The sequence below is a fragment of the Lissotriton vulgaris genome, chromosome 4_1 (assembly GCF_964263255.1).
Source record: "Lissotriton vulgaris chromosome 4_1, aLisVul1.2, whole genome shotgun sequence".
NCBI lineage: Eukaryota > Metazoa > Chordata > Amphibia > Caudata > Salamandridae > Lissotriton > Lissotriton vulgaris.
In genome coordinates this window covers 760,575,779-761,611,759 of record NC_141691.1, presented here as the reverse complement: position 1 = coordinate 761,611,759, position 1,035,981 = coordinate 760,575,779, and the positions used below count along the sequence as shown (strand labels likewise).

Here is a 1,035,981-nt window from a genome sequence, read left to right as displayed (position 1 = left end):
ACAGTACCCTCTTGATAGGCCCTTCGACAGACCCATTAATTTAGAAAACAAGAAACGTTACCTTTGTCCGATACCAGAGCGATGTTCCCTTGAGCATATATTCCAAATCACTGATAAAGTACTGAAAGAAAGAGTAGGTTATCACGAACTCAATACCTTACGTGATCAGGAACTAGCCCGGTCCGCAGTACAGTGGGCCGGGGATGAGCGCATATACAAAGACGATTCAGTAGTGCAAACATTTTTAAGTCTCACTCCAGAAGAACAGCGACTAGCTGGTATATACATGACCCAACACCTCATTATACAGTATGAAAACCAGGCATCTGATCCAGGTTCATGATATAATTTATTGCAAGACTTACTCCTGAGAAGATGGAGAGGTCTAGGTACCGATCTAATTGAAACGATTTTAGAACAACGTCACAAGTATAGAACTTTCTTGACTCCACATCTTGTTTCCGTTCCACCCCCAGTCAGGCAACCATATCACCTAGACAAACAGAATCCTTTACGAGAAGTACATCCAATCCGGAACCCCGATGATACCCTTGAACGCGTGTTTGTATACACGCCCATAACTAAAATGGAATTATTAGAAATGAAGAAAATAGTGCCCAGTCATGATAAAGACCCTGCAGGTTTTCACCGTGAAATAAAAGACATGTTACTCATGGGAGATTACACCTATCCCGACATTATGAAAATACTGAAAGTGTTATTGCCTGCCGGTATTTACGAGAAACTCAAGGAAAAAGAATGGGAGGTGTGAGACAAAAAGATTAATTGGGCTGAATTAGAAACCGAAGAAACTGGTCGAACCCCAGGTTTAGGTCTTGGGGAGAAAACTAAAGCATTACCAGGATTGATAGTACAGGTTCTGCCAAGGTTATTGGCAACTAAAAAGGAGGATTGGGATGCAATCTCAGCTTGCAAACAGAAACACGACGAAGACACTAGTGATTTTTATTCCCGATTTGAGAAATGTTTTATTATTAATAGTGGCCTGAAAACAAGTAGCGAGTCATACCCACACCTTTTTGTGTCAAAATTAGTCGAGAATTCCCTGCCCCAGGTTAAGAACCGTGTGCTGAAAGTCGAGAGCACATGGCAAGCTAATACGCCTTCCCAAATGTTACAAATGTTACAGTACCACCAGAACAGAATTAGGGAAGAACATGATCACGAACAGAGACGTATGAAAGACACGAAAATGAAAGTACTAGTTGCTCAGTCAGTTCCAGCTGATGGTCATAAAAGGGGTACGACACAATCCAATAATTCAAATTCAGCAGCTCCTGTTAAAGGGATATGCAACTATTGTAAACAGCCAGGTCACTACGTAAACGATTGTGCAGTTTTGAAACACAACATAGCCACAGGTAAAACTAAAGAGAGACTGCGTCCTCCTAGACAGGACCAGGTCCAACAACACGTTCCACAGAATATTCAGCCTATGCAGGTTCCACAACAGACCGTAGCGATACCACAGCCACAACCCATTGCCGCAACACAACATGTTACACAGCAGATGTACCAGTATGCACAATCTGACTATCCCGATTATCAGCAATACACATGAAACAGCCTAGAGAGGGAGGTTGGCTTGCCCCTTATCGAGGTTCCTGTAGATCAAGAAGGTCCTTATATACACAGTCAGGTATTAGGGAAGGATAGAACATTTTTGATTGCCACAGGGGCAAGCAGAACGACCATCAGTCATGACGAGGTTCCAGGGGCACCCCTCTCAGGCTCACAGAATGTTTCCCTTGGATTTTCAGGAAAGCCTATAGTCAATGAAGTATCGAAACCAGTTCCCCTAGTAGTTGGTCCATTATCTCGTACTACAGACTTATTGCTCACGAAATCATGTCCAGAAAACTTGCTCGGTATTAAGACCCTGAAAGCTCTAGGAGCTGTAATTTGTTGTTCTCCGGAAGGAGTCAGGTTGTTTCTTCGTGATTTCAAAGGACATTATGTATTGAGAGATTTTGACCCAAGGTTGCAGAATGTTCCTGCACATTTATGGGCACAAGGCCCCACTGATGTAGGTTGCATGCACATTACTCCATATCGTGTCACACTCAAGCCAGGAGTAGTACTACCACGTATCCGACAATACAAGTTACCACCTGATGCTGTAGTGGCTTTACTGAAAATCATTGACGAGCTCATTGCACAAGGAGTGGTTGTAGAAACCGACTCAAATGTTTGTAATTCCCCTATCATTCCAATTCTTAAACGTACAGATCCAAATGCCCCTCCTGTTTATCGATTAGTCATCGATTTGCGAGAATTGAATAAATGCATTGTACCACAGTATCCCGTGGTCCCAGACATTTCATCCCTATTGACTGCTATTGATTCTGAAGCGACGTTCTTTACTGTAATCGACCTCAAGAACGCCTTCTTTAGTGTCCCCATTGATCCGGAAAGCCAATACCTTTTTGGATTCTGTTTAAATGGCCGAAGCTTCACATTTGCACGCGCACCTCAAGGATTCACAGAAAGCCCCAGCATCTACAGCCACGCATTAAAACGACAACTTGACAGTATTCACATGCCTGCCAACACTGCCCTACTCCAATACGTCGATGATCTATTGATCACCGCCCGTAGTGAACCAGAATGTGAACAAGCATCACTGACAGTTTTGCATTTCTTGGCGGACAAGGGACACAAGGTGTCTCCTTCGAAGCTACAATTCTGTGCCCAGCAAGTGGTGTACCTTGGGCACTTGCTGTCCAAGTGGGGTAGGCAGCTGACACCCGAACGAATTCAGTTAATTGCACATCTTCCGCAACCCAAGACACAGAAAGAAGTACGAGCCTTTATTGGACTCACTTCCTATTGCAGACAATGGATTCCACAATATGCATTTCTAGCTAAACCACTCATACAGTTGACAACACAGGAGGCAGCTTCTTCGACTGTCCTCCCTTGGACTCAGGAACATACACAAGCTTTTGATGAATTAAAGAAAGCCTTATGTCAAGCACCAGTTTTAGCGACACCATGTTACAGCAAACCTTTTACACTTTGTCACAGAACGCAATGGCACAGCGTTGTCGGTTCTCACTCAGTTACAAGCAGACAAACACAAACCGTGTGCTTATTTTTCAAGTACATTAGATCCAGTAGCCCAGGCCTTGCCTGCGTGCTTAAAGTCAGTTGCAGCAACAGCTCTAGCAATCAGACAAAGTGATTCCATTGTATTAGGACATCAATTGACAGTACAAGTTCCACATTCTGTAGAGGTTCTCCTAAACAGAACACAGACTCAACACTTGACTGTAGCACGACTGACAGGTTATGAATTGACATTATTCCAACCACACATAGAAATCAGACGTTGTAATACACTGAATCCTGCTACACTTTTACCATCGAGCACAACAGACCCTGCTCCGCATGACTGCGTAGATGTAGTTGACACAGTTACGAAACCCAGACAAGACTTGACAGATGTTGCATTACCTAATCCGCACCTGACACTTTATGTGGATGGTTCATGTTTAAGAACAAGTACAGGAGAGTTAGTGGCCGCATATGCAGTGACCACTGAAACTGAAGTCATAGAAACACATCGCATTGACACCCTGTCAGCCCAAGCAGCAGAGCTTATTGCTCTGACTCAAGCCTGCATACGAGCTAAGAACTTGAAAGTAAACATATACACAGATTCACGTTATGCATTCGGAGTCGTTCACGACTTTGGTGTTCTCTGGCAAGAAAGAGGTTTCTTGACCTCTCACGGAGCCAAGATTCAGCATGGCCCCCTCATTTAAGCCCAGTTAGAAGCCATACATTTGCCTACAGCTATAGCTATCATGAAATGCAAAGCACATACGAAAGTCACAGACAAGATTTCTCAGGGCAACGATTTTGCAGATCGAATAGCGAAACATACAGCACTGACTCATACTCAAACGACTGACATGACAAAGACTGATGTAACCTCACTGACACATTGCATGACAGTCAAGGACCCCACACAAGATGTCATCGACATACAGACACATGCCAATCCAGATGAAATAAAGAAATGGACTGAACAAGGAGGGGTCCAGACAGACCAAGGATGGATGACGAAGGGAAAGACCACATGGTTTCTCCCCGACTCTATGGTTCAAGTTATCATTAATACAGCACATAGTCCAGCACATTTAGGAGAAAAAGCCATGTTAGACAGTTTACAGAACCTCTGGTTCAACAAGCACTTACGTGCAGCAGCAAAACAGAAAGTGCGTACCTGCATGATCTGTTGTCAGTTCAATCCAGGAAAAGGTGTTCCCGTAGAGCAAGGTGGATTTCATCCTCCCGACTACCCTTTTGAAGTCCTCCAGATGGATTATATCCAGATGGAAAGATGCCGAGGATTCAAGTATGTCCTCGTAGTCGTATGTGCCCTATCCCGATGGACAGAAGCATATCCCGTCCCAGATTACACTGCCCCGACCACTGCCAAGCAGTTGGTTCGTGAGTTTTTCCCTCGATACGGTTTGCCCCGTGTCGTGTATTCAGATAACGGTCAGCCATTCTCATCCGAACTTATGAAGCAGGTCTCGCTTCTATTGGGGTACCAGTGGAAGTTTCACTGTGTCCGGCATCCTGAGGCAGCAGGTCTCGTGGAGCGGCACAATCAGACTCTGAAAACTCGTCTTGCCAAAGTGTGTAAAGAGAAGGGAGTAGATTGGATAGTAGCTTTGCCAGTTGCTCTTTTTTATATGAGAATGGTAGCCCACTCTAGGACAGGGCTATCCCCGTATGAGGTGGTCTTCGGTAGGCCTCCTAATATGTGGGGGACGCCTCTGCCGCGAAAGATCACTGATGTTGATAGTACTATGCTGACAGATTACCTTGCTTCCTTGATGTCTGCACTACAATCATGTCGTTCACAGGTCGCGGCAGCCTTCCCAGACAACACCGAGGTGAAGCCACATGAACTGGTCCCGGGGGACGTTGTAGTCGTCCGGAATTTCGACAGATCGAGCCCTTTGGAGCCCCGCTGGAAGGAGCCGAAGATTGTTTTGTTAACAACCAGGACTGCTGTAAAATTGGAGGGGCGGAAGGGTTGGGTGCACTCCAGTCACGTTAAAAGATTCCATGGACTTCCGCCAAAAACAGAATCCCAGAACTCCCACATACCAGTGACTGATACCAAACTCCCCCTTCTAGAGAAAACTCCCCAAGAGGAGTACCGACAGAAATTGAGGTCTAGTAAGTCAGACAGTTTAATTGTTTAAGTCCCCTCCTGGGTGAAGCGGTTAGGCAGTTTCTGACAATGTACAAGTTAGACCCAAATAGAGAGAGAGATAGACAGGAGACCAAGAAACAAAAATATTGTAAAAGTCTCCGGAGCAGATGCGTCTGCACACTACTTATTATGTTTTTTCTGAGTCTTACGATTATTGCTATGAGTTGGATGTTATACATGTATTTTCCTCTTGCACATTCTTTTTCTAATGACACTGTCGAGCACACGTTTAGTGCTCTTCCTCCACACGAATTGTCTTATCGACTTGCGCTGCGCAACAATACATTTATTCGTATGTTACACCATTCTCACCAGATCAATAATGCTACTAATTGTTGGATATGTGGCCGACTCCCTCCTTATCAGAACTACAAGGGAGCTCTGCCCCTCTTTCCTTATCCGTTTACACATAATGGTTCCTGTGGTGCATGGTTTAGTTTAATATCCTCTATAGACACCGAATCTAGAGTTTCCCAAGACAATTGGATATGGGGAAATCTGAACACAGTCATGAACAAAGCATGTTTTCCAAACGAGGAGGGTCTTCCACAAATGACAGGGACAGATCTAGAAAATGAAGTGTATGGATTAGGCAATTTTACACTCAACCTCATGATTCTAAATGTTCAGTCAGAAACCAGTCCAGACTTGCCATCCATATCAGTTTTACCAGCGAAAGGTGTATTATGTGTCAGAAAGAATGGTTCAGTACATCTAGGTCACAGTGACTGTACTACTGTGGTCGAATTCAGTGATAAAGGCAAGTCTACATTCAAAGCTTCCCGACATTCCTATTTCATTTGTGGTCAGACAGCTTATGTCCGTTTACCTCCAGACTGGGATGGTACCTGTTTCATTGCATTCTTATTGCCACCAGTATTCCTAGCCCCATCCGACTATCACAGGAATTCCCGCCTTAATATTGTTAGACACAAGAGAGACCTCCCAATAGATCAGACTGAAACTACATGGGAACAATATACAGATTTCAATAAAGGATTCTTTCCCTATCTAGGCACTGTCTCCAATAGTAAACTGATACGCAAATTAGCCAGAATACTTGAAGCCGTAGTGAATGAGACTACTGCTGCCTTGGGCAACTTAACAGAGGAGCAGTCTGCTATGAGACTTGTCGTTCTTCAGAACCACCTTGTCCTTGACGTCATCCTGGCCGATAGGGGCGGGGCTTGTAGAGTCATCGGATCCAGTTGCTGCGTGTTTATTCCAAATAACGCGCCATCAGTCTATAAGGCCATTACCCGACTTCATGAAATTGCCCATCTGATACACCAGAATCCAGGCTCCTGGACTTGGTCCGGTTGGCTCTGGAGTGTAATCACAGCCTGGGGATGGAAGCTACTGTCATTCCTAGGAATCATATTGGCCATAGTATTCAGTTGTTGCCTATGTCTGCAATGTGGGCCAGCGATTTGCGGCTTGTGCGCCACAGCCTGTGTTCCCCATCCAAGTTCACGTTCCCATTCCCGAAGAAAGAAAGAAGAGCAGATGATGTTATATGAACAGATTGATGGTCTCATGAACATCGACATATCATGAAGGGTCCGTAGGGGACAAGGAGGGAATGAGGTAATTGAAATTTTTATGGTCAATTGTGTCCCCTAACGTGTACCCCAACCGCTCCATGTAAGAGTTTCAAGTACATGTAATTTCCCTCCACGACCGAATCTGAAGACGCAAATACATTTGCGTCCAACGTTAACATGTCCTCTATCAGATCCACCATGAATGGATCGATAATTCGGTTCCTAAGTATGCCGTGCCACCGTCTTTACATGGTGCACTTTCACGCTTTTCCTGGCTCTGCCGAGCTAGGCCCTGATTTCTGTCTTCAAGCCACGTCTGTCTCTGCCTCTGAAAGTTGCAGCATGGAGATGCATCCCTGACCTCTGCCTTACTTCCTGCCAAGCGAGCGGTGCCCGGCTCGGCCTGGTCTGCTTGCCAAAAACAGTATTTTACCTTCAAATTATCAGCGTAGCCAGCTCAGCTCCTCGAAAACACATTCCTGTCTAGTGATTTAGGTAAACATATCCCCGGCTGCAGAGCAAAGAGCAAGTCTTCCTGTCTCCGTGCACGTAATTTACAGTTCCCGTTGCCAGAGTAGGCCCATGGCCCTGCACGTAGACACATAGACACCTATACACGCACTAACACTCAGTATAGAGTAGCCTCTGCCCAAGAGACCTTTTACTCTAGATTAAACATCCTCCAAATACTAGATATCAGATATGTTATAGGGACAGGTCGATCTGACATGCCAGACTTCTGTCTCCTCTACTAGTGCTACAAGTCAGACCCTTAGCTTCCTCTAGATGTACGTCAATCACACGTCATATTAGCTGCGCGCGCATTCAGGCCACAGGTTTCAGCTGACTCTGCAAGATTTCTCTAAGCATCCACCCACTTGTGACACTTTTCTGTGACGTTTCTAGTACACGCCTATGTGCACACCCTTGTTCACGCCTTTTTGCTACGCACATGTGTTCTTATCATATACATTTCACTTGTCACGCCTACTGTATTCAATGCTACTGTGTCATTTTACTATATATGTCATGTACTGTTAATAAATCGTTGACATCTTTCCTGCCATCATTGCATACCCGAACCCTTGTATTGATGGAATAGATTTCCATGGCTCGAGTCATCATTTATGATTAAAGCCCTTATGACTCAGACACCACGGACTCTGCCTCTCATTTGATTGAGCTATTTCTTTACTTGTCCGAAATTATCTGGCAAACTTGTATACGGTAAAATATTTACCACAGAATGATCTGAAAGAAAATCAAATACAGGCATTATTCATTCTCGTAAATAACATTTGTCAGCCGGGACAGCTTCCCAGCTATCTTTCCCTGGTCTCATTACCAAAATGGTATTGTCATGACCGGTCGCTATGACTTCAGCCTGTTCAGGGGGATGTTTAGGCGATTGCACCCATATTTTCGCTCCAGGATTATCAGTAGATCCGAACCCCTTTTGGCCTCGTACAGTGAACAAAGTCAGAGCAACGCCTTTCTTAATCTCACCACTGAAAACAGGCATAATTAGCAACTGAGCAACACGGTCAGATTTTTTAATTGGTAAGTCAATCACACTGCTATTCAGCAGGAGAACCTTAATCTCTCCCTGATAATCACTGTCAATCACTCCTCCGAGTCCTTGAACACCTTTTAAGGCAAGGCCCGATCTAGGGGCAATCAGTCCAAAACTTCCAGCTGGTATACAGACTAAGCATGGGTGAATTTTGCGAATCTCGCGTTCGCGAATTTTGCGGATTTGCGAACTCGCAATCCGCAAAATCAGCGAATTCTCGCGAATTTGCGGATTTTTTTTTTTTTGTGTTCACGCGGGTTTCTGCCAGTTCGCGAGGGTTTTGTACAATTTCGCAAAACGCGAACTTACCTGTCGGGTCGCAAGTTTCGCGAACTTGTTGTTTCTACGTGTCCAGCCTGTTTGGGACACTCTTCTTCATCACTGCCACTCTCTGTCACCGCTGCCACTCTCTGACTACTCATGCCACCCTCTGGCCCACCCATGCCACCCTCTGTTTCATCACAGCACACTCTGGTTGTCCAGTCAGTGTACATTATTGTGGCAACGCAAGCACACCTTCCCTGCCTCAAGTGACCTGAATTAATTTGGGGCTGATTAATGTGTCACAGAATATTTTTTTAGCTGGCACCTGCTTCCTTAGTGCTTCCTGATTAGTGATCTTTTGCACTTGCTAAGTGCTTTCATTGTTGCAAAATTAGTTACAACACCTGCCCTGCCCCAACTGACAATAATGAATTAGGGGCTGATTAATGGATTTGAACTTCCAGCCTGGCTCCTGCTTGTCTCCCTTAGCTGTAATTCAGGACCTTTGTGGCATATGTGTAACTATTCTGAGGTTCAGAGCAGGGTCACATAATAGTTGCAACTGGCAACTGAACTCTGGAGGGGCCCCTCAGGAAGCACTACAGGAAATGGCTACTAATGATGAGCCTGAACTTTTGAACCTGGTAAGTAGTTTCAGTTTTGCTAAGATCGTATTTCTGCAATTTTGCGCTTATTCGCGGGGCGCGAAGTTGTACTGGGAAGCCGCGAACTCACGCGAACAGTGCGAGCAAAATCCGCTGCTCGCGGATTTGCGGATTTTGCGGGAGATTCGCGAATCTCGCGGATTGCGAATTTACCGAAAATCCGCAAAATCCGCGAGCGAAACGGATTTTCCGCCCATGCTTAATACAGACACCAACGCCTGTTTCAACAATTATTCGGTCCCTGCTCTTTAGGACAATATCATTCATAGCATGCAGGTCCAAGCCTGCGGAACCTGGGGTTGCTCTGCATGGAGCCAAAGCTCCGGGGGTAATTTCCCAATACATAACCGTATTACCAATGGTGTTGGGCTTTGCATCAACATTTGGAGGAAACAAACGCATTAAAGGAGATTCAGCATGCAACAAGGGACGATTATTCAGAATCAGCAATGCCTGGAGTAGAAAGTCCCTCCAGTTCTTGTAGTGTTCATCAGTCAACCTTCGTAATTGGTCCTTTAGCAAACCATTCATTCTCTCAATTAGGCCCGAAGCCTGCGGATAATATGGAATGTGAAACACCCATTCAATGTTATTTTCCACACAGAATTCCTGCACCAATCTTCCACGAAAATGGGATGTATTATCAGATTGAATTTGAAATGGAACACCATAATATAATATGAGTAATTCCAATGTTTTAATGGTATTGATTTGGGTAGCTTGTTTACAAGGGAAGGCCACCAAAAGGCCACCATAGGTATCAACAGCTGTACAAACATACTGACAATTTTTGCTCATAGGGAGCGGGCCAATATAATCAATTTGCCAAATTTGAGCCGGCAATTTTCCTCGATGTAAATGGCCCTTAACAATATGGGGCACTTTTCTCTTTCTAGAATGTTGACAGATGGGATAATGCAGAATGATATCTTTAATGTAATTTAAAGGAATATGACTTCCTCGATCGGCAGCCCACCTGCTAGTGGCTCTCTCTCCAAAATGTCCTGCTTTCTGGTGGGCCCATTTCGCCAATCCCGCCAAATCAGAATCTTGCATGTCCACCACTGCCTCAGCAATTTTAGACTTTTCATCTGCAATGTTATGAAAGAATTTGTCAAGGGAGTCTATCGGAGTATGAGCATCCACATGAAAGATTGTCACAGTACTCTGTGGGAGCATTTCCCAAATTTCTTGCCATAATTCTTTTCCCCACAATTCTTTTGAATGCAATTCCCAATTATGAGAATGCAAAGTTGGTAACCATACCGCCAGTCCATTAGCCGTGGACCAGGAATCAGTGAAAATATGACATGTGCCAGGTAGTTCCTGTTTCAAAACTTGGTAAACTGCATACAATTCAGCATATTGACTACTCTTGCCATCACCAGTTGTACTCAATAATTTCTGCGTGATCGGGTTATAGGACACTGCTTTCCAATGCTGTTTCTCACCAATGAACCTCGCTGAACCATCCGTAAACCACACATGTTTTCTGTCCTCCGTGGACAAATCATCAAATGGCTTACCCCACTTGACAGGAGATTCCTGCACTACAGGTACGGAGCAATCACTTCCAATTTCGTTCGATGGCGCCTGCGCCACTCGCTCATGTAACACTGCCACACCTTTCGGACCCACACGTGCCCTGGCCTGAATGTACCATTTCCATTTAATCACGCTCGCCTCTTGAGCATGTCCAATTCGATGGGATTTCGGCGAACTCAAAACCCACTGCATGATAGGAATTTCAGGTCTCAAAATCACAGCATGACCTAAGGTCAATTGCTCGGTATCCACCAGAGCCCAATAACATGCAAGCAACTGTTTCTCAAAAGGTGTATAACGCTCACCAGCCTCAGGTAACTTTTTAGTCCAAAAACCTAATGGCACTTTTTGTCTGCCCTGCTTTTGCCACAAACTCCAATTGGCATACAGACCTTCGACAGACACATTCAAATCCACATCACCCTCGCCCACAGGCCACAGATCCAAGGCGTACTGAATTGCTTCTTTCGCCAAATTAAAAGCATTCTGCTGCGGTTCACCCCATTCAAACGCATTCTTTTTACGAGTGACTCGATATAGGGGAGCCAAAATCTGACTCAAATGGGGAATATGTTGGCGCCAAAAACCAAACAAGCCAATGAAACTCTGAGCTTCTTTCCTATTCCTAGGAACTGCAAAGTCTAAAAATTTTCGTTTCACTTGCAGGATCACTTCTCTGTGACCTTCATGCCAATTGATGCCTAAAAATTTAACATTTTGGGATGGACCTTGTAACTTATCAGGATTAATATCCCAACCTTTTGCACGTAAGCAGTCAAGAATCTGATCTAAATGGGTCTGGACCTGATCTTGTGTCTCACCTTGAATTAAAATGTCATCAATATAATGACACACTTGAATTTGCGGATGTACAGCCACTTCAGACAAATGCTCCGCCACCAGCCGGTGACAGATCGTAGGACTATGTACATAACCTTGAGGAAGACTTCTAAACGTCATTTGACGTCCATTCCAGGTAAAACTGAATTGTTCCTGACACTCGGGGGCAATCGGAATCGAAAAGAAAGCATTAGCAATATCAATAGAGGCATACCATGTACCTGGATGCTTCTGAATTCTTTGAATCAAAGTAACAATGTCTGGCACTGCAACAGTCAAACGAGGTGTGTGTTTGTTCAGCTCTCGATAATCAACAGTCATGCGCCAAGAATTATCACACTTGCGCACAGGCCAAACGGGATTATTCCAAGCAGAAGTAACCGGAGTTATAACTCCTGCATCAACCAAATCCTGAATTGTGGCACTAATTTCTTCATGACCACCTGGAATACGATACTGTTTCTGAGAAACCACTTTCGTAGCTTGGGGAATCTTTATGGGGGACATCCGTAAACGGCCAACCCGTACGGGTCTGGACGATATGTAATGCTTAGTTCCAAATTGATAACAACCATCATCCAAATGCAAAGTCATTCCTTTCAAAATATCTATTCCAATTATATATTCCAAAAGCGGTACAACTAACACAGAATATTCTTTACGGGGAATTCTACCAATTTTCATCTCAAGCGTAGTCTGCACTGCGGGGGTCTCTTTTCCACCTAAACCAGTAATAGTGAAAAATTGTCCTTTAAATTTCTTAGATTTACCATGAATTAAAGTGGCCTCCGCTCCTGTATCTACCGATGCTCGGGCCCTTTGGATATTACGATGTTTCCAAAAATTTTTAATATCTACATAGGGTCTGTTATCTCTGTGGGCCCACCTGCGTACCGGAGCTTGACCTATTTCGTAGTAATTTTTATTGTGGTCTGTCAACCAAGACAAATCAGGATAAATACTCTCAGGTTTCTTGGGATTTAGAATGTCCTGCTCATATCCATCTCTATTACGAAACGGATTTTTGTCATTTTCAAAGTATTGCGAATTACGATCCGAAAGCTTGTGGCGATCCTCCCTTCTCCGCAACTCAGGGGAATAACCTCTTTCATCTCTGTGTCTGTCGGAGACACGATCATCTCTCCCCCTTTCTCTGTCCCCCTCTCTCACCCTTACGTTCTCACGACGAGGGGATACATCACGTTCATAGCGCCGTTCATCACGGCGATCAGCATCCACACGACGCCTCTCATCACCACTGTCATCAGAACCACGGTCACAATCATTCTTTCGCACACGACGGGCACCCTCCTTCCGATCTAAACCACGCTTACGAAATATGTCCCATAAGCGATTATTAGGTTCACCATCAATGTCCTCCCTCTTCACACCATCAGCCAATAGCGCAAGAAACATATCACGTCTAGAGAACTTATAATCCCCAGCGGTACGACCCTCAGGTCGAGATTGTCTCTCAGGTTTAAACCATTTACCCAACTCACCAAGCTGACGAACAGATTCAAGCACCATAGACAAAGGATTGCCAGTCTGATTGATCAATAAAGTCATCATAACCTGTTTATAAGCAACCAGGGAAGAACGGATAATGAGATTGCGTACGGAAGATGTTATTAGACCATCCAACAACCTGTCAGAAGTACTGAGAAAAATCGCAGTCTTCATCACTTCCTCTTTCAAACGTTGCGACGCATCGCGCAAAGTGTACCACGGCTTGTCATTGACAGGCCAGTCAGATTCAGTAGGGTATTTATGGTTACAGCCATCATTCGCAAGTTGGAGCAAACTAATTTGGCCAGCACCATTATAATTCCGAAAATGATCTTGTACTTTGAATCGGAACTCAAAGAGCAAAATCGCAAACAATCACCAGCATCAAGCATGATACCAGCAGCACCCAATTCATATAGGCGTACCATCCATCTAAGCAAAGTTTCACCGGGCCGTTGTCGAAATCGTTGTAAAATGTCACTAACCTCCTGTTGAGTAAAATCTTCAATACTATCCAAATGAATACCATTCGGCATACCAGGAGCCTGTTGCAATTTGCGTCGAAAAACAGGGTGAGCGGAAACCTCCGGAAGAGCCTCCGAAGAAGCCCGGTCCTCAGATTTAGATGAACAATCAGGGCGAGATACGGGAAAAGCGACCACGGTCGCTAGAAATATCGTCTTTGTCACAAGAAGCAGATTTGCAATCACGTCCGGAGCGAGAAGACTCGCGCTTATCACCCTCCTCAGCCGAGGAGCCAGAATCATTCGAATCCCAGATATTACCATCCAACTCATCGGGGTTCCAATTAAGCATGGGCGAATTTTGCGGATCTCGCGTTCGCGAATTTTGCGGATTTGCGAACTCGCAATCCGCAAAATCCGCGAATTCCCGCGAATTTGCGGATTTTTTTTTTTTGTGTTCGCCCGTGTTTCTGCCAGTTCGCGAGGGTTTTTACAATTTCGCAATTTGCGAACTTACCTGTTGGGTCGCAAGTTTTGCGAACTTGTTGTTTCTACGTGTCCAGCCTGTTTGGGACACTCTTCTTCATCACTGCCACTCTCTGTCACCACTGCCACTCTCTGACTACTCATGCCACCCTCTGGCCCACCCATGCCACCCTCTGTTTCATCACCACACCCTCTGGTTGTCCAGTGTACATTATTTTCGGCAAAGCAAAGCACACCTTCCCTGCCTCAAGTGACCTGAATTAATTTGGGGCACAGAATATTTTTTTAGCTGGCACCTGCTTCCTTAGTGCGCCCTGATTAGTGATCTTTTGCACTTGCTAAGTGCTTTCATTGTTGCAAAATTAGTTACAACACCTGCCCTGCCCCAACTGACAATAATGAATTAGGGGCTGATTAATGGATTTTAACTTCCAGCCTGGCTCCTGCTTGTCTCCCTTAGCTGTAATTCAGGACCTTTGTGGCATATGTGTAACTATTCTGAGGTTCAGAGCAGGGTCACATAATAGTTGCAACTGGCAACTGAACTCTGGAGGGGCCCCTCAGGAAGCACTACAGGAAATGGCTACTAATGATGAGCCTGAACTTTTGAACCTGGTAAGTAGTTTCAGTTTTGCTAAGATCGTATTTCTGCAATTTAGCACTTATTCGCGGGGCGCGAAGTTGTACTGGGAAGCCGCAAACTCACGCGAACAGTGCGAGCAGTGCGAGCAAAATCCGCTGCTCGCGGATTTGCGGATTTTGCGGGAGATTCGCGAATCTCGCGGATTGCGAATTTCCCGAAAATCCGCAAAATCCGCGAGCGGAACGGATTTTCCGCCCATACCTAGTTCCAATCCAGTCCGGCTTTCGCCACGACCAGACGCACTTTCCGTGTAGAAACACGACCACGACGGTGTCTGTATTTGAATTTCGCAATGCGCACAGCAGCCCTTTCGGCTATAGTTTGATAAGTCTCAAGTTTGTCGGCAAGCAATTTATTCTGACACCGCAAAAGAGTATGCGCATTCTGCACTTCAACAAACTTTTCTTCCATATCCACACACCGCCTCTGCAATTTGACAAACTTCTCATGAAGCATTCTGTATGCAGTCAGCACAATCCAACCTCTGCGTCCTAAAATAGGAAGCTCATCACCCTTCACTACTGGAGCTTTTTGCAAGCAAGAAACCACATCAGCAGGCTCCGCCTGCTCCAAACAAAAAGTCCAATTCTCACTCAAACCAGTAGAATCGGCCCACTCACGGGCCAAGGCCTCGTAAGGCGTTGATTCCCAGCCGGGAATTTCAGCAGGCAATTTAAAAGTAGATTTCGATTTTTTCGAAAACATTTTTACACACAAAAAATATATACACAATTATCAACAAAGAAAATACGTACGAGCCGAGCACAAACCGACAAGATTAAAACAATACAGCGCACACAGGCTTCGTAAACAGTTCGTGACGCCAGATGTAACGACCGGATTTTCGGACCAGATGGAATCAGCTCCTAGGAGCCCCTCTAACCCAGTCGGAACGTACTCACTTCCCTCCTTAGAACATATTTACAATGGGTATAGATATATGTATGTACATCTCGTACCTAAGGATGGGGAAAATAGCAATAAACATGCATAGGTTTTTCTACAATATCCTATTCATACCAACTAGTCTCACGGCCACTTAGGCCCAGACTAATCTACCCTAGGGCAGGTCTGATTATGTACCATTACACACTGATCACTCTCAGTGCTCACTCGACACGCAATCCGGCGTGTCTACACACGGGCCTGCAGTCCCAGTGCTCTCTCTCTCATCCGATCCACAATCTGGCGGACCTACATACCGTGTCCTCCCGGTGCTCTCACTCACTTCCAACACGATCCACAATCCGGCGGATCTACACACCGTGTCCTCCCGGTGCTCTCATTAACGCCGCGTACCAACGACGATCACTTTCCTATGCACACCTATGGAAGAGATCTCTCATTGTCTACTCAGGATAATACTACAATAATAAAAGTTAGTGTGGCTTTCCAAATTGAAATATGTACCTTCTGCTCTTGGCATCAAACGTTCCCCTTCTCCCTCATTGCTCAGTCACCTCTTACCTGACCGGGATTCACATCCGTTCATGCAAACAATGTCTGACTAGAAGACCAGGTTACCCTGATTGAACAAGAATACAAGGCACATGTCGGTTCACTAAGAACTGGGGTATTTTATTACAATGATTATAAACACGATACTATACGATAATATATATATATTCTGCAAAGAAAAGTGAAAGGTTAGAATGTGCACACTATAGGGGAAAGGGCGGAGGTCACCTTATTAACGTGAAGTCGGGGTTCGGCAGTCATCTAGGTTCCCTTCTCGTCTCAATGCCTTGGCTCGTCTCGGGTCACACCTTAGCAGTCACGAGTACACGTCTGCACCGCTATGCTCGATCTCCTCTGCTTCCCTCCAAGTCACTGGAACCTCTCTCGTTATTAATTGATGTCTCTCTCTGTCTCTGATCGCTCTGCGCTACTTCTCCTTCTCCTTCAGTCTTTCTCAGAGAGTCTCAGTTTCATGATCTATCTCAGACTTCAAAATGGCGACTGTCTGCCTGGAAATAATTAATGGCATAGATGCTAACGGCTAGCTGCCGCCTACGGACTAACTGACTCACTGCCTAACACTTTCGCTAATATGGAAGCTTGTCCTTTCATGGAAAGTTACGGCCAGTAACCTGCCGCCCACCAAATTCTTGTACCTCCCCGTACCAAGGACACGTTCCCAGCTGGCCGGCCTGAAGTTGTGTCTTCGGAGTGGAGAAAAATACAGTCTTTCGATAAGGGCCAGCCTGAGCCGGTTCTCTCCAAGCGAACAACATTTCGAAACTGAAACATTACACTTGACCTAGAAAGCCTCTCAAGCTGCCGGGCAGAAAGCAAGATGGAGTTTCTCCCGTTTGAGGCCTACAAGGCCCGAAATAAGCACAACTCCATAGAAGGTATACTAACACTCTTGCAAAAGGACGGATCATCACTAATACTAATGAATCTATCCCCTAACTTAAGTTTATAAGCCCTGATCTAAGAAAAAGGGTACGAAAATGCACTACTGTGCCTTATGGATAAGTCCTGTTTATAGTTCTAATCCCTGTACTAGAAGGGTAATAGGCTGGAGGCATCTTCCATCATTCTCCCTCCAAAGAGGGCCGAAAAAGTCGGTCAGAACACTAGGTCCTATGTCAAATGATCTCTGATACACCCAAAGGCCATCAAGAAGCGAAAAGGTAAACTCTACATAACCAAATATAGGAAAAGTTTGTTGATCCCATTCCAAATTGCAGGCCCTAACCTGTCCTATTTACCCTCCTCAGGTAAGTCTAAAACACGTTGCAGACAGAAGTTGAAGAGAAAACACAAGAAGTCCACGCAAAACTCTTAGGGCCTTATTTCGATGTTGGCAGATGGGTTACTCCATCATAACGGTGACAGAAAGCCCATCCGCCAAAATATAAATCCCATTATGTCATATGGGATTTATATTTCGGCAGATGGAATATCCATCATCGTTATGATGGAGTAACCCATCTGCCAAGATCTAAATCAGGCCCTTTGACTTTTTTTTTTAAACCTTTATTACAAGAAAAATAATACAATTACAGACCTACAACCACAGAGGCCGGCCCGTAGCAGGAAATATCCAAATCAAAATAGTACACAGCTCATCAGCCGACAACCCGTGGGTCCGACAGCGATATCATATGCCAATGCGATGATCTTGTGGTGGTAAGAGGATAAATGAAAGGTTTCACATTTTACATTTTTTAAAACAAACATACCAACAAAAATCCGAGTTAAGAAACTAAATGATAAGTGGCTGTCTCAGACAGCAGGGGCAGCGACCCAGTTAAAGAAGCTAATTTGAGAAAAGATAGAGGATCTCGAGGAGGAAGGGGGTTGAGAGTAGGCAAGCAAGTCGTATACAGTAGGATATGGATGCGCGGAATGCATGGTCACGGGGACAGATAAATATCTGAGGTTTCTACGAAAGGGGGGGTGCAGATCTCCCCACGATACGAGTTCCATTGACCCCATATCCTCCCCCCATTTCTTGGGCCTGCCACGGGCGACATATACAGTTTTTTCTCTAAACATGCACCAGTCCATGTTTTCCTTCCATGTTGAAACCAGAGGTGCCCTTTGAGACCGCCACAGCTGGGCAATGTCCCTTTTCGCTATCATGTTGCCGAGGGTGGCCCATTGAGTCTGAGCAACGCTGTAATCATTCGGCTCCCAAACGTTCAACAGGCAGCGTCTGGCCTCAGGCAATAATGAAACACCCGTCACCTCTACCATAACAGCATGCACACGTCTCCAATATATCACGACATCCGGACATTCCCATAAAATGTGGAGAAAAGTAGCAAGCCTACCACAGCCGCGTCTACACAACCCATCCAAAGAATAACCCATACTCATCAGGTGTGGACCCGTGACATAGACACGGTGTAAAATCTTCAGTTGCACCAGCTGGAGACGCGCCGGAATAGCGACCTCCTTAGGGGATGATATCGCGGCTTGCCAATCTTCATCATCCAGCTCCAACCCATCCCCGGTCCAGGCCTCACGAAGCTGCACAAGAAGGTCCGAGCGATCATTGATAAGCTTTTTGTAAATGAGAGAGATAGTACAATCGGGAACGTACCCGTCAAGCACTCTATCTTCCAGGGGAGAGGACTCTGGGATGGCGGTTCCGGCCAGGAAGACCGATTCAAGAGCGTGACGGATCTGAATATATCAGAAATACTCCCTATTACTCAATTTATATTCTCGTTGGAGTTCATCGAAAGTTTTAATCCTATTCTTGACCCAGAGATCTCCAACCCTACTGATGCCAATAAGGTCCCATTTGTCGAATCCCTTCGTCGTCCAGAAACTGCCCAGTCTCTCCACCGCGTAAAGCGGGGTTGCTCTAGTCAGCTTGTCCGTCCATCCGGTGGCAGCAGTCGCACTACTCCACACTCGTACCGCAACCCCAGTGGGTCCAGTCAGATGCTTCCTAGCCGATCTAGAGTAGAGCGCCCTGTTATAATCGCCACCCGGTAGCTGCCATTTATCCATCCCGAATGCGGGATTCGGGACCGGACCATACATGGCATGGTTGATTGCACTCAATTGGGATGCCCAGTAGTACCGTTTTATATCGGGCAGTGCTATGCCGCCGTCGTACCAGGGCAGAGTCAATTTCGCCAGTGCAATGCGAGGCAGCCCTCCCCACACCAGCTTCCTCTGGAGGCCCTCGATCTCGCGGAAATAACTAGCAGGCACCAAGTCAAGCGCATTGTGGAGGGCGTACAGGAATTGGGGGAGAGACATCATCTTAAACAGGGCCGCTCATCCTACCGGGGACAGCGGCAAACCACACCACGCCGTGACGTCCGATCGAAGCCGGCGAGGCGGCGGAAGCAGATTCCACTCATATCGCACAGCGGAGTCCAAGGAAATGTAAATCCCCAAGTATTTAAAGCCGTCGTGTGATACCGGAATCGGGCAGACGCGGGGTAACAGGGGCGAGTCTCCAGTAAGGGCATAGATGCAGGACTTGGCCCAGTTGATAGCCAAGCCAGAATTCCTCCCGAAGGAGCGTAAAACGTCGAACAACACTCCTAACGATTTACGAGGGAAAGTGAGGTATAACAAAATATCATCTGCATACAACGATATGCGATCCTCAAAGTCAGGGGACCACCTGATGCCTTTAAGCGATGGCTCCCTCCGAAGCCACGCGGCAAGGGGCTCAAGGGTGAGCGCAAAGAGCAGCGGTGACAATGGGCAGCCCTGCCGTGTGCCTCTTCCGAGAACAAAAGGTTCCGAGGCCCTACCGTTGACCACCACTTGGGCTAGTGGTTGTTCGTACAGGAGTCTGACCCACCCGATGATATTTGGGCCAAAACCAAATTTTGCGAGGGCCGCCCACAAATACAGTCACTCTACCGTGTCGAAGGCCATCGAGGCATCCAAAGAAACCAAGATGGCCGGCTCACGAAGCGACCCCGCCCTTGCCAGTACGCCATGAAGGCCGCAAAGGTTGAGCGCAGTATTGCGCTGGGGAATAAACCCAGATTGATCTGGGTGTATCAAATCACTGATCCCTGTAATCAAACGATTTGCATCATTTTGGGCTCAACGTTCAAAAGCGAGATCGGCCTATATGACGAACATTGATCACGGGGCTTCCCGTCTTTGTGGATGACTACAATGGACGCCAGTCTCTGATCCTGGGGAAGGTTCCAAGATCTCGCGATTCCAAAAACATTTGGCGAAGGTGCGGCGCCAATTTGTCTGGACACAATTTGTACAGTTCTATCAGGATACCATTCGGGCCTGAGGCCTTCCCCAAGTGAAGGGAGCAGATAGCGAGCGCTATTTCATCAGTGGAAAAATCCGCCTCCATAAGCTCCCTATCTGACTCCGACAGGCTAGGCAGCGCGATATCCCTAAGTAGCAAATGTGAGTCCTCCTCCGGTCTGTCCGAGACCGGCGCATAGACCTTCTGAAAGTGCTGGGCAAAGACCGCGACTATCTCTACCGGGTCCACAACCTGCGTCCCATCTTCTTTTTCCACAACAGGCACCACACGATTCAACCTTTCCCTCTTATCCAGCCACGCAATCAACTTTCCTGCCTTGTCACCGACATCATACAGATGCCCCTGCTGCTCACGACTCATCATCCTGGCCACATCCGTCACCAGAGCCCTGTAGTCGGCCTGTTTAAGGGCCAGAACATGCAACCCCTCAGATGTAACCCCCGATTCCAACTCTTCTTCCAAGGCCGTAATGTCATTCTCCAAACATACCACCTCCTCATTCTTGCTTTTCTTTGCGCTAGCAATCAAGGACAGGGTTTGACCCCGGATCACAGTCTTATAGGTCTCCCACAGGGAAATAGAGGAGGACACTGACCCCACGTTCTCAACAAAGTAATAATCCATGCATTTAACCACCTCAGCTCTAGTTTTCGGATTGCGTAGATGCCAGGGGTTAATCGGAGCAACCCAGCCCTCAGTTCCCAACTGCACATCAATTGTAAGCCAAAGTGGGGAGTGGTCCGAGATCCCTCTAGCCAGATGTCGAATTTCCCTCACAGAGACCACCTGCACCGCTGGTACTAGGATATAAGCAAGCCTCGAGAGACTTCCATGAGCTCCAGAATAAAAGGTATATTGTGCCTGTCCAGGGTGCAGTTGCCTCCAGCAATCCACTAAACCCAACGTATCCAGGAAATTGCCCAGCCATGACTGTGATCTCGAAAGAGTCCTGGGGGGGCTACGATCCTTGCTGTAGGAAGGTGGATATCTGACTATGGTTACCCCCAAACTTTTTGCCTGGTGTTTAGCTGGTTGTTGACATAGTTGGCCTGGGATTCTGCTATTCAGGGCCCCAGGCTGATTGCTCTCTCCTTAAAATGGACTCCATGTACCTTAGGTGCATACACAATTGGAACTGGTTCACCTTATTGGCCCCTGTAACAGTGTACCCTAGGTACCCAGGGCATAGGTGTTTCCAAGGCCTACCAGGGGCTGCAGCATGTATTGTGCCACCCCTGGCCTGGCCTCCATATTTGACACAACTGGATGATCACTCAGCTGGGGTAAGTTGGTGTAATCACCTCTTACTTAGATATAGTATCCCTATATCTAACCTTAAACTGGACACATATGTTCCTATCAGCCACTCCTATGGAAGGCCTCATCAATCCTGGAGGCAGAGTGCTTGGAAATATGTGAGATGGTGCTCTAGCATGAGCTGAGCCTGTCTGCAGCTGTCGGGAACCACTCCCTAAGCTGTTCCGGGATATTGCCATACCATATACTCTTAAGTGCATTATAATCCTCGCGGTTAAATGCTATCTTTGGTTTGGCTTTATCAAAACATGTCGAGTAAGGTGTCATACGAATTAGAATACTATCCCCTCGACAGTTCTGTCGACGGGGATAGCATTCCACCCTTCTAGAGGGACACGACATGTGTGTACCCTTAACCCCGGTTAAAGTTAACCAGAGCCTCAGCATCACAAAATGGATGCTGCCACCACAGACACGAGTCTGGCCTCCTGCTGACCGAAACTCGGCAGATGGTGGCCTGGGCAAAGGGTTTCCTGCCTTGGGAGGTGCGAGCACCACCCCAGACAGGGTTTTGTGTATTGGGTAGGACAGGGCTGAATAGAATCAGACATGCCCGGGGCACACAAGGTGTCCCCGTGCATAGGCCAGTCGAAACCGGTCCTGGGACTTTCCAGACCCAGGCCTGGCGAGGAGCTGGACAAAGGAAAGGGGGTGTAACCGCCCCCTTCCTGGTTCCTCCCAGAGGAGGGACCTAGTAGGTGATCCACCCCTCAGATTGGGAATAAGAGTGGGAGCAGTGCCATTGCACAGCAGATCATCCTAAATCAACTTGAAATAAAGAAGAAGACTGGACTTCGACATTCTGCTGCTCAGAAGACTGAAGAGAATCTCCCTTGTGGCCTAGGAGTGGCCACCCTGTGAACACAGGCACCAACCAGCAACTCGACGTCTGCTTTGCCGCCTCCCGCTGGAGCCCGAGCCCTGAGCCTGACAAGAACCAGACTCTCAGACCTCTCACCGCCCGATCCACAGTCCCTACAAAGAAGGGACCCGTGGAGGCACCGAGTGACGTGGGACCGGACATCTTGGAAGACACTCGAAAAGCTGACTGCGCAGCTTCTGAGGTATCCTCGACGTTGTGCTTTGGGGACTGAGAACCCCCACCATCGAGCAGCCCTTGCACCGAAGATCAGCCCCCCAGCATCTCCGCGATCTGCGTGGGGCCCTTTTGCATTGTGCCACTCGACGCGCCATCCCGGCCACTAGCCACGTGGTCAGCGGCCATCTTAGTGACGAAACCAACAAACTACACAGCGGGTCTGGTTGCTCTAGACTTGCCCAAGCTCCGGTGAAAAGGAGCACTCGCTCTGACTTTGCTGGTCCGAGTGTTAAGCATCTTTTGATTCCTGGGTGGCTTGCATTAGCCAAGGCCTGTTTGCTCCGATCAGGTCGCCGACACCGCCAACAGCGAGAAGCCTGCGTGGGACAGCTCGTGACCGACTCCTGGATGTCCTCGACCCCCGGTGTCCACGTGGCTGCAGAGAGAAGCTACCCAACAACTCCTGTTTGCACCCGACATCGCCTGGTTCCAATCTGGTTCCACGGTAGTCACTGGCTAGTGACTTTGAACATTGTCCCCTCTGCTTTCAGGTCTTCACCACTTCAGATCCACCCTTGGATCCACCGGAACTCTTCACCTCGAGCCGCCTGCAGCATCTTCAGCTCCAAGCACCATCGACCAGCGTGACGAAACCCGACACTACTTCGACCCTGTGCACCCGCTTCCTGTGGGTGAGGTAACTCAGCTCCGCCGGTGTTCCTACACTGGTACACATCTCAAGGGCCTGTGTCTTAAGTTTCAGCGTTCTAGGTCACTCGGAAGGTTCCTAACTATTTAACTTTGTACTTTTTACGCACCATAGACTTTACATTGGAAAGTGCGTGCACTTTGAACACTGCACCCGAGTCCCGCGGGCCTTTCCCGACTTAGTCATTGCTAGTCTCGAATAGCTCCAGCGATTCCCAAGGCCCTAGGCCTGTTCCCATTCCGATTGGTATCTCTTATACCACTTTCTTAGTATATGGTTTAGGTGGCACCTAGGGCTCATCCATATTGTGCAACTTTTGTGTATTTTACACTCTCTTGTGATTTAACGCTTGTGCTTCTGTGCTCATAAAGAGTCCAGGGGATTTTATAGTTAATAAATCAATATATATTTTCAATATATATCTGTGTGGTGTCTCTTTCATTTGGTATTCAAGGGGGTTGTATATGGTATTACAGCTGGCTTCACATGCCTTTCAGAGTTTAGCCTAAGACTGCTTTGTCCACGTTACCACTAGGATAACTGGTCTACAAGGTTGAATTACAACCAATCATCATAAGGGTTGCTTGGCATGGTACAAAGTGATCACTAGAATTAGTGAGCATTATATACCAGGCCAACTTCTCACATTGGTGAGCAGCGGATTGGGATCTGAGCTTGCTGTTGTTTTACCATTACAATCTTTGAGATTATCATTTGAAAGATCATACAGGTACCTGCTAGGTACATATAAAACAAGACTAGTATACTTAAGTTCTACTGAACTTAGTTGTTGTAGAGCAAAGTGAGTAGCACACCCTGACTACAACTGCTAGATAGGTTTAGTAGGTAAACAACAGTGTAGGTAGATTGCAACACATCCACCCACACTAGAGCAATGTCTGGAGCAGAGGGTTCCACTGGGAACATCCCAGTTGAGAGTGACCCTCCAAGGGCACCATCCAAATTTGCTATTTTTTCCTTTAAGGAATTAAAACAGCTTTGTGTCTTAAGGGGTCTGAGGACAGGGCCTTCCCCTACCACAGACCACCTTAGAGAGATCTTGGACCAGTCTGAGACTCTAAAGACCTCTAAGGCAGACCCCACAGGGGATGCTGAAGGAGGCCATCCTTCTGAGGATGACACTGTAGACACCCCTGTCCCTATCATCCTGGTAGATGAGGAAGCCCCCATCACTGGAGCTCCTCAGGTTGATGAGGAGGAAGAGGAAGAGGAAGACGAGACAGAAGGGGGAGCAGTGAGTCAGATGATGACAGAAATAGTCAGGTGCTGGTCAGTAGACTGAACCAGGCTAACCTAAGCCTATTTGGGACTGAATCTGGTAACAACCCATTCAGACCCCCAGGTGGACTTAACCAACCAGAAGCCTAGGAGGAGAAGGACTCACTCAGGTGACTCTAACAACTCCCATGCTTCTAGAGGTTCTCATGGTCACTCCAGAAGGGAGATGACTAGCCCTCAGAGAAGGGAACATGAGGCCAAAATGAGAGAGGCTGAATTGAGGATCCAGAGACAAGAATTAGAAGTTGCCCTGGCCCAAGAGAAGCTTGCTAGAGCAAGACAGCCTAGAGAGAGTGGATTAGGATCCACTGGTGGCAGCACTATCCAGAAGGATAAAGACAGGTCTTTTTATACAAGAAACCTGAGTAAGATTGTGCCCCCCTACAAAGCTGGGGATGATATCCACAAATGGATGACTGCACTTGAGAGAGCCTGCATGGTACAGCAGATCCCTCAGGAGTAGTGGGCAGCAATCTTGTGGCTCTCCTTTGAAGGTAGAGGCCGAGACAGACTCCTCACAGTTAGTGATGGGGATTCTAGAAACTACCTGGTCCTGAAGAGTGCTCTGATTGATGGGTTAGGCTTAACCACTGAACAGTACAGGTTAATGTTCAGAGATACCCAGAAGACACAGACTCAGGACTGGTCTGAATTTGTTGAATGTGCCACTAAGGCTCTGGAAGGCTGGTTGCTGGGAAGTAAGGTTACTGACTATACAGGATTGTATAATTTAATTATGAGAGAGCAAATCTTAAGTAATTGTCAAAATCAGCTTCTACATCAGCACCTGGTTGACTCTGATCTGACCTCCCCACAAGAATTGGGTAGGAGGGCAGACAAATGGGTCAGAACCAGGATCAGGCCTAAGAACCAGGGTGGTGACCAAAAGAAAGAGACTACCAAGCCTCAAGAGAAGGGTGGGGATAAAAGTAAGGAAAATACTTCCCCAGGGCCCCAAAACTCCAAGAATGGGGGTGGGTCCCAAGACACTTCTACAACCCAGAAAAAGCCTTATTGTCATACCTGTAAACAGGTGGGGCATTACAAAACAGATAGCTGTTGTCCCAAGAATGGCAATAAAGAGAATATACCTCCAGGTAAGGCTCCAACACCTCCTGTCACTGTTAGCAGTGGTCCCCCCGGTGGTGGGAGCACCCCCAAGAATTTGGGTGGGTTTACTTTTGGAGGACAGGTGGACTCTGGCCTATCCAGGTCCCCTAACTCAGATACTCTTGTCTATGAGACTGGCATGGGGTTTGCCAATTTCACTGTTTGCCCAAACATGTTGAGCAAGTATAGACAGGAGCCCCTCATCAATGGTTTGAAAGTTGAGGCCTTCAGAGACACAGGGGCTAGCATCACCATGGTGGCTGAATGTCTAGTCCCCTCAAGGCAACTTTTACCTGATGCCAAATATCAGGTGACAAACATTGATGGCATAGAAACCAATCATCCCATGGCAGTAGTCAATCTTAGCTGGGGAGGTGTCACTGGCCCAAAGAGAGTGGCAGTGTCGGCAAACTTGCCTGTAGATTGCCTACTGGGTAATGATTTGGAAATCTCAGCCTGGGCTGAGGTTGAACAGCAAACCCATTCTAGAATGGTAAATCTCCATGGAAAGGTTAGTGGGGCTGTGATGGCTACAGCCCCAATCCAAGATGTCCTTCCTGAAAAGGTTGGGAGGGCTGAGCAAACCTCAACCCCATCTTTAGCTAACTTCCCTCCTGAAAAGATTAGCAGAGCTGTTATGATAACAGCTCATACCCAAACTGGGTCTCCTCCTGAAAAGGTTGGTGGGGCTGTGATGGCCACAGCCCAAACTCAAACAGATACATGGGTAGTGAAGCCTGAAATGATGGATCACTCCACCCAAACTGAGAGCATGGAGGAGGAAGAGAAATCTCCCCCTCACCAGACTTTAGGAAAGGATCAGCCTCCTCAGGGAACTGATCTTACCCCTGATGAAGGAACTGTCCCAGAGGTTGTTAGGCCTGGCCTGACAGAGCCTCTGATGGTAGGGGACCCTTCTCAGGTGGGACCCAGTCTGGAGCAGGTAACCTGCCCCTCTCTACCTTGCCTTACTCAGCCCAGGGCTGCAGAGGACAAGATGGACAGTGAGACCCAAAGGGCCTCCTGTCAAATAAAGCACCCCATCAACAGATTAGGGGCACCGAAACTAGTAGCCCTAGTGAGGTGCAAACTTTAAAAACTCCTGAGGGAGCCCCCTTAAAAGTAGTTAGGGACCTCCCCCAGATGGATATTGTTGGGCACAGCCAAACTTGGGACCCTAAGGGCCCAAACCTGAACTGTCCCTCCAGTAAGCCAAACAGAGGGACCCAGCTTTAGGTAGCCAGAGGTTGACACTGAGAGCACAGTGCAACTCAGTCAAAGAAAGAAAGGCACACATGGTGGAGAGTGATTGGAGGAAGCTGAGCCCTACAGAGGAAACTCACTTCAGTACTCCATCTCAACACCAGCCTTTGACTTTGCAAAGACACACCACAGGTAGAGATTCCCTATGGTGGAGACCCTCAGATACCCTTAGGGTGAGGGATTGCTTAGTGGACCATGAGACAGGGGGTTACCAAGCCAGAGCTGGTACTTCCTTATATGGCCACTTAGGCAATATAGGCTTACCTGGTCAAGGATAGCCTTATCTCCTTTCGTTTGGGGGGGGGGGGTTATGTAGGAAGGTGGATATCTGACTATGGTTACCCCCAAACTTTTTGCCTGGTGTTTAGCTGGTTGTTGACATAGTTGGCCTGGGATCCTGCTATTCAGGGCCCCAGGCTGATTGCTCTCTCCTTAAAATGGACTCCATGTACCTTAGGTGCATACACAATTGGAACTGGTTCACCTTATTGGCCCCTGTAACAGTGTACCCTAGGTACCCAGGGCATAGGTGTTTCCAAGGCCTACCAGGGGCTGCAGCATGTATTGTGCCACCCCTGGCCTGGCCTCCATATTTGACACAACTGGCTGATTACTCAGCTGGGGTAAGTTGGTGTAATCACCTCTTACTTAGATATAGTATCCCTATATCTAACCTTAAACTGGACACATATGTTCCTATCAGCCACTCCTATGGAAGGCCTCATCAATCCTGGAGGCAGAGTGCTTGGAATTATGTGAGATGGTGCTCTAGCATGAGCTGAGCCTGTCTGCAGCTGTCGGGAACCACTCCCTAAGCTGTTCCGGGATATTGCCATACCATATACTCTTAAGTGCATTATAATCCTCACAGTTAAATGCTATCTTTGGTTTGGCTTTATCAAAACATGTCGAGTAAGGTGTCATACGAATTGAAATACTATCCCCTCGACAGTTCTGTCGACGGGGATAGCATTCCACCCTTCTAGAGGGACACGACATGTGTGTAGCCTTAACCCCGGTTAAAGTTAACCAGAGCCTCAGCATCACAAAATGGATGCTGCCACCACAGACACGAGTCTGGCCTCCTGCTGCTGACCGAAACTCGGCAGATGGTGGCCTGGACAAAGGGTTTCCTGCCTTGGGAGGTGCGAGCACCACCCCAGACAGGGTTTTGTGTATTGGGTATGACAGGGCTGAATAGAATCAGACATGCCCGGGGCACACAAGGTGTCCCCGTGCATAGGCCAGTCCAAACCGGTCCTGGGACTTTCCAGACCCAGGCCTGGCGAGGAGCTGGACAAAGGAAAGGGGGTGTAACCGCCCCCTTCCTGGTTCCTCCCAGAGGAGGGATCTAGTAGGTGATCCGCCCCTCAGATTGGGAATAAGAGTGGGAGCAGTGCCATTGCACAGCAGATCATCCTAAATCAACTTGAAATAAAGAAGAAGACTGGACTTCGACATTCTGCTGCTCAGAAGACTGAAGAGAATCTCCCTTGTGGCCTAGGAGTGGCCACCCTGTGAACACAGGCACCAACCAGCAACTCGACGTCTGCTTTGCCGCCACCTCCCGCCGGAGCCCGAGCCCAGAGCCTGACAAGAACCAGACTCCCAGACCTCTCACTGCCCGATCCACAGTCCCTACAAAGAAGGGACCCGTGGAGGCACAGAGTGACGTGGGACTGGACATCTTGGAAGACACTCGAAAAGCTGACTGCGCAGCTTCTGAGGTATCCTCGACGTTGTGCTTTGGGGACTGAGAACCCCCACCATCGAGCAGCCCTTGCACCGAAGATCAGCCCCCCAGCATCTCCACGATCTGCGTGGGGCCCTTTTGCATTGTGCCACTCGACGCGCCATCCCGGCCACTAGCCACGTGGTCAGCGGCCATCTTGGCGACGAAACCGACAAACTACACAGCGATCTGGTTGCTCTGGAATTGCCCAAGCTCCTCGGAAAAGGAGCACTCGCTCTGACCTTGCTGGTCCGAGTGTTAAGCATCTTTTGATTCCTGCTTGGCTTGCATTAGCCAAGGCCTGTTTGCTCCGATCAGGTCGCCGACACCGCCAACAGCGAGAAACCTGCGTGGGACAGCTCGTGACCGACTCCTGGACGTCCTCGACCCCCGGTGTCCACGTTGCTGCAGAGAGAAGCTACCCGACAACGCCTGTTTGCACCCGACATTGCCTGGTTCCAATCTGGTTCCACGGTAGTCACTGGCTAGTGACTTTGAACATTGTCCCCTCTGCTTTCAGGTCTTCACCACTTCAGATCCACCCTTGGATCCACCGGAACTCTTCACCTCGAGCCGCCTGCAGCATCTTCAGCTCCAAGCACCATCGACCAGCGTGACGAAACCCGACACTACTTCGACCCTGTGCACCCGCTTCCTGTGGGTGAGGTAACTCAGCTCCGCCGGTGTTCCTACACTGGTAGACATCTCAAGGGCCTGTGTCTTAAGTTTCAGCGTTCTAGGTCACTCAGAAGATTCCTAACTATTTAACTTTGTACTTTTTACGCACCATAGACTTTACATTGGAAAGTGCGTGCACCTTGAACACTGCACCCGAGTCCCGCGGGCCTTTCCCGACTTAGTCATTGCTAGTCTCGAATTGCTCCAGCGATTCCCAAGGCCCTAGGCCTGTTCCCATTCCGATTGGTATCTCTTATACCACTTTCTTAGTATATGGTTTAGGTGGCCCCTAGGGCTCATCCATATTGTGCAACTTTTGTGTATTTTAAACTGTCTTCTGATTTAACGCTTGTGCTTCTGTGCTCATAAAGAGTCCAGGGGATTTTATAGTTAATAAATCAATATATATTTTCAATATATATCTGTGTGGTGTCCCTTTCATTTGGTATTCAAGGGGGTTGTATATGGTATTACAGCTGGCTTCACATGCCTTTCAGAGTTTAGCCTAAGACTGCTTTGTCCACGTTACCACTAGGATAACTGGTCTACAAGGTTGAATTACAACCAATCATCATAAGGGTTGCTTGGCATGGTACAAAGTGATCACTAGAATTAGTGAGCATTATATACCAGGCCAACTTCTCACACTTGCTACCAGAGACAACAGAGTTAAAGTCCCCGCCCACAACCAACATACTGGCAGGGAGACTCAAAACCACCCTTCCCAAATCAGAAAACGTGGTGGACTGTAAGCCCGGTGGGACATAGACAGAGAGTATGGAGATCGTCTTCCCCTCCCAGGGCCCGTAATGGCCGCATACCGGCCTCTATCATCCAGCACAGTTTTGCCTATCTCCAAGGGGAGGGAACTCCTAACTAGGACGCCCGCCCCCCTCGATCCAGTAGTAAATCCAGAATGTGCCGCCAGACAATATCCCCTTCTATTCAATGCATGGCAAGTGTTCCCTATCAGATGTGTTTCTTGTAGTGACACTATATCTGGTGAAAGATGCTTCAAATATTGTAAAACTATTTCCCGCTTGATCCTATCGCCCAGACCATTAACATTCCAGCTCAGCACCCTCAGCCCTCTACCCTCCATTCCGCAAATGAGAACTGTGCTCCCCCCAAAATGAAACAGGCACAATAGACAAAATATGCAGCAAAGTGAAGCCTTGGAATAAACAAAGAAACAAAGACCCCCCCCCGACCCCCAGGATAGTCCCTAAAACACACACCCCCATCCTGCACCCCTGTGTTAGACCAAAAAGCCACCCCAACTTGCAGTGTGCCTGTCCCCCCATTAAACTAATCTACGAAAAGAGAGAAAGAACCCCCTAGAGGAGGAAGAATCCTGAGCCCTCCCACCCTCGGGTAATCACCGATCCATGTACATAAGAATAATCAAACCACTGCTGTAAGTCCATATAGCTGGCACACCGGTAAGGATTCACTCCTCCTGTTCCTCTAGGCCACCTTCAGTGCCTTTTGATTGTTCAGGGCGGTTACGATGTGCCGGCAGAGTATCGAGCCAGTCGCTGACAACCTCTGGGCGGTCAAAGAAGAGTGCACGTTCCTCATATTCGATCCTCAATCGGGCCGGGAAAAGCATGGCGTACTTTAGTCCCATGTCTCTAAGTCGCCGTTTCACCCCCGTGAAGCCCATACGTTGTTTTTGCACCGCCTGCGTAAAGTCTGGATAAAAATTGACTGACATGTTGTCGAATTTTGTGGGTCCATTGGTGCGTGATGCCTGAAGGATAGCGTCTCTGTCCCGAAAATTAAAAATCCTGGCTATGATAGGCCTTGGTGCAGCGCCCAGTTTAGGCCTCCCACCCGGGACTCTGTGGGCTCGCTCCACGGTGAAAAAGTTACAAAGGCCCTTAGGCGCTAGATGATGCAGCACAAGGTCCTCCACCAAAAGGTCTGTGGATAATTCCGTGGAGTTCTCCGGGACACCAATAATGCGGACATTGTTGCGCCTGGCCCGGCTCTCAAAATCATCCAGCCGACGGGCAAACAAGTCATTAGATGTCCGGAGATTACGGACTTCGGTCTGAAGGTCCGAGACATCAGTAGTGAGACCTGCAGTCTTAATGTCCAGGGACTTGACCCGCTCATTGGTCTTTGCGAGATCCGTCCTGATGAGGTTGACTTCAATCGCCACGGTGTCTATCTTAGAAGCCAGTGTCTCGTACTGCTGACCCATAGAGGTCTTCACACTAGCAATGGCACCCATGACGTCTCGCAGTGTCAAGTCTTCCATCGCAGGAGAGCCATCCCCGGTCTCATCCGAAACTTTACCCACCCCACCAAGGGATCCCTTCGGGCGGGTGAAGCGATCCATAGTATTGGTTTGGGCGACACCCCCTCGGAATGCGCCCCTGGTGGCACGCTTCTCATTCTCCGACTTGCCCGCCATGTTGAGTAGCGAGCCCTGTCTGGCCTTTTGAGATCTGGTCAGAATGGCTCTCCGCAAAACCAACTTGTGGGGCCAGGAATGAGGGCGAAAGGCAGAAGATAAGCCTGGAGCCGGCAGCAAGACACAGGCCAGCAGTGTCAACAGGCAGCAAATCGCAGTAGACAGTGACCAAAAACGAAACCGAAAGTACCACAGGGGCAGCGGTCGGGTCTCATTGACCGTTGTTGTTCAATTGCCACCTGGGTACCTCGGAGACTCGAGTCCGTGGATAATCGCCGATGTAGGCCGCTAAGTTTCAAGGTGCAGTGAGTCCGGTTCCCGGCGGCCAAATCGATTTTTGAAAAAAGATTTTGTGTCAGCAGGACACCAGCTAGTAGAACTCATCCTCAAAATCAGTATACGTGGCAGGATAGATGAGGGAGGTGGAAAGGGTCTCGGGAGCCCTGTGCTCACGCGTCCATCTTGGATACGCGCGAAGCTCCTCCTCCCCTTAGACTTTTTAATGCTCCTGTTCCAAGGAGAGACCTCATAATCCGTACTCTAGGCCCGAATCTAGCTATGACATCTGATTCTGATTTATTTTCAGTTATGTAGCTGATGCAATTGTTGAATCTGTGAAATAATAGCCTTCAAGCAGGTGATACTGCAGCTCTTGAAGGCTGTTTTAGATCCTTTGGTGTTCTTTTCGGCCATACAACTCAGGCAGGGTCTCTAGTTGGGTTTTTTGTCATTGGGTACTCCCCAAACTGACCAGAACAAATTGAGGCCATGCCACAGTTGGTGCCTCGACTCCTTTGCCACAGGCTCCAACAGTTGTTCCTTTATTGGAGATGGCCCTGGCTTCAGAGGCACGCCAATTATTTTGATATATGATAAACAAAACGCAAGCTGCGTTTGAGGAAGACTCTCCTACTGTTCTATAGCATTGGAGTCAATATTTTAGAAGAATGGAGATCTTCTTGGTCTCTGATTCAGATGCTCATAAAGGTCTTGAACTTGTTCCCATAATGAAAATGATGACAACAAGCCGGCCCTCACTGAAACCACCCTGATCCGCCTGACACACTCTCCCCTGTCGTCTCCAGGTGCAGATACCTGGTTGTATCACCGGGCTACTCTGTGAAGATGCCATCCCCCTTTATCTGCTGGCTAGAGCTTTGATATTGTCGCAGGCTACACGATGATGGCGCCTGCACCCGAGAAGAGGTACTGATTTGGAAGGGCTGCGGGTGGCGATCATTCGGCCTTGTGGGCGGCTCGGAGCCTGGGGGCTTCATCGCTGCCCCTTTAGTATGTAGGGGGCCAGCAGAGTGCAGACACTGGTGGTGAGGAAAGTCTGCACAGCAGTGGGGGCCCGATTCGGGGCACCCTGGGTTGTGTTGCCCTGAGAGGATCATCTATCTGTGGCAGCCATCACACGGGGACTGGGGAGTGCCTGAAGACCAGACCCCCGATCGGTGGACCCTGGCGGTGAGCGGGCAGAGGGTTGGTGAGGAGCACATGGAACAGCTCATACCGGCCTTTTCCCCCTCTTTTTGCAAGACAATGTTTGTTGCCATTATGTTCTTAGCCCAACCACGATCATGCACCATTAAGTGCCTGACCCTAAGATTGTGGCTGAGAGGAGGAATAGGCTCCAATACACCAAGGGTACCGCTGACTCTGCCTTTGTGTGCCATCAATGCTGCGGCAGTCCTGGAGAAATGTGTCATGGGAGTGCTTTTGTGTGTGCGTCTGTACGTGTATGAGGGGAGGGTGCAGACGCACGTGTGTGTGTGCGCCTGTGCATGTATGGAAGACTATGTTCACATTTGTTTTGTGCTTCTGCATGTCTGTGCGTGTGATGGTGTGGACATGTATTTGGGTGTTTTTGTATTAGAGCATGTGATTCTATGTGTGCTTGTGTTTGTGTGCGAAGATTTTTCTGTGCTTATGTCTGTGTATGTGATGGTGTGCGCTTTTATTTATTTGAGTGTTTTTGTATTAGAACATGGGATTGTATGTATGTTTGTGCGTGTGGATGTTTCTGTATGTGCGCCCTCTGTTTGCGTATGAGAGTGTGTGCACACAATTGTTGTGTGCTTGTGTATGTCTTTGCGTGTGATGGTGTGTTTGTGCATGTATTTGTGTGTACATCCTTAGGTATTTTTGTTCTGGAGAATGTGATTGTATGTGTGCTTGTGTTCTTGACAGTTTCTGTATGTGCGTTTGTGCGTGTCTGCGTGTATATGAGAGTGAGCGCATTTGTGTGTGATTGTGGATGTCTGTGCATGTGATGGTGTTTGCGTGTGCATGTACATGGGTGTTTTGCATTAGAGCTTGGGATTTTATGTGCGTTTGTGTTCTTGGATGTTTCTGGCTATGTGCTTGTCTGTGTGCATCAGTGCGCATTGGAGAGTGTGTGCTCTAATTGGTGGGTGCTTGTGCATGTCTGTGCGTGTGATGCTATGTGCACACTGGATTTGTTATTTTCTGGGGGCCGCTGTCCTGGATATTGACTTTAACTGCCTAATGCCTAACCTTAGGATGGCCACCAGAGTACCATTGTACAGTACAGTCTCCTGCCTGACCCCAAGGTGGCTTCCATAGTGGTCCCCTACACATTGTTTTGCTTCCCTGGGACAACAATTGCACATTGACCAGACCTTGAACCTATCCTCTAACTTGCCTACACATCAGGACTTGGAACCTGCGGAACTTAACCCAGACTGTGGAGACCTAGCGATTTGCCCGGTAGAGCTACCATATGGCTAAAGAGGAGATGGGTTGTGGACTTCCCCCTCCCTGACGTCACCCACCCAGCCGGACCATGGGCAGATTTTCCCCTCGTCTCTACGTCCTTTTTTCCTCCTACCCCTTTACCCCATCCCCTTACCCATCCTGCTCCATTCACCTTGTGTCCTATGTTCTTTAAATGCTTTTCTTGATACTTATGTGATTTTTAACTGATGTAATTTGCAACATTATTGTCCCTCATGTAAAGTGCACTGATTCCTTCGGGTCTAGCCAGCGCTATATAATAACTCATTAATTAAATCTGTTCCCATTTAGTACTCTTTTTCCCTTTGTCTACCTCCCCAGTTCCTAGCTCTTATACATCCACACTCCTCTGAATCTCTCTGCCTAGCTCCCTGTCCTTTGTGCCCTTTGACTAAGCACTCCTTCTCCCCTTGTTGGTGAAAGATCCAATATTTATACTCTGGAGTCTCAGCGTACCCGCTGAGAGAGTCCACTGCGCCAAGGGAGCCACTCACAGCTGAGGTATGATATGGCACCCTTTGGCAAAGCAATTCCTCTCCCCTTTTTGGGGAACAATCCTGTATGTAGGCCTTGGAGTCTCAGAGACCCCTCTGAGAGAGTCCACTGCATAAAGGGAGCCTCCCGCAACAGAGATAGGGAAGCGATACCACTTCCCCTGAGATCACAGCTTACTGGACTTTGGACGTTACTTTGATACATCTACCGGTTTGTGTCCCCGTCACCCTTCCCCTCCCCTTTCCATGCAATGTCCTTCACCCTCAACCTCCTCTTTTCCTCCTTCTTTACATGTCTACTTCCCCAGCTCCTTCCCCGATTGCCTGCTTTTCCCCTTACGTATTTGTGCTTATTGTTTATCTTGACCTTACAAGTAACTGTTGCCGTGCTCTAATAACTGTGTAACCTATGTAACGATGTAACCTGTAACTATGATCTGATGCTCATGTAAAGTGCTCTGATACCTCCTGGTATAGCCAGCGCTATATAAAACCTTTAAAATAAAATAAATAAGTAAATTTTGATGTCCCAAATTCTAGTCCCATGGATTCTTCAGCAGAAATGGAACTGAATTCCCTCAACAGAAAAGAGTGCATGAAAGACTAAGATCATCCTCTTGACGGAAAGTTTGCAGTCAGGGCTGTGACTTCATAGTCCTTAAAGTCATTTAACAATTTAACAAGGTCTTGACTGAATTCATCTTGGTGGCTTGCTCTAAGCTTTCCTAGACCCTGCCTTTAAATCACCCTATTGTAAGATGACACACAGTTGCACCATGTGATGTAACTTACCTGACACAGCATTGTAATCTTAAGAGCCTTGTATTACAGAACAAAGTCCATACAAATTCTTTCTTGCTGCTCCGCAGACCAAGATTTAAATTGAATAGATCCTATGCTCAAGCGAGTTTTCATCAGCTAGCCTAGTGCCTTTTTCTATGAATACTGATTTTTGCTGGTGTTACTATGCTCATGGTGGGTGTAGCTGCACCTGCTTTGTCAGAACTCTTACAAAACTCCTTTTTGAGGCAGTACAGGATAGCAAGGACATGGCAAAATATATTTTACAGTTGGGTCCGGCCACCTTGGATTATGTCACCTCCGCTATGTGCACCATGCCTTCAGATGCCACCCATGGAGGAATGCTACTGGGTTTTCTGGGGCCATCCAAGCAGGCCTTAGTCAAGAATGTGACTTTTGATGAGCTAGATTGTTTGCCGAAAAGGCACACTGCACTAGAACACCTTAAATACAGCATCTCGTTTCTTGGGGTTACTATCCCCACACACCAATTCCATTAGCAGTATTGGATGTCTTGGAGATTCTTTTTGCAGGGCCTTGCCTGTTACCAGAAGTTTAAGACCAGAATCTGGTAGTATCCCCCAGTGGCACTATATTGTATTCTATTACTCTGAGTCATTGAAATTGTTCAGTCATTTTTGCCCTTCCCTTTCTGAGCATCACCCTGCCAACATTTCTCCAGCTTTTGTTCAGAAGGCAGTGGGTTGTGCTTCTATCCTTACCAAGTAAATGATTACTTTAATCACAAAGGAAACAATCAAACTCTTACCTGAGGCAAAGAGGGGTCTGGATTGATATTCTAGGTTCTTCCTGGTCTACACCAGGATGTGGAACTAAGAATTTTCACCTGCTAGGGCATGCTTGGTTAGTCTATTCACTACCTTTGAAAACACTTAGGGGGTCATTAGGATGGCGGGCGGACATTGCCTGCCTGCCATCCTCACGGGGATTGGGACTGCCCGCCATAAGGGCGGGGTCCCGTGGTGAGGATTAGGATGCGCCCGCCACAGTGGTGCCTGCCGCTTTGTGTAAGCAAATGCTGGGGGGGTACCACAGGTACCCCCAGTGTGCACCCCCCACCTCTGTGGGCCCCCAGAGTGAAGACCGCACACCTTTCCGTGCCGGTATCGCCACCACGGAAAGTCATCTAAATAAGCCCATTGTAATATGGCTGGCTTTGTCTAATAGACACCGCCACCATATTACACCTTTACCACCCCGGCCGCAAGACGACTGGGGCGGAAAAGCGGTGGACAGTCTTTCCGTCCGCCACGGTCCCCCCGCCATACTTATATGGCGGGGGGACATTTATGTGAGGATGGCGGGAGGATTGCCCCCGCCAAGCCGGTGGTGGCTACCGCCAGCCTGGTGGGGGCAATCCGCCCACCATCCTAATGGACCTCTTAGTCAGGTCGTCTGCACTCAAGACTTTCCTTCTAATTGGTCTCTTGGAGATGTGATTTACTTTTCTGCCTCTGATGCTGATCCCATTGGCCTGAAGAAAGTCGGATCAGACTGGTGGAGGTGATTTTGGTGGTGATGGATTGGACCAGGATGTTCTGTTATTCTGAACTACCTCTTAGGCAGGATATGCTGCCACAGTAACAGGCTAGAGGACTGCATCAACCCTTCCACTATTGACACTTCCATGCACGGAGACTGGGTGAACCCACCTGGGAAGTTATGATCTTTCATATGAGGTGGTGCTTGTCATTTTGGCTCCTCACTACCCTTCCATTATGTTGATGTACTCAGAATATTGGTTCAAGTTCATCGAATGGTATAGGGAGAACAGTTTGACCCTCTACAGACTTAGTTGTGTGATATCTTTTTGTTTGTGTTATTTTTGGCCCTGCAAATCTTTAGTGTGGACCTGGTTAATGGGTACTTATTGGCCCTCTGTTTGTTTGCCTGATCTGTCTTCTTCATTCAAAAGCATTTTTTGAAGAGACTTTCACATGTGTTTTTCCTGGCCCTTTCATTATGCTGTAGTGGGACTCCTATGTATTCCTCACTTACTTAATGTGGGTCCCTTTCAAGCCTGTACATAATTGTACCTTGAGGCTCCGAACTCCGATGACCATGTTTCATTTTGCAGGTACATGTGCATGTTTTGTGTGTGAGATACAGGCCTTCTCAGTCCAGCCTCCATACACTACCATTCTCCATTGCTTTATATAAAAGATTAAGTGCTGGTTCCCTAAGGTTTGCTTAGAGATTGAGGCTGGTGCTATTAAAGGCTGGGTGCTAAATTCCCAAGGCTGTGGAGATTTGGTTCCACCTTATGCCTCTTTACTCCACCTTCTAACACTCACCCTCTTTATCTCACTCTTTCTTATTGGTTCCTTTTCATTCCTGATTTCCCTCTGTGACAGTTTTTTCTTCTTTCTCTTCCTCATTTCCCCCTTTTATGTTTTTCTCTCTCCTGCCCTGGATGGAAGGCCGGTGAAGAAAAATAAGTGCTGGTCCCCAAACGTGTGCCAGTGGGGCCCAACTGCAACCACAAGCTCAAACTAAGCACTGCATTCCACCCTGACATGATACCTAGGGGTTGTGCATCCTTTCTTTTGGAAGCTGTCACCCTTCCCTTAGGGGCAGTTTATCAGGTTCCCCACATTCTTCTATCCATCACATCTGTCTAAGAAGGAGAAGAGGCCAAACTGTTTGGATCCACTGCGGCATCTTCATTGCTAGAACTATGGAGTACATTGTAGAAGAGCAGCTCTTTGTTGGATTTTCAATTGTGAAGAAAGGTAATGATGTTCATAAACAGAGCATGTCACAGTGGATTGTCCTTTGCATCAAACTGTGTTATGCCTTGGTAGAACAAGACCCTCTTGAAGTCCTTAGAACTCATCCTGCCAGGGCAAAAGCCACTTTTACAGCCTTGGCTCTTGATGTTCCTATTTTGGGCATCTACCAGGCAGCCATGTTGGCCATGCTTTCACTAGGCTCTACTGTATTGATTCTCAGGTTCGCAGAGAGGGTCATTTTGTCCACCTTGTCCTGCAGAATGACTGGTAAACAATCCAATACTTAGACCCCTGTCTTTGGAGTGGGCTCTACTTGGCATCAATTTACAAGGTGAGAAATCTTTGGTTGGAAGAATCCCTCAAAAGAATACGTTGTTTACCTTCTGTAACTCTCTTTCTGAGTGATACTCTTCTTAACTGCAGATTCCTCACCACCTGACTTCCTTCACATATTGTGGAGCCAACTTTTGGGAGTTAATATAGTGCCACCTTAAATCTGTACACTGCCAGTGTTTCTCAATCTCTGAGTCACACTGTGTCTGAGGGTGTGGAAAATTCCAGTGAATAAACTCACAACAGCCCACCTATGCGGCACCAATATGCACCACCATGTCATGATGAAACCGCTATGCACAGGAACTGTTGCTAGAATTTTCAAATCCAGTCTGGCGTCTAGAAAGATTTGAAAGTTGAGAAATCTATGTTTATACTGAGTATTCAACAGAAAGAACAATTCCGGAGAGAACTAATCTGTTCATCAGGAGAATTTACTTTCTATTGTTTTAAGCAGCAGGACTTGTCCTGCAGTCTATAGGTGTTTGCAACAATAACCCTTACATTATACCCAGACCTGTTATAGAACAATTAAGTAGAGTCCTTGTAAAAGAAGTTACTGTCTTGCTTGTCCTCAATTCTCCAATTCTAAATAAAAAATGTATGTTAACTATTTAAGGGTGATAAATGTATATAAATGTTATGGTGTTGGTGTTCCTTTAATTTAAGCGAATACTCTGAATACTTTACAGCTGCCAATCTAGATGACCATAAAACATTCTTTATTAAAGCCCAGTTTGCTGTTACCTGGTTTGTCATCGTTCTAGGAACACAGAAGATGATGAGAAAGCTACATACTGTCCTCCATCATGTGCCGAGACCTGCTGGAGGTCTAGTGTTGGTTATAGATTCTCACAATGTAACAATTACTCTTTGGAGTCTTGTTGACACCCACAATTACTCATTTTTCAGGTACTCACTACATAGGCTACTAGTAGGTGAGCAGTAAGCATCCTGGAACCTACAGTATGTATCTTTACTGTGAAGGGACCATGGAAAGTAGTTCCTAATCCTAAACTGAACAGAGCATTACCTTTATAGTTCTTCTGCAATAAGTCGCCCAGAAAGCAGTTCTGGGCTGAGAACGTGAGCAGTGCCCTTGCAACAGTCTTGAATGTGAGCTGCTTGTACATAGTATCACTGATAACTTACACCTTCAACATGAAAATATGTGACATCATTTTTAGTTCTTCTGTGAGATGCGTAGTCTCTTACTCAACACAAAAAAAAACCCGTCCATGGATCTTCTAACCGTTCGAGTGCATATACCTGTTCATGATTGATCTGACACCCACATTTATTTTGCTCCCATACACTCCTGCTGACACCTTGAAGGAGGCACTCTTGCTGTGCAAATGTGTATCATTGTCTACATCTTCAAGCAATAAACTGCAGTCTACCTTTTCTTCTGCTGCTAACATTGTTGACCTCTTTTGTCTGGTAAAATACCATCACTCCGCATTTTTTACTCCGCATACTTTCACTCCTCATACCATTAGTACGCAGGTACCTTTACTCCGCATTTTTTCATACCGCATGCCTTTATATACTTTTATGACGAAAATCATTTTAAAAGCATGATTGGTAAAAGTATATGTTTTAAGGTAAGTTGTAAGGTAAGTATATGGTTTTTTTTTGGTTCAGGGGTATTTTAAGGGTGGGTTTGGGTTATGGGGTGCAGGGGTATTTAAGGGTTAAGGGGTACAGAGGTATTTTTAGGGTTCAGTGGTAGGTTTGCGTTTTGGGGTACAGGGGTATTTTTAGGGTTCAGGGGTAGGTTTGCGTTTTGGGGTACAGGGGTATTTTTAGGGTTCAGGGGTAGGTTTCTGTTTTGGGGTACAGGGGTATTTTTAGGGTTCAGGGGTTGTTTTGTGTTTTGGGGTACAGGGGTATTTTTAGGGTTCAGGGGTAGGTTTGCGTTTTGGGGCACAGGGGTATTTTTAGGGTTCAGGGGTTGTTTTGGGTTTTGGGGTACAGGGGTATTTTTAGGGTTCAGGGGTTGTTTTGGGTTTTGGGGTACAGGGGTATTTTTAGGGTTCAGGGGTTGTTTTGGGTTTTGGGGTACAGGTGTATTTTTAGGGTTCAGGGGTTGTTTTGGGTTTTGGAGTACAGGGGTATTTTTAGGGTTCAGAGGTTGTTTTGGGTTTTGGGGTACAGGGGTATTTTAGGGTTCAGGGGTTGTTTTGGGTTTTGAGGTACAGGGGTATTTTTAGGGTTCAGGGGTTGTTTGGGGTTTTGGGGTACAGGGGTATTTTTAGAGTTCAGGGGTTGTTTTGGGTTTTGGGGTACAGGGGTATTTTTAGGGTTCAGAGGTGGTTTTTGGGTTTTGGGGTACAGGGGTATTTTTAGGGTTCCGGGGTTGTTTTGGGTTTTGGGGTACAGGGGTATTTTTAGGGTTCAGGGGAAGGTTTGGGTTTTGGGGTACAGGGGTATTTTTAGAGTTCAGGGGTGGTTTGGGGTACAGGGGTACAGGGGTATTTTTAGGGTTCAGGGGTTGTTTTGGGTTTTGGGGTACAGGGGTATTTTTAGGGTTCAGGGGTTGATTTGGGTTTTGGGGTACAGGGGTATTTTTAGGGTTCAGGGGTAGGTTTGGGTTTTGGGGTACAGGGGTATTTTTAGGGTTCAGGGATTGTTTTGGGTTTTGGGGTACAGGGGTATTTTGGGGGTTAAGGGGTTGTTTTGGGTTTTGGGGTACAGGGGTACTTTTAGGGTTCAGGGGTTGTTTTGTGTTTTGGGGTCTAGGGGTATTTTTAGGGTTCAGGGGTATGTTTGGATTTTGGGGTACAGGGGTATTTTAGGGTCAGGATGGGTTAGTGTTTAAGGGTGCTGGGGTATTTAAAGGGACTAGGGTGGAATCATATATATATATATATATATATATATGTGTGTGTGTGTATTATTAATATAGTTCTAAATATAATGTAATTTTAAAGACTTAATTCTTCATTTTATTTAAAATTATATATATATATGTGTGTATATATATATATATATATATATATATATATATATATATCTTTAAAGATAAAGTACTTTTACAAAGTATATGACTTCACCACACATGCATTTGCGTTATAATTGCATGCGGAGTGAAGTCATATGCGTTGTGAAAATTTGCGGAATCATGGCATGAGGAGTAATGGTTTTTGCGGACTTAAAAATGTGGAGTGATGGTATGCGGGATTTTTTTTGCGGAATGGAAAGACATATTCCTTTTGTCTTTCTAATCTTCCAGCGAGAGACGACGCTATGTGACATACATCGCTGTAACGCAAAACTCCATATTATTATATAGGAAGACCAGAAGCCAGCATCAAACAGGAAACTCAGTGGGCTATAAGTTTGCGATCAGTTAACCATGGAAGACTTACAATGAACATGGTCTTTCTGAGAATATTGGTGATGAAAGAAACATGAAAAGTAACTAGGCTCTAATAGATGTCCCCGAATCACTGACATAACCTCGACAGACCGAATATCGACTAGACAAAATATCGGTGACTAATTATCACTACAAATCTATTGATTCCCAATACTTACACAAGGAAACACAAAATTATCGATTCCACAATATCGCAAAAAAAATCGACTACAACATTCTCGAGAATCAATATTATCGATTGTAAAAAAATATCGACTTTCAGTTCTTAACATTACACATAGCCAAAATATAGAACATGAAAATATAGAATACTAAAATATCACTTATAAAATATCGACTTTACAAAATACATACAAAATGCACTTTCTAATTAAATACATATAATACACAGCACAAATACCCATAAGCTATTGGTTTTTATTAATACACCATATAATAAATATTGAAAACATTTTAAATTAAACATTTACATCAAACAATTTAAAACACAGAAACAACATTGCTAATAATAAAACATTTCTTAATGCACATTATAATTTTTGTTTCACTTTAAATCACAAAAAATAGATTTACCCATAGAAATAATTGCCTTACACATAGAAAAAAACTTAATTGGCGTCACCCATATAAGGAAAACAATTAGCAAAACAATGAATAAAATTCAAATGAACAAATAAGAAAAAGCTATCAATTTTAACAACCAATAAACTTTCAGAAACAATTAAAATAATCCTATAAAATGAAGAATTAAACCACCTTAAATTGCAATCTAAAACAACAAAGAAAAGGAATAGGAAACTCTGCCGGATTGCTGAGAGAAAACTGATTGACTTCAAAACAAAACCAGCTACACCTATCTAAAGTAAGTACTATCACCTTAATAAATTAGCAAAACGTAAATCTAAAACTGCAAACATATATTTAAAAAACAAATAACTAAAACATCTTTTATTTCTACTGTATTTTCTACTGAGAAAAAGGAAATAAAGAACTGCACAACAACTCCACTACAAAGAAATAAATTAAAAAGTAAGTATATAATTTAAAACATATCTAAAAACCTTAAGAAATAAAAAACAAAGTCCAAACTAGTTAGCAGAGCACAACCAAATAAACATAACTACATTTAAAATATAACACATTTTCTCCATCTCCACAGGTACTAAAGAAATACACAGAAAAGAAGAGTTTAAAGGAAAGCAACACCTGAATTCAACAAAAAAATTAACAGGTAAATAATGAATGTGCAAATCAATGTTATTATAAAAGAACATACATAATTTAAATAATAAGTTAATGTTTAATTTTTCCTAGCACCAAAAAGCAAGCATGACTGAAGGAGCTAAATTTGTTTATTCTCAGTAAGGAAAAATGCTTCTTTGTTACATGGGTTATATATACACAAGAGAAACAGAAAGATATGAAAGTTTTTTGGAAATGCACTAAATACTATTCTAATAAATGTTATGGGAGAGCTATAACTCAGGAAACTACTGTGACTTATACTAAGGAACATAACCACCCACCCAATGTTACAGAAATCGAGATTAGAGAAATGCTTGATTCCCTTAAAGAAGCTAGTACTTGTACTGATTTAGCAACAACTGCTATTCTAAAACTGCATTTAAGTGTTCTACCCCAACATGCCTCTAGCCAACTCCCATCTATTGATTCCCTTAAAAGAACCATAGATAGACAAAAAAGAGCTACATCAACTACTCCTCCCACACCTACAACTTTTGAAGAAGTACAAATTCCACCTGAGCTCTGTCTAACACATAGTAATGAACCATTTATACTATATGATAACAAATCAAAAGATAAAAGTTATACTGTTTGCCACTGCAGACAACATGACTAAACTACACCAATGCCAAACTTGGATGAAGGATTGTACTTTTGCAGTCTGTCCTAAACCTTTTTACCAATTGTACACTATCCATGGCCATTTCCAAAATGCTAATATGCCCTCCTACCAAACAAACAACAATCTACCTACCAAGAAATCCTAACCAAAGTCAAACCGCAAACTAATGACTATTTTCCACAAAAAATTATCATTTATTTCGAAAAAGCTATGATAAACAGTATCCTTAAAATATATCCACACACAGAAATACAAGGTTGCTATTATCATTTCAATCAATGTATATGGCGACATCTACAAAAATCTACATTAAGGGCCCCATTAGGATGGCGGGCGGATTGCCCCCGCCAGGCTGGCGGTAGCCACCGCCCGCCTGGCGGGGGAAATCCGCCCGCCATTCTTCCCTGTATTCCCCCCCGCCATCACAGCGGAGCAAAACACCACCCGCCACTTTTCCGCCCCGGCCGCCTTGCGGCCGGGGCGGAAAACGAGTAACATGCAGGCGGTGTCTGTCAGACACCGCCCGCATCATTACAATGGCCATTTGACAATGCCGCCACGGAAAGGCATGCGGTGTTCACTCTGGGGGCCCCCTGTGGGCCCCCTGTGGGCCCCCAGAGTGAAGGCCAAAGGGGGGTGGCACACAGGGGGGTACCGCGCGGTGCCTGCCGCTTTCATTATGTGAATGCTGCACAGCATTTTTAGTATTGTGGCGGGCGGAGCACAGAGCTCCGCCCGCCACAATACTAAAAATACAGGATGTGCCCGCCACAGTGGCGGGCACATCCTAATGCGTGCGGGACCCCCGCCCTTAGGGCGGGCGGTCCCGATGTCCGATAGGATGGCGGGCTGGCAAAGCGCGCCCGCCATCCTAATGGGGCCCTAAGTGTCCAATACGCCACAGACAGCACCGTCACATACCAAATTAAAAAACACATTTCCCTAGCCTATGTTCCTGTAACAGAGGTTGCTGAACACTATAACCTAGTAATAGACAGCCCTTACTATAAAGAAATTAAGAAAGACTAAGCCCTATGCTTGACTACTTGGAGGATAGATGGGTAGGAAGTCTACACCGATCTGGTCACTGAAGACAACCTAAATATCAAATTGCCTGGTGGAACGTCTACCTTAGCACCCTAAACAAACAAACAAAAACAAACAATGCAGTTGAAGGATGGCATAATGCCTTCCAAGCAACCACAGGCAGAGGGACACCTACAATTCACAAATTAATACAATCCCTACAAAAAGAGCAGAGTTACCAAGAGCTCCAAATGGAGCCACCAATACCCCTGATTGGACCGAAATTAACTAAAGAAACAAAAAAAATTATAACACACTCCAAAGCCAAGTAACCCTCTATCCAACTAACAGAGGACTTGAATATCTTTCAATGATAGCTAAAACAATTCTCTAAAATATATCATAACTATACATCCAACATTACCCACTTCTAAATATAACTGTGCCTACCTTTATTATATCTAACAAATTGTAATTAAATTATCAAATACATTAGAGACAGATAAATTAAATGTATTATGATCATTTATTTCCAAAATGTTACATATAACAAAGCAACATAATAAATTAAAACAGATTTCCCACCCAAAAATATTTTATAAAATACTTAGTTTCCACCGCTGCTTTAAAAGTAATCCAATGATGAAAAAATGATACCAAATTGTTCAAAATATCCATACAATCCAAGGAAGCCCCAAAAAATGAAAAAATACAAGCAAATCCATGGCGACTCCTCTCCAATGTAATCCACAAGGTACAGCCTTCAAAACACAAAAATAGTTATTTTTAAAAAGCAACACTCCTGGAAAACCCCAAAAACAAAGTATGTGTGTAAAAATAAGAGTATATATGACTAGTCACACTACTTTAAAAAAAAAACGACCTCCTCCAAAAACTTAAAGGGCAACGACAACCTGAAAAATATACATAAACATACCCACCCACACAAATACAGCCATACACATATAAAAATACATATTTGTACTAAAACCTATCCGTTTACTAACATGCAAACATATTAGCATACCTCACACACCTAGGACTAAAACGCTGTAAAAACGATATACCGTACACTCTAGCTAACATCTAAAACACAATCTAGGATCGATAATATAATCTAAGTAAACCTAAATACACCACACATACACTTAAATTCACTTTATTTACTTATAAAATTAAATAAAAACAAACGTACCCTCTACAACGCGACGCAGCATCCAACCGCAAGCTCTTCCGGTACTAAATGTGACAAAATAACATTACGCGGTTAAAAAATAGTCCCTGTGTTTGTGAAAAGGCTATTGACTTTCTATTTTCAAACACTTAAAAATTAAAAACATAGTCTTACATTGTTATTTTTCATAATAATTTTTAAAATCATAATAAAAATAAATATAGTTAAAATAATATTAACACTGTTATTTAACACCTTAGCTGCTTGTAAACATTTCTCCCCAGTGCTGCGCTGTCCATTAGAACTAGTGCTGAATGGACGTTCAATGGTCATGCGCAGCACTGGGGAGGTAGCGCTGCTGACGACCATTGGCCGTCAGCAGCACTTAAGGGGTTAAATAACTGTTGAAAAGAAAATATTTATATGTACACTTTGTAATTAATTTAAATATTGCAATTACTTTTATAATTGACTTTGTGTTAAACATTATGTTTATAAATATGTTAATGTATTTATAAAAATTTACCTATGGTTGTCAAGTTTTTTTTGATTATTTACCCCTGTAAAAATTAATATTATTAATATTTTCAATATTAATTTTATTACTTTCTAGATTAACATATTACCATTTTGTAACCCACAAAAATTTTACTATTTTTAAATCTTTATAAAAATCTATCTATCAATGGGCTCTAGTTTAAAATATGAAAAATTATATGTACAACAAATATAACAATTATTTTCAACATGTTTATAATTAAAAAAATTCTATTTTGTGTGTGATTTAAAGTAATTGTTATGACATAAAATGTACACTATGTAATTATGTTTATTATGAAAAATTACATTTTGAACATGTGAATAAACCTAAAAATTAATTCAGTGCAATTTATCAATTTTGATATGTAAATATTTACTTGCTTTAATTTGTTTTTTTATATAGTCTATGTACGTATTAAATTATACTACAAAAAATGTTTTCTTATACTTCCCATTTATTTTCCTAATAAAATGTTTATAAATGTTTCCATTTAAACATGTCTACTTTTTTTAATATTTAAATAAAATATAAATAAAATATTAATTTTATTATGTATTGATTATTTTTTAAATGTCCAAAATATTATGATTTACCAATCAATTTATTATTAGTCTAACAATATTTATAATTACTACTATAGTAATTATATTTTAATACAAATAATTATAGAAATATTCTACCAACAAAAATTAACTCCTCTACAAACTTTTTACTATTCCCACTCCACCAAGTATAAACTCAAAAAAGATGCTAAACAGTAAACCGAAAAAATTACTATTACCACTCCACACATTATAAACTCTGAGAAGGTGCTGGACAGTAAACCCATATAAATTACTTTTTTTTTTTTTTTTTTTTGTCCTCATATCCACCATGGTTTTTGAAAGCCATTTAGAATAAGCATTAGACGAGTTTACACAGTATAGTAACTGGAAGGAATCATGTAGTTCGAGAGGAGAGCCACAGATCCCGCAACTGTCTCAGCTTGAAATTCTTTTAGGCTACCAGTGGGGAGGCCTATTGCTGGGCCAGGGCCGGGATATGACCGGATACGATTGAGTTGGCACCATAGTAGTATAATCATTGGACCCGGGGAAAAAAAAAACCATTCCCGGATCTTTGAGACCATACAATCGAGTGCCAAAAGGTCCTTTTGCATTGGTTCCCTGATCTGGCTAGATCTATGCTTGCAGTCTGTAGCGTTGATGTCAGCCAGTCCCCGTGGGAAGGGGGGATGGAATCCTTCCATCTCCTGCAGATCTCTCTTCTTGCTAGAAGGATCGTGTAGAATACCAGGTTTCTAGCTATGTTTTTAGTTGTCCTCAGAACTCCAAAGATCACTAATGGTAAATCTATACTAATTGGGGTACCTAATGATGCCGTGAGAGTCTTACCTATGGCCTCCCAATACGGTGTTATACGGGGACACTCAAAAAACATATGGATATCTGAGGCTGCCATCAAACCACATCTTGCACATGCCGCTGAGGTTCCTGAGGTAAATTTAGATAATCTTTGGGGGGAATAATATGCCCTGTGGAGGGTAAAGAGATGGTTTCTACGTAACCATGAGGGTTTCACCAAATTTATTAAAAGTTCGAATGAAGTAGACCAGAGTTCTTGTACGTCTTGAGTCAAAATTACATCGGCCCAAAGTTGAGTTGGTAACTCAAATTCCCCATCAGATTCATCTAGAAGGAGTCTATACCATTGTGAAATCTCATGTTTTGCTGGGGGGGTACCAACCAGGTTAGTTATTAGTTGGCTATGCCCTCCAAGTGGAAACTTGTTGCGTTTGGATTGTGGATCGTTATATGTCTGTGTCCAACTTCTGATTTGTATGTATTTAAACCTCGAAAAGGTTGGACCTATTTTGTTCTGTAAATACTCCCACGAAAGCAGATCCCCCTCATAAAAGAGATCCCCCCATTCTTTGAGGCCTGCTTCTCTCAAGGGATTGGCTAAGGAATCTTCCAACCAGGCTGGGCTATCCGGCAGCCCCCAAAGTGGTGTTTTATCGCAGTAGTATCCCTGTTTAATAGGTTTAATTAGCTCAGACCAGGTTTTAGCCAAGCCATACAGGACCTTCAACTTGATCTTCTTGAAGAACTTCTGGTTGCCGAATTTAAATAAAAATCCAGACTGACTGAGGCCTTACCCATTTAGCATTGCCGAAAACATTAATCCTATCCCATAATCAGCAGGTTTATTTAGAAGCATTCGTATGTGAGATAGCTGAAAAGCCCACAAGTATAATTTAAAATCTGGTGCGGCTATTCCTCCCTTCTTCCAACGCCGTCTAAGCTTTTTCCAAGCTATTCTAGGTAGTTTTTTATTCCAGATGAAAGAGGTGATTTCTGATTGTATTTTAGTTATTTGAGTTTGGTTAAAGTAAAGGGGAATAGTATTAAAAAGAAAAGAAATTTTAGGCAAAATGACCATTTTCATGAGATTAGCCCTCCCTATCAAGGATAATTGCAGGTGCGACCATGCTTGCAATGATTTTCTACATTGTTTAATGATTGCTGTAATATTTACTGTGGCGAGGCTATTGATATCTTTTGTGATATTCAGGCCCAAATATCGTAGTGACTCGCTCTCCTGTATTTCCAAGGAGCTTGGGTTGTCATTCCAGACCAACATCTCTGTTTTTGATGTGTTGATCTGGTAGCCTGATAATTTCCCGAACCCCTTGGCAATTTCAAATATAACCAGGAGTGCAGTTGTTACGTCTGATGTAAGAACAAGTAGGTCATCAGCATATAATGCTACCTTCTTTTCCCAGCCACTATGATGAAAAGGGACAATCGCATTCTCTCTTCTCAGTTGCTGTGCGAGAGGTTCAATGTAAAAGTCAAACAGAAGCGGGGAAAGCGGACATCCCTGCCGAGTCCCTCGTGTTATATTAAAGGGGTCTGACAATTCACCATTAATCAATAGGCTAGCCGATGGATTGGTATACAATAGACTTACAGTATGACGAAATCTCCTCCCCACTCCAAATTTAGCCAGGGCCCTCGACAGGTACACCCAATTAACCCTGTCAAAGGCCTTGGTCGCATCCAGAGTGAGGGCGGTCAAGGGTAAACTATGTGTCACTGCTATATCCATAGCCCCTATAAGTTCGTATGTCAATTCATAGAGCTGTCGGCCTTTGACAAATCCTTTTTGATCTGCATGTAGAACTGCGGGGGCTACCAAGGCTAATATAGTGGTAAAAATGTTATAATCCACATTCAGGATTGATATGGGCCTATAAGATTTGCAGGCGTCTCTAGGCTTCCCAGGTTTTAATATAAGTGTGATGGATGCTTTGTCCCATGATGAAGGGGGAGTCTGGCCTTTAAGGAGGATCTTATTAAACATCTCAGTAAGGAACGGGGCAATCTCATCTTCTAACAATCTGTAGATCTCTGCTGGTAAGCCATCAGGCCCCGCTGCCTTCCCCTTCTTGCTTTTTTTTTTATAGCGGCCCTAACTTCACCTTCCGTGATAGAGTCATCCAATGCTTGAGACTGAGCCTGTGTAAGTCTAGGTAGGTTAATATGGCTTAGCCAATCATCGACCTCCTCGGATCGGGTTACAATATCCTCTTTATAGATAGACTCAAAAAAGACCTTAAAGGCCCTTCTAATTTCAGTATCTGATGTTAAGAAATCATTGCCTACCTTGATTTTTGAAATATTGTTCCTGACCCGATCGGGTTTAGACTTCCATGCAAGCATTTTTCCAGCGCCTTCACTATACTCGAAACGGGCTAATTTACTTGCTTCCCATCTCTGCTGTAGTCTAAGATTCAGTACTGATCCCAGATTGGCCTTCAAAGTCGCCATTTCTTTCCTATAATTGTTTATAACGGATTCATCTACCCCGGAATTACTATCAATTACACCTTGGAGATTTATTATCCTTCCCTCTATGGACAGGATTTGTTCTTTATATTGCTTCCTTTTATGAGATACTTTCGTTGTTATAAGACCCCTTAAAAATGCTTTGAACGAGTCCCAGACAATTCTTGTTGCTGCTGAATCATTATTGATTGAAAAGAAAAAGTGTGCTTCTCTTTTCAGATATAATAGGTCTTCAGATGAAGAGAGAAGAGAACGATCAAAGGACCATCTGGAGGGCAATCTCTCCATTACATAGGTTAGGTCCATTAGTACAGCAGAGTGGTCTGAAAGATGAAGAGGTAAATATTCAATGGATTTTACCTGTTCAACCAGCCGTTGGCTAATCAAGATAAAGTCGATCCTTGATTTGTGTTTATATTTATAGTTTCGGAAAGACACTCCTTGCTGATCCCCAGACCTTTCCCTCCATATGTCTACATAACCGTAGGTTCTCATTGCAGATTGCAGCACTGACCTAGACTTGGACAAAGCTAACGATCGACTATTAGGGGATTTGTCCAAAGCTGGATTTAGGACAATATTAAAATCACCTGCTATAATAGTTGGCTCAGGAAAGGAGAGTAAACGTGAAAACATAGTCTCCATTACCGTAGGATCATCCTGATTCGGCCCGTAGTATCCTAGAATTGTGGTTTGAGATCCCGCTATTACTACGGAGGCTATGGCCCATCTTCCTCCTGTGTCGACCTGCTGGGATATAAGCCTAGCTTTAGCTACTTTTTTAAAGATTATAGATACCCCTCTGATATTACTTGTCTGAGTAGTGGAAACCACAAAGTCCATCCACTTATTTCTTTTAAATAAATCAATCGACTCAGAATTTGTTAAATGAGTCTCTTGAAGAACAATGACCTGCGCATCGAGATCTCGTATATATTGCATAATTTTGTTTGCCCTTGGTTTGGTGCGCAGGCCATTAACGTTCCATGAGAAATATTTTATGTTAATCATCTTCCACATAGATATTTAACAAAAAAGACAAAAGAGAGAGGTAACAAATTAAGGCTAGACCAACCCATACTTGTCTAAAGCTTGTTACATAAAGTGCTAATTTCGGATTTTTACTATCAAGACTATTATATCTTGGCTTTTTGAGGACATTTTTACTTTTTTTCCACCCCCCACCACCTACCCTAACTATGTGCCATCCACCCTCCCCCCTCCCATTCCCTGGAAAACCCTTGCGATATCTAACCGGTGCAATGTCCGGTTGATAGCGTCCCTCCATGAACTCCCGGATAGAGACCCCACCCATTTAGTTGCAAAACATATAAGTTAATTAGACCTAACTAATAGTGACACTGAAATAATTATATTGTTTGATAACTCGAGAGGAGAAAATGTTTTTTTTTTCCTTTTCCTTTTCTGCCTTTCTTTTTTTTCCCCTATTTATTTATATATATATATATTTTTTTTTCTCCCTTTTTCCTTTTTTTTTTAATAACATTTTATGCAAAGAACTCAGAGAAATCGAGAGATGGCCATGAATCATTAACACATTGACTGAGTCCTAAGATTTCTTATTGCTTCCCATCTGCATTAGTAATTCATCCGCTGCCTGTACTGTTCTAATGTTAGTCATTTTATTATTATACATTATTTTCATACCAGCAGGGAATGTTAATTGAGCTGAGGCACCCGCTGCTCTGAACGCTTCCAGGCGCCTCCCAAACTCCCATTGCTTCTCCAGGGTAATTCTTGTAAGATCAGACCTTATTAGGAAAGTAACCCCCTTTGCAACCAGCGATTTTTGCTTTAGTGCAAGATTAAGAATTCGTTCTTTCAGAACATACGTATGAAAATTTACAAGAATTTTACGGGGTTTGGATCTCTGGGGATTTTGTCTAAAGGGATCCCTGTGGATTCTTTGAATGTCCAGTGCTATTTCTTCCATAGAGAGGTCTAAATTCAGAGACTCTTTTAACAAGCCTGTTATATATTGTTTTAAGTCTGAGCCCTCTGAACCTTCAGGCACATTCAAGATTCGGAGGTTCCCCCTCCTCGCATTGTTTTCCAAGGTCTCCATCCTATCACTGAGCACCCATATAAATTACTATTCCTACTCCACTAAGTATGAAGTCAGGGAAGGTGCTGGACACTAAACCCATATTAATTACTATTCCCACTCCACCAAGTATAAACTCTGAGAAGGTACTGGACAGTAAACCCATATAAATTACTATTCCTACTGCACCAAGTATAAAGTCAGGGAAGGTGCTGGACACTAAACCCATATAAATTACTATTCCCACCCCACCAAGTATAAACTCTGAAAAGGTGCTGGACAGTAAACCCATAAAAATTACTATTCCCACTCCACCAAGTATAAACCCTGAGAAGGTGCTGGACACTAAACCAGTATCAATTACTATTCCTACTCCACCAAGTATAAAGTCAGGAAAAGTGCTGGACACTAAACCCATAAAAAGTACTATTCCCACTCCACCAAGTATAAAATCTGAGAAGGTGCTGGCCACTAAACCCAAATCAATTACTATTCCTACTCCACCAAGCATAAAGTCAGAAACGGTGCTGGACACTAAACCCATATAAATTACTATTCCTACTCCACCAAGTATAAAGTCAGGGAAGATGCTGGACACTAAACCCATAAAAATTACTATTCCCACTCCACCAAATATAAACTCTGAGAACATGCATGACACTAAACCCATATAAATTACTATTCCTACTCCACCAAGTATAAAGTCAAGGAAGGTGCTGGACACTAAACCCATAAAAATTACTATTCCTACTCCACCAAGTATAAAGTTAAAGAAGGTGCGGGACATTATAACCATATAAATTACTATTCCTAATCCACCAAACATAAAGTCAGGGAAGGTGCTGGACAGTAAACCCATAAAAATTACTATTCCCACTCCACCAAGTATAAACTCTGAGAAGGTGCTGGACACTAAACCCATATAAATTACTATTCCTACTCCACCAAATATAAAGTCATGGAAGGTGCTGGAAACTAAAACCATATAAATCACTATTCCTAATCCACCAAATATAAAGTCAGCGAAGGTGCTGGACAGTAAACCCATATCCATTACTATTCCCACTACACCAAGTATAAACTCTGAGAAGGTGCTAGACACTAAACCCATATAAATTACTATTCCCACTCCACCAAGTATAAACTCTGAGAAGGTGCTAGACACTAAACCCATATAAATTACTATTTCCACTTCACCAAGTATAAACTCTGAGAAGGTGCTGGACACTAAACCCATATGAATTACTATTCCCACTCCACCAAGTATAAACTCTGAGAAGGTGCTGGACACTGAACCCATATAAATTACTATTCCCACTACACCAAGTATAAACTCTGAGAAGGTGCTAGACACTAAACCCATATAAATTACTATTCCCACTCCACCAAGTATAAAGTCAGGAAAGGTGCTGGACACTAAACTCATATAAATTACTATTCCCACCCCACCAAGTATAAACTCTGAAAAGGTGCTGGACAGTAAACCCATATCAATTACTATTCCCACTACACCAAGTATAAACTCTGAGAAGGTGCTAGACACTAAACCCATATAAATTACTATTCCCACTCCACCAAGTATAAACTCTGAGAAGGTGCTAGACACTAAACCCATATAAATTACTATTCCCACTCCACCAAGTATAAAGTCAGGGAAGGTGCTGGACACTAAACCCATATAAATTACTACCCACAAAGTATAAACTCTGAAAAGGTTCTGGACACTAAACCCATATAAATTACTATTTCCACTTCACCAAGTATAAACTCTGAGAAGGTGCTGGACACTAAACCCATATGAATTACTATTCCCACTCCCCCAAGTAGAAACTCTGAGAAGGTGCTGGACACTAAACCCATATAAATTACTATTCCCACTACACCAAGTATAAACTCTGAGAAGGTGCCAGACACTAAACCCATATAAATTACTATTCCCACTCCACCAAGTATAAAGTCAGGGAAGGTGCTGGACACTAAACCCATATAAATTACTATTCCCACCCCACCAAGTATAAACTCTAAAAAGGTGCTGGACACTAAACCCATATCAATTACTATTCCTACTCCACCAAGTATAAAGTCAGGAACAGTGCTGGACACTAAACCCATAAAATGTAATATTCCCACTCCACCAAGTATAACATATGAGAAGGTGCTGGACACTAAACCCATATCAATTACTATTCCTACTTCACCAAGCATAAAGTCAGAAAAGGTGCTGGACACTAAACCCATAAAAATTACTATTCCTACTCCACTAAGTATGAAGTCAGGGAAGGTGCTGGACACTACACCCATATTAATTACTATTCCCACTCCACCAAGTATAAACTCTGAGAAGGTACTGGACAGTAAACCCATATAAATTACTATTCCTACTGCACCAAGTATAAAGTCAGGGAAGGTGCTGGACACTAAACCCATATAAATTACTATTCCCACCCCACCAAGTATAAACTCTGAAAAGGTGCTGGACAGTAAACCCATAAAAATTACTATTCCCACTCCACCAAGTATAAACCCTGAGAAGGTGCTGGACACTAAACCAGTATCAATTACTATTCCTACTCCACCAAGTATAAAGTCAGGAAAAGTGCTGGACACTAAACCCATAAAAAGTACTATTCCCACTCCACCAAGTATAAAATCTGAGAAGGTGCTGGCCACTAAACGCATATCAATTACTATTCCTACTCCACCAAGCATAAAGTCAGAAACGGTGCTGGACACTAAACCCATATAAATTACTATTCCTACTCCACCAAGTATAAAGTCAGGGAAGATGCTGGACACTAAACCCATAAAAATTACTATTCCCCCTCCACCAAATATAAACTCTGAGAACATGCATGACACTAAACCCATATAAATTACTATTCCTACTCCACCAAGTATAAAGTCAAGGAAGGTGCTGGACACTAAACCCATAAAAATTACTATTCCTACTCCACCAAGTATAAAGTTAAAGAAGGTGCGGGACATTATAACCATATAAATTACTATTCCTAATCCACCAAACATAAAGTCAGGGAAGGTGCTGGACAGTAAACCCATAAAAATTACTATTCCCACTCCACCAAGTATAAACTCTGAGAAGGTGCTGGACACTAAACCCATATAAATTACTATTCCTACTCCACCAAATATAAAGTCATGGAAGGTGCTGGAAACTAAAACCATATAAATCACTATTCCTAATCCACCAAATATAAAGTCAGCGAAGGTGCTGGACAGTAAACCCATATCCATTACTATTCCCACTACACCAAGTATAAACTCTGAGAAGGTGCTAGACACTAAACCCATATAAATTACTATTCCCACTCCACCAAGTATAAACTCTGAGAAGGTGCTAGACACTAAACCCATATAAATTACTATTTCCACTTCACCAAGTATAAACTCTGAGAAGGTGCTGGACACTAAACCCATATGAATTACTATTCCACCAAGTATAAACTCTGAGAAGGTGCTGGACACTGAACCCATATAAATTACTATTCCCACTACACCAAGTATAAACTCTGAGAAGGTGCTAGACACTAAACCCATATAAATTACTATTCCCACTCCACCAAGTATAAAGTCAGGAAAGGTGCTGGACACTAAACTCATATAAATTACTATTCCCACCCCACCAAGTATAAACTCTGAAAAGGTGCTGGAGAGTAAACCCATATCAATTACTATTCCCACTACACCAAGTATAAACTCTGAGAAGGTGCTAGACACTAAACCCATATAAATTACTATTCCCACTCCACCAAGTATAAACTCTGAGAAGGTGCTAGACACTAAACCCATATAAATTACTATTCCCACTCCACCAAGTATAAAGTCAGGGAAGGTGCTGGACACTAAACCCATATAAATTACTACCCACAAAGTATAAACTCTGAAAAGGTTCTGGACACTAAACCCATATAAATTACTATTTCCACTTCACCAAGTATAAACTCTGAGAAGGTGCTGGACACTAAACCCATATGAATTACTATTCCCACTCCCCCAAGTAGAAACTCTGAGAAGGTGCTGGACACTAAACCCATATAAATTACTATTCCCACTACACCAAGTATAAACTCTGAGAAGGTGCTAGACACTAAACCCATATAAATTACTATTCCCACTCCACCAAGTATAAAGTCAGGGAAGGTGCTGGACACTAAACCCATATAAATTACTATTCCCACCCCACCAAGTATAAACTCTGAAAAGGTGCTGGACACTAAACCCATATCAATTACTATTCCTACTCCACCAAGTATAAAGTCAGGAACAGTGCTGGACACTAAACCCATAAAATGTAATATTCCCACTCCACCAAGTATAACATATGAGAAGGTGCTGGACACTAAACCCATATCAATTACTATTCCTACTTCACCAAGCATAAAGTCAGAAAAGGTGCTGGACACTAAACCCATAAAAATTACTATTCCTACTCCACTAAGTATGAAGTCAGGGAAGGTGCTGGACACTACACCCATATTAATTACTATTCCCACTCCACCAAGTATAAACTCTGAGAAGGTACTGGACAGTAAACCCATATAAATTAGTATTCCTACTGCACCAAGTATGAAGTCAGGGAAGGTACTGGACACTAAACCCATATAAATTACTATTCCCACCCCACCAAGTATAAACTCTGAAAAGATGCTGGACAGTAAACCCATAAAAATTACTATTCCCACTCCACCAAGTATAAACCCTGAGAAGGTGCTGGACACTAAACCAGTATCAATTACTATTCCTACTCCACCAAGTATAAAGTCAGGAAAAGTGCTGGACACTAAACCCATAAAAAGTACTATTCCCACTCCACCAAGTATAAAATCTGAGAAGGTGCTGGCCACTAAACCCATATCAATTACTATTCCTACTCCACCAAGCATAAAGTCAGAAACGGTGCTGGACACTAAACCCATATAAATTACTATTCCTACGCCACCAAGTATAAAGTCAGGGAAGATGCTGGACACTAAACCCATAAAAATTACTATTCCCACTCCACCAAATATAAACTCTGAGAACATGCATGACACTAAACCCATATAAATTACTATTCCTACTCCACCAAGTATAAAGTCAAGGAAGGTGCTGGACACTAAACCCATAAAAATTACTATTCCTACTCCACCAAGTATAAAGTTAAAGAAGGTGCGGGACATTATAACCATATAAATTACTATTCCTAATCCACCAAACATAAAGTCAGGGAAGGTGCTGGACAGTAAACCCATAAAAATTACTATTCCCACTCCACCAAGTATAAACTCTGAGAAGGTGCTGGACACTAAACCCATATAAATTACTATTCCTACTCCACCAAATATAAAGTCATGGAAGGTGCTGGAAACTAAAACCATATAAATCACTATTCCTAATCCACCAAATATAAAGTCAGCGAAGGTGCTGGACAGTAAACCCATATCCATTACTATTCCCACTACACCAAGTATAAACTCTGAGAAGGTGCTAGACACTAAACCCATATAAATTACTATTCCCACTCCACCAAGTATAAACTCTGAGAAGGTGCTAGACACTAAACCCATATAAATTACTATTTCCACTTCACCAAGTATAAACTCTGAGAAGGTGCTGGACACTAAACCCATATGAATTACTATTCCCACTCCACCAAGTATAAACTCTGAGAAGGTGCTGGACACTGAACCCATATAAATTACTATTCCCACTACACCAAGTATAAACTCTGAGAAGGTGCTAGACACTAAACCCATATAAATTACTATTCCCACTCCACCAAGTATAAAGTCAGGGAAGGTGCTGGACACTAAACTCATATAAATTCCTATTCCCACCCCACCAAGTATAAACTCTGAAAAGGTGCTGGACAGTAAACCCATATCAATTACTATTCCCACTACACTAAGTATAAACTCTGAGAAGGTGCTAGACACTAAACCCATATAAATTACTATTCCCACTCCACCAAGTATAAACTCTGAGAAGGTGCTAGACACTAAACCCATATAAATTACTATTCCCACTCCACCAAGTATAAAGTCAGGGAAGGTGCTGGACACTAAACCCATATAAATTACTACCCACAAAGTATAAACTCTGAAAAGGTTCTGGACACTAAACCCATATAAATTACTATTTCCACTTCACCAAGTATAAACTCTGAGAAGGTGCTGGACACTAAACACATATGAATTACTATTCCCACTCCCCCAAGTAGAAACTCTGAGAAGGTGCTGGACACTAAACCCATATAAATTACTATTCCCACTACACCAAGTATAAACTCTGAGAAGGTGCTAGACACTAAACCCATATAAATTACTATTCCCACTCCACCAAGTATAAAGTCAGGGAAGGTGCTGGACACTAAACCCATATAAATTACTATTCCCACCCCACCAAGTATAAACTCTGAAAAGGTGCTGGACACTAAACCCATATCAATTACTATTCCTACTCCACCAAGTATAAAGTCAGGAACAGTGCTGGACACTAAACCCATAAAATGTAATATTCCCACTCCACCAAGTATAAACTGTGAGAAAATGCTGGACACTAAACCCATATCAATTACTATTCCCACTCCACCAAGTATAAAGTCAGGGAAGGTGCTGGACACTAAACCCATAAAAATTACTATTCCTACTCCACCAAGTATAAAGTTAAAGAAGGTGCGGGACATTAAAACCATATAAATTACTATTCCTAATCCACCAAATATAAAGTCAGGGAAGGTGCTGGACAGTAAACCCATAAAAATTACTATTCCCACTCCACCAAGTATAAAATCTGAGAAGGTGCTGGACACTAAACCCATATAAATTACTATTCCTACTCCACCAAGGATAAAGTCAGGGAAGGTGCTGGAAACTAAACCCATATAAATTATTATTCCTACTCCACCAAGTATAAAGTTAAAGAAGGTGCAGGACATTAAAACCATATAAATTACTATTCCTAATCCACCAAATATAAAGTCAGGGAAGGTGCTGGACAGTAAACCCATATAAATTACTATTCCCACTCCACCAAGTATAAACTCTGAGAAGGTGCTCGACACTTAACCCATATAAATTACTATTCCTACTCCACCAAGGATAAGGTCAGGGAAGGTGCTGGAAACTAATCCCATATAAATTAGTATTCCTACTCCACCAAATACAAAGTCAGGGAAGGTGCTGGACACTAAACCGATAAAAATTACTTTTCCCACTCCAAGTATAAACTCTGAGAAGGTGCTAGACACTAAACCCATATAAATTACTATTCCCACTCCACCAAGTATAAAGTCAGGGAAGGTGCTGGACACTAAACCCATATAAATTACTATTCTCACTACACCAAGTATAAAGTCAAGGAAGGTGCTAGACAGTAAAACCCTAAAAATAAATATTCCTACTCCACTAAATATTTAGGCATGAAAACTGCTGAACATTAAAACGAATAAACATTAATATTTTCACTAACACTTTTTTTTTTTTAAAAATTGTTTTTTTAAATTATAATTACAAAATGTTAGATTAATTTTATAATATTTTTAATTATATTTTTTATTAACTAATTTTGATTTGTATAAATTTTGTCTAAATGTTTTTATATAAATATTAATTACAAATGTAAATGTTTATTTTTTATTAAATTTTCTAAACTATTCACACCCTATTCATCAAAAATCCAACAACCCACTCCTAAAATACATAATTTTATACAATTTAAATGTAAAAATTATTTTGAAATTTAAAATTTTACCATTTTTTAACATTTCAATATGATTTTTAAATATTTTTAAAAATGTCCCACTCTATTCCCCAAATAATCCACAATCCACTTCTAAGACATATACATTTTCTAAATAATTTACATTTTAATTTATTTTTAAAAAATTCAAATTAATTTCTAAATTTCATTTTAAACAAGTTAAAAAAAATGTAAATTTTAAATTTCAAAATAATTTCATACTTGTAAGTTATATTTTTTAAAAACACTTCCCACACTATTCCTCTAAAAACCAGAACCCCCTCCAAAAACATTTTATTTTTCAAACTTTTAAAAATTAACATAAAAAAAGTGTATTTCATTTTCAAATTTCGAAAAAAAAAATTTAAAATTTAAAATTATTTTCAAATTTAAATTTCTAATATTGTTATACACTTCCCACCCTATTCCCCTTAAAATCCACAACCCGCTCCTAAAATGTTTTATTTTTCTAAATTTTTACATGCTAATATTTTTTATACAATTTTTTTTAATTTTAACATTTTAAAACCCTTCCCACCCTATTCCCCTAAAAACCCACAACCCGCTCCTAAAACTAAATACATGTATACATTTTTGAAATTATTTTTATTTAAAAAAATCACATTACCAATATTTTAAAACACTTCCCACCCTATTCCCCTAAAAACCCACAACCCTCTCCTAAACTGTATTACACATTTTTAACTAAAACATTTTTTAAAGAAAAAAAATATATTTATATCTTTACAAAAATTAAATTACAAACATTAAAATTATTTTAGTCTAAAAAATAACTATTGCAACATAAATACAGTGTACTTTTCTAAAATCGATATTCTAACACTCTATATTTTGACTGTCGATATTCTGACACTCTATATTTTGACTTTCAATTATTTTTAACTAATACAATTAAACGATATTTTGAACACTCTATATTAACTACTCGATATTTATTACTTCAATATTTTTTAACACACTTAAAAATTAATAAAAATAACTTCGATATTACTTACCTCGATATTACTTACATCTCGATATTCTGGAGTCGATATTCTGTCCAGTGGATATTAAAAACTCAAGATGTAGACTGCACACCGTCAGTGACATCTACATGTATATAACAACATACACTCCTGGCTGGTCAGAGATTCTAGAGAAAACCATGAATTTCACTAGGAGAGTCCTTGCAGCTATCACTTATACATAATGTTCTAGCAGCAACTGCTGCCTGAGATCTGCAAAAGGTATGGTACAATCATTGGACATTAGCACTATTGGTGCAATTTCATAATTGAAAATCAACTATCCTACTCCCCAAATGAACCACCTGGTTAAACAAGACAACATCCAACTAAAACTGTCAAATATCAATTGATTTTCTCCACCTCACACAAACCTTATTTATTATAGCCCAACTAAATCCCTGGTTCAGAAATCTATGGAAATGCTACTTAAGCTGGAATCTCATAGCAGCATAGCTCATCCTGTAGGTACTGCAAGAAGACATGAAATCTGCAGTAAACTTTCACTGCATCAAATTCCAAATATTATGCTTTGCCTCCTGAAATACATGACTATTGAAAATCAAATTCTGCATCACCACACAAGACAAATGCAAACTCGTGTTGACGTCCAAATAGATGAACGTCCTTATTTGAAGAAATATTTGGTTTTCATAACATGTCTCTCTCCTGTCGAATACACAAGTGGACATATCTGACTTAAAATTTGTATCGCAGCTTATACTGGGAAGGAATTTGTGACACACCTTGTATAGCAAGCATTGGCATGAGGCTGTCTGAGAGACTTTGGTATTTCGACTATTTACAGGAACCCTTTGTTCCCTGTTTTTACAGTTATCAACAGTAGCAGTGTTAAGTGTCAGAGGCACAGATGGCAATATTAGATAACCAGGTGTTAGAAATGGGATTTCTGGTTGGCTAAGGTTTGCACAAAAGCCAGGCAAAAACCACCACTCTAGTCACGATAAGGGAGTTACACTCCTAAAATAACCCCTGCTCACCCCCTTGGTAGCTTGGCACGAGCAGTCATGCTTATCTCAGAGGCAGTGTGTAAAGTATTTGCACCTTACGAACAGTAACACAATGTAAGCACTACAAAAGAACACCACACCAGTTTATAAAGATATCCAATATTTTTGTATACCTAAACAACACTAATTAGATTAAAAATCCACAATACAGTACTTTAAAAATAGTTGCTTCTCCAGATGTCTTTTAAATGGCAAAATTACGTTGAAAACACAGTTCGTACGAGTCAGTAACTCGGTGCAAGTCTACCGTGATGCTGAAACAGAGTCTCACAGTTCTAGCTGACTGCGTTGGTACGGGCCAGCAACAGCGGGACAGACTTGTTTACAGTACCTTTCTTAGGGCGGCTCACATATAGGTGCAAGTCAGTCTTGGCATCTGTCACAGTTGCGATACAAAGTGGTAGCGGTGCACGGTACAGTGTCCCTCGGTGACAATCGTTCAGACAGCATCGGTAAGACCAAGGCGGGTGGTGCAGGGCGAGACTGTGCTCGATGTGGTGCTGGCAAGTTGTGATGAAGGTGACAGAGCCGGTCGTGGCGTCCGTCGCAGTTATGGTGCAAAGTGGACCGGACCATGGTGCAGTGTCCCTCGATGTGGTGCGAGCAGCGGCTCGGTGACGATCGTTCAGACAGCGTCGGTGAGACCAAGGTGGGCGATGCAGGGCAAGACGGTGCTCATTGCAGTGCTGGCAAGTTGCAATGCAGCGACAGACCCGGTTGGTGGGAATTAGTGCTGGCCGAGCCAGACATGTGTACGTGACGAGGCGGTCATGGGTGTCGAGCCAGCGGCAACTGAGTCGGTGAGACCAGTGATAGAGCGCGCAGGTCACCCAACTCTATTTACTATACTCACCTGGGCCCATAAAACAACACAACTTATTGTGAGTGTAACCTGCGCACTAACTCTAATCAGTGATTTATTTAGGGCCTACACCATTGACTTACCAATCCTTGTCATCGGTACCTAAAGTCCTAAGGGATCAAAGGAGTTAGAATAATGGGTAGAATAAAAAAACATTTGCACTCATAAAATAACCACTAACTCGGGAAAGGTTTAAACTATTTATCTAAATCTCCTAAATGTCTTAATCCAAATATTAAACATCAAATATTTTCTATTAGAGAAATAACAATTAAGATGAAGATATGCAAAGATTTTATAAGACAGTCATTAAGCATTTGATATTAGGAAGGGTAAGAAAAGGAAGCAATACAATGACATTTACCCACTCTGTATAATTACCTAGAATGGTGTGGAGACCAACCCTGGCCACGGATCAGTCAAAAGGATAGAACCCCAAAAGTGCAAGTGCCAGCGAGATAACAGGTGCCGACCAGAAATCAGGACAGGTGCAGCCAAATTGGGTCAGGACAGGACCATCACAGGCTAAGACCGGCACCCACAGTTACAGTTACCATGCCAGCGATACAACCCTCTCTGCAGCTAACAGCCTAACCCCAATTTGGTTATCGAATCTTGTGACCGAGTGCTCCGCCAGCACCTCTGCTCTCGGTCATCTATTGAGTGCGTTGGGTCAGTGACAGGTCAGCTATTCGGACAAGTCGGACAAATTAGCTAACTAACACTACTCTAGTTATACTATTTTCCAGGGCAGTGTACCACCCCCCATTGTTGCAAGTTTATGGATCCCCATGTTTGATTGGACAAAAGTCGGGGAGAGATCACACCATACTAAAATTAAACTTTTAATTCTGAATATTCTATTAATGTTCCCGCCCATCAAATTTAATTTTCCCATGCATCTTTATTCCACCCAACAATGGATGCTCTTTATAGAAATACAATGTTAACAATACTTTCTTCTGACTTGGGGTCAGCAGGTTAGATTCCCAGGCGCACCTTCTAGTGTGCTGTAAGCTTGGCATTGCTTCAATGTCAAATGACTTCAGCTCCTTCTGGAGTTTGACATGCGCAGTGTGGATTTTCAAGATGGAGTAATAACACCTCCCAGGCCCAAGATTATTGTTACATGAAAAATAGAAAAGAAACAGTTTTAGAACACAGAATAAATGAATGTACTGCATACCACTTTATTTTAACTATTGCATTAGAAATTAGGCAGAACTAACAGCTCAGCAAAAGCAGCAATGCAAGCTTCTTGCACGTTATTGACACAGAGCAGCCATCTTAATTCTAGTGCGCAGAGGCGAAAGTTTCCCACCAAAGCATAGAGTACGTCATGTCACGTGAGTATGACATATGCATGCGCAGAAGAAAATCCCGCGTAGCAGCGGCCATTTTAGTGTAAGCGAATTACTGTTAGTAGAAACACATAAGCAAGCTTCTTCTAGATACCTAACATGTTGTGAAATGCAATATCAATAAGACAAACATGTTAGTACATTATGAGTTAGTAGAGAGGGTTGAGTACAAGCAAGTCGCTTTATGTGCGCAACCTTGCTCCATCAATCCCCTCTTTGATGATATTTTATATCATCACTAATTAATTAAACAGATGCCAACTTTCACATTTCTCCCAGCTCAATTTCTTCAAACTTTCTGTTTTGTTTCTTTTCATTATTCATGTGAAAGTTTTAAAATTTCTTGTATATGTTTCCATTCAGTTCTTCTAACCCAAGTTCATCAATATTTCTCTTTGTCCCGCTCTTATTTACTGTATGTCTTTTTGTGCTTACAACATTTGCAACAAATTATTATCCCTAAAATCAGTAGGCCTATTCCCACCTTTGGCATCAGTATTCTACCTACATAACTTATTCCTACATTAGAAAGCCAACTACCTATAGAGGAGAGACCATCTGTAAGTCTCTTGCATGCACTATCAACCTCCAGTGGTTTAAGCTCTTTTTCCAAATTAGTAATATTTCTTACATACCTTTTTAATTTCTACACTTTTGTCAGGTATGTAAGTGCAACAATGTTGCGCTTTCAACATTCTACAGACTCCGCCCTCTTTTGCTAATAATGTATCAAGAGCAAGTCAATTTTGTAAAACCATTGATCTGATCGCAACCAATTCGGTATTGACCATTAAGAACCCTTCAGCAGTATCAGTCGATAAGCGATCCACTACTGTTGACAATTTGCAAATTCTTTGCGTTTTCAGAGCCACTCCCACTGTAGGTTTCTATGCACTAAATATATCACCTAATAGTGCTCCAAAACTAGCTCTTTTGCTACGTATTAATCGATCCGTTTCTTAATTGTTTCCAGTGATTTTGTTTACATGATATATATTTGGGAATACTATACCAAAATAACAGCTCCCATACCAATGATCTTGCAGTTTGTAATAAGCTTTGTTTCTGCATATAAAATAAATTCCAGGAAACACAGGTTCAGTTCCATCTGTGAACCCCCCACCCCCAATTACCTTATAATTGTGTTCACATTCACTGGAACCAATGAATATATTGTTATAATAACTAGTTTCCCTTTCTTTTCAAATTCCAGCAACATAGCAGCATGAGTCTTGCCATTTGGGGTGAACCCTATATTTTCAGCCCATTTAGGAATTTTATGGTTCTTATCATTTGCTCTTCTTTGGAAATTCTCTCTCCTTTTCTCAACCATAATAAAAAATATTTTCTCTTTTTCACGTAATAAGCATGTTAAATTATTCTTGTGTCCTCCAGCTATATCTATTGTACCTATAGTTAGAAAGTATTCACCCATGTAACGTGTTACATCACTCTTAGTATGTACAGGATTCAGGTTACTACGTATAGGAAGTTCAGAAAATATCACATCTGAATTAGAATAGTAATACTGCAAAGGTCCTTTCTAATAGAATAAACTAGCTAAAATACTACATGAAATACCATGTGTTAGGGATGATTGATGATATGTACCTCCCTCAGCAACTGATATAGGTAATTTCATACACACATAGCAGTCTTCTATTTCCTTAGCTTCTACCTAGGGGTCGATTCCGATTCAGGAAAAAAAACGTCTGTACAATTTGTATCTGGAGCCCTCTCCGTACGAATCGTACCCGTCCATCCGAGTCGCGAAGTACAATCCGTATTCTGTGAATCCGTCCGAATCGTCGCGATCCGTACGTATTGCAAGGCAGAAACCATGAACCGTACTACTCGTACAAATGCCGTACGACCCGATGAGTACGATCCGGACCGGGTATGAGGACGTGATTCGTACGGTCCACGTCGGGTAAGGGCGAGTCGTACAGAAAAGCACACATACACACCGTACGGTCCGTACACCCCATGATCGCAGGGGTAGGCACCGTACCCCTGCGATCATAGGGTGTACGAGCCGTACCCCCATTGTACGATCGGTGTACGAGCCGTACCCCCATTGTACGATCGGTGTACGAGCCGTACCCCCATTGTACGACGGGTGTACGAGCCATACCCCCATTGTACAATCGGTGTACGAGCCGTACCCCCATCGTACATGGGGTATGGCTCGTACACCGATCGTACATGGGGTACGGCTCATACACCGATCGTAAATGGGGTACGGCTTGTACACCCCATGATCGCAGGGGTACGGTGCGTACCCCTGCGATGATGGGGGTATGCACCGCACCCAGGGGGGCCGTTCCGTACCTGTTTCGGCACGAACTCTGCTTTTACGGCTGTTTTCAGCTCCCGTAGAAAAAGGGTCATACGGTGCGTACCGGACACGTATCGTACTTGCTGGGTCATAAAAACCAGCCGCAAACCATACGGATGTCACGTACAGCGGGTTCCGAGGGAGAATCGTACGGAGATTAGAGTCGTACAGAGATTAGAGTCGTACGGTGTCTTGTACGACTCGTACAGAGTACGGCTCCTGGTACAAATCGTACTTCGTCATACGTACGGGGGACATTGCAGGGTACGATTCGTACGAGAAAAACGCTCTGAATGGCTATTCAGAGCCGTTTTTCCTGAATCGGAATCGACCCCATAGTACACTAATAGATTTGCAAATACATTTAAGTGAGTTCTGTTCTTAATTCTACCATAATGTAATCCTTCCTCGTCTGATGCTTCTGAATCTACCTTCTGTTGTTTAATGCTAAGTGCTTTTTCTTGTGCATCTATTCTAGGTGTATCTATCGTTTTGAGCTCATTAGTGTTATTATTCATGTCTCTACTCATTATGTAAGGAATAGCTATTGTCAGTCCTAAGCATACTATGAGTACTATTACAATACTACATGTGCATATTCTACAACATGTTTTTAAATAGTTTCTTTTCTGTTTACCATTAACAGTATGGTCAGCCATTTCTGACCAAGGAGACTTAACCCCTCTTTAAAGCTTCTACACAGTCTTTTAACCTGTAAAATTTTTCAAATGGGTCTCACTTCTCTGTCAGTCTGATCAGCAATTAATTTGTCATCACTTTCGTCACTTATTTCTAAGTTCTCGAAATCTTCAAGGATGATGTAAGTCCATTCAGGGCCTCTGAATGTGTTATCCAGTCTTTTCAGTTGTGGACTTTTCCTTCTTGGTTGTACTGTAGATTGTTCAGCTTGACTTGTTATTTAATTTACTTGTTCTGGTTCTTCATTTATTGTATTTAGACGAAATCTCAGTCTTTTGACAAACCTAGGCCACTTGTCTACTTTTCTGAGCCTTTTAGCTGGCACTGTGCTCTGTCCTTCTTCCAGTGTTCTCTTATTTTCATTCAGTTGTGTCACATCTATTTCAATGATATCCTCTGTATCCCTCTCTGTCTAACTTGGTCCAGGTCTTATTTCAGTTTCTTCTGCCTAGTCACTAATCTGTCCTTGTTCAGGTGTTTGCTGAATTTGACTTTGATTTGATTCACTTTCTTCTTCCTGAACACATTTTTCTACTCCTATCCGGTCCTGCTCAAGCTCTTTGAACCGTTGATTTTCTTCTGCCTGAGCTTCTGCCCTAATACCTATCTGTCCCTCTTCAGACTCTGGAGTTCTTGGTGAAATGTCGATTGTCTGGGTATCTTTATCTTTCCCTATCTGGTCCTCCTCAGAATTACTGTTAGCTTGGATTTCTGTAATCTGAGTACGTTCTTCTTGACCTATCTCATCCTCCCTATCACTCTGACTGTCTAGATAAGTTTGACTTCTGGTTCTCACGTATTCTGCAGGTATCTCAACTACTGGAATCCAATCATCTTGACTGGTGCTTGGTTGTTCCTCTTCAGCTACTTCAGGATAGATATCTTGAGACCCCTAAGCTGCACATCCTTCTGCTTCAGTTTCATCAGGTTCAGTCAATCTTTTTGTGTGACTGGCATGATTCCAGTGTGGAACTCCTTTGCACTTTACAGCTGTGGTGGTAACCAAAATTACTTGACATGGTTTTCCCCACCTTTGTGCGAGGCAAGATTTTCGAGTGTGTTTCTTTAACACTACCCAATCACCTGGGTTCAGGTCATGTGCTGGAGTTGCTTGTCTGGCGACAGCATCTTCCCCAACCTGGTGATAAAATGACAGCCTCTGTCTGATTCAATTGTTACTGGAAAACCGAACCTAGGTACGAGTTCTCCGAGTAGGAGTTTGGCTACAGTGATGCTATCATTCCTACATGTTGGTTAAACTTCCACCCATTTTGAGAACAAACAAACAATGACAAGAATGTATTTTAGTCCTCGACAAGGGGGTAACTGGATGAAATCAATCTGTAATCTTATAAATGGGCCTTCTGCCTTTCCTAGCTTTGCTGGCAACACTACAGTTTTCTTTCCAGGATGAATTTGCTGGCAAACTAGACACCTCTGGTAAAGACTCTCTGCTACATTCCTGAACCTCGCATTGAACCAATTCTGTCTGAACAACCTGATCATGGCATCCCGCCCTAGGTGGGAATCTCTGTTAAACATCCGAGCCATAGGAGCAAGCATACAGTCTGGTAACACAGGCCTACCATCAAGGTAAACAATGACCCCATCTTCAAACCTTTTCTGACAACTTATTTTTCTCCACTCTTCCCTTTCTTTTTGTTCTGCTTCATTTTGCAAATCGCTCACTTCCTTCCACGTTCTCACAACTTCAAGCAACATAAGTTGGCAGCTGTTTCCACATGCATCAATTTTCTTATTTACAGCCATTTTATATTTGGCATAATGTTGGGCCAATTGGTCAGCATATCTGTTACCAGCTGTCACCTTGTCATTTCCAGATTGAAGAGCAGAACACTTGACCACAGCCACTTCTTTTGGCAATTGAATTGCTTCCAGCAATTCTTTTACATAATGACAATTTTTAATAGGAGTACCTGAAGAAGTCAGAAACTCCCTTTGCATCCAGAGTTGACCAAAGTCGTGCACAACCCCGTAACCATACTGGCTATCAGTGTAAATGGTTACTTTCAATTTTTCCCAAATTTGCAAGCTTTTGTTAATGCTACCAATTGCTATGTGCTGAGGAAATTGCAGTTTTAACCTTGCCTACTATGTTTTAAAATTTAAATTGTTTATTCCCCCTCTCACTTTAAAAAAATTCAATCGGCATCGGAGAACCTTTTGTTCTCCTTCCTTTTGATTTTACCTTCTGCTCCTGCGAACGCTGTGTGTCCTACAGTTCTGTGTGTGGGTTTTTACTTCCAAGATGGCGGTGCTTTAACTCTATGCCCCATCCCATTCCAGACTCTCCGGGGGCCTGTTAGACAGGGTGACAGTCTAGCAGCCTTGCTCGTTGCTCCTGAGACTTCAAATAACGTCCCGATGCAAGTGTGCAGCGCTTACACGCAGCGGGCGCGCCAATGGCATGCCGGAGGCGCGCCAGAGGCAAGCCCATCTGCGCCCATCCGCGCCCTGACGCTGAAGTGTAGTTCCTATATTCCCAATAGGCTCTGCGCATTGGAATAATATATACTGTAGTTTAGACGTAGGACTGACGTCGACTAGGTCTCTACCGAATATATTAAACGTAATAGTGAGTGCCAGCTAGCTCAGAGGTCACTAGAAACTTTCTCGAATTCACAAGAAGGGATTAGTTTCTGACAACCGCATAAACATGACAACTTGGTTTCCCAAGAATAAGAAATCAAATCTCCAGAGTCGCGGAAACAATAGATAGCTATTTTACTCAGTCAATCGTGCATGCTTCCTTTCACCAGAGATGCAGAGAAAATAGAGAGACAGGAGTTTTCAATAAAAGTATTTATTGAACAGTCTTCTTTCTCAAGCATTGGAAATGAACTGCTACACTCGTAATACTGGTTATAAAGTACACTGCATATAATACGAACAGTATTCTAAAGTAGTACTGTAAAAGCATGATATGGTTTCTAAGCCATAAAGTGCATAAAATGCATAAAATACATACAGTAATAAATAATGACTAAAAGTACTCAACTGGTGCTTCTAAAATACTCCTAACCCAGTGTACCTAACCTAAGTCTAGTACTAGGGAAGAAGTAAGTGAGGAGTAGCCTAAGTTTAGTAGTTCTCTGCCAGGAATCTATAACAATAATTCTCTAAGAGGTCTAATCAGCTCCATACCTTGGTTTTAGAATGAAGGAGGTCTTGTATCTGTCTCTCAGAACTCGATTTCCAAGATACCCGCAAGGGTAAGCCGGAAACACTGGAGCTGGATTTTCTCTGCAAGAGAAAAGACAGCGTCTTTCTCAGTGCGTCAGCTGGAGGATCAGCTTCCTTCGGCACTTGATGCTGCAGGGGGTCGGGCAAGTAGATAGTCGATCTGCTCCAAACCACAGTGTGTTTGACTGGGCAAACCTGAGCATGTTTATACTTTGAAGGTGCAGAGTTTGACGCGTGTTTGGACTTAATATCGTCACTCAAAGGCTAAATTCTTGGAAAACGCCAGGAGTTCTTGGAGAACTTAATATTCAAGCAGGGGGAAGGTGGTTTTTTCCAAGAAATAGTTGTTAATTCTCAGAACCTAGTGGAAGTAGCCATGCCGTATTTGCGCTGTGTGGCTTAGACCAAATAGGGTAGTGATTTCTATGCCTATATAGGGATATGATAAAGTATACCTATATAAGGGCATGCATTGGGAAAATTACACTAGTGGCCTATATTCGATTACAACACCCACTCCATGATCTTAAGTTCAATTAAGCTATTCTAATAAGCACTGAACATATCTAAAGCTAGTGTTTACAATCCCATCCCAAAATGCAAAAAAAATGCACTTGAAATGGTTTGTACATGATAAGAATATTTAGCATTTCTACAGTACGTTTTTAAAGGAAGTGATGACATTCTAAGCATATAGTATTGTATCCAAATATGCAATCGGAATACATCATGAATTTTACATTTATGAAAAATGGCTCTTAAATACAGAAAAAATTATTATAGACCATAACATATTATGTCACTTTTTTATGAGGACAAGGCTCAAATATATTTTCTAGGCTGTGTTTCAAAAAGGAAAATAATTTCTTGTTCTCTAAGAATAGTTCTACTTTAAGCAGATTAGTCTGTGCTAAAAACAGTTCAATAGTTTTCGGGGAGAAATTGTTTTTAAAATTGTTGTGAAAAAACAGAGTCCCAAAGTTAAATGTCTTTGTTTTGAAATGGAAGGCCGAATTTCGGAGTTCAGGGAACGCAGGAGAAAACATTAGATTATCAAGGCTGGCAAAGAAATCGTCTACCACAGTAGGTGAAAGTTGAACCACTTGATCAAGCAGATCAAATGTACACAGATGAGAAGCATTGCCGTCAGCGCCAGGTGCTGCATTACCAGTATTCAAAACAGATGGTACCTGTGTGCCTGTTGATCCTCGTATCTCACCCTCAAGTTAGACTTACTGGTGAGACCTCAATGAATTCCGTCATCAGGATTGGTAGCCGTTGGGGACAACACGATGCATGAGCCGTTACAGGACTTAGCAAGGCGTAGACATCCGATGGCAGGACTGATGGAAGTGTAAGACAGATGTCCAACACGCATTCCTCTCTGCAAAGCAGGCATCGTAGAACAGGTAAGATTGGTCTGAACGATAGAAACCAGGTAGTGTTCAGATCTCTTAAAGGAGCTGTTAGACCTGACATCATTGGCTTGAGTCTCTCCTCCATTTTTTCTGTTTGCCTCCTCTGTTTACGATGTTTTTGCTGGTATATCGCTCTGGGCACTGTGCCACTGCTGATCAGTGCCGCGGTGCAAGTGCTCCCTATGTTAAATGACTGTATTGATTGAATTCCATGTTTGGCTTATTTGGTTTACTGTCAGTCCCTAGTCTAGAGCACGCGGAGTGCCGGGGCTTGTAAATACAAATGCCGCTAGTGGGCTTGCAGCACATGTTGTGCCACCCAGTAAAAGTATGTCTACAGGTCTGTCATTGCCAAACCTAGGTGCAGTCTTGTACTGTCATGCGGACTGCGCAAGTACGCCTACTTGCCAGTCCTCCAAACCTTCCCTTAACTTCATATTAGTCACCCCTATGGTAGGCCCGAGGGCAGGGTGCGTTGGAAGTATAAGGTAGGACAAGCCTGATGAAGTTGGCATGTCCTAATAGTGAACTACCGCCCTATTCGTACTTCACTATTGTAAGGTCGCCTGCTCTCCATTAGTTAGAATGGGCTGCCGGGATTATTAATGGTATGATCCTAGCGGGCTCGGGGAGCATGGTGCAATGTCGAGTTTGTTATCCCTGAACTCGGAGTTTGATAACACATCCGTTTGGGTGGATGGTTTTTGGACTCTGGGTTTGAAAATAGCACTTTTAGAAAGTGACTATTTCCTTGTCTAACTATTTCTGGTTTCTGCTGGTTTGGTGTGTGTGTGACAGGAGCTGGGTGGCTCCAGAGTTCTGAATGAGTCAGTGTGGGGTGAGTGGTACATCTGCATTGAAATTAGGGGAAGAGTAGCTCTTGATAGCCGGCCCTGCCCGATACAATGCTGGCTCCACCTCCTGCCGAGCGATGGATAGCTCTGCTCCTGCCAGTGACAATACTGGCTCCACCTCCTGCTGGGCATCTGAGGACCCAGCCCTGCGCCGTGAATTGGCCAGGTGTCTCTGCCTGGCTACACCCACAACAGAGCCGGAATGAGGGGGAGTTCCCCTGCATTGACAAAGGGATCAAAGCCGAAAAGGGGTATAAGAGAAGGACCCCTGAACCCAGACTTCAGATCAATTCTGACAAGGAACCCTGAACCAAGGACAAGAAGCCTGCTGATCCAAGGACTTGCCTACCCCTTCTGCCAGAGTGCTGTTTGCTGGGGGGAATCCTGCAGTCTCTTCTTTATTTTTGCCAAGGAACCAGGAGAGAGGAACTGAGTGTGTACTCTCGAACTTTGCCAAAGAAATCTCCAAGGGCTGGAAGAGTGCCAGCCTCCTGTTGAAGTCACAGGGCTAAAGGACTTCACCGTTTGCTAAAAAGTGCTTGTTGCTGGAACCTGAGACTCCAGCACCTCTGAAAGAATCCAGCAATCTCAACGCCGATGGACGCCGCCGAATCCAGCTCGACATCGTGAGTAACGGCTCCAGTGTCCCGCTTCCTCAACACCGGCCGCCGGGCCCGATCGACGCTAGCAGCGAAGCCGCTGCCGACGCCTCGACCCCGAGCCCTCTTGACGCCGTGAGCGCTGCTCACTCTTGCAACATCATCATCGACATCGACGACGACTGTGGCCTGATCGACACCGAAGACGCAACGCCGGACAGCTCGACGCCGCTGATCATCGTGTGCTTCACTTTTCCAAGGTACTGTGTTGTTGGGTGTCCGTGTGACTCTGGGCTCGACGTAGCGCTCCTCGCGGTCGACGCCGAACCTTTGGATTAACTTTGCCTCGACGTCGTGTGACTCCCGTGTGGGTTACATTGTTGCCAAGAACTGTGATCTAAAGAAGAAGACTTGCCTTTTGTTACTAAAGACTTTGTGCTAAGAAGAAAGAAACTACGCTTGAACTATTATTTTTCCTTCCAAGAGTATTTATTAAGATTGTGGTATATTTTTGTCGTTATTTGGTCTTGTGCTAAGCCTTACATAAACATTCTTATTTTTATAATACTACTGTGTCGTGTCCATTTGTAGTGTCTTCACTTTATTACTGTATGTGGTCGTAAATGCTTAACGCACTGCCTCTGAGATAAGCCTATCTGCTTTGCCAAGCTACCAAGGGGGTGAGCAGGGGTTATCTAAGTGTGTGATCCCCTTGCCCTGACTAGAGGAGGTGAGTCCCTATTTGTCAGAAGTGTATACCTCTGCCAACTACAGACAGCCAAGTCTAACACGAGCCAAGCCAAGAATCTGTGAAATCCTTTCACAATACCTCATGGCAAGGAGGGTCCCTTCCATGTTGGTCTGGGTATCATTGGTTGCTGGACTTGCCATGTCAGAGCAGAAGGAATAAAAATAGTATTCCTGCTATGAGTCCCAAGATGAGAGGCAGGCCGCCGAACACAGAGTGCACGAAATTTGGAAAAATGCTGAGGACTGCTTCAAATGGTGTTAACAGTCCCGAAATAATCGTCTTGAATACATGTGCGATGCCACTGGTATCAGACATGTTTAAGATTCGACTTAACATTTCTGCGAAATGTACTGGGCAGTTTGTTGATAATAATGCATGTATCTCTGCAAATGTCCTCGCAACTTGCAGATCATACATTTCTTTAGACGAGCTCAGTGGCACAGATTTTGTAAAAGAATGGCTTTTATTCTGCTTAAAGTATCAATTTGTATAGAAGAGATAATCAGTGAAGGCCATAATGTAGTCCCACTGTCTGTCTTTCGAGTTGGATACAATACTTGCATACAAGTGACCATGGACGACACACTAACAAGATAAAGTTTTCCTGGCATCATGCCACAGCAGCTGTGATCATTCAACATAACGTAACTGCAATTGGATAGCTGCCTGAAAATGGGCTTTATCATAGTCGAGGGAGTGCAGTGCAGGTGGCAAAAGAGGTTATTTGCAGAACCGTCACAGGCACCGTGTAAATTAATACCTTTGCACAAAAGTGTACCACTAGTGAGTTTTTATTATTTTTTCCACTAAGGAATACCTCTTTTCCCTTGTTTCAACATTTGTGTGTGTATGGTAAAGTCCATGTCGACTTAATGTATTCTTTACCCAACCTTTCATACAGGCCTGCTGGCATATGCTGTAGACGATACTGAAATTGGAAAATAGTTACTGGTATCATGATGGTGCCATAAATTATCCACTCAATGACAGGCTTCTCAGAAACTGTTAATGGTAATCTTTCCATTTTTTCACTGCTCACCACCGTATAGTCTGCTCCTCTTTGTGCCAAAGAGATTTGTTTATCTGTAAGGTTAAATACAGCAAACAATGATGTTGTGTTGATTAGATGCCATGGCACGTAGCCTGAACGAAGGTTTTGCAACGTCCAGCCTAACTGCATTATAGAACGTAATTGAGACTGGCCATGTTGTAACATTAGCAAGTCTATGTCAATTGCAGATGATACAATGCTGTCCAAAGAATATATTCTGGAGGACAGAGTCGTTAACCCATTGTCCACTACAGAGAGAGTTTTTTCCAAATTAATACAATCAATTTCTCGTATTCTTTCTGCAGTTTCTATTTGCGTTATTTTATAAGATTCGTTGTACGCAGCATATATACCGGCGTATATAAAACGTTTTTGAGATAGTTTGTGAGGCCCCAATAAGAAATCTCGCAAATCATTGCTTTCTTTAAGTAAAGAAAAGTGTTGTTTGATTTCCGGAAGTGTGGATGTCTTTAGCCACTCAAGGCATTTCCTACACTATATGTTGTTATCATTCCTGGATGTTGTCTCCGGGAGTATCTTGGATTTGGCCTGTTCAGTTTTAACCCCTGTCTTTTGTTCAGGAATCTATCATGACAGTTATTGGTGTCTGTGGGCCAGATAAACCATTTTTTCCAATCAGGATTAGTTCTGTTTTGTGTTAAAATAAATTGTACGTCTACCTCCTTTTCTGTAGTGTCATTACTTTCAGAAGTGGGTTTAGGAAAAGATGGGTTATTCATATATTTTATCTTAGCCAAGCCAAGACAAGAAGTCTGTTGAACAGTATCGTTTAAAAAGATTATTTGTTCTGGTATAATGCAGGCTCTGAACAAGCCCTCTAAACCTTGTACCTGCCATTCTTTCGTGCCACAGACATTTTTTGTTTCAATGTTGTCTTTCCAAAAGTCAAAACCTAGTGTAGACAGCTGAGCATAAAAGTTTGCAGAATAAATTTGTTAAGTGTTGGTCAACATTGTTTTCATTCCTGTCTTATTTACATTTTTAAAATAAAATGTTTCTGGATTTGTAACATTAAACCCTGAGAAGTATGAAACCTTTTCATGAAATGTTTTTGAGCTACCTTTTGGTGGCGTGCAGCAATGCTCCCATTGATCATATGTAAGGACATTCCTAGGATTTGCAGATTTGTGCAAATAGTGGTGACCATAGTGATTGAAACAATACATTTGTTCATAGACTGATGACCCTTCTAAATAGTCATGTTCAGTAACTTTTGCTGACATTTCTAAATCTGACATCATATTATTAATTTTCTCATAGTCCCATTCAGCAGAGAATGTGCTGGGTGATACAAAGTCACTTAAAGAAACCTTGAACTGGTGTGGAATCTTCAGCAGCTCCACCGGGCCATAGATGTCATAGTCAGTTCGTTCCCATGCTATAGCACCAGGTATAGGAACGGCTGTGATGTTCACTGATGACAGGTCTCTTTTTTCACGATGGGATGATTTGTGAGGTTTTAGGACCACGTTGATTTTCTGACTTGCTGTGTCCATTGTACTGTATTTTCCATCTATCATTTGTCCCAAGCCTAAAACTAAAATCAGCCAGAGCAGAAGGAAAAGTACACCTAACACAATCCAAAATTCAATCCATGGCGAAAGTAGATATATTTTCTCAAGTTGATGAAAGAGTTACTTTGTTTTTTCTTTGAGAGTCTTTTTGGCTGGCTTTTCTTCTGGTTCACTGGGATCCTCAGAGAATGTATCAAAGTTGATAAAATAGCCAGAGGCAATTCTGTCAATTGTTGGAATTGCATCAGGATTGTTATTAATCTTTGGAGTTACTTCTTCCTTTGTCATATCGGTATAGTCAGACGCTACATCGTTGTAGACAGGTGTATTTTGACGAACTGTTATTTGGGTCTCAAGAGTTACGAGTTCCATGGCTTTGTTGCATAGTGCTTCTTTTCTTACTGCAGGTTTATCAAACGTGATAGGTCTTTCAGTCTGAACCTCTTGGATAGTAGCAAGATTTGGTCTTCTGCTACATCTTGGGAGTCCACTGGGCCTACTACTTATTATTGGCCACATGCTGTGGTTTGACCAGGTCGATGGACACGACTTGGTTCTCCTTTTTACCAGCAAGGGGTGGTAGTACTACTGATCTTGTTCCTTGGATTGCTAAGACAGGTACTGCTTTTCTGTAAGGCCCAAATTCCTTCTTCGCCTCTATCTTTTCCCTGACTAGATCCCCAATCTTTGGAATCCAGACAGTTTCTGCTGGGACAGGTGGTTTTTCTTCAGTGGCCGTTGGCTCTTTTGTTGAGTTACTCAGACTTCTTCTTTTTTCATTTAAGTCCTGTAAAACAGCCAAACGATCTTTGACATCAAAGGGTTTTTGTTCCACCACTGACGTTTGACAATCGAGGTCTTCGACTATCATTCTAGTACCAAACAATAATTCATAAGGAGTGATTCCCCCCAGAGAATTTCTTGGCAGATTGTTAAGACTACTTTGGACACTTATTAAATGTTTGACCCACCCATCACCTGAACCTAATACCTTAGCTGTTATGGATTGCTTTATGTCACGTTTTTTTCTTTCCACTACCGCATTACCCTCAGGATGGAAGGGACTAGAATACCGCAATGCAACGCCCAAGCTAACCATAGCCTACTTGTAAGCTCGAGAGCTAAATACAGGACCCTGGTCAGAATGTAGCGTGCCAATGGCTTTTGTGCCGATAAGGGCTCGCAAATCCTTTATACCAGTTCTGGCATCAGCCGAGCGCTGGGGCCATAACCAAATAAATCTTGTGCAGGAATTCACTGCGACCATAATATATTTATAGTTGGCATCCCTAGTTAGGGGACCACAGTGGTCCAGGTAAAAACATGTTAGTGGTTTATCTAAAATCAGAAGTGGTGTCTGCGCAGGACGTTTCACTGTAGAAACTTTTATTTTCTGGCAGATTTCACATTCTAGAACATAATTTCTAGTTTGTTTCCTCATGCGCGGCCACCAGTATCTCTGTTTTAATAATGACACTGTGGCGGAAATTCCCGCATGTGTCGATGCAAGCCCTTCATGTCCTGCTACAATTAGTCCTAACCTATGTTCCATGTTTGGGATTGCCCTATCCCCCACTCCAGGGATTCGAGCAAAAGGAACATTATTTGCATCAGTTATATACGAGTACTTTACTGGAAAGCCTTTCGGGAGTGTCTTACCACTGTCTTTGACTGTAGCAGTGACAGCTTGCATTATTTCGCTGTCTATTTTTGTTTTTGACCGGGTGATTGCAGCTACGGAAGCTGTTTGTACAGCTGCCTTCGCGGTATCATCAGCCAATGAATTCCCTGCAACGTGAAGACCATCACGCTGATGACTCAGTGTATGAATCACATGAGTCTTTTGTAGTTCTTTCTGTAAAAGAACTGCTTGTTCCCAAAGCATTTTATGCTTTATTGTGCCAACTTTTGAATTTTTGAACCAGTTTTTAACCCAGTTCTGCAAATTTTCATTGTAAGATTCAACGCAGAAATACAATCGCACACTATTAGGTATTTTCAAGCGCCATCTTGAAAGCCTGTAGTTCAGCTCACTGAGCTGTACAGTCTCCGAGTGATTGAGTTTTAGTGACCATAGTTCTGAATTTGCTTTCGCGCCAGCGACCTTTAACAATCGCGCCTGCAGCACTGTAGGCTTGTTTACCCCAATTGCGGGCTGTGTTGATCCGTCTGTATATATTATACATGCGCGATGTTCAAGAGGCGGAATTTCGGTCGGCAGAGGGCATTCGTGTTCGTATTGGAGAAATTCTTGAGTTTTCATGCTGGGGTCAAAAACGTATTCAACGTCTGTTGCAGCAAGAGTTAACCCATTGTAGCCATTTCAGATGTAAAGCTTTAGCATTAGGGATGCTTGCTTTTGTCACTGCCTCTAGGGCAGGTACAGGTGTAACTATCATTATGCATTTACCCTGCGTGAGAGCTCTCTCTTTTGCTACTGCAGTTTGAACCGCTGTCAGAATTTTCTCAGTAGAAGTGAATTTCATTTCTGCTTGTGTGTACAAGTGTGATTTGTATGCTATTGGTACTTTTTTCCCTCATTAAAGGTGAGTTACATGAATCCGCATCTTCCTGGGGTGACTCGGATTACAAGGTTGCGAACATTTTCGCGTGTCTGTAACTGTTTTTTAGCTAACATGTCTGTTTGGACTGAACGCAAGATTTCTGTGTGTGCTTGAGTCCAATTAGTTGGTTTGAAATCAGGTTTGATTAGTTCGTAGAGAGGTTTAACCCTTTCTGCGTAATTTAGAACGTAAGTTCTTCCAAAATTCAGCAAACCTAGAATGGACTGTACGTTTTTCAGCGTTCTCGGAGTTTGGAGCAGCGCACATTTTTCTAGAAAGTTTACTGCCAAACTTTTGCCTTCACTTGATAACTCGTATCCTAAAAATAGGACATTGAGGTGGGCAATTCGATTTCTTAAAATTGAATTTATACCCTTCAGAGGCGAACCCAAGGTGTTCACTCTTTCCAAGTGCCTGTCCAAGTCGTCATCTGTAAGATAGACATCATCGACCTAAGATAATGCCTCATCATCGTACATTTGTAGTAACTCTGTTACCCTTGCTGAAAATAACCCTGGACTATTCTTGAATCCTTGGGGGAGACGGCAAAATTATCACTGCATCCCCATTATTGAGAAAGAGGTCAAATGCCTGCTTTCAAGTGCAACGTTTTGACCCATTTGAAATATCTAATGTGGTTTTATATTTTTTGCGCACAATGTTTTTTAATCAGTGCTGCACTGTGTGCATTTTGTACTGCAACAAGAGTTTAAATTTCTGTAATCCAATACTAGACTATATGAATTGTCTGGTTTGGAGACAGGAAACAAAGGATTGTTCATTGACCCCTTGGTATTCAAGTTGATTTAAAATCTCCCTGACGTGTTTTTTAGCTTCTTGCTTAACTGGGTACTGCCTTTGTGTAGCTGGTTGATTTTTTTAACTGGATTATGGTGAGGAGAATCCTCATCCCATCCCACAGGATTTTTATATAATGCTGGAGCCTGAGCTACTGCCCATTTTCTGGCATAAGTATATTTTTTATGAATTGGAATATGATTTGAGAAGCCCGGCATAATTATCTCCTCGCCATGTGGGCACTCCCTGACAAATTCAGGTGGCCAGTCTTGTTCAGCTAGAAGAATGTCGCAGCCCTTAGAGAGCTTTTCCCAAAAGAGTGCTCTTATTTTTCTAGTTATGTCCCCCTCCATCCAGAGTGTCACTTCATATAACTTGTGGGGTACACTATCCCTGGTGTCTGCAGTTTCAACCTGAATGCATTCATTCAAGTCCACTGTCTCCAGATGATTCTTCAGGATCCTGCGAACTATGGTGACTTCTGCTGCGCTGTCTAGCATTGTTTGAGCCCACTCCCCGTTCTTGAGTTGTGTCCTCAAGATCCTCGGCATGTCTGATCTTTATGCTTGCTACCTTCTTTTTAGGAAATTGAGCTTTTTTACTTTGGTGAATGGGTTCTTTGTCTTTGGACTTGACTCGTTCCTCCTTGTGTTCTGACGTCCTCTTTTTTTCCGATTTCTGCTAGGAAGTCTGAAAAGATCGAGAGGGACGTGTATCATTATCTTGATATCTGTCAGGTTTTCTTAATATTATCCCTATTTCTAAGGTTATACCTTTTTTCAGAGGGCTCCCGTTGGGGAGATCTCCCTCCGTTTCTCTTTAGGAAGAGTCTGTTTATTACTTTCCCACTTCTTCTTAGGAGTAGTGAGATTATTCTTAATAAACACCTTTTCAGGATTTTCTGTTAATTCAGGTTTTACTGGTTTACCACTCAAACTATCTCTTCCTAATTCTTCATATGATTTTTCAATAATTCTAGCAAGTTCATACGGTTGATCTGTTATATCTGTTTCTTTTAACTTTTGTCGGATTGCCACGGATGCTGCTTCACCTTTAATGTTAGCTAATAATATAGCTGAGAGCTGTTTGAAATCTTTCAGTAATTTCATACCTAGATTTAAGGCCGGTTCTGGACCATATTCATTTTGAATCTGCCTCAGAACGTCTGGTATTACTGCCATGGACGGTACACTGTGTATGTTTATGTAGATTGAAGCAAACACTGTACCCCAAGTGTCACAGTCCTCCACATGTGGTGCTATCCCCATTGGTAAACAGATTGTCAGAATTCTGTATTTCTCATGAGGTGTACTATCAGGGAATACTGCCTCTATCTTAGTAATTTTCTGAGCTAACAGAACGGAATTTGTTCCCTTTTTGCAGGTAATTTACCTATGACTGATTGTATAGTCTGTGGTGTAATTTTGTTCATGTTCCCCTGGTGAGGGGTGTGCTGGGGAGTCCTTATAGCAGGTTAGACTGTTAAAGTCCTCATGACATATTGAACCAATTGTCTGTGTATTTTAATTAATTGTTTCAGATGAGCTAACAGTTCTGGACCTGTCATTCCGTTAATGTCAGGATGTGGTGTATAGCTGGCTAGTACCGGCCATGTAGCTCCTGGTCTACCTAGTGGACTGAGCCTGGTAATGTGATTTTGATGTTGTAGGGCGCCATTAAACCAGAGCTGATGCTCTTGATAAGCTAGTGGAATTTCGAAGTCCTCGGAAGGAACGCATTCCGCTGAAGGTTCCTCTAATTTGTAGTAGTGGAACTCCTGTGTTATTGGATTTGCTTGTGGAAAAGTAATCCATGAATAGAATACCTCTGTCTGCCGATATTCATGTGCCTCTATTACAAATATAACTTTACCACCTCTCGATGATACCCCATTCTCTATAAGTTTTATAGTTATGGTTTCCTTATATTTGCCGGGATGATTATTGCATCCGCGTCATGTTGTTGGAGATTTGTGTCATCTAGGACTGCTTGAGCTGCTACTGCAGCTCTCTCCCTTTAGTCTTCACTCTCTGTCATTCTGTTGACAGAAAGTTTGCAGAACAAGTTTCAAGGAAACTAAGATTAGGTGCACAATATTTTGGAACACTGTTTCCTTCAACGTTGAATAAACCAAAAACTAATACATAGGATTCTCATCCTACTCACTTTTGGCGGATATTATCCTTTTACCCACTCCAGACTTCTTTTGGAGTTTTTATGGGAAAAAAGGGTCTGTGTGAAAAGCATGACTGAGTTACTCTGGTATCTAGCATTGAATTATCGCTTTACCAAACGTTGGGCGCCATGTAGTGTAGTTCCTATATTCCCAAAAGGCTCTCAGCATTGGAATAATATATACTGTAGTTTAGATGTAGAACTGAAGTTGACTAGGTCTCTACCGAATATATTAAACGTAATAGTGAGTGCCAGCTAGCTCAGAGGTCACTAGAAACTTTCTCGAATTCACAAGAAGGGATTAGTTTCTGACAACCGCATAAACATGACAACTTTGTTTCCCAAGAATAAAAAATCAAATCTCTACAGCCGCGGAAACAATAGATAGCTATTTTACTCAGTCAATCGTCCATGCTTCGTTTCACCAGAGATGCAGAGTAAATAGAGAGACTGGCGTTTTCAATAAAAGTATTTATTGAACAGTCTTCTTTCTCAAGCATTGGAAATGAACTGGTACAATCGTAGTACTGGTTATAAAGTACACTGCATATAATACGAACAGTATTATAAAGTAGTACTGTAAAAGCATGCTATGTTTTCTAAGCAATAAAGTGCATAAAATGTATAAAATACATACAGTAATAAATAATGACTAAAAGTACTCAACTAGTGATTCTAAAATACGCCTACCACAGTGTACCTAACCTAAGTCTAGTACTAGGGACTAAGTAAGTGAGGAGTAGCCTAAGTTTAGTAGTTCACTGCCAGGAATCTATTCCAAGAATTCTCTAAGAGGTCTAATCAGGTCCGTACCTTGGTTTTAGAATGAAGGAAGTCTTGTATCTCTTTCTGAAAACTCAATTTCCCAGATACCCGCAAGGGTAAGCCAGAAACACTGGAGCTGGATTTTCTCGGCAAGAGAAAAGACAGCGTCTCTCTCAGTGCGTCAGCTGGAGGGTCGGCTTCCTTTGGCACTTGCTGCTGCAGGGCGTCGGGCAAGTAGATAGTCAATCTGCTCCAAACCACTGTGTGTTTGACTGAGCAAACCTGAGCATATTTATACTTTGAAGGTGCCGAGTTTGATGCATGTTTGGACTTAATATCGTAACTCAAAGGCTAAATTCTTGGAAAACGCCAGGAGTTCTTGGAGAACTTAATATTCAAGCAGGGGGAAGTTCCTAGCTACTGAAGGCGGGTTTTTCCAAGAATCGTTGTTAATTCTCGGAACCTAGTGGAAGTAGCCATGCCGTATTTGCGCTGTGTGGCTTAGACCAAATAGGCTTGTGATTTCTATGCCTATATAAGGATATAATAAAGTATACCTATATAAGGGCATTATTCGGGAAAATTACACTAGGGGCCTAGATTCGATTACAACAACGCGACCAGCGGCAAGTAATTATGCCGCAACTGACATAAGCTCTCGTAGCCAACGCGAAAGAGCTTTTGTCACTTAGAGGTAATGTTTTTCCATCTTGCATTGCTTGCAATCTATCATTAGGCAGCTTTAGATGTGCTAACTGTGGTTTTACGCTGGGCCTGAAGTATTTGAACTCGGGTACTATTGCATCTAAAGACAGGGACATCACCACATCTAGAATCTCCCTCCCAAAGGCAGGTAAACACTTAGGCTTTTGGAGTATTAATTGCCCCTTCCTTCCTAAGAACAAAGCATACATATTCGATTTACTGATCTGAGACTCCTGACGCTTTGTTCCTGACGGAAACTTGGCTACAGACTAGTTCGGGCCCAGATGTTGCCAGTGCTCTCCCCACTGGCTACGCCATCTTGAGAAGCGACAGAGTGGCGAAGAAAGGAGGTGGGATTGCGGTAATTTTTAAGGATATCTACTGCTGTAAATTTGAGCCTCAAACTTTTCCAGACTCTGAAGCTGGGTTGTTCCAATTGGCAGTTTCCCCTAAAATTACCTTATCTGGCCTGCTTAACTACCGTCCCCCTGGCAACTCTAAAAAGTGGCTGTCCGTATTCCCTGACTTATTTCCTCGTTTGTTATGAAGGCGGACAATTTCACCATCTTGGGGGACCTTAATCTTCATTTACAAGATCCCCTGGACAATGGGAATTCAGCGTTTCTAACTGATCTTGGAGCCCTCAACCTGTTGTTAAATAACCAGGATTTCAGTGTGGTCCCTATTAGAGGATCAATCCTTCTTAGATTGCCTAGCTAGGGTAAAATCTGGCTCCCCCCTGGACCCTCTCCCTGCTAATATCATACATCAGCTCTCACCAGAAGCTCTTGGAATTCTTAGAGCACTTTTAAATACTCTTTACGTGAATCATGCGTTCCCCTAGATTGGAAGGACGCAATGGTGGCTCCTTTATTAAAAAAGCATGGAGCTGACCCCTCGATGATGTCGAATTTCCGTCCAATCTCATTGTTGCCGGTCCTTTTGAAGATCTTAGAAAACACGTCAATGGCCAGCTTTCAGCTCACGTGGAAAGCTCGGGTTTCCTACATCTGTCTCAATCTGGATTCAGAACCCATTTTTCTACAGAAACTACTTTGCTGGGGGTCACTGAGAAATTGCGCTCTTGCCTAGACAGGGGGGAGACGATGGCGCTCATTTTACTTGATTTGAGCGCCACATTCAATACTGTGTCCCATACCATCCTTCTTAAGTCTCTCAGGTCGGCAAGAGTGGAAGGGCCCTATTTAACCTGGCTGTCCTCTTTTCTTAGTGACCGTACATTCCAGGTTTTCTCCCCCATATCTTCATCGACCTTCAGGACATCAGCATATGAAGTGCCCCAGGGGTCCACTTTGAGCCCGTTGCTCTTCAATATCTATGTGAGACCCCTGACATCCATAGTGGAGGAGGCAGGATTAACCCTTTATTCATACGCCGACACACTATTCCTCCTTTCCTTGTCTTCTTCGAAGGAAGGTTCCCTGTCCTCCCTTCAGGTGGGGCTACGGTGGGTGTCGGAGTGGATTTGTGTGAATCTTCTGAAATTAAATGGAGAGAAGACCGAGGTTGTTATTTTGGGTAAACACAAGCATCTTTGGGGTCATCAACATTGGCCTCTGGAAATGGGAACTCTCCCTCAACCTGTTACCCAAGTTCGCAATCTCGGGTTTATTATTGATGGCAAACTCTCAATGCGGCAACAGGCGGTAAGTGTGGCCGCCACTTGTTTTACCATTCTAAGATGGCTGCGTAAGATCATCTGGATGCTTCCAGACTCCACCAAAAGAACGGTAGTCCAGGCATTGGTTACTTCTCGCCTGGACTACGGTAATGTGCTGTATCTAGGTGGAAGTCAGGAGGTGTTGAGGAAACTACAGGTGGTGCAGAACTCCACAGCTTATCTTTTATATCATGGCCCAAGGAAATTTTCCATCTCTCCTGTCCTTGGAGACTTACATTGGCTCCGCATTGACAGCCGTATTAAATTCAAGATCCTGTGTCTTGTTTTTAAAATGAAGCAAGGAACCGCTCCAGCTTATCTTCAGGAGCTCCTCCATCTATATGCCCTTTTACGGCCTCTACGCTCATCCCCTCAAGGCAATCTCGTCACCCCTAGTTGTAGACTCACTAGAATGGAAGGTCTCTCCTTTTCATTTCTTGGCCCTAGACTATGGAATTCTCTCCGTAGTCTAATGAAACATGAATCTCTCTTTCCCAAATTTAGGCGAGATCTTAAGACCTGGCTATTTTTCTCAGTAACCCAGCTTGCCGCCCTTTTGGTATACAGCATCAGACATGCCTGCGCCGGGAAACCCTGTCTAGGGTAGCTGTGTGCATTACAAATGCAATAATAATAATTAAAATGCTACCAATTCGGCTACTTGTGCAGACTTGACTCCAGGTAAATAGGATGCTTCAATAGGACCCCCCAATGTGCACACTGCATAGGCCGCACTCAAACCTCCTTCCTCATGTCTCATACATGAGCCATCTACAAATAGCTCATATTCAGAATGTATTAATGGCTCTTCTCTTATGTCTGGACGTGGTTTTGTACTGTATTCAGTCAGGTCAATACAATCATGTTCGACTTCTCCCTTCACTTCTGAAAAGTGTGAATCAGGTAGCAGTGTTGCTGGGTTCAGAATATTACTCCTGGCAATGGTTACATTTCCTGCACCTACAATGATTCGCTCATACTTAGTCAGCCGACTAGGAATTAGGTACTGTGTCTTGGTCCTTGGTAACAAAATCACAACTGCGTGTGGAACATACACTCTCACTGGATGTCCCATAATAATGGACTCACTTTGCTCAAGGCTCATGCAGGTTACAGCTACTGCTTTTCAGGAATCTTGGCAATTCAGATGCCACTGGATCTAGTGTAGAAGAAAAATATGCCACAGAGCGTCTCATGACTTTGGGTCAGAACTGAAAGTGCACAATTATCTTGTGTATCACAAAATAGTGCAAAATCATTTGAATAGTCAGGCATCCCTAATGCTGGAGCTGTACACAAACATTCTCGTAATTTCAAGAAAGCAGTCATGCTTTCGTCATCCCATTCTACTGGGTCCATTGTTTGCTTCTTTGTCATTTGTATCAATGGTTTTGCTAGGACTGCAAATCCCACAATCCACTGCTGCAGTAACCTATGACTCAAAGAAACAATCTGATCTCTTTCTGAGTTTGAGGTAGATTCATGTTTTTAATTATTCTGATCCTTTCTGAGGTAACTCTTCTGACACCTCTTTCTATCTGGTGCCCCAGATATTTCACTGATGTGGTGCAAAATTGTAGTTTTTCAGGTGACACTTTATATCCTCCTTCACCCAAATCATTCAGTAAAGCAATGGTATCAACAACACAGTCATTTCGAGTGTTAGATGCCACCAATAGGTTGTCTATATACTAGACCAGGACTGTCTGTCCGGGAAGTACCAAAGATTCAACGCACTTTTTCAATATCTGATTAAAAATTGATGGACTCTCTGTATACCCCTGAGGAGCGCGGTTCCAGACGTACACATGACTGTCGAATTCAAAAGAAAAAATAAATTTGCTTTCTGGGTGTAATTTAATTGAGAAAAATGCGTGACGTAAATCTAGTACGTTGAACCATCCAGCTTCCCATGGTATCTGATACAGAATCACTGCAGGATTTGACACAACTGGACAGCATGGGACAACAATCTTATTGATTTTTCAGAGGTCCTATATGACCCTGTACTTTCCGCTCGGTTTCTTTCTGCCTTTTATGGGTGAATTACATGGACTGCTCATGATCTCTTGTAAAATGCCTGTTTCAATCAAACGCTTTATTTCTGCTGCAACACTTGCTTTTATTTCTGGGCTCATTTTGTACTGTCTAAAATTTGGGTAAACTGCACCTTCTTTTACTGTCACTTTTATCGGATCAACATTTGCCATTAATCCTACATCTTTTCCGGTAAAATCCCACACATTAGGATTTACAGTTTGCTGTAATTCTTCTGGTAGGTCTTCTACAGTTAACGTTTTATTCTCTATTTCTTGTTTTGCTAGCATTCATTTATAGATTCCGTCTTCATCTGGAGTTTGAATTTCAACACCACTTGGGGTGCAAAAGATGGTGCAACTCATTTTGCACAATAAATCTCTGCCTAACAAATTCACTGGGCTAGAATCGCAAATGACAAATTTGTGCATTTCTTTAAAATTACCTATTCTAACTTCCATTGATTCTGTGACTGGGGTACTAATTTGTTTATTAGAAACGCCCACTACTTGGATCGCTTCTCCCGAAAGGGGTAGGTTCGGAATGTCTGCTGTTCTCACAGTAGAACGGGTAGTACCAGTGTCCAATAGAAAAGTGACATCATTTCCTTCAACCTTTCCTTCAATGTATGGACCTGACTGATCTACCGGTAAGGAGGCGCCAAGTACGCACTCCTCGTCCTCTCCTCTCAGGCACCGTCCGTATGTCTCCTCCTCGAAAAATGTGTCGCTCAACCGAAACTGTGATGTCACTGCGTCTCTATTACCACTTCCCTCCCAATTTGTAGTATCCACACTTTGGTGTGCTTTGCTCCTATAATTTGGCATAGGTGCAAGGGGTAACTGGTTTTGTATTATCTGCTGCTGTTGCTTCCGTGGCACCTCATTCTGCGTCTGTGGATTCAAAATATTAGTTTCAACAGTGTTATTTTGCACAGCCTTACACTCGTTCTTCCAGTGCCCCAACTTGCCGCACCCGTGACAAGGGAACTTCTTTTTGGCTTCCTCATTATTGAATTTTCCCCTTGGCTTACCACCATTACCATCACTTTGAGTCTGGGTATTGTTTATTTGGCTTAACTGGAGTTTCTGTTGCTCCGCTAATTTTACTTGTTCCCACGTTACTTTTTTTTTTTATTCTTTTCGTTTATTGTCAAGTTCATCTTCACAATATTTTGCATATTTAAGAATTTCATCAATCAGCTTGGCCTGCTAACAAATGTTATGATCTATAATCCATTGTGAAATTTCTGGTCTTAATCCTGACACAAACTGATAGATGAAATGCGTCATGTCTTTCATATCAATATTATCTAAACCACGGTACTATTTAAATACTTGTAACAGACGTTCATAATATGCATGCACAGATTCATTCTTTTGCAGGTACTTTACCTTTGAGATACAGTATTACTTGATTATATTTCTTCATTACATCTTCTGAGGGGGCTCCTGTCTTTGGGTGTCTAGGGTACTCATCACTTGGCCAATCAACAGCAACTTTACATTCTGTCCACAAACCTACAGGAATGACAATGTCAAACAACCCATCTAAATCTTTTAAAATACATTTTGAAATCTTCACAAATCTCTCTACCATTCTACAGGCTTCTCTCGAAGTTTTGGGAAATCATTTGTGAATGACAAAATATCCTGTCGGGACCATGGGACATGTACATAACCTTCACCTGACACTTCTCTCATGGGACACAGCCTTTCCACCTTTTCTAATTCATTTAATACATATTCAGATGCAGTTTGTTTTGTTGAGCCTCTTCTTTTTTTCTTTGCCCATCTAGTTTTCCATTTTTCTTTGTCACCCCATTTTTGCAATAATGTCATAAGCTCCCTAATTTGTACCTTTCTACCTGACACATTCATATTTTCCAAATCCTTGTCTGAAAATTCAGCTCAATATGGTTTCTGTAACACTTTAGATTTGCCAATGTCAATTCCCATATTAGCTGCCATATCCATTCATTTTTCATTTCAACAACAACTCGTCCTCACTGAGTGTATTTAATATGTCCAATCTCACATTTCCAGCCATCATTTCTTCTAATTCAACTCTTAATTTGAATATGTCCAATATCTTTGGCTGTGACTTTGGTTTCTCTATTTCTCATGTCCATTTCTCAATTTCGTCTGGTTTTACTACTGTGGCACTTTTTGTTCCTGAGGATGTCACCATCTGTGCTTCTCTAGAACTTATAGGAGTGGTTTTCCTGACCGAGTCACTCACTGGTTCTCTTATTGGTAAATCCATCAGGGAAATCACTGACTCACATTTACTTCCTTGATCATCAATTATTAAGGGTTCTTTTCTAGGTTGTACTACAGGTATAGTTATAACGGTAGGACTAGGTTGTTTATCTCCATACAGAGGAACAACTGGGCCAATGGTTACCGGAATCGTCATGGCTTCAGGACTCGTAATTAATTGAGAACATTTTTTGAATTAACTCACTTCTTTGTTTATTTAATGCTTCTCGTTCTCTTTCCTGAAGTACCTTTTCTATTGAAGTCTCATGTACCACTTGTGGAATCAGAGGTGGTTTCAAGAACAGAGCACTTGGATTAACTCTGCTTGGCCCCTCATTATAAGGTGGTGGATTTTTCATGAATAAATCCTCCAAATAATCATCATCCGACTAACCACTAGTCATTAAATGTTTCGTTTTCTCAGTCCTTTTGCTTCCAGTAGGATCTTCTAAAGTAAATACAGGATATAATCCTTCCACTAACACAGAATGTCTCCATGTTTCATTTGTTTGTCTCTTGTCTCATTTGGAAATCGGGGATAAAACTTACTCCAATTCCTGTTACTTCTGGGTCTGTCTCGCTCAAAATCCTCAGTTTCCCATTCCTCTAATGCCTCATATTATGTTAATCTAGGTCTGGGATCTAATTCATTCATAAAGTTCTCAAATTGTACAGAACTCTGCCATTAAACGTACCATTTTCTGGAAATGCTAAAACACCATCATCTTTTGTGTACTCAATCCAATTTTCTAACCACACACAAGTGTGACAGCCCCTTTCAACCATCATGTATGATGCGGGCATATTTGGTGGTGGACTAATAATCCCTTCTCTTGTTTTAATTGCTTTATCTTTCCTGAAAAAATTCTTAATTCTTTTAATGAATGACATTTTCTTTTCTCTCCGTACATGATACAAGGTCTTCCTCTTATATACTGTTCTTGTGCAAACCCTAGGTATTTTCTATCAGGTCTACCTCCTACAATCGGACCTATATGCCACATATATTTTAAACCAAACAATCTTTAGGATGACTCTCAATTTGTTTGCAAAATTACTTCCAATACCAGCGCGTCTTTTATTTTATAATGTCCAATCAAAATTCTTAATTCAAAATAAATCCAACCAATAGTTGCGCGGCTTTTCTCGTGAGACTAGTTCTCACACTCCTGTACTCACCTCTCCTTTACAATAACTATCTCAGCTACACACCCGCTGTCTCAACCAATACCAGTGCTGCTCTGAGTGACGTCGGCGCAGCTCCGCGACTGACTCCCTCTTTTTGTAAGGTAATACGAAAACTTAATTTCTTTCACTTTTAATACAGATTTTATTATTCAACAACGTAAAAACATTCACCACTGTGCCTGAGTGACTAATTCAAAGGAAAGATCATTTTCACAAGCTGTGAGTAATTCCCTTCTGCTTACTCTTCATATACTGATAGTAGATCCCTTCCGTCTACCATTCTCTTAAGCATTGAAGAACCTGTTACTCCTTCAGACTTACCCTCTCCAGGATATTTTAAGGCCAAAGTTCCACCAGCGAACCCCTTTGCTATCAATCAAGCTCAGAAGAACCTGCTACTCCTTCAGTGTGACCCTTTCTAGGTGATTGCAAAAACAACAAGTGATGGACCGAATGTGGATCAATGTCACACATTCCCCCAGTCAAAAGATCTGGGCCCAAATCCATCGTTTTGACTGGGGTGAATGTGTGACATTGATCCACATTCGGTCCATCACCTGTTTTGTTTGCAATACCGCCATAAGTGCACTGGGGATGCTCAGACGTGGGTCCCAAGCACTCCACACCACTGGAGTCAAGCTAGCCGGGCAGATGAGAGGTGTTACCTCGAAACCGGTCCGGTCCTCTGATGCTTGATTCCGTTCTGGGAAGGACATGGCTTTTGTAGTTCGGACTGGACTGTTCTCATGGGGCACAGGGTCAGAGCTGATTTGCATATCGCCATTGTCTAACCCAGGGTGGTGTGGAGTGCAAAAAAACGATGGATTTGGGCCCAGATCTTTTGACTGGGGTGAATGTGTGACATTGATCCACATTCGGTACATCACCTGTTTTGTTTGCCTTTCTAGGTGATATCACACAAAAAAGTTTTGCTAGCGAACTCTTTGCTAACAATTATTCACACATTTATACAGAAAATTCCCTAAAATAGTGCTTCTGGTTCTACCTAACCATGCACTTACTTCCTACAGGCAAGTGACCTCAGTGCAGTGTGGCCTCCATTTACCACCCGCTATTCTGCCCCCAGGGATTCCAGACAAAACATTAAACAGGTACGAACAAGTCTTGGTTAATACATAAAATCAATATAGCATCATTAAAATCAATGTAAAATCAAATTTGATCAATCAATAATCAGTACTAACGAGGAAGCGCAGGAATTAGAGACCGACCTCATGGCGGAGGAGGTACAAGCAACCATCAAGGCACTGCAGTCGGGCAAGGCGGCAGGACCAAATGGCATACCAATCGAATTTTATAAGAAGATGGCTGACTCCCGTACGCCCCACATGTTAAATATGTTCACTGAAAGCCTGAAGGCGGTAGAGCTCCCACCTGACCAACGCACGGCCACCATAGAGGCTATTTTAAAACCTGGGAAACCTGCGGGTAGCTGTGCCTCATACCGACCTATTTCCCTAATAAATGCAAAGGCTAAAATCCTCACAAAACTGCTGGCACTCCGGCTCAAGCCTCACCTGACAAAGCTCATACATCCGGACCAGTCGGGCTTTATGCCTGGCAGAAACACAGAGCTCAACCTAAGGAGGCTGCATGGGGTGCTGGAGTGCTCCGTGTACGTGCAGGAACCAGCGGTGTTGCTCTGACTAGATGCACATATGGCCCTTTCTCTTTGCAATATTTCGCCATTTATGTTTCGGTCCAAATTTCTGTTCGTGGGTACAGCTTCTCTACACCAAACCAATGGCGCATGTTGCCGCCTAATGGCCACATCTCGGCTGACTTTCCTATGGCAAGAGGCAAGCGTCAAGGCTGTCCTTTATTGCCGCTACTGTTCGCGCTGATACTAGAACCACTGGCGGCGTGGATACTCTGGGATCCAATGATCAAAGGCCTTAAATGGATGGATACTTGGGAAGATCGAATCTCCCTGTACGCCGATGATATCCTGTTATATCTGACCATTCCTAGGCGCTCCAAAATCAGTTTTATGAATATCTGCACGGCTTATGGTCGAGCATCCGGGTACACCCTTATTTGGTCTAAGTCCATCATGTACATGCTGCGCGGCCCGCCACCGCATCTTCCTGACAGTTGCCCACTTAAAACAGCATACCGCACGTTAAAATACCTGGGGGTCTACATTACAACTGACTCAGGAGAATTCCATACTAAGACCCTGCATCCACCACTAGATCGTCTAAAAAATGACATACGTCAATGGGAAACGCTACCGCTAACCTTGCTGGGGAAGGCAGCACTTTTTAAAATGATGGCCCTACCTCGTTTCTTATACATTCTGGAAAACACACCGTATCCGTTGGCATCCTCCTATTTTAAAGCTATCGCAGCGCAGGTCTCCAGTCTGTTGTGGGGCAATAAACCGCCACGTTTTGCGCAGGCCAAGCTAGTGCGCGGTTGGTATGGTGGTGGAATAGCGCTTCCTGATATACAACTTTATTATTGGGCAGAACAACTGAAAGTGATTAATCAGTGGGTATATTTCCCACAATTAGACCCGGCGTTGCAGGCAGATAGAGCGTAATTAGGCGTGAGGAATATGTTAGCTCCCCTTTATGATAAAAAATTGGCACTGCCACTGTTCGGACCAATACGTCATACCCTTGGATTGTGACATACGGCTCGGACAAGATTAGGATGGCGGGGGTTAATAACCCAGCTCACTACACTGTGGGATACGAAACAGCTGGGAAATCTCAGACACAGTAAGGGATTTGACCGTTGGGATGACATTAGAATATCCACGGTCGGAGATATGTGGCAGAAGGGGGAAGTGGTTTCCTTTGACAGCTTATGGCGGCAATATGAATTGGCCCCCTTGGAACAGTTCAGGTACACACAAATCCGACACGCTCTAATGACGGCACTCCCAACTGGTTCAGATGTCCCAGAGGCATCCACATTGGAGGATAGATTGTTGACTGATTACATGCCAAAGAAGGCAACCTCTCTAACCTACCGGAAACTTGTAAACATCCTGCCTGACCCGACGGGACCTCTGAAGAATAAATGGGCCCACGATCTAAGTGAAACAGACTATTCAGAATGGCAGGAAGCATTAGCATCTACAAGGGAGGTGGGTATATCCTCACATCTTAGGCTGGTGCAGTTACGCATTTTACACCGCTCCTATTACAGTAGACACACCCTGCACAAGATAGGAAGGTTGGAGCATCCCTACTGCCTGAGAGGCTGTGGAGAAGAAGGGACCTTTTACCATACCATATGGGACTGTCCCAGAATAGCGCAATATTGGACACAAGTGCTAAGAACAATCTCTCAAGTGGAGGGGGTCTCGCTGCTACCTGAGCCCAGGGGCTGCCTATTAAATATATGTCAGCCAAACAACCTTACACGCTCTGGGCAAAGTTGGGTCACGCTAGGCATGATGGTTGCCAAGAGAAATATAGCACAAAAATGGGGAGGAGCGGATATGCCTACCCTAGCAGCTTGGAGTAAGGATATGGATGCAGCCATGATAGCTGAGAGGGCGATGTTCAGTAGCAGAGGATGCCCAAAAAAGTGGAATAAAATATGGGGAGCGTGGAATAAGCACAGTGGTGAGATATGTGATCCACCATCAGACCAAGAAGCCAGTGACTCAGACTCAGAGGAGATCTGATGATCAAGGACTAAAAAAAACCAAAAAGAAGCTGGGTCCCTGATGTTATAAATGTATATCTATGATTCTGTAATAATTCAAAATGTTTTTGACACTGATGTGCTGAGCTGAGCTGCATGTTTATGCTCCAGATTGTTTTATTGTATCACAAGACTGAAACTAAATAAAAAGTTTTTAAAAAAATCAGTACTAACTAACTACCTATCTTAACTAAACCCTAACCATACTGCTGCTACCAAAAGAAATACTGATAGAGCACGCAGGTCACCCAATTCTATTTACCATACTCACCTGGGCCCATAAAACAACACAACTTATCGTGAGTTTAATCAGGTAACCTGTGCACTAACTCTAATCAGTGATTTTTATAAATTTCATTTAGGACCTATACCATTGACTTACCAATCCTTGTCTTAGCTACCTAAAGTCCTAAGGGATCAAAGGAGGCAGAATAATAGGTAGAATAAAGAACCATTTGCACTCATAAAATAACCACAAACTCGGGAAAGTTTTAAACTCTTTATCTAAATCTCTTAAATGTCTTAATCCAAATATTAAACATCAAATATTTTTCTATTAGAGAAATAACGATTAAAGTGAAGATATGCAAAGATTTTATAAGACAGTCATTAAGCATTTGATATTAGGAAGGGTAAGAAAAGGAAGCAATACAATGGTATTTACCCACACAGTATAATTACCTAGAATGGTGTGGAGACCAACCCTGGCCACGGATCAGTCAAAGGATAGAACCCCAAAAGTGCAAGTGCCAGCGAGATAACAGGTGCCGACCAGAAATCAGGACAGGCGCAGCCAAATTGGATCAGGACAGGACCATCACAGGCTAAGACCGGCACCCACAGTTAAAGTTGCTACGCAAGCGCTACAACCCTCTCTGCAGCTAACAGCCTAACCCCGATTGGGTTATCTAATCTTCCGTCAGAGTGCACCACCAGCACCCTTGCTCCCGAACCCCGATTGGGTTATCGAATGTTCCGTCAGAGTGCTCCGCCAGCACCTCTGCTCTCGGTCATCTATTGAGTGCTTTGGGTCAGTGACAGGTCAGCTATTCAGACTAGTCAGACAAGTTAGCTAACTAGGCCTACTCTAGTTATACTATTTTCCAAGGCAGTGTACCACCCCCCATTGTTGAAAGTGTAAGGATCCCCAATTTTGATTGGACAAAAGTCGGGGAGAGATCATCACACCAAACTAAAATGAAACTTTTACTTCTGAAAATTCTATTAACGTTCCCGCCCATCAAATTAAATTTTCCCATGCATCTTTATTCCACCCAACAATGGATGTTCTTTATAGAAATACAATGTTAACAATATTTTTTTCCGCTTGGGGTCAGCAGGTTAGATTCCCAGGCGCATCTTCTAGTGTGCTGTAAGCTTGGCATTGCTTCAAGTCAAATGACTTCAGCTCCTTCTGGAGTTTGACATGCGCAGTGTGGATCTTCAAGATGGAGTGATAACACCTCTCAGGCCCAAGATTATCGTTACATGAAACATAGAAAAGAAACAGTTTTAGAACACAGAATAAATGAATGTACTATATACCACTTATCTCTACTCTATTCCCATTACTTTATTTTAACTATTGCATTAGAATTTAAGCAGAACAAACAGCTTAGCAAAAGCAGCAATGCAAGCTTCTTGCACGTTATTGACACAGAGCAGCCATCTTAATTCTAGTGCGCAGAAGCGAAAGTTTCCCACCAAAGCATAGAGTGCGTCATGTCACGTGAGTATGACATACGCATGCGCAGAAGAAAATCCTGTGTAGCAGCAACTATTTTAGTGTAAGCAAATTATTGTTAGTAGAAACAAATAAGCAAGCTTCTTCTAGATACCTAACATGTTGTGAAATGCAATATTAATAAGACAAACATGTTAGTTAGTACATTATAAGTTATTAGAGAGGGTTGAGTACAAGCAAGTCACTTTATGTGCGCAACCTTGCTCCATCACCAGGCCAGTGAAGTGAAGTGAGACGGTGCTGGTTGCGGTGCCTCTCGATGCGGTGCAGGCAACAGCACGGTGTTGATCGTGCAGACGGTGTCGGTGAGACAAAGGCGTGCGGTGCAGGGCGAGTTGGTGCAGCCTGCGGTGCCTTCAGGACACAAGGCCAGCGGCGTAGTCCGCTGACTGAGTCGGTCGCGGTTCCCTCTTCTCTGTGGCAACTGAAACAACGGTTCCAGGAGCGGTACCCAGGGGTTGGTGAATTCTTTGCAGTCCCTGAAACTTCTTAACAGGAGGCCAGCTCGGTTTCAGGCCACTGGAGATACTCAGCACAAGTAGAGAAAGTTCAGTTCAGTCCAGTCCTTTCACTGCCCAAGGCAGAAGCAGCAGCTGCAGGCCAACCCAACAAAGCAACAACACAGCAAACAGGCAGTACTCCTGGCAGCTCTTCTTGGCAGGTTCCTTGATTCCAGCGAGATCTAACGTCTTGGGGTCTGGGCCCCAATATTTATACCAGCAAATCCTTTGTACTCTGAAGGCAGAGGGGCCTGGACCTAACTAGTTCGGGGTGCATTCTGCTAGGGTGCACCTTTTTTCTTTGTCAGTGTGGGCCAGGGTCCTCAGACGCACCACAGGAGGTGGAGCCAGCTTTGTGGAAGGTGAGCTCAGCCCTATTCAGACCTAGGCGCTACTGCTCCCACCCATCTAGGTGTAGATGTGCCTATTCAACCCAGCTGAATCTCCCTGTCTCCCCCCCCCAGCGCCTGTCACCCACAAACCAGACATACAATACACACGGTAGCAGAGGCAGGCTGAATGGTTAGGTCCAAAAATTCTGGCTTTCTAAATGTGGCATTTTCAAACACAGAATGTTAAAACCAACTTCACTAAAAGATGTATCTTATCATTCTGATTTCAGGCATACTAAACTCAAATTTATACCATGTTCCCTGAGTCAGTTAGGATCATAGGATGTAATGATCAAACTGCCCAGTTTGGCCTATGGAGAACAGGTAGCCTTGCAATAGTGAAAAACTAAGTGGGCTGTAATTCCCTACCAGGACATACCACACACCAGGGCATGTCCTGCCTTTTACCTACAATGCACCCTGCCCATGGGGGTACCTTGGGCCTACCTTAGGGGTGACTCATACGTAGGATAGGGAAGGTTTAGGGACTTGCAAGTGTGTGCACTTGCTAAGTCGACATTGCAGCCCCATGCTGCACACAGGCTCTGCAGTGGCAGGCCAGAGTTACACTTTACGGGCTGTTTACATGGGTGGCACAATCCAGTGCTGCACCCCACCAACAGCATTTGATCTATCGGCCCTGGCACTCGCAGTGCACTTTACTAGGGTCTGACACATAGATCAAATAAGCAAAACATGGAAATACCAATTCATAACACATTTTATACAGGAGCACTTGCCCTTAACCCTGGACAGCAGTGAGAAAAGTGCACAGAGTCATTACACCAGCAAAAACAGAGTCAAAACCGGGAGGTCCAAAAGCAAAAAGTCAGGGGAAACACGCCAAAAGATGGCAAGTCTAACACCAGGCAGAAAATATTTTTTAAATATGAGTCTGTATCAGTGAAGGATAAAACTCCCTACAAACAGCTGACTCAGGAATGTCAAAACCACTTTTGAAATATTGAATCCTTCGCCTTAGAAATATTCTCCAAATAGTGGCATCTTTGAAGGTCTTGGAGGACCCTTCAAACCATGCTTCTCAGGTTTAATTACAAAACAACCAACACTCTGGTTCCAATTAATCTCCCATATTGCATGAATCACTTGGAAATTGCAAAGTCCCTGATCCTTCTCAAATAAGCATTGGTCATCCACTGTTTAGAAAAGCCCCTTCAGACTCAAAGGAACTTTAGAACAAACTAGTTGTCTCCATCTTCTTCTTCAACGAGAAAATGATTGTGAAATGTTACTCAAGTATCAAAAGCCACTGCTAATTTAAGATTTATTTTACGCAGCTACCAGTTACTCTTTAGAGGGACAGTACTCAATCCTGGTGAACATAAGAAGATCCAGTCACGTTAGACCAGGGTGAATCAGTAGCCCATCTCAGGGTCTCTCACTTTGTTCATTAAAAAGATCCTACTTGGAGCGTTACATGGTAGATAATCTTCATACCTTGCTGAATTTACTAATGATCAATGCCATCAAAAACCTTTTAAAATGCATGTATTATAAAAATAAAATCAGTTTATTTTTGCTTTATACGAACCTTGCCAAGATATGCATGGTGAGACCACATACATAAAGCTTTTAATCCCCATTCATATCATTCACACTTAAAAGCAAATACAAATAAACTGAAAGAAGACTATTTACTTAATCAAAATAAAATACTTAACATCTCAACCTCTCCATTTCATACCAAATTCTAACATATTAGGTAATTAATTCACCAATGTTATACAGCAGTAAATAATCATGCCCCCCCCCCCCCCCAAATAAGGTATTTTCCTGTCATGCACAATGAGTGGCTATTTTGGAGCATGCTGAATTTCTGTATTTAAATATTATTTGAACAAATGTTTGTGCTTTTTTCAATCCAAGAGCTATTAATTATTGTTTTGATTCTTATTACTGGATTTTGGAAAGCCCTCTGTTGACAAGGAACAGGGAGTTCTGATGCTGAAAATCCAAATCAAGAGCAAAAAAGGCCATACAAAACACTAGATTGTAAACAGGCAAGGGTTTAACTTTTTTATGTGAAACTCATGCGACTTTCTGTGGATCTAAGACAGGTTGTTAGGGTATTTCAAGTTTGTTCCATAAGAGCATTAAGGAAGCTTCCACAAGAAAAGTTTTTCAGATTTTTTTGATGACAAAGAAGTAGGATGGAGCATGTTAGGAGGTACATAGCATATGTTATATTAACAAATGAAGGACCAGTATTGTTAAAAAATAAATAAAACTCTGACAAATGCAAAGAGCTAAAGTAAGCCTCTTACCTATGCAGATCCAGTGTGGAGAAAGGGAATAAAGGAGACGTGTGACCTCCTGCTAAGGCCCAGGATAATCTTTGCAGTAGCACCATGCATAATTTGTAGTTTATATATGAGTTAGCCATAGTTATCTCACAGTGCCAGTGGAAGCCCAGTGGGCATAGATTTACAGATGGGGGTGATCTGAGGAAGAAATGATACCTTAGTGTGCCGGGAAATACAAGATTCAAAGTAAACCGCAGTGCGGTCTGGAACCCAAATCTCACTACAGGCATTCAAAGAGAATTGGATGCTGAACTGGGTCAAAAGCTGCGGGTCGATTCAAAAGAACCTGGGGCCAGATGTAGGTAAATTCAATTTAGCAAGTCTTAATAGTGATTTTTACTGAATCGCTATTAAGGACTCTCTAAATTGAATGTAGGTAGGAATCGCTAAAATATTAGCGATTCCTTACTATTCCTTAATAACGAATTGGTAATTGAGATTCGTTATTAAGGAATACCTAACCATTCATTCCTATGGGCTAGGAGGCCCATAGGAATGAATTAGAAGTTATTCACTATTTGCGATTTGGTATTACAGAATCGCAAATAGCGGGAGCTAGTTCAAGGATGCCAGGGTGTCCAAAGGACACCCTGTTGCACCCCTGAAATGTGCATGTGTGCACAAGTGACGCACACACATGCCCTAAGGGCATGGATGTGTGCCACATGCCACTTTTAAAAAAACAAAAAAGTTTTTTTTTAAGGAAATCGCTACTTATCACCAACTTGAAGTTGGTGGTAGTTAGCGATTCCTTAAGGCTGAAGTGCTATTTTGTTAGTGCTACTTACATTGCATTTTGCGATTCCTTATTTTGCAAGTAGGATGAAACTCACCTACATTGCTCTCAGCAAAATACTGGTCGGTAATGCAGAAATTCTGCGAATTTCTGCATTACTGCTCTGTATTTAGCCACCTACATCTGGCCCCTGGTTGTTTGAGCTTCCCTAGTTAAGAATAACTCTGTTTATTCAGTGCAGCAATCCGGACTGCTAGACATAAGCCTGCTTGGGCCTGGTTTATCAGCAAAACAGCCTTCAATAAGTGGTTGTTTACCATCCTTTCTGTATATTTGCCTGGAAAAGGCAGAAATGATAAAGAAAAATAGTTGGCCATCCTCTCAAGATCTGCAGTAGAATTTTCAAGCAAAGGGGGACGCTAGAGAGCAGGCGTCCAAGATGGCCACATAGTCTTGAACCTCGGTGGCATGCCTGAACAAAAGCTGAGGTCATGCCACTTTATCATGTTTACCTGCACAAAAAAAATCTCCTCATGGTGTTGGGGCCTATACTGCTTTCCTGACGCCATCAAGCGCCCCTAGGAGATGATCGGTCAGTCTGATCGAGCCAGGTTAGTGAGTGGCCTGTATGCGTAAGCAAACTGGCTGCAGCGACATGCTGCCCCTGGAAGACCTGAACCCGAACTGAGTACTGAGGCTCTCGGGGGTCGCTTGTTGAGAAGGTGGGTTGGAGTGCCTCAATACTGGGGTGAGCGGGCACTGGTGGTTGGTGGGGAGGAACTGTTGGGGCCTATTGGGCCAGCTCTGCTGTCGGGCAGCCTGGTGCCTCCCATTCCAGTGCAGTCTACGCCCCCCTGCAGTTGCGTAAAAGGCGGTAAGCTCTACGCCTTGAAATCAGCCTACCTAAAACTCATCCCTTGTGAGCTAGTGCTCCTACTGGTGTGGTGAGCGGGTGGGGTTTGGGGCTCTTCATACTCGATCCTTCTCAACTGTGCGTGGCATTGTCTGTCTGGCCCTATTGTCACTGGACAACTGGGCCCGCAGATTTCATCTCCCCGTGAATGTGAGAAGAGGGGCGCAAGGAAGGCTTAAGCCACTCCCGTTTGGGGCCCGAATTCACTCACCTGGGTAAATCTCATAGACTGTGCCGCAAGACCAAGAAACTGGTACTGATCTAGCATAGCTGTGCCTAGAGGTGGTGCTGAGCTGGGTGTGTTCCACACTGCTGTGCTGCAATCTGCGTTACCCCTTTAAATTCTGCCACTTTGGAGACACAAAACATGGAGAGAGGAAGCCTCATAATGGGCAAAGCTGACCAATGGCAATCCAAGCTGCCTTGTGACAAAAAGAACACAACTGCGCTTGGTCCTGAGAGTGCTTCTGCCCCATCTGGGGCTTAGCTAGATACTGTCTCCCAGACCCTACAGGATGTAAAGGCTAGCTTGCATGCCATTGACATGAAGATTGACTCTTTTGTAATGCAGTTTGATGGTTTCCAGGAGCTGAATGATTGTCACAACTCCAGGCTGACCCAGGCAGAAGCTCAGATATAGGATACAGAAGGCTCACAGCACAGCATGGAGGGGGCCCTGACACAAATACAGCATGAACTGAACACACTCTACACCCAAAATGAAGATTTGGAGGGCTGCTTGAGCTGAAACAATATATGTACCTTGAGCATCCCCGAGTCAACCACCTCTGGGAATATGGAAGTGTTTATGGAGGAGTTCTTGATATCTGCTTTTTGAGCGCTCCCATTTCTTCACTGCTTTTATTGTTGAGAGAGCACATTGCTCATTGGCCACGGCCCCCAAACCAGGCCAGCCTCCTCAGCTTATCACTTCAAGGTTCCTCAATTACAGGGATAGGGATCTCATTATGAGGCTCAACCGTGTCACCCCTGACCTGCAGTTTGAGAACATGTCAATCTCCTTTTAACCAGATTTCCCACAAGCAGTCCAGGAGGTGAGGTGCACCTTAATGGAGGCTGAAAAAACACTGTGAGCAAGGGGGCTGAAATACTCTTTGCAATAGCTGGCTAAGCTTCGATTGGAAGATGAGGGAAAGATGCACTTCTTGTTGAACCCTGAGCAGGCTCTGAATTTAATTGAGCAATGTCTGCCTGCTTCAGGTGAACCTTTGTAACCTTGAATTGACAAGCAGTGAACTGAATCTATGATATAGGACAGTATATACATTTCTCTGCACTGGTTCCTGCTCTCAACCTCATATCATTGAGCCCATCCTCCATTATTGATGCTATGAAATAGTTAATGTTCTTATGATGAAGCTGAATGTTGGGGCTTCCTGCCACACTGCACATTGGGAGTTGACTGCCATTGGTTAATATGTGAGTGAACAAATATGCATCCCTGAGGATTCGCCCGTGCTCCTAGGCCCCCAAGCGCGGAGCGCAAACAAACAGCCTTGCTCCTAGCATGGTTCCCATATTTGTTTTGATTTGCTTTTGGGTGGGTACCCACTGATAGTTGGGGTTGGTGTGTGAGGCATGGTGTAGTTTTTTGTTGTTGCATATTTAGAGTTGTTGTGCATCAATGTTAACCAATTCCACTCAGTACTGCAGGGATCTCACTCCTCACAATTCTGTGATACACCATGCTTGGGTAGAGCAGAGGTTGTGCGAAGGTTGGGGTAACGTTTGATCCTGTTGATTTAATCTCATGGTGATTTTCATTGAATGGAATGTGCGAGGCCTGAACAGTCTGTCTAAAGCATGACAAGTCCTAACCTAGCTAAACAGGCATCATATTGATATGGCCTTACTGCAGGAGATGAATTGCTCACCCAGGGGTTGCCCTATTTTCTCCTCTGCCTGAAGGGAAGCACTGGTACTTCTCCTCACGTTCTACTTATGCCTGTTGTGTGATTGTACTAGCTCTGAGGTTTCTGACTTTACTGTCATAGATAACCGGAAAGACGCAGTGGGTAGATTGGTAGCTGTGGCCGCAAGACAGGATGGTCCTGCCTATTGCTGGTGAATCTTACTGCCCCAGTGTGGAATCACCAAAGTTCTTTGATGAGATTCTCAACCTCTGCATTAAATACAGGGACTGGCCTATGACATGAGGGGGCTTCAACATAACTTTCTCATCACGGCTAGACAGGACTTCGCAGAAACATCATCCTAGCCCATGGGCCAGCTTGGCCCTTGAACAACTAATGCAGCTCTGCACATGGTAGACGCCCAGCGGATGATCCACCTGAGTTCGCAGCATACCCTCTCGCCAAGACTTTTGGCTCCTGTGCGCGCATTGTGTCCTATGCTCCACATTTTGGAGATACTCCCACATACACTGTCGGACCAATCCCCTGTGTTTTTGGTACTGACTAGCCCCATCCTGGCTCCTCCATTCTTTAGTTGGCATCTGCAATGCAGTGAATTGTAGGACTCTGTATTCCGTGCTGAAATAAGGGAGCAATCACAGAATACTTTCAGGTGAATGAAAACACAATTGAGGAGTTGGAAACACACTGGGAGACCTTTAAATCCTACATAAGGGGTATATGCATTGTGAAAGTGGCTGGGATCTTTACCTCTATCAGGGGCAGATTGAATCGCTTGGAGGCGCAGATCGGTGATCTGTTTAACCAGTATGAGGTTAGGAGGGATGGAGTATGTTGACACAACTGCAGGAGACGATTAGTGATTTTAGGGAAGAAGTGATGAGGGAGATATTAAATCCAGGGCAGTGAGACAATTTGGGAAAGGCGACTGACCAGGGACGGCTTTGGCTTGGATAAACAGGAATACTCAATCCCATGACCTGGTCACTGCCTTGCGCAGCCCGGATGGGAGACTTACTAACAATCCGATTGAGATTCTGTCAATCCACCAGGACTACCACAAAATCTTACACTCGGCACAGTATCAATGGGACGCTGCAGAGATTTATAAATTGTGTGGCATTAGCTTGGCTGGAAGGCCTGCTAAGAGACCTCTTCAATTCCACGATAACGCTTGTGGATGTCAAGAGGGTAATCATGGACAGCCCAGCTGGAAGGTACTAGGTGAAGATGGTTTACTAGTTGACCTTTATAAGATGTATATAGAACACTGGCATGTACTACTGGATGTGCATGATGCTGGGATTGGTGAAGTTCAGCCCACCCCATCGACTATGAAGGCTATCATTACAGTGCTCTAGAAGCCAGGTATGGACGCAGAGCGATACATATACACAAGGTAACAGTGAGAAAACACTATAAAAGGACCCCACACCAGTTTAGAAAAAAAAAACAATATTTATCTGAATAAATCAAGACCAAAATGGCGAAAATCCAACACATACAATTAAAGATATTACTTTTAAAAGGTTCAAAATAGTTCAGGTCATCGGAAACTATGGATGTGTCACTTTTATCACAAAGTACCTTGGATGCATCAAAATCAAAGATGAAAACAGGCACAGAGGAGGTGAAGGGCCATAAAAGCAAAGTAATGAATCAGTTCCGTACTCCCAGAGGAGGAGATGCATCGGTTCCTTACTGTGAGGGAAGGTGATGCGCCGATCTCAGACACACAGCCTTGGCTCCTTACAGCTGGGCAATGCCGATGAAGAACTTTGCGGACAGGTACAATGAGTCGACATCTAGACGTGCTGAGTCCATGCGGTGGTGCTGGAGCAGGCTCTGTGTCGATTTCCCAGCTGCAAAGCAGATGATGCATTGATTTCACCCGCTGCACAGCGGGGCCTGCACCACAGGGCCTGTGGCACGGATGTTGGTGACACTGTGCTCAGGAGTGCAGCGATATTTCAGCCACACGGCAGGAGCCGAGTTGATTCTTTGGCCGCACTACTGCAATGCATTGGGTTTTCAACTGCACAAGATTTTTTTATTATTTTTAAATATTTTTATTTAAAAAAAAATATTTTTTATTGAATTTTTGCACGTACGCACAGAACAATACATAAGAAATCAATGATGAGGAAAACAAAAAAAACATTCACAGCACCAAATTACATTAGACACAAATAAGTTTCAATCAACAGAGAATGGCATCAATACATCTTGAGCCTTGAAGAACAGAGAAAAGAAAATTCAACTTTCCGACATCCCCTCCTTCCAAAACCGCATTGGCTCCCAGATTTTTCTCCCTAGCCCCCTTGCCCTGCTACCCTTTCTCGCATATATGCCTTTTTCCAGATTATAAACTGCCAGTTGCATTGTCGGAGGCGTCTTATCCAGCCATGTCCTGGCTTCGCCAATCTAAAAACTGCCATCGCCACAAACAGAAATTCCCCATGCAAGCTATCCAATTCTGCTTTGACGCCAAGTAAAATTAGAGGAGGTGTAAGGGTAATGTTAATCCCAAGCGACCGGGCAAGAAAGACTTCGATACCTTTAATAAGTGTGTGGAGTTGAGGGCAGGTAGCAAATATGTGTATACTATCAGCTTCTGGAGCATTACAGCGTGGGCAAGTTGTCCCGGAGGTTCCACTCCACTGTGCTATTCGTGCCGGAGTAAAATACAGAGAGAAGAGTGTTTTGTAGTGCTGGGCTTGAAGAGAAGCGGAGCACAATACTGAGCGCCCCAGCTCTAAGGAGTCTTGAAAATAGCATGCATCGATATCCAGTTTAGTTACCCATTTGGCTCCATGATTTTCCAGATCATCTGATTTAGTTATTACCAGGGCTGCATAAAAGCTTCGAATTGAGCACTCCCCCCCCTTTCTATAGCTTCCAAAATGTTATTTTTAGCGAACCCTGACGCCCCCTTTCTTATTGCTTAAAAAACTCCGTACCTGGAGGTATTTAAAAAAACTCCTCCTGCTTATATGAAATTTAGCCTCCAAACTTGAAAATTGCAGCAACCCCCCTTACGGACCCAACAAATCCCCTATCTTAACAATCCCTTTCCTCGCCCAATCTGCCATAATTAAATCAGCAAATATCAATGGGGGTAAGGTACTGTTTTTGTACAGCCGGGTATATCTATTATACCTCCCCAACCCAAATTTCTTTAAGAAAGCAGACCATATATTATGAGCAGCCGGACAGTCTTGAACCTTGGCCTGTTAAAGTAGGAATAGTCGGTGCAGCTAAGAAAGGCATTCTCTGCGTCTGAGCTGAGAATGGTTGCATACACTTTGGTTGAAGAGGCTGTGATTTTAGGGTCTGTGCCCACGCCTCCCACCAGCACCTGCATAAACTGCAGGGCAGATGCCTAGTAATAGAGGCTAAAATCCGGGGTCCCCCACCCTCCTCTAGCCCTAGGTAATGTCATGAATCTATTTGCCCTCCTGGATTTTCCATGTGCCCAAATGAATTTATTCAAGAGTGCCGCTAATTTATTAAACCAGTTAGCCTCGAGTAACAGGGGGATTGCCCTAAAAAAGTATAAAAACTTAGGAAGAATTAACATTTTAATTACATTCGTACGTCCTACCAAAGAAAGATGAAGATTATTCATCCTCACTAGATCAAGACTTACTTTAGACATTAGAGGTGCCATGTTTCGTTCTACTACCGTATCTAGGTCTGCCGAAATCTCCATGCCCAAATAGACTGCCGCATGACTACCCGAGAGTCATTACAGACAGCGTAGGAATTTTTAACTATCTGAGTTTTATTACTATTAAGCCGATATCCTGAGATCCCACCAAATCTATGTGCTTCCAATTCTACTTCAGCAATTGCCTGGGAAGGATTGGGAGTAATTATTGCCACATCATCCGCACATGCTAATGATTTAAACTGCATGCCATTTATATTTAGGGCGGGAATTTTTGGGTTACCATCTAGCTTGCGCAAAAAAGGATCCATATAAAGTGCAAACAAAAGAGGTGATGAAGGGCAACCCTGCCTAGTCCCCCTCCTTATCTGCACCAGTGCGGTAAGCCCCCTATTGATCCTGATCTGGGCTGTCGGAGCCCTATATAATGCTTGCACCGCTCAAATATAGCATTCCCCTAGGCCATAGCATCTCATTACCTCCCAGAGGTAGTCCCAGGAGACCCTATCAAACGCCTTTTCTGCGTCTCAAAATAAGGCTGTCATAGGATCTCCTGGGACTCCGGTGGCATCAAACAAAGTAATGAACTGCCTAATATGCTCGGTGGTACCCTTGCCTGGAATGAACCCATGCTGCACGGGGCTGACCATACCCTCGATTACTCTAGCTAATCTCTTCGCTAAGATTTTTTAGAAAATCTTTGTGTCTGACTTCAATAATGTGATAGGCCTGTAGGACCCAGGAGTTGTGGGTGGCTTACCTTTTTTAATAATAACTATCACTTCCGCCCCTCCCCATGAAACTGGAATTGAGTGCCCCTGTTGGACCTGCATGATTGTGTTTAAGAGATCTACGATAAGGGCTTCCTGAAAAACCTTATCAAAACTCGACCGGGATTTGATATGGGCCTGCAGCTTTTGCTGAGGGGAGATCCACTAGAGCTAAAGTAAGTTCCTCTAAATTGATTGGGGATTCTAGGATTACCTTCTCTTCCTCGGGCAATTACGGGGCTGGATAGTGTTTGAGATATTCCTTAATATCCGTAGTTCCACATCCCCCCTCTGTATCATAAAGCTCTGAATAAAACTCTCTAAACACCTCTCGAACGCCATCAGGATCAGATATCAAACATACTTGTCTATCCAGGTTACCCTTAATATCCCCTGCAGATACTTGCTGCCTAGTATGAACTGCCAGGATGTGTCCAACCCTCTCGCTCAATTCAAAAGCTTGTTCCTTTTTTGTCAGATAGTTAGCTGCAGTCTTACTGGCAATGCCCTCTATTGCTTCCGCTTTTAATAACATCATTTTTAATAATTGCTGTTCCAAGGGCATACCCAGTTGAATTAGTAGATTCAGCTCTTCCTCCGCCTTATTTAAAATTCTAACTATTTCCTCCACTCTACTCCTCTCTAATTTCTGCTTATGTATTGAGTAACTAAGTGTCTCGGCTTGGACTCCTGCCTTGAACGTATCCCAGGCATTACCTGAAGATGTGCTCCCCCTGTTAATAATCCAGAATTCCCTAATCCAGTTGTTCATATAGCTAATATAGCCACCATCTTTAAGAAGGGCCCTCTCGAATGTCCAGCAATTTTGCTTTGGAGTTGCCCCTACTAAGTTAATAGATAAGATTAAGGGATTGTGATCCGAAATTATACGCGCAGTTTCTCAATTAGGGCTCTGGATAATGAAGAGTTAGAAATCAAGAAATAATCTAACCTTACAATAATTCTATGTGGGGCAGAATAAAATGTAGTACCATCCAGCTGTGGGTGTAGGTTGGCCCAGAGGTCTATCAGTGCATTATGTTGTGCCATAGCTGCTAAAGCACGATGTAATCTTTTCTTTCGCCCAATATACCCCTGTCCAATTTGAATCTCAGAGCTTTTCTGGACTATTAATATTAAAATCCCCGCAGCATATAATTCGCTCAGGCCATCTAGCCAATTCTGTATCCAGAAATTCAAATACATCCGGATCATCCTCTGTGGATCCGTATATCAAGACCAAAGTAAACTTTTCCCCTTTAAATACTGATTCCAATATGACCCACCTACCCCACTGATCCTCGGTCTTTCTAGTCACTACACACTCCCTCCCTCTGCCTAGTATAGCTACTCCTCTTGTCTTAGAGCCTTGCTTTGTATGAGCTAATAAAGTAAACCCTAATTGCTCCAGCTGATAGCCCTTCCCTCCCTCAACATGCGTTTCTTGTAGACATGCAACATCAAGCTTCATTGTTTTCAGCAGCGCCGACACCCGAAGCCATTTCTGCATATCGTTCAGCCCACAAACATTAATTAATACAACACGACAATTCATTAAAATATGTCAAATGGTTGTTCTAACTTTCTTGCCGACTTTGCATTTAAAAAAGAGGTGCTGTGTTGTAAGTGCTTTTGTAAGTGCTGTGCGTGCCCCATTTCTCTTTCCTCCCCTAATTCCCTACCCACCCCACTCCCCTGAGCCCTTCCTCACCAGTGCCCCCCCCCCCCACGGGCAAATAGGTCACCATGACTTATATGTGGACGCTTGGAATGCAGCTGTCGCCTCCTCCTCCCCCCTTAACAAACTAAACACCAAAAAGAAAAGAAAAGAAAAAGTGATCCTCCCCTATGTTTCAACATTTTACAACCCCTGTGACCTTTATAAGGGGAGGCTACTATCAGGCTTTTTTATTTATTAGCGCACCATATTTCTCAGCTTCCCCTTTCCCTGAACCCCAGCACTTCCACCATGTACTCCTTTGCCTTAATCTCTGAAAAGAAAATGTTAACCTCCCCTTTGGTAATCACTTTCAGTTTGGCTGGGTACAACAAGTAGGCCTCAGACCCCAAGGCCTGTAGGGGAGCAATAATCTGTCTCAATCTCCACCTACGCTCGACTGTGACATGGCAAAAATCGGGCCTTGCAAAGAAAGTGATATTGTTAAAAGAGCTCTTGGCTTCAGGCTTTGCTGTTCCTAAATTTAGCTGTCTCAACAAAGAATTTCCCCCAAAAATGAGGCTAGCCCTAGGTCTACCCTCTTGCGACCCGGACTGTCCTCTTTTAATTGTGAAGTGGAATCGGTGTGCCCTCTGAATTTCTATCTCCCACTGCCATGAAGATAGCTCCGTGAAGGCCCATTTTTAATAAGCCCACAACAAACAGCCTGGCATCTTGCCCTTCCAGTCCCTCAGCCACTCCCAAAAGTCTGATATTATTGCGATGTTAACGATTTTTATAGTCCTCCATCTTCCATTGCACATCCTCTGCCACTCTCTGCTGATCTTGGTTAAAGGTCTGGAAGTTGTGAAAGTCATCTTCCAGCTTCCCTGTCCTCTCTTCCACCTGGGTAACCCTCTCCGCGACCTCGTCATAGAGTTTGTTCAACTTCCTTAGGGTATTCTGTATCTTTCTTGCCCCTTGCCTTGCCCTTCGGCTCTTAACTCTGGCCTCACTTTGCATAGATTTGAGGGTGTTAAATAACAAGTCCATTGAGACCGGTTGGGGAGACAGATGGGGAGAGACCTGGCCCCCAGAAAGAAGTGGGGCACCATCCTACTCTTGTCTAGTCTGAGAGGTGGCTTAATAGTCCCACACTAGCTTTTTAGAGGGGTCCGAGGGGCTGTCTGGGGGATTGGGTTTCTTCCTTGATAGGCATTTATTTTTCTGTGTGCTCTTAGGGGCTGTGGAGCTACTCCCTGTATCAGTAAACTCCCCTGAGCTCCCCTCCTCAGAGCCCAAAGATTCTGAGTCTTCATTGACCGAGTAAAAGCGGTCCGGTGAAGTAGCGCCACAGCCAGCCCCAGACTCGCGAAGTCCGATGTGATCCACTCCTAGCTGTGAAGCTGTCAAAACTGATATGTCTGGGTTGCTCCCCCATGTACCCCTCGTGCCACCGCCACCTCCACTTTGTTCCCCTTCAGCCCCCTCAGAACCTAATGATTCACCTATTGTGTCTTTGTCAAATCCTTCAGCTACACCTCCACCACCATTCTGCTTGAGAAGTCTGCCTCTGGCTGCCTTGTTACTCACATTGCCCCCGAAACCAGGATCCACAGACAGTTCTTCTGATCTGCTCACCAGCCCTTGCGCCGGCTTCTGTTCTGACGCCTATGCCATCGCCTGCTCCGGTTGCTTAGTTACCGGTGAGTCAGCGTCCACGAGGACGTCCTGCAGTTTGGGATCCTTTACGCCGCTCCTCACATTACTGGCAGCCTCAGCAAACTCTGCAGGTTTGTTAGCGAAACTTTCTTCCATTGTAGGCTGCCGCATTGTATTTTCTTTTGGTTTTGGTTTAGACTGTATAGATTGAGTGGGGGCGTTATCGCGGGGGGCGCCCGGGGTTGGCACTGCTTCATTACCAGCCAGTGTCTCTCCTGATTTTTCCCCAAGGTCCTTTTTGTTACGCTAGTGAAATTGCCCTACTGGGTGCCCGAGCCGGTTGTTGCCTTCAACTCAATCTTGCTTTTATCTATGCAAGCTGCATCTTTCTGGACCGCCGCTTCTTTAATCTCGTTCGCTTTTGTTACGCGCGGTGGCATACTGAAGGTTCCTTTGATGATCAGAGCGACGAGGGCCGTTATCCTTTACTGGGCTCGGTAGAGAGTCGCCGCTGAGCCGCCCTCCTTCCTGCCACTGCCCCCCAGCGTCTCCACCCCCCTCCTGCCCATTGGCTGCATCCCAGCTGACCCGCCCTCCTGGCTCCTCACTTAAGGGGACCAAACACAGAGATTAGGAGTGACCGCTCGAGCATGCTCCAGGTGAGGTCGCCCCACCTCCGCTGCTCCTGCCCACTGTGGCCAGGACCCTGCCCTGCTGAGTGCTGCGCACTGCCCTCTACCACCCCCGTTTTTCGCCGCTGTTGTCTGCTGAGGTGTGCCTGATTTCCCTCTGTTTTTCTGTTCGCCTGCTGCTTGGTAGTGTCCACTTAGCTCCCCTCGTATTGTCTCCTGTTTTCCACCCGCTGTGTTAAGCTTGCCTCCACTTGCACCCTCACCTGTTTCCCCCCATTTTCTTTACTTGCCTCCACTTGTTTTTTCTCCTGTTCCCCCCGGTCCTTTAACTTGTCCCCCCTCGCATTCTTTCACCTGTCTCCCCTTTTTTGCCTTCTGTACCCCCTGTGCTGCCCTCCCCCTCCTGTGCGCTCCTTCGGATGACCCAGCCGCCGCTGAGCCGCCCTCCTTCCCGCCACTGCCCCCTGGCGTCTCCACCCCCCTCCTGCCAATTAGCTGCATCCCAGCTGACCCGCCCTCCCGGCTCCTCACTTATGACGCCCCCAGAGCGACCGCGCAGCGGGAGCGCAGACCGAGCGCCGAAGGTGCGCCAAAGGTAAGCCCGTCCGCGCCTGGACCGCGCCCAGCGTCAGGACCCCTGACCCTCGCAGACCCCAGCCCATCCGCCGGAGGTACGACGCCGCCACCCTCAACGCACTCAAAACCGGCCGATTCCCGGGATGCTACCGAGCCACCCCGAGACGCACCCACGGACCCTTCTGCTGCCGCTCCTGCGAGTTCACCTGCATCTGGACCGGCACTACACCCGCACCCACCAAGTCGAGCAACGGCAGCAGTCACCTGAAGTGCATCCTGCTTAACACCCGCTCCGTCCACAGACACGCCGTCGAGCTCTGGAACCTGCTCGACACCAACTCACCAGACGTCGCCTTCCTCACGGAAACCTGGATGAACACCTCTTCAGCACCCGATATCGCCATCGCCATCCCAGACGGCTACAAGATCATCCGAAGGGACCACATCAACCAGACAGGAGGAGGCATCGCCATCATCCACAGGAACACCATCCGCATCACGACCAACACCAACGACACCCTGACAACCGCCGAACAGCTTCACTTCCAGGTCCACATCAACCCCAAGACCACCCTCAGAGGCACCCTCATCTACAGACCCCGGGGACAATGCACACAATTCAGCGAAGACATCGCCGACTTCATCAGCCCGCACGGCCTCCTCTCCGCTGACTACATCCTCCTCGGGGACCTCAACTTCCACCTGGAGAACAACAATGACCGCAACACCACCACCCTGCTGGACAACCTCGCTAACCTCGGACTCAAGCAGCTGGTGACCACCCCCACCCACTACGCCAGACACACACTCGACCCCGTCTTCTCATCCAGCAAGGACATCGCCTTCAGCCACACCACCGGACTCCACTGGACGGACCACAGCTGCCTCCACTTCAGCTTCAGAAGGACCACGAACCACCACCACCAACAACAGGTTGCACTCGGAAACTGGAACAAGATCACAGCCGACCAGCTCGCGACTTCCCTGAGCAAGAACCCACCTACCAGCGCAACGAACCCCAGCCAAGCGGCCACCAACCTCACGAAGTGGATCAGCGACTGCGCTGATGACCTCGCCCCCCTGAGAACCCCTTCTAGCAGACCCGGCAGCAAGAAAGCCCCATGGTTCACCGAAGATCTCAAAAGCTCCAAGAAGAACTGCCGAGCCCTCGAGAGAACCTGGCGCAGAGACCCAACACCGGACAACATGACTGCCCTCAAGCTCGCCACCCGAAAACACCACCAACTCATCCGCACAACCAAGAAAACTGCATTCAAGGAACGACTGGACAACAACGCACACAACAGCAAGGAACTCTTCAACATCATTAAAGAGCTCTCCAACCCCAACGCCGGAATCAACGACATCACCCCATCACAAGACCTCTGCAACTCCCTCGCCTCCTACTTCCACAACAAGATCGCGGACATACACAACAGCTTCAGCACCCAACCGACGCACGCCATGACCAATCCACCACCCCCCACCACCATCATCCGCGCCTGGACCCAGATCAGCACCGAAGACACCGTCCGCACGATGAACTCCATCCACTCAGGATCTCCGACCGACCCCTGCCCTCACCACGTCTTCAACAAGGCCGATGCTGTCATCGCACCCCACCTGCGGGACATCATCAACACCTCCTTCGACACCGCTACCTTTCCAGAGAGCTGGAAGCACGCCGAACTCAGCGCTCTACTAAAGAAGCCATCAGCCGACCCCACCGACCTCAAGAACTACCGCCCCATCTCACTGCTCCCGTTCCCTGCAAAAGTCATTGAGAAGACCGTCAACAAGCAGCTGGCCGCCTTCCTCGAGACGAACGGATCCCTCGACCTCTCGCAGTCTGGATTCCGAGCCAACCACAGCACCGAGACTGCCCTGATCGCAGCCACCGATGACATCCGAGCACTGCTCGACAACGGAGAAACAGCAGCCCTCATCCTCCTAGACCTCTCCGCGGCCTTCGACACTGTCTGCCACCGTACACTAGTGCAGCGACTCAGCAACGTCGGAATCCAGGAGAAGGCACTGGAGTGGATCATCTCCTTCCTCGCCGGAAGGACACAGAGAGTTCGCCTTCCCCCGTTCAGATCTGAAGCCACCGAAGTCATCTGCGGCGTTCCTCAAGGCTTCTCGCTCAGCCCAACCCTCTTCAACGTCTACATGAGCCCCCTCGCAGACATCGCACGCCAGCACAACATCATCTCCTACGCCGACGACACCCAGCTGATCCTCTCCCTCACCAACGACCCCGCCACCGCCAGAGCCAACCTTCACGAAGGGATGAAAGAGGTAGCCGAATGGATGAAGAACAGCCACCTGAAACTGAACTCGGACAAGATGGAAGTCCTCGTCCTGGGATCCTCACCCTCCGCCTGGGACGACTCCTGGTGGCCCCCCGCCCTAGGCGGCGCACCCAAACCAACAGACCATGCACGCAACCTAGGCTTCATCCTGGACTCCTCCCTCTCCATGACCAGACAAGTCAACGCCATCTCCTCATCGTGCTTCAACATCCTGCGCATGCTACGAAAGATCTTCCAGTGGATCTCCACCGAGACCAGGAAGACGGTCACCCAGGCCCTCGTCAACAGCCGCCTGGACTACGGCAACTCCCTCTACGCAGGAACCACCGCCAAACTCCAGAAGAGACTTCAGCGGATCCAGAACGCCTCAGCACGACTCATCCTGGACATCCCCCGTCGCAGCCACATCTCCGAAGACCTGAGAGACCTGCACTGGCTCCCGGTCAACAAGAGAATCACCTTCCGTCTCCTAACCCACGCTCACAAAGCCCTACACAACCAAGGACCAGGATACCTCAACAGCCGCCTCAACTTCTACGCTCCCAAACGCCAGCTTTGATCGACTGGCCATGCCCTCGCCGCTGTCTCCCGCATCCGAAGAGCCACCACAGGGGGACGGTCCTTCTCCTACCTCGCCGCCAAGACATGGAACTCCCTCCCGACCCACCTCCGTCTGACCCAGGACCACCTCGCCTTCAGGAAGCAGCTCAAGACCTGGCTGTTCGAGCAGTAGTGGATTCCCCTCCCCCCCTGAGCGCCTTGAGACCCTCTGGGTGAGTAGTGCGCTATATAAATGCTTTGATTGATTGATTGATTGGTTTTTAACAAACTCCCCGGTATGCTGCCGCCAGAATGCAAAATTCAAACCGCTGGGATTGCCGCTTAGAAACCCATCTTTAAGACCAGAGGAATCCGATCTCATCGCCGTTGGAGGAATCACTTTGCCATCAAGAAGTTGTGGAGAGGAGGAGGAGTGAGATGCGACTACTCACTACAGTCCATCAGCGGCCACCTTGCTCCTCCATCAGCGGCAATCTTGCCCCTCCATCAGCGGCCTTCTTGCCCCTTCTGCAGCTCGAAACTTTAACATTGACCTCTGGTGAATTCAAACCGAAGTCCGCCGCGGTAGCAATTAATCAAATGCACAAGATTACGATGTCATTTTCCGTTAGCCTTTCCATATTGGCACTTCCCACATGGAAAGACTGTCAGGAAATGACTTTGGGGGCCCCTCCCTCCAGACCCATCGCTACGGGGCCTGAGGAGCACCAATGGTGGCCCCCTAAACATCCCGCACCGTTTGGCAGTCACCTAACAGTGAGATAAAAGCAGAAAAAAGGAAAGGTAGTGGTGTTCCTCTAAGAGGAGTATCCGCACTATCACAAAAATTAAGTAAAATAAGAGCTAATTGCAGGACAACAATACAAAACTAGTGTAATAATACTAGCGGAGTGCAACAGAAACCCACGTCACTCACTACCAGGGGTGACCAAATGTTGAGGAGGCAGACTCAACATATACATTACCAGAGAACTGGGTCAAGCGTACACCATCCTAAGCAACCGTAATAAGAAAAAAAGGGATCTAATAGTCACAAAAAAAGTCATGCTGTTTAGTTTGAATTTTGGAATTCCAATAAAAATATATGAGACAGGAAGAATTAATCAATGTCCTTAAAGTTTGAAAATCTTCATTCCATTTATTCTTTAATTCATCACAATGAAAACAGCCGACACGTGTTTCGTTAGTACTATATAAGTACCATAACTTCCTCAAGGCTGACAAAAATTCTGAAGTAAGACTGAAGAAATAAGGAATATGTAACGTCTTATTCCAATGTGGCAGTGAAGTATAAGCGTTTCTAGTTCACAAAAAAACATCCATAATTGCACCAAAGGTAGAGGCGTCATCAAATATGCGGTTGCGAGGAACTAAGCCAGAAAGTAGTATTATACACAAGGTCCAAACAATTTCAAGTAAGTTGTAAAGAGCATTCACTCGTTTTTAGGATGCCCAAAATAGAAAACGGTCAGAATGAGTAGCCGCAAATCCAAAATAGCTCCATGTATATACGATCAATATCGGGGAACTGACGTCAAGGAGATCGAATCCGGCAGAGAATCTGAGATTACTCTGCCACTACTCATTCTGACCATTTGTTCTGTGGGCCTTTTCCGCCCACCACACATGCTGCCATAGCAAAATGGATGTTTCTGACCACCCTATGGGCAGTCACATCCTAATTTTAAGGTCGGTCTCCAGTTTCTAGACTGATACTGTGTCAGAAATCAGGGCCATAATGTCTATTCTGTTAAATATGTACATATATATATATATATATATATATATATATATATATATATATATATATATATATATATATATATATATATATATATATATATATTCACTGAAAAAACCATAGGTTTCACACCAGTTATAGTTAGCTGGAAATTTTACTGATATAAAACCATTGAAATTCCCACGTTATAGTTAGTCGGACTCACTATAACTTGCGCGTGCAATGCACTGCTGATGACATCACATATTACATCACTCATGACATGGTCAGTGACATCACTCATGACATCACTGATGACACCATCCAGTGAATATGTGTCTTTCTGAAAAATAAATATTAGTGAGTTATGTTTAAATATTTAAATACATATATTAGTGTTTCACTTTGTGTATAAGTGACTACATGTGTTGATAAGTAGCTACATGCGTATGTATATGGGTTATTTGATATTTTTATTAGTATCACTATGAGTGTCTATATGGTTTGGTGGGGGTATTACTTAGCACATAGATGCATGAGTGACTGACTCTTTGTTTGTATGTGTTTTGAAGACAGCATATGTACAGGACTGTATGGGTGGATGAGTGTCTATATGTGTTTGTTAGTGAGTGAATGACTGTCTCACTAGTGTCTTTATCAGTAACTACATATGTTTTAATCTAGTATATATGAATATTGATGTATATAAGTGAGTATATGTGAAAGTAAGAGATTGTAAGATTTCCTGTTTAAATAAGTATGTGTTTCTATAAGTGATTGTTTAAGAGAATAAATATGTGTAATTTTCAATAAAAGTAAGGTGGAAGTGTGTGTATAACTCTATATTCAAATAAATGGTTGTTCAATAGTTTATTTGCACGTGTGAATATGTGTGTGAGTAACTTTTGGATGAATGTCGGTGTGTAACAGGATGTATAGGTGTATCTCTTCATATGATGAGTGAGTATATGTATGAGTGACTATATAGAACTGTTGGTGAATGAGTGGATGTGTATATAGATAGTGGAAGTACAGAATTGCTTGTTGTAACTGATATAGGTATGTCCATTTTTTAAAAATTTCAGTTTCTATTTTTGAATATGTGTCTCAAGGGTTACTTTACACTGAGAGGAGGTCTGTGACTGTGTCACAAGGATGGTGTCATCAGTGATGTCATGAGTGATGTCACTGACCATGTCATGAGTGATGTAATATGTGATGTCATCAGCAGTGCATTGCACGCGCAAGTTATAGTGAGTCCGACTAACTATAACGTGGGAATTTCAATGGTTTTATATCAGTAAAATTTCCAGCTAACTATAACTGGTGTGAAACCTATGGTTTTTTCAGTGAATTTAATAGGTTTTTTAAATGCTAATTCCTAACTATAACTGGTGTGAAACCTATGGTTTTTTCAGTGAATTTCAAAGGTTTTTTTAATGCTAATTCCTAACTATAAGTTTCACTTTATAAATAAGACTGTTAGCACTCTAGTTGTTCTTTTTAACACTCTGGTACATTTTCTCATTGGGCTACAGTTGGGCTACATCTAGTTGAATTTTGGGCTACATTTTCAATTTTTGATCTCTGGTGGCCATCTTTGGGCTACATTGGGCTACTTTGGGCTACATTTGGGCTACATTTTGGCTCTAACATATATTAAGCCCAATGTAGCACAATACATATTTTTCTAAAGTTAATGTTTTTTACAAACCACTTCAGAATAGAGCTACCTGTCCCTACAATTTTCCCAATTTTTTTTAAAAAAATTATTTTGGGGAGCGCTCCCGGAGCGCGCCCCGGGGAGCGCCCCGAAAAGCGTATTTTTACAAAGCGCCCCGGGGCGCGCTCCGGGGAGCGCCCCGTGAGCGCCAATATCGCAAACGAAAACATGATCGTGACGTATCGCGTAGCCGCGACCGCGTGATACGCACGGCGTAAGCGCACCCGGAAGTACTCGAGCGAATACGATCGCACAACGTAAACTTCCGACGCGCTTACGCTGCGCGACCCGGGGCGCGCCCCCGGGCGCGCCCCGGGCGCGTAGCGTAAGCGCGTCGGGTCATGTGAGCAGAAAATAACACTTTTCATTGGTTCATAACAGTTTTGGTTTCATAATGATGAAGCCCCTGGTCTTGTGACCTGAAAATAACACTTCTCATTGGTTCAGGACAGTTTTTTTTTCTAAATGATGAAAGACCCCACCTTTTTTCCTTATTCTGACTTTGTCCTTTGACTGAGGAAGACCTGTTTGTTGCTCTGTCTACTTTTTTGCTCTTTGAGTAATATTTTGTACTATAAAATGGCTTCATTAGTAGCATCAGCTGGTGCATCTGCCCCACCACCACCACCACAACCACCAAGAGGACCAGCTCCAAATTATGTTGGTGGTCAAGAACAGGAGGAGGAAGAGGAAGAGGAAGAGGAGGAGGGGAGAAGAAGATGGCTGCCTGAAGAAAACACACCTTATAAACCCAAACCACACTTCATTTGGGAGTTTTTTTCAATTCCAGAGGGGAAAAAAAAGGTGAATGCGCCAAAAGTCACTTGCCTCATCTGCAATGATGAACTTTCACGGGGCAACCCAAATAAGAAATATTCTTTTGGTAACTATACCATGATTCGGCACATGACAAGAAAGCATCCAAACAACTACTCTCGTGCAGAGTTCCGGGAACTGGCCAGTAACCTCCCCCATTCATCAAGGACCCCCTCCCAAAGAAACCAACCCACTTCCTCGCAACCAGAAACATCTGAGGTGATGCCTTGCATTCAGCCGAGGTTTGCTGATTTTAAAATTACTTGCAAAGCTTGTGGCAAACTTATCTCCTATGGGGAACAAAGTGTGAAACTCATCGTCCTTGCAGGTGATAATCACAAGTGCCCCAAAAAGAAGTAATTTTTTGGGTTTTTTGTTTTTTTGCTCCAGTTGAGCCAGTTTCAATTCCCTTTTTTTGTTTCTCCCCCAAAAAAATACAAAAAAATATATAAAACTGTTTTGAAAAGCCAAAAAAAGTACAAAAAGTTCAAAAAACACAAAAAAAATATAAAACAACAAAAAGAAGAAAAAAAAAAGTTCTTTTTAGAACTACCTCCAATTTCTAAATCAAAACTTCATTTTTTAAACACTCTGTCACCTTTTTTCATCATAGTGCGCTCCCAGGGCCGCTCCCCGGTGCGCGCACCGTGCGCTTCCCCCGCGCAAAACGAAAAAAGAAAAATATTTTAAATGCCCCGCGGGGCCCTTTTATAGCCCCCACATCAAACCTAGGGGGTCAAAGGGGTCTATCCCTGACGCCTTATGGTCAGTTCCCACTTTGTTTTAGCCACCTCTTATGTCTCGATTTTACCGAGACACAAGATGGCGACCGCTCTGGACTGTTTCGAATGTTTACAGACACCCGAGAGCCAATCAGCTTTCCATGCGCACCTCGCGTGGCGCGCCTGGAGCGCTCCCCGGTGCGCGCACCGGTGCGCTGCTATAGATATATATATTTTTTTGAACCTAAATTACTCAAAATCCACTGGAGCACATATCTTGAGACATAGCAAAGGCACATCGGGCTACCAGTCCCTACAATTTTGCCAAGTTTGGTGGAAATCCATTCAGCCGTTCGGGCTAAAAGTGAAATCGACCGCCCTATGGAAATTAACATGGGGAAAACGCGTTTTGGGACCCCCCTTTTATCTCGGCCCCCGCTTGACAAATCCCCCCCAAACTTTCAGGGAAGGACCGGAACGCCGCGAGGCCATTTTCAGGAAATTTTCAGGCAGATTCGTCAACCGGCGCAAAAGTTATTCCAAATAGAATTTTGAGATTTAACATTGAAAAAAATCCTAACTATAACTACCTACTGGCGACCGCCAGTAGGTAATATATATATATATATATATATATATATATATATATATATATATATATATATATATATATATATATTACCTACTGGCGGTCGCCAGTAGGTAGTTATAGTTAGGATTGTTTTCCATAGGAAATCCTCAACATTCTATTTGGAATAACTTTGGCCCTGGTGGATGAATCTTTGTGAATTTCTCAAAGAAGATGGCTCGGTCCGCTGCGCTCATTTCCTGAAAGTTTGGGGGGGATTGGTCAAGTGGGGGCTGAGATAAAAGGGGGGTCCCAAAACGTGTTTTCTCCATGTTATTTTCCATAGGACCTTTAGACTCGGCTACAGGTCGAACGGCTGAATGGATTTATAAGAAATTTGGCAAAACTGTAGAGTCCTGTTCGCAGATTACACTTTTTTTGGAATGGTGTAAATCCGTTCAGTAGTTGTTGAGAAAATTAAAGTTAAAGTCAATTATATATCTATAGGCGCGCACACGTGCGCGCACCCAAGCGGCTGCGCGTGAGCGGAATTTTTTTTTGCTGCGTGACGTCTGTTAACGTTCGATTCGAAGGAAATCAGGAAGTTTTGTCCGCCATTTTGTCACTGCGAGTAAATATATTGTTCATTTCATAGCGTTGAAACATGGAAAGGGGAGAAGGTAGAGATTGTCTTGCTGCGTAGGTTTTCTCGGGGTGTGTAGTAAGGCCCTTAAACGCGAAAAAATATTTTTTTTTTTCGGAAAAAATAACGGGGTGCGCGCACCCGGTCGTGCACACCTATTCACAAGAGTGTGAAAATGGAGTTAAATTAGAAGTTTGAGTGCTTAGATATAAAGTGGCTCTGAAAAGAGCCCTTGTGTTAATTGAGTGTTTTCTGCATTTATAAGTAAGTATCGATGCAGAGCCTGATGTTGCAGAGGAAGATTGTGTTTCCCTCATTCGTGAAATGAACACCGTCTCTCCTATAGACGTCTTGCATGTGGTATCTGCTTACTGCATTTTTTTCACTCTAGTGAATATAACTGTGTCCTATTAGCCAGACCTTCATTTTTAATGGATTTGTAGTCGTCGTCCGATCGGTTCTGGAAGTGGAATGGTAGTTACAAGTTGAAATTCTAAATAAAAAAAAAGGAAGAGGCTGGGTGTTGTTAATAAAATAAAAATGATTGGTTGATTATAATAAGTGGAGATTGAAGAGTACGTTGCATGTTAATGTTTATGTTAAACGAAAAGTATTATTGGGTGTGAAAAAAAGACATGTAACTGAGTTGTGGATTGGCAGGTGTTTCTGGAGGGAAAACAGTCTTCTTAGTTTGTTGTAGAACGTTGAGATAGGAACTTTTGACCTGTGCCTTCAGCAAGGTGCAGAATGAGGTGTTACCATGGAAACAGCCGGAGATGGCAGTTGGTGATGGGTGTCTCTCACGTGAGTCTGAAAATATTGTGAAGGACAACCAATTGAAATGTAAATTTGATTTTACAATTTTGCGTCAGGAAATGTGATTGGTTGAAGAGAGTTATATGAGTGTGTATTGACTGGATATCTGTGCCATTGAATTTTGGTTGCAGTGATAGAAGCAATATTCAGAGTTCCACTAACGAATATCTGTTTTGTGACTTTCACTGTTCTACATCGTTCAAAGCATTGGTAAAGGTAAGTGCGTAACTGTTTGTTTTGTCATGCACCGTATAATATAGTTTAATCAGAAACAATCATTGATTTTCCATGTGAAAACTAATTTATGGCTGTCGTAATGTGTTGTATTTGTAATAGTAATTTCTTCCATTTAAATGTTGAATACGCAGTAAAAAATATTTTTAATATAGAGTAATTATTTTTGTAATTTTGAAGCGTTTATATATAATGAGAGAAGTTGTTGAGGATATGAAGAAATAATATTAGCAGAGACACAGACAATGCAGAAAGAGAGAGAAATGGTGAATTACTAGTGATACCGTCGTCAAAAAATGCTAATGGGTAATGAATTCGTAAACTTTTTGTCAATCGACAACATTTCAGGCTGGTTGGTGGCCGTGGCCTGCACTGGTGGGGGTGGGGCGAGAGGGACGGGGAAGGGGGCTAAAGTGGTAATATTAAGGTATTCACAAAGTTTCTGTTAGACGTCAAAATTATAGTGCGGTTTCTGGTCGTCGTTTGCACTGGTGGGGTGAGGGAGGTGGTCGAGTGAAATAAAATGAAAAGTTTTGACCATGAGGTTGTATAGAGATTTGTGTAGTAAATGTGTTCGTACATTGAGGTTGGAAACGGAGCATAAAAATATCTCTCTCAGTTCTGCTGTTTGACTCCATCTTCATGTCCCTTTTGTTTTGCATCTCCGTTGCCCTGTGTTATCTTATTGTCTGTGTGTTTGCCTTCAATCCGGCCTGAGGAAGTTTGCTGTGGAGGCACACACAGATAGTCCTATTAAAGTGATTGGAACGTTTTAAAAAAAATAATTATATAATTGCATTGGTATTTTTAAAGCGCTACTGAATGTTTTCGTTCTCAAGTACCGCTTGGTTGCTTTCTCAGAGCAGAGGGTATGTCGTATTTCACTCTTTCGTGCCTCTGCATCTGACTCTGTTCTCTGCTGGCTGGCGGAGAACTGTTTGTTATTGTGGAGATGAAAGGGTGATAAGGAGAGAAATACGACATAGCGTCTGGCCTGTAGAAGCGTGGGAGCAGTGATTAACTCTGAGTGAAACTGAACTGTGTCGGTGCTTGGTAACAGTAAAAAAAAAATGTTAACAGTGGTATAATTGTCTTTACGGTGCGCGACCTACTAAGAAAGAGTTCACGGGCCGTAATTGGCTTGCAGGTTCTAGTATCAGTAAGTGAGGTCGAGAAAAGAAAACATTCAGGACTTTATTTATGAAGGCCTTGCGCCACCGGTGCGTCACTGTTTCCCATTGTAAAAAATGAGGCAGCGGAAGGTCTTCATAAATAAGGTCCTCCGTGTCTACAGTTAAGGTTATGTGGAATCCATGAATAGTTTTTTAATATGAAATCATTTCAGTTGAAATTATGGATTAAAAGAGAAACCGTGAATATTTGAAATGTTTATTTGGAAATGTACTGTTTTAAAGGTAAATCATTATGTAACATGAGTACAGAAATTGCAAAAAACACAGTAATTGGTATTGTCAGTAGTACATGGAATACAAACGCTATAGTTGAAGAAAAATGAATATAGTTGGAAAAAAACATTGTACACTCTAATAAGGAAGTATATTATATTTTAATAAGTGGAAGAAGGTCTCTGGTCTTTTAGTTTAGGAAAGATATATGAAAATGCAAGTTGTTATACATCATTACTTTATGAATCAGATGTCTACATACGAAGCACTATCAAGTTTGTGTTATGTTACTGTGTGAGGTGAAAAAAAGGCGCCAAAAGCGACAAAATGGCGAGAGGTGCATGTATGTGAGGGGAAAAAAAAGGCGCCAAAAGCGACAAAATGGCGAGAGGTGAATGTATGTGAGGGGGGAAAAAAAGGCGCCAAAAGCGACAAAATGGCGAGAGGTGCATGTATGTAATCTGTTGGATGCTGCGGAAATCACTATTGAGGAGAACTACTGTATTGAGATATCTTTTGAAGGTTGCAGTATTGCATTTAAAATACAGCACTAGTAATAATGGAAATTTTGTTGAAAGAACATATTTTTCTGTAAAGTTTTTTAAAAATATAATTTTATAGGAAATTAAAGGAGCAGAGGCATGTGAGGCGGAAATAAGTAGTTGAGATGCGAAATGGCGTTTACAGTTATAAAAAACTCGTTTAAAATTTACACATTAATTAGGGCACATGTAGCATATATTAGCGAGTTTTGCATCGAGTATGTTTGAAATAACCTTAGATAAGATATGCAATAGAATTATTGAGATTACACTGTAAAAAAATAAAGTTGAAAATCGAGTAGGTGAAGAAACAAATGTAGTTCATATAAAAGATCAAAATTTAGCCAGCACGAAATCATAATGTCCACTGTCAGTAAAGCCAATAGGTCTGTTCTTTAAAAGAAAATATGGAAAAGAACGTGAAGAATATAGGGAACCAAAAGGAAATGAGGACGTAAATGGCTTATATAAGAGTTATTGAAGCATTGTTTAGGCAAAATAGGTAGCTTCTGCTTGTAATAGGAAATCACTTTTATCATTTGAAAGTATGTCAGCTATCCAGTGGAAAAGAGTAAAGCAGTACTCATGATCTGTTAAAATCGGAGCCTCTTATATTTTCAGAGGGCAGGTCGGTGGGTTTTCGATGTAGCTCGCTGTTAGGAAAGAGTTAACCGTCCATTGTGTAGGCAAAATAGGCAGCAAGTGGTTGTAACAAGAAATCACTGTTATCATCTGAAAACATGTCAGCCATCCAATTGAGAAGATGAAAGGAGCATTCATGATCTGTCATTATTGGAGCGTCTTTTACCATCATAGGGCAGCTCGGTGGGTTTTCGATGTAGCTCTCTGTTAGGAAATCTTGCGCCGCTGCGAATATATTCCAATGACCCAGAATTCCTTGTATCGCTGCAAAGGCCATAAACCCTCCGTTGTAACAAAGCTGTTCATGATCAAGTAATGGATTTATGAGGTGATTGTAATTCGCTTCAGGAGGAACCAAATTGCTGAGATATAAATGCAGGGCCCATGTGAAATCACAGCTGAAGCAATGAAATACAGGCTGCACATAAGTGAAATACGAATATGGAAATGATAATCGATATGAAGTATTCAAAGATGAGAGTGTTAAGGTGCCGTAGTACAGAAGCATTCTCTGTCGAAATAGTTGTATGTGGTCTGACTCGTTTGCGAAGGCAGGAGGGATATCTATTTTGAATTTACCAAGGTGGTAAAGGAAACGGCGCAGTATTGCCAGTCGTATAGGAACTCCACAGAATTAGGTCGCCGGCTATGCAGTGGAGAGGAGCATAAAGACTTGATTAATTTTCTAGGAGTCTAGTCACTTAAATATTGCTAAGGAGTTTGCCACAGAAATATATATCCATTCTCAGAGGTTTATTATATTAAGGATATATATTAACATGGTGGCTCCTGGTGTTTTGTGGTTCTGTGCAAGTGTATTCCTTGCATGTGTATAATGCTGGCCCTGTAGTTTTTCTGTATGGACATGGGGCTTTATTTATGACGGCCTTGCGCCACTAGTGCGTCACTTTTCCCATGCTAAAAGTGACGCAGTGGCGACGCAATGTTTCATTAATAAGGCTTTTTTTGTTTTGTGAGTTGGCCTTTTACTTTTCAAAGCCTACTGTTGTAGGTGCATGAATTTTAACATAAGAAAAAAGTGACATATCTGTGGCAGAATGCTTTTATAAATGAGAAATGTTGTATTTATTTTTAATGGAGAGTATTTTGGGAATCTTATTACTTATGCTTGTTCAATGCTATAATGATTGTATATTGTGTAGGAAATAAGTTTGTTATAAGTTAATAAAATTTTATTTTTTCTATTTTTAGAGTGTTTGGTGCCTGTAAGGATTAACCTGTCGAAGTTATATATTGAGAATATATATTCTTTTTTTCAGGTGAGTTTCTTTTTATGGTTTGGCAATTTCTGTGGGTGGTGATGAAAATAATAAAGAGTAATTTGTAAATGTTTTGAACATGATTTTATCTCAAATTTTTTACATGTGGTTCTATCTGCTTATAGTACATATGTTTTTTGAGATGTTCTCCATTGACAGTTCAAATTATGTTTTAATGAGTTTGGGATATGTGATGTTTTACAAGGAGTTGAGATTTAGAAATCATTGGAGTATAATTCTTTCAGGTTTGTTTTAGTAATACTTGTGAAGTGCTCATTATTTTTAAAATCTTGTTGTATTATGTTTGGCAGTGTTCCATTTTTAATTAGAGAGAGGTATTATGATATGGATCTAAATTTAATGCTCATTTTCCTGCATATCTGTGAATATACTATGTATAGGCACTTTTTTAAATATTAATGTAGAGTTTTATTATGAGGTGGTTGTTCATGGTAAGTATGACATTTTGCATATGCTAAGACATTAATATGGTGAGTATACTGTTGTAATATAAATGGAACTGTCTCTGTGGGAAGTAGTAATCTGTAAAGTGAATTAAATGGTTTGTATAGTGTCATCCTTTTCTTTAGAGTGCATATATTTATATTGCACTTTGTAGTGATGAAATAAAAGAAATGGGTCTCTAAAAATTATTATACAGGTAATAAATATTTCAAATATGTAGAAAATATAAAAATAAATTTTACAGTGAAATTTATTTTATCAACAGTAATTATTTAATTTTAAAAAAAACACAGTGTCAATGTTTAGAGTTATATTGCCAATTTCTTTTTCAAAACAAGAGGAATGTGGTATCTTACAAATTATAGAGTTAATAAGTTAGAGATTATAAAATTTTCTGTAGTTTAAAAATTAGTAAAAGTAGTTTTCAATTATACACTAGTGGACAAAGATATAATTTAGTCTTTATATTTTTTAAAAGGAAAAAGAAGAATTTATAGAAAAAAATACAATGGAATTTTTTTTTGAAGAAAATGAAGTGCATTTTGAAATTATAAATGAACTGATGGAGGAAATATTAGACGCGGTTGTTGGAGAGGAAGAAGATGAAAATGACTATTTTATGGACATTTCATTAGATTCAGCATATTTAGAGCTGATAGAAGAGGAGGACAATGGACTTGAAGAAGTCTCTGATGAACTGATGTTAGAAGTTCTTTTAAATTATGAACTTTTAAATAAATAAAAAAAGTGATAGCAAACCATTCGTGATGATAGTTTTCTTGATATATTCGTCGATGAAGTGCTTCATGAGAGTGATAAGATATGTTCTCATGAAGTGTAAAAGAGATTGTAGAAAAAAAGATTAAAACAGTTATGATGATCGATAGTTTTTGAAAAAAGTGTACTGTTTGTATGCTTTTAAAAATTTTTTTTAAAATTGTCTATGAAGTTTAAAGACATATACAGTGTGATAAATTTAGAAGGAAAATTCACTACAGGATTTACTACTTTGTTCAGAGATTTTCTGTTATTATGTGTATTTTATTAAAAAATGAATGTGTGGTTTTAATTTGTACGGCATATGGTAGTACTGAACTATAATATTTGTTATTTTTGTGTCTTACAGGTTCACAATCTCATCAAAATTTTAAATTAAGATGCCGACCAGAATTGAAAAAAAGAAACTCTACAAGCGGACGTACAGTTTAAAGAAGAAAACCACAGAATTATTTTCAAAGACTGAAAGGACGGTTACAAAGAAGAGTACTCCTGGTAAGCAAACTAAAAAGTTTGTGAAAAGTATTTTGGGGAGGAAAAATGTAACTATTGAAGTTCAGAAGGAGAAAACGATTTCATCATCTAAAAAGACATCTGGAGTTAAACAAACTACTATTACTGCAATTAGGAAAGATGAAAGTCAGTACAGTAAAACCCGGACCAATCAATTTAGCCAAATCAGGAAGCGTATGTTTTACAACAGAGTCGTTGCGAATTTATTACAAAAGGAAAAAGTTTCTAAAAAAAGATCTGTTTTTCTTTAAAAAAAACTATATATAGAGGCTTTTGTTGAGCGCGCATTTGAGACAAAACGAAAGATATTTATTTGAATACTTAATAGAATAAATATTTTAAATAAGGCGATTCGAGTTTTCAAAAGTAAAAGTAAATGGAAGAGACATATAAATAGGAGTAATTTTTGTAAAGTGTTTTCTGGGAAGTGGATGCATACTTCAACTTCTGAGCCATTTTTTAATGAAGAGAGTTACTTTCAAAGTAACGATCTGTTGCATGCAGTTGACACCACTGGTCGAGCGTATGAGGTGAAGGATGGTTGTGTTATTGAGAAAGAGAAAATTGTGGTTAGAAATGCAGAAGATGTTATGGTTAGAGAAGCTTTACAGGGACGTCCTAATGCTCCTGTTTACAGTTGGAATTGTAGTAGCATTTGTAGTGTACGACAGGATTCAATTGATTTCTTTCGCAATTTCTTACGTAAGTACACTAAAGAAAGTCTAAAGAAAAAAATTAAAATGTTGCAAGAATTAGATGAATGCAGAGTGCGTGAGAAAATAGGTCTGCAAGGCCATTCTCTGGCTTGTCTCTCTAAAAAAATATGTCAGAGTGTATTTCATCACTTCCGGATGTTAGCAGTGCATCACACTAAAATGAGAAAATTAGTGAGAAAGTTGTACTATGCAAAAAGTCCAGCACTTAAACTTAAACAGTTAAATAGTGCTCTTTTGTATGGATGTGAATTAGATGTTAAGAAGATTTGTGCAGAAATTGAGGTAAGTTATTTTGGTCCCGAGGAAGATAATGCAGAAGGTGATATAATTATAGAAGGAAATGTGTTAGAAAATGTTGGGAATGTAAATATTGAAAACTTTGAACAAGAAATAATAAAGTTTAAGGTAATTGCAGGTGAGAAACCAAATTTTCTTGTGTCTGTTGTCGACGAATTCATTACAAAAGTCAAACGAGGTTAGTTGATTTATATTTAAAGAGTGAAGATGAAAGTAATGGTCAATGGAAAGATTTTGCAACTTATTTGTTGGTGGAAAACTATTTTGATTTGGGTTTTGAGCAACGTGTTTGTAAATATTGTTATAATAAATTATATGAAAATAAAATGCCTGCTAGAGCTGTTCACAATAATTTAGAGTTGGTAAATATTCCATCTGAATTGATGAATTTAAATACTTATGAGACGATTCTGATTCAATGTGTACATCCTTTTCAGGCTATTGTTCGAATGGAGCCTAAGACTGGTAAATTAAATCCTTCAGATTTACTAAGAGGATTAAAGGGTAGAGTTGTGTACTTGCCTCTTGATCTTAAAAAAAATATGGAAACAATTGGTGTTGAAAATGTAGAAGAGGAACCTCTAGTTATTCTAGTGAATGGTGTACCCACAAAGAGTAAGAAAATCTGGCAAGATTTAGTGGATGTTAGGAAAGTGAAAAAGGCAACCTTGTATTTAGTGGAAAATAATAAGTATTACAAAGATATATACGTAGAACAAGAAGATGTAAGTGAAGAAGAGGATAGGGATTTGTGTAGTGGACAAATTGAAAAAGTTGATGTATCTAGATCTGAAGAAATTTATGAACATTACAGTGTTCATCCACTGCATTCCAAAGAAGCAATAGGGAATGCTATTGAATTATTTCAGATGAGAAAGGCGAAAGGAAATCCTATTAGTGTCTGGGAAGAAAGTTTGGAAGGTCGTTGTTTCCCACAGTTATTTCCTACAGGTGAAGGTACACGATATGATGATCGACCTATGCAGATTCCTGCATCTGAGTACCGGACAACTAGATTATATGCAGAAGATCCAAGGTTTCGGCAATGTATTCCATATCTGTTTCATCTTTTGTTTGAGAGTGACTGGTCTGTCTTATGCAGTAAATCATATCTTAAAAAGTGGTGTACATCTGCAAAATATTTCAGCAAAGGAATTTATGGATAGAGTGCATCAGAAAGATAGTGTTTTGGATTCTCATTTAATTAATTTAATGGCTTGTCAGCGGGGTACCAATGAGTATTGGTACCGTCGTCATGGAGATTTAAAGTGTATGCTTAGAAACTTAGGAGCACCAACATGGTTTTTAACTCTAAGCTGTGCAGAGTATGCTTGGGAAGATTTAATTGAATTTCTTCGGGAGGCGAATGCAAATATAGAAAATATAAACTACAAGACACCTGGAGAACTGTGTTCATTATATCCAGTTAATGTTTGCTGGTATTTTAATCATAGATTTGAAGCTATGATGTCTTTTATTACTAACAAGAAAAATCCGCCTCTTGGTGAAGTACTGGATTTCTTTTGGAGAAAAGAATATCAAGCAAGAGGTGCTCCTCATATTCATATGCTACTATGGATCAAGGATGCTCCTAAATTTGGAATAGACTCGGATGAGACTGTACTGTCTTTTATTGAACAGTATGCCACTTGTGACATACCTAATAGTACCACTGATAAGGACTTAAGAGGAAAAGTGTTACGTTTCCAAAGTCATCGCTGTGGAAAATATTGTCGGCGAAAATTCAAATCAAAGAGCAAATTTTATACCAAATGTCGCTTTGGATTTGCACGACCGGTACTTTCAAAAGGAAGAGTCAACAATTTGATGTCATGTTTGCGACATAATATCAGAAGGAGGTCACCTAAAAATACGTACAATTTAAGAAGAGGTGAAGAATCGAAATATATTAATGACTATAATCCAGTAATTTTGTCCATGTGGAATGCTAACATGGACATACAATATGTTGCAGACAACTCTATTGCTGTGGCTCGATATGTAACGCCTTACATCACGAAATCTGAAAAGACGGAACTGAAGGAGATGTGGGAAGACATTTCTCATGAAAAGAGCCTGAGCAAGAAATTATATACGTACAGTTTGAAGATGCTGTCTCATCGAGAAATTGGAGCATATGAATGTTGTGATAGATTATCATCAGCAAGTCTTTATGCGAAGTCAAGGACTATTCTCTGGGTGAGTTTGGGCCTAGCAGAAACACGAAACCGTGTTCTAAAACCTGTGAAAGAAATTGAGTACTTAGCCCAGAAAGAACCAAACAGTACAGACATTTTGAAAACAAATATGTTGGATACATACTATCCAAATAGAAGTACTCTGCTTGAAAACATTTGTCTGTATGAAATACTTCAAAATTATACTTTTAAGAGAAATGTTACCGAGAATATTGATAAAGGTGTACATGCTGTAATTGGACATGAAGGATGTCTAGTAAAACAAAGAAAAAGACACTTGATAAATCGTCGGAAACTGAGTTGTGAAACACCTGATAAAAGAGAATTTTACTATTTTGCTCTTTTGCAACACTTTAAACCATGGCGTAGAGAAGAGGAACTACTTGGAGACTTTGATAGTTATGAAGAATCATTCAACGCATCTAAAAGTAGTATTGAATATCCTGTTTTCAGCAATTATCTCCAAATGTTGAATGACGAAATAGAGCAAGAAGCAACAATTGCAGCAGAGATTGCTAGAGATAGTTCACAAGATAGTCAAAGTTCGGCATCATTAAGTCAAGATCCACTGGGACAACCAATTATTCAAAATGAAGCAGCCACCGCCATGGATGAGGTGGAAAGCGCAATGCAGCAAGGTCAAGAGGAAGTAATCGACTTAGAAGAATTAAAGAAGCAGTTTAATGTTGAGCAAAGACAGATATATGATGAAGTGACAGAGCACATTGAGCATGGCTTTCGTCATGAGAGAAAAGATTGCTCATGTATGTCATTTGAGCCTATTCGATTATATGTAAGTGGAGAAGCTGAGACTGGTAAAAGTTTCCTAATTAAAGGAATTACTACATATTTACAGCAAACAACTCAGTCAACACTGTCATGTGTTGTTACTGCTCCAACTGGATTGGCAGCACATAATATAAAAGGTGTAACTTTACATCGTTTGCTGATGCTGCCAGTTGAACATGAAAATAAATTACAATATCAGAAGCTTTCTGGAGAAGCTTGTTTTGAAGTTTCTAGAGTCCTTAAAAAAATGAAACTTCTTATTATTGATGAAGTAAGCATGGTCTCTAATTTAATGCTTGCTTTTGTGCATTTAAGAATGCAACAGACACTTAAGACAGAGTATGATGTGTTATTTGGAGGTAAACATGTCATAGTTTTTGGAGATCTACTCCAGCTGACTCCTGTCAAAGGACAACCTGTATTTGAAACTGTTACACATGAGGAGACCAGAAAGTGCCTGGGCAGTATTGGAAATGTAAATATATGGTCACATTTCAAATATACTGAACTGATTCAAAATATGCGACAGGCAAAGGATACTAAATATTGAAGTATTCTTCAAGATATTAGGATTGGAAAATTAACTGAAGATGCGAAACAGACTCTACGAACGCGATTACTTTCCAAGCTGTTTCCTAATGAAGATAATGTTCCTGAGAGAATATATAGTAAAGAGGTTGTAGATAAGTCAGTGATATGCTTGATGCCAACTCTGAAAGAATGTTCAGTTTTTAATGAGAAAATGTTGAATTTAGAAAAGCAAGAAATTAAGAAACTGGAAGCTAAAGATAGAATAGAGCATGAAGGTAGTACTATTGTTTTGTCTGAAAAGTTGAAATTGAAATTGGATTCTCTTCAAAAAACTATATCTAAAACTGCTGGTTTAGAGAAAAATCTGTATGTATGTTTAAATTGTCGGATAATTTTAAGAAGAAATTTACATGTAGAAAGAGGATTGGTAAATGGAGCAATGGGTAATGTTGTTGGTTTTGTGAATTATACCAATAGAGATGAGATTGAATTTTTGAGGATAAAATTTGATGGGATTGAGGAAGTTCAACAAATTAGTCGATGTTCAACTCGTTTTTTGCTTGTGAAAGACTTATATGTCCGTCGTAAGCAATTTCCAATGTGTTTGGCATATGCAGTGACTATACATAAATCTCAAGGTTTAAGTGTAGATTGTGCTTTGGTAAATATTGGAAGTACTGTATTCAAAGAGGGTATGGCGTATGTTGCTCTGTCGCGTGTTAGAACTTTATGTGGACTTTATCTAATTGATTATGATGAGACAAAGATTAGTGCAGATTTAAATTGTGTGAAGGAGTACAATAGGTTAAGAAGAGAATATGCTCCAAGTTTACCTCAATATCCTTTAATTGAAAGGCGTATAGTTGGTCAGAAAAGGAAAAATGAGGACAAATGTGCTGAAGTAGTCCAGAAACGACGAAAAAAAGATGTAGCTGTTGTTGGTAGCTCTAGGAAAACTGTTAGTATTGAAGAGATTGTTGGATTTAAGTTGGAAAATAGGTGTGGTGTCAACTGCTATGCAAATGTAGTAGTTAATGTTGTTTTCTTTTTGACAAATGTTAAGGAACAGATTATAGAAAATCAGGAGCATACCTTTTGTCATTCTTTAAATTCTATATTTGAAACGTGTAGTAGTGGTGATAATGAAATAGGAAGTGTTTCGGAATTAAGGAATGTTTTAGATATATGTGTAGAAGTAAATAAGTTTTCTCAGAATATACAGCAAGATTGTCAGGAATTTATTATGTATATGTTTACAGCTTTGGAAGATGAAGGTGTAGATATTGATAGTCTTTTTGGGCTTTCTTATAAATGGGAACATAAGTGTGATAATTGCTCATTTTTAAGTAGTACTGAGATACCCAGTGAAAGATTTTTATATTTGACATTACCAGACTGCAAAGAAGTGCCTTTTAATAAACTAGTTAAAGATGCTCATCAAAATATGGTCTGTTCTCAATGCAAGTCTGAAATGTTATCAACTTTATTTATCCATAGATACGGACAATATGTAATTTTAATGTTTCAACGATGCAGAGCTGATGGGAGTAAATTATCCACTTTAATTAAAATTTTTGTGGCTTCTCAAGTTTCTATTTCTAGAAGAACATTTGTAACTGTAGCCATTATTTATCATGAAGGGCATTCTACATCATCAGGACATTATACGGCTTATTTGAAGTGTGCTACTGGCTGGACATTTTGCAATGATAGCCAATTGACTTTTAAAAAACGTTTGCCTTTTGCCTTAAGTAACTCTTATTTGTTATTTTTGGAACCCAAATTTCAGTAGAGTGGTTTGCTGTAGGAATATGTATACTATAAAGATCTGAAACTTACTAGTTTAGAAATATCATGTAAATAAGGGTGTACAAATCTATACATGAAATTTGTGTTTTGCATATTGATAACATCAGGTACAAATTTACTTAATGTTTGATGGTATAAAATATGGTACAAATTTTCATTGTAAAAGTACAGAAAATAATAGATGAGACTAAGATTACAAAATTTCAGAAAAAAACGACTTAACTCATAGTATTTGGCCACGTGGAAAAATATGAGAGAAGAAAATGAGTACTTTTGAGAATTATTTAGAAACTTATATGGACGTAAGTGTTTGGGAGAGGTATTTAAAAGATAATGAGTTAGCTTATACAATTTGGCCACGCGGAAAGGTATGAGAGAAGAAACTGTGTCTTTCAAATACATTTTTTATAGGAGATTGCTGCACGGGATTTTGTTGAGATATCTTGAAAAATAAGTGGTATACTTTAATTAGGTTGTAACTGTGGAAGATGTAGTGTGCTTACTCAAGAAATTGCGAATTTGAGGAAAACATTTAAGACATGTTTTTTTCAAGTATTTATAATATGTATGCAGATTTTGTATGGGTTTTTTAAACACAATCATTTTGATTGTGTTTTTTTCCCCGCTGTTATATGATGATTAATGTTGAAATCACTCTTGATAGTGAAAATCAATGTTTTCTGAGGACAGCAAAAATAAATCATTTAATATGTTGTTTACTTATTTTGCTACATTGCATTCAGAAATATGTATTATAACAGATTTTTTTTTTACTCTCCTCCACAGATATTATATTTATAAGGTAAGTTTAATTAATAATATCCGACAGTTTTGTTTGCATCTGTCTTATTGTTTCGTATTGTTTTTTCTATAAATAATATACTTTATAATTTTATTTTTAATTTCTTTCCACAGGTGCTACGTTTTTATAAGACATTTAATTTTTTTTTCTTTTTATTAGGTAAGTATATATAATAAAGACATTTTTACAACATTGTGTTATTTATTTCTCTATCCTTCTTAAAACAATGTCATCTTTTATATTGAACACTTCCACATAGGATTGGGTGCATTGTTAGAAGGTATGGTTTAAAAGTGATTAAATAAAATGAGCGATATTTCACTGAGTGAGTTTAGGAAAAGTGATATATGAAAACGATGGTGTATATGGTATTAAATGTTACATGGTGTTCTTTGGAGGACTTTAAATCCTGTGTTGTAGTTCCAATTCTGACTCAAGATTAGGGGGCTAGGGGGCTTAGTGGGACTTGCATGGTCATGATTGAGGTACTCCTTTTATGAGCCATGGTTCAGATGTGTTTATGATAGAGTGGTTCCGTCATGGTTCTGCTTAGTGAATAGAACGTGTTAAGGAAGCACAATGTTAGTGTTCTGCATGCATAGCGGCAAGTTCATCACAAATGTTGTTCGTCCTGAGGACAGATCAGGCAATGTTCATGATGGAGCAGGTTTGTGATGAGTATGGAACCATTTAACAGCTGTTAAAAAAACCTGAAGGGTTTTTATAAAGACGAGATATGTCTGTCATTCTAGAGCCCTGTATCATAAAGAACTGTTCTTCTGAAGTAATACGTATTGAAATTGGTTGACTGTCATTTATGAGATTTTACTCAGTGACTTTCTGGGCCATATTCTTTCAAAACTGTGCATGTGATTGCTGCGTGAAGACCTACGCCTACTTCAATTTGAATATAGAGGTATATTATGAAAGGTGTTTATCTGTGTTTTTTTTACTTTAAACGTCAAGAAAGCAGAGATAAAATTATCTCTCTATTACCTAGCTGCTGCTAACACCAGTTAGCAACACTTAGTAGAAGATAGTGAACATTTTGGGCCGCACTTGGCATGTCAGTTGCATTTATATCTAATGAGATACAAAGTGGGCTTGCCAAGATGTTAGCGACTGAAAATAGTCTTTAACATCGTTATCTCTTATTACTAGCTTTTGGAGATATTTGCGCTAAGCGGGAATATTTCTAAAAGCTAAGACTTGCCCTGAGTAGTTCTTAGCTATGTTATCCAATGGGGGGTGGATAACATGGCTAATAGCATTAGGTCGCTATCTATGAATAATCCTGATTTTTTTGTGATACTTATGCTTTGCAACGTTTTTTACCGCATTTGCGTTAAACCTCATTAATACCAAGGTTTATTTGCGGAAGAAATCGCTGCAGCGCTGCGGTAAATGTTTAGGGGCATATTACCAACAACTAGCGATCATTTTTGTCTCTAACTTGTTTAGAGACAAACATTATCGCCGCACAACGGCGATTTTTATCGCAGATAAACCTTGCTATTAGCAAGGTTTATCGCAAATGCGATAAAAAACGGCCGCAATGCATGAATATCGCTGAAAAGTCAGCGATATTCATGCATTATCGAGCAAATGCTCTTAGCCATGTTATCCACATCCCATTGGATAACATGGCTAAGAACTGCTCAGGGCAGGTGTTAGCTTTCGGAGATATTTGCGCTTAGCGCGAATATCTCCATATGGCTGAGATACCCGCCACCCCCTCTCAACACAATCCCCAAGGATGGGAAACCGGAAACAGTTCTGAAGTTTTTGGAAGTCGGGAGGGAGTGACCCTCCCGGGCCGTATTTATTAAAATATGAAACAAAATTAAAACATTAAATCAACAGTTTCATATTATGTACAATTTCATTACCACATTGCGACGTTTGGCTAACCTTAACATATCCTCTAATACAAAGGTTCTCCTAGCCGAACTAACATCCTACCAACATTTACTTTAACTTTTGAAATTGTACATCCTAACGTTTAAGGGCCAACGGCAAGGTCGTAACCGGTGTCAAGATCCCTAACCCAGACATATCCCCCTCACTTGTGAGAGGCGGCACGGAGGCATACCTCAAGTGCAACTACCAATTTCCCTTGACTTGACGGGGGCCCCAATAAAACTCGACGCCACTTAAAGGTCGTACGAGGACTCGTGTGAGGTATCTAGAAGGTAGCGTAGACCCCCCCCAAACCCCACACAACTTACCACATCTGCCGTCGCAGCTGACCTGGCCCCGGGAAATTCCCCAGGAGGGGGCTGTAACCCCTCCTACCCGTGAAGGGGCCTTGACCGCCTTCCCTTTCCTTTCGGCGACCCATCCTTAGAAGGGACCGCCTCCCCGTTGAGGGGCCAATGGCCACCTCCCCCGAGCGCCCCCATCCGTAATGGGTGACGCCCACTCATAGGGATCTTCCAATTAGTGCTCACCGATCATGACCTTACCGCCCGACCAAAATAAATACGACAATGCTAACTAAACAACTAAGACTAAATATCGCAGACAGTAGCAATAACACTTTATTCAAAGCATGCTTACTGATGAACACTAAAGCAGAATTACTTTATTTGCAAAACATAACACCAATCGGTCATTTTTTATTGCATACTTAAAATCTTCATGATAATACCACAACCTGTAAGCGAAACAAAATTAACCATCAAACTTTATTTAAAACAACTCGCTGTCTTCAGGGGCTGGTGGGTGGGTCAAAATTGGCTCTTCGTTCCGTCTCGAGCTCACGTGCAGCGAGGAGGTGCAGCTTCAGAGCACAGGAACAAGAGGCTGCTTTCTGGTCTTGATCCTCCTTTTATCCGTCTTCAGGGCAGGCGTAAACCCGCCCCTGCCTGCCCCGAGGGCGTGGCCAGCCGCGTCAGTGTCTAGGCCAACCCACTCTAGGGCGGGAAAAGGCGCGCCCCGGCTACGCCGCTTCGGGCATACCAGCCGAGACTCGCCTCCCGCCCAAGATGGCTTCCCGGGGGGATCGTGGTACTCTGCCATACGTGCGGGGGGACCGATTGGTCGCCCCTTTCCATATGGCTGAGATACCCGCCACCCCCTCTCAACACAATCCCCAAGGATGGGAAACCGGAAACAGTTCTGAAGTTTTTGGAAGTCGGGAGGGAGTGACCCTCCCGGGCCGTATTTATTAAAATATGAAACAAAATTAAAACATTAAATCAACAGTTTCATATTATGTACAATTTCATTACCACATTGCGACGTTTGGCTAACCTTAACATATCCTCTAATACAAAGGTTCTCCTAGCCGAACTAACATCCTACCAACATTTACTTTAACTTTTGAAATTGTACATCCTAACGTTTAAGGGCCAACGGCAAGGTCGTAACCGGTGTCAAGATCCCTAACCCAGACATATCCCCCTCACTTGTGAGAGGCGGCACGGAGGCATACCTCAAGTGCAACTACCAATTTCCCTTGACTTGACGGGGGCCCCAATAAAACTCGACGCCACTTAAAGGTCGTACGAGGACTCGTGTGAGGTATCTAGAAGGTAGCGTAGACCCCCCCCCCAAACCCCACACAACTTACCACATCTGCCGTCGCAGACGACCTGGCCCCGGGAAATTCCCCAGGAGGGGGCTGTAACCCCTCCTACCCGTGAAGGGGCCTTGACCGCCTTCCCTTTCCTTTCGGCGACCCATCCTTAGAAGGGACCGCCTCCCCGTTGAGGGGCCAATGGCCACCTCCCCCGAGCGCCCCCATCCGTAATGGGTGACGCCCACTCATAGGGATCTTCCAATTAGTGCTCACCGATCATGACCTTACCGCCACAGGTCCGGATAGTTGACCGGCTATCCGGACCCCCCACCACACTCCTACCTAAAGGTCATGTTTTAACGTCTTCAGCCAAGCTATGAAGTCTCCTATGAGTAACTCATTCCCCATCCGAGACAAATGCACACCATCCCTCAAGTACATACTGTCATCATTAATACACCCATGCGAGATAGAATGCAGTGCATTAGAACGGAACAACCTACTCACTTTGTTATTAATTTTCCTCACAGAATGATTTAAAGCAGAAACAGAAAAAGCCCCCCGCCACACTTTTCGTGGGATCATATGGGACCACGCAATTGTGCACCCTGGAACTCTCCTCGCTAACCAACTTACAGTGGAAAGCATCGCCTCCAGGAGAAGTCGTCTACCAGTGGTGACCAAATCATTGCCTCCAAGATGTACTATGACTACAGACGGCGGTGACCTCGTCCGCCCTAACAAACCCTCGAAAAATGATTGAAACTGGTCAATACAGAGACCGCCCTTTCCGTAGAAGGACACACTGTACCCGTATTCCCCAGCCACGTGCACCATGTCACCTGCCTTGAATACGTCCGCGGCACGCCTCACGTATGAGTGGCCCACGACCCACACCTCCTTTTTCACAGCCGGTGATGTCTGCCCGCTGGCCCGGTGTTGGGTCGACTGCATAGTTCGCCCCGCCTCGTAGGCTTGCGTAACTGGAAACCAAACAAAAACAAGAAGCGTGAGTACATCATTACAGCTTCACAACATGTGCAAACGCACATACCTTTTATACCAATTGGAGGACCAACGCCCCCACCGTTTAACTTGTTCCACATTCAGACCCCTGGCTGTCGCCAACAAAACAAGAAGCGTGAGTTCATCATCACAGCTTCACAACATGTGCAAACGCACGTACCTTTTATAACAATTGGAGGACCAACGCCCCACACGTTTAACTTGTTCCACATTCAGACCCCTGGCTGTAGCCTCTGTAGCAGCCCCTATCCGAAAGGAATGGGTCCCAAACTCTCCCGGGTTCAAGCCCGCAGCTGTAATCGACATCGCAAGCACCCGCTGAAACTGAAACCTTGTCAGTGGGGTGGCGTCCGCGTGTCTCAACAAGGTCCCCCCCCATGATGCCACCCTTTGTGTTAAATAATCCTCGAAACACTTCACTGGGCACATGGACGACCCGGGAATCCTGCGTATAATTATGCAGTCCCCCATCCCACTCTGATCAGTCTTGGACCTCACAAACGAGACAGTCATTGTCTCCCCTCTGATCTGAACGTGCTCTGCGCACAGTCCTCCCGTCACATCCTGCTTGTTCCTCGCCACTAATTCGCTTACCCGCATAGCACCATGAAATGCCAGCGTAAAAGCGGCTCGGAATAACACTGTCTCAAACTGAGATGAACATATTGTAGGGAGTCTAGATAATAACTGGGCCAACCTATCCAAACCTATCGGGCGCCTCTCATCTACTCTGCGACCCTCAAGGCGTTGCCACCCACGTAGCGCTTTTTGCACAACGAAAGACGCTGTCGGGTCAAAGGAAATGGCCGCCCGATGTCTCTGGGCCGTGGCCACCGATTTCCCTGCCAGATGTAACGACATCAGAAGGTTCACTACCCATTCCTCCTGGCCCCACAGCTCCTCCCTAGCAGTCCCCAAGAAGGCTAAATAGGAACGGAACGCCCCTTCATATGCCTTCCTTGTCCTGGGTGCTAAACTCTCTCCCACGAGGTTGCGAAGTTCGGGGCACCGAGAGACCAGAGAGCTTCGGGAAAGGGTGCTGGCTCCGGGTCCGCTGTGGGAAGAAAACCCCAGAAGGCCTGTATACGAAAACGAGAAAGGGCATCAGCCGCCTGGTTCATTACCCCTGGGACATGTCTTGCCTTGAATAGCACATTCAATTGCATACACAGTAATACGATTTCCTTGAGCAGTCTCAAAATCCATTTGCATCGTGCTGCCTGGCTATTGATACACTCAACCACGGTCATATTGTCAGACCAAAATACCACAGAGTGATCTCTGAACCCCTCGGGCCACGTTCTCAGGGCCACCAAAATGGGGAAAAGTTCCAGGAAGGCAATGTTACTTGTCAGTCCACTGTCATGCCACCATGCCGGCCATTTTTGTGCAGACCATCGAGTGCCAAAAATAGCACCAAAACCTGTGCTCCCTGCCGAATCTGTCCACAGCCCCAGCTCCTCAGAGGACACGGCCGGTTTGTTCCAGACGACTCGACCATTGAAATCCGCCAGAAATGCCAACCAAATGCGCATGTCCTGGCGGACCTCGGCCGAGAGCCTTGTGCGATGATGGCCCTCCTTCAGTCCGACCATGGCTTGAGCGATCGAACGTGAAAAAGGGCGGGCCATCGGTATAACTCTTAGGGCAAAATTCAACTGTCCCACTAACTGCTGCAATTGATGCAGCGTAACCTTGGAATCACTCATACACATTTGCAGGGATGACCTGAACCTTAACACTTTATCACTTGGTAAGCGGAAACAACCTTCTCCGGAGTCTAATTCGATCCCCAGAAACTCGAGGCAAGTCGAAGGACCCACCGTCTTACCTGGTGCCAATGGCACGCCAAACTGATTCATTAAAACACAAAATGCAGCCAAAGCTTGCCCACATTCCGGGTCCCCGGCTGCCCCCAAGAACAAAAAATCATCGAGATAATGCATCACATGTTGAAAACCCGTCTTCTTAGTGAAGACCCATTGTAGGAAACTACTGAAATATTCGAAATAGGCACAAGAAATAGAGCATCCCATCGGCATACACCTATCCATGTAATACTGACCCTGAAACCTGAAACCAAGTAGACGCTGATCGTCTGGATGTACCGGGAGCAACCGGAACGCTGACTCGATATCAGATTTTGCCATCAGCGCACCGGGCCCCAGGCGATTCAAAATGGCTACGGCCTCATCGAAGGATGCGTACCGCACCGAACACATTTCCGGGTCTATCGCTTCGTTTACCGAAAGACCACGTGGGGCTGACAAATTATGTATCAGCCGAAACTCACCCGGGTCCTTCTTGGGGACCACTCCCAAAGGCGAACAAACAAAGTTAGCAACCGGGGGTACACTAAACGGACCGGCGACCCGACCTCGAATAACCTCCTTCCGTATCTTTTCCTGTACCACGGTCGCATGCTGCAAGACCGATATCTGATTTTTGCATTTTTCCACACCCTGAAAGTCCCCCACTGGGATGCGGAAACCATATGAAAAACCGTTCCGCACCACCCCAGCGGAAGCACGATCCGGGTATTCACTGAGCCAGGGAATCATTGCCAAGGTATCAATCGGGGTAGGTAAAGGCGCCCCTCGGACTATGTTAGACCTGTTTGGCACCTCCTCTACCCCCGTTATCACCCGTTTTGGCTCTGCACGTGGACTCAGGATGGGATGATTGCCCACACCCACTACATTCGTGTCTAAATTTGCACGACCCCTGGGGCCTAGTACATTTACCCCTGTTAAAGTTCCAACAAACCCCCTTTTTACCTGCATTACCGGTAGGCCTCGAGTGATTGTCGGTACTCGTACCTGATCGAAAGGGCGTCCCCGCATACTGACGGGAGGATTCGCCCACGTTACTCCCCACTAATGGCAATTTCAGCATACCAGTATCCTTCATTTTGGACCAGGACACAGAATCATAACAATCCCAAGTTAAATTCTTATCATGTTCTTTTGCTTTTCTGAAAAGATTATCATAGCAGAACCAATGATTACCCTCGTGTGATACCGAGTACCCCATGATTCGTGACTGATAAATCGGCAATTCTGCTAGCAATTCGGGCCTTCGTTCTCCCAAGATCGATGTGAAAACCCCCCACGCCTTGCCCCAATTGCCAATGTTTTCATTTACCTTAAAGGCGGCCATCTTTGCGCGCCAAACACTCGGATGCATTAGGTCCTTCTGACTTTTAACATGCTCCATCTCATAATGATCAGTAAGCAACGAGAAGATATTTACATATTCACCTGCCCATATCTTTTCTTTAATAGCTAAAGGGACATGCTGACCCAACTTTTCCCTACGAGAGGGTGCAGACTCTTCCCTCGCAATCGGCAATGGCCGCTTACCTGAACCGGACGCTGTCTCTGCGACTAAGACCGTCCCCTGTGGCTTCTCTACGGCCGCAGCCGGCGTGGATACCCTCGCTGCTTCTCGTGTCTCACGCAGTTGTTTCATCAACACCTGTGCGTCGACAGCCGTGGCGCCCTCGTTACCTTTACCCAACCACGCTGCTAATTGTGCTGCCAGCTCGGGCGGCAAATCTTCCCCGGTCATGGGGGCGACCACAACGGGAATCGGGTTCCCCTCCTCCGGCACGGGAGTGGGTGCTTCGAGCGGGACACTGGGATCCGGAATACCTCCCCCAGTTGCTCCTCTCCGAGGCCTCTTGCCTTTTCCCCCCGGGGCTGTTCCCTCCAAAGGACGTTTCGGCCCCCCTTCCTCGCTTTTATCCATCCGCCTCTTTAGGTCGGTCATCTCTTTCATGAGAACACGCAGCATCTGTTCGGTAGTCATTCGCTTTCCCGCCTTCTTCGGCATTCTCCCGCAGAATATCTAGAAAACAAACAAGAGGATTACAACGCTCAAAATTGGCTCTTCGTTCCGTCTCGAGCTCACGTGCAGCGAGGAGGTGCAGCTTCAGAGCACAGGAACAAGAGGCTGCTTTCTGGTCTTGATCCTCCTTTTATCCGTCTTCAGGGCAGGCGTAAACCCGCCCCTGCCTGCCCCGAGGGCGTGGCCAGCCGCGTCAGTGTCTAGGCCAACCCACTCTAGGGCGGGAAAAGGCGCGCCCCGGCTACGCCGCTTCGGGCATACCAGCCGAGACTCGCCTCCCGCCCAAGATGGCTTCCCGGGGGGATCGTGGTACTCTGCCATACGTGCGGGGGGACCGATTGGTCGCCCCTTTCCAAAAGTTGGTAATAGGAGATAGCGATGTTAGGGACTGTTTGCAGTGGCTAACATCTTGGCATACACACTTTGCATGTCATTAGTGATAAATATCACCGACATGTAAAGCGGGGCCCAAGATGGTTGCTATCTCCTATTAGCTGTCACTAATTGGTGTTAGCGACAGCTTGGTAATAGGGAGATAATTTTATGTCCGCTTTCTTGGCTTTTAAAGCCAAAAAAGCGGTGATAAACCCCCTTGATAATATGCCCCCTAGTCTCTAACCAAGTAGAAGGAATACTACATACTTGAATATTGTTTAGTGCTTATTTTCATTGAGATCGTCACAGAAGTTCAATTGATCCGAGACGCTGTTTTTGTGTATCTTGGCGACTGCCAAGCCTTTGTAGTAGTGGGAGTGAGGCCTCTCTAAGGGGGGCAGCGTAGCTCCTTTTGATGTTTATAATTGCAGATAGCAGGGTAGAAATGTCCGCGGAATTTATGGATGCTTAGTCACAGTATAGTGTACGTGCTGCTCTTAGCACCTCATTACGACACACAGGGGAGTCACGTTCCACAGTTGGAGATCAGAGACTTAGGAAATAAAACTTTATAATAGCAAGGGCTCTAAGCGATAGAAATCGCCCGTTGTCGGTGTACAAAATATCACCGCTATTGGTGGTATTTTCTATGGTGTTAGTGGTCGAAGGAGAATAGTAACATATATGTGAAAAAAAATTCGGTAACAGGCTCAGCATTTCACATTATCACGTGAAAACAAAGGTTTTTCTCACATACTGATAAGTCTTTTATAATTAAGGGACGGAGTGTATCTAGTGCTATTTACTACACTGCTATGTGAACGATGTCGAATGTTTCATAAGGGGAGGCTTTAAAAGTTTTTCGATAAACTGGTTTTCTAGGGAAGTGGGTGGAGTGTTCCGTGTAAATTGCAGAATAGAAACTAGTAAGAACCAATTGGAAGTGTTCTTTTAAAGTCACATGACTGCACATGCGTGTCTCGACGCCTGTACGTGATAGGAGGGTGCGCGCACCCGGTCGCGCACTACAATGAAGCGGCAAAAAAACATGTCATAAGATGCTCTTGGAGCATGTTTTGGTAGAAATAGTTAGTTCTGAAAAGAACTTTTTTTTTTTTTTTTTTTTGGAAACAAGTGTTATGATGCTTTCAATTTCTTAAAGTTTGTACTACATTTTTCAGTATGTAATACTATGAAAATGAAGTGAAGAAATTTATTTTTTCTTGGGGCATTTATGACTTTCAATTTTGAGTTTAATAAGAACAAGGCTCTGCTCTCCATACAAAAGAATTTCTGCACACTGGTTGCATTTCATGTGTACCTTCGCAAGATATGGTCTGAAGTCCATCTCAGCACTCAATGGAGATACAGGTCCTCCACCAGAAGATGTGCTGGCCACCTCTGATGGTAATAGCGTTGCCAGGGCTCTTGTCGATGCTTTTGCATAATGCTCAGGGTGCCTTTGTTTTACATGCCGCAGCATGGTGTGTATAGAAAACGAATATTTTCTATTTGGATTTCCCCTTGAGAGCTCCGAATTGCATATCGTGCAGGTTACTTTTGGCGCATTCACTTTCTTTTGATCTTCAGGATAAGTAAAAAATTGCCAAATGAAAGATTCCTTTTTTCTTCTTAACGGTGGTCGCTCATTTCCTTCTGATTCGGAAGATGAATGCAGAACGGCAGCCATTTCAGCAAACTTTTCCGGAAGATGCTCGACGTTGTTGTCTCTTCAGAGTAGAAAAAAATTGTGAGGAAAGTGGGTGGAGTGCTTCGTGTAAATTTCAGAACAGAAACTACTAAGAACCAATTGGAAGTCTTGTTTTCAAGTCACATGACTTTACATGCGCTTCTTAGGACGTGTAGGCGGTGACACTATCTAGTTACGAACATGATTTGGAAGTAGCGATGTTCTTTACTGAAGTTTAAAAACGTGAAAAGAAGTGAATTCAAACACATACGGATTTCACATATTTTTACAGCTCGATTTAAGTATACAATTGATAAATTATAAAATCTGTTATATTTTTCAAAATAAATATTAAGGTGTGTACAATCAGTCACGCACGAATGATTAAAAAAAATTCGGCTCCATTTAATTAAAAAGTTTATAGGACAAAAAAAGCCTAGGTTCAGTGTCTTTAACGTACTATAAGTTTTTTCATTGGTCTATGAAGAAATTCATTAGGTTTAAATTGGAAAGCTTCATGAAATAAATAGGTGGGTGCGTGCACTCGGTTGTGCACGTAAGATTGGTATGTCGATATTTATTTCAGGTATATCCTTCATACTTAGGAACTAGCATTCAAAAAACCTATGAAATTCACTGAAAAAACCATAGGTTTTACACATGTTATAGTTAGGAAGTAGCATTTGAAAAACCTATGAAATTCACTGAAAAAACCATTGGTTTTACACACATTATAGTTAGGAAGTAGCATTTGAAAAACCTATGAAATTCACTGAAAAAACCATAGGTTTGACACCAGTTATAGTTAGCTGGAAATTTTACTGATATAAAACCAATGAAATTTCACGTTATAGTTAGTTGGACTCACTATAACTTGCGCGTGTAATGCACTGCTGATGACATTACATATTACATCACTCATGACATGGTCAGTGACATCACTCATGACATCACTGATGACACCATCCTTGTGAGAAAGTGACAGATATCATTTCAGTGTAATGTAACCCTTGAAACACATATTCAAAAATAGAAACTAACATTTTCAAAAAAATGGAGATACCTATACCAGTTACAACAACCAATTCAGTAATTCCAACATTTATATACACATCCACTAATTCACTAACAGTTCTATATAGTCACTCGTATATATGCTTACTGATTATATATAGTGATACAGCTATACATCCTATTATATACCGACAGACATCCAAAAGTAAATCACACACATATTCACACTTGGAAATAAACTAATAAACATCCATTTATTTACATATACAGATATACACACACTAACACCTTACTTCTAAGTAAACTTTCACTTACTTACTCTTTTAAACAATCACTTATAGAAACACATACTTATTTAAACAGGAACTCTTTCAATCTCTCACTGTCACATATACTCAGTTATATATATCAATACTTACATAAACTACATTAAAACAAATGTGGTTACTTATAAACACACTAGTGAAGCAGGTATTCACTCACTAACACACATATATACACACTCAGCCATCCATACAGTCCTGCACATCCATTAAGACACTTATTTAAACATTTATTTTTCCATCAACCTCTACATATACATATATAAAACATATTTATTTTTTAAAAAGACACACATTCACTGAATAGTGTCATCAGTGATGTCATCAGCAGTGCATTACACGCGCAAGTTATAGTGAGTCCAACTAACTATAACGTGGAATTTCATTGGTTTTATATCAGTAAAATTTCCAGCTAACTATAACTGGTGTCAAACCTATGGTTTTTTCAGTGAATTTCATAGGTTTTTCAAATGCTACTTCCTACTATAACGTGTGTAAAACCAATGTTTTTTTCAGTGAATTTCATAGGTTTTTCAAATGCTACTTCCTAACTATAATGTGTGTAAAACCTATGGTTTTTTCAGTGAATATATATATATATATTTACTGAAAAAACCATAGGTTTCGCACACGTTAGTTAGCTGAACATTTCACTCATACAAACCCATTGAAATTCCCCGTTATAGTTCACTATAACTCGCGCACCCGCATTGCACTGCTGATGATGTCACATATTACATCACTCATGACATGGTCAGTGACATCACTCATGACATCACTGATGACATCTCAAATGACATCACTGATGACATCACTGATGACATCATCCACTGAAAAAAACACCCTTGTGAAAGAGTGGCAGACCTCCTCTCAGTCCTGCACACATGCTGTCTTCAAAACATATACAAAGAGTGAGTCACTCATTCTTGCATCTATATGCTAAGTAATATCCCCCGCCGAACCATACAGACACTCATACTGATACTCAAAAAACAAACTAATAACCCATTTACACACTCATGTAGCTACTCACCAACCCATGCAGCCACTTATACACAAAGTGAGACACTGATACAGACATTTACATATTTAAACATTACTTGCTAATACATGTGTTCACTAAGATACACTTAATAAGTCAGTTATACAATCAATTTTACAAATAAAAATCCATTTAGACATTTATTTACCCATTTATTATTCCATCGACCTTTTGATGTACATATATAAAAAATATGTATTTTTCAGAAAGACACACATTCACTGGATGATGTCATCAGTGATGTCATTTGAGATGTCATCAGTGATGTCATTTGTGATGTCACTGACCATGTCATGAGTGATGTAATATGTGACGTCATCAGCAGTGCATTGCGGGCGCGCGAGTTATAGAAATTCCCCCGTTAACTATAACGGGGGAATTTCAATGGTTTTGTATGAGTGAAATGTCCAGCTAACTATAACGTGTGTGAAACTTATGGTTTTTTCTGTGAATTTCTAAGGTTTTTTAAATGCTAATTTTGAACTATAATGTGTGTGAAACCTAAGGTTTTTTCAGTGAATTTCCACAGTTTTTTAAATGCTAAATTTGAACTATAACGTGTGAGAAACCCATGGTTTTTTCAGTGAATTTGTAAGGTTTTTTTCTAATGCTAATTTTTAACTCTATAACGTGTGTGAAACCTATGGTTTTTTCAGTGAATTTGTAAGGTTTTTTAAATGCTAACTTTTTAATTATAACGCGGAAGAAACCTATGGGTTTTTCAATAAATTTGAAAGGCTTTGTAAATGATAATTTTTAAATGTATTAATTATTTTAAAAAATCTGTTTTCATTACATTTCCTCATTTTAATATTAAATATTTACATATTATTTTGTTTTATTTATATTTCATATTATAATGTAACATATTAACAAAATGAAATAAAAAAAATTGTAATTATTTTTTGTTTACAAATATAAAAATTAAATGTTATATTATTCCATTTTTGTTTAGATAGTCGCACCGTACATACCGTAAATGCACCGTCATTTGTACTGTAAATTGTACTCAGCGCGCACGCACACGTCACAAGTGCGTTTGAACGTTACGCAGCGCATCAGTGCTTCGGTTTGACATAATCTACGTTTGTACGACCCCCCGTACTCGCACCTTTGAAAGTTTTATAATGTTAAAAACTATATATTTATGTATTTCTTGTAAATATACTCGTAGACATTATCTGGGATAATCAAGAAAATGTTTTTGTTAACTTTTAAGAACCGTATACTACTTTTTAAATTGAAAACATCGCGATCGTACGTCCAGCGTACACGCACCGTAAGAGCATCGTAAGCGGAACGTAAGAGCTCCGTAAGCGCACCGTAAGAGCACGTACAGTCATGTGACATTAAAGGAAGAGATTTCATTGGTTCATAATACATCCAAGTGCAATTGTTGAAAGACCCCTCTTATTTTGTTCATTCTACTTGGACTTTCAGACTGTTCCTTATTATCATGGCTGCTCGGTCTTCATCTCCATCTGATCACTCTTCAGATGAAAACACTTATCTTCCAGAGCCTCCTCAGAAGAAAAAGAAGGAGGCTTTTATTTGGAAATGTTTCTCTTTTGCAGAGGGGGAGAAGAAAGTAAATGCTCCAAAGGTCACTTGTAACATCTGCCAAGTGACACTGTCCCGTGGTGACCCAAACAAAAAATATTCTTTTGGGACTGCAAGCATGGATCGGCATGTAAAAAACTTGCATCCCAATTACTAAGCAAGAGAAGCCACACGCAGCCGACAAGATGATGTACCACCTGCAATAGCGAGCACCTCCACTGCATCACCTTCAGGAACCACTCCTTTACATGTGATTGTTCCCCAGTTTGCTAACATCAAGTTCCTATGCAAATACTGCAATGAACTGCTTTGTTATGGGGAACAGTTGGTGGACCTCATTGTAAGGAGGCAGGAAAACCACCAATGCCCCAAAAAGTAGATATTTGTTCTTTTTTTTTATAGAGGTCCACAGTTTTTGGTTTGGAGAAGTTCTATTTTTCTAGTTTTTGTTTAGAAAAAAAAGAAAAAAAATTGTTAGAAAAACTATAAAAAAAATACAAAACAACAAACAAAAAAAACAGTTCTTTTTGGAACTACCTCTACTGGTCACAAAAAACGAACTGTATTTCTATGTTTGTCTGTAAATCTTTGTCAGAAAGAATGTGTAGTTCATAAATGAATGAATGAATATGAAAGTGCAAAACTATAAGGATGTGCTACAGCATAAATCTATAGGGTATTTATCTATAGTATACTGCAGTACCTCCGAAGCACTTGAATGTAACATATGTATATAAATATGTTACAAATCTATGCTTCAATTTGCACTATTGGTGAAAGTGTGTGGATTAATTTGTATGTATTAAGGGCGTTTTTACAAACCCCTTGTGCCTCTTTTACACAACAGTTGCATCACATTTCTCATGCAGCGGTGCTGTAAAAGATGTACCATGATATATGCTATTTATAATCTGACGTAATTGGAAGGTGCGTCACATTGTAAAGCTGTGCGCCAAAAGGAGGGTTTCTTGCGTAGATAGTGGCTGTTCTGGTGCACGAACACCTCCTAAAAGTAACTAAGTGAAATGTATAAGATTTCATTCAGTCAGTTTTGGGCTTATATTGTGTCAAAACCCTGCACTTATTTCTAGCAGTTGTAAGGATTGTTACAGCATTATGACCATAGGGCCCAATAAGCATTGCTGCAGATGCATTTTGCTTTTAATGCAAATGATGCAATGCACCATCTTCACAGCACACATACATCACATATCTGCGCCGCGTTTGCCTCATAGTGCACAACATTGTAAATATAGTGCTTCCATGGTGGTGATGTCACAGTAAACAATAACTGTCATATCTTTGGGGATCTACCACTTATTCTACATCTGCTAATTACTGTTTTAATGTAGTGAATGCCTTACTACACACTCTTCAATGACTCAATGGAAAAGTATACCAAGAGTAACAGAGTGTTTACTGCAAGTGAAAAGATAGGAACTGCAAAATTAAACATAAAAAGAAAAATGTACAGGTGCATACAAAAATGTATGCACAGTCTGTAGGAGTTTGAAGCACTCTATACCCTTAGGCCAACTTTGCACCATCAGTAATCCTACTTTGCAGCATCAGTAATTCACTACTCACATAGGCCTAATTTATGAGATTTTGCTGTAGTAAAGTGCAGCAGGCCTTCTTGTGATACTTCCCTATGGCAAAAGAAAAAGATAGGAATGTACCATATCTATAAGATGCTAGTGCACAATGATTTGCCTGCACCAATGAACAAAGCTTAGGACAATGGAGCAAAGGTGTCTACGTTGCAAGGATGATTAATTTTGTAGAGATAGGCAAACCTTTATCTACAAAAAAAATCTCAAGAGACTTTTCCTTTTTCTACATATGATGCAGAAAGCAGCACATATAGAGAAAAGAAAAAAAACGGGTATGCTTAAAAAATACCTCCAACTTAAGAAGAAATGAAGAGTCAAAATATATAAATGATTACAACCCAGAAATGTTTTCCATGTGGAATGCTAACATGGATATTCAATATGTTGCCGACAATTCCATAGCTGTTGCTCGATATGTAACATCTTACATAAACAAATCAGAAAAGACAGAATTGAAGGAAATGTGGGAAGAGATTTCTCACGAGAAGAGTCTAAGTAAGAAAATATATACTTACAGTTTGAAGATGTTATCTCATCGAGAAATTGGAGCGTATGAATATTCGGATCGCTTATCATCTGAAAGTCTTTACTCCAAATCTGGAAGAATCATTTGGGTGAGTCTTGGTCTTTCTGCAACACGAAACCGAGCACTCAAATCTGTACAAGAAATTGAATATTTAGCTGGAATGGAGCCAGAAAGTACAGATATTGTGAAAACAAATATGTTGGATACATATTATCCAAATCAAAGTCATCATCTTGAGAACATTTGTCTGTATGAAGTGTTGCAAAACTATATTTTTAAACAGAATATTACAGAAAACATCAATAATAGTATATATGCCGTGATTGGTTCTGAAGGATGTCTGGTGAAACAAAGAAAAGGACATTTGATTAATCATCGTAAACTGAGTTGTGAAGATTCCTTCAGTGCTACTAAAGACACTATAGAATATCCTGTTTTTGCTAATTAAGTGAAGATGTTGAATGATGAAATTGAGCAAGAAGCTGCAATTGCAGCTGAGATTGCTAGAGACAGTTCTCAGGATAGTCAAACTTCTCTTTCATTAAGTCAGGATCCATCAGGAGAAACTATTATTCAAAATGAAGCAGCAACTGCTATGGAAGAGGAGGTGAAAACAGCAATGTATCAAGCTCTAGAAGATGTAAGGAACTTAGGAAGTTTAGAAGAACAACTAAAAGTTGAGCAGAAAGAACAGATTAACCATGGATTATTTCATGAAAAGAAAGAGTGCTCTTGCTCATTATTTGAACCAATCAGATTGTACGTGAGTGGACAAGCTGGAACAGGAAAAAGTTTTTTAATAAAAGTAATTTCAACTTATCTATACAAAACAATAGATTCGTATTTGTTTTGTGTTGTCACTGCTCCAACTGGGTTGGCGGCACACAATAATAAAGGAATTACTTTACATCGTTTATTAATGCTACCAGTAGAGCATGAAAACAAATTGGAATACCACAAGCTATCTGGAGAAACTTGTTTTGAAGTTTCAAGAGTCTTGAAGAAAATGAAACTCCTCATTATTGATGAGATAAGCATGGTATCAAACCTAATGCTTGTCTTTGTGCATTTAAGAATGCAGCAAATTCTCAAAACAGAGTATGACTTATTATTTGGAAGAAAACACGTCATAGTTTTTGGTGATCTACTACAACTTACTGCTGTAAAAGGGCAACCAGTGTTTAAAACACTGGAAAATACCGGAAAGTCTTTGGGGGGGCATTGGAAATGTAAACATTTGGTCATATTTTGAGTATAAGGATTTTATTACAAATATGCGACAGTCAAATGATGCTGATTATGGAACTATTCTTCAAGATATAAGAATTGGAAAAATGACTATACATGGCAAAGAAACTTTACAGAGACGATCACTTTCCAATTTGTTTCCAAATGAAAATATTGTCCCAGAGAAAATATATATGAGAATTGCAGAAAACAAATCTGTAATCTGCTTAATGCCAACACTGCGTGAATGTCCTATATTCAATGAAGAAATGTTCAAGTTGGAAAATGAAGAAATTATAAAATTGGAAGCTACTGATAAAATAGAACATGAAGGAATCACTATTATTTTGACCGAATAGTTGAAGAGGAAATTGGATTCTTTAGAGAAATTGATAAGTAAAACTGCTGGTTTAGAAAAGAATTTATATGTATGTGTAAACTGTAGAGTAATTTTTCGCCGTAATTTGAATGTGGAAAAAGGTTTAGTAAATGGAGCAATGGGTAAAATTGTTGATTTTGTTAATTATATAAATAGAGATGGGATTGAATTCTTGAAGATCAAATTTTATGAAATTGCAAAAATACAACTATTTAGTCGTTGTTCAGCTCGGTTCTTGCTTGTAAAAGATTTGTTTGTTCGCAGAAAACAGTTTCCTGTTTCTTTGGCATATGCGGTGCCCATTCATAAATATCAAGATTTAAGTGTAGATAGTGCTTTAGTGAACATTGGAAGTACAGTGTTTAAAGAGGGTATGGCATATGTTGCTTTGTCCCGAGCGAGAACTTTATCTGGATTGTACTTGATTGATTTTGATGAGACAAAGGTTAGTGCAGATGCAAATTGTGTGAAAGAGTATAATAGATTAAGAAGAGAATATGCCCCCAATTTAGGTCAATATCCAGTGTTTGAAAAGCGTGTGGTCGGTAAAAAAAGAAGATTAGAGAATATCTGTAGTGAAACTGTAGAGGAAGGCAAAAAACAAGATGAAGTTGCGCCTGCAAGCAAAAAGAAAAAGGATAGTGTTGAAGAAAATGTTTGATATCAGTTTGAAAATAGTTGTGGTGTCAACTGCTATGCTAATGTAGTTGTTAATGTTGTTTTTGTTCTTCAAAGTTTGCAACAGCAAATTGCTAAAAATCAGGAGAAAAGATTCTCTTCATTGTTGAATTGTATTTATGAGAAATGTAGTAGTGATATTCGAAATCTTTTGGACATATGTTCTGGTTCTACTCAATTTATGCAATATATACAGCAAGCTTGTCAGGAATCTTTAATGTTTATGCCTGGTGTATTGGAAGATGAATGTATAGATATTGAAACCCTTTTTGGCCTTTCTTATGAATGGGAACATGAGCGTCAAAATTGTTTATCTACATGTACCACTGACATAGACACTGAAAGATTTATATATTTGACTTTACCAGAGTGTGAATCAGTATCTTTTAATAATCTAAATAGAAGAGCAAATCAAAACATGGAGTGTAGCAAATGTAAATCAGAAATGTCATCAACATTATTTCTGCAGAGTTATGGACAGTATGTTATTTTAATGCTGCAACGTTGTAGAGCTGATGAAAGAAAATTGGAAACTTTAATTAAAAATGTTGTAGCTACTCAAGTATCAATATCAGGAAGAACTTTTGTAGCTGTTGCAATCATTTTTCATGATGGACCTAATACAACATCTGGACACTACACTGTTTATTTAAGATGTCTGAAAGGTTGGACACATTGTAGTGATACTCAATAGTTTTTAAGCAACGTTTGCCTAAAGAGTTACCAAATTCTTACCTAATATTTTTAAAGACAACATTTTAAGAGCTAAAATGTAGCCTTTCATGATTACTGTTGGTAAGGTAGATTTGTTTGGTGTTGTAGAGTATTTTGTAAGGGAGGGTGAGGAGTTTGTAAGATAATCTTCATGTAGATGTTGAAGCAGTGTAGGTGTATGAGGTTGTGATTGATGTGGCTGCAGCAGAGGATATTGAAGATCAGTCAGGTAGAGGTGTTTTGGATTTGTTGTAGTCGTTGTAGGTGTTTGCTTGATATTCCTATGTAGAGCGTGTTGCCACTGTGTAGTGTGTTGTTAATAAGGGTCTTTGTCCCTGTTCTTCTTCTTTTAGTTACGCTGCACTTATAAATGTTGCAGAGCATGTGGTGGGTGTTATAGCAATATGAGGAGATGCTGTAGACTTGCTTAGACATGCAGAGAGAGGAGTTAAGGATGAATCATAGGTTGTTTACATGGTCAGTAGGTGTGGGAACTGTTTATAGTGTAGTTGGCCAGCAGAAGTCATCTGAAGCTGAGTAGGTGGGTTTGATGATGTGTAACTTCATGTTGTGCAAGTTCAGATTTATAGAGCTACTGTTTATCCACTTGGTAACATCTTTAATTATGATGTGGAGGTTGTTTTTTATGGTATGTGGTTTCCTGGTGAGGAAGAGAAGGAGCTGGGTACCGTCGACGTAAGAGATAATGTTGTGGTTGAGATGGCGGGCCACTTATATGAGGGTGGCTATGAAGATGTTGAATAGCGTTGAGATGACGGATCAGTACTGGGGGACGGTGCAAATAATATCTATGGTTTTAGATCAAAACACTGTAGAGCAAATGTTCAGAATTACAATTGAACAATTTTCAAAGTAAGAATTTCACACATACTATTTGGCCGTGGGGAATAGTTTGTGAAACCTTTAATAACTTTTTTCAAGTTTTGTCATGGAATAAAATTAATGATGGTGTTTTGTTATTTCAGGATTGTTTGACATACCTCAAGAACATTTAAGATATGTTTTATTTCTTTTTTTTAGATTCTTAATGAGATTGTTGTTTGGGTTTTTTTAAGATACTCTTCTTGATTGTCTTTTTCTTGCCCGCTGTTATGTGATGAGTACTATTGAACTCACTGTTTGTAGTGAAATTCAATATATACTGAGAACAGCAAAAAAAGCAAATTAAATGCTTTAGAAATGATTTTGTGTTGCAAAAGATAAATTGTAACTCTATTTTTTTTGTCTTCTACAGATGCTAAATTTGTAATAATTTTTTTTTCAATTTGTTATTTTGAAGGTAAGTATAACTAACTCTCAAAAATAATCGAAGGAATGTACTTCTACAGAGGTGAAGTAAGAGAACGTCCAGGGTGTACAAAAGTTTGTAAAGATGGTTTGTATCTTTGAAACGCATTTGAAGATTTAAAAAAATTATAAATATATATATACTGAGTGTACCTGTGTACTTTGTATTTTACTACAACACATCATCATTTTCTGCCATTTCGCGAGGTGCGAATTAGTGCGAAATCGAACTTACAATCCGCAAATTCATGCGAATTTGCGGATTTCTTTTTTTTTGCGTGTTCGCGCATTTTTTTGCTTATTTGCGGACCGCTTGCAGCGCACCGACCCCGAGGTTACCCATGCGGTCATGTATGGGCGTGGTCATCTTATTTGCGTGACGTGTTTCCGTTTCCGGGCGCTAGTTGCATGCTCGTGGGCGTTTTTGCGTGCTCGCGGGGGAAATATCGCGCAAACTTCCCCACGCAGTCCTCTATGGGCGCGGCCATCTTGTTTTTCATTCACTGCTATGGTTTTGGGCATGCTACCTTTCTATCCATCTTACATCTTTGTAATCCTATGTTTTTCTGAACTTTTTTTTTTTTTTTTTTGCTTATCTCTCTCTTCAATTTCCTACATATATATTTTGTCTTTTTTTTACTTTTTGTTACTTTATTACCCACTTTATTTCTTTCGCTCTCTCTCTTATTTTTTTTCACACCTATTCTTCTTTCCTTCTTCTTGTGCCCAGGACCATGGCTAAGGGAGGCGACAAGGGCAAGGGAAGGGCCCAGCACCCCGTACGCGGCTCCCTTCCGGGCGTTTGAGGGGGGAGGAAGTCCAGGCCAGGGAGATCTTCTCTGCGGTGGAGGTGGCCGCCTTGATGGTTTTTGTCCAAGTCCACCTCCCTAAGACCGTGGCAGCAGGTGGGCGGATTGCTTCCGGTTACGGCCTCCGGAAGCGTCGCCAGCTGTGGGAGAAGGCATGCCGGCGCATGTATAAGGAGTCCGGCATCCGGCGCACCTACCAGCAAGTGACGCACCAGTGGAGTGGCATCCTGGACCGGGAGCATGACATGCTCAACCTGCTAGGATTGGAGATCCCTGGCCCTGGTAAGTAGCTATTTAATAACTACTTTTTTTCCTTCTGCTCTGTTATATTGCTAATCTATTTTTTTCCTGAAGAGTACGAATGCTGCTGATTCGATTACATTGCAGGTAAATTCATGTTTAAATAGCTTCTGTCATTGCAGGTGCTCGCCTGGTGTTTGGCGTTGCTACTATGCTTTCTTGTTTTCAACTTTTTAGTCATTTGAGAGCATTACTGCGTAATGCTAGAGATAGTAGACTCAAGTCTAGTCCTTCTTTGTACTCCTGCTGCTGCAACTTTGAAGAGATAGTGGTGGATTGATACGTTGAGTATATTATTTATTATTTGTTATAGGACATTTGTTAGTGGTCTGCAATCATGATGACGGACTGTGTCTGTCACACGACGTCTTGTGCTTCTGAGTGATGGCAGTCGTAGTAGAACCTTTTTGTTGTTGATGTAGTTAATGAATTACATAACTTTCCTATTAGACGGTCTGCGAATCCTTCAATACTGTACTACTATCCTCCTAGTTGACCAGATCAGATGCAATTGATGTTAATTTGTTTCCCTGATAAAATTTTAGATTGAGTACAAAGAAATCAAATATTTCCAAAAAAACAATCATCCATGTAGTGTTTCTTTATTTCATGATCACCAGCACCTCCCAGGGGCAAGGCACCGGCGGCGACAGAGACTCTGGTGGCAGAAGGTGGACAGGAGCAGTCACTTGCAGGCTCTTCTGCTGGCCCCAGTAAGTTGTTCTATTGTTATATTAATACTTATACTTCCCTAACTTTTACAGCTCCTATTCATTACAAACTGGTTCCTAATAATTCTATGTTTTACAAAATAGTCTTTGATCTTCCTCTAATGTAGACTACTTTGTACATTCTTATCCTGCCTCTACCATCACTCTCTTTGCTACAACTATTTACAATTATGAGTCGGTCTGTGTAAGTAGCTAAGCTTGCCCATTCGGCAAATGGTGTGAAACAAAACTCTGATACAGCAATAGCTCTAGGCACTGAGTGCAGTCCTGTGGGTTGCCCTTGCTGTCTATTCCAGTCTTCTTAATGTAAGTGCTTTGACAATTTACAACAACAACATTTCATTGTTTACACTAAGTAAAAGGTAGCAGTTGCCTTTTTGAATTGAGAGGAGCACATCCCATACCGCTAGTGTTTCAGGGACTATTCTGCACACAAAGAAGTATGGACAAGATAAATAGGACATTATTGATGATAGGTGCAGTTCGACTTTCGACATACCTCAGTCCGAACAGAAGTTGAACCCCCAATCCCCTGACCGACTATCTAGAATGTCTGATCAATGATTTTACAGAAGAAGAAGAACAGAAGAAGACTACCTCCGAGTCCCGGCCTATCTGAGTCACTGAAACATTACTGCCAAGTGCAGTAGTTCAAACCTTTCCGCTCACTCACTCGTAAACAAAAATCACACAGTGTTTGTTAGTTTTAAAGTTTTATTTTCAATAAAGAAATGAAAACATTATTTATTTATTTTTAATAGCGTAGTATTCTGATGGATGAAGATGACGTTAAAGTTTAAACAACATTCCCATGAATGAAATTATTATGACTCAAACTTAATAATAGTTAACAGACACATGAAATTATTAGAATAACTGTGCGGGAGCCCCCACCTTCTTTAAAGTACTTAAAGTACTGCTGGTGAGGACTTAGTAGTAGTTGGTGAATCGTCTGGCAGAAGGGCAATGGAATCTTTTTTCTGTAATGAGAAAAATTGTGCCCGTTAAGCAAGCATTCATCAGTTGTCATAAGAAGAAGTGTAGCATTTAATCGAATAAGCATATAAAAAGTTAACACCCTCCCCAAAACGTTTTTTTTTTTCAATCCCAGTAATAAAAAATGTGTTATGGAACATTTTCTTCCATTACAATACAAAATAGGGGGTTGTGTATGGCATCTGAAAATATGACTTGTTTTTCCTAGACGTCACAACATCTGATGCGGCACAGATGACCACCAGTGCCGGGGCCAGCAGTGCGGAGGGGTCCACTCCGGATGCGGCGGCGCCAACAGGAGGAGCTGGGGGGGAGACTCAGCGGCGGCGGACGATGGTAAGTTATTATACCCCTTACTTATTGAAAGTTTTTTGAGTAGGCTCGCAAAGGAGTGTATGATGTACTGTACAGTAGTACACAGTACATTAGTATAAGTACACTGTACTGTCAAGAACATTTACTAATTTAGAACTACTTTTTGGGCTATCACGGAGAAGACAGTCAACCTTGACTTTAAATAGCATTAGCGGCGGTACTTCTCTGGTAACCAATGGCCCCCTCTATTTCACTACAACTCAGCTGGCAAATTTTTATTGTGAAGCCAAGTCATATCAGATGTAGTTTAGGGATGCGAAGAACGAAAAGTTAAAGAAGGGTGAAACGAAGGACCAGCGAGTCTTTGACTGTAAAGAATGGTTTTGTTGAATCAATTCAGCATAAGTAGACGACGGTTTCCAAAATATAATGAAAAGGGTGTTAGTTGGTTTTTGACAAAAATAAATTTTGGTAAATTTGAGACATTAAGAAGAATCATAGACGTACTTTGGAAGCCTGGATGTTATCTTCTTTATCCTCCTCGTCGATAGCAGAGGTGTATGATGTAGTAGAGCAGACGCTGAGTGGATGAAGTATGGCCAGTGGCAGTGCCACCCCTGTAGAAAAGTAAGACATTCAGATCCCCACTTGCATGTACTGCTTAAAGTACTGCGAGTCTGCATCATCATGGCCTGTATCTGTATTTCTTGGGTGAAAGCTGAGTGAGCTGCCATTATGGCGGCTACCACAAGTTCACGTACCAGTAATTTCTTTTGCAACACAAGAGAAAAAAAGTTAAAAAGGCCTTTTTTTAGTACTCTCTGACTATGTATGTAGTAGTGAGTCCACCCATAGTGCTGCTATTGGAATTACTGAAACTCCCAGTAATGTCGCAGGCTTACAAAGACGACAGAAAGATACATGCCAAAATGTTATACTGTTACAACAGGTATCTGTGCACACGTCGCCTTTTACAGAGTAAATGCTGTAGGTAATCGAACAACACAACCAATAGACAAACAATGTGGAAGTAGTCTTGATAGAAGTTTTTCTTCAATTCAGATTTTATCCATCACGCCCAGCCAACACGTGTTTCGTCAGGGCTAGTAGTCTGTGTGATGGTTAATACCAAAGATGCGACACACCATAGGAGTATCCATGTGAGCGGCAGGTTAAGCCATACTGCTTTCCAGCGTCTCCGCGTGTAAATGCGGAAGTCATTTACACGCAGAGACACTGGAAAACTGAGACGGCTGAGACGAATCAGCGAGAACCTCCACAGTACCCGGTAGCCGGGTCGGAATTAGAACCGGCTGAGAGCACCTAGCCATTGTGGCAATAGCTTTGGAACCGCTGCCCGGGGGAGCCCTTATGAAGTCGTGGGCTACTAGTTCTGACAAAACACATGTTGGCTGGGCGTGGTGAATTAAATCTGAATTGAAGAAAAACTTCCATCAAGACTACTTCCACATTGTTTGTCTATTGGTTGTGTTGTTTGATTACCTACATCATTTACTCTGTAAAAGGCGACGTGTGCACAGATACCTGTTGTATCAATTATGTTTGGATCTTGGTCCTAATTGGAGGTTTAGGTTCTTCCTCCTATCTGGGGCACCCTCAAAATAGTGGTAAGAAATTATAAATAAAGTCACACACGGGAGGCGCCAGTTGTGGATCGACAATCAAAAAAAACCTGGTCCGTTATCTTCAAAATGTTATACTGTGTTTGCTACTTGCTGGTGTTACTGATGCTGGTGTTACTGAGTGTCAACTTTCTGTTGAATTATTTTGACTTTATGTTAAAGACTATTGACTACAGTATTTTTCTTTCTTTGTTCATAGATGCTACTCCAAAAAAGCTTACCCGTAAGGAGATGGCTGTCCGGGCCAGGGCCCTTAAGCTGGAGGCTATTTGTGCTGAGTATCGCCAGTTGTGGACTCGGGAGCATGAGGACACTACAACAACAAGTACATCCTCCTCCACTGCCCCCGGGTCCACCAGCCACAAGCCTCCAGCCAAACGAAGCCGTGGCCCGACAGCCTCCCGCTGCCGCCGCACAGCAGCAAAAACAACAGCTGCCCCCCCCAGAGCCTGGATGGCACGTGTGCGCCGCCTCCAAAAGCGAGTGGACTACCTGAAGCGGTTGTGCGAAAAACATCAGCGCCAGCTCCGGGACCTCCGCAAAGAGCACAGGACATGCAGCAACAGCTTGCCAAACTACACCACCGGAGGAAGTGACTGTCCCTTGCCCCTTTTTTTAAAAACTGTTGGGGGGGTGGGATTTGGGTGTTTGGGAAAGGGGACTTTTGGACTTTTTGACATTGGTTGGGTTAAGGTGTGGGGTGAGTTCGGGTAATTTATTTTATTGTTGTGCTGAAAACAACACGAAGATATATTTCTTAATAATTATTTTTCTTACAAAAATACAGTATATGCGTTCATATATAATTTTGTGTGGGGGTTGGCGGTGGTTACTGAACGTTTGTTTTCTTCAAACTTACCAGCATGAATGAAACATCTAGTCCTGAAATGTACCAAAATGCAAGTAACCGAGTTAGTAAATTTAGTAGCCCTACTACTGTACTTTACTAGTAGTACTGTCAGTCTCTGCTCTCCTCCCAACTTAGTCCTCCTAGCCCATTATTCTACTACCTCTCCAATATTTTATCTTACCTGTGATTTGTGTTTCAGAATTGGGGTAGCCCCAAGGCTGGCTGCATTGCAAATGGTGATTAAGGTTGGTTGTTGACTTGAATCCTCGACGGATGCAATATCATTGTTGTGCTGGTAGCAGTAGTGGTACACACTGGCAGTATCACCATATGAAAAAAAGAGGAAATTAAACATTGAGTGGCCTGAGCGTAGCATTAGAAACAGTACAATAGCTAGTATGGTACAGAACAGTGCCCCAAATTGTAGCCTAATCAGTGCCAACGTAAGGTAAGCATTAAGCATTTGATTGTTCACGTCGTGTAGGAGGAGGATGTTCTTACCAATCCACGATGGTGCACATGAACTTCTGGTTGCTCTGACCTTATCCTCCCCAGCAAGTGTGTGGAATTTATTGTTGTTGTCAGTCACACCTCAATGAAATACCACACAGCCCGGGGGAAGAGGGTTAGGGTTTGAAAATTGGATGGGAATGGGGGTTTTTGGGAAAGTTTGGTAGAGAGGAAAAAAAACACAGCATGGACAGTCAAACAACAAATGAAGAGAAACAAATCTTTGGATTAGAAGATATTGATAAATCTTTAAAGGGACATAAAGGAAGTGCACTACTGCATGCCAGAAGTTGTTTACTAAATGGATGGTTAGGTTACTGAAAAGTAGTACTACTACTTACTGCAACTTACTAGTAACTATGAAGAAACAAGTTGACAGTACATGGCTGCAGTCATTACACAATTTCACTTGCCTCTCTGCCCTCAGAGAGAATAAACACTTAGAACATTAAATTAGTGTCAAACATAGCAAAGACTTATCAAATAGCTGCAGGGATGAATTTGAAGCAGAGATCAAACAAACGCACAGAGTCACACTCGTAGAAGTAGGTTCAAGTTCACAAGTATATCATTTGAAAGATAAGGAGAATTTTGGATACTGTTACTGTTTTTTGTAGTTGTCCCATTGAATTTGTGAAGTTGATGCATCCAGCCATTCCTCTTATTCGCGGTACTCCTTGATTCCATTGGATGCTCCGTCGATCAATCTTGGTGACCAGACACACTGTTCACTGCCTGCCTGATGCGGATTTGCGGATCGCTAATTGTAAGCCTGAGTAGTACATCGATGGCACAGAGTAAAAGCCTGCCTGTAATTGATGATGGAAAAACACAACAGTAAGTGTTAAAGACACCTCGGAGAAAAAAATATATAAGGCACGCTGTGTAGTGCAAAAATTATACTTTCACTTTCAGAGATGACAATCCCCAAAATCTAGAACACCCCACATTACCCTCCCAAAAAGTGCAGAAAACTGCTGCTACCTCGCAGAGGCCAAATTTCAAATCGTGCCAAAAAGCACTCAGAAAGTATGCCCAAAACCCCCCTTTCCCACCATGGATTTTCTTCAAACCACTTGCAATCAAAATTAGACATTCCAACAAGTGTTTCAAGACCCCACCCAGGTGTAAAAATCTAGAATCCCCGCATAAACACATGCAATACAATACTGCTAACCCTAACGAGCCCTAAGTTGAGAATAGTGGCAAACGCTTTCTTTAACTAGGCCAAATCCCCCTTTTCCCAACACGGATTTTCTTAAAACCACTTGCAACTAAAATTACACATTCCCACGAGTGCTCTAAGACCCCAGAACCCAGTTGCAAAAGTCTAGAACACCCCCAAACACATGCAATACTGCTGCTAACCCTAACGAGCTTGAAGTTAAAAAAGTGCCAAAACGCTTTTCAGCATGGATTTTCTCCAAACCCCTTTCATCCGTTATTAGACCTTCCCAACAATGCCCCAAGACCCCCCAACCCACCCGCAAAAAAGCAGTACACCCCCAAACAGGCAAAAAGCAAAAATGGAAAATCTCATACTTAGAATATTTTCGGCCTTCTTTCAATTCTGTCCAAACGTGCTGTGCAGCTAGGTCATAACTCCACTTTTCCACCATGGATTTCCTGAAAAACAAATGCAATCAAAATTAGACTGTGCCAGCAGTGCTCCAAGACCCCAAACCCCACCCCAAACACCAGGAACTCCCCCAAACAGCACCCCAAAGACAAGCAAGTGAGCAAAAACGCAAACACTTTTTCACTTCCGATTTTCTCCAAAACACCTCTATCCGGTATTAGACCTTCCCAGCAATGCCCCCAGACCCGTCAACCCAGGCGAAAACAAGTAGAAGACCCCCCAAACAGCCAAAAAGCAAAAATAAAAAAATGGGGACTTAGAAATGTTTAGGCACATTAACAAAATCACTCTGTGTGCGCTCTGCAGCTAGGCCCTAACTCCCCTTTGCCACCATGGATTTGCCTCAAACCTCTTGCAATCAAAAGTATCCATACCCAGCGTTTCTCCAAGACTTAAAACCCACCCCAAACACCAGGAACCCCCCCAAACAGCACCCCAAAGACAAGCAAGTGAGCAAAAACGCAAAAACTTTTTCACCTCCGATTTTCTACAAAACACTTTTATCCGGTATTAAACCTTCCCAGCAATGCCCCCAGACCCGTCAACCCAGGTGAAAACAAATAGAAGACCCCAAAACAGTCAAAAAGCAAAAATACAAAAATGGGCACTTAGAATTATTTTGGCCTCATTGTATTGTATTGTATTGTATTGTATATTGGATTTATATAGCGCTTATCACCCAGGGGTTTCTAAGCGCTTGCCTTGGGAACCCGTCCTGGCTTTTCCCTGTGAGATTGCCCCTACAGGGCATCCCCAAGGTGAAAGCCAGGCATCCCGCCGTGGGGGGCCATTGTGGAGATTAAGCAAGCTTAATGCCCAGAGTTGCAGAGTGTGAACCCATGATTAGGTCAGGCACCGAAGCGAGAATTATCGAGTCCGTGGACATTTGAGCTCAAGACCCTGCTGCGTCGGGAATTGAACCCTGGTCCCGGGTCTGACCTCTGCTTCAGGGTCTGCCTGCTCTAACCAGTGAGCCACACTTCTCCAAAATCACTCCATGCGCGCTCTGCAGCTAGTCCTAACTCCCCTTTGCCACCATGGATTTGCTTCAAACCTCTTGCAATCAAAAGTATCCATACCCAGCATTGCTCCAAGACCCCAAAACCCACCCCAAACACCAGGAACCCCCCCAAACAGCACCCCAGAGACAAGCAAGTGAGCAAAAACGCATAAACTTTTTCACCTCCGATTTTCTCCAAAACACTTTTAGCCGGTATTAGACCTTCCCAGCAATGCCCCCAGACCCGTCAACACAGGTGAAAACAAATAGAAGACCCCCAAACAGCCAAAAAGCAAAAATACAAAAATGGGCACTTAGAATTATTTTGGCCTCATTCCAAAATCACTTCATGCGAGCTCTGCAGCTAGGCCCTAACTCCCCTTTGCCACCATGGATTTGCTTCAAACCTCTTGCAATCAAAAGTATCCATACCCAGCGTTGCTTCAAGACCCCAATACCCACCCACAAAACCAGGAACCCCCCAAACAGCACCCCGAAAAAGTGAGCGAAATTCCTGAAAATGGAAAATCTTTTTCACCTCCGATTTTATCCAAACCACCTTTATCCGGTATTAGACCTTCACAGCAATGCCCCCAGACCTGTCACCCCAGGCAGAAACAAGTTTAACACCCCCAAACAGGCAAAAAGCAAAAGTACAAAAACGGGGACTTAGAAATATTTTGCCCTACTTCCAAAATCACTCTGTGCGTGCTCCTGCAGCTAGTCCCTAACTCCCCTTTGCCACTATGGATTTCCGTCAAACCAATTGCAATAAAAAGTATCCATACCCAGCGGTGCTTCAAGACCCCAAACCCACCCACAAACACCAGGAACCCCCAAACACCCCCACGAAAATGCTAAAGTGAGCGAAATTCCTGAAAATGGAAAAAGTTTTTCACCTCTGATTTTCTCCAAACCACTTTTATCCGGTATTAGACCTTGACATCTAAGCCCCCAGACCTGTCAACCCAGGCAACAAGAAGTTTAACACCCCCAAACAGTCAAAAAGCAAAAATGGAAAAATGGGCACTTTGACATATTTCTGCATGTTTCCCAGATCACTCCGTGCGCGCTCTGCAGCTAGGCCCTAACTCCCCTTTACCACCATGGATTTTCTTCACACCTCTTGCAATCAAAAGTATCCATACCCAGCATTGCTCCAAGACCCCAAAACCCGCCCACAAACACCAGGAACCCACCCAAGCAGGCCCCCAAAAACACGAAAGTGAGCGAAAACTCTGAAAAGTTAAAAACTTTTTCACCTCCGATTTTATCCAAACCACTTTTATCCAGTATTAGACCTTCACAGCAATGCCCCCAGACCCGTCAACCCAGGCGGAAATATGTTTAACACTCCCAAACAGGCAAAAAGCAAAAGTACAAAAACGGGGACTTTGAAATATTTTGCCCTACTTCCAAAATCACTCCGTGCGCGCTCTGCAGCTAGGACCTAACTCCCCTTTGCCACCATGGACTTTCGTCAAACCTCTTGCAATCAAAAGTATCCATACCCATCATTGCTCCAAACAAGACCCCAAAACCCAGCCACAAACACTAGGAACCCCCCAAGCAGGCCCCCAAAAACACAAAAGTGAACGAAAACTCTGAAAACTGTGTAAAGCTTTTTCACCTCCGATTTTATCCAAAACACTTTTATCCGGTATTAGACCTTCCGAGCTATTCCCCCAGACCCCTGCAGCCACCCTCAAAAAAGCAGAACACCCCTAAACAGGCAAAAAGCAAAAATGGACCTACTACCTTCAATTCAGTCCAAATACTCTGTGCAGCTAGGCCCTAACTCCCCTTCTCCACCATGGATTTCCTGAAAAACAAATGCAATCAACATTAGACTGTGCCAGCAGTGCTCCCAGACCCCAAAGCCCACCCACAAAAACCTGGAAGCCCCCCAAACAGCACCCCAAAGACAGGCAAGTGAGCAAAAACGCAAAAAAAGTCACCATGGATTTGGTCCAAAACACTTGATTCCGATATTAGACCTTCCGAGCTATGCCCCCAGACCCCTGCAGCCACCCGCAAAAAAGTAGAAGACCCCCAAACAGGCAAAAAGCAAAAATGGGCCTACTACCTTCAATTCAGTCCAAATACGCTGTGCAGTTAGGCCCTAACTCCCCTTTTCCACCATGGATTTCCTGAAAAACAAATGTAATCAACATTAGACTGTGCCAGCAGTGCTCCCAGACCCCAAAACCCACCCACAAAAACCTGGAAGCCCCCCAAACAGCACCCCAAAGACTGGCAAGTGATCAAAAACGCAAAAAATAATTCACCATGGATTTGGTCCAAAACACTTGATTCCGATATTAGACCTTCCGAGCTATGCCCCCAGACCCCTGTAGCCACCCGCAAAAAGCATAACACCCCCAAACAGGCAATAAGCAAAAATGGGCCTACTACCTTCAATTCAGTCCAAATACGCTCTGCAGCTAGGCCCAAACTCCCCTTTTCCACCATGGATTTCCTGAAAAACAAATGCAATCAAGATTAGACTGTGCCAGCAGTGCTCCCAGACCCCAAAGCCCACCCACAAAAACCTGTAAGCCCCCCAAACAGCACCCCAAAGACAGGCAAGTGAGCAAAAACGCAAAAAAAGTCACCATGGATTTGGTCCAAAACACTTGATTCCGATATTAGACCTTCCGAGCTATGCCCCCAGACCCCTGCAGCCACCCGCAAAAAAGTAGAAGACCCCCAAACAGGCAAAAAGCAAAAATGGGCCTACTACCTTCAATTCAGTCCAAATACGCTGTGCAGTTAGGCCCTAACCCCCCTTTTCCACCATGGATTTCCTGAAAAACAAATGCAATCAACATTAGACTGTGCCAGCAGTGCTCACAGACCCCAAAGCCCACCCACAAACACCTGGAAGCTCCCAAACAGCACCCCAAAGACAGGCAAGTGAGAAAAATCGCAAAATAAATTTCACCATGGGTTTGGTCCAAAACACTTGATTCCGATATTAGACCTTCCGAGCTATGCCCCCAGACCCCTGTAGCCACCCGCAAAAAGCATAACACCCCCAAACAGGCAATAAGCAAAAATGGGCCTACTACCTTCAATTCAGTCCAAATACGCTCTGCAGCTAGGCCCTAACTCCCCTTTTCCACCATGGATTTCCTGAAAAACAAATGCAATCAAGATTAGACTGTGCCAGCAGTGCTCCCAGACCCCAAAACCCACCCACAAAAACCTGGAAGCCCCCCAAACAGCATCCCAAAGACAGGCATTGCTGTCCAGTGCATGCTCTCTTCTCAATTATTCATTACCTGTTCTACTTTTTGTCCGCATCTTCTTGGGAAAGTGAGGGCCCACAGGGCAGTCTCTCTTGTCAATATCAAAAGTAACTCTGTCAGCAATCAGCAAGCATGTAGTCAGTCAGTAATTTCAGTCCCACTTGAGGGGACTCGTCGTAATCCATCCATCTGCCTTGAGGGAAATGGATAAGGGGAGTCTGGAGGAGGAGGAGGAGTATAAAGGAGCATGATTGAGTTGTGAACTTGTGAACCTTAGGAATGCAAACTGTGGCACCTTCAAATCAATAAGGAATATAAGATGAAGACAGTGCTGCTGATGAACTTGTTGTTATTATGTGATTAGAGTTTTATTGTGGTAAAAGTTGCAAAACAAAGAACGACACACAGGAATAAAAGTGAATAAGGACGAAAAAAAGGAAGTCATTTTCAGGGCTCGGTGTCAGGGAAGCAGAGCTCGTCCTCCAACTCCCTGATTGGAGACTGGAGTAGGTCAGGTAACAGAGAAGAACCTCCGTCACCTAAGCCGGTGTCCTCTTCTTCCTGCGTGCATTCACATACTTTGTAATCTGGTGGTATCAAGTGCTGATTCATCTTGATCAGTGTTAACCTCTCCACATTTCTGGCCGAGAGCTGGGACCTTTTTGAAGTTACAATGGCACCAGCAGCACTGAAAACACGTTCAGAAGACACGCTTGCGAGTGGGCAAGACAAATAATTTAGAGCCAGGTGGCGATCAGTGGCCATAGAGACATTTTCCCGTACCAATACAGCAATGGGTTCGTATGAACAAAGACCTGTGTTGGCTCATCCAGATAGGCCTGCACCATCAACTCAAGGTTCTCCACGGTTGCTCCACTTTGCGTACCATCTGTGGCCTTCTCAGCACTGGATCGAACAAACCCTTGATGAGTTAGCCAATCCGCTTCCGACAATATTATGGCTGGGCCTGGTGCAGGTGAGGATGATGATAGGGTTGCTGCTGGTGTCGTTAATGGCTTTGAGGGAAAGTGACTCCCTTCGGCCACAGATTCCGAAGTGGAACTTGACGCTGGATCGCCTGCTGATTCAGTTGGACTTCTGACGGCTCCTTGAATTCTCTGCCGATCTTTCTCGAACCGTCTGGCTGACACATCTATCCAATGGTTTGTACTTTGAATCATCTGCCTCATCAAAAGGAATGAATGCTTTGGTGGCCTCTGCCTTTTTGGACCGTGAATCCAGAATAGTGGCACACATGTAATGTTGTTCTGTATGTATCTTTTGAAGCCTTTCATTGGCAAGTAGGCGGCTTAATAAGTTCTCCGCCAACAGATATGCAGCTTGCTTTCCACCATCATCTCTCAACGTTGAAGACACCGCCTTCAGTTGGTGCTCTAGCATGCGCAACAATGGGATAGCTTTGCTCAAAGAACAGTCCTCCCTGCTGACTTCACGCGTGAAGACCTCAAAAGGATGAAGCATGTCTGTCAGGCTTTTAACTAGCTGCCATTCCTCCGCCTCTAGCCTCAAGTCATTAATAGTAGAACCTACTGTAAAGATATAGTCATTGATTACCGTGCACTGCTCAAACAGACGCTCAAGCATGTAAAAGGTTGAGTTCCAACGTGTTGCCACCTCCTGGATGAGTCCTTTGACTGGCACTTTACGTACATGTTGAATGCTCCTCAGCTCCTTCCGGGCCTTAAAAGAATGGTTGAAATGTGTGCAGATTCTTCGGCAGGTGGTCAGTAACTTCTTGACTTGGTTTTCATTTTTCAAGAAATCTTGAACAACCGGTTTATACAGTTTACCAAACATGGCACTCTGAAATAGTCACCGTCCTGCATGGCCCTAACTATATTACTGCCATTATTCGTGGAAACATAACCAACTATGCGATTTCTTGGTTGCAGCCATTCAGAGACATTACTTTTAAACTCATCCAAAATGTTTTTTGCAGTATGACTTTTCTCTATGGCAAACATGGCTAATGTTGCATGTTTCCGAGAAGCTTGAAAAACTGTGTCCAGGTCAGCAACTGCACTTGACTTGTCTCTAACCCCTGCAAAAGACCCTGCAAAAGAGACCCAGTCTGCAGTGATGCAAATGTAATCAAGGGCTTGGCAACTGGTCCACATGTCTGTTGTCAAGTGGATAGTGTGAACAGCACTCTTCTGCAAAGCTGCCCCAATCACCTCCAGCACATCTTGATGAAGTGCTGGAACCGCAACTCTGGCAAAATAGGACCGGCTAGGAACCTTCCATTTAGGGCTGACTGTTGCCACTAATTCTAGAAACCCCACCCCTTCCATGAAAGAAAAAGGGAGAAGGTCCAGCACTAGCAGTTTAGCCAGCTTCGCGTTATACAGACGTACCGTTGGGTGGTTGCGTTCAAATGGCGCCTCCGACCAGAACATTCCGCTAATGGTGGGCTGGATCATTTTACGTGATGATGATGATGATGACCTCTTCAAAGCAGTTAGGCCCATTGATGTAGTTTTTCGCATTGGTGTCTCTCCAACACTCTTAGTGTGCCTCATAGATGTTGCAGGGGTAGAGGGTGTGGGCGATACCACTGCAGTGCTGCTGCCAGGGCTACTGGGTGTACCAGAAAAAATGTCTGTCGCTTCTTCACTTTCCCCCTGCACAATCAGATTCTCGTCATCATCAGATTCAATATCGAGGGATACATTTGGATTTTTTTTCTTTTGGCTTCCTTGATCTTCCTCATGTGTGCTTCCCACTGGATAGGGTGGTGTTGTTTGAGATGACCTCTCTGGCCTCCTGTACCATAGTTGGTGCCAAGCCTACCCCGACTAACTGATGTTTTACAAATCTAACAAACAACCACGTTTTCCGCCTTTGCGCTAACAGTAAAGAAGTCCCAAACTGCGGACTGGTGATGTCTGCTGGTGGTGGAGGTGCTACTTTGACTTTCAATGCCAGATGAAGTGGAGGATGGGTGTGGCTTAATTCGTTTCTGTTGTTCACTTACAGCACCACTACTTGAGGTCGAGCTGGATGGGGGTCCATGCCGGCCTTTCTGACTAAAAAAGATGGAAGCTGTAGGTCGTGTTGGTGTTGTAGTTAGCGCTGGTGGTACCAGTGCCAAGCCGCCCATATCCCGCTCAGAAGCCATTCGGGCTAGGGTTAAAATGTCTGTCTGCTGCATGCCTGCTCGGGCTGGAGTGACAACTGTGATGACTGGGTCATTGTCAGACTGTTCATCAGCAGCAGAAGATACCACTTCTTGTTTGTCGTCATCACCCATAAGTGGAAGCTTTGCGGGAGCCTTCCTTTTAGGCTTAGCTACCTTTGTCGGCTCATAATGGGGTGACTGACTCTCAGACTGCATTAGTGGGTTCCAATCAACATCAGCATCATCAGAAGGAAGGGGGCTTGAAGAAGAACTTCTAGTATCCCTCCTTGACCTTTTTCTTGCTGGGGATCTGGAAGACAATGGATAATCATCATCAGGAGGAGTGGCTTCTTCGGATACCTCCTCTTGAATAGCAATTTCCTGATGTGCTCCTACTTCTGGAGGAACAAGCGTTGTAGGCAGTTGTGCCGCTCCATGAACCTCTAGTTGCACCTCTCCATGCACCTGTCCATGCGCCTCTCCTTTCGGCTCTACTTGCGGCTCTACTTGCGCCTCTCCTGCGCCTCTCCATGCGCCTCTCCATGCGCCTCTCCTTGCGCCTCTCCTTGCGCCTCTCCTTGCCCATGTACTTGCGCTTGTACTAGTTGCACCTGTGGTTGTCGTTGTGGCTGTGGTTGTTGAACACTCGTCAGCTGAGTTACACCCGGCATTGATTGGATGGTACTTTCTTGTGATGAGCCAAGATCACTGGTCAATGGTGATTCAACAACCAAAGTGGCTGCCGCAGCAGCACTCATGGTGGTCTTGGACCTAACTTTGCGTGGTGGCACTGAGCCCAATGAAGCGGAGGTGCTGCTTCCAGCTTGGTCCCCGGCGGACACCGCTGCTGCTGCAGGCGTAGTTTTTATTTCCCAAAAAAGGAGTCGGTGGGCACACCAGTCTGCTTGGTAGGTGGTGCCACTTGCTTTTTCTGCTCTTTCTTACTGGTAGTGGCACTGGCGACTTTTTTCGCTGAGGCGCTACGGCCAACTTTCTTTGGGGCCATCTTCTTGAGATGTCAGAACAGCAGGCCGCAGTTGCACGAGTTGCAGAGTTGTCTTGTCTGTGGCCACACGTGACGTCACGTGACGTTGTGCTGCACACACCGCTGCAGGACTTCCTCCTGGCACTGGTGGTTCTCTTGTGCACCTAAAAGCAATGGAAGCCAGAGGAACATCAGTTATACACCCCAAAAAGTCGAAAAACACTCAAAAATCCCCACAATCTCATGCCATCCATGCCCTCAATGATGTTTAAATTAACGACACCCCAGAGAAAGACTAGGCCCATGCACCACTGAGTACCCCTGGGCATAATGGTTGAAAGCAAGGCAAAGTGGGTGCAAGCCTGAACACACTTCCTGGCTTCAAAATGGCCCCTTGACCCCCACCACATGGCCAGGCCCTGCCTGTCCCAGGCCTCAAAATGGCCCCCACCTACCCACATGGCCAGGCCCCAACACCACCCCAAAAAGTCGAAAAAACACTCAAATATCACCACAATCCCATGCCATCCATGCCCTCAATGATTGGCTAAATTCATGACACCCCAGAGAAAGACTAGGCCCATGCACCACTGAGTACCCCTGGGCATAATGGTTGAAAGCAAGGCAAACTGGGTGCAGGCTTGAGCACACTGCCTGGCTTCAAAATGGCCCCTTGATCCCCACAAATCTTTACTATGATTCGTCTGGCACTCAAATTTTTCAATTTTTCTAATTGTTCACAAGTTCGTTTATGTGCTACTCACTCCTTTTAAGTGCTTTGTCTAAGAACACTTTACTTCAATGAAATTAAATGGAGAAAGTGGAAGTTCCACTTGCAGGTGGAGGTGTGCACATTATTGACATGACCTGAATGGTCTCATACCAATCCTTTCACCATTTATATAAAAACTCTTCATGACTTTAAGTTTTTTGTTTAAACATAATTTCTCTTTAATCTCTTCATTTTCCAAAATCAGTTGAATTAATCCATTCATAAATGACGTTTCGTTACTTTAACATTTAACTTCTACCCAATGCATTTCGGGTCGAGGTTGACAAATGTCAAGTTTCGCGCGCCGTTTCTCCTCTGCCAATCAAAATACGTGAAACCACGTATTGTGATTGGCAGAGGAGAAACGGCGCGCGAAACTTGACATTTGACATTAGTACCACGCTGACATGCCATGAGATTAATCAGATGAGATTCCAAAACATTATCTTTCAAGTGTACTTTTTCCTGTGGGAAAAAACTGAGGAAAGCAGCGAGCTTCCACGCTTTTTTCCCATACACTAATGGGATTTCCCTTTGCTTCTTTCATTTGGAACAACTCTATAGTATCCCCCATCACTTCTTTAGAATGAAGTGGATGACCACTATAATGTTCGTAGATTTCTTCTGTTCTGGACACATCCACTTTTTCAATTTGTCCAGATGGTAAGTCACTCTCTTCTTCTACAGTTATTTATTCTTCTTTCAGAAACACATTTTCATAATTGTTTTTTATCAGATACAACGTTGCCTTTTTAACTTTCCCAACATCCACTAATTCCTGACAGATTTTCTTACTCTTAGTAGGAACACCATTAACTAAAATAACTAAAGGTTCATCTTCTAAATTTTGTACACCAATTGTTTCAACATTTTTCTTTAAATCTAGAGGCAAATATACAACTCTTTCCTTTAACCCTCTCTGTAAATCTGAAGGAGGCAATTTCCCTGTCTTAGGCCCCATACGAACAATAGCTTGAAATGGATGAACACATTAAATAAGAATAGACTCATAACTATTTAAATCCATCAATTCAAGGAATATTTACCAACTAAAGATTATTATACACAGCTCTAGCAGGCATTTCATTCTCATCTAATTTATTATAACAATATTTACAAATACGCTGATCAGAACCCAAATCAAAACAATTCTCTACCAACAAATAAGTTGCAAAATCCTTCCACTCATTATTATTTTCTTTTTCACTTTTTACATACAGATCAACAGTCCTAGTCTAGTTTTTATAATGAGTACGTCGACGACAGATACAAGAATAATTTGGCCTTTCACCAGAAATTACCTCAAATTTAGTAATTTCTTGCTCAAATTTTTCTATATTACAATGCTGTACATTCTCTTCTACATTTCCCTCTATTAATGGATCAATTTCTGCACAGTGTTGTTGAGGACCAAAATAACTAACCTCAATTTCATCACAAACCTTAATTACATCTGATACAGATCCATGCAAAAGAGCACTGTTCAACTTTAACATTAATGCTGGACTTTTTGCATAATACTCCCTTTTCACTAATTTCCTCATTTGAGTATGATGGACTGCTAACATCCTGAAATGTTGAAAAACACTTTGACATACTTTTTTAGAAAGACAAGCTAAAGAATGTCCTTGCAACACAATAATTTGTCTCACTCTGCAAGGGTCTAATCCTTGCAACATCCTAATCTTTTGTTTAACACTTTTCTTAGTATAGTTACATAAGAAATTGCAATGAAAATAGACTCCTGCCCTACACTACAAATACTATTGCAAGTGTACACTGGAGCTTTAGGACGTCTTCCTAAAACTTTATCAGCTAACAACTGTTCCTCATTTCTAGGAACAATTTTCTCTTTCTCAATAGGACAACCATTTCTGACCTCATAAGCACGACCACTAGTGTCAACTGCATGCAACAAATCATTACTCTGAAGATAACTTTCTTCATTAAAAAGAAGGCTCAGAACTTGAACTATGTTTCCATTTACCCTGAAAAACATCTGAAAAATTACTTTTGTTAATTAATCTTTTGCACTCACTTTTAGCCTTCATTAAATGGATTTTCTTATCTAATGATCGAATTCTATTGATTACTAAAATAAAAAGTCTTTTTTTCAATTCAAACGCTTTCTGAACTACATTTTCAATACATTTCTTTTTTTTGTAAAAAGCTCTTTTTCTTTTACAATTCTTTACAATCTTAGTCAAATTTAATACAACTCGATTATAGTACATCTTCTTCCTTATCTCTGTGTATACATTTAACCTCCTTGTATTACACTATTTTTTTTCAGAACATAATACTACACAGTTCTTGTCTTTTCTCTTGCTTGAAGAAACACTGATTTTTTTTCTTTGTGCACACTAGTAATACTGTTTACCACTCCTCATGAAAAACTTTTACTTTTCTTACAAGGACATTTTTGCGTCCTATTAATACATTTTTCTTGAGGTAAATCTTGTAAATAACTTGCTTTCTTTCGTTGTTTTGTCTTCTTAGCCTTACTAGGCATGATGACTTTTTTTAGTATTGATGAAAAGAATCTAGTATAAAAAAGATATATAACTTTTCAAAAATAAATGTATAAAACACACTTCTGTATTACTCTTAAGAAGAGAGCAGATATTAGACTACACTAAAACGTTTAAGAGACAGAACACAGCCCATGTATACGAGCATTACATTACAGTGCAGAAACCAGACTCATTTTCAAAATATATTTCCAATATGCACCATTAGCTTTTTGCCAGCAATACATCCAAAAATTGAGACACAATACAAGAAGAAAGAGGGCAGTATAAGCAGAGAGAGGTGAGGAGAGACAGGGGAGATTATAGAAAAGGGTGCAAATATAAATATTTCATTTAAACAGACACTCGGTGTGATCCTGTACAAAAAGTTTAAAACCATACATTTTACCAAAACACATTTACCACACTAAAACGGTTAAGAGACAGAACACAGCCCATGTATATGAGCACACATATTACAGTGCAGAAACCTGACTCATTTCCAAAATACATTTCCAATATGCAGCATTAGATTTTTGGCAGCATTACATCCAAAAATTGAGACACAATACAAGAAGAAAGAGGTCCAAGGTGCTTGTAAATCTGCCTAAGAGTGTATGCAGCACTCTAGCTAAATTGAGTGGGGCATTGCTAAGAGGAGGTATGATAAAACAGAGAGAATTAAGAGGGCAGAGGAGGGAGTATAAAAAGAAGGGGGAACATCAGGGGACAGGAAAGACCATGACGACAGAGGGAGTCTAAGAACACAGGATGCAGTTTGAAAAGAAACAGCACTATCAAGAAAGACAAGTGAATACAAGGAAAGAGTGGAAATATCAGAAACGAGAGGACAGTATAGGCAGAGAGAGGTAGACTGAGAGGAGAGACAGGGGAGAGTATAGAAAACTGTGCAAATATAAATCTTTCATTTACACAGACACTCAGCGTGATCCTGGACAAAAAGTTTAAAACCATACATTTTACCAAAACACATTTACCACACTAAAACGTTTAAGAGATAGAACGCAGCCCATGTATATGAGCACTACATTACAGTGCAGAAACCTGACTCATTTTCAAAATACATTTCCAATATGCAGCAATAGTATTTGGCCAGCATTACATCCAAAAATTGAGACACAATACAAGGAGGAAGAGGCCCAAGGTTCTAGTAAATCTGCCCAAGAGTGTATGCAGCACTCTATCTATATTGAGTGGGGCATTGCTAAGAGGAGGTATGATAAAACATAGAGAATTAAGAGGGCAGAGGAGAGAGTATAAAAAGAAGGGGGAACATCAGGGGACAGGAAAGACCATGACGACAGAGGGAGACTAAGAACACAGGATGCAGTTTGAAAAGAAACAGCACTATCAAGAATGACAAGTGAAAATAAGGAAAGAGTGGAAATATCAGAAAAGAGAAGACGGTATAAGCAGAGAGAGGTAGACTGGGAGGAGAGACAGGGGAGATTATAGAAAAAGGTGCCAATATAAATCTTTAATTTACACAGACACTCAGTGTGATCCTGGATGAAAAGTTTAAAACCATACATTTTACCAAAACACATTTACCACACTAAAACGTATAAGAGACAGAAAACAGCCCATGTATATGAGCAGTACATTACAGTGCAAAAACCTGACTCATTTTCAAAATACATTTCCAATATGCAGCATTACTTTTTTGCCAGCATTACATCCACAAAATTGAGACACAATACAAGACGAAAGAGGCCCAAGGTTCTAAAAAATCTGCCCAAGAGTGTATGCAGCAATCTATCACTATTGAGTGGGGCATTGCTAAGAGGAGGTATGATAAAAACAGAAAGAATTAAGAGGGCAGAGGAGGGAGTTTAAAAAGAAGGAGGAACATCAGGGGACAGGAAAGACCATGACGGCAGAGGGAGACTAAGAACACAGGATGCAGTTTGAAAAGAAACAGCACTATCAAGAATGATAAGTGAAAACAAGGAAAGAGTAGAAATATCCGAAAAGAGAGGACAGTGTAAGCAGAGAGAGGTAGACTGAGAGGAGAGACAGGGGAGATTATAGAAAAAGGTGCAAATATTAATCTGTCATTTACACAGACACTCAGTGTGATCCTGGACAAATAGTTTAAAACCATACATTTTACTAAAACACATTTACTACACTAAAACGTTTAAGAGATAGAACGCAGCCCATGTATATGAGCACTACATTACAGTGCAGAAACCTGACTCATTTTCAAAAACCATTTCCAGTATGCACCATTAGTTTTTTGGCAGCATTACATCCAAAAAGTGAGACTCAATACAAGAAGAAAGAGGACAGTGTAAGCAGAGAGAGGTAGACTGTGAGGAGAGACAGGGGAGATTATAGAAAAAAGTGCAAATATAAATCTTTAATTTACACAGACACTCAGTGTGATCCTGGATAAAAAGTTTAAAACCATACATTTTACCAAAACACATTTACCACACTAAAACGTTTAAGAGATAGAACGCAGCCCATGTATATGAGCACTACATTACAGTGCAGAAACCTGACTCATTTTCAAAAACCATTTCCAGTATGCACCATTAGTTTTTTGCCAGCATTACATCCAATAATTGAGACACAATACAAGAAGAAAGAGGCCCAAGGTGCTTGTAAATCTGCCCAAGAGTGTATGCAGCACTCTAGCTAAATTGAGTGGGGCATTGCTAAGAGGAGGTATGATAAAACAGAGAGAATTAAGAGGGCAAAGGAGTGAGTATAAAAAGAAGGGGGAACATTAGGGACAGGAAAGACCACGGCGACAGAGGGAGACTAAGAATGCAGTTTAAAAAGAAACATCACTATCAAGAAAGACAAGTGAAAACAAGGAAAGAGTGGAAATATCAGAAAAGAGAGGAAAGTATAGGCAGAGAGAGATAGACTGAGAGGAGAGACAGGGGAGATTATAGAAAACGGTGCAAATATAAATCTGTCATTTACACAGACACTCAGTGTGATCCTGGATAAAAAGTTTAAAACCATGCATTTAACCAAAACATATTTACCACACTAAAACGTTTAAGAGACAGAACACAGCCCATGTATATGCGCACTACATTACAGTGCAGAAACCTGACTCATTTTCAAAATACATTTCTACCTTGGACTGATTGAGGTGGGTAGATCCTTCACACCGATGGCTGCAGGTGGTTGTTTGAAGTCTAGGCAGTGCCTCCCGGGGGTCCCTGATGCTGATTGATGTACACAACAGGTGTAGTATGTACAGACTGACTACCACTGTATATATCTCTGTTGATGATGGACCATCAATCAATTAATCAGGGGATTTATAAAGCGCGGTACTCACCTCTGAGGGTCTCAAGGCACTGGAAGGGGGGGGGGGGTGCAGTTCCGGATCACTCGAAGAGCCAGGTCTTGAGGTTCTTCCTGAAGGTGTGGAGGGTGGGGGAGAGTCTGATGGGCACTGGGAGCTCATTCCAGGTTTTGGCTGCGTTGTAGGAGAACGCTCTTCCTCCTATGGATGCGGGGGATCTCTGCAAGGGCGAGGTCTTCTTGGGTACATGGAAGGAGACCCTCTCGTTGAGGTATTTGGGTCCGATGTTGTGGAGGGACTTGTAGGCGTGGGTGAGCAGTTTGAAGGTAACTGTCTTCTCAACGAGGAGCCAGTGGAGATTACGTAGGTGCTGGGCCATATGCTTGTGCCATGGGGTTCCAAGGACGAGTCTGGCTGTGGCGTTCTGGATGGTCTGTAGTCTGTGTAGGAGATTTCTATTGATTCCTGCGTAGAGGGCGTTGCCGTAACCATGTTTGCACCTTCTTTTTATGCACATATGTAAATTGAATATAGAATTATATCTGGATCATGCACTTTTTAATGTCCAGGGTCCTGTTGGTACTGTGTTTTATCACCATATATTGGGAACTTACTTACTCCCTGTTAGACCTGGCACTATTGGCGTGGGTCTCCCTTCCATTTTTTGCTGTTGCCTCTTATGTTTTTGCTGGTTTTAGATGCTTTTGGGCACAATGCAAGAGCTCCCTATGGTAAGTTGATGTATGGATTAGTAACTCCATGATTGGCTTGTTTGGTTTACTTGTCAGACCCTAGTACAGTGCACTACGTGTGCCCAGGGCTTGTAAATCAAATGCTGCTGGAGGGCTTTCAGCACTGATTGTGCCACCCACCGGAGCAGCTTGTAAAGTGTGTCTCAGTTCTGCCATTGCAGAGCCTGTGTGCAGTCTGTTACTGCCATGTTGACTGGAAAGTGCACCCACTTGCCAGTCCCTAAACCTTCCCTTTTATACATATTAGTCACCCCTAAGGTAGGCCGAGGGGCAGGGTGCATTGTAAGTAAAAGGTAGGACATTCCCTGATGGGTGTGCCATTTTCGTTTTTCACTATTGCAAGGCTACCTGTTCCCCATAGGCCAGAATGGGCAGTTTGATTATAACCTCTTATAACCCTAACTGACTCAGGGAACTAGGTAGAAATTTGAGTTGAGTATGCTTGAACTCAGAATGATAAAATACATCTTTTAGTGACGTTGGTTTTAACATTTTGTGTTTACCACTTTTAGAAAGTAGGTATTTTCTTGCCTAAATGTCCAAGCCTGCCTCTGCTAGGTTGTGTATTCCTTGTCTGGAGTTTGAGTGACAGAGGCTGGGGGTTTCCAGGAGACAGGGTGAGTCAGCACAGGGCTGAAGAGCCCATCTGCATGTAGAGTGGTGGGAGGGGAGCACCTGGGACCTGAATAGGGCTGTGCCTGCCTTCCACAATGCTGGCTCCACCTCCTGTGGTGCGTCTGATTTCCCTGGCATGCACTGTCAAAGGAAGAGAAGGAGTCCTGTAAACAAAGTGCTCCAGAACTGACCAGAACTGGTTTGGGTTAGGTAAAGACACTCTCTGCCTATAGAGACAAAGGGTTTTGGTGTATAAAAGAGGGGACCCAGATCCCAAAACTTTAGATCACTTCTGGGAACCAAGACGGCCCTTTGCTGAGGAGAAGAACCAGGCAGCTGAAGGAGGAGACTACCTCTGTGCTGTGTGTTTGGGGGTTGGCCTGCAGTGGTTGCTTGATTGCCAAAGAAAGGAGAAGAGGACTGAGTGTGCTTTTCATCAACTTAAAGAAGAATCTCCAAGGGCTTGAACTAGAGTTTGCCTCCTGCCTAAAGTCTCTGGGATACAAGACTTTACCAACCAGCTCCCGCCTGCTGTTGTGCAGGGCCTTCTGAGAGACTGCCTGTAGCTGGGTGCTGGAAGGGCGACCCAACGGCAAGAAGCGTGTCGCTGCCGCAGCAGCTGTCGTCGCATCACCGGAGAAGCATGCTGCCGCCGCAGGGGTTGCCATCGCATCACCGGAGAAGCGCGTTGCAGGGCCTGTCACGTCTCCAAAGATCATCGAGTCGCCGCACGGCGTCGGGTGTGCACGCATCGCATCAACATTGTCGCATCGTAACCAAGATGCCAGTTTGTCACATCGCACCAGAAAAGAGTATTGCATCGAGGTGCCATCTTGTCGCATCGTACCGGAGAGCAGTAAGAAACCGACGCATCACCTCCCCACACAGTAAGAAGCGAGCATCAACTCCCCTGCGCAGCAGTAAGAAACCAACGCATCCACTCCCCTGAGTATAAGGCACCGACGCATCACCTTCTCTGCGACCCTTTTGGTTTCATTGCGTTACCCATCTCAGGTACATTGAGAGTAAAGTGTTGCATTTACAACTTGAGTGAACTGAGCTATTTTCAACTATTTTAAAGTCTATTTTTGAGTACAGTATTGTGGACTTTTTTTCCTTTGGTCTTGTGTTAAGTCTATATAAAAATGCTTATTTTTATTATACAACCTGTGTGGTGTCCATCTGTAGTGTTGTCACAGTATTACTGTATGTGTTCACAAATGCTTTACACACTGCCTCTGAGATAAGCCTGCCTGCTCGTGCCAAGCTACCAAGGGGGTGAGCAGGAGTTATTTTAGGAGTGTAGCCCCTTACCCTGATTAGACCCAAGGGTCCCTATTTGGTCAATGGTACCTACCTCTGCCAACTAGAGACCCCAAAATCTAACACTCCAGCTTGATGAGAGCTCTTTGCCCGCCTCTATGGCGAAGCCACATTTTATTTCTCACTTTATAAATTTACAGTCTGGTTTCCTGTTGGTCAAACGATGAAGTAATGTGGGATTTTTTGGCTTTTACTGTTTGGACTGGTCATTTTTCATGATAACACTGGGGTGGGTGGGCCTAGCTTTGGGGTGTATGTTTGTACTGCATTCTTTCAGTTTCCTCATGTCAACAGTAGCTAAATCTTACCTCTTTATCACTTGGAATGTCTGGGCTATGAGTTCAATCCACAAACAGCACAGAGTACTTGCACAATTACAAAGACGCAACGCACAAATAGTATTCCTTCAAGAATCCCACTTGGTAGCCTCTGAAGTACATAAACTGTGCAATCAGTGGGGAGGGCAATTACATTAAACTACCTATTCCGCATACTCATGAGGGGCAGCTGTGTGGATATGAGCAGGGGTCCTATTTGCAGTGTCAGAATCCGAAATTGATACTCAGGGATGCTATGTCCTACTCAGGGTACACTTGATGGGGAACAGATGATCGTGAGATGTATAAATGCACCCAACTCAGACCAAGGTGAATTTCTGGCCCACTTATCGACCGATTTGGTGGATTGGTCACATTATCCCTGGCTCCTGGGGGGATTTTAATGCAGTACTTGATACTGACTTGGACCCCCCCCCCCCGGGCACGTCTATAATGAATCAAGCCAATGAATTACATCGCTGGGTGAATAGGTGGGAACTGGCGGATATATGGCAGGACCTTAATATTGGACTGCGTGAATATTCCTTTTATTCATGTCCCCATGCACTGCAATCCTGCTTGGAGAGATTCCTCTGCACACATGCCTTACTCTCCTCTCTGACTCACACTACATATATTTGGAAAACTATATCAGCCTTGTATAGACCTTTATCAGTTCTTAATACTGAGGTGAATTTCTGGCCCACTTATCAGACCGATTTGGTGGATTGGTCACATTATCCCTGGCTCCTGGGGGGATTTTAATGCAGTACTTGATACTGGCTTGGACCCTCCCTTCCCCCCGGGCACGTCTATAAGGAATCATGCCAATGAATTACATCGCTGGGTGAATAGGTGGGAACTGGCGGATATATGGCAGGACCTTAACATTGGACTGCGTGAATATTCCTTTTATTCATGTCCCTATGCCCTGCAATCCTGCTTTGAGAGATTCCTCTGCACACATGCCTTACTCTCCTCTCTGACTCACACTACATATATTTGGAAAACTATATCAGCCCACAACCCTCTTGAACTTACACTTACTTGGGGACTAATCCCTGCTCCAATTCTGACGTGGCATTTGCAGCCTCAACTACTTGAAGATTCAGTATTCGGGGACACCTTAGCCTCGACCATTACTACGTGTTTCTCTGAGAATACTGCCACAGCTTCCTCATGTTTGATAGAGTGGGAGGCCTTTAAGGTAGTAGTTTGCGTAGCCTCAATGGGTGCGGTGGTGGGAGCTAGGCGGGAGGTCACTAGAGACATTTCGGAGCTTGAGGGGAAACTGGGCACCCTGGATGTTGCAGCCCAGGAAAATGCAACAAATGCAGGTAAGTTGCATGAGGCTAGGATTTTATATGCTGAACTCCTAGAACAACTGCGATTAATTGATCAGAGGTCCTATATACAACAGACACACTCTGTAGCGGACATGTTCCTGCACCATACTAGCCTGATTAATTCGGCCATTAACTTCCCCCACACCTAACTTATCCCTTGCCACACTCACTCAAGGTTTAGTGACTACACAGGTTGAGACCAATATGACATTTTGCGATTATTATACAGAACTTTACTCTGCGCCTCTGCCGCCTGCCCCAGAGGTGCTGACCAACTTTATGTCTACCGCATCCCTGCCAACTGTCCAAGACACTGATAAAAAGGACCTGACGGCCACTATCACACTTATGGAGAAACAAGGGGCCACCAAAGACCTGGCTCGAAACAAAGTGCCTAGTTCGGACCTGCTTATAGAATTTAATTCTACCTTTGTGTCACAGGTGGCACCACAGTTAGAAAAACTTTATGGTGCATCCCTCGCAGAGGGAACATTCTCCCCCACTGTCAGGGAACTGTTAGTGACGTCTCTGTTGAAGCCAGATAAGCCACCTACCGAATTGTCCTTGTATAGACCTTTATCAGTTCTTAATACTGAGTACAAAATACTCTGTAAAATTCTGGCACGCCGCCTGCTTCTGTTGCTCCCTAGGTTGATACATACTGATCAATGCTTTTTTGTGCCCCACTGTAGTACTTTACCGAATATATGTCGACTATTTAAGATAATGGATGCAGCCTGTGATCAATACCCCTATGCTGGCTGCCTCCTTGGACATCCAGCAAACATTTGACACTCTGGGGTGGAAGTATATGCTTGCAACACTACGGTTATATGGGATCCCTCCAGAAGTATCTTAACTATTGTATTCTTTACCCACGGCTGGAGCCAAAACAGGCCAATATATATTCCAACCTTACCAGATACTTCATGGGACCCGTCAAGGTTGCCCCCTGTCCCTGCTCCTCTTTGTGTTGGAGGTAGAGTGACTTGCCCAGCATATCCGTCATATTATGCCGGCCATTGGAATCCCTGTGAAACAGGTTATTCATTTGGTGTCCTTGTACGCCGACGATATGCTCCTATATCTTTAGGATCTCTGGACTGATATGGCTGCACTGGCCCAGCTATTCTCACAGTTCATGTGGTAGTACATGCAACAACTTTGCATGCACCACCAGAAAGCATGGATGGCGTCACTATGAAATACTATCGTTCCAGCATCAAATAAACACCACTAAGTCTTGCGGATATTTCTTCTATGGTACTTATAAAGAGCCAACTCTCCCCTTTGGTGAGCTACGATTGAAAACGGAACCTGATTCTTTCTGCTATTTAGGTATCCAGATTTATGGGGAAACATGGGATAAACTAGAGGGAAATCTGGTGCATACGGTTAATTCCCTGAGGTTGCAGGTGTCATTCTGGGCCAGGTTACCCTTACCTAATTCTGGCCGATTGGCACTGGCAAAAATGGTTATGGCCGAGATACCCGCCACCCCCTCTCCACACACTCCCCAAGGATGGGAAACCGGAAACAGTTCTGAACTTTTTGGAAGACGGGAGGGAGTGACCCTCCCGGCCGTATTTATTAAAATATGAAACAAAATTAAAACATTAAAATAACAGTTTCATATTATGTACAATTTCATTACCACATTGCGATGTTTTGGCTCACCTTAACATATTCTCTAATACAAAGGTTCTCCTAGCCGAACTAACATCCTACAAAACATTAACTTGACATTTTGAAATTGTACATCCTAACGTTTAAGGGCCAACGGCAAGGTCGTAACAGGTGTCAAGATCCCTAAACCAGAAATATCCCCCTCACTTGTGAGGGGCGACCGCACAGAGGTGTACCTCAAGTGCAACTACCAATTTCCCTTGACTTGATGGGGGACCCAATAAACTCGACGCCACTTAAAGGTCGTCCGAGGACTCGTGTGAGGTATCTAGAAGGTAGCGTAGACCCCCTCCCAAACCCCACACAACTTACCACATCTGCCGTCGCAGATATCCTGGCCCCGGGAAATTCCCCAGGAGGGGGCTGTAGCCCCTCCTACCCAGGAAGGGGCCTTGACCGCCTTTCCTTTCCTTTCGGCGTCCCATCCTTAGAAGGGACCGCCTACCCGTTGAGGGGCCAATGGCCACCTCCCTTGAGCGCTCCCATCCGTAATGGGTGACGCCCACTCAAAGGGATCTACCAATTAGTGCTCACCGATCATGACCTTACCGCCCGACCAAAAATAAATACGACAATTTAGCTCAAATTACTCAATTACAAAACACCATAACCATTTCATATGTGATTACTGATCAAATATTAGTGCAGAATAACTTTATTTGAAAAACATACTGTAGCTGACCATTCTTTATTGTATATTCAAAATAACACGACCATCACCACAACCTGCAAAAATAGAATTACCACATCAAAGCTTTATTCAAAACAACTGGCTGTCCTCAGGGGCCGGTGGGTGGGTCAAAATTGGCTCTTCGTTCCGTCTCGAGCTCACGTGCAGCGAGGGGGTGCAGCTTCAGAGCACAGGAACAAGAGGATGCGTTCTTGGCTTGTTGCTCCTTTTATCCGTCTTCAGGGCGGGCGTAAACCCGCCCCTGCCTGCCCCTAGGGCGTGGCCGGCCGCGTCAGTGTCTAGGCCAGCCCACTCTAGGGCGGGAAAAGGCGCGCCCCGGCTACGCCGCTTCGGGCATACCAGCCGAGGCTCGCCTCCCGCCCAAAAAATGGCTTCCCGGGGGGCTCGTGGTACTCAACCATACGTTCGGGGGGACCGAATGGTCGCCCCTTTCCATATGGCCGAGATACCCGCCACCCCCTCTCAACACACTCCCCAAGGATGGGAAACCGGAAACAGTTCTGAACTTTTTGGAAGACGGGAGGGAGTGACCCTCCCGGCCGTATTTATTAAAATATGAAACAAAATTAAAACATTAAAATAACAGTTTCATATTATGTACAATTTCATTACCACATTGCGATGTTTTGGCTCACCTTAACATATTCTCTAATACAAAGGTTCTCCTAGCCGAACTAACATCCTACAAAACATTAACTTGACATTTTGAAATTGTACATCCTAACGTTTAAGGGCCAACGGCAAGGTCGTAACCGGTGTCAAGATCCCTAAACCAGAAATATCCCCCTCACTTGTGAGGGGCGACCGCACAGAGGTGTACCTCAAGTGCAACTACCAATTTCCCTTGACTTGACGGGGGCCCCAATAAACTCGACGCCACTTAAAGGTCGTCCGAGGACTCGTGTGAGGTATCTAGAAGGTAGCGTAGACCCCCTCCCAAACCCCACACAACTTACCACATCTGCCGTCGCAGATATCCTGGCCCCGGGAAATTCCCCAGGAGGGGGCTGTAGCCCCTCCTACCCAGGAAGGGGCCTTGACCGCCTTTCCTTTCCTTTCGGCGTCCCATCCTTAGAAGGGACCGCCTACCCGTTGAGGGGCCAATGGCCACCTCCCTCGAGCGCTCCCATCCGTAATGGGTGACGCCCACTCATAGGGATCTACCAATTAGTGCTCACCGATCATGACCTTACCGCCACAGGCCGGATAGTTGACCGGCTATCCGGACCCCCCACACACTCCTACCTAAAGGTCATGTCTTAAAGTCCCCAGCCAAGCTATCAGGTCTCCTATGAGTAACTCGTTCCCAACCCGGGACAAATGAACACCATCACCCAAATACATACTGTCCCCTATAATACAACCATGCGAAATAGAATGCAGTGTACCTGAACGGAACAATCGACTCACTTTATTATTAATCTTCCTTACTGAATGATTCAGAGCAGAGACTGAAAGAGCCCCCCGCCACACTTTTCGCGGGATCAAATGGGACCATGCGATTGTGCACCCTGGAACTCTTCTCGCTATCCAACTTACAGTGGAAAGCATTGCCTCAAGAAGTAGTCGTCTACCAGTGGACACCAAATCATTGCCCCCGAGATGTACTATGACTATAGCCGGCGGTGACCTCGTCCGCCCTAACAAACCCTCAAAGTATGATTGAAATTGGTCAATACAGAGCCCGCCCTTTCCGTAGAAGGACACACTGTACCCGTATTCCCCAGCCACGTGAATCATGTCACCTGCTTTGAATACGTCCGCGGCCCGCCTCACGTATGAGTGGCCCACGACCCACACCTCCTTTTTCACAGCCGGTGATGTCTGACCGCTGACCCGGTGTTGGGTCGACTGCACAGTCCGCCCCACCTCGTAGGCTTGCGCAACTGAAAAACAAGAAGCGTGAGTACATCATTACAGCTTCACAACATGTGCAACCGCACATACCTTTTATAACAGTTCGAGGACCAACGCCCCACACGTTTAACTTGTTCGACATTCAGACCCCTGGCTGTAGCCTCAGTAGCAGCCCCTATCCGAAAGGAATGGGTCCCAAACTCGCCGGGGTTCAAACCCGCAGCGGAAATTGACATCGCAAGCACCCGCTGAAACTGAAACCTCGTCAATGGGGTGGTGTCAGCGTGTCTCAACAAGGTCCCCCCCCATGATGCCACCCTTTGCGCTAAATATTCCTCTACGCAACTTACTGGGCACATGGAGGACCCGGGAATCCTTTGTATGATTATGCAGTCCCCCACCGCACCCTGGTCGGACTTGGACCTGACAAATGAGATGGACATTGTCTCCCCTCTGACCTGAACGTGCTCTCGGCACAGTCCCCCCGTCACATCCCGCTTGTTCCTCGCCACTAGTTCGCTTACCCGCATAGCCCCATGGAATGCCAGCGCAAAAGCGGCTCGGAATAACACTGTTTCATACTGGGATGAACACGTTGAAGGGAGTACAGATAATAACAGGGCCAACCTATCCAGACCTATCGGGTGCCTTTCATCTACTCTGCGACCCTCAAGGCGTTGCCACCCACGTAGCGCTTTTTGTACAACGAAAGACGCTGTCGGGTCCTGGATCCCATAAGCCCTTGCCACAAAGGAAATGGCTGCCCGATGCCTCTGGGCCGTAGCCACAGATTTGCCTGCCTGATGTAAAGACAGCAAAAAATTTACCACCCACTCCTCCTGGCCCCAAAGCTCCTCTCCAGTAGTCCCCAAAAAGGCCAAATAGGAACGGAACGCCCCTTCGTATGCCTTCCTTGTCCTGGGTGCTAAACTCTCTCCCACGAGGTTTCGTAGTTCGGGGCACCGAGAGACCAGAGAGCTTCGGGAAAGGGTGCCGCCACCGGGTCCGCTGTGGGCAGAAAACCCCAGAAGGCCTGCATACGGAAACGAGAAAGCGCATCAGCCGCTTGGTTCATCACCCCCGGCACGTGTCTTGCTTTAAATAGGACATTCAATTGCATACATAACAAGACAATTTCTTTGAGCAGCCTCAGGATCCATTTGCATCGTGCCGCCTGGCTATTGATACACTCAACCACGGTCATGTTATCAGACCAGAATACCACAGAGTGATCTCTCAACCCCTCCGGCCACGTTTTCAGGGCCACCAGAATGGGGAACAGTTCAAGAAAAGCAATGTTACTCGTCAGCCCACCCTCATGCCACCATGACGGCCATTTTTGAGCTGACCATTGTGTGCCAAATATGGCGCCAAAACCAATGCTCCCTGCCGAATCTGTCCACAGGCCCAGCTCCTCAGAGGATACCGCCGGTTTGTTCCAGACAACTCGACCATTGAAATCCGCCAGAAATGCTAACCAAATGCGCATGTCCTGGCGAACCTCGGCCGAAAGCCTCGTGCGATGGTGACCCTCCTTCAGGCCGACCATGGCCTGAGCGATCGAGCGGGAAAAGGGGCGGGCCATCGGCATTACTCTCAGGGCAAAATTCAGCTGTCCCACCAATTGTTGTAATTGCTGCAACTTAACCTTAGACTGACTAATACACGTCTCCAGGGATGCCCTGAACCTGAGCACTTTTTCTCTTGGTAAACGAAAACAACCCTCCTCCGAGTCGAGCTCGATCCCCAGAAACTCCAGGCAAGTCGAAGGACCCATTGTCTTACCGGGTGCCAATGGCACACCAAAATGATTCATTAAGGCACAAAATTCATTCAAGGCCTGACCACATTCCGGATCCCCGGCTGCCCCTAGAAACAAAAAGACCAATCTGACTCGACCGGCAGACTCGAACCATCTCGGACTCCAACTACAGAAGGCTCTAACTGACAGCGAGAGATTGATTCCCTCCTTGACGCTTGAAAACAGACTGGGGCTCGTTTTCCTCCGTACAGCGCACAACGTGTGCAGCCTTCTTCATCTCACTAACACCACGAAAAGAGAATGTGAGTCCGTGCTGATTAACACAGCTCGCCTTGGGCGCCTTTGATTACGGCATCTTTGACATCATTTCCAGAATAATTCCAGTGGTTCCCCTCCTTCTCTCCACGCAGCCAATGTGTTGGCTGAGAAGGTACATCACTACCCAGTCCTCGTCCTGAGGAGAACCTAGAATAAACAAGGTTCGAAACGCGTTGACCCCCAGCCTGTGTCAAGAACCAAGGGTGCAGCTAGGGACAAACTCATACCACTACCGTGGGCCCTATCTGCAACTTCGTACAAATTACTGTTCACAGGCGTTGAGTGACAGGCAGGCTATTCCATCTTAGTACCGCCCTGTTCACAGGTTTTTGTTATCAAAGGACTGGCTTTATTTCTTGAATGATTTGAAAATAAGTGTTTAATTTGCAATCATGTGCTTTTGAATTCATATTGCTGATAACAGTTGGTGTCTTTACAATACTTTGATTATATGTTTCTTCATCATTCCTGCAAGTGTACGTTACCTTCATTGTGATATACTTTTGTATATATTTGTATATATTTTTTCATGTTTTTGTACTGTTGTGATGGAGTGTCTATTTTGATGCCATGTTTCTCATGAAATAATACAAAAAGTTTTCTAAAAAATTCTGAAGTTGTTGGGTAATATTCTAACCCTGGGCTGCACGGCACTTCTTGGCTGTGTAGTACATACTTTGTCTTTAACTTTCCTGATCAGCCACTTTGTTCTGTTTCTGGAATTTTGAGGTCCAGGTTGGTCAGCGGTAGGACCCCACACCTCCATTGGTGTACTGCCTAGAAACAAAAAGTCATTGAGATAATGCATAACCTGATGAAACCCCGTCTTCCTTGTGAAGACCCATTGCAGGAAACAACTGAACTGCTCAAAATAGGAACAAGATATAGAGCACCCCATTGGCATACATCTATCCATGTAATAGTGTCCCTGAAACATGAAACCAAGAAGACGCTGATCGTCTGGATGTACCGGGAGCAACCGGAACGCTGACTCGATATCAGATTTTGCCATCAGCGCACCGGGCCCTAGGTGATTCAATATGGCTACGGCCTCATCGAAAGATGCATACCGTACTGAACACACTGCCGGGTCTATCGCATCATTTACGGAAAGACCCCGTGGGGCCGACAAATTATGTATCAGCCGAAACTCACCCGGGTCCTTCTTGGGGACCACCCCTAAAGGGGAGCAAACAAAGTTAGCGACCGGTGGAACGTGAAACGGACCGGCGACTCGACCTCGAGCCACCTCTTTCCCAATCTTCTCTTGTACCACGGTCGTGTGCTGCAAGACTGATATTTGGTTTTTACATTTCGCTAAACCCTGAAACTCCCCCACTGGGATGCGGAAACCATACGAAAACCCGTTTCGCAACACCCCAGCGGAAGCGTGATCCAGGTATTCGCTGAGCCAAGGAATCATTGCCATGGTATCAATCGGAGTAGGTAAAGGCGCCCCCCGGACTATTTCAGACCTGTTTGGCGCCTCCTCTACCCCCGTTATCACCCGTTTTGGCTCTGCACATGGACTCAGGATGGGACGCTTGCCCACACCCACTACATTCGTGACTAAATTTGCATGACCCCTGGGGCCTCATACATTTTCCCCTGTTAAAATTCCAACAACTCCCCTTTTTACCTGTGGTGCCGTTCGGCCTGGAGTGGTATTCGTTACTCGCGCCTAATCGAAAGGGGGTCCCAGAATATTGGCGGGAGGACTCCTCCCCATTACTCCCCACCCCATTACTCCCCACCAATGGCAAATTCAACATACCAGTATCCGCCATTTTTGACCAAGACACAGAATCGTAACAATCCCAAGTTAAGTTTTTATCATGTTCTTTCGCTTTTCTGAAAATATTATCGTAACAGAACCACTGATTGCCCCCATGCGACACAGAATACCCCATGATCCGTGACTGATAAATCGGCAATTCAGACAGCAATTCGGGCCTGCGTTCGCCCAGGATGGATGTAAAAATCCCCCATGCTTTGCCCCAATTGCCAATGTTTTCATTTACCTTGAAGGCGGCCATCTTTGCGCGCCAAACACCCGGATGCATGAGCTCCTTTTGGCTCTTAACATATTCCATCTCGTAATGATCGGTAAGCAACGAGAAGATGTTTATATACTCATCTGCCCATATCTTCTCCTTAACAGCGAGAGGGACATGTTGACCCAACTTTTCCCTTCGTGACGGGGCAGACTCGTCCCTCGCAATCGGCAATGGCCGCTTACCTGAACCGGAAGCTGTATCTGCGGCTGAGCCTATCCCAGGTGGCTTTCCTCCTGCCGCGGCCGGCGCGATAACTGGCGATGCTGCCTTCGCCGCCTCCCTTGTTTCACGCAGTTGCCTCATCAAAAGCCGTGCGTCATCAGCCGTGGCGCCCTCGTTATTTTTTCCCAACCACGCTGCTAATTGTGCTGCCAGCTCGGGCGGCATATCCTCGCCGGACACCGGGGTGACCACCACGGGAATCGGATTCCCCTCCGCCGGCACCGGAGTTGGCTCTTGGAGTGGGGTGGAGGGAACCGGGATGTCCCCTCCAGCTGCTCCCCTTCTGGGCCTCTTGCCTTTTCCTCCCGGAGCAGTTCCAGCCAACGGACGTTTCGGTCCCTCTTCGCCATCTTTCTCCGCCATTCGCTTCTTTAGGTCAGTCACCTCCTTCATAAGAACACGTAGCATCTGGTCGGTAGTCATTCGCTTTCCGACCTTCTTAGGCATTCTCCAACAGTTTATCTGTAAAACAAACAAGAAAGATTACCACACTCAAAATTGGCTCTTCGTTCCGTCTCGAGCTCACGTGCAGCGAGGGGGTGCAGCTTCAGAGCACAGGAACAAGAGGATGCGTTCTTGGCTTGTTGCTCCTTTTATCTGTCTTCAGGGCGGGCGTAAACCCGCCCCTGCCTGCCCCTAGGGCGTGGCCGGCCGCGTCAGTGTCTAGGCCAGCCCACTCTAGGGCGGGAAAAGGCGCGCCCCGGCTACGCCGCTTCGGGCATACCAGCCGAGGCTCGCCTCCCGCCCAAAAAATGGCTTCCCGGGGGGCTCGTGGTACTCAACCATACGTTCGGGGGGACCGAATGGTCGCCCCTTTCCAAATGTTCCTGCGGTTACTGTACAATTTTGTGAATATCCTGCTGGTGGTCCCCACTTGGGTATTTAGGCTTGTGAACTCCATACAGATCAATCTAGTCTGAAAGAAGGGACGCCGCAGAATAAGCCTGTCTAAACTGCAGCTGCCAGCATCCAGGGGGAATGGGAGCCCCAGATTTTTAACCCTACTATATAGTCGGACAACTGCAATGGTTATCATAGTGGTTAGCAGACCATACTTTGTTTGAAATAGGATACCCAACCATGCAACTGCAGCAAGAAATGCTCCGCACACTGTTATGCCCAGAGTCCTCGTTATCACAAGTAGATTCACTATTATTGCAAACTACCCTGATGTATTGGAAAATGGCCTTAAAATACTCTAACACATATGTTGTGTGCACCGAACATTCCACTCTGCAGTCTCCCGACGTCAATTGGCACATTAGTTGATTCTGCGCAGGGTTTTAGGGTAGCAGGGAAGTGGCGCACGTGCAGGTAACCTTGTCGGGTATTGACTGAATGAAGAACAAAAGCATGTGGTGCTGCCAGGTCAGAGGTAGACCCAAAACCCCTGAATGGGGAAGAGCTGATAGCCCTTCGCCAAACAAACATGAACAAATCCTGGGCACATGTATAGACTCAAAAGTTAATACAATTTTTGAAAAGTAATACAGTTGACACCGGTGGTTTTTTTAAGGGTTGTTTATGTGAAGATGTTCATGAGGAAAACAAAATGCCAGCCGACACGTGTTTCGTCAACAGGTCAATGCCTGTGACCCTTCAGGGCTTAGAGCGCGTAGTGCTGGTATTGAAGGACCGGTGATAATTCCAACCCGGTTGGCGGGTTTTGAGACAGCCGTAGTATCACCGTCTGGTAATGAAAAATTTAAAATGGGCGGGTACGTCCGTATGGAGTGGAGCCTTGTAGTGCAGGGTCCACGTCGTTGCTCATCTCTCGCCGAAGCAGTGTATCGGATTGTATTAACTTTTGAGTCTATACGTGTGCCCACGATTTGTTCATGTCAATTGGCACATTGTCGGCCTAAGGGCTAGCTTCCTGGGATCAGGCTGGGGTGATGTCAGTTGGATCCCTGTTCGTGGACGGAGTCCTTCTGCCCCATGCGGAGTTTGCACAAGTCCACTGGTTGCCCAACTCTTTATTTCTAACTCACACCAGTATTCTCAATTTTTTTGCAAAAATTGTAGTGTATAGTAAGAAATCTGCTACTTATGAGCTGCTTCAAGCACTATATACAATGGGGCATCAGAGCCATTTGGTACGCTGGCTTTACTATGGTCTGAGAGAACACCTCATGGTTTCGTTACACCCCCTGAAACTTAAAAGGGATTCTGATCTGGCAAGGGAACTGACAGACAAAGAATGAGCCTATATGTTAGAGTACCCCAAGCTCATTTCCTGTAACACCTGATTTAAATGTATACAGTTTTCAAAACAACACAGAGCGTATTTGACATGCGATGTACCCTGCAGCCGCATCGGAGTGCCCATGTTATCGCTCTCCCAATGCCGAACTTATACATATGCTTTGGTCTTGCCCTTCACGAACAGGGTACTGGGGGGAGATTTCAGAGGTACTGTCACGCTGATGGGAGTACATACATGGACATTGTTAGAGTTCTGTATATTGGGTTTGTCCCCACTGCCTAAAACAGCTAAAGTGATCCAAACCTTTGTCAACCTTTTATTACTTCTGGCAAAAAGATTAATAACACAGTGCTGGAAGTCTCCACGAGCTCCTAGAGAAGGGCCCTGGGAAGAGGAAGTGCTGCACTGTGGTTCTGCTGAAAGCGAAGCACTGTGACATGAGGAACACAGGGGTCTTCGTAAGAATCTGTTTTCGTTGGATTGGGCCATACAGCTGGAACAGTTCAGAGAACACATATCTGAGACATGAAGTATGTAGTAGAACACCCTCTCTCCTGTATCCTAGAAGTCAAATACTTAGGTATCCTGCCACCTCTTGTGCCACATGGGCCCCTTACACTCCCCCCTATTGAAATCTCGACAACATGAGGACCACCCAAACTTGTTCTGGGGGGGGCTAGGGAGTTTTGGCGATTGTTCCTTATTTCCTTACTTTATTATTGCGAATGTCTGATTATGATGGCCGTTCCATTGCACTGCTTCTGTAGATTCCTTTTTTTGTACTGGATACCAATAACTTTGCATGTACCACCAGAAAGCATGTACAGCGGCATTATGTAATACTATTGTTCCAGCATCAACCTGAAAATCTTAATAATAAAATATGTTTAAAAAAAAGACAGAGGGCCTATGGGCTGCTGCACAGTAAAGGAAAGAAAAGAAAAAAATAAGGAAAATATGGGAAAATACAGCTGGGGACAAATAGAACAAGCATTTGCAAAGCAATAGGTCTCTCATTACTGATAGTTTGAGGTATTGGCATTGCAAATAATAATACAACACCAATAGCTCATACTTTCAGTAATGAGAGACCTGGTGCATTGCAAATGTTTGCGTAGTGAGCCAGGCACCAGCATTGTATGTGTCAGTGCAGTTCTGAAAGCTGCTTCTAAAGGTCCCTAGTAAGCAAGGCACCAGCACTGCATGTCTAGGTCCAGGACCGCAAGCTGCTTCTAGAGGTCCCCAGTGAGTAAGGCACCAGCACTGCATGTCTAGGTGCAGTCCCCTAAGCTGCTCCTAGAGGTCCCTAGTGAGCAAGGCACAATCACTGCATGTCTAGGTGCAGTAACGCAAGCTGCTCCTAGAGGTCTCTTGAGCAAGCACCAGAACTGCGTGTCTAGGTTCTCGTTCCGCAAGATGCTCCTAGAGGTCCCTAGTGAGCAAGGCACTAGCACTGGATGTCTAGGTTCAGTACCCCCAAGCTGCTCCTAGACGTTCCTAGTGAGCTCACTGGATTGTATTGTGGCATACTTATATAGCGCAACCTGTCACCACCAAGGGCATCCTGGCGCTTTATGTCTAGGGGCAGTATCGCAAGCTGCTCCTAGAGGTCTCTTGAGCAAGGCACAAGCACTGCATGTCTAGGTGCAGTACCGCAAGCTGCTCCTAGAGGTCCCTAGTGAGCAAGGCACCAGCACTGCCTGTCTAGGTGTAGTTCCGCAAGCTGCTCCTAGAGGTCCCTAGTGAGCAAGGTACCAGCACTGTATATCTCGGTGCAGTACCGCAAGCTTTCCCTAGAGGTCCCCAGTGAGCAAGGCACCAGCTCTGCATGTCTAAGTGAAGAACTGCAAGCTGCTCCAAGAGGTCCCTAGTGAGCAAGGCACCAGCACTGCATGTCTAGGTGCAGTGCAGCAAGCTGCTCCTAGAGGTCCCTACTGAGCAAGGCACCAGCACTGCATGTGTACAAAGTTGGAGGTATTGGCATTATAAATGGCTGTGTTTTTTACCTAGCCATGTTGCAGAGTGCAGTACCATATGTGGACAAAAGGGGGCCTCTTTTGGTCACATATGGTAATGCACCCTGCAGAAGATATGGCAAATCCACCCTACCCATAATGCATTGAATGCAAGACAGTACTACGAGAACATTCAAATAGCTATGTCATGTATACAATTAGTAGCTTTGAAATGTGACAAAAGAATTATTACATTAATTTTGGATTAGATTGTACTCTGTGAGGAGCTGATGAAGGGAAATTTATAGACGGTCTTGTGTAAATTCGAGATGTTCTAGTGAGTGAAGTAACAACTGCCAGCCTAGCTTAGGACCAAGTGTGTGTCCTGCTTGAAGCCTTTTAAGAAAATAGTGCATTGGGGCTGTAATTAAAACCTAGGGAGTAACAACACATGTAACAGGGGTTGTCCTCATGAGAGGTTACAAGAAAAGACAAGGCGGTACTAAGGAGGGACTACTAAGCCTATTGCCTAATGAAAAGCCGCCATTTATAAAGGACAAGTACAGCAACCAATTAAAAAGATGAGCAGAAAGCAGGCAGAGCTTTATGCCCAGCGCAAAAGCTGCGCAGGCGAGACCTAAAAAGTAAGCATGAGAGACAAAGGTAAGAGAGAAAAAAGTAGGCATGAGAATAAAGATGGGTAGAGGTAGAAAATGGAGAGAATAAAGGCGGATGAAAGGAAGGAAACTTGAAAGGAAAGGGGGAAGAAAAGTAGAAAGTTTTAATTGAAGTGGGCAAGGATGGATGAGTGCAATGGTGAAAGGCAGGATGGATGTAAGAGTGAAAAGATTTCTAGGCGACAGACTATACAAATGGAAGTATTAGCACAAGTGAAATGTTGGTGAAGGGACAATAAAAGTAGAATAGTAGATGGATGAAAGGATTTTTAATGAATATATTGATTGGTGGATCGTTGAAATGAAGGATGTATATATGAAAGCTTGAAAGGATGGTTGGATGGAAGAAAATATTGTTGGTTAGATGGATGAAAACGTGAAGGGATGGACAGATGCATGAATGGATGGAAATTATTAGATGGGAGAGAGAAATGATTGATGAATAGAAGGGTGAATGGAACACTTCTAAGGAGGGTTGAGTTTGCCCATTCACGAACTGGGTGAATAGATGTATGGTTCATGTTTCAAGTGGGGGGTATTTAAATGTTCTCGCTACTCCCTTGCCCTGAGAAAATGATCAAGGAGGTGTGTTCTTTCGGTGGGAGAGATATGCTTCTCATTAGACATAAATTAGATGTTGAAGCTTCACATAGATGAGCTATCTCCCAGCCTATCCATAAGTCAGGCGCCTGTCACCTGAGGAATCCCTCAGATGACAATGCATCATCTCCAAATAAAAAAGCCATAACTCATCACTAAACTATATTGAAAAACTACACACAATATATGATTGAATATTGCCTTCTCTGTCTTTTTGTTGAAGGTAACATGTGATGAATAAACCTTCAATGTATTTGTAGAGGCGGTGGGATGTGATAACTAGATCTTTTAACCCTGCTGATCTATCCACTGGCACTATAAATAGCCCCAATTACAAGTTGCAATGTACTCTGGTGTGCAAACTCCACATCAGTAATTACCAGTACTGGGCGGTAATAACCCACCCATATGTAATTACAAGTTAATCCTCACAGAATGTGAAATTACTATTATTACCTGGTAGTATTGGACATTGTATCCCCTTTTCAGTTGGGTTTAATGGATACAAAAGCAGGCAGCGCGTTGCGCTAAAAGTGATCAGGGGGCTGTTTTAAGGCAGGGGTAGATGAAGGGTGTGAGACGGGTGAAAGAAGGATTGGAGAATGTTGGCTGCCAGGGGAGAATCTTGTGGCTTGTCTGAGGTTTGGAAAGGGAGCATAGAAAGGGTCCTGACTACAATCCATCCTTTTCTGACACTGATATTAGCTGCTGTATTTTTCGGTCTGTAAAATCGGATTTGTTGTTTCTGCGCCCAGAAAATCTGGGAGCAGGAACACTGGGCCTTTTATAATTGTGTGGAATGGGTTTCTACATGTGAATTCGGCTCTGCAGTTTCCAGTCAGTGCCTATGCCTTTTATGGCCATCTTGTAGGTCGCTGAGTAGGCAGAGAGAGTGCAACACCAGAGGCATGAGAAGAAATGAAAACAAACAACGCCTCCTCTACCAATAAATTGATTTTGGATGAACTCAGTGGTTGAAGTGGGCGGGATCTATTTGGAACATCATTCCCAATCTTATATAATTTTTCCAATAGGTTTCCATACTTTTTTTCAAGAGAAAAAAACTGCAACAATTGCAGAATGACTGCCACCTTCAGGTGCTTCTGGCTGAAAGGAAATGATTGGGGGGAGGGAGATCATCTGTTCTGTAAAGCAAATTTAGAGCCACGCAGCAAAAGAAGAAACAAACCTACTTGCCAAGGTGTCAGCTACCTGAAAAGAATGCTAACATGAGCAGTTGGGTAATCAAAAATCCAAAGGGTACTTGGAAGCTTGTATATGGCCTTAATTGATGGTGTCATTTCAGGCATCATTGTGACAAATGTTTATTGTTTTTGAGATGTAATGTAACAGTGTTATTAGCTGTTTTCTGGAGTGTGTCCTTCTAATGGAAACTTATTAAAAGAGCTTTATGCAAGGTACAGTCTGATTGTGTATTACTAAAAACTATATATTTAACACACTTGTTTTTTTATCTAAAACACGCTGAACAGATTTACTAACAATTTGCGCTGGGTTGGCATTGCAAAAGTGACACTAACCAATACAAACAATTGATTTGGGATTTACTTTTCAGTGCAAAACATAATGTGTGCTGGAAAGTACGCCTTAAGTTACACAAGTAGCCCATAGGTTGTGCTGGAAAGTAGGCCTTTAGTTACACAAGTGCCCAGTGCTGCTTTGAGTCAAGGTGGCATAGCACCGGTGGTACATGGCTGTTCCCATGCACCCACCCATTGTTTTTAACGCAAAGCCCTAAATTAATATTTGGGGACAGGGCTTTGCACAAAAAAATGACACACTTTTGACGCTGACTTTGTCTAAAATGTTTTTTTCTCCAAGTTCTTCCCACTTTCATGCATGCTTCACTATAAAGCACACATACTAAGTGGGAAAAGTGTTAAACTATGTCTCAGCACAGTATTTTGTATTGGAGGAGTACCTATGTTTGCCAGAATTCACACACCTTTACTAGGGTGACCAACCGTCAGTAAATTTCACGGACCATCCGTAATTTGGACCTCATGTCTGTTGTCCTTGAGGATCCTTTTTATGGACGCCTTTTATCTGTGATTTTGGGCATTGCAATGAACAGCACTGTTCTCTGCTTGAAGCCTCAACTCCCTGATGGGGCCGCCTTGTACTCCTTCTCGGAGCACAAGAGCAGTCCACCCACCCATTATCATTCTGTATGCTGGCTGATTGCCACATACAGAATGATAATGGGCCAGTCTGGGCTGGTAAAGCATGTGGTGGGCCTCCTCCAGCCTCTCTTTATGGCAGGGCATTCTGTCAGACAGAAGAAATGTGCAAAAACGCCAATGCTGCTACATGAGAATCCAGTTCAAAAAAAGAAGCTGCTAAAAGAAGTTAATAAGAAGGGGCTAGAGTTCTTTCACAGTCTCGCCATTTTAGAACTGATGCATTTTCAATATTATATCCAAGGAAGCCATAATTGCTACTTTTTTAAGCAACTAACAACCGTTGACAATGCCAATAGTTCTGGCTTGTTGCAGGTGTAAAGTTACTTGTTGTTATATATATCTGGATACAATGACAGAAGAGGCAAAATACCAGTCAGGTGGTATACAATACTAAGCACAGATTTTTTATAAACAGCAAGCAAGGCGTATGGGGTAACCACCAATGCACCTATCTTGATGTCAAAGGTTAATATTTTTACAGTATTTACGTGTGTAAAGAATCAGTGGCTCAATACCCCTTAAACCTCTGAGGAAATAAATCCTATGAATTTGCAACAAAAACAGCGATTCACCACTTCAATAAGTCAAGAGATGAGTGCAATTTGCAAATATAAGCAAAGTAAGAAGAGGCACATGAATTCAGCAGGTTCTTATTTCTTGGTTTCTTTATTGAAAAAATCTTCCTAAAAATGACGGTAGCCAACGCATTATGACCCAGAAGTTCTTCTTCAGGGCAGTCTCAATAATAGCAGTATTTCTTAATTCATTTCTGTGTTTTATCTAACTTTTACTTGGTCCCTCTCCCTAAGGTAGGAATTCCAGTTAGACCGAATGTTTATCCAAGTACTTTAGCAATGTAAGTATAGCTTGTTCAGGTTATTTCCAATAATTCATTTTAGTAGGGAGATGGGTATTTGGCCCATGTCTATTTGTTATCTCCAGGGCCAGCTTCTTCCGCGTAGTGCCAATCATGACCATCACGGCTGGCACTACACGGAAGAAGTGGTCCCTGGAGATATCAAATAAACATGAGATAAATACACATCTCCCTACTAGAATGAATTATTGGAAATAACCACCTATCTTAGCGAGAGGGACCAAGTAGAAGACCCATTGGATGGATTCATGAGTGGATGAGTAGATGGATTGGTTGATAGGAAGGATGGTTAAGTGAAAGGGTCGATGGTGAGAGAAAGGGAGGATGTATGGATGATTGAAAGGGTGAATGGACGGCAGGATGAGTGACTAGGTGGATGGATGGGTACGTGAAAGGATGGCTGGATGGGTGAAAGGCTAAAAGGCTGGATGGGTGGAAGAGTGGATCGATGAGTCTACTGATGGATAGGGTGAAAGGGTGGATGGATGGATGGATGGGTGGGTGGATGGATGGATGGATGGATGGATGGATGGATGGATGGATGGATGGATGGATGGATGGATGGATGGATGGATGGATGGATGGATAGATGGGTGGATGGAGGGATGGATGTGTGAAATGATGGATGGAAGGATACATGATGGATAGGTTTGCAAATGATTGAATGTTTGGGTATGGATGGCCTTAATTATATTCTATTGTGAGACCTCCTCTGATGTATCTGTAAAACGTATCTTTTGTCCCGAAGTTTTGCCCTGAATTTTAACCTCCTGGAAAACAATGAAACAATCTTTGTAGCTATGGGGATATTCACCATCATTTATTAGATGTACTGTTCTAAGGGTCGAATTGGTAAGGGGGGCACTCGGACAATGGCAGAGGGACTGGTATCCGAGTTCCAGTTTAGGGCTGCTTTTTTGGGTAGCCTGGGAGCCAATGTGGGCGGTGTCTTTGCTATTTGGATGCCCCCAGTGGGTATCTGAGTGGCCTTTCTGTAGTGCTTAATTTGAGCCAGTGGTTTCTGGTGCTCGACACCGGCACTTAATGGTCAACACCAGCACTTAATTGTTAAGACCAACACTTTGGCTGTTTGTCCTTTTTTAGAAAGGAGTGAACAAAAATTGTTTAATAATTCAAAATACATAAAAAATTACAACTGTCTGCCGCCCAAGCTATTCTTATGGCTTTGAGGACCTGGAATAGTCTGAATTGTCACACTTGTAGGAGTGTGATGGTTAGTATTTGTGTTGGTACTCTCACTATCATCGCTGGCAGGGCAATGGGTTGTACAAGCTCCAGTGACATCTTGACGAGAGCCCTGGCACTTATTGTTTTACAAATTAAGCCAGCCTTTCTGGAGACAATTGGGCCTCTGTTTCCTCCTTGTTACCAATGCGGCAGAGGTGTCACTCCATTTCTCTCGCTGGGACCGCCCATTAATGTATGAAGATTGAGCTGGCTGGGGCCCTGCAGAAGTGGTCTCACTTGTATTCAGGTGCAGTTCACAGGTGTGAACTTATCCATGCAGTTTCAGTTCAGTTTCAAAATGCTTTATTCGGTTTGTACAAGTACAACCATATAGCAACATTCATGGATACAATTGAAGTCACTTTTGAAAAGGATTAAAGAATGATGAAACATGCTAAAACAAATTACATAAATACATTAGTACAGCCAATCAAGATAAAACCTGAAAGAAAGTAATCACTAGGTATAGCGTCAATATAAACATTTGGTGCGGGGCATGCCAAGTGGGATAATACTAGACAAGAGGCCTATACAGGACATAAAGTGCGGTAATGTGTGCAAAATAAGCAAAGATTGGACATAGCATTTTAGCAGCAATTTAGCAATTAATGCAAAGACATAAAAAATAATCACTTATATATAGCAGTCGTTTTAGCTTTTGATACAGCATACAAATAGATGGTACAAAATATGAGACCTATGCTAGGCCTAAAGTGACATAGTATGTGCAAAATACAAAAAAAGAACATTGTATTAGCAGCAATTTTTAAAACTAGTGCAAAATTTGCCAAATGAGGTAGTATCAGTCGGGGAGAGGCCTAAACTGGGCATAAAGTGCAATAATGTGTGCAAAATATGCCAGGATAACTAAAGTGCAATGTCTATAACGTCTCTTACGTATTTTAGCAGCAACAAAAGAAAGGCCTGAACTAGGCATAAAGTGCAATAGTATGTGCAAAAATGTGCAAGGGTAACTAAAGTGCAATGTCTATAAAATCTCTTACGTATTTGGCAACAATTATATGCAAAAAGTTTTTAAAAGGTAGGTCCAGAGGGGTACATAGCCAAGGGAACAATCGATATGGGATCTAAAAACATAATAATACCAAAAGATCATGTATAAGAGAAATGCAAAGGTTTGGCGATAACTCACAGTTGGTCAATAGATATCTTTACCAACGGAGATCATATAATAATTGATTTCCTGTGCCCGATACATTTAAGGACATAGGTGGCTACACGGTAACATATATTAGGGGACGACAGGTCAAACAACAATTGCATTGCAGCTCTTATATCGCACGTACTGTATTCTAAAAATAGTTGCTTTAGATAAAACTTTCTAAAACCAGTATAAAAATTGCAAAGTAGTAAAAAGTGGCAGATACTCTGTTTCGATTTCCCATCGCATGGGCACGGGCAAGACCCCGGCTTCTTTACAGTGGGGAAGGCCACCAAATGGTGGACTATGCCCAGCCTCAGGCGTGCAAGAACAAAACGATGGGAATTAATGCTGACGAAAGTAAGGTATGATGGGGATCCTGTATTTAGGTTATATTCCAGGTACAATTTAAAAGTACTTTGTGTAGCATATCTCTGCATTCTAACCCCTTCTGCATGATCCATATAAGTGGATTTAAGGTCACGCTTCGTTAAAACTGATTCTGTTGGGGTGTCTTTAAAAATATCTTGACCAAAAAGGGAATTATACCAGTGAAAAACGTGTTTTAGCCAGGGGATTTTTAAGTGCTGATCCAGTTTAATACAGTCCAAAATTAATTCCTGGGTAAACTTGGTTTCATCTTTGGCCCAGATGGATCGCCAGAGGGAGAGGGGGCGTAGTGCAATCAAGTCTGTGGCATGGTGTATGCCCAGCTCCCTATGAATGATTTCGTTGGAGGCTGAGGCAGGAAGACATAGTAAGCGTTTAAGGTACTTGTTTTCTTCCTGCTGAATGGAGAGAGCGATCTGTGAATTATATCCCCATATCCCTGCACCGTAAAGGGCAGAGGACATGCACCTGGAATTATAAATAGAAATCATCTCCCTTATTCTACGCCCCCCTAGTTTGGAAGAGAATCTGAAGATGCAGTTTGTATTTCTAATCATCTTCATGCCTATACAGGATTGCTCATTTGCCCATCTCCCATCCCCTGAGAAAGTAATGCCTAAGTAACAAAAATGTTGCACAGACTCAAGTTTATCCCCGTCAAGGAAGAATGACTTACTTTTCTTTAATTTCTTCCCGCAGGTCATAGTCATAGTCTTACCTTTATTAATTTTAAGCATTCTGCCTTTAATAAAAACATTAAATTTGTCGATTAGCTTTTGGAGCCCATTCGCGGTCCTGGAGATCAGGACCGCGTCGTCCGCGTATAATAGGACGGGTATTTGTTTACCATTTATCCTGGGGGCATCAACAAAAAACTCTTGTAAAAACTGATCGACATTGTTTATAAAAAGGGAGAACAGCAAGGGTGCGAGAACGCACCCTTGCCTAATCCCTCTACCTATTTTAAAAAAGGGGGTACACTCTCCATTTGGTCCAAATCTAACTTTACTTAATAGGCTGCTGTACATTCTGGCCAACAAATGAATAATTTCGGGGGGTGCGCCCATAGCCAGTAATGTTGGCCAGAGCAATGTGTGTTCCACTAGATCGAACGCCGAGCTTAGATCGGCAAAACACATGAACAAATGCCCTTCTTTTGCTCTTGTGTACTTGCCGATGATAAGCTCAAGGTTCACACACTGCTCCATGGTTCCTATGCCCCTACGGAACCCGTACTGAATTGGTGACAGGATATTATTGTCCTCAACCCAGGACTCTAATCTTCCCAGTAGCACGCGACTCAGTATTTTTAGTGACGAGTCCAGGAGGGAGATTGGGCGGTAATTACGTGCTTCAGCCCTTGAACCTTTTTTGAAAAGTGGCACCAGAATGGATTGACCCCATGAGGTAGGTAGTTCATCCTCGATAGCAGCATTAAAATAGCGTGTTAAGATGGGCGCCCATAAATCGATGTTGGATTTAAAAAAGTCCACAGGGACCCCATCTGGGCCCGCGGCTTTCCCCCCCTTGCTTTTCACTATAGCATCCTGCACCTCATTTAAAGATACTGAAAACAATAATTTCACCCATTTAAAATTGATTGGCGTTACAGTTAAAACATTAGGGTCTGTGACCAAAGTACAGTTAGAGGGACAATCAGAGTTAAAAATTCCAGTGAAGTGTATAATCCAATCTTGACAGCTAACATGCGAGGTGAGTTCGGGGATGTTGTCATTCTTTAAGAACGGGCTGTTTACAGTGTCCCAAAAGAGTTTGTGGTCTTTTGTTTCCGCTGCCTGGTCTAATTTGGCCCATGCCTCGTCCTGTAGTTCTCGCTTCCGGGCGGCTAGTGCAATTTTGTAGTTGTAACGCTCTGCCCTTATCATACAGGGGTCTCTCGGTTGTGTATCTAGCGAGGTTTTTAGCCTTTTTAGTGCCAGGGCACAATTATCATCGAACCACGCTATCTTGACTTTTCTTAGCCCCCGTGATTTGCGTGTCAATAATTTCTCGACAGTTTGTGTAATAATTAGAAATTTGGACAGCAAAGTTTCTGGGCATGGTGTTGGGGATAAGCAGTACTCCACTTCTCCATAGCAATTAGTCATTACATTGGTTATAATTTTAGTGGGGTCAATTTTTGTCCATTTCACCCTCATCCCATTTGGCCTTCCTACGGAGATGTCCTGAATAGGTTGACCGTAAGAGTTCCTTTTAGACCCCCAGCCCAGTAGTTCGACAGATACACTGTTGTGGTCACTGACCGTTTGTTCAATTACCCAAACGTTTATATATGTTGCAGAGCTGGATACGATGATATGGTCTATAAAGGATTGGCTGTTCCTTCCATGAAATGTTGGGCATCTAACATTGTTTGCATTCATATTACATTCGAGGAGCTCCAGGTCATATTTAGCCAGTAGGTTATTCAAGGCACTGCCTAGGTTGTTGTGCGGAAAATGATTGAAAACACTGGTAGTTTCCCTTCCAGAATATTCCTCCTTGTGGCCACAAGCCCCCTTAAGTGCGTAGGTGCACGTTTTAGTGTTAAAGTCTCCGACCCACAAGATTACAGCTGGTTTAGAGGAGCTTAGTAACATTGCATCAATTGCCTGCTCGATGTTAGAGATGAACAACCCCTGGCTGTGGCTGACGATGTTGTTGTAGAAGTTCGCGATTATTAAGTCCTTATCTCCATTATGGCCCACACGCAAAACGGATGCATAATCTCCCAGGACTACATGATTACTGACCCAGAGCTCGGTCAATGTTGTGGATAGTAGGGTCACTAACCCTCCCTTGGCGCGGCCAGACTGCGAAGCCACAGCCAGAACGCTAAAGGAGGTATATCCCTCGACAAATACTTCAGCTCTGTCCCAGGTTTCTTGTAGGCATATGATGTCATAGCCTTGTTTAAGAAAGTCATCCCATGCGGGTGTGTTTACCTTGGAGGCTAGGCCCGCTACATTCCACGTGGTGACCCTCAATGAACTCTCCCTGGATACGTGGGGAGAAGTAATTTCTGTTGTGGCTGTCGGTGGTATTTGGACGCCTAGGTGGTTTGCAACAGTACAGGTGCTGTTAATTGTCATTGTCAGATCGTTAGGGCTGATTATAAGGTTCTCTATTGGGGGTTCATTTACAGGAGGGATTTCAACCGGGCAGGTGCGGGTGGTGTTGACTATCGTAGGTGGATTATTTGGACTTGGAACAGAAGTGTCTATGTGGGTTTCACTTTCTCCAGCCGGTGTATCCGAGAGTCAATCATTTTCATCAAGGGGATTGAACACCTGGAATCTGTTTGATGTTGGAACAGCGAATTGGCCAAAGATGTTGCTTCCAGACCCGATTGTATTATGGTAATTAAAGTAGTTGGGATTAGGCATTCTGTACAATTCCATAGGTGGTTGTGGAACATGCTGATTATTAAATACATGAGTGGTCGAGGGGTACAAAGGATGGGAAGGATGCCCGGCTAATTGTACAGGTGCCTGCTGTGCAGATGGATAAGGTGTATTAGTTGCTCTAGGATGTTTGAAATTCTGCATAGGAGTCTTATACCCTACCAGGTTCCTATAAAAGTAATCCAAACTTATCCATGCATTTTTAGGTGGCCTGGCATTAGCAATGCGCATGCGCTGTCTCGCCATGAGAGGAGCTTTTGCGATCAATTCAGCCAAAGCTGAATGAACGTGCGTCCAGATGGACAAAGATGGCTGCTCTCGCCATCGCGTATGGGCAAAAAAATGCACATGCATGTCGACAGCCCGACGCCATCTTTGTTTGCGTAGGGATGTGAACACGCACGTGCATTTTTTTGTCCGTACAGTTTCACTTTCATTTTTTCACAGCCGCTTGAGTCCGCCGGTAGGGTCTGATCATTGGCACCCACCCCCACTTCTTTCTCGACCCTGCCTCCCCCACCACCCTTGCTTATCTTAAGCCCATACACCCTCCATGTTTACTCCTGGGATGCTGAATACCAGGAATTTGTTTTTTAGCTTAAACAATACTGCACTCTAACGAACAGCATTCCACGGTGTTCCTCTACTCCATTTTCCAGTGCCGGGTTTTAAGCTGTGAGCTATTATCCTGGGATGCTGAATACCAGGAATTTGTTTTTTAGCTTAGACAATACCCCACTCTAACGACCAGCATTCCACTGCATTCCTCAGCTCCGTTTTCCAGTTGCAGGTTTTAAGCTGTGAGCTATTACCGAACCACTGCATTTAGAATTAGTTCTAGGGCTGTGAAAACTAAGAATGGATTTTTAGTTTAGTAGTATGGACTTGAGCGGTACACGTCAGTGGAAGTGTAGCTCAATTCACGCATAACTTGTAAACAAGTTGCTCACCTAGCAGAACGTTGCAAACATCCTTGGGCATTAGCTGAACACACAGGGCTCACTCAAAGGCTACCTCCGGAAACAGTTATAAATATATGGTTACACTGGGAGGTGCAACATTTTTGCAAATTAAAGAAAAGTTCTGTCAAGAAAACATTGCTGTTGACCTTTTAGAGTCGATAGCGCAACAACACTGAGGGAAAGAAGAAAATCAGGTAAATTCCTTGAGGTAGCAATCTAACAAAAAACACAGAGGAGAGAATCCAATAAATGTTGGAATGGCCAATTAAGCTGTTTGGCTAGGAGCTGCGCCAGGAAACAGCAGCATATCGTTCTTCTTTTAAGCATACATAAAGTGCTTCATTTACGTTTTATTCCATGTTGTGCAACTAAAATGGCACAAAACTGTGCCCAATGAGCATGGCATTATAAAAGAAATGGCTTTCAGTCTCAACGCCAGCATCCGATGCAAAAAGAGACAATACCTATTTGGTGTTATCCTTATATTGATGGTAAATACCAGGATGCTGGAGATTGGGATTAAAGTAAGCACATGGCTACACACAATCTCATTCTGGAATTGTAAACAACAGGTGCCCAGACACAGAATAATTAGTGTTCACCCTGACGTTGCTTTATCAAACACTAGGTGCATTATGACAGCATGTGGGCGAGGTCCACCCAGGCCATTTGCATCAAGTTTTGAACCACAAAACAAGCAGATTGTGTGGCCATTTAATAATTAGGTGGAAAGGTGTGCATCTGTGTACCCTGATATAAATATTTGCTTCCTTTTTCCATATTCTTCGTTGACATAGGTGGGAAATGTAAATTAACGTAGTGCCATAAACTTTAGCCGGATTACACATGATTGCCAGTGAGCTTAATACGCACATCCACTTTATACAATCAGGATTAATGGAAAACAGTCCCTGCACATTGGTTCCTCAAAAGGTGCCGCGGAATTGACATTAAATAGTTACAGCCCTACAGAAAGGTTTAAAATTGAGCCTCAGTGAAATTTCAATTACGCTGGTGTGATTTATATAATTCCCGTCATTTTGTTATAATTTTTCAATGCGAAATTCTGTGATATAACGCCACATGGAATTTCCGCGGGACACCCGGGCTAAAAAAACAAACACTATTGCAGAGCCCTGTAAGGGCCATAACAACATGAAAAGACAGACACGAACATCTCTTCTTTGCGACGCTTGTATTTTATGTGCTTTTTAGTGCGAAATATGCAATTGGCTCAGTTTTGGATGCGATGACACTGCACTACAAATATTTTTCCGTAAGTATGTATTACAAGCATTGGCATAGCCAATAGGTCTCGCCTTTGGGACCTTATAAGTGTTTAGCCATGCAACACTTGATGTTGTTGCACCAAGGATATTGTGCTGGATAACTAAACACTAATGAGGTCCTAAATGCGAGAATTATTGCCTATGTCAATGCTTGTTTTTTTATCTAAATGAAGTTAAGAAAAGATGTCTCTTTAATGATGCCCGGCACCTTTTTTTTAGCGTGACCAGGGCCTATTTTATATCTCAATCCAACCCTGGCCGTTCAACCCTCCTTTTCATGCAACGTAGCACAACTTTGGCTGCTCGCTGCATTGCATTGGGGTCCCAAGGGGATCGCAGCACGAGCTGCTGTCCCCTTGGGGAAGTTCGCACGGTGGAACAGTCCACACAGCGCATGAGGGCTCTAGGCAGGCAGGGGGCGGGGCTTATCAGCTCGAGCAAGGCAGGAGGCAGTTAGGGAAAAACGGAGGTTAGTTGAAGAGATTGGGAGGCTGTCTTTTTGTAAGGCAAGCCTTGCTTTTAACCCCTTCATTTTTCTGCTAGTTTGTTTGTGGGGTTTTTATGTGAGGTGATTGGGAGGCTGTATTTTTGTGAGACAAGCCTTGCTTTTAATCCCTCATTTTTTCTGCTAGTCTTTGGTGGATTTTTTATGTGAGATTGGGAGGCTGTCTTTTTTGCGGCACAAGCTTTGGCTTTAACCCCTCATTTTCTGCTAGTTTTTGGTGGGTTTTTCTTTTGGCTTTGCTTTAGGATGGCAGAGTCAGAGGCTGTGAAGGAGGCACTGCACATTATTTATGATGCAGGTCGTGAAGATCTATTGCAGCTGGTGTTTCAAAAGTTTTAGCGGCGGTGGGGAGACGCCCAAAGCGGATGGCAGCTCAAGGAGTTTCAGAAGCAGTGGCAGCTTGTTTACCTGAGAAGAGCCGGTCGCAAGGGGCTGTGGGTCATGCTGAGGTGCACCACGCTGTTTTTAGGGGAGAGCATGTCAGTGGCAAGGTGCTCACAAACATTGCTAATTTTGAAGGAATGTCTTCCATTAATATTGCGCCTCCTGTGTCTTTTGAGGGACGCTCTGCTGTTTTGGTGGATTATTCCAGTGACAGTGGTGATGACAGTGACAGGGTGCAAATTTTGGCAACTGGAAAGCACAATAGCCTGAACTATATTTTTGCTCAGGTGCAGGGTTCTGCAGGGGAGGGAGCTGTTCCTGAGGTGTTTTTGGCTACGGTGCCTAGGGGCCCGCCTGGGGAGTATGTCAACTCATATTTAAAAGACAATGCGAACAATTTAGCTGATGATTTAACAGACACAGCTTTTGAGGAGGTTCAGGATTTGGATGGAGTGGACTCCCTGTTTCATAATATATACCCTACATCACGCTCTGAACCTCCTGGATATTCTTCAGGATTGGAAGCTATTTTTCCGGAGTCTCGTTCTCCTCCTTGTTGCTCACAGATTTCTTTTGACTCTGCATTAGGGCCAAGTCGAGGGCAATGGGTCTGGGTGGATCATGCCACTCCTTCATCTTCGACAACGGGCTGTGTCACGCAGGTTCGAGATGATGGTAAGTTGGTAGCGGCGTCTGGCACGAGCGGCTGGAAGTCTTCATCTTACAAGGCCCTGCAGATGGCGGCGGGCGTTTCCAAGTACAAGAAGGCGAAGCAGGGTGTTGTTAAGTGGCTGTTGTTTCACAGAGCGGATCAAAGGCGGATTTTGCTGTGACCAATTGAGATTGTTATGATGAGGGGGTGGGTGATGGGGAAATGCCGAGTGGGAGTAATACTGATTTCGTCATACCTGATGAAAATGCTGGTCAAGGTTTTGTGGATGAAAATATACAGGAAGGTTTTCTCTTTGATGATGGGATTTTTGATTCAAGAGCTATGGGTCAAGAACAAGTGTTGTCAAAAAAGGGGTCGGGGTCAACTGTTGTTGCTAGTATTTTTCAGAGGTCACGAGCGGACAAGACAGCGGAGCAGGAGTGGCTTCGGGGGCAACAACGGCGGAGAAGATCCAAAAGAGTTCCAGAAGCGGGATACTTAATTGACATCAGGTAGGCCTCAGTGGTGCTCTTCGTGGTCGCAACCTTTGACAGTCAAACCCAGTGTACGTTCAGTGGGGGTGGGCAATGACTCAGTGAAGGTAGCTTTGGGTTTTGGGGAGGGGGAGATGGTTGGTAAATCTGCAGAACAGGCGAGAGTGGGTTCAGGTGCTGTGGGATCAAATAAGGCGACAAACACTGATAAACAGGTTAGCACTGATAAGCAGATTTGGATGGGTCTGAATCCTCATCTGGGCAAGTTTTGGGTGCCATTCACCCCACACATAAAAAATTACCTTACATGGGTTTGTCCATGCCCTTGGGAACGCATTTGGCTGAGAAAACTAAGAAGAGGATTTGGGACCACAAATTTGTTGATGTATTCAAACTCCTTCATAGGGATATTTAGGAAAAGGAGTGGTGCAAGGAAGAAGAGTGGGAGCTTTTCGAGACGTCCTAGGGTTCCAAAAGATATATCGAAAATTGGACGCCAGCATTTTTAATCTATGCAAGCGTCTATTGTGAAAAACATCAGGACAGGGCTGTCGCAATGTTTAAGTATATCGATATTATACGCAAGGCACACTTACAGTCCGGGGGGTTCGCATGGCTCAACTATGATGAGGAGTTTAGGGCTAGAGCAAGTCTTTTCCATGATAAGCCTTGGGGGGATGTGGATCAGGAACTGTGGCTTCAGTGGATGTCCTTGACTCAAACGCCCGCGACAACTCATACTGCAAGCGGGCTCCCAATTACTTATCGGCCCTTTCTGCCTTGCCCCGCCCAATTTGGGGCGGGAGTTGTGGGTAGAGGACAACTACGAGTTACGGCATGGGTACTCACAAACCTTCTACCGGGGGCCAAATTTACAGTGTGGTTTGTGTCTGAGGGCCGCACCGGTGGGGGCGGGGTCAGTGGGGGAGGGTGCGGGCTAGATCAACAAAAAAACTATGACCATGAGGTTGATCACAGGTCCCTGCAGCGGATGCCTTCGTCCACTGAGCCACCAGACCCGGCATACACACATCTCTCTCGCTCTCTCACTCACTCCCTCTCTCGCTCTCTCTCTCTCTCCCCCCCTCTCTCTCTCTCTCTCTCCCTCCCTATCTCGCTTCCTCTCTCCCTCCCTTGCTCCCTGCCTCGCTCCCTCTCTCCCTCTCTCTCCATCCCTCGCTCCCTCGCTCCCTCTCTCTCTCTCTCCCTCCTCGCTCCCACCCTCCCTCGCTCCCTCCCTCTGTCTATCTGTCTGTCTCTCTCACTCCCTCTCACTCCCTCTCTCTCTAACTCACTCTCTCCCTCCCTCCCTCACTGCCTCCCTCTCTCCCTCCCTCCCTCTCTCGCTCCCTCTCTCTCCCTCCCTCGCTCCCTCTCTCTCTCTCTCTGTCCCTCCCTCGCTCCCACCGCCCTCCCTCGCTCCGTCCCTCTGTCTATCTGTCTGTCTCTCTCACTCCCTCTCATTCCCTCTCTCTCTAACTCACTCTCTCCCTCCCTCCCTCACTGCCTCCCTCTCTCCCTCCCTCCCTCTCTCGCTCCCTCTCTCCCTCCCTCTCTCACTCCCTGTTTTGCTCCCTCTCTTGCTCCCTCTCTCCCTCTCTCGCCCTCCCTCGCTCCCTCTCTCTCTCCCTCGCTCCCATCTGTCTACCTCTCTCATTACCGCTCTCTCTCACTCCCTCTGTCTCTCACTCCCTCTCTCTCACTCCCTCTGTCTCTCACTCCTCTCTCTCTCCATCCCTCTCTCCCTCACTCCCTCTATCCCTCACTCTCTCTCTCTCACTCCCTCCCTTGTTCTCTCTCTCCCTCCCTCTCTCCCTCGCTCCCTCCCTCTCTCGCTCCCTCTCTCCCTCCCTCCCTCCCTCGCTCCTTCCCTCCCTCCCTCGTTCCTTCCCTCTCCCTCCCTCTGTCTGTTTCTCTCACTCCCTCTCTCTATCTCTCACTCCCTCTCACTCCCTCTCTCCCTCACTCCCTCTTTCACTCACTCCATCCCTCTCTCTCTCACTCCTCTCACTCGTCTCTCTCTCTCTCACTCTCACTCACTCTCTCTTTCTCCCTCTCTCCCTCACTCCCTCTCTCTATCTCTCACTCCCTCTCACTCCCTCTCTCTCTCACTCCCTCTTTCACTCACTCCCTCCCTCTCTCTCTCACTCCTCTCACTCGTCTCTCTCTCTCACTCTCACTCACTCTCTCTTTCTCCCTCTCTCCCTCACTCCCTCTCTCTCTCCCTCCCTCCCTCTCTCCCTCCCTCTCTCCCTCTCTCACTCCCTCTCTCCCTCCCTCCCTCTCTCCCTTCCTCCCTCCCTCTCTCACTCCCTCTCTCCCTCCCTCTCTCGCTCCCTCTCCCTCTCTCGCTCCCTCTCCCTCTCTCGCTCCCTCTCCCCTCCCTCACTCTCTCGCTCCCTCTCTCCCTCGCTCCCTCTCTCCATCCCTCCCTCCCTCTGTCTTCCTCCCATTGTCTGTCTGTCTCTCTCTGTCTCCTTCCCTCTGCCTATCTCTCTCTCACTCCCTCCCTCACTCCCCCTCTCTCACTCCCTCTCTCACTCACTCCCCCTCTCACTCCCTCCCTCTCTCACTCCCCTCTCTCTCACTCTCCCCCTCTCTCACTCCCCCCTCACTTCCCCCTCCCCGTCAACCCTCCCTCTCTCATTCCCCGTCTCACTCCCGACCTCCCTCCCTCTCTCCCTCGCTCTCCCCCTCCCTCACTCCCTCTCTCCCTCCCTCCCTCTCTCTACATCCCTCTGTCACCCTCTGTCATCTCACCCTGCCTGTGTGTCAGCCTGGGCTGAGACAGCTTCCAGGCGCACACACACACACCCGCACCCAAGCATTTCACAGGTCATTAAAGGCCATTTGCATACTAATGAGGCTTTGTTGTATTTCACCTCATCTTAGGCCCTGCAGCTCCACTCTGGCTATGCGAGAATTGCCCGGCCCCCACAGAGCAGCAGAGACTCTCAGAGTCGCGCTGCAGCAGACACTCTTTAAAACAAATAATAATAATACATGGGTACGATGTTTGCAAGGTCCGCGGGCCGCCAAGGAAGGCTTGCCGGGCTGCCACCGGCCCGCGGGCCGTACTATGAGTACCCATGAGTTACGGGTTCCTGTTGGAACTTTAATCGAGGTTCCTGCATCAGGCAATTTTGCAGGTTTAAGCACGAACGTTCACAGTGCGGTGGGAAACATGCCCTCATCCAGTGTTTTGCCAACCAAAGGTTTGGGGATCCAGGAAAATCACCAAGAGGTAGGGGAGCTTTTCATCAGTTTATCTCTAAGGGCGCATACCCCAATTAATTTATCGGTCATGACACAGTGGTTGGAAGGGTATCGTGATGTGGAATCCATTTCAAAACTCTTTTGGGGTTTCAAGGAGGGTTTTAAGATTTGTTACCAGGGTCCCCGTTATAATAGATGGTCTGACAATTTAAAATCGGCTAAGGAGTTGCCTCAAGTGGTGCAGAAGAAATTAGATTTGGAGATACAGGAGGGCAGGATAGCAGGCCCATTTAACCACTGTCTTTTGAAGAATTTGATGATATCTCCGTTGGGATTGGTTCCCAAAAAATTGGCAGGTGAACTTAGACTAATCCATCATTTATCGTGGCTGGAGGGCCAGTCTATTAATGACTTCATTTCCCCGTCAGATTCCAATGTGTCTTATACATCTGTTGATGATGCATTGAGGATGGTACGCATAGCTGGGAGTGGTGCGGAACTCGCTAAATGTGATATCTAGTCAGCGTTTCGTTTACTGCCCATTCACCCATCAGACTTTGAGCTGTTGGGCATGTTTTTCAATGATGCTTTTTAAATAGACAGAGTCCTACCAATGGGTTGTTCGGTGTAATGTGCACTTTTCGAAATGTTCAGTACTTTTCTTCAGTGGTGTTTTTCAGAAAAAAGTGGGCACAAACAGGTATGTCACTATTTAGATGATTTCTTGTTTATTGGCAAAGCCCAGTCACATAAGTGCCACAGATGCCTGAACATTTTCCAGGAATTGGCTGAGGAGTACAGCGTTCCTTTGGCTCCGGAGAAAACTGAGGGTCCGGGTACCAAATTTACATTCTTAGGTATTGAAATTGACACAGAACTTATGAAGGTAAGGTTGCCAGCAACTAAGGTGAGGAGGAATAGGTCCTTTTTATTGGAGATCATTGACAAGGAAAAAATTCAGCTCAGGCAGGTTCTACATCTTTTGGGCTATTTGAATTTCACTTGCCGTGTGGTGCGTGCTGGCAGGACCTTCTGTAGATGTTTGGGGATGGCGAAGTCAGGGGCATTTCTTCCTCATCACAGGATTAGGCTCACCAAGCATATTAAGGAGGATTTACTAATTTGGCTGCAATTTTTGAGGGATTTTAATGGAGTCTCTCTATATTTTGTGGAGGATGATACCATCTGGCATTTTCAAATTTTTTCAGATGCCTCTGGAGCACATGGCTTCAGCATTTTTTGGGAGGATTGTTGGTATGCGGAAAAATCGCCTCCACATTGGCTAAAACAGAGCCGAAGCATAGCCTTTCTTGAATTGTTCCCTCTCATTGTGGCTGTTTTCGTTTGCGGGGAGGAGTTTAAGGACAGCAATGTTCTTTTTCATACTGACAATATGGCTTTTGTGGAGCTAATTAACAAGCAAAAGGCAAAAGATATGCGTGTATTACACCTGTTGCGTGTTTTTATGCTGCAGAGTTTCAGATTAATCATTGTGTTTCGAGCTAGACACATTCCAGGTGTAAATAACTCAATTGCGGATGCTCTGTCTCAATCCAATTCGCAGAAATTTCGCAGTTTGGTGCCAGGGGTGGATGGCTGCAAAACTGCGATCCCAAAAGACATCTGGGCGCTGGGGGAATGAGAATCGTTGATCTGGTGGAAAACTCTATAGCCCCTTCTACTAGACACAGTTATCGTCAGGCCTGGTTGGAGTTTTTAAGTTATGTTAAGTTACACAAAATGGTTTTTTCTACTGAGGGTAGCAGAGAGGTTATGTTACGGTTGGTTTTGCATTTGGTTAATTTGGGGTTATCTCATACAACAATCTCAGGAAAATTGGCTGGCATTTCTTTTTATAGTCAGTTGTGGTGGGGACAGGAGTTTACGGAGATGTTTTATTAAGGCGTATGTTGAAGGGTTTGGGGAGGGAACGTTCTTTTTCTTCAGAATTGCGTGAGCCAATCACTTTTCACATTTTGCAACAAATTCTAAAGCAGTTAACAGTGTGTTGTTATGATTTGTGGGAGGTTTTACGTTTTAGGCTTTGTATGATTTGGCTGTTCTTTGGCCCTTTTAGAGTTTCCGAGTTGTTAGGTTTGCGGGATCAGAAAGGCATGCAGGTAGAAGATATTTAAGTGCAAGGTGGGTCGGTTAGGATTCTTTTGAGGAAGTCAAAAACTGATCAGCTGGGTAAAGGCACTTGTATCTTTTTAAAGGGTAACGGAGTGCAGGATTGTTGTCCAGTAAAGGAATGGGAGTAATTTTTTGTTTCCTTAGGCCGGCAACGTGGGGACATATTCATTCACAAGAATGGGAGCAAAATGACTAGTGGACAACTTTTGGCAGTTTTACGTAAAACGTTGGCATTGTTGGGTAAAAACCCTGCACTTTTTGGGACTCGCTGTTTTCGGATAGGGGCAGCGACTGAAGCGTACAGATTGGGGTCTCAACTGCTCACCGGACTTTGTTCCCTGCAGCTCCTGCCGTGACGGAAACGGCCGCGGGGCTCATATCACTATCAGGAGGTGCTGGTAGTGGGGGGAGGGCAATCGGCGTGGACGTCGGCATGGTGGCCGCCTTGTTTAGATCCAACACCCACCCCTTGCCAGAAAGCAAAGAACTTGGGCATCTGGTTTGATTCCGACCTTACCTTTGGCCCCCAGATCAATCAGGTGGTTGGATCATGCTTCGGGACTCTCAAAAGTCTTAGGAAGGTATTGAAGTTCTTACCTATCAGAGCCTGTCAAACCCTGGTACATGCACTAGTCACGTCAAAGATGAACTATGGCAATCCTCTCTACTTAGGGACCCTGGAGAAGAATCTGAGCCGCCTACAGGTTTTACAGAATGCCACTGCCCGACTAGTGCTCAGACTACCCAGAAGAGCTGCCTCCATAGCGGCCCTCCGGTCTTTGCACTGGCTCCCGATCAGAAGCAGGGTAGAATTCAAGGCACTATGTACGTGCCACCGGATTATCAATGGGAGGTCTCCTCTCCTGTTGAAAGGACTGCTGACACCCTACGAGCCGTCCCGCTCCCTGAGATCTTCCGGCTCAGGTTCCACGGGTAAGGAAGGCCCGCGCGGGAGGGCGGTCTTTTGGTTGCAGAGCCCCCCAGCTTTGGAACCTGCTTCCATTTTCTCTTCGGAGTACTGCTAATTTGCTCCAGTTTAGGAGGGGCCTGAAGACCTGGCTTTTTAACTCCTAGTCTGTTTTACTGCCCATTGTTTTTGTTTTGTTCTGTTGTCTGTTTTTTAGCTGTGTTGTGTTATTTCAATATGAGTTGAGGGTGGAAAGCGTCGGGACACTCCCTGTGAGTAGCTGTATGCTATACAAAAAGCTCAATAACATAACATAACATAACATAACAGGACTCCTAGTCATTGCTAAGGTGTCCAGAGCTCGGATGGGCGGAAGATCCTTTAGGCACCTTGCAGCTTCTAGATGGAATAAGCTACCCACGGCGTTGCGATTAGAACCATCAGAACCACTCTTTAGAGCCAAGCTTAAAACTGTACTATTCGCACAGTAAGTTGTTCCGCATGTGTAAGTTCCAGTAAATATCAGCGCTTCAGCGCGGGGACACACCGCTGTGCGTCACCAAGCGCTTTACAAAACCCCCTAAATGAAAAATGAAATGAAAAGGATCGCCGTGAGGGCAACGGCTGGGGACTCCATCCCCCAGGTGCCCCTGAGAACACCGGCGCACCGGTGACGTGCCTGGCTGCGCCCGGAGGCGCTTCAAAGCAGAGGAGCGCCGAGCTCTCAGTGGGGGTCTCAACTGCTCACCGGACTTTGTTCCCTGCAGCTCCTGCCGTGAGGGAAACAGCCACGGGGCTCATATCGCCATCAAGATCGCCGTGAGGGCAACGGCTGGGGACTCCATCCCCCAGGTCCCCCTGAGAAAACCGGTGCACCGGTGACGTGCCTGGCTGCGCCCGGAGGCGCTTCAAAGCAGAGGAGCGCCGAGCGCTCAGTGGGGGTCTCAACTGCTCACCGGACTTTGTTCCCTGCAGCTCCTGCCGTGAGGGAAACGGCCGTGGGGCTCATATCGCCATCAGGATCGCCTTGAGGGCAACGGCTGGGGACTCCATCCCCCAGGTGCCCCTGAGAACACCGGCACACCGGTGACGTGCCTGGCTGCGCCCGAGAGAAGCTTCAAAGCAGAGGAACGCCACGCGGGACGCGTGCAGGCGGCGCCGGGGAGTAGCCCGGGACAAGGGTGGGACCATCTGTGACCATCCGTGACTGAAGAGGCTGGGCTGGTCTACCCCCCTTGCATCTGCTACAAGGTACAAGAGAAAAAAGACATAAACTGTGAACTATACTGACATTTGTTTCCCTGGGAATTGACTGTTCCTCCCAAACAGTAATAATAGCGTCATAGCTAAGACTACTGAATACATTATATCTGGGTGAAGCGACTTACCTATTCCCACACACAGCAGGGATAAAAGGGAGACTTTCCGACTCACTGCTAGAATAACTAGGGCAGCAGGGAACTCAAAGTACTTTAGTGTCTTGGTAGGCTTCTTCCAAAAATTCTTTCTGGGGAGACATCAGGCATGTCTAATAAAACTAAAACACGATCTGTCACAAGTAAAACCAATGCATTCCGGTCCGATAATCCCACTGTGGTGGCATTAAACGGGGTGCTACAACCCACTGCAATTGATTTAATGCTGCAAAAAGTTAACAGGGAGATAGAACGAACTGAGAGAAGCCTGTCCACTCCTAACACACCCATACAACCTATTGCACTGGAAAGTTTAGAAATTCCTGCAAATGATTCCCTGGAAAATTCCACAGACATAATTCCTTGTGCCCAGGTGGTAAAGCAAACAGCCACGGATAATAATAACAAGCATTGGAAATGCAATATGTCTCGCATTAGGAAAGTTTGAGCAATTGGTATTGTAAAGGACACTTTTTTTATTTATGTGTTGGTTTTGAAAATAGCAAAAGTAATAGCTTTGTCAGTTACAATGTCAATAGTTTTAACTTTCGCAAATGTGACACCTATAGCATTTGTAATGCAATGTGTGTTGTCTTTACGTGACTTAGATGTATTGATATTGCAAATAACAATGGCTTTTAATTTTGTAAATAATTAATACTTAAATAAAATGTATTGTAATTTATAATGGCAATAGCTTAAACGTTTGTAAATTAATTTTGTGAAGATTATGTTCAGTGTATTTTATTGTGACGAAAATCCAAGAACATTGCATTTGCACCTGGTGGTGGATGTGGTGGTGGTGGGTGTGGTGGATGTGGTGGTGGATGTGGTGGTGGATGCGGTGGTGGTGCATGTGGTGGATGTGGTGGTGGTGGATGTGGCGGTGGATGTCATGGTGGATGTGGAGGTGATGGTGGATGTGGTGGATGTGGTGGTGGATGCGGTGGTGGTGGTGGATGCGGTGGATGTGGTGGTGGATGTGGTGGTGGTGGATGCGGTGGAGCATGTGGTGAATGTGGTGGTGGATGTCATGGTGGATGTGGAGGTGATGGTGGATGTGGTGGTGGATGCGGTGGTGGTGGTGGATGTGGTGGATGTGATGGTGGATGTGGTGGTGCATGTGGTGGATGTGGTGGTGGATATCATGGTGGATGTGGTGGATGTGGTGGTGGATGCGGTGGTGGTTGTGGTGGTGGATGTGGTGGTGGATGGGGTGGTGGATGTGGTGGTGGATGTGGTGGTGGATGTGGTGGATGTGGGTGTGGTGGATGTGGGTGTGGTGGATGTGGAGCTAGTTCATCCAGAGCTACTAGGACCCTCTGTCTCAATTTTATAAATATATATTATGTAGCTGTGCAGCCTTGATCGCTCCAATTTTACTTAATATGTAATCTTGAGTGAATATGTAATTTGTTAATCTGTAACTCACGTCACGAGTAACTGCTGTACATATAAGTAGTGTTGTCTACTACCATGTCACTTTTTCCTTATGTAATTTACTTCGCTCTAGTCTAAAGCGCTCTGACAACTCTGGGTAAAGTACGCGCTATGTTAAAAACACATAAATAAATAAATTGCAATAGTCCTGTTAGGTTTTTGGTGCACGTCAATTTTTGTGTTCTATAACTGGATGCAATAAAGGAAAGCTGGGAGAGGAACCAAAAGTCAGGTTGGGTGGCACATACTATGGAAATCACAGAAAATGAGTTTACATATTTAAGCCACACCCTTAATTAAATAGGCCAAACACCTTTTGGAGACCCCCTCCCCCAAACATCGTTGCATCCGACTTATAGCCCAGTGACGAACAGTATTGGAAGGGGTGATCTGTTGGAATTGGAAAGGAGGGGGAATTTGTGAGGGAGAGCGAAAAAGAGCTGTAAAGGGAAGTGATGGGAAATTAGGGGTAGAGTAATTGAGCTGGGAGAAGTTCAAAGGGAGGCGAAAGAAGTGTGTGAGAAAGAGAGGGGGGGGAGGAGGGAGGGGGCCGTCTGAGGCGAGGTGGCGTCGGTGCGGTGAGAGGCGGATGTGGGGCGACACAACAACAAAGAAGCAGCAAAAACAAAGCAACATATGGCTGGGGAGTTGCAAAGACCGTAAATTAATTATAAAGGGAGGTGAGATAATGAGAGCACGTGCTCAGTCCCCTTGAAGGGGAGGGGGCAATGGCGGGCGCGAGGCAGAGACTGCAGAGTGATGCGAGGCTCCGGCGGGGTGGAGTGTGCGCGAGAGAGATTGAAGGGGAGGGGGCAATGGCGGGCGCGAGGCAGAGACTGCAGAGTGATGCGAGGCTCCGGCGGGGTGGAGTGTGCGTGAGAGAGATTGAAGGGGAGGAGGCAGTGGCGGGCGCGAAACAGAGACTGCAGAGTGATGCGAGGCTCCGGCGGGGTGGAGTGTGCCTTACTGGCACTATTGTCTGTTTAACACATTCCCATTGCACATCAAGTTACACCATATCGGTCGTGTTCATATAATGAGAAAAATAGTCAAAGGTACATAGTCTGTGGTGCTAAATGGACATAATAGATACGAGTGAACCTTCACCACTGTGTACAATCCTCATTGCGTGCCGCAAATGGCAACCGCAGTAAAAAAAATGAAGGAAACTTACATCCAAAATGTTTCACCGTTTTTTACCGGGTTCCCAAAAACAAAACAAGTATTGTCCGTATTGCGGAAACCTGAATGAAGAATAAATGAATATTGGAACAAAATACACACGGCTGCTCGTGATTCACCAACGTATATACGCGGTGCTTAACCCCGAAAAATTTACCTTCGATACACTGAAACACTGTTGTGCACTGTTTGGGTCTAATAGCTTTAACTGTGCTTCCAATTATAAATTGGTTGCATCCCTTAGGGCACACTTTTATGGTGCAATATACACAACCACTGTTTGGGTCTGCCACGTGAACCTGGAAGTTCTGAAAAAGAATGTATCCTATTCCGCTGTAAATGCCTCACTTCATCAACGCGAGTAGAAGTCTGCTCACCGCTAAAGTAAAGCTGAGGGTGCCCCTGTCAACCTTAAATGCGACGAAACGCTGAAGTGCAAAACATTAATATGCCACACGAACCTCCGTGTTCTGTTAAAAAAAAGAATACACTTTTATAAACCTGCTACGCTGCTAATGCTTCCCATCAGGAACACAAACAGCAGTCTGTGCTCACCTCCTCGCGACCCGCGATCGGAAAGATACCAACCCAGTAACTGGATGGCGTTTACACCTGATGTCTCATCAACATAAACAACGGTACTGCATGATATGTACCTGTCTGCTTAAACTCACATAGCGGCCCACTTGAAGTGGTATGAATACACTCAAATCTATCAAGCAAGTCTAAGAATCGCCACATATTAAAACAAACAAGTCTAAGAATCGCCACATATTAAAAAAATGCGACACAAACAAGACGGAGGGAAGGAAGATAAGGGGAGGGGGAGGAGAAATGCGACACGGCGGGCAGGGGAGGGGGCGAGGGGGGAGGAGAAATACGACCAAAAAAAGACGGAGGGAAGGCAGATAAGGGGAGGGGGGAGGAGAAATGCGACACAGCGGGCAGGGGAGGGGGCGAGGGGGGAGGAGAAATGCGACGTGCGGATGAGGGAACTGATGTGCACGCGCTTTTAAGCTCAATGCGCATGCGCATTGAGCTTAAAAGTCACGGGCACTGCAAGGAATCGCCACGATTCCTTGCAAGTTAGTTAAAGAGTGGTTAAGCCCCCATAGTCTCGCAAGCTCGATGCGCAAGCGCATCGACAGGCGAGACCTAAAAAACTAAACCAGGGGCTAGTAGGAAGAACAGAGCCAACAATAAGAAGCAAAGTAGAGGAATAGGGGGGACCAAAAGCCAGGGGGAGATAGTGATCGAAGAGTTTAGAGGAACGGTAGCAGGGCAGCAAATCCCTCCGGGTTGGCTGGAAGAGGTAATGGGCGATTTCCAAAAACGTATGGAAACATTCATAGTGAACCAACTAAAACCAATATTAAGTAGGCTGGACAAAGCAATAAATGAAATAGCAAAGCTGGGAAAAAGTAAGGGAACATCTGATACTATTCAAGCAGTAAATCACCCCGTAGCCGGAACAAGGACAGGGGAACAGGCATGAGGTAGAAACAACTGTGTGAGTAATGAGGACTGCAGTATAGTGCAACTACATGACATACCCTCGGCAATTGCACAAGCAGACAGGGGTAACTCTAACCAAGGGGGGGTAATTGCACCAGAAAATACTCCACAGAGCACAATCCCTATACCCCCACAACTAGGGACAGCAAGAAGTCAGTGCGGTGTAGAGAAAGCCCAAACCAGATGTTCCCCTTTAGACACTCCAAAGGATTACGTACCAACATGCATAAATCTACCACCTGAAGTCGCCGCCTACGTGGTGGTTTTCACGGGGGTACCCAGACTTAGGGCGGGGGAGAGAGAGTCACATAAGGAGTTAAAAATTAAATTAATTAAATGGCTAAATATACACAGGCCTCTGAGAGGAGGAGAATGTGGGGAGATCCTGCTAGTAAGAAGAACAAACTGGGTTGGCAGCAGGAGGAAAGATGCCGCAGGAGACTGCATTGTGGCAAATTTCAAGGATACGGATTTAGTTAAATACATACTGGGAGGCTACAATAAAAACTATACTAGCACAATATGCCCGTTACCACTAAGACATTTTTACCCAAGGAGACGTGCCCTAAACCAGATGCACTATGCCCAGGCTAGACCAGGAAACGTAGTGGGAAGAAACTGGTCAAGAGAGGAAGGTTATAGTGGGCAGGATTACACACAGTCGGTAAATAGATTCAGTCCTTTGCAATCTTTAGAAGAACTAGACTGACTACCCCAATTACCTAGGGAGGGGGCTACCAAACAGGTGTAAAGGGAGCCGGGGTCACAGAGGAACACAGACAGTATCCCAGAGAAGAGGACAGTTGCCCCAGTAATACAAATGCACACAGGTAAGGGGGATCAGGGAGGAACCCAGGGCAGGGCAATAGATCATATATTATTAACACAGGGTGAAGAGGTGAGGGAATCACTAAAGGAAGGTCTAAAAATACTGTTGTGGAACATCGCGGGCCTGGCGGGAAAATTTCAAATTGCAGACTGGAAAACGAATCTCAATGGTTATCATATCATAGCCCTGCAGGAGACATGGGTGCTAGACCCAACCGCTTATCAATTAGAAGGTTTTAAATGCTTTTTTGTCCCTGCGAGTGGAGGAAGGTCGGGCAGAGCGAAGGGTGGGCTAACCCTTTATGTTAACCTAGAGCTAGAAGGCACATGGTCAGAATCCTCATGGTCGTCACACTTAATCCAGGCAGTCGAGTTTCAGGGGCAGGGACTAAGGCTACTGATATTTAAAATTTATAACTCAGTATCAGGGGAAGGAAAAAAATCAATAACCCAGGAACTAGAAAATAGGCTAAATTATGAGACCAAAAAGCAGAGAAGGGGCGGGGAACCAGGAGTGTTGATCATGGGTGACTTTAACTGCCACCTTTGTCCCAAACTGATCCCTGCAAACGCAGATTGGTCATCCTGCCCGATAGAAAGAAAGTGGGCCCCACTTTGAGCACAACATGGAGGGAAATAGCCTCATGAAGATCCTGGATACATTTGCCTTGACCCACACAATAGACCTGGTGAATCCAGGAAGGGACCGCTTCCTCACCCCGACATTTAAGGGCAGAGGATGTTACTCAATCATAGATTATATGATGATATCTTCTGCCATGAAGGACAGGGTGAAGGGAGCGAGAATAGATTGGAACCCTTTTAGCGACCACAATCCGCTGATATTGGAACTAGAATATAGTCCACGATCCAGAAGAACTCAAATGGCCCCCGCCACACTGTGGCCAACGGATCAGGGGAGGCGACTCAGATGGGCAAAAATTAATGCGGAGGAGTTCTATAAAACCCTGGTAACAAAAGGCAAACACCAAATTAAAGACTGTCTCGATCCCTTAGTAGAAGGTGGGCTTTTGGTATCTACCTTCGAGTCATTAACCACCATGATAGGGGAAAGTAAAAGGGCCAGTAAAAAAGGAAACACAGCCACAATGGTTTAATACAGAATGTGCGAGGGCACTTAGAGATCTGAAACTGTGTCTCAAAACCTACCCAAGGGACAAGCAGGCAGTAGCCCTATGTAGAAACATTTATAAAACAAAGGTTAAGCAGAGAAAGATCGCGCTTCAAGCAGAAGTGTGGGCGGACCTGAGGGAAGCGGGGGAACAAAGAGACTTCAATGAATTTTGGAGAATTATCAACAGGCTCTGCTTCCAAGACAAAAATTCCCAGGTGATTAGTAATAATATTCTCCCTGATCAGTGGGTGGCACATTTCAAGAGTCTCTACAATCATGAAAACAACATTGTGGCTACAGTGGGCTGGGAGGGCTGCCGGACAGGCAAGGTGGAATTCTCACTCCAAGAAATTACCCATGCAATCAGAGGGCTAACTCGTAACAAAGCACCCGGGCCTGATGGGACGCCACCTGATCTCTACCTGAGTAACATCGACCTCTGGGCACCCATTATGACAAGGGTCCTAAATGCAGCAGTTGTGTCGGGCCTTCCACGGTCTTGGTCTACGGCATTGATTGTCCCTATATTCAAGAAAGGGTGTAGGGACAATCCGCAGTGCTATACGCCAATATCGCTAATAGATGTCTTGGCCAAACTGTTGGGAAGGGCAGTACTTAGTCGTTTGATGTCATGGACAGAAGAGCATAACATTATAGCAGACACCCAATACGGTTTCAGGCCAGGCAAATCAACCAGTGACCAATGTTTGAATCTGTATTTACTAACAGCAAAATATACGAGGGCTGGTAAAGGTACACTATTTATGGGCTTTATGGACCTGGCGGCAGCCTTCGATAATGTGAACAAAAGCAAACTTTGGGATTTGATGAGCAATCTTGGTATTGACCCTGGACTCATTCACATTTTAAAAGAACTACATTGGAACACCACTGCCAGGGTCCGCTGTAGCACGGGGGGGTGCATGGACCCCTTCCCGTGCACCAGCGGAGTGAGGCAGGGGTGTATCCTTGCCCCATTTTTGTTTTCTCTTTATATCAATGACTTAGAGAGAAGATTGGTTGCCTTAAACGTGGATTGCCCTAAAGTTGGAAATCGTCACATACCGGTTTTATTGTATGCTGACGATGCCGTCCTGCTTGCCAGGACGGCCATAAGCCTTCAACAGCTTGTTAATGGATTTGTGGAGTTTATGGAGGAATTAGATTTGTCTGTAAACCTGAGCAAATCTTATGTTATGACAGCAGGCAAGAAACCGAGTAGGAAATTTGCTTTTAAAATAGGGTCACACAAATTGGAAACGGTTGGCTCGTTCTCTTATTTGGGCTTACTGTTTGACGGGGACATAAAGTTTGATCTGTTAATTGATGAAAGATGCAGGAAGTTGGTATCTGCGAACGGGGCTATTCATAACTTTGCTCGCAGATTGGGGAGGTGGTCGCCAGAACAGGTGATGAACCTTTATGTAGCTGTTAGCACTGCAAAAGCTATATATGGAGCAGAGGTCTGGGGATTTAGAGATGTAAGGACACTGCAAATGGAGGAAGATAAATTGCTAAGGAGGATCCTGAAACTACCACAGGGCACCCCTGCACGAATAACACACACGGAACTGGGGTTACCATATATCACTGATTTGGTGAAGGTAAGACCCATCATGATATGGCTTAGGTTATGGGTGAACCCTGTAGCGGAACTGAGCAGGCAAATAGTCCGTGACTGCTTGCAAATGGACAACTACCTGCATATCCCATGGCTGAGATATATAAAAGAGACTTTGGAATCTATTGATCACCCATCTCTTTTCAGTGATCCTACCTCCATTACCCCCACATGCAGACATCAAATCAAAAGAGAGCTACTTGACAAATTTGAATTACAAAGATTAAGCACCGACTCCCTAAAGAAATCAGTTATGGCACACCATCGAGTTAGCAATGGAGCAAAAATGGAGCCCTATCTATTTCTAATGCATAATCATCAGGACAGATTCTTAATGTGCCGTTTTAGGCTCAACTTGTTACATCACATTTTTGCTTATCCTTCAGGTTTTACGGTAACAGTTGAGCAGAAGGGTGCCTGCGGCTGCGACAATAGGTCTCCGCAGGACACCCTTCATTTTGTACTTTTGTGTTCTTTTTATCAAATGCCCCGTCGTAAATTTCTTGTTGACATTTTAAGGGAGGCTAAAATACGTGAAGCCAAGATTGCCCTCAACTTTTTACAAATGGCTGCTGATACCCGCACTTTATGTTCGATAGTAAATTTTCTGAGAGTATCCGTAAGACTCAGGAATACCCGTGACTGAATAATGATGAAATTTTTTAATGTCATGTGCCTCTTTGCCAAATGTCCTTTAATGTTTTTCTTTTAACCTGTTTTTAAAGTATGTCGGTTCAGATTAAATGTAAATATATTGCAACTTGCACAATGTATGTATTTGTATTATGCACTTTTTATGTTGATTTTTAATCAACGAAATAAAGATTTCCTGAACTGAACTGATTGGGTTGGGGTTTGGATGACATTAAAAAGATTGGGAGATGGAAATCTGATTGCTGCACACGTTATGTAAGGAAATGAGTTGCTATTTACTATGTGGACTAATTTTGTTTTTTTCCCACATAGGTCATGTTAAAAGTTCAGTATCAAAGAGGCGGACATGGATAGTGGGCCATTTGTTTGTAAAATGGTCAGCCAGCTTTGCTCAGCAGCAGATCTATGGCCGAGCTCTTGGTTTGCCTAGCAAGGGACATGAAGCTGTATGGCAGGGGAAAGGGGGGATGAAGTGGGATGATTTATTTCCTATGCTTTCTGAGCTGTCTTCTGCTAGAGGTTTCCCTGATTTATTAATAATTCATTTGGGGGAGAATGATCTGGTGGCATTATCTGGTTTATCCCTTTTGAAGAAAATGAAATTGGACTTGGCGGTGCTCAAGAATAACTGGGTAGGTACAACTCTGGTTTGGACTGAATTTATTTTCAGGCACCATTGAAGGGGAGCTCGCAACCACACAGCAATGGAAAGAGCTCGCAGGAAACTCAATCGGGAAATGAAAATATTTTGTTCTGCAATGGGTATGAAGTTTTTGGTTCATGATAACATCACAGGTGCGGAATATCATCTTTTCAGGGAAGACGGGGTGCACTTGTCACAAATGGGCCAGACATACTATTTAATGGCGTTGAGAGATCTATTGGCGGATTTTTGGTGCGAGAATCTGTGGTGTTCCTTTAATATTCACTAAGGTTTGTGGCAGCAAACAATTGCTTGTTTAAGGGGGTGGGGACCAGGAAAACTCTCTGGTTTTCCTGGGTGGCATTTTTTCTCGGGGGTTGGATGGTCTGGAGCAGGCTTATCCTTCCCTCTGGGGTGGGGGTGGGGGGTTGGAAAGGTAGATTGGGATTGTGCATTTCATGGGTTTTTTTATGAGAAGTCTTGTTGGGAATATTTGGTTGAATAGCAAAAAGTTTCAAGAGTAATGACAATGGGGTATTTGTTCCAATAATGTTTATTGTAGCAAGTTTATAATTTATGTTGCCTGGCCTAATAAAGTGACCTTTTATGCTGAGTGCAAATATTTGGTGTGGTTGTTCTTATTGCGCGAAAACAGGTGGTAAATCTACCTATGAATCTCAGCACGTTTTGCAGCAGACTATCTTATATAGTGTACAATATTCACAGAAACTTGCATATTCACAGTGCTTTCAGTCCCGGGCTGTGACAGTGTAGCACTATAATTACAGATCACTATTCTAGCAAGCACAAACCAGGATTCAGTTGTGTAACTGTCTGGTTACACACAGATATCTGAGCTGTCATTAAGGTCCCATCTCAAGCACAGATCAGATAAAGACCTGCGGCTGTCCTGGAAGCTGCCTGCAGCAACGCGGGCTGGGACGCAGATGGGAGGAGCTGAAGCCCTTTTAGCCCACTGGGCGTGGCACCCCTGTGCACAGTACTGCAGGATAAAAGGCCGGGAATTGCTAAGGGTTTCAGGTGGTGATGAGGCCACTTGCAGGGTAAACAGAAAGGAGTGAACGCACCTGAACGTTTAGGTAAACGGTCCCGCCACGATTTTCATTTTTTGCAAATAAAGGTTGTCTTAGAACCTTAAAGTTTATTGAACGTTCGCTCTTGTTGTTTTAAAATAATTGGGGAAAATATTTTCTTAAATGAGCGTACGTATTTTATTCGCGTCTTCCACTTTTTGCCCACTCCCTCGTTTAACAGCCTGGAATCTCTAACTCCGAAAAAGGAGAATTAAAAAAGAAAATAGAATATGTACTATTTCAAGATGGCCGCGACATTTGCTTGTACTTCCCAGCACTGCCATTGGCAATGAACATGCTAAGTCTCAGGACCGCCAGTCTAAAGCTTCTTCTAAGTACAAGAAGTAGCAGACTAACATACAGACTCATATGAAAATTAGGTAAGTTATTCCTAACATAGGAGGGCAGTGTTATGAGCAACTTAACCCGTTGGGCTTTATGCATCCGTGCAGGGGCAGGGCTTGTCTGGGCGTTTTTCAAGCTCTTTTGTGCTTGTGTCTGCAGGGCAGCAGAGTCAGAAATTTGCTAGCATTCGCGCCAAGAATGTTAAATTCTATTAAGGACAACGGAGGCTTCGGATTATGCTTCTCTTTCTTTTATTTGCTACTCACAGCAGCCAATGAAAACGTTTTGTATGCAAATAAAACTACATTTCTCATGATGCTTGTCCATACATCATATCCTGTATAGCCCTATAAGAGCCACTGTATCCTGTTTCTCCTCTTCTTTCTTTGCTCGAACTTTACAGTCAATCACATTAATAATTTCAGTCCAAAACAAGGAATTAGCGTCCCAATAATCATCCTCCAATGTGGAAATTTTACGTCTTCTACATCAGAATTACACCTGCTCCGTCCTCTTTTCCCGAATCTTTAAAGGAATGAGACAGGGACAACCCGTAACTTCTGCTTATGTAGAATATAAATACAAGCGGGTGGGTAATTATTACCAATATTGTAATAAAACCGGGTGGGATAATCCTCGCCTCTGTTGTCCTTAATAGAATTGAAAATGATCGGCGCGAATGCTAGCAGATTTTTGATTCTATTACAGGACGGGAGGCTTCGGATTATGCTAGTTTAACGCTTATCCAACATAACTACAGGCATATCACCCACCGGTTCATAATAAATTGTTTAAATATAGACTGAGAAATCAATCAGTAACATTTTTAAACGTCTTGAGCAATGGAAATCATCGAACAATATTGAGAAGTATGGTCCCTCGAACAGACTGTGTCTCAAACATTTGGATATGAATACCGTATCCTGGCAAAATTGCCATCAACCACCGGCTATAATAACTTCGGACACATATGTAAAAGGTGTCTGTCATGTAACCAACCATTATATCAACAGCTATATGAAAAACCTCAGGTATTAACACCGAGGATCACCCTTGTAAGCTTTAAGGTATGGAAAACACACATATAGTTGCAGTATTTCGAAAAACTTCTTGTGAACAGGCCCTGACCATATATAGTCCTGCCATTACTTCTAGTGCCAATTTGCTAGAAAAGCTACTGTACCTGTAAATCAAGGGCTTGTCACGCCGCAGGGACACCGCGAGGCGGAAAGGCCTCGTAACACAGCCTGACAATAATTGGTTTCTTGTCGACATATCATTATTTGGCAACTTTTCAAATAAGGAAAGCGAGAGAACCTCCAGCGAGAGGATTATTCTGTTCTTGGGTGTTATTCTACCAAAGTACCCGAAAGAACCCCATCGCAGGTTCAGCAATCTGAGAGTGAGTCGCACAACGGCCAAAAGGGCCGCTGTGCAGTGAACACTTCTGAAATCCAAGTACATTACCTGATAAAACATTCACAAAGTAGGAAAGATCAGTTCTCCCAGAGTTGACGCGTGGTGTACGTACCAACAGATGTAACCTTCTGATGCCGAAACTAAATGTGCGTGAGTGGACGAACCCAGGTCCGCTAAATGGGCGCCAGCAGTGTGTCCGAAAAAACCCTACAATTTGTCGTTGATGCCCGTAAAACAAAAGAAAAAAAAACTTAAACAGTAGCCGAAAAACAATGTTTGGAATATACCACCTGGGACAACTGTATTTACTGCAGTGACATGTTTCTAACCCTGATCCTGTGCTACCTAAAGGCACCCCACAAACCTGCGCGCTGTACCACCTTGGTATGTTATAAAGGACAGCTGCCCCAATTTACATGAGGGCTTCAGCATTAGAACCTGGAATAGTTGTAAAAGGGGTCCGGAGGACTCTGCGAAGGACGCCACCATCTAAAGGAGTACTGGTAATACAAAATGGAGACTTCCTGAGAACTGCAAAGATCACTTCCACTTAACCAGCGTGAAAATTGCGTCCCCATTCCCAAAATAGGAAGGAATGGAGGGGAACCCCATTCAGTCCCACCGACTGACGTGAGACAAGTCCTGCATCCCTTTCCCAAAGGGTCTGACCTCCAGCTGGACCGTCTGTAACTGACGTATCAGTCCTGTCACTAAAAGGGTCTGTGGAACAATAACCCGGAAAAAGGCTTGCAACTACGGAATGCCTTACTCGCGAAGCTGCCACCCATCGCCATCTGGAGATACCAGAAATACCAAACCGCCCCTGTCCTTTTTGCCCTAGGAGGTATTCTGCAACGCCCAAAATCTGAGAATTCCGGCAGAATGCCAAAAGTTCATGATCAACACTAGGAAGATTACCTTGTAGTCCTATACTTGTTGACAGCTTTCACAGCCGAAATAATATGAGTAGTATGTATCCAAAGGGCTGTGCAGGAAAGGACCCGAATGACTGCAAGGCAGGAAAAACTGTTCGATTGCTGATGCTAAGCGCACCACTACTTTGGCAACCGCCCGCAATGGAACCCTCTGCAAGGATAACATCGGAAATTGCTCTTTGGAGCCCGAAAGCTATAGCTGAACTTTATAGGAATGAGAAAACCCTGGAAGAACGTATCCAAGAGACACAAGTATATCGAATTATAACCGGAGTATGCCAGTACATTTGCAAATCTGAGGACAAGTGGAAGCCGAAGAGGGAATTTGGCATCGGGAAAGGCGTGAGGCTAAGGCCTATGACTGTGGTAAGATAAACCTATATATATATGTACTGTAAGCAAGAGTGGAGGATGCCCTGTTCCCTTGGAGAGAAATCACCTATTTAGAAACTTGGTGAGCACTAGAGAGCTGAAGAACCAGGAAGAAAAAATATATCATCAACCATCAGGTCCGTCATTGGAACGGCCGCAAATGAAGGGAAGGGACAAAAGGCGACAACTAGATGCCCTCCTTGACGCTATATTTTAGAAACTGAGGAATATGATGGGAAGGAACTGATGAAACTAGTAGGAATCCCTAAACAGTCCGTAAAGGAGCGGCATCGTGAAAGACCCTCCTAATTCCAGAGGGTGTGACTGAGGTTCTTTAATTTTGACTCCATCTTACATTTGTCATCAATTTGTGTTTCCTTTACACAGACTGCTCTATTCATGAAGTGTTTCTGCCCTTTGGACTGCAACGTGTAGAAAACCCCCCTCTGTCCTTGCTTTGAAAGCAATCTCAGACACTAGCTGGCCTAACTGTATACAGACATGTTCTGCCATTACTGATTGACCTATAAGTGCTGTAATTGATTGGCTTATGGGTAGGGCAGAAACACGACGAATGGGGGACATTCTGGTTACATTATGTTTTTCTATTGGCCAATATTTTGCAGATCTTGTATGTCCATATTAGGTATTTTGTATGCTTGCAGAAGCTAGGACTGCCCCTTTAATTGATGCTGGGTTTGTAACTCTAAGCATATAAAAGGCCTCTGTGTTTTGTACTTTTTAGACTACCTCATTCGGTTGCTACGGCTTCTGTGTGACATGGCCTCACTTATTAAGTTTAATAAAGATGTCTTTTCATATTTCAGCTTCTGTGCCAAGTTCTTTTGTATTAGTGAGACCCCTGAGAATGAAGATTTGAGTTCTTCATGACCACAAGCAAAATATGTCTACATATTATAGAAGTGACCAATAACGAAGCTGTCCCAGAGGGGATCCGTCTCAAGGGGCCAGCGGAGTCGAAATTTCAAGGTTGTCCATCCTTATGGAAGGAATTGCAACTCTCGGAAGAGCTGGCGCAGATGGCGTCATACAGACGCCTACCACTGTTTGTGGCAGACTTATAACTAGGATTGTGTCTCAGCATCCTGTCAGGTCCGGGTAAACCCTTTTTTGTGACAACTAGAAAAGAAGGAGACTGGCGTAGACGTCGGACAATTCTCCAACCATAACCTGCAAAAAACGGCTGCAGCGCCTCTAACTGTAAACTAGTGTGCCCTTGACTAAGCCCCGTCGTACGTCCGCGGGTGCCCCGATATCCGTTGTGTTGGTGAGTTAGGGAAAAAACAATCATGGCCAAGGATTTGTGCCTTTAAGAACGATGATAGGCGTCAATGAAGCCTTGCTACCCTGAGGTAGGGACTGTCATATCTGGGGCCCTGTTGACCATACAAGGACGTGGAGAACTCGAGTGTCAATAAATGTATCTTAGGAGGCAGTGCGCTCCTTTCGAATAGGTGGCATCCTCCTTATATATCCCCACCATACATCGTCAAGGGATATCTGTCTTTAATATCGTAGTGCAAAGCACAGTGTAATGGAGGAGTAAAGGGGGAGCCAACCCTGTGCACACGAAATTTGTAAATTAATAATGTATCGGCTTCTCAGCAAAGCTGTAGTCAATCATTCCAGCCCAAAGGGCGTCAGAGTCATAGTGAAATACCAGGAGCGTGTGCGCACTCCAAGGGCCAGCCTATTATTACCGCCGGGAAGGCGTACCAGGAAAAAAAGGCACCATGAATCTTGAAACAAACAGGGGACGCCTGCGACGTGAATAGGCCAAAAGAACGCCTAAATGTAGCCCAATTGGGCTACGTACACCGGAGCGTTAAGACTCCATAACCGCACTCCACTACTAGGGAAAGCCTGTGGCGGGAAGCGCGAGACCGCGCAGTTAAGAGAACAAACCTATGGGAGTGACAGGAATAATGTTAAAGCAGAAAACTATATTCACTTAAATACCATTATTTGGACACCTAACTCCTTTGAGTAAAAATCTGGACCTTAACACTATCGGTGCGGCGCATTTTCCCGCTGTGCGCTGAAGATTTAAAAATCCCACATTCATGACGAGCTCAGCTCGTCATGAGCATACGAGAGGTGTACTTCATGACGAGCTGAGCTCGTCATCAGCGTCGAAGGGGTTAATCACTGGCCCACAGTGACTCTACTATTGCTGTAAACAACAGCGTGGTATATCCGCTCTTGAGGGAGCGCTTTGATTCTGTGTGTGGCTGTGTCAAGTCTTCCTCGTGAAAATCAATCGCAGGCCCAAACCGATATGCAACAGGCAATTAACATCGCAACATCACTGCTCCCGTGGGAACAACCTTATTCTGGGCCCAGGCGTGCTAAACTAAGAGCGCTATGGCGCGCACACAAGCCAGTGCAGTATTAATATTAACCACATGCATCAGAAAACATTAAGCCCGAATTGTTCAAATGTAAATATACAGTTAAACTGAAATATCATTTTGTAACCTGACAAAACACAACGAGGAGAGCTAGGATTTGAACCGAGAAACTTTGGAGGAGGAGTCGAAGACCTTGCCCCTAGGCCACATGTCTCGTCAGAATCCATTCAGCTCGTAAACGTGAGGGGGGGGAAACTGTGAATGTAAACTGTCAAGGGCTGCGCAATACTTTAAGGTCATCAGGAATTAATTTAAGCCTGATCGGGCCACCCGCATTCAAGAAATTCATCGCTCCCAATAGGGAGCGCATTCGCATTACTTAACTGCTCCCAGCAGGAGCCATTCACTGCCGGACCCTCGATAATTACAGCGCGAGATAAGAGCTAACGTCCGAGCACTCTGCAACTCCGTGCAAAGCACGCGGGGCACACAGCACGATAATGCGAACAAATATGTAAGTAAACAATAAAGGAACAGTAAAATCCAGCACGACATGTGCGCGCGCACTAACTGCAATAATGACTACCAGCCGACTAAGCAGGCAATATCGATCGTAAACATACTGTAACTTTTAAGCACAAATAAACGTGCAGGCACAGCCTGCAAAAGTGAATACAAGCCAACTAAACAGTCAATATTAGACACTTAACTCTCTGCGTGAGCACTCTAATCACTGCTGCCCCTGTCTCCATTAGCCTTTGACCCTCCATTTTGTTGTTTGTTTCCCCTGGTCCGCCCCTCCTCCCGCCACCGCCTCCCAGCTGCTGCCCCTCCCACCCACGATCTCTATCCTTCCTCTCCCCCGAGCAGACTGTGACCGCCTGGACCCTCATCCAGATCGGTTGCTCCCCCACTCTCCTGCTGATCTGCAGCTGCCTCGCTCTGTCTCCTGGCGGTATCGTTATTTCCATAAGCATTTTCAGCTGTGTTTAACTGACCCTTGCAGCCTAGTAGCGCTCTGCTCGCGCAGCGCCGAACTATTTTATTTAATTAATTAATTATCAGCGCGACCTTGCTGAGTCTGGCTGAATACTGCTACACTGAGGCTGGTGTGTTTACTTACAATTAGCCTGCATTCTCAGCGCTGTTGTGAATTTGCTGCCCCTGTCTCCATTAGCCTTTGACCCTCCATTTTGTTGTTTGTTTCCCCTGGTCCGCCCCTCCTCCCGCCACCACCTCCCAGCTGCTGCCCCTCCCACGCTCCGCCCCCTCCACTAACCATTTATGACCAATGTCCCAACGTGCAGCGTCCACGCGCAGCGGTCGCGCCCCAGTTGCGCCAAAGGTAAGCCTGTCTACGCCCGTCCGCGCCTGGACCGCGCCCAGCGCCAGACCCCCTGGTTCCCGTAATGCCCAGCCCACTCGCATCACCTACGATGCCACCACCCCAACTGCGCCCAAGCCGCTCCTGGACACACCCATGGACCCTTCTCTTGCAACTCCTGCAAGTTCGCCGGCACCAAAACCAACTCCTCATCCGCCAACACCATACAGAGACCTGACACCAACCACCTTCAATGCATCCTGCTCAATACCCGCTCAGTCCACAGACACGCCATCGACCTCTGGAATCTACTAGACACCATCTCACCAGACGTCGCCTTCCTAACAGACACTTGGATGAATGCCTCTTCAGCCCCAGACATCACCATTGCCATCCCGGAAGGATACAAGATCATCCGCAAGGACCGCATCAAGCAAACAGGAGGAGGCATCGCTATCGTCCATAAGAATTCCATCCGCATCTCAACCAGCTCTGACGCCAACCTTGCCAGCGCCGAACACCTCCACTTCCAGATCCACACCGACCCCAAGACCACACTCAGAGGCACCCTCCTCTACCGGCCTCCAGGACCCCGTGCACAATTCAGGGACGACATCACTGACTTCATCACCCCACACGCCCTCCCCTCCGAGGAATACATTCTATTGGGAGACTTCAATTTTCACCTGGAAAAGAGCAATGACAGCAGCACCACCACCCTTCTGGACAATCTCGCCAACCTCGGACTCAAACAACTTGTCACTACCCCCACCCACAATGCAGGTCACACTCTCAACCCTATCTTCACATCCAGCAAACATGTCTCCTTCTGTCACACCACAGCTCTCCATTGGACGGACCACAGCTGCGTTCACTTAAACTACAAGAAGACCACAACCCACAACCATCCTCAACCTGCTATGCGAAGAAACTGGAACAAAATCACCATCGATCAGATCTCCTCATCACTTCTTCAAAACCCCCCTGCCCACTCCTCAAACCCCGACCAAGCAGCAATTAACCTCTCCCAATGGCTATCCAACAGCGCCGACATCCTAGCACCGTTGAAAAAACATCAAATCAAACTAGGCAGCAAAAACGCCTCCTGGTTCAACGACGATCTTAAGAAATTGAAGAAACTCTGTCGCTCCCTTGAGAAGGCCTGGAAAAAAGACCCAAACACTAGCACCAGGGACGCCTTCAAAACGCCACCCGCATACACCACCAACTCATCCGGTCTGCCAAGAAAGCCGCACTCAAAGACCGACTAGATAACAACGCCCACAACAGCAAGGAATTATTCAACATCGTCAAAGAATTTACCAACCCATCAGCCAACTCCAACGACATCACCCCCTCCCAAGCCCTCTGCGACTCCCTAGCTTCCTTCTTCCACAACAAAATCGCAGACATCCACAACAGCTTCGACAACCGACCCGGAGACCAACCCACCCAACCTTCTGCAGGACCTTCACCCCCCTTGAACATCCTTAACGACTGGAACCCAATCTCCACCGAGGACACCATCCGCCTGATGAACTCCATCTACTATGGATCCCCCACAGACCCTTGCCCTCACCACATCTTCAACAAAGCAGACTCCATCATAGCACCACACCTCCGAGATATCATCAACTGCTCCCTCAACTCCGCCACCTTCCCGGAAAGCTGGAAACACGCAGAACTTAGCGCCCTTCTGAAAAAACCCACAGCTGACCCCACCGAACTCAAAAACTACCGCCCCATCTCGCTTCTTCCATTCCCGGCCAAAGTCATCGAGAAAGCTGTCAACAACCAGCTCGCCACCTTCCTCGAAACCAACAAATCCCTCGACTCCTCACAGTCTGGCTTCCGAGCCAAACACAGCACCGAGACCGCACTTATCGCAGCAACAGACGACATTCGAACTCTACTGGACAATGGAGACACAGTCGCCCTCATCCTCCTCGACCTCTCCGCTGCCTTCGACACAGTCTGCCATAGCACCCTGCTACAACGCCTCAGAAACATCGGAATCCAAGGAAAAGCACTGGTATGGATCACTTCGTTCCTCACCGGAAGAACCCAGAGAGTCCGCCTCCCACCATTCAAGTCAGAAGCCTCTGAAGTCATCTGCGGCGTGCCACAAGGATCGTCACTCAGCCCCACCCTCTTCAACGTATACATGAGCCCCCTCGCGACCATCGCACGCCAACACAACCTCAACATCATCTCCTACGCTGACGACACTCAACTGATCCTTTCACTCACCAAAGACCCTAACGCCGCCAAAACCAATTTACACGAAGGAATGAAAGAAGTAGCCGAGTGGATGAAGCACAGCCGTCTGAAACTGAACTCAGACAAAACAGAAGTCCTCATCTTAGGCACCTCCCCCTCCGCCTGGGATGACTCTTGGTGGCCAGAGGCCCTTGGAAAAGCACCCATCCCGACGGACCACGCACGGAACCTGGGCGTCATCCTGGACTCCTCACTCTCGATGACCAGACAAGTCAACGCCGTTTCATCATCTTGCTTCAACATCCTTCGCATGCTCAAAAAAACATTTCGCTGGATCCCCACCGAAACTAGAAAAACGGTCACCCACGCACTGGTCACAAGCCGCCTGGACTACGGAAACACCCTATACGCCGGTACCACCGCAAAACTCCAGAAAAAACTCCAACGCATCCAGAACGCATCAGCCAGACTCATCCTAGACATCCCGCGTAAAGAACACATCTCTGGTCACCTGAAAAACCTCCACTGGCTCCCCGTCAATAAAAGGATTACTTTCCGCCTCCTAACCCACGCACACAAAGCACTTTACGAACTTGGACCCGAATGCCTCAACACACGACTATCCTTCTACACCCCCTCCCGTCAGCTACGATCCTCCAACCAAGCCCTCGCCATTGTACCTCGCATCAACAAAACTACGATGGGTGGTAGATCCTTCTCCTACCTGGCAGCTAAAACCTGGAACTCACTTCCCACTCACCTTCGCCTTACTCAGAACCACCTAGCATTCAGAAAGCAACTCAAAACTTGGATATTCGACAAATAATTCCCCACCCTTTCTCAAGCGCCTTGAGACCCTATGGGTATGTAGCGCGCTATATAAATCTCTTGACTTGACTTGACTTGACTTGACTATATGCAGTAGACCATTGTACTCTCTACCATTCCTATGTGACTCTTAGAGTATATCCATTCATATCCCTTCCCTATGTATATAGAGATAATTATAATCACCAGTCTCTTCTTTGTGTGACTTTACATCTTGTACATTTGCAAATTTTTTCTGTGTGTATCTTTTATGTAACGCATGTAATCCTAAGTCCTTATGTTTTGCAACTGGTTCTTATGTAAAGCGCTCTGACACCTTCGGGTAAAGATTGCGCTATATAAAATCGCATTAAATAAATAAAATTAAAAAAAAATTAAAAAGGAGAAACAGGATACAGTGGCTCTTATAGGGCTATACAGGATATGATATATGGACAAGCATCATGGGAAATGTAGTTTTATTTGCATACAAAACTTTTCATTGGCTGCTGTGAGTAGCAAATAAAAGAAAGAGAAGCATAATCGAAGCCTCCGGTCCTGTAATACAATCCCACTGTGACGGTCCACGCCCAGGGACACTCCAAGAAGAATACACGCCCATCCCGAAGCAGGTGAGGAGTGATACATTCTTCCTGACCACACGGGGCCATTAAGTCTTACACTATGAGTTCAAGGTAGGCCCATGAACACGATCTTTATATTCGAAGTTCAAACCCTCATCTGTAACCCCCCCCCCCCACCCCCTCTTATACACGTTATCTGCAAATAATTGCCCTTTTTGAACTGCGACCCTCAAAACGTATCGAGAAAACCAACGCATTTGCAGTTCAAAATTGACTGAGTGATGCGTGTCAGTCCCGAGCCCCCTACACAACGCAGAAGAGTCCAAATGTGTGGTTATTTCACAAGTGAATACACAGCTTTAGTGCACATACTAGAGCTTCAATTTTGCCGCTCGCGGAGAGAGGCTGTCCGCGCGGGATACAGTGTATTCAAACTCGCAAACGGTGGGCGGTGTAGATTTGTGGGAAGCCGTCCACAGGTGCCCTCTCCTCTCTGCGCAGGCAGCGGAGGAATTTCTCGTCGCCGGAAAGCGTTGCAGGGCGTGGCGCCCTACCCTTTTAAAACGAACTGTGACCCTTTTTTCCTACCCGAACGTTAACCGCTTGATATGTCTCACAAATTAAATGTTGCACGTTCTAGCCTCGTCCAATCTTTTGACACTTAAATCTAATGCCTATTTATCAACTAAATCAAAAGCGCTGGGTGCAGAGTTCTAGAAGTCTGAAGCTGGGGTTGTCCAATACCGAGGTTGCCTACTTTTGATTTCTTCTTATGCCCCAGTATATTGTCCAACCCGTTGCCACTGATGCTCTGATATCATGATGTGATTTTCTATCTCAACGTTCCCTCTTAGCCGTTTACATACTTTGCAGTGCATGGTAGTTACACGGCGCAATATAATAATGCAGAGATCTGCCAGTTTTAAGGAACTCTGCATATGTTTATGAATATGTATTTAATTATTACTTTAAACGGACGAACTCCATTTTTAATTAATTTATTAAACGAGTTTCTTGAAGCAGAGTGTTGTAGGAATGAAAAGTTCAGAATTCCGACCCGTAGCAGGTTGGAGAGGGGAGTAACTCAGGGTGCTCTGTACGGACATGGCGCTTTGTGTAAGAGTGGGTGAAGCAGAGAAACTCGAAACCGCAGTCTGCAATGTCTCACCAAGATTGCATTATCGTACGGGGAAAGGGGATTTTTCATGGCAACCGTTTCTGATACTCAGGTAGTGTGTGGTGCAAACAGCGTTTCGCAAATTCAGACAGCTCAGATCGTCGTGTTTAGGATGAGTGATCTCCCACGAAATTTAAAGTTTTCTTGACGTGTGCGTGAGTAGTTTAGGCGGTCCAGGATCCGGCCCAAGGCATGTGCAAACTGTGCACCTGCACAGGGCCGCCAAACCCCAGGGGCCGCCACGACGAGGATCTGATCGGAAGGATCATTGGGAGGGAGGGGGGGTGAGCAGACACCAGACCAAATTGAGAGTGTGCAAAAGGCCGCTTTTATTGAAACAGGTGCATATTTACAACAATACAAACCTGGCAACCGCCTCACAAAACTAGTCCTCACTAAATAAGATGTTACCTTACAACCCCAAACGTCAGGCCCGCCCCTAACACGTCACAAACTCCGCCCCCACCCAGCACAACATAATTACAATTCAAACAATACCAAAACCTGATAATCATTTAAATATCATCCCAACCCACCGCATAACATCACATTCCAAAAATTACCCACCAACAACTTACATTACCCAAAACCTTGTAACCACCCCACGAAACAACTATTTAAACTTTTTCAGCCATAGCCCAACTTTAGCAAAAACCCCAACAACCTTCATGTCCCTGCTGACCAAGAACGCCCAATTTCCGCCACCCAGAAAAGAGGGGGAAAGGAATTACCCTCCTCTCTTTCTGCCCCCCAAAACTAACCAACCAAGGAACCAGAACACCTCAACCCAAAAAATTTGGAATCTTCAAGCACCTGGAGAGCACCTCTCGCAATTCCAACAAATATAAATCCATCCCTATACGAGACAAGTGAACACCATCGCTGCGAAAAAACTCCATAGTGTCATAACGGATGTCCTTATGGGACACCCGCCCAAAACCCAGATCTCTACAAAAACGGGAAACCTCCAAATTCAACTTCCTTCGGGCCTTATCAACCGCCCTAGGCTTGATCACACCCCTCCAGGTTCTTCTAGGGACCAACTCTGTCCATAAGACATGGCAGCCCACCCATTGTTGACGAATAAGGGAAAGATCCTTCTTCATCGCTCTCAATAAAACCACCCCTTTCACCCCACAAAGGTCATTCTCACCAAGGTGCAAGAGCAGTACATCAGGACAAATACCCCCCACCAACCAAGAATTCAAGGCCGGGATAAGCTCCCTCCAGATCATACCTCCCTTCCCCTTCCATACAACATTAAACAGACGAGAATTAAAACCAAGCGTGTGACCAAAATAGGTTCTTATAGCTTGATCTTCCGCACCCCTAATGATGGAATGTGCCACTATCCAGATCGTCATGACAGAAGAACGGGGGCCGGCCACTGAACCTGAAAAAGAAAAGCAGCATCAAACTCAAGAAAAATTATCATCTGCAGGCGCCAAAACAGGATCAGTACGCACATAGCGCCTAAAACAGTTGGAGGACCAACGACCCAAAGACATAATGTCCTGCTGCGACCAACCCCTGTTATGAGCTTCTGTTGCTGCCCCAATCCTGAAAGAATGCGTACCATACTGTGTCTCATCCAAGCCCATGAAGCGCAGCGCTTTACGCAAAACCATGCGCAGCTGATACTCAGTCACCCTGGAACCATCCATATGTCGAAAAACAGGGCCCTCAAAGGCGGCCCCCGAACAGTCCCGCAAACGCCTGGCCCACCTCAAAGGACACGTCTCAGAAGGGGAAGAAGCTTCCAGCCAAATGCCCCTCCCCTTGCTGTGTTGATCAGTTTTTGCCTGAGCTAACCAGACGTGCAACCCTGTTTCCAAAAATCGAACATTCCCCCATCCCACCCCAAAAGCAACTTTCGACCCCAGTAACTCAGAAACTCTGAAAGCACCAAAGAACATCCAAACCATAAGAGTAGAAAACAGGCAAACCTCAAACTTATTCAAACAAACTGAGGGCAAAACCTGCAAAACTCGGGCCAATGTCTGCCAAGACAAAGGTTGGCGAACCATGTGTTCCCTACCCCTCTCTCTAGACCAACCTTCCAGCATGCGCTTACCCACCTCCCCTGCTGAAGGAGAATAGCCCCACAGTAATTTGCCCATGAACGCAATACCAGCCAATTTTCCAGCAATCGTCACACGTGTCAAACCCCTGTCCATCAAGTGAAGAATGAACTGTACCACATCTTCAGATCGTCTCCAGCCCGGAGCGCGCCAGCCGGCCCCAGATTCCAAAAACTCTTTCCAGGCCAATTCATACGCTGCCCTAGTGGAAACTGCGAGCGAACCTACCACCAACTGCAAAACCCTGTCTCGCCTACAGTCCACAGATGTTCTGGCATGCGGGTTGGCGTCCTGTCCGCCTCCGAGGCTAGCCCATGGAATCTCTCCCACTGTGAACGAGACAAAGCATCCGCAATGTCATTGTCCACCCCAGGAATGTGTAAGGCCTTAAAACTGATGTCATACGTCAAGCACCCCAACACAAAGACTCGCAAGAGCTTCAAGATGTGAGCATCCCTGGCAGACTGCCGATTGATAATGTCCACCACAGCCTTATTATCAATTCGAAACAGCACTTTCTTGTGAGCAAGCTTCTGACCCCACAAAGTCAACGCCACCACCACAGGGAAAAGCTCAAGGAAGGCAATACTCCTGCCACCGTTCTTCCACGCAGCAGGCCACTGTTCAGCGCACCATCTGCCCTGCCAGTAAAGACCGAAACCATCACTGCCTGCAGCATCTGAAAAAATTTGGACGTCCCAAATCCAATTCTCTTCTCTGTACAGAGGAATGCCATTGAAAGAGTGTAAAAAGGCTACCCACATCCGCAGATCCTCCTTAACACCTGCTGACAAGCGAACGTGATGGTGAGGTAAAAACTGACAAGACAGAGCTCTACCCAAACGCCTGCAAAAAGTTCTACCTGCCCTGACCACCCTACAAGCAAAGTTAAGATGGCCCAGCAGCACCTGAACTTCCTTCACTGTCACCTTTGCCTTGTTCAACATAACATGTAAGAGGTCCAACATTTTTTCTTTTTTATCCACTGGTAAGCATGCTTCCATAACATTAGAATCAATCTCGATCCCCAAAAAAGACATGGTCGCGCAGGGGCCCATTGTCTTTTCCGGTGCCAACGGCACACCTAAAAATTCCATCAGAGTTTGGAATGTTCGCAAAGCAATCTGGCATGCTGAGGAATTGGGAGCGCCTACAAAAAAGAAATCATCCAGGTAGTGAGGCTCAAGCTGGTGTCCTGACGTGTCGGTGAAAAACCATTGGAGAAATGTGCTAAAGGTCTCAAATAACGCACAGGATATGGAACAACCCATTGGTAGAGCCTTATCAACATACCACTTCCCCTGAAATTGAATCACCAAAAGATCCCAATCCCCAGGATGTACTGGCAATAAACGGAATGCAGATTTGATGTCACATTTTGCCATCGCCGCACCAGTGCCGGCAGAGACAACAAGGGCCATGGCCACATCCACTGAAGAATAAGACACTGAAGCAGCCTCACCATCAATGAAATCGTTAACTGATGAACCCTCCGGCCATGACAAATGTTGAATCAAACGAAATTGCCCAGGCTCTTTTTTAGGCACCACACCAATTGGGGAGACAATAAGATTTTCCAAGGGCCAATCATCAAAAGGACCCGCCATCCTTCCCTCACGCACTTCCTTATCCAATTTGTCTTGCACCACCTCTGGATGTTCATTGGCCGACAATAGATTCTTTGACCACCGCCGCAACCGCGGCCCTGTGTAACCAAGTCGAAAACCTTCCTGAAAACCATCCAACAATAACTTAGCAGCCTCGACATTCCCGTAACCCCTCAGAGCCACAGTCAAGTGAAAAGGATTAACTGGCGTATGAGCCTTTGGGCCCAGTTCCAGAAGTGTTTTTCCCCCCCCTGTTGGGTTGAGGCTGCTGTGCAGGAGCAGGGGCATTGGCTGTCTGCTGTGACCACTGTCTGCCCCCTGTAACCCGAGGCCCCCAACACCTGGACAGTGGGTGCGTTCTACCACATTGGGAGCATTCGTGTCTAAATTTGCAATACTCTCTCGGGCAATATCCTCTTTTAAAATCCCAACAGGTCCCATTGGCAGATTGGACTGACGCAGCTGCACCCACCCCTCCCCGAGTGGGCTTACCCTGAAAGGGCCGTGAAGGTAATGGATACCCACTAGCTGTGAAAATTGTCTTACCACCCGCCGATGCTCCCATAGTGTGTTGCCACAAGTCATTATCCAACTCCCCCCATTTCGCTTCAGGATCCCAAGCCATCCGAGCCCGGAATTCCTCATCGTACTGTGACAAGGCATAACCACTGCCAGTAATCTGCGCCTTTCTGATCACATCCATATACTTAAAAAGTGCCACACAGCGCTCAGGGAATTTCTCACAGTACACACTAGCATATATAAGAAATGCCGCTGTCCAGTTCTCTATGGTCAAAGGAACCTTTGGGCGCTTGGCCAACTCGTACTCTTCCTCCTTAGACCCCTCCTTAGCCCTAACTTCCCTATGTAAAAGCTTCACTAATTCCACGTACTCCCCTTTCCAAATCCTTTCCTTAGTGGACAGCATTAAATGAGCGCCCAACCGTTTTGTGACGCCCATGTAAGGCAATTTCTTTATTTTAAGCTCCTTGCTGTGTGGGGGATCCTTACCTACCTCCATGGGCTCCGTAACAGTCCCAGAATCCACCTTAGAACCCACACCCCCGTCACCCGTACCCACTCCTTGATCCTTAACATAACGACCTTTGTGGAGCTTAAGATCCACACCCTCTGAAGGAGGATCCCCCCCCCGTTCCAACAGAAACCATCAATGGCTTGTCCCGGGGCCCAGCAAGCTCACCTGGATTCAATAAAGGCAGTTGGGCCGGCCTCGCTCTCCATGCCATCTGTTCAACATCGTCGCCTGACCGAGGAACCCTCACCGCGGGGCCGCTCTCCCGAGTTGGTCTGGAAACTGTAGTTCTCGGACGCACCACCACCGGTGCCTGTAAAACATCATCAGAAGCGTGAAAAAGCCCCCCCCTTGCACCCTCAGCACGTATCTCGCCCTCCTCAGGGCTCTCCTCATCGTAATCTAAAACCAAAGATTCCTCCAACCTAGGAGGGGCCAACACCTTTGACGGACTTCTGAAACCAACCCGGGCCTTACCAGCCCGTACTGACACTTGAGGCGGGGGAGCCGACTGGACCCGTCTGTACTCCCCCGAACGTTGACCAGATTTGTACAAATTAACCAACGATGAATCCCTTTGTTGATGAGAAGAAACATGTGGGGCCAGCGAGGACGCGCCGGTCCTGCTTCTGCCAACCCCGCCGATATCCAGAGAACCTGACAATGGGGCCAGCGAGGACGCGCCGGGTCCGCTTCTGCCAACCCCGCCGATACCTGTAGAAAGAGAAGTTGGGGCCAGCGAGGACGCGCCTGACCTGCTTCTGCTGACCGCGCAGAGATCCTGAAAGGAAGACGTTGGGGCCAACGAGGTCGCGCCTGACCTGCTTACGTTGACCGCGCCGGGGTCCCTCGCCGGTACGGGGTATGCCGCGCCAGGCTCCACCCTCCCTTCTCCTCGGTGTAACTGGGCCGCACTCCACCCTACCAAGTCTGCCTCTCCACGACGCTCTCTGACCTGCAAAGAAAAAGGCTGAACTGATGTGCCGGGACCCTTACTACCAGAACGGCCAAAACTATCAACACCACTAGCCATACAAAAACCAGAATCCTGAAACTGCACTTGACCAACCTCCCGAGAAACAGACCCCTTAGATCGAACCGACAACCCCCGCCGAGGAGGGGAAGGCTCCACTTCCTCACCACTACTCCAGTTCAGCAGCTCCTGAACAATCTTGGACGCAGGTCCCGATGCCAGTCCACCCTGTCCTTTCTGCTGGATATCAGAGCGGGGCTGCTCCATCCTCCCAAGCGATCTGCCCCCAACAGGCAAACCCGGAAAACTCAGAGTGCCCCCAAAACCACTCAGCATATCAGTCCCTTGGATGGGTGTAGCCCTGCCCGCATCACGAACACCCTCTGCCCAGGAAGGAAAAACATCTAAGCCCTCCCAAGATCTAGCACCCACCTGCCGATCGCCACTCTCCTGCAGAGTAAAATTAACAGCACCACCCACAGAAGGCTCAATGAACCCCCTGCCAGACCCAGAAACATCCTGTGGATCACACAACAAAACACGACCAGACTGCTGTCCCAGCAAACCTGCCCCTGCCCTCCTTTCCACCTGCGCCCACTCCCCCTCCCCCACAGAACCACTAAGAACTGACAATACCTCCCCCCGGGTTGAGACAGGGGGGGAAAACAACAGGGGGCTAAAAGGTACAAAAACCTCCCCAGCCCCCAACTGTCCAGGCTGCACTGTGGGCTGAAGCTCAACATCCCCAAACAATTTTGGCCCAGAAGCGCAAGCTGGCGTAAACACTCGGTCCTTTGTAAGTCCCTCATGAGCAGCCAACAAATCTGCCTCCTGACGCAAACCAATTGCCCCCAAAACCGAGGGTTCACCAGATATGCCGGCCGGCACTGACGCCGGTAAACCACAGTCAACTTGAGCGCGCGGCGCAATAAATTCGAAATGCGCATGCGCGCCAACCGCCGGTGCCGCGGCCGCCGAGTCCTCAGCCTGACAGGCGGAGATAGAAGCAGAACGCTTTCTACCTCCCCGCTTGACGGTCCGCTTGCCTATGGCAGCGGGGACCGAAAGCGAGCGCTGCAGCGGCACCATATTCACCAAGGGAGTAGAAGCCTCTCCCTCCCCCAAACCCGCCTCACGCTGTAAACCCGCTCCCACTCCAAAATGCGCCACACTACCAGGGGTCGCTTTTCTAGCGCGCGAGCGGCCCCTGTCACTTACCCCCTCCCGGCGAGATTTTTTCGGCGACGCGCAAGCCGCGACCACCGCCGCTACACGAGCTGAGGCCTGCCGCCGAGGACGCGACGGCCCAGTCACATCTCCTAGAACGAGATCCAGGCGTCCCGCTTCGCTCAAGAGGCGGATCGCCTCCAAAACACGATAATCTTCACCCGACAAGACGAGGGACAAAACCAATTAACTCTCACAAAATTTTTAAATTAATCTAATGGGCTCCCGGCCACCAGGTCATTCAACCTAAAATGGTGGCCGGGAGGAGGAGCCAAAGGAATATATAGCTGGGCTCCCTCAGTAGGAACCGAGGGAGCCCAAAACAAGCCCAAAAGCAGCCCAAGGCTGGCGCTCTGAGGACAACCCCCCCCCACTAGCCCCTCCCAATCAGCCCGGGGGTGGGGACCTCCCTACGGTCGGCTGCCCCCCCCCCCCCAAGCCCCCCCTGGCGGCCCCAATGCAGGTCGGTGATCTTCAACTTCAGATGTCTGCGCGGCGCCTCCCCTCTAAATACATATAACTACATTTGTGTACGTCTTGGCTTTACTTTTCACAATCCACTGCTCGGGACACAGGCTGTGTTCTCTGCTTTCGTGGATAAACTGCAGCTGTTCTGGAAACAGCAGAGGAATCCCCGCCAATACCTCTGCACCAGCTGTCAGCCTGAGAGGACAAGGAACTGCCAGCCGAGGAGGGGGCCCCAACGAGTGGCATTCACTGACTGGTGGTACCGTCACCTCTTCTCCCTACCTGAGAGGCCCAGAGGCGAATAGGCACAGAGACCACCGCTAAATTCACCCCTGCAACAGACACCGGCTGCGTACCCAGGGGCATGAACAGGGGTGGGTAGGGCGGGGAGTGAACAAGGGGTCAGGGGCATGCAAGGGCATACAGGGACAGGAGCACCCGGGGTCAGGCACACGAGGGCAGGGGGGACACAGGAGCAGGAACACTCACCTTATCTAGAGATGAGAACTCGAGCCAGAAATGCATCTTGGACTTAGTGGAAGGCCCCCCGCCCTGGCACCTTGGCCCAATGCACCTGTTTGCGCCCAGCATCTCACATACATTCACGAAGACGGACGCTAGTAAATACACACACACCTGTAAACACACACAGCTTTTCACATTCATTCACACATGCACACACACACAATTGTTCACACACCTGTAAATACACACTCACAGCTGCAGTCACACAGACACTTACAAATATGCACACACACCTGTACAGAGTCTCTCACATACCTTCACACCTGCACACACACACATGAACACGCCTGCATGCACACAGGACTCACCATGCGCCCGATGCCAATCACAGCGCTGTATGACTTTGTTAGGGCACTGAAGCGCTAGACACAAAATTCATGCAGACAGGTAATAATTTCACAACCAAGACAGCGCTTTGTGCCAAGCAGAGGGCAGGGAAGTGCTACACAAACGGCAATGCAATGATGTTTACACACAGTCAGCACTTCACCCTTGTGTAGACATTGTATTCTAGACTGTGTTCTAGTGTTCCAGTCTCTTCCGGCCTCCTCCACCCCCGTCGTTGCCTTCCCCAGCCGAACCATCTCGACGTAGAGAATCCCTCCTGCCGATGCCCCCTCCCCCACCCTTTCTCTCTCTATCCAGGTGTACCTCGACTTCTCCATACCTCATAGCGCCTCTGGTACATTTTACAAGCGTCACTGAAACCCATAGCTCATGCACAACATGACTCAAAAGCGCCAAACGCAGACTTTATTCCAAGTGCAGCCATCAGCACCGAGACAAACACTTCTCAGATGTACTTTCATAAAATATCGATCCGTCTCACAGTCTCACAGAAAGATCTATTTAAATCGAGGTATACAGTTTACAAGCAGCAGTCACAAAGAACGAAAGAGAAGATTCATAAAAACGGCACTCATACCTATTCTGCGTTATATTTCAGTGCGGAGAGTGAGACCAAGATACCGTACGTGCACCTCCCGCCCGTCGTGCAGTGTCAGCACTGAGATCCTCATCCACACACGCCCCGCCCCCCATGAAACTCAGTTCTATCCTCCAGTATATATCCCGGTACTCCGATCCGCACACTGCCCTCCCATGCACCCCAGTCCTATCTTCAGCACCCACTTAGTTGTGCTCGCAATACAGGTGGGGGGGTTTGCACGGGTTGGGGGAGTTTAAAAATAAAATACAAACCTGCCTGACTGGTCCAGGGTCCCACGTTGGCGCCTCTAAGTTCTGGAACAGTGACATGAATAACCCAGTCCTGCGCGGTGTCTGGAGACTCAGCCAATACAGACACTGCATTAGCAGCGCCAGGATACTCTCTGCCCATAGAAGACCGGAGGTTGTTGCATGAAGCAACCCTCGGTCTCCTAAGGGAAGGCTAGTAGTGCGCATGTTCGGGCTGATCGTGACAATGATCAGCCCACAACGTAACATGTGCACTATTTGCTGCTGCACTATGCTACCCTGACCTGCAGGCTGTCACTCTGTCAAACACCAGCCCCACCCGAGTCCCACCCCCTTAGCGTCCGATTGCCTCGGGCGTGCCGCGTCAGTGAGCCGCAGCCGTGACTCCGGACGCGAGTTAATGTTTTTTTCATTATTGATGAATGTTAGGTGACTGTATTTTCTGGAAGATGGGACAAGGTTAGTGGGGCAATGCCCCGGCGCCCCCAATGGACTCACCGCCACTGGGACTCACGGAAGGAGTAGGCGAGGTTGCAGACGTTCTTTAGTGAGATAGGTCTCAGGTTACCACCTTGTAATATACCTGCTTAATGAATTATGAACCATCTTTAAGGAATTGCATGGATGGTAACTGCAAGGTAAAAGTTTAGAAACAGTGCTTTTTGCTCAGTATTTCATTATTCAAATTTTTCCCAAAAGTGTTCCTTAATAAAGACGCATTAGTAGTAATTGCTTTTATACACTGTTATTAGTTTAACTACTCGTGTAGATAATTCATCTAGCATTCAGACAGTGGATGTGAAGCTCTTACATTCAGGGATTGGAAAATTCAAAACCTGGCTGCCTTCAGTCATCTTTTAAGGACTTGTGTAACCTGCACACATGTCACTTTTTCCTCCTGTAATGCACCGTGTGCAACCTCATGTATTTTGTTTGTTCACAATTGTCACTTTTGCCAATTGTAACTTAACGTTTGCTTTTGTAATTTGTTCACTTGTAATTTTCTCCTCATGTTTCACTACTGTTCCTAGCAGCGCTCGTGCCATCATTTTTGCTTTTTTTTCCAAACAGGAAGGCTTTTTTTCAAGGGCCAACAACAATTAAAAGAATGATTTGAGCGGAAAGCTAGGGCTTATGGCAAGTGTAACAATGTGTGTGAATTATATGAGTGCACAAACCATAGATTGCTTAAAAACAACAAGAAAATGGCGCCTTGTTAGAACACCGCTGCTGGCATAGTTCCTTCGCCAAAACACATAACATTTCAGAGCCAACTGGATTAGGTCTTTGTTTGGGGGGGGGAAGGCAGAGCAGATTTTTTGTAAGGACGAAAGGCTTCCTATCTTGGATCTCACTGGACGTGCTCCTTGTTGTTTTTGAAGCCCGCTGGGGTATTGGTACAGTGCCCTCTCACCAGTAAGGGAGACTGGCAGCTATGACTAGTGAGTGGAACAGGGGGGCTTATTTACAAGCCCCTTGCTCGACCAGTGCGTCACTTTTAATATGGGAAAAAGTGGCGCACCGGCGGCACAAGGGGCTTGTAAATAAAATAAGCCCCAGGGTTTTTACTGGTATCCTTGGTCCATGCGGTAAGTCGTGAGGGGGTGACACCATGAGTTACCCGCACCGGGTGACACCAACCCTAGTGACGCCACTGTATATAGGCATAGAAATCATAACCATATTTAGACTTGGCTCCGCCCTGTCCGGACCCCCTCTTCCAGGGCCCCCACCTATGCTCCCTGCACAGGGCCACCATGAGCCTAGAGCCGGTCCTGTTCGTTGCATCTTGGTACTTGTACTCTGAGTCTCTGATTTGGTAATCGGATAAACAGAACAAGAAGCCCCAGAATGCAAAGTAGAAACCTAGAATGGAAGAGTCAATAGTTCGTCTAAAGGGAAGGAGATGGGCGTGCCCGCCCACCCACATGCCGCCTCCGGTCTGTCATCGTCGGGGAGGCCGTGTGCCGAGCGTTCGAGGGCCACAGCAGCCGCGCGTGCGTTCAATTCAATGAAACTTTATTTCGGTTTTGATTTTACAAACCATAAAAGTACACCGCAAATACAACATGATAAAAATCATTATGGAAAAAGCCATCCTTAAGATACCGTCAATACTTAGTTTACAGCAATTTATAACAGTGCATTCTTAACCCTTTCGCTGCGGCGGCTATTCCGCCGCAGCGCTAACAGGGCGGGGCGGCCGCATGCTGGTGACAGAACCGCTCCCTCACCAGCCGCGGTTGAGCTGTGCTCGTGACGGAGCGGTTCCGTCATGGCCCGCCCTGCTCAATAGAACGCGCCGCGCAGGCGCAAAATCAGTGCCGCGCAGGCACGGCGGCCGGGCCATGACTGAACCGCTCCGTCATCAGCACAGCGCCACCGCAGCTGATGACGGAGCGGTTCCGTCATCAGCAGGGGAGGCGTTAATCTATATAGCAGCATACAGTTTTTAAGAGCACTTTAAGAAACAGTTTAAAAGAAGTTCATTATAGGTCCAATGATTTTCTGTATTTGACGACTGATTTTAAAAACTCTAATACAAAAAGGATATAATCACTATATAATAATTGTAAATACATTGTGGCTGTTCTAATCTGATAAAAATTCGTTTTTTTTAAAAGAGGGACCAGATAGTGTTTACGGGGGAATTCATAAAATTTGCATAAAATGCAGCATATCCTGCGGAGACTTTCCCTCGCAGCCGCAGGGAGCTGCTTCTTTACTAAAAACTGAACTTTGTGGCCTTACAAGCAAATGATGAAATTGGTTTCAACCGAAATCTAGTTAATAAAATTTTTTCATGTGAGGACAAGGAACCCAATAAATATGGCTCAGTATGTGGTGTTGTTTTTAACATAAAACACTCAGTTTCTGCACCTCTTTGGCTTCCCTCGTCAGTTTTCTTTCAAGGAGGAAAGCCATTTTTATTGCCTCCAGATCTCCCTTATTGATGCGTTCAGGGGTATCAAACAACTCATCCCGCCCTAAGCTTAAAAAGCCTTTCCTAATATAATTCAGCCACGGTACTGCAGATGAGTTTGTCTATAGACAGGCAGTCTTTTAAAATCATATGAGTCAGGGGAATATCAGGATTGAACTGTTTTTAGCCAGCAGGTCTGTGGACGCAAAGAAAAAATATCACTGACATACTGGATCCCCAGTTCCTCGTGAGCATCTAGGTTTGATATGCCACGTGGGAGACACAGTAAACGTTTCAGGAAGGTATTCTCCACGATTTGTAGTCCTTCTCCCGAGATATACCCCCAAATTTCGCTTCCATATGTTGCAGTAGCCACTGATTTAGCCTTGTATAGTTGCAACATTGCGCAAGTAGTTTTTTTTCCAAATTTGGATGCAAAATTAACCCCTTCGATGCTGATGACGAGCTCAGCTCGTCATCACCCACGGGTGTCGTGTGCTGATGACGAGCTGAGCTCGTCATGGTGCCACTAAAATGGCATTTTCCAGCACAGGGGGGGGGAAACGCCTAGCAGCCAAGTGATTAAAGATTGCTGCATTCACCCTAGCAACGCCCCTTTCTTTTTCAAGACATGAGGGCCCCAATTCAGCTTATTATCAAAGAGGACTCCAAGATACGAGAATGTGCTAGTAAGGGGAATTTTTGCGTCTCCCACGTTAAATTGAAAAAAAAATTTGGATGGCTGACCTACCTTCATAATATATATTTTAGAATTATTTATTGTTAAATCCCTGTCTGTCATAAAAGCCTCAAAGGCAGTTAAAAGTGCTTGTAGACCTCTTTCAGTCCTAGATATGAGGACCGCATCGTCCGCATATAGTAGAACCGGGATGCCCCAGGGTCCTACTCTGGGACAATCGGCCCCCACCTCCCGTAAAACGCTATCCAAGTCGTTAATATAAAAATTAAACAAAAAGAGTGCCAGAATACATCCTTGTCGGACTCCCTTTTTGATGTTAAAATCCTTTGCCACACTCAGGTCCTGAGAAAACCTAACATTTGGACCTGTGTAAATCTTCTAAAAAATCTACGATACCACAGTCAACCCCCTTTGCCCTCATGGACTGCCAAAGCTTCTTCCTGTTCACAGTCAAAAGCTGAGGACAAGTCCATGAAGGCTAGGTGGATAGTCCCCTTTTTTGCCACTGTATACTTACTTAAAATAAAAAAAAGATTAAGACATTGGGCTGTTGTAGATCGCCCCCCACAGAACCCATACTGGGAGTCAGACAAGATGTTGTTGTCCTCTGCCCATAAGGTGAGCCTTTGCAGGAGAACCCTCCCCACTTCTTTCACTATAGAATATATGAGTGAAATGGGTCTGTAGCAGTGCGGACTACTTTTGTCCCCTTTTTTAAAAACGGGGACTATAGTAGAAATTCCCCATGACTGTGGACAACCACATTGTACTGCAGCATTAAAAACAGATTCCAGAATTCGTGCCTATGATCGTGGGGTGGCAGCGGGCTGGAAAATCAGGCAAGGAGGCCGGATATAGTGGGCAATGCCGGTTCTTTATTTAACACTAGAGTCAGTATTACAGGAGGAGGTAGGGAAAACAAAGGCAAAGCTCCGATGCAGAGCGTCTTGGTCTTCTCCGGGGTTGCGCGGGGGTGATGGGTCTTCGGGGAGGTCCTGAGCTAGGGTGGTCCTCTGAGGTATCAGGAAGAGAATGAAATAAGGAGCCGGTAGTCCTGCTGGACTCAATGTAGCATAAACCGTAACCGACACCGAGGTTTGAGTGAGGGGATTGAAAGAACGACCGTGAGGGGGGGAATCGGGACGGAATAGGGAAGGAAGGGTTAGAGAGTAGAAAGAAAGGGTGTCCGGTGAGGGCTCGTGATGGGATAGACTAAGTCTACGGTGCTGTACATAAGTGAAGATGTGCTGTACAATGAGTGAGAGCAGGTCTGGTGCAACTAAAGGGAAATCTATATACAGAGCACCTAGTGTGCTAAGGAGGTGGTTCGCTTGTACTCACACGCTCCGCCGCAACTCTCCGATGAGTTGCGTCCGCTCTTCAGCCACCTCCTGGGGACTACCCCAGTCTTCACTCCACCAGTCTTCACTCCACCAGTCTTCACTCCACACGTCTTCTCTCCACACGTCTTCTCCTTCGGTCGCCTGCTCTTCCTCTGCTTCGGTCCGAGTCTCCTGCCACGAGATCGCTGCTCCGACGCAGCTTCTGTCTCTGCTTCCATCTTTTCCCTGTTCCAGTGCTGGAATCGAGGCGGAGCTTCCGGGGTCGTTTCTGTGTGCTTCCGGTGATGGGCCGCTCTGGGTGGGGCTCTGGTTGTCAGGGTTGTCTCCAAGGACGCAGCGGGACTGGTTTCCGAGAAGGGCGAACGTCCGAGGATAGGAGGTCCGGGTGGGGTATGTGAAGGCGGCACATCACAGTGCCCAAAAAGAGGGCTCAGATTTAAAAAGATCTGGTGGGATCCCGACGGGACCAGGGGCTTTACCAGCTGTTAAGTGTACAATCCCTTCCAATATTTCACCCCTTCCAAACTTGATATTAATGACATTGAAGTCTGGTACCGGCCTATCATTCTGTTCAGGGGGGCAGGCGTACATCTGCTCAAAATGAGCCTCCCATTCCTCCTTGGATATAAAACATTCAAGACCTCATGCTGCTTCCTGAACAAGAAATGTTTTTTTTAGTACACTCCAAAACTTAGAGCTATTCTTAAGAGTTTCAGGATCCAATAGCTCATCCCAAACCTCATCCCTTAAAGCTCCTTTACGTTTAGCTAGCGCTACTTTATAATTCCTACAACACGCTATTACGTCAGCTTGCACTCTGGGGATTATAGCAAGGGCTTCCCTCAAGCTTCTCGCTGTTTTCGAACACTGCTGATCAAACCATTTAGGGCCTGCATTTGTCTGTTTCTTTACCGGTGCTGACAACAGCTCCGTGACCCTTTCTGTGATGGTCTGAAAGGCCGCTAACAACTTAGTAGATTGGTGCCCCCCTGTGTGCAGAAAGCTATTTCATCTGCACATACAGCTTTTATGTTGTTAAAAAACAGCTCCGTGGTTACTTGTGACCATCTTAATCTACGTTTGCCGTCAGTTGTGCTCAATACTCCCACTTTAGGGTTTCCTCCTAATTTTGTTACCCAGGGACCGGTTAAGTGTAATGATAGAGGGTTATGATCACTACATTTACTCTCTTCAATTAAAAACGAGTGTACAAATGTTTGCATAAGGGATGAAATTAACACAAGTCAATAAAAGTCCCTTTCCCATGCCCTTTAAACGTGGGCACCACAAATCGATTATATGGGTCCGTCATGGCCATAGTAGGTGTCAAATCTAATTCATTAGTCATATCATTTAGCCACTCCTCTTCAGTCAAGTGCTCAAAATGAAATCCTTGCATTTGTGGGCAACTCAGCTCGGAAATAACATAACAGTAGGGGGTTACCACAAGGATGAACATTGAAGTCACCTACAACCATAAGATTATGTAATCTATGACCATTGGAATTATTAATAAAATCAGTCAGAGTAAGTATATGACTTTGGTCAGGACATGGTGTGACTGAGTTATAAAAATTTACTAAGCCTAACATATAATTCCCACTATATAGTGTTAGTGCAAGAATGCCTGGATCAGAGGAGGCTACTACACAAATTTTGCATGCCACAGCTATGGAAACATAAATGACCATTCCCCCCCCTAGGTCTCCCCCTGTTGGATACAATTGCTGGAACAAAATAAGCCTTGTAACCTTCCAAAAAAAGATCACATTCGGCCGACCAAGTTTCTTGTAAGCAAATTATCAGAAATTGCTTAACATAAGTTGTCAAGCTGGGGTTCCCTAACTTGGCAGCCAGTCCTGCAACATTCCAAGAAATAAAATTGTTCAAACTCTCGCTTTGTTGCTTATCCCCTACAACTCCTAAGGTGGCCTTCCTCCCTCTTCCTGGGGTACCAGTTTCTCCGAGTCAATCGCAGGCTTCCAGGCCAGACAAAGTTTCATATCCGTTATATACTGGGAGTCTGTACCCGGTGTTGTTTTGTCTGCTAAATGTCTGTGGTGGCATAGGGAGATTACAATGAGAAAGGGGTCTCCCCTTAGACCAGGGGGTGATCTTCCTCCCGGCCAGGTCTCACCTGGTCCCTCCAGGGTAATGGCCTGTAGAAAAAACCCAAGGGTAATAATTTAATTACAGTACCCATTGTTGGCTGAGACCTTGGGCCCCTTGATAATAAGCGACCCACAGTGTAAGGGTTGTCAAAGTTGATGATAATGCAGTCGCCACTCCCTTTTTTGTTGGATCTACCAATCCAGTTTACACTGCGTACCATGATTATGTTGTTAATAAGGTTCGCTCCATCAAGGGTATTCTGACTAAGCCAGTACACTGTTTTATTCTGTAGTTGCTCATAACTTTCATTCTTTCCTGGTGGGAAGGCGGGGACATATCCCAATATAACTACATATGGGGTAGCTTCTGGCGGGGGGTCAATGACTGAGGATCCCTGAAACATACTAGGTCCTTCCTTTAACCTCTGATTTAATTCCGGCATGGGAGAGGTCCTACTAAGGTTTAGGGATTGTGTTAAATCAGTCTTTTCTCTCGGGTCCATCCTAGGAGTACCTGGGCCATCTATGACATTGGGCCTTGTGTTAGTTAAAACTGGATCATCCTCCTTGCCTCTGCTACCACCTGCTCTTTCCATCACATTCGGGGCTTGGACTTTAAAATCATGGGTGTCCGCTGTAGCTGTAACATAAAACAAATTAGCCAGCGAGGATTCTAGGTTCAGTAGCCTTGATTCAACCCCACATAATTTTTGTGTGATGGGTTCAAGCAAGGTTTTCACCATAACCTCTAGTTTTCCCCAAAAATCACCATCAGCGTGGCGGGTAATGGATATCCCTCCATCACTCTGGACATTATTGGTTAAGTCTATCTGAGTCTCATTTCCCGTATTGTGTATCTCTACCTCTGTTACCGCTTTATTTCCTGGAGCTACATGTCCTAGATGTCTGGATCCCTGTTTTTTTTGGAAATGGTACTGTTTTTTTTGGAGCGAGTAGATACTGTTTTTAGTTTCTGCTCTCTTCCCCGTAATTTGTAGTTAACCGGACTAGATATCGGTTCCGGGGTCCCAAACGGTCTGCCTTTAGCGCACTAGGGGCAGAAAGGGAGGGCTGAAGCGGTCACTCACTGCCCCCAATGGCTCCTGGGGCCGGTAGTCCTGCGGTCCACACACCCTCAACACCCGGCGCTGCGTCTCCCACGAAGCGGGAGTCGCAAGGTGTTTTTCTGCCGGTGCGGGCGGAAAGGGAGGGCTGAAGCGGTCACTCACTGCCCCCCAATGGCTCCTGGGGCCGGTAGTCCTGCGGTCCACACACCCTCAACAACACCCGGCGCTGCGTCTCAGAAAAATGTATTCTCTCTGGTGTGCCATGCTTCAGTGGTTCTTCATGGTTCCCGCGACGCGTAGGTACGAGGATTCAATCTCCCAACTTAGTTTGGTGGCGTCTCGGCTGCTTTGTCAGTTTCTGCGTGGTTTTAGTGACGGACTTGTCTGGAACTTCATTTCTGGTAATCTCCACCGCATAGGAAAGCAGAAAGATACGCTTTGGGGATATTGTTTCTTTTAGTTTTGCTGGTCGGGTCTTGTTCTCTTAGTATGTTATGATTTTTTCAGTTCAGGCTCGAAGTACCAGGCATCAGTAGTCTCACGATTGTACGCAGCATCAAGACTATTACGATCAGGCACTTACTGTTAATGCACCCAGCTACAATCCTTTGCTTTTTAGGTCTCGCCTGTCGATGCGCATGCGCATCGAGCTTGCGAGACTATGGGGGCTTAACCACTCTTTAACTAACTTGCAAGGAATCGTGGCGATTCCTTGCAGTGCCCGTGACTTTTAAGCTCAATGCGCATGCGCATCGAGCTTAAAAGCGCGTGCACATGCCCCCAGCCGCCTGCCTTGCCCACTCTCTCTCTCACTTCCTCCCCCAGCTCCGCCCCCTCACTTCTTGGTTGCACGGCCGCTAGGCCGTGCCTCCCCTACTCTCCTCCCCCCTCCTCCTCCTACTCTCCTCCCCCCTCCTCCTCCTACTCTCCTCCCCTGCCTGCCGTGTCGCACCTCTCCCCGCTCCGCCCCCTCCCCTGCAGAACAGTCCAGAGACACCAAACAGATTTTTCAATCAGACTTTTAAATTAAATCACAGCAGCAATTTACTATTAAAACAAAACAATTTTGGAGCCTGCATTTCCTGAATTTTAGCAGCAATTTACTATTAAAACAATCTTAGAGCCTGCATTTCTGACTTCTTTTGGGCGCGCTGAAAGGCTGCATTTTCAGTTATTACGAACATCACATTCAGAATGATGTTTAACTTATGCAGCGCTCTGACACCCTCGAGGTGCTAGCCTTTACACATGCATGCATACACACAGCCCTCACACATACAAGCATACACGCGCCCCTCCCCGCCGCACATACGAGTACACAGAACACACATCTTATGGTGCACACACTAGCACAGAACTGAAGGCGCTAGCCTTCACGTGCGCATGCATATACACCGCCTCAAGCATTCAGGCATACAGGCGCCCCTCCCCTTCGCACATACGAACGCACATAACACAGTTCCTACGTCTCAGATACTAGCGCATAAAGATACAAACATCCGCCTTCCCTTCAAGCCATACTAACCTCATCAGTGGAACTTAAAACTGCAGGTGACACCGCAGGGCTCCCCCTTCAGCATAGAAACGCCGCGCCATTGCTGCTCCTTTAGCCCGGCACTCCGTGGGCGCTTGCTTCCATTAGAAAATGGACGTCCCGCCCTACTAGTTTCCGGCAAAAGCACGCGCACGTCTTGATATAAAACTGGTTTCTATGCTTTTTTTCGAGACTTGCAATTCCCAAAACACTTTTACAGCAGCATTACTCATCAAGTGTTTGGCACAGCATCAGTGCAGCTTATACTGTATGCCTCTAACATTCATGACCAGGCAAACGCGTTTGAAGAAAAAGCTTTTATAAATGCTCCTTGCACATCTATGCTCCTGCCTGCCACATTTGCATTGAATAATGATGAGATGTTATACATAAACTAATTATCTATAAAACTTGTCTGCTGGCATAACTTCAGTAGCGATAGTTCTGCCAGTATGTTAATTAACTATACAAATGCCAGTAATAATCGTGAACAGCCTTTAGACCGCAGCTTTCGTGCTGGATGTAACGGTAACATGCCAAATTCACTACCAGAAATTAGTAGGAAAAAAGTGGGTTAGCTAAGTAGAAGCTGCTTACCATCATTTGCTATCCCAAACAAAACAAACTTGTTTTAATTGCCAGCCTAATTACCAGCATATATTCATCATGCTTCTTTAGTTGATGAAAAAACATGTAGAACGGTTAATTATGCAGACTCCACAGTATGAGTCTATATCACAAACACTTATTCAGCTTTCAACACTTTTACAGCAGCCTTACTCGTTTAGTGTTTGCCAAAGTGTCACTGCAACTACTATTTTGTGCTTTTTACATTTATAAGCATGCATATGTATTTCAACATTAAGCTTTTACCTACCACACTTTCATTGAATAATGACAAAATGTCACATAAACAGACTAACCATCTATACAGAGGTTAGATAAAATTGTCTTTTTAATGACAATGCTGTTTTAAAGCATTACAAGTATTAGTAGCTTGTGCATCCTCTTCATATATTCGCTCAAAAAATGTCTTTTTTATGACAATGCTGATGTAAAGCATTATAAGTTGTAGTCATTTGTGCATCCTCTTCATATATTCAATCACTATCACATCTTTCTACCCTCACCCCTGTCACATTCTCACCTCCGTAAAAAAAGTGTCACCGTACCTTACACAATCCCAACAGTAACAGCTCATACTCTCGCAATACATGAACTCACCCTCATTCCTTCACTCTCCCTTACAAACACACCCTTTACTTTCACACCTCTCTTCCACATACAGCTTCACACGTCTGTCATCACACACCCTTACATATTCATAGAATGATTTTTAATGTAGAAGCTCCCAACCCACGACACATATCTCCCAATATGCACAGAACTAGCGCTTTGCGAATGCACACAATAGGGCTGAGAATGCTAGTCTGCAATTTTTAGACCACCCTTAACTTATGAATACCACACACATACATAACACCACACACATAAGACCACACACATAAACCACGCACACATAAACCACGCACACATACACCACGCACACATACACCACGCACATACCACACGCACATACCACACGCACATACCACACGCACATACCACACGCACATACACCACGCACATACACCACCACATCATCCACCACCTCATCCACCACCACCTCATCCACCACCACCTCATCCACCACCACCTCATCCACCACCGCATCCACCACACCCACCACCATCACTTCCACCACCACATCCACCACCACTTTCACCACATCCACAACCACCACATCCACCACCTCCACCACCACCACATCCACCACCACCACATCCACCACAACCACCACCACCACACCCACCACCACCATATCCCCCAGATCCACCACTACCACATCTATATGTGTGTGTGGCTCTGTGTGTGTGTAGGTGCAAATGCAATGTTCTTGGATTTTTGTCACAATAAAATACACTGAAAATAATCTTCCCAAAAGTTATTTACAAACGTTTAAGCTATTGCCATTATAAATTACAATAACTTTTATTTAAGTATTAATTATTTACAAAATTAAAAGCCATTGTTAATTGTAATATCAAGACATCCAAGTCACGTAAATACAACACACATTGCATTACAAATGCTATAGGTGTCACATTTGCAAAAGTTAACACTATTGACATTGTAACTGACAAAGCTATTAATTTTGCTACTTTCAAAACTAACACATAAATAAAAAGTGTCATTTACAATACCAATAGCTCAAACTTTCCTAATGCGAGACCTATTGCATTTCCAATGCTTGTTGAAAAGAGGGGTAAACAAAAGTGCAAATGGGATGTGTGAACTCTCAGCCACTGGTAATTACTCAGGGTACACTCCTTGTCCATCTTTTTTTCTTTTCCCGCCATGGCACTTTAGATTAGACCCAACTATAGGGAAATCAGCCTTAATCCTGCTACAGTAGGAACCATCCAGTCCGAACTTTAAAGCCACACAAGCTACCCAAGACCGGTTTCGGCCTGTTTAGGGCCCTTCAGTCGGGAGCAGCTTGATTCCAGTGACACAGTGAGGAGGTGACCCTCGTCTGGGCATAGTCGTAGCACTTTGGTGATCTTACTGAAATAAACAACAATTCTCTATACTTCTTTACAAAAGTGAGGGCAAAGGACAGTGGTGTAATATAAGACGATGGGCTTCTACCAGGGGTCGAAGTGCATCAAAAAAATACAGTAACTGTGATGCTGTATGTAATGGGGGCGCAGTGAGTGAGCAGGGGCTGGGGTCAAACATGTGGCTAAAAAGCTAAATATTCAGTACAAAATGTTCAACTTTCAACTTACATATAAATTAATGTCCAGCTTAAATGAAACATAAATACAAAAAAGTCAAATTAATCAGTGGGCAATGCACTGCAGTACATTATAAAACCTCTATTAGTTAATGCCGTAAAGAGGTGGGTGTGTAATCGGAGAGCCACAGAATTAAATCTTGGTTGGTGCAGGGAAGAATAGTGATTTGTGTATTTTTAGTGCTACAATGTCCTAGCCTCTGACAGAAAGCAGTGTGAATATGTAAGTCATTATTTTTAAACTTGCATTGCATAAAATAGAATGCTACAAAACGAAGGTTGTAGATACAATGGTGCTTCCGAAATAACTGTCTCTTAAAAGCATTGGAGATTAGAGAGATGACTAATCTTGGTGGCAGTGGCGCTTCACAGTTTCTAGGCTGCTATCAACAGAGAAGAATATATATGTCGTTGGGTGCCTAGGCATGGGTTGTCATCCTAACCCACAAATAATCTACAGATTAAAGTTATTAAATACAAGACCTATCACACCAACATTAAAGATTCAAACAGGAGCTTCTAGTACAATTTACAAGTAATTCCACAATTATCGCAACTGGAGATAACAAAGTTTCTTTAATTTCAAAGGCTTTCCCTCAGTCCAGCCAACACGTGTTTCGTCGCTTGGGCGGAAACCCACGACTTCATCAGGGCTGGGAAAAGATACAATACAAAACATATATTGGAGTTGCGAGATACAAATTATCTCCTGATCATAAAATGTACATTCAGTTACTCCATATATAGGAGAAAGCAAGTAGGAGATTACATTACTCATGTATAATTCCATGCAAAATAATATCATACGTTTAGGAGAGGAAGAAGGCGGGGTATGGGAGTATAGGTCATCTCCCATAAAGAAATAGCTGGAGAAAACTCCAATTAAGGGATATGCAACCAAAAGGAGAAAACCCCACAGTTCGTGATAGTACCACTAGTATATATTGTGCATATGATAAATTAATTGGTTGTGCTCACCCCAGTTATCGTCAACCTGTTTTGTGCGTATATATGTGATTAATGGTGTCGGGTCAGCTAGATCATTTCAGTTCATGTGCTACAATAGGTGTTCTATTGAGGTCAGTAAGATGCTGAGTAAAGGAATACTCAGGCTTACCTGATGTCAAATTCTTCAGTTTGTATCTGCCTAGAAGGTCAATTAGTAACAGTTCTTCAGTATATTAACAGCTCTTCATGGTGTATTAACTTAATGCCAACATTACAAATAATATTATTCTCAAACCATGCCAGTACCAAAAAACATACCTTCTGGCTGGTTGTATTTCCGGCCCAGCCTTATGTGGCGTGGGCAATCCTTTCTTAGTTGGAGCCTGGTCTATGTTAACATGGACGCTAAAATTGCAAGAATGAAAGTACTTAAGACTAATCCAGTCTGTTAAGGCCACATATATTTAAATTAGCGTCTAGCCAGTATCCGGTGTAGAGCTTACCTTCAAAATAGTAATTTAAGTTTCTTCCGTCTATCGTCAGTATTGGTGTGATTCCAAATATGTATACACACCAAATAATAAAGTCCTTCCTCCAGTGTTATTGGTGGAGTGAAGAGTCGCTTCCCACTGTTAAGTCAAATTATAGACTCGCGTTAGTCTAAATACCCATTTAAACTCATTATGTTACATTTGTAATAAGGAACAGCCCGACGGACCCGCGACGAGTGCCAATCTTACCTCTAAATATCCTAGAGTTACGGGGCGGCAAGTTTCCATCCATGTAGCGCGCGTTCTTCCGTATTTTGGAAGTCGGCGTGTGCGAACCGGAAGTAGGTATATATCCGGTTCAAGCCTCAGATCCGGCGGTCGCATACGACCAATTACTCCGCCATATTTGAATGGTGTTATCTATCTGAAGGAGCACCCTATTCTTCACGTCTCCATGCCTCGGTGCTTTTAATTAATCTTAATATTCGGCGCAACGTGAACAGTGCACAATATTTATAGCAGCGGCATGTAATTCAAGACTGCGTGCCTTAAGACAATTTGAGTGGTTTTCACCTATGTATAGTGATGTCATTTACATCAGTATTCTGTGCCTTAGTGCTCTTAATTTGATATCAAATTCCGTGCATCGCAGTGCCTATATTTAGGAATGAAGGTACTTACATTGTACCAGTGATAACAACTCCGTAGTGTCGAAAAATAGAACCGTGGGGTCCCCAACAAATTCTTATACAATCCGTTCTCCACTGACATATATTAAATCACAATATCATAACATTGTCATCCTGAATACTAATATCATCAGTTAACTATTTATACAGAAATAATTGTTACACGTTGGAAATAAGTGTGACATTGATAATCTTAATATGATACAACCTTTCGTTACAACTGATATTAAGGGGGTACAATTAGATGTGTAATATTAAAAGCATTTTCTACAATTCAGTTGTGCTCAACACATCTATTCAGAGAAATGTATACAGTTGTCAGTCAATATTATAGTTCAATCACCCAGGTAGTAATGCAGTTCCTGATCTGAGTTCATGCCGTACTCTACCGCACGCATAGTTAGAATCCATGACGCTTCCCTGCGTCTCAAGGCCAATTCCCTATTACCTCCTCTTGGATCATTTTTCACCTGATCTATTGCACAGAAGTTAATTGTTTTGTGTTTACCTTGTTTGGGGCATTGGTTCACATGCGTGGCAGTATTGTATCTTGAGTCTTTGTGTTTAATGGCTCTTACGTGCTCAAAGATTCTATCCTTTAGCATTCTTATAGTACTACCTATGTAAAAGCTGCCACAAATGCATTTAATCATGTAGACTACAAAACAGCTATTGCAATTAAGTAGTTGTTTGATCACAAATTCCCTTCCCATGTAGTTGTGAAATGTTTTACACTTATTGATTGCCATGGGACATAGTTTACAGGTACCGCATTTGTGGAAGCCAATGCTTTTCTGTGTCAGCCAGTCAGGAACTGTTTTGGGTTTTACTGGGTAAGTTGGACTTATCCAGGATTTTATACTTCTCCCCTTTCTGTATGTAATCAGAGGATTTTTAGTGATATATTTGTTTAGAGCTTTATCATTGTTAAGTAGCCACCAATGTTTCCTCATACTGCTTCTCAAAGCCATTGCTGCATTGTCATAGTTGGTAATTAATCTGATCTTATCATTCGTGTGCTTCTCTCTCTGTTTATCAAGAAGGGTCACTTCTCTAGGAGTTCTATCTATCCTCTGTTCAGCCTTGGCGATCATATCTCTATCGTACCCCCTAGATATGAATCTAGTTCTCATGTTTTGTTTACATTCCACAAAGTCCTCATCTTCACTGCAATTACGTCTTGCTCGAGTCAGTTCTCCATATGGAATCGATTGAATTTGATGTCTTGGATGGGAGCTACCAGCATGTAAGAGGGAATTACACGATGTCGGTTTTCTGAAAAGTCTGCTATGTATTTTGTTGTCTTCAATAAACAGTGATAAATCTAGGAATTCTATTTGAGTAGTACTAATAGAGTGAGTCAATTGGATACCCATCAAATTTGAATTTAAATAATCACAGAATTCCATTAGATTATTCATGTCTCCAGACCAAATCAACAGACAGTCGTCGATGTAACGACCCCAGTATATGATATGTTCACTCCACTTAGCGCCCTGTTGACCCCAGATCCACTCCTCCTCGAACCTGCCCATAAACAGGTTCGCATACGATGGAGAGAACCTGGAGCCCATGGCTACTCCTTGTTTTTGCCGATACCAAGTATTTTCAAATAGAAAGACATTATTTTGTAGTATTAGATTCATCATATCCAATAACATCTCAGTGTGTGCCCATTGAGATGCTGGCCTTTTCTCAAGAAATTTCCTGGCTGCTTTGAGACCCAAATCAGTTCTAATGTTAGTATACAAGGAGGTCACATCTAGGCTTGCCATAATCATGCCATCCTCCCATGTAACATCCGCCAAAATACTTAGGATGTGCTTCGTGTCCCTGATATATGCTGGTAAATTGCGTACCAATGGCTGTAAAAAGTTGTCTACATATTGTGAAAGTCTTTCAGTAGGGCCCCCTATACTAGAGATGATAGGTCTCCCTGGTGGATATTGGGCGTTCTTATGTATCTTGGGTAGAGTGTAGATACAGGGGAATCTAGGTTTGTCAACTTTTAGATATGTTAATTCCTCCCTACTGATAAGCCCGTCATGCCACCATTTCTCTAGGTGGGCATTGATATTAACCTTTAGTTGTCCCATTGGATTTGCTGTCAGTCTTTCATAGCATGTATCATCTCTTAGTTGTGTCAGTATTTCAGTGTTGTAATTTGTCGTGTTCATCACCACGATGTTCCCACCTTTATCTGCCTCCCTGATGGTCACATCTGGTAATTTGCATAGTTCCACTAAAGCTTTGCGTTCATCTTGGTTTAAATTATCAGACAGTCTATTGTGTTTTCTGTTGTGTCTTAAGTGGGTGTATAGGTCCTCAGTGACTAGTTTGTGAAACATATCCACACTATTGCCACTCGGTAGAGTGGGAGTCCATCGAGACTTATTGTGTAAACCACTAGAGATTGTGTTGTCAGGTTGTATGTCATGGTCAAATAGCAGTTCATCTATAGACATATGGTCCCTGTCATCATCTACTATAGACAATAATATCTCACAGTCTCTGATCTCTTGTATTGTAGGTATCACATGAGTCACATTAGAGGCTTGTGTTTCTATGCTTTTATTCACATTTTGCATACAATCAAAGTGTTTTTTCAATTTCAATTTTCTAGTAAATTTGAATAAGTCCACCATGGATTTGTGGATGTCCCCATGTTCCCTTGGACAGAAACCCATACCACGTTCAAGTACCGAGACCATATGAGGTGAAAGTATTTTGTCACTGAGATTTACCACTTGCACACCAGTACATTCTTTCATACTATTAGTTACTTCCTCCAAGACCTCAACCTCATTCCCTGTCTTCCTGCATTTGGATCCTCCTCTTTTTCCCCTCCTTGTCCTTTGCGTATGATATTATTTTGCATGGAATTATACATGAGTAATGTAATCTCCTACTTGCTTTCTCCTATATATGGAGTAACTGAATGTACATTTTATGATCAGGAGATAATTTGTATCTCGCAACTCCAATATATGTTTTGTATTGTCTCTTAAAAGCACTCACTTCACAGCTCAGCTGGTAACTCCTTTACATTTCAAGTCAAAAAGAATACATCTCTAATCACAAAGCTTCAAGTGATTTCATCAATTAAAACCCTTCCGGGCTCCGAAGCGCCCATTACATTTTCAGGTAACCAGTTGCGCACATTTGCATTTCTTTCAGGTAAGTAGGCAGCGTGGCACAAAGGCTTGTCGATTGTTTAGTTTGTTTGCCGGCCGTTCGTTTTACAACAGAGGAGACTCACTGAGTGACAATTCAGAAGCATTTAAGCTATTGGAATTTATCGTCCGAGACGGTTTTTATTTGACAAAAAGTAGGGGCGACGTTTTGTCTTAAACGTAAAAAGTATGGGCACGTCGTGCCCCACCGATCCCTCCCACTGGCCCCTACAGAATGCGAGGAAGGGCCCCTGAAATTCCCTTATCTCACAGCTATTCATAGTTCTGATGTTGAATAACTAACTCCTGACATTGCAGGGGCCTTTGTTACACCCCTTGACCTTGCAGTTGAGGCCAAAATGTGTTGTGTTTCTCTGTACATTAAATAATCCACCTATTTACAGCAACATGTTGTAATGCAGTTTACTGAAAGCATGTCACTTTGACCATTTTGATGTACATGGGTGCATATTCTTTGGAACAGTAGTCGCTTGCTCTTTCTAAGGCTTTAATAGTGAATGCCACAGTTTTTATACCTGTGCAGAAACAGGTTTGTGCATGGATCACCGTTAGAAGTAGTGCAGTGTTTGCTGCCTCTGGTAATTATTAAGGAAGTCTGTGCACTTGGGTTAATATCAGCAGGCCAAAACTACCATTATATAACTGTGGCAAAAAAACTTGATAAATATTGGGGCATTCACATTTCTATGCATAAAGCATCAAAGTCTACATTTTCCTACTTGTTGGACCCGGCCTCGTGGCGTGGTGACCACTGATCCAGATAGCTTCCCCAGACCATGGACCACCCGATCCTTCCCGCCATGTTACACATCACAGAGTGAGGGGTGGGTGAGTGGGTGAGTGAGTGGTGGGTGGGTGAGTGGTGGGTGGGTGAGTGGTGGGTGGGTGGGTGAGTGGTGGGTGGGTGAGTGGTGGGTGGGTGAGTGGTGGGTGGGTGAGTGGTGGGTAGGTGAGTGGTGGGTGAGTGAGTGAGCGGTGGGCGAGTGAGTGAGCGGTGGGTGAGTGGGTGAGTGAGTGAGCGGTGGGTGAGTGGGTGAGTGAGTGAGCGGTGGGTGAGTGAGTGAGCGGTGGGTGAGTGAGTGAGCGGTGGGTGAGTGAGTGAGTGAGTGAGTGGTGGGTGAGTGAGTGGTAGGTGGGTGAGTGAGTGGTGGGTGAGTGGGTGAGTGGTGGGTGAGTGAGTGGTGGGTGAGTGGGTGAGTGAGTGGTGGGTGAGTGGGTGAGTGAGTGGTGGATGGGTGAGTGTGGTGGGTGAGTGGGTGGTGGGTGAGTGAGTGGGTGGTGGGTGAGTGGGTGGTGGGTGGGTGAGTGGGTAGTGGTGGGTGAGTGGGTGAGTGGTGGGTGAGTGGTGGGTGAGTGGTGGGTGAGTGGTGGGTGAGTGGGTGAGTGAGTGGGTGAGTGGTGGGTGAGTGGGTGAGTGGTGGGTGAGTGGGTGAGTGGTGAGTGGTGGGTGAGTGGGTGAGTGAGTGAGTGAGTGGTGGGTGAGTGAGTGAGTGGTGGGTGGGTGAGTGGGTGGTGGGTGGGTGAGTGGGTGAGTGGTGGGTGAGTGAGCGGTGGGTGGGTGAGTGAGCGGTGGGTGAGTGAGTGAGCGGGTGGGTGAGTGGGTGGTGGGTGGGTGAGTGGGTAGTGGTGGGTGAGTGAGTAGTGGTGGGTGAGTGGGTGAGTGGTGGGTGAGTGGGTGAGTGGTGGGTGAGTGGGTGAGTGAGTGGGTGAGTGGTGGGTGAGTGGGTGAGTGGTGGGTGAGTGGTGAGTGGTGGGTGAGTGAGTGAGCGGTGGGTGAGTGAGTGAGCGGTGGGTGAGTGGGTGAGTGGTGAGTGGTGGGTGAGAGTGGTGGGTGGGTGAGTGAGTGAGTGGTGGGTGAGTGAGTGAGTGGTGGGTGAGTGGGTGAGTGGGTGGGTGAGTGAGTGGTGGGTGAGTGAGTGAGTGGTGGGTGAGTGGGTGAGTGAGTGGTGGGTGAGTGGGTGAGTGGTGGGTGAGTGGGTGAGTGAGTGGTGGGTGAGTGGGTGAGTGAGTGGTGGGTGAGTGAGTGGGTGGTGGGTGGGTGAGTGAGTGGTGGGTGAGTGAGTGAGTGGTGGGTGAGTGAGTGAGCCATGGGTGAGTGAGTGGTGAGTGGGCGGTGGGTGAGTGAGCGGTGAGTGAGTGGTGGGTGAGTGGGTGAGTGAGTGGTGGGTGAGTGGGTGAGTGAGTGGTGGGTGAGTGGGTGAGTGAGTGAGTGGTGGGTGAGTGAGTGAGTGGTCGGTGAGTGGGTGAGTGAGTGGGTGAGTGAGTGAGTGGTGGGTGAGTGAGTGAGTGGTGAGTGAGTGGGTGGTGGGTGGGTGAGTGGGTGAGTGGTGAGTGAGTGAGTGGTGGGTGAGTGGGTGAGTGGTGGGTGAGTGGGTGAGTGAGTGAGTGGTGGGTGAGTGGGTGAGTGAGTGGTGGGTGAGTGGGTGAGTAAGTGGTGGGTGAGTGGGTGAGTGGTGGGTGAGTGGTGGGTGAGTGAGTGAGTGAGTGGTGGGTGAGTGGGTGAGTCAGCGGTGGGTGAGTGAGTGGTGGGTGAGTGAGTGAGTGGTGGGTGAGTGAGTGAGTGGTGGGTGAGTGAGTGAGTGGTGGGTGAGTGAGTGGGTGAGTGGGTGAGTGAGTGGGTGAGTGAGTGAGTGGTGGGTGAGTGAGTGAGTGGTGGGTGAGTGAGTGAGTGGTGGGTGAGTGAGTGAGTGGTGGGTGGGTGAGTGAGTGAGTGGTGGGTGAGTGGGTAAGTGAGTGGTGGGTGAGTGAGTGGTGGGTGAGTGGTGGGTGGGTGAGTGGTGGGTGGGTGAGTGAGGGGTGGGTGAGTGGTGGGTGGGTGAGTGGTGGGTGGGTGAGTGGTGGGTGGGTGAGTGGTGGGTGGGTGGGTGAGTGAGGTTTGGGTGAGTGGTGGGTGGGTGAGTGGTGGGTGGGTGAGTGGTGGGTGGGTGAGTGGTGGGTGGGTGAGTGGTGGGTAGGTGAGTGGTGGGTGAGTGGTGGGTGGGTGGTGGGTGGGTGAGTGAGTGGTGGGTGGGTGAGTGAGTGAGTGGTGGGTGAGAGAGTGAGTGGTGAGTGGTGGGTGAGAGAGTGAGTGGTGAGTGGTGGGTGAGAGAGTGAGTGGTGAGTGGTGGGTGAGTGAGTGAGCAGTGGGTGGTGGGTGAGTGAGCGGTGGGTGAGTGAGCGGTGGGTGAGTGAGCGGTGGGTGAGTGAGCGGTGGGTGAGTGAGCGGTGGGTGAGTGAGTGAGTGAGTGGGTGAGTGGGTGGTGGGTGGGTGAGTGGGTAGTGGTGGGTGAGTGAGTAGTGGTGGGTGAGTGGGTGAGTGGTGGGTGAGTGGGTGAGTGGTGGGTGAGTGGGTGAGTGAGTGGGTGAGTGGTGGGTGAGTGGGTGAGTGGTGGGTGAGTGGGTGAGTGGTGGGTGAGTGGTGAGTGGTGGGTGAGTGAGTGAGCGGTGGGTGAGTGAGTGAGCGGTGGGTGAGTGGGTGAGTGGTGAGTGGTGGGTGAGAGTGGTGGGTGGGTGAGTGAGTGAGTGGTGGGTGAGTGAGTGAGTGGGTGAGTGGGTGGGTGAGTGAGTGGTGGGTGAGTGAGTGAGTGGTGGGTGAGTGGGTGAGTGAGTGGTGGGTGAGTGGGTGAGTGGTGGGTGAGTGGGTGAGTGGTGAGTGAGTGGTGGGTGAGTGGGTGAGTGAGTGGTGGGTGAGTGAGTGGGTGGTGGGTGGGTGAGTGGGTGGTGGGTGGGTGAGTGAGTGGTGGGTGAGTGAGTGAGTGGTGGGTGAGTGAGTGAGCCATGGGTGAGTGAGTGGTGAGTGGGCGGTGGGTGAGTGAGCGGTGAGTGAGTGGTGGGTGAGTGGGTGAGTGAGTGGTGGGTGAGTGGGTGAGTGAGTGGTGGGTGAGTGGGTGAGTGAGTGAGTGGTGGGTGAGTGAGTGAGTGGTCGGTGAGTGGGTGAGTGAGTGGGTGAGTGAGTGAGTGGTGGGTGAGTGAGTGAGTGGTGAGTGAGTGGGTGGTGGGTGGGTGAGTGGGTGAGTGGTGAGTGAGTGAGTGGTGGGTGAGTGGGTGAGTGGTGGGTGAGTGGGTGAGTGAGTGAGTGGTGGGTGAGTGGGTGAGTGAGTGGTGGGTGAGTGGGTGAGTAAGTGGTGGGTGAGTGGGTGAGTGGTGGGTGAGTGGTGGGTGAGTGAGTGAGTGGTGGGTGAGTGGGTGAGTCAGCGGTGGGTGAGTGAGTGGTGGGTGAGTGAGTGAGTGGTGGGTGAGTGACTGAGTGGTGGGTGAGTGAGTGAGTGGTGGGTGAGTGAGTGGGTGAGTGGGTGAGTGAGTGGGTGAGTGAGTGAGTGGTGGGTGAGTGAGTGAGTGGTGGGTGAGTGAGTGAGTGGTGGGTGAGTGAGTGAGTGGTGGGTGGGTGAGTGAGTGAGTGGTGGGTGAGTGGGTAAGTGAGTGGTGGGTGAGTGAGTGGTGGGTGAGTGGTGGGTGGGTGAGTGGTGGGTGGGTGAGTGAGGGGTGGGTGAGTGGTGGGTGGGTGAGTGGTGGGTGGGTGAGTGGTGGGTGGGTGAGTGGTGGGTGGGTGGGTGAGTGAGGTTTGGGTGAGTGGTGGGTGGGTGAGTGGTGGGTGGGTGAGTGGTGGGTGGGTGAGTGGTGGGTGGGTGAGTGGTGGGTAGGTGAGTGGTGGGTGAGTGGTGGGTGGGTGGTGGGTGGGTGAGTGAGTGGTGGGTGGGTGAGTGAGTGAGTGGTGGGTGAGAGAGTGAGTGGTGGGTGAGAGAGTGAGTGGTGAGTGGTGGGTGAGAGAGTGAGTGGTGAGTGGTGGGTGAGAGAGTGAGTGGTGAGTGGTGGGTGAGAGAGTGAGTGGTGAGTGGTGGGTGAGTGAGTGAGCAGTGGGTGGTGGGTGAGAGAGTGAGTGGGTGAGTGAGCGGTGGGTGAGTGAGCGGTGGGTGAGTGAGCGGTGGGTGAGTGAGCGGTGGGTGAGTGAGTGAGTGAGTGAGTGGGTGAGTGGGTGAGTGAGTGGTGGGTGGGTGAGTGGTGGGTGGGTGAGTGAGGGGTAGGTGCGTGGGTGAGTGGTGGGTGAGTGGGTGAGTGAGTGAGTGGTGGGTGAGTGGGTAAATGAGTGGTGGGTGAGTGGGTGAGTGAGTGGTGGATGAGTGAGTGGTGGGTGAGTGAGTGAGTGGTGGGTGAGTGAGTGAGTGGTGGGTGAGTAGTGGGTGAGTGAGTGAGTGGTGGGTGAGTGAATGGGTGAGTGAGTGGGTGAGTGGTGGGTGAGTGGTGAGTGGTGGGTGAGTGGGTGAGTGGTGGGTGAGTGGGTGAGTGGGTGAGTGGTGGGTGGGTGAGTGGGTGAGTGGTGGGTGGGTGAGTGAGGGGTGGGTGGGTGAGTGGGTGGTGGGTGGGTGAGTAAGTGAGTGGTGGGTGAGTGAGTGGTGGATGAGTGAGTGAGTGGTGGGTGAGTGGGTGAGTGGTGGGTGAGTGGGTGAGTCAGTGAGTGGTGGGTGAGTGGGTGAGTGAGTGGTGGGTGAGTGGGTGAGTAAGTGGTGGGTGAGTGAGTGGTGGGTGAGTGGGTGAGTGGTGGGTGAGTGGGTGAGTGAGTGAGTGGTGGGTGAGTGGGTGAGTCAGCGGTGGATGAGTGGTGAGTGAGTGGTGGGTGAGTGAGTGGTGGGTGAGTGAGTGAGTGGGTGAGTGAGTGAGTGGTGGGTGAGTGGGTGAGTGGGTGAGTGAGTGGGTGAGTGGGTGAGTGGGTGAGGGGTGGGTGAGTAGTGGGTGAGTGAGTGAGTGGTGGGTGAGTTGAGTGGGTGAGTGAGTGAGTGGTGGGTGAGTGAGTGAGTGGTGGGTGAGTGGGTGAGTGGGTGAGTGAGTGGTGGGTGAGTGGGTGAGTGAGTGGTGAGTGAGTGAGTTGTGGGTGAGTGAGTTGTGGGTGAGTGAGTGGTGGGTGAGTGAGTGGTGGGTGAGTGAGTGAGTGAGTGGTGGGTGGTGAGTGGTGAGTGAGTGGTGGGTGAGTAGTGGGTGGGTGAGTGAGTGGTGGGTGAGTGAGTGGTGGGTGAGTGAGTGGTGGGTGAGTGAGGGGTGGGTGGGTGAGTGGGTGGTGGGTGGGTGAGTAAGTGAGTGGTGGGTGAGTGAGTGGTGGGTGAGTGAGTGGTGGGTGAGTGGGTGAGTGGTGGGTGAGTGAGTGAGTGGTGGGTGAGTGAGTGAGAGGTGGGTGAGTGAGTGAGTGAGTGGTGGGTGAGTGGGTGGGTGAGTGAGGGGTGGGTGAGTGAGGGGTGGGTGAGTGAGTGTGGGTGAGTGAGTGGTGGGTGGGTGAGTGGTGGGTGGAGTGAGTGGTGGGTGAGTAGTGGGTGAGTGAGTGAGTGAGTGAGTGGGTGAGTGAGTGAGTGGTGGGTGAGTGAGTGAGTGAGTGGTGGGTGAGTGGTGAGTGAGTGGTGGGTGAGTGAGTGAGTGGTGGTGGAGTGAGTGAGTGGTGGGTGAGTGAGTGAGTGGTGGGTGAGTGAGTGGTGGTGGGTGGGTGAGTGGTGGGTGAGTGAGTGGTGGGTGAGTGGGTGAGTGGTGGGTGAGTGGGTGAGTGGTGGGTGAGTGGGTGAGTGGGTGAGTGGTGGGTGGGAGTGAGGGGTGGGTGGGTGAGTGGGTGGTGGGTGGGTGAGTGGGTGGTGGGTGGGTGAGTAAGTGAGTGGTGGGTGAGTGAGTGAGTGGTGGGTGAGTGGTGGTTGAGTGGGTGAGTGAGTGAGTGGGTGGGTGAGTGGGTGTGAGGTGGGTGAGTGGTGAAGTGGTGGGTGAGTGGGTGAGTAAGTGGTGGGTGATGAGTGGTGGGTGAGTGGGGGTGAGTGAGTGAGTGGTGGGTGAGTGGGTGAGTCAGCGGTGGGTGAGTGAGTGGTGAGTGAGTGGTGGGTGAGTGAGTGGTGGGTGAGTGAGTGGGTGAGTGAGTGAGTGAGTGGTGGGTGAGAGAGTGAGTGAGTGGTGGGTGAGTGGGTGAGTGGGTGAGTGGGTGAGTGGGTGAGTGGGTGAGTGAGTGGTGGGTGGGTGAGGGGTGGGTGGGTGAGGGGTGGGTGGGTGAGTGAGGGGTGGGTGAGTGGTGGGTGAGTGGGTGAGTGAATGAGTGGTGGTGAGTGAGTGGTGGGTGAGTGGGTGAGTGAGTGGTGGGTGAGTGGGTGAGTGAGTGGTGAGTGAGTGAGTTGTGGGTGAGTGAGTGGTGGGTGAGTAGTGGGTGGGTGAGTGAGTGGTGGGTGAGTGAGTGGGTGAGTGAGTGAGTGGTGGGTGGGTGGGTGGTGAGTGGTGAGTGAGTGGTGGGTGAGTAGTGGTGGGTGAGTGAGTGGTGGGTGAGTGAGTGGTGGGTGAGTGAGTGGTGGTGAGTGAGTGAGTGGTGGGTGAGTGAGTGAGTGGTGAGTGAGTGGTGGGTGAGTGAGGGGTGGGTGAGTGAGGGGTGGGTGAGTGAGGGGTGGGTGAGTGAGGGGTGGGTGAGTGAGTGGTGGGTGGGTGAGTGGTGGGTGAGTGAGTGAGTGAGTGAGTGGTGGGTGAGTGGTGGGTGAGTGAGTGGTGGGTGAGTGAGTGGTGGGTGAGTGAGTGGTGGGTGAGTGAGTGGTGGGTGAGTGAGTGAGTGGTGGGTGAGTGAGTGGGTGGGCGAGTGAGGGGTGGGTGAGTGAATGGGTGGTGGGTGGGTGAGTGGGTGAGTGAGTGAGTGGTGGGTGAGTGAGTGAGTGAGTGGTGAATGAGTGAGTGAGTGGTGGGTGAGTGAGTGAGTGGTGGGTAGGTGAGTGAGGGGTGGGTGGGTAAGTGAGGGGTTGGTGAGTGAGGGGTGGGTGAGTGAGTGAGTGGTGGGTGAGTGGGTGGGTGAGTGAGGGGTGGGTGAGTGAGTGGTGGGTGAGTGAGTGGTGGGTAGGTGAGTGGTGGGTGAGTGAGTGGTGGGTGAGTAGTGGGTGAGTGAGTGAGTGAGTGGTGGGTGAGTGAGTGGTGGGTGAGTGAGTGGTGGGTGAGTGAGTGGGTGAGTGAGGGGTGGGTGAGTGAATGGGTGGTGGGTGGGTGAGTGGGTGAGTGAGTGAGTGGTGGGTGAGTGAGTGAGTGGTGAATGAGTGAGTGAGTGGTGGGTGAGTGAGTGAGTGGTGGTGGGTGAGTGAGGGGTGGGTGGGTAAGTGAGGGGTTGGTGAGTGAGGGGTGGGTGAGTGAGGGGTGGGTGAGTGAGGGGTGGGTGAGTGAGTGGGTGGGTGAGTGTGGGTGGGTGAGTGAGTGAGTGGTGGTGAGTGAGTGAGTGGTGGGTGAGTGAGTGGTGGGTGAGTGAGTGAGTGGTGGGTGAGTGAGTGGTGGGTGAGTGGTGGGTGAGTGAGTGAGTGGTGGGGGTTAGTTGAGTGAGTGGTGGGGTTAGTGAGTGAGTGGTGGGGGAGTGAGTGAGTGGTGGGTGAGTGAGTGAGTGGTGGGTGAGTGAGTGAGTGGTGGTGAGTGGTGGGTGAGTGAGTGAGTGGGTGAGTGGGGGTGAGTGGTGGGTGAGTGAGTGAGTGGTGAGTGGTGGGTGAGTGGGTGAGTGAGTGAGTGAGTGGTGAATGAGTGAGTGAGTGGTGAATGAGTGAGTGAGTGGTGGGTGAGTGAGTGAGTGGTGGGTGAGTGAGTGAGTGGTGGGTGGGTGAGTGAGGGGTGGGTGGGTAAGTGAGGGGTTGGGTGAGTGAGTGAGTGGTGGGTGAGTGGGTGGGTGAGTGAGGGGTGGTGAGTGAGGGGTGGGTGCGTGAGGGTGGGTGAGTGAGTGGTGGGTGAGTGAGTGGTGGGTAGGTGCGTGGTGGGTGAGTGAGTGGTGGGTGAGTCGTGGGTGGTGAGTGAGTGAGTGGTGGGTGAGTGAGTGGTGGGTGAGTGAGTGGTGGGTGAGTGAGTGGTGGGTGAGTGAGTGGTGGGTGAGTGAGTGGTGGGTGCGTGAGTGGGTGAGTGAGGGGTGGGTGAGTGAATGGTGGGTGGGTGAGTGGGTGAGTGAGTGAGTGGTGGGTGAGTGAGTGAGTGGTGAATGAGTGAGTGAGTGGTGGGTGAGTGAGTGAGTGGTGGGTGGGTGAGTGAGGGGTGGGTGGGTAAGTGAGGGGTTGGTGAGTGAGGGGTGGGTGAGTGAGGGGTGGGTGAGTGAGGGGTGGGTGAGTGAGTGGGTGGTGGGTGGGTGAGTGAGTGAGTGGTGGGTGAGTGAGGGGGTGAGTGGGTGGTGAGTGAGTGGTGGGTGAGTGGGTGTAGGTGAGTGGGTGGGTGAGTGAGTGGTGGGTGAGTGAGTGGTGGTGTGAGTGGTGGGTGAGTGAGTGAGTGGTGGGTTAGTGAGTGAGTGGTGGGTGAGTGAGTGAGTGGTGGGTGAGTGAGTGAGTGGTGGGTGAGTGAGTGAGTGGTGGGTGAGTGGTGGGTGAGTGAGTGAGTGGGTGAGTGGTGGGTGAGTGGTGGGTGAGTGAGTGAGTGGTGAGTGGTGGGTGAGTGGGTTGAGTGAGTGGTGAGTGGTGGGTGAGTGAGTGGTGGGTGAGTAGTGGGTGAGTGAGTGAGTGGTGGGTGAGTGAGTGAGGTGGTGGGTGAGTGAGTGAGTGGTGGGTGGGTGAGTGAGTGGTGGGTGGGTGAGTGGTGGGTGAGTGAGTGAGTGGTGGGTGAGTGAGTGAGTGGTGGGTGAGTGAGTGGTGGGTGAGTGGTGGGTGAGTGAGTGAGTGGTGGGTTAGTGAGTGAGTGGTGGGTGAGTGAGTGAGTGGTGGGTGAGTGAGTGAGTGGTGGGTGAGTGAGTGAGTGGTGGGTGAGTGAGTGAGTGGTGGGTGAGTGGTGGGTGAGTGAGTGAGTGGGTGAGTGGTGGGTGAGTGAGTGAGTGGTGGGTGAGTGGTGGGTGAGTGAGTGAGTGGTGAGTGGTGGGTGAGTGAGTGAGTGGTGAGTGGTGGGTGAGTGGGTGAGTGAGTGGTGAGTGGTGGGTGAGTGAGTGGTGGGTGAGTAGTGGGTGAGTGAGTGAGTGGTGGGTGAGTGAGTGAGTGGTGGGTGGGTGAGTGAGTGGTGGGTGGGTGAGTGAGTTGTGGGTGAGTGAGTGGTGGGTGAGTGAGTGGTGGGTGAGTGAGTGGTGAGTGAGTGAGTGGTGGGTGAGTGAGTGGTGAGTGAGTGAGTGGTGGGTGAGTGGTGAGTGAGTGAGTGGTGGGTGAGTGAGTAAGTGGTGGGTGAGTGAGGGGTGGGTGAGTGAGGGGTGGGTGAGTGAGGGGTGAGTGAGGGGTGGGTGAGTGAGGGGTGGGTGAGTGAGGGGTGGGTGGGTGAGGGGTGGGTGAGTGGTGGGTGAGTGAGTGGGTGAGTGAGTGGTGGGTGAGTGAGTGGGTGAGTGAGTGGTGAGTGGTGAGGGGTGGTGGGTGAGTGGTGAGGGGTGGTGGGTGAGTGAGGGGTGAGTGGTGGGCTGGTGAGTGGTGGGTGGGTGGTGGGTGGGTGAGTGGTGGGTGGGTGAGGGGTGGGTAAGTGGGTGAGTGGTGGGTTGGTGAGTGGTGGGTGGGTGAGTGGTGGGTGGGTGGTGGGTGCGTGAGTGATGGGTGGGTGAGTGAGGGGTGGTGGGTGGGTGAGTGCGGGGTGGTGGGTGGGTGAGTGCAGGGTGGTGGGTGGGTGAGTGAGGGGTGGTGGGTGGGTGAGTGAGGGTGGTGGGTGGGTGAGTGAGTGAGGGGTGGGTGAGTGAGTGAGGGGTGGGTGAGTGAGTGAGGGGTGGGTGAGTGAGGGGTGGGTGGGTGAGTGAGGGGTGGATAAGTGAGGGGTGGGTGAGTGAGTGAGGGGTGGGTGAGTGAGTGAGGGGTGGGTGAGTGGTGGGTGGATGAGTGAGTGAGTGGTGGGTGAGTGAGTGGTGGGTGAGTGGTGGGTGAGTGGTGAGTGAGTGGTGAGTGAGTGGTGAGTGAGTGTGTGGTGGGTGAGTGAGTGGTGGGTTGGTGGGTGGGTGAGTGGTGGGTGGGTGAGTGAGTGGTGGGTTGGTGGGTGGGTGAGTGGTGGGTGGGTGAGTGAGTGGTGGGTGGGTGGGTGAGTGAGTGGGTGGTGGGTGAGTGGTGGGTGAGTGGTGAGTGGTGGGTGAGTGGGTGAGTGAGTGGTGGGTGAGTGAGTGAGTGGTGGGTGAGTGAGTGAGTGGTGGGTGAGTGAGTGAGGGGTGGGTGAGTGAGTAAGGGGTGGGTGGGTGAGTGAGGGGTGGGTGAGTGAGTGAGGGGTGGGTGAGTGAGTGAGGGGTGGGTGAGTGAGTGAGTGAGGGGTGGGTGAGTGAGTGAGGGGTGGGTGAGTGAGTGAGTGAGGGGTGGGTGAGTGAGTGAGGGGTGGGTGAGTGAGTGAGGGGTGGGTGAGTGAGTGAGGGGTGGGTGAGTGAGTGAGGGGTGGGTGAGTGAGTGAGGGGTGGGTGAGTGAGTGAGTGAGGGGTGGGTGAGTGAGTGAGGGGTGGGTGAGTGAGTGAGTGAGGGGTGGGTGAGTGAGTGAGGGGTGGGTGAGTGAGTGAGGGGTGGGTGAGTGAGTGAGGGGTGGGTGAGTGAGTGAGGGGTGGGTGAGTGAGTGAGGGGTGGGTGAGTGAGTGAGGGGTGGGTGAGTGAGTGAGGGGTGAGTGAGTGAGTGAGGGGTGAGTGAGTGAGGGGTGAGTGAGTGAGTGAGGGGTGAGTGAGTGAGTGAGGGGTGAGTGAGTGAGTGAGGGGTGAGTGAGTGAGTGAGAGGTGGGTGAGTGAATGCGGGGTGGGTGAGTGAGTGAGGGGTGAGTGAGTGAGGGGTGAGTGAGTGAGTGAGGGGTGAGTGAGTGAGTGAGTGAGGGGTGAGTGAGTGAGTGAGGGGTGAGTGAGTGAGTGAGGGTTGAGTGAGTGAGTGAGAGGTGGGTGAGTGAGAGGTGGGTGAGTGAGGGGTGGGTGAGTGAGTGAGGGGTGGGTGAGTGAGTGAGGGGTGGGTGAGTGAGTGAGAGGTGGGTGAGTGAGTGAGGGGTGGGTGAGTGAGTGAGGGGTGGGTGAGTGAGTGAGGGGTGGGTGAGTGAGTGAGGGGTGGGTGAGTGAGTGAGGGGTGGGTGAGTGAGTGAGGGGTGGGTGAGTGAGTGAGGGGTGGGTGAGTGAGTGAGGGGTGAGTGAGTGAGTGAGAGGTGGGTGAGTGAGTGAGTGAGTGAGTGAGGGGTGGGTGAGTGAGTGAGTGAGGGGTGGGTGAGTGAGTGAGTGAGGGGTGGGTGAGTGAGTGAGGGGTGGTTGAGTGAGTGAGGGGTGGTTGAGTGAGTGAGGGGTGGGTGAGTGAGTGAGGGGTGGGTGAGTGAGTGAGAGGTGGGTGAGTGAGTGAGTGAGAGGTGGGTGAGTGAGTGAGAGGTGGGTGGGTGAGTGAGTGAGTGAGAGGTGGGTGGGTGAGTGAGTGAGTGAGAGGTGGGTGAGTGAGTGAGTTAGTGAGAGGTGGGTGAGTGAGTGAGTGAGAGGTGGGTGAGTGAGTGAGTGAGTGAGAGGTGGGTGAGTGAGTGAGTGAGATGTGTGCGAGAGGGGTCAGTGAGTGAGCATAGAGAGGGGAGAGACAGAGGATGCTTGGATGGCAAGAGGGAGGGAAGGAAGGGAAAAATGTTGGTTTGAGCAGTTTTGCCGGGGCTGCTTTTGTCTCCCAGTCCCAGCCTGATGTAGGTTAATGTTCAATTTGCCCTCATGGTCACACAGGATAAAACATGTATTTCTGTCCTCCAAAGTCCTAGCAACCTTGGGAGAGATATGGCCTCCTCTGCTTCCAGAGAGGAGTGCAGCACAGGCATTGCTGTACAGGGCATGAAGGCGGCTATGCATGTAAATGTAAATGTAAATGTACAGGAATTTATATAGCACAAATCACCGAGCGGTTTCTAAGCGCTTGCTTAGAGAACCCGTCCTGGTATTCCCCTGTGAGATAACCCCGGCAGGGTATCCGCAAGGCGAAAGCCAGGCATCCCGCCGCGAGGGGCCGTTGTTGAGATTAAGCAAGCTATTGCCCAGAGTCGCAGAGTGTGAACCCGTGAATCGAGTAGGCACCGGAGCGAGAATTGTCGTCCTCTGCTCCTCCAGCTGGATGTCGTGGTCTGCGTTCAGACACACCATACAAAGTGTTCACTGATGAGGGACACCTTAACATGATGCTTTTGAAAGCATTTTATTCCTTTCAGTATTTCATAGATGCTGGAGAAAGAAAGTGACTACCATGATACTGTGAATTAATGTAGAGCAAAATAACTACTAATCTTTGGTATCGTGTGTAGTGTGCTGTAGTTTGTGTAATCTCCTATAATCTAATGTGGAGTAAATTACTCTGTGAAATGTCCTTCCTAACCCATTGCACATAAATGAATCTCTTTCTGTAATCCAATACATTACAGGTGGTGTTTTAACTCAACAATACATTTGTGTTTAGTAATCTCCCTCTTTCATGTTATGCAAGGTAAAACAATTTGACTAATCTCTTTGGTAATCCAATGTGCGGTAAAACAATCAAAGTAACCATCTGTAATCTATGCAAGGGAAAGTTATCTCCTATAATGTCATTAAGCTTTGGGCAACGTAATGGATTCATTATCTGTAATCTAATGCAGAGAAAAATAACCATAATAAGCTCCTGGAATGCAATATGAGGTAAAGTAATCTTCCATAATGTATTGCATGATAAAGTAACTGGTGTAATTATCTGTTACATAAAACACGGTAAGATATGAGTATTTTTTTTCTTTCAGTAATCGATTTCATGATTATACAACCAGAGTAATTCTTCATTATATTCCAGTGAAGGGTATAATAATTACTGTAATGTTTAAATGTGTACCATACCAACCTGTGATATCCTCTGGTACAGGTAAATTACTCAATCAATATTTCTTTATTCAGTAAATAAAATCACCATAAAAGAGTGCAACTCCATGTGGTAAAATCAAGTTTATCCAGAGACAATAAAAAAAACAAAAGTGAAGTTGCTTATAAAAACAGGAAACACATAAAACAATTAGTCCAGTCTCGATTCCCTCAATGCCCAAACATCCCGTAAAAAAGAGAAAACAGTCAAAATGACCTGGACCGTGGGTAGCATCTGTGAATACAAGAAGACGGGCCTAACTTGCAATGTTTTGTGCGAAGGGATTAAAAAACCCTTCCTCATCCAGCAATAATAAGAGCAAAACATAGTACAGTGAAGTAAATCCTGTGGAGACACTTTGGCGCAGCCACAGGATTTTCTTCCCTCCGGCCGGGCCCACCCGCTCCGTGAGGCCTAAAAATGATGCAGGTGATTACACCTAAACCTGTCTAGTAAGAACCTATTATGCTGCGAGCGAACCAGGCCCAAGTATGGCTCCAAACCCTGTACAGTTCTTAAAAGCACGTGACCACTAACTGCTGGCTTCTAGAGTTCTAGGCTTTCTCTGTCCAAGCGGGAGCGTTCCAGAAACAGGCTTTTAACACTCCCGGCTCAAGAGTGAAGAGAGCATTTGGGTTCAAAAAAACATCAGGCCTACCTAAACGATAGAATAGATGCCTTAACATGGGCTAGCAATGGAATGTTCCATGCCCCGTCCAAGGTCAGTCTTCAAGAATCTGCTGACTTAACTTTAGTTCCCCCCCTGCTCCAAACCCTTATCATTTTTCAAATCTGATTTCTCTACTTAATATTTAATTAATCGGAGTTCTCTAGTTCTTTCTTTTAATATAAGATTAAGGTTTCAGATTAATCACCGACTTCCACCTATTGATGACCGGAACATAAGGCGAAGCAATTGTGATCTTCTGTATACAAGTAATGGCTAAAAATAGTTGGATTAATATCAATTTGTAATCAAAATGGGGTTGCATCTACGGGACCCTAAAATACCAGGCAAACTCAATTTTTTATGCGGTTCATTCAGGAAGAGTCATTTGTCTTTACAAAATTTATATAGCCCAGCAATCCATCTCTTAGAGTTTGTTGTATAAATATGTGGTCAGTGGGTAGAATTCCTCTGGTTCTCAGGGGATTGTTCCTGTCGTATTGGAACGTATGTAAATCTGTCTAGTGGATCAGCTTTGCGAGAGTGTTCAGTCATAATACATCTGCCATTAGGAAAGAGTTGTATCATCTTATGAATTTGTCGTCAGTGTCTTGTAGTTTTTGTAGGCAACCACTTATCTATCTGCTGAGATTTTATAAGTTTATGTGCGATGTAATATTCTGATGGTGTTTATTAACTTTAGCAATAAAAGAATGATTGACAACTACTCCAATGTCAGAAGAAGTGCAGGGTTATCAGCAGTGGGCTTTTCTCGACAGTATACCTTTTTGTTTTGCCAACTTTATTTGCAGCTGTCCAGATCACCTAGTGTGTGTGCACCCATTTCTATGTATTTGCATGGTATAGGACGTTTCAATGGCAATACTTTGTGCAGTCCCCACTTCTGTTTGATCTTTCTCAAAAGGTAAATGTGGGGCGTTGTTTACCTCGTGCTATAGGTACATTTGTGAATAAGTATAGAAACGTGGGCCATGCGAGTTCAGTTCTGCCGGAGCTAACTTGACCCTTCTCTCTATTTGCATGATCAGTTTTTCAACTGCAGGGCCATAGCTGTATTCAAGAGCCATTTTGCTGTCTCTGACAAGAATACACAGGTATTGAATGGAGTCTTCCCTCCAAGTCGGAGGATACTCCAGCACTTGCTTACAGCACCATCAGTAAGCTGCAACATCCCAGACTTGCCTCAATTGCTCCTGTGGCCTAGTATGTCACCAAATTGTACAATATCCCATATTATTTTCTTCAAGTTTGTGTTCCATATATTTTGCCAAACAGTAGTATGTCGTCTGCATAGAGTGGCAATGGGAACCGCCACGTACAGAATTCAATGCCTATCTGTATAGGGTTCTCAATCAACGAGAAAGCCACCTTGCTATACGTCCATGCCAATTTTTAAGAGGGGGGATATACACATGCACTGATTCTCACGCAAGCTGGGGGAACGGCATAGAACAGACTGACAAGCTGTGCAAAATATATATATCTACCCAGGCTTATCCTACGAATCACTGCCAGCAAAAATGGGCTTCAAGAGTCCAGTGTCTTTTCGACATTTGAAGAAACAGACTACATGACTCTCCAGGCAAATCCAATGAATCTGTGCAAACCATGTATGCAAATTATAAGAGGGAATACAATCTGCCAGGTCATTTAGGATTAGTTTCCATGTTAATTTGTTCAGTCCATAAGAAGTACCCCCATCAGTTATATCATTGTCACTATTTAGCAAGGAACATGGCCTGAGTGATCTGCTCTCCTTGGCCATACCTAGTTTTAAAATGGCAGTATTTACAGCGGCGGGCACCCCTTACCAGGGAATACTGCGTCAAGCATGTAGTCCAGCGTTTCCCCTTCCACCCAGGTTAGAGGGATCTCAGCCAGGTATTTCTCACTTCATCCCACGGTATAAGTAATTTTAGAAGTGTACATGTTTATGTGGTAATCGTCAAACTGTCCAAATTTCCATTTTTGTTGGTTATCTTTTCACCTGATGAAAGCCTGGTCTGCCCACAGGGGCCAGGACAGAGCTCTTCTGGATATCTCACCTTCACCATAGACTTGCACACGCTTGTCTGGCTGGTTGCATTGATTCACATACAGCTATTTCATTTTGTGAGATTGTATTATTTTGAACAACAATAATGAATGGACTCCTCTTTTTGTACCTTCTAGAAACTCTTCATTGATCAATAAGAAATACTGCATGACCAAAGTCAGTACTTAGATTAAATACTGCAAGGATATTCATGCAATACTTGGTAATCACTATGCAGAAAATGACATTAGAAACATGCCCTTTCAATCAATCACACATATTCTCTTCTGATTAATTGTGAAACGTTACTCAAGCAGGGCAATATCAAGAAGATAAAAGATATAACACTAATGGCATCCACTCCCTCATAGCATTTCTCTCACTGCGTGTCATCTTTGCAGTTGAGTGGACGTCTGCCGAATTAAGATTTAACAAACCTCCTAGCTTCTTTAGGACAGTTGAAGAACATGGCCCAGCACTCCAGCTGTAGTCAAAGCCCGGCAGGACATATACCATTGCGGATGTCCAAGGATCAAATAAGCTTTTTCATATGTGAATGCATGCTTAGCTTCGTGCATGGCAGTGGCGAAGTCTGGGTTCACTGGGAGAGCATCTCCTTTAAAATCCAGTAACTTCTTCTCTCGGGCGAGCTTCAAACCCATGTCTCTTTCTCTGTAATTTAGGAGGTTTGCAACAATTGGGCTATTCAGAGCAGCAGATGAGGTCTAGGGCCAAGGGAATCTGCGGACCCTCTCAACAACAAATGGATCAGAGAAGTTGTGACTGACAAATATATCACCAAATAGATTTTGGACAAGTTTCCATTTTCTCCATGTCTGTGGTCTGTGCCAGACCAGTGTAGTGCGCTTCTTAGTCCGAATTTTAGCGAATGGTTTGGCATAGTCAGTGGTAAGGCCATGGTTATCTAGACTTTCATTCATTTGGCTAGGTAGGCTACAAGGTGGTACATTTTCCCATCTATCGTTTGGAGGCTAGTTCGCATTTCCATCAGAAGTTCTCACAAGTCCTAGCCCGATTGGTTCTGGGCAACAGGCCCCCTCCTCACCCATGTCCGGTACATTAGCAGTATTGTTAACTGGGGCTTTAGTCGAGTGACTGTTGTCAAAGGTGAGTTTATTCTGCTTGGGATCACTTTTGCACATGCCGAGCACCTGAGGGAAGAAGTGCCTAGGTTTGTGCCACACTCCATGGGGCACAATCCGTGCTGTAACAGAAGGGCTTCTGTAAGTATAATATGGGTCATATGTCGGCCTTCTATAGCAGATAACAATAATAATAATAATAATAATACGTTTTATAGAGTGCGGACTAGACCCTTGCGTGTATCGGAGCGCTTTACAGTAGATGAGTTTAGTTATATCATACATTGACAGAGCATTGAGCACAGCATTATTCATGAAGCCATAAGTAAAACAACATGGTGCAGAACAGGAGCAGCCTGGTGAGTCATAGTAGTATAATGAGGAAAAAAATAAAAATAAATATAGTAAATCTTTGAGTATACAAACAGCAAAGCGGTAAGGTGCAGAGCAAGGGCGGGCTGATGAAGCAAGGTCGCGAAAACCTGGGATTATGTTCAGGTGAACTTTGCCATAAGGATTCCTTTCACTTCCAACTTGAAGGATGAGGTGGAGGGGTTCAGTCTTATTTCCGGTGGAAGGGCATTCCATATCCTGGGTGCCATTCCTGAGCATGATAGTTTGTAAGTGTTTTTTTTTTTTTTTTTTTTAATTTTTGTGGTTTCAAACTGAGGTTTTCCACACTTCTTGTGGATTTGTTCCCCCGGATATTGTGAGTTTTTTTGTGAGATAGCTGGGAGCATGGTAATGTAAGGCCTTGTGTGTCATGCAGGCTATTTTCAGGTGAATTCTGGCTTCAAATGGCAGCCAGTTTAGAGATTTTTGTCACCGGGGAGATGTGGGACCTTCTTTTTGAGCCAGTACTGAGTATTGCTGCTGCGTTGGTGGCGGCTCTTTGAGGAGCTGTAATGGCTTTGGGGAGACCGCATAGAGCGACACTTCCAGAGTCCAACCGTGGTAGAACTAAAGCTTGAACCGCCATTTTGAAGTAATTTGGAGGTAGCAAGGGTTTCGACTTCCTTAGTGTATTAATCTGAAAGTTTGCCCCCTTCGTGGAGTTATTAATGTGTTTCTGCATATTGAGGTTGCAGTCCAGAGTTATACCCAATGATTTCACTGAATCCACAATGGTTGGTTGAACGTTGAGTGCTGTAAGCTGTTTGATCCAATTGTGCATTATCGGGACTTTGACAGGTGGGGCAATTAGGAGGAATTCAGTTTTCGAGGCATTCAATTTGAGGTGATTTTCTGCCAGCCATGTTTGGGTGGACTTAAGAGTGGTGTTAAGCAGATTAATGTCGTCAAGGGTGTTGATCTTGAGGTACAGTTGGGTATTGTCAGCGTACATGTGAAATTGCACGTTGGATGCTTGTAACAGATCAGTGAGTGGTTCCATGAATAAGTTAAAGAGTGCAGGGGATAGAGCGGAATCTTGTGGGACTCCTAGCGTAACTGGAATAGATTTGGACAGGGTGTGGTTGACTTTGAATTTTTGAGTCCGGTTTTGCATAAAAGAGGTAAACCAGTTGAGCACTGATCCTGATGGACCCATTCTGTGCTTCAACAGATCAATCAAGTTCTCGTGTTTGACTGTGTCGAACACTGAGGAGAGGTCTAGCAGGATCAGAAGGCATGCTTCATTTTGATCCAGTATTTGGAGTGCATCATCAATGATGTGTGCAATGGCTGATTCTGTGCTGTGGTTTGCCCGGAAGCCCGATTGGGGATTGTTGAGAAGGTTGAAGTGATCAATATGGGTTGTCATTTGATGGTGAACACATTTTTCCAGAGGTTTGGCCAGGGTAGGAATATTGGAGATATAGCGATAGTTGTTTAGGTCCGCGGGGTCAGCTGGCGGTTTCTTAAGGATGTGAGAAATCTGCCCCACCTTAAGGGAGTCAGGGATGCAACCTTGTAGAAGTGAACTGTTTATGATTTTGGTCCAGAGAGGCAGTAGCCAAGGGGTAAGATCTTTAACCGCATTTGCGGGGAGAGGGTCACTGAGGTGATTGGAAGTCTTCAGGGAATTGAGAAATTTGCCTATAGCGTCTTCAGAATAGGTGTAAAAAGATGACCAAGCCGCATTTTCTTTTTTTAGAGCAACCTTAGACGTGATTTGTTGTGTTGAGATAGTGGATAGAGAAGTTTTGGTGAGCGGGCAGGAGTGAGAGTTTATATCATTGAGATCTTTCTTGATGTTCTCAGTCTTTGTATTAAAGTAGTTAGAAAAGTCTCCACATGTGGGTTGAGGTTGAGTCCGATCTTGTGGGCGTTGAGGTTGGTCCTTAGATTGAGTTTTGATTAATTCAAAAAGTTTTTGGGGACTGTTTCTTGCCTGATAAAGTTGTTGGCTGAAGAAGACTGCTTTGGTCCGCTTGGCCTTTCGATAGTAGGAATTTCTTTTTCTTTTTAGAGTCATGAGGAGCTTGGCGGATGGTACCGATCTCCAGTTGCGTTCAGTAGTTCTTCTTAACGAGGACAGACGCTCTCATAGATCATTGAACCAGGGTTTAGAGAATTTAGTGGAAACTCTTTTTAGTTGCAGGGGAATAAATTTGTTAATAATCAAGGTCATAGAGTTGAGGTAGTGGTTGGTAAGATTATGTACATCGGAGGACCCAGTGGGGCATAGAAGTAGGTTCTGGCTTGAAGTTGGTAGCATGTTTGGGTTGAGTTTTTTCCAGTCTCTTTTCCATACTTTAGGTTTTGTGGATTGGGCCGCATTAAGTTTGACTGTTTCATTGATGAAGAAGGTGATGTGATGGTCTGACCAATCACAGGGGAGGATCAACTCCAAGTGAGTGGAATCGCTCTTAGAGATTATTAAGTCCAGAGTGTCACCTCTATTGTGTGTAGGGCTTTTGCAAATTTGGTTGAGGTCTAAGGCGTTCAGGAAATTCTTGATACTGTTGACCACTGTGTCCTTGGGATCGTTCCAGTGGAGGTTAAAGTCGCCCAGGAAGATTTGGGAGTTTTGTCGACCAGGGTGAGTTCTGATCAAGTCCATGAGGAGTTCAGTGAATGGGAGGTTGTCACCAGGTGGGTGATGTATGATGTGTAGCGAGCAGACAGGTTTGCCACTACTGCTAATGTTGGGCTTATGTATTCACAGGAAGGGAGTGCCGAGGATATAGCTCTGTTTACAGTGATGTTGCTCCGGTGTATGCATGCAATACCTCCTGCAATCTTACCAGTCCTGTCAAGCCTGATGATGTCATAGTTAGGGGGTAGTAGGATGTCGATGAGAGGCGAGGAGGATTCTGTGGCGTGTTTAGAGGCCGATCTGCCATTCAGGAGTGTGTATTTAAGCTGGGGGGTGGAGCGGGAAGGGTGTATTTCTGAATGATTTGGACTTTACAAAGATTGTCAGTGATTCCTCTGTTGTTGAGTAGAGGGCCTGTTAGGGTTGGCGAGGATGGAAGGGATAGGCATGTGTGTGAGTGAAACTGGGGTCGTACAGAAGAGTTCATAGGAGAGCAGGAGAGTGCGAAGATTGGTCTCCGATAAAGTGTTGTTGGCACGCGTTGGCCGGGAGGATAGATTACCGGAGGGTATTGATTTCCAACTGGGTGCGATGTGTTTGGGGGTGCTGGGAAGATGGGTAGGGAATTTGCTATGTATCTATACTTCATGCCATAGAAAGTTGGAGAATGCGCTGCATAATCAAGCCTGACACATCTCTGGTGTTTGCATATTGTAATGTTGTGTAGCACTCACCTTTTGATGGAGGAGCAGGATTTGCAGGGTAGGATCTTCAGGTGGCCATTGCCCTTGACCTGGCACACACAGTGAAACTGCCCGGTAGGACCTCCCTCAGCACAGGTACACTCCTGCCAGCAGAGGCTAATGAGGCCCCCACATTAGTCTCAACTTCACTGGCCTCAGCCCTGGTCTGCAGCCAACACTGTCACCCCAGGCTGAAAGACCAGCCAGGAGCTAGACAATCCATACGCGGACCTCAGTGGGGGGAACCACTGCCCATTCTCTGCACCCATCATATTCCAGGACATTGTTTCAGCCTGTCATGCTCAGGCCATGGTTACTCATTGAAGTTGCAGGTGGAAAGGGATCATTCCAGCTGTCCATTGGAAATATGTTGCCCTCTGCTTTGTCAGCTGATGGTGCACACCCTTGAGAATTTTGTCTGGATATTTTGTGGCTAGAAACGGGCGTTCTCAAGTTAGGTAGCTATTTAGGACAGTCACATAAGGCCACTGGGCGCTGATATGTTGACTTTTGACAGGCGGGTGAACTGTTTTGTTTTCACTATTTTGCTAATTTCATGGATAGAAATTGTAATGACCATGTGCATGATATTTGGTATTTCAACAATGTTAATCTGGTGTGACTTGCCTCAGATGTTCAATAACTTGGAGGAGCATAAGGCCTATTATCCTAATATTAGGTTGGCAAATTTGTCACAGGTGCTGTGTAAACTATGAAAAGCTTTGCCTGATCTTCCGACCAAGAAAGCTGTACATCCAGCTCTAAGAATTAAGAGTTTGTTCTTTTATGCTTCAAAGGTATAGTGTAGCATGTGTCATGTCAGAATAAAACTGCTTTATGCGATCATGTGACATCTCTTCTTTTTTCTCTTGAGCAAGCTGAGCGTTTATGACTTGAGTTGTGAGTTAACAATTCTTTAAAGGCAATCACGGAAAACCACTGATTTCAAAGATCTTTAAATGCATAAATAAGAGTGGCAGGAGAAATTTATTTAAATGTCCAAGTTGACAGAAATGTGATTGCTAGGGAAAAGTAATCAATTAATACGGCAAAAATAGGATTTGTCAAAGTTTAAACTTAGCTGGAAAAAAATAATATGCACCCTTATGTGCTCTTTATTTTACGAGATCAGTTTGGGTGTATCTTGTCAGGCATTTCAACTGAGCCCAGAGTTAAATATTGATGGAGTACTAAACAGTATCTTTGATCAACACAATGCCCTTTGCATCTTTGTGTTATCTTGAAACCTGTTGACAGGATTTTGGGTGCTTGTTTTCTGGCAGGACGTCAGCAAGAAATGAAAGGGGGAGGGGTGGGGGTTAATGGGGCAAGCAACATGGTGGGGAGGAGTGGCTCACAAGACAAGCAACAGCATAGGAGGAAGGAAGAATCGTGTCAAGCAACAATTCGACAGGGAGAAAGGGTGTGCGAATAAACGGGGGAAAACAAACTTCTTCAAGCTGAGCGTTCCAGGGTGGGTAGAGGTAAAGAGTAGTGAGGGCTTCTTGAGGGTTTGGGGGTAGAGGTAAAGGAGGTGAGGTTGATTTGGAAGTTCGGGGTGGGTAGAGGTAAAAGGAGTTAAGGATGATTCCAGGGTTCGGAAAAGGGTAGCTATAAAAGGAGGTGAATAAATTTAGGTTTCAGGGGTGGGCAGAGTTACAGGGATGTGCGGCTGACTTGAGGTCTCCGGGTGGGAGAGGTAAAGGGAGGTGTGAGAGTGACTTGAGGACTTGGGGGTGGTTAGAGGTATAGAGAGGTGAGATTGAGATGAGGGTTCAAGAGTGGTCCTAGGTACAGGGAGATGAGGGTGACTTGAGGGTTCAGGGGTTGGCAGCGGTAAAGCGACAGGTGGCTAAAGTGTATGTTTCAGAAATTGGCCACATGCCACAAAGGTTCATTATTGCTAGTTGTTCACGTTAAGCTTTTGGAAATACTTTTAAGAAGGCTTTAGCTCTAATGGCTTGACACTGTCTTGCAATCAAAAGCAAAAAAAAAAGTTCAACAATCTGAGTGCAAGCAACGTGGAAACACATTAGTCAAGAAATCAATTAGTACTTTGTTCATGCTCCAAGGATACTTTTTACATGATCTACTAGAACGGGAGAAATTATCTCCCCTGAAATTGCTGAGGGAAGGTTGTGTCAAGGTTAGGCTCACCTGAGTATCCAGATAGTTCTATTGGATTTTGAAGACAGTTCGTACCCACCCTGAAACCTCTGATTCCAGCACTCTGATTACTTACAGTGTGCTAAGAAAAGAAGCTCAAGGAAAGGGGGAAGTGGATAAAATAACAAAAAGAGAGATAACACTGCTCCTGCTGAGGCTTATACTGGAGTTCAGACGAGCTGGGTGTTGTACCTACTTGAAACATAAACAAAGTGACATAGAAGTATAACCTATCCCTAGTCTACGATTTAGCTCTCTCCTACTAGTTTTCAAAATTCTCTAATCATGCATGTACCTCTCTGTTCCTGGTCTTTCTGCTCCCAGGCAGGGTTTTCATACAAGGTGCGATATCCTACTCAAGTAAAAAGAATCACCCTTAAGTTTAACATATGTCATGCATAAACATTTATAATACTGATGAGGCTAGCAGTTTTGCGTCTCAACTCACTTTAAACATGCTCCAAAAGCAGCACACAATAATGTTCTCAATCTTTAAATATGATGCGCTGTATTCCTAAGTCAAAATACAGCGTGTAAGTCTTTCCTACAATCAGGGAGGAAAAGCAGTTTTCTGTTCTAGATATGCGCCTTATATCTATTCCAAATTATAGTCCTAGCAGCAATGTCCCAGCAAAGATCATACCAAATATGTCTGTGCCGGTATCCTTGAACGGTCTTCAGGATAAGTCTTTGAAAAAGTATGATAAATAACTTACTTGGCAATCGTGGGTAAATCTTGCTTGCTAACCTTGTCTTTGTCTTTTTTGTTTCAGGTGGTTCCGCTTTTGGAGGGGGACCGGAACCAAAAATCGCCGCAAACCGCAAAAGGAAATCTGAGCCGGATCCAGCCTCGAGGGAGAGATGCAGGTCGGAAGAGAAGGGCCCGAACAGAAGAATCCAGGACCGGAGGAGTCAAGGAGCGGGATCTTCAGGTAAGCGGGAAGGTAGGACGAGCACAAGCAACTGTTAACCCTCGGGCTGTCTTTTATAGGCAGCGATGGGTGCGGTTCACAAGCACTGCAAGTGTAACCATGGAAGACGTGCAGCGCTTCATTAATATGCAAACTCGTGTACGAGAGGGCTATAACAGCAACAAACATGTGGCAACAAATGAACAAGAAGCTTTGGCAAAAGCAAACCCAGCATTTTTGGCAATAATAATTTAACAAAACCGACAATACCTGAAAGCGTGAATTTATCACATGCAATACGGAGTATACAATAGCACAAAAGTATAGACAGTTATTTCAGGGAAAGGGGACAAGCTCTTTGCTGTACACAGACCCTAACAGTCGCCGCCCTCAAAAGCCCCCCTACTGGGCGAGGTTTCTCTGGATTTTTTAGATAAAACAGTCTGAGTAGCCTTAGGACATGTACATAGGAGGCTGGTTCCCATGAATTTACTGTTTCGTCATATCCTTTCCATTGTACTAAATAAAACAAACGCCCATGGATTCTCTTAGCAACTTTATATACTGCGAACCTCATATTCTAGATTTCCTTTGATTGGGATGGGTGGAGGTGGAGGTTCAGTCCGGGTCTGAGGGTTATATGGTTTGAGCAAAGATACATGAAAAGTAGGATGTACTGGATATTCTCTGGGTAAGTCCAATTTTACCGTTACTGGGTTTACAATTGCTGTAACACAAAAGGGGCCAATAAAGCGAGGTTGCAACTTTCGAGACCCTTCTATGTTTAAGTATTTTGTGGAAAGCCATACTTTATCACCAACCTGATATATCGGTGCCTCTGATCTATGTTTGTCTGCTTGTTTCTTCATTAGTTCTTTATACACACTTAAATGTTTCCTGGCTTTTTCCTGTATGTCACATAAACTTGTTAATCTGTCAGTCACTTTTGGGAGAAGAGATTCCTCTACAAGGATAGGTAACTATCTTGGATGATAACCCTGCATGAAAGAGAATGGGGTGCAGTGTGTTGCTGCATGTTCAGAATTGTTATAAACAAATTCCGCAATACGCAAAGCCTCAAGCCAATCACTTGTGTATTCTGCCAATAAACATCGTAGTGTTTGAAGTAATGTTTGATTCATGCTCTCCATCCATACTGTAATGTTGTTTCAGGGTGGAAAGCGGTGGACAATGCTACCTCCACTTTCAGTTTCTCACAAAGGCTTTTCCGGCAGGACATATCATACCATTGGGGATGTTCAAGGATCAAATAAGCTTTTTCATATGTGAATGCATGCTTAGCTTCGTGCATGGCAGTAGCGAAATCTGGGTTCACTGGGAGAGCATCTCCTTTAAAATCCAGTAACTTCTCTCGGGCGAGCTTCAAACCCATGTCTCTTTCTCTGTTATTTAGGAGACTTGCCACAATTGGGCTATTCAGAGCACCAGATGAGGTATAGGGCCAAGGAAGTCTGCGGACCCTCTCAACAACAAATGGATCAGAGAAGTTGTGACTTACAAATATATCACCAAATAGATTTTCGACAAGTTTCCATTTTCTCCATGTCTGTGGTCTGTGCCAGACCAGTGAAGTGCGATTCTTAGTCCGAAGTTTAGCAAATGGTTTGGCATCGTCAGTGGTAAGGCCATGGTTATCTAGACTTTCTTTCATTTGGCTAGGTAGGCTGCAAGGTGGTACATTTTCCCATCTATCGTTTGGAGGCTAGTTCGCATTTCCATCAGAATTCTCACAAGTCCTAGCTCGAATGGTTCTGGGCAACAGACCCCCTTCTCACCCATGTCCGGTACAATAGCAGCATTGTTAACTGGTGCCTTAGCCGAGTGACTGTTCTCAAAGGTGAGTTTATTCTGCTTGGGATCACTTTTGCACATGCTGAGCACCTGAGGGAAGTAGTGCCTAGGTTTGTACCATACTCCATGGGGCAGAATCCGTGCTGTAACAGAAGGGCTTCTGTAAGTATAGTATGGGTCATATGTAGGCCTTCTATAGCAGATATTATTATTAATATTATTATTATTATTATTAATATTATTATTAATATTATTATTATTATTATTAATAATAATAATAATAATAATAATAATAATAATATTTGAAAGTTTTATAGAGCGTGGACAAGACCCTTGCGTGTATCAGATCACTTGACAGTAGATGAGTTTAGTTATATCATACATTGACAGAGCATAGAGCACAGCATTTTTCTTGAAGCCAAAAGTAAAACAACATGGTGCAGAACAGGAGCAGCCTGGTGAGTCATAGTAGTATAATGAGAAAAATAAATAAATTAAATAAATATAGCAAATTGTTGAGTATACAAACAGCAAAGCGGTAAGGTGCAGAGCAAGGGCGGGCTGACGAAGCAAGGTCGCGAAAACCTGGGATTATGTTTAGGTGAATTTTGCCATAAGGATTCCTTTTACTTCCAACTTGAAGGATGAGGTGGAGGGGTTCAGTCTTATTTCCGGTGGAAAGGCATTCCATATCCTGGGTGCCATTCCTGAGAATGATCGTTTGTACGTTTTTTTTCTTGTTGAATTTTTTTTGGTTTCAAAAGGAGATTTTCCGCACTTCTTGTGGATCTGTTCCCCCCCGGATATTGTGAGTTTTCGTGTGAGATAGCTGGGAGCATGGTGATGTAAGGCCTTGTGTGTCATGCAGGCTATTTTCAGGTGAATTCTGGCTTCAAATGGCAGCCAGTTTAGAGATTTTAGGTCAGGGGAGATGTGGGACCTTCTTTTCGAGCCCGTGATGAGTCTTGCAGCTGCGTTGGTGGCGGCTCTTAGAGGAGCTGTAATAGCTTTGAGGAGACCACATAGAGAGACACTTCCATAGTCCAACCACATGTAGAACTAAAGCTTGAACTGCCATTTTGAAGTAATTTGGAGGTAGGAAGGGTTTCGACTTCCTTAGTGTATTAATCTGAAAGTTTGCTCCCTTCGTGGAGTTATGAATGCGTTTCTGCATATTGAGGTTGCAGTCCAGAGTTATACCCAATGATTTCACTGAATCCACAATGGTTGGTTGAACGTTGAGTGCTGTAAGCTGTTTGATCCAATTGTGCATTATCGGGACTTTGACAGGTGGGGCAATCAGGAGGAATTCAGTTTTCGAGGCATTCAATTTGAGGTGATTTTCTGCCAGCCATGTTTGGGTGGACTTAAGAGTGGTGTTAAGCAGATTAATGTCGTCAAGGGTGTTGATCTTGAGGTACAGTTGGGTATTGTCAGCGTACATGTGAAATTGCACGTTGGACACTTGTAGCAGATCAGTAAGTGGTTCCATGAAAAGTTAAAGAGTGTAGGGGATAGGGAGGAAACTTGTGGGACTCCTAGCGTAACTGGAATAGATTTGGACAGGGTGTTGACTTTGAATTTTTGAGTCCGGTTTTGCATAAGAGGTAAACCAGTCGAGCACTGATCCTGGTAGACCCATTCTGTGCTTCAACAGATCAATCAAGTTCTCGTGTTTAACTGTGTCGAACGCTGAGGAGAGGTCTAGCAGGATCAGAAGGCATGCTTCGTTTTGATCTAGTATTCGGAGTGCATCATCAATGATGTGTGCCATGGCTGATTGCGTGCTGTGGTTTGCCCGGAAGCTGGATTGGTGATTGTTGAGAACGTTGAAGTGATCAATATGCGTTGTCATTTGATGGTGAACACATTTTTCCAGAAGTTTGGCCAGGGTGGGAATATTGGAGATAGGGCGATAGTTGTTTAGGTCCGTGGGGTCAGCTGTGGGTTTCTTAAGGATGGGAGAAATCTGCCCTACCTTAAGGGAGTCAGGGTTGCAACCTTGTAGAAGAGAATTGTTTATACTTTTGGTCCAGAGAGGCAGTAGCCAAGGGGTAAGATCTTTAACCGCATTTGCGGGGAGAGGGTCACTGAGGTGATTGGAAGGCTTCAGGGAATTGAGAAATTTGCCTATCGCGTCTTCAGAATAGGTGTAAAAAGATGACCAAGCTGCGTTGTTTTTTTAGAGCAACCTTAGACGGGATTTGTTGTGTTGAGATAGTGGATAGAGAAGTTTTGGCGAGCGGGCAGGAGTGAGAGTTTAGATCATTGATGAGATTTTTCTTGATGTTCTCAGTCTTTGTATTAAAGTAGTTAGAAAAGTCTTCATATGTGGGTTGAGGTTGAGTCCGATCTTGTGGGCATTGAGGTTGGTCCTTAGATTGAGTTTTGATTAATTCCCAAAAAAAATTGGGACGATTTCTTGCCTGGTAAAGTTGTTGGCTGAAGAAGACTGCTTTGGTCCGCTTGACCTTTCGATAGTAGGAATTTCTCTTTCTTTTTAGAGTCATGAGGAGCTTGGCGGATGGTACCAATCTCCAGTTGCGTTCAGCAGTTCTAAGAGAGCGTCTGTCTTCGTTAAGAAGATCATTGAACCAGGGTTTAGAGATTTTAGTGGAAACTCTTTTTAGTTGCAGGGGAACAAATTTGTTAATAATCGAGGTCCTAGAGTTGAGGTAGTGGTTGGTAAGATTATGTACATCGGAGGACCCAGTGGGGGGGTAGAAGTAGGTTCTGGCTTGAAGTAGGTAGCATGTTTGGGTTGAGTTTTTTCCAGTCTCTTTCCCATACTTTAGGTTTTGTGGATTGGGCTGCGTTAAGTTTGACTGTTTCATTGATGAAGAAGGTGATGATGTGATGGTCTGATCAATCACAGGGGAGGATCAACTCCAAGTGAGTGGAATCGCTCTTAGAGATTATTAAGTCCAGAGTGGCGCCTTTATTGTGTGCAGGGCTGTTGCAAATTTGGTGGATGTCTAAGGCGTTCAGGAATTTCTTGAGACTGTTGACCACTGTTTCGTTGGGATCGTTCCAGTGGAGTTTAAAGTCGCCCAGGAAGATTTGGGCGTTTTGTCGACCAGGGTGAGTTGTGATCAAGTCCATGAGGAGTTCAGTGAATGGGAGGTTGTCACCAGGTGGGTGATATATGATGTGTAGCGAGCAGACCGGTTTGCCATTACTGCTGATGTTGAGGCTTATGTATTCACAGGAAGGAAGTGCCGAGGATATAGCTCTGTTTACAGTGATGTTGCTCCGGTGTATGCATGCAATTCCTCCTCAAATCTAACCAGTCCTGTCAAGCCTGATGATGTCATAGTTAGGGGGTACTAGGATGTCGATGAGAGGCGAGGAGGATTCTGTGAGCCATGTTTCAGTGAGAATTATCATGTCCAGCTCAGTAGAGGTAATGAGATTGGCTATGTCGGTGGCGTGTTTAGAGGCCGATCTGTGATTCAGGAGTGTGTATTTAAGCCGGGGGGGGGGTGGCGCGTGAAGGGTGTATTCCTGTATGATTGGGACTTTACAAAGATTATTGTCTGTGATTCCGCTGTTGTTGTGAGTAGAGGGCTTGTGAGGGTTGGCGAGGATGGAAGGGATAGGCATGTGTGTGAGTGAAATGGGGGTCGTACAGAAGAGTTCATAGGAGAGCAGGAGAGTGCGAAGATCAGTCTCCGACAAAGTGTTGTTGGCACGCTTTGGCCGGGAGGATAGATTACCAGAGGGTTTTGATTTCCAACTGGGTGCGATGTGTTTGGGGCTGCTGGGAAGATGGGTAGGGGATTTGCTACGTATCTATACTTCATGCCATAGAAAGTTGGAGAATGCGCTGCATAATCAAGCCTGACACATCTCCGGTTATTGCATACTGTAATGTTGTGCAGCACTCACCTTTTGGTGGTGGAGCAGGATTTGCAGGGTAGGATCTTCAGGTGGCCATTGTCCTTGACCTGGCACACACAGTGTAACTGCCCGGTAGGACCTCCTTCAGCACAGGTACACTACTGCCAGTAGAGGCTAATGAGGCCCCCACATAAGTCTCGACTTCAATGGCCTCCACTTATTGCCTCAGCCCTGGTCTGCAGCCTACACTGTCACCCCAGGCTGAAAGACAGGCCAGGAGCTAGACAATCCATACGCGGACGTCAGTGGGGGGAACCACTGCCCATTCTCTCCACCCATCAAATTCCAGGACATTGTTTCAGCCCGTCATGCTCAGGCCATGGTTACTCATTGAAGTTGCAGGTAGGAAGGGTATCATTCCAGCTGTCCATTGAAAATATGTTGCCCTCTTCTTTGTCAACTGATGGTGCACACCCTTGAGAATTTTGACTGGATATTTTGTGGCTAGAAACGGGAGTTCTCAAGTTAGGTAGCCATTTTGGACAGTCCGATAGGGCCTCTGGGCACTGATATGTTGCACTGTTTTGTTCTCACTATTTTGCTAATTTCATGGATAGAAATTGTAATAACCATGTGCATGATATTTGGTATTTCAACAATGTTAATCGGATGTGACTTGCCTCAGATGTTCAATAACTGGGAGGAGCATAAGGCCTATTATCCTAATATTAGGTTGGCAAATCTATTTGTCACAGGTGCTGTGTAAACTATGCAAAGCTTTGCCTGATCTCCCAACTAAGAAAGCTGCAAATCCAGCTCTAAGAATTGAGTTTGTTCTTTTATGCTTCAAAGGTATAGTGTAGCAGGAGTATGTGTCATATCAGGATAAAACTGCTTTATGCGATTATGTGACATCGCTTCTTATTTCTCTTGAGCAAGCTGAGCGTTTATGACTTGAGTTGTGAGTTAACAATTCCCAGAGCCCAGAGTTAAATATTGATGGAGTACTAAACAGTATCTTTGATCAACACAATACCGTTTGCGTCTTTGTGTTATCTTGAAACCTGTTGGCAGGATTTTGGGTGCTTGTTTTCTGGCAGGACGTCAGCAAGCAATGAAAGGGGGAGGGGTGGGAGTTAATGGGGCAAGCAACATGGGGAAGCAACATGGGGGAGGAGTGGCTCACAAGACAAGCAACAGCATAGGAGGAAGGAAGAATCGTGTCAAGCAACAATTCGACAGGGAGAAACTTCTTACAGCTGAGCGCTCCAGGGTGGGTAGAGGTAAAGAGTAGTGAGGGCTTCTTGAGGGTTCGGGGTAGAGTTAAAGGAGGTTAGGTTGATTTGAAGGTTCAGGGTGGGTAGAGGTAAAGGGAGTTAAGGATGATTCCAGGGTTCGGAAGTGGGTAGCTGTAAAGGAGGTGTATGTCTTTAGGGTTCAGGGGTGGGCAGAGTTACAGGGATGTGCGGGTGACTTGATGTCTCCGGGTGGGTAGAGGTAAAGGGAGGTGAGTGACTTGAGGACTTGGGGGTGGTTAGAGTTTTAGAGAGGTGAGAGTGAGATGAGAGTTCAAGAGTGGTCCTAGGTACAGGGAGATGAGGGCGACTTGAGGGTTCATGGGTGGGCAGCGGTAAAGCGACAGGTGGCTAAAGTGTATGTTTCAGAAATGGGCCACATGCCGCAAATGTTCATTATTGCTAGTTGTTCACGTTAAGCTTTTGGAAATACTTCTATGCCATGAACTGTCTGATTTGTGTGAACAAGGTGTTGCTACTATGTACCACAATGCCGACCTTTTGTCTTGTTTTGTATTGAAAATCCAAAAAATAAAGTTCATAAAAAAAAGCTTTTGGAAATACTTTTAAGAAGGCTTTAGCTCTAATGGCTTGACTCTGTCTCGCAATCAAAAGCAAAAAAAAGTACAACAATTTGAGTGCAAGCAACGTGGAACACATTAGTCAAGAAATCAATTAGTACTTGGTTTATGCTCCAAGGATACTTTTTACATGATCTACTAGAATGGGAGAAATTGTCTCCCCTGAAATTACTGAGGGAAGGTCGTGTCAAGCTCCGGCTCACCTGAGTATCCAGATAGTTCTGTTGGATTTTGAAGACAGTTCGTACCCACCCTGAAACCTCGGATTCCAGCACTCTGATTACTTATTGTGCTAAGAAAAGAAGCTCAAGGGAAGGGGGAAGTGGATAAAATAACAAAAAGAGAGAACACTGCTTCCGTTGATGCTTATACCGGAGTTCAGAAGAGCTGGGTGTTGTACCTATTTGAAACATAAACAAAATGACATATAACTATAGCTTATCCCTAGTGTACGATTTGGCTCTCTCCTACTAGTTTTCACATTTCTCTAATCATGCATGTACCTCTCTGTTCCTGGTCTTTCTGCTCCCAGGCAGGGTTTTCATACAGGGTGCGATATCCTACTTAAGTAAAAAGAATCACCCTTAAGTTTAACATATGTCATGCATAAACATTTAGAATCCTGATGAGGCTAGCAGTTTTGCGTCTCAACTCACTTTAAACATGCTCCCAAAGCAGCACACAATAATGTTCTCAAAATCTTTAAATATGATGCGCTGTATTCTTAAGTCAAAACACAGTGTGTAATGTTCTCAAAATCTTTAAATATGATGCTCTGTATTCTTAAGTCAAAACACAGCGTGTAATGTTCTCAATCTTTAAATATGATGCGCTGTATTCTTAAGTCAAAACACAGCGTGTAAGTCTTTCCAACAATCCGGGAGGAAAAGCAGTTTTCTGTTCTGGATAGGCATCTTATATTGATTCCAAATTATAGTCTTCGCAACAATGTCCCAGCAAAGATAATACCAAATATGTCTGTGCCGGTATCCTTGAACTGTCTTCAGGATAAGTCTTTGAAAAAGTATGATAAAAAACTTACTTGGCAATTGTGGGTAAATCTTGCTTGCTAACCTTGTCTTTGTCTTTTTTGTTTCAGGTCGTTCCGCTTTTGGAGGGGGACCGGAACCGAGAACTGCCGGAAACAGCAAAAGGAAATCGGAGCTGGATCCAGCCCCGAGGGAGAGATGCAGGTCGGAAGAGAAAGACCCGAACAGAAGAATCCAGGACCGGAGGAGTCGAGGAGCTGGATCTTCAGGTAAGCAGGATGAGCACAAGCAACTGTTTAAGCTCGGGCTGTCTTTTATAGGCAGTGATGGGTGCCGTTCACAAGCGCTGCAAGTGTAACCATGGAAGACGTGCAGCTCTTCATTATTATGCAAACTCGTGTACAAGAGGGCTATAACGGCAACAAACAACACGTGGCAACAAATGAACAAGAAGCTTTGGCAAAAGCAAACCCAGCCTTTTGGCAATAATAATTTAACAAACACGACAATACCTGAAAGCGTGCTTTTATCACATGCAATACTGAGTATACAATAGCACAAAAGTATTGACAGTTATTTCAGGGAAAGGGGACAAGCTCTTTGTTGTACACAGACCCTAACAGTTGCTTCCCTCAAAAGCCCACCTAGTGAGCGAGGATTCTTTAGATAAAACAGTCTGAGTAGCCTTGGGGCATGTACATAGGAGGCTGGTTCCCATGAATTTACTGTTTCATCATATCCTTTCCATTGTACTAAATAAAATGAACGCCCACGGATTCTCTTAGCATCTTTTATACTGCGAACCTCATGTTCTAGATTTCTTTTGATTGGGATGGGTGGAGGTGGGGGTTCAGTCCGGGTCTGAGGGTTATATGGTTTGAGCAAAGATACATGAAAAGTAGGATGTACTGGATATTCTCTAGGTAAGTCCAATTTTACCGTTACTGGGTTTACAATTGCTGTAACACAAAAGGGGCCAATAAAGCGAGGTTGCAACTTTCGAGACCCTTCTATGTTTAAGTATTTTGTGGAAAGCCATACTTTATCACCAACGTGATATATCTGTGCCTCTGATCTATGTTTGTCTGCTTGTTTCTTCATTCGTTCTTTATACACACTTTAGTGTTTCCTGGCTTTTTCCTGTATGTCACATAAACTTGTTAATCTATCAGTCACTTTTGGGAGAAGAGATTCCTCTACAAGGATAGGTAACGATCTTGGATGATATCCCTGCATGAAATAGAATGGGGTGCAGTGTGTTGCTGCATGTTCAGAATTGTTATAAACAAATACCGCAATGGGCAAAGCCTCAAGCCAATCACTTGTGTATTCTGCCAGTAAACATCGTAGTGTTTGAAGTAATGTCTGATTCATTCTCTCCATCTGTCCGTCTGTTTCAGGGTGGAAAGCGGTGGACAATGCTACCTCCACTTTCAGTTTCTCACAAAGGCTTTTCCAAAACCTAGAGTTAAATTGACTGCCTCGGTCTGATATTATCTTGCTCGGTAAACGTGTAATCGTACAACTTCTTTCAAGAAAATGTCTGCAAATTTTACTGCTGTGGGCAATTTCTTTAAGGGTACAAAAATGTGCCATTTTGAACAAATCGTCAATCCCCAATACAGTAGAGAATGTCTTTACAGGTGGAAGGTTCACTAAAAAATCCACACTTACTGTGTGCCAAGGTTGACCGGGTGATGGCATTAGTACCAGTAATCCGGCAGGGGCTTTGTGAGACTTTTTTTGACGAGCACATATTGGACAGGTGTTGACATATTATTTAACATCATTACTCATGGTGGCCCACCAAAAGTGTTTTCGAACATTCTCTAAGGTTTTCACCCAACCAGGATGTCCTGCTAAGGCAGAGGCATGATGCCATGCTGTAACTTGTGTTTGTAGGTCTGTGGTTGGCACATAAAGCAAGGAATCATGGTACAACAAGCCTTGTCGAATTGTTATGTGATCCCTTCAACCAATCTTGAGGATCTGTTTGTAAATATGCTGTGTATAGTTCTTTCATAAAATCCTTCTGTTGTATTGGTGCTAGAATGTTCAGTGGTGCAATAATGGGTTCCCCTTTCTTTTCTTGTTTTGTTTCTAAAGTATGTCCATATCTAGATGAAACATCTGATTGAATTTGTTACGAACCTGGCATGTAGGTAATCACGAAATCAAAGGCACTAAAGAAATTTAACCACCTCATTTGACGTGGTGTCAGTGCTTTAATAGAATCAAAGAACTGTAGGTTCTTATCGTCACTAAAAATGGTGATTGGGAACTTTGCTCCCATTAAATGGTGTCTCCAATCAGAAAAGGCTACTTTTATGGCTGAGTTCCCTTTCAGCCACAGTGTAATTTTGTTCAGCCGGTAGCAATTTTTGGGAATAAAATGCAATCGGATGTAATTGACCATTTACAGGATCACGTTGAGAAAGATCTCCTCAGAGTGCTACCTGTGAAGCATCTGCTTCTACATAAAATGGAAGATCTGGGTCAGGATGTTTCAAGACTGGTGCTGATGTGAATTTTTGTTTTAAAAGCTGAAAGGCTGGTGAAGCCTCAGCATTCCAAACAAAGCGTTGTCCTTTCCGTAGCAGTTTGGTAATAGGGGCCATAATTTCTGCAAAATGAGAAATAAACCTCCTATAAAAGTTGGCAAAGCCTAGAAATCTCTGTATTTCTTTCATGGAAGTGGGTTCTGGCCAATCATTAATTGCACTAACTTTCTTAGTGTCCATGGTAATTCCTTGAGGTGACCAACAGTATCCCAAAAAATCTACTGTGCTTGCATTGAAAGCACACTTTTCCACCTTAGCAAAGAGTTGGTGTTCCTTTAATTTCGCTAAGACAGCTCTGACTTGTTGTGTGTGTTCTTCCTGATTTTTAGAGTAGATGAGGATATCGTCAATATATACTATGACGCAGATGTCCAAAAATTTGTGCAAAACCTCATTGATAAAAAATTGAAATGCTGCAGGGGCATTATATAACCCAAAAGGCATTACGGTGTATTCAAATAACCCAAATTTCGTTGTAAAGGCTGTCTTCCACTCATCATTTTCTTTTACCCTTACTAAATGATACGCACCTCGCAAGTCTAGTTTAGTGTAGACCGTGGAATGTCGTTATTGATCTAACAGGACTGGTATTAATGGGAGTGGGTATTTATTTTTTATTGTGGCCTTATTAAGTCCTCTATAGTCTATGCAAGCGCAAAGGGATTTATCCGGTTTCGGAATAAGAGTGGCGATGACACTGGAGAAGTGGAATGGCGAATGAAACCGGATTGCAATAAGTTGTCCAGGTATGATCTTAAATATTTTGTTTCGTCATCAGTAAGAGCATACACTCTGCTATTAGGCAAAGGGGCCCCTGGGATTAAGTCAATGCGAAAATCATGGGACTGGTGCGGAGGCAAAACACTGGCTTTCACTGGATCAAAGATATCCTTAAACTCCATGTATTCAGGAGGAAGAAAACTTTTTACTTGAGTGACGTTGGCACAATGTACCACAGTTAATTGTTCATTTCCTGCTTCTTGATAACAACTGGCTCTGCAAAAGGAAGAATCTAGAGTGACTGTTCTAGATACCCAATCTATTTTTGGGTTATGAGTGGTGAGCCAAGGTACTCCGAGGATCAATCCAAAGTTAGGGGTAAACTAATCTGCTCCGTGTGTCCATTTTGACATACCATAATGATTGGGCTTGTTTGTTTTGTGATTAAACCTGAAGTCAGATCCGTCCACAGCACATACTGCCTAAGGACAAGGTTTTGGAAGTATGGGAAAACCAATTTTTTTTAGCTAATGCGTTGTCCACAAAGTTCCCCGTAGCTCCTGAATCAAGAAGCATTGGGAGGGAATGTTAACTGAGTGCTCACGATCAGGATGACCTGAATCAAAAAGTTTTTAGGTATATGAGGAATTATATAGGCTGCTGATTTAGAGGTCTGAGTCAAATTCTTTCTCGAACAAGTAACCTCTCCCCTTGTCGAGCTTATTCGTTTTCCGACTCCTTAGGACAGAAGGTTGATACAGTGACCTTTTTTGGAGTCTTGGGATTTACTGGGCACTCCCTAGCAAAATGGCCAGCCTTACCACAATACACATATAATTGGAATCTCCTTCTCCTTTCCTTCTCTTCTGAGGACAGTGGACCCTTGAGTGTCCCTATCTGCATGGGTTCAGGTTCGGGGAATTTACTGTCTACAGCTTTCTTTTCATGTCTTATGAAAGTTAACCTAGATTCTATTTTGATTTTGTCTCCTTTCCTTTCTCCTAACCTATGGTCCAGTTTTACCACTAAATCCACAAAATCAGAGTAGTCTTCTGGCAAGTCCACAATATGAGCAAGAGCGTCCTTCAAATGGTCTCTTAATACTTTATAAAAGAGAGACACATGTTTTTCTTCCGGCCACTGTGTTTCAGTCAGTAGACGGTTGAAACTGGTGAGGTAGGTCGATAAATCTTTATTCCCTTGTTTTAAATGTAAGAGTTTGTTATCGCTAGCCTGCATACATGTATGTTTAGCAAAGAGGCGAGTCATGGTACGGTTAAACTGATTCCAATTATGGAGGATTGGTTCATCCCTATCCACAAAAGGAATGGACCAATTAGCCACTGTCCCACCCAAGTACGAGAGGACAAAAGCCACCTTAGTAGCATCTGTGGGAATTTGTTGTGGCTTACAGACAAAATGCAATTGACACTGGTTTAAGAAAACATGAAACGTATTACTATCTCCATGGCAGCGCTCTGGCGCAGCTAAGGGCACTGCATTTAGAACATTGACTGTTACCTCTAGCGGAGGAGAGAAATTAGTAATTGTGTTTTTAGACCTAGCACCTGTTTCGGAAGAGTCTTTAAACAAAGAGGAAAAGGTTGTTTCCCAATCAAATCCTGTTTTAAGGTTGCATTTTCTACATTTAATTTATCTAACTCAACCTGCATTGTTTGTAACAGCCCTGTCACTGATTCATTATGAACCAAATCATCATTTAAGGCTTGCGCCATATCAGTGGCGTCTATGCCTTCTGTTTCTTCCCCTGAATTCATCGTCCAACAGAACTATGAGTTTCAAGACTTGTGTCCAGCTCCGGCTCACCTGAGTATCCAGATAATTCTGTTGGGTTTTGAAGACAGTTCGTACCCATCCTGAAACCTCTCCAGCACTCTGATTACTTACAGTGTGCTAAGAAAAGAAGCTCAAGGGAAGGGGGAAGTGGATAAAATAACAAAGAGAGATAACACTGCTCCTGCTGAGGCTTATACTGGAGTTCAGACGAGCTGGGTGTTGTATGTCATTTTGTTTATGTTTCAAATAGGTACAAGTATAGCCTATCCCTAGTCTACGATTTAGCTCTCTCCTACTAGTTTTCACAATTCTCTAATCATGCATGTACCTCTCTGTCCCAGGCAGGGTTTTCATACAGGGTGCGATATCCTACTTAAGTAAAAAGAATCACCGTTAAGTTTAACATAGGTCATGCATAAACATTTAGAATACTGATGAGGCTAGCAGTTTTGCGTCTCAACTCACTTTAAACATGCTCCCAAAGCAGCACACAATTATGTTCTCAAAATCTTTAAATATGATGTGCTGTATTCCTAAGTCAAAACACAGCGGGTAAGTCTTTCCAACAATCAGGGAGGAAAAGCAGTTTTCTGTTCTGGATATGCGCCTTATATCGCTTCCAAATGATAGTCTTAGCAACAATGTCCCAGCAAAGATAATACCAAATATGTCTGTGCCGGTATCCTTGACCTGTCTTCAGGATAAGTCTTTGAAAAAGTATGATAAATAACTTACTTGGCAATCGTGGGTAAATCTTGCTTGCTATCCTTGTCTTTGTCTTTTTTGTTTCAGGTCGTTCCGCTTTTGGAGGGGGACTGTAACCAAGGATCGCCGGAATCAGCAAAAGGAAATCGGAGCCGGATCCAGCCCCGAGGAAGAGATGCAGGTCGGAAGAGGAGAAGGGCCCGAACAGAAGAATCCAGGACCGGAGGAGTCGAGGAGCGAGATCTTCAGGTAAGCGGGAAGGTAGGACGAGCACAAGCAACTGTTAACGCTCGGGCTGTCTTTTATAGGCAGCGATGGGTGCGGTTCACAAGCGCTGCAAGTGTAACTATGGAAGAAGTGCAGCACTTCATTAATATGCAAACTAGTGTACGAGAGGGCTATAACAGCAACAAACAACACGTAACAACAAATGAACAAGAAGCTTTGGCAAAAGCAAATCCTGCATTTTGGCAATAATAATTTAACAAACACGATAATACCTGAAAGCGTGCATTTAGCACATGCAATACGGAGTATACAATAGCACAAAAGTATAGACCGTTATTTCAGGGAAAGGGGACAATCTCTTTTTTGTACACAGACCCTAACAGGTCGAAACATCATTTGGAGTTCGATATGTAAGCATTCAAACTAGTGACTGAATAATAAACTCCAGTTATATAGCTTGAAGGTCAGTTTCAGGAATATTGTGGCAGTGGAGGGGGGGGGGGCTAGGTATGACATTTAAAAAGAAGAATGGTGACCACTCCGACCCAATCTTGCCTGACTGCCTGTTAGATTGCAGAATGGTATACCTATCTGATTGAGCTCCTAAAGTACCACGAGTGGATTCATCTGCTAAACATGTTTCGGCTGTGTCCAGCAAGTTAAAAATCTCCAATTTGTGCCTAATCGCTAATAGTGTGTTAAAATGAACCACAGATACAGTAATAAAGTGACATAATGAGTTAGAGGAAAGGCTCCTGTGCGAGTTCTCTGTGTTTAATTAGGTCTCTGCTGCTTTGCAAAAAGAGTGACAGCCTATAGCTAAAAAGGTCAAGTTTTTTGGATTCATTAATGTTAGGAGGCTAATCGGGAGACTCACTGAGTGAAGTGCTCGGGGTTCATTGGGCGAGTAGGAATATTTCCCAGCAGAGTGCTGGTCTAGGCTGGGTGCAGAAGGGCTTGCTATTGGTGTGCTGGTGGGGTGCCCTCAGCGTGCATCTACTCCGTGGCCAGGATTAAAAAGTCGGCATGGCTAACCAAGACCAACTCCCAAAATGGTGGTTCATAAGGGATACTTTCAAAGAGTAAAAATGGCCCGAGCTCCCAACAAAATGAATGGTAAGCTCTAAACTTAATTGAGGATCACATTAACCGAGTAAACATCAGTTAATGCAGATATAATTCATCAAGTTCTTTAAAAAAAATTAAAACATGCAGACTTGATGAAATTAAAAATGCAATCCTAATTCAAGTTTTAATGTGCAAAAGTGATTTATCAGTTTAAAGTTGCAGAATGTACGTAGGCTGCGCATCCATGCCCCAACCAAGATTAAATAGGCGGGGCAACCAACTAAGAACTACCTGAGCGCCTTCCAAAATTATGGTTCAGAAGTCATCTTTCCAAAGAGTACAAATTTTCCCCGAACTACCTCCCAAACAAGTGGTAAGCTCCAAGGTGAAGTAAGGATTACAAAAACAGAGCAAACATCAGTTAATGCAGATTCAGTTCATCAAGATCTTCAAAAAAATGAAACCTGACTTGATGCCCAAAACTAATTTAATATAACGTCTTAAGTATAAGTGACTTTTAGAAAGTTGTCAGTCTGTTGCCCAATTTCTTCAGAGGTCAGATGATGGCCACAAGTCAGCCTTCTCCCATCTTTGGGGAGAAGTGTGAACGACTCCGAGAAATGTGAACCAAAGCAATGGTTCTGGCATGTTTGACAATTATTTCTTAGGAATATTTTCATAAGAAATAATTGAGTGAGAACAGGCAGAAGTCTGCAGCCGTCGGATTCCTGCCTGTTCTCGCGCTGTAGCGTTGAATCACTGTTTGCTGCCACTTCTAACACCTTTAGATTCACCACTCTTGCGATCCATTAATTAGATCTACATCACCTGTGCCAAGATCATACATGATCTAACCACCAGGTATGCCATGATGACTGATTAACGAGGAATTACTCTAGTTCTTTGTGGGCTGTCATCCCTAACCCCCATTTCTGTCCTGATGTAGTCCCGCCTTGACTATTTAATTGCGCATAGTTCGGGTTGAAACGCCGACGATTCTACGCTGTCCAGATTGACCAAGGCTCTGAATCCAAAAAACAAATTAATATATAGGTAACTGAGTAATTGTGTTGTTCCTTAAACTTTCTGGCCTCCTTTCTCATGTACATATTTTATAAACACAGATATATTGTGCACAAAAACCTAGCACTGAGCACAAATGTCACTCTATCACACATCACTTAGAAACCTCACCTTGTATTGACAGCCTGTATTTATAAATGTGTAGATATTATATGAATGATTCAATTTATATAAAACAAGAGTATTCAGTAATTGGTGTCACGTATGTTACTACTTGTAATGTGTTCCATATGTCAAGACAGCAGAGTTATGAATTTTTGAAGACTTTAGAGAATAGCGTATAAATACTAAACGTATTCATAAGAAATAATTGTCAAACCCCACAGAAACATTGTTTTTGTTCATATATCCTTACCCAGGATCTGAGGGACACAGGGTCACCCCATTATTGTTTCACCCTGACTCCCAGAAGTGGGCACCTTAGAGTCCTTCCGTTCGAAGAGGTGTCACCTCCCCCAGGCAGGAAGCTACATCAGGTGTGAGCCCTAAATGCAACATTCAAAGGTAAGCCACCTTTGAAGAGCAACTGGTGGACACACAAGAGGAGCTGCTCTTTTGTTGAGGTAGACAGGTTGGCGTCTGGGGGCAGAGAGGGGAGACTAGTTGTCAAACCGTTTTTTCCATGGGCAGGTATCCCTGAGGTAACCACACCTCTATGATGGGTACCAAGCTCCACATACCGAGAGAAGGGTCTGCCATCTTGGGAGTATGCAGCATAATGCACTTTAGAGAGAAAAGTTCCGGTAGCACATAGGTTAGTGACTGCCACATCCCAGAGGGCACTTTCTGGACATAATTATGGCACTCCTGACACTCAGACCTACGATGACCTCTGGGCTGAAGTGAGGCCTAGAGAAGGGCTGCCTTGCTGTTCCATGGACCTGGAAAGAGAGGCTGCAACAATATCCGGACTGCGCCTGCTAATCCTTTGGCTAGCAAAGAGCAGACTGTGGCGCCTAGATCATGGAAAATTCACTCCTGAGCCTGACAGTGATGGTGAACTCCAAGAGAAAGCTACCTGAATTTGTTAGTTCTAGAGTCACAAAGGCTGAAGAAACCCGTTCTATCCTGTCAGTAGCCACAATTGCTTGTTCGACTCTGACCGCCAATGTGTAGTCCGGATGACCAAGACCTGGGAGAGTCATCTGAGTGCAGTTTGGTCACCCAAGACGGCAATTGCTGTCACCAAAGGGAACTGCTGTGACTGGAGAGCAGTAGTCCATTGGCAACTGTACTTTTGCTGGACCAAAGAGGACTTCGAGGGACATTGACCCCTGTGGTAAAAGACACCCCACCTGGACTGTGGACTGAGGAATAGCCCAAGGAAGCCCCCGTCTACCGCACAGCATCTTACCGCATCTTCAGCATCCTGTATCCCTTGCATCAGGACTACTCCATTGAAGTCTATGGAAGTTTGCCCGTTAAACCTGGAATTAGACTTGAGACTGCTTTGGTGACAAGGTAATCATCCTACTACTCTTAATTTGTCCCCATGAGCTTCCCCTGATGGAATTGGTTGCTCAAGCAGGGCGGAGCCGCCAAACACAAGTCTTAAAAAGATTCATCAAAGTTTCCAAACTTTGTGACTAGCACTGCTTGTTTGAATTTGTAATGAAAAATCTATATTTCTAAAACCCTCTGCTGGATTTTGTTTGTTTTGGTGTCCAACAGTTCATGAAAATAAGATCTAGTTTTGTAAATTAGTGTCCGATTTCCTTTGTGTTGTATGGATTTCTTATTTCATTGTTTTGGTACTTCGAAATGGTTTACACTTGTTCCTTTTTTTAAAGCCTGACTTATGGAATCCACAGCTACCCACGGAAGAACTTAAGGTTTTACAAACAAACCTGACCAGACTCTAGATGGTATTTTTCGTGTATTACACGGTGATATTGCACAAACACACCTTATAATACACGTCTTTACTTGCAGTTACGTTTCCATGAAATATTTGCTAGTTGAAATGCTTCTTTTTGGTGAAATCATGTTTTTAAGATGTTACAACAATATAGAAGCTCCTTTTTAGTTCTACTGTACAGGATGTATAGCTATACACATTCAAGCTCATGGAGTTCTGGACTTTTTGGTTCCGTCCAGAGGTGTCAGGGATAACACCAGAAGACCCCGGCGTTCTACCTGTCTCGGTGCACAAATAAACAGAAACACGGGCTTCTCAATGGTGGCGTCAAAGACCAAAGGTTTATTACTGCAGGGACACAGAAGTCACAGAAACTACACACGGGCAGTATCTAGGAGCCTGTTCGATTTGTACAAAGAGGGTTGCTCCTTATATACTAAATATTAGGCTTCAGGCAAATTCTTTACATGTTCGTACATTCCTAAACCTTTGCGTCCTAAACAATAAATATTTGCCGTTGCACAGGAATCGTCAACAATATCTGATGTAAAAACATTACGAACGAGGGGTTTTCACTGTTCCATCATAATCCCATGTCAACTTTTCATTCAAGAGCCGGACCGCCTCATCGTAAATTTCGTTACCTCCCCCTAATAAAGGCCCAGAAGGAAAGGAGCAGAGCCAGGTGCAGAAGATAGAAAAGCAGGATAAGAGATGTTTGTGGGTCGTAAATGGGCAAGGCTACCAGCTTCGGCCGCCTAATCATGATCAGGCCAACGAACACGAGAACCAGTATAGCAGGACTGGCCTCAGGCAGAGGGGGCAGCTTCTGTCGAGTCATGCAGCCATGGCGTGTTCTGTCCTAAGGTGCACGTGTCACTAGCAAGGTGAATCGCCGGCTAAAGCTTACGTGTCCTTAATTGAAATGAAGTAATCAGAGGTCATTGCGTGTCCATTGACTATGTGAGGGCAAGAAATACAAAATGGCTGCCGTAATCTAAGATGGATGCCATGGGTAGATCAGAAATGTGTTTGTAACAGGAGTACTCTTGCTCGTAGCATAGCGAAAACACCAGGATATGCTAAATGGATCATTTGCGGTTCACTGATACCAAAATTATGTATTTACGACAATGTTGAAAACACGGGTTCAAATCGTCACGGAACCTCAGACCCTCCTTTTGCCCTTACATAGGCAATTACTCAGTCTATGTCAAAGTCTAACTCTATGCTCATCAGGTCAATGACATGTTGCTGTATCATCATCCTTTCTCGCGCCTTTTTTCCAAACGCAGGTGGTTTTCTGAAACAGGTTGCAGCACAGAGACTACACAAAGCGGGACCACATTGGATAATAAGGCAGCACGAGAACAGGAATACTAGGATGACACCAATGACCATCAGAACCTTCCATCCCCACGCTGATAGCAGAGTCCAAAACCACTCCATTAGGGACCAGTTTCCCTTGTCTACGTGTATAGAGTCGGAAATCTTGTGTAGCTTAGAGATAGCCTCATAGACAGTTGGAGCATTATTGGGAATAAAAACACAGCAGCTCGATTGGATCATTCTACATACCCCACCTCGATCCGCAAGTATTACGTCTAGAACCATACGGTTCTGCAACGTCATGAGACGATCCGCCTGAAGCTCAGCTGTTAAGTTACTAAGGGCACCAGCAGTTTCCGTGATAGTAGATTCAACTACCCGTGTTAGCTGACGTAGATTTCTACTATTGGCCATAGGCCCCCAGAACGGAAGGAAACCTTTGAAGAAGTCTCCTGCTTCCTGACCAGCAGTATCTTCCTCGCTGAAGACACCTCTTGCTACTCTGGTTTTGTGATAATTTGAAGAAGCAGTGTACGTTGGAGGCAACAGTTGGGCAATATAACATGAACCTGAAAAGTCAGCAGGCAACCATGTATACGCTCTGTCTTGACAGATGAAGTAGGTACCCCTAGCAGTAAGAAAGGCAGGGGAAGAGTTAGACGGAAATACGTAAGTCTCAACGCACTCACTCTTCCCTAGCCGAGCTCTCGGATTTCTCCCATTTCCTTGCAAACAGACTTGACCTCGGTGAGGTTCGACCCAGACTGGAGTGGAGCTTTTACGCTTGCTTTCTCCCAAACTAAGGCGATACTCTGTAGAATTCCAACTCAAATATACCCGTAATTCATCTCTAGGGTAAGACGGAGTATTATTGACGTCTTTAATCATATCAATAATTCCCTGGACTAAAGCTTTGTTGGCAGAGTTGTATTTAGTGGAACGTGGTGGACGCGGAGGATAGGTCTCGAGGGCATAGGCAAAAATGGTCTGAAAGGCCTGAAACGATCCATTATAGCTAAAAGGCAAGACTAGATAGGGAATGCCTTTATCCATAGTGTGGGGTATCAAGCCACACACCCAGCAGTCTGTAGTGTTAACTACCAGTTGGTGTTGGTGCAAGAGCTGTACAAATGTGTTATTAATGAATTCTAAGCGTCGAGCTTGTTCGTGTTCAGGAAACGAGTGAAAAGAATGCACAGAAGAAACAGTAGAAGAAACAGGATCAAGGGGAGGTACTGTAGTTGTTACCGGTGTAAAAATTAAATGCACGCCTAAGACAATTCCACCCACCAACATTATTAAAACCATCAAAAACGTAACTGCACATTGCATTAGAAAGCATTTGCTGTGAAGAATTTTGTAAAGTCTATTTCTGCGGAACATAAATTTTCTCGTTGCAGCTCAGGAAGCTCCATCTTTCACAATCCGCTCGCGACCACTGATGTGTACGTAGATGAAAATGCCTCCATCAGCCCTGGGAGTTCCCAGAACTAACAGAAAGATCGACCTAGTGTCTGACCCCCGCAGATTCAACTAGGCACACAGCCACGACCCTACGGCTACCCAGACGGCAAGGCAATTTTAAAACAACAAAGTATGAGCAAACTTCCTGGCTGGAGGCAATGTATCAAAAATTCAAATGTGTAAAATCGGCAGTTTCCTGCTTTATTTGTCCATATTTCGTGATCGTAAATTGTATCTCAATTTTGCAGGAGCTGTTTGATCTGGAAACAGTGTATTTTCAGCAGGGGTTGCAATGTTCAGGTTCGCAGATGGCAAAGTTTCTTCCGATTCAGAGGGCAAATGCTTCAGTCGGCAAGGTTAGAGATTCCAACAAGTCATTAACTAGCTGACCATGTTGAATCTTAGTCCCATGGGACGTAATGAAACCTCTCTCTCTCCACAAACGGCCAAAACTATGGGCCACGCCGAACGCGTACTGACTATCTGTGAACACATTCACTCTTTCCCTTAGCTAAAACACACGCTCTCGTTAGTGCAATTAATTCCGCAGCTTGGGCAGAATTCTGACTCACTCTCGCAGTCTCCACAATCGTACTCAAAGTCGTTACTGCGTAAGCAGCAGTCACATCACCATTCTCCAATTTAAAACATGATCCATCAACATACAACGTGCCATCTGGATCTGACAACGGAGTGTCTTTTAAATCAATTCGTCCTTTTGTCTCTTCCTCGGTTCTGAAACAGCAATCATGTGGCTCAGAATCACTCGACTCCTGACTAGTCGGCAACAATGTTGCTGGATTCAATACATTGCATCTTTTGATCTGAATATGACTCGCTAGTAATGTCAGCTCATAGCCAGATAATCTAGCACTGGTAAGGTGTTGCTTCTTGGTTCGGTTCATGAGTGTATCCACAGCATGAGGAACCATAACCACCAGCATGTTGTTCATCACCAAACCAGCAGATTGTCGAATGGAAGCTGCAGCTGCCGCTGTAGCTCTCAAACAACTAGGCAACGCTCTCGCTACCGGATCTAATGTTGATGAAAAATACGCACAAGGGCGTTGTTTATCACCAAATCTCTGTGTCAGAACACTCAACGCGCAACCTTCTCTCTCGTGAACATAGAGCGTGAATGGCTTACTGTAATCGGGTGTACCCAATACAGGAGCTGAACATAGTGCATTTCGTAACTCAGAAAAACTCTCCTGACATTCAGCAGACCATGGCACCGGACTCGGAACATTTTTCCCAGTCAAGGCTACCAATGGTTTTGCCAAAAGAGAAAAATTTGGGATCCACTGCCTACAGTATGAGGTAATACCTAAAAAGGCACGTACTTCTCTCTGTGTGCTGGGAACATTCATCTGCGTAATTGCTTTTATTCTCTCTGGGGTCAACTTCCTTCCCTCCTTTGACAAGAGATGACCTAGGTAGGTCACTTCTTGGCAACAGTATTGCATTTTCGAAGGTGTGGTTCAAACTAGACAAATGATGCAATAGGGAAATTGCAGCTGCTTTGCAAGTTTCTTTGTCATCGGCGGCTACTAGAAGATCATCGACATATTGCACTAGGGCAGAACTAGGAGGAAGTACAAAGGAATCTAACTGACTTTTTAATGCCTGACTGTAAATGGACGGACTCTCACAATAGCCTTGTGGAGCACATTTAAACCTGAAGCTTCGACCTCCTAGAGAGAAGCCGAAAATATCTCTGCTTTCTTCGGCTATTGGAATGCTGAAAAAGGCATTCTTCAAGTTGATAACTGAAAACCATGTGGCTGTAGCAGGAATCAACGTTAACAATGCAGTAATGTCTGGAACCACAGGAAACTGCGGAATCACAATTTTATTAACCTCTCTAAGATCGATTACAAACCTATACACTGGAGGCTTTGAAGGATCAGTACGTTTCAAAATTGGCAATACGGGACTGTTACAGACATTTCCTCTAGTTTCTTCAACTACGCCTTTCTTAATCAAGTCTTGCACAATCAACAAAAGTGCACGTTCACCTTCACTAGAAATCTTGTATTGTGGAATTCGTGGAAATTTGACATTTGCTTTCAAAGTGACTACATATGGTGGTATTTCCAAAAGGCCTACATCATTAGGACCATCATAAGAGTATCAGGGAGTGAACGCAGCTCTGGCGGGAGTGCATCCATTGACAAGTACATCGGAGAGGTTATTCTTTTACCCAATGTAAGCTGTACTCCTGAAGGAGAACAGTACAATGTCGCATATAGGCGTTTTAACAAGTCTAAACCAAGCAGATTTTCATTACAACCTGTCGTCAAAATCAAGGGTGCTTTCAATTGACGCGGTCCAACAGAAATAGAAAAAAAAGACCAGATACGGGGTTGTAAAAACCTACTGAAACATTTGTTAAGCCAGACAAAGGTGCGCCAGGGAGTTTCGCATGAATGATAGAACTTTTTGCTGCACCAGTTTCCAACAGAAACGGTTCGACTACACCTGATGTTGCTACTGCGACATAAGGCCCACTGTGATCCACTGGAACTGATACTACTCCCTCTCTTTGTCCATGGCTGTCCTAGTACTCAGTTTGTTGAAATCCCTCATCAACCTCACAATAGTCTTCAACATGATACTGTTGGGATCTATTTTGTTGGGCAGACTGTCCATTCCGCTGATCAAAATGATTAGAAGGGCGATCATTCGTTTGTGGAGGCATAGCACCTCGTCCTCGACCTCTAGAATTTTGCATGGAACCACCACGACCTCTCTGAGCTGCTGCAGCATTATTTTGCGCTAAGACTGGACAGTCATTCTTATAATGACCTTCTTTCTTACAGTACGCACACTGATTCCACTGGTATTGTGGCCTCGGCGAACTATAATCTGTCCTTTGATATGACCCTTGCTGTGTATTAGTCTGATTTGTGCGAGGCTGATATGCTTGCTGCAAAAGAACTTTGGTCTTTAAGTCTTTCGTCTTCTTATCTGACTTTTCCTTCTCTTCTTTATCCCTATTTTCATAATACTGCGCAGTTGTAGAGACAGCCCACGCACTCTCGGAATCTTTCAATTTATTACTAAGCTCTGGTAATAGATTGTGTACAAATTTATCGACAAACAGTCTCTGTCCTCCTTCCGTGCTCATATCCTGACCACTGTGATCTACAAAAGTCTCTTCCAACCTTGTGAAAAAGTCGGAGCCACTTTCGTCTTTCTTCTGCCTGCATGCGGACAACTTGTCCCAGTTAACGCGCAATGCTGGCATCAGAGTCTTCATTAAGTCAATTATTCTACCTGGTAAATTAGCAATTAGAGGTTCGGGTTTAGAACCACCTATTTGTTGACCATCCGCTGCAATTATAGCTGCCCAATCACCACCTAGGGCAACTGGATGATTCTCTTTACGAATTTTAGCCCAAATTGGTTGCGGAACTACATTCCCAAATAACATGTCAATGTCCGCTAAATTCATCACACAAGCTTCAACTGTCTGCGCTAACTCTTTGTAGTATCCGGCGGGATTCTTACGCGGATCAGGCAAGGCCTGTTTCACTGCTAACACTTCGGCTCGCTTCCACGGAATGTGTATCCACACTCTCTGGAATTGGGCCGGAGCAGCAGCAATACCAAGATTCGCATCAGCTTGCACAGCTTCGCGCCAAATTGGAGGAACCTCCCTCATTGGATATTGGCGATTCTGCTTCGTACTACGTTTCTCTAACTCCCTCGGTGAACGAAGGGATGGATCATTCCTATAGCTTAAAATCAGTTCCATCGCCTCTTTTATATTTTGACCAACTATCATACCAGCAGCAAACTCTTTCTGAACATTAATTAATTCTTCTAAATTTGATTCGGAGTCATCCTCTTCCAACTCCTCACGCAAAAGGGAGCACATTTCATCGAACACATATCGTTGTGTCGGTTCATTCCATTGCATAAATGTATCTAATACATCTCTAGTACTATATCTTCTACTTTTTGAAATCCATCTAAGAGCTGTGGAATCTAATATTCCCCGTTCTTCAGTACTGGGAAGCTGACTACGTCTCTGAACAGAGTCAGAGGCAGGAGTCTTAATTATAGTTTTATAGAAGAGAGACAGAATATTAGAGACAGAATCGGTGATTCTCCGTCAAACAGAAAGTGGAGTCATAATACTAGCAGAAGCAGTAAATAAAGTAGCAGTTGGAACAGATAGAACAGGAACAGTAGGAGTATCAGGTAAAGTAGCTTGTGAAACAACAGGTGTAAGTGATGCAGGTATAGGTAAAGAAGCCAGCAACCCTGGAAGAGGGGGTGCCGAAGGAACATTAACATTGACCACAGGAGGTACGGGAGCTTGATTCAGGGGAGCGGGAGCAGGAATACCAGGTTGTCCAGCAACCGGTAATTGAACATTCGGTGAAGGTGGAGCCGTAGCACCCTGTGCATACGATGGGGGTGACCTTAACAAATAAGACAACAGAGGATCAGTTTCGGGGTCCTCTACTGTCTTAGCTGTACTCGATGGCAAGGCAGGGTAGCACTTGTCTATCGCTAGATTACGCTCTCTAACAGCCACCTCCATTGCTTTCTCAGACTCGTTGAGTTGCAGCTGCTTAGCAGACAGTTCTAAAGTCAACTCTTGCTCTTTCTGTTCTTTCTTTAACTTTTTAATTTCTCTTTGTTTAGATTCTTTTCGCCAATAACGGAAAGAATCAAACATTGCCGGCCGGGCTTTCTTCTTAAACAATTTCACTTCCAAATTATCAAGGACTTCGGGTTCAAAACTACCATGCAGTGGCCAACTAAGGACACCGTCTTTCTCGGTATATCAGATCCATACCTCATTATAAGATATTGGACCCACACCAAACTTACAATACAGATCATAAAGAGGAGTTCCGATCGGAGGAACCAGACATGAGTCCTCCAACCGGGAATCACTGTTGCAACCAAAACACGACAACATACAATTTTTCCGACTTACCATTTTATAATCCGGAACACAGAACAGACAAAACACAAACAAAAATGTGCACTCGAACCAAGAACTTAGGCCTACCAAAGCGAACAAATGTATCGATACCCAAACTAAACCAAAAGATTATCGTAACTAGAACAACCAGTGATAATCTTACGAAACCAAACCAAACCAAGAACCAAAAAGGATTATCCAAACAGGAGCAACCCTTACGAAGTAACCAACTAGCAACCACTTAATACTTAACTGAGGCACTGAAGACGTCACCAAGGAGAAACCCGTCTACGTCTCGCCGTACTAAGGTCTGCACCTCGGGTCCAAGACAGGGCGACGGTCAAGGCAACGGACCACTGCAGCCGTCCGAACGGGAACCCTCGTGGAAGAGAATGTCGGGCCACTTTTGCAATATGCCGGGATCGATGAAGTGGGGCGCCTCCCTCAGGAATCTTCACACAAAGCTTCTCGAACTCTTCAGGCTTTTGGACCGGTACCGAATGACGTCGCCCCACGTTGGGCGCCAATTGGAGTTCTGGACTTTTGGGTTCCGTCCAGAGGTGTCAGGGATAACACCCGAAGACCCCGGAGTTCTACCTGTCTCGGTGCACAAATAAACAGAAACACGGGCTTCTCGATGGTGGCGTCAAAGACCAAAGGTTTATTACTGCAGGGACACAGAAGTCACAGAAACTACACACAGGCAGTATCTAGGAGCCTGTTCGATTTGTACAAAGAGGGTTCCTCCTTATATACTAAATATTAGGCTTCAGGCAAATTCTTTACATGTTAGTACATTCCTAAACCTTTGCGTCCTAAACAATAAATATTTGGCGTTGCACAGGAATCGTCAACAATATCTGATGTAAAAACATTACGAACGAGGGGTTCTCACTGTTCCATCATAATCCCATGTCAACTTTTCATTCAAGAGCCGGACCGCCTCATCGTAAATTTCGTTACCTCCCCCTAATAAAGGCCCAGAAGGAAAGGAGCAGAGCCAGGTGCAGAAGATAGAAAAGCAGGATAAGAGATGTTTGTGGGTCGTAAATGGGCAAGGCTACCAGCTTCGGCCGCCTAATCATGATCAGGCCAACGAACACGAGAACCAGTATAGCAGGACTGGCCTCAGGCAGAGGGGGCAGCTTCTGTCGAGTCATGCAGCCATGGCGTGTTCTGTCCTAAGGTGCACGTGTCACTAGCAAGGTGAATCGCCGGCTAAAGCTTACGTGTCCTTAATTGAAATGAAGTAATCAGAGGTCATTGCGTGTCCATTGACTATGTGAGGGCAAGAAATACAAAATGGCTGCCGTAATCTAAGATGGATGCCATGGGTAGATCAGAAATGTGTTTGTAACAGGAGTACTCTTGCTCGTAGCATAGCGAAAACACCAGGATATGCTAAATGGATCATTTGTGGTTCACTGATACCAAAATTATGTATTTACGACAATGTTGAAAACACGGGTTCAAATCGTCACGGAACCTCACTCATGCCATTAGTTAGAATTATATTGTTTGTAGAAAACTGTCCCCATGGAAATCCTGCTTTGAGCTGCCATGCCATAAGCCTCTGACTTAGCCTTGCCATGAAATTGCTCGATTCAGCCAAAAAGCTATCATTGTGTTCCTTGGAAAGGGAGTGGTATTGACCTGGAATGTGGTCTGCATTGCACACATGTAACAGTCGTTTTTTCCCCTTTATAATGATGAGTCAACAAGCAGATTTGCTTGTGGGACAGTTTGTGGTGGGCAGAATAGAAATTGCTGTCTGCCACTCCCTGCCGCCTTCATGGCCTTTTGAAACCTCTATTTAAAGAGGATGTTGTAAAATAGTTGAAAAATAGTTGAGCATGTTGAAGTCTGCATTTTATCTCGTTACCCGGGTGAAAATGAGTTCACCTTTTTATGAACTTCTCGCTGGAGGATGTAGCCTGAGTTTATTAACCTGAATTGCACGCTATGAATTGTAACTTTCTAGGAAAAAGATTACAAGTTTACGGACAGAGATGACTGTGTCCTTGGTATATTTTTCGTGTGTCCAGCACCCACTCATCACAGCTGTTCTAGTCTCTCCACTTGTTCCTAATAGTTAAACCTCTGCCCCAGCTGCTCATGTCTCTGCAGCTGCTTCTCTACCCCCCCTTATTTAACTTCTCCTTTCTTACATATTTGTGTCTCCTATCGTTCCAGCAAGCTCAGGTCCTCCTACCTAGTCCACCTTCCAGCTAACCCATACCATGTTCCATCTACCAGCTCCTTGCTTCCAATGACTTGTCTCAGTACCAGCTTGCTTCTTGTGTTTCACTATCTTTTACCTCCTCAGTCTCTCAGGGAAGATTCTACCCATGGCACTAAAACTTGACTTGACTTAAGTGATGTGTAATGAACACTAAAGCTCCGGCCTTTATAACCTCTCCTTCTGTACCTGTCTGTGCTAGTCTTCCATCAGCTTCATGGTGCTCCATCCAATCCTTTTAAATACCCATGTTCTTTCCTTGTCTTGTTGCTTCATGTCCTATCACCTTCCTGCCTTTACCCTTTCAGTGCCCCATTGTGCTATCTCTCCTTCTCCCCACACTGTGTCCTTGTTTTGATTAGTCCAGGCTTATGTTATAGGGTTCTTTCCCAGGCACTCATTCCACTGGCACCTGTTCCCCTACCCACTGTGTGTGCCTCACTTCTTGGTTTTCATCATTCTTGATCACCACACCACTCCCTTGTCCCACCTCCATTTGTGTTCATCCATCTTACAGCTCCATTGTTACTCATGGTCTCTAGTCCCACTGCCACCTCTTCCAGACCTCCACACTGTAGTTATTTAAACCCACGCATCTTCAGTATGAGAATGTCAGGGGCTCTAAAATGAAATCAGATTTTCACTCCCCCCATCTTCTCTGTACATTATCCATGCATGCCCACCCAACTTTCATGTGTCCCCCACTGTGTCCATGCACTCCAACAGGAGGCATTCAACTATCTCTTGCTTCTCTGCACTCTCTTTATGATGGCGAATCCCTTGCCTTCTACCCACCACCAAATCCACAGCCTTCCTTGTAGAGCAAGCACACCTATCTATGGGCGAAGTCAACACCTTATTGGGAATGTACTTTAACCCTTTAAGTGCACCCGTCGGCCAACGGCCGTCGCGAGCACTACCTCGGTAGTGCTGCGTACGTCCGTTGGCCGGCGCGGCCCCGCCCGCGCAATAGAACACCCGCACTGCGGCAGAATTGCCACCGCAGTAAACGGGTTAAATTAGTAACCTATATAGTCTACCACGGCCATTCTAGCTGCTAATAGGAATCCGTCACAATTCAAGTAGAATAGATGTTTGATGTTTGTGAAGCAATGGCATCAAACACAAAAGGTGATGGAAAGAATGCTTGCTATTTGGCAAATGGCTGGCATGCACTCGGGTAGCATCCAAACCCATTGTTCGTTTACTCACCATGCCACCTCAGTTTAACCCCAGCCATATGCAAATCATACTTGACCCTGCTCCTCATGGGAACAGTCCAGCCAGAGCTGCCAGGCCAGGTCCTCACTGAACCAAAAGCAATTTATGACTTGTTTCTCCCTGTGTGAACAGGATCCACATATGTTTTTGCAATCTGATCAGAAAAATGTGTTGTAAATTTTGCCTATGCGGACGTAGTGAATTGCTAGCCTTCTACAGCATTCATTTTAGGCCATCTTTATTCCTGGAGCCTAATCCCTACTTATCTCTACTTCTCATCAAATATGCATCATCCATATTTCTCACCTCTACATCCATCATCCCTACTTCTCATCCACAACCTCAATTTCGCATTCCTCATCCCTCAGTTATACCAAAACACTTTTAACGTTATGCAACACCCCTTCACCTTGATTGGTTGGCAGCAGCAATAAGAGGTAAGCGAGCGGGCTGCATTCTATTGGTCTAGCCACTGAAAAAAACAGCCTTGTCATTGCACATGCTGGTTAAGTACAGTGGAGAGGAAATACAACTGCATGTTTGCTTCCAGTGTATCTAATGCCATAAAGCATTGCAATTTATTTAAGTAAGTGCTTTTCTGTTTAAAAAGGCTCTGTGGAAATCTTTGGTGCTTTAGTGAAGATAAGGGGCATCCAGACTTGGCCCATTCTGGTGTCAGTTTTAGATGTAAAAACTCTGCCCAGGCCTTACTCTTCCTTGTTTTTGGCAACTTAGTTGGAAACCCAGCTGGGCCTGAAATCTGCAAGGAAAGAAAACAAGTTTTGGCAAAGCCAAAAGGTCTGGCGTTGGCCACCAGCCTTTTGGCAACTCTTGTTCTGTCATGGTTCTTGTGAAGCTTTATTGTTCAGAGAGCTGCCGGGGCCCTTATAAAATCTAAATAAAACTTTGCCTAAAGCCCACAGTGTTTTTTGGGTCTCCAAAAAGTACTTAGTAATTCTGGCACTGAAGGGAACTATGTTGTGTGCCGATGTGCTCCTATTGAAAGAAGGTCATAACTGATAGTGAAGTGGGCTTTTGAATTGTCCGTTGATGCTTGCTTGGTGGAATAAAAATGTAAATGACCTAGTCTTCAGTTAATGGGTAACACTGACTTAAAACTCTTATAAGTAACTATGTTATGCATACCAAAAGGTATTGGCTAACCTAAACCTACAAACAATAGTTGTTCTGGTATTGGGTGCCTGCCTCTTGCCTTTGAGTTAGACTGCAAGACAGAAAGGAAGACAAAAGGGGAGGAAGAAGAGAGACTAAGGCAGACAAAAAAGGAAGGTAAAAAAGCAAGGAAGGGAAGATGGAAGGGAAGGAACTCAAACAAGGATGAGAGACAAAAAGGAAGGGAGGCAAAAAATAAGTAAAGTAAGAAGATGAAAAAAGGAATAAAACCAGGAGGAAGGGGAAAAAAAGAAAAAAGAAAAAATAAAGAAAAGAAATATGAAAGGGAAGGAATGGGAAGAATGATAAACAAAAGAATTAAGGAAACAGACAAAATAAGGAATGAAAGAAGGTAGAACAGAGAAAATAGAAGGAAAGGTCATGAGGAAAAAAGTCAAGGAAGGAACGAAAGCAAAAGACAGAGCATGAAAGAAGAAAAGAAAAAAGGAAATGCAAACAAAAGAAAGAAAAAGGAAAGACGGAAAAAAAGGAAAGATGGAATGAAAAACAAGTTGAAAGACAAAAGCAAAAAAAAGGAAAGAAGGCAAAATAAAAAAGGTAAGAGGAAGATAAAGGAAAGATGGAAATAAAAGGCAAAATTAAGAGAAAAAAGGGAAGTTGACAAAGGTAGGAAAGAGCAAAAGAAGGAAGGACTGAAAAAAGGCGACAAAGATGGGAAAAAGGCAAAAACAAGAAACCAGGCAAAAAGGAATAAAAAAAGAGCAAGAAAGAAGCAAACGAACAAGGACAGGGAAAAAGGGAAAGAAGAAAAACGGCAAGAAAAGAGAAACTCAAAAAATGTTGAAGGGAAGAAAAAGGAAAAAGATGAAGGAATGGTGGTTCACAGTATAAAATATTGGTTACTAAAACCCAAGTTACACCCCACCTACATTTAAATACGTTTTACAAGTGTGTTGCAAATTAAGCACCATGAAGTTTTCTTTTTTCATGGCTAAAGTTATTAAAGAACCATTGGTGAGTCAGAGTGCAGGAACACAATTTATTATGCTGTGAAATAGCAACAATCGGATAAAGGCCATTTCCACAGGAATTTACAGCAGCATTGGCAGATGACAGGAACTGTTAAAGTTGGACTTAGTCCTGCGCTCACATGAAGAGAGCTGGTAGAAAGGATCCTGCTATCTATTGGCTTTGTCAATGTGTTTTTAGACACATTACACAGCAGTGTGAAAAGCAGCGAGACTCCCAAGGCTGTCAATGCCGCCTGCTGCAAACCACCTCTCATTCACCCAAGATTAGTGATTAAAATAACGAGGCAGGCGCTGGAAGCTGGATGGCGATGAACATGTTTTATTTCTCCAGAGGAGAGCACATCTCATTCGACACCGGGGCTATAATCGGGAGGTGCTCTAACTGCATCTCTGTGGCATGGCCTTTTATACTAGTTCTTGTTATTTTATTTAATTTCATGGTCAAACATTCCCAGCATCACTGTATTGCATATTCAAACATCCTTGGAATCCCCGCCTTAAGCTAGTTCCCACACAAATACCGCAGCTGTCGTCCCCCCTCCCAGGTCTAACAGATAATCGATATCTTGCAGCTGGACATTCCGACAGGATCTGTAAATGCGTGGGATCGGTCAGATCTAAGGGTTCGTGCTAGTGATTAGATCAGACTTCTTTGTTAGTGTTACAAGTCTTGCCGTGTGGGTGCAATAAACTATGTCTGCAGGGGTCGGTTAGTGCCTGAGACCGGACTGAGTGGCCAGGCGCAAGGAAGGAGGTTATCAGGAGGCCTTGCTCATGTGCAGAGGATGAAAGGACAAATGGGTTTAGGGTGGGAAGTGGCTCCGGGGCTTTGTCACGAGGACAAGGTTTTACGATGCCAGTGCGTGTGCTCAGTCTTAGTCGGAGCGCGGGGATGATGGCAAGGTCAGGGTGATGCACAGGTGACCAGCAGTGTACGAAATGGTGGCGGTATCTAAAATGGTTGCCGCTTACGTGCTCACAGAGGCTTATGTTAAACAAGATGACGCCGGCAATGTTCATGTTATCGTTTATAATTCAACAGTCCTCCCTTTGAACATATCCTAGGCAGCTTGTTAGTTCATGTCAAGGTCCATAATACTTTGTATCCCTCTGTTATGCAGTGCTTTCATATTTTTAAATAGAGTGTCCAAAGTCTTATGGCATAAATAGTTCAAACCAAGAGAACACAAGGGCGGTATGCATTGTATCCCCAAACAGCAGCCACATATTACAAAAACTGGCACCAAGATGATCATCAACAGTTTCCAGACCCAGTCTTTCAAAATGTTCCAAAACCAGTTTCCAAGTGTCCAAGTCTCTTGTTCTTGATGGATCTCTGATGCCAGCCTGTGAAGATGTTCAATTGCCTTGTAGACAGAAGGCGAGACGTCAGACGAAAGTGCAACAGCTGCACCGATGATGCGGCATGCTCCTCCACGGTCTGCTAGTACCACATCTAAAACAAGACAGTTTTGCAAAGCCAACAGGCGGACCGCTTGAAGCTCGGCGGTGTTGTTGGTGAGGATGCCGGCTGTGACGTTCAAAGCTGTCTCTACTGCTTGAGACAGGTGTCGAATGGCCCGGCTGTTTGTCATCGGACCCCAAAGCGGGACAAGGCCTTTGGCTGCATCGAGAAACTGGGATGCAGCAGAGTCCGCTTGGTCCGTGTCTCCGGACCGCCTTTCTCGGTGGTGTCCAGCAGGTGCAGTGCAGGTTGGAGGCAGAACAAAAGCGATGTTGCATGTGCCCCCCCCAGCCCTTTGTGAGCCAAGTGTAGGTCTTTGTACCACAGATGAAGTACATGTTGGGTGATGCAACAAATGAAGGGGGGTCGGCGGTGTTCAGAGTCCTGGTGATAGGGGAGCAGCTGTGGCCCACGATCTTTGTCCCATGGCCTTCGATGCAGATGAGGCCTGAGACGTTCACCACGGATAGGGCCACTGTCAGAGTTGCAGCAGTTTGTTTCCCTAGATATGAAAAGATAGGTTTGGCTGGGTTGTTGAAACACTTGCATTTCAATCCATTCTTTGTCAGGAATGTTCATCAGAAAGGTTGCATTTGCGGTCAGAGGGCAAAAGGGATCGGATAATTTTCCAGTCTTGTTCAGCCAGAACTCGTTGTAGAATTGTTTGATCGTTCCATCGGATGTGACATTATCTTTGTAGCTCTCTTGCGGGAGCATTAACCAAGCGAGGCAGGACCCATGACCAGAGAAGGGTGAAGGGACGAAAGGAATGGAATGTTCAGTTGTATGTGGTAGCAGTCCAAAGATCCAACAGTTCGTGGCATTGGTGGGAAGACTGTGTTGGTGTAATAGCTATACGTAAGAGTTGTTCCGGAATTCCTTGCACCGTTCTCGGAGGTGTGGTGACAGTGATACTAGATAGTGTTCTTTCTGGGTGGTGGGCTGCATGGTGGGTGATATTGTCTTGTGAGTGGGAGCACTCTCTTCAATGATCCGCACTGTGACATTAACAAGAGGCAGATGAGAAATGCGGAAAAAAGTATGATTGTCTTTGAGCTGTGCAACTTGGCAGCTTTGGAGTCTTTGCAGTGGTTCTTCGGTCGTCCAGGATCTTCCATCACATTCAAGAGGCTCGGTGACTGGCAGAACCACATACTTTTGTCTATCGTTTTTCCGGGTAGCCTTTGTAGTATTATCTGCCGCTTTGAGACTTTTGACTCAGTTAGTGGCCTGCTTCGTCGGAGCACTCTCCTTTCGTCGCAAAGTTTACCCTTCCTTGGATGGTACCGTGGGATCGGGAAACTCTGCTAGTTCAAGTGTCTCTGTTTCTGAGTAACAACTCAGGGCTGGTCGATCTTTGGTCAGCAGTTCTTCTTGCGTGTCTACCTCTTCGTGTGTTGCCAGTGTTGGGGATATCAATGGTGAGCGGGCAGTCAGTTTTTCTTTCCTTCCACTCGAAGAGCAGTTCGGGTGGTGATCAAGACTTGTCAGGGGCCCGTCCACCTGGGTTCCAGACTCTTTGACCTCAAGAAGTTTTGTGTCAGTTCGAAGTCTCCAGGTTTGATATTGTGTCCTGGGCTCCTGGATGCGTCTGGTATGGCTTGCTGCACCTGTTGGTGGATAAGAGTTAGTTCGATCATCAATTTGTGCAAGTAGTCGGACATTAGTATGTCCGGGTCATCCTTAATGGTAGTCGGTTGGGTGGAGCCCAAATGTTCATTGGCCGGCCGAAGACAACCTCGTAAGGGGTCAATTGGTGTTTGGTCGGGGTGGAGCGCATTGATAGCAATGCCAGTGGGAGGGCATCGGGCAATTTTAGCCCAGTTGTGGTGACTATTTTTGCTAGCTTCAATTTCAGTGTGGCATTGTCTTTCTACCAGGCCCGATGACTCGGGATGGAAAACGGCATGGAACTTTTGCTTTGCCCCCAGTCCTTTCAGTACGTTCTGTATGACCTCTGCTATGAAGTGGGGGCCATTGTCGCTCCATAAAATCCTACAAAGGCCATATCGGGGGGAAAATTATTTTAGCAATCACTGCTAGCTGCTTGGGGAGGAGGACTGCTTCTGTCGAGGTGGAGACTAGATCTCCATGTAATATGGGTGTGCCGTGTGAGGGCAGGAACCCTCTTTCCCTCCTTAGAAGCCTGAAATGGTGAACCACCCCGAAGGCTTACTGACGGTCCATGTATATGTTTACTGTCGTCCCTGCCGCCAAAATATACGCTCGTGTGAGGGCAATAAGCTCTGCTGCTTGTGCGGATCGTTGGGCAATGCGGGCTGTTTCGAGGTTGGTTCACGGCATATGCGGCTAAAGTGGTGCCATCGGGGAGTTTGATGCACGAGCCATCCACCCATAGTTCCCCGTCTGGCTCTGGAAAGGCAGTGTCTCTTCGATCCACCCTACTCTTGGTCTGTTCGTTAGTGAGGGTCACAGTCGTGCAGGGGAGTTACACCAGGGTAATTTTCGGGTAGAGGTAACAATGTGGCTGGTTTGAGAGTGGTGCATCGTTTCAGAGTGATGTGCGGTGCTAGCAGAGTCAACTCGTATCCTGTCATTCGTGCGCTAGTCAAGTGTTGGGTCTTGATCTGGTTCAGTAGTGTGTCAACGGCATGGGGTACTAATACAGTGATGGGATTGGAGAGCACTATTCCTTCACTCTGGCAGATGGATACTGCTGCAGCTGTCACAGCGCGCAAGCACGCTGGCAACGCTTTAGCTACTGGGTCGGGAGTGGCAGAGAAATATGCACAAGGGTGATGTTTGTTGCCAATTGACTGTTAAGATGGACAATGAACATCCCTCCCTTTCATGTGTGTAGAGGAAGAATGGTTTGGAGTAGTCTGGGGTTCCTAGAACTGGTGCCGAACAAAGGGCATCTCGCAATTCTTTGAATGCTGACTGGCATTCGGGTATCCATGTAAAGGGTGAGGGGATATCTTTGGCTAGGAGGGAGAGAAGGGGTTTGACAATGAGGCTAAAGCTCGGCAACTACTGTTGGCAAAAGCTGGTGAACCCTATCAGAGAGCGGACTTGCTTCTGATTCTTGGGAAAGGGAGTGTCTAGAACTGTTTGAATCCTGTTGGGTGTGAGTTTCCTCCCTTCCTTCGATAAGGTGTCCTAGGTATGTTATTTTGGGTTGGCAGAACTGCAATTTCTTTCGGGAGACTTTGTGACCATTCTCGGCAAGGAAGTGTAAGAGTTGGATGGTGGCTGTGAGGGCTAGTGGAGTGGTGTCTGCTGCTAGAAGGATATCATCTACATACTGGATCAACACTACCCCGTCTGGTAACTGCAAGGCATCTAACTGTCTTTTGAGTGCCTGGCTATAGATGCGTTGAAGCTCTGTGTACCCCTGGGGTGCTCGACAAAATCTATATGAGCGGGATCTTATGGTAAATCCAGACAGATAGCGGCTGTCTGAGTAAATGGGTATGGAGAATAAAGCACTCTTGAGATTTACAATGGAAAAAGTGGTAGCTGAGGATGGAATTAGGGTTAGAATGGTGGTGATGTCGGAGACTTCTGGGTACTGTGGTACTACGATTTTGTTCATCTCTCGGAGGTCGATGATGAAGCGGTAGGCTTTTCCATCTCCCTCTCTCTTGATATTCGGTAAAATAGGACTGATAAAACATTGCTTACTACCTCTTCTACCACTCCTGCTTCTACCAAAGACTGTATGAGATCGGTCAATGCCTTTTCGCCCTCTGGCGATATTTTGTACTGGGGTACTTTCGGCAAAGTTGTGTCTTGTCGTATTGTCACATGAACTGGGTCAATCATCATTCATCCTACGTCTGAATCGGCCCTGTCCCTGGCCCACAGATGCGAGGGCAAAGTGTCCAGTAGGGATGTGTCTGTCTCAGAAATGGGATACATGTGTCGGGATGGATACATGTGTCGGGATGGGTTATCTCTCATGTGTTGGAGCCCTTTGCTGAACCGGAACCCTGCTGGAGCTTACTTTTGTGTGCTAGTGCTGGGGATCTTGCGCACTCGTTTTCCGCCTGGGCATTGAGAGACTGCCGTCTGGGCGCTCGGTCCCCCCCGCCGCCACCTATCCAGCGCGGCCACTGAGCGGGGGGACGACAGCCCCCACAACCCTCTCCTAGTCCCGCCCACCAGCTCATTCGACGCACCCGGAGGCGCACAAAAACAACAGCGCTTCTCCCACGTTGCGGAACGCGATCGGGATGCCGGGCGAAGCTCGGGCAAAGGGCCGGCCCTCAGGGGACATCAGTGGACGGTCAGGCCACCCCTCTAAGACGTTATTAAGGTGAGCCCACATGCAAATCATGGGGAAACGAAACACCAGCACCATCACTCAGGCCCCTGAAGGTCCTACTGTTCTTCCGCCCACCTTTGAGAGCATGTTGGAAAATGCCTTCCATTTAGTTAGCATGGAAATTGCTAATACTGAGAGGAGAATGTCAATGGGTCTCATGAGCTCACAGCCCCAGCAAGATTGCTCCATCAATGCTGTGCCGCTATCTCCTATGATCATAATTACTAATCCATCTTTGTCGGCCATTCCACTGATAGCTCAACTTGGGGGCAATTGTCCAACCATTATCATTGAGTCACAGCTGGATTCTGATGCCCCAGCTGTTAACCTTCCCCGACCCCGAGTACCAAGACTGTTGGAGAAAAAAGGAAAAGAGGCCCTCAGAGTATGTGGAATAGAGGGAAACAACCATTAGGGGGTGGCACCGACAACAATGACTCTTTGCAATTAGCTGAGGGGGAAATAGCTATAACTCCCCCTAATGAAGGACATAACTCTGCCTGTACACAGACTGAGCCTATAAATGAAAGCGTTACTCAAAAAAAGCTATATGGGAATTTTATAGAGACTATAGTGGACACAATTTTTAAACAAATGGAAAGCCAAATGATCAAACCGTTTAATACAATTTTTAAAAGATTAGACTGACTGGAAAATCTGGTAAAAAAGGAAGATGCAAAAAGGAAAGGGGTAATCAGCCTTGACCTACTGAGGGGAGAATGGCTATTGAAAGATATGGAGACTGCTAGTAAGGGCATTTTGGGAGCTGGGCAAAATACCAGTAGTAGCACACCAGTAACTAAAACTGTACCTAGGGATGCCTCTGCAGGCAAAAGTAAATCTGTAACAGTATTGCAGCATACCCCTGCTGCTGCAGTTGGACCACCGTGCCCCGCTAGTGCGGTTGCTGGTACCTCAAAAGGAGGACCTAGCTCAGACACTAGGAGGATGGGGAATACAACCAACATGGGTTCAGATAAGGGACAAGTCGCTGACTCTAGGCCCATAAAACATCCCAGGCCAGCACTGCACTTGCCCCCAGACGCTTGCCCTTATGTTCTGAATTTAGCAGGTGTACCTTTGCTTAAGGAGGGACAAGGTGAGTCCTGGGTCCAGCTGAATAACAAGTGCATCGATTGGTTGGTTAAGCATAAAGGGTTAGGGCCAAATATCGCGAGTGAAATCCTGTCAGTCCGCCGTGTAAGCTGGGTTGGTCCCCTATTTAAGAACATTAATGGAGATTGCATCGTAATTAATTTTAGGCACCCCTCAACAGCAAGATTCATACTCAAAAGCAACAACATCAATCCCAGTCCTCCAACTGTTGTAACTCCACTACAGCTGGGTTATTTTTACAGGCCCCCACAGAGATTACCTGGCCCTGGCCCACCACCCTACCCATTGTTTAACAGATACAGCATACTATCTGAGTTAGAGACCCAGGACTGACCACCAGCTATCCCTCCAGATATAGCATGCAGTGATAACCTGAATGTAAATGGATCCGTTGAAGGACTGATGACCTGTTCCCCTATAGAGGTGCCGAATGGTAACATTGAGGTTGTATCGCCATCTGACCCGGAAATAACCACTTACGCCATTGCCACCCCTATATTGTCTGACAAACTAACAATTTTGAGTTAGAACATTGCTTGTTAAATACAAAAATGAAATCTAGGGACTGGTTAGACTGGGTTACTAACTATGATATTTTAATGTTCCAAGAAACTTGGTGTACTCCTTCCCTGCTCCTTGAGGGTTACAGCTGCCATAACCAAACTGCAGCCGTTCCGGCCATGGGCCGACCGAGTGGGGGCCTATCTATTTGGGTTAAAATCACATCAGAAGCTAAAATTGAACCCCTGAAGACCAATTACATGAATTTCCAGGCCCTAATTTATACTAATAGGATAAAGTTATGTTTAATTTTTATAATAATGACTTATAAGATTGTTTGATTTTATTGATGGAATTGTGGATTGGCAAAAGTATGGTAAACTTCATGGCATTTGTGTTGGAGGTGATTTTAATGCTCACACTTCTTCTTGAACCCCTCCCTGCAAAAGAGGGGGAGAACTGCTGAGTCATCTAGCCACACGAGACTTAGTCAATGTTTTAGAGAAGGTAAATACTACTGTGAACACAGGACCTGTGGCCACCAATATTGGGCAATAGATTATGTCTTTATATCTTCCCTGCTCGGGGACTGTCTATTGGAGGCTGAGGTTGTCAACACCATATATAGTGACCATAACCCCATTTAGTCCACTTTTAAATCTTTCAAAAAACTGTGTAAATGTAAAGAACCCGGGGCAAAAAATCTGTTGGTGTCAACGGACAAACTTAGGGTAGTTTGGAAGGGGATAGATAATAAGGGGGTCTTAGCCCATACAATTAAAAAGTACCCATTGTTAGTGTCTGTCTGTTTATCTTGTGATAATTCTGGACATGACATTATCGAGGCATTTACAGGGTTGTGTATGGCCATAAAAAAGGAGATTTCTAAACCCGCCCCAGTAAATAACCCCATGTGGTTCGACACTTCATGTTCCAAGGCAAACCGTGATTTACGGGCTGCACTTATGGCTGATCCACGGGACCAGCTTTTGGTGAGGAGACTTAGGTCAAGTTACAAGCGCACCGTAAAAACACGAACAGAAGAGCTATTAAAAGATCACGGGGAATCCCTTGCACGCATGGTGGCACTGAGAGATGCTGTTGGATTCTGGTGTGAGGTTAAGAATTTGAGATCATTCGGATCAAACATCACCCCCATAAACTGCAATATATCAGGGAATAGGTGGGTGCACCATTTTTCAAGCATTTACGCTGCACCACACCCATTAACGGAAATACATTACCCCTCTATGGCATTGAACATCTCAATAATGGAGGTGGAAGATACTATCTCCCAAAGTGCAAGTAATGAAACACCTGGTCCAGATGGATTATCCATCGACCAAATTAAATCAGAACCTGACTTTTGGTACCTTTTATTGTGCAATATTTTTAACAATTTATCTAACAGCCAAGTCCCGGCAACCTGGTCAAACAGCATTATCGTGCCAATCTTTAAGAAAGGCGATAGACTAGATCCTGGCTGTTATCGCCCCATATCTTTAATAGACAACACCCTGAAGATTTTAGGAAGGGTTATTTTTAACAAGATCAGGACTTGGCCAGAGGAAAACATGATTTTACATCCATGCCAGTTAGGCTTTAGAAGCAATGTGGGGACTGTCGAGCAATGCTTAAATTTAAATTTAATATTGGCTAAATACACCATTGCCAAAAAATCCCCATTGTATTTGGGGTTTATGGATTTAAGTTCAGCTTTTGATTTTGTTAACCGTTCCCGCTTATGGTCTGTTTTTTTAAATTATGAGTTAGATGAGTCACTTGTTTGTTTTTTAGCTCACTTACATAGTGACTTGAAAGCCCGCGTTTGAATAAATAATGACAGGGAAGTCTCAGGGGAAATTTTAATTGGCAGGGGGGTCAGACAAGGTTGTGTCTTGGCCCCCCTGCTTTTTATTTTCTACATAAATGAATTGAGTAACTCTTTGTGTAAATTGACTAGTGATGTCCCGAATACTAATAGAAAACCACTTCCCGCACTTCTTTACGCGGATGGTACGGTCCTTATGGGCCGCATACCTAATGCATTACGCACTTTAATATCAGGCTTTGCCCTATATATGGCTGACCTTGGTTCATGTACTAATTTTAGTAAATCCTTTATAATGTCCTGTGGCCCAAAAAAGCATAAAATTTGTCATATTGTGACAGGGAATAATGTTTTAAAAAGCACTAGCACTTTCCCTTACTTAGGTCTGTTCTCAGATTCTGGATCTTGGCAGCCGTATGTTGCCAGTGGGAGGAACAAAATGGCCAAAGCCATCAATTCCATTAGCCTTCGCCAACCCAAACACGCCGAGGTAATAATACCTCTGCTACAAATTTATAAAACCCAATGTCTACCAATAGGAACCTATGGTGCAGAGATGTGGGCCTACTCGAATTGTACCAACATACAGACCGAAGAGAATAGATTCTGTAGGAAGGTTCTTGGGGAGTCATTTCTGCTCCAACTTATGTTTGCCATAGGAAATTGAATCTCCCATATGTAGAGAATTTTATAAGATCTAGGCCCGCCTTGTTTTGGCTGAAAATATGGCGGAATCCCGCTGCCTCTTTAGCCCGTGAAATTATAACAGACTGTCGAAAATGCGAGCGGGCTAATCACATACCCTGTCTTAGGGCAGTAGAGAAAAGCTTAGTAAGTGTGGAGAAGGGACATCTATTTTCATCACCCCTAACTATTGACTGCTCCCATAAGAACCTAGTAAAAAGGGATTTGTATGACCAGTATAGAAAGGAGAGGGAACGGACTGAGCTTGTAAAGCCTACTATTATAAAGTATATCCCCCTTTTTGAAACATTTGGTAAGTCTAACAATATGCCCCAGGCCTACTTGCAGAAAAAATTGGGCAGATGGAATAGGAGTTTCTTGTTTCGCTTCAGGGACGGGAGCATCAAAAATCTACACTGCTTCCCATTAGGCTTTAATAAAAAATGTGGAAAATTTAAGCTGTCCCTGTAATTTAGGCGGTAAACAAAGCCTTTTACATTTTATGTTTTCTGTGGTTTTTATGTAAAATATACTAAATTTTACCTAATCCCATATTTTAGAGAGAATGCCCTGATGGATTTTAATTTATCATTTAGAGATTTATTGATGCTAGGTACTGATGATGTAATCTTCAGAGTTAGCTGCTTTCTCCAATCCGCTGTTCGTTCTCGAGCAAGAATGAATATGGCCTGATAAAGTTTGCACTATTTTTGCATAGTTTGCACTCTTGTATATTTGCACTAGTGGCTGTATTTTTGCACATATTATAGTTAATTAGTTTGTGTATTGCCTCTATTTTAGTATATGCCTGGTTAAACTAATTATACGATGTACCTTAAAATAATGTTACTGGAAGCCTATTTTATGAAATTAATTGTGCCACTTTCTATAAGCTTTTTAAATGATTGTTTTATTGTTTTTATTTGGATGAATTGCTGTGATGTACCTGTACTTTTATGGATGGTTTTTATATCCGAATAAAGATCTTTTGACTTGACTCATGTGTTGGTGATTGTCATATAAGATGACTCGTACCCCGTCTGGCGAACATCTGATAGTCGCACGGAAATGCTTTAGTAGCTCGAGACCCATAATAGCGTCTGGGGTATTGGAGGAGATGAGGAACGTCGTGTCGATAACATTGTTTTCAATCTTGAAGGGGATCGGTCTGGACAAAGGGTTGGTGGAGGGCGTACCGTCCAATCCTATTGAGGTTATGTGTGAGCCAGACAAGGATGCCCTTGGAATCAGTCGTTTGGATAGTGCACTACGTGTTGCCCCTGGGTCCACCAAAAATGGTGACTCTGTGCCCAGGACCTTTGCGGTAACATAAGGGCCTTGCTGGTCAACATAGAGCTCGACTGGATCCTCCCTTGCCCTTGGCTGTCCTACACGAAGTCATACGTGTTGTCAAAATCTGATTGCTGATACTGATTCCGTCTGGGATAATCAAATGTGTTTGCTCTACCTGGTCTCTCTTCGTTAACTTCATTTGCATACCCTCTACCACGTCCTCTTCCTTTCTGTCCATTTACTACTTCTCTCGCACCTCTGCCCCTATCATTTCCTAACAAAATCGGGCATTGGGATTTCCAGTGTCCGTACTCTTTACAAAATGCACACTGGTCTTGTCCTAAGTCTGGTCGTCCTGCATATGGTGTCGATGGATTATTTCTAGGCGGTTGTGCCCTAGGGGTGTTCTTTTGGTATGCCACTTTATATTTCTCCCTTCCTATGTTCACTCCTTGGAGCTGCGCTATCATTACCCTTTCTTTGAAGTCTTTCTTCTTCATTTATGTAGCTCTATCAATTTCATTTTTCTGGTGTTGGTAGTACTGGGCCATCTGAAGGATGGCCGCTGTTTAGAGGCTGCCCAGCTGCTTTCGCTGGTCTGCAGTTTTTGCAATATTTCTGGTAGCAGTCCCTTAACATAATTCTGTAAAAACAAGTGGTGTCCGGTTGCGGTGGACATGTCCTGTCCACTGTAATCGGAGAACACTGTTTCGAATCGGGAGAAGTACTCTGTGGTTTCTGGCGGCATGCGGTTACGATGGACCAATCGATCTTTTTCTTGGGGACTATGGTTTTGACCTTCTGTTCTATTTTGTCGGGGTGGTCTAATATGGCTTTTACTGGTTTCTGTCCGGGGTTTCGCTGTTTGTCCAGAACACCGAGTTGTTCCCAGGTATGGCCGAGCAGCTCAGGGTAGTCTAGTTTCTTAATTTGTTTCCACACATCCGCTGGCAGGTATAGCCCAAAGAACAAATCGATATCGGCGAGTGTCATAATGGTTGATCGCAGAGCGGTACCTAGCTCTGTATAAAATGCAGTGGGGTTTTTAAGTAAATCCGGTAAGGATTTACGGAACGTCAGGATGTCTTGTCTGTCCCATGGCTGATATACCAAATTATAGACCACTCGACCTTTTGCATCTTGGTGTTTATTGTCATCGTTGGTCCCTTGTCCCCTAGGAGGGACCCAGTAAGGGGCAGCTTCTTTTATTGGCATCATGTTGTTAGGCTTTTCTATCAAGGGCTCTGTCAAAGTAGATGTCTTATCTTTAACTATCCGTTCTTGTTCCTGTGAGATGGCGGAATACCTCTACCGTGCGCGAGAAGAGTTCAGCTACATCAGTCATTTTCATCTCCCGTATCTACCTTTCTGTAAAGAGCCATTAGTCGCTCGGGCCCTACGTTGTTGTACTTCTCCTCGTACGCAGTGAGGGTGTAATAACTGAAGCGTACGATGAAGTTTCTCTTGTGATTTTCGACATAGGAGTTACATATGTCGGTTATATATTCTTCTGTCTCTTTTCTTTCTACGAGCGTTTTGGCTATTTAATCGATTCCTGCTCATTCGTTTTTATTCAATCGGGGGATCCTTGGCAATCCTTTCTCTTTGGATTCAGTCTCTACTGATGCACCTTTGGATGAGGTGTTTTGAGACTCTATTGGTGCTGAGGCTACAGGAGTTAGGGATATGGGGTTGTCTTCAACTGTACTTTGCATTTCCTGGCGTTGTAGTGCAGGATGAGTGGGGCGTAGGGAGGTGGCATGTAGATGATCGGGGGACCTAATAACTACAAAGACCATCTCACCTGTAGGATCGAAAGTGGAACTGTCAAAGACTGTGAAAACTGCAACTTCACTTTCCAGATCTCGCCAACTATCTCACTGTCGGGATTACTAGTGTACCGACCGCCAGGCTCGTTAGGGGAATTTTCCTGCACCTTGATGGATCACATCATACTAAAAACCATTACGGCCTCCAACTTCCTCCTCCTAGGGGATCTTAATTTGCATTTCCCAGACCCTGCGGATAATACCGCAGCTAACCTACTAGCAGATCTCGCATCAGCCGACCTTCATCTTCTGAACTCAAAAGCCACCCATGAGAGAGGCCAGCTTTTGGACCCGATTTTTACAAATATCAGGAACCTCAAAACCCAAGATCCCACCCCCCTCCCATGGACAGACCACTTACTGGTCCCTATGTATTGGTACCTCCAAACCACCCCGGCTCTAAAACAGAAAACCAGGACACTCTGGAGACGGTGGCATAAGCTGATACCAGAGGAGTGGGAAGCGAAGTTAATAGAATCCACCGTACCTCTCTCCGCGGATCCCAACACGGCGGATAGAGATTTTAACGGCTGGCTCACCCACTCCCTAGACAGCCTTGCCCCACTAACCAGCACCCTTAAACACATCAAAAGGATCAACCCTGCTCCATGGTACACACCTTCCCTTAACGCACTAAGGAAGGAGTGCAAAAGGACAGAACGCATTTGGAGAAAAAATAAGTCGGTGAAGGAGAAAGACGCCTTCCAATTATCCATGAAAGCGTACAAACAAGGACTTCGTAATGCCAAAAGTGCCTTCTACGAGGAAAAAATAAAGAATTCCTCCTGCTCAGCCAAGGAGACCTTCCTTATCCTTAAAGAGCTCCTCCATGTCCCGGACCCCCCACAAAAACCTATGGACCCCAAGCAGCAGAAGAAAAATGCGTCAAGCTAGCCACCTTTTTCGACGAAAAAATTAAAAAAATCCTTGCCTCCCTCCCTGCTGCTAAACCCGACACCACTGGGGAAGTTAAGGACCTACCTCCCATACAGTGGAATTCCTCCGCGAAACCCGATACGCCCCATCTGGCGTCATTTGGCCCAGTCACTATAGAGGAAGTTGCAGCAACATTTGCGTCAATCAAGAGTGGCGCCCCCAGTGACCCAGTACCCATAAGATTTCTCAAAGATATCACCCATACCATAGTGCCCCAGCTGACCGCCCTTATCAACAACTCTCTAGCCCAAGGGGAAGTCCCTTTGAGTTGGAAGGAGGCAGTCGTGAAAGGGCTTCTCAAGAAACCATCACTGGACCCTGAGGATCTATCTAATTATAGACCAATCTCTCTCCTCCCCTGGATAGGTAAGGTCGCCGAGAAACTTGTAAATAAAAAGCTGTCACAATTCCTGGAAACCAACCACCTCCTTAAAAACTCAGACAGGTTTTCGACCAGGTCAGGGCACTGACACCGCTCTCCTTGCAGCAGTGGAGAAGACCAGAGAAATTCTCGATACAGGAGGATCAGTGGCAGTGGTCCTCCTAGATTTGAGTGCGGCTTTCGACACTGTCAGCCACCAGGTCTTAACCCAATGCCTAGAAAACATCGGAGTGAAAGATACAGCGCTGAAATGGCTCACGTCCTTTCTTTACCAACGCTCTTTCCAAGTCTGGGAATGTGAAAGTCGCTCCCCCTCCATCCCCCTCCGGTGTGGTGTGCCACAGGGCTCCTCACTAAGCTCCACGTTATTTAACGTGTACATGGCCCCACTGGAGGAGTTGGTCTCTCCATTTGGAGTCACCATCGTCAGTTATGCTGACGACACTCAGCTGGTGGTAACTCTCTCTCACCCCAAGCTAGAGCCCTCCAATCTCCATGACTGCCTTTCCAATATCCATCAATGGATGAGCGACTCAGCCCTGAAATTAAATGGGTCAAAAACGGAGATTCTTCTCCTAGGGCATAAAACACTGAATCTACCCCCAAAGATCTGGCCCGCCTGTATGGGTGAACCCCCTGCCCCTAAAACGGAAGTTAAGAGTTTGGGAGTTTGGTTAGAGAAAGATCTCACCTTCAGAACGCAGGCAAGGAAAACGGCCGGCATCTGTTACGGCCTACTAAGATCATGCAGAAAGGTGCTCTCCCTACTCCCTTTCCAGTCCCGACTACTGCTGATCCAAGGCCTAATTGTGTCCAGGCTGGACTACAGCAACGCCATTTACTTAGGAGCCCCGGAAACCACTCTCCAAATACTACAGAAAACCCAGAATGCCGCTGCCCGGCTGCTCACGAATACCCCAGCCAGAACATCAGCCAAACCTGCACTGAAAAAACTACACTGGCTCCCGATCAGGGAAAGAGTGATATTCAAGGCCCTTTGCCTGGCTCACAAAGTACTGCACAACACAGGTCCACCAATCCTTAACAACTGGATCACACCCTACAGACCTACGAGAGCGCTTCGGTCAGACCATGGAAGCCTTATTGTGGCTCCCAGGGTGAAGAAGGCCTGCGCAGGTGGCCGCCGCTTCTCAGTCCACACAGCGAAACAATGGAACGCGCTCCCCTTGAGACTCAGATCAGAAGCAAACCTCCTGCGATTTAGGAAATCTCTCAAAACCCTTCTTTTCCCTTAAACCACTGTCACCCCCGTACTTTCAGCTATCAGGAAATTGAGGTTTAGCGCTGGGATACTCTTGGGTGACTACGCGCTCTATAAAAACCTAAAATAAATAAATAAATAACAAATCCTCATCTACTTTTTGTTTTGTCGGTAACTCGGGGTAAAGAGTTGAGGGCGTTCTAACAGGACATTGACCTGAAATCTTTGACTCTTGTTCCGTTCGATCAGCTTCTTTCTTTTATGTCCTCTTCCAACCTTTTAGAAGCTTGGTGAGCTACTTTTCGTATTTCTTTGTCTAACCTAGCTTTGTTTCTTTTTTTCGTTGCGTTGCTTCTTTTTGCCATAGACCATAGCTATCGAGCATGGCTGGCGTAGTTCTCTTTCCGGCGAAGAGCTGTTCCTAGCGTTTCATTTTATCGGGGTCAAAAGATCCCGTCAGTGGCCACTGATTTTCTCAGTCTTTTCTAGTGCGTCTATGCCAAAGTTTGCTATACGTTACTGCGGCTAGTCCATATTTCACATACATGTCCTTATTACGGGTCCCTTCCGGTGGTGCCAGATGATTGACCTCTAATAAACGGTCTGGCCAAAAACAATCAATCGTGAGAAGACAAGCATGATGTAACAAAGGTCAAAATGAATATCTCAAATAAGTTTAGGCAAAAGCCTGCATTGCGTGTCCTTCGCTGTCTGCAAAGAAAGGGAGTATTCCTAATCTTTTTTGTTTGCACTCAGGGAATGTCTCAACTAAGGGGGATTACTAGTATTCGGTCGAACATATTCAACCCAACAAACAATCAAATAACAAAGTAAGGATCGACTTTTCACGACCTTACCCGGACCGTTGTGGACAGTTCCTTCCTCGTCCCCTTCCAGTGCCTGTTTGTCCTCTCACTCCAAATTGTGGCGTTCCTGTAAGGTCCCAGTCAGGACCGCAGGCCACTCGGGAGAGGTCCGTTCGGAACCAGTGAAGGTCAGTTGATCGGCCGCCAGACGAGGGTCTCTTTCAGGCAGGTGCTCTTCCCGATCGTTCAGATGTTCACTCCGTCGTTAGGACCTCTCTCACTGGACTCATGTGTCGCTGATGGGCCCTACGTTTGGTGCGCCAATTGTGAAAAGCAGCGACACTCCCAAGACTGTCAATGTCGCCTCGTGCAAACCACCTCTCGTTCACCCAAGATTAGCGATCAAAATAACGAGGCAGGCACTGGAAGCTGGATGGCGATGAACAAGTTTTATTTCTCCAGAGGAGAGCACATCTCATTCGACACCCGGGCTATCATCAGGAGGTGCTCTAATCGCATCTCTGTGGGATGGCCTTTTATACTAGTTCTTGTTTTATTACATGGTCAAACATTCCCGGCATCACTTTATTGCATATTCAAACATCCTTGGAATCCCCGCCTTAAGCTAGTTCCCACACAAATACAGCAGCTGTCGTCCCCCTTCCCAGGTCTAACAGATGATTGATATCTTGCAGCTGGACATTCCGACAGGATCTGTAAATGCGTGGGATCGGTCAGATCTAAGGGTTCGCGCTAGTGATTAGATCAGACTTCTTTGTTAGTGCTACAAGTCCTGCCGTGTGGGGGCAATAAACTATGTCTGCAGGGGTTGGTTAGTGCCTGAGACCCGACTGAGTGGCCAGGTGCAAGGAAGGAGGTTATCAGGAGGCCTTGCTCATGTGCAGAGGATGAATGGACAAATGGGTTTAGGGCGGGAATTGGCTCCAGGGGCTTTGTTACGAGGACAATGTTTTACGTCCCCAGTGCGTGTGTTCAGGCTTAGTCAAAGCGCGGGGAATGATGGCGAGGTCCGGGTGATGCACAGGTGACCAGCAGTGTACGAAATGGCCGCAAAAATGGTTGCCGCTTACGCGCTCACAGAGACTTACGTTAAACAAGATGGCGCCTGCAATGTTCATGTTATCGTTTATATTTCAGCAGCAGCACAGGCTGCTGTGCAACATGGCTGAAAGTAAAGAAAATAATAGCACTAAGAAGCTGCCAAAGCTCGTCCTATCATTGCACTTTTTCCTTGCTACCAGCCATGTTCCACTGCAGCTGCGCTGCTGTGCAGCATTTCTAAAAAAAAATCACAAAGCAAATAGATCTCACATAGGTGAAACCTATTGGCTTTGCCAATTCTAAAGGAAGCTGATGACCACCTACATCAAGCAGCCTTTATTTTACACACAGACAGCTGGCACCTAGCTGTCTTCTGTTTCGTGACATGTCAGCGTGGAACATAGAGGGGGTTTCGGTGACGGCAAGTAGGATCTCAGTGAAGTCCACAGGTTACAGACTAACTTCAAGAATGTGTGCTGCAACAGAAACGGTCGGTTTAAGTTCCATCTGTTTACAGTTACCCCACACACTGTATTGTGATATCTAGATACCAAAACACACAAACAGCATACCTTGACACCATAAGAAAAGTGACATTTTGCACAATGGGCTGCATACAGAGGCAATATCCTCCAAATCTGCAGGTGCCTAAGGCTGATCCCTGTTACTGTTGTGGCCTAGGCCTTGCCATGATTTTCTCAATTCAGCTGTGTTCTTCAGCCAGCAAAACCTCTCTCCCCGGCTAATAAACGAAAAGAGACAGATGCTTGTAAACATTTTCTTTGTTGGGTATGAAACTGAAACCAGAAAAGGTTGACGGCTCCATGTGTTCATTTATAGCTCCAGCTGGAGACCCTTAGTCTTCCCCAAACCGTCAGAGCTTTCTTTCTGCAGAGGCCTGTACAAACAGAAAAACATTGACTTAAATAAAATGAAATGCTGTACAACCTTGGATTCACTGGAAGGAACCACCAGTTTCTTATTCAAAGAGAAGGCTGTTTTTCAGTGGCTAAACCAATAGAATGCTGTCTTCTCTCGTAACTCTAATTGGCTGTTGCCAATCAATCAGTGTGAAGATGCTAGATGGCTTCTGTTGAGGTTTGGTGTTTACGTGTTTGGTTCGAGACTTATCAGGGTCTTGTGCGATTATGATACAGGGGGGTGTCCACTGGCTACAGCGTGTTTCCTACACAGCCAGATCATACTGCATCACAAACTCTTTTGAAGGGCATCCCATTACTATTCTGACACCGTGTTAAGCCGCGACGCCATATTGATTTTTACTATTACTAAAGTAATTGGATTACTGTTCGCTACGTGACGCCGGAGCAGTAGGCTATTATTATCACACCACACAAATACTCGATACTTCATTATTGAAGATCATTAGAAGTGGTATCCCTTTTAGAAAACTCTTCATTTACATCGTCCACTATGAGAGGAACACTGTGTGACTATGAAGTAACCTCCATTAATCTGGTGGGGCTCAACATTTGGATACAGGGAAACCCGTAGGGGCTGGCCTACTACATACTACTCTAAGACCATCTTATAATCTCTGCCTTGAAAAAGTCTCAGAAAGAGACAAAACTCTGGTCGGCGGTGTGAGCTGAGAAGTCTTACTTGTATATGAACTTTTAATAAAGAACTTGAACAATATTACTTGGTTTGGATCTCTGAATCCGTTGAAATAACACAATAATTGGACATTGTTCATAACCGACTGCTAAACATTTATCATATGGTTGTTGGATTCGATCTTTTCTGAATGGAGATCTAGGACTACCTTGAGTTTACAGTGCATTGAACATAAGTTGATGTGCTAATTAAGACCGTTCTCTGTCTAGTGTGAAGGTGTGTTTAAAACATTGAAAGTGTGGGGGTATGACTGAGGGAGGAGGAGGAGTGTGATGTAGGGATGATGGATTATGAATTAGGTGTGAGAATTATAATTATGGATGATTCATGGGAAGCAGGGATGAACAATAGGGATGATGGATAATGGCTGATGCATGAGAAGTAAGGATGTGAAGTAGGGATGGCATTTGGATGAGAAGTATGGATGATGGCTGGGAAGTTGGGATGAAGTAGGGAAGAGAGGTAGAAGAAAGAATGATGGGTGAAAAGCGCAGATGGGTGAGAAGTAGGGATAATTTATGATGCATGGTAAGTTAGGATTAGAAATCAGGATGATAGTTGATGGTTGAGAAGTAGGGAGGATGGATGAGAAGTAGGGATTATGGATGAGAAGTAGGGTTGACAGATGAGAAGTAGGGATAAGAGGTAGTAGTCAGAATGATGATTGAGAAGCAGGGATGGTGGATGAGAATTGAGGATGAGCAGCGGTTATGAGGGCTGAGACGTGGGAATGAGATGTAGCAATGGATGAGATGGTGAAGACAAGTAGGGATGACGGTTTAGGATTAGGGATTACGGATAAGAAAAAAGGAATGATGGATATGAGAGAGCATTGAGAAGTAGGAGTGATGGATGAGAAGTAAGGATGATGGATCAGTTATAGGGAAGAGAAGTAGGCATTATGAGTGAGTAATGAGAGTGCCCTTAAATGGATGCTGTAGTAGTCTTTTCTGGCCCTTTGGGCCATGACCCAGGAAAACCAATTTTGTTGTCTACAACTTGCATTTTAATATTTTCTTTATTGGGAACCAGTAGAGTATTCTATAGTATTGGATTATTTGTTCAAGTTTGAAGCTGAAGCTTCTTATTACCACTTTGTTAGGATATTTTACACTGTCTGCATCATAGCTGTAGATTTTCCAGTACTTGCAGAGATACACTAGAAAGACCAATCATCTCAGAAGTTCAGTGCCGTGTTTGGAGTTCAAAAGTAGGGGAGGTATTACCTTTTTGAGTAATTCTAGTGATTGAGCCTTCATTGTGATGTACGATTCCAAATGAAATTTGGTGCCCATATGTGTGGACTTCGGTGGGGTGGCATACCTTAGCATCCTTCAGCCATGTGTTCAATAGGGTGCTGATGTTGTTTTGGCTCTTAGTAGAGGTACTAATGCAGACGCATTTATTTCTTCATTAACCAGATGTGGATGTGCTTCATAGCCAGATCGTGTTCTTCAGGCCAAGTCAGTACAAATAATCTACCTGACAAATTGATCATCTTTTTGATTGTCCTGGTTATGGAATCAAATGCTTCCTTCTGAAAGAATGTTGCTCGATGGTAGACTGAAGTTTGCAGTTTTACCTGGATGGAATGGTGTGCTGGCAGCAACTGTCATACTTTCAAATTCTTCTTTTGACACAAGTGAGTGTCTGAACAAATTCCTTTCTCTCTATTCTGTAATCCAAAGTGAGAAATTAACTGGCAGTCACAAGGCATGGATCTTGAAAAATCTCTTGAATCCAAAACAGACCATTGGCTCTTGAGATTCCCTGCACCATTTATTTGACCAAAATCAGGACTTGAATGTAATCAGTAGATTTTTTGATTTTGGCAGAGATGTTCTCACCATGGGAGTTTCTTCCTATTCTGATAACGAGCTCAATGTACTTTGTCCTTCCTTTAATTTAAATAAGCAAATACTAAGTATTCAAACAAATATGCCTGAAGGACCAATCCTCTTACGGCCTCTGTTGATCTTGATCTTACAAATGCTTCTGTGTCCCATTGTCTCTGCTTATGCTTTCTTCCACGACTACACTTAAATTCAGTGATAACAAGCTACACAAATAGAGGTCAAACTTTAAAAACTGTTGTGAAATGGGCAATAACAGCAGTAGTAGCACAAATCTCTAAGACATTGTACCGTTGTTTCATTGCACAGCAGTTCTAAAACTGGGGATGAGTAAATCATGGCCAGTGCCTTGTTATTTTTGCTAGACTTTGATCATAATGTAAACCCTTGAGAAAGCTGTATGACAGAGCTGAGAGATGTAGCATTTTAATGAAGATGAGTGAAATTAACATGTATCTCACCATGACTTCTACAATTTTAGTTTTGGAGTTGAATGAGAAGCGGAAAGGAGACAGTCTACGATACTTTTTGCGCTATTTTGTGTATGTTCCCTACTGACAACACTCTAATATTTAATTGGTGTATTGTCAGCGAGCCGATTCCCCTAGAGAGTCCGTGAAGGCTTTTTAGTAGCTGCAATGAGAACAGAACAATTCCAGAACACAGCCCCCCTCCTCGCTACCACACCCATCACTACCATAAGCGTGCATTGATGCAAATAATAGAAGTCCTTATGTGAATTGGCTGAGATTGGTTTGTGAGTGTCAATGGCAGGCTTTCTTCATTCATAGGGTATTATCCAAAGCGTGTTGGCGGTAACTGTCTACAGGTAGCATTGCCTCTGCATATTCAGGTACAGGTCAGTCTGTTGACCTCCAATTCTATGAAAAATATCATCCATCTCTGAACTAAAAATGATAAACCTTAGTAACATTCTGAGCAATGGATAATATTGGGGTGCTTGAAGAGGTGTCTTGTATGTCTTCCATCTGACTTTATGGTATTCTATCCAAGTGTAGAGAATTTTCTGTGCATTTACTCGAAAGTCTAATATATATGTGCTTTTGTATGCCATGTTAAGGTGTTTAGAAATTTAGTGCGGGTTAGACTTTGGCAGCCCATGTAGAGAAAGATTGTTTCTAGGTCAAAGGTTCACATCGTAAAGAGTCTCTTTGTTCTAGACAGTGGAGTGATGTGCAGGACAATAACAAGGCGACTGGCGGACGTGTTCGAGCACTTCCTAACCAATAAGACTTCCTCTTATTACCATTCCATTCTGTTACACCCATCTACGCCATTAAATTATGGGGCTAGCCATATGCTCTCCTTGTTCTTCATCCAGACTAAGCATTTGGGAGTTCAGTAGTCTTTGGTAACTCACTCTTGCACCGGAATGGTTTTTCCATTTAGATTGAGGTCTGCCAAGCCCAGAACCACGCTCCAAGTCTCCGTGTGGTAGGACAATTTGCTCAGTGAGTAGAATGAACAAATGTTATGTTTGCCTATATTTGTTTTCTCCAGTGTGTTAGTTTCACATGCATGCCACATGTTCTTCTGTGTACTCAAGGAGGACTTGTCTTGTCTTCTAAGAGGACATGTTGCTGCCTGAAGGTCGGATTATAGGTTCCCCTACCAAAGTCTGAAAGCTGTAATCCAGCACACACCTAAGATAAGAAATCCTGTGAACATTAACTTTCTGCATCTACAAAGCTGGCTAGAATTCAAATGTAGACTTTGGCATTTGTCAAACATAAACAGCAATCTGATTAATGAATTTCTTGTTAGTGAGACCTGGTTGTAGTATTTTTACGCTGAAAGTTAACACTTTAACGTAGTTATAGCGAGGGGACGTTGACTACGCACATATCAGTTGGTTTAAAAACTATTTCATCTTGGTGGTTAGGCAAACAAACATTGTGAGGGTATGGTTGTTGGCTTTACACTTTAAAGTTCAGTCTACAGGACTTTGAGAAATAGGCATGAGAAGTAGAATTTTGGATAATTCATGAGCCGTAGGGATGTAAAATGTGTTAGATGAGTGAGAAGTAGAGAAACTGGATGGTACATGAGAAGTAAGGATGAGAAAAGGGGATGGCCATATAATTGCTGCCTGCACAAAAAAATTGTATCTCTATCGCGGTGACAAACTGCCCCTGGACATCTCATCCAGAGCTGCTGCCTCCCTCGCCACAGTATTACATAGTGACCAGACAAGTCGGTCATTGGCCAAAATAATGCCAGTAAAGGGACATCCCCTGGCTCGAGAGTACAAGGCAGCAGTAATTGGTATACTGTAGTTCCTTGCCCCTGTGCCAGTGCACTGCTGTTGTAATGATGGCTCTTTTAGGTGCCAAGCAGAGTGTTTTCCAACTGATTTGCACACTTATTTGAATAACTCCTTCAGCTGAGGGTATCATGTAACTTGTTAAATGTCTTACAAACCCATACTTGAGAGGAATGTGGTCACGTCATGCAATATTTCATGTTTCTTTAGCTATCCGTTCTGATTCTAGATTCACTTTGCCTAAGGGAAAAAAAATACGTTTGTACATTTAGTTTTCTCTTTCTGTTCTAGAGTCTCAAGAATGGATTCTCTTAGCAAAGCCAATACTTCATTCGCCCTTGACCTCTGGAAAAATCTGAGTAAAAATGACAACAAGAAAAATTTATTTTATTCGCCAATAAGTATTTCATCTGCTCTGGCTATGGTTTATTTGGGCGCCCATGGGGACACAGCAGCCCAGATGGTACAGGTATGTTTGTTTCCATTGTACAGTAAAAGTGCTGCAGTGCAGGTATACGCTTGTGAAAAGAGCTGTTAGATAACCTTTGCTGATATACCTGTAGTAATTGGGTATTATCGCTGTTGGGAGATCTAGCATTGAAATGGATGAACCTTCTATTAATATTATGGCTGCTTGTATTTTTTTTTGACTTGTGAAACATTCAGTCACCACTACCGTTGGAGGTTTCTCAATTCTCATTAACTGCTAAAGCCTCTTTTTTGTTTCATTCAATAATTGCCAATGCACACATTTGTGGGCCTGTTTGGATTGTGAGAGTGCATAATGATAGGAAGGGCTATTACCAGCTGTTTATGCCTCACCACTTGGGTGATAATAATCTAATACATGGGATTTTGTGACCCCTTTATAAATGGCAGAATCTGATTTCTTTATAATCTGCGACTTGTGATCATAAAGAAAAGACTATTATAACTTATTACTGTCTAGTTCTGACATCACAATGCCTGCTGCCAGAGATAGCAACCAAGGTGAAGGGCAGGTCAGGCCACGGAGCATTATTGAAGTTTGGATATAATGATTAAAAGATTGATCTACAATTGTGAAGTATCTTGTGGGATTTTGTCAAATTGTAAGGGTTCTGCTACAGCCAAACATTTCCACAGACTAGCACCAGAATGCCAGTTTTGGGCTGCCTCAACTTCCTGATTGCTCTACGAGCCCTAGAAATGATTACTGAATTTTGCCTTTGGCACACATAAGACACACATGCCGATCGTCCCAAGGTTTATTGTAAGAAGATCTTTTAATAAAATCCAAGGGCCCTAGTGTGCCATGAAACTCCTACACCTACTGTAGTCTGACCAAGTTCAGTTGCATTGCTAAAGAAATAATCTAATGCTAAACTGGGGTGAAACTTAATATAGAAAGTTGTTGAGTAAGTAAGCAAAACAGAAAATTAACCCCGTGGCATTCTTGGATCCAGGGCAATGGAAAGCTAGAGTCACTATTCTACAGTTGCTTTGTATACACAGTCTTATTTTGGTAAATCCTATTTTTCTTTGATTTTATTTGTAACAATTGTACAGCTATAGTGCAACACAATGGATGTTTTCAGGATGCGGGTAGAACAGCTGTAAAGACAGGTGTGGGAGAGCACAAGAACAGAGAAACAATTTTTATTATTCCAAGCTTGTCCGAAGAGACTTGTCTTTAATTGTCTACATTTGGAAGTCCACCTTGGGTCAGGAGGCAAAGATAAGAAGGTCCAAAAGGTAGGGCCTTAAAAGAGCAGGGATCTTCCTCTTAACTCTTTGTATGCCAATGGGATCTGTGAGACACATTTGGAAGGCCATCCAATGAATCTGCTCCGGTAGTAGAGGAGAAACGGAATGATCAGGTTCTCCACTATGCTGTTGTAAATTCATTATGGACAAAATGTTCACTTTTAAAATGGATCCATTGTTTAATCGGCAACCTGTAGAGTGACATCAGTGCAAGTGAGCAGTTCTTCTTAAGTTCCTTGGAGCTTGCTCCTCATCTACGCTGGAAAACCTGCATGATTGCACGTGATGCGCAAGAGGGCCACTGCAAGGAGGAAGTCAACGTGGTGTTAAGTAAGCAATAGAGTGAGGATCCCTGAAGTTGATAAAAATGGATGAACCTGTGTTTGGTCATGTTATCTTGAAAGTTAGATGAAAACTCTAGAGATGATCCCCAGATACAGCGTGCAGGTCACCCGACTAACTTTGTTTACCAAATATGCACACTTGGGCCCATTTATAATATTTTTCACTATACTTTAATCTGGTAACCTACACACTATTATCAGCAATTCAGTTCCTTCCTGTTTATTCACTTGTACCTGACTTACCAATCCTCGTCACAGGTACCTAAGATCACAACGGATCAGGGAGCTAGCTGTGGGAATAAGTAGGCAACACATACAATATAACTTTGAATAATGTTTGTACTCTTTCAATAACCACAGACTCATGAAGTTTTGAACACACTTTATCTAATCATCATCATCATCATCATATGCCATGAGCCAAAGATTTACACAGATCAAACTTTCTATAACTAGAATTAGAAATATCGTATAGCTATTAATGAGGGTAAGAATCATTTATAAATCGAATTTATAGGGAAGGGAAAATAAGGAACACGCTATTTTAGATTAACAGACTTTCACAACTTCACTAAAGGCGGGTAAAGAAAGGGAACATACTAATCAAAGTAGACTTTCGTAATTCACGGTTCAGGGGAACTGAAACTTAGGCCATTTGATTTTATTCAGATGTATTCATCTATAGGAAGGGAAAGAATGGAACAACTATATATGCAAAAACGAATTAGCACTTGACTAAAGGTAGGTAGAAAAGTGGAACATGCTAATAGACACAATGCATGAAAATCTCATTTATAGAACAATAGAGGAGGAAAAGAACATATGCAAGTATGCTTTATTCAAAAGGTTAAGAAGAAAGTTTAGATGGACGAACACCCACACACTTGTATTTACCTAGGATAGATTGAAGACTAACCCTGGCCACGGGTCAGTTTGGAAAAGGCGAGAAAGGACCCTCAAGGACTTAGGTTACCAGAAGGCGAGCGGGTACAGCTCATGGACAGTCGGGACAGGATAACCCCAGGATTTGGATCAGGACCAGGTTCACCAAAGGGTAAGACCAACACCTGCAGCTTCGGTTGCAACGCCTGCGCTACTCCCTCTCTGCAAGGAATGTGCCAGTAACCCCGATTGGGTTCTCGAATCTCCCAGCAAAGTGCTTCGCCAGCACTTAAGGTTCCCCAAAACCACGACTGGGTCTGTGGAAAATTCGGACAGAGTGCTCCCCAGCTCTCTGTATCAATCACCTATAGAGTTCGTAGGGCCAGTGACAGGTCAGCTATTCAGACAAGTCGGACAATTTCTCTAGCTAAACCTAGGCTAGTTATACTATTTTTCGGGTCAGTGCACCACCCACCAATGTTGCAAGTGTAAGGATCCCCAAGTTCTGATTGGACGAAGGAGAAGGTTAAGTCATCACACCACCTGAATTTTAGGTTTTCTCAGGCTTAATATTCCTTTTCGTACCCACCCCTTAATTTCTAGTTTCCCATGACACCACATTTACAGTGAACAATAGAGTATACATCGGTTAATACAATTGTATCGAAATTAGGTACAAGTCAGCTTCGTCTTGCTGGGTTACAGGTCAATTCCCAGGAGCGTCTTGGCTTTGGCTGCCAGCTGGCTGAGTTCCACTGCTGCATGGGTTTCTTTCCCTCATCACATGACAAGTACCATAGGGGCTCTTCAAGATGGAGTAACAAGCAACTCCCAGGCCCAAAGAATACGATACATGAAAAGCAAGCGAAAACAATTTAGAAATACAGAAAAAATGATTACACTGTATACCATGAATGGCTGTACTACACCCCTTACTTTATAATAACTATAGCATTAGGAGTTAAGCAGAACAAACAGCTTTGCAAAAGCGGCAATGCAAGCACGGAGCATATGAGAAAACGAAGCGGCCATCTTTAGCTGTATTGCGCATGAGCAACAAATTCCCACCAGAACTGCGAGTGCGCCACATCACGTGGTTATGACCAACACATGTGCAGTCTAAATTCCCGCAAAGCAGCGGCCATTTTAGAGGCAAGCGTATTACTGTTTAGTAAACACATAGGCAAGCGTCTCTGGGACACCCCGTGTAGTGTAAAATGTGCAATATTAGTGAGACAAACAGATTGATTACAAAGTTAAGGTTATTTGAGGTTCTTGATACAAGCAAGTCGCGTAACGTGCAAATACTTGCTCCATCACCCCAAGTTCCTGACTTTACGGTTTTAGCTTGTTAAAAAGGCTAGATGCGAGCTGAAGCTACCCAATAGGAGTGTCTGTGAAATGGACTCAAGCAAGGTCTCCCACGACTAGAAAAAACTAAAATCTTTCATCACCACTCATGCAGAAGCTGTTTCTAAGTTTTTTTTAACCATCTTTTTATGATAATAATACATATGAAAAAAAAAATCTGCATTGAGTGAACATTAATTGATATCATTATGAGGCATTAGTTGTCGTACATTTAACTTCAACAATTACTGATCATCTATAATTTGGGATCAAAGGGTTTCCGGTGATTCTACTTCCCTTCGCCTCCGTGGGGGTGTACATATATCGCCACGATAACCATTCCATGCTCCCCATACCTTCCCCCACTTCTCCGGACAACCCCTGGCTATATACACTGCCCTTTCCCTGAACCTGCACCAGTCTAGGTCCTCAGCCCACTTAGTAATCCGGGTCGGTTGAGTGGCCCCCCACAGCTGAGCAATGTTTCACTTCGCCACCATGTATGTCAAAGTCACACATTGTTTCAAATATCCATTCAAGTCTATGGGTTCCCATACATTCGATAGACAACTCCGGGCCTCCGGTTGTATCCCCTCCCCCAACACTGCTTTGTTTGTCTTGTATTTCCGCCCAGTAGGTCTGTATCTCTTCACAGTGCCACACGATCTGTATTAAGGTGCCGAGCTCCCCACATCCCCTCCTGCACTCACCGCCCGTCCCATGTGCACTAGCCTAGGTCCTGTGATATATGACCAATGTAAAATTTTAAGCTGTACCAGTCTGAGTCTCAACTGAATTGCAACCACTTTAGGGGAGGAGACCACCTCCGCCCAGTCCTCATCGTCCAATTCCAGCCCATCCACTCCCCACGCTATCCTAATACTTCCCAAGGGGTCCTCCATATTATTTATAAGCTTCCTGTAGATCATGGAGATAGTCTTCTCTGGCACGTGACCATCTAGCACACGGTCCTCAAGTGGAGATGTCTCCGGAAGTTCTGCCCCTCCGGGCACGTGAGCGAGGAGAGCGTGTCTAACCTGCCTGTATCCAAAGTGTTCAGCAGCATTCAAACTGTATTGCATCTGTAAAGATTCAAACGTCAACACACGTCTTTTCCCCATACATCCTTAATCTGGCTGATTCCGATGAAGTCCCACTTATCCAATCCTTTAGTCTTCCACAGGTTCCCCAGCTTCTCTGAACAAAATAGTGGGGTAGCCAACGTCAATTTTCCCTCCCACCCTAAACTTCTGGTAGCCGCATGCCAAACATGCACAGCATGTGCTGTCGGGCCTACCAATGCGAATCTCCCGGGTCTAGCATATAAGGCTTTAAGAATGTCGCCACCTGGTGCCTGTCCATGATCCATAGCATAGCCTGGGTCCCCAAGGGGTCCAAAGACCACATGGTTCACTGCTGCAAGGTGTGTGGCCCAATAATTTTTCCTCAACTCTGGGAGTCCGATGCCCCCATCATTCCACGGGAGGGTTAATTTGTTGAAGTCTATATTTGGCCTGCCGTCCCAGAGTAGCTGTCGCTGAAGTGTCACAATCCCCATAAAATAGGACAGTGGCACTGGATCCATTGTGTTTTGGAGCATATATAGGAACCGGGGTAAGGCCAGCATCTTAAATAATACCGCTCTTCCAAGCAACGAAAGAGGAAGAGCTTTCCATAGTTCCACATCCCTACAAAATCGATTCAAGGGGGTCTTCAGATTATTAGCGTACTTCATCTTTGGATCTAAGGACACGTATATGCCCAAATAGATGAATCCCACCAACTCAACCTTTATCAAACACGATTTCGGAATCACAGGCGAAGCTCCTGACATGACAAACCACACAGACTTTGACCATTTAATGGCAAACCCGAATACCTGCCAAATACAACAAGGACATCTAAATATTTACTTAAGGACACTCTGGGGTCGGTGAGGTATAACAGGATGTCATCCGCATAAAGCGAAATTTTATCCTCCCATTCAGGCATCCACCGCAAGTCAAGTATTGACCGGTCCCACCTGGCCCAGGCCGCCGGGGGCTCCAGCGCCAGTGCGAAGAGGAGCGGGGACAGCGGACACCCCTGTCGCGTTCCCCTTCCAAGGGAAAAATCCATAGACTTACAATTATTGACTACCACCCTGGCGAGGGGAGCGGCATAGAGCAATCTGACCCACCCAATAAACCCCAGACCAAAGTCTAATTTCGCCAGAACGGCGAACAAGTAAGCCCATTCTACCCTTTCGAATGCCATGGTGGCATCCAGGAACACCAGGACAGCTGGCTCCAATATCTGTGGGGAGCCGCCCAAGATCCCATGTAGCCGCCTTCATAGGTTCAGGGCTGTGTTTCGACGTGGCATAAAGCCGGATTGGTCAGGATGTATCAGGGTTGTTATGACCTTGACCAACCTGGCAGCAAGCAGTTTTGCCAAAATCTTCGGCTTCGCATTGAGAAGTGAAATGGGTCTATACGAGGAAGGAGCCATCTTAATCTTACCTGTCTTGTGAATGACCACAATATTCACCACTCGCTGATCGTATGGAAGCTGTCCTAACTCCCTACTTTCTAGAAACATGGCACGAATAAACGGGGCCATCTTATGAGCATTCAATTTGTAGAGCTCTATTGGGATCCCATTAGGACCCGTTGCTTTCCCAGATTTTATGCCTCTGATCACCTGTGCAACTTCATCATCTGTGAAAGAGGAGTCTAGATAATTCCTATTGTCTTCTGAAAGACTCGGCATGGCAATATCCTTGAGCAGCTCACCATTGTCAGCCTCTGTGTACCCCCCACCCAGGCATACACTTAATTAAAGTAGTCAGAAAACACATCCCCAACTGCCTGCAGGTCTGTGATCGTATCAGAGCCTGGCCCCTCTATCTCCGGTACTAACCTAGAGGCCCACTCCCACGCTCCAACCAAGCAATTAGCTTGCCAGCCTTCTCACCATGTTCATAAATCAGATCTTGGGAAATTGCCTGCTCCCTGGAGAGTTTTCGATATTCCTCTTGTTGTAACTTCAGCGAGTGTTGAGCACCCGGATCAGCAGAATTAGCTACACGCTTCTCTAACGTTATCACTTCCGCCTCCACCCTGGTCAATTCCGCCTTGCTTGCCTTTTGCTGTTTCTATTTTTATGCTTACAAGTGACAGCCAAGAGGACTGCTATTTCACTTATCTTTAGCTATCCTAATGCAGATCTTAGTTCTGTCTAGGCATGATATAGGATTTGATATGGCAGTTAAAGCCAAACACTAAAGTCTCCTGCACTTGTAAAACAATTTGGGATATTTGCAGAAGAACGGACAGCATTTGTTCGTTGGCTAATGTTTGCCCCGAATGAATAAACCTACTGAAGTCCATCCCTTCAAATCTAGTCCAGGAGCAGGATTTTATGCTCCATGCATCCAAGGAAGCACATCAATTAGGGAAGTCCAATTTGAGGTCCTTGCAGGGCTACTCACAGTGAGCAGTTCTACCTGGTGTTGTTTAAGTTGTATGTGTACCCCAGCATGGTCAGAAATCTGAAACTAATTTACTGAGGAGGTTATTTTCTTCCACATGGCCAGAGGTTTTGAGGTGACACCCGTTTTGGGAATCTACATAGAGGATGGTAGACAGCTCGGAAAGTAGTTTGTATGAACCGCTGTCTCCTCCGTTTATCATGAAATGGTGTTAACATAGTATGCTTTTCTGTGCCTAGAACACTTACTAACACACGCGAAACATTGAAGATCTTTTGATCACTGTGCTGACAGACCAGCAGTATTTAATAGTTTTAGTGCTAGAGGAAAAAAGTGTGAACATTGGTAGGTTTCATATCTAGTCACTGGTTTGCTGTTGAGGTTTTGCATTATGAGCAAGGGGTGGTTTGTAGTGAGGCATTTCAGTTACTAATGTAGGCCATCAGGGCACCACTTTTTAGAGGGAGACGCTTGTGCCTCAGGAGGTTCTGCAGTCATTTCACGAGCCACTTCTTTGAACTATCTTCTTTAGCTATGCAAGACTGAAAGCTGACCTTTTAGGAATGTAGGTGATTTGTAACGATTAATGGATATGTCTTGCTTCTCGACTGGTAGAAGAGTGTCCTCCTCTTTGAGGGCCCTGTATTTGTTTCAAAAGCTGAATCAAAGCTAACAAATTACCTAACGCTTTTCGACATCTATGCAGTTCAGTGATTGGTATCTTGCACTCCTGTAAACTACAAGGTGTAGGTCACTATTCACAGAGGTTAAAGGCACCACCCACTCAAATGCAGGAGGTTGGTGCAAAGTGCAGAACCTGGCTCAAAAAGGTGCACACAACACTCAAATGCACTACACCCCACAGTTTACAGGTGTTCTGTGCACAAATCGGCAAACTGCACAGGGGTAGGAGGTACACCCCTTTATATCTGAGTGACTGTTGCCCTATAAACTGTACCCTTAACCTAAATTATGTGTGGTATGCACCTCACATTGCTTCATTGCATCTGGGTTGTTGGAGCTCCACCCCTGTGACCGTCTCACCACCCACCCAGATCGGCGTGATTCTACCTTGACGGCTCCTACAATCTTAATGCAATGTTGCCTACTCTAACCATAATATTATCACCTTACAATCTACTCTAAACCTATTCAATCTCTTTCAACCTCCTTCCCGACTGAAACATTACATTTATTTTTTCTAATCATCCTGGTATGTCCACCCTCTCCCCCTATCCCTTGACCTGGACAGATCACTTCCTTCTTCCTTTCACTATCACTCTTCCTTCCCCTCCTCCTCCTTCTTTTATTGACAGAGATAGGGGCCGTAAATGGTCCAATGTCACCTGTGAGTCCTTGGAAGCTTGTCTTAAATTTCAACTAAATCAGCTGGAGGATCTTGATAAAGAAACTGTAAGATTTAACACGACCCTTTCCTCTGCTCTGGACTCTGTCGCCCCTCTTGTCCCACTGACTTCCTCCAGATTACGCCCTTCTGCCCCTTGGTTTTCCCCCCTGCTTCGTGAGGAAAAGAGCAAGTCTAAGCAATTAGAACGCAAATGGAGACAGGATTATGACCCTTTGGCCAAACTGGCGTATAAATCTGCCCGCAATAAGTTTCATAAATTGAAACGTTCTACGATGAGAGCCTATTTTTCTAATCTCATCCAACAGGCGCAGAACTCTTCCAAAACTCTTTTTACCATTGTGAAAGATTTTGTAAATCCTCCTGCCACGAAAACCCAATGTACCCCTACTCAAGATCTGTGCAACGGACTCTCGGACTTCTTTCAGAACAAAATAATCAAACTGTCGTCCTCCTTTGATACTGCCCCATCTAATCACCCCTCTGACATGGAATGTTCCACTCATTATTCATTTAATTCCTTTAGTGAACTGACCCCTGATTTGGCGTTGTCCCTGCTATATCAAGTCAAGTCTGGTTCCCCTCTGGACCCAGTCCCTGCGAAAGTCATGAGCACTCTTGCCCCTGTTCTAGTGAACCCTCTTCTTGCCATTTGGAACTCCTCTCTGTCCTGTGGTCAATTTCCCTCAGTGTGGAAACAGGCTAGACTAATTCCCATTTTAAAAAAAACAGGTGCTGACCCCACGCAATTTGGTAACTTTCGGCCCATATCACTCCTGCCCAAGCCTGCCAAGATACTGGAGAAAGTGGTACAGAAGCAGTTGGCTCAGTTTCTTGAATCAAATCAGCTGTTACACGATTCTCAGTCCGGCTTTAGAACCGGCTACAGCACCGAGACGGCACTGCTAGAAGTCTCTGAGATTATCAGGGAATCGGTGGATAGGGGCGAGGAGGCCATGCTGGTCTTCCTCGACCTATCCGCCGCATTTGACACGGTTTCCCATCACATACTGGCAACTCGTCTACAACAGCTAGGAGTCGGTGGCACAGTGCTGGCATGGATTAAATCTTTTCTGTCTAGTCGGTATCAGAGGGTTCGATGCACCCATTTGAATCAGAGGATAAACCTCTCCTATGCGGAGTGCCCCAGGGTTCGGCCTTAAGCCCTCTATTGTTTAATGCCTACGTGGCTCCTCTTGCCAAGGTAGTTGAGTCTTGGGGTGTCAGGGTGGTCTCTTATGCTGATGATACTCAGCGTGTTTTTTCATTTAGAGACCACTCTGACTCTTTTCCAACTTCAGAAACTGCCTTGGTAATATCTGTTCCTGGATGGCAGCCAATCATCTTGCTCTTAATACCGACAAAACTGAGGTTCTTTTCTTCAGTCAGAGTTCTCCCCCCCGCAGCTCTATGGTGGCCCACTGTATTGAACCCTCCTCCTACTCCAGTTCAAACTGCCCGCAACCTAGGTTTCACTTTTGACAACACCTTGTCTGGTAGCTCCCAAGTCAATAAAGTTGCAGGGGCTTGTTTTACCAAACTGCGGATGATCCGGAAGATCTTCCCCTATCTCCCTCAATCTTCCCGTAAAACAGTCGTCCAGGCTCTTATCACGACACATCTAGACTATGCTAATAGTCTTTATGCAGGTGCCCCACAATATTTGATTGACCGTCTGCAAGTTGTGCAGAACGCCGCTGCTCGGCTCATTGGTAATATTCCCGCCCGTTCCTCGGTCAGAGCATACCGGGACGAGCTACACTGGCTCCCCATCGCCCGGCGCATTGAATTTAAGATCCTGATTTTGGCATTCCGTGCAATTCATGGAACTGGCCCGTCCTATCTGAGCAAACGACTCAAGATCTCGTCCTTAGTAAGACATTTGAGATCCAACAGCCTTCGTCTTTTGATCGTGCCAAGATTCAGGCTCTCTTGAAGTGGCGGAAGAACTTTCACCGTCACAGCTGCCAAGCTCTGGAACAGCCTTCCTCTTGACCTCAGGTTCATGGAGTCTGAGCCTATCTTTCGTCGTAAACTTAAAACCTGGCTGTTTACTAAACGTTAATTTATTTTCAGCATCTTGGAGGATTTGAACCTGGTAACCTTTCTCTGGAGATACTCTGGCTATCATAGCGCCGGGACACCTCCGCCGGAGGTAGCCGCGCGCTTTACAAGCTTCTAAAATAAATAAATAAATAAGTTCCCTATCTGAGACTAACCTGAAGTGTTTCCTTTCATACTCTGCCTTTGCACACCCCTCTTCTCACTCATCAAGGTCCAAAAATTACCAGCCTGCTCCAACAATCACTCAACCAACCCAGTTGTACACACCGCCCACCCATGGTTCTTTATGAAAAATTATTATTAATTTATGCAGCGATCCAATCCAATGAGTCAGTTGGGAATAGTCATGGCCAAAAGGGGAAATCATCCCAAATTCTAATGGTGGAGATTCTACCCCAAAGCTCGACACCTAAATCTGTGCCAATTGCCACTAATACAAAAAGAATAATTGATGGACAGAAGGATGAACAATGCCATGCATTCGCCCCAGTACAGAAATCTGGGCCTAAATCCATCGTTTTTTTGCTCCACATGCCATTCCAGTTTAGACTCCGCTATATGCAAATCAGTCTTGACCCTGTTCCCCATGGAAACAGTCCAGCCTGAACTTCCAGGCCAGGTCCTTCCTGGACTGCAAACAAGTATCCTAGGACCGGTTTCAGAGTATTCCTCCCCTCCTCATCAGTCCGGCTAGCTTGGCTCAGTTCCATGAAGATCACTGGCCCACGTCTAGGCATACCCGTCCCACTCTGGGTGACAAATGCAAAAAGAACCATTGATGGACATAAAGCTGAACAATGCCATGCATTCACCCAGTACAAAGATCTGGGCCTAAATCCATTGTTTGTATTGCTCCCCATGCCATTCCAGTTTACACCCAGCCATATGCATTTCCGTCCTGACTCTGTTCCCTATGGGAAAAACCAGACCAGGTCCTCCCTGGACTGGATACTAGCATCCTAGGACTGGTTTCATAGTATCACCCCTCATCAGCCAGGCTAGTTTGACTCTAGTGGCACGGAGAGGACTAATACGGCACCTCCAATTATAAAAGGTCTTTTGACTCTGTGAGCTATGAACTGCCATCAATGAACTGCATATGAACTGAGGTGCATAGGTTTATAATCTTATGTTTTTCTGCTTAGTCTTTCATTGTTAAAAAGGGTTTATTTGGGTAGAAATAAATTCTTATTAGTAAAGGAAACCCCAACCACTGTTCTGTTTTAAATCCTGAGTTTGTGCTTCTCCAGACCAAGCACTCTCAAAATATGCTGCCCACCATTATGGATGAACTGTAACTTCTACGCCTAGTAGTGCTCATTGTCTTTTTGTAGCATTTCATATACAACAATTTACACACTTGTATGAATTATTGTCTCTGTATAATGTTTGTCTGTCTGAAATACAATGCTTTAACACCCACAAAAGAAATACATGTGAGAGAGGGGCTATGGAGAGATGAGGGGCACCCTTGGAGGGTGGTAGTGAGGGAATCCATAAGGAAGGAGGTCACGACAGAGCACCAACAAATTTTGTTGCACCCGGCGCTGCCAATGCTAAAGCTGGCCCTAGTAGGTGGCTGAGGATTAGAGGAAAAAGAACTGTCCAGTTCGGGTTTTCAGTACAAGGTTATTTGATGGCCGTGTACAAATTCTGCACTGAAAGCAAATAAATGCACTTGTAAAAGAATTGTCTTGTTTTAGTGCGCGTTATCAGATAGGAATGTTTCTTATCGTTGAGTGGCCAGAGTTAAAAAGCTTCCGCTCAATTCTTCCAACTTCCACAAGTCAATGTGTAGCATAATTTTGAGTAACAAAAGTGATCTTCTAATCTTGATCTATAGGACTCCTCTAACTCTGTTAGTCGCCGAAATTCAGCATAAATGGGCATCCATCCATTTATCGCGATATAGAAACGTAAAATATGTTGCATAATCCAGTTTCTATTAAAAATATAATACTGTCATTTCTAATTGCCAAACGAGTTGTCTTTTTCAAGTGCCCCATTAAACTATTGGTGCCCCTTCTCCCTTATTTCCACCCCTTCCCTCCACACCCAAAGTTATTGTGAGATTATGAGTGTAACCCAGAGGACCTCCTTAGAAAAAGAGGAATTACTGGGAGTGTCAGGAATTTTATTCCTGATTTCCTTGTAATTCTTTATTTTTCCCCGTTATTTCATTTGGAAGACGCCACCTGTTTTTGGAAGTTGGAGTCTACCGATAAAACACCAAAGATTCATAGTTGCCACTGATCTCATAATTCCATATGGTTATTAATTTTTTTTCAGACCCATTGTAAATAGGAAGGCCACGTGTAAGGAGGCTAGATAGGTTAAGGTGGCCTCGTTCCGTGCCACCATCACAAATGAGCTGCTGTTAAATAAAATGGTCCACAGAAGAATCAAACCAGTTTGACTTAAATCAGCAGAAATTTTGAGTTTAGGAGAAAGAATCCAGAAATTAAAACATAGTGGGTTTGGACAGGCACTTTAATAAGGAACCTCTTTTAATCCATTTTAGATCTGCCCAACTCCCTTTTCTGGCAAGTAAGGGGCTAAAGAGACTCCGTTGTCATGACTGTAAGTGAGGATACTCTGCAAGGGTCTTCAATCAAGAGAATAAATAACCATCTTCTTCCTTCCCAGGCCCTCCAGCTGCACATGGCCGAAGATGTCCACACCGGGTTCCAGTCCTTGACCTCCGAAATTAACAAATCTGGCACGAAATACCTACTTCGGATTGCCAACAGACTATTTGGGGAGAAGAGCTACACATTCAACAATGTAAATTATGTTGATTTTTTACTATTTTACTCCTTGACGTAAGATGCACGTAATTCATGTTCCAATTTTTTTTTAACCTTGTTGAAGTCAGTTGCACGTTAGACATGGTTCCGTAGTGATGTAATGAAAATAGTCTTCAAATGAACCAAACCTTATCTTATTGCTTCGTAAGCCTGGCACAAATTTCTGGTTTTGTGGCTTTATAATCCCTATTCTCAGTGAATTAAATTTGCACTGTAATATGAAGTTCTTATTGTGACTTGTGAGATATGCGTGAGAAGCCCCTTCTCATTCAGGGGAACACAGCTTCTATTGTCATTGGTGCATTCAGCTATGCAAATGCCCATGCAATATAAAAGCATTGAAATATTATTGACTTCTCATGGCTTACAGTATACACTTCTGGAGCGGAAGCTATCTATGCGAACAGCTGCTACTAAGTGTGGCGCAGCTTCTGGTATTGGGATGGAGGCAGCCACTCGAAGGGACCGCTTACTGCTTCACTAAATTATGGTTCTCAGTGTACCTTTAAGTATGGCATCAATGCACTTTTCCTTTTGCAGAACAGGGTCTCAATGCAGTGAAGCCAAACATGTGGCTTGGCAGGCTTTTCATCTTGCTTTCATAGCCATGTGCTATTACCCGTTACATTAAGATTACTTACAGAGCACAAATTACCTCCCAAATGCGTATATTGGTGCTGTCTAAATGCAGCAAAATGTGAGATAAATGAGTAAATTAGACTAGTATGTGAAAATCCACCACATTGCACATGCCATTTCAACATATTTCCACGCCTACAGAAACATGGATGGTGATCTTTCATTTTGCAGTATATTCCAGTGTTTACCTCCCTGTTGCAGGCTTGGTCTAAGATTTGGGTGCCAATTTTTGAGATTATTCACTTAGGATACATTTTTATATAATTAAACTAAAAGGTGATCATGTACACAATTATTTTTCTAAAAATGTTTCATGGATTTTGCCCTAGCACAAATGTTGGGTACCCCTGGGCTAAGTCGAATTCGGATCTATATATGTTCTTTAGCTTAATATATTTTTAATGGCACCAACTCTGACTGCCTACAGTCACTTGTAATGCACTTCAAATCCTGACAGGAGGATTGTTTTAACTTTTCTGCCTTGGCAAAGGCCATGAGCAGACTTTACCCATTGAAAACAATCATGATAAGTGTAACTAAATTATTTTCAAAAATAGTTTCTGTTGTTTAAAGGTTAAACGTTCACTTAAATAATTTTTGTGACAAAGGGAAATTACTGATAATGGTTTACAATTACTCACAGCTTGGTGTAGTGCCAAGAAACTGTTAGCAGAAGCAGCTTGTCTATCTCGGTTGTCTGCTGATTGCACACATGCAATATCTAATTTCATGGACTTTACATTAATTAATATATTAGCAAGTTTTGAATATTTTCCAAATGTGAGTTTTAATACATTTCATAACCATCACAGTCAGTTTTTATTCAGTTCCTAAATGTGTTTCAGTAGACTAGTTTAAAAAATATATACGCAAAGGAATAAACTAGAGCTGCCACTTCTGTCAAGGGTGCAGATTGTGTGAGATTTGAATGAGCCCAGGAAGAAATCCTTTGTGAATTGGCTATTTTGTAAACTCACGTCAGTGAGAATGAGCTAATCCGCTTCTACTGGAGTAGCCCTACATTGACCAAAACAATTTGATTCTTCTCTCCTAGTAAGGCCCGCTAGTGGGGAAACTTTTTCAGGAAGGTTCTCAGAAGACCTATTGGCTTAGACAGGAAATAAAATTGTCTAGTGTGTTATGGTGTGGCATCAACCTACTCCTTCGAGGTGAAGGGTATTGTTGCTCTGTATTAAATAAGGGGGGGGGGTCTTTCAGTTGGTCCAGGTTTGGAAAACAAGCAGTAGGATAGCCAGCAGTGGCAATAAAGTGCCCAGGCAATGTGCTATTCTGGTTTCATTGTCTTGGAGCCAGGTGTCGCTCTCTAGCAAACATTGTTCCTTCTTGCTAAAAACAAAATGGCGAACACCACAGATGTGGCAGACTGTTTGATTTGCAGTACATTGGAGACTCAGTTGAACTGATCATCTCTAATAAGTACATTCAAGACTTAGTCAAGACATTCTGTTCTAAGAGCAGTGTATCATGCATCTTCGCAGCATATAAAGCTGCTAGGTTTCCAAGTAATCTAAATGCTTGGTACTAGAGAAACAGAATCTGGCACTTCACGTAAGGTGTTAACCCAGAAGTTCACTGTGGTAACTCATCAGACCATAAGGGCAAAGGATGTTCCATCAACTCCAATAGCTGGAGTGTGCAATGCCAGCTTGTGATCAGTCTTTTTTAACACAACACCAGGGAGTCATCCTTCCTTGAACCTCATATTACAGACCACTTCTAGGTAATGCATCAAGAGGATTAGAGATCCTACTTCTGAAAGAAGTCGTAAAATAAGCTTCTTATGAGAACACCATCTCCCTAATTGAAGATATGTCTCTCTGCACAACATTAACACCCACCCCATGCCAACGCAACAGAGGATATAGCCTTATGGCTAGAGCGGTCAACCTCGAAACTGGGAAACCGGGTTCGAGTCTTGGCAACAACGCTCAACATCCTGCGATTCTGGGTAAATCACGTAATCTCCCCGTGCCTAACAAAAATGAATGTCTCCTTATATAACGAAACTGGTGCTCATGTAAAGCGCTCTGAAATGCGGTATTTTCAGGTCTAGTTTGCGCTATATAAAACTCTTAAAAAAGAAAAACCGCCTCCAGTTAGCCACCTGCTTTATAAGAGAAAGCACACCCAAGTAAGATAAAATCCCCTGCTGGATCAAGTATACTTTCCTCCACACCCAAGCCAACCCCTAGACGTATCCACCTTGCTTTCCTGCCTACCACACATTAATCTGAAAAGTGGACACCCACGTGAACATATTGCCTGCTCCTCCTAAAAGATGTTACACCACCTTGCCAGTACGTGCATTACCCACTACGTCAAACACGGCATGTCCAAATTGCTGACACTAATGGTAGAAAGCTTTGAGTCCTTCACATCTGCTCCCACCCACAAGTGACCGCCCATTCCCTCTTGCCCACTCTACCATGATTTTAATACACAACTCTCTGCACCATGTTACAAACATGTTTGTACCGCCTCAAATGCTCTAGACCATCCTTCCTAATATCCCACAGCACACCTCAAACTTCCTTCTTCTCTTGCATGCAGCACCAAAACTTAGTGATCCAAAAAAAGAGCTCACTAGGGCATCTTTGCCTACTGTTCAAAGCAAAAATCTAGCTCTCTGAACACTGAAAACAATATTGCACAATGCTATCCTGTATAAAGTCACATTTAAGAAATACCCAGCAGAGGGGATCACAGTGATCTAGAAGGAAAATCTAAAATTGCTAATTTTCAACAGGCTGGAAAATCCTTATTACTTCAGTGTAGCCTCACCACCAATTGCACACAAAGTCTTGCTGATCTAAACCGCTCTACTCAAACCCCTTCTTTCAATTTTTCCTTAGCAAATGTCTTAACATTCTTTCTCTCCAGCCTACCTCCTTTCACCTTGATGACCTAAGCCTATAGTTTGACACCCACACTTACAATCCGTCTGTTAATTCACATTGTAATGCAAAACCTTTCACCTAAAACTGCATTGAATGTAAGAAACTGACCCAAGATTCCATGCTTGGCTCAATAGATTCACTCAGTACTGTTCGCTGTATCCATAGCTTTGGAAACAATCATGATCTTCCTCTTTGCAAACATCCAGGTGTTTCCTTGGGTTCTCAGATCGCCTCATTTTATCTTGCTTATCTACATACCCCAGACCACTGCAGCTACCATGTACACATCCTTGCTTTGAATCTAGGAAATGGAAAGGAATACTAGGTTAAAAAAACAGAATATAGCTTAAGTTCTGCTATTCACCTTGAAACATGTGCATGCAGACCGTTTTGTATATTAAAAGAGGATTTACTGCCCATCTGAGGGCTTTCTAACTTCCTGTTTTGACCTAGTGGGTTTTTTGATTGTCTGAAAAGCATGATCTCTCTCCCATAGACCACACCCTGGTACATATGTATGCTGTATTGGTGATGCTAACCTGGGGTAATTTGACCCATTTCATCAGCAAGGGTCTTACCCCCGCCACCACCCTCAAGCCTTGTTCTGTTTAACTTCTCCTCCTAGGGCGTCTGGTTTTGGTGTCCGTGCAAAGAGTGGAAGGCTAAGGGGCTCTTCCTGTTGGGCATGGAAAGTAGTTAAGGTCAGAAACTCTAATCCAAAATTGCCAGACAGCTGAAGAGCGGTAATAATCCAGTCCACTCCATTCTATGCACTGCACCCAGTCCACACATACCTTTATCCCACTACTGAATAACTACTAGATATTGCCACTCTATTATGTACACACAGACACAAGACTCATTAACACTTGATGTCACCCATTCTGTCCCTCATCACCCTAATATCACTCACAACCAGTACATACTAATCTGTCCTCCAATACTTTCCCAATTCACACACCATCTCATAGTTCCACTTGCAACACCCCACCTCTCCATTCCCCTGGTCATCGCCCCACATATCAGACCACCTCTCCACCTAACACCTCTACGTGCTAACAACCCTACAAACTCCATAGTTGACTAGAGCCTCCCAGCCAGAATCTTCCTTCAGTTATTACATTCCACACATCTACTGACCACTCACAGTAAGGCTGAAAGCAGACCAGCCTTCCTCTTATTACAAACATCACCTAAGATAATATTTCCATCATTCAATTCTGTCTTCTTTCCCCACCCCTGTCCTCTCCTTTTAAAACCCCCAGACCCGCAAACACTCTTATAAGAAACACACATTTTACAATCTACTACTAACACACTTCCGCTAGTTCTCTGCACACTGTCTCTGCAATCAGTCCTCAACAATAAACCAACCTCTCCATCATCACTCAACATAAGTTGACCAACCCCAACATCTGCTTTCCATCTGTCATCACAACTACCATCCAGTCACCTACGCCTTCACAACTGCCTCCTACCTAACACCACCACTGGGTAAGCTACCTTCTGTCACCCACATACCCAAAGATATAGCTAATCACTTTTTTCAAAATCATATTAATCATATAATAAACCCACCCTCTTTTATACTTCTAACTAATCCTACTTCCCCTCTACCTTTGGCACATATCACAACATCTTGCACATCCACCGCAACAAAGAACAGTGAGGCTTAGGACATCACAACCTTTTACTACACCTTTCCACTCAGTCTTCATCCTCACTGAACCAAAATCAGTTGTGCAACACAGAAATAAAGGACTAACAGCCACCTAAGCTTTCAAAGCTCTTAACATTGACCCCACAGTCCCCTTCCACCACTAACTTGCACCCCATCCACATTCGGAAGATACAAAGGGAAACAGACGACCAATACCTGCCACAATACACAATATGTACCACCCCAAAAAAACTTTTATCCAACAATGGCGTACACTACCTTCTCAAATCCATTCCAAACTAACTCCGTAAAACGATACAAGAGAACAGGGTTTTCGTATACAGGAAGTGATGGGGCTCCGCTAATTAACGTTGTGTTAGACATGAAACAATTAGGTACGGTACTAACAGGGAAGGGAAAACCCCAATAACTTCCTTAATTTGTGGAGGAAAATCCTACCACCTATAAAAGTAGCAACAGTCCTGTGCATACATACAACATAAAGTAAACCATGTAGACGTGATTTGAAAACAATTGGAACAATATTCAACTTTGGAATCCTGGTTTCTTTAATTAGTCATGACACAAAAAAATTGTTTTCAAATCACTTCTACATTGTTTACTTTATATTGTATGTGTACTGTGCATGGAACTGTTGCTACTAACTCCGTAAAATGCCTTCTAGTGGAAGTGAGAACCATATTGAACCCACTATCATTTAATGTTCACCCTCCCAACCCACTTAGTTTCAACTCACTCTAACACAATTTACCTTTTATCTACTCAATTCACAATTCAACGCTTGATCACCCCAACTTGTACATCTATAACTCCACTAACAAACCTCTAATCCACCTATGCAAATCCCAAGCCCACTGCGCAATCATATCTGGTGCAAAACACACAAGTCTTGCTCTTTACCTCAGTCTATAGTTCCCATTACAGTACTGCCCCAAATAAACTGCTGCTAATCCATGCTCAATCACCAAGAACAAAAAAACGTATCTATGACCTACAGGCCGCATAAAACCAGACATATTTGTCATTACAAAAGCATGGCTAAGAGAATACATGATACCGGTACTTTATGAGTTAGTTTTCTAACACTTTTCTACATATTGACCACCTCCACGCAGGAGAGCCTTTACAGACACATTTCCAGATGCCACATGGAACATATCCCTGAATCATCCTAAACAATATATACTTGCCAACCTGAATATCTGCTTCACCAGACCAAATATGTTGCAACTAATCAATCCCATCCAGTCTGGAAGCTATGGAGAACCGCAGCTTTAAGGCCCGGCGGCGCAGGGTACGCCTGAAATCCCCGGGATTCACCTGCCTTGTCAGAAACGGAGACACAGACTCTTTGTCTGGCGTAGAAGATAGTATTTATTAGCTGCAGCTAGTACAATGGTCTTAGAAGTCGTTGGTATATCGATGTTCAAAAGAGACTGCCACTTAACTCCGTGGCGCACAGGTTTATATACGATACAATACAATGCAAAATGCAATCACACAAGAGCATGAGACATAGGCAAATGTTACAGACAATACTTTAAGTCTACAGCAACTCAAGTTCCCGGTTATGTTTGTCACTCGACCCCTTAAGTAAATTACAAACTAATCCACACAATCCGATTTACTAGCAGAGAAAACACAGCTGCATGTTGTAGAAGGACAATTGTGAAACAGGAGAATGCATGAGACAAGTAGCGAAAGACAGCAGATAAGATAACTTGGAGGAAAGAATTTTTTTGTCAAGACCTGCGTGAGTCGCTTGAAGAAAACCCTCGACAGGACCACCGGGATGTTAATGAAGAGGAAGAGGAACCGGGGAAGCACTATCATCTTCATGATGGCGATCCTGCCTAGTAATGAAAGTGAGAGTCTGATCCAGGCATCTACGTCATCTGTCAGTTTACTAAATGCGATTCCATAGTTGTCCCGGATCAGGATCTCTGGGTCAGTGTGTAGGCGGATGCCCAAGTATCTGACCGATTCGTCTGTCCACTGTAGAGGATACTCCATGTCAAAGGGCCGTGTCACTGGAGTCAGGGGGAAGGCTATAGACTTGTCCCAATTCACTTGGAGTCCAGAGAGTGATCCGAATCGGACTACTTCTCTGAGGATCGGGGTTAGATTGGACTCTGGATCACGGACGTAAAGCAACGTGTCGTCTGCATACGTCGAGATACCCATTTTATAGGTGGGGAAGCTGATACCTTCCAAACTGTGGTACTCTCGTATGGCACAGGCTAGTGGCTCCGCCACCCGCGCATAGAGCAGAGGCGACAGGGGGCATCCCTGTCGAGTTCCTCTGCTGATGTGTATCGGCTCTGAGACCCTATCTCCCAGCCGTAGTCGGGCCGAGGGGCGGTGGTACAGTGCCCCTATCCTCTGCAAGAACGGTTCTCCCAGGCCCAGTTTTCGCAGCACTCTGATCATGAACGGCCATTCGACAGAGTCGAACGCCTTTTCCATGTCCAGGAAAAGCGCCAGCGCGCGGTTCTCTTGTTTAACATGTTGTATCGTGCCCAGCACCGTGCGGATGTTATAGGTTAAGTTCCTGCTAGGGACAAATCCAGATTGCTCCGGTGCTACCAGCTCAGGGACCAGTAAGGCCAGCCTATTGGCCAGCACTTTGGCATACAATTTTGCATCTACGTTCAGTAAGCTGAGCGGTCTGTACGAGCCGCAGCGGTCTGGGGGTTTCCCCGGCTTGGGGATCGTGATCAGCAGGGCTTCCCGCATGGAGAGGGGCATCTCGCCATCCTCGCAAACAGTGTCAAAGAGGGTAACCAGTTGCGGAAGTAGAAGATCTTTGAAGGCTTTGTAAAAGCCCACCGTAAGACCGTCGGAGCCCGGAGCACTGCCCGACCTCATGCTCCCCAGGGCCTCTAAAATCTCGTCTTCGTGGAATGGGGCCATCAGAAATTCCCTATCCGAATTCTTGAGGAATGGCATGTGTTAGAACTGGCTATTTCTGGTAGGCTAAGGCTGACGCCAAAGCCAGGCAGAAACCACCATTCTAGTCAGGGCAAGGAAGTCACACGCCAAGATAACCTCTGCTCACCCCCTTGGTAGCTTGGCACAAGCAGTAAGGCTAAACTCGGAGGCAATGTGTAAAGCATTTGCGCCAGCGCACAACAGCAACAACATACTAGGCACACCACAGAAGAGACTCCACACAAGGTTATTATAAAAATAACTTTTGTATTGTAAAAACATATCAGATAAAATCACACATATACATTGTGCCAACTGGCACAGGCAATATTCACAGGGATTATGTACACAAGACAGGGCCACATGGGCGCCTGTCAAAATCAGATATAGAACTTCTAGATAAAGTGTAGAATATAAAATCACTTCTAGAATGAAGAATAAATGTAACATAAAATACTAATCAAAGATAACAACCAGTAACCACTGGTAACAGGAACCAGGACCTTACTAGGACCACCTGTACTAAGAAAGAAGAACCACCCAAGTATCACACAGCATTAGGGGTCTAAGAAAGAGTACATTACTCATGATGCAATAAACCTACATTCAGAGGAGTAGAAAAGACAACCACCTAAGAATAACCACATTTAGGGGCATAAACCAGAACACCTTACCCATGATGCATGAACACATTCAGAGGAGTAATAAGGAGAAACACATGATGACTAAACATTCAGAGGTGTTAAGAATAGAGCACATGATGCAATAAAATCACATTCAGGGGTGCAGCGCAAGAAGACACATGATGACTAACCATTCAGAGGTGCAGCGCATGGAAAGGAAGACACATAATGCATAAACATTCAGAGGTGCCTAATAAATCAATAGCGCAAAAACTCACACAAGCAACAACTATTAAAGAGCATAGAAATCACATTGCGCCAACACTACATAAGCCACTACCTGTGGCAGTCCCTAGGCCAACTGGCCTTGATGGGGCAAGGATGCCCTGAGTCCAAAGTCAGGGCGAGCTGCCACGCAGCGCCAGTCCAAAGTACAAAAAGCCTAAACGTGGCAGGTGCCCACAAAGTGCTGGGCACCTGGGCATCGCAATAAAATAAACTGCGACAGGGTCCTCACTGACCCTTGGGCGCAAACTGCGCCATGCTGGAGCCACACAGGCTCTCTAAACAATGATGCCCCCACGTTGGAGCTCTCAGGCTCTGGCACAAGACATGCCTTCAGGGAGCCTCTCGGGGCTCTGGACTGCGTTGGGGTGACCCGCTGCCAACTGGGGCCGCCCTAATTGCACCACCAACACTGGACCTCACGGGGCCCTCAAAACACGTTGGGGCGACCCACTGCCAACTGGGGCCGCCCTTGAAGCCCTCATGGCTTCAAACAAACAAGCAGCGCGAACTCGCGCTATTGGGGGGGGCGGACACCGACAATGTGTCCCGGCGCCCCTCCCTTCTCCTCTGCCACTCGCTCACCGGTTAAGCTGACTCCTGCACCGGCGGACAGTGCGGCACCTGCGGGGCTCCCTCCTTCCTTACGGGAGCTCTGCGCTGCTACCAGCGGCCTCAGCCGCTATTTCCCGCACTTCAACCGGGCCGGCAGGATCCCCGGTCTCCCTCGGCACACGGGAGACCGGGAGGACGATCTCCAATCAGGGCGCGGCGCTTCCACGAGCCCCTCGTGACGCGGCAACTTCTTCCCGGGGCCCGCCAATCCCAGCGCGGCTCTCCGGGACCCGCCTCCAACAGCGGCCCAATCAGCGCGCGGCCTAACAGGGCGTGCCTCCCAGGCGCGCCAATCACAGCGCGGCACCTTCGCTCAGCTTCCCTCGGCGGCCATGCACCACAGCTCGGGCCGCGGCGGTGAACAAAAGGGCATAACGAGGGGTAAGCACCCTCGAGGAGTATCCGACAGTCAGAAGCGAGGTGGGCACTCGCCAAACAATCCAATAAACGGGGTGGCACCCGCAACGAGGCAAATAGCGTTATCGGACATGAAGCAGGGTGGCACCTGCAAAACCTCACGCAAAATGCGTGATAGCGACACGCTCGCTATGGGTCCAAAAATAAAGCGCTCTCAAGCGCTATGGGACAAAAATAAAGCGCTTCCATCGCGCTGGGGACACTGGCAGGACCCACAGGCCCCTGGAAAGGACCCCTATAACAAGAAGGGTCCCAGCATCACAGGTTAAGGTCTCCAGGGCAGAACAAAGTCCAGGAAAAGTCCTCCAAGATGCAGCCAGGCAGGGGGACAGCCAGGAAGAGTCCCCCAGCAGTCCATCAGATGTCCAGGAGCTGGGCAGGGCCCAGGGATCCCCCTGAGCCCCAGCAGTAGCATGCCCCTGGCAGATTCAAGTTGAAAACAAGAACAATTTGGAAGGGGATACAACCCCTTCTTATACAGTGCAAAACCTTTGAAGTTCTTTGAAGTCCTTTGAAGCAGGCAGTGTGAGAACCAGCTGGACTGGTTTAGAGGGAAGTCCCCTTCAGTATCAGGGACAGAGGTGTCAGTCGCCCAGCGGGAGGTGGAGCCAGCTTTGTAGTTACACAGGAACAGCCCTTCACTATCAGGTGCCATCTCCTCCCACTTCCCTGGCAGCAGATGCTGCCTTTCATCCATGGGCTGACTCAGACAACCTCCTGGGCTCTCCAGCCCCTGTCATCCTCAAACCAGACAGTCAATCCACAAGCAGGCCCATGCACTCTGGGCCAGGCTCACCAGCCAATCACACGCTAGCACCAACTTACACAAATATGCCAACTTCCAAAAGTAGGACTTCTAGACTAGACACAGCCATGTCGCATACATCATTTTGCAGCATTCATTCTCACGAGTTCTCTCATACCAAACTCGCCCCTGCACTCCCCACGCATCAGGAACTACCATGGGCATACATATTCCCCATTCATTCCTATGGGAGGGCAGGTCACTCACCATTCATTCACAGAGAGCTCAAGCACTTTACACTGTACCACAGTGAAAAAGTGCGCAGAGGCCTAAAATCACCAACACCAGGTTCCATAAATAGGCTAGGAAAACGCAAAAAGTCTAGGGATGAACCTGCCTAATGGGCCGGGTCCAACACAACCCCCTTCCAGCCAAAACGCAGGGTAGACCAATCACACCACTGATGGGCTTCACTGCTTTGGGCGACAAAACCACGGACACGGCCTCGCACAGCAGGGACACCGTCCAGATTTGCGCCACTCTGAACCTACATGGTTTCCTCCAACTAATAACTCTCTGACTCAACTTGGGTACCCCACTGGTACACACTAGTCATCCACAGCCAAGATCAGGCCATAGGCCATCCAAATAACAGGTCCTAACTAATCCACAGAGTGGGGGGTAGTAACCCCTGGCATACAATAGCCATTCTCCACTCTCTCTCTCAGCGTAGCTACAACTACCACTGATCCAACAACCTAGGGACCATACCCTCAGGCTGACCAGAGGTCACGGGAAAGAATGCCCCACCCTACCTCTACTTCTGGGTTTCCGCACCCTCACAGAAAAGCACTCACCAGAACACAATTCTCCTACCAGATCAGGACCTCACTCCATCACTGGTCTACCACCTGGAAACTATTCTACTTCTGAGGTACAAGCACACAGCGCTGTCCCTCTTCAAGCAGGTGGGGGGACACAGCACACAGCAAAGCCCCCTTTCCTCTACCTTGGTGGAAACAACAAACTGCAGGCGAGCCCCAGAACACACAGCAAGGGCAGCCCCCTCAGTCTCTTCAGCTGATCCACTTTGGTAGAGATTCCTCTTGACCTAGAAGTTTCCTAATCTCCCAACCTAAGATTTAAACCCTCAGGTTACACCGGGGTCAGAAGTAAGGACACCGTCCCTCTGCACCCCCTTCCAGTTCCAGTATGTCTCAGGCTAGACAGAGCACACGCCAGCGGCGTATCAGCGACACACTCTCCTCCAGTACTCCTCCCAGGTCAGGCCACAACCCCAACCTGGCTTTCCCCCCTCCTCGGAGAACGACCTCCAGAGGCCCCACAAATGGTCAAGCACTCTAGACGGTCAAATGCTCAGCGAGCCAGGACTTCTGCACCCTCCACTTAGGAGCGGTACTGCCCAACACTAGGACCGCCGGAGTTCTGGTTACAGACACTCCCCGTCCTCTAGACACAGGAAGATCCTCCTCAAATGACCTATGTACAGCTTAGGCCCCTGACCTGGCGCTCCCTTAGGGAACCCTCCAGGCCCTGAGATAGGGTTTCAGGCCAACGTGGGACACACCGTCCCACACTCACTCTGCCTCCACTGAGACAGGGCGTGAGCCCCTACACCCCTACCATACTACTGGGACCTAGCTGGGTTACACAGTAACCTCTTCCCCTTCACAGGATCATCAGATACACAAGCCACTCCTTTTAGAATCACCTCCTAATGCCTCTGCAAGACATCTAGCACACCACCAGACATCCACCTTCTTATCCAGTGCCTCTGCAGGACCTCCTGCACACCACCAGAGGTACACCTCTCATGCAAGCTCTTTAACAAAAAGAAAACTCACACCAACTCCTCCAGTTCAGCACATCATTCGTTCGCACACTCCCCCCCCCCCTCGGACTGGTAAGGCAGTTTCCACCACCCCTGATCACTCAACCTGACCACACGTGACACAGGTACCAAACTCTGGGAGCGGGGAATGGGAATTAACACACTGGACACATTAAAGCTGCCACCACTGGATCCTACCACACTGGGGAATCCAGACACACACACTACACTCAGGGAACAACCACCCTCCTGAGCTAGTCATTTCTCCTCACACTCCCTCTCTTCCATCTACCCACACAGGGACAGGATTTGGGATTGGACACTGGACCCAGCAAGGGATTCCTAATCTATGGGAACCTCCCCCATCTAATGGCGTCCCGCCCTGTCAATTTCTCTCATCTGCCACTAAACATAAAGCGCAGAAACACATTTGAAAATGACACTCTTGAGGAAAAAAATCAAAAACAATAATCCCAAACATGTGACTATCTGAAAAAAACAATTGCAGAGTTTTGTAATGTAGCCAGTTGTTGCTATGGCACTGCGCAAACACAAGTCCAAATCCCACCGCTGCCACCAATGTTAGAACTGGCTATTTCTGGTAGGCTAAGGCTGACGCCAAAGCCAGGCAGAAACCACCATTCTAGTCAGGGCAAGGAAGTCACACGCCAAGATAACCTCTGCTCACCCCCTTGGTAGCTTGGCACAAGCAGTAAGGCTAAACTCAGAGGCAATGTGTAAAGCATTTGCTCCAGCGCACAACAGCAACAACATACTAGGCACACCACAGAAGAGACTCCACACAAGGTTATTATAAAAATAACTTTTGTATTGTAAAAACATATCAGATAAAATCATACATACATTGTGCCAACTGGCACAGGCAATATTCACAGGGATTATGTACACAAGACAGGGCCACATGGGCGCCTGTCAAAATCAGATATAGAACTTCTAGATAAAGTGTAGAATATAAAATCACTTCTAGAATGAAGAATAAATGTAACATAAAATACTAATCAAAGATAACAACCAGTAACCACTGGTAACAGGAACCAGGACCTTACTAGGACCACCTGTACTAAGAAAGAAGAACCACCCAAGTATCACACAGCATTAGGGGTCTAAGAGAGTACATTACTCATGATGCAATAAACCTACATTCAGAGGAGTAGAAAAGACAACCACCTAAGAATAACCACATTTAGGGGCATAAACCAGAACACCTTACCCATGATGCATGAACACATTCAGAGGAGTAATAAGGAGAAACACATGATGACTAAACATTCAGAGGTGTTAAGAATAGAGCACATGATGCAATAAAATCACATTCAGGGGTGCAGCGCAAGAAGACACATGATGACTAACCATTCAGAGGTGCAGCGCATGGAAAGGAAGACACATAATGCATAAACATTCAGAGGTGCCTAATAAATCAATAGCGCAAAAACTCACACAAGCAACAACTATTAAAGAGCATAGAAATCACATTGCGCCAACACTACATAAGCCACTACCTGTGGCAGTCCCTAGGCCAACTGGCCTTGATGGGGCAAGGATGCCCTGAGTCCAAAGTCAGGGCGCGCTGCCACGCAGCGCCAGTCCAAAGTACAAAAAGCCTAAACGTGGCAGGTGCCCACAAAGTGCTGGGCACCTGGGCATCGCAATAAAATAAACTGCGACAGGGTCCTCACTGACCCTTGGGCGCAAACTGCGCCATGCTGGAGCCACACAGGCTCTCTAAACAATGATGCCCCCACGTTGGAGCTCTCAGGCTCTGGCACAAGACATGCCTTCAGGGAGCCTCTCGGGGCTCTGGACTGCTTTGGGGCGACCCGCTGCCAACTGGGGCCGCCCTAATTGCACCACCAACACTGGACCTCACGGGGCCCTCAAAACACGTTGGGGCGACCCACTGCCAACTGGGGCCGCCCTTGAAGCCCTCATGGCTTCAAACAAACAAGCAGCGCGAACTCGCGCTATTGGGGGGGGCGGACACCGACAATGTGTCCCGGCGCCCCTCCCTTCTCCTCTGCCACTCGCTCACCGGTTAAGCTGACTCCTGCACCGGCGGACAGTGCGGCACCTGCGGGGCTCCCTCCTTCCTTACGGGAGCTCCGCGCTGCTACCAGCGGCCTCAGCCGCTATTTCCCGCACTTCAACCGGGCCGGCAGGATCCCCGGTCTCCCTCGGCACACGGGAGACCGGGAGGACGATCTCCAATCAGGGCGCGGCGCTTCCACGAGCCCCTCGTGACGCGGCAACTTCTTCCCGGGGCCCGCCAATCCCAGCGCGGCTCTCCGGGACCCGCCTCCAACAGCGGCCCAATCAGCGCGCGGCCTAACAGGGCGAGCCTCCCAGGCGCGCCAATCACAGCGCGGCACCTTCGCTCAGCTTCCCTCGGCGGCCATGCACCACAGCTCGGGCCGCGGCGGTGAACAAAAGGGCATAACGAGGGGTAAGCACCCTCGAGGAGTATCCGACAGTCAGAAGCGAGGTGGGCACTCGCCAAACAATCCAATAAACGGGGTGGCACCCGCAACGAGGCAAATAGCGTTATCGGACATGAAGCAGGGTGGCACCTGCAAAACCTCACGCAAAATGCGTGATAGCGACACGCTCGCTATGGGTCCAAAAATAAAGCGCTCTCAAGCGCTATGGGACAAAAATAAAGCGCTTCCATCGCGCTGGGGACACTGGCAGGACCCACAGGCCCCTGGAAAGGACCCCTATAACAAGAAGGGTCCCAGCATCACAGGTTAAGGTCTCCAGGGCAGAACAAAGTCCAGGAAAAGTCCTCCAAGATGCAGCCAGGCAGGGGGACAGCCAGGAAGAGTCCCCCAGCAGTCCATCAGATGTCCAGGAGCTGGGCAGGGCCCAGGGATCCCCCTGAGCCCCAGCAGCAGCATGCTCCTGGCAGATTCAAGTTGAAAACAAGAACAATTTGGAAGGGGATACAACCCCTTCTTATACAGTGCAAAACCTTTGAAGTTCTTTGAAGTCCTTTGAAGCAGGCAGTGTGAGAACCAGCTGGACTGGTTTAGAGGGAAGTCCCCTTCAGTATCAGGGACAGAGGTGTCAGTCGCCCAGCGGGAGGTGGAGCCAGCTTTGTAGTTACACAGGAACAGCCCTTCACTATCAGGTGCCATCTCCTCCCACTTCCCTGGCAGCAGATGCTGCCTTTCATCCATGGGCTGACTCAGACAACCTCCTGGGCTCTCCAGCCCCTGTCATCCTCAAACCAGACAGTCAATCCACAAGCAGGCCCATGCACTCTGGGCCAGGCTCACCAGCCAATCACACGCTAGCACCAACTTACACAAATATGCCAACTTCCAAAAGTAGGACTTCTAGACTAGACACAGCCATGTCGCATACATCATTTTGCAGCATTCATTCTCACGAGTTCTCTCATACCAAACTCGCCCCTGCACTCCCCACGCATCAGGAACTACCATGGGCATATATATTCCCCATTCATTCCTATGGGAGGGCAGGTCACTCACCATTCATTCACAGAGAGCTCAAGCACTTTACACTGTACCACAGTGAAAAAGTGCGCAGAGGCCTAAAATCACCAACACCAGGTTCCATAAATAGGCTAGGAAAACGCAAAAAGTCTAGGGATGAACCTGCCTAATGGGCCGGGTCCAACAGCATGGAGATGTGGTCTAGGTAGTAGTCTATTTCGGTTTCCGCACCCCCCGCTTTGGAACGATAGAGTTCCGCATAGTAGCTCCTAAAGGTCTCCAGTATTTGATCTTCCTCCGCAACTCTATCACCCTCCAGAGTCTGCAGTTCGTCTATCACCAAGGGTCTCGGGGAGCCCTTGACCATACGAGCTAATAACGCCCCTGGTCTCTCCCCCTCACCATATGCCCGAGCCGTGGCGTACTTGCCCATGAAGAGAACTTCTCTGTCCGCCAGCGTGCTATATTCCGACAGCAATTGCGACAGCGCCGGACCATCATCGCCACTAGGGGCCACCAGCCCGCGGTTCTCTAAGTCTGCCAGTTTCGTTTCTAAGCTGGAAAGGTCTCGCCTAATGGTGCGTAGCACGCTAGAGTGTTTGGACATGGCCATTCCTCTAATGTACACTTTAAAGGCCTCCCAGACCGTAAAGAAATCGTCAACCGAGTTGATATTGGTAGCGAAGTAATGTTCTATGTCCTCCGTCAAGTCCCCTCGGAAGGCGTCGTCCAGGAGCGCGAAGGGGGGGAACCGCCAGGTATAGGGTGGAATCCCCTTCCTGGCAGTGGAAAGGTGAATCAGCACAGGGGAGTGGTCAGAGAGAGTGCGCGGAAGAACCTCACAGGAGCTAATACCACTAAGGACCGGAGGGGAGGCCAGCCAGAGGTCTATCCTCGTATGTATGTTGTGGTAAGCTGAGTAGTGTGTGAATCCTCCCTGCATGGGGTGTTTGTCCCTCCAGACATCTACTAGGTCCAATTTGGTCATCTCCGCCTTCATATAGACGGCAGATGCGACCGGCCTCCGGGTCGGGCCCGCGGAACGGTCCCTGGCGGGGTCAAACACGAAGTTGAAGTCCCCTCCCCACAGCATCTTTGACTGAGCGTGTGGGCTGCATGTAGCGGACAGGGTCGTGTAGAATTCCGGATTATCATAATTGGGGCCATAGACATTCACTAATAACAGGTCCAGTCCTCTCCCCACGCACCTAGCAAGGACATATCTACCCTCCAAATCCACATGCACCGGGGTCAACTTCAATCTCGAGGAGGGGTTGGCCCAAGTGAGCACCCCGCGGGCGTGTGTAGTGAAACCCGCTGCCACGATATTACCCACCAACCCCCTGGTTTGCAACATCTTACTGTTGGAAGGCAAGTGTGTTTCCTGCAAAAGGGCCACATCTACGTGATGCCTGTGGAGATAGCTAAGGACCTTTCGCAGCTTACGATAGTCATTCAATCCACGCACATTCCAGGTCAGGAGCTTGAGCTTGTTGTGGGCCTGTGTGTGATCAGACATTACAGCAGTAGACATCGCATCATGTTACAGACCGCTGTGACATCAGGGGCAGGGAGAGCACAACACTGTACAGGGTCGTTACCATAGGTGGCTAGCCAGCCACTCCATGCATTGACATTTCCACAATACCAGGCACTCTTAGCAAACCTCGGGCTATTCAACAGTTCAAAATAAAAAATCCCAACCACCCTAGCGGTAGTCCCCACCCCCCGTTCCCACACCCACCCACTGCTGACCACCCCCAACCCGGCCAGACAGACTCCCACAACAATCCCCATCAACCCAAAAACCATAGTCTGTTAGACAGTTCAAAACCCAACTCCCTAGGGAGTATCACAACCAAAAGCACTGGGGCAAAGCGCACCGAAACTGTACCGAACCACCAACGGTCACAAAATATACCTTCAGTTCGGTGCCTCAGTCCAGCCCCAAGATCATTCCAGTGCCCATAACGATTTGCGTTCCTTGATAAACAAGGGGGGGGGGGGGGATGTGTCCCCTTCCCCCCCCCCCATCCCCAGCGCCCCCCGATCCCGACTTTTTGCTCAAGTGTCATTTCACAGCAGCACCTCGCGCCGTTGTCCCCAGAGTCCTTGTAAGGAGGACGCTATACAGTGCTGTCACTTCACCCCCCCCCCACAACCCACAGTCCCCGAATATACCGGACTTACTGCCCCCACTGGGGGAGGTGTAGCACTTTCACGGCGGGGAGACAAGTCATGGCCTCCGGGAGGAGGGTAACACCTTCCAGCAGTGTCTCCTCAGTCCTGCTCATCCATGTGCGATGCCGAGCCTGCCTCCTCACTCTGGTGCTGTCGTTGCTCCTTGCGCTCCCGGGCCCACACCTTCAGGGACTTTTGCAGTTCTTTGGGGTCTGTAAAGAAGTACGATTTCCCACCTGTGTTAATTCTTAGCTTGGCCGGGTAAAGCATCGCGTAATCGAGCCCCAGCTCGCGTAGTTGCTTTTTATGTGGTGCAAACTGCCGGCGTTCCTCTTGCACCTTGGCAGTGAAGTCCGGGTATAAGGAAATGTCTATGCCCTCCATCTGAAGCTTACCCTTTTCCCTAGCCAAGCGCAAAGCTACGTCTCTATCCCGGTAATTCAGGAGCCTCGCAATGATGGGACGGGGAAGCGCGCCAGGCTGTGGTTGGGGGCCCAGCGTGCGGTGTGCACGCTCCACGATGAACATCGGGGAGAAGGCCTCCTCTCCAAGCAGTACTTTCAGCAAGTTCTCGACATAGAGCTCCATCTTGCCAGTCCGAGTCGATTCTGCCACCCCCGTTATACGAATGTTCGATCTGCGGGAGCGCGCTTCTAAGTCCTCAGTTTTGTCGCGGATTACCTGCAGCAGCCTGCCGAATTGCTTCCTGTCCTTGTCCCATTCGGTCTGTGCTACCTCGGCCTCCGTGAGGCGGCGTTCCGCCATGTCCAGGCGCTCCGCATGTTTGTCTACTCGCTCCGCCATGCGGTCCATGCGGTATGACAAAGCGTCTATCTTGGAGCCCACTCTCTCAATGCTGTTTTGGATGCCCTTTTCCATAGCAGCCAACAGTTCTCTAAGCTCTGTAGGAGCCGGGGTCGCCGTAGCTGGTCCTTTAGGGGAGGCCTCCGGAGCTGGCACCTCGGACCCCTTTGGCTTGCGGCGGTCAAATGAGAGCTTCGCCTGAGTAGCATCGTTTTTCCCCATGGTCCCTTCTTTGCGCAGTGAGGCACGATTTCAAAGGGGGCCCCCTCGCCCCAGGAAAGTCAGGTTCGCAGAAGTGTAGCGCCAGACGCCTGTTCACCGCCACCAGTGGTCTTGCGTGGGCAGGAGGAGCGAGCGTGCCAAGATGGCGTCTCCAGGGAAAATGTCGCCGCTGTTAAGGGAGCTGGTCAAACCCCCTCGCTTCACTGAGCAGTCTTAGTCCCCTTGCCCCGCTGCAGCCTGTACCTGCTATCACCTGCGCTGATGCACTGGGGCCCCCGAGTGTTGTGGGGTCTGCCTCTGTCCGTGGTCGTCCCAGAGTCTCTGCGCTCCGTGCCGGATTGCCGATGTACCCACGGTGCTCCGCCACGGGTCTTCTGAGTGGGGGCGCAGGGGGGGGTGCTTATTTGCCCGTTGGGGGGCGTCAGGGGAGAGCAGAGGGACGTCCCGGTGGCAAAATGTCTTTTCGCACGTCCAAGCGCGGAGCCCCCGTCACCTCCAATGACCTGGGGCCGCACGTCGGGTGACGTCGCTCGGTCCGGTCCACGGGACAGATCGCGGCTTCAGGCCTGGTCTGCCGGCTCGCTGTGTCGCAGACCTCCGCTGCGGTTTCTTGGAGGTGAGCGCCCGCTCAAGCCCGCCGGGCTTCATAGTCAGGTCCGGTGGCGCCGGGGGGTGTAGGGTCCTCGCTCACGGCAAATCGGGCACTTTTCAGGATATATTAGCCGGATAGTTTGGGGCTTTGGTGAGGAGCCGAAAGCTCACGCGTCCGACATCGACGCTGGCTCGCTCCGCCCCCCCAACTTGGAGGAAAGAATTGTGTGAACCAACAGACAGTCAGAACGGGGATCAATCAGCTCAGACAGGAATTGGTGTACTCGGCCAGACCCTGACACTTGTTAGTAAACATAGGCAGAGAAGCCACCTGACACGTAAATGCAGAAACGACAAACGTCTCGTTCGCCTCGCTGCCTGAGTGAGGGCAACACAAAATGGCGGCGATCACTAAATGGAGGCTGAGCACAAACTAATTCGTAATTTACAGAACCTCAGCTATAATTTGCCAAGTTGTCTCTGGAACCACCCATATGGGGAAATTACAAAAAACAATTTGATGGACAGAATGTAGATCAATGTCTTACATTCACCCCAGTACAATGATCTTGGCCTAAATCCATCGTTTTTTGCACTCCACACCACCCTGGGTTAGATAATGGCTTCATGCAAATCAGCTCTGACCCTGTGCCCCATGGGAACAGTCCAGTCCGAACTACACAGCCATATCTTTCCCAGACCGGAATCAAGCATCCGAGGACCGGACCGGTTTCGAGGTAACACCTCTCATCCGCCCGGCTAGCTTGACTCCAGTGGTGTGGAGGCTCTGGGACCCACGTCTGAGCTACCCCAGTACACTCAGGGAGAAAATTAGAAAAAACAATTTGATGGACAGAATGTAGATCAATGTCTTACATTCACCCCAGTACAATGATCTGGGCCTAAATCCATTGTTTTTTGCACTCCACACCACCCTATGTTAGATAATGGCTTCATGCAAATCAGCTCTGACCCTGTGCCCCATGGGAACAGTCCAGTCCGAACTACAGAGCCATATCTTTCCCAGACCGGAATCAAGCATCCGAGGACCGGACCGGTTTCGAGGTAACACCTCTCATCAGCCCGGCTAGCTTGACTCCAGTGGTGTGGAGGCTCTGGGACCCACGTCTGAGCTACCCCAGTACACTCAGGGAGAAAATTACAAAAAACAATTTGATGGACAGAATGTAGATCAATGTCTTACATTCACCCCAGTACAATGATCTGGGCCTAAATCCATCGTTTTTTGCTCTCCACACCACCCTGGGTTAGATAATGGCTTCATGCAAATCAGCTCTGACCCTGTGCCCCATGGGAACAGTCCAGTCCGAACTACACAGCCATATCTTTCCCAGACCGGAATCAAGCATCCGAGGACCGGACCGGTTTCGAGGTAACACCTCTCATCCGCCCGGCTAGCTTGACTCCAGTGGTGTGGAGGCTCTGGGACCCACGTCTGAGCTACCCCAGTACACTCAGGGAGAAAATTAGAAAAAACAATTTGATGGACAGAATGTAGATCAATGTCTTACATTCACCCTAGTACAATGATCTGGGCCTAAATCAATCGTTTTTTGCACTCCACACCACCCTGGGTTAGATAATGGCTTCATGCAAATCAGCTCTGACCCTGTGCCCCATGGGAACAGTCCAGTCCGAACTACACAGCCATATCTTTCCCAGACCGGAATCAAGCATCCGAGGACCGGACCAGTTTCGAGGTAACACCTCTCATCAGCCCGGCTAGCTTGACTCCAGTGGTGTGGAGGCTCTGGGACCCACGTCTGAGCTACCCCAGTACACTCAGGGAAAAAATTACAAAAAACAATTTGATGGACAGAATGTAGATCAATGTCTTACATTCACCCCAGTACAATGAACTGGGCCTAAATCCATCGTTTTTTGCACTCCACACCACCCTGGGTTAGATAATGGCTTCATGCAAATCAGCTCTGACCCTGTGCCCCATGGGAACAGTCCAGTCCGAACTACACAGCCATATCTTTCCCAGACCGGAATCAAGCATCCGAGGACCGGACCGGTTTCGAGGTAACACCTCTCATCAGCCCGGCTAGCTTGACTCCAGTGGTGTGGAGGCTCTGGGACCCACGTCTGAGCTACCCCAGTACACTCAGGGAGAAAATTACAAAAAACAATTTGATGGACAGAATGTAGATCAATGTCTTACATTCACCCCAGTACAGTGATCTGGGCCTAAATCCATCGTTTTTTGCACTCCACACCACCCTGGGTTAGATAATGGCTTCATGCAAATCAGCTCTGACCCTGTGCCCCATGGAAACAGTCCAGTCCGAACTACACAGCCATATCTTTCCCAGACCGGAATCAAGCATCCGAGGACCGGACCGGTTTCGAGGTAACACCTCTCATCCGCCCGGCTAGCTTGACTCCAGTGGTGTGGAGGCTCTGGGACCCACGTCTGAGCTACCCCAGTACACTCAGGGAGAAAATTAGAAAAAACAATTTGATGGACAGAATGTAGATCAATGTCTTACATTCACCCCAGTACAATGATCTGGGCCTAAATCCATTGTTTTTTGCACTCCACACCACCCTGTGTTAGATAATGGCTTCATGCAAATCAGCTCTGACCCTGTGCCCCATGGGAACAGTCCAGTCCGAACTACAGAGCCATATCTTTCCCAGACGGGAATCAAGCATCCGAGGACCGGACCGGTTTCGAGGTAACACCTCATCAGCCCGGCTAGCTTGACTCCAGTGGTGTGGAGGCTCTGGGACCCACGTCTGAGCTACCCCAGTACACTCAGGGAGAAAATTACAAAAAACAATTTGATGGACAGAATGTAGATCAATGTCTTACATTCACCCCAGTACAATGATCTGGGCCTAAATCCATCGTTTTTTGCTCTCCACACCACCCTGGGTTAGATAATGGCTTCATGCAAATCAGCTCTGACCCTGTGCCCCATGGGAACAGTCCAGTCCGAACTACACAGCCATATCTTTCCCAGACCGGAATCAAGCATCCGAGGACCGGACCGGTTTCGAGGTAACACCTCTCATCCGCCCGGCTAGCTTGACTCCAGTGGTGTGGAGGCTCTGGGACCCACGTCTGAGCTACCCCAGTACACTCAGGGAGAAAATTAGAAAAAACAATTTGATGGACAGAATGTAGATCAATGTCTTACATTCACCCCAGTACAATGATCTGGGCCTAAATCCATCGTTTTTTGCACTCCACACCACCCTGGGTTAGATAATGGCTTCATGCAAATCAGCTCTGACCCTGTGCCCCATGGGAACAGTCCAGTCCGAACTACACAGCCATATCTTTCCCAGACCGGAATCAAGCATCCGAGGACCGGACCGGTTTCGAGGTAACACCTCTCATCAGCCCGGCTAGCTTGACTCCAGTGGTGTGGAGGCTCTGGGACCCACGTCTGAGCTACCCCAGTACACTCAGGGAGAAAATTACAAAAAACAATTTGATGGACAGAATGTAGATCAATGTCTTACATTCACCCCAGTACAGTGATCTGGGCCTAAATCCATCGTTTTTTGCACTCCACACCACCCTGGGTTAGATAATGGCTTCATGCAAATCAGCTCTGACCCTGTGCCCCATGGGAACAGTCCAGTCCGAACTACACAGCCATATCTTTCCCAGACCGGAATCAAGCATCCGAGGACCGGACCGGTTTCGAGGTAACACCTCTCATCAGCCCGGCTAGCTTGACTCCAGTGGTGTGGAGGCTCTGGGACCCACGTCTGAGCTACCCCAGTACACTCAGGGAGAAAATTACAAAAAACAATTTGATGGACAGAGTGTAGATCAATGTCTTACATTCACCCCAGTACAATGAACTGGGCCTAAATCCATCGTTTTTTGCACTCCACGCCACCCTGGGTTAGATAATGGCTTCATGCAAATCAGCTCTGACCCTGTGCCCCATGGGAACAGTCCAGTCCGAACTACACAGCCATATCTTTCCCAGACCGGAATCAAGCATCCGAGGACCGGACCGGTTTTGAGGCAACACCTCTCATCAGCCCGGCTAGCTTGACTCCAGTGGTGTGGAGGCTCTGGGACCCACGTCTGAGCTACCCCAGTACACTCAGGGAGAAACCCAGGGTGGTGTGGAGTGCAAAAAAACGATGGATTTTGGCCCAGATCTTTTGACTGGGTTGAATGTGACATTGATCCACATTCGGTCCATCACCTGTTTTGTTTGCAATTCCCACCCATATGGCAGCACATACACTAGACATTGGGTTCAGCAATCAGGACGACATTGTCATCAATGCTATTGACTGTGACCCCTGGAGCAACCATCACCATACCACCTAATTTATTCTATCACACGTAAACATTCTGGCAAAGTTTCCTCCCATAATTCAACTTACAGACAATGGAAAAAGTGCAACGTGGAAGAACGTAAGTTAATGTTACAGCAAACATAAACCTAGACTAGATTAACACAGGGATAAGATTTGTACAACTGGTTGGCCAGAGTATTCACGAAGATAATAACTTGAAAATCACTTGTCATCTACAAAAGGATTCAGAAAACACCACAAATGTATGATGAAATAAGACATACATCAAAATGGTGCCAAATAAAGAGCCATTAGGACAAAAGAACACCCTCCCCAATGCACAACAGAATCTGTAAAGCCACCTTGAAATACCAAAAAGAGCACACTATACACAGGATCTCCAATACCAAATGCTCCACAGAGAAATTTCATAAAACACTGTCCGAATTTCACAATACAGAATGTACCTCCATGCCTATGCCACAATCGCAAGATTTCTCTGATCAATTGGCAGATCACTTTGTCAGCAAAGTATGAACTATAGATCTACTTAGCAAAGCAACATGAGACCTACTTGATCTCCAGTGTAATGGATTCATTTAAAATAATTAGTCCCTATTACTAACTTTTTTCAAACAACTGACCATTGCAGAACTACATGATGTGGAAGAATCAAGTTGATCAGCAGTCTCACTATCTGATCCACACTCTACTGAATGTTTAAAAAAATATTGCTATCCATATCAGTCTCCATTGTAGTAATTAATATAATCGGCATATCTCAAACCTCCAGGACACTTCTGTCAGAACTCGAGCCATTCATACCTTACGACCACTAGTAAAGAAACACAACTTGGAACCAGCTAATCCTAGCAACTAGAAACTGATCTCAAACTGTATTTTCCTCAGTAAACTAACAGACAGAGCAGTTTTCTATCAAATCTCACACTTCCTGGAGTGTCTATATCCGACCAACAAGCCAGGCTCATTCTGGAAGAGGCACTGACATCGGCAATGATATCCATAAAAACAGTGATGGATAAAAACAGTTGTAGAACTACTACTCCTTGACCTTACAGCAGACTTCAGCACAGTCCATAACCAACTACTACTACAAAGATTAAAACAAAAAGGACATAAGAGGAAATTCCCTCAAATGGTTATTCTCATGACTTCTGGACGGATGAAGGCTTAATCGTCTTGCACTGCTTTTGTTACATATATCAAACCCCTCCTGGAGCTCATCAAATCCTTTAGCATCACATTTTACAGCTACACAGACAATACTCCTATAAAAACATTTGTTGGAAAACAATTATATTTCCACCTCAATTTTAAAGGGTTGCATTAGAGCCATGGCCGCTTGATGATGAGAAACCACCATTAAATCATTGCATCAAAACCAAGATTGTAACTTGTTGCAATTGGAAACACAATGATTACCTGGCCCACCGCTCACAACCTCAAAAGAAGTGAGAAACCTAGGAATGATGATAGATTTCTCCTCTCTCTCTGTATGAAGCACAAAAGTCTGCATAACAAAATAAGCACCGAATGTTTACAAACTCAGTAAGCACTGCAAGCTGATACAAGACTTTGTTTCTTTTGCACATTCTTAAGCTGCTTTACACTTGCATGTTGTTAGACCTGAAAGCCTGGGTGTGGCCTTCCACAAACCTTTCACCATCTCCTCTCTTCTCCTGTTTGCTGAAATTAGTTTTTGTTGGCTTTAGGACTCTGAGCACTGTACCCCTGCTAACCAGTGCTCAAGTTCTTGTGCTCACACCTTAAAACATGGTAGAATTAGCCTATATCTGGTTGGCACATTTCATTTACTTCTAGGTCGGACTATGGAAGTGCAACCCCCTGTTGCCTACCCAAATCTAAGTGGAGCCTCTCAACTCTGCTACTAGGCTCATCACAGGATCTAAAAGAAACAATCACATAACTCTTGATCTGAAATATCTAAACTGACTCCCATATGAGGCAAGGATTTATTTGAAAATTGCATGCATGACCCATAAAGCCCTACACTTTAACACCCTGAAATGCCTTGCACAAAAACCTGAGCAAACGGGTGGCTGTAGAGCATCCAGCGGCACTAGCACCTTACTGCTGAAACCACTGAAATTCTATAAAAGAAAACGTATCACAGAGCCTTTTCAGGTATTGCCCTGAGAATCTAGAATACCCTGCCTCTGAAATCTGAATGAACCCCTCAACTACATCATTCAAGAAAGATGTTAAAGTGATACTGATGAACACATTTCGGCTTTAGAACTCACAAGCTCTACTCCAGAACACAATGTGTCCCTTAGTCTGCACGCATGCTTATTTCTTGTATGTTATGTTCTTATTTTTGTCCATCTTGGACCCTGAGGTTGCCTCTGTAGGGTATTCTGTCATACCCTGTGCCGTCCTTGATGATATCTGGTCTACCTGTAGCCTTGAACATTGTAAAGCGCTCTGAAATCCGCAAAGATCATGTTAGCTATATAAAACTTTATAGATAAAAACAAAATAATAAACTTTAATTTCTTTCTCATTTGAGCTACTGTGGTGACTATACACATAGCTTGCCACCATAGAAGCACTTAGATGGCTTCCCTGCAGCGTCTCCACTTAGGCAGTGATGTCTCCTATTCCAGACTCCTCTCCAAGGAGGGAACCTTGACTCTCTTATTAGGCAGCACTTCGAAACTGTGAGATATACTGGTTATTGATGTAGCATTGTGCTTCAGCCAAATGCCCACTTTTGTAAATATAATGTTGAGCTGCCCAGCAGCTCGCTAATCCTTCTCGGACATTAGACCTGCATGGATCCCTTGTTGCTGAATTGCAGTAGCAGTCCGGACTACATATTCTGCCCACAACCTTTGGCTAGCACTAATCCTGCAGAAGCTCTGTTTGCTTAACCTAGTGCTACCAAACCTGTTGTACCCTTTTCAGTGAGAGTGAGGCATGAAGCTGAAAACGTGACCTTTTTGGATGCATGCTTTCACAAACAACCACTGTGCCCCTCATACGCCACACTAGTGATGGACTGCATGAGATTTACCTATGCAAGTTCAATGTTTTTATAACACGTTATTGGATTTTTATCGTAATGCAAATACAGTTTTGAATCATAGGTGAGCAAATCCCACTCTGTAACATCTTTTGTGTTTTTATATTTTACTCTGTTGCTCTCTTGCCAAGCAGGCCATGCTAGCCTGATCTGGAGACCGTTACCGTCCTCCTTGAGTCTTATGGGGCCCTGACTGTCCCGCCCTCCCCCTACTTGTGCTACATGGCACTCTGGGAAGTTGGCACACCTCCATCACACCCCAACCAGGTAAGTGCATAAATTCAAAGACACCTCACCTTTGAATACGTTTGACACTAGTGATACCGATGTATCCTTTCTTTTGAGCTGTGTAGGCGTTTGCCTCCACAATCGCAGTGCAACACATCACACTGCTATAATGTAGCACAGAAAAGCATAGCAGCACCAAAAACAACTAACCAAATCACCACGAATAAAAAATGATGCGCAGTAAATGGGCACAAACATTGTTTTCTAACAAGGCCAATTGTGCTCAACCTGGAATCTAAAATCAAGAATAAACCTAATATGAGTGACTTTAGTTTTTCAAGGGGGCACCGAATGAGCACGTTAGCATCTGGGCAACTACAAACATGACTCGAAGCACCCTTCTACTGGAGTTGGCTCCAGCAGGCTTCCTGCTCAACTGAGGCAAGGAGACGATTATTGTGTCAATCTTTGAATACCTAAGCATTGAAGTAAACTAAGAATATGATGAGGTTTTGTACTATGGACATCGCAACAGACTTTGATATGGGCTATCATGATATACCTGTAGGCAAACTCCATCCTGTGGATAGACACAGCAACATCCAATTCAGTCTCCTCTTCTATGTCTCTGTTGAATTGCAAATTGTATACCTTTTTGTATACCGTTTCAATCCTTCAAGCTTCCCCACTGCTGAACTAATGACTCAGTCTTCTTCCTCCTTTATCATGATCAACTACCTGACTCATTGGTATACCTGTTTCCCTCCTTTGGGCCTACCTTCTAAAACTATGCACATGACAAGTACATTATTCTTAAAATCAACAGAACATTGCCCAACCAAACCTCCCACCTAGTAAAGTATATATTGGCATTTTATCTCAAGGTTAACTAAGTGCACAGCAACTAAAAAAATCCTCCCGGGCAACCTGTTCTCCAATATGCTTGCCTTCCGCTGCACCACCCAAAACCCTTCCTAGGCCAATAGCCTCTCCCTTCCCAGACAGTAAAGAATCTTGCAGTGTGCATATCTGAAACAATATCTAGAGTGAGAATCTACTCTTCCCCCCTGCATTTTGTCAGTATATTTCCATGCTCCATAGTACCAGCGAATGTCCTAGCAATGATTGCCCCCGGCCTGTCTTACCTAAGGTACTATTACAGTCTCTGTGGAGGGCTGCCTTCTGTGAAAAATGTTGCAGCCAAACTCCATTCCTAACTTAGAGGTCAAATTTCTCCACCACTGTTATCCTTCCAAAGCCTATCTGCTATTCATTTAATCTACTCCAAAAGCCCATATGTTACACATTGAACATTAGAAGAACAATTAATAAAATTCCTCCCAGAAAACTTGAACTGTATCTCACCACTCCCTTTCATCAGCGTTGTTCCACCTCCTCATCGAGCCCCACTAGAATTGCCTTATTAGTCGGACCACCACTCAGTCTGCGTAACAACACACTGCAGATTCTTCCTTCTGCCTTATGTACCATTATTAATCCCCTGACTTTTCTTGTGTTTTGACTGCCCAGGTATGCCTCCAGTGAGATCTCTGGCTTGTGTTATATACATTTCCCTGTATATTCAATAAAAACATTGGTCTTTATTCTGTGGATACCCTTTTCACTTTTTGCTAAACCTCTTTCATTCCTTTCATGAGATCACACATAGTAAATTTCCAAAGCCTCAACAGGAAACCATGACCTTTTGGGAGAAAAGGTAAACTGTCTAAGGTCTTGCAGCTCCCAAAGAATGATGCTATTATTGAGTGTGGATGTTAGAAGTCCGACAAACCGGTCCGAGGACCTCTTACATCTGCGGGTAATATTGCACAGCCTCTCCCTTAACCCCCATGAACTAGTGAACACATAGTGCTATTTTACAATGTATTGATTCTTTTTTGTGTGCTATTCCCACATAAATCTGGTGAGTACAACTAATCAGCATAATATTAAACATCCTGGCAAACAGAAGTGAAATCAGGCTGAAATCTTGATGCACCCCAAGCATAGTCAATCACAACTACCTAACCTGTTAGTTTGTTCACTGCTTAATACATTACATCATAACACTTGCAGAGTTGTGCAAATCTTAATTCCACCCAACATATCTGTATGCCAATGGGCCTCAAATTGGAGCCCTAGATTTGCAGCATCTCTCCCCATCAGCTAGTCCGTTTGCTTGCCCCTCATCGTTTGCTAGGGTGTTTTATACCTTTTACGTGCATTGAGGTGCGTGGGACAAGAGGGTCTTCCTTACACTCTCACCCTGCAATTGTTAGACAGGGCACGTGCTCTTTTTAGTTTATTAGGAAGCATAAGGAAGCTGGCTACATTGTATCTTTTAACTCCACTGGCACTGAATTTGCACTAGATTACTATGCAAGCAGGATTCTAGCTATTATGAAAAGCATGCAAATGGAAATATTCTTCTCTGGGTGTTATATTAGGAACAGCAAAAAATTTGACAATTTAGCACATAAAATGTGTGTTAGTAGAAATATCATTAAGAAGCACACTTTGGTGAATCAATGAATGCCTGAATTTTTGGCTTAGCTCTTCTGGTATATACTTCAATCCATTTAGTGCATAGACTGTTACTTTGTGTAGGAAACGGACATCTTTTGCTTTGTGAACCGCCAGATTTTTGCCTTCACTGTTTTTGCTGGCTGTAGGTCCGTGCACTTGACCAATAAGGTTTATCCGCTCTTCCTTTCAGTATGATGACATTTCTATACCTCTACCCAGGGCCTGTAATTTTAATGTAACTAGCGGACTGCAGTACCCATTGTGCCATCCACAACAGTGACTACCATTGTAGCCTCACTAAAGTAGCTTTTAAATTGTAATTCTATCTATCAATATAATTCAATTAAATATTAAGTCACCCCCTAAGTAGGGCCCTACTGCCCAGAAAGGAGAGTGCATGATATTTAAAGGTAGGACATGTAGAAATGTAATTTTACTTATGCCCTTACAGTGAAAAGCCACCAAAAGCTATTTTTGCTGTAGAAAGGCTGGTGGTTCCATAGAAAGACTGGGATGCAATATTACATTTAATAATGCTATCTCTAGAAAGGGGAAAAAGTTTCTTCTTGAACTGTTGTGACATTTATTGAAATACTAACACACTGTTGAAGTCAGATTTTTTTAATAAATACTAAGGTCAATTTACCTTTAAAAAGTTACATTTGTCTTGCCTTCAAACTCTGTAGGCCCATTTGCGTTAGCCTTCAACTACAGCCCTCTGCATGCTTAACCCTGAATGAGGTGTGAAAATTGCACCCAGAGCCGAAGACCAAACTCCTGTGTGAGGATCTGTTCTGTTCATCAGGCAGGGTGGCCATTTGGGTAGTTCCCAGGAACTTTATTATTTTCAGCGGCACCTTTCATCACAGGCAGATGTCAGATGACACTTGTGCAGCCCCTTCTTTGTTCGTCCAGTCAGCTAAGCTCCAGTTGCTCTGGGGAGGGCTGCCACTCAAACTTGTTTGAAGGGACCACAGAGGAGGGGTTGCTAATTTCTGTAGCCACACCTCTACGGTGGTCACACAGGTTCTACACAAGGGAAGAGGTTATGTAATGTTATATGTGGTTTTGTAGCGCGCTCCGATAGTCAAGACTGTCCTGGCGTGGGAGTGAAACTGAAACAGAGTGGGAAGTAGGTATGCTAATCATGAGTTTGAAAGAGGTAAGTTTTGAGCAGGGGTTTCACCATCTTGGATTTAGGTAGAGATGGGCACTGCAGTATTATTTGCAGTAGGGCACACATGAAATACTGCGAAAGTGGGTAAGGTAAACCCTGGGAACATTTACCTCATTGGTTAGGCAGGAGCCAGAAGTCACCCCACCCACTAGCTAGTACCAAGCATAAATGTGGTATACCCAGCACCTTCCTCCGAATGCTTTCTGGATCTGATTCAGGGAGATCAGAAGAGGATTTAACATGCTGTCTGAGACCCGAGAAAAGCCCTGAAGGAGTAGACCTGCTCTCCCTCGTGTACCCAGGACAAAGAAGTGGACTCTCAGGTTCATAAAGCTGACTTACTGTTCAATCAATCAATCAATCAATCAATCAAAGCATTTGTATAGCGCGCTACTCACCCGGAGGGTCTAAAGGCGCTGGGGGAGGGGGGTCCGCTACTGCTCGAACAGCCAGGTCTTTAGCTGCTTCCTGAAGGAGAGGTGGTCTTGGGTCAGGCGGATGTGGATGGGGGGGGGAGTTCCACATCTTGGCAGCCAGGTAGGAGAAAGATCTTCCTCCCGTTGTGGCTCTTCGGATGCGGGGGACGGCGGCGAGGGTGTGGCTGGTCGATCAAAGCTGTCGGGTGGGAGTGTAGAAGGTCAGACGGTCGTTGAGGTATCTTGGGCCTTGGTTGTGGAGAGCTTTGTGTGCGTGGGTGAGGAGTCTGAACGTGATTCTCTTGCTGACAAGGAGCCAGTTCAGGTTTCTCAGGTGTCCGGAGATGTGGCTGTGTCGGGGAATGTCCAGGATGAGGCGTGCTGAGGCGTTCTGAATGCACAGGAGTCTTTTCTGGAGTTTGGCTGTGGTTCCGGCTTAGAGGGAGTTGCCGTAGTCCAGTCGGCTGGTGACTAGGGCCTGGGTGACCATCTTCCTGGTTTCAGTGGGTATCCACCGGAAGATCTTGCGTAGCATGCGTAGGATGTTGAAGCATGACAAGGAGACGGCGTTGACTTGTCTGGTCATGGAGAGGGAGGAGACCAGGATGAAGCCCAGGTTGCGTGCATGGTCCGTTGGTTTGGGTGCGCTGCCCAGGGCAGGGGGCCATCAGGAGTCGTCCCAGACAGAGGGCGAAGATCCCAGGATGAGGATTCTGTCTTATCTGAGTTCAGTTTCAGGTGGCTGTTCATCATCCACTCGGCTACGTCTTTCATCCCTTCGTGTAGGTTGGTTCTGGCGGTGGCGGGGTCGTTGGTGAGGGAGAGGATCAGCTGGGTGTCGCCGGCGTAGGAGATGATGTTGAGGTTGTGTTGGCGTGCGATAGCCGCAAGGAGGATCATGTAGACGTTGAACAGCGTGGGGCTGAGTGATGATCCTTGTGGTACGCCGCAGATGACTTCGGTGGCCTCGGATCTGAACGGGGGGAGGTGGACTCTCTGTGTTCTTCCGGCGAGGAAGGAACTGATCCATTCCAGTGCCTTCTCCTGGATTCTGATGTTTTTGAGGCGCTACACTAGGGTGCGGTTGCAGACCGTGTCGAACGCTGCGAAGAGGTCCAGGAGGATAAGGGCTGCTGTTTCCCCGTTGTCGAGCAGGCTTCGGATGTCGTCGGTGGCTGCGATGAGGGCGGTCTCGGTGCTGTGGTTGGCCCGGAAGCCGGACTGCGAGTTGTCGAGGGATCCATTCGTCTCGAGGAAGGCGGCCAGCTGTCTGTTGACGGTCTTCTCGATGACTTTGGCAGGAAAAGGAAGGAGCGAGATGGGGCAGTAGTTTTTGAGGTCGGTGGGGTCCGCTGATGGTTTCTTCAGTAGGGCGCTGAGTTTGGCGTGCTTCCAGCTCTGGGAAGGTGGCGGTGTTGAAGGAGGCGTTGATGATGTCCCGGAGATGGGGTGCGATGACGAGTGGGCCTTGTTGAAGATGTGGTGAGGGCAGGGATCAGTTGGGGAGCCGGAATGGATGGAGTTCATCGTGCGGATGGTGTCTTCGGTGCTGACCGGGGTCCAGGCGTGGAGGGTGGTGGTGGGGGTCGTTGGTGCGGTCCAAGCTACAGAGACACAACAAGCTACAAGTGGCCTTTTCTGGAACTGTGAGGCTGACCAGTTCCAACTGGATCTGCCCTGGACCCTATTGATAGCTTCTGCTGGAGTGAGTCTTGAACCCCATGTGCTGTTCTTGACATCTGGAATCCTGGACCAGCGAATGTGGGGGGCCATTGTAGAGATGAGGCAAGCTAATGCCCAGAGTTGCCGAGTGTGATCCCTGGTTAGAGTAGGCACCGAGGCGAGAATTATCGAGTCCGCTGACCCTGGTCCACGACCCTGCCGCGTCGGGAATTGAACCCTGGTCCCGGGCCGTTCTCTGCTTCCGGGTCTGCCGCCTCTAACCAGTGAACCACACCAATTTGATCTTTACTACATATGTTGCATTTTTGATCTTGCTTGTTCTTGACACACTCCCAAGTAATTAAGAAATGTTTACAGGGTGTACATCAAGTTAAACTTCCACTCCGTTCATCCGTAGATGATTATTTTAGTTTATAATCATGTTGACCACCAGATAATTGATCAGTTGACTTAATCAACTCTTCTCAGTGATCTTTGTAAGTCAGTTGACGTTGTAGCCAACGTCCGTATTGTCAGTCGGCCCTGCTAGAATTTGACGAAGTGGAAGACCATCCAGTCCGTGGGTCTTAGAGAGTCCTCCCATCATCCAGAAAGGAGTCCTACTTCTCATTTAGGCACCTGTAGGGGGATTCTTTTTCCTGACACCCGTGATAGGTTTGGCAGGCAATAGACTCAGCAAGTCTGCCCTACATAGTTTGTGCTCAGCATCTCAGGAAACGTCCAGAGCTCACATTACCTCTCTCAGTAGAATCTCCCTTGCAGGAACACACCAATTAGATCGTAGCAAGTAGTGACTCATTACCTCCGCTCGATTTCCTAATCCTTTCTAACAGGAAGTACAATGTAGTGCTCCCTTCCGCCACTTATAACTGTGGCTCCCCGAGGGTTGTGCAAAACAGTACAGCTGATGTAATCCTTTTCTTCATACTTCATTCAGTTCACATGGTGGGAAATCCAGCCTTAATTCCACCTGCACCATAACGTTATTTTGTCTGAATTGTGCCGTGTGTTGCCTTTGGGACAGTCGATGCAGATGGTAGGCAGTTGGCATTTTTAGTGTCCGCATTTGAATGGGGCTCAAGTAATAAAGCTGTTGAAAACGACTCCCAGATACTGCACCGCTTCCAATGGAGCATCTGCTTTGCCTAACTATAGGATTTAGGGATAGGAGGGTGGGATGATGGGAGCATCAGGGAGCAACACAAGTCTCCACTGAATCTCTGGGTGCTATTGAGCAGCAGCAGCACAGTGCACAGTGCATCGAGTCAGGAGTCAGGAGAGGTGCTGGAGCGGCGGCGGGCAGGCGGCGAATCCGGGCTGGAGCAGAAGTCGAGGCAGATGGTCCGAGGTCCGAGCGTCGTTCCCTGTGCCCTGATAGAGAGTCGCACTGGTGTCAAGCATACGACCCAGGCACCCGGCTCTCGGTACGGGGAACACAACATACCGCGCACAGCCTATGGCACCTGGTGCACCCGGGGGTCCGGAGACTGACGGCCCTGTTGCCTGCGGGGGGAGCCGCTGGAGGAGTGAGCGGTGGAGGAGGGAGCAGGCGGCGTGAGCAAGGGGGGATGGTGAGGCCCGCAGCCCCGCCTTTCTCGATACACGAGCCAGACATGAGCCAGGCCAAGCCAAGCTGCAACCGGTGAGCGTTCTCCCTCCTGTGTTTGCGCTCCTTTCGTCCCCTGCTGCCAGGCATTGCCATTAAAGGGGAAATACCAACTTAAAAACTGAAATCTATCCAGCTCAAGTTTTTAAGCCTAATTAAAATAGCTAAGCTGCAAAACCAATCCACTTGCCACTCACCCCTACACCCCCCAGCACCTCCTGCCCTCCCATCCTCACCCTCACTCCCCTGCCTAAGCAGTGATACAGGAGCTAGAGGCTCGAGGTATGAGTCACGGGCAGGAAAAAACCCCAGAGAGGCTGAGGGGGTTGTATAAAAGGGGCGAAACTGCTGCGGTGGCAGTGGCAGTTAGTGTTACAGTTGCAGCAGGGAGCCATTAACCCTCACTAACTCTTGCTAAATCCCACTCTGAACTCCCATCAACTCCTATCAACCCCTTATTATTCCAAAAGCAGCTGAGAAAAGGGGGAATAAGGAGATATAAGGGTACGAAAAAGGACAAAGGACAAAGTGGAGGAAACAACGCGAAATGAGGTCTGGGAAGCCAAGGAACAACGCGGCACCTACGAATCCCCCGAAAAGATTAAGAAAAGCAAAGAAGAACCTCAAGAGGGATTTAATGGGTGTGTGTAACGAAGGAACTGGAAATGGAAAGGACAAGGGAAAGAACGAAGGTGAGGAAGGAGAACCCTCCCTGATTTCCCCCCTGTTCACCATTCTGGAGGCTCTAGAGCTTGTGATTATTTACACAGCCCCTCCAGCAATAAACTGGGCTTTCAACCAAAAATTTATACAAAATTCGCATTCAATAAATATCCCAACACAGTCCTCCTATTTAAATAATGCCAGAATAAGCGATCTACCAACACCGCTCCAACCAACCAACCAAAACAAACAGAACCATTCCCCTAGAGCAGGAGCTAGAATGAGTGGCGAAGGAGGAAATTAACCAAGCCGATCCCCAAAAGAGGGAACACATCTCTGAGGAGGGCGCATCTACAACCAGCGGAGAAATGAACAATGGATCCCTGGGGGACCAACCAGCACAGGCCCATGGTCAAAGACAAGAGTGGGCTGACCCAAACGCAGAAATAACAGCAAAAGGCAATGTGCAAGACCACTCAAAAGAAATTATAAAAACGGACCATAGGCAAGCAGGCAGGGAGAGGCGTTCGACAACCCCCACAAGCTTTATGAGACAAAACTAAATACACAATGGCACTTAGGAGGAATACTATGAACGCCCAGCACCCCAGAAGAGAATGCAAGGCTCACCAGGAACCTCTGCGGGCCACGGCGGACCAGACAAGTCAACAAACTTGGGGCCCCAGGATCTACCCTTTAAGGACGACACGTAGAGGAGTGAACTTAAGCAGAACATAGACCAAACAACGCAAAAAAAAATATCAACCCACAAGTACATAGTGACAACGCCACCGGACAGACAAGTAATACTTGCACCCAGGGACATGAAAGAATCAACAAGGGCAGATTCTGACGCAGCAGGGTAACCAACCACCATATTAACACAGGAAACAAGAGACCAGGGTCAGTGCTCACTCCAACCCAATGACCAACTACATGAGAAACTCGATTTAAACCTAGGCTGCTAAAGGATGGCGCTGAGCAAGGTCGTACCCCAACATTAACCGGAACGAATATCCTGAGTCAATTAACTGCCTCTAACACAACAACCCAGTGCAAGACTTTCAATACCCTGGATAAATGATTTCGAAACATCGTACCTCACTCCGGGAGAGTGGGAAGAACTGGTGGCATCCTACCATGTGGAATTGAAGCAGGAACTGCCAGGAGTATCTGTGAAAACCTGGGGAAGGAAAGACCAAATGCCAAGGAAAACATCTGTGTAAAAAAGAAAGGAACCCACACTTCAATATGTTTTGCACCGTTCGGTTTTGGATGAAAAGATAAATAAAGCTTAATATGTTTATCAAGGCGATTATTTACGCCGTTTTATTCATCAATTTTGTTGAAAAAAACTTTGCATGTACAGAGAAATCCCACTGTCATTTACGTAATAGCCAACAAAGTCGTGATAGCTAATCTTTAACAACACAAAGCATGAATTTACAGACATAAACAATATGAAAGCATATAGCTGGTGAGAAATTTTTTTTGCAACAAAGTGAAAATGTATCAAAAAGGAAGGGAAAGATGTCAAGGTATTTTTTCAATAACATCAATAAACGCAATTACGCAAACATATTTCCATCAAAAAGCAATTATTGCCCAAGAAGCAGCCTTTCAATGAATCTGCATGAAAACAGAATAACCTCTCGGAAACAATGTTTTTTAGGCTATAGATTCCTAAGTACGGGATTTGTCGAGTCTGTGCGCTTTCTGGATATATAATCGGGAACTGTATGCCATTCACTCCACTTTATGGAATGAGGAAGTGGAACACGCTGACACACCAGCAGATACATTCACGGAATACTAAAAGGGAACCGGCCCACCCCAGGACCCTCCCTGAACAAAGATGATTTTTGGAAACGACGGCTACATGCCCACCTCCAAAAATAAAATTGCAGCGTCCTTCTGATTCCATCCCGATTATATATCCAGAAAGCGCACAGACTCGACAAATCCCGTTTTAGCACTCTGGATGAACTGAACTTACCTCAAGTCCCCTGAGGTTTAAGGAACCTCAGGGGACTTGGGACTTGGGAACTTGGGAACAGTGGGGACAGTGGGATTTCTCTGTACATGCAAAGTTTTTTTCAACAAAATTGATGAATAAAACGGCGTAAATAATCGCCTTGATAAACATATTAAGCTTTGTTTATCTTTTCATCCAAAACCGAACGGTGCAAAACATATTGAAGTGTGGGTTCCTTTCTTTTTTACAAAGTATTTGGGCCCTTACCCCACTTCTGTCCGCATGGGCCAAACTCCTTTTTGTTAGAAAGGAAGACATCTGGGCATTCCTCCTGCACACAATGCAACTATCAGCAAATGCCATTCAATACCAGTCTGATAGGATGGACTTACAACTCTGTCCTTAACTCCCTGTCAATATTTGTTGCCAATATTGACGGCAAGTTAGCAGAGCTGAATGGCATGATAAAAAGGGGCGCAAGCTGAGACTCCATTAATGGAGCTGAACTGCTCTTGCATTACAGCAGTGGATAAATTGGTAACACTACCAACAGCATTGGAAAATCTCCTCTCCGACATTAGGTTCGCAGTCAAAAACAACCATCCAAGCAATCGTGTTGAGAGCAGACAGGAAACTGCATTGTCTTCACAAGCCGAACCACAGCCTCTAAATCAGGAGAACCCAAAGATAACCTCAGACCCACTTCCGTTTAAGGAAAAATTAAACGATAAGAACATACCGGCCAATAACAAACAACAACCTGAAGGAGCCCAAACTCCCCCCATAGAGAGTACAGCGCATTCCGAAAAAACATGTCAAAAAGACGGAGCGTCAACCCTTCTCCAACAAGGAAAAGCGGGAAGAAAACAGAAAAGGAAGGGAAGAAATCAAAGGAAGACAAGGGTTATAGCATGGTTCCACCAGTGAGAAATCAGCAGCAAATCCACTACAAGTCAGGCTGACAGAGAGTAGAGATGCATCAGACCATGAGTGCACCAACACAGAAAATGAAAAAGGAACAGGGAAAAAACTTGAAACAAACCCGTCACTAGAGAGAAGGCCTACCAACAGCCCCCCTACCAAAAGCGAGAAAGTTACACCAAACTCGCCACAAGCACTGAAGAAGACCGGCAAAGACGATACTGAAAAGGGGCACAACCCACAAGTAGCTACGGATCCAATTGACAGGGAAAACTTTGAAAGAATTCGACCGTGCGATCAAAGCCACACCAAAAATCCCCCTCAGATAAGGAATGATGAACAACCTCGAACAAGCCCCCAGCGGGCCATGACAACCAGGGTAAACAACCCTAGACAAGAACTGAAGAAAAGCAGTAAAATGATAGACCAATGTAATGCAGTAGGAATCAAGGAATCTCTTGGTCGAGGGGAAGCCTCCATCAATAACATGGACAATATCCATACATACGATAGGGGGCAAGTCGGTACGACCATAGTAATGTTTCACCCAGAGTATCAATCAAGAGGCCCAATGGATATCCTAAATAGGGGAAACATGCTACTGCAAACCATAGACCGCCTCAATACCATATCATCAACTGACTTGGAATCAGTAAAATGTATGGAACCCTTGGGGCACTCCGGAGTAGAATCAACAAAAACAGTATGGGTCACAGCAGAATTCCCGGAGAGACTACTAAAAGAAAAAGCTAAGTTTGACTCCTGGGGACTAAAATTACAGCCTTTCTTTCAATCAAGATATCCAGATCCTCTACTGTAGGACAGTCAACAAAGGGAAAAAACAAAAGAACCATCTCTTAAAAAAACTGTCCTAAGAGGAGCTTGAAGTAAAACCCCAGAGAACTTAGTGCATCAAGACCAGCACGACATTAGAACATCGGTTAACGACAGCCTGCCCTCGTCTAACTGGAGCTGGCTCTCTAGGACCCTAAACGTGAGAGTCAAAACGATGACAAAACACAAAATCAACCAACACAATCAGTACCCTAAGCTTATGTTCATGGAACATCAACGGCTTAGGAGATAAATTCTCAGACGTGGACTTAAACATCTACTTGCAAAAATTTGCAATCATTTCTTTGCAAGAAACCTGGTCCCACTCTCCCCCAGCGTTGTCGGGATACAATTTGAATTTTCTACCGTCTACTCAGAGCTCACTGTTTGGACATGAGAAAGGTGGTCTTGCCATTTACATTGCGTTATCAGTGATAACAGAAGCATTTCCATTAGTTTACAATATAGCTGCCCCAAACGCAATACAAGTACTACGACTGTCACTCCGTAAACAAGAAACAAAAGAGGATATCATTCTAATAAACCTCTATTTGCATCCCAGGGAGAAAATGAAGGGAGCACAGCAGCTGAAGGTAGAACTCGCAAAACTGATCAAAACCGAGAAAACGGGGGCGTGGCCAGCGACCAGCTAAGATGGCCGCATCTTAGGAGAGCTCCGTGGTCCGGCGAATCTTCCCTACACATCTGCACACTGATCCTGCCCTAAAACTGCGGAAAATAGCGACACAGGACACCGGAGCACTCCTGCTGTCTGGGGACCCCATCAGCGACGTGATCGGACCTGCTGCCGCCGAGATCTGCCGCTCTGAGTGTTGCGGTCTGCAGTAACGGCCGGAGCCGGGGACTAACTTTGGAGCCAGGAACCTGCAGGCGGCGCGGCGGGAAGGATCCCTACTATCGGAGGCGGCCGCGGGCCGAGTGACATCACCGGAGCCTGGAGGGCGGCGGCTGGTGTCCGTGAGGCGCCCTCCGTACCAGCTGGCCTGAGAGTGGAGCCAGAGGTGTGGTGGGGCTGGTGGGTGGCCCGGAGCGAGTCCGGCGCTGCCGAGGAGACGGACGGAGGCCCATTGCTGCCTGGGATGGAGAGGAGGCACTACTGCTGGGCAAAGAGACACACGGACAGCACCATACGGGGGCGGCCTGAAGGTGAGGGCCCACACTGCAACAACTCCCTGGGGACAATAATACTACACACGGGCTCACCTCACGGTCTGCACGGGCCTACAAGACCCTGTGACAACACTTGCTGGAGGACCTACCACTGCCGGCGGCGCAGTCCTGGTGTGGCCTGCGCGTCTGTGGTATGGAGGGTGAGGCCCCGGTGGAGGGGGTGCGTACCGGTAATGCTGGCATCCGGTCCCTGACGAGGTGAGGTACTAGGAGGATTGAGAGGCGCCCCAGAACCCACGAACGTCTTCCTGGGTGGGAAGCGCGAGCGCTGCCGGACGCCCAACCTGAGGCCCAGGGCAGAGACATTGACAGGGGACAAGGCTGGTGCAAAGAGGTCCTTGCCCGGGGGGAGCCTATGGGGTGACTGGGCGGCGTCCGGTGCTCAACTGGTCACCTGCGCGTTCCTTGAGGCCCGAGGGCACTGCAGGACCCGACTCTGCCTCAGCGGGACAGACGCTGGGAATAGGCCGCGCTAGGCCGCGCCGTGGGCCGTCAGTTTCACGCAACCACTGCTGTGAGGAGGAGGCGTCCTGTTGGCTGTCGCGCTCGGGAGTGTGGTGTCGCACTCAAACCTGTCGGGCTTCTACGCCACTGGGTACTGGATCGCAGAGAAACACTTGCCACTGGGGGGGCCGCCTTCCCGGCCGGTGTGAGGAACAGATCGCGGCCAGGCCCGGTATCCGACGGCTCCGGGCCAGCCCTGGGTCAAACCCTGATTCGACTCGACCACGCAGGCGGCCGTTGTCGCGGACGACGAACGCTCCAGCCCATCCCCTAAGGACCCGGCTCCATCATGCGGACCCCCAAAGGAGGAGCGGGGACCCAAACTAATAAGATGGACCAATACGCAGTATCTCGCACGCAACAGCAGCCGGCGGGGGCGACAAAGGACGCCAAGGAGCAGGCGGAACCGTTCCTGAACGCCATCATGGCCGCCATCCAGACACTGGGAGCCAACCTTGAGTCGAAAATTGACAAGATCTCTATCGAGGTGAACCTATTGCGCGAAGACCTGGGCAAAACCACTGAGAGGTCCAAGTCTAATGAAGGGGCCATAAAGACACTACAGGCCTCAGAAAAACGCCTGGAAGACAGGGTGACCGAGCTCATCCACCAACACCAGAAAATGGCGCTAAAGCTTGAGGACCAGGAAGGGAGGGCTCGAAGAAGCAACATACGCGTGGTAGGTGTGCCGGAGGGATTGGAAGGGGACAGCACGGAGCTGTTACTAGGGTACCTTATCCTGCAACACCTAAAGCCCAAGAGACTGTCCAACATCTTTACCATTGAGCGGGCCCACCGAGCCCCCATCCCCAAGCCAAAACCCGGGGCCTTGCCTAGAACCATAATTGCCAAAGTGCTCAATTACAGGGACCGCAACGCGATACTCCAAGTCGCCAGGCAACAAGGAGACTTGCACTATGAAGGGGCAACAATACGATTCTTCCCTGACTTCACGCTACAAGTCCAACAGGAATGACGATCATTCCAAGGGATCAAGGCGGCACTCCGTGAGCGAGGACTCAAATATATGATGATCTTCCCGGCGAAATTGAAAGTTCTGTCTGGGGGTAAATCCTACTTCTTCACCACACCGGCGGCGGCCCAGGAGTGGCTGTACAACGCAGCGCCGGAGGCCCAGGCAGAAGTAAACAGCACCAACTGGAGAGAGCCTGGGGCCTCCTCCCCTGGCTCCACGGCTGGTCGACAGGACGGAGATGGCCGGAGCCAGAGGTCCTGGCGCTCCAGGTCAAACAGCCCCCGTTGGGGTTCAGCCCGAGACAATGGAGATGGATGATGTCACAACACTGCTGCCGATGATCTTCGAACAGTAACGTATATTACATTCCGTGTGACCAGGGGGGTTGTTTCATTAGGTGGTTCACATAGACGATTCGGGACTCGGGGACCTTAAACCAGTGTCCTGTGTGCTTCGCACAAGTGTTAACGACTCACCAGGGCAGCATAGGCAGGCGAAAGGGGAGTGGGCCAACCACGTTTCCCACAAGAAGTTCCTCGGGGAGGGCTCGCCTCTCTTCTGGGGGGGGGGGTTTGGGCGACAGGCGCTCTGCTAATTGGGGTGGTGGGTAGTTCAAAGACCCACGGAGCAGGGGGCAGGGAGGGGGGGACTTGTTGGGGGAAGGGTTGTTTTTAACCTCCGAGTTGGGAGGGAGGGGCTAGTGGATTCTACAACTGTAATGCTATGCACCGTTTGCCTGAATTGCTCATGTTGGGGGGGATGTTGAGAGGGTGGTGGTGTTGAAGAAGTTTCACGGTCACGAGTAGTCCGCACTGTCAGGTACAGATCTGGCACCAAAGTACAGGCGAACAATGCCTCACTAAAGTGGAGTCAATTGTCTAGAAGATCCTTGATCAACTGCACTGCATACACCTACCAAGGGGGAACGGGGTGTAGTGTAGTTCCTATTTTCCCAATAGGCCCTGCGCATTGGAATAACATAAACAGTAGTATCGACGTAAAAGTGCGGATCTTCCAGGCCTCCACTGACTATGCTAAACTTAATTGGGTTTGTTACCAACTAGCTCAGAGGTCACTGGAAACTTTCTTGACTGAATAGGAAGTGATCAGCTTCCCTGGCACAGCCAAGAAGGGATTCAGTTTTCCAACAACCGTGCAACATGACAACTTTGCTCCTCAGATCAAGAGTCAATCTCTAGGGTCGTGTGAACAATAGACAGTTATTTTACTCAGTCAGTGGTTGTGCAGTTTACTTTCACAATATGTAGAGAATAGAGAGACGGGCGTTTTCAATAAAGGGTAACATTTATTGAACAGTCTTTCTTCTCGTACAAGAGAAATGAATTGCCACAATTGCAAGACTTGTTATTATAAAAAATACGTACAGTAAGATCAGTATTACGAAATAATACTGTAAAAGCATTGATATGGTTTCTTAGCCATACAATGGTTTAAAAGGAATAAAACATATATACATTCATATATACATTAGGCTAAAATACTCAACTGGTGCTTCTAACTACGCCTACCCCAGTGTACCTGACCTAAGCCTAATACTTGGGAGGGGAGTAAGTAAGTAGCTTTAAGTTAAGTTGGTTTTGCCAAGGTTTGCTTCAAGAATTCTCTCTAAGGGTTTAGTCAACACCATACATCTGGAATAGAATGATGGAGGTCTGGTATCTCCTTCAGGGGGTCGATATCCCAGTCACCCGCAAGGGTAGACTAGAAACGCCGGAGCTGGATTTCTCTGCAGGAGAAAAGACAGCGTCTCTCTCAGCGCGTCGAGGAGGAGGAGGGGCAGCGTCCGCGGGCAGCTTGCATCTGCTGGGCTCTTGCAGGGGGACGGCTGTTCAGCTCCCAAGTTCACCACACCATCGTTCGCTAGTTAGCAGCGATAGCAGTAGCGATAGCAGCTATGCTATCATCAGCATAACACCTTCTTCAGCAGCAGCGAGACAGCAGCAACATCAGCATTTGCTTAAGGCAACGTTGGTAATATTTATACCTGAAAGGTGCCTTGTTTGACGTAAGTTTTTGGACATAAGACGTCAATAAAGATGTCACTAGGAAGTGATCGTCTATCAGTGCTCATTAGAGTTCTATTACTAATCAAAACACAGCAAGCGGGGATTTCCAGCTTGCTGAATTTTTATCTTGTTAAAGAACTCCGAGTGTTAATCTAGGAATCTTAGATAGTAACTTCTGCTATGTCATTGCACTAATTGGTTGCAAAGGAAGTGGCAGAGAAAGCGATTCTGAAATGTGGCTCTGTTCATGTGAGGCCAGAGACGAGTTTCTGAATATTGCACTTGAACGGTTATGCCAATATAGGGAATAAACGGATTTATAGCCGAATAGGGGCATAAGGTCACAGTATCGATCAGGGTCCTAGATTAGAGCGCTACACCCACTCCACGAATTCATGTCCATCAAATTACTAAAACTAGAGCAATAAGATGCATGTGTAACATTGCCCACCCCAAAATACATATATGCATTTGAAATAGGCGTATATTGTAATACGTGAAAATTTAGGTATTGTACGTTTTTGAAGCATAGAAATCATTCAAAAAATTATAGCATATGAAATCACTGAACGATTATGCAAAAAGAATTACACATGAAATATCTCTGAATACAGAAGAAGGGCGAGATAATTTCATCACATATAAATGCATTGCAGTAAAATGTGCTAGAGGCTGGTGTAAAGTTATTATGTCTCTAGATGTATATAGAAATAGAAGTAGAAGCTTCTGTTCTCTATGAATAGTTTTACCTTAAGCAAAGAATTTTTCGTGCCAGAAAAAAGGTGAATATTAAAAAGTGTTCAATTCAAAAGAATTATTGCTTGAACGGGGAAAATAGAGTTCCAACACTTTTAGCAGTTTTTGTTGTTCAAAACTGAAGGCCGAATTCAGAGTTCATGGGAACGCTGTGTGTCGGAATGCTTCTCTAAAGTTATTGTTTCTGTTTGGGTGAGAACATCATATCAGACAGGCTCTCAAAGAATAGGTCTACATAATCAGGTGACAGTTCGACCAAATTCGATAGTGCTGTAACTTGGCAGGTGTGAGAATGATTGCTGTCATCAAAGGCTGGATCAGAAATGCTCACAGAAGGTCGTACCTGGGTGATGTTGCTTTTGTCACTCGCTTCACTGTTACCACCTAGTCGTAGCACAGGAGTCTCAACGAATGCCGTCATCAGGATTGATAGCCGCTGGGGACAACACAATGCGTGAGCCGTTATCGGACTGAGCAAAGTATCGATATCCATTGGTACTGCTGATGGAAGTGAAAGACAGATGTCCAACACGCACTCATCTCCGCATAGCATACATCGTAGTACAGGTAAGATGCAGTTTTGCCATATCGGTCTGAATGAAAGGAACCAGGTCATGTTTAGATCTCTCAGCCTGGCCAATCCAAGGACTCTAGTTATTCTGTCCCGGTAGCGCACTGCTAGGAGTGTTTCTTCCACTCCCATAGGAGTCATGTCTGAGCTGTGGCTTGCCATAACGAAGCAGGAGGGTCAAAAATAAAATCCCTGCTACAAGTCCCAAAAATGGGGTATGCCGCCAAAAACAGAGTGGACAAAATTTGGAACGATTCCCAGAATTGCTTGAAACGGTGTTAGCAGTCCCGTAAAAATCATCTTAAATATGCCTGGGATGCCTGTGGCACTAGACATGTTAAGGGTTTGGCTCAACATTTCTACGAAATGCACGGGGCAATTTGTTGATAAAAGGTCCTGAACCTCCGTAGCTGTCCTTGCAACTAGGAGATCATACGTCTCTTTTGATGACTTATGGGCACTGTTGTCTGCAAAAGCACAGACTTCATTTTGCTTAAAGTATCAATTCGTATAGAAGAGAAATGCAGACGAGGCCAGATGGGAGTCTGTCTCCAGGCCCGCTCGGGAACAATGCTTGCATACAGCATTTGACCATGGAAGTTACGCTTACGAGAACTTTTCCCTGGAACAAGGCCACAACATCTGTGATCCGTTCTTAGAATGTAACTCCCATTCGCGAGTTGCATAAAGAAGGGCTCTATCTGCGTTGCAGGTGTGACAAGCTGGTGGCATGAAAGGTTGTTAGAATTACCTTCACAGGCTCCGTGTAAATTAATACCCTGGCACAAAAGTATACCGCTTAGTGAACGTTTACAGTTTTCACCACTAAGAAATAAATTTTTGTCGCTGTCACTATAGCATGAATGTGTGTATGGTAATTTCCATGCTGACTTAACATATCCTTTACCTAATCGTTCATACTGGCCAGTAGGTATGTATTCAAGGCACTTTTTAAACCGGAAAGTTGTTATTGGAATAGTGATAATTCTGTGTATTATCCATTCAATGACAGGACTTTCTGACATTGTCAATGGTAATCTCTCAAGTTTTTCGATGCTCAGGATTGTATAGTCTGCTCCTTTTTGTGCCAAGCTGATTTGTTTATCAGTATGGTTAAAAATGGAAAATAATGACGTTGTGTTGATTAAACGCCAAGGCACATAGCCTGAACGAAGATTTTGCAGCGTCCAGCCTAATTGTACAATAGAACATAATTGCGACTGGCCATGCTGTAACATTAGCAGGTCTCTGTCTATTATATCAAAGGCAGAGGATACAATATGGTCCAACGAATATATTCTGGAGGACAGAGTCATTAACCCATTGTCCACTACAGAAAGTGATTTTTCCAAATTAATACGATCAATTTCTCGTATTTTTTCTGCTGTTTCAATTTGTGTGACTTTCCAAGCCCGTTGTATGCAGCATAGATGCTGGCCGCTATGAAACGCTTTTGACGCTGTTTGCGTGGTCCCATAATAAAATCGCGCAAATCAGCACCCTCTTTAAGTAAAGGTAAGTGTTGCTTAATTTCAGCCAGTGTGGATGATCCTAGCCATTCGAGGCAGAGTTTCCCTACACTGTATGTTGTTACTATCCCTGGATGTTGTCTCTGGGAGTATCTAGGGTCTTGTCTGGTCATTTTTAACCCCTGTGTTTTGTTCAGGAATCTATCTTGACAGTTGTTTGTGTCAGTAGGCCAGATTAACCACTTTTTCCAATCAGGATGTGTTCTGTTAAAATGTAAAATTTTAGTTACGTCTATCTCAATATCTGTTGTTGCATTATCAGGTATAGGCTTCGGAATAGACGGTTTGTTTAGGTCTTTGATCTTAGCTAGGCCAAGACAGGATGTTTGGTGAATTGTGTCATTTAAAAACATCATTTGTTCTGGTATCATGCAGGTTCTGAATAGTGCTTCTAGGCCTTGTACCTGCCAATCTTTCGTACCCCAAATGGTTTTTGTTTCAATGTTATTTTTCCAATAATCAAAACCAAATGTCATCATTTTTTCATAAAATGCTTCATAATATATTAATTTAGTGTTTGTCAGCATTGTTTTCATTCCTGTTTTATCTAACATTTTGTAATAAAACGTTTCTGCATCACTGGTGTTAAACCCTGAGAAGTACTTGAATTTCTCAAAGAATGTTTTAGAATGCTTTTAGGTGGTGTAGCACAATGTTCCCATTGATTATACTTAAACATTTCTAGGCTGTGCAGATTTATGCAAATAATGATCGCCATAATGTGTATAACAGAACAACTGTTTATAACTAGACGAACCTTGTAAATCATGTTCTGTGAATCTAGCTGACATTACTAAATCAGACATCATGTCATTAATACTGTTAAAGTCCCAATCATCAGAGAATGTACTAGGTTTTACAAAGTCACTTAAGGAAACCTTCAGTTGATGAGGATACTTCAGGATCTCGACCGGACCATAGATCTCATAGTCAGTTTTCTCCCATACTACCCCACCGGGTATTGGAATGGCTGTGACATTTACTGTTGATAGTTCTCTTTTCTTCACGTGGGATGATCTGTGTGGTTTGAGGACTAAGTTGATGTTCTGACTTGCTGTGTCCATTGTACTATATTTTCCCTCAATGAATTTTCCCAAACAAAGTACCATGATGAGCCAAAGCAGGAGGAAAAATACACCTAGACCGAACCAGAACTCTAACCAAGGGGAAATAAGGTAGATTTCCTTCAGTTGATGAAAGAGTTCCGTTGCTTTTTCTTTAAAAGTCTTTTTTATTTCTGGCATCACTTCGGGTTGCTTTGATCCTCGGATAAGTTGTCGAAGTCGATGAAATAACCAGAGGCAGTTCTGTCAATTGTTGGGATTGTTCTTTCAATCTGTCTCTCGGTAGCACTTTCTGATGCCACATTATTGTAGACTGGTGTTTCTTGACGAACTGTTTCAATCTGTGTCTCAAGAGGCACGCGTTCCATGGCATTATTGCATAGTCCTTCTCTGTGCACTGCAGGCCGATCGAATGTGATTAGTCTTTCAGTTTGAACATCTTGGATTGTTGCAAGTTTGGGTATTCTGTTGTTTCTTGGGAGTCCACTGGGCCTACTGTTGATTATAGGCCACATGCTTGTGGTTTTACCAGGTCGATAGATACAACTCTGTTCTCCTTTTTACCAGCAAGGGGCAGTAGTACTACTGATCTTGTTCCGGTGACTGCCAAGACAGGTACTGCTTTTCTGTAAGAAGGCCCAAATTCCTTCTTCACCGCTATTTTTTCTCTGACTAGATCCCCAATCTTTGGAATCCAGACAGGCCTTGCTGGGGCTGTTGCTTGTGGTGTCTCGTTAGTGGTATCTGGCTGTTGCTTTAACTTTATGTTGCTTAAGGATTTTCTTGTTTCATTCAAGTCCTGTAAAACAGCCAAACGATCTTTGATGTCAAAGTCTGTTTTCATATCTTGTACCACTGATACTTGACTATCTAAGTCCTGAACTCTCATTCTGATTCCGAACAATAGTTCGTATGGGCTGAAACCTTTTAGAGAATTTCTTGGCAAGTTATTAAGACTGGTTTGAACACTTATTAAAGGTTTGACCCACCCAGCGCCTGAACCTAATACCTTCGCTGTTATAGATCGCTTTATGTCTCGTTTTTTTCTTTCTACCACACTATTCCCTTCGGGGTGTGACGGAAAAGAATACCGCAACCCAATTCCCATGCTAGCCATGGCCTCCTTATAAGCTTGAGAGCTGAAAGCAGGACCCTGGTCAGAATGGAACGTGGCAATGGCGTATGTGCCGATAAAGACTCGCAGATCTTTTATAACCGTTCTGATGTCAGCAGAGCGCTGGAGGCCACATTTTTTAAGTGTGTTTAGCCTTAACGATGTACAATGGGACGCGTTTCTCTTTTTTGATAGCGCGGATAGATTGCCTAATGCTTTCTGTTAGGGCTTCTGACACTACACTGGCCGGTTCTCCACTGCAATCTCTATTGCAGTCTTCACAGTTTTTTGCAAACTCATGAATGCCTTCACTCATTTCCGGCCACCAGTACTCTGATTCTAATTCTCTCAGAGAGTCCCTGATTGTTTGGTGTCTCAGACCCAACCCCATATGTGCTTCCTGTAATAGGAAGCCCCTCCGGTCCCTGTTTGGAATTACCCCATCCCCCACACCAGGGATTCGAGCAAAAGGAACGGAGTTTGCATCGATTACGTATGCATAATTGAGTGGATAGTTCACGGGTCTTGCTGCACAGTCGCCTTTTACGGTCGTTTTTACTGCCAGCATGGTTTCCCCGTCTATGTATTTTTCTGCACGCTTTTTTGTGGCTACGGAAGCCGATTTAGTTGCTTCCGCTATGGCTGTATTAGCCAATGAATTCCCTGCAATGTGAACGCCATCACGTTGAAGACTCTGTGCATGTATCACGTGAGTCTTTTGTAGTTCTTTCTGTAAAAGAGATACCTGTTTCCAGAGCAATTTATGCTTTATTGTGGCACCTGTGTCATCTTTGTAATCGTTTTCAATCCAGCTCTGCAGCTTATTATTGTAAGAGTTGACGCATAAATGAGAATAGCACACGATTAGTGTGGGGAATTCACGTTCTGCATTTTCAAGCGCGATCTTGAAACATCTGATTTCAGCTCTCTGAGCCGAACAGTACTTTACTGATTCAGTTTTTGTTACTTTCGGTCTGAATTTACCGCACAGCCAACGACCTTTAACTATCGCACAGGCTGCATCGTAGGATTTGCTCTCTATGTTGTAATGCTGTACAAATCTATCTGTATAGATTATACAGGTGTAGTGTGGGAGAGGCAGAAGTTCGATTGGCAGAGGATATTCTTCTTCATATTCTAAATCATTCAGTTCTTCGAATTGCGGGGCGAAATAGTATTTCACATCTTCCGCTCCTAGAGAATCTACACACTGTATCCATTTCGGATCCAGTGACACTGTAGGCAGGTTTACTGGGCTGGATAGAGCCTCGAAGGCGGATTCCGCTGTGAGGATATTAATCCTTTTACCATGTGCTAATTCTCGTTCATTTGCTAATGCAATTTGCACTGCTTTCACAGTATTTTCTGTGTGACTGAATGTTTTTTCTGCTTGTGTGTACAAGTGAGATTTAATTGAAATTGGTAACTTTTCTCCCTCATTAGAGGTAAGGTACGTGAATCCGCATCCTCCTGGGATGACTCGGATTACAAGATTACGTGTGTTGTCACGTGTATCTAATTTTGTTTTTGCTAACATGTCTGTTTGCAGTGATCTCAAAATTTCTGTGTGTTTTTGAGTCCAATTGATTTGTTTAAAATCAGGCTTGATTAGTTCGTAGAGAGGTTTAACCCTCTCTGCGTAATTTAGAATGTAAGTTCTTCCGAAATTCAGAAAACTTGGAATTGATCGTAAATTCTTCAGCGTTTTTGGAGCTTGGAGTACAGCTCACTTCTCTACGAAGTTGTCCGCTAGGCTTTTCCCTTCACTTGATAATTCGTATCCTAAAATAATACTGTCAGATGGGCAATTCGGGACTTTTTAAAGTTGAATTTGTAACCCTCTGCTGCGAACCCAAGTATAATGGTGTTCACTCTTTTCAAGTGAGTATCCAAGTCGTCGTCTGTGAGATAGATGTCATCTATGTAAGATAATGCCTCATCATCATATATTTGTAGTAACTCTGTTACTCTAGCTGAGAATAGTCCTGGGCTGTTCTTGAACCCCTGTGTGAGTCGACAGAAAATTTTCTGAGGCCCCATTACGGAGAAAGCGGTCAAATACCTGCTTTCTGGTGCAATGTTTTGACAAAAGAAACCATTCGATATGTCTAATGTCGTTTTATATTTTTTCCTAACTATGTTGTTCATTAGTGCAGCACTATGCGAGTTTTGTACTGCAAAAGTTTTGCAACATGCAATAAGGTGTCTGTAGTCCAAAACTAGACGATAAGAATTGTCTGGCTTGGAGACAGGAGACAAAGGATTGTTCATTTGAGAGGTGCATGTTTCAATCACCCCCTGGTATTCAAGTTGATCTAAGATCTCCCTGACTTGTTTTTTAGCTTCTTGCTTAATGGGATACTGCCATTGGGCAGTTGGTTCACTTTTTAACTGGATTTTGTGAGGAGGTGAATCCTCATCTTATCCTACATGATTTTTATATAATGCTGGTGCCTGGGCTACTGCCCATTTCCTTGCATAAGTATATTTTTTGTGAATCGGAATGTGATTCGAGAAGGCAGGCATAATGATTTCTTCGCCACGAGGGCACTCCCTGACAAACTCTGGGGGCCAATCCTTTTCAGCTAACAGAATATCATAGCCTTTTGAGAGCTTATCCCAAAATAGACCTCTTATTTTCCTAGTCTTATCACCCTCTATACGCAATGTTATTTCGTATATATTTTATGGGGCTCGCTAAGTCTGGTGTCGGCAGTTTCAACCTGAATGTATTCATTCGTGTCCACTGTCTCCAGATGACTAATCAAGATCTTGCGGGCTATAGTGATTTCTGCTCCACTGGCTAGCATTGTCTGTGCCCACTCCCTGTTTTTCAACGGTGTCCTCAGTATTCTCGGCATGGTTGATTACTCTAATACTGGCTACCTTCTTTTTTGGAAATTGAGATTTTTTACTCTGAGCAGGTTCCTTGTCTTTGGACTTGGTGTGCTCTCCTGGGTCTGACCGTCCTCTGCTTTCCGATTTCTGTGAAAAAGATCGAGAGGGACGTGTATCAATACTTTGATATCTATCAGGTTTTTTCAAATGATCCCTATTTCTAAGGTTGTATCTTTTTTCAGAGGGCTCCCTCTGCGGAGACTGGTGTTCTCGAGTCGGAGTTCTTTCCCTCCGTCGAGGAGACCTTCCTCTGGACTGGAAAACTTTTTCCTTGGGAGTGGATTGTTTATTTCCATCCCAGCTCTTTTTAGGAGTGTTTGAATTATTTTTAATAAATAATTTTTCAGGATTTTCGAGCATTTGGGGCTTTACTGGCTTCCCACCCAAGCTGTCTCTACCGAATTCTTCATAGCATTTCTCTATGATTCTGGCAAGCTCAATTGGCTGATCTGTTATATCTGTTTTCTTCAATTTCTGGCGGATGGCCACAGATGCTGCTTCTCCCTTTATATTGGCTAATAATATAGCCGAGACCTGCTTGAAGTCTTTCAGTAATTTCATACCAAGAGTTAAGGCAGGTTCTGGACCGTATTCATTTTGAATCTGTCTTAGTACATCTGGTATTACCGCCATAGACGGAACACCATGTGTTTTTGTGTAAATGGAAGCAAAGACTGTACCCCAAGTGTCGCAGTCCTCCACGTGTGGTGCGATTCCCATAGGAAGGCAGATGGTCAAGATTCTGTGTTTCTCGATAGGGGTAGTATCCGGAAATACTGCCTCTATTTGAGTGATTTTTTGTGCTAACCAGAAAGGAATTTGTTCCCGTTTTATGGGTGTTTTACCAAGACATGACTGTATGTTCTGTGGTGTAATTTTATTAGTGTTCCCCTGATGAGGGGTCAGCTGTGGTACATTAACAGCTGGTTGGACTGTTGCAGTTTCGCATTACATATTGGACTAATTGCTTATGTATTTTAATTAGTGTTTTTAGCTGTACTAACTGCTCTTCTTTTGACATGTTTTCAATGTCCGGATGTGGTGTGTAGCTGGCTAGAACCGGCCACGTTGCTCCTGGTCTACCTAGTGGACCGAGCCTGGTAATATGATCATTATGTTTTAGGGCGCCATTAAACCAGAGCAGGTGCTCTTGGAATTTTAGTGGGATTTCAGTCTCCTCGAAAGGAGCGTATTCATCCGGTGGTTTCTCTATTTTGTAATAGTGAAACTCTTTTGTTCTAGCATTTGCCGCTGGAAAGTTTATCCATGAATAGAATACCTCTGTCTGCCGATATTCGTGTGCCTCTATCACGAAAATCACTGTACCACCTTGTGGTGTCAGTCCACTTTCTATAAGTTTTAAAGTTATAGATTTTCTTAAATGTACCGGGATGATTATTGCATCCGGTTCAGTAGTCCCGTCGGGACCCTGCTGAGTCGCATCTGCTGCGGCATTAGTTCCGTTGTTTTCTACTGACATTTTATAAATGCAGGTTTTGCAGAGTAGGTCTTCAAGGAGACAAAGATTAGGTGCACAATATTTTGGAACACTGTATCCTTCAACGTTGAATAAACCAGAGCTTTACATAGGAATCTCTTCCTACTGAGTTAGGGCGGATTTTAACCTTTCACCCACTCCAGACGTCTATTGGAGTATTTACGGGAGAAAGGGGTCTGTGTGAAAAATGCACGACTGAGTTACTCTAACGTCTTGCGTTAGTTTATCGCCTTACCAAACGTTTGGGCGCCATGTAGTGTAGTTCCTATTTTCCCAATAGGCCCTGCGCATTGGAATAACAAACAGTAGTATCGACGTAGAAGTGCGGATCTTCCAGGCCTCCACTGACTATGCTAAACTTAATTGGGTTTGTTACCAACTAGCTCAGAGGTCACTGGAAACTTTCTTGACTGAAATAGGAAGTGATCAGCTTCCCTGGCACAGCCAAGAAGGGATTCAGTTTTCCAACAACCGTGCAACATGACAACTTTGCTCCTCAGATCAAGAGTCAATCTCTAGGGTCGTGTGAACAATAGACAGTTATTTTACTCAGTCAGTGGTTGTGCAGTTTACTTTCACAATAGGTAGAGAATAGAGAGACGGGCGTTTTCAATAAAGGGTAACATTTATTGAACAGTCTTTCTTCTCGTACAAGAGAAATGAATTGCCACAATTGCAAGACTTGTTATTATAAAAAGTACGTACAGTAAGATAAGTATTACGAAATAATACTGTAAAAGCATTGATATGGTTTCTTAGCCATACAATGGTTTAAAAGGAATAAAACATATATACATTCATATATACATTAGGCTAAAATACTCAACTGGTGCTTCTAACTACGCCTACCCCAGTGTACCTGGCCTAAGCCTAATACTTGGGAGGGGAGTAAGTAAGTAGCTTTAAGTTAAGTTGGTTTTGCCAAGGTTTGCTTCAAGAATTCTCTCTAAGGGTTTAGTCAACACCATACCTCTGGAATAGAATGATGGAGGACTGGTATCTCCTTCAGGGGGTCGATATCCCAGTCACCCGCAAGGGTAGACTAGAAACGCCGGAGCTGGATTTCTCTGCAGGAGAAAAGACAGCGTCTCTCTCAGCGCGTCGAGGAGGAGGAGGAGGGGCAGCGTCCGCGGGCAGCTTGCATCTGCTGGGCTCTTGCAGGGGGACGGCTGTTCAGCTCCCAAGTTCACCACACCATCGTTCGCTAGTTAGCAGCGATAGCAGTAGCGATAGCAGCTATGGTATCATCAGCATAACAGCTTCTTCAGCAGCAGCGAGACAGCAGCAACATCAGCATTTGCTTAAGGCAACGTTGGTAATATTTATACCTGAAAGGTGCCTTGTTTGACGTAAGTTTTTGGACATAAGACGTCAATAAAGATGTCACTAGGAAGTGATCGTCTATCAGTGCTCATTAGAGTTCTATTACTAATCAAAACACAGCAAGCGGGGATTTCCAGCTTGCTGAGTTTTTATCTTGTTAAAGAACTCCGAGTGTTAATCTAGGAATCTTAGATAGTAACTTCTGCTATGTCATTGCACTAATTGGTTGCAAAGGAAGTGGCAGAGAAAGCGATTCTGAAATGTGGCTCTGTTCATGTGAGGCCAGAGACGAGTTTCTGAATATTGCACTTGAACGGTTATGCCAATATAGGGAATAAACGGATTTATAGCCGAATAGGGGCATAAGGTCACAGTATCGATCAGGGTCCTAGATTAGAACGCTACACGGGGAGGGGTGGAGAGTTGGGGGTCCTTCACGTTCCCACGGAAGATGTTGTCGGGTAGTCAGCCGCAGCACCGGGGTGGTGGGACGTGGCACCCTACACAATAACTGCTATGGCTAGGAGGTGGGAGAAGAATCTTAAAGTCCTTAGCTGGAAAGTAAACGGGTTAGGGGACAAACGCACCATTGTCCTACAGTTCATCAAACGACACCAGCCAGACGTGCTACTAGTTCAAGAAACTCATCTGCTGGGGAACGCTTGTCAGGCCCTAAACAGGTGGGGATGCACTCTAGCAGCTCACTCCGGCTTCACCTCCGGCTCCCGTGGGGTGGGGATCTTCCTGCGTCGCTCACTGCCCCTCCAAATAGACCTCACTAAATCTGACCCACAGGGACGCTTCACAGCTATGTCTGGACGGTGGGAGGGCCGTACACTTAACCTACTTTCTGTCTACATCCCGCCAGGCCTCCAGACTCAGGCCTTCACGGACCTGGGCACACTACTCCTCTCCCTTGCCGATGGCCTACTGGTGCTAGGTGGGGACTTTAACGCAGTGGTGTCAGGGACCCTAGATCGGCAGCCCCCTAGAGATCTGCCCCAGGGACAGGGGCGGCTACCGAACTTCCTCGAGGCCTTCGGGCTCACGGACATCTGGCGCCTGCTCCATCCTGCAGGCAGAGACTTTACATTCTTCTCTGGGTAACACCATTCCTTTTCGCGCTTAGATTACATCCTTACTGTGCTACAACATGACATGACATTACGGGAGGCGACACTTTTGCCCAGGGGCATCTCAGACCACTCACCGGTCCTAACACACGTAACAATCGGAAACAGTTGTGAGGGCTGCGTAGCGCCAATAAATGCATGGCAGTTAAAACACGAGGACACCAGGAAGGACATATCAAACTCCATCACACAGTACTTTGACAATAATGTGGGATCAGTTGACTCCCCCATCACTTTGTGGGAAGCATTTAAACCAATGATCAGGGGGGAGGCGCTCTCAACCATCTCGATTAGATGGAAGGAGCAACGCAGACAGGTCACAACACTTGAGGCAGATCTCGAAGACCTGCAAAGGGAGGCGCTAGAAACTGGGACCAGGGAAGTTAGTCACAAACTGCAGTTGAAAACAGCGGAATACAGAGCACTGGTTACCCAAGAAGCTCAAACTATGGCCCGGCACAAGATGGGTAGACTCTATGATCAAGGCGACAAAGCCGGGAAGCTTATAGCCTGGCTTGAGAAAAAACAGCAGGCCAGTAGGGTGGTGCCGGAAATACGCACTGAGTCAGGGGTCGTAATCACAGAACCTCGGGAGATAGTGAGAGAGTTTGCTCTACATTACCAAAGGGTCTACCGGCGAGAATCAGATCGCCCGGAGGAGGACTCTATAGACCTCCTAACCGATATTCGGATGCCTTCCTTACCGGATGAAGATCTGGAGGCCTTGGATAGCCCGCTTACCGAGGCCGAACTACAACGTGCAATAGGAGACCTCCGCCCTGGGAAGGCTCTAGGACCCAATGGCCTTCCCATAGAGCTTTACAAGCTTAAACCCGACGTCACCAGTAAGTATCTAAAACCCATGTTCGACGAGAGTAAGGAGAAAGGGGTGTTGCCTCGTGATCAGCGTATAGCGACCATAGTGGCGATACCGAAAGAGGGGAAACCCACAGACTTATGTGCTTCATATAGGCCAATCTCGCTCCTCAACGCGGAGCCCCAAATACTGGCCAAAACACTCGCTAATAGGCTCAAGCCGATGCTTCCCACGTTGGTCCACCCTGACCAATCGGGATTCATGCCCCACCACAACACAGCTCTCAACATCAGACGGTTACATGGCGTTCTGGGGCAGCGCCACAGGCTGCAGGAGGATGCAGTGGTGGTTTCTTTGGATGCCACCATGGCATTCGACACCCTAGAGTGGCCATATATGTTCGCAGTCCTGTGCAAACTGGGCTTTGGTCCTCAATTTATAGCATGGGTGCGACTCCTATATGCAGATCCCCTGGCGCAGGTACTTGTAAACAACAAGGTGTCTGAGGTTTTCACACTCGAGAGAGGGACTAGACAGGGTTGCCCCGTCTCTCCTCTTCTCTTCGCCCTGTCCCTTGAGCCGCTGGCAGCCTGGATACGACAAGACGTTTACTTGAAAGGCATAGTCTGGGAGGAAGGGTGGGAGGACAAAATATCCCACTACTCCGACGACATCCTCATGTACCTATGTAGACCGCGCAGGTCGATAATGGCAGCCCTTGATATATTTGCAAGCTTCGGTCACAACTCTGGCTTCCGGGTCAACTGGAGCAAATCATATCTCTACGTCCTGCATGGTGACCCCCCGAGGCTCCCTGACACCTGTCCTATCACGGTAGCAGAGGACGGATTCAAGTACCTGGGAGTGTACATAACCACGAACAAGGCCCTACTATACGATCTAAACCTCAAACCGCTGTTAAGTCCGCTCCAAAGGGACGCCAAATCCTGGCAGCACCTACCACTGTCTCTACTGCGCCGGGCAGCCCTATTTAAGATGCTAGCGCTGCCACGCTTCCTCTACGCGCTACAAAATTATCCAGACCTAGTCCCTAACACATACTTTGCAGCAATTGAGGCAGCACAGCGCGACCTCCTCTGGGCCGGGTCACCCAGAATCGCGCTGACCAAATTGACGCTGGAGTGGTATGATGGCAGTATAGCCCTCCCAGACATTCGCAAGTATTAATGGGCAGCCCACCTCTCAGCAATCAACCAGGGGACATACGGCGCAGGGAATGATCCTGCCTATGGTATGGACAGATGGTTGCTTCCCGGGGGGAACTACAAGATAACACTCTACTCTAAACTGGGTGCTCGCCAACTCACTGGGCCTACACTACATGCGGTACAGGTGTGGCTCGGATGGTCAGGAGTCCTCACTATGGCCACGCCACTTTGGGCCTCTGAACAACTCGGCAACCTCGGACGTACTAAGGGCTTCCGCGAATGGGACCTGATAGGAATCTCCCAAATCAAGGATATCTGGGGCCCCAAAAGGATCCACACGTTCGCCCACCTACGGGACACATACGAGTTGGCGCAAACTGAATACTATCGATACTTACAGGTGAGACACTCCTTACAGGCAAATATCCCACCAGAGACTACACTACCACAATCCTCCCCACTTGAGGATAGGATACTCGATGGGCACATGACAGAACACGCCATATCACTCACATACAAAAAACTAATTAATCACCCCCCTGACATGCTCCTACCCCTTAGAGAGAAATGGGTTGCTGATGGGCTTGAAATAGGAATGGATGTATGCCTTAGCCTCAGCGTGTGAGGTCGCGATATCGGCCCGCCTGCGACTAATCCAACTGAAGATACTCCATAGAGTATATATCTCCTGTACAAGGTTACACCTCATGGGGAGGGCTGATACTGTACTCTGCAGGAGGGGATGTGGTGGCACGGGTACCTTTTTTCATGTGTTGTGGGGCTGCCCCAAGATTCAACGGTATTGGAGAAGGGTGGTGCAGTGTATGCAGGAGGTATGGGAGGTGGAGATGCGCCCAGAGGCAAAGAGGTGTCTTCTTAATATCTGGGAGCCAACGGACCGGCCAACGAAAGGGAGGCTCTGGGTTATGCTCGGACAAATGGTAGCAAAAAGAAACATCGCCAGACTCTGGGGTAGTCCGGATCCACCTAAACTAACAGAAAGGCATAGCGATATGGACTGGTGAATGCTACAGGAAAAGACTGTGTATGTTGCGAGGGGGTGTCCCCGGAAATGGGTGGAAGTATCGTCCAACTGGAACGATTACAGGGGGGGCATCTGCGAGCCTCCGTCCACCACGCAGGTGCGCACAGAAGATCTGTAAGAATCCTAACTACCTTGTGGTTCCAGGTGCTTTAGAGTTGGGAAGTATAATTGCATCGCCTGTACAGAGGTGAACTTACCGTGCTCGACGAGATGACCGTGTGGGGGGCTGGGGGGGGGGGGGGGGTTTGTTCGATTGTTGGGGTTCATTTTACGATATTCTTGAAACGTGCTCTCATGTCTATGGCTATAAGAAATGGAAAATCAGACCTACACTATCCTTCTCTAAACTGTGTGACACCTGCACTTTACCATGCCGCCGTGCCCCCGGGATGACGGCTTTGGGCTGTGTAATATCTGAAGTAATGCACGTGTTACGTACTGCGTGGCCAGCCCGAGGGGTTGTAGGCTGGAATCTGTGTACAATGGACGATCAAAATAAAGGTCTTTAAAAAAAAAAAGAAAAAAAACGAGAAAACGAACAGCATAATCGTCACAGGGGACTTCATCCTAAATATGCTTAGCATCTCGGCCCCGGAAACCACCGACGAGGAGGATCCGTTTGCCTGGGAGCAAAACCGTCAAGACTGTACTTCGGGAGGCAGAAGCACAAAAACAGCTCGGAGCCTGTTGGCCAAACTAGAAGAGCTGGGCTTCAGGGCACTTAACAGCAGATTTTCAGGCGACCAACCACAATCCGCCACAATCCGCAACATTCCACAGTACACTGGCAAGCTCCAAAATTGATTTTACATTCTTCTCTCGCAGTTTGTATCACAGGGTAAGAGACTTTCACATCTGTCCGATGGACTACAGCGACCACCTGCCCCAGGAAACAACGATAGATACGCCGAAAATACCAAGCCCGCCAGGCGCCAGCAAACTAGGCTTGGACTTCACAATAAATGAAAGACGGATAAAGTGCAAAACCATCGACCCACAAAACCTTTTAGCGCAAGCTAAACAAGCTCTTGTTGAGGCACAATCCGCATCCCCAAATCTAATTATATGCTGGGAGTTATTCACAAAAAAATTAGACACAGCTGAAAGAAATGGGCACACAAAGCCAGATGGAAAGGGCAGCACCGCGACACACGAGCCATTATAATTTCAGAAAGGACATCGGGCTAAAAAGACTGAAGACTCAGATCAATCACACCCTGCGAAGAGTAAAAACAGTCCCCACTGCCTGCCAAGCTCTGAGACCGCTAAAAGGCAAGTGCAGGAAACTAATATGGCAACTAAAAAGGACGCAGACGAGGCCTTCTGGGGATGCCAAAACAAATAGCGCACAGTTTTGGCAAAAGATCGATAGTGTGATCAATGAGCAAAGCCAGGGAATCTAATCCCACATGACAGAAGAGGCCTGGACAACTTATATTAGCACACACTTCAGCGACACCCAAGTATTGTGGAAAGAAACTGGCAACGCTAATATTAGGAGCAAAGAACATATGCCCCCACACAAATAAACCTCCATAAGTGATAGGGAACTACTAATCACGAAGTTACAAATAACCAACAGAATCTCGAAAGGGAGAACAGAGGGAGCCCCTGGCCCAAATGGCATACCCCAATCATATTCAAACAAGAACCAGAATACTGGGCCACTGCCTTCAAACTCATGTTTGAAAACATATGGCAGACTTCAACAATCATGGAGGGGGGCAATAATCTCACCAATATTCAAAAAAGTTGATAGAAAAGACCCTAGAAGCTACTGGTTAATAGCCTTACTAGATAACGAGGCAAAGTACTATGCGGGCCTCTTACTTCAGGATCTGACATCGTGGTCGGAAGAAACATCAGCAATCCCATTCAATCAAACCGGCTTCAGGAAAAACAAGGGGACGACAACAAATATTCTAGCCTTGTCTTTTCTAATTGATTCAGCGCTAGAGTGAAAACAGCCCCTATACCTGTGTTATATCGATTACAGCTCCGCCTTCGATCACTTAAACAGAAATCTGCTGTGGCAAAAACTAAAGAGAATGAAAATTCCTTCAACACTGCTGAATCAACTAATCCTCTTGCACATCGACACGTGGGTCCAGGTTAAACAAGGAACCGGGGACTTCTTAACTAAGAAAATCCCAACCAGCACAGGAGTAAAGCAAGTGTGCGTGTTAGCGGGAGGTTGGTGAACTTTGAACCATTCACACCAACATCCTATTGCACGAGATCGAGGAGGAAGATGGCAGACGTCTAGAAGGTCCGGTCGGGCGCTCCATGCTCGCCACCAAAATTAAAATCTAAAGCTAAATCACACCAATGCTGCAGCAGCCACCATGAAGTATCGGAAACCTAAAAGAAAGTTTGCCTACCTGTTGAGCCTCTCGGGGGTCAGTGAGTTGCCGACTGTGGATTTTGGCAAGGTTCCGGGGGATGCGGGAGCTCTGCTTGCAAAAATTCTGGCGATCCCGCGCTGGCGCCACCATTAACGGTGATCCCGTCGTTTCCGGACTCTGGGCAGCGGCATCAGGAGCGCGGAAGGAGTGCCAGAGAGCACACGGAAGAATTGCTTTCCTCTTCCGGGGAAAGAGCGGCAGCAGCGGCTGCTCAGCGCAGAAGCACGAACAGAAAGGAGATTATTTCCGGGACAGGAAAGGCAGCGCTGCCAGCGCTGCCAGAGACAGAGACGCTGACGCTCGAGAGGGGGCGACCTATGTTGCAATTACCCGACTCAAGCCAGGTTAACCAAGCTGAAAGAGTGCAAGCTGAGACCTGCACTGGGGATTCCAACCTTTCAAAGGATCATCCCTGGAAAAGTGCTGAATTAAGGAATTGGACTCGAGTACACCCCTCAGACAAAGAGAGGACTGCCTCCAGTTCCAGTCATAAACTCATGAGCAAGGTACGAGGGGAGAAGAAAGGTGAGGGGAGGCATTGTTCTGGATTTGATTGCGGGGTGCGGAAGGGCCAATAAGGGGATCTCACTAAGAATTGAAGGAGCAAAGGAGGGTGTAAAGGAGTGTGAGGAAGATACGGGTAGAGCGGTGTACACAGGGGGGCTGTCTTAGTGGCCTCAGTGGGGCAAATCTCACAGATAGAGACAGAGGAAAGGGGGAAAAAAGGGGTCCCCCAATCCAGATTAGAGCTCAAAGAAGGAACTGGAACCAGGTCCAGCTATTGTCTCAGAAATAGGCAGTTCCCTAAGCAAAGTTTCTTCCCCCCACCCAAACAAGTAACATTACCAGTAATCACAAAAAGGAAAAGGAGAGGCTCCACTAACAGTGAACGACAACCTAAGCCTAGGTCCGAAAAAGGAGGGATTCAACCAGACCAAAAAATTAGAATTACCCCTTCGCTGAGATCCTTCTTTAAAGTGCAACAGCCAATACAAACAATACAAACACCAGAGAGCAATCCCTTCTCAAACACCGCCCCACACCGAAGAGCAAAGGAACAACAACCAGAGAATGAGTATAGAAACACTCACTCACACAGGCTCACAGTTAAAAGCACCAGAGGCGACAAAAGGTCAAATAATGTCAACTACAACTACAGCTACAAGTGACCCCAGTTTAGACAACCCAGACTGTTCTCTCCCACATACATTTCTAGAGCAAACCGGAAAACTCATGAAAAATCTCATGGAAAAGGTGCTGGGAGAGATGAGAAAAATGTTCAGTGTCGGAGTCCAATCAAGCCAAGATCCAGGAGGTTTGTGAGACCCTGGATCAAAAACTGAATGCACTGGGCGATAGGGTGACAGTAGTGGAGGTAACGGTGGAGGTCCTTAGTAAAAAGGTGGATACAAATCAAAGAGATCAGGAACCTAAGAGACTCTGACAGAATCATAAAAGAAAAAGTAGAGTTGTTAGAAAATCAAGCGAGAAAGAATAACCGGAGACACTTAAACGTACCAGAAAATCTGGAAGGGTCTGATATTAAGAAATGTACCATCTCTTTACTTGAAGAATACTCCCCCTGGACTAAAGAGGTGAACCTGGCTGATGACATACAGAGGGTGCACCGAGACCCCTTTTGGAGAGCTAAAGATAGAAAGACTCCAAGGAAGATTTTAATAAACTTCAAAACATACACTCTAAAAAAAAGACTTTTAAGTGAAGGTCTAAAGAGTAGCTCCCTAAATAAAGACAATTGGTCCTTCAGGATTCGCTCTGACATGTCTAAAGCCACCCAAGAAAGACAGTGGGAGTTGGGACAATTTATGGAAGAATTAAAAACCCTCGGCGCCACGGTGCAGATGAAATTTCCCGCCGCACTAAGGATTATGTGGCGTAACAAAATGTATCATTTCAGAGAAGTAGAGACTTTCTTAGAACAAATAAAAGAGCAGCTGCAGACCACGATATTAAACTAAGATAGAAAAAATGTGTAAATAAAGGCAAAAGTTCAAAAGGCGAACAATACAGCCCAAAAAGAAGATAGGAGGCTTCCTCAGGGTGGGCATTGATGAAAGTCACAAAAAAACGCAAAAACAAATAAAAAAAGACATCACGGGTGAGGAGCAAATTAGGGAGAAAAAAGAAAAAAATATCCTCATCAGTCAAAATAGGAGTTTACCGGGACGACAAAAATTAATTGAAATATGAAATAATTTTAAAACCTACGAAAAGAAAAAAACATGATGACAACATCCAAAGAATTTAAAATCCTCTCATGGAATGTCAATGGACTCAGAACAGCTAGCAGACGGAGAAGAATCTTTGAATACCTAAAGGAAGTGGATAATGAAGTGATTATCCTCCAAGAAACTCATCTCCTGAAGACAGAATGGGAATAAATTGCGAAAACCATTAGCTGGGTAGATTTCTACGTATGTACCAATCAAGAATGCAATGTCAAGGGCATCGCAATACGTTTTAAAAAATCACTCAATGTAAAAATTGAACAGAAGGTAGTAGACAGCAAAGGTAGGTGGGCCTTAGCTAAAGTAAAAATACATGATAGCAGCTTTATTATAGATATTATAGACCAAATAACGATGACCCAAATCCCCTCCAAAGACTATACACAGAATTATCAACAAAAGATCCAATATTACTAGGGGGTGATTACAACATTATCCTGGACCCTAAACTGGACAGATCTCCTCCAGGAAGACAAACCAATCTACCAAAAATGAGAGAATGGCTAGGTATTTATAAAAATGACCTAGATCTGATTGACATGTGGAAAGAGAAGGGTAACAAAGGTTCACCGTTTACTCTCCATAACAAAAAAACTAGGCCACAGATCCAGAATCGACCTACTTTTTGAGAAGTAAAAATTTGCATAGTAATATTAAAGCTATAGACCACCTACCAGCACACCTGTCGGATCACTCGGCAGTACAACTAACCTTGCAAACTTCAATAAATAAACCACTACCCAGATGGACAGTGGATCGCACTTTACTATTAGACCCCAAGCTACGGGAAAAACAAGGTATAACCTCAACCAACTTCTTTGAGAATAATCAAGTAGGCACTACAGACCAAATTACGTGGGATGCATACAAGGCAGTTATCAGAGGGAAACTAATCAGCTTGGCAGTACACAGATCAAAACTTGCTAAACATGAGATTAGAGATCTGGAGAAAAACATAAACCTAATTGACGCACAGATAACTGCAGAAGGTGATATAGAAAAAAAAACACAATGGAAAAGGAAAGGAGCGAACTAAAAGAAAAATTGACGGACTATCTAGAAAACCGAGTGAAGATGAAGTGGGAAGCTAGTAAACTTGCCAATCATGAGTACGGTGAGGGATGCGGAAAATTACTGGAATGGGAAACTAAAACCGATCAATCCAGAAATAAAATAGCCAGTGTACAACAGACCAATCAAAGCGGCCTAACTTCCGAAGAATCTGCAATTAAACAGGAATGCGAACATTTATTTTCCAACCTATACAAGGAAGACTCCATTTAATTAGAAGAACAGGTAGAAAAATACCTAGACCCTTTATTATTATTATTATTATTATTATTATATTCTTATATAGCGCCAGAATCGACCCCCGAAGGGGTATCTCCACGCTTGCCTTGGGAACCCGTCCTGGTTTTTCCCTGTGAGATAGCCCCTACAGGGCATCCCCAAGGTAAAAGCCAGGCATCCCACCACGGGGGGGGGGCTGTTGTGGAGATTAAGTTGCAGAGTGTGAACCCATGATTAGGTCAGGCACCGAAACGAGAATTACGAGTCCATGGACATTTGAGCTCAAGACCCTGCCGCGTCGGGAATTGAACCCTGGTCCCGGGTCTGACCTCTGCTTCAGGGTCTGCCTGCTCTAACCAGTGAGCCACACTTCTCCAAGTTCCCAAACTATCGGAGGAAGAAAAAGAGGAACTAAACTCAGAAATAACGATTGAGGAAGTGAAAGCCACACTAAATAGTCTGAAAAGAGGTAAAGCAGCCGGGCCTGGTGCTCTAACTAATGAGCTTTACTCAGCTCTGAGTGAAATCTTAGCACCACCGATAACGAGGTTATTGAACACAATATATAAAGAACAAGGCAAAATTCCAGATTCATGGAATAACGCAACAGTCAGCATCATTTTAAAACCAGGGAAAAATCCTGCAAACTGTAAATCCTACAGACATATCTCGCTATTAAACTGCGATTATAAAATCTTTATGCAAATCATAGCAAAGAGATTGGCCCAGGTAATGCCAAATCTGGTGTATCCGGACCAAAAGGGATTCATAAAGGGAAGACAAATATGCGAGATAACGCATGAGCTTTTCGCTGCGAATGATGTAGTAACTTGTGAAAAGATCCCCTTGACTATAGTTACTTTTGATGCTGCTAAAGCATTTGACAGGGTCAACTGGTCCTTTTTAAACAAAGTCATTATTAAATATAACCTTGGACAATGCTTTAGTCACCTGGTGGCTGAGACTTATAAAAAACCAAGAGCAAAGATTCTAATCAATGGAGGCCTTACCAATAACAGAGATACAAAGAGGAAAGAGGCAAGGATGCCCATTGTCACCGTTGTTATTTAATCTTTACATCGAACCACTTGCAAACAATCTTAGAAATAATGGTTCTATAACCCCTTTTAAATATCACGAATGGGATAAAAAGGTCGCATTATACGCGGACGACCCTAATGATTTTTAAAGACAATTTTCAAAGTTCCTCCCCAGCAATAGATAAGACAATTGTGGAATTTGGCAAAGTGTCTGGATACTTGACCAATGAATCTAAAACCGAATCTATGAGCTGGAACGTACATCCGAATATCCCACACTCCAAAGACAAAATAAAATATCTGGGTATAACGCTAGTCAAGGATCTAGGAAAAGTGCCCCAGTTAAATCTCAACAGGATTGCACTTGAGACCAAAAAACTTCTCAAAGTTTGGGACAGATTACCATTAAGTTTTACAGGAAGATCAAACATGGTAAAAATGTTGATTCTCCCAAAATGTACTTACCTTTTCAATGTAATACCACTGGAATTTAAGAGAGATCACCTGAAGAAGATCCAGGGAGAAATTGCAAGTTTCATATGGGCATCAAAAGGATCAAGATTGCCTGGAACAAAATAAGGAGGAAAAAAGAACAAGGGGGAATAGCGAGCCCAGATCTCGTTGAGTACTGCAGGGCCTTTCAGTTCAGGAACGCAAGACCCCTGTTAAAAAAACACGAGTTCTACCCCTAATTTCTCCAAATACTGACAAACAAAACAGACTATTTTTTGTTTAAGTTCGGACATCCGAAATTGTTCAAAAAAATAAAATTAAAGACACTAATCCATGCAGCAAGATTATGGTATCAAGTCAGAAGCACCTTGAACATTCCTTACTATAGCTCCATGGCCCGCATTTGGGATTCCCCCGGTACCCCTGAATGCCTCAAAGATTCTGTCTTCACCGCTAAAATCGTCTGGAATCAATAAATGGGGGCAGCTGATGACGGAGGACTCAATAGAACCTTGGGAATACCTAGTAGAATTCACCAACTCATCAGTGTCAAAATTCAAATATTACCAACTGACAAGTTGGGCAAGCTCACTTACGGATAAAAAAACAGGAAATGCACACCTGGAGAAGGAAATGACTAAGACCACCCCAATAAAGAAGGAAATATCAAGATGGTTTTGGACTTTAATCGCTGCAGGAGAAGAGCATTTCTTGATCCCAAAGTCAACCTGGAGAAAAGACATTACAGGGCCGGACATGCAAAACTTATGGCAGAAATCTGTTGGAAAATGCTGGTCAATTATCAAACCAGCACGGCTGAAGAGAAACCACCTATTCACATTACATGGGGCATACTGGACACCCAAAAGATTATCAAAATTTAAAGGCGCCAGCGTAAAGTCCTCCCCAAAATGCAAGCTAGAAAAAGCAGATGACCTGCATATGTTTCAAGGCTGCCACCTCTTGGACCCTTTCTGGAAGGAAGTGGGTAAGACGATATGCCGGGTATTGGGAAAACATCTAGAAGTAAGTTCAACTTTAATTATTTTTGGGATTAACACCGAGGTTGACTTAAGTGAGGAGAGGCTAACCAGAAAGGGGAAAATCTATTATTTGTACTAATACTTCTTGCAAGAAGAGATATGCCTGAATTGGGTTAAACCAATACCACCATCACACGGGGACTGGCTAAATTCTATAATAACACATAAAATGGACAGGAAAGGAAAACCCACCGAAAAATCGAACTTTTGGGAAATCTGGGAAAACCATTATGCACTTAACTTGTAAAGCAATGAAGAGTCGCGAATAAAAACAATATATCCAATGATTAAAGCAGTGACAATAATTCAGACGGGAATCATTCCCGCCGAGTAGCCGGGAAGGCTAGTTCCCCCCACTTTACAAAGAATTATTGATTATGGTAAAGGATATATGAGGACTAATCCTGACAGTTCCAACAAAGGGATACTCTCAGTTGCCGGATCAATAAAGATTGGAGAGTGAAGGCACACTATCTGGATGTCATAAAGTACCATTCCACTCCTTATACATTCATGAGCAAAATGAGGATAACATTTTTTTTTTAAAAAGGATGCGTATTAGCGCCAATTTTATTTAACCTCTTTATGGCCGAACTATCAACCACACTAAATGAAAACAACTCTCACGCACCAAAAATAGGGCGCACCCAGCTGTCTATTCTACGCGGACGATTTGGTGCTAATCAGCCGGACTCCGATTGGCTTACAGCGGCTCCTCGACATCGCCTTGCAATACTCCAAAAGAAAATAAACTCAGTATCAACTACAACAAAACAAGTCATGTGCCTTAACCATCGCAAAAAGACATCAACATTTACCTGGTACTTGGACACAATGAAATTGGAAGTTACAAACAAATATCGTTACCTGGGAGTGACTATAGATCACAGGGGGAGCTTTACACCACAGCGCGAGGAAATAAAAAAGAGAGGCTTAATCACAGCAGTATCTCTAGGTAATCGGAAAAACAAGATCACCGGTCCAAACTTCTCCCAACTACCTAAACTGATCCAAGCTAAATTGATACCATCTATTACATACGGAAGCGAAGCAATGAGAGGCAGGGACGCCGGAACATTAGAAGGAGTAATACCAAGAGCGATGCGGATGATGTTTGGCCTCCCATGATACACTTCTCTGGTGCAGATCCAACTCGAATTTGGGTTGGCAAAGGAAGAGCTTGCACACAAGGGAGTATAACTCAAAAGCTGGTACAAAATCAGTAGGGGAGAGGTGAACACCCTCAATGCACTCCTCTGGAAAGACCTACAAAGTAAAGATAACAGCCCAGCAAGGCGTTTTCTGAAGGAAGCAATAAAACAACTGGGGGTGCAGCAATTGTGGGATCTGCAAGGGAACCTGGCAGGCTTAAAAAAAGCAGTAAACAACATGGTCTGGAAAAAATCTCTCCTACAAGACAAAGCTTCACTAAAGGAGCGAGCACATGGCTGGCTAACGGTACAAACTTACAATAAACTCACACCACAGACATATCTTTTGACCAGCTTACCCAAAAAAATAAGAGTCATTCCTAAAAGATCGGCTAGGAGTATTGCCCTCAGCAGACCACATGACATGCGTCACCCAAAACCAGCAAAATGCCGCCTGTGCGGAACCATGAGGAAAACATTGTACAGCTCATCACTATCTGCAAGGAGCTGCAGCAAGACCGCAGGAACCTGTTGAGACCCCTATTTAATAAAAAAGGAATCCGGTCGTGCAGACCAGCAGCCCTGGCCTGGATTTCGGGCGACGAAGTCCTAATGGCCTGCCAACTGGTAAAATACTTTGAAGCCGTAGAAACCAGAATCAATACAAGGCAAGAACAAACGGATCAAGACAGCACACCCTCCACACCCCTAGAGCTAAAACATTAAGACTGCTCAGTCACAACTGGCTAATAAAATCAAACAACAAAAGATTACTACAAGCCACGAGCATGCAGGGAAAAGGACGGCCTGCCCCCCCATAAGGAACAGATACTGCAAATACGCCCTCAAATGGGAAAGGAGGCTAGGATAGACAAAAGAAACCTTCTCCAAGGAAATGCAGAAGCGCCCAGTGGCAGACGAACACTTCCTTTTTAACCATTTTTAATTCGAATTTTTAGTATTGTCCAAACTGAAGCTCCTTTTTTTTCTCTTTTAACTTACCTCAAGTACCACTCCCTATGCTGCTATAAATATTCATAACTGTTTTTGTTGCTGGTTTTGTAATGGTTTTTATTAACTGTGCAATAAAGTATTACTTACTCCACTGAATCTCCACCCGGTATCTTGTATCCCATACTGCACTACTCCCTCATACAGTAGATACACTGAGCCAGTTCAGCTGCTGACCTGTATGCAGAGCTTGCTTCTAAGAAGACTGCCAATAAATGTATCTTTTTTTATTCACAGCAACTTATACAGTAATAACCTCTATATGAGAATGATTTAAATACTTTTAAAGCACTTTTGCTGCTTTTGTTTGTTTTTCCATTAAGTACAGTAAAGTGTCTCCAGGTGCAGCCCTGCCCCTTCACTATGAATGCTCACTTTGTATATATGAACAATGATGTTTGCTTTCGTTTCTTCATTGCCTGTCAAGCCTGTGCATATTACTTGTGTACCTTGGCAGGTTAGAAGGCATGTGTTAGTGGTATGAAAATCCAGAATCTAGGTAGTGATAAGCTGTAGTAAGGGGCCAACTTTATTAAATATTTAGGGATGTAATATTGTTTGCGATTGCTTACGTTTTATTAATATATTGTCCCTCTTAGGACGTTTTCTTTTTTTAACTCTAGCGTCTCGTTTTCTACTTCATAGATTCAGTAAGTTACATTAGTCATCATTTCCCTTAGTACATGGTATTGTTTCTCTGTCAAAAAGATGCTGTTGTCAAGCATTTTTGTTGATGGCTAGGGGACTTTAAAATATTCGCTCATACTTAGATAGATTGCACTCATGATTATCATGGAATTGTAGATTCCAGCCAGCTCCCTTTCAAAGGACCTAGGGTGAGAAAGACACCGTACCATTGACTGGGAACAACTGGAACCGCCATTTAAAGTGAATTGAATACAAGCTTTAATGTAGTAAAACATGTAGTGGCAGATTCAGAAAATTATTTATGAATGGGGAAGTAGTACTACAGTGGGATTCTTTCACATGTCTTTATGAATCAGTCCTGAAATGTCCAACTCTCAATTGGTAAAAGAGCAAATAGAGCACAGCTCTTTCTGTATGTGCGAACTGTATGAATATTCCCTGAATATTACCATTTTAGATTTTCTTGAATGCATGTAAGACTACATTAGAAAGTACCACTTGAATTATTCTGAAAATCCATTTGTGATGAGGCCCTGTAATGTTGAGTGATATTACGTGAATGAAATCCAGACCGGCACACTTTTTCGGTAGCATATTCTACTGAGCTAAGAAGGGGCAAACCCTGCTTCCCCTTGTGCAGCGCCTGAGTGTCAAACCAGAGTTGTGGCCTGGATAAAGAGCAATCTTCTCCTCTATGGTCACTAGAAATTGGTTCTGGTGGTAGCTTTTCTCCCACAGCGTTTGGTGCAAGCTTCATGATGGAAACAAAAGCTGGGTTTTTCCAGGTGTCATCTAGCATTTACTTGTTGCAGGACTGGACCCTTTAAAGTTAAGTTCCTGCGGCCACCCCAACTAGTCTTCCTGCCAGGTGAAGAAATCCATTCCCACTTCCAGCCATTGGATCTTCTTTGGGGCAGTTTTTACGTGAATTTCACACCTACTTTTGACCAGTGACAATATCATTATGTGTCTAATCATTGGGAGAACCAGCAAATTTCAAATGTCACATGCTTAGGAGTGACTTATTTACTATTTCAAATAAAGTTTTCCTACCTGTTAAAAGGGTGATTGTGCTAATAGGGTTCAAAGTGCTGCTGTTGGCAGCACAGAGTAGGAATGAAGCTATGCATTCACTGCCACTATAGTGGATGGCACAATAGGTGCTGCAGTGCACAAGTCACATTTAACTTTCCATGTCATGGGTGTAATTCTGCACATACTGTGTTTTATAGGAAAGTTAAATGTGCCAATCTTGTTTGAGAAACGTTCTGCACGTTCTAGATGTGAGAGCACCTACACAGGGCACTAGATAGCAGTGTTCCAGTGATTGAGTTCAAGAGGATCAGCAGGTAAATCCTAAAACAAAAATGGAAAAATTGAGGTGATGACCCAGAAAGAGGTTCATTTTGTAACAATTGTCACTGAAGAACTCTTCTCCTCATTAGGATTCCCAAACCTTGTCTCCATATCTCACTTGAACTCTTACTCCAGTCTATTTAGAGGTGTCAGTCTATGTCCTCCTTAAAATGGATGGGTCGTGCAGCCAGGGGGACCCCGTTTCCTTCTCCAGACGTTGTTAGTTGACACACTTGACAGCAAAGAAAGTGGCAGTGAATTTCCTCGTAAGGGCTTATAGACTGAAAGATAAATTATGGCCTATCACATTATCTTCTCTTTCATTGACTTTAAGGCAAGCTGTTTGTTCTGTACCACATAGCAGGGCACAATTTGTGCAATACCCTTCTTACTGCGGTGCGGAGGAGGAGAAGCTTGTGCTCCGTGCTTCGTACTTCACTGCGAACTGTTGGGAGCCGCCGCCCGCTGTTCTGCTCTGCTCTGCCGTGGAGGATTGCCTACTCCGCTCTGCTCCTGCACCGGGAGTTGTCCGTCGAGGTTACCGGTCGGCGAGTGTGCGGGGGGTGCGGACTTCTGGCCATCGCGATGACAGCCAGTTCCTGAAGCCGTGTCCGGATCCATCTCTGGAGCAGGAGTGAGCGGCATGTGGCGTGTGACGTGGCAGTTGTGCAGGTGAAAGAAGGGATTGGAGTGGAGGGCTTCTGGCTTCTGGTTGCTGGTTAAAGCTGTTTGAGCCTCCAAGCTGCAGTGGACTGCTTGAGCCCCGGACGTGCCAATGTGTTCGGTGAGCGAGTAAAGCAACTGCTGACGCCGTAGCCACAGTTTGAGCCACCACCCTCCTTGATGGGTTTGCTGGTGCCACCGCTTGAGCCACCATTGCTATTGGAGTAGTGGAACAGAGCTGATTGCTAAAAAAAAAAAAAAAGGGTAAAATGAGGGAGTGAAGGAGAGCGGCAAGTCGTGGTGAGCTGCATGATAACTAGAGCAGCAGTTGCAGTAGTGCACAAAGAAGTTAGTACGAGCGACCAAAAGAGAGAAAGGATTACTCCAGTGTAGGGGTTAGTGCGAAGGGTGTAAGATAGCTGGGGGGGCTACGGGGGCAGATGGTTTGCGGGTTGCTGCCTGTGGATAAGTAGCAGGGGATAAGAGGGGCAAATTGTGTTGGACAGCTGTTCCCCTTCCCCTTCCCTCCACTCGCCCCGCTTGCTTAGCTCCCACCCCCCCCCCCCCATGCTCACCATCCCTACCTAGCAAGAGCTCCCTGGAACGCCGAATGGAATAGAATAGATCAGAACAGAAAACCGAATCAGCAGTTGCTGCGCTGTAGTTCCCCCTAGTGTCCTGTGGAGCCGTTTTTTAAATACCTTTTGACACTGTTTGATGCACTGGTCCGAGAACTATTCTCAGTTTTGAGACTTTTGAAATCCTGCCAACGCTTGTTCGTTCGAGTGGGAAGAGCCTGTAGGTGAGCGAAGGTGGCAGTAGATTTACCTGTGCCTGTGTCTGTGGATAGCGTAGTCTGTGTATACCTTCAAGGCGCACGGAGAGAAGAGCAAAGGGAATAGAATAAGGAAAGGGAATAGAATAAGGGAAGGGGCAGTTAAAACAAATACTGTCAAGTATTGTGTGAATAAGGAAGAGGTCTGGCCATCAGCGTGGGGCCCCTCCAAACTCTATACATAACCAGACGACTGAAGAGTCAACAGTTGCTCCACCTCAACTGGAGAGGCACAAGGAAAATGGAGAAAAAGAGGAAAAAGTGGTAAATAGTAGCGGCAGTGCCTTTATAGAGGGGAATTTGTGTCATCCAGCCGAGGAAAAGCCTTAATCTGCATCTCTTAGAAAGGACTGTGTGGATTGCATGAAGTCTCCCTGTGTGGCGCAGTCGTCTATAAAGAGCTACTTCTTTAAGTGCCATCAAAAACCGTCCGATAAACATAAAAGAAAGACCTCCAAAAAGAAAGAACTTAGTGGGAATGTTAGTGACTGTTCATTGTCCTCTCCTATGTCGTCACCACTGTGGAAAAAAAAGTGGCTTTGGTAGTGATTTGATCCATTCAAAGTTGCCTGAAAAATTGGATGCTGTAGCGGTCAATCAGGATGGGAGTGTAATAGGCGAAAGTGCTGTAGTGGAAAAGGTGTTGTCATCTTCGCTCCAGCCATTATCTGTATCTGGGCAGATACGGGCTCAGGCGCAAATCCACATTTGTGTCCCTACTGCCGATCAGGTGGAGTCACAGCTTGCCGATTATCAAATTACCAGTCAGGCGTTGTGTTATAAAACACCAGTTGGGTGTAGTAAAGGGTTGGATGTAGTGTGTGATATGTCTCCTTGTAGGACACTGAATGAAAATAAAGATGTTATTGTGTTCGATCTTGTAGTTGGAGTTGGAAATCCAGCTCACAAGGATGAGTCTAGTGAACCAATTTTGGTCCCAGAGGACTCTCTTCCCAGCCCAAATAGCCGTTATGTCAAGAGTGGTAATGTCAGCTTTTTTAAACTGGACCAGTCAAGTATAATTATGGAGAATAGCTTTACCATCAATAAATCATTGTTCGATCCAGGTGTTGGCAGCTCTGAGAAGATTAATAATACAAAAGGCCAATGTAGCTTCGACTTAAACTGACAGTTTAATCAAGCTGATATATTGTTATTAACCAAACTAGAGGTCAACTCTCAGGCTAGCCCAGGTGATCCAAAAAAGAGTGAGGCTAGTCCTGAGCGGCGTTTATGGGATTGTCTTTTACATACCATGGACTCAACTACTAATGGGCTTAATTTCCTCTCCGACAAATTGGATGTTCAGGTTGATATTTTAAACACACTACCATCTCATGTAGTGGGTATTGATACAAAACTCCTGCAGTTAACTGACCTGATTACGAAGGTGCAAGCAGATAAAGATAGTCCGTTTATAACCTGCACCTGTGCACAATTGATTGATAACATTTCTGACCTGCCTTCAATAGTATGTTCAATGGTGCATGAAGTAAAACTGTTGTCGGGTAGAAAAGCGCATGACAATGAAGAAATTATTGATCTATCGAACAGTATAAGCAGCTCAGTTGATGATGGTAAGGCACAATCTGTAAATGATGATAGTAAAATACAAGCTACAAAGGTCCCTCTACCTAAATCGGAATGTGATATCATTAAAGATGGCTTGGTAATAGGAGTCAGGACTAGTGTCAACACACAAGTCAAGCAGTATGAATAAGACATGCCCTAATCAAATCCATAACATAAGTGTTCCACCAAAATCAGTAATTCTTTCGAAAAGGGCAAGAAAAAGGTTTAGGAAGACACACAATAAGAAAACGCATGACTTACAATCATCTAGTAAGAATGTGTGTGAACTTAAAATTTCTGAAGAAATCGAAACTGAAACAAAATCATATTTTCCGATTTTTGGTCCTAATAAAAATTTAGGATTTAATGTAAAGGAAAATCAAACAATGGAGTGTCATCAAAAAGTTTGGGCATGATGATTCCAAATTTAGTTCTGGATCCATAGTGGAAGCTTCAAAAATAATAAGGGAAAACTTATCAGAACAACCGATAAATGTAAGGGCGGAAGTCCAAAGTGTACAACCAAGTCATATTCAGAAATCGGTAGATTTTAATAGTCATTTAGGTAGTAGTAGTAATGATCAGGGGTATGAATTAAGCCTGAAACCAAGTAATGAAGTAGCGGTCGATCAAGGAGTTCATAATTTTATTAACCAGAAACTTGTAAAGCACACTCATCAGCAAGGTTGTAACAGGACCGATCAGGTGGCCCACTCGGGTACGCAAGATCGATTTAATAAAGAAAGTTAAAGAAGTTAATTTCTTGACTGAAATGGTTCTGGTGCCTGCTATTGAGAATGTGTCCACCTGTACTTCTGGATAAGGATAATATTGAGCCTTTAAATCTGTCGCACGATATGAGGAAAGTAACCTTCTGTCCCCAATATATAACAAGAGGTCCACATGATATTCTAAATCGTGGTAACATCTTGAAACTGTTACATGCAATTACAGATCTTAAAGATGTGGTAACTGAGGATCTGGAAGCTATAGGGTTTAAGAAAGAAGGTGAACACCTGGACAGGGAGATAACAATTACAACCTGGCTAAATATTGAAATTGTTGATAAAATAATGGCCAATGGTATAATTTTTGAGAAATGGGGCATTAAAGTTTGGAGACCACAAGGACCTTGCTATCCGATGTTGCTTATTCCGATTATGTCACCTGATATAATGACGCAAAAAAAAGGATGATAAAAAAATAGCTACGGCAGCACAAAAAATGACGATAAAGAAATAGCTACAGCAGCACAGGTTAGTTTTAAAAGGTGCGTCAGGCCCATCTATGGAATTAAACTTCTCATACGGTATCAAGATTAGGAGTAGCCAGTCTGGTTTTGCGAACATGTGAGGCCTTGAAGAAAGTTCCAGAGTTAGTAGATGATTGGAGCTGGCTTCCAGGAATATTAACAAATGTAAATCTGAAAAGAAGGATTGATGCTGATCAAATCCTTTGAATCTTTGTTCCTGTAACGCTAATGGTCTAAAATCATTAATTGAGGACCAATATGTAATAGATTTCTTGAAGGTTTTTAGTATATTAATTTTTTAAGAAACCTGGAACAGGTATACTGAACCCTTTATTGGTTATTTTGAATACTGTAATGTCGCAACGCGTGAAGCTTATTCGGGTCACACATGTGGTGGTCTTTCTATATATGTTTCTTTGAATCTGAAAGTAGAACACTTTGAAATTGACCTTCAGGTAAAATGGCTGCAGTGTGTTAAATTAATAGCTGGTCATTCTATTATTCTTTTAAATGTGTATTTAAGCTGTAAAAAAAGGTTAGATCCAAACAAATTACTTGGTTATGGGGAATGGTAAAAACGTTATATTTTGATCATTTGGACTCAGTATTTATTATCTCAGGTGATTTTAACATGCTTTTAAAAAGCAGACACTTGATTTAAAATGTTTAGCTCAATGGACATATTGTAAGTTTAAAAAATACAATTTAAAGATTATGCATGACCCGGATAATATCCAGACTTTTAACAAATCAGGTAGTTCTTCTGTATTAGATTATAGTATAATGTCCGAGAAATTATATAATTTAGTAAAAAGCTACCAGGTAGTCCCAAGGATTGAAAGTGATCACAATCCACAAATGGTTCTCTTTGATCTAGCTCTGGACTATCTGCCAGAAACTAGGACTCTGAAAAAAAGCTCCAACAGCTTTTAATCTTAAAAGGCTAATATGGAATGAAAAAACAGCGGAAACTATTGTGGGAGTCCTTGCCTGTTTAATACAGGATGTGCAGTCTGCTCATGGTGAAGGGAAATCCATGGTTGATTTATGGTCACATTTGTGTGACGAATTGTTGGCTTAATTTGCTAGGGATAAGCCCTCTAGGGGTGTAACGCTGAACCCTAAGAAACCAGGGTGGTATTCTTCCCACCTACTATATCTAAAAAGAAGGCTTAATAAAACAATAAGATTACAGTATAGGAATAAAAAAAGGCTATCGCTGTTTATATCTCTTAAAATTAGAGAGTAAAAACAGGGATATAAGAGGGAAATTTGGAGAGTAAAGCAAGCTCATTATGAATCAGCATGGGCAAAGATACATCATGCTTGAAAATCCAAAGATCTGCGGTTATTTTGGAGCATAATTAACAACCTTGAGAATGGTAATAATAGAAGCAATAGTGCTAATGTAGATGAAGCAAGTTGGGTGAACTTTTTTTAATTTAAAAATCGATACCCAAGGCCCAGCGTTTGACAGGGGTAAAAGTAATGGTCCTACCTACATGTATAAAATAACAAATGGAGGGAGGCCGGATTGTACTCATTCCCCTCAATGTAGTGTGGATATTGAGCCCTGGTCACTCGATAAAGTGATCAATAAGATTAGATCCAACGGAGCACCAGGTCCAGACGGTATTCGGAACACAATATTTAAAGCTAAATTAAGTAATTGTTTAATGATGTACTTAAATCAGGCCTTATCCCGTTATCATGGCATGGAAGTATTATACAACAAATATACAAATGTGGCCCCCAGGATAATCCGGTTAATTATCGCTTAATCACACTTACAGACGTAGATGCAAACATTTTTGCCTGTGGGATGAGTTAGAGGCTTGGGCCACAAAAGAGGAGCTGATTCCTAACTTTCAAACTGGCTTTAGAAAGGGTGAATCACCTCATACTAATTTGATTTTATTAACACTATTAGGTGAGAGAGCCAAAACTAGAATTGAAAGATTATGTGTTTTATTGATTTAAAAGATGCATTTGATTCTGTGCCGCGAAATACTCTTTGGTGGAAGTTAAGGAATTGGGGTATAACGGAAACTCTACTAAAATGATTATACTTTTATACTTCGACACCTGGGTGCAGATCAAAATTGTCGATGGAAAAACATATGAACTGTCGTTTGGCTACTAATGTCGGATCGAAACAAGGCTGTGTTTTGGCTCCTTGCCTTTTTAATCTTTTTATGGACGATCTGCCAGTTCTTTCAAAAGATATTAAATCGCATTCGCCTTCGATTTATGTAAAGAGATATGCAGACGATACCATCTTAATGAGCCAAACAGTCATAGGGTTAAAAAGGTTAATCGATTCTTTTAATTCTTATGTCATACAAAATGGACTAACAATTAACTCCTTCGACGCTATTGACGGAACTGTTCCATCACGCCCCTCGGGTGGGCTGTGCTCATGACGGAACGGTTCCGTCACGGCTCGCTCACCACGCCTGCGCGGCGAGTTTCATTAAGCGGGCGGGGCCGTGATGGAACCGTTTCGTCACAAGCACAGCTCACCCGCGAGCCGTGACGGAACGGTTCTGTCACCCGCGCAGGTGAGCCACGCGCACCCCCCAGCGACCGTTAGGTGTTAATATAAAAAAAACAAAAAAAATGACTATGGGAAAAGGGAAACCGAGGATTAAAGAATGGAATATCAACGGCCTGGTAATTGAAAATGTTAAATCATATAAATATCTAGGGATTGCTTTTGATGACTGACTGATATTTAGGCAGCATTTTAATAATCTTGAAGCCAGGGGTTCCTCTCTCTCATTTGCCTTTAGAAAATGAAGAGACAAATTATCATGCCCTAACTATGAACATCTATGAAGGTAATGAGAGCAAAGTTAATTCCATCTTTGGACTATTGCTCCATCATCTTTAGGGTCAAAGACGCGAAATTGCTCGAGGATATAGAAATTAGGACATATAAAACCGTTTTTAAGATCCCTAAATATATCAGTCGTGCGAATATAAGATTGGAATTTGGATTGAAGAACCAATTACTGGCGCGACAATTGTCATTTTTTTTTCTTCCTAAGTGACCATAGTATAACCCCATCACCCACTTCGCTATCCCAATCATGACAAAGCCTGTACCCTGAACAGTCTGCCCGCAACAGAAAAACAACCAGGTAAGTATCCACCACATAAGGGCACTTTTGAACTTGGGACCCCTAACAGGGCAGTTCGTGTGGATCACACAGGGGGGGCCGGTCGCAGCCCGCCAGTAACCCAGCATACATATGCCGGGTGATCAAGCCACTCGCAATTATGCGAGTCATTGATAGTTGGGTCTCGGTGCTCATACCAACACATTCAATACATAATAGTGTACCACCTTCCACCCCTAGATACAAAGAACATATCAGGTGATATTCCATGATAATGACGTCTAAGGCATTGTGTGTTATTAACATAACAAGGATACTCTAGGAGGCGTAGGTGGGCAATCATTTTCTCTTCCAGAAGGCAATGGCGGTGTGCAGATTACCAAACGCAAACTAATGGCAGTCATTCCGCATCTGAGGGGGGGTCTTGTTCATGTGGTTGGCCACGTGGCGAATTGCGTCTCAATACATGTGGGTGATTTGCTAGCAAATATTTCACCACCTCACGTGGTGTGTTGCAGATCATGCTTTTCCCGTCCAGATAGAGCATTGCGTAAGGGATATCATTATCTCTCAGCTTCCGTTTGATGTCCATATATTGTATCCTAGCCTCCTGTACCTGCGAAGTAAAGTCTGGGTATATGGATTTGTGCATGCCTTCATGTGTGAGTCCCAAGTTCGCGCGCTTTCCGGAGCGCAGCGCCCCTGTCTCTATAGTTCACCAATTTGGCAATAATAGGGCACGGTTTAGCTCCAAACGCCGGTTTTGGCGCCAAGGTGCGATGTGCTCTCTCCACAATGAATACCGCAGAGAAGATATCTTTGCCCAGAATGGTGGTTAGGAGGGTTTCGACATAGGCCTCCATGTTGTTTATGAGTCGATTCTGCAATTCCCAAAATGCGCAGGTTGCAGCGTCGCGAACGTGCCTCTAAGTCCTCCGTCTTAGCCGCCAGGCTTTGCATCAGGGCATCCACTTTCTTGTGTTTTAGTTCAAGCTGGTGTGTTGCATCCTCGGTGTCGGAAATTCGGCGTTCCGCCATGTCCATGCGCCCAGTCTGTTTATCCAAGGGTTCCGACATGCGGTCTACCCGATAGGTTAGCTTATCAATCTTTCTGTCTGTTAGTCAGGGTAGATTGAATGATGGTGAACATAGCTTGGACATCTATTGTGGACTGAGCCGTAGAAGAGGGCGCAGCGTCGCGGTTTGGCGTATGGCGGTCAGTGGACGGCGTGGGGAGTTTCCGCTGGTTATCGAATTGAATTTTCGTTCGCGTTTTCTCCATTTTACCCATGGTGGTGCCGATGAGGACATATGGTATGGATCTCAATAGGACGTCGTCTGTCTCGCACGTTGTAGAAATAGGGTTGCGGTGAAGGAGCAGGGGCAGTTTTCGGTTGGGCTCGAAACAGTGATCAATTGGGACACAGGTCAGAGTCAAAGCGCCCTCACAGCAGGAGCCAGCCTTTCACAGGTTTTTCAAGCTGGAGAGGTGGTAAAGAGTTAGAGAGGAGCCGCCGCCAGCCACGGCCTGCTCAGCCAGGCCCTCACAGAACGTCTTGCCGGCAGGCGGTAGGCCCAGTGGAAAGTCCGCGCAGCGGGGTAAGGAGATGGTGAGCTGAGCGGGTCTCGATTGAGTCCTGTATACGGGATCCGAGCGCGGTCCCGCTGCAGAGCGGATAGTCAGGACTTTCAATGGTGCGTCGTGCGCAGATCGTAGGCGCCACCCGCGTAACCGGGGAGGGAAGGCGCACTCGGGTTCAGCAGGCGCCGTAGCGTTCCCTCACCTCTGTCTCAGTGTCGCCAGCTCAGCGCTTCACTCCGCTAAAGCAGTGCGGGTGCGCCACTTTGATCTCCAGCCGGCGCCCGGTCATAAGCGATTGCAGGTCTCCGCCGCTCCCTTGGCTCAGCACGGCCTGCAGCACCTCTGTGCAGCAACGGGCTCGCGTAGCATGTACGTGATTACGTACGATCAGGGAAGGCACCTCTCCACTCCCGGTCCGCGCCGGAGCCCCCGCGCCAAGGTCCGCCGATTTTCACAAGGATAGCATCAATCGGTAGCGGAGACAATCCGCTCAGCAGGCAGGCATAGTTAGTTGGTTTTGGCTTAGTTAAACCCAGGATTTACTGGAGGATAGTTGCTTGATCTGGAGAGCTCGCCTACAGCGCGGCCATTTCTAAGCGCGGCTAGCTCCGCCCCCCCGACAATTGTCATTGTTGAAGTCAATATTATCATTAGTCCGTTCAGATAAAGGATCTTTAGCAAAGCTGTGTTGGCAGCTGTACTTAAATGAATGCTTATGTAATTTTGAATGCTCAAAATTAGAAGATGAAATGAGGAGTAGAATAGTTTTTAAAAAAGAAATGCATCAAACGGGCGCATTACTAACGACTATAGAGGATAAGGAGGACTTAAGGAAAAAAAATAATTTCTGGTCAATTGCTAACTCTTTTGGTAGTTTGTCGTCCCAACCCTATCTGTCATATCATCTAAGACCTTTGATTAAGAATAAATGTATGCACTTGAGGTTGGGAAGATATCCGACAAAAGATGGAATTACAAAATGGGATAATAAATGGTCATCGAGTATTTGCAGTCTTTGTGGGCTAAGTGAGGAAACATCAATGCATATTGTAACTTCATGCCCAGCCTTGCCAGACGCTCGGAAGTCTATCCTTAAACCGATTTTTAATGAACTAGGAGTTAGAACATGTATGAATGCAATTATTACCTGTTTGAGTGGGGTCGATATTAAACGTATTCATCTTTTTGTTAAGTTCATCATTATTGCAGAAAAGAAATTCAAAAGAGTTGATGGGCTAAGTAAATGTATTTCGCGGTAAAATATCTTAGGAATATACCTGAAGAGCTGTTCGAAGTATAATGTTATACCAGCTTAAGGGACTAGTAGTACAATGTAATCTAGTGATGCACATTGCACTTTATTATTGCTTGCGAATGGAAAACAGCTAAACATTTGTATTTATAATACCTACTGCTAACACATGTCACTTTAGTTAAATGCTGCGAAAATAGTATTTGCTGCTAGCATAAGACACTTTTGCAAGTACAATGCATTTTACTTATTTTTATGTAATGTTTTAATATTTTGTCATTGTCATTTATCAACTCATAACTGGTGAATTATTTTAAGGATGTTAATTGCTTTGTGTATATTTGTTTGCTTGTTTTGTTGGTTCTTTTCTCTCGTTTTTAAATTTAATTGATCAACAAATAAAATTCTACTACTACTACTACTACTACTTACTGGTGACAGTGCAGTTATACTTGTACCAGATATGTAGTTCTAGCCCTGCTCTGCAGCACCATGTTCTTATAACTGTCTTCGCCCTTCTCTCACACACCAGTGTATTTTATACTGAAATCACCACCTAATCTCTCATGACTATTCTTCCACCTCCTGATAGTTGTCACTTTGGTCTTTTGCTGCTTCTCACCTTTGATTTTACTATTGCTTACTCAGTATTTTACCTCCCTACCTTGACGTTTCTGCCCTTGAAAAGAAGCATGCACACTTTCCACCTTAAAGCCTCTTCTAGTCACCTTACTGACCCAACTATCTTGTACCTTCTGTCCAATCTGCAGGCTTCTCTCATGAGCGGTTTGCATCTTTGGTCATTTCTGCAGTTACCTCCTTGTTGATATTTTCGACTGAGGCTACTATGTCCCACACGTAAATTGAACTTTTGACTGATCTCTTAAGACTGATCTCTTAGTAACCCCTCACTTTGACCTTTCTCCTTTTTTCAGGGATTCCTGGATTCTTGCACTAAATACTACCTGTCAGAGCTAGAGCAAGTTGACTTCCAACAGGAATATGAAGGAGCCAGAGGACGAATTAATAACTGGGTAGAAGAAAAAACTGAAGGTGAGCACCTCCTTATCACCCACATATTCTCTTCAGAATTGGTGGATGATACACGAAAGGTCTGCAGAACCTGTTTTGAGCTGAAGTCCATAATATTAAGTTCTTTCAAATGAAAAGTTACATTTCACAAACGTGATTTATGTATGTTTTTTTTCTTTTTAAATCAAGCTGCACACATTTTTAAAATGTGGTACAAGTTAAGGAACTGGAAAATGGGTTTGCTATCTTTTACTTGCAATGAGTTCCCTAAAAATTGTAGCTGAGCGATATATATCTCCTATTCCTCTTACCACTTACTATCTCAATTCCTCCGTTTCATTTTTGCCTAGATGACCAGTGGTCTCCTGTAACCCTTTTGATGCACTTACACGCGTCTTTAATCTTGCATGAGGAGGCATTCTCAAGTCATGCTTAAAACAGCTTCTAGCAACCCTCATACTTGAATCTATTTCCATATGTCAGGTAGAAACGTGAACATTGGTGATACCATTTTGAGGGACAGACCCCACTTCTTTGCTCAGACTGATGGTCTGTACTACCCGTTCCAGATTTGTATATTTACAGAGACAACCTTTTTTTTCCTTCTCTCTGGAACATTTCAGGTACATGGTGCAACCTGCTGTATATTTTAGTATTCCAGAGCTGCTTAGCTATGCATTGAAGTGGAGTCCGCTTTGAAACAGATTTGAAATGCAGACTCAATGGTGAAAATGAAGAAGTGTGGACACTTTTAAAATGTATTGATGTGTTTTGCAAGGATAATATATGGTCCACTTTTTTTGCACCATATATCCAAACTTGTGAAAAACTCTTAACCATAATTGTTCTGTTCTTAGTAATGTAGCCTGACAGTCCGTCACTCAGAACTACTTTAGTTGAATCTTCTCATTGGAAAACAATGGGGCCATAAACGTAAATGTCCATTAGCTTAAAACTAAATGTTAGTTGATTCGCACAAGCTATGTTCACTTGGAAGTATCTTCTCAGAGAATGCAACTCACCGGGTGGTGAACATAGTCACCAACACAGCTAGCACTTGGCGTTAATTTTAAATGAAGTCAGATTAAATACTAATCCTAGGAAAAACTGTTTTATTGTGAATATCCATGCCTCGCATATGACCTCTTTTTTCCATGCTCAATTAACATCAATTTGGCACTTGACTTACTGTTGATATGAAGCTTGTAACTTGAAAACCCATGGTCTTGGCATGTAAAGCTGTAGATATGCTTGCTTTGAATCCCATGCCATCTAGTGTTGGGCTCAGACGTTTACAACTTGTCCTCTTCAAAGAAATCTTTCGAGTCATGAGATATAGTGATTCCTTTTGCGACTGGTAGTGGGCATGGGTTTTGACTCCATAGTCAGATTCTTTTCTTATGCAATCGGGGTTGGACATACTTCGCTGAGGCTCTGATTTGAAGCCATGTGGAGCTCTTCATCAGGGCCTCTTGAGTCTTCCACTCCCAATACCTTTGGACAATCAGTCTTTGCACTAAGTTTTCACCATCTCTGCAGTGGTTCCTCCATTGGATCCGTGTCTTTGGGTTCATCGACACCCTGCTCATGGCTCTGACCCGCTTGGGGCTATTCTATTGGCACATGCTCTCAAGAATGCAATCATGTTAATGGCAAACACGCCTTTTCGCCACTGTTCACAGTGCCTTTCCAAATACTCAATGGCAAATCACCATTCAGTTTGTAACCTCTTCATGCCGCCGGAGCATAACAAGTTCTCCTATTCTGCCTGCTTTGCCTTCCTTTCCAAAAGGACCATCAGGACTATAGGACTACTTGATGCACAATGGAACTGTACCAAGATGACGATATTCCCAACATCTTTAGGGAAGACGTCTAATAAGTGGAAGGAGAAATCGAGGTTGAGCAAGTTGCAGCCTTTAGCCTTGGACCCGATTCACCCTCGGACTCTGAGATCACTGACCTGCAGCCCACGCCAGGCCAGCGTCGGAAGATGACAACAGTGAGTATGAGTTCTCACCAACAACTCACTCACCGCCCCACCAGGGCCAGGCTTCAGACCCAAAATCGGGGACACAGCCTTCTGGGCTGCCACTGACTCCCAGCTATAGGCGGCACTGATCTAAGCCTTCGGATGCAACTCTACTCCTAGTGCTGAGCCAACCGCCTGAGACACGGACAACCTCCATGCCAACAGCTCCCTCAACAACCTCTGGGGTCTTAGCGCTGTCCCTATGGGCACCTGAGAGTCAAAACTTCAGTCAACATCGAACAGCTTCAAAGCTGAAATAGCTTTCGGCGCCCAGTCTACAACCCACGGCAGACTTCGAGGATCGGGAGCTGCCACTTCTTTAACGCCTTCAGAAGGAGCTGGACTTTCGATAGTGAAGACTGTTTATTCATAGGGTTAAAATCACAGCAAAGATGCAGGAGACACTTCCTCACAAGAGGAAGCTGGCTTTTGAAGAGCGGATAGTATTGGAGCTCTCCAATTCTGAAAAAGCTTTAAGGCGGGGGCTCCAGTTCCCTGACCTCATGACCTCCTCCTTCGTACCAACCAGTTCTACCTCCCCCTCACCACCACAGGGACATCAGCTTCCTTCCCGGTATGGCTCTACACATTCTTCATATAGGGATGGGAGCCCTCAGCACTAGAACCCTCACAATGCTCCCTATGACCCAGTGCCTCAGGAGTATGGGGTTGTCCCAACAGGTGAGAACAACTCCGATCTCTACCCTACTAAGCTTTTCTTCCAGACAACACTACCTCTTCCCACAAAATAATTCACAGGTCGGCCACCTTTCACAAGGTAGGCCTACACTCTATTGCAGAGGAGGATGACTTCCTAGTGCTACTCTTCCACACACACTGCGTTCCATATAGTTTTTGCCCATGCTTAAGGGGGTACTTAAGCCTACACAGTATGTCTTTAAAGACCCAATCAAGACTAGGATAGTCGCCCAAAGGTGTATTTAAAAAAACAATTCACTCACAAGCAGTCACCCTTGTCCCACCCTAAATTAGAGACCAGCGCCCGCCAGACTCGCTGGTCGTGCACACTGCCCATAATCAGGCAAATGCACAGGGAACTGAGGAAGTATGTCGCCAGATAAAGCAAGAAAATCGAAGCAGCAAGGAAGAGTTACCAGACATTTTACAACTTATTGGCAGATCGACAACTCTGTAGGGTTTTTTCCAGATATTGCTCTGGCCATTATGATGAAATGTGTGACCTAATATAGGGTCTCCTCGACCAATATATAAAACGGGCTCAGAAAATGATAGCGGAAGGGCGAAGAATCACCACCATTATGTGTGCTCTAGACGTGGCCGACAACTCAGCCAGAGGCATTCACTCCAGTGTCCTGATCTGCAAACATACTTGGCTATGTGTCTCTGGCTTCAAGCCAGAAGTCCAGCAGCATCTGATCAACATGACCTTTGATGGGAAATACCTTGTTGGGCCTCAAGCTTATCGCATGCTTGAAAAAATCAGAAAAGACAGGCACAGTGGAGAAATGTGGCTCACTGGTTAGAGGAGGCATACCCTGAAGCAGAGGTCAGACCCGGGACCAGGGTTCGATTCCCGGCGCGCCAGGGTCCGGAGCCCAATTGTCCACGGACTCGATAATTCTCGCTTCGGTGCCCACTCTAAGCACCAGTTCACACTATGCAGCTCTGGGCAACAAGCTTGCTTAATCTCCACAACAGCCTCCCCCGCGGCGGGATGCCTGGCTTTCACCTTGGGGATGCCCAGTACGGGTTATCTCACAGGGAAAAGCCAGGACGGGTTCCCAATGCAAGCGCCGAGATGCCCAAGGGTAAGTCGAGCGCTATATAAGAACACACATACATACATACATACAGCCAAAGCAGTAGGAGCTATCCAGTCTCCATCACCCCATGTAACTTTTAGTCACTCACAATTCTGTGACAGTGTCAAAGCCACTGCCCCAGAGGCAGCAGCACCAGCCACACGCCTCCTGGGTCTATTTGAGGGGGTGCCTATAAAAAAAAACATTCCAAGTTCAGGGGTAGATATGGGGCGACTGAGGAAGCCTCACCCACCAAGCAGTGGCTGCTTCTTCCTCCTCGATCACGCAACACCTGTCTGGGGATGTCTGCATGGGTCCCTTCAACAATGGCGAAACATCACCTCAGACCAATGGGTAGAATTGGTTGCCGTTGCACTCAAGACAGTGTATACAATGTTATGTTATGTTGCAACATTAAAGACTCCAAGAATCACCTATTGAGAGTTCTTTTTGTTTGATAAATTCTGCCATTTTGTCAATTTTGTTTGAATTTTGTTACTTAACATTGTATACACTGTCTTGAGTGCAACGGCAACCAATTCTGTTCATGTCTGGGTAGTTTCCTTCTACTCAATTGAGTGGTTCAAGGTTTTTACCACTCGCCGGCTTGCACCTGAATAAGTCAGCTAGTTTATACGGATGTGCGCATATAAGGGCAGTGCACCTGGAGCTTAACTGATCAAAAGCCTTTCACACTTGATAGTCAGACCAATGGGTAGTCCATTACAGACAAGGGTTATTACTTGGAGGTCACTACCCCACCACAAAACAAATCCCCCTGCAAACACTCCCTTTCATTAGAACGCCAACAGCTCCTCCAGAACACATTCTTACTCACGGGGGCCATAGAGCTCACTCATCATTAACAACATGGCAAACAGGTGTACTCACTATACTGTCTTAATTTCCAAGAAAGACCAGTCTCCTGGGTCCATATTAGAACTCTGGCCCTTCAAAAAGTATATCCTATCGAAGCATTTCCACATTGTCATGCTCAAGGACCTCATTCCATTATTGCAGCACAGCAATTTCATGGCTGCCCCCGACTTGAAGGGTGCCTAGTGAGCAGCACTTTCAGTTCAAAGTTCTGACCTTTGGTGTAACCTCTGCCCCCAGAGTTTTCACCAACTGTCTTGCAGTGGTAGCCACTCATGTCCGGAAGAGCGGCGTCCACATCTTCCCATACCTTGCTGAGTGCAAGCAAGCAGCAGTTTTGGGTTCACACGCAAATCACCTTAGATTTCCTCCATGATCTAGGTTTCACTATCAATGTTTTCACCTCCAACCCCTACAAATACAGCCCTTTTAGGGGCAATACTGTTCTCAGTCAGTCACCGGGAAAGCTTATCCCAGTCACACTGGGTCCAAGCCTTTCAGCTCCTGCTGTCTTTCTGCCAAATTGTCAGCTACCCTTGAAAACAGTGATACACCTCCTCTGCGTGATATACCTCCTCTGCATGATGACCTCCTGCATCGCCATAGTTTTCCATGCCTGCTTATACAAGCTCCCGCTCCAAGAGTTCCTGGCAGCACAGTGACCTCAGGTTGTTTGGGGGGTGCACATGGGGGGGGGTACCAATGGTACCCCCCTGCCTGTGAATTCACTACAGAAGATAGTGTTGTTTTGAGTCAGCACCCATTGCTCTCTGCAGTTGTGGGTCAGCAATAGTCTGTTTCGGGGCAGTCCCCCAGTGCACTATGGATGATCTCGTCAGGGATATTTGCTTATGCTTTTCTGCCTCTCTCACGATTCGTGATTCGGATGTTTTGGCAAACCTCTGTCCCCGTCCTCCCAGTAGCTCCTATGTGGGCCAGGAAGCCATGGTTCACAACTCTCCTCTGGTTGTCTGTAGTCCCTCACTAGAACCTTCTCAACAGGCTGAGTCTTCTCACTCAACTCTAAGAAACAGTACTATTCAGATCCCAGTCATTAAAGCCTTTATGGAAGGGCGTAAAAGGATTACCCTTTCCAGATTACATCCAGTCTCGTCCTAGAATCTTAGCATAGTCCTCACTAGGCTCATAGGACCCCCTTTTGAGCCGGCTCAATCTTGTCCTCTCCAATTTTTGTCATGGAAAGTAGTGTTTCAAGCGGTCAGGCTTGTGCACAAGATCCAAGCATTCACAATGGAAGAGACACTGACAGGTAGGCCTTGTAAATAACCCAGACTTTCTACCCAAGCTGGGGTCTCCTTTCCACCTCAACCAGACAAAGAAACTCCCGGTTTTCTTTCCCTGCCCAGACTCACTAGTGGGGAGAGACCTTCACACACTAGACGTAGTGGGCCCTCACTCACTACATTGATTGGACAAAATCATTTTGTAAAATGCAGCATTTATTTGTTGAAATTGTAATGGGTGCAGGAGAAAGGCCTTACTGTGGTATTGGGTGATGCACAGTCAGTTTGGTATGTTGTTGAGGTTGTGGAGGATGGCGGAGGAGTTGTTCTTTTTGTGTCCTGCGCAAGAGCTGGAATAATGTAAGAAATTGGATTATTATTTGGGATGAGTGACCATGTTTGGGTGGGCTTTCAAAGGGACGAGAATAACCTGAACACAACCCCCTGTTAGCTATGGAAAAAGCTTAACATAGGGCAATGTGAGGAGTAATTATGCAATAGTTAAGTAAAAATGCAAAACAATAAAACTCCCAAAATAAATTTAAAAACCAGAGTACGATTTAATAAACACAATGACACCAACATGACAAAAATTCAATAAGAACAGGTGATATAACTTTTTTTTTTTTTTTTAGAGAAAATAGCACCACAAGATAGTCAATGGTCGCAATAGACCAGGAACGGGCAGAATTTTAGGCTGACCGCAAGAGTGCGTGGGTTGGAAACACCAGTCAGGTTCATCCTGATAAAAGATTTTACCTCCTACCCTAGGGGTCTATTATAATAGCGGTTGGATCGCCACCGCCATATGGGCGGTGATGATCCACCCGCAATTATTAACTGCCCGCCTCCCATTTCCCCCGATGGCAGGGGGGACCGCGGCGGACAGAAAGACGGTCCACCGGTTTTCCGGTGGTTGACGAGTCGACCGGGCGGCAAAGGGGCTGGATATGGTGGCGGTGTCTGCAAGACACCGCCTTCCATATTACCATACAGGTGGAGAAGTGCCTTTCCATGGTGGAAGGCATGCAGTGCCTGAATGCGGAGGCCCGTTTCGGGCCCCCAGGTTGTTTGGGGGGTGCACATGGGGGGGGGTACCAATGGTACCCCCCTGCCTGTGAATTCATGACGTGGCAGGCACCACGCGGTGCCTGCCACGTTGTGCATGCAAATGCACAGGGTGCTACCACAGCATTGTGGTCGGCGGTGCAGTGAGCACCGCCCGCCACAATGTTGTTGATTGGGATATGCCACTACCACCATGGCAGTGGCATCCTAATTGCTGGTGCGGGCCACTGCCCGTCATCCTAATAGACCCCTTAGTCTTTTCAGTCCCAATCAAACACCGGAGTACACTTTTAAGACCTCAGTAGATGCACTTCAAGACCCGTAGGGTGTCACACAGACTCCAACTGCAAAATCCAGTCCTGGTCTAGTTGCCACTGGTCAGCTGAGTACTTCCAGAGAAAGATATCTTGTGGCTTGTTGTCTCCCGTAGCCACAAAGGAGGTCAGCCAACTGACCCTTGGAGGCCACTTCATTGAGTGAGCAGGTACCATCCTTTAGGGCTCCTTTTGGGTCACACACCGCAGACCAATCCTCTTCTAATCTTCCAGGTCTTCCTGATCTGGACCAGCAGGTCCAGAAAAGCTTCTGAAATGGGTGCCGGAGGCGCCACATTTATGCCTGAAACTAGCCAGTGGGTGGGGGTGTCTCATGGCCCCTCCCTATTCAATGGGGTAAAATTTCCTGGCCCATGACCTGCCTAGTTTAGCAGTGGTCTCTGTTAGCCTTTCTGCAAACAGGTTGGAAATTCAATGCATCAGGGCAAAACCAAAATGCCTAAGGCCTTCTGCCATACTAAACTTCGCTGAGCGTGTGAGTGAGGAGTTTACTATAGTGTTCTGAGAATCCTTCCACATCTGACACTAGAATTCAAATTGAGACAGGCACTGTAACCATAATAAACCTAGAGGCAGAAATCTGGTAGGGCATAAGCAGAGCCCTCCGCACCAAGACAGATAATACACAAGAATTGTCTTGACATTCTGTTTCCCTTTCAAGTGTTCCCCAGGCGTTACATAAGGCTCAACAAACCTGTCAAGCAGCTTTTCACACTGTGCTGTCAGATGATGTTCATGGCCCCCACCCTGCTAATCCTGTTGAGCTCAGAGGATTCTTCTCTACCCATACAAGTCAGCGTATATAGGTTGATCCTGGGATGCATTTTGCACCTCAAGCGACGCATATTCAAGGGTTGGTCACAGGCTGACAGCTGGCAGAGGCTTATGTTAATTAGTCTTCTGACAGTCCAGGCAGATGAAGGGTGGCTTTCTAAAAGTTGTTTCCGTAATAATTATTAAAAATGTACCTTCACTATTGAAGTCTAATTTTAATAACTATGAAAAATAATTGTTCAATTATTTTCTAGCTATTGTCTTTGCTGAGTTAACAGTATTAGGATTTAGTATTTCTTCTCATTATTTCTCTGAGCCAACATTCCTACAGTGAAAATAGTTTTTTGGTGCTACTTATTGTAAGGACAAGTTAACTTTACATTTCTACATGTCCTACTTTTAAAAACCACGAAACCTGCATTGTGATCTGCACGGCTTGCATAGGGGTGAGTTGCTGATTAATAGGTAAAACCATTCCTTTTAAATGTCAAACGTTGAGTTTGACAGTCGTCACTGCAGTTTTAAAACTGCAGCTATCAGGGTGCACAGGGAGGCCTAATGCCATGTTTGCACTGCAACTGTAGTAGGTGGCACAATGTGCTGCAGCCTACTAGTGGCATTTAATTTCCAGGCTTTGGTTAGGCTTTCCACATCTCATACTACAGACATATTGTCAAGTTACATATATCAATTAGGAGTTAGGCAATTCAACAGTATATAAATGGGGAGCACAGGCACTTAGTTAGCAGGGTACAATGCACAGAGTTCTAAAGCCAGCAAAAATATAGCCTTTGGCAAAGGTGGAAAATCTGGGGTGACAATACAAAAAAGGTGAATCTCTTACAAATAATTTCTCACTACGGTCCTGCAAGCAATAACTAGATGTCTCTCTCGAGTGAGATACAAGCCTTTGCTCTACCAGGCCACAATACCTTAGGCTGTTCCTAAAGGCCTCCTAGGTGTCCACCATTATTCTCTCAATCTTAAGCTATCACAGGGGACCCTTTTGAATGTCTCTTTTTTATTAGTTTGTTGAATGGAACAATGGTTAAAATAAAAAACAATTCAACTGCACTTTTGTGATAAGGGTAGCAGATTGTAGATAGCGTGCAGCTTCAACATTTAAAATTCCAAAGTCACTCGTCCTCGTTTAATTATTTTTGCTTCCATTCAGAGGCCTAAAACAATATGCCAGTGCTGAGTTATGGAGGCAGTAGTCTTTATCGCGGTTCTGAAGAAGTGCAAAGAAATGGGTGAAGACACCCTCGCGTTTATAGTGCAACTACGCAATTGTGTCTTGAAAGTGTCCATCTCTACATCGAACAACTCTATTTGTGTGTCCAAGGTTCTTGTTAGTAAAGAAGATCCAACCACGCTGGCATGGGCAGAACGTAACCTAGAAGGAGAAATGCAGCTGCCACTATTATTGTACGGCCATCTGGAATCCTCTTGTCTAAGATGACTTTGCATCATGACATTGAAATGAGGGTCACCTTGGGTTTCCTCTATGATTCTAAGTTGATGCCGTTCGTCCTGAACATTAATGCGGTCACCATCTTAGATGACAATGCAATTGCAAAGTACTGTGATGTCTGAGGTACTCTTTTGTTAGTCCGACAAGATGATGTATGGAAATTAGAAGGTGGAAGATGCAAATATCTGTGAAATGACATGGGTGAATTCAAATATTGTGCAGGACCTATACAAAGAGTGACTGAAGGGGAAGGGAGTTCACCTAAACAAGCCAGTTGGTGAGGAGGCTGATCAAAAGACTTTCCTTGAACATTTTTGTGTGCTGGGAGTGCTTGGATCACGTTAATAGCGTACTCTCTTTAAGAATAACAGACTTATAGGCACATTCTGGCCTCTTTACACTTCCGCCTGACCAAATTGAATCTGCAGCTCACAGCGGCTCGCATCATATCCGCCAAGGCCTGCTATGTATTAAGAATCACAAAGTCTTTTATTAGAAGATTTACTTGGGTTTCCTATGACCAGCCGTGATGGAATTATCACCGGCTTATAGGTCTGACTTATTCTCGCGACAGCCCTGAAGAAGTCTAGGATTACTACACTAAAGACAAAACACATGTTGGCTGGACCCTGTGATTTTGTCATTGTATTAAAGCAAGGAGAACATCTTAGAAGACTTCACTTGCTTTCATCTATACAATTGAACTTTTATACAATACTATAGTGTGTTCATAGGAATTGCTTTCACGTGTTAAGGACCTTGGTCCATTTCTAGAGGGTTTTTGGGGGTTTGTCCCTCATCTTTTGCACCGCAAAGATTCTGAACCATTTACAGAACGACACTTGGCGTGCGCAATTGACCTTCCTGTGTTTATTAAATTCCCACGTTTGCTGTACTAATGCTTGTTACACTCTGATAATGTGAGTTCATTGACCGAGTCTAACGGTAGGGAAACTGTCCCTTGCCCAGTAACATTAGCTCTTCCCATGAGTGCTTTACAAGAGCTTTTCTGTCCACATAGCCACCACCAGGCTTATATTTGTTTTTAGCACTTGCAGAAGGAAAATGTGAGAAACAGGAATGCAGTTCCTACTACAAGAAAGCTGTATCGGACAATATTTTGGTTATCTTAGTCAGGAAAGGGAATTAGGAACAAGGATTATTGTGATTGCTTTAAAGCTTTTCTAATCCCACACTACTACAATGCAGACAATTTTACTTTTTGGTTCCTTGGGGAACATATTGCATATACTGTTAACCTGTTATTAATAATTGTCTTGTTTAATGCATATTAGAACATTGGAATGTTGGGAGCTCCATTGAAAACAATGGAGTGCTCCGGGCTTATAATGTCTGGTATAAGCCTGGAGCTCCAACATTCCAATGTTTCTTTGTTCACAGCTCTGGCTGTGAACAAAGGCTTCAGGGAACCTGAAGGGATTCCAATCCCCTCACGCTCCCAAAAGGCTTTGTTTTTTTTGTTTGAACATTCTGTCCACTAGTGGCAGAATGTTCTAATAGCCTTACAGCCCTTCGTAGATGTGCTATACCGCTATTAAAGTCCATCTCCCTTGTTAAAGGCCCTCGCCTTCGGCTCAGGGCCTTTAACGCTGGAGAGGGCCTTTAATAGCCGGTATAGCCCTCTACGGCAGGCTATAAGGCTATAATAAGATTTTAAAAATAGGCAGAATATCATGGATAGATGGCCTGCAGGTCACTCGGACCCCCTCTAAACTCCCCAGTTGCTTAAGAAGGCCACTTTGCTGATGGAAAAAAACATTTACTTTCTTCATCAACTCCTTTGTGACCGGACTTTGCCCAAGGAGCTTCAAAGTCTCTCTCAAACTTGGACCCAGTCAGTTTTGCAGCTTCCCTTTAGGGCGAAGGCAATGGAGCAGGCAGCTGTACAGCACTTACAACATTTAATTGAATGCAACAGAATTCTGTATGCGCATCACACAGACTTGTGCTTCTCATATGGAAAATAACAGAAATAATAGTGGTGTCCGTTCTGAATGATGTGAGATGGTTCACAGGCCAAGGAGGGACCAGAGCCCTGACTTAACTGAGGCTGTTGCCAGCTTTTGATACAAGAGACCATTCTCTTCTACTGAGCAGACTTAACAGTGAATACAGGTGCCTGGCTCCATAAGGGCCCGTGAACTTCAGCATGTGTATACTTTAATGGGAACCTTTGGGCTCACAGATCATGTCAATGCTGAGCAGACCCAGCTTATGTTCAGACGTAGGGAATTTTACCAGACCTAGAGCGTTCATTCCATTCTAGTGGGGGATTGGATGGAAGAGCACATATGTTGAAGCTTCATCTACTTACACGGAGGTGCTGGTGTTCAGTCACGCTGCCAGTAATTGGACAGATATCTGGCTTCGCCCTTCCCCACTGAGCTGCATCGCAGCCTCAGCCAGATGACCAACTATAATAACTGTAGGTAATCTGAAGTCAGTGCAATGATCCCAAGTTAGCGCCTTTTAAAAAGAACTATTTCTATCAATTTGATATCTTGATGAGACTCAATACATAAGAGCACAGGTGCACCACATAAATCCAGAGATATAGTATCAATAATCACAGACGTACGTTTCTCATAGTCTCATAGATCTCTGGATTTATGTGGTGCACCTGTGCTCTTATGTATTAATTTACTGAGTTCTTGGATAAACTATCACTGTGACAGTGGGTGTGAACCAGTGTGCACACATCTTGCCCATATAGATTATTTAGGGCTTGTTTTGAAAAATTTTGGGGTGATTTGAGTTAGGTGCTGTAATTAGGAAGTTTCCACTGTCTCCTCAGCCCTTAGATCTTGATGAGACTCCTTCTGAATTGGTTGTTTTCCTCGCAGTATTGTGGTGATGTGTACCTTTACCGTGTCAAGTTTGGAATAGTGTAATGAAGTCGATTTTGGACTCCTTAAATAATCCATTGTGAGATTGCACAAGGACAAAAAAATGTGGCACCTTTTGTACAAGGTTATGTTTGCAACACCATTAATATTTTTGGTCTGGCTCTTGTCAGCTGCACTATTTCACTGAGAAATTACAACCATGATTTAAAGCACAGTGCACAGCCCATTAGAGCTCTTTGTAAAACAGGCCTGTTTTTTTATTTTTTCATTTTTTACCAACTAAATTGACTTGATGCAATCCCAAACATACCATTGCTCGGGTTGCTTAGTTATCTTGAATGTTCCTTGCATACAATGCATAAATGGCTGTCAATTAATGGGACTCCCTGCCATAGGAGAACGGCATGACTAATTACCATCTCCTAAGAACCTGGCTCTACCGCCTTGAAAGTATACCATCAATGTTCTTCTTCAGCAGCCTAATGAGATGAGGTCAGTGTCCTGACGAGTGCTTTACCAGTTTATTAGCAACATGTGACTTGCCTGCCCATAGCACAATCCACTGCACTGTGTGTAATCTCCATGTTTATGGAGGGAAATACCAAAAAGTCCTTGAATGTACAATTGGACTGTGCTCAGTTGGGTGCACCCCATTGTGTCATTGCTAATTATTGATAGGGATACGGTTATGTCCCTCATTGCACAAGATACAGAGCGCTGGGACAGAAGCATAGAAGGGACAGCAGAGAGAATGGGTCTCCCCGTTCAGATTCAGTGCACCAGCTTTGCAAATCCTGACCCTTAAAGCAACAAAGGCGTTAGAAATGCCACAAAAATGGTACATGGTAGAGTACAGGTAGGGAACGCAGAAGTCCTATGGGCTGTTTACTCCTCCCAATGCTGGTAGCCTGCATGTCTAGAATATAAGATGTCACAAATTAACATCTTTCATTTTGTGAAAGCTTTATGCCTGCCCTCCGCTATCCGTAGCTATTTTAATGTTTTGGGTCTGCTTGAGCAAATAGGTCACAAAGCATTTGTGCAGACCTTTTGCTGTCTTCACCACCAAATGTGCAGTGCACAATTGCTCACTGCAGATTGGTACGTTACATTTTCTGAGTGAGCTACTCTCTCTTTGCGAGTCCAAGAAACTACTCAGAATGATGCTACACATATTTCAATATGTAATGCATATATAATGACCTGGTGCTTCATCAGATATTGCTAATACTATGGAATAAGCAAAGGACACTTGTGTCATTATTGTGCTAGAACAGCAGTTCTTGACTTGGGGTCTTTGGACACTTATGGTTCTGTAATACCTACTCAGGGGATCTGTACCTGTTTGGAAATTAAGTTTTAGTAGATTAATACATGTTTGTGACAAGTCCAATGAGCTGAGGTGTACTTTTTAAGATATATGCTTTATTGATACATTTCTTAGATGTCAGTAAGTATCAAGCAGAAGTAGTACATAGAAGAAAGCCCAAAGTGCGAGCCCCACCAGGAGCAGCTTCCTTGATGCTACGCCCATCCTTTCAACTGCCACTCCACACACAGGTGTTAGAATTGGGGGTCTCTGGTTGGCACAAGTATTCACCTGTGACAAGCAGGGACCCTCTCCTCTAAGTCAGGGCGAAGGATGACCCCTTAGAATTACCCTTGCTCACCCTCTAGGTGCTTGGCGTGAGCAGCCAAGGCTATTCTTCAGGCGTATTTGGGTTGAGCATTTGTAATCACACACAGTAAATGTACCAATTCCCCCACAAATGGACACCAGGCTGTGGATATGTAAAAATACGCCTCTTTATATAAAAATATTTCTATGAAGGTAAGACTTTATCACAAGACCAATATAACGTTTTTAGCTTAGGCCACAAAATTCTAAAATAATGGCAATCCTCTTTTTAGTTAATGCGCTGCTTCCTTCTTAGTCTATTTTTGGCTTAAAAATAGTTCTCTTGGTTCTCTGTTTGTTCCTGAACGGGTTTAGGCAAGGTTGCACCCCTCTGGTGCCTCAGGGACTCGATCATGCACTTGGTAGCGCTTCGGACGGGTGAAATCCTAGCACCCCTTCCAATGCCCACGCTTCTCGGTGAGCTGGGGTACGCGACGTACCGCTCCTGACAATGAAGCGTATGGGCCTGTCCCACGGTTGCGCACCCACTACCCAGGTGCTCTGAGGCTCGAGTGCGCTTCAGGCTGGCAGAGCGCTACGAGGCACGTCAAGTCTTGACCTGGCTTCGGGTGGTTACTGGGAAGCGCACAGTTGTGACGGGGGTGAGACGTACCTGGACCACTGGAGCGACGCACAGGGCCACGGGGAAAGAAGAACGTTGCGGGCCCCGAGCCCGAGACAAGCCCTGTGTGCTAAGTGGTTGGTACGGCTTGCACTGTGTTCCGGACCACGCGGCGCACTCAGTGAGTGTGCGGTAATCCCGGAGAGTGCTTGGGGGTCTTTTCAAAGGTGGACGTTCTCCGACAGGCGGACGCAGCACAGGAGCCCTCAGCACGGTCTGTACCAAGGGGGGTCCCTTCAGGATGCAGCGCGGCCTCTCCGTGGACGAAAGGGCAAGCGGGGCGGCGGGTGCAATGTCAAGCACGGGCGCCCGTCCAGGCTGTAGGCTGCCCTCGGGTCCTGGATTCCGGCGGGAGGGGGCGAAGACGCGCTCAGGCACTCCAGTAACAGGCGGGGGCAGAGGAGCGGCCGGCCTTAGCCCGAGGGCAGAGAGCGACTCTAAACAGAACAATGCTGTCAAGGGCAAGCAGGCAGGCAGACTCCCGGGTACCCCAGCCCTAGGAGGGGGCAAGAGGGCACAGACTTCACCTCCTGTGGGAGGAAATACTAGGCCTTCGATATCAGACGAGCCAAAGCACAGAAGAACCCACTGGTTCTCGGGTTCAGATCAGGGGGCAAGCTCAATCAAGCCCTTGGAGAAAGTTTCAATCACAAGTCAACAAAGTCTTTCCAATAAGTCTTCTCCTCTCCTTCCTCAGCAAGGCAGACAGCAGGCCAGTCCTTCCAGCTTCTTCTTCTCCTTCTAGTTGGGCAGAGGCTCGTTGTTGGAAACAGGATCTAGTTTGCTAGGAGCAGGGCTCCTTCTTTTATACAGCAATTCTTTTGTTCTTTCAGGCCAGGGGGGCCTTTGCATAGCCTAATTCAGTTTTGAAGCACTCTGTTGTGCTGTTCCTGGCTTTTCCTTCCAGTGTGAGGGGCAGGCACATCAGACGCTCCGCAGGAGGTGGAGCCAGCATTCAGATGACAAGTACAGCCAGGAGTACCTTGTTGACAGTCTTCCCTCTTCCTGGGCCAGGTGTCGGGCAGAGTCGTCAGTCGCTCTCCAGGGGGCAGAGCCAGCATTGTGGTGGCAGAGCACAGCCCTATTCAGAGTCCAGGGGCACTCCCACCAAGGTGTAATCCTTGCATTCACCACCTGTCATCCACCAGCCCTGTCACTCACATAACCCAGACAGTCAGATACACATCCTAGCAGAGGCGGGCTGAAACGGTTAGGCAAGCAAATGGTAGCTTTCTAAAAGTAGCATTTGCAAACACAGGATATTAAAATAAACTTTACTAAAAGATGTATTTTATTATTCTGAGTTCAGGCATACTAAACTTGACTTTCTACCATGTTCCCTGAGCCTGCTGGGATTATAGGGTGTAATAATTCCAGCAGCCCATCTTGGCCTAAGAGAACAGGTAGCCTTACAATAGTGAATAACGAAATTGGCTGTAATTCACTATTAGGACATGCCACATACATCAGGGCTTGTCCTACCTTACACTTACAATGCACCCTGCCCTAGGGCCTACCATAGGGGTGACTAATATGAAGTTAAGGGAAGGTTTAGAGGCTGGCAAGTGTGTGCACTTGCCCAGCCAGCATGACAGTACCAGGCTGCACGCAGGTTCTGCAATGGCAGACCCTAGACACATTTTAAAAGTCTGCTTCTGTGGGTGGGGCAACCAGCGCTGCAGGCCCACTAGCAGTATTGGCATTTACAAGCCCTGGCACTCCTGGTGCACTTTACTGGGGACTGACAGTAAATCCAATAAGCCAATCATGGAAATCAATCACATTTACACTTTACATTGGGAGCACTTGCACTGTGGCACCGATTGGCCGTGGCGCAGTGCCCTGAGCAGCGGATACCAGCAAAAACATCTGAGGCACATCAGCAAAAAGTGGAAGGTAAACTCACGCCAAGGTGCCAGGTCTGACACGTGTCCCCTTCAGCTGAAATGTGAGGAGAACTACCCTTCCCCAGGGAGTTCCTCATCACTAAGGCGGAAAAACCTGGACAGACCGTCCGCATTGGCGTGATCTGTGCCAGTGCGGTGTTCCACCGTGAAGTCCATACCCTGTAGGGAGATGGACCACCTCAACAGTTTTGGGTTCTAACCCCTCATTTGCATCAACCATCTGAGAGAGCCTGTGGTCTGTGTGAACCCGGAAGTGAGACCCAAACAAGTAGGGTCTTTGCTTCTTCAGTGCCCAGACCACAGCAAAAGCTTCTCGCTCTATTGCACTCCACCTACGTTCCTGGGGAAGTAACCTCCTACTGATGAAGGCTACAGGTTGGTCCCAGCCCTCCTCAGTCATCTGTGAGAGAACAGCCCCTACACCATGCTCTGAAGCGTCTGTTTGCACTAGAGATTCCCTGGAGAAATCAGGAGCCAAGAGCACGGGCGCCGTGCACATGGCAGTTTTCAGGGTGTCAAAAGCCTTCTGACAGGTGCCAGTCCAGATCACATTCCTGGGCTGCTTCTTAGAAGTCAGCTCTGTCAAGGGGGCAACAATAGTTCCATTGCCCTTGACAAACCTCCTGTAGTACCCAGTGAGCCCCAGGAAGGCTCTCACTACAGTCTGGGTCCTGGGGGGCTTCCCAAGCCAGGATGGTCTCAATTTTGGGTGGCAAGGGTGCCACCTTGCCACTCCCCACTTGGTGTCCCAAGTACACCACTGAACCCTGCCCAATCTGGCACTTGCTTTCCTTGATTGTGAGGCCTGCTTTGCGCAGTGCCATCAACACTTCCCAGAGGTGTTGCAGGTGTTCTGGCCAGGTGCCACTGAACACTGCAATGTCATCCAGGTAGGCGGCACTGAACTCATCCAGCCCAACCAACACCTGGTTGACCAACCTCTGAAAGGTGGCAGGGGCATTCTTCATCCCAAATGGCATAACCCGGAACTGGAAATGCCCATCTGGTGTGGAGAATGCTGACCTCTCTTTTGCCCCATCGGTCAAGGCGATCTGCCAGTACCCAGATGTTAAATCAAACGTGCTGAGGAACCGGGCAGCCCCTAGCCGATCGATGAGCTCATCAGCTCTGGGGATAGGGTCCGCATCAGTCTTCGTGACCGAATTGAGTCCTCTGTAGTCCACACAGAACCGGAGTTCAGGTGTGGCTCCCGGCGCAGCAGCCTTTGGGACCAAGACCACGGGGCTGGACCAAGGACTGCTGGATGACTCAACCACCCTAAGAGCAAGCATTTTGGAGACCTCCTCCTTGATGCAGGCTCTGACCCTGTCAGTTACTCTGTAGGCTTTGTGCCTCACAGGTAAGCTGTCCCCTGTGTCCACGTCATGGACGCACCAATCTGTGACACCAGGAACCAGGGAGAACAGATCTGGAAACTGCCCCAGCAATTGGCGGCAGTCTTCCTGTTGCTCAGGCGTGGGTGAGAGGTTAACTCCATCCACTGACCCAGGCGACCAAGAGGTCAGGAAGAGGCTCAGTCTCCTCCTCCATCCCATCATCAGTTGCCAAGAGCATGCCCACTTCGGACCTCTCCAAGTGGGGCTTAAGGCGGTTAACATGTAGGACCCTCAAAGGGTTCCTGGGAGACTGCATGTCCACCAAGTAGGTGACTGGGCTCTTGCGCTCCACAACCTCAAATGGACCTGTCCACTTATCCTGAAGTGCACAAGGCTCCACTGGGGCCAAGACTCACGCCTTTTGTCCAGGTTGAAGATCTACCAGAGTGGCATTCTGGTCGTACCACCGCTTCATCTCTTCCTGGCTGGCTTCCAGATTTGCCTCAGCAAGTTGCCTGAATCGCCTGGTCTGGTTTCTGAAGGCCAGCATGCAACTGTATACATTCTGGGGAGGTTTCCTGGGAGATTGCTCCCAGCCTTCCTTTACCAAACTCTGAGATCCTCTCACTGGGTGACCATACAGCAGTTCAAAGGGACTGAACCCTAGGGACTTCTGTGGCACCTCACGGTATGCAGAAAGAAGGCATGGCAAGAGGACGTCCTACTTACGCCTCATTGGACCTTCCAGGCCCATGATCATGCCTTTTAGGGTTCGGTTGAATCTCTCAGCCAACCCATTTCCTTGGGGATGGTAAGGGGTGGTGAACTTGTATGTTACACCACACTCTTGCCAAAGGGATTTCATATACTTGGATATGAAATTGGTGCCCCTGTCGCTCACCACCTCTAGAGGGAATCCTACTCGTGAGAAAATTCCCATCAGTGCCCGTCCCACCACGGGGGCCGTCACTGTCCTCAGAGGGATGGCTTCAGGGTACCGGGTGGCATGGTCCACCACGACCAGGATGAACCTGTTGCCCATGGCTGTCTTGGGGTCCAGGGGCCGAACAATGTCAATACCCACTCGCTGGAATGGCGTACCGACCACAGGGAATGGTTGCAGAGGAGCCTTGTGCTTCCCTCTGCTCTTACCACTTGCCTGGCAAGTCTGACAGGTCCTACAGTAAGCATCAGAGTTCTTGTGCATTTGGGGCCAGTAAAAGTGGGTGACCAGTCTGTCATAGGTCTTGTCCATCCCCAAATGTCCTGCTAAAGGCACATCATGAGCCAGCCCCAGTAGGAAGGCTCTGAACTTCTGGGGTACCACCAGCACACAGGCTGACTCCGGTTCAGCAACCTTAGGCTCCGAATACAGGAGGTCATTCTCCCAGTACACATAATGTGTTCCAGACTGAACACCATTGGCCTGGTTTGCAGCCTGCTGCTGCATACCCACAAGAGAAGGGCATTTTTTCTGATCCCTGCAGAATTCCTCCCTGGAGGGGCCTCCTTCTTGCTGCCAATGGGTCAGCTCAGGCAGGTCCCCCAGTTCAACAATCTGTTGCCCTGTAGGCTCCAGGACATCCCCCTCAAGGTCTGCTTCCTCCTGGACCGTGGGAACTTCAGGGGACGGTTTCCCGCTCCCCCTGCGCCTTCTCTCTATGGCCGGTTCCTGGGCCTCTCCTTCAGGCCCCAGGATCTCTGGAGCACCCATACTGGCTGCCATTGACCGGGTGGTCACGCACGCCCAGTCAGGCAGGCCCACCATCCTCAGGTGAGCCGTCTTCTCCACCTTCTCCCAAGGGGAGTTCTCCAGTTCATTCCCTAGCAAACAGTCTATAGGCATGGCCGTTCTCACACAAAACTGCAGAGTACCAGAGACCCCCCCCCCCCCACTCGAAGGGAACTTGAGCCATCGGACACTGACTCTCTGAGTTGTCAGCAGTGATAACCCTACAGTAGGCATGGGGTACAACCTGCTCTTGAGACCCAGGTGCTGCCTCACTGCAGTCACACTGGCTCCTGTATCTCTAAGAGCCTCTGCTTTCATACCATTGATGGTCACCACCTGCCCATATTTCTTAGTGTTAGAGGGCAGGTAGTTCTCAGGGACCATCTCACTGTCTCCTAAAGAGACTAGGGTCATCTGGACAGGATCTCCACTCCCGGGGACTACTATTTCTTCCCCCAAATTAACACTAGCCATTTGCCGGGAGGAGCACCAGTGGGTGCTGGTTTTCCAAACAGGCGACACTTGGGGTCGGTGGCAATGTGACCCGGGTCACCACACTTGTAACAATTGAAGGGCCCTCTTGGAACAGGTCTACCTGTCGGGCCCCGGTCTGCTTCGGGGTGGGGGAGGCTGAGAACCTCTCTGCTGCTTTCCTTGGGGATTACTTTGGGGGCCTTTATGGAACTCTTTCTGTTTACCCCTGGGTTTACCCCCCCCCCCACTCTTCTGCTGGGGACCCTGCCCACCTCTGGCTGAGTCTCCCACTGGACCCTTGTGGACCCTGGTGCTGAGCCAGCAGTCCGCCTCCTCAGCAAGCTTCCTCGGGTTGGACAGCTTGCTATCAATCAGGTGCTGGCGTAGCTCAGGAAAACAATTCTGCGACAAGTGCTCCCATGCCAATAAATCAAGAAGCCCTTGAAAATCATTCACCTTACTACCCTTTACCCAACCATCCAGTGCTCTGTAGAAAAAGGTCACATACTCCACATACATACTCCCAGGACGTTTTTCACACCTCCTGAACCTCTGTCTGTACATTTCAGGAGTTAACCCAAACCTGGTCATTAAGGCATCTTTCATGCGGAAATAGGAATAGTGTTCATTAGGGGGCAAATCTAGGAGGGTTTCCCGCCCTTCGCTAAAGAAGGAACCTCCCCCACAACCCCGCTCCCCAATCCTTTTCAGGGACCCGGTGGGAGGACATGGCTACTTCATAAGCCCTAAACCACTGTCCTATGTCATCCCCCTTAAAGTATTCCTTAATCACATCTTTGGGTATGTACACCCTGGGCTCTACCTGCACCGGCGTTGTGCTGCCACCAGGAGGAGTTGTTTCCAAACTTTTCGCTCTCAGCTCCAACTCCTTCAATCTCATGTCATGATCCATTTGGCGTTGTTGCTCCTCCATTGCCAATTTCTGCTTCTCCATTTCCATTTGTCCAGCTAACTTTGCCATCTCCATTGCATGTGCCGTGTCTGCTGCCCTGTCTGCCAGCTCCTCTGGTGACAGGCCTCAGCTGGGATCCACAATGCCATCTGGTGGTATGACTTCCACCGCATTCTGTGGCTCTCTTGACTCCTTCCAGGCTCTGAGCGCCTTGATGTACTGGGCTTTCTTTTTGCACCCCGTGTGTGCAACTCTGAACTTTTGGCAGTAGCCTCTCAATTGCTCTACTGTGTAGCCCCCCAGTCCTCTGTGTTCCCAGTCTACATCTTCAATTCCAGAGATCTAAAAGGGTGCTCTTCCAGCAGGGAGTGAGCCAGGCAGGGCTTCCAAGAAATAGATTTCTCAACAAAGTTAAAAAAATGGAAATCTGTGGGTGCGTTATAGGTTCTGCTCTCACTGTGGTAATCAATAATTCACTGTATGTAAACTACAAATGCAAATTCGCAAATCCCTCCGCTGCCACTAATGTTAGAATTGGGGGTCTCTGGTTGGCGCAAGTATTCACCTGTGACAAGCAGGGACCCTCTCCTCAAAGTCGGGGCGAAGGATGACCCCTTAGAATTACCCTTGCTCACCCTCTAGGTGAGCAGCCAAGGCTATTCTTCAGGCGTATTTGGGTTGAGCATTTGTAATCACACACACAGTAAATGTACCAATTCCCCCACAAATGGACACCAGGCTGTGGATATGTAAAAATACGTCTCTTTATATAAAAATATTTCTATGCAGGTAAGACTTTATCACAAGACCAATATAACTTTTTTAGCTTAGGCCACAAGATTGTTAAATAATGGCAATCCTCTTTTTGGTTAATGTGGTGCTTCCTTCTTAGTCTATTTTTGGCTTAAAAATAGTTCTCTTGGTTATTTGTTTTTTCTTGAACGGGTTTAGGCAAGGTTGCACCCCTCTGGTGCCTCAGGGACTCGATCATGCACTTGGTAGCGCTTCAGACGGGTGAAATCCCGGCACCCCTTCCAATGCCCACGCTTCTCTCGTGAGCCAGGGTACGCGACGTACCGTTCCTGACAATTAAGCGTACGGGGCAGTCACACGGTTGCGCACCCGCTACCCAGGTGCTCTGAAGCTCGAGTGCGCTTCAGGTTGGGAGAGCGCTACGAGGCACGTAAAGTCTTGACCGGGCTTCGGGTGGCTACTGGGAAGCGCACAGTCGTGATGAGGGTGAGACATACCTGGACCACGGGAGCGACGCACAGGGCCACGGGGAAAGAAGAACGTTGCGGGCCCCAAGCCCGAAACAAGCCCTGTGCGCTGAAGTGGTTGGTACGGCTGGCAGTGTGTTCCGGACCACGCGGCGCACTCAGCGAGTGTGCGGTAATCCCGGAGAGTGCTTGGGGGTCTTTTCAAAGGCAGACGATCTCCGGTGGGGCGCAGCACGGCAGCCCTCAGCGCGGTCCATACCGATGGGGGTCCCTTCAGGGTGCAGCGCGGCCTCTCCGTGGACGAAAGGGCAAGCGGGGCGGCCGGGTGCAATGTCCAGCACGGGCGGCCGTCCAGGCTGTAGGCTACTCTCGGGTCCTGGATTCCGGCGGGAAGGGGCAAAGACGCGCTCAGGCACTCCAGTAACAGGCGGGGGCAGAGGAGCGGCTGGCCTTAGCCAGAGGGCAGAGTGCGACTCTAAACAGAACGAGGCTCTCAAGGGCAAGCAGGCAGGCAGACTCCCGGGTACCACGGCCCTAGGAGGGGCAGAGGGCGCAGATTTCACCTCCGGCGGGAGGAAATACTCGGCCTTCGATATCAGACGAGCCAAAGCACGGAAGAGCCCACTGGTCTTGGGGTTCAGATCAGGGGGCAAGCTCAATCAAGCCCTTGGAGAAAGTTTCAATCACAAGTCAACAAAGTCTTTCCAGTAAGTCTTCTCCTCAGCAAGGCAGACAGCAGGCCAGTCCTTCCAGCTTCTTCTTCTCCTTCTAGTTGGGCAGAGGTTCGTTGTGGGAAACAGGATCTAGTTTGCTAGGAGCAGGGCTCCTTCTTTTATACAGCAATTCATTTTTTCTTTCAGGCCAGGGGGGGCCTTTGCATAGCCTATTTCAGTTTTGAAGCGCTCTGTGGTGCTGTTCCTGGCTTTTTCTTTAAGTGCGAGGGGCAGACACATCAGACGCTACGCAGGAAGTGGAGCCAGCATTCGGATGACAAGTACAGCCAGGAGTACCTAGTTGACAGTCTTCCCTCTTCCTGGGCCAGGTGTCAGGCAGAGTCATCAGTCGCTCCCCAGGGGGTGGAGCCAGCATTGTGGTGGCAGAGCACAGCCCTATTCAGAGTCCAGAGGCACTCCTACCTCCCACTAAGGTGTAATCCTTGCATTCACCACCTGTCATCCCCCAGCCCTGTCACTCACACAACCCAGACAGCAGATACACATCCTAGCAGAGGCGGGCTGAAATGGTTAGGCAAGCAAATGCTAACTTTCTAAAAGTAGCATTTGCAAACACAGGATATTAAAATAAACTTTACTAAAAAAAGTATTTTAATTATTCTGATTACAGGCATACTAAACTTGACTTTCTACCATGTTCCCTGAGCCTGCTGGGATTATAGGGTGTAATAATTCCTGCAGCCCATCTTGGCCTAAGAGAACAGGTAGCCTTACAATAGTGAACAACAAATTTGGCTGTAATTCACTATTAGGACATGCCACACACATCAGGGCTTGTCCTACCTTACACTTACAATGCACCCTGCCCTAGGGCCTACCATAGGGGTGACTAACATGAAGCAAAGGGAAGTTTTTGAGGCTGGCAAGTGTGTGCACTTGCCCAGCCAGCATGACAGTACCACACTGCATGCAGGTTCTGCAATGGCAGACCCTAGAAACATTTTAAAAGTCCGCTTCTGTGGGTGGCGCAACCAGCGCTGCAGGCCCACTAGCAGTATTGGCATTTACAAGCCCCGGCACTCCTGGTGCACTTTACTGGGGACTGACAGTAAATCCAATGAGCCAATCATGGAAATCAATCACATATACAGTTCACAATGGGAGCACTTGCACTGCCGCACGGATTGGCCGTGGTGCAGTGCCCTGAGCAGCGGATACCAGCAAAACATCTGAGGCACATCAGCAAAAAGTGGAAGGGAAACTCACGCCAAGGTGCCAGGTCTAACAGGTATACCAGCATTCCATTCTCTCATTCTCTCATTACACATACCAACATTCCAAGATCCTTCACACTGGCTGAGCAGCAAGGCAGATAACTAGGAAAGGTGCAATACTCTAAATACAAGTATACTACATACCTTCCCCATTTTATAAACAACAACAAAAGAATTATGTAAGCAGAAAGCATAATACTAGCATTAATAAACATAGGAGTAACATTGCATTAATTAACAAAAAATAATCTAAAACGCCACTTCCCCTTTTTACAGAGAAAAAGTAGTAAATGTAAGACTCTAGATAATTACAATCAAAGATACATCTTGCAACAAAGGTCTGAAGAAGAAACCGAATAAAACAAGGATTTACAAAAATAAGAAAAAGAATGTGAGAAAACGAATAGCAAGACGAAAACAAATCAAGAACAAAACAAGAACTTGACATCAGTTACCAGCACAACAAAACAGTTGGCCAGACTAGGATGCAGATGATAAACAGTGAACATCACTTAATGACGAAAATTGCGAAACATTTGGAAGAACGAGAAAAAGCACTCCCTAACGAGAGACACTGACTGAATCCCATCCTCGTCACCAAATGTAATAAGTCCAATGAGCTGAGGTGTACTTTTAAGATATATGCTTTATTAGTAAATTTCTTAGATGTCGGTAAGTATCAAGCATAAGTAGTACAGAGAGAGCCCAAAGAGCGAGTCCCACCAGGAGCAGCTTCCTTGCTGCAGCCCTTCCTTTCAACTGCCACTGGAACGGCTGACGTGAACCCACGCACGTCGCCGCTGTGCTTCCTGTTTCCCTGTGGCCAAGCCCATGTGTGCAATGCTGGATCCTCGCTAGGTGCCGGAGCTCCGATACATGAATTACCACGGAGACTCCCTGCTGCTCACTGGGGGTTTGATGCCTGCTCTGACCCGCTGACGCGATTTCAAGACCAGCGGCTGCTGCAGTAACGCATTTTCGGGACGTCGGTTTTGCGAGGTAAGGCACGCTGGGATGGGCTCCCCACTGCTCGCACTCGCACCTAATCCTCCCTCCCTCCAAGCCTGCTCCGCTGCAACACGCCGAGGTCTGTGTCCATCAAGCGGCTGTTATCTTCGCTTGCTGCCCGAACTGTTTAAAAAATAGCCTGTGATACCGCCGAGTGGCATCTGGGACGAAACGAGCTTAACGCTGACTCCTGTCGCAGAACTTGCTACCCTCCTGTGCTTGAGAATCCGGACACTGGCGAAGAAGGGGAGTTATCCTGAGTGGTCCGAGGGGAGGCTGAGTTAAGCAAGATTATAGGCATAACTTTCCAAGGCTATTCTGCCATATTTTTTTGGGGACAATAAGCGGGGGGTTCTTTCAGAAAAATAACTGAGAAAACCAGTGAGCAATCCAGAGTATTTAATAAAATTGCAAGTTTAATAAACCTCACGCAACTATGGCGGCAAGAGCAAAGGACAAGCAGTCCAAGCCAGAGTTGGGGAGGGAGCTGTTAAAGCTGCCAATACCGATTAGATCCCCACCAGCAGTCAAGGGAGAGAAAAAAAACTGAAGGAAAACTCAACAAAAAAACGCCCTGAAACAGAAAATAACGGAATCTGCTGAGCCATATAGAAAAAATAAATATAATGTCTTAAGAAAACAGGTTGAAGAAGATAATGAAGATAATGAAGACGACCAAGAGGAGGGCGAGGAGGATGAAGATGCAGAGAGCCTGACTTTATCTGAACTCTCAGGTGAATTGAGCTTGCTTGTTGTTGGTGAGAAAGAAGAGGAGGATGGGAAAGTTAAGGGAACAAAGTCAGACCGGGGAGATAAAGCTGTGGACAAAATGGCCAAGGCTGATAACATGCCTCTTGCTAAAGGTCCTGAGAGTCAATCAACCCCCAAGCAATACCCTCTTTTCTCTAAACCCCTTCTCTAACAGGGGCAACTTTCGAGCACTCCTACACGGGAAGAGATTAAACAGGGGGGGGGCAAGTGGCACTTCGGACCAAGATGTCTTTAATGTTGGAGGAAAGATAAACAGCCCTACAACGCCTAAGACACCAACGGCAGTACCTGGAGCGGCGGCAGGCTCAGAAGCAGTCTCGTCTGCACTAACTGTATCAACCAGGGCCTCTCCCTGCGTCGCTCTGCCCCAGATCTGCTCCCCCATCTCACCCTCCGGCACAGCTGATTACAAGCCCAAGCAACCAGCAAATCACGAAAGCTCCAAGCCAAGATTCAAGTCTACAAGCCTCTCTGATCTCCCAGGAGGATGGCTTGCTATCTCTCCCGAGCACCAAAGAAGCGAACACGATTGAAGATACACTTGCAACTATCCTTCAGGAATTAAGAGATTTCAAAATCTCCCAGGCCCAGGAAATTTCACTTATGCACAGCAGGCTCACGAAAATGGAGAAGTGCTTTGGTAATCTTCCTCTGAGAGTCTCTGAAGCCCGGATATCGTTCTTTGAGGACTCTCTAACGGCAATGCAGAAAGACCTTCTAGTGGCCAATAGAGAGAACTCAACTAGCGGAAAAAATGCAGGACCTTAAATTATAATAGGAGGTCCAATCTACGATTAGTAGGCATACCAGAGGGGCTTGAAGATAAGGATGTAGTTAAATGGTCAGAGTCTCTATTGAAAAAAGCCATACCTGAACTCCAAGGCGACCTGATGATTACAAGGGCGCAGTCCCTGCGCACAAACCTAATAACTTGAAATATCCCCACACAATTTTGCTCAATTTTTCAGATTTCAGGGTAAAAGAAAAATTTTTAAATACTGCATTTTCTATAAAAACATTCAATGCAGAGGGGGCGAATAACTTTCGGATTTTTTCTGATATGTCGGTAGCATCTGCCCATAGACGCAGGGACTTTGTTAAACTTATTGACTCCTTTAAGAGCAAGTGAGCTAAAGCCATGATAGTACAGCAATCGAAACTTAAAGTCCTGGCCAAAGGGAATTTTTTTATTTTTTCGATCCTACATGAAGCTCAGTCTTTCCTAGATGGTCTCGGAGTATAATTCGCTGCTGTATTCACTATCACTTAACGGCGGGCCCATGGTGGAGATAGGAAGCACATAAGGATGCAACGAAATGGCATCCAAAAAGAAGAAATACCAGAGAAGGACGGAAGTGGGACATGGGGGTTTTCCGTCAACTCAAGAGGGGGAGGGGGGAGGGGGGTGTTGCAAGGGGAAAAAAGAGTTCATATTTTGAAGAATTATCTGTTTTCATACCGACACAATTATGGTACTAGCAATGCTACATTTAAAAGGCTTTTTTGCACAAAAGGGTGATCCGATTTTGATATCTCGCACTCGTCACTTTAAAGATCAATTAATATGTTTTTGTTTTTCTTTCTTCCTGGCTTCGCTGCTATCATACAATTGCACAGATTATTTGCGGTTTTGCACAAGGAGAGGTCCATAGCTTTATGAACTGTTATTTTTTAACTGTGCTGAATTATCTGCTCATTTGCTTATCTATGTAAGGAGAGGTTTAAAACATGAAGTTGCTCTTCTTGATTCTCTCTCTCTTATATATCTGTGCCTTTCACTTGTTTCCTTTTTTTTCTTGCACAAGGAGAGGTATAGAACAAATAATATGCTGCAGCTCTTATATGATCTTTTTATACTACTATATACTTTTTCTGCTTTTTGCTCATTTGCACAGGATAAGATTACATAATTGTGCTGTTTATCTGCGTATTTTGCACAAGGGGAGGTATAACCCTTCAAGCTCTGCTGCTATTGTACAATTCTGCTGCTTATTTGCATATTTGCACAAAGAGAGGTAGTTCCTCTATGATTATTTGCTGTATATATATATATATATATATATATATATATATATATATATATATATATATATATATATATTCACAGAAAAAACCATAGGTTATAGTCCATATATTGTTAGGAATTTGCATTTACAAAACCTTGAAAATTCAATGAAAAAACCATTGGTTATAGAACATATATAGTTAGGATTTTGCATTTACAAAACCTTATTTTACTCGCATAAAACCATTGAAATTCCATATATAGTTAGATGCGCTAACTATATATCGCGCACCCGCAATCCACTGCTGATGATGTCACATATTACATCATTCATGACATGGTTAGTGACATCACTAATGACATCACTGATGACATCTCAAATGACATCACTGATGACATCACTGATGACAACATCCAGTGACTGTATGTTTCTGTAAAGTTAAAATATGTCTTACATATTGAAGAATGAGTGGATGTATAAGTGTCTGGATGAAGGATTTAGTAGGTGCATGACTGACTGTATGAGTGAGTGGTTAAATGTGTCTCACTGAGTGCATGGGTTAGTGACTAAACTGTTTTAATTTGTGCATCATTATATCTGTTGTTCTACAAACTGCTGCATATGTTGATCAGTAGCTATATGAGTAACTGTATGGGTTATTCATTGGTTGTCCAAGTATTTGTATGTGAAACTGAGTGTGTGTGTGTATGGGTGGCTGGGAGGTGTGTGACTCTGTACATAGATGTGTGAGTAGTTGATTCACTATATGTATGGGTTCAAAAGTGCATGTGGAAACAGCTGTATGGGCGGTTGACTGTGCATGAGTGTATTAGTGAGTGATTGGATATCTCAGTGCTACATGTCAAAGTAAGTACATATGTAAAACACAGTACATGTGAGAGTTGACATCTATAAATAACTGTGCATAAGAGCCAGTGAATGTGTGAGTGGCTGTATGGATCATTGTGAACATGTATCAGGGATTGTATAAGAGAGTAAAGTAAATATGTGTTAGTATATGTTTGAATAAGTAAGGTGTGTATAACTGTATAGTTGAGAAAATGGAGAAGTGATTGATTTTTGGCATAACTGACTAGGTGTGTGAGTAACTCCATGGATGAGTGACAGTCTGTGACTGTCTGTTTACACTGATTGTATCTAAGGTTATATTAGAGTCTGAAGAGGTTCATGGTATTATCACATGAATGATATCATCAGTGATGTGATCAGTCATGTCAAATGAGATTTTATCAGTGATTTTATCAGTGATGTCATTTGAGATGTCATCAGTGATGTCATCAGTGATGTCACTAACCATGTCATGAATGATGTAATATGTGACATCATCAGCAGTGGATTGCGGGTGCGCGATATATAGTTAGCGCATCTAACTATATATGGAATTTCAATGGTTTTATGCGAGTAAAATAAGGTTTTGTAAATGCAAATTCCTAACTATATATGTTCTATAACCAATGGTTTTTTCATTGAATTTTCAAGGTTTTGTAAATGCAAATTCCTAACTATATATGGACTATAACCTATGGTTTTTTCTGTGAATTTCATTGGTTTTTTAAAAGCTAACATCTGTAGCTGTAAAATGTATTCTTCTTTAAAACCCAAAATATATTTTAGATGTTTATTGATAATTTTTTTTTAAATATTTTTTTTCTTCGCTTCCGGTAAGCGAACCGGGAAGCTTTCCGTTAGCTCATCTTGATGCCGCGATGTAGTACGCGAACCGGTAAACGTTTCGTTAGCGGAACTGTGACGCGTCGTGGAAGCGCGACGTATCACGTTGTCGCGTAATGCGTCTTATGACGCGCCGCGTTAGCGCTCCCGAAAGTGCTCCGGACCGCGAACCGGAAGCGATGCGGGACGCGGCGCGCACCGCGTAACGTAAGCGGAACAGGTCATGTGACTTGTTTATCAAACTTTTCATTGGTTCATTTCACTTTTGGTTTCCAAATGATGTATGACTAGGTCATGTGACCTAAAAATAACACTTTTCATTGGTTCAGAACTTTTGCTTTTCCCAAATCATGTAAACCCCTCCTTCTTTCCTCACTCTGACTTTCATCTTGGTGAGAGAAAGACCATTTTCCAATTTGATTGCAATGGCTTCTATCCTTGCTTCAGCTGGTGGACCCCCACCACCACCACCTCAACCTCCTCATGACAAGAGAGGACCACCATCACAATTCATTTCCAACAGAGAGGAGGAAGAGGAGGACTTAGAAGAAGAGGACACTGATGAACCTGAATTTATTCAGGAGTTGCCCCGTGTTTCCCGAAGGAAAACAAGTTTTATATGGCAGTTTTTCTCAATTCCTCGAGGGGAGAAGAAGGTTAATGCCAAATATGCCACCTGCCTAATTTGCAAAAAAAGATTATCTCGAGGCACAGACAAAAAGTATAGTATGGGCAACTATACTATGCATCGCCATATGGTCAGGTGGCATCCATTAAATTACAGCCGGGCAGAGTTAAGGGACCTTCAAGATAATCCCCCGACAACTCCTGTGGCCAGATCAACATCAAATATATCTTTGACTGCAAGAGAGGCACAGGAAACTGTGCCAAACTTCAAGCACATGAAGTTTACGTGCATACATTGTGGTGCTATGCTCTCATGTGGCAACATGAGCGTGAACTTAATCAACTTGGTGTTTGAAAACCATAACTGCCCTAACCCACCCAAGCAGTAATTTTTTTTTTGCTCCTGTTGAGCCCTTTTCAATGCCTGTTTTTTTGTTGTTTCCCCTCCATGAAAAACACAAAAAAACATAAAACTGTTCTAAAAATACAAAAAAAACAAAAAATGTTCAGAAAAAAAAAATAAATAAAACAACAAAAACATTAAAAAAAAGTTCTTTTCAGAACTACCTCCCCTTTCAAATAAAATTGCTAGAATGTTTAGCACTCTGGCAAGCTCTATTTCTTTTGGTTCGCTTTCCAGTTCGCTGCCCGGTTCGCGAACTTGAAGCGAACCAAAAAAATATTTTTTTTAAAAAAAAGAAGAGTTAGTATAAGGGAAGTAAACAGAGAGTAATGTAAAAAGAAAGACAGCTATAGGGAGTAAACCAGAGATACTGTTTAATAGATCTAGTTATTAATTCAGGATGACGATAAGGTGTGATGTCTCCTGAGGTTTGTTTAAGGTGAGACCTACTCAGGGTTACAGATCAATTTTACACTTGTTGAAGAATACAGAGCAGATAAAGCATGTGAAGGCCTACCAATGAAGTAAATCATGTCCTCTTATTACATCATTCATGACATGGTCAGTGACATCATCAGCAGTGCATTGCGGGTAAAAAGAGTAGAAAACATTTACCTTATAATTCTTGTTACCTTTTTTAAATATTTTTTCATACTTTCAATCTGTAAAAGAGAGAACAAACATTTCCAAAAATATTACAACATGTATTTAAAAATTAGAAAAGAAAAGGGAAAAGGTTCAAGAAGAAACAGTTTTTTAACAACTTTGACATTTATAGAAGCCTCTGCTTCTCTACGTCCCCTACACAATCCTAAAGATATATATTTTAAACAAACAGTATCTTCATGCTGATGAACTGAGACCTATTTTGGAACATGGTACTTCTTTTGCACTGCTGATGTCTCACAATAGTGATGCAATAGCAGCGCAAAAAAGATGTAAAGCCATCATAAAATTGTGTCTAATATTTTAAATGATTGTTTCAGGATGCAAATAAGATGTGTGCTTTCAAGAGCTTTCTTTGAGGTGAGGCCTATTCCTTTTTTTTAAAAAAACAGTACCCAGAAGTACAGCACTGTAAGCATAAGAATTGACACTTACAGAAGACTCAGTTTCTCCATATCTACCTCACATTTCTAAATGTATATCATAAGTACAAAAAGCAGAACATTAATTATACATGTTAAATGGTTTTTTTTTGCTGTTCTCAGAATGTATCAAATTTCACTTAAATCAGTGACTTGAAGGTATTCATCATGTAACAGCGGGGAAAAAAAAACACAATCAAAATGATTGTGTTTAAAAAACCCATACAACCTAAGAAATCTGAATTCAAAACTCCTTAAAATTAACTTACTTTCAATAACGTCGAAGGATCTCCTATGAACAGCGTCCACTCTGCTGTGCTATAAATATTTTCAGCCCGCCACTTTCTGAAAGAAAACCTCCATCGATTCGAAAAATATGTTACATTCAAGAAAAGACTTCTATCATTCTATCACATGTTTCCACTAGGCCAAATCATGTTGCCGCGATTCGCAAGTCTTGTAATTATTCCAATCAAATCCCGACATTTTCTATTTTCGCAACTTTCAAAAAGAATACATTTAAGATTATTTTCACAATCCTGGACTACTAATATCTTACCCTTCTTTGTCACTCATGTTCTCCTTTTCCTATGACACTGATACTGCTTACTATGAAGCAGACTTACTTGCATCAGGTTTATATAGTTGGATTTTTAAATTGACATTATAATTAAAAGTTTTGGACCAATAATCTAGACAGCATTGCAGACTTACATTCCCTCTACTTGATGAACCTTTTGCAATTCTTCACAGGAAATCCCGAGATTCTTTCTTTAAAATTTTGGTTTTAAAAACACCAGGTAAGAATTTTTAAGGTCAAACGGCAATTTTTTTTTGAAAGTTACAACGGAATCATTGCAGAATGACCAGCCGTTTCAAGACTTTAAATAAGCTGTATAATGTCCTGATGTTGTTGAAGGACCATCGTGATAGATAATTGCTACAGTTACAAAAGTCCTTCCTGATATTGACAGCTGAGAAGCCACAACATTTTTTATTAAAGTTGAAAATTTTGATCCATCAGGCCTACATCGTTGGATCATTAAAATGACATACTGGCCATATCTACGTATAAATAATGTTGACATCATATCAGATTTACATTGGCTACACTCCATGTTGTGATCCGCTGCATTTACTAGCTTATTAAAGGACACTGATTTACTATCTGGCAAAGTTAAATATATAAATCTTTCTGAGTCTACACTAGTAGTACTTGATATCCTACAATTCTCGCAGTCATGCTGCCATTGATAAGAAAGCCCAAACAGGTGATCTACATCTACACCCTCATCTTGCAATACATCAAGCATATACATTAAAAACTCCTGACAATCTTGCTGATTATTTTCAGAGAAGTCTGTTTGACCTGAACATTCATCTAACAGATAACGAACTTCAGACACACTTTCTACTTTTGTTCGATCAGTGCTACATTTCTCGAAAACAGAATTCAATAAACAGCATAAAATGTGTTCTGAATTCAACAGAATCTGTTCTTTTAAACTCTCTAGTGAAAAGAGAACATTAACCACTACATTTGCATAGCAGTTGACACCAGAACTGTTTTCAAATTGAAAACCGACAACATCTTCAACAGAATCCACTTTCTTTCTGCTAACAATTTTCGGTTCATCGACTTTTGGTCTTTTTGCTACAACCTCCCTACTATTACTGATATTTCTACGTTTCCGGCCTACCACACGTTTCTCAAACAAAGGATATTGAGGCAAATGTGGCGCATACTCTCTTCTTAACCTATTGTATTCCTTAACACAATCTAGATCCGCACAAATGTTTGTGACATCACAGTCAATCAAGTACAATCCCGATAAAGTTCTAACTCGTGACAATGCCACATATGCCATACCCTCCTTGAACACAGAACTGCCAATATTCACCAATGCACTGTCTACACTTAAACCTTGCGATTTATGGATTGTCACCGCATATGCCAAGCAAACAGGAAACTGTTTACGGCGAACATATAAGTCTTTAACAAGCAAAAACCTAGCAGAACAACGACCAATTAGCTGTACTTCCTCAATGCCATCAAATTTAATTTTTAAAAATTCTATTCCATCTCTATTTCTGTATTTCTCAAAATCAACAACATTACCCATTGATCCATTTACCAGACCTCTTTCAACATGTAAATTCCTTCTCAAAATAATTCGGCAATTTAAACACACATTCAAAGTCTTTTCAAAACCCGCTGTTTTAGATATAGTCTTCTCTAATGAATCCAATTTTGATTTCAAATTCTCTGACAAAATAATTGTTGATCCCATATGCTCTATTTTGTCAATAGCTTCAAGTTTCACAATCTCTTGCTTTTCTAAATTCAACATTTTGTTGTTGAAGATGGCACATTCTGCAAGAGTTGGCATCAAACATATTCCGGATTTCTTCTCAGTAATTTTTTGAAAAATATTCTCAGCCACAATCTCTTGTTCGGGATATAAATTTGAAAGTAATCGTGCATTTAAAGCTTCTTTTCCATGCTCGGTCACTTTTCCAATTCTAATATCTTGTAGAATATTCTTGTAATCTTCATCTTTTGCCTGACGCATATTTTCATGCAGTTCAGCATAATTGAAGTTTAACCATATATTGACGTTGCCAATGCTCCCTAGGCACTTACTGGTATCTTCATGCGTGAGTATTTTGAACACAGGTTGTCCTTTTACTGGTGTCAGCTGCAGAAGATCTCCGAAAACAATGATGTGTTTGCCACCAAATAACACATCATATTCAGTTTTAAGTACTTCTTGCATTCTCAAATGCACAAAGGCAAGCATGACATTGGAAACCATGCTTACTTCGTCAATAAGTAGTTTCATTTTCCTCAAGACTCTTGAAACTTCACAGCAAGCATCCCCAGATAACTTGTGGTATTGTAATTTGTTGTCATGCTCCACCGGCAGCATCAGTAGACGATGCAAAGTAATACCTTTAATGTTATGTGCTGCAAGTCCAGTAGGAGCGGTGACAACACAAGACAGCGATGACTCAGTCCTTTCCTGCAGATATCATGAAATTGCTTTAATGAGGAAACTTTTTCCAGTTCCCGCTTCTCCACTCACATACAGTCGGACAGGCTTCAACGATGTACATGAGCACTCTTTCTTCTCATGACTTAATCCATGCTCAATTTGCTTGGTAACTTCATCATATATTTTCCTCTGCTCAACGTTGAGTTGTTTTTCCAAGTCTTCTAAGTTAACTGAATCCTCCTGAGCATGTGCCATGGCTCTTTCCACTTCATTCATAGCAGTGGCAGCTTCATTTTCGATAATAGGTCCTCCAAGTGGATCTTGACTCAATGAAACAGAACTCTGACTGTCCTGAGAACTGTCTCTGGCAATCTCGGCTGCAATCGTTGCTTCCTGCTCAATTTCCAAAGTTAGCATTTCTTGATATTTGGGAAAAGCAGGACATTCTATGGTCTCCTTAGCAGCAGTGAAAGAGTCTTCGTAACAGAGGAAATCTCCAAGCAGTTCCTCTTCTGCACGCCAAGGCTTGAAAAGTTGCAAAAGTGCTAAATAGAAAAACTCCTTTTTTTCTGGAGATTCGCCACTCAATTTTCGATGGTTTACTAATTGGCATTTTCTTTGCTTGACCAGGCATCCCTCACTTCCAATTACAGCATACACTCCTTTCTCAATATCTTCTTTGATGTTCCTCTTGAATATATAATTTTGTAGAACCTCATATAGACAAACATTCTCAAGGTGACTGCTTCGATTTGGATAATATGTATCCAACATGTTGGTCTTCAAACTGTCGGTACTGTTTGGTTCCTTTTCTGCCAAATATTCAATTTCCCGGACAGGTTTTAGAACTCGATTTCGCGTTGCAGCAAGACCTAGACTCGCCCAAACAATACTCCTGGATTTGGCATAGAGACTTGCTGAAGACAATCGATCTGAACATTCGTAAGCTCCGATTTCTCGATGCGACAACATCTTCAGACTGAAACTGTACAACTTCTTGCTGAGGCTCTTTTCATGGGAAATGTCCTCCCACATATCCTTCAGTTCTGTCTTTTCTTTTTTGGTGATGTAAGATGTCACATACCGAGCCACAGCCATACAGTTGTCACCCACAAACTGTATATCCATGTTAGCATTCCACATGGACAAAATCACTGGGTTGTAGTCGTTGATGTACTTGGACTCTTCGTTCCTTTTCAAATTGTATGTATTTTTGGGTGATTTCCTCGTCACATTATGTCACAGTGAAGACATCAAACTGTTCACTCTTCCTTTAGAAATCACCGGTCGTGGAAAGTTGAAACGACATTTGATGTAGAACTTGTCCTTGTTTCTGAATTTACGACGACAGTACTTTCCACAACGATGGCTTTGGAAACGTAGAACTTGTTCTCTTAGGCTTTTCTTCTCCGTTGCGTTTGGAACAGCACACGTAGAATACTGTTCTATGAAATTCATCACTAAGTCATCCGGATCTGTTCCAAATTTAGGTGCATCCTTGATCCACAACAACATATGTATATGAGGAGCACCTATTGCTTGGTACTCCTTTCTCCAGAAGAAATCCAACACCTCTCCAAGAGGTGGATTCTTCTTATTTGTGATGAAAGACATCATAGCTTCAAATCTATGATTGAAGTACCTGCATACATTCACAGGATCCAAAGAACACAGTTCTCCAGGTGTCTTGAATTCAATGTTTTCAATATTTCCATTTGCCTCTCGTAGAAATTCAAGTAAGTCTTCCCAGCCATACTCGGCACAGCTCAGAGTAAGGAACCATGTCGGAGTTCCTAAATTCCTCAGCATACATTTTAAATCACCATGACGACGGTACCAGTACTCATTAGTACCACGCTGACACGCCATGAGATTAATTAAGTGAGAATCCAAAATACTGTCTTGGACATTGACTTTATGCATAAAGTCCCTTGCCGAGATATTTCGCATCTGTATACCACTTTTTAAGATGTGGTTCACTGCATATGACCGTCCAGACAGATCGCTTTCAAACAGGAGATGAAACAAATAGGGAATGCATTGACGAAACCTAGGATCTTCTGCATACAATCGTAAAATCCGGTATTCAGACGCAGGAATTTGATGAGATCGCTCATCATATCTTCCTCCTCGACCTGTGGGAAATAGCTGTGGGAAACACCGAGCTTCCAAACTTTCCTCCCAAACACTAATGGGACTCCCTTTGGCTTGTTTCATTTGAAACAACTCAATAGCATTCCCCATGACTTCCTTGGAATGCAAAGGATGAACACTATAATGTTCATATATTTCTTCACTTTTAGAGGCCTCTACTTTCTCAATTTGGCCAGCACACAAATCGCTATCCTCTTCATCACTTACTTCCTCTTCTGCAACATATACATTCTTATAGTACTTATTATTTTTCTTCAAATACACTGTTGCCTTTTTGACTTTCCTAACATCCACTAAATCTTGCCATATTTTCTTATTCTTTGTCGGAACCCCATTAACCAAGATAACCAGAGGTTCCTCTTCCACTTTTTCTATTCCAATTGTGTTAATGTTTTTGTTCAAATCTAGAGGCAAATAAACAACTCTTCCCTTTAATCCTCTCTGTAAATCTGCTGGAGGCAACTTCCCTGTCTTTGGCTCCATTCTTACAATAGCCTGAAAGGGATGGATACTTTGAATCAAAATAGATTCATAAGTATTTAAATCCTTCAATTCAGAAGGAATCTCAACCAATTCCAGATTATTATGAACTGCCCTAGCAGGCATCTGGTTTTGGTTTAATTTATTACAACAATAAGTACACACACGTTGATCCGATCCCAAATCAAAATAATTTTCTACCATCAAGTATGTGGCAAAATCCTTCCATTCACTATTATTTTCCCTTTCACTTTTTGCATATAAATCCACTACCTTAGTCTGATTCTTATAATAAGTGCGTCGACAACATACACAAGTGAAATTAGGCCTCTCACTTGATTTCATCTGAAACGTGGCAATTTCCTTCTGAAAATTATCTGTACTGGAAACCTGTACATTATCTTCAACATTACCCTCTACTTCAGGGTCAATTTGAACATTCTCATCTTTACTACTAAAGTAACAAAACTCAATTTCTTCACAAATATTCTTCACATCTATTTCAGAACCATGCAAAAGAGCAGCACATAATTGTTTAAGCATAATTGCTGGACTCTTAGCATAATATAACATTCTCACTAATTTTCTCACTTTATTATGATGCACTGCTAGCATCCTGAAATGATGAAAAACACTCTGGCATACTCTCCTGGAAAGACAAGCCAGTGAATGACCACGCAAACCTGTCATTTGTCTCACTCTGCAAGGATCTAAATCTTGCAACAACTTCATTTTCTGCTTCAAACTTTTCTTATTAAATGTCCGTATAAAATCACAAAGCAAATTGATGGAAACCTGTCGCACACTGCAAATAGAACTACACTTCCAAATGTACACAGGACCCTTAGGACGTCTTCCTAAAACCTCATCACTTAGCGCCTCTTCTGTCTCTGTTGTCACAAGTTTTTCTTTTTCAACTGGACAACCATCCTTCACTTCATAAGCTCGACCACTGGTGTCAACTGCAAACACCAAATCATTATCCTGAAAATAACTCCCCTCATTAAAAAATGCCTCAGAACTTGAACTATGCATCCATTCTCCGGAAAAAACTTCACAAAAGTTACTACGATTTACTACTCTCTTCCATCTACTGTTTGTTTTGAAATCAGAAATTACCTTGCTTAGTTTCCTAATTCTATTGATTACCAAAATAAACAACTTTCGCTTAATTTCAAAAGCATGATCAATAATTTTCTCTACATTTTTCTTCTTCTTATAAAATGCCACTTTCTGTTGGCCTTTCTTGATATTTTTTAATAAATTAACTATTATCCTGTTACGGAACATTCGTTTTCGAATGTCCCTAAACTGTTCTTTCCTTTTACTATCATGCACAGAGTTATCTCTTCCTCTACCAGTAACATTTTTGATGGGTCTTTCCTTTCCATTTAAATTTCTCTTCTTTTTCTGAACTGAAACATTTTTGCGATAAATACTTTTTTTACTAAAAATATTTTTTAAGAATGATTTTGTGCTCTTACCCGGAGCTTTCTTGGTGTTTTGATAAGTATTTGGGGAAGAGGACTGCTGCAATAAAAGATCATCCTGCTGTCTTTGACGTTTTGTAGCCTTTATAATTCTATTTTTCGTAGGCATTTTTCAAAATATGAAAAAATCTGCAGTTGAATCTGTGGAAAAATATAATAAAAAATGTTAATAACCACTATTACCAAACAGTAAATGAATAACAGTCATCAAAAACTTAATGCCCTACTTATTATTTAACATAGCAAATCTTTTGCACCAGCACTGCATCACAAAAATGACACACAGTGCTACAAAACAGGCATACAACAATCATAAATCTCTCCCTAATATTTTAAATGATTAATTCAGGATGACGATAAAGTGTGGGCTATCGAAAGGTTTGTTTAGGCCCAGATCTTTGGACTGGGGTGAATGTGTGTCATTGATCCTCATTCAGTCCATCGCCTGTTTTGTTTATTTGAGGTGAGGCCAACACATGGTTGCAGATAAGATTTTCACTTAAGAAAACAAAGGAGATAATACATGTGAAGGCCTACCAATGAAGTAAGTCATTATTTGAAATCAATTACATTTCTGGATATGTACTGCTAAAGCTTCATAGGTTGTTTTGGGTCATATTTATAAGGCATATGAGTGTGTATGATGTTATTTTTCCTTTTTAAATGGAAAGCGTTCTTCATGGTGCAAGTTTCTTGTAAATACGCTCCCACCTGCGAAACGGAACTTTGCGATGCGAAGCTGATTGGCTCCCCGGTGTCTGTCAACATTCTAAACAGTCCGGAGCGGCCGCCATCTTATCTCTCGGTAGGATCGAGAGAGAAGAAGAGGTGAAAAACGAAGGGGGAATTTAATGAAAGGGGGCAAGGTATACCCCTCTTGACCCCCTAGGAATGTTGTTGGGGTTTTTAAAGGGTCCCGTGGGGAAAATAAAAAATATATATTTTTCACGGTAGAAGCGCTTCCCGAACACCGAACTGCTGGCGAAACGGGAATTCGCCATTTTGTGCTTCGTTTTAATTAAATTACTAGGTATAAGGGGGTGCGGGAGACCATTTTGTGCTTCGTTTTAATTAAATTACTAGGTATAAGGGGGTGCGGGAGACGTATCCTAATCCCTTATATTTTCTGAGGATGGCTGAGGAGGCTCATATATGTTGATACATGTGTTCCAGCGGCTGTGCGTGAGCTTTTTTTTTTTTTTTTGCTGCGTGACGTCTGTTAACGTTCGATTCGAAGGAAATCAGGAAGTGTTGACCACCAATTTGTCAGTGCGATAAAATATTTTGTTATAAATGAATCCTTATTGATAAACATTGTCTGCGCCATCTTGCCTTTTTTACAATGCCACAATTTTGTCGTGCACGGCAGCCATTTTACATGCCAGGCTGGTCCCAGGCTATCACCTAGCCCTGCAGATGTAGTTTATGGCCCTAGCTGTAGAGAATCCAGACATGCCAACCCTCCCGATTCAAGCGTCAGACTACTGATTTCAGTGCTACTCTCCCGCCTCCCGATTCCTGCAAGCAAAAACCCGGGGGCATATTACCAACAACTAGCGATAACTTGTTTAGAGACAAAAATTATCGCCGCACATCGGCGATTTTTATCGCAGATAAACCTTGCTATTAGCAAGGTTTATCGCAAATGCGATAAAAAACGGCCGCAATGCATGAATATCGCTGAAAAGTCAGCGATATTCATGCATTATCCAGCAAATGCTCTTAGCCATGTTATCCACCTCCCATTGGATAACATGGCTAAGAACTGCTCGCAAATGCGATAAAAAACGGCCGCAATGCATCAATATCGCTGAAAAGTCAGCGATATTCATGCATTATCCAGCAAATGCTCTTAGCCATGTTATCCACCTCCCATTGGATAACATGGCTAAGAACTGCTCGCAAATGCGATAAAAAACGGCCGCAATGCATGAATATCGCTGAAAAGTTAGCGATATTCATGCATTATCCAGCAAATGCTCTTAGCCATGTTATCCACCTCCCATTGGATAACATGGCTAAGAACTGCTCGCAAATGCGAAAAAAAACGGCCGCAATGCATGAATATCGCTGAAAAGTCAGCGATATTCATGCATTATCCAGCAAATGCTCTTAGCCATGTTATCCACCTCCCATTGGATAACATGGCTAAGAACTGCTCAGGGCCCCATGAGGAACGCTTTCCATTTAAAAAGGAAAAAATAACATCATAGAAAAGAATCGTTTTTAAACACAACATATAAATCAATTGTATACCTGCATTCAAGAGGAAATGACTGAAAATGTCCTTGAGACACATGAAAGCGTTTTCTGGAATGCCCTAGCACCATTTTTTGGACATTATTAACATGGCTATGTAACTCCCATAATCAAAATCTAAATTTGCCAAGCGCAGGTGGGAGCGTATTTACAAGACACTTGCCCCATGAGGAATGCTTTCCATTTAAAAAGGAAAAAATAACATCAAAGACACTCAAATGCCTTATAAATATGACCCAAAACAACCTATGAAGCTCTAGCAGTACATATCCAGAAATGTAATTGATTTCAAAAATGGTTTTTAAAAAAACAACATATCTGTTTCAGCTTACATAAGAGACCATGGAATGGGCTTCATATACAACAATAACTTGTGTTACTGCATTCCAGAATGCTACACCGAATATGCAATTACAATTTCTCAAAGTAACAAAATCTATTTCTATATCACTACAGACAAAGCCACAGTTTAAAAACACAGCTTTCTTCATCATTTTGTCCTTAATTCATACTATTCTCTATCTAAAATAAATAAATCTTTTCTCACCTTAGCAAATACTTTTTGAGTTTTGAAAACAGTCTCAGAAATACACCAAATTGTCTTCAGCAGAAGAAAAAGGATGCACTCCAGAGGCTGCAGCTATTGAAAGCACAGAAATACAGATATTCATTTCACATATCTCTCATATTAGCCAATCATAACTCTTCCCTCACTTTTTTCAAATCAAAACCCTTCCCCCCTCTGCCCTCTCTGCCTTTTTTCCATAGCAACGACCTCCTGGAAGACCTCTCATGTTTGCAAATTCACACAACAATGTTTCAATTGAACTCTGAACTCTCAGTGCACCTGCGTATCCAGTGCAATCTTTCATTAAAAGTTTCTTCCTTGACCATTCAAATTACATCTTTCAAAGAACACATCCATGCACCCTAACTTTCTGTTTTCAGAAATGGAAATGCACCAATCACTGCTAATGAATCATTAGCATTGGAAATCCACAGTTTTTTTTCTTTACAAACTCCTACTGTTTCAACTGCCCTTTCATTACCACACTTCATCTGACTGCAGCCCAACCTTCTCCCACCATGTTTAAGGTCTGGATTGTTGGACATAGTTACATCCACTGGGCTCAAAGGTATGCTGAGAACAGAAATTTACACAACCTCAATTTACAAGATGTGGAAATTAAGTGGTTGGGCCAAAGAGGATTAAAATGTCACCAATTGATACCATTGGTGAAAACCTTTATGCATTTGCCAAAACCTGACCTGTTAATAGTGCACTGTGGAGGTAATGATTTGGGCACTTTGACAGGGGTAGGTCTGGAAATGCTTTTAAAGGACACCTTTGAGCAATTAATGGCACTTTTTCCTCAAACTGCCTTGGTATATTCCAATATATGCCAAAGACAGAAATGGAGGTGGTCCAACCAATTTTCTCCACAAATTGAGAAAGCGAGGAAGCATGTAAACAAATCTGTTTCAGCTTTCATGAGAGACCATGGAATGGGCTCCCTGTACAACAATAACTTGCGTTACTACATGCAAGATATCTACAGAGGAGATGGAGTTCACTTCTCAGATGAGGGCAACAGAATTTTCATTCTGAATTTAAGATTGTGCATTGGTACCTACTTATAAGTACCTAAATGTACCATAAACCCAAAAGCTCTTCTCAGAGCTACCCTTCATCTGATCACTCACAATTATTTTTTTTTTTCTAACTTTTTTCACTAATTTTCCACAAAATACGCTCCCCGGGGCGCTACCCGGTTCGCTAACCGAAAGCTAACCTCACGGAATTTTTTTAAAAAATGTTTTTTTCCGCACATATAAGCCTCCTCAGCCACTCTCCGAAAACCTAGGGGGTCAAGATAAGTCTACCATGACCCCTTCTACCCATTCTAAACATTATTTGCCCTCCATCTTGTATCTTAAAGCGACCGAAACACAAAATGGTGGACTCCCGTGACGCTTAAGGTTCGCTAACCGGGCCGCTTTCCAGAAAGCGGTCCTAAAAAAAGGTGGGAAAATAATTTACAGAAAAATGACTAGAGACACTCTCACCAAATATAGATTAGCTCATACTACATAACAATCCCTTTCATTCTCACAAATTTGATTGAAATTTCATTTAGCCATTTAGCCTGTCGACCTATCTAAATACCCTGAGGTAAATTACTTCACAAAACACATCTAAAGTATTGGAATTGACAACCAATGAAAATTTTACTTTCATTTTCAATTTTTATTACCTGACATTTGATTGGTTATATACCTGAATATATATAAAGGAAGAGAAGGAAACACAGCCATTTTCACTGCTACTTCCTGAACTACATTTCAAGAGCCTTTTCACCTCCCTGTAAAGTAAATTGATAATTTGTAAGTGGCACTTTAAATTAATTTGTAAAAACGTTTTTTGATAATTAATTACTGTCCCCCTGCTATAGTTATAGATACAGATAAGCTCCTCTGTTATATTTATTGATTGACTTACACTTCTCTGCTATAATTATGAATTTACTTACTTTAACTTCACTGTTAAAAAAACAGAACTACATGTCTGAACTTAAACCCAAGAGTGCCCTAACTCTTCTAATATAATTATTTTTTTATGCAATTTACAGCAAAAAAATGGAAGGGGAGCACGAAAAAATCAATGTTTCCTTCGACATTACAACAGAAGAGATTTTAACTGAAGAAAATTTGGATGAAGATTTTATGGATGAATCTTTTGATGAACAATTTATTGAAAGCTTACAAGACATAGAAACATGCATGTTTGAGGAGATTCCAGATGATGTAATGCTGGAAGTTTTAATGAACTATGAAAATTCTGACCCATAAATTTTTTTTTAATCAAAATAAATAAATAAATAAAAAAAACGAACAAAAACAATCAATTAACATACAGTATTAGAAAAGTCTATCATTCTTTTATCCTTATAGTACGCTGCCCAGAACGCTTTCCGGTTCGCGAACTTGGCGCTTACCACGCAAAAAAAAAAAAAATGTTGTTTTTTTTTTACCCTCCTGGGCCCTTTTAAAACCTCCACATAAAACCTAGGGGGTCAACGAGGATCTACTATGCCCCCTTATGGTAATTTCCCCCTTTGTTTTGGCCTCCTCTTGTCTCTCGATCCTACCGAGAGACAAGATGGCGGCCGCTCCGGACTGTTTAGAATGTTGACAGACACCGGAGGGCCAATCAGCTTCGCATCGCAAAGTTCCGATATGTGAAAAGTTCGCTAACCGGATCGCTGCCCGGAGCGCTGTTACAGATATATATCTTGATTTAAACGTTAATTTCTCAAAATCCACTGAAGCACATATATTGAGACCTAGCAAAGGCACATCGGGCTAACAGTCCCTACAATTTTGCCAAGTTTCGTGGAAATCCATTCAGCCGTTCGGGCTAAAAGTGAGTCCAACCGCCCTATGGAAATTAACATGGGAAAAACGCGTTTTGGGACCCCCCTTTTTTCTCGGCCCCCCCTTGACGAACCCCCCCCAAATTTCCAGGAGCTGCTCAGAAACAAAATGTGCCATTTTCCTGAAAATTTCAGCCGATTCCGTCCACAAACGCCAAAGTTATTAGACATAGAATTTTCAGAAATCCTATAGGGAAAAAATCCTAACTATATATACCTACTGGCGACCGCCAGTAGGTAATATATATATATATATATATATATATATATATATATATATATATATATATGCTGTTTATTGCCCACTTGCACAAGCCGAGGTTTAAAATACCCCTGGATATACCTATTTATTATTTGCTGCTTTCAGCAGTTTATCTCTTTCAATGCAAATCGTTTGAATAATGTCCGCAAAAACAATGCCATTGAGTGCTGGCTAAAAAATCTCATTCCATCTATTTGCAAGAAACCCACCATAGAGATCAGGCTGAGTCAGATAAAATCTTCAAAAGTTGGGCGGGCCACAAGATATCTTCAACTGCTGGGTCGGCTCAGAGAGGAGTATGCATACTAATAGGAAGACATGTAGGCTTTATTCTGGAAGGGACATTTATAGACCCCAGAGGTAGATGGGCAGATGCACATGGTAAATTAAACAATGTTAATGTTATTCTTGCCACAATCTATGCACCAATACTAGACGACCCTCTGCCAATCTTAGTTAAAGCATGCAATAACAGGTCTCCCTGGGCCAATATTATGGGGGGGGAGACTTTAATCTTCTTCAAAATCCTCTATTGGACGCCTCCAAAAAAGACCGTCGACAGAACAAACCCCAAGTTGTTATGGCCGTCCAAAGCTTCAATTTAGACCTTGACGTTATTGATTATTGGCGATTCTCAAATCCTATTAAACAAGAATATTCATGCCATTCAGCAAAGTACAACTCTGCATCTAGACTAGATTTTTTTCTAACATCCCATGATTTAGAGATATATAATTATGCTCATCTACCAAATGCTTTTTCGGATCACACAGCACTTTGTATGGAGGTAAAACTAGGGGTACACGAAGCAAGGCCTTCAAGAAGATGGTTTTTTTGAACAAATTCCACCTCCTTGAACCGCAATGGTGTACAGATATTGAAGAAAAGATTGAGCAGTTTTTTGCACAGAATAGAGGTACAGCCCCATTAAATGCAACCTGGGATGCATTTAAGGCCACTCTGCGGGGGTTAATTAAGTCTAAAGAAATACCAAAGCAGAAGGCAGGAAGGGAGGAAAAAACCAATCTACAAATTGAACTTTCGCAGGCAACCCAGGAGCACTACAGGATTAGATCTACGCTTTTTACTACGACTGAGGTGAGACAAATAGTAATCTTTACGCTCAAAAGATATACGAGGAGAGCGAATACATAGGGAAGCTCTTAGCCTGGCAAGCTAAAGAAAAGCAGGCCCGAAATAGGATAGACCAACTAACGGACCCCATTACTAAAGTACAAGCTAAGACCACCGCCTCAATTGGTGAGCTGTTTTTGAAACACTACGAGGGAGTATATCAAGCAATTGAAGGTGCTACATCCGACTCCATTGGGGAATTTCTAGAGCCACTCGCAATACCTAAATTAGATGCTGAGGGCAAGAAATACCTCATACAGGATTTCACATTATTAGAACTAGATGAAGTGATCATGTCCTTCCCCAATGGTAAGGCCAATGGTGATGATGGTCTTCCTATTGAATTTTTAAAAAAAATGGAGGTACCTTGCGTTAAGAACTTCTGAAACTAGTCAACTACCTACTCCAAGGAGGTCTCCCACTGGACTCTTTTCATTCAGCGATGGTTAGTATTTTTAAAAAAGGAAAGGACAAGGAAAATATAAATTCGTACAGACCAATAAGTCTCCTAAACACAGACTGTAACATTTTTATAATACTTTTGGCAAACCGATTAAATAAAATAGTAGGATCTCTGGTAGCTCATGATCAGTGCGGTTTTATTGCAGGCAGGCATCTCCATTCCAATACAACATTTTTATTGGAGGCACTAGATTATTGTAAGACTAACAAGGTGAAGGCTCAAATTTGGCTTTTAGACTCGGAGAAAGCCTTCGATCTAGTGTCCTGGGACTGCCATGTCGCAATTTTGCACAGTTTTAATTTTCCGATTGTTTTTATCTCTCTTTTACAACAACTCTATATGAATTCTAGGGCACAGAGTATCATCAATAACACTAATATTGGGACTTGTCAGGTCACTAGAGGCACGCGACAAGGATGCCCCCTGTCGCCAATTTTATTTGCGTTATTCATTAAACCACTGGCAATTGCTATTAGGGATACAAAGACCGAGACTGCCCCAGTAGTAGGAATGACAAACATAAAATTATATGCGGATGATCTTGCCCTTTTTTTAGAATCTAAACCCTCAAGTCAATTGACGATTTTAAAAATTTTCTCTGACTTTCAAAAATTAGGGGGCTACAAGATTAATATCAACAAAACGGAAATTATTTTAGCCAACTGCACTGTAGACACTTTAGTACCAGAATTCCGGCGGATATATAATACAGACCCAAAGAGATACCTGGGAATATTTATATCGGATATTTTGGATGATCTGTACTCGCTTAATTTTCTACCTCTATTTAAAAAGGTGGGGTCGCTTTTAGATCGTTGGAATTTATTACCCTTGTCTTTAATGGAACGGGCAGCGTTAGTACGTATGTCGGTTTTACCTCTTTTTAATTTCCTCTTTAGCGCCGTACCCTGCGCAATCGAGGCCTCCTACTTTAAAAAAGTAGATGCATTGATTTCCTCTTTTCTATGGGTAAAAAAATCTCCCTGGTTTGCACTCAGCACTTTATATCTACCATCCATACAAGGAGGGCTGTCTCTTCCAAATATTAGAGAATACTACTTCGCTTTTTTTGCACACCACAGTTATAGGTTTTTCATTTTATAAACTCATGAGGCAGACAATTTTTTTATGAAGAAGACCCGGTTAGAATCGCGAAAGATCCAAAGAAAGTACGCTACAAGTCCCTACAGTGGATTTTTAAGCTGAAAACTCAGTTTTTTAAATTCAATGATATTCCTAAATTAAGTAATACAACAAATATAATCAATCTCAGTCTAGGAGAAGCTGGCTGCATGGACAATAATATATCAAATCTGTGGAAGGAGAATGGCTTCGAGAAAATTGAAGACTTCCTGATGGGTAATAGGTGGAAATCTTGGGATATAATTTCTAGTCAGATACATCACTCTTATACAACCTTGAACTGGTCCTTCCTCATGCTAAATCCAAAACTGAGAGCTTGATATAAGAAATGTATTTAATAAAGAAAATATCTCTACAGCTTTGAACAATCAAATACAAAAGATGAGTATTTGGATTAAAATACTAAAAGAAAATAAAGGGCAAGAATCCTCCTGCAAGATTATTCAGAGGTGGAAAAAGAGGGAAGATATTGTAATTAGCCAGCAGGTATGGGATAAGATAAATAAATTTAATAAAACCATATTCCGCGGAGCTAATTTCAAACGTATGCAATTTTATAATAAATGGTTAATATACATAACCCCCTCTTTTCTCCATAATATCTTCCCCCAAGTCGCTGACAAATGCTTCCGGTGTGAAGAAAAAGGCCCCCGGAAACATTGTCTGGGAGTGTTAGAAAATTCAGTTATTTGGAAGGAAATAGAAGAATATCTTTCCATAGAGTTCAAAACCACTATAATACTGGATGACCTCATTCCCATCCTAGGCTGCTCCTCGAGCCACACTCCAAACGATGGGTCCCTTTTCATAGCTTCTTTAATAGCTAAATCCCTTATATTGCAGTCCTGGAAAACAGATCTTGTACCAACCTTTCAGGCATGGAAGGCAAAAATATTACGAACCCAGGGTAGGGAAAGAAAATATGCACTGAGATCAGGGGCTCTTAAAAAATATGAGAAATGTTGGAGTGTGTTTGATTCCTAGTTTCTTTGATGTAATCTAATCTTAACCACATCTTCTTAATAATAATATTAGTCTGCTAGATTGTGTTTAATCACGCACATTGCACTTTATAATCAAGTTCTGAAATGATGAATTTTGGAGACGTTTTTTGTATTCATGTGTTTCGTACTGTATTAATTCTACTACAAATGTGTCTTGTAATGTTTATTTGTCTTTTATGAACTCTCAATAAAAAAAATTGATTAAAAAAAAACTGCCACTCCACACACAGGCATACCAGCATTCCATTCTCTCATCCTACATACTAACATTTCAAGATCATTCACACTGGCTGAGCAGCAAGGCATATGACTAGGATAGGTGCAATACTCTAAATACAAGTATACTGGATATTTATTACATAATGGCGGTTGCCACTGTAGTTATAATCACTTAAGAGGTTCCATAGGAAGAACATTTTTTATTCTGCCTTTTTACAAATCTGCAAGAAACTTCCTCATGCTGATCTGATCTGTCAAGTGGAGGCCAAGAAAAAGGGTTTCTCAAAATACCCATGTTTATTCCCATAGGAAGCTTTGCTGCCTGATGCAGAAGAAAACAGCCGAAAGGAATTACACCATATTTTGCAAAACGTTTGAGCTTTACTTGGAAAACATACTTTTTGTGATTTGATGTCAATTCCTTCTGCCATTTTCAAGAAATGAGAGGTTAAAGAGATACTCCGGTTGGGCTTAAAGGAGTTAAAAAGTTAGGTATTCCTGATAGATTGCTCAGTATTGCGGGACAAACCTGATTAACTGGCTGCAACTCAGATGAAAATGTTGTGGACGCCATTAGCGGACTCAGGCACTCTGTCTCCATGTTCTGAACATTTAAAAAAAATATTATATAAGGGTGCACGGTAGGGACACTCTGAAACTGGTACTTGTGTATATGTGTGCGGGGTGTGGTTGGGAAGGGGGCAAATCTTTAAAAAAAGAAAGGTGCCATGGGTACTGTGGTACTCGCACGGTACAAGGTCGGCAGGGTTGGGTGCAAGGCCTTGATGAATCGTAGTCTGGAGGCCGTACCCCCAGACACCACTGTGTAGGGCAGAATGGTGTGCACAGTAGAGGGTTTGGTTGGACAATCCAACCCCCCACTATGCAAGACTGGAGGCTGTGTGAAGCTGTTGTTGGCCGCCTTCTGGGGGAGGTGAGTGTTGGTATGTTGGCCACATATCATGTGACCAACATGCTGACCTTACTGAAAGACGGAAAACGCTGGACGCTTGCAAATAGTACTAAAAGGGCGACACTAAGATGTGAGTTTATCCTTGCGCTCCACAATTATCCTTCAAATAACATAAAGGTATCTTGAATTTACAGCGTCTTCGAACCATTAGTGTTTTGTTCCAAAATCAAATTCACACAGCCTGTGAAAATCACTGCCCTCCCACATTTTACAATCCCTGGAGTTTCAAAATTCTTATTAAAAGCACTATGTTTAACGCCGCAACTAAGATTGCTTCTTCTTTTCTAAATAATATGATCTGATATAGGCTGACCTCAGACTAAGCTCTAGTACTAGGTCCTAATGAGAACCCACAAACAACTTTCTGGTTTCGAAACGCGTTGACCATACAATGACCTTTCAAGTGAGAAAACAGACTGTCAAGCCAACCTTCTTTAACCCCTTCCTTGCTGCCGTCGGCCATTGGCCGACGACAGCACTACCTTCCCAGTGCTGCTGTCGGCCAATGGCTGACGCGGCCCGCCCGTTTTGTGGAAGTGCCGCACTGCGGGAAAATCAGGGCCGCGGTAAACGGGTTAATGTTTGAATGACCTACTCAAAACAAGTTTTGACTAAATCAGTCTTTGCCCAATGACTAGGGTTGTTGAAATACTAATTATTAAAAAATTCACCTTTGGGCCTTGTTGTGCTCTTTTTTTTTCTTTTTTCCTTTTTTATCATTTTTGAAGTTTTTGGAACTTTACTTGTCTAAAAATGTATTAATCTTTGTCTATTTTTTGTCTTTCATTGTCAATTAAGTGTGATGTCTAAATATGTGTGCGTAATTGTTTATTGATTAGATGTTGTGTAGTGTGGTTCATGTAAATATTTGAAGAATTATGTTTTGTGTTGACCGTTGAAAAAATTGAAAAAAATGTCATAAATAACGATTGACCGTTTTTCTATTGAAATGAAAAAATCAAAACAAAAAGAGATGATTAGATAACAATGAGTTTCACGTGTGATCTTAAAGTGAATTTTGATCGAACATCAGTATTGGCACTTCGTTCTCTTGGTTATTCACATGTCATGTGGCCACCCTCGCTGCTATACAGGACCAAAGACTGTGTGCATATGGTTGGCCACCCGCATTATTGAGGTTGCCACAGGAGTGTTACTGGAAGCTGGGGATTTGACTGAATATTAGTAAAAAGAAAACTCAAATTTCCTGAAAAAATGTATATATTTTATTTAAAGACGAGCTTGAATCTTATTACCATACCCAACTATAACATCACTTTCATCTTCGTTTTTCCCCCCCCAAAAAAATAAAATATATATATTTTATTAGCAGCCCGTCCCGACGTTGTCCGGGTATGAATTGCTGCCGGCCAGTAGTATATTGTTTTGTAGGATTTCGTTTTGATAGCATTTCTTATCTGTGACAGGCCTGTGAAACGCTCCGATTCATAGTACACTGCTGATGCACTTAAGAGTGCGCGTTTAGTAGTGTGTGAACTAGAGTTTCCCTACTTTATTTTTCCTTGCAATATTATATAGCGCGAACTCGACAACATGGCATGAGCACAATTTACATTACAGAAGAACACATTCATTTGTGGTAGGCACGGGGAGACAAAGCGATTTGCCTGGAATCACAGGATGTTGAGCTGATGCCGAGATTCAAAAGTAGCTCCCCAGCTCTAAAGTTCAGTTATAGAACTTGTGGCGGGAGGTGTGTCTAAAAGTGTATGTCGGTGCTGGCCATCAATGAGAGAGACCTGTGCATTTTTCAAATCGGTGGTGAAAAAATGAGTATGTTGCTGGAGATGTGGGCCATCGTGCCACCAATGTAATTACCAGGGATGGTAAACACCCATTATTCACAGGGGTATTTTTAGGATTCAGGGCTAGGTTTGGGTTTGGGGGTACAGGGGTATTTTTAGGGTTCAGGGGGTAGGTTTGGGTTTTGAGGTACAGGGGTATTTATAGGGTTCAGGGCTAGGTTTGGGTTTTGGGGTATAGGGGTATTTTCAGGGATAGGTTTGGGTTTTGGGGTACAGGGTATATTTATATGGTTAAGATGGGTTAGTGTTTAAGGGTGTTGGGGTATTTTAAGGAGTAAGGGTGGGTTATGATTATGGGGTGCAGGGGTATTTAAAGGGAGCAGGGTGGACACCCGGAGCTGGAATGTACAGAACCTGGGAAGAAAAAACAATGAAATATTGGGCATAACGCTCACTTTTTTTTCCCCCGTAATCCTGCGCCCCGCACACGCCTACACCCCCAGCACACGCCCACAGCACACGGTATGAGACATGGCATGAAGTGCGGAACGTACCACACTCCCCCAGCGTTTGTCACGCCCCCAGCACACGCTCACAGCACAATGCAGACACGCCCACAAGGGACTACTTTGCTGGCACGGTTCTTTTACCTTTTAAATGTATATGGTGGGCGTCTACATAGCCTATGTCCTTCTGCTGCAACTGCCCTTTCCAACGCTGTATTGGGTGTTGTGATTGGTTCTGTGGTTCCTGAGATTACCCGCCTCAAAAGTTTGTGCTCTCTCTTTATTATATTAGTATAGAAGATATATCATGAAAAAAACAAGGTTTAAGCTTAGTTATAGTTGGGAATTGTTTTTTTTTATTTTTTCTATACAAACCATATGGTAATTACACAACCAAGTTATATTTATACTTTACGTTTTTAAATTACGCACCACCTTTAAATTAAAATAACTTACCACTCTACCATCCACTGTGTTGTCTCAAATGATGTGAATTGCAATGTCATAAGTGTTATGAATGTTGTGATTTCAGATGGTATAAGTGATGTAATATGAAAGGGTGTAAGTTGTGCATTGAGAAGGTGTGAGTTAATATTAATGTAATGTGGCTACAGAGTTCACTACACTAAATGGAGTTGCATGTGTTATAATAATTTAAAGATGGTGTGTAAGTGTTGTAGAGTGTAGTGTTGTGGAATGGAGTGCAGTGGAGTGACAGAGTTGAGTAAAGTGTCATAAAGTGGAGTGGTGTGTCGTTCAGTGGAGTGATGTGGCATAGAGGGAAGGCGGAGTGTAGGGGCATAGAAAGATTTAGATGGGAGCGATGTAGAATGAAGTGTCATAGAGTGGGGTAAAGTATTGTGTAGTAAAAGGCAGTCATGTTGTTTTTACCACACTTTGGCTGTGTTCTAGGTTAGGGCCTTAGTTATAGGTAAAGTATTAGGTTTTATAGTTTTCTGTACCTATTACCACTTTATTAAAGTGGTAATAGATAGGGAAATGTATTTATATTTTTCTATGTATTTAAAAACAAAATACGGTGTTCCGCACTAGTACCTAGAAAGTACAGCTGTAGTTACAACACAAGAAAAAAAAATCCCCAAATTAAAAAAATACACTATAGTACACAATATTAGTGAAATATAGTGAAGTTCAGTCTATTTTAAATTTGTCAACAGATGTACTTTTTTATTTTCACTTTAAGCTGTACAGTAATTTGGAGGTATTACTGCGGTCCTCCGTACGCTTTAAATTTTTAAAAAAAAAAAATAAATGAAAGTACAATATATTTGTGAAATAGTGTAGTACAGTGTAATCTTTTTTTACACATTAAATTTTGTTTTTATATTTTTTTAGCTCTGCGCTGTTTACAAGGTAGTACTGTGGTGCTTCATAACTTTTTTTAAAAAAACATCTAGAAACCTGTGAATTATTTTCCTTTCCTATTACCACTTTATTAGTATGGTAATAGGGATGGGAAAATATACTGTTTGCCTACATCTAAGGTCCTAACAGAAAACACAGTCAAAGTGTTGGTAAAACAATAAGGCTGCCTATTACTTATGTAAAGTCAGCCATTACCCAATAATATACTACCTTGTCATTGGCATGTACCGTGAAATACCATGGTAATTTTGCGGTATTCTGTGAAATTTACTAGCCTGCGATATTAACATATCTTAATGGCTTATAACTTTTTCAAAAGTTACCCTACTTACCTCTGCAGCCAAAAAGGTTCAACTGCAGACCATAAAATATATTCCTGCCAAATTTCATTAAAATCAGACTATCCATTTGCGCTCTACTCTAGAGTGCAAAGTCTATGGAAAATTAATTGGTGGAAAAAACATGTTTTTGGACCCTCCATTTTTTCTTTTCACTCCTTTGACGACGACTCTGCCAATATACAAAATACGTATTTAATGTAAAATTGATCATTTCAAAACTCAATAAATGTGAAAGATTTTGTAATAGGAGGCTAAAAATTAAGTTGGTATACTTAGCAATCGGAATCTAGTATGGATGATAAGTAGTTTCAATTGCTTCATCTTTCAGAAACAAAAACTAGTTTCTAAAAACTCTAACTTTGCCATTAAAATTGTGAGTTTATAAAATTGTTAGTGAATTAAATTATTTAATAATTTAAGTACTTGTTTGATGTAAGCTTATTTCTGCATTTTTGTGTATTGTTTTGTGGTTCGCATTGTAGATATTGTTTTGGCTAGGGCCCCTAGCTTTAGGTAGTCATTCACTGGGGGCCCTTGGATGTCAAAAGGTGAAAAACATCTGTAAGAAGGTCTTCTGGTAAATTTATGTTTCTTATCAATGTTGTCTTCTTTCCTTCTATTAGGCAAAATCCAGAACCTTTTAGTCGAGGGAACGATTGATTCACTTACCAGATTAGTCCTGGTGAATGCAATCTACTTCAAAGGAAACTGGGCAGACCAGTTCAAGAAACATCATACTCGTGAAATGCCTTTCAGAATTAACAAGGTAAGCGGTGCATCGAAAATGTCACACTTTATTGAACATGCATACTGTAATCGTGCTATTGAGTGGTCTGCTCTTGGAGGATACAGTAATTCTCAGTGCTGCTAATTTTCAGTACAGTTCCTATCTCCGACTCCAACAAAAGACATGTCAGCATTGTAAACAATAGGGGTTGCTACTTTTCACCTCTGTGGTTGTGAACTCAGAAGGATGGTCTACTAAAAGGTGAGCTAACTATTAGGGTGGCAGCTGTGTTTATAAAATCTTGGCTGAGCTCAATACATTCACTGATGTCCAGGCCAGCCTTCTCCAATTCTGGCTTCACCCCACTCCGTTCCAGCCCCACTTTGCGGTCGAGACTGACCTGCCCGCCCTGTGGCCGCTCACCATTGCTTTGTTTGCTCCGGTGAGGCTTCCGCGCGCTGAAGTCTATATGGTCGAGACCCTGTGCTGTGCTTGGGAGGGGATCCCAAAATTTTCAGATTTGGACATGCTCTCTGCGGCTGCGATGCCAATTGCTCACCACCCGGCTTTTTCTCCTCTTCAATCTTCGGGGATGGTGAAACACGCCTCTCGTCTAGGGCTCTCCACCGTGTCTGATCTCTACCCTGAGAACACATTCTACACACCTGCTGCTGGCTCTGGCCCCCTGGACACTTTGCTTTACTATCCGCTCCGGGCGGTCTGTAAGAAGCTTTACTCCTCTTTCCCCCAGTCTCTCCCTTCGATGGCTACTCTAAATGTCCTTTACACATACACCTCCCCAAAGAAATTGGTCACTAAAATGTATGCTTCCACACTGGCGGCTTCTTCCATCTCTACTGACAGGGGAGCGCGTGGTATGGGAGGAGGACCTCGGTATCGAAATTTACCACACCGACTGGCTGTATTGCTGCACTCAGATCAAGCGCCTTTCCCCCAACTATCATCTGCGCCTTATCTATTTTAAGTATCTACACAGGCTCTATCAGACCCCTGTACAATTACACAAGATGGGACTCATTGCCAGTGACAGATGCATGCGCTGCTCCCGGCCTGCGGCTAACTTCTCCCACCTCGCCTGGCTATTCCCCAAGGTCTCCGCTTACTGGTGTGAGGTATGCGCTGTCATTTCTGAGATTACCTCCGCTCCCTTCCAACCTGACCCTCTGCTCTGCATTTTAGGCTTCATCAAATTCTGTCCAAATGCCTCCCGCAAACTGATTGCTATGTTGTTAGTACTTGCGCAGCGCAGGGTTTCCATGTGCTGGGGCCGCCGGCCCGCTCTGAATGTGGCCCTTTGGATAGAAGTTGTCAGACCCTCCTGTCCGAATTCTGGGACCTTATGCCTGCCAGATCCAGTCCATTGGATATTTGGGGACCACTGATCTCCAGAGTCACACTTCCCAGCACCCGGCAACCTCTCCCACGCTCCTCGCTGGCACTCCGCCCGCGGCGGCTGCTGGTGAAGGTCAATGAGTCTCCTCCCCCCTGCTCCCTATTTTCCTCCGACTCTACGTGCCCCCCCCCCACTTTTTTTTCTCATACATGGTGCTGTGCAAGTCATTTTTCTCCCCATTGACTTTGGTGTCTCCCCGATCTCTTTCATTGATATTGTTTTTCTTTTCTTATTAGCTGTATATGCATGTAGTAATTTCTGATCTTATTATTGTATCGCAGTGCACATTATTTTGTTATGGTGCTACACTGTAAATTTGTTGTGTCTCATCCTCAATACCTCAAAGGTTTTTGAAAATCTCCTCCCCCCCGCCCCCCCCAAAAAAATAAATATATATATATATATATATATATATATATATATGTATATATATATATATAATATACACACCTACACACACCTACTGGCGATAGCCAGTAGGTATATATAGTTAGGATTTTTTCTCTATGGGATTTCTGAAAATTCTATGTCTAATAACTTTGGCGTTTGTGGACGGAATTGGCTGAAATTTTCAGGAAAATGGCACATTTTGTTTCTGAGAAGCCCCTAAAAGTTTGGGGGGTTTCGTCAAGGGGGGGCCGAGAAAAAAGGGGGGTCCCAAAACGCGTTTTTCCCATTCATTTTTCCATAGGGCGGTTGGACTCACTTTTAGCTCGAACGGCTGAATGGATTTACATGAAACTTGGCAAAATTGTAGATATGGTTTGCCCGACGTACCTTTGCTATGTCTCAATATATGTGCTCCAGTGGATTTTGAGAAATTAACGTTTTAAAAAATATATATATCTGACAGCGCTCCGGTTAGCGCCCCGGTTCGCGTACCGGACGTGTCACGGAACTTCGCGAAGCGGAGCTGATTGGCTCTCCGGTGTCTGTCAACATTCTAAACAGTCCGGAGCGGCCGCCATCTTGTCTCTCGGTAGGATCGAGAGACAAGATGTGGTGAAGAACGAAGGGGGAAATGAAGGAAAGGGGGCAAGGTAGACCCCTCCTGACCCCCTAGGATTGATGAGGGGGATATTAAAGTGCCCCGCGGGGCAAAAAATAAAAAAAATAATTGTTTTGTGATTTCTCGCCGTAGAGGCGCGTCCCAGTACGCGAACCGGGCAGCTCACTGGGCAGCTAACCGGCAGCGTAACGGGAGTCTGAGGAGAAGCTGATTGGCTGTCAACATTGTAAACAGTCCGGAGCGGCCGCCATCTTGTCTCTCGGTCGGTTCGAGAGACAAGATGTGGTGAAAAACAAAGGGGGAAATGAAGGAAAGGGGGCAAGGTAAACCCCTCCTGACCCCCTAGGATTGATGAGGGGGATATTAAAGTGCCCCACGGGGCAAAAAATAAAAAAAAAAATTGCGAATTTTCGCGGTAGAGGCGCTTCCCGGTACGCGAACCGGGCAGCTAACCGGCAGCGTAACGGGAGTCCGCCATCTTGTGTTTTTGGAGCGTCCGGTACGCGTACCGGGTAGCGTCCCGGTAAGCGTAACAAGGGGGAAAACCAAGAGAAACAGTAAAAAAAAAATTAAGGGAATAGATTTCCAGCAAACTTGGCAAAATTGTAGGGACTGTTTGTTTGATGTGCCTTTGCAAGGTCTCAAGATATGTGCACGTGTGGATTTTGTCTAATTAAGGTACCAAAACAATATATATATCTGTAAGCGTGCTCCGGCGCGCTTACGTTACGGGTTTTGTTTTCGCTACAGAGCCGATACGTCACGGTTATGCGACACGTCATGAGGCGTCTCACGTGGCTATGTGATACGTCACGTAATAAAGAATATATTTTACAGCTATAGATATTGTCTTTTAAAAAACCAATGAAATTCACTGAAAAAACCATAGGTTATAGACCATATATAGTTAGGAATTTGCATTTACAAAACCTTGAAAATTCACTGAAAAAACCATGGGTTAGAGTCCATATATAGTTAGCTGGACATTTTATTGACATAAAACCAATGAAATTCCATATATAGTTAGTTGCACTAACTATATATCGCGCACCCGCAATCCACTGCTGATGAGGTCACATAATACATCATTCATGACATGGTCAGTGACATCACTGATGACATCATCCAGTGACTGTGTGTTTCTGTAAAGTTTAAATATATTTTACATATTGAAGAATGATTGGATGTATAAGTGTCTGGATGAAGGATTTAGTAGGTGCGTGACTGAATAAATGTGTCTTACTGAATGTATGGGTTAGTGACTAAACTGTCTGAAAGTGTGCATCAATATGTCTGTTGTTGTGCAAGCTGCTGCATGTGTTGATCAGTAGCTATATGAGTGGCTATTTGGTTTATTGATTGGTTGGCCAAGTATTTGTATTGAAGACTGAGTGTGTGTGTGGCTGGCTGGTAGGTGTGTGACTCTGTGCAGATCAATGTGTACTTGTATCAGTGATTGTATAAGAGAGTAAGTATGTGTTAGTATATGTGTGAAAAAGTAAGGTGTTCTGTGTTTAACTGTATAGATGAGTAAATGGAAGTGGGATTGATTCTTTACAGGACTGACTAGGTGTGGGAGTAACTCCATGGATGAGTGGCAGTGTGTGAGTGTTTGCATAGGTGTATGAGTGCATATGATATTGTTGTAATAATGAGTGACTATGTATGAGTGATTGTATGGGTGAATGAGTGAATGTGTGTGTAGACGTAGGAATCAGTGAGTGCGTTGTGTGGCATCGTGGTTCTGTGTGTCTGTGCTTCATGACATAGCTGCGCTGATGTCATGAGGCACTGGAATCTCCTGCACATCTCCTGGAATGTTATGCTTTGTTCACCAGGCAGTTACAATCCTACATTGATGCTGGCTGGATGTTCACCTGTGGATGGGATCTTTATTCTGAATAAACCACGACTTTTACCTTCAACTTGTGGATCCTTATTTTACATTTGGCGACGAGGATGGGATTTACTAGAAGAAAAGATCTCAACACCTACCTCTAATTTTATTTTTATTTTTTTAAAAGAGAAGAAACGTTTCCAAACTTTACTTGGATAAAACCATGAACTTTACTTGGAACAACTTTCATGAGGTACTCCGGTGGCATTCAACTTAAGAAGATTACGATTAATTCAGTGACATTCAACTTCAAAAAAGACTTCAATTTCATCTTTCTCATGGTAAGAGAAAACCGAGTCTTCTTAAGAGAAAACAAAGTCTTTGTTTTCACTCTCATATTTGGCCCCAGATCTTTTCTACCTGGAGTGGAAAACAAGGTGGCAGATGCTTTATCTCGCCTTGTTCCTGTTTCGGAGGCTAATGATAAGGAAGATTTTGATGAAGATGATGAAATGGTTTGTGTTGTAGAGGAGGCTGTCATTGATAAAGAGAGGTGGTTGAGGATGGTTCAAGAAGATTTGATTCTTGTGGAAGTACTTAAACTCTAATGACAGGGTGGAAGGTTAAACCCAAATCAAATGAAGGGCTTGAGAAATTTTGGCATGTCAACGATCAGCTTTCAGAGCAAGATGGCTTACTTTTTAGGAGCACTAGATTAGTTCCACCTCTAGCTCTTCGGGATGAGCTTATGTCTTTAGCGCATATTGGACATTTAGGAGTCTCAAAAACCAAGGAGGTTTTGAGGAGGTCATATTGGTGGCCAAATATGGATTTGGAAGTGGAGCGTAAGGTTAGGGATTGCATTGATTGTGCTCTTAGTGAGAGGGTGGCAAAACCTAAAGTCCAGCCTATGGTGATTAGGGACAGACCGAGTGCACCCTGGAAAGAGGTTGGTTTAGATATTTTGGGGCCCATTGTGTCAGCTGGTTGTGAGTGGTATGTTCTTGTCCTTGTTGATTTCTTTTCCAGATGGCCAGAAATTGCGATTACTCGTGGAATCGAGACTAGACATGTGGTGGCTTTCTTGGCCAAACTTTTTGCAAGGGAGGGCATTCCTAACACCATTCCCACAGATAATGGTCCTCAGTTAGTGTCTAAGGAGATGGAACAATTTCTGTTAGAACAAGGTGTTAAACACAAAAAATCATCTTTGTACCACCCAGAAACCAACGGTATAGTTGAGAGATTCAACCGTGTTCTTAAAGAAACCATCAGAATGGCTAAGTCTGCTGGCACAGATTGGAGGGCAGATGTTTTTAAGAAGGTTAAGGTTTACAGGATATCTCCCCATGCTGTTACTGGGAAGACCCCCTTTGAACTTTTTAGATCACGTACTCCCAATACCCTTGTGGTACCTGCATGGGTTAATGATCTACAACCATGTCCTCATGATGTCAGTGATGATTGGATGGTGCGTGAATCTTCTAGAATTGAGAATAGAAAAAGAGGTTTTGATGCAAGGAATTCTGTAAAAGTCACACCTGTTAAAGTGGGCGATTGGGTACTTGTTAAGAATCCCTGCAAAAACAATAAGGCCCTTTCTGCTACCTTTAAGAAGCCTATCCGTGTCATCAAAGTTTTTAAGAACGCCATCAAAACTGCAGATCATCGAGTTTGGAATTTGAACAGGGTGGTGGTGGTTAGAAATGATCTTGTGGAGGCTTCTTGTAGTCGTCATTGTCAAACTACTAGAGATGAACCTTCCTCATTTCCTCGCAAGTCTGCAAGGGTTTCTCATTCTCCTGAGTATTTAAAAGACTACGTGACTGTGTGATTTATGCTTTAATGATAACTCGTTTTTTTTTTCTTGTAATTTTGTTCTTGTTGTTAGAAGGGAGATGTGTGGCATCGTGGTTCTGTGCATCTGTGCTTCATGACATAGCTGCGCTGATGTCATAAGGCACTGGAATCTCCTGCACATCTCCTGGAATGTTATGCTTTGTTCACCAGGCAGTTACAATCCTACTTTGATGCTGGCTGGATGTTCACCTGTGGATGGGATCTTTATTCTGAATAAACCACAACTTTTACCTTCAACTTGTGGATCCTTATTTTACATGTATGTAGTAACTGGTATTGGTGTGTCAATGGTTTCATAAATGATACTCTGTATTTTACACTAGGTGTAACAGAGGTTATATTAGAGTGTAAGGAGGTGCATTGTATTATCACATGAAGTATATCATCAGTGGTGTGATCATTGATGTCAAATGGGATGTCATCAGTGATGTCATCAGTGGTGTCATTTGAGATGTCATCAGTGATGTCACTGACCATGTCATGAATGATGTAATGTGACATCATCAGCAGTGGATTGCGGGTGCGCGATATATAGTTAGTGCAACTAACTATATATGGAATTTCATTGGTTTTATGTCAATAAAATGTCCAGCTAACTATATATGGTCTCTAACTAATGGTTTTTTCAGTGAATTTTCAAGGTTTTGTAAATGCAAATTCCTAACTATATATGGTCTATAACCTATGGTTTTTTCAGTGAATATATATATATATATTCATATTCACTGATGTTGGCTGGAAGAATCTTTAATATATGAAAAGAACTGAAGTTTGAAGTTCTTATCATCAGAATCAATTTTCATTAAATTTTGTTATACAGTCGTCAATGGGCATTCATTTAGGAATTTATATTAGCTTAGCACTTTCTATCACAGGTGTATCCTTTACTTGAGTATCATAATTATTTAATTACCTTCTTAACTATAATGTCTCAGTTTTAGGTTGCATTTCCTTTTTGTCCATTCTTTTCCTTGGATAACAAAATACATGATTACACAGAGGGGCCGATTCCAATCAGGGTCGGAAAGCACTCCAACCAAGCCGGATCCGGAGTGTTTTCCGACCTAGCCGGAGTCCTGCAGTCTGACCGAGCGAGTATGATGCGGCCAAATGCTGTCGGACTCGGTTCGGTCGGACTCTCATAGAAGTCAATGGGAGACGGTCCTACGATGCTTACATGGGCTCCCATTGACTGAATGGGTTTGTCGCGGGCAAGTGCGCCCTCTACAGTGGGTACTTGACGGTGCCATCCGCACCGTACATGCCTGTGTTTGGGAGACCCATGGGTCTCCCCCTGTGTCTGAGTTGTAGTGCTGCGGGTGACAGGGGTCCGACGCGGACCCCAAAGGCAAAGTCCCGGACTTTTTGCGAGCGGGATACTCTGGCTGTCTGACTCGTGCATCTTACTGGCTCGGTCGTAAATTGCATCCATTGCACGCCATGGTGAGCTTACGGCCGAGACGTACGGAACGGAAACGACTCGGTCGGTGAATATCACATAGCACGCATCGTACTTGCTAGCTAGTACAGCTGTATGAGTCGGCCCGAAAACACGCGTTCGGCTTGTAGTTTTTCCAGCCGGATCACGTTTGGTGCCCTTCCGACCCGGTCCGGAATTGGCCCCGGGGTCATTTGAACAAAAGCCGCACCAGACCAATGAAGTCTGCCCATGTCGTTACTGAAGGACTTGTATGAAGCTTGAGTCACTGCTCCCCAGTCACTGCACATTTTACACAACGTTTACATTTGTTAGTTTCACATTACATACGAAATGGTACAATATCAAAGTGAGGAAAATCTGTGGCATTTGCACAAAGCAAAAACCTAGTGCTCACGCCACAACTTTTTCTAGAACACTTTAACCTGGTTCTGCACAAGAAAAATAGCTCTCCCTCCTTCTTGCGAGTAGCTTCTGCAAGTACCCTACAAAAAATACATCCTTGCTTCTCAAAAGTGCCACGCCCTAGTATAACTGTTGTCCGGTCTGTCTCAACCATGAAACAATCTTGTTTCTTAACATCCGCAAAAACACTTCTCTCTGTAAACGAAAACCTATGCATACGGTAATCCGAAGTCTGCAAGTGTTTATTAACAAAAGACAAATCAGTCTTCAAATCATAGTTTGGTGCCTGCCACGTAGTGCTGTGAAATGTAGGGGGTACCATGGGTACCCCCCAGTGCACCCACAGCTCCACCCACCAAAAGGGGGGCCCGTAACGGCCCCCGTAACAAATCCCCACCAGCCGATGCCACCATGGAATGGCCCAGCTGTAGCCAGCATCCTAATTTGGTGGACGGTGCCTGCTCCGCCACTATTTAACGCCATCTGGGCCGTCCTCCAGCCAATCTGTATGATTGCTTCTGGTGGTCCTGTGGCGGACGGTCTTTGCGTCTGCCACAGTCTGAGCGCGATTCCCATTGAAATGTGGAAGGGGGAATATTGCGGTACGATTGCGGAAGGACCGCCACCGCATGGCTGGCGGTGACAGGCGTTCCACAATCGTGATCGGCCCCAAAGACAATACACAGATACTGGATCTTAAGCCATGGGATATTATTCAAACTATCTTCAAACGGATACAGAAATAGTAAACTTATAAATAAAGCACTGAGCTAGTTTTGCAAAAATGTCTGTTACAATGCCATATCAGAGACCGGCACATACTTTGTTGCGTTGGTTAGCAGGGAGCAAAAAGATGGCTGCACCTATTACAGTTACACTGAGGCAAAATTTCAAATTTCACAATTTCTCTCTGTATTAACTCCTATGTTATGAAGTAAGGTAATTAGTGGCACCTTCTCCCTACTGACCGCATTATTATAAATCTGATACTCCAGCAACTGATACCTCTCAGAATTCTTTTGGGCACCATCAGAATTCTTTTGGGCACCATCCATGTTGATATGTTAATGTTTTAAACAGTCATATCTGTGATATTTCCTTTCTCCATGTGTTCCTGGGAGGCCCTCAACAAACTTTACCCTAGGTTAGTAAACCAATGACCTACAGAGGAAAGACCATCTGTTAGTCTCTTCCAGGCACTGTCAACTTCCAGTGGTTTGAGCTCTTTTTCCAAATTTGTAATATTCCTCACATACCTTTTGATCTCCACACTTTTATCAGGTATGTAGGTGCAACAATGTTGCGCTTTCAACATTCTACAGACTCCGCCCTCTTTTGCTAATAAGGTGTCAAGAGCAAGCCTGTTTTGTAAAACCATAGATCTGATCGCAACCATTTCGGTATTGACCATCAAGAAACCTCCAGCAGTGTCAGTAGATAACCGATCCACTACTGTTGACAATTTGCAAATTCTGTGTGTATTCAGAGTCACTCCCACTGCAGGTATCAATACACTAAAAATATCTCCCACTATTTCTCCAGCACTCTCTCTTTGTGCGGGCTAATTTGTTAGTCTTTTCAATGCTTCCAGTGTTTTTCCCCACATGGTATATCTTTGGAAAGACAATACCAAAGTAACAACTTCCGTACCAATGGTCCAGAAATTTGAAGTTAGCCTTGTTTCCGCTTATAAAATAAATTCCAGGAAACACGGGCTCTGATCCATCTTTGAATCCCCAACCCCCAATTACCTTGTAATCATGTTCGCACTCACTGGAACCAATGAATATGTTATTATAATAACTAGTCATTTCTCTATGAAGACAAAGCTTCCCCTTCTTTTCGAAATCCAGCAACAAGGAAGCATTTTCTCTACCATTTGAGGTACTTTCTATATTTTCTGCCCATTTAGGAACTTTCTGCGTTTTATCTTTGGCCTTTCTTTGGAAGCTTTCTGTTCTTTTTTTCTACCATATCTAAAAATTCCTTCTCCTTTTCATGTAGAGAACAAGTCAGGTTATTCTTGTGTGCGTCATCTATGTTAATTTTTCCTACAGTTAGAAAATAATCACCCATATATTTAGCTACATCTCTAGTCGTATATACAGGATTCAGAGTCCTTCTAACAGGAAGTTCAGAAAAAGTCACGTCAAAGTTTGAGTAGTAATACTGTAACGGTCCTCATCTGTAAAATAGGCTAGTCAATATACTACAGGAAATTCCATAGGTCAAGGGTAAGTGGTGGTAAGTCACACCTTCAGATACTGAAGTAGGTAGCTTCATACAGACATAAGTCATCTATCTCCATTGTCTCTACATAATGTACTAATAGATTCGCAAAAACATTTAAATGAGTTTTGTTCCGGATTTTATTGAAGTGTAAGTCTTCCTCATCTGATGCTTCTAAGTCTACTTGTGTCTGTTTCAAGCTAAGTGGTCTGTCTAATGCATCTATACTGTGTGGAGTGTTTCTAGTATGTGATTCTACAGTGTCGTCCGGTAAATTATTATTGGGGTACAGACTTGGGTTTTCGCTCATCATGAGGGAATGGTTATGGTCAGTCCTATCCAGAGTATTATAATTAGTGCTACACTACATACACATATTTGGCAACACGTTTTACACCAATTACGCCTAGGTCTTCCATTTACACTGGAATCAGACATCTTGGGCTTAAGAGAAGTTTTTCAACCCCTCTTTGTAACTTTATCAAAATTTTCTTACACCGAGCAACTTCACGTCGGCTCTTCTTCTTCGGTGCTCTGAATGGCAATCACCTCTTCGTCACTTTCGTCACTTATATCAAGATCTTCGAACTCCTCCAGTACCAGAAAAGTCCATTCAGGATCCTGATATTTACTGTTTTGTTTCCTTAGTCGGGCACTTTTTCTCCTAGGCTTAGTTCCAGATTTCTCCTTTTCTCTAGCAGCCTGTTTCCTTTCCTCAAGCTTTTCCTCTACAGTTTTTAGTCTTAGTCTGTCTTTTGATGAACCTTGGTTCACTTTTCTTTTTCTTGAATCTTTTAACTGGCACTGTTACTGGGCTTTCGTCTAGTGATCTTTTATTTTTATTCAGTTGTGGTACATCTGCTTCAATGGTTTCTTGTTCCCTACCTATCTGACTAGTTCCAGGTCTAGGGTCGACTTCTTCTGCCTGGTCACTAAGCTGGCCTTCTTCAGGTGTATGTCGGATTTGGCTTTGTTTTGCTTCAATTTCTTCTTCCTGAACACTTATCTATTTCTATCTGATCCTGTTCAAGCACTTCGAACCCTTGATTTTCTTCCGCTTGAACTTTTGCTCTATTTCCTAATTGTCCCTTTTCAATCTCAGGGGTTCTTGGAGGTGTGTCGATGGCCTGTTCTGTCCCTGTCTGTTCTTCTTCGTTGTCTGATCTGACATGGATCTCGATAATCTGGTTATCCTTTTCTATTCCTGTCTCGTCCTCAGTATTCCACTCTCTATCTAAATAGGTGTATCTTCTGGTTCTTATGGGATCGAATGTCAGGTCGATTACTGGGACCCACTCATCTTGACTGGTACTCGATTGCTCGTCATCAGCTACTTCAGGACCAACGTCAGGAGACCCCTCAGCTGCACAACCTTCAGCCTCAGTTTCTTCGTTTTCAGTCACTCTTTTTGTATGACTGGCGTGGATCCACTTCAGCACGCCTGCACACTTCACCGCTGCCGTGGTAACAAGAATCACTTGTCTCGGTTTTCCCCACTTCGGTGCAAGACAACTCGATCGGGTGTGTTTCTTTAGCACAACCCAATCCCCTGGGTTCAGATTATGGGCTGGAGTTGTTGGCCTGGCGGCGGCGTCTTCCCCAATCTGGTAAGAGATAGAACGCACTTGGTCACCCAGTTGCTTGCAGTACTTTAGCACCAAATCATCAGAAATGCTTAGCAGTTTGTGTCCTGGCACCCATGCTTGTCGCATTACTCTTCTCATCAGTATCTCATGGGGGCTCAGGCCTGTCTTCCGATCTGGAATACTTCTGATTCCCATCAGGACAAGGGGCAAGGCGTCTATCCAATTCTTTCCAGTAGAATCACACATTTTTCCTAATCTTGACTTGATAGTGCCATTCAGTTGTTCTACCACTCCAGAAGCCTCTGGGCGATATGCACAGTGCAATTTTTCGGTAATTTTGAAAGCTTCACAAAGCTGTTCTATTATCTCATTGTGAAAATGCCCACCTCTGTCTGATTCAATTGTAACTGAAAAACCGAACCTAGGTATCAGTTCCCTCATTAACAACTTGGCTACAATTATGGCATCATTTCTCTTGGCAGGATAAGCTTCTACCCATTTTGAAAATAAGCAGACCATGACAAGGACATACTTCATTCCTTTACAGAGGGGCAATTGTATAAAGTCAATTTGTAATCTGACAAAGGGACCTTTGCTTTCCTGATCGTACCTGCTGTAACTACTGTTTTCTTTGCCGGATTAAACTGCTGACAAGTTAAGCACCTCTGGCAAAGTGCCTCTGCAATGTTCCTGAATTTCGAATTGTACCATGTCTGTTTAAAGACACGAACCATAGCATCCCTGCCTATATGTCCATTTCCATGTATTAGCCGGGCCATAGGAGCAAGCAAGCTGTCAGGCAATACAGGCATACCATCAGTGTAAACCATAACACCATCCTCACTCCTTTCCTGACAACCAGTCTTTCTCCACCTTTTCTTTTCTCTTGGTCCTGCTACGTTTTGCAAATCTTTCAGTTCTTCCCATGATTGCACATCTTCAAACACCATAAGTTGGCAGCTGTTTCCATGTCCCCCCAACTTGATGTTGACTGACATTCGATAACGTGCACAATGTTGGGCTAGTTGGTCAGCATATCGATTACCTGCTGTCACATCGTCATTGCCAGATTTGTGAGCAGCACACTTGACCACTGCCAGTTCTTTTGGTAACTGGATTGCCTCAAGTAACTCCTTTACAACCTTCCCATTCCTGATAGGAGTACCTGAAGAGGTCAGGAACTCTTTGCAGCCACAATTGGCCAAAATCATGCACAACCCCATAGCCGTACTGGCTGTCCGTATATATGGTTATTCTCTTATTCTTCCCAGCTTTACAGGCTCTGGTTAATGCAATTAATTTGGCCACTTGTGCAGACTTGACTCCAAACAAATAGGATGCTTCTACTGCATGTTCTAATGTGCACACTGCATAAGCAGCACTTAAGCCTCCATCCTCATGTCTTAGACACGAGCCATACACAAACAGCTCGCAATCTTCAACAGGCAAAGGCATTTCCTTAATGTCTGGGCGTGGTTTTGTACTGAACTCAGTTAGGTCTATGCAATCATGCTCGACCTCTCCCTTCACTTCTGCAATGAGGGAATCAGGTAATAGAGTAGCTGGATTCAATAAGTCACATCGAGTAATGGTTACATTTGCTGCACCCACCAGAATCCTTTCATACTTAGCCAGCCGACTAGGAGTGAGATACTGGGTTTTAGTTCGGGTCAGTAAGATTACAACTGCATTTGGAACATACACAGTTACAGGATGTCCCATGACGATGGATTCACTCTGCTCAAGACTCATGCAAGTTACAGCTACTGCTTTCGGACATCCAGGTAATCCAGCAGCCACTGGATCTAAAGTGGCAGAAAAATATGCCACAGGACGTCTAGTCAAACCATGCGCTTGGGTCAGAACTGACAATGCACAATTGTCGCGTGTGTCACAAAACAATGCAAACTCTTTCGAGTAGTCAGGCATTCCCAATGCAGGAGCAGTACACAGACACTCTCGTAATTTTGTAAAAGCTGACATGCTTTCTTCATCCCACTCTACGGGGTCCTTTGCTCCTTTTTTGGTCATTTTTATCAATGGTTTTGCTAGAACTGCAAATCCCACAATCCACTCTCTACAGTATCCTACAACCCCAAGGAACATTCTGATCTCTTTCTGAGTACGAGGTAGATGCATGTTTTTAATTATCCTGATTCTTTCTGTTGTTACTTTCCTGATACCTTTCTCTATCTGGTGCCCCAGATATTTCACTGAAGAGGTACAGAACTGTAATTTGTCTGGTGATACTTTATGCCCTCCTTCCCCTAAATGGTTCAGCAAGGCAATGGTGTCAACAACACAGTCATTCCGCTTCTAGACGCCACCAAGAGGTCTATGTATTGCACCAGCACTGATTCTCTTGGTAGGACCAGAGATTCAAGACACTTTTTTAGAATCCGATTAAAGATTGAAGGACTCTCTGTGTACCCCTGAGGGACACGATTCCAGATATAGACATGACTGTTGAATTCAAATGAGAAAAGGAATTTGCTGTCTGGATGCAATGGGATTGAAAAGAATGCATGGCATAAGACAATGACTGTGAACCATTCAGCATTCCATGGAATTTGGTACAAGATCACGGCAGGATTTGGTACAATAGGACAGCAAGGAACCACAATTTTGTTTACTTTGCGCAGGTCCTGCACTACCCTCTACTTACCACTCGGTTTCTTGATTCCAATTATAGGTGAATTACAAGGACTGCTCATTACCTCCTGTAAGATGTTTGCTTCCAATAATCTTTTTACTTCGATGGCAACCCCTGCCTTTACTTCTGCACTCATTTTGTAAGGTTTGGTATTCGGGTAGACTGCATCTTCTCTTATGGCTATTTTAATTGGGTCAACATTTGCCATTAATCCTACATCTTTTTCAGTAAAATCCCACACCTCGGGTTTCACTGTTTGTTGGAGTTCTTCAGGTAAGTCTTGTATTGTCAGTCTTTTAATTTCTGAGTCAGGCCTTATTAACATTAGTTTGTAAATTCCATCTTCATCTGGGGTCTGTATTTCAACGCCTTTTGGTGTGCAAAAGATGGTGCAATTCATTTTGCACAGCAAATCACGTCCTAACAGGTTCACAGGACTGGAGTCACAGACAACAAATCTGTGCATCTCTTTGAAGTTCCCTATTGTGATTTCCATGGGCTCAGTTACTGGGATACTAATTAATTGATTAGAAACACCCTCTACTTGGATTGCTTCTCCCGAGAGGGGTAGGTTTGGGACATCTGCTGTTCTTACAGTAGAACGGGTAGTACCAGTGTCCAACAGAAAGGTGACGTCATTTCCTTCAACCTTTCCTTCAATGTATGGCCCTGACTGGTCTACCGGCAAGGAGGCGCCAAGCACGCACTCCTCGTCCTCCCCCCTCAGGCACCGTCAGTAAGGTTCATCAGAGGAATGTATCATTCAACAGGAATTGCGAAGTTGCCGCATTTCTATCCTCCCTTCCTTCCCAAACCTCTGCTTCCTCACTCTGTTGTGCTCTATTCCTATAGTTTGGCCTAGGTGCGCGAGGCAGCTATGGCTGCTTTACCTGTTGCTGAGTCTTTCGTGGCCCCTCTTTCTGCACCTGTGTATTCAAATCATTATTGGGCATGTTACCATTCTGTATCGCTGAACACTCGTCTCTCCAGTGCCCTATCTGTCCGCACCCGTGACAGGGGAACTTCTTCTTGGCTTCCTCTTGGCTCATTTTAACTCTGGGCTTCCCTCCACCCCCAGGGTTTTGATTCGGAGTATTAGTATTCATTTTACTTAACTGCTTTTCTTGTTGCTCTGCCAGTTTCACTTGTGCCCACATGATCTTCTCTTTTAATGCTTTCCTTTTATTTTCCATCTCATCTTCACAATACTTGGCGTATTTCAGGACCTCATCTATAGGTTTTGCTTGCCAACAGATTTTATTGTCTTTAATCCATTGTGAAATTTCAGGTCTCAACCCTACCACGAATCGATAAATGAAATGGGTCATGTCTTTCGTCTCAATGTTATCTAGTCCACTGTACGTTTTGAACACCTGTAACAGTCGTTCATAATATGAATGTACAGTTTCATCACGATTTTGGATAGTTCTATCTATACGTGTCCAATCAGTTTATTTAGCAGGCACTTTCCCTTTTAAGTACAGTATTACTTGGTCATATGTTCTCATCACCTCCCCTGAGGGGGCTCCTGTCCTAGTGTCTCTGGCATACTCCTCACTGGACCAATCAACAGCAATTTTGCATTCTGTCCACCAATCTACAGGAACTACAATGTCCAAGAACCCATCTAGATCTTTCAGGAGGCATTTTTGAACCTTAAGAAACCTCTCAACCTGCCTGTACCATTCTGCAGGTTTTTCTCGTAATTTTGGGAAATCATTTGTGAATGACACAATATCCTGTCGGGACCATGGAACATGTACATACTTCCCACCTGGCACTTCTCTCATGGGATAAAAGGGTTCAGCTTTATCTGTTTCTTTTAGGACCTATTCAGTGGACACGTGTCGGGACCTACTGTCTTCCTTTTTCTTTGCCCACCTCGCTTTCCATTTTTCTAGGTCTCCCCATTTCTGTAACAGGTGTAACAATTGCCTTATCTGCACCTTTTTTCCTGACACGTTCATGTTTTCCAAATCTTTGTCAGAGAATTCTGCTCTGTATGGTTTCTGCAATACTTTAGATCTGCTGACATCTATTCCCATATTAGTTGCGGTGTCCATTAGTTTCTCATGGAACACTCTGGTATTTCTGGTAATACTTTTACATATGAACAGGAGCTCTTCCTCATTAAGAGTGTTTAGCCTGTCTAGTCCCACGTTCCCAGCCATCAGTTCTTCCAATTCTATTCTTAATTTGTAAATATCTAATGGTTTTGGCTGAGGAGTTACCTTTTCTAATTCTCGAGTCCATCGATCTATTTCTTCCGGAGTCACTACCGTGGCACTTCGAGTACCTGAAGCTGTTTCTATCAGGACTTCTCGTGCACTAGTCTGAGTGTTCTTTCTTGGTGCGCTAACATCTGGTTCTCTTATGGGCAAGTCCATTAAGGTAATTATAGACTCACATTCACTTGTCTGGTCATCAACTATTAGGGGCTCTTTTCTTGGCGGCGCTACAACTGGAGAAATAACTGGAGTTTTTGGATTAGCCTGTCTATCCCCGTAAAGAGGAACAATTGGTCCAATAGTTACTGAAATTGTCAATGCTCCGGGACTTGACTTTGACTGGGATATTTTCTGTATCAATTCAGTTCTCTGTTTAATTAAGGTCTCTCTCTCTCGGCCCTGTAGGACCTTTTCTGTGGAGGTATTGTAGGAAGGTGGCTACCTGACTATGGTTACCCCAGATGTTTTGCCTTGTGTTTAGCTGGTTTTCGACTTAGTTGGCCTGGTTCCCTGCTAATCAGGGCCCCAGGATATCTGCTCTCTCTGTAAAATGGATTCCATGTACCCTAGGTGCATAACTAAATTGGCTTGGGTCACCTTATCAGCCCCTGTACAGACCACTATAGGTGCCCAGGGCATAGGTGCATACAAGGCCTACCAGGGGCTGCAGCATATCTTTTGCCACCCCTGGCTGGCTATCCAAAATTGACACAACTGGCTGATCACACAGCTGGGGCAAGGTGGTGTAATCACCCCTTGCTTAGATATAGTATGCCTATATCTAAACCTAACTGAACACCTATAAACCTATAAGCCACTCCTATGGCAGGCCGTAACAATCCTGGAGGCAGAGTGCTTGGTTTTATGTGAGATGGTGCTCTAGCATGAGCTGAGCCTGTCTGCAGCTGTCGGGACCAATTCCCTAAGCTGTTCCGGAATAATGCCATACCATATACTATTAAGTGCATTATAATCCTCGCGGTTATATGTTAACTTTCGTTTGGCTTTATCAAAACATATAGTGTAAGGTGTCATACGATTTGGAATACTACCCCCTCGCCAGTCCTGGCGACGGGGGTAGCATTCCACCCCTCTAGAGGGAGACGACATGTTACTTTGCTAAAACGCGGTTGATTTTAAAAAGAGCCTCCGATCCACAAAATGGATGCTTCTGCCACAGACACAAGTCTGACCTCCTGCTGCTGACCGAAACTCAGCAGAGGAGGTTTGGACAAAGGCTTTCCTGTCGCAGGGAGGTGTTACACCACCCCAGACAGGAGATAGTGTATTGTAGCAGGGAGGTTTGAAAGAAGCCAGACACTGCCTGGGGAGCACAAGGCTGCCCCTTGCATAATCCGGCCAAACCGGTTCTGGGGCACACCAGCCCCTGTCCCAGCGTGGCCTGGATCAAAGGAAAGGGGTGTATCCACCCCCTTCCTGGGTCCCACCCATAGGAGGGGACCTAGCAGGTAATCCAGCCCCCTAGATTGGTATAAGAATGGGAGCAGTGCCAACGCACTCAGATTATCCTGATGAAACATTTGAAACAAAACTCTGGACCCTTCGACATCCTACTCAACGTAGAAGACTGAAGAATCTCCCTTGTGGTCAAGGAGTGACCAGCCTGTGCCAACAGGTACCATCCAGCACCTTGACGTCTGCTTTGTTGCAGTTCCTGCCAGAACTCGAGCTACAGAGATCGACGAGATCAAGCTTGCCTGCCTTCTTACAGGTCGATCCACAGTCCCTGCAGAGCTGAGACCCGTGGAGGTGACCGGAAGCGTGGGGCACGCCATCTTGAAAAGACCATGAGACGCTGACTGTGCAGCCCACGAGTGACCCTCGAAGCTGTACACTGGGGTTTGAGAAGCCCCAACCCTGAGCCACTTTTGCACCGAAGCTCACCCCTCTACACTCGACGAGTGCTGCGTGGGGCCCTTCTGCTTTCTTTGGCTTGACGCGTTGGCCCGGTCACTTGCCAGCTGGCTTTTGGCCCTTGCGCCGACGAAAACCTAAAAACGGCTTGTGATTCTGGTTGCTCCAGACTTGCACCCGCTCCTCTGAAAAGGAGCACCCGCTCTGACCCTCCTGGTCTGAGTGAGAAGCAATCTTCCAATCCTGCTTGGATTGCTCTTGCCAAGTGTTGTTTGCTCTGATCTTGAAGCCGACAGCGCCGACGGTGAGAGCCTGCGTGGGAAAGCTCGTGACCCACTCCTGGACGTCGCAGATGCCCCAGAGCCCACGTGGCAGCAGAGAGAAGCTCCTCGACAACCACCTGATTGCGCCTGACATTGCCTGGTTCCGTCCTGGTTCCACCCTGGTCACTGCTGAGTGACCCAGACTCTGTCCCCTCTGCTTCCTTCAACCTTTCCTTCAATGTATTGCCCTGACTGGTCTACCGGCAAGGAGGCGCCAAGCACGCAATCCACCTCCACCCCCGTCAGGGACTGTCAGTAAGGTTCATCAGAGGAATGTATCATTCAACAGGAATTGAGAAGTTGCTGCATTTCTATCCTCCCTCCCTTCCTTCCCAAACCTCTGCTTCCTCACAGTTTGGCCTACGTGCGCAAGGCAGCTGTGGCTGCTTTACCTGTTGCTGAGTCTTTCGTGCCCCCTCTTTCTGCACCTGTGGATTCAAATCATTATTGGGCATGTTACCATTCTGTATCGCTGAACACTCGTCTCTCCAGTGCCCTATCTGTCCGCACCCGTGACAGGGGAACTTCTTCTTGGCTTCCTCTCGGCTCATTTTAACTCTGCGCTTCCCTCCACCCCCAGGGTTTTGATTTGGAGTATTAGTATTCATTTTACTTAACTGCTTTTCTTGTTGCTCTGCCAGTTTCACTTGTGCCCACATGACCTTTTCTTTTAATGCTTTCCTTTTATTTTCCATCTCATCTTCACAATACTTGGCGTATTTCAGGACCTCATCTATAGGTTTTGCTTGCCAACATATTTTATTGTCTTTAATCCATTGTGAAATTTCAGGTCTCAACCCTACCACGAATCGATAAATGAAATGGGTCATGTCTTTACGACTCTGATCCACCCTTGGATCACACCGGACACTTCTCCTTCACATCGCCTGCAGCATCTTCAGCTTCAAGCACCAACGACCTGCGTGACGAAACCCGACGCCACTTCGACCCTATGCACCCGCTTCCTGTGGGTGAGGTAACTCAGCAACGCCGGTGTTCCCACACTGGTACACACCTCTAGGGTCTGTGTCTAAAGTTTTGTCCTTCTAGGTTCAGCAGAAGTATCCTTAAACTCTATTTGTGTAACTTTTACGCACCATTGACTTTGCATTGGTGCATGCGTGTGCTTTAAGCGCTGCACCCGAATCCCGCAGGCTTTTCCCGACTTCAGCATTGCTAGTCCCGACTGCTCCCAGTGATTCCCTAGGCCCTAGGCCTAGCCACTGTTCGATTGGTATCTCTTATACCACTTTCCTAATATATGGTTTGAGTGGCCACCCGCCCTCATCCATAATTGTGCAACTTTCATATGTTATACTGTGCTTTTGATTTAACTCTTGTGCCCCTTTGCTCATAAAGAGTACTGGGGATTATTTTAGAAATAAACACATATATTTTTATAATATATACTTATGTGGTGTCCTTTCATTTGGTATTACAGGATTATGATTGGTAAAACAGCTCGCTTAACACGACCTCTTGAGTTTAGCCTTTAAGGCTGCTTAGTCTATGCTACCATTAAGATAGCTTGTCTATAAGGTTGACTTACAACCAGACACCATAAGGGATTGTTTGGACTGATACAAGGTCGTTCCAGAATTGGAAACATCATATATCAGGCCAACTTCTCACAGGTATCATGTACTATTTGTGGAATTAATGGAGGGTAAAGATTCGGGGCAGTTGGAATGGTCGTACTTGGTCCCTCACCACAGGACGGTCTATAACATGGTACAGTTGTATCGGGCATGCTAAATCCCTCTTTACTACTAGGCCTATAACCTGAACCTGCTGTATCAGTTGCGCTGGCCCTCCTATTACTGGGTGGCCTAATGAATGGGTTCTTTGAGCTCAAGGACCTAGACTCCTCATCATATGGAGGTGGATTTTTTATTAATAAATCCTCCAACTATTCTTCTGAATCCCCCGCAGTCATTAAGTGTCGAGTTTTCTCTCTCCTTTTACCTCCCATGGGTTCATCTACGCCTCGTACTGGGAATAGTCCGTCTACCATCATATTCTGTCTCCATTGCTTCAATTTTTTCTCTCGGGTCTCTCTGATTTTTCGGATAAAATGTTGCTAACCCTTTGTCTATTCTGGGTCTGTCTCTCTCAAAGGCCTCAATCTCCCATTCCTATAGGGCCTCTTATTGCGTCAGTCTTGGTCTGGGGTGTAAATCATTCATTCGGGTCCTCAAATTAAACAAGATTCTACCATTAAAGGTACCATCTAAAGGAAAAGCTAAAACTCTGTCATCTTTAGTATATTCCACCAAATTTTCCAACCATACACAGGTATGATACCCTTTGTCAAACATCATAAACGATGCGGGAGTATTAGGTGGTGGAATGATTACACCTTCTCTAGTTTTTATGGGCTTATCTTTCTTGAAGTAATTTTTGACTCTGTCTGCGAAAGTCATTTTTCTCTTGCTTCCGTACAATCCGTTAATTTTACGACCCTTCCACTGATCTTTTGCAAATCCTAAATACCTAGGATCCGTTCGAGTCTCAGGATTAAGCGAATACCACATATACCTCGTAAACCTAACTCAGGCTTAAAATACGTACTTTTGTTTACGAACGTTCTTCCAATGCTAGCGTGCCTTGTAAATTTCAACAACCAATCAACACTGTGATTGCAAACAACTTCAACCAATGGGTGCGCGGCCTTTTCCTGAGACGCGGTCTCACGCTCCGGCACTCGCCCCTCCTTTACAATTCCAGCTCCGCTACACACCCGCGGTTTCGACCAATACCAGCGTGGCACAGAGTGACGTCAGCGCAGCCCCGCAACTGACTCCCTCCTTCACAAGGTAACGGAAACTTTATTTCTTTCTTAAAGTGCAAGTGCTCCATTTAGTTTACAACGTATAACATTCGCCACTGTACTCGAGTGTCTAGACAGAAAGATTTGTTTCACTGCAAGTAAATTTCTTCTACCTACTTTTCATACACTACGGATAGACCCTCCTGCCTACCCTTCACACAAGCATTAGAGAACCTGCTACTTCTTTGACTCATCCACTCTTTCCGGGATATATACTAAGTCCAAAGTTTCACTAGCGAACTCCTTTGCTCTCACTCAAGCTCCGATGAACCTACTAGTCCTTCCTCGTGTGACCCTTACTAGGTAATATCACAACTGAAGTTTCAATAGCGAACTCATTGCTATCAGTTATTCAACTACTCATTCAGAAAACCCTAATTAGCGCTTCCAGTTCTACCTAACCATGCACTAATTTTCCTCGAGCCACTGACCTCTCTGCAAGGTGGATTCTCCTCACCACCCGCTACTCTGCCCCCGGGGATTTCAGACAACATATAACAATCACTAACAATTTTGTTAGTACATTAACTATATATAGCAGCATTTCATCACAACCTAAAAAGAAACATTTCATAGTATTTCAAACAATATTTTACAGTTGATCGATCGATTCTCAAGAAAAAATATTTTTAGCAGCACATTTAAAATTTTCACGGTTTATCAACAAATAACCTATCTACCTGTCTCAACTAGTCCAAACCATCCTCTGCTACCAGAAAAACTACTGATAGAGCGCGCTGGTCACCCGACCAACATTGTTACCAAATATGCACACCAGAGCCCATAAAATACTTCTCGTAATACTTTAATCAGGTAACCCACACACTACTATCAGCAGTTCGGTTCCTTTCTGTTTATTACTGTGTACCTGACTTACCAATCCTCGTTTCAGGTACCTAAGATCACAATGGATCTAGGAGCTAGCTGTGGAGAAAGTAGACAACACAAATACCATGTACCATTTCAATTTCTTTGTACTCTTTATAATAACCACAAACGCAAGAAGTTTCAAAAACCTTTATCTAGTTATCGTTTTCTTCAGTTTCCGTGAGCCACAGGTTAATACAAATCAAACTATCTATTACTAAGATTAAGAAAATAGTATAACAATGAATCAAAGTGAGAAACATTTAGAAAGTTAGAAAATAAAGGGAAGGGAAAATAAGGAACACGCTATATTTAGATCAACAGACTTTCATAACTTTACTAAAGGCGGGTAGGGGAAAAAGGGAACATACTAGTCAAAGCCAACTTTCAGTTATCACTAACAGTCAATAAGAAACGAAACTTATGCAATTTGACTTATCCAGATGTGCTTATTCTCTAAAGGGACGGTAAGAATGGGGCAAACTATATACGCATATAATTCTGAATTCGACTAAGGGTAGGGAGAGAATGGAACATGCTAATACACCAGTTTATACGAGAAACTTATTTGTAGAAAAAACCAGGGTAAAGGACAAATAGGTAATTTGCTTTATTCGGGAGAGGGAAGAGAAACTTAGATAGACAAACAACCACGCAACTTTATATTTACCTAGGACAGAATGAAGACCAACCCTGGCCACGGGTCGGTTGGAAAAGGCGGGAAAGGACCCTCAAGGACTTAGGCTGCCAGTAGGCGAGCAGGTACAGCCCATGGACAGTCCGGACAGGATACCCTCAGGATTTGGATCAGGACTGGGCTCACCAAAGGGTACGACCAACACCTGCAGCTTCGGATGGAACCTGCCAATAACCTCGATTGGGTTCTCGAATCTCCTAGCAAAGTGCTTCACCAGCACTTAAGGTTTCCCAAACTCTGACTGAGTCTGAGGAAATTATGGACAGAGTGCTCCGCAGCTCTCTATATATCAGTCACCTATAGAGTTCGTTGGGTCAGTGACAGGTCAGCTATTCGGACAAGTCGGACAATTTCTCTAGCTAAACCTAGGCAAATTATACTGTTTTCGGGACAATGTACCACCCACAAATGTTGCAAGTGAAAGGTTCCCTAATTTCTGATTGGGCAAGAGAGGAGATAAGGTCATGGTACCTCCTAAAATTTAGACTTTCTCAGACTTAATATTCATTTTCGAACCCACCCCTTACATTCCAGTTCCCATGGCAAGAGAGGTTTCAGCAGACAATGGGGTACACAAAATCTAATACATTTGTTGCAATTGCAGGTAAATGTTCACCTTCTTCAGCTAGGTCAGAGAGCTGGTTCCCATGAGCATCTTGGCTTTGGCTGCCAGCTGGCTGGGTTCCACTGCTGCGCTACTTTCTTTTCCCTCATCACATGACTGGCTGTATTCGGACTTCAAGATGGAGTAGCGGTGCTTCCCCCGAGGATGGTACATGAAAAGTAAGCGAAAACAATTTAGAAATACAGGAAAAAATGAATACACTGATACAGTGAATGGCTATACTACATCCCTTACTTTATAATAACTATAGTGTTAGGAGTTAAGCAGAATAAACAGCTTTGCCAAAGCAGCAGTTCAAACACGCAGCATGTGAAAAACAAAGCGGCCATATTTAGCAATACTGCGCATGAGCGACAAGTTCCCTCCAGAAGTGCGAGTGCGTCACATCACGTGGGTATGACCGACGCATGTGCAGACTAGACTCCCGCAAAGCAGCAACCATATTATTAGCAAGCTTCATTATTATGAGTAAACACATAGGCAAGCGTCACTGGGACACCCCCGTGTAGTGTAAAATGCAATATATTGAATTAGTTTCATTAATGTTATTCGAGGTTCTTGATACAAGCAAGTCGCGTCACATGCGAATACTTGCTCCATCACTATGTGTAGCCTTTCTCCATGAGAAGCACAAGAGGGTGCCCATGTATGGTGAAAAAAATAACAAAGATTTGAATTCTATTATACATTCTTGTGTGCAAAGCACGATTATGCCTAAATTCAACAACATAGAACACTTACAGAATGTAATAAAAGGCTTACTCATAATGTGAATGTAGCATAGCAGAGGCAATACAGCAAAAAAACTGTCTGGGGCCTCACAGTATAAGTAACGTGTACAAATGGCATTGCAGCACCTCTACGTCTCCAAATGGATTTGGGACTGTGGATGGAGCCAAGGAATGTTGACTTGAAGAAACACTACCCTTCCCCTCTCCCTCTATCCCTCTCTCTCCCCCACACCTCTCTCTTCGCCGCCCCTCTCTCTCCCCCTCTCATCAAGGAATCTTGGCAGCAGTCTCAATATCAGTTCTCTTGAGTATGTGGCAACCTAAGATAGTTAGCGAAAGTCAGTTGTTGTCTCTGTGATGACATTGAATTTGACAAATAAATTGGCTGTCAAGCCTAGTGATGGTAAAGTTATTGACAAAACCATCCAAGTCAGTAGCTGAAATAAAATCCATAACAAACTTATTTACTCTTTACATAGCAAATTAAACATCTGCTGTTAGTCACAACATACGATATTCGATCAGCTTTGTTAGTAGGTTAATCAACATAATCTAAAACAGACCTATGTAGTTTGTAACTCTCAGCCCTGCCAAATGTCACACATCCTGTGTGACACTAACGCATTTTAAGTTTCATTACCGCATTACCGCATCTGAAATGATTGTCACGCAAATCAGCGTACTTGAAAGCTGAGCGTATTACCGGTAATTTGGTTTGTAGAGTCTGTTATTTGTTAGGTTACAGAAACACAGAGCAGACGGGGCACAGCAGCCTATGCGAATTCTGCTATGTTTAGATGGTTCATCGTGATTGGACGGTGGTTTGCATGTATTACCTAGTAGGTAGGCTGACCTGCCAACCTCCCCCGGCACTAATTGGTCCTTATAGGACGCACGTGCGTGCGTGCAGCCGTACAATGGTATATTCCCCGCTCAGCACGGGATTCCTGATAGATGACGTTGGTGAGATCGGCGTCACTCTCGTGCGAGTGGTTGTGGGGGGAAGGCTGCACAGCACTGGTAATGACTTTCTATAAACCAAAGCCAAGATGTCTTGACTATGCAACATCTTTGACTTTGTCAATGATTTTCAGTTGTGTGCAACATGGCTGAAAGAAAAGAAAATAAAAGAGCTATGACTCAGTCAATGCTGGCTGCGTCATAGCGACTTCTTCTTTTTTAATCTTTCAGCCAAGTTGTACAGCAGCTACTGTCCAATTTGCCTGAAAGTTATTCAAAACAAAAAAACGCTATTTTTAGAACTTAAAATAATCTGACACATTTTAAAATTCAGTGTGTGTCGTGCCACCTTAAATTAAATATGTAGTGGGAGCACCTGGTCCTTTTTTTTTGTTTTCAATAGAACTGAAGAATTGATACAAATATGCCTTGTCATTGCGATTGATTTATGCAATTACTGTAGACTTCAGTTAAATATCGTTTTTGCATAAAGTTGAGGAATTATAAATGAATGAACATATGAGGAAAACGTATAGATGTGTGTGGAGAATCAATTTCAGTGGTCGAATTCGCCTCATGATGGAAGAAGGGAATAACTGTTCTACGTTTGTGTTAAAGTTGTGCATTGCTTTTAGGATTAACTGAAAGGTAAACAAAACTGTTTTGAGATTGGTAACCTAATAGAGGAACTCACTGTAAATCTTTGTGAATGACTATTAAAAGTTCTACATTTGTAGACCGTGCCTCTTTTCGTTTTGTTTAATTGCAGCCTTGAAAAAGCAACAAGAGTCACAATAATGTGTTGTCTCTTTTTACACCTCTTACTTTCTAACATGCAGATGCACAAAAGGAACTGAATGTGAAATTACTTCTGTGTCCAATTTCCCTGTTAACTTTGTGTATTTTTGCGGTGTTAAATTATTCAAATGTAGATTGTTTCCATTTATATCAGACTATATATATGTATGCAATACTGCTTGGAAATAAATTCACTTGAATTTTTTCGAGTCAAGTCAAAAGGTACTTTATTCGGCAACTAAAATCCATAAAAGCAGACATTTTAAAAAGAATACATTTCGTCAGGGTACATTCAATTTATAAAACCAAAATCACATTCAAAGATAAACTATGAACAGCTTTTTGAGTCAATAAAAGCAGCCAAGGTACAAGTTTTACACTTACAGGAGGGACATTATATAATGTGTAACAGTGCTAAAGATAAAACCAGATACTGTGGGCAATATAACATAAAGTGCACATGCTAACACAATGAGATCCTTGGGCACGAAACAAGAGAAACAGGCTAGCTACTACAAGGACAGCTTTTTCCTGTGTCAAATAGCCCCTGTTAAAAAAAACTTGCAACCCCAAAGCAGACCATTGGAGAAGATCGCATTTGAAGGTATAATAGTGAAAGCCTGACTTGGGTAAATTGGCGATCTTTGAGAAGTATAAACTCTCTGCACAATGGGTTATAATAGTCACAGAAAAATGTAGGTTATCTTGCTTTGAAGTTGTCACATGGGCAGGGTTTTAAAGTGCCAGGTTTTGTAAATTCTTGGGGAAACGCCAATAGCCAGTGGACCAAATGCAGACGGAATCTAGTCCACACAAAACTATGCTGCGCGTTACTAACTTAGGGTAGATATGGTTGAACCTGTTGGCTCAAGGTCAGTGTGACAGACCTTATAGCAGTGGGCTTTGTTAGCTTCTTCTCTTCCCTGGACCCCTGCCTTTTGTCCAAGAACTGCTGTTTGATGTTTCTAGCAGCTACTTTACCCAAAAGCTTAGGGCTCAGGTTCTATTACATATTTTAGCCAGGGAATGTGTAGAGCCCCCTCCAGTGCTGTACAGTCAGTAATTATAGGTTGATTTAAGTTAGTGGTGGGACAGGCCCAGATTCTTAGACAATACAGCAGAGGAGCTATGGCTATCAGATCCAAGATGTGCTCTACCCCCAGTTCTTTGTGTAAAACATATGCCGGGGTAGTGGGCTGGACTGAAAGGAGCTTATGCATGAAGCCCTCTGAATATCCTTTACATCCTTGTAACCCCAAACATCACATTCATATGTTGCAATGGGGATACACTTTCTTTGTAGATCTTCAGCAGGGCAGGAAAAGGTTTTGACCCTAGTCTTTTTACAAAGTTCAGAGTGGCTCCCGCCGCTCTGGCCAAAATATTCTTTTGATGCGTTATTTGCGCACACCAGGACCCTCATTCATCAAATAGTGCCCCTAGATAGGGAAAAGTAGACAATTTAGTCCTACCAGCCTTTAGGGAGCCTATGGACATAGTGTGTGATTTAGTGAAGTTTGTGGTCAGGTCTAATGAATCTATAAAAGCTATAAAACCATTTAAAAATAGTTGGAGGCGGTTCTAGCAAGTAGGACTGTGTCAACTGCATACAGGAGTGCAGGGATCATTTTGGTACCAGCCTCTGGATGTCTTTACAGCTTGATATTAAAAAATCAACTAGCTTGTTAATATAGAGCATAAACAGCAAGGGGGCCAAGATGCACCCCTGTCCAACCACTCTTACGTGCCCAGGTGTCTGTCATACCACCGTCCCCATTGTATCGGCCATGGTGTATTCGTGGGCAGTGTGTAAAAAAGCCACCAACTCTTTAAAATGATCGAGCCACACTGTTAGAAGATCCAGTATCACTTTGCCCATAATTTTAGCAGCAGAATCAAAAAGCGAGATTGGATCGTCCTGTGCACCCTTTTTATTGGTGATAATAACAGTTGTTGCCTATGAGGGGGGGGGGGGGGGGGGGGGGGGATCACAAGAACAGGCTGTATGAAAAACGTGAGCTAATACCTTTGCCCAGACATTTGGGTCTGCCTTATATAGGCTTGCAGGTACCCCGTCTGGACCAGGAGCCTTACCCCTGGATGTCAACATGATGGCTTTATGGACCTCATCTATGCAAATGTGAAGGCGAGTAATAGCTGGGTCACTGACCATTTGTCCCTCGGGTTCTCCTAAACTGGTGCCGCTATAGATATTACCAAAATGCTGTACCCAAACCTCAGCAGGAACTGTACAATCTGTGTTACAGTTTGTCGAATCGGAGAAGAAAGGGCTATCTGCCAAGACCTTGCTTGCCCGAGGGCCTCTCAAGCCTGCTCTCCTATCAGCTTCTTCCTCTCCAGCTCTTTAAGCTTATATGCCTTTCTACTACTCCTCACTACTGCTTCATCCTTTGGGTTATGCTTAAATTCCTGCAAAAGCTCCCTGTGACCACAGAACAAGTGGCCTTTGGGCATCTACCGCGGTGTCTTTACCTGCTCACAGTTTTTAAGTTAGATGCTATCTGCTCGGTTATTTCATCAGAATGGCTCTATCATGCATGGTAGAGTCCATACATGCTTGGACTTCTGTAGCACAAACGTCGTACAGATTATCCAAGAAAATTTCCGGGGTAATCCTTTCCCACTTCAACCTACGTGCTTGATCTTTGGTACTAATATTTTTGTTTGTGGTGCAACTAGTCGCGAATCCATTTAGAGCAGTAGAATAAGACCACTCAAGTGTGAGGGGATTATGGTTGCTATGGCCGTTTCAAGAGATGTTCAGGTTCTATACGACCAAAACTAATGATGCGGAGAGCATGATATAGTCAATAATACTAGGGCTGTCACTTCCTGCGTAAGTAGGAACCGAAGCGGACATATCTGTTTGCTGTAAGCAACGTAGGTTATAAGCTGAGAGAAGACCTTCTAAAAAAAAATGCCTGACTGTGTGTACTAAAAATGATTTGTGAATGATAAGAAATCCCCCTGCTCTAATGCAATTTAGATAACATTGGAGAATTTTGAAATCCCCTAAAATGATCAAATTGTGGTAAGCTTGTTTGCCTTCCCCATAGTGTTCGAAAAATTCCTCTAAAGCTAGAAGGTGTTCTAACTCGTGGATTCTAGAAAAAGGAATTATACAAATTAATAACTATCAGGGTGGGAAGATCCTTTAACCCCTTCGATGCTGATGACGAGCTCAGCTCGTCATCACCCACGGGGGTCGTGTGCTGATGACGAGCTGAGCTCGTCATGGCGCCACTAAAATGGCATTTTCCAGCACACAGCGGGAAAACGCCTAGCATCCAAGTGGTTAATGACAATTATATTGTTAGTATATTGGGTGATCGACATTCCATCATTTTGGTCTTGCAAGAAAGTTTAAGTGAAAACATTAAGAGCAGGCCCCCCCTTTGCTCTTCCCATATTTGAAGAGGTTGCATAATTACAGAATGAGATAAAGCCATCTAAATAAAACTGTCATTAGTCTCCCAAGTGTCTTGTAGGGCAATAATATGGTGTGTTAAAAGAAAATTTTCCCAAGATATATTGCCCTTTTTTGACCTAAGGCCAGCTATATTCCACAAGAGTACCTTCACACATGGGTCACCAGAGATGACGGATATGGAGAGTGTTAGGGGATTTATCAAAGATTGGTTCAGGCATGGATGCTTGTGAGGTTGGGTTGTTAATGAACTTAAGTGGCAATTTGTTGCCCTGAGTCTTTTCAACCACCTGCTTTAGCCAGTTGATTTCGGTAGGGCCCTGTAGACTTGCCAGGGGTTGGAAGTGGTTAGTCATGGGTAAAATTGTGTCGATATTTCTTATTTGATCAGGCCTAACCAGTTCAAAGGACAACTGCCATCGGAGATTGGCTAAGGACTGCTTTGGGAGATAAAAAAAAACTGTAAGGAAGTAGTTCTGATTGTAGATGTTGTGCTATTCCTATAGTGGTATCCCACTTGCGCCTTAGCTTACTCAAGGTGCTTGAAATTGACAACTGCGCAATCCCACTCTACATTAATTTTGTTTTGCGTCCAATCCATCCCACTCTTCTGGCCATAATAATATCAAAGGTCATGCCAGTGAGTGGCCTTGTGAATAAGGTCCAGAGAAGTTTCCTTAAGACCTTATGATAGTGGGGGAACCCCCATTAAAACAGCAACTAGGGGAGCAGATAGAGAATATGATTTTCATCCTTCGACATTATAGGTTGAGGCGGGGTACGTATAGATAATGGGCCTTCTTTAAATGTGTGGCCTAACCATTTGAGCCACCTGGGCTGCTGGGATCGACTCCCGTGTGCAGTTGTTTTTAGATCGACAGGACAATTCCTTGCTCACTTGATCGGGAGTACATCTCACTGGGAACACTTGGTTCGTGTTATCAGACAAAAAACATGATTCCCCCCGGCTTTGGCCTTATAAGACAGTCATTGTACATGGGAATAAAAGAATTGTCTCATCTCAATCCCTTCCAACTTTAGTGTTATTGGTGCTAAGAGGACGTTAGCAGCAGTTCAAGGTTGAGCCTGACTGGTAATGGAGATTTTGTCCCCAAGGATTTCCTCATGACTCTGTTACAGATTGTTCTCTTCCTCTTGATGGGGCGACAGTCCAGGATTAAATCGTCACCGGGTGGCGGTTTGGCTTTCGAGATACTTATTGGCATTGCCTGCTCAACAGGAGGGGCCACCATAGGTGTAAGCGCAGATGCAAGAGGGCTTGAGATCCCTGATGTGTCACCCGCTATGTCCCCTGTCAACCCAACGCCTCTCCATTCTTGGCCACGGCAGAGCCCTGGGCAATTTTCACTGACTCAAATGAAAGCTTTCTCTCGGTCAGCGCTATCTCCTTTGTTATTACACGTGCCTCTTTAGTTCAAAAAAGAATCCGTGGTCGCTAGCATGTTGCTTTCTGGGGACCCCCATGGCCGGTCATTTTCTTTTTGCCCATGGCTGTGTAAGCTAGATTCACCTGGTTTACTTTCAGAGTTCTCATCGGGCTCTGGAAGGAGTGGACATTTTGGTTCGTAAGCAATTTCCACAGATCATACATCACACTTGGATGGATACTCAGGGACGGTTTGCAGCCATATCATGCCAATGGGAAGGGAAGAGATTTAATATTGTGTCAGTATACATCCCCCCTGTTCTCCACTCTGTGGCCTTTCCAGGGCTTAGCACATTCCTACTGGGCCTACCGGAGGGAGAACTACTTATAGAGGACGACTTTAATACAGTGATGGATGGCGCCAGGCACCGCTACCTATGTAGGACAATAGGTGCGGGAGGTTCCCGAATGACTGGGTTCCTTGATGCTTTGGGTCTCACAGATGCTTGGAGATATAGACACCCCACAGAGCGACACTACACTTTTCAATCAGGAGTACATAATAGCCTCTCCCGTATAGACTACTTTCTCCTCTCCGCAGACAGCCTGCCCCACTTGACTGATGTTGAAATACGTCCTTGCGACATATCTGACCACTCGCCCGTTTCCCTGACCTATACAGTGCACATTAAGGCGAGAAAGCGAGTTTTCCCTATCCCCCCAGGTTACCTGCAGGCCCTAAAGATCCGCAAGGATATAGTTACGGCTACAAAGCAATATTTTCAAGACAATGTGAACTCTGTACAGTCCCCTGGTGTCTAATGGGAAGCATACAAGGCTCTGGTGAGAGGGCAGGCAATCACCTCAATAACTGGCCATAGACGTGCGGCAAGGTGCGAGTTGGATGTACTTCAGGCTGAACTGGCCGAGCTTCAGGCACAACATGAACGGAACCCCTCTCAGGAGACGGCGCACCACCTATGTCTTAAACAGTGCACACTTAGAGAATACCAAGGCGAACAGGTTAAATTGAGGCTCCAGGCTACGAGGCATACTGTATGAGGTAGGAGACAAGGGGGGAAGGCTCTTGGCGTGGTTAGACAGGAGGGAAAGAGCGCAGAGAGCAATAGCTCATCAAGTGTATTACACTAGGGTCACCTTGCACACCATAGGGAGGACCACGCACCACCTTTGCCTGAGAGGTTGTGGGGAGGAGACAACATTTTTTCACACCATATGGCAATGCCCCCAGATAACAGCGGATTGGGCTGAGATCATGAGAACAATGTTGCAGGTGGTGAGGGAATCTGTGCTCTCTGAGACGAAGCGCTGTCTGTTCAACATATGGGAGCCAAACGATCTTACCCACCCTGCTCAGGATTGGGTAACACTAGGTGTAATGTACGCCAAAAGAAATATAGCCAAATATTGGGGATCCGGGGAGGTACCTGCACTTGTTGACTAGTGTAGGGATCTTGATGCAGCAATGATGGCGGAGAGTGTGGTGTACCTGCACCGGGGGTGCCCCCGAAAATGGGATAAAATTTGGGGTGCCTGGAATGAATATAGAGGTTATCTGTGCGATCCACCAATGCCAGATGAAGAGAGTGATTCTGATTAGGGGGCGGGAGGGAGTAGAGGAATCTAGAGATGTACCAATGGAGATGGAATTCTGTCATTTTAATGTCTTGAAGAATGTACTGTTCAGAAAAGGAGGTGGTGATGGACAGAGTATCTGAATTAAGCAGAACACTCGTACCCAGTCAACAGATCAGGGCTTGATCCATCACCGTTTTTTTAGCTCACTGCACCATCCCAGCTCAGAACCTGGCTACATGCAAATTAGTCTGTCCCTGGCCCAGTGGATCATGGGAACAGGGCAGACCAAACTACCAAGCCAATTCTTTTACTGGAAAGGAAACAAGCTTCCGGGGACCGGTTTCTGGCATTACAGCCGTCTTCGGCCCGGCTTGCTTGAATCCTGATGGTGCAGTGAGCAAGCGACTCACATCTGAGTATACCCTTCCACGCTTGTGGTGGACAAAACGATTCAGAAAAGGGGGTGGTGATGGACAGAGTATCTGAATTAAGCAGAACACTCGTACCCAGTCAACAGATCAGGGCTTGATCCATCACCGTTTTTTAGCTGAAGAATGTACTGACAATGTCTATAATGCTCTGCCATGTCAATGTATGTACCTTTTATCTGTCATAAGCCCTCCAATGTTATCAATAAAAATATCCCCCCCCAAAAAAAGATGGGGGAAGCCACATCCTGGTAACCCCCAAGGACCACTGCGTTCCAAGTTGAAAACCAAGGGGCCTGGCCCAACCTAGCCTCTTCTGGCCGCTGACTGGCCCGCCCTTGGCCCAGGCATGCCCACGCAAGCCCTGCGCTGCTGGAGCCCTTAGTGGTTTTTAAAACGCCTCCTGGCACGGTTCATGATGTAGGCATCGGGCAGGCAGGCCACTATGGGGTCTGGGTCTTGTGGTCCTGACCGTGGTCCCTGTCAGGCAGCGAGCAGCAGCAGCACAGAAAACTGGTGTTTTGATTGTTTTGAAGGAAACTGCAGTTTGAAGAATGTTTTTTCTTTTGTGTACTTCTTAGCTGAAAAGGTATAATTATATCAAAATATGGGATAGCAAGTGTAAGACCAGACCTCTTTTGGTGTTATTTCCCCTATTTTTGCCTTCTGACAGCCTTTTTATGGCTGTGTCGAACTTTGTTTTTGCAGGCTTTAGGACTCCAGGTACTTTTTCACTACTGACGAGGGCTAAAGTGCATGTACTCTGTGTCTAATATGTGATGGCATTTGGTTTCTCCATAATAGGCATGTTTGATTTACTAATACGTCTCTAGTACAGTGCTCTGCATGTGCCCAGGGCCTAAATCAATTGCTACTAGTGGGCCTCAGCCACTCACAAGAGCAGCCTTTCAAACCTGTCTCAGGCCTGCCACTTTGGAGCCTTTGTGTGCATTTTTAAACTGCTATTTCGACCTGACAAGTTCACCTACTTGCCAGGCCCATAACTTTCCTTTTATTCCATATAGGTCGCCCCTAAGGTAGATCCTCAGTATCCCAATGGGAAGGGTGCAGTGTATTTAAAAGGTAGGACATACTTTGGAGTTTTACATGTACTGGTAGTGAAAACTGCTGAATTCGTTTTTCAATACAGCAAGGCCGATCACTCCTATAGATTTGCATTGGAGCTGCCTTCCGATTGGGAGAAAATGGCAAGAGTAAGTTTGGTGTGTCCGAAATCACAACTGAAAAGCACATCTTTTAGTGAAGTTGGTCTTTAAATTTTAGGTCTGAAAATGCCACTTTGAGAAAGTTGGCATTTTCTTACTTTAACCATTCTGTGCTTCTGCCTGTTTCTGGAATACACGTCTGGGCTGGGCGACAGCTGGGATTTGTGCATTCCCTATAGACAGTAGCACACAAAGCGAGTTGAGGTGTGCCCTGCATATCCTAATGGCTCATCACTAGTCATAAGAGTCTTCCTGAGCTACAGTGATGGAGAATCTGACACTTCAATCTGAATTGGCGTGTGCCTGCCCCCACACAGAGTGCATACCTCCCTGTAGTGTTTCTTGAGCAGAAGCAGGAAAGCGCAGGGTCCTGTGCACTACAAATGCTATTCTTTGAAGCCTCTGTATTTCATAGGATAAAATGATTATAAGTACTGGACCTCTGACACCATATTCTCAGAATACTTCTGGAACTGAGGGCATTCTACCAGGAGAAGCGCAGTTGTGCTGTCCTGAGATACTGCCACTTTGCTGCTTGTTTTGCTGTGTTGTCATGCTACTTCTTGCCTAGGAGTGAGTGGACTGGACTTGACTCTCTACTTCCTGCATCTCTAAAAGTTCTCCTAAGGCTTGTTGGGCTTGTCTCCTGTTTCTGAAGTCTCAGGGATATCAAAGACATCACTAGTATCTGGCTACCAGCATCTGCTGTGAGTCCTGCTATCCAAAGTGGTGCCAAATCATGTCCTGGGTCCTTGGAAGTGAGTGTTTGGTGCTGCAAACGAAGAAACGAATGCATCAACCCCGAAGCATTGTTCAGAAGTGGCGCATTCTCCAAAAAAGCCACTTCCTGCTCCAAAACCATGGACACTGCTCACCGACTGTGCGGCTCAATGGCATCGACTTACAACGTAGCCCCGGCTTTACCGACGGAGTGCCTCCGAATCACCACTGCTATGTGAGTTTGGGACAATGCTTAGGCAATGTCTGAGACGCACCGAATCCGATAAATTCCTGGCCCTGCGCGGCTTCGCGCCAATGCAGCCCTTCCAGCCCAGTGTAGGACATAGGCACCTCAAAACCGACATATGGTGTGCTTGACATCCATGCGTCACCAACATTTCCCAGCTTGGAAACCAGCGTATCGCCTTCAACAGCGATGTATCCCCTCCATTTTTCAATGCGTCGTCCCAAGCTTTGACGCATCCAAGGTCCTGTCTGCGAGTCTGTGTGACTCCGGTCCCCGGCCGGTGTTCAATCGCAGTTGAACTGAACTTTTGGGTTGCCCTGGTTAAGTGCGACCTGAGAGCCCCAGTTGGAGCTATTTGATTTATTCTTGCAAAAATCATATCTTGACTTGTGTGTGTTCGATTTTTGGAATTTTTGCCTTGTTTTATTCAGATGAACATTGACTTTTTTCTAAGGTGGTGGTGATGGTGATGGTGGCGACGGCGGTGGCGGTGGTGGTGGTTTGTCTGACTGCTCTGTGCCATGCTACCAAAGGGTGAGCACAAGTAAACATTTAGTGCGTACTACATTTACCCTTAGTAGAGATGTGGTTCCTGATTTGACAGGGTGCATACCTCTGCCAACCAAAAACCCAACTTCTAACAGGGAGGTAACTACCACCTTAGAGACTACCAATGCTCTGGACAGAGTACCTCCTCAATGTTGCCTCTCATTGCTGTTTTCTCAATTTTTAATCTATCAATGAAACTTGGTCCGCCTGGTAGGCATGAGAATGGAGAGATTATGTAGGGATGCTTTACCAGACTTCCCTTGTTAAAGGTGTCTCATCCCGCCATGCCTTTAAAGCGGATTACCAGAGCATCTGTGAAACTGCTTTGTAGCTGTAAGAAACTGGATTATTTGTTGAGTATGAGAACCGCTCCCCCGCACCCCCCCCCTCCCAAAATAATAATCACAGTACTGGTCAGGGTGGACCACAAAAGTCACAAATTAAACCCATGTTTAACCTTGCAGTACCTTGCCACAAATCAGTCTGGCTAGCAATGTGTAAGGTATTTGTGCAGCACACAAGCAGTGCTAAAGTAAAAACACAACAAAAGAAAAATCCCAAACCAATTTAGAAAAGTAGACTTTTTTGATAAATAAAATGGGCACAAAAATGACAAATCCAATCATTCGATCCATACACATGAGATTTCTTTTTAAAGTGTTGGGTAAAAATAGCACCAACTGCTGGTATCTGGTCGTACTGGACCAGGACACAGTCAAAAGTTCAAGCGGAGTGCAATGAAGTGTGGGCTGTATACAGGACCAACTACGTTCCTCTAGAGTTTTTCGTTAAACTTTGGTACAAGGACTGCAGCCCAGTGTTATGAGACTTTGCTTCACTCAGCGTTATCTGGTGCCGCCTTCACCTAAGAGCTGTGTGACTGTAGGGTTCGGCTTACTATGTGTCAGACCGTGTTAAGCTGTGTCGGAAGCTGCGCAGCACGGCTCTGCGGTGGATTCAGGGAAGCCTTTGGTTAGGAGCTCGCAACTCTGGAGAGCTCAGCACCAGTGGAACCTTCAGTCAGGAGCTGTGCAGCTCCGCAGGACTTGGCATTCCTCTGAGTCGGATCGGGTCAAACCTTCAGTGATTCAGGGAGATGTGCACTTGCACTCCAGTCTAGGGTCCAGGACCTTGGGTACTGAACTTTGGGGGTCAGGATTCAGGCCAGCAGAGGGGACCATGGTGATTATAGTTGGGTCTGGTAAGCAGGAAAGGTCTCTGGAAACGTGTGTCCCTGTTCACACAGTAGGTGAGCCAACTTACCCTTGAAGTCACTTCTGGGACTTGGGTTCAAGGCAAGCTGGTCCATACTTCCACCAGACTACATGTGATGGCAGTCCTTATTCTGAGTTTTCAAAGTTCTGAGAGTGTTTTGAATTTAGTTCAGCTCTCAGGACTCTAAAACTGCTTCTGGCCGGTACTTCCCTTTCCTCAAGACCTGGCTCCAGCCTGGATATTGAAACAAAGGGCTAGCAGGTGTGAGCTGCATCTGCTGGTAGGCTTCTGAATTCTGGAATTAGTGTAGCCCTAACCTGTCCTTTAAAGGGCAATCAGGGCAAGGACACAACTACTACTCAGCCGTCCTGTCAGAAAAAACCTTACCTCTTCATACCCAAGCCCCTTGCCCACTGTCTGGGAAAAATATACATTCTCCCATAAAGAGAGCCATTAACATTCAAATGACCATTGACATAGCGGAAAACACATTGGTTTAGGCAGGAAAATGCCAGCTTCTAACAGTCACAGTTTGAACATTTAGCATACTAATATTCTTGACAAGCTTTGAGCAGTCACTTGTATTAAATGACTAGCAGCCCGTCCAGACGTTGTCCGGGTATGAATTTCTGCCGGCCAGTAGTATATTGTTTTGTAGGGTTTTGTTTTGATAGCATTTCTTATCTGTGACAGGCCTGTGAAATGCTCAGATTCACAGAGCACTGCTGATGCACTTAGGAGTGCGCGTTCAATAGTGTGTGAACTAGAGTTTCCCTACTTTATTTTTCCTTGCAATATTATATAGCGCGAACTCGACAACATGGCATGAGCACAATTTACATTAGAGAAGAACACATTAATTTGTGGTAGGCAAGGGGAGACAAAGCGATTTGCCTGGAATCACAGGATGTTGAGCTGATGCCGAGATTCAAACGTAGCTCCCCAGCTCTAATGTTCGCAGTTCTAGAACTTGTGGTGGGAGGTGTGTCTAAAAGTGTATGTCGGTGCTGGCCATCAATGAGAGAGACCTGTGCATTTTTCAAATCGGTGGTGAAAAAATATGAGTATGTTGCTGGAGGTGTGGGCTGCCGTTCCACCAATGTACTTACCGGGGAGGGTAAACACATTATTCTGCAACTTTCTTTCCGCATACCATCACTCCGCATGTATACTTTCATTATGAAAGTACCATGACTCCGCAATGCCATTATAACGCATGACATTACATTTTAAATGCTTTTCCCACGCATACATTTACAACGAAATTCGTTGTAAATGCATGAATGGTAAAAGCATGTATTTTTGTATGTTTGGATAAGGTAAGCATGGGTATAGGGGAATATGTTTTGGGGTACTGAGGTATATGTTTTGGGGTGTTTGGGTATTTTAAGGGTTCAGAATTTTTATGGGGTACAGGGGTAGATTTAGGGTTTAGGGATAGGTATGTGTTTTGGAGTACAGGGGTATTTTTAGGGTTCAGGGCTAGGTTTGAGTTTTGGGGTATAGGGGTATTTTTATGGTTCAGGGCTAGGTTTGGGTTTTGGGTTATAGGGGTATTTTTAGGGTTCAGGGCTAGGTTTGGGTTTTGGGGTACAGGGGTATTTTTAGGGTTCAGGGCTAGGTTTGGGTTTTGGGGTACAGGGGTATTTTAGGTTTCAGAGGTAGGTTTGGGGGTACAGGGTTATTTTTATGGTTCAGGGGTAGGTTTGGGTTTTGGGGTACAGGGGTATTTTAAGGGTTCAGGGCTAGGTTTGGGGTACAGGGGTATTTTTGGGGTTCAGGGGATAGGTTTGGGTTTTGAGGTACAGGGGTATTTTTAGGGTTTAGGGATAGGTTTGGGTTTTGGGGTACAGGGTATATTTATAGGGTTAAGATGGGTTAGTGTTTAAGGGTGTTGGGGTATTTTAAGGAGTAAGGGTGGGTTATGATTATGGGGTGCAGGGGTATTTAAAGGGAGCAGGGTGGACACCCGGAGATGGAATGTACAGAACCTGGGAAGAAAAAACAATGAAATATTGGGCATAACGCTCGCTTTTTTTCCTGTAATCCCGCGCCCCGCACACTCCCCCAGCACATGCCCACAGCACACGATATGAGACATGGCATGAAGGGCGGAATGTGCCACACGCCCCCAGCATTTGTCACGCCCCCCAGCACATGCTCACAGCACAACGCTGACACGACCACAAGGGACTCCTTTTCTGGCATGGTTCTTTTACCTTTTAAATGTATATGGTGTGCATCTGCATAGCCCATGTCCTTCTGCTGCAACTGCCCTTTACAACGCTGTATTGGGTGTTGTGATTGGTGCTGTGGTTCCTGAGATTACCCGCCTCAAATGTTTGGGCTCTCTCTTTATTATATTAGTATAGATTATGAAATTTATTTCAAATTATTTGTACTAGAATCGATCGGTAAATTGTATATCTTGAGCATGTGTAATTGTTTTTTGAAATTCAGTTTATAATAAAAAAAAATTTTTTTATTTTTTTAAAGGGTACCAAAAAGCTAATACAAATGTCTAAATAAAACTGCACCAAGTAACTGAGGTTTACAAATCATTTCATATTACAAACACCTCTTGGTCACAAATGTGGACACCTCTTACAATGAGCATAGTAAGGAAATGTGACTGATTAAAACAACCAGCCCCGGACTGATCATAGCGGGCACCGGGCAATCCCCCGGGGCCGGCCGAGTACTTTACCAGGGCTGGTTTTGGTTCCCAGTCCGGATCTGAAAACAACAGTTCCTTGAAAACAACAGTTTTGCATAGAAGTAGGTGTGATTATCGACGTTTCGTTCTATGTTGTACAAATCAGCTAGACCGTTAACTAAAGATTTATAAGAAAATTAAGTGTACCAGTGGGGGTATATTGCTTTAAACAGGTTTAAAATGGAGAGCACAAGCACTTTAACTCTGGGTAGCAGGGGTAAAGTTTGCAGCATTCTAATACCAACACAAAATTGTTGGACCAGCCTAGGAAATCGAAAATCTAGTGTAACCTTGGAGAAAAGGCCATTGCCAACAGTAGATCTACTTGTAAGTTTCTTCTCATCGCTGGAGATGCTTCCAGCGGTATAGCTGTAGCAGTAGTTCTAACAATATACCTCAGCGCTCAGCAGGATATTTCTTTGAGACTTCGAGCCTGTGAAGAGCTAGACGGAGGCCTAATGAAGCGGTAAACACCTTTTTGTTCTATACTCAACATGTAAAATGCTGAAAATTCCGTCCTATATTGGAGGAGATAAAGTCCTCCTCTTTCAAGCAATCAGTTTTTTCAAGATATGTTAACATCCTGAGCGAACCAGGCAGAACACTTTTGTGAACTCTTGGCACCACATGACAAAAATGAGCTTACAGATGCGATGACAATGGAGGCACACTTCACAAATAAAATCCCTAGTATTCTGCAGAGGTTTGCCCCATCCGCTTGCCAGGCTTGACCTGAAGAGTTAGTGCACCTGTAGTATAACAATAAGATTCACAGCAACTAGGATGCCACAGGAAATTCTACAGAAGCTGTGATAATGACCCACTTCATATATCTGACTGGCCGCTTAGTCATCTGAAACCTCAACAGTGGCTAGCAAATCTAATTTGCTTACATGATCCGAGCTCCCAAACCTGCAGTATGATGTGAAAATGATCCAGAAAGGCTACTATCTTCTGGCATGTGAAAGAAAGCCCCAAATGGAAGGTTGTTTAAGCAGATTATTCCACCAATAATATATGTGCATTAATAGTTTTAGCTGAATCCCAGAACATAGAGGTGAATCAAAAAGGCAAGGTCCCAACAGTGAATGGCTGGATTGACTGTGGCACACCATATTGGCAACATTGCTTCTTTGCATGCTATGTTAGCCCTCTGTTTAAACAGTAAATACTCCTCCCACACCAGCACTTACAAGGTGCAAAATAATAGTACAGTATAATATATATATATATATATATATATATATATATATATATATATATATATATATATACACACACACGTATGGCTGATCAAGTCAAGCGCCAGGATACTCTCCGGGTGACAGTTTTGCTCTATACAAGTATGCCATACAATACAATACTTTCAAGGCAGTCATACACTAACACCTTGCAACTGGAGGCATGCTTCCATGATACTTCAGTGGGCACAGAGTCTCTATTGGGGATTTCACACAGTGTAATCTTCATGCTTGTTACAGATTGTACTTCTCTGACGCTATGACATTGGTGGATGTTGTGCCTTGCTGGTGGAGTAGGAATGCATTTTCAGTAGAAATGTTTTTTTGCCGATGATTCATGTTAAACTAAAGACAACATTTCAGTGAGCACTCCCACAGCTATATTCCATGGCTCATACTATTCCACACATGGGTGAAAAAACGTCAGGAACTAGAAGCTGGCATAATAGACATAAGATGCCTGGCCTCAGACCATTGGTATCAACCATTATACTAGCAAGCCAAACACCTTAATTAAAATGTTATTTATGTCTTGCCATGTGCTGGCCAAACAAAGCTAAAGGGTGATATAGGTACCCTGTGTCTACCATTATTGATGATGTAGCTGATCTGAGGGAGAATAACAAATTGAACCTAAAAGCGGAGTATCGCAAACTTCCACTAATCGCTGTGTCCCATTAAATCTCCAAACTCTTGACTGGCAAGAGCATCTGATGGTTGAGCTGTGATGTCTGTGCATCTGTAAGGGTATCCAAAACATAATCCCATGGTTTACTCAACATCCACAATGTTCTATGGCCTTCTTCATATCTTGCTCTTTGCTAACAAATGCACAGGAACACAACACTCACTTGAAAGGAATTATCAAAGTGAATGCCTCAGCAGGTACAAATGTGAGAGTTTGAAGGGCACCCTCAAATTCCTCGGGTACATGTTAGGCATAGACGGGGACTTTGCACTCCTGAGGAAAGGGGCAAACTTAGGGGGTTTTCAAAATTAGGATTAGCTTCTTCGTAATTAAGATTTGCTTCTAATGCTTTTGTAATTTTTGTGTGATGAAATGTGGACTTTTCTTTTAGCTGATCAGTTGTAAATGTTTGGATTCGGAAGTCATGCATGCCACTTTGCATGTTAGAAGCCTACTACCTGCCTTCCTCCATTACAAGTTTCACAGGACTACTGCTCTACTTCACTGCGTTGCCACCATTTACAATCTCATTCTTATTTGTACCCACTTGTAGATCTCGTCCTTGTTGTAGTAAATCCACTGTTTTTGCAGGGGAACCACAAATACATTTGCCTTTTGGTGGAACCCAATATTTTTGCTGGCTTTAGAACTCTGTGCACTTTACCTCTGCTAACCAGTAGTGAAGTGATTGTGTGCCTTTTTTAACATGTTCAAATTGACATACTCCCAATTGGGATATTAAACTTTTCTAAAGGTCACTAGAATATGGTATAAAATATACCCAGGTCCGGGAACTTAAATGCTACTCGTTGACTGGAGCATTTATTGTGCCAATATATTACAGTAACAGTGCAAACCTGGCTTCCAGCCTACCATTGTAGCCTGATAGTAACTGTGTAAAAGCTGCAGGTCTTCCTGTCAAATAAATAATTTTGTGAGGTTAAAATCTTCCTTTTTAAATATTAATTAGCGACTCCTATGTAGGCCAAGTAGCCCACACGGCATGCTACATGGTATTTAATAGAAAGACATGTAGAAAATTCATATAAACATGTTCCAACAGTGACTAGTATGGTCAAACTATGTTTCACTGTTGCACACTTGGCTGTCCTATGAAGAAAACCAGAGTATGTACTAAAATCATAATACTGTATCTTGGAAATGGGACTAGCTAGAACAATAATTAAAAAAAACTTTCAATGGCTGTTAAAATTCCAATTCAAGGATGAATCAGACTTTCAAAAGATACTATGAAAAAGTAACTCTTAAAGTTACCTTTTCCCTGCCTTAAGTTCCTGTCATCTCATATTTATTTTGCTCTCCAACTTCCCTCAGCCAGTTTTTAGCATTTATGTAGGTGTGCAAAAGGAATGATAGGCCTCCATGTGCAAAAGGACTGAACTATCTCCAAGGTTCACACAATAGGCTGACCTGAATGGACAGAGAGCACTTCTCTGACCCTCCCAGAATATGCATAGTGGGGGCCGTATGCATCTTTTATAACACTCCAGTTTCAGATCCTGATGGAGTATCAAATTCTGCTTGACAGGTCTGTTGGGTTTACATAGAACACTTGTGGCACACTTAAAAGACAGAAAAAAAGATGTCAAGACAATTCTTGTGTATCCACTCTCTAGTATGAAAAAGGCAGGGTACTCCAGTTGCCAGATTCCGATCTGGGTTTGTTGTGAACTTGGTGGCTGCCTTAAACTGGATTTTAGTGTTCGATGTGGGATGTCACAGTATTTCCATAGAACACTTCCCACCCATAACCTAAGTCCTCGGAGCACAAGTTTAGTGTGGAACAAGGCTTCAGCTATCTTGTTCAAAGTGGGTAGGCTTGGCCAAGGACACTTTACCCAATTGGTTAGGGCATGCCTGGAGTCCTTTCCACCCACTAGCTAGTGTCTGACATAAATGTGGCATCTCCAGACATCCACTTCCAATACTGGAGGAAGAACAGAAGAGGACTGGACCTACTTGCTGACCTGAGGGAAGCCTGAACAACTGGACATGCTCCCTCTTGTACTTGGGACAAAGAAATGGACTCCAAGAGTCGTAATGTTGACCTCCTGTTCAAGCTACAGGGATGCAACAAGCTATAAGAGGCCTTTTCTGCAACTGCCTGCTGATGAGTAGCAACTGCATGGAGACTGGAACCTCCTGTAGACCTCTCCTGGCACTATGGGAGTCTCTAAGTGCCTTCCCATGAGTTTCTGGATGGCTTTAGAAGTGTACTATTAAGGTGGATTGGGAGTTGAAGGGCTAAGACCCATAGTCAAATATTTCACTGAGATGAACCTGGTTGGTGTATCCGTCCCGGCTGAATGGTTGCTAGCCTCAATTTGCACCTAGGTTCTGGTCTACCATAAACATTCTCATTGACACTTTGTGCTTATTGGCTCTACTCCCACTTTAAAACTTAAAATGCATATCTCGTTTCCCCTTATTTGACTTTTGTCATTTTGATTATTACATTGTAACCTATTTTTCTAATTCAGTTTGGGATTTGTTTTGTTTTGCAATTGGACGTTAGAAAAACCACGAAAAGAATTCATCACTGTAATGCCTAACTATGCACCCTGCAAATCTATGGTAAGTGATGGCCCTTAAGGCGATCACAAAAGGGATATACTCAACCTCAGAGTGCCAACTAGATTGAATGAGGAAGCCTCACCCGCTGATTTTTTTGGCATGCACCATTCGTGGCAACCTCATCTCACCATGGAAAGATGATAGAACCAGGGCAGATTCAACTTCAGTAGGAAGGAGTTCTTAATAAAAGTACACTGGACAGGAAGGAATGTAGAACAAATAACAATATACCTTCAAGTAGACCCAGGAGTATACCTTTATTAGTCGATATCTTAGTCTTGGCTAAAAATAGAAAGGGATGATAGGTATGATGACCAATTCATCCATATTAGGCCAACCTGTTTCTGGTGATCTCGGCCAGGGTCATTTGTCAGGGCAAGTGGGATCCGTGTCTCTACTTCTTACCCATATTAGAGGAAGTGCGAAGTGCACAGTTGTCTTAAAGGGAATTCCTACCTTAACAAGTATGCAGGTTGTGGTTTCCTAATTTCTGGGAAATGAAGCTTTATGAAACCAATGGAAAAGGGGGCCCTCTGGAAAGGATGCAGGGCAGACAGCAGGGAAAATAATTATACAACCAAACTAGAAACGGTCTGCCCTCAATGATAAATATTAAAGGCTCACATGGAGTCCAATGATTTTAAATTCGCAACATTGAGCTCACCACAAAACACGGTCAGACCACATGATTAATCAGACCACAAGTAGAAAAATACACATTTTTTATTTTATTTTGTGTAGTTTGTGTATAATTTCGTAGTGCATAAGCAATTAAATAACAATAAAAATGGTAACACAACATTTATCAAAACTTCATATAGGCCCCACATCACCTTCTCATCATTCATCCAGCATCCTCACATCACTTCTCTTACAAATCCTCACACATTCAAGCAGCTAATTACACATAAAGCAGTTCATACACCATCCTCGTCAACAATTCCCAGAGTGATACACTAAAGGGACCCTGAAGTGTCTTCTCAGCAAGGAGCCGGAGACTCAAGATTGTAATAACAGGACCCAATGTAACAATGCCAACGCACGTTTTGGTGCCTGGCCCGATCTTATGGCCGCACCTTCGTCAGGGCTTTCGCATTGGGGGAGTGGGGCAGAACACAAAAATTAACCCAGCAGCCTATCTGTGAATCACAGATTGGCTGCTGGGTTAATCCTTGCTGAGAAGACACTTCAGGGTCCCTTCAGTGTATCACTCTGGGAATTGTTGATGAGGATGGTGTATGAACTGCTTTATGTGTAATTAGCTGCTTGAATGTGTGAGGATTTGTAAGAGAAGTGATGTGAGGATGCTGGATGAATGATGAGAGGGTGATGTGGGGCCTATATGAAGTTGTGATAAATGTGATTTGTTACCATTTTTATTGTTATTTAATTGCTTATGCACTACGAAATTATGCACAAAAGAAAATAAAAAGTTCGTATTTTTCTACTTGTGGTCGGATTAATCATTTGGTCTGACCGTGTTTTGTGGTGAGCTCAATGTTGTGAATTTAAAATCATTGGACTCCATGTGAGCCTTTAATGTTTATCATTGAGGGCAGACCGTTTCTAGTTTGGTTGTATAACTGAAGCTTCATGGTCTGTTTTGGAAGTGGTACCCTCTTTAGTCACACATTTGTTAAGAGGTATACTAAGCAGAAGACCTACAAGGCCTCTGTAACACCAGCTACACGTGTAATTTGACTTTATTGCTTTTTTGATACTACATACATACTTTACTCATCAGCCTATGTTACGCCTGTCTGCTCTGTGGTGTAGCTACCAGGTGGTTAAGCTTTTTATTTAGTGACTTTAAGGGTTCACCCTGGTTGTGATTGTTCCTTGAGGCGGGTAGCCACCCTCGCCAAATAATAATCCAATTTACTATACTTGCCTGCTCATTGCCTGGGTCTTCCACATCTATGTTTTATCAGTAGGTGAACTTGTTTTGACCCCTTCCCTCCTGATGTACCAATATCTTAAAGTGATCAGGTGCCTTTGTAATGAGAAATCCCACCAAATAAATGAGTTTGTATATTTTTAAGTAGATTCTAACTTCAAGATGGAGTCAGTGGCGTCTTTCATGAAAGAAGTGATATGATATCTGAATCCTTAGAAAGCTGAATTCACTCAAAATGCTAATTGAATACTATGAGATTGGCATACAACTTTGGCCCTCCTGACAAGTGGCATGGAAATTCCAATGGGTCTAGTAACCATACTTACCAGGCTTGTCAGAATTAGAACTATGTGTCTTTCTTGCATAGATTACAACTTACAAATGTAGGCAATCTCCATGTGAACGACTAGGGGAATTCATGGGGTAATCTGGGAGTAAACCTCTATTTAATCATGTTATTCCCTAAAAAATTGTACTCCTTATACATTCTTCACCATAAGAAGTATCAGGACTCCAACTAATTTTAATTGTGGAGTGGGGAAAATAATAATCAATTTAACAGGCAACTCTTAATTTGGGTCTAAGAAAGAAACCCATGATCATGCTAGCTCAACCATCGCCTTGACCATCTCATCCTCGCCCTCCATCCCTTCATTCACTCTTCATATTTTTAGCTGAACTAAACTGGTGGCCCTTTGCATCCTATTGTATATAGAGACCAGAGGAGCGAATGCAAAATAAAATTGAAATTAAAATGAATAACTTGTAAATTTGGTAATGTGAAAGGGCCGAAATGTAGGTTTCTCCTACAGTCAGTTTCAGCTTTCTACAGAACCCATCCAGTTTTTTACTGTTTTCAACAGATCCCATTGTAGTACTTGCCTACAAACCGCTTCAGCTTTCTATAGAAACTTCTGCTTTATGGCATGAAAGACCTATTGTTTACAGTACAATACATAGAATGGAGTTTGGCTCATCCCATTACTCCTAATTGGATGACCCTCTTGTCTATTCATGATGGAGATCATTTCGGGAGCGACCAAGGTAGCGAACTGAGTGCCAGGAACACAGGCATCTTGTGCATATGAGTGTCAGTTGGGACTCCAATCTCCAGTTATCATCCATTATTTTTATTACACTAATAGTGAATAACATATTCACTATTAGTGTAATAAAAATATAACACAATTAGCTGTAATGGGACCTTTTCTGGCAGTAGAAGTAAGTAAAAACAATGCTTTCAAATGTTTGATGTGCACAGGTTTGCTTGTGAGAGTGTGTTTATGTATGAGAGAGAGAGTGTGTGTGTATATGAATGTATGTGTAAGCATGCGCGTTGAGTAATAGTGAGAGTTGGTGACAAATAGTGAGTAATAATGTGAGAGATTGAGTGCCAGTAAGTATGAGAGAGAATGGGTGAGATGAGAGTAAGAGTGCCTTTTTGTGAGAATTAGTTAATGTGCTGGAGTGTTAGAGATTGTGCGAATCAATATGTGTGAGAGTGAGAAAAAGTGGTAGTGAGAGTGAGAGGTAGTGAGAGTAAGATTAAGTGCAAATTTGAGTGAGAAAGTGTGATTGAGTCACAGTGACTTTTAATTAGTGAGAATATGTGAGTGAGAATTAGGGAGTGAGCATAAGATTGAGTGCAAAAGTAAGTGACAGTGAATGAAAGATTACAAGTTAGTAAGACTAAATGAGCGTGAGTGAGAAAGGGGTATTATGCTTGATAGTCTTCCGTATACCTTGGCATAGTGAAAGTAGTTCTTGTCTTATGGAGGTGCCCAATGCAAAATACTGGTGCTGGCAGTCCTTGGTGTTAGACCTGAAATTCCTAGTGTGGTACTCCTCTAACATTTTGCCTTCACTACTCCTGTTTTGCTGACTTTTCTTTTTGGCTTTAAAAATCTGTTCACTTAACCACTGCTAACCAGGTCAAAAGAGCTTGTGCTCTCTCCTATTAACATGGTCATTCGGCATACACCTAATTTGTACATTCAGTAAAGTTGTAAATCCAAGGTAAATGGTCCTATATGTACCGATTACCTGTAGGTTAAATGCTACTAGTGGACCCGCAACAGTCATTGTGCCACCCACTAAAGTAGCCTATTAAACATGCCTCAGGCTTGTCACTGCAGCCTGTAGTATAGTTTTAAACTTGTATTTCAACCTAACAAAATAAACCTTTTGCCAGGCCTAAACCTTCATTTTTAGAACGTATATTCACCCCTAAGGTAGACTCTAACCACACATAGGGCATGGTGTATTGTATTTAATAAGTAGGATATGTGTGCTTCAGTTATACATGTCCTGGCAGGGAAAATCTCCTAAATTCTTTTTTCACGGATGCAATGGCTATCTCTTCCATTGAACAACACTGAGTTACCTCGTTACATTTAATAAGTGATAAATTTAGATTGGGAGTACGTAGCAATATACTTTTGCACGCAAATTTGTAATTTAAAATCCTCTTTGGTGATATAGTCTGATTTTAAGTCCCAATTCTGAAAATTTCACTTTTAGAAAGTTTGTGTTTTTATGTCCTAACCATTTGTGCCTTCTGCAAGTGTCCTCGGTCACGAGGCAGTAAAATGCACCGCTGTTGGGGTTTTGTGTGTTGCTTCCAGACAGTAACCTAAATGACCGAATGGCCTTTCTGGCAAGATGACTGGGAGGAGCTGTACGCAGCCTCACTTATATTTCAAAGGGCTTTGCCTCCTGCACACACAGTCCGGTAGAAATGTTTTCTTTATTTGCATTATTTCAGTATATGAAACTGAAAATAATCTTAGTACGTATTTCTAAGTACACCGGCCTGCTAGGAAGCACCCATACCATTTTATTACAATTGTTTATTTTTAAATGTAAAATTGTAATTGCGTACATGTCCGACATGTTAAGGAAATGGCAGATTTTCCTATATTTGTGTCATGCTTGCGATAACCATTACAAGGTCCCCCACACCTTTCAGCTTTGCTTAATCTTGTTGAAACTGCTGTGAGCCAGAACAATTTTTATCAGTGACTGCCCTCTGCTTCATATGTCTGGCTAGGACAGCTCCTTCCTGAGTGTCGAGTTATAATTTACACCAATATTACAGTGAAAATAATCATGTGATATAATTTCCGGTGATGTCGTCATTATGCTAATTAGCAATTTGACTAAATACAGAACATCGTACCTATTTTGGTCCAATATAGTTGGCAACTATGCTCTCAATTCGCCATCCACGTTCATCCGAGTGCCACGCCACCAGTGAACAACAGTGTTGGTAGTTGCAGCGTGTCCTCACTCATTAAGTCGGGAAACTCGCACAAAGGCGTTGCGAAGGGCGCATGTCCCTTCTTATTCCAGAAAAACATCCAGTTTTCAGCTGTCACCTGAAGTGCTTCTCACCTGACTGGGCCCTCGAAGGTTTTTTGGTTAACCATCAACTTGTGCCGTCGGACACTGTGCACAGCTGTTTTAAGGATACCTGTTTTGATGGCCGTTGTTTGTTTACTTTATTAGCTTGTTGGAACTGCTGCCAGTCACCTTCATCGTGAATACAACCTGAATGAAGCGCAAATGTCTTTCCTGGGTGTCTGTGTAGTGCATACCTGCTAACTCATACGGCCCCACTGTGTGGCACACGATAGCGACTCCCTTCACATGGTCTCCCGGTGAGGAGCTGATATCACAAGTGGTAGGGAAAACAGCTGGGAACCACTGTAAATAGTGGGTTTCCTGCTCATTTTCTTAGCCTTCGAACTGTGATGTCTATTGGGGTGAGAACACCCTAGGCCAAGCACATCAACATCAGCCTCAGCAAGCTTTTATTTTGGAAAGTTGATCTTTGCGGCAGAGTGGGGTTTGAAAGTGCCTCGTAGGTGGTACTTAGCACGAGACCCCACCCTCTTCCCAAGAATGTGAGATTGTTCTTTAAGTTGGCAGGTATGGCAGTAGTCCAAAAAGTCCACGAAACAAAGACTGAGATATACATCTGCCCCTATGGTTTTCATCCTCCATTTCGTGTTTTTCTTCAGCAGGGCAGACATTTTCACCGTTGTGCGATAAGTCCTCCAAGTAGGTCACCAGTGACGAGCACTGGTGTGAGGAGGAGGGTGGGACCTTGAAAGGGGTGGGGCCTTGTGCTGAGAGGTACCTATGAGGCAATTTGAACCCCGCCCCAAGCCCCCTCCTTACAAAAAAAACTAAAGCTTGCTGAGGCTCGTGCTGATGTCCTGGGGTGTTTTCACACCGCTAAATGGACGTCGGCAGTTCAAAGCCTCAGAAAACAAGCTGGAAATGCACTATTTATGGTGGTTTTCAGCTCGTTTTCCCTGCCACCATGTGATATCGGATCCTCACTGAGAGAGACTGTGTGATAGTAGCTGATCGTGTCACACAGTGACACCATGTGAGGAGGCAGGTATGGGTGTAATGCCAATAAACCGCACTCCACTGATGCTCTTACAGCACCTAGCCCCTCTGCTTCCAAGTGCTTTCACTGCCTCTCAATCTAGGTGTGCTCCTGCTGCAAGACTGGGAATGAAGCAGTCTTAGACATGAACCTGTACAATTTGGTGGTGCTATATTGTTTTCTGTTGGCAAATCTGGTCTGCGAGGGTCCAAAAGATTATCATTTTGGGGTAGTTACATTACTTGTCTCGGTTTAGAAGAAGCCACCTCTGGCATTGCTGAAAAGTCCTCTATGTAAATGTCCTCTGTTTACATTTCATCACATTTCTGTAGAACTCTTTACAAATGCGATTACAGTTTATAGAGATAAAGAAATTGAAGAGCTGCAATGTGAACCGGATGAAATAGGTTGTTTAGTGCTGATGCCACAGCTAAAACTTAGGCCATGTCTGGAAACCAGTAATCTAAGCGCAGCCATAACTCCCACTGTGCATGTATATTTTTCCTTGACTATGACAGCAAGGCCCCAAGAGTTTCCTAATACATGTAGAGAGACGGCATGCACCCACCTCTGAGGTAGAGAGTATGGACAGATTATCTGGTAAAGAAATGGAACTAAACATGTCTTTTTTTAATCTCCAGAATGAAACCAAGCCAGTCCAAATGATGTTTAGGAAGGGAATATATCCTATGACTTATATCAGAAAACAACAGACCAGGATCATTGAGCTGCCTTATGAAGATGAAGAGCTGAGCATGATTGTAATGCTTCCCGATGACATCAACGACAATTCCACTGGCTTGAAAAAGGTAAGAAATTCCAGTAGTGCCAAAGTGAATAGGCTGGACTAGCAAAATGGATCTGACGTGGCTAATTGAGAACTTTTCTTTCAATGCTTAATTCTTAGTTAACCCTCATTATACCTTCATGTTAATATGCTAAAATGGCACTTTTCAAAATGGTGCTCTTCCTCACAAGAAGTGTTTCTTGATTTATTAAGAAGAAATTTGACCCGTTACTGAGTTTTTTTGGAGGCACCATTTTAAATGTAAATGTGCTGGACTTGTAAAGCGCACAGCTGCCCGTAAGCGTCCCGGCGCTTGCTTAGGGAACCCGTCCTGGTATTCCCCTGTGAGAAACCACGGCAGGGTGTCCACAAGGTGAAAGCCAGGCATCCCGCCGCGAGGGGCCGTAGTGGAGATTAAGCAAGCTATTGCCCAGAGTCGCAGAGTGTGACCCCGTGAGTTGAGTAGGCACCAGAGCGAGAATTGTCGAGTCCGTGGAATTTTTTTGAGCCCGAGACCCGCCGAGGCGGGGAATCGAACTCTGGTCCACGGTCGATCTCAGCTTCCGGGTCTGCCGCCTCTAACCACTGAGCCACGCTTCTCCACCCAAGCCACGCTTCTCCACCCTAAGGAGGATCAGACCATGAAATTACTGCACTCTGATGCCTTGTTAACACCAGATGGAAACGTGTTAAACCATAAATTGCATCAGTTACACAGTGTTACTGTATTAGCATTTTACTGCAGGTGGGGCAGTCCTTATGTTGGCACATTAACTATATGGTTCAAGGTAGTTGGCTCTTCAGGGTTCAATTTATCCCACTTGTCTTAAACAACCTCTGTATATCAGCCATGGAGCAGTCAATCTAACAGTTTGAGTCAACCTTAGAAGAAAACATGCTGGGCAGAAAGGGGGCCAAACTTCATCCTACTTACCTGCCTGAGCTTAGAAGGGTGGTTAGCCATCTAAAACTGAAATCAGGAGACAGTACCACAAAGTATAAGGTTTCTGGAGTATAAGGGGATATTAAGCCTTTGTTATAGAAAGCAGGCAATACTGTGTGTGTACGTGCTCCCTCTGCTTTCTGCAGACCTCTTAGTGTTCTGTAGTCTAGGCCTAATGCACTTCCACTTGCCTCCTAGATTTCTGACTCTGGAGAAGCAGTGCATTAAGGCAACACACTCTCATCTCCAGAGGTGTTGTATATGGAGGATGATTTTGTTCTGTGCCATCTATTTAGTGAAATTATTTCCTGAGAACAAATGTTATCCTATATTGCTAATACCCCAGGCTGCTGCCTGTCATGGCTCACTGTTTTCTATCTTAATCAACTCTATAGATCTTATATTAAAGATCTTTGAAACAACTGCCAGCTTTCTTTGGACTGTAGTCTATCCTTTCAGTATCACCCACCAATGTGCATGAGGGTGGAGTTTTTATAAGGTAGAACACCGAAGGAATGATGTTCACAGGATTGGGTCTAGAGGATCTAATCCATCCTTAGCATCAATGTCTGCTTGCAACCTAGATGTAAATGTAAATGTGGCGTATTTGTATAGCGCGAACAGTGACCCGGAGGCATCCCGGCGCTTGTACTCCTACCACAAGGGAACCCCTCCTGGCTTTTCCTTGTGGGGTGTCCACTCCTGGGCATCCCATGGTGAAACCAGGCATCCCTTGTGCATCGGGGGCCTTCGTGGAGACTAAGCAAGCTATTGCCCAGAGTTGCAGCGTGGGACCCAAGCTTAGAATCGGCACTGAGGCGAGAATATCCGGTCAGAGAAATTTAAGCCCGAAACCCGCCGAGGCGGGAATTGAACCCTGGTCCCTGGCCAGCGTTCTGCATCAAGGTCTGCCGCTCTAAGAATTGAGCCACACTCCTCCACAGCCACACTCCTCCTCTAGAGTAACATTTAATTGGCATATTGCTAAGGAAAGCCTTGCAGCTGGTCAAACATGCTTTCATATTATACCATCCCCGTAATACATTCCAATGAGAAACGAAATCTGACGGAAAGCAAATCACACACCGTACAAGTTTCCAAAACAAATTAATGCATCCATTCTTTTAAGCCCACCTTTCAAACCATGATCACCAGGTCATTTTCTTTAATCAAGACTACTAAAAGTTTGGTCTTGTTATGCTTTATAATGTGACAACGCGATGCAATGATAGTGTGAAATGGAGTTAATATGAATCTCTTCCTTCATGAGCTGCTCATGCAAATTGGGAATGTATCTTACATAAACCCCCACCCTAAATTTGTAAATACCCTCAATCAATAAAAGTGATCCAAATCCACAGAATTTGTATTTAATCGGAGACATTGGCATTGGTGAAGGGGGTGTCTTGTGTCTTTCGCTGAAAATAGGTAAATGCTTGTGTCCTCGATGGTGCCCTGTGCGAGTGAGTAGCTGTACCTGAAGCAGGTATAGTGACTCCTTCCTGCCCTGTTACATGATGGCTAAGAAGGGAGATGGTGTTGCAGCTTAGCCCAGTGGACATTAAGGGATTGGAGACAGTTGCGTGTGAACTGGGTAGATCGCAACAGACCACTGGGGGTTTGAAACAAGGCTGCGAGCTGGCACCCCTTCTTTTCAATCTATACACAGCTGACTTGGGAAAAGCCTCACCCCCAGTTGCCTTGCTCCAGCCCATCCAGGCCACAGACCCCTTCACATTTCTCAAAACACAGACAATGTAGTCATAATGGACCACACCAAAGTGGGGATCCAACGAGCAATGATCGGAATACAGCATCACAAATTCTCTTACCATCAATCCACACAAGACGAAATCACTTGTAGTCGGCCTTTATAAAAATAACAAACAAATCTCATGCACTATGGGCCCCAAAACCAACACATCGGCCCCCAAATATAAATATCTGGGGGTGTGGTTCATGTATTACGCTCAACCATCCGCTCTTAAAAATGCTCTGAAAAAGAAATCAACTGCAATCACTTATGGCTTAATTAGGCTTAATAACAACCTAAACTGCCCATCTGCAGAAGGAATAAAGAAAGTCATTCAAGCATCCCTCCTCCCAATGCGCAAATATGGGCACCAAGCTTTTCCTGGAGCCTTCTCTGAAATTCTGGAGCAGGCTCAGTGTGTGGGCTACAAAAAAGACTTCAAATTACCTAAATACCTACTCAGACTGGAATTTGGGCTGGTAAAGCAAGCTCTTAACACCGAGGCTGATTTTCTTAAATATTACATCTGTATCTGAAAGGCTCTGGAAAATTTCCTAAAGGCCTGTCTTAGATATATTTTTGAATAAAACTGGCTCCCCATGTAACAAGCAGCTTAAGTGAGCTCCAGCAACCACAGAGATAAATCCATCAACACTAGCACTAACCTCCATTTCCTACACAACTTAGAAAAAGGCCATAAACAGACAAGTGCAACTGGCTTCATTTCAGCAAGATCAGGCTTCATTAAAATCAACCTCCATCTTGGCCTCGTTAAACTCTTCGTATCTGGTATCCAAACCCCAGCCTTATATTTGTGCCTACCTTTACTGCAAAACTCGAAGAGATATCATGTGCATGTGAATGCTGGCTTTACAAATACCCGACTTCAACCGAGCCTGGGCTAACCAGGAAAACGGAGGAGCTGTAGATCATGCAACTACAAATGGGAATCATGGTTGCACCTTCTGTGCTGCTGCCCCACCATAGCACGTGAAAAAAAACTTTACTCAGGGAACTATTACTGAGAAATGGAGCAGGCACTTGCTTAGAGGCTTTGGCTAAAGGCTTTTCACACACACATGCCTCCACCTTGCCCGTTGTGGAAGATTTGTACAAAGACGTAGTGATGCTCTTCATCCTCATCCTGATCCTGGATCCTCTCAATGCCCCTACAAATCCCAGAAACTGATATCGGACTTTACTACAAAGATACAGGGAGATAAACAAACCTCTCAACAGCATTGACCATCTTAGGTCATTCAGTATCATAAAAGCGAGCTCACGGCAGGAGCCTAGAGCAACTGCACAAGATGGGTGCCCATTCCAGAGCTAAGAACATCAGCAAGTGGACCCCTCAATTGCATTTCATTTACGTACGCCCTTTGAGACTTTAAATGGCACTAGTACTTTTCCCTATTGCTATGCATTACAATGTGCTGCTCCTTTAATCATCTATACACGCTAGCTACAGACCTTTCTACTGTACATAGCACAAACTGCACAAAGCACACACATTTTAACAGTTAAAGGGACTTATAGCCAAGTGCTTGTGGGTAAAGGGGCAGAGACTAGTAACAGATTGTCGACGGGTCTCCAACGGGGGATGTGTTCACGGGTGATGAGACGGTGCAATACCACCTACAAGCAATTTTAAGGCTAGAATCAAATGTATTGTTTCAAACTAAACCTTTAAAAGGATCCCTGAGTACTTGGCTTTTAAATGCAATTGTAGATTTAAGTATCTGTCTTGGTCATTTTATTGGTATGCAATGGTTTTAATTAACTTATGCAGATAAACTAAACTTCAAAAGTAAAAAACAAAAAAGAAAAAAAACTTCATACGCTTTCAGGACCACAGGAGAGAAGAGGCACCCAATAACCAGAGTGGTGCTGGGCTTGAGGAGATAAATAGCATTGTCCTGTGTGCTGCACCAGCAATCAGCCCTCTGACATTGGTATGCAGTGATGCTGAAGCGCATGCTAAGAGAAGATGAACATCCAGGATTGTTGGTAGGCCTGATTCTGCTGTCTCACTATGGTGAAACAACTAGATGTAGCACGTCTTGTGCAAGGAGAGCAGCATAAATGACTCCTGCTTAGGATTGCATGACTGGATGATGGCCCCTGGAATGTAAGGATCTGTAAGAGGAATAATGTCTGAATATCTGCCTCATTATTTAAAATACTTGACTTGCTGTTTGCTTTATGCTTAGGGTGGCTGAAACTATTCCCAGGTTCTCTAATAGTCTATAGACTTTGTGGTGAGATAAAATTGAAGTCAAGTAGGCACTAGGAGCCATCTAGCTGTATTCTGCAAGCAGGGTAGAAGTGTGGCAGCATTGAAAGTGATAGTGTGGATCAGGGGAAAATTTAAATAAATGATTTAGCCTTTCTCCTATTACCGCTTCTTCACAATCGCCTCAGGAGACGGACCTTTGCCGCTGTATTTTGAAGCCGGATCCATTACATCATCGCAAGTCAAATTGCATTAACAGTTTAAGTGATGAGTTTAAAATAATTTTAAAACCTTTGTTTCTCATAAATTGATTAGTAAGTATCTTTTTATTCTTTTTATTCAGATTAGTCAATAAAATCAACTAATTTTACAAAAGTCTCATCACAAAGAATGGTTAGAACAAATCATCAAATAATGCATGAAGCGTGTTCCATAAAGGAAATGTTCCCTATTCCGCTTCTGCTTCAGTTTAGAAAAGTCCTTAACACCTGGCTGTTCTCAGGCATACAGTGAGCTAAAACTCCTCCATGACTCTTCTGGTCGATGTGTTATCTGCCGTCTTTCTCTTGTGCCTTGATGCCCTCGGGTGATTGTTGCGCTATATAAATATCAAAATCAAATCAAATTATAAAGATTAAGATCAGAATTTTAGGTCAGTAGAACACACGAAGAGTTAGTATTCAGAAGCAAAAGAGTGAGATATGAGAACATAAAGCCCAAGAGTCAGATCAAGGCAGCTGAACTCCCCAGAAAGCCTAATCTGTATTTCGAGTAAATCGGCACACATTTGCAATAGCAATCAGTCAAATCGAGCATCAAATAGTGAGGCAAAGGATGAACAACAGCGGAGGTACCCACAGTTGCTAAGGGTCTGGGAAAAAGTGTGCAGAGAAGCATTTTGCCAAAAAGCAGAAAAACTAATTGGGAACACTCACTAATATAAAATATTGTTGGAAAGTGTGTTGTGTGCCGCTCCTCCTCGGATCCAATCAAACACAAGCATTTCTCTGAGAACAAGTCCAGCCCTTCCTTTCCCACAAAATAACATGCAACTTGCAAAGTTTCATCACAAGGTTTGTTGCAGACATCATCCGTATGTAGCTCCATATTCATGAACCTCCGTTCCCATGGACATCGAGTACAGTTTAACCTTCTACTAATAAATGTTTCACTGCGTAAACCATGATCTATGCTTAAAAAAAGGAGAAACATCTTCATGCAAAATACCGTATAGTAATCCATTTCATTTATATAAAGCAGTAGTACTGTTTTAAAATATACAACTGTACTATTCAAGCATTATGTGAAACATGGTGAGAACATAACCTTAATTCTGTAGTAGGGGATTTCTGTGTATAGTCATAATCTAGTGAATAGTCCCGCCCATGTGCGTGGACCCCGGAGCAATCAAAAATAATCTCTTCAGATGTCTTCATTGCAGTCCTACATAGACACTTAAGAGAAAATTAAAGACAATAATGCGGCCTGTACCTACAAGGCTACACTGTCTAGTACTTCAACTAGAAATGCCAAGGATATTACCAACACATTTAACACAATCTGTCAAGTTTCCCCCCTGGAGAAACTCTCCTCCCCTCACCAAGTCCTTGAAATGATAGAGAGGAAGGGATGGACAGACGAGCCTCCATAGGCTGCCATTATGTGTCTGGAAAATGGATACCGTGCCTTTAACCACATGACTGCTAAGCTGATTCCTCTCCTGTGCTGGAAGTTGTTATATTCCATGGTTCATGACGAGCTCAGCTCGTCATGAGCACACGACCAGTGTACTGCATGACGAGCTGAGCTCGTCATGAGCAGCGAAGGGGTTAAGGAACTCTCTAGAGACCCTCTGTATTCCAGCATGCACAGCCCTCTCCTTTTACTTTCAGTTCTATTTTACGGCTCCTGCTAGCAGAACCCTGGAGCATTGAGCTCTTCCTTTTTGGGTGTTTTGTGTAATTTTTGGCACTTTTAAAGTGTTCGAGTGTGTTCACTCGACGTACTTTTGCTTCTTCACTTTGCTGGAGTTTTCTGGTGTTTTTGGCCGCTCTTTTGTCAAATATGCCTGCCTTATTTGATAAATGTCCTGAGTGTGCCAGGAAGAAGGCAAAATCCGATCCACACAGGGTGTGTATCCTGTGTCTCCCTTCTTCTCACGTCCCTGAGGCTTGCAAGATCTGCCAGCAGTTTTCCAACAGGACCCTAAAGGACAGACAGAAGATCAGGCTCCAAGGACTGGAGCAAAGAAAGCAGCAGGGTCCAGGTGGGTCTGGGCATGACGGGACCTCTTCCTCTGCCCGTGCTTCGGCCACCATAATGAGAGTTAAAAAAAGCATCATCACAGTCATCACTGAAAGGTGTTTGGTGAATCTCCATGCTTTTGCAGGTCCCCAGTGAACTCTATTTTCCCAACCACTGCTCAAAATGAAGAAAGTGTGGGGCCAATGTGGTTTACTGTATGCAGTTGGAAATGTAATGTAAGGCCTAGGGACCGTGAGTGGAAGTCTAGAAACACCAGTAACTGCTGCATACAATTACACAAAATCTACTGATATTACATGGAGAAAGTAAAATATGGTAATTGATTACAGTGGACCTACTGGCCTAGTCACCACCTTTTGCTACTTCTTAGGCATTATGTTGAAAGCCATTAATGAGTCCAGAGATTCCTCAGGAACGGTATTGGTGGAGAGAAAGTGAATGTGTCCCTAATATAGCAATATCTGCTTGAAGGTGTGGTCCAAATGCCTTATGTTTAGAATGCCACCCTTATACTGCATTGTCAAAAAACAAGGGGACCCACTAAATGGCTCAGGACCATGGGTATCAATTATTTTCAGAAAACAAAGGTCCTAAGCCTAGAACAATATTTCAACGCAATGTCATATAGACCACAATCGGACACTATATGTACTTTTCTTATACCCAGCCGGGCAAAGAATTTATTTGGAATAATTATTCAAAATATAAGTTACAATCAGACAACAAACATTTAGCGTTTGAAGTAGGGCACAAGCCTGTGCCGTACTGAGAGATAGAAGAAGGTTGTGAGAGAGGGTGCAGAGGAGAGGGCAGTTTACGTCAGGCAAAGAGAAAGTTTGAGCAAAGTCGGATACTGCTTAAAATTCAAATCGGCAGTATTCCCCAGAGTAGTACATACATATACAAATATTCCTAAATCAACTGTATGTCTACTGAGCAAAGTCGACGGCGTTTCGATCCCGCATTCAAAATAATGGGATCATCATCAGGACTTAGTTGTTGCCTGGTGTAACAAGAAAAAATTGCCTGTAAGGAAAACAGGAGAAACAGAAAAGCAAATATTTTAAGTCGCTATTCTGTGGTAGAAAAATCGAAGTCAACTGAGTCACACTCTACATTTAACATATTCGGAATCGCAGTGCAGTGAAAAGAAAGTGCCAACTGGTGTTAGGTTTGGCGCATCCAAAATGGCAGGGATGGTCTTGGTACTGTTTAGTTAGTGACTAGCCTGGCAAGAGTATTTGAGTTGTCACTAAGCTAGGAGAGTGCATATCATTGTGAAAGGTAGCCATTTTTGTGAAAGTGAGAAAATGGCACAGTGTGTATTTAGCCACTATGCGAGGGTTGGACTGGTGTCGATATTAAGTGGCTAGGGAGTGGTTATGGACCATCTAGTGGTTTGGGTATGCGAAGGAAGCGTACCCTCGGCGCTGGAATGATCCGAGTTGCGCGTGATTTGGCTCCGGGGGGTCAAGTGATTGGCGGCTGGATCCTGATAGCTGGATCCAGGTAGCTGAGAGGAGAAGGCAATAGTTATTGAATTGAACTGAGTGGATTAGGGAGTGCAAACCGCATATGTAGCCGCAACTTACCAAAATCCGATATTCGATAATGGCGAGATGGTTTGAGGTTCGAGGCAAGCCCCGTGTGGGTGCCCCGTCTAGGAGATTTAGTTCTGCGTTCGATATAATAATCGATCCGCTGAAAAGAGTTAATGTCAAAAATAACATCAGTGAGGGTTATTTAGCGGCCTCGGTGAAGATTATAAGTGGGGGTGTTCTCACCGTTTTAAGGGAAGACTGTCCGTTGATGCGGTCGGTGTGATACGCGATCCGCTGTGGGAAGGAAGGAGTAAAGGGTAAGAAAGTTATCCTGGCGCTTTGAGGCGAGTCGCAGGAAGACCTCGACTCGCCTCAAAGCGCCAGGATAATTTTATTACCCTTTACTCCTTCCTTCCCACAGCAGATCGCGTAGCATCATGTCGGACATGTGGGTGCTGCAAATCGTCCAAAGGGGCTACTCCCTCCCCTTTGAGGCGACTCCTCCAGCCATTAGTATATGTATCAAGGACCCCCTGAATAAACAAATTCTAATAATTCCTAGGTCAGGGACAAACAGCATATGAAAAGTAACAACCTAGGCAATTACAATTAGCTTGTCATATAGAAAATCCACAGAGAGGAAGGAAACGGGTATAATTCACGTTCTGTTGTTTATTAATATTTTCATTTAAAAAAAGAAATAAAGTACATATTATATACACAAAAATATATTCCTCTGTAACAGTCTATCAATGTACTCCAACAAAGAAATATCAGTCACAAATTTATACAGAAACAGTTAAATTGGGAAATTAATTAAAATTAATAAGTGGCACAATTCATGACTCGCGTTTCGGCGACCAGCGCCTTCTTCAGGAGAAGCCACGTACTACCTACAAATAAAAAATAATATAAACAAGATATCCTATAACCATTCAAACATTAAGTTACAAATACATTCTCATTACAATATACATTTTAGAATTTATCAACATTTATAACAAACCATTCTAACCTCTCTTTATATGACAAGCCATCATAGAATTACGATAAAACAAAATATATTCACCACATTTTTATTTCATTGCTCATTTTCAATATGGACCACCATGAAATGAAAGATGCAGAAGGCATAATATTTTCATATAATAGATGATGTTTTATTATAAAAGTCAGAAATTTATCAGGAAACCTGATCTTATAGTGTCAGCCTACAGCAAATGCCTCCATACTTACAAACTTTCTGAGTCTTTCAGAATTCCCTCTTTTAAGACAGATGACTAGAAAAGGGATAAGTAAAGTGTTCTGAGCATAAACAGGTTAAAATATTATACTATAAATTTCGTGTAAAGTATGATTAAGAACTTACAATAAATAATATCTTGATTTTAAATATTTGTCTTCATCCAAGTAACTTCAGATGTGTCGAAGGTTTTTTCCTAATTATACAGGTTTCTACTTTTAATCCAGTAACTCATATTCTTATAGTGGCGATGTGACAGTGTCTAATGAAAGAAACAAGTATATAAGACCTCCTTAATATTAAAATCAACAAAAAAATGAATAGACCACCAGACTTATTATCTGAATATAGGGGTTACATTTTTTTTAAATAGAAAGAGTTCTGGAAAGAGGAACTTTATGATCGTGTTTTGATTTGTAGCTTTTCCGACTGCCAGCTACCTAAAATAGGTTAAAAATATAATACTAAAGATTATAAGATAATAACTCTTGACGTTTTCTTTACTACATTATAGATAGTGTACATATATATATGAACATTCAATGTGGACAGAATGGCACATATATATTAACACTTATTACCGAAAGACATTTAAGATGGAAACGAATGTTTGAACCAAAAATGACAATACCAAGTTCGCGAAGTTGGATACAATATTGTATGATACAAAAAACTGGCCTTTTTCGGTTTTATTTGTTGCACAATCGCAACTAAAATGGAGGCATTTATTTGCATCAAGTTAGGCAATGTTCCCAAAGCGACAGTGAATACAGTTTCATTTAATACGGAAGAGTGGTATTGTAGCAGGGTTTCCGTTCTCCCACAGAACTGTGCATAGAGATCTAGAACCTTAGTGAGTTAGGATGATCCAAAACTCATCTCAGTGTCAGGAATCTCCTTACCTAGCTAGCTACAGTGTCTCATGGATCATTATGGAATGAACCATGTCTTAGACAAACCAGAACATGATCTTTAGAATACCTCAGGAGTCGTGGAACACATGAACACTCTTTCGTTATATAATCATTTCAAACCAAAACTGGGAGTCAAAGAACACACATGCAAGTTTGAAATATTTATTATTCAATGCAAAGTTCTCAAACGCAGTATCTTGTATAATACCAAAATGCAGATTATAAAAATCAGAGTTAGCAGCTTAGTCACTAATCCATAGTAAGCAAAAGGTGCTAGCATGTTATAATGCAAAACCTATAGAATCGATATCACCTATATTTCGCGCACCCTATCTAGTATATTATTTTATATCTAAGAAGGTCTCATTCGGGCTTTAGCAGGGCGGCCCCATACCTCTCAATGTCAGTAGGAGCAGTTCACATCAACAGCTACCAGCTCTCTCCATGCGCAGCACCAAGTGTCTACGTTCATTCCGTGTAACTCTATCTTAAACCCGCGTAGAGCCCAAAATGTTGGCATCAACATTATTTGTGTTATGTCTAATGTCTAATGTGGTGCGAGGATCAGACTTCCCAGCAACCTTGTGTTAGGTTAATCTTAGAGTGTGCAGCTCTCAGTGTGCAGACAGTTGTACCAAGTGTACGAGGCAAAGCTGATAGCATAGGAATAACATATTATTCTCAAATAAAACACCTCACCGCTTCTAGGGTGAAAGCTACAACAACAAGTACGTGTCGTGTGCAAAACTGAAGCCTGAAGGCAAAACGGCTGTTTAAACATGTAATACACTCATGCTAACTTAACGCAATATATGTAATGAAGTATCCATATGACACCCCCCCATTGGTCCGAGCACCGCCAATCATAAGGGAAAAGGCAATACTAAATCAGATACAAAAATTGAAAGCAAAATTCAATAATCTTGAGCTAAAATAAGCTAAAAATATGTATGAATGAATATGTATGTATGAATATGTATGAATGCCTACAGTGGCCTCAAATCTAAAAAATAGCAAAAGTCTTGAACCAAAAGTCTTCCGCCAGGTCCAAAAATAATGAGATGCATGACCAAGTCGCATCCTTTCAATTGTTTGTAAGAGAAAAAAGCAAGGCACTTATCCGATATCCAAAGTCAATGCGCCATCTAGACGTTATCTCCAGCGACATCACGTGAGTGAACTCTCCATCAGCTGAACATAGTCCATCCCTCCAATTCAGTGAGGGGAAAGTTATATTTCACACCAAAGCATTCCTTCTAGGCATCTCACTATTGGAAAGTATATGCAAAGAAAGTCGCAACAGCCTCCAGTATGAAATCACTGCCATCATCCGAAAATAGTTCAGCCATCCAATTTAGCAATGGGAAAGAACATACGTGTTCCTCCAGCATCGGATCCTCCTGCAACGTCAGAGGACAACTCGGTGGGTTCACCAGATCGCTGTGTGTCAGAAAGGCATTCGCCGCTGCAGAGATCTCCCATTGGCCCAGAACTCCATTTATCGCTGCCAAGGCCATAACTCTCTCGCCAGAACAGAGCAGCTCGTGAGCCACAACGGGACGCATTAGCTGATCAAAATCGACGTCAGGAGCAGTCTTCAAGCATAGGCATAAATCAATGGCCCAATCGAACTCGCAGCTCAGGCAGTGAAACACAGGTTGGACACACGTGAAGTCGGTGAACCGAAATGACAATCTATAGGCCGTGCTTAATGCTGCAAGCGGCAATGTTCCATAGTAATTGAGCATCCGATTACGACACAGGGTCAGGAGGCGTTGAACGTCGTCTTGCGCAGGATGGGCATCCATGTTTTATGAAGAAAAACACCAACAGAAAGCCTGCGGCCACAGCCAGCAAAACAGGTATTCCACCAAACAAACTCGAAAAAATAGTGTGGAAAAACGTGGGAATGATACCAAAAACTTTTTCAAAAGTAGTCACGAGGCCACTGCTTACTAGTTTAAAAAAATGTGCAAGGCCATTCGTTGAAGAAGCATTAAAAATCTGGTGTACCAGCTCGCAGAAATGAAATGGCAAATCAGTGTTTAAGAGCGCCTGCACCTCTGTGCGGGTGTTGGCTATGTGAAGGACATAAGTTTCCCGGGCCGAAGTCAGGGTCACTTGTTCTTGAGACAAAAGGGCCCTTATTCTGCTCAAACCATTGAATTTCGCTTCCAAGGTTGGGATCCGTGGCCAGATGGAGACATCTGAGGAGCCATGCGTGGGTGGGTATAGCACGTTCTTGCAGCACACTACACGCTCTGATACAGTAACTATATAAGCCACACCAATTAATAAACCACAACATAATTCGTTGTTTAAAAGCAAATAACTACCATTAGTTAATAATGTAAATGTGGGCACTACTGCTGGAACTGGCGTGCCTTTTAAAACACATGCTAAATTTGGGCGGTCCTGATTACAAGAACCGTGTAACTGAATGTGTCTGCATATTAATGAATGGTCAGGTGACTGTGTGCATTCCTCACCATTAAGATTAACCTCTTTGCCATCTTTCAGACATCTGTATGTGTATGGTAATGACCATGCCTCATGTAGGAATGCATTGCCTAGCGGTTCATATCGTCCTATAGCAATATAACGCATACAGTTAGCAAATTTATATAAAGGGAATGGTAATGTAATTAATCCATGAATGAGCCATGTGGCAGTAGTGGTTTCAGCAACAGAGAAAGGCAAGGACTCTAGCTTTTCAATATGTAGCATAGAAAATGAAGCATCACGCATTGAAAGCATGCGCTGTTTCTCAGTAAGATTAAAAGGAGCAAAAAGGGATGAAACGTTCAATGAGGTCCAGGGAACTCGACCAGCCTTAAGAGTCTGTAGCGTCCATGCAAACTGCATTACAGAACGCAATTGATTTTGACCATGGTATAACGTGGACACTTCATCATGTACAATATCAACAACAGAAGAAACAATATTATCCAATGTGTAAATTCTGGACGAAAGCATGTTAATACTGTTATCGACCACTGCAAGCACTTTTTCCAAATTTGCTTGATCAATAGCTCTTAGGCGCTTTGCTGCCTCAACTTGTGAAAATTTCCAAATCTCATTGTATATAGCATAAAGAAAGCGTTTAGATCTACCCCTAGCTGGGCCTTTTATAAAATCATTTAGGTCTATATTTTCATTCAACTGGGACAGATGCAGTTTAACTGCAGCCAAAGTGGAATGTTGTAACCAGTTCTGACACAATTTTCCTACTGAATAAGTAGTAACAGTGTGATCTGTTTCAAACCTGGGATCTGGCCTGATGTGCGTAAACCCTTCAGACAAACCCAAAAAACGACGTTGGCAAGCATCAGAGCTTCTTTGCCACAAGAGCCACCCCTCCGGGTCGAAATGGGAAACATTAAAGGATGAGTTCTGCAAAAGTGTTTGTATCTCACTGATGGACGATGTACTGAAATTACTCCAACCGGAATATTCTTCCAAATCAGGGATAGTAGGGGTATTTAATTTTTTAGATGTAGCCAATCCAAAACATGTTGTTTGGGAAATAGTTGAATTTAAAAACAACATGTGATTCGGGATGAGACATGCACGATGCAAAGCCTCAGTGCCTTGTACCTGCCAATCTTTGGTACCCCAAACCGATTTAAGGTCAACAGCATCCTTCCATAACTCATAGCCATCTACAGATAACCTTTCTAGAAAGGACTTTGAATACAGCAATTTTGTATCAGTAAGTCTGACTTTGGGCATGAATTTCTGGTTTATTTTAAAATAAAACGACTCAGGATTTGACTGATTAAAGTCTGTAAAATAAGAGTATTTTCCCAGAAACGTACTTGAGCTCCCCTGTAAAGGAGCAGGGCAATGTTCCCACTGAGTGTAATTCACAGGAACCCTCCTGGAACTGGTCTTGTGTAAGAAATGATTTCCATAATGTTGATAACAAAACAAATCACCATAATTGACAGAATCTAAGTACAAATCCTCAGCATCAAAGGCCGAATAATATTTTAAATCAGAGAACAATGCTTCTACGGCCTGAAGATCCCAGTCATCAGAATGAATATTTTGCTTAACCACATCTCCCATGTTTACTCTAAGCACATTAGGAACATTAATAACTTCTGTGGGGCCATGTATCTGAAACCTAACTGCATCCCACACAATCCCATCAAGGACAGGCCAAGCAGTAATTTGTACTGTTTTCAAGTCTCTCCTTAGCCTGTGTGCTGAATGTGAGGAGGATAGAGGGGCCAATGTTCCATTAAGGTACCGAATTCCTGTTCTTTCTTTCACATAATGGCCATCAATCAAGCGGAAAAAATAAAACACAAAACCAATTGACATAAAAAGATAAAATGAAAATAGTATCAGCCAAACGTAGGTCCAAGGAGGAATTAAAAAATGTTTCTTAAATAACGTGGCATACTTTGCAATAGTCGATGGTTTCTTTGAAAGTTCCGAAACAGAGTCAAAAGAGAATCTGGACTGGTTAGCCAAATGAGCATTTAGATCAGACATAGATAAATCAGCAGGATCTGCATATGTCCGCTCATCAATGTTAGCAAGAGGAATTGTATTTAATAAAGGATTGGATAAAGCAGGCATCTCGAGGGACACCTCCTGATCTGCACCAGATGTAATAGCCAGCACAGAGTTCCTCACCATGGAAGGACAGGATGTAGCCGGTGTCATACTATGAAGAATCGGCCACCCTGTGTATCTTGACATTGTCAATAGAAATAAATCTGTTTTCTTTACGACCTGGAAGTGGTGGTAAAATGACTGTTCTTGTGCCCTTCACTCCAAGGACTCGAACCGGCGTTCTAAATGAGGGACCAAACTCTTTCTTGTTATCGATCTTCTCTCGAACCAGTTCTCCAACTTGGGGTAGCCAGCCAACTACCGGGATCTGCAACGCATCATCCGACGTGGAGGGCAAGTGTTCCTTTGCAAGACTGTCTCTGGTCTTTTGTAGATCCTGTAAAACATTGCAATGTTCATCTACGTCAAAGGCCGCGGCCTGGGCCTGGCAGTCTGCACCATCAAGGTCAGGGACGTACATCTTGATACCAAAGAGCATTTCGTATGGGGTCCGCCCACCCAGAGACCTTCTAGGGAGATTATTAAGCGCACGCTGCACGCCATAGAGGTGGGTCAGCCAGTTTCTACCAGTGCCTATAACACGGGCTGTCAAAGATTGCTTTAAGTCGCGGTTCATTCTTTCTACTACAGAATTGCCCTCAGGCCTGTAGGGGCTCGAAAACTTCACCTGTACCCCCAACGAAACCATAGCATCCTTATACGCCTTAGAGGCGAAAGCCGGACCCTGGTCCGAATGGAAAGTACCACAAGCAAAGATTCCCACAAAGACACGCAAATCCTTAATGACAGTTCGCGAATCAGCGCTTCGATGCGGCCATACCCATACAAAGCGTGTGCATGAGTCAACTGCTACTAAGATGTATTTACAAGCAGTATCAGAAGAAAAAGGACCGCAGTGATCCAAATAAACGCAACCAAGCGGTTTATTAGAGATGCACAACTGTGTCTGAGGCGGACGCGCAGCAGTAGAAGGCTTAATCTGCTGACAAATGTCACACATAAGGACATAATCGCGCGTCTGTTTGTACAGTCCCCGCCACCAGAACCTCTGTTGTAGCTGAGATACAGTGGCTGAGACGCCCGCATGCGCAGACGCCACACCTTCATGAGCCGCTGTAATCAGAGAAGCTCTGCGATCCGAGTTGGGAACTAAACGCTCTCCAACTTCAGGAATTTTCACATAAGGAACCTTATCGGGACTTAAGTGGTATGTGTACTTCGAAGGAAACCCCGCAGGATATTTACCTCCCTTCGCTGTGGCAGCAACAGCCGCCAAGATGTCATCATCTATTTTGCTTTTGGACCTCGTGACCGCTGCAACTAAGTATTTTGATACCGCTGACTTCGCTGCTTCATCAGCAAGCGAGTTGCCAACAGCGTGGACTCCCACGCGCTGGTGGCCCAGAGTATGAATCACAAACACGAGCGGCAGTTTCTCTTTAAGTTCCGCCACTCGGACCCAGATCATTTTATGTTTTATTGTGCTACCCTTGGAATCACGAAAATCATTCTGAATCCAAAAAAACAAGTTCTCATTGTAAGACTGGACACAGTAGTAAGAATCACTTACGATTAAAGTCGTCACACAAGGATCAGCGTACTCCAATGCAAGCATAAGAGCACGAAGCTCTGCCAACTGTGCGGTGCAGTCCCCTAGCGTTTGCGTGTGCACAACACTGGACTTGAACTCATCGTTCACCATGGCACCGACCACAATGGCGCAAGCGGAAACGTAGGCATGTTTAGAGCCTTGCGCAACCTGCGCCGAACCATCCGTGTAAATGATACAGTGGAAATCCTCCAACGGTCTCATTGCTAAAGGAGCAGGATGAACAAATTCATACTGTAAATACTCCTGCGACCGTAAAGCGGCGTCAAAAATAAACGTGACATCCTGAGATGTCAAGGATGTAGCCCACTGAATCCACCGAGGGTGCAAAGCTTTAGAATTTGGTACACTGGCTTTCGTGACCGCCTCCAAGGCTGGACACGGGGTGACAACCAACATGCGCTTTCCCTGCGACAGGGCACGTTCCTTAAGAATTGCCATCTGCACAGCCGTTAAAACTTTCTCCACAGTGGAAAAACGCAGTTCAGCCGAAGTGTACAAGTGTGACTTGTAAGCAATAGGTACAGTATCCCCTTCATTAAAAGTCAGGTACGTGAAACCCACCGTCCCAGGGATAATTCTTATCACCAGGTTGGTCTGGTTATCACGAGTCTGTAAGTAGTCGGAAGTTAGCAAATCAGCCTGCAAGGACTGCAGAATGGCTGAATGCTCAGGCAGCCAGCATGATTTGGAAAAAGATGGTTGTACCAAGGCATATAAAGGCTTGATACGCTGGGCATATTCCGGAATGTATGTTCTCCCGAAATTCAAAAAACCCAGTAAAGACTGTAATTTTTTCAGCGTTGTCGGAGAGCGCAACTGCGCACACTTCTCCAGGAAGTGAGGTGCCAACCCCTTTCCTTCATGGTTAAGTTCATAACCTAGAAACAACACTGTGTACTCCGCAATGTGTGATTTTGCAAAGTTAAATTTGTAACCCATGTCTGCTAAGTTACAAATTATGCTGTTTACTCGACACAGATGCACCCAAAGCTCGTCGTCTGTGAGATAAATATCATCCACATACGAACATGCAACTGGATCGAATCGCTCCAAAAGAGAGATAATGCGGGCGGAAAACACTCCAGGACTATTCTTATATCCCATTGGGAGTCGTTTAAACATTTTTTGTACGCCGCCGCACGTAAAACTGGTCCATTGGGAACTTAGACCATCTAATCTATGTGCATAAAAACCATTGGAAATGTCAAGCGTGGTTTTGAACCGTTTACGCTCAAGACTATTCACTAGGGCAGAGCCGTGAGTATTCTGTACCGCACAGTTACGGCAATGCGAGTTCAAATGCCGGTAATCCAAAACTAGACGATAAGAGCCGTCCGGCTTGTTAACAGTAAAAAGGGGATTATTCATTGGTGACACACATGTTTCAATTACACCTTGATATTCCAATTGTTCAAGGATAGCCGCGACCGAAGCTTTAGCTTCACGTCGTATGGGATACTGGGGTTGTGGCTGAGGCTGTGACCTTAAAGGAATCTCATGGCTAGGGGACAATTTATCCCAGCCACACTGATTTCGGTACACAGCCGGCGCAAGCGCCAGAGCCCACTCTTCTGCAAAATGCAGCGCTTCCACTCTCGAGACAGTGTGCGCGAAACTGGGGAGGATTACCTCCTCCCCTCGCGGAGCTGCGAGAATAAAAGGTGGGGGCCAGTCAGCCTCCGAAAGCAAAATGTCATACGTATCTGAAAGATTTTCCCAAAATACCCCTTTTACAGTTCGCTGCATGTCACCTTCGATTAACAGGACAATGTCAAAAAGCCTTTCAGGGGGAGCAACATGTGTATCAGCCGTTTCGATTACAACATAAGTGTCAGTCGCTGTCACCTTCAACAGTGGACGGAGGGCCTCTCTCACTATGGTAATCTCCGCCGCGCTGTCCAGCAAGGTCAGAGCCCACGTCAGATTCCGAAGCCGCGTTCTCACTATCTGGGGCATATCGATGCGCCGTTAAGGCAGCGACTTTCTTCTTGGCAAACTGCGGTCTCTTTGGCGTAGAGTCGTCCCGCTGGTCCCCTTCACTTCGCGTGCGGGGCTGGCCACGTCCTTGCTGACCACCCCTGCCCCTGCCGCCCCCTCCACCACCGGTTGACGGAGCCGATGAGTCCTGAAAGGAACGAGGAGAGCGTTGGTCAGATGCCTGATATCTTTCAGGCGATTTAATCGTAGCGCGATCGCGCAATTCATAAACACGCTCTGACTGCGCAGGTTGTGAAGGCGCCGGACTAGAGACCTGTGTCTGTTGTTGTTGTTGCTTACCCTTATTCTGCTTTTTGGGCCAAGTTTGTTTTTTGGACTTGGGCTGTCCACTTGTTTCCGAAGACTGCCCCTGGGGCTGCTTCTTTTCTTTTTCAAGAAAAACCTTCGCACCCTTAGAATTGCGGCCAACCGTTTTATAAGCCGCCACAATAATTCTTGCCAGCTGACGGGGCTTCTCGGCATCGGGTACTAACGCCAGACCATTGGCCACCTGAAAGTTCACTGCATCCCCTTTTACATTGGCAAGGATAATACCGCAAACTGTCTCAAATGAACCGTTCAGGCGCATACCCAACTCAACCGCCGACTCAGGTCCGTGATCATCCTGAACACGTTTGAGGATCGCAGACAGGTTCGAAACTGACGGTGTGCCAAAGCACCTCGAGTAAACCGCTGCAAAAGTCTTACCCCATGTCTCACAGTCAGCAAGTTCCGGGGCTATTTCCTTCGGTAAACTAAGCGTAAGAATCCGGTGTTTTTCACTCGGAGTCGTATTAGGAAACACAGCCTCCAACTGGTCGAATTTCTCGGCAAGCCAGTAAGGAAATTCATCCGTACTATCTGGCTTTCTGCCCATAACGGAATTCACCAAGACAGGACTGATTTTCAAACCAGCCTGTTCTGCTCGAAGCTGCGCACCTGCGGGAGCTGCGCCTTGAATATTACGACTAATGTAATGAACAAGCGCCCTAATCACGCCAACCGAGACCTCATGAAGACGCCTCAGGTCACCTACGTTACAAGTGGCGCGATTAGGATGAGGAGTAAATCCACCCAAGGCGGGCCAATTTGTGCCCGGAATGGACAAAGGACCTAACCTCGTAGCGTTCAAAGAATGGGGTAGGGCGCCACCAAACCAAACTCCGTGCTGCCAAGCGTCTATAGGTACTTCCAGTGCCCTGTACGGAGCATAAGCCGCCGGTACTGCCGAGGCAGTGTATGAATGGAAGACGCCCGAATTAGCGTCCACAGCCGGAAATGTTACCCAGGAATAAAATAATTCGTACGGTACGCATGTTCCGCACTCACCACTAGAACCACAGCCAAGCCGTCCACAGGGACATTGTATGTCCGCAAGTGGTCGCGAACCGCGATGCGGCTATGCTGCGCAATTTCCACGGCCATGGTAGCAAAGGAAGCGAAAAGAGACAAAGAACAATTTGTAGCACAACTGGGTAGTAATTCAAAGAAACCGTTTACAGAAGAATTCAAGCTTGAAAAGACCTATTTCAGAAATAGGTAGGTTTTTCCGACACCACCGTTTACCGGAAACGGGTATGAAGGTGTTAAGGTTTTGAATGATATACTACTCGAGTGTCATGAAATACGGCCAACCAATCCGTTGGGCGCCATGTAGCAGGGTTTCCGTTCTCCCACAGAACTGTGCATAGAGATCTAGAACCTTAGTGAGTTAGGATGATCCAAAACTCATCTCAGTGTCAGGAATCTCCTTACCTAGCTAGCTACAGTGTCTCATGGATCATTATGGAATGAACCATGTCTTAGACAAACCAGAACATGATCTTTAGAATACCTCAGGAGTCGTGGAACACATGAACACTCTTTCGTTATATAATCATTTCAAACCAAAACTGGGAGTCAAAGAACACACATGCAAGTTTGAAATATTTATTATTCAATGCAAAGTTCTCAAACGCAGTATCTTGTATAATACCAAAATGCAGATTATAAAAATCAGAGTTAGCAGCTTAGTCACTAATCCATAGTAAGCAAAAGGTGCTAGCATGTTATAATGCAAAACCTATAGAATCGATATCACCTATATTTCGCGCACCCTATCTAGTATATTATTTTATATCTAAGAAGGTCTCATTCGGGCTTTAGCAGGGCGGCCCCATACCTCTCAATGTCAGTAGGAGCAGTTCACATCAACAGCTACCAGCTCTCTCCATGCGCAGCACCAAGTGTCTACGTTCATTCCGTGTAACTCTATCTTAAACCCGCGTAGAGCCCAAAATGTTGGCATCAACATTATTTGTGTTATGTCTAATGTCTAATGTGGTGCGAGGATCAGACTTCCCAGCAACCTTGTGTTAGGTTAATCTTAGAGTGTGCAGCTCTCAGTGTGCAGACAGTTGTACCAAGTGTACGAGGCAAAGCTGATAGCATAGGAATAACATATTATTCTCAAATAAAACACCTCACCGCTTCTAGGGTGAAAGCTACAACAACAAGTACGTGTCGTGTGCAAAACTGAAGCCTGAAGGCAAAACGGCTGTTTAAACATGTAATACACTCATGCTAACTTAACGCAATATATGTAATGAAGTATCCATATGACAGTATCTTATCGGTTTTACTTCTGATTAATGGGCAACTAACAATAAAAACGTATATATAGATTGAATCAGTGCGAAAATATGTAGAAATAGCAACAGCTTTACTTCTTATTAAATGACAACTAACAAAAACAGATATATAAATTGAATCAAGGCGGAAATATGTAGAAACGGCGGCGGATAAACGTTCATTATAACTAAATCGCAGCTTGACAATACGGCAACAGTTATGTATATCGATAAAAGAAATTACCTGGTAGTTGTCGATATTATGATATCCCTCTGGAGTAATTAGAGGATAAAAGAAGCGCGCTCTATAAATATAGAAAAGCAGGAGCATGCAGAGAGTTATTACATAGTCCTTTCTTTAAATGTATTGTGTCAGCATAAGATCAAGGTAATAGCTATATAAGCATACCTGCGCTGTATATCTGTAACGCGGAAAGGTTCCTCCTGATGTGAGGTCAATTACAAATATTCAACCGCTATAAAACAGAATTAATATGTTACTAGATCTAAAGTTGCCACGTTAAATTTAGCATCACGAGGAAAATAAAGACTTCTAACAGGGCTTACCTATTGATATACGATTCGAATGAACCGGAGGCGGGAAACTGGTTACGCCGTCTGACGAAGGAGGGATAAACAGCATTTTGTAAAATGGGGGTTCTTTTAAATCCAAGCTGATTGGACCAGCCCGCCTAAAAAAGTCACATGATATTGCCAATAGTGAAAATAGTCAAGGGACTCTATTTTTAATACCAACGGTGAACAAAACAACCCGCATAAACGGTTACAAGGTATTGCAGATGGGGAAATGGTTGAAGGACTCAATTCATGTTACTGATAAAGATAGAAAGGGGGACACTATATTTCGGATACCATGTTTTAGCATTTCCAAAAGAAAACAGACTGAACTTTCACAGAAATAGTCAAAGGACTTTCATAGAAATAGTCAAAAGACTCATTGCTTTATTTTTAACAAAGAAGAAAAGGGGGACTTAAAATTACGGCCGCCGTGTTTTAACGTTCCCAAATGAATACAAACCGATCTTTCAGGAAGATAAAAAACTGAATATTTATCACGCGACTCTCATTGAAAATAGTACAACGTGCAATATGGCACCAGTTATTTTGGAAAAGTGAAATTCAGAACAGTTTCATCCCTAATTCTAATGGTTCACCATGGAGTGATATTATGTATTAAACACTCGCAAGTTGTTTTCTCATTTTATGGTTCACCATTATGTTAAATAGATCACAAGATCAAAATATTGCGTTCTCCCATGGAATTTCAGTGTTTAATCCATGTTAAAAAGTATCAAAGACAAAAATCCAGTAGACTTCTCATTTTTTCCTAATTGAGCTGCCTCCTTTGGTTTCCGGTGTGTGTATTTTCTCCAAAATACGCCACTTAAATTCTTCTGGACTATGGTTTTGTTCTAAAAAATGTTTTACCATTGGATCCAAGATTGTTTTGGTTCTTATGGCAGAACGGTGTTCCGATAGTCTAACTTGAATACTCCTGGAGGTTTCTCCTATATATCCAAATAGGCACGGGCATTGAATAAAGTAAATAACATTGGAAGTGTTGCAGTTCCACATACAGTTGGCACTAGTGGTGTGACCGTTATGAGGGAAATGTTCCCCAGCAATGATATTACAGGATTTGCATGAGGAACAAGGCATAGTGCCTTTAATAGGCAGACTGGTAACAATTGACCTCTGCACAAACTTCTGTTGATTAGTTATATTGTCAAACCGGGAATGTACAATGTAATCTTTGATATTTTTACTGCGCCGATGCGCAAAAAGCGGTTTGGCTAATTTCTGATCCTTTGTACAATTACTATTCAGTATATGCCAATTGGAGGTAATGATCTGTCTTACTCTCTCATTAAGAGTAGAGCGTTTCGTGATACAGACTACTTGTTTATTGTCTTTGGTAGGCTTATCTCTCAAAAGGCAGTCTCAATCAGAATATCGTGCCCTCTTATAAGAGTTCCTCACCAGCCGGTGAGGGTAGCCTCTTTCAATGAATTTAGATTGCATAACTGCTGCTTGTTTATCAAAGTCTCCAAGATTAGTGCAATTGCGCCTGACCACTAATGTGCCACTGCAGTACCACCACCTGTTGGGGGATCACTTGCAGCTTCTGCAGGAGGAAGTTTCGGCCCTCTTGGCCAAGAGGCCATCAAGCACGTTCCTGGGCCAGAAGTAGGACGTGGTTGCTATTCCCACTACTTTCAGATTCCCAAGAAGGGCAAAGGAGGCCTACGTCCTATCTTGGACCTACGGAGCGTCAACCGCTTCCTCCGGAAGGAGAAGTTCAAGATGCTGACTTTGGCTCAGGTCCTAGCTGCTCTGGACCCAGGAGACTGGATGGTAGCGTTGGACTTGCAGGACTCTTATTTCCACATCCCCGTCCTGCCAGCCCACCGGCGTTACCTGCGGCTCACGGGAGGCCACAAGCACTTTCAGTTTACTGTGCTCCCCTTCGGCCTTACCAGCGCCGCTCGGGTGTTCACGAAAGTGATTGCGGTGGTCGCAGCTCATCTGCGCAGATCAGGGGTTTCAGTCTTCCCCTATCTCAACGATTGGTTGTTTATATGGGGCTCACCCCAAACGATCGTCTCCCACCTCCAGACTATGGCCGACCTCCTGCACTCGCTGGGGTTCTCCATCAACGTGCCGAAGTCACACCTGTGCCCCTCTTAGAAGCTCCTTTTCATCGGAGTGGTTCTGGACTCGACTCAGTTTCGGGTTTGTCCCCTGAACAGCGGGTTCGGGATATTCAGGCTTTGATTCCGATCTTTCAGCCTTTATCCAGAGTCTCGGTCAGGTTGAGGCTGCAGCTCCTGCGGCTGATGGCCTCCTGCATCCTTCTGGTGCATCACTCCAGATGGCGGATGCGGGCTCTGCAGTTGGACCTGAAGTTTCAGTGGGCACAGCATCAGGGCAACCTGTCCGACCACGTCCTGATCTCGGAGGGCACTGCGAGTCAGTTGCAGTGGTGGCTCACAAACCGCGATTGGGTCAGCGGCAGATCGCTCTCCCTACCCCAACCGAAGCACGTAGTGGTGATGAATGTGTCCCTCCTGAGATGGGGGGGGCTACATGGGAGAGAGGGAGATCAGAGGCCTCTGGTCTCCGGCGGAGTCACAACTCCATATCAACATTCTGGAGCTGTGGGCGATCCGTCTTGCACTGAAGGCAGTTCTTCCTTCTGTCCAGGGAAGTGAAGTGCAGGTGTTCACGAACAACACCACCGCCATGTGGTACTGAAACAAACAGGGTGGGGTGGGGTCGTGGACCCTTTGTCAGGAGGTTCTGCGCCTCTGGCAATGGCTGGAACACCAGGGCGTCATCCTGGTGGTTCAACACCTGGCAGGTTCTCTGAACGCCAGGGCGGACGAACTCAGCTGCCAGTGCATGATGGATCATGAATGGCGTCTGAACTCGGATGTGGCGCAAGGTCTCTATCAGCAGTGGGGAGAGCCTTGGTTAGAGCTATTCGCCACCGAAGAGAACGCGCAATGTCAGCACTTCTGCGCGTTGGAATTTCCAAGGAGGCACTCGCTCGGCGAGGCTTTTCATCATGAGTGGAGGTGCGATCTGTTGTACGCCTTTCCGCCTATACCACTTCTGCCCAGAGTGCTGAAGATCAGGCAAGACCGGGCCCAAGTCATCCTTGTGGCTCAGGATTGGGCACAAAGATACTGGTATCCCGAGCTACTCCGCATGTCAGTCGATCCTCCGATTTGTCTGCCTCTTCAGGAGGACCTTCTGTCGCAGCAGCAGGGGACGGTCCTCCACCCAAACCTGTCCAGTCTCCACCTTCTTGCGTGGAGATTGAGCGGCGGCAGTTGAGGCCATTTGACTTGCCTCCTGAAGTTCGTGATGTCATTCTGGCAGCCAGACGTCCCTCCACGAACACGGTATACGGCTGCAGGTGGAACAATTTTGTGGCATGGTGCACAGCAAATGCTGTGGATCCACTCTCTGCCCCCCGTTCAGAGGTTCTCCTCTTTCTTCTTTCTCTTGCCCAGCAGGGCTCTGTTCTGGGCACTATCAAGGGCTATCTCTCGGCCATTTCAGCCTTCTTAAGGCTTCCTGATCAGCCTTCTCTTTTCAAGTCCCCTGTTGTAAATAGATTCTTGAAAGGCATCACACACACACGTTTCCTCCTGTTCCCTTTGTGATGCCTCAGTGGAACTTGAATCTTGTTCTAACGTATCTGATGTGCGCTCCTTTTGAGCCACTTCATAACTGTCCTCTTCGTCTGATGACTCTTAAGGCTGCATTCCTGGTTGCCATCACCTCTGCCAGGAGAGTGAGTGAGCTCCAGGCTCTATCTTCTAAACCTCCTTTCCTCTCTGTCCATCCGGACAAGGTTGTTCTAATGACTCGTCCTTCTTTCCTGCCCAAGGTGGTCACAGCCTTTCATATCGGGCAGTCCATTACCTTGCCCACCTTCTATCCGCCTCCGCATCCCTCGAAGGAGGAAGAGAGGCTTCACCGTCTGGACCCAAAAACGTGCGCTCTCCTTCTATCTAGATCGCACACGCCAGCTCCGGGTGGTGACCAGCTCTTCGTTGGTTACGTGGGCGCAAAGAAGGGACGGGTGGTGCACAACCAGACCATCTCTCGGTGGGTCATCTTGTGCATCAAGGTTTGCTACTCTTTGGCGAAAAAGGAGCCTCCTGTTGGGCTGCGTGCCCATTCTACTCGGGCCACGGCAGTTACTACTGCCCTGGGTACGGGAGTCCCCTTGCAGGACATCTGTCAGGCAGCTACGTGGGCCTCGCTACACACGTTTGCTAGGCATTACTGCCTGGACAGCCAAGTCCGGAGAGATGGCTTTTTCGGCCGTTCCGTTCTCCAGGACTTTCTGGTGTGATCTTGGTTCGCAGACCCACCACAGGGGCTGGTATTGCTGGGGTATCTATTCTAAGGTAAGGAATCTAACACTAATCTGTTTCTTTCAGATGCACAAGTTACTTACCTTTGGTAACAATATATCTGTAAGAAACAGTAGTTATTGTTAGATTCCTTACCGCCCCACCCATCCTCCCCGTTCTGCGAACCGATATCTAGCGTTAAGGACATCCCTTTCAGGGCCCTAGTTTCATGGCTTTAGTGTCGGTTTCTATCATGGCTCTGCATTCCTGGCGCGGAAAGCTGTGTACAGAACTAAACGTCCGCGCGCGAGGCCGGCGTCTAAGTACTCCGACAAAGTAAATCCGTCGATCCCGCCGGCGACTGACGCGGAGCCACAGATGACACCTACCGACGCGCAGGGGTACTGCTGACAAAAACTTTCCGGATCCAGTCTGACGCCTGGGGATATTCTAAGGTAAGGAATCTAACACTAACTACTGTTTCTTACAGATATATCGTTACCGAAGGTAAGTCATTTGTGCTTCTTGAAATACAGAGATATGGCTTTGGGGTCTAAGGTCCAGTAAATTACCTTAGAATTATGTGAGGATCTTTCTTTTCCCAGATTTAAACTATTGGTGCAGAAACAAGAAAGATCCTTTGGGTTAAGGAAGAAGTTAAGAGACCTTGGCTTGCAGTATATGCTCTAGTACCCAGCACAGTTGAAGGTAATCTGAAATAGTATAATACAAAAAAGGTATTATCTGCATCAGGTTGAGTAAGCAGACTGGGGAAGACTTCAGGAGCTGAACACCGAGACATAGGAGGGTGCATGAAGTGGCAGGAAAGGGAACATGTTGAAGTGAACAATCCTGTTAAATCCTAGTATTTGCTGTAAATATATTTGCACCTCATGTGACACAACACGTTTCCTGCTTTCTTACCAAACTTATTGTTAAATATGATGCAAAATGGAGTTGCACAACCTGAGAAGTGCCAGTGAACCATTTGGTGCATTTAGTGCGAGTACACAAAGCTAATAAGCTTTTTCTCACCTTTTTATCGAAAGGTGTAACAAGCTTCCACTAAAGTATTGTTCCAGGACAGCCATCCACTTGTATTTGTATTTAAATTCATAAAGCGCATTATGCATATAAGCGTCAAAGCACTACCATTGGAGAAAAGCTGCCAAGGAGGCCACAGCACTACAGTCACAGAATAGCCAAGTTTTCAATTTCTTGAAGGCCATTGGAGAGTTTAAGTTAGCAATGTGAATCGGCAGCAGGTTCCAAATTGCAGCCGCTACTACAGAAAAGGAGTGACAACCCCTTTTGGCCGTCTGAAAACTAGGAATGTGCACCTTCATCAGATAGTAAGATCTCAGCTATCTCTTATGTGAGGAGCAGTGAAATACTTTTTCTCGAGGGTAACAACCCCTGTGCCTAATGGACCATACAAGCACTTTAAAAGTCACCCACTTTCTAACAAGCAGCCAGTGCAGGGAGTGCACACCTTCTATGACTGAAAGGCATTTAGGAACATCGAATTCCAGACTCACTGCCACATTTTAAATGACTGTAGTTTGTTGAGCGAGGACTTATTAATGTTTAAATATAATGCATTGCGATGTTCAAGGCGAGATGTAATTAGCGCAATAACCACGCTATTCAGAACTCAACTGGTATAGGAGGAAAAATCTTTTTAAGGATTTTGATGAGGAAGCATCCTATTGACCTAGGTATCAAAAGTAAGGGTATTGTTAATGATGACTCCTAGGTTTTTAGCGAAGACAACTGGTGTAGGTAAGGGACCACACATCTTTGGCCACCACCGCTCTGACCGTACCAAATGTTGTGCTCAAAAGACCAGGATATCCGTCTCTTTAGCATTTAATTTCTGACAGTTCTCTTTCATCCAGATGCTGATATCTATCCTACAGAGTTTGACTTTATCTGCAACTGATAACATATCAGATATCAAGGCAATGGTATGGATCTCGTTCGCATAAGATAGAACCTAGAAGCTTAATAATTACACTAATTTTGCCAGTGGTCCACAAAGATTAAACTGGGTGGGGCTGAGAGAAGACATCCGCCGAACCCCACAAAGGAGCTGAAACTGTTCTGCCTTGAAGTCCTTGCAGCTGACAGTCTGCGTTATATTGGTCAGAAAGGAACGCAGTAGGTCCAGAGCGCTATCCTTAACCCTGCCTTGTACAATTTTTGCACCAAGCGGGATGGGGATATCACATAAAATTCAGCTAACAGATCCAGCATTACCAAGATGGCCGTGCCACGTTGAGCCACCTGGCAACTGATGGAATCTGCCGCAGCAACCAGTGACAATTCAGTCCTGTTACTACTCTGGAAGCTAATCTGTGAGGGATCCAGAAAGTCTTGGGGTGGTGATAAACTTGCCTAATAGCTGGTTAGTATATTTTTCAAAGATTTTGGCCAGTGCAGGCAAGAGCAAGATTGGGCACAAGTTTTTAAGGTCATCTGGACCCCGTCAGGCTTTTTTTAGGTGAATAACTTCTGCCTGTTTCCATAGTAATTATCTGGTTGTAGACCCTTTCCAGAAAAGTTGCAATCCGATCTGGTGCAAGTTGTAAATCCCAAGGGTGAGTGTGGGGGCTGGGGAGCACAGGTTTCCCCAGGTGAGCCTGAAGTTAGGTGCATAAGAAGATTTTTTTACTTTCATGCAGGTTATGGGGGAAAAGTGAAAATAGTTGTGATGGAATCCCGATCAACGAAAACTTCTGCACCCATAGTGAGTGGAGGACTATCCTCATTAATCTTAAAATTCCAGAAGATCTTCAGTATCTTATCTCTGAAATAAACTGTGACGTTATTGCAGAAGCTTTGCGAGTTCAACCAGTGCTGGACCGAGAGAGTAGAGAGCTCTTTCACCACTTTGAAGGGTTCATTGGGAGTGTTGCGTGCAGGTCTTATTTTGTTGGCATAGTAAGATGCTTTTGAAGCCAGAATGGTGCATTTGTATGTAGAAATCAGCTCTTTGTTTTAATTTCTCCTCTGAAGTGAGAGTGGCCCTCCACCTCAGTTCTTGCTTCCGACATTGCAGTCTTTAAGCTCATCTAGTAACCAGAGTGCGAGTGCTTTAGTTCTAGTGCCAGTCTTGTATTTAAGTTGAGAAACTTGTTTAGTTGTTGCCGTCACCCAAACATTAAAATCATCTGTCGTAGGGTCCTGTAACCTGTTCATTTTCACTAGTATTTCACAGAGGGCTAATTCCAAATCTATGGGCTAACTTTTACTCCAACTTCTATAAGATGCGGGCTTACGCAGTGTCTGTTCTATTCCCTTCTGCAGTATGATTCTAAAAGTTACCACTAGGTTGTCTGACTAGGTTAGCAGGAGAATGTTGCCCACCTGTAAGACCAAGTGATTGTCAAAGATTCCATCCAGCATTTAGCCGGCAGTGTGGGTGGGGGAGTTGGATTTGGGGAAAAACAAAGTTATTCAGAAGTTCCAAAAAAAAGCAACGTCAATGCATTCCGTATCTTCCAAATAAGATAAAATCACCCAATATAGTGAAAAGAGTTTCTAATAAAGGATTTCAGGACTTAATCCAAGGTTTCGATAAACTGAGTTCAAGAGCCAGGGGAAAAGCGTATTATTTGTCTATACTGCACTACCTGGCATGTGTCTTGTGGGTCTGAGCTAATGGGTGCAAAGTGCAGTTGAACGCGTTTTTCTAAATGAAAGCAAATCCCCCTCCTCTGTGAAACGATTGATCAAGTCTAGCAATAGTGTACTCCAGAGGGGTAGCTGCCACTAAATCAGGCCCAGAGTCTTCCTTAGCCCAGGTTTCAGTAAGCATCAATCTATGTCTTGGGTTTCGATCAATTCACATATTTCCGTACAATGTTTGACCATGGATAGTGCATTTATCATAGCACATATGAACTGCTCCTTGGCGTGGGCACCCCTAACCTCATGTCTTCCCACAGATGAGGGGTGATGCCCAGAAACCGGTCCCATGTTGCTTGTTTCTGGTCTAGGGAGGACCTGGCTTGGCAGTTCAGGCTGGACTGTTCCCATGAGGCACAGGTTCAAGACTGATTTGTATATAGCTGGGTCTAAACTGGGGTGGCGCTGTGAGCAGAAGAACAATGGATTAAACCCCAATCTTTGCAACTAGGGGTGAATGTTTACATTGTTCAGAATTCCGTACATCATTTGTTCCTTTTGCAAAAATATAATTCAACAATACAATATAGGAATCAGTACACAGAGGGCAAGAATAGCACTCTGTGATCAACTGGAGCTTCTTATTGAGGCCTTTTTGACCATGTTCTTGGGAAGTGGTTTGTTGGTGATATACACTTGATGTAAATAGTAAGTCCCAAATAGCTAATTGATATCACTGCTGATGTCCATTACAGCATGAATATACATTTCTATTGTGAAGGTATGTACCACAGGATAAAACCATTTGGATTTATGGATTATATAAATTTCTATTCTTGAGGAAGTGATTGGTGATTCCCAGATAATGAAACCTGCATTTCTGTTGCAAGATGTAACATTTTTTGGTATAATTATGGTCCTAACAATTGTCGGATAGGTGCAGTATTCACCATTTTGCTATCATTTTCTCAAATGTATTTGGGATGGGCAAACCTGCAACACTCCTAGGGAATCCTAGGCTTGCTTGAACACCATTAAAGTAGTGTAAAAACTACTAGAGTGCCCTTTCAGGTGTTATGACTTCTTAGAAAATACATGTGTGAGCGCACAATGTGCCCTTAAAAATTCTCGGAAGTCGGGCTTCCGCAAAGGACACCACACATATTTTTTTTTTTTCAGTATTATCAGCCACCATTGGTGTATAGCACCTAATCCTAAATTGGTACTACTTTTGTCTTGAAGCCTGTATATAAGGTTCTGTACTCCATTCCAAAGAAGACCCAGAACAATTGTCTGCTGTTTGCCTTTAGATCACTAAATTGATTACAGTGGAGTACATCGTCCAATTCCTATTTATACAACACATTTTTTGGGGACGTCTCCCTGGATTACAACAAAACTTGAATGTGTCCCAAATGTATATGCATACATACATACTCACATATACTAACCATCACTTGAGCATTCCAAATAATATGGTGTTGCATTAGATTTATAAAATATATAGCACGATCCATACAATAGTCTGCCATTCTACAGCCAATAGTAATTTTATGTTTAATATTTAATGCAGAGAAGCTATTTCATCACGGCGTTCAGTTAGTGCTGTTGAATGGATCAACCGTGCCAAATATCCTTCAAAACAACCTTTTTATAAATAAGACAGAACTCCGGAAATGTTGGTCCCTTTATTTCATAACTGCAAAGATCTACTCTCACACATGTATTCCACAAGGTCTTTCTTACAATATCTTTTCAATTATAAGTTAAATAGTGTCCTTTTTTATCCAATAGGCTGTATTTGTAATTATCTCACCTAAGTGCACTGTGATAGATGTAAAAATGTGGAATTTATCGTGATTTCACAATAGGCTTCTTTCATGGAAAATTAGATCATTCATCTTTCATTTAATTGAGTCCTCTGGTGATATTTGCTACTCTAAAACTTATCAGGTGGATAGTTTTAATTTGTATTATTTTTAATAGTGTTTTTCTTTTTGGCTGCTTTTCTGCAAGATGATTCTTTGTGTATTTGCTTGGACATTTCTTTAAGCCTGAAGTCGCAGCTATGGGTATATTTTCCTCAAATGGATTGGCTGATTTACGTTTGCTGGTTTGAAATGATTCTCACTGGATTGTGTTAATCCTATTTTGATTTCCAAATAGTCTCCTTTTTGATTTCGATTTAACAAGATTGTCCTATGATTGCTTTGGTACTGACTAATCCCCTATTATGCTTCTTTCTCTTAAAAAGACGTGTAGTTTATCATCATTACTCAACGAAAATGGTTTGATAGTTTTGTTTTTATTACCTAGCCTGATTCCAATCGTTTTGTCTTTTTGTTTTATTTTGTTTTCAACATTCTTGATTTCTGACTTCATACAGTTCGATATTGAAGATGTTGTTACCATGTACTTTGTCATAGTATTTAACTATTGTGAATACATAATTTCTCTTGATGTTCCAGAAGTCTTTTTTTATTTTTGAGGTATAAATGGTGAGTTCGCCACACAGGTGCACAGTTACAGTTTAGCATATTATGTATCTGTTTCTCTTTTCCATCTTTTAGTGGGAAGGTTTTAGAGTTTTTCAATTTCGTGAGTGCTTTAGCGGTAGTGCATGGTCAGAAACCCATAATCTGTTTTGTCAGGCATGTTTCTCTATTTGATTTTTTTCTGTAGTGACTGTGTGCAAAATTGTATCTAAAATGATTAATATTTTCTGTATGTTAGTGCAGACTAGGTTTTCAACATAATGAACTTGCGATGTCTGTCCCCTTTGTGTATTTAGGCATTCTTTTAAACTCATTCATTTTTTTGGTCATTTAGGAATTCTATAATTTCAGACAACCTATCTATTATATAGTGATTTCAACACAGGTTGGACAGTGTGGCTGATTTAGCTCTCGAAAATAATATATTGTAGTGCAATTAGGAAGGTAATAAAGTCGCAAATGAATATAAGCATGTATATATCTTTTAACATACAAAATTAGCATCTACAACCTGAAATTCCAAATGTTCCCAGAGTACATCCAACTCTCAGTGAGAATAAGTCTGGGCTTATCCCTTAACGATAATAGATCACAGAATGCCTCTTTAATACACTCTTGCTATGCTGAAATAGAGTAGAAATTAAAAAGGCCTTCTCTAGTGGACTACCAAACAGTGGCATTTTCCTCATTTGGTCCACTTCTCTAGGTCAAAATCCTTTCTCTTTTTTGATGTACGATCTGTGGGTAATCTTTGACCCTGCCTTAACTTTTACATCTCTGACTAACCAGTTCTTTAATGGAACTCCCTTTAAGGAGAACCTAGGAAACCAAGAACAACTAGCAATATTTGTTTGGCATTGTCTTTTAAAAAAACGAAACCCATCATCCTTTGAGGAAGGCTAACTGCAATATCATACCACAGAACGCAATAAAAGAAATTCTTTATGGCTCAGGATAGTATGCTACTCTGTATGGTGCGAGCCATTTGAATCGTCAGTTTCTCAAGATTCGTCAACTGCCAAAGTTGCCAATATCCGATACCTACCAAACACTATTTCTTGGTCTTACTCGAAAGTGCAGCTATTGCCAGACAGTTATGTGATCATCACTAGAGAAGGGCTTTTGCTCCACCTCCAAGTTGAGGGTCACAAGTACCTTTTGATTGTGCAGAAGTTGTCTGCTTTGACAAAAAAAGTGATTGCCCTTGAGGCAGCTGTGGTGATCATTTTGTTTATTTATCTCTCTGCCTATGCTTGAACTTACAGGGTCACACACATACACTTGGGATACCATTAAAGCTTCTTAGATAACTAGATCATTTTTGTTGCTTTTCTCAGATAGAAGGAGGGCAGTCATTAACTTAAATGGATTTTTAGGTATGACTTGACTGTGCAATTGTCACCTGATCTTTTAACCTACACCAGTGTTAATCTTAAGAAATACATCTCTATTCTCATGTGGTTTACTTATAATGCTTCATATTACGATGCAGCATTTCTTTAAAGCCAGACCTACCGGCATTGCCAATACTTGTTCAACCTTGTGTGTTACACTGTTCTCACACCACATATTTAATATTTTATATTAATTGTAAACATATTGCATTGTTAAAAGAATTGCAATTATATACAAATTGCTGGGTAACATTTTCTTTGCTATTTTTCTCTGTCATAGTTAGATGAATGTTGGTGTGAATCCCCCATGCTTTGCTTCATAAGAGAGGCATACATCTGGCAACTATTATCAACACTATACCAAAAGCTACTATTAGATTTGTCCCTTTGGTGTAGTTGGGCCACATACCTGTTGCCAAACTAAATTGCCTTCCAAAATCCCACTCTCCTCCGATTTAATTAAATCCTGATTTGAATTGTTTTTTTCTTTTATCTCTTGTTTGTTCTTTGCTACAAATGTGCTTTTCCTATCCGATTCATCACAAGCCTACTGTGCCATAAATTTGTAACATATTTGTGTAAACGCCCCTTTTATGGGCAGAATTGCAATTATTTTAGGTAGGTCCAAGCTTTAACCGTAAAATGTAGATATTTTGTTATTGATTATCTTTGTTTCAAAGTTATAACCCCTTACTATATTCACCCTCCCATATTATGTTACCAATGTAAAAATAAAAAAGTTAAATTGGTAATTTTCTAGAGGAAATAGTTTGCACAGTGGAACTCTATGAGAATTTAGAAATCCCATGACCACTCCCTATGTTTTATTATAACATGAATTGAATTTGGCTACAGAGTATAATCCATATTGACTGCTTGTCAATATTTTGCCTGAATTGCTAGAAACATATCCCTGTTTGGCGCACCTTACAATTAGTATTATGCCTGTAAAAGTGCTCCCCTTCCTTTGAATGGGCTCCCATTTACAATTAAATTTGGGAGTATCAATTACTTGCTTCAGAACCTATTGACTCTTTGAATGCTTCAGTGGTCAACTGAGCTAAAGATAATTACTGGATTACAGAATATAAATACCTCCATTTAAAGTTACTAAAACATTTTTTAACAAGTTTTCGGACAAGTAATCTCACATCTTCCGTTTCGAGACAGGGTTTTGCATTGCAGTCTCTATACCTAAATTACAGCATACCACATAGAAAAACATATATAAACTACGATCACAGAAAATGTTGGCTAAATAATTTAGATACACTGTCACCACAAGATTTGAAGAAATTTGAAGATTTAATGTTTTTGTGACATTTCACAATGGAAATGTAATACATATTAACATTGATGTGTTTTAACTTTGATATGTTCTATGCATCACTGATGGGTCAGATACTGCTGCATAAGGGTTTATCACCAGACCTGCCTGACTCAGAAATTCCAAATTTTGGACCCAGGTGCAACAGCACCTTGTGCATGTCCCTTTTGATAGTGAGCATCGGTTTGGCCCCCAGGATGAAACGATGCTAAAAGAAATGAAAAAAGACACTGACATTGCCAAGTCCACGGTTGCCCTATATAAGGTGATCAGCCTGTGACCTTTTGAAATAATGAATAATATGATATGTAATTTAATATATTAGACTTCCTAAAACAGTAATTTATATACCAAATGCCTTTTGAGAATTAATATTGTCTGTCTGTATGTGGTGTGTCTCCATAGCCGACAAAAGTCACAAATTTAAGTGCTTACAAATTGGAAAAATTATAATTGTATAGTAAGGGCCAGAAAAAGTAAAACTGTTGGTTGATTATGATTGTAAAATTAGAATTGTATAACTTTAATATTCTTTATTAAAAACATTAACGTGGTGGACATAAAAATTCTAGCAATGTTAAGTTCCATTTGATGGGAAAAAATAATGGTGGCTGCAGAGAGGAAGGAATAAAAATGTGGCCCATTTTACAAAATCACAAGAATGTGAAATGAAGTTACAGAAAAGGTAGTACTGAAAGTATGAATAATGTACAATCTCAATGTGCAATTTCAATATTGTGTATCATATAGAAAATGAACAGAATAAATGTAAAAGGGAGTGTGTGTTATGCCACCACTTGGAAAAGTTGTTAGCATGCCACTTTGTGAGAGGTTTTGATTGAAAAAAGGACATTCGAAATATTATTCTGTTAAAAAAAATACAGGTGGCCTGTGTATATTGAGTGTTTAACGTTGTCACATATAGTTTTTTTCTTGCACTTGCATTAAGAGCATTTATATTTTTACCTAGTTTTAGAAAGTGGACAAGGTTTTGCTAGGCTATGTTGCTCTGTTCTGTGAAAGATTTCTATTCTATGGCATCCTTTTTGATTTTTATGTACTAGAAGGGTTGTATGGTTGAAACACTTGGATCCTGTTTCTGCATTCCAAAAATTCATGAAATGATGGGTTTCATGTATTTAATAAATTAATATTAAGTCATTCATATTTTCTGGGTGATTTTGACTGTTTTGCATTGAAAAATCATTTTTGTCTCCTTTTCAGGACTCGCCTGGCGTTGCAGCGCGAAGCGTTGCCGCTAGCGAGATTTATTGTCGTTGTCTTGCCTCCCCAATTGGTACAGACCGGTGCACGAGCAGACACCGTTCTGTGAACGTGCGAGCCGCAGGGAACGCCAACGTGCACGCTCACGGCGTCATGCTCCTGACCTCTTCCAAGGCGCTCTCCAGGCCGACTTGTTATGACTTGGGACTGTGCGAGGCTGCAAGTTTGTAGGTATGGGGTGTAGCGCGAGCAGTGGGAGGTCCTGTGAGTCCAGATAGAGTCCTCTTTCAAGTACTGCCTGCTGGGCGTACTACAGACCCCAACAACGGTGACACAAGTGCAACATAAATTTGTTTTTCTGGGACTGGTGCTGGCCATGCATCACATTGCAATACGTTGGATGCGTCTCTGCCCCCCCACAGTTGGTCATATTGGGAGCAGACTTGCGTGAGTGGAGTATGGCGGAGGAGCGATAGCTAAAATTTGTCCACACTGATGAGAGCGCGTAGAAGGAGCGGATATTAGCGCTGTTCACGGAAATAGACAACCACAAAGGCAGCCCCGCCATTACTGGTGCGAAGCATGGCCACGCCCCTTTTCCTGAGGCCACGCCCTCTGTAGTCGACTCCCATGTCTCATAAAAATGTGCCATTTCCGGACGCGCAGCGGGCGCGCCGTTTGCGCGCCTAAGGCGCGCCTAAGGCAAGCCAGTCTGTGCCCGTCCGTGCCGAGACCGGGCCAAGGGCCAGAACCCCTGATCAACATCCTCGACAGGTTCCCCAAGTCTATCCCAAATCTACACTGATGGCACTGCGCACGATAAATACCTACTGCGCTCAATATTATCCGCACACATGTTTGGATACCACAAAATTCACATGTCCCCATTGCAACGTTAAACTACAGATAGCCAATGAAAAGGTCAAGACAAACGTTGCTACTGCAGCTAAGTCCACCGATATCTCCGCTGCACTTATTAACGCACGATCCCTTGTAAAGCACTGGCAGGAAATACATGACTACATCATGGATAACAACCTAGACTGCCTCTTTCTTACTGAGACATGGATGGATGAAGCATCCGATCCTGATATGGCAGTTGCGACCCCCCCAGCCTACAAAGCCTATCGCTTAGATAGAGTAGGGCAGCGTGGAGGAGGACCAGCCATCATCGCCCGCGACCACATAACGGTAAGAATATCACACATCCCCTCCACCTCCTGTGAAGCCCTCCTATTCGATCTTAAACTCACTTCGTCGTTCCATTTTAAAGGCATCCTCCTTATCGACCCCCAGGATCACGCACCAGCTTTCTAGCTAACCAAGGCGCAATACTAGAAGCTCCTTCGTCGGTAGACTCATTTACAGTAATGTGCGATATGAACTTCCATCTTGAGAACGCATCTGACAAGGACACCCGTACCTTGATATCAGATATGGACACCATGAGTCTTCGGCAACTGGTCACCACCCCAACCCAACCCATATAGCCGGCCATACCTTAGACGGCATCTTTTCTAACATGCAAGGCATAAATATAATAGACACCCTACCAATGCCATGGACCGACCATTTCGCCATTCTAATAAAAATATCAGTCAAATTAAATAGAATTAGACCTTACCCCGCATGGAAACCACAAGCTATCAAGGTATGGAAGGACATTGATCAAGTGGAGCTAACGGCCTTACTTGAAAGAACCTGACCTGATCCAAACTCTGCCACACGACAATTTCAGGAGTGGCTAGGAACCGCCACTGACTCCCTAGCCCCAACTAAAAAACTCTCAAGAAATAGAACAACGCCATAAGCCCAGTGGTTCACAGAGGAACTATGTAATAAGAGACAATTCTGCAGAAACAGGAAGAGACACTGGCGCAGATCCTATAGCGCTGAAAGCAAGGCTAGCTATAAGGAAGCACTTGGACAATATAAAGCCCTCATTGTTGAGACAAAGAAAACTTACTTTACTGAACAGATCAACACTGCTAAAAACTCAAGTAAAAAACTCTACGAGATAACTAAGGTCTTAGCGGGAAACACACCGGACTTAAATCTGCCACAATCCCAAGTCTTCTGTGACTCACTAGCCAATTTCTTCTTCACCAAGGTGAATGATATATACCAAGCGTTCTCCACGAAAACAGTAATCAACTCACCCATGCCCGACAATGGGATTCAAAATACCGAACTATCTCAGTTCATAGACCTTGGAGAAACACAAATTAAGGAAATAACGGCCACTATTAAATCAGGCTCAGCATTAGACCCCTGTCCTCTCAAAGTAATTCGTCTGATCATGAACTACCTAGCCCCCGACATTGTCTCAATCTGCAATACAATGTTCAGAACAGGGATATACCCGGACTCCCTGAAGAACACTTTGGTCAAACCCCTACTTAAGAAAGCCAATCTGGACAAGGACCAACTAAATAACTACCGCCCCATAGCCAGTCTACCTTTTCTTGCTAAGGTAGCGGAAAATGCTATGAACATACAACTCTCAGAGTTCATAGAGAAACACCAATTATTGGACAACACCCAATTTGGCTTCCGCAAGTACCATGGAACCGAGACTGCCTTAATAAAAGCAACAGAGGACATAAGAGTGATCCGGGACCAGGGAGGTACAACAATACTGGTATTGCTCAATCTGTCTGCAGCTTTGGACACGGTCAACCACAAGATCTTGGTCGACCGTGCCGAAAACTTGGGCATCCGCCACATGGCTAAAAATCTCCTTTCCTCCTTCCTGGCGGGGAGATCACAGGTAGTCACATTGGGGCCCTTTCAATCAGACAAGCTCTCACTACCGTGTGGGGTACCCCAAGGCTCATCCCTCAGTCCGACACTATTCAATATCTATGTGTCGGACCTGGCCTCTGTCATCAAGGCCCATGGGATGAGCCTTACCTCATACGCAGATGATACGCAGCTTGTGTTGGCCATCAACGGGAATGGAGAAAAGGTAGCAGAAAACTTCCAAGAGGGCATGCGGGCGATCGGAGAGTGGATGGCCTCCAATTGCCTGAGACTAAACTCTGAAAAAACGGAGGTCGTCATATTTGGACATCTTTCACCTGGATGGTCAACTACCTGGTGGCCCCCTACACACGGAGCCCCACCTAAACCTGTCCCCACCGTCAGAAATCTAGGGGTGACTTTTGACGATAAACTAAACTTTATGGCCCACTCAAACAAAATAGCAGCCACTGCCCACCATAAACTCAGGCTGATCAAGAAAATCATGCCGTTCTTACCAACCTCGGCAGGTAAGACGCTGGTAAGCTCCCTCGTGTTGTCATCTCTTGACTACTGTAACGGCTTATTCATCAACGCCCAAGCCAGAGTGACCAACAAAATGCAGACCATCCAGAATGCTGCAGCCCGTCTCCTGTCTGGAACCCCGAAGTTCTCACCAATCTCTGAGACAATACATTGGCTCAAGATTCGGAACAGGATCAAGTTTAAAGCGCCGTGCATAGTCCATAAAGCATTGCACAACTATGGTCCGCACTTCCTAAAATCCCAACTCCGGTTCCATTCTTCCACAAGATCGCTCTAATCCAACAACCTTAAACTCCTGCATTTTCCGCGAACTAAAATAGTTAACTGGGGCGATAGACGCTTCCTAGTGGCAGCTCCCAGATTATGGAACTCCCTACCAACATCTATCAAAGATACCCCGTCCTTGATGCAATTCCGCAGAAAAATAAAGACCTGGCTGTTTGATCAAGAATAGTTACTGGCTCAGCCTTTGGGAACACATGCACAGTTTCTAGCGCCGAGACGCCTACGGGCAATTGTTCGCGCTGTACACATTACAAAAATAAATGAATAAATAAGGAGCTGGAGATATGGGTGATATGCTGGAAGGGCTGGAAGCCAGGGAGACGCAGCAAGCTGCACCTTCTGGGCGTTCATAGGTCACAGAGTAGGCTGTGCACCCGGGGGCCTCAATGGCGGATTCCCTAGATCGCTGAACAGTGTGTAGCTGAGTCTGAGTGTTTGGGGTTATATGGATGTGTGCATGGACAGATGAGGGGGGAGTGTGTGAGTGTCTATAATTGTGTATCCATAGGCAGTCTGATTGGGTATAAGTCTATCTCTGTAGTTGCTGCAGGGGCTGTGTCCGTGGGAGTACAGTAGTTTTCGGTGGGTGGGCTCTGAATCTCCTTGACCCTCTGGCTCCTGCCTCCCGGAGAGCTCCCCCCCCTGCCCCCCCACAGTGGAGGATGACGTAGCCCTCACCGAGACCCCTGTGTCCCTGATTCTGCCCTCCCCCTTATGTACGACTGCCCTGGGAGGACAAAGACTAGTTGGTGTGCTACTGCCACTACTGTTAGTTATTGCATTATTGTTTGGAGGGGTTTATTCTTTAAATGCATGCATTGTTTGCTGCCTATCCCGCTATGGCTTGATATTCTCGCACTACTATGCACCTGCGCTGCGCCAGTTGTCATTTTATTACATATGGTTGTGGTTCCCAAGACTGCCTGATGAAGAGAGCCATGGTCTACAACATTGGATCACCAGAATGTATGCTTCTTGTATAATGCTGGTTGTATCAGGTAATAATGTACTGCCTGTTGTGCTACTGATTACTGTATGTTCCATTCTGTGGTATTTTACACTGTGCGATTACTGAATTAATACAAGTTTATAAAAACAAACAAATGTACTCTTAAGCCCAGGGCTGTTTTAACTGATTGTCTGTGATCCCGATGTGAGAAGAAATGCGAATTTCCACCCAATCTGTTTTATGAGAAATGTTGCAAGACTGTACCCTCCCAGACCTATATCGGCAAATCAAAACGCAGTGGAATATGCCCGCTCAAAAGTGTTCAGACTATGGTCAAACATCCAGTAAGCAATGCAGTTTCTGAACAAGTTCCTCATGGTCAAATCATCTGTTTTGGTAATTTTGGGTGCAGTTTTATTTCAGTATTACAGCGGATCTCGTAATGCTGGCCTTAGTGCAGTACTGGGGTACTGAACTTCCATTGAAATGCCCCCAAAAAGTCCCCGGTGCCATATTGCATAAACTTTGCACTGCCGCAATAAAAAGTTACTTCTGTCACTTGCAGCTGACAGCGGAAAAACATGTAAAATACACCTAATATATTTACTCAGTTTCTCTCAATACAAGTCAATGTAACATGACCATGTGAGAGAAACTTACTATTCTCGGCGAATATTTATTCAATGTGCAAATGTCGAGGTCTTCCCCTCAAGCATATGCAGGATGACCTTAGAGTGGAGATATCATTCAGGCTCTCAATAAGAAACCCTGCTACAGTTGACTGGGCTCTAGAGAGAACCCACAAATAAGCATTTGTAGTACAATAGGTCTCGAAGTTACTCGAGTTTAAGCAATTGGCATTGTAAATGACAATGTCTCTTATTTATGTTTTTAAAATAAAAACAAAAATAAAAGGCATTTTTATTTGCAATGTCAATAGCTCCAACTCGCATAAATGCGAGATCTATTGCAATGCAAATGCTTGTTCAGCTTGAAAGGGAAATTAATTTTGAGAAATTTGCAGATTGGACAAATCCAGAAATGATGGACACAACTGAAGTTAAGCTTTTTTACCCCGATATAAACTGGAGGAGGATTATGATCTGAAATCATTTCTGATAACCCTGTGAATGGTCCATGCATTTGATGTGGTCAAATCTGATTTCTCTGGAATGTCAGATAGCAATGGCCTGGTACTGTTCAAGGTGGTTCAGAAGGCATTTGTGGATGTAAACAAGGAAGGCACAGAAGCAGCTGCTGCAAATACAGCAATCATGATGAGGCGACGTGCACTAAGGGTGCCTAGGTTCCTGACAGACCATCCTTTCCTGTTCTTTATCAGACACAATAAAACACGCAACATCCTATTCTGTGGTCGTTTCTGCTACCCCTGATGACCGATATGCAGAATTTGTCCTTGATTGCTAAGATGTAGTTCCTTATTTTAAACAGATTTGTATTGATGTGAATGGCTGCACATCAGCATGCAGTCCCAAACATTAATAAAAACCTAATTATTAGCATACCATTTTGCAATGCCATCAAACGCAGCATTTGAACATTATGGGCACAATTTTTAGTATCATATTATAGAAAAATGATGATTAACTTGACAAGTTAACGTTTTTGTAAAAACAGACTTTGATTTTACACGTGCCTGTTATTCTTTGATGTCAGGTCTTTCACTTGGCCTCTCAGTAAAAGATAAACTGCTAGCAATGCAAGTGGAAAAACTCACACCTAAAAACTTAACTTTCTAATATTTTAAGTGTTCAAACTGCAATTATGTCAACATGGCAATTACCCTCCTTTGTGTTCTGCTAAGAAGACAATAGTGTCAGTAAAAAGTGTTTTCCTAAAACATGTGGCTTCTTTGCTTGTCCGTATTCATGCATTGGGATACTGTGAACGTCTGTGCACCTTCCAATGCATTGTGTAATGAACTATAACATCGTTTTTGTTAATAGTCAAATTTACTGCTCCCATTTGCGGCAAAAATTGGGTTGGACAGTTTCAGAAATACAGGAGACTTTAACGATCACCATGGACCAATGATTACTGTGTCTAGTATGTGGAATATAGCCTTATAGCCCGCTATTGCGGGCTATAAGGCTATATTAAAGGCCCGCTGAATCGTTAAAGGCCCAAGCCAAAGGCGAGGGACTTTACCGAGACAGTGGGACTTTAATTGCCAGTATAGCCCTGCTACGAAGGGCTATAAGGCTATTAGAACATTCTGCCACTAGAGGGCAGAAAGTTCTAACGAATTAACAAAGGGTTCTCGAAGCCCGAAGATTTAAATCCCCTCGAGCTTCGAGAAGCCTTTGTAGAACATTGGAATGTTGCTCTGCGGGCCTATACCGGCCCGTAGAAGCAGGGAGCACTCCATTGTCTGCAATGGAGCTCCCAACATTCCAATGTTATAATCAGTGGTAGTTCACTTTTCAGCGCTTTTGAGCTCAGATTCGCCACAACATTCTTAATACAAATGAACCACAATAAAACCCAAACAATAACCCTTCTAAATTAATGGTGCTAACTACAAACTAACAAACACACACTTGTGCAAAGTGCCTGACAGAAATTAGCAAGTAAACGGGGAAACAACATTTCCTTTGTAGTTGGGGACCTGAAAAGAATGCGAGACACCACTTCAGCCAACCCTCCTGGACTGTCCCTAACTTTTAAGGTTATTGGTGTCTTTTACATTGTAGCAGGTTGTCTTTCATTAGACTCCTATCAGAACTCTAACAGGGCAGCAGGCAGTGAGGTAATCCAGCAGCAGACACAGAACAGCTTGAAATAGTGATATAGACATGTGCAAGGCAAAATCTGCCCAGATAGTTGGGCCTTGACAAAAAGTCATTCTGAAATCCAGTCTGAGCTGTCCGCATGAGCAGTCTTGTCTCAACGGTTCTGATAATTCTGATCTAGAACACAGTGTTCATAGTATGTATTGCTGTAGATACTCATGCTCTGCATACTCCTGCCATCTGGTGTTGGGTCCAAATGTTTTCAACTTGTTTTTCTTTGAAGAAGCTTGTCCACAATGCACAAGGACACCCTCTCCAACTCTGTTTTTTACTTGTGCCCTAGGCTTGGACATTCGTAAACACAGCTCTTGGACCGATGCATTCCACACTAGTGTTTTTTTTAATACCAGCTACTTGCTTTCTGATCCACCACAACAACATAGTGGCACCGATCATTTCTCCCTGGGATACCTGGGACTTTAGACCCCACAGTCACCAACGGTTAGCCTTTAGCACACCATGTCTTCAGGCTCCAGCCTTCAACAAACCTCAAGTCTTCTCGGCTTCTCTTAGTGGAGCTACAAAAGCTCACTGACCTGTTTGCACGCAGTGGAAGACTCTTTGCCAGGTTGTACTGCTCACATTTGTTGCTTATTGCAGCATGTTGGTGTTAAGCTAGTACTAATCAAGTAAAACCTTGCCCAGACAGTGTTAACAGGTATAAATCTGACAAAATAATATAGCGGTACGTTCACAAAATGTGGTTCATTGTGCTGCATAATTTGCTTTTTCTTGCCACATAATTTAGCCAACCATGCCGCATAATTTGGTCCTTCCCTGTCAAAAAATGTCAGTGGCCCTGTTCATACTCATTTGATCATTACTTGAGTCATTGGGGGATAACAGTCATTGAACAGTAGTTATCCTGGAGGAATGAAGTTAATCAACAAACACCTCACCAACAACCTCTGCAACCATCAGCTCCTCGACGCCAAGCAGTCTGGATTCAGGTCTAACCACAGGACAGAAACCTCACTCACCACTAGCATGATCTTTGAGAGATGGCAGCCCTCATTTTCCTGGACAGCTCTGCAGCGTTTGATAGTGTCTGACACTCCATCCTTTTCAGACGCCTGTAAAGATTGGCATCCAAGCACCTGCTCGGTTGGATCTGCTCCTTCTGAATGGATAGAACACATGCTGTCAGACTCGCACCTTACTTCTCGGAAGCCCGCAAACTCATCTGCAAAGTCCCTCAAGGTTTATCACCCAGCCCCACTCTACTCTACTCATAAATTATCCCTCTGTCCAACGTCATCCGCGCACACATCATCCACACCCTCTCCTATGTCACAGAAACACAACTCATACTTTCCCTCTCAGACAAGATCACCAATACGAGAAACAGTTCACTACCTGCATGACAAGTAGACAAAATGGATGAAAGCCAACTTTCTTGAGCTCAGCACCGACAAGACAAAAGTAGTGATCTTCAGCAAGAACACCTCACCATGGCACTCCAGCTGGTGGCCAGCTGAACTCGAGCCACACCCACACCAGGAACCTGAGAAGAATCATTAACTGCAAACTGGACATGACCACACAAGTTAACGCTGTCACTGCTTCCACAACCTGAAAATGATTTTCAAGTGGCTCCCAAGTAACACTTGAAAAACCATCACTTATGTCCTAATCCCTAGGAAGTTTGGCTAAGAGAACACCCTCCATCCTGGGCACACCAAGTAAATCACTAGAAAGACTACAAACCATCCAGAACTCAGCAGCCAGACTCCATCACAACCTCTCACACAGAACTCTCATCACACCAGGCCTCATGGAGCTCTACTGGCTCCCGATATAAAAATGTGCTTATTTCAAAAACTCCTTTCGCCACATAAAAGACACTACATAACGTAGGCTCAGCCTACCTAAAAAGTTGCTTCTTATACACACATCCCACGCATACACAGTACCAGATCTGGAGGACGGGCATTCTCTTACATTTATTTATTTTTCTTGAGTTTTATATAGCGCTGGCTAGACCGGGAGGTATTGGAGCGCTTTACATAAGGAACAGCGAGTTGCAATTTACACATTTTACATACGTTACACAATGATTACATATGAACGACAAGAGTTCTTTGCTATCGCTATTGCGAGTAGCGTTTCGGAAGAGGAGGAGCTAGCTGTCCGCGCTGACCGAACTGCTGGAGGAGACGCTGCAGGAGGAAACGCGGGGTGCTAGCAGAGGCAGCTGAATCCCACGGAACCACCAAACCCGGTGCCCGCAGCCGTCGTGCCCCTGCCGAGGCAAGGCGAGGCCGGGTAACAGCAGGGGGGGCCGCGGTCCGCGGAGACAGCAAAAGGGGAGGCGCTGGGCAGCAGCTGACGCCAACGCTGCCAGAGAAAAAAAGAAAAAAAAACAGCACCGCATTGCAGCCGCAGCCTCCAACCCGTTGCAGAGGCGGCTGAGAGCGCCGGGGTGCCACCTCATGAGCACCGCACCCTCTCCCATCCATCTTCTCACCACCTCCCCAGCGCCTCCATTTGTTCCAGGCTGTGTGCTGCTGACTGGCAGAGTGGACGAAGTACCTCAGGAGAGGCAGCATACGGGCGAGAGACTCGCGCGCTTCCGTGAGACATGGCAGTTTGAGCAGCCGCCCAGTGGGTCCCAGGACCAGCGGAAGAGCAGCGTACCACCGACGCCACTCCCACACGCTACATGCTACTGCAACAGAGGAGAAGGGACGCAGCGGCAAACGTAGGAGGCAAGTGGTTGATTCCCGCCGGCTGTCAGGAGAAACAAGGAGCCAGGCGCCAGGAGACAGGGGCAAGATCGCCAGAGTGCTAGAGCGACCGAGCACCCAAGGCTCCGAGTGCCGAAGAGAGCCCGAGAGAGCCTGCGTATTTGAGCCAAGGAAACAGCGCAGTACAGTGCGGTAAGGAGGGCAGTAAGCATTGTAATCCCTGGTGTGCGCATCCCAACCAACGCGGAACCCGCTGCAACTAAATCACTTTAGGAGCCACTAGATAATAAATACACTCCCAGAAAATAAGTACGAGGGGGAGGACCCGGAGTTAGAGAGCCCCTGAAGGACTGGTCGCATGACTTGTATGACGGGCCACATCTTTACTTCTGCACCCAATCTAGCCGGCATTTGCATACATCCATTCCGACACTGACAAGCACTCGCAGAATACAGCTATTAATAAACACGACCAGACCCTCCGACAGGGTCAAAAGGAGCGCGAGGTCCCCACCATGAGATCGGGGAAAACGCGACAACCTGTGGAAAGTAAAAAAGAAAAAAAAATCAAGAGACTACTGCGGAAGCAAAAAAGCCACTGGCAACAGGGCCCAAATCAAATCCCAGGGAGAGGTTGGTATCAGCACCAACCCCTGAGCTAACACCAGACCCCAGACGGAAATCCGGTCTCCTGAAATTCTTTTATCTTAAGGACCCAATGGCGGCGATTTATGCACAGACTGCGGAGACCTGCAAGTTACCAAGCCCCATCGTTCCATTAAACGTACCCTCCCCACGGGCCAACAGTTTGCAGAACATGCCAAGCAGCGACACAGAGCGCCTATCTCCACCATCGCGTTCGGGTCCCTCTCGCAAAGGCAAACTTGCTTTAGTAACCGTCCAAGTGCACCGTCCCAATATCCCCGCAACAACAAACGAAATTAAAGGAGGTAGAGCAGAAATGGACATCTCAGACAATTGCCTCGCGACGGACACCAGGTTGAGCCAGAATAAAAGCGGGACAATTGTGGAGCCAGTCAAAGCGAGCGATCACTCAACGGCAAGCAAGGGCGAGCTGCAAGTAAACACAGGTCACAAAAACCCATCCACCTCACCTGGGCAAGAAGGGGACTCATGGTTAAAGCCTCTCTTCTTATCAAATGACTCAACTTGAGGAACTCACTGAGAGAATTACAAAGTATATCGACTCACAAGGGAGAGCGCCACGAGCAGAACACAGCTTTGATGACCAACAATTGAGTCCGGGTATGCTGGTCTCAACCCCACGCGTCCGAGAGCCAAAAAGAGGCCAACAAAAATCATCCACAAACGACAGCATTATTATGCAGGCAAACCAATTACACCCCACCCACTCTGCACCAATCACAATTTCATCGGGGAGCACGTCGGACCTAGAGCCCAAGGACCTAAGCAAAACCCAAAAAGACGAGCCCTCCATGCCATGGACCCAATCTCTGCTAAACACTCTTGAGCAAGCAATAAGGGTGCTGAATTACCAATCCAACAAAACGGAAGTCCAGATAGATATATTACATTAATGGCCGGGCACATCTCTGGTATAAATGCAAAACTCGACTCCGTATCAGCGCTCTTAACAACTCAGGGGAATTTAGAGCCCAATACCAGCTGGAGCAATCCACAACGAAACTGCAGATGTGGAAGTATCATAGAAAAGCTAGCAAGCCTCCAGGCCATTTTGATGGACATTCTAGGGGAGGTAAAACAATCACGCGTTCAGTCAGACGACAGATACTAAGCCTACCCAGAAGAAACCACAACTACTCAAGAGACAGCTCTTAAACGGACTTACAAGAAGTAAACAAACAACGGATCAGGAGCAACTAGCAAAGGAAAGTGGTATCAGTAAAACAGTGTAAGATATCGAAGAAATACAACCTACCCAACAACCCTCATTCGAGAACAATCCAACAAAGAGACAAAGGATAAGGGCAAGGAAGGCCAGGCTCAAGTACAAGAACCAAGTAAACCTAGTTCCTGACAAAATCTTCCCCATATTTAACACCAATATCCATCACGAAAATAAATTCAATCTCCTATAAGGGTCGCCAGCAGGTGAGGTAACTCCTGCAGACCAATCTGATAAACCAAATCCATCAATCATAACAAAGGGCGAAGGCCCCAGGTCAGGAGCCAAATCGACCCCATCCCCATCCACAGGGGACAACAGCCAAATGGACACAAGATCGAACCAGCAACAACAAGCGCAAGAGCTGGGAAGAAAAAAATAATGAAGCTAAAACAAGCGGTCAAATATGGAGGTTGTGAGCATCAAGAGCTATCAGCAGTCCTGGAAAAAAATGGCTCGGTTAAAAAACATACTCACAAAGAGGCCCGTAACCTTGATTCAAAAATTATTTTTGAGCAACAATCACCTACAATATTTGAAAGAAATGCATATGGACCTCACGAATCAGCAACAGCACTCGAAATCAAAACTGTGACAACCCCCATGCGAATTACTGTCTTGGATAAGGAACGCAAATGTTCGCTATTGCGAAGGGAGCAAAGCACTGCCCCAACTCAAAAAAATCAAATAAAACTGAGGCAGTACAGAAAGAGCAAGTACAAACCCGTCTGCGACAGTATTCAACCCTACAACCCACCATCTTGCAAAGTACGTTCAACGCAAAAGGGGCCAAGCAATCATCTAGAGCCGTTCGACCAAAAATTAACTTTTATCTCGGAATATCCAACAAAGGGGACGCAGAACATTCTGAATCGAGGCAATTTGTTAAAATTGTTCAACGAAACGTCGGCTCTAAAAGAAATCACTTCCCAGGACCTCTACTCCATCAAATTCCAACAAAACGTAAACAATGCAGCAATTGAAGAAACAGTTACAACTTGGGCCTCAAAGGACCTGGTAGAAAGGATATATCTTGCAAGACCCCAGTTTGAATCATTGGGAATATCCATAATGCGACACAGGCGTCCAAGGTACCCCTATCCCTTACAACTTAACACATGCGACCAAAACAAGGGGCAAGGGAGCAGAGGTCAACATACCACTTGTCTACGAGGCGCCCGGGCCTCCACACCAGAGCGGGCACACGAAAGTCACAAACTACGAGCAACAGATCTCCATTACGCAGATAGAACAGATTGGTCGTGGATACCCAACGTCCTGTGCAATAACGCTAACTAACCCTAACCCAGACCCAAACCCCTATGTAACCCAGCTGAATGAGATGCTCCCCCAGAATCCAACAAAGAAATCAAAATTTTCAATTTGCTCGTGGAACGTGCATGGCTTTCGAGAAATGGCCCAAGACCACAAAACTCAAGCCTTTTTCCTACGACAAGATATAATCTTGATCCAGGAATCATGGAAACTGCAATCAACTCCTATTTCAGGTTTCAAAGAACACCAAATATACGCAGAAAGCCTGTCCACGCATGGGCATCCCTGCGGTGGATTATCAACGTATCTAACCCACAAATATAACTGGGTTTCAGAGGAGATAGACATAGGCCTGAAGTGGCCCCAAGTGATCAAAATACCAAAGCCCTATCATCGGGAATTAAGCCATGGAAAATGTTAATATTCAACGTCTACATCCATCCTGACAGAAAGGAACAAAAAGAAAAACACGCAACCTTGCTGTCACTCATTAAGGCCTTGCAAAGGAGCCATTCGCAATACCCACAGGTAATTTCCGGGGACTTCAACAACGCCCTTATTGATCAAAGACCAAAGAAGGCGAAGGTGAAGATGACTGGAAACAGTGGTGGCAAAAAACTAGCATCCAGACTAAATGAATATGGACTGTCCATCCTGAATGGCAACACAAAGGGGGATATACCGGCAGCTGTCACATATTTGAGCGGTAGGGTCCGTTCAACAATTGACTACTCGATAGTAAGTGACGAGTTAAACTCCAGCGTTGACTCATTTGGTATAGAACATCGAGTTGAAAGTGACCACTTCCCCCAAATAATAAGTTTGAACATTGCACCAAGCACAGCGCCAACAACGACCTCCCTTTTGCATCACGCAACAAAGTTTAACCTGAGAAAATTAAAATGGCGTGGAGATGGGTTGGGCAAAATCACTGATTTAGTTAAAACCTGTATGGTCAACTTGGGAAACCCAAAAGGAGGAGGACCTATTACCAAAGTGGGAGCAAATGATTCAGGTCCTACAGCAAAACTTCCCAGCAAGGTCAGGGAACTATAGTAATTTTAACACCAAGAAGGAGCCTTGGTTCAATATGGAGCTAAGAGCCAAAAAGAGAAAGGTTGCCAAGGAGGTCCGAGCCCTCGCAAGCCAAAAAACGTTGGGGTCAGTGGCAAACAAATGCAATCTGAGGGAAGCTAGGAGTACCTACAGGAAGGCTCTGTGGGCCACAAAGCACAGATAGAAAGAAACTATCTGGAACAAACTGTTAATCACGGGAAAACATCCTAATAGCCGGGACTTTTGGGGCATTATAGATGACCGTAACCAAGGGGCAAAACTCCAACAAGAAGCAGGTGTTGGAGCAGAAACCAGGATCAGACATGTGCAAACTCTATACTGCAACACAGACCCAGGCCACTTTAAAGACTTGGGGGAGGCCCATAAGGATAACAAGGAGGAATCAAAAGGATTGAATAACAAGGAATACAGGGACCCAGAGCGGGAAAAACCTCAGAAGGGGTCAACAGAGCCAGATCTAACCACTAAAAATGAACTGAGGACGATAATCTCAAGATTAAAGTCCGAGGGTGCAGCAGGCCCAAATGGGCTGCAAAACACCATCTTTAAGCACGACCCGGACTTGTGGGCAGAGACCCCAACTCCTCTGTTCAACCAAATATACAAACAAGCAGAGTTACCCGCCTCCTGGAAAGGCAGTATCATCCATCCCATTTTTAAGCATGGCGACCACCGCAATCAATTAGACTAATATCCCTAATAGACGTAGAGGCCAAACTCTACGCCTCCTGTATCCTACTCAAATTACAAGCTTGGATATTAGAAACAAAAATCATGCCAAAATTTCAAACAGGATTCAGGCAAGGAATGGGAACAGCAACTAACCTAACTTGTCTGTCTATCCTAATGGATCAAGCAAAAGCTAAGGGCACCTGCTTGTACACCTGTTTCATAGACCTCAAGTCTGCCTTCGACCGGATAAACAGAGAGCGTTTGTGGAGAAAATGAAAGAGCTGGGGGGTGCCATACCAACTCTTAAGAGCTATCAAAGCCCTACATCACCACACTTGAGTAAGAGTGACACTGGGAAATGGAGGCAGTACAACCAGTAGTATACAAACTCACCAAGGCCTAAAACAAGGCTGTGTATTAGCCCCCACCCTCTTCAACCTTTTTCGCTCCGATCTCTCAAGCGCGATCGATTCAGCAGATAGCCACCCTCCATCTTTGGCAAACAATCCAATACACTACCTTCAATACGCCGACGATATTGTATTGTTGAGCAAAACTCCAATCGACCTACAAAGAGCCATTAATAAATTAACCTTGTATCTTGAACGGGAAAGCCTAGAACTTAACAAAGAAAAAACCAAAGTGGTCCGTCTAGTAGACCCACAAAAGGTAATGTACAAATGGATGGCCCAAGGAGCAACAGTTAAAGAACAAGAGTATTACAAGTACTTGGGAATTACAATCACTAAAGGAGCAAACGACAAGGATCACAAAATAGCACTAAAAGCAAAAGTACAATCTTAAATCTTTGCGTACCGTTCTCTTAAGGAAAAAATGGACTGTCCCAACTATAACCATCTGTTAAAAGTAATGGCAGCGCAGATTATGCCCACCCTATCTTATGGCTTAGTCACGTGGTGGGGCAAGGAGGTCGAACTTTTAAGTGATTTACAGATTAAAATTTACAAATCGGTTTTTAATTTGCCAAAATCCGCCTCAGCCTCACAAGTCAGGCTTGAATTTGGACTGCAAAATCAGAAGTTCCGGAGCATGAGTGGCTTTGTGAAATTCTGTTATAAACTTAGATCTGCAGACCCAGAGACATCGGACTGACTAAGCTGGGAGGAAATTAAAAAACGGGGGGAAACCGAAACCCCGAACACCTGGGGAAAGTATCTGAAACTCAGTGTGGAAAAGTTGGAGCTGGAAGCAGTCTGGAAATCTGAGACAGACAAAGCAAGTCTAAGTAAATTAGCCAATACCTCTTCAAAAAGGAAATCCTTTTTGGAGGACAAAGAGCTATTGGCAAAACGTCGGCATGCCTGGACCATTATGAACTCCTTCACAACCCAACAACCACATGCATATCTAGTAACCCACTTCAGTGGTCATCTGAAAAAGGCCTTTACAGCCTATCGGATAGGGATGCACGTCTCAAAGGATTTACTACCGGTTTGGAAACCGTCCCACCAGATGAAACAATGTCACCTCTGCGGTTTCAAAACTGAAACCCTTGTCCACCTTTTCTGTAAATGTCCAGCCCTGATAAGACAGAGATTACTCCTATTGAAACCCATATTCAACGCGCTAAACATCCGCTCCTGTAGACATGCAGTCACAAGCTGGCTTGGAGGCTCCTCCATAATCCTGGCATGCTGTGGAATTAAATTCATGGCAGAAGCAAGAAAATGCCTAGAACTAACAGAACAGGAGGCCCAGCCAGTTGGCGGACAACAGGGTCACCCTAACCCTTGGATCTTATATGCCCAGTCCCCAACAAAATGAGAGACTGAGAGACAATAAATTCAGTATTTTAAAATTTTGCACTGTTATTTTATCATGCGAATTTTGTAACAATTTTAACTAATTATGCAAATAAAACTTTTGACTTGACTTGACAAGAGTTATTAGCAAATAGCATATAAGGACACCTGATGAAACCAAAATAGCACAGTAGTATGTATTACTAGTGTGTAGCGGAACAGAGAGAGGGAAAGGAAAACATTGGAGAGGAATGCGGATATAGTCAATGTAGGTAGGAGGGGGAAAGTCCATCAGTGGGAACTAAGCAGTCAGTGTGAGAGACCGATAAGCCAAGAAGAACCATGAATAACAATGTCCAAAGTTCGGCTGGCTAGGTGACGGCCAAGGGGTCCAAACTCCTCTGTAGCTGCTTAGGACAGCTCCACCGGGCAGCAGCCAAGGGTAATTGGTCTCCGAGGGATGTACAAATAGTTTTGATTTCTACCCATGGGGCATCGTCAGAGTTTGCAGACAATAGCGCTGGTTAGATCCAGAGGTATTAGAGCACTTTACCAAATGATTGGAGAGATTAGAAGGGGGAGCTAGTCACAGTGACTCCAAGCGGTCACCAGTAATGAATTAGTATATGCTGCGTAGTACCCACAAAAGTGTGAAGTCAATGTGCCTGGGGAGCTCTCTACATGCTTCAATTATTGAAACAGACCTCAAAGCACAATAGGGTGGGCACAACTCGGCTCAGGTCTCCCCAAACAGATCAAGCAAGTCAGGGGGGGAGCAAGGATATTGGGGGCAAAACAGTGTTGTAGCTAGGAGCCTATTGGGCTAAGGTGGGGCGCAATGCCTGCTCCTCAGTGACTCACCGTTGCACCGCAAGTAGTGGAGTCTGCTTCCAGCCTCTCCCGATCACCGCACCGCAGTACACCAGCCTGGGATGTCTGACTCTCGTTTCCGAGCCAGCCGTCTGCTAACTCTTCAGAATTTTTACTTTACATTACTCCTAAAGCGTGGAATGGCACCCCACATCACATCACAGCCATCTCCTCTCTTCTTGAATTCCGCAAGTAACTAAAGACATGATTTTTTAATTAACCTGCTATAAGCATAAACACCTGCCCAGCGCCAGGATACTCACAGGTGACAGGGTGCTTTATAAATATTCATAAAATATCGCATGTGTAATTCTTTGCAAGGGGCGTGGCTTGGACGCCGATCGGGATGGCGGCGTGAGCTTGCAGCTCCGCGCGGAATCCCGCTAATTCTCCTGATTCCTGCACCCGGAGCGACCCATGGTCGATAATCCTGGCCTACGAAGTGTAGGGGAGCCACTAGGCATCGGTGGAAAGCTGCTGGGGGACCGCTGGCCCCGGGGAGACCTCGATAAACGACGGCCGAGGTGTCGCCGAGAGTGCGAAGAAAATGGCGGCGGAGCGGACCGACGGCTCCGGACGACGACATTGAGCAGTCTTGGCGCCGACTGGTGGGGGGGACCCACTGCTGTGAGATCGACGCTGTGGGGGCTGTGGCGACGGTCCTGAAGATTGGGGGACCGGGAACCCGGCGCTGTTCGGACATTGGGGACGATTGCTCGCTGCTATCCCTCCTCCTTCCCCTCCTCCCTCCGGATCTGGAGGGGGCAAGTCGGACGGTGCTGGCCCATTTGGTCCTTGGAGTTGCGGGCATCAGAGGTGGCACTTGATCCTGTACATTATTGAGACGTTTGCCCCGTCACACGGCGACTGCCGGGACGGGGCGAGTCTCTTTGCCTGTGACGCAGTAACCTAAGATGGAGGCTGCAGGAGGAACGGCGGCCATGGAGCAGGGACAGGAGGACTTGGCTGCGCTGTCCCAGGTGGGCGAGGCCCCCCCGCCGATGTTGGACCAGGAGCAGCGACTGAATCGGCGCTTGGATGCCATACTGGACGCTATCACCTCGACCAAGGAGGCGTTGCAGCAGGACATTGCACAGGTCGCCACGGGGCTGGGGCTATTGCGAGCGGACCATGCGAAGCTGGCGGATAAGGCCAAGGACCATGATCAACTCCTATTGGACCTGAAACCGTCGGTGGTGACCGCGGAACATAGGATAACAGACATCCTGGCCCGGTTGGATTCGCTGGAACGACAAGCGGAGGATGCCGAAAGCCGCAATAGGCGGAACAACGTGCGGGTTGTAGGCCTGCTGGAACGAATTGAGGGGGAGGATGCGGTGGCCTACATGGAGGACTGGTTCCGAACTGTGGTGGCACCAGAGGGGCTTACTCCTTTCTTTACCCCGGAACGAGCCCACAGGGTGCCGGCTCGCCCACCAGCGCTTGGCCGCCCTCCCCGACCGATGGTGGTGCGGCTCCTCCATTATAAGGACCGGGACCTCCTCATCCAGAGGGCTCGGGCATCGGGCCCGTATGAGGTGGAGAACAGCAGGGTTACGATCTTTCCGGATTACACCCAGGCGGTCCAGAAGAATAGGGCATCGTTTCTGGCGGTGAAGAAGGAACTGCGAGAGGAGGGCATCCAGTACTCCTTGCTCTTCCCGGCCAAGCTGCGGGTCATCCTGGATGAGACCACGCACTTCTTTCAGTCCCCGGACGAAGCATGGCAGTGGCTGGATTCGTACAGGGCTGGGACGGATAGGTCTCACAAAAGTAGACGAGATCGGCCTAAACCACCTCAGGTCAGACAATCACAACGGATCCGGTCCCGCAATAGGCGCCAGCGGGAGAAACGGGAGGCCCAAATGGCTGCGGACAAGAGAGAGGCACTTGCAGCGACGGCGGCCATTACGAGGTCGCAGCCAGAAAGTGAACTGGCGGAGACGGACTCTGGCGACGAAGGCGCCAGGACTGGAGAGGACCTTTCGGAGGCGGAGAGTTCGAAGGGGCCGGTGGTCACCCCCCAGACATCTGATGGGATTTTTCATGGTTGATGCTTCATTGGGACTTGGACACGGTTTTTGGTAGGGTGGTATCCTGTTGGAGATGGGTGGGTTGCCGGGTAGGGTGCCGAGTTGGCATGATGGGATGGGGAGCGCGGGGCGTGGGCTCCGCTCGCTGGGGTCGGCGATAACTCACCCCCCCAGGGCCCTTAAGGCCTTCTGTGGTGGCGACCACAGGTTAGACTGATGTGTGTTTAGTTTGAGGTTTGGATCGGGGCTGACACTGGGTTTGTGGGCTCTGTCCTGGGGAGTGGGGTTTGGGGCGTTTTCTTTTCCAAAGTTTGTTTCGGGGGGGGCAACTGCTATGGTGTGGGCGCGAACTGGCAATGTTTGACTTGGATTGTTCACTGCTGGTATGGGGACGTTACCTAACTTAAAATGCCTGACGTGGAATGTCCGGGGGCTGCGAACTATGGTCAAGCGCCACAAGGTACATGCGTATTTGGTGCGAAGGGGGGGTCCAGGTTGCCATGCTGCAGGAGACCCATTTGACGAAAAAGGAATGTGCCGCACTGCAAAAGATGGCGGGGTCAGGTGTTTGGCACCCCTTACTCAGCGTATGCTAGGGGGGTACTGATATGGGTGAGAGCGGGGATACCGTTTTAGGTATTGAATCAAGTGGTGGATCCTGAGGGCAGGTTTATGGCGGTGGAGGGACGGTTGTATGGTCGGGATGTGGTTCTCTGTTGTGTGTATGCGCCAAATGCTGATCAGGCCCGATTCTTCGATGGCCTCTCCGGGTCCTTGGCCTCTTTCCTGGCGGGCCCGTGATACTGGGAGGGGATTTTAATTCGATTACGGATGTGGTCTTGGACAGGTCTCACCCTCCCCTTGTTGATTCCCCGGTACGCAAGTTAGCCATGCACAGGAAGGATTGGCAGGATAGGTGGGGGTTGCTGGATGTATGGCGGGAACAACACAGGGATGTTAGGGATTATTCTTTTTTCTCAGCCCTCCATGCACTACATGTGAGAATTGATTCTGTGCTCTGTGGCGGGTCCCTGGCCCCATTGATCTCTCATACGGAGTATTTGGCCAGAACCATATCGGATCATAATCCCCTATTGGTACATGTCCAGTGGCAACGGGAGCGCTCAGCGATTCCAACATGGCGGCTCCGGCCAGACACGTTGGAGAACTCAGTGTTCAGTGAAGCGGTCCAGCAGGGCATCGATCAATTTTTCAGTGAGAATGAGGGTACTGCTCCATGTAGGTCCACTGAGTGGGATGCGATGAAAGTGGTGGTGAGAGGGGTATGCCTGGGTAGGTTTTCGAATGCTCGTACGTCTGTGTTGAATGCACTTGCCAATGCAGAAGAGAAACTGAGAGACCTGGAGCGGCGCAGGCCGGCCCGACCAGACTTGCAGGCCCGGTTGCTGGAAGCGAAGGAGGTGGTCGCTACCGAAACGGAACGGTTGAGGAGCTACGACTATAGGCAATACGCCATCAGAGCGCATGCTGAAAGGGATAAGGTGGGCACGTTCCTGGCCAGACTTGCTAATCCTGAAATTAGGGGCTGCCCGGTCCTTAGCATCAACATCGCACTGGGGGAAACAGTGTATTCTCAGGCAGCGGTGCTGGAGTGCTTTTGTGTGTATTATGAGGAATTGTACCAGAGTCAGTTCGGAGTAGAGGCCCACGAAATCGCAGAGTACCTAAAGGCGAGGCAGCTTCCGGTCCAAGACGATGAGGACGCGAAAGATCTAGGCGGGCCGATCACACTAGCTGAAATAAGGGCGGCCATTAAGCATATGGCGCGGAATAAAACACCCGGTGTGGATGGGTTGCCGATAGAGTTCTACCAGAAGTTTGTAGATAGTTTGGCACCCAGACTGCTGGTGGTGTACACGGAGGCTTATGAGTCAGGGGTTTTGCCCGGATCCATGAGGGAAGCATTGATAGTGCCGCTGCTAAAACCCGGCAGGGATGCGACGGATGTGAGGTCCTATCGACCGTTGTCCATGCTGACGGTGGACTACAAGATACTGAGCCGGATCTTGGCCACCAGGTTGGCTCCACATATGACTGGCCTGGTGCATAGGGATCAGGCGGGGTTTATCCCCACGAGGAGTACGGCGTTGAATATTCGTCTCCTGGTTGGGATAATGGACGCTGTAGTGGATGAGAACGGGGCCCAGGCGGTACTATCGGTGGACATTGAGAAGGCTTTCGATAGTTTGGAATGGGTTTTTCTGGATGGAGTGCTAGAGAGGTTTGGTATTGGTGAGGGGTTCCGCAGATGGACGAAGGTGCTGTATTCCTCGGCGATGGCGCGAGTACGCCTGGGTGGCTTGGTGTCCGCGGCTTATCCGGTCGGTAGAGGCACGCGACAGGGGTGCTCCCTTTCCCCCCTTCTGTTCGCCCTGGCGATGGAACCCTTGGCGGTCCATGCTAGGTCGGGAGACAGATACGCGGGGATTGAAAGCGGCGGGCGGCTACACCACATTTCGCTGTATGCGGATGATCTGTTGCTGTATCTGGACGACACGGAGCGGGCGTTAGAAGGGGCGATGGACCTGTTGTCGGAGTTTGGCCAGTTGTCGGGCCTCGGCCAGTTGTCGGGCCTCAGGGTCAATTGGGCGAAGACCTGTGTGTTTCCGCTGCGAGCGGAGTCGCCCTGCCCTGCACGTGACTTGGGGGTGGTTTGGGAGCCATCTTGCTTCACTTATTTGGGAGTCCGCATCTACCACGTGACCGCGGACCTATTAGAGGGCAATATTGGACGGTGCGTACGGGCGCTGAGAGGTAGTATGTCTTTTTGGGCAACCCTTCCACTGACGGTACTGGGTAGGATTGCTCTTTTGAAAATGGTGGCGCTCCCCCGGCTCCTGTACTACTTTCGGACGCTGCCCATTTGGATTCCTCAGAGGATCTTTAGGGACCTGAGGACGATGGTTATCGGTTTCCTGTGGGGACATGGCCGCCGTAGAGTGGCACTGAGCACGTTGCTACGCCCCAAGATTGAGGGGGGGATGGCCGTCCCCGATTTTGAACTGTACTACTTGGCGGCGCAGCTCCAGGTTCTTACGCAGCACGTGGCTCGGGTGTTTAGGGGACCGGAGTGTGATCGAGAGTTGGGGATACAGCGCCATGTGCTGGCCTATATCGTCATGCAGCAGAAACTGGAGTTGCGCGGCCTCACTATGGAGGAGCGGACGCTCAGGTTATGCTGGCAGAGGAGTCTCAGGAGGGCGAAGGCGACTCGACCGTATGCGCCGGAGATACCGATTGGCATGCTGACAGCCCTACCACATGGGGGCGATTGGTCCCCATTGCTGGAATGGGAAGAGGCGGGACTTCAAGTGGTGGGGGACCTGTATGTCGATGGGACCTTGGTGCCCTTCGGAGTACTACAGGAACAGTTCGGGCTACCTGAAGGGGGTTTCCTCTTACACGCGGCGGTGGTGGCGGCTATACAGAAGCATTGGAGGGGAGGGCTCATCGAACCGGACACGACTATGGCATGCCAGTACGTAGTAATGGCAGCGGGCACCTTTAAGGCGGTGACCTGCCTCCATAATAGGATGTTGCACGAGGGACTGGAACCGCTCCTGGGGCTCAAGGCGAAATGGGAGGAGAGTGTAGGTAGGCCCATTCCGGACACGGCATGGAGCCATATTCTACAGCGTACGTGGAAAGGCACGAGGAATGCGCGTTTCCAGCAAGTGCACTTCTTTGTGTTACATAGGGCCTATCTGACTCCGGAAAAGATAAGACGGCACTTCCAGGTGCAGGACGCACGGTGCCCGAGGTGCTTGTCACCGGAGGCGGACATGGATCACCTGTTCTGGGGTTGCCCGAATCTGCAGGCCTATTGGGCAGAGGTAGGGGACCTTCTTAACGAAGTGACTGACAGGGAGGTGGAATTTGATATGGCGGCGTGTCTGTTGCTCTGGTTCCCGCACACCAAACACACTAAGGTGACGAGCAAATTCATTGACCTGGGGTTGATACTAGCACAAAGAGAGATTTCGTGGCATTGGAAGTCTAAGGGAGGGCCGTCAGTAAGGAGGTGGAAGAATGACTTGCTGCGGTGGTCCGAGAGTGAGAGTGTGCTCCGAATGAAGCAGGCTGTCAAGCTTGATAATGAAAAAGCCTTGGACACAGCACGTGCGTGGGAATTGGTGGTGCAGGCCTTGCGTGATTCATTAGTGGAGGATGAGGACTGAATGGATGGGACCCGAGGACGCCGCAAGGCATACTAGTTCAGAGTTACCATTGACACTGTAGCGGAACCCATACTATAATCAGGAACATGACACACGCCATTAGCGGTTGCCGGGGAGGGGGCACTAGGGGGTTGTTTAGAGGGTGTTCGGGGTGGGTTAGGAGCCAGGAGGTAGATTGACCGCAGTGGCGATTCTGGGACTGAGAATGGGCCTGTGGGGCATAGGTGGATAGCGGGAGGTAGCAGGGGGGTACGGGACAGACATGGTAAGGCCTCACAGAGCACGGGGGTGGAACGGTAGCGGCTTTGTAGCATTGAACTGCACATGTAGGATGGCTGATGTTGGGTATAGGTTGTGGTTGGGGGGGTAAAATGCAGATACGTAAAACGTTTTTTCGACCATTGTCCCATAGGGACGCCCACCATGATGTCTTACTGTTATTTAGGACACTGCACCGCCCGGCCTCCGGGATGCGGGCTGAATGACTGTGTATGGTACACGCTCTCACGATTGATGCGGGGGGACACCATGAGTGGACTGGTTGAGCAATTGTAAGCTCTGGTTTCTAATTCTGCAATAAAAACAAATTTGCAACTTTATTTTAAAGACTGCTGTCCTGGTTTTAAATGCATGTATTTTGGGAATTTGTATCCGTGTCTATGTAGTTAGTAAATTCGATATCGAAATATCAACTTTGTTGTAACATTGGTATTCGCCACATAAGTTGTACTCTGTAGCTTCAAGCAATTCTTCAAAACTAGGAGGTAGTCACATTTATCTGCCTACTTTTATTTCATAAGTGTACATTAAAACAATAATGTTCCATGAACATAGGTCACTAAAAACTTTCAAATGAATATTGTCTAGTCATGTGATCTGCCCGTGTTCAGGGTCTTTCCATATTTTTAATCATGTAATAATTGAATAATTACATTGGCACCTCTGCTTATATACCTTTGAGAAGTACATTTGATTTGGAACATGTCACTGAAAACTCAATCTTTTGATGCTACATAATCCCTAAATATCCATCGGACACAAGCTTGAAAACTTCACAAGCATTTAAAAGTGCCACTACTGTCTTATAGTGTCACGTATGACTTTCATTCTGCAACATTCCAGCATCTCTGGTGTAATTTTTATGTATAAAATAAATACATGGTAAAGACCTATTTAAGTGTTGCAAAAGCAGTTTTAGGGAAATATTGCAAAGATAATTTGTCTGCTAAAAATATGATATTCTGCACCATTCCTAGGGGATAGAACCTCTAAAGATTAACATTCTAAAAGGGGGCTAATATAATATGAGTTATTGCCATATAATTCGTCAATACAGCTATTTTCGGCAGGAACGCAAATTCTTCTTCCAAATAGCTAAAGCATTGCTGAAGCCCAACAGGGCCCCATCCTACACGCATTTAACTTGGTGAGGTTTCAATTCTAAATACATTTGGCGGGAAAAAAACCATGAAAATCCATCTTTGAAAAATGAATGACCAATCGATTTGCTGAGCAGACATTCTGGAGAGATCCGGAGCGGTAATGTGGAATTTAAATCCAGTTATGATCAAATGAAAATGAGTAGGCATAGTCTTAACTTTTTTGAATGTCTTGGTCTTGAAACTGTGTCTGCTCACCAATTGATTTGAACTGTTTAGGATATACAACCTTACCTAATCCTGTGGATGAGTGCACATGAACGGTTTCTAATGATAAGATTTAGATTCGGGATCCTATTTAGATTATTACGTTTCCCGGCCATCAATGATTGGTCTACCTCCCTATGTAAGTGCCCGTGTGACAATATTTCTAACCAATCAGACATCCACATTTTATTCTTTTGCAAATTTTATACGGTACCAAGGAGAAGGTGGATCATTCCCATTTTAAAATATTTGGATATGAGACAATGTAGACCTGCCTTTCTAGCCATTCCGAAACTGGAAGATATTTTTACTGTGGCATCTGTCTCTGTATTTCTTAGAAACGTCTTTCACTCAAGACAAACAATAACTGTTTAATTATATTGTTTTTAATATATGAGTCCCTGTACTTTTAACCTATTTATTGCCTTGACTGACATATGTAAATAGATTATGAATTGTGTATTGTTTTTAATGTACTTTTATGGTTATCAGAGATTTATGACCGAATAAAGTCTTTCTGATTCTGATTCTAAATGTCTTGGTCTACATAGGCGTTATTGAAAGAACTGTGTGAAAGATACAGACAAAAATCATTTATTACATCTTGGAAATTTCCACTTACTGCCAGCTCCCAAATGACTTCTTTCATATTTGCCTGAATCAGATAAAACTAAGTGTATAATTCATAAACATCGTCTAACAATATGATTAAGAAGCTGAACACTTCTTTCGTAGTTAATGTTCTTGCTTACAAAAGAACTAGGAACTTTAAAGGTTTGGTTTAATCCTCAGAATCATAATACACAATACAAATGCAATCTTCCCTTCTTAATTATTACAAACATGTAGTGAAATCAGATGTAGTCTAGCAACCACATATGGCAAAGCAATAAAGTGAAATCCTACATGACTGCATTACATTTTTTTTAAACTTTATTTCCCATTTTATGTGGCACAACTCAAAGCAAGCAGAGCTTTGATGTGCTTTACAAGTAAAACAACATTGGGGAATTGAAACCTGTTTACAATAAAAGTAGCAAAAAAGCATGAACATTAAATGTTATCGTAAATCATTTGCCTAGAGGGGACTTATATGAAAGATCATATACTAACAGCAAGATGAGAGAGCGGTAGATATGCCAAGTGAAGCAGATATGGGTAAGAGGGATAATTGAGGGGAGGGAGGTAGTTTGGTCTAGAGGAGGATAAAGATGTTGTTATAGCACAAGATAGCGGAAGAGGCTTTTCAAGAGTGAAAAAGTTGAGGCAAGAGAACAAAATGGGAACAAACCGAGGGTAAGACTGAAGACTTAAGTCAAAGGTGAGGAAAAGATAAGGCAATAATTGAACACTTGGGAATCAAGGACGATAAGAATAAAGAAAAGAGACGGTGGAGCTAGGTGGCAACAGGTAACCGTAAAAGATATGATGAGGTACATGAAGATGGAAGGCACAGAAGAAATAGGAAAGCATTTAGAAATCCACTTCATATGTCAAAGGAGATCTTCATGTACGGCATTCCAAAGAGATGGGGGTTGCCTCCAAGAACGACTGCATTGTAGCAAGGGCTGTTCTGAATTCATCCTCCAGATGTTTTGAATGATAAAGATGGGCAGTTTACACAATAAATGGTCTTTATAGACTTCTTTACATTGGAAATATGGAAAAGAAAGTGACAACTCCATAAAACTAGCACAAGAATAAACTTAGGACTGGGAATATGAATTCCCCACTTATGAGACAGTTTATTGAAAAAGGTGCAGCCAATGAAATATCACTTTTTAGATCGGATTCCTTACTATATATGTGCAAGAAATACATCTTTGAAAACATTGAAATCCAAATCCCCTGAAGAAGAGTATGTCACTAGAAATGTATTGGGCAATGCGACTGCGTCCTCCCTACAAGAACCAGACCGAGGCTTCCAAACATTTTCAATTCTTAATTGGCATTTATGGACATCCTTGACCTGACGACCTACTACAGAAAGTCGTAGTTGGCCATTGGGTCTACCAGGTGAAGGACCTTTCATGCATGTGACCAGGAATTAACTATAATAAATTATTTCACATACCTTGGATTCATGTTTGACTTGGATGGAACTTGATTCTCTCTTTTAAAAGCCAAGAAAATGTATTTTCTATGGTTCTGTCTTTGATTTTGAATCGAGATTTTCGGAATAAAATCAGTGGCTTCATTGGCAATTAATCTGGTGAAAAGTGTCTCCGCTGTGACATGTGGTAGCAACGTAATGAGCTATTCTGACTCCTTTTCATTGCAGGTTGCAGAAAATAAATGGTAGTTTATTATTGAATGTACCGTATCCACCCTGCGGCTACTGCTCATTAAAAGCTGAGTCTGTGCTAACTTTCTGATATTTTGGCCCTGTGTCCTCTTCTGGGATAGCTTAAAATTTGGTTTAACAAAGACATTATTGAACCAAGCTAAAGTGAAGGATTGTCTTTCATTGGACAAAGCAGAGCATGTTCCTTGGTTAAAATATTTAGACAAAATGTTTTCCCAGCTGGGCCGTCGGGATTTATTTGTTTCTCAAGAGAAAATCCATAAATCTGACCTGGTTTTGATAAGGGTAACTTGTATGTTAAGGTGCTAGGCCGATGGGTAAGAGTGAGAACTCTCTAAGCCTTTGGTCAGAGAATGTGTTTCTCAAGACTGTTTCCCCATGCCGAGCCCTATTTATTCCGGGTCACACCTCCAGACATAGTTTTTTATTAACAAGTTTTAGGTTGAACTTCATACAACTGTCTTTGTCAATCGTAGGCATGTGTCCCCACAAGACCTGGTACACTTTCATTTTCTGCCCATGTAGGGTTTGGTTGCCCTTTATCCTCTGCAAAAGCTATTAAAACGTTGCTTGAAAATTGATTTTATGAGATTGCGTCAGTGTGTAGTTATTTTATTGATTTTAAATGTTTATGCAATTGTTTTCCTTTATAAGCTATCATGTAATGTTTAATGTCCTGTAAGCATTAATCAACTAACAATAGGATGCTAACAATGACCTAGTTGGTGGGGTGATTGATAGCAAGGTGCTAGTATGCTTATATGCATGTTTAATCCTTGGGTATTTTAAGCTGTTGTGAATTGTATTTTATATCGTTTTGCTTACTAAAACTAAATAAAGATTTATGAATGAATCTACTAGGAAATATTCATTTGAATGGTTAGGTACTTTTCCCTGTGTTTTTGGGGAACAAGTGTTTGAATATGTACATTTGAACTATAAGCAAATATTAGGTGGCTAAAACAAATTAATTCTCTCTATTCCCTTATTCTGGACACTTGTTTCTGCCATTGTCTGCTGAGTGGCGTTCAGCGGTCATCCAGTTCCTGAGGATGCACATATAGTTTGTAGCCATTGGTATTTGCAGCAGATAATTCTCTTTATTGCTGAGATGCACTGCTAAAGCGATCCAAATGTAATCAACGGACACCACTGGAAAACCTGTCTCTAAAGCGTTTACATTTAGTGCATTTCCTTTAAGGTTTCATCGCAAGATTCTTTTCTTGTTGAACAAGTCTTTGGTCAGATCTACCATATTTTAACACTTTCACATTCAGCACACATTCATAAAATCATCATATCTAAAGTAACCATTTTTTAATTCTGTTTGCTTTGAAAACACCAATACCAAATGTCTTTGAAATTATGTAGTTCTTATTCATAAAATTTTTTTAACATAGCGGTTTAACAAAGCCTCCTTTCATATTCTCCTAGACCAAAGATGCTTCAGTAACAAAACCATGCCATGCTCAGAGCTGAGAGCCCCTCCATCCTGCAGGAATGCCTCAGCAAGGCAGCTAGATTCTGACAAATGGACATAAGATGGTAATAACTTGCAATGAAACTGCAGGGTGTGACATGTTAAAATTAGGTTCATTTTGGTGGACCTCAAAGACAAAGGAAACACCTTCAGCGGAATAGCCCCCCCCCCCCCCAACTGTATGCCCTACTGAATTGGGTAACGATCCCATGAAAGCCAAAAGGAGCTATCAAATAGATAAACCAAAGGTTATGGAGACAACACATAACTTAAAGAAGCTCAATAGGAAACGAAAGCCAAAAGATAATATGAAAGTTGAGTTACGGACTTTAAAATGAGGACCTTGAGAAAGAGGAGTACTACTGGAAAAGGAAAACAAGGGAAAACAAAAGTGTTCAGGCTCCCAAGTTCAAAATCTATACAATAAAATGAAGTAAAAAGAGTAGGAGATCTTGTCGTAGGGGAAAAACACAGGGTGAAATAAACAGGGGTGGATGAATCAAGGAAAATAAATCTACTACCTAACCTAGCTGGGAAATGAAAAAGTAAAAGAACATGAAGAAGAAATCAGTGTCTGGCATGAGCTACTTAGGAGCAATCAGTTAACAGCCAAATAATTTCCAATACTGTTGCCTAAAACCAGACTTCGTAAGGGAAGGAAAGTGGAAAGTAATGAGACGGGGAATGGAAGGTATTAGTGAGGCTTAATGTAACAATCATTTAACTTGAATCGCTGACACCCACCTGTCTGCAGACCCATACAATCTTGAATTGCTGGAGATTCCTGCATACATCCCAAAAGACTTCCATGAAATCTGTGGACAGTTACCCAAGCACTACTTATTAAGAATGCTCTGAGGTAATTGCCCACTGTGATCTGGAAAGGCGAGATTATTGGTGCAATTGAGATACTTTTCAAATGCAAAATCATCTGTTCTCCACACAAAATCGAGGTGCCAAAACAAGGTAACATCCAACTAAAATTGCTTACAATATCACACCATTTGTTGACGCCATAACAGAATAACCGATAGAATGCTGCTTGGACTGGTATCTTGGCGAAATATACACCTAAATCTCAATTCCTCCAGAACAAAGCAGCTAACCACATCCTTCAGGTACAAAAAAGAAAACACACACAACTTGCAGTAAAGATCTTTCACTGGTTCCCTCTAGAAAGCTACATCAAATTTAACCAACAACCCAATTTCAAACATTAGGGAGGGAAAGATAATAGGGAATCGGGTGCATCTGGGAGGGAGGGAGGGAAATGTCACCAAACTGTACCACCACCACAAAAACTGTCCACATAACAAACTAAAGTTTGTTTACCAATCCAGCAATTCTATATTTTCCAAATGGGAGAATTTGTCTAAGAGCAGGAACATGCAGTCTCATCAACCTCACATCAATTAATCCACCTGTAACATTGCCTGCCTTCTCCAACAGCTGTAGAGGACTCACTGTGTTTGTCTGTATGACTATCTAAGGGGCATTCTACCAAGTCACTTGGTGGACTGAGTACCAGAGAGAGACCATAACACACAACTGAAAAGATGTTTTCTCACAGCCTTGTGTGGTAGAGGTGCCAGGGGATCTTTACATCCTTGGTTGTAATATTTTATGGTCAAATCCCTCAAGAGTCTGCCATTCATCAAACGATTTTCCCTCTCCTGATGCACTGTTTTTTTTCCATAGGAATATTGGGAAACCCCATTAACCCAACATTAGCTCGTCACCAGGTGTTTTCTAGCATCCCGCTCTTCTTTCAGAGGCCAGCAGAACACCACTAGCCCTATACTAGAAATCGGCTTGCTCCCTCACCTGCTATTCAGACCATTGAACCAATGACCCCAAAGCATGCAATTTAAAGTCCACTACCACTGCACCCTTCTCCACCGCAGAGACCCTCTTCCTTCATCATAATGAATTAGTTATGCTATTACTACAATTATACCTTTTGGTAACAATTTGTAAGCAATTTAAATGTGCCAATGAACATGTTGCACAATAATGTTGTAGCTAACTGTTTATTGTGACCCCCTTCCCCTAAAATAGGGTATGTACATCAGAATAGAGCACTACTTTATACGTGAAATAATGATATAAGGAACTGATGCGCACTATTTGTTTTATACCAGCAGTGATGTGAAACTCTCTAAGGTTCAATGGGTTTACATATTAAGACATGTCTGATTTTTATCATGATATACATGATATCTGCCCCTAAAGTAATTTCAGAGCCAATTTATTCCTTAGTTAAGTGCACGAAATATGTTCTCTTTACAACATTTAATCTTTCAGGAATCATGGTATACACAAGGTTAACTAAGACAACATTTCTGGGTTTTACAAGTTCATGCTTCTCACTGCTGTTGGGACATTTTTGAGCCAACGATAGAGAATGTAAACTGCTAGACATGTAAATGGAAAAAGTGATAACTCAAGTGTAACATTTGTGTTATTTTAAGTAAAATGCACAGTGATGTAGTTCATTAAGTTACCACCACAATAACCCTCCTTTGCATGCAATCTTTCTATATTTAGAGTTCTTTTAACACACAACTCTACATTGTTTGCCCTTACAAGTTCTTCTCACCTAAATTAATAAGAACTGATGTCAAGTGACTAAAGGTGTATATTTAAGCTGAGAAAGGCATTAGAATACTGTCAACATTTTGCTATCAGCAATGCACTCTCCTGCCGACTATAAAATGTTAACAATTAAAAGTCCAGTTTGCTGTTACAAAAACGGGATTGTCCTGTTTCCTAAAGCCTTTGGGAAAACCACAGACCAATCAGTGCTGTCCACCTGCTACAGAGATTCAACAGAGTTTCATTGCTCTGCAGTTTTGAACCCAGATTCAGCCCACGTCTCATTCTGTAATTAAACAAAAACAGATTTACTATTCTAACGCTGTGTTTCTACTCTGAAACACAAGACTTTTTAATACACCCTTTTGTAGTCTGCCTGCATTTGAGTGGAAAGAACCCTGGAACCTTAAATACCATTGTGGAAGCTGTATCTGGAAAGATTGTGAGCTTCTTCTAACCTGAATGGTCCCTGATTATCAAGTGTGTGGTAGTTTTTAAAGAGTTTTACATCAGATTCCTACCATAACTAGCCACACAGTGGCCAGTGATGAGCTAAAGTATCAGACAGGGATGGATCTATATTGCAAAGCAAGTAGACGTTCAGGCATTCATCTTTTATAGTGTCTGGGCCTGTCTTCCAAAGGGCTGAGAGTGTGAGCAGTCTATTCCAAACTGTCCTGATAATGCTTAGCTTGAACAAAGCCCCTGGTTACTCAACACCTTTACCGTGAAAACAATTGTCATCCATTTGTGTAAGTCTTTGAACTTCTCAAAGCCTCATGAAGCAGTTGGAGGCTAGCACACCAGATCAGGGGAGGCCACTACCTCTCTCTAGTGGCTAATGATTGCTCATCCTACGTATAGATCCCGCTCTTCTGCTTGGAGGGAGCTCTGTTCCTAGAATGCAGCAGCTGCACCAGGAGTTCCACTGTTGGCAGGGTGAAATTTGGAGAAAGCCCATGTTGTTTTGGCTCTATTTAGCAGTTTTCCCTTCTTTATAAGGAGTGGGATAAGCATGGGTTTGTGGGGCTGGTGTACTGCCAATTAAGTGCAAGTCACCCGCTCAGGAGTACTGGCAAAACACAAGTGCATGTCTAAATCACCCAGCAATAAGCTACATCTCTGGTTTCTCTGGCTGGTCTTGTAGAAGCGAGAGCTGTTAAGTTCTTCTGTCAAGTGATTTGTCAGCCCCCTACAGTTTGTTAATATGCCATATGTACATGTAACATAAAACATAATTTCTTGTAACTATTAATCTCTACAATTACATTCATTATCAACTGGGAAAAGACTGTCCTATTTGAATAAAAATATTAATTAAATTTCAATTTCCGAATGTTAAAATTAATCAAATAGCAGTAAACTAGTTTTTTAAGGTGCCAAATCCGTTCTAGGAGTGCCAGAACCATACCTGAACTTTTATGATAACCACAAAGTAAATTAATATAATTTTTATTTATATTTAAACATATGATATCCTGACAACTTGGTGTGGTTTCGGCACTCCTGTTCTTACTTTGTTCACCCCTTGTCTAATTAAAGAGATATACCATTGGTCAAATGGAGTCAACTATAAAATAATTGGAAAACTAAAGATTTAAGTTTTCAAGCTTAACCTGCATGCATTTATCTTGTATTTCAGTTTTATTATTTGCTAGTCTATACATTGTTTTGGTTGAACCATATGTTTAGACCACAATTGCCATATTTCTTTATATTTTGTTGCATTTGCAGATTAACCTAATTTAAATGTTTTGTGCAGTCAACAATCAATTATATCAACATACAAATTTACTATTCTCTCGGTTTTGAAAATGCTATTTTTCCTAGAAACTATGTAGGCATTAACGATATTTCTTTTAAGTCAAATTATTTCCACAATACAAAGAACTCTCTACAATCAACATCTGTTTATAAACCCACAGTAAAAGCATGTTTTGGTAATAAAATGTGTTATGAGAGTTTGACACCAGCCATGTACATAATTCTGTAGTGAAGTGAAAGTGTGGAAGAGTGTTCTCTGCAGTGACGTGTAGCCACACTGCGAGCCCATAAAGCCTACTTCATTGACTCAGGAGCACTCAGCATGGCAGCTAGATTCTGACAGAAGAGGGAAAGACTTTGTGAGGAAGTGGCAAGTAAAGAAGATGAAAGGGGAGCAGAAGAGGAGAGCCCAGGAGAGATCAGCCTCTGCCTCAATGATAATTCAACTGGACAGAAAGAAGGGTGACATCTTGTGAAGATGGGGGCAGAGGGGTGGTGGCAGGTCACTTCTGAGCTGCCCAACTGAATTGTTACAAGGAAGGGCGAGGACATTTGGTACCAGGGAAAGCATGCTGTGGAATAATGTGGAGTGGTTAATCTAAAGGGAAAGTGATATCTAACCAAATAGGCCAGAAAGAAAAACAAAATCGGCGCCAGAGGAAACCAGGGGGCTACAATGAACAAATCACTTAACCATGAAGACTTTTTAAGACCTTGGCACAAGCCCAGTCCCAAACATAGTTAGTTAGATATGCGGAAAACAACCAAAGCAGGTCTTCCCTGTTAGGATTACAAAATTATCCACATCTAATATCTATGATTTCCAATGATCTGCGGCCCCATCTAATTCTGGGTATTTAGCGATCCCATGAAATGATCCTGGAAAAAAAAGGTTTTGCTTGAAGTGTACCATGGCAGAGCCAATCCAAGCACCACTTGTATCATATTGGATAAATAGCCCACTGAGAGGCAAAGGTTCGGGTACAGCCATTGGATATTACTATCACTGATCTATTTTCATCATAAAACAACTGTCCTGTTCCCCTCAAATAAACCAGATGGTTAAAGGCTACATTCAAATAGACTGCCACAAATATCACACCTTTTCTCTCCATCATGTATGAAAAAACATTGAATGGAGCTGTAGTAAAGCCAAGACACAAACAGCTATGGAAATGCTATATATGATGTCTCTTCTAACCGATCTCTAATCTTCAGTGCTTTCAGATCTAGCAGCCTCAATCAATCAATCAAGACATTTGTAGAGCGCACTACTTACCCGGAGGGTCTCAAGGCGCTTGGGGGGGGAGGGGGTGCTGCTACTGCTCGAACAGCCAGGTCTTGAGCTTCTTCCTGAAGGAGAGGTGGTCTTGGGTCAGGCGCAGGTCAGTCGGGAGGGAGTTCCAAGTCTTGGTGGCCAGGTAGGAGAAGGACTTTCCTCCTGTCGTCGTTCTTCGGATGCGGGGGACGGCGGCGAGGGCGTGACTGGCTGATCGGAGATGGCGCTTGGGAGCGTAGAAGTTGATGCGGTTGTTGAGGTAGCTCGGGCCTTGATCATGTAGGGCTTTGTGTGCGTGGGTGAGGAGACGGAAGGTGATTCTTTTGTTGACGGGGAGCCAATGCAGGTTTCTCAGATGTCCGGAGATGTGGCTGTGTCGTGGGATGTCGAGGATGAGTCTGGCTGAGGTGTTCTGGATCCGCTGGAGTCTCTTTTGGAGCTTGGCGGTGGTTCCGGCGTAGAGGGCGTTGTCGTAGTCCAGTTGGCTGGTGACGAGGGCCTGGGTGACCGTCTTCCTGGTCTCTGTGGGGATCCACCGAAAGATCTTCCGTAGCATGCGCAGGATGTTGAAGCACGACGAGGAGACGGCGTTGACTTGTCTGGTCATGGAGAGGGAGGAGTCCAGGATGAAGCCCAGGTTGCGTGCGTGGTCTATCGGTTTGGGTGCGGTGCCCAGGGCGTGGGGCCACCAGGAGTCGTCCCAGGCGGAGGGCGAGGAGCCCAGGATGAGGACTTCCGTCTTGTCTGAGTTCATTTTCAGGCGGCTGGTCGTCATCCACTCGGCTACGTTTTTTATCCCTTCGTGAAGGTCGGCTCTGGCGGCGGCGGGGTCGTTGGTCAGGGAGAGGATCAGCTGGGTGTCGTCAGCGTAGGAGATGATGTTGAGGTTGTGTTGGCGTGCGATGGCCGCCTCCTTTAGCTGCCAAAGGGAGAAATCTGCACAAAAACTCCTTCCCTAAATCTAATTCCAGAGTCTATGCTTATAGACAATGCCACCTGGATTGCACTACTATTGTGTATCATATTCCTTGTCACCAGATACCACCTGCCAATACATCCAAGATATAGCACTGACTTCTGAAAAGCTGACCCTTTTTATTTGAAGCAAATATGTGGTGGCAGGTAATTTTTTACCCAACATATATTTCTTGTGGTATTAAGGTCTATAGGTTTCCCATTAATTCCTTCAAGAGTTTTTCTGCGGTTCCTGTGGTAGTAGAAGGATTAGAGTTTGTTACGGTGCATTTTGCTTTCAACCCTGCAGAGTTTAATCAAGACCGAGCGCTAAGATGGTTTCTTTGGTCGACTGCCTAGTCAATCCTGCCTTGGCCTGAGCAACTTGTCTACAAACTATTTCATATGTCTGTTTGGAGACTTTTTATTTATAACTTCTTACTTGCATGTAGGGGGATATTATGATTTGGAGCATTCTGCCGAGGAAGCATTGTGTAATATTCAGCAAGGGGTAATGGATTGGCTCATGCGACTCAATTCAGTCAATTCGCAGCTCAAACTACTTGGGTAGAATGAACTTGGTTAACTTATTTACTACAAGTTGGGGGCGCTAGGTGGCGCCAGACCAAGATGGCCGCACTGGTGTGAGGCTACTGCCAGATCGAGCACTCTTCCTCATCCTCCGGTTATCCTGACCGGTGATATTTGATAAAACACCATTCCATCGTGTTTGGGACGCCGAGCTGCACTCAGCGATACCTTTCTTGCTGAGGTAGCACAACCAAAGATGAAGATATATGCCAACGAATCTGAGGCGCGCTGCTGCCTTGGTGCGATCGAGCCCCTGCGGCGGCCTAACCTGCTGGGAAACTCCGGGGATCCGAGGCCTACCCGAGGCGGACGCGGGCGGCCTGCTTTCCATCCGACACTAGAGGGACACTTTGCGTACCGGAGGAGGGGCCAACGCTGGAACAGCCTAGATCCTACTGGAGGTTAGTGGTGCCGGGGGGAGAGGGCTCCCTGGGACTGCGGGCGGCCGGACTGCATGCGCGCTCCCCGGGGCCGGGCACCAGGCGTACACTGAGGCCGGGGGCTAGGACGATTGTGCTGCGGGGAGTTCTGGCTGGACACTCGCGCCTGCTACCTGCCTGCACGACGCCTGGGTGACCCGCCCGTCTGGTGGTGGTGCCGCGTCATGCCTCTCCCCCCCGCTGTACCCCACGGAGGCTCCCCGATCTTCAGGTGGGGTCCCCCCACCCCCCCGTGCCGCCGCAGGTACATACGCAGGTACATACGCCCTGTGGGGACCTGACTGCAACAACGGCGTTACCTGCAACCAGCGACGGGCTGCTGGCCCCCCTCCCCATGTGGGGTGGCCAGTGGGCCCTACTCTAACACATCCGGAGATCTGCAGACATCCTTCGAAGAGGCCCGGTGACTGCCACTGCCCTCTTGCTTCCTGACAACGGACCATCGGAGGAGATCTTAACTCCCGCTGGAGCGCAACGAAAGTTGAACTGTGTCTTCTCGCACTCCTGACAAGGCAGCTGGGCACCCCTGTTCCGCCTCACGGCCTGTAACAGCACAAAGCCTGCGCTGCTTGCTGCCATTGCGTGGGACATGGGTCCGCAATGTGATCGCTTCCCGCGCTTTCTCCTTTGGCACCTGGCGCTTCCTTTGAGAGTGGTGAGCACCCGAAAATAACTTGGGCCTCATAATATTCGCTTGCCCTTCCCCTCCCTCCCGGTGATGGGATATTTGCTGGAGGTATTGTCCACGTCAGCCTGAAAACTCGCCCTACCCACGAAAACGACTGGTACTCAGGGCCTCTTCCCTTCTGCGGCCTCCATCTTTGTACATATATGACCCTCATGGTCTTGACCCGCGCAGGATGTTGAGGATCCCCTAGCCGTAACTTGACAATAAGCGGCACTTATCCGCCGCACTGGCGGCAACCTCTTGGCCCTGAGCTTCCCCTGCCTGACTGGAGCTGGACAAAAGCGATGACATCCGACCCGTACCCTGCTCTCCTGCTCGGTCAGCTCCGACCTCCCCCCCCCCCCATCTGCCTGACCCTCCCGAGAACTGGCGGCCACTCTTTTCGCTGTGTTGCGGACGCCAAGGTGGGACATGGGCCGCAGCGATGCCAGGCAGTCAAAAATCCCATTCGAAGCCAAGAAGTCGTCAAAAACGACGCCGGAGGACGGAGGCAGCCCTACCACGTCGGCCCCACAGGAGGAAGACTGGAAGACCCTCTTGTTAGGTATGAAGGAGAGCCTATCTACAATAGACTCCAAAATCAACACCATAAATACACCCATGGACAGCGTGGTGGCTAAGTTGGAACATCATGACACCCGTATTAAAGAGGCCGAAGACAGGATTTCGACGTTGGAAGACGGAGCTACATCTTCCACCAAACAAGTCACTCAAATGAACAGGCTGCTAAAAATAATAGCGGACAAGAATGAGGATTTGGAGGCGCGGTCTCGCCGCAATAACGTTCGTATTTTGGGTCTTGCAGAATCCACCAACACCGGAAAAATGGAGCCCTTTTGTTGAAAACCTTGTAATGGAACTGTTTGGAAAAGACTCATTCTTCCCCCACCTCATAGTGGAGAGAGCCCACAGATCCCTGGCAGCTCGGCCCCCTCCTGGGTCCCAACCAAGGCCCATCATCGCGCACTTCCTGAACTATAGAGACCTTGACGCAGTGTTGCGGCGCGCGAGAGAGCTGGGGACGGTAAATCATGGCAACGCAATACTGTCCTTTTCCCCCGACTTTACCCCTTCAGTCCAAGAAGCTAGGCGCAAATTTGCTGGAGTTAAAAAAACTGCAAGCGCAGGAAATCCCGTATGCCATGCTATATCCTGCAAAATTGAAAGTCTCCTGTCAAGGCAAACACCATCTGTTTCAAAATCCGCAGCAAGTGGAGGACTTCCTAAAACAATCCAGGAATGAACAGCACAGAGAGGAATCGACTCGCCAATGCTCCAGATCAGTCACCACTGTCACAACAAGACTAACCTAATGTTCTGATTTGTTGGTCCCGAAGTAGCACGACCCCTGGTCACTGGGTATGTACAGTCTGCCTCCTGCCTAACCTGGTGAGGTTCCCTTGCTATTTTTAATCTTACTGGTCTAAGGTGTCATTAAGTGCTCGATCACCCACCGCCGTCCCACATGAACCGACTGGGGTAAGCCTGGTCGTATGTGGGTGAAAGAAGGGAGGTGGTTGGCAGGTCTGGTGCCCCTAGTTTGGACCCCCAATGGGTGAATCCCTACACTTCCCCTCCCCCCTGAGGGTAGGGATATGTGAAATGCTCCTTTTTGTTGCGAGATGTTGTTTCTTAATGTTCTCTTGGGTTATGCTCTTTCCCCGGTGGGTTGGGGTAGCCGGCGTAGGTGGGTGGAAGTTCCAACATTTAATGCTCATGATCACAATAACTCTGATATTGTCTTGGGTCGAGAGAGCTGGACTGAGATATGGGGCTTCTAGACGCACTGTTGTTTTTGTTTCTAGTACGAACTGTAATGCCATGCTTTTATATTACATGCTTCTATATCCATTGGGATGGGTGACCTAACAGACACACAACCAACACAACAGCTGCAACTAATTTCGTGGAATGTACGGGGTCTTAACAACCCGAGGAAAAAAAGACAGATTTTAAGCTACTTAGATAGGCAGGGAGTTTTCATCGCTATGCTTCAGGAAACACATTTAATGTCAGGTAGTTCCCCACTGTTTGCATCCCGCTGGGCTTCCAGCAGAGTATTCTCGTCATATTCCAACTATGCTAGAGTGGTCACAATCCTGGTCAAACGTGGGATACAGTTCACTCCCGCTGGTACTGAGACGGATGCAGGAGGTAGATATTGCATGGTATGGGGCAGGCTCTATTCCCACACAATCCTATTTGCATGCTACTATGGGCTGAACACGGACGACCCTGCACCACTCCTCCCGCTATGGGGTAAAATTCAATCGATGGGGGTCGCACACGTCATCCTGGGTGGGGATTTCAACACTGCACTGCGGCCAACTATGGACAGATCTCACCCACAAGCTGTGCATTACACACGCACTCAGCGCACCCTGTCGGACATTGTAGAGGAACATCGCCTGATCGACACTTGGAGACATATACACCCCGCACACGCGCAGGGCACACACTACTCAGCGGTGCACTCCACCTGGGCACGTCTGGACTACATACTTTGCACCACGGGACTTTCCCCTTGGCTGATTAAAGCAACCCACCTCGCCCTCACCTTCTATGACCACTCCCCAGTATTGGTAACTCTGCGCATTCCCCTCGACGTTTCCCCCTACTTAAATTGGCGACTTAACCCAGCTCACTTAACTGACTCGGCCTTCAAGGCGGAACTCGAACAGGACATAAAAGATTTTTTTGAACGCAACATATCCTCGGTGTCCAGTCTGACCACAGTTGGGAGGCCTTTAAAGTCACAGTAAGAGGCTTGTGCATTGCTAAAGGGGGAGGGAGTCCTCAGGTCCCTGCGCGATGAGTTGCGTAAACTTGAACTAGAACTAAAGCAACTAGAACGGGACGTTGACAATCCCACACGGGCCACTCAGTCAAAGCCAAACTCTGAGAGAAACTTAATGACTATGCAGAGCTCTCAGAGAAGGAATGTATGTTCCGGGGGAAACCGTATGCTGCTCGCATATACGGGGAAGGGGATAGGCCGGGTAGAGCACTAGCATCTACTGTTAACCCCCCTAGATATCAAAATTACATCACTACCCTACTGGACGACCACAACGTTCCCCAAAGGAACCTGCCAGACCAGCTCAGGGTCCTCACTGAACATTACTCTACACTTTACACCTCCCAGAGATCCACTCCGATAAACTTAAACACTTATTTGGATGATACTGCGCTCGCATGGTTAGGCCCATCCCAACAAAAATGTCTTCATCATGTAATTGAGTTGGAAGAAATAACTGATGCCATAATGTCCATGAAATCAGGTAAATCGCCGGGATCAGACGGGTTGCCAATTGATTTTTATAAAACATACATGCACATCTTAGCCCCAATTCTGCAACAAGTGTACTACACGGCTCTGGAGGAAGGTATTCTGCCCACCACTATGCGTGAGGCCTTAATAACATCACTGCTAAAACCGGGCAAGCCGCCAGAATCTTGTGATTCATATCGACCCCTCTCCCTATTAAACTCGGACATTAAAATTCTGGCTAAAGTTCTGGCATCACGCCTTAATCTGCTGATGGAGAGATTGGTGTTGCCAGACCAGGCGGACTTTGTCCCGAATCGTGCGACGTCCCATAATCTACGTACACTTCAAGCAGTGATGCAGGACATAACATCTACTTGCGTAGCGGATGCTATTTTTCTCGATGCCACGAAGGCTTTCGATTCGCTAGAATGGGACTACTTGCTGGCTTTACTAGAAAGAATGGGCTTCCCCTTCAGTTTCCTAGATTGGATTCGATTACTATACCGACAACCCCAGGCCTCAGTGGTGCTAAATGGATCCCGCTCGGCCCCCTTCGAGATCCACTGTGGCACAAGGCAGGGATGCCCGTTGTCCCCAGTCCTATTTTCTATAGCGATCGAACCATTAGCAGCCAAATTGCGCCAACACCACAACCATCGCTCACTCATATACCCAGAAAGACAGTTACTTATAGCATTATATGCTGACGACATGACCCTCTACGTACATAAACCTCAGGAGAATTTGAACCCTCTGCTGCGTGAAATTACCAAATTCGGAGGTATTTCGGGCATACAAATCAATTGGTCGAAATCAGACCTATTTCCACTGACAGACAAAACCACGCAGTTTCCCCTGGATTACCCCCTAATCTGGGAGGCAGAGGAGATTAAATATTTAGGTATAACTGTGACTAGACAATGAGACACGCTCATTAGGGCCAACTATGGGACGGTTAGGGGGCGCTAGAGGGCGCACGAGCGGAATGGCTGCTTGAACGCGCAGCTCCCGCACCTTGGTCAATGATCCTGCTGTTATCTGCTGCCACGGAGTGCCTAATCTCCTGATTTTCACGTCGCCTGCAGAAGGTGTCACACCCTACAATCGACCCAAGTTTGGTGGTGCTCTGTCGCTCGCACCTCGAGATACGGACGCTTGAAGATCCAGCGGAGATCACACTGGAGCTGACGGATCGCGGTGGCCGGCTGCAGCGGTCTACGCAACACCGGGGTTGACCACGAGGATCTGGGCCGCGTGACGGGACTGATGGCGGCCTGCTACTGAGACCTCGTGTGCGGACCTGGCCGGGCGGTAAGAGGCTGTCACCCCACCCGTGCAGAGCCCCCCCCCATCTACCACTACTGCCCTCGCTCCTGGGGCTTTGGACTGACCCGCTACTGGCTGCTGGCGGGGGCTGCGGCGCGGCCCGTGTCCTGGGTCCGTGTGGGGGCCCACGACTGCCTGGAGCTCTTGGCGGTGCGGCAGGTCCCTGCAGCATACCGGATCTGTGGCTGCGTGTTGCGCCTGGCCCCCGCAGTGCACGGTGCTGCCACGTTTCATGCCCGGAGCGTCCATTGCGCTGCTGCCCCACCTCTGGACCCTGGGTGGCCCTGCGGACTGCTGCGCCGCCGACTGCTGTCACGGAAGGGACCCTGCTCCTCTCCCGGCTCTGCTGTGGCCTCGCACCTCCTCTGGGGACCCCGGCACACGAGAGACTCACGCTGCACCTTCCCTAGGGGGCTCCTCTTCTGCCACCTCGCTCCACCGGTGCCCTGCCGCTCTCTGAGTCTACCCGCCTGGGCCATTGGCGCCTCCACTGACCTGCGCACAGAGGCCCGGAGCCTCCCCTGCCTCGACGCCTCCTTCTGCTCAGCCTCGCGGTGCTTCGGATCCACACAGGTCTCCTGTACCCCTGAGCCCGCCTTTGTATTGGCCCTTGCTGTCCCACTGTGGCACCTGCGAAATCACTACCCTGCTACAGTCGCCTCCCACTGGGGTACCCTGACACGCCGCCACGCTCCACGGCGCACAGGTGCGAGGATAGCTAACCACCATGGTGCGGCCTGAAAATCGGCAGGCGAAGCTTAGCTTTGAAGGCGCAAAAAAAGGAGCGAAATCGGTACAAGCGGATCCTGTACCTAGTGCATCGTCCCCACAAGCTACCGGCTCGGCTACTGCGGGCGTTGATCTGACCAACCTAATACAGGAGATGCGGCAGGGGTTTGCCACGGTGGTTGAGAAGGTGGATGGGGTCACTGCTCGACTGGACGCGCTAGTGCACAAAGTTGATCGTCATGAAGAGCGCATCACAACTGCGGAGCAACGTATATCCGACACTTCAGACATTACCGTGACCCACACGACGCAACTGAGCAGGATGGACAACTTGCTTAGGGTCATAGCGGCTAAAAATGAGGACTTGGAAGCTCGCAGCCGCCGGAATAACATACGGGTCACCAATGTGCCGGAATCCACAGACACGGGCAGGATGGAGCTATACATCGAGAAGTTGCTCAGAGGTTCGATCGGCGAGGATGCCTTCTCGCCACAATTTATCGTTGAAAGGGCCCACCGCTCCCTGGCACCTGTGCCCAAGCCTGGGCTCCCACCGAGGCCCATAATAGCTCGTCTCTTGAATTACCGTGACCGGGATACTGCGCTTCGGGCGGCCCGGACTCAGAGGTCGCTGCATTACAATGGTGTGACGTTCTCCATTTACCCAGACTTCACGCCCATGGTTCAGGAGGAGCGACGCAAATTCCTTCCGGTAAAGAAAAAGTTGCGAGAGGCCCAGATAGACTATGCGCTCTTGTATCCTGCGAAACTCCGAGTCACGCACCAGGGCACACAAAGATTCTTCACTAATCCGCAAAAGGTTGAAGACTTCCTGAAATCGCTTCGAAGGTCCCAGCGGGATGGTCGAGCTGATGATGAAGGTCATGAAGAGGCAGACTAATCCTCATCACCCTGGAACGGCTAACTGAAGCCTTGTGCTGCTCCGTACGCTTTATCTACTCTGGATGGTTTTCTTTACACGGACTGCTGCACGGACACTGGGTGGATTGCGGATGATGGACTTGCGCTGAACCTGCACCCCTGTGGTAACGTAAAACCAAGGTCCACTTTTCTGACCCTAGTCTCCCCCGACGGCGGCACAGTGATGGAGCTCAGGGTCAGGGAGTGGCTGTGCGCACTCTATGTGTTACCCCTATTGGGTGATCCCCTTTACCTTGCTAATGTTTGAGTTTTTGCTGTTGCAGGACTTGGGTGGGGAGGGATGGGGGAAGGGCTGTTGGGTGGGAGAGATCGGCTTCTGGCATGATTGGGATGCTGGGGTGGGTGGGGGGTGGGGATGTTTCAAGAGGCAATCATTGACTAGACTTTCCACGTGGGCATTATTCTGGTGTGTGCACCGTTGCTGGCTGGGCGGGGGTGGCTATGTTATGCTGCCTGTCTTGGCGCCGCTATGTTATCTTACTGATCTATCCATGGCGGCTCTATCTGCATGTGTTCTGCTAGCCTGCTTGTCCAGTAATGCATGGGGGCTGTACAAACTGTGTATATTTCCGATACCTGGGCTACACTCTGGCACTGTCAGGGAGGGGGAGGTTGCATTTTGCGGCCCTCTGGGGCCCTCCTTTACTCGTCGTTGTTTTGCCCATGGCTGATTTAAATGCGAATGCGCAATTGACATGTTTATCCTGGAATGTCCGCGGACTGAATAATGCTAGGAAATGCCGTAATGTTATTGCCTACCTCGATAGACATCATGTGCAGCTGGCCATGTTACAAGAGACACATCTGCCCGCACGAGGTGGCGCCACTTTTGCAAAGAAATGGGCTGTACACCGTATCTTTTCCTCTTATTCGACTTATGCCAGGGGGGTGGCAATTCTTGTTGCCCGCAATGTGCCTTTCCAACCATGTGGGGACATGTCGGACAGAGAGGGCCGTTATGCTCTATTATGGGGCAGAATAGGCCGTGACCTGTATCTGTTTGTGTCCGTATATGCACCTAATATTGATTCACCTGCCTTTTTCACCACTCTGTGGGGTCAGATTGTGGCTGTTGGGGCGCGACACATAGTATGGGGTGGTGATTTCAACCTGGCATTGATACCCATGTTAGACAGAGCGGATGGGGTTGGCTCCTATAAGCCGAGGGCCAGGGAGGCACTGGGGGGAGTTATCGAGGAGGGTGGACTTCTAGATATATGGAGACACTCACATCCTAATGGAAGGGAGGGTACACATTTCACCTCTCATACTGGGACGTGGGCACGCCTGGATTACTTCTTAGTCACTAGGATGGTCGCTGCGGACTTAGTGGGGGCTACTCACCTGCCTAGAACCTACTCTGATCACAGCCCTGTACTTTTACGATTCCGTATCCCTGGGTGGGATGCTCCCCGGCCGCAGTGGCGGTTACGCCCTGCTGTACTTCTTGACAACCTGTTTTGCACTGAACTGGGGGAAGAGATAGCGGACTTCTTTTCCAGAAACAAGGGGACGGTTGACTCGGTTGAGACCATTTGGGAGGCGTTTAAGGTCACTGTCAGGGGGTACTGCATATCTAAGAGCCACGGGGTACTACGTGATATTCTGCACTCCATTACCACACTGGAGAAGGACCTACGGTCCCTGGAACTCCGCATGACATCAGACACTGACCCCGGCCTGCATGCCGCCTTTAGGGAGTCACTATCAAGGTATGAGGAGGAGGCTGCCAGGGAAGCGAAATACCGGGGCAAGCATTGGACAGCCCGTAAATACTGTGAAGGCGATAGGCCCCGGAAGGTACTGGCCACACTCGCGCAACCCTCACATATACACCACACCATATTAGAAATCACCGACGCCGCCGGTACCATTGTGCGTGACTCTGATGCAATATTACACACATTCGCAACGCACTACTCCTCACTATACACCTCCACGGCGGAGGCGGATGCGCCCTATGCATCATACCTCAACGATGTGGCGTTATGCTGGCTCAGCGATGGGGACAGGGAGTTTCTGGCTGCGCCTTTCGAGCTCGAAGAGGTGCGTGAGGCCATTATGTCCCTCAGGAATGGCAAGGCCCCGGGCCTTGATGGCATACCTGCCGAATTTTATAAAGCCTACATTGATGTTATGGCGCCAGTGCTTCGAGAGGTGTTTACGGAATCCCTTGCTGATGGTATTCTTCCCCGCTCTATGCGCGAGGTGGTGATCACCTCCCTCCTAAAGCCAGATAAAGACCCCACATCATGCGATTCTTACCGCCCGCTCTCCCTCCTAAACTGTGACGTCAAGATCCTTGCTAAGGTGCTAGCCACTCGACTATCGCTCCTTATGACCAGACTTGTATTGCCTGATCAGTCTGGCTTTGTGGCGGGCAGATCTACGTCCCACAATCTTCGCACCCTCTTCTCCTTGCTCCGCACAGTTCACCCTGACACCCCAGTGGCAGCTGTATTCCTTGATGCCACCAAGGCTTACGATTCTATTGAATGGCCTTACCTATTTTCGGTACTTGCTAGCATGGGATTCCCTAAGCTATTCCTGTCTTGGGTCCGCCTCCTGTACACGGATCCCACGGCCAGGGTGCTGATTAACGGACGCCTGTCGCAGGCCATCGCGCTCACGAGGGGCACTCGGCAGGGATGCCCGCTCTCTCCCCTATTATTCGCCATCGCGGTTGAGCCTCTTGCCTGTCGCCTACGGCAACTGAATCGAACTGGTGCTGTGCAATGCCTGCAGCGGCAAATTGACGTATCGCTCTATGCGGATGACATCACGCTGTACGTCAAGCATCCTGAGACACATCTGAATCCCCTACTTCGGGAATTTATTTTATTCGGCGGTATGTCTGGAGTCCACATAAACTGGACCAAGTCGCAATTTTTCCCACTAACGGATGCGGTGTGCGACTTCCCCCTTGATTACCCGTTGGAGTGGTGTAGTACGGATCTCCGCTATCTGGGAATCCGCATCTCTCGTGACAAGGACGAGACACTGCGTTCCAATTATGGAGTTGCCATGACCAAATTAACTGCCTCCATCGACAGATGGATCACGTTACCACTCTCTATGGCCGGGAGGGCCTCGCTCATAAAAATGGTGGTCCTACCCCGCTTTCTGTACCTTTTCCTCAATGTCCCTTACTTCCCTGGGGCTTTCTTTTTCAAAACGCTTCGGACGGAGTTACGCAGGCTTTTCTGGGGAGGCAAGAGCCCCCGGTTAAAATGGTCGACGCTGATCCTTCCCTATGAAAAAGGAGGTTTTGATGTCCCTGATTTTGAGGCATACTACCAGTGCGCACAGGCGCAATTCGCCTACCACTGGATGGCTCCTACCCCCTTTATGCCACACATAGCGGTCGAAGACTGGATCGTGCACCCAATCCCGCTCAATGGGCTGCTGCACTGTCCTGAGGCGTCCATAACCACGCCGAATACCTCGGTTTCCTGCACTCTGGACGCGTGGCGCCGCATGGCTAAAAGCTTATCATGCCCATTGATCTACTCGCCCAGGTTACCGCTTGCCTACCACCCGGAGCTCACACTGTTATCGGAAACGGGTTTCCGACGTCTTTGTGATACACTACGTGTCACCTGCTGGGGCGATCTGTTTCATGAGGGTCGTTTCAAGTCAGTTGACCTGTTTTTCAAAACGCATGAGCGCACCCCCCTCGAGCTCTTCTATTACATTCGCTTGCGTGCAGGGATGAAAGATATTTTACCTGATTATCCTATTGAGCCCGAGACCCTCCCTCCGCTGCACTTCTTATTAGGGTCACAGGACGGTGCACATCTGGTCTCTGGACTCTACCGTCAGCTCCGCAGTGCTGCCCCTGATCCGGAATCCGCTGCTCGAACGCGCTGGTCTGCTGAGCTTGCGACTGAGGTGTCGGACGACCAATGGCACTATTGCTGCGCGCTCACTTCCCGTATATCTGCCAGTAGCAGGTTGAAAATTATCCACTATAAATTTCTTCAACGAGTGTACTACACGCCGGTGCGGAAACTTGGGTTCGGACTGGCGGATAATGACCGATGCGAGCGCTGTCGTGCTGACCATGCTGATTTTCTCCATCTGGCATGGGAGTGTCCCCAGGTGGCTCACTACTGGCGACAAGTGCTGGAAGCTCTTGCCGAAATGACAGAGGAGATGGTTCCTGTGGACCCCCTGATGGCCCTCCTAGGGTATACGATGCAGATGCCTAGAGGCTGCAGGAAATTCATCGACACTGCCTTACTCTTGGCCAGGCGGCGGGTCGCGTGCCTTTTGGGGCAGAGGAAGGGCGCCCAAATTCAAAGACTGGCTCAAGGACTTGATATACTGCCAAGACCAGCATGCTACCTTTGCTGAACTGCTGCCTCTCTCGTGTCGTCCCAGAGACATCTGGGAGCCGCTTGTGCACTATCTGCTCGCACGCCCGGATGACGGCGTTTGCCCGGAAGGGCAGCCTGACTTCACTTAAGAACCCGGACTATGCTCTAGACCCAGCCTGACGTCCCGTCTGGGCTGGCTTGATTTCCTTGCCCGAGCCCCCGTGTACCCCTGAACAGTCATTGACCTTGTGGGCTGTCCTGCCTTGGCCTGCTCACCGCCCCTCCCTCTCTGCACGTGTAAACTCTACACTACACTCACTGCATGCTCTTACACCTTCAGCGGATGATGCTCCAGGGTTCCCTACACCTTTCCACGACCGACCCCTGTTGGTCCCTCTTGTATCGGGTCATGCATTCTGAACACGAGATCTCACACTCACCTCTGCCTGCCTGGATCGCCACGCCAGAACTCTATCACTGATCCTATTATACGGTCATGCATTGCCTTTTCGTTGTTACCTAGTTGGGATGTTTTTGTGTTACTGTTTATGACTTTCAACAAAATGGAGAGAACCTTCTCTCGCAAAAAACCCTGTTCAGCTGCTGCTCATCCTTGCTAGTCCCACGCCACCAACTGCCGAACAAGATTACCGTATATGTATGTTTGCCGCCGGGCCCCCGGGATGCCGGCTGTATGGCTGTGTACAGACCTCTCCATTCTGCTGCCGGCCTCCGGGTTGTGGGCGAAGCAAGCTGTGTACTGTACTTTTTCTCATACAATAAAGCAGATTTGAACCCCCAAAAAAAAACAAAAAAAACTATGGGACGGTTATGGACAAACTGACGGACAATGTCACCAGATGGATTCATCTTCCACTATCTATAGCGGGACGCATCTCACTGATTAAAATGGTAGTGTTACCAAAACTACTGTATCTCTTCACTAATATACCATATAATCCGGGTGCCCATTTTTTCCGTACACTTAACTCACAAATGTCGCGACTCATCTGGGGTGGGAAGCAGGCCCGGATCGGCTTGAAGACACTGATGCTGCCCTACCACCAGGGCGGATTCGATGTACCCAACTTCCGACAATACTACGACTATGCACAAGGCCACTTTGCCGCATACTGGCTTCCTCCCCCCCTTTATGGCACACCTGGCGGACGCAGATGGCTACATGAGGCCGATGCAACCATCGGGCTACCTCTACTCCGAGACCAAAATTGCAGACCGAGACCCAACCACAGTCGACTGCACGGTACTTGCCTGGAGACGTTTGGCGGAAGCCATGGGGACGCCATTCCTATACTCGCAACTTATGACCCTAGCGCACGACCCACGACTAAGCATAACCTGTGAGGAAATCGGCCGTAAAATACTCACAAGATTGGCAATTCACACATGGGGTGACCTGTACCTACGGGCAGCTTCTGCACGTCAGCGCAATTCTTTGGTGAAGAGTCCCCCTCGGTCATGGATACATTCCTATATGTACAGTTGAGGCAGGGCGTTAGGGCAGTCACCCCCGCCTTTCCGGACGAACCGGATACGGTCCAGCCTCTCCATTCTCTACTCCAATCTGACACCCCGAGGCACGTTGCCTCCATGCTCTATAAACATACACAGGCAACCCCATCCCCTCCTACCCTTAAAGCAAGACGAGACTGGGACGACGACCTAGAAGCCCCTATGTCGGATGAACAGTAGGAAGAAAGTTGCGCGCACACTACTGCAGTGACGGGTAACACACTCCTAAGACTGGTACGTTATAAATTTCTGCACCGGCTCTATTACTCCCCAGCCAAACTACATTGTTTTCGACTCCAGGATGATGACCGGTGTTTGCGTTGCAAGGCCGACTGCGCGAATTTTTTCCACCTTGCGTGGACGTGCCGAGCAGTGGCGACTTTTTGGGATGAAGTATTTAAAGCCATGTCTGACATGGTCAGAGTGACTGTGTCACCCTGCCCGAGGGTTGCGTTACTGGGACAGGCTTGCCCCGAGTTGATTGCGCATCGTTAATTTTTTGCATTCGCCCTTCTCGTGGCAAAGCGGCATGTGGCATCCCGTTGGGGACGGGGGCGAGCACCTAAGTTCAAGGATTGGCTTACCACCATGGCCACATGGCAAGACCAACTGCACAATCACGAGGAGTTACTTCCCCACAAATCAAGACCCAAGGACATATGGGGTCCGCTTACCACGTACCTTCTCCGACTGCAGGCCGACTCTCAGCCGGATGACGACATGACACGACAAGAGAACGCCCCTTCGATTCTAGATACTGCACCTCACACCTGATACATCACACTCGTTGATGTCCTCCCCAATACACATGCCATACCTCTCTCGTACGATGCTACCTGCACCACCGCACACTGAAACTCCTGTCTTATACTCATTGATACGCGTAGTACATCCACAAGGTTTGGGACCTACATTCCATTTTACTTATTTGGGTTGAACTTATGGGGAAATTCTTACATTCTCTGCTGTCTAGCTGGTTCAGTGCGTCCCCTTTGACCCAATTGAAGTACATTTAGCATGATGTAATGATAGTTGCGTCTAATCCAATTCCATGTCTAATCAAGTCACATCCCCCCCCCATTCCTTCCCCCCCATACTTCGAATTAACCCCCCCCTTCTCCTTCCTTTTCACGAGGCTGCTATGGGGGGTACACGGGAGGAAGAACAGTCAGCGAAAGACCCATCAGTTTGTCGGGTTACTTGGTTAAGTTTAAGTTGATTTAAATGACACAAAACCTAGAAAAGTTGTGAAACCTCAAGCATTCTCTATCCTACATTCATCATTCTCTCCAGTATTCTGTAATGCTTTCTCATACAGCTCCCAATAGCATTTAACACGGCCGGCCCTAATGGGTTGTAGGCGTCTTGCTATGTCAGACTTGTGTCCCCTCAGCGAGAAATATATTTCAAAGCGAATGCTATGGCTGCTGGCCTGACTCTACAGGTTGTAGGCGACAAAGCTGTGTAACCTATACTTGCCGTAATAAAGGTTTTTTTTTTTTAAAAAAACGTATTTACTACAAGTTGCAAATAAGAAAAGGAAGATGAGCTGATTTGTCCGCAGCACCCTACTTAATTTTTTTAATTCAATGGTGTATTTCTGTAAATTGAACATCAATTACAGGAAAGATGAAAAGAAAGGAGGAGTGGTTCCTTAGGAACTTAGTATTTCATTAGGCATGAAATAAAGGTTTCCTCTTCTTATTTATTTGTGACTTATCTTTATGTGGTGCCAAGTCGGCACTATGCATGCTTTTTCCTAAGTTGTTGCCAAGCCCAAAGATCGCTTCTCCCCCCTTAGACAGTTTATGGGCTAATTGTACTATATTATTCTGCCCCTGCAGCACTTTCATATTTTGTATCAGATAGATCCCACTGTCTGACCTGGTATTTATTAGATGTTTAAATCAAATTACAATCAAGGATAAATATCCTCTCATAAAGGGCCTTTTAAAGTAAAGGCGAGGGGCATGATTATTCACTAGACTTGAATTGCAAGCTGCTTATCGTTTCTGTAAATAAAGGAGGGTGGAGAGGGGAAACGACTTTCCGCGCCTAATTTGGGCATTTTTTATATTATGTAATGCCATTTTTGTTCTGCAATGCTCCTGCCTTTTTTCAACATATTATTTATTCAGTATTTCTTATGTTTTGAACCAATTTGCATTGCTATACCTGAACCCAGTGTGATCAGGACTCTAGCTGCATCACTTGTCTTGTAAATCTGAGAAGTGAGTTTGAGAAGGAGGAAATTAAGGGTCTTGGATTTGCATTAAATACTTCTGGCATTTCCGTGGATTTGCAGCCAACATCCGTTAATTTGGAATGGCCTTCTTCTCCTCCTAATGTAAATATAGCTTCAAGCCTTTCTTAGATTGGCAAATTTGTATTGACAATTATTAAGAACGTTGAGAAATAACCAGTGATGTAAGTTAAATTCTACAGAGGAAAATACGAAAATCGTTTTTTTGCTGGAATAATCAAGCTGAACAGGCATTTAATATACCCAAAAAGTATGTTCACTGTAGAATCAGTTTATTGTGATAATTCTAATAGACATCTCTGAAAGAGCCAAAGGGACAGTGTTGTTACAAAGAAGATGGACAAGATCATCCTGTGTTCTTTGTCTAATGTTTTGCCAGAGAGTTCCTGGAATTATTTAGTACTTGTGAGAAAGCTTTTAGATATGACCATGGCTTCTAATGAATGGATAATACGGAATTGCTTATAATTCAAAATTATCATTTGAGCTCACAGTATATATGAAATCTTCAATGCTGGAGTAGTCTTCAAGGTAGATGGACATTTTTCTTTTATATTATGTTATATGGAGTTTTATAGCGCGCTAAATTACTACTGGAGTATCCTGGCGCGGAGTAAGATACTAGAGGCCAGAATTTAAAGAAGAAGAGCAGAGCTTAAAACGCTAGTTTAAACAGATGGGTCTTAAGTGCTTTCTTGAAAAGTACGTAAAACGGGTTGGAACAGAGGGCCAAATGAAGAGAGTTCCAGGCAGTGGCAACTTTGACAGCAATGGACTGGCCTCCTAAACTGGAGCGCTGAAAGCGTGGAACGGCCAGCCGATGTTGGGTGGCGGAGTGCAAGGGCCGATTGGGACAATAGAAGGAGAAACGTTTCCTCAGATGTAGAGGGCCCTGATCATAGATGGCTCTGTGGGCAAAAGTAAGTATCTTAAAGATAATTTGTTGCGCAACTGGAAGCCAGTGCAAGCTGCACAAATGGTGCCGGACGCTAGTTCACCTGGAGATGTTAAACAGGAGCCTGGCAGTCGCATTTTGAATTATCGGGAGACGATTGATTAGATAGGCTCAACAGAGCATTCGCATAATCAAGACGCGAGAGAATAAGTGCTCTAGCCACCGTTTCTCTCGCTGTTTTTGGAAGAAGAGGAAAAAATTTGCGAAGAGCCTTTCACAGTGCGATATTACTATGACTATCATACGCATTTTTCATGGTAAGAATCTTTTGGGTGATGCACTATCGAGTGAGATGGCGCACGAACAAATGGATGCACAGTAATTAAAAGAAAGCAGGGATTCTGCTGGGAAAGCAGAACTATGCTTTGGTATAACAGGAGGTCAGAATGTAGGGATAAATCTGACTAGCTCACATCTGAACTCCTAACCTTCTCTGAGTAGCAGCTGATTTTGGCAAACCTAGAACATGAACCTCTAGTCCCCAAAGGAACTATGGAAACAGATCATCACCTTTCGGTTTCTCACTCATGCATGTCCATAGTAAACAAAAGGAAGGCACCAAGGAAGCTTGCAAAATATTTATTAAAACTGTTGTAGTCTATTTTGAGGCAGATGAGTTGCGATAAGTAAACCAATCCAACTAAGCAACGTAACCAGCATTACTAGCAGGCTGTATACAGCGAACAACCCTACTATGGCAACTTATATATCTATCTAGGCCTACCTTCCCTATGTGAAAACAGGGATATATTAGTGATCTTTGTGATTAGCAACAGACCCCATACCTGATGTGTGTAGTGAGGTGGTCCGTATCATAGGTGTAAACTCTGTTTATGAAAGGCTGCTGCTTTCATTCCAGGACCTGTCTCTCTGCTGGAATTCTCCTCTCTGCCCCCAAGGGGGGCAAGACCCTGTTTATATGAGACGAACTACTGTGTTGGAAAAATGATGCTGTGATCCGTCTCATTCCTTCAAATTTCAGGAGATGTTGCTTACCGGACACAAGAAAACAGTAAACCTTGTTGTTCGACCTTAAACAAAATGGTCAGACTGAATCCAAAGAAGATTCACTGAATAACAAGTATTATGTATACTTTATTTCTAAAATAACATTGTGTCACAATAACCCATGTATTATATGTGTTTGGGTAAAGCAGTGACAGGCTAAAACCGCTTAAATCCAAGACTAAGGAAGACCCAGAGTGGACCCAAAAAGGAAATCACTACAATGTCATCCTGATAATTGTAACAGACATCTCTGAAAGAGCCAAAGGGACAGTATTGTTACAAAGATGATAATGGCCAAGAGCATCCTGTGTTCTTTGTCTCATGTTTTGCCAGAGAGGACTGGAATTACTTGGTGCTTGTAAGTGAGCTTTTAGATATGAAGATGGCTTATAATGAATGGGCACTTTAGAACTGTTTTTAATTAAAATCAATCATTAGAGTTTAAAGTATATATGAAATCTTCAGTGCTGAAACAGTCTTCCTGGTAGGTGGATATTTTTTTGCACAGTGCGACATTACTATCGCATGTATTTCTGATGCTAAGAATCTTTTCGCTGATGCACTATTGTGTGGCTATCCAGAGTCAGTGATAGAGCGCGCAGTTCACCCGGGTCACCAATTTCTTACACGCACTGGGCCCCGGCGTGCATTCAATCTCAATTAGTGATTCCCGTGAACTGGGTGAAATCCTGTCACGCTTCTATGAGTAATAAAGGGTTCAGGATTACCTCTGCTTACCATGCACCTGTCATACCACAGGCACAAACTTTCGACGGACCTGGAGCTAAAAGGGAAAATAGTAGACAGGAACCTAAAACATTTCTTCACGGCAGTACATACTTATTCACTTTCTGTAAAATGACCACAGACACCTGATTGAAGTTTAACCCTTTATATGAAGATTCAAAGAGAAGATGCCAAGACAATAAGCGATATGCAGAATAATATGTCAAACATCAATATCAACACCAATAGGTAACTTTGCACAAAAAATATGACCATTAGGTTATATGGGAAGACTAGAGGTAGGTTTCTTAGAACAAAACTAATCACTGCAATTATATACTAAGACAAGAGTTATGGAGGGACCTAAAAACATGTACTTATCCTTATCACTTTAGACTATTCTTGTTAAGTTCACTGCAATCCACTAAAGGAAAAGGGCAAAATGGGAACAAGCTATTACTTATAATAAAAGCAAAGAGCTCCTAAAGGAGAGGGGGAGAGAAGGAACCAGCTAAATCAGACACATATACTTGATGTTTCAACGGCAATAGAGCACTATCACAGGTAAAAATGCTTTAATAGATTATACGAGGGAGAGAAAGAAAGAGAGAGAGATAGAGATACGCAAACCCACAATCAATATTTACCTAATTCAGATTGAAGACCAACCCTGGCCACGGGTCAGTGGGGAAGACGGGGACAGGGACCCTCGGAAAAGGAACACCAGATGCGAACAGGTACAACCCACGGACAGACCGGGACAGGATACCCCTCAGGTTCGGGTCAAAGGACTGGGCCTCCCAGGGTACGACCAACACCCACAGCTTCGGACAGCAACGCCTGCGTTACCCCCTTCTGCAAGTAATCCGCCAGAAACCCTGATTGGATTTTCGAATTTCCCAGCAAAGTGCTTCGCCAGCACTTAGGATTTTCCACCCCTTAGGAGTTTGTGGAAAGTATGGACAAAGTGCTCCGCAGCACTTTCAGATTGAGCACCTATTGAGATCGTAGGGTCAGTGACAGGTCTGCTACTCGGACAAGTCGGACAATTTTCCTAAGCTAAACTAGGGCAATTATACTGTTTTGGGGACCCTTAGACCACCCACCAATGTTGCAAGTGACAGTTTCTCACATTGTGATTGGTCAGAAAAGGTGGTGCGGTCATTACCACCTCCTAGAATTCAACTTTCCCATCAAGAAATTTAAATTTTCTTATCCGCCCCTCAGGTTCACGTTCCCATCCATAGAATACAATAGAAAATATGAGCGCACAAGGCATCGCAACAAGTCTGTTATTTTCAAGGTGATTGTCCACATCTTGTGCTGGGTTCTCAGGCGCATTTGGCTTCAGGAGCCAGCTGGCTGGTTTCAGCTTCTGCGCAGTTAGGACTTTCCCTGGTCAGCTGACAGGGTTCAGAGGAGCCTCAAGATGGCGTTGCTCACGTATGCCCCAGCCCACAAAGACGCGGTACATGAAAAGTAAGCGAGAACAAATTAATATCACATCCAAAATGATTACACTGTATACCATGAAAGAACATTAACCAACCCTTACTTTATAATGACTATAGCATTATGGTTTAGTGCGAAAAGATAGATAAGCAAAAGCAGCGGTAGCAAGCAGAGAGCGTGGTGAGAGACAAGCGGCCATGTTTACAACAGTGCGCATGAGCACAAAACTCCCTCCAGAATGCGAGTGCGTCACATCACATGGGTATGGCCGACGCATGCGCAGACTGAATTTCAGCGAAGCAGCCATTTTCCTTAATGCAAGCTTCGTTAATATGAAAAAGACATACAAGCAAGCATCCGGGGACACCCGCGTGTTTGGGAAAACGTACAATAAACGACAAACAATGATTTTAGTAGTATTATACATTTGGCGAGGTTCTTGCACTGGGCAAGGCGCTTCACGTGCGAATCCTTGCTCCATCAATCCCCTCTTTGATGATATTTACTATCATCACTACATAAAGGAAACAGATGCCAGCTTTTCTCATTCATCCACATCACTCATTTCGATTTCAACAAATTTATTGTTCAGTTTTCTTTCAGCTTCTCTATGAGAGTGGTGATTTTTCGCCTTTTTATAGATTGTATTCTTTAATTCTTCTAATTCCAGTTCATCAATATTTCTTTTCACCCCCCTCTGATTCACTGTATATTTCTTTCTGCATTTCTGGCATTTGCAGCAGATAAAAATGATCAATACAATTATACCTATCACAACTATTGGCATCAGTATTTTCCATAAAATATTTCTACCTAGGTTAGAAAACCAACTACCTATAGAGGAGAGACCTCCAGTCAGTCTCGTCCAGGCACTGTCAACCTCCAATGGTTTGAGTTCTTTTTCCAAATTAGTTATGTTCTTCACATATTGTTTTAATTCGATACTTTTGTCAGGAATGTAAGTGCAACAATGTTGCGCTTTCAGCATTCTACAGACTCCGCCCTCTTTTGCTAATAGGGTGTCAAGGGCAAGACGGTTTTGTAAAACCATTGATCTGATCGCAACCATTTCGGTATTGACCATCAGGAATCCTGCAGCAGTGTCCGTTGATAACCGGTCCACCACCGTAGACAATTTGCAGATTCTATGGGTGTTCAGAACTACCCCCATTCCAGGTATCAGTGCACTGAAAATATCACCTATAATTTCACCTACACTTTCACGTCTACTACGCACTAAGCCATTAGTATCTTCATCGTTTCCAGCTGCATTATTCACATGGTATATTTTCGGGAAAACAATGCCAAAGTAGCAGCTTCCATACCAGTGATCCGGCAATTTAAAATAAGCCTTGTTCCCACATATATAATATATTCCGGGAAACACAGGTTCTGACCCATTTTTGAAACCCCAACCTCCAATTACCTTATAATTATGTTCACACTCGCTGGAACCGATGAATACATTGTTATAGTACTCTGTCTTTTCCCTATGGATACAGAGTTTCCCCTTTCGTTCAAAATCCAACAACAAGGCAGGATTAGCTTCGCCTTGCGAGGTGTTATCCATGTGCTCAGCCCACCTAGGGACTCTATCCTTTTCGTCATTTGCTTTCTTTTGAAACTTTTCTCTCCTTCTGTCTGCCATCTTAATGAACATCTTTTCCTGCTCTTGCAGAGAACAGGTCAAATTAGATTCTCTAGCTTCATTTAAATCTATGTTACCTATAGTCAGAAAATATTCTCCCATATAACGGGTCACGTCACTTGTAGTATGTACACGGTTCAAGTGTCCTCTAATAGGCAGTTCAGAAAATACTACGTCATCATTTGAATAATAGTATTGCAAAGTGCTTCTATAGAACAAGCTAGCTAAAATACTACAGGAAATTCCATAGGTTAACGGTAGATGATGGTATGTCACGCCTTCAGCCACTGAGGTAGGTAGCTTCATGCAGACATAACAGTCTTCTATTTCCATAGCTTCTACATAATGCACTAACAAGTTAGCAAAAACATTTAGATGTGTCCTGTTTTTCATTTTGTGAAAATGTAGTCCATCCTCATCTGATGCTTCTAAGTTAGGTCGTGTGTGTGTCAGACTCACTTGTTTGTCGCGTCTTTCTAAGTTTCGTGGTGTTTCTGCAGTCGGGTCAGCCCCTACGTCTACTGCTTCAGGTTCAGTAGGGGAAAAGTTAGGATTCTTATTTATCATAAACGGTAAGAAGATTGTTAGTCCTATCCACATTACTATCAGCATAGCTACGCTACATAAGCATATTTTACAGCAAGTTTTGAGACACCCACATCTGGATCTCCCAGAGACACTCGGATCAGATATTTTTAGCTTACAGGTGGCTTTTGCTACCCCTCTTCGTTTCCTTGTACCAGAGGTTCACTTCTGGGCTCTCTCAAGGAGGGTCTTAGTCCGAACTCCGATCAGCAATGGACTCGTCGTCACTGTTGCCACTGTGGTGTGGTTCGTCTATTTCTTCCAACACAAAGTAAGTCCACTCAGGGCTTCGATACCGTCGGTTCTGTTTCTTTAGTCTGTCGCTTTTTCTCAGCGATTTTCCTTGGGCTGCCCTTCTTTCACTTTGAGCCCTTTTTCGGTCTTTATCGTTTTCTTCGACTGTCTTTAGTCTGAGCCTCAGTCTCTTTACGTATCGAGGTGCACTTCTGCCTCCTTTCCTCCCAGTAGTTGAGGAAACTTGCCCTTCTTCGTGCACTCTTTTTACTTTTTGTTGTGGCACTTCTGTTTCCCTACCTGACTGACTAGTTCCAGGTCTTTCATCTACTTCTTCTGCCTGGTCCCTATTCTGACCCTGCTCAGATTCAAATCGCACTTTCTTTTTCTGTTTAGTTGGTTTTATTTCTGGTGTCTGAGCACATTGATCTATTTCTATCTGTTCCTGTTCATGCTCTTCGATCTCTTCGTTTTCTTCTGCATGAACGTCAGCTCTAATTACTATCTGTCCCTTTCCGGACTCCGGAGTTCCAGGAGGAGTCTCGATGCCTTGATTTGACCCTACTTGGCCTATTTCCTGATCAGGTGTGATGTGATTCTCGTGGACCTGATCTGCTTCGTCTATTTCTAGCTCACCTGGACTATCCCACTCACTGTCTAAGTAGGAATACTTCCTGGTTCGTATTGGATCATGAACCGGGTCGTCGGCGGGATACCATTCAACGTCTCGACTTGTGCTCGGCAGCTCGATGTCAGCTAGTTCTGGACTCTCCTCTTCGGAAGCCTCATCAGCTGTGCTGCCTTCAGCTTCAGTCGCGTTTTCTCCAGCTACCCGCTTGGTGTGGCTGGCGTGGATCCACTTCGGTACGCCCGCACACTTTACAGCAGTTGTAGTGACGAGGATCACTTGTCGTGGCTTTCCCCACCTGGGTTTCAGGCAACTGCTCCGGGTGTGTTTCTTTAACGCCACCCAATCTCCTGGTTGCAAGTTGTGTGCTGGAGTCTTTGGCCACTCGTCTTCTGTCTCCCCAATCTGCTGAGAGAGAGAACGCACTTGGTCACCCAGCTGCTTGCAGTATTCTAGCACCATATCATCAGAAATGCTTAGCAGTTTGTGTCCGGGTACCCATGCCTGCCGCATCACTCTTCCCATCAACACTTCATGGGGACTCAGGCCAGTCTTTCGGTTCGGGATACTTCTCAAACTCATCAGCACAAGGGGTAAAGCCTCTATCCAGTTCATTTTTGTGGAATCACACATTTTTCCCAACCTGGACTTCAGGGTGCCGTTTATTTGTTCCACTACTCCAGAAGCCTCTGGATGGTAGGCACAATGTAGTCTTTTCTTCATTTTGAATGCTTTACAGAGTTCTTCTAGCACATCGTTGGCAAAATGCCCACCTTGGTCCGTTTCGATAGTCTCTGGGATCCCATACCTAGGTATCAACTCCCTGAGCAATAGCTTAGCTGTGGTTAGGGCATCATTCTTCTTTGCTGGGTAAGCCTCCACCCACCTGGAGAACAGACAAACTATGACTAGGATATATCTATATCCTTTGCAATTTGGCATAGTTACAAAGTCTGCCTGCATTCTGACAAAGGGACCTATTGCCTTTCCAATGGTACTCTGTTCTACCACAGTCTTTTTCCCTGCATTGAACTGCTGACACACTAGGCACCTCTGGCAAAGCCTTTCCGCCTGGTTCCTGAATTTTGAGTTACAGAACACCTTGTCAAACACCCGACACATTGCGTCTCTTCCCATGTGTGTTGGTTCATGTATCATTCTGATCATGGGGTCAATCAAGCTATCAGGCAGCACAGGCACCCCAGTCGCGCTTACCACCACACCATCCTCTCTCAACTTGCATTCATGTGCGGCCCACCTGCCTTTTTCTTGCCTGTCTGTTGCCTGTTGCAAATCCTTTAGTTCTTCCCACGTTGACACATTCTCAAACAACATAAGCTGGCAGCTGTTTCCACTCCACAATGCAATTTGGAGTGACATATGGTGTCGGGCACAAAATTGTGCAATTTGGTCAGCGTATCTATTACCGGCGGTCACATCATCGTTTCCTGATCTGTGAGCCGCACACTTGACCACAGCCAATTCTTTGGGCAATTGGATAGCTTCCAGTAAGTTATGCACCACTTTTCCATTTCTGATGGGGGTGCCTGAGGAAGTCATGAATTCTCTTTGCAACCACAACTGGCCGAAGTCATGAACAACCCCGTAACAATACTGGCTGTCGGTGTACACAGTTATTCTTTTGTTCTTACCCCTCTTACAGGCTCTAGTTAACGCGATGAGCTCTGCCACCTGTGCAGATTTCACCTCGCTTAAGTATGATGCCTCTATGGTTTTCGTCAATGTGACCACAGCGTAGGCAGCACTCAGACCTCCATTCTCATGTCTTAAACATGAGCCGTCCACAAACATTGTCTCATCCCCATCAAGTAATGCTATTTCACGGATGTCCGGACGGGGCTTAGTACTGAACTCAGTCAGATCAATGCAATTATGCTCCCCCTCCTCTTCTGGTTCTACATCCAGGGGGACAGGTAACAGTGTCGCTGGGTTTAGGACATTGCACCGGGAAATGGTGACGTTTTCAGCACCAATCAGGATTCTTTCATACTTAGTCAGCCGACTAGGTGTGAGGTACTGGGTCTTAGTTCTAGTTAGCAGGATTACAACAGAATGAGGAACATATACAGTGACGTGATGTCCCATGACAATGTTCTCACTCTGTTCCAGACTGATACAAGTAGCAGCAACTGCTTTCAGACACCCCGGCAATCCAGCAGCCACCGGATCTAGGGTGGCCGAAAAATAGGCCACTGGGCGTCTAACTAATCCGTGCTCCTGGGTCAGAACTGAAAGAGCACAATTTTCTCTGGTGTCACAGAATAGTTCAAAAGATTTAGAGTAGTCCGGCATACCTAATGCAGGAGCTGTACATAGGCAATTTCTCAATGTTACCCAAGCGTTCATGCTTTCGTTGTCCCAACTGACGGGGTCTTCTACTCCTTTCTTGGTCATTTTTATCAGGGGCCTGGCCAGTGCAGCAAACCCTACAATCCATTGTCTACAGTAACCTACAACTCCTAGAAACATTCTCACTTCTTTCTGAGTTTTGGGCAGTTCCATTGCTCTAATTATTTTGATTCTTTCAGTAGTTACTTTCCTGATTCCTTTTTCTATCTGGTGCCCCAGATACTTCACTGAGTTCTTACAAAACTGCAATTTGTCAGGCGACACTTTATGTCCTCCCTTTCCTAGGTGATTCAGCAAGGCAATGGTATCAGTGACACAGTCAGTTTGGGTTTTAGATGCCACTAACAGGTCATCTATGTACTGTACCAAAACAGACTCTCTTGGCAGCACTAGGGATTCAAGGCACTTTTTCAGTATCTGGTTGAAAATCGATGGACTTTCGGTGTACCCCTGGGGGACACGATTCCAGACATAGATATGGCTGTCGAATTCAAAACTGAAAAGGAATTTGCTTTCTGGATGTAATGGGATGGAAAAGAATGCGTGGCACAGATCGATGACAGTGAACCATTCTGCATTCCAGGAAATCTGATATAGTATTACTGCAGGGTTGGGTACAATAGGGCAGCAAGGTACAACAATTTGGTTTACTTTGCGCAAATCTTGCACTACCCGGTACTTCCCACTAGGCTTTTTGATCCCAATGATAGGCGAATTACAGGGGCTGCTCATCACTTCTTCTATTATTTCTGCTTCGAGCAGCCGGGTAATTTCAGTCGCCACTCCTGCTTTCACTTCTGCACTCATTTTGTACTGTCTGGTTTTGGGGTATACAGCATTCGTTTTTATTGCTATTTTGACTGGGTCCACATTTGCCATCAGGCCTACATCTTTTCCTGTGAAATCCCACACTTCTGGTACTACTCTTAACTGGAGCTCTTCAGGCAAATCTTCAATTGTCAATGATTTTATATCAGCATCTTGCCTGACTAGCATCAGTTTGTACAGGCCATCTTCATCGGGGGTCTGAATTTCGACACCATTTGGTGTGCAGAAAATGGTACAACGCATCTTGCACAACAAATCACGTCCTAGCAGGTTTACGGGACTGGAATCACAGACCACAAATCTGTGCATTTCCTTGAAATTTCCTATAGAAATTTCCATTGGTTCGGTTACTGGGGTACTTATTATTTGATTTGAGACTCCCACTACTTGGATTGCTTCTCCCGAGAGGGGTAGGTTAGGAACGTCCACTGTTCTTACAGTAGATCTGGTAGCACCAGTGTCCAACAGAAAGGTGACATCTTTTCCTTCAACCTTTCCTTCAATGTATGGTCCAGTCTGGTCTACCGGCAAGGAGGCGCCAAGTACGCACTCCTCATCCTCCCCTCTCAGGCCCCGTCAATCTTGATCTTCACAGAGGAAGGTATCATTTAACAAATATTGTGGAATGACTGCGTTTCTTTCATTCTCGACTTCCCATGCTTCCGCCCTTTCATTCTGCTGACCCTGATTCTTAAAATTCTGTCTAGGAGCGCGAGGTACTGGGGGTAATTTTACCTGTTGCTGGTTCTTCCTTGTCCCCTCTTTCTGCACCTGTGGATTTAAACCATTTACAGGGGCATTACCGGCCTGCAGGTGTGGACACTCGTCTCTCCAATGCCCTATCTGGCCGCACCCATGGCACGGGAATTTCTTCATGGCCTCTTCTCTACTCATTTTAGTTCGGGGTTTTCCTCCTCCTCCCCCACCAGTGGTATTCTGTGAGTTCTTATTAGAATTCAAGTTACTTAACTGCTGTTCTTGTTGTTCAGCCAACTTCACCTGTGCCCACATTACCTTCTCCTTGAGGGCCTTTCTTTTGTTTTCGATTTCATCTTCGCAGTATTTTGCATATTTCAAGACATCATCTATTGGTTTTCCCTGCCAACTGATTTTATTGTCTCTAATCCATTGTGAAATTTCGGGCCTTAATCCTAGCACAAATCTGTAACTGAAATGTGTCATGTCTTTCATGTCCACATTGTCGATACCGCTGTATGTTTTAAAAACTTGCAGTAGCCTTTCATAATAGGAGTGAACAGTTTCATCACGTTCTTGGGTGGTTCTATCTATTCGGGTCCAGTCTGTTTCCTTTGCGGGAACCTTTTTCTTGAGATATTGTATGACTTGATCATACTTCCTCATTACTTCAGGTGCAGGCGCACCTGTTTTCTCATCTCTGGGAAATTCCTCACTGGGCCAATCAATTTCAATTTTACAGTCGGTCCACAGATCTACAGGGACCACAATGTCGAAAAACCCATCCAAGTCTTTCAGCAGACATTTCTGAACTTTTATGAAGCGTTCTACCTGCCTGTACCAATCAACAGGCTTCTCCCGTAATTTCGGGAAGTCATTTGTAAATGACACAATATCCTGTCGGGACCAAGGGACATGGACATATTTTCCTCCCGGGACCTCCCTCATGGGGCACAATTTTTCTGTTGGTGTTACTTCCTTTAATACGAATTCTGAAGTTACTGACCCAGCCCTGCTGCTTTCCTTTTTCTTTGCCCACCGGGTTCTCCACTTCCCCACCTCGCCCCACTTCTGCAGGAGTTTCAACAATTCTTTTACTTGGATCTGTTTTCCCATCACATTCAGGCTTTCTAAATCTTTGTCTGAGAAATCCACTCTGTAAGGTTTCTGAAGAATTTTGGAGCGACTAACATCAATTCCCATTTCTTCTGCTGTATCCATTATCTTTTCATGGAGCAACCTAGCGCTCCGGGTAAGATTTTTACTGATAAACAGTAACTCTTCTTCATTATACGAGCTTAGGCGCTCAACTCCTACGTTCCCAGCCATCATTTCTTCTATTTCTATTCTCAATTTATATATTTCCAATGCCCTGGGTTGGGGAGCGACCTCCTTCTCTAGCTCCTTTGTCCATTTGTCCAATTCTTCTGGGGAAACCAAGGTGGCACTCTTAATCCCAGTTGCACTTTCAATCAACACTTCCTTTTGTCTGGGCTGACTTTTTGTCCCTATTATACTAGCCCTCGATTCTCTAATGGGCAGATCCATCAGAACCACAGATTCACACTCACTCTCTTGATCCTCATCTATGAATACCTCCTTCCTCGGGGTCGGGATGCTAGAAGTAGGCAGCATTGAGGGGACAACAGGAGGATGGGGACCAGTCATGTCATTTCTATACAGTGGAATAGCTGGACCAATAGTTACTGGAATAGTCAAGGAATCAGGATGGGGATGCATCTGGGCAATGGTTCGAACTAACTCATCTCGCTGTTTAGACAGAGCCTCTCTCTCTTTTTCTCCTAATACCCTTCCGGCAGATTTGTCATGCAATACTTGAGGTACTAAGGACGGATAAATATTCGGAGCTGTCGGAGTGACCAATCGAGGTGGATCTTCTCCGAATGGCTGATATTTCGGGACTGTGGATTTAGGTCTGCAAAACCCGTCCCTTTCACTGGTTTTACTGTCTGTCCCTGTTCCATCTGTATTACTGTCCCTCCTACATCTGGGATAATTTGTAAAGGGATTTCGAGAGGGCACAGGTTCTGAGTCTGCATCATAGGGAGGTGGATTTTTCATTAGCAAATCTTCCAAATGTTCATCATCTAAGTCCCCCATAGGTGCTAGGTGATGGGTCTTTTCTTTGCATTTTCCTTTCCTTTCTTCCAACACCCCCATCATAGGAAATAGTCCTTCAGTTAACATAGATTGCCTCCACTGTTTCATTTTCTGCTCTTTTGTTGGCGTTGGAAGCTTAGGATACCATTTACTCACTCCCTTATCCATCCGGGGTTTATCTCGCTCTGCAGCCTCAATCTCCCATTCCTCCAGAGCTTCGTACTGGGTCAACCTAGGTCTAGGGTGTAATTCATTCATACGGGTCCTTAAGTTAAACAGGATCCGACCATTAAAGGTACCTTCAACAGGGAATGCTAGAACTCCGTCATCTACAGTATATTTTGCCCAATTTTCTAACCAGACACAAGTGTGATACCCTTTATCAAACATCATGAAAGAAGCAGGAGTATTCGGCGGGGGAATGAGCACACCTTCCCTCGTCCTAATGGGCTTGTCGGGTTTGAAGAAATTCTTTACCTTGTCAGTAAATGACATTTTCCTCTTCATTCCATACATCATGTGTGGTCTACCTCGTCTAAGCTGATCCTTATAAAATCCTAGGTATTTGGGATGAGGTATAAAATCTGGATACCACATATAATCTTCGGGACCCTCTTTGAACTCGGCTTGATCAATTTTGTTTACCTTTTTACTTCCAATGCTAGCGCGACTTTTATTTCACAATACCCAATCCGGTCTGTGAATACAGAAATTCTTAACCAATGGGTGCGCGGCCTTTCACGAGAACAAGTCTCACGCTCCGGCACTCACCCCTCCTTCACAAATTCAGCTTCACTACACACCCGCTGTCTTGACCAATACCAGCGCGGCACGGAGTGACGTCAGAGCAGCTCTCCGACTGACTCCCTCCTTCACAAGGTAACGGAAACTTTTAACTTTTCCTAAAGTGCAAATGTAAAACTTAGTTACTAACACACAACGTCTGCCACTATGTCTGAGCGTTCTAAAGAGATAGAAAAACTTCCTTTCACTGCAAGTAAACCACTTCTGTCTACTTCTCATTCACTCTGGGTAGACTTCTTTGCCTAACCTCACACTCGCGTAAAATAGAACCCGTTATTCTTCCGACTCATCCACTTTCGTCAGGGATATGTACTAAGCCGGGATTTCACCAGTGAACTATTTTACTTACCAGTCAAGCCTCGGAGACCCTACTACTCCTTTCCGTATGCGACCCTTACTAGGTGATATCGCAATGAAAGTTTTATACTGGACTCGTAGCTATCAATTATTCAGATATAACAAAGACCTAATTAGTGCTTCCAGTTATTCTTTTAACCCTACACTAATGATTCAGACCCTAGTGACTTCAACAGCTAACCGGATTCTGCTTACCGTTAGCTAAAATACTTCCCCGGGGATTCGGACTACACTGAACACTTACAAACAATCCTGGGTTAATTCAACATGTAATATCTATAGCACAAATGCAAAAATCATATACTTTTACACATATCCTTAAAACATTTCAAAATATTTCAAACAATATAGTAGAAAATCAGCAGCACATTTTATATTCACGGTTTGTTTCTTAATTTCCCTGTCTACCTAATCTAACTAGTCCTAACCATACTACTGCTACCAGAAAATTACTGATAGAGCGCGCAGTTCACCCGGGTCACCAATTTCTTACACGCACTGGGCCCCGGCGTGCATTCAATCTCAATTAGTGATTCCCGTGAACCGGGTGAAATCCTGTCACGCTTCTATGAGTAATAAAGGGTTCAGGATTACCTCTGCTTACCATGCACCTGTCATACCACAGGCACAAACTTTCGACGGACCTGGAGCTAAAAGGGAAAATAGTAGACAGGAACCTAAAACATTTCTTTACGGCAGTACATACTTATTCACTTTCTGTAAAATGACCACAGACACCTGATTGAAGTTTAACCCTTTATATGAAGATTCAAAGAGAAGATGCCAAGACAATAAGCGATATGCAGAATAATATGTCAAACATCAATATCAACACCAATAGGTAACTTTGCACAAAAAATATGACCATTAGGTTATATGGGAAGACTAGAGGTAGGTTTCTTAGAACAAAACTAATCACTGCAATTATATACTAAGACAAGAGTTATGGAGGGACCTAAAAACATGTACTTATCCTTATCACTTTAGACTATTCTTGTTAAGTTCACTGCAATCCACTAAAGGAAAAGGGCAAAATGGGAACAAGCTATTACTTATAATAAAAGCAAAGAGCTCCTAAAGGAGAGGGGGAGAGAAGGAACCAGCTAAATCAGACACATATACTTGATGTTTCAACGGCAATAGAGCACTATCACAGGTAAAAATGCTTTAATAGATTATACGAGGGAGAGAAAGAAAGAGAGAGAGATAGAGATACGCAAACCCACAATCAATATTTACCTAATTCAGATTGAAGACCAACCCTGGCCACGGGTCAGTGGGGAAGACGGGGACAGGGACCCTCGGAAAAGGAACACCAGATGCGAACAGGTACAACCCACGGACAGACCGGGACAGGATACCCCTCCGGTTCGGGTCAAAGGACTGGGCCTCCCAGGGTACGACCAACACCCACAGCTTCGGACAGCAACGCCTGCGTTACCCCCTTCTGCAAGTAATCCGCCAGAAACCCTGATTGGATTTTCGAATTTCCCAGCAAAGTGCTTCGCCAGCACTTAGGATTTTCCACCCCTTAGGAGTTTGTGGAAAGTATGGACAAAGTGCTCCGCAGCACTTTCAGATTGAGCACCTATTGAGATCGTAGGGTCAGTGACAGGTCTGCTACTCGGACAAGTCGGACAATTTTCCTAAGCTAAACTAGGGCAATTATACTGTTTTGGGGACCCTTAGACCACCCACCAATGTTGCAAGTGACAGTTTCCCACATTGTGATTGGTCAGAAAAGGTGGTGCGGTCATTACCACCTCCTAGAATTCAACTTTCCCATCAAGAAATTTAAATTTTCTTATCCGCCCCTCAGGTTCACGTTCCCATCCATAAAATACAATAGAAAATATGAGCGCACAAGGCATCGCAACAAGTCTGTTATTTTCAAGGTGATTGTCCACATCTTGTGCTGGGTTCTCAGGCGCATTTGGCTTCAGGAGCCAGCTGGCTGGTTTCAGCTTCTGCGCAGTTAGGACTTTCCCTGGTCAGCTGACAGGGTTCAGAGGAGCCTCAAGATGGCGTTGCTCACGTATGCCCCAGCCCACAAAGACGCGGTACATGAAAAGTAAGCGAGAACAAATTAATATCACATCCAAAATGATTACACTGTATACCATGAAAGAACATTAACCAACCCTTACTTTATAATGACTATAGCATTATGGTTTAGTGCGAAAAGATAGATAAGCAAAAGCAGCGGTAGCAAGCAGAGAGCGTGGTGAGAGACAAGCGGCCATGTTTACAACAGTGCGCATGAGCACAAAACTCCCTCCAGAATGCGAGTGCGTCACATCACATGGGTATGACCGACGCATGCGCAGACTGAATTTCAGCGAAGCAGCCATTTTCCTTAATGCAAGCTTCGTTAATATGAAAAAGACATACAAGCAAGCATCCGGGGACACCCGCGTGTTTGGGAAAACGTACAATAAACGACAAACAATGATTTTAGTAGTATTATACATTTGGCGAGGTTCTTGCACTGGGCAAGGCGCTTCACGTGCGAATCCTTGCTCCATCATCAGAACTCAGTTATGATCATCAGTGCTTATGATTTTCTCATCAAACAGCTAAATGCGTCCATTCTTTCTTACACAAAATGAGATGGCTCAAGAACAAATTGAGGCAAAATAATTAAAAGACCTTCATGGTAGGAATCTTTTTGTTTGTTGAAAAGAGTTGTATTTCAATCAACTAGCCATTTATCCAACAAAAGAAATTCAGCAAGATGTGATGAAAATGTTTTGTCATTCTGCTAGTTCTCACATTCAGAAGTGCCTTCGACTACTTTGGATTTTACTACCTTTCTGGTGGCGAGCTGTTACTTCTGGTGTTCAATAATACGTTCTTACCAGCCCAATGTCTGCCCATCATACATCCTCACATTTCAAGATGTTTACTGTCTTTACCAATGGCCTGTGAACATTGGATTGATTTCTACAATGGATCTTTTTCCTTCAGGAGGATTTCAGATAATAATGGCTACAAAAGACACATTTTCAAGAAGGCCAGTTTTTCTTTTGAACCTATGTTACCTACAGCAAATGAAATGGCTCAATGTTTTTGAATTGACCTATTTTATCATCATGGATTACCTCATATCATTATTTTTGTCAAACTCCAGATCTTTCACATTTTTGGAAGGCTCTGTGTAAAGTGTTAACTAATTAAACAAGCAATTTCCTCTGGTTATCATTCCCAATCTAACAGGCAACCAGGGCAAACCAATTAAAGGTTGGACAGTTTCTGCAATGGTATTTTATTGCAACTCAGGATATTTGGGCTTTTTGATTACCAGTTACCGGATTTTCTTGCAACAATGGGACTCACAGGGCTAGCAAAAGTTTTTTTCCTGTATGTAAGGTTTTCAGCCAAGAGTTTTTCCTTCTCTTTGCACAGACCCTTAAGTTCCTGAGGCTACAGATCATTTGAATGAGCTACTGAAACATTGACAATTGGTTTCAAACAAACTGTTCTTTTGTTCCTGGAATTAAAGTTTAACTATGGTCTTTTTACTTCCTTCACTGGCCAAAACATTTGTATCCATTTGTCATTCACCATCAGATTAATCCTTTGACATTTTGCTCGAAGTTACCATGTGCTAGGAACTTGCCTTGAGTGACGAGAGTGCAGTGGAAGACAGTCCACTTATAGCACAACCAAGAAACCGATTGAAGGACTCCATGTTGAGCATGTGGCTGGATGTCTTCCGAGATTAGACCAGACCATTGTTTCTGCAGGTAGTCACTGTGAGGGCTGCTGTGAATCTTTTAAGGACATGCGGGTGGGAGGAGCTATGGCAAGACTTCAGAGTTCGGTATTGGACTTAAGTTGTCAAACTTGGTCTTCGTTGTGTATCTCTTCGATGTGCGTATGGAAGAAAGGTGCATACGAGGTTTTAGAAATGCCATTTCCAAGACGCTGTCTACTCAGGATTCCTGAGTGAGCATCCCAATCGAGATGAAATTGTGTCTTTACTTGTGATGTCAGTTCTGTTTGATTCATATATAAATAAGGTATTGACAAGTAGAATATGCACCACAACACGTTTTCCATTGTTTTCTGCCACTATGCATCTTTTACTGGATTTTCTGGCTTAGATCGTCAGTCTGCCTGATGTCAGTGAGATATATGGGTGCCTTGTTTATCTACTTCTGAATTAATAGTCCTCTTTAAACAAGTGCTACTAGATTGCCACAGATTTTTTGCCTTGTGGGATTATCCTCCTACCTGGGACCTTCCTACAGAGCGACAATACACCTTTCACATGTCAAGTGTCTCAATAAGATGGTCCAGGTGTGGTATGGACCATGACTACTGAGTAGAGTCGTACTGTCCTTAAACTTGGCGAGTTTACATTATAAGATATCTCCATAACTTGTAGACTTTTCAAATAGTCATTGCTGTCCTAATGAAGGCATATATTATTAAAACTCATTTATCATTGGTTTATAAAAACCTTGACAAATAGTCAATGATGCCACAGAAATAAATCTGTTGGTTCATAGTCAAATCGGTAACAATTATCCTCTATACACAACTAGTTTAATAATACTAATTGTTAAATTTCAATTTATCCGTTTCAATCACATAAACAGTCATAATATATTGGAGTGTAAACTGCATAATACTATAACAAATGTTTGTCATTCATGAAATAATAACCACGATTTACACTACCTAACCCTTCTACATTATCCTAGTTTAGTATGACGTCCTGACCGTTTTAGGAGGAGATTGCACCTACTGGGAGTTTGTGGGCTAAATATTTATTGCATCCAAAATATCAACAGGTTACCTGCTATGTAAAAAAAGGGGACACATTTTTGGCTGTTAGATCCCCATGTTAATCACTTCAAGTGGTATAAATGTTTGATGTTCTAGTCCTCTTCCCTCAACCAATAAATAAGCCTGTCCTCTCCTAGCTTCCTTTGCAGCTAAGACCAGAACACATCTGCACTGCAGGTGCTTAAATACTCTCCTCACCATTACCGGAGTAGTTTAGATCGTTTTGTATTGGAATGATAAAACACATAGTAAATCCATACTTCTTTACCAAGTCTTTTCCCTGCAAGGAATACTGGTTAGCCATGTAGAGAATATACGAATTCTGTGGACATGTTACAAAGACATTTTGGAGTGCGCAAAAGTACGTCAGTAGTTTTCTTTTACTTACTCTTCTTATGTCTTTATGAATTGGCCCTAAAAACATCTAACACTGGAATTAACTCCGAATATTCCTGGAATATTCATATACAATTCGTACAAATAAAAAGGAAGGTGTCCCCTTTGTTGCATATTTACCATTTTAGTGGCGAGTGACCAAGGCAGACGGAGCCGGACTGGGAACGTAAACTGGCCCTGGCAATTTTAGTCGAACTGGGGGGGGGGGGGGGGGGGGGGGCATCAATGTGAAAAACACTACACTGCCTTTGTTACAGGGGGAGGTATTGCTGCTATCCTGCAAACCGCCCCTGGTAATAAAAGTAGCCCTCCATGGATCCAAAATTGGACCCACCCTGGCGGCCCACCGGGGAAGCGCCCTGTGCCCACTACGGCCAGTCGGCCCTGAAGGCAGAAGGAAATACCTAGAGGAGAACTCCTGTAGTTCTACCTCCCATACTCCTATTTGCTTTTGTCAGTAAGCCCCTCAGTATTTAAGCTTTCATTTGAATGCATTTTTTAAATCCGAAAATACCAGTAAACCTATTGTGTTCATGGTATCAGTTCAATCCAGATCCGATACAAAATTGTCTCTGGTGTAGTTCTTGTTAGGTGATGACAAAAAGGATTTTCATTAATGTAGTCTGTAAATCCACAAATGAGTCTGAGCATATGTGTACATCTTTTACATTTTAAAACATCCTGATTCAACTTAAAATTATGAACTGATCTATGCATTACCTGGATCAAATATAGATCAAAGAATGCTGGAACTCAAGAACTATTACTGTGGCTAAATGGAGCAGAAACAGAAATGTTATTCCGGTTTACTATCCGCATTAAAATATTACCTATTTTGATCCACCTGTTATACCAGAACCCTCCCTAGCAATGAACGTCTACAACCATATATTTACTGAAATCACCTTTAGTAGAAAATCATCATGTCCTTAGCAAGGTTCTCTGTAATAGTTTGCCACCGAAACAGTGTTGTTGATGCATTTCTTTAGACTGAGGCAACATATTCCTATATCGGCGTTGAATTGTCTGTTTCTGATAGTCACTTACTTGTCAAAGTTGTTTACACTTTTTATGTACCATTCTCACTCATTTACCATGTATTTGCACTGTGCTATTCACAACCCCCTTATTTTAAATTCTACTTAATCATAGTATGTTGTTGAAAATATATATTTATATACAAATTGCTGAATGACATTTGCTTTGCTGTTTGACTTTGTTATAACCACGGACCTTTCGAAGCTCTCCCTAGTGAGTGCAACTAGGGCTGCGAGCTTGCTGCTTGATTTTAATGTGTGGGGAATACCTTTTACCATTTTAGGAGGCACTTGGACTTTTTAGGAAGCATTTGGGCATCGTTCTGCTATTTTAGCATTGGGGGCATTTATTCTATGATAATTGGGGAAATATATTTTTAGGCACTCTGACTCCCTTCACACGCTCTGAATCTTCTTCCCTGCCTCGCCCAGCCGATTTTCGAGCCGGCGTCTGGCGGCGGTGGGCGCCATCTTAGGTGTGGCTGGGGGAGCGCTCTAGTCGCGCCGGCCTCCCACCCTCCTCACACCACTATATAATGTGCGTCATGGCCAGACGACGCAGCGGGCTGGTGCAGCGGGCGCACAGTGCGCGCGCCGAAGCCGCGCCTAAGCCAAGCCCGTCTGCGCCCATCCGCGACCGGACACGGCCCAGGGCCCCCACCCCTGGTCCAGACAAACGAGTGTGTTGGAGTAGGAGCGATCTTGTAAGTCTTTCCACCTCTACCTGCATGCCGGGCCTTCATAGTTTAAAGATAGGGGAAGAGGGAGGGTGCAGGCACTGCCAATTTCGCTTTAGCACACTGACAGCTGATACCCGGGGCAGTTCCACCTTGTCCTGTGGCCTGCTTAACATGAGATCGTTGCGATGCCACAAGCACGACATATACGATCTTCTTGTGGATAGACAATTAGACTTGCTCTTCCTCACGGAAACGTGGTTGGATGCTCACTCGGACCCCGACATCATTCAGGCTTTGCCAGAAGAATATCTGATGGTGATACTGGACAGACTCGAGGGCAGAGGGGGGGGCATAGTGATTGCTTTTAAACAACCGTTTGCTTGTCAATTGGAATTAGTCTTTTTGGCGGGTAGCGAGGCTGGGGTTTTTACCATAAAAATTAATGGGGGTACCACAGTGAAGGGCTATCTAATCTAATCTACCGTCCCCCGGGACCACTGGCAAGGTTTAAAGGGAACCTACTAGAGTATGTCACGGACACAGCACTACGGAGAGAAAAGTTTCTGTTACTCGGAGACTTTAACATGCACTTAGAGGATCTGTCAGACACAGGAGCGATGGAGTTTTGTCAAGAACTTCAGGCCTTACAGCTCGAGTTAAAGGGTCAGCTTCCAACACATCAGCATGGCCACTTGCTCGACCCGGTCTTTGCAAATTGGGAGGATGTCACAGTGGCGCCCCCCGAGCCCTTCCCCTGGACAGATCATTTCATGGTGCCATTTGAAATTCATCTCCCTAAACACAAGGTGTCAGACCCCGCCCCTCAACTACCCCAGGTGTAAATGGGCCAGGTTCTCCTTGCCAGAGTTCAACGAGGCTCTTATCGCAGGGGGCCCTCCTGGAGGCGATGACGCGGATACGGCAAACAAGTTGCTTAACGACCGTATCACGGCTGCACTGGATCGTACGGCCCCTTTAGGCCGACCGAAGGAGGGCGGCCGTAAACCAAGAACGGCACCGTGGTTCAATGAGAAACTACGAGGCGCCAAGAGGGATTGCAAGCGGGCAGAAAGGCAGTGGAGAGCAGCCTATGACAGCCTGGCGAGAGAGAGATATCTCGTCATTAGACGAGCATATCATAACGTGATTAGGACAGCGAAAACTGCTTATTATGCAGACAGGATCTTGGGTGCTGATAACTCAGCTAAAGAACTGTTTAGTGTCTATAAACCCCTGACTGTCCCCAAGTCCTCAGTAGGATTGGAGGTCTGTTCAGTTGCCGCCTGTAATCGTATTGCTGACTACTTTGGTGACAAAGTGTCTAAAATGTATTCAGTTTCCCTACCCAACCCAAGGCAGGGGGAGAGTTTGAAGCATCTGCTAGAGAGGCAGGTGGACAAAATCTGCTTAATTTCACCACCCCCCCAGCAGACAACCTGATTAAAATATGTAGATCTGTGAAATCAGGCTCTCCACGGGACCCAGCATCACCCACGCGGCTGGGGGACAGCCTGACAACGCTAGAACCTTACATTAGGCATCTGATGGATGTCTCTTTTAGGTCCAGCACCATGCCAGAGGAATGGAAACAAGCCGTGGTGCTTCCCCTCCGCAAGAAGCCGAATATCAGCTTCGAGAAACTGGACAACCTGCGTCCCATCTCCCTTCTACCCTACTTCTCCAAAGTGGCGGAGAAGGTGGCTAATCAGCAGTTAATGCATTATGTAGAAGACACTAACCGGCTACACCCCACCCAGTTTGGATTTCGGCCCCGACATTCGACGGAGTCAGCGCTCCTCATGGCTTCCGAAACCATTAGGAAGGGTGCCGATGAGGGCCAGACTATGGCCCTGATCCTTTTGGATCTTAGCGCTGCGTTTGACACTGTAGCACATTCCATCTTGCTACAGTGTGTGAACAAAGGGGGAGTAGGAGGGGCAGCGCTGAAATGGATCCAATCATTTCTTTCTGGCCGAGGTTTTCAAGTCAGGCAGGGCGACTGCTACTCCGAGCGAGTTGCCTTGGACCAGGGGGTGCCGCAGGGCTCATCCCTGAGTCCAACCCTTTTTAATTAGTATGTTGCCCCGGTTGCTACCATAGTGGAGAGTCACGGCCTGAGCATGGTGTCGTACGCCGACGACACGCAGCTGGTCATCTCCCTCTCGCGAGCACCAAGTCTCGCGGCGGACATCTTCAGAGCATGCATACAAGATCTTGCTGCCTGGATGTCTGCCAATTGCCTTAAACTTAACGGAGGCAAGACTGAGGTGCTGGTGGTGGGGGGAGACCAAGCGGCTTGGACGTCGGTGTGGTGGCCTCCTTGCCTGGGACTAGCACCAACTCCCTGCCAGGAGCCGAGGAATTTGGGTGTTTGGTTCGACTCTAAGCTGACTTTTGGACCCCAGGTGAACCGGGTAGTTGGTGCCTGTTTCGGGATTCTTAAGAGCCTTAGGAAGGTCTTGGAGCTTCTGCCAATCAAAGCCCGTCAAACTCTAGTGCATGCACTAGTCACGTGCAAGATGGACTACGGCAACCTGCTCTACCTGGGGACCCTTGAGAAGAACCTGAGCCGCCTGCAGGTCCTGCAGAACGCTGCGGCGCGGCTGGTTCCCAAATTACCCAGAAAAGCATCATCTAAAGCTGCGCTCCAGGCCCTGCACTGGCTTCCGGTGAGAAGCAGGGTGGAATTCAAAACACGAAGCCAGCTGTACAGGGTTCTTTAAGATTTCAGATGCTGGGGGCGCCCTGCCTCAATTTCTACGTTACAGGGTATGGTGTAGGTGAGTAAACAGGTAGTGCGTGAAGAGCAGATGGAAAAAAGCCCTTAACCGTCTAAATAAGTCAATGACTTAACATATGAACACAGCTAAGCTCTCGCAACTACATTCAAGTGAAAATAGACATGATAAGTGTGACATAAACAATTAAGCAGGCAGAAGCAGATTCTTTAGATGTTATTTCTTGTATTCGCAAGATGATGATTTATTGTGTCCACACTCGAAGAATAGTCCACAGTTAGCCAGCCTACACGTGTTTCGTTGTGCTTCAATGAGTCAACACGACTCTTCAGGGCTTGTGGCTTAACTCGGGTTAACTGAGTTCGAGATCAGTCCGAATCTCGTGGTAGCGTTCAAAGTACGGTTAGATTCCTTAGTATGCTTGGTTACTGAAAATGTACACCAAGCTTATTCATGAGCAAGAAGGGGGTCCATGTATACAGGCGATGTGAAAACGGGTGCGTTTCACCTTTCGCGACGTTCTTGAATAAAAAGGTTCCAGCGACTGTGAATGAAGTCTCTAGTCAATCTGAGCAAAGCGACCTTACTTATGCTGGAGTGGCAGGAAACACATCCTCGATGGGCTGGAAGGTAACGCCGGGCCGCCACAGTGGCGGGCGGAGCGGGCCTTTTTATTCAAGAACGTCGCAAAAGGTGAAACACACCCGTTTTCACATCGCCTGTATACATGGATCCCCTCCCGGTAACAGCCTAACACGTACCCGTTTTAAGCTTGAACGTTGAATGTACCTTTCACGCCATTGGGTGTCATATAGAAGCAAGAATACCTTCTTGCTCATGAATAAGCTTGGTGTACATTTTCACTTGAATGTAGTTGCGAGAGCTCAGCTGTGTTGGAATTCAAAACACTATGCACATGCCACCGGATTGTTAACGGCAGGGCTCCTCTCCCTCTGCAGGGCCTGCTAACACAATACGGGCCCCCCCGTGATCTCAGATCTTCTGGCTCGGGGCGCCTATCCATTCCTAAGGTATCTAAAGTACGGATGGGCGGCAGATCCTTTAGGTATCTGGCGGCCTCAAGCTGGAACAAACTTCCTGTGGCACTGCGCCTGGAACCTTCAGAGCGCACCTTTAGAGCCAAGTTAAAAACCTTCCTATTTACCCGGTAGTTGGGTCCCTGCCCCGGTACTTTCCTGGTAGCACTTGCTTTTCAGCGCGGGGACACGCCGTGGTGCGTCACCAAGCGCTCTATAAGACCCCCTATTATTATTATTATTATTATTACTAGTTGTTGGAATGGAAACCAGCACAATATTTAAGGAAAACCATAAAAATCCAATAGGATTACTGGAAATCTGTACCCAGTTGCTGAAATGATTTGCTCTTTGGAATCCCTTTGTTTTAATTAACATATGCCATTTACCAATTTCCTAACCTACTGTTTGATTTTTCACTACACACTTATAGAACATTATTTTGTCAACCCGATCATATACAGTGCTTTGTTACTACGTGGTTAAATTTGCTCTGTGTACCAAATATACATGTACACACATATTTTATCCTAAAATGTGGAATCCTTTGTCTCGTACTCTTTATTTGATTCAGATGAATTTTTACGGCCTAAACCAAAACTTTGTTACCAACAAGAGGTAAAAGGAAATAAAATGCTGAACTAGTTTTGGAATACTTATATTTCCTTAAGGCAGACAAGGTCCTTGCCTTTTTCTAGGGTGAAGAACACATAACCACATGTCTTTATGGCATGTTCAGGTTGTAATCCACATCCTGTGTTTAATTTTGTCCTTGGAAATTTATATTTCTTGCTATTACCTTTATGGAATCCCTTTTATTTTAATCTAGTACTAAATCAATGAAAGAGCTTTAGGCTAGTTTTACTGATGTAAACATTTTCATCCTGTATCACGTTTTATGATTCAACTGTAACAGAGGGAATTTTGTGACTGTGAAGCACAACTAGGTTGCACAATGAGAGCAATGGCATTGGGTCTGGTCCCTGAAATTATTGACAATTTTGGTGCCTGTATATTTAGAAAAGTTATGACGTTTTAAAGGGCTTTAAACTGCCTTTGACAAACTAATTTATTTATTTTTTTGTATTGGAAAAACCATTCTTGTCTCCCTTTTCTGCTTGAAAGAGAACTTACCTATGAGAAATTTGCAGACTGGACAAACCCAGAAATGATGGACACAAATGAGGTTGAGCTATTTTTACCCCGGTTTAAACTGGAAGAGAATTAGGATTTGAAACCATTCCTCACCAGCCTGGGAATGCTAGATGAATTTGATGTAGTGAAATCTGACTTCTCTGGAATGTCAGATAGCAATAATCAGGTGCTGTCAAAGGTGGTTCACAAGGCATTCGTTGATGTTAATGAGGAAGGCACAGAAGCGGCTGCTGCCACCGCAGCAGTCATGATGTTGCGCTGTGCAGTGATCAGAGTTCCAAAGTTCATGGCAGGCCATCCTTTCCTGTTCTTTATCAGGCACAACAAGATGCGCAACATCCTTTTCTGTGGCCGATTCTGCTCTCCATAAATTGAAAAATACCATAAAATGACCCTCTGCAACTCCTCAAAATATGTTTCGTTCCTAACTGATATGTGGATGTTGTCTTGGACTTCAAGAAGTAAACCTTAATTTCACAGTAGTTTGTAATAATGTGATTGGTTTCACATACATTTTACAAAGAAAATTGAAAATGTTGCAAAAGTTTATAAATCTAACTATTTCCATTGCCTTTACGGTGCACCTTTTAACCGCTATGGTCAGGATGCAGAACACACTTCATTTTGTTCTTCATTTTTAAATGAAGAAAAATATTTCCTGTATGACATCTGTCATTTCTAGGTCTCACCTGGCGTTGCAGCGCGAAAGCGCTGTCTCCAGCGAGAGTTATTGTCAGCGTGATGCTTCCCAAGGGAGACAGATTGTGGTCTGTGGACGCGCACATCCAGCCACGCGCACATCGCCTGTCCTACCTTCGCTGGCAAGCCAGCATACAGTTTCACTTTCACGCGTACAGCCACGCGCACTTTTCCTGTCCGGCTTCCCAAACAGTGTAACTTTCGCCCCCCCCCCCATTTCCAAAGTAGGCAGCTCTGCCCTTTACGCAACGCCACTCCCCATTCTGTGACACTTCTGTTAACTTTGAACATTGGCCCCGGCAGCCCAGACCTGAAAGCCTCGTATCACCTACACCCCAAACCTGCTTTCTTCATAGAACAGTCCACTTCTCCTTAGCCCAATGCCCCGTTGAGTAGGTTCCCCTTTGTAGCGCCGTAATCCCTCTATTACAACCCCAGTTAGTCCCCTTATGCCGTTCGCTTTAATGATTCTCAAAGGGCCACAAAAGTCCGGATCCCTTCACGGACTTCAGCTCGGAGACTACACTGTGCCCATCTCCTCATACAGAGCCACGTATGCCTCTCTAATAAATTTACAGCCTCAGTCCATAGCACTCGATTCTCCCTTCCTTCTGAACTAGCCCAGAAAACTGCTTACTCACCCTTAAAGTAGCTGAGCTCTTAAGGCAATCTACGTATAGGATCAGTGAACTAACGCCCTCCCATTCGTTGCTTACCAGCAGGTTGCTGCTAAGTTTGTCTCCCTCCTCCATGATCCCTGTTCCACAGACGGTCAACGACTGTACCCCGACAGCTGTGGAGTTCAGAGTATACAATATAGAGCAATCGCAACCGTTTTGTCCATTTCCGGTCTACACAGGAAATATATCGACACGGGGCTCCTGATTGGTAAACTCAACCGAAAACTACCCTCGTCAGCCAATGGCATTGCGCATGAGTAACCCGAACCACCAGGCGAAGTTTACATTTAAATGTTGGATGGCTTGAATACGCACGATTTACTGTTGCCATAATTTGCTACGAAACGAAGCTCCAACACATGTCAAAGAGCACATCAAGTTCGTAAAAAATAAATCAAACAAATAAGACCACACCCACAAAACCACATTAAACCTAAATAATAATCTGGATCACAGAAATTGATTCGATTGTTCCGTTATTGGAATATTGGAAGAACATGTACTTAAGTCCTAAAGCTGTTTAACGGACGTCGTTAGAACGAATATTTACTTTCTAGATTAATGTTCGACGTGGCCGTGCGTTACTGAAGCGAAACAGTCTCAAACAGCCACTTCTGTCAGGGTATGGCCACGGTTACTTAAGAGAAATGCACTAAGCGTTCAACTGCTACGTTTCACAAGAGATTATGAAAGTCGCCCTGTTCCATTTTCACATTTTTACTGATCAGTCAGCAGGAAAGTAATTCGGTTTCTTATCGTCAAGATTTGATTTCAGAAGTCGCACACCTTCAAAGAAAGTAGGTTTGATGTAACAGTTGTAGCTTCCTACCCAGCCCCGGGAGCACAATGGAATACATCACACACGGAGCACTGAATTGTACTTCTTTATTCCTCAGCATACAATCACATACTGCGCTCTCATTACACCATTAATATTCATACCATAACACCTCCCAGCAAGTTACGTAATTTCTTGTAGAATCAACCCAGAACCGCAATGGTGCTAGAGCATAGCTGTAAAATCCATAATGGACTTTGATAACTATATATAACTATAATGCACAATGCTGAGTCAACCGTTTTACTTTTCATCCCTTCAAAGCTGTTAAATGGTGAACAAACTTTTAATTTAACAGACCACAAATTGACACAATTCTTTTTAGGTCTCGCCTGGCGTTGCAGCGCGAAAGTGCTGTCACCAGCGAGACTTATTGTCCGCATGATGCTTCCCAAGGGAGACAGACCGGGGCACGCGCAGATTGTGGTCTGTGGACGTACGCGTCCAGCCATGCGCACATCGCCTGTCCCGCTTTCGCTGGCAAGCCAGCATACAGTTTCACTTTCGTGCGTATAGCCACGCGCACATTTCTTGTCCGCCTTCCCTAACAGTGTAACTTTCGGGCCATCGACTCACCCGGTCTGCGGGGGGGGGGGGGGTGCTCTCTTACACGAGTTCTTCTACCGTTCTTGCTGCGGGGCTCTCTCCATCGGCATGGGAGCCCCGCACTGCTATATCCTGCTCTTCACCCGTTGCACTGCTATATCCTTCTCTTCACCCGGGTCCCCGACTAGGACCCGGGACTCTCTGGTGACGGGGCTCTCTTTTAGCACGGAAGCACTGGAAGGGGCCAGCCGCTGGGCATGCAAAAGTTGCAGATCAGCGCATGCGCGGGGGGCAGCCCTCACCTTCCCAGGTCTCCTCCCCGGGCCGGATGTCAAGCTGCTCTCTGTTTTGCTTGCACATTCCTAAGCGCTTCACAAACTGAAACAGGAGCAGAGGATAAGGCAGAACAGTAAGTGTTACACCGATATGCTGTTCTGTAAATACATAAATAAGTAACATTTGCTAAGTCACAGGCATGAGCTTGTACTTTTGTATGTATTTTTAATACAAATGGTAAGTTTTTTTTCTTTCCGAATTGTAGTCCTTGTTTTTTTATTAGTCGGTCTTCTTTCTGCTCCAAGGATGCCAGTCAGGTGAAGGGTCATGCTATTTGTCAGGTGCCATCATGATTGTGATGGGCATTGGGGCAGCTTTTACTTTGAAGACACCAGTTTCTAATCATGTGTATGAGGGGTCCCATGCCCAGTACCCAACGCAGGCCTTAGTTAGTTATGGAAGCATTTGATAGAATGACTTCGGAATTGTGTCTACAGGCGTTATGAGCTTTAAGAGAAGCTCCGTGGTGATTTGACAATGTGCGCCACCGCTGGGTAAGAAAGGTGGTTAGTTATGTCATGTGCCCATAGAGCCCTTGATGTAGCAGGTCATATGTTTCAGGTTGGTAAAAGAATTTCTGTGTTGCTGGGGTAATAATGCCCTGTTTTATGTAAGTATTGCTTACCAGCTCAGTTTGTGGAGCACTTGTAAATAAAACAAATTACCTATCCCATGTAGAAAGTTAGGTGGTGGTGATTTCTGAAAAAGCGTATTCCTCATTTGCTCAGAAATAATTTGCCACAATGGAAAGATGTGTTTACGTGCCCAAGATCTCCCTTTCATCTTGCTTCTTGTTTTTTTAAACTTTGTTACCTTTCAGCATTGGCCTCGCAGTCATGTCTGACAGTATTTGGAATTGGTTATGTATAAAAAAAAGAGTGTACGTTTTTAGCCATATTTAAAAGCATAAGAACTTGCATAAAACAGTTTTCAGTAAGTATTTTAAAAATCAGTAAAAAAGGAAAAATAGTAGCCTTAATTGTAAAATTGCACACGTTCCTGTTGTTCGTGCTTTTAGAACGAGCATAAGGTACTTCTTCGGATCTGTATGTGCAGCTGGAATTATGAAGAGTGCAACTGGATGTATTCTTTTGTAAATTATAATATAAAAGTTGCATACTTGATTGTGGACCTGTCACATATGTAGCTCGCATTATAAAGGTGTATTATTGTTTGTGGGTGTCACCTGTGTAACTTCTGTTATAGAGTTGTGAAATTGTTTTTGGATCTTGCTTGGGAAATATTAGGTTGTACCCTTATCCACAGATCTGTTTGTTACATGTGTGCCTGGCATAAAGGTGTACACGTGTGTATCTGTTATATGAGGAATTTGTGATACACACTTCTACACATCTGTGGCTCTGTTGCACGCAGAAACATACACTAGAAAGTCTCATCCGTATAAGTTTTATTATGTAGAGTGCGTCTCTCTATAAAGCATTGAAGTGCTGGGTAGGATAAAGGACACCGTAGTGGAAAGCAAAAGCCACTTACGGGTAGTGGAGTGGCTCTTCAGAATGCAGTAGATCCGTAATTGCATGTGAAACTGTCTTGGGTGGATACGTGGTACCTTTGAGCTTTAACTGTACAAGTGGTGTCTGGATCCGTCATCTGTGGGCCTCCATTGTAAAGCTACACCCACATTTGTGAATCCCGTCACTTGATACTTGTAAAATGTCTTTGTAGTCAATAGATCGGTTGTACTGGAAGTCAAACTGGAACGCAACTGGATTTAGTGTTCAGTGAAGGCACACTGGGAAATTGCATACATGTTTGAATTGGCTTTGCTTGCCTGCTTAAAGCTGTATATTTGCACATCTGTGTCTTTTTTCCCTTGCACTCTAATTGTTCAAATCTGTGTACGTGTTTTTCTTATGCAACTATTGTGCTGCACATTTTCCCGAAGCAACACGTGCACATCCCATTGTTTGTAGACAAGCTGGGTGTCACATCACTCTGGGACACCACCACATCACTCAGCCCAACCACATCATCACTCAGCACCACAACAGCACTGTCCTTGCTTGCTACTAACAAGCATTGCCATAGACAATAGGACTCGCATTTGGAAAGTGTAAGCTATTGGCTTTGTGAATAACAATGCTATTAAATTAAATATTTTCAAAGCCAACACATATTTAAAAAAATGGTCATTTACAATACTAATAGCTCACACTTTCCAAATGCGAAACGTATTGCATTGCAAATGCTTTTTAGGTCAAGCTAGAGTTGCGAATGCGTAGCATGCGGTCTAGCTCGACAACTATTGTTTTTAGTTTCCTGGGAATCTGAGACAGCGTTCGGCCACGCGCCTCTGCTGTCTCAGATTTGTACTAGTGATCGCGCTTTTCCTGCTGGCTGTTTGCTGTGTGTGCGCTGTTTCGCTTTCGGGTTTGTGTTTCTCAAGACGTGTAGTGCTGGGTGCAGACAGACACTCGCATACACCCCCCCCACGTTCATTGGGCTTTTAACACGCATACATACACGCGCACACACAGACACACGCGCGCACACATCCCCCTCACACCCCACTCACCAGGTTCTTGTTGCGTGTCCCTCGTCAGCCAGCGGGTCATTCTTGTTAATAGGCGGGGGCCGCGGGGCTCTCCACGAGCACGGGAGCCCCGCTAGCTGCAACGCAAATCTTCCAGCGGGCACAGCAGCGCGGCTCCCGTCTGCTTCCTGTATTTGTCCATTTTAAGGCTAACAAAGGTCCTAAGCTTAAGGATACTTAAACAAATAATAAGCACAGGCTTTGAATAAGAACTGTGTGTCTTTTTGCCTCCAGTGTCTAGCCGGACAAGGAAGTGTTTATTTCAAAGAAATAATAGATATATACAATTTTTGAAGTGGAACAAGCCACACATTGATAACTGGGCACAAGCCTGTACCAAGTCAAGGAAAAAGACAATACATGGAGGAGAGGAAATAACAGGCAAACGGGTAGGAGGAAGAGGTGGCTTACAATACAGTGGAATCTTAAGTAAGCTCTAACCAACAGTGACTGCAACACATATTACAAAATGAAAAAGGGAGCAGTACTGTACAAACAGTCGACGAACGTTTCGACCCCTATCTCCGAAATATAGTTGGGATCATCTTCAGGACTACAATTAAAGGTTTTGCCTGATTGTATTTATACAAGCCTGTGGGATTAAACAGGAGGGAGGAAATGGGGAAGAGACAGTTTATCTCAAGGAAAAGTATTTGCATTTTTTTTTTAAAACAGCTAGTCAGTTGCAATACTATACATTTACAGTACAGACAATGCGGGTGCAGTGGTGCAGAGAGCCATCTAAGTTATTTCAAAAGGGCACGGGTGGCGATGTGCTCATCTATACATTTGCGGTACAAACAAAGCAGATGCAGTTGTGCAGAGAGCCATCAAAATTATTTCAAAATGGCATGGGTGACGATGTGCTCATTTTTTGAGGGGACATGTGAGGGATCATGCAAGTGAACTGGTGCATGGTCACTAGTCAGTTGGTGATAGTGGGCGGGTTCCTCTAGAACACGATGGAAGCGGTGCTCATTTAGGTCGAAAACGGCATTTGTCGTGTGCCAAGTGAAGAGATATTGAAACTATCATGCACAACACGGAAAAGCCAGTGACTGGTACTGCCGATTGTAAGAGCGGGGGTGGAAATCGGCAATTGCTGTGTGCCAAGTGAAACTATTGTGCACGACGGAAAAGATCAGTAGCTAGTCCGGCCGTTAGTGAGAGCGGCGGTGATGGGCAGCGTACTAACCAGGGCACTTTGTTGCAGTGCAGACACGGCGGTGAAAAGAAGGCAGCAAATATCAATCTAAGGTGAAAAGGACGAGGACACGTTAGTGGTTGGCAGTGGAACCTAGATTGCTTAGAGGGGGAAAAACAACGTAAGGATAGATTACCTAGGACGCCTGGCGTTTAAGCGTTAGGCGGCGTCACGATTAATTTCGGAATCCACAATATGGGACCTGCATAAAACAAACAGTTGTGTTAGTGAGCTGTGCCGGAGGGCAGTGTGGATCACGGCAGGTATAAAGTGGGGTGTAGTCTACCGACGCAGTAAATACTGTCCGCTTGTGGGGCGGCGGGCTCACTGGCGCAAGCCTGTTAGCGATCCTGAAACAATAAGGGTACAAGGTCCGTGGGTCAATTGGGCGGAATTACGGACGTGTGCAGTGGCCGAGGGAATAAAATTTACCGCAATGTGATCGCTGTTGGGATGGATAGTGGTTCCCGTCTGGCCAGCGTGGTAGCTGTTCATTGCAGCCGAAGGCATTGCATGTTAATCAACATTCTCGGTCGTAGTCGAAACTGAGAATGGACTAATTAGGGGTCCTAAACGAGGCTGGAGCATGCACGCCACCTTGGAGTGGTGAAATGGTGGGTGGGTGTGTGTCTTATAAGAAGACACGAAGGGTTTTAGGCCCTCTGCTAATGGCAATTTCTCAACCACAAAACAATTTGTAACAATAAGTAGTTGAACAGAACATTCTGTTCACTTTGCTCAAATGAAATTAAAGGAATTGCGCCTGGTGATTTTGCTGTTCATTTTGCTCACAGAGGAAGAAAAATCAATCAATCAAACGAGACAAGAGAAATTATAGAAATTATACTAGGCTGGTTCAATCCTCGGCTCTGTTGAGGCCATCCTGTATGGAATTGAATTGGATGATGGACTTCAGTTCTTCCTTGTTCAACAAATGTCCCATGTTGCCTCCTCTAGGCGGAAGTTTCATCACTTTCAGTACAGTCCATTTAATGTCATTTTCTGAGTGTTTAAGTGCTATAAAGTGCTCAACCAATGGTGCATTGGGGGTCCCGCAGCGGATGCGGCTTCAATGTTGTCCGATGCGGATCTTGACTTTCTGGCTGGTTTGCCCTATATAAACCTTTAGGCAAGGGCATTGGATCAAATGTATAACATTTGAAGTGTTACAATTGGAGAAAGAATGGCTTTGCACAGTGACATTATTAAAAGTTAAACTTTTTGCCTTCCATAGTAAAGTCACAGTTATTACAACCGCCACATTTCGAGTGGCCAACAATGGGGGACAGATCCCATACAATGTCAAGAGTGGAGGCAGGTGGTGCACTGGGAAGAGCTGCCCTGACCAGGTGGTCTCTGAGATTTTTGTTCTTCTTAAAGGCAAACAATGGTTTTTCAATGGCAAGAGTGCCCGGATTAATAATGGGCCAGTGTTTGAGTATAGATTTCCTCAACTGGTGGGAAATAGGTGAGAAAGTGGACATGTATGCAATGCGTTTTGAGTCAGTTTTGGGTTTGGGGGTGAGTAAGATCTCTCTCGGACGGTACCAGGCCCGTTTCGAGGCATTTTTCACTATTTTCTTAGGGTAACTGCTTTATTTCAATTTAGATGCTAGGGTAGCAGCTTCTTGGAAATAATCTTCCTTACAAGAACAATTGCGCCTAATTCGCAGAAATTGGGAGTAGGGGAGGGAATCGCGCAGGGCCCTTGGGTGGTTACTGTTATAGGCCAAGAGAGTATTCTTTTCAGTGGGTTTTCGATATAGTCGTGTGAGTAGGAAATCTTCGTTATGGAAAATTGTGAGGTCTAGAAAAGAGATTTACTCATTATTGGTAGTGATGGTAAATGTCAGCCCCATGCAGTTATTATTCATCCAGTGGAGGAATTGGCGTAGGCAATCGACGTCCTGTCTCCAGATGATGAAAATATCATCGATATACCTACGCCAGAAACCTATTCCTGAGAAGAATGGATTGGAGGGATTGAGAATCACATTGGTCTCAAGCTGGTCCATGAAAAGCACTGCCAGATTTGGGGCAAAAATTGCACCCATGGCAGTGCCCTTAATTTGTTCGTAGAAGGTGCCATTGAACAAAAAGAAATTTCTCGTGTGGCATATTTCGAGCAATTGGAGAATGAACATGCTCGGCACAGAATGGGGGCGGGGACGTGACTCTAAAATCTTTTGGATCAATAGTAATGCTGATGTCTGGGGGATGTTAGTATAAAGGGACTCAACGTCCATGGTTACTAGAGTCTCTGTTGTGGGGTCAAAAGGGTGGTGCTCAATCATATTGATCATATTCATGGAGTCTTTTATAAAACATTGGGTAGTTGGGACAAATTTCTTGATTAAATAATCCACATAAGAGCCCAAAGGTTCGAGGATGGACCCACATGCAGAGACGATCGGACGCCCGGGGTGGTGGGTTTCGTCTTTGTGCACTTTGGGAAGTGTATAGATTACTGGAATTCTCTGGGTCTTTACATTTAGGAAGTTGAATTCCTTTTTTGTTAAGAAGCCTGTATTTGTCTGGCCCGCCCCCGTCCCAACAAACGTTGCCTGGCTTCCTGTTGAAGCCGGCCTGCGGCGGTGAGTTTGCTTGTTCTTTTCATTTGCATTCTGAGAGGTGTAGTCTTGTTGCTCCCACTATAAAACCTGGACTAAAATTGGCGCTGACTTAACTGCTCAAGCGTGGCCTTGAGAAACTTGAGCTCCAAGCAGCTGGTGAGCATGACCCTTCCTCCCACTCAGTCACTTTACTGCCTTTGTTTACTCACAAAATGAAGAATCTCATGATGGCATTTCAGACCTCAACCTGCAATGGATTGGCCTCGAGCATGCCATTTGTTTCGTTCCCTGTAGGTCAAAGTCGCACTTACTGGTTCTGAAAGCAGAGGAGCGCATGCGCGCACTTGGCATGGGGAGGCGACTGCTCTTAAGCTATACCACGGTTTTTAGAGCTGCTGATTTCACCTCACCTAAAAACAGCAATCCAAGTAGCAGCTTCAGATTTAAAAGCTCGCGTTACTAAACCTAGTAGGTGGGAGACGCTCAACTCCTGACTGTGCTCGAGATATCTAGAAGGTTACGCCAACAAGGCCTGGTGCCTCACTCATATCGGCGCCTCGCAGCCAATTCCGGAATCTCAAGAGTGGAAATGAAAATAAAAATGAGAAGCCACAGGAACTCAAGGAGTCACCTCCTCCTGGTATGAACCGGGAAGCCCGCCACCCCTTCCACCACCAATCCCAATGGTAGGAGACAGACACAGTTTGAACTTTTGGAAGGCAGGGGGGCCTCACGACCCCCCCGGCCGTATTTATTAAAATATGAAACAAAATTTAAAACTTTAAATTAAAAACATTTCATGTATCATGTACAAAATTCAATTACATTTGATGAAGACAGGTATCCAGGCTAACCTTAACAAATCTCTAATACAAAGATTTTCCTAACCAAGTCTAACATCATGACATAATGCATTGCATACGAATTTTGTACATCCTATCGTTGGGGGCCAACGGCAAGGTCTTAACCGGTGTCGGATCCCTATCACCAAATTTCCGCCCTCACGTGTGAGTGGCGCATGCGCAGAGGACTTTACCCTCGTAGCCAACTGTAACTTCCCTTGTCATGGGGGCCCCCTTTCATTCAGCGCCATCTTAAGGTCGTCCGAGTTCCCGTGCAGGGTATCCATAAGAAGGACAGCGTGAACCCCCCTCTTTCCTCGCACTCTCTTCCGCCGGAGCGGATATCCGGCCCCCGGGAAATTCGTGGGAGGGGCATATAGCCGTCTCCCCCTGGGAGGGGCCTATGGCCGTCTCCCCCTGGGCGAACCCATCCGTAATGGGTTCTGCCCCCCCATGGGAGGGGCCAATGTCCGCCTCCCCCCGGGCGCTCCCATCCGTAATGGGTGGCGCCCCCCTTAGGGACCTTGAAATCACTGCTCACCGATCATGACTTTACCGCCCGACCGAAGACTAAATAAATAGGACAGTTAGTTACCTACTGGGGGGAAAAAACCTATGCTTAATCTTGAATTACAGCTAGCTATAATGCACTATAACATTGCTACAAAGGAGAAAAGGTCCTATAGCAGAGAACGTTTTTTATTGCATACATTCCATTACATTTCTACAAAGGAAAAAAGGCCTATAAGCAAGTATTCAGTTGCATGCATACTCTTGGCATCGATTTAAGATGAGAGCAACGATTCCAACAAGACGTTTATTCATTACAATCAAATTGCGACTTAGAACTTTGTTTACTCGCAAACTTCTGCAACAGGGGCTGGTGGGTGGGTGAGTCAAAAACTGCAGCTTGTTCCCTTGAGGGCTCACGAGCGACGAGTGGTGCAGCCTTCAGAGCTCAGGAACAAGAGGACGCTTGCCTGGATTCCCGTGCCTTTTATCTTGCAGCGGGAAGGCGGGGCAGCATCCCCATCCCGCCCAGAGGTGCACGGACTTCCGGGCGGGTGTTAGGACAACCCTTTTAGGCGGCGGGGGACTGCTCCAACCACGCCGCAATGGGCATACCCGCTGGGACACCCCCCCGCCCGCAAAGGTTTCCCGGGGGATTGGGGCACCCAACCATACGTTCGGGGTGACCGAGTGGTCTCCCCTTCCCATATGGTCCGGGATGCCCGATACCCCTTCCACCACCAATCCCAATGGTAGGAGACAGACACAGTTTGAACTTTTGGAAGGCAGGGGGGCCTCACGACCCCCCCCGGCCGTATTTATTAAAATATGAAACAAAATGTAAAACTTTAAATTAAAAACTTTTCATGTATCATGTACAAAATTCAATTACATTTGATGAAGACAGGTATCCAGGCTAACCTTAACAAATCTCTAATACAAAGAATTTCCTAACCGAGTCTAACATCATGACATAATGCATTGCATACGAATTTTGTACATCCTATCGTTAGGGGCCAACGGCAAGGTCTTAACCGGTGTCAGATCCCTATCACCAAATTTCCGCCCTCACGTGTGAGTGGCGCATGCGCAGAGGACTTTACCCTCGTAGCCAACTGTAACTTCCCTTGTCATGGGGGCCCCCTTTCACTCGGCGCCATCTTAAGGTTGTCGGAGTTCCCGTGCGGGGTATCCGTAAGAAGGACAGCGTGGACCCCCCCCCCCCCTTCCCCGCACTCTCTTCCGCCGGAGCGGATATCCGGCCCCCGGGAAATTCGTGGGAGGGGCATATCGCCGTCTTCCCCCTGGGAGGGGCCTATGGCCGTCTCCCCCTGGGCGATCCCATCCGTAATGGGTGCCGCCCCCCGTGGGAGGGGCCAATGGCCACCTTCCCCCGGGCGCTCCCATCCATAATGGGTGGCGCCCCCCCTAGGGACCTTGAAATCACTGCTCACCGATCATGACCTTACCGCCACAGGCCAGATAGTTGACCAACTATCTGGCCCCCCCACACCTCCTATAGGTCATGTCTCCTCAATCCCACTAGCCAAGCTATCATGTCTCCTATCAATAAGTCATTCCCCACCCTGGACAGGTGTACCCCATCATCTGAAGAACAGTGATCCCCCCCCAGATGCACCCATGAGGTATGCTTTGAAGATGAGCAGAGCGAAACAACTTCTCCATTTTATTGATGTGGACAATCCACCTCTCCATACCCTCCTCGGAATCATGTGTGACCAAGCTATTGTACACCCCGGGAGAGTCTTTGCTAACCAACTAACTGCAGAAAGTATGTGCTCTATTAAAGCTCGTCTGCCCAACCTTACCAAGTCATTGCCCCCAATGTGCACTATGACTACAGATGGCGGTGACCTGTGCCGCCCTAACAATACTTCCACAAAACTTTGCAGTCTGTCAATACACAGGCCGCCCTTCCCATGGAAGGACACCCTGAAACCATATTCCTCAGATGTGTGGATCGCATCACCTGTCTTGAATATGTCCACGGCACGCCTCACGTATGAGTGGCCCACGACCCAGACCACTCGTCATCCATTCCTTGTTCCTGAAGTGGTGGTTAGCTGATACTGGGCCGGTCCCAATTTCCGCCCTGCGTCACAGGCTCGTGAAACTGTGAAAGACAACAAGTGTGAGTGCACTTCTTCAGTAACTTACAACATGTGCAGCCGCACTTACCGTTTGAAACAATTCGAAGACCAGCGGCCTAATTGTTTAACATTGTCTACCTGCAGACCCCCAGCCGTTGCTTCTGTAGCGGCCCCTATCCTGAATGAATGGGTCCCAAAATCACTCGGGTTCAAGCCCGCAGCTGCAATCGTGATTGCCAGCACCCTCTGGAACTGCAACTTTGTTAACGGGGTGCCATCAGCATGTCACAGCAAGGCCCCCCCCCCCCCACGTTGTCAACCTTTGTTTTAGGTAGACCTCAACATGCCTCACTGGACAACCGTGACTACCTGGAGCGCACTGAAACACAATGCTATTCCCCTGGGCCTCCTGGTCTGTCTTTGACCTGGCTATCGTGATCAGCAGGGAATCCCCCCTCACTTGCGTGTGGTCCCTGCCCAGACCCCCTCGGAATCCCTTTTGTTGGCAGCCACTAGTTCGCTTACCCGCAGGGCCCCATAGAACGCCAACGCAAATGCTGCCCTGAATAGTACAACCTCGCTAGGTGGGGAGCAGGTCTCTTCCAGTTTAGCCAACAAGGAGGTCAATCTGTCAAATCCTATTGGGTGCCTGGTATCCTTTTTGCAACCCTCTAGGCGCCGCCAGCCGCGCAGCGCCTTTCTGACTATAAAGGAACCCGTCAGGTCCCTAATCCCCTGAAGCTGAGCCATAAACGAAATGGCGGCCTTATACTGACTGGCGGTTGCCACCGACTGGCCCTCCTCATGAAGTGCCACTAAAAATTGGGTAAAGGACCCCTCCTGACCCCATCTATGCTCCCATGCAGGGCCCAAAAAGGCGCAGTACGAGCGGAACGCCCCTTCATAAGCTTTCCTTGTCCTGGGCACTAAACTGGCTGCCACGAGGTTTTGTAGTCCGGGGCGCCGATTTGCCATAATGCTTCGGGAAATGGCGCTGCCACTAGCTCCGCTGAGGGCAAACAATCCCTGAAAGCCTGCATTTTGAAACGAGAGAGCGCATCAGCCGCATTATTCAGTACTCCCGGCACATGTTTTGCCCTGAATTGTACATTTAGTCTCAAGCATTTCAACACCATTTCTTTCAATAATCGCAATGTCCACTTGCAGCGTGCTGCCTGTTGGTTAATGCACTCGATCACAGACATGTTATCAGACCAAAATATCACCGAGCGGTTTCGGAACTCTTCTGGCCAGGCCGACCACGCTACCCAGATGGGGAATAGCTCTAGAAAACCAATGTTGCTCGTCAAACCACTTGTTTCCCACCATGCTGGCCATTTCTGGGCCGACCATCGGTTACCAAGGATCGCGCCAAACCCCACACTGCCCGCAGAGTTGGTCCATAAACCTAGTTCTGCTGACGAGGCCGGGGCTTTGCTCCAGGGTACTCGGCCATTGAAATCCGCCAAGAATGCCAGCCAAATGAGCATGTCCTGGCGAACCTCTGCCGACAGCCTCGTACGATGGTGCCCTTCCTTTAGGCCAACCATGGCCTGAGCAATCGATCAGGAGAAAGGACGAGCCATCGGTATAACCCTCAATGCAAAGTTAAGCTGTCCCACTGTTTGTTGGAGTTGGTGCAGTGTCACTTTGTCGTTCCGGAGACATTGCAACAAGGAGGCCCTGAATTTGGCGATCTTTTCCGCAGGCAAACGGAAGCAACCCTCCACGGAGTCTAATTCGATACCCAGAAACTCCAGGGAGGTAGTTGGACCCACCGTCTTACCTGGCGCCAACGGTACCCCGAAACCCCACATGAGCACGCAGAAATCCTGCAATGCCCGTGCACAGTCCCGAGAGCCCACTGGGCCGAGAAACAGGAAATCATCAAGATAATGCATCACATGTTGGTGCCCTGAGGCCTTCGAGAATACCCACTCCAGGAATGAGCTAAACATTTCAAAATAGGCACACGAAATTGAACAACCCATCGGCATGCACAAATCCATGTAGTACTTCCCCTGAAATGCAAAACCCAGCAAGTGCTGATCCTGGGGATGCACCGGAAGCAACCTAAATGCAGATTCAATATCCGACTTTGCTAACAATGCACCGGGGCCTATGCGATTCAACAATACCACTGCGTCATCGAATGATGCATACCTCACACTGCAAATGTCTGCATCAATCGCCTCATTAACGGAAGCCCCCCTTGGTGCAGATAAATTATGAATGAGCCTGAATTCTCCCGGCTCCTTCTTGGGAACTACTCCTAATGGGGAACACACAAAATTGGCCGTTGGTGGTTTACCGAACGGTCCTGCAACCCGCCCCAAGCAAACCTCTTTTGCGATTTTTGTGGTGGTCACCGCCGGGTTGTGCTGAACGGACAGTTGGTTTTTGCATGAGGGGGCCCCCCGAAAATCACCCGCCGGGATCCTGAAACCATATGAGAAGCCATCTCGCAGGATCCCGGCGGACACATGATCAGGGTATTTGTTCAGCCAGGGAGTCAAAGCCAGAATATCCACGGGCGATTGTTTGGACATCCGAGGCACCGTGTAAATCCTGCTTGGACCCCCTTTTCCTCCAGTACTATTGCCTCTGGATCGGCAGCTAGTTTCGGGGTGGGATGTGTTACCACAACCTGCGCAGCCATGCCTGAACCTGCATGTTCCCTGCGGCCTGCTACAGGTTCCCTTGTTAAAACCCCAACATACTCCTCGCTTATTCCCATTCCCGCCCGATCTAGACAGAGTATCTCCCCCGTAGGTTGGTCGAAAGGGCTGTGGATGTTTCTGCTGAAAAGCCCTGGAGCCGTTTGCGCTTGACCCTGATCCCCCTGCCGTGCCTGGCAGGAACTGCGCATGCCAAGATACAGTATCCAAACAATCCCAAGTCAGTGTTTAATTAAACTCTTTCGCTTTTCTAAATGCCACGTCATACCCTTTCCATTCTTCCCCTCCATACTTCTCATGGAAGCCCGTGATCCTGCTCAGGTAGCAAGCAAGGTCTCCCAACAGTTCTGGTGATCGCTCACCCATAATTGCAACAAAAACAGAAAAAAGCCCTGATCCAGTTCATCATGGACTCTTCCACCCTGAATTCTGCCATCTTTGCCCTCCATACACTGGGGTGCCATAAATCCTTCTGAGTCTTGGCATATTCTAACTCACGATTGTCTGTCAACAATGAAAACATATTGATATATTTATTTGCCCACACCATCTCCTTTGTTGCCATAGGAACATGTTGTGCCAAGCATTCCCGCCTTGAGGGTACAGTGCCCTCCCCCATTATTGGGAGCGATCTCTTACCGGCTTCTGTTGTACCTCCGGTCGTGTCCGTTGACTTATTCCGATTTTCGACCGCAGCCACGTTCGCCACCTGCGGAGAAATAGAAGGCACGTTCGCTATCCCAGCACCCCTTGTCTGTCTGAGCTGCTTGAAAATCTGCCTAGCTTCTTCGGCTGGGTCTTCCACAGCCGCGGATGCCCCCGCTCCCTTCTTCAACCAGGGTAACACAGCCGCCAACTGAATCGCTAGCTCTGGAGTCATTTGATTGTCATCCAGCGGTGTGATAACCACAGGGATTGGCAATCCCCCATCCGCTGTGGGTACCGGGCTGGACGCTGGTGCTACTGGGACCAGTGGGACCTCCATCGGGACTGGGGCCTCGATAGGACCCGCTCTCCCCCATCCTCTTTTTTCCCTTATCCCCCCTGGGGTAATGTTTGGCAAAGCAGGCCCCACGACCCTCTTAGGTCGCCCTGATGGCCCCGCTTGGGCCTCCACTTGCTTCCGGAGGGCCGCTAAGCCGCGACCCAGCTGGTCTACTTTACCGAATTTTCTGTCCATCGCCGACACTTGGTTCACCAGTGTGCGCAGCATACGTTCTATCTCGGAGCTCTTTCCACTCTTCTTACCAGGCATATCTGCGTTCTGTTTTATCTCTGCCTGTTTTCCAGTAGCGACTCGGACTCCAGCTACGCCTTGATGACTGAAACAGAAAAAACAACGATTACACGTTCAAAAACTGCAGCTTGTTCCCTTGAGGGCTCACGAGCGACGAGTTTTGCAGCCTTCAGAGCGCAGGAACAAGAGGGCGCTTGCCTGGATTCCTGCGCCTTTTATCTTGCAGCGGGAAGGCGGGGCAGCGTCCCCATCCTGCCCAGAGGTGCACGGACTTCCGGGCGGGTGTTAGGACAACCCTTTTAGGCGGCGGGGGCGTGCTCCAACCACGCCGCTATGGGCATACCGGCCGGGACACCCCCCCGCCCGCAAAGGTTTCCCAGGGGATCGGGGCACCCAACCATACGTTCGGGGTGACCGAGTGGTCTCCCCTTTCCAACAACGATGCAGCAACAACAGCTCGGCAATGGGTCGCCAAATTCCAGGGCGGACCAAATCCCCTTCTCTTTTCGCCCGTTAAGACTGATGTCCTTAAGCTACTTGTTCTAGATAATAAATGCAATTTAATATTAAAATAACAACACCTTCCTTATTCAACAGAAATGTGCTTTCTTTCACAGCCAGTCTGCATTCTGTCATCTGTAGCAGCAGGGACGGTGCAGCCATCCACCTGGGCACCCTGGGATGCCCAGTAGTACGGTGCCCTGGGAAAACACAGCCCTACCAGGGCACCCAGAACCAGCGTCGGATGGAATGTGCATCCTTTCACTGCCAGTCTGCATTCTGTCATCTGTAGCAGCAGGGACGGTGCAGCCATCCACCTGGGCACCCTGGGATGCCCAGTAGTACGGTGCCCTGGGAAAACACAGCCCTACCAGGGCACCCAGAACCAGCGTCGGATGGAATGTGCATCCTTTCACTGCCAGTCTGCATTCTGTCATCTGTAGCAGCAGGGACGGTGCAGCCATCCACCGGGGCACCCTGGGATGCCCAGTAGTACGGTGCCCTGGAAAAGCACGGCCATCTACCAGGGCACCCAGAACCAGCCTCGGACGGGGATTAACTGGAACAGTATGGGGAAGGAAATGTGGTTAAAGAGTGTTCTGGACTGTGCTCAGCTCCCAAGCACACTCCAGTTGTAAGTACCCAGAAGGACTGCAATAAAGACAAGGAACAGTATTCTTCACTGTTCCTTAACCATTGAGGACCAATAGAATCTATGACCGAAGAACCCTGCGCTACATTGAGGCAGAAATTAGCTAAGAATTTTTTTTCGGTTAGCAAGAAATTAAAGCACTAGGACTGTGTCATTGTGCAGACAATGGACAAAAGGCTACTTGTCAAGCCAGGAGTTTTCAAGAAAAATCACCACAATTATGGATTCATTGTTAATGCTCATCGCAGTCACGCCACCATTTTAGATATGATTTTATTTTTGTCCTTTTATTTTGGGTATTTATGCAGAACAAGCCAAATGTTCAAAGGATCACAGGATATGGACTCAGCACAGGGGTATTCATCTGACACATGTGACTACAGAGTGCTTGCCGGAACAATTATAGATCTCACGGAGGTGCACAGACTTTCTGAAACTATTGGGAAGGAATCCGCTGTAAGGCGAGAAATAAAAGGTGACGAGCCAATGAGGGTGCAGAGATGGTGATACGCTGAGATGACCACACAAGTCACTTAACAGTCTATAGGAAAAAAGAAAAAGCTTCTGTGTTTTTTAACCTTTCTGTTGGATGTTCAATATCTCAAGTGCAGTATATTGTGCGCAGACTGACAAAGTTGCGTAACTTTTTTTTTTGTGCTGAGTTTTGTATAGCGCGAACTTGACCCGAATCGGGTATCAGAGCGCTTTACATAGCACCAGTTACGTTACATGAGAACTGTTAGAACCGGCTGTCTCTAGTTGGCAGAGGTATACACTTCTGACAAATAGGGACACTCCTTTTCTAGTCAGGGCAAGGGGATCACACCCTTTGATAACCCCTGCTCACCCCCTTGGTAGCTTGGCAGAGCAGAACAGGCTTATCTCAGAGGCTGTGCGTTAAGCAACTATGACCACATACAGTAATACCGTGAATGCACTACAAATGGACACGACACAGTAGTATTATAAAAATAAGAATTTTTATATAAGGCTTAGCACAAGACCAAAATAACGACAAACTGTACACAATCGGAATAAATACGTTGGGAAGGAAAAAAGGATAGTTCAAAGGTAGTTTCTTCTTTAGCACAAAGTTTTTAGTATCAAAGCAAATCTTCTTCTTGGCAATGCAGTTCTTAGCAACAGGGTAACCGGCACGGGGGCTACACGACGTTAAGGCAAAGTTAATCCAATGGTTCGGCGTCGACCGCGAGGAGCGCTACGTCAAGCCTGGAGTCACACGGACCCCCAACAACACAGTACCTTAGGAAAATGAAGCACACGATGATCAGCGGCGTCGAGCAATCCGGCGTTGCGTCTTCGGTGTCGATCCGGCCTCAGCAGGCGTCGTCGTTGATGATGCGGTGGCACAGAGTGAGCAGCGCTCACGGCGTCGAAGGGCACACAGGTGATGCGATCAGCAGCGGTGCAGACACGAGGTCCTCTGGAGCTAGAGCCGTACTCCCACTCACTGGCGTTGCTGCTGGCGTCGGTTGGGCCTAGCGTTCGGTTGTCGTGATTGCTGATTCTTTCAGAGGTGCTGGATTCAAGGTTCCAGCAAAATAGCACTTTAAGCAGATAAAGTCCTTTAGCCCTGTGACTTCAGCAGGAGACTGGCACTCTTCCAGTCCTTGGAGATTTTCTTAGCAAGCGTGAGAGTACACACACAGTTCCTCTCTCCTGGTTCCTTGGCAAAAATAAAGAAGCACTGCAGGATTCCCCCAACAACAGCACACTGGCAGAAGGGGTAGGCAGTCCTTAGATCAGCAGGCCTCTTGTCCTTGGTTACAGGGTTCCTTGTCAGAAGTGATCTAAATTCTTGGTTCAGGGGTCCTACTTTTATACCCCTTTTCGTCTTTGATCCCTTTGTCCATGCCGGGGGTTTCCCAACATCCTGGGTCCGTTGTGGGTGGAGCCAGGCAGAAGCACCTGGCCTATTCACTGAGCAGGGCTGGGTCCTCAGACGCCCAGCAGGAGGTGGAGCCAGCATTGACACAGGCAGGAGCAGAGCTATCGGCCACCTGGCAGGAGGTGGGGCTAGGATCGTCCATGGCAGGCACAGAGCCATCAGCCGCTTGGCAGGAGGTGGAGCCGGCATTGTATCAGGCAAGGCAGGCTATCAACAACTACTCTCCCCCTACTCTCAACGTAACTGTCCCACTCATCCCACACTGACTCATCCAGACCTGGGGAGCCACCCAGCTCCTGTCACACACACGCAAAACCAGCAGAAACCAGATATGGTTAGACAAGAAAATAGACACCTTCTAAAAGTGCTATTTTCGAACCCAGAGTCCAAAAACCATCCACACCAACGGATGCGTAATTAAACCCCGAGTTCAGGGATACCAAACTCGACATTGCACCATGCTCTCCGAGCCAGCGAGGATCATAGTACTAATAATCCCGGCGGCCCATTCTAATCAATGGAGAGCAGGCTACCTCGCAATAGTGAAGGACCAAGATGGCGGTAATTCACTATCAGGACATGCCAACTTGGTCAGGCATGTCCTACCTCAGACTTACAATGCACCCTGCCCGAAGGCCTACCATAGGGGCGACTAACATGAAGCCAAGGGAAGGTTTGGAGGGCTGGCAAGTAGGTATACTTGCGCGGCCGGCGTGACAGCACGAGGCTGCACGTGGGTCTCGCAATGACCGACCCGTAGACATTCTTTTACGAGGCCGCTCCTGTGGGTGGCACAACACGTGCTGCAAGCCCACAAGCGGCATTTGCGTTTACAAGCCCCGGCACTCTGGGTGCACTAGACGAGGGACTGATAGTAAACCAAATAAGCCAAACATGGATACAATAGATACATCAATTTAACATAGGGAGCACTTGCGCTATGGCACTGATCAGCAGTGACACGGCGCCCAAAGCATATACCAGCAAAACATCGTAAAACAGTAGAGGCAAAACAGAAAATATGGAGGAGAGACTCAAGCCAATGATGTCAGGTCTAACACGTGTCCCCTCCAGCTGAAATGTGGGGAGAACTACCCTTGACCTAGGGAGTTCTCTTCACTAAGGCGGAAAAATCTGGACAAACCATCAGCATTGGCGTGATCTGTACCAGGGCGGTGTTCCACCGTAAAGTCCATCCCCTGGAGAGAAATGGACCACCTCAACAGTTTCGGATTCTCACCCCTCATCTGCATCAACCATCTGAGGGGCCTGTGGTCTGTCTGAACCCGGAAGTGAGTCCCAAACAGGTAGGGTTTTAGCTTCTTCAGCGCCCAGACCACAGCAAATGCTTCTCTCTCTATCGCACTCCACCTCGTTTCCATGGGAAGTAACCTCCTACTGATGAAGGCTACAGGCAAGTCTCGGCCCTCTTCATTCACCTGAGCTAGAACAGCTCCCACGCCATGCTCTGAAGCGTCCGTCTGAACAATGAGGTCTTTCGAAAAGTCGGGTGCCTGGAGTATAGGTGCTGTGCACATTGCAGTTTTCAGGGTGTCAAAGGCCGTTTGACAGGCATCAGTCCAGATCACGTTTCGTGGCTGCTTCCTGGAAGTCAGCGACGTCAAGGGGTGCACGATGTTACCGTAATCGTTGACAAACCTCCTGTAGTAACCCGTGAGTCCTAGGAAGGCTCTCACCTGAGTTTGGGTTTTGGGCGGCGCCCAAGCCAGGATGGTATCAATCTTGGGTTGCAGGGGGGCAACCTTACCGCTCCCTACTTGGTGCCCCAAGTACACCACCGAACCCTGCCCAATCTGGCACTTACTGGCTTTGATTGTGAGGCCTGCTCCGCGCAGGGCCAACAACACTTCCTGGAGGTGGCGCAAGTGTTCCTCCCAGCTGGCGCTGAACACTGCGATGTCGTCCAGGTAGGCGGCACTGAAATCCTCCAGTCCAGCCAAGACCTGGTTGACCAACCTCTGGAAGGTGGCAGGGGCATTCTTCATCCCAAAGGGCATCACCCGGAACTGGTATAGCCCATCTGGTGTGGAGAATGCTGACCTCTCCTTTGCCCCATCAGTCAAGGCGATCTGCCAGTACCCAGACGTTAAATCAAACGTACTAAGGTATCGGGCAGCCCCCAACCGATCGATGAGCTCATCAGCTCTGGGGATGGGGTGCGCGTCACTCTTCGTGACCGAATTGAGCCCTCGGTAATCCACGCAGAACCGGAGTTCCGGTGAAGCACCAGGCGCTGCAGCCTTCGGGACCAAGACCACTGGGCTGGCCCAAGGACTGCTAGAGGACTCAATCACCCCTAACGCGAACATCTTGGAGACCTCCTCCTTAATGTACGCTCTGACCTTGTCAGTCACCCTGTAAGCCTTGTGCTTCACAGGAGGGCTGTCTCCGGTGTCAACGTCATGGACACACCAATGCGTGACACCCGGAACCAAGGAAAACAGATCCGGGAATTGTCCCAACAGTTGGCGACAATCCTGTTTCTGCTCAAGGGTCAGTGTGTCAGAGAGGACCACGCCGTCCACCGACCCATCTTGCTCTTTAGCACACAGGAGGTCAGGAAGAGGCTCACTCTCCTCCTCCGTTCCATCATCTGTAGCTAGGAGCATGCCCACTTCGGACCTTTCTAAGTGGGGCTTCAAGCTGTTGATATGCAGGACCCGCAAGGGGTTCCTGGGAGATTTCAAGTCCACCAGGTAGGTGACATCGCTCTTCTTCTCCACAACCTTAAACGGTCCAGTCCACCTGTCCTTGAGCGCACAAGGTTCCACAGGGGACATGACCCACACTTCCTGACCAGGCTGAAGCTCTACCAGAGTGGCATTCCGGTCGTACCAACGCTTCATCTCCTCCTGGCTGGCCTCCAGATTTGCCTGAGCAAGTTCTCTGAAGCGCCGAGTCTGGTTCCGAAAGGCCAGCATGTAGCTGTATATATCCTGGGGAGGTTTCCTGGGAGATTGCTCCCAGCCTTCCTTGACCAGACTCAAAGGCCCTCTTACCGGGTGACCGTATAAGAGCTCAAAGGGGCTGAACCGTAGAGACTTCTGCGGTACCTCACGGTAAGCAAACAACAGGCATGGCAAGAGGACATCCCATTTCCGCCTCATTGGTTCTTCAAGACCCATAATCATGCCTTTCAGGGTCCGGTTGAATCTCTCAACCAGCCCATTTCCTTGAGGATGGTAAGGAGTGGTGAACTTGTAGGTTACCCCACACTCCTTCCATAGAGACTTCATATAGTTCGAAATGAAGTTGGTGCCTCGGTCCGACACCACCTCTCTGGGGAACCCCATCCGGGAGAAAACACCCATCAGTGCCCGTCCCACCACGGGGGCCGTCACTGTTCTGAGAGGGATGGCTTCCGGGTACCTCGTGGCATGGTCCACCAAGACCAGGATGAACCTGTTGCCCAGGGCTGTCTTGGGGTCCAGGGGCCCAACAATGTCAATACCCACCCGGTCAAAGGGGGTACTGACCACTGGAAAAGGTTGGAGGGGAGCCTTCCGCTTCCTTCCGCTCTTCCCACTTGCCTGGCAAGTGTGACAAGTCTTGCAGTGGATGTCTACATCCCTTCGCATCTGAGGCCAATAAAAATGGGTGACAAGCCTGTCATAGGTCTTGTCCTGCCCCAGATGTCCAGCTAACGGAACGTCATGAGCCAAACCCAGTAGGAAGGCTCTGAAGCGCTGGGGTACCACCAGCACACGGGCTGACCCAGGCTCAGCAGCCTTAGGCTCGCTATACAGGAGGTCGTTCTCCCAGTACACAAAATGTGACCCTGACTGATCACCTGAGGATTGGGCTGAGGCCTGCTGCCTCATGCCCACAAGAGAAGGGCACACTTTCTGTTCCGCACAGAATTCCTCCCTGGAGGGACCACCATCCTGCTGCCAATGGGTCAGCTCGGGCAGATCTCCCAGTTCGGCAATTTGTTCCCCTGTGGGCTCCAGGGCATCCCCCTCGGGGTCTACCTCCTTCTGGACCACGGGAACTACGGGGGCCGGTTTCCCGCGCCTCCTGCCTCTTCTCTTCACAGCTGGGTCCTGGGCCGTACTTTCAGGCTCCAGGACCCCATCAACACCCTTACTCGCTGTCATGGATCGAGTGGTTGCACACACCCACTCTGGCACGCCCAACATTTTCAAGTGCGCCTCCCTCTCCACCTTAGCCCAAGGGGAGTCTTCTAAATCATTGCCCAGGAGACAATCGACAGGCATGGTGGGCCTCACAGCAACCTGAAGAGTACCTGAAACCCCCCCCCCATTCAAAGGAAACCTGAGCCACCTCACACTCTTTCTCGGAGTTGTCGGCAGCTATCACGGGGTAGAATGCGTGGGAAACCACCTGCTCTCTAGACACCAAGTGACACTTGACAGCTGTCACACTCGCTCCGGTGTCTCTGAGAGCTTCCACTCTATGGCCATTAATGGTCACCCACTGCCTATATTTACTAGTGTTACTAGGCAGAGGGGGTGGAGGGACCATTTGCATGTCTCCTAGCGAGACCAGGGACATTTCTGCGGGACCCCTCCCACCATGGACAACCATCTTCTCCCCTCCCAGGGCTACACTTGCCAACTGATGGGGGGGTGCACGCGGCGGTGCATTCGAATCCTTTTTGGGACACTGGGGGTCATAAAACCGGTGTCCCACCTGCCCACAACCGTAGCAGGTTAGGGGGCCCCTATGAACAGGTTTACCCGTCGGGCCCCTGGCTTCTTCTCAGGGGGAGGCTGGGAACCTTTCCCTTGGTTCCCTTGGGGATTACTTTGGGGCCCTTTCTGAGACTCCTTCTGTTTTCCCTTGTCCCCCCCACTCTTCTGCTGGGGACCCTGCCCACCTTTGGCTGAGTCTCCCACTGGACCCTTGTGGACCCTGGTACTGACCCAGCGGTCCGCCTCCTCAGCAAGTTTTCTAGGGTTAGATATCTTGCTATCAATCAGGTGCTGGCGCAGCTCTGGAAAACAGTTATTAGACAAGTGCTCCCAAGCAAACAAATCCTAAAGAGCTTCATAACTTTCCACTTTGCTGCCCTTTACCCAACCATCCATGGCTCTGCAAAAATAAGACACATATTCAACCCACGTCGTACCAGGCAACTTCTTACATTCTCTAAAAGCTTGTCTGTACTTCTCGGGGGTTAAGCCATACCGCAACATTAAAGCATCTTTCATATGAGCATACGACATCCTATCCGCAACAGGCATGTCTAACAGGGTATCTCTTCCCTCATTCACAAAGCGACCCCACAACCCCGCTCCCCAATCCTTCTCAGGGACCCGGTGGGCCAACAATGCTAACTCATATGCTTTAAACCATTGACCAATATCTTCATTCCTATTGTAATCTTTGATCACATCTTTCGGGAAGTAAAACTTACTTTCTGCAGGCTCGGATGGAATGCTGCCACCAGAGGGATTCAATTCTAACTTTTTAGCTTGGATATCCAGCTCCCTCAACCTGGCTTCACGCTCCAAAGCTAACTTCTCTCGTTCAAACTCTAGCTTTTTGATCTCCAAATCAGCTTCCCTTCTACCTCTTGCATTTTCTAACTCCAACTGCCCATTTATCTTTAGCCTTGCCATCTCCATGTTGTAAGCTCGCTCTTTCGCCCTTTCTTCTCTTTCTTCAGGGGAAAGACCTTTGGAGGAAACACTGCTTCCGGGAGAGGGCACAGGTCCATTCACTGGCACCTCCTCATCCCCTTCCTCTGTGGGTACCACCACCACATCAGAGGGATTTCTGGACTCCCACCAGGCCTGCAATGCTTTATAAAAATCATCTTTTCTTGAGAGGCCTGTGGTAGGAACTTTAAACTGGTCGCAAAAGTGTTTCAGCTCATCTTTCTTGTATTTCTTAAGCTTGCTCCTCTCGAACTCCTCCACAACAACGATAGCAGGGGCAGTGACTCCGTTGTCACTCATGGTTAAAACTGGCAGTGTTCAAAAAATCAAGTTTCAAGAAAGCGGAGAACAAAAATAGGATCCTCCCCAATTAGATTGTGACTGCGTTATGGTCTGCTTTCACTATGTAGCGCACACGAATCACTGTACATGGGTCATAAGTGCAAAGTCCAAAATCCTCACCGCTGGCCCACCAATGTTAGAACCGGCTGTCTCTAGTTGGCAGAGGTATACACTTCTGACAAATAGGGACACTCCTTTTCTAGTCAGGGCAAGGGGATCACACCCTTTGATAACCCCTGCTCACCCCCTTGGTAGCTTGGCAGAGCAGAACAGGCTTATCTCAGAGGCTGTGCGTTAAGCAACTATGACCACATACAGTAATACCGTGAATGCACTACAAATGGACACGACACAGTAGTATTATAAAAATAAGAATTTTTATATAAGGCTTAGCACAAGACCAAAATAACGACAAACTGTACACAATCGGAATAAATACGTTGGGAAGGAAAAAAGGATAGTTCAAAGGTAGTTTCTTCTTTAGCACAAAGTTTTTAGTATCAAAGCAAATCTTCTTCTTGGCAATGCAGTTCTTAGCAACAGGGTAACCCGCACGGGGGCTACACGACGTTAAGGCAAAGTTAATCCAAAGGTTCGGCGTCGACCGCGAGGAGCGCTACGTCAAGCCTGGAGTCACACGGACCCCCAACAACACAGTACCTTAGGAAAATGAAGCACACGATGATCAGCGGCGTCGAGCAATCCGGCGTCGCGTCTTCGGTGTCGATCCGGCCTCAGCAGGCGTCGTCGTTGATGATGCGGTTGCACAGAGTGAGCAGCGCTCACGGCGTCGAAGGGCACACAGGTGATGCGATCAGCAGCGGTGCAGACACGAGGTCCTCTGGAGCTAGAGCCGTACTCCCACTCACTGGCGTTGCTGCTGGCGTCGGTTGGGCCTAGCGTTCGGTTGTCGTGATTGCTGATTCTTTCAGAGGTGCTGGATTCAAGGTTCCAGCAAAATAGCACTTTAAGCAGATGAAGTCCTTTAGCCCTGTGACTTCAGCAGGAGACTGGCACTCTTCCAGTCCTTGGAGATTTTCTTAGCAAGCGTGAGAGTACACACACAGTTCCTCTCTCCTGGTTCCTTGGCAAAAATAAAGAAGCACTGCAGGATTCCCCCAACAACAGCACACTGGCAGAAGGGGTAGGCAGTCCTTAGATCAGCAGGCCTCTTGTCCTTGGTTACAGGGTTCCTTGTCAGAAGTGATCTAAATTCTTGTTTCAGGGGTCCTACTTTTATACCCCTTTTCGTCTTTGATCCCTTTGTCCATGCCGGGGGTTTCCCAACATCCTGGGTCCGTTGTGGGTGGAGCCAGGCAGAAGCACCTGGCCTATTCACTGAGCAGGGCTGGGTCCTCAGACGCCCAGCAGGAGGTGGAGCCAGCATTGACACTGGCAGGAGCAGAGCTATCGGCCACCTGGCAGGAGGTGGGGCTAGAATCGTCCATGGCAGGCACAGAGCCATCAGCCGCTTGGCAGGAGGTGGAGCCGGCATTGTATCAGGCAAGGCAGGCTATCAACAACTACTCTCCCCCTACACTCAACGTAACTGTCCCACTCATCCCACACTGACTCATCCAGATCTGGGGAGCCACCCAGCTCCTGTCACACACACGCAAAACCAACAGAAACCAGATATGGTTAGACAAGAAAATAGACACCTTCTAAAAGTGCTATTTTCAAACCCAGAGTCCAAAAACCATCCACACCAACTGATGCGTAATTAAACCCCGAGTTCAGGGATACCAAACTCGACATTGCACCATGCTCTCAGAGCCAGCGAGGATCATAGTACTAATAATCCCGGCGGCCCATTCTAATCAATGGAGAGCAGGCTACCTCGCAATAGTGAAGGACCAAGATGGCGGTAATTCACTATCCGGACATGCCAACTTGGTCAGGCGTGTCCTACCTCAGACTTACAATGCACCCTGCCCGAAGGCCTACCATAGGGGCGACTAACATGAAGCCAAGGGAAGGTTTGGAGGGCTGGCAAGTAGGTATACTTGCGCGGCCGGCGTGACAGCACGAGGCTGCACGTGGGTCTCGCAATGACCGACCCGTAGACATTCTTTTACGAGGCCGCTCCTGTGGGTGGCACAACACGTGCTGCAAGCCCACAAGCGGCATTTGCGTTTACAAGCCCCGGCACTCTGGGTGCACTAGACGAGGGACTGATAGTAAACCAAATAAGCCAAACATGGATACAATAGATACATCAATTTAACATAGGGAGCACTTGCGCTATGGCACTGATCAGCAGTGACACGGCGCCCAAAGCATATACCAGCAAAACATCGTAAAACAGTAGAGGCAAAACAGAAAAAATGGAGGAGAGACTCAAGCCAATGATGTCAGGTCTAACAAGAACACACATTTATTTTTGTTAGGCACAGGGAGATTAAGTGATTTGCTCAGAATCACAGGAGGTTTAGTGTCATTACCGAGTCCGAGGTCGAGCGCCTTAGCCGTTATCTTCGTCATGTTGGCCTCCCTGTGCTGTAAGAAGGACGACGGCGGATTCAAGGTAAGACAGACCTGTGGAAAATCACTCCCTGCCAGGGCCCATCTGGGTGGGATTATAGGCAGAGCCACTGGGATAATGCGGCAGGGAAGGGACAAACTCTGCAGTAGGGTTGACTAAATTATACGCCAAGAGATGGCAAAGTAAGTGCTACCTTGTTTGGCAGTGTTTTTTCACTATTTTGTCATTTTAACACTTGTAGATAGAAAAAAAAGATTCCAAACAGCTTTGAGAATGCAACAGCTTTTTAGAAAAGAGAAATATACACATTCCCCAGGCCCTATTTAACTGTTATTAACCAACAAGGAATATTTTTGTCTTTCCTCGAAGCACAACCATCGCTTCTGACCCCAAGAGTAAAATAGTTTGTTTTCTGAAAACAAACCTACGCATGCACACTTCTAGAAATAAAAGGGGAGCCTCCTCGTGTACCAGTTTTCCTTAAGATTTTTTCAGTTTTGGGTTTAGTCTGTGTTCACACTAGGGCTTTAGAAGCACCACTTTCTATTAAGAGGCCAATAGAAGAGTGTTGTACATTACCAGGTACAATGTCAGCGTCTTCCTAGAAGGCGCTCTCACATCAAGGTATCAGACCTTAAAAAGAGAAGTCAAATGTTTGGCATCTTGATGTACTCCGAGCACCCTCTTGTAGTACCGGATGACGTGTCTCCGGTGTAACATGACTTTGCACGTATAACCAAGTACATTTAACCAGTGAGGCTCCAAGGTATAATTTTTTTCCCGATTTGATCATACATTTATGAATTAGAGAGTCTTTACCAAAGACCATCCCCTTCGGTTTCAGCATTAATCATTCAATATTGCTATATGCAAACCCTCGAATAAAGCACTAGCATCGGTAACAGAGATAAGGAACAATATTTCATTAGATCGCACACAAACTGCAGAAATACCAAAACCAAGCCATATAAATACATTGCAATTTGTGCTCTTTGATCTGAATGTGAACATCTTTTCTCTGAGTCTTTACTTGGCTCTCTCTGCTGGCGAGTGGGTCTATGAACCAAACGCTCTCGCTGTACTGAAAATCATTTCTATGTCCAGATTCACTCGGATGGACATACAACCCCACACACACACTCAACCTCACACACACAATCCCCCACACATACCCAACCCCCCCACACACACCCAACCCCACATACACATTCAACCCCACACACACACACAACCACCCACACACACACAACCACCCACACACACACAACCCCCCACACAAGTACACCCACACACAACCACACACATACACAACCACAAGCACACACAACCACTCAACCACACACACACACACACAACCCCCCCACACAACCCCACACACACAACCCCACACACACACAACCCCCCACACACACACACAACCCCCAAAAAACTACAACCACACACACATACACAACCGCACACACATACACAACCGCACACACAACCACTCAACCACACACACACACAACCACACACACACAACCACACACACATCTATCTATCGATCTATCTATCTATCTATCTATCTATTGCACTCACTCTATTGCATCACCACAGCATCACTCAGGGGGCACCACAACATCACTATGCACTACCACAGCATCACTGAATTCCACAGCATCACTCGTCGCCACCTCAACATCACTCAGCGCCACCGCAGAATCAATCTGTGCAACTGGTTTAAATATGTTCTCTCAATGTTTCAAGCTTTATCACAAAAAGATGTTAATATTTCACTACTGTTCTTGGATTTTCGTCACAATAAAATACACTAAACATAATCTTCACAAAAGTTATTTACAAAAGTTTAAGCTATTGCCATTATAAATTCCAATAACTTTTTAAGTATTAATTATTTAAAAAAATGAAAAGCCATTGTTATTTGTAATATCAATACATCTAAGTCACGTAAATACAACACATATTGCATTACAAATGCTATAGGTGTCACATTTGCGAAAGTTATAACTATTGCCATTGTAAATGGCAAAACTATTAATTTTGCTATTTTCAAAACCAACACATCAATAAAAAATTGTCATTTACAATACCAATAGCTCAAACTTTCCTAATGCGAGACCTATTGCATTGCAAATGCTTGTTTTTTTCTTTTGCCTTTCACGCGGACTGTTACATTTTCACATGTGATTGCAATTATTTAATACACTGGTGCTTGTTACTTGCAGGGAGATGATTCTCGAGGGTGGGCAGGGACAAAAAGGATTTGGTTTGAAACTTTTAGCGTTCTGCCCCTGAGGAATCAGTGGGCGCATTGTTGTGGCTCTGTGTGTGTGTGTGTGGCTCTGTGTGTGTGTGTTTGTGTGTGTGTATGTGTGGGGCTCTGTGTGTGGGTGGGGCTCTGTGTGTGGGTAGGGCTCCCTGTGTTTGGGTAGGGCTCCCTGCGTTTGGGTAGGGCTCCCTGCGTTTGGGTAGGGCTCCCTGCGTTTGGGTAGGGCTCCCTGGTGTGTGGGTAGGGCTCTGTGTGTGTGGGTAGGGCTGTGTGTGTGTGTGGGTAGAGCTCTGTGTGTGTGTGGGTAGGGCTCTGTGTGTGTGTGGGTAGGGCTCTGTGTGTATGGGTAGGGCTCTGTGTATGGGGGAACTCTGTGTGTGTGGGGGGGCTCTGTGTGTGTGGGGGGGGGCTGTGTGTTTGGAGGGGCTGTGTGTGTGGGGGGCGCTGTGTGTATGGGGGCTCTGTGTGTGTGTGTGGGGGGGGGCTGTGTGAGTGTGTGTGTGTGTGGGTCTGTGTGTTTGTGTGTGGCATTTGCGAGAGATTAAGCTATTGGCATTGTAAATGACAATGCTATTTATATATCTGTTTTCAAAACCAACACATAAATAAAAATGTTGTCATTTACGATGCCAATAGCTCTAACTTTTGCAAAGGCGAGACCGTTGCATTGTAAATGCTTGTTTAGGTATGTTACACAAAAACATGATCGTGATGACATGTCAGCGTTCTTATAAAAGCAATGCCGGAGTTGTATAAATTCAGCATTTTTATGCAGGGTAATGTTGCGTAGTATGCCTTTCTGGAGAAAACCCAATATATTGTAGACTGCTAGACTTGTGAATTGAAAAAACAACGTTCCAAGAATTAACTTTCAGTTGATTTAGTGATCGCATTTGAACTGCACTCAGTAAGCCTCCAAAGCAATAACCATATTTTAATTTTACAGAGAGGACTATAGTTTCAATATAAAGTGTCCTTATATAACAAATGGCTGCCTTGCTTGTCCTCTTTCTCCATACAATCTAAATAAAGATCTTATGCAAAATTAATATTTGCATTATGTTAATATGTTTCTTATACTAGTGTTTTTTATTTAGCAAAACATTATAATGCTCTGAACATTTTACATTTGCTGATCCAGTTAATTATTAAATTATGTTCATTAAAAATCCAATTTGTTCCCTTTTCATTAGTCACAAATTGATTTATCTTAAGAGGGGTGGGAAAACACTAGACAGATTACTGCAGTCCACCCAGGTTTACTGATCTAGAGTTTTGAGGTCTGGTTCATCTAAACGTTGCTCCTTTATATGAACAAAAGCAAAAATTACTCCACTGCAGGCTCGGTAACACCCACAAGCACACATTTGGAAAAAAGCCTCTACATAGAAGATTAGGAAGTGAGTAGAAGGCAACATGGAACCTACAGAACCTTTGTGGTAGAGAGGCTGGCAAAGCAATGAAAGCGCCCCTTCAACCAAGCCTCCTGAGTTGTCCCGAACTACTAAAGTACTTAAAAGCCCTTAAAAAGGAAGGGATAGTCTTCCATCATACTCCTGTCAGAATTCAGTATAGTGGCTCGTGCGGACATTGGTATTTGTCCAAGCCATCACCTTTTATAAGTCCAGGACAATTAGTCTTGTTAAAAGCATGTCTAGGGTTAGAGCATAAGGGGTGTGCTCTAAGCATTCCAGAACATTAGCTGCTTGAACAGAATAGCCCAATGACAATTCTTTTTCAACATGAAATATATTGCATTTATTTTAGGACTTCTGCGAATTGCTAAACTCTCACTCGAAGCTAATATTAACCACGTGCAGGCACCTTCCAACCAGTCCAGTGTGCACAGCACCTAGCGTCTGCCTTTCTTTTGCTTGACTCACTATGTTATGCTGTGTGCCCATTCATTTTCAATACCAAAACCAGAAAAAGCTTCTGCACATACCTGGGTACACACTTATTGATTAATTTAAGATGGTATTCTTGTTCAGCATAGCAGGAGCTTGTCTAAATCTCGCAGCAGTCAACAGCAGTCTTGTTTCTCCTGCCTGTCCACTGAGATTTTTGCCTGCCTGATTTGCTGGTCCTTGACATTCTGTTTGACATTCGTATATATAACCTAACTCTTCTCCCCCTCCAGAGGGATGCCTTCAAGGGGGTGCACTGATAGTTCACCACCTTTTTGTGGTCACTCAGTGTACCTCCTGAGATCCTGTTTGCCACACACCTGTGCAAATGAGGAAAAACCCTCTGAAGATAGTGCAAGATAGTACAAGATAGTACTGGCAATACCAGTGCCATTATGTAACTGAAGGATGCGCACAAGCGTCTGCGGCCCCTTCTGTAATACCACACAGCGTGTGGGCACTGTAATACAGCACCTGGTCTACTTTCAAAGAAGCAGTATCATTAGCATGTGCTCAATGGAGTTCAATATAGTCAATGGAAAATCGGCGTTTAGTCTTTATTTCATATGCTTTTGCCTTATGATTCTACTGCATTAATTGTTGGTTTACACATTTTTTTATGTTGAACCATAATTTGAGTTTAGAACTAAAGTATTTTTTTCTTATTTGCTTCTTTGTGAATAGTTAGCACTTACTGTGTATTCAAAAACATTAATATTAAAAATTCAATATGAACATGATTACTGTTTGTCTTTTTTTGTGACATTGTATAGTTGTTGTTGACAATATTTCTATTTAAGTAGTGTTATCCAGTATACACACAAACCTTTTTGATTTCAACACCTGTTTTATAAACTCATAGAAAAACATGTTTGGTGATAAACTTTATGAAATAAGGAATCCTTGTTTTCGAGTGATGCATAATTCTGATATTGACATAATATAAATTTCAGTACTTCCAGAAGCAAGCACATTAGAGCCATCCTGAGATTTAGAGAAGGGAAACACACGAACTTTCGACAGGAAATCCTGGAATAAATTAGTCTCTTAGAATTAATGACTACCGTGTATCCGATTGTGTGTTACCAATTAAAATCTTACAAGACAACTGTTAACAAGCACAAGTTTCCAAATATCTAGCTATACTTATCTGAAGCTAATATTTTGTGATTTATCTATTTCCCCATATGCCTTTCTCCATTGGAATGCACAGGAACCATACCTAGCTGAAGTATCTAACTGGGCAATGTCAGGAAGGCGGTCAAGCCATATCTTGTAACGCAAACATTTACAAGCTAATCGCTCTTTTATTGTGTCAGCATATTAAAATACAGGTGTGACTATACATCATTGTTATAGACACTTTTTATCTGACTTTTTTCAATTCTCCTGAGCAGCTGCATTTGGAAGCTGTGTTAGAGCTGCCTAGACACTTTACAAATTAAAATACAACATAAAAGGACAGTATTTGTTTTTAAAATGTGAGCTTGATATTGTTGATGTTAAAACTCCCACCAAATAGCTGACTTATGCTACCAAATGACCAAAGTATTCATGGACTACTTTTGTGTCTCATCTGGGTAAGCAGCAGCGGCACCATAACGTCCTCCTTCATTGAAAGTGGGGTGGAGCTTTGTGTTGCAAAAGCTCAGATATCGGGATGATGGCAACAAAGATCACTGTGCCTCTTCCAATTTAGTAACCAAGGTTGCGCTGTTGTACTGCCTGGCGTTGCTGGTGATACTCCATGGCCTCTGTCCAACATAAATCACAGTTCCTGCTGCCTCATGAACAGCACAGCAAGGCAAAGAGTGGCACACCAATTCAGTTTCATAGATTTGTTTGTGCTCAAGAGAACATGTTCAGCTTCACAGAATCTTACCTCAAAGTAATTGAAAAGTGCTCTATTTCCCATTGATATTCTCGTCATGGTTCATTAACAGCAAAGACATTCTAGCAAAACTGTCTTATTGCTGAATGATGTCATTTAAAGAGCAACTTTTTCAGAAAATGTTGTGGCATATCAAAATAATTAGCAACATAATTGCAATGCTATTCAATTAATCTTAAGCCAGCACTAATAACTGGTACTGGCTGCTTCTCAGAAACACTGTCCAGTGCTCAGTCATAAGTAAACCACACAAAGACATTTTAATTTTAGCACAAACCTTTGACTGTGAACACTCATTGGGGTGAATACAAGATCAAAAGTGGGAACTACTAACAGAAACCGTGTAGCCCTGCATATCCAATTGTTCTGTTTGCATTTTCTGGAAGATTTTCTACATTGTTTATTCAGTATTCATAAGCAGAGATTAATATTGAATGGTACTGAACTATCCAATACCTTCATTGGAGTGCTGTTATCACAATGGTATACTGATACGAAGTCTCGTGTATATGTGAGACCCCACAACAGTGCTTATAAACAGCGACAAATGCGGAAAACAAACAAGAATATTACATCAGCGGTGCTGGGCATGGCAATTGTATGCCTACGAGCAGATCCAGACATTAGTAAAGACGTGTATGTGACTTTGATGCACTAGGGTGGCCAGATGTCTCCGATTTAGCAAAGGGTGGCCCAGCACTCAAGTATGTAAATTATGTATGGATGGAGCTTACTTATCGACAATTACAATAAAACAAATAAACAATATGTCAAGATCTTCCCAAAAACACTGATAGATTTTGATTGTAGGTGAGTAAATTCTTTATTCTTTTTTCAAATTCTTAAAATTCAAGATCACCAATGCGTTTCATCCTCATGCGGACTTCTTCAGGGCTAGTACGTAGATACAGGGATGTCTTGAATTTTGTGCATACAGATATTTATATTCAAGTTTGGTGATACGGCAAGACTCATGCCATTCCATTAGTCTAGCATTGATGTTATTCTCAATTATCATAGTAGGGTTGGAGTTCAATTTGGCATAAGTCGGTCTGGGCTAATTGGCAGTCAATTTCTGCTGCATAATCAGAGTAATTCATCAACACAATATTGACGCCTTTATCCGCTTTGCAGATTACCAAACTAGAATCATCTCATATAGATTGGAGAAAATTTCTCTTCTCTCTGCTAATGTTTGGATGGTGTAAACATTTCTTATTGTTGACATGACTGTCTTTCAGACTGTACAAATCCTGAGTAACCCTGGATGCAAACTCATCAATCACAGACTTAGTGTCAGTTGGGGGAATGAATTTGGAGGTGCTCCGCAACCCACTATCAAACCTCGCATCCTGTGCTACCTTTAGATTACGTGCATATTCAACTAAATCTGCCAAAGACTCTTCATCATGCAAGGTAGCAATCAAGTGCAACACATTAATGTAAATTCAGAGTCACCTAGTACAGTAATAGTTGGATGACAGTTGGATGTTCAAAAAATTGTTTATTAATTTTAGCTTGCCTACAAACTTAAATAAGTCCAACTGGTTACTCTATTAGACAAAAATGTAGTCCTTTACAAAGGACCATTGTCTCTTGTATGCTCAAAGTTCTAGAGGACAAATTCACAACATTCACTGTATTAGTCATAGACTCATCACCCATGCTGTCCACATGGTGGTGCATAACCTCATCTACTTCATATCCTGTTTGTTATCCTTTCTTGCTTTTGTGCCTGCCCGCGTGTTTTTTGCCACCCCTCCTTGTTCTTCGCCAAAGGTTTTCTTTTTGTTTACCAAACGGTACCTTTGTACCAAAAATCTGAAGGTGGGTCGGGATTTGTCATGTCTGTACTAGGGCCTTCACCTGGGTCACTTTTGATAGAAGAAATGAAGGTACTGCTAGTAGATTTTCTTGGGGGCCCTTGTCTCACTTGAGGAAACATATGTAGATTTCCCAATATCATCAGCATACCTCCTAGCGATAGTAAAGATGCGTCCCCTTTCATAATCATTCTGATCTCTTTGTATCTTTTGCTGTTTCTTGCCTTTAAAATAGACTTGATAATTGGCTAGCTCTTTCTTAAGAATGACATCTTTTTTTGTGTAGCATCCGACAGATTAGTGTCAATAATTTTGTCATCTCCGATCTTTTTTACTTTACATTCAGAGTTTCGTACCAAAATATCCATCATTCTATATGATGACACATGTAACCCTTCTTCCCTCTGTTCCAGAAGATGTCTCAGATTTGCCTGCATATTCCCGTTTTTTTAATGATTGCCCTGGCGTTTCTACACTTATTAAAAAATAGATAAATGTCCCAGTTTTGAGAGTTGATCGAGTGAGCACGCACATTTGTCACTGTGCTCTGGAGGCTCACGTTCACACCAGCCCTCTCATGACACCAGGGAACAGAGTTTTGTTTAAAAGTGTCTCCTACTGTGCTTCCTGACTTAATTCAGGCAGCACAGTATGATTTAATGAGGGGTGAATCAACCCCTTCAGAGACCATCACCTCAGGCCAGAATCACGAATCACCCCTTGCAACACACCCCAGTTTAGCGGAGGAAGGCTTTAATTTTCATGCTAGAGATGTGTGTTTCTGCAGCATGAACATTAAATACTTCCTTGGCAATATATCTATCGGCATATCCACTTACATAGGAATACATGTTGACACTGCACTGACAAGTACCATTAAGTTCTATTTCTATGTCAATGGCTATCCCGTTCTTTTCCCCTGAAAATGCAGTCACTGTATGCAGCACAGATTGTTGACAATCATTGGCGCAACACGTCAAATTAGCATTACTCAGCAAGTAATTTTATAGCAGCTCTGGGGATTACAATAACATACCAACTAGAGAGATCCAAGGCACTACAAAGCTCTGCACTCGATTTGGCAGTACGCGCTGTCTGCAACGATAGTTGGCATTATTTGGACAGTGTATAAATTATTCTGCTTCTGTACCATGCAGAACGATTATCACATGTTTTTTTTTTATAAACGGCGTGAGTTATGACAGTGAGGGAATTGAATGATACATATTTGCACTACCACTACTAGTGCATGCTGTCTTAAAATATATACAGTACGATCTCCTGTCCATTTGCAAAATGACATCTATCTGGGAAAATACAACATCAATAAGGTCGATAGCTGACATTCATTTATTGGTACTGGTTACTGGAACAACACATGGCCGAGTAATGCCAATAGCTTGCCAGCCATATTCAGTAAACGCAACTTGGAGGTGGGTAAGAGTGATATTTATGCAGCTATGACTTTGGTTGATTAACGCCTCTTTTGTAATTGTTTGAGAGTACCAATTTCTCATTGTGCTACTCAGAATTGTTGTCAGCCAGGCCACCATACTTAGCTCCATCCATAGCAGGGTGAACTGCCAGGCATTTACAGTACCATTCAGGCTATTTTTAAAGGTGAAGATGGTATGCTAATTGCTGATGTGGTAACATTTTTGATAATTGTATACAGTACTATATCACAATTAAATCACAATCATACACCCTTTTATTTAGGTTTATCTTGCACTGTGCTTGTGAAATCTCTTGTATTTAATATATCTTAAAAGGTGCCTCTTATCAGTTCCCATTGCCGAATTTGTGTGTGTGTTCGCTTTTGTCTGAATATTTTTTTTTTTCATTAACTTCCCCTGGATGCATGCATTTACAATGCTTCTACTTAAGTCTCATTCACTTTCAAGTTAAGATCTCTTCTGACCATGCTGAAAATGACAAAGGCGTTCCGCAGGGCTCTATATTGAACCCAACGTTATTCAATATCTACCTATCTCCATTAGCCAAGATAATTAAAGATTATGGGTTCAATACGTTTTCCTATGCCGACGATACCCAAATCCTAATTACTCTCGGCCCTAACATCATAGACACTAAACACAGATTTAAACAGTGCATGGTGTCAATTAAAGAATGGATGACAAATAACTACCTCATGCTGAATGCCGGAAAAAACAAAATTATTTTATTTGGTAGGGCAAACATAAACTGTCAGAAGAATGGGCTTGTGTCCGGCCCAAAAAAACACCATCAGAAACCTTGGTATAACTATTGACCATAAACTGACCATGGCTTGCCATATAAATAAAACCGTGCATACAAGCATTGGACTGATGCACAACCTCAGAAAGGTCTTTAAATGGATACCGCTGGCATCACGCAAACCCCTTGTCCGGGGGCTCATAATCAGTGGTTTAGATTATGGCAACTCATTGCTGGCGGATGTTAATGAAAGCCTCTTAACCAAGCTTCAGACTCTTCAGAATGCGGCGTCCAGGCTGACCATTGATCTTCCACACTGCACCCCTTCAGCCCTATGTTTGAAAAAACTACACTGGCTGACAATCAGAAAACGCATTAAATTCAAAGTTTGCTGCCTGGTCCATAAATCTTTGTATGGACAGGGTCCACAGTACCTGATGCAAAAGCTCTGAGGTTACTGTCCAGGAAGGACTCTTAGATCATCCAATAAACATCTTTTAACAGTCCCTAAAGTCCGAACAGTCCGAAATGGAGACAGATGTTTCTCTAAAATTGGCCCCGCCACTTGGAATGCACTTCCTTCAGATGTGATCCTAATCCTAAATCATTGAGAAAAAACCTGAAAACCTGGCTATTCTGACCAAGATGTTCCATACCTTCCTTCTTCCTCTTTATCTGATTGTTTCTGCAGCGCTATGAGACCTTTGGTCATTTATGCGCTATACAAAACCAATTACATACATACATACATACATTCCCACTTGCTTTTTATCACTTAGGGCCCAATTACGATCTTGCGAGGAAAGCCCTTCGTACGACTCGGATCCGGAGGGCTTTCCGAGTGAAACGTGCTCCGGGAGTCTGAGCGAGTGCCATGCAGCCATATGCTTATGTAATCGGTTCGCTCGGAGCCTGTGTACAGATGCGTACACAAGCTCCCATAGCAGTAAAGGGGTGGGTGGAGAAAAGCGTATATCCTGTGGCGGGGACCCCTTGCTGCCCACCACACACTGCATGCCTAGATGGGGGGGGACCCACGGGCACACCCTCGTGACAGATTCAGAGGGCCCCGGGTCAGGGGGCTTGCTATGATCCCCCCCCAAAGTATGATTGCGACAGCTGTTTCATCTGGCTGAGACCGAGGCAAAGCGGTTGTTCAAATCGTGCATCGTACTCGCTAGGTTGGAATTCCGCTCCAGCTACAAATAAGTCCTATGGACCATTTTGGGTTCCAAAACGATTCGGTCGACGCGTACGCAATCTTCGCATCGTACTTGGTAGTTCGGACCTGTGTACGATTCGGTCAGAAACAAGGGCTACAAATCGGATGCAGGAAAGCAAAATCTGATTTGGAGTCCTTCTAAACGACATCGTAATCAGGCCCTTAGTTCCGTAAAGCAGATGGTTTAGCCTTAGAACATTTGTGGCATTTCCTGATCATGCCTCACTACTTTTCTTTGCACTTTCAATGCATTATCCAAATGTTTTTTTCAACTTTATCCATTTGGTCATTATGATCAAATTCTAAATGTTGTAATAAACATTGCACGTTAAAAATAAAGTTTATATAAGAGCTATGCTATGTTTTACTACTAAACAGGCAGGCACAAGCGCAGCTACCTTGCAGACAACAGGGTCATTTGAATGGTGCAACAGGTGCAGTGGCGCTTGGCCTAAAAGTGGTCAGACCGCCGATAAACACCTAATATTGCTATATTTTACTGCTAAACAGGCAGTCACAATTACAGTCACCTTGTAGTTGAAAGGGGCTTGATTTTAATGGTGCAGCAGGTGCAGTGGCACTGGGACCAAAAGTTGTCATTACTCCACTAAACGCCAAATATTTCTATATTTGACTACTAAACAGGCAGTCCCAATTGCAGTTATCTTGCAGTTAAAAAATGTATTAATCACATGGGCGAAACCTCATGCATTTACCAATGCTTGTTAGATTTCCTTCCAAGCCCCGGGACTAATACATTCCACACTTGCAGTTATCTTGCAGTTAAAAGGGACTGGTGCAGCAGGTGCAGGGGCACGTGAGCAGAAAGCTCTAGGGAACCCATTAAACCCATAATATTGCACAATTTTAGTACTAAACAAGACAGTCACAAGTGCATTTATCTAGCAACCAATAGGGTAATGATTTGAATGGTGTTGCAGGTGGAGTAACACCAGGACCAAAAGCTCTCGGCACCTAATATTGCTATATTTTACTACTAAACAGGTAGTCACAAGTGCAGTTACCTTGCAGATAACAGGGTTTTGATTTGAATGGTGCAGTGGCACTGGGCCCAGAATTTGCCATGACCTCCTCGAAACACCCAATATTGATATAATTTACTACTATAAAGGCAGATACAGTTGCAGTTATCTTGCAGTTAAGAGGTTGGATTTGAATGGTACAGCAGGTGCAGTGGCACCTGGGCCAAAAGCGATAGAAACCCCACTAAACATAGAATATTGCTAACTATTACTACTAAACAGGCAGTCAAAAGTGCAGTATCTAGCATGCATTTAATGGTGCTGTAGGTGCAGTAGCAACGGGCCCAAAAGTTGTCAGAACTCCTCTAAACACCAAATATTGCTATATTCAACTGCTAAATAAGCAGTCACAAGTGTAGTTACCTTGCAGGCACTAGGATCATGATTTCAATGGTGCTGTAGTTGCAGGGACTCCGGCACCCTAAGCTCTAAGAACCCCTCCCAACACAAAATATTGCAATATTTTACTAGTAAACAGGCAGTCACAAGTGCAGTTACCTTACATGTAATAGGAGCATAATTTGAATGGTGCAGCCGGTACAGTGGCACCAGGCCCAACATTTGTCAGAACTACTCTAAACACATAATATTTCTATTATAGCAATTAATTCCATTATATCCCTCTTTCATTTCATTTTTCTAAATTTTGCTATAACTTATCCGCACTATACCACAAGTAACAGCACAATATATTGTCTTTTTGTACATAAACAAGTCATACCACTTTAACAGACTTTCTGTAACTTATATTGTAAAACTAATCAGCAAGCTACAACTTACAACAAAAATCAGCTTATTAATCACATGGGCGAAACCTAATGCATTTACCAATGCTTGTTAGATTTCCTTCCAAGCCCGTGACTAATACATTCCACACTTTTTCATTGAGGTCCAGGGTTAAGAATCGCATACTGGGTTTTAATTCTTTTTTTTTTTTTTTTTGCAATAAGCTCTTTTCCCATGCCCTCCAAATAACATATATTTTACTTTCTTTAATGAGTACAGGCCTAGGTTTCCTGCCTCTTTATTCTTTTTATTTATGAGTATACTTGTTTCTCAATTGTTTCTGTTGGAGGTATCTTATATTTATTCTATTGACATGGTTTTAAATAATCTCAGAAAAATGTATTTAAAAATAATCCACAACTTTTTAAATCATAATGCACTAATTATAACATTCCTTATTCCATAAAGTCGCAATAAGTTAATATATTTATGGCCTACCCAAATCATTTCTATGATCTACAAATCTTCATCCTACTACTAAAACTTACTTTGTTGTCGAAGTTCTTAAAATGGTAGGAAGATTGCACCCGCTGGTGTTTTTAGGTCTAAAAAGGCAATTTAATGCATATCATATCAACGGGTTCCCAGTTTTTTAACAAACAATTTGTCATGGCAAATTGATCAGCGTGTTACATTTTCGTGTCCTTTCCCCACAAGCAGCACATGCTCATTTTTGTGACCTCACAAGGCCTCTTGTACAACAAAGTCGGGAACAGGTATAAACACAATCCCAATCTCATCTCCTTTACAGGAACATTCCACATTTAATAGTATTATAAAAGAATTATAAAGCACATAGTATAATAAATACAAGGTATGTTCTTGGAAAGAACACCCTTTGGCCATTCCAGGCAATGTAGGAATTTTGTATTTAAGTGTTCTTATGGGAATATTTAAAACATTTTTTAGGGTAATGCAAACCTACATTAATCCAGATCTGATGCAACGTAATTGTAGATGTTCTTTTTAGTTAAAAGTACCAAACTGGAACTGTGATAAGTACTAGTTGGAAGCACAAAGGAGCTTTAGCATGCAAACACCTTCTGACATACAACTTTTACATCTTTAAATAAATTCGAAATGTTCAAAGTACATTCTGATGTAGAATACCTTGGAGAACCTGGGATCGAAGATAGGGCACATTCATTTGCTCTATCTGCACTGAAAACGTCCTGTGTTTTTCTTGGCTTGACTACTCCCAATAAAATGTGGCTCATTTCATCCACCTCTTAGCCCAGAACCATCTTCAGAAAATAACTTTCCCAAAAAAAGGATGGTTTTTGCCACTGCCATTTGCTAGTTAAACCCCCCAATTAACATGTTCAGAAAAGGACGCTTCCATCTCTTAAAGGAAAATTCTAATTTATTTCTCGTCTGTCTTGCAGGAGAGCCTAAAAGAGTAAATGTAAATGTAGATTCATTTATATAGCGCTGTATCACCGACCGGTTTCTAAGCGCTTGCTTAGGGAACCCGTCCTGGTATTACCCTGTTAGATAACCCATTACTGGGCAACCAAGGTGAAAGCCAGGCATCCCGCTGTGAGGGGCCGTCGTGGAGAATAAGCAAGCTATTGCCCAGAGTTGCAGAGTGCGACTCCATGATTGGAATAGGCGCCGAGGCGAGAATTGTCAGGTCCGGGGAAATTTGAGCACAAGACCCGCCGAGGCGGGGAATTGAACCCTGGTCCGGGCTAGTCCTCTCCATCAGGGTCTGCAGCTCCAACCACTTGAGCCACACTTCTCCACATAGGGACTTCCAGCAACATCTCCATAGCAAATCACGAAGCCCAGAACCTGGTCATCTGAAATAGTTTACTGCCCAATCCCCTGTTGTCTATTGTTTAATTTATTGAAGGATTAGGACAGGATACTGCTCAATAACATTTTCTTGCAGGATTAGGGCAGGTATACTGCTCAATAAAACATAACTTCTTCAACCTAGAGTTCCTGGCAGGCTCTGAATCGCCAAACCTTTTATGTACCGACCCCGCTCATTTACCTGTATGTGCACTGCGCTGTTCCCAGACCCTTCATTTTATGAGATCCATGCATACGGTTTTACAACAAAAGTATTTTTCTTGCAATTTGCATAAAGACATTTATTTTTGATGTTTTTCTCTGCCATAGTCTAGTAGATACTCCAGGCCGTGGAACCAATGCCATCGCATAGTGCGCGGAGCTTGAAGAGCGCTGTGCTTTGATATCTTTTATGGGTTTAGAGGTACCTGCTGCAGCTTTGTGTCCATCAATTTTCAGGCAACAAAAAGTGTCAAGATAACGGCTGGGGCTACACTTCATCCACAGGCTGCGGGGGGCTAATTGAGCGCACTACATGCCCCAGACACCAGCGGGGCCGAGCGGAGCAAGGCAGCCCCTCCCTGTACCAGCAGGAGCATTTAACAACCAAATTCTCCCGCTCCGCGGGGCGGGCGATGCCGGGCTAAGCTCGGGCAAAGGGTGGGCCGTCTGTGGCCGTTCGGGGCGAGAGGAGGCTGCGCTGGGCCACCCCCCTTGGCAGTAGCGATGGGGAAGCGCAAGCAGGACAACAATGGAGATGGGGAAGGTAAGAAGGCGAAAGTTCCAATAAGTCAGAATCCATAATCTCAAATCTAACCTCAGCAGTAGGGGTTTTAAGCGTCGAAATTGCTAACGCTGAGGAAGAACTTGGCTTGGACAATCCCCTTAATACTAGTGTGGACAAAGTAAATATGCCTGCCTTGGGTTCCACGTCCATTATTCCACTTGAGCCTGCTGTGGTGATCATTAACCCGCCGCAGGGTCACACCATTGAGGCGGTTCTGATTGAAGACACAGCCAGCGATAAAGGGGAGCAGCCGCCGGGTCAAGTCTCAAAGGGCACTGATAGGAAACGTAGGCGCCCGAGAAAGCCCTGCGATAATTCCAAAGTAAGTGCTGCCCCAGCTACCGACCCAAGCCTTCCTGTTCAGTTGTCAGAACTTGTGGAGGGACTGTTTGAATCACGGCTGGAGCCCGCCCTTGCAAGCATTGCCAAAGACATTTTGACCACATTAAACACTTGTGTTGCTAGCCTGCTAAAGAAATGTGATCATATTGATCAGTTTGTAAAGGAATACTGGGAGCGTAACTCCGTGACCACTGAATTAAGGGAGGTACATAACAGAAAGAAGCTCAAGGCTAGGCACCAGGCCCGAATGAAACGATCCTCCCCGATGGGTACCTAGTTAGAGGCAGGGGTCCATGAGTTTGTCAATGGGTAGAGCAGAGTCGTACAGCACAGAAGAGGCTAGACGGAAGGTGGCAAAAGGGTCGAAACATTCCGGTTCAGCCCTTGGTCGCAAAAAGCCTGTTTTTCCCAGTAGATTCACATTAGACCTCCCTCCAGATGCCGCACCCCTGGTCGCAGTACTAACTGGGGTGTTCCCCCTAAACAATGACATGGTTGAGTCGGTGCAAGACCTTATGGGGAAGGCCAAAACCTGGTGTTCCGAGCTTAGCAGTGGGGGCGTAGATATTTTTTCCCATATTAACATGGTAAGACAGGTTGGTTGGGTGGGGAATCGCAATAAGTGTAAAGCTGGGGACTGTGTGCTGGTCAATTTTAACAGGCCAAATGTTGCAGAAACTTTATTTTGGGATTCCTCGGATATTGGGGGCTATGGAATTAGGCCACTTCCCCTGGGCTACTTCTATCCTCCGGTAGCCATTTTACGGAGAGTATCTCATTCACAGGAAACTAAATTAACTGGACAACCCCATTCCGGAGTGGCACCCCATAACAATAATTCAGAACGACAGAAAACCCAGAGAGCCGAGGGTTGTGCTCCATCTTCCTCTAGTCTTTCTGCTGTATGGTCTTCTGATCTTGTGCTGGCAAATATGTTTAGTCCCCTATCCAGCATGGTTGCTAACGATTGACTGTTGCATACAGATGAATACCTAGCTGAACCCACTGTGCTGTTAGGGCAAGCCTCCACCTGTAAAATTCTTAGTTGGAACATGGCGGGTCTCAGACAAAAATACACCAACGATAACTGGATACACTTTGTGAAACAATATGACATTATTGCTTTACAAGAGACCTGGGACACAGTAAATAGCTTCTGCCTGGATGGGTACTCCTACTTCTTTGTGAAGGCAGTTCCGGGGTTAGGGGGTAGACCCAAAGGTGGGTTGCTCCTGCTTATATCACTGGAATTAAGTGGTTCTTTCAAAAAGCTCGAGGTGGCTTCAAATAACATTCTAATTCTTGAGTGGGCTGGTCGAAATTTCCCTACCATTTTATTGATTAATTTTTACAACGCCTATGAGAAGGATCTGCGGAACCAACATTTAAGTTCTCTGGCAGAATTTTTAGATGAATACAAATCAACACTTAACACTTTATTCGAAAACATATTAATGGGAGATTTTAATATCCACCCGTGTAGCTGGGATTGCCTGGCGGACCACCATCTAGGTCCCCCGGGTTCCATTACTACGCACTTTGAACATAGTCCACAGGGCGAGGCATTGGAGGACCTATTAGCTAATATGAACCTCTTTGATGTAGTTGGTCATTGGGGGGAGGAAAGGGCCCCAACATTCAAGGGCAGAGATTCAGATACTGTAATTGATTTTATCTTTGTCTCAGCCTGGGTATTAACGAAGGCTTCCCTCTATGAAGTAGTAGTCTCAGTCCATAGTGATCATAATCCACTAGCTTTGGCCTTGGACCTGGGGGATGTTACTACTAGTAGGGTGGTTAGCTCCACGGATACTAACACCTTAATCCCCAAAGACCAAGGCAGGAGGCTTAAGTGGACTACGGTGGTTCCAGCTACATTTATGAAGGATCTCTTGGCCAAGGCAGATGCGGACCTTGCAGTCTGCCTAGATAGTTCTGCCTCAGGCAGCGAAATTATTGGGGCCTACCTTGCCATTTGTTTTTTGCCTTCAGATCCTGGTTAATTTGGGTACAAACGGAATGTTGTTAATCTACCTAGGTGGTTTGATGGTAATTGCTCGAAGGCCCATGAGGTCCTATTACAAGCCTTAAAACAAAAAAACCTAGAAATCGAGATCTGGTTGTTGGCCTGATGAAGAACTATAAATTAGCTATTGCCAAGCGAAAAAAGGTCATTAAAACCAAGGCCTGGGACAACCTCTTGTCAACCGATGTTTTATGGGATAGCAGCAAATTCTGGGCTACCATCAATCACCCCTTTTTCTCTGGCCAAGATAATTCAGTTTTAGACTGTTATCCCCGATGATAAATGGCTTTCACATTTTAGCAAGATCTATGATAGTGAGGGGGTGCATCCACAGAGCAGGGCGGTGCCTTATTATACTTGGCCCCACCACTACAATTTGTTCTGGATGAGGTACAAAGGGCGATAGAGGAGATGTCCAAAAAAACAAGGCCCCAGGCCCAGATGGTGTCCCCGCGGACCTTTATGGGACCCTACCAAAATTCTGGGCTAAGATCTTAACAAATCTTTTTAGGGAGGAGCTACGCGGGCGTCCAAGATGGTCGCGTAAGCAGAGGGCTCCCGGGACCCGCGCCGCCCTCTCGTGACTATCCTCCAAATATCCTGGTTATTATTATGGGCTTTTGAAGATCTACTCTTGCTGACTCTACTATCCTTTCAAAAATTGAAATTGGACGTCGGGAGCCGACTTTACGTCAACTTCATCTTTCTGGCCCACCCCGATCGAGACCGGGGACTCTGCTGCTTCGGTGGGCCGAGGAGTAAGTCAACAACAACGGCCTGAGGGATATCTCCCCAGTCGGCCTCATTGTCGCTTTCAGTTTTGATTTCTCCTCGGCTCCTTGTGTGACTCTTCTATGAGCGGATCGGCTCCCAAGGCGGTGCAGCTCCGACCCACTGTGTTGTCCTGCCACATCTCTCTACCCTTGACTTATCCTTCGATCTGCATTCTACCGTTTTGGCCCAAAAATTCTGATTTTGTATCCCATCAGCACCGGCCATTTTCACCAGGTCCAGAGGGCCCCTTCGGGGCACAGATTCCAATATGGCTTCAAAACCTGAGTTCGAGAGGCGCAAGACAAAGACGCCGATCCGTGGGGGACCTACTCAGACTAATGTTATGGACCGCTATACGCAACCGAAGGGTTCCCCCGGCGGTGCCGGCCGTACTCAGGCAGACCCCGCGACGGACTCTACTGCGCCATCGGAGGTCTCTCTCCAGGACCTTATGAGCGCCATTACTGGGATGAAAGCTGATATGGGACAACAGTATGAGGCTCTTGCCTCCAAGATCGATACTGTGGCTGTCGACGTTACACTCATCAGGGCTGATCTGGCCAAGACTAATGAGAGGGTCAAGGCCTTGGACCTAAAGACCTCCAGTCTTATCACTGATATGGCGGACGCACAGTCGGAACTCGGCAACCTACGATCGTCGCACGACTTGATGGCCCGACGACTGGATGAACATGAAAATAGGGCCCGGCGAAACAACATACGTTTGGTGGGAGTGCCGGAAAATCCCAAGAGCACCACCGTCGACCTTCTTGTTGAGGATTTGATCCTCAACATCTCGCCCCCGCTGGACTCAGCAAATTCTTCGCTGTTGAACGTGCGTATCGTTTCCCGGGTGGGAAGATTAAACCAGGGGTCCCCCCGAGGCCTATCATTGCAAGGCTTTTCCATTTCCGGGATAGAGATGCTATCCTTCAAGCCTCCCGAGGTCGTGGCCCCTTGAAGATCGACAATAGTACTGTCAACATCTACCCGGATTTTACTCCTCAGGTCCAGCGACAAAGGATGGGGTTCCAGGGAGTGAAGAGGCGAATGCGGGACTTGGGCCTTAAGTATGCGATGTTGTTTCCAGCTCGATTACGTATTGAATATGAGGAACAAACCTTTTTCTTTGATCGACCAGACTGCGCCAGTGACTGGCTTGACTCACTGCCTAAAAGAGACGATCTAAGCGGACGCCCCGGGGGAGCAGAGGGGGGTGCATCGGACCAGGAGTGACATTGTGGTTCTCGACGTCTGGTTTCTTGTTACTACTTATCACCTGAGTTATGCCATTTGTTTAATTATTGTTAGGGTTGAGCCCGAGGGTGGTTCGGGTGTGGGTTGACTCTTTTCCTCCTCATGGGTTCTTTGTGTAGTGTAGTTATGAGTGGGCGACAGGCACACTGCAAGTTGAAGTGGCTATTTAGTCGTATGCAGGGGTGCAGGGTGGGGGGTGTTGTAATGTGGGGTTGGTGGGGGGAGGGATTGTTATTGTTTTTGTATTTGTCTTTTTCACATGGCACTGTATGCTTTACTCTTATCCTTCTGTTGTTGGGTTCCGGGGGGGAGGGCCACGGTCCCTTTCCGGGATGGGGGTGGTGAGTTGAAGTTGCTGTCCTGGAACGTTAATGGGTTGGTGAACAAGATAAAACGTGGAGTTGTGTCTCAGTTCCTTCAACGCCAGTCCCCTGATATTGCTTTGTTGCAGGAGACCCATCTTATAGGGAATGCTTGCCGGGCTCTGGATAGACGTGGGTATAGGCTGATTGCTCATGCTGGATTCACCTGCCGTCGGCCCAATCTTCATCCGTGCGAAAGGTTCGTCACCTCCCTAAGGGCATCTCCGATCATTCTCCCCTGTGGCTAAGGGTTGCAGTGGGGATAGGTAGTGAGGGGAGAGTCGCTCCTATTAACCCCTGGTACTTGCGAAACCCCAAGACGCGCTCCGAGCTGGTCAAGGCCATTGATTGCTACTTTATTGAAAATGTGGGGTCTGTCTCCTCTTCTGTTTCACTTTGGGATGCTTGCAAAACTGTTATTCGGGGTTCTTCACTGTCATTGTTTACTGCCGCTAAGAAGGCCAAACATGAAGAATTAGCGCGTCTCGAAGATGAGATAACTGTACTTGAGATTACCCTGGGTTGGAATGATACCCCTGCAACTTTGCACTCCCTAGCTCTGAAGCAGACCGATTATAGAGCCCTGGTGGCAGACGCTGCTAAAGTCATGAATAGAGAGCGGCAGGGTAGACTCTATGATGTGGGTGATAAGGTGGGTAAGCTCATTGCGTGGCTGGATAAGTCAGAGAGAGCGAATCGAGTTGTGCCGGTGATTGAGAAGTCAAATGGGGATCGTGTGTCTGACCCGATCGGGATTGTTGATTGCTTTGTGGACCATTTCCAGACGGTCTATGCCTCGGTGAGCGATGGAGATGAGTGTGACTCCCATTTACTGTTGCGTGATATTGTGTTATCCTGCCTCTCTGATGAGGATAGGGCCTTGATGGATGCGCCTATAACAGTGGATAAGGTCGCTGGTGCCATTCGCGCCCTTTGATCCGGTAAGGCCATGGGGCCCAATGGCTTGCCTATTGAGCTTTACAAATTACAGCCCGACAAAATGGCGCCCTATCTGAGAAATATGTTTCTCGAGGCTTTCGATACTGGTCTCCTTCCTGTTGATCAGCGCCTGGCTACCATTGTTGTCATTCACAAGGAAGGTAAGCCGCGCAATTGCTGTGCTTAGTACAGGCCTATTTCACTGCTTAATGCTGAGCCCAAGATACTTTAAATTACTGGCTAATCGACTGATTAGGTGGTTGGCGGCTTGATCCATCCGGATCAATCCGGTTTAATCCCGCACCGAAATACCGCCCTTAACCTCAGGAGACTCCACGGAGTTCTCTAGAGAGCTGGAACTCTGACTGAGTCTGCCATTTTGGCTTCCTTCGATGCCACTATGGCTTTTGATACGATAGAATGGCCGTATCTATGGGCAGCTCTCGCTAAGTTTGGTTTCGGCTCGAAATTTATCGCCTGGGTGCAGCTCCTTTATGAACGGCCGCTAGCCCAGGTGGTGGTGAATGGCAGGGTTTCCAGTACTTTTGCACTTGGACGTGGCACCCGTCAGGGTTGTCCGCTGTCTCCGTTGCTTTTTGCCCTCGCCCTGGAACCGTTGGCCGAGTGGCTTCGCTGGGAACCCTCGATCAGGGGTATCCAGTGGACCCCTGACTTTGAAGATCGTGTCTCGCTATATGCAGATGACATTCTTCTTTCTCACCTCCCCCCGGAAGTCTCTTAATGAGCTTTTCGATGTCCTTACCTCTTTCGGGAAGAACTCGGGTCTTGTTATCAACTGGACCAAGTCCTGCGTCTACGTGCTGGCTGGGGATCTACCCCCGTTGCCCCATAGATTTCCGATACAGGTGGCCGAGGCTGGTTTTAGGTACCTGGGGATTCATGTCTCGCTTAACTCCTCCGTCCGTAACGAGCGTAACCTTCATGCCCCTCTCCAGCGGCTTAAACTTGACTTCTCACGGTGGCGGCGACTGCCCCTTTCCCCATTGGGGCGTGCGACTCTCTTTAAGATGATGTTGCTCCCCAGGTTTCTATATGCACTCCAGAACTTCTTCGAACCTATACCTCCGGGGTATTTCCGTGAGGTTGATGGCCTTCAGAGGCAACTGATTTGGGACGGGCGTGCTTGTATCTCCTTACCCAAACTCACTTTGCCGTGGTATGACAGTGGCATCGCCCTCCCTGACATTAGACGCTACTACTGGGCCTCGCAGCTATGTGCAGTTAATCATGTGACTTAGGCCCCTGGTCATACTCCTGCCTTTGCAATGGATAAACATCTTCTGCCAATCGGGAATTTTAACAGGGCATTGTATTCTAAGAAACCATTTGACGCCCTGACTGGCCCCACAAAAAGTGCTGTGCTAGTGTGGCGAGACTCGAATGCTGCTATTGGGTGGAGTGATAGGTTGACCCGAGCGACACCGTTGTATTATTCTGACCGTTTGGGCAGTTTGTGGAGGACGAAAGGCTTCGATAAACGGGACATGATTGGTATAAGCAAGGTGGAGGATCTCTGGTCCAGAAGTAGTATTAAGACTTTTGAGGCGCTCAAAATTGAATATGAGCTTGATGACAAGGAACACTTCAGGTACATTCAGGTGAGACATGCCTTGACCTCCGTTTCCCCCCCGGGGACGGAGACTCCCCAATCCTCGCCGCTGGAGGACCGTATCCTTGACGGCCATGTGCCGGATAGTACCATATCACTGATGTACAAAAAGCTCATTAATAACAGGGCTGATTTGCTTGAGCGCCTCAGGGCTTCATGGATCGCGGATGGCCTTTAAATAGATGACGAGGATTGGCAAATGGCCGTCTCCTCCCCTAAGGAGGTAGCCATACCCGCCCGCCTCCATTTCGTACAGTTGAAGATCCTCCATCGTGTATATGTGACTGGTACGCGTCTGGTGCGAATGGGTTACTCTCTTGATGGGCTATGTAAGCGCGGCTGTGGTATGCGTGGTACCTTCCTGCACATCATTTGGGAGTTTCCTGAGGTGGCTGCCTTCTGGTCTAGAGTGCATGCGATTATGGAAAGAGTCACTGGGGTCTCTTTATTGCCTGAGGCCAGACGATGCCTTCTTAATGTCTGGGAACCTACGGACTACAACACAGCCCAGACTTTTTGGGCGACTCTTGGTAATATGGTGGCCATGAGGGATATTGCGCAACTCTGGGGTTCCCACAGACCACCTATGATAGCGGCTTGGAAGGAGAACATGGACTGGTGTATGTTCAGAGAAAAGACGGTCTATGTGGCCCGGGCCGACGTAAGAAATGGGGTAGAATTTGGTCCCAATGGAACACTTACCATAGGAATGTATGCACTCCCCCACAAGACTACACCATTGATATCTCGCTGTCCCCTTAGTTAACGTTCCAGACTTAAGTTTGTAATAGTATGTACTGACTGATTTCCTCGCCGCCCTTCATCTCGAGACATGTGTTCTATCATAGTGTGCTAGTCGGATTCTATTGCCCTCTCCCTTGGATCCCCTGTAACTAATTATTGCCATGTGTCTGTGTTTTATGTTAGTTCAGTTCAACAAAATTCCAAAATTAAACCTACAAGATTTGTCTTTTGATTTTACGTCATGTACAGGATTATACGGCGGGTCGTTTAACCCCCAAACAAGGTACCGGGGGGCCTGATTGTGAGCCGTCATAATGTTTTAATGTCATAGCGGCCGGCCCGCTGGGCTGTAGGTTGACAGCTGTGTACTGTGCATAAATATAATAAAGGTTTAAAAAAAAAATGTTTTTAATGCCTCAAGCATCAGTGGGTTCCCGTTATCCTGGGCGACCTCTATTATAAACCACATCTTGAAAAAGGGCCTGAGGAGTGACCCCTCCTGCTACAGACCTATTTCCCTGATTGACTCTGCCATTAAAATCTTGGGCAGAGTCATCCTGCACAAACTCAGAGACTGTCTGGAGAAGAGAGGGGTCCTCTCTAATCTTCAATACGGGTTCCGGGCAAAAAGAGACACCATAGACCAATGTTTAAACCTGCACTTGCTAATAAGTAAATATACCCAGGCAAAGGATGGAATGCTCTATATGGGCTTTATGGACCTATCATCGGCCTTTGACCTGGTTAATCGGGTAAAACTATGGACTATTTATTGAATTTAGGAGTAGACCCATCCTTAGTTAATTTCTTAGCGGCCCTTCACCAAGGTCTTTTAGCTTCGATTAGGGTTAATAAGGAGGGGGGCTGTACCTGTCATTTTAATTCCAAGCGGGGTTTCAGGCAGGGTTGTATCCTGGCGCCCCTCTTGTTCACGTTATATATAAATGCACTGGATAAATCCTTAGAGGGAGCTTCATTAGATGTCCCGCGAGTAGGAGACTCTTTAGTCCCAGTCCTCCTTTACGCGGACGACGCTGTGTTGTTGGCCCGTACTGGTCGGGGGCTGCAGAGTCTGCTGGACGCCTTTTGGGGACTTTATGGACTTTATGGGATCGCTAGACCTAAAGGTTAACAATAAAAAGTCGCACGTTATGGTTGTGGGCAAACGTCCTAGGGCCTAAAGAATAAAACGTTTTACTTGTAATTGGGCGAAGGTATCTAGGGTACCGGTTTTTACATACCTAGGCGTCATTTTTTACGAGAAGGGCACCTGGGGTCCCCAACAGAAAGCTAAACGTATCTCTGTAGCTAGATCAACTTCTGCATTATTGGGCTTAGCGATGGGGCTGGGATCGCGACCTATTGAAGCCCTCTTAACAGTATATAAGTCAAAATGTCTGACCATAGCCTCTTATAGTGCTTCTCTGTGGGGCTTCTTACCCCAAGAAAAACTACTGATTGTTGAAAACAAATTTTTAAGATCTTTATTAGTGGTCCCTCAATCTACCCCCACATTTTCATTGCATTCTGAGTTAGGCTTGGGGTATATTACTGACCAACTGCGTTTGGCCCCTTTAACCTGCTGGGCAAAAACCTGGTTGAACATTGAGATTACATTGAACCACACTATTTTAAGAGATTGTATGGCACTAGAGAAGGTTAAGAAGATCCCTTGGTTAGTCTATATTAAAGAGATGTTTTTAAGACTTGGGCGCCCAGAATTGTACACGTCGCCAGAGTTGCTAAGAAAGGACGATATGAGTTGGATTAAGAATAACTTTTTGGGTTTATTAGCACTGGAACGGGAGGAAGTGGAGCTGAGGAAACCCTGTGTTAGAGCCAACTATGTTCTTGCCACTTCACTACTCGTCGAGCCCTACTTAGAGATTGTCACAATTCCTTTTCATCGTCACCTTTCAATTAGATTCAGGTTTAACATAATTTATCTCACTCTGGGTCATTTCCCAGTATGGGGCAAACCTGAATCCTCTACTTCCTGTAGTTGTGACAACTTTTCTAATCAGGATACAATGCACCTTATGTTCTGTAAACATTATGCTGACATCAGGAAACCGTTCTTAGTACTGTTAGAAACTGGGTTTGTTCAAGTTAGGCCTGCCCTCACTTATTTACAACTGTTAAGTAGTACCCGGGTAATTATTGGGGTGGCTAGCTTTCTGGTGGCCACTGTTCGTAACAAAGCATAAAGAATAGCGGCTAGTGATCCCCCTATGTAATTCTTTTTTTTCTACTGAAGATCGTATTTAACCCTTATTATGGTATTCTTATTACTTTTATGTATTTTTATGATGAATTTGCAACTATATTTGTTTTTAACTGAAGGGATGAAATATTGTAATTTTCATTGCTTTTATGATTTTAATTAATCGAATAAAGTGTTTCTTTACTGACTGACTGAACTGCTGGGGATATATCCGTGTTTTTTTTTCTAGTGGGAGTTTTGATTTATAAACAAAGCTGCACAAGAGTATGCCTGCTACAAATAACGTGTACTATGCACATCACAGAACTGTATGTTTACTGCCTTTGTCACAAGGACCCTTTTGTTACTTGTAGTTCATAAATCATAATCCTAATATAGCACAGTGAGCTATGAACTATCTTCAAACAGCTGCATGCAAATGGCAAAGTATAGGTTAAACATTATGTTTTTTCTTTGGGTAGAAATAAACTCTTATTATTGAAGCCAACCTGTGCTAAGTTTTAAATCCTGAATTTGTGCTTCTCCAGACCAAGCTCTCTTAAAATATACTGCCTTCTAGTATGAATGATGTGTGATTCCCACACCTTCTTTTCCCCATTGTCCTAAGTAACATTTCCTATACACTGATTACCACACATATGATTCATTGTCTCTGTATAATGTGTGTGTGTGTGTGTGTGTGATGTAAAGAGCTCTCACACCATACACTGGTGTGAGTAGTGCTATAGAAACAAATTATATACATATAGGAGAGGGGCTATGGAGAGAAGACTGGCACTGCTGGAGGGCGGTAGCGAGGGGATCAGTGGAGAAGGAGGTCATTGGGAGGAGTCACCAAAGATTAGCGCACCGCATGCCACCATCGCTAGAGCCGGACCTGTAGAACCTAGTTGTGTGGAACCCATCCCACACCATTCATAAAGAAAGCCTTAAACTAGCTACCCTGATTAACTAGTCCTTGTTAAGGGCATATTTTTATATTATTAAAGTATATGTTCACTCCTGGTTTCTTGTTGCTGGACATGTAAGAGCAGGCAGTGCTAGCAGTATCGGAGATGATAGACAAGCTTGCAAAAAAAAAAAAAACAGCCAGTTTTTTACATAACATTTAAATTAAAGGATGGTATATTCATGTTGGAATGCTGCTGGAAGAGACGGCCATAGCTTGGCCGAGTATACTGCGAAGCTGTGGCCACTAATTCTGTTTTTGATGAATTTTCGTAGCTCTTGGGGTTAGCGGTGGATGAACGAAGAATGTGACAAAGATGGTATCTTCTCACACAGCGTATGATGAAAGTAGAAGCTTAGGCCTCGAGGGCTTAGAAGATAATACACATTTTGATATAAATGTGTTGTCTTGCAATGCTGTTTGCACTGGTTTGATCAAATCTTGGACGCCTCATTTTTTTATCAAGGCAATCCATGTATGTTGTATTTTATGAGGATGAACAACACATATTAGAGTATTTGTTTCAAGTAAATACAGGCTGCTACCTATGTGACATATTTAAATAAATCTGGCTTTTAATCTGCTTTTGTAATGTAGGTAGTTCTGATTTAAATATTCTCATCCTATGTCATACTACTTTTTGTCATTTTTTGGGATGTTTTATGCTAATACAGCTATTTTACAACGTAAGAGCTTTTGCATTTCTGCGTCTACATGTTATTGAAAACGTTGGTATGTAGAACAAAATATAAAGTTGTTAAATCAGTAGAATGGTTTGACTAAGCAATTTATGCTCTCTTTTGAAATCAGTTCTCGTCTTTTTTTCAGCTTGAACAGCAACTTACCTATGAGAAATTTGCAGATTGGACAAACCCAGAAAGAATGACCGCTGATGAGGTGGAGCTATATTTACCCCGGTTTAAGCTGGAGGAGAATTATGATCTGAAATCATCCCTTGAAAGTTTGGGAATGAGGAATGCATTTGATGTGGTCAATTCTGATTTCTCTGGAATGTCAGATAACAATGACCTGGTCCTGTCCAAGGTGGTTCACAAGGCATTTGTGGATGTGAACGAGAAAGGCACAGAAGCTGCTGCTGCAACTACAGCTGTCAATCAACTGAGGTGTTGTCGATTAATTGATAAAAGATTCATGGTAGACCATCCTTTCCTGTTTTTTATCAGACACAATAAGACATGCAACCTCCTGTTCTGTGGCCGATTCTGCTCTCCGTGAAAGGAACAATGCCATAAACATGCCTACTTCGATTCCAATAAATATTATCTTTCACTGCTAACTGATGGGTGTGTTTTGTCTTTGACTGCTAAGGCATACCTCCTAGTCTGAAATAAATTTGTGATATAGTCATTGGCATCAAGTAAATCTTTAACAAAGATATTGAGGAACCTTTTGCAATTCAACATTTGGCTGTTAAGATGATATTTTTGGACACACCATCTTGTTATTCATTGTTAAATGCTTTCATGCCAGGGATTTTGTTGGAGCAAGCATGGGTTCTATTGTGTTGATGCATTTCCATGCTATTTAGTGTTGTATGGTTGGCCTTTCTGGAGGAACTGCTACAGAATGTAAACTAATAATAATATTATTATTATTTGAAGCTTGTAAAGCGCACAGCTACCCCCGTCGGGGGTGTCCCGGCGCTGTAGACGAGTGGCAACCTGAGGGATTTACTGAGGGCTAGAGCATGGAGAAGAACCAGGTCTTGAGTTTTCTTCGAAAGAGAGGCTCAGATGTGATGAATCTGAGTTCCTTCGGTAACTGATTCCAGAGTTTGGATGTGATCACAGCAAAGGCCCGGCCCCCGGTGCGTGCAAGACGAAAACGAGGGGAGTATAACAGGCGGAGATGATTTGATCTGAGGTCATGTACGGATTGTGTCATTTTAAGTCTATGCCTCAAGTATACATCTTAAGTCTATGCCTCAAGTATACAGGGCCTCGTCCATTGAGAGTCCTAAAGGCAAGGACCAGGGCCTTGAACTGTATGCGGAGCCTCACTGGTAGCCAGTGTAGTGTAGCCAAATATGGTGTAATGGAGTGGCGATAAGGGATATTGCAAATCAGCCTGGCCGATATATACTATATATATATATATCAGTCTATCAAACAGAAGGGTCCTTCCGGGATCCTGCTCCCATAGTCAGGTGGCGCGTTATTCGGCGAACCCATGTGCCGAAAGATTATTTTTAAATCCACAGTGTGCTTGAAAGCATCACGGGCACTCGGTAGTAAAGATGCTCAGATTTGTTTATTCTCAGAAAACGTAGATTAATTTTAAATCCACAGTGTGCTTGAAAGCATCACGGGCACTCGGTAGTAAAGATGCTCAGATTTGTTTATTCTCAGAAAACGTAGATTATTTTTAAATCCACAGTGTGCTTGAAAGCATCACGGGCACTCGGTAGTAAAGATGCTCAGATTTGTTTATTCTCAGAAAACGTAGATTAATTTTAAATCCACAGTGTGCTTGAAAGCATCACGGGCACTCGGTAGTAAAGATGCTCAGATTTGTTTATTCTCAGAAAACGTAGATTAATTTTAAATCCACAGTGTGCTTGAAAGCATCACGTGCACTCGGTAGTAAAGATGCTCAGATTTGTTTATTCTCAGAAAACGTTTTCTGAGAATAAACAAATATGAGCATCTTTACTACCGAGTGCGCGTGATGCTTTCAAGCACACTGGATTTAAAATATATATATATATTCCACAATAAGATAAAACCCACAGCACTCCTCTTGGCTGATAAGACTGATTTATTCAAGCCGTATCTCTTCTGTTCCTACGCTTTTCAAACTCCTAGTTCCTGGTCAGGGTAGTTAAACAGAGTCTCCCAGGTAAGAGCGTTCTCAGTATTTCTTTGGGGTTAGGATCGCCTGTGCTGTAGCGAGGAAGCCCACATACACAGCCACTTGACTGCAGGTGGTTTTTTTGACGATAATAGTCACATCCTTTCTTGGCAGATTAAAAAGACCAAAATTCGGCTAGTCATTTAGCCCCCATGTGACAGAAACACTCTCCAAGTCCAAAAAAGTACAACGAGTCCTGCAATCCAATAGCAAAACTTTTTTTTTTATTTGAGAAAACATAGTAGTGAATTGAGTCATAATAAGAACTGTGATTAATCTCAAATATGGAGGAGAGAGCTGCTAGATGCGCATTAAAAGCAGAAAGCATGATCCAGAAGGGAGCCTCAACCACCAAGGAAACAACTGATGGAGGAAGAGCAATTAAAACTAATGTCACAATGATCAAACACCTATTTATCCAATTGGAAAGGTTTCGGCGTAAGGATATCTCGAGAAGCTGGGAGATAATTACATTAGAGAAGTATGTAGATTGCGGGAGGGTCCCGAGGGGCCTGCGCATATTCACCCTACCCAGTCACCCAGATACAAAACCAGAGATGCTCAAGGAGTGGGGTAGGAACAACATGGACTGCTCGCGCAATATGATGTTAATTATCATCAAATATGCAAGAAAAGATGTAGAAGACTTACATCTCAAAATAACAGAAATAGAGTCCCAAATTAAGACATCTAATGAAGATGGTGAGACTCTGAGAAAACTAAGAGCAGACATGGAGCGAAACCTTGACACACGAGAATGAGGTACAAGAATGCAAGCAACGTAAGTTCTGCAGGGATGACTATGGCTATGAATATGGAACCATCTTTACATTTCAAAAAGATTTGAGTTCTTAAGGCAACAACTAGACACCAAGAAAGCAAATGTATGCGAATCCCCTAACACAATTCAGAGCGAATCGGAATCAGATCTCTGTAAGGGGGAATCGAGATCAACTGGAACACGCCAACTCCTTTTTTTTTTTTTTTTTTTAGACGAAATGAAGCTGCTATATCAAGAGCAGAAAACCCCAAAGAACAGAACAAGAGGACGGGGATCAGGAAGAAACAGAGCGAGAGGAAGGGGAATATTCTCCAACAGAGAAAACCACGGAAGACAAGAAGAGACACCAGAAAGAAACGGAGAGTATCGATTGAGGAATCTAACATTTAATGAGGAAGTGAACCCTGTAAAACAACCATTGGAGACATAAAATGTAATCATTAATCTATCAAAATACACTTTGACAGAAGCAGAATGCAGCCTCTTAAATAGAGGTTTTACATTCTGCCCAGAGAAGCATAAAGACTTTGTGGAAAAGATCGATGTATATAAATACATCAGAAAATTGAAATTGAAGAAATATTTTGCCAGGATACCTTCAATAATTGACAATATAATAACATCAGAACAGCAGGAACTTACTCAATTTCAGAAGCTCCAAGCCTAAGAACTGCCTATGAGCTAGCAAATGAAGTAAATGCAACACAGCTAACAGATACACAAATCCTTGAAGAAATGGGTGTCAAAGCGACCAAATGTGTTCCAACTCAATTCAAGAAACAATCAAAATTTTGTCTAGCACTTCATCCAGGAAATCGAATTGACACTTTTTACTATCTGGTGGTGGCTGATTTGGACGTAATGAAGAATGTCAAACACCATGACAAAAAGGAAAATTTATCGAATAAGGAACATGAAGCATTGATTACACTGAAATGCAACAACTTCATTGAAATAAAGCCGACCGATAAAGGCGTAAATATAGCTGTCATGGATAAACAAAGCTATGTAGATGAAGCAATGCGCCAACTATGTGAGGAAAGAACTATAAGGTTTTGAATAAGAACCCCATCAATGATTTGACTAATGATTTAAAGAATCAATTGGAGATCTGGTTTGAGAAAGGCCTCCTAACTGGAGAACGTCTTCTTGACACCAATTGTCCCTACTCTGAGTTTGTATATCAAGGACACTAGGGACTTCCTCAGAATACTAATTGGCACCCATTGGCAACATGACTATCTGCTTGTGAGAATCGACGTGGTGTCGCTGTACACCTCAATCAATCATGATAGGGGAAAAAATGCCATCATGTATTTCCATCAACAAAGACCTATAACTGAACTTCAACATGTTGATAGACATGATCGATCTATGTTTGAAGAACAACATATTTTTGTTTAATAAGAAGATCTACTCTTAAAGTTGTGGAACCCCGATGGGAGTTTTGTTTTCTCCAAGCTACCAAATCTTGTGATGGGGTGGTGGGAGAGGAGCATAGCTTGGGGAGATGAGAACGACCAATACACAATGAATGTAGCCGTTTGCCTATGGTTCATTGACAACCTCTTTCTCCTATGGAAGGGGACTGAGGCAGGATTTCTGGCATATCTAGCGGTTTTCCGAGATAATCAAGTGGGATTAAGATTTACTCATAACATCAATTCAAGAGAAATAGACTTCCAGGACACCAAGGTCTACAATAAATCCAGCCAAATACACACAACTGTATACAGAAAAAGAAACTGCGACCAATAGCCTGCTTCATGGGTCAAGTTTCCATCCCCAATCATTAAAAAGAAGTATACCCTACGGAGTAGGTATACCCTACGGAGAGTTCTTGAGAATGAAAAGAAACTGCTCGAAACTGCTCGGAACAAAAAGAGATGGAGTGAAAATTTGAGAAAACCAAGTCACGTTTTAAAAGAAGAGGATACAAGTTTACAGATCTAAAATGTGGTGAAGAGAAAGCAAGGCAGAAAACGAGAGCACAGGCCCTGGTGGACAAGAAAAAAACAAAAGGGAAGGATGAAGTGAAGTCAAACGAAAGACCACCACGTCTAATATTGACCTAAAGCAAAGAAAGCTTTAGGATTCTAGTCAAGTATTGGAATGTCTTACGAAAGGATCCTGACATAGGTAGAAAAATTGGAAATCATCCTCTAGTGTCATACAGAAAAGCACCTGCATTATCTGACTCTTTAGTAAATAGTCACTTTGAAGAGAAAAAAACAGAATCGTGGCTACAATTAGGATGAAAAGGTTTCAATAAATGTTCCCCCTGCAAGGCTTGAAATATTGGAAAAAATTGAAATCATTGGGTGATCCTAGAGGGAAAGTCTTTGAAATTAGAGAAACCATTTCTTGCGAATCAACCTATGCAGTGTATATGTTAGAATGTTTTTGTGGAAGAAGATACTTAGGAAGCACCATCTGTCCTTTAAAAAAACAATTACTTGAACATATTAGAGCGATACAGAACTGTGATCATACCTATACCATTACAAAACACTTGTGCATGCACGAGGAAAGACATGGCTTGACATGAAGTTTTCTGGACTAGCCACCATACCGCCACATGAAAGGGGAGGTAATAGAACACAGAAACTGAGATGATTGGAATCCAGACTCATAATAGGGGTCAAAACAAGAATGCCCCATGGATTAAATGGGGTGAAGAGATGTATTTGCATTTGTAAGACTGAAAAATTAAGAACTATTAGTATCTCATGAACCTCAAAAAACCCTTCTTTTGCAAAGGGAGTTAGAGAGAGCCGTCTCAGAAGCAGAAGAACAACTTAATAATTGTCTTATTAGAGGGGAGCCGGCTGAACAATATTTGATAGATCTAGTAAAAGTTAAAAGCGAGGCGGAAGGGGAATTGGCAAAAAAAGCGGCAGTACACTATACAATCCATAGGGAGAAGTGTTATGAATATAACGAAAAAGTTGGGCATGTACTGGCGATGCGCACTAGGCAGATAGCGGCAGCAGGGACGGTTAAGCAAATTAGAGACGAAAACGGTAATATACAAACTGGCCCTGAAGAGATAAGGGAAGTATTTAGGAAGTTTTACCAGACCCTCTATGATCATCAACACCCCTGTAGTAGTGAAGAGATTAGCGATTACTTAGAGAATATACCAACTGAGAGGGTCTCGGATGAAGAAGCAGATAGATTAGAAACTCAGCTAGAGATGGAAGAGGTTAAGGAAGCCATGGGTAAACTCCCTTCAGGTAAGGCAGCTGGTCCTGACCAGATACCTCTAGAATTTTATAAAACTTTCTGGGGAGTGCTCTCTCAAGAGTTAACTAGAGTGATTCAATCTGCACAGCTCGGACAGTCCATACCAAAGTCGTGGGGGGGGGCAGACATTGTCCTGATTCTCAAAAAGGGTAAGCCGGATGATGAGCCTGGGTCCTACTGCCCTATTACATTAATGAATAATGATACTAAAATATATTCAAAAATGTTGTCAATGAGATTTGCAGAAGTAATAAGCTCTTTAGTTTGTTATACCCAACATGGCTTCATTCCTGGTAGAGGAACGACCCACCATACTAGGAAAGTAATAACATTATTGGATTCCACCGAAGTCACAGGAGACCCGATGGCAGTAATGCTGCTCGACGCTGAAAAAGCGTTTGATCGGGTCTTCTGGGACTATTTGTGGTACACCTTGGCCAGAGCTGGACTTAGGGGTGGGTTTATAAAAGCATTACAAACTCTATATAAAGAACCAGCTGCGGCTTTAAGAGTTAATGGGGACACTACAGGTCAATTCTTAATTAAAAGGGGTACACGGCAGGGGTGCCCATGTTCCCCATTATTATTCGCCATGTATATGGACCCATTGATCCGTAAATTAGAGCTTTGTCCAGAGATAACTTCACTGCCAACATTGCTAGGTCCGTGTAAGATATTGGCTTATGCTGATGACGTGGCGGTGATAACACCAAACCCCACAGAGGCAACTGTCTATATAGAAGAAGAGGCCCGCAGATTTGGACGGATATCCGGGTACGCCCTAAATGCCTCCAAGACCCAGATTATCAAAAACTCAGCGACTACGTGTGATGATAATCGTGTGGTTCAGGCGGGGACCTATCTTGGAATTAAAATATCAGCTGATTTAAATAATCTGGTAGAAAATAATATTGCTCCAATAATAAGTAAAACAAAGAAGGACCTGGACCGGTACGAAAATCTACACTTATCATTAGTTGGCCGGGTCAATATTATTAAAATGATGATATTGCCAACATTTTTGTATATATTTAGGGCTATCCCACTTTTATTTGAAAACAAGTGGTTTAAAATATGTGAACAAATGATCAATCGCTTTGTTTGGGCTAAAGGAAAAACACGTAGGGCACTGAGATATATGTCTTTACCGCGGGAGCGTGGGGGCTGGTCTTTACCAGATTTAAAAGTGTATTATTGGGCCGCTGCATTCCAAAACATGTTGGGATTGGTAGGGGGGGCGGATATAGATGATTGGGACAACGTAGGTTCACTTGCAATTTATGGTTTGGTTCTTGGTAAAAATGCGGAAAATATATTTTTGAGATTCACTGAGGAAAGTTATTATAAAAGAACGCGGTTTAAGACCCTAATGGCAGCGCACAATGTTTGGAAGGGAATATCAAAAAAGATAGGAATTGGGAAATATAATTTTTACACTAGGTTCAAAAACAACCCTTCACTCCCTAGTATGGTTGTTTCGGGAGCTTTTTTCCAAGACTGGGAGAGGCGGGGGATAAGAAAGATTGGAGATATTTACGGACCCCAAGGTATTTTACAATTTGTTGAACTACAGGCTCGATATACTTTAGACACAAAACATTTTTTTAAATACCTTCAAATAAGGAGCTGTTTAATAAATAGGAAAGGAGGGCCCTTGGGGTCCGATAGAAATATAATGCTGGATATTACAGAAACAGGCTCAGATTGCACCATAAAGAGATTCTATTCGGAGATGACTATACTAAAGAAAGATGATATGGAGAAATGGATTAATAGGTGGTCTGTAGGTTTGGATATAAATAGTGATATTTTCTCAGATTCATTAGAGATGGGAAGAAAATTGTTGTGCTCATCATCATTACAGGCTCAACACTATAAGACTCTATTCCATCTGTATTATACACCTGGGAAAATTGCTCAATAGGGGGGTATTTCGGGAACCACCTGCTTTAGATGTGGTAGTCCGGGGGCGGACCTAATGCATATTTTCTCACTTTGCCCACATTTAAATAGTATAAAACGGGATATTGAGCAATTTTTACAGAATGTATTAGCAACTACAATAGAATTAAATCCAGTTCTAATGTTATTAGGAGTCAGCCTTGAGACGCACGTGGATAATGAAAAGTTTCTATTTGTAGCATTGGCTACTCTCAGACTATTAGTTGCTTCGGCATGGTTGGATCCTAACCCTCCTACATATCATCAATGGTTGGGGAAGATACTATCTACTCAAAAGTTAGAATCAGCCATTTATGCAAGGAGGGGGAGAAACGGCAAGAAGCTGGGTCTGCAAATATGGGAGCCTCTTGTTCGCTGGAAACAAGGTCCCGATTATTGATTATGGTTTTATTGGCGGGGGGGAGGAAATCGAGAACGTAGTGTATAGAAGTTTATGTATCTCTGGTATATATGATTTGCTTTGGAAAAACTATGTATGATTTAATATTACACTTGTTTTCTATGCTTTGTATAATTCCCAAATGTATATATGATTTTGTGCTGCATTGATTGTTATTGTGCCCTGTCCATATCTCGGGGGGGGGGGGAAAAAAGAGGAAAAACTTCAATAAAAATACTTTAAAAAAAAAAAGGGAACTTGGGGGGGCCAACTTCTCTGCAGATGGAGTTTGGCCAAATGTGCGTGGTACTTGCCACCCATTGGCCTGGGCGAGGGGTCTAGGGGGATCGGGGCGGGTGGGGCTTCTCTGGAGCGGAGTGGCCTGGGGATCGAGGGCGGCTGTGTGGAGCTCCAAGGAGAGGTAGATGTGGGGATGTTGAACGGGATGCAGTGAACGGGATTTTTTTAGAAAAGAAAAAAAAAAAAAACCCTTCTTTTATAAGCAACATTGGAATTTGATTTGATAATTGGATTTTTATTTTGTACTGGCAGTACTAATTATAATTGACAACAGATGTTGAGTAGAAGAGAAACAATTGTTTAATAGGGACGGTAATTTGTTTGTTACATAGGCTGTATGCCGGCAGGGCACCCAGTGGCACATTTGAGCTATGAACTAGGGCACTCAGCCAGGTATATATTAATTATTATGACACTCAGTCTATCGAATAGCATAGGGAAGAAATTGCATGATACCCATGACAACTATTGTCTGGGTACTTGGCAATTTGTCACATAACGCTTGAAGCACTATTAACTGTGCAACTTTCTATAACTGATATAGTGCACAGAACTAACATGCTCAATTAGGTGATATAATGTTCATAGTGCCGAGTGGGCCTTGGGTATCGCTGCGTGGAGCCAGTCGAATATAACAAAGTCGCAATCATTATGATTGTATTTGAAGAACTGCTACCCCTGTGATGCCTCCTTATAGGCTAATATGGGTGAGAGTATATATAGCAGAAAGTAAGGAAGGACTCTGTTTAACTACCATGACCAGGAACTAGGAGTTCGAAACACGTAGGAACAGGAGAGATACGGCTTGAATAAATCAATCTTATCAGCCAAGAGGAGCGCTGCGTGTTTTATCTTATTGTGGATAATATTTTGCGAGGTCCTGCCCTCGTCTCGCCGCGTGCACCAGCTAAACAGAGCTCCCCCCGCAAAGGACTACTGGTGTTTGAATATATGTGTATGTGTATATAATATATATATATATATATATCTATATCAATCTTGCTCCCAAGTCCACCAGCCTGCTGCACTCACGAGCAGATGCTCTTTAGGCGGGGGTGTGCCCGCCAACCAAATAACTGCTCCCAGGTTCTATCCGCGTTCAATTTATGAACAAGAAACAGCACTCACAAGGGGGGTTTTTGGTACCAATAGATCTTTATTGGCAACCCATAACAGACCAGACTCGTTTCGGTGCTTAGCCTTTGTCAATTGACAATTGACAAAGGCTAAGCGCCAAAACGCATACTAAAACCCCCCCTTGTGAGTGCTGTTTCTTGTTCATGATTTGAACGCAGATAGAACCTGGGAGCAGATATATATATATATATATATATATATATATATATATATATATATATATATATATATATATATATATATATATATATCCAAAAGAAACAGGAGACCCAAATGTGAAGAGAACCACTGGAGTTTAATGTTGCAAAATTGCTGGCATCACGCTGACAGTTACCAACTCGGAGAGTCTCAGTCCCATTTTCTCATCGCCAGACGCGTTTCAGGAACCACCTGTTCCCTTCCTCAGTGGCGTTGTATGTGTGCTTAGCCCAAGCGCTAACAATTTCCCAATTTTTAAACGATGTCACCTGCCAACCAGGGCGTGGCTAGCAGCACGGCATTCTGGATACGATAGTCCTTCAATAATTCCCAGTGGAAGCGCTGTGACTTCAGTGTGCACATGAATGAATCCCAAGTGGGTGAGTGTGAGCCGCCGTTTGGTCTCAGTCCTGCTTCTCCGATGCCAATTTGCATGGAGCAAGCGCGACCCTGCAATCACGCATACTCCTCTCCAATCCACATTGCAGGACTCCCTGGTGGGTGTTTGCACGGATGCCGCTCTGCGGCGGGTTCTCTTCCTGACCGGGACGGCCAGTAAAATCCAAAAGAAACAGGAGACCCAAATGTGAAGAGAACCACTGGAGTTCAATGTTGCAAAATTACTGGCATCACGCTGACCGTTACCAACTCGGAGAGTCTCAGTCCCATTTTCTCATCGCCAGACGCATTTCAGGAACCACCTGTTCCCTTCCTCAGTGGCGTTGTATGTGTGCTTAGCCCAAGCGCGCAGAAAGCTGATTGGTTCTTGGGTGTCTGTAAACATTCGAAACAGTCCGGAGCGGCCCCCATCTTGTGTCTCGGTAGGATCGAGACACAAGAGGTGGCCAAAACAAAGGGGGAAATGACCATAAGGGGGCAGGGTAGACCCTCCCTGATCCCCTAGGTTTGATGTGGGGGCAAAAAAATGTTTTTTTTTTTCGATTGTCGCAGAGGGAGTGCCCGGTACGCGCACCGGGGAGCGCACCGGGAAGCGCACAAAAGAGAAAAAAGGATTCCAGAGTTAAACATTTTTGGCAATATTTTATAAATGGGAGGTAGTTCTGAAAAGAACTTTTTTTAAAATTCTTTTTGTTTTATATTTTTTTTATTTTTCTGAACATTTTTTAATTTTTTTGTATTTTTGAACAATTTTATATTTTTGGGGTTTTTTTTAAGGGAACAAACAAAAAACAGGGAATTGGAAATGGCTCAACAGGAGCAAAAAAAGGAAAAGAATTACTGTTTTCTTTTCTTGCTGCATTGGTGGTTGTCTACAGCATTATTTATTAAGGTGACACTAAGTTCACCATAGCATAATGTTTTGCCACAGAAAATGCAAACAAATTTGAGGTTGCCAAATTTTTGCTGAATATTTTTTTTTTAAACCTTTTTATTGGAAGACAAGCAGAGGTCAGTAGTGACATATATACAAAGCATATGATGGTACAGGGACAATACAATGCAGCAGCGTACACGGTAAGTCCAGCTGCCAATTCAGAAATCATATCAAGAGATGTCCATAGAATGAACGATACAAGCAATCAATTGGAATGCCACACATCTGGACAGAGCATGCAAGTTCAGCAGTAGTACGGATATAAAGCATACATTCTTCCAGGACTGAAAGCAGCATCAGTACAGTGATCTCACACCCATAGGTCAACAGCCACTAGGCCAAGGAAAGCTAGGCATCATTGTACAGGAGCAGGCAGCACCCCTCCCACCCCCCCAATGCAAATATAGTGTAGCTCTCACAAGTAATCAAGCAGCAGTGTACAGGAATCCCTCCAGCCGCCGTGTCACAGGGTATCCGATAGATATAGGCTGTTGCCCAGCAAGCGTCACCCTGTTAACCGACCCCAACCCGTTCCTCACTGTCCGACTCAGATTCCTGTGTAACTCGAGTGAGTAGGTATACCTGCAACGGGCTCCAGAAGTCCTTAGGCCTACAGCGCGCAGGCATCATTTCTGCATACACATTGTGTTGGTCCTGACAATAAAGGACATCCCTCAGCCAGTCCCCGAACCGTGGTGCCCTGCCCCGCCCCCAACAACAAGCCACTCGACGTTTAGCCAACAATAAAGCCACGTCCACAAATCTACGATAGGGTGCCGGCACCTCCTTAGTATATCCCAGTAGTAGGACCATAGGGTCGAACAATACCCCATCCTCAGTCATGACCTGAAGGGCCTCGTGAACCTGTACCCAGTACTCAGCAATGGCCCCACACTCCCATGCCAAATGTAGGAAATCGGCTCCCGCCGCATGGCAACGTGAACATCTATCATCCTCCGCCAACCGGAATCTGAGTTTCTTAACTGGAGTGTAATAGTATCGTTGTACAAATTTATAGTGTATGATTTTCAAGCGACAGCTAGAGGAGATCTTGGCCGTCACACCACAACAGTACACCCATTGGTCATCAGAGATGGACATTCCGAGCTCAACTTCCCATTGCTCGCGTGCCCGACTAGGCGAGGCGACCAGCTGTTTCCGGATGGCACCATACAACCTGGAGACCAAGTGACGCCCATCAGAGAGCAACATCACGTGGAGCGGTAAGGCCACGCCTGGTTCCTTGGGGAACTCGGCAGTAGCGTCCTCAAACCCTGCCGTAACCGGACATAATAAAACATCTCCAACGGGGAAAATTCCCCACCACCAAAAAATTGCTCACGGGTACGAAAGACACCCTCTCGGAAAAGGTCCCCCCACGTAAGTATCACAAGACGCTTGCACAGAAGTTGGAATCCCGTCTCCTGCAACAAGGACAGGGCAGGGCGATAGACCAGAGCCAAATCAGGCGAGTAGAGGAGTGCAAGCCGCAGCACCTTCGTAACGCGCTTCCAGGCATCAACCGTGCAAGTCACCGTAGTCTGAGGAGTATCTATGTCTCCAACATTCCTCAGTACCATGCCCTCCAATGGGAGAGGGTGAGCAACCCATTGCTCAGCAGCAAGTTGAGGCATAAACGGCATGGGGCGCATCCAGTGGTATGCATAGTGTGCCTGGGCGCTAATATAATACTTCTCAAAATCAGGGACGTCAAAGCCCCCATCAGCATAAGGCAATGTCAAGGTGGACCATGCTAATCGCGGTTGTTTGCCCCCCCAGAACAAGCGAAGGAGCTCCGAGCGGAGCCGTGTGAAGAAATACGCCCCAGGGTGATACGGAATATTCTGGAATAGATACAGAAAGCGGGGCAACACCACCATTTTTATCAGCGACGCTCTACCCGCCATGGACAGAGGTAAGGACATCCACCTCGTAATAGCATCTGCTAGTTTAGTGATGCGACACCATAATTAAGCCTAAGAGTCTCTTCCTTATGCAACGCTACCACAATACCCAGATAACGTAGTTCTGAATCACACCACTCAAGAGGGTAGTCAAGCGGGAATCGATGAACCGCTGCTGTAAGCGGAAAAAATTGGGACTTTTGCCAATTGATATGCACTCCAGAGATACCGCCAAAGGCAACAAACTCACGCAGTATCGCGTTAATATTCAACTGCGGATTTTTTATATATAGGGTAACATCATCTGCATCCAGAGAGATCCTGATTTGACGCTGAAAACAGTGAAATGCACTCCGTTGATGCAACTGACGTATCCTACATGCAAGAGGTTCTACGGCGATGGCAAACAGGAGGGGGGAAAGAGGGCACCCCTGCCTGGTCCCTCTCGAGATTGGAAAAGGGGAAGAAAGCACACCGTTCACAATCACCCTCGCCATCGGGTCAGTGTACAGCAATTTGACCCATGAGATAAATATCCGGGGAAATCCCATTCTACATAAAACATCTATCAAGTACCCCCATTCCACAGAGTCAAACGCTTTCGTAGCGTCTAAAAAAACGGCTGCCACCAGGAGCTCTGGGGCAATGGTTGGGTTTAACGAAAAGAATGTTCGAAGATTATGAGAGGTTGCCCGGCCAGGCACAAATCCGGACTGATCAGGCAAGACTATGACGGGCATAAGCTCCGAGAGCCGCGTCGCTAACACCTTCGCCAGAACCTTAACATCACAGTTGAGCAATGAAAGAGGCCTATAGGACCCCACGTCTAGAGGATCCTTTCCCGGTTTGAGCAAAGAGGTGATAGCAACTTCCCGCATAGACCCAGGCAGTCTCCCAACCTTGAGAGACTCCTCGAAAACCTCCCGAATCACCGGGGCCATAATATCCACGTAACTTTTGTAGAATTCGGCAGGGAGACCATCTAGTCCTGTAGCCTTCCCGTTATTCAGAGACATAATAGCGCTTCTGATCTCATCAACCTCAAGGGGTCTACCCAGGAACGCCCTGTGATCGTCGGATAGCCAGCAGATCGCCAACTCGTCCAGAAATCCCCCATATCTCACATCTCCCGATTGCTGTGAAGTGTATAAGTGTGTGTAGTGGCGTATAAACGTGTCTTGGATTTCCCTCGTGTCCCTGCAGCGCGTGCCATCTGGTAAAGCCAGTTCCAACACATCTGAACTATGCCTCTGATGTCTCGTGAGTGCAGCCAGTACCTTCACAGGCCTCTCCCCCTCGCAGTACTTCCTCGCCGTCCAGTATTTCCCCCTGTGCTTCGCCTCCCTGGTCGCCTCCTCCTCGTACTCTGAGAGTTTACCCCTAAACTGTTGCATGAGGTCAGGATCAGGGCCAGCCTGCATCCCGCGCTCTAGCTGTTTTAAATCAGCCTCTAAACTCGCGAGCCTACGAACAATAGTTCTAAGCACACCGCGGCTCTTGGATATAGTGATCCCTCGAACCGTAACTTTAAATGCCTCCCATATCACCTCCACACTATCCACAGAACCCCTATTCCTCGGGAAAAATGCCTCCACTTCCTCGCCTAGCTCTGCCTTAAAAACGGGATCCAACAGGGCAGAAGGGAAAAGCCTCCAAGGTGGGCACGGTCTATGTAGTCCGGGCATCGACACCACAACCCTGACGGGGCAGTGGTCTGAATATGTTCTGGGAAGGTGCGCCACATTGTGTAATCCCACCACAAGGCCCCTGGAGAGAAAGACATAGTCCAGTCTCGCCCAGGTACGAGCATGAGCCGTAAAGTGTGTTCCCTCCCTGACCGTGGGGTGTGCATATCTCTAGCTGTCAATCAAACCCGCTTCCTCCACAATGCCCAGCAAGACATCCCTGGCTTGTACATTGTATTGAGAGCACCCCTCCGATCTATCCTCAAGAGCCTGCATTGCTAAGTTAAAGTCACCTCCCCACACAATGTGCAAGGCTTACACAGCTAGAAGAACAAACTGGTTAGGTAACAGGGAAATAGGGCGCACAGCTTAGAGTATGGCTATAGCGTAGAATTCAAGTGTATCTAAATTTATTGCTACTAGGCTGGAAAGGGAGGTTACCTGGCCCCCTTAAGTATCCTGAACTCGTTCAAGATAAAACTTTATAGATATTCCTGCCGAGCAATCAAAGTTATTGACGATATTTATAAACAACAAATATAGTATTTTTTCAAAATTCATAAAGCAAGTGTGAAAGCAAGAGTCCAAAGTCTCATCCAATAAATTTCCAGACTCCCGGGTCTTGTAATGCGCTGATCCATATTTTAATTCAAAGTTCAATCCAAGTTCAAATTCATAGATCCAAAATCAAAATTCAATCCAAAGTTCTAGATGCAATGTTCAAAACAATATTCAAACTTCCAAGGAAAAACAATCACTGCAGCCAACACGTGTTTCGTTGGGCATTAATCTCATGCCACATAACTAAATCAGGGCTAATTCACAATAAGGTTTTCATCAGTTTCAAACTCCTCCCAGGAGATGTAAAAATCGAAAATAAACAATATCTTTTCCTCTTTTTCTTTGTTCCCCACGTTTATTTTAACATCAATCGGTTCTGCGTTTTACAGGAACTATTTCTCAGCAAAAAAGCGATTATCAATCCGCTTCCGTTTTCATTAATGTCGTTATCTACACCATATCATCCATATAGGTTCTGTGTCTCTCTATCTAAGATTCCAAGTATCTCCTTCTGGCTCTATCGAATATCGGCGATATTGTTTATTTTCGATTTTTACATCTCCTGGGAGGAGTTTGAAACTGATGAAAACCTTATTGTGAATTAGCCCTGATGAAGTTATGTGGCATGAGATTAATGCCCAACGAAACACGTGTTGGCTGCAGTGATTGTTTTTCCTTGGAAGTTTGAATATTGTTTTGAACATTGCATCTAGAACTTTGGATTGAATTTTGATTTTGGATCTATGAATTTGAACTTGGATTGAACTTTGAATTAAAATACGGATCAGCGCATTACAAGACCCGGGAGTCTGGAAATTTATTGGATGACACTTTGGACTCTTGCTTTCACACTTGCTTTATGAATTTTGAAAAAATACTATATTTGTTGTTTATAAATATCGTCAATAACTTTGATTGCTCGGCAGGAATATCTATAAAGTTTTACACAGCTAGAACATGGCCCCAGAGTTCAAGAAAAAAGCAGGTGTATCAACATTGGGTGCATAACAATTCACAAAAAGCAAGGTGATCTGCCCAATCCTCCCCCATAATAGCACATATCTCCCGTCAGAGTCCACTCGTGAACCCAACTCCTGAAAGGAGAGTGATTTCTTAATCATTATAACAACCCCTCTCGAGTAAGAGGAGTACGATGAAAAGCTTCTCACCATGGCCCACCTCACCCCAAACGTAGGCGCAGGTGTCCGGCGCAGATGTGTCTCCTCCAGTAGCGCCACCTGTATGACATGCCTATCCAGATAATGAAGCACACTACGACATTTCCTGGCATCATTGAGCCCACGCACATTCCAAGACAGTATTGATATCTTATCCAACACTTCGACTGACCTCACACAGAAGGAGTGTGCAAGGAGATACGCTGGAACTGCGCACAGGCACACGTCCCTGAGTCAAAGCATTGGACCGTTTCCACTGCACACACCGTCCCACACGAGTATCGTACACCACATACATCCATGCCTTCCTCCAACCACAGAAACAAACCCCCCCTCCCAAACACACACGAGAACATTCGTGCAACCGGCACGCATTACACATGAAGTTTCGCGCAACCTAACCAGCGTGTCCCACTAGCATAACCAATGACCTGCCAAGGGGTGACCCACCTACGCTCAGCCCCCTCAACAAAGGAAAGGGCCAGGCATGATACCACCCCGGAGATAACAGATGAACAGCCGCAGGACATCGCCATGCTCCTAGTACAGCCATGCAGAAAACCACCAGTAGTACAAGCGTCCAGTGAAAAGTAAGGCGTCAGTGCAGTTCCCCCTCCCACCTGACCAACCCCCAACTGTCTGGACATTCTACCACCCACCCCCCCCTCCCATCATTCACACATCCATGTAACCAACAAATCAGTCGTACAAGAAAACTCAACAAAAGTGGGGCATTCCCAGTGGGGTGTCCACCAGAGGTACACATAACCATTCAATCACACTACGCCAATCCTCCAGCCGCAGGGCAAAGCCCTATCCCAAGCGTAGTGTGGGAGTGGGTGCCCGGAGCAGAGTAACATCATCAACCATCGCCCCCTTGGCGCCCCTCAATAGCGATCCCATGGCTCCGCTCACTGTCCCACACAACATGTTTAACAGTACCAGTCTGGGAAGTGCAGGTTCCAAGGACAGTCAGACAAGTGCCAATGCAAGGCATGCACCACCACCTCCATGCCGCTAGAGACTGGGTCAGATGTCCTCCTCCTCCCCCGCCGAGCGGTGGCCATCCTGCCCCTCCTCGTCCCGCCGGTCACGAGCATTACGTTCCTGCCGGAGTCGCTTCACAAAGTCCTCCGCCTGTTGCGGATTAGTGAAGAAAGTCTGCTTCGCCTGGTGAGTCACCCTTAGCTTCGCAGGGTACAGTAAAGCATAGGCTACTTGCAGATCCCTAAGCTTTTTCTTGACCGCCAGGAATTTGCGGCGTTGCTCCTGCACCATCGGAGTGAAGTCCGGATAGATAGTGAAATTCACCCCCTCGAAGGAAAGCGAGCGGGTAGTGCGAGCCACACAGAGAGCCGCATCACGGTCATGATAATTCAGGAGGCGAGCAATATTAGGCCGCGGTGTAGTGCCTGCGGCCGGCCTCGGCCCAAGGGATCGGTGTGCCCGTTCCACAATAAACTGCGTGGAGAACGCTTCCGCCCCAATCGCACCAACTAGTAGCCTTTCCACATATGTCTCCATTTTCCCCACATTGGTCGTTTCCGGAATGCCTACCACACGTACATTACTGCGCCGACTTCTCGCTTCCAACTCCTCATTCTTGGCGGCTATTACCCTCAGGATATTGTCCATTCTCGCCAGTTGAGTGGTATGGGTGGCCGTAGTGTCGTCATGGTCCGAGATGCGTTGCTCCGCTGTGGTAAGGCGCTCCTCGTGGACATCAAGTTTCTGCACTACAGCGTCCATGCTTGAAGACAATTTGTCCACTTTATCTACAATAGTGGCGAATCCCTGTCGTATTTCTTGCATCATCTGCTGGAAATCCGGGGTGGCGGGGCAGTGTCAGTGACACGTGTGGGGGGGGATCGCGAGCTCCCTGCCTCCTGCGCCAGGCGAGCGCCCCTCCTAGAAGCTGCAGAATCAAAGGATAGCTTGGGTTGTTTATTGTCCGGCTTCCCCATGGTGCAGCAAACCCAGAGTGCAGTAACCCCCGGAACAGCGTACAAGGGGAAGCGAGAAAATCACCCAGCGCAAGTGCTCGGCCGTCAACCAATGTCACACACCAAACAGACCCCAAATCACAGCGAAGGCAAAGATCGGGGTGTAGTGCTCTGATTCCCACACAAGATCAGCTTGTTGCACTGTGTGCAGCCCTCGGCACCAGGTCCAGGATCACGGTCGCCCCCCGGATGATAGAGAGCAGCCCGTAAGCCAGCAGGCGAAACAAGTCTGTAAGGGCACAATACTTACTACTTACTACCTACTGCTGCATAGTTCCGGTGTCCCTGCTTCTGTGCTCTCACAATTCATGCCCTTGTCGTTGGAAGTCAAGGCCACTTTTATTTGTTTTTGATCTGTTGTAGTGTGTCACAGAAATAAACGCGCCAGGTGTCCATGTACATTTCAAAAAGTGAGCATTTATAAGCAGTGCTGTAAATGGGTAGGAATTATCTGCCACTGAGCACCTGCATGTCTCAGGAGCAAAACAGATACTCTAATTAGTGAGTGACTGAACTTCTATATTTCCATTTAAGGCAATATTTATAGGAGAAGACGTCCACAGCAGGAGGCAACAACCAGCAGAGCAATGTGATGGGTCCGAAGTGTCCGCAGTCAATTGTAAGCCTCGGCGGAGCCTTCAGTACAGCAGGGCCCCTCACAGCGCATTCGCTGCGATGAAAATGGCGCCAGGTGGGTTAGGACGGCGTCCCATCAGCATGGCCAGCAATCCCCCCGGCAATCGCCGTCTCCACCGCCACTCACCTCCGCACGCAGCCGCCAAGGCAAGGCAGTTAGGCAGGCCCCAGATTCGGGGGCACGAGCAGGCGCGGACGCCCCGCCACTCCCGTTCACACAATGGCCCCGGCCTCAGGGGAGATCGGCATCCACACCACAGCTCCGTCGGCTCAGTCCAGGGTGACGTCTGTCACAGCTCCGCAGATATGGCTCCGCAGCATAAACGCCACAGGTGCAGCCTCCGGCCGCGGCGGAGAGGACAGCCACGGAGGGTCCCCGAAGGGGAGGGGAATGGGCCCACACCCCACGTGGAAGGCAGGGGACTAGCGTGAGCCAGGGCGCCGGACCGCGGAACTCCAGTCCTCCAGGGCGCCCAGCGGTGATTCTGTCGGGGCCTCTATCTTTGGCCAGGAAGCGCCGATCGTCACAGGAGTCGGAACAAGTGTGGGCAGCTGCCAACTACCCCAGAATCCAGAGTCAGGGTAGAGTTGGGTGACGTTAGGAAGGATAATTAAACGGATAAGGGCTCCGGGCTGCAGGAGCCTCACGGCAGTGCGGCTATTCTGCAGTGCGCCCTCTAGCGCCCCTTTTGCTGAATATTTGGCACCATTTGGCGTTCTTCAGGACCAGAAAGTGAGGGTACAGTAGAGGAAGTGCTGGCCACAGGGGGTGGGTTGTTTCGAAGTTCCAGGACTTCAGCCTGGGCTAAATTATTGGGATGCCACCTCTCATTTGTGGCGGATCATGGTAAAATTACCAAAAGAATATTTCTTTGTGGGATTGCCCCTGGAGAGAACTTTGTCACAAATAAGACAGGTGACTTTGGGGGCGTTCACCTTTTTTTGGTCATCAGGAAAAGAGAAGAATTGCCAAATGAAGTGCACTTTAACGTGCCTATGTCTTGGTTCTTCTGGGAGGAAGCGCCTTGGTTGTTGATCCTCCTCCTCTTCTTCCTCCTCTTCTTCTTGTCCTCCAAGAAACTGTGGTGGTGGACCTTCTTTTCTTGATGGTGGGGGTGGTGGTGAGGGTGCACCAGCTGCAGCAACAAGTGATGCCATTGTTTGCTCAAAAATAGCTCTTGCTCTCTCAATGAAGAAAGTAAGAATGAGGAAAAAAGGAGGGGGCTTTCATTATTTGGAGAAAAAAAATGATGAAAACCAATGAAAAGTGTTATTTTCAAGTCACATGACCCGATGCGCTTACGTTACGCGCTCCGGCGCGCTTACATAACGCGCTCCGGGCCGCGCCGCGGAGCGCTTCTGGGTGCGTTTACGCAGCGCGTCATAAGACACATCACGCGGCTACGCGATACGTCACGCTTACGTGACGCGTCACAATGTTGTTTTCGATCGCGACATTGGTGCTAACGGGATGCTTCCCGGTTCGCGCACCGGGCCGCTTCAAAATACTATGCTTTCCGGGGCGCTCACCGGGGCGCGCACTGGGAGCGCTCCAGGGCAAAAAAAATACAAAAAAAAAAAACTTTGAAAAATTCTAAGGACTGGTAGCCCGATGTGCGTTTGCTATGTCTCAAGATATATGCTCCAGTTGTTTTTAAGAAAATTAACTTTTAAGAAATATATATTGGGCTACATTGGGCTATATATATGTTAGAGCCCAAATGTAGCCCAATGTAATGTAATGTATAGGACATTTCTACCGCGCGACTTTCACTCCAAGGAGTATCTTGGCACGCACACAACTCAGATGGAGGAGTTGGAGGGAAAGGGGTGTCCTAAGTTCTACACAAACACTACACTAAGGTCCTACAAGTGGCGTCAGACAAAGAGAAAATCCAAGTTTTTAATGCCTTCCTGAAGGGGGCTTCTTGAGAAAATGTCCGCAAGAAAAGAGGAAGTTTGTTCCAGGCTTTAGTACCCAGTACGAAAAGGGATTTGCCACCCTTTGTGGCCAGCTTGAAATGAGGGGGAGTAACTAGGTACTGGCTTGCAGATCTCAGACAACGCGTTGGGTGATATCTTTTAAACCCGTTGCATAAATAGGTTGGGCCTCGTTGGTGAAATGCCCTAAAAGTGATTAGAAGAAGTTTAAACAATATTCTTTTACCTATTGGCAGCCAATGGAGGGTGTTTAGTGCCGCTGAGGCTGATGACTTACGGGGCAGACGTAGTACAAGGCGGGCTGCCGCATTTTGGACCATTTGTAATTTGTGGAGAACAGTTTTATTAGCTCCAACGTATAGTCCATTACAATAGTCCAGCCTAGAACTTATTAAGGCAACTGCGACTGTTTTCCTCGCCGATAGTGGGAGTAGATCAAAAAACTTCCTTAGTGCTTTTATGATCTGAAAGCACATGCCTGCTACTGCTACAGCCTGGGGTTTAAAAGATAGTTGGTTGTCGAATTTGATGCCGAGATTGCGGGCGGATGCAATTGTATTGGGGGGCACTTCAGCTTCCGCAGGCCAGCACACTGTTGGGGAAAAAAGATTGTGATTCCCTATGGGTAGGATTTCGGTTTTTCCGGCGTTGCACTTTAAATGGTTGTTCGTAATCCAATTAAAGGTAGCTGCAAGACAGTCCTTAAGATTTTCCTCGGCACCTGGCCGCTCCCTATCCAACACCAGTATAAGTTGGGTGTCGTCAGCGTATGAAATGGAACTGATCTTGAATGACGCAATCAGTTTCATCAGGGGTACCATATATAGGTTGAAAAGAACAGGGCTCAAGCTAGAGCCCTGAGGAACCCCTGAGCTGACGTCCTTGGCCTCAGACTGATATGGGCCTAGCACTGTTATTTGGCGTCTTTTGGTAAGGAAGTTCCTACACCATGCCAAAACCTGTCCTCCTACCCCTGCGGCAGCCAACCGGTCCACTAAGATGTTATGTGAAACCGTATCGAAGGCTGCCGACAGGTCAAGTAGGATAAGGACAGCCTTCTTTCCTTGATCCATTGCTGCCCTTAATGTTTCTGAGGTGAAGAGTAAGGCTGATTCGGTAGAATGTTCTGACCGGAATCCTGACTGATTAGGATGGAGAACGTTATTCTTCTCCAAAAAGTTAGTCAGTTGACTATTGACAAACTTTTCAGTCAGTTTGAATAGAATGGGTAACAAGGAAATTGGGCGCAGGTTGGAGAGGGTAGTAGGATCGGCAAGGGCCTTTTTTTGGAGAGGCTTAACAGCTGCAAGTTTCCAATCATTAGGGATACTTGCCGTAGTTAGAGAGGAATTAATAATCCTGTTGATCATTGGATTAACCATCTCTATTAAAAGATGCAACACCGGAGGGGGACAGGGATCGAAAGGAGATCCCGATTTGCTGGCTAAAATCGCTTTAGCAGTTTCCTCCAAGGATACTGGGGCAAAGTCATCAAAGCAGGGGGAAGATATCGTCTCCACTAACTCTTCAACATCCATCGTCGCAGTTGCTCCTGATGGAAAGGTCTTTGTGATAGCCAGGATCTTATTATCAAAGTAATCAGATATCGCATTACAGAGATCCTGCGATGGAGGAAACTCTTGCGATAGGGCTGAAGGATTCATGAAATCTTGACAATCTTAAAAATTGCCTTTTGTTCCTGGCCTGCCGTAGATATGGCCTGTAGATAGTGTGTTTTTTTTGCGGATTTTATTCCTGCATGATACTTCAGTCTCGCTGCTATATAGATGTTACGTGCAGCGATGTCGTAATTTCGACGCCACCTCCGTTCCAGTGTTTTAACTTCACCTAGTTCAAGCTTTAAAGTTGTTGAAAACCAAGGGGCGTTCTTTTTAGTCTTCCTGTGTTTAAGGTTCTCATTTCTGGATGATTTTAGCAGAGTTCCCGCTCCAGCGATCCAGTCACAAAAGGTCTGATTGTCTGTCGAGGTAAGATCGACTAGGACTGGCGTACTATCTTTAAGTTTCTCAATAACGTCATGTCTGCTAGCTAATGACTTCCAATCCGGGATAGTTTTAGTTTTAGGTTTGTTATTACGCTTTGAAGGGTTTATAGTGGGTTTCAAAATCCCAGCAATGTTAAAAGGGATTAAAAAATGGTCTGTCCATACCTGAGGGCAAGGGGATTTAGCTGTCAGGTTAGGGTAATTGGAACAGATGCAATCTAATAGATGCCCTGCCTGGTGGGTGGGTTCCCGGTTCACAAGAGTAAGGCCTAACACTTCGATTGTATCCATAAAGCAGCTAGCCCCAGAATCATTTGGGGACTCAAGGTGCAGGTTAAGGAGAATCTGAGTGTTAAGTCACTCAGCGCATCACCTACTGTGTCCAAGAACTTTGAAGGAGGGCCCGGGGGGCGATAGATAAGGACCCCAGAGAAAACAAAAGTATCATGGATTTCCAAGGAGAATACTAATGCTTCTGCCTCTTTAATTTCCGTCAGTTCTTGAGTGGAACATTTAAAGGTGTTTTGATAAATAATTGCAAGACCTCCTCCCCATTGTCCATGTCTAACCAAACGCTGGATAAGGAAGTTATGAGGAAGGGCTATAGCGAGGGCAGGATTACACCACGGCTTTAGCCACGTTTCTGTGACCAAAAGCCAGTCCAAACAAGATTCAGTGATGAGATCATAAATGTTCTGGGCATTTTTCGCTAAAGAGCGTGCATTGATTAAACCACCCCGCACTAAAATAGAGTCAGAGGGTGTCTCTATTGAGGGTCAGGAATTAATGTCGTGTGACAATGGGCACAGCAGACAGGGCCATGCCAGCTTTGCGGAAGTATAGCACAATTACAAGGTGCTTGGGGCCCTTGAAGAGATAACAAAAAGTCACGTGACATACCTGAATCTGAGAATTACGAGTAGACAGTAAAAAGTTGCCCAGAATCTCCCGCCTCTCATGCCTCCTCAGCGCTGACGGGCGCAGACGGGCAGACTCTGGCTTGACTCAGGCGCGAGTCAGGCGCTTCCGCTGCCCGTCACCGCTGCGCGGGAGGTGTGAGCATTAAGTAGAGGCTCACCTGATCTCCTATCTGAGCACTAGAGCGCTCAGACAAGTGGCACGCTGAAGGTCCCAACACCCCCAAGATGGCGGCAAGGCGCCACGAGTAGGCAATGAAAAAAACTATTTACTCCGCTCTAAAAGCGGTGGGGGCACAATTATGATGCAGGTATGTGGGCGCGATGATAGTCTTTAAAATCAAGGGCTAAGAACCTAAATTACAACAAAGATAGGAAAAGCGGTATTTTTTTAAAATAGAATTAGCGCTACACGCCTTGTTACACGCTAGCAATAACGCGCATACAGAATAAAGGTACACCTTTCCCAAAAGGTAGCCCAATGTAGCCCAAAGATGGCCACCAGACACAAAAAAAATACAAATGTAGCCCAAATATCAGCCAGATGTAGCGCAACTATAGCCCAATGATAGTATGTACCAGACTGTTCTAAAGAACAACTAGAGCGCTAACAGTCTTACTTATAATGTGAGACTTTTAGTTAGGAATTAGCATTAAAAAAAACTTTGAAATTCACTGAAAAAACCATAGGTTTCACACCAGTTATAGTTAGCGGGAAATTTTACTGACATAAAACCAATGAAATTCCACGTTCTAGTTAGCTGGACTCACTATAACTTGCGCGCCTGCAATGCACTGCTGATGACGTCACATATTACATCACTCATGACATGGTCAGTGACATCACTCATCACATCACTGATGACACCATCCTTGTGACAAAGTGGCAGACCTCCTATCAGCATAAAATAACCTTTGACACAAACACATTCAAAAATAGAAACTAACATTTTATTAAAAAAGGAGAAACCAACACCAATTACAACAACTTATTAGGTAATTCCAACATCTACATACACATCCACTCATTCACCAACAGTTCTATACAGTCATTCATGTATGTATTCACTCATCATATGCAGTGATAGACCTATACATCCTGTTACACACCGACAGTCATCCAAAAGTTACTCACACACTTATTCATACATGCAAAAAAATGATTGAACATCCATTTATTTGCATATACAACAGCTATACACACACTACCACTTTACTTCTAAGGAAACTTACACATACTTACTCTCTTAAACAATCACTTATAGAAACACATACTTATTTAAACAGGAACTCTTACAATCTCTCACTCTCACATATACTCACTTATACATATCAATACTCACATATACTAGATTAAAACATATGTCGTTACTGAAAAAGACAATAGTGAGACAGTTGTTTACTCACTAACACACCCATATACACACTCATCCATCCATACAGTCCTGTACATATGCTGTCTTCAAAACACATACAAACAGTGTGTCAGTCACCAACCCATACAGCCACTTATACACAAAGTGAAACACTGATACATACATTTCAATATTTAAAAGTTACTTGCTAATATATGTATTCACTAAGATACACTTAATAAGGCAGTTAACCAATCAATTCTTTTAAAAACAAACGTCCATTTACACACTTATTTGACCATTTATTCTTCCATCGTCCTTTACAAATACATATATAAAACATATTTATTTTTCCGAAAGACACACATTCACTGGCTGGTGTCATCAGTGATGTCATGAGTGATGTCACTGACCATGTCATGAGTGATGTAATATGTGACGTCATCAGCAGTGCATTGCAGGCGCGCAAGTTATAGTGAGTCCAACTAACTAGAATGTGGAATTTCATTGGTTTTATGTCAGAAAAATTTCCCGCTAACTATAACTGGTGTGAAACCTATGGTTTTTTCAGTGAATATATATATATATATATATATATATATATATATATATATATATATATATTACGCTCGACTTTCAAAAAATCCAACAGAAAGAGGCAGCACTCGCGGACCAAGGTCAAGCCAGGGTTTAATTAGAGGGAAAAAAGAAAGCACAGACGCGTTTCGGCGTTAGCCTTCGTCAGTGTGTCATTCGTCCACATCCAACAGTCCATGTTATAAACAAACACATACACCATAAGCATTGTCATAGACATAGGACTACACCCCTTACGCCACTGTGGGCGCCATCTTGGAATGGTGTTTTCCCTGAGGGGTCTTTACAGATTTAAACATGAAATAATCATGGTTAAGATAAAGCCGTGGATCGGCTGGTGTCCTATGCTACATATGTACATTACTCGGGTAATCACATTAGTGCATAAAGAACAGAGAGAAGTCACAAAAATCATCAGGCACATGCAAGGAAAAAACGAAAAGCATTATTATCATCTGTCCTATATCATCCAATGAACCATATATATATATACGCAAGTAGTCCTTTGCAAGTAGTCCTTTAACAGGGAAACCCCTGTGAACAAGATCTCGGACGATATCAAAACGCTTTGGGCGTGTTGACAAGCTTTTGATATTAAATACCCTTGAAATACAACATACGAATAGATTGTGATTAATTGAATTTGAAATCTGGAAATACGCGGAGCTGTGAGTGCGGTGAGGTAACCCCTTGAGTAAAGTGTGGCAATTGGAAAAAGCTTGGTCCTGCGGTATTCAAAAACACACCACCTCAGAGACGCCCATATGGTCTGGAGAATGGGGCTATGCGGATATATATATATATATATATATATATATATATATATATATATTTTCGGCATAGAACGTCCGTGGCCACAGTATGCAGCAGCAAGAAAGACGAGGCAAACCCGATTTCTGTGGATGTGGTAAGTTTTATTCAAGTATAATCCTCATCACCACTCCGCCATGACGCGTTTCGGTGCAAACAGCACCTTGATCACATGACAGTCATTGCAAGGCGGGCGTGCTCATTTTAAATTGCCTAGAGCCAATCAAAAATAGCGTCATAGACATAGACGACATATTATTAAAAATATAATATACATACAAACACCTGGAAAAATTAATTCTGATAGACACTTAATCTACACTTTATTCAACTTGTGAGACACTTAATCTACACTTTATTCAACTTGTGAATCCCTCCCAGGTGCCATACTTGAACAGGAAACATATGCCTCAGTTGTGACTTCATCCTGCTTCCGGAAGTTAAGAGACAGACCCGCATATAGGCATAACCACTTATATCAGTTCCTCTTTTTCTGCACACTTTGACGTGGATCTGGAGATCTGCCCATGCCATATGTTCACCAAAAATATTTCTCCAAAAATCCTCACATAGCCACAGTTTTCAAACCATGCCATGTGTTGGTTCCTATGCTTCAAGCATGACTAAGTCTTATGTCAAATGATCCTTGATGCATCTAAAGGCCATCAAAAAGCGAAAAAGTACTCTACATAGCCAAATATAGGAAAAGTTTGTCAATTCCACACCAAGTCGTAGGCCCTACCCTGTTGCATTCACCCTCTTCAGGTATATTTAAAATGCATTGGAGACAGAAGTTGAATATAAAACACAAGAAGTCCACGCAAAACTCTTAGGGCCTTATTTTGATGTTGGACGATGGGTTACTCAGCCATAACAAAGACAGATATCCCGTCTGCGAAAATATAAATCCCATTATATCCTATGGGATTTATATTTCGGCAGATGGGATATCCATCACTGTTATAATGGATTAATCTGTCCACCAAGATCTAAATCAGGTCTTTGGATTTTTCAATGCTCCTGCTTTGAGAGGCCTCATAATCAGTGCTCTAGTCCCGATTCTGGCTTTGACTTCTGATTCGTTTCCAGTTAAGGAGCTGATGCAGTTGAAACCGCAGCAAATAACAGCATTCAAGGAGGTGATACTGCAGCTCTTGAAGGCTGTTTCGGATACCTTTGGTGTTCTTCCGGGCCACACAACTCAGGCAGGGTCTCAAGTAGAGTTCCTGTCAATAGGTCCCCCCCGAACTGACCCAAACAAATTGAGGCCATTCCACCTCTGGTGCCAGTTGGTGCCTCGAGTCCTTTTCCACAGGGTCAAACAGTTCCCTTATTGGAGATGGTGTTGGTTTCAGAGGCACTTGTTACGGACCCCTCCCCAATTGTTTTGATATATGATAAACAAAACGCAACCTCAGTTTAAGAAAGACTTTCCTCCTATTCCATTGTATTGGAGGCAATATTTTAGGGGAATGGAGGTCCTCTTGGTCTTTTATCTGTATTACAGAGCAAGGTCAATACAAATTCTTTCTTGCTGCTTCACAGACCAAGATTGAAAGTGAATAGATCCTATGGTCAATAGAGTTTTCTTCAACTAGCCTAGTGCCTTGATCCATGATGCTGATTTTCACGTGTATTACTACACTCATGCCTGTTGGGACATGGTGGGTGTGGTTGCACCTGCATTGTCAGAACTCTTACAAAACTCCTTCTTGCAGACAGTACAGGATGGCAAGGACATGGCAAAATATATTTTACAGTTGGGCCCTGCCACCATGGATTTTGCTGCCTGGGCTATGGTCACCATGCCTTCAACCCACGCATGGATGCATGCTACTGGGTTTTCTGAGGCCATTCAAGCAAGCCTTAGTCAAGAACATGTGGAGTTATTCTGGGAGTATTACTACACAAATTGATGACAATTGGTGTATCGGTCTTGATCAGATTTGCATACTTTCAAGAACCTCATGGGATCCACACGATCAACCCATAAGCTTTGTGGGAAAAATCAGCAAGCAAATCTTTCTGTCTGGAGACACTTTGCAGACGCTATACAGTGTGAAAATCGGCATATGCATCTTACTGGGAATCGTTTTAGGTATGGTACTATTTTTTACAATTTCTTCACATTACTTAACACAACAAACACCCTCTACGCAGGCACTACCGCTAAACTCCAGAAGAAACTCCAACGAATCCAAAACGCCTCAGCCAGGATCGTATTAGACATCCCGCGCAACGAACACATCTCTGGTCACCTGAAAGACCTCCACTGGCTACCCGTCAATAAGAGGATCACTTTCCGACTGCTAACCCACGCACACAAATCACTCTACGACATCGGACCAGAATGCCTCAACTCACGACTGTCCTTCTACACCCCCTCCCGCCAACTACGTTCTTCCAGCCAAGCCCTCGCCACTGTACCTCGCATCAACAAGACCTCCATGGGAGGCAGATCCTTCTCATACCAGGCTGCTAAAACATGGAACTCCCCACTTACCTTCGCCTTACCCAGAACCACCTAGCATTCAGAAAGCAACTTAAAACGTGGATATTTGACAAGTAATCCTCCCCCCCTCCCTAAGCGCCTTGAGACCCTCTTGGTATGTAGTGCGCTATATAAATTCTTTGACTTGACTTGACTTGTGTTTATCTGCGAAGTAGCCTGCACGTTCCAGGAGATTGTTTGTGCACGAGTACTTCCATTGTGCAATCCCGTGCAGCAGTGTGACCTGTTCTTCAGAAATCCTCACTCGTACAAAGAGTCAGCTGCTTCCATTGTGCGGCAATGTGAACCTCTCTTTGAATCTCTTGTTCTTATATCACATCTGCACGAAAGGCCATGCTACATGACTTCATGGTTGCCATTTTGCTTCAACTGCATACGCTTTCAGCTTTGTAGTTTATTAGTTAATTTGCGTTCCACATTTTAACTGCTGAAATTGTACTGAGCATTTCACATCACCCTATGAATTTGGGAAAGCAACCTTCTGGCCTTAGTAACAAACTTTTCTGGTGTTTTGATATTACTGTATAACTGGTTTCTTTTCTTCACACAACCAGAGCGAATACAGTGTCATGGAAGGCAGCTCAAGTTCATGTTAAGGTGTTACTTTGAATGTGGGCATTACTTTTCCAAGGAATGTCAAATGGAAAGAGTACTTTGTTAATTACATCGCAACTTTGGAAGTCAATGGTTGTGTTATGTCAACTGACAGGAAAAAAAGAATACTATTAAACTGTTTGGATCCAGAGGGTCTCAGAGTATATAGCCAGATGACCTGAAAGAGGGGGCGACTCAGATGCATTTAAGAATGCTATTTTAGAACATGATGAGCATTACTCTTTTTTTGTGTGTGTCACTGTCACTAGACATGCCTTCTTTCAACCGAAACAAGAGCTTAACAAATCTGTGGCGGATTTTGTCAAGGGTGTTGGAGATAGAGGTGACGATTGATGCCAGGTGGCTCCGACTGATGATCAAGGGTGAGGGAGACTGACCTCGACACAGCGGGCTTTGGCTGGCATTGTCTGCAGGAGTGGCAAAGCGCAATATAGTGAGACGTTGGGAGGCGTTTCTCCCCCATCAGTGGCAGAGTGAGAGATTGATCTAGGCTGGTGCCAAAGAGCGGAGGAAGTAGTATACAAAAGCAAAACAAAACAGATAGTGGCTGGGTAGTTCTTGTGCAACAACAACTAAATTAATATTCTCCTAATAAGATGGCTCAAGGGAACAGGGGAAAGCGGCCACCTGCGTCCCCAAAAAGAGTCCTCTGAGAACAGAGAATTCAATGACAAAGGATAAATTGTCCCCGAGCACATATATGCAAGTTCTTATATTGTTTCAAGAGAAAAGATAACCACAATCAAATCAATGTTCTTTCAAAGTTCATCAAATCAAGTTCCTTTAATTTCCATTTCTTTTCTCTTCATATATCAGAAAATTCTTCACAGTCTTCATCAAGTTCATACAGAATGTAGCCAATAGATCAAAAAGACCAGTGCCAACACGTGTTTCGTCAGAGGGTACAATAACCCAAATGACTTCTTCAGGGCAGAAATTTAATCCAAATGCCAAATCATACGGGCCAATTCCAGAAGACAGTTGTTCCACAATTATTAATTAGAACTCAGTCCATATTCTATATCAGAGTTCTTCATATAGGGTAATATATGGTTTAGATCAGGGAGAGTACTCCTCACGTCGTCAAAAGGGGGTCCGTTTTCAATAGTATACAAAAGCAGTGGGTACCTAAAGAAGTGGGAAAAGATATGGTCTCCATGGTGGAACTACAGGGGTATATAGAAAGGCCTTGAGCCCCCCGACATATGCTTATACTCGCCTCAGAATGAAAGAAAGTAGGCCAGATGCGACCCATCCCCCATGCAAGGTAGAACTGCAAAAGAGAATATGCTGATTGTTCCCATAGTGGTTATAATTGTATGATCCCATAACTATGTATTATTGTTATCAAACTCAACCTAGTGATGTACATGTAAACACTTTCAGCCTTGTGATGTCTAATAAGCTGGCTTAATAAATGGATTAATAAAAAAAGAAACTGTGATGTATTATGTTTCTGCCTTAAAAAATCAGGCTATCAAATGCAGGTTCGGAAATTTACATGATGAGTTGACGAGAGATCAAATCGTCAAATGCTTGTCCTGCTGAAAGTGCTTCTGACTCTTCTTATAATGAGTAAAATGATGTCACAGATGATTTGGATGCAAAAAAGTAGTAGTAGCAATAGAAGTGTTGTCGGAAAATTGAACAGTAGTGATTGTAACAAGCCTATATATGTGTTATTACTTTTGGTGGTATTCATTTACAGGTGGCACAGATTCAGGGTCTCCTTTCATCATTATAGCCTGCTCTGTATGGGAAGACAACTTCGTTAAGGTTATTGGCTCTCATTTAGAAGGCACACATATTAATCTGTAGTGTTTCACAGGTGAAATAATCGATATATTAGGTTTTATAGTACTGATTTTTTAATTCAAAAGCAGGAGGGTCAAGTGTAAGTTGTATGTGGCAGCTCATCGGTGTTAGGCTGGAAGGACCAAAGAGCTTTACATGTTCTTCTAGATAATCTCAACAGTCCTGAACAGGTTTTGGTTGCATGTGAGGATGAAGAAACAAAGAGTTGGGTGCTGAAAGAATTTCCTGACCAGTTTAGTAGCTAAATTGGGAAACTCAAAGGGTTCACTCACAAAATCAGACTAAAAACATTGGCTGCCCCAAGGATATATAAATTATGCAAGATACCTCTAATTGTTAAGGATGAAGTTAAGTCTGAACTCAAGAAGCTGTCCATGCAACTGCAAGGTTACAGGTATGGCATTCAGTATGTTCCGGGTGTAAAAGATTTCACAGCCAATGTTTTTGATTTTTTTAGCAGAATGTTGTTACCTTCAATGGAAATGGACAAAAAATCATGGAATCAATTTTCAGTAGCTAATATTTTACGAGATGATGTATTTCAGAACAGCTATGACAGCAAGGAATGGTTGGAAGCTGAGAGTAAGGATGAGGTTTAGAGTGAAATTAAGGGTAAAATATTAAATAGATGGAGTGTTTTGAAAAAAGTGTGAATGATGAAAACAGAGGATTCTGGGAAGTCAGAGACTGACTTAGTTTTGAGGAACCATTTGTATTACGTGGGGAAATAATAATTACTCCCAAAGGTTTAAGTGAAAAGATAATCAACGTTTGTCATGAAGGTCGTTCAGGAATTACTCGAACAAAAAAGATTGAAAAAGTTGAATTGGTGGCCCAAAGTAGATTTAGAAGTTGAAAGATTTGTCAGGTTGTGTGCTAAATGTCAAAGTACTGATATATCTCCAAAAATGTTCAATCCCCCATTAGGTTCTTTGGAGTGTCCTAGATTACCTCGGTAGGAGCTGGCCTTGAACATTATGGGACCTGTTAATCTGCAGGATGGTACGTGCAAATGCATTGTAGTTCTAGTGGACATGTTCTCACATTGGTTAGAAGTGGGAATTGTGGATAAAGTGAACACCACTATGGTGATAGAATGTTTGGAGGAAGTGTTTTTGAGGGAAGATTTGCTGCAGTTATACTGGCCGACAATGGGGTTCAGTTGAAAGGAATGTTCAAAATCATCAGCCATGGAACAAACGTTTTCTGCTCTAGATCACCCAAGTGGGAATGGTATTGTAGAAAGGGTGAATAGAAGCATCAAAGGTATTTTGCAACTTTCTAATAATAGCAACATGTCTTGGGAAGATGAAATTAAGAAAATGGTGGGGGCATACAGGACTACCTGCCACAGTTCAATTGGTGAGGATCTGTTTTCGTTGATGAGAAGTAGAGTACTGTACTCTACAATCAATCCTGGTAGTATGAGGAAAAGTGAAATGGTAGAGTGTGATGTCCAGAATGTAAAGACATTTACCATAGAGTCCCAGAGCAGGAACAAGTCATACTATGATTGTACACTTGGTACAAAAAAGTATACTTAAGTGCCGATCAATGGGGGCAAGTAGCAAAAGGTGAAAGTAAATTCAATGAACCTAAGAGAGTGACAGAAGTAATGAACAACACTGCTGCGTTAGACAAGGTTGAAGTATGGCATTTGAGTCGCCTTGCCAAGAAATATGGTTGGCGATAATAAAGCAAAGAAAACTAAAGCTAGCAACCATTGGTAGTTAGACCCAGTGCCAGACTAGCTGTAGCGGGCACCGGGCATTTCCCCAGAGGGCCTCTGGGGTCTAATTTTGTTACAGGGCTGTTTTTTCAACATCGCCTCCTGTAACAAAATAAGCTGACCCTGCACACACAGCACGGCCACAGCCCCTACTCCCCGGGTGGCCGTAAGAGCACTTTGCCAGGCCCGGTTTTGGTTCCCAGTCCGGCCCTGGTTAGACCACAAAAATCTTATTTCAGAGAGTCTGGTCCCAGAAAATTGTGGTGTTGAAAGTTATGAAAATGTTGCAATTGGGTGTAAAGATAACACACCTTGCAGTTGAAAAGAACTTTTGGATAATGTTAAGAAACTTACGTGAAAAAGATTAATACTTCAAAAGGCTGAGTAATTAAGAAACCAAAAAAATTGGTAATGTTTATTTGTTAGTAGTTTGTTTTTGTAGCTTTATTTGCACAGTTGTAAAAACAATCTTTTAAAAGGGAGGGGAATTGTGCATTATTTACTATTACATTTGCTAAGTGTGTCTATTTCAATGTCCATCAGCTGCAGTCTTCATTTTGTTATTGTTCAATCTTAATTGTAGTTATATTAAAAGGGGTTAGGAATGTTGCTGGCTGGGACGCTGAGGAAAGGCTTCTCTTTGATGTGGAATAAAGAAGATACTTTATCTGACCTTCGAGAGTGCAGTTATTCTGGGAGGATTACTACAAGGACATTTTGATTTTAGCACATACATTTAACTGTGAGCACTCATTGAGGTGAATACAAATTCTAAAGTGGGAACCGCTAACATTGAAACAGAGAAGCCTTGAATTGTTCTGTTTTGTGCATTTTCTGTGTTTGGAAAGATTTACAACGTTGATTACTCAGTATTCATTAGCAGATATTATTATTGAATGGTACTGATTTATCACATACCTTCATAGGAGTGATGTTATCACAATGGCATATTAAGGAGTCTCAGGTATATGCGAGACCTACATCTGATGGTATAGCACAAGCTGCTGGTGCGAGACGCCAAACCAACAACTGCCCTTATAAACCGTGAGAAACGCTGAAAGAAAACAGAAGTACAAATAATACATCAGCAGAGCTGGCCACCATAATTCTATGCCTATGAGCAGTTCCTGGAATTTAGTAAAAATGTGTATGTGACTGCAGCACTAGGGTGGCCAGATTTTCCAGATTTGCCCAGACAGTCCTGGTTTTTTGATGATTGTCCCGGCGTTCTGACACTTGTTACAAAAATAGATAAATGTCCGGGTTTTGAGAAGGGGTCTGGTGAGTATGCACATTTATTGCTGTGCTCTGAAGGCTCAGGTTCACATCCGCCCTCTCATTACATTATGGAACAGAGTTTTGTTTAAAATAAGTCTCCTAGTGTGATGCCTGACTTAATTCAGGCAGCACAGTAGGATTTATTGGGGGTGCTGGGGTGAATCAACCCCTTCAGAGCCCATGACCAGAATCGCAAAGTACCCCTTTGCAACACACATACCAGCATGGCATAGGAAGTCTTTAATTTTAATGCTATAGAGGTGTGTGTTTCTGTAACATGAAAGTTAAAGACTTCCTTGGCCATGCTGCAGTGTGTTCCATATGGCTGTCCTGATATATTCCCACAATCCCTTGTTGACGCGGCTGCAAGGAAGCCCGCACACCAGGAATAGTCCAAAAAGCAGTTTATTATCGCTGACGTGTTTCGACCTTGCGGTCTTTATCAAAGCTGGATAAACATTGTAGCAGTGTTCTCTATAAGCCAGACAGACACTGTTACTTGAATGATAAATATGGGTAAAAGACTTTAGGCGCTCTAAAAAATAGTAGTACCGCTCAGATTCAAAAGAAGACTTCACATGTCAAACAACATAACAAAGAAAAAAGAAATGTTTCGTCCCTTAAATTAAATGGAAACATTGGAATTCATGTGTTATACAAATAAAAGTGATTGAAAAATATTATAATAACCAAATCGAGCCAAAAAGAAGAAAATATCATTTTAAAACAGTCTATCAGGTGAATCATAAATCATGCAAGTGCATGTATCCTGTGGTGCAACAGTAGTTCCAAAGGGTGCCCCAATTGGTGTACACCAAAATGGAATATATGTATTTATTGGAGGAGCCATTGACCTAGAAATAAGACAAAATCTTGAGACTGCCCTGATATTGCCAACATTTAGTCCTATTTCTATGTCAAATGCTATCCCGTTTTTTTTGTTCTGATAATTTGGTCACCCTATGCAACAAATACTTTTGACAACAATAATTGGCACAATGCGACAAATTTGCATTATTCAGCATTGACGAGAATAGCCAGATTTTGAACAACATTGAATGAACAGCAGCACCAAGCAGTTTTATAGCAGCACTGGTGATTACAACTACATGCTAACGAGAAATCCCGGGGATTAGAAAGCCATGCACTTGACTTTGTAGTACAAGCTGTTGACAACAATAATTGGCATTAGTTGGAGGGTGTATAATTTATCCTGCTCCTGTACCATGCAGAGCAATAATCACATGTTTTTTTCAAAAACAGCGCAAGTTATGACAGTCAGATAATTGAATGATACATATGTGCACAACCACTAGTAGTGCATGCTGTCTTAAAATATATACAGTACGATCTCCTGTCAATCTGCCAAATGACTTCTATCTGGGCAAATGCAACACAAATAAGGTCGATAATTGGCCTTCATTTATTAGTAGTGGTTACTGCCAATAGCCTGACAGCCATATTCAGTATACGCAACATCGTGCAGGTAAAGGTGATATTTATGCAGCTATACATCATTTGATGTGGGAGAACTAAGGCAAACATAAGTCACAGCATTAGATGCCGCTTTTGTTATTGTTTGAGAGCATCAATTTCCCTTGGTGCTTCCCAGTCAGCCAGCCCGATCATTGGCTCCAACGCTTAGCAGGGTTGGCTTTTGGGGCAGCGCGGGGTGAGGGGCACAGAGTGGGTAAAAGAATTTGAAAAATGCTTACCTGCCATCTGCAGCATCGGTGCTCTTCTGGCCTCTGCTCCTCGACTCCCGGAATGCCACTGGCTCCCTTATGCCAATGCAGATGCTTGTCTCATGCTGGTTTTACCCAGCATGAGAGCAACTCTGTGATTGGTGTGAGCACCCTATTTAGACGCTCACTAAGGGTCTACGACCCTGTACTTTCTCGCCACCCGGCTGTATAGCACAGCTGGGGTGGAGAGATCAAAGTGCACAAAAAGGTTTGGCCAGCTTTTGACCGCCGGACAAACTGCCATGCGCACCTGAAGCAGTACAACCACTCCTTCCTGCAGCTGTATGAAAATGGACAGCCCCTCCCTGCCTTCGAACTGCAAGAAGTGAGCGAGGAAGATACAATGATAACCTTTGTTATTATCATTTTAATTTTGCTTTTTAACTGCTGAAAAGCAGTGAGGGGACGCTCCTTTGCCTTAGTGGAGAAGCCGCTGCTGGCCTCCAGGCATATCCAGTACCATTCAGGTTTTTTTAAAGGCGAAGATGGCATGCTAATTGCTGGTCTGGTTAAATTTTTTACAATTATATACAGTACTATATCATCATTAAATAACAGACATTTTTAGATTTCCTTCAGAGCCCTGTGACTAATACATTCCTCAATTTTGCATTGAGGTTAGGGCTAGGAATCACATACTGCCTTTTAATATATTTTTGCAATTGTTTTAATACCCGAATGGCTATATAAAAATAGGCTCTTTTCCTATGACCTCCAAATAACATATATTTTACTTTCTTTAATGAGCACTTGGCCTAGGGTTCATACATCTTTTTCTTTATTTAATACAGGTATAAAATTGTTTCTCATTTGTTACTGTTGGAAGTATCTTATATTTATTCTATTGTCATGGTTTTCAATAAACTCAGTTAAATTACTTTAAAAAAGAATTCACAACTTTTAAAATCATAATACACTAATTATAACATTCTTTATTTCATAAACTCACAATAAGTGAATATATTTATGGCATACTAAATAATTTCTGTTATCTACAGATCTTAATCCTACTACTAAAACCTACTTTGTTGTTGAAGTTCTTAAAATAGTAGGAAGATTTACACCCACTGGTGGTTTTAGGGCTAAAAAAAGCCAAAGTAATGCATATCATATCATAAATGAGCTCCCAGTTTTTTTTTTTTTTAAATTCTTTTTATTAAGTTCAGGGCAAAAAAAGTCATACAAATTAGAAGGTTGCTGCTGTTAATTTGATACAATTTCCAGTGGCTTATGTACATCATCAATACAGGTAGTACAATAATTAAACCATATGATAATCCAAACCTCCTGTTCCCCCCCATCACCCCCCTCAGTCTGAACTCTCACCAATCGCCAACATAGGTGGATCACATATGTATCCTCTATACTTATTCCATGCTCCTGTATTCCAGATGGATAGAAGTGACTTCTGTCAAGGATATTTCCTCAGTGAGTGTCATAAAGTTCTTGGGGGAGATATTCAAGAGGGAAAGCTTTCCCAATTGCATTCTTTCTGATAATGGGACACAGTTTTGTTCTTCTGAATTTCAGTCCTATCTCAAGGTTTGTGGCATTATCCTAAAAGAATTTCAGTTTATCATCCAGAAACCAATGGGGCTGTCGAGAGAGTAAACAAGACTCGCAAGGAGAGCATACAATTGGCTAAGGTAAATCATTTGAATTGGAAAACTGTCTGAGTTCCCAGTTTTTTAACAAATAATTTTTCATGGCAAATTGATCAGTGTATTACATTTTCCAGTCCTTTCCCCACAAGTAGCACATGCTCATTTTTTGTGACCTCACAAGGTCTCTTCTACACCAAAGTCTGGAACATGTGTAAACATATGCATAAATACTCTCATCTCCTTTACAGGAACATTCCAAATTAAATAGTATTATATTAGAATTATAAAGCACATAGTATGATACATACATGGTATGTCTTTGGAAAGAACACACTTTGGCCATTACAAGCAATGTAGGAATTGTGCATTTAAGTGTTCTTATGAAAACATTTAAAACATTTTTTGGGGTAATGCAAGCACATCATTCCAGATCTGATGCACCTTACTTGTAGCAGTTCTTTTTAGTTAAAAGCACCAAACTGGAACTGTGATAAGGACTAGTTGGAGGGACAAATGATTTTTAGCATGGATGCACCTTCTGACACACAACCTTTACATCTTCAAACTAAAATTCTAAACGTTCAAAGTATATTCTGATTCAGCATACCGTGGAGAACGAGAACCTGGGATCGAAGACCGGGCACATATTCATGTGCTCTTTCTGCACTGAAAACTTCCTGTGTTTTTCTTGGATTGACTACCCCCATTAAAATGTGGCTCATTTCATCCAACTCTAAAGCCTGAACCATCTTCAGAAAATAACTTATTCAAACAAAGTATGGATAAAGTATGGCATTTGAGATGCCTTGCCTTGCTAAGAAATATAGTTGGTGATAGTAAAGTAAAGAAAACTAAAGCTAACAACTATTGGTGGTTAGACCACAAAAATCATATTTCAGAGAGTCTGGTCCCAGAAAATCTTGCAGTTGAACAAGAACTTTTGGATACTGTTCAAGAAACTTATGTGAAAGAGATTATTACTTCAAAAGGCAGAGTAATTAAGAAACCAAAAAAATTGGCGATGTTTATTTGTTAGTAGTTTGTTTTTGTAGCTTTCTTAGCACAGTTGCCAGTGTCATGTCCTACTTAAACCCCCAATTAACATGTTCATAAAAGAAGCACTTGTCCGTCTCGCCAAAGAAAATTCCAATTTAGTTCTCGTCTGTCCTGCATAGGAGCCTAAAAGAGTAGACACTTCCAGCAACATCTCTGTGGCATTGTCTTTAATAGAAAGATCACGAAGCCCAGAACATGGTCATCTGGAATAGTTTACTGCCCAATCCCGTGTTGTCTTTTGTTTAATTTATTGCAGGATTAGGACAGGATACTGCTCAATAGTATTTTCTTGCAGGATTAGGGCAGGATACCTTTCAATAAAACATAACTTCTTAAATCTAGAGTTACTGGCAAGCTCTGAATCGCCAAAGTTTCTTACATCTTTCATGTACCGACTCCACTCATTTACCATGTATGTGCACTGCACTGAACCCAGACCCTTAATTTTATGAGACCCATGCATACTGTTTTACAAAATGTGTATTCCTGTGCAACTTGCTGAAAGACATTTGTGTTTTGACGTATTTCTCTGCCATAGATTAGTAGATACTCCGAGCGGTGCAACCGATACCATCTCACTGTGTGCAGAGCTTGGGGAGCACTGTGTTTTGAAATCTTTGATTGGTTTAAAGGTACCTGCTGCAGATATTTTGTTTGTCCAGCAATTTTCAGGCAACAGTAAGTGTCAAGATAACTCTAGTGATTAATGGTCCAGCTGGGGATAGATCAGAGTTTTATCCAGTGGAAGTTTTGACTCATAAATAAAGCTGCACAAGGGGTTAGTATGCCTGTTGCAAAGAACGTGTACTATGCACATCACAGAACTGTATTTTATGTGGATAGCTCAGTTGTTTTCTGCCTTTGTCACAGGGACCTTTTTGTTACTTGTAGTTCATAAATTATAATCCTAATATAGAACAGTAAACTAAGATCTGTGCTCAATCAGCTGCATACAAACTGCAAAGTATAGGTTAAATATTGTTTTTTCACCAAGTCTTTCATTGTCCTAATGTTGCTAATAAGGGTTCCCTTGGGTAGAAGTAAACTCTTATTAAAGCCAACCTCAAGCCCTGTGCTAAATTTTAAATCCTGAATTTGTTCTTATCCAGACCAAGCACCCTTAAAATATACTGCCTGCTATTATGAATGATGTGTGATTCCTACACTTTCTTTCTCTCAATGTCTTAAGTAACATTTCCTATACACTGATTTACACACATATGATTCATTGTCTCTGTATAATGTGTGTGTGTGTGTGAGAAGTAAAGTGCTCTGTACACTGGTATGAGTAGTGCTATAAAAACAAATAATATACATATAAGAGAGGGGCTATGGAGAGTTGACGAGCACTGCTAAGGGTGGTTGCGAGGGAATCATTGGAGAAGGTGGTCATTGGGACTTGCCACCAAAGATTGGCGCACCGGGGGCCACCATCACTAAAGCTGGACCTGTAGATACTAGTTATGTGGATCCCATCCCACGGAATTAACACAATATTCTCACGTTAATTTTCCATAGCGGGTAAGCATTTGCATGTCAATTTACATAATCTGCCCTCTTTTAACATTACATAGATTATACAGCATGTCTGTCTTTTTAACAGTAGCTGTTTTGGACTGTGCATTGTCGTATCCGATATTGTCATTATTGACATTGGCGCCTTTTATAGCAGGTATCTTTCAAATTATTTAATATCTTTTGTATGATACCCCGCCACAATATTTCAATTCTTCAGCCAATATATTTTAAAGCTTGTCTTTGAAGGGGGCATTCCATATATAAACTATTAAAGAGATTCAATAAGTTAACCATAGCCCACTGATAGTGAATGTGGATCGTAGAGGCATGATCATGGCCTCGGTTTGTTTAGAAACAGCCGGACCATGTCGTTCCAGCAGTTCTTCCTATTCAGCTATTATAAAGAATTTAAAGCTTCTCTTCGGCTCTGAGATAATTTAAATAGAGAAAGTATATTCAACTAGAATTCCCTTAATACTTAGAGTTGTGTAAACGCTTCTGGAATTTAACCATTTGCAAAACCTTTTTACATATTCTAGGTGAAAAATCCATAGTTTTCATGTTTAAAACACGTCCTTCATTTATGGTTCTTCATGTCTCTGTTTGTATAGTGCACACATTGTGATTAAACATACAGACAGGAATTATTGGACATCACAAAGGACATCATTATAATCGCGCTCTTGATAATGGATATTTATTCAAGGTAATGATAGGACATTTAGGTCCATAATTTCGTATCTCTTCCATACCTATTCTTATATGCTCAATATCACCCATTTTTATGATTTACAGAACTTCACGTAGGAATTGAGGATTTACAGCATTTCACATACTAGACTCCTACCGTAAAAGACATTTTATTTCACTTTGCACTCGGCTTGTGCACTCTAGTTCAGCGCACAAGTTCCTTTTAGAATCCTTTAAAATAAAGGCATGATTGGGGGAGTACTTTGTGGCAGACTGTACTTACCTGGAAGCCTGAGCTCGGCGTTATGTCCTTCCTGCCCTAGTCTGACGCCGTAGCCAGTACTGTTGCACTGAGGGCGGGGTAGGTAGAGCCAGGCACTTCCGCTAACGGCGGTTAGCGCTCTAGTTGGAGGGAGCGTCCAGGGATAAAAGACCCATGACTCAGCGGGCGCACAGCGGGCACACCGCTGGTGCGCCGAAGATGCGCCAAAGACATGCCCGTCTGCGCCCGTTCGCGGCCGTACGGGGCTAGGGGCCACAACCCCTGCCGGTCCTCTTACTAAGGTACATTACAGCTCGAAACAACTGTTGGAACTCCGACCGAGGGCAGGGGATAACTGCGCGCACAGAATGGCATTGAACTCTGGAAGAAGGGGGGTGTAACTACTGCCCCTTCTCTTTGGATCAGCAGTCAAAGCCTACGAAAGGTGAACAGATGACGAGACTTTCTCATCAATTGCAGGTCCCTGGGGAAGCATAAAATGGAAATTCACGATCTGCTAATAGACGGACACCTGGATGTATTTTTTCTGACAGAGACATGGCTCAATGAGGACTCTGCTCCTTACATGATTGACGCACCCCCACGGGGGTATGACATCAATAGGATAGATAGACCCACTGGGCGGGGAGGTGTAATTGCTGTAATTTTTAGGATGAAATTCAATGCATGCTGGAGGTAGCAGATATCGGGGACAGTGAAGCTCGTTTCTTTTCTATCACTGGACCCGATAGTTAGGTCCTAAAAGGATTCCTAGTTTACAGGCCTCCGGGCTCAGGGACAAGGTTTGCGGCGAGTCTGATTGACTGCTGGGTACAGCCGGCTATAAGGTACGAGAAATTGATACTCTTGGGGGACTTAAATTTTCACTTTGATGATCCCACCAATACAGAGGTGCTACAGCTCCGTAATGAGCTTGCCGCGCTGCAAATTAACTTTAAGTCAGAGTTGCCTACCCACTGTCTGGGCTACCTACTTGACCTGATTTTTTTCTAACTGGGAGTCACTGATAATTGATTCCCCAGTACCCGTGGTCTGGTCGGATCACTTTAAGATTTTCTTCAAGATGAAGGCACAGTTGGTGAAGGTATGGGCCAAGGGGGATGGAAAAAACAATCGTAGGAGATGGGCAGACTTCTCCTTGGACAAGTTTAATAATGTTCTTGGCCAGGGTGGGCCCCCGGATGGTCTGGAGATAGTCGGCGTGTGAGGCTCTTGACAGAGGTATTACGCAGGCATTGGATAGCACGGCCCCCTGGTCAAACAAAGGACCCCTGAGGCAAACTAAATCTGCACCTTGGTTTGGGCCCGAACTCATGAAGGAAAAAGCGGCTTGCAAGCGCCTCGAGAGACGTTGGAGGAGAGGCTTTATCGCTGCACATAGGAGGGACTACAAAATTAAGCTCAAGGGCTTTCGTGCCTTAATTAGGAAACAAAGTACTTCATATTATAGAGACAGAATTAAGGGAGCTGATAATTCAGTTAAAGAATTGTTTTCTGTTTTTAAAGAAATATCCTCCTTATCTAGTATTGCCGCTTCTGTGAAGGGGTCAGTGGAATCCTGTGATCGTGTAGCGCAATTTTTCTTGGATAAAATGGAGAAAATCTACTCCTGGAAAGGGGAGACCACTGGGTCACCCCAAACGTTTGGCTAGGGGCCCCCATTCCCCGGGAAACCTTTGCGGGCGGGGGGCGTGTCCCGGCCGGTATGCCCATAGCGGCGTGGTTAGAGCACGCCCCCGCCGCCTAAACGGGTTGTCCTAACACCCGCCCGGAAGTCCGTGCACCTCTGGGCGGGATGGGGACGCTGCCCCGCCTTCCCGCTGCAAGATAAAAGGCGCGGGAATCCAGGCAAGCGTCCTCTTGTTCCTGTGCTCTGAAGGCTGCACCACTCGTCGCTCGTGAGTCCTCAAGGGAACAAGCTGCAGTTTTTGAACGTGTAATTGTTGTTTTTTCTGTTTCAGTCGTCAAGGCGTAGCTGGAGTCCGAGTCACTACTAGAGAACAGGCAGAAGATAAAACAGAACGCAGATATGCCTGGTAAGAAAAGTGGAAAGAGCTCCGAGATGGAACGAATGCTGCGCACACTGGTGAACCAAGTGTCGGCGATGGACAGGAAGTTCGGTAAAGTAGACCAGCTGGGTTGCGGCTTAGCGGCCCTCGGTAAACAAGTGGAGGCCCAGGCAGGGCCCTCAGGGCGACCTAAGAGGATCATGGGGCCTGCTTTGCCAAACATTACCCCAGGGGGGGATAAGGGGAAAAAGAAGAAGGGGAAAGCGGGTCCTAGCGAGGCCCCAGTCCCGATGGAGGTCCTGCTGGTCCCAGTAGCACCAGCGTCCAGCCCGGTACCCACACCGGATGGGGGATTGCCAATCCCTGTGGTTATCACACCGCTGGATAACGACCAAATGCCTCCCGAACTAGCGATTCAGTTGGCGGCTGTGTTACCTTGGTTGAAGAAGGGAGCGGGGGGATCCGCGGCTGTGGAAGACCCAGCCGAAGAAGCTAGACAGATTATCGGGCAGCTCAGGCAGACAAGGGGCGCTGGGGCAGCAAATGTGCCTTATATTTCTCCGCAGGTGGTGAACCCGGCCGCGGTCGAAAATTGGAATAAATCGACGGAAACGACCGGAGGTACATCGGAAGCCGGTAAGAGATCGCTCCCAATAATGGGGGAGGGCGCTGTACCCTCAAGGCGGGAATGCTTGGCGCAACATGTTCCTATGGCAACGAAGGAGATGGTGTGGGGAAACAAATATATTAATATGTTTTCATTGTTGACAGACAACCGTGAGTTAGAATATGCCAAAACTCAGAAGGATTTATGGCATCCCAGTGTATGGAGGGTAAAGATGGCTGGATTCAGGGTGGAAGAGTCCATGATGAACTGGATCAGGGCTTTCTCTGTTTTTGCAGCGATTGTGGGTGAGCGAACACCAGAACTGTTGGGAGACCTTGCTTGCTACCAGAGCAGGATCACGGGCTTCCATGAGAAATATGGAGGAGAAGAATGGAAAGGGTATGATGTGGCATTTAGAAAAGCAAAAGAGTTTAATGAAACACTGACTTGGGATTGTTTGGATACTGTGTCTTGGGCATGCGCAGTTCCTGCCGGGCGGAGCAGGTGGTTCAGGGTCGAGTGCAAACGGCTCCAGGGCCTTTCAGCAGAAACATCCACAGCCCTTTTGACCAAGCTACGGGGGAGATTCTCCATCTAGATCGGGCGGGAATGGGAGTAAGCGAGGAGTATGCTGGGGTTTTAACAAAGGAACGTGTAGCAGGCCGCAGGGAACATGCAGGTTCAGGTATACCTGCGCAGGTAGTGGCAACACCTCCCACCCCGAAACGAGCTGCCGATCCAGAGGCAATAATACTGGAGGAAAAGGGGGTACCAAGCAGGACTGACACAGTGCCTTGGAGGTCCAGGCAATCGCCCGTGGATATTCTGGCTTTGACTCCCTGACTGAACAAATACCCTGATCATGTGTCTGCTGGGATCCTGCGAGATGGCTTCTCGTATGGCTTCAGGATCCCGGTGGGTAATTTTCGGGGGGCCCCCTCATGCAAAAACCAACTGTCTGTTAAGCACAACCCAGCAGTGGCTGCCACAAAGATCGCAAAAGAGGTTCGCTTGGGGCGGGTTGCAGGACCGTTCGGTGAACCACCAACGGCCAATTTTGTGTGTTCCCCATTAGGGATAGTTCCCAAGAAGGAGCCGGGAGAATTCAGGCTCATTCATAATTTATCTGCACCAAGGGGGGCTTCCGTTAATGAGGCGATCGATGCAGAAATTTGCAGTGTGAGGTATGCATCATTCGATGACGCAGTGGTAATGTTGAATCGCCTAGGCCCCGGTGCATTGTTAGCAAAATCCGATATTGAATCTGCATTTAGGTTGCTTCCGGTACATCCCCAGGATCAGCACTTGTTGGGTTTTGCATTTCAGGGGAAGTACTACATGGATATGTGCATGCCGATGGGTTGTTCAATTTCATGTGCCTATTTTGAAATCTTTAGCTCATTTTTGGAGTGGGTATTCTCGAAAGCCTCAGGGCACCAACATGTTGATGATTTCCTGTTTCTCGGCCCGGCGGGCTCTCGGGACTGTGCACGGGCATTGCAGGATTTCTGCGTGCTCATGCGGGGTTTCGGGGTACCGTTGGCGCCAGGTAAGACGGTGGGTCGAACTACCTCCCTGGAGTTTCTGGGTATCGAACTAGACTCCGTGGAGGGTTGCTTCCGCTTGCCGGCGGAGAAGATCGCCAAATTCAGGGCCTCCTTGTTGCAATGTCTCCAGAACGACAAAGTCACACTGCACCAATTACAGCAAACAGTGGGTCAGCTTAACTTTGCATTGAGGGTTATGCCGATGGCTCGCCCCTTCTCACGATCCATTGCCCAGGCCATGGTTGGCCTCAAGGAAGGGCACCATCGCACAAGACTGTCGGCAGAGGTTCGCCAGGACATGCTCATTTGGATGGCATTCTTGGCGGATTTAAATGGCCGAGTAGTCTGGAGCAAAGCCCCGGCCTCGTCAGCAGAATTAGGTTTATGGACCGACTATGCGGGCAGTGTTAGGTTTGGCGCGATCCTTGGTAACCGTTGGTCGGCCCAGAAATGGCCAGCATGGTGGGAAACATGTGGCTTGATGGCCAAGATTGGTTTTCTAGAGCTACTCCCCATCTGGGTAGCACTGTCGGCATGGCCAGAAGAGTTCCGAAACTGCTCAGTAGTATTTTGGTCTGATAACATGACTGTGGTTGAGCGCATTAACCAGCAGGCAGCACGCTGCACGCTGCAAGTGGATATTGCGATTGTTGAAAGAAATTGTTTTGAAATGCTTGAGACTAAATGTACAATTCAGGGCAAAACATGTGCCGGGTATACTGAATAATGCAGCTGATGCGCTCTCTTGTTTCAAAATGCAGGCTTTCAGGGATTGATTACCCTCAGCGGAGCTAGTGGCAGCGCCATTTCCCGAAGCATTATGGCAAATCGGCGCCCCGGACTACAAAACCTCGTGGCAACCTGTTTAGTGCCCAGGACAAGGAAAGCTTATGAAGGGGTGTTTCGCTCGTACTGCGCCTTTTTGGGCCCTGCATGGGAGCATACATGGGGTCAGGAGGGGTCCTTTAACCAATTTTTAGTGGCACTTCATGAGGAGGGCCGGTCGGTGGCAACCGCCAGTCGGTATAAGGCCGCCATATCGTTTATGGCTCAGCTCCAAGGGATCAGGGACCCGACGGACTCCTTCATAGTCAGAAAGGCGCTGCGCGGCTCGCGGCACCTAGAGGGTCGCAAAAAGGATACCAGGCACCCGATAGGATTTGATAGATTGACTTCCTTGTTGGCTAAACTGGAGGAGACATGCTCCTCACCTAGTGAGGTTGTCCTATTCCGGGCAGCATTTGCGTTGGCGTTCTATGGGGCCCTGCGAGTAAGAGAACTAGTGGCTGCCAACAAAAGGGATACCGAAGGGGGTCTGCACAGGGACCACACGCAAGTGAAGGGGATTCCCTGCTGATCACGATAGCCAGGTCAAAGACAGACCAGGAGGCCCAGGGGAATAGCATTGTGTTGCAGCGCGCTCCAGGTAGTCCCTGTTGTCCAGTGAGGCATGTTGAGGCCTACCTAAAACAAAGGTTGACGACGTGGGGGGGGCCTTGCTGCGACATGCTGACGGCACCCCGTTAACAAAGTTTCAGTTCCAAAGGGTGCTGGCAACCACGATTGCAGCTGCAGGCTTGAACTTGAGTGATTTTGGGACTCATTCATTCAGGATAGGGGCCGCTACAGAAGCAACGGCTGGGGGTCTGCAGGCAGACAATGTTAAACAATTAGGCCGCTGGTCTTCGAATTGTTTCAAACGGTACATGCGACTGCACATGTTGTAAGTTAATGAAGAAGTGCACTCACGCCTGTTGTCTTTTGTTTGGATTACAGTTTCACGAGCCTGTGACGCAGGGCGGAAATTGGGACCGGCCCAGTATCAGCTAACCACCACTTCAGGAACAAGGAATGTAAGACGAGTGGTCTGGGTTGTGGGCCACTCATACGTGAGGCGTGCCTCGGACATATTCAAGACAGGTGATGCGATCCACACATCTGTGGAATATGGTTTCAGGGTGTCCTTCCATGGGAAGGGTGGCCTGTGTATTGACAGACTGCAAAGTTTTGTGGAAGAATTGTTAGGGCGGCACAGGTCACCGCCATCTGTAGTCATAGTGCACATTGGGGGCAATGATTTGGTAAAGTTGGGCATACGAGCTTTAATCGAGCACATACTTTCTGCAGTTAGTTGGTTAGCAAAGAAGCTCCCGGGGTGTACAATAGCTTGGTCATACATGATTCCGAGGAAGGTATGGAGGGGTGGATTGTCCACGACAGCGTTGAACCATTTGGTAAAGAGGGTCAACAATAAAATGGAGAAATTGTTTTGCTCTGCTCATCTTCAACGCCTACATTAGAATCCACACTTAAGGAGAGTTGAGCACGCAAATTGTCGTAATCAACTAGGTATCTTTATTTATACCAACACTTTTTTTCAGTTAGGGCGAGGCAGTGGTAGTTTGGGCATGTGAGAAATACTTGGCAGAAGGGAGTAAACAAGTCAACAATCAAGTCTGGTATAGACGCCTACCAGAAGACCCCTTGAATGAAATTCAACGGCTCATCTCTGAGACTTTACAAAAAGGGCTAGAAGAAGGTTTTTGGGGCAAAAAGGAACATGAATATCTCCTCAAAAAAAGCCCCAGAACCCCAGTTCTCTACCTCTCTACCTCTTGCCCAAAATTCACAAAAGCCTCCATGACCCCCCAGGACGTCCAATTGTTTCCAGATGTGACTCCTGCCTTGAACCACTCTCTCAATATGTAGACTTCTTTTTAAAACCATTCTTGACCAGGGTTCAATCCTACTTAAGAGACACTACGGACTTTCTACTTAAAGTAGAGGGTACCCAATTCGACCCAGACACCCAACTCAGGGTGACAATGGATGTCACCTCACTCTACACGCAGATCCCACAGGAAGAAGCGTTAGAGGTGATGGAGATATACCTCGAGATGAGAGAAAGGCCACATCGTGTGCCCACTGTCTTCATCCTTAAGCTAGCAGAAATCGCCCTTAAGAATAACTATTTCTCATTCAATGGCGAATTCTTCATGCATGTTAAGGGCACCGCTATGGGGTGCACTTATGCCCCAGGAATGGCCGTATTGTATATGGCGCAATATGAACAAAAATTCATCTTCAACAACAACCCTTTCGAACAACATGTCACGCAGTGGTTTCGTTACATAGATGATGTCTGGCTCCTGTGGCAGGGGAGCCAGACCCATCTGGTGGCGTTCCACGAATGGTTGAATAATAGGCATTGAGATATTAAATTCTCCATCGCACACAGTAATGAAAGGATGACATTCCTTGATGTAGAAATAACATGCATCAATGGTGAGCTTAAATCATCCCTCTACAGAAAGGACACGGACAGAAGTACTATTTTGCACCACAAGAGTCAAAACCTAAAATCAAACCTCCCTTATGGGCAGTTATTGCGCATTAGGAGAAACTGCTCTCACTTGGAAGACTTCTCGTCCCACGCTGAGAGATTCTGTCAAGAAATGAAAGAAAGAGGGTATCCAAAGAAACTATTGACGCACTCTCTCAAAAGAGCCCGCTTCAACCCCCGAGAAACCCTCTTACAAGTGCGTCCAAAACCCGCACTTGACAGACTAGTCTGCGTTACCACTTTTGGACCACACACCCATAAATTGAGGAAAACCGTGTTCAGTAATTGGCACCTGTTGGACAACCTGGAATGCTCATTTCCCCGTCCGTTGTTCGCATACATGAAAAATCAAAACCTGGGACAACAAATCATGAGGGCAGATGTTTCATTACCCAAAAAGAAAAATGACTTATTGACCCAATGTAACCTCAAACCAGACACAGGGCACCACAAGTGTGGCACTTGCGTTGTCTGCCCAAATACCATTGAAGGTGACGAGTTCCAACACGGGAAGACCAGATGGAAACACACTGAATTTTCCAACTGTAAGACCAAGAATGTTGTTTATCTGGTCTTGTGTCCCTGTGAAAAAATCTATATAGGGAAAACAAGACAACAAGTCAATACTCGCATCTGCCAGCACAAGTCCCGGATTAAAAACAATATCCTGACTGCCCCGAGGGTCGAACATTTCTTGGAAGCCAAACATGACAAAAATGACCTCAAATGGACAGTGTTACACACACTCCAATCCTTACACCGAAATACAGACGTGGACAGAATGCTCCACAAAAAGGAAGCATATCTCATCCTTAAGTTTAATAGTGTACAAAAAGGCCTTAATAGCCTATCAGAAATCGCAAGACTTTAATTCCATTGTGCATTGACGCCATGTAGCAGCACCAGCTGTTCGCCTTGCCTCGTTCCTCCTCAATAGACTGATTTCACAACAACTTTTCGAACGGGGCGCCACCCACTCCATTTCGATGCAAATTCTTTTACAATTGCGGTGAATTATCAACTTGCTTTGTGCCATTGTGCACAGAACTACGTCTCCCATAAGGCCCAGCGCTCCACCTGAGGGCTTGTATTAGGTAAACACACCCACTTCCATCTTGAAACCAGTGCAGAACGCCGTAAACCAGGACCGAGGCAGACACAGGTATGCTACGCTCGTGCAATCTCCTATCTTGCCACTTAAACTCTCAGCTTGGCTCAGTTTTTAATCAACCCATTCCGCTATTTCCCGCAGCGGATGCCGTCAAAACTCAGTTTTCACAAAGAAAAGAATAAACAGAAAAACACGAGGCTTCTCGGTACCAGGACTGATTATCTCATGTACGTTTCCATGGAGATTTGCCGAGCACGATTGGGTCACTCCCAAGCATGTTCTTGATCCAAATGTCCTCTTGCCCCTACAGTGCCCGCCCTGCACGGCTTTTCTCAATTCCGCAATGGAATACTATGTGAACATAGCGCCAGCCGCCAGCTTCCCTTAAAGCTTCTTAGCTGACGGTAGGTCTTAACCTCCATTTCTCATTCATCGACTGGCTACAGTCTTACGGAGCCAGTTCTCTAAAAGTTTATTCGTTTTGTAGGTGCCCCCCGCCCTCACTGTGATCACACAACGACAATTCTGCACTCCCAGACTCAACGTGCTCTTTCTCTTGAATTTGCTTCAACCCCTACACTGGTAGGTTCTTCACAATACCGGAGTGTCATACTAATAGGGTTTAGTGTCTACTATTGCAAAAACTAAATTTCGCTCCCCTTCCTTACCCCACAGACAGATTTATTGCGCCCTGATGAGATTCCAGGAAACCACCACCTGGACTCGAACGCGTCGGCCAGTTAGCAAAGAGTTATTGTGATCTATTCCTTCATACCAGCTGTTGTTGGTTGTAAAAAGAGTTACAAAGTGTACCTGCTTCATTGCTAATTTCTTTCCCTCTTTCTTAACTCCTTTGGGTACTAAACTCATTCTCTAATTTTTGAAAATTCACTGTTTTACACTGCACATGTTTAAACTGTTCTGTTTGTTTTTGAATTATCTTGTCATTTATGCTTGAACGTCTTTTTTTCTCAGTTTGTAATTCATTTGTATGGTGTTTAGTCCATCAATTTTGGTGTAAATATGTATTGTTGATAACTGTCTTTGTGTGCCTTCTCATTCATGATTTTTGACGAACTTTGATTAACAAAAAAAAGTGTTGGTATAAATAAAGATACCTAGTTGATTACGACAATTTGCGTGCTCAACTCTCCTCAAGTGTGGATTCTAATGTAGGTGGTGAGTCATTCTTTTGGTGTGTTTATTCAAAGAAGGCCCAGCCTCCTCACCTGTCCAATAGGGCCTGGCTCCCTCCTTGTTTCCTTGCTCATCTTCAAAGCATACCTCATGGGTGCATCTGGGGGGATCACTGTTATTCAGATGATGGGGTACACCTGTCCAGGGTGGGGAATGACTTATTGATAGGAGACATAATAGCCTGGCTAGTGGGATTGAGGAGACATGACCTTTAGGTGTTGTGGGGCGGCCAGATAGTCGGTCAACTATCTGGCCTGTGGCGCTAAGGTCATGATCGGTGAGTAGTGATTTCAAGGTCCCTAGTGGGGGCGCCACCCATTATCGATGGGAGAGCCTGGGGGGAGGTGGCCATTGGCCCCTCCCACGGGGGGGCGCTAACCATTACGGATGGGATCGCCCAGGGGGAGACGGCTGTATGCCCCTCCCACGAATTTCCCGGGGGCCGGATATCCGCTTCGGCGGAAGAGAGTGCGGGGGAAGGGGGGAGTCCACGCTGTCCTTCATATGGATATTTTGTTTCATATTTTAATAAATACGGCCGGGGGGGTCGCGAGGTCCCCCTGCCTTCCAAAAGTTCGAACTGTGTCTGCCTCCTACCATTGGGATTGGTGGTGGAAGGGGTGGCGGGCATCCCGGACCATATGGAAAAGGGAGACCTCTCTGTCACTCCGAACGTATGGCTGGGTGCCCCGACCGCCCGGGAAACCTTTGCAGGTGGGGGCGTGTCCTCGGGCGGTATGCCCAAAGTGGCGTGGTTGGAGCACGCCCCCACCGCCTAAGAGGGTTGTCCTAACACCCGCCCGGAAGTCCGTGCACTTTTGGGTGGGATGGGGATTCTGCCCCCCCTTCCCGCCGCAATATAAGAGTCGCGGGAATCCAGGCAGGCTTCCTCTTGTTCCTGCGCTCTGAAGGCTGCACCACTCGTCGCTCGTGAGCCCTCAAGGGAACAAGCTGCAGTTTTTGACCCACCCACAAGCCCCTGTTGCAGAAGTTTGGGAATTAGCAAAGTTCTGATTCGCAATTGATTGTGATGCATAAACGGCTTGTTTAGGCCTTTTTCTCCCATCATAGATTATTCCAAGAGTGTGTATGCAACTGAATACTTGTCTATAGGCCTTTTTTCCTTTGTAGAAGTGTAATGGACTGTATGCAATAAAATCGTTTCTCTGTTATAGGACCTTTTCTCCTTTGTAGCAATGTGTGTAGTATGTTGGATACTATCTTGGGACGTCCGCTCAACAAGGGCGGGAGTAGCAGTGAGGGATATATCTAGCTGTAATATAAGATTAAGCATAGGTTTTTTCCCATTAGTAGGTAACTAACGGTCGTATTTATTTAGTCTTCGGTCAGGCGGTAAGGTCATGATCGGTGAGCAGTGATTTCAAGGTCCCTAGTGGGGGCGCCACCCATAATCGATGGGAGCGCCCTGGGGGAGGTGGCCATTGGCCCCTCCCACGGGGGGCAGCACCCATTACGGAAGGGATTGCCCAGGGGGAGACGGCCATAGCCCCCTCCTAGGGGGAGACAGCTATATGCCCCTCCCACGAATTTCCCGGGGGCCGGATATCCGCTTCGGCAGAAGAGAGTACTGGGGAAGGGGGGGGAGTCCAGGTTGTCCTTCTTACGGATACCCCGCACGGGAACTCGGATGACCTTAAGATGGTGCCGAGTGAAAGGGGGCCCCCATGACGAGGGAAGTTACAGTTGGCTACGAGGGTAAAGCCCTCTGCGCATGCGCCACTCTCGCGAGAGGGCGGAAATTTGGTGATAGGGATCTGACACCAGTTAAGACCTTGCCGTTGGCCCCTAACGATAGGATGTACAAAATTTGTATGCAATGCATTATGTCATGATGTTAAACTCGGTTAGGAAAATCTTTGTATTAGAGATTTGTTAAGGTTAGCCTGGATACCTGTCTTCATCAAGTGTAATGAAATTTGAATTTTGAACATGATAAATGAAACGTTTTAATTTAAAGTTTTAAATTTTGTTTCATATTTTAATAAATACGTCCGGGGGGGTCGCGAGGCCCCCCTGCCTTCCAAAAGTTCGAACTGTGTCTGTCTCCTACCATTGGGATTGGTGGTGGAAGGGGTGGCGGGCATCCCGGACCATACACTCTTGGGCAGACTTACAAGCACCTTGGGCCTCTTTCTTCTTGTATTGTATCTCAATTTTTGGATGTATTGCTGGCAAAAAACAAATGCTGCATATTGGAAATGTATTTTGAAAATGAGTCAGGTCTCTGCACTGTAATGTAGGGCGCATATACATGGGCTGTATTCTGTCTCTTAAACGTTTTAGTGTGGTAAATGTGTTTTGGTAACATGTATGGTTTTAAACTTTTCATCCAGGATCACACTGAGTGTCTGTGTAAATGAAATATTTATATTTGCACCTTTTTCTATAATCTCCCGTCTCTCCTCTGTCTACCTCTCTCTGCATATACTGTCCTCTCTTTTCTGATATTTCCACTCTTTTCTTGTTTTCACTTGTCTTTCTTGAATGTGCTGTTTCTATTCAAACTGCATCCTGTGTTCTTAGTCTCCCTCTGTCGTCATGGTCTTTCCTGTCCCCTAATGTTCCCCCTTCTTTTTATACTCCCTCCTCTGCCCTCTTAATTCTCTCTGTTTATCATACCTCCTCATAGCAATGCCCCACTCAATATAGATGAGTGCTGCATACACTCTTGGGCAGATTTACAAGCACCTTGTGCCTCTGTCTTCTTGTATTGTGTCAATTTTTGGATGTAATGCTGGCAAAAAACTATTGCTGCATATTGGAAATGTATTTTGAAAATGAGTCAGGTTTCTGCACTGTAATGTAGTGCTCATATACATGGGCTGTGTTCTGTCTCTTAAACGTTTCAGTGTGGTAAATGTGTTTTGGTAAAATGTATGGTTTTAAACTTTTTGTCCAGGATCGCACTGAGTGTCTGTGTAAATGACAGATTTATATTTGCACCTTTTTCTATAATCTCCCTTGTCTCTCCTCACAGTCTACCTCTCTCAGCTTACACGGTCCTCTTTCTTCTTGTATTGTGTCTCAATTTTTGGATTAATGCTGCCAAAATACTAATGCTGCATACTGGAAATGTGTTTTGAAATTGAGTAAGGTTTCTGCACTATAATGTATTGCTCATATACATTGGCTGTGTTCTGTCTCTTAAACATTTTAGTGTGGTAAATGTGTTTTGGTAAAATGAATGGTTTTAAACTTTTTGTCCAGGATCACACTGAGTGTCTGTGTAAATGACAGATTAATATTTGCACCTTTTTCTATGATCTACCCTGTCTCTCCTCTCAGTCTACCTCTCTCTGCTTATACTGTCCTCTCTTTTCTGATATTTCCACTCTTTCCTTGTTTTCACTTGCCTTTCTTGAATGTGCTGTTTCTTTTCAAACTGCATCCTGTGTTCTTAGTCTCCCTCTGTCGTCATGGTCTTCCCCTTCTTTTCATACTCCCTCCTCTGCCCTCTTGTTTCTCCCTGCTTTATCATACCTCCTCTTAGCAATGCTCCACTCAATATAGATAAAGTGCTGCATATGGAAAGGGGAGACCTCTCGGTCACCCCGAACGTATGGCTGGGTGCTCGACCGCCCGGGAAACCTTTGCAGACGAGGGGCGTGTTCCAGGCCGGTATGCCCAAAGTGGCGTGGTTGGAGCACGCCCCCGCCGCCTAAGAGGGTTGTCCTAACACCCGCCCGGAAGTCCGTGCACTTTTGGGCGGGATGGGGATGCTGCCCCGCCTTCCCGCCGCAAGATAAGAGTCGCGGGAATCCAGACAGGCGTCCTCTTGTTCCTGCGCTCTGAAGGCTGCACCACTCGTCGCTCATGAGCCCTCAAGGGAACAAGCTGCAGTTTTTGACCCACCCACCAGCCCCTGTTGCATAAGTTTGGGAGTAAACAAAGTTCTAAGTCACAATTTGATTGTGATGAATAAACGTCTTGTTGGAATTGTTGCTCTCATCTTAAATCGATGCCAAGAGTATGCATGCAGTTGAATACTTGCCTATAGGCCTTTTTTCCTTGGTAGAAATGTAATGGAATGTATGCAATAAAAAACGTTATCTGCTATAGGACCTTTTTTCCTTTGTAGCAATGTTTATAATTCGTTGGATATACCTAGATGTAATTTAAGATTAGGCATAGGTTTTTTCCCCTTAGTAGGTAACTAACTGTCGTATTTATTTAGTCTTCGGTCCGGCGGTAAGGTCATGATCGGTGAGCAGTGATTTCAAGGTCCCTATGGGGGGCGCCACCCATTATGGATGGGAGCGCCCGGGGGGAGGTGGCCTTTGGCCCCTCCCACGGGGGGCAGCACCCATTATGGATGGGATCGCCTAGGGGGAGACTGCCATAGGCCCCTCCCGGGGGGAGACGGCTATATGCCCCTCCTACGAATTTCCCGGGGGCCGGATATCCGCTCCGGCAGAAGAGAGTGCGGGGAAGGGGGGGGAGTCCACGCTGTCCTTCTTACGGATACCCCGCATGGGAACTCTGACGACCTTAAGAAGGCGATGAGTGAAAGGGGGCCCCCATGACAAGGGAAGTTACAGTTGGCTACGAGGGTAAAGTCCTCTGGCTTTTTTAAAGGCAATGTGGAGGAATAAAACGTACAACTTTTTCACTCCCCAAGAAGTCGATACTTTTCTAATCCAAATGAAAGAAAGTTCGCAGTAGAGTGTTTTCTTTTTTCCCCTCTCTTTATTTACTCGATTTAGCGGAATCTTGCAATCTATATCGATATAAGGCCTCCCCACATAAAGGGCTGTCTATATGTAGAGGGTGGGGGGTCTGACTGACTTATAATGTATACACGTAATTTTTTTTTTTTTTAAACACACTCAAATGGGATAAAAAATAAAAAATATATATATAACAAAGCCTGGGTGAAGGGAAATAAATAAAAGAATAAAATAAATACATATATATATATATATATATATATATATATATATATATATATATATATATATATATCATAGTACACATAGTAGTCTATTATCCACAACAGGGATGGACCTGACCGGATCAAGCGAGTTCTCGATTGGCGACAAGATCGCCAGAACAGGTGGGGGGGTGGTTCCTCGAGGGAGGTGGGCGGTTCTTCTGGGTGGTAGGGTTAAGAAGGGAAAAAATCAATCCTCATATAACCATGAAAACAAAGAAAAAAAAAAGGCAATCAGTGTCTGTTGTATTTTTTGAGGAGGAATAACACATATAAGAAGAGTATTTGATTCTAGTAAATACTGGGTGCTACCTATGTGACATATTTAAATAAATCAGGTTTTCATTCTGTTCTAATCTTGTGGAAGCTTTTGCTAATCTAGGTAGTTCTGACCTAAATGTTCTCATCCTATATTATACTGCTTTTTGTCATTTTAAGGGACTTTGTAGCTAACACAGCTGAATTACAAAGTAAGAGCTTTTGCATTTCTAAGTCTACATATTATCGAAAATGTTGGCTTTTAGAAAAGTATAAAGTTGTTAAAATCAGTAGAATGCGTTTGACTAAGCAATTTATACTCTCTTTCGCAAATCAGTTCTTGTTTTTTTCCAGCTTGAACGACAACTTATATATGAGAAATTTGCAGATTGGACAAACCCAGAAATGATGAAGATTGATGAGGTGGAGCTATATCTACCCCGATTTAAGCTGGAGGAGAAATATGATCTGAAATCATCCCTCAAAAGTTTGGAAATGAGGGATGCATGTGATGTGGTCAATTCTGATTTCTCTGGAATGTCTGAGAGTAATGATCTGGTCCTGTCCAAGGTGGTTCACAAGGCATTTGTGGATGTGAACGAGGAAGGCACAGAAGCTGCTGCTGCAACTGCCGCTTTCATGATGGTGGAATGTCTAATCATTGTGAAAACATTCATGGTAAATCATCCTTTCCTGTTTTTTATCAGACACAATAAGACATGCAACCTCCTGTTCTGTGGCCGATTCTGATATCCATGAAAGGAAAAATGCCATAAACATACCTACTTCCATTCCAGAAAATATTATGTTTCACTCCTGACTGATTGGTGGGTTTTGTCTTGGACTGCTAGGACATACCATCTAGTCAAATTAAATCTGTAATATAGTCATTGGCATCACGTAAATCTTCAACAAAAATATTGAGGAACCCTTTGCAATGCAACATTTGACTGTTATTATTCATTGTTACTTGCTGACATCCCAGGGATTTTGTTGGAGCAAGGCATGGGTTGTTTTGTGTTGATGCATTTACATGCTATTTAGTGTTGTATGGTTGTCCTTTCAGGAGTAACTGCTACTAAATGTAAACTAAAATATATATACCTGAAAAAATTATTTCTGATAGACACTTCTATCTGCAGATTCCTCACCTTGTGAATTCCTCCCAGGTGCCAGACTGGAACAGGAAACACAATATCTCTTGCATGCTGAGAGGTGGTACTATAGGCCTAAGTCATGACTCCATCCTGCCTCCGGAGTATACAACATGGACTCTCATTTAGGCATCACCACTGAGTGCTGATGTCAGTTCCTCTTTTTCTGCTCAATTTAAAGTGGATCTCGAGATCAGCCCATGCCATTTGTTCACTAAAAATATTTCTCCAAAAATCCACGCACAACCACAGTGTTTAAATCATGCCACGTGTTGGTTCCTCTGTTTCAAGCATGGCTAGGTCCTATGTCAAATGATCTCTGATACACCCAAAGGCCATCAAGAAGCGAAAAGGTAAACTCTACATAACCAAATATAGGAAATGTTTGTTGATCCTATTCCAAATTGCATGCCCTAACCTGTCCTATTTACCCTCCTCAAGTAAGTCTAAAACACATTGGAGACAGAAGTTGAAGAGAAAACACAAGAAGTCCGCGCAAAACTCTTAGGGCCTTATTTCGATGTTGGCAGATGGGTTACTCCGTCATAACGGTGACAGAAAGCCCATCCACCAAAATATAAATCCCATTATGTCATATGGGATTTATATTTTGGCAGATGGAATATCCATCACCGTTATGATGGAGTAACCCATCTGCCAAGATCTAAATCAGGCCCTTAGACCTTTTAATGCTCCTGCTCCAAGGAGAGACCTCATAATCAGTGCTCTAGTCCCGATTCTAGATTTGATATCTGATTCTGATTTATTTTCAGTTATGCAGCTGATGCAATTGTTGAATCTGTGAAATAATAGCCTTCAAGCAGGTGATACTGCAGCTCTTGAAGGCTGTGTTGGGTCCTTCTGGTGTGCTTTTCGGCCACACCACTCAGGCAGGGTCTCTAATTGGGTTTCTGTCATTGGGTACTCCACAAACTGACCAGAACAAATTGAGGCCATGCCAGTTGGTGCCTTGACTGCTTTGCCACAGGCTCCAACAGTTGTTCCTTTATTGGAGATGGCCCTGGCTTCAGAGGCACGCCAATTGTTTTGATATATGATAAACAAAACGCAAGCTGTATTTGAGGAAGACTCTCTTCCTGTTCCATTGCATTGGAGTCAATATTTTAGGAGAATGGAGATCCTCTTGGTCTCTGATTCAGATGCTCATAAAGGTCTTGAACTTGTTCCCATAATGAAAATGACGAAGACAAGCCTGCCCTCACTGAAACCACGCTGATCCGCCTGACACACTCTCGCCTGTCGTCTCCAGGTGCAGATACCTGGTTGTATCACCGGGCTACTCTGTGAAGATGCCATCCCCCTTGATCTGCTGGCCAGAGCTTTGATATTGTCGCAGGCTACACAATGATGGCGAGGAGAGGTACTGATTTGGAAGGGCTGCGGGTGACGATCATTTGGCCCCGGGTTCGTGCTCGGCCTTGTGGGCGGCTCGGAGCCTAGGGGCATCATCGCGGCCCCCTGAGTATGTAGGGGGGCAGCAGAGTGCAGACACTGGTGATGAGGATAGTCTGCACAGCAGTGGGGGCCTGATTCGGGGCACCCTGGGTTGTGTTGCCCTGAGAGGAGCATCTATCTGTGGCAGCCAGCACACACGGACTGGGGAGTGCCTGAAGACCAGACCCCCGATCGGTGAACCCTGGCGGTGAGCGGGCACAGGGTTGGTGAGGTGCACATGGAACAGCTCGTACCGGCCTTTTCCCCCTCTTTTTGCAAGACAATGTTTGTTGCCATTATGTTCTTAGCCCAGCCACGATCATGCACCATTAAGTGCCTGACCCTAAGAGGGTGGCTGAGAGGAGGAATAGGCTCCATTACACCAAGGTGCCCCCAGGACATCGGTACAGCTGACTCTGCCTTTGTGTGCCATCAATGCTGCCGCAGTCTTGGAGAAATGTGTCATGAGAGTGCTTTTGTGTGTGCGTCTGTGCGTGTATGAGGGGGGGTGCATATGCACATGTTGGAGTGCACCTCTGCGTGTATGGAAGACTATGTTCACATTTGTTTTGTGCTTCTGCATGTCTGGGCCTGTGATGGTGTGGACATGTATTTGGGTGTTTTTGTATTAGAGCATGTGATTCTATGTGTGCTTGTGTTTGTGCGCGCATATGTTTCTGTTTGTGTGCTTATGTCTGTGCATGTGATGGTGTATGCATTTATTTATTTGAGTGTTTTTGTATTAGAACATGGGATTGTATGTATGTGCTTGTGGATGTTTCTGTATGTGCGCCCACTGTTCGCGTATGAGATTGTGCGCACATTTGTTGTGTGCTTGTGCATGTCTTTGCGTGTGATGGTGCATGTATTTATGTGTACATCCTTGGATATTTTTGTTCTGGAGCATGTGATTGTATGTGTGCTTGTGTTCTTGACAGTTTCTGTATGTGCGTTTGTGCGTGTCTGCATGTATATGAGAGTGAGCGCATTTGTGTGTGATTGTGCATGTCTGTGCATGCAATGGTGTTTTCGTGTGCATGTATATGGGTGTTTTGGCATTAGAGCATGGGATTTTATGTGTGTTTGTGTTCTTGGATGTTTCTGGCTATGTGCTTGTCTGTGTGCATCAGTGCGCATTGGAGAGTGTGTGCTCTAATTGATGGGTGCTTGTGTATGTGTGTGTGTGTGATGGTATGTGCATGCTGGATTTGTTATTTTCTGGTGGCCGCTGTCCTGGATATTGACTTTAACTGCCTGATGCCTAACCTTAGGATGGCCACCAGTGTACAGTACAGTCCCTTGACTGACCCCAAGATGGCTTCCATAGTGGTCCCCTACACGTTGTTTCCCTGGGACAACAATTGCACATTGACCAGACCTTGAACCTATCCTCTAACTTGCCTACACAACAGGACTTGGAACCTGCGGAACTTAACCCAGACTGTGGAGACCTAGCGATTTGGCTGATGCCCGGTAGAGCTACCAGTTAGCTAAAGAGGAGATGGGTTGTGGACTCCCCCTCCCTGACGTCACCTACCCAGCCGGACTTTGGGCAGATTTTCCCCTCGTCTCTACGTCCTTTTTTCCTCCTACCCCTTTACCCCATCCTCTTGCCCTTCCTGCTCCATTCACCTTGTCCCCTTTGTTCTTTAAATGCTTTTCTTGATACTTATGTAATTTTTAACTGATGTAATTTGCAACATTATTGTCACTCATGTAAAGTGCACTGATTCCATCGGGTCTAGCCAACACTATATAATAACTCATTAATTAAATCTGTTCCCATTTAGTACTCTTTCTCCCTTTGTCTAACTCCCCAGGTCATAGCTCCTATCCATCCACTCTCCTCTGAATCTCTCACCTGCTCGTCTGCCTAGCCCCCTGTCCTTTGTGCCCTTTGACTAAGCACTCCTTCTCCCCTTGTTGGGGAAAGATCCAATATTTATACTCTGGAGTCTCAGCGTACCCGCTGAGAGAATCCACTGCGCCTAGGGAGCCACTCACAGCTGAGGAATCTCATGGCACTCTTTGCCAAAGCACTCCCTCTCCCCTTTTTGGGGAATGATCCTGTATGTAGGCCTTGGAGTCTCAGAGACCCCTCTGAGAGAGTCCACTGCGTAAAGGGAGCCTCCTGCAACAGAGTTAGGGAAGCAATACCACTTCCCCTGGGATCACAGCTTACTGGACTTTGGACGTTGCATTGACACGTCTACCGGTTTGTGTCCCCGTCGCCCTTCCCCTCCTCTTTCCATGCAATGTCCTTCACCCTCAACCTCCTCTTTCCCGCCTTATTTACCTGTCTACTTCCCCAGCTCTTTGCCCGATTGCCTGCTTTTCCCCTTACGTATTTGTGCTTATTGTTTATCTTGACCTTACAAGTAACTGTGTTGCCATGCTCTAATAACTGTGTAACCTTTGTAACAATGTAACCTGTAAATATGATCTGATGCTCATGTAAAGCGCTCTGATATCTCCGGGTCTAGCCAGCGCTATATAAAACCTTTAAAATAAAATAAAAAAATAAATAAATCTTGATGTCCCAAATTCTAGTCCCTAGGATTCTTCAGCAGAAATGGAACTGAATTCCCTCAACAGAAAAGAGTGCATGAAAGACTAAGATCATCCTCTTGACGGAAAGTTTGCTGTCCGGGCTGTGACTTCATAGTCCTTACAGTCATTTAACAATTTAACAAGGTCCTGACTGAGTTTATATTGGTGGCTTGCTCTAAGCTTTCATAGACCCTGCCATTAAATCACCCTATTGTAAGATGACACACAGCTGCACCATGTGAGCTAGCTTGCCTGACACAGCATCGTGATCTTAAGAGCCTTGTATTACAGAACAAAGTCCATACAAATTCTTTCTTGCTGCTCCGCAGACCAAGATTTAAATTGAATAGATCCTATGGTCAAGAGAGAGTTTTCATCAGCTAGCCTAGTGCCTTGACCTATGAATGCTGATTTTTGCTGGTGTTACTATGCTCATGGTGGGTGTAGCTGCACCTGCTTTTTCAGAACTCTTACAAAACTCCTTTTTGAGGCAGTACAGGATAGCAAGGACATGGCAAAATATATTTTACATTTGGGTCCGACCACCTTGGATTTTGTCACCTCCGCTATGGGCACCATGCTTTTAGATGCCACGCTTGGATGCATGCTACTGGGTTTTCTGGGGCCATCCAAGCAAGCCTTAGTCAGCAATGTGCCTTTTGATGAGCTAGATTGTTTGCCGAAAAGGCACACTGCACTAGAGCACCTTAAATACAGCAGCTCGTTTCTTGGGGTTACTATCCCCATACACCAATCCCATCAGCAGTATTGGATGTCTTGGAGATTCTTTTTGCAGGGCCTTGCCTGTTACCAAACGTTTAAGACCAGAATCTTGTAGTATCCCCCAGTGGCACTATGTTGTATTCTATTACTCTGAGTCATTGGAATTGTTCAGTACTTTTTGCCTTTCCCTTTCTGAGCATCCCCCTGCCAACATTTTTCCAGCTTTTGTTCAGAAGGCAGTGGGTTGTGCTTCTATTCTTACCAAGTAAATGATGACTTTAATCACAAAGGAAACAATACAACTCTTACCTGAGGCAAAGAGGGGTCTGGAATGATATTCTAGGTTCCTCCTGGTTTACACCAGGATGTGGAACTAAGAATGTTCACCTGCTAGGGCATGCTCGGTTAGTCTATTCACTACCTTTGAAAACACTTAGGGGGTCATTAGGATGGCGGGCGGACTTTGCCCGCCCGTCATCCTCACGGGGATTGGGACCGACCGCCCGCCATAAGGGCGGGGGTCCCGTGGTAGGGATTAGGATGCGCCTGCCACAGTGGTGGGCGCATCCCTCATTTTTAAAATTGTGGTGGGCGGTGCTCTCAGCACCGCCTGCCACAATGCAAAAAATGCATGTATGCATTTGCATACACGAAGCTGCAGGCACCGCGCGGTGCCTGCCGCTTCGTGTATGCAAATGCTGGGGGTACCACAGGTACCCCCCGTGTGCACCCCCAACTCTCCTTCACTCTAGGGGCCCGCAGGGGGCCCCTAGAGTGAAGACCGCATGCCTTTCTGTGGCGGTATCGCCACCACGGAAAGGCATCTAACTAAGCCCATTGTAATTTGGCTGGCGGTGTCTGATAGACACCGCCACCATATTAAACCTTTTCCGCCCCGGCCACAAGGCGACCGGGCGGAAAAGCGGTGGACGGTCTTTCCATCCGCCGCGGTCCCTGCCGCCATACTAATATGGCGGGGGGGACATTTATGTGAGGATGGCGGGCAGATTGCCCCCGCCAGGCCGGCGGTGGCTACCGCCAGCATGGCGGGGCAATCCGCCTGCCATCCTAATGGGCCCCTTAGTCAGGTCTTCTGCACTCAAGACTTTCCTTCTAATTGGTCTCTTGGAGATGTGATTCACTTTTCTGCCTCTGGTGCTGATCCCATGGGCCTGAAGAAAGTCAGATCAGACTGATGGAGGTGATTTTGGTGGTGATGGATTGGACCAGGATGTTCTGGTATTCTGAACTACCTCTTAGGCAGGATCTGCTGCCAAAGTAACAGACTAGAGTACTGCATCAACCCTTCTACTATTGACACTTCCATGCACGAGACTGGGTGAACCCACCTGGGAAGTTATGATCTTTCATATGAGTTGGTGCTTGTCATTTTGGCTCCTCACTGCCCTTCCATTATGTTGATGTACTCAGAATATTGGTTCAAGTTCATCGAATGGTATAAGGAGAACAGGTTGACCCTCTACAGACTTAGTTGTGTGATATATTTTTGTTTGTGTTATTTTTGGCCCACCAAATCTTTAGTGTGGGCCTAGTTAATGGGTACTTATTGGCCCTCTGTTTGTTTGCCTGATCTGTCTTCTTTATTCAAATTCCTTTTTTTAGAAACTTTCACGTGTGTTTTTCCTGGCCCTTTTATTATGCTGTAGTGGGACACCTATGTATTTGTCACTTACTTAATGTGGATCCCTTTCAAGCCTGCACATAATTGTACCTTGAGGCTTCGAACTCCGAAGACCATGTTTCTTTTTGCAGTCACGTGCATGTTTTGTGTGTGAGATACAGGCCTTCTCATACCAGCCTCCATACACTACAATTCTCCAATGCTTAATTATAAAAGATTAAGTGCTGGTTCCCTAAGGTTTGCTTAGAGCTTGAGGCTGGTCCTATTAAAGGCTGTTTGGCAACTACCAAGGCTGTATAGATTTGGTTCCACCTTATGCCTCTTTACTCCACCTTCTAAAACTCCCACCCTCTTTATCTCACTCTTTCTTATTGGTTCCTTTTCATCCCTGATTTCCCTCTTTGACACAGTTTTTTTCTTCTTTCTCTTCCTCATTTCCCCCTTTTATGTTTTTCTCTCTCCTGCTCTGGATGGAAGTCCGGTGAAGAAAAATAAGTGCTGGTCCCCAAACGTGTGCCAGTTGGGCCCAACTGCAACCACCAGCTCAAACTAAGCACTGCATTCCACCCTGACATGTTGATACCTAGGGGTTGTTCATCCTTTCTTTTGGAAGCTGTCACCCTGTCACCCTTCCCTTAGGGGCAGTTTATCAGGTTCCTCACATTCTTCTATCCATCACATCTGTCCAAGAAGGAGAAGAGGCCAAACTGTTTGGATCCACTGTGGCATCTTTATTGCTAGAACTATGGAGTACATTGTAGAAGAGCAGCTCTTTGTTGGATTTTCAATTGTGAAGAAAGGTAATGAGGTTCATAACACAGCATGTCACAGTGAATTGTCCTTTGCATCAAACTGTGTTATGCCTTGGTAGAACAAGACCCTCTTGAAGTCCTTAGAACTCATCCTGCCAGGGAAAAAGCCACTTTTACAGCCTTGGCGCTTGATGTTCCTATTGTGGGCATCTACCATGCAGCCATGTTGGCCATGCTTTCACTAGGCTCTACTGTATTGTTTCTCAGGTTCGCAGAGAGGGTCATTTTGCCCACCTTGTCCTGCAGAACGTCTGGTAAACAATCCAATCCTTAGACCCCTGTCTTTGGAGTGGGCTCTACTTTGGCTTCAATTTACAAGGTGAGAAATCTTTGGTTGGAAGAATCCATCAAAAGAATAAGTTGTTTACCTTCTGTAACTCACTTCTGATTGATACTCTTCTTAACTGCAGATTTCTCACCACCTGACTTCCTTCACATATTGTGGAGCCAACTTTTGGGAGTTAATATAGTGCCACCTTAAATTTGTACACTGCCAGTGTTTCTCAATCTCTGAGTCACACTGTGTCTGAGGGTGGGGAAAATTCCAGTGAATAAACTCACGACAGCCCACCTATGCGGCACCAACATGCACCTCCATGTCATGATGAAACCGCTATGCACAGGAACTGTTGCTAGAGTTTCCAAATCCAGTCTGGCGTCTAGAAAGATTTCAAAGTTGAGAAATCTATGTTTAGACTGAGTATCCAACAGAAAGAGCAATTCTGGAGGTAACTAATCCTTTAATTTAAGCGAATACTCTGAATACTTTACAGCTGCCAATCTAGTTGACCATAAAATATTCCTTATTAAAGCCCAGTTTGCTGTTACCTGGTGTGTCATTGTTCTGATGTGAAAGCTACATACTGTCCTCCATCATGTGCCGAGACTTGCTGGAGGTCTAGCGTTGGTTATAGATTCTCCCAATGTAACAATTACTCTTTGGAGTCTTGTTGACACCCACAATTACTCATTTTGCAGGTACTCACTACATAGGCTACTAGTAGGTGAGCAGTGGGCATCCTGGAACCTACAGTAGGTATCTTTACTGTGGAGGGACCATGGAAAGTAGTTCCTAATCCTAACTGTCCAGAGCATTACCTTTATAGCTCTTCTGCAATAAGTCTCCCAGAAAGCAGTTCTGGGCTGAGAACGTGAGCAGTGCCCTTGCAACAGTCTTGAATGTGAGTTGCTTGTACATAGTATCACTGATAACTTACACCTTCAACATGAAAATATGTGAAATCATTTTTAGTTCTTCTGTGAGCAGCTTAGTCTGTTACTCAACACAAAAAAAAACACGAGTAGGCCCCGTCCATGGATCTTCTAACCGTTCAAGTGCATATACCTGTTTATGATCTGACACCCACATTTATTTTGCTCCCATACACTCCTGCTGACACCTTGAAGGAGGCACTCTTGCTGGGCAAATGTATATCATTGTCTACATTTCAAGCAATAAACTGCAGTCTACCTTTTCTTCTGCTGCTAGCATTGATGACCTCTTTTGTCTTTCTAATCTTCCAGCGAGAGACAACGCTATGATTATTTGACATACATCGCTGTAACGCACAACTCCATATTATTATATAGGAAGACCAGAAACCAGCATCAAACAGGAAACTCAGTGGACTATAAGTTTGCAATCAGTTAACCATGGAAGACTTACGATGAACATGGTCTTTCTAAGAATATTGGTGATGAAAGAAACATGAAAAGTAACTAGGCTCTAATAGATGTCCCCTTCTAGGAGCTCAAAATTATCTATTGCCAAAGTCAGTGACATCTACATGTATATAACAACATACACTCCTGGCTGGTCAGAGATTCCAGAGAAAATCATGAATTTCACTGGGAGAGTCCTTGCAACTATCTCTTATACATAATGTTCTAGCAGCAACTGCTGACTGAGATCTGCAAAAGGTAAGGTATAATCATTGGACATTAGCACTATTGGTGCAATTTCATAATTGAAAATCAACTATCCTACTCCCCAAATAAACCACCTGGTTAAACAAGACAACATCCAACTAAAACTGTCAGAAATATCAATTGGTTTTCTCCACCTCACACAAACCTCATTTATTAAAGCCCAACTAAATCCCTGGTTCAGAAATCTATGGAAATGCTACTTATGCTGAAATCTCATAGCAGCATAGCTCATCCCTGTAGGTGCTGCGAGAAGACATGAAATCTGCAGTTAACTTTCACTGCATCAAATTCCAAATATTATGCTTGGCCTCCTGAAATACATGACTATTGAAAATCAAATTCTGCCTCACCACACAAGACAACTGCAAACTCGTGTTGACGTCCAAAGAGATGACTGTCCTTATTTGAAGAAATATTTGGTTTTCATAGCATGTCTCTCTCCTGTCGAATACACAAGGGGACATATCTGACTTAAAATTTGTATCGCAGCTTATACTGGGAAGGAATTCGTGACACACCTTGTATAGCAAGCATTGGCATGAGGCTGTCTGAGAGACTTTGGTATTTCGACTATTTACAGGAACCCTTTGCTCCCTGTTTTTACAGTTATCAACAGTAGCAGTGTTAAGTGTCAGAGGCACGGATGGCAATATTAGGTAACCAGGTGTTAGAAATGGGATTTCTGGTTGGCAAAGGTTTGCACCAAAGCAAGGCAAAAACCACCACTCTAGTCAGGATATGGGAGTTACACTCCTAAAATATCCCCTGCTCACCCTCTTGGTAGCTTGGCACGAGCAGTCAGGCTTATCTCAGAGGCAGTGTGTAAAGTATTTGCACCTAACCAACAGTGACACAATGTAAGCACAACAAAAGAACACCACACCAGTTTATAAAAATATCCAATATTTTTATATACTTAAACTAGACTAATTACGATACAAATCCACAATACAGTACTGTAAAAATAGTTGCTTCACCAGATGTCTTTTAAATGGCATATTTACGTTGAAAACACAGTTCGTATGAGTCAGTAACTCGGTGCGAGTCTACCGTGATGCTGAAACAACAGAGTCTCACAGTTCTAGCTGACCGCGTCGGTACGGGTCAGCAACAGCGGGACAGACTCATTTACAGTACCTTTCTTAGGGAGGCTCACACAGAGGTGCGAGTCAGTCTTGGCATCCGTCACGGTTGCGATACAAAGTGGCAGCGGTGCACGGTGCGGTGTCCCTCAGGGACAATCATCAAGACGGCGTCAGTGAGACCAAGGCGGGCGTTGCAGGGCAAGACGGTGCTCATTGCAGTGCTGGTAAGTTGCAATGTAGCGGCAGAGCCGGTTGGGGAGAATCAGCGCTGGCCGAGCCAGACATGTGTACGTGACGAGGCGGTCAAGGGTGTTGAGCCAGCGGCAACCGAGTCGGTGAGACCAGTGAAGCTCGTCAGATCGTCAGGCGAGAGTCGGAGTCAGACGCCGCGGCAGGAGCCGCCAACAATTGAAAACTTAAAACTTAAAACCTTAAACTTCAGGCGGTCAAGGTGGTTGTGGCAGCAAGTAAGTAAGCTGGGGGAGCCGCCGAGAATTAGAACGTGGTAGGAGCCGCCATTGCCGCTGTTACCTGGACCCCCGGAGGGATCGCCGCAGGAGCTGAGATGCAAACGCGGCAGGAGCCGCTGCCATAAAAAAACATCAAAGCGGCCAACAAAAGCGGCCGTTGCGGCCTGTGGAATAAACGCAGCAGGAACAGGAGCCGCTGAAAATTAAATGAGGCAGAGGCCCCTTTAAATAAAACACCAAAGCGGCTGCTGGCGGAATAAACGCGGCAGGAGAGAACCAAACGGGACCAAAACCCAACCGGGAGCCGGTTCCATCAGACACGAAGCGGCCGGAATGAACGTGTGGAACACACGCGGCAGGAACCATTAAAAACTAAATTATACATCAAAGCGGCCGTGCTGCTTGTAAAAAACAAATGCGGTGTCGCCCAAGTCCAGTTCCCTTACGTTTTTTTACGCCAGAAGTTAAAATCGATGCTAATCGATGCTCTGGAAAAGCTCCAAAACTCGGTAGGAGCCTTCAACTAAAGAGTGGACAGACGCGGTCATTACCACTCTTCTGGAGTACGCGAGCCTGTGCTGAGCTGCGTGGAGTACCTCCTTGGCGTGTGGTACCTGGGCTGCAGCTAGTGCGGCTGGAGCCGTATTGGTTTAGCCAGCCACGGAAGCTGATGGAGCAGCGAGGCAAGGCAAGGAGAGCTGAACTGAGAGCTGAACGCCTATTGGGGAAAAACGCCGACAATGCTGCCCTGCATCCGGAGAGTCTCTGACCACAGGGAGTGTAGCGTCTGGAGATTTTGGGGGGCCGGCGGCAGAGTGCAATAGTGCGGCACATTGGTTCCTCTTGGCTTTTTTACAGTATCCATAGCGGATTGGAGCTCGAGGAAGTGGCTCGAGGAATTGGTTGAACCTGGGCAGCAGGAAGAACCGCTGGTACTATAAAAGCCACATAAGGTTAGCTGAGTACGGAAGTCGCAGCCTGAGTGATCTAAATGATTACTAAGTGTTTCTACGTGTTGGCCCTGCGAATCCCTGGTAGAGGGTCATCCTTCCTACTTCATCAGCCTACCCCATCCTCCATCTTCTATTCTTCATCAAACGGAAAGCATCAAGAGTAAGTGGTTTCTAAATCTCTTTAGCAATGGTAATGACATCTAGTTGTTTGCGCTCAAAGTTAAAAGCAAAATCAGTAGTAGACTCAGAAAGTTGTAACGTGAGGGATAAGAGTTCCCTTAACCCCCAGAAAACTATTCGTCACCGGAGAAACGGGGGATCATCTTTCACTTTTGAAAACGTATCCATCGGTGATGTCAATGTTTCCAAGAGGGGTAAGAAGCTCCAAGCGTGGAAAGGGGTTAAAAGAGGAAGAAAAAAATGAGGATTTAGGTGAAGAAGCGATGGACACCCATGTAATAGCGGGGAATAGGGTGGAGAGCCAATTTATAAAATCGGAAGCGCTTTATCCCGCTGTAATCATACTTCAGAATCATGGGGGTGAAACTGATGTATTATATCCTCCATGTGAAATGGACGTACTGCAAGTTGAAAAGGAGGGTAACACTACTGAAATGGAAATAACCTTAACGATGGCAAGGTAGAGGGTGACCCTCGGGAGAAAAACGTTGAAAAAAGGAAGTCACCCTATTATCTCCACTGGCAGGATTGGTAACCCTCTTAGACATTTCAAGAGGGAGACAGAGTTCTGTGCCGCGCTGTTTTTCGATAAAATAAAGTGTTCTTTCTCTTAAGGTACAACAGCAGATAGAATCCAGCTTTAGTTCTAGGCAGGCAAAATCAGAGGATTATACCTTACCGGACATAGCTAATCAAATAGAAAAGAATGCAGAACTGATGAAGCAGTTGAAAAAGTCTGGCACTTTGGGGTTGGATTCTGAATTGTATCCAGATGCAGAAGTGTCCCGACCCCAAAAGGAACACAAATACATATGCCTACCATGTATAGTAGTACACCTACTAATTTATCCCAGGCCGCTGAATTATTAGATCTCTCTGTTGAAAAGATATCAGGAGTTTCAATGGTTGAAGAAAAAGGGGTAGGGAATTCTTTGAATTCTTTGAATGTAAGTGGAATACATGGACAGGGGGGATCATGGAGATATTTTTTGCATTGGAAAAAATCCTCTCCGCAATTTTATCTTTGCTGGAAAAAAGTACATTAAATACTGATCACATACTGGAAGTCCTCTCTCCGATATTGGTAGGGGTTCAAGACCTTAAACAGCTCAAGAAAGCCCTAATGATCCCTGAAAAGGCTTCTCTAGTACCCAGTCAAGCATGTCAAATATAAAATGAGATGCAAAATGTTGATACAGATATAGTGGTGGGGGCACTAAAAGATCTGTCTGTGGGTCCTGAAAATGCTTCTCCGGAAAGAAATCCAATTTTAAGCTCGCCTCGAGCGAATCTTCATGAGTGTGTAAAGGTCCCTCCATTAGGGGAAAATTTGAAAACCAAAAGTTCCCTCAGCTCTAAACCCATTACGTGTTTACCCAATTTTAAAAATAATTACTCCAAAGGAATCAAGACTTCAGCTACCCGTCGAATTAGCTAACATCTCAGTTAGTGTGCCTGTGGTAGAGGTCTCTATAGTAAGTAAAGGAAACATAAAAAATGGCCGCAGGGGGGAGAAGAAGAACCGCCGTTTCCCGAAGCGTAAACAGAAAAAACTGCGGTTTCATCCTGAAAGTGAATTAGGAAATAGTTATACATCCCCCTCTATTAAAAAGAATGTTAGGACCGTGGCTCAATCTATAATGAATGAGAGTCAAAAACATGGGCAGGAAAATGATTTTCAGCCGAATAGTCCAATTTTAGTGTTGAACACCCCTCCGAATCAAGAGGGTAAGGAAGAAAGTGGGTTAAATTATGATATAAACAGTGACCCTAGTTTAAGAAGTAAATTGGTCAATTTAAATGGACCTGTAATAGATCCAAGTGTAGCTCCAGGAGGTGCTGTACAACACCCCTGTGGGCAGGATCCGTCCCCAAGGTGGACGGAATCCAGCCTTGGGGATAGGTGGGGGGCCGCGCACGATTACGGCTATTAACAATCAAGGGGGTACATTAAAAAGAATTTTACCCATTGGACAACCAGGTATCAATAAAACTAGGTACACTGGTATAGGTGCCGGGCAAGCGAATAAGGTTTTAATCTTTGGCCCCCTGTTCGATGCCGAACCAATGATATTGAATAGAAGTGCCCTCCTTAAGACACTATCTGAAATAGAGGATCTGGAGTTAATCACCAGTAAAGATATTGAATTTGTACGCTTAGATTGGAGGAGCGCACCCCCTAGAACTAAAGTTACTTTTTCATCAGGGGTAGTGTCAGCACTTGTTTTAGCAAACGTTGATAGTTTTAGGAGAAGAGGAATAGACGTGATCCCTAGTGTAGTTCCGTGTAGTGCTCTGACCAAAAGCCTTGGAACAATTTATCAGGCACAAGGGAATTGCTTCACTGAGTATGAGGGTGTAAACACCCACATAAAGTATGAGGACATGGAAATAACAGTAGGAAGAAAAACGGGTGTTAGAGAAATTAACATTTTAGCACCCGTGTTTCAGGATGCTCCTAGGTTGGAAAGAGAAGACAATGTGACAAAGTAGAGCTGGGTTGCAGGTACTTTGAATGGGGCAAAGACATCCATTATAAAGCCCACAGAGCGGGGGTAGCCAACTGGGGAACATTATATCAAGGAACGTGGCGGGGTTAGGAAAATCTAGTTATAAGCTTAAAACCTTAGTAGAATTAGACCCCAAGATAATCTGTCTCCAAGAGACGTGGGCGAGGGAAGAGTTCCAGCTAGAGAACTTTTATGTGTACTGCAGCACAGCAAAAAAATCTGTAAAAGGGCATGCAAGTGGAGGTCTAGCCATTTTACTTAGCTGCGACATAGCATGGTACCCCGTTATATATAAACACCCTTCAAATTGCTGTATCTGTGCAAAGCTGAAAATAGGAAATGATAACTTGAGGCATGCAATGTTTCTGTTGTTGGTAAATGTGTATATTCCCCCCGGGGAGGGCGTCTAATCCATTCGTCGACTCCATCTGCACTTTTGTGCAAAGTCTAAGTAATACTGAAGAATGTACACGAATAATAATGGTAGGGGACTTTAATGCCAAGCTAAGTAACAGTGCAGTCCTGTCTTTCTCTAATTCGGACCTGGAGGAGGTTTGGGCTATTCCAGAGTTTGTATTCCCGGCCCATTTAAAATCTGTTAAACGCGGGCTTTCCCTTCTGCAAAATCTTAGGAATCTTGACCTTGTACTTTTAAACGGTAGATTCCCCGAGGATTCTCCCGCAGCTTATACTTTTATTGGGACATATGGCCATTCTTTAATTGATTACATGGCCGTCTCCTTCCAATTGTTTAGTGTGTGCACTCCCTACAAAGTTGAGTGACCATAACATTCTAGAGGTAAATATGGTTACAAAGATTGTGAAGCCCGAACTCTGGAATCAGAGGAATGAAAATGTCACTTACTCTAGAAATATTGGCCGAACTTATTGATCATATAAGGCATTTCCAAACTTTCAGAGGGTTTTTAAGAATATTGCTTTTAGCCCAATCCTAGAGTCTCTGATTTTGAGGTACGAGAGAGTTTTGGCAGCAATTAGAAGATTGGGAAGAAATAAGCAATGTATGAGAGTCTCCCCTATAGTAATAACATCATGTGAAATTAAAAGATTGAATAAGGAGATTATTGGTTTAATTAGAGCGCAATTTAGAGAGCCCAGTTCACAAAGGCAGAGAGAGATATACAGACTAAAACAGGTTCGGAAAAGGAATTTAGCATCAGATCGGAGGTCCATAGAAGATGAAAAATGGGTAATGGGCATTGATAGCAAAGTTTTGTGATGGGAGAGAAAAATCAGAACCCATTCTAATCTCAGAAACCGAATGGTTTAGTTATATTTCCCAACTTTATGCTCCCAATCAACTAGCTGATCAGTTTGAGGCGGTCGCCAATACTTTCTTAGCGGGGGTGATGTAGAGCACCGACAGGTTTGGAAATTGAAGGATATATTGAGGGGGCAAGGTACTCCAGTGCAATGGGGCCAGATGACGTTCCTGTAGCTATAATAAAACAGGACCGTGAGGATTGGGCAAAAGTTTTATTGGGGGGGACACAAGGCCTCTCAAAGAAAATAAGCACATATAACGGGCTGAAGCAGGGGTGCCTTTTGGCCCCATTACTCTTTTCTATTTACATTAATGATCTGCCGAGTAGTGTAGGACAGAGTAAGGGGGACCCTCCTCAAGTAGGTAACCTAAAACGGAGTTGTCTGTTATATGCAGACGATGCAATAATAATGGACTTAACACAATTGGTCTGCAAAGACGACTGACAGAGCTAGTTAGGTATACAGAAGAATATTTTTTACAAATAAACATCTCAAAGAGTAAAGTTATGATTTTTAGTTATCAAGGCTGTAAGGTAAGAAAAAATTTGAATTGGTTTCTGGGAAAAGAAAAACTGGAAGTAGTAACCTTTTACCCATATTTAGGTAAAATATTTACTAACAGGTGTTGAGCTAACAGACACATGGATCACTGCAGAGGTAAAGCGATTTCACAAGCCTCTGCAATTAATCGCCTGTACATGCAATGTGGGAAAAGACATTTCTCACACATAATTTCAGTTTAAAAAAAAATAATCCCACCGACTCTGAATTACGCTAGCGAAACAATAGATGCGCATGAGTGGGCCAAATTTGAGAGAGTGGAAGGAAAGATCTGGCTCCAAATATGTAATCTGAATCGTGCTGCGCCGATCGCGGCACTTAGGCTCGAATTTGGTCTTCTCTCCACATATGAGCTATCAATGGCTGCCTGTCTAAGGTGTTGTAATGCTCTGATAAATGGCTCTGACAATTTACTATGGGTAGCATTGCACAGGGAAATATTTGTAAACATGTTGGGGAAAAGTGCTATTTTTAGAAATGATTTAAAAGCATTAAGCATGTTTGGCTTAGATATGGACAGGGCAGCGTCTTTATGTAAAACAGCCTTAAAGAAGATAATTAAGAAGACAATATCTTTGGTGTCTCGTGAAAGAGATCCGAAACTATGCTCATTGAATAGAAGGATGGATTGTATTGTTAGGAGCACCATTGTTAAAAATCCCCAACCTTATGTTCTATGGAACCTTAAACACGGAGTAGGTAGGGTGATTCTGTTATTAAGAATGAATTTATTACCGCTAGGAATTGTAACGGGTTCCTGGGAGGGTATTCCCAAAAATTAAAGATATTGTCACCTATGTAACTGCGGTATACAAGATCTGAATCATGTTCTGTTTGTGTGCCCAGCACTCCATTCAATTCGACGTAGATATTTAAGGATTGGTTTTTTAAAGTATAATATTTCTACAGCAGAACAGGCCCGCAATTGTCTTCTGTCCCCCCATCCGAATTGTGTTTTACAAATTTTCGCTTTTTTAAAGAATTTTTAAATATTTATTAAGAGCGTAAATTGTTATGGTGATTTGAGTGTATTTAGTACTTCTATGTTAGTACTTCTATGTTAGTCCATATATACCGCTGCCTGGGGAGGTTGGGAAATAATCTCCCAAAAGTTGCACAGAGCACTCGCACTTTTTTCAGGACATGTTGTCGTCTTTTTTTAAGTTCCAATGTGCAATTTTTGAGATACTTTTGCTGCTAGTTATTTATTGGTAAATAGTGTTTTGCAGAGGATGCTTAGTGCATCAGCACTCTTGAGTATTTTATTAAAGCTTCTTACTGTTAGTATTAATTGGGATTATTTCTCTAAAAGAAGCCTTTTAATTGTAGTAAGTTGTTTGATATATATATACTTTTGGATTACAACCGCATATTAATTCTTCTGTGTACCTCACTTAATCGGGTTTTCCCGTATTCCATAGCGTGCTCCATCTGAAAGAACCCTGTTTAATGTTGGAAGACCATCTGCACTGAAATGAAGTTGTTCCTCTTTTAATTGTATGATTTTTAGCATAAAATTGAATTTGTATTTGAATTTTCGTATGTATGGAATGGTGTTTTAATTATGTATTTTATGGAGGAGCTACGTGAGCGTCCGAGATGGCCGCGTGAGCACAGCGCTCCCGAGACCCTCGCCACTCTTTGCAATTTATCCTGACGTTATCCTGAATTTTCAGATGGGCTCTTGAAGATGAACCTCTGCTGATCACTTTGCTCTTTTAAAATTCTAATTTGGACTTTGGGAACCGAAGTTACGCTTATCCGAACTTTCGAGGCCCACCTCTCGGTAAGCCAGGGACTTGGCAAGTTGGCACGCCGGGACGGAGTTGAACAACAACGGCTGAGGGGTCTTCCTCCAGTAGCCCTGCATCGACTTTCGGTTTCACTTTTGGGTCCTGGCATTGTCTGACGGCGCAACAGTTCCGTTCTGTTGGAGATTCACCCAGGCTCTGTTGTATCAGAGTGTGCCTTCTCTCCTCTACGCAGCTGTGTTGAACTACATCTTCGCCTCGGCCGCACAAGCCTGCTGTTGTAGACTTTTGGTGACTTGCCCGCAGGCGGCGATTTTCACCAGGTCTCACGGGCCTCCGGGGCTTATCTCCCAGTATGGCAGCGAGGGGCGACGTTGAGAAATGGAAAACTAAGGCGCCGATTCGCGGGGGGTCGGGCCAAACCAATGTCATGGATCGATATATACAACCTAATGGATCCCCCGGTGGCACCAGCCATACCCCGGAGGACGCCAAGGACGACTCCACCGTGCCTACTGATCCGTCTCTTCACGACATCATGAGCACCATCGCTGGCATGAAGGAGACCATCGGCCAGCAGTATGAGGCTCGAGCTCACAAAATCGACACGGTTGCTATCGACGTCACCTTGATCAGAGCCGATTTGTCTAAAACCAACGAGAAGGTGAAATCGTTGGATTTGAAGACCTCTAGCCTCACGGCCGATGTGTCCGAACTTCAAACTGAGATTGGCAACTTGAAGTCAACCAATGATCTCATGTCTCATCGACTGGAGGATTTCGAGAATAGGGCAAGACGTAACAACCTCCGCGTCATAGGTGTACCGGAAAACACTGAGAACCATTCGATGGACCTCCTGGTGGAAGACCTCGTTCTGAACCATCTTGCCCCTACGGGACTGAGCCCATCGCGTTCCGGGTGGAAAGCCGAAACCGGACGCCCCTCCAAGGCCTAACATTGGCAAGCTTTTTCACTTCAGAGACCGGGATGTTATCCTGCAGGCCTCGAGGGTGAGGGGCCCGGTAAAATTCGAAAACTCAACAGTCAACTTCTTCCCGGATTTCACTCAACTTGTCCAGAGGCAAAGGATGGGTTTTCAGGGTGTGAAGCGCAGACTCCGAGCCTTGGGATTGAAATATGCAATGCTGTTTCCCACCAGGCTTCGTGTGGAGTACGAGGACCGGACATTTTTCTTTAACCGACCAGAGAATGTGAGTGACTGGCTGGATTCTCTGCCTGCCCGAAACGACAGAACTGAGCGCCCTGGTGGTGCCGAGGGTGGTGATCCGGAACAGAAACGATGACTGGGCCCCTGATCTCCGAACATTTGACTTTGTGCAGCTGGGTTCTATAACCTCCTTATTTTTGTAGTTCATTGTTGTGTGCCCGGGGGTGGTGGGTCTCTTTCCTCCTCCAGGGTCTTTTTGTAGATTAGGTAATGGTAGGGCGACAGGCACACTGCAAGTGGAAAGGGGCGACCACTCGGTCCCCCCGAACGTATGGCGGAGTGCCTCGATCCCCCCGGGAAGCCATTTTTGGGCGGGAGGCGCGTCTCGGCTGGTATGCCCGAAGCGGCGTAGCCGGGGCGCGCCTGTTCCCGCCCTAGAGTGGGCTGGCCTAGACACTGACGCAGCCAGCCACGCCCTCGGGACGGGCAGGGGCGGGTTTACGCCCGCCCTGAAGACGGATAAAAGGAGACGCAAGGCCAGAAGACGTCCTCTTGTTCTTGTGCTCCGAAGCTGCACCTCCTCGCTACACGTGAGCTCGGGACAGAACAAAGAGCCAATTTTGAGCGTTTTTGATCTTTTTCTTTGTCTTCCAGATACTTCGTCGAAGAAGATGCCCAGGAAAGGCGAAAAGAGAATGACGACTGACCAGATGGTTCGGGCACTCTTTAAAGATATGTCCGACATAAAGAAACGGTTGGCGGAGCGAGATGGGGAGGAGGGTTCGGGCCCTTCGCCGGCTGGAGGGAGACCTAAGAGGCCGAGAAAGGTTCCAGCCGGTGGGGACGTCCCGGTTCCCTCTGCCCCTCTCGAGGCGCCGACCCCAGTACCGATAGAGGGGAATCCAATCCCGGGGGTCGTCTCCCCGACATCCAAGGAAGACATGCCCCCCGAGCTGGCAGCACAGCTAGCAGCGTGGTTGGGGGATAGTGGTGATGGCGCCACGGCTGCCGAGGCACAGGCGCTGATAAAAGGGCTTCGTGAGAAGAAAGAGGCAGCTAGAGTGGCGGGGATAGACAAGCCGCAAGCGGCAGAAGCTGCGTCCGGTGCAGGTAAGCGGCCATTGCCGATTGCAAGGGACGAGTCAGCACCCTCTCGTAGAGAGAGATTGGGACAACATGTGCCGTTAGCTATAAAAGAAAAGATCTGGGCGGGAGAGTACGTGAATATTTTTTCCCTGCTTGTTGATCATTATGATGTGGAGCATGTGAAAAGTCAGAAGGACTTGATGCATCCGAGTGTTTGGCGCGCAAAAATGGCCGCCTTTAAGGTTAATGAGAACATTGGCAACTGGGGCAATGCATGGGGTATTTTCACATCGATTTTGGGGGAACGTAGGCCCGAGTTGCTCCCTGAGTTTCCCGTTTACCAATCACGAATTATGGGTTACTCGACAACGTATCAAGGTAACCATTGGTTTTGTTATGACAATCTGTTCAGAAAGGAAAAGGAACATAACAAGAGTTTGACTTGGGATTGTTACGATTCGTTAACTTGGGACAAAATGAAAGAATCAGGAATGTTAAGAATGCCATTGGTCGGGAGCAATGTTGTTGATTACTCCCGCCAAAATGTGGGGACGCCCTTTCGACCAAGTACGAGCACCGACGACCAGTCAAGGCCCGCAGGCAATACAGGGAAAAAGGGTTTCTGTTTTAATTTCAACAAGGGGAAATGTACCAGGCCTCCGGGATCGTGTAAGTTCAAACATGAGTGTAGTACGTGTGGGTCGTCCCATCCTGAGTCATCGTGCAGAGCCAGAACGGGTGAGAATGGGGGTAAGGGGGGCGCCAAACAGGTCTAAGCTAGGCCGAGGGGCGCCTTTACCAACCCCGATTGATACCTTGGCAATGATTCCCTGGCTCAGCGAATACCCGGATCGTACTTCTGCCGGGGTGCTACGGAACGGTTTTACACATGGTTTCCGCATCCCGGTAGGGGACTTTCAGGGTGTAGGGACGTGCAAAAATCAACTTTCCGTTTTACAACATACGTCGGTAGTGCAAGAGAAAATTCAGAAAGAGGTTAGCCGGGGACGGGTCGCCGGCCCGTTTAGTGAACCCCCGGTACCAGGTTTCGTTTGTTCTCCGTTAGGGGTGGTCCCCAAGAAGGACCCGGGTGAGTTCCGTTTGATCCATAATCTGTCTGCTCCACGAGGTCTTTCGGTGAACGACGCAATTGATCCAGAAGTTTGTTCGGTGCGATACGCATCTTTTGATGAGGCAGTAGCCATCTTGAATCGCCTGGGGCACGGGACGTTGATGGCGAAATCTGATATCGAGTCAGCGTTCCGGTTGCTCCCGGTACACCCAGACGATCAGCGTCTTTTGGGATTCGGGTTCCAGGGGTCATTTTACATGGATAGGTGTATGCCAATGGGTTGCTCTATTTCATGTGCTTACTTTGAGCAATTCAGTACTTTCCTGCAGTGGGTGTTCACTGAGACAGCGGGTTTCCGAAATGTAATGCATTACCTTGACGACTTTCTGTTCCTTGGCCCCGCCGGTAGTCCCGAATGTGCCCAGGCTTTAGACGAATTCTGTGTGTTAATGGGTCATCTCGGCGTGCCGTTGGCACCGGGTAAAACTATGGGTCCCACGACTTGCCTCGAGTTTCTGGGGATCGAGTTGGACTCAAGGGAGGGGTGCTTCCGTTTACCAGCTAGCAAGGTGTCGAAATTCAGGGCAGCCCTCCAAATATGTTTAACTGCATCCAAGGTTACACTGCATCAGTTGCAACAGTTAGTGGGAAAGTTGAACTTTGCCTTGAGAGTGATACCAATGGCTCGCCCCTTTTCCCGCTCAATTGCCCAAGCGATGGTTGGCCTGAAGGAGGGTCATCATCGCACAAGGTTATCGACTGAGGTCCGCCAGGACATGCGGATTTGGTTAGCATTCTTGGCGGACTTCAATGGCCGAGTTGTCTGGAACAAGCCAGTCATGTCCTCCGATGAGCTTGGGCTATGGACAGATTCAGCAGGAAGCGTAGGTTTTGGCGCCATCTTCGGCACAAAATGGTCGGCACAGAAGTGGCCCCTATGGTGGCACGAGAAGGGGCTGACAAGTAACATCGCTTTCCTCGAATTATTTCCCATTCTGGTGGCCCTGAGAACCTGGCCAGAAGGGTTCAGAGATCATTCTGTTGTGTTCTGGTCCGACAATATGACCGTGGTAGAATGCATCAATAGTCAGGCAGCCCGTTGTAAATTGACTTTGAGGCTGCTCAAAGAAATTGTCTTACTGTGTATGCAACTGAACGTGGTATTCAGAGCAAAACATGTCCCTGGGGTGATGAATCAGGCCGCTGATGCACTGTCTCGTTTTCACATGCAGGCTTTCTCGGGTTTCCTTCCTTCAGCGGACCCGGAGCCGGCACCCTTCCCCGAAGCTCTCTGGTCTCTCGGTGCCCCGAACTTCGTCACCTCGTGGGAGAGAGTCTAGCACCCAGGACAAGGAAGGCATATGAAGGGGCGTTCCAGGCCTATTTAGCCTTTTTGGGGGCAGAGAGAGGGGGACTTTGGGGGCAGGAGGAGTTGGTAGTACTTTTCCTGATGTCCTTACGTAGGGCTGGGAAATCGGTGGCCACGGCCCAAAGGCATCGTGCCGCCATTTCCTTTGTTGCCAGGGCCCATGGCATCCTGGACCCGACAGCGTCTTTTACGGTACAGAAAGCGCTGCGTGGGTGGCAACGTCTGGAGGGTCGCAGAGTAGACGTAAGACGACCGATAGGTCTAGACAGGTTGTCCCAGTTGCTGACCACACTCCCTAACACATGCTCGTCCCCGTTCGAGACCTGTTTGTTCCGGACTGCATTTATGCTGGCATTTCACGGGGCTATGAGAGTTAGTGAGCTAGTTGCAAGGAACAAACGGGATGTGACGGGGGGCTTGTGCAGGGAGCAGGTTCAGATCAGGGGTGATGCGATGATTGTCTCCTTTCTCAGGTCCAAGACTGACCAAGATGGGAGGGGGGACTGCACGATCATTCGCAGGATCCCCGAGTCATCCATGTGTCCGGTTCAGTGCTTAGAAGATTACCTAGCACGAAGGGTGGCATCATGGGGGGGGACATTGTTGAGGCATGTAGACGCCACCCCGCTGACGAGGTTTCAGTTTCAGCGGGTGCTTGCAATGGCCATTGCCGCAGCGGGCTTGGACCCGGGTGAATTTGGGACCCATTCCTTTCGTATAGGGGCTGCCACAGAAGCTACAGCCGGGGGTCTTAATGTAGAACAAGTGAAACGGGTGGGGCGTTGGTCCTCCAATTGTTATAAGAGGTATGTGCGATTGCACATGTTGTGAAGCTGTAATCATGTACTCACGCTTCTTGTCTTTTGTTTGTTTTCAGTTGCGCAAGCCTACGCGGCAGGGCGGACTGTGCAGTTGACCCAACACCAGGCCAGCGGTCACACATCACCGGCTGAGAGAAAGGAGGTGTGGGTTGTAGGCCACTCATACGTGAGACGGGCCGCAGACGTATTCAAAGCAGGTGATATGATTCACGTACCTGGGGAATACGGGTACAGAGTGTCCTTCTACGGAAGGGGCGGTCTCTGTATTGACCAGTTTCAGGCATTTTTTGAGGGTTTGTTAGAGCGGATGAGGTCACCGCCGTCCATAGTCATAGTACATTTGGGGGGCAATGATCTAGTCACCACCGGTAGACGACTTCTCCTGGAGGCTATGCTTTCCACGGTAAGTTGGTTAGCAAGGAGAGTTCCGGGGTGTACAATTGCGTGGTCTCATATGATCCCACGAAAAGTGTGGCGGGGGGCTATCTCGATCCCTGCTTTGAATCATTCCGTTAAAAAATTGAATAACAAAGTGAGTCGGTTGTTCCGTTCCAAGACATTGCATTCGATCTCGCATAGTTGTATTAATGATGACAGTATGTATTTGGGGGATGGTGTGCATTTGTCGAGGGTGGGCAATGAGTTACTCATAGGTGACTTCCTAGCTTGGTTAAAATCGTTAAAACATGACCTTTAGGTAGGAGTTTGGTGGGGGGTCCGGATAGCCGGTCAACTATCCGGACCTGTGGCGGTAAGGTCATGATCGGTGAGCACTAATTGGTAGATCCCTATGAGTGGGCGTCACCCAACACGGATGGGAGCGCTCGGGGGAGGTGGCCATTGGCCCCTCAATGGGGAGGCGGTCCCGTCTAAGGGCGGGTCGCCGGAAGTTAAGGAAAGGCGGTCAAGGCCCCTTCCTGTGTAGGAGGGGTTACAGCCCCCTCCTGAGGAATTTCCCGGGGCCAGGGTCATCTGCGACGGCAGATGCGGTAAGTTGTGTGGGGTGGGGGGAGGTCCACGATACCTTCTAGATACCACACACAAGTATTCGAACGACCTTTAAATGGCGTCGAGTCTTAAGTGCCCCCGACAAGTCAAGGGAAATTGTTAGTAGTTGCACTTGAGGTAAGCCTCTGTGCTGTCGCCCTTCCCAAGTGGGAGGGGTAAGTCTGGTTAGGGATCTTGACACCGGTTATGACCTTGCCGTTGGCCCTTAAACGTTAGGATGTACAATTTCAGTGTTTATAGAGAATGTTTCTGTAGGATGCTAGTTCGGCTAGGAGAACCTCTGTATTAGAGAATATGTTAAGATTAGCCAAACATCGCAAATGTGATAATGAAATTGTACATAATATGAAACGTTTAATGTTTAATTTTTTGTTTTAATAAATACGGCCGCGGGAGGGTCACTCCCTCCCACATCCAAAAACTTTGAAGAACTGTTTCCGGTTTCCCTTCTTTTGGGGATCGTGTTGAGAGGGGGTGGCGGGTATCTCAGCCATATGGAAAGGGGCGACCACTCGGTCCCCCCGAACGTATGGCGGAGTGCCTCGATCCCCCCGGGAAGCCATTTTTGGGCGGGAGGCGCGTCTCGGCTGGTATGCCCGAAGCGGCGTAGCCGGGGCGCGCCTGTTCCCGCCCTAGAGTGGGCTGGCCTAGACACTGACGCAGCCAGCCACGCCCTCGGGACGGGCAGGGGCGGGTTTACGCCCGCCCTGAAGACGGATAAAAGGAGACGCAAGGCCAGAAGACGTCCTCTTGTTCTTGTGCTCCGAAGCTGCACCTCCTCGCTACACGTGAGCTCGGGACAGAACAAAGAGCCAATTTTGACCCACCCACCAGCCCCTGAGGACAGCAAGTTGTTGTGCAATAAAGTGGATTTTCTAAGTATGTTCTTCCTTTTTCGTTTACAGGTTGTGAAAGTATCAGTTTTGTTGTTTTTCATAATAAAGTATGGTGAATATCATTGAGGTTGTTACGATTAAAAGGACTTGATGTAGTGTTGCTTTTTGAGCATGCTCTTTCGGTCGTAGCGACCAAGGTTTTCATAAGTTCGAATTGTCGTATTTATTTTTTGGTAGGCGGTAAGGTCATGGGGTGGCTTTCTAGTCTAATGCAGGGGTACGGGGAGGGGGGAGTTGTAACGGGATTCGGTTGGGGGGTGGGGAGGGTTGTTTGTAAGTTTGTTTTTCTTCTTCAAGGCAACGTATTGTTTTTCTCTATGACTCGAATGTTGTGCTTTTTGTGGGGTGAGTTCTGCATCACCTGTTGGGATGGGGGTAGTGGGTTTGGGTTAATATCTCGGAATGTTAATGGGTTGAGTGACAGGATAAAACTGGGTGTGTGGTGCTACAATTTTTGCGTCGCCTGTCCCCCGATGTAGTTCTTTTACAGGAAATGCATCTGGTGGGCAACACGTGTCACGCCATGAATAGGTGGGGTTATCGCCTTGCCGCACACACTGGTTTCACCACTGGCTCTAGGGGGGTGGGCATTCTCGTTCGGTCAACTCTCCCCCTGGAGATAGACAATGTAATTCTTGACGACAGGGGGCGCTACCCCGCCCTCACTGGCAGGACTGTTTCGTTGCTCACCATATATGTTCCCCCGGGCCTCCAGACCTCCACTTTTTCAGATATTGGGCGAGTTGTGCTGGGACTTCCTGAGGGTATTTTGGTTATGGGCGGGGATTTTAATTCAGTTGTTTCTGGTACCGTAGATCGTCATCCCCCCAGGGACCTTCTCAAATCCCAGTCATGGCTTAGTTGATTTCTGGACACTTTTGGTCTAGTAGACGGCTGGAGGTTGATGCATCCAACGCAGAGTCAGTACACTTTTCACTCTGGGGCTACTGGAAGTCTCTCTAGACTCGATTACATCCTTATGCCTGCTGCCCAGTCCCCTTCAATTAGAGAGATTCAACACCTTGCCCGGGGCATTTCAGACCATTCCCCAGTGTGGCTTTGTATGGATGCTGGAGTGAGTAGCGCGGGGCGAGTTGCTCCCATAAACCCCTGGTACTTGCGTAATCCCAAAACCCGCACCAGTTTGATAAAGTCCCTAGATCAATACTTCCTTGAAAACGAGGGGTCTGTGTCCTCATCTGTGTCACTATGGGAAGCCTTCAAGACTGTCATTCGTGGGCAGGCCTTATCCTTGATTTCTGACACTAAGAAAACTAAGAAGCAAGAGGTTGTGCGTCTTGAGGCCGAAATAGTCGAACTGGAGAATGACTTAGAATCAGGTGTTACCCATGATAGTCTCCACGCCCTTGGTCTAAAGCAGCTGGATTATAAGTCCCTTGTCACGGATGCTGCCAAAACAATGCACAGGGAACAACTGGGCAGTATGTATGATGTCGGGGACAAGGCGGGTAAATTGATTGCGTGGCTGGATAAGAAAGAAAGGGCGAATTGTGTGGTTCCCGTGATTCGGAATTTGAATGACGAGTGTGTGACTGAACCGAGCGAGATTGTGGAGTGCTTTGCGTACTATTTTCGTACTGTGTATTCCCCCGGTGTCTGATAGGGATGAGGAAGACTCCCATTTGTTGCTACGCGATATTACGTTGCCGTGCCTATCGGAGGTGGACCGTAACCTGATGGAAGCTCCTTTGTCTGCGGATGAGATTGCGGTCGCTATTCGTTCTGTTCGCTCTGGCAAGGCCATGGGCCTGAACGGTTTGCCCATCGAACTATATAAATTGCGCCCTGATAAAGTTGCACCATATCTCCGAGAAATGTTCATGAAATCACAGGACCTTGGCGCCCTCCCTTGTGATCAGCCATTGGCTACAATTGTGGTAATTCCCAAGGAGGGCAAGCCTCGGGATCGTTGCTCCTCGTACAGGCCCATCTCTTTGTTGAACGCTGAACCTAAAATTTTAACTAAAGTTCTGGCTAACCATTTGATTACGGTGATTGCTGACCTGATCCTTCCGGACCAATCTGGTTTTATCCCGCACCGTAACACCGCACTCAACTTGCAGCGCTTGCATGGTGTTCTCGCGAGGGCAGGGTCACTTCGAGAGTCAGCCATCTTGGCTTCCTTGGAAGCCACGATGGCCTTTGATACTATCGAATGGCCTTATCTCTGGGCCGCCCTCACGAAATTTGGTTTCGGTTCGGAGTTTATCGGGTGGGTGAAACTGCTATACAAGGACCTCATGCTCAGGTGGTCGTTAACGGCCGGGTATCTAATTCCTTCACTCTTGGTAGGGGTACGAGACAGGGGTGCCCGCTGTCTCCCTTGCTTTTTGCGCTAGCCTTGGAACCCCTTGCGGCTTGGCTCCGCTGGGAGCCTTCGATAAAAGGTATTCAGTGGACTCCCAATTTTGAAGACCGGATATCGCTTTATGCGGATGACATCCTTTTATACCTTACTTCCCCCGAAAATCGCTTAACGTCTTGTTCGATGTTCTTACCTCGTTTGGCAAGAATTCAGGTCTAGTGATCAACTGGACCAAATCCTGTGTTTATGTGATTTCGGGTGGTCTTCCCCCCTTGTCGCGTAGATTTCCCATTCAGGTTTCACACACTGGATTCAAATATCTGGGGATCTTTATATCATTGGACCCTGTTGCTCGTTATGAGCGTAATTTGCTCCCCCCCTCTCTAGAGGCTGAAGCTTGACGTGGTTCATTGGCGTAAATTGCCATTGTCGCTGCTCGGTCGTGCCGTGCTCTTTAAAATGATGTCCCTGCCACGGTTTTTGTATGCACTACAGAACTCGCTCGACACCATACCGGTGAGTTACTTCCAGGAGGTGGAAAGCTTACAGAGGCGGCTTATCTGGGATGGGCGCGCAAGAATTGCTCTCGCTAAGCTAACCCTCCCCTGGTATGATGGGGGCATGGTGCTCCCGGATATCAGTCGGTACTATTGGGCCTCCCAGTTGAGCGTGATTAATCACGCGACGTATGCACCCAGCCCAAACCCGGCATTTGAGATGGATAAGTATCAGTTGCCGGGTGGGAATTTGAACAGCGCGCTCTATTCTAAGGGAGCAGGGAGAACTTTAACAGGACCTACTAAGATTGCTGTGCCGGTCTGGTGTGACCCAACTGCTGCCTTGGGTTGGAAGGATCGATTGACACGTGCAACTCCATTGTATGCGTCGGAGAGATTGGGATGCCTATGGACAACAAAAGGTTTTGAGAAATGGGACATGATCAGAATTAGTAGAGTGGGTGACCTTTGGGCTAAGGGTGCTGTCAAGACTTTTGAGACATTAAAGACTGAATATGAACTGAGTGACAGGGAGTTTTTTAGGTATGCGCAGGTTCGTCATGCCTTGACCGCGGTCTTCGCCTCCGATCGCAACATTCCGGAGTCCTTCCCGCTTGAAGATCGTATACTCGATGGTCATCTGCCCGATAGTACTATTTCACTAATATATAAAAAATTGATTAACAATCGGGCGGATCTCCTCGTACGCCTCTGGGAGGCCTGGACCGGAGACGGGCTGGAACTGGACGATGAAGACTGGCAATCCGCACTATCTTCCCCTAAGGAGGTGGCCATTCCCGCCCGACTCCGCCTCGTCCAGCTTAAGATCCTTCATCGTGTGTATGTCACTGGTCCTCGGTTGGTCTCCATGGGTTTTTCTGCGGATGGGTTATGCAAGCGTGGCTGTGGATTGAGTGCTACTTTCCTCCATATCATTTGGGAATGCCGGGAGGTGGCCGCATTTTGGAATCGAGTGCATGCTGTGATGGAGTGTGTCACCGGGATTGCTTTGCTGCCTGAGGCTCGGAGATGTTTGTTGAAAGTGTGGGAGCCGAATGATTACAACGTCGCCCAGACTCGGTGGGCGGCCCTTGGGAACATCATGGCAAAGAGAGATATTGCGCAGCTGTGGGGTTCCCGGCGGCCGCCCACCGTGTCGGTATGGAAGGAAAATATGGAATGGTGTATGTTCATAGAGAAGACTGTGTATTTGGCTAGGGGCAAGCCTAGGGCGTGGACTGCAAGTTGGAGTCAGTGGAACACCTATCAAGGGAACATATGCACACCCCGTTCGAAGATACTCCAGACACCTCCTTCTCCCCCTGATCCGGCATTCCTTGTCTAATTCTTATTTGTTACTGCTTTTTGATCTCCCCACTGACGCCCCCCAGACCAACTCCACCATTTACAAATTTGTTCATCTTGCAATTGAGGCACCCCCACGTACAAGTGCAACTTCATGTTCAATGTCTTTGGCCTTGAGACTTGTTTTGTTCCTTTTCTTTGTTCTTCTTTATAAAAAACAAAATACTATTGTATCCTGGCTCCATCGTGAGTTTCTACGAACATTATCCTGCACTACTGCCGTACCTCTAGGATATCGGCGATGGAATTGTGGTAAATGTTGATTGCTATTGCCTTGTCTAGCGGCCGGCCCCTGTGGTTGTAGGCCCGTAAGTGTAACTATATTTACATGCACAATAAAGTTTACATTTTTTTTAAAAAAATATGTATTTTATGTGGAATTCCGCGGAATTCTAAATCATAATAAATATTGCACTGCTTGTTGTGAGCGCTATTGGCTTCACCAATGTTTGTATGTTCATAGAAGGTATTACTGTGTTCTTCATAAAACCTAGCTGCACAATCACTCTACCCCAAATTTGGTTTGTTGCTTCTAATGAAAGAGTTATTCCAGTCGCAGAAAAGCAGAATAAAGATTGTGCCTCTACAGTGAGACCAGTGATAGAGCGCGCAGGTCACCCAACTCTATTTACCATACTCACCTGGGCCCATAAAACAACACAATTTATCGTGAGTTTAATCAGGTAACCTGCGCACTAACTCTAATCAGTGATTTATAAATTTCATTTAGGACCTATACCATTGACTTACCAATCCTTGTCATCTGTACCTAAAGTCCTAAGGGATCAAAGGAGTTAGAATAATAGGTAGAATAGAAATCCATTTGCACTCATAAAATAACCACAAACTCGGGAAAGATTTAAACTATTTATCTAAATCTCTTAAATGTCTTAATCCAAATATTAAACATCAAATATTTTTCTATTAGAGAAATAACGATTAAGATGAAGATATGCAAAGATTTTATAAGACAGTCATTAAGCATTTGATATTAGGAAGGGTAAGAAAAGGAAGCAATACAATGACATTTACCCACACATTATAATTACCTAGAATGGTGTGGAGACCAACCCTGGCCACGGATCAGTCAAAAGGATAGAACCCCGAAAGTGCAAGTGCCAGCGAGATAACAGGTGCCATCCAGAAATCAGGACAGGTGCAGCCAAATTGGATCAGGACAGGACCATCACAGGCTAAGACCAGCACCCACAGTTAAAGTTGCTATGCCAGCGCTACAACCCTCTCTGCAGCTAACAGCCTAACCCCGATTGGGTTATCGAATCTTCTGACCGAGTACTCCACCAGGACCTCTGCTCTCGGTCATCTATTGAGTGCGTTGGGTCAGTGACAGGTCAGCTATTCGGACAAGTCGGACAAATTAGCTAACTAAGCCTACTCTGGTTATACTATTTTCCAGGCCAGTGTACCACCCCCCATTGTTGCAAGTGTAAGGATCCCCAATTTTGATTGGACAAAAGTCGGGGAGAGATCATCACACCATACTAAAATGAAACTTTTACTTCTGAAAATTCTATTAACGTTCCCGCCCATCAAATTAAATTTTTCCCATGCATCTTTATTCCACCCAACAATGGATGTTCTTTATAGAAATACAATGTTAACAATACTTTCTTCCGCTTGGGGTCAGCAGGTTAGATTCCCAGGCGCCTCTTCAAGTGTGCTGTAAGCTTGGCATTGCTTCAATGTCAAATGACTTCAGCTCCTTCTGGACTTTGACATGCGCAGTGTGGATTTTCAAGATGGAGTAATACCACCTCCCAGGCCCAAGATTATCGTTACATGAAAAATAGAAAAGAAACAGTTTTAGAACACCGAATAAATGAATGTATTGTATAACACTTATCTCTACTCTATTCCCATTATTTTATTTGAACTATTGCATTAGAAATTAGGCAGAACGAACAGCTTAGCAAAAGCAGCAATGCAAGCTTCTTGCACGTTATTGACACAGAGCAGCCATCTTAATTCTAGTGCGCAGAAGCGAAAGTTTCCCACCAAAGCATAGAGTATGTCATGTCACGTGAGTATGACATACGCATGCGCAGAAGAAAATCCCGCGTAGCAGCGGCTATTTTAGTGTAAGCGAATTATTGTTAGTAGAAACACATAAGCAAGCTTCTTCTAGATGCCTAACATGTTGTGAGATGCAATATTAATAAGACAAACATGTTAGTTAGTACATTCTGAGTTATTAGAGAGGGTTGAGTACAAGCAAGTCGCTTTACGTGCGCAGCCTTGCTCCATCACCAGGCCAGTGAAGTGAAGTGAGACGGTGCTGGTTGCGGTGCCGGCAACAGGTCGGTGTTGATTGTGCAGATGGCGTTGGTGAGACCAAGGCGTGCGGTGCAGGGCGAGTCGGTGCAGCCTGCGGTGCCTTCAGGACACAAGGCCAGCGGCGGAGTCCACTGACCGAGTCGGTCGCTGTTCCCTCTTCTCTGTGACAACTGAAACAACGGTTCCAGGAGCGGTACCCAGAGGTTGGTGAAGTCTTTGCAGTCCCTGAAACTTCTTAACAGGAGGCCAGCTCGGTTTCAGGCCCTTGGAGATACTCAGCACAAGTAGAGAAAGTTCAGTCCAGTCCTTTCACTGCCCAAGGCAGAAGCAGCAGCTGCAGGCCAACCCAACAAAGCAACAACACAGCAAACAGGCAGTACTCCTGGCAGCTCATCCAGCTCTTCTTGGCAGGTTCCTTGATTCCAGCGAGATCTAAAGTCTTGGGGTCTGGGCCCAATATTTATACCAGCAAATCTTTTGTCCTCTGAATGGCAGAGGGGCCTGGACCTACTTAAAACCAGTTCGGGGTGCATTCTGCCAGGGTGCACCTTCTTTCTTTGTCAGTGTGGGCCAGGGTCCTCAGACGCACCACAGGAGGTGGAGCCAGCTTTGTGGAAGGTGAGCTCAGCCCTATTCAGACCTAGGCGCTACTCCTCCCACCTATTTAGGTGTAGATGTGCCTATTCAGCCCGGCTGAATCTCCCTGTCTCCCCCCAGCGCCTGTCACCCACAAACCAGACATACAATACACACAGTAGCAGAGGCAGGCTGAATGGTTAGGTCCAAAAATGCTGGCTTTCTAAAAGTGGCATTTTCAAACACAGAATGTTAAAACCAACTTCACTAAAAGATGTATTTTATCAGTTCAGGCATACTAAACTCAATTTTCTACCATGTTCCCTGAGTCAGTTAGGATCATAGGATGTAATGATCAAACTGCCCAGTCTGGCCTATGGAGAATAACTACCCTTGAAATAGTGAAAAACGAAGTGGGCTGTAATTCACTACCAGGACATGCCACACACCAGGGCATGTCCTGCCTTTTACCTACAATGCACCCTGCCAATGGGGGTACCTTGGGCCTACCTTAGGGGTGACTCACACGTAGGAAAGGGAAGGTTTAGGGACTTGCAAGTGTGTGCACTTGCCAAGTCAACATTGCAGCCCCAGGATGCGCACAGGCTCTACAGTGGCAGGCCAGAGTTACACTTTACGGGCTGTTTACATGGGTGGCACAATCCAGTGCTGCAGCCCACCAACAGCATTTGATCTATCGGCCCTGGCACTCGCAGTGCACTTTACTAGGGTCTGACACATAGATCAAATAAGCAAAACATGGGAATACCAATTCATAACACATTTTATACAGGAGCACTTACACTTTACCACTAGACAGCAGTGAGAAAAGTGCACTGAGTCATTACACCAGCAAAAACAGAGTCAAAACTGGGAGGTCAGAACGCAAAAAGTCAGGGGAAACACGCCAAAAGATGGCAAGTCTAACACCAGGCAGAAAAGATTTTTTCAATATGAGTCTGTATCAGTGAAGGATAAAACTCCCAACAAAAAGCTGACTCAGGAATGTCAAAACCACTTTTGAAATATTGAATCCTTTTCCTTGGAAATATTCTCCAAATAGTGGCATCTCTGAAGGTCTCTGAGGACCCTTCAAACCGTGCTTCTCAGGTTTAATTACAAAACAACCAACACTCTGGTTCCAAATAATCTCCCATACTGAATGAATCGCTTGGAAATTGCAAAATCCCTGATCCTTCTCAAATAAGCATTGGTCATCCACTGTTTAGAAAAGCCTCTTCAGACTCAAAGGAACTTTAGAACAAACTAGTTGTCTCCATCTTCTTCTTCAACGAGAAAATGATTGTGAAATGATACTCAAGTCTCAAAAGCCACTGCTAATTTAAGATTTCTTTTCCGCAACTGCCAGTTACTCTTTAGAGGGACAGGACTCAATACTGGTGAACATAAGAATATCTAGTCAAGTTAGACTAGGGTGAATCAATAGCCCAGCTCAGGGTCTCTTACTTTGTTCATTAAAAAGATCTTACTTGGAAAGTTACATGGTAGATAATCTTCATACCTTGCTGAATTTCCTAATGATCAATGCCATCAAAAAACCTTTAAAATGCATGTATTATAAAAATATAATCAGTTTATTTTTGCTTTATAAGAGCCTTGCCAAGATATGCACGGTGAGACCACACACATAAAGCTTTTAATCCCCTTTCATATCATTCACACTTAAAAGCAAATACAAATAAACTGAAAGAAGACTATTTACTTAATCAAAATAAAATACTTAACATCTCAACCTCTCCATTTCATACCAAATTCTAACATATTAGGAAATTAATTAACCAAATGTTTTACAGCAGTAAATAATCATGGCTTCCCCCCAAATAAGGTATTTTCCTGTCATGAACAATGAGTGGCTATTTTGGAGCATGCTGAATTTCTGTTTTTAAATATTATTTGAACAAATGTTTGTTCTTTTTTCAATCAAAGAGCTATTAATTATTGTTTTGATTCTTATTACTGAATTTTGGAAAGCCCTCTGTTGACAAGGAACAGGGCGTTCTGATGCTGAAAATCCAAATCAAGAACAAAAAAGGCCATACAAAACACTAGATTGTAAACAGACAAGGGTTTAACTTTTTTTGTGTGAAACTCATGCGATTTTCTGTGGATTTAAGACATGCTGTTAGGTTACTTCAAGTTTGTTCCATAAGAGCAGTAAAGAAGCTTCCCCGAGAAAAGTTTTTTCAGATTTGTGTGATGACAAAGAAGTAGGATGGAGCATGTTAGGGACATAGCATATTTTATATGAACAAATGAAGGAAAAGTATTGTTAAAAAATGAATAAACCTCTGACCACTGCAAAGAGCTAAAGTAAGCCTCTTAGCTATGCGGATCCAGTGTGGAGAAAGCGAATACAAGAGACTTCTGACCTCCTGCTAAGGCCCAGGATAAGCTTTGCAGTAGCACCATGCATAATTTGTAGTTTATAAATGAGTTAGCCATAGTTATCTCACAGTGCCAGTGGAAGCCCATTGGGCATAGATTTACTGATGGGGGTGATCTGAGGAAGAGATGATACCCGAGTGTGCCGGGAAATACAAGATTCAAAGTAAACCGCGGTGCGGTCTGGAACCCAAATCTCGCTAGAGGCATTTAAAGAGAATTGGATAGAAACAATCGCAATGGAACGCACACCGCTAGCCCCTCCTCCGGATCGCCGCTAGGGACTCTGGTACATGGAGTTCTTGAGTGGTTCACCCCAGTGGGTGCAAGTAGGTACTTGTTGGACTGATGATCTCTAGAGCCGATACATGTCCCGGGTTTTTGGATATCGCCCGAGACATGGCTCAGGTTTCAGGATAACTTCCCTCATCAGTAGAGAAAATAGTTTGGGGTGGAAGAGAAGGCCGCCAAGCAACCGTCAAAGGCCTCGATGCCCGAACCGGCACGTAGGTGCGTCATCCAGGAGCTCGTCAGCTCAAAGCTCAAGGGAGCCAATTTGTAGAAACAATCGCAATGGACCGCACACCGCTAGCCCCTCCTCCGGATCGCCCCTAGGGACTGGTACATGGAGTTCTTGAGTGGTTCACCCCAGTGGGTGCAAGTAGGTACTTGTTGGACTGATGATCTCTTGGCCCGATGCATGACCCGGGTTTTTGGATATCGCCCGAGACATGGCTCGGGTTTCGGGATAACTTCCCTCATCAGTAGAGAAAATAGTTTGGGGTGGAAGAGAAGGCCGCCAAGCAACCGTCAAAGGCCTCGATGCCCGAACCGGCACGCAGGTGCGTAATCCGGGAGCTCGTCAGCTCAAAGCTCAAGGGAGCCAATTTGTAGAAACAATCGCAATGGACCGCAAACCGCTAGCCCCTCCTCCGGATCGCCCCTAGGGACTCTGGTACATGGAGTTCTTGAGTTGTTCACCCCAATGGTTGCAAGTAGGTACTTCTTGGACTGATAATCTCTGGACCCGATACATGTCCCAGGTTATTGGATATCGCCCGAGACATGGCTCCGCTTTCGGGATAACTTCCCGCATCAGTAGAGAAAATAGTTTGGGGTGGAAGAGAAGGCAGCCAAGCAACAGTCAAAGGCCTCGATGCCCGAACCGGCACGCAGGTGCGTCATCCAGGAGCTCGTCAGCTTAAAGCTCAAGGGAGCCAATTTGTAGAAACAATCGCAATGGACCGCACACCAATAGCTCCTCCTCTGGATCGCCCCTAGGGACTCTGGTACATGGAGTTCTTGAGTGGTTCACCCTGCTGACGAGAGGCAACAACCTCAAAACACGTGTCCAGGGATGGCCAACGCGACAGTGATTTTTGCTCAAGACTCTGGCAGAGGCATACTCGCTGAAGCTTACTTCATGGACCACAATGCCTTGGGGTAACACGCTGGTAGGACAAGCAGTGTGGGACCAATTGGACTTTCGTTAAAGAGAATTGGATGCTGAACTGGGTCAAAAGCTGCAGGTCGATTCAAAAGAACCTGGGGCAGATGTATGTAAATTCAATTTAGCGAGTCTTAATAGTGTATTTTACTGAATCGCTATTAAGCACTCGCTGAATTGAATGTAGATAGGAATCACTAAAATATTCGCGATTCCTTACTATTCCTTAATAATGAATCGGTAATTGAGATTCGTTATTAAGGAATACCTAGCCATTCATTCCTATGGGCTAGGAGGCCCATAGGAATGAATGGGAAGATATTCACTATTTGCGATTCGGTATTACAGAATCGCAAATAGCGGGAGCTAGTTCAAGGATGCCAGGGTGTCCAAAGGACACCCTGTTGCACCCCTGAAATGTGCATGTGTGCACATGTGATGCACATACATGCCCTAAGGGCATGGATGTGTGCCACATGCCACTTTTAAAAAAACAAAAAAGTGTTTTTTTGAAGGAAATCGCTACTTATCACCAACTTGAAATAGGTGGTAAGTAGCGATTCCTTAAGGCTGAAGTGCTATTTTGTTAGTGCTACTTACATTGCATTTTGCGATTCCTTATTTTGCAAGTAGGTTGAAATTCACCTACATTGCTCTCTGCAAAATACTGGTCAGTAATGCAGAAATTCTGCGAATTTCTGCATTACCGCTCTGTATTTGGCCCCCTACATCTGGCCCCTGGTTGTTTGAGCTTCCCTAGTTAAGAATATCTCTGTTTATTCAGTGCAGCAATCCGGACTGCTAGACATAAGCCTGCTTGGGCCTGGTTCAGCAGTAAAACAGTCTTCAATAAGTGGTTGTTTAACATCCTTTCTGTATATTTGACTGGAAAAGGCAGAAATGATAAAGAAAAATAGTTGGCCACCCTCTCAGGATCTGCAGTAGAATTTTCAAGCAAAGGGGGACGCTAGAGAGCAGGCGTCCAAGATGGCCGCATAGTTTCGAACCTCGGTGGCATGCCTGAACAAAAGCTGAGGCCATGCCACTTCATCATGTGTACCTGCACAAAAAAAATCTCCTCATGATGTTGGGGGCTATACTGCTTTCCTGACGCCATCAAGCGCCCCTAGGAGATGATCAGACAGCCTGATGAGCCAGGTTAGTGAGTGGCCTGTATGCGTAAGCAAACTGGCTGCAGCGACTTGCCGCCCCTGGAAGACCTGAACCCGAACTAAGTGCTGAGGCTCTTGGGAGTCGCTTGTTGAGAAGGTGGGTTGGAGTGCCTCAATACTGGGGTGAGCGGGCACTGGTGGTTGGTGGGAGGAACTGTTGGGGCCTATTGGGCCAGCTCTGCTGTCGGGCAGCCTGGTGCCTCCCATTCCAGTGCAGCCTACGCCTCCCTGCAGTGGCGTAAAAGGCGGTAAGCTCTACGCCTTGAAATCAGCCTACCTAAAACTCATCTCCTGTGAGGTAGTGCTCCTACTGGTGTGGTGAGCGGGTGGGGTTTGGGGCTCTTCATACTCGATCCTTCTCAACTATGCGTGGCGCTGCCTGTCTGACCCTTTTGTCACTGGACAACTGGGCCCGCAGATTTCATCTCCCCGTGAATGTGAGAAGAGGGGCGCAAGGAAGGCTTAAGTCACTCCCGTTTGGGGCCCAAATTCACTCACCTAGGTAAATCTCATAGACTGTGCCGCAAGTCCAAGAAACTGCTACCGATCTAGCATAGCTGTGCCTAGAGGTGGTGCTGAGCTGGGTGTGTTCCGCATGGCTGTGCTGCAATCTGTGGTATCCCTTGAAATTCTGCCACTTTGGAGAGACAGAACGTGGAGAGAGGAAGCCTCATAATAGGCAAAGCTGACCAATGGCAATCCAAGCTGCCTTGTGACAAAAAGAACACAACTGCGCTTGGTCCTGAGAGTGCTTCTGCCCCATCTGGGGCACAGCCAGATCCTGTCTCCCAGATCCTACAGGATGTAAAGACTAGTTTGCATGCCATTGACATGAAGATCGATTCTTTTGTAATGCAGCTTGATGGTTTCCAGGAGCTGAATGATCGTCACAACTCCAGGCTGACCCAGGCAGAAGCTCAGATATAGGATACAGAAGGCTCACAGCACAGCATGGAGGGGGCCCTGACACAAATGCAGCATTAACTGAACACACTCTACGCCCAGAATTAAGATTTGGAGGGCTGCTTGAGCTGAAACAATATATGTACCTTGAGCATCCCGAGTCAACCACTGCTGGGAATATGGAAGTGTTTATGGAGGTTCTTGATATCTGCTTTTTGAGCACTCCCATTTCTACACTGCTTTTATTGTTGAGAGCACATTGCTCCTTGGCCACGGCCCCCAAACCAGGCCAGCCTAATAAGCTTATCACTTCAAAGCTCCTCAATTACAGGGATAGGGATCTCCTTCTGAGGCTCAACTGTGTCACCCCTGACCTGCAGTTTGAGAACATGTCAATTTACTTTTAACCGGATTTCCCACAAGCAGTCCAGGAGGTGAGGTTTACCTTAATGGAAGCTGAAAAAACACTATGAGCAAGGGGGCTGAAATACTCTTTGCAATAGCTGGCTAAGCTTCGCTGGAAGATAAGGGAAAGATGCACTTCTTGTTAAACCCTGAGCGGGCTCTGAATTTAATTGAGCAATGTCGGCCTGCTTCAGGTGAACCTTTGTCACCTTGAATTGACAAGCAGTGAACTGAATCTATGATATGGGACAGTATATACATTTCTCTGTACTGGATCCTGCTCTCAACCTCATATCATTTAGCCCATCCTCCATTATTGACGCTATGAAATAGTTAATGTTCTTATGATGAAGCTCAATGTTGGGGCTTCCTGCCACACTGCACAATGGGAGTTGACTGCCATTGGTTAATATGTGAGTGAACAAATATGCATCCCTGAGGATTCGCCTGTGCACCTAGGTCCCCCAAGCGCGGAGCGCAAAAGAACAGCCTTGCTCCTAGCATGGTTCCCATATTTGTTTTGATTTGCTTTTGGGTGGGTACCCACTGATAGTTGGGGTTGGTGTGTGTGGCATGGTGTATTTTTTTTGTTGCATATTTAGAGTTGTTGTGCATCAATGTTAACCAATTCCACTCAGCACTGCAGGGATCTCACTCCTCACAATTCTGTGATACACCATGCTTGGGTAAAGCAGAGTTTGTGCGAAGGTTGGGGAAACGTTTGATCCTGTTGATTTAATCTCATGGTGATTTTCATTGAATGGAATGTGCGAGGCCTGAACAGTCTGTCTAAAGCATGACAAGTCCTAACCTAGCTAAACAGGCGTCATATTGATGTGGCCTTACTGCGGGAGACGTATTGCTCACCAGGGGCTGCCCTATTTTCTCCTCTGCCTGAAGGGAAGCACTGGTACTTCTCCTCATGTTCTACTTATGCCTGTTGTGTGATTGTACTAGCTCTGAGATTTCTGACTTTACTGTCATAGATACCCTGAAAGATGCAGTCTTTAGATTGGTAGCTGTGGCAGCAAGACTGGATGGTCCCACCTGTTGCTGGTGAATCTTACGGCCCTCGTGTGGACTCACCAAAGTCCTTTGATGAGATTCTCAACCTCTGCATTAAATACAGGGACTAGCCTATGACCTGAGGGGGCTTCAGCACAACTTTCTCATCACGGCTAGCCAGGACTTCGCAGAAACCTCATCCTAGGCCATGGACAGCTTGGCCCTTGAACAACCAATGCAGCTCTGCACATGGTAGACACCCAGCGGGTGATCCACCCGAGTTCGCAGCATACCCTCTCGCCAAGACTTTTGGCTCCTGTGCGCTCATTGTGTCCTATGCTCCACATTTTGGAGATACTCCCTCATACACTGTCGGACCAATCTCCTGTGTTTTTGGTACTGACTAGCCCCTTCCTGGCTCCTCCATTCTTTAGTTGGCGTCTGCAATGTAGTGAATTGTAGGACTCTGTATTCCGCGCTGAAATAAGGGAGCAATCACAGAATACTTTCAGTTGAATGATAACACAGTTGATGAGTTGGAAACACACTGGGAGACCTTTAAATCCTACATAAGGGGTATATGCTTTGTGAAAGTGGCTGGGATCTTTACCTCTTTCAGGGGCAGAAATCGCTTGGAGGCGCAGCTCGGGGATCTATTTAACCAGTATGAGGTGTGGAGGGATGGAGTATGTTGACACAACTGCAGGAGATGATTAGTGATTTTAGGGAAGAAGTGATGAGTGAGATATTAAATCCAGGGCAAAGAGCTAGAGTGAGACAATTTGGGGAAGGCGACTGACCAGGGACGGCTTTGGCTTGGATAAACAGGAATACTCAATCCCATGACCCGGTCACTGCACAGCCCAGATGGGAGCCTTACTACCGATCCGATTGAGATTCTGTTAATCCACCAGGACTATCACAAAATCTTACACTCCGCATAGTATCATTGGGATGCTGCGGAGATTTCTAAATTGTGTGGCATTGGCTTGGCTGGAAGGCCTGCTAAGAGACCTCCTCAATTCCACGATAACGCTTGTGGATGTCAAGAGGTAAATCATGGACAGCCCAGTTGGAAGGTACTAGGTGAAGATGGTTTACCAGTTGACCTTTATAAGATGTATATAGACCACTGGTACGTACTACTGGATGTGCATGATGCTGCGATCGATAAAGTTCAGCCCACCCCATTTACTATGAAGGCTATCATTACAGTGCTGTAGAAGCCAGGTATGGATGCAGAGCTATACATACACACAAAGTAACAGTGAGAAAACACTATAAAAGGACCCCACACCAGTTTAGAAAAAAACCCAATATTTATCTGAATAAAATAAGACCAAAATGACAAAAATCCAACACATACAATTAAAGATATCACTTTTAAAAGGTTCAAAATAGTTCAGGTCATAGGAAACTGCAGATGTGTCACTTTTATCACAAAGTACCTCGGATGCATCAAAGATGAAAACGGGCGCAGAGGAGGTGTGGGGCCAGAAGAAGCAAAGTAATGAATCAGTTCCGTACCCCCAGAGGAGGAGATGTGTTGGTGCATTACTGCCAGGGTAGGTGATGCGTCGGTTCTTTACTGTGAGGGAAGGTGATGCGTCGATCTCAGACACACAGCCTTGGCTCCTTACTGCTGGGCAATGCCGATGAAGAACTTGGCGGACAGGTACAATGAGTCGAACATCTAGACATGCTGAGTCCATGCGGTGGTGCTGGAACAGGCTATGCGTCGATTTCCCAGGAGCAAAGCAGATGATGTATTGATTTCTTCAGCTGCACAGCGGGGCCTGCACCACAGGGCCTGTGGCACGGATGTTGGCGACACTATGCTCAGGAGTGCAGCGATATTTCAGCCACACGGCAGGAGCTGAGTTGATTCTTTGGCCGCACTACTGCAATGCATTGGGTTTTCAACTGCACAAGATTATGATGTCATTTTCCGTTAGCCTTTCCATGTCGGTGTTTCCCACATCGAAAGGCTGTCGGAAAATGACTTTGGGGGCCCCTAGCAGGGCCCCCTCCCTCCAGACCCATCGCTACAGGGCCTGAGGAGCACCTATGGTGGCCCCCTAAACACCCCTGCACCGTTTGGCAGTCACCTAACAGTGAGATGCCTGCCCTACGGTGCAGGGATGATTACAAACATCCATTTTGCTCTGGCAGTTTGTTCTGTGGGCCTTTTCCGCCCACCACACATGCTGCCATAGCAAAATGGATGTTTCTGACCACGCTTTGGGCAGTCACATCCTAATTTTAAGGCCGGTCTCCAGTTTCCAGACCGATACTGTGTCAGGCGGACGCCTGACATCGTAATCAGGGCCATAATGTCTATTCTGTTAAATATGCACAAATATATATATATATATTTTCACAGAAAAAAACCATAGGTTTTAGGCCATATATAGTTAGGGATTAGCATTTACAAAACCTTAATATACTCGCACAAAACCATAGAAATTCGCATATATAGTTAGATGCAATAACTATATATCGCGCACCCGCAACCCACTGCTGATGATGTCACGTATTACATCATTCATGACATGGTCAGTGACATCACTGATGACATCACTGATAACATCTCAAATGACATCACTGATGACATCTCAAATGACAACATCCAGTGACTGTATGTTTCTGTAAAGTTAAAATATGTCTTACATATTGAAGAATGAGTGGATGTATAAGTGTTTGGATGAAGGATTTCGTAGGTGCATGACTGACTGTATGAGTGAGTGATTAAATGTGTCTCACTGAGTGTATGGGTTAGTGACTAAACTGTCTTAATTTGTGCATCATTATTACTGTAGTTCTGTAAACTGCTGCATGTGTTGATCAGTAGCTATATGAGTAACTATATGGGTTATTGATTGGTTGCCCAAATATTTGTATGGGAGAGTGAGTGTGTGAGTGGGGGTGGCTGGGAGGTGTGTGACTCTGTGCATAGATGTGTGAGCAGTTTATTCAGTAGATGTATGGGTTCAAAAGTGCATGTGAAAACAGCTGTATGGGCGGTTGACTATCAGCATGAGTGCATTGGTGAGTAATTGGATTTATCAGTGCTACATGTCAAAGTAAGTACATATGTAAAACACAGTACATGTAAGAGTTGACATATATAAATAACTGTGCATAAGAGCCAGTGAATGTGTGAGTGGCTGTATGGATCATTGTGAACTTGTATCAGGGATTGTATAAGAGAGTAAATATGTGTTAGTATATGTTTGATTAAGTAAGGTGTGTATAACTGTATAGTTGAGGAAATGGAGGTGGGATTGATTCTTTGCATGACTGACTAGGTGTGTGAGTAACTCCATGGATGAGTGACAGTCTGTGAGAGTCTGTTTACACTGATTGTATCTCAGGTTATATTAGAGTCTGAAGAGGTTGATCGTATTATCACATGAATGATATCATCAGTGATGTGATCAGTAATGTCAAATGAGATGTTATCAGTGATTTCATCAGTGATGTCATTTGAGATGTCATCAGTGATGTCATCAGTGATGTCACTGGCCATGTCATAAATGATGTCATTTGAGATGTTATCAGTGATGTCATCAGTGATGTCACTGACCATGTCATGAATGATGTAATATGTGACATCATCAGCAGTGGGTTGCGGGTGCGCGATATATAGTTATTGCATCTAACTATATATGCGAATTTCTATGGTTTTGTGCGAGTATATTAAGGTTTTGTAAATGCTAATCCCTAACTATATATGGCCTAAAACCTATGGTTTTTTCTGTGAATTTCAATGGTTTTTTAATAGCAAATATCTATAGCTGTAACATATATTTTTTTATTCTAATTCACAAATATTTTTTATATATATTTGTATTATATTTTTTTAATTCAATTTATATTATAGTTTAAATAATTTTTTCTTGTTTCGTTGCCGGTCCGTGAATCGGTAAACGTTCCGTTAGTGTAAATACCGCGTTAGAAAGGCACATCGCGACGCGTCCCATAAACGCAACATATCGCGTTACTACGTAATGCCCCTTATGACGTGCTGCGTTAGCGCACCCGGAAGCGTTCTGGGACGCGAACAAAGGCGCGAAACGTAAAGCCCCGGAATCGATCTAAGGCGCGGTACGGAACGCGGAACGTAAGCATAACAGGTCATGTGACTAGTTAATAAAACTTTTCATTGGTTGATTTTACATTTAGTTTCCTAATGATGGAACGCTTGATCATATGACGTAAAAGAAACACTTTTTTATTGGTTTAGAACATTTTGTTTTCTCAAATGATGAAAGTCCCACCTTTTTTCCTCACTCCGACTTTCATTTTTATGAGAGAAAGACCTGTTTTTGTTTGCTAAGACATGGCATTTGTATTAGCTGCAGCTGGTGGATCTCCACCACCTCCACCACCACCAAAGAAGACAGGACCGACTAGCCAGGTCATCTTCGACCAGGAAGAAGAAGAAGAGGAAGACGAGGAACAGGAGCAAGGGACAAGTGGCTTTCTGAAAGAAATGCCAAGAACGTCCAGTGTAAAAGTGAATTTTATCTGGCAATTTTTTTCTTTTCCTTCTCATGAAAAGAAAGTTAATGCTAGGTACGTTATCTGCCTCATCTGCAAAAAAACACTCTCGAGAGGGACCGAAAAAAAATATAGCTTTGGTAATCATACCATGCATCGGCACATGGAGACTTGGCATCCTCTTAATTATTCTAGAGCGCAACTTCGAGATTTGGTGGATAACCGCCGACCGGCAAAAACATCCACCAATGACTTTACAATAAGTGAGTCAGAGGCAAGGGAAACGATTCCAAATCTGCAAAAGAACTTTGGGCAGATGAGATTGACTTGTGTACAGTGTGGAAAATTAATTTCATGCGGAGAAATGAGTATTACTTTAATAAATAGATCATTTGAAAATCATCAATGTCCAAAACGTCCTAGAAAGTAATTTTTTTTTTGTTGCTCCTGTTGAGCCCTTTGAAGTAAATTGTTTCTCCTTCCTCAAAAAAAACCAAAAAAATATAAAACATCAAAAATAATAAAAAAAAGTTCTTTTCAGAACTACCTTCCCTTTTCCAAAAAAATTGCTAGAATGTTTAGCACTCTAGCATCCTCTATTTCTATTGATACGCTTCCCGATTAGCGTCCGAGTACGCGAACCGGGAGCGAAGTAAAAAAATTTTTTTTTTTAAAAAGACGAATTAATAAACAGAGAGTAATGTGAAAACAAAGAAAAATAGAGTGAATAACACACAGTTACTGTAGAAAGAGGAACTGATAAAAGAAGTGAAAAGAGTAGTATAAATAAGTAATAGAAAAAGAAATAAAGGAAGTAGCAAAGACAGGAAACTAAGGGTTACAAAAAAGAAGCAGAGGAACTAATAAAAGTTAAATCTGATAGACATGTAACGTAAAAAGTACTAAACGCTTACCTTATAATTGTCATTACCGTACTGTATTGTCATTTTCATACTTTTTATCTGTGTAAGAAAGAACAAAAAAAATTAAATTAATACAAGATGGTAAAAAAAGAGTGAGCATAAGACAAAATGAATGTTAAATGTTAAATGTGGTATACTAGTAAAGCGTACAGCTGACCCAGCAAAGAAGCGTCCCGGCGCTGTATTTTGCTGGGGAACCCATCCTGGCTTTCCATGTGAGATAAACCCTCCTGAGCATCCCCAAGTTGATGCCAGACATCCCCGGCGCTGATGGGGCTGTTAGTTGAGATTAAGCAAGCTATTACCCAAAGTTGCTGAGTGGGTCCCATGGTTGGAGTAGGCACCGTAGCAAAAATTATCAAGTCCGCCGACCTCTGCTTCTGGGTCTACCGCCTCTGATCAGTGAGCCACACCAATCCATATACATATTACAAAATCACAATTCAAAGTAGAAAATTAATTGAACATATTTAATGGTTTATTTTTGCTGTTATCAGAAAAAATCAAATTTCACTGAAAACAGTGAGTTGAAGGTATTCATCATATAACAGCGGGGAAAAAAAACACAATCAAAATGATTGTGTTTAAAAAACCCAAATAATATAAATAAGCAGAAATAGGAACTTCTCCAAAGTAACTTACTTTCTATGACGTCAAAGGATATCCTATGAACAGCTTATACTCAGTTGTGCTGTTACTATTTTCTGCCCGCCACTTTCTGAAAGATAAACTTAATTGTTTTAAGAAAACTGAGACATACAAAGCAATTTGAAACAGCACACTAAGTTACAGCAACACCTAGAATCATTGTAGTCCAATTTTCCTACCCTAAATTCTGACTTCAAAAATCAAGTTAAAAGGCAACATTGCTTCATACTCAATTAGTAATGTTTGCTGAAAGAATAACCATTTTTAAAATTTTAAATAAGCTGTGTAATATCCAGATTTGTCAAAGTACCAGCATAGTATGTAATAACTGCAGTTGCAAATGTTCTTCCTGAAATCGATGACTGTGTAGCAAAAACATTTTTAATTAGACTGAACAACTTATTTTCTTCTAGTTTATGTAGTTGAAATTGTAAAATGACGTTTCATCCATAAGTTTTCAAAAATAATGTGGACAGCATTGCAGACTTACATTTCCTCTACTCCTTTCTTTGATCTGCTGCTTGACTTTGCTTATAAAAACAAATAGTTTTCGCTCTGTACTACAATTATCCACAAGGCCATATATAGTAGGAGCCATTAGAACCATTGTAAATTCCTCTAAACAAATCCCAAGCTTCCTTTCCTAAAATTTTGGTTGTAAGAACACCAGGTAAGAATTTTGAAGGTGGAAAGGCAATCTTTTTTTAAAAGTTAAAACAGAATCATTGCAGAATGACCATCCGTTTCCAGATTTCAAATAAGCTGTGTAATGTCCTGAATTAGTTGACGGACCGTTATGATATATAATTGCAGTAGTTTTAAAAGTCCTTCCTGATATTGACAACTGCGAAGCCACAAAATTATTAATTAAAGTTGTCAATTTAGTTCCATCAGGCCTACATCATTGGAACATTAAAATGACATACTGGCCATAACTTCGTAAAATTAACGTGGACAGCATTCCAGACTTACATTGCCTGCACTCCATGTTTTGATCGGCTGCATTTACTACCTTATTGAAGGATACTGATTTACTGTCAGGCAAAGTTAAATATATAAATCTTTCTGAGTCTACACTAGTAGTACTTGATAGCCTACAGTTCTCGCAGTCATGCTGCCATTGATAAGAAAGGCCAAATAGATAATCTACATCTACACCCTCATCTTGCAATACATCAAGCATATACATTAAAAACTCCTGACAATCCTGCTGAATATTTTCAGAGAATTCTGTTTGACCTGAACATTCGTCTAACAGAAAACGAATTTCAGACACACTTTCTACTCTCGTTTTATCAGCACTACATTTCTCTAACACAGAATTCAACAAACAGCATAAACTTTGTTCCGAATTGATCACAATCTGTTCTTTGAAAGTCTCTAGTGAAAAGAGAACATTAACAACTACATTAGCATAGCAGTTGACACCAGAACTATTTTCAAATTTAAAACCAACAACATTTTCAACAGAATTCATTTTATTCCTGCTTCCACTTTTGGGTTCATCGACTTTTGCTCTTTTTGCTACAACCTCCCTACTATTACTGATATTTATTCATTTTCGGCCTACCACACGTTTCTCAATCAAAGGATATTGAGGCAAATGTGGCGCATACTCTCTTCTTAACCTATTGTATTCCTTAACACAATCTAGATCTGCACAAATGTTTGTGACATCACAGTCAATCAAGTACAAACCCAATAAAGTTTTGACTCGTGACAATGCTTCATAAGCCATACCCTCTTTGAATACAGAACTGCCAATATTCACTAAAGCAGTGTCTACACTTAAACCTTGCGATTTATGAATTGTCACCGCATATGCCAAGCAAACAGGAAACTGCTTACGACGAACATATAAGTCTTTAACAAGCAAAAACCTAGCAGAGCAACGACCAATTAGCTGTACTTCCTCAATGCCATCAAATTTAATTTTTACAAATTCAATTCCATCTCTATTTCTGTATTTCTCAAAATCAACAACATTACCCATTGATCCATGATTCGGCAATTTAAACACACCTTCAAAGTCTTTTCAAAACCCGCAGTTTTAGATATAGTCTTCTCTAATGAATCCAATTTAGATTTCAAATTCTCTGACAAAATAATTGTTGCTCCCATATGCTCTATTTTGTCAATAGCTTCAAGTTTTACAATCTCTTGTTTTTCTAAATTCAACATTTTGTTGTTGAAGATGGAACATTCTGCAAGAGTTGGCATCAAACATATTCCAGATTTCTTCACAGTAATTTTCTGAAAAATATCCTCTGGCAAAACGTCTTCTTCTGGATATAAATTTGACAGTAAGCGTGCATGTAAAGCTTGTTTACCACGCTCAGTCACTTTCCCGATTCTAATATCTTGTAGAATATTCTTGTAATCTTCGTCCTTCGCCTGACGCATATTTTCACGCAGCTCAGCATAACTGAAGTTTAACCATATGTTAACGTTGCCAATGCTCCCTAGGCACTTCTTGGTATCTTCATGTGTAAGCAGTTTAAACACTGGTTGTCCTTTCACTGGTGTCAGCTGCAGAAGATCACCAAAAACAATAATGTGTTTGCCACCGAATAACACATCATACTCTGTTTTAAGAACTTCCTGCATTCTTAAATGCACAAAAGCAAGCATGAGATTGGAAACCATGCTTACTTCGTCAATGATAAGAAGTTTCATCTTCTTCAAAACTCGAGATACTTCACAACAAGCATCTCCAGATAACTTGTGGTATTGTAATTTGTTATCATGCTCCACTGGCAGCTTCAGTAACCGATGCAAAGTAATCCCTTTAATGTTATGAGCTGCCAGTCCAGTTGGAGCGGTCACAACACAAGACAGTGATGAATCAGTCCTTTTCTGCATATAACATGAAATTGCTTTAATAAGGAAACTTTTTCCAGTTCCTGCTTCTCCACTCACGTACAGTCGGACAGGCTTCAACGACGTACATGAGCACTCTTTCTTCTCATGACTTAATCCATGCTCAATTTGGTTGGTAACTTCGACATATATTTTCCTCTGCTCAACGTTAAGTTGTCTTTCCAATTCTTCTAAGTTAACCGCATCCTTCTGAGCATGTGCCATGGCTCTTTCCACTTCAATCATGGCAGTAGCAGCTTCATTTTCAATAACTGGTTCTCTTGGTGGATCCTGACTCAATGAAACAGAACTCTGACTGTCCTGAGAACTGTCTCTAGCAATCTCGGCTGCAATTGTTGCTTCCTGCTCAATTTCTGCATTCAACATTTGTAGATATTTTGGAAAAATAGGACATTCTATGGACTCCTTGGCTGCATTGAAAGAGTCTTCGTAACAGAGGAAATCTCCAAGCAGTTCCTCTTCTGCACGCCAAGGCTTGAAAAGTTGCAAAAGAGCTAAATAGAAAAACTCTTTTCTTTCGGGAGATTCGCAATCCAATTTTCGATGATTTATCAATTGACATTTTTTTTGCTTGACCAGACATCCCTCACTTCCAATTACAGCATACACACCTTTATCAATATCTTCTTTGATGTTCCTCTTGAAAACGTAATTTTGAAGAACTTCATACAGACAAGCATTCTCCAGGTGACTGCATCTATTTGGATAATATGTATCCAACATGTTGCTCTTCAAAATATCTGTACTGTTTGGCTCCTTCTCCGCCAAATACTCAATTTCCCATACAGGTTTCAGAACTCGATTACGCGTTGCAGCAAGACCAAGACTCGCCCAAATGATACTCCTAGATCTGGCATAGAGACTTGCTGAAGATAACCGGTCAGAACATTCATAAGCTCCAATTTCTCGATGCGACAACATCTTCAGACTGAAACTGTACAACTTCTTACTGAGGCTCTTTTCATGGGAAATATCCTCCCACATATCCTTCAGTTCTGTCTTGTCTTTTTTAGTGATGTAAGACGTCACATACCAAGCAACAGCCATACAGTTGTCAGCCACAAACTGTATATCCATGTTAGCATTCCACATGGACAAAATCACTGGGTTGTAGTCGTTGATGTACTTGGACTCTTCATTTCTTTTCAAATTGTATGTGTTTTTGGGTGATTTCCTCGTCACATTATGTCGCTGCGATGACATCAAATTGTTAACTCTTCCTTTAGATATCACCGACCGTGGAAATGAAAAACGACATTTGGTGTAGTATTTGTCCTTGTTTCTGAATTTTCGACGACAGTACTTTCCACAACGATGGCTTTGAAACCGTAAAACTTGTTCTCTTAGACTTTTGTCTTCATTTGTCTTTGGAACAGCACATGTAGCATACTGTTCTATGAAACTCATCACTAAGTCATCCGGATCTGTTCCAAATTTAGGTGCATCTTTGATCCATAGTAGCATATGTATATGAGGAGCACCTCTTGCTTGGTACTCTTTTCTCCAAAAGAAATCCAATACCTCTCCAAGAGGTGGATTTTTCTTGTTCGTGATGAAAGACATCATAGCTTCAAATCTATGATTGAAGTACCTGCAAACATTCACAGGATCCAAAGAGCACAGTTCTCCAGGTGTCTTAAATTCAATATTTTCAATGTTTCCATTTACCTCTCGTAGAAATTCAAGTAAGTCTTCCCAGCCATACTCAGCACAGCTGAGAGTGAGGAACCATGTGGGAGTTCCTAAGTTCCTCAGCATACATTTTAAGTCACCATGACGGCGGTACCAATACTCATTAGTACCACGCTGACAAGCCATGAGATTAATCAGGTGAGAATCCAAAATACTGTCTTGCACATTGACTTTATCCATAAAGTCCCTTGCCGAGATATTTCACAGTTGTATACCACTTTTCAAGATGTGGTTTACTGCATAAGACAATCCAGAGAGATCACTTTCAAACAATAGATGAAATAAATAGGGAATGCATTGTCGAAACCTAGGATCTTCTGTATACAATCGTAAAGTCCGGTATTCTGAAGCAGGAATTTGAACAGGTCGCTCATCATAACGTCCTCCTCGACCTGTGGGAAATAACTGTGGGAAACACTGAGCTTCCAAACTTTCCTCCCAAACACTAATAGGACTCCCTTTGGCTTGTTTCATTTGAAACAACTCAATAGCATTCCCCATGACTTCCTTGGAATGCAAAGGATGAACACTATAATGTTCATATATTTCTTCCTTTTTAGAGGATTCTATTTTCTCAATTTGACCAGGACACAAATCGCTGTCCTCTTCTTCACTTACTTCCTCTTCTGCAACACATACATTCTTGTAGTACTTATTATTTTTTATCAAATACAATGTTGCCTTTTTAACTTTCCTAACATCCACTAAATCTTGCCAGATTTTCTTACTCTTTGTCGGAACACCATTAACTATGATAACCAGAGGTTCCTCTTCCACTTTCTCTACTCCAATTGTATTAATGTTTTTCTTCAAATCCAAAGGCAAATAAACAACCCTTCCCTTTAATCCTCTCTGTAAATCTGATGGAGGCAACTTCCCTGTCTTTGGCTCCATTCGTACAATAGCCTGGAAGGGATGGACACTTTGAATCAAAATAGATTCATAAGTATTTAAATCCTTCAATTCATAAGGAATGTCATCTAAATCCAGATTATTATAAACCGCTCTAGCAGGCATCTGGTTTTGGTTTAATTTGTTATAGCAATAAGTACACATACATTGGTCTGCTCCCAAATCAAAACAATTTTCTACCATCAAGTATGTGGCAAAATCCTTCCATTCACTATTGTTTTCCATATCACTCTTTGCATATATATCCACTAACTTAGTCTGATTCTTATAATAAGTCCGTCGACAACACACACAAGTGAAATTAGGCCTCTCACTTGATTTCACCATAAACGTGGAAATTTCCTTGTGAAACTTATCTGTACTGAAAATCTGTTCACTGTCTTCCACATTACCATCTTCTAGTGGTTCAATATCAACATTGTTCTCTTTACCAGCAAAATAACAGAACTCAATTTCTTGACAAATATTCTTCACATCTACTTCAGAACCATGCAAAAGAGCTCTGCTTAATTTTTTAAGCATAATTGCTGGACTCTTAGCATAATACAACATTCTAACTAATTTCCTCACTTTATTATGATGCACTGCTAGCATCCTGAAATGATGAAATACACTCTGGCATACTCTCCTAGAAAGACAAGCCAGTGAATGACCACGCAAACCTGTCACTTGTCTCACTCTGCAAGGATCTAATTCTTGCAACAACTTTATTTTTTGCTTTACACTTTTCTTATGAAATGTCCGTATAAAATCACAAAGCAAATTGATGGAATCCTGTCGCACACTGCAAATAGAACTACACTTACAGGTGTACACTGGTCCCTTAGAACGTCTCCCTAAAACCTCATCACTTAGCGCCTCTTCTGCATCTGCAGACACAAGTATTTATTTTTCAACCGGATGACCATCTTTTACCTCATATGCTCGACCACTGCTGTCAACTGCATGCACCAAAACATTGTCCTGAAAATAACTCTCCTCATTAAAAAATGCCTCACTATTTGAACTATGCATCCATTCTCCTAAGAAAACTTCACAAAAATTACTCCGATTAACGTCTCTCTTCCATCTACTATTAGATTTGAAAACATAGATTACCTTGTTTAGTTTCCTAATTCTATTAATTACCAAAATAAATAACTTTCGCTTGATTTCGAAAACCTGATCAATAATTTTCTCTACATTTTTCTTTTTCTTATAAAATGACACTTTCTGTTGACCTTTTTTAAATTGTTTTACCAAATTGACAATTACCCTGTTACGGAACATTCGCTTACGAATGTCCCTGAAAATATTTGCCCTTCTACTGCCATGCACAGAGTTATCTCCTGCTCTAGCACAAACTTTTTTGACGGGCCTTTCCTTTCGATTTAAATTGGCTCTCTTTTTCTGGACTAAAACTTGTTCTGTAGTTATACTTTTGTTTCTACAAATGTTTTTAAGGAATGATTTCGTTCTCTTCGTCCGTTGAGATAATATTAATGTAGAGGACTGCTGCAAAATATTTGGTAACTGCTGTCTTTGACGTTTTGTAGCCTTTCGAATTCTATCCTTAGACGGCATTGTCTAATTCCCAAATAATCTGCAGTTGAATCTGTGGTGAAATATAATAAAAAATGTTATTAACCACTATTACCAAACAGTAAATCAATAACAGTAAGAACTAGATTCGACAATGCTATAAAAAAAAAAAAGTATGCACAAGGGTGCAGGGGGTATCACTTTGACACCCTCTGACACCCTCAAAACAGGCACTGGTGCCATGTGGCAAGCAAACCAGCCCTAAGGGCATGTCTGTCTGTCACATAGCATAGGTGTGCATGCACACATGTGCATGCACACCTGGATTCGGTATTTTAACACCCAATTGGATTGGGTGTTAAAATACCGAAACTAAAGGGCCTGTGGGACAGAAAGTAGTCCCACCTACATCCCAAATTTAAAAATTGGTAAAATACCGAATCGGACAAAAAAAGGTCCCCTACATCTCAGTAGGCCAAATACCGGTCGGAAACGGCCGAAATAGGCCGTTTCCGACCGGTATTTGGTACCTACATCGGGCCCTTTATGTAAAACACCTAGGGCCAGATGTAGGTAAATCACATTTACCGATTTTGAAATACCGAATATTAACGGTATTTCAAAATCGGTAAATGGGATGTAGGTACTAACATCTGATTTATTACCGATTCCTTAAAAATTCGATATTTACCGATTCGGTAAATACCGAATCGATATTTGCTATTGAATCCTATGGGCCTTGAAGCCCATAGGATTCAATTCAAATACCGATTCAGTATTTACCGAATCGGTAAATACCGAATTTGTCAAGGGTGCAGGGGGTATCACTTTGACAACATCTAGCACCCTCAAAACGGGCATGCGTGCAATGTGGCACACAGACATGCCCTAAGGACACGTCTGTCTGTCACATGGCATATGTGTACATGCACAGATGTGCATGTACACAGGAATCGGTATTTTACCATGGATTTGTATTCCATGGTAAAATACCGATTCTGAAAGGCATGTGCCAATGGAAAATTGGCTACCCACATTTCAATCTTGCATTTTCGGTAAAATTACCGAATCTGTAAAATTACCGATTCGGTAAAATTACCGAATCGGAAAAATTACCGATTCAGTAAAATTACCGAAAACGCAACATTTAAGGGCCCCTACATGTCAATGCCCATTTACCGGTCGGTAACGGCCGAATTCGGCCGTTACCGATCGGTAAATGGCTATTTTCAGCCACCTACATCTGGCCCCTACATTCATGGGGAACAGACTTAAAATGCCCTAATACACATGAAAACGTTTTTTTAAGGAACTTGCACCTTTTTTTCAATAACTTTTAACATGGCTATGTAACTCAAACAATCAAAATTAAAATTTGCCAGGCACACATGGGGCGTATTTACAAGGGCCTTACACTACAAGGAAAATGACTTCAAATGACCAGACACACATGGGGACGTATTTACAAGGCCCTTAAACCCGGGGGAAGTGACTTGAAATTGCTAAGCACACATAAGAGAGTATCTACAATGCCCGTGCAACACTTATGCATCATTTTTTACATGCACACCGTAACATTAACAACACAATTACATCATATATCTGTTCCGCAAAAGCGACGCATTGCAGGAGTCACATCATTTTACCATCAAAAACAATTTCTCCGATTCTGTAAATGTAAATTTACCTACATGTGACCCTGGATTTAGGCGCCTACATACCTTTTCGCCATTTACAGGTCGGAAACGACCGAAATCGGCCGTAACCGGTCGGTAAATGGCCTAAACGACCACCTACATCGGGCCCTAAGTGTGCATGCATTTGATTTCAAACAAAGTTTTAAACCCTTTTATGTAAAACAATTATACACCTACAATCATGTAAGGGCAGGTCTGCCTTTCACATGACATACGTGTGCATGCACAAATGTGCATGCACACCGGAATCGGTATTTTACCATGAAGTTTGATTTCATGCTGAAATACCGATTCGTTAAGTCATTTGAGACTCGGAAGGCTTCCCCCTATATAGCAAATTTACAGACTCAGTAAAATTACCGATTCGGTATTTTTCCGAACCAAAAATTTTTCCGATTCTATAAATGAAGAATGCAAAATCGCCTTTGAAAGCAGAATGCAAACACTTAACGCAAAACATCATTTTAAATACACAGCTGACTTTCTTATTTATGCAAAAAAGCATACTACTCTTTAATTAAAATATATAAACGATAACTCACCTTTACAAATTCTTTTTGAAAACAGTCTCAGAAACACACCAATTATTCTGTACCAGAATTAAAGGTATGCACTCCAGAGGCTGGAACCAACAAATGCACCGAAATGCTGATATTCAACACACATATCTCTCATGTCAGCCAATAAAAACTCTTCCCTCACTTTTTTCAAATCAACACCCTTCCCCCCTCTGCCCTTTCTACCTCTTTTCCATAGCAACTACCGCCTGCCTGACCTGTCATGGCCACAAGTTCACACAACAATGTTTCAAATGAACTCTGAACTCTCAGTACACCTGCTAATCCACTGCAATCTTTCATAACAACATTTTTAAATAACCATTCAAAATACATCTTTCAAAGAACACATTCATGCACCCTAACTATCTGTTTTCAGCAATGAAAATACACCAATCACTGCTAATGAATCATTTGCACTTAAACTCCACAGTTTTTTACATTACAAACATCACTATTTCAACTGCCATTTCATTCCCACACTTCATCTGACTGCAGCAAAAACTCCTCTAGCCATGTTTTCAGTCTGGATTCTGGGACATAGCTATATCCACTGGGCTCACAGGTATGCTGAAAACAGAAATTTACACAACCTCGATTTACAAAATGTGGAAATCAAATGGATTGGTCGAAGAGGATTGAAATGTCACCAATTGATACCATTGGTGAAAACCTTTTTACATTTGCCAACCCCTGACCTCATAATAGTGCACTGTGGAGGAAACGATTTGGGCACTTTGACTGGGGTAGGTCTGGAAATGCTTTTAAAGGACACCTTTGAACAATTGATGACACTTTTTCCTCAAACTGCCTTGGTATATTCCAATATATGCCAAAGACAAAAATGGAGGTGGTCCAATCAATTTTGTCCACAAATTGAGAAATCGAGGAAGCATGTCAATAAGTCTGTTTCAGCTTACATGAGGGACCATGTAATGGGCTGCATCTACAACAATAACTTGCGTTACTACATGCAAGATATCTACAGAGGAGATGGCGTGCATTTCTCAGATGAGGGGAACAGAGTTTTCATACTAAATTTAAGAATGTGTATTGGTTCCTACTTATAACTTTCTAGAACATACACAGAACCCAAAAGCTCTTTTCAGAGCTACCTTAACTTAGTGTACTCGAATGAACCTTTTTTTTCACTTAATTTCACCTTTATTCGCTTCCCGGTACGCTACCCAATTCGCGTACCTGCAGCTAACCACACATATATGAGCCTCCTCAGCCACCCTCAGAAAACTTAGGGAAAGAGCATACGTCTAAAGTACCCCAATCTACCCATTCTGAACATTATTTACCCTCCATCTTGTATCTCAATTCTACCGAAACACAAAATGGAGGACTCCCGTAACACTACAAGTTCGCGTACCGGGAAACGCACTGACAAGCACTCGCTCAAAAAAGGTGGGAAAGTAATTTACAGAAAAACCACTGGAGACACTTTCACCAATTAAACAGTAGCTCATACTACATACCAATCCCTACCATTTTCACAAATTTAGTTGGAATACCATTTAGCCATTTAGCATGTAGAACTCTCTAAAATCCCTGAGGTAAATTACTTCACAAAAAATATCGAAAGTGTTGGAAATGACAACCAATTAAAATATTACTTTCAATTTCTACTACTATATCATGACATTTGATTGGTTATGTACCTGAATATATATAAACAAAGAGAAAGAAACACAGCCATTTTGACTACTACTTCGTGAAGTGCAGAACAACAAAAAATCAACTGATAACTTCAAATTATATTTAAAAGGTAAGATATTATTTTTAAAACTGAGGGTGCGCCAAAATGCTGGACAATGGGCCCCCCACAGTGTCTGTGAATGGTCTCCTTGCAATTGAGGGAACGTCTCCTTCTCCCTCCCCTATACCTCCTGACACCATCCATGAGAGGCCCAAGGAGGGGCCCCCGCCAATGGACCTTAATTGCAGGCGACACCTTTCTTTGTGATAGATCTCCAGGAAAACAAAAGGACACATCACCAGTGTGTGGCCCCATGCTGATAGGCTGAGTGCTGACCGGCAGCCCACGCTGCCCATGCCTAGCGCCGCCCCTGAGTTAAGGATAGAGTTAGACTTCTCTAGTATAATTCAGAATTGACTAATAGTTTATTTGATAATTTTCTTCATATTTCTACTTCCAATTTCATACCATACACTGCCCAAAAAAAAAAACACTGTATAAATAACCAAACTGCCTGTCTGTACTGAAACCCAACAGTGCCCTATCTGTACTGATATATTTTTTAAAAATTCATTTTTCAGAATTCAAAATGGAAGGAGAAGTAAACAACTTTAAAACTGAAACAGAAAAAAAAATGACACAGAAGTTGACATGGATTTCTACGACGACACAATAAACAATGAACTTGTGCAATGTGTAGATGCAGTAGATTTTCTACTGAAAAATGAAGAAAAAAATGATCACGATTTTTTAGATTTTCTTTTAAATTTTGAAAAACAATCTGAAAAATAAATTTTAATTTCTTAATTCAAAAATTGTTTGACACATTATTTATTTTTATATATATATTGAAAACTAGTAGCAAATTGATTATAACGTGAAGTCAGACTTTAAATATACTGTGCAACTTCTTGGTGTTACATACTAACTTTGTACATAGTTACTTCCTTTCTCCCACTATATTATCTCCAATGTGTATTTGCAAAAACAACAAGTGACAACATCAACATCTCTTTATCATCTCCTGCCTCCATGTAGTTTCGGCTTTCCAGACAGACTATGGTATGAATTCCATATACCACAATAACTTCTTTAACAACAAGCAACATATCTACAAAGGAGACGGCGTTTATTAAATTATACACTCTACATTGATACCTACATGTAGCTACGTAAATAAAAAAAAACAAAAAAAAACAACAAAACGAACAATCAATAAACATACAATAAGTTAAAAGTCAATCATTCTTGTTTCCTTATACTACGCTCCCCAGATCGCTTTCCAGTACGCGAACCGGGCGCACCCCACGAAAAAAACATTATATTTTTTTTTTTGGGCCCCGCGGGCACTTTAATATCCCCCTCATCAATCCTAGGGGGTCAGAAGGGGTCTACCTTGCCCCCTTTCCTTCATTTCCCCCTTCGTTTTGGCCTCCTCTTGTCTCTCGATCTTACCGAGAGACAAAATGGCGGCCGCTACGGACTGTTTAGAATGTTGACAGACACCGGAGAGCCAATCAGCTTCGCTTCGCAAAGCTCCGTTACGCGAAAAGTACGCGATCTAGAGCGCTATCTAGGACGCTGTCACAGATATATCTGTTTTTTTAAACGTTAATTTCTCAAAATCCACTGGAGCACATATATTGAGACCCAGCAAAGGCACATCGGGCTAACAGTCCCTACAATTTTGCCAAGTTTCGTGCAAATCCATTCAGCCGTTCGAGCTAAAAGTGAGGCCAAACGCCCTATGGAAATTAACATGGAAAAAACGTGTTTTGGGACCCCCCTTTTTTCTCGGCCCCCCCTTGACGAAACCCCCCCAAATTTTCAGGGGCTGATCAGAAACAAAATGTGCAATTCTCCCACAAAGAACTCCAACCACTTCCAACGATCGTCGGCGAAGAAGGAGGCTCAGACCACACAGCTTGTCAGGCGAGTTATTACTTTATTTCAAAATCAGCAGCCTGCAACGACGCGTTTCAGGCCAGCAGGGGCCCTTGATCACATTCAGATATATATATATATATACATTACCTACTGGCGATAGCCAGTAGGTATATATAGTTAGGATTTTTTTCCTATGGGATTTTTGAAAATTCTATGTCGAATAACTTTGGCTTATGAGGACAGAATTGGCTGAAATTTTCAGGAAAATGGAACATTTTGTTTCTGAGCAGCCCCTGAAAATTTGGGGGGGTTTCGTCAAGGGGGGGCCGAGAAAAAAGGGGGGTCCCAAAACGTGTTTTTCCCATGCAATTTTCCATAGGGCGGTTGGCCTCACTTTTAGCCTGAACGGCTGAATGGATTTACACCAAACTTGGCAAAATTGTAGGGACTGTTAGCCCGATGTGCCTTTGCTATGTCTCAAGATATAGGCTCCAGTGGTTTTTACGAAAATTAACTTTGAAAAATATATATTGGGCTACATTGGGCTATATATATGTTGGAGCCCAAATGTAGCCCAATGTAGCCCAATGTAGCCCAATGTAGCCCAAAGATGGCCACCAGAGACAAAAAAAACCAAATGTAGCCCAAATATCAGCCAGATGTAGCCCAACTATAGCCCAATGACAGATTGTCCCAGAGTGTTCTAAAGAACAACTAGAGTGCTAACAGTCCTACTTATTACAAAGGTATGGCACACCTGAAGCCATCTTGATTGGAATAAAGTGGTAACTCTTAAAACATTTAATTTAAAAAGGAACAAAATGAGGGGGTTCATTTTGCCATAGAAAGTATGATTAGCGAATATATGACGAAATCCCGCATACCATCAGTCCGCAAAAAAAATCCCGCATGTACTATTAGGCCGCAAATTAAAATAACGAAAACTTTTAGAACGAATATGCCTTTAGCATACACTAAACAACTAAACTACCCTAAACCCTAAAACACTACCCCCAGCATGACCCTACACTACACAAACTGTACAACACTACCCTAAACCCTAAAACACTACCCCCAGCATGACCCTACCCTACACAAACACTACAACACTACCCTAAACCCTAAAACACTACCCCCAGCATGACCCTACACTACACAAACACTACAACACTACCCTAAACCCTAAAACACTACCCCCAGCATGACCCTACACTACACAAACACTACAACACTACCCTAAACCCTAAAACACTACCCCCAGCATGACCCTACACTACGCAAACACTACAACACTACCCAAAACCCTAAAACACTACACCCCAGCATGACCCTACACTACGCAAACACTACAACACTACCCTAAACCCTAAAACACTACCCCCAGCATGACCCTACACTACACAAACACTACAACACAACCCTAAACCCTAAAACACTACCCCCAGCATGACCCTACACTACGCAAACACTACAACACTAACCTAAATCCTAAAACACTACCCCCAGCATGACCCTACACTACGCAAACACTACAACACTACCCAAAACCCTAAAACACTACACCCCAGCATGACCCTACACTACGCAAACACTACAACACTACCCTAAACCCTAAAACACTACCCCCAGCATGACCCTACACTACGCAAACACTACAACACTACCCAAAACCCTAAAACACTACACCCCAGCATGACCCTACACTACGCAAACACTACAACACTACCCTAAACCCTAAAACACTACCCCCAGCATGACCCTACACTACGCAAACACTACAACACTACCCTAAACCCTAAAACACTACCCCCAGCATGACCCTACACTACGCAAACACTACAACACTACCCAAAACCCTAAAACACTACACCCCAGCATGACCCTACACTACGCAAACACTACAACACTACCCTAAACCCTAAAACACTACACCCCAGCATGACCCTACACTACGCAAACACTACAACACTACCCTAAACCCTAAAACACTACCCCCAGCATGACCCTACACTACGCAAACACTACAACACTACCCTAAACCCTAAAACACTACCCCCAGCATGACCCTACACTACGCAAACACTACAACACTACCCAAAACCCTAAAACACTACCCCCAGCATGACCCTACACTACGCAAACACTACAACACTACCCAAAACCCTAAAACACTACCCCCAGCATGACCCTACACTACGCAAACACTACAACACTACCCAAAACCCTAAAACACTACACCCCAGCATGACCCTACACTACGCAAACACTACAACACTACCCAAAACCCTAAAACACTACCCCCAGCATGACCCTACACTACGCAAACACTACAACACTACCCAAAACCCTAAAACACTACCCCCAGCATGACCCTACACTACGCAAACACTACAACACTACCCTAAACCCTAAAACACTACACCCCAGCATGACCCTACACTACGCAAACACTACAACACTACCCAAAACCCTAAAACACTACCCCCAGCATGACCCTACACTACGCAAACACTACAACACTATCCTAAACCCTAAAACACTACGCCCAGGATGACCCTACACTACGCAAACACTACAACACTACCCTAAACCCTAAAACACTAGCCCCAGCATGACCCTACACTACGCAAACACTACAACACAACCCTAAACCCTAAAACACTACCCCCAGCATGACCCTACACTACGCAAACACTACAACACTACCCTGAACCCTAAAACACTACCCCCAGCATGACCCTACACTACGCAAACACTACAACACAACCCTAAACCCTAAAACACTACCCCCAGCATGACCCTACACTAAACAACCACCACAACTCTACACTACACTAACACAACACTACACTACACAACACTACACTACACTACACAATCACTAACCCACGAAAAAATTAACACAAACCCGCTTACCTCTCTCGTCATCGTGGTTTTCACAACGCAAATGCATTTACCATACATGCCTTTAAAACGTAATTCTTTGTAAAGGCATGCGCGATAAATGCACATGCGTTTTGAAAAAATGCGGGATAATGGTATGCGAGCTCAATGACCTTGCGGGATAATGGTATGCGGACTGAAAGTCTGCGGGATAAAAAATGCGGGAAAATGGCTGCAAACCATGATTAGCAGCAGACTTCCCTGGTGAGCACTAGCTTTACTACAGTGATCTAATGAGCAACTAGAGTGCTAACATTCAGAATTTATGGCAAATGTGTGACACATCTGAATGCCTTCTTGATAGAACCAAAGTAAACAAGCATTGAAAATGCAATAGATCTCGCCCTCGTTTAAGTTAAAGCCATTCTGTTTGTAATGAGGTGGCTTTTTAGCTTTGCTTTTATTAGTGTTTTTAAAACTTTCATGTAAATAACATGCATATGTATGCATATATGTATATGTATGCATGCATTTATATTTATATAGATATGCAGATTACATATGTTTATATATGTATATTACCTACTGGCGATAGCCAGTGGGTATATATAGTTAGGATTTTTTCTCTATGGGATTTCTGAAAATTCTATGTCTAATAACTTTGGCGTTTGTGGACGGAATTGGCTGAAATTTTCAGGAAAATGGCACATTTTTTTTCTGAGCAGCCCCTGAAAATTTGGTGGGGTTTCGTCAAGGGGGGGCCGAGAACAAAGGGGGGTCCCAAAACGCGTTTTTCCCATTCATTTTTCCATAGGGCGGTTGGACTCACTTTTAGCTCGAACGGCTGAATAGATTTACATGAAACTTGGCAAAATTGTAGATATGGTTTGCCCGACGTGCCTTTGCTATGTCTCAATATATGTGCTCCAGTGGATTTTGAGAAATTAACGTTTAAAAAAATATATATATCTGTGACAGCGCTCCGGTTAGCGCCCCGGTTCGCGTACCTGACGCGTAACGGAACTTCGCGAAGCAAATCTGATTGGCTCTCCGGTGTCTGTCAACATTCTAAACAAACCGGAGCGGCCGCCATCTTGTCTCTCGGTACGATCGAGAGACAAGATGTGGTGAAAAACGAAGGGGGAAATGAAGGAAAGGGGGCAAGGTAGACCACTCCTGACCCCCTAGGATTGATGAGGGGGATATTAAAGTGCCCCGTGGGGCAAAAAATTTTGCGATTTTACGCCGTAGAGGCGCGTCCCGGTACGTGAACCGGGCAGCTCACCGGGCAGCTAACCGGGCAGCTAACCGGCAGCGTAGCTGTCAACATTGTAAACAGTCCGGAGCGGCCGCCATCTTGTCTCTCGGTAGGTTCGAGAGACAAGATGTGGTGAAAAAAGAAGGGGGAAATGAAGGAAAGGGGGCAAGGTAAACCCCTCCTGACCCCCTAGGATTGATGAGGGGGATATTAAAGTCCCCCGCGATTTTTCGCGGTAGAGGCGCTTCCCGGTACGCGAACCGGGCAGCTAACCGGCAGCGTAACGGGAGTCCGCCATCTTGTGTTTTTGGAGCGTCCGGTTCGCGTACCGGGTAGCGTCCCGGTAAGCGTAACAAGGGGAAAACCAAGAGAAACAGTAAAAAAAAAAATTAAGGGAATAGATTTCCAGCAAACTTGGCAAAATTGTAGGGACTGTTTGTTTGATGTGCCTTTGCAAGGCCTCAAGATATGTGCACGTGTGGATTTTGTCTAATTAAGGTTAAAAAAAATATATATATCTGTAAGCGTGCTCCGGCACGCTTACGTTACGGATTTTGTTTGCGCTGCAGAACCGATACGTCACGGTTATGCGACGCGTCATGAGGCGTCTCACGTGGCTACGTGATACGTCACGTAATAAAGAATATATTTTACAGCTATAGATATTAGCTTTTAAAAAACCAATGAAATTCACTGAAAAAACCATAGGTTATAGACCATATATAGTTAGGAATTTGCATTTACAAAACCTTGAAAATTCACTGAAAAAACCATAGGTTAGAGACCATATATAGTTAGCTGGACATTTTATTGACATAAAACCAATGAAATTCCATATATAGTTAGTTGCACTAACTATATATCGCGCACCCGCAATCCACTGCTGATGATGTCACATATTACATCATTCATGACATGGTCAGTGACATCACTGATGACATCACTGATGACATCTCAAATGACATCACTGATGACATCACTGATGACATCTCAAATGACATCAGTGATGACATCATGACACACCAATACCAGTTACTACATACGCACTCACTGATTCCTACGTCTACACACACATTCACTCATTCACCCATACAATCACTCATACATACAGTCACTCATTATTACAACACTATCATATGCACTCATACACCTATGCAGACACTCACACACTGCCACTCATCCATGGAGTTACTCACACACCTAGTCAGTCCTGTAAAGAATCAATCACACTTCCATCTCCTCATCTATACAGTTAAACACAGAACACCATACTTCAGTGACATCACTGATGACATCACTGATGACATCTCAAATGACATCACTGATGACATCTCAAATGACATCACTGATGACATCATGACACACCAATACCAGTTACTACATACGCACTCACTGATTCCTACGTCTACACACACATTCACTCATTCACCCATACAATCACTCATACATACAGTCACTCATTATTACAACACTATCATATGCACTCATACACCTAGTCAGTCCTGTGAAGAATCAATCACACTTCGATTTCCTCATCTATACAGTTAAACACAGAACACCATACTTTTCACACATATACTAACACATACTTACTCTCTTATACAATCACTGATACAAGTACACATTGATATGCACAGAGTCACACACCTCCCAGCCAGCCACACACACACTCAGTCTTCCATACATCCACTCATTCTTCAATATGTAAAACATATTTAAACTTTACAAAAACACACAGACACTAGATGATGTCATCAGTGATGTCATTTGAGATGTCATCAGTGATGTCATCAGTGATGTCATTTGAGATGTCATCAGTGATGTCACTGACCATGTCATGAATGATGTAATATGTGACATCATCAGCAGTGGATTGCGGGTGCGCGATATATAGTTAGTGCAACTAACTATATATGGAATTTCATTGGTTTTATGTCAATAAAATGTCCAGCTAACTATATATGGTCTCTAACCTATGGTTTTTTCAGTGAATTTTCAAGGTTTTGTAAATGCAAATTCCTAACTCTATATGGTCTATAACCTATGGTTTTTTCAGTGAATATATATATATATTCACTGAAAAAACCTTAGGTTTCAGGCCTTATATAGTTAGGAATTAGCATTTAAAAAACCATTGAAATTGCTCCTATGTAGTTAGTTGTACTAACTATATTTCGCGCACCCGCAATCCACTGCTGATGATGTCACATATTACATCATTCATGACATGGTCAGTGACATCACTGATGACATCACTGATGACATCGCAAATGACATCACTGATGACATCACTGATGACATCATCGAGTGACTATGTTTCTGGAAAGTTTAAATATGTTTTACATATTGAAGAATGAGTGGATGTATAAGTGTCTGGATGAAGGATTTAGTAGGTGCGTGACTGACTGTATGAGTGAGTGATTAATTTTGTCTTACTGAATGCATGGGTTAGTGACTAAACTCTCTGAATGTGTGCATCAGTATGTCTGTTGTTGTGTAAGCTGCTGCATGTGATGATCAGTAGCTATATGAGAGGCTATATGGGTTATTGATTGGTTGCCCAAGTAATTGTATGGGAGACTGAGTGTGTGTGGGTGGCTGGGAGGTGTGTGACTCTGTGCATAGATGTGTGAGCAGTTGATTCACTAGGTGTATGGGTTCAAGAGTGCATGTGGAAACAGCTATATGGGCGGTTGACTGTGCGCATGGGTGTGTTGGTGAGTGAATGGATATCTCAGTGCTACATGTCCAAGTAAGTACATATGTAAAACACAGTGCATGTGAGAGTTGGCATATATAAATGACTATACATGAGAGCCAGTGAATGTGCGAGTGGCTGTATGGATCATTATGTACTTGTATCAGTGATTGAATAAGAGAGTAAGTATGTGTTAGTATATGTTTGAATAAGTACGGTGTTGTGTGTATAACTGTATAGTTGAGGAAATGGAAGTGTGATTGATTCTTTGCATGACTGACTAGGTGTGTGAGTAACTCCATGGATGAGTGGCAGTGTGTGAGTGTCTGTATAAGTGTATGAGTGCATATGATAGTGTTGTATTGATGAGTGACTGTATGTATGAGTGATTCTATGGGTGAATGAGTGAATGTGTGTGTAGACCTAGGAATCAGTGAGTGTGTATGTAGTAACTGGTATTGGTGTGTCAATGGTTTCAAGAATGGTAGTCTGTATTTAACACTGGGTGTATCAAAGGTTATATTAGAATGTGAGGAGGTGCATCGTATTATCACATGAATGATATCATCAGTGATGTGATCAGTGATGTCAAATGAGATGTCATCAGTGATGTCATCAGTGATGTCACTGACCATGTCATGAATGATGTAATATGTGACATCCTCAGCAGTGGATTGCGGGTGCGCGAAATATAGGAGCAATTTCAACGTTTTTTTTAAATGCTAATTCCTAACTATATAAGGCCTGAAACCTATGGTTTTTTAAGTGAATTTGCAAGGTTTTTAAAATGCTAATTCCTACCTATATAAGGCCTGAAACCTATGTTTTTTAAGTGAATTTGCAAGGTTTTTTAAAATGCGAATTCCTAACTATATAAGGCCTGAAACCTATGGTTTTTTTAAGTGAATTTGCAAGGTTTTTTAAATGCTAATACCTAACTATATAAGGCTTGAAACCTATGGTTTTTTCAGTGAATTTGCAAGGTTTTTTAAATGCTAATTCCTAACTATATCAGGCGTGAAACCTATATTTTTTTTTCAATAAATTTCAAAGGTTTTTGTAAATGCTAATTCTATTAGCGGATAACGATAATATATGTTATTATCCTTCTGGGACCACCTGAGCAGCCATTTTGTTTCTCAGAAGAAGTGAGGCACAAGACAGCACAAAACGAGAGTGGAAAACGTGAAAAAAGGGGGCAGGGCTAAGAACCCCTGACCCCCTAGCCCTTCTCAGGGGGTCCCAGAAGGACCACCAAGTGCAAATAAAATATATATTTTTTTAAATCGCGGGGTACGCGCACGGTACGTGTACCGTACGCGTACCGTGCGCGTACCCCGCTAGTTTTTTTTACTTTTTTTTTATTTTGCTTATGGGGGTCCTTTTGGGACCCCCTGAGAAGGGCTACAGGGTTGGGGGTCTCTACCCTGCCCCCTTTTCGTGTTTTCCACTCTTGTTTTGGGCTCTCTTGTGCCTCAGTTCTCCTAAAAAACAAGATGGTGGCCAACACTTCCTGATTTGGACAGTTTGGAATGTTGACAATCGACTGCCAGACAATCAGAAACTGGCTCGTGCATGTAAGGGTACTGTACGGTACGCGTACCATACGCGTACGTTGCGCGTACAGTGAGCGCATATAGATATATAATTTGCTCAAATTCAATTTTCTCAACAACTACTGGAGGGATTTTCACTGAATATAGAAAAGGCACTACTGCATACCTGTCCCTACCATTTTGCCAAGTTTGGTGTGATTCTGTTCAGCCGTTCGGGCTGTAGCCGTGTCTAAAGGTCCCATAGAAAATGCCATTTGAAAATGTTCAAATTCAATTTTCTCAAGAACAACTGGAGGGATTTTCACCAAACATAGCAAAGGCACATCTGTATACCAGGCCTTACCATTTTGCCAAGTTTGGTGTAATTCCATTCAGCCGTTCGGGCTATAGCCATGTCTAAAGGTCCCCATGGAAATTAACATTGGGAAAACACGTTTTGGGACCCCCCTTTCGGCCCCCGCTTGACGAATCCCCCCGAAACATTCGGGGAAGGAGCGGAGCGGAGCTGGCCAAAATTCTGGAAAACTACACACAGATTCCTCAATCAGCGCCAAAGTTATTCCCAATAGAATGTCGAGCGCATATAGATATATAGTTTGCTCAAATCAATTTTCTCAACAACTACTGGAGGGATTTTCACCAAATATAGAAAAGGCACTACTGCATACCTGTCCCTACCATTTTGCCAAGTTTGGTGTAATTCCGTTCAGCCGTTCGGGCTGTAGCCGTGTCTAAAGGTCCCATAGAAAATGCCATTTGAAAAATTTCAAATTCAATTTTCTCAAGAACTACTGGAGGGATTTACACCAAACATACAAAAGGCACTGCTGCATACCAGTCCATACCATTTTGCCAAATCTGGTGTACTTCCATTCAGCCGTTCGAGCTGTAGCCTTGTCAAAATGTCCCTATGGAAATTAACATGGGGAAAACCCGTTTTGGGACCCCCCTTTTTTCTCGGCCCCCGCTTTACGAATCCCCCCAAAACTTTCAGGGAAGGAGCGAGGCAAATTTAAGGAAAATTACAGGCAGATCCCTCAATCGGCGCCAAAGTTATTCCCAATAAAATGTTCGGAATGTCCTATGGTAACTAGGTCCTAACTATATATACCTACTGGCGACCGCCAGTAGGTAATATACACATAAATATATATATATATATATATATATATATATATATATATATATAGATATATATATATATATGAAAAGAACAATCTTCAAGCGCCACACTCCTGCTGTGGAAACGAAGACACGGACCCAATGGCTGCAGTAAAGGAGATTTTATTGAAAACCTCTCTGGTTACGCGTTTCGAGCAACTAGTGCCCTTGGTCACACACCGCGCACCAGGTCAGCTACAAATTTAAACCATTTTTTTGAAGTGATGCTCCACCCATTTTCGTGAGTCACAAGGTGTAAACATAGAAAAAACACGTTCTGTAATTTAGAATACGTGCACACCTGTTATTACAATCTAAAAACAGTGAGTTAGGCACTGAAACAAAAAATAACTGCATGAATGCAAATACCCTAATATGTTTCATAATGGCCATGTACAGAAAAATAAACAAAAGTCCTTTATGAAATTTATCTATACATCACAATATATACACCTAGAAAAATATACTATCTATATACAGTATTCCAAAATGCATGAGAAAATATATATATATCTACATAAATATATACTCTATTTCTATATACAACTCTACATATATTACAAACAGAATCATGACCTTCTGTATCAATTTCATAATCATGAGGACTTATCCCAGAACATGAATCATACTAGTATGAATAGTTCACGACTAAGATATATACATGTACATTAAGCGTGCCATCACCCATATAACAAAATCCAATTGTGCTTCCTACCAATACAAACTGAAGTGAAAATGTGAGCTAAAAACAGATTATTGGTTGAAAAAGAATTCATTTATCACCAATTTCTACTTAAAGTGGATACAGAGAGATAACTATTTACATGGAGCAAATGTACAACGAGATCTATATAAATAAAGAATCTTGACTGGACTCCCATACGGTGCCACTTCGGCGCCATCAATTGTCAGTTGTTACGTTCAGAAAGACCTTGGAAGGAAAGTATGAGAAAGACCACATGTGAATATTCTCTGGGTATACTCATAGAAGTTATTGACAGATAACCAGAAAAAAATGCAGAGTTAGACACAATTATAACAGATGGTGTAAGTCTTCAGTGGTATTTAACCTGTTCGGGTATTTGCTGTCTAGTTCAATGATGTATTCGGTTTCCTTTTTTCGTAATAATTTTTCCCTGTCGCCTCCTCGGATGAGGGGCGCTACCACATCAATAACATAGTATGTTAAGTTAGACAGATCATTGTTATGTGTGGATTTGAAATGACGTGCTACCGGGTACGTACTGTCACTGTTTACAATGGCACGTAAGTGTTGCAAGATCCTGGCGTGCACCTGTAGCTTGGTGCTGCCCACATGACGAAGGCCACAGGTGCACGTCAGGACATATATTGCAAACTCACTGTGACAGTTGTAGTATCCTCGGATAGCTTTCCTCCTAGAACTAAACGGTGTATAATAATACGACGTATTAACACCGAATTTACAAGCCCTACAAGAGGAACATTTAAAGAAACCTTTTTGTTTCAACCAGGTACTGCCACTACCTAGTTCTGGACTGTTTTTTACTAGACAGTTGTGCATACTAGGTGCTCTTTTATAAGTTATAGTGGGGGCACTGGGAATTATGTCGCTCAAGACACTATCAGTTTGAAGGATAGGCCAGTGCTTCCTCACAATAGACCTTATTTGTTTTTCTTGTTTGCTGAATGCTAGTATGAGTCGAGGGGCAGGGTTATCTGACTCCATTTCTTCGACTTCAGATGTTAGGAGTGATTCCCTAGGCTTAGCTCGACAACGCCTGAGCGCGCTATTTAGGACTTTGTCTTTGTAGCCCCTTGCTCTTAATCTATTCATGGTGATTTGTGCCTCATGTTCAAAAATTTCCGGAGTGCTGCTGATCCTTTTTACTCTCAGCAACTCCCCATACGGAATATTGGTAATTACGTGTTGGGGATGCTTGCTACTAGCGTGTAATATACTGTTACCAGCCGTAGGTTTACGGTATAATGCTGTGGTAACAGTATTGTTAGCAATGGTGACATGAACGTCTAGGAAATCTGCTTGCTCTCTACTGATGTTGACCGTGAAGAACAGATTGTCATTGTTCTGATTAAGAGCATCCACAAATGATCGAGCACTTTCCTCATCCCCCTCCCAAATACAAAACACGTCATCAATAAACCGTTTCCAGTATTGAACCTTGTGAAATACGGGAGTGTTGATGAGACCGCGCTCCTCCCACCAGCCCACATGTAAACATGCGTAGCTGGGGGAGAAGCACGATCCCATCGCCACGCCTCGCACTTGTCTCCAGACATTCTTAGCAAACATAAAATAATTGTTGTGCAAACACCAATGCACTAACTCACATAACATCTTGTTGTGTGCGTAATATTCACAAGATCGTGAACCAAGATAGTGTTTGATGGCGTTCAAACCTTTGGAGTGATCTATGGAGGTGTACAATGACTCTATGTCTAAAGTCAATACACACCAATTGTCTCGCCACTGGATGGAATTAAGTTTGTTAAGAAAGTCCCCCGTATCTTTAAGGTAACTGGGCAGATCTTTGACAATGTCCTGCAGAAAAAAGTCTATATATTGCGAGATATTCTCCCCCACGCTGTTGATGGCCGCTATTATGGGACGGCCCGGTGTTGGAGTTTTCTGCTTATGTATTTTGGGGATCAAATACAGTATCGGTATCACAGGATGTTCTATGTGAAGGTAGTCAAACTCAGTTTGGGAGATCAAATTGTTTCTTTTGTAAGACATTAGCATTTTTTTCAAATTGTCTTTGGCTCGTTTGTAAGCCATCCCATTTGATCTTTCATAACAAGCGGGGTCATTTAACTGTCTCATGGCTTCAGCCGTATATTCTTCTTTTCTCCACAAGACAATATTACCCCCCTTGTCAGACTTGTTAATAACCACTTCCTGATTTTGACTCAATTTTTTCATTAAAGTATTGTACTGTATGATCCTGGCATTGTTTTTGTGAGTTTGTGCCTGCACAGTGCGATTTAACTTTTTCAGATCTTCCGTCACGCATTCGTGATATATATCAACTGCATCTTTTGGCATGACAGGCAAAAAAGTGCTTACCGGCTTGAAAGGACTTTCTCCAGCTCCTTTTTGGCGAATGTCTACATTTATCAATTCTCTTTGAGTGTTGGAAACACCTTCATGGCTGGATGTCAAATCCACAGCCTCTCCTAGGTCACATAGGGTGAGCAAAAGTCTGGCATCTCTTGCTGCTAGGGCTGCTGGGGCTGCGACAGGGGTACTGCTGTTGGTAATGACGTTGCCAGTACGCTCCTTGTTTTTGGTCACAGTTTTGGATGCAAAAAACTTTCTGAGTTTTAGTTTACGGATAAACTTGAAGACATCCGCTCTCGTGTTGGTGTAATTAAATGAACTTTCCGGACACAAATTAAGTCCTAGAGCTAGTAATTGCTCTTCTGCTGTGGTTAGGGTAACATCTGAAAGATTTGTAATGGTACAATCCTTTGTTTCTTCTTGTTGAACCATTGTTTCTTTTTCTTTTTTTGCTGTTGCGGCTGCTGTGGCTTTCCTCTTTTTGCGTCTTGCATGGCGTCTTGCGTTGCGCCTTTTGCGTTGTAATTCTTTTTGTGTCTGGGACGCAATGTTTGCAGCCGGTCCTCTACTAAAAAATCGATTTCTTCACCGATTTCTAAAATTCTTCCCGGTTGACCTTCTGTTGTACTGATCTCCGAAAGGGACGTGCTGGATGTACTGGCCAGAGAGACTGTGTCCGGATCCGAGTTTTCCATCAACTCCTCCTGTTGATTGGTTCTAGCCACGCTGCCTCCACCTGCGCTCGCTGCGGCTTGTTTAGTCAACTTGACTTGCTTTGCTCGGTCATACTTTCTGGCAAATATATATACATATGCTCCTTCGAATCCAGAAAGAACATCGCACTCTCGGGGGCATTTAAAAATGAGTTTTATTCCATAGCCAGCAACAAACACGTTTTGGCGATAAGCCTTCTTCCGTGTTAGTGAACACAACGAAAGAGGTCATTTTTAAGAGGCATACTGTTAGTGCATTTCAAGCAAAAAGGGACTACAGTCCACTCATCAGACTGTGCGCCATCTTAGTAGTTTTCCGGTCTTATTACGAGGTTTCCTACTATGTGTCCTATTTACATGTGAAGCAAAGCAATTCAATTCATTTCACAATGTCCGAGGTTCACATATTTACATATATTACGTTTTCTCATAAACTTTAAAGCCGTATATCACTTTGCCCTCTATCAATTGATCAGCCATACATTATTTCATCATTTAACATCTCTTTAAAATTCATACTATGTGAATTAATTTTGGAATCTTTTACCGTATATAGGTTTAAAGAGATGTACATAGCAATGATCCCTATGCTGTGGATCGCGCAACTGTGTCTCGCCGTGAATCTGCTTTTTTGAGCGCCACCTTTTAGTATCTTTGTCAAGCTTGAATCAACATACACATCCTTGTATTTCCAATAATATATTGACATCTAAATGCTGTGTATCAGCGATAGTTTTCCATGTACACATAGTTAAATACAGACACACCTCTTGGCATTCCTTTCAGTATTGCACCTCATAATGACTAGGTTTCCTATCTTGCCGTGGATTGGCAAAAGACCCTTTCAGGTGTTATTGCACTATACTCATTCTAATTTATGTACCAATCTCAATACTCAGGGGGTGGGAGTACTACACTTTTTGCATGGAAGGTCACAAACACTAATTCATTTAAACACTATGATCCCATAATGTAAGTTTCTTACTACAGATTTCACATTCATACTGTGATTATAACTGACCTACTCTAGGCGAGTCAACCAACACTTTACACCTTGCAATTATTTACAGGTTATGAAGGGTCTACGATCACTTGTTCATTTAAATCTTAAATGCTCATAAATATACTCCATGATCCCATAATGAATATCTCATTTTCCAGATTAGGACCCTGTTGGACTTGGCCCTTTTTGCAGGGTCATCTGTGAACTTTTTGCTTTCCTCCTATATTTTTTCTGACCTGTTGTTGGCTATATTATGACTCTGGGCACTTTACCACTGCTGATCAGTGCTAAAGTGCACATGCTCTCCCTATTGTAAATTGATGTATGAACTTGTGATTCCATGATTGGCTGGTTTGGTTTACCTGTCAGACCCTAGTACAGTGCAGCAGGAGTGCCCAGGTCTTGTAAACCAAATGCTTCTGGTGGGCTTGCAGCACTGATTGTGCCACCCACAGAAGCTGCCTGCAAAAGTGTGTTTAGGGACTGCCATTGCAGAGCCTGTGTGCAGTCTGAAACTGTCATGCTGACTGGGCAAGTGCACCCACTTGCCAGTCTCTAAACCTTCCCTTTTCTTCATGTCAGACACCCCTATGGTAGGCCCAAGGGCAGGGTGCATTGTAAGTATAAGGTAGAACAAGCCCTGGATTGTGTGGCATGTCCTAATAGTGAATTACACCCATTTTTGTTTTACACTATTGCAAGGCTACCTGTTCTCCATAGGCCAGAATGGGCAGTTAGAATATTACATTTTATAATCCTAACTGACTTAGGAAACATGGTAGAAATTAGAGTTTAGTATGCCTGAACTCAGAGGGATAAAATACATATTTCAGTCAAGTTAGTTTTAACATTCTGTGTTTGAAAATACCACTTTTAGAAAGTAGGTATTTTCTTGTCCAACTATCCAGGCCTGCCTCTGCTAGGTTGTGTATTCTTTGTCTGGAGTTTGAGTGACAGGGCTGAGGGGTGAAAGAGACAGGATGAGTCAGTCCCGTGGTGAATAGAGAGATCTGCATCTAGATGGGAGGGAGGAGTTACACCTGGGACCTGAATAGGGCTGGGCCTTCCCTCTACAATGCTAGCTCCACCCCCTGTGGTGGGTCTGATGTCTCTGCTCTGCACACTGAAAGAAGAGAAGGAAGACTGTCAACAAAGTGCTCCAGGACTGTACTTGCCTTCCACAATGCTGGCTCCACCACCTGTGGGGCATCTGAGTTGCATGCCCTGCACTGTGAAAGGAAAGGAGAAGTCTGGTAAACCGAGTGCTTCAGAAATGGTTTTGACTGGGCACAGGCCCCTCTCCTCTCAGAGAACAAAGGGTTTGGGGTATAAATATTGGGACCCTGGTCCCATGAAATTAGATCACTTCTGGACTTACAAGACGAAACCTCTGCTGAGTAGAGGAACCTGAAGAAACTGAGGAGAGACTATGCCCAAGCTGAAGTGCAGTTTGGGGGAATTGGCCAGCAGTGGGTGCCTGACTGCCAAAGAGAGGAGAAAGAACTTTGTGGACTTTACTTTCAACTTGTGCAAAAGATCTCCAAGGGCTTGGAAGAGAGCTTTCCCCCTGACCGAAGTCCCAGGACCAGTGGACTTCACCAGCCTTTGTGAACTGCTGCTGGAAACGCTGTTTCAGTGGCTACAGAGGCAGGGAGCTGTGACCTACTCTCACGACTTGCCCGGTATCCTGTAGGCACCGCATCAAGCAACGTCCACCTCGAACAACACAAGCTCTGAGCTCACTGACTACGTCCAGACGGCGCCACTGAGCCGTTGCCTGCACCGCGACTGGTGGACACCGCGACATGCAACGCCTTGCTACACCGACTCGTATTGTTCTGACTGACGCGGTCACAGCTGCTGACTTCGAGTCCTGTGAATGCACCGGAGTTGGGCACCGACTCGCACGCTTTGCGATGCACCACCTGACTTGCACCGCTGACCGGACTGATCGATGCCAGCTCCCGAACTCCGGCTCTGTCGCCACACTGCAATCTGCAAGTACCGCATCGAAGCACCGTCTCGCCCTGTAACGCACGCCTTGGATCCCCCGACTCTGTCAATGGGCCGCTGCCTACAGCGCATCAAGGGACAACGTGTCCTGCAACGCTTCCTTTCTGCACCGCGACGAACACCGGAACCGGCTCACACATCCGTGTCGGCCGCCTCAAGTAAAAGGTACTGTGACTGAGTCTGTCGACATTTGAGTGGGCCCGTACCGACGCAGTCCGCTGGATTTGCTAGACTCTGTGTTATTTCAACAACGCTGTAGCCGGACAGGGCTACCGACTCGCAGAGAACCTTGAATTAAGCCTTTTTAACCAGAACTCTTGAAATCTAATAGTACTGTGGATTCTTTTGGTCGTTTATTGGTGTTGTGGTAACTCTATATAAAATATACTTATTTTTCATATAAAACTGTATATGGCCACAAATGATTAACTTACAACGCCTCTGAGATAAAGCCTTGCTGCTCGTGCCAAGCTACCAAGGGGGTGAGCAGGGGTTATTTTAGGAGTGTAATCCTCTTACCCCGACTTGAGGAGAGGGTCCCTATTTGTCACAAGTGCCTACCTGTGCCAACTAGAGACCCCCAATTCTAACAGACCCAATATGTGACGCCAGTTCCTCTCCACTATTCAAACCCCTAGGGGATTTCGTGAGTAGATCTATAATATAGCATGACTCAAGTCTTCTTAGTTTCCGTAACCTGTCCCCTCCTCGGACATTCACTGGAATATAATCTAGGCCAAAATATTGCTGCTGATTTCTGTCACTTGCATGTTTCTCAGAGAAATGACGTGCCACAGGATAGGTTGTGCTAAAGTGGTGGCTAGCCTGCCAAACTGTCTGCTAGGCTCAGGTACGCACAACTATAGTTGGTTTACAAACTGTTAATTAGAAATTTAAACAGAATTTAAGACACCACAGATGACTTCTACCACCATAACCATTATTCGTGTTTCAGTGTTGTTTTTATTACTCCAATAAAATACACTTACTATTGCATTGAATTCCAATGTTGCACCACCTAAATTTGCAAACAAAAAAGTATAGTATGAGTTTGCAGTTAAAAACATCATATCCATAATCATCAGCTAAAACAGCAAGTTTCCCTCACGTACCGTAAGAAATAGACGCAAGCTTTCATTTCGTGTTACTCGAATGACGAGTTGATGCGTGCCGTCAATGTAATTTCTAGGAATTAAAGGACCAAGGATCAGTAACTTCAAATGCTGACCTTTCATGCCAGAACGTCGACCTCATATACAAACAATATCCCCCGCTTACCGTAAAATGAAAGTAATCCGAACGCCACCTTCGACTCCTCGTTTGTCTTGGTTTCCCAGTCATGTGACAGTGGAACGTACACGTACCCATGATGGGGCTACTTATTTAAACAATCTATTCTAATTGGTTCCTTTCCGGTAAACCTCGCTACATTTCTACGTCGTTGTCATGGTTACCATGTGTTATCTATACCTCATACACGTTATCAAAGCTGAAGCCCTTCAGCTGTATATCAAAACTGAGCTCTACCAAGACAAACTAAAATTTCAAAGGTGAAGATGTGGTATTATGGAATAGAGAAATATGGTGCAATTTGTGTCGAAGCAAAAGTTAGTGTGTGTTAAATTCAAGTGAAACTATTTACCATGTGCACTGGTTCACATCAATATATACAGATTCCAAATAGTTTATTCACAGAAAACCACTCAATTCCATACAGTCATTAAGACCCCCTGGGGTCATTGTACCCAAACGTTTAATCCAAAATGTCGCCCTTTGAAGCAATCTCTTATTGATGTCAAATCCAACTTTTTCTGGCACTAACTCAATGATTTGGAATTTAATTTTTGCTATTGTGTGGTGTTTGACCAGTGTGAGGCTAGTCTGAAGTGATCACCTTGTTATGGATTCTACAAGTCCCGAAATGCATTGGGCCATCAACATCTGTATTGTCTAAAGAAATTAATTGTATTTAATTTTTATGTCTAACAAAAAATTACACTCCTCATTGGTTTGTTTTTCATCAATATTTTTTTTTTAATTGAGTATCAAACAAGATGATTCTTTCTTATAGAATAAATTGAATAGAACCTCATCGATGTCTTAAATTCTGTTTAAATTTCTAATTAACAGTTTGTAAACCAACTATAGTTGTGCGTACTTGAGCCTAGCAGGCAGTTTGGCAGGCTAGCCACCACTTTAGTTTTACTTTGAGTGTTTAGTTACACTCGGTCAGGCACAGCACACTGATCAAAATAATAGCGTAGAATTTGGATCTAAATAGTTTAAACCTACGGAGTGCTCAGACCACCCACTTATTGACTTACAGGATAGGCTGTGTCATTTTTATCTATGGATCTTAGTTGTTCTAATACTCTGATTTTTAATTGATGTATTGTACTACCAATATAGTATAGCTCGCATGGGCACGTTAGGCAGTATACTGCGTATGTTGTACTGCAGGTTAGGAATTTGGTTATTCGCTTGGTCACCCCTATCTTTGGTATCTCATAAGACAGGACCCTTTTACTATTCACACATGCTTTATGCCTACTGCATGGATAGAATCATTTCATATCCATCAGAGTGCCAGCCTTTTGCAGCATCTTCTCTAAGTGACTTTTGACCATCATATCCCGAAAAGATCTTGCCTTCTTAAAAGTAACAAGGGGGTACGCTGGAATATCCTCACAGATAATGTTGTCTGTTTTTAAAATATGCCAATTCTATTACAGTACCGGAGGCTTCGGATTATGCTATCTCTTTCTTTACTGTTTTAGAACAAAAATGATAGTGGATCCTTCATAAGAAAAGCACCTAACCAAAATAACCAAATAGTAATTTTCCCTTCAATTTAAACAATGGGATTTGTGTGCACACTGATACGCACCCACCGTCACAGTGCTAGTAAAAAAAATAACTTAATGCAATACAATATAAAAGCACAGGTGCACCACATAGCAGATTCCAAAGCTGTATCCAAGACTTGTTAAAATGATCACAGGAAATGGCGTCCAATATTTTTAATCTTTTTTATTCCAATGCGTAAGAAAAAACAGCTGACGCGTTTCGTCCCTCTTGGGACTTCTTCAGGGCAGAATAATGTGTGTCTTCCAAAATAAATTGGCAAATCGTGTGGGGGGCAATAAAGTAGGAGTAGATGCAGATTTGCACCCGAAGGTCCATATGCAGCAGGGATATATATGCTGGAGTGAATAAGATCCTTCATTGAATTGTCAGCATATAAGATTTGAAAGATTACAATCTTGGTCGGGAAACAGAGAGAGAAGGAGATAGGACCTGAGCACCAAATCAGGTGTAAGAGTTCCCCGTATGTCCCAATGGTTGTATTTCTGAACGGTCGAGTACAGCCTTCAAACACGTATTTTTCCTCCAAGTCCGCGAAAAAATAATTCACGGCCCGAAACGCCTCCTTCCACACACGTCTCCGCTCCCTCCAGTACGTGTAGCACCTGGTGATTGTAATCTCTTTCTTTACTGTATTAAACACAGCAGCCAATAAAAACATTCAATTAGTTTTAACAAACTACATTGCTCATGAGTCTTTGCAATGGTAACGCCTCCTTGGCCCTCCATAAGAGCCCTGAGTCCAATCCCATCATCCTCTTCTTTTGCTGCTCACAGCAAGAGATAAGTGCCCATCTCTTGCTCCACATATGCTAAATGTTTAGTGGATTTAATGAACAGTATATGCTTTTTTGCTTGACTTACACTTTATGGTGGTGTAATACCTTTTGTTAATCTTACCCGCTGCCTTGTTTGCAGTTGCATCTTGACCGATATTCTGCCTTTAAGCTTGGGGAAGTTTTGTTCGTTTACAGAGCTTAGCTCACGCTCCACACGGTGACGGGACTTTGTCCTGAAGTTTTCAGCATTGCTGGGTTGTACTTAGTTACCTTTGTCAAGCGCTCTAGTGGCGCGAGTACCAGACCGCGAACCGCGGTCTCCTGAGCCGTTTTTCCTTCGGCCGAGCAATCAGCGCTGAAGTGCTCTGTCTCCCCTAATCGCCGAGCATGATGCTTGAGCCGGGTGGTTCGCGGCGGGCGTGCGCAGCTCAAACAATCCCATTGGGCAAGTTTTGGGCTGGTTTTGGGCTCGCATTGGGCTGCGCACGTCGCTCTCATGCCAAGAGTCATGAGAGCCCCATTTTCTTAGGAGAAATAGTTGGTGGAGGTGAAGCCTGAGTCGGCAGCAATTAATATCTGCCTTTTGGAGTGAACACACACTCCTGGAAAGTTCTTTTGGCTCAGACACCTCATTGGGTTGCAAGAACAGTTGATTACAGCTGTGCTGAGGGGGCTTGGTACTAACTTTAGCCTTCAGTGGTTGTGTGCTACGGGACCGCCCCCCCCCCCTTACTCCTCATTGATACTTGAATTATTTTATGCAGAGTGTTTTACAGTGTTTTATCTGCATAGTACACCACAGTCTTTGGAGTATAATGGATGCCTGGGTGACATATGAAGATGGCTCAGAGGAGGTGTATTATGAAGGTCAGCAAGAGAATGTACTTAATATCGTGGAGGCCTTGGACGCTTCCGTCCAATCCTCAGTCAATAAGGTTCTTCAAAGCACAGTTCCTAACACTGTGCAACAAGCTCTAGCTGCTGCGCTTAAACCCACCACTAAGCAGCTAGAGCTTTGCAAAAAGGCATGGTTTCACCAAAGAAAAAGGGAAAAGCACTCCACCAACTGCAGGCGCATAGCAGGGAAGTCAATGGCCGCATGTCAGCGCTTTAAGCGATCTACCTCCCCCTCCCTCGGGAGAACATGGATATTCCGTTGGCGGTAAAGCGAAGAGTGAACAAAAAGTTTACTCCAATACCGATACAGCCAATACCGATACGGACACTACGACTTCAGATGAGGAACCCCCTACCAAAAAAGAAAGCAAAGACGGTGGCTCCTGTCGCCCCTGAAAGTGCGCCCAACACCCCGTTCACCTAGAATCCTAGTGACAACGTGCACCACAGATACTCGGATTGGTCTCCGGCACCGGAAGTCACCGAATATCTTCATGAGAACCTTCGCAAATGTTTTGAGAAGGAGGTTCGTAATCACCTCAGGTCCGAATGTCCTCGGCCTGAGGTTCCAGATAAGGTGGCCGAAACCCCAGAAATAGACGTTAGTCTTCTCACTTTTTTAAAGAAATTTGCTAAGGATCCCAAGAAGGGGATCGACCGCGCCTGGTGCTGGTGCCAAGATAAACTTCTTGATGTTGTGGGTCCGCTTGCAAAAATTCTAGAGATGGCCCTGGTGGCCAAGGAGGCAGCAACCCCAATTGACCCAGACATATTAGCAGGTTGGACCCAGAGGGCCATTTGCCTTTTAGGCAATGCAAATTGCGCCATATCCACCAAAAGGCGCAAGTCCTTGTTGATGCGAATGGACACCAACCTTACGGATCTTGCTGCAGTGGAGCCTGGGCCCCTAGCCAAAGGTAATCTATTCGGGGACCGCTTCGTAAAGGATGTTTAAAAATATGTGGGGACATGCACCTCCCTGGATAAGGCGCAGTCAGGTATTAAGCGCGTTTTCCAAGGAGGCCTTTTGAACAGGGCCGGACGAGGCAGGGGACGCTCGTCAGGCCGTGGATACACCCAAAGTCCCCCCAGAGGTGACTATGGTCGTGAACGAGGAGAATGGAACTCAACAAGAGGGGGCACCTTCTACCCCACTTGTAGACGTTTCAACAGAGGACGTTTCCACTGCGGTGGAAACAGAGCCAGTTTCCAGGCACAGAATTCCTCAGGTAAGCGTATCAGATGTATCTCTACTTCCATTAGGGGGTCGGACTCAGTCCTTTGTTCACAATTGGCATATCTTAACGCAAGATGCATGGGTAATTCAGAAAGTTCAGGGTTTCCATCTGGAGTTCGGCAGAACGCCACGTCAGGGCAGTTTGCCCTTCCTTTCAGGCTTTCCTCAGCTCCTTGGTGCCTCACCAAGGTAATGAAGCTGGTTGTGGCACACCTGCGGGAGCACGGGTGCGCATGATTATTTATCTGGATGACATCCTAATCATGGTGCAGAGCCCGGAGTTGGTAGCTCAACATAAAATGACAATGTCCCTATTGCAGAGTCTGGGTTTTGTGATCAATCACGCCAAATATGCACCGATTCCGGCCAGGTGAAAAACTTTCTGGGGTTTGTGATAGACTCCCAGTCGGCACAACTGAGTCTTCCCAAATCGAAGCTGAAGGATCTCAGGAAAGAGATTACGTCACTTCTAAACAAGCAGCAGGTGTCTCTCAGAGTTATTGCAAGAATAGTGGGCTTATTAGCATCGTCCATTCAGGCGATCTTCCCGGGACCACTGCACTACAGAGCATTGCAGAGACTGAAAATTCAACGTTTACAGAAAGGCCTATCTTACACGGACTTGGTTCAGTTGACCCAAGAGGTGAGAGAAGAGATGCAGTGGTGGCTGGGCCACGTGGAAACGTGGAACGGAAGAACCATTTTTGGCTCCCAGCCAGAAATTATCATTGAATCCGACGCCTGCCATTGGGGTTGGCGGGCGCGCTGCGGAGATATCTCCACAGGCTGTCGATGGTCGCCCCACGAACATTAATTACACATAAATTGTCTGGAGCTTCTGGCGGGGTCCTTCGCGATTTGGACTCTATCCCCAAGCAGGCTTTGTGTTGCATCCTTCTACGGATGGACAACATCTCAGCGGTGAGATACATAAACAAGTTATGGGGAACGAGATTGTCCCTTCTAGTAGAGATTGCCAAGGATTTTTGGAATTTTTGCCTGAATCGACAGATCACAGTGATAGCAGAAGACATCCCAGGTCAGTCCAACCTAGTGGCGGACTGGAATTCAAGACACCTCAGGGATTACAGCGATTGGAAGCTGAATCCGAGAGTGTTCCAGTGGTTACATCATCTTTGGGGTCCATGTCAGAAGGATTTGTTTGCATCCAGGTTGACCCGTCAGATTCCCAATTTCTTCAGTTGGAGGCCGGATCCAGCGGCGAAAGCGACAGACGCATTCCTGCAGAACTGGTCGGGAACATTGAATTATGCGTTCCCGACGTTCCTCTTAATACCCAGGGTTACGTCACACATTTTCAAGCAACAGGCGGAAAGTGATTCTGGTGACGCCCCTGTGGAGGTCACAACCATGGTTCACAGTGTTGCTGGAGATGAGCTGCGACCTTCCCTGGATGCTGCCGTGGTCGGGTCCCTACTCCTGGGACCTCACAGGCAACAGCATCCGTTGATCTTAGAGGGGAGGCTGTCCCTGATGGCATGGCGGCTTTCGGGCAACAGTGGGAGATGCCAGGGTTTTCGGAAACTGCTTCAGCATTCATCAAGCAGGCTTGGGCCCCGTCCACTAGAAAACGATACTTTTCAGCCTGGAAGGGCTGGATGACTTGGTGCCTGGAACGGCACCTGGATCCCGTGGGGGCAGGCATATCCCATGTTGTAAATTTCCTTTCGGACAAAGCTGCCAAGGGTTTGGCATACCGGTCGGATAATAATTTTAGATCGGCCATATCGGTGGGACATAGTCAAGTGGATATGAAACCTATTGATATGCATCCATTGATATGTAAGCTTCTGAAGGGTATACAGGTGGTGAATCCGCCTAAACCTAAATACTCTGGCTTATGGGATGTCTCCCTTGTTATTTCCTTGTTTAATAACTGGCCGGTGAATAATCTTCTATCCCGGAAATCAATCAATCAATCAGTCAATTTATATAGCGCGCTATTCACCCGCTAGGGTCTCAAGGCGCTGGGGGAGAGGGGTCCGTTACTGCTCGAAAAGCCAGGTCTGGAGTTGCTTCCTGAAGGAGAGATGGTCCTGGGTCAGCCGTAGGTGGATGGGGAGGGAGTTCCATGTCTCGGACGCCAGGTAGGAGAAGGATCTTCCTCCGGCGGTGGCTCTGCGAATGCGTGGTACGGTGGCGAGGGCGAGGCTGGTCGATCGCAGCTGGCGGGTGGGCGTGTAGAAAGTGAGGCGGTTGTTGAGGTACTTGGGGCCCAGGTCGTGGAGAGCCTTGTGTGCGTGGGTGAGGAGTCTGAACGTGATCCTCTTGCTGACGGGGAGCCAGTGCAGGGCTCTGAGGTGGGCGGAGATGTGGTTTTGGCGGGGGATGTCCAGGACGAGTCGTGCGGAGGCGTTCTGTATGCGCTGGAGTCTTTTCTGTAGTTTGGCTGTGGTTCCCGCATAGAGGGTGTTCCCGTAGTCCAGTCGGCTGGTGATGAGTGCCTGGGTGACCGTCTTCCTGGTTTCGGTGGGGAGCCATCGAAAGATCTTTCGGAGCATGCGCAGGGTGTTGAAACAGGATGACGAGACGGCGTTGACTTGTTTGGTCATCGAGAGGGAGGAAACCAGGATGAAGCCAAGGTTACGTGCATGATTTGTACGTATGGGTGCGTTTCCCAGGGCTGGTGGCCACCAAGAGTCATCCCAGGCAGAGGGGGAAGATCCTAAGATGAGGACTTCCGTTTTGTCCGAGTTCAGTTTTAGGCGGCTGTTCTGCATCCACTCGGCTACGTCTTTCATCCCTTCGTGTAAGTTGGTTTTGGCGGTGTTTGGGTCTTTGGTGAGGGATAGGATCAGCTGAGTGTCGTCTGCGTAGGAGATAATGTTGAGGTTGTGTTGGCGTGTTATGGGTGCGAGGGGACTCATGTATACGTTGAAGAGGGTGGGACCGAGTGATGATCCTTGTGGTACGCCGCAGATGACTTCGGTGGCCTCTGATCTGAAAGGGGGGAGGCGGACTCTCTGGGTTCTTCCGGCGAGGAATGAGATGATCCAGTCCAAAGCTATCCCTTGTATTCCGATGTTGCTGAGGTGTTGTATGAGGGTGCTATGACAGACTGTGTCGAAGGCTGCGGAGAGGTCGAGTAGAATGAGGGCAACAGTTTCTCCGTTGTCCAGTAGTGTTCGAATGTCATCTGTTGCTGCGATGAGGGCGGTTTCGGTACTGTGATTGGCTTGGAAGCCAGACTGTGAGGGGTCGAGAGATTTGTTGGATTCAAGGAAGGCGGCGAGTTGACTGTTGACGGCTTTCTCAATGACTTTGGCCGGAAATGGGAGGAGCGAGATGGGGCGGTAGTTCTTAAGTTCATTGGGATCTGGAGTGGGTTTCTTCAGAAGGGCGCTGAGTTCGGCATGTTTCCAGCTTTCCGGGAAGGTAGCGGAGTTGAAGGAACAGTTGATGATATCGCGGAGATGGGGTGCGATGATGGAGTCTGCTTTGTTGAAAATGTGGTGGGGGCATGGGTCGGTTGGCGATCCTGAGTGGATTGAGTTCATAAGGCGGATGGTGTCTTCGGTGGTGATTGGGTTCCAGGCGCACAGGTTGTTAGAGTGCGGTTTTGGTTCGGAGGTGGGTGGGGAGGACTGGTCTTCGGACTGGTTTTCAAAGCTGTTGTGTATATCGGCGATTTTGTTGTAGAAGAATGAGGATAGAGAGTTGCAGAGTTCTTGGGAGGGAGTGATGTCGTTGATGCCGGCGGTGGGGTTGGTAAATTCTTTGACGATGTTGAATAGTTCCTTGCTGTTATGGGCATTGTTGTCAAGTCGGTCCTTGAATGCTGATTTCTTGGTGGATCGGATCAGTTGGTGGTGTTTGCGGGTGGCGTTCTTGAAGTTGGCCAGGTTGTCAGAGGTTGGGTTTTTTCTCCAAGCTTTCTCGTGAGTCCGACAGATCTTCTTGGATTTCTTGAGGTCATCGTTGAACCAGGGGGCTTTTTTGCTACTTTGTTTGAAAGGATGGTTCTTCAAGGGTGCTAGAACGTCGGCGCTGTGGGTGATCCATTGTGTGAGGTTGGTGGCTGCTTGGTTTGGGTTCGATGACATGGCAGGGGGGTTTTGGTGAAGCGAAGAGAAGAGCTGGTCGGTGGTGATTTTGTTCCAGTTTCTTCGAGGAATAGGATGTGTGGGGTTGTGGGTCGTGGTCTTTTTGTAGCTGAAATGAACGCAGCTGTGGTCCGTCCAATGGAGGGCTGTGGTGTGATCGAAGGAGATGTGCTTGCTGAAGGTGAAGATAGGGTCGAGCGTGTGTCCGGCCAGGTGGGTGGGGGTGTCGACCAGTTGTTTGAGTCCGAGATTGTTCAGGTTGTCCACAAGGGAGGTGGTGTTGCTGTCGTTATTCTTTTCCAAATGGAAGTTGAGGTCTCCTAGTAGAATGTAGTTCTCTGAGGTGAGGGCATGTGGGCTGATGAAGTCAGTGATGTCTTCACTGAATTGTGTGCGGGCCCTGGTGGTCTGTAGATGAGGGTGCCTCTGAGTGTGGTCTTGGGGTTGGTGTGGATCTGAAAGTGGAGGTGTTCGGCGTTAGCAAGGTTATCATCGGAGCTGGATGTGATGCGGATGGTGTTCTTATGGATGATGGCGATGCCTCCTCCAGTTTGGTTGATGCGGTCCTTTCGGATGATCTTGTAGCCATCCAGGATGGCTATGGCGATGTCGGGTGCTGAAGAGGCGTTCATCCAGGTTTCTGTAAGGAAGGCGACGTCCGGTAAAGTAGAGTCGAGTAGGTTCCAGAGTTCGATGGAGTGTCTGTGGACCGAGCGGGTGTTTAGCAGGATGCTCTTTAGATGGTTGGTGTCGGAGCTCTGTTTGGAGTTTGTGGATTTGGTGAGGGTCCTGATGCAGTCGAATTTGCAGGAGTGGCAGGTGAAGGGTCCATGGGTGTGTCCTGGGGTAGCATGGTAGCATTGTGGTGTGCGGCCGGGGTTAAGCGCTGAGAGGGTAGCGGCGTCATATGTAAAGCGGGTGGATTGGGTTTTGTGAGGAACGGGCGGAACAGGGGGTCTGGCGCTGGGCGCGGTCCATGCGCGGACGGGCGTAGACGGGCTTACCTTTGGCGCACCTTCGGCGCGCATCCGCTGCGCGTGAACGCTTCGCGCAAGAGCATCTGTCATAAGTTGATAGTTAAAGGGGAGGGGCGAGGGAGGGTCAGCTGGGAGGCGGGAGTGGGGTGGAGATCAGGGCAGGGAGGCTCAAACAACAACAAACAAAATGGTAGTGAGCCAATAAGGAAACCGGACTGGGGCACGATCGGCGATAGCGCGAGGCAAATGGCAGTGGTGTTCGCACAATCAGGCAAAATCAATCTGCAGGCAGCACAAGTTAAAAGTTGGACTAGCGCACCTTGGCAATAAGCGCTACTATCAAATATACCTCAGCAAAAATGAAATAATTATGCAGGCTATCAATTTGGATGAAATAATTATGCAGGCAATCGATTTAAATGAAATAAATTATGAAGGCTCAAGCAGTGCAGTGCGAGATCGCTACGATACCGGTGAAAGCGTGGAGCAGCGTGTGGAGCGACCGCTTCTGCTGGGAGCAGGACTGGCTCCCCCTTTCCTGTTTGCTCTTTGATTCTCATGTTCATGCTCACTTTCTGCAGCTGAACTAATGTCTGAGGCTGATGTTAACTCCACTTGCATCCCTGACATGGCAATATCTGTTTTATTTTTAGCCTTTGACCCTGCTTTGCCTGATTTCAGGTTTTGCACGCGAAGGTAAAAATTCTACCGCATTCATAATCACACCTCGCGGTGGAATTTGAACGCTTTGCGTTCTCGAATGACATCTTCTTCCTTCTTCAATCTTTTTATATGTCAATTTTTAATTTGTCCACCGTTTCTTTTTCACCCAGTTCATCCAGTTCTTTATTCAGTTTAACAATTTCTTCTGCTTAATCAATGCAGTCTATCTTCACATATTTCACCAATATGCACAATAGTTTACACAATGATTCAAGATTTGTTTCTGCCCATTCTCACGGTTAGGCGTTTCATAGTTGGGTGGCAATAATATTCTGAGCCCCTGCGGTACTCGACCAACGTCAATGTACCTCTGCATGGACTTTGCCTCCCACCACCTTTTTTGTTTGTGCGTATCGCCTTTTCTAATGATTTGCATTTTTCTTTTACCCCCGTGTTTGTGATCGCCGATGGTGCGTTATGGGTAATGGAGTCCGTGTCCCCAGTGAATACATCCCTAAACATTGCTGCTGCTGTCTGCTGTCTTTCTCTGAGCGTGTCGGCTGCCATTACACTCCGCCCTGGATTTACCTTAATTTAAAACCAACTGACAGAAGACTCGCACAATGTTGTCAAATGCCGCTCTTCGTGTCTTAGTTGGACAATATCGCCCGTACTCAGCTCCCGGCTTCTCGATGTTTTGGTTAATCCCCCGGAACTCACCAACAAGCTCCACGCTGGTCCGGCGGGTCCAGAGTCAGCCGACCCATACCTGCCTGCCTCACTGCGAAGGTCCTGCTGGATTCTGCTTCGGTGAGTTTACTATACCACGTTGATTTCCGCTGGGGGGCTGCTCATAACTGTATCCTTCCGGATGCCGTTTTCGAAGTCCGTCACCAAACCATTTCTTCCTTTGAAACTGAGCAGCCACAATCGCTGAGGGGTCCGCATTAGAGATTGGAGAAGACGGGGCGTGGCTATGGCGCCACGCAAGATGGCGGCATAGCTGTGTTTCTCCTCCCCACCGGACCTATTCTTCGGTCTTTTTTTGCGGTTCCAGGGTGTCTCCAGGATCCTTTATGCCACCAAATATCAACGGAATGTGAGCCGCCTTGACTGCGCTGTTCTTATCGATTTTCTGGCAGCGCGTCTCAGATTACGGAGTCTCTCTACTTCCGCGGCGCTTCTGTGCCTCACGGAACATTCTCTTCAGCGCGGACGCGCGTCTCCTCAGTTTGGCCCCCTGCGTGCATTACTTCACTCTCATAAATGAAGTTTACATCTCCCAACGTGTGCAGGGAGCATGTAAATCGTTTTTTCTCAAGTTTTAATGCATCTTGATGTTCTATGGCTGCTGTTCATCTTAATCCATTATGGCTGAATGACTTTCTGATGGCGTTTGTGTTGTTCTCCATATGAAAAGTGCCTTCTTCCTGCTATAATATTGATACTTCCTCATTTGGATGCACGCCTCTCTAATTAGCTACTTCTTTGGCTCAATACTGTATCTTTCTTCAGGATTTATTCTACCAATGTCATTCTTATTGCTGACCTCTCTGACTATTATGCCTGGTAGCGTCTATCATTTTGAGCGTGTTTTCTTCTCCTGAGGCGCAGTAGCAGGTCATTATTCTTCATCAAGAATTATCCTCTCCTATCAATGACTTTTTTATTGTTGACATCTTTGGATACTGTGCCTGGTAATAATTATTATTTTGAGGCATGATTTCTTCTCATGAGGGGCAGCAGCAAGTCATAATGACAATTGGATTTATGAGCTAGAGGACCTTTTTTATCACCGTCACTGGGGAGCTCTGTTGCACTAATTTGCAGTTGCAATTCAGCTGATCAAACGTTGCAGAATGTGTTTTGTGCATGGGCAAGCTGCGTCAACCAAAATTTGTCTTTGTCTCCTCCAAGCCTCACCGAGTCATCCATTTCAGTCTCTCCTGGTGTATCTTCGGTGGCGGATCAAATGGCTGGCCTGGCTCCGCATCGCTCTTCCTCAACCTTCATCAAATAAATCCTCTACTCCTAATATCTCTTCTAAACGTTTGAAGCAGGACCCTTCCTCACCGGATAAGCCTACCTCTCTAGTCTCTGTGGAGTTACTTTTGGAAGAGATACGTGCCCTTGGCCCTTTTGTTGAAGAAAATAGCAAAGACAAGCAGATTCTGAAAGACAATTGGGCGCCTATGGACGATAGAATCACTTCTGTTGAACAACAAGTTTCGGTAGTGCAATCCAATTCTCAACTCATCTCTTCTCTGGAGAAGTCGGTCCTCGCTCTCCAGCAACATACCGAGGATTTGGAAAATAGGAATAGAAGGAACAATCTTCGCATTTATGGTTTGCCAGAATCTCTGGAGGGGGATGACCCAGTTACGTTTTTCACTTCCTTCATTCCAAAGCTATTGGATATGCCTCCTAACACTTCTCTCAGTATCCAGAGAGCCCATAGACTTGGGACACGTGCATCTGACTCCCCGAAGCCACGAGGTGTTATTATTCTCTTTTTGAAGTTTACGGATCTCCTTGCAGTTCTTTCTTCTGCTAGATCCAAACGTCAAATTTCCTGGTTGGGTCAGAGAGTGTTTCTATCTCAAGAGGTCTCCAATGCCACGGCGTCCAGAAGAAAGGAGTTTCTGAATCTTCGTGCACCTCTACGCTCTCTTGGTGCTCGATAGGGATTGTTTCATCCCTGTATCTTCAAGGTTACTTATCAAAACAAAACCTGGACTTTTCAAGATCCTGGAGAACTTAACAACTTTATTCATCTTCATTCCGGTGCCGCCATGGATACTTCAAGCTCTTCCAGTGGCTGATCATTTCATCTTCTTGCTGTCATGGTTACGGGCTGCGGCTCTAGGGGCATGAGCAAATGCTCACGCTCATTGTGTGGCAAGATACATAGAGACATCCCAAAAGCACGGTATTGGTGGTTTTGCTTTCGATCCCAATGAAACACAACTGTAACACAACTGTATAGCACATATATGACGTACAATGCAAATGCATGTTATTAGATTCAATGTCAGGTTATATGTGAGCTTTACAAAATCAGTGCCTAGCTTTTCTTATTTGAATCGATGTCTTCTTGCCACTGTGATATCCAATTTAAAAGGTCAGGGTTGCTTAGTGGCTAAATGTCGAGTAATCAAAGTATTTACACTTTTGGTGCACTTTACATTATCTTGTTGCCATTATTTCATGTAGTCAAAGTGTTTGCTTTTTTTGGTACATCCCAAATGATGTTGATGTCATATTATTCATGCCGTATTTACTTCCTGCTTGGTTGCCAGTAAATCAAAAGCCACGCCCCTTGCCCTACGTCATCCCGTTGGCAAGCGCACCTAAACACCTGCAGCTCCTAGGGCGTCTCCCTCCTATAAAAGGAGACCGCGCCTGCATTGAGTCGCTCGTTATTCTCCTTCTGGCTCACCTTTCACAAGTGGTCTTTCAGCGCCATCTGCTGGTGAATTCTCGGAGGCTCTGGAACAGCTAATTTCACCGGAGAAATCCTGAAGGCTAGAATCGGACCTAACAGCTGACGTCAGAGACTCTGTAGGATTGTTATGAGACAACTCGAGTGTCAATTTAAACAAAAACCTAATTTTTGAAGCATGATGTAGTGGGCTCATTACTGAACTCAATTTGTAAAGAACCTTTGAATACTTTCCTTTAAGACTTTCTTGCAAGAAAAAATCTTGATCACAAGGATACTTTTTGGAACTGTTTAAAGACTAAGATATGTAAGTTTTCTTATGTACAAAGTTGCGTGGCTGGACCAGCATTTCTCCTATGGTTTGAAACTTTAAACTAAAGAACTGTAATGGAAATACAAAGAAGGAATATTTGATGGGTATTAGTTGAGAATATTCATAGTTGGCTTGAAGATCTAAGTTTAGTGTGATGGTTCAGGTGAACTAATGGTTCTACTTTTTTCTATCCTTAGCTAATTCTCTTTGGTATACACATTGTAATAGCAGGGATATACAGGTGAATATGCGCTTATATACTTAGTATAATATCTAGGACCGTTTAGACTAGTGAATTACGGTTAATGCCTGTCATATTTGATTTTCAGATCTAATTACCTGCTGTTCCTTCCCCACCACCCTTTCCCCTCACCTAGCCACTCTAAAACTCTGTGTCAAAACGACAGTTCAGAGTTGGAGGTGCCTGGAGGTGGGTCCTTCTATCATTGTGTGAGTCCTGAGGAACAACAGCCCTGACACTTGCTTTGTCTATCTTGGATTCCTCCTTATTGATTGTTTATTGTTCCTCCGTTTTCTAGAGTTTCCTCTTAAATACTCACCATCATACTTTTCTCCTTTCTTACTGCATATTTCTTCTACTTATCTATTCTGTTTGTTACGTAGAATATTTTGTTTTGTATGCTGATGTTGTTATTTCCCAATTGTTATTTGTCTTTTTCTCTCCCTATATAGATACATGATGATCGTCCCTGATTCCGTGTGTGTTGCATCTTTACTCCCTTTGTCCTGGTGTGGTTTGGATTCCCAACCTTTGCCAGGTCCGTCTTGTTGAGTGTCGCCATTTCCCCACCTTCCTTCTGTCTGTTCCCTTCAGGTATGTTAATTTCAGTCATCCTTTGGATATGTACTGTCTCTTCTTCCGTTTCTATTTTTCCTCCCTTTCTTTCCTCCTCCCTCTCCTTCTTTCTGTCTTCTGGATTTTCTTCTCTTCTCTTGGATTTTTTAACTCTTTTCTTTCTTGACTACTTGTAGTTTGCATGTCTTTTTGCATTTTTTTATGTTATTATGTTTATCTCGTTTATAAATTTAGAGTTGTTACATGGAATGTGAAAGGTTTTATTAACCCCATCAAACGTCAGAGAGTACTTTCCCATTTATCTACCTATACCCCTGATAGTGTCCTTTTGCAAAAAACTCACCTTACTGACCTTGAATCTCTTAAGTTATAAAGGAGTTGGTACAGTTTTATTTTCCCCTAACAATGTAAAAAATGGAGTTGCTATTTTAATTCATAAAAAATTGAAATGTAAAGTGTTGTTAGAAGAGAGATTCTGATGGTAGATGGATTTTGGCTAAACCTTTAAGTAATTCAATCCCTTTAACTGTTTTTAATATTTATGGTCCCACTCAACCTGATTGTTCAGTTTGGCCCTTAATTACGAGCAAATGTATTCAATACAAAGATGACTTATTTATTTTAGGAGAAGATTGTAACCAGATTATAGATCCATTCATTGATCGCAAATCCACTGTTCACTTTGTCCCTCACAAGTCCCACAAATTATTTCTAGATGCCATTTTACAAGCACACCTTTCTGACTCTTGGAGACTCACACATCCAGACACTTTAGACTATTCTTTTTTCTCTCCTCCTCATGCTTCTTTCTCACGTCTAGATTATATCTTTCTTTCTCAATCCTTATCTCAAAATTTAATTTCTTCCTCTATTGAGCCTATTGTTATCTCAGATCATGCCCCCATTTTAACGGACATTGACTTACTTCCTCCTCGCCCTAAACCATCTTGTTGGCATTTTAATTCCGCACTTCTTACCGACCCTAATTTTTCCTCCTCTTTTCGCTCTTTCACTACTGACTTTTTTCAAATCAAATGCAATCCTACTACTCCTTCTAATATTCTTTGGGACTCATTTAAGGCCATTGCGAGAGGTTTTATTATTGATTATGTTTCTAAGAGAAAGAAACAATATCTTCAGAAACGTATCTCTTCATTGGCACATATTAAACAATTGGAACACCAATTCTACACCTTTTCTGATAAAGTATTTTATCACCAGATCTTTTATGTGCGAAAATCGCTTTTAACAAACTTTCTACTGATAATGCCTCTTCGATTCTCCTCCGCAGTAGTGTGCGCTATTATGGAGGTCGCAACAAATCTGGAAAGCTCTTAGCTAAATATCTCAAGTCCCGTAAGGAGCGCATTTTTATTGATTCCATCTACTCCTCTGATAATACTCTTCTTCACACAGACCAAGACATACTTAATCAGTTCCAATTATTTTACCAACATTTGTATTCTCCTAAATCTCCTCCAACTCCCTCTCTTATTCACTCTTATTTTGAATCCTTACCCAAACCCTCTACCTCTCACCTTAATTTTCTAGATCTTGAACTTGATCTTTCCTTACACGAACTCTCTACGGCTTTGTCTTCTCTTACTAAAGGAAAAACACCTGGCACTGATGGTTTTCCGGTTGAATTTTATTTATATTTTTCTGACCTCTTATTACCCAAGCGTCTTTCTCTTTTCCAATCATTTTATTCCTCTGGTAAAGCGGATGGTACTTTTCAAGATGCCACCATTTGTCTTATTCCTAAGGATGGTCGTGATCCCAAATTTTGTAAAAATTATCGTTCAATCAAATTAGTTAATGTTGATTATAATTTTTTTGCAAAACTACTTGCTTTACGTTTGGACCCATTTATGCCTCAACTTATTGGGAAAGAACAATGTGGTTTTGTTAAAGGGAGACTTACTTCTGACAATTCTCGTCTCTTCTTAAATGTCTTAAATAGGCTTCTTCTCTTTTGATCCCTTTGGCTGCGATCTCTGTTGATGCCGAAAAGGCCTTTGATAGGGTAGATTGGTCCTTTTTTTGTTTGCTTCACTCCGATGGCATGGTTTTGGTCCCTATTTAATTTCTCTAATTTCTTTGTTATACTCCTCACCCAAAGCTTCAGTCCTAGTAAATGGTGAACTTTCCTCATCCTTCACCCTTCAACGAGGAGTTCGTCAATGCTGTCCTCCTTCTCCACTCATTTTTGTCTTGGCTCTTGAGTCTTTTCTGTCCTCCATCTGTAATAATTCTTCCATTTCTGGCTTTCAATATGGTGATAAACAATTAAAACTGTCTGCTTATGCGGATGATATTCTCCTGTTTATTTCAGACCCTGATGTTTCTATTCCACCTTTACTATCTGAGTTTGAAGCATTTTCCCTTGTCTCTGGGTACAAGATTAATTCTGCTAAGACAGAAATTCTTTCCTTGAGTAAATTTTGTCTTCCCGATTTATTTTCCTCAACAGGCTTTTCCTGGAATAGTACGAAGGTTAAATATCTTGGTATCTGGTTCTCCAATTCCATCTCCTCTTCCGTTAAATTAAATATGTCCGCAGTTTCTTCTCGAATTGATCAGGCATTTTCCTCTTGGAACCCTTTCTTTCTTTCTTGCGGGTCGTCTTGATTCTATTAAGATGATGATCGCCCCTATCCTTATTTATATTCTTTCCATGTTACCCGTGCATATTTCTGCCCTGTATTTTAAACCTATTGACTCTTCTTTTTCAAAATTCCTGTGGATGTCATGGGTTCCTTGGCAATCGCTAGTTAATCCCCTGTAATGGTTAATCACATGTACCCCTGTATTAGCAAATCAAGTAACTGTGTTAGGATTCATTGTTTATTTGTTGATAACAATGCTTATTGAGTATTGTAGTAGTATAGAAACACATCATGATCCTTGTTGGTACCAATGGTTGTTTTCCGAAGGGTTCTCAGGTGTGTTACGCTCCAAAAAGAACGTTCTCGCTCTCACGTTTGAACTGCCGATTCCCTACATGTGAGTTGCTGAGCATGCACCCTAGACCCAGGCTATAAATAGCAGCACAGCCATTTCAGAGACGCTTTGCTTCCTTGATTGCTTCACTGCGAGCGTTCCTGAGCCCAGCTGTCCTCGGAAGCCCTCTCTTCAGCCAGCCTCGCACCTTCAGTCTAGAACCCCTCCCGCTTCCCTTCTCCTTACCTGCTCCTTCTGATGTCCGTCTTGTTCCTCGCTCTCCGGGCAGCCTTCGGCCACAGTGCAATTCTCCAGAGCTTCCGGTGCAGTCCATCAGCCAAGTTCTTCCCCGCACTTCCGGTGGAGTCTCCGATCATCGTTCCGACGGCCTGGAAAGAACAAGTAAGAGATATCGTAACCAGACAGTTGAAGGACAACAAAGCATTGGTAATTGCAATTCGTTTTTTTTTATTTTTAAAGAAAAGACTTGAGAAAGAATTGCACAAACTAATTTTAATTTACAAGGAAGTACAACTCAGGAGAGTGTTTACTTCGCAACACAAAAAGCATTGGCAAGGACAATAACCCAATAGCCCAATAGCCCAAAAGGATTTGTGATTGAATTGTGATGATGCTTAAGTTACAAACTAATTTGTAAAGTTAAAGTGCATTGTAGTGTTAATTACTGAAACAAGATTCATAACTCTAGTGGTTTAGAACCCCAAAGATCGTCAGAGAATCTTGTCGTTTTCTTTTCCATTTCATTGTTTTTCAGAACCCCTTCTGAGGAAACCAACGAGTATTTGCCAGGTAGGCAAGATGTTGGGCAAATTGTTGTGTGACTAAAACACCCCTCACTAACCTCGTTAACTAATATTAAGCGTTTAGTTCTGTAAGGATAATGTTCAAGACTTGGTTACATTGAATTCGTAAAAAATAATTCTTGGAATTGCATTTTAAGGTTTGAACTCAACTCAGGTCAACCCAGGCAAAAGGAATGAAGGAAAGGACTTCTTTAATTTTTGGTATGTACTAAAATGTAATCCATTCAAAGATTTTTGCAGAAGGTTGTTAATGTGAATTCTAACTGATTATGGTAACTGGTCTTTGAAGATGCTACAAAAGAAGTCCTGAACACTCAAAGAGAAGCAGACGTGGACACTGACACTGAAGGAAGATTCCCAGTGTTTCTTTTTGTCTTGTTTCTCAATCCACTTCCCCTTGTGGGTTAACCAGCCACGCAAGAGTTCATTTCCTTGCAGACTGTTTGAGTCATAGGGGAGTTGGGAGCGTGCACCGTCAAGAAGGAAAAATCAGGACCCACGTGTGTGAATGCTGACAGTGGGAGAATAAAAATTCTAGAATTTCTCTTCAAGCTCTTCGCAAAGCTAAATCAAATGGTGGTGTTAATTTCCGTCTATATCACAAATCATTTTTCCCTACGTCAAGCCTCACGATGGTTGTCGACGGAATCTTCACCCTTTTCTCCCCTTTGGTACCATATTGAACGAGATTTATTACTACCCTTCTCTTTTGAAGTAGCTTTATGTTTTTCCACTAAATCCCCTTATACTTCACTTCCTTTATTTAAACATACCTCTTCTTTGCTAAAACCTTTGATCTCTCCTTTGTCCAGTTCACAGGAATCTTTTCTCCATACACCTATTTGGTATAATTCACTTATTCTTTTAAATAATAGGCCTATTTCTTGGACTTCTTGGAGGCTTAAAAGTATCATATGGGTCAAGCATCTCTTCGATGGCGTATTACCTGGTTCGTTTCCCCAATTTCAGCTTCAATTTCGCTGTCCTCATTCTTTTCTATGAAAATATACTATTCTTATGGAAATAATTCTTGAGCGTTACTATTCTCTTCCTTCTTTGTCTTCGCTAACTTCTCCTTCTCACCTTCTACCACTTCTTTCTACCCTCCCTGAGGCGTCTCTCATTTATAAGTTCTTTTCCTCTCCTAACCCTGATTGCGCCAAATCTAAATTGGAACTTGCTTGGGAAAAAGATTTGGATCGTACCTGGTCTACTGTTCTTTGGGACAAACTCTGGTCTAAAAGTTTGAAAACCTCTGGTTCTGCCTCTCTTACTCAATCTTTATTTTTACTCTATCATAGACTTTACCTTTCTCTTCTTTCTATTTCTCGTTTCACGTCTTCTTCTGATTCTAATTGCTGGACCTGTGGTGCTCCCAATACTGACCTTCTACACCTCTTCTTTCTCTGTCCCGCTGTATCTGCTTTCTGGAAACAGGTTTGGTCCTATATCTCCCGCATTTTTACTCTTTCCATACCATATTCACTTCCTATTCTTTTTCTAGGCACTCTTTCGGATTCTTTGGTTCCTCCCCCACATTCACATAACCTATTGGAACTCATGCTTGCACTCGCATTTCAACATATTTCTTCTAACTGGAAGTCCCTTACGAATGTTTCCATTAGTAGTTGGTGGAATTCTTTATGCCATTTTCATAGGCTTGATGTTGCCTTTGCTTCTTCCTGTACTCCAGCTCATAATGTGGATCCTTATTGGTTACCTCTTACCAAATACTTTGATCACTTATCTCAAAGGAAACCTTTACATGTTAACGATGAAAACTTCAAACCTCCTTGAAGGACTTTCTCCTTCTTGTTTATTCATTTACTGTTGTTTATAATTCTCTTTATTATAACATTTCTTTATATGATGCAAACTATGTATTTTTTACGTTCTTCATTATTTCTTTTGCCATTAACATGATTTGATTACACCTTCCTTATTTCCTCCCTTTCCCTCCCCTCCTTTCCCATCCCTTTAAAAATTCCATAAAATGCTTTATTTCTTGCTTTGACGTTGGTAATGTTCTGTACTCAGAACTGTTTGATATGTATTGGTTTTTATTTTACTGATGTCACATTCTTGTTTTGACAATATTTTTCAACAAAGCTTTCCAATACAAAAGAGATTGGAGAAGACAACCAATCTCAACAAATAACAGGAAACTCTCCCTAAACTTCACTTCTTTTGCAAAAGAAATAGCACGGACCACAAAGGCTTAATCAGCTGCAAGATTTATTGGTATTCCTTTCGCGATGCAGCGGCAGCCATGATGCGTTTCGCCCCTCACAGGGGACTTGATCACATGACGTGCTCATGGTTCAGCAATTGGTTTAAATATTTTCTATTTTTTCTTTTTTTCTATGCCTGTGTCATGTGACTTAAAACCTTTAAAGTGCCAGTGCAAAAACAATATTTTCAAAACTATAGTGAAAAAAACATCTTTTTGTACAAATTTTTCTATTAACATTGATTGTTAGTTTTTTCAAATAAAAATATATATATATATATATATATATTACCTACTGGCGATAGCCAGTAGGTATATATAGTTAGGACCTAGCTACCATAGGAAATCCGCAACATTCTACTGGGAATTACTTTGGTGCCGGTTTAGTAATTCGCTTGTAATTTTTCCAAAATTTTGGCCAGCTCCGCTGCGCTCCTTCCCTGAAAGTTTCGGGGGGATTCGTGAAGTGGGTGCTGAGAAAAAAGGGGGGTCCCAAAACGTGTTTTCCCCATGTTAATTTCCATAGGACGGTCTGACAAGTCTACAGCCCGAACCGCTGAACAGAATTACACCAAACTTGGCAAAATTGTAGGGACTGGTACGCAGATGTGCCTTTGCTATGTTTAGTGAAAATTGCTCCAGTGGTTTTTATGAAAATTAACTTCAAAAACACATATATATCTGGGCAGAGCCTAACCACACATCTCATCATGAGATCTGATTGGCTGTCAGCACTTCATCCAAGAAGTGTTGGCAGCCATCGAGGACCAATACACATGATAGTACTACATTAAAAAGCATTGCAGTTAATAGAGGGTTTTAGGACTTTAGTTACATTATAAATCATTTGCTGATGGTACCATATTCATTTTAGGAATTGTGGTGTGTTCTAAGGTGATTTTACCATGTGAACAAGCTTTCTGCTGGAATATCGTGAACCATGTTTGAAAGAAAACTATTATCTCATGCTTTTCCCACAGTGGTTTGGAAGGGGATCTATAAGCTAAACTGAAAGCATATTTTCTGTAAATTCACACTATCTTTCTCAGTCATGTGAGAATGAAGTCTGACATTCTCAGTAAAACATGTACATACAACAAGGACAGAGACTGTCAGTTGATTCCTTTGTGTTCTACTGAAGCCTCCTAGAGTGTTCTAAAGAACAACTAGAGCGCTAACAGTCCTACTTATTACAAAGGTATGGCACACCTGAAGCCATCTTGATTGGAATAAAGTGGTAACTCTTAAAACATTTAATTTAAAAAGGAACAAAATGAGGGGGTATATTTTGCCATAGAAAGTATGCTTAGTGCTGCAGAAAGAAAAATTAGGGCACATTTTGAGTGACTACTCAAATCCTCTTTTATTTCATTAAAAAATTCTGACATGCAGTCTCCCAAGATGGCCACCAGAGACAAAAGAGCCCAAATGTAGCCCAAATATCACCCAGATGTAGCCCAAGTATAGCCCAATGACAGAATGTCCCAGAGTGTTCTAAAGAACAACTAGAGCGCTAACAGTCCTACTTATTACAAAGGTATGGCACACCTGAAGCCATCTTAATTGGAATAAAGTGTTAAGTCTTAAAATATTTAATTTAAAAAGGAAGAAAATGAGGGGGTATATTTTGCCATAGAAAGTATGATTAGTGCTGCAGAAAGAAAAATTAGGGCACATTTTGAGTGACTTCTCAAATCCTCTTCAATTTCATTAAAACGTTCTGACATGCAGTCTCCCAAGATGGCCACCAGAGATAAAAGAGCCCAAATGTAGCCCAAATATCACCCAGATGTAGCCCAAGTATAGCCCAATAACAGAATGTCCCAGAGTGTTCCAAAGAACAACTAGAGCACTAACAGTTTTACTTATGACAAAAGTATGGCACACCAGAAGCCATCTTGATTGGAATGAAGTGGTAAGTGTGAAAACATTTAATTTAAAAAGGAACAAAATGAGGGGGTTCATTTTGCCATAGAAAGTATGATTAGTGCTTCAGAAAGAAAAATTAGGGCACATTTTGAGTGAATTCTCAAATCCTCTCCTATTTCTTAAAAAAAATTCTGACATGCAGACTGAAACATGCACTTTGAATACCAGCAGCAGACTTCCCTGGTGAGCAGTAGCTTTACTACAGTGATCTAATGAGCAACTAGAGTGCTAACATTCAGAATTTATGGCAAATGTGTGACACATCTGAATGCCTTCTTGATGGAACCAAAGTAAACAAGCATTGAAAATGCAATAGATCTCGCCCTCGTTAAGTTAAAGCCATTCTGTTTGTAATGAGGTGGCTTTTTAGCTTTGCTTTTTTATTAATGTTTTTAAAACTTTCATGTAAATAACATGCATATGTATGCATATATGTATATGTATGCATGCATTTATATTTGTATTTATATAGATATGCAGATTATATATGTATGTGTATATATATATATATATACACATACATATATATAAATGCACATGCATATATATGCATATATATATGTGTATATGTGTGTGTGTAGAAAGAGGTAGAGAGGTAGAGGTAGAGAGGTAGGGACTGGTGGAGAGAGAAGTAGAGAGAGGTAGAGAGTAGAAAGTGAGTAATAGAGAGTTGAGAGTGAGTAGTAGAGAGTAGTAGCGAGCAGTAGAGAGAGTAGCAGAGAGTGAGTAGTAGAGAGTAGTAGACTGAATAGTAGAGTGAGTAGTAGAGAGTGAGTAGTAGAGAGTGAGAAGGGAGTAAGTAGTAGAGTGAGTAGTAGAGAGCAGTAGAGAGTGAGTAGTAGAGAGTAGTAAAGAGTGAATAGTAGAGAGTAGTAGAGAGTGAGTAGTCGAGAGTAGTAGAGAGTGAGTAGCAGAAAGAAAGAATAGTAGAGAGTGAGTAGTAGAGAGAGAGTAGTAGAGAGTAGTAGAGAGTGAGTAGTAGAGAGTAGTAGAGAGTGAGAAGTAGACAGTGAGTAGTAGAGAGTAGTAAAGAGTGAGTAGTAGAGAGAGTAGTAAAGAGTGAGTAGTAGATAATAAAGAGTAGTAGAGAGTGAGTAGTCCTTATTGAAGCGCTGAATCTTGGTGTATATTCAAATGCTTTTATTTTCCTTAGGTTTATGTACCACAGTCAGCCGACGCGTTTCGTTTTGTACAACATAACTTCTTCAGGGCGTTCTTATTTCCTTCAAGTTATGTCGGTATCCTGTTGTCATATAACTCGATATTTCTTCTAAGTGTTAGACGAGACGTAAGTACATTCTTATTCAAAGAGACTAGGTATCAATTTTACCCACACAATTCGGGCAGACTTGAGTAATTTATAGCATCCTCAAAGTCAGTCTTTCAAAAATTCCAAAGTATAGGACATGATAATCCAAATCCAAATGTTTCTCAAGAAAAGTAATTTTCAATCGTTCGGAAAATAGGCGTTTGGGCAGATATGACCCAGGGACCCCCAGTATACAAGGGGAATTAGTCCCCCCTCTGCAAACGCGCCAGTGGCCTGCGTTGCAGAGAGGTGTAAAAAGGGGCATAGCCTCATTACACCTCTGTGCAATGCAGCCCCCTGGCGCATACTGGAGGTTCCAGGTGGGCTAGTTGGCCCCCAGGGACCCCTAGTATGCAAGGGGAATTAGTTCCCCCTCTTCAAACATGCACGGGGGCTGCGTTACAGAGAGGTGTAAAAAAGGGTGTGGCCTCATTACACCTCTCTGTAATGCAGCCCCCTGGCACATACTGGAGGCTCCTGGTGGGCTAGTTGGCCCCCAGGGACCCCTAGTATGCAAGGGGAATTAGTTCCCCCTCTGCAAACGCGCCAGGGGGCTGCGTTGTGGAGAGGTGTAACAAGGGGCATAGCATCATTACACCTCTGCAATGCAGCCCCCTGGCGCATACTGGAGTTTCCAGGTGGGCTAGTTGGCCCCCAGGGGCCCCCAGTATGCAAGGGGAATTAGTTCCCCCTCTTCAAACATGCACGGGGGCTGCGTTGCAGAGAGGTGTAAAAAGGGGCGTGGCTTCATTACACCTCTCTGCAATGCAGTCCCCTGGCGCATACTGGAGATTCCTGGTGGGCTTTCATGTCTTATATAGTTAGGAATTAGCATTAAAAAAAACCTTTGAAATTCACTGAAAAAAACATAGGTTTCAGGCCTTATATAGTTAGGAATTAGCATTTAAAAAACCTTGCAAATTCACTGAAAAACCATAAGTTTCATGCCTTATATAGTTAGGAATTAGCGTTTAAAAAACCTTTGAAATTCACAGAAAAAGCCATAGGTTTCAGGCCTTATATAGTTAGGAATTAGCATTTAAAAAACATTTAAAATTCACTCAAAAAACTATAATTTTTCGGGGTGTTATAGTTAGCTGGACATTTCACTCATACAAAACCATTGAAATTGCTCCTATGTAGTTAGTTGTACTAACTATATTTCGCGCACCCGCAAACCACTGCTGATGATGTCACATATTACATCATTCATGACATGGTCAGTGACATCACTGATGACATCTCAAATGACATCACTGATGACATCACTGATGACATCATCCACGTGACAATCACATACACCTTTTCATACACTAGTAAAATCTTTCATCACTCTTTGTAAAATACAGAGTATCATATTTGAATCCAATGACACAGCAATACAAGTATCTAAAAACCCACTCAGTGATTCCTAGATGTATACACACATCTAATCACTTACCTGTAGATTCAATCATACATACTGTCAATGAAAAATAGAACACTATGAAAAATACTTATACACCTATATTGTCATTACACCAGCACACAACATATTAAAATATGAAGTTATCCTACTCACTTATGCAAACAATGGATCATACTTACATACTTAATTAGCTACACACTTATACAAACACCACTTCATCTACTCATTTACATAGTAAGTCATACTTACTGTATTATAAAATCATTATTACAAGTATACAGTCATCCATATAGTCACTTACAGAATCATTGAGTCTTATAAATACTTATTTATATACAAAAACTGACATATACACTGCCTTTTATTTTTCTACTTTGTCGGACATGCACCAAAGAGAAATATCTTTGCTCATCACCACTCCCATAAAAATATTCACTCACCCAAACAACTATCATAACATGTAGTTTTAACTTCATATATCTACTGAATCTAATTCACACATCTTTGGGCACTCACACAGCCCCCACCGAACCACACACACATTCACTCTCCAATACAAATACTCAGTTAACTAAATATTAAGTAATATAGACTTTCACATAGCTAGTAACCAACTGGAGAACCAGTTTACACAACAGCTGACAAAGTGATACAGATATTCACACAGTTTAGTCACTATCCACTATATTTAAGGAGACACTATACATTGTTAAAGTAAACAGTCAATTACATTGCTACTAAATCCTCCATCCAAATATTTATTTTTATATATCCACTCATTCTTCAATGCAAATTGCTATATATAATGAATATTTAAATAACGAAGCAAACCACATTCACTGGATGATGTCATCAGTGATGTAATCAGTGATGTCATTTGAGATGTAATCAGTGATGTCACTGACTGTCATGAATGATGTAATATGTGGCATCATCAGCAGTGGATTACGGGTGCGCAAAATATAGTTAGTACAACTAACTATATAGGAGCAATTTTAATGGTTTTGTATGAGTGAAATGTCCAGCTAACTCTAATGCCCCTAAAACTTATAGATTTTTGAGTGAATTTTAAAGGTTTTTTAAATGCTAATTCCTAACTATATAAGGCCTGAAACCTATGGCTTTTTCAGTGAATTTCAAAGTTTTTTTTTTTATATATATATACATATATATATATATATATATATATATATATATATATATATATATATATATATATATATATATATATATATATATATATACACACTACCTACTGGCAGTCCCCAGTAGGTAGTTATAGTTAGGACCTAGTTTTCATAGGAAATCCGCAACATTCTATTGGGAATAACTTTGGCGCCGGTTGATGAATCTTTGCGAATTTCTCAAAGAAGATGGCCCGCTCCGCTCCTTCCCTGAAAGTTTTGTGGTGGTTCATCAAGTGGGGGCTGAGAAAAAAGGGGGTTCCCAAAACGTGTTTTCCCCATGCAATTTTCCATAGGATGATTAGACACGCCTACAGCCCGAACGGCTGAGCGGAATTACAAGAAATTTGGCAAAATGGTAGAGTCTGATTTGCAGATCGCACTTTTGTTTAAATGGTGTAAATCCTCCAGTAGTTGTTGAGAAAATTGAATTTGAAAACATTTATATATCTATAAGCGTGCATCGGTGCGGGCGCCATTGTGCGCGAGCGGGATTCTGATTTGCTGTTAGACGTCTGTCAACATTCAAATCGGTAGAAACCAGGAAGTGTTGGCCGCCATTTTGTCAGTGCGAGGCAGCAAAGAGGGCAAAATAAAGGTGAAGAACATGAAAAGGGGGCAGGGTAGAGAGTCCCTGACCCCTAGGCTTTCTCAGGGGGTCCCTGTAGGACCCCGAAGGCCCCAAAATTATTAATATATTTTTTTTAATTGGGAGGTGCGCTCACGGTGCTCGCACCTACCTGTTTCATTTATTGTAATCTCTGTGCCGTGTTTACAGTTTCCTTCCTGTTTGCCCGCCTACCTCGCCGCCCTCCGCTCTCCCTCCCCGCTTCCCGCCACCGCCATTTGCCCCGCCCCTTTTTTCTTCTGTTCCCTCCCCGCTCCCGCCTCCCAGCTGCTCCGCCCACCCGCGCACTTCGCCTTATATGGCGACCGTGCGAACGCGCAGCGGTCACGCGCAGCGGTCACGCGCAGCGGTCACGCGCAGCGGGCGCGCCGATTGTGCGCCGAAGGCGCGCCAAAGGTAAGCCTGTCTGCGCCCGTCCGCGACCGGATCGCGACCAGTGCCTGGACTCCTGGCCCACGAAGACCCCGACCTACCCGCCTGACGTACTCCGCCGCCACCCTCATCGCACTCAACACCGGCCGACTCCCAGAATGCCACCAAGCCACACCACGACGCACCCACGGACCTTTCAGCTGCCACGCCTGCAAATTCACCTGCATCCGGACCTGCCTCGCACCAGCACCCGCCAAGTCGAACAGCAGCAGCACCCACCTCAAGTGCATCCTGCTCAACACCCGCTCCGTCCACCCACACGCCATCGAATTCTGGAACCTCCTAGACGACACAGCCCCTGACGTTGCCTTCCTCACGGAGACCTGGATGAACGCCTCTTCAGCTCCCGACATCGCCATCGCCATCCCAGAGGGCTACAAGATCGTCCGGAGGGACCGCAACGCCAACCAGATGGGAGGAGGCATCGCCATCATCCACAGGAACACCATCCGTCTCACGACCAGCACCAACAACACCCTGACCAGCGCCGAACACCTGCATTTCCAGATCCACACCAACCCGAACACCACCCTCACAGGCACCCTGATCTACCGACCCCCGGGACCACGCACCCAATTCAGCGAGGACATCGCCGACTTCGTCAGCCCGCATGCCCTCCCCTCCGCTGACTACTTCCTCCTGGGGGACCTCAACTTCCATCTGGAGAACAACAACGACCGCAACACCAGCACCCTGCTCGACAACCTCGCCAATCTTGGACTCAAGCAGCTGGTGTCCACCCCCACCCACCTCGCCGGACACACACTCGACGCTGTCTTCTCCTCCAGCACAGACATCGACTTCAGCCACGCCTCAGAGCTTCAATGGACGGACCACAGCTGCGTCCACTTCACCTTCAAGAGAACGACGACCCACCACCACCAGCAACAGGCCGCCCGCAGAAGCTGGAACAAGATCACAGCAGACCAGCTCGCCACCTCCCTGAGCCAGCACCCTCCTGCCAGCTCAGCGAACCCCAGCCAGGCCGTCGACAACCTCACGAAGTGGATCAGCATCTTCGCGGACGAGCTCGCCCCGCTGAGGACCCCGCTCAGCAGACCCGGCAGCAAGAAAGCCCCGTGGTTCACCGACGAACTCAAGAGCTCCAAGAAGAACTGCCGAGCCCTCGAGAAAGTCTGGAGAAGGGAACCTACACCGGACAACAGGACCACCCTCAAGCTGGCCTCTAGGAAGCACCACCAGCTGATCCGCGCCGCCAAGAAAACTGCATTCAAGGACCGGCTGGACAACAACGCACACAACAGCAAGGAACTCTTCAACATTGTGAAAGAGCTATCCAACCCCAGCGCAGGAAACAACGACATCACCCCATCGCAAGACCTCTGCAACTCCCTCGCTTCATACTTCCACAACAAGATCGCGGACATACACAACAGCTTCAACAACCAACCAACGCACACCATGACCGAACAACCACCCCCCACCACCACCCTCCACGCCTGGACCCCGATCAGCACCGAAGACACCATCCGCACGATGAACTCCATCCACTCCGGATCACCGACCGACCCCTGCCCTCACCACGTCTTCAACAAGGCCGACTCTGTCATCGCACCCCACCTGCGAGACATCATCAACACATCCTTTGACACCGCCACCTTCCCTGAGAGCTGGAAGCACGCCGAACTCAGCGCTCTACTCAAGAAACCAACAGCGGACCCCACCGAACTCAAGAACTACCGCCCCATCTCGCTCCTCCCGTTTCCAGCCAAAGTCATCGAGAAGACCGTCAACAAGCAGATGGCCGCCTTCCTCGAGACGAATGGATCCCTCGACCCCTCACAGTCCGGCTTCCGAGCCAATCACAGCACCGAGACCGCCCTCATCGCCGCCACCGATGACATCCGAGCCCTGATGGACAACGGAGAAACAGCGGCCCTCATCCTCCTAGACCTCTCCGCGGCATTCGACACTGTCTGCCACCGCACCCTAGTACAGCGCCTCAGCAACGTCGGAATCCAGGACAAGGCGCTGGAATGGATCATCTCCTTCCTCGACGGAAGAACACAGAGAGTCCGCCTACCACCGTACAAGTCAGAGGCCTCCGAAGTCATCTGCGGCGTCCCTCAAGGATCCTCTCTGAGCCCCACCCTCTTCAATGTCTACATGAGCCCCCTCGCGGCCATCGCACGCCAACACAACCTCAGCATAATCTCCTACGTAGACGACACCCAGCTGATCCTCTCCCTGACCAACGACCCCGCCACCGCCAGAGCCAACCTGCACGAAGGGATGAAAGAGGTAGCCGAGTGGATGACGACCAGCCGCCTGAAACTGAACTCTGACAAGACGGAGGTCCTCATCCTGGGCTCTTCACCCTCCGCCTGGGACGACTCCTGGTGGCCTCCCGCCCTGGGCACCGCACCCAAACCGACAGACCATGCACGCAACCTGGGCTTCATCCTGGACTCCTCCCTCTTGGAGTTCTGGACTTTTTGGTTCCGTCCAGAGGTGTCAGGGATAACACCCGAAGACCCCGGAGTTCCACCTGTCTCGGTGCACAAATAAACAGAAACACGGGCTTCTCGATGGTGGCGTCAAAGACCAAAGGTTTATTACTGCAGGGACACAGAAATCACAGAATCTACACACGGGCAGAGTCTAGGAGACTGTTCAATTTGTACAAAGAGGGTTGCTCCTTATATACTAAAATTTGAGCTTGAGGCAAATTCTTTACATGTAATACATTCCCAAACCTTTGTGTCCTAAACAATAAATATTTGGCGTTGCACAGGAATCGTAGACAATATCTGATGTCAAAACATTACGAACGAGGGGTTCCCACTTTTCCATCATAATCTCATGTCAACTTTTCATTCAAGACCCGGACCGCCTCATCGTAAATTTCGTTACCTCCCCCTAATAAAGGCCCAGAAGGAAAGGAGCAGAGCCAGGTGCAGAAGATAGAAAAGCAGGATAAGGGATGTTTGTGGGTTGTAAATGGGCAAGGTTACCAGCTTCGGCCGCCTAATCGTGATCAGGCCAACGACCACAAGAACCAGTATAGCAGGATTGGCCTCGGGCAGAGGAGGCAGCCTTTGTCGAGTCATGCAGCTACAGCATGTTCTGTTCTAAGGTGCACGTGTCACTAGAGAGGTGAATCTCCGGCTAAGCCTACGTGTCCTTAATCGAAATGGAGAAATCAGAGGTTATTGCGTATGTGAGGGCAAGAAACACAAAATGGCTGCCATGATCTAAGATGGATGCCATGGGTAGATCGGAAATGTGTTTGTAACAGGTGTACTCTTGCTTGTAGCATAGCGAAAACACCAGGATATGCTAAATGGATCATTTGCGGTTCGCTGATACCAATATGATGTATTTCCGACAATATTGAAAACACGGGTTCAAATCGTCACGGAACCTCAGACCCTCCTTTTGCCCTTACATAGGCAATTACTCAGTCTATGTCAGAGTCTAATTCTATGCTCATCAGGTCAGTGACATGCTGTTGTATCATCATCCTTTCTCGTGCCTTTTCTCCAAACGCAGGTGGTTTTCTAAAACAGGTTGCAGCACAGAGACTACACAAAGCGGGACCACACTGGATAATCAGGCAGCATGAGAATAGGAATACTAAGATGACACCAATGACCATCAGAACCTTCCATCCCCACGCTGATATCAGAGTCCAAAACCACTCCAAGAAGGACCAGTTTCCCTTGTCTACGTGTATAGAGTCGGAAATCTTGTGTAGCTTAGAGATCGCCTCATAAACTGTTGGAGCATTATTGGGAATAAAGACACAGCAGCTCGATTGGATCATTCTGCATACTCCACCTCGATCTGCAAGTATTACGTCTAGGACCATACGGTTCTGCAACGTCATGAGTCTATCCGCCTGAAGCTCAGCTGTCAAATTGTTAAGGGCACCAGCAGTTTCGGTAATAGTAGATTCAACTACCCTTGTTAGCTGACGTATGTTTCTACTATTGGCCATAGGCCCCCAGAACGGAAGGAAACCTTTGAAGAAGTCTCCAGCTTCCTGACCAGCGGTATCTTCTTTGCTGAAAACACCTCTTGCTACTCTGGTCTTGTGATAATCAGATGAAGCAGTGTATGTTGGGGGCAACAAACAAGCAATATAACATGAACCTGAAAAGTCAGCAGGCAACCATGTATACGCTCTGTCTTGACAGATGAAGTAGGTACCCCTAGCAGTAAGAAAAACGGGGGAAGAGTTAGACGGAAACACATAAGTCTCAACGCATTCACTCCTCCCTAGCTGAGCTCTCGGATTTCTCCCATTACCTTGCAAACAGACCTGACCTCGGTGAGGTACGACCCAGATTGGAGTGGAGCTTTTACGCTTGCTTTCTCCCAAACTAAGGCGATACTCTGAAGAATTCCAACTCAAATATACTCGTAATTCGTCTCTAGGGTAAGATGGAGTATTATTGACATCCTTGATCATGTCAATAATTCCCTGGACTAGAGCTTTGTTGGCAGAGTTATATTTAGTGGAACGTGGTGGACGTGGAGGATAGGTTTCAAGGGCATAAGCAAAGATGGTTTGAAAGGCCTGAAATGATCCATTATAGCTAAAAGGCAAAACCAGATAGGGAATGCCTTTATCCATAGTGTGGGGTATCAAGCCACACACCCAGCAGTCTGTAGTGTTAACTACCAGTTGGTGTTGGTGCAAGAGCTGTACGAAAGTGTTATTGATAAATTCTGAGCGTCGAGCTTGCTCATGTTCAGGAAATGAGTGAAAAGAGTGTATAGAAGAAACAGTAGAGATAGCAGGATCAAGGGGAGGTACTGTAGTTACTGGCACAAAGATTAAATTTACACCAAAGACGATTCCACCCACCAATGTTATCAAAACAATTAAAAATGTAATAGCACATTGCATCAGAAAACATTTACTATGAAGTATTTTGTAAAGTCTGTTTCTGCGAACATAAATCACATTTTCTCGTTGCAGCGCAGGAAGCTCCATCTTCTACAATCCGCTCGCGACCACTGATGATGTGTACGTAGATGAAAATGCCTCTATCAGCCCTGGGAGTTCCCAGAACCAACAGAAAGATCGACCTTGTGTCTGATCCCTGCAGATTCAACTAGGCACACAGCCACGACCCTACGGCTACCCAGACGGCAAGGCAATTTTTAAAAACAATAAAACAATAGCAAACTTCCTGGCTGATGGCAAAAGTTTCAAAATTCAAATATCACAATAGGCAGTTTCCTGCTTTATTTGTCCATATTACGAGATCGTAAGTTGTATCTTAGTTTTGCAGGAACCGTTTGATCAGGAAACAGTGTATCATTAGTAGATGTTGCAGTGTTCAGGTTCGCAGATGGCAGAGTTTCTTCTGATGCAGAGGTCAAATGTTCAGAGTTCAAAGGAGTAGTTTCAGGAGGAGAGTCAGAGTTCGAAGTGTCAGTTATCAATTCGGCATCGCTGAAAGGAACGAACTTGGGTGTTTGCTCGAATTCAGAGGCACCAATTCCCTTCTTCACCCAGTTGTCATAAGGAAGTGGCAAGGGCACACGTTTGACGTGTGTTGCATGGATCCAATGCTTGCGACCAGCCACACGAACAGCAGTTCTCGTCGCTAATAACACCTGGAAGGGGCCAACAAATCTGGGCTGAAGGTTCTTCGTCCTCGCAAAATTCCTCACCACAACGTGGTCACCTGGTTTCAGCTGATGACCTGGACTCTCCGGAGGCTTTGGCAATGCGTCGAAAACCTGTTGGTGAATAAGACTCAATTTAGCAGTCAAGTCGTAAAGGTAATCAATCAACATTGGATATTCCAGAGAACAAAATTCCTTTGGCCTTGGCACTCCCCAAATATTAGCAGGACGACCAAAGACAATTTCATATGGACTAAGCCCTACTCTAGAATGCACAGTCGCTCTCGTGGATAACAAAGCCAAGGGTAGTGCGTCTGGCCAGGATAAACCCGTGGATGCCTGTATTTTAGCTAGTTTTAGTTTGAGGGTGCCGTTGTAGCCCTCAACTAAACCAGCAGACTGGGGATGGTTTGCACTGTGGAACTTTTGTTTTATGCCTAAACCGACACACACACTCTGCATAACTTTCCCTATAAACTCACTTCCGTTATCTGACCATACAATCCGTGGCATTCCGTATCTAGGGAAATATTCTTTGAGAAGAATGTTGGCAGTTGATAGGGCAGTATTGTCCTTCAGTGGATATGCTTCGATCCATCTGGAAAATGCACAGACTACCACCAGGACGTATTTTAGATTGTTACAACGATCCATGTGTATGAAATCTAGCTGAATTACTTCATAGGGGCAGGAAGGGGGAGCGAAATGACCAGCAGGTGTAGAGGTTCCCTTGCCAGGATTATGCATCAGGCATACCATACAATTTTTCACCACTCTCTCTGCACATTTACTAATTCCATCATTCTTCCAAACTGGAGCTAACATCTTACAGATTCCTTTAGAACTTATATGCGCTACTCCATGTGCCATTGTCACCACAGCGAGCACATACGCATCAGGCAACATCCAACGCTGTTGTGCCGACAAATCGATCCAACACCCACTCGAATCCAACTTGCCCGTACTTTCTTTCCATGCACGCTTTTCCTCCTCAGTTGCCTCTTTCTGAATCTCTTTCACACTTTCCACTGTATCCTCACACATTCCAGACTCGGAAATCCATCTAGCAGACGTAGCAACATACATTCTACTCATCATATCTCTAGCTGTCTGTTTAGCAGTCTCATCAGCAAAAGCATTCCCACGACCAACATCATCCGTGATTGCTTTATGAGCACTGCATTTCACAATTGCAACTTCAGTCGGCAAGGTTAGAGATTCCAACAAGTCGTTAACTAGCTGACCATGTTGAATCTTAGTCCCATGGGACGTAATGAAACCTCTTTCTTTCCACAAACGGCCAAAACTATGGGCCACGCCAAACGCGTACTGACTATCTGTGAACACATTCACTCTCTTTCCCTTAGCTAAAACACACGCTCTTGTTAGAGCGATTAATTCTGCAGCTTGGGCAGAATTCTGACTCACTCTTGCAGTCTCCACAATCGTCCTCAAAGTCGTTACTGCATAAGCAGCGGTTACATCACCATTCTCCAGTTTAAAACATGACCCATCCACATACAACGTGCCATCTGGATCTGATAACGGAGTGTCTTTTAAATCAACTCGTCCTTTTGTCTCTTCCTCAGTTCTGAAACAACAATCATGGGGCTCGGAATCACGCGACTCTTGATTAGTCGGCAACAATGTTGCTGGATTCAATATATTGCATCTTTTGATTTGAATATGACTCGCTAGTAGTGTCAGCTCATAACCAGATAATCTAGCACTGGTAAGGTGTTGCGTTTTGGTTCTGTTCATGAGCGTATCCACAGCATGAGGAACCATGACCACTAGCATGTTATTCATCACCAAACCAGCAGATTGTCGAATGGAAGCCGCAGCTGCCGCTGTAGCTCTCAAACAACTAGGTAATGCTCTAGCTACCGGATCTAACGTTGATGAAAAATATGCACAAGGGCGTTGTTTATCACCGAATTTCTGTGTCAGAACACTCAACGCGCAACCTTCTCTTTCGTGAACATAGAGCGTGAATGGCTTACTGTAATCGGGTGTACCCAATACAGGAGCTGAATACAATGCTTTCCGTAACTCAGAAAAACTTTCCTGACATTCAGCAGACCACGGCACCGGACTCGGAACATTTTTCCCAGTCAAAGCTACTAATGGTTTTGCTAAAAGAGAAAAATTTGGGATCCACTGCCTACAGTAAGAGGCAATACCTAGAAAGGCACGTACTTCTCTCTGTGTACGAGGAACACTCATCTGCGTAATTGCTTTTATTCTTTCTGGGGTCAACTTCCTTCCCTCCTTTGACAAGAGATGACCTAGGTAGGTCACTTCTTGGCAGCAGTATTGCATTTTCGAAGGTGACACCTTGTGATTCAAATTGGACAAATGATGCAATAACGAAATCGTAGCTGCTTTGCAAGTTTCCTTGTCATCAGCTGCCACTAGAAGGTCATCTACATACTGCACTAGAGCAGAACCTGGAGGAAGTACAAAGGAATCTAGCTGACTTTTTAATGCCTGACTGTAAATGGATGGGCTCTCACAATAGCCTTGTGGAGCGCGTTTAAATCTGAAGCTTCGACCTCCTAAACAGAAGCCGAAAATATCTCTACTTTCTTCGGCTATCGGAATGCTGAAAAAGGCATTCTTTAAGTCGATGACTGAAAACCATGTGGCTGTAGCAGGAATCAACGTTAACAATGCAGTAATGTCTGGAACCACAGGAAACTGTGGAACCACAATCTTATTAACCTCTCTGAGATCTATAACAAATCTATACACTGGAGGCTTCGAGGGATCAGTACGTTTCAAAATTGGCAAGACAGGACTGTTACAGACATTACCTCTAGTTTCTTCAACCACACCTTTCTTAATCAAATCTTGTACAATTAATAAAAGTGCACGTTCACCTTCACTAGAGATTCTGTATTGAGGAATTCGTGGAAATTTGACATTTGCTTTTAAAGTAACTACATATGGTGGTATTTCCAAAAGGCATACATCATTAGGACCAGTCGCCCAAAGAGTATCAGGGAGTGAACGCAGCTCCGGCGGGAGTGCATCCATAGACAAGTACATCGGAGAGGTAATTCTTTTACCCAATGTAAGCTGTACTCCTTCCGGAGAACAGTACAATGTCGCATATAGGCGTTTTAACAAGTCTAAACCAAGCAGATTTTCATTACAACCTGTCGTCAAAATCAAAGGTGCTTTCAATTGACACGGTCCAACAGAAATAGACAAAGGACCAGATACAGGGTTGTAAACAGGGGCGCCTGAAAAACCTACAGAAACATTTGTTAAGCCGGACAAAGGTGCGCCAGGGAGTTTCGCATACATGATCGAACTTTTTGCGGCACCAGTATCCAACAGAAACGGTTCGACTACACCTGATGTTGCTACTGCGACATAAGGCCCACTCTGATCCACTGGAACTGATACTACTCCCTCTCTCTGTCCATGGCTGTCCTAGTACTCATTTTGCTGAAATCCTTCACTCACTTCACAATAGTCTTCAACATGATACTGTTGAGATCTATTTTGTTGGGCAGACTGTCCATTTTGTTGATCAAAGTGATTAGAAGGGTGATCATTCGTTTGTGGTGGCATAGTACCTCGTCCTCAACCTCTAGAATTCTGCACAAAACCACCACGACCTCTCTGAGCTGCGGCTGCGTTATTTTGCGCTAAGACTGGACACTCATTTTTATAATGACCCTCTTTCTTACAATATGCACACTGATTCCATTGATATTGTGGTCTCTGGGAACCATAATCTGTCCTTTGATACGATCCTTGCTGCGTATTAGTCTGATTCATGCGAGGCGGATATGCCTGTTGCAAAAGAACTTTAGTCTTTAAGTCTTTCGTTTTCTTATCTGATTTCTCTTTCTCCTCTTTATCCCTGTTTTCATAATACTGTGCAGTTGCAAGTATTTGCGCAGTTGTAGAGACAGCCCACGCACTCTCGGAATCTTTCAATTTATTGCAGAGCTCTGGTAGCAGATTGTGTACAAATTTATCGACAAATAATCTCTGTCCTCCCTCCGTGCTCATATCCTGACCACTGTGATCCACAAAAGTCTCTTCGAACCTCGTAAAGAAGTCGGAGACACTTTCGTCTTTCTTTTGCCTGCATGCGGACAACTTGTCCCAGTTAACACGCAATGCTGGCATCAGAGTCTTCATTAAGTCTATTATCCTACCTGGAAGATTAGCAATTAGAGGTTCGGGTTTGGAACCACCTATCTGCTGACCATCTGCCGCAATTATAGCTGCCCAATCACCACCTAGGGCAACTGGATGATTCTCTTTACGAATTTTAGCCCAAATTGGTTGCGGAACTACATTCCCAAATAGCATGTCAATGTCCGCTAAATTCATCACACAGGCCTCAACTGTCTGTGCTAATTCTTTATAGTATCCAGCAGGATTTTTACGCGGATCTGGCAAGGCCTGTTTCACTGCTAGCACTTCGGCTCGCTTCCACGGAATGTGTATCCACACTCTCTGGAATTGCGCCGGAGCGGCAACAATACCAAGATTCGCATTAGCTTGCACAGCTTCACGCCAAATTGGAGGAACCTCCCTCATTGGATATTGGCGATTCAGCTTCGTACTTTGTTTCTCCAAATCTCTCGGTGAACGAAGAGATGGATCATTCCTATAGCTTAAGATCAGTTCCATCGCTTCTTTTATATCTTGACCCACTATCATACCTGCAGCAAAATCTTTCTGAACATTAATTAATTCTTCTAGGTTCGATTCAGAGTCATCTTCTTCTAACTCATCACGCAACAGGGAGCACATCTCGTCAAAAACATATCGTTGCGTTGGTTCCTTCCATTGCATAAATGTATCTAGTACATCTCTCGTACTATATCTCCTACTCTTTGAAACCCATCGGAGAGCCGTGGAATCTAATATTCCCTGTTCCTCAGTACTTGGGAGCTGACTACGTCTCTGTACAGAGTCAGAGGCAGGAGTTTTAATTAAAGTTTTATAGAAAGGAGACAGAATATTAGAGACAGAATCGGTGATTCTTCGACGAACAGAAAGCGGAGTCATAATGCTGGCAGATGCGGAGAACACAGTAGCAGTTGGAACAGATAGCGGGACAGTAGGAGTATCGAGTAGGATAGCTTGTGAAACAGTAGGTGTAAGTGATAGAGGTATAGGCAAAGAAGCCGGCAACCCAGGAAGAGGGGGTGCCGAAGGAACATTCACATTAATCACAGGAGGTACAGGACCTTGATTCTGAGGAGCAGGAGCAGGAATACCAGGTTGTCCAGCAACCGGCAATAGAACATTCGGTACAGGCAGAGCCGTAGCACCCTGTGCATACGGTGGGGGTGACCGTAACAAGTAAGACAACAGAGGATCGCTCTCGGGGTCCTCTACTATCTTAGTTGTGCTCGATGGCAAGGCAGGATAGCACTTGTCAATCGCTAAATTATGCTCTCTAGTAGCCACCTCCATGGCCTTCTCAGACTCGTTGACTTGCAGCTGTTTAACAGCCTGTTCTAAAGTCAACTCTTGCTCTTTCTGTTCTTTCTTCAACCTTTTAATTTCTCTCTGTTTAGATTCTTTTCGCCAGAAACGGAAAGAATCAAACATTGCCGGCCGGGCTTTCTTTTTAAACAATTTCGCTTCCAAATCATCAAGGATTTCGGGTTCAAAACTACCATGCAGTGGCCAACTAAGGACACCATCCTTTTCCGTATAGCGGACCCACACCTCATTATAAGATATAGGACCCACACCAAACTTACAATAAAGATCATGTAGAGGAGTCCCAATCGGAGGAACCAGACATGAGTCCTCCAATCGTGAATCACTGTTGCAACCAAAACACGACAACATACAATTTTTCCGACTTACCATTTTGCAATCCGGAACACAGAACGAACAAAACAAGAAACAGATATGTGCACTTGAACCAAGAACTTAGGCCTACCAAAAGCGAACTGATGGATCGATACCCAAACTAAACCAATAGATTATCGTAACCAGGACAACCAGTGATAATCTTACGAAACCAAACCAAACCAAGAACCAAAAAGGATTTTAACAACCCTCACGAAGTAACCAACGAGCAACCACTAAATACTTAACTGAGGCACTGAAGACGTCACCAAGGAGAAACCCGTCACGTTTCGCCGTACTAAGGACTGCACCTCGGGTCCAAGACAGGGCGACGGTCAAGGCAACGGCCCACTGCAGCCGTCCTGAACGGGAACCCTCGTGGAAGAGAACGTCGGGCCACTTTTGCGATATGTCGGGATCGATGAAGTGGGGCGCCTCCCTCAGGAATCTTCACACGAAGCTTCTCGAACTCTTCAGGCTTTTGGACCGGTACCGAATGACGTCGCCCCACGTTGGGCGCCAATTGGAGTTCTGGACTTTTTGGTTCCGTCCAGAGGTGTCAGGGATAACACCCGAAGACCCCGGAGTTCCACCTGTCTCGGTGCACAAATAAACAGAAACACGGGCTTCTCGATGGTGGCGTCAAAGACCAAAGGTTTATTACTGCAGGGACACAGAAATCACAGAATCTACACACGGGCAGAGTCTAGGAGACTGTTCAATTTGTACAAAGAGGGTTGCTCCTTATATACTAAAATTTGAGCTTGAGGCAAATTCTTTACATGTAATACATTCCCAAACCTTTGTGTCCTAAACAATAAATATTTGGCGTTGCACAGGAATCGTAGACAATATCTGATGTCAAAACATTACGAACGAGGGGTTCCCACTTTTCCATCATAATCTCATGTCAACTTTTCATTCAAGACCCGGACCGCCTCATCGTAAATTTCGTTACCTTCCCCTAATAAAGGCCCAGAAGGAAAGGAGCAGAGCCAGGTGCAGAAGATAGAAAAGCAGGATAAGGGATGTTTGTGGGTTGTAAATGGGCAAGGTTACCAGCTTCGGCCGCCTAATCGTGATCAGGCCAACGACCACAAGAACCAGTATAGCAGGATTGGCCTCGGGCAGAGGAGGCAGCCTTTGTCGAGTCATGCAGCTACAGCATGTTCTGTTCTAAGGTGCACTTGTCACTAGAGAGGTGAATCTCCGGCTAAGCCTACGTGTCCTTAATCGAAATGGAGAAATCAGAGGTTATTGCGTATGTGAGGGCAAGAAACACAAAATGGCTGCCATGATCTAAGATGGATGCCATGGGTAGATCGGAAATGTGTTTGTAACAGGTGTACTCTTGCTTGTAGCATAGCGAAAACACCAGGATATGCTAAATGGATCATTTGCGGTTCGCTGATACCAATATGATGTATTTCCGACAATATTGAAAACACGGGTTCAAATCGTCACGGAACCTTACTCTCGATGACCAGGCAAGTCAACAACGTCTCCTCGGCATGCTTCAACATCCTACGCATGCTACGGAAGATCTTCTGGTGGATCCCCACCGAGACCAGGAAGACCGTCACCCAGGCCCTCGTCACTAGCGGACTGGACTACGGCAACGCCCTCTACGCCGGTACCACCGCCAAGCTCCAGAAGAGACTCCAGCGGATCCAGAAAGCCTCAGCCAGACTCATCCTCGACATCCCACGAACCAGCCACATCCCCGGACATCTGAGAGACCTTCACTGGCTCCCCGTCAACAAAAGAATCACCTTCCGCCTCCTCACCCACGCACACAAAGCCCTACACGACCAAGGCCCGAGCTACCTCAACAGAAGGATCAACTTCTACGCTCCCAGACGCCACCTCCGATCAGCCAACCACGCCCTCGCCGCCGTCCCCCGCATCTATCCGAAGAGCGACTACAGGAGATGGGTCCTTCTCCTACCTGGCCGCCAAGACCTGGAACTCCCTCCCGACCGACCTGCGCCTGACCCAAGACCACCTCTCCTTCAGGAAGAAGCTGAAGACCTGGCTGTTCGAGCAGTAGCGGCACCCCCCCTCCCCCAGCGCCTTGAGACCCTACGGGTATGTAGCGCGCTCTATAAGTGTCACTGATTGATTGAGGCAAAACAGAGTGAAAATTAAAAGTGGAGAGCGTGAAAAGGGGGTAGGGTAGAGTCTCCCTGACCCTTTAGGCCTTCTCAGGGGGTCCCTAAAGGACCACGAAGAGCAATAAAAACATTTAATTTGGTTCAAAAAAATCGCGAGGTGCGTGCACGGTGCTGGCACCCTTTCGCCACCATTTTGTGTATGAGGCAGAAGAGAGTGAAAAACAAAAGCCGAGAACGTGAAAAAGGTCCATAAAAATAATCAGAGGCCTCCAGGACGGCCGATTACTTCTGCAATAAGTAGTATCACAGAAAATACATCCAAATATGTGGATTACTTTTTGCAGGAATGGGTTACATCTTTACCGTCCTATATAAGGGATACCTCAGATTTTCTACGCAAAATTCAGGACATCTCTTGGGGGAGTGATTTGATCCTTATCACCATGGACGTTACCTCCCTTTATAGTTCAATTGGCCATATTGACGGAGTTAAAGCAGTTGAACACTACTTAAATCGTAGGCCGGCATGCTTTTCTTTACATAACAGGATGCTTGTTGATATGGTTAAAATGTGCCTAGAGCACAACTATTTCTATTTCGATAACACTATTTACCAACAGATAAGGGGAGTTGCCATGGGTGCCTGCTTTTCCCCCAGCTATGCTTGTCTGCATATGGGGTTGTGGGAAGAGCAGGTCCTCAAAAGGCAACATGAGGACATCTTGAACAACCATGTTCCCCAATGGCTAAAATATATAGACGACCATTTCTTAATTTGAAGGGGGTCGGACTAACTAGCCATACAGTTTATCGAAAAATTGAATATCAACCATTTAAACCTTGAATTTACTGCTCATATGACCAAGGAATCGGTTGTCTTTTTGGACACGGAGGTCTTTATATCCGATGGCGCCGTATCCACTAGACTTTACCGCAAGCCCACTGCGGGTAATTCACTGTTGCATGCATCTAGTCACCATCCTCAGCACTTGATCCACAGCATCCCCTATGGGGAGATGCTCAGGATCAAGCGCATATGCAGCAGTGAAGATGAATGCAAGCTTGCCCAGGAGGCATGCAAAAAGAGATTCCTTTCAAGAGGTTACAATGCATCGATTATAGACAAGGCCATTTATAAAACCAGAGACCTTAACAGGGGTTGAACCCCAGACATCCAAGGTCAGAGCCATCTTGACTTTTAATAAACAACATGGTGCTATTAGAAAAATCTTTAAGCAACACTGGGGCTTACTCCTAAGGGACCCAATAATTGGGGGCGATTTGACTCAGCACAATCGGTTGCCACAATTGACCTTTAGAAAAGCTAGGTCCATGGGGAATTGCCTCGTGAAAAGCAATCCTGAGATCAAATCAACATCTAATTGGTTATCCAAACAAAAGTTTTTTTTTAAATGTCTGATTTGCAAAGCATGCAAACAAGCAAAAAATGTAAAAACGTATAACACCCCGTTTTCACCACGACCAGTTAAAATAAGAAAAAGAATTACCTGCAAAACAGAATATGTTGTATATGTTTTAGAATGTCCATGTGCACTACGATACGTGGGCAGTACAAAACTGCCCGTGCATAGAAGAGTCCTTCAGCATATTCGTGCAATTGTTAATAAAGATCAAGCATATCCTGTAGCGAGGCACTTCGAGGTAGTCCATGACAGCGACCCGACCCTTCTAAGTTACTTTGCCATTGATTGTATACCATTGTCCCATAGAGGGGGCAATCGGGAAAGTGCACTTCGCACACTTGAGACCAAATACATTTTAGAGCTGAATACTAAATCCCCTTTTGGAATGAATGCAACAGAGGATCTACATACATGTTTATGAATTGCTTGTAACCAAAGTGTGATATTTGTTTTTAGCTCATATGAACTTTGACCACACAATATCTGTTCTCCATTTAAAAACCTTGATGAAACCGTGCACTTGATAATTTTAACTTGAGGATTTAATTTCGTTATTCACTTGGGTGTCACTTAAAATTGTTTAGCATGTATTTTTCTCCTTTTAGCTGATCCTCCCATTGCCTTTGGCTTAGGGGGCTCTTTTGCTAATAGTTCGGCCATCGCCTTTTTGTTTAAGCTATATTTGGCCAGCTGTGCTTGCCCACTTGGACACTATTGAGAAACTTTAAAATGGTGGACTGTACACAAAATTCGGTGATTGCAGCATCTATACCCTTATACCTTATAATATTGTAATCATGGTAAAAAAGTGAGTAAATGGGGAAATGTTGAGAGATGCCCTTAATGATGGTCATCTCATACATTGAGACCTCTCTGATATCTATGTATACAGATTTGAGATCTTATATGCCACACTTCGCCCAGCTTTACCGCCTTTCAATGGTGGAATTAATGTTTGTTTATTTATTAATTTTATAAATATTTCTATTAGAATATTTATGTTTTTAAACACAGGTATATATTTATGAATTTATAGCCATTTACCATGGTTATTTATTATAAATATCAAATTACTGACAAATGTTTGTTTATGCTGCTATACCATGTCGAAAAGACAAAATCGAATGTATTTTAAATGCATTTATGCCGTGATTTAATGTGTATAGTCTGTCTTCCATCACTATGTTTGACATTACACAGCTGTTTGCAATTGTAATAACATTAGCACTTTAAAAGGGCGTTTTACTAAACGTAACGCGTCATGTGATCAAGGTCTAAGTGTCATGGCGGCTTTGATGCAGGGTGTTTGGAAATAAACTGGCACAAAGAACTTTTGGGTCCGCGTGTTCATCTACTTGCTGGAAATGTTTCTTGGTGAAGTACGAATATATATATATATATATATATATATATATATATATATATATATATATATATATATATATATATATATATATATATATATTCACTGAAAAAACCATAGGTTATAGACCATATATAGTTAGGAATTCGCATTTACAAAACCTTATTTTACTCACACAAAACCATTGAAATTCCATATATAGTTAGTTGCACTAACTATATATCGCGCACCCGCAATCCACTGCTGATGATGTCACATATTACATCATTCATGACATGGTCAGTGACATCACTGATGACATCACTGATGACATCTCAAATGACATCACTGATGACAACATCCAGTGACTGTATGTTTCTGTAAAGTTAAAATATGTCTTACATATTGAAGAATGAGTGGATGTATAAGTGTCTGGATGAAGGATTTAGTAGGTGCATGACTGACTGTATGAGTCACAGCAGAAGGTTTTTTCACATGGTAAAATCACCTTAGAACCCACCACAATTCCTAAAACGAGTATGGTACCATCAACAAATGATTTATAATGTAACTAAAGTCCTAAAACCCTCTATTAACTACAATGCTTTTTAATGAGGTGCTATCGTGTATATTGGTCCCAAGATGGCTGCCAACACTTCTTGGATGAAGTGCTGACAGCCAATCAGATCAGATGTGTGGTTAGGCTCCGCCCAGATATATATCTTTTTTTGAACCTAAATTACTCAAAATCCACTGGAGCACATATATTGAGACCTAGCAAAGGCACATCGGGCTAACAGTCCCTACAATTTTGCCAAGTTTCGTGCAAATCCATTCAGCCGTTCGAGCTAAAAGTGAGGCCAACCGCCCTATGGAAATTAACATGGGAAAAACGCATTTTGGGACCCCCCTTTTTTCTCGGCCCCCCCTTGATGAAACCCCCCCGAATTGTCAGGGGCTGCTCAGAAACAAAATGTTCCATTTTCCTGAAAATTTCAGCCAATTCCGTCCACAAACGCCAAAGTTATTAGACATAGAATTTTCAAAAATCCTATAGAGAAAAAATCCTAACTATATATACCTACTGGCGACCACCAGTAGGTAATATATATATATATATATTCACTGAAAAAACCATAGGTTAGAGACCATATATAGTTAGCTGGACATTTTATTGACATAAAACCAATGAAATTCCATATATAGTTAGTTGCACTAACTATATATCGCGCACCCGCAATCCACTGCTGATGATGTCACATATTACATCATTCATGACATGGTCAGTGACATCACTGATGACATCTCAAATGACATCACTGATGACATCACTGATGACATCTCAAATGACATCACTGATGACATCATCTAGTGTCTGTGTGTTTTTGTAAAGTTTAAATATGTTTTACATATTGAAGAATGAGTGGATGTATGGAAGACTGAGTGTGTGTGTGGCTGGCTGGGAGGTGTGCGACTCTGTGCATATCAATGTGTACTTGTATCAGTGATTGTATAAGAGAGTAAGTATGTGTTAGTATATGTGTGAAAAGTATGGTGTTCTGTGTTTAACTGTATAGATGAGGAAATCGAAGTGTGATTGATTCTTCACAGGACTGACTAGGTGTATGAGTGCATATGATAGTGTTGTAATAATGAGTGACTGTATGTATGAGTGATTGTATGGGTGAATGAGTGAATGTGTGTGTAGACGTAGGAATCAGTGAGTGCGTATGTAGTAACTGGTATTGGTGTGTCATGATGTCATCAGTGATGTCATTTGAGATGTCATCAGTGATGTCATTTGAGATGTCATCAGTGATGTCATCAGTGATGTCACTGAAGTATGGTGTTCTGTGTTTAACTGTATAGATGAGGAGATGGAAGTGTGATTGATTCTTTACAGGACTGACTAGGTGTGTGAGTAACTCCATGGATGAGTGGCAGTGTGTGAGTGTCTGCATAGGTGTATGAGTGCATATGATAGTGTTGTAATAATGAGTGACTGTATGTATGAGTGATTGTATGGGTGAATGAGTGAATGTGTGTGTAGACGTAGGAATCAGTGAGTGCGTATGTAGTAACTGGTATTGGTGTGTCATGATGTCATCACTGATGTCATTTGAGATGTCATCAGTGATGTCATCAGTGATGTCATTTGAGATGTCATCAGTGATGTCATCAGTGATGTCACTGACCATGTCATGAATGATGTAATATGTGACATCATCAGCAGTGGATTGCGGGTGCGCGATATATAGTTAGTGCAACTAACTATATATGGAATTTCATTGGTTTTATGTCAATAAAATGTCCAGCTAACTATATATGGTCTCTAACCTATGGTTTTTTCAGTGAATTTTCAAGGTTTTGTAAATGCAAATTCCTAACTATATATGGTCTATAACCTATGGTTTTTTCAGTGAATTTCATTGGTTTTTTAAAAGCTAATATCTATAGCTGTAAAATATATTCTTTATTACGTGACGTATCACGTAGCCACGTGAGACGCCTCATGACGCGTCGCATAACCGTGACGTATCGGTTCTGCAGCGCAAACAAAATCCGTAACGTAAGCGTGCCGGAGCACGCTTACAGATATCTATATTTTTTTTAACCTTAATTAGACAAAATCCACACGTGCACATATCTTGAGGCCTTGCAAAGGCACATCAAACAAACAGTCCCTACAATTTTGCCAAGTTTGCTGGAAATCTATTCCCTTAATTTTTTTTTTTACTGTTTCTCTTGGTTTTCCCCTTGTTACGCTTACCGGGACGCTACCCGGTACGCGAACCGGACGCTCCAAAAACACAAGATGGCGGACTCCCGTTACGCTGCCGGTTAGCTGCCCGGTTCGCGTACCGGGAAGCGCCTCTACCGCGAAAAATCGCGGGGGACTTTAATATCCCCCTCATCAATCCTAGGGGGTCAGGAGGGGTTTACCTTGCCCCCTTTCCTTCATTTCCCCCTTCTTTTTTCACCACATCTTGTCTCTCGAACCTACCGAGAGACAAGATGGCGGCCGCTCCGGACTGTTTACAATGTTGACAGCTACGCTGCCGGTTAGCTGCCCGGTTAGCTGCCCGGTGAGCTGCCCGGTTCACGTACCGGGACGCGCCTCTACGGCGTAAAATCGCAAAATTTTTTGCCCCACGGGGCACTTTAATATCCCCCTCATCAATCCTAGGGGGTCAGGAGTGGTCTACCTTGCCCCCTTTCCTTCATTTCCCCCTTCGTTTTTCACCACATCTTGTCTCTCGATCGTACCGAGAGACAAGATGGCGGCCGCTCCGGTTTGTTTAGAATGTTGACAGACACCGGAGAGCCAATCAGATTTGCTTCGCGAAGTTCCGTTACGCGTCAGGTACGCGAACCGGGGCGCTAACCGGAGCGCTGTCACAGATATATATATTTTTTTAAACGTTAATTTCTCAAAATCCACTGGAGCACATATATTGAGACATAGCAAAGGCACGTCGGGCAAACCATATCTACAATTTTGCCAAGTTTCATGTAAATCTATTCAGCCGTTCGAGCTAAAAGTGAGTCCAACCGCCCTATGGAAAAATGAATGGGAAAAACGCGTTTTGGGACCCCCCTTTGTTCTCGGCCCCCCCTTGACGAAACCCCACCAAATTTTCAGGGGCTGCTCAGAAAAGAAATGTGCCATTTTCCTGAAAATTTCAGCCAATTCCGTCCACAAACGCCAAAGTTATTAGACATAGAATTTTCAGAAATCCCATAGAGAAAAAATCCTAACTATATATACCCACTGGCTATCGCCAGTAGGTAATATACATATATAAACATATGTAATCTGCATATCTATATAAATATAAATGCATGCATACATATACATATATGCATACATATGCATGTTATTTACATGAAAGTTTTAAAAACACTAATAAAAGCAAAGCTAAAAAGCCACCTCATTACAAACAGAATGGCTTTAACTTAAACGAGGGCGAGATCTATTGCATTTTCAATGCTTGTTTACTTTGGTTCTATCAAGAAGGCATTCAGATGTGTCACACATTTGCCATAAATTCTGAATGTTAGCACTCTAGTTGCTCATTAGATCACTGTAGTAAAGCTAGTGTTCACCAGGGAAGTCTGCTGCTAATCATGGTTTGCAGCCATTTTCCCGCATTTTTTATCCCGCAGACTTTCAGTCCGCATACCATTATCCCGCAAGGTCATTGAGCTCGCATACCATTATCCCGCATTTTTTCAAAACGCATGTGCATTTATCGCGCATGCCTTTACAAAGAATTACGTTTTAAAGGCATGTATGGTAAATGCATTTGCGTTGTGAAAACCACGATGACGAGAGAGGTAAGCGGGTTTGTGTTAATTTTTTCGTGGGTTAGTGATTGTGTAGTGTAGTGTAGTGTTGTGTAGTGTAGTGTTGTGTTAGTGTAGTGTAGAGTTGTGGTGGTTGTTTAGTGTAGGGTCATGCTGGGGGTAGTGTTTTAGGGTTTAGGGTTGTGTTGTAGTGTTTGCGTAGTGTAGGGTCATGCTGGGGGTAGTGTTTTAGGGTTCAGGGTAGTGTTGTAGTGTTTGCGTAGTGTAGGGTCATGCTGGGGGTAGTGTTTTAGGGTTTAGGGTTGTGTTGTAGTGTTTGCGTAGTGTAGGGTCATGCTGGGGCTAGTGTTTTAGGGTTTAGGGTAGTGTTGTAGTGTTTGCGTAGTGTAGGGTCATCCTGGGCGTAGTGTTTTAGGGTTTAGGATAGTGTTGTAGTGTTTGCGTAGTGTAGGGTCATGCTGGGGGTAGTGTTTTAGGGTTTTGGGTAGTGTTGTAGTGTTTGCGTAGTGTAGGGTCATGCTGGGGTGTAGTGTTTTAGGGTTTAGGGTAGTGTTGTAGTGTTTGCGTAGTGTAGGGTCATGCTGGGGGTAGTGTTTTAGGGTTTTGGGTAGTGTTGTAGTGTTTGCGTAGTGTAGGGTCATGCTGGGGGTAGTGTTTTAGGGTTTTGGGTAGTGTTGTAGTGTTTGCGTAGTGTAGGGTCATGCTGGGGTGTAGTGTTTTAGGGTTTTGGGTAGTGTTGTAGTGTTTGCGTAGTGTAGGGTCATGCTGGGGGTAGTGTTTTAGGGTTTTGGGTAGTGTTGTAGTGTTTGCGTAGTGTAGGGTCATGCTGGGGGTAGTGTTTTAGGGTTTTGGGTAGTGTTGTAGTGTTTGCGTAGTGTAGGGTCATGCTGGGGGTAGTGTTTTAGGGTTTAGGGTAGTGTTGTAGTGTTTGCGTAGTGTAGGGTCATGCTGGGGGTAGTGTTTTAGGGTTTAGGGTAGTGTTGTAGTGTTTGCGTAGTGTAGGGTCATGCTGGGGTGTAGTGTTTTAGGGTTTAGGGTAGTGTTGTAGTGTTTGCGTAGTGTAGGGTCATGCTGGGGTGTAGTGTTTTAGGGTTTTGGGTAGTGTTGTAGTGTTTGCGTAGTGTAGGGTCATGCTGGGGGTAGTGTTTTAGGGTTTAGGGTAGTGTTGTAGTGTTTGCGTAGTGTAGGGTCATGCTGGGGGTAGTGTTTTAGGGTTTAGGGTAGTGTTGTAGTGTTTGCGTAGTGTAGGGTCATGCTGGGGTGTAGTGTTTTAGGGTTTTGGGTAGTGTTGTAGTGTTTGCGTAGTGTAGGGTCATGCTGGGGGTAGTGTTTTAGGGTTTAGGGTAGTGTTGTAGTGTTTGCGTAGTGTAGGGTCATGCTGGGGTGTAGTGTTTTAGGGTTTTGGGTAGTGTTGTAGTGTTTGCGTAGTGTAGGGTCATGCTGGGGGTAGTGTTTTAGGATTTAGGTTAGTGTTGTAGTGTTTGCGTAGTGTAGGGTCATGCTGGGGGTAGTGTTTTAGGGTTTAGGGTTGTGTTGTAGTGTTTGTGTAGTGTAGGGTCATGCTGGGGGTAGTGTTTTAGGGTTTAGGGTAGTGTTGTAGTGTTTGCGTAGTGTAGGGTCATGCTGGGGTGTAGTGTTTTAGGGTTTTGGGTAGTGTTGTAGTGTTTGCGTAGTGTAGGGTCATGCTGGGGGTAGTGTTTTAGGGTTTAGGGTAGTGTTGTAGTGTTTGTGTAGTGTAGGGTCATGCTGGGGGTAGTGTTTTAGGGTTTAGGGTAGTGTTGTAGTGTTTGTGTAGTGTAGGGTCATGCTGGGGGTAGTGTTTTAGGGTTTAGGGTAGTGTTGTAGTGTTTGTGTAGGGTAGGGTCATGCTGGGGGTAGTGTTTTAGGGTTTAGGGTAGTGTTGTACTGTTTGTGTAGTGTAGGGTCATGCTGGGGGTAGTGTTTTAGGGTTTAGGGTAGTTTAGTTGTTTAGTGTATGCTAAAGGCATATTCGTTCTAAAAGTTTTCGTTATTTTAATTTGCGGCCTAATAGTACATGCGGGATTTTTTTTGCGGACTGATGGTATGCGGGATTTCGTCATATATTCGCTAATCATACTTTCTATGGCAAAATGAACCCCCTCATTTTGTTCCTTTTTAAATTAAATGTTTTAAGAGTTACCACTTTATTCCAATCAAGATGGCTTCAGGTGTGCCATACCTTTGTAATAAGTAGGACTGTTAGCACTCTAGTTGTTCTTTAGAACACTCTGGGACAATCTGTCATTGGGCTATAGTTGGGCTACATCTGGCTGATATTTGGGCTACATTTGGTTTTTTTTGTCTCTGGTGGCCATCTTTGGGCTACATTGGGCTACATTGGGCTACATTGGGCTACATTTGGGCTCCAACATATATATAGCCCAATGTAGCCCAATATATATTTTTCAAAGTTAATTTTCGTAAAAACCACTGGAGCCTATATCTTGAGACATAGCAAAGGCACATCGGGCTAACAGTCCCTACAATTTTGCCAAGTTTGGTGTAAATCCATTCAGCCGTTCAGGCTAAAAGTGAGGCCAACCGCCCTATGGAAAATTGCATGGGAAAAACACGTTTTGGGACCCCCCTTTTTTCTCGGCCCCCCCTTGACGAAACCCCCCCAAATTTTCAGGGGCTGCTCAGAAACAAAATGTTCCATTTTCCTGAAAATTTCAGCCAATTCTGTCCTCATAAGCCAAAGTTATTCGACATAGAATTTTCAAAAATCCCATAGGAAAAAAATCCTAACTATATATACCTACTGGCTATCGCCAGTAGGTAATATATATATATTCACTGAAAAAACCATAGGTTTCACATCAGTTATAGTTAGCTGGAAATTTTACTGACATAAAACCATTGAAATTCCCATGTTATAGTTAGTTGGACTCACTATAACTTGCGCGCCTGCAATGCACTGCTGATGACGTCACATATTACATCACTCATGACATGGTCAGTGACATCACTCATGACATCACTGATGACACCATCCAGTGAATGTGTGTCTTTCTGAAAAACATATATGTTTTATAAATGTATTTGTAAAGGACGATGGAAGAATAAATGGTTAAATAAGTGTGTAAATGGATGTTTGTTTTTAAAAGAATTGATTGGTTAACTGCCTTATTAAGTGTATCTTAGTGAATACATATATTAGCAAGTAACTTTTAAATATTGAAATGTATGTATCAGTGTTTCACTTTGTGTATAAGTGGCTGTATGGGTTGGTGACTGACTCACTGTTTGTATGTGTTTTGAAGACCGCATATGTACAGGACTGTATGGATGGATGAGTGTGTATATGTGTATGTTAGTGAGTAAACGACTGTCTCACTATTGTCTTTTTCAGTAACAACATATGTTTTAATCTAGTATATGTGAGTATTGATATATATAAGTGAGTATATGTGAGAGTGAGAGATTGTAAGAGTTCCTGTTTAAATAAGTATGTGTTTCTATAAGTGATTGTTTAAGAGAGTAAGTATGTGTAAGTTTCCTTAGAAGTAGTGTGTGTATAGCTGTATATGCAAATAAGTGGATGTTCAATAGTTTTTTTGCATGTGTGAATATGTGTGTGAGTAACTTTTGGATGACTGTCGGTGTGTAACAGGATGTATAGGTGTATAACTACATATAATGAGTTAGTATATGTATGAGTGACTATATAGAACTGTTGGTGAATGAGTGGATGTGTATATAGATGGTGGAATTACTGAATTGGTTGTTGTAACTGGTATGGGTATCTCCATTTTTTTGAAAATGTTAATTTCTATTTTTGAATATGTGTTTCAAGGCTTACATTACACTGAAAGGAGGTCTGTCACTCTGTCACAAGGATGGTGTCATCAGTGATGTCATGAGTGATGTCACTGACGATGTCATGAGTGATGTAATATGTGACGTCATCAGCAGTGCATTGCAGGCGCGCAAGTTATAGTGAGTCCAACTAACTATAACGTGGGAATTTCAATGGTTTTATGTCAGTAAAATTTCCAGCTAACTATAACTGGTGAGAAACCTATGTTTTTTTCAGTGAATTTCAAAGGTTTTTTAAATGCGAATTCTTAACTATAACTGGTGTGAAACCTATGTTTTTTTCAGTGAATTTCATAGGTTTTTTAAATGCGAATTCCTTTATATATCGAGTTTCTAACCTACGATTTTTTTTATAAATTTGCTGTTTTGTGTAAGTATTAATTATTATTATTTATTTATTTATTTTTCTTTATCATTTTTTTCTGGTGCGCTCTGGGTGCGCGCTCCGGTAAGCTCTCCGGAAAGTACACCCAGAGCGCTACTTTCGTTCGTGAAAAAAAATATGAATGAAAAGTAAATAATAACGCAAGACATATAGTACCATACATATAAAAGCAGTTTTTTTTAATAAGGAAATGAAAATGATTTTGCATTTCCGTGAAACTATCAAAACGTCACTTCGGCGCGCCGTGTAAGCGCCCCCGGAAGCGCCTACGTTCGTGCCCCGTATGCGCCCTGGAAGCGCCTACGTTCGCGCCGCGTATGCCCCTACGTTCTCGCCGCGTGTGCACCCCCGGATGCGCCTACGTTCGCGCTCCGGTGCGCGCAGCGTCAGCGCATCAAGTCATGTGACCTTAAAATAACACTTTTCATTGGTTGTTAACAGTTTTTTTTTACAAAGAATGAAATCCCCACCCATTTCCTTCACTTCTTCTTTCACTTTTGTGACTGAAAGGCCTGTTTTTTGCTCTTGGATCTTTCTTGGTTTACCATGGCTGCCAGAGAATCCAGCAGTGATGATGAGCGTGAATTCATCGATGAAGAGCCTCCTCAGCCAAAGGTGAAGGAGCATTTCATTTGGAAATTTTTTTCAATACCAGCTGACCAGAAGAAGGTGAATGCTCCAAAAGTGGAGTGCAGGATCTGCAAAAAAGTCCTGTCACGGGGTGATCCCAAAAAAAAATATTATTTTGGGAACTTCACAATGATACGCCATGTGGAGAGGAGGCACCCCCAGAATTTTGCCCGGGAAAGTGTCAGGGCTCTGGCACAAGAGGTTCCCAGTGATGGGGCCTCTACATCTACCGGAGGAGCAACTACTTCTGGAAGGGGGCGATCGCAGGAGCTGGTTCCTAATATACAACCCGCATTCAACAAAGGTGTCCTGAAATGCAGATACTGCGATCAACTCCGTACCTATGGGGAGCAAAGTGTCCTGCTCATGGTTCGAGCATTGGAGAACCATCACTGCCGTTCCCAGCCCTAAGTTTTTTTGTTTTTTTTGCTCCTGTTGAGCAGTTTCCATTCCCTGTTTTTGTTTGTGTTCTTAAAAAAAAGAAGAAAAAAAAAAGTTATTTTCAGAACTACCTCCAATTCTCATCAAAGAGCTATGTTCTTAAAAAAATGAAAAAGAGTAAGTGAAGTGGAGTGCATTGATAATGGAAAGGAAAATGAGTAAGAAAGAACAGAAAGGTATGAGAGGAGAAAGGAAGTGAAGTAGGGGGACTGAAAGAAGGTGAGTGTTGGGAAGGAAAGTAAGGAGAAGAAGAGTGAATATGGGGAATGTTGATATTCAAAGAAAATGTTGAAAAGGAACTGGGGTGTGGAAGGGTAAGAAAAGATGCATTGCTGGAGTTGAAGACTGAAGGCCTCATTTATGAAGCCATGCGTCACTTTAACGCCACCAGAGCGTCACTTTTTGTGACGAATCAGTACAGTAAAAAATGCACCTTATTCAGTCATTTTTACAAAGTGGCGCATCTAGGTAGTTGCGTCACTTTGTAAGCCCCTGCGCCACATTATTCCTACGTCAGGTGTAATGTATGCAAAAGGGACTTATTGACGCAAGAAAGGGTCGTAGAGGTGACACAGTGAATAAACTGGGGGCCTCATTTATTAAAAGTGACACATCGCTGCGTGAAAACAGCGATGCATCACTTTTCAGTGCGCACTCCTTACGACATTCCTGATGCGTCATTATTTCTGACGTATCTGTAAGCGCAAAAGTGACACATTGCTGGAGTGTGTCACAAAAGTGACGCAACTCCAGTAATGCGTCCTTTCACATGGGGAAAGCCCCATGTGAAAGGGCTTGCATCAGTCTTACGCCTGCTGTGAGGCAGGCGCAAGATTTTGACGCAACAGCGTCCTAAAAGTGACGCAGTGAAATCTCATAGATTTCACTGCGTCACTATTACAAGGCTTTTTGCGGGGGAACGCCCCCTCTGCATACATTATACCTGACGCAGGTATAATGTGGCGCAGGGGTTTAAAAAGTGACGCATCTACCTAGATGCGTCACTTTTTCAATATGGCGCAACGAGGCGCATTTTTTACACCGCTGGTGCGTCACAAAAAGTGACGCACCGGCGGCGCAAAACTGTCGCAAGGCCTTCATAAATAAGGCCCTGGATTTTCCCATGCTTCGCTCCCCGGTCCGCTCCTCGGTGCGCGTACCGGGCGCTCCCCCCGTGCAAATCGAAAAAAATATATATATTTTCTTTGCCCCGCGGGACCCTATTATAGCCCCCACATCAAACCTAGGGGGTCAGGGGGGGTCTACCCTGCCCCCTTAGTCATTTCCCCCTTTTTTTTATGCCACCTCTTGTGTCTCGATCCTACCGAGACACAAGATGGCGGCCGCTCTGGACTGTTTTGAATGTTTACAGACACCCGTGAGCCAATCAGCTTTCCATGCACAAGTCGCGTAGCACGCCCGGTGTGCTCCCCGGTGCGCGTACCGGGGCGCGCCTATAGATATATATATATTTTTTTGAACCTAAATTACTCAAAATCCACTGGAGCACATATCTTGAGACATAACAAAGGCACATCGGGCTACCAGTCCCTACAATTTTGCCAAGTTTGGTGTAAATCCATTCAGCCGTTCGGGCTAAAAGTGAGTTTGACCGCCCTATGGAAATTAACATGGGGAAAACGTGTTTTGGGACCCCCTTTTATCTCGGCCCCCGCTTGACGCATCCCCCCCAAACTTTCAGGGAAGGACCGGCGCTCGACGAGGCCATTTTGAGGAAATTTTCAGGCAGATTCGTCAACCGGCGCTAAAGTTATTCCAAATAGAATTTTGAGATTTTGCATTGAAAAAAATCCTAACTATAACTACCTACTGGCGACCGCCAGTAGGTAATATATATATATGTAGGTAGTTATAGTTAGGACCTAGTTTTCATAGGAAATCCGCAACATTCTATTGGGAATAACTTTGGCACCGGTTGATGAATCTTTGCGAATTTCTTCAAGAAGATGGCCCGCTCCGCTCCTTCCCTGAAAGTTTTGTGGTGCTTCGTCAAGTGGGGGCTGAGAAAAAAGGGGGTCCCAAAACGTGTTTTCCCCATGCAATTTTCCATAGGATGATTAGACACGCCTACAGCCCGAACGGCTGAACGGAATTACAAGAATGGTAGAGTCTGATTCGCAGATCGCCCTTTTGTTTAAATGGTGTGAATCCCTCCAGTAGTTGTTGAGAAAATTGAATTTGAAAACATTTATATATCTATAAGCGCGCACCGGTGTGCGCACCATTGTGCGCGAGCGGGATTCTGATTTGCTGTTAGACGTCTGTCAACTTTCGAATTGGTGGAAACCAGGAAGTGTTGGCCGCCATTTTGTCAGTGCGAGGCAGAAAAGAGGGCAAAATAAAGGTGAAGAACATGAAAAGGGGGCAGGGTAGAGAGTCCCAGACCCCTAGGCTTTCTCAGGGGGTCCCTGTAGGACCCCGAAGGCCCCAAAATTATTATTATTATTTTTTTTAAATCAGGAGGTGCGCGCACGGTGCTCGCACCTCCCGAGGCAAAACAGAGTGAAAATTAAAAGTGGGGAACATGAAAAGGGGGTAGGGTAGAGTCTCCCTGACCCTCAAGGGGTCCCTAAAGGACCACGAAGGGCAATAAAAACATTTATTTTGGTTAATAAAAATCATGAGGTGCGTGCACGGTGCTCGCACCCTTTAGCAGCCATTTTGTGTATGAGGCAGAAGAGAGTGAAAAACAAAAGCAGAGAACGTGAAAAGGGGGTAGGGTAGTGTCTCCCTGACCCCCTAGGCCTTCTCAGGGGGTCCCTAAACGACCACGAAGGGCAATAAAAACATTTATTTTATTAAAAAAATAAAACGTGAGATACGCGCACGGTGCTCGCACCCTTTAGCCACCATTTTGTGTATGAGGCAGAAGAGAGTGAAAAAACAAAAGTTGAGAACGTGAAAAGGGGGCAGGGTAGAGTCTCCCTGACCCTCTAGTCCTTCTCAGGGGGTCCCTGAAGGACCCCAAACAGCACAGTGAAAAAAAACAAAAAAAAAGACAGTTAAATAATAAGTTTGAGTGTTTAGATTTTGGTTGGCTCTAAAAAGAGCCGTTGTTTTCATTGAGTGTTTTTTGTAACTACAAGTAAGTACCGATGCAGAGTTTAAAGTTTAAAAGGAAGATTTTGTTCCCGTCATCTGCGAAATGTACACCATCTCTCCTATAGATGCCTTGCATGTTGTAACACAAGTTGTTGTGGTATATAGAACCCATACCATAGTCTCTGAGGAAAGCAGAAACAGACTTATTCACATGTTTCCTTGCTTTCTCAATCTGCGGACAATATTGGTTGGACCAGTTCCATTTTTGCCTTTGGCACATATTAGAATATACAAAGGTAGTTTGTGGAAAAAGTGACATCAATTGCCCAAAGGTGTCCTTTAAAAGCATTTCCAGACCTTCCCCAGTCAAAGTGCACAGGTCATTTCCATCACAGTGCACAATTATGAGGTCAGGGTGTGGGAGATGCAAAAAGGATTTTACCAATGGTATCAATTGGTGGCATCTTAATCCTCTCTGGCCAATCCACATAATATCCACATTTGGTAAATCAAGGTTGAGAAAGCATCTGTTTTCTGCATACCTTTCACTCCAGAATATAAAACTGTGTCCTACAATCCATACTCTAAGCATCTTGAAGGCAGATCTGGTTGTACTAAGATGGGCTCTGAAAATAAAATGGCAGTTTGAAAACTTGGAGTTTAGAAAAAAATGTGGATGAGATTCAGTGCACTTGAAAAACAAAGAAATGATTGGTGGTTTTCGATAATTTGACGTTGAAATCTAGGGTGCATACTACTGTTTTTGAAAAGGAATAATACTATTGATTTAGAAAAAGTCATTGAAAAGAACATTGCACAGGATAAGCTGGAATATTGAGAAGTCAAACACACTTGCTGCTTTGGTGTGCAACATTGAGAGATGAACTTTTCACCTTTTGAGTTCAGTTAGGTGTTCTATGGAGAGTTACCATGATAACGGCCAGAGAGAGCAGTGGGGGAAGGTTGATAGTGTTGAAATGTACAATCAATTAAAATGTTAGTTTGGTTTTGAATTAGTGTGGGAAGAAATTTAATTGGTCATGTACAGAAATATGTGTGAAAAATGAGAGGGAATCGGGGCCATTTTGTGGTTGCAGTGTCTGAGGTACATTTCAGAAATTCTGCTTAAGAAAATCTGGTGTTTGATTGACACTGTTCTAAATCTTCAAAAGCATTTTTAAAGGTGAGTTATTAATTTGTAAGGGATATATGTTGTGCAGTGTAAGTTAATAACATAAATGTGTTCTAATGTGGAAGTTACTCACTTTCTCTCTCTTTCACTCTGTCTCACTGTCTTCCTTTCTCTCCACCACTGTTCTTTTTCCTTCCTCTCTTTTTCTATAAATCCTTCTGTTTCACTTACTCCTTTTTACTTTTTCTTAATATGCTTTTTTTATCACTCTCCTTTCCTTACTCTCATATCTTTTTCCTCACTGTCATTATCCCTTTCTTTTACTCCTGTTTTCTAACTCCCTCTCTCCATGTGATTTACTTTATTTTGTTTATTTTTTCCCTCTAATTGTCTCTCTCTTTCTCTCTCCCTCACCCTTGTTCTCTTTATACAACACTACTAGCAAGACCCCCTCCTCCCCTTTTCACTGTAGTAATCATTTGACTGAATTGTAGGATTTCTGTTATGTGTCTATGGTCATGTGTGTCTCATGTTTGGATGTAATGCTGGCAAAAAAGTTATGCTGTAAATTGGAAATGTATTTTGAAAATGACTCAGGTTTCTGCACTGTAATGTAGTCTCTTAAACGTTTTAGTGTGGTAAATGTGTTTTGGTAAAATGTATGGTTTTAACATTTTTGTCCAGATTCACACTGAGTGCCTTTGTAAAATTAAAGAATTAAATTTGCACCTTTTTCTATAATCTCCCCTGTCTCTCCTCACAGTCTACCTCTCTCTGCTTATACTGTCTTCTTTCTTCTGATATTGTGTCTCATGTTTGGATGTAATGCTGGCAAAAAAGTAATGCTGCAAATTGGAAATGTATTTTGAAAATGACTCAGGTTTCTGCACTGTAATGTAGTCTCTTAAACGTTTTAGTGTGGAAAATGTGTTTTGGTAAAATGTATGGTTTTAAAATTTTTGTCCAGATTCACACTGAGTGCCTTTGTAAATTAAAGAATTAAATTTGCACCTTTTTCTATAATCTCCCCTGTCTCTCCTCCCAGTCTACCTCTCTCTGCTTACACTGACTTCTTTCTTCTGATATTGTGTCTCATGTTTGGATGTAATGCTGGCAAAAAAGTAATGCTGCAAATTGGAAATGTATTTTGAAAATGACTCAGGTTTCTGCACTGTATTGTAGTGCTGAAATAGATAGGCTGTGTTCTGTCTCTTAAACTTTTTCATGTGGTAAATGTGTTTTGGTAAAATGTTTGGTTTTCAACTTTTTGTCCAGGATCACACTGAGTGTCTGTGTAAATGAAAGAATTATAGTTGTACCTTTTTCTATAATCTCCCTTGTTTTTCCTCACAGTCTACCTCTCTCTGCATATACTGTCTTCTTTCTTCTGATATTGTGTCTCATGTTTGGATGTAATGCTGGCAAAAAAGTAATGCTGCAAATTGGAAATGTATTTTGAAAATGACTCAGGTTTCTGCACTGTATTGTAGTGCTGAAATAGATAGGCTGTGTTCTGTCTCTAAACTTTTTCATGTGGTAAATGTGTTTTGGTAAAATATTTGGTCTTAAAATTTTTGTTCAGGATCACACTGAGTGCCTGTGTAAATGAAAGAATTATATTTGCACCTTTTTCTATAATCTCCCCTGTCTGTTTTGATATTGTGTCTCATGTTTTGATTAAATGTTGGTATAGAGATAGTGCTGTAAATTGGAAATGTATTTTCTGTCTGCACTATCCCTCTCTCTCTGGGTGCATCTTCTGCCTGCACCCTCTCATGTGCATCTGCAGAGGCCTATTATGATATGGCTTCTGGTGTGTACTACACAGCGCTACCATGTTAAATCTTTTCTTTCTCTGCCTGTAGTCTCACACCTTTTGCTTTTACCGTTTTATCTTTGTCTTCACTAGATCCTCCTTTGTGTGCTCAAATTAGCCTCTGCATGTAACTTTTTTTCTCACCAAAATAGAATTAATCATATCATATTAGGCCTGTGCAGATGCACATGAGAGGGAGCAGGTAGTGGGAGAGGGTTGGTGCAGACAGAAAATGAGATAATGCAGGCAGAGACTAAACTGGTACAGTCAGAGGATAGATGGTGCAGGGCTGCAGGCAGAGGGATAGATGGTGCAGTCAGTGAAAAGATGGTGCAGAGAGAGGGTGAAATAGTTCTAGAAGAGACACAGATAGTGCAAGCAAACACAGACATGGTGCGAGACTACAGGCAGAGAAGGAAAAGATTTAATATTTTAGCACTGTCTAATACACACCAGCAGCCATATCATAATAGCCCACTGCAGATGCACATGAGAGGGTGCAGGCAGTGGGAGAGGGTTGGTGCAGACAGAAAATGAGATAATGGAGCCAGAGACTAAACTGGTACAATCAGAGGATAGATGGTGCAGGGCTGCAGGCAGAGGGACAGATGGTGCAGTCAGTGAAAAGATGGTGCAGAGAGAGGGTGAAATGGTTCAAGCAGAGACACAGATAGTGCAAGCAGACACAGACATGGTGCGAGACTACAGGCAGAGAAGGGAAAGATTTAACATGGTAGCGCTGTCTAATACACACCAGCAGCCATATCTTAATAGGCCTCTGCAGATGCACATGAGAGGGTGCAGGCAGTGGGAGAGGGTTGGTGCAGACAGAAAATGAGATAATGCAGGCAGAGACTAAACTGGTACAATCAGAGGATAGATGGTGCAGGGCTGCACGCAGAGAACCAGATGGTGCAGTCAGAGAAAAGATGGTACAGAGAGAGGGTCAAATGGTTGAAGCAGAGACACAGATAGTGCAAGCAGACACATACATGATGCGAGACTACCGGCAGAGAAGGGAAAGATTTAACATGGTAGCGCTGTGTAATACACACCAGCAGCCATATCTTTATAGGCCTGAGCAGATGCACATGAGAGGGTGCAGACAGTGGGAGAGGGTTGGTGCAGACAGAAAATGAGATAATGCTGGCAGAGACTAAACTGGTACAATCAGAGGATAGATGGTGCTGGCCTGCAGGCAGAGGGACAGATGGTGTAGTCAGAGAAAAGATGGTGCAGAGAGAGGGTGAAATGGTTGAAGCAGAGACACAGATAGTGCAAGCAGACACAGACATGGTGCGAGACTACAGGCAGAGAAGAGAAAGATTTAACATGGTAGCGCTGTGTAATACACACCAGCAGTCGCATCCTAATAGGTCTCTGCAGATGCACATGAGAGGGTGCAGGCAGTGGGAGAGGGTTGATGCAGAGAGAAAATTAGATAATGCAGGCACAGAGTAAACTGGTACAATCGGAGGATAGATGGTGCAGGGATGCAGGCAGAGGAACAGATGGTGCGGTCAGAGAAAAGATGGTGCAGAGAGAGGGTGAAATAGTTCAAGCAGAGACACAGAGGTGACGTAGTTGTAGAAAGTCCTATGCAGTATGTGTTTCAGGCCTCTTAATTTTCAAATTGTGTTCATGCTGTGCAATTTAGATGCTTGGTGTGCTGTTGAAATGCAAAAGCAACTGTCTCTGTAGCATGTAGTAATCATTTCATTGAATTTCATTTGTACATTCTCAGTCCCACCTTGACTCACTGCACTGCTTTAAGTTCACTTCATTGTCATAAACCCTGAAACTCCATTCCTAGAAAAATATTCTAAACTCTTGCAACACAACTGCAGTAGTGTAAACCCTGAAAGAATATTCCCATCAAGAGTCACTTTCATTGCAGTAATCATATTACTGAATAGGAAGGGATAGTGTTATATGTCTAAGATCACAGTGTGAGTCAGTTTTCATTTCAGAGGAATGTGGCAGAATAATTTGCGTAGGGAATACATGTACTTATGAAATTGATAAAGGTAGTTTTGTATTATCTATTAGTGAAAATTATATAATTAAGTGTTTATATTTTTTGTAAGGTGCAGCAAAATTGTCATATTGCTCAAATGGATCAGGATCAGGAGAACTTTGCTGCAACATTTGACATCTCATATGAAGTAATAGAGGACTCAAATGGACCTTTTGGAGAGGATATTAATGAAGAAAATACAGATTTCTTTGAAAGTTTGGATATTGAATTATTAGAAGCGTTGGAAGATATCGAATTTCAAGATTTTGAAATTGAGAACAATGTTAATGAAATACCGGATGAAGTGATGTTGAAGGTTTTATTGGAGTATGAAATGTTTAATGAATACATTTATAATTTATAATTAAATTATTCATGTGAGTCTTGTGATAATTTGATTCGTTGATGTGTTTAAAAATTATGGGAATACATGTTCTGATGAAGTGAGTCTGGGTTTAGGATATGTAGTACTAGAAACTGCTATGCAGTACGTCTGTTAGGCCTCTTATACCATACACTGCGTACACACAACTATATTGCTCTAAAGTCAGAAATATCAATCCCACCATGACTCCCTACACTGTCTAAACACCACTGCACTGTTCTGAACCCTGAAACACCATTCTCAGCAAAATCCCCTATAATGTTAAAACAGCACTGCACTGCCATAAAGTCAGAAACAGCACTCACTGCATGATTTCCTACTCTGTTCAGACACTGTTGCTGTACCTTAAACTTACTTATGCAGTGAACCAGTGTTTACATCATATAGTTGTTCTAATTGCTATGCAGTATGTTAGTAGTGGTCTATAACATTTTTTTTTCTTCACAATAGATTGTTATTATCTATAGAAAGAAAAAGCAACATGCCTACAAAGGATGCCAAAAGAAGAAAATATAAACAGGCTCCCTTTTCCAAGAAAACACAATTACAAGATGTATCTAAACAACATTGTACAGAGAAAAAGAAGAATGCTCCTGGTAAGACAACAAAGGATTTTATAAGGAAATTAACCGTAAGAAAAAAAAATGTGGACAATGTGGAAAAGATAAAAAAATTATCTGTAAGAACAAAGAAAAAGGAGTTAAAAAAGAAAAATGTTGGAAAAGTGTGTGGCGATCAAATTCTCTATAGTAACAGACGTAAAAATCAATTTGTTGAAATTCGCAAGAGAATGTTTTATAACAGAGTTGTATTAAATTTATTGAAAAGTGGAAAGACTTCTAAAAGGAAAACAGCTTTTTATAAGCAAAAAAAAAGAATAGAAAGTATTGTGAATCAGGCGTTTGAATTAAAAAAGAAATTGTTTATTTTAGTAATCAATAGACTTCGTACACTAGACAAGGCAATTAATCTTTTAAAAACGAAAAGTAAGTGGAAGAGACTTATTAATAGAACAAATTTTGGTAATGTTTTTTCTGGAGAATGGAAGCATAGTTCAAGTTCTGAGCTTTTTTTAATGAAGAGACTTACGATTTGTTGCCTGCAGTTGACACCAGTGTTCGAGCATATGAGGTGAAGGACGGTTGTCCGATTGAAAAAGAGAAAATTGTCCCAAGAAATGCAGAAGAGTTGTTAGCTGATGAAGTTTTAGGGAGACGTCCTAAGGCTCCAGTGTACACTTGGAATTGTAGTAATATTTGTAGTGTATGACAGGATTCAATTGATTTTTTCCGCAATTTCTTACGTAAGTATACTAAGAAAAGTATTTAACAGAAGATTAAGATGTTGCAAGAATTAGACCCCTGCTGAGTGGGAGAAAAAACGGGTTTGCAAGGTCATTCTCTGGCTTGTCTTTCTAAAAAAGTATGCCAGAGTATTTTTCACCCTTTTAGGATGTTAGCAGTGCATCATACTGAAGTGAGGAAATTTGTGAGAAGGATATCTTCTGCAAAAGGTCCTGCACTTAAGCTAAAACAGTTAATCAGTGCTCTTTTACATGGATCTGTATTAGATGTAAAGAACATTTGTGAAGAAATTAATGTTAGTTACTTTTGTGAAAAAGAGGACAGTGCAGAAACTGATACAGTAATAGAAGAAAATGTGGAAGAAAATGTACAAAAGTTTAGTACAGAAAATGTTGACCAAGAAATTACAAGGTTTAAGGTCATTTCAGGAGAAAGGCCCAATTTTTCATGTGTTTGTTGTAGAGGAATTCATTATAAAAATCAGACCAGGTTAGTTGATCTATATTTAAAAAGTGAAAAGGAGAATAATAATGAGTGGAAGGAATTTGCAACTTATTTGTTGGTAGAGAATTGTTTTGATTTGGGTTCTGATCAACGTATTTGTAAATATTGTTATAATAAATTCAATTAAAACAAAATGCCAGCTAGAGCTGTACATAATAATCTTGAGTTGGTAAATATTCCTTCTGAACTGATGGATTTAAATACTTATGAGTCTATTCTGATTCAATGTGTGTGCATCCATTTCAGGTTATTGTTCGTATGGAGCCTAAGACAGGGAAATTGCCTCCTTCTGATTTACAGAGAGGATTAAAAGGAAGAGTTGTATATTTGCCTCTAGATTTAAAGAAAAATATTGAAACAATTGGTGTTGAAAATGTGGAAGAGGAACCTCTAGTTATTCTAATTAATGGCGTACCTACGAAGAGTAAGAAAATCTGGCAAGAATTAGTGGATGTTAGGAAAGTGAAAAAGGCAACGTTGTATTTGGTAAAAATCAATCAATACTATAAAAATGTATATGTAGGAGAAGAAGAAACAACTGTAGAAGAGGACAGTGATTTGTCAGCTGGACAAATTGAAAAAGTGGATGTGTCCAGAAGTGAACAAATTAATGAACATTATAGTGTTCATCCACTGCATTCCAAAGACGTAATGGGGAATGCTATTGAGTTATTCCAAATGAAAGAAGCAAAAGGAAGTCCCATTAGTGTATGGGAAGAAAGTTTGGAAGCTCGTTGTTTTCCTCAGTTATTTCCAACAGGTCTAGGTGGACGATATGATGACCAACCTGTGCAGATACCAGCATCTGAATACCGGACATCAAGATTATGTGCAGAAGGTCCAAGGTTTCGTCAATGTTTTCCATATTTGTTTCATCTTCTGTTTGAGAGTGACTTGTCTGGACTTTCTTATGTAGTGAACCACATACTAAAAAGTGGAGTACATCTGCAGAATGTTTCGGCAAGGGACTTTATGGATAAAGTCCAACAGAATGATACAGCTTTGGAATCTCAGCAAATTAATCTCATGGCATGTCAGCGTGATACTAATGAGTATTGGTACCGTTGTCATGGGGAATTGACATGTATGCTAAGAAACTTAGGAACTCCTACATGGTTCCTTACTCTAAGCTGTGCTGAGTATGCTTGGGAAGATTTACTTCAATTTCTTCGAGAGGCAAATGCAAACATAGAAAATATAGAATACAACACACCTGGAGAATTGTGCTCTTTGGATCCAGTTAATGTATGCAGGTATTTCAATAATAGATTTGAAGCTAAGATGTCTTTTATCACAAATAAAAAAAATCCTCGTCTTGGAGAGGTTCTGGATTTCTTTTGGAGAAAGGACTATCAAGCAAGAGGTGCTCCTCACATACATATGCTGCTATGGATCAAAGATGCCCCCAAATTTGGAACAGATTCGGATGAGACAGTGATGAGTTTTATTGTACAGTATTCTACATGTGCTGTTCCTAAAAATACAGAAGAAAAGAATTTGAAACATCAAGTCTTACGGTTTCAAACCCATCGTTATGGAAAATACTGTCGTAGAAAGTACAAATCAAAGGACAAGTTCTACACAAAATGTCGTTTTGGATTTCCACGACCTGTAATATCAAAAGGAAGAGTGAACAATTTTATGTCATCTTTGCGATATACTGTGACAAGAAAATCAACGAAAAATACCTACAACTTAAGAAGAAATGAAGAGTCAAAATACATAAATGACTATAACCCAGTCATTTTGTCAATGTGGAATGCTAACATGGATATTCAATATGTTGCAGACAACTCTATTGCTGTGGCTTGATATGTTACATCTTACATTACGAAATCTGAGAAGACAGAACTAAAGGAAATGTGGGAGGAAATTTCTCATGAAAAGAGCCTAAGTAAGAAATTGTACAGCTACAGTTTGAAGATGTTGTCTCATCGAGAAATTGGAGCATATGAATGTTCAGATCGCTTATCATCTGCAAGTCTATATGCCAATTCTAGAACAATTATTTGGGTGAGTTTAGGTCTCACAAGAACACGAAACTGAGTTTTGAAATCTGTACAAGAAATTGAGTATTTAGCAGAGAAAGAACCAAACAGTAAAGATATTTTGAAGACAAATATGTTGGATACATACTATCCAAATATAAGTAATCATCTTGAGAACGTTTGTCTCTATGAAGTACTGCAAAGCTATATTTTTAAGAGGAATATTACAGAAGATATTAATAAAGGAGTATATGCTGTGATTGGATCTGAAGGTTGTCTGGTGAAACAAAGAAAAGGACATTTGATTAATCATCGAAAACTGAGTTGCGAAACTCCTGACAAAAGGGAATTTTACTATTTAGCCCTTTTGCAACTCTTTAAACCATGGCGTACAGAAGAGGAACTACTTGCAAATGTTCTCAGTTATGAAGATTCATTCAACGCAACCAAAAATACTATAGAATGTCCTGTTTTTACTAATTATCTGCAAATGTTGAACGAGGAAATACAGCAAGAAGCTACAATTGCAGCAGAGATTGCTAGAGACAGTTCTCAAGACAGTCAAAGTTCTGCTTCGTTGAGTCAAGATCCACTACGAGGACCAATTATCCAAAATGAATCAGCCACTGCCATGGATGAGGTAGAAAGAGCAATGGAACAAGCTCAGGAGGATGTAATAAATTTAGAAGAGTTGGAAAAACAGCTAAATGTTGAGCAAAAACAAATATGCAATGAAGTGACAGAGCAGATTTTGCATGGTTTATGTCATGAGAAAAAAGAATGCTCATGTACGTCATTTAAACCTGTCCGACTGTACGTGAGTGGAGAAGCAGGAACTGGAAAAAGTTTTCTAATTAAAGCAATTGCAACTTATCTACAGAAAAGAACTGAGTCATCACTCTCTTGTGTTGTTACCGCTCCAACTGGGTTGGCAGCACATAACATTAAAGGGATTACTTTACATTGTTTATTGATGCTGCCAGTAGAGCACGAAAATAAATTAGAATACCACCAGCTATCTGGAGAAGCTTGTTGTGAAGTTTCCAGAGTCCTGAAAAAAATGAAACTTCTCATTATTGATGAAGTAAGCACGGTATCAAATTTAATGCTTGCCTTTGTGCATTTAAGAATGCAACAAATTCTTAAAACAGAGTATGATGTGTTATTTGGAGGCAAACACGTCATCGTTTTTGGAGATCTACTACAGCTAACTCCTGTGAAAGGACCACCAGTGTTTAAAACCCTTACACATGAAGATACCAGGAAGTGCCTGGGAAGCATTGGAAATGTTATATTGGGTCATATTTTGAATATTCAGAACTCATTCAAAATATGCGACAAGCAAAGGATGCTGATTATAAAAGTATTCTTCAAGATATAAGAATTGGAAAAGTGAGTGAACATGGCAAAGAAGCTTTACAGGCACGATTACTTTCCAATTTGTTTCCAAATGAAAATGTTGCTGCAGAGAGTATATAGAAAAATTGCAGAAAAAAAATCAGGGATATGCTTGATGCCAACTCTACAAGAATGTGCAATCTTCAATGAAAAAATGTTAAAGTTAGAAAAACAAGAAATGATAAAACTAGAAGCTAGTGATAGAATAAAGCATGAAAGAACTACTATTATTTTGTCACAAAAGTTGAAGTCAAAATTGGATTATTTAGAGAAATCAATATCTAAAACTGCCGGTTTAGAAAAGAACCTATATGCATGTATAAATTGTCGGATAATTTTACGACGTAATTTACATGTGGAAAGAGGTTTAGTAAATGGAGCAATCGGTCATGTTGTTGATTTTGTGAATTACCCAAATAGAGATGACATTGAATTTTTGAAAATCAAATTTGATGAAATTGAATGAGTAGAACAATTGAGTTGTTGTTCAGCTCGATTTCTGCTTGTAAAAGATTTATATGTCTGCCGAAAACAGTTTCCTGTTTGTTTGGCATATGCGGTGACAATTCATAAATCTCAAGGTTTAAGTGTAAATAGTGCTTCGGTGAATATTGGAAGTACTGTGTTCAAGGAGGGTTTGGCATATGTTGCTTTATCTCGAGTCAGAACTTTATCTGGATTATACTTGATTGGTTTTGATGAGACAAAGATTAGTGCAGATCTAAATTGTGTGAAAGAGTATAATAGGTTAAGAAGAGAATATGTTCCAAATTTACCTCTATATCCTTTATTTGAAAAGCGTGTGGTAGGTCAAAAAAGAAGATTTCAGAAAAATTGTACTGAGATTGTAGAGAAAAGAAAAAAACTAGATGAACCAGTAAATGTACACAAAAAGAAAAAGGATAGTATTGAAGAGGTTGTTGGATTTCAGTTTGAAAACAGTTCTGGTGTCAACTGCAATGCTAATGTAGTGGTTAATGTTGTTTTTTTTCTTCAAACTTTACAGCAACAGATTGTTGATAATCGGTATCAAAGATTTTGTTGTTTGTTGAATTCTGTCTTTGAGAAATGTAGCAGTGATAAAACAAAAATAGAAAGTGTTTCTGATATTCGCAATGTTTTAGACATATGTTCTGGAGTAAATCAATTTTCGTAGAATATTCAGCAAGATTGTCAGGAATGTCTTATGTTTATGCTTGTTGTATTGCAAGATGAAGGTATAGATACTGGAAATATATTCGGTGTTTCTTATAAATGGCAACATGACTATGATAATTGTTCGCTTTCAAGTAGTACTGAAATAGACACTGAAAGATTTATATATTTGACATTACCAGACTGCAAATCAGTGCCTTTTAATAATCTAGTTAGAGAAGCAAATCAAAACATGGTCTGTACCCAATTTAACTCAGAAATGTTATCAATATTATTTATCCAAAGATATGGACAGTATGTAATTTTAATGCTCCAACGATGCAGACCTGATGGAACAAAATTGACAACTTTAATTAAAAAGTTTGTGGCTTCTCAAATATCAATTTCAGGAAGAACTTTTGTAACTGTAGCAATTATTTTCCATGATGGTTCTTCTACAACATCAGGACATTATACAGCTTACTTAAAATGTGCAAAAGGCTGGACTCATTGTAATGACACTCAATTGACTTTTAAACAAAGTTTGCCTTTTGACTTACCAAATTCTTACCTAGTGTTTTTACAACCCAAGTTTTAGGGAAAACAATTGGCCTTGGAAGATTAGTGCTGTAAAAAAAAGTTAATCTGCTGTTGAGAATTACTTTGTAAGTCAGGGTGATCAAGATAAAAAAAACTTGTACTTGTCATAGAGGTAGTGTAAGTCAATCACATAGTGAGTGATATGAGTATTATAGGAAATGTTAATCTTGAGTGAGGCAGAGGTGTTTTAGATTTGTTGTAGTTGTTGGAGATGTTGGTGACATTTTTTATTCCCTTGTAGAGGTTTCTTTTAATGGTATACAGCTCAATAGAAAATTAAAGGATGAGCAGAGTGTGATCGGCATACCAGATGATGTTCAGGTTCTGATAGCATGCTATTTGTTTAAGGTTCTATGTTCATGATAAATATCATCAGGTGGAGGTATAACCATTGTTAGATGGTCCAAAAGATGTGGGTGCTTTTGTTTCAGAAGGTCTGGAAAAGGACGCTTAAGAGTACTATTAAGTAACTTCCAAACTAAGGATTTCACAGATACTATTTGGCCATGAGGAATAGTATCACAAACAAATGACTATTTCGGGTAAATGTTATTAGCATATGTTTGGACATTACTTTATTTAGAGTGTATAAGAAATAAGTAGTAATGTTTTGTTAGTTTGTGATTGTTCTTCACATTCTTTACTTACGTAAGAAATTGATGTTTGAAAAAGACATTTAAGATATGTTTTTTTCTAATTGTTACATTGTTAATGAAAATGTTGAATGGGTTTTTTAAACACAATCTTTTTGATTGTGTTTTATTTTGCCCGCTGTCATATGATGAGTTGTATTGAACTCACTGTTTTAGTGAAATTCAATATATTCTGAGAACAGCAAAATAAAATATATAACATATTGTACAAATTATTTTGTATTTTATACTGTGAAAAATATATTATAACTCAATTGTTTCTTCTCTTCCACAGATATTATCTTTAGGTAAGTACGACAAACAAAAAATACTTTTTCATCACTTTTTTTTTTTGTCCTCATAACCACCGTATAAACAAAGTACCAAAAGGAATTAACGGAGAATAGCTGTCTCAGTTTATCTGAAAAACTGGAAGGGACACAAGTCTTATGGGGGCCAACTATCCCTCAGCTTTCAACCGTATTCCAGGGAGGCACAGAGTCTATAATTTACCAATCTGCGGTAAACCTTGGGGTAGTTTTAGCAGCCAAGTGGATGCCATGAACCGGATAACGGCTGTTCCATTGGTACAAAGTATAGAAGCACCATAGGAGATCAATCATTGGACCCGGGGAAAAAAAAAACCCCCAAAAAAACCCCGGATGGATCAATGAAGCCACGAAAGTAGATGCCAGAAGGCCCTTTTTCTGTGATTACCAGATCTGGACAGAACTGTACATGAGGTCTGCAAAACTGAGTTTTGCCAATCTCTAAAGGTAGGAGGTAAAGGGTCTTTCCACTTCCTGCAGATCTCCCTTCTTGCAAGCAGGATAGCATAAAAGACTAGACATCTGGCTGGGTATTGTACGCCTTCTAGGACACCAAATACTATTAGAGGCAAATCCATGGTGACAGGTCTTCCCAATGATTCTGTGAGGGAATTACTGATATCCTTCCAAAATGTGATTAATAATGGGCATTCAAAAAACATATGTGTATCTGAAGCAACGATCAAACCGCATTTAGTACAAGACACTGACTGGCCTCCTGCAAATTTAGATAGTCTAAGAGGGGAATAGTATGCCCTATGCAGGGTAAAAATATGATTTCTGCGAAGCCAGGACGGCTTGACGATGTTCCACAGAATCTCGAAAGAAGTCATCCAAAGATTTTGTATATTCCGGTCCATCAGAACAGATCCCCATAATGACTCCGGCAAAACAAAGTCCCCATCTGACTCCTCCAGAATAAAATTATACCATTTAGATATTTCTTTTTTAGCTGGACTGCTACTTAGTAAATCAGAGATAAATGGGCTATGCCCTCCGAGTTTAAACTTATTCTAATTGGCGGGATATGTTTTATAGGCTACAGTCCAGCTATGAATCTGTATATATTTGAAACGTGAAAAATTGGGGCCAACCTTGGCTTGCAGATGTTCCCACGAAAGTAAATCCCCCTCATAAAAGAGGTCACCCCACACTTCCAGGCCTGCGTCTCTCAAAGGAGTTGCTAGAGTGTCATCAAGCCAGGCAGGATTTTCAGGCAAGTCCCAAAGCGGAGTTTTTTCACAAAAGTAATTTCATTTTATGGATTTCATGACTTCAGCCCATGTTCTGGCAAGACCTTGTAGGGTCTTCAGTTTAATTTTTTTTTTAAATTTGGATTACCAAACTTAAAAAGAAAACCAGAATGATTAATTCTTTCCCCATCCAACATAGCTGCATACATAAGCCCCACCCTCGAGACTAGGGGACCCTTCAACAGCATTCGTGAGTGGGATAATTGAAAGGCCCAAGCATAGATCTTTAGGTCTGGAGCCGCCAAGCCACCCTTATCACGTCGCCGTCTTAGTTTTTTCCAGGCGATCCGTGGAAGATGATTGTTCCAAATAAAGGATGAGATATTTGATTGAAACTTGGCTAAAGTGTTTTGATCAAAGTATAAAGGAATGGTGTTAAATAAAAAGGAAATTTTTGGAAGGATAGACATTTTGATAAGATTGGCTCTACCTATTAATAAAAGAGGCAAGTGTGACCATGATTGGAGAAGCTTACGGCAATCTTTAAGAACTGTAGACAAATTAACTTGGACTAATTTATTAATATCTTTAACTATTGTCAAGCCTAGGTATCGCATTGAAATGCCTGGTTGGAGTTCTGTTACAGAGTTCTCATCAATCCAAACAAGCATTTCAGTTTTGGCAGCGTTAATTTCATATCCCAACACATGTCCAAAAGCATGAGCCAATTTCAAGATAGCCGGAAGAGCCGTAGTGACTTCTGATGTTAAGATAAGCACGTCGTCGGCATATAATGCCACTTTCCTCATCCAACCTTGATAATAGAAAGGTTTGCTGGAGACCTCCTCCCTTAGATATTGTGCAAAAGGCTCAATGTAAAATTCAAACAGCAAGGGAGAGAGCGGGCATCCCTGTCGGGTTCCCCTAGTGATGGAAAAAGGGCTCGATAGGTCACCATTGACGAGAAGGGATGCGGAGGGATTACTATACAACAGGCCAATCACCCTACGGAACCTTTCCCCGACACCAAATTTGACCAAGGCTTCCGACAGGTACACCCAGTTAACCCTGTCGAAAGCCTTGGTTGCGTCTAGCATAAGGGCAGCCAATGGGAGATTGTTGGTTGTTGCGATATCTATGGCACCAATTAAATCATAAGTTAATTCATATAATTGTCTGCCCTTCAGGAACCCCTTTTGATCAGAATGAAGGACAGAAGGTGCGATATCGGCCAATCTTGAAGATAGAACTGTGGTAAAGATTTTGTAATCCACGTTCAGAATGGAAAATGGCCTATATGACCCACAAGTCTCCTTGGGTTTACCCGGTTTTAAAATAGGGGTGATAGAGGCGTTATCCCAAGATGTTGGAGGGGTCATTCCTTCTAAAAGTATTTGATTAAACAAATTAGTGAGGAAGGGAACGATCTCTGAGTCCAAGATTTTATATAACTCAGCTGGCAGCCCATCGGGTCTGGACGCCTTCCCCTTCTTACCCCTCCTAATGGCAGATCTCACCTCGTCCTCTGTGATGGGATTATCCAAGTGTTGAGATTGTTCAAGAGAAAAAGAGGGTAGAGTGATATTGTTCAACCAGCTCTTAACAGACTCAGCCGAGATTACTTTGTCTTCTTGATATATTTCTTGGAAGAATTCCCTAAATGCCCTCCTAATTTCATCGTCTGAAGAAAGATTGATGTTTCCTACTTTTATAGATGCGATGTTGTTCCGGACCTGATCTACTTTGGTCTTCCAAGCCAGTAATTTACCAGCGCCTTCACTATATTCGAAGTGCGCCAACTTACTGGCTTCCCATCTCTGTTGAACCCTCAGATTTAAAATCCAAGCCAGGCTTCCTTTCAAAATCAGCAGTTGATTGTGAAGAGGATCTAAAATAGACCCTGAAGCTGTGCTGTTAATGTCGATCTCATGTTGAACACGAGCCGTATCTGATTCAATGGAAGCAATCTTTTCATTATAATTCTTCCTCCGAAAGGCAACTTTAGCAACAATCACCCCTCTCAACGTTGCCTTAAACGAGTCCCAAATAATTCTATTTGAGGCAGAACCATCATTTAATAAGAAGAAGTTCAGAGTCTCTGACTTTAGATATGAGATATCCTCCTCATTAGTAAGGAGAGAGCGATCAAAGGACCACGTAGTCGGGTTTTTTTTACTACGAAGACCTAACACCAATTTAACCGCAGAATGGTCTGAAAGATGTGAAGGAAAGTATTCTATTGTTTTAATGGAATCAACCATTCTTTGAGTAATCAAAATAAAGTCAATCCTTGACTTGTGATGATATTTAAGATTCCGAAAAGAAACCCCTTGTTGTTTTCCTGACCTTTGTCGCCAGACATCCACAAACCCGTACTGCCTCATAGCGTCTAATAGGAAGGATCTAGTCTTAGACAAAACCAAAGATCGATTATTAGGAGACTTGTCCAAGACGGGGTCCAACACGATGTTAAAATCGCCGTCTAGAATCATAGGTCCTGAAATGGAAAGTAACTGCAAGAAAATTGTTTCCAAAGAAGAGGGGTCATCCTGATTCGGACCATAATAGCCGACTATTGTAACTGAAAAACCCAGCCATAAGAACTGAGGCTATGGCCCATCTGCCGGAAGAATCTACAGCCTGTGAGATTAACTTCGCTTTAAATCCTTTTTTGAAAATTATCGCAACCCCTCTTGTGTGAGAAGTTTGAGTAGTAGAGACCGTAAAATCAATCCATCTATTCTTCTTGGTAAGTACAGACAGTTCTGAATGAGTTAAGTGGGTTTCCTGTAACACCATGACGTGCGCATCCGAGTCCTTCAGATATTGTAGAATTCTATTAGCTCGGGGCTTGGTGCGGAGGCCGTTGACGTTCCAGGAAAGTAAACCTACACTACTCATCTCTCATCCAGTAGACCACGATGAAAAAATACTATACCACAGAGGATATTTATAATCACGTTGATAACTTGCTTACAATAATTGTGCATAATATGTGAATTACCATTCCAAAAACTACTATTTAGTTTATTTAGGTTATTGAGGACTTTTTTATATTTTTGCCACCCCTTTGCGCTCACCCACTCAGGGTGAGAGCCCCTCCCCCCGTGAAGATCCCTTGCATTATCTAACCGGAACAATGTCCAGTAGATAGTGCCCCACCGGTTGACCCCCTGCAAGAAAGATAATCCGCTTACTATTCGAGTGACTGATAAAGAGTGAAAAAAATAAAAAGTTTTTGAGAAAAAAGAAGAGAATTAATTGAAAGTGTGAGCCTCTTGAGTAGTGCATATATGTAGGTACGTCTACATCTTGATTTCCATGTCGAAAAAGTGGAGGATTAAATGGAAGGTCCTGTTAAGTAGTTAAGGTATAGTAATGGGCGCCTAATGTTAAACCTTGCGGGCCCCTTTGCCCAGATCCATTAGTAACTCATCAGCTGCTTTTACAGACCTGATGTTAAACATCTTGTTATTGTACATTACTTTAAGGGCTGCCGGAAACATGAGCTGAGCTGTTGCACCTAATTTTCTGAAGGCATCCAGGCGCCTCCCAAATTCCCATTGCTTTTCAAGTGTGATTCTGGAAAGGTCCGATCTTATCAAAAAAGTAAAACCTTTCCCAAACAAAGACTTTTGTTTCAAGGCCATATTTAGGATACGTTCCTTTAAAAAATAAGTGTGAAAATTAACTAAGATTTTACAAGTTTTAGACCTCTGAGGATTCAGTTTGAAGGGATCCCTGTGAACCCTCTAAATATCGGTTGACAGTTCTGCGGGAGTATGCTCTAGAGACAGTGAGTCCTTCAGTAAGGAGACAATGTATTGTTTGATATCTGACCCTTCAGATCCTTCCGGAACATTCAAAATACGGATGTTCCCCCTTCTCGCATTGTTTTCAAGAGACTCCATCCTCTCGCTGAGAGCCAGATCTTCCCTTGTGAGTTTCTGAATGTCCTCTTTCGTTTGATTCAAGTAGATTGAATGAATACCAACCGTCTCTTCTAGCACTCCAGTTCTTATAGTGAGCCCTTCAATTTTATTGTCAAGTGTTTCACAGTAGTTTTTAAACTCTAGATGATTAGCAGATGATTCCGCAAATCCTTTTCTTATCTCCAGAGTAAGAGCCGAAAACATCTCTAGAACAGAAGCTGCCGTCATCGGAGGGAGAAGAAGAGGAAGGGGCCAATAAAGAGTTGGGGTCAAGTAGGACAGGGACAGCAGAGTCATCTACATCTACACCCCCAGATGCGCCTCCTAACTCAGTAAAATCTAATACTTCAGCCTCTTCGGAGAGTACTGTAGTACGAGCTTGATGTAAGCTCTGCTCTTGCATAGGTGAAGACTGGGGCGGAGATTGCTCTAGCTGGGCAGACTGCGTGGGCTGCGCAGGCTGTTTCTCTATTTCTGGATCAAGCGTTCCTTGTGGGCTCGCTACAAGATCAGTAGTTACAACTCTTTCTATTGCTTGACTAGGGTTCTTCCCAACTCGGTCTTTCAACCCAGATGATGATGTATCTGCTGGCACGGAGGGTTGGCAATAAGATAAGGAACTGGCCTCTAAGGTTGATGCCAAGCCTCTATCGTCCATGACTTCAGGAAGATGTAGAATCTGAGGGATGACTTTGAAGTAGGAGCGAAGTGAAGGAGTAATTGTTGAGTCTGCTGGAAGCACTGATTTAGAATCCTAGTCTTCACCTTGGTTTTACTCTTCACATTTGTGTTTTTAGACATAAATTCAGTATTCAAAAAGGAAGATGATTTCTTCTTAGATAATGTATTGACTCCTTTCCCAACCTCTGTTCCCCCTTCTGGGACTCCGACTTTGCTTACTCCTGGTTTCTTTTTACGTCCACGACCTCGACCTCATTTAAGCTCGCCTTTGGGAGTATTAGGAGTGCTACCAATAGTCTTTAATGTGTCAGGACTATTGGGAGTATTTTTACTAGAAGATACCTGTGAATTGTCCTCAACATCAATAGTGCAGTCTGGTGGAGTAGGAATGGTTTCTACATATGACAGGTCTGTGAAACTCCCACTGCCCAGTTCATGTACAAAAGACCCCTCCACTGTGGCAAAAGGACCGGAGCACTGTATATGTTGCAGCTGACCTTGTGATCTTTCTTTGGAGTTTGAGGCTATAATTATATTGGTGGGATTCTCTAAGCCTATTGTACCTCGAGGGGAAATCAGGTTTCTTAATTTTTTACCCTTCCTGAGCTCCAGCGCGGCTAGACAGATCCTCAGGCTGGATATAGGAGTAACTGGTACCACCGAAAGGCTTTCCAGGAGGGGGAAGAAGGAGGCTAAACAGCTGCTCTCTAAACTCGCCGGTGAGCACTTTAATATTGGACCTCCCTCATCTATACCAAGACTCGGAGAAGGACAATTCCCCAAGCTCGATTTATCAAAACCCCACTTGCCTGCACCAAAGAACTCCACTTGAGACCCCCCACAACACCCGCTACCTCGGCGTCCTCCGTAGCCGTCTTCAGCACTGCCCTCACATCGGCCGAGGCACCATATTAGCAGAAAGAGGACTCCGGAGCTCCGCCAGCCGCTCTGCGAGGAACACACCATCCGTGCGGTAAAGGAGCCCGGCAATGAAGATTTACCTTCGCCGTCGCCAGCAGACTAGACAAGATAGACTAGACAAAAGCTCTCACAAGTCCCGGAGACCTTTACACACATATTCGTGTTTGCAACACTCTTTTCCATAGCGGGAGACGATCCTGCAGGGAGGTCATCTCGGAGCACCGCGGTGAGCTAGCTTGCCGCCGCCATGTTCTTCCTTTCATCACTTTCTTACTTCTCTTTCTCTCTATCCTTATTTCACTGTCTCTCTTACCTCTTTACCTTTCCTCATCTTACTCCTTTTCCCTCATTCTACTTACTCCCCTTCATTCATCTTTACACTGGTTCTCTCACCATCACTACTCTTCCTTCACCCTTACTCATCTTGTCCAACCCCCTCTTTCCTCTATCTGTTTCTTACTTGTCTTTCCTATCTTCCTCCATCACTACCCTTGTCTTGCTGTGTCGATCAGTCTCTTTCCACTGCCCCCTTACTCTCTTTTCTTCATATGATCACCGTGTGACCTTCTCTCACTCCACTTCTTTCACTTCCTCACTCCCTTTCGCTCACTGCCCTTTTCTCCATTTGTGTCTAAGTCTGTTTCTTTGTGTCAGTCAGTATAACTGATTTACTACTTCATAGTCCGTCACTCTCCCTCTGTTTCTCTCTTTTACTGTTTCCCGCTCTCTCCACCAGTCTTCCTTTTGTTTTCTCTCTTTTTCCATAAATTCTTCTCTCTCACTTACTTCTTTTTCCTTTCTCTTAATATGCTTCTTTTTCCATCACTCCCCTTCCCTCACTCTTATATCCCTTCCGTCACTAACACTGCCCTTCATTCAATCTGAGTCTTCTTCCTCCACTTCATGTTCTCTTCTCTCTGCATCACTCTCATTCCATTTCTCCTGCACCCATTCCCTCACTCTTCATCACACTCTTTCGCTCACTTCATCTGTCAATTCCCTTCCCTCACTCTCCTTTCCTCCATCTGTCTGTAAATCTCTTCCTCTGTCTTAGTCACTGTAACTGATTTACTCCTTCACACTCCCTCATTCTCTTTTTGTTTTCCTCTCTCTTCACTACTCTTCCTTTTATTTTGTCTCTCTCTTTCTATAAATATGCTTCTTTTTCAATCACTCCCTTTCCCTCAATCTTATACCCCTTCCCTCTCTGTCACTGCCCTTCATTTAATCTGAGTCCTTTTTCCCACTTCATGTTCTCCTCACTGTGCATCCAACTTTGTCTTTACCCTCTCTGTCCCTCACTTCTCTTTCTATCTTCCTCCATTACTACCTTTGTCTTGCTGTATCACTCAGTCTCTTCTCAGTCTCTCCTTACTCATTTTTCTTTATATCATCCCTCAGTCTCTTTCACTCATCCCACTTCTCACACTCCCCTCACTTTCTTTATCTCACTCTGTCCGTCAGTCCCTTTCCCTTACTCCTCTTTCCTCATTTAATTTTGCTTACTCCCATTCCTTTAGTCCCACACTTCCTTTCACTTCTTTTCTCTCTCCCTCTCTCCCTCTATCTCACTCAGTCTAACCGCCTTACTCCCTCTCACTCACTTGCTCTCCCTCTCTTTCTCTCTCACTCACTCTCTCTCTCTCTTTCTCTCCCTCACCCTGCCTGTCTTTCTCTTTCTGTTTCCTTCACTCCTACTTTATCCCTTAGTCCTCTTTCTTCTCTCTTAATCTCCTTCCTTCTCTCTCATTCTCTTTCGTCACCCTCATACCCCTTTTCTCACTGTTACTGCCTTTCACTCACCCTCAGTACTTCTCCCTCAATCACCTTGCCTCACTCCCTCACTCCATCTCACTTACTCCCATTCACTTATTCCTTCCCTCACTTTTTTTAATCCATTTTTCTCTTCTTGTTTCCGTCTGTGTCACTCAGTCTCTCTGGCTCACTCCTTCTCAGTTTCTTACTCTTCCTCTCCCTCTCTCTCACTCTGTCCCTCTCTGTCCCTTAGTCTTAAACTCTTTTTCTCTCTCTTTCTATCAATCCTTTTGTATTCCTCACTTAGTTTCCCTGTCTCTTAATTTTCTTCCTTCTCCGTCACTCATCTTCCCTTTTCCTCATACTACTTCCCTAACTGTCACTGCTCTTCACTCACCGTCATCCCATTCTCCCTCTGCACTTCATCCTATCTATATTTTTCACCACTTTACTTTCCCGCTCCTTTTTCATCACTCCTCCTCACTCTGCTTCTCTCACTTCCCTTTCCTCACTTTCCTTCCTTTACTCCTCTTTCATCACACCCTCAGTCCATCTCACTTACTCCCCTTTGTTTACTCCCTCAATCACTTTTTTTGATCCTTGTTTTTCTCTCTATCTACCTCTGTGTTACTCACTCTAACAGATTTACTCCTTCTTAGTTTACAGATAACAAAGAATATCTCGTAGAAGTTTCATTGGAGGTGGACATTGGTAAAAAGTGGCCGGATATTTAGAGCAGTCAATGAAGGCGATGCTCCTGCAGATGAAGTGCTGGGAACAGCAACTGGAGGGTTCACTGCAAGGGTTTGGGTAGATGTCCTTGCATAATCGTTAGAATGTAAATGTTTACATTTTTTACGTGCCTAATCAATGTGTGTATACTAAAAGACTAGTGTTTCTTTTGGTGTGCTCTAGATAGCACTCTACCACAGATTTTGAGGGTGAACGTTGGTGCATTTACTTTCTTGTGCCCCTCTGGAAAGGTGAAAAACTTCCAGATAAAGGACACCTTGGTCTTCTTACTACGTGGCTGCTCTTCAACAAACTCCACATCTGAGTCACATGATGAAGTTTTTTTACTCCTCCACTCTCCTTCACTCTATTTCTCTCTCCGTCTCTTTTTCTGTCTCACTGAGTGTAACCGCTTTACTCCATCTCAGTCACTCACTCTCCCTCTCTTTCTCTCTCACTCTATCTCTCTCTCTCTCCCTCCCTCACTCACTCTTTCTGTTTTTCTCTTTCTGTTTGCTTCACTTCTACTTTATCCCTCAGTCCTCTTTCCTCTCTCTTAATCTCCTTTGTTCTCTCTCATTCTCTTTCGTAACCCCAATACCACTTTTCTCAGTGTTAATGCCTTTTACTCACCCTTTTCTCTGTCACTTGCCTCCATCCCCTTTCTTCACTCCCTCAGTACATCTTACTTACTCCCCTTCACTTATTCCTTCCGTTACTTTTTTTTTCATCCATTTTTCTCTCCCTGTTTCCGTCTGTATCACTTAGTCTCACTGGCTCACTGCTTCTCAGTTCTTTGCTCTCCCTCTCCCTGTCTCTAACTCTGTCCTTCTCTCTCCTTTACCCTTAAACTCCTATTCTCTCTCTTTCTATCACTCCTCTTCTATTCCTCACTCACTTTCCCTGTGTCTTAATGTTGTTCCTTCTCCCTCACTCATCTTCCAACTTACTACTTCCCTAACTATAACTGTTGTTCACTCATCATCATTCACTTTCTCCCTCTGCACTTCATCCTATCTGTATTTTTCAGCACTTCACTTTTCCCACTCCTTTTTCCTCACTCCCCCTTACTCTGCTTCTGTCACTCCCCTTCCCTCACTTTCCTTCCTTTACTCCTCTTTCAACTGCTTTACTCCTTCTCAGTTAACATATAACAAAGAATCTCATTGCAGAAGTTACATTGGAGGTGGACATTGGCGAAAAGTGGCCAGATATTCAGAGCAGTCGATGAAGGAGATGCTCCTGCAGATGCAGTGCTGTGAACAGCAACTGAGTTCGCTGCAAGGGTTTGGGTAGATCCCCTTGCATAGTTGGTAGAATGTATATTTTTACATTTTTTATGTGCCTAATCAATGTGTGTGTACTAAAAGACTAGTGTTTCTTTCAGTATGGTCTAGATAGCACACTACCACACATTTTGCAGGTGAACTTTGGTGCATTTACTTTGTTGTGCTCCTCTGGAAAGGTGAAAAACGTCCAGATAAAGAACTCCTTGGTCTTCTTACCACGTGGCTGCTCTTCAACAAACTCCACGTTTGAGTCAGATGATGAAGTTCCTTTACTCCCCCACTCTCCTTTACTCCATTTCTCTCTCCTTCTGTTCCTCTGTCTCACTCAGAGTAACCGCTTTATTTCCTCTCAGTCACTTGTTCTCCCTCTCTTTCTCTCTTACTCTCTCTCTCTCTTTCTCTCCCTCACCCTTCCTGCCGCTCTCTTTCTTTTTCCTTCACTCCTACTTTATCCCTCAGTCCCCTTTCCTCTCTCTTCATCTCCTTCCCTCTCTCTCATTTCCCTTCCCTCACTCTCATACACCTTCCGTAAGTGTCACTGTCCTTCACTCCCCGTCACTCCCCTTACCCCACTACATTTCCTCCTGTCTGTATTTTTCACCCTTTCACTTTCCCATTCCCTTTTCCTCACTCCCCCTCACTGTCCTTCTGTCACTCCATTCTTTACTCCCGTCCTCTTAGTCCCGTTTTCTAAGTTCCTCCATCCCCTCACTCCACTTCTCTCTCCCTCACTCCCCATCTGTCACTTTCCATTACTCCCCTTCCCTCACCCTCATACCCTTTCCCTTACCCCAATTCTCTTACCTTCACTTCCTTCACTCTGCTCTACTTCTCCTTTTCCATCTCTTACTCCCCTTCTCTGTCTCTGTTCCATGCTCCCCTTTTCTCACTCTCTCACTTTTCTTTCCTTACTGCCCTTCCCTTACTCTTTCTCTCCACTTACCTCACTCCCCTACCCTTAGTACCCTTGTTTCAGTCACTCTTTGACTCCCCTTTTCTCACTCACCATACTACCCTTCCCTCGCTCATTACATCAGTCCTTTTTTCCCTCAGTCATTCATTTATACACTACACTTTCATTCAAAAAAGTATGACACAGTATATAAAAGATATAGCTCTTCTTTGAGAAGTGAGGTTAGTTCTGAAAAGAACAGTTTTTTTGTCTTTTTTTATTTATTTTTTTAACAATTTTATATTTTTTGTTCAAACAAAAACAGTGAACAGGTGACAAAAAATTGTATAACTGGAACAAAAATAAAAAATGAAAAAAATTATGGTTGACTGCATTTATGCGCTGAGATCCTAATGTCAATTAGATCCACACTTTGCTCACCGTAGCAAATTATTTCATTACAGTCATTACACGAAATGTGGACTTTGGCAAAATTAGTATGGATGTCCAGCTGTCTTGAACTTGGCGATTGAACTGCCGAAGAGGTGCTCGGCACAGCAGGTGGTAGCTCCCTTGCCTTGGCTCTAGTTGCAGCACGAGCATAATTGTGGGGATGCACGTTCTTGATGTGCCTTATCATTGTGTGCATGCTAAATGCATATTTCTTTTTGGGGTCTCCTCTTGATAAAACAGCCCCACAGATCAGATTGCCAGATATAAGAATTATTTTTCTTATCTTTTGGAGGCTCCACAAGGAAGATATCCACATCACTCTCCGATGAAGACTGTTGTTGAGCCATGTTAAGATTGGAAATCAGCAGGATATCTGTTGAGGTCCTTCTCCTAACAAAGTGAAAGAGCTAGTGAGGTAAGTGGGTGGGGTGTTTGAAGATTCTATAACAGAAACTGCCATGAACCAATCAAAAGTGTTGTTTTAAAGTCACATGACTTTACCTGCTCGCAACGTGCGCACACCCATGCGCGCACGGTGCGAGACCGTCTCTTCAAAATGGCGTTTTGTCCGATTTTCCCAAAAGTTTCAGAACGCAAAAAGAAGGCAGGGCAGAGACTCCCTGACCCCCTATGCTTTCGCAGGGGGTCCCTGAAAGACTCCGATGGGCAAAAAAAACTTTTTTTTTTAATTGAAAAATCGCGAGGTGCGCACCCACTACGCAGAAGTCACTCAAATACAATAGTGTAGAACGTGAAAAGGAGGCAGGGTAGACTCTGACCCCGTAGGCCTTCTCAGGGGGTCCCTGAAGGACCCCAAAGGGCAAAAAAAACATTTGTTTTAAAAAAAAACTAATTGCGGGTGCGCGGATGTTGAAAACAATCACACAAAAAAAAAGTAAACAACAACTTTCAGTGTTTATTGTTGATTGAATATGTAGACTATACTGTTCAACTTTAAGCAAATCATAAAAAGTCACTGTGCCATTTCATATTACTGGATACAGTCAATCCATTATAATATACAAAGGCAGTTTGTGGAAAAATAAATACTGTCTGTCTGTGCAAGCACATGAGCAGAGGCAGAGCAGCGTTTGCGTTCAGGTGTTCCAAGGCTCCGAGGCAGAGGCGGAGCTGAGCGGAGCTGCGGTGGAGTGGCGCTGCCGAGCGTGCTGGCGTGAAAACGAGGAACCGCTTGAGCGAGAGTTGGCGTGGGAAGGTCCGGGCCGAGTGGAGGCGTCCAGGACAGGGACGAGCAGGTTGGTGTGGCTCCCCTGTTTCCCCTGCTTCCCCCTGCTCCCCAAAGTAAACCGTGGCGGCCCGCTGCTCGAAAAGCACACAGGCCCGCCTTCTCCTTTGCTTTGCTTGGTTTTCTCCGTTACAGTCTCTTTTGCCGCTCCGTCCCCCCACCCCCACCCACATTACAAAAGGCAGCTTGGTGTGGGGAGGTCAGGGGGTTGTTTCAGCAGGCGGAAAGGTGTAGAGGCGAAGAGGCGAAGGGGCGAATGAGTGAGTAAATCGCCCGCAGTGCACAGAGCTGTACAGAGCTGAAGCTACGCCGGCCAGAGTATAACCGGTACTGCACGGCGGAGAACAGTGTGAGTCCAATAGTATCATGGGCTATAACCGCAGGCAATTGTAGGCGACTCTAGGTGGCAGGGAGAGTCCAGGAGCCGCTGGTCCTGCAGGATTCTTGGGCAGAAGGGTAAAGAGCCATGGAGCAACAAGGAAAGCTGAGTTCCATCACACGAGAGACTCAGGGGGGGGGTCATCCCCAGAAGAGTAAGGGACTAAAGGCCTTACCCCTTCCTCATGAAGACCCCCCATAAGTCCTTCAAAGGTGTTCCTAGTGACGGAGTCAGAGTCAGCGATCCCACACCGAGAGAGGAAAAGAGAGGAAAAGGTGTTACGGGAGTACCACGACCTACAGTGAGCGCACTCATTTCAAACTCCCTATACTGCTACGCCCACTATAGCCCCAGCAGCCAGACGGGGGTCGGCGTGTGGCTCTGGTTGGGTCACCACTGAATTGCCCAGGCCTCGGGCAAGGTGGTACGTGAGTGGTACGTGAGGAGTCAACTCTCCCATCTCATCTATGGCTGCGGCTTTTACACTGTTGTCTTCCTCTTTATTGTCATCATCTCCCAACTTTCTCTCATCAACAACTGGAGGAGCACCAAGACCAAGTGGTGTCTAAGATTCTAATCGTCTTAGGCAATGGTAATGTAAGTTAGACGACTGCGCTCACAGTCAAAAGTAAAATCCGCAGAAACTCTAGGAATTAACAATGAGAGGGATAAGAGCTCCCTGAGTCCCTTAAAACCACAGAAAACTATTCGTCGGTGGAGAAACAGTGACCATCTTTCACTTTTAAAGGCTTATCCTTCAGTAAAGTCAATGTTTTCTAAAGGGGGAAGAAGCTCTAAGAGCAGTACAGTTCTAAAAAATGGAGAAGAAGAAAAAAAGGGGAATTCAGTCGAGAAAGCAATGGTCTCCGAAGTAATAGCCAAAAACAGAATGGAGTGTCATTCTACACAACCAGAGGCGCTCTATCCTGTTGTAACTATACTCAAGATCAATGGGGGTGTATGCAATCTAGTGCCCCCTTTAATAGAAGGAAGACCGGTTTTGCAGCAAGCAGCAGGGGAGGATAATAACTCGGAAATGGAGATGGAAATTGTCCAATCCAGGGTTGAGGTAGTAGGCACTCCTCTGGTCAAGGACAGTGAAAAAAAGGAAGTCACTTCCCCTTCTCCACTTTCAGACCTGATAACCCTTTTTGAACATGCAAAAGACAACGTAAGAGTGTCACAGAGGGTCATGCCGGACCGTTCATTAATAAAAGTTAGCGATCTCTCTCTCAAGACAGATCAGTAGATAGAACGCAGTTTTTCCTATGGGCAGGCAAAAACAGAGGACTTTACTTTACCGGACATTGCCATCCAATTAGAAAAGAATGCTGAACTGTTGAAGCAGCTAGAAGAACCCTGTACTCCAGGGTTGGATAAAGAGTCTTTCCCAGATAAAGAAGTATATTCATCACGAGTAGGAGTTCAAACTCACATGCCAATTATGTACAGTAGCACCCCTACTAATGTATCTTTGGCTTCTGACTTACATGATTTATCGGGTGAAGAGTCATCAGTGTCTTGTGATAAAAGGGCAGGGAACTCTCTATAGTCGTTGAGTGTAAATGAGAATGCAGGGGCAGAGGGGTGAATGAACATGTTTTTTAAATTGGAAAAAATCCTCTCTGCAATTTTATCTCTGCTAGAGAAAAGTACCTCTAACTCTGATCATATTCTCGAAGTCCTCATGCCTATTTTAGGAGGGGTTCTAGATCTTAAACATCTCAGACAAGCCCCAGTGTGTGCGAAAAGTACTTCCCCAGCATTCAGTAAAGCATGTCAAATGCTCAATTCAATGCATAATCTTGGTATTGCCTCCGTGGTGGGGGAACCTAAAGAACTGTTGGAAGGCTTTGAAAGTTTGTTGCCTGTAAGAAATGTAATTTTAAGCCCGTCTCAAGTCAACCTTAATGAGTCAGTAAAGGTCCCCACTTCAGGGGAAAAGGTCATTATAATGGTGTCCCCTGCAATAGACTCAGTGCGTGTTTTCCCAATTTTCAATAAGATTAAATCAAAAAATTCTAAACTTCAACAACCTGATGAAATAATTAACATCTTGTAGAGTTCAGTTGTGGGGGAGGAATCTTCAGTGAGTAAGGGATTTGCTAAAAATAGCCGTAGGAGGACAAAGAAGATGAAAAACCGCCGGTTCCCTAAACGTAAGCAGAGAAAACTGCAGTTCCAATCCACAATGAAAAGGAAAATACGTACATATATCCTGCTGATGTAAAGAACTCAATGCCTGTGGTGCAACCTAAATTGTTTGAGAGTCTAAATCATGTGCAGGTACTTGTTTCTCAGCCGAATGGTTCAATTCTCACATTGAACACCTCTCTGAATAAAGACGGGGAGGAAGAAGCCAGGATAAGTAGGGACCCAAACAGGCATTGTAGCACAGGAGTCAAAGTGGCCAATATAAAAACCTCCCTAATACCCCCGAATGTAGAACCACGAGATGCTGCACATGAATCAACTGGTCCTGTCTTGTTTGAGTTTGAGTTTGAGTTTAAAATATTTCTTAAGCGCGCATACACCTAACGGTTTCATGGCGCTGATTGAGCAGAATCCCTGAAGCTTCAGAAATGGGAGGGTGGAGAGGGGGGAATTAAGAGGGAAAAGCTTGTGTAAAGAGGAATGTTTTCAAGGCTTTGAGAAAGAGTGAGTATTGGGAAAGAGTCATCATTGAAACCTGATCTAAGTAACAGTGGGGGAGATAGTCGAAGAATGACTATGACTGTTAATAACAATAAAGGAGGGACTCTAAATAATGATCCTTCTCGAAGCCTGCAAGATATTAATATAACCAGGTATTCTGGTATAGGTGTTGGGCAAGTGAATAAGTCTTTACTTTTTACTCCTCTCTTCAATGCAGAGTCATTGACATTGAATAGAAGTGCCCTCCTTAGAATTATATCCGAAAAAGATGATCTAAAGTTAATTACCAGTAAAGACATTGAACTGGTACACTTAGATTGGAGGTATAAACCACATGTAACTAAAGCAACTTTTACTTCGGGGGTAGTGTCATCTCTCATTTTTGCAAATGTTGACGGCTTTAGGAAAAGAGGAATAGATGTTTTTATTAGTGAAGCTCCTCATGGTGCGCCGTCCAAAAGTCTAGAAACATCTTATCATTGGCAAGGGAAGGGATCTACTGGGTACGAGGGTGAAAATACAAATACAAAATTTGAGGATATGGAAATAACAATAGGAATCAAATTGGGCATAAGAGAAATTAAGCTTGCAGTTCCCGAAGCTCAAGAGGCCCTTAGAATAGACGGAGGAGATGAGGTGTTAAAATGGAGTTGGATCGCAAGTGCTTTGAACGGGGCAAAAACAACTAACACTAAACCCACAGAGCGGGGGTAGCCAACTGGGAAATATTGTGTCGTGGAATATGGCGGGGCTAGGTAAAGCGAATCACAAGCGTAATTCCTTAGTAGACCTAGCCCCCAAGATAATTTGTCTTCAGGAGACATGGGCAAGGGAAGAGTTCCAGTTAGAGAAATATTATGTGTACTGTTGTATAGCAAAAAAATCTATAAAGGGACATGCAAGTGGAGGTTTAGCCATCTTGCTAAGCTGCGAGATAGCATGGGACCCCGTCATATTTATACACCCTTCAAATTGTTGTATCTGTGCAAAATTAAAAGTAGGAAAAGATCCTTTGGAACACGCAACGTCTATGTTCTTGGTAAATGTGTACATTCCTCCAGGGAAGGCGTCTAACCCACTGGTTGACTCCATTTGCACTTTTGTACAAAGCATACGTAATGATGAAGAAAGGTCATGCATAATGATGGTAGGGGACTTTAATGCAAAGATAAGTAACAGCACTGTCTCGTCTTTCTCCAATTTGGACTTGAAAGAGGTTTGGTCTATCCCAGAGGCAGTACTCCCAGCCAATTTAAAATCTGACAAACGTGGCCTTTCCCTTTTGCAAAATCTTAGGAATCTTGACCTTGTATTATTAAATGGCAGATTCCCAGAGGACTCTCCTGCAGCCCTCACCTTTCATGAGACATATGGCCACTCCCTACTTGAGTATATGGCAGTATCTTTTCAATTGTTTGGGGCGTGTTCACAGTTTAACGTGCTCCCCACAAAGATGAGTGACCATAATATTCTGGTGGTAAATTTAGTTAAAAATATCGAGAAACCTGAACTCTGGAACCAGAGGAATGAAAATGTAACTTACTCTCGAAACAATGGTCGTACATGTTGGTCACATAAGTCACTTCCGAACTTTCAGTGGGTATTTAAGAATATCGATTTTAGTGTAAATCGGGAGAGCCCGGTTGAAAGATATGAAAGAGTTTTGATTGTTATTAGAAAATTGGGAAGAAAGAAGCAAAGTATAAGAGGCGCTCCCATAGTAAGAATCTCCTGTGAAATTAAAAAACTTAATAAGGAGATAAATGGGCTGATTAGATCCCAATTTAGAGATCCTAGTTCACTAAGGCAAAAAGAGATTTGCAGATTAAAACAGGTTCGGAAAAGGAAAATAGGAGCTGATCGTAGCGCAGCCGAAGATGAAAAATGGATTAACCTTCGGGAAGTGGCTCTATCGGGGGATACGAGATAGTATTGGGCTTTGATAGCTAAATATTGTGACGGTAGAAAAAATCACAACCCATGCTGATCCCTGAAACAGAATGGTTTAAGTATATATCCCAATTGTATGCCCCAATCAACTAGGTGTAGAGTTTGAGGGGGTTACTAATACCTCAGCATTGGCGGGTGATGTGGAAGCTCCATCAGGGGGTGAAATTGAAGGATACATTAAGAGGGCAATGGGGCCGGATGACGTCCCTGTAGCCATAATAAAACAGGACTGTGGTGACTGGACAAAATTATACCATCCTTTGTTTGTCCATTGTTATAACATTGATATAAAAGCTGTCGCAACCTGGATGTCAGACTCCTGTCTAAAACTTAATGGGGATAAAACAGAGGTAATGCTCCTTGGAAATAACATCACCAAATCCATTGATACCATCTGGCACCTCTGTCTAGGCAGCCCCCCACAACCCAAAGACCAAATTAAGAGCCTGGGCATCTGGCTCGACCAAAACCTCACTTTCAACTATCAAGCCACCAAACTTGCCGCCACCTGCTTTGGGCTGTTGAGACTACTCCGAAAGATTCTCCCCCTTCTCCCGCTTCACTCAAGACGGATCATGGTCCAAGGACTAATCTTGTCACGTCTCGACTGCGGTAACGCCCTATATCTTGGCGCCCCACAGTCCACCCTTGCCAAACTACAAGTTGTTCAAAACTGCGCGGCAAGAGTCCTGTTGAACCTCCCCCGCCGCTCCTCAGTCAAGGCGAGACTGAAGGACCTTCATTGGCTCCCTGTGCGTGCTAGGATAGAATTTAAGAGCATGTGCGTTGCACATCGCTCTTACTGGGGAACGGGCCCCGCCATAAACCAGCCTTTGGTAGAAGCCTACCACCCTTCCCGGCCCCTCAGATCCGCGACCTCTCACCTCACTTTTGTACCACGCATAAGAAGAGCTAGATGCGGAGGCCGCTCGCTCTCCTACAATCTGGCCAAGATCTGGAATTCCCTTCCCCTTTCAATCAGGTCAGAATCCAACCTACTTACCTTTCGAAGGCTGTTAAAAACGTGGCTTTTTAATAAAACTCCCACCTAACCCCTTCTGTTCCTTACGAACCCCACTCCCCCCTCCTCTGCTCAACCATCCAGTTTTCTACAGCGCTGGGACGCCCCTGGGTAGCCATCGCGCTCTACAAATTCTCATTCCATTCCATTCCATTCCATTCCATAACACCGGAGACATCCCTTACTCCTGGAAGGGAAGTGTAATAGTCCCGCTATATAAGAAGCGCCCAAAAAACTCCCCGGCAAGTTTTAGGCAAATTTCCCTTCTAGACGCAACGGGGAAACTGTTTGCAAAAAGTATCCTTGGCCACCTGCAAGAGTGGGCATTCGGAAATAATTTAATCCCCCTAGAACAATCAGGGTTCCGTAAGAACAGTGGCACTTTAGATAAAACCTCTGTTCTGCAAACTCTAATCGATAAATATCCTGTGGTTCGGAGGATACCATTGTATACAGCATTCATTGATTTCTCCACAGCGTTCGACAGGGTAGATCGGGGGACGCTGTGGAGGAAATTGGTCACTATGGGGATCCCAGGGAACCTTTTGAGATTAATAATTGCTCTCCACTCTTCGACATGGACTCAAGTCTTGTTAGGGGGTACTCAAGGCCTCTCAAAGAAAATATCTACTCACAATGGGCTGAAGCAGGGGTGCCTGCTGGCCCCTTTGCTCTTCTCAATCTACATAAATGATCTACCGAGTAGGATAGGGGAGAGTAAAGGGGATCCTCCTCAAGTGGGTAACTTAAAAATAAGTTGTTTGTTATATCCAGACGATGCAATAATAATGGACTTAACCCCAATTGGGTTACAGAGAAGACTGACGGAATTAGTTAGGTACACTGAGGAATACTTTTAAAAAATAAATATTTCAAAGAGTAAAGTGATGTTTTTACGTTATAATGGCTGCAAGGTTAGAACAAATTTGAAATGGTTCTTGGGAGATGAAAAAATGGAAGTAGTAAAATGTTATCCTTACTTAGGAAAAATTTCACAAACAGGTGCTCAGCTAAGAGACATTTGCAACACTGCAAAGGTAAAGCTATCTCACAAGCCTCTGCAATTAATCGCTTGTACTTGCAATGTGGGAAAAGACATTTTTCTGCATACTATAGCAGTTTATAAAATAAAGATTCCTCCGACTCTGAATTATGCAAGCGAAACAATAGATGAGAGTGAGTGGGCAAAGTTCGAGAAAGTGGAAGGAAAAATCTGGCGCCAAATATGCAATTTGATTAATGCTGCGCCAATCGCGGCACTTAGGCTCGAATTTGGTCTTCTGTCAACATATGTGTTATCAATGGCTGCTTGCTTGAGGTGGTGTAATGCCCTTATAAATGGTCATGACAACTTATTAAGGTTAGCGTTGCACAAGGAAATTTTTGTAAACATGATGTGGAAAAGTGCAATTTTTAGAAATTATCTAAAGGCTTTAAGTATTTTTGGTTTAGAGTTCGAAGGCGCAGCAGTTTTAAATAAAACAGCATTAAAGTATATAATTAAAAAAACTATATATGTGATTTCACGTGAAAGAGATCTGAAATTATGCCACTCGAATGGAAGGATGGATTATATTGCAAGGAGCTCAATTGTTAAAAATCCTCAGCCGTATGTTCTATGGAACATGAATCATGGTGTACGTAGAGTGATTTTGTTAATAAGAATGAATTTACTCCCTTTGAGAGTTGTAACAGGATCCTGGGAGGGCATCCCCAAACATGAAAGACATTGTCACTTATGTGATAGTGGTATACAAGATCTGAATCACGTTTTGATTGTGTGTCCAGCACTCTACTTAATAAGACGCAAATACTTAAGGCATGGGTTCCTATATTATAACATCTCAACAGCAGAACAGGCCCGCAATTTTCTTCTGTTCCCCCCATCCAAATTGATATGTTTTAAAAAATTTCGTTTCTTTAAAGAATTTTTAAATGTCTTTTAAAAATAATGGGTTAAATCGTACCTTCGGTGTTAATAGTATTATGAGAGCCTATATGGCTGAGATACCCGCCACCCCCTCTCAACACAATCCCCAAGGATGGGAAACCGGAAACAGTTCTGAAGTTTTTGGAAGACGGGAGGGAGTGACCCTCCCGGCCGTATTTATTAAAAATATGAAACAAAATTAAAACATTAAATCAACAGTTTCATATCATGTACAATTTCATTACCACATTGCGATGTTTGGCTAACCTTAACATATTCTCTAATACAAAGGTTCTCCTAGCCGAACTAACATCCTACAAAACATTTACTTGAAATTTTGAAATTGTACATCCTAACGTTTAAGGGCCAACGGCAAGGTCGTAACCGGTGTCAAGATCCCTAACCCAGAAATATCCCCCTCACTTGTGAGGGGCGACCGCACAGAGGCGTACCTCAAGTGCAACTACCAATTTCCCTTGACTTGACGGGGGCCCCCAAAAACTCGATGCCACTTAAAGGTCGTACGAGGACTCGTGTGAGGTATCTAGAAGGTAGCGTAGACCCCCCCCCAAACCCCACACAACTTACCACATCTGCCGTCGCAGACGTCCTGGCCCCGGGAAATTCCCCAGGAGGGGGCTGTAACCCCTCCTACCCAGGAAGGGGCCTTGACCGCCTTTCCTTTCCTCTCGGCGACCCATCCTTAGAAGGGACCGCCTCCCCGTTGAGGGGCCAATGGCCACCTCCCCCGAGCGCTCCCATCCGTAATGGGTGACGCCCACTCATAGGGATCTTCCAATTAGTGCTCACCGATCATGACCTTACCGCCCGACCAAAATAAATACGACAATGCTAACTAAATTACTAAATAACTAAATTATGAAAAAGACAGTAGAAAACACAACTGTATTAACAGCATGCTTTACTGATGCACACTAAAGCAGAATTACTTTATTTCAAAAATTAACACAGATTTACCATTCTTTATTGCATACTCAAAATCATCACGATAATAACCACAACCTGTAAACGAAAATCAGAGTTATCCATCAAACTTTATTCAAAACAACTTGCTGTCCTCAGGGGCTGGTGGGTGGGTCAAAATTGGCTCTTCGTTCCATCTCGAGCTCACGTGCAGCGAGGAGGTGCAGCTTCAGAGCACAGGAACAAGAGGATGCTTTCTTGGCTTGTTGCTCCTTTTATCCGTCTTCAGGGCGGGCGTGAACCCGCCCCTGCCCGCCCCAAGGGCGTGGCCGGCCGCGTCAGTGTCTAGGCCAACCCACTCTAGGGCGGGAAAAGGCGCGCCCCGGCTACGCCGCTTTGGGCATACCAGCCGAGACTCGCCTCCCGCCCAAGATGGCTTCCCGGGGGGATCGTGGTACTCTCCATACGTTCGGGGGGACCGAAAGGTCGCCCCTTGCCATATGGCTGAGATACCCGCCACCCCCTCTCAACACAATCCCCAAGGATGGGAAACCGGAAACAGTTCTGAAGTTTTTGGAAGACGGGAGGGAGTGACCCTCCCGGCCGTATTTATTAAAAATATGAAACAAAATTAAAACATTAAATCAACAGTTTCATATCATGTACAATTTCATTACCACATTGCGATGTTTGGCTAACCTTAACATATTCTCTAATACAAAGGTTCTCCTAGCCGAACTAACATCCTACAAAACATTTACTTGAAATTTTGAAATTGTACATCCTAACGTTTAAGGGCCAACGGCAAGGTCGTAACCGGTGTCAAGATCCCTAACCCAGAAATATCCCCCTCACTTGTGAGGGGCGACCGCACAGAGGCGTACCTCAAGTGCAACTACCAATTTCCCTTGACTTGACGGGGGCCCCCAAAAACTCGATGCCACTTAAAGGTCGTACGAGGACTCGTGTGAGGTATCTAGAAGGTAGCGTAGACCCCCCCCAAACCCCACACAACTTACCACATCTGCCGTCGCAGAGGTCCTGGCCCCGGGAAATTCCCCAGGAGGGGGCTGTAACCCCTCCTACCCAGGAAGGGGCCTTGACCGCCTTTCCTTTCCTCTCGGCGACCCATCCTTAGAAGGGACCGCCTCCCCGTTGAGGGGCCAATGGCCACCTTCCCCGAGCGCTCCCATCCGTAATGGGTGACGCCCACTCATAGGGATCTTCCAATTAGTGCTCACCGATCATGACCTTACCGCCACAGGCCGGATAGTTGACCGGCTATCCGGACCCCCCACAACACTCCTACCTAAAGGTCATGTTTTAACGTCTTCAGCCAAGCTATGAAGTCTCCTATGAGTAACTCATTCCCCACCCGAGACAAATGAACACCATCCCTCAAATACATACCGTCATCATTAATACAACCATGCGAAATAGAATGCAGTGTATCGGAACGGAACAACCTACTCACTTTGTTATTAATTTTTCTTACAGAGTGATTCAAAGCAGAAACAGAAAAGGCCCCCCGCCACACTTTTCGTGGGATCATATGGGACCATGCAATTGTGCACCCTGGAACTCTCCTCGCTAACCAACTTACAGTGGAAAGCATCGCCTCCAGGAGAAGTCGTCTACCAGTGGTGACCAAATCATTGCCCCCAAGATGTACTATGACTACAGACGGCGGTGACCTCGTCCGCCCTAGCAAACCCTCGAAAAAAGATTGAAACTGGTCAATACAGAGCCCGCCCTTTCCGTAGAAGGACACACTGTACCCGTATTCCCCAGCCACGTGAATCATGTCACCTGCCTTGAATACGTCCGCGGCACGCCTCACGTATGAGTGGCCCACGACCCACACCTCCTTTTTCACAGCCGGTGATGTCTGACCGCTGGCCCGGTGTTGGGTCGGCTGCATAGTCCGCCCCGCCTCGTAGGCTTGCGCAACTGAAAACCAAACAAAAACAAGAAGCGTGAGTACATCATTACAGCTTCACAACATGTGCAACCGCACATACCTTTTATAACAACTGGAGGACCAACGCCCCACACGTTTAACTTGTTCGACACTCAGACCCCTGGCTGTAGCCTCTGTAGCAGCCCCTATCCGAAAGGAATGAGTCCCAAAGTCGCCCGGGTTCAGGCCCGCAGCGGTAATCGACATCGCAAGCACCCGCTGAAACTGAAACCTTGTCAGTGGGGTGGCGTCAGCGTGTCTCAACCAGGTCCCCCCCCATGATGCCACCCTTCGTGCTAAATAATCCTCTAAACACTTCACCGGGCACATGGAGGACCCGGGAATCCTGTGTATGATTATGCAATCACCCTTCCCACTTTGATCGGTCTTGGACCTGACAAACGAGACAGTCAATGTCTCCCCTCTGATCCGAACGTGCTCTTCGCACAGTCCTCCCGTCACATCCTGCTTGTTCCTCGCCACTAGTTCGCTTACCCGCATAGCACCATGAAATGCCAGCGTAAAAGCGGCTCGGAATAACACTGTCTCAAACTGAGATGAACATGTTGCAGGGAGTCTGGATAATAACAGGGCCAACCTATCCAAACCTATCGGGCGCCTCTCATCTACTCTGCGACCCTCAAGGCGTTGCCACCCCCGTAGCGCTTTTTGTACAACGAAAGACGCTGTCGGGTCCTGGATCCCATGAGCCCTAGCAACAAAGGAAATGGCAGCCCGATGCCTCTGGGCCGTAGCCACCGATTTCCCCGCCCGATGTAAAGACATCAGAAATTCCACTACCCATTCCTCCTGTCCCCAAAGCTCCCTTCTAACAGTCCCCAAAAAGGCCAAATAGGAACGGAACGCCCCTTCATATGCCTTCTTCGTCCTGGGTGCTAAACTCTCTCCCACGAGGTTACGAAGTTCGGGGCACCGAGAGACCAGAGAGCTTCGGGAAAGGGTGCCGGCTCCGGGTCCGCTGTGGGCAGAAAACCCCAGAAGGCCTGTATACGAAAACGAGAAAGGGCATCAGCCGCCTGGTTCATCACCCCCGGGACATGTCTTGCTTTAAATAGCACATTCAATTGCATACACAGTAATACAATTTCCTTGAGTAGTCTCAAAACCCATTTGCATCGTGCTGCCTGGCTATTGATACACTCAACCACGGTCATATTATCAGACCAAAATACCACAGAGTGATCTCTGAGCCCTTCCGGCCACGTTCTCAGGGCCACCAGAATGGGAAAAAGTTCCAGGAAAGCAATGTTACTTGTCAGTCCACTGTCATGCCACCATGCCGGCCATTTTTGAGCAGACCATCGAGTGCCGAAAATGGCACCGAAACCTACGCTCCCTGCCGAATCTGTCCACAGCCCTAGCTCCTCAGAGGACACAGCCGGTTTGTTCCAGACAACTCGACCATTGAAATCCGCCAGAAATGCCAACCAAATGCGCATGTCCTGGCGGACCTCAGCCGAGAGCCTTGTGCGATGATGACCCTCCTTCAGGCCGACCATGGCTTGAGCTATCGAGCGGGAAAAGGGGCGGGCCATTGGTATAACTCTTAGGGCAAAATTCAACTGTCCCACCAACTGCTGTAATTGATGCAGCTTAACCTTGGACTCTCTGATACACATTTGCAGGGATGCCCTGAACCTTAATACTTTGTCACCCGGTAAACGAAAACAACCTTCCCCGTAGTCCAACTCGATTCCCAGAAACTCGAGGCAAGTCGAGGGACCCACAGTCTTACCTGGTGCCAATGGCACGCCAAACTGATTCATCAAGACACAAAATGCAGCCAAAGCCTGCCCACATTCCGGATCCCCGGCTGCCCCCAGGAACAAAAAGTCATCGAGATAATGCATCACATGTTGAAAACCCGTCTTCTTTGTGAAGACCCATTGTAAGAAACTACTGAACTTCTCGAAATAAGCACAAGATATAGAGCACCCCATAGGCATACACTTATCCATGTAATAATGCCCCTGAAACATGAAACCAAGGAGACGCTGATCGTCTGGATGTACCGGGAGCAACCGGAACGCTGACTCGATATCAGATTTTGCCATCAGCGCACCGGGCCCCAGGCGATTCAAAATGGCTATGGCCTCATCGAAGGATGCGTACCGCACCGAACACACTTCCGGGTCTATCGCCTCGTTTACGGAAAGACCACGTGGGGCTGATAAATTATGTATCAGCCGAAACTCGCCCGGTTCCTTCTTGGATACCACCCCTAGAGGGGAACAAACAAAGTTAGCAACTGGCGGTAGACTAAACGGACCAGCGACTCGACCTCGAGTAACCTCCTTCCGGATCTTTTCCTGCACTACGGTCGTATGCTGTAAGACCGACATCTGGTTTTTACATTTAGCTACACCCTGAAAGTCCCCCACTGGGATGCGGAAACCATATGAAAACCCGTTCCGCAACACCCCAGCGGAAGTACGATCCGGGTATTCGCTGAGCCAGGGAATCATTGCCAGGGTATCAATCGGGGTAGGTAAAGGCGCCCCTCGGACAATATTAGACCTGTTTGGCGCCTCCTCTACCCCCGTTATCACCCGTTTTGGCTCTGCACGTGGACTCAGGATGGGATGATTGCCCACACCCGCTACATTCGTGTCTAAATTTGCATGACCCCTGGGGCCTAGTACATTTACCCCTGTTAAAGTTCCAACACACCCCCCTTTTACCTGCGTTGCCGGCAGGCCTCGAGTGATTGTCGGTACTTGTACCTGATCGAAAGGGCGTCCCCGCATATTGGCGGGAGGATTCGCCAACATTACTTCCTATCAATGGCAATTTCAACATACCAGTCTCCTCCATTTTGGACCAGGACACAGAATCATAACAATCCCAAGTTAAACTTTTATCATGTTCTTTTGATTTTCTGAAAATATTATCATAGCAAAACCAATGATTACCTTCGTGTGATACGGAGTACCCCATGATCCGTGACTGATAAATCGGCAATTCGGGTAGCAATTCGGGCCTACGTGCACCCAAGATGGATGTAAAAACCCCCCACGCTTTGCCCCAATTGCCAATGTTTTCATTTACCTTAAAGGCGGCCATCTTTGCGCGCCAAACACTCGGCTGCATGAGGTCCTTCTGGCCCTTAACATGCTCCATCTCATAATGATCAGTAAGCAACGAGAAGATGTTTATATACTCTCCTGCCCAAATCTTCTCTTTAATAGCTAGAGGGACATGCTGACCTAACCTTTCCCTTCGAGAGGGTGCCGACTCATCCCTCGCAATCGGCAATGGCCGCTTACCTGCACCGGACGCTGTCCCTGCGACTGAAACGGTCCCCTGTGGATTCTCCACTGGCGCAGCCGGCGTGGATGCCCTCGCTGCTTCACGTGTTTCACGCAGTTGCTTCATCAACACCTGCGCGTCGACAGCCGTGGCGTCCTCGCTACCTCTCCCCAACCACGCTGCTAATTGTGCTGCCAGCTCGGGCGGCATATCTTCCCCAGACACGGGGGTGACCACAACGGGAATCGGATTCCCTTCTTCCGGCACGGGAGTGGGTGCTTCGAGCGGTGTACTGGGATCCGGGATGCCTCCCCCAGCTGCTCCCCTCCTGGGCCTCTTGCCTTTTCCTCCCGGGGCTTCTCCCGCCAAAGGACGTTTCGGCCCCCCTTCCTCATCCTTGTCCGCCATTCGCCTCTTTAGGTCGGTCACCTCCTTCATGAGAACGCGCAGCATCTGGTCGGTAGTCATTCGCTTTCCCGCCTTCTTCGGCATTTTCCAACAAAGTATCTGGAAAACAAACAAGAACGATTATAACGCTCAAAATTGGCTCTTCGTTCCGTCTCGAGCTCACGTGCAGCGAGGAGGTGCAGCTTCAGAGCACAGGAACAAGAGGATGCTTTCTTGGCTTGTTGCTCCTTTTATCCGTCTTCAGGGCGGGCGTGAACCCGCCCCTGCCCGCCCCAAGGGCGTGGCCGGCCGCGTCAGTGTCTAGGCCAACCCACTCTAGGGCGGGAAAAGGCGCGCCCCGGCTACGCCGCTTTGGGCATACCAGCCGAGACTCGCCTCCCGCCCAAGATGGCTTCCCGGGGGGATCGTGGTACTCGCCATACGTTCGGGGGGACCGAAAGGTCGCCCCTTGCCACATGTATAGCAGCAAAATAATTGTAAGAGTACTCTTTACCTGCGTATGACATGATAGTTGCCTTAAGTAGTTAATATTCTCTTGTTTGTCAATCCATACTGCTGTTAGGGGTGGTTGGATAACATCTTTCAAAAATTGTACAGAGGACTGGCACTTTCTTCCTCTTTCTTGATAAATGAACGCCCATGTGCAGCTCTTGAGTTCCTTCACTGCTCGGTATTTATGTTCATTCTGCATTAAAAAATGCCTTGAAGAGAATATCGTATGCACTAGCACTTTCTCAAGCACTTTATAAAAATCATCCGCCGCCAGTTTTGACTCTTTTATAAAATTGTATTGAGTACTAGCAATTCTGTATGACATACTATTTACCACGTGCATCTCCTTGGATATATTGCTGCTATTCAGTTATTGGCAATAGATGTCCTGGAAGATGGTATTTAATGCATTATGCACTTTACTTATTACATTAGCACTTTTAACAAGCACTTTATAAAAATATTTGCTGCTAATACTATTCCATGGTCGTCTCCCTAAAAAATAGTTTTTAATTGTTATTGTTTTATTGATATGTGTATATTGGATGACAATCGTATATTATTCCACCTGTGTGCCTTCTAAACGTTAGTTAATGTGTTAACCCAGGGTGATAGCCAATACGGTGTTCTAACTGGAAAATGATTATTATTGACCGTAAGTGCACTATACTTGAATTATGCCAACTATTGTAGTGACAAGACTATTGATGAAAAGAGATTTCTTACTTTTAAATGGATGTATTTTAACAATATTGATGGTTTAATTCTTGACTGTTTGCACATTGACTTGTATGAAATGATGTTTTATTTTTTATTTGTATGTGGAATTCCTCGGAATTCCAAATCATAATAAAATAAATTGTTGGAAAAATAAATATATAAAAAATATAAAAATTGATACAGTAATGAGCATGTAAATAAACTTCAGAAATTCACTGGAAAAAAACATATATTTCAGACCTGATATGGAAAGAAAATACAATTTAAAAAAACTTGCAAAAACACTGAAAAAAAACATAGATTTCACACACGTTATAGTTAGGAATTAGCATTTAAAAAACCTTGCACATTCACTGAAAAAACCATAGGTTTCACACATGTTATAGTTAGGAATTAGAATTTATAGTTAGCTGGACATTTCACTCATACAAAACCTTTGAAATTCCCCCGTTATAGTTAGTTCAGCTAACTATAACTCGCGCGACCGCAATGCACTGCTGATGACATCACATATTACATCACTCAGATATAGTTTTGAGAAAAGAGAGGGAATGGCGTACTCGGCGCGACACCATACATCCATGACGTTACACAGGGCCTGGCAGCGTGCACTTATCGCATACGCAACGTGCAGCGGGTGCGACCCCATAGGTACATGATGTACACAGTACCAAGCCACGCATTACGTCATGGACCTATGGGGTGGCGCCCGCTGCGCGTTGCATATGTGACGAGTGCACGCTGTCAGGCCCTGTGTAACGTCATGGACGTATGGTGTCGTGCTGAGTACACCATTCTCTTGGGTTTTTTTATGTCTCAAAACTATATCTAAATAACTTTAAACTGTATATGAGAGCAAGTGATAATCCAAAATATCTAACTGTAATAAACTTATATTATGATAAATATATCTTTTCAAAATCTTGTCGGCTGCGGCCTCCTTGCACCCTCGATGCGTGATTGCCATGTAACCTTAAAAAAAAAAAAGCATTTGATTAGTTCATAACATTTCTCATTGTAACAGTTGGAGAACCCCACCCATTTTAGTCATTCTCTGTACAGCGTTTGACGAGACACACCCCTTCTGCTTAGAGAGCTTTTTTAAAAAAGTTTTTTTGCTCTGTACACATATCTTATACTACACACAACATGCAACGATCATCTTAATCAATATTCATGGTCTGTACAATACCCTTCCACGTGTTATGCCCATACATCTCAAACGTTACATCAAAAAACAAATGTGTGTTACACGACGCCCCTGGTGTGTGTGCACATTATTTTGCTTCCTTTCCACCTGGGTATTGGTGGCTCGAGGGGTTTTAATCAGCCACGGGTAGAGTGCACATCCTAGATCACATGTGACACACAGTAAAGAGTAATGTGTAGATTTGTTTTGCAGTATGCTCTGTTGTCAGACTTTACCAGTATAGTAGTGTGTCATATGTGAGACGTTCAGATTCACGTTTAACATGCATTGCTTGACTGTAATAAGCGTTATCACTATGTATGACGTAGCCTCACTGCTGATCCTCCCTCCATCCGAGCACATTCACAGGTGTACGCTTCGCGAAAACAACACTTTAAGTAATACCGTACACCATTGACATGAGTGTCTGCGCATATCCACAAGCTTGCCAACGACATGTGATGTTGGCCATTCAATGTTTTTGAACATCATCTCATTTGCGATAGTTGCGGCCCTCCCGGTACATCCTACATTAATATAAATTGAGCATTCTGCGATGTCAAAACTGCAAAAGAAACACACAAAAGTACTCTTTCTGGCAAGGCAGGAAGTGAACAACGCCCTGCTCCCCAGAACAATCATTCACACCTCTACGCTGGTCTTGGGTACGCAAGCCCATCCCACTTTGTGTACATATGAGTAGAATAACGATGATGCCACATATCCCACTCATTCCACACTGCCTCAGGTGATACGGCCTCATCCACCTCGCATATCACAATGCGCAATACAAAAAGGGATCCATAAGGTGTACACCATCCTGACAATCAACACTAAATATGAATTGTGAACCCTACTGGATGCCGTGTTTCAAAAGGGATCCATGAGGTGTACACCATCCTGCAATCAACACTGCACCTGGCATTGTATGACTTGCGCCTGGGAGGTGGCGCTCCCTAGGACCATGATGCATTGGTTATTGCATAACTACAGAATTAGTATAAACGTATACTAACACTACTTGCACACGTGTAGTACAGCAACCAGAGTGTACTGAAAAGGCAGAGGAAGCCCAAAATCTAAAAATATAAATCCTACCAGAGGTCAGATGACATAGTTCAATGAGCCAACAACCTTGGGATGAGTAAAAACAGCTTCACAAAGAAAACGGGTCTTCAGCACAAAGCAAGCAAGCTCGAAATATTGGTGAATGCTGCCTTCTTTTTACCTTCTCCCGCTCGTCACCATATTTATGTACTGAAGAGGCAGACAGCAGTGGATCCAATAAGTAGATTTATTGCAGGAAATCAAGACTGCTTAAACAGTCACCAACAGGAGCAGACAGCAGGGCAACCGTCTTCTCCAGCACCGTGTACAAACTCCCCAAGGTTCTCCTCATGACAGCCCTACATTCTAACATTACATACTAACATTCTACTATGACTTACATTGGAATACTACACAAAACACAAGCTTTACAGCAATGAGCTCATGGTTTCATCCACGAGTCTTGAGACCGGTAGGGGTGAGTAGTTCGCTTCTGACTGCCTGTATTGCATAAACGCAAACTAACACTACTTCCACAGGTATGCTACACGGCCCAGAAAAATCACTTTACAGCAACGGGCTCACGGTATAATCCCCGAGTCTTCAGACCAGTAGGGATGAGTAGTTTGCTTCGCACTTCCTGTATAGTGTAAACACATACTAACACCACTTACACAGTTATACTACAGCGCCCACAGCCCATCACTTTATAGCAATTAGCTCAATTTGATCCTCGAGTCTTCACACCGGTAGGCATGAGTCTTCGCTTCCCACTTCCGGTATAGTATAAACGCACAGTAGGGGTCAGTTGTTTGCTTCCCACTCCCTGTATGGTATAAACGCCTACTAACACTACTTGCACACGTATGCTACCAAGACAAGAGCACACTCGGTGTGATCTCCGAGTCTTCACACCGGTAGGCATGAGTTCTTCGCTTCCCACTTCCGGTATAGTATAAAGGCACAGTAGCGGTCAGTAGTTCGCTTCCCACTCCCTGTATGTATAAATGCCTACACTACTTGCACAGGTATACTACAAAGACCAGAGCACATCACTTTACAGCAATGAGCTCACGCTTTAGGCTGTCGGTTTCATACCCGAGTGTAGCAACATCTCACCTCAGCACCATGTCACTCTGAGCAACACAGCACTTTCAGACCGGTAGGTGTGACTACTTTTCTTTGCACTCCCCCACAGAGGTTACAGTGCTCCTATCCTCCTGTTTCCTACTCTTTTCGCACTTTTTCACCTTACTCGCTTTAACAGAATCACAAAATGGCGGCCAACACTTCCTAGTTGCAACCGCTTCGCACCACTCGCAGCCAGAAAGCAGCAAGCTCGTGCTCGTAACGCCCCAGCCAATCAGATGGCAGAATTCCCAAATATCAATATCTGTACATTTCCATGTTTCTCCAAAACTACTGAATGAATTTACACCAAATAAACAAAAGCATGCTTTCTAGACCAAGACCTTTCTCCCTGCCAAATTTGGGGTAATTCCATTTACCCGTTCGACCTGTAGCCTTGTCTAAAGTTTCCTATGTAAATTAGCATGGAAAAAACACGTTTTGGCACCCCCCTTTTATCTCGGCCCCCCCCTTGGCGAATCACCCCCAAATTTCCAACATTGGAGCTGATAAGAACAAGGAATTAGTTTGGAATATTTCATGAAGATTCATCAAACAACGCCAAAGTTATAAACAAAACAAAAAATGTTCTTCCTATGGAAACTTGATTCTAACTATAGCTTGGTTCTAATTCTCTAGAGAGAGAGAGAGAGAGAGAGAGAGAGAGAGAGAGAGAAAAGAAAGTTAAAGATAAGTTATAGTTAGGAAATCTTTATTTATGTTTGGTATACAAACCCAACTTAAACTACACCAACATTAAAAATTCTAAAGTTAAAGTTATGTGTGAAATTTATCATTTGCGCACCACTTTCTAATTACAATTAACTGCATTAACTCACTATTTCTCCTTACATTACTTATACCCTTGCATATTACAGAAGTTAAACTTGTGAAATCACTACATTATTAACAACACTTATGACATCTCAAATTACATGATTTGCCAGAACACACTGCATGGTGCAGTGGCAAATTATAGTTACTGTAGTGTAGCAAGAGAGGTAACAAGACAGTGTACGGAGTTGTGCAGATGACATTAATTTAAAGATGGTACATAAAAATAAATGTAGGTTATATGTTTGACGTATTGTAATTAGAGAGTGGTGCTTAAATGATCAATTTCCCACATAACTGCAACTTTGAATTTCTAATGTTTTTGTAGTTTGTGTACATTTTTTGTTTGCCTTTGAAAGTGCTGAAGAGAACCAGTGGACAGTAGGATTCAGCCTATGAGCTGAATCATTCCGGCAGGGCCGGTGTAATCTAATTAGCCAGTAACCCAGGCAGTAAAATTAGTAAAGCAGCTGCCAATAGTGTCTCCCTGTACATGGGCAGATGATTTTTTTAAAACATCCATTGTTTAAGTTAATTCATGCATAGCAATTATGTAAAAGTCTGATCAAGGGAGTTAGAGTATATCCTTTACATAGGCTTTTGTTGGGATTCATAAAAATAAGGTTATGTTTATCACATGTAATCAAATTCCTGTACTCCAACGATTTCTTGGCACTGAAAAAAAGAGAGAAATCTATAGAGAACAGTCGGTAGCGAACATTCACTGATATTCTCACACGTAAGATTGAAGTCTCCTGGAAGTCCAAGCAGTCTACAAAGGCATGAAAACTAAAACTTGGTGGCATAAGCCTTAGTGAAAAAGCAGGGGACATATTTATCACTGAGTTGCCCCTTCACCTCATGTGGCCCTGAGTGGCTTGATAAATCTAGAATGAACCAATGCAGCGCAAATCGCGCCATTGTGTTACTCTGTCCCAGGGAGGCGTTCCATGGGTGCACACACAGAAAGAGGAAAATACCTCAGAGGATTGATTTGTGCAGGAAGGTGTCCCTTCCTGCACAAAAACAATCCTGCTTACAACGCAGGGACCCTTGCACCATGGTGCAAAGGTGCCTAAGTTGGCTCTATGCAGCACATTGCGCACCAGTGCAAGGAAAAGCCAGGAATGTGCTATATAATGTTAAATAAAGCGCATTCCTGCTGTTTCACATACCCTGGGCGGTGAACTCCGCTCCACTTGCAGAGTTTACAGAGCTTGCGGAGTTTTCTTCCTCGCTCGTGTTTGTCAACGTCAAGTTGGTGACCGCGATCGAGGAAAATCAACCTCCCGGTGAGATTTTTCCATGTTGGCGATCGTCCATATCAAGTTGGTAAGTGTGTAAAATCAACATCTCGACGAGATTACTCAACGCTGGGGGGGGTCAGGTTTCTCATTGCGGGTGGTCGCGTATGCTCGCGACAGCTCACATTGAGAAACTGCCCATTTGCGCTGAGAAGGCTGCTGCTCACGTAAAAATCTACTTGAGTGGCAGAAAAGGAAAGCAGGGACCGCTTGCGCTCTGCATGGTGCCGTTTGCAATGATTGCACAGAGAGGACAAGCATCTGGCACTGTGCAATCAACAGGAACAGCATTTTTATATTGTACTCCGCCACTTGCGGAGCTCCGCGTAGTGTGGCAGAAGGTTTTTTGCACTTCGCGGAGTTCTGGGTAGTTAAACTCCGTGAACTCCGCTTAGGGCAGAGGTCTTCAAACTTTTGGATGCCGAGACCCCCCTGTCAACATTTTGAGGCGTAAGGACCCCCTCCTGACAAAAATTTCTAAACCTATAAGCAGGGCTACTAGAATTATGAGGCAGGTGAGGACAAAATTATGCGACAGGCTTGACTAAATAGTGTGGGAAGAAAATGTAAGTGATGTTATGTGATGCCGCGTATTTTGGGATAGCATTGCTTCATTATTTTGACATTTTTTACACACAGTAACACTGAGGAAAGATTTCACCCCATCAATATCCGTTTATAACCAAAATACAGCAATTAACATCAGAAAGATTTCTAGTCAACCTTTGAGAAGGGCCTTCCACTCCGCAGGAATACCTGCTGCCAGATTAGAAGCTCACTTGGCCCTGGCCAGGAGAAGTAGGGGTCCCTAAAAACCTGGCAGTTTTGTGCAGAGTTAAGCAGTTTACCCATGCAGCTTTCCTCTCACCCCCTCCCTTCCATTCCTCTCTCCTCTCCTAACCCCGGATCCCTCTCTCACTTTGCAGACTATTTTCTTTCACCCCTTTTTACAACATCTGAACTCTCCCCATTCAACCTCTCACTTCACCTTTAATCACCACTTGTCATTTTGTCTTTTCACTGCCCTCATCTCAAACAGTCTCTCACCTTTATCTCATGGCCTCTCTGGCCCGTCACCTCCCGTGCCCCTCAGCACTTCTCATTCACCTCTCTCTCCATTCAAATTTGTGTCTATGTGTATCTTACACCTCTCCAGTCCCCCATACAACTTTCACATCTCTTCTTTGTTCTAACAGAAGCCCTCACCTTTGGCTCGCATTACTTCTTGCGTGTCCACGCTTCTCTTTGGCAATTCACATTTCTCCTCATCCCTGTTCTCTTCAATCGAATTCTCTCACTCCCTTGCTGTCCTCTCTCATCATCTCATCTCTCCTCACCAAGCATACAGGTCGGACTCTGCTTATTGTTCCCTAAATCAAGAAGGCATGGGTTGTCTGTCTCACTGTTTTGGTGCGAGCCGCGCAGTTATGGAACTTGCACCCTCCTTTGCTTCATTCCACCAAGAATCTATTATCCTTTAGGAAGATATAAAAACCTTTCTCTATGCTCTGTAGGTTACCTCATTTGGCTGGTTCTCCTTCTCCTTTGTGTGTTTCTCATTTCCCTACAAGCAGCAGATGATAATTAGCCCCAGGACATCTTTTGGTAACAGTAGCGCACTACAAATGTAAATATTAATAATAGCCAGAATCAGGGGAGTCACTAGACCAGAAATTCGGAGGGGACTAACATTCCCAGCCAGGGCTGGCCCTAACACTGGTCGCACACGGTGCAACAGTCTTTTTTGGTGCCCCCCCCCCCACGTTTCCTCCTTCTCCATAAATTCCTTTGCTGCTACTCACCAACAATGCACCTTTCTGACGAACATTTCATTTTTTTATAGCGCTATTCATAGTTTACTCATACTCAGTTCTGTGATCTGCATGGTACACGTTCTTTGTAGCAGGCACATTAACCCTTCTGCACACTGTGTGGGTGACAAGAGTGCTCATGTGAGTGCAAGGTGAGCGATGCAACTGTGCGAGAGTAGGGTAAGAGGAGTGACTGCAGGGTGAGTGAGGTGGCGTATGAATTTGGGTGCGGATGCAAGTTCAGAATGGGACGAATTAATGTATGATTACTGATGGGCTTGTTTGAGTCAGTTGCATATTGAGCAGTGAGTGAGTCAGGTGAGTGAAGTGTCACATGAGTGCAGGATGAGTAGTGTACTCATGTGGCTCCAGGTTGAGGTATAGGGTAAACAGTGCAAGTGCATTGTGAGTGCAGAGTGATCACTGTGAGTGCAGGGTGAGCGGGTGAATGGTGTGAGTGCATGGTGATCAGTGTGAGTGCAGGGTGAGCGTGAAAGTGAAGGGCGAGAATGAGGAGTGAGTTGTCTGAATGCAGGGTGCATTCCCAGACACTTGAAGTAACTCAGCATGCTATTGACGGCGGCGTAGGGTTTAAGATCTAAGTTAAACTACTGCGGCATTAATCAGGGATTGAGGTTGGAGGAAATAAATAACGTGCTGATCCTGCAACAAACTTACAGTCCTATGGTTAGGGTTGCCAGCAGATTATTTTGATGGCCCAGTCGGTACAAAAATAAGTAGTCCCATAAAGCTGTATTTTCAGCACTTATGTGCATACTTCAAACAGCAAATATAAATAGAAAGCACTTTTAATTGTCTTCTAGGGCTGCCTCAATGATCCATGACTGACATAGAGAAAAAAAGACAGAAAAGTCACATAACTAATGCATACATACTTTTGTATTTAAAAGTCTATTTAGTGTCAAGAGGAGGTCTTTGCAGGCTCTTTAAACAAAACAGGCAGGCATTTTTATTTTGGCAACCCTACTTTATAATCCTTTACATTAAATGCATTCTCACACTACAGCAGTAATTGTAAATTACAAATGACAGGCACAGTGTGGGCCCAAGGGGGTACTGAAACCAGGAAAAAAACTAAGCCTCTGTAACCAGTTTACAAAGGCATGTAAATATACAAATGGTCTTTAAAGACCTGTGAAAAACTCGGGCCTGCCGGAGATGACTCCAGACACTGCCCAGCCAAGCCCCCAGCAGATCAAGATGCACTGAAGCAGCAGCCGGGCTGAGAGACACTACGAGGGAGGAGGGGGGCTAAAGCCCTTGGGCCTGGGCAGTATGACTGTGAAGGCGCGACCCCCTTTGCATCGCTCCACGGTCGCGCCCCACATTTTGAAGAACCTTGGCTTAGGGTTAGTTTCACACAGAGCAGCCAGGTGGCTTGCTGCATTGTGCTGCTTGAAAGTTTGACAAATTTGCCCCCAGGTCTTTAACGTTTTACTAAATGGTAAAAGTGTACTCTCGGTTATAATAAAATTGGAAGAGAGTACCATAAAGATGGGGCACAGACCGAAAAAGAACTCTGGATTAGATTGAACTATTCTTGGTACCAACAGAGAATGACAGAAACTAAGTAGAGGAGCATCTTACTGTACCTGATGGCATGTATCTATTGAAGCGCTTCGAAATAAATACAGGAGCAAGACCATTAATAGCCTTAAAGGCAAAACACAGAGATTTAAATTCCACTCTATATTTCACAGAAAACAAATCAAAATCTTTGAGCAATGGGGTCCTGCCTGCTCTTTTTGGTGAGTTTAACATGAGCTGCACTACAGTTTTATTAACAACCTGAATCTTCTGGGTTAGTGTAATGAAGAGGCCACTATGCACTGAATTGGCATAGTCCAATCCTGAACTGATTAGGGCAATGACCACTGGTTTTGTGGCCTTTCCTTTAATCTGCCAACAGAAGCATACACAAGATGTGGTGTTTCAATGAAAGATTATTGTCAGTCACCACTCCCAGGCTTTTAGCAAAGGGCGAAGAAGTGGTCAAAGAACGCATCTCATGCGGCCAATAGAAGTCGCTTGATACATCTGATTTGCTATCAATGACCACAACTTCTAATTTATCTGCATTTAGTTTTAATCTGTTATTTCCCATCTAGTTCTAAATAAAATTTATTAGTTCCTAGAATGCCAGTTGGGAAGATGGACATCCAAGTATAGCAAGATCTGTGAATCATCGGCATGTGAGTATAGTTGGCAACCCTTGGGAGTCAAATCCTTAATCAGTGGTTGTACATTGATGTTAAACAAATATGGGGAAAGGGATGAGGTGGAAAGCATTCCTCACTCTGAGTTGGACCTTGAACTAGCTGAGTTAAGTGTTCAGCAATTATCTAGCCAGTTGAAGGATCGTGGAAGTCTAAGCTGTCTACCAAGGCATGTAAATTGCCTAGGATAAGGAGCTTGCAAAAGTGATAACAAAGTGAGATAATCAGCTCAACAAAGGCAGTTACAAAACTGCTTAAAGGAGACAGAAGGTAAAAAATTCAAAGGCACTTCAAAGGCAACAATGGTGTAATCTTGAAAATTTACTAATATAATTTAATATATGTCAAAAAGTTCTTCAATATAGTTGCTGTAGGATTTTGGTTTAAAATAGCCCCTAGCTGACTTTCCATGGAGTCCAATATGAATAAGTCAATTAGTGCAAGGGGCCACAGATTAAATGTCAAGTTGAGAAGATTCCTTAAACTAAGTTTCTGTCCTAAAAATAATATCCAAAGAGATTTTTAGTGGAAGCTGGTGACATTTAAAAGTGGTGAGACGTAAAAGTTTGGGATGAGTTTTACGTAGCGAGCAAAGCGATTGAGGTGAACCAATAGAAGGGGAACATTTGAAGCAAAAAATGGCAAATGGTGCATTTGAAAGCAAATGTTAATGAAGGAATTCTGGGGAATTTTGGGCAGTATCACAGATCACGAACCTTGTCCAGGACATAACTTATGTCTTTGAGCAAGGCTTGCATTATGTAAAAATCAAATGTGAATTCTGCATAACTGTTTTTCACAAGACAGGAAACACAGCCTGTGGCGGCACGAGATTTGCTGGATGATGAGCAGAGGCCGGGTTACAAACCTGGTTCCCCATGGTATATGGTTGCAGTGCTTAATTTGAGCCAGTGGTTTCCGGCGCTCAGCGCCTGCACTTAAATGTCAACATCGGCACTTATGACAGTGTGCCACATGGTGGCGCTGTCTGTTTCATTTAGAGATGAGCACAACAACAGTTGTTCATTAACTAAATATGTATTAACAATGACTAAAGTTGCTGCCCAAGCCATTATTATTTCTATGAGGGCAAATAATAGTCTGAATTCTCACACTTGTAAGAGTGTGATGGTCAGTAGTTGTGATAATAACACATTGGCAGCACTGGCGGGGCCGAGGGAGGTGCATGCCGCAGTGGCCTCCTAATGAGGGCCCTGGTCCTTTTTTATTTTGACAAATTAAGCACTGCAGGGTCAAAAAGTTGATCACTGAGCACAGAAATGGTGTTTTCAGACACACCAGAGCGCCTTTCAAAGTGGAGTTTCTCAACATACAAACACAAAGAAACTGCCTAATGTTCCTTCAGAACTGGATATGCATACATGTAGGAGATTAATGTGAGTCTTGGCAGAGGGATGATGTTTTGACTTCAGATAACTAAAGATACTTGCAGACACATGTATTTGTTGTAGTCTAAAGACCAAACAGTAAAGCTTATCACAAGAGCTGTGCAAGTGTGTTACAGCACAAAGCCATAACTACTATCCACACTTCTGTGCATAACGTGCTAAATAACACTCACTTGTCGAGAAGAGTTGTCGCCATTCAAACGCTTCTATCAAAGAGAACAAATGTAACATTATACATTTAGGAATTAAAGCCCAATCTGATCTTGTGGCCCGAATTCAATATTTACCTGTGTGTCTAAAGAAGTAGAAAGTTGTAATAGCTTTTAAAGGGCCCTCTCAGAAATTCTATACTGAAAAGAATTCATAACGATCTGAATCTACCTATTTTTTTTAGCAACCTTAGAATAACTAAAGATTGTGGGGAAAACACTAGAAGATTCTAAATCTATGGCTTGCAGTTTGAGTTTGCACGCAGCTGTCTAGCTCTCAGTTCACTGTGCTATATCAGGAGTGTAACTTATGAGCTGCAAGGAAGAAAATGATTGCTCTGACAAAAGCAGTAACCTATTCAGCCCCCAACATAAAATTCAGGTCTGTGATCGGCGTGGTAAACTTTGTGTTTTGCAAGAGTCCCATTATCCTTCTACACTTTGGTAGGATGAGCCCAAACTGCCACTAAACAAAACTGAGATTTCTCCCAGAGATAAATTCATCACCCAAGTTATATTGACATTTTTAGGTCGAGCTTTCAAGACCTCTTGTATATACTTTAGCATATACTTCTTGGTGGGCTTACTGTTTTTTATTGGTTTGTTTCAGTGTCCTTCAAAAATCCTTGTTTGGTAGTGGTCAATCTTTCCTATTTGTCTCTCCTTTTTAATCCACGGAGCAGTGCCAAAGTACCCTTCTACTTGTCTCATTGTAGCATCTGTTTAGGGACTACGTTTCTCTTTCTCCTAGAGCATTTGACCACAGTGCTCGATGTTTTCAATTGCTCTAAGCTCGATTTCTGTTTATTTAAACAGGGCTCTAATTCTTATGGCCTTGCATCCACTGTGCCCTATTCCCCCGTGTGCCTGCAGAGGTAATTAATCTCCCATGTCGATCCCCTCCTTCCCTGGCACTGTTTTTCCCATTTCCCTAGAAAGCGCAGATTGTCACCAGCTCACTGTCCTTTTAACTCCAAGTAATGTCCTCCTGGCCCACTCCTCCCATTGGCTGGTGCCTTTGCCTTTAAATTCTGACCTCAGCATTTTGATGGGACAACCTCTTTCACCACAAGGTCCTGCTGTCATTGCGAGGTACAGGTCAGGCGTGATTTTAGGTTTCACCTGCTCAGTGCTAGCTCTTTGCTTATGAAATCATTTGTATCAAATATATCCTAAAAGGGGCTTACATACTGCCCCCTTGCTTCCATTGCTTTTCATAGATTCCTGTGCTTGCCACTTACTTTTCCTCCGTTTCTATTGGCTGTAGCACACTGCTTCCTGTAGTGACGGTCTAGTTGATCGCGTCAAGGGCCGGAACCGGAAGGGGGCCGGCCGGAACCGGAAGGCGGACATTTTGTGAGAGGCGCCTTGCCGGGTGAATGAATAGCGCGCTTCCCCGGCGCTCTGTGATAATTATAAATAAATTCAAATTGAAATTCATCAAGCGTGTGTCATTATTGAATCGAAGGTACCCTCCTACAATGGCAACGAGGCGGGACACAGCGAGGCAGTAGAAAAGTCGGGGAAAAAAAAAAGGGGCATTTTTCTACGCACGTTACACGCCGAACAGCACCCTTGGATTCTTGAAGAGGGCACACCACAGCCAGTACATAGCGATAACCAGGAGCGCTGTAGAGGGAGGTGAGCGGTGCATGAGGCCAGAGGTAGCCAGACCCACGTGCCTCACACCAGCCGAGCAGGTGAAAAAGGGAGACCACCAGAAAGACTTAAGGCACCCAAGGGGGCAGTGATGAAGCCGATCCAGGCCACGAAGGAAAAAGAGGTGCAGGTGCACAGGCCTTGGATTCTTGAAGAGGGCACACCACAGCCAGTACATAGCGATAACCAGGAGCGCTGTAGAGGGAGGTGAGCGGTGCATGAGGCCAGAGGTAGCCAGACCCACGCGACTCACACCAGCCGAGCAGGTGAAAAAGGGAGACCACCAGAAAGACTTAAGGCACCCAAGGGGGCAGTGATGAAGCCGATCCAGGCCACGAAGGAAAAAGAGGTGCAGGCGCACAGGAGCACCGGTCAACGACCCACCACAGCAAAAGGCTGGAGGATCTGCTAGCGCAAGGGGGAGTACTGAGTAGAGGGGACAGCAACGGCCAGCAAGCAATCCTGGACTCCAGGGGCGCAGTGGGAGGCGCAGATAGCGGACAAGTCCAAGGGGAAGACACAGAAGCCAGGCAAGCGCCGGGCAGCCCACCAAACCGCGACGTCCCTGTCCAGGAGGTCCCGAGAGGCAACGGAAAAATGGCGACACCCTCCACGTCCCTAGCAAATATGATGCCTTTCCTCCCAAAGCGAGGAGAACCCACAATGCGGTGGGAAGACTGGAAGAGATATTTCTTGAACTACTTAGACGCCTTGGAGGAAGAAAGCGATGCAGAATACTCCAGTCCTAAGAAGAAGAAGATTCTACTACACAATCTCGGACCAGAGGGCCTGAGGGTGTATGACAACTTGGTAAAAGCCACGAGAGATCCAACAGACACGGACGTGTTCCGACATGCAATAGATGATTTGGATACGTATTATAGGCCGGTAGTGTGCGTGGCCATAGATCGGTCCAACTTCTTCCAGAGAAAGCAAGAAAGCGGAGAGAGCATAGACGAATATGTAGCAGCATTGCAAAAATTGGCCTTAACCTGCAAATTTGGCAACCTGCATGACGAACTGGTAAGGGATCAAATAATCATGCATACGTCCAACACGACCATACAGGAGAAGCTATGGGTGAATGGCGATGCCCCCCTCAAAGAAGTGTGGGCGTTAGTCAAGAAAGCAGAGATGTCCAAAAGATGCGCGCAAGCAGCCAGAAAGGAGACTAGGAACACGCAAACGGTGTGCAGGGTGATGACGCAGAACAAGCGAGAAAGAGGCAAGCAACAAGGACCACCCAAGTACCAATACACCAAGCGGAGCCAGCACAACGCTGGTGCGTCGTTTAAGACAAGTGGGGAGAGAAGGACAAGTTGTTACAGGTGTGAAAGCATCTCATACCTGGGCAATGACAAAGTGTGCCTGGCATTCAGAGCTAAGTGTGCGTTCAGTGGAGTGTTTGGACACTATGAGAAGGTATGCAGGCGGAAGCCCAAGGGGGCGGCAGTCAAATATATCGACCAGGGCAGCCCCAAAGAAGATGAGACACATGCTGAAGAAGAATACCTCGAAGAAGTCTTATACATCGATGCCCGGATCCTGGACGTGGATTGCAAGGAGTTCACCAAACCAACACTCAACATGAGTATAGGAGGCGTGAAGATCGACATAGTATCTGACTCTGGAGCCCCCATCACAATAGTACAGAGAAAGGTGTGGGAAGAGAAGTTTCTAAGAGAAATAAAGGGGAAGCTAAGGCCGATGGACCTGAGACCAGTCACCTACACGGGGCAAAGGATACCCATGCTGGGGTATTGCCCGTTGCCATTCGAATTCAGAGGACGTTGAGCAACCTGTAAGCTATATTTTTTAATTTATTTTTTAATTTAGGAGTTTGTAGAGCGCACAGCTACCTCCGACAGAGGTCCCGGCGCTGAAGACAGTATCTCGTGAGGTTCAGAGGTGTTCAGGAGAAAGAGGGTAGGTTAGATCAGGGAGAAGAGCCAGGTCTTTAGTTTTTTCCGAAACAGAGGCTCAGAAGTCAGGAATCTCATTTCTGTTGGAAGGTGATTCCACAGTCTGGAGGTGGCTACTGCAAAGGCCCTACCTCCCGTTCGCGCCAGGCGAAAACGGGGACAGATCATAAGGCGGAGATGGTTAGATCTGAGGTTTCGGGGTGCTTGTGAGATCTTCAGTCTGTGTCTCAGGTAGGCGGGGCCTCGACCATTAAGAGCTCTAAAAGCAAGGGTCAAGGATTTAAACTGAATACGTAGTCTCACTGGGAGCCAATGGAGTTTAATCAGATGGGGTGAGATGGAATGACGGTAGGGGATCTTACAGATCAACCTGGCAGCTGAATTCTGTACTGTCTGTAGTTGATTTATGAGATACGCTGGGGCTCCAACGTACAGACTATTTGCGTAGTCCAGATAGGCAGTTATGAGGGCCTGGACTACCATCTTGCGTGAGTCTAATGGCAGGAAAGGGATGATTTTTTTTATCATACGGAGCTTTCCAAAACAAGATGCTGTGACTTTGTTAATTTGGGTCTTGCAGGAATGGGCAGTATCAAATTGGAAGCCCAGATTGCGGGCGGCTTGGACAGGTACCGGGGGAGGGTCTAATTCGGCCGGCCACCAGAGGCTGGAAGAGATGGGGGATTTCTGGTTAAAAAATAGGACTTCTGTCTTATCTGTGGTAAGTTTTAAATTGTTAGAGGACATCCAGGTGGCGATATTCACCATACAGTGGCGAAAGTTGTGTAGGGAGCTTTCAGAGTGATCTTTGAAGGAGAACACCAGCTGAGTGTCGTCAGCGTAACAGATCACTCTGACGCCCCATGATTCCACCACTTTTGCCAGTGGCTTCAGGTATACATTGAACAGGAGCGAGCTAAGGGCAGAACCCTGTGGTACCCCCCAAGTCAACGGTTTCTTGGTGGAAAAGAAGGAGCCCAGCATCACTTGTTGGAATCTGTCCATGAGGAATATGTGACTGAGATGGGGCCATCGGTGCTGGGCTGGAAAGATCAGGGCGCACTAGGGATCCAACTAAATCCTGGAGGCATAGAGAAGGTGTTGTTGATGGACATGGAACGAGAACAAGAAGGGGAAGCATGGGAGAAGGCATACCCCCACGTGTTCAGCGGAAAGATAGTGGAGCTGACCAAATTCAAGCACATGATACGACTGAAGGAAGGGGCCACACCCGTGATCCACAAGGTCCGAAACATTCCGTTTCGATGCAGAGAGGCGGTACAAGAGGAGCTGGACAGGTTGGAGAAAGGAGGCGTGATTGAAGCGATTGAAAGCGCAGTGGCTATCGCCCTTAGTGGTAGCGCAGAGGCCCAATGGCAAGGTGAGGCTATGCGTGGACCTCCGGGAACTTAACAAGAACATTCTCGTTGGCAAATTCCCGCTACCACGAATAAATGAGATGCTCGGGAGGACAAAGGGCATAAAATGGTTCTCAACGGTAGACCTGTCCTCAGCATACCATCAAGTGACACTCCATCCCAAGTGCAGTCACCTTACGTCCTTCATAACACCTTTTGGGTGTTACAAATTTGTGAGAATGCTGTTCGGATTGGCATCGGCAGCGGCGGTGTTTCAAAAACTAATGCACCAGCTATTTAAAAATGTGGAAGGTGTTCAATACTTCCAAGATGACATTCTTATAATGGGGAAGTCGAAACCAGAACACAACGAGAAACTGCACACTGTGCTAAGAGTCCTACAAAACAATGGCCTCACCGCAGAGTGGGCGAAATGCAAATTTGGGCTACCGTCAGTGACATACCTGGGGCATGAAATAAGTGAGAAGGGGATTGAGCCCAAGAGAAAAAACATGGAGGCGATAAGAAAAGCCCCGGCCCCGTGCAAAAAAGATGTCAGGTCGTTCCTAGGCATGGCGGAATTCTATAGTAAGTTCATCCCAAACTTCGCCACCAAAATGCACTACATGAGACAGCTACTGAAGGAGAGAAACGGATTCAAGTGGGGTGAAGAGGAGCAAGAAGAATTTGAGGCTCTGAAGAAGGAAATGAGCGAAGCCATACCCCTCAAGGGTTTTGACCAAGGTGCTAAATCCATTCTCACCACAGATGCCAGTGACCGTGGCCTAGGAGTGGTACTGACGCAAAGGTCAGACAGCGGGAAGTGTCCACCATCTGCTTCGCATCCAGAGCTCTGGCACCGAACGAAGAAAAGTTTAGTGTCATTGAGAAAGAAATGCTGGCGGTGGTATGGGCGATGGAACGTTTCCGACAGGTCCTATGGGGAGCCATGTTCTTAGTTCGCACAGACCATAAGCCTTTAATAAAAGTGCTGACATCGAGTGGCCATGCGCATGCCACCCCGAGGATAGCGAGATGACATTGAGGCTCTTGGATTATGTTTATGAGGTGGTGTACCTACCAGGACCCCGGAACAAAGTCGCTGATTTTTTAAGCAGGGCAGCCGCCAAAGAGAAGGCAGAAGATCAAGGAACCCCAGGATGGGAGGGATACATGGTGGCAACCATACAAGACGTGGAACACGTGATCAGTGAGCAGGAGTGGGCCGAAGCGTACAGACAAGATGATGACATCGAGGCTATAAAAGGGTATGTGACACATGGGTGGCCAGAGAAGAGGCACTTAGATGAGCAATTGAAGAAGTATTGGGAGGTGAAAGAGGAACTATCCCTGGGAGAGAACCCGAAGTTCCTCCTGAGGGAAGACAAAATAATTCCTCCCCAAGGACTAATTGGACACCTTTTGGCAATCTCACATGAAGGACACCAAGCTATAACGAGAACGAAGGCCTTAGCAAGACAAGCATATTGGTGGCCCGACATCGATACCCAGGTGGAGAGGTATGAGAGAATGCGATTCGTGCTCTAGAGCAGACAAAACACAAACTTTGGTGAGACCACAACTGGGCAAGTTTCCTGTACCCAAAAGCCCATGGGAGATGGTGTCCATTGACATTATAGGACCCATCTTGAACAGTGAAGGGATATATGCCATAGTGTTGGTAGACAGGTACTCGAAGTGGCCTGAAGTGGAAGTGAGAGAGATCGTGGACACAGAAATGGTACTGGCGTTTCTGAACGCTATCTTTGTGAAGGAAGGTATCCCCAAGATCATAACATGTGACAATGGGCCACAGTTCATCTTGGCCAAATGGGAAACGTTCATGTCGAGAAATGGGATTGAAGTCAAACACACACCCATACACCATCCTGCCGGTAATGGACTGGCCGAACGGTTCAACCGTGTGATAATGGGGACTATTCAAGCGGCCATAAGTGATGGGTAAGACTGGAAAAAAAGGTACCCAAGATGCTGTGGGCACACTGTGAAGCACAGGCTACAGTCCGTTCAAGATATTGAGAGGAAGAGAGCCATTCACGAAGGACAACCTCGCATGGAGGCAAATGGTAGTGCAAAGCAAATGGTCTCCGGCGATAGTGAAAAGAAATCTGGAAAGAGCACAAGAGACATATACAGAACATTATAACAAGTGACGAAATACGCAGGCGGTATCTCTGGAAAAAGGAGACTGGGTGAGAGTGAAGGTAGCCACCTTGAAAAGGAAAGGAGAAAGCAAATTCACACCACCCCTTCAAGTTCTGGAGCCATATGCCAGATCTGCGTTGCTGAGTGACGGCAAGGCATGGTCACTAGACAGGATGGTGAAATGCAACAAAATCCTGAGATTGGAAACTGAAAGCGAGACAGGATATGAAGGAGGAGCAATGAGGAGTGATGTCAGTGGATGGGGACAAGAGCAAGTAGGAAGAAAGGAAGAGCAAGTAGAGGACATAAGGGACAGAGACTGTGAAGTGGAAGAGGAAAGAGCTACAGGAAGTGATACGACCGCGATGGAACAAGAGGAAGGAAGGAGCAGGGAAAGACAGGAAGGTACAGAAATGGTGGAGAGTGACAGGCGAGAGCAGCGCACAACCCCAAGGATCCCGGGAGGAAGGATGGAAGCAGAAGAAGTGAGAACACGAGTGGGACGTGTGGTGAGGAGACCAAAGAAGTTCGAGAACTTTAACATGGACATGCAGTATGGCTATGATGTATCAGTTATTATGTTTAGTTATGTTCAAAGGAGGGAGATATGTAGTGACGGTCTAGTTGATCGCGTCAAGGGCCGGAACCGGAAGGGGGCCGGCCGGAACTGGAAGGTGGCCATTTTGTGAGAGGCGCCTTGCCGGGTGAATGAATAGCGCGCTTCCCCGGCGCTCCGTGGTAATTATAAATAAATTCAACTTGAAATTCATCGAGGCTGTGTCATTATTGAATCGAAGGTACCCTCCTACAGTTCCTGTGTCCCATTGTTGTTCCTCTCGTGCGCTTCTCTTATCAGTTTCCAGTCACCAAAGTACTGTTTGCATCCACTTTTCTGGAACTATTTAAGGTTTTCCCCAATACAGCACGCATTTAGAGCGTCCCTTTACAGCATCTGGCAGCACGCATTTCAAGCTCACAATACACCCGCATCTCATATAAACTACATATCCCTCATCAGTTTCTTTTCCTATTAGCTTCCTAGCACTGACTGCCTGACTTTAATGTGGCAACCACACAGGACGCTGCCTTTTTAGGTCCAGCCTAGGCAGCACATGGATCCTCAATGTGGACTTTAAGCATGCCCATCTATTGCCATACAATGTTTCCTTTTTATTTGTGCATTTTTGTAAATGTCCCTACTTTTCACTTCTTTCGGTGTTTGGTTTTAGGTTGATGTTGATGTGTTTGTCATGTTATGTAAGCTTGCTGCTAGGAATGCCCAAAGGTGCATTAAATGCTGGGCACTAGACGCTACCAAGGGAATATGATGTAGATAATTTGCAGGGTGGCTCTTCTCTGCAAATCTGCTCACCAAAACAGCAGTGCACGGATAGCCGCGATGTGGGGAGGGGAGCTGGAAGCAAGTCAGGCGGTGAAATGTTAGCTTGTTTTTATTTTTAAAGTGCTGGTTTCTGCTTCTTAGCTTTAAACAAAATGTGTTTCACAGCTCCCTTAACTTGAAAACCTTGAAGGGTGTTGCATTGCTGTTGTTGGCTGAAGTTACTTTTGTGCCTGCAGTCAGAGGCCGGTACTCTCGCTGCTGAGGTGTTGAAATTAGTCTGGATCTCGTTGCTGGCTGCCTTCCGCTCTCTGCCTCCAGGTGAAAGCATACAAGTTGGTCTTCTTTGCTTGCCAGATCAATACTTTTTATGAAGCTGGACCTGTTGAACTACCAGTACCTGGACAAGATGAACAACATTCTCTGCTACGATGGTGAGTCTGGCCGGGCGTTTGAAATGGCATGGATTGTCGGCATGTGTTTTTTCCCTTCAGTTGTAGTTAATCTGTTGTCATAATAAACATTTAGATGTATCAGAAACTACTTTTAAATAACATCACATTGTATTTTCCAAATGTGCGGCAACAGTATGTATTTTAAATCCTGGCAGTCTTTAAATAATTTAGCTGCTTCAGAGTCTGATCTCACCACAATTTCCACATTTGCGCCATTATTAACAATTAATTTTGGCATCATATCATGAGGGCTTAAAATAATGTTGTAGTGTCTCTGTAAACTGTTCTTGGCTTACAATTTCACATTTTTAATCATAAAGTCAACCACACAGCTATTCCCTAGTGGGTGGCTTTTGCTGCCCTTAATCATTGCCATCAATCAGGGGGTTAAAAGCGCGTTACTCACCCGTGAGGGTCTCAAGGCGCTGGGGAATGCAGCTCTGGTTCCATAGAAGATCCAGATTTTGAGGCTCTTCCTGAAAGTGTACAGAGTCAAGGAGTGTCTAATGTTGACTGGGAGGTCATTCCAGGCTTTTGCAGTGATGTAGGAGAAGGCTCTTCCGCTCTAGTTCTGCAGATGCGTGGGGTTTCTCCTAGGGCGAGGTCGGCGGAGCATAGGTTTCTTTTGGGTACTTGGAAGGATACTCTATCGGGTATTTGGGTCTGATGTGGTCGGATTGTAGGCGTGGGTGAGTAATCTAAACATTTATCTCCCCAGTGTCCAGCAGTGTTTAACACTTGTCTGATGGTATTTTCTTAACAACTTAACAACATTTCTCCTATTATTTTTCTCTGGAACGCCCCCTTTGCATCTCATTAGAGATGCAAGGGGAAGCGAAGAGAAAAAGGGTGCTAACATGCGAATTTGCGTGTTAGCACCCTGTTGCCGATAGGGAGATAATTTTATCTCCGCTTTCTTGGCATTTAAAGCCAAAAAAGCGGAGATATATCCCTTGATAATATGCCCCACAGTTCCTTTCCTGTTCCTTTTCAACAATTCCGTCCCTCAAACCCATGCTCACCTCCTCTTCTGTTGTTTTCTGCTTACACCGGCACTCCTTCCGGTATGTATCTGTAGCCTGTCTATAGCCTGATCTGCCCTTCTTTCTCTCTTTCTCACACATTCTTTCTGCTCCTCCGTCTGATTTACAATTCCACAGCCCACATAATTCCACTCCAAACCAAAACACATGGGTAAAAGACATTGGGCCCGCTTCACAAAAGTGATCTGAGACAAAATCGTAACTATGCGACTTTCGATATTCACAAAGGGCATTTAGGAGTAGTAACGTTAGGGAATCCTTTTTCTGAATCAGGCCATTGTCATTTACAACGCCATTAGCTCTAACTCTCGCAAATGTGAGACATACTGCATTGCAAACACTTGTTATTATCTGCTGGGAATATAAGGAATTATGACATGATCACTGGGCTAAAGGCATCTGTGGCAAACTGCAGTCGCCCACCGGTGTTGTGTTCTAAAGCTGGCATTGATTGGCAGCCTCTGAGCCGAACACAGGTGATACAGCCCTAATCCTAGACTACTGCAACCCACAAGCACACATAAGTTTGGGGAGGGGCGAAGATGGTTTGAGAGCAGCAGTAGCTTGTTTTCACTTTTTTTGTCTTTTTTCCTATATAATGAATAATACAAGACATGAGAAATTGGACAAACAAACATTAGCCCAGGTTATTATTTGCTTTTTTAATCCCTCACGCCAACAATTGGGTATTTATCATCCTTTACCGGCTCCTGCCAAGGAGGGAGCACTGGAAGGAATGTGAACTAAATACTCACCAGAGTTCATACTAAAGCTGCAGAGAGGGGGCCGTATTGAGGACACAGGGGGCATATTATCAAGGAACGGCGTTAAAATTATCACCGCTTTAGCAGCGATAATGGGCTTCATAATACGCCCTTGCGAGTTCCAATAGAAGCCCATGTTCACACCAGAACATGGGCTTCTATTGGAATTCTCAAGGGCATATTTTCAAGCCCATAATCGTCGCTTTAGTGGCAGTTTTCTGCCGCTAAAGCAGTGATACTTTTAACGCTGTTCCTTGATAATATGCCCCACAGAGTACACTGGCAGACTTAACAAACTTTACAGTTACTCTGAGGTATAACTCTCTGTGGGGTGCTAATGTCTGTCCCCCCTCTCAGTACCCAAGCAGGGCTCGATAGAGTGAGCCACTCATGGCACCCAAACCCAGGGAAACATCAGTCTATAATACTAATGTGAAGCTTTGCCACTGGCGGCTCATTCTGAAGTGGGACACACCAGTGTTAAAAATAGGAAAATTTAACCGGTTCTCATATAATGCTCTCCAACACCTTTGGTACGGCTCGCACTATATAAAACTGAAATAAAATAAAAAAAGCATATTGGTATGCAAGTGAGAGCAGAAATAAAGTGACAGATGGAGGAAGACAATAGAGGAGCCAGTGAAAAGAAGACGGGGTGGGAGGAAAGCATACTGGAGCCCAATTGCCACCACAATGTCACTTTTAGTGACGTTATGGTGGCGATAAGGTCTTCGTCTTATTTACAAGGCAGCGTTAAGCCACTTACCATGTGTTGGAAAACGAGGTATCATCTTTAAGGCCTGCACAAATAACATGACTACATTTGTCCTTCACTGGGAACCAAACACCCAATTGTAGTGCCTGACTCTCAGAGGGTTCAGAAAAGGGGGTGGTGATGAACAGAGTGTCTGAATTAAGCAGACCACTCTTACCCAGTCCAAAGATCAGAGCTTGATCCATCACCGTTTTTTAGCTCACTGCACCATCCCAGCTCAGAACTTGGCTATATGCAAATTAGTCTGACCCTGGCCCAGTGCATCATGGGAACAGGGCAGACCAACCTACCAAGCCAATTCTTATACTGGGAAGGAAACAAGCTTCCGGGGACCGGTTTCTGGCATTTCAGCCGTCGTCGGCCCGGCTTGCTTGAATCCTGATGGTGCAGTGAGCAAGGGACTCATGTCTGAGTATACCCTGCCACACCTATAGTGGCCAAAAACGATTCAGAAAGGGGGTGGTGATGAACAGAGTGTCTGAATTAAGCAGACCACTCTTACCCAGTCCAAAGATCAGGGCTTGATCCATCACCGTTATTTAGCTCACTGCACCATCCCAGCTCAGAACCTGGCTATATGCAAATTAGTCTGTCCCTGGCCCAGTGCATCATGGGAACAGGGCAGACCAAACTACCAAGCCAATTCTTCACCAGAAAGGAGACAAGCTTCCGGGGACCGGTTTCTGGCATTTCAGCCGTTGTCGGCCCAGTATAAGAATTGGCTTGGTAGTTTGGTCTGCCCTGTTCCCATGATGCACTGGGCCAGGGTCAGACTAATTTGCATATAGCTCTGGGCTGGGATGGTGCAGTGAGCTAAAAAACTGTGATGGATCAAACCCTGATCTTTGGACTGGGTAAGAGTGGTCTGCTTAATTCAGACACTCTGTTCATCACCACCCCCTTTTCTGAATCATTTTTGTCCACCATAAGCGTGGAAGGGTATACTCAGATGTGAGTCCCTTGCTCATTGCACCATCAGGATTCAAGCAAGCTGGGCCGAAGACGGTTGAAATGCCAGAAACCGGTCCCCGGAAGCTTGTTTCCTTCCCAGTATAAGAATTGGCTTGGCAGTTTGGTCTGCCCTGTTCCCATGATGCACTGGGCCAGGGTCAGACTAATTTGCATATAGCCAAGTTCTGAGCTGGGATGGTGCAGTGAGCTAAAAAACTGTGATGGATCAAACCCTGATCTTTGGACTGGGTAAGAGTGGTCTGCTTAATTCAGACACTCTGTTCATCACCACCCCCTTTTCTGAATCATTTTTGTCCACCATAAGCGTGGAAGGGTATACTCAGATGTGAGTCCCTTGCTCATTGCACCATCAGGATTCAAGCAAGCTGGGCCGAAGACGGTTGAAATGCCAGAAACTGGTCCCCGGACGCTTGTTTCCTTCCCAGTATAAGAATTGGCTTGGTAGTTTGGTCTGCCCTGTTCCCATGATGCACTGGGCCAGGGTCAGACTAATTTGCATATAGCCAAGTTCTGAGCTGGGATGGTGCAGTGAGCTAAAAAACGGTGATGGATCAAGCGCTGATCTTTGGACTGGGTAAGAGTGGTCTGCTTAATTCAGACACTCTGTTCATCACCACCCCCTTTTCTGAATGACTCTCAGAGGGTAGCATTGCAGAGCAGTCCGAGGCTTACTCAAGGGAGGTGGTGTGGGCTAATAATCGCCATTTGCAGGTGCGCAGAAATAACACTCAATAATTGATTGTCCAGTCTGTACTTTGCTTTATAAAAGTAAGAGTACATGTATCAAACACACACACTACTCAATACTATGCACCAATTTACAAATATACATAAGCTGTTGGAATTACTTTTTGACATTGCATAACATCTCCACTCCTCCCGCAGAGGGGGGTGGGGTCTAGTACCACCACTTCAATGAATGCACATCATCTTGCCCCCATGCAGTTAGTTAAACATAACCTGGAGCGAGGGACCTGCGCACTGGCACCATCCAGGTTGAGACTCACCCCATTATCTCAACAAGCATTTAAAATAGGTAACCCTGCCTTGGTGACACATAACCCTGCCTGAGCATGTCCTACTGGCCAAGAAGTATACACCTCGACATCTTAAGGGCTAGCAGTCTGGGTCCTTCACCTAAGCGCAGCAGCAAGAACACGTGTTTGAGCATCATTTTAGAATGACAGTACTCATCACATTTGTGGATCATTAGAATGCATTGCAATTACAACCCCTAAAGGCATCACAGATGAAACCACAGGATTACGCATTCACAGCCAGACACCCTAACAGGAATGTCTGGCAACATAACCCCACTTTGCTTATGACATCACCTTACACAGGCATTACACATATGACCTTCAGTCCCTCTAAAAGAAATAACATTAGTAAATGCACTACAGGTACAATTACACCTCTTCACCTCCAGGAGATGCCCTTCTCCAGACATCCCCAACTCAGCCTTTCTCCTTGATGCACTTCTCAACGCTCCTCCAGCTGTACAAGCCCAAGAGGAGTTAAAATGCTGGCTGAGCCCTCGAGGGGTTATTCCTCTCAAGTCCCCATGTGACTTAGGGAGGGACTTCTCTTCGTGCTGGGGGGTTGGCTGCGCTTCTCCAGCAGCTCCCCCAGCACCTTTGTACTCACTTGGTGGTGACCCCGTTCTCCTGGGGCCACTGCAACCAGAGAAAACGCTGCTTTCTCTTGCAGGCCAGTCGGGCCTGAAAGGCAATATGGGGCGCTTCTGCCATTTTCTTGTACATATTATAGCAGCGGCTCCCTCGCTGCTTTGGGGAGAGCCGTGATTGTGCTGCTGGCGGCTTCGCCGCATATCCTGCCCTCGATGGTGGGACCAGGGTGGGTATGGGGAGGTATTCCTTAATTTCAAATCGCGATTTGCGATTCGCAATTAATGAAAATGTAGTATTTGCTAAATTATTTGCAAATCCTACATACATATCATTTTGCGATTCGCAAATAGCGATTCGCAAACAATCGTTATTTGAGAATCGCAAATGAAAATTGTGATACATATGGCCCTAAGTTCCCGTGTATTACGATACAGAAATGCACAAAGTGCAATCATACATTAGCAAGTTACCCTCTGTGGAAGGATTCTTGGGTCGAGAAGGAAGACTGATCCAAGACGGTTTAGTGCCAAGGCAGTATACATGGCCATGCACAATTACCTTGGATTTGGGTTAACCGAGAAAGGGTCTCCGAGAAACCAATTGGCAAAACTAAGGAACAGAGAGGCCAGATTTACCAAAGGCCTTTGTAGATTGCAGACTAAACTCAATAGTCCTTCGATATCTCCAATTAAGAAAGTAACCATAGCAAAATTGTTGCCTGCCTTGACTTGTGGCCATCAAGGGTTTCCAGGAATCCTCCACTCTTGACCTGATTCAATGCAAGACATGCAGAAGATTATTTCAGTTGCCAAGTAGCACTTCAAAGGCTCAGCTGTGCCTGGAACTAGGGCTGTTGAGGCAGGATCTTGCCTAAAAAGCCGACCTTGCAAAATACTGCCATCTCGCCCTTGGTGCAAAGCAGGGCAGCTTGAAGTATATGCTCCGCCAATTGTTAAATAGAGAAAAAGCGTATAACTCGTGGTCGATCTATCTATCAAAGCAACTGAGTCTTTAGAAATTGGTCATATATGGAATAACAAGCCAACAAAACTGTCCCTCAAATCCACACTTAAAACGCAAGCATTGGTGAGGTTCAATTGACTTTACTAAAAGCACATTTTTGGATTAATTTTGGAATCCTATAAAACATTATCAGCCTGATTCATGAACGGGCCGTTTTGCGAGGCTCAAATAGCGAATCATAAGGAATCGCTATTTGAGACTCGCAAAACGGTATTCATGTAGGAATCGCAATATTAATTGCGATTCCCACTGATTCCTTATTTGCGATTCAAATTGCTAATCGCAAATAAGGAATAACTCCCCATGCATTCCTATGGGCCAAAAGGCCCATAGGAATGCATGGGGAGTCATTCCTCATTTGCGATTAGCAATTAGCTAATCGCAAATGAGATTGCGAGTACAAGGGTGCCAGGGGTGTCCAAAGGACACCCTGTAGCACCCCTGCAATGGAAATTAACACAGGTTTTGCACACACACATGTCCAAAGGACATGTGTGTGTGTAACGTGCAACTCAGAAAAATGCATTTAAATGCATTTTTCTGAGTTTTCGCAATTTACCACGAGGTTTGACCTCGCGGTAAATTGCGGCCCGAAATTGCGATTTCGCAATTGTAAAATGGATGATGAATTACATTTAAGGAATCTCAAATAGAGATTCCTTAAATGTAAATCCTCGCAAATATGCGAATTAGCAAATAGCGATTTTTGCATTTGGGATGTTGAATCCCAAATGCAAAAATCGCACTCGCAAAGGGCCAGATTCTCAGAATCTGGCCCTTTGCGAGCGCTATTTTCATTGATGAATCGGGCGGTATATGCCCAGTACTATCTATATGCAAAAATTAACAAGTTTATATGGCAGACAATAGTGAGCATGAGGTTCATGTTATGTCCTACTAAGACCATCATGGTCCTCTGAAGCAGCTGCTACTCCAAAATGCAGGCTGAGTGCTTACAAATTTGTATAATTTAATTCACCTATTACGCTGCTGGCTGGTGGTTAGTAGTGAACGAATGATTTATATAAAACAGATTATGCTTTTGAATAATGTAAGACTCAGCAATGATGCTGCTAGAAATTGTTTGAATACCAAGGATATTTCTGAACTCTTTCCGTGTGTTAAGTTTTTACATCCTTTTTTAAAAGCTTTCTGACTTTACTTTAAGGCAGCACTCGGTAGCTGCTTCTCTCTTTAAATCCCCTACATCTTTTATTCTTGAATGATGTTTTATGCTTATATTCTGGCTCTTTTTTAATGTTCTTAATTGTTTGGATTTAATTAATCTTAATAAAATTCATCCATTCATTCCTTTCGCATCAATGTATACAAATAGACACTTACATCCAGGGCCTGATACGAAATGTGTTTTGAAGCCGGGAAGATGTGTGAGGGTTTGGGAGATATTCTCAAAGAGACATATTGAACAATTTGGCCAAGTGAAACAAGACTACGGACTTTGAGAAGAGATTGGGTTTCGTGTATGCAGGCACTGGGCTATCAATTAAAGAGGAGCTTTTTCAGCATTTTGGTTTAAACCATACAATATTCAACTAGAATTGCAGAATTTAGGAAGATGTCAATTCCACGTGGCAAGGGAGAGGGAACTGAGGTTACAATTGGGGCATGAAAATAGGGAGTGATATTGAGAACATTTAGTGGGTTTGCCAAGCTTGCACAGGGAGTAGATATGTACCTCAAGATATTATGTTGCTGTCAAGATACACTGGCTTGCTTGCACTCCTTCTAGGGTCATAGATCTGAGATGCACTGGAGAAGCAATGGAGGGACCTGCACGCCTTGACATGTGCTATATGTCAGTGGCAGGATCACCCAATTTCTGGGATATTAAATTATCTAAAGGAACTAAAATCATAGCAGATCCAGTTACATTGTTTTTGGGCTGAATATCAGGAATATCATGGAAAGGATAGAGAGGTTTCCACAATCCTGTTTCCACTATGTTCATGTCAGCCAAAAAGGCTATTTAAGCAAATAGGGCCCACCCAGAATATCAAGTCTGCGGGTTGGTGTGATAAAAATTCAGTAGGTGCTGGGGGATGGAGAAGAGCTCTCATCATCTCACGCTTTATCTCTCAGGACATTAAAGAATGCTGATAGGCTTGAGCGTTCTTCTTGAAGGGATATCTCAGGGTAAAATGAGCCATGTCCTCGATGGTTTACATTGGATCTACTGCATCTCGAGGCTATACAGAACGGCAAGGATCAGAAAGTCTACTGGCTTTAAGTTAGGGGGCAACAACCAGAGCCGGACACCAGGGGAGTCTCACTCGTCTTGTGGTCCTTACATGTTTTTTTTAGGGTAGGGAGGCGGGTGTTCTACGACATGGCAGGGAAAGGGGCAGAAGGAAGTTGATGGTATCCGGGAATTGTCACTGTTAAAAAATGTCAATACATGTATGTTAAAAAGTAAATCTCCCAGCAATATGCAACATTTGAAGATTGTCCTAGAAGGTTGTAAAGGAGAGTCCTGGATTTATTAAAGACAACTACAGCCAATATTATGCAGCCTTTTTTCTTACTGTTTATTCACAGAGCATGTAAACGTTCAACAATGCCACCAATCCTTTCGATCCAGCACAAAGTGACACAAAAAATACAACCAATCAAGTCCAGTATAAATAGCCCCAATCTCATAATGTCTCCTTCCTTTCTTCATGTGTTGGTGAAATGTTCAAAGAAAGTGCATAAAGGAGAAAATCAAAAGCAATAGAAGAAATCACAACAAAAGTCATAATAAGTCTTCCTCACCTTGACACATTTTCTCTTGCAACAAGAAAACAGAGCACAGCTGGTCCACTCGGCTGCATTGCTGTGTGAGCGACAGGTTTACAGTAAAATGTTTTAGAAGTTGACAGTCTAGACCAATCAGCAGCTTTCAACATGTCATCTAGATATGCCCGGGCCCAGAACGCATTGGAGGCCATAGCCCCACTGGTTGAATGAGCACCAAATCTCCTTGTATCAACACCTACAATGAACATTACCTCCTTAACTCATCTACTCAATGTTGTTGATGTTACTGCATCACAAAGTTTCCTGAGAGCTATTAGTAACTGAGGCCCATATGTTCTCACTTCCTTCGTCATCTGGATATACATTTTGAGGGACCTCACTACACAAAGCTTTGGAAACTCCCAATACTTTGCCAATAAATGCTTGTTGTTTTCCCAAGATTCAAACAAACGCAGATCCAAGTTAACGACCCACATTATATTATATCAAGGCTTAAGAATATTCATGTCCCATATCCCTTTCATCAATTTGCACACCATTGGATGTCCCCAAACTGGATTCCTGTCATTATTCTGTTGTCCTGCTTACACTGTAGACACATATGAATTAACAGTTCCGTAACACTTTTGTCTTGCACCAAGAATGCCCAAAAAATCAGCACCCCAATAACATTCTGATGAAATTAAATCCATACCTCTTTCCAAACACCAGCCACCTCAAACCTCCCAGCCTGACCTGTAAGCCCTGATAGTGCCTGTGGCCTACGAGGCTTTGTTCTAGTTTGAAGCTCCATCTGAAAGTATGCCCATACGGGCTCCTCAACATCTGTCGAAAGATTGGTAACTATATTCAACAACCCATTTAAGTTCCAACAGATTGGGATATAAAGCTTGGCTCCTCCACAATTGTGTCACTATCACAATCCATGCCAATTGCTTGTGTGTTTGAGCTTGACACCGGGAGATGAAGGCAAATGGGATATATGCATATTGCATCTCCCCAGGCCAATACTAGAGAAAAGCATCCATTGCCCAGGCCTTCGGTTCTGTCCTCTAACTGAAATTTTTTTCTAACTAACTCGTCAGTCTGAATGCAAAGAGGTTTATACTAAAAGGTCCCCATGCTTTATCCAAACTCCTGAATGTTTGGAAATCTAAACTCCACTCGCTGCTTTCTAACATGTTTCTTGAGTACCAGTCTGCCACAATTTTGGTCGGATACAGCAGGTACTCCACCACCAATGATATATCTCGCTTGAGACAAAACTCTCACAGGGGCATTGCTAACTCAGCCAATGGTTTTGATCTTGTTCCCCCTACTTTGTTGACATATCCAACAGTAGTGAGACTGTCCATATGAAAGAGAACCGCACACTTTACTCTGATTTTCACTAGGTTTTGTATTGTGAAAAGGCCTGCTAGAAGCTGTAAACAAATTATGTGCATTGAGGACTCCTGAACCATCTTCCTCAAACACAAAAAGTGCCACAACTTGCACCCCACCCCCAAAGACTTAAATCTGATTCTGGTCTCTGTATCTAATGGAACCATTTATGAATAACCCAGACCTTTTTGGAGATGCCTTATCTTTAGCCTCCGAGGTGCCTTGTAATAAAGGGGCCCTGGAAATATCACCAGGCAGGAAGAAAATGGTAGGCCTAACAATCTTGCCAAATGTCTCAAAGAAATCTGGGTCTGGCCCAGCAATCCCCTTAACCCTTTTGATGCTGATGACGAGCTCAGCTCGTCATCACCCATGGGTGGCGTGTGCTGATGACGAGCTGAGCTCGTCATGTAACGCGGCTTTTAAAAAAAAGCCGCACAGCGCAAAAATCGCCGCAGCAGCGATGCGGTTAATACCTTCCTGTTCGCCTTCAACGTTACTGCTGGAAGCATCGAAATGTCTCTTTCAGAATGTAACAGAAAACCCCAAAAGTCTTTTTTATGTTTATTATGAATCCCAGTATGTGAATGAGGTCCACCATGTTCTGAACCAGATGCAAAAGGAGCCCTTTTCCTGATTCAGGAAAAACATATTATACAACTAGACTATCATTCTCAAACCTTGCTGACACTGGCTTCAACAGCCTGGTGAAGAATTAAGGTACTGAAAAAAAAGATTCTGTTCATTTAGCGCCTCTTAAGTGCATCATCAATTCCCTGGGAGGAAGAGGTCTCTTAAACAGAATACAGTTTCCATTTTGAAATTACAATAAAATACAAACTGATTGAGACCCTTCAAGTTTATCATGGGCCTGAACTTTTTTGTATTTGTTTTGGACCCGAAAAATATTGCTTACAAACCCTCTGAGATACTAGGAGCATCACTTTATTGCTCACTTGAAAAGAAGTTCCTTGACTTTTGTAGATATCAAAGCCCCCTTTCTTGAGAGAACTTAATTGGAAGTGTCAGTCTGCCTTGGAAAGGGGTTGCATGAAAGCGAGACAGCTCTTTGAGGTCATCTAGATACAATATCTGGATCTAGGGATTTCCCCTTCGTCTTTGACTGTTCAGCTGAACACAATATCCTTGCCAATGGCCCTAAAATGTCCAATAGTTTATCCTGGCCAGATGCCCAGGTTTTGCTCACCCCTTTCCTAGGGTCATTACTCCCTTTACTCAAGAAAGTAACAATTTTTTGGATCATTCATTGGGGTTAACAACATTATATCAGAAATTGTAGCCCTGTGGTATTCTGTCCTCATCTTGGCTCTAGTAGCTCAATCTACAAGGCGTTTATGTAGCCATCCACAAAGGATGGAATGAACCACTCCAGAGTGTTTGGATGCTGTAACAGAGTGGAGCCAAACATTGGATTTCCATCTCAAACCAAAAAAACTTCCTGAAGCTTATCAGTTTTTGCCTTTTTACTGATGCCAGGCATTTCATAATGAGCATAGCATGTACCAGCATAGTATCAAATCATTTATATCATCATACGGTCTTTTGTAGCGATCACCATCTGAGTCCATGAAAGGGCCATACTTGGAAGTGGGTGGGGTCATCTAAGAAAAAATAATTGGCGGGATCCACCGATATGGCTGAAAATCTAAAACAAAAGTGCTTAATTAATTATTGGCCCCCAGGTGGGCCAGGTCTGGGGGCATTATGCAGATAAAGGAGGGGGGTTCATGCGCCCCCCTCCTGCGGCTTAATATGCCCCAGGGAACACCACTTCCTATGGGTTGCTTTGGAAGAAAAAATGTGAGGGAGGCCAGTATGGCCTTCCCTGATGCCCCGGGGACCACCACCTCCCCGAGCCTTCTTTATGTTGCCCACGGGGGCCTCTCAGATCCCCAGCCCCAGGGACCGCCAACTCCTGGCCCTTAATATTTTCAAAATGTGGTGGGGGGTTGAGGTCCCCCTTGCAGCCCCGGGGACAGCCACCTCCCGAGAGCTTAAATTATAATTGATGCGGGGGCCACGCAGATCCCCCCGCAGCCTCGGGAACTTCCACCTCCCTAGGGCTTTTGTAAAGTATAATGCGGAGGCCCAAGGAGCCACCTGCAGCCCTGGGGACCACTACATCCCCGGGGCTTTTCTAAAATGTAATGCCCAGGGAAAGGCCACCTTCCCTGGGGCAAATTAGAACAAAGGAGTGGGCCGCGAGCCCCCCTTACTGGAGCCCTAGATGGCCCTGGGGCCCCACCCCCTAGGGCCAGCTCCTGCAATGTCCTGGGGTGCCCATCCCTGGGGCAGTACAGTTTGCTCGGGTTTGGCGGTAGCAGCTCCCTTTGTTCAAAAGCAATGCTGACTCCTGCAGGATGCGGGGAGCCGGCAGGGATTGCGGGGGCCTTGAGTCTCCCCTGGTAGCACCCATTAGTATCAAGTGGGAGCCCCGAGAGGGACCATGGCATCGATAACTGACACTGGACCCCGGGGGATGGGGTCCCCAGGGCTGAAATCAGCCGGAGGGGTCACGTGCCCTCCTCCTTATTAAAATATAAAATAAAAAAAGGGGCAGGCCTCAACGGTGGGGGATGGGTCCCCGGGGCTGAAATCAGCCCAGGAGGGGGGGCCACGCAGCACCCCTCCCCATTACAGAAATGCCAGGCCCTCGCAGATGGGGTCCTCGGGCCGAAATCATCCATGGGAGGGGTGCTACGCAGCCCGCTTCACAAAAAAAACCAGCCTGCAACTCGCCTGAGGCCCTCCTCCTTTCTCCACCACTCTGCAACTGCACCTCCTGGCACACTGCTGGTTGGGGGAAGATGGCCCCTTGTCTCCAGAGGGTCCTTGGGGGCCAACAAGCCCTGTTGTGCCTCCAGTAAGTCCCACACAGTGGGATATCTGCGAGGTCTTTGGATGCCACGCCCCTTTCTCTACCACTCTGTGAACGCGCCTCCTGTCCTGGCACACTACTGGTTTTGGAATGAAGTCCCCTTGGTTCCTAAAGGTCTTTGGGGGCCAACTACCTCTCCTGTTACCTCCAGTAACTCCCACACTGCCAGATTGCTGAGAAGTCTTCAGAGACCACAGCACCTTTCTCCACCACACTGCAAACACAACTACTAGTTAAAAAAACATAGAAATTCACTGAAAAAAAACAAAGGTTACAGGGACATTATAGTTAGGAATTAGCATTTAAAAAACCTTTGAAATTCACTGAAAAATATCAAAGGTTACAGGAATGTTATAGTTAGGAAATGGAATTAAAAAAACGTAGACATGCATTGAAAAAAAAAAGGTTACAGTTAGGCTCAGGTTTTCACTCGTATAAAACCAGTGAAATTCAGCAGTTATAGTTAGCTGAGCTAACTATAACTCGTACCCACAGCACTGCTTATTACCTCACATATTACATCACTCATGACATGGTCAGTGACATCACTGATGCCATCTCAAATGAAATCACTGATGATATCACCCACAGAATCACTGATGCCCTAACTCACACCCCATTGAACCTTTCATACACCCACTCCACCATTCAACCATTCACAAACCCATTCACAGACCCATACCAGTACAAACAAACTCACTTGCTGATTCATAGATCTACTCACACATCCATTCACTCACCCATACAACCACTCATACACCCACTCACTCATTGATACAGACACTGACATATCCACTCATACACCCATACAGCCAATCACACGCTGAGTCAGTCACCCATAGAGCTACTCACACACCTAGTCACTTACCCATAGAGTAAATCACACAGCAACTTACACACCCATATAGTTACACACACACCCACTCACTTACTCATACAGAAATAACACATACTCACTCACCTCTAGTCACTGGCACAAGCATACAGTCACTGGATAATGTCATCAGTGATGTCATTTGAGATGTCATCAGTGATGTCACTGACCATGCCATGAGTGATGTAATATGTGAGGTCATAAGCAACTCAGCTAACTATAACTGCTGCATTTCACTGGTTTTGTGCAAGTGAAACCGGAGCCTAACTATAACGTCCCTGTAACCTTTGTTTTTTTTATGAATATACATATATATATAGCTCGTTTGACTGTTATTAACAACTGGGGTATGCACCCCGAGAGCATCCCACATACTTACTAGAGGGACTTCAATTTCAAGCTAAATTCTATCTCCTTTACCTGTTCGGAGACAGAGGTATACGGTAACTGCTGCTGATGACACAAATGGTTATTGAGGCATGGAACAGGCCTGAGAGGTGCATAGGACGGGTTGGGAGACATACCCAGGAGACCCCATTATGGCTGGGAGTGACACTCAAGGAGAAAGGGAAATGAAAGGCTTTCGTGTGTGGGTTCTTGTTGGGATCTCCAAACTAGGGGATCTTCTTGAGAATGGAAAACTAGTTCCTTTTATCTCCGTACAACTTGACGATCACCTCATAACTACTCAACATTATAAATACTTACAGTTGAAGTGTGCATGGCGAGCTAAGGTGTTTGACACAGTGGATGTCCCGGAGTATGCTCCATTAGAAGGGAGATTGCTACAGGGGGACTGCTAGAGAAGGAAGTCCCCTGCACGTACAAGACCATAAATAATAATATGCCTGACAATCTGCAGAAACTAAGGGAAAAGTGGGACAGATATGTGGGAGAACTAGATAGTAAAGACTGGGAGGCAGCCCTAATGCACCCAAGACAGGTGGCAATTAAGTTACAACTACATCTTATACAGTTCAAGATCCTGCATAGATTCTAGCATGATCAGTCTTGACTCCATAAATTTGGAAGGACAGAGACACCAAACTGCTTGAAATGTGGGGAGCTTGAGGGTTCCTTTTTCACACACTTTGGGAGTGCCTTAATGTACACGCATACCAGACCGCTATATTAGCTGAACTGGGTAAGGTCCTGAACACACCTCTATAGGTAGCTACAAATAATTTCTTCTTGGTGTATCTACAGATATAGATCTCCCGAGAGCCCAGCTTCTCTTTTTCAAGGTAGGGCTAGTGGTGGCAAAACAAGATATCACAAAGCACTGGGGGGCACCTGAGATAACCACCCTTGATGAGTAGCGGAGAGGGATGAACATATACATCACCACAAAGAAAGTCATGTATGAAGCCAGAGGCTGTTCCAAAAAGTATGATAAATTTTGGGGTCCCTAAGGTAAAAGCTATGGAATAGATATGATGGATAAAGAAACTGTGTCCACACCAGAATATCTTTTAGCCTTCTACAGAGGCTTTATACGAGATTGCATGTGGTAAGTGATGAGCTACCCGCAGACAGAATTTAATGTATTGTACTATTGCAGGTGCCTAATGAAGATTTAAAATTGAATGTAAATTGTTGTTTGGGACGCACGTCTGTGCGCCCATTGTTTCCTCATTTCATAACAAAATAAAAATACTTTAAGAAAAAGAATGTGCATTTATTAGCACAGTTGCTCTAAATAACGTGTTGTTTGCCACATTTATTTTCACTGTCATGGCACAAGTATATAAGAAGATATATACAGGGGCGGCTCCTCCGTTATGGCAAAGGAGCTTCATCCCCCCCCCCCCCCCGCCTGAAAGCTAGCAGAGGCAAAGGACAAAAATGAAACGATAAAAAAACATTTTTATTAACACTTTCTTTTTCATCTTGTAGGCTGGAACTGCGAGCCCAAGAAGGGGCGTGGGCACCTACACTGATGCTGCAGTTGCAGCACCAGGGAGGAGGGGGGAGTGGTGGGCTCTGCCATGCGCACTTGGCCTTTCTCCAACTAGCTGCAATGTACAGCTGGGTGGAGAAACCAACACAGGCTCCCAGTCTATGTCTGAGCACCAAACCGAAGTGCTCAGACCAATCCTAGTGCTGCTCACATGCTAAGAATAGTATGCTGAAATTGAGAGCTGGGATCATGTGCAGCAGTTCCTGGATGTCCAGGCAGCGAGGATCGGGAGGAAGGCAATGGCTGTCAAAGCAGTTAAGTGGATTTTCTATTTATATATATATGTTTTTATTTCTTTGTGTTACCCCCTCTCCCCGCCCAACAACTTTACAATATGAATGGCCACTCCTGGATATATATGAAGAGATCGCAAAGATTTAAACGTTTTTGGGCTAAGAAAATGAAATATCAGAAGAAATTAATATCTATCAAGCTTTACCTTGCTGCAAGACCTGAAAGTATCATAGATGAAGCACACAAAAAAATAATGCTCTAGGAGGGCCCTGATCCATGCTTCATCTGCAACCCACAGCTGAAGACTATTGGTGAATGCCAGTTCTGTTTTGAGTACAAGCACATGGAGGTTGCAATTATATAATATAGTTCCTGGGGCCAATGGCTATACACCAGAGATGTCTATTCCTTGCAGTAATATGTTCAGTTAAGAAGGCAATGGTCTTTAAAAGTTGTGCTGCAAACAGGTTTGGCGCTCAATACCTGCTGTGCATCACTGAAGAGCTCACGAGACCAAAACACATATTTCGGGGCCTAATAGAAATGTACTTTTGTAAGAAAATAATAGTTAACAAGCTTTGCCTTACTAGATGATAGATGTACCACACTTTGCATAGATGTACCACATTGACCAGAATGCTCTAAGAAGGCCACTGAGTAGTGTTTCTTCTGACACCCACAGCTGAAGGCTACTGGTGAGTGCCAGTCCTGCTTTGATTGCAGCCACATGACATATAATATGATACTGACCACCCCTTATTGGTAATTAATAGCATATTTATTTATTGCAAGAAATACAGTGGTATAAACCAACATATCACAGGGAATTGTGCAATATGAAAAATATTTCACAGTTGCCTGTGAAAAGCGGATTTCATCATCATAATTACTGCCCCATATCTGCTCTTCAGAGCTTTAACCTTGTCAGAAGCACGAGGATTAAGCAGTTTGAAGGAACAAATTCTGCAAACACGTTATCTTATTTATGCACCAAAAATGCTAATTATGTGGCACAGTCGAGCTAAAAACAATTTTGTGAAATACTTGTAAAATAATGGGGATACATATGTAACAAATCCATAATTATGCTGCAGTCACACAAATGCATTATTGTACTGATGCTCGCCATTGCCCATTGCTTTAGTAGACATTTATTCAAGGAAGATTTCAATATATGCACATTGTTAGTTGCACTTTGGAAAAAAAATGATTTTTATAGCTAACTATCTCAAAATAAACATGTATTATAAAAATACATATTTGGTTCAATGAACAATATGTTTCTATATTGCAATCTCAGAGTTCTGGTGACATATGTGATCTCACCAGAATTCTTTGACAGTACTATTGGAATAAAGTTCACAAATTAACAAAGACGAACTAAAAGGACGTTCTTAACAACCACAGAAAATTAATGGGGAACAAGACCATTAAGTGTGCTAAAAGTTGTCAGGTAAGACAACACATGACAGAATCATTGACCAATTTAGCAGAAACGCCTCAAGGTCCAAACATTATTAGCAGAGCCAACAGAAACTCCATAAAAGACAAATAATAAGTCAAAAGGTTTCATGAGGATTGTACCAGATCTTAAAGAGGATTTGAATAACTAAATCTGAGCCACAGAGATAAACAAGTATGCAATACTAACAATAATGTCGTCAACCAAAAGAATGACAATTCTAATCCAAGAGTAAAGTTTAAGAGGGCAGCATTAGAATCTGACAACAAAAAGTCTGACAGATGGTAGCATTTGGGACAAAACCTCCATTCTAAACTATTGTCCAACAATATTCAGTTTCTTTTTTTTAAAGCAGCAGCATTTGCCAAAGTCTGCCAACTTGTGAAAGGAGCAACCATACATTTTCGTAATGTCAGTTCAGCGTCTTCCACTGCTAAAGGATGCTGTACGTTAAAGAAGTACTCCTCGGACGAATCTGTGATAGAAGCCATGATATCACTCAAATATAAAAAAAAGTGTCATGTCCAAGTAAAACCTCAGCACATACTGTGTTCTGGTGCCCAATTCTATTCAAACTCTTCCATCACATTGTTCACTATTTAGAGTTCCTGGTGGAACAGTATTCTGATTCTCTTGTGCAAAAAAAGTACAGACTACAAACCTAAATCATACAGTCCAATCAGTCTAATTGATGCTGAAGCCAAAGTGTTTGCCAAATTAATATTAAAGAAGATTGAAAGCTCAGGCCTATATTTAAAAAGAGTTGACAGGGGGAGGAGCTACGAAACCAACCAAGATGGCCGCATAGTCTCCCGGCTCCGCTGACCTCCGTCCTACGCTCTACTATCCTGTCACCTATCCTGATCTCCTGCCCCGGATCCGTGTGTGTGACCCGATTTGCACTCTGATGATGTGATCCCGGAGTTTCTCCGACATCGTGGAGCGGAGTAACGTCGAGGACCGATTTGAGGCCTAACCCAGCCGAGAAGCCGGGTCTCGAGTGCTGGCCTAGCCGGGTCCGAGTTGAACAACAACGGACTGTTGAATGTGGTTGGGTCCGGTCTCTGGAACATTCAGAATTTTGGGATTGCTCTGCTACCATCTGCTGCCTGGTGTTCTATAGGAGGTGAGGTGACGAGTGACGCACGGCGCTGTGTTGCGGGGGTCCCGGACCGGGGGTCCGGCATTCATATCGCCGGTGCCCCTTGGGTTGGAATCTCACTATGCGCTACTGCACGCTACCAGTCTGTCACTCATGGCTCATTCCTGCTCCGCCTCATCTTCCCCCGGAGAAGGCGCCTCTCCTGTGGGGAACACCATGCCTGAGGAAAAATGGAGGCTGACGGAGCAGGCTCAAAGTGGCCCGTCATTGCGGACGGTGCTGGAGGCCCTTGTGGCACTTCAGGAGGCTGTTAAAGCCCAGACCTGCAGCCTGTTGTTGGCGGCGGATGGAATCAAAGGATTGAGACCGGATCCTGACTTGACGCCCGAGACCCGGCGGCCAGCCCGCTTTTCGATTGACGCCCCGGTGGCGTACTTCGACCCGGAGCCTGAATCTGTATTTGCCCCTATCGCAGTGGAGCTATCCGAAAGTACTGTGCTTGGTGACTCAATTAACCCGTTGGAATCCCCGGTTTTGCAACTGTCGGAACATTTACATGCTGTCCCTACTTCGGATCCTTTCAATTGGTACCGTGAACTTTTTTGGACTGTGTCGACCCCCCTCTCCAGTCGGTCTATCAAGATGGCGGATGGGATAAAGCCTGGCTTCGAAAACGGGGAGGGGCATCGTTGGTACCAGCCGACTAATTTGGGACCTGCCGTTCCTTTTTCATCTGCGGACCCCTGTCCTGCTAACTTCTGTGTACCTTTTGACATTTTGAGGATGGGGCTTTCTTCCCCTGAAGGACTCAGCAAATTTAATCGACGGGGCCAAGGCTGAGATCGCTGTCTGGGTTGTTTATTGCGGTATTCTGGTTAACGGGATTGTTTTATTGAATTGACGGAGTCTGGGGCGGGGTTGGTTAGGACGGGGGCGAGAGACCGGGAGTGCGTTGAACAAAGCCCTCCTCCATTTCCCCTCTTCGGGTGGGGTTTAATTTCTTTTCCTTTTTTCCCTGTTTCTTCTATATTTCGGGTTTCGGTTCTTGGGCGACAGGCACGCTGCTAGGGGGGTAGGCCGTAGTCATCTGCAGGGGTGCAGGGTGGGGGGTTGTGGGATGGGAGTTTTGTTTTTTCTTTGTTTCTATGGCCTTTTTTCTCTTCTTATCTTTCTTTGGCCTTTTCTTTTCTCTTTTTCCGGGTCAGCGTAGTGGGTTCATTGTTCGGTCCATCTTTGCTTTCACATCTGTGCCTCAACTCTCGCGATGTTTCGGGGCCACGGGGCGGGCATAAATGTTGGCGCGAACCGTAATAGTATGCTTGTTTATCCGGGTGTCGTCTGCTTTAGCGCCGCTGACCTACATGAAAACGAATTAACTGTGGACACTTTGCTATTTCGCTCGCCCCCTCTTCATAGCTTGAGATATTGTATGGCACCTGATCCTTCGATTTTATATTATAAAATGAAACCTTTTGTATCCTGTTCCCAATTTGATATGTCATCCAACCAGTCCGCATTGTGGACGTAGCGACTATGCTCCCCGGGAGGCTGGGTCTGAAGTTTTGATCGTAATATTGTGTTGCAATTGCTTAGCGGCCAGCCCTGGGGGTTGTAGGCCTGTGTTTGTATCTGGTTGAAAATGTCAAATAAAGGTTTTCGAAAAAAAAAGAGTTGACAGATGGAGGGCAGCAAGAAAAGTTGCTGCATTGCATGAACTGGCGAGAGCAGATTTCGCAATAGCTACAAAGAAGTGATGCAGTTATGCTCTCTCCTTGCGCTGGCACACTTTCAGCAGCCACGTGCCAACGCAGGCACCCGTGCACTATAGTGCAAGGATGCCTGCATTGTGGTTAGAATAGTTTTAGTCAGGTAGGGATCCATTCCTGTACAAAAACTATGCTTTAACAGAAATTTCCTCTGTATGTGTGTGCTGCAGAACACAGAATATATGGAAAGAGCAAACAGCACAAGGAGAAATTAAAAAAATTCTCCTTGTTATGCCAGACTCAGGGAGGCACAGGATTTTGATACAAAGTCATGTCCACAATTCTTGGTAGATATGGATTTGCATCAATGTCTATGGGTGGATGCAAAGAAACTCCCATGCACCACCAAGGGAATGCCCCCTTGATGTAAAGTATTACAAGACAACACATTGCGATGACCATCATGCAAGAAATCTCTTTGGATGTTCCACACATAGAACCTAAACTGAATCCTGGCACATGCAATCCTAGCAAGAATGGTGAATTATATACAACAGCTACTACACTCTACAGCAATATTCAGCAAAGATCCTGAAATAAATATCAGAACTGAAAAATGTAGGACTATAAACTGAGGTTGCTTCCTACAAATGAACAAAAACACATATTTCTCATGAATTGTGAACTCCTCTAGAAAATACAGGCAATTAGATAATTGTGCTCACCCTATCAGAAAATGTTTGGACAAACCATGGGTTTAAAACAAAAATCAAAGGCAAAGGCAACAACCAGAGGAAAGGTATGTTCTGCCACAAATGCTGGAATGTTGGACCATCTTCAAAAAATCTTCCAAATGAAGGTTGGTAGCAACATAATATGTGATGCAGATATGAGAGGCTTGAAACAAACACCACTCCCAATTTCAAAGAAAATAGTTTCTGTAGAAAAAACCATAACTGCCCTAGACATTAAACAAATGTATCCAGTAAAATGAGTGTGCCTTTACCGTTAATGCATGTAGATTACAAAAAAACACAATTGTGTACTAGGAAACAAAACCTCCAACAAAATAAGGGATCTAATTGACAAATAAGAGCAGAATTCATCAAAGAGGCCAAGGACATCTGCTCTATCTGGCCATTAAAGAAGTCACAAAAGAACTGCATTTCTCCGAAGATCTTTTCCTTGGTGGGGGAAATTTAAGTACGAGGTCCCACCTAAAGAACACATTAAAAAAGATATAATAAACTGAAATGCAAGCAGTTGATGAAAAGCCACTGGAACAACATGAGCTATGTACCATTGAAAGATGTATGTTTGCGTTGGACAATCACCATGTTGGACAGCAATAGATAACATGCTTGAAGGAAGGTGGGTTGCCCTGTCATGCATGAACATCCATGAGTTCAACAAAATGCTGATTAAACAAAACCTGAGTGACAGTTGCTTATGAACCTGCAATAAAGCGCAAGCAAAGTCCCTCCAGCATATACTATTCCAATGCTTCCTCGTGAAAACAATCAAATCTAGTCACAAAAGCATTTCTTAGTATGTAAAGTAGTATTCCAGAGGTACTACCCTCCGTACTGACAAATACTATTCACTAACATCCAGCCAGATATCTGTGTCCATACCTGCTCCGAAGGTATGGCGCCTATTAACAAATGCATTTTTGGGTCCTCTGAAGTATCCTTTTGCGTGCTCTTACATGCTGGTGTGAATTACCCCCTAAACATTAAAAAATGGGAATAGAATTGGAATATTAAGTGACTATTCCCAAACAAATATTACAAATACAAAGGATTTTTCGCAGTTACTAATTGAGAGTTGGAATTTTTTTTCGGGTGGATCCCAAAAACCTTGTACAAGTACATTAAAGAGTATGTTAACAAACAAAGGGATCCACCCTTATGGAAAAGAAAGGTAGTGTTCCTCCAGACCTAGTGTTTCTCCTACAGTGGTGGACAGCACACAGCTTTGTTAAAATACCCCTGACCCACCACAAGAACCCTTGGTGGCATGCTTCATCATCGGGGTCTTCCTGTCCCGCTGTGGGACGGGGTGTGCTGGGACCTACGACTACATGGGAGCACTGATTATATAACAATACTATGTGTGGTGTCAGAGTGTTAGCGGAAGAGTCAGAAGTGAGTGAAAGTGGTGTATGATTAAAAAACCTGGCTCTGCGGAAAAATAAACTTTAATGATCCTTTGAGCTGATATTTTTGAAAAAGTGGGGAATAAGACGGAGGTCCTAAGCTTTAATAAGCAGTACTTCCTGTGTCTACATGTTTCTAAGCCCTCCCCTGGCTTCTCATCAGGACCTAAAAAAATCCCTTCTATACTCAAAATTTCAAGAATAAAATGTGTGATATTATAAGGTAAATAATTTGGAGTTCATATAACAATCTACATGCACTGTATACTATACCCCAGTAGGTAGTTAGGCTGGTATGGCTTTCTAATTAGGCCATTTAATGCATCATGAGCCTGCACAACAAGAGGGAAGGAGCACCTGTAGTCACAGTTATCAAGGTTACCTCCTTGCCTGGACACTACCTCATCACTGCTCAGTGGAACTGGGACGAGGAGACCCCGATGATGAAGCATGCCCACAATTCCACCAGTGATCAGAGATCCTTGGCGGTGGCACAACGGTCTTGAGGCTGCAATATGCTTGGCAGGACCGCTGTGGTCCCACAAACCATATTACTAGTTTCCTCTCTGCTACGGTTTTTATGGCAGTTCAACCTCCATAAAAACCGTGGCAGAGAAGAAACAATAAAGGCCTTACAGGACCTCCTGTTGTGCCTGGGCCTGGGGTTGCATACTAGGGGCACATGTTGTGCTCCCCTGTGTGCATGCACCCCAGTATCTGTACGACATGGACTGCACCAGTCCATGCTGTGCAGGTACTGATTTTGATGTTCTTATTGCGATGCCTATTTCATGGGCACTGACGTGTAAACGCCAAAGAACTGCCCGCCAACCGAGGAGAAAACTCCTAATATGGTGGACGGTTCAATCATGGGTTTGGCGGTGCAGGAGCAGAGTAGTCCCGCACCACCAGGCCCTAAGACAATTCCTATTCACACACATGTACTCCAGCATTACAACTGACAATAAAGGTGCAAATCTACTCCAGCCATGGAGTAAGTCATACACTACACAAGGCCAATCATTTGCACTTTCATAGATATCATTGGAGGGCGGGAACATACTGACAGTGCCTAGGAAAAAAATAGGAAAATAAAGGTAATAATAGTTTATCAAAGAAGGATATGTATCACTATGTTAAACATAGAAAAAAATGTAAAAGCACACATACACAACAGTGAATATAGATACAATTAGGGGAGCAGACATATTGCAACAAGGCTTTCATCACAATCAATACACCTGCTAATGCAAATAGTTGGGTGAACACTGAGCACTCAAGAGTCAAGTACTGCAATGAACAAGTGTGGTGAACCTCAAACTTTCATACACAGACTGATCAAATAAGAAAACAAGACCATGTTGGTAAATGTATTTGCTGCCTTGCCCCTTATTTGTAGGAGGAATTATTTGAGGAGGCGAGAGAGGAATTACGGGCAGAGGATAATAACTTTGGGATGCTCAGGGAAGCAGTCACTGTTAAATACTGCTTCTCACCAAAAATGAACCTGCACATCATGACTGGGAGCAGGAGCTCAGTTCATCAAATGCCCACTCCCATGCCACACTGGCACTTGATAAGCTGCACTCTGTTTTCTGGACACTAGATAAGTCTAGAGGGTCATTGGGGACCTCTTACAGGCAAGCCAATCATGTTGCTTGTAGTAGGTGCTTAGATGCAGTACGAGCTGAGACTATTAGGTATTATGCTACATTGGTTGCACAACATAGAACTTCAGCCAACCCAACACAGGGAACACCATTTCTGCATCAGACACTGCTTTCAAACCATGACTCCCACAACAAATGTCCTTAAAGTAACAGTTGCAATTACAAATGTTGTAAATCATCTTACAAATGAGATTACGTATCACATTACCCTTAGCACTTACACAGAGTGGACTCTGAATGTAAAATCATTTATTGGATTGAGTATTGTTGGATATGAGATTCCCAGTGGGCTGAGGTTGGCCCCCAAGCCAGGTAGGAACCCCCACTCCTACGTAAAAGGGGGGAGGTACACTCCCCCCAAATAATCCCTGCTCACCCTTGTGGTACTGTAGCTCGAGCAGACTGGCTCACTTCCTAGGTGGCGGGTAAAGCATTTCTGACCAGCACAGTAGTAGAAGAGACCCACTACAGATGGACGCGACACAGAGTTACTGTAAAAATATCTTATTCTTTATATAGATTTATCATAAGGTCCATAACGATAATACTCCACAATGTTACTTCAGGGCGAGGCTTTAGGGGTCTGGGTTAAAAATGTTTAGGTTGGGTTGGTTCAGGTCCGGGTAGGGTAAGTCCTTGAGCAGCACCACGTGCACCCACAGTATCTCAAGATAACTGTGTGATAACAGAGAACCAGGCCCCTTCAGCTGGGGGGACGTTGAACACAAGACCAGGCCCCTTCAGCTGGGGCGATGTTGAACACCAGACCATGCACCTTCAGCTGGGGCGACGTTGAACAACAGACCATGCCCACTTCAGCTAGGGCAACGTTGAACACAAGACCATACCCCCCTCAGCTGGGGTGACGTTGAACCAAAAGGCCGGGCCCTTCAGCGGGGGCGACGTAGAAAGGCAAGGTTGCCCACAACTTGTGCGGGTGGTCAGTGCGAGGCGCACCGGCCGATCTGGCTAAATATGAGGTGCACCGGCTGGGGAGTGTAGACAGTGCAAGGCGTACTGTTTGGGGATACATACGAGGCGCTCTGGCTGGTGCGAGCAGACAGGACAAGGCGTACTCACGGCTGTTTGAAAGCTGCAGTCCAATGCGCACCGGCTGGGCCGTGAGATGAGTACGAGGCGTACTCACGGCTGTTTGAAAGCTGCAGTCCGAAGCGCACCGGCTTGTGCGTGAGATGAGTACGAGGCGTACTCGAGGCTGGTTGAAAGCTGCAGTCCGAAGCGCACCGTCTAGTGCATGAGATGAGTACGAGGCGTACTCGAGGCTCAGGAAGGCTGGAAATGCAAAGCGCACCGGCAGGTGTGTGAGGTGTACGAGGCGTACTCTACGCTGATACTTGCGATTCGATGAGGAAGACGGGCTTGAGCCGCGACAAAGTCAGCGGGGCTCTTGACGTGGTGAGGTCTGGAGCCGCGACCAGGTCAGCAGGAGTCCTGAAGATATTGTGTGGTCTGGAGCCGAGACAAGGTCAGCAGGGCTCTTGAAGAAGTGGCGTAGTCTAGAGCCACGACAAGGTCAGCAGGGCTCTTGAAAAAGTGGCGTAGTCTGGAGCCGCGACGAGGACAGCAGGGCTCTTGAAGAAGTTGCGTAGTCTGGAGCCGCGACGAGGTCAGCAGGGCTCTTAAAGAAGTTGCATAGTCTGGAGCCGCGATGAGGTCAGCAGGGCTCTTGAAGAAGTTGCGTCGTCTGGAGCCGCGACGAGGTCAGCAGGGCTCTTGAAGAGTTTGCATTCTGTCCTTCCAGTCTGCCGGTGACGAGGGGTCACTGGAAAGTACTCCAGCGGCGGCTGGCACTCCAAACCCCCAGCAAGGGGTTTCAGGGAAAAGGCAGGAAGGGTGAAGTCTACTGCTCCTGAGACTTCAGTCAGGGGGCCAGCTCAGTTCCAGGCCCTTGGAGATCTTCCCTTCCTCCAGTTTTCAAGTAAAAGTCCTTTTCCTTAAAGTTCTCTCCTCCTGCAGTCCAGCAGGCTGCTAGAGTTTCTTTTCCAAAGGTAGTCCTTCCCTCTAGTGCGAGGGCCTTTCCTTTATCCAGCGAAATGTCTTTGAAGTCTTTGATCCAGGCAGGGAGTTCCCCTCCCCAGATCCCGGTTGTGGGTGTCTCCCGTCATGGTACACTTCATCCTTTTAAGCAGGCAGGCAGGGTCGTCAGCCGCCCAGCAGGAAGCGGCGTCGGTATTGTGAAGAGCAGGGCACAGCCCAGAAACCACTCCTCCCACTAATCTACACAGCAGACAGCTAACACCAGATGCTGGAGTTTCCCCAGGCCCTGTCTCTATCTCCAGACTGGGAATACACATTCCAGCAGTAGGACACAGCAAGATGGGAAGAGGAAACAGTCACTTCCTAGACATATTATTTCCAAACGTAGAATTTAGAAAGCATCCTTCCCAAGGAATGTATTAATAAATTCGGATCTTGGGGACGCTAGTCTCATATTTTTAACATGTTCCCTGGGTCAGATAGATCATCCGATGTAATAATCGAACCTGCCCCTTCTGGCCTAGGGGAGGCAGGTATCCTTACAGTGAAAACGAAAATGGATGTACTCCATTACTAGGTCATGCCACACACACCAGGGCATGACCTACCTTCAGCTGACAATGCACCATGCCCAAGGGCCGACCATAGGGGTGTCTGATATGTAGCAAAGGAACCCAAATAGGTTAGAGAAAAGGGTAATGTCTCGCAAAGTTTAGGGGTTAACCTTTAAAAAGAGGGCCAGGTCCAACAAGTATGTGTTGTTGTTTAGTTACAGTTTGATTTTAGGTGTTGTTATTTTTTTTAATAAATATAGTGAAGTGATGAATATTGTATTTTGGTGTGCCAGTTATAGTTTGCCTGGCAGTTGTGCGAGGCATGGATTGTAATCCCAATTCTAACTTGCATTCATGCACAGACCGGAATGCTTTCCAAATGTTAATTTCTCAAAGACTGGTAAATTGATTTACACCCAACCACCCAAGGCATCAACCAAGGTACGTCCTTGAGTAAAGTTCTATTTATATGCCACAACTGGTGAAATGTTATTTAGTTGTTTATGTACTGTATCCCTTGGGAGTTAAAACGTGAAAAGTCAATTTTAATACCCCCTCCTTTATTGTTAGGCCCTGCTTGATGGATCTGCATGAAACATGCCATGAACACCCGGAGGTGGATGTACTTTTCTTTAAAGCTTCATGCAGATTTGTTGAACAGCACTAAAGTTTTTAAGAAAAAGAAAACATTTTCCCGATCGACCCATAACTAACCTACTTTTGTATTGTGTGTGTGTGTGTGTTATAACATGTTAACTTCAAAGTTTACATTTATCTTTTTTTTTTGCAATGACTGATTTTCATCTTTACATGCATTACATGCATCTACCATCTATGGGATATTTTTTCAGGCCCAACACACGTCTTAAACTGTGTGCTACACATATTTTACATTTGTTTTCCAACATACATGCATTAACTACTCATTGTCAAGTAATTCCATAACACTTACAATTGCAAGTAGCAGTCATTACATATCCACAAAGTATACATGTCTGCTGTATAAATCAATTATCCACTTTTAATATTCAAATCATGATTTTGTTTCTTTTTGCCTGCATAATTGAATGTTAGGGTGACAGAGTCCTAGTATGGCCAGGCATCCTGTATGCTTAGTTTACATTTTTATTTTGAATTAATTAATTAGGATTCTTTCCATTCTTTTATGTCAAAAATAGTTTTTTTGACAGGTTCGCTAGCATAGGTAGGCCTGTAGCCATGTTTTCTGTGTCAGTATAGTACATGATACAACATGTGCTGCAGTCCCACTGGTTTGTTAATACTTTGCTGCAGTCCCCAGATGACATTTAATTTTTTTGTGCCAGTGGTATTTTTGGACTTACTGGAAAGTTAAACATGCTAATAAGTAGTTAGCCAATTATGTCAAGGTTTAGGAGTCTGAGGACACACATTGGGGCATGGGTAGCAGTGCTCCAGTGAGCAGAGATCAAAACCCCACACCTCAGTCCACACAAATGGGGGGACCATGCAAAACAGAGGTACTTTTTAAAATCCTGATCCCTGAAAAACAGAAGCATTATTGATTTTTTTGTTTACATTTGAAAATATAGATTTTGAGGTCTGTACCTTAGTGGAGGAAAGTGTTCCTAGCCTCCATAAATGATAATTGCATGTTGTGTACTCCAAAACATAGCAGTATGTAAAAGAAAACCAGAGTAGGACATTTCTTTAGACATTTATGCTACTGAAGAGGGAGAAGATGGCATGTATCGTGTATATGAGCATGACTCAAATAGCAGATGCAAAGCTAACATCATCATTTTTTTGCATATTAATTCCAATAAATAACATCATATCCTGATGTAGTTTTGCATGTTCTCAAATTATATATAAAAGCTTGACCTAATACAATAATTTTGCACTATATTATTCATTTTGTCATACACTAACGTATTGCATACTTGAACATTGTAATATTTATTCTTATATGCACCTAAAATACACTTAGCTGAGACATGATTGAAGAATATAAGCTATGCCATCAGCATACCAGGCACACATATAAGATAGGATGCCTTAACCACTTGTCAATTGTATTTCACTGTTAAACATATTTTACTTATAAAAACATACGATTTCAATGTGGTTTATTTGCTTAAAATATACACACATATATGCATGAACATATATGTGTGTGTGTATCTATATATGATTCACAAAAAGCCAAAGGTTACAGAGACATTATAGTTAGGTTTAGATTTTACACACATGAAACCATAGAAATTCAGCAGTTATAGTTATCTCAAGAAACTATAACTTGTGCCCTAAGGTAACTATAACTTGTGCGGTGAAATTATCAATGATGTCATGACTGGTGTAATTAACCCTGGGCGTAGTTCGCGTAGTAGCGCTATGCGTAGCTACGCGAAGTGCGTAGTGCGGTAGGTAAAAGGCTGTTCGCACTGATTGCACAGTGCCGGATGCTTGTCTGCACTGTGCAATCATTGCAAATGGCATCTTGCACAGTGCAAGCGATCGTTTTCTGCCCCTCGGTTAGACTTGTACTCGAGCGGCAGCTTTCTCAACGCGGACTGGTAGTTTCTCATTGCGAGCGGTCGCGAGCGTACGCGACCACTCGCAATGATAAACCTGACCTCCCCGCGTTGAGAATTTCGCCAAGGGTATATTTTCCAAGCTCGCGATCCGCAACTTGATGTTGCTGATCGCGAACGAGGAAAAAGTCTCGCTGGGATGGTGATTTTGCCCGATTGTGGTCACCAACTTGATGTTGAGGACCGCGAGCAAGCACAAAATGCCCGCTACGCTACACGTCTTTGCACAGTGCTACGTGCAATTCGCATAGCGCGTAGTAGCACAAACTAAGCACGCTCCGCGAGCGTAGCGTAGTCCTACGTCTAGGGTTAGATGTAATATGTGGGGTATTTAGCAGTGCATGGCAAGGGTGCAAAATGTAGTTACGTTAGAGAGTGAGTTATAGTTTCTTGAGATAACTATAACTGCTGAATTTATATGGTTTTATGTGTGTAAAATCTAGATCTAACTATAACGTACTTGTAACTTTTGTTTTTTATTGAATTTCTAAGATTTTAAGAAATTCTACTTTCTAAGTACCACTTTTTTCAATGGTATTTCCTAACTATAAAGTCCTTGTAATCTTTGACTTTTTCTGTGAAGTTCTAGTTTTTTTTAATGTAAAGTAATAAGTAATTACCGTAAGTTAATACAACTGCTGCTGCACACAGCCATCGGCTATGTGCAGTGCATGCAGCCAGCACACTTCACATGGTCTTTGGCTTGCAGCCTGGCCCTGTGACCAATCCCCCAATGGCAGCCATCCCATGGGCCCCATCCCTGTGTTGCATTTGGCCCCAGGGACCCCAGGACTGTGCATTATTTGGGGATGTGGATCTGTGAGTAGATGTGTGACTGGCTGTATAAGTGTGTATATGGGTGTGTGATTGGATGTGTGACAGCCTGTGTGGGTCTGTGAGTGGATGACTTCATGGCTATATGAGTGTGTAAATCAGTGTGTAAGTAGTATCTGGTTGTGTGAGTGTGTAAGTGGGAGTGGGTGTGTGAGTGTATGAGTGGGTTTTTGAGTGGCTCTATCAGTGACCACATGGGTGTGTGAGTATGAGTGGCTGCATGGGTGCGTGAGTGGGTATGTGAGTTTTTTCTGAGTATCTGGGTGTGTGAGTGCCTGTATGGGTCTGTGAGTGTTCTCTGAGTAAATGTATCAGTGATTGTAATGGTGTGTGAGTGGCTCCACGGATGTGTGAGTGTCTGTCTGTGTGTGTGAGTGCTTTTCTAAAAACCTAACACTACAGCAAAATTTGATTTATAACGATACATTATATCTTCTATACCAGTGGTTCTTAACCTGTTGTTCTGGGACCACTGGAAGTCTGCATAGCCTGCTTAGAGGGTTCGAAACTGCTTAGAAAATTAAATAAGATTAACAAATTAATAAAATGTCTAGAAAAAAAAGCACAATGTAGAAATGGACATTTTAAAACGTAATGTGAAGAAATCTGAAACTTAATTAAGTTAGTATCCTCATATTGATTAATTTTTGGGAGCAGCTCCATGAGCATCTTAGATATATTTAGAAAAGATCCAACCTCCCTATTAAAATGTTAATTGTTTTCATTTGTTTCTGAACTAAATACAATATTTCTTCATTTTTATAATTGTTTGATGATTGCTTGTTTTTGTATCTTTTGTTTGTTTTTTCAGTTCAAATCATCGAAAATGCTTAGGCTGAAGTCCCCGACTTCCAGTAATGACTAAGTGGGGGGTCTCCAGATTCCAGTAATGACTCAGTGGGGGTTCTCAGAAGTCAAAATAATAAAAATAAGAATCACTGTTCTACTCAGTAAAATAGCATATCACTCACATGGAACAAGGGTAGTTTTTTGTACACAGGTGTGGGAGCATAGTGAAAAAAAACAAAAAAATGGTGTCCTCTAAATATATCAGAACTCAGGTTGTAACAGAGCCATGAAGCTAAGAAATATATATTTTTTTCAATGACCGCAATTGAGAAGCTACAGATAGAATTTCTATTGTGGGATGTAAATGGCCTTAGGTTTGGACATAGGTGTGAGAGGATTTTGCAGTATCTAAAAGACGCCCAAGCTCATATTATTTTACTTCAAGAGACACATTTAACAAGTGAGGAAATGAGAGAGCTGTTTAAAAATAGAAAATGGGTACAGAATATTGTATGCATAGAGCAACAACTCACCATAAGAGGGGGGCGATTTTGATGAAAGTTAACTCTCAGATAGCAGTAGTAGAAAGTAGGGTGGACAAGGCTGGTAGGTGGGTGATTGCAAAGATGAGATGCTATGAACAACTTTATACAGTAGTAGGATACTATGGGCCCAGCCTTGATGACCTTATCCCATTTGGCAATTTACTCTCAGAATTATTGGATTTTCCAGACCCAGTCATAATGGCAGGAGATTTTAATGTGGTTCTGGATGGCAGTTTAGATCGCTCTACAAAAAGCAGAAGAATAATACATAACAAAACAAGATCACTGATAATAAACTCGATAAAGAGTTTAGGATGGTGTGATATATGGAGAGAAAAAATTGAATCTTTAAAGAGCTTCACTTTTAACAATAAAAAATATGGCCACCAATACAGATTAGATTTGTTCCAAGACATAAAAAATCAGTTTAGAGTTGTAAATCATGTGAGTGCACATATGGATCGTACCATACTGTCCGATAGAGACATGATGGATAAACTAGGGTTGGAATTTTTTGAAAATAACTTGGACAGTGCTCCCATTGGGATAGTGTGGGATACCTATAAGGCCTTTTAAGCGGCAAAATCATATCACTTCAGGCATATAAAAACAAACAGAGAAAGGCAGAGATAGCAAATATAGAAAATAAAATTCAAATAGTAGAACAAAAGATACAATGTAATGAGATACAATATGAGGTGGAACAACTATCCATTCAGGCCCTTAAAACGAACCTTCTGGTGGTAGTGGAACGACGGCTACAAGAAAGATGGCAGCAAGTAAAATGGATCACTTCTTTTATGGGGAAGAGTGTGGCAAGTTACTTGCATGGAAGATCAAAAGCGATCAGGCAAAAAGTTTTATAAAAAAATTAAATTATGGAAATGCAGGGTGTCTGTCGTACCAGAGCGGGGGAAAGTACAGAGGCAACTCTATTAAAATATTTTGGGGAAGTGTATTCCGAGGACCTAAATAAGGCAAGAAGAGAGGTGGAAGATTGGTTAGACCAAGAATTCCCCTGCAAAGTATCTGAGCTTCAGAAAGATGCCATAACAATAACAGAGGAGGAAATAAGAAAAGCCATCAAAGCAGGGAAAACATGTAGGGCATCAGGCCCAGGTGGTCTTCCAATGGAGCTATATAAAAAGTTAGGAACATATTTAATCCCGGTTTTCTATAGGCTGCTTTCAGCAGTGTTTGATAATGGTGAAGAGATTTCCCCTCATGGAACAAAGCCACTGCGACTTTTATACTTAAACCTGATAAACCACCAGACTGTTGTGACTCTTATAGGCCTATCTCGTTGTTAAACTCGGATTATAAGATCTATTCGAAAATACTAGCAGATAGATTGAATGGAGTAGTGGAAGTACTCCTGCATGAAGATCAGAAAGGCTTTGAGCGAGGTAGAAGTATCAAAGATCTGACCTACAGTCTTATAGGTGCCATAGATTTAGCTTCCACAGATAAACTGCCATTAACTGTCATTACAGTAGACCCGACCAAGGCATTTGATCGCATAAACTGGTTTTATTTGCAGGAAATTTTGAGGCTGTCCAACCTGGGGGGAAATTCTGCAGGGCAATTAATCAGTTATATAAACCTCCCCCCCCCCAGCTAAATTATTAATTAACAGGAATTTATCTAAGACCTTTAACATCTTTAGGAGGACAAGACAGGGGTGTCCGCTATCTCCACGTCTTTTTAATCTGTATATCAAACCCTAGGCGGGGAAAATCAGAAAAAACAAGAGTATGATTCCCTTTCAGTCTCAAGGCTGGCAAAATAAAGTGGGTTTATATGCAGATGATCTGGTGGTATACACATCAGATCTCAGTCTTGCATTACCAGAAGTTTATGATCTGGCTGCGTGTTTTGGGAAGATCTCCGGTTATGAGATAAATCAAGGTAAAACGGTCATAATGGCATAGAATATTACTACACAAGTGAGTGGTGTCAAAGAGGAAATGAAGAATCTGGACATCAAGTGGCTCAGAAGATAGAACAAATACCAGAATCCAACTTCCAGAAGATTAATAAGGAAATTGGGAAACTTTTACTGGGTTGGTCCCATCTGCCATTAAATATCTACGGAAGAGTTAATCTTGTCAAAATGACAATTCTTCCAAAAATTACCTTCCTATTCCAGAACATTCCTATGGCCTTCAAGGAGGAATAGCTCAGAAAGTCCCAGTCAAAAATTACCAGTTTTATTTGAGCCTCCAAAGGAGTGCGAATTTAATGGAAAAAATTAAGACGACAGCATGATAAAGGGGACTTGAGGTTGCCAGATCTATCTTACTATGCCTGGGTCTTCCTTCTAAAACAAGGGAAAGTTTTGTTCAAGGCACCAGATAGGTCAGAAGTCGGAAAGATGTTTACAGCAATGTTAAGAGACGTAAAAGGGGGAGAATATGGTTTTATCCATATATATGGAGACCCGCGCTATCTTAAAAAGATACGTCAGAAAACCTTACAGGGCTACGCAACAACATGGTATAAAGTTAGGAGAGAACTAAAAATCAACAATTATAGTGGGAAGGCCCCTATCTTTTACTCCCCGGGATCTCCAGAGTGGTCTAAGAACTGTTTGGCTCATCCATTAAAAGATGCTGGAATAACCACCTGGAGCCAATTGATGAAGAACGGAGATTTCATATCTTGGGAAGAAGGTCAAGAACTAGTTAATGGTCGATTATCAAGATTCAAGTATCTTCAAATAATAAGCTGAGTCTCACGGATGGTCATGGAGTGGGACTGTCTAATGAACTAAAAACATGCTTGGCAAGTGGTACAACTCAGAAAAAAGAGGTGGCGAAATGGTACTTGCTGTTACTGGAGATAGCTGATGGTGATTTCAATCTACCAAAGATGTTGTGGGAGAAGAACTTGCCAGGAGAACAGAAGACTTATGCCAAGTATCTTGTGACACGTTATGCTCTACTGTACGGCCCGCAAATTTAAGGCAGAACTACCTCTTTTGCCTCCACAGGGTCTACTGGACGGCGTACAAATTATCTAAATTGGGGAATGGTGTTGTGCAAAGATGTCCCAAATGTAGTTAAGAGAAAGTTGATGACATCCATATTTTTGTTGAATGCCCGGCGATTCAAGATTTCTGACTGGATGTGAGTAACACAATTCTTTTAATACTTGGAGAAACGCTCCAGGTAAGCAAATCTTTGGTTTTCTTTGGGCTTCCCGATAATTATATCTCTCTGATAGAAAATACCCAAAAATTTATATTTTATCTAACTTTACTTGGTCGTAGGGAAATCTGCAAAAATTGGGTTATAGGAACTCCTCCAAATAAAATAGAATGGTTGAATTTTGATTCCTCTATGAGAACTGGGAACACTCATCTATATAATAGTCCAATGATTAGGCCTCAACACTATATTGCTTAAATACTCTGGAGGTGGCTGATAGACGACTGGGAGAAACAATCACCTATGGTTGAGTACAGATGGCAAGGTGTAGAGTGAACCAACCGGGTAATTATAAGATCACTGGTTGGCGCCATCTCGGGAGTGATCAAGGAGTTTTAACTCTTGTACACCTGGGCAATGAGAAAAAAAATATATCTATAATGCATTACTTCAGAATGTTAATGAAGGTTAGGAAACAATTTAGCATACCATTTGCTTCTTTTGTCACAATTACAAGGCGAATGTCTTTGAATATCTTGGCAGGATCTTCATCATTTGCTAGCCTCATATTTTGTATTAGTTCTCTGTATGTAAAATGCAACAAAAATGTTCACATTCTCTATACTTCCCAAAGTATCACTAATGTGTTGAACATTGATTCACTTTTTACAGGTGCTGTAATAAGTCTACCAAAACAATGACTAGTTTCCATCCAAAGAGGACTTCATAAGATGTTCACTTCTTAGTACTTCTTTAATCCGCAAATGAACAAATGCCAACATTAAATTGCAAACCATGTTGACTTGACCTATGATCAAAAGTGTAGTGATTACAAAGAGGCTGGTAAGCGTAAGGGGACTAACTTTATTGACCGTTCATCTCCACAGCTTCCAGAGACTCAACAACTGTCCCTGATGTTCAAACCATTGCATTCTGTTACCATGGAATTGGCATCATAGACAGGAATAAACAACATTGGAAGGAGTAGCATAGGGGACAAATAGATAAACTACTACAAAAACTTTTAATCTTTTAGAACTCTCCTAATTTCTTGACATGTATCAATATTTAATTTCAATTATTCCAATTTGTTATCACGCTCCACAGGCAGTAACATTAGACGATGTAAAGTAATTACTTTGATGTTATGTGCTTCTAACCCAATAGAAGCAGTAACTAAAAAAGACAAATTTGAAGTTGTAACTTTATGCACATAAGCTGTAATTACTTCAATGAGAAAGCTTTTCCCAGTTCCAGCTTGGCCACTCAAATATTGTAATGTTGGTTCAAAAGTACTGGTTACCTAATCCATTGTCATGTTGAAGTTCATAATCTCCTAACTGTTTATGTCTTTGTATATTTGAAGTTGTTTTGAATTTAATTGCGGTACTAAGCAATCCACATTCTCAACTTCCTTTTTCTCTTTGTCTATTGCATGTTGAACCTTCTCCATGGCAACCGTAGCTTCTTTATTAATCATTGGTTGTCCAAGTGGGTCACCACTCCTGCAAGTGGAAGCATTAATATTTGATGCAGCATTGTGTTTTCAGGTGTTTTGATACATCTAAATACTTTTACACATTTTCATCAGCAAAGCCTATACTGGGATAAAAAGAATAATACAGTTATTACATGTAATGGACTACTACCCCCCACCTTCAATTATTACTCCACTTTCTCACAATGTACACCATGAAAATGGATGGGTAAAGTGTGTGAGAGAGTCAGAGACTTATTGCATGAAAGTAAGGAAGTGTGCCTCTGGCCAGGCCCTTTACCCAGCTCGGTGTTGGCAGCCAACCGACACAGCGTACTAGCTTCAGCTGTGCTCAGTGGGGCTTGCGCATAAGGCCTTGCCTCCGACCAGCCCATACACCCAACTAGATGTAGGTGGACGACCAGACCATACACCAATCCCTAGTGTGCAAGTCTGTTAGCCATGTGCAGAGTGGATACCTGGCCCATCCAGTTCCAAGTATTACAGGGATTGGAAATGCATACAGTAAAACCAAATGTGTTTCTGCCACATTTTACTCTGCTAAAAAAAGGGGCGAAATGTGTGCAGACACAGACCTTGAATTAGGAATAGCACTATCCCAACAAGCAGTTCCGGGACCAGCATGTTATTCCCTATTCCAGGCCTGAAAACCCAGCAGGGCCAGAAATTAGAGTGGAGATACGGTAGCAGGAATCAGTATTTCCGAACTGGTATTTGCATGTCCAATTACTGTGTGACTCGATTCAAAAAGTACTCTGTGTCTGATTCACAAAGGACTGTGAAAGAAGTCAGAATTTTGCACCAATGAGGTTACTCGTATTATTGGAATAGAAATGTCTTACTTTCATGGGATTCCCTTGCAGTGGTCTGGCGTGGATTTAAGACACCTAGGGAGATACTTACAACACAATGTTGGAGTGCGGTGTTATGCCAAAATTGGTAACACCGCATTTTTAAAACACAGGGACGAGCCCTATTTACAAAAATACGGCATACCCCTGTGTTTCCCCTAGCTCTGCAACTAATAAGCTGCCTAGCACCAGCGCAGGCACACTTGCACCATGTTGCAAGTGTGCCTGCACTGCAGAGGTGATTGTTTATGTGCAGGAAGTGACACCTTCCTGCACATAAACAATCTTGAAAGGCGATTTGCTTTTTCTATGTGTGCTGCAGTATTCAGCACACACAGAAAGAGCAAAAATAATTAATTATTTCTCCTCGTATCACCAGTCTAAGACCAGGTATTCCCTGTTCTTAGTTTTTAGCACTGCTCCAGCCTTGTAAATATGGGGGAGCATCAAAACGCAATGGGTGTTGCTGTGGAACGCCCACTGCAGCACCCAACGCACGCCCCTTTCACATGAAGTGAAGCGTGAAAAGAGGCCTTATTGCAAGGTAGTGTTAAGCCATGATAAGTGGTTTAAACTGCTTTGTAAATAAGAAGGGGATTTTGCAACCAGAACATCGGTAAAAGTGACGTTCTGGTGGCGATATTCGCTTGCAAATATGCCCCCTAGCCTGGGTATTCAGCATGCTGATTTTATTGTGCTGACCATAGTTTTGGGCACCAGCACTCTTTCTTTTGAAAACCAAACACTGCCTGTAAGCACACAAAACAAAAAAATTACATTTGCAAATGTGAAGCCAGATGCATTAAAGGGACCATTCAGTGAATGATGTCACAGCTGATCTCAAAACCCCCTATGACACCATCACCAAAGTAACTTTCTAGAGTGCCTATTGTTGTGATTGTTGGAGATACAGAACTGGATAAAGAGAACAGTTTTCCCTTCAGTGGATGGACCGGTTAAGTGATCAGGCTGAAGTGCAGTGTTGATATATGCGGATGCTGTGCTGCTCCTTGGCAAAGATTGAATGCTGCGCTGGATGTATTAATCTAGTTCAGTGCAAAGAACCTCAGCCCAAGGAGTAGCACAATTTCCACTTGGTGATGATATTCATGAGGCGGAATTTGTTCTGCAAGCTTTAAAAAATGGCTGCCATTGCGTGGATGGAGGCCTGCAAGGGACAGAAGACCTCCATCTCTGCAATCACTTGCGTTGGCATTGCAACCCATGTCACCTGAAGAGACAGGAGTCGTAATTCCAGAAGAAATTGCAGTTCTCAAAGTGAAGGTTGTGGTACTGGGAGCATCCTGCGTTCCAATGGGCCACCAGTGCATCCCACCAATGCGGGCAGGTAGTACTTACACAGTGGAAATCACCCATCCTAAACAACGTTGTACTTGTTTAAAGAACCCAAAATTCCGTTACTACATATGGCCCAATGATTCTATTTTTCTCTGGGGAAAATATACTTATTCTGGCGATTGATAATTTTACATTTTCCTTTTTTTTCAGGGCGGGAATTTTCCTGTAAGGTCTTTTTTTGTATACCATGAAATTTGGGGGAGGGGGTGCTCATATAGTGGCGTAGACCCCCATGAAGACTCACAAGCCCTCTAGTAACATTACACTGACAGATGGTCCTCATCCGGAAATGCACCTTGCGAAATCAGAACTCCACCAAATCTGAGGATCGGGATAAGTGCTGTTTGAACCCAAAAGCACAAACATTTCTCAGGATTTAGTTCTAAAAATGTCAAAAACCATGTTCTGTAACAAGCACGAAAGTCGACGAGAACACATTTTCTGGTAAAGTGATATTTTGCTCTTCCAGCCGCGCCCTGTGGTTTTTCTAAAACTAATCGGCTCTCAGATAAAGATGAGCCTTTGGTGATGATTCATGCGAAAAGTGTAGATAAGGATGTTGTCACCTCCACTATAGATTGTAGTGAAGGGAAGGAACATTTTTTTTTCCTTGCTGTGAACCTTATCAGTTGTTTTACAGGTTTTACCTTGACATATATAGTATGAATAGTTTACTAATTTGGAGCCGCGCACATGCTCATCTGAACTCTGTACCCGTGCAATTGACAAAGGAACCTCTTTAAATTCTGATAATTGATTAATTGATATAGTATACACAATTTCGCACTGCCCTCGAGTCAATATTCTAGAATTGTCCCTGCCCTTTGAAACCGAGAGTTGAACAGAGACGTAGGAAATATAGCATCGTAGTCAACACACAAGCCAACAACAGCACACACCCTTTATTGGTCAGAAGAACATATAATATTAGGATCAAATGTAGGTCGAGTCTACTAGAAAGCGTGTGTGCTGTATGTTGCAAGACATATTGGGCCCGATGTAGGTACCAAATACCGGTCGGAAACGGCCGGTATTTGGCCTACTGAGATGTAGGGGACCTTTTTTTGTCTGATTCGGTATTTTACCGATTCGGTAATTTTACCGATTTTTTTAATTTGGGATGTAGGTGGGACTACTTTCAGTCCCACAGGCCCTTCAGATTCGGTATTTTAACACCCAATCCAATTGGGTGTTAAAATACCGAATCCAGGTGTGCATGCACATGTGTGCATGCACACCTATGCCATGTGACAGACAGACATGCCCTTAGCCACATGGCTCCCATGCCTGTTTTGGGGGTGCTAGAGGGTGTCAAAGTGACACCCCCTGCACCCTTGCACAAATTGGTAATTACCGAATCGGTAATTACCGATTCGGTAATGCCCATTGATTCCTATGGGCTTCAAGGCCCATAGGAAGCAATGGGGGATACCGAATCGGTATTTACAGAATCGGTAAATACCGAATCTTACAGATTCGGTATTTACCGAATCTGAAATACCTACATCTCTCCCCCTCTAATTTACCACTTCATAAATACCGATTCGGTATGATTCGGTATTTATGAAGTGGTAAATGTAGATTTACCTACATCGGGCCCTACGTGTGCTTACCAAGAACATACAGGGGTCTGGAGCTCTCCTTTACCTTACCATTGGTTGGCTTTCTTGTCACTCTCATTTCTCTGCTTCTTACTCATGTCCCAGCTTGTCAATCATGTGTTTGTCCCTGCAATTGAGCACAGCCACTTTCATCTCTTTTTGTTGTCTGGCTTCTGTACGTCCACTATTGGCTTTTCAAGCACTGCATTTTTCTTTTGGGTTAAGCACTTCATGTGAGTACATGCGTTTTTCAGATGTCTCCTCTGTGTACTACTCTTGCCCTGCGCTCCGTGTTTTCTATCTGCAGCTGGCCCCTCCATGTTGTGCTTACCCTTGTGCACTTCCCTCCTTGATTCTTCACCTATGTGCCTCTAGTCCACCCACACCACATTGCTCTCTCGCATGTTGCTTCTCCTCATCAACCGTGCCCTCAATGTTGCTTCCGCCACCTGTGCTCTCCTCTCTCCCACGTTGGTTGTCCTTCCGGTCCCTGCCCACTATGTTGCCTTTCCCACCCCCTCCTTCCTTCTCTCACATCAGTTGCTTCTCCTCCCACCCTCCATGTTCCTTTTGCTGCTCCCATTGCATTATATCCCCCACCCATACCCTCTGTTTTGCTCTACCCCACCCCTACTTGGAAATAAAAAGAAGCTTTTGCGCTGCTTATTAATTTTTTTATTTACTAATCCAACTTGCGTCATTTGGTTGGCATGTGCATGCATGGTGCACGCTTACAAAATGGCACTTGCCAAATTGTAGAGCTTTTAAAAAAAACTTTCTTTAGCCATGCTGCACAGAATCTGTGAAGGAGAGACCAATTGGCTTGGCCAGTGACTGTTTTTTAACCCAGCACCCTTACTAACTGATTTCACAGTGTATTTGTTTTGATTTTTAATTTTATTATTTTAGAAAAGACAGAACTAATCAAACACAGATATTTATCAAGCAAATAATCTCCCGGGGAGAATAACATTTTGCATCATTTTGCAGCTATCAAAATACAATAGTAAATGTTGCACCCTAAGCAACCTGAGTGCTCTAAAAAATATACCCCTCCTCCCTAACAATCATATGATATATTTCATAGCAAATATTGCATAATTCAGACTTTGCCTAGTATGATTGGCAATGATATTTACAATGCCATCAATATGTTGTCTGATGCTTGTTACGTTAATGAGCAGCAGGCATTTTAACAGAAACTGTGGTGTGTCCGGTTTTAGGTTTTGCCGGCACATGTGAAATCTATTGTTTTTTATATAAACTTTAAAATGGCTTACATCCCCCCCTCTTTCCTGCCGTTTTATTGGTTCCTGTGTGTGCCACTTACTTTTCCTTCATTTCTATGGGCTGTTGCATATTTTCCTACATTTACCAATGCTTGTTCCTCCTCAGTTTGCCACAGCCGAAATACGGTTAATGTCCTCTTTGATGTGACTATTTTTTCATTAAGTTCTGCCTCTTTTTGCTTTTTCATCTTGCATCAGATTTAAAGAGCACCTTATCATCCGGCGAGATTAAGGGCCAGATGTAGGAAGCCTAATACCGGTCGTTAACGGCCGAAATTACCGAATTTCGGCTGTTACCGACCGGTATTAGGCATTTGAGATGTAGGTGGCTACATTTCAGATTCGGTAATTCACCGAATAGGTATTTAAGAATTCGGTAAATTACCGAATTCTTAAATACCAATTCGGTAAATTACCGAATCTGAAATGTAGGCAGCACTCAAGTGAGTGCTTTTCACCTCTAAGGATTCGTTATTTACCACCAACTAAAAGTTGGTGGTAAATAACGAAACCGTTAAAAAAGCAATTTTGTGCTTTTTTTAACAGTGTCATGTGGCAGACATACATGCCCTTAGAGCATGTATGTGTGCCACATGTGCACCCATGCACTATTCAGGGGTGAAACAGGGTGTCAATGTGACTCCCTGCCACCCTTGTAGGTCTCCCCCCTACTGATTCAGTATTTACCAAATCGGTATTCCCCATTCATTTCTACGGGCCTGGAGGCCCATAAGAATGAATGGGGAATACCGACTCAGTAAATACCGAATCGGTATTTACCGAATTTTACAGATTCGGTAAAAATTACCGAATGAATACCTACATACCATTTACCCATTCTAAAATACCGAATTGGTAAAATTCGGTATTTTAGAATCGGTAAATGGCCCTTAGTGATTTGCCCAGAATCACGGGATGTTGCACCACCCAGACTCAAACCAGGATCCCCAGCTGCGAGTCAGCAGATATAGAAACTGCACCACATGCTCTGTGTTGTCAGGGAGCTCTTTCCTTTGTCATGGATGATGGTATATAAAAACTACTTTTTATTAATCACAGAGACGAAACAGATGCATTACCAATGCTTTTTTCATCTGACATCTCTCCTTCACCTTGCCCAAACACTGTTGGTCCCCCAGACTACTTCAACCCTCTGTCCCTCTGGCTGCTTGTGCCCTCATTTGACTACTGTAACTATTTTCGCACATGCTCAGCTGATCTCAAATCTACAAATGACTTGAAATACTGTAAATTGATTGTATAGCTTCACGTATATGATAATAAATCTATGTTTGTCATATATTTAGGCCCATATTTACTAACCCTTTCTATTGTTCTTGCATTGCACAAGGTGATGCATGGCAATGCAAAGGCTGAAGAAAAATTTACAAAGCCACGCAAGGGACATTTTGCACCACCTTTTGTGACTTTGTCAAGAAATGTAGATCAACGCAGCACGCAAATCCCTTCCTGCACAAAACAATCCTGCGCGTAACACTGGTATCCTTGCGCTATGGTGCAAAGATGCCTGCGTTGATGCTAAGGAGCCTCAAGGGCACCAGTGTTGAAGCTTTTTTTCTACGTATGTAATTCAAGGTGCCAAATTATCTGTGAATACTAATGATTTTTATGATGAATATTGTTGTAGCCAATGAATTATTAATGTTTCTCTTCAAACGATTTTATTTAGAAATGTAAAAGTGTGCTTATTAATGTAGTTTAGTTGTGCCACATATTTGTAGAGACTTCATTTTATCAATATGGATGCTGTTTTGCTGTTTTGCTGCTCCTGGTCATTGACTCTCCCAATCAATGTCCCCCTGCATGTCTTCTATCTCCACAGTCTTCACAGAGCACAAGACACTGACATAATTGGCATTTTTTCTTTTGAGAGCATGTATCATGAATTAAACTTTCTACGTGCACTGGATGTAACCGATTTAAGGATACTTCCTCTGATGTAGGCCTGCTAGCATAACCTAGTGAATGAATCTTTGCGTGAAAGTGTTTCCTTTTGTGTTGTTCCTCACCGGACTGCACTGTTGCGGAAGACGATAATGGAGTTTTCCATCTTCTTAGAAATGGGTTAGTGTTATTTGTATGTTTATGACAATCATAATTCTAATTTTCTCAACATGTGTTATCACTAGTCAGGAATTTTCAGTTTTTATCTCTTTTGTATTTCTACATTGTGTATAAAATCCTCTTGGTTTTTGGGGTAAGTCAGATGACTTCCCTTTCTACCAGAGACTCTGTCCTGTTTATTTCAGAGAAGTTTTTCCTGTTCTACTAGGGACGCTGTCCATATATTTAGAGATTTCCTTTTCCATTTGAGATGCTGTCTTTAGGATTTTCGCTGTTTATTGGAACTTAAAATAATTCTGATTTCTGACTATGTACTCTGTACTGACCCTTCATGGTATATACTGCATTTCTCTGTATTGCCTATTTTGAGAATTTGTAATAATATTCTTTAACATTTATTTAATCTAGAACTCAGTTATTGAGTTGTCTCAATCACTATTTTCAGTTACTCTGCAAATTTGTTGGCCTGATGTCAGAAGGGTGGTCACTCTTATTGCAAGGGTGGAGGAGTCAAGAGGTAATCAAAATATTAGAATTCAGTGAAATATTGGGGTTCGGCTCCCATAAAAATGGTGGCAGAAAATGGTTCATAAGAACCCCTCCTTTTTGGTAGGGGTCCCCAAAAGATTTTATGAGATTTCTGAGTGCTTAATGCTCAGTCCGAGGGAGAAAGGAGGTTTTTGGACTTTGCCAAACATTAAGTGCCAGAGACTCACAAGAAGTGCACAGCAAGCCAACGTGTTTTCTGAGCGTTCCTGAACAACTTCAAGTATATGAATAAGGAGAATTGATTTTGCAAGTTTCTGTCTCTGTTGTGAGTTCTTTGAATATGCGATGATGGTTGTGGGTTCAAGTGCTGGACTGATTACTGTTGTACTGATGTATTATTCATATGTATAAACACATTTGAGGTTCCAGTGTTTCTATTGGTTATTATTTGGTTTGGTTATCAGATTCATCAAAATCTAAGATCTTGAAGTATATTGGGTTAACTATTCTGTAATTGTGATGTGAGGAGCAAAGCACCACATACGCCTTGATAGGGATTCTAAACAAGTTTTCTTTTCAAGATCGATTGTTTAATTTGGGTTGGTGATTTTTGCTCTTGAGCGCATGGGAGCAAGTACACTAACTAGGTTGGATTGCTGCTGGATGGCAGTGTGCTAGTGTAAATTGTAGTCATAGGAGAAAGCTCGCTTTTCGGTTTTCCATTCTTGATTTGGATTTTGCTCTTCTTTCTGAAATTCCATGGTTTGTGAGTGAATTGTCTTACTTGATATACTGATTTTTCCTTCCTTATCAGAGTAAATAGACGAGGGTTTGTTTTGTTTTTGGTTTGAAAGAGGTTTTGTAATCGTTTTCCTTTTCACAGATAGGTTGTGCTGTTATTGGTTAGTCAGCCATGGAGTTGCACTGGGATTGGTGAGCTGTCACCACAAAGCAGTGCTCTAATTGGTTGGTGGCTGACAAAGTCCCACTGTGATAGGTTGTCCTTTGACAGAGCCAGGCTGAGATGGGTTGTGGGTCGCTAATTTGTATGCTGTAAGTTTTGAGACTTTTTATGTTGTTTTTAGTGAAAACACTTGATAATAATGGCAAGTTTGTTAGTAAAGCTTATGTTTGCTCTGGTAGCTAGAGAGGGTCAGAAATTACCGGCAGAAGGAATGCCAGCCTCCAAGATGATGGAGATTGGGTACTACAATTGTAGCGGGATTTCAGATTGGGATACAAGAACTGCACATAATGAAGTTTTACAATTTCCATTAGAAGGTACCTGCCATAATCAATGAGAAAGATGATAAAGACAAAATAAATAGAAATGAGAAGCAGAATAATTAATAATTGTGATGTCAGTCATATACACACGTTTTTAGGGGTCGAAACGTCGACGTTCACAATTAAGCGTTGTTGCCCAACTAGACCAATACAACTAAGGAGATGAATTATAGGTCCTGTTAGGGCTTCTGTCATAGTTTATACTATGCTATGAAATGAAAAATTAATGGTCCATGTACTGTTTGTTATGCAAAGTTTGTATTGTTGAAACATGTACAAAACCACTTCAGTCACTTTCTTCCCCTTTTTTGTCACTATCGTAGATAATCACTTATATTTGTTGCATATAGTGGGTATGTGTCCTGTTATGTTGTATATATTCTCTACAAATACATGATTGTTCTCAATATATTAACACTATTCAAGTCAATTGTCTTGTTGTGTGTGCAATCAGTGTTGTGCTCTCCTGAATCATTAATTGCAGTCCTACCTGTGGCGGGGGCTAAGAATGTAATGTATTGATATGGCAGAATCACTGTTTGCATAACGTACCTATTGATGGAATATTGTGATTGTACCATGAACTCAAGCTGATTTGTATACATTCACTAATAATAACCCAAAATTGAGAAAGGATTCAGAAAAGTACCATCACAAGGTTCACAAATTGACATACATTTCTCGGGTGTTGTGGACAAATTTGAATTCATTGTTTGAGATTTTGGTTCCTGGTGATTTGTAGCCAGTGTTCCAGGTTGTAGTTGGGTAGCCAACAGAAGAACTATCTAGAATCTGTCATAATAATGCATCAGCTGCAGAGGTAGCAGGCAAATACAAACCTGTGGTTCAGTATTTGAAAGAACAAGTTTCTGAAAAGAATATAAATTAGCGAAAGATTTTGAGAATTTCACAGGTACGGAGGAGTCAGTGCATTCTTTTTCTGAAAGGCTCATGCATATCTACAAGTTAAATATCCCAAAAAAGTTGGAGTCAGTGAATTTATGGTTGCTTTTTGTCAGGATTAAGACCAGAGATTAGTAATCATATTTAACAGAGAGAATTGTGTTGGCAGACCAAGAACATAGGCAAGATCTTGATGGTTGTGAAAAAGAGCAGTGATTATTTTGAAACTAAGCAGAAGAAACTTAAAGAGAGGCTGATGATTGCCCAATCAAAGGACTTTGAGAAGCATTTTTAGAAGGGATCTCAAAATCAAAGGGGTTCAAATCTGAATTCTGTTCAGTCTGGTATGAATGGAGTATATCAGATGCAGACGCTAGGTAGTGGTAGAGGTGATGGTATGAATATGAATGTTGAATTGATGAAAAATAGTACAGCTTGTCACTACTGTGGGAAAATCGGGTGCTGGAAGAGTGTGTGTTGTCAGAATCCCAATAGGATTCAGGGAAATGTAGAACTACTTTAACAGATGCAGAGAAATAATGTGATGGCCCAGAATTTGCTAAATCCTGAACGGATAATGCAGAATTAGAAATCATTTAGAATGCGATGCCTTTGGCCCCAGTGATGCAGCAAAACATGAAGAATAAAATGCCCTATAGTGCAATGTACCAGCAGAATCTATTGATTCTGAATGATGAATTGTCTGGGAGTATTTCACAATGAGAGTGCCTGAGGGTGGAGGAGAATAGCATGCTTGCAGCAGTACTAGAGGTAGACCAAATTAGCCTACATTGATGTAGAAGTCAATGGCCATCCCGTTTCATTCTTGATTGATACAGGGGCTACACGCTCTGCAGATCATTCTGTGAAAGTCTCAAACATACCCCTCTCAGGAAGCAAAGTCCAAGTTGTAGGGATCAGCAGTAGGAAAATTGCTAATCAGGTTACAGCAGATGTTCCAGTTAAAATTAGTCAGATGGAAAACTAGCATCAATTTATTTTATGTAACTCAAATCCTGTAAATTTATTAAGAAGGCACCTGCTCTGCAAAATGAATATTGTAATTTACTGTACACCAGATGGTATTGCAACTGAAACACAAGATGAGGACTCAGGGCCACATTTATAAAAGATGTGTGCAATGCAGCAAGCCATTTTGCCGCTCTGCACTGCGTGAAAGTGAAAGGGCAGGAATGCACCGTATTTACCAATATATGGCGCATTCCTGCCCTTTCCTAGAGCACTTTTGTCTGCCTAGCGCCAATGTAGGTACCGTTGCATCATGGTGCCATGGATAATATTTGTGCAGGAAGGAAAACAATCCTCTGATGCTTTTCCTCTTTCTACCTGGGCTGCAAAGTGCAGGCCACTTAGAAAGAGAAAAACATGAGTACAATTAAAGATATTTCTCCTTGTTACACCTCCCCTGGAAAGGCATAGCATTTTGATTCACTCCCAGGTCTACCACGAATGGTAAATCTGGAATGCGCCAAAATCCATGCGTTGATGTGTGGGCACTCCCACACTCCACTAATTGAATGCTTACCAAGGGCACAGAATGCAAGGCAGCAACTTGCACTGATTTGTGTTACTCTGGATTTACCAAGCATTGCACGACCACACAATGTGGGATTGCATTGTATGGTAAATCTGATTTTAGTGTTGCGTTGCGCTTGCTGTACCTTGTGTGACGCAAGGGCAATGCAACACTATGATAAATCTGGCCCCCCAATGTTTAAATAAATTCACCAACTTCGAGAGTTGAGTTATTCCTAGTTGCAACCAAACTACCAGGACGGAAGTATCAAAGGGCCACCGGTTTTTTACATATAAAGAGCTAGATACAAAAAGCTCTAATTTGGAAGTTCAGAATTGAAGGAACCCCCATTGAGGAACGCGTCTAAAAAGGAAAACATACATACATACATAACGCTACTGTCTTGATAAAGAAGGTGTAATGTGAATAGGCCTTCGAAACGCGTCAACACCCTTTTTGTACGAACATTACCCTAGATGTTGATGATCTGCAAGGCATCAGGGTACATGTGTATAAGTTTTGCCCTGGGTCATGGCAATTTATGACAGATTACTGTCTGTTATAAGCACTCGTGTTATGGTTTTTGAATTAATTTTAATTGTGATTAATTGCTTTGAATATTGTGATGTAATGAAATTCTCTCTCTATGACTTTTGGATGTAAAGGTTTTTAACTGTGTATTTTTAAAAATAAACTGTTTTAATTAACTACAAGTTTGTGTGCCAATACGCTCTAAACACCAGTTTCAGCGGTGGCCTTTATGACTGGGTGTTGTATGTATGTAGTCAGTATGAGACCTTTGAAAATAGGATGTGAATATAAAATAATCCCAGAGGACGTCATTTTAAAATGTAACCCCCAGTCCTTTGGGTTACCAAGGGTTCCTCTCTCTTTTTTTTCTTTTAAACAACCAAGGAAGACCTGCCTCTGTATTTGAGACAAAGTGTTAAAAAATGAGGTATGGGATTTCAGTGGAAAATAAATTTGGCTGATTAGAAGAGCAAAGCCAGTTCAAATAAAGATCCAACCAGATAAGAATTTTCCTCGAATGAGACAATACAGACTTCCAAAGGAGGCAGAAGAGGGAATGAAACAAGTGATTGGAAAAAAATGAATGAGCTGGGAATACTTCAGGAAGTAATTGGTAGTCCTTGTTACTGTCAAGAGATGAATATTAAAAAGCGGAATGGTAAATTGCACATTTTACAGGGTTTGCGGAAGACTACCAAGATTGTTGTTCCATGTTGTCCAGTGGTATCAAATTTAGCAGTGATTTTGTTTTATATTCCATAAAGAAATAGAATGGTATATTGTGATCAAATTATGCCAAGTGTTCTTATCAATTCCTTTGCATGAGGAATTGCAATTCCTTTTTGTGTTTCTTTCAATTTTTAATACAGTTCTCTTTTGTGTAGTATAGTATGAAGAAAGTGCTTCAATTTCTTGTGAAATCTTGAAGAAAGAACTAGATAAATTGAAGTTGCCATGTAATTCAGTCTTAGTACAACATATTGATGACCTACTGGTCCCATCTAGGACAAAAGAGGACTATAAACTTGATACAATTGCCTTGTTAAATCATCTAGCTGAAAATGGACATAAGGTTTCCCTAGCTAAAATGTGAGGTTGTAAGAAGTAAGTAATCTATCTTGGACACCATATTGAAAAAGGTGTAAGAAAAGTCTCAAAAGAACGCGTTTCTGCAATTCTCAAATTGAACCAACTGACCACCCAGAGAGAGGTTCGGATATTACTTGAAATTGTTGGGTGCTTTTGTCAATAGATTCCAAACATTTCCTTGATTGTAAGCCTTTAGTTAGGTTGACTTTAGTAATGCTCAATATCCGGTACAATTTGATGATGAATGCATTAATACATTTAAGAAACTGAAAGAAAGTTTGTATCAAGCACCCACTGCCTACAATTTAAGGTTGTTCCTGTTCTGTCATGAGAGAAATAGATGTGCACTTTTGATCTACACTGCCGAAACAGAGAATTTGGATGTGACGGTTTATAACAGGAGGCCAGAATGGGTTTGGAGATGTTCATGACTATGGTCAACTATAGTCACAAAGGGGTTTTATGACATTTTCAAACACCCATTTAAAAAAGCTAAAAGAAATTGCTGCTGGCAAACATATAGCCTATAAAAGTGGAAAGGATATGGTTACGCTTGAAAACAAGTATGCGTACCAAGTGGCAAAATATTGGGTGTTATAAGAGGAGGTAGTTGTACAAAAAGGTTAAATGGATAGTTGAGAAGTAATTCAGTACAAAATGCATATAATGCAAATTGTTTCTTTATGGATTCAATGAAGACTTCATTAAGTGAACTGAGAGATTTACAAGAGGATGACTCAGAAAACGAGATAAGAAAATTGGAAAGACAAGGTTACAGGAAGAATTATCAGGATTTGTATGAGAATGCTGAGCACATGCCCCACTTAATGCTATATCCTATATGCAAATATTTTCACAGTAAGTCACATGCAGGAGAAGATAGTCTAGTTAGGATATTCAAAAGGTATTAGGGAAAAAAAAATGGATCTCAAAATGTTTCTGAAGATGTTTCCAGTCAATGCATGTCATCTGAATATTCAAGGCAAGAGAACAGTTACTGGTTTTTTTAAAACTAGGTCTATGGATATAACAATTTATATCACTGCATGTTGTACACAGATCAAACCCAACAGCAAAAAACGGGGTTTCTCCCCAGGTTCCCCTAACTTCTGGTTGCAATCATCATGTGGAATAGGCAGCCACAAATCATAGCCTTGCATCCACAACTCTACAGTTATTCGCTACTGAGCTGCTCAGCAAGGGCGGAATAGAGCAACTTGGAAATAGCAAAGAAAAAAAATGAACATAAAGGACATTTGACCCCTAATTGCATATCAATATCTGCAAACTCGCTCATGCAGTCCTGCTCAATCTTAGACCCCCCGGCATGGTCTTGCTGTATCAAACTCATATCCAAAGATACTCTTCCTTGCTACTGCCATGGTGACTTTATTGGGTTTCACAGGGCAGACAGCTGTATACCTTGTATCCTATGCTACAAGCTCAGGGTCCTGGTCATCCTCACCCCTTCCCGGGATCTCAAAATGGAGTACTGTCATAAAACAACCTTGTGCCGGGAAGGACATTCACTTTCAGGGAGGTCCATCCTCTATGCGCCTCTCCAGTTTAACAATATAAGCTTCAGTGATCATTATACCTATCAGTCGACCTGTCTTCTTGCTGATTTTGGTGGTGGTTATATGATGGAGCCCCGCATGCATTTACCCTGCATGCTTTAACAATGCAGCCACAACTTTCACTACAATGTTACCATGTGTTACTTTACCGCGCAAGTCATTTGACTTGCTTTAGGGGGCTCTCAACTTTGGAATAGTATAAATTACTATTCCAACTCCAGTCTATGCAACAGTAGGGAAGGTGTTGGGGTTAAAAGTCCAACACCAGGCCAACAACGCCCCCCCTTACAGCAAGTCGCTGTAATGACTTGGGGGCTTAAGTAACGCATGGAAGAGGATGTGATATGATGGCTGATAACTTTGGTGCTGGAAGCCAAGGTTCTAGCCTCGGGGTCTCGTCCACATCTTGTGATTCTGGGCAAATCACTTAATCTTCCCCCGCACCTACCAAAAAAGTACAAATAATGAATGTGTCCCTGTGTTACGTAACCGGTGCTCATGTAAAGCGCTCCAATACCTTTGGCTCAAGGTTGTGCTATATAAATCTGCAACAACAAAAAAATGGTAATGTCGCAGTCGGGGTAGTGACTGCATTGTAAAGGCTAGTAGTTGTTGAGACTGCGGGGTAAAGGATGTTTCCTATTGGTGGTGGCAGCTTGCTCTGCTATCACCCATTTCGAGTTGGCTAGGCAATCTTCCATGGCATCGTAATGCAGCATTTGTATAGTACCAATGCTGTTTCTTCATCCTGCATTCCAACCTGGTCCTTTAGGCCTGGACATCATCCCAGGAGGCAGAGTTCAAGCTGAGGCCCCAGCTCCTTACCCACTATCTTCGCTGGTTCTGTCAAAACGGCTTTCTAGTCTGTTGCTATCAGAAGGCACTGCCACACCAAATGGAAGAAATGTGCATCAGGTGTGCCACACATGTAGCTTTGATGCTCACGTCTGGAAACATACAACCTATTCCTTTCAAGAACAGGTATGTTTCATGGAGGTAGTTTAACTGCAGGACCTTGAGCCTTCCATTCCGTGAGATTTGTCTGATGTAGACTGTTGTTACTGCTCACTGTTTGTCTGAGAATTTGCGATTGAGGCAACTTGTCCATTTAGCCCTGTTGTAAAATCATGGGCACAATAGGTGGACAATTTGAGAAATTGGGTTGTCGGTTGCATTGGGTGTGAGCCCTGGTCAAGCTGCACCCATAATCCCTTGCATGGTGAACCACAAAAAGTCACTATATTAACCTGTGCTTAACCCTGCATAGCTTGGCACAAAAAGCAGTCCGTTTTATCTTACAGCCAAAGTGTAAAGTATTTATGTAGCACACGAACAGTAATAGAGTGAAAACACAACACAAGAAGAATTCCACACTAAGTTATTTGACACCAAAATGCCAAAAATCCAACCAATAGCACCGGAATTATAGATTTTTAAAGATTTTAGTGAAAACTAGCAACTAAAAGCTCAAAGCGCCAACCACAGACATATAGTCGCGCTAGATCAGGTCAACGTTGAATAATATTGCTGACCATGATGGAGTGCGGTTTGGATACAAGAAGTGGATTGGGTCCTGTCAGTGCCTACCTTTTTACTTACAAGACAATTTGAGATAAATGTTGTGAGGTGGTAAAGTTCAGCGGGGCAAGGAAGCAGGCAGTTTCTGAGGAGGGAGTGTTGTTGTTGTGGCCTATAGTCGAAGCTGCGTGAAGAGTTATATGTTCAGACGTAGTGCTTGATTTAGAGGTCGGCGGAGGAAATACTGTCACAAAACGTGATGGATATCCCGTCCGCCGTATTACAATCCCCATAGGACAGAATGTGATCTTAACACAGCGGACGAGATATCCGTCACATTTGTGACTGAGTGTTTCCTTCCGGTGACTTCTAAATCAGGCCCTTAGTCACTTCTTTGGATGTGGAAAATCTCCAGTGTGACAAGGCAGTGAGTGGTAGCCGAAGATAATTCCACGAGGCCGGATACCCCTTTGATGAAGGACTACTGAAGAGGATTTCCTGCTATAGAGACGAACGTAGGAGAAGCTGTAAAGTCAACCCGTCTGGTGATGCACCTCAGGTGGAGAGGCGAGCAGGTTGGTCCCGGTCTCCTTCTGGTTCACAGAGGAGTTTTTGGCCAAAACTTTTCCAAGTCCTCAGTTTTGGGATTTGGCTATCTGGGCACTTTCCCACAAAAACCAAGGGTCCAGGACTGGTGGGACACCACCTGATGGTTCAGGACTCACTCAGGTTGAGTCCAGGTGCAGGTTCCAGATGGTGTCCCTGTGGCTCTGAACAGAAGGCAAGTAAACTTGCACTTGGAGTCTGGCTGGTAGTCCTTGGTTCAGGTGAAGATGCAGGCCAGCATGCCTGGCTTATGAGGCTTAAAGGCATGCCCCAGGCAGCAAAGCCGTCCTACCAGGGACTGCAAAGTAGTGACAGCAGGTTACAGCAGAAGGCATTCCTTAGAGAGTCCTTCCACAGGTTCAGAAGTTAACTGAAGATTTGGTGTCTGAGGTCCTATTTTTATACCCCGGTGACCTCCTTTTGGAATGTGGGAGAAGCTTCTGGACAGTTACTTAGAAGTGCATGACATTTCCTGACAGACTTGCCCTGCCTCCAGGCTGCATGAAGTGACAATGTGGAGGTGCTAGGTCCTTTGCATGAAGGCAGAGCACACCCTATACAATTGTAAGTGGGGCTGTACCCATCTCTTCCCCCACCATCCTGCCAGCAAAGGGTCCATTCAGGCATACCTAATCTCTTTATTGTGCCACTACCTGGGAGGAATTCACAAAGTCTAACTGTCAGTTACATCTCGTCATGAGACCCAAGACAGGCTGCAGGCACAAAAGGGTTAGAAAAATAAGAATTTTCTAAAAGTGACATTTGAAAAATTGCAATCAAAAGCCTGACTTTACAATTAAATAGCGTTCTTCGTTACAATTTCAAAGACACCAAACATGACATAGCTAGCTTCCTCCAATTGAAATTACAGCTTATTAAATGTAATAAGGAATTTCTATTGCTAGCCAATGGGAGGGGTAGGCCTCACATTAGTAAAATATGAATTTAAAAGTGTTTTTGCCAACAGAATATTTACACATAAAAAGTGCTTATCCAACCTTTCAATTAGAGGTCATCTTGCCCTACGGGCTACCTTGGATCTTCTTTACAGGTGATCGGTAATAAGAAAGTGGATTTTAGGGCTTGGCAAGGGTGTTTTATTGACAAGTCGACATGGCAGTCTAAAACTGAATTCAGGCTGCGGTGGCAGGTCTGGGACATGTTTTAAGGTGCTACTTAAGTGGGTGGCCCAATATGTGCTGCAGGGCCACTGGTAACATATAATTTACAGGCCTTGTGTATGTGGTAAAACACTCTACAAGGGGCTTATAAGTAAATTAAATATACTAATTAGGTATAAGCCAATTTAACCATGTTTTAGTGAATGAGCACAATCACCTTAGCACTGGTCGGAAGTGGTAAAGTACAGAGAGTCGTAAGTCCAACAAAAATAACGGGTAAACGGTTTGGGGGAAGCCCACCCTAAAGCTGACAGGTTTATCAAGCATACAAAGCAAAAGAGAGGGCCGACACAGCCCTGCATCTGCTGCCAAATACGAGTAGGCATCATAGCACCTCATCACTCGGTGGTTAGATTGTGCACACAGTAGGTTCACTTTGTGCCATAGTGCAGCATACAGTATGAAATGACTGAGGACCAGGTCGAATTTGTCTATGACAGCCAGGTAACTGCTTAATTAGCCCTGGTCATACGTGCCTCTCATGCGTACAATCCTGGCCTCTGTCGACAGCCTACAATCAAACTGCACAACAACCTCTTGCATTTCTGGGACAACCACTAAGCTGATATTTACATTCACAGACTACAGTCAAACTGCACAAAAACGTCTTGCATTTCTGGGGCAACCACTAAGCTGATGTTACAATTCTTAATCCTAACATGTGTGTCACTTTGATCATCTCAAATTCTGAAGTGGGCTATGGTGCAGTCATTTTCGATTTGGAACCACAGAGCTATAACTATCTGCAAATGTTCATATTCTTGTGCCTTTTAAAGTCAACTTTGGGAGTATCATCTGAGAATCATACACTCCTTGCATAAATAATCATGTGATATTGAATAAACACAAGCCAAACAATGAATATCTGCTTTAAATATTCTACACAGTGAGCTGACAGAGATGCCTTGGGATCAGACACTCCTTGCATGAACAATCATGTGATATTAAACTAACAAACGTCAAACAATAAATATCTGCTTTAACATCCTACACAGTCAGCTGAAAGAGATGGCTTGGGTTCTTTCGCACACAATCACAGAAGAAGACAATTGTATACAGGTAAAAGTCAGACACACACTTAAGCCACACTATTGTGTTTTCTATATCAATTTGCAAAGTTATCTTACCCATGATATAGATGACCAATACATAGTCAAAGTAAGTAGATATAGGAAGCATATATATTGAAGTATAGATTTACTATTCTAAACTCCACACCTAGTTTTTGACGATATGAAGATAGTTGATGTTGTGGATACACTATCCTTGCAAGACAATGTTAAACCTTCAATATAGGGGGATTACACCTTCAGGTACAGCTCCCATGCCTATAGTTCTATGATAGTTTATCAACAGCTTGTTTGGTGGTCAATACCAAATCAATGACAATATGAAATACCTGAACTCTCAGCACTACGCAAGATAGTCGATCAACAAACAGTCCACAAACACCCAGATTGATTAGGTGGCAATAAAGATTCAAAACAATAGATAAAGGAACCAGAAATGTGTACCTTAGGATTACTCATACATTGGGAGGAAAGAGTTCCAGAAATAATATGACAGACAAGTATTCTAGGAGTACTCACCTGTATATAATTTCTGTAATTTGTTTCTGTTTACCTACGAGAAATACATATTTTTGTAGAGAAAGCTCCTACTCCCCATCCCCATAAGATATAATGCCATTGTCGGCAAAGTCCCAGCATGGAAAATCACTTACTACTGCCCTTGACAGAAGAATTCATTTTTTTGTAAAATAAATCTTTTTATTAAACAGAATCAACAGCAGGTACAGTGCCACAAAGGTCAATAAAGAGGGTTCAGTGAAATCAAATATGCATATAAATACAATAGGATAGTTCATTGGAAATCACAGGGAGGGGGGGTCATCACTGTCCAGGTCCCGGGCGGAGTACAAATGTTACTCGGGATGCATTCCAGGGGGCCATATCTTGGACCATTTCCAGGGGCATCCCCGGGCCATGTATACAGCCTTTTCTCTTAGCATACACCAATCCAGGTCTTTTTCCCAATCAGTAATCGTTGGTGCATGTGAGGTCCCCCAATGTTCCTCTTGAAGATCATACAGCCGAGGGTGACCCACTGTGTGGTGTGTGTGTTGAGGTTGGTCGGTTCTCAGATGTTAAGGAGGCACCTGGGCGTTTCTGGCTTAACTTCGACCTCCAATGTTTCGCTCATGACTATGTGGATTTTACGGCAGTATTCCTGGATTGGTTCACAATGCCAAATAATGTGCATGAACGTGCCCATCAGAGTGCACCCTCGTCTACAAGACCCATCTGTCAGCCCACCCATGTGCATCAGTTGGGGACCTGTTATATAAATTCTGTGCAGGATCTTTAGTTGCACTAAGCGAAGCCGCTCCGGGATTGCAACAGTTTTGTGGGAGGAGATCGCCGTTTTGCCAGCTTTCATCGTCTAATTCGATGACATCTCCAGACCATTTCTCACGTAGTGACAGTAAGGGGTCATCCATGTTGTTGATGAGTTTTCAGATAGGTAAGGGAAATAGCCTTTTCAGGTAGGTGACCATCTAATAGTCTGTCCTCTAGTTGGGAGATATCTGGTGGAGAGGAATTACAGGGCAATGCTGTCTGTAGTGCATGCTGGACTTGGAGGTATCAACATCACTCTGTTTCCGTAAGGGAATATTTACTATGGAGAGTGTCAAAAGGCTTTACGCCCTCTATGCTCCATGGTTCCCTAATGTGGGAGATGCCAATCAAGTCCCACTTGTCGAAACCCTTGGAGTTCCCCAAGTCTCCTAACTTTTGCGAGTCCCATAAGGGAGTGGCGAGAGTCAACCTATTGTCCCAGCCGAGTAAGTGGGTATCTGTCTGGTTTAGAGTATGATGCACGGGTGTAGATCCCGTTCGTAAGGAGCAAACGGTCCATATTGAATCCAGGGTCGTCAGGGCGGCCGTTAGTGCCATGGTTTATTGCTGTAAGGTGCGCTGCCCAGTAATATTTTTTAGTGTTGGTAGTCCGATACCACCGTCATACCAGCTGAGTGTAAGTTTTTGTTAGGCAATGTGTGGTCTCCCACCCCATACAAGGTCCCGGTGGAGCCCTTCAATCTCTTTAAAGAACGAGTTTGGGACAGGATCGGCCCGATTTTGTAGGGCATATGGGAAGCGGGGTAGGGATATTCATTTTAAAAAGGGCCGCCTTGCCCAGTAAGGAGAGTGGGAGTGTCTTCCAATTCATGATGTCACATTTGAGTCTCGACAGAAGAATTTTTGGATGCGTTTCCATGATAGCAAACTATGTTATGGATGTATATGAATAGCTACAAATTTGTGAGGTTGTGGGTATTCACATGGAGGGCTTTACTGGAACAGCCATAAACGTGCTCGTAGCCATATGGTGTTTAGTGGTTATTGGTGTCTCCATCTCAAATGTTTCCCTAATTAGGTGGTTGGTCACACATTGCATCTTGGTAGTAAATCTTGACTTGCTGAGTTCAGTGTTTCTCATGCGACTTAACTACCCTTCGGTAAAAGGTAGTTGATAATAAAACTTGTTAGGAAATCATATCAAGTCACTCTTTGTGACTTTTTGTGACTTTGTTGGTCTAAATTATCTTTTGGGGTGAGTTTTTCTAATATTTATAATCCTTAAAATGCATTGGGTAACACCTCTGAGCTCTTAATTAAATGAGAAAGGACACATTAGCATAACATGTTTAAAAATAATGAACAATTCATCACCAAAATCCATGCAGTCTATTAAAGTTCCCACCTCATGATTACATCAAATTATATTCTAACGATTCCTCCCTTATCTACCCTCACACCAACACAAATCAAATATACAACCATATACACTCTCCCTTTCATAAAAACATCCGACAGTGGTCTTAAAATCTCTGTCCCCTTCCCTCCTTCTATAACTTTTGTCTCTCATGCTAATCCTATCTGAAAGCTACTTCCCTATCTGTTCATATCCCGCCTCCGCCGAACTGGACTTATTCAATCAATAAGGATCCAATCCTCAGTACTGTGTTCCACTCAAAGCTTTCCATCATGCCGAATGACTTCATAACCTGTCCTACCAGCAGGAACACAGCCCCCAAATAAGTCAGAACTGTTTCATCAAAAATATCTGCAAATGTAGTCCTTCGGAACCTAACCTGAAAACCTAGTCCAGAACCCCACAGGAGCTGAAACCATAATAAGAGAGCTGATGGAGACTGTAATAAAAGACCACAGCTTCCAGGTGTAAAAAAGGTTGTCTGCATGCTCGTGCCCTAAACCAACCAACCGCTAAGCAAACCTGTGGTCTCCAACCAAGGCCCTTCCCCATTAGCTCAATTGACCCTACCACCAGCCCAAAAGGTTTGGGAGGGTGGGTTGCTTTTGCCTAAACCTTCACTCTCCCGGGGGAACGCAGGGATCCATGTTTTCTCACAAAAAAGCTTAATAGTGAAAGGTTAGGTCCTAGACATAAGGTGCCCTGGAGGTAGTTTGCTAATATGCAGCTTATCCACAGTATATATGGTTCTAGGGCTGGAAGGTTATTTGCTGTGTATATTGGAATTTACTGGGAACCTCCCATGGTGCATGTTTCTGCTTTTGACATACTCTTTGATGGGCCCCTGATGACTAACTTATGCCTCAGAATGGACATCCCAGTTCAGTGTCCAGCTAAATAGACCAGTATTATAAGAAATACCCAAAGGTGAACTGCAGAGCTGCTCAAAGTTGCCTGTTTACTGAAATCCATAAACTGCATGCCTCTCATTTACACCTCTTCATCCATCACGCTGCTAAGCACAGTGTCCCAAGCACTATAACCACACCTCGGTTGTACACATAGAGCACATGGAAACACCACACAGGATAAAAAGCAAAGACAACACACTTTCACCCAAACAGCTTACACGGTATAACATGCTACCAATGTAGGCAAGCGCTTCAGTGCTCCACACGCGGATAGTAAGTGCTTTATGATTGTTACAATACAATATGATATAAAGAGGAAAGTACACCAAAGTGGCACAATATTTCCAACTGAAAAGCCATTTGTGAGCATTAAATCCTGCATCTCTCGACCAGGAATGATATTTTGCCCTTGCACATGCCTTTGTCTGTGCACCCAATTTCAACTTAAGTGGTCGAAATAGCGTCACCAATGGGACACTAATGTCTTTTCCAAACATATGTAAAGTATTACTTTTTTGGTTGAAGCCTACCAGGCAGCCCAAAAAAGAGTTCTTGTTGACATTCTGAAAGCTTTCATGTGAATATATACCATCCATTGCTTACCACTGGCTTTGCAGTTTGTAACTTTCATTTTCTGTCTTTCTATTCGTTGACTTTGTTTTTGGGTGTCCAGCATGTCTTCATTCCTCCAGTGGAGCATAGCCTGTTCACAATCGCATCTTGTATTCTTCCACGAGTATTCACTTCCTGTAAATAGGATTTTTACGCTGGCGTACAAAATGGCTAAAAAACATTGGAAGAGGCAAGAGCTCTGGCATAGGAAAGACTTATTGGCTTTGCAACTGCTTGTTCAGATTCCCATGATATTAGACTACCAGAGGCCGCATGTGTCTAATTTTTCTTGCTATCCCCACGTGCTAAGCCTCCTACAGGGGACAATCTGAATTGGAAAACTGCCTCGCTAATGAGGTTTTGTATAGAATATGACAACTCAGAGGGTATACCTCAATCAATAGGAACCATATTGTCATTATAAATGTATATTTCAGCTATTCTCCTTTAGATTGGACAGTATGGATCGAATACGAATTTGCATGACAACCAATGTGCTCAGGCAAAGGGGATGGCATCCTTTAAATGACCATCTTGCCTCATACTAATTCTAATGCAGATAGACTAAATCATACCCCTATGTACCTAATAGGTTTAATAATGCAATCTAACCATCTTGCTTTCTGTTCCTTTTTCAGTGGGTCCGACTAGTAGAGAAAACTCTTTGAACACTTCATAGTATGCCCCTCAGTTAACAGGGATGTTAGCTGAACCCCATTTTGATCTTTTACGTCATCTGTGGTCAATGGAAGTTCTAAACAGGGATACAGGCTAGACCAATAGCATCCTTTGAATTATAGGCAATTCTTCCATATTCAAATGTGTAATCCTGTTGTATGTTGCCTATGTTTTAAATAGGGTTTTAATTTCCTGTGTTAGTTTTACTACTCAGCTAGGTACTAGTTCTGATCTAGTTCTGATCTGAATGTCCTATAATGACAGTGCGGAGGTACCCAGTAGTATCATAATGTTTCTTCTATTTCGTGGAATAATGCTGCAATAAACCTTTATTGTAACTAACAATAATAAATAGTAATTTGAATGCATATGATAGACCTCAAAAAGTATTAGTATTTATTTATGTATTGACTATAGTATTTTATAAAGCGCAGAAAGCAATCGGGTAGACTCAGATTGCTTCGCTAGTGACCTTAATGTGACATTTGAGGATCCAGCCTGATATAAAGACTCTCGGAAGGATTTAGCAACTTGATATCTTCCCCCTTTTTGTTCACTTCACTCAAGAGCAGGAATTTCAAATTCTAAGATGACATTTTACCCTTTGATTTGGAATGTGGTTTAGCCCCATCTGATTTTTGTGTGTGTGTTCGGCAGTCTGTGTCGTTTGAATTGAAGGCAAAAAGAAATCTCACCGTTTGCACTAGACCCTTGACCCCACCAGGTAGGTCGCTCCCCCTCCGCACAGCACCGCCTGTGCCTCCCTGCCCCAGCTGCAGCTGCTGAGGAAGTTCGAGGCCCTCCTCCACCCACAGGCTACCACCTGCGCCTCATCCCTGGTGGCCAGTGGTTGGCCGTAGGTAGGTTTGTTCATCCTCCGCTTTATTGCTTTTATTGTATTGCCTGTATTTTCATTGTTGTGTCTGTGACTGCTGTTGTCTGTCTTCCCCCGCTGCCTGTATGTGGTCCGTGCCCCTTTTTCTTCCCTCTGTTTCCCTCGCTGACCCCGTGCTCTCTCTGCCCGGTCTTTCCTTCTGTACCGCTCGCTGCCCGGGTCTCTGCCCGGATTTCCCTTCTGTTTCCCTTGCTGCCCCTGTGCCTCTCTGCCCGTTCTGCCTTCTGTTCTTAGCTGCCCCTGTATTTCTGTATTCTGTATTTTGCCTCTGTGCCACTCGTTTTTCCGGTATTTCTGTGCCCTTTTTGCCTTCTATGCCACTTGATTTTCCCCTCATTTTTGTGCCCCTTTTGCCTTCGGTTACCTTCGTTGTCCCTCACCACCCACACCGCTGCGTCCCCTGTGGCCGACTGCCCACTGCCCACTGCCCATTTGCTACCCCCGTCTCCCGCCTCCCAGCTGCTCCTCCCTCCCACCTCCCCATATATGCCGGCCGCTACACGGCCGTCCAGCGGCCGAGCACCGTTGGCGTGCCGAAGGGGCACCTAAGGCAAGCCTGTTGGCGCCTGAACCGCCCCCAGCGCCAGATCCCCTGGCCCCCGCACCCACCACGACGACCGCCGCCACTATGACGCCAGCACTCTGCACGCTCTCAACTCCGGACCGAGCCACACCTGCTTCAAGGCCACCCCGAAACGCACACATGGCCCCTTCACCTGACGGAACTGCAGCGACACCAGC

The 1,035,981-nt window shown here is 44.4% G+C and overlaps 2 protein-coding genes and 1 pseudogene across 2 annotated transcripts; 1 reads left to right on the top strand and 2 right to left on the bottom strand.

Annotated features, from left to right (window-relative positions):
• The first annotated feature begins 239,462 nt into the window (after positions 1-239,462).
• On the top strand, positions 239,463-721,552 carry LOC147722547 (serpin B6-like). Its single transcript, XM_086965072.1, has 10 exons — positions 239,463-239,557; positions 291,802-291,960; positions 300,567-300,725; positions 306,327-306,488; positions 347,321-347,498; positions 360,900-361,037; positions 443,907-444,024; positions 498,517-498,659; positions 549,982-550,149; positions 721,084-721,552. The coding sequence occupies exons 2-10, from the start codon at positions 291,890-291,892 to the stop codon at positions 721,489-721,491; spliced, it is 1,545 nt and encodes a 514-aa protein (XP_086821198.1). The 5' UTR covers positions 239,463-239,557; positions 291,802-291,889; the 3' UTR covers positions 721,492-721,552.
• On the bottom strand, positions 241,469-246,716 carry LOC147722548 (uncharacterized). The gene is made up of 2 exons (XM_086966858.1): positions 245,576-246,716; positions 241,469-242,079 (listed from the first exon to the last, which is right to left on the bottom strand). The coding sequence occupies exons 1-2, from the start codon at positions 246,714-246,716 to the stop codon at positions 241,469-241,471; spliced, it is 1,752 nt and encodes a 583-aa protein (XP_086822984.1).
• Positions 721,553-929,826: 208,274 nt separating the features above from the next.
• LOC147722546 (uncharacterized) lies at positions 929,827-931,024 on the bottom strand (annotated as a pseudogene).
• Positions 931,025-1,035,981: the final 104,957 nt, after the last annotated feature.

Excerpts from the sequence above, each read along its gene's own strand:
- LOC147722548 (XM_086966858.1), bottom strand. The coding sequence starts at position 246,716 with ATGCTGAGTGGTTTTGGGGGCACTCTGAGTTTTCCGGGTTTGCCTGTT. Across the intron at positions 242,080-245,575 it reads ACTGCCTTTATTGAATCCAG|GTTCAGTGGCCGGCCCCCGT; the intron begins GTGAGCTTGCTG and ends TTTCTTTTTCAG.
- LOC147722547 (XM_086965072.1), top strand. The coding sequence starts at position 291,890 with ATGCAGGTCGGAAGAGAAGGGCCCGAACAGAAGAATCCAGGACCGGAG. Across the intron at positions 347,499-360,899 it reads CAGCAGCCCAGATGGTACAG|GCCCTCCAGCTGCACATGGC; the intron begins GTATGTTTGTTT and ends CTTCCTTCCCAG. Across the intron at positions 498,660-549,981 it reads TGCCTTTCAGAATTAACAAG|AATGAAACCAAGCCAGTCCA; the intron begins GTAAGCGGTGCA and ends TTTAATCTCCAG.